The following is a 1153433-nucleotide window of genomic DNA, read 5'->3' as shown; positions in this document are numbered from 1 at the left end:
AAGCAGGGCAAAGGCTAATAGAGTTCTGCCAAGAGAGCACACTGGTCATAGCAAACACACTGTTACAGCAACACAACAAACGACTCTACACACGAACATCACCAGATGGTCAACACCGAAATCAGATTGATTATATTCTTAGCAGCCAAAGATGGATAAGCTCTATACAGTCAGCAAAAACAAGACCGGGAGCTGATTGTGGCTCAGATCATGAACTCCTTATTGCCAAATTCAGACTTAAAGTAGGGAAAACCACTAGACCATTGAGGTATGACCTAAATCAAATCCATTATGATTAAACAGTGGAAGTGACATATAGATTCAAGGGATTAGACCTGATAGACAAGAGTGCCTGAAGAACTATGGACAGAGGTTCATGACGTTATACAGGAGACAGGGCACAAGACCATCCCCAAGAAAAAGCAACACAAAAAGGCAAAATGGTTGTCTGTGGAGGCCTTAAAAATAGCTGAGAAAAGAAGAGAACCTAAAGGCAAAAGAGAAAAGGAAAGATATACCCGTTTGAATGCAGAGTTCCAAAGAATAGCAAGTAGAGATAAGAAAGCCTTCCTCAGTGATCAATGCAAAGAAATAGAGGGAAGCAATAGAATGGGAAAGACTAAAGATCTCTTCAAGAAAATTAGAGATACCAAGGGAACATTTCATGCAAAGATGGGCTCAATAAAGGACAGAAATGGTATGGACCCAATAGAAGCAGAGGATATTAAGAAGAGTTGCAAGAATACACAAAGAACTATATAAAAACGTTCTTCATGACCCAAATAACCATGATCACTCACGTAGAGCCAGATGTCCTGGAATGCGAAGTCAAGTGGACCATAGGAAACATCAGTATCAACAAAGCTAGTGGAGGTGATGGAATACCAGTTGAGCTATTTCAAATAACAAAAGATGATGCTGTGAAAGTGCTGCAGTCAGTATGCCAGCAAATCTGGAAAACTCAGCAGTGGCCACAGGACTGGAAAAGGCCAGTTTTCATTCCATTCATTCATTCCATTCATCCTAAAGAAAGGCATCGCCAAAGAATGTTCAAACTACCACACAATTGCACTCACCTCACACGCTAGCAAAGTAATACTCAAAATCCTCCAAGCCAGGCTTCCAACAGTACATGAACCATGAACTTCCAGATATTCAAACTGGTTTTAGAAAAGGCAGAGGAACCAGAGATCAAGTGGCCAACATCCGTTTGATCATCAAAAAGCAGGAAAGTTCCAAAAAAACATCTACTTCTGCTTTATTGACTACGCTGAAACCTTTGACTGTAGATCAGAACAAACTGCAGAAGATTCTGAAACAGATGGGAATGCCAGACCACCTGACCTACCTCCTGAGAAATCTGTATGCAAGTCAAGAAGCAACAGTTAGAACTGGACATGGAATAGCAGACTGGTTCCAAATAGGAAAAGGAGTATGTCAGGGCTGCATATTGTCACCCTGCTTATTTAACTTACATGCAGAGTACATCATGCGAAATGCTGGGCTGGATGAAGCACAAATTGCAATCAAGATTGCCAGGAAAAATATCAGTAACCTCAAATATGCAGATTACACCACCCTTATGGCAGAAAGCAAGGTAGTACTGAAGAGCCTCTTGATGAAGGTGAAAGAGGAGAGTGAAAAAGCTGACATAAAACTCAACATTCAGAAAACTAAGGTCATGGCATCCCGTCCCATCACTTCATAGCAAATAGATGGGGAAACAATGAAAACGTGAGAGACTTTATTTTGGGTGGCTTCAAAATCACTGCAGATGGTGACTGCAGCCATGAAATTAAAAGACACTTGGTCCTTGAAAGAGAAGCTATGACAAACCTAGACAGCATATTAAAAAGCAGAGACATTACTTTGCCAACAAAGGTCCATCTAGTCAAAGCTAAGGTGTTTCCAGTAGTCATGTATGGATGTGAGAGTTGGACTATAAAGGAAGCTAAGTGCCGAAGAATTGATGCTTTTGAACTGTGGTGTTGGAGAAGACTCTTGAGTGTCCCTTGGACTGCAAGGAGATCCAAGTAGTCCATCCTAAAGGAGGTCAGCCCTGAATATTCATTGGAAGGACTGATGCTGAAGGCAAAACTCCCAATACTTTGGCCACCTGATTCAAAGAGCTGACTCATTGGATAAGACCCTGATGCTGAGAAAGATTGAAGACAGGAGAAGGGAACAACAGAGGATGAGATGGTTGGATGGCATTATTGACTCTATGGACATGAGTTTGAGTTAAGCTCCAGGGGTTGGTGATGGACAGAGAAGCCTGGCATGCTGCAGTCTATGGGGTATCAAAGAGTCAGACATGACTCAGCGACTACACTGAACTTTAGGAAATCTCTGAAATTAATCTATCTTAGTCTTTAACATTTCAAATATATGAAATTTATGATGGTTATAATGGAAACAAATCATCCTCAATTCCACTAAGCATGAAATGTAAATGGTTATGTAGTATGCTTGCTGCTGCTTCTGCTAAGTCACTTCAGTCATGTCTGACTCTTGGCGACCCCATAGATGGCAGTCCACCAGGCTCCTCTGTCCCTGGGATTCTCCAGGCAAGAATACTAGAGTGGGTTGCCATTTCCTTCTCCAGTGTATGCATGCTAAGTCGCTTCAGTTGTGTCCAACTCTCTGCGACCTTATATACAGCAGCCCACCAAGCTCCTCTGTCCACGGGATTCTCTATGCAAGAATACTGGAGTGGGTTGCCATTTCCTTCTCCAATGTACTATGCTTAATTTACTTATAAATATTTGTGTTCCTTTTTAATATAATCATTTTTAGGGTGGCCTCCATTGCCCATTGAGTACATGAAAAGTTTTGTGATGTAGAAGGCAAAGTAACCAATAATCGTTTGTGCTGGCCCCATTGCTTCATGAACATTCAATCAATTTCCTCAAATCTCAGTAAGTTTGAGTTGCCAGAATTATGAAAAATGGAACACATCCATGCATTTACAAGCTAAATTTCACAAAGCAGAGCATTATCTATACTCCACAACCCTCACATCCCTTCCTAGTTACTGATAACTCTGCTCCATTCCTCAGGTTTATTCCTGTGTTTTGACATTTGATACCAAACATTAGTTCTAAACTTTATATCAGTAAAGTCATATGATATATATATTGTCATCCTTCTTTTATTTATATACACATATTTTAACCAAATCGCTCCAAGTGGCAGTAGTCTATGCATTTTCATCAGTGAATCATATTCTCTTTTATGAATATAGCACAGTTTTATTCATTCCAGTAGGAATAATGCTGTATTGTATACTCTGGTGTTGTATTTTTCTTTTCACCACACATGTACCTGTTTCTTTTGGATGTTTACCTGATAATCAAATTGTTGGACTATGAATTAAGTTATGTGTTCAGCTTTAAATTCTGTAAAACAGAATTGGTAGTTAATCATATTAGTTTACATTTCCAACAGCGTTTCCAAGTTTCAGTTGCTTGATGTGTTTACTAGTATTCTTCAATATTTAAAAATTTTAGCCATTATGGTAGATGTAAAGGAATATTTCATTCAGAGTTTAATTGTAATTCCTAACGACTCAGTTAAGTACTCTTTCATTTGATCATGTTCTTTTGTAAAGTGCCTGTTCACGTATTTTCCTGTTCTTCTGTTGGTTTGTCCATCTTTTTTTATATTAGCTGTAGGAATCTTTATATAGTTGGATAAAAGATTACTGTGGGTTTTATATTTTGCAGGTATTTTCTCCCATCACACTGCTTGACTTTTCATTCTTAAGGGTAGCTTTTTGATGAGCAGATTTCCCTAATTAATGTAGTTCAGCTTATCAGTCACTAATGTCTTTATTGTGCTTTGTGTGACCTATTTAAGAACGTTTTAGTTATTTAAAAATCAAGAAGTTATTTGTACGTGTGATTTTCTAGATGCATTATAGTTTTATCTTTCTTATTTAGATTTATAATCCCCTGCAATTATATTTATATAGTATAAGGAATGGGTAAGGTTTAATTTTTCTACTTAAATATCCACTTGACCAAGCTTTTTGTTTAAAAAAATTGCTTGCTTCATTTCTCTGCAATGCCAACTTTATCATAGATTGAAAGTATATAAATATGTTAATCACCAGAATCTATTCTGTTTCATTCATCAGTCTGACCATCATTCTAGAAATACCAAAAATTTTAAAAATAATTTGTCTCTATTTTAGGACTAGCTGTTCAGTAGCATACATCTTCAATTTTGTTCTCCTTCAAGAATGTCTTTGCTTAGCTTGCTAAATGGGAGAAGATGTTTCCAGATGATATATGTCGTAAGGAGTTAATATTTATACAAACAACTCACACAGTTCAGCATCAAAAAAACAATCTAACTTTAGTGAAATTTTGCCTTTTGTGACACATGAATGGACCTAGTGGTTATTATGCTACGTGAAATAAGTCAGACAGAGAAAGGCAAATATTATATGATATCACATGTGAAATCTTAAAAAAAAAACAGAAAGAGACTCACAGATACAGAGAACAAATGGATGGTGCCAGAAAGGAAGGGGTTCAAAGTAGGTAAAGGGGATTTAAGCGATACAAACCTCAAGACATAATAACTACAATAAATAAAGATAGTAAGGCATAGGACTATAATAAACAGCCTAAGGAATATGGCCTTAACATTGTAATAACTTTGTTTGGGGGCAGGTTGTTACTAGACTTATTGTGGTGATCATCACTTCATGATGTATGCAAATATCAAACCACTATATGGTACACATAAAACTGATATATGTCAACTGTATTTTACTAAAAGCAAATAAACTGTAAGTAAATACCTTTGTTATCCTTAGCTCTTGGTATTTCCATATAAATTTTAGAAAGTTCATGTTAGTTTCCACAAAGAGCCTTGCTCAGATTTTAAATGTGATCTTATTAAAACTGTAGATAGTTTTGAGGTATTTTTCAATCTTGAATCTTTTATTCCATGAACTAAGTAGTCTGTCAAGTAAAGCCTAAACATGTTACCTTTGCTAATTTTCTGGGCAATCACCCTGCTTTTCAGTAGGTATTAATTATTCTCTTGTCAGAGACATGTATCCTAGTGATCAAGATTAAAAATATGGCAGTGCTGAAATGAAGCATCATAAACCTCATGTATTCAATATAATTGTGTTCTTAAGCAAATTTAAAAGAACAAATATCAAGTTACAAAATCTTTCATTCAACGGGGTAAAGGCTAAAGAGTTTTAGACTTGGAATGACATCGTCATTTTCCCTGTATAAATTTCAAATGTTAAACGTATTTGAATAGTTCAAAGTGTTGAGCCATAGAAAAGCAAACATCACTATTAGGTAATCTGCTGTCTGATTACACAGAGCTTTTGCCCAAGAATTATGGACTCCATTTTTCTACCTCCATAAGCAGTATTATGAGTTCAGTGCCTCTTATCAACTTTGTCATCCATTGAAATGGATAAACACAGACAAAGCCACTCAGAAAAAGGGGTCTCTTTTTCAAATGCAACATTTCCCTTAACATAGTTAGTCCCTAATCTTGAAGTTTCATTATTTCATTCATTTATTCATCAAATATTTATTGAACATGTACACCAGTTTGAGCAATATATCGTGTAATGAAAACATAGTTACTGGCTTATAGTCTGCTGAGAAAATTAAGTTCACATACATGAACAAATAATAAAATATTTCTTTGATTAATTTACTTCACATTGTTCTCTCCATTATCATCCAGACTTCTTTACCCACAGCCATAGAGGCATGTGGAAATCTTTTCTAGCTCTTCACTTGTATACAGTGCCTTTTATTTTTATTTCCAAAGTATACCTTACCATCATCTGTGAAAGACTAAGTTCAGTGAGTCCACTTATAAGTGTCCTTTTTGTTGAGTTCCATTTCCACATATCCTCATGCTTATCTGTTATCTCTACTGAGAAGTTCCACAGTGACTTTGAGCTCAATAAATGCTATGCTGAACTTCCTGTATTTACTCTTAAGCCTTCTCACTTCTAATCTCAATGTTGGTAGATAAGAACATACTCCAAATAATTTTACAAACCAGACTTGAAATTGAATCTGGATTCTCTGTATCCTCTCATTCCTATATTACTACTCTTAATGGTTTAAATCTTCACCTTACTTCACTTTATTCCTGAGTATTTTAATATGTGTAGACAGAAACTGACAGAAGAACTAGAGAGAATATTGACACCATTTTTTAAAATAGCTTCTAGTTCCCATTCCTTCCAGAATCCAAACTGCTTTTTCATTTATGAACATTGGAGGTGTCAATCCTTCATTTTTAACCTAAGCTAGCTAAGGCTGATACCTAAAATTTAAAACCAAATGATCCTACCTCATCCACGTTTCAAATAGAATAAATTGCAGTCTTTCTCTATGACCATTATGTTTTTACGCAAATTCTTATAGCACCTATAAAAATGTTGCCTTTTCCTTTTCCGTGTTTTTTTTTTTTATCCATAGTAAAATTCTACTGGGATTCTTGAGGACAAAGATTTGCTCTAATTTTTGTGTCCCCAGTACCTGCCCCAGGTCTCAATAAAATATTTCTTTAATTGATAAATGTGTGGATGAAATACAGATAAGTCATTCAATTCAAATTATTTTTTTCTGGAAGTCTTCCTAACCTTGCCATTATGTTTTTATATCTAGTACTTTGAAGAGATGATATTTATTATCTGTGTTCTTCAACAAGTAATACTGTGAAACTTTTTATTATATTGCTTCTTAATAATTGTTATACTAATTCTGGGACAGATTTAAGCACAAAGTATTTCTATCTTTAAAGTAATTAATACAGTATTATACTCAGGGAAAATATACAGTATTTATAAAATGATTCTTAGGTTGTTAGATAAGAGTCACACAACTGACAAATACATAAGCATATAGTTATACTTGATAATTTTGTAAATATTGACAGTGGATTCCAGAAAGTTTTTCAGTGTTGTGTCCAAGGAAACAAGGCTGGTTTGTAGAGCTGAACCAACATTGACAATCGGCTAAATGAAGGCAAAACATAGGCTTTTTTTCCCTTAAAGTAGGTGAATTATTTTACATCCTCACCAACATTTTATGAGAATCCAGACTCAGAAATCCATTTTAACAATTTCTGTTGCCATAGGGATGGTCGTGTAGTGCTAGCTCATTGTCTTTGAAGCATGGGCTTTTAAAATAACAATACTTTTGATATTGCTCTGCCTGACATTTTAACTAGTGCTTCATGTAAGCTACATCTGATATAACTTATGGCTTGATAGGATACATGAAGTTAAGGTGCTACTCTTCTGGGGAAGATGGGAGATGATGAATAGTACAACAATGAATTGTCTCAACTAACATGAGGGATGGAGACAGAAAGGAGAGTGGTGTTGAAGGAGGAAACAGACAGAACAGGCTCCATCTTGAAAGCAGGACTCCATCGTGGGCCGGACTGTGGACTTTGAGCTCTGTGCCCAATATCTATGGAAACGACATACCAACTAGAAAACCAGACCCCCTGGATGGAAGAGCCCAAGGACTCACACCTAGACTCTCCGTTGCCTAAAAGAATACCCTAATTATCCGTGTAACCAAATAGAATCATAAATTCTATTATGCTTATTGTGGTATGACCACAGGCCTATTGATAATTGTCCACTGTTAACTACTGAGGCTTAAGGCATATGAATCACGGCTTGGCTTTATTGTTCAGATTAGTTTCAGGGAATTTGGGGAGGTGGGCTTGGGCACATTACTTAGAGTATATAAGGTTTTCACAAAAACTGGTCAGAGTCCTTGGCTAAGAGGAGACTGCCTTGGGCCTGCCAGTGTAGTAAACTGCACTCCACTATCTGCATTGTCCTGAGTGACTTTGTTTCCTGGAATGCGTGGCTATGACAGTGTTTTTGGAGGGCGAAAATAAGAAAACCGAGGTAGAATTAACTAAGATAACAGAAAAAATTCTCATTTTTAATGAATTAAAAATGAGTAGCCCATGGAGATTTGGCAATGGCCAGATATCACTGGTTAGCCATACTGGTTCTAGATAGGAGGAATTCAGAGGGTCCTGAGGTTGCAGCTTATAAAAATTGAAGTGAATTTCCTAGAAATTCATTACAGTTCATAAATTAATGTAGCCTGTGGGCTCAAAACAAGAAAACTTTAGGTCAATGAGAGAGTTCAAGCTGCAAACTTGAACAGTTTTCAATAATAATAGAAAATACAGTTCGTGAAATGTAACAATTCTCTGGACTACTGATGCTTGCTTGCTGCCAGATTATCTGTCATTTTTAAAGAACTGAATTTATTTCTTTTTAAATGAAAGAATTTTTATTTTTATTTTTTTACATGATGGAGGATAGATGTGTGAGCAACTTTAATTTTTCAATATATTAAAAAGAAATAACTTCTTTTTAAAATTTACTTTTATTTTCCGTGTGCTGGGTCTTTGTTACTGCACTCAGGCTTTCTCTTTTCATGGGGAGTAGGGGTGGCTCTTCATTAGTATACTCAGCCTTCTCATTGTGGTGGATTCTCTTGTTGTGGAGCACAGGCTTCAGTAATTTCAGCATTCAGGGCTCAGTAGTTGTGGCTCGCAGGTCCTAGAATGCCTGGGCTCCAGGAGTTGTGGTGCATGGGCTTTAGTGGAATCTTCCCAGACCAGGATCAAAACTATTTCCCCTGCATTGGCAGGCAGATTCTTATCCACTGTACCACCACGGACTGCATCCCTCCAGGCTCCTCTGTCTCTGTGGCTTCTCCAGGCAAGAATACTGGAGTGGGTTGCCATGCCCTCCTCCAGGGGATCTTCCCAACCCAGGGGTCGAACCCAGGTCTCCTGCATTGCAGACCAATTCTTTACCCACAGCCACCAGGTAAGCCCCTCACTATCTAGTCATTGAATATATATCCCATGACAGTTTGGGGAATATTCCACTTGATCTTATTCTTTCCTGCATTTAGTAACATTTTTATTTCTTTGCTCACATACAAGAATGCATGCTTTATCAGTTCAGTTCAGTTCAGTCGCTCAGTCATGTCCTACTCTCTGCGACCCCATGAACTGCAGCATGCCAGGCCTCCCTGTCCATCACCATAGTTTCATTTATGTGAAATTGAAAATAAGTAAAAAAATTAGCCTGCTTAGAAAATCTAGAAACAAATTCCCAAATTAGCTCATGCAATATATACCTCTTTGCAACTTAACTTTTTCACTTAGTAACTCTTAAATTCTTTACATATTATTCTTTATAGACCTGCATAATTATTTTAATGTTTATTGAGCAATTATATAAAAGAAATCAACTGATTTCTTTTAATTTATAATGCACAATGTGGTTCTCTTGATAGAATGTCACTGGCCAAATTAGAGTTAATATTCTAAGAATTATCCAGTAAAATATTTCTCACTTTCATATAATCACATTTATCTTTTCAGTTATCTTCTGTGATTTTTCTAAACCATACAACTTCTTGAAAAACATATCTTATAGTTTTACTTTCTTTTTTAAGTAATTTTTAATTTAAAATTTTATCAAAGTAAAATAAACATCAAAAGAGTATGTAAGTTGTAGGTATTCAAAGAAGAGAAATTTTTGTGTTAATTTTTTAAATGTGAACATAATAATGAAAACTATTATTCCTATAAGAACTAGAATATTACTGGTGCTCCCGGGGTTCCTACCCAATCATCAGAAAGTTTACTTGAAAGTAAAAATACTAAATCAGTTATATCTTCAGTCATTTTTAATTTGAAGAGCTGGGAATAGAAAGCAGAAGGAAGCTTCTGGCTGTATTTCTATTTTGATAAACATGCATTTATTAATGAACAACTTTAATGATTGTCTGAAAGAATTATTCTCAGGGTTCCCTATAAAGTAGGAGAATTCACAGTAGCCAAAGGGAGAGAGATGTCAGACCCTTGAAAAACAACCAGTGATACAGTATTTTGGAAGCAAGAATTAGGTATGTATCTAATGACTTTTAAACTATGTTAGTTGATGCATTGTCCTTCCAGTGAAATGTATGAGTAGATTATATGAAGTCAGCTAGCTCAAGATGGTATATAGAATACATCTGTCTCTAATTTCTTCTGAAATTATCTTAAAAACAATAATAAGAATCAAAAAGGATATTAAGAGTCAACTTTTTAGAAGTCTTTTCCTTATCTGTACAATGAGAGTTGTAATGGGTATTTTCTAATAGCCTACTTTGCTTTAGTACTGAATTTTGTTATTTTTTAAAACACTATATGATTTATATTTGCTTCACTATGGAAAATAAGTGAGAATTATCTGTATTATATGAATAGATTGAAGCATTAGTGACAAGAGGGTAAATATTGTGTTGAATCATTTTATGTGCATGGCCAGAAAAAAATCTTGATATAAATAAATCTTCCATACATTTTAAAATCAAAATTAAAGGCATCCACAGCTACCTGATGATAATGAAAAGATAATTTCTAATTTTAAAACTCTGAATGTCTAGCCATTTATCCATTAATAGCTGGAAAAGAAATTTTAGTGTTCACTGTGTAGAGTACTTATCAATTCAGAAAGGGAAGTGAAATGGAGGGTGAGAAGTAGATAAGAGGAAAGGAGGGAGGGAAGAAGAGCGAGGGAAAAAGAGAGAGGATCCTCCCTAGAATCTGTTTTTAAAAGTTGGAACCAAACAATCTTTGGTTCATCATAGTGGGTGTGTCACAGTCTAAAAATCGTAAGTCATTCTCTATGCAGTTTTTTCTCAATAAACATATACACTCTGTGCTTTAGATGCATTATATCAGTTATTTATGGTAGGAGCCAATGAAAGAGGCCTTTGCATTTTGAGACTGAAGAAACTTAGGTTTGGAGAGGTTAAATCATTTCCCAGCATCATCAGGATGAAGTGACAAAACTGAGGATGAAGTCCATGACTGACCTCTGAAGGTCACACTGCCATCTGCTCTGGTATATGTCTCTTGTCTTCCCAGTTAACAGACCACTCAAAGTGATTACTGAGGAGGGACAAAGTCAGACTATTTTACAGATACTTTAGGAAAAGATATGAAATATCAATGAAGTGATGTCAATCATTTCTAATTTAAAGATTATTTCTCCTTGCACTGTATTCTTTTTGTGTTCCATTTGACAAACTAAAAAGTTGGGAAATTTTTCAAAATTAAAGCTATTAGTAATCAGTGATGTTCAAATAACCATACCTCTCTATCAACTGCATTTGTTCTTTAGTATTTATTAAAAATATAGATTGGTCCAGAAAGATAAACTCGCATAAATTAATGTGGTTTGTGGTTTATAATACCTCTTTAGTGTGAAATCTTTGTTTATAAAGCTTGTTACCAAATATAACTTATTTTAGTGATATGTTAGTTGTGGTGAAAGTTAAAGGAGGACGTCTAAATGGGACTGTCGTATTCCATCCTGGGCGACCCCCTGCAGGAGCAGTGTCAGGCCAGCAGTGCACATCCCACAGCAGCCTGGGCCGGTCTGCCCCCTTCTGTTTTCCTTTGCAGTGGGCCATTTCTTATCTACTAACACCCACAATTTCCTCTTGTTTTAGATTATTTTATTGTTGTTATTGTTATTGGAGTGTATTTGCTGATTGGGTAGGATTCTTTGGAGTTACACGGTGTTTTTATTGGATAGATATTTGGTTTTTTTGTTTTTGGATTTTTTTTTTTACTATTTATGGTTTTTGTAATATATTTTAAATTCTCTGAAGGCATTAAATGGTCTCTAACATAAAGCCTATGGTTGTTTTATTTATTTATTAAATTAATTTTTATTAGCATTGATTTACAGTGTTGTTAGTTTCTGCTGTATAGCAAACTGAAATATATGTATTTATCTCCACTCTTCTTTTAGATTCTATTCCCATATAGCTCTTTAATAGTATTGAGTAGAGTTCCATGTGTTATACAGTAGGTTTTTATTAATTATATATTTTATCATTAGTAGTGTGTGTATGTTAATTCCAATTTATCCTCACCCTAGATTTCTCTCCTGGTAACCATAAATTGGTTTTCTACATCTATGATTCTGTTTCTGTTTGTAAATAAGTTCATCTGTACCATTGTTTTAGGTTCCACATATAAAAAATATCATATAATATTTGTCTATGGCTAACTTTGGGTGAAAGTAGCAAGATGCTAAATTAGTCCATAATTTCCCAAGGTGATATAGAATTAATGGTGGTGCTCATACTTAAATCCGTGGCTGTCCTACTCTAAATGGTCATACTTTATCATGAGATAATGAGAGCTCCCAGGAGACAAAATCACCGGATGGGCCCCTTGAGTACTAGAGCCTGTGATTGGAGACTGTGTTTAAATTCAAAATCTCCTGTTTTTCTGAATATACTCTGAATGTCTTTAATGGACTGTAGGTTTTTTGTTCTCAGTGCAGTAAGGTGATTGAAAATATGTTGCAAAGAAGATGATTTTATATCTTGTAGCTAAAACTGTCATACTGAGTCAGCTACATCTAGGATGTCCTGTGACAAAATGCATTGATAAATTCTGAAGAATCTGAAAGTGAGAATGACATCCACTCTCTTGCTTGATTACCTGGGTGACCTGAAGAAGGTCACAGACACTAAAGTAGGTCACAGTTTTCTAACACTTTCAAGAAAAAATTACAAATTTATAATTACCTTCTAAACACTTTTTTAAACTACTTTCATTGGGTCAGATGAACACACACATAACATACACACTCACACACATACATACACACACACATAATTTAATCCAAATTTAATGTATAATGACAGAAAGCAAATCAGTGGGTGCCTAGGGTAGAGGTGGGAATAAGAGAAGGATTACAAAGGAGTATGAGGAAAGTTTTAGGGATGATGAATATATATATATATCTTGATTATGATGGTGGTGGCGATGTCACAGATATATGCATATGTCACTACTTATCAAATTGTACACTTTAAATATGTGCAAAGTTTATCATTTATACCTCAGTAAGCCTATTTTAAAAATATCCTTCAAAGACCACATTATCTACACTCCCTTCTGGAACAAATACTCTAGTTTTTTCTCCTTTTAATGTTATTCTAGACTTTTCAATGCCTGTATCACAAGGAGTAAATATTGGTTTTTTCTGAGGGGGGGATGGACAGGGAGGCCTGGCGTGCTGCGATTCATGGGGTCACAAAGAGTCGGACACGACGGAGTGACTGAACTGAACTGAATGTATGAGAACATCTTAATATGCCCCAAATTATTTTTATTCTTTATTTTCTATCAGCTAATCCTAACACAGATTCTGCCCTATTTTAACATACTATTTATAGACCAGATGAATGAAAATTAAAGCATTTTCAATGGAAATTTAACCTAATGACTCCTCATAGAGAAGAGGGGAGATTTATAGAAGTTGTCCAATCATCTGACTTCTCACAACAGCTGCTTTTTTGATAAACCAAGTGTCTTTTCCACTGATCCTAATTAAATGAGCAGTAATGCCTTTCATTTTCCCTCTAGCTTCACTTTGAATCTACCTGAGTAGAAGGTAATGCATTTGAGAAAACAGAGCATCTAGAAAACAATTTCAGTTCTATAATAAATTGTTGATCTCAGTAAAACTTTCTATCCCTGTGAGACTTGTTTTCTGTATAGGTAAAGTAGCAATAGTCATACTCTGTAACTACTTCACTGGTTTGATTTAAATGAAGGTACAAAGAGATAAAGTTTTCCTTCAGAGTTTTCTTCTCAGAGCATTAGGAAGGTCTGGACTCTACTCTGCTATTTTTGGCAAATTTATCTTGAGCATGTTCATCTGCATTATAATTTCTTTTCTTCCTCCATTGGTAGGTATTTAACATGACTAAGGTTTGGTTATATCCTCTATAATTTTTTCTTTAAAGGCCACATAAACTTCTAGGACATCTAATATCACTGCTGTACAGTTGAATTAAAGTCTAAAAGTCAGACTGTCTAGAATTCTATTCATACTTTCAGTGCTCTAGATTTTCCTTTAGATATCTTGGTGTCATTCAGATGTGACAAATAATGCATATTTCAACCTAGTTATTATTCTCGACATACTATTTCCACTTACAAAACATAACTTAAAATTACCCATGCTCAGCACCTCAATGTTAAGCATTGTGTTAGGCCCGAGAAAGAGTCTCAGTAAATATCTGTGGATGTCCCACATATTTTATCTTCCTTGGGAGCCTCAGCATGGTTTGTTTAGAGCACCACATCACTTTGGATAGAGCTAAAATGCTAAGGGAAATTAAGAGTGAAAATCATGAGTGTTGATGATAAAAGATTAGGGGGAAGCCTGCATCAATTAATGGAGATGCTGGAATGTTGTGTCAGTGTAGACATTCTACAGAGTGGGCACAGTTGCAGAGAGACATAAATGTTATAGGTCTAGATAATGTCCACTAAATATAACTGAGAATTAAGAAGGGCACACTCATCACCGTATATTTCGCATATTAGTTGCAGAGAAAAAGAACAACAGACAGCTTAAGAGCAAAGCTGAGGGATTCAGAGAGAAAGTTGTCAGCTGCAGCAATAGGAAAAAGGAAGCTGAAGAAGTGTGGCTAGGTTTCTCAGAACATAGAAGAAGCTCGAACATCGTTGAAGACTGTTAATCTGTCAGGCTAGATAAATTTTGTTAGTTCAAATGATTTTTTAAGGATATTCATAAAGCTGACTCTTAATTAACCTTATACTTTAATAGGGATTCATTAAGGAAATGGCTTGTTACCATTCATGTGTCTAATGATTATGGTATATTTCCTTAACCAGATATGCAATTCATTGCTTTAAATACCCAGCATTACAAGATTGTTTCTGTACTTTGCTGCATGAGATAAGCTTTCCTTACAGAAATGTTTCTATTCACTGGGAAGTAATAATATTTTAACATCTCTAGTTTATAAAATAAAAAGAGAGAGCACACATTAAACACAAAGACAGTAACTTTTACTATTAAAGCTATGATTTTTCAATGGTCTTCTATTTCATTTCTTTACTAAGTGGTACATATGCATGTCCTGGTGGGAGATGACATAAAAATTAATACAGACAAAAGAAAGAGTCAGAGATTTACCAAGGCTTGTGTATTTTTTCTGTATTGTTATTTTTCCCTTCTTAGCTTTATTAATGGTTTTAGTCCTGGTGACTCCATCAGTGAACCTATGGTCAGTAGACATCAGGTATTTTCAAACCTCCTGTATGTTATCTGGAACCATCTCCACATTACATGTTGACTTATTTGAGAAATATAAATGCTAGAGAGAGGCATTGTCATGGAAAGAAAGAAACCTAGACTAGGAGTCCAAAGATACCAGCTTTAGCTCTGCTTCTGCCACCTGAGTAAGCTTGGAAAATCACTAAAAACTACCTAAACCTGTATTTTGCTACCTCTAATATAGAGATAACACTTTCACTATCTCACAGAGTTATTTTAAAAATCATATATATTCATTTTAGCCAGTATTTGTTCTCCTGTGCCTATCATAAGGTCTGGCACTCATGACAGAATATATGATATTTAGTATAAAATTTTAAATATTTTATGACATCATACTAGGTTTGCTGCTTTTGTTTAGGTTTTAATTATAACATCTATGGATCTGGCAGTCCCTTTAATTCTTTCTGGCCAACAAAGGACGTTGATTTTTGCAAATCTAAGTTTCTCATGTTGTTCCAGTAGGACATAGAAAGATTGAAAGTAAAAATATGGAAAAAACACCAGACAAATATAAACAAAAATAAAACTAATCTAACTATGTTAATATAAGGAAAGCTTATTTTAATGCAGAAAAATATTGCTGGAAATTAAATATCACCATAAATTGTTAAAAGGTTTAATTAAATAGAATATGTAATAATGCTAAATTCATTAACATAGAAAACAAAGCGTAACAGATACAAAGGGAAGTGGATAAATCAATTTATAATTAAGTTTGATATTTTCTTTGCAATTTTAAACCTATTTCTCTTGGTAAATGATAGATGAAGAAGACAAAATATTTGGTAAGCATATAAATTTGAAAATATCTTCCTAAATGAGTATATAGAATCATGTACTGAATACTTGGAAAATAAAGAGTATTTCTCAAGGCCATATGGAACATTTATAAAAATTGAATAAATACTAGGAGATAAAAAGAGTGAAAAATAATTTCAAAGAAGCAATATTGTTGATTACATTGTTTTACAACAGTAAAGATGTAAAATGATAGCAAAATAATAATGACCTTTTATATATTTTGAAAAATAATGTGCCACATAAGTCCCAAGGTAAAGAAAAATTATAAAAGAAATTTAAATTTATAAGGTAACTTAAAATATATGAGCATTTCACCATTGCATTGAATATCTATTCTGTGTCAGGCAGTGTTCTAGTAGAGGTGAACAGAAGGGATAATCTCCCTACTTTCTTGGAAGTTTACTTGTTGGTACAGAAGAACAGACAATAAAGAAGATGCCAGAGGGTGGTAAGCGTTAAGGAAAATAAGTATGGTAGGTAGTGACGGAGTGCTGGAAAATATGGGGGGAAGAAAACATTCAATTTTAAACTGAGTGGTTAGAGAAAATGTGGCTGAGAATGTGACACTGAAGTCAAGTCTTAAAGGAGATGAAAGAGTAAACCATGCAAAAGTATGTGAGGGAAAAGTGATATCCGATACACATGTGTATGTGCTTGTGCCTTTTTACTTCTGATTTAAATCAAGTTTTCCTAGTAGCAGGATAAAGCTGCAATGAAAGAGGTTAATTCCTACAATATGTCATATCCATTTAAACTGAAAATATCTTAAAGTCATAAATAGTTCACCTTCCTTCTCTTTTAGCATTCTGTGCATGATTCAGCTTATTAAAATGGAAATTTTTATGCATTTCCTATGATGCCTTTTTATCATTTCACATTTCTAAAATAGAACATGCCATTTACTTTACATTTGAGTTAATATTGACTGGGAATATAAAGCAGCAATTGTCTGGCTAGCCGCCAAGGTAAAAGCATAGTAATAATTCAGGAATGTACTCATTGTTAAAGGGCATAACAACTTTTTATTAGTCCAATTATCTTCTTCTTAATACACATTGTAAAGAACAAGTGAACTGCCTCTTTTGCATTTCATGAATGCAGAGTATACAATTTCTCAAGTCATACGTTTCTGTCCATGGGAAAAAAAAGCCAAATACAAAAATAGCATTTCACCAAGATCAGCTACTTTGACATGAATGTACTAGATTTTTAGCATTCAGGATAGAATTTTAACCTTCAATAGTGCCTGTTTAAATATTATGGTGAAATTTAAGGTTATACATAAAATCTAACTGAATGCAGGTGTTGTAAGAGAAAAGTATGTCGGGTTGTTTTCTCTGTATATTACAATGCAGCTTTCTAAAATAAGGAACCTGCCAATATAGGATTATTGCTACTTGAAAACAAATTAATGTAGATTTTCACCTCAGAGAACTGAATCCTTACCATTAATTAGTGTTGTTATTTTAGGCAGATTACTGACTTCTCTTAAAAGTTTGTTTCCCCCTCTGTAAAACTGTCATAATAGTGCCTACTATTCAAAGATAAATGTGAGGACTAAACATGAAAAATATACAGAATACTTAGCATATTATAACATACTCAATAAATGTTAGTGTAACATGTTTTTTAAATGAACTGGGCTTAATGAAGTGCAAATAGAAAAAACAACTTCTTTATTACTTGGGGTTTTTCAGAGAAACAGAACCACTGGGAGGTGTGTGTGTGTGTGTGTGTGTAAAATTTGTTATAAGGAATTGGCTTATGCAGTTCTGGAGGCTGAAAATTCCCAAGATTTATAGTTGGCAACCTGGAGATCCTAGAGAGGTGATGATGTACTGTTAGTTTGAGTCCAAAGGTCTGAGAAGCAAGAAAGGGAGTCATTTAAGTTTCAGTTCAAGCTGTTCCCCACAGGCTCAAGCATGAGCCAGGAAAGAGGGAAAATTTTTAATTAATGATAAGAATAACACTTTGATTTAGGCTTGACTTTTCTGATACCTCTAAGTGAACAAAATCCATGAGGTTTATATAAGATATTCAAATGCAGGAAGGAGACATCACAGGAGGCATGAGGGCAATATGGGTAAAGGGGGTTATGACATTTAATTTTACATGTTAATTTGACTGGACCATGGGATACCCAGATAGTTGATTAAACATTATCCTGGTGTTTCTGTGAATATGTTTGTGAATGAGATGATATTTGAATTGGGTAGAGTGAGTAAAGCAGATTTCCATTCCTAGTGTAGGGATGCCGAGTCAGTTGAAGGGCTGAATGGAACAAAAAATGGTTTAGTGAAAAGAGAACCTGGGCCTCTTTCACACTGTCATGCTCCTGGTGGCTGTAATATCCAACTCCTTTGGGTTAGACATGGGAATTAGAGAGAAAGGGTAGCATGATTTTATTTTGCTTGATACTGCCTATTGTTCTCTCTTGGCTCTTGAATGACCTCTACCTTGGTAGGCATCCAAGAAACCATAATGGTAAATATTATTGATACATTTAAATGCATTAAAAATAAGTGATATGGATAACTCCCCAAAGAGCATGGACTTTATTTAAATAGCAAATGCCAAAGTAAATAAAAATATTTTTTTCATAATGCTGGAGAGATTTAATCTTTAACATTTAAAGGTTTTTAATATATGGACATATATATATTCACACACATATATATGTATGTATGTGTATATATAGGTGTATGTGTGTTTGGTATTGTGTGTATGTATGATCAGTATATATATTTTTGCTGGCTTTTTCTGCTGGGAAAGCCTAGAAGCAATGACATCCCTGTAAGGATAGGCACAACTAGCACACAGGAATTGTGTATACTTATTGTAAATACTGGAGGAGGGCATGGCAACCCACTCCAGTGTTCTTGCCTGGAGAATCCCCACGTACAAGAGAGGAGCCTGGAGGGCTGTAGTCCATGGGGTTGCACAGAGTCAGGCACAACTGAAGCGGCTAAGCAGCAGGAGCATTGTAAATACTCTTTTCCAATAAAAGGAACCAAGACTTCTTAGATGAGTGGTTGAATCCAGGGCTGACAGAGAAAAAATACTTTATGAAACTGGAACATCTTGTGGGACCAGGAAGTAAGGAAACCCTCAGAACATGATAGGAGCATGTCAAAAGAGTATAGAAGCTGATTTGAACATGTGCCCAATGACCAAATTTGGGACAAGTTGAGATAAAATGCAAAACAAAAATGAGTTATATCCCATCAAATAAAATAAATACCCATGAGTCCATACTGATATAAATAATGTAATATATGAACAAATGAGAAGGGGCTGAACCTTCTTCACAGTGTAATTCCAGTAAATGTAGAAATGGTGAGGGAACCTGAAAAATCACCATTTATCAAACACTACATTTTTAGTGTTATAAGTTACATAAGGTTATTTATGGTTACATAAAATGTTAACACTGGGGAAAGCTGGGTAAAGAGTATAAGGAATTCTGAGTATAAAGAAATTTTTATTTTTGTAACATTTCTGAAAAGTTAATTCAAAATTATTTCCCTGGTGGCTCAGATGGTAAAGAATCTGCCTGTGATGTGGGAGACCGAGGTTCGGTCCCTGGGTCAGGAAGATCTCGTAGAGAAGGAAATGGCAAGTCACTCCTGTTTACTTGTCTGGAGAATTCCATGGGCAGAGGAGCCTAACACTCCATAGTCCATGGGGTTGCAAAGAATTGGACACGACTGAGTGACTAACACTTTCACTTTAATTCAAAATTGAAGGAAGGATATGCAGGGGAGGAAAAAAAAGATGTTCAGGGGGAGAAAGGGTGAAAGAAACCACTGCAGGTTAGAGCTGAATTTTGAAGGCTGACTAGGAGTTAATTTTGGACCTGCTGAGTTTTTATTCAGTAGATTCCTAAAGTGGAAAAGACTTGACGGCAGTTGCATATAAGCTATTAGGATTAGAGACACATTTAAGAGTCTTTGACTACCAGGAGATAATAGAAGTCAAAAAGTCAGACAAAATCAACCAGGAAGATTGTATGCAAGTAGAAGCAAGGAAAACAGAGTCTTAGGGAATACAGACTGAGAAGAAATAGCAAGAAAAACAGTTTAAAAACCAAGAGAAGTGGTATCAAAGCGCAGAGAATTTAAAGGAGGAGGAAGTTGTCTGCTTGCCAAGTGGTTCAGTGGAAGAAGAGGAGGAAAAGGAAGATGGAGGAAGAGGAGGAAGTATGCTCTTCAATATACTGTGTCTGAATATTTCAATTTCAAGAATAAGAACGAAAAACTAAACATGCACCCAGTATATGATCTGGCAGTCATGTTCCTGGGCTTCCATCCCAGAGAAATGAAAACTTATATTCACACAAATTTCATATGCAAATGTACAGAGCAGCTTTATTTGCAAGAGCCCCAAACTAGAAATAGCTCATATGTCCTTGAGTGGAATGAATGCATAAATAAATTATGGCATATCCCTACCATAGGATACTACTCAGCAAAAAAAAGAAAGAAACTGTTGATATGTGCAACAACCTGGATGGGCCTCCAGAGATGTATGCTGAGTGAAAAAAGCAAATCCCAATAAGTTACATGCTGTAATATTTCATTTACATATTCTTGAAATGACAAAATTATATAAATTGAGATTAGTGGTTTCCGGGAGGTATGAAAGTGGAGGGACAGGAAGAAATTGGGTGTGCCAACAAACAGGCAATTATAAGGAATCCGAGTGATGGTAGAAATATTTTTGTATTCTGCCTTTATCAATGTCAGTATACTATAATATTGCTGTGTAGTTCTGCAATATGTTACTGTTGGAAAAACTGGATGAAAGTTCAGATCTCTCTAATTTCTTATAGCTGCCTGACAATGTACAGTTATCTCAAAATAAAAAGTTTAATTAAAAGAGAAATAAAAGAATAAGAATAAAATGTTACAAGCATCCAGACGGAAACACTTTTTTAAAAAACCATTTAAAGTAAGGAATTTTTATCTTTGAAATATACAATGAAACCTAAGATACTGGGTAATTACAGATTATTGAGAGCAAAGGATTGTGTTTCAAGAAAACTGTATCCAGCTGAGATACAATTTATCTGTCAAATAAAAGAGAAACATTTTAAGCATGAAAGAATTTAGCGGGTCTACCAGCCAAATTATTTATGTGAGAAAATGTTGAAGAAAACCTTGTAAACATTAAAAATTAAATACAGATCTAATGGGAAGACAGATACAAAGTATGTGAAATAGTATTAGTTGTTTTTTTTGCATTAATTCTAAATGGATTGTAAAGTTAGTAGAATTCTATAATACATGTGTTAATTATATGTGAAATTGAAAAATAGATGAAAGAAACAGAATAATAATAGTATGCAGCCAAAACTTCCATACTATCTCTAGAAAGCACAAAATTTGAATAAGGATGAGGATAAAGTGAAATCACAACTTTCACTGTGAAGGAAGAGAGCAGATGTACAGGAAGAATAAAATATCAAGTGTCTCAAGAGCAGTGCTGTTCTCATATAATTACATGCTTTTTGTATAGTTACAAATTTTTAAAAAATTGAATGCCAGAAACGGGATAATAATTATCAGTGGGACAGAAAGTCTTTGTGTTAGTGAGAAAGATAGGGACTTCCCTGGTGGTCCAGTGGTAAAGAATCTGCCTTCCAATGTAGGGGATGCAGGTCTGATTCTTCATCAGGGAGCCAAGATCCCACATGCTACAGGGCAACTAAGCCTGCACACTGTAACTACGGAGCCTGCGCACTCTAGAGCAAGAGTGCTGCACCTAGAGAAGCGCACACACAGATCAGCTAGAGAGAAAATCCATGCACTGTAGTGAAGACCCAGCACAAACAAAGTAAAATAAATCCTTTAAAAAAAAAAAGGAAAATAAAATTAAGGTTTTCCCAACTTGGCAAAAATAAAAATGGAAGGAAATGCTTAGAATTTGATAGCTTTATTTAATCCATTTAAAAATAAAACTAAAAATATAGGTGTAGAAAATGAGTCTTCCCCTGAATAGCAAAAAAAAGCATTTTGAAGAACAGGGTACTTCTTTGAAATGATCAAAGTTAGATTTTTGTTTGCCCAAGATCTTTGATGCTCTCAGTGAAGGCATATTTCTTATATTCCTCTCTCCTGTCTACTTTCTCATTCACCACAACCATGTTATTTCCCATTCTAAGGAAATACATATTTCCCATGGCTCGTGTATCAAAAATAAGTTATTTTGCTCATTTTCTGCTGCAGGACTACTTAGGATTAGCCTTTTCCTGTTTTCAAATATAGACATCCTTTTTCTGTACATCGTTGCTTTGATCATTTCCCTAATACTGTCTCACATTAATCGCTGGGGGTTGATCCTGTCCTTGCTCACTCAACTCCTGCCATTCTGGTAGCCTGTTAATGGGTATAAGACTCTGTGGGGAGACTCTTCAGAAATGTGAACTTGAAAGAAGTTTAAGATCTTCATGATTCTGCTTATTCTTTGAGGACAGAAGTTTTTATTAAAAATTTTAAAATGTACATTTGGAAACATGATGTCTTTGTAAAATATAAACAAATAAATGTAAAACAAGACTTACACCTCAAACTAGTTATCAGCCTATTTCCCTCATAAATTCAATGCTAATTATCATGCTCATATCAATTTTGGCTAGAAGAAAAATTTTGCTTCTCTTCCTCAGATTTGAATATCCAGAAAATCTCCATAATTTCAGCATGTTGTTTTCACTTCACACTTCAAAGTAGATATTTTCCCCTACCGAGCTAAAGGGAACTTAACAGTCAGTTACTTCAATCACCCTGTCATTCTTCAGCTCGGACTGCTTTGCTTCACACTCACCTATAATAAGGCCACAGATTGGGCATTTCAACTCATTATTCCTGATATCAGGAAATCTTTCCATAAAATTAAGAGCTCCATGAGAGAAGGCATAATAGCATATTTCATTCAAGCTTCCATAAATTCACAGTGCTAGGCACAGTGCTTGGCAACAGAGAACAGTCTACAAATATTAATTGAGTGATTGAACAAGTTAATAAATGAATAAAGTAATCTTTATTTAATGTTTCCAATCAGAAAGCAGCAGGAGTGAGAAGAAAAAAGAGTAATCATTTATAGAACTTTTTTCTTACCATTCTGGAGTCAGTAGTATTCTTGATTTACCTTTTCAGTTTACTTTTTTGGGGGGTGGGTGGGCGGGGAGGATGAACTCATGATTTCAACTGCAGCCTTGAAAACTAATGTAAAACCTAAAATAATACTACTTTCACAGGAGAAATGGCAAAAAAAAAAAAAATTGAAAAGGCTATTTATCATACCATTTGATATTTTCTTATTTTACTTCCTAAAATAGCAACCTTATTTTTCTAGGAAGAGATCATATCTGTTTATTTTGATTTTTTAAATTGTCTTTAAATATGAATCCCTCTACATCTTTCCTTGAGGAATGATAAACTGATTCCTTGTTGAAGAGGGATTACTCTATGTACCAAATTAATTATTTCAGTAAAATTTCTTCACAAACAGCATCACTCATACTGACTGCTTATGAAGCCATTAAATCCTGGCTCTAGGTAACTTTTGGACATTATGCAGAAGTGTCATATCAATCTTCTCTTCTCATTGGGCTTGAAACAGTCCTTAGAAAACCATATAAACTTCAGTGTATTTTCCAAGAACTTGCTTGGATTTGATTAACGAAGAGCACAGAATTGAGATATAGTATTTGGCGTTGAAAGAACTTTTAAAGTGAAAAAATCAAAGCTGAGGTGCCGCAAAATGGGTACCAGAAAGTCACTTATTGAAAAGAAAACTTAAAGGATTTTTTCTCACTTATGCTAAGTTGAGAAATCCGTAGAGAACACATGCAGGAGAGTGGAGTTCTGAGTTGCTGAGCTTGTTAATTGTGTTCAGCAGTGATTGGTGATAAGGTCTTAGCTCCACAGAAATATTGCAGTGTTGCTATTTTCTCTCACAGTTCTTGGCATTTATTTTGTATTAACCAAACCAAGAAGATAATGTTGTTTTTGTTTTCTCTAATAAAAATCTCAAGTCTAATACTGTAGTTATTCCATAAGTAATATGGATATCCTTTCACAAGGATATGGACAAAGAGAGAAGCCTGACTGGTGAAGACAAATAACTTTGTTGTTTATGTGGACATTTAGTCAATACTTGGTAATAAACAGCACCCCCACAACCCAGAAGACACAATGGCTTGGTGTGGAATCAGTGCAGTTGCCCACCTTATTGGTAACCTCCATGATCTGCCAGAGGAGGAGAATAAACTCATCATTCCATTGTGAAGCAATGTTGTAAAAATAGCAGGTAATTAATGTGTATTTTTTTCCATTTATTTTTATTAGTTGGAGGTTAATTACTTTACAGTATTGTAGTGGTTTTTGCCATACATTGACATGAATCAGCCATGGACTTACATGTGTTCCCCATCCCGATCCCCTCTCCCACCTCCCCCCCCATCCGATCCCTCTGGGTCTTCCCAGTGCACCAGCCCTGAGCACTTGTCTCATGCATCCAACCTGGGCTGGTGATCTCTTTCACCCTTGATAGTGTACTTGTTTCAATGCTTTCCTCTCAGAACATCCCACCCCCGCCTTCTCCCACAGAGTCCCAAAGTCTGTTCTGTACATTTGTGCCTATTTTTCTGTTTTGCATATAGGGTTATCGTTACCATCTTTCTAAATTCCATGTATATGCGTTAGTATATTGTATTGGTGTTTATCTTTCTGGCTTACTTCACTCTGTATAATGGGCTCCAGTTTCATCCATCTCATTAGAACTGATTCAAATGAATTATTTTTAATGGTTGAGTAATATTCCATGGTGTATATGTACCACGGCTTCCTTATCCATTCGTCTACTGATGGGCATCTAGGTTGCTTCCATGCCCTGGCTATTATAAACAGGGCTGCGATGAACATTGGGGAGCACGTGTCTCCTTCAGATCTAGTTTCCTCAGTGTGTATGCCCAGGGGTGGGATTGCTGGGTCTAATTGTATATTTTTATAATATTTTAGTTGCTTACTCAGCAGTTTGAGTACAAAATTTGACTCTTAAAAAAGCTCAGCTATAAACTCAACAAATTATCCTGTTAAGTGTTCAGATACACGTCCAAAATGCCATCAATTGAAAAACCCTCCAACCCACATGCTTCCCTGATGTGCCCAGGCAATATAATCCCCAAAGGACTGTATTGTAACTTGTCCCAGAACATGAGCACAGCAGGCTTACCCCTAAAATGTGGAAATGCTACAAAAGCATGGTGAACTTAGTAACAGGGAATGAAATGGAAGTAGAAAATGGTGTAAGAATGGTGGGTTATGACTTAACTAATTGTAAAATTTGATAGCAATAAAGTATGGTATTTTAGCAACAAGGAGAATGAGCCATAGCAAATGCTGCCAGTTCTGGTACAGGCATGTGGAAGTAATGATAAATACATTTTAAAGGAAACAGAGGAACTTCCCTGGTGCTCCAGCCATTGACTTCAGAGTGGGGTATGGGTTTGATCCCTAGTCGGGGAGCTAAGATCCTGCATGCCAAATATGTGAATGAATGAATGAAGTAGAAATTGAGTCTTCAGACCTATAACACTCCAGTGAACGATTATACAGATTTAAGTATCATAAAGTGATACCTTTGAACTGTGGTGTTGGAGAAGGACTCTTGAGAGTCCCTTGGACTGCAAGGAGATCAAACCAGTCAATCCTAAAGGCAGTCAGTCCTGAAGATTCATTGGTAGGACTGATGCTGAAGCTGAAACTCCAATACTTTGGCCACCTGATGTGAAGAGTTGACTCATTGGAAAAGACCCTGATGCTGGGAAAGATTGAAGGCAGCAGGAGAAGGGGACGATAGAGGATGAGAAGGTTGGATGGCATCTCCAACTTAGTGGACGTGAGTTTGAGCAAGCTCTTGGAGTTGGTGATGGACAGGGAGGGCCTGGTGTACTGCAGCCCATGGGGTCGCAAAGAGTCGGACACGACTGAGCGACTGAACTGAACTGAAGTATCATAAAGAGATAAAGGTTTATAAACTTGTCCTGGATCATCAAAAGCAGAAGTTAGTTCAAAGTGTTTCATAGTGCCATTTTCAAAACATAATTCACAGGGGATTACCACTGAATCTACCATCTCTTATGGTAGATGAACTCACAATAATGCAAGACAATGAAAAATGCTGAGGAAGGATCAACAGATTCAAGAGGACAAAAATTAGCACCCCCAAAAGTGAAAATAATAAATTCTGGAAGAGGCTATGATACAAATATATTTCATGAGATTAAAGAAATAAACTGAAAGTATAAATTCTTAATAAAATAGAAGAAATAGTTTTATAAAAATAAGCAAATAGAACTTTTTGATTTTAAAAATGTACTGAGATGAAAAGCTTGATAGATTAAGACAGCAACAAACTAGACACACCTAAACAGATACTAGAGAAGTAGAAGATAGATACAAGGAAATGACACAGAGAAAACAGAACATAATTAAGAGCCATGAAAGACAAAATGAGTAGTTTAACATAAACAAACATACCTACCTTGTTTTGGGAGAAAATTTTGACTATGTGAGATTAAAATTAAAGATGTAACATTTAGTAATTACCATTCCATGAAATTTATATACTAAAATTTCTTTCATATGGCACAAAAATAAACATAAGACATACAAAAGGTTGCTCATTGAATCTCTTATAACAGAAAAAAAGAATTTACTGGGAAATACATAAAACTTAAGAGTACATAATGAGTACATTATGATAATCCAAATTTATTTGAATTATGTGTATATGTGCATTCAATTCAGTTCAGTCGCTCAGTTGTGTCCAACTCTTTGCGACCCCATGAGCCGCAGCATGCCAGGCCTCCCTGTCCATCACTAACTCCCAGAGTTTACCCAAACTCATGTCCATTGGGTTGGTGATGCCATCTAACCATCTCATCCTCTGTCATCCCCTTCTCCTCCTGCCTTCAACTTTTTCCAACATCAGGGTCTTTTCAAATGAGTCAACTCTTCACATCAGGTGGCCAAAGTATTGGAGTTTCAGCTTCAACATCAGTCCTTCCAATGAATATTCAGGACCGATTTCCTTTAGGATGGACTGGTTGGATCTCCTTGTAGTGCAAGGGACTCTCAAGAGTCTTCTCTAACACCACAGTTCAAAAGAATCAATTCTTCAGTGCTCAGCTTTCCTTATAGTCCAACTCTCACATCCATACATGGCTACTAGAAAAACCATAGCCTTGACTAGATGGACCTTTGTTGACAAAGTTATGTCTCTGTTTTTTAATATGCTGTCTAGGTTGGTCATAACTTTCCTTCCAAGGAGTAAGCATCTTTTAATTTCATGGCTGCAGTCACCATCTACAGTGATTTTGGAGCCCCAAAAAATAAAGTTAGCCACTGTTTCCACTGTTTCCCCATCTATTTGCCATGAAGTGATGGGACCAGGTGCCATGATCTTAGTTTTCTGAGTGTTGAGCTTTAAGCCAACTTCTTCACTCGTCTCTTTCACTTTCTTTTTTTTTTTTTTCACTTATTTTTATTAGTTGGAGGCTAATTACTTTACAGTATTGTAGTGGTTTTTGTCATACATTGACATGAATCAGCCATGGATTTACATGTGTTCCCCATCCCGATCCCCCCTCCCACCTCCCTCTCTACTCAATCCCTCTGGGTCTTCCCAGTGCACCAGGCCCGAGCACTTGTCTCATGCACCCAACCTGAGCTGGTGATCTGTTTCACCATAGATAATATACATGTTTCGATACTGTTCTCTCGAAACATCCCACCCTCGCCTTCTCCCACAGAGTCCAAAAGTCTGTTCTGTACATCTGTGTCTCTTTTTCTGTTTTGCATATAGGGTTATCATTACCATCTTTCTAAATTCCATATATATGTTAGTATACACTAATGGTCTTTATCTTTCTGGCTTACTTCACTCTGTATAATGGGCTCCAGTTTCATCCATCTTTAGAAATAAAAGAAAGAATAAACAATTGGGACCTAATGAAACTTAAAAGCTTTTGCACAACAAAGGAAACTATAAGCAAGGTGAAAAGACAGCCCTCAGATTGGGAGAAAATAATAGCAAACGAAGCAACAAAGGATTAATCTCAAAAATATACAAGCAACTCCTGAAGCTCAATTCCAGAAAAATAAATGACCCAATCAAAAAATGGGCCAAAGAACTCAACAGACATTTCTCCAAAGAAAACATACAGATGGCTAACAAACACATGAAAAGATGCTCAACATCACTCATTATCAGAGAAATGCAAATCAAAACCACAATGAGGTACCATTACATGCCAGTCAGGATGGCTGCTATCCAAAAGTCTACAAGCAATAAATGCTGGAGAGGGTGTGGAGAAAAGGGAACCCTCTTACACTGTTGGTGGGAATGCAAACTAGTACAGCCCCTATAGAGAACAGTGTGGAGATTTCTTAAAAAGCTGGAAATAGAACTGCCATACGACCTAGCAATCCCACTTCTGGGCATACACACCGAGGAAGCCAGATCTGAAAGAGACACGTGCACCCCAATGTTCATCGCAGCACTGTTTATAATAGCCAGGACATGGAAGCAACCTAGATGCCCATCAACAGACAAATGGATAAGGAAGCTGTGGTACATATACACCGTGGAATATTTCTCTTTCACTTTCATCAAGAGGCTCTTTAGTTCGTCTTCACTTTCTGCCATAAGGGTGGTGTCACCTGCATATCTGAGGTTACTGATATTTCTCCCCGCAATCTTGATTCCAGCTTGTGCTTCATCCAGCCCAGCGTTTCTCATGATGTACTCTGTATGTATCAAAATGGACAATCTGTACACTTCACAGATGAGTTTTAAAAAGTGAATCAGGAACGGGTCAGTAAAAATTTGTTAGTAACAATGTAATTATAAAAAGCACAAAAAATATTTTCTCTTTATAAACATAAGTTCATAGGAGGAAAATAAACAATCCAGGGAATAAACAATCTATTATACATCAGGGAAGAAGGCATAGAAAAAGGAACAGTCAGATTTCAAACTGTATTATTATTTTAGAAACAGACTTGAAGCAAATAAAAGCAGAATGTTAACTTCAGCAAAAAAGAAAATTGAGAGATAATTCTATGAGGCTTTATCCCCTATTGTTTTTTTAAAAATGCTTCAAAAAATTCTACAATAAATTCTAAATGGCAAATACAGTGGTTACTTGGCAGCCATCTTCTTGACCTCTCAGCAACAGTTGGCACATTTTACCATTTGCTACTTCTTGACGCTCTTGATTTTGAGTATATTATGTTGCAGTAAACTTTGAAGTGAGTTTGTTTCTGACCAATATATTGGGAAACTTCAGGGAATAGGGCTATCTGCTCTTCTTTATGTATAATAATTCTTGGGTGATCTATTTACTATTGTGCCTTTAAATGCTATATTCCCAGATGTACCTTCTAGTCTTGATCACTGCAGAACTCCTGATTCATGTGATGCAATTGTTTACTCTGCGTGGCAAATTTTGTATATCTATGCCCATACTCCAGATGGCATGCAGAATAATGTAGTGTCATTTCAATGTGGAAATCTCTATTGTTGTACTGTGATTATAAAACAAAATCTTAATCCCTTGCTATCGTTTCTTGGGCTTCAAATGACCTGGCCTCTAGCTACTTCTCCAAACAGCTACACAGCTGTCGCAAATGCTCTTAAGATATTTGTCATGAGTAGTTTGTTCTGCCTAGACTTCTCCAAAGGTATTTTTATTTTAAGCTTCTGCTTAAATGTCATCTCTTTGAAGATGCAGTCTCTAATTACCATGTATGATTCTTTGTAGTCTGTACTCTTATCTTGCTTTATATTTTCTTCATTATCACTTTTAACCCAATATTTTATAAGTAATATACTGGTACATTTTTGTATGTTTCCACGGTGAGAATATAAGTTCTTCAAGTTCAGAGATTTTTGTGCATCTTGCTCACAGCCATGTACAGTATCCTGAGCAATCTCACACAAAGTTCATGCTCAATAAATATTTACTGAGTGATGAATCAGTTATTCCTCTGTGACTATTTTTCACTATGTTTTAACTCTTCCATTAGAAAAGCAAATAGCTGTTTTAAATAGAAATAAGATTTGCTAGCACTTTTTTGATCAAAAATTGTTTCCATAGTCATTTATTGACTATGTTGGTCTATAGAAAGGTAACTTATCATTATACTCTCAGTTCACCAATTTCAGCAAACTGTTGCATGAAAATGGGGAGGACATTGTACAGAACAGATGGTATTAATCTTTTTGTGAAAGACTGAGCAAACAACATTCACTTTCTGAAGCAGTTGGATTATAATTTAATAAAGGCCTGACAAATGTATCAAATATTTTCTTCGTATATAAGACTTAGTTTAACTCTAAATGGGAAATACCATAGAAAGGGATGAAGAGTCTTTTTTTTTTTTTTTTTAGTTATCAATCACCCATGGTATATGAGTAGCAAGTATTAAAAACAAGCTGTATATGTAGTATTTACTTTAGTAACCCAGAAAAATAACCAAAAAAGCAGAGGTAGAGTCCAAACAGTCTGATCTGGTTAGTAGCGAATTTGTATCTGTGAATGTCTAAAGAATGGTGACATTCAGAGTCAGCCTTAGGCACAATTTAAATGGAACCATGAGAATTCCATACTTTGATCTTCCACCCTCACTCTTAAAAACTTCTTGTGACATCCTGGGTATGCAATTAGATAAACATGAGAAAATGCTTTTAATACACTAATTAGTTTAAAGCTAAAGGGACCTGTTGGAAATAATCTGTTAGAGGCAATGATTTAGCCAAAGGACAAATAAAAACAGATCCGTCAGAGTTTTAATTGGTGGAAATAAGCATAAGATTAGAAAAGAGCAGTAGTGAATACACATACGGGCTAACGTATGGCTGATTCTCAGATGCTAATCCTTGAGTCCCTTCTCTTGCAAAGTTGAAAAGGAGCCAGGAACCTAAAGGATAGAGTGGGCATTGTTGATTGGAGTGTGTGTAAAAGCAGTAACCAAAAAGATGCCATGTTCCTGGGTAAAACAAGTGTGAGTCATAATATAGATCCTGTGTGGCTGAGGATACTGAGCACCTAGTCTGAACTATTGCAACAAGGCTGTTATTTCCTAAAGTTCTCAGTCTCGGTCTAGAGCTCTGAAGGTGAAAAGCATGCTGCATTCAGAATTTTAGCAATCTCCTCCCTCTGGAGACCAAGCACTGTTCATTTTTTTGTTCCTCTATTCCCCTATTAAAGGAAGGATGCCATAATTACAGAGGGAAAGGACTGCATGCCTGCTTGGATACAGATCTGTGTTTATGGACTTTGAGGTCCAATCAGTCAATTTCTGGCAGAGAAGCTAAAAGAGACTGCAGCTGAGAATTCTTAGTTGAAAACTAGTGATAATTGTCACCAATTATAACATGCAATTGCTAGTTATATTCATAAACAATGGTCCCACTTTCGGAGTATAACCAAAAATGTCTTGTAGCTTTCCTTTAGAAAACTTCATTGTCAGCCTTTAATACTGTTTTGAAAGTTGCTAGGTTGCCACCTGACTGTATTTTGTTCATCTTATTAGTTACCTTAAAACAGATGATATATAGTAACATAAAGAAGGCTTTGTGTTATTATATTTCCTTTGTGTGTAGCTTAGTGCTTGATTTTCTTCATACTGTTATTGTAAAACAATGTTATTGTACTTGAACATATGCATTATTACTAGGAATCATTTCTTTCTAGTCAGTCCTTGGATGATGAATTTTTCTCTGTAAGTCATTTTAACTTAAAATATTCTAAATATTTTGTTCTGAATATGTTGTGAATATTTTTCAAAAAGTTTAACAGAAGTGAAAATTTAGGTAAAGCAATATATCTATTTTTTATTAATTCTGATTAACAAAATAAGAAGTATGTGTTCAATCAGTCAGGAGTCAACTAAAGTGAAGTTCTTGGAGGTAGGAGTGTTGCTATCATTTCATTGACTGCATAATTAACTGACCCACTTAATTATGAGAGGATTTGGTTAATCCCGTAGGACTGCAGTGGATGCTATTCCATTGTGGTTAACTCCAGTCTGGCTATTGAAGCTCAGACTTTAAGAGTGCTACTTGATTTCCTGGCATTTCATCAAAGGCTGAAAATTGAATAAAACAAATACTTTCTTAGAAAAACTATGTTACATCTTAACTTCCCCAAAATGAATGCCTTAAAATACAAACAAATGAAGAAACTCAATATTCTAAGAAAAAGTGACTTAGAAGAATCTGAGCACCAGCTCATTTAATTCTTAAAGCAAAATGCTGAGAAGGGTAATTATTATCACTGTTTTACTAATGAAGAAATAAATGCATAGAATTTAAGTGATTTTCCTGAGGTCACGTAGGTAATAAGTGGCAAGGGTATGATTAAAACCTGGATCTAATCTGATCTCAGTGCCAAACAATCAGTGACTGCTTCAGAGAAGCAGAGTAATACATGAAGCTCTAGAGTCTCATTGCCTGGAGGCAAACCCCAGCTTCACAACTGGCTACCTGTGCAACCTGAGGCAGTTCATTTCTTTTCCTACCTCTAGAGAGCCTTCAGATGCAAAATAGAGAGGATAATGATATAATTTATCTTGCTGTGTTGTTCTGAAGCTGTATGGAAAAAGGTACGTAAAGTGCTGAGCACCTTATCCAGCACATCCTAAGTGATCAATGAACGTTGTTTTTCCAATGTGCACAGAATTCGACATTCTCATAGGGAGGAGAGTTTCCTGGATCTTTCTGAAACAGTATTGGTGATAGGGTAAAGGAAGCTATAAATGGAAAGTTTTTCCTTGAGAATTTAGTTAACATATATTCTAATCAATAATGCAACACATATTTATGAAAAATCTGGTATTTTCCAGTTTACTTACAAATGACCTAGTGACACAAAAAAGAAAGAAATTGCATCCGTGTCCAAGTAAATCATGCCAGTTAGGTTGAAAGAGAGGCAAATAATAGAGAAAATTCAAAATAAAAGGTGAAGGAACTCCTGGATTCTGAAAACACCCAAGAAAGGGCTTCTCATGGAACATAGACGATTACACATGACTTCTCAGAAGTTTGCAGGTCATTTTATTTACTGGTGAGGGATCTAAGTTAGAGGGAAAATAGAAATGACTGAAGGCTTATGAAAGAGTCATCAAGAATAGTAAGTGGTAACCTAAAGAATTTCAATTTTATTTTCTAAGTAATAAGTACTCAATGAAGTATTTTAAGCAGGAGATGGACTCAGTTACATGCACATTTAGAAAGTACCTCTAAGGATGAAGAATTCTTTGAAGATGCACTGTATTATCTGAATTAAACTTGGCTGCACTTAAGTTTTCTGCAACAGAAATCATAAAAAAGCAGCAAAGTTCAAAGGTAGGCAGACATGTGATGGCATTGTAGCTCCACCATCATCAGGGATTGGGCATCTTGCTGGGGTTATTTTTTTAGTACACGGCTAAAATCCTCAAGCTCACTTGAAGGGACAACTCAAGATTTACTTATATGACATCTACATTCTAGGCATCAAAAATAAAGGGAAAGGGGAAGAAATAAAGGATGAGCCAATTGAGTCAGCCCCTTTTAAAGAACTTGCCAAGGATCCCACCTGACATCACCTTATTGGCTACTCCAACAGGGAGCAAATTTATTATACACGACTGTATTCAACAAGATAGGATCTCATTTACTGTAAAAAGGGGAAATTTATTGAGTAGTTAACCAAGAGTAACACTGTTAAATACTGTTAAAATAATTGAGTTCTAATAAAAACTAGTACAAAGATAGTATATGTAGACGTACAAAGAAAATATATTCTTACATCTACTAACAAAGCAATCTTTCTAAGAAAATAGCTATTTTCCCCATGTCTTCCTTATTCTTCCATATGAACTAAAATTATTTGTCTAATTCTTCTCCCCCTAAAATATCCTGTGGGAGTTCTATTTGAGATTTTGCATAAAATTTCTTTTCCAAGGAAAGAGTACTTTTATGATGGTAAGTCTTCTTATCTGAGAATATGATACAGCATCTCTAAAACTTATTTTATAAGTTTTTAATTTGTATTTTCTTTAGTTAGCTCTGGTGGCTTAATTTGATAACATAACATTTCATAATGTTTTCCTAATTTTCTTATACTCTAATTCAGTCTTGCAAATTAACTTTTTCATTATGTTATCTAGGAGAATAGAGCTTTATATAAAGAAACAGTGTTAACTTTTTTATATTTACCCTAAATCCATCCACATTATTAAAATATACTGTTAATTCCAGCAGGGTATTTCTAAAGTCTCTTGGTTTTTCTCAGCATAAAAGTATATCAGAATAAAAGGAAATCTTTTAGCTCTTTGTTTCTTACATTTTTAATGTTATTTCTCTTTTGTCTTACTGTATTCACTTGAACCTGCAATACAGTGGTGAAATATAGTGGGCATATCTGTCTGATTATTTCTGCTTTTTGTTCAAATATTTTAGCATTTCAGTATTCAAAGTTTATATTGTTTTCTAATTTTTTTAAGAAAAAAACACTGAATATTCCTTCATGAATTGTATACTTTGTTCTGCTTCTTAGAGATATTCTTATAAGTAGCTGCTAAATTATCTTAAATACCTTAAAGCATTTATTGGGTGGATTTTATTTTCTCGGTTGGCTTGTAATTAAATTCATTACTTGTCATTACATGACATATTTCTGATACTTAAGCTCTTCTTGCCTTTCTGTATTAAATGCTGATAGATTATAGATTATTGTTCTTTTCATATATTGATGGACTTTTAACTTAAATTTCTAATCTATTTTCATATGGGACTTTGGGCCTATAGTTATTTTAAAGCTATCTTTGTTGCATTTTGTTGTTATTTTACCTTATCAAGAAAAGTGGGGAATTTTCTGTAACTTTCTATGACCTAGATTAGTTTAAATAACTCTATAGAGTTGTCTGTGTCTTATGGATTAAATTTGAAAATGGTGAACTGATCTGGTCTCTGTGCCATTTTCAGTGATAAATTTTAGTGATCTTTTCCCTATCTGTGTTCATTGAGCAATTCCAAGGTAAACAAGGAATGAAGCCATTGGGCTTTGAGGAACAAGTGGGCTTGGGCAAGTGAAGACCAGAGCTAGGAATGACTCAAACATCTGTCACTACAAAAATATTCAGAATCTTTCAACCCAATTGGGCAAAGGCATGGGCAAGAGTCCTAAAAATGGCTAAGATAAAATTGTCAGCTTGGGCAGATACAAGGTCAAATTAAGTCAGACTTAAAGAAATGGTAAAAAAGAAAAATGACCTTGTCCATTCTTGAATACTTAAGCTCGTAAACTAATTTATATACCTGCACTCATTATTAACACTTTCCTAAGTTAGATAACAGACTCACAGAACTCCTAACCTTAGTTCTGTCTGCTGAGCCAGAGTTTTCTCCATTTTTTATAAAACAACCACACCACAGACAACAGCATGCATGCAGCCATACATACATGCTTTGTCACTAATTCCATGTCTTTTTGGAATAAAATTTCTGTTATTAGACCCTAAAGATTCCTAAATCAACAAACTAACATCTCATAATCCCTAAAATATATTGCCAGTGTCATACTTGAGAAATATTTTAAAACTTAGGAATAATATCCTATATCTATCCTTTTTTGGTTTCATCTCCTTATTTTCATTCCAATCTCATTTATTTCCTCAGATACTTCTAAAATATTTCCTGCTTGTTTACATTGATTATTACAAGATTTGTATGCATAGGCCATAAGAGACAAAGAATGAGGTGACATGGGTCTCCACTGTGAACATAACTAGTTTGCTCCAGTTTGTTCCAATTGACAAATTATTTGATTGAAACAGAAAATCAGTTCAGTCAACTTGATTATGCATTCAAAGTGTTGAGTCTTTCTGAAAAGAATAAACCCTTACTTTACAGAAAATGGAAGAATTGTCACTCTCTACCCCAGAGCCATATACTTCCTAGAAAAAGTGACAGTGTTTTAAAGCCCTGTCACTACTGTAGCCTTAATGAGATTTGTGGAAATTGGCACAATGGCTGTAGGATCTTTCACAGACAGCAGAAGCCAAATTTTCTAATTTTTTTCCAAATCTAAATCCTTTGATGTAGTCATTAATACCAAGTCTTATTTCTATGAAGCATAGTAATCATTTATATTTAGGGAAGTTTGTATAACAGTCTCAAAATTAACATTCTTAAATACTCATACTGTGCCAAGAATTGTTCACAGCTTTACATTTATTGACTCTGAGCCCTTGCAAGAATTCTATGCAACATATATATAATAAGTGTATTATTAGTATAATTATTATTCATTATTTATAAACAAATAACTTATAAGAAGATCATTTAGCAAGTGATTTGAACAAGAAGTCAAACCAACTAGTCTGTTTTGAGTGTTTATGCTAGATCACTATCTTATCATGCTCATGTAGACAGTAAGAACTGGTCGAATGACTAAAAGACCTACCAAAACTCAAAAGTTTCTGAAACCTTCCTTTGGATTAGCTGCTGATGTGTGCAGTGAGGGCTTCCCTGGTGCCTCAACTGGTAAAGAATCCACCTGCAAGAGGGAGACCTGGGTTTGATCCCTGGAAGTAAAAATCTCTACTAAAACAGTAATAACAGCAGCAACAACCAAACCCCATTATTATAAATACTTAGTGACTTTGTAGGAAAAGGAGAAAAAAAGATATGCATGCCTAAACTGCTAGACAGTTTGGCATAGTCTTGATTTTTCAAGGTCCCTGTTCGAGCTTACATTCTAATGGGAGAGAAAGATAACACAGAAGTAGATAGACAGTTTAGTATAATGTAGTGATAAGTGCCTAAAAGGAAAAGTATTCATAAAGGAGTAATGAATACTGAAGGGAAGACTGTGAGAAAGTGACTTGTAAGTAGAAACTCAAATTTTAAGAAGTAAAACAAATAAAGATTTTTTTTAAAAAAGCCATTCCAGAGGGACAGAACAAACATAAATCAGTTTTAAAATATGGGAATTTGTCTAATACATCTAGTGCAGCTGCTTTGAAGGGCACCTCACCTGCAAAGAAGTAAGGGAGAAGAACAGCAAGAGATGATGAAGTCAGAGAGATTGTCAGAGACCAGACAGGTGTGGACTTGTGAGACCTGGTGCAAATAAGGGTTTCATCCTTCAGTGTATCGCAGAAGAGTTTCAGTCAGTACCAGGATTTGATTAATTTTTAATATGACTGCTATGCAAAGAAGGAACCATAGGGGACAGTAGGATGTGGGGGAGCAGTCAAGCCAGTGCAGGCATCCAGGCTGGAGATGAAGTTTTTGTACAGAAGTGTTAGCGATAAAGGTGAGAAAAGTGGAAAATAAGAATATATTTTAAGGTGGAGAAAATAGGACTTGCTGATGGATTGAAAGTCTAGTGGGAAAGAAAGATCAAGGATGATTTGTCTCCTTCTTTCAGTCTGTGTGGAGGATACAGGAAGAATAACCTGAAAGAACACTCAAACAGCCTAAATTCAGATTACATTTATTAGAGAACTGAAAATACAAGTAACTTGTAACCATCATACTGTCCATTTCCCATGAAGTTTTTATTTCCAAACAGGTTTTCAACAAGATTTCCATTGATTTCTCCTCTTCCAATTCAATAATTTCAGTATATTCTACTTGCTTGAGAAGTAACCTCTAGGCATTTGAATCTAACAGTAATTTTTCACTAGTCCATCTGATTTCTTCCTGCTAAAGTAATTTTTAAAACATTTGCTAAAGTGAACAATCTTAGTAATCTTTAATGCATTTCACCTTTTGTTTTTCTTTAGCTGGATGCCTCACCTAATCAAATTTTCAGAAGGATATTGTTAAAAATTTTTAGGTTTTGACTATATAGGTATCATCTACGGCCATACCACCCTGAACGTGCCTGATCTTGTCTGATTATATAGATGTTGATCTTTGAAAATAAACTTCTCCAATGGAAGAAAAAATGCATTATTTCTAATCGTCTAGAATAGTGAAATTCCTAAAGGAAGAGGTAAAATAAGGGATGTGATTGCTTTTAATCCTGATCTCAGAACTGGACTTGTGATTCAGCTGTAGTGATAAGGTCATATCGTCTAGTACATGTGACAGTTGAATGGAAGCACATGTCACCAGGAACCTGAGGCTGCCCTCAGACCTTTAATGTACTGTTTATTCTATGCCAGAGACTTAGAGCTTGTCATGTTTAATCATGCAGTTCAATTGTACTGAGAAGCTAAAAAGCATTTGGTCTCTTGCATTGGCAGGCAGATTATTTACCACTGACGCATCTGGACACAGGGCGGGAAGGAGAAGGTGGGACAAATTGAGAGCACAGCACTGAAACATACCCATTACCATCGTAAAACTAGATGACCAGTCAAAATTTGCTGTATGAAGCAAGGAGCTCAAAGCCGGTACTCTGTGACGACATAGAGGAACGGCATAGAGTGGGAGGTGGGAGATGGAAGGGGGGTTCAAGAGGGAGGGGACATATGTATACCTGTGGCTGATTCATATTGATGAATGGCAGAAGCCACAATAACGTAAAGCAATTATCCTCCAATTATAATAAAAATAAATTAAAAGAGCATATTGGTTTAAGCATGAAAACCTGTAAAACAATTTCAGTGATAATCTCAAAGCAGAGACATGCTTCTAATATTAATGCAATCGCCTTTTGCATCTTTTCCCAACAGTCTCTGCATATTGAATGGGTTTTTACTGCTCATCTCAAGTCAACCAGGGAGTTAAGTATCAGATTCTTGTTACTCAAACAAGGAATTCACTTCAACTATTCCTGAAACCTTTCCTCTCTGCAGGGGAACGGGCTAGATTTCATTTTCTGGGAAGTAAAATCGATTTTTCTAAGTGGCAGGACACTATAGCAACAAACAAGGCTGCCGTAGCTTCGCATGGTGCCTCAATACCTCTTTTAGCTTGTGAGAACTGCATTTCACAACCAGATGAACGTTATTTACATTAGACACCCACCCCCACCTCTGCTGTTTAGTCTGGAGTCTGACCAATCCGGCCCTCGTCATCAGCTTCTCAAGCTTACTGACCTCATTGTAAGTCTCAAGTCTTCTAGATGTTTGTCTTACCTGACTTATTTCATAATTTTGGCCAAGATCTGCAAAGAAATTTTATATTTATTAGGTAAGAGTAAGGCTTGCAAACTGAGTGAATTTATCAGAAAAAAAGTGCCTCAATAAGGGCTTTCTTGACGAAGAGAAATAATTCTGTGGGTTTCCATTACTCAGAGACTGTGTAAGAGCAGGATAGGAATTGCAGGAACAAACAAAGGGAAAAATGAAATAAAAAGAGGAGAAATTGTGCCTAACACAAAGGAGAAATATCACCTGCCAAGTGTTTTGATATTCTATGTACCTGGAGTGTACTTGAATAGCATTAATTGATAATGATGTATTTTATTAAAATAACTCTACAGATATATACCATTATGCATACATTGTCAATTCAGTTATAAAGTTGCATTGGAATATCTGAATCCCTTTGTGCCTTATCTTCAAGAGAAGGAATGACATAAAATAAATGTATTTGTACTGTTGTCTTTGAATAATTTTAAATTGTGCTAAAATGTCATTTTGTTACTTATCTTACATGAGATAAAAATTCTAAATGAAAGTTTCACTTTATATATTAGAGGAAAAATTATTTTAAACCATCCAGTATATAGGTTTTTAATTGAGGTATAGTTGATTTACAACAGTGTATTAGTTTCAGATGTATAGCACAGTACTTTGGTACTTTTGCAGGTTATACTCCATTAAAAGTTACTACAAGAATATGGCTGTAATTTCCTGTGTCATACAATATTTCTTTGTTGCCTTTATATTTTATACATAATCCCATACTCCATTCTTACCCGTCCCCCTTTCCCTCTCCTTCCTGGTAACCACTAGTTTGCTCACTGTTTATGTGAATCTGTTTCATTTTTGTCATTTTCACAAATTGTTTTATGTTTTTAGATTCTACATATATGTCATAGTTTAGCATACTTGTCTTCGTAATTATTATTTCACTAAAGATGATACCCTCTAGTTCCATCCATGTGGTTGCAAATAGCAAAACTTTCATTCTTTTTTATGGCTGAGTGGTATTCTGTTGTGTGCATGTGTATTAGTTGCTCAGTCATATCCGACTCCTTGTGACCCCATGGGCTGTATCCCATCAGGCTCCTCTGTCCATGGGTAGCCATTCCCTTCTCCAGGGCATCTTCCCAATCCAGGGATCAAACCCAGGTCTCCCGAATTGCAGGCAGATTCTTTACCATCTGTGGAGAAGGGAATGTTTACCTATTCCAGTATTCTTACCTGGAGAATTCTATGGACAGAGGAGTCTGAAGGGCTATGGTCCATGGGGTTGCAAAGAGTCAGACACAACTGATAGACTAACACTTTCACTTTTCTTTACCATCTGAGCCAGCCAGGAAGCCCATGTATATGTATGTGTAAACACACACACACACATACATACACAGTACATCTCCTTTATCAATTCATCTGCTAATGGACACATTTCTTTAATATCTTGGCTATTGTAAATAATGATACTATGAACATGGGGTACATGTATCTTTTTGAATTAGTGTTTTCATTTTCCTTGGATATATACACAGGAGTGGAATTGCTGGAGCATATGGTAGGTCTATTTTTAGTTTTGGGGGAACCTCCATATTATTTTCTTTAGTGGCTATACCAATTTCAAGTTCTACCATCAGTGTGCTAGGGTTCCCTTTTTTTCCACTTCCTTGCCATCATTTGTTATTTACAGACATGTTGTTGATAGCCATTGTGACATGTATGAAATTATACTTCATTGTTTGATTTGCAATTTTCTAATAAGCAGCACTATTGAGCATCTCTTCCATGTGCCTGTTAACTTCTTTAGGAGAGAACTCTACTATTCATATATTCCCAAATTATTATAAAATGTTTGCTTGGATGTTATCTAGGTTTGGAAATTAGTTCATAAATTCAAGACAATTGCTTAGTGATATGATAGGTGAACATTCTTCACAGATGGTTTACCAGGTGTTATAAGAATGTGGTAATCTTGCTAATCATTTACATTCCCACCAACAGTGTACAAGGTTTCCCCTTTCTCCACATCCTTGCCAATGTCTATTATTTGGGTTTGTTTTTTTTAATGGTAGCCATTCTGACAAATGTGAGGTGATATCTCACTGTAGTTTTAACCTCTGATGATTAACAATTAGTACATCTTTTCATGTATTTATATTCTCTGATATATAATAATATGATTATTTATAAAATGTTTTAAGTTTAGTCTTCAGGGAGAATTGACTTCTAAGTATCAGTAACAAATCAATCCTATGTATTCCCATTCTCTTGGTACATGGTAATATAGCCCTGATAGTATGTTTGCTCTACTTTGAGATGCACGATGGAAGACTGTAATCATTCTGGATACCCAGTTTATATGAGTCCTTTCCCTTTACTGCTTTCTCTTTTTCCTACCCCTCTTACCTCTTTCCTGCCATAGTCTATCACTCTATCCTCATCTTATTTTCCTTAATCTGTTCTCTCTCTCACTTTTATCACTTTGAGATAAAATACAGCATAGCAGCAATGAGTTCAAATAGACACATGAATGTGTACCATCAGAGCATTATGGATAGGGAGGTTTGTTTTTTTTCTGGATATGGGATTTGAGGTGTTCTTTGAGCTATCTTTAAAAAAAAGGAGAAAGAAGTAAGAAATTTCTAGGCAAAAGCAACAATTTTTACATTAATAGAGATGAACACAAGAACATGTTATTTGCTGGAACTGGTAAAGATGAGTATGTGTGTGAAGTTTGAGTTTCAGTGAATAGGGGATAGATTTTTTTATCATAATAATGTATTTGAATTTTTTGATGGTAACAGTGAACTGGTGGAGTTTTTGGGTTTTGTTTTGTTTTTTGTCTTAGATTGGAACTTAATCAGATTTGCCATTGGGAAATATAACTCTGGTGGTTTAAAGGTATACAGGAGATACATGACACCTAGCATAATATATTACTTAGTGTACCAGTATATATCTGTTGCATAGATACTGAATATATGCATGAACTATACATAGTTCGTTAAGGAAGTTATTGACACAATGAAATACTTAGCTCCTATAGAAGAGAATGTTCATATATTCCCAAATTATTTTAAAATATTTGCTTCTATACTATTTAGATTATGAAATTAGCTCATAAATTTAAGATAATAAGTCATATGAAAGGTGGACATTTATCATGTACAATCTAGCAAGTATTATAAACATGTGGTAATCATGTAGAGTGAATCAAGTCAGAATATTTTCATCGCTCAGTGTCAGTAAGAGAGCATGTTAACCCACATGAGCCGATTCGTTTAGAGTCAAGTCAGCTGTGGCCTGAAAGAACTATTCACAGAAAAATTTGGAGAATTTCTTTATGTTGCCATTGAACTCTGAAGCTAAAGGTAGCAGTAGCGTTAGTAAGGAATTCTCAAAGAAGCCTCCTGAAGTCCTACCGCCCCAGCATAGTTTCCTGGACCACTCATGTAGTCAAAACTGTTATGCGTTTTATATTACCTGGAGCTCCAGATAAGGATGTGACCTCCAGTCTAGGTGCCACGGCCTCTCCATCAGATGTGGGTGCTACCTCATGGTGCCACTTTGATAACCAGTGGTGGCTGCCATTTTTTAACCAGTAAGTGTCCATCAGCCTCCTTGTTAAGTGTGTGCTTAGCAAATCTGTTTTTATTTGAACTTCACATTACTCTGTGAAATATCTATTACTACTTCCATTTTATTGAAGCTTGAAAGGTTAAATGACTTGATAATTGTTTCAGAGGAACAAAGAGGTGAAGTAGGCAATAAAAACCCAGGTCTAACCAATTCCAAGTGCCTTTCTTTTGGAGCACTCTTACAATATGATAGATGTGTAAATAAAATTTTAAATGTCAAATCTTGGGAGTGAAAGATATGCACATCTGGGCAGATAGGGTAAAACATGAAAGTATGAGCTGTATCTCACCATTCAAAATATGAAATAGTAATAAAATATATAACAGTACATTCCTACTTTGCCTGTCATTCCCCACTCACACTAAAAACACTCACATACATTGCAATAAAACATGTTTCATGTGCAGAAAGAAAGTCAGCCTTCAGGGTTTCACTGCTGATATGAAAATTTGTTTTGTGGGCATAACCATTAGTCTGACAAGTGAAACTGCCTATATGATTACAAAGAAGGAGCTGCAGCAAACATCAGAAGAGATAATCTACTTTTTTAGGCTGCAAAAATCCAGACAACACAAATTACTACTTGTAAAGAGACAGAAATTTTGTTTTTCTTTTAATATAGTGTAGGAAACATTAAAAAGCAGATGCATGGCAGCAAAACAACTCATAATTTTTAAAATGGTAGCCATATAAGAAAACCCTGTAACTTATTCCAATATGTAGGAAGACTTCAGAAATTTATAGAACTTCTTTAACATTTTCTGCCTTTTAAAAAGTAAAGAAAATATATTTTCAAAAAACGTGATGACAGGCTAATGTCATCATTATAGATGACAAGTAGGTAAATACTCAAGACTTGATGCCGAGAAGTGAGGCTACTATATAGAAACTCAAAAAGCTACTACAGAATGTATTTGTATATCTATAAAGTAAAATGGAAAACTTTATTTTCCAAGAATGTCATTTCAATTGACCTGAGCATTAAAGTGTTACAAGTAACCCCATAGTTCTGGATAAACTTAGCAATCAGAAATTAGGAGTGTAAAAATCAGCAGTAAAGAGATTAATTAATGATAAGTAAATGGTTTTATTGGTATTATTAGAACTAATATCCCATTAAAATGGCTTGTGATAGTCATACCCAGCTGTTTGCGTTTGTTTCCCAATAATAGTAAACACAATAAAGTTTCTTCAATGATTTATTCAGCTTATATTTATTAAGTGCTTATCATGTGACAGGCATTTTTCTGGGTCAGTAACGTGGGTAAATCAGTGAACGTGAAAGAAAACTCATTGACCCCTTGTGGCTTACATTCTAATGAGAAAATATAGAAAAACACTTTTTATCAATAAATACTATGATAGGTGGAGGTAAGTGCCATGGAGTAAAGAGGAGAAAGAGTATCAGGAATGGGTGCCATTTGATATAAGATAGGCAAGGTGAGCTTCTCTGAAAGCTGATATTTGAAGAGAGGCCTGAACTAGGTGAAGAAGCAAGCAAACTATGTAGATATCAGGGGGAAATATGCCAAGGAGAAAGAACAAAAAGCATAAAAGCCCTGATTCCTTAGTGAGTTCAAGAAAGAGCAAGGGAATCAGGTGTTGCTGGAACACTTGATTAAATGAATGAAGTTGAAAAGGCAGTGGGGCCAGATCTCATATATCCTTCTAGGTAACTGCAGAAGCTTTGGGTCTCACTCTGAGTTTAATAGGAAGCCAAAAGAAGTCTGGGCACAGGGTTGATGGGATCTGAATTATGCTTTAAAAAGGCTTTCTAGCTACTCCTGTGTGGAGAATAAATTATATTGGAGCAGAGAGGCCAGGGAAAATGGCAGTAACCCATATTACAGTTATAATGTCCTATGCTAAGGTAAGAGTCAAGGCAGTGAGAAGTGATTAGATTCTGGATATATCTTAAGGGCAGGGCCAGCGAGATTTGCAGATATATTCAGTACTGGGATGAGCAACAGAAAGTAAGCATGACACTAAGATTTTGGCCTGAGAAACTGGTTGAGTGAAGTATCTGTTTGCTGATACGGAGCAGACCATGTCGTGAAGGTAGGAATATCAGTGTTCAGTGTTGGGGATTTTAAGTTATGTCTTACACATTCAATTAGAGGTATTAACTAGGCAGTTAGATATGTGAATCTGGAGTTCAGGAAAAGTCCAGAATGGAAATATGAATATGGAAATAATCAGGAAAATGGTGTTTAAAAGCAAGATATTAGATAAGTTCATAAAGGGAGTAATTGTAGACTTTCATCTAAATTTATACATTCTTGTTATTATAAATTTAGATTATTACATATGAAGTGATATTCTGGATATTTATTCAAAGTTACTAATATTTAATATTGGTTTTGATAATATACTTAGTAAAAGTTACTTTTAATATTCAAACATTTTTATTACTTCTGCATGTCTTAGCTTAATGAATGGATTTAAAGATCCATTATGGTACTGTGATACCTGATTCTGCATCTTCCCATAATGCATAGTAAAATACTTGACATGAATTTCAATAAATGTATTAAATTCATAAACTTAAGGATATGAAAAAAATCAAAGAACCCAGGTAATTTATTATAACAGACTTACAGCTTGGTGCTCTTATTAAAATACACATTTTAAAATATGATATCACCTGCACTGCAGGAGTTTCTTATGTCTTATAATCCTTTGAAGATTCTATTTAAAAATAGAGTAATACAGTTTCATGATAGAATTCCAGCTACTGCTGTTGTTGGAACGCTGAACTGCTGTTGCTGCTTCATGTTAGTCTCCTAGTCGTGTCTGAGTCTTTGCGACCCCACGGACTGTAGCCTGCCAGGTTCCTCTGTCCATGGATTTCTCCAGGCAAGAATACTGGAGTGGGTAGCCATTCCCCTCTCCAGAGGATTTTCCTGACCCAGGAATCAAACCTGGGTCTCTGGCATTGCAGGCATATTCTTTACCATCTGAGCCACCAGGGAAGCCAACCTTATAATTGAAGTGAACATTTATTGTGTATTTGATTTGCATCTTTTCTAATTTTTATAACACTCTAACAAAAAAGGTTGTATTAGGTCCATTTTACCATTTTAAATTTGAAGACTAAGAATAAAAGAAGGTAAATTATATATGAAAACTAACAAAACTGCAGAGTCTGGATTCAAACCCAGATCTGTTGACCTAAGAGAACAGAATTTTATTTTCATTCTACCATCACTCTGATCTAAGCAGTCTGTATTTAAAATATATATTAATAGATGTGTGACACTGAGATAGAAAACACATTTATTTTGAGGAAATTCAAGGAAAGAAACCAGGAAGAAATTCAACCATATAGACCATGTGGAAAGTTGTCCTGATTCTTGGAAACATAAGAAAAGCAGGGTGAAAAAATTTCCCTTTGTTCCTTAAGATTTTGGAGATGCCTCAGATTTATAATGGATTCCTTGATAGCTCAGTTGGTAAAGAATCTACCTGTAATGCAGGAGACTCTGGTTCAATCCCTGGGTCAGGAAAATCCCCGGGAGAAGGGATAGGCTACCCACTCCAGTATTCTTGGGCTTCCCTTGTAGCTCAGCTGGTAGAGAATCCACCTGCAATGCGGGAGACATGGGTTCGATCCCTGGGTTGGGAAGATCCCCTGGAGAAAGGAAAGGCTACTGACTCCAGTATTCTGGCCTGAACAATTCCAAGGACTATATAGTCCATGGGGGTCACAAAGAGTCAGACATGACTGAATGACTTTCACTTTGAAATTTATAATAGCCAGGTTTACAGAGTGAAGTCAAGTCTTTGCTTTTATGACTCACAGCTCACATATTGATTTAACATTTGACAAATATCTAGTATGTAACCACCTCCAGTGCTGGATGCTGACAGCACAAATATATATAAGTCATGGTCCCTGTTCAAAAGGAGCTTCCATTTTATTGAGGGAGACAAATAAGTTAAAAAATTATAATAAACTGAGATAAATGCTTATATAGGAGGCATATGCAGTTATTATATTACATAGTAGAGGGAACTAACACTTCCTTGAAAAAGGTGAAAGTGAAAGTTGCTCAGTCCTGTCCAGTTCTTTGCTACCCCATGGACTGTACAGTCCCTGGAATTCTCCAGGCCAGAATACTGGAGTGGGTAGCCTTTCCCTTCTCCAGGAGATATTCCCAACCCAGGGACTGAACCCAGGTCTCCTGCATTGTGGGCAGATTCTTTACCAGCTGAGCCACAAGGGAAGCCCAAGAATGCTGGAGTGGGGAGCCTATCTCTTCTCCAGGGGATCTTCTCAATCCAGGAATCGAACTGGGGTCTCTTGCATTGCAGACAGATTCTTTACCAACTGAGCTATGAGGGAAGGCCCTAGAAAAATGTGATTCCTTAGTTAAATCTTGAAGAATGAAACGTGTTAGCCAGGCAGTCAAAGTACTCCTGGAACAAGGATGGCACAACCAAATATTTGCTCAGGGAACTATAAATGACTTACTCTGGCTGGATCAGACATCCATGGAATAGGGGTAGGGGAGAGAGAGTGAGGAATTGTTGAGTAATCAGGAAAGGTACTGGAAAAGGAAATAGGTGATAGATTATGAAGGTCTTTGTAATTTATGCTAAGGAGCTTAGACTTTGACCCTGAAGAATTTCTATCTTAGAAATGACATGATAAAATTCATAATTTAGAAAGTCATCCAGCTATAGTGTGCAAAACTTATTGAAGAAAGGATAAGGCCCTTCATCAATAGGAGGACTATAGTGTACTGCAGTAATCCAGGTGAGCAAAGATGATGGTCTGCAGCAAAGGAAATGGAACTGCTCTTAACACTTACAAAGTTTAGAATTGATCAGAATTGTTGACTTGATGGGTATGAGAGAAAGGATACGGACCATTTTCTAAACTTTGGGGAAAGGTGGTGCCATGCTGTTAAATGGCAAGTCAAGAAAAACAGCCATTTGGAAAAAGGATGTTCATATTGAATAATATATGAACTGATTGCATAAGGCCCTTAGCAATTGTATGTAGAAGAGAGATCTGAGCTAATACATATACTTGATAGTTGTAAGTATTTACATGGCATTTGAAACTATAAGAGTAGATGAGATCACCTCCTAAGGATGATCTGAAATCACCTTTTCTAAGAAGAGGAGAAAAAGAAGACAAAGAGGAGGGGAAGGGAAAGGACAATTAGTGAAAGGGAAGGAAAGAGAAGGAAAGGAAGGAAAAGGAGGAGGATGGAGACTTGGGAAGTCCCAAGTGGAAGCTGACTCTAGAGGCCAGAGAAGGGAGGTTGGAATGATATATTTGAAAATTCAAAGTGTGGTGTCAGCAAATCTAGAGGGGAGATGATTTCAAAAAGATAAAGGTGAGAGATATATCTTTAAAAGATTCATTAGTTCCTCAACTTCAGATTATATCAACTCATCCTTAAGAGCTGATAATGTATGAAATTATCTCTAATAAGTTATATATGCAATAAAATCTCTGGAGAGGAAGGCACATAGAAGAGTACTGAGTTAAAAAGATAGTTTGGACTGAATTCAGTAAGCCTCAAACATCTGAAAATTATGAATTTAAAGTTTCAAACCAATTTGTTTTTAATAGAGCACTGAGGCTACTAGTTATTTTTGATAGTTTCCACTTCCTGAAGAACATTTTCCATACTGACATTGATCATTGCTCTCAGTTTGGCCAAATTTTAAACCTCCACATTTTCACCTAGAAATATCCTAAAATTTACATGGCATTTTTATATCAGAAATAGACTGACAGCGGAACATGTTAAACTGGCATAGATTTTTAAGGGCAACTTAACTCCTCCTGTTTTATCTTATGTTCGCAAAGATTTTTACATTTGCTTTCTCTTTCTCAGTGTTAGGGTGACCAACTCTGCAAGACTGTTCAGAACTTAACACTGAACGTCCAGTGTGTCCTGGGGAACCACTGAGCGCCAAGCAAAGTAGGTGGTCACCCTAGTGGAGTGCTGATAAGCTACACCATAGCAGAAAATACCACATCTAAACAATAAAAATCTGTACTGAACACTCAACTGAGTGGCCATAAAATTGCCACCAAAATACAGTCCTCAACAAAGACAATCAAGATAAAAAATAAATGAATTAAAAAACAGGATTTCAAAAAACAGGATTTCATCATTTTATTTGGTGAGAGCCCATCATGCAGTGAAGCTACTGCTAATTATACCAAGTATTTGTAAAAATAAAAAGTTATAAAAGTAGAGATTTTTTCCCCCCAAGAGAATAAGAAAGTAGAATCAAGATTTATCATGGTGTTTAGACTAATCTTTCCTTTGTAACATATGTGTTTTTTTAATTCTTTTTCAGCTATTGGTATATCTTAAATGATTACTTTCATTCTCATGTCAAATGGTTATTTAATCTTTATAATTCCCTTCAAATCTCAGTCAAGTGCTTCACATACTTTTATTAGTTTTCTAGTTTTCAACTCATATTCTAGGTGGGATAGTAGAATATAGTGATAAGACTTCCCTAATATCATAATGGACTTGGGCCTAGGTGCTGATGATGAGATGGAAGGATAATTAGAGATACAGCTCTTTCCTTTGAGGCTCTAGACACTACAATAGAGACTAAGTATTTCCATTATAATAGTAAACAAATTGATCTTTCCCAAGTGTTCATAACCTCTCAAGACTTGACTTTAAATATCTAACATCATAAGCAACAAAACCGTTTTTATTAAAAGATACTCAAAATTTTCAATGAATAGAAAATATCTTCTCAATCATCATGTATCAATAGTTTAATCTGATTACTTTTAAGAATTATTATAAGATAACCCATAATTCCAAGTTTCCTTAGCCTACTTGAATGAGTGGCCTTAGCCTCACTGTAAAGTATTAGATTTCTTGATAAATGTTACAGAGTACAGACACATTTCATTCCTTAAATTTATAGCTAAGTAGAAATGGAGTTGTTTGGGTTTTTTTTAATGTTCTTTCTGAGTGTTCATCCCTGGATTCTGACCATGGATTCATGATTCATTGTCTTTTAAAGTTGAGGGCCTAAGTAATGTGCTTACAGATTGCTTTCCTTTAGCAGCTTGAATTACTGGTCAAACTTAAATTATCCCCTTTAAGTACATACAGATTTCCAGAATCAGCATCCAAAATTTAGTTTCCTGTTAATACAACTAATTAGACAAAGCACATACCAGAGTTTTAGGACAAAAACTATTAGAGGTGAAATTGTATTTCTACTTCAAGTTCTCCCAAATAAACCAAAATGTTGTTATTTTCATTTTCATCTTCCCTGTGTCTGAGCTAATTTAATTGCATGTTCAGTTCAGTCTAGTCACACAGTCATGTCCCACTCTTTGCAACCCCATGGACTGCAGCATGTCAGGCCTCCTGTCACACCAAATCCCGGAGTTTACTCAAACTCATGTTCATTGAGTCGGTGATGCCATCCAACCATCTCATCTTCTGTCGTCCCCTTCTCCTCCTTCCTTCAGTCTTTCCCAGCATCAGGGTCTTTTCAAATGAGTCAGCTCTTCACATCAGGTGGCCACAAGTGTTGGAGTTTCAGCTTCAACATCAGTCCTTCCTAGGAATATTCAGGACTGATCTCCTTTAAGATGGACTGGTTGGATCTCCTTGCAGTCCAAGAGACTCTCAAGAGTCTTTTCCAACACCACAGTTCAAAAGCATCAATTCTTCGGTGCTCAGCTTTCTTTATAGTCCAACTCTCACATCCATACATGACTACTGGAAAAACCATAGCCCTGACCAGACGGACCTTTGTTGGCAAAGTAATGTCTCTGTTTTTTAATATGCTGTCTAGGTTGGTCATAGCTTTTCTGCCAAGGAGTAAGCATCTTTTAATTTCATGGCTGCAGTCACCATCTACAGTGATTTTGGAGCCCAAGAAAATAAAGTCAGCCACTGTTTTCACCTTTTCTCCATCTATTTGCCATGAAGTGATGGGACTGGATGATCTTTGTTTCCTGAAAGTTGAGTTTTAAGCCACCTTTTTCAGTCTCCTCTTTCACTTTCATCAAGAGGCTCTTTAGTTCTTCACTTTTTGCCATAAGGGTGGTGTCATCTGCATATCTGAGGTTATTGATATTTCTCCCAGCAATCTTGATTCCAGCTTGTGTTTCATCCAGCCCAGCATTTCTTATGATGTACTCTGCATATAAGTTAAATAAGCAGGGTGACAATATGCAGCTTTGATGTACTCCTTTTCCTATTTGGAACCAGTCTGTTGACCTGCATACAGATTTCTCAAGAGGCACATCAGGTGGTCTGGTATTCCCCTCTCTTGAAGAATTTTCCATAGTTTATTGTGATCCACACAGTCAAAGGCTTTGGCATTGTCAATAAAGCAGAAATAGATGTTTTTCTGGAATGCTCTTGCTTTTTTGATGGTCCAGTGGATGTTGGCAATTTGATCTGTGGTTCCTCTGCCTTTTCTAAAACCAGCTTGAACATCTGGAAGTTCATGGTTTGTTTACATACTGTTGAAGCTTGGCTTGGAGAATTTTGAGCATTACTTTACTAGCGTGTGAGATGAGTGCAATTGTGCTGTAGTTTGAGCATTCTTTGGCATTGCCTTTCTTTGGGATTGGAATGAAAACTAACCTTTTCCAGTCCTGTGTCCACTGCTGAGTTTTCCAATTTTGCTGGCATATAGAGTGCAACACTTTCACAGCATAAGCTTTTAAGATTTGAAATAGCTCAACTGGAATTAATTGCATGTAGTCGGGTTTAAATTCATCTTTTTGCTATACAGTCTTTATTCTTAATTTATGTCTGCTAACACAAGGTTTTAGAGCAGTAGTTCCACAATGAAAATCTTATATTTGGAACAACGATTTCATACTCATTTATTGAACATATATTTTTGGCATTGGGGATACACTAATGAATAAAGATGACAAAATTTTATTCTCATTTTACTTGCATTCTTATGCATTTAATGGTAGAAAGGTAAACAATAAGAAGCAAACTATTAAATAAATAGTACAGATTGCAAAGAAGCGACCTGAAGAGAATAAACTTTCACTCTGCAGTACAGGATGAGAACCACTATATTGCTTGGTTGGAAAGACTGAGACCTAAAATGCCAAAAGGAAACAGCCATGCATCCATTGGTATGGTTAGAGAACTCCAGTTAGAGAGAAAAACAATTAAGCCACTCTAGTTTAGAACAACATTTATGTGTTTTTCAAAATAAAAGAGAATAAAGGATAGCTAGAGCATAACAAGTGAGGATGAGAAATGAGCAGGATCCTCTCATCCTCCTTTAGCATGCTCTAGTTACCCTCTTTTTTTTTTTTCTTCTATTTCTAAAACACATAAATGTTGTTCTAAACATAGAATTTGGACTTTATCCCAAGAGCAATGCAAAGTCATTGGTAAGAGACAGAAAAGAGGTCTAAAGAAAAGAATGACAAGAAGTAATTCAGATTTTAATGATTACTCCCAGTTGTGGTTTGGATATTGGACTGTAGAGGAGCAAAAGGGGCAGCAAGAAAATCATTGGGAAGATATTCTATAGCCAGGCAGAGACAGCTGTGGATAGAACTGTGATGCTTTTAATGAAATCCAATAGATTCAGTATGGTGTTTTTTTGGTTAGTGGGTAGTTTTGTTTTTGTGGTTTTCTTTCTTTTGGAGGGTTAAACCTGTAGACTTTGCTGATGATTTGGGCAGAGATAATTTTTCAAACAAGGAAAAAGGACTAGTCTCATTTTTCTGCCTGAGCAAGTGATGGGAAGTTGTCTTATCAACAGAGATAAGGAAGTTGGATAGAGAGGAGAGAATCAAGATTTCTGCTTTGGGCCATTTCATTGTGGGCTGCCTAGTAGATGTCTGAGTGGAGGTGTCAAGTAAGCAGTTGGCTACATGATTTCTCACTTGAGTGAAGAGGGTGGGTTGGTGTTACAAAAAGAAGAGCTAAAAGAAGAAAATATTTCAAGTTGGAAGGAATGAATAACTTCTTGAAATTCTGCTGAAAATTAGAAACACTGGGCACAGAGAAATATGTGCTTTGAAAATTGGTTATCTTAACAAAAGCATTTTCAGTGGGTGGTGGGGATGGAATCCTGATAGAGTAGATTGAAGGAAGAATAGAATTTGGGAAAACTGGTTTTAACTTGTGTTTCCTGACACTGAGTGTCTTTTCAAGTGCTTTTAATAATTTTTTTGTGAAGGATCTATTCAAATCTTTTGCTTGTTTTGAGGGGTTGTTTTTCTCTTTATTACTGAATAGTTGGAGTTCTTTACATATTCTAGATATAAATCCTTCTTGAGATAAGTTTTACAAATATTTTTCCAGTATTTGACCTTTTTCTTTCACTAATGATGTGCTTTGAAAAACAAAATATTTTATGTCAATTAAGTCCAATTATCAAATGTCTTCCTTTTATAGTTTTTGTTAGAACTGTCTAAGAAATCTCTCCAACTCTTAGTTCATGAAAATATTCTCCTGTTTTCTTCTAGGAAAATTCCTATATATTTCTCTCTCTTTATATATATACACACACATGCTAATTGTCTTATCCATTTATTTCCCTATTTCTTACATTGTATATGTTCTTTGGTCATATACTTCTTGAAACAATCAGATTTAACTTTCAAAAAGGAAGTTTGGGAGACTGTAACCTAAATTCTTTACTAGCACTATTTTTCTATTCATGATATGACTGGGATGGGTTATACATGATAGTAAATAGTTCACTCTATTTATAGACCATTCAGTTGATAAGGAAAAAATTTATTTGTCTCAATATTTGCATCATTCTCCAACTTGGGAACAATCATATATTAATCTTTCATACAGCACATGTTCCATTAATTATCTTCACTGATGTTCTTCTATTTTGTTTTGCCAGAGACCACTAGTTACTAACCAAACATTATTCTGCTTCTTTCTTCGTATTAGAACTCATTGATTTTTAATATGTGCATGCATGCATTTAAAAGCTATATTCTCCAGCTTCCTTAACAAGTGAGGTCGCCAGTGATACAGAAGCAGATACTAAATTGTAAGCAAGTTTTTACAGAAAAGTTCTTTACCTTTACTCTTTCGTTCATGCTTCAAAGGAGAGATTACTGTCACTAGCATTCCTTAAAGCTATTTTGAAAAAATAAAAAAGGCAAACTAAAGAGAAGTTGGATAATAGTACTGTAATAGTATACTCTGAAGTTGACAACAATAGCATCCAATTGATTCTCAAAACTAACTCTGTGCATTTGCATAAACAAGTAAGGTTTATGTTTTGAAATATAAAAATTAAAAATGCAAGTTATTGTTCTAAAAAGATAGTTGTATTAATAATTTTGTTATTTAATGAGAAGTGCTAAATTATAATAGTTCATTTGTAATAGAAAAATCACAATGAGTCTCATTGTTTTCTTCGTGGAACATATACATTGGTTTCAGGTTTTTAAAATTATTTTTGATTTGCCTATGCTCCAGAGGACACTTGGTTTACAAATGTAACATGTAACTAGTTGCAAACGGGAAAGCAGGTTGTTTCCTTCTCTACTCTGTTGTTTGCAGCGTTGTCAGCATTTTCACTCCTGCTTGGTTTTTAGCTACTTAGTATTAATCTTTGCCAAGGTTATATCTTATGATATATCAGACTTCAGGTAATGTAAAGAAAATAAAATTGTTAATATTTAAAATTGTGCAGTAATCAGTATTAGTGAGAATATTTTCCTTTTGCATTAAGAATTTGTGAACTTATTCTTTCAGTGAATTATAATATTTTTATAATTCTCCATAGTAGAGTTTGAACTCTGTAAACTTCTTCCAATTCTCAAGTATTAGAATAATGAAGCATCATTAATATTCATCCTTGGATTGAGAAAATTAATACTGTTTAAATGTCCATACTACCCAAACCAGCCTACAGGTCTAATACCCATGACAAGATACTATCAAAATACCCATGACATTTTTTAAAGAATTAGAATGAATAATCCTAACAGTCATAAGGAGCCACAAAAGACCCTGAATTGCCAAAGCAGACTTAAGAAAAAAGAATGAAGAAGGTATAATCTTCCCACATTAGACTTTACTAGAAAGCTTCAAGAATCAAAACAGCATGGTACTTGAATTTTTAAGAAAATGTTAAGTATATGATTGTAAGTCCTGGTACAGCATAAGTGTAAAATTGCATTTTTATGAGTTTGAAATCTTTATAAGTCAATTGTTAAAATATAAAAACCAAAACTCATTGAGTTCATGAGTTTATTAAAAAAAAAAGACTGTAATAAAATACCAGGGAAAAGAGATATATTAGAACAGAAGCAAAAGAATAACTTTTTTTTTTCATTGCTCAAACAGTAAAATCATTCAATAAAGCTAATATCATATTTTTTAAAAAATAAGTACAGTTTTTGAAAGCTTAAGGAAAAAAGGAGAAAAGACAAATTGATGATAGCTCTAAAAAGGAAGTATAATACTAAGATGATAGAGGAAGACTATTGTAATAAAAATACCTACTTACAAAAATAAAATGGCAGAGACTATGAATAGTTATCAAAAGAGAAAATAAGTATGCCATGATGTTAGCCCAATGATGGAGCAAGAATTATGTGAATAACCTCTAAAATGAATTCAATAAAAATGGAAAATCTATACCAAGCCATTAAATATTAAATAGTCATCAAAATGTTATAGTGTTTAAGGATAGTTTTTAATACAGGGAAAATACTTGCAATATTAAAACATAAAAATTAGCAAATACATGATCTAAGTATTTAAAAGTTATAGATAAAAATATAAAAAGCAAATATGCCTGAGTACTGACTAGATTCACCTTCAACTGATAGGATCATCAGTACTTGTCCCCTTCTTCTTTATAAAATTTTGTTCTTTCTTTTTATATATTCAAAAATGTGTTTAAAATTCTAAGCCCTGTCTATACAACATAAAGTCTTATTACTGTTAATTTTTTAACATTTTTATTATAAATTATATAAAATCATCAAGCTAATTAGAGCATGTTATTGGTGGGGGAAGAGTTGTATGATTCAGACTCATCAAGTGTGATCCAGATGTTCATCTGTGAAATGATGTCCCAGATTAGCAACAAAATATATGACATGTTCATTACAAAACGTAATTAGTATAAGTAATGGAAAGTTCATCTTCTAGAACAGAGAACCACTTGTATTGAGCAGAAACTAGGCACTGGTACTCTGTGGTAGGGTTTTAAAAACCTGTCATTGAAATGAAGACTCCTACTTGATGACTAACCAGCTGTAATGAACTGTGTAATCACAGCTGGGAGCCACTGGTATAATGAATGACCAGCAATGCTGAAGAAGCTATTTTAAGGCAATAGCAAACTGCTGTTTTATGAGCATTCAGACCATACGTATTTCATACTAAAGTTTCATAATCCTGAGAAATAGAGCTGGACAATAGACAAAAATAAAGCTACTTTGTGATAAATTCAGTGTGATTAACTAGGAGTTGTGACATATATTTATGTTTTCTTACTCTGGAAAATTGTCCAACATTATAAACTGAATATTAAAAGAGAACTTAGCCCATTTATCGGGAAGATCACAATTACTTGGTTTGTATGTGTGCATCTGTTCAAACTAGTCAACCATTTGCTCCTTCAGAAATTGTTCTTCCCTTGATTTTTTTGGCTTTGCTTGATCTTGATTCTTTTGTCTTATTGTCAAGCCTTATTAGTTTTCTTCATGGTATCCTCTTCTTCTGGCTATCCAATATGTCTGTCCCTCCCACAATAAAAAAAACATATCTTTAGTCCTTTTCTCTCTCCATTCCCTTTCCTGCCCTCGCCTCTTTTTTTTTGCCACCCCTCTTTTTCCACGTATTGTTTCAATTTTTATCTGGGTTTATAAATATTTATTAGAGATTCATAGTATTCTGTTAATAAACATTTTTCTAAGTGCTTTCTATGTACTATAAATTTCATTCTCTCACTTAACCGTCCCAGAAACCTTATGAAATAAGTGTAATTATTTCTTCCTGGTGAAGAAACAGACACAGAGGGATGAACTTACTTGTTCAGGGTTGCATAGTTGATAGAGCTGAGTTTAAGTGAGATACAAAACTGTGGACGAGTAACGTTCTTGTGGGTAAAATATGTGGTTTTTCTTTTCACCTGATTCTATGATTCTGGTGTCCAAGGTAGTAATTAGTAGATGTTCTTTTCACAAGAAAAAAAAAGTGCTGCAGATCTTTTCTTTTGATGTGTTTGACTCCCTTATTTCCCATCTGTTGTCATATATTTTGGCCACAGGTCTGAAGTCAAGATCCTTAAGTTGGTTCAATAGAGTCTGTTAAATTTATAACTTAATCTGATGTAGCATCACTAATGTCCTTTATCATAGGTACAGCAATGATCCTTGCCACCACTATAGGGATAAGGGGTTAGTATGCCTAAACTGTGGGCTTCCCAGGCAGTGCTGTTGGTAAAGAATCTGCCTGCCAATACAGATACATGAGATGTGGGTTCAATCCCTGGATCTGGAAAGTCTCCCCAAGGAGGACATGGCAACCCACTCCAATATTTTTGCCTAGAGAATCCCATGGAACCTGACAGGCTACAGTCCGTAGGGGCACAAAGAGTTGGACATGACTCAAGCAACTTAGCACGCATGCCTAACCCATACTCTGCTTAGTTAAAGAACAGCTACAGTATATGACAGCAACTGTTTATGATCTATAAATTATTGATTCTAGCTTACCCTTTCGAACTTATAACTCATTTTCTAAACTTCCGCTTCCAGAAGCCTAATTCAGTTTAGTTCAGTCGCTCAGTCACGTCCAACTCTTTGCGACCCCATGGACTGCAGCACCCCAGGCCTCCCGGTCCATCACCAATTCCCAGAGTTTACCCAAACGCATGTCCATTGAGTGGGTAATGCCATCCAACCATCTCACCCTCTGTCGTCCCCTTCTTCTCCTACCCTCAATCTTTCCCAGCATCAGGGTCCCTTCAAATGAGTCAGGTGGCCAAAGTATTGGAGTTTCAGCTTCAACATTAGTCCTTCCAATGAATATTCAGGACTGATTTCCTTTAATGGACTGGTTGGGTCTCCTTGCAGTCGAAGTGACTCTCAAGGGTCTCCTCCAACACCACAGTTCAAAAGCATCAATTCTTTGGCTGGCACTCAGCTTCCTTTATAGTCCAACTCTCACATCCATACATGACTACTGGAAAAACCATAGCCTTGACTAGATGGATCTTTGTTGGCCAAGTAATGTCTCTGCTTTTTAATATGCTATCTAGGTTGGTCATAACTTTCCTTCCAAGGGGTAAGCGTCTTTTAATTTCATGGCTGCAGTCACCATCTGCAGTGATTTTGGAGTCCCCAAAAGTAAAGTCAGCCACTGTTTCCACTGTTTCCCCATCTATTTGCCATGAAGTGATGGGACTGGATGCCATGATCTTAATTTTCTGAATGTTGAGCTTTAAGCCAACTTTTTCACTCTCCTCTTTCATTTTCATCAAGAGGCTCTTAGTTCTTCTTCACTTTCTGCCATAAGGGTGGTGTCATCTGCATATCTGAGGTTATTGAAAAAGCCTCATTAGTCTGAATGTTATCTGCAGGCTGACTTTGCTAATTACTAGTAGAAAGAAAACAAAAGTAGAAAACAATTCCTATCCATAGGCAATTTCTGTTTCTCAAAACTTGGTATTGTATGTCTTTTTCAGTTTAGCCATCCTGATGGTTATGTATTTGTATCACATTGTAGTTTAAATTTTTGTTTGGTTTGTAACTAATGACAGCAAACACTCGTTTGTTTATTGCCATTTGAATATGTTCTTTTGTAAAATGCTGTTTCAAACTTTTTCCTATTGAATATTTTAACTTACTGATTTCCATCATTTTGCATATTCTGGATATGATAAATAATTCAAGCATCTTTATTCACCCTGTGGTTTTTCTTTTCACTCTGTTAAAGAGTACCTTTTGCTAACAAGTTCATTAAAAATGTAGGTTCTTAAGTTTAATGTAGTCCAAATTGTGTTTCCTACCTGCTTAGTTGTCTTTATGTCCTATGTTTTAAAAATAACTCCCAAACACAGTCAGTGTTTCCTTTCAATAATGTTACTGTTTTACCTTTTACTTTTAGATCTATACTCCTGTAAAATGGATTCCTGTGTATGTTATAAAGAAAGGGCTAAAGTTCCCTCCATATTTTTATTGAGTTGAACCAACAAATTTATTAAAAAGATTCTCCTTGCCTCTACAACATTACACTGTTGGATTTGTAATAACTCAAGTGTCTGTATGAGTGTCTTTCTACACCATCATTTCTATAATACTCTTGTTAAGAACACATAACTTTAAGCAAATAATGAGGAAGCATCAAACCAAAATTAAAGAACATTCTACAAAATAACCAATATATTTCAAAAGTGTCACAAAAAAATAAGCAAAGACTCAGTAACTATCATAAATTAACTGCAGATAGTGATTGCAACCATGAAATTAAAAAACACTCCTTGGAAGGAAAGTTATGACCAACCCAGAGAGCATATTAAAAAGCAGAGACATTACTTTGCCAACAAAGGTCCGTCTAGTCGAGGCTATGGTTTTTCCAGTGGTCATGTATGGATGTGAGAGATGGACTGTGAAGAAAGCTGAGCACTGAAAAATTGATGCTTTTGAACTGTGGCATTGGAGAAGACTCTTGAGTCCCTTGGATTGCAAGGAGATCCAACCAGTCCATCCTGAAGGAGATCAGTCCTGGGTGTCCATTGGAAGGAATGATGCTGAAGCTGAAACTCCAATACTTTGGCCACTTCATGCAAAGAGTTGACTCATTGGAAAAGACCCTGATGCTGGGAGGGATTGGGGGCAGGATGAGAAAGGGACGACAGAGGGGAGATGGCTGGATGGCATCACTGCCTCGATGGACATGAGTTTGAGTAAACTCCGGGAGTTGGTGATGGACAGGGAGGCCTGGTGCGCTGCGGTTCATGGGGTCGCAAAGAGTCAGACATGACCGAGCAACTGAACTGACCTGGAGGAAGGAGACATAATTAAATGTAATGGGGGATCCCGAATTGGATCTGGAAACAGAAATGATGTTAGTAGACAAAACTGTGCTGTTCTGTGCTGTGCTCAGTCACTTCAGTCGTGTCCAACTCTTTGCGACCCCATGGACTGTAGCCCACCGGGCTCCTCTGTCCATGGGATTCTCCAGGCAAGAATACTGGAGAGGGTTGCCATGCCCTCTTCCAGGGGATCTTCCCATCATCTCCTGCATCTCCAGCATTGTAGGTGGATTCTTTACCCCACCAGAAGACTATTGCAATCTAAATTAAGTTTGTATTTAAGTGATAATTTTGTACTGGTTTTAATTTTTTATTGTCAGAAGTTTGGAAACCCATTTTTCCCTTTTTCAGGGAAAGGAACATGTGCAGAGTATAGCAGGAGTTCTAAGCCTGTAGCGTAACTTAAATGTTTTGTAGTTAATATGATTTTTTTTCTGGAGGATACACATTCTACACACCTCTGGTATTGTTGAATATCCGGAGAATTTATCTGAGTGTCTTTTCTCCTCTTCCAGTTTTTGTTGTTGTTATTCACTCACTCAATCATGTCTGACTCTTTGCGACCCCGTGGACTGCAGCATCCCTGTCATTCACCATCTCCCGGAGCTTGCTCAAACTCATTCATGTACATTGAGTCGGTGATGCCATCCAACTATTTTGCTCTCTGTCATCCCCATCTCTTCCTGCCTACAATCTTTTCCAGCACCAGGGTCTTTTCCAGTGAGTTGGCTTTTTGCATCAAATGGCCAAAGGATTGGAGTTTCAGCCTCAACATCAGTCCCTCCAATGAATGTTCAGGATTGATTTCCTTTAGAATTGACTTCCAATTTTATTGAGATGTAATTGACATATGACACTGTGTAGATTTAAGATGTACAACATAATGATTTGACATGTATACATTATGAAATGATTGCCATAATAGGTTTAGTGAGCATCCATAATCTATCATATAGGTATAGCATTAAATAAATATAAAAATAAATATTTTTCCTGTGAGAAGAACTCTTAGGATTTTCTGTCTTAGCAAATTTCATATATAATGTACATCAATGTTAATTTTATTTATCTTGTTTATTTTAATAAACTAATAAATTAATATCTTGTTATTTATTTTATTATCTTGTACATTATATCCCTAATACTTATTTATCTTGTAACTGACATTTAAATCTTTTGAGTACCTTCAACCAATTATCCTTCCCCAGAACCTAACCATTGGTAACAAAAAGTCTGATTTTTCATTCTATGAGTTTGCTTGTTTTTGAAGTACAATTGAACTACAATACTATATTGGTTACTGGTGCAGAACACAGTATTTCAGTATTTTTATACATTTCAAAATGATCAGCATGGTAAGTCTAGTTGACATCTATCACTAACAAAGATACTACATAAATATTGACTGTATTCCCCATAATGTAAATTCATACCTGTAAATCATTTACTTTGTGACCAGAAGTTTGTACTTCTTATCCTCCCTCACCCATATCTCTCCTCCTCCAATCCCTTTCCTCTCTAGCAACTACATGTTTATTCTCTGTTTCTATAAGTCTCTTTCTGTTTTCTATTCTCTTGTTTTGTTTTTAGATTCCACCTAAAAGTGAAATCATACAGTATTTCTCTTATTCTGCTTGACTTATTTCATTTGCCATAGCACCCTCTAGGTTCATCCATCTTGTCCCAGATGGCAAGCTTTCATTCCAGTTTATGGTTGAGTAGTATTACCTGGTGTATATACCACATCTTCTTTATCCATTCATCTGTTGATGGGCATTTAGGTTGTTCTCATATCTTGGCTTTGGTAAACAATGCTGCAGTGAACATAGGGATGCATATATCTTTTTTAATTAGTATTTTCATTTCATTAATATAAATACCCAGGATTTGAATCACTGGATTGTGTAGTAGTTCTGTTTTTATTTTATGGGGGAACCTCCATAGTGTTTTCCATAGCGCTTGCACCAATTTACATTCCCACCCAAAGTGTACAGTTCCCTTTTCTCCACATCTTTGTAAGCCCTTGTTATTTGTTGTCCTTTTGCTAACAGCCATTCTGACAGATGTGAGATGATAATTTATTGTGGTTTTGATTTACATATCCCTGATGGCTCGTGATAGCATCTTTTCATGTGCCTGTTAGCTATTTGCATGTCTTTTTGAAAAATTATATATTCAGATCCTTTATCCATTTTTAATTGGATTATTTGCTTTTTTATGTTGAGTTGTATCAGTTCTTTATGTATTTTGGATATTAACTCCTTATCAGATACATCATTTGCAAATACCTTTTCCCATTCAATAGACAGCCTTTTTGTTTTATTGATAGTTTCTTTCATTGTACAAAGGCATTTTCATTTTATGTAGTCTCATTTGTTTATTTCTATTTTTGTTTTCCTCCATTGAGGAGAGATATCCAAACAGTGTTACTAAGGCCAGTGTCAAAGAGCATATAAACTGTGTTCCCTTCTAGAAGTTACGTGGTTTCATGTCTGACATTTAAGTCATTAATCCACTCTGAGTTTACTCTTGTATGTGGTGTGAAAAAGCAGTCCACTTTCATTTTTTGTATGTAGCTGTCCCAATTTTCCAGAAAGCCTTGCCAGGTAGATTATTCTTGACTATAGGTTTTCTGTTTCATCACTTTAAATAGTCAGTCTCACTCTGTCTGGTCTTCAGTGTATCTGCTGAAAAGTCAGCTGATGGCCTAATGGGAATTTCTTTTTAGGTAGCTTGTGCTTTTCCCCTTTCTGTTTTTAATGTTCTCTGTTTATCTTTAATTTTTGACATTTTAATTACAGTGTTTCTTTGTCTGGACCTTTTCAGGTGTATCCTCTTTGGGAATCTGTGCTTCCTGGGCCTGGATGTCTGTTTCCTGTTCCAGGTTAGTGAAGTTTTCAGCTATTACTTCGCAGATTTTCCCTACCCCTTTCTCTTCTCCTGGGACTTATATAATGATAATGTTAGTGTGCTTGACATTGTTCTAGAGGTCTCTTAAACAGTCTTCTTTTTTATAAATTTTTTTTCTGTTCAGTAAATGATTTCCACTATTTGGTCTCCAAGTTTGCTGCTTCATCCGTATCATCTAATCTACTGTTGATTCATCCTAGTGTATTTTTAGCTTCAGTTATTATATTATTCAGCCATTTGGCTCTTAATATTTTCCAATTTTGTTAAAAGCTTCTAACTTCTTGCTCTGTTCATCCATTCTTGTCCCTAGTTCTTTGAGCATCTTTATGATCATTACCTTATGTGTTTAATCAGGTAGATTGCTTATCCCCATGTCACTTAATTCTCCTTTTGGGATTTTATCTCATTCTTTCATTTCAAACATAACTTCATTTTGTGTAATTCACTGTTTTTATTTCTATATACTAGAAATAAATAAGGAAGTCATGGTCTTGGGGGTAGCCTACTGTTCGATGGAGCTGAATCATGTGTGGTAGCTGTCTACAGAGCCCCAGGGGATCCTGGAACTACTGTGGGCCCACTGGTATGCAGAGCTGGGTCCTGAGTTGGCTTGCTCTGAGACCAGGGTCCTAGAGCTAGTGTTGGCCTGCTGGTGGGCAAGACCACGGACTGTGGGTGTCTTGAGGGTTGTAGTTGGCCCACTGGTGTGTGAATTGGATCTGAGGACACCTGGCTGAAGGAGCCAAAGTGTCCTGGAGCTGGTGTTGCCCTGTTATTAGCACGATGAAGGCTCAGGGTGATCCCAGCCTGCTGGTGGACAGTTCAGTTTTAGACACGGCTGATTGCAGGTTTGTGGTGATCCCCAGGGCTAGTGTTGGCCTGCTGTTGTATGGGGCTTGGGCCATGCTATTCCAGGTCTGGCATCTGCCCACTAGTGGATGAAGCCAGGGCCTGGAACTTGTGCCTGTCTGTTAGTGAGTAGGGCTGGCTCCATCACCTGGGTGTGGGACCCCAGGGCTAGTGCAGATTCACTGGTAGATGGGGCTGGATCCTAGTCTCCCCGGTAGGCAGGGCTAGATTGTGGGGTGGCTAGGGGCTCAGGTGTCTTACGGTAGCCAGCTCTCTGGAAAGTGGATTTTTGTCCCCACCAAGCTAGCTGCGTATCTCAGGACTGGTGCTGAGCAGCTGGTGGGCAGGGTGAGGTTCCAGAACTAATAAGCTAGAGGGGGGATTCTTGAGTAGTGTTTGCCAGCCCCAGGGTCCTCATGGTGGGATGAGCTCCCCATAATGGATGCCAGCAGCTATCATCCCAGCATGTGTTTCATTGTTTCCTGCATCTCCATGAGGCTTTTCAAGATCATCAAATGGATCTGATCCAGGATTCTTTCAAATTACTGCTTATGCTCTGGATCCTGGAGTATGTGAGACTTTGTGTGTGTTAAGTAGAGTCTCTGTTTCCCATAGCTTTCTGGCTCTCCCAAAAGTAAGCCCCACTGGCCTTGAAAGCCAAGCCTTGTTGGGGCCTGTCAGCCCAACATAGGACTACCAAGCTGGGGAGCCCAGTGTGGGCCTTGGATCCCTCGCTCCATGAGAACTTCTATAGTCATGCTTCTCTTCCACTGTGTGGGTTACCTACTGCAGGATTATGGGTCTTTACTATTAACATATTGCATCTCTACCCCTCCTGCCTATCTTCTTGTGATTCTTACCTTATATCTTTAGTTGTAGATAATCTTTATGCTAGTTTTTGGGTCATTCTTATTGATAGTTGCTCCATAAATAGTTAATTTTGGTGTTCTCATGGGAGGTGACGAGCTCAGGCTTTTCCTATTCTGCCATCTTTGCAACTCCCCCATGAGTCTTTTATCTTTTTTCGTTAATCTTATTCTTTTAATCTGCAGATTTGTGTTTTCATTCACTTTTTGGAAATTATATCTCTACACTTATTTAACATTTTATTCACCTCTGACTTTCTTTTCTGTCCTTTTTGAATGTGTGGTTGTTTGCATTCCAGGATTGAGTCTCAGTTTGTTTTCTTGCATAGTTGTGTCTTTGCATGATTTGTTCATTTACTCAACACAGATTTATTTATTTATTATTAAATGTAGTTGATACGTGCTTGTTATATGAATTACTGGTGTTCAGTGTAGTGATTCACAATTTTCAAGAGTTATACTCCATCTGTAGTTATTATAAAATGTTTGCTGTATTCCCTGTGTTGTGCAATATATCCTTGTAACTTATTTTACACCTAAAAGTGGTACTTGTTAATCCCCTATCTCTATATTGTCCTACCCTCCTTCCCTTTCCCCACTGGTAACCACTAGTTTTCAACTCATAGCTATTAAATGTCTTCAGTTTTAAGGCCTTGTTTTAGGAGCTGGGAACATGGTAATAAGCAAAACAGATAAAAATGCCTATGCTTGTGAAAATAATCTAACATTCTTGCACTGTAAGTGTTTTTCTATGAATTCATCTTCTTAATGAGTTTAATTTTTTGTCAGTAACTTGTTCTTATTTCTTGATCTTCCCTTTTCTTTACATTCTATTGTTCTTAATTACTGAAGTACGTCCTAGAATCCTCTGTCTCCGGAGTAATCTGTTTTCCCCTTATAGTTATTCCTCTTATTCCTGTTTTTTATTTCTCATAAATTATTCTCTTCCTTTCCATTGATCTTGATTATCTATTCACATTATTGATAAAGTATAGCATAATTATTCTTGAAAACAGATATGATTTCCTCTCTTGCTCTTGTGTGGCTAGAGTTAAGTCCATGGCAGACTTCTCCTTTGGAAAGTTACCTTAAGGGTACACATGCCTGGAGCACAATTCGAGACTCAGCACTTTCTGAATTGCAGAGTGAGGAAGAATTTTCTCTGGAAATGTACCAGTATCCATATTAGAAGCCATTAAAATAGAGTCCTCAGGCTTTCCATCTGAAGATAAAAGTGAATCTACAAGAGAGTCTGGTAGTAAAGGGTATGGAGATGGGGAGAAGAAAGATGTGGCAACTGATTTATATAACTGTCATGCAGAAAGACCTTCCACTAATGACTACCTTTTGTTCCTCTTCTCACTCTTGAAACCATGCTCATAACTAGGATTCTGCTTGAAATAGTTTCTGTCACCTCTGACATGGGCTCTGGCTTCATTGCTCAGATTTGCCTGTAAACCAACTTTAATTCACTCGTCTTCTTCCACAAATATAGTAAAATTACTTCAATGATTATTTTCTCTTAATCCTCTTGCTATTATAAGCTAATTTTCTTTGTTTTTCTATTTCCATAAAATGTTTTCAAGAGGGGCACAGAAGGGTGGAGAAGAGTATTTGTGCATTTTAAATCCATTCCCTAGCTTGCATGTGTATGTATTATGTGCAATATACTAGAAGTCAAAGCAATAAATAATGTAACTGTATCAGTTATAGTTCCATTGTGAAAACCAACATATATAGGACTCTGATGCAGAGACTAATATCAAAATATAGAACATTAAGGAAATGAATCCTATAAATCAAATATGAATTCTAAACAGTAAAACATGGAGGTGACAAGGTGAGGTTTTAACTGTCTTTTTTTAAGATAGGCTATGTATGTCTTTCCGACATATGTGTTCCAGCAGAGTATTGAGCTGGTTACAGAGTGCCACACACTTATCAGGCAACTCAAATCCCTTGTTAAGTCGTCCATAAACAGATGTCACTGGAAACATGGACCAGGAAGTTTTTATCATCTATTCTATTTCCATTCCTTTTCTCTTTTGCCTGTTAAGCTTGTTGAAGGGGATAAATGAGTGAAAGTTGGTGCCAGCTTAGGAATATTTGGTTTCATTTCTCTTGATGCTGCCCAGATCCCAAAGTCTTTGTGTTGACCTTGCGATGTTGTTACAAACAGTCATTAGAAGTTGTTACATGCATCAGTATGTTAAGTGCCTTGAGAATGATGAATATCTACCACTTAATAATTAGGTAATTCAGATGGCAGAAGGTTTTCATTTAAGAGTAATTAATTCAATAAGATAAATGAGGAGTCTTGTAAAAATCCTTCCAGGGATAGATCTCAGACCAACACACACACACACATATAATAAATAATAAATGAATGGATCTCATACTTAAAAGTATATGCATAATATATGGAATTCAGAATGACATCATTCATTAAGGGGAACTTTTTCTTCAACAATCTCACAGAAATTGTGCATTAAAAAATTCAGTTCCAGAATCAGCATTATTTATGTAAATGTTTTGACCAGAGCCTCTATTGAGATTTTTTTAGTGGTCTATTCAAAGTGCCTTATGAAAAACAGATATAGGATGGCTTTATGAGTCTTGTTAATTTTTTTGGCCTTTGATTGCTCTCTAGCAGTAGTAAACTAGGATCATAGTGACCACTGAATATCATAGCAAAAATAATTTCAGACATACTATTTCTTTGATCATCTAAATGTTTTAACACTGACTAAATCTTGAAGTTTTATTGTTTGATTTTAAATATTTATCATTTTAACTCAGGTAAGCTCTGGTGATATTGCATGGTAATAAAACAAACAAAAACAATGTAGAATAAAACTTCCAGTGCTAATATTAGGAATTAAAGTTGTATGTCATAAAACTGCTAAGCAAATTTCTCTAGAAGACAGTTGATTTTTGTTCAGCATTGTCAATTCTCTACAACTAAAATATGTAGAATTATTGGTAATAGGTTAAAAAATATATTATTAATATTTTATTTATAGCACTCTATAGTTTTAGGACTTAATATTATTATCTCTGTAAGATTTAAGTAAAACTGAGGTAAATTTAAATAGATCCATTGTAGACATGAGGAAGGAAAGTTTAAATAACAATAGAAATCATACCTGAGTTGCTAAAACAAGGAATTTTTTATTAATTGACAATCAAATACATTCCCTGTTAAAGCTATCTTTATATGGCATATTGTAACTTGGCATAAATACATCTCAAATTTATTTTAGTTTACATCTAAATGTTTGATACAGTTTTTAGATAACCCTTCTCATCTTGTTCTGCATTAATGAACACAGAACGCTTTGTATCATATGTTAGCATGGTTTGTGCCATACATATCTAATAGTCATTAGTAGTGCTCATATATCATTTATGCCCAACTTAAGCCACTACTTGTGGCTTTAATTCTTTAACCTCCAGATGGACAGTACTAAACAACTCCCTTCCATAGCTTTCCCCAAGTTATTTGAGAATGCATTTTCTGGCCCTGTTATCTTGCTTGGACTGTCAGGATAGAGTTCTGCTCAAAAACTGAACAGTTTATCAGAGACACAAACCATACCTCCTTTGTGGTGATAGAAATAGTAATATCTGTTCCTGAAATTTTTCTACTATGAACACTTTTTATAGTTTTTATTAATAGTATAGGATTCTGGACATTTAGTTTAACCCATGTTGGGGATATAGGAACTTTGAGAAAAGTCTTGACATTATTTATGTTTTTGCAGCCTGTCCATGTGAAGAAATACCCTTTCAACTCAGTAAGAAAAGTTAGTCTTTTCCATTTTAATTTTTTAGAAATTTGCCTTTGCTCTCTACACACCTTTTACTTAACATATATAAAGCAGTTAATAATATAGAATGTTTATAATTCACTGCTTGGTGAAGATCTCATCATTCAGTTGTCTTTACATAGTTCCTGTAAAAATCTCCTTAAGATGACTTGTCTTCAGCAGAGATAATGTAGAAGATATGATCACTGTTAGTTCATCCAGATTGTTTCTCTTTATAGGCAAGATAAGATTTATGATCATGATTTGTATATGTGTGTGCATGTCTGCATGCATGATTAGTCATGTCTGACTCTTTGTGACCCCCATGGACTGTATGTGGCCCTCCAGGCTCCTCTGTCCATGGAATTTTTCAGGCAAGAATACTGGAATGGGTTACCGTTTCCTACTCCAGGGGATCTTCCTGACCCAAAGATTGAACTGATGTCTTTTGTGTCTCCTGCTTTGGCAGTCGGAGTCTTTAACACTGTGCTGCCTGGGAAACCCTACACTCCTAATTATGGCATAGCAAAGTTTTCCTTTTAAGTTTTCTGGTTGGATCTCTGAAAACTATTCTCAGCTAAAGAAAATTCTCAGATTTTGTTTACTTGTGTTCTTTAGACATAATGTTCTATTTTTCTAGCATATTCTTTCTTCTCATCTTTGTAAGATTCACACCTAAGAATTTGGGTCCAGAAAATTTCTCGGTTTTACTCAAGCAGGCTCTCTCCAAATGGCAACAAAGATGGCAGTGGACAGCTCCAGGGAAACAATGTCTTTTTAGTACTCAGGCTCTCAGAAAGATAGCTAGCTTCCTTCACTCATTCATGCATCCAGAACACTTCCTGAAAACACTCTCATTGTCCTTAACTGGGACATGCCGACTTCTGGACTGAACCTATAGGAGTAGGATACTCTCATTGAATCTGTAGTTTCATAATGTCTTTTTTGATGGAGACATAGACTCAGTGATTGTCAGTCTAACAAGATGAAAGAGAAGCAGTTCTCATAAGGAAGAACAAGTTTCTCTTACTAGAAAATGGGGGGAATGGGAGGTGAACAGCCAAAAACATTTGTCTTCTCTATGCAAACATCTTTCAAGAGGCAAGGAGTAGCGTCCTCTGTATTTAAGTCTTCCCCCACTGAGGCATATAAAAGTCGGTCATTTGTCCTCCTGAGATGCCTATGGAATATGTTTAATTAAACATTCATCACAGCATAGTATACCATTTTTCTGCTGCTCTCCCTCCCTCTCTAGACTGTGATTCCTTGAGGACACAGGCCAGCTCTTAGCCATTTTTGTATGCTCAGAGTGTTGTAGTGTTTAGGACAAAGTATATCCTAAAATTGTTCCTTATATTAGAACAGGATAAACACAAATCCTTCTGTCATCTTCTCTTGCACAGAGTTCAAAAGCAGACATGCAAAAACAATCATTTCATCTGTGTAGGAAAAAAAATCTTTTCAGAGATTGATTTAAATGTAATGAGTTTGACTTTAAACTGATGATATGAGAAATATTTCTTTATCTTTTGTAGACTAGCTCCTGATAACACAGTACATTATATTCATCAGTGTCCTTTTTGAAAGCTTTTATGGAAGTATTTAAAATCTGACAGAAATTATGCTTCAAATTCATTGCTCTCATGAAATATGCCTCTATCATTTGTTATATTTTCTACTTCTAAATAGAAATTCAGTATTATTTGCTTCTATTTTGAGTATCAAGAAACAGAAGAATAAAATTTAAGCCTAATTGTTTACCCTGATTTAAGCTATTGGCTTCCCTGATAGCTCAGTTGGTAAAGAATTCACCTGCAATGCAGGAGACCCCAGTTCAATTCCTAGGTCAGAAAGATCCACTGGAGAAGGGATAGGCTACCCACTCCAATATTCTTGGGCTTCCCTTGTGGCTCAGCTGGAAAGAATCCACCTGCAAAGGGGAGAACTGGGTTTTGCCCCTGGGTTAGGAAGATCCCCTGGAGAAGGGAAAGGCTACCCACTCCAGTATTCTGGCCTGGAGAATTCCATCGACTATATAGTCCATGGGGTCGCAAAGAGTCGGACACGACTAAGCAACTTTCACTCACTCAAGCTGTTTTCTAGTATAATTGTTTCTTAATCTGATTCTCAAATTTATCACAGTCACCCAAGGAACTTTTCAAAATACATATCTTTACCCCACTCCCTGTGATTCTGATACAATCAATTATTACCTTGCTTCTTTTGATGTTAGGTCAATTCAAAAATTGGCAAGTAAATATATGCATGTTTCAACTTCTAATATATTTGTTAAAAATGTAAAGGAATGCAGCACATTTCTAACAGAGGAACAAAAAAGGAATGATTAAAAAAAAAAAGAAAACATGATTCAACCAATCTAAAAGATATCCAGGAAAAGAGACAAGGAAAATAGACAGCCCCCTTTGGGTGAATGGAAAGAGATAAGTAAAAGTGTATGTAAAAAGGTTTCCTCTAGAATATTGAGCTGAGTATTAATCAGTGAATGCATGTAGAGAAACTACCAGAAATTGGGGAAAGAATAACTAGAAAGAAATGAAGATAAAACTGCCTCCATATTGAAATATGGAAAGGGAGGATTTTAGCAAGTTTTATTAAAGAGAATGGATTCAAAAATTGAAAGCAAAATAGCAAGAACTCAAATATAACAGTTTGTGAGAATGAGAATAATACCGGAAAAATAATTCTAACAAATGTTAAGAAATAATTGATAAAATTCAACCCCCATTCATGATAGAAATGTTTGACAAATTAGGTATAGAAATTATATTCTTTACTCTGAAAAAGTGTACTTAGAAACTATTACAAAAAAAAATCTTAAATGGGACTGTGTTAGAAATATTCCTTTTGAAGGGAAAAATGAATGAAACAATTTTGTAAATTTCTGCCTTCACAGAGAGTGAAGGAAAACAGGATGTAGGGGAAAAGTATAAATATCTTTTTGAGTACATCTTTTAAAATACCTTCGGAGTTCTGTTAACATGCTTTATGGTTTTTAAACTATAATTGTATCAAAAGATATGAGAAAAAGATATATACACACACACACACACACACACAGGAACAAATTACTCTACATATATATCAGAAGCATCATATAACCATATCTTAAGCGAGATTTGGTAAATTTTGTTGGTTTGCTGCATATGTGTGTGTCTGACATATATGTGTGTACAAAAGAATTAACAGAAAAACTCCTGAATCTCCTAAGTGATTATAGCTATTTTGTAGAATATATAGTTAATATACAATAGTTATTTACTTTCTTATATACCAGCAACAAATATATGGAATATGAAATGAAAACACAGTACCATTTACATTAGCATTTCTCCAAAATAAGAGTATTCATTTTGGAGAAGTGTACACTTCTTTTAAGTATACCAAAGTATGCAGATATAAATCTAGCAAAATATATGGAAGAGGAAAACTGTAAAATTTATAACATTAAAGAAGAACTAAGTAAATGGAGAGATACTTCATATTCATGGATAAGAAGACTCAGTATTGTCAAGATGTCAGTTCTTCCCTATCTGGCAGATAGATTCAATGAAATCTCTGCAAAACCCCTGCAAGTTATTCTGTGGATATTGGCAAGCTGATTTCTAAAGTTTTTATAGAGAGGAAAAGACCAAAATTAACCAACACAATACTGAAGAAGAACAAAGTTGGAGGATTGACACTACCCAATTTTAAGACATACTGTAGAACTATAATAGTCAAGACAATGTGGTACTGGTTTTTAAAAAAGATGGATCAGTGGAGCAGAATAGTTACTCTTATAATAACTGATTCAGGCAAGGATCATCAGTAGCTGTTAAATAACTAAATGAAAATTTATGGGCAACAATATAATAAAAAGTCTCAAAATATCTCCCAACTTTTCACTTATAAACTATTAAGGGGAGAAATATATTTTGTAATGGAAAAATCTGACTGATAATACCTTAACCAAGAAATGCAAGTTAATATAATCAACATGACTGATATCAAATGCTTACTAACATGATGCACTGTGAAAGTCACAATATTACTTATGTAGAATTTCTTTCAATATAAATTAGAGGACATTGTAAAACAAAACAGGAACTTTATCCTGTAAACCTTTAAAATGTCAGAATTGTAAAAGACAAGAATAAAGGTAGTGTCCTAGATTTTAGAAGACTAAAGAGATGAAAGAAGACTTCCCTGGTGGCTCAGATGGTAAAAGCATCTGCCTACAATGAGGGAGACCTGGGCTCAATCCTTGGGTTGGGAAGATCCTCTGGAGAAGGAAATGGCAACCCACTCCAGTATTCTTGCCTGGAAAATCCCATGGACAGAGAAGGCTGGTAGGCTACAATCCATGGGATGCCAAAGAGTTGGACACGACTAAACGACTTCACTTTCACTTTCAAAGAGATGAAAATCACATTGTATGTGTTCCCTTGTACTGGATCTTAAAAATAATTTTTATAAAGAACTGTACAGTAACAATGGAGAAATTTTTAGTATGTATTATATATTAGATAATAGTATTATAACAATAATGTTGAATTTTCTCAATATGATTAATTATTTTGGTTATTTCTTAGAAGTATTTAAGAGTGAGAAGTCATGATGTCTGAAACTTATTCTCAAATGATTTGGCAAAAAAATATTTAAGATTAAAAACTATACTTACTCACACATTCTTCAGATTTTATGTATGAATTTTTTTCAAACATAAGGGCTTAATAATAGTTTAAAATATAACTAACAAAAGGAAGATCACACCATTGCCCTACCTGTGTATTGTTTTTCTCATGGTCTTATCAAGTATAGTAAGACAGTTTAAAATATCAAAGTGGCGGAGGGAGGTGGGAGGGGGGGTTCAGGATGGGGGACACATGTAAATCCATGGCTGATTCATGTCAATGTATGGCAAAAACCACTATAATATTGTAAAGTAATTAGCCTCCAACTAATAAAAATAAATTTTAAAAAATCAAAGTGTTAGAAATCAGAAGAATATAGAATTCTCATCATTTACAGATGACATAATTATCTACGTTAAATATTAGCAATGATATATAGTAAAGTACTGTATTTTAGTAGTCTTAAATACTACACTTCTATGTATCAGCAGCAGTTCAAAAATGTGATTTTTTTTTTTTCTTTTTTTATTAGTTGGAGGCTAATTACTTTACAATATTGTAGTGGGTTTTGTCATACATTGACATGAATCAGCCATGGATTTACATGTGTTCCCCATCCCGATCCCCCCTCCCACCTCCATTTCCACCCGATCCCTCTGGGTCTTCCCAGTGCACCAGGTCCGAGCACTTGTCTCATGCATCCAACCTGGGCTGGTGATCTGTTTCACCCTAGAAAATATACATGTTTCAATGCTGTTCTCTTGAAACATCCCACCCTCACCTTCTCCCACAGAGTCCACAAGTCTGTTCTATAAATCTGAGTCTCTTTTTCTGTTTTGCATATAGGGTTATCGTTACCATCTTTCTAAATTCCATCTATATGTGTTAGTATACTGTAATGGTCTTTATCTTTCTGGCTTACTTCGCTCTGTATAATGGGCTCCAGTTTCATCCATCTCATTAGAACTGATTCAAATGAATTCTTTTTAATGGCTGAGTAATATTCCATGGTATATATGTACCACAGCTTCCTCATCCATTCGTCTGCTGATGGCCATCTAGGTTGCTTCCATGTCCTGGCTATGATAAACAGTGCTGCGATGAACATTGGGGTGCATGTGTCTCTTTCAGATCTGGTTTCCTCAGTGTGTATGCCCAGAAGTGGGATTGCTGGGCCGTATGGCAGTTCTATTTCCAGGTTTTTAAGAAATCTCCACACTGTTTTCCATAGCGGCTATACTAGTTTGCATTCCCACCAACAGCGTAAGAGGGTTCCCTTTTGTCCACACCCTCTCCAGCACTTATTGCTTGTAGACTTTTGGATAGCAGCCATCCTGACTGGCGTGTAATGGTACTTCATTGTGGGTTTTTTTTTTTTTAATTTTTTTTTTCCATTTATTTTTATTAGTTGGAGGCTAATTACTTTACAACATTGCAGTGTTTTTGTCATACATTGAAATGAATTAGCCATGGATTTACATGTATTCCCCATCCCGGTCCCCCCTCCCACCTCCCTCTCCACCCCATCCCTCTGGGTCTTCCCAGTGCACCAGGCCCGAGCACTTGTCTCATGCATCCAACCTGGGCTGGTGATCTGTTTCACCCTAGATATACATGTTTCGATTCTGTTCTCTTGAAACATCCCACCCTCGCCTTCTCCCACAGAGTCCGCAAGTCTGTTCTATACATCTGAGTCTCTTTTTCTTTTTTTGCATATAGGATTATCGTTACCATCTTTCTAAATTCCATATATATGTGTTAGTATACTGTAATGGTCTTTATCTTTCTGGCTTACTTCACTCTGTATAATGGGCTCCAGTTTCACCCATCTCATTAGAACTGATTCAAATGAATTCTTTTTAATGGCTGAGTAATATTCCATGGTGTATATGTACCACAGCTTCCTCATCCATTCGTCTGCTGATGGGCATCTAGGTTGCTTCCATGTCCTGGCTATGATAAACAGTGCTGCGATGAACATTGGGGTGCACGTGTCTCTTTCAGATCTGGTTTCCTCAGTGTGTATGCCTAGAAGTGGTATTGCTGGGTCATATGGCAGATCTATTTCCAGCTTTTTAAGGAATCTCCACACTGTTTTCCATAGTGGCTGTACTAATTTGCATTCCCACCAACAGTGTAAGAGGGTTCCCTTTTCTCCACACCCTCTCCGGCATTTATTGCTTGTAGACTTTTGGATAGCAGCCATCCTGACTGGCGTGTAATGGTACCTCACTGTGGTTTTGATTTGCATTTCTCTGATAATGAGTGATGTTGAGCATCTTCTCATGTGTTTTTTTGCCATCCGTATGTCTTCCTTGGAGAAATGTCTGTTTAGTTCTTTGGCCCATTTTTTGATTGGGTCATTTATTTTTCTGGAGTTGAGCTGGAGGAGTTGCTTGTATATTTTTGAGATTAATCCTTTGTCTGTTGCTTCGTTTGCTATTATTTTCTCCCAATCTGAAGGCTGTCTTTTCACCTTGCTTATAGTTTCCTTTGTTGTGCAAAAGCTTTTAAGTTTCATTAGGTCCCATTTGTTTATTTTTGCTTTTGTTTCTAAAATTCTGGGATGTGGGTCATAGAGGATCCTGCTGTGATTTATGTCGGAAAGTGTTTTGCCTGTGTTCTCCTCTAGGAGTTTTATAGTTTTCTGGTCTTACATTTAGATCTTTAATCCATTTTGAGTTTATTTTTGTGTATGGTGTTAGAAAGTGTTCTAGTTTCATTCTTTTACAAGTGGTTGACCAGTTTTCCCAACACCACTTGTTAAAGAGGTTGTCTTTTTTCCATTGTATATCCTTGCCTCCTTTGTCGAAGATAAGGTGACCATAGGTTTGTGGATTTATCTCTGGGCTTTCTATTCTGTTCCATTGATCTATATTTCTGTCTTTGTGCCAATACCATACTGTCTTGATGACTGTGGCTTTGTAGTATAGTCTGACGTCAGGCAGGTTGATTCTTCCAGTTCCATTCTTCTTTCTCAAGATTGCTTTGACTATTCGAGGTTTTTTGTATTTCCATACAAATTGTGAAATTATTTGTTCTAGTTCTGTGAAAAATACCGTTGGTAGCTTGATAGGGATTGCATTGAATCTATAGATTGCTTTGGGTAGTATAGCCATTTTGACAATATTGATTCTTCCAATCCATGAACACGGTGTATTTCTCCATCTGTTTGTGTCCTCTTTGATTTCTTTCATCAGTGTTTTATAGTTTTCTATGTATAGGTCTTTTGTTTCTTTAGGTAGATATACCCCTAAGTATTTTATTCTTTTTGTTGCAATGGTGAATGGTATTGTTTCCTTAATTTCTCTGTTTTCTCATTGTTAGTGTATAAGAATGCAAGAGATTTCTGTGTGTTAATTTTATATCCTGCAACTTCACTATATTCATTGATTCACTCTAGTAATTTTCTGGTAGAGTCTTTAGAGTTTTCTATGTAGAGGATCATGTCATCTGCAAACAGTGAGAGTTTCACTTCTTCTTTTCCTATCTGGATTCCTTTTACTTCTTTTTCTGCTCTGATTGCTGTGGCCAACACTTCCAAAACTATGTTGAATAGGAGTAGTGCGAGTGGGCACCCTTGTCTTGTTCCTGATTTTAGGTGAAATGCTTTCAGTTTTTCACCATTGAGGGTAATGCTTGCTGTGGGTTTGTCATATATAGCTTTTATTATGTTGAGGTATGTTCCTTCTATTCCTGCTTTCTGGAGAGTTTTAATCATAAATGGATGTTGAATTTTGTCAAAGGCTTTTTCTCCATCTATTGAGATAATCATATGGTTTTTATCTTTCAATTTGTTAATGTGTGTATCACATTGATTGATTTGCAGATATTAAAGAAGCCTTGCATTCCTGGGATAAAGCCCACTTGGTCATGGTGTATGATTTTTTTAATAGGTTGTTGGATTCTGTTTGCTAGAGTTTTGTTAAGGATTTTTGCATCTATGTTCATCAGTGATATTGGCCTGTAGTTTTCTTTTTTTGTGGCATCTTTGTCTGGTTTTGGAATTAGGGTGATGGTGCCCTCATAGAATGAGTTTGGACATTTACCTTCTTCTGCAATTTCCTGGAAGAGTTTGAGTAAGATAGGTGTTAGCTCTTCTATAAATTTTTTGGTAGAATTCAGCCGTGAAGCCATCTGGTCCTGGGCTTTTGTTTGCTGGAAGATTTCTGATTACAGTTTCGATTTCCTTGCTTGTGATGGGTTTGTTAAGATCTTCTATTTCTTCCTGGTTCAGTTTTGGAAAGTTATACTTCTCTAAGAACTTTTCCATTTCTTCCAAGTTGTCCATTTTATTGGCATAGAGTTGCTGGTAGTAGTCTCTTATGATCCTTTGTATTTCAGTGTTGTCTGTTGCGATCTCTCCATTTTCGTTTCTAATTTTGTTAATTTGGTTCTTCTCCATTTGTTTCTTAATGAGTCTTGCTAATGGTTTGTCAATTTTGTTTATTTTTTCAAAAAACCAGCTTTTAGCTTTGTTGATTTTTGCTATGGTCTCTTTAGTTTCTTTTGCATTTATTTCTGCCCTAATTTTGAAGATTTCTTTCCTTCTACTAACCCTGGGGTTCTTCATTTCTTCCTCCTCTAGTTGCTTTAGGTGTAGAGTTAGGTTATTTATTTGACTTCTTTCTTGTTTCTTGAGGTAGGCCTCTAATGCTATGAATCTTCCCCTTAGCACTGCTTTTACAGTGTCCCACAGGTTTTGGGTTGTTGTGTTTTCGTTTTCATTCATTTCTACGCATATTTTTATTTCTTTTTTGATTTCTTCTATGATTTGTTGGTTATTCAGAAGCATGTTATTTAGCCTCCATATGTTTGAAGTTTTAATAATTTTTTTCCTGTAATTGAGATCTAATCTTACTGCACTGTGGTCAGAAAAGATGACTGGAATGATTTCAATTTGTTTGAATTTACCAAGACTAGATTTATGGCCCAGGATGTGATCTCTTCTGGAGAAGGTTCCGTGTGCACTTGAGAAAAAGGTGAAGTTGATTGTTTTGGGGTGAAACGTCCTGTAGATGTCAATAAGGTCTAGCTGGTCCATTGTGTCCTTTAAAGTTTGTGTTTCCCTGTTAATTTTCTGTTTAGTTGATCTATCCATAGTTGTGAGTGGGGTATTAAAGTCTCCCACTATTATTGTGTTACTATTAATTTTCTCTTTCATACTCATTAGTATTTGCCTTACATATTGCGGTGCTCCTATGTTGGGTGCATATATATTTATAATTGTTATATCTTCTTCTTGGATCGATCCTTTGATCATTATGTAGTGTCCTTCTTTGTCTCTTTTCACAGCCTTTATTTGAAAGTCTATTTTATCTGATATGAGTATTGCGATTCCTGCTTTCTTTTGGTCTCCGTTTGTGTGAAATATTTTTTGCCAGCCCTTCACTTTTAGTCTGTATGTGTCCCTTGCTTTGAGGTGGGTCTCTTGTAGACAGCATATATAGGGGTCTTGTTTTTGTATCCATTCAGCCAGTCTTTGTCTTTTGGTTGGGGCATTCAACCCATTTACATTTAAGGTAATTATTGATAGGTATGGTCCCGTTGCCATTTACTTTGTTGTTTGGGGTTCGCGTTTATACCACCTTTCTGTGTTTCCTGTCTAGAGAAGATCCTTTAGCATTTGTTGAAGAGCTGGTTTGGTGGTGCTGAATTCTCTCAGCTTTTGCTTGTCTGTAAAGCTTTTGAGTTTTCCTTCATATCTGAATGAGATCCTTGCTGGGTACAGTAATCTAGGTTGTAGGTTATTCTCTTTCATTACTCTAAGTATGTCCTGCCATTCCCTTCTGGCCTGAAGGGTTTCTATTGATAGATCAGCTGTTATCCTTATGGGAATCCCTTTGTGTGTTATTTGTTGTTTCTCCCTTGCTGCTTTTAATATTTGTTCTTTGTGTTTGATCTTTGTTAATTTGATTAATATGTGTCTTGGGGTATTTCGCCTTGGGTTTATCCTGTTTGGAACTCTCTGGGTTTCTTGGACTTGGGTGGCTATTTCCTTCCCCATTTTAGGGAAGTTTTCCGCTATTATCTCCTTGAGTAACTTCTCATGGCCTTTCTTTTTGTCTTCTTCTTCTGGGACTCCTGTGATTCGAATGTTGGGGCGTTTCACATTGTCCCAGAGGTCCCTGAGGTTGTCCTCATTTCTTTTGATTCTTTTTTCTTTTTTCCTCTCTGCTTCATTTATTTCCACCATTTTATCTTCTACCACACTTATCCTATCTTCTGTCTCTGTCATTCTACTCATGGTTCCCTCCAGAGTGTTTTTGATCTCATTTATTGCATTATTCATTTTTAATTGACTCTTTTTATTTCTTCTAGGTCCTTGTTAAACATTTCTTGCATCTTCTCAATCTTTGTCTCCAGGCTATTTATTTGTAACTCCATTTTGTTTTCAAGATTTTGGATCATTTTTATTATTATTATTCTAAATTCTTTTTCAGGTAGATTCCCTATCTCCTCCACTTTTGTTTGACTTGGTGGGCATTTTTCATGTTCCTTTACCTGTTGGGTATTTCTCTGCCTTTTCATCTTGTTTAGCTTGCTGTGTCTGGAGTGGTCTTTCTGTATTCTGGTGGTCTGTGGTTCCTTTTTATTGTTGAGGTTTCACCCAGTGGGTGGGGTTGGACAATTGGCTTGTCAAGGTTTCCTGGTTAGGGAAGCTTGTGTCAGTGTTCTGGTGCGTGGAAATGGATTTCTTCTCTCTGGAGTGCAATGGAGTGCCCAGTAATGAGTTTTGCAATGGGTCTATGTGTTAGGTGTGACTTTGGGCAGCCTGTATGTTGACACTTAGGTCTATGTTCCTGTGTTGCTATAGAATTTGCGTGGTATGTCTTGTTCTGGAGCTTCTTGGCTCTTGGGTGGTGGTTGGTTTTGGTGTAGGTATGGAGGCTTTTGGATGGTCTCTTATTCCTTAATGTTCTGTGTAGTCAGGAGTTTTCTGGTTTTCTCAGGTTTGGGGCTTAAGTCTCCTGCCTCTGGATTTCAGATTTATTCTTCCAATAGTCTCAAGACTTCTCCAACTATACAGCACTGATAATAAAACTTCTAGGTTAATGGTGAAAAGATTCTCTACCGTGAGGGACAACCAGAGAGGTTCACAGAGTTACATGAATAATAGGAGAGGGAGGAAGGAGATAGAGGTGAGCAGGAGGAGAGAAAGGGGGACTCAAGAGGAGACAGATCTACGCAGTTATCTGTTCCCAAAGCGTTCTCCGTAGCCCAGACACCCACAAAGATTCACAGAATTGGATTGGGAAGAGAAGGGGAAAGGAGGAAATAGAGGTGTTCTGAGGTAGAAAACAGAGAGTCGAAAGTGGGAGATAGTAATCAACACACTCCTGAATAGAAATGGGAACTGAATATTGGATTCTTACATGTCCAACATTTATATCACATACTGAAAAACAAAGATTAAAAATCTAGTGTAGAGGTTAGACTCTTTGAAATACAATATTTAAAAACAAAGACAAAAACACAAAATTTAGAAATATATATGAAGTTCAGTTTAACAATAGGGCTTCTCTTTTTTTTTTTGTAAGGTTATAGTGAAATGAAAATGAAAATTAAGGAATAATAGAGGAGTATTAGAGGACTTTAAAAGGAAATAGGAGAGAAAAACAAGAAAAAGGAAAAAAAAAAGAAAAAAAATTTTTTCCCTAATTAAAAAAAATCATAAAAATATATGAAAATGAAAGTTGAGGAGTAATGGGGGAGTGGTAGGGAATTTTAAAAGAAAATAAAAGAGAAAAAAATTTTTAAAAAAAAGGAAAGAAAAAAAATTTTTTTTTTAATTTAACAGAAAATATACATATATTCCTAGGAATTTCTCTGGAGCTGTTGCAGTCAGTGTAGGTTCAGTTCAATTTCAGATAGCTCCTCTTTCCAGCTTACACTTCTCGATATCTGTAGGCCCCTTCCGGTGTAGTTGGTATTACCTTCAGGGGTTTTAATCTGTTGCACCGGTCCTTTCTGAAGCGGTTCCCTTTGTTTATTTGGCTTCTGTTTGCCGTCTCTTCAGAGTCTAATTTCCGCCCTGACACAGGTGGGCGGAGGTGATCTCTTATTTAGGTTCTCTAGTTCAGTTCAGTCCTGCTACGGGGAGGGCGGGGCGCTGCAGACAGATACCGCTCTGTGTGGATAGCGCTCACCGTGTTCCGGCCACACTGGGTTTGCCCCGCTCACGGGTGTCTGTGCTTTCCCCGTCTACACTGCTCAGGCTCCCGGTTGCTCTATATGGAGCGGGCCCTGCGTTGAGTGCAGTTCCAGTTTTCGGGTACTCCACAAAAGCGCGGATTCGGTTGCGCCTGCGTTTTGTGCCTTCCCTGGCCTGAGCGGTTCAGGCAGCCAGAGTCTTGGGCGCACTCTCCCCAGGTACGGCGCGCTTTTTCCCTCCGCGGCGGCAAGCGGCTCAGGCAACCAGAGGCTTGGGCGCACTCTCCCCGGGTACGGCACACCTTTTCCCTCAGGCAGCCAGAGGCTTGGGCGCACTCTCCCCGGGTACGGCGCACCTTTTCCCTCCGCGGCCCCAGCGCGCGCCGCCGGTCGGGTCTCAGGAAGTCTTTAGATAGGAACCGGGGGCCTGTTTGCAGTATGGGAGGGGGTGGCTTCTCTGGGGCTGAGTTTGCCCCTTTCCCCATCCCCCCTGCCTCCTACCTCCGTCGGGGTTGGGCCGGCTCTTCTCTGGAGTTTAAGCACTCTTCATTCTTCAGATGCCTTACTGCCAAGATTACATGAAGACTGACTGGCCGACCTCATCATCTTTTTCGAACTGAGACTCTTTAAGAGGTAACATGAATGTTATCACACCCTTTTGAAAACATAAACACTTCTGAGGCCTTTTTCAGAATCAAAGTCAACTTGAAATCTTCAAACTGAAATCCGTCTCCCATTTGTTCTTTGTGACTGCCAATATGTCCAACAAAGGATAATCCAGGGCACATGGTGAGGCTTCTTGCATATATGCATGTTTATGTAAAAACATGCACAGATAGTGCCCAACTTGCTGTGCTGTATCACTTCAGGCATGTCCGACTCTTTGCGACCCATGGACAGTAGCCTGCCAAGCTCCTCTGACCATGGGATTCTCCAGGCAAGAATGCTGGAGTGGGTTGCCATGCCCTCTTCCAGAGGATCTTCCCAACTCAGGAATCAAACGCATGTCTACAGCATCTCCTGCATTGCAGGCAGTTTCTTTACCCACTGAGCCACCTGGGAAGCCCTTTAGCACACTAAGACCCCCTAAACCTTGTTCCCATTAGCTCATGGTATCAGGATGTGGAGAAGCATTCTTTTGTGGAGTTTCATTCTTTTACAAGTGGTTGACCAGTTTTCCCAGCATCACTTGTTAAAGAGGTTGTCTTTTTTCCATTGTACATCCTTGCCTCCTTTGTTGAAGATAAGGTGTGTGTAGGTACATGGATTTATCTCTGGGCTTTCTATTCTGTTCCATTGATCTATATTTCTGTCTTTGTGCCAGTACCATACTGTCTTAATGACTGTGGCTTTGTAGTGTAGTCTGAAGTCAGGCAGGTTGATTCCTCCAGTTCCATTCTTCTTTCTCAAGATTATTTTGGCTATTTGAGGTTTTTTGGTATTTCCATACAAATTGTGAAATTATTTGTTCTAGTTCTGTGAAGAATACTGTTGGTAGCTTGATAGGGATTGCATTGAATCTATAGATTGCTTTGGGTAGTATAGCCATTTTCACAATATTGATTCTTCCAATCCATGAACACGGTATATTTCTCCATCTATTTGTGTCCTCTTTGATTTCTTTCATCAGTGTTTTATAGTTTTCTATGTATAGGTCTTTTGTTTCTTTAGGTAGATATACCCCTAAGTATTTTATTCTTTTTGTTGCAATGGTGAATGGTATTGTTTCCTTAATTTCTCTTTCTGTTTTCTCATTGTTAGTGTATAAGAATGCAAGAGATTTCTGTGTGTTAATTTTATATCCTGCAACTTTACTATATTCATTGATTAGCTCCAGTAATTTTCTGGTAGAGTCTTTAGGGTTTTCTATGTAGAGGATCATGTCATCTGCAAACAGTGAGAGTTTCACTTCTTATTTTCCTATCTGGATTCCTTTTATTTCTTTTTCTGCTCTGATTGCTGTGGCCAAAACTTCCAAAACTGTGTTGAATAGTAGTGGTGAGAGTGGGCACCCTTGTCTTGTTCCTGATTTTAGGGGAAATGCTTTCAATTTGAGGATAATGTTTGCTATGGGTTTGTTTCCATTGAAGATAATGTTTGCTATGGGTTTGTCATATATAGCTTTTACTGGGTTGAGGTATGTTCCTTCTATTCCTGCTTTCTGGAGAGTTTTAATCATAAATGGATGTTGAATTTTGTCGAAGGCTTTTTCTGCATCTATTGAGATAATCATATGGTTTTTATCTTTCAGTTTGTTAATGTGGTGTATTACATTGATTGATTTGCGATGTTAAGGAATCCTTGCATTCCTGGGATAAAGCCCACTTGGTCATGATGTATGATCCTTTTAATATGTTGTTGGATTCTGTTTGATAGAATTTTGTTAAGGATTTTTGTATCTATGTTCATCAGGGATATTGGCCTGTAGTTTTCTTTTTTTGTGGCGTCTTTGTCTGGTTTTGGAATTAGGGTGATGGTGGCCTCATAGATTGAGTTGGGGGTTTACCTTCTTCTGCAATTTTCTGGAAGAGTTTGAGTAAGATAGGTGTTAGCTCTTCTCTAAATTTTTGGTAGAATTCAGCTGTGAAGCCTTCTGGTCCTGGGAAACTTAAAAGCTTTTGCACAACAAAGGGAACTATAATCAATGTGAAAAGACAGCCTTCAGAAGGGGAGAAAATAATAGCAAATGAAGAAACAGACAAAGGATTAATCTCAAAAATATACAAGCAACTCCTGTAGCTCAATTCCAGAAAAATAAATGACTCAATCAAAAAACAGGCCAAAGATCTAAACAGACATTTCTCCAAAGAAGACATACAGATGGCTAAGAAACATATGAAAAGATGCTCAACATCACTCATTATCAGAGAAATGCAAATCAAAACCTCAATGAGGTACCATTACATGCCAGTCAGAATGGCTATATCCAAAATTCTACAAGCAATAAATGCTAGAGAGGGTGTGGAGAAAAGGGAACCCTCTTACACTGTTGGTGGGAATGCAAACTAGTACAGCCACTATGGAGAAGAGTGGAGATTCCTTTAAAAACTGGAAATAGAACTGCCATACAACCCAGCAATCCCACTCCTGGGCACACACACCGAGGAAACTAGAATTGAAAGAGACATGTATACCCCAGTGTTTATCGCAGCACTGTTTATAATAGCCAGGACATGGAAGCAACCTAGATGCCCATCAGCATATGAATGGATAAGGAAGCTGTGGTACATATACACCATGGAATATTATTCAGCCATTAAAAAGAATTCATTTGAATCAGTTCTAATGAGATGGATGAAACTGGAGCCCATTATACAGAGCGAAGTAAGCCAGAAAGATAAAGACCATTACAGTATACTAACACATATATATGGAATTTAGAAAGATGGTAATGATAACCCTATATGCAAAACAGAAAAAGAGACACAGATGTATAGAACAGACTTTTAGACTTTGTGGGAGAAGGCGAGGATGGGATGTTCAGAGAGAACAGCATTGAAGCATGTATACTATCAAGGGTGAAACAGATCACCAGCCCAGGTGGGATGCATGAGACAAGTGCTCGGGCCTGGTGCACTGGGAAGACCCAGAGGGATCGGGTGGAGAGGGAGGTGGGAGGGAGGATCGGGATGGGGAACACATGTAAATCCATGGCTGATTCATGTCAATGTATGGCAAAAACCAATACAATATAATAAAATAAATAAATAAATAAATGAAAGTACTGAAATACAAAAAAAAGAGAACCAGCATCTATAAGTTTTTGAAGTCACATACCACTCGACTCCTTTCCTGGAGTCAGTGAGCTATAGAAGTCATATGTTGCACTGGAGGCCATACAGCCTGAGTCCTGTCCACTGGTGTGCTCAGGCTGTGAGGTCCACAGTATCAGCATCTAAACACAAAAAAAAGAAGTTGAGTCCAGGGGTCTCTAAAGAAATTTCAGCTCTAAAATTTTATAAGCCTATTCTCTTAAATAAGAAAGTCAGCAACTTTTCTTATTTCTTTATATTTATTGTTATGTCATAGCCAATATGAGTTTATAGAAACTTTTTAACAGGTAATAAGACTTGTGAAAATCAATGTCCAGGAGAAAATTCCACATTGCAAATTCTTTTGTTTTCCTATAAAGTCTTGGTCAAAATAAGTGGTAGATATCTGCAAAAATATACTTGGACATTTGTTAAAGGCCAACTTTAAATTTTTAGCAGTCATCATATCTCATTATGCTATGGGAAGGAGTACACCCTGTCTAAAAATATGTCAAGTAACTTTTAGTTTATTTCCAGCATAAATTTCTCCTGGATGTTGACATAAGTGATACCGAGCCCATGATTAAGAAATTTTCTGTCTCCGAGATGAGCAACTGACTTTCAAAGGCAAATGAGAGTCTACTTAGCTGTTCCACTGAACATCTACTATAGATAACCTGAAGACAGCAGTCTAATGCTAGCTTTTGTAACCTGGCTTCACCCCATTTTATGTCCATTAGTGTAAATGAACCTAAAGGAATGGGTATCTTCTAAGTGGGATAAAGTCACTGTGGAGGAAAAAAAGTGCAATTGAAATAATATATGTAGGATGTTTTTACAAACAGTTTATATTACCTCATAAACATGCTCCCTAAGAATCTCTTAACATCTTTATATTTATAGATACCATCAAGAGAAGATGAACTACTAGGTCCCCACATAGGTGTGATAAATGATAACTCGAGCAATGATGAGAATGCAAGCCAGACTTTAGTCATTTATTTCCAGCTTTACTGCTTAGAGGTTTCAGTCAACAATCTTACTAATGTCCCTTGGTGATTAAAAATGTCTGCAGGGGACTAAAGATGATTTGAGGCATGAGAGTTAAGAATACTGATTCTTGTTTAACCGTATTTCTTGCTCCTTTCTTATATTTCATAACAGATTTGACATGGAACATTGTATACAACTCTGATGCCACATGCAGGCACAATTTCAAAATTATTAGAGTAGAAATTATTTTTCCAGTGAGTAGTGATTCTCTCCAGATGAGTAGTGAATTTTTATTTTTTAAAATACTAATTTATAAGAAAAAACACTGCCTAGTAAAATTTTCACCCTTAAAAATGCGTCAAATTTTTTTGTATATCAGGCTTCCCAAGTTATAAAAGGAAGCATCATAATTTTGTGTCTTGTTTTTAGGGCTACTAATTGGCCCAGAATAAGCTGCAGGAAATCAAGAGTGTGTTCAGTATCTCTACATCATATTATCATATACTCCTGAATCATTTCTTCTCAGGTAGGCAATCTGCTGACTATAGCTTATTTTTCCTTCCAATTTCAGGCCTGACTTCACTAAGCATCCTAGAAGAAGGATAAACATACTTCTCACTCCTAGTGTTGTCCTTGAAACTAACAGGTTTGGAGTTCACTTCCCTATGTATTTTAACCCGTGATCAGTTTAAACCACAGACGGATGTGTGGGTATATGTGTTTGTGCATGTGGGTATATGTAGATGTATATGCCTGTGTCTATGTATTTGTGTTGTATCTATGTATATCTATATGTATTTACATGTGTCTGTGTGTCTGTCTTTACCAGAAGGGCTAACCTTTCTCTGTAGTAGACTAATGCAGTATCTGTAGATTTCTGTAGCCTACAGAGGATCTATGGATGGAAGTTCATGACATTGTACAGGAGACAGGGAGCAATACCATCACCAAGAAAAAGAAATGCAAAAAAGCAAAATGGCTGTCTGAGGAGGCCTTACAAATATCTGTGAAAAGAAGAGAAGCAAAAAGCAAAGGAGGAAAGTAAAGATATACCCATTTGAATGCAGAATTCCAAAGAATAGCAAGGAGAGATAAGAAAGCCTTCCTCAATGATCAGTGCAAAGAAATAGAGGAAGAGAACAGAATGGGAAAGGATAAGATTTCTTCAAAAAAATTAGAGATACCAAGGGAACATTTCATGCAAAGATGGGCTCAATAAAGGACAGAAATGGTATGGACATAACAGAAACAGAAGATATGAAGAAAAGGTGGCAAGAATACACAGAACTGTACAAGAAAGATCTTCACGACCCATTATTTGATCACTCAGGATGGTGAGTGATCACTCACCTAGAGCTAGACATCCTGGAATGTGAAGTCAAGTGGGCCTTAGGAAGCATCACTACGAACAAAACTAATGGAGGTGATGGAATTCCAGTTGAGCTATTTCAAATCACAAAAGATGATGCCGTGAAAGTGCTGCACTCAATAAGCCAGGAAATTTGGAAAACTCAGCAGTGGCCACAGGACTGGAAAAGGTCAGTTTTCATTCCAATCCTAAGAAAGGCAATGCCAAACAATGTTCAAACTACTGTGCAATTGCACTCATCTCACACACTAGTAAAGTAATGCTCAAAATTCTCCAAGCCAGGCTTCAGCAATACGTGAACCGTGAACTTCCAGATGTTCAAGCTTGTTTTAGAAAAGGCAGAGGAACCAGAGATCAAATTGCCAACATCCGCTGGATCATCAAAAAAGCAAGAGAGTTCCAGAAAAATATCTATTTCTGCTTTATTGACTATGCCAAAGCCTTTGACTGTGCAGATAACAACAAACTGTGGAAAATTCTTAAAGAGATGGGAATACCAGACACCTGACCTCCCTCTTGAGAAACCTGTATGCAGGTCAGGAAGCAACAGTTAGAACTGAACATAGAACAACAGACTGGCTCCAAATAGGAAAAGGAGAACATCAAGGCTTTGTCACCTTGCTTATTTAACTTATGTGCAGGGTGACGTATATTGTCACCCTGCTTATTTAACTTATATGCAGAGTACATCATGAGAAATGCTGGGCTGGAGGAAACACAAGCTGGAATCAAGATTACTGGGAGAAATATCAATTACCTCATATGTGCAGATGACACCACCCTTATGGCAGAAAGTGAAGAAGAACTAAAGAGCCTCTTGATGAAAGTGAAAGAGGAGAGTGAAAAAGGTGGCTTAAAGCTCAACATTCAGGAAACAAAGACCATGGAATCTGGTCTCATCACTTCATAGATGGGGAAACAGTGGCAACAGTGGCAGACTTTATTTTGGGGGGCTCCAAAATCACTGCAGATGGTGATTGCAGCCATGAAATTAAAAGATACTTACTCCTTGGAAGAAAAGTTATGACCAACCTAGACAGTGTATTAAAAAGCAGAGACATTACTTTGCCAACAAAGGTCCATCTAGTCAAGGCTATGATTTTTCCAGTAGTCATGTATGGATGTGAGAGTTGGACTATAAAGAAAGCTGAGCACCAAAAAACTGATGCTTTTGAACTGTGGTGTTGAAGAAGACACTTGAGAGTCCCCTGGACTGCAAGGAGATCCAACCAGTCTATACTAAAGGAAGTCAGTCCTGAATATTCATTGGAAAGACTGATGTTGAAGTTGAAACTCCAATACTTTGGCCACCTGATGTGAAGAACAGACTCACTGGAAAACACCCTGATGCTGGGAAAGATTGAAGGCAGGAGGAAAAGGGGATGACAGAGGATGAGATGGTTGGATGGCATCACCAACTCAATGAACATGAGTTTGAGTAAACTCCGGGAGGTGATGATGGACAGGGAGGCCTGGTGTGCTGCAGTCCATGGGGTCGCAAAGAGTCGGACACGACTGAGAGACTGAACTGAACTGAACCGAACAGAGGCTAACGAGCTATTGCTACTCAGTAATATATCCAATACCAAAGAAATGTAGCGCATATGGCGGGTGTAACACTAATAATCCTTAAACAAAATGTTTTGGTTTTTGTTAAACAGAAATGAAATGTTGGTTTCAGCCAACCAGGCTCCTCTGTCCATGGATTCTCTAGGCAAGAATACTGGAGTGAGTTGCCATGCCCTTCTCCATTATTAAACAGAGTGCCCCATCTTTTCCAAAAAGAAAAGAAAAAAAGTCTAGATGTTTGTTGGGACTACATAGAGGAAAAAATCTGTAAAACTGAAGGTTCAAATTATCACTTACTTCCAATAAGCCTTTTCTCTTTCGCCGTCTTCATTGGTTGTGCCATTGAATGAGGTATATATGAATTTTCTGAGCTGCTGTGCCCTACTGAGTGTGTGAACTTGTGTTTCACTGTTAGGAAAATGAATCACAGGCCCCTTGATTGCACACAGAGACAAATACGGAAATCTGTGTACAGGATTAAGGTGGACCATTCTCTGTAGGAAATAGTTAAGAGTTCTGAGCAAGGTTTTGAAAGTGGTAGCCATGCTGTTGAAAACATAGATTTACCACACATGCATGGATTTCTGTATTAGAAGCTAATGATGTTTACTGACTGCCTGTACCCAAAACTTAAAATATTAATTGCATAGATATGTATTTAGGAATTTTTTTACCATAATCTGAAGAGAGAAAGGAAAATCTATTTCTCATAGAATGATAGCAGAGGTCATCTCTGCTCACATTTTGTGAAGTAAGTTGTATAGACATCGTTTCCCTAATCTTATGATTGTATACGAATCTGAGTTAGCACTCTTTCAGTCATATTGTCATCATCATCATCAATTCCAGAGTAAACCAGCACTTTCTTCATCAGTGTCCTAGTCACTTCATTTGTGGTAAGCCCCCATGTAAGACCTTTTCTACCAACTTTCTTGGGTTGGCATTTCATTAGTACCACTAATTACTTAAAAATAAAATTTGTTCTCTTACTTCATAAAGTTTGGTTCACACAATTTCTCACTTATACACCTGGAAAGAGAATTCTTTCACTTTATGTATGACAGCTAGCTTTACCCTCAGAAATTTTACACTGAACTTATACTAGATTATGAGTAAATATCATGAAACATACTAAATGTAACTGAATTGCTTGGACTTTAATAAGGCTACCACGCTGTGTAAAACATTCAACGTTCCTTTTTATACATTCTTTAACAGATTTTGTCTTTCTCATTTTGTAAACCCCTTATTTTGTGTCCAACTCTTGGAATTCCAATTCTATTATCATATATATCTACCCCTAAATGTTGACACTGTGTAAATACTGTCTAAAACCCCAGGCCTTGAAATATTAGGAAATTTGGACTTTGGCCCTAAAATCTTCACGAACTAGATCTGATATACAGTTAACCACTCACTTCAAAGCAGTTTAAATAGTAAGTAAACTTAAAAAAAAAATTTTTTTCACATTCAGTGGTGGGTCAGTCTTAACTCACATAGTACTTGTTTTGAATACCGAGTGGTGATGTTTATTTTCACTACCATGGGATCATCAGTTTTATACAGAACCATTTACTGCTGAGGCGAAAAGAATTTGAAAATTATTAATCCAGTTTTGTACTTTAATATGAGTCATAAAGTCAGGTGATAATTTCATTTAAAATGGACCCCATTAAAATGGCATTCTGTCTTCCTTAGTCAAATGTTAACATTGTTAGTAGTTGAGAAAAAGAGGGGATTAAAAAGAGAGACGAATACCTCTTGCTTAAAAGATTTTGCTTTGGAAAAGTGGAACACTTCACTCAGCTCTTTTTATACTCAGAGACTAGTACTTACTGCTGAATCATTTCTCCACCATCTAGAGAAACACAGACAGCATTACAGGCATCCATCCATCAAAAGCTGATTTGATTCATCATAGCTCAACCAATGAGACCTGAGATTCTCTAAAGTGCAAGAGAGGTGTCACTTGTGAATAAAGGTAGAATCATTTGAGACATGTAAGTTTTCTTAAGAGCCTCATTTTACATGGTGGATGGGCAGCACTGATACCATTACTTTTTAATTGTTCCCTCTGGTAGACAGGTGTCACCTCTTTGCTTGAAATAACTCTGGAGATTATAGATCCCTCAGCCTCTCTCTTGACAGTCTCATATTTCAAAAGTATTCATGTAGCTGAGTGGATTTTTAATATTTCAGCTGTTTTCTCTGCTTCACTTTAATTACTTATTATTCCATTTTGAGTTGTAACTCCGTGGCTGATTCATGTCAATGTATGACAAAACCCACTGCAATGTTGTGAAGTAATTAGCCTCCAACTAATAAAAATAAATGAAAAAAAAATTACTTATTATTTTCTACTCATGACAACTTGTGCTTGTAAACTCAATTCCTATGTGCTTGCTTGTTGCTGTTCCCTTCTTTGTCAAAGACTTTCATTTCACTTTGCCATTTATGTGTGTGATTTCTATGATGACACATATGTCTCTGATGATTATATTTCAAATTTTAAAATTGTTTTAAGGATTTCCTCTTTGAGTTTTGTGAATTCTTTATGCTACATAGAATGTTTTATCAGATATATGAATTGAAAATCTTTCCTCCTTAGTCTTTGCCTTATATTTTTGTTCCCTTAACAGTTTGTTTCACAATGCAAACATTTTTAATTTTGATGATGTTCCATTTATCAATTTTTTTCTTTTCTGAATCATGTTTTTGGTGTCGTACTTAAGAAATCTTTGCCAGAACCATGTCACAAAGATTCTCTGCTGTTTTCTTCTAGGTTTTACATTTACATCTGTGATCTGATTTTGAGTAGATTTTTGTATAGTGTTCAAGGTATGGATTGAAGTTCATTGCATATAGATAGCCAACATATGCAACACCACATATTGAAAGACTGTTTTTTCTCTGTTGGATTTCATTTGTACCTTTTAAGAAAATCAGTTGTCCATCTTTGTGTGGTCTCTTTCTGAAGATTCTTTTTAGATCCATTGATACATTTTCGAGGTTGACACAAATACCATAATGTCTGGACTACCAGATGTCCTGAAATCAGGTAAAGGTCATCTTCCAACTTTGTTGTTTTGAAAATCGTTTTGACTAATTGTAGGGTCTTTGAATTTCTATATAAATGTTAGAATTAGCTTATCAGTTTTAAAAACATATTGCTGGCATTTTTGTTGGGATTAAATTGAACTTATTGAATAAATTTGGAAAGAATTTATGTTCAATAATATTGAGTCTTCTGACCCAGAATATGTCAGTGTTTGGTACTTTTAGTGTTTAAGTCTTAAACATCTATTGTCCATTTTATCCCACAGAGTGTCGTACTCTTGATATATTGTAAATAATACTATCTTTTTATTTCTATTTCTGATTGTCTGTTGTTAAAATATAAACACAATTGCCTTTTAAAATGTTGATCTTATATCCTGAACCTTTACCAAATCACTCATTACTTCTAGTAGCTGTTTTTGGTCAATTCCAACAGATTTTCTGCACTGTAGTCTTAGCAGTTATAGTTTGCTGGTTTCAGAAAAAATGCTATGGCAATTCAGAGGAGGAATGTGGCATTCTTGAAACATGGGTGGTCTTTAAACTGGCAGAACTGAAATTAACTCAGGTAGAGCAGGATAATTAAGAACATCATTTGCATTAACCTAGATGTATAAGGTAACATGATAGTAAGAAAGTTAGATTAGGACCAGTTCTCAAAAGTCCTTGAATTACCCATCTAAGAAAGATATATCACAAATATTCCTTTAAAAAGTGACTAAAAGTCAGGCATTGTAATATTTTTGGCAGTTAGAATCTATGATTTGTTGAGTATTGTTTTGGGCTGGTGAAGATAACCATGGTAGATTAAATGATTTCTAAAATGAGTAAACACAGCAAAAAATAGTTCTTACTTATGGTCCTACTACCACCAGGCATGGAAGATTCATTATTCAGTTGCAGACTTGTTTGACGCTGATGATCAGTCACATGGATAGGGTCCACTGTGAAGTAGAGTGACATATGTTCAAACATTGCTCATCCATCCTAGTCACTTTTACAAACCTGGGGTTCTAGTCAGATAATGACTGGTGGGTATTCCTTTTGACTTTTTCATATAATTCTATAGAGAAATACTGTGGACCTGTGGATTATCGTTTTCAAGTTGCAGTTTTATCTCTGTACTCTGCATACCCACCCCCCACCTACTGCTTGTTACTCTATGTGTATTGATGAAATATAAACTTATTATCACATAAAAGGCAATTTGAACTTACTAGATCATGAGACTGGAACATGAATTCTCTACAGATTTGGTGTATGTCATAAATCTTTGTCTTCAGATAATACATTACTGTTTTTATCACTGTCACAGAAGAAAGCAGCTTAGTTTTTCTCTTTGGTCTGAGAAATCCTGTTCTTTTTCCCTTAGAAGGGACTCTGTCTCTCTCTTGGTTTTCTGTGAGTGGGTGAAAAGTATTCCACTTGAGAGAAGGGATTCTTTGGGAGAGTCAGGTGAGAGCTTGTTAACTTTCTTTGCCTTTGGAATAGGGATTGATTGCATCTACATTATCTCTGTGCTTATAGAGGTTGAATTATTATCATGCTATGAAGATTATATTTGGCTCTTATGCAGTTAAATTATTCCGTTTTGAAATACAAAAAGGTCCTGTCTTTGTATTCATGAGCTCCCGGCCATGTAATCACACTACTTCCCTGTAGAAGCTTCTGCTGCTCCTGTTGGCCAGCATTTATTAGACTATATGCCAAGTATTATGCAAGTGACTTTATATAAGGTATCTGTGTTATTTAATCCTGTGTAGCAAGTTACACCAAATTTTAGCAGCTTAAAACAATGTTTACTTGGTTGTTCAGTCGCTCAGTTATGTCTGACTCTGCGACCCTGTGGACTGCAGCACACCAGGCTTCCCTGTCCTTCACCATCTCCCGGAGTTTGCTCAAACTCAAGTCCATTGAGTTGGTGATGCCATCCAACCATCTCATCCTCCATTGTCCCCTTTTTCTCCTGCCTTCTATCTTTCCCAGCATCAGGGTCTTTTCTAATGAGTCAGCTCTTTGCATCAGGTCTCCAAAGTGTTGGAGCTTCAGCTTCAGCACCAGTCCTCCCTATTCAGGTTTGATTTCCTTTGTCTCTTATAGTTTCTGATGATCAGAGATCTGGGAGTCATTTAGCTGTGTGGTTCTGGCTCAGGTTCTCTCACAATTGGAATAAAACTGTCAGTCAAAGACTGGAGGATATGGCTCCAGGCTTACTTACATGGCTGGGTATCTGATATAAGACTCCAATAACTTATTAGATATGAACTATTAATGTTCTCATATTACAGAGAAGGATGCAGAGGCCTGTGAAGGAACTCACCCCAGCTCTAATGCCATTGTCCTTGGTTTTAACCATTATGGTTAAAACTACTTGTAATTGGAAAACAAAATTCTTGGGTGTTTATAACAATTATTTATTTTGTTAGATAAAATAAAATGTAAATTTACTGTAAAGGGGGATCTGGCTTCCTTTATTCATCAGAAAAAATTATTTGAGTACTTTTGAATGTTTAATATTGACATGTATTCATTTTATCCTGAATACATACATGAATATGTATATGTATGAGGTATTCTGAATCAGAGAGAAACTTCCTATTAAATACATTGCACTAAATAATGAATGATTCATTCTCCCATTGCTCTAGTCCCTACCTCTGGAGTGACAAGATGAGAACCAAGTTGGTTGTCTTATACAAATGTATAGACTCATCCATGGGCAAGGAAGGAGAAAAGAAAATTAAATTTCTATGCTTATAAAGTGGTAGAAAGAAGATAGGTGTCTACACATTTCCTGAAAGGGTTTTCTTACTCCATCCCTTTCGTATGTAAATAATATCTTTCTAAAAGCCAGAGACTGACTCCAAGTTCCTCGGCCTCGTTCTTTCTTTAAATGAAAACACCTAGAAAGATGATAGTTTGAGTCTTCCTGGCATGTTGGTGATTTAACATAGGAACCTCTTGTCGTGGTTTTCCTTGTCAACATAAGAGTTTTATTATCCTTTTGAATCAAAGCAATTTACTACATGAATGGCTACAGTTCTAATTCTCACGTTCTCTAAAGAGTCTCAGAGGGCTAGTGTGTTTATGAGAACACTGAGAAAGCAAGAGCAATTTTATTTCCCTACAGGGACCTACTGAGAGGCTATGGGGCCTCTGTCTTCTGAACAACTATGTTTTTTCCCCTGTGTTTTTTTTTTTAAGATAGGTAATAAAAAGGCTTATAAATTTTTACTTATGTATCACTTTGCATATTATTTATGTTAATTATTATGTATGCCTGTGTGAGGTCCATCATTTACCATTGAAGCATTTCACAATATTTTTGCATGTTAGTTAATAAATATTGGTGTTATTAGTTAATTAGGATGATTGATACTGAGTGAGTGAAACTGAAAGTTGCTCAGTCATATCCGACTCTTTGCAACCTCATGGGCTTAGTCCATGAAAGGAATTCTATAGGCTAGAATACTGGAGTGGGTAGCCTTTCCCTTCTCCAAGGGATTTTCCCCACCCAGGGATCGAACCCAGGTCTCCTGCACTACAGATGGGTTCTTTACCAGCTGAGCCACAAGGGAAGCCCAAAGTGAAAGTGAAAGTTGCTCAGTCATGTCTGGCTTTTTGTGACCCCATGGACTATATAGTCCATGTAATTCTCCAGGCCAGAATACTGGAGTAGGTAGCCTTCCCCTTCTCCAGGGGATCTTTCCAACCCAGGGATCAAACCCAGGTCTCCCTCATTACAGGCAGATTCTTTACCAGCTGAGACACAAGGGAAGCCGAGGAATACAGGAGTGGATAGCCTATCCCTTCTCCTGTGAATCTTCCCAACCCAGGAATTGAGTCAGGTGTTCTGTATTGCAGGCGGATTCTTTATCAGCAGAGCAATGAGGGAAGCCAGCTATGAGGGAAACCAGCTATGATTGATACTGGTATCTCTCAAGTGATCTCCAGATCTATAACTTGGTGTCTTAATCTCATTTTGTAGTCAATATGAATAATAATAGTAAATATTTACAACTTACTACATGCCAGACACTGTTCTAAGTGTTTTACAGAAATTTATTAGTTTATGGTCATTATTGCATGCTAACATATGAGTAATGGTTTATTGTTATTTCTGTAATGATTAAGCTGAAGTGTGGAAAGTTATAAACTTGCTTAAGATGGCATACCTGAAAAGTTGCAGTCTAGATTCAAACACAGGTACTTTGGCTCCAGTTTGCAAGCTCTTGACTATTGTATGAGTTATATATGATTCATTATTTCATAAACAGATATTTATCTAACACCTTTTATAAAAGAAGCACTGTTTTAGGTACTATGGACACATCATTGAACAAAATACCTACAGCTTTTATATACATGGAGCTTGTTTCCTGGTCATTTCTAGGGTAGTCTGGTAAAGAACAAAAATTAAGCCAATAAGCATATTTATAATTTAATGTTTAACTGATAAGTGGAGGGAAAATTAAATAGAGTAGGAAAATAGAGACTAAAGAAGCTACTCTTTTAGAGTTGTCTGGGAAGTCTTAAGATACTTTTTTTGAAACATGAGGTTCTACCCAAACTGTGGATGGTGTGATAAATTTAGTAAATCAAGAGCAACATTTCTAAACAAAGCAGAGACTAGAATTAAATTGATTTAAAAAGAAGGTATCAGAGTTCATTGTTAAAGGAAATGTATTTTTTCGTAAGATATGCCCTTCAGTGCATGTAAATGTGTGTACTGGCTCATGATGTCACCTGTATTTCTGTACATGTCTCATAACCCCCCAAAAAGGAATATTTTGTTTGTTTGACATCCTGGGGAGCCAACAAGGAGGGCGTTGAGGCTGGTGCTAGGATTGAGAGTGAGTGAGTGGAAACAAAATCAGAGAGGTGAGCGTGCACAGGAACACCTGCAGAGCTCTGTGAGCTGTGCATGGTGAAATGTTTGGCTTTATCATAAGTGAGGCAGTAAGTTATTTGAGAGTTCTAAGCAGAATAGACATCTGATTTACATTTTAGAAGGGTCATTTTGGCGGCTGTGTGAGAAATAGGTTTTGTGGGAACAGAAATAAATTGAAAATGGAGCATAATTTCCCACAGCTGAGTTGATGGGACTACAAATGCAATAGAGAATTCCTGACTCTTGAAATCACCAAAACAATTTTAGACTCAGGGTAACCTAAAGAATATTTATCTAGCCTCCAATTCTCTAACCAAAACCTTTTCCTAAAAATGACTGATTGTGCCTATGTCATTTTACTGCTAAAGATGAAGGTATTCTATATCATCTACTGAAAAAGAAACCTATCAAAGCAATAAAGTAGTATGCCCTGAAGGTCAGGATCAGAGCTACAGAGGGAGTAGTATTTTGAAAATTATCGATGTGCTTTTTCTTTTGCCTTTAGGAGCATCCATATCTGGATAGAGATTACAATCTATTCAAGAAAGAATATAAAGAAAAAGCTAGAATGTAATTTTGGCTTCCAATTCTCAAAAATATCATTTTGAAGATAAGCAAGTTTATTGTGGAAGAATTGTGTTAAAATCCTTGATTTCTTGCTTTGATACTTCAAAAGAAGATAGGGTAGGCAAGCAAAGAAGAGAAAGGGAAAAAGACCATTTTTTCAGTTATAATGAAAAACAAAGGGAGAGAGAAGAACAAAGAACATAAACTCATGCCTGAAAGTCCCATAATTCAGATTTTGACACAGAGGGAAACATGTGTTAGGTAAGTCAGGGTGACTCAAGGGTAGGGGAGTTTTTAACTCTTCAGTTCAGTTGCTCAGTCGTGTCCAACTCTTTGTGACCCCATGGACAGCAGCATGCCAGGCTTCCCTGTCCATCACCAATTCCTGGAGCTTGTTCTAACTCATGTCCATCAAGTCGGTGATACCATCCAACCATCTCATCCTCTGTCATCCCTTTCTCCTACTGCCTTCAATCTTTCCCAACATCAGGGTCTTTTCCAGTGAGTCTGTTCTTCCCATTAGGTGGCCAAAGTATTGGAGTTTCAGCTTCAACATCAGTCCTTCCAATGAACACCCAGGACTGATTTCCTTTAGGATTGACTGGTTTGATCTCCTTTCAGTCCAAGGGACTCTCAAGAGTCTTCTCCAACACCACAGTTCAAAAGCATCAATTCTTTGGCACTCACCTTTCTTTATGGTCCAACTCTCACATCCATACATGACTACTGGAAAAACCGTAGCATTGACTAGACAGACTTTTGTCTGCAAAATAATGTCTCTGCTTTTTATTATGCTATCTAGGTTGGTCATAACTTTTCTTCCAAGGAGCAAGTGTCTTTTAATTTCATGGCTGTGGTCACCATCTGCAGTGATTTTGGAGCCCAAGAAAATATAGTCTGTTACTGTTTTCATTGTTTCCCCATCTATTTGCCATGAAATGATGGGACCAGATGCCATGATCTTAGTTTTCTTGAATGTTGAGTTTTTAGCCAGCTTTTTCACTCTCCTCTTTCACTTTCATCTAGAGGTTCTTTAGTTCCTCTTTGCTTTCTCCTGTAAGAGTGGTATCCTCTGAAGCTCTCGGTTCACGTACTGTTGAAGCCTAGCTTGGAGAAATTTGAACATTACTTTGTTTGTAAGAAGAGTGGAAACAAAAAGTCCTGTTACAGGCTACATCTGTCCCAGCCTGGGGCACAGCCACATGAACTTAACAGAACAGAGGTCAGGCAGAGGTAGGAGACTTCCCACTACACTTGTTCCCCATGTGGCAGAGAAGCAGCTGAGAATCTGCCTGAAGCACTTACCAGAGTGTATCCGTACTGGGGTGAGGAACGTGAGGAACAAGGAAGGTGGCAGGGAAAGCCACTTTGCGGCCATTGAAAATCTCAGCCATACTTCAGAATTGCCTGTGGCCCCAGTGGGCACTGAGACCGAGGCTGATGTATAATGACTACCAGGTCCTGAGACTAAAATGGGATAACCCAGATCAGGACTAAACAATGATTTTCCAGAAGGACAGGCACATCCACATGTCCAGAAAATCAGAGAATGCTAATGGCATCATTACGAAGACTCAGATTCTTCTGTACCCCTTTGAAACCATGCTATAGGGATGATGAAGGGGATTCTCAGAGAATCCAGGAATTTTTATCTGAAACAGTTGGAACACTGCTATCTAAAGCATATTTCAAAATGACCAGATAGAGCTTGGATTGGTTTTAGATAGGGATATCCTCACTAACAAGAAGGTAGTGGCTTAAGAGAAAGGATCAGATTGTTTTCTGATACAGTAAGCAAAGTACATTTTCTCTACGTATCCAAGGTGCAGTGTAAGTTAAATATCATAAAAGCATTACATAGTTTGCCACGTTTTATTGGTTGTTTACTATATAAGCCTGGCCTGGTGGACCCCAAAGTCAGTAGCCTTAAACACCACACTCCATTGCCTGTTTAACAACAGAAAACAACAGAGATGCATTACAACGCAAGAGCTGTAGGAGTACCTACGCTGGATTCATGGAAGTACCTTCAATTAGATAGACTTAGGCATGGGGACGGGGGAGTAAAATAAATATGTCTTTAAACACAGATGTCTGGAAAGGTATCAAAAACATGTCTGAGAGTGTCCAAAGCGGGAGGAAGTTGAGAAGAGTTATTACAAACCTTCCACATACTAGGCTCCAGGGATTCCTGGAGCCTGGAGGTCTGTCTGGAGGGATGGGGCATCCTGGGGAAGGCACCATGAAGTTGAGAGACCCGGGTCTTCATGGAAACCCACGGCAGAAGGTCCTCTTTTTCTGCCACTGAAAATTCCCCAAGACAGCCTTCTAGCACCATAGCCTACACTAGGCTTCTCACTCATGCAGAAAAGAGAGTCACTCTGAAAAAAACAGAGTATTTTTATCTTTAGGAGAATACATGTGAGCAGGCCATTCATGACTTTAGAATTGCTATCCCTCAACTCTCTCAAATATCTTCCTCTCTGCCAATTAAAAACTATTATTAGATCAAAAAAAGTTTCATTCTACAAGGAGAGTTAAAAGACTTACTATGTAAATTCCAGATTAATATATAAAGTGGGGGAAATCACACTGAAATATAATCAGTATATAAGCATAAGCAGGTTTCTCATATTCTGTCTCTAGTTCACTGTGGTAGAAAGAGTGAAGAGAATAAGATGCTAGTGGGAAGAGAAGAAGGGTGGTATCAAGAAAGCAAATATTTCAAGTTTATTTTCTTTTCCAGTGCTATTCCCAGTTTACTTTCAGTTGAGCCAAAGCAGAAAGAAACTGCGACAGTCACATATTTGGAAGACTCAACTATGCTTGATTTACTGGTTTTGTTTTTTAATGTTGAATCTCATCATTCAAAGGAAACTGTAATCCCAGAAAAGTATCACAGTATTTAAAAGTAATCTTTTAACTTCCTCCTCACTTTCTCTATAACTTAACTTAGTATCAAATTTCCTATCAAGTTTTGAGAGACACATAAGACATCATCTCAAATTTCAAGGGTTTCACCATGACACTATCCAAGAACCCAGTGTTCCTCCATAAATATGAATGACTGCATATGGACCAAGGGACTGTGGAAGACAAACCCATGGGATTCAATTCAAGTCTTCTTACTAGAGGAAGAATGAAGAAATACAAAACCATTTGGAGAAATTACATCTTTCCAGTTTAGCTGGGATGTATTCACAGACTGGGAAGGAAACATGGAATTTTCCTTTTGATGTTGTGACCTCCCGTCTGTAACTGGTTTCATGTTGGGTAACATGTTTTCCATGGGACTGGTCATCTCTCTGGCCCTGCCAGCTTCTCCTATTCACCTGGGATTATATCTAGAAAAATATGAAGAATAAGCTCATTATTAATAAGGAAAACACCATGACTGCAAAGCAGGGAGTTTAAACAAGGATCTTTAATGAACAAAATTTTCATATTATTTCTGTGTTAAAGGATGATGGTCTGTTATATTCATTATATTTAGTGTCTTTTAATTACATGTTTAATTAATATATAAATTATTTTTTTTGCAATTTAAAATTTTCTTTCTATAACATAGAATAATCAGAAAAATAATCCCTAGTGTGGTCAGGAAAACAATTAAAACATAAAATGGAGAAACAGAGAAAGGTATGGTTATATGTCTATGGGAACCCTGAAATAGAATGATCACTCTTAACTAATCATTAAGGAATGAATAAATAGCATCTTCTTGGACCTGAAAGGAGATTTTAAGAGAGAGATTCATCAGGTGGTTTTCTGACCTTTGGGGCTTCTCTGATGACTCAGACAGTCAAGCATCTGCCTGCAGTGTGGGAGACCTGGGTTCAATCCCTGGGTTGGTAAGATTCCCTGGAGAAGGAAATGGCAACCCACTCCAGTACTCTTGCCTAGAAAATTACATGGATGGAGGAGCCTAGTAGGCTACAGTCTGTGGGATCACAGAGAGTCGGACACACTGAGCAACTTCTTTTTTGTTGTTGTTGGTGGCTCAGATGGTAAAGAATCCGCCTGCAATGCAGGAGACCCAGATTTGATCCCTGGGTTGGGAAGATTCCCTGGAGAAGGGAATGGCAGCCCTCTTCACTATTCTTGCCTAGAGAATTCCACAGACTAAGGAGCCTGGTGGACTGCAGTGCACAGCATCCCGAGGAGTTGGACATGACTGAGAAACTACCACTTTTTTGGCTTCTAAGTAGCTAATCTTTATTTTCTGTCCAACAAACGCAAAATGGTATATACATGACCTGGTAGTAGACTGAGGAGAACATGACTAAACTGCACAGATGTGAACTTTCTATTTAAAAACATATCAGCAGATGTTACTATTTCCAAGGGTGTTGGCTTTCAGTCATTAACATTACTTAGGAACTATTAAACTGCTGATTTAGCATTCTGTTTAAAACTTCTCAGTGAATCTTTCAGGTGTGAGCATAGTGGAACACTCTGAACTATACCATGATATGTTTAAAAATAGCCAACAAATCATACATTGTACATGAAATCATGACTAACAATGGCTACATGTTTTTTAATATAATTTTTTGAAATCCTAGATTTTACCTTCTAAGTATAACTAAAATCATATTTTGGCATAATTTTGAAAAACAAATATTTTACTTTAGAATTATTTCACATGCATGCCTGTAGAATAGTTTCTTTACAATGATTTTCAGAACATGGTAGAGCTTTTCAAAAATCCTGTTAAGATTCTAGATGTGATGAAAGAATTCAAATCTACTCTTTTATCTAAAATATAGTTTACAATTTTAACACTTTAATGAACACTAGAAGCTTAACAAAATATTTAGTAATCTCCAGGAATCTTATTTTAAACATATTTAAAACATGGGGGACTAAAATCAGGAACAAGACAAGGGTGCCCACTCTTACCACTACTATTCAACATAGTTTTGGAAGTTTTGGCCACAGCAATCAGAGCAGAAAAAGAAGTAAAAGAAATTCAGATAGGAAAAGAAGAAGTGAAACTCTCGCTGTTTGCAGATGACATGATCCTCTACATAGAAAACCCTAAAGACTCTACCAGAAAATTACTAGAGCGAATCAACGAATACAGTAAAGTTGCAGGATATAAAATTAACACACAGAAATCCCTTGCATTCCTATACACTAACAGTGAGAAAACAGAAAGAGAAATTAAGGAAACAATACCATTCACCATTGAAACATAAAGAATAAAATATTTAGGGGTATATCTACCTAAAGAAATAAAAGACCTATACATAGAAAACTATAAAACACTGATGAAAGAAATCAAAGAGGACACAAACAGATGGAGAAATATACCGTGTTCATGGATTGGAAGAATCAATATTGTCAAAATGGCTATACTACCCAAAGCAATCTATAGATTCAATGCAATCCCTATCAAGCTACCAACGGTATTTTTCACAGAACTAGAGCAAATAATTTCTCAATTTGTATGGAAATACAAAAAACCTCGAATAGCCAAAGGAATCTTGAGAAAGAAGAATGGAACTGGAGGAATCAACCTGCCTGACTTCAGGCTTTACTACAAAGCCACAGTCATCAAGACAGTATGGTACTGGCACAAAGACAGAAATATAGATCAATGGAACAGAATAGAAAGCCCAGAGATAAATCCACGAACCTTTGGACACCTTATCTTCAACAAAGGCGGCAAGGATATACAATGGAAAAAAGACAACCTCTTTAACAAGTGGTGCTGGGAAAACTGGTCAACCACTTGTAAAAGAATGAAACTAGAACACTTTCTAACACCATACACAAAAATAAACTCAAAATGGATTAAAGATCTAAATGTAAGACCAGAAACTATAAAACTCCTAGAGGAGAACATAGACAAAACACTCTCCAACATAAATCACAGCAGGATCCTCTTATGACCCACATCCCAGAATATTGGAAATAAAAGCAAAAATAAACAAATGGGACCTAATGAAACTTAAAAGCTTTTGCACAACAAAGGAAACTATAAGCAAGGTGAAAAGACAGCCCTCAGATTGGGAGAAAATAATAGCAAATGAAGCAACAGACAAAGGACTAATCTCAAAAATATACAAGCAACTCCTCCAGCTCAACTCCAGAAAAATAAATGACCCAATCAAAAAATGGGCCAAAGAACTCAACAGACATTTCTCCAAAGAAGACATACAGATGCCTAACAAAAACATGAAAAGATGCTCAACATCACTCATCATCAGAGAAATGCAAATCAAAACCACAATGAGGTACCATTACACGCCAGTCACGACGGTTGCTACCCAAAAGTCTACAAGCAATAAATACTGGAGAGGGTGTGGAGAAAAGGGAACCCTCTTACACTGTTGGTGGGAATGCAAACTAGTACAGCCGCTATGGAGAACAGTGTGGAGATTTCTTAAAAAACTGGAAATAGAACTGCCATACAACCCAGCAATCCCACTTCTGGGCATAAACACAGAGGAAACCAGATCTGAAAGAGACACGGGCACCCCAATGTTCATCACAGCACTGTTTATAATAGCCAGGACATGGAAGCAACGTAGATGCCCATCAGCAGACGCATGGATGAGGAAGCTGTGGTACATATACACCATGGAATATTACTCAGCCATTAAAAAGAATTCATTTGAATCAGTTCTAATGAGATGGATGAAACTGGAGCCTATTATACAGAGTGAAGTAAGCCAGAAAGATAAAGAACATTATAGCATACTAACACATATATATGGAATTTAGAAAGATGTTAATGATAACTCTATATGCAAAACAGAAAAAGAGACACAGATGTACAGAACAGACTTTTGGACTCTGTGGGAGAAGGCGAGGGTGGGATGTTTCGAGAGAACAGCATTGAAACATGTATATTATCTATGGTGAAACAGATCACCAGCCCAGGTTGGATGCATGAGACAAGTGCTCGGGCCTGGTGCACTGGGAAGACCCAGAGGGTTCGGGTGGAGAGGGAGGTGGGAGGGGGGATCGGGATGGGGAATACATGTAAATCCATGGCTGATTCATGTCAGTGTATGACAAAACCCACTACAATATTGTAAAGTAATTAGCCTCCAACTAATAAAAATAAAAGAAAAAAATAAAACATGGGGAAAAAAACAACTGAAATTGGTACCTTTTTTTTTTTTACTATATAAATAATCAGCCAATCAGGATTTTTTGTTTGTTTTGTATTGTATGTATCTCTGAAACACCAGAGCTTTTTTGTGTATAAATATTAGGAAGGATTAATAACTATTAAAATTGTGTGCTTATTTTTATTTGTTGGTGGTTATCTACAAAGCTGGAGAGAAGTAGATTTCTCACTCCTGTCGAGAGTGGAAGTGTTCTTGAGAATGAGAAATAGTTTACTAAATGGTTAGCATGAAAGATCATTTATTTTAAGAATAACCTAAATCCAGAATGCTTCAGGATAGGGCAAAGGCAAATTTTGAAAGAAAATATTCACAATGTTAATTTAGATCCTGTATTTAAATATGAACACAGAATCAGAATTTCTGCCCATACCTTTTACGGATACTAATTAGTGATCATCACTCTTCCTTCAATAAAATTTGAGGGAAAAGCTGATGCATTCCTTAGTATTTGCAGTTATATTTATTATCCAACTGCTTTGTGTTAGGTGAGTGGGGAATTCCTTAGAGGCTTTATCTATCTGCCTGACTTTCATTAAACTAAACACTAGCTTGTATTCTAAAATTTTGATAGACTCCTTCAAAATATTTCAGTTTTATCTGTAAAACAGTAGGAAAGATGTAATAATATTTACCTCATAGAGTGAAGATTAAATGAAATGACTCAGTGCCTGGCATAAAGACTCAGTAACTGTTAAGCTGAGTTTTTTTCCCTTCTGTCCTATAAGAATTGGAACACGTTATGGTAGACACTACCTTATCTCAAAGCCTAACACAGTGCACAATTAACAGGCATTTGATTAATATTTTCATTACCTAATAATATGTAGAAATTATATGGAGAAAAGTATTTTCACTGTTTGCTGTTAGTAGGATCAATAAACATTGTTTGATTCAATTAACAGGAATCCTTACAGAAGTAAAATGACTTATAGATTCTATTCATTACCTAATAAATTTATAGTGTTGATAATTTATAAGATTAATGTAATATTTTTCCAAATTTCTAATATCCCAAGTTAATATACACTTTCCTAGTTTGTGTTTATAAATTCTGGATTTGTTTCTGAAGAATAAAAAATGCTCCTGTAAAACAGATGGCATACCTATTTAGAGTTATGGACCCTGAATTCTACAAGAAATTATTTTACAAGTACATATAACTGTAAATAGCAACCCATGATTTATTAGGGGCAGTTTCTTCTAGTGTGCCTTCCCATGCAGCTAAACATTTACTGCTCCCTAACCCAGACATTAGTTTTTACCCTTGGTTGTTAGGACTTTTCGTAAGCTTGTGCTTTTCAAGAAAGAGAGACAGAGAGGGAGAGAAAGGGAGGTGGCAGGAGTATAGGGGGTGAAGGAGGAAGGAAGGATAGAAAGACCAGCTTCTCCTTTATTAGTTCCTCTCAATATATATGCCTATGCCTTGGGATTTCTAGTGAATCTGTTCCAAGTCCTGGATATCTCTAATGAAATGTTTTGATCTCTGTGCATTTTCCAGGAGACTAATATACTACCAAGTGGAATTATGCATATAAAAATATAGAAAGAGAATTAAAGACAGGAACAAGTATTTTTAAAAAATAAAGAATTTATAAATACAATAGTTCTCTGGAGGACAAAATACCATTTGCAGTTCCAAATAAATATGTAACTCAGACCATGCCTACACTTGACATACTAGTTATATTTTTCTCCCTGTGATTAATTCTTCAGTCCTCCATTTTATCCAGATAACTTTCTACAATCTCTAGTTTAACCCTGCCTTAGAGAATTTTCTGCTGCTAAACTGTCACTTGGAGAACCATTGGCATACAGCCAAGCATCCCAGGTTATGCACTAATGCGCAGAAAACCTTCATCTCTGTACAGCACTACATATCTTGATCAAACCACACTCTTCAACGTCCATTCTTTCTAAGTCTTCCTCTGTCTTTTTGCAACTTGGAATGTATCTTCAGGTAATTCTATGTTATCTCTACCTTCTGAATAGCACACTGATTATAACCAGTGTTCTCTGATGACATGACTTGCCTTTCATCTGTCTCAAGTGTGGGCTGCTTTCCCAATACCGTACAGTTTTAGGTTGAACTTTGCATGTTCCAACCATTTCTCCCCCTACACACTTCAAAAACATCATTAATTTGAATCTTATTGCATGAGTTTTCACCGTAAATGAATGCTACTTAACTGCTGTTTTCTGCTGACCTCCTGCTCAGCCTTTTCAATCATTGATGACTTTAGTATTGACTTATTCTCTCTCATTACCTTGTCCTGTTTTTCTGCTTGGTAAATTGATCATTCACAAGGAGGAGCCATCTGACCTCTAGTGTCTCTTTTCTTAATTTCCTCTCAATTAATACTATTTTCCTATTTACTTCATATCTCAGCGCCTCACTCTCATGCTCATCTCTTTGTTTTATCAACAACTATATGTTGATTTCAAACACCCTCATTCTCTGTTATTTCTTATCCTTCTAGCTCCCTTAATTAATCAAAAATGCATCAACTTTTCTCATCAAGACTTCTGTTGGTCCTGTCACTTTTCCCACTATTCATAATGTCATGTCCTGACATTTATCCTTAACTAGGCTTTATTTCAAAGTCCATTATTTTAATGAAACTTTCTGAATACTGTAGACTTACCTCCTTGTCACTCTCTTTATCCACCCTCCTTAGCTTGTAACATCTCACCTTTAATTGAATGCAACAATCTGTTTTTTCTCCATCTGTATCTGTTTAATGATTAATATGGACAAAATTATAGAGACCTGCTAACAACTTTCACTGAAGATTTAGGAACACAAATAACTACCCAACACTATTAACTAATTTCATCATTTTCTCTGTCTGCAAACTTCTAAACCCCATCTTAATTCAACCTACCTAATAACTTCATTTCAGTAATCTAAGGTTAAATAGAAAGATTCAAATGCGAGCTCCCTCATTTTCTGAAACCCACAGATAAAGCATCCTTTTTGTATCTGTATCCACGTTCTCACCTTTCACTTGCTAATTTAGTTCGAAAACCTTCCATGTGTATTCCCTTCCAAAAAACTAATTTCCACAATTGTCCCTCCTAGCTGTATATCATAAATTGCTCTGTTCTATTTTTAAATTCTTAATATATAGTTCTAGTGTCTTTCTTCTGGCTATGCACCGTTATTTTCAGCCTCTCATGGCAAAATTTCTTGAGTGTTAGTAAAGTAATGCTCAAAATTCTCCCAGTCAGGCTTCAGCAATACATGAACCGTGAACTTCCAGATGTTCAAGCTGGTTTTAGAAAAGGCAGAGGAACCAGAGATCAAATTCCCAACATCTGCTGGATCATCGAAAAAGCAAGAGAGTTCCATAAAAACATCTGTTTTTGCTTTATTGACTATGCCAAAGCCTTTGACTGTGTGGGTCACAATAAACTGTGGAAAATTCGGAAAGAGATGGAAATACCGGACCACTTGACCTGCCTCTTGAGAAACCTGTATGCAGGTCAGGAAGCAGCACTTAGAACTGGACATGGAACAGCAGACTGGTTCCAAATAGGAAAAGGAGTACGTCAAGGCTATATATTGTCACCCTGCTTATTTAACTTATGTGCAGAGTACATCATGAGAAACGCTGGGCTGGAAGAAGCACAAGCTGGAATCAAGATTGCCGGGAGAAATATCAATAACCTCAGATATGCAGATGACACCACCCTTATGGCAGAAAGTGAAGAGGAACTAAAAGCCTCTTGATGAAAGTGAAAGAGGAGAGTGAAAAAGTTGGCTTAAAGCTCAACATTCAGAAAACGAAGATCATGGCATCTGGTCCCATCACCTCATGGGAAATAGTTGGGGAGACAGTGGAAACAGTGTCAGACTTTATTTTTCGGGGTTCCAAAATCACTGCAGATGGTGACTGCAGCCATGAAATTAAAAGACGCTTACTCCTTGGAAGGAAAGTTATGACCAACCTACACAGCATATTAAAAAGCAGAGACTTTACATACATACAAAGTGTTTGGAAGCATATTGTATGTAATAATATAGCATAGAGTTTCAAGTAGTAGTCATCTACTCTATTTTATGTAAATGTGAAAATCATTTTTTCATTTCTATGTTTTCTTTACAGACTAAGCCTATTATAAAAATACCCAATTCTAAGCTACTGCTTTATAATCTTGTGATATATTATAAAAACTTTGAATATAGGCATACCTTGGGAATACTGTGGTTCCAGGACACTGCAATAAACTGAATATCACAATAAAGAAATTCACATGAAAAAAAAAAAAGCAGAGACATTACTTTGCCAACAAACATCCATCTAGTCGAGGCTATGGTTTTTCCAGTGGTCATGTATGGATGTGAGAGATGGACTGTGAAGAAAGCTGAGTGCTGAAAAATTGATGCTTTTGAACTGTGGTGTTGGAGAAGACTCTTGAGAGTCCCTTGGACTGCAAGGAGATCCAACCAGTCATCCTAAAGGAAATCAGTCCTGGGTGTTCATTGGAAGGACTGATGTTGAAGCTGAGACTCCAATACTTTGGCCACCTGATATGAAGAGTTGACTCATTGGAAAAGACCCTGATGCTGGGAGGGATTGGGGGCAGGAGGAGAAGGGGACGACAGAGGATGAGATAGCTGGATGGCATCACCGACTTGATGGACATAAGTTTGGGTAGGCTCCAGGAGTTGGTGATGGACAGGGAGGCCTGGCGTGATGTGATTCATGGGGTCACAGAGAGTCAGACATGACTGAGTGAGTAAACTGAACTGAACTGATATTCACTTCCTCCAGGTCTTTCCTTCCTATTTTTTCTCAGCCACCCCAACTAGATTTTCACTCCCTTCATTCCATGATTATAGAAGGCATTGTTGGCACCACAGTCACATTGGTCATTTTTCTGCTCTCATCTTACTTGAATTTATAAGCAGCATCCAATGCAGATGACCACTCTCTTTTTTAAAATCAGTCTTCGGGTTGTCCAAGATTCTGAGAAGCATCTTTCTCCCAAATTTATTCCTATAGATTTCTCTTTCTTAGTATTCTGAGAAAGTTGGTTCTTCTGCCTAAGACTAGCTTGTAAATGCTGGAGTGCCTGAAGGATAGGTTCTGATTAACCTTGTTCATTTGTGCTGATCTCCCTAGAGGACATCATCAATGACAAAGAATTATACTTACATTCTTGGAAAATATGCACTCACTTTTGCAAGTAAGTTATTTTTTGCCCTTTTTTATTGAGGTAAAATTAGTATATAACATTATATAAGTTTTAAATGTATACCATTATAATTAGTCCTCTGTACATTACAAAGTGATTATTACTTTGTAATTACCATCCATCACCATACAGTTGACCCCTTCATCCATTGCAGCCATTCTGCACACCATTTAAAGTTATTACAAAAGGATGGCTATATTAACCCTGTACTGTACAATATATCCTTGTTGCTTATTTATTTTATATATAGGAGTTTGTACCTCTTAATCCCATGACCATATCTTTCCCCTTCCCTCTCTCCACCAGTATGTCCACTAGTTTGTTTTCTGTATTTGTATGTTTCTTTTTTATTATATACATTTGGATTTTTTTATTTTTTAATTTCCACATTTGAGTGATAACATATAGTATTTATCTGACTAGCTTATTTCCCTAAACATATTATCTGAGGTCCATTCATATTGTCGTAAGTAGCATTCCATTCTTTTTATGGCTAGGTAATATTCCATTGTATGTTTGCATATGCATATACCAAAATATATTCACACAAGAATTATATATGTGTATATATAGTGTATACATTTGCACATATTGTATATACATATGCAATAAACTGCATCTGCTTTATCTGTTCATCTGAAAATAAACACTTAGGTTGCTCCCATATCTTGTCGATTGTAAATAATGTTGATGTAAAACCTTGGGGTAGGTGTATCTTTTCAAATTAATGTTTTTGTTTTTTCAAGTATATACCCAAGCATGGAGATTCAGGGTCAAATGGTAGTTATTTTTAGCTTTTTGAGAAACCTCCATATGGTTTTCCACAGTGGTTGCACCAGTTTACATTCCCACCAACAACAGTGTACAAAGATTCCCTTTTCTCCACATTCTTGCAACATTTGTTGTTACTTGTGAGTTTTTTTGGGTGGGGGGATGATAGCCATTCTAACAGGTGTGAGGTGATATTGTAGTTTTGTTTTGCATTCCTTTGATAATTTGTGATGTTGAGCATCTTTTCATGTACCCATTGGCCACCCGTATGTTTTCTTTGGGAAGACATCTGTTTAGATCTTCTGCCCTTTTTGGGGTAGGGGGGCTTACCTGATAGCTCAGCTGGTAAAGAATCCACCTGCAATGCAGGAGGCCCCGGTTCAATTCCTGGGTCAGGAAGATCCGCTGGAGAAGGGATAGGCTACCCCCTCCAGTATTCTTGGACTTCCCTGGTGGCTCAGATGGTAAAGAATATACCAGTAATACAGGAGTCCTGGGTTCGATCCCTTGGTTGGGAAGATCCCCTGGAGAAGAAAATGGCTACCCACTCCATTATTCTGGCCTGGAGAGTTCCATGGATCCATTTTTTGAGTTTTTTACATAATTAGGAAATCAATCCCTTACTGGATATATGCTTTAAAAATATTTTCTCTCATTTTTTTTATAGTTTCCTTTGCTCTGCAGAGGCTTTTTAGTTTGATTTAATTCCAGATACTTATTTTCTGTTTCCTTTGTGTTTGATGTCAAATCTAAAATTGTTTCCTTTAAAATGTACAGATGTAGTTTCTTTTATCAAAAATTTAACTTTTCAGAATAGTTTTTAAAATAGCTGTGTTGAAATATAATTCACATACCATAAAACATTCATTTTAAGTGTACAATTCAATGTACCCTCATAGAGTTGTACAGTCATCATAATCTAATTATTGAATAGCTTCACGTTCCAGAAGAGAAACCGAGCATTGACTGTCACTCCTTAGTGTCCCCCACCTCTAGCTCTAAGCAGTTGCTAATCAAGTTTTTGTCTGTATTGATTGGCCTATTCTAGACACTTCATATCAGTGGAAACATATGAATTGTCATCTTTTGTGACTTTTTTTCATTTAGCATAATGTTTTCAAGGTTCATTCATGTTTAGCATGTATCAGTACATCATTCCTTTTTATTGCTAAATAGTATTCATTTGTCTATACATTAATAATGGCCATTTGGGTTTTTTCCACTTTTTACCCAGTATGAATAATAATGTTATGAAAATTCATGTGTAAATTTTTTGTATGGACATAGTTTTATTTTCTCTTTGGTATGTATGTAAGCGTAGAATTGCTGGATCATATAGTAACTGTATGTTTAACTTTGAGTGGAAGTCAAACTGTTTTCTACATTATCCAAACCATTTTTACATTCCCAGCAGCAACGCATGAAGTTTCCAATTTCTCCGTATCCTTGCTAATACTGGTTATTGTTTGTCATTTTGATTTTTGTCATCCTAGTAGAAATGAAGTGTTATCACATTGCAGTTTTTATTTGTGTTTATTAACGGCAAATGATGTTGAGCATCTTTTCGCTGTTTTTCTTTTTCAAAAAAATTATTTAAATTGTTGGACTATTTAAAACTTGGGGGTTTTTTATTATTGAGTTTTAAGTTTCTTTTATATGTTCTTTATACAAGTCCTTTATCAGATATATGATTTACAAATATTTTCTACCAGTCTGTAGTTTTGCTTTTCGCTTTCTTGACAAGAATTTTAGGTAGAGTTATTTTATAGTTTTACCAGTGTCACCATCAATTTATAGGCCAATAAACAAACATTCCAAAATATACTGTGCTAAAACAGAAAAGCAATGATTTTCTTTGTATACCTCATGTTACTTTTACAAGGTTACAGTGGAATAGCTAGGGATAGGGGTTTGCTTCATGTTCATACTCAACTAGAGAATATCTGGATGTTGAGATTTAATATGAGCGTTCTATTTGTTTTATGTTTCGCTGAATTTCCTAGTAAGAAAATGGAAGACTTCAGAACTGGTGGTAGTTTTTTGCTTATAGTGAAAACTCGAACAAATATAAAAGCAGGCAGAATCTACTCCTAACCGTGGAGGAATTCCTATGTAGGTACTCAGTTGAACATGAGGCCAGCGGACAAAAAGCACAAAATGCCTAGCTCATTTTAAGCGTTCAGTAAGTGACAGTTAAGTAGATGAATGAATCAATGATAGTATGTGATTTGGATTCCTTAGGGCCCTAGGAGTCTACTAGTTGAAACTGTGTGACCTTGAAAATACCTATCTAAAATTAGTGTGGACTTGGGGAGCAAAAGATATTTCCATGGCAACCTGGAGTGTCATAAATAAGTAAATTGTTCAACAGTTACACAGAATGAGACTTTATTTTCTGAAAAGTTTGGTCTGGGCACTTAAAAATTTTTACCTTTTGTAAAATCTAGCTGTAGTAATTAATATTCTGAGTAGTTAATGCAAACTAAAAGACTTCCTTGGTGGTGAGAATTTCCAGAAATACTGTAATTCAGGGTGATACAGGAGCAAGATGTCTAAAGTGGTATGAAGGGTCTTTGTGAGGTCTCAAGGCCAGTTTGGAGTCAGGGGCCAGTTTGGTACATGTGGGATGACACTGAGTGATACTGCATTAATTAAAGGGATCAAATAAATACTTTCTGTGTATATTCTTAAACATAATGCTTTTAATGATACAAAACCTCCATTGGTAATAAATGTAGTAAGAAAAATGGTCCGAGTACATTATATCCATTCCTTAAAGCCATTGATGTTCTATACCAAATGTCCCTCGAGAACAGTATTTGGAAAAAATCATCTTCTAAAGGCATTTTATAAAAATTATCTGTTATTTTTGGTATCTTTTAATAAATCTTAGATAACATGTAGTTATGTTGCTGAAACACTGATATTATAAGAAAAAAATGTTTTGAGGCTTGACATCCTTCTGAGACTGATGTGAGTAAAATGAGTAACAGAATATTTGTTTGCCTTTGTTCGAAACCATTTCTTATAACTTTTTTCGAAACACTGCGAATTTCATTCTATACTGGTCATGTTTCTATTGATTGCCTGGTCATAGACCAAGCAGTGGTAAGTGTACTACCTGATCATTAGCTATCTAACTAGCCGATGGCATTCCTGAGCATGTCTGATGCAGGGTGAAGCAATTCTAGCTCTTTAGTTGTCTTAAGAGCTTTGCCCTGGAAATACCTCGGGACAGAAAGACATGAGGCCAAGGCTAAGATAAAAATTGAGGAAGTAATGGGCGTTTTGGGCAAATTAATGCCACCATGCCAATAGACTGATTTTGTTTTTCCCTGACCTCAATAGGTCCTGAAGCTCTGTTCTAAGAGTGTATTTTTGTTGTGCTCCACTGGAACCATTGAAATGTCAGGCTAATAAATGTCACCTCACTAATTTGTCTGGATGTAGTATGAAATTCATTGAAACTGAATCAAATAAAGAATTGTTGAATTTAACTGAAGTGTGTACATTATAAGATTTAAATTGTTATTGCTCAAATACATTTTCCATTAGTATAGTTTGTTTTATAATAGGGTCTCAATTTATATTATGTTAGCCTCCCTTTTATATGGGGATCTGATTTTAGTATTACTGGAAAGAGACAATGTCAATTAAGAAGGGTATTTTTTTGTCTTCAGTTTTTGGAAATTTTGATGGCAAAAAAAAATGCTTTTAGTGATATGGTTCTTACTTATGGTTCTTATAGTTACTCAGTAGATTAACTGAGCTAATACTGAAAGCAGACAGTATTGATACTAATACTATTACAGTTATAGTATATTTAATATAGATATGCTATTATAGAATATTAGTAATATTATAAACTGTTCCCTTACTAAGGGAATAATATCTTTATCCTCTCCAGTAATATAGAGATAAAATATGTTGCTACCAAAAAAAATATAGAACGTTAGCAGAAAAAGTCTTAGAGCGCAGGGTTAATTTAGCTTTGCAAATATATATATGTGTATATACATATATTTGTATTTTCAAATTAGGTTAAAAATTACATAAAGTGAATTGCTCAGATCTTTACTGTAACCTTTCAGTCTGTTTTGACAAGGAGATATCAATAAACAGAGTATTGCCATCATTTTGAAAGTCCCCTCTGTCCTTTTCATAGTCATTCCGCTCAGGAACAACCACTGAATGGACTGCAAAACCCCTGATGTTGGTTTTGATTAATCTAGAATACATATAGTTGGAATCATACATATGTACTTTTTGGTGTCTGTTTATTTCATTTAGCATAATATTTTCACAGCTCAACTGTGTTTGTGTGTGTCAGTAACTTACTCCTTTTTATTGCTGAAAAGTGTTCCATTATAGGAATATCCTATAGTTGTTTTTTTTAAAAAATCCCTTCTCTTGTTGGTGGTCATCTGGGTTATTTCCAGTTTGGGACTGTTATTAATAAAGCTGCCATGAACATTCATGTATAAGCTGTTATTGTGTGTATATATATATATATATATATATGCTTTCATTTCCCTTGGGGAAAAAGTGAGGAGTGGAATAGTTAGAGGAGTCCTGGGTCAGGGGATAAGTGTATATTTGACTTGTTAAGCAAATACCAAATGGTGTATTGAAGTAGTTGTAGGATTTTACCCTCTGACCTGAAATGCAGAATTTCACTTGCTCCATGTCATTTCAGACTTAGTGTTGTCAACCATTTTTTGCCAGTTTTATGTGTTGTGAATATTTTCTTCCAGTTTGTGGCTTTTTATTGAGTCATGCTTTTTTTATGAGCAAAAAATGTTAGGTTTTAGAATAAAGGTTTATTGTTTTTGTATATAAATCTGTTATTCATCTTGATTCAACTTTCAGTATGGCATGAGGTAAGAAATATTGAAGTTTTTTAATCCCTAATGGATAATCAGTGTTTCCATGCCATTTATTGAAGAGATTTACCTTTCTCTCTTAATTTAGTTCTGTTTTCAAATATCAAGGCTCTATTTCTAGACTGTTCAGTTCCATTGATGTATCCTTTTGCCAATCCATACTCTTTTGGTAACTATGAAAAGTATGAAAGTGAAAGTCAGTCGTGTCCGATTCTTTGCAACCCCATGGACTATACAGCCCATGGAATTCTCCAGGCCAGAATACTGGAGTGGGTAGCCTTACCCTTCTCCAGGGGATCTTCCAAACCCAGGGATCAAACCCAGGTCTCCTGCATTGCAGGTGGATTCTTTACCAGCTGAGCCACAAGGGAAGGCCAAGAATACTGGAGTGGGTAGCCTATACCTTCTCCAGCGGATCTTCCCAACCCAGGTTCCCCTGATAGCTCAGTTGGTAAAGAATCTGCCTTTAATGCAGAAGACCTTGGTAACTATAGCTATATAAAAAGGCTTAAAATTAGGTGGCATATATTTCTCCTTTTATTTATAAGGCTATTTCAGGCTATTGTTCTTTTTTTTGCATTTTTTTCAGCTTTAGCAGATTGTAATTGTTATTTTGTCAATGGTTTCTTTTGCTTTGTAGAAGCTTTTTAGTATGATGTATTTTCATTTGTCTTTTTTTGCATTTGTTTTTGCTTTTGGTGTTTAATCCTATTTTAGTTATTTTTCATCCTTTACCTTTTAATATAAATTTTTAATTGCCTTGCCAATTTAAAAAAATCTTTAATGGATTTTAATTGTGATTGAGTTTAATCTATAAATATATTTGGAGGGACCAGGTATGTTAACACCACTGAGTCTTCTGATTCATAAACATAGTATTATTTATTTGTTTGTTTAGTTTTCTCTAATTTCTGTCAGAAATGTTTTATAGTTTTTAGTGGGCCAGTCTTGTCCATAATTTGTTAATATTTATAAATTTAGAAAAATATTTAGAAATATTTTTAAATATTTGGTGTTTTGATACTATTATAAAATATTTAAATTTTTATTTTCAAATAGTTTATTTTTAACTTATTTATTTTTGGATAGTGAGTTTATGTTTTGCCATATTGCTTTTTGTGGTACCCTTAAAGATTCCTTAGGATTTTCTTTGTACACAATGATGTCATCTGAAAATAAAGACCGTTTATGTCTTTGTAATCTCTATAGCTGTTTCTTCTTGTTTTACTGCAATGACCGGGACCTCTAGTTGAATATTTAGATCTTTCTTTTATTACGGGGAGAATATAATTTTTTCTCTTGGGTCAACAGTAGCAACAGTGGGGGGAGCTTGTGTCCCTTGTATAACAAGGGAAGCATTGCCATGTATATCGAGACTGGTAACATGAAAGTCCTGTGTAATCCAGGCAAGTACAGGGAATAATTAGTTTTCTTTCTTTTCTCTAGCTGGAGTTAACTCTTCTTTCTTTATTTTAGAGATATAATAAAAAAGCTAAAGTAATTGTCCATTTACTTGTACATGTATACTTTTTTCCCTCAAAAAATAAAAGTTTTCCATGTGAAGGTCTTTTTGTCAGATTTGACTTTTTTGTCAGATCTATCTAATTTCTAAGCTGTTCCTTCATTGGAAGCCTTGAAAAGTCAACTAAGCCACTTTGGTCAATGACTCTGGAAGTTGTCATCTCAAATACTTATATAGGGCAATATAACCTTTGAAAAATTTGCCATCTTTGAACCTGTTTACTCATCTCTCTAAAAAAAGAAAGAATAATAGAATACTTTCATTAAGTCATAGTATTACAGAAATATTTATATAGTTAATATATAAATTAACTTTGGAGAACAAAGTTATAGAGAGTTAACTTCTGGTTTTTATCTGGTTCAGTATCTATGTCAGAGAGACTTAAGTAATGGCTTGTATGACAGTTGTTTGTCTCAATAATCAACTTCTAAAATGTTGATTTGTAGTTTTAATTTGTATGAATTTACTTATCAATTGCTACATTTGCTTGGATAGAAAACAAAGCCTTTTACAAAGCTATGCAAAGGCATAACTAGAAAGGATTCTATAAATCTTTCTCAAACACATTGTTAGTTCAAATTAATAGTATATTTATTTGGATCTTTATAATACTGCTACTCTAGGTAGAAGCAGGTTTAATGGTTTACCTGTTTTTGTTTCAGTATTTTCAAATTTGGTTTAGACATTAAAGTATTTGAACTTGCTAAAGTGGAGTAAATTAATTTTTAAGTATATAATTGTTGTTCATCAGTCTTTCTAGTCAATAATTTTAGATGAGATACTTGATACTAATTGTAATCTATTTAGTACTGTGGGTTTTTTTCCTTTTTATTAGTGACATTGCTGTTTAATATGCTTCCATTAGCAGGGTCCTGAAGTGCTATCTAGTGTTCTTAAGCACATAAAGGCTGTGGTGTGATACACAGAAAATGCATGTGTTGAATAAACTTTATTTGCCATGAACCATATTGCTATTAGCTATGAGCTCAGTGTTAATGAATGAACAATACATATTAAATAAGGTATCTTCAAAGAGAAGCAAACATAAAACAAGAATATGTATTGATCAGATGATGAAAATATTGTGACCAGAAGCTTACAGAAACCGAATTCTTTATTTCCCCCAAGAGCAACGATTCATTGTTTGCTAATTCAGTGTTTGCAGCAACTTTATAGATTGTGACTACCATGGATTGTGAGAATTGACTGTATAGTTGACCTTTGAACAATGCAGGTGTTAATCTGCGTATAACTTATAATCAGCCCTCTGTATCCTTGGATTCAACCAACCATGGACCCCATAGTACTGTAGTGGATACTGTTGAAAAGTGTCTGCACATGAATGGACCCATGCAGTTCGGACCCATGCATTTCAAACCCATGTAGTTCAAGGGTCAACTGTATTTCAGTTGGGATGGTAACAAAGCTTCTGTCTGTAACAATTTACACTCTCATCAAAATATGTAACTGGTTATTTATTCACACTTTCATCAACAGTGTATATAACGGAACTTTCAAATCTTTGTCATATAGGTTCAAAAAGGTATCTTACAGTTGTTTGAACTTCCTGTCTTGAGTTATATACATTTGTATTGGTGCATGTAAATATGTGTGTATGAAGGGTTTGCCCACGTCCTTTCCCCATGTTAACAATTACATTATTGGTGTTTTTCTGGTAAGTTTCTAAGGGCACTTAATATACAGAGGAAAATTATCCTTTGTAGTGTTAGTAGAAGATATTTTTTTCTCAGTGTCATTTGTCTTTTATCTTTGAGTGAGGTTACTTTTCTTTGTTTAACCATAACAACTCAAGTTTTTGCATAGTGAAGTTTATCAGTCTTCTTTCTGATTTTTGTGCTTTCCTTAGAAAGACTGTCTCTAATAATGGAAATAAATTTTTTTAAAGTTTTAATAGTTTCTTCCAGTCCTTTTAAATTTTATTGTTTAGTATTAAAATATTTGATTCCAGCTTGTTTTTTTCTCTTTTTAAAAATGGCTAACTGGTTGAAACAGCCACTTTTAAAAAAATCTATTTTCTCCATCAGTTCAAAATGCCATTTTGGTGTCAAAATATCAACTTTCCCTGTATACTTATATGTATTATTTATGTACAACATATTTCCAGTTTTGTAAAGTATACTTGCATAGAAGAGACCAGAAGAAAAATATGTTAATACATTTATACAAAATAAATGAGATGGAGCCTAAATAGTGAGCCCAATTTGGCTGGCATATGTTGTTTTCCAAATGTTTTAACCTATCATTTCTGTGGGAGATTCTGAAACCAGTAGAAAATTAATATCAGATGATGCTTCAGTTCTTAGAGCTTTTGGCTGAAAGTAAAACAAAACTGTCTTAAAGTTACCAGTATAAATTTTGTGAATTCTCTGTATGCAATTATTCCTAACAGGTCAGTATGGAGAAAAATAATTCAGCACTACATTCCTAACATTCAGGTCCAGTGAACTGGATTCACTTTTCTTAGTTAAGTCTCACATTGTTTGGAAATGCTAGTTTATTACACGAAAATCCACGTTAACCTTCAAGGCCAGTAATAGCCTGCTAAATATAACAGACCCCACATATCCCTGTAATTCTACAAATTAATGGTTTCACACATAGAGGAACCCCTACCATGGTCAAGAAACCCAAATTAGTTATTCTGCCTGCCTTTTCTGAAACTGAGTCATTGAGAAGGTGACAAAGATTAGTGATGTTGAGCACTAATAATGATGATCCTGCTGACAGCCCTCCAATTTTAAAAATAATTAGTTATTTTTTTATCCAGTTTTCTGTGTGGCGTTAAATGTTCACAGCTTCTTAAATAGCTATGTGACACCATTCTTGGGAGACATTTAAGACATTACCCTCCCTACTCCTCAAACCCCAGAACCAAACCACAAAGGAAATAGTAACAGAAGATCTTATGGAAGGTTTTACATAGAGGCTTCCTTAGAACTGAAGTTAACAATATTCTGACTCATTTTCTGCTGAGTGGCTATATAGTTTTTTGAGGTAACTTAGATTTTCCATACACTCAGTGATTCGTGTTTTCACCAGGATACACAACAGGACTGAAAGCAGTTCATCAACCCAAGTGTTCTCTGTTAACACAACTAGGAGGTAGAATAATTAAGTGGATCTCTTTTTAGAAATCAGTTCCAATTTATAGAGGATGATTTGTTTATCAAATCCTGGTTGATTTTTCTACGAGGTTTTTTGGAACTCTTAGTTGGAGACCTGGTGGTTACTTGTGGTTTTGTCAACGGCAGCATCTTTACTTGCCCTGTTATCATACATATCAGAAAAAAATTTGATATTGACTGTTTGCCACATTGCATTAATTTAAGTCTTCTCTTGGGTCAGTTAACAATCTGTCAGAAGCTGCTGGAGCTATTTGCTATTGAAAGCATTTACTGAATTTATATAATGTCTGAGATGTTGTCTTTCAAATTCTCTGAACACTGGACAGAGAAATACCATGTTCTATGCAAATCTTTTCTAGTGTCTTTCCCTCTATGGGATTTGGTGAAGGATAATTAGATGGGGTTGAAGGCTATGCACATTTTTCTCCCAAAGATGGACTCTATGTGGTGTTTCAGTTATATACTGCTTTGCTATATAGAGCCCCCAAATCTGGTTTTAATAAATTAAAACAATTTTTTATTATCAGATGTTTCTGCCCACTGATGGTACTGGACATTTGAAAGTCTAAATAATTTTTACTTGCTGTCTTTCATGTGGCTATAGTCAGATGGTGAATGGGCCTGGGGTCATCTGAAGGTTTTACTAGCATTCACGGACTTCTTCCTTCACACACTGAGAGCCTCATCAGGGATGGTTGGAACCACTTGGCATTGGTTAAGCAGACCTCTGACTGGGCAGATTTATGAAATCAAGACAATGACTTAATCCATCTTTAGAAAATTTCTTTTTATCTAACTGTGATTTCAGTCCTGGTCCCCCTGCCCTTAAAAGCTAAAACCTATTCTATAAGATCTTTGATGCCTTTTAAAAGGGTTGGAAGAGTCACTGTAGAAATACAATGTGCAAAGTCTTTCTTTTTGTTTCAAATTGCACACGCACATTTTTACTAATGCTGCAAACTGAAGCCTTTGACACAATGTTTTTGAGTGTTTAGAGGTTTATATTTCTTTTTATGGAGAATTCAAATGTTCTCATGAGCTCCAGATGGACCTACCCTTTAAAAATTCTCCTAAAAATAAAAATTACTAACTTTTCTTTTGGAATACTGACAAATTAGATTGTAACTGTGTTGAACTTAATTTTTTTATATTCAGTTTTTCTTAATTGTCTCTATTTTTGCTTGCAAGGAACTGTTACAAAGTCCAAGCTCACTCTATTCACAGCAGGATAGGCCAATAAATCCAAGCCAAGGTGTTGGGCAAGGAAGGAACTTTATTCAGGAGCCAACTGACTGAGAAGATGGCAGGCTAGCACTTCAAAATAACCATCTTGTCCAGCCCTGGTTGCCAGGTTCTTTTATGGATCAGAGATGGAGGGAGGTGAGGAAACAAAGTAAAAAGATTCATTCAGTCTTTGCAAATGTCCTCTAGAATGGCAAAACTCAGGCAAGAGGATGTGATAGTTTTATTCCCTTACAGTCCTTCCCAAGTTATCTCCCTGGAGGCAGGCCATTATGTATGCCTACAGTTTTAAAAAAGCAGCAAGATGAGAGTTAAAGTCTTAGACACAGATCCAGCATGAATTCAAAATTAACCCATCTTGGTTACATAACCATATGTGTACAAATTATTTGTTTCTTTTGGATCTTGAAATCTTGGTTATTTCTATTCTTTGAGACTCATTTGTTTTTGAAGAATTACTGAAAGGCACGCTGTGGTTCTCACTATAATTTTTTCTTCATGACACCAAAACAACTACTACCTGGAGTAATTTTAAAATTAGACATAAATGTGCTGCATCTTTAGAATGCAGTATAGGTTTTGTGTCATTACTGGTTTTGAATCATCTGGAAGGAAGGATTCTTGTGTGAATTAAGCTGTATCTGTTTTCCCTTTGGGCTGATCGTGTCACCTTTGCTGCCATTTGGTTTGATATGATATCTAGTACGTCTAATCTCAACACCTGAAAGTTTAAGGCACTTAACTAGAAAGAGAAATGACATTTCATCTACCTCTCCAGGCTCTATCAGATAGGGAAATACATATGGTAAAAAATGTTTACCAAAGGAAGAATGAAAAATTTCAAGGATGTATTCCCATACTAGGTTCTAGTGATCACTTTCCTTTGCTAGTTCATTTGTAAGAGTTTTCCTAGATTTGAGCACTTTGGTTAAAAAATTTTATTAAAAAATGAAAGGCCTGTGTTGTGCCCAACTCACTAGCTATTCTATTTTGTGACTGACATTTCCTTGGCTACTATGTTAGTGCAAGCATGATTTAAGTTAGGCAAATTAGTAATATTTGCAGAAACTGTCTCAATGATGACACATTGGTAGTGAAATAATGGTTTTGAACATAGGCTGTGGACAGAGTTGGATGCTATATGACTCCTTCACTTAGTAGCCATCTGACCTTGAACTGGTTAATCTCTCTAGACCTCAATTTTCTCATCTGCAAAATGTAGATAAAAAGAGTTCTTAAACAAAGTAAGAACTTTGGGCTTCCCTGGCGGCTCAGACGGTAAAGCAGTCTGCAGTGTGGGAGACCCCAGTTTGAACCCTAGGTTGGGAAGATCCCTTGGAGAAGAAAATGGCAACCCACTCCAGTGCTCTTGCCTGGAAAATCCCATGGACGGAGGAGCTTAGTAGGCTACACAGCCCATGGGGTTGAAAAGAGTTGGACACGACTGAGCCACTGCACTTCCACTTTTTCACACAAAGTACATGAGACACACGTGTGCACTGATATCCTCATTTGCCCCTCCAGATCCACTCTCTGCCCTTCTCCTCCCTGCTCTCTTTCCCAGGAAGCTGACCTGCATGGACCACAGGAGGCTTCCTTGTTCTTGCCTCAGTTGGTTTGGACAATAGAGAGCCCAGACAGAAGAGCAGAGAGAGGGCTGAAGTGAGGTCAGGCATTTTTTCTGAACCGTTGCCCTGTAGGATTCCCTTAGGCTTACTGTTTCTCCCCAGAAACTCAATTGGTAGAGTGTGTGCTTATATAGTTTCTTATACATTGTAAATGCTCCACAAAGTGATATTTATCGTTTAAAAGATTTAAGAGCCTGTAAATTAGTGTAAATTAGTATATACAACCAGTATGTTGAAGAAGCACAGTGCTTAGATTGTGGTAAAAGCACAGCATTATTTTATTTACCACTGTGTGTTTAAACTTCACTTGGAGGAGACACCTTCCTCTTTCCCTGGAGGAGATACCTTCCTCTTTCCCTGGAGGAAAACTCCAGCATTCTGCTGATCTCTGATTTCTCTGCTCACTGTTAAGTGAGCCTATGATCACTTTAGGCCACAGTGTGTGCTTAATCACTCAGTCGTGTCTGACTCTTTGCAACTCCATGGACTGCAGCCCACCAGGCTCCTCTGTCCATGGAGATTCTCCAGACAAGAATACTGGAGTGGGTTGTCATACCCTCCACCAGGGGATCTTCCCAGCCCAGGGATCAAATCCAGGTCTCCCGCACATTCACAAATTAATAATTAGAATGCCCTGACAATGTAGCAATAAAGATCTGACCTTGGTCAATTCCTCTCCCATTTTGCAGGTTGTATCTGCTCTGGGCTGGTACCTGCTGTTGGTATGAGGCGAGGTCCTGGCTCTCTCCCTTCTCACTCCCCTGTATGTCACTAATGCTATTTTAGAAATGCCGGAGTGCTGAGGGTCAGAGAGAGCACAGCTTGGTTAGGAGGCTTCACTCTCCGTGGACTTAACAGAGCTGGTGCCCCAGGGTGGGCCTGGAGATGGATGGAGCCGATTCTCCTCTCATGGATTCTTTCTGAGTTCTTCACAACTTTCCTGCTGGGGCTTCTCTCTCACAGTTCCCTTGGCCAGGACGCAGGGTTACCTCTCACTCCAGTTTGCTCTGTCTTACCATATATCTGATATGAAACATGGAGGTATCCCTCCCCTGACTCCTTCCCTTGGCTTCTTCAACCAAGCTCTTAGTGTATAAAATACCAGGCAGGAGACAGACCCAGCCCCTAGCCCATTTGAGCTTTGAGGCACCAGGCATCTTCGTCTTCAATGGCTGGGTGCACATTTCAAAGCTTCAGCGCAGCTGCCCTGAAGCTCCCCCACCAGGCCTGGAGATAGAAGGCAGCACACCCCAATCCATCCTCAAAGAGTGTTGAAGGTGAAGATAGTTCACTCCAAAGAAAACATCACCATATTCTTAAACCTGCCAGCTTCTCTGGCCCCTTTTATATTCATGGCTAGACTGAGGGATTCGAGTCAGGAACAGATTCTGATAGAGTTCTTGCTTAGTAAATCTGCACTAAGTAATGATTTGGTGTATGTTGAATGTTTCCTTGGTGGCTCAGATGGTAAAGAATCTGCCTGCAATGCAGGAGAAAATGTGAAAGTGCTAGTCGCTCAGCCCTGTCCAACTCTTTTCGACCCCATGAAGCCTGCCAGGCTCCTCTGTTGATGGAATTCTCCAAGCAAGAATACTGGAGTGGTTAGCCATTCCCATCTCCAGGGGATCTTCCCGACCCAGGCATATTCGTTACAGTCTGAGCTACCAGGGAAGCCCGCAATGGAGAAGATCCACACTCAGTCTCTGGGTCGAGACAGTCCCCTGAACGGAGCCGCAAAGAGTCGGACACAACTTAGAGACTGAATACAACAACATCATCACTGATCATATCAGCCTTATTGTAGAAACACGCATTTTAATACATTTGGCAACTTTGCTTAGTGTTTTTTTTTTAATTTTTATTTCTTAGAACAAAACTTTAATAATCGGGGCCTGGCTGGAAGATAAGAGTTTTCTGATTGGTAGTTTGATGGTGCTGTTTATATTATTTTTGTTCTGCATGTGTTTGAGTCTTTTCATTATGAGTTCCAACTGAAGATAGAGAGATAAGTAGAGGCAGAAATAGGAATGATAATACTGCAAACATCTGGAGTGACTGGTACTGACATCTGGTGCTAGATCTGTGGGTGAGGCAAAGACACAGGGAGGCATCTTGCACCCTGGAATGTATAATACAAAGGGAGAAGTAAAGAGGAATCAATGTCATAGAAAGTAGGATACAGTGCCATGGGAATTCAGAGGGAAGAAAGCACTCATCCAGTCTGAGGGTCTATGACCAGAACATACTTTTGCAAGTTTTTAGGTCATAGAAGAGAAAAGGAAGCAGTTGAAAGGTCCCAAACCTGACTCTTTTTTGTGGCATCTGTGTTTAGCTTAGCTGATAAAAAATCCTCCAACTCAAACCTCTTCGAGCCAGCAAACATGGTCTGTGACTAAACAAGGATGGGTCTTTCCTAATCACCAGATATGGCAAGCATCCATTTCACATAGTGGACTGATAAAAACTTGAGCTTAGACCCCAGTCCTCATACTTCCTGAGTGTGTTTGCCACTCCTAGATTTCAATAGTAGCAACAGGGTATTTCAGTGGGGCAAGAGGATAAAACACAAGAATGGCAGCTCAGAACTCTTGACATTCTTTGAAGGTGATGCTCAGATGTTCCAGGAATGTGAATGCTTTTAGAAAGAGATTGAAGGCTGCATAAATTAATAAGAATTGATATAATTGACATTATATAATTACATAATGCTTATTATATAATTGATATAATTCTTAATATAATCAAATATAAGGTCTGATTTATCCTTGTTTACAAAAAGGGTGTTTTCTATAAAATAAAATTATGTATAAATTTTAAAATATACACAAAATAAAGACAATGAACTAATGAACTCCCATGTAGTCGTCATCCTGAGAGCTCCAAAACAGTTGATATAATTACAGTTTGTCCTAGGTTTTTTACTCTTCAAAAATACATACTGTAAAAAAATACATGATGTAAATGACACTGAAACAGAAATGTACTAATTAGTATTCTCGCAAAGATGACCATTTTAATTTCAAAGATTAATTTATGATTAATCACTTGTACAAAATTTCTTTTGATGAATTCAACATGATGGCATGATGTCTGATAAATCTGATTGTATGGCTAACTTTATTCTTCTCTTTATATATTAAAAATTTTTAAGTATATGGAATTAGTAAATATGTATCATTCTCATATTTACAACACCTTTGTTGAGTAGTCATTAGATCGTCAGCTTAATTCACCAAAGGACAAACAAATGATGTACTCAGACTTCACACTTTATCAGCCTTGGATGTCCTTTCTTAATTATTCAGCAGTCAGCTACTGAGATTCCTCATTCTCTGCTCTGCTTCCTTCTGGCCCTTTACATTCACAGTCACTCATTCATCTAGCCTCAATTTGTAACAGTGCTTCCTTACTTGGCTACCCTTTGGCTTTGTCTACCCTTATTTTTCCTTAGACATATCATTTTAGAATTTAAATATTCTAGTCACAGCCTTCCTAGAGTGTATAGCATGAGGGGAGGGCTCTACATGGCTTAAAGAAATAATGTTTCATTACTCAAGATGACTCCTCCCCACAAAGCAAAGATGAACAATGAATTTTTAAAACAAAACCCTGAGCTTCTAATACAGGAGACTAACATTAACTGTCATTGCCCCAATTTCCTGTGGGTCTTATTATAAAGAAAGCAACAGTGGAATAGTCCCATCTCAGACTGTGACCTGCCAATTAGGCATTTCTTCTCATCTTTAAAACTGTTCTCAGTACTCATTCTAAACAGATTGCACCTCTGTAATGTTTTATGATTTGTGTTAGTCAAAAGTGTGTAATTTACCACTAAATTCACATTTCTTCTTTTATCTTTGAGAGGCAGAAAGTGAATATAGTCTTGGTTTTGATAGTGAGATTGACATCTTTAATTAGCCACCTTAAAAAATTGTAAGAGTCTGCAATTTCCATCTCCCCAACCAAAGTGGAAGACAGTGTTTACAATGTAATGAAAGATCAAGAAAGAATGATCTCAAGTTCACTTTAACTGATAAAAAGAAGAAATTATTGGAATAATAATTTGAAGTACAAGTAATCTAGAGAATATGAACAGATTTCTGTGATGTTTTTGTTTTTGAAAAAGCAGAATCGCACTGTACTAATAGCAGATTGATTTACTTTGTTGACTTACATGTTGGAAAAACCTGATGTAGTTAAACTATTTTGATAATGTTAGTAATTCTTACATCAGATAAATAATACTAACAATTTGGTTCTTATTCACTGTTATGAGGGGGGAAATGCCAGACATCAGAGGAATGGCAAATTGTTAATGTTGCTTAGACAAGACCATGTGATTATATACATATACACAGTTGGAAGGGAATGCTTGTAGGTGACATTCTGCTGTGTGGATAAAGAAGTTTTTTAAAGTTTGGGGAGCTGTAAGTAAAGTGAAAGAGTTTTCAGAGATTAGTCATACAACAACAGATGAAAATATTTTAATTAGCATTTTTAATAACTTGCATTTATCTCCTTCATGTCTACATATTTTAAGTGGATGTAAAACTTTAAACATTGCTTAATAAAGCTATTATGCACATTTTCTCTGCTGGATTGAACTTTCCCTTTCTGGAATGCCTCTGTCTCCATCGTAACTAGTTGTAATTATTCCTCTGCTGCATTTTAGGCAGTGACACATTTATGCTTCCCATATATGCCATGTGTTCTTCTGTACCCAGCCCCGTGCATCTGTATGGGGTGCAATTATTTGTTCTCATCAAAGGGAATTATGTGTTACTTTTTGTATGAGAATACACCCTCACACCACACACAAAAATAAACCCAAAGTGGCTTTATGGCTTAAACATAAAACATGACACCATGAAACTCCTAGAGGAGAACATAGACAAAGCATTCTCAGACATAAATCATACCAATGTTTTCTTAGGTCAGTCTCTCAAGGCAGTGCTAATAAAAACAAAAATAAACAAATAGGACCTAATCAAACTTACAAGTTTTTGTACCTCAGAGGAAATAATAAAACAGATTATACAACTCAATAACAGCAACAGCAACAAAAATCCAATTGGAAAATAGGCAGAAGACCTAAAGATTTATCCAAAGAAGACATACAGATGGCCGACAGCCACACAAAAATATGCTCAATATTGCTAATTACTAGAGAAATGCAAATAAAAACTACAATGAGGTATATCGCCTGACACTGGTCAGAATGGTTATCATTAAAAAGTCTACAAATGATAAGTGCTGGAGAGGATGTGGAGAAAAGGGAACTTTCCTGCACTGTTGGTGGGAATGATAATTGATGCAGCCCCTTTGGAAAATAGTATGGAAGTTCCTCAAAAAAACTAAAAATTGAGTTGCCATATGATTCAGCATTCCTACTCCTAAGAAAATATCTGGAGAAAATTACAATTAAAAAATATACATGAACCCCTAAACCCCTATATTTATACTAGCATGATTCATAATAAGCAAGGCATGGAAACAATCTAAATACACAAACACATATACACAAATGCAGTATTATTCAGCCATAGAAAAGAACATCAGCAACATGATGGACCTAGAGATTATCATACTAAGTGAAGTAATTCAGAAAGAGAACTACCATATGATATCACTTATATGTAAAATCTAAAATATGACACAAATTTATCTTCGAAACAGAAACAGTCTCACAGACATAGAGAATAGACTTGTGGTTGACAAAGGGGATAGGGAATAGGGGAGGAATGGATTGGGAGTTTGGGGTTAGCCGATGCAAGCCATTATATACGGAACAGATAAACAGCATGGTCCTACTATTTAGTTCAGGAAACTATATTCAGTATCCTGTGATAAGCCCTAATGGGAAAGAATATGAAAAAGAATGTGTTTGTATAACTGAATCACTTCACTGTATGGCAGAAATGTAACACATAGTAAGTCAACTCTACTTCAATAAAATGCTTTTTAAAAAAAAAAAAAAAGTATTACAAACCTTCCCCTTGCTACTTCAGGTAGCTGGGGGGAAAAAGACTCAAGACAGCAAACTTGCAACAAGGTGGGAATATTAACTGGTCCCTGAGTCACTGGTAAAGGCAAGCCACTTCACTACTTATGTTTGTGATATGAGTGAGAAAGAAACCTTTCTTATGTTGAGTTGTCAAGATTTATTTGTTACTGTAGCATGATCTACTGTTACTTGAATAACATGCAGGCACATTATTGGATTACTGTGCTCAGTGCTAAGTCATGTCTGACTGTATTACTAAGGAGGGTGTAAAATGGAATTTCCTGTTTTGAAAGTAAGTTATCACTTGATACGCTGGTTCTTTTATGTTTATTCTTCTTTGATATGAAAATCTACTCCTAGAAGATATAAATGAGCTGCTTTCATTCATTTACTTGTATTTACTATATACTTCCAATTTTATTTTAAACAACCCATTTCATGTCTATGCCCATATGAATTTTTGCAAAAACATATTACAAAAATTAGAAATATACAGAGTTTGTCATTATGGTTTTGTTACTGGGCCAGAAAAATGTAATAGAAATTAAGGGATTTTTTTTTAATTAGAAAAATATTCTATGTTTTTAAAAATCCATTTAAAAACATTGGTTTTATAATACATAAAACAACAAATGTCATAAAAGAAAAATGTTTAAAGGTAAACTGAAATATTCTCCAAAGAGGATATATAGATTACAAATAAGCACAAGCAAAGATATTCAACATAATTTGCATTAGGGAAATGCAAATTAAAACCATTATATAATGGCACTAAATACCTAAAGTGTATAATATATACTCTATATAATGTATAGTGTATTATAGTGTATAATAGGTACTGACTTTGTGAAATAACTAGAATTTTCTTACACTGCTGGTAGGAGTATAAAATGGTACAGCCATTCTGGAAAATTAGCTGGCAGTTTCTTGTAAAGCTCCTGCTGGGTTACTTAGCCATATAGACCTAGCAGTCCTACTCCTAGGTATTTACTCTAGAGAAATGAAGTTATATTTATACAAAAACCTCTGCACAGATTTTTATAGTGACCATATTCACAGTATCCAAAACGTGAAAGTGATCCAATGGACTTCAGTGGGTAAATGGATCGATCTACTGATCCATAGAATGCAGGCCTTCTCAGCAATAAAAAGGACTGATATATTGATACATGCAATATCATGGATTTATCAAAGGCATGTTGATTGAAACAAGCTCCTCTCAAGAAGTTGCACACTCTATGGTTCCATTTATATAGCTCTTGAAAAGGCAAAGCTATGTGATAAATGTATTGACAGAGAACATGAGTGATTACTAGGGGTTAGAGGTTAGGAGGAGGGTGTGACTACAAGGGGTAGCACTCAGAGGTGTTCTAAGGTGATGAAACTGTTCAGTACTCTGGTTGTGGTGCTAGTTAAACAAATCTATTGTTATTGTTGTTTAGTTGCTAAGTTATGTCTGATTCTTTGCAACCGCGTGGACTGTAGCAGCTAGGCTACTCTGTCCATGGGATTTCCCCGGCCAGAATACTGGAATGGGTAGCCTTACCCTTCTCCAGGAGGTCTTCCCCACCCTGGGATCAAACTCATATCTCCTGCATTGGCAGGTGGATTCTTTACTACTGAGCCACCAGGGAAGCAGATACAAATCTATACATGAGTTAAAAAACATAGAACTGTGTACCAAACAAGTTAATTTTATTGCCTGTTCATTAAAGATAAAAATAAAGATCTGAAGCAAACCAATAAATAATGCTGATCCCTCAAGCTTCACTGTCTTCATCACACCTGCTTTTCAAGTTCAGTCTAGTCCACTTGAATTGCGCTTTTCTTCTTTTAAAGGGTATTAATGATTACATCATTTATCATTTGGTTCTTAACAATAGAATTCACTTCCTAGATCAATAATTATACTTAAAATAACAGTGTTTACTGTCTACATCATTTATCAGTGGACACATAAGTTAATTGGTTTTGCACTATTGCTTAGTCTTAAGGTGTTTGAATACTTTGGTTGGGGTGTACACTTGTCCCTTAGACTCAGTGTTGGACTCTGATGTGGCCAATTGCAGTGTGGTTAAGCTGAAATAGCTGGGGAAATGATGTATGGACTTTAGGGGCCAAAGCTCGGCTTGTTTCTTGATAATTGTATTGGAAGTTGGGAATCACATTGAAGAACAGAATAGAATAAAAGACCTGAGAACTATGAGATTAGGCTCTAATGCCCTATGGCATTCATTGTATGTAACAAATTAAGTTCTCTCCTATGATTTTGTTATGTGACTAGTTGATACCATCCTTGTTAGAACTGAGGAAATAATCACTCAAATTATTTTAAGTTCAAATGAGGATTCTCAATTGAGAAAGACTAGAAATGTGGAGTTAGTAGGAGTGAAGTTCATGCTCTTACGTAAGGGAAGGGAATCTGGGAGTTCTTGAGTGAAAGGAGAGGCCAGTACCACCCTGAAACCCACATGTTGGTGAGTGGTGGTGGGCAGTACTTTCATCTTGCTCTATCCACTGGCTGGTCTGTCATTACTAGGTGGGGAAAGCCCAAGTAGGATTAGGAATGTTCTCCTGGGGTTGGCATCCAAGGCTTGAATTTATTTTTCATGAACTGTAAGCAAAGTTCTTTGGTCTCAAAAATGTCTTCTTTCTTTTCTGTAATATGCAGTACGGTAAAGGATAAAGCTAAGTAAAACCACCTAGAAAGTTGTGCTTCTTTTCATAAGCCTTTACCAAGATGTAACGACAAGGTTTTCTCTGAAATCTTGCCACTTATTTTTGCTGCTGCTGCTCAAATGTTCCAGAGTCCAAAACAATAGTACTTGGTGATTTAGAGTATTACAGACATTGAAATGTCACTGTTAGAGGGCTTTTGTCCCCTCATCAGCTTTGGTGCTGTTTCATTCACATTGCAAATAGCTGCTTTATATCACTTTTCCCATTCCCCTCAGCATCTGTCTTTCTGTGCTTAGATTTCCCAGATTTCCTTTATATAACATCTTTATGCTTTATACTATGTGCTGTTTTGTCCACATGTTATAAAATATTGTCCCATAACAATCCTTCTGCTCCCAAAGCCCATTTTCTTTTTCTGCTCGTATTTTTCTACCTAGAACCTTTGCATTCTTTTTCCCTCTTCATGCCACTGGTACCACACCTTAATCTTATATCATTGACACATGTAATTAATTTGCTTCTTATATTTTGTTAGTTCATTAACAAAGACATTAAACAAATATATCATATGTTACATCTTATTCTGTAACTGTTCATTTTTATTCTTTTGAACTCTTCTAGGCATTTTCTCTAAGTATTCACTCTTAATGACTCCTGACCTTTATACCAGCTGTAAGTATGTAACTAGTCTTGTAATGGAAGTTACAGTCCTATCTATGCTATTTATGGACGTGGGGAGAAATCGTTCACCTTAAAATAGCATTCCCTTTAGTATTATCTTTGCTTTTAAAAGCTACCTGGGATTTTATCAACTGGGGGACTGAATATATGTAGACAATGATACCCTCTATATATAAAGAACTCTTGGAGGACCAGTGTAGGAAATAAATTTAATGATTAACCAAGTTGAATGTTAGCTTGAAGTTTCAGGAAGACCCGAGGAGAAGACGAGTTTTGATAAGAGAGGGAGAAATGAACATTACTTCTGGAATTTGGGCAGGGTACTGCTGTGCAGGGGAGGCAGGGGTCCATCTGCTTAAGAGAGTGGAGAGAGCAGACATCAGAGAGGAGAAAGGAAGGAAGATGCCAGGTGATGGAAAAAATGGAAAGAAGAGGCTACAAAAAATGAATGTTCCGGTTATTTTCTTAGCATTCAGAGTATAGTCATGGACAGGTATAGAGGAAGATAAAGTTGTACTTTCCATGGTATATATCAAAAGGGTTCCACCTCAGCCTACAGAATAAAAATCTAGTGAGTTAGAACTTTCATTTTCAGCAGTATTGTAGATTGAATAGTTTACAAACTCTGAAAATGTTTCATAGATACACATACCCTCATACACACACATACATCTCTTTACATGCATAGCTGGGTTGACAAGGATGTCAAGGTAATTAAATTCAAAATGATAGGTATGTATTCTCACAATTGGCCAGTACTGAAGCTGGCAGGTGCCCCACTGGCCTGGAGCTTTAGTTTTAATAAGTGAAGGATGGGACACAGAGATCTGTGGATTTATCAGAGACTCCAGGAGAAAATCAGAATCCCTGAAAAGTGATCCTTAGCAAAAGAGAGTACAAGAAAAAGATTTCTGAAGAGAGAGATAGTAAGGAATCTTGCCTGTTTTGACTGTGGCTCTGGTGGAGGGAAAACTCCCATGAATATTTTGTAACTACAAATTTGCCTGCATGATGATTTGAAAGCCAAAATTCACTTCACCTGTGTGGAGTAATACACCTTAAGCCATGTATTTTGTTTAACTTGGTTATGTAAATAAGATCCTCTCTAGAGGATTATACACTCCACTTACACTTCAAAAAATCTAATAGGAAAGGTCTCAAACATGAACTACCTAAACCTCTATCTCCTCTGGAGTTAGAAAAGGCAGAGGAAATAGAGATCAAATGGCCAACATCCATTGGATCATTGAAAAAGCAAGAGAGTTCAAGAAAATCATCTACTTTTGCTTTATTGACTATGCCACAGCCTTTGTGTGAATCACAACAAACTGTGGAAAATTCTTCAAGAGTTGGGAATAGCAGACCACCTGACCTGCTTCCTGAGGAGTCTATCAAGAAGCAACAGTTAGAACTGGACATGGAACAACAGACTGGTTCCAAATTGGGAAAGGAGTATGTCAAGGCTGTATATTGTCACCCTGCTTATTTAACTGATAGGCAGAGTACATCATAAGTAATGCTGGGCTGGATGAAGCATAAGCTGGAATCAAGGTTGCCAGGAGAACTATCAATAACCCCAGGTATGCAGATGACACCACCCTTGTGGCAGAAAGTGAAGAATAACTAAAGAGCCTCATGATGAAAGTGAAAGAGGAGAGTGAAAAAGTTGGCTTAAAATTCAATATTCAGAAAACGAAGATCATGGCATCCACTTCCATCACTTCATGGCAAACAGATGGGGAAACAATGGAAACAGTGACAGACTTTATTTTCTTGGTCTCCAAAATCACTGCAGATGGTGACTGCAGCCATGAAATTAAAAGATGCTTGCTCCTTAGAAGGAATGCTGTGATCAACCTAGACATCATATTAAAAAGCAGAGACATCACTTTGCCAGCAAAGGTCTGTCTAGTCAAAGCTGTGGTTTTTCCAGTAGTCATGTATGGATGTGAGAGTTGGACTATAAAGAAAGCCTGAGCGCCGAAGAATTGATGCTTTTGAACTGTGGTGTTGGAAAGGAGATCCAGCCCATCCTAAAGGAAGTCAGTCCTGAATATTCATTGGGAGGACTTACGCTGAAGCTGAAATTCCAGTACTTTGACCACCTGATGCGAAGAACTGACTTACCGGACAAGACCCTGATGCTGCGAAAGATTGAAGGCAGGAGGAGAAGGGGACAACAGAGGATGAGATGGTTGTATGGCATCCCCAACTCAATGGATGTGAGTTTGAATAAGCTCCAGGAGTTGGTGATGTACAGAGAGGCCTGGTGTGCTGCAGTCCATGGGGTCACAAAGAGTCGGTCACGACTGAGCGACTGAACTGAACTGAACTGTCTCCTCTCACTCTCCTTCCATCCCCTCCTTCCCTCCCTCCCTCTCTCTCTCTCTCTCACACACACAAATTGTAAAGCACATGGAGAAACAAACTATAAGTGAGAGTTAAGTGTAAAGAACCTGTTGTAGAATTAAAACATTCAAGACCTTAGATATTGGAATTAATGAAAATAAATTATAAAATTATGTTCTAAGGTCACTTTTGATTTTCTGCTTTCTTAGGTTGTAAAGTTAGGTTGTTGCTTTGCCATCTTTCCTGTTTTTTTTTAGTGTAAGCATATTTACATGTAGGCATTTATATAGCTGTTAATTTTTGCCCTTAGCACTGTTTTCACTGAGTGCCTTAAGTTTCAGTATTTTTATTCATCTCTAAATATTTTCTAATTTACCTTGTGACTTGTTTTTGAATAACTGGTTTTTTAAAAGTATATTGTTGTAAAGCAATCATCAATCAATTAAAAATATAAATTTTTAAAAAGTAGATTGTTACTTTCCACAAATCTGTGAATTCTCAACTTATACTGTTAATTGATTTTTTATATTGAGGTATGGTTGATTTGCAGTATATTATCAGTAGTTTCAGATATAGAATATAGTGATTCAAACTTTTTATAGATTATACTCCATTTATAGTTATTATAAAATTTTAGCTATATTCCTTGTGCTATACAGTATATCCTTGTATTTCTCTCTTATTTCCCTATCCCTATCATGCCCCTCCTCACTTCCATCTCACCATTGGTAACCACTAGTTTGGTTTCTATATCTGTAAGTCTGTTTCTTTTTTGCTATATTCACTTATTTGTTTTATTTTTATCAAAGTATAGTTCATTTAAAATGTGTTAATTTCTAATATATAGCACAGCAATTCAGTTTTATATATATACATATATATATTGTTTGCATATATATATATACTTTTCCAGATTATTTTCCTTATAGGTTATTACAAAATATTGAGTATAGTTCCCTGTGCTGTACAGTATATCCTTGTTGGTTATCTGTTTTATACATGTATGTATATGTTAATCCCAAACTCTTAATTTACCCTCCCACCCGCATTCTTTCCCCTTTGGTGATCATAAGTTTGTTTTCTTTGTCTATGGGTCTGCTTCTGTTATGTAAATAAGTTCACTTGTACCTTTTTTCTTGATTCCACATATAAGTGATATCATATATTTGTCTTTCTCTCCCTGGCTTACTTCACTTACTGTGATCATCTCGAGGTCCATCCCTGTTGCTGCGAATGGCGTTATTCTTTTTTATGGCTGAGTAGTATTCTGCTGTGTGTGTACGTTTGTGTGTGTGTATAATATACACATACACACTATATCTTCTTTATCCATTCACTCATCAATGGGTACTTAGGTTGCTTCTGTATCTTGGCTATTATAAATAGTGGTATAGTGAACACTGAGATGCATATATCTTTTCAATTACAGTTTTCTCCACATCTGTGCCCAGGAGTGAGATTGCAGGCTCATATGGTAACTTTGTTTTTAGAGTTTTAACATTGATACAGTCGAAATACAGAACATTTCCATCACTACAAAGATCCTTCAGGTTGTTGTTTTATTGCAGTACCTGCTTTGCCTCTACACCACTCCCTTCTTAATCCCTAATAACCACCAATATGTTCTCCATTTCTATATTTTTAATTTAAAAAATGTTGTATAAATGAAATCATAAAGTATGTAACCTTTGGGGGATTTTTTTTCACTCTGCATAATTTCTCTGGATATCCATCTAGGTTGCTGCATAGTTGGTAGTCTGTATATCATGTAGCAGTGTTCATGTTGCAGGTACCCACTGAAGAGTCCTTTTTACTGCTGAGTAGTTTTCCGTGATATGCATGTACTACAGGTTTTAATCATTAGCTTGCAGAAGGACATTGGGGTAGCTTCCAGGTTTTCACTATTAATACTAAAGGTGTTATAAACATCTCATACAGTTTTCAGAGTGAACGTGTTTTCCTTTTTCTGGGTAAATATCCAAGAGTGCAGTTTCTATGTAATATGGTAGCTACGTTATTTAGTCTTTTAGATACTGCCACTGTTTTCAGAGTGGTTGTGCCATTTTACATTCTCACAGCAATGTATGAGTCATTCATTTTTTCTGCATTCTTAGCATTTGATGTTGTCATTTTTTATTTTAGCAGTTCTTATAGGTGTGTGGTGATGTCTCTTTGTGGTCGTATTTTAAATTTTCCTAATGAATAATGATGTGGAACATCTTTTCATGTGTTTGTTTTCCATCTGTATATCCTCTTCGGTGAAATGTCTCTTCAGGTCTTTTGTTCATTTTCTTTATATACATTTATATATTTGTGTGTGTGTACTTAAATGTACACACATTCTTTATATACATTTATATATATGTATACATAGACATATAGTGGGCTTTTTTAAAATTATTTGTTTTGCTGCATCAGGTCTCAGTTGCACGCAGAATCTCTAGTTAGGGCACACGGCGGGCTCCAGAGTGCTTGGGCTCAGTAACTGTGCTGTGTGGGCTTAGTTGCTCTGCCTCATGTGGGGTCTGTTTCCTGACCAGGGATCAAACTTGCTTGCCCTTGCCCTGCATTGCAAGGTGGATTCTCAACCACTGGACCACCAGAGAAGCCCCATGTTCATTTTCTTTTTTTTTCCTATATTCATTTTTTAATTAGGTATTTTTATACTGTTGAGTTTTGTGAGTTCTATATAAATTTCAGACACTAGTCCTTTTTTGGATATATGACTTGGCAATTTTTTCCTAGTCTGTATCTTATCTTTTTATTCTTTAAATAGGGTCTTTCATAGATGAAAAATTTTTTAATTTTGATAAACTTCACTTTATCAGTTTTTCCTTTTATGAATCATGCTTTTGATTTAAAGGATCAAAGAAGTTTTTGCTTTGCTCCTAGATCCAGAATTTTCTCTTCAGTTTTTTCTAAACGTTTTATGGTTTTTACATATAAGTCCATTTTGAGTTCATTTTTTTAAGGTATGAGACTTGGGCCTGGAATGCTTTTTAAAATTTTTTTGCATATAGATATCCAATTGTTTGGGCTTCCCATATGGCGTAATGGTAAAGAATCCGCCTGCCAGTGCAGGAGACACAAGAGATGTGGGTTCAATCTCTGGGTCAGGAAGATCCCCTGGAGGAGGAAATGGGAGCCCACTCCAGCATTCTTGCCTGGAGAATTCCTTGGACAGAGGAGCCTGGTGGACTACAGTCCATGGGGTTGCAACTGAGTTGCAGACACAACTTAGCAACTGAGCACACACACACACATCCAGTTGTTCATGCATCAGTTATTTCCTCCACTGAATTGCTTCTGCCCCTTTGTCAAAAATCATTGGACTTTTTTGTGTATATCTGTTGTTTGGTTCTCTATTCTTTTTATTGTCTATGTGTCTATCCCTCCTCTGAAACAGTTTGATGACCAAGTCTTGAAATTTGATAGACTTATTCATCCTACTTTATTATCCTTTTCCAGAATTATTTTAGCTATTCTAGTTGCTTTATGTTTTTATCTACATTTCAGAATAACCTTGTCCATATCTATTAAGAAAAACCTTGTTAGCATTTTTATAAGAGTTGAACTAAATCTATTAATTTTCCTCAAATTGATATCTTTTCTGTATTGAGTTTTTCAATTCATAAAAATGGTATGTCTACATGAATTTAGATCCTCTATTTCTCTTGTCAGCATTGTCTTTTTCAGCATACATGTACATGCTTTTTTAGAATTATGCCTGTCTTTTCATTTTTTGAGATTGTTAATTGTATTTTTAATTTTGTAATCACATACTTTTTGCTAATATATAGCAAAAAATATAATTGAATTTTTTATCTTTATCTTGTATGCAGTTACCTTGCTGAGCTTACTTATTACAGTTGACCTTGAACAAGATAGATTTGAACTGCACAGGACCACTGACAAAGGAATTTTAAATATATATGTGTATATATACACACACACACTATAGTACTATAGGGCTTCCCTAGTGGCTCAGAGAGTAAAGAATCTGCCTGCATTGCAGGAGACCAGGGTTTGATCCCTAGGTTGGGAAGATTCCCCTGGAGGAGGGCATGACAATCCACTCCAGTATTCTTGCCTGGAGAATCCCCGCGGTTAGACAAGCCTGGTGGGCTGCAGTCCATGGGGTCACAACGAGTCAGACATGACTGAGCCACTAAACGTAGCGTCGTGCTATATGATCTGTGGTTTGCTAAATCCAGGGATGTGGAGTTGCATATAGGGAGGACCAGTTCTAAAGTTATACACACATTTTTCAACTGCGTGAGTGTCAGTGCTCTTAATCACCATGTTGTTAAAGGTTCTCCTATAGCTTGCCATGTTTGTGGATTTCTTAGGGCTTTTTATGCAATCATGTCATTCACAAACATGGAGAGTTCTATCTTTTCCTTTCTAATCTGTATGCCTTTTATTTCCATTTCTTGCCTTGTTGTACTGGCTATAACTTCTAGCTCTATTATGAATAAGTGGGGAAATCAGAAATCCTTGCCTTGTTCTCCATCACAGAGGGAAACATTCCACCTTTCGTTATTAAGTATAATGTTAGCTATATATTTTTTAGATGCTTGTTACTAGATTGAGGAAATTTTGCGCTATTCTGTTTTTCTGGATTGTTAAAGTCATGAATAAGTATTGAATTTCATCAGATTCTTTCTCCGCATCAATTGATATGATCAAGTGTTTTTCTTTTTTAGCATATTAATGTGGTGGAATCCATTGACTGATTTTTGCATAGTGAACCAGACTTGCATCCCTAAGATAAACCCCACTTTGTCATAGTATACAGTTCTTCTTATATATTGCTAAATTCTATTTCCTAATATTTTTAAGACATTTTGTGGTCTAAATAAATAATATGGAGGAAATTGGTCTATAGTTTTCTTTTTTTGTGTACTTTTCCTGGTTTTGATATCAAGATAATAGCCTTAATGCTTTAGAAAGTATTCTTCCTCTTGTGCTTTATGGAAGAGATCATGTATAACTAACATTAAGTTGACTTTAACTATACAGTAGAATTCTTTGGTGAGACCATCTGAATGTGGCACCTTCTTTTCTAGGAGTTCACAAATTATGAATTCAACTTTCCTAATAGCTATAGGGATTTTCTGATTATCTATTTTATATTGAATGAGTTGTAGTAATTATTGTTTTTCAAGTTATTAGTCCATTTCATTTAAGTTTTTGAATGTATTTGTTTAGAGTTTTTTGTAGTATACCCTTGTCTTTTTGAGATCTGTGGAGTGTGTACTGATATGGGCTGGTTTTATTCTGATACCGGTAATTTGTTTATTTTCTCCTTTTATCTTTGTCAGCAGTCTTAAAGACTGGATTTTTGTTTTATTGATTTTGTTCTATTTTTCTCTTTTCAATTTTATCATTCATTTCTGTTTTAAAATTTTTAGTCATTGCATTAGAGTAGATGTGCTTGCAAAAATTCTTTTTTTAGATTTTTTTAAAATTTATTTTTTATTGAAGTATAGCTTAATTCTAATGTTGTGTTAATTACTGCTCTATAGTAGAGTGACTTAGTTATAAAAATATACATTCTTTTTCATATTCTTTTCCATTATGGTTTATCACAGGATATTGAATATAGTTCCCTGTGCTATACAGTAGGGCCTAGTTTAACAAATTATTTTAGTTTAATTCATCTGAAGATGTCTTGATTTCTGCTTTATTCTTATAGTTTTGCTGAATATAGTATTCTGAGTTGATAGAATCTTTTCTTTCATCTCTTAAAAAATGTTGTAGCATGTTCTTCTGGCCTCCATGGTTTCTGAAGAAAAATCTACTGCCCTTTGAATTGTTTTTCTGTATATAGGTGTTGTCTCTCTCTTGTTATTATCAATATTTTTTCTTTGTCTTTAGTTTTCTGGAGTTTGACTATGATGTGTCTTAGTGGGGATTTCTTTAGGTTTATCTTGCTTGAGTTTACCCAGCTTCCTAAATCAGTAGGTTTGTCTTTTTTTTTTTTTTTTCTTTTTTTTTAGCAATTCTGAGGATTTTTCAGATGTTCTTTCTTTGAGCACTTTTTAAGCCCTATCCTTTCTCCTCTCCTTTTATGATTCTTAAAACAGGAATATAGACCTTGGTGGAGAAACTTGGACTAAGTCTTAACTTTACTTCCAGTACTCAAAATTGACCATGTAAATTCCAATTTGAAAGTTAAGTTTAGTAAATATATTTCTGTTAGTGTATGTTCTGTTAGAGGGAAAAAGATTAGTGTCTTTTCACTACAACAGCTCTGAGTATTTACAACTGTTTTATTCAAGAGCAGAAAGCTTGGAAAATAATTACATATATCATTCAAAATTTGGAGAATGAAGATATTTCCATTAGAAGAAGAAATTGGATTATTTTAAAACTTTTCGGTGTTAACCTGACTCATCTGAAGATGGTTAGAGGCTATTAAAATCTGTTCTCAAACTTTATTGAGAGTCTGAATCTCAGGAGTGGCATGCATGACTTTTCAGCCAGCTAGGATGAATGGGCGAAATTAAACAGCAGTTCCAACTTTGACATTTTGTTGAAAAATGAACACCAAATTCTGGCACCACCATTTTGCAGCCCCTCAGAATAGCATACCAGTTTTGATGTATTAAGCGCATACACTGTGACTGGTATAAGGGACAAAAACACAGCAAAGTTTCCTTTGAAGATAATATCCTTGAAAAAGTCACTTTGAGATTTAGTTACCTTATTTATAAACAAAGTTAATGATATCTGCCCATTCCTTCTTTGAGGAATGAAGAGTAGGGGTGGATGCTGAGTAATACATCCTGGGAACAGCTTAGCAATTTGTCTTAGATATATCCTTGAAAGAAATGCTTTGTATGTATTGCAAAGGTTTCCCTATTTTTTAGACAGCTACATCATTAATATTGCTCTCCTAACATTCATTTCTTTTCCTTGGATTTATGTTTGACTACAGTAACTACTCTTTACAAAGTTTTCTCAGGAATCACAGTTTTTGGAGAGATTGTTCACCATTTATACAGAGAATAACATTAAAGAGTTTTGTGTGACTTATCCTTTAATTTTGTGAACAAATTCTGGCTAACAGAATTAGCAGGAAAAAAGTGTAAACTTTATTCCTCAATAACCCTTTAAATACTAGTCAATCTTAAGCATTCTCTGAACAGTATGTGAATATGAGCTGGATTAGAGAGTGTGATGAAGACATTGGGAAGGGAAGAGGGTTGGCAAGTAATATGGTTCACTTTTATCAATATAAAAATTACTAAAATAAACCATTTGGAATAGAACAGAATAATAGTAGTATTAGAAATAGTAGTCGTAGTAACAATAATAGCAACAACAGTTTGGAAAAGGTAATTTATTGAGTATTACATTTGTGTTTTTCACCCAAGCCTGGCCAAGATTATATTTCCTGCTTATTCCAATGGGATGGGATTTAGAATGAAATTAAATTGGTACAAATAAGAATAAAACTGTGTTATTTTTTCCTGCACAGCTGAACTTGTAGACCAAGTTCATCCTTGCTGTAATTTACTGAATTTGCCCAATGTGGGGGAATGTGCTTGTTGGGAGGTGCAATCGCCATGGCCCCAAGTGCTCTTGCATGTTCTTACTAGAGATATCAGAGTGCAAAACCCTCTTTACCCAGGTCATTTCTCAGGGTTATGTTTGCAGCAAGTCACCTTGAGGGATGAAGTAATATCTTTCCCTAGACAAAGAGTAGGGTGGCTTCCTCTTACCATAAAAACAGTGAATATGTTAAGTTCAGTGTTCTTCTATAATGCAATCCAATGAGACACAGAGAGAGATAAGTGACATTATATGTTTATCTTTCTGTCTTACTTCACTTAGTATGATAAACACTAAGTCTGTCCCTGTTGCTGAAAATGGCATTTTATTCTTTTTTTTTATGGCTGAGTAACTATTCCATTATATGTATGTATGTATATATTCATTCATCTGTCAATGAATATTTTGGTTGCTTCCATGTCTTGGCTGTTATAAATAGCCTTAGCACATTTTTAAGTCACACTGTTAGGTTTTTGTTATTAAGTTGTAGGAATTCCTTACATATTTTGGAGATCGACCTCTTATCAGACATTTTTGCAGATATTTTCCCCATTCTGTCGGTTGACTTTTCACTCTGCTGATTGTTTCCTTTGCTGTGCAGAAGCTTTTTAGTCAGTGTGGTCATACTTGTTTGTTTTAGGTTTTGTTACCTGTGCTGTTAGTGTTAGATCTGTGTAAGTATTGCCAAGGTCAGTGCCATGAAGCTTTACTTCTATGCTTTCTTCTATGTTTGCCTCTAGGACTTTTTAACAGTTTCAGCTCTTACTAAGTCTTTAAGTCTTTGTGTTGATTTTTGTGTCTGATGTAAGATAAGGATCAGATTTTATTCTTTTTTTTTCATGTGAATATCTGATTCAGCTTTCCCATTACCACTTGAAGAAGTTATCTTTTCCTTTTCATGTATTGTTACCACTCTTGCCAAAGATCAATTGACCATGTATTTGTGTATTTATATCTAGGTTCTCTATTCTACTCCATTGGTCTGTCTGTTTTTATGCCAGTACCATATTATTTGATTTCTGTGGCTTCATAATATATTTTCAAATCAGAGAGAAGGATAAGTACAACTTTGTTCTTATTTTTCAAGATCGATTTGTCTATTCATGGTCTCTTGTGGTTCCATATGAATTACAGAATTGTTTTTTCTATTTCTGTGGGAAAAAAAAACTCTTTGGGATTTTTATAGGAATTGTACTGAATGTGTAGGTTACTTTGGGTAGTATGGACATTTTATTAACATTAATTTTTCTAAACCATAAACACAATGTCTTTCCATCTTCCTGTCTTGTTTAATCCCTCTCATCAGTGTTTTCTGTGTTTCTATATATAAAATTTTCACCTCCTTAGTTAAGAATATTCCTAAGATTTTATTCCTTTTGATACTGTTGTAAATAGGATTTCTGAAAATTTCCTTTTTGAGGAGTTTGTTGTTAATTAGCTGTAGTTAGTTTGTTGCAGTGTGTCGAAATGCAAGTCATTTTTGTATGTTGATGTATTCTTCAACCTTACTGCATTTGTTTACTAGCTTAAAAGGTCTTCATGGAGTCTTTTGGGTTTTCTACATATAACCATGTCATTTGCGAACTGAAATAATTTACTTCTTCCTTTCTAATTTGAATGAATTTATTTATTTTTCTCATCTAATTGTTTTAGTTGGAGCTTTCACTCCTATATTAAACAGAAGTGGCAAGAGTAGGGATCCTTGCCGTATTTCTGATTTTAGAGGAAAAACTTTGTTTTTTTAACCAATGAATATGGTTTTAGTTGTGGACTTTTCATCAGTTCAGTTCAGTCGCACAGTCGTGTCTGGCTCTTTGTGACCCCATGGACCACAGCACGCCAGGCCTCCCTGTCCATCACGAACTCCCGGAGCTTCCTCAAACTCATGTGCATTGAGTCGAGGATGCCGACTCAATCGGTTGGATGCCATCCAACCATCTCATCTTCTGTCATCCCCTTCTCCTCCTGCCTTCGATCTTTCTCAGCATCAGAGTCTTTTCCAATGAGTCAGTTCTTCCCATAACGTGGCCAAAGTATTGGAGTTTCAGCTTCAGCATAAGTCCTTCCAATGAATATTCAGGACTGATTTCCTTTAGGATGGACTGGTTGGATCTCCTTGCATTCCAAGGGACTCTCAAGAGTCTTCTCCAACACCACAGTTCAAAAGCATCACTTCTTCAGCACTCAGCTTTCTTTATGGTCCAACTCTCACATCCATACATTACTACCGGAAAAAAACATAGCTTTGACTAGACGGATCATTGTTGCCAAAGTAATATCTCTGCTTTTTAATATGCTGTCTAGGTTGGTCATAACTTTTAAGCAAGCATCTTTTACCTTCATGGCTGCAATCACCATCTGCAGTGATTTTGGAGTCCAAGAGAATAAAGTCAGCCATTGTTTCCTCATCTATTTGCCATGAAATGACAGGACCAGATGCCATGATCTTCATTTTCTGAATGTTGAATTTTAGGCCAACTTTTTCACTCTCCTGTTTTACTTTCAAGAAGCTCTTTAGTTCTTCTTCACTTTCTACCATAAGGGTGTGTCATCTGCATATCTGAGGTTATTGATATTTCTCCTGGCAATCTTGATTCCAGTTTGTGCATCATGCAGCACAACATTTCTCATGATGTACTCTGCATATACGTTAAATAAGCAGGATGACAATATGCAGCCTTGACGTACTCCTTTCCCAATTTGGAGCCAGTCTGTTGTTCCATGTCCAGTTCTAACTGGACAGATTTCTCTGTCCAGAATGTCCAGATTTCTCATGCATACAGATATCTCAGGAGGCAGGTCATGTGGTCTGGTATTCCCATCTCCTTCAGAATTTTACACAGTTTATAGTGATCCACACCATCACAGACTTTGGCATTGCCAATAATGCAGAAATAGATGTTTTTCTGGAACTCTCTTGCTTTTTCGATGATTCAGCAGATGTTGGCAATTTGATCTCTGGTTCCTCTGCCTTTTCTAAACCCAGTGTGAACATCTGGAAGTTCACAGTTCATGTACTGTTGAAGCCTGGCTTGGAGAATTTTGAGCATTACTTTGCTAACATGTGAGATAAGTGCAGTTGTGCAGTAGTTGGAGAAGGAAATGGCAACCCACTCCAGTGTTCTTGCCTGGAGAATCCCAGGGACAGGGGAGCCTGGTGGGCTGCCATCTATGGGGTCTCACAGAGTCAGATACGACTGAAGCAACTTAGCAGCAGCAGTAGCAGCTGAGTATTCTTTGGCATTGCCTTTCTTTCGGACTGGAATGAAAGCTGACCTTTTCCAGCCCGTGGCCACTGAGTTCTCCAAATTTGCTGATGTATTGAGTGCAGCGCTTTCACAGCATCATCGTTTATGATTTGAAATAGCTCAACTGTTTCCATAACCTCCACTAACTTTGTTTGTAGTGATGCTTCCTAAGCATCTTTCATGAAAGGACTTTTCATGTATAGCTTTTATTGTATTGAGTTTTTTTCTTTCTAGTCCTAGTTTGATAAGAGTTTGTGTCATGAAAGATGATTGAATTTTTCCAAGCATTCTATCTCCATCTATTTAGATAATCCTGATTTTTTTATCTGTATTCTGTTAGTATGATATATTAATTGATTTTTGTATGTTGAACTGTCTTTGCATTCCATAAATTTCAAGTGGTTGTAATGTATGATTCTTTTAATGTGCTTTTGTATTTGAGTTGCTAGTGTTTGCTCTGTCTTTTTGGAGAATTGACCAATTTGACCCCTTTATCATTATGTAATTCCCTTCTTTATCCATGATCATTTCCTTGCTCTGAAGTCTGCTCTGTTTGAAATTGATATAGCTACATCTGCTTTCTTTTAACTAGTGTTAATGTGGTGTTTTTCTCTATCAATTTACTGTTAATCTATGTAGGTCTTTATATTTAAAGTGGGTTTCTTGTGTACAGCAAGCATATAGTTGAGCCTTATTTTTTGATCCACTATGAAAATCTGTGTTTTTTAATTGGTGAATTTAGACCACTGATATTCAAATTGATTATTCATAGTGTTGGATTAATTGCTACCATATTTGTTATTGTTTTCTTTTTCTTGCACTGTTTTTTGTCTTTCATTCTTTTTCTGCCTTTTATTGTTTTAATTGAGCATTTTACTATTCCATTTTCTCTCCTTAGTATATCAGTCATACTAACTTTTTGCTTTTTTAAGTGGCTACTATAGAGTTTCCATATACATTTACATCTAATTTAAGTCCACTTTAAAATTACACTGTACCACTTTATGAGTCATATGAGTACCTCCAAATAACCGGATAATCCTACCTCCTATCATTTGTGTCATTGCTGTTATTAATTTAACTTATATATGTATACATAAGCATATATACATATATGTGCTAAGTTGCCTCAGTCGTGTCCAACTCTTTGCAACACTATAGACCATAGCGCACCAGCTGCTCTGTCCATGGGATTCTTCAGGCAAGAATACTGGAGTGGGTACATAATTGAGTACACTGTTGGTATTATTTTGAACAAACTGTTATCTGTTATATCAATTAATAATAAGAAAAGTTTTGTTTTGCTTTCACTTATTCCTTCTTTGATCCTCTTCCTTACTGTATGTAGATCCAGGTTTCTGACCTTCATTATTTTCTTTATCTCTAAAAATCTTTTCTTAGTCTTTCTTGTAAGACAAGTCTCCTGACAACAAATTCTCCCAGGTTTCTTTGTGTGTGTGTGTCTAAGAAAGTCTTTTATTTCTCCTTCATCTTAAAGGATAATTTTGCAAAGTACAAAACTCTAGGTTGGTGATTTTTTTTTTCTCTCAACTCTTTGAATATTTCTCTCCACTCTGTTTTTGCTTGAATAATTTCTGAGAAGCAATCAGATGTTTTTATCTTTGTTCCTCTAAAAGCAAGGTGTTTTTATTCTGGCTTCTTTCAGGATTGTTTTTTATCTTTGATTTTATATAATTAGAAAATGATATGCTGAGGTGTAATTGTTTTTGACATTTATCCTGCTTAGTATTCTTTAAGCTTTCTGAGATCTGTGGGTTGGTTTCTGACATTAATTTGGGGGAAATTCTGTCATTATTGTATCAGATATTTCTTCTTTTCCTTTCTCTCTTTCTTTTACTTCTGGTATTCCCACAGCCTGTATGTTATACCTTCTGTAGCTTTCCCACAGCCCTTGGATATTCTTGTTTTGTTTTTTTCAGTTTTTATTCTCTTTCTTGCAGTTTTTGAAGATTCTATTGATATGTCTTCTAGCTCAGCCATGTATAGTCTACTAATAAACCCATCAAAGGAATTCTTAATTTCTGTTTTTTGTGGGTTTTTTTTTTTTTTTTTTTTTTTTTTTTGCTTTCTTTTTGTTGCCTGTGCTTTGGGAATCATATACAAGAAATCACTGTCAGATCCAACATTTTGAGGCTTTTCCCCTATCTTCTCTTTGGGAAGTTTTACAGTTTCAGGTCTTATATTTAAAAGATCGTTCTTTACCCATTGACTAGCGTAGGCACCCTGTTTGAAGATTATTTGACCTTATTCATGAGGATTTACTTCTGGGAATTTCTTTTCTGTTCCATCAGTCCGTATGTGTCTTTTATGCCACTGCTACACTGTTTTGAATATTGTAGTTTTCTAATACATGTTGAAATCAGAAAGTGTGAGACTTTCAACTTTGTTCTTTTTTTCCTATTTGAGGTCTTTTTTTTTTCTTTTTTTTAAGTGTGGCTTTTCTGTTAGGCAGAAAATTGGAAGGTTTTCTAATGAAAATTCAGACTGGTTAAACAGAGAAAGGGATATACCCTCTGGGTGCCTGTGATTCAATGGAATATGGAAGTGTAGGAATCTGAGAGAAAATCATTCACCACCACTTCATAAAAATCTACTTCTACCACCAGTCTTGGCTTTTATGTGCAGGAATATTTCCTTAAGTTTGTAGCAATGTCTGTCAAGGGGTATATGGGTAGTTTGTTGATCCACTTTCCCTCCTCTCAATTTAGTCATATTAAGGACTCTATACTGCATGTATAGGCTGTACCAAAGCTGTTTAAATTCTGGGGGATTTAAGTGGGTAATTTGTTGATTCACTCATGACATGTCTTTTACACTGTGATATGCTCTGGCCATGCAGTCGTGGCCACAGTGGTGGGCGAAGCACCTGATCCCTGCCCTCAAAGGATTTGATTCAACAGCTTTTTGTGAATATGGACGTAACCTGACATGTGTGTCAGTGTAAGAGACAGTTCCAAGTTTGCCTCTTAAGCTGCATAATTTCCTATTTTTCCAAGGACATTGACTATGATAGGTTTTCACTAAGTTAAATGAACACTTGCCTTAGGTATGAACCAAGAACAAAACACATGCCATTCTGTATTACTTTAGCAAGAAGTCCATTTTAATTTAAATATATTTTAGGTTTAAATAAGTGATTTATTTCTTCCTCTAAGGTCATGAAAGAACTTCTCATGCTTTATGGAATAGTGAGAGACAAGATCTATTTACTGGTGGTACATGAAAGGAAAGGAGAATTGAAGTCGTGGTCTGCTGTGTAGAAGAGGCTAAACTGTACCAATGTAGCTTTAAAAGGATAATTGGCTTTAAAACTTGTACTTATTAGGGAATTCACTTGCTTGGAGTTGAAAATAAACACATAAAGAAATCTGGTTTTCACTACAATATTGTAAAGTAATTAGCCTCCATCTAATAAAAATATATGAAAAAAAAAATAAAGAAATATGGTTTTATCTAGAGGACATTCATCACGTAGACACATTTTTCTTCAGAAGAATTTAAAACATTAAGCAGCTGCTTAAGGCTGCAGTTGGTAGTAGAATGGGAGATTGGGAGTGAGAGTGATGTTCATATCTCTGTTCTGTAACTCTTCTGCCGAATTAAGTTTTTGACTTGGAATTAATTTTAATTAACCTCTTTGTGCCTCATCTTAATCTTTGTGTCTGTTTCTTGATCTCTAAATGGAAATGATAAAAACTATGTACCCCCATAGAATTGCTGGAAGTAAGATTATCTGAGTTAATATTTTAAGAACACTTAGAACATAGCTTAATACATAGAATATATAAATGGTAAATATTAAATTTGAATTATAGTTTTGCTAGGAATTTTTGTATTATCATACAGGCAATATTATAAAGGTTAGACATCCTCTTTTTCATTCAAATGTAATGTTTGGTTCTTGGTATTAATTTGTGTTTTCTGAAGGTTTTTCTGTTTTAGGGTGATTTAGGATAATGCCAAACTAAAGTGACAGATCTGTATATATTTTTGAGCTTCTGAGAAATTAGAGTGAGGTTAACAATTCTATCATGAGGCATTCAATGTCCTGTAAATAATCTTCTGTCTCTGGTTTGGTTCATACTCTGCAAAATCTTCAGGAATTGAATAGTGGCAAACTTATTTGAAGAAAGAGAGCATTTGGAACTTACTTTATAAAATATCCTTCCTTTGAGTTGATATGCAGATATCAAAGGTTGCAGATAGGACTCTGACCATGTGAGTCAATTTTTTTAATGGAATATACCACTTCATTACTATATTATTGTATTCTTCTTTCTACATGTATGAAATTTTAGATACAAATTTCTTTTGTTAAAACTTTCTAATGAGAGCTGTGAAAATACCCGTAAAATATTTGGAAACCAAAAAAAATGTGTTCAGTTTCTTAAAATGTTTCACTCAAGGTGTAGTAGCCTATGGAAACACTGACATGTTATATTATATTGGCATAACAAAAAAAGTCCAAGAAATGCCCTGATGAGAGATTAGCATGCCAAGGTTTTGTCAGCGTTAAGATGAAAAAGATGATATTGGCAAAAAGTAAAACCTCAGCCTTTGAAAATTGCTTCCAATACTGAAGTTGCTATGCCTTTGATTTTATTTTCTAGGTCATTGTTTCCCAAACTACATGTTGAACTCCTAGTGGGACTGTGAAGATATTATGAGTGTTCTTGGTGATCAGAGCAGAGGAGCTCCAACAGTGGTAGGTGGCAGTGAAGGAATGCAAGCTGTTACATAAATGAACCAGATGCCCTGTCTCCTCTTGCCTCTCTTGTTAACTTCAAATCAGACTTTTTTCTAGTCTTTTCAGATTTTCTACCTTCCTCAAACAGAGATGAATATTGGTAACTTTCCACTTATTTTTTTCCCTTTCCTTAATATTGCAGCTAATGACTACTGAGTAATTGCTTTGTGTCATGAGATGGTGTACTGGGTGCATTAGATAGCTTATTTCATTTAAACCTCAGCAGAATTCTTGAAGATAGGTACTATTTTTTTTTTATCCAGTTCATAAATGGAGAAGCTGAGGCTTGGGGAATTTCAGTATCTCAGTATAATTTGTGTAAGATCATTTGGCAAAAAAGAGATGCTGCCAATTTTGAACACAGGCAGCCTGAATATAAGACCCACAGTCATTTCTCTCTCTTCTCCTTTTGTTTATGTCACTGAATCTAATTGGATGAAACAGTCTGAGGACAGTTCCTCTCTCATTATTAACTATTTCTGAGGATGGAGAGCAAGCCACTTCAGTGGGGCAGCTCAGACAGCATATTATGAGAAGATTTTTCAAATGGCAAAAATGCTTCCTACAGAGATTAAGAAATATAATCTAAAGGACATAAAGAACCCTCAAGTTCTGCCTAAAAATTATATAGTCTAATGGGAGAAAAAAATTATTATTTTAAAACTTCAGCAGAAATGAAGGGCATCAGTTCAGTTCAGTCACTCAGCTGTATCCAACTCTGCAAGCCCATGGGCTGCAGCACACCAGGCTTCCCCGTCCATCACCAATTCCTGGAGCTTGCCCAAACTCAGGTCCATCGAGTCAGTGATGCCATCCAACCATCTCATCCTCCGTCGTCCTCTTCTCCTCCTGCCTTCAATCTTGCTGAGCATCAGGGTCTTTTCCAATGAGTCAGTTCTTTGCATCAGGTGGCCAAAGTATTGGAGCTTCAGCATCAGTCCTTCCAATGAGTATTCAGGACTGATTTCCTTTAGGATTGACTGGTTTGATCTCCTTGCAGTCCAGGGGCCTCTCAAGAGTCTTCTCCAACACCACAGTTCAAAAGCATCACTTCTTCAGCACTCAGCTATCTTTATGGTCCAACTCTCACATCCATACATGATTACTGGGAAAACCATAGCATTGACTAGATGGACTTTTGTCAGCAAAGTAATGCCTCTGCTTTTTAATATACTGGGTAGGTTGGTCATAGCTTTTCTTCCAAGGAGCAAGCATCTTTTAATTTCATGGCTGCAGTCACCATATGAAGGGCATAGAGATTGACAAAAGTTTGGAAAACTTATTAGTTAATTCTCTAGTTTCTCAGACTGCTTTGACATAGTTACATATTTTTGGTGAAGATGATATCATTGTATAAGAATTCTTCAGTCTCTCTTTGGAAGAGAGTGTTTCCCTCCCACCTCCTCATTGCTTCCTTCTGCTAATCCCTGCTTCTCAAGAAGATAACTGTGTGATACTGTGGCCATTGTTAAGAATTAAGGGACACATTTAACAGCTGAATTCTTCCAAATGACTTACAAAGTTAAATAGAAATGGGAATTCCAATAACAATGGCAAAAAAATACCTGGGTCAGTTCCTTTCATAAACAATAGTTTAAAACAAAACTGGAAAATATTATTAAAAGCAATTGGCTTAAGGTTGATAAATGTCTAAAAGCAAATAGAAAATTCTTTTGAAGGACTGTTATTGCATTGGTAAAGTTGCAAGTTTGTGGCTTTCTCACCTGATGTGCATGCGTGCTCAGTCGCTTAGTTGTGTCCTATATTTCGTGACCCCCATGAACTGTAGTCTGCCAGACTCTAGTTCTACCTAAACTGAATTCTAGCACAAGAAAAACTACACTTTGCTAGTATAAAGAGGCTACGTGTCAGAGTTCAGAGCAGGATTCTAGAAGTGAGAAAGCCATGTTTACCTAACAAGTATTTCATTTTTCCCCTCCAGTAAAATTTTGGGCTCTTTCTTCCTGCTAATGGCCATCCTCTCAGTGCTTGGAGATAGTCTGCAGTCTCTAATTTTTGTGCTGCGTGCGTGCTAAGTCACTTCAGTCGTATCCCTACTCTTTGTGACCCTATGGACTGTATGTAGCCTGCTGGACTTCTCAGTCCATGGGATTCTCCAGATAAGAATACTGGAGTGGTTTGCCATTTCCTCCTCCAGGGGATCTTCCTAACCCATGGATCAAACTTGTGTCTCCTGAGGTTCCTGCATTGCAGGCAGATTCTATCTCTTTCAAAATAGGAATTTTCTTGAAAGATCACATGTATGTGGGGATTTTTAGGGCAGAGCAGGCATGTCTGACCTTTATGTTTAACTTTGGTAGTGGGCTAAAGCCCTCCTTTGAGAGGTAAACGTTATAAGAGTGTACACAGATACATTCTCTAAAGGAAAAGCTTGTCTTTAGCCACTGTACTATGTATGAACCACCATGCTTTTGGTTGTTCATATACAAAAATATCCACCAGAATCCATTGGGTACCCAAGTGTTATGTCTTGTTAATTTGGATAGTCCTAGAATAAGCTGGGATGTCATTTATGCTTAAGAAGGTCAGTGGATTGGAAAATTAAGATGTTCATTGGAGTTGCATCAATTTGGGGGCATTCTCCTGATAGATGCACTTAGAGGATGAGCCTGACCTGGGCTCTTTACTCACCCTCTGCACATCATGGCCATCGAGTTGGCTAGATCTACACACACATCACTACACTAGAGACCAACTCAACCTCCCTGGATGAAGGTGTTAGTTAGGGTTCCTCAGAGAAACAGACCCAATCAGATAGATAGATATGAAGGAGGGAAGGAAGAAAGGAAGGAACAAGAAAATTTATTATAAGGAATTAACTTTTGCAATTATGATAGCTGAGAGGTCCCAAGAACTGCAGTTAGTAGAGACCCAGAAGAGCAGATGGTTTACTGCTAGTCTGAACCTCCTGAAAACCAGAAGAGCAAATAGTGTAAGTTCTAGTCCAAGTCTGAGACTAAAAGCAAGACAAGACTAGTGTTCCAAGCTGTAAGGCTGGCAGAGAGAAAGAGAGAGAGAATTCTTACTCAGCCCTTTAATTCTGTTCAGACTTTGAACAGATGTGGGTGAGCCACACCCACATTGAGGAGGGCAGTCTAGTCAGTCCACCAATTCAAACCTTAATCTCATCCAGAAACATTCACAGACACACCCGTAATATGTTTAACCAAATATTTGACCATCCCATGGCTCAGTCAAGCTTATATATAAAATTAAGTATCACAGTGACTCAGAGTGAACTATCTAATCACTTTGACCAAAGAACTGACGTTGGTTAGAAAAGCACATCTCATAACCTCCTGCTTATAGTGAAACAGAGGTTGGCCTGGGCTAAATTCTTGTTACCTGATGGTTCAGTAACTACAGGGAGGATATTACAAAGCCATCTAGGCATAAAATAAACTAGTTAATATTCCTGGTTAATACTCAGCCAGGAGAAATATGTTTTAGATTTAAGGTTCTTGAGCACATTATAATCTGCTTGGAGAAATACCAAGTTAACTATACCACAGGATGCTCTAGATAAGGACCATAATAAAGAAAAGAGTACCGTAGGAGTACAGGGTAAAGGATAGATAGAGAAGGCATTTTTTAGGTCTGAATATTTTTATTTGTCTTGACCTTTGCTTGTTCAGTTGGGGCAACTTTTTAAAAAATTGAGGTATAAATAACATACCATGAAATCCACCACTTCAAACTGTAAAATTCAGTGACTTTCAGTGTATTCACATGATTTTGCAACCATACCACTATCTAATTCGAGAATGTTGTTTTCATCCTCAGGGTAGCTTTTTGCAGCAGATAGCATTTTCTTAAATTTTTCACCATCATACACATATCTTACAAATGGTACAGCATGAATTTGTTGATGAAATATTGATATTTTGACTTATCAACCTGGGGAAAGAAGCGGTTGCTTTCTAATATATACACAACACCTCTCTAGTGTGGTATGTTTTCAGTGAGTCATTGGGACTTACCGAAGTACTTGGGAATGAAACCTTTTCAGCCTCTCATACTACTTCTTTACCCTAACATTTTTACTATAATTTTACATATTAATGTTATGTCCACATCAATTCTATGACTTCTGCTTTTTAAGGAAGTAAGTTCTGTCACTAAATAAGTTGCTTCCTGAGCTTTTTTACTTAAAGCTTTACCCTGTTTTAAGTTTCCAATTGTCGTTTAAAATAATAGCATCTTTACTTATTAAATGTCTGTAATCTGTGGTTAACTGTTTTTTTCGATTTTCCTAGATCTACCATGGTAGATGGAAGCTCTTTGCCCTGGACCACATGCAATGGAAAAGAGAAACTTGACCCATTTAAAACCTGTGGACAAGTAGCTTTCATTATAAAGATAGAATTCTTTTCAACTGTGTCTCCTAATATAGTAGAGCAGCAAAATGATTTAGAAGATTATAATTATTTATCACTAATTTTATCAGAATTTTCCATTAACATAGGCCTGGAAACCTTTTTCATCTCAAAACTTGTCTTCAAAATTCATCACATTGGACTATCATAAATGTCTGCACAGCACAAATACTATATAAAACAGAAGAAATTTTCCAAAAATCCCACCATGCAGTACCGTTTACTTCAGTTGACCTAGTTTATGCTTTGTGCTGTTTACAATAGCAAGGTGTCAAGGGAGAGAGTTGAGCATGTGAAAGATTCCTTCTTTAGACTGAAAATTCCTGTTTGATTCTCTATTACGCGAGCAGTAGTTGTTGGCATTGGGTAAAGGGAAGCTAGGGGAAGTTATGAGTGAGAGAGGCTGCTATCTGTTGTCCTCACTTCTGGGCAATATTCACCCTTCGTTACTGGCTGTCCCTTTCTTGTGTCCATGTTGGTAAAGGCCACACCCAAGAGTCCTTTCTTACCAATTTCTAATATTTTTATTATGTATTTGTTTAATATTCAATGCTGATACTTTTGAGCCAGTATCAAACATGTTTGAGTTATTTTTCTCTTTGTGCTAATAAGTATCATCTGAGTGGCTGAGCCGTCTCGCCTTGCATGCTGTGTGCTCGGTGGTGTGTGACCTAGATGGAATCATTGGGCCTCTGAGGCAGAGATCAGATGAATAAAAACCTCATTAGGACCTGGCACTGACTTTCCTTTAGCACTTACCAACTCTCATTGTCTGTTTACTTGTCTCTCTCTTTTCCCCATTGAATTGGATCTTCCATGAAGGAGAAGTATTTACTTATCTACTGTTAATTTCCCAGTGTGTTACATAACATCCCCTAAAAGGTAAATATTCCATAAGTGTTTACTTTTGAGTAAATACTGAACTCCTTCAAACATCTGCATCTTCCTCCTTCATACTCATTTGTGAACTATTCTAACAAAATGTTCATAATAATTTTATTTTAATAGCAATAAACCCAGGTAGGCACTGAATAAGAGCCTAACTCTGAAAAAAGTGTTAAAGTCTCTCTCAGTTACTCTGTGGATAGCAGAATGAATATAATTTTTCCTGGTGAAACAGAGGCAACTCACTTTTTTGTTTTGTTTTGTTTTTAAGTAGTTTGTCCTGTGGGCTAGAAACAAATGAAAAGTAATTTTTTCCCAAGTAAATAGTCACCTTTGGGGAATCCCAGAGCCTATGGTATCTTGAATTGCTGAAAATATCTTAACTCTGTTGTCTCCTTAAGACATACATCTGTAGATGCTACTCTGCCGGTGAGGATTATTTAGTTATTTGTGACACTGCATCATAGGAAGGGCACAGAATTTCGTCCTGTCTTGCCTTAGACTCTGGGGATATTTGCAGGAAATTAGATACTTTCCTTCTGAGAAAATTCACTGGCTCTAGTTGTTTGTTTCTTAGTTCAAAGCATTCCTTTGCGTCTGCCATGGGATGTTGTGGCCATCCCCAGGGCATTTTTTTTTTTTTAATCAGAGCTACCTGTGTTGTCTTTTACCCTCAAGAGCAAGTCATGCCCTGGAGGGGTAAGAATTAAGAACCAGGTGAGCCTTTCCTTGTCCTTATAACTTATACTCTTCACTGAACCACAATGTGCTGCAACCTGTCACAGTTTTATTTTAATACAGTTTGGCCCCTTTGTCTTCCTTAGTCTCTCTGATGTCTTCTTGATCAGATTATTGATAATCATCTTGTAAATGTCTATTACCATTCCTTTGCTGATATTTCTTTTTTTACCTGTTTTGTGTCGGTCATCTTCCAGGTTTACTATTTCTATTCTGATATCAAGTTCTTTTTTCCAGCCCTTTTTTCTTTCCTAATTTGTGGATTTTCCCTTTTCAGAATTATACTTTGCATAAATTCTCGGGTCAGGTTGACTGCTTCTCACCTGAGCTCCTGTGTAAGATGTACTTGATTAGAAACTTCCTCAACCACATTACATCTAGATCACATAGATCACTAGAAAATTTAAAAAATTTAAAAAAAATTTTTTTAAATATTTTTTAAATTTGAATTTAAAAAAATTAAAGGTTGACTGTGGCTTCTCTGTCCTTTGAAATTGCTCAGAATTTGCTAAACCATTTTCGTTAACTCTGTGTGAACTTGGCCTCCCTCAGAATGTTAAGGGTGAGAAAGAAAGAATAACCCATCTTTTCTCTTACACCAAAAATGAAGTGAATAATCTTCAAGAAATCCTGTGACATGGCTGCTATAAATAACACCATTTTATGGCTGTAGAGATACCCAAGTCTTAGAAAGAAGGTTAACTTCCAGTCTATGTGGCTAAAAATGGAAGGAACTGAAATGCTAGCCAGGCAATAGAATGAACAATCCCAAACCCTACCTATTAAATCTCCAGGGTAGGTTTTAAATGAATACATTTTCCAGTGAAATAATTTTAGAAATAATTGGGAGAGGAAATGGGGAAAGAACTAAGTCAAATATTAATATACAAATATCTTATTAAATATTAATTGAGCCCTACTGAGGGCCAGCAGTCCTAATGGATGCTGAGAATAGATCAGTGGACAAGGCAGACCAGCCTTGCCCTATTGGACTTCACATTCAGAGATAAGAGGCGGATGTTAGTAGACAAGTAAACCAAGCAGCAAACAAGAAAGGATCAGACAGCGGTCAGAGCTTTGAGGGAAATAAGGCAAGGTGATTTTACAGAACCTCTGGAGTAAGAATGTAGTAGTGGATGGCCTGGAAGTAGCTTACAGAGAAGGTGACCTTGGAGCTGAGAAGTGACGTTGGTGTTTTAGGCATTGTTATTAAGAATTAGAAATACATGTTTCCAAATGTGCCAAAATGTTTTTACACAAAATGAAATCCTTCCAGAGCCAAATCAAAACCAAACATGGCTGAAACATCTTATTTTTCCCCAGATAAATGGAGAAAAGCAAACTTCAAGTCTCTTTTCTCTCTCAAGTTTATCTTTATCTCTGTCTCTCTTTTTGAGAATGAAGATACAAAGTCACATATATATTATGTTCAATTTAATACAACAAAGGACATTTGTTTTTCTATTTCATTTTTATAGGTAACATATATACAAAGTTTAGGAAGTCAGAAAATTCTTTTTTTTTAATTATTTTTTTTCATTTATTTTTATTAGTTGGAGGCTAATTACTTTACAGTATTGTAGTGGTTTTTGTCATACACTGACATGAATCAGCCATGGATTTACATGTATTTCCCATCCCGATCCCCCCTCCTACCTCCCTCTCCACCCGATCCCTCTTGGTCTTCCCAGTGCACCAGGCCCGAGCACTTGTCTCATGCATCCCACCTGGGCTGGTGATCTGTTTCACCCTAGATAATATACGTGTTTCGATGCTGTTCTCTTGAAACATCCCACCCTCGCCTTAAAGACCTTAAAAAAGGAAAAAGAACTGTCTGCTGTTGCACCTGTCCCCACCTAAGATTCCCACATTGCAGTGATAATCACATTCAATCTTTGTTATTTTCTTTAATTTTTGCATCCATTACTGTAAAATAATGTATTTATACAGTTTCTTTCTTTTTCAGTTTTATATATTACATATTGATTTATTCTTTTGAAGACTACATTTTTATGTTATTCTTTCCTCCCACATCTCTTCTCTCCCACTTTCTTTTAAAATAGTTGTATCATTTGTTTTAATTAGATCAGTTGAGATCTGTTAATCTAGATATATTAAATCTGTTGTCAATTAGATCATGATTTAACAGCTCAGAGATTAAATATAATGATGAGTGATACAAATATTATTCACATGTCGGTCATATTATTTACATTGATATTTCCTTTCTTGCATATCCTTTTCTCTTCACAAGTGTTAATAATCTGACTCATTTTTAAATTTTTTGTTTTTTTTACCAACCTATCATTAATTCATACCCAAACTCTTCCTCAGAACTATAAATCTCCTTTCAGATGTTCAAAGATCAATATGTTAGTAGTTTATCAGTTTCAGCTTCTTGGAAACATTTCCCTTGGAAACATTTCTCTGTAAGCTCTCCATTGTCTTGCTCTAATCTGAACTGGTTGACTCTCCATCATTCTGAGCCCCTCACCCTTTTACAACTTTTTTAACTGGAGCTCTGCTTCTCTGATTTATTATCTTCCTTTATCTTGAAGCCAAATAACAAACCCCTCAAAGACGTGCACATCCTAACTGTTAGAACCTGTGTATACACTACTTGACATGGCAAACAAGACTTTATAGATGTAATTAAGAACTTTGATATAAGGAGTTTATTCTGAATTATCCACATGGGCCCAGTGTAATTACCTTAGTCTATAAGAGGGAAGTAGCTGAGTTCTGTCAGAGCCCAAGAAAGAAGATGTTATGGTTCTGCCTTTGAAGATAGAGGAGGAGATCATAAGCCAAGATATTCAGGTGGCTTCTAGAATCTGGAATCAAGGAGACAGATTTTCCCTTAGAGCCTCCAGAGGAACACAACTCTGCCTACACTTTGAATTTAAGACTTCCAACTTCTGGAACTGTAATAAGATAATAGTTTTCTATTGTTTTAAGCCACTCAGTTTGTGATAATTTGTTACATCACCGATAGGAAACTAATATGGTGGCTTATTCTCTAATTTTGGCAGTCCTCTGATGTCTTGAACAAGAATGTATGGAAGATACCTTTTTGATGCTCTATATATCAAAAAATGGGCTTCCCTGTGGTGCTAGTGGGAAAGAGCATACCTGCCAATAAAGGAGATGTAAGAGATGCAGGTTTGATCTCTGGCTGGGGAAGATTCCCTGGAATAGGAAATGGCAACCCAATCCAGTATTCTTGCCTAGAGAATTCGATGGACAGAGGAGTTTGGTGGGCTATAGTTCATAGGATTGCAAAGAGTCAGACACGACTGAAGTGACTTCACACACACACAACACACACACACATCAAAAAATAGCTTTACTTTTACCTAAGAGTTCATTCGGGATGGAAACAGTTTTCTGTCGGCGTTTGAAGGAATTTCTGTATTGTATTCTTGCTTCCAGTCACAAGTTTAATGCTATTCTGATGCCTGATCCATTGTTTTGGCCCATTTTATTTATTTTTCTTTGGAAGCTTGTAATATATTCTTTTTGCCTCCAGTGTTGAGAAATTGCCTGAGGGTATGATTTTGCTTTAGCGGGAGTCATCTTCTATCTATTGTAGTAAGCACTAGTAATATAGAAACGTAACCTTTTCATTCTGGAATATTTTCTAAATTATTTGTTTGATAACTTTCTTCCCTTTCTTTTCTCTCCTCCGTCTTTCTGGCCTCTCTGTCTTTCAAGCCTATTACTTGGCTTTTAGACATTCTGGACTGATCCTTGGAGTTTTCTTTTCCCCCTTAGGTTTTCTGTTTCTGACTTTGCTCTGCTTTCTGGAAATTGCCTTATCCATATCCTCTAACTCTTCTGAAGTTTGTCAGTTCTTCTGTCTGATTCTTCATTTTCAAGAGATTTTTCTTATTGTAAAGTAATTAGCCTCCAATTAAAATAAATTAATTAAAAAAATATTTTTTTGATCATTGAGTTTTCTTAAAATTTGCCATTCCTTTTTCATAAAAATAGGATTTTCTCTTCCCTTTGTAAAGAAAATAATTTAAATATTTGACTCTCTTTACAAAATCAGTTTTGCCTTCCCAGTAATTTTGGTTTTTGCATCATGTAGGAGGCCTTTCTAAAATGTCTGATGTTCCTTGTCTACCTAGTCAGATTTAAGACCAAGGTACTGGAAAACTGATTAGGAATTGTATGCATCGGTTTCTATGTGTTTGCAGCAGAGACATAGGCTGTTAATCAGTGGTCTTCGCTAAAGGCTTTTTTTGGCGTGACTCTTTCAGGAATGCAATTTTTACAGTTATTGTAAGTCACCCTATCCTCCCAAATTTTGCTGATCACTTATTTCAGAGTAATCTAAATAAAATCCCTTATGACTATACAGTGTAAGTGAGAAATAGGTTTAAGGGACTAGATCTGATAGAGTGCCTGATGAACTATGGACAGAGGTTCGTGACATTGTACAGGAGACAGGAATCAAGACCATCCCTAAGAAAAAGAAATGCAAAAGAGCAAAATGGCTGTCTGAGAAGGCCTTACAAATAGCTGTGAAAAGAAGAGAAGTGAAAAGCAAAGGAGAAAAGGAAAGATATACCCATCTGAATACAGTTCCAAAGAATAGCAAGGAGAGATAAGAAAGCCTTCCTCAGCGATCAATGCAAAGAAGTAGAGGAAAAGAATAGAATGGGAAAGACCAAGATCTCTTCAAGAAAATTAGAGATACCAAGGGAACATTTCATGCAAAGATGGGCACAATAAAGGACAGAAATGGTATGGACCTAACAGAAGCAGAAGATATTAAGAAGAGGTGGCAAGAATACACAGAAGATCTGTACAAGAAAGATCTTCACAACCCAGATAATCATGATGGTGTGATCATTCACACTCGCCTAGGGCCAGACATCCTAGAATGTGAAGTCAAGTGGGCCTTAGGAAGCATCACTACAAACAAAGCTAGTGGAGGTGATAGAGTTCCAGTTGAGCTATTTCAAATCCTAAAAGATGATGCTGTGAAAGTGCTGCACTCAATATGTCAGCAAATTTGGAAAACTCAACAGTGGCCACAGGACTGGAAAAGGTCAGTTTTCATTCCAATCCAAAAGAAAGGCAGTGCCAAAGAATGCTCAAACTACCACACAATTGCACTCATCTCACACGCTAGTAAAGTAATGCTCAAAATTCTCCAAGCCAGGCTTCAACAATAGGTGAACCGTGAACTTCCAGATGTTCAAACTGGTTTTAGAAAAGGCAGAGGAACCAGAGATCAAATTGCCAACATCTGCTGAATCATCGAAAAAGCAAGAGAGTTCCAGAAAAACATCTATTTCTGCATTATTGGCAATGCCAAAGTCTGTAACGGTGTGGATCACTATAAACTGTGTAAAATTCTGAAGGAGATGGGAATGCCAGACCACCTGACCTGCCTCTTGAGAAACTGGTATGCAGATCAGGAAGCAACAGTTAGAACTGGACATGGAACAGCAGACTGGTTCCAAATAGGAAAAGGAGTATGTCAAGCCTGTATGTCGTCACCCTGCTTATCTAACTTATGTGCAGAGTACATCATGCGAAATGCTGGGCTGGAGGAAGCACAAGCTGAAATCAAGATTGTGGGAGAAATATCGATAACCTCAGATATGTAGATGACACCACCCTTATGGCAGAAAGTGAAGAAGAACTAAAGAGCCTCTTGATGAAAGTGAAAGAGAAGAGTGAAAATTTGGCTTAATGCTCAACATTCAGAAAACTAAGATCATGGCTTCACTTCATGGCAAATAGATGGGGAGACAGTGGAAACAGTGGCTGACTTTATTTTTCTGGGCTCCAAAATCACTGTAGATGGTGATTGCAGCCATGAAATTAAAAGACGCTTACTCCTTGGAAGGAAATTAATGACCAACCTAGACAGCATATTATAAAGCAAAGACATTACTTTGCCAACAAAGGTCCATCTAGTCAAGGTTATGGTTTTTCCAGTAGTCATGTATGGATGTGAGAGTTGGACTATAAAGAAAGTTGAGCGCAGAAGAATTGATGTTTTTGAACTGTGGTGTTAGAGAAGACTCTTGAGGGTCCCTTGGACTGCAAGGAGATCCAACCAGTCCATCCTAAAGGAGATCAGTCCTAAATATTCATTGGAAGGACTGATGTTGAAGCTGAAACTCCAATATTTTGGCCACCTGATACAAAGAGCTGACTCATTTGAAAAGGCTCTGATGCTGGGAAGGATTGAGGGCAGGAGGAGAAGGGGATAACAGAGGATGAGATGGTTGGATGGCATCACTGATTCAATGGACATGGGTTTGGGTAGACTCTGGGAGTTGATTATAGACAGGGAGGCCTGGTGTGCTGCAGTTCATGGGGTCGCAAAGAGTCGGACACGACTGAGCAACTGAACTATTTCAGAGACGACTCCTTTAATCCCTCATCTGAGAGATATAAACTGTCTGCTGGCATTCTTAAAGATAAATGGGTGAAGGGACCCATACATTTCACTCTTCAGTATATAGATACTCACTAAATCCTTCTGGTTTTCAATTTGCTTGGGGTCCTATAGAGTCTCCCTGATTTAATTTCTCCCAAGTCATTTCTGAGGATGGACGATAGAATCTGTGTTTTCTATAGCTTCTTTAAAAAATTTCTTGGCAATCTTCTTATATCAAACCCAGTTTTACCCCTATGGTTCCTCTCAGTGTCTGAGAATTTCTTGGTTTATGCAGTCCAAAACAGCCAGATTCTCGTTTCCTCCATTCAGAGGTTTTCTTGCTCTCTAATTTTTCATCTCACTTCCAGAATTAGGTCACTGTCATTCCCTTTATTCTTATGGATTTCATTAAATCTTTCACTGTCATTTCATTAAGTTTCACAAGAGAGCAGTGGAAACAAAATGTGTTTATTTTTTCATGTGTAACTGAAGTTCAAGAATTTACCTTTCTTTCTTTCTTTTTTTTTTTTACAATCATATTGATTTCTAGCAAGCACATTTCTGTGGGCTCCAGTGCTTGACTTCTAAGTCAGAAAGTTACTCCCTTGTTTACTGAGGGACATGACAGAGTAACTGATGAGCCTGTAAAATTATATAGTCCTTCTACCAGTTTTCTGGCTATGTTGACCATTGGTAATTTAAGTGCCTGTGGCAGCACCAGGGGCATCTTGTTCCCTGTCATTGCCATATCCATGTGTCATATAACAATGGTTTAAAATTGATGATTCACAAATTAGAGAGTTTTTCTCAAAGGTATATTTTACTCAAAGACTACAAAAAATACAATTTATTTTAATAGTATTGAGAAACCATTTCATTGTTTTCTTCTTTCTTTAGTAGAATTTTGTTTTTTAAAAGGTGATTCCTAAGAGAATTTTCCTGACACTCCCATCCAATTTCTTTCCTTTTTAACTTTTTATTCCACAGTCTTCTGAATTTATATTTTCTGATTCAGAGGATACACTCTTCATATGGGGCCGCTGGATTTAGGATCTGTCCTATAACCACATTTTTAAGTTTCAGGTGAGGGCCTAGTTCTAATACTTTGGGATAAATTAAAGAAATTCTTACTTAACTTATGCTTTTTGGGGGGATATTTATCTCTATGGCTCCTTAATCTTAACCTTTTTACGAGGGAGGATGTTAATTCCTTTAGTCTGTGTTCAACTGATATCTTTTGTCATTTTAATTTTGTGTCTTTGGACCTTCTCCAGCTTCATTACATTTGTTTTAAGGTTCGTTAACCAGAAAGTCATATGGCACTTCTGGTGTGAATGCTTTATGAGTTTTTAATCAGTATAGAATTTTGTTTTCTGTTTGGCTCTGTGTATTTCCTGATGAGATTCAGAGCTTCTTTTTTTTTTTTGGTCATGAACTTCATTTAAAAGTCTTCAGAGCATCTGTAATGGTAACTGGATTGACTTCCAGAACAAAAGTAGGATCTTTAGGTCTGTCATTTTTATTTAGACTAAAAATGAGAAACTGGAAGGCTTTTTAGAAGTCCTATCACACAGTTCCATGTGAGGGAACAAAACATAAGGATGCTAAGGATAAGCATAAGGATGTTGTGTTAGTCACTCAGTTGTGTCTGACTCTTCATGACCCCAAGGACTGTAGCCTGCCAGGCTCCTCTGTCCATGGAATTCTTCAGGCAAGACTACTACAGTTGGTTGTCATTGCCTTCTCCAAGGGTCTTCCTAACTCAGGAATCGAAACTGGCTCTTCTGCATTGCCAGCAGATTCTTTACCATCTGAACCACCAGGTATAGGTCCCTCAAAAAACCTGGGCTCTTGGATCCTAACCAGAAATTTTCTCACTGCATACTTGGACCTAGTAAATCATTGGTGGCTCTGACCATAAAGAATCTGCCTGCATTGCAGAAAACCTGGCTTTGATCCCTGGGTCTGGAAGATCTCCTGGAAGAGGGAATGACAACCCACTCCAGTATTCTTGCCTGGAGAATTCCATGGGCAGAGGAGCCTGGTGAGCTACAGTCCTTGGGGTCACAAAGAGTCAGACATGACTGGGCAACTAACACTTTCACTTTCATGAATGAATTCAGAGTCACATATACCGTTCTTTCCTTCCCTAATATTATCTGCATTATTTCTATTCTCTCTAGTTTCCTTTCCCTCTTGTCAGGTTTATAGTCCTTACAAATTCTCGTACTTCCACCTTATATTTCCATACTTCTTTCCCGCCTCCTCTGAATCTCTTACCCTTTGTGAATTTTTGTCCTCTCTGAAAACAAGAGGATTAAAGATCAGAGCTCTGATCTGCCTGATTTCCATTTTTGCCCCATTATTGTCTGTGTTCCATGCAGCAGTTTGAGTGTTTATTTTAAAAAAAAGGAAAAGAGCAAAGAGTAAGGCAGATTCACTAAAATAAACAGGGACTAGAGTTGGAGAGAAAGCCAAGATGACTCTAATTCTTCCCAAGACTCAGGTATACTCTCATGTCTTACAGTTGCATAAAATATCCCTGTCTCCTTATAGTAAATTTTGCTTCTGTGCTTGTAAAAGTTCATTTCACTACTAGTAACTGAATTGTCCTGCTTAACACCCTGTGTTTGAAGAAAATGATGCACTATTTGAATGTTTGTATGTTGAAAATAATTTTACAAGCTAAAACACCAGCTATAACATTGTTTCTGTGGGGGAAATGTGTGTCCCCAATAATGTAAATGACTCTTTGGAATTGAAACCTAAATTCAAAATTTAGGTTTGCTGTTTTTATCAACTGGACCTCCATGGTAGCTCAGCTGGTAAAGAATCTGTTGGTAATGCAAGAGACCCTGGTTTGATTTCTAGGTCAGGAAGATCCCCTGGAGAAGGGATAGGCTACCTACTCCAGTATTCCTGGGCTTCCCTGGTGGCTTAGGCAGTAAAGAATCCACCTACACTGTGGCAGTCCTGGGTTTGATCCCTAGGTTGGGAAGACGCCCTGGAGAAGGGAATGGCAACCAACTCCAGTGTTCTTGCCTGGAGAATCCCCATTGACAGAGGAGTCTGATGGGCTATTCCACGGGGTCACAAAGAGTCGGACACTACAGAGCAAGTAAGCACATTTTTATCAATTACACTTTTAAAATCATGTGTTAATATCTTTTTCCCCTTTACTTTCTGTCTGTAATTGGGGCTAGGCCCCATGTTCTGATCCTCAGAGGCAATCTTTAGCTGATGTTGACTGTTAAAAATTCTGCCTTGGCCATCAGTCTATCCCAGTGAACTTATTAACATTTTCAGTCAGAGTTTTTGAAGGAATGAGTCAGTATCAGTTAAAAATTTGTCACGTGAAGAAACACAGCATCATACTGAAGGAGAAAAGGCTTTGCAGCATCTACTACCCTCTTACCCAAAGATCCTCTTTGCCATAAAGTTTTAAAAATGCACAGTGGAAAAAAAAAAGAAGATGGAAAATCTGGCCTTTAAATCAAATTGGCTCAGTTAATAAACAGTCTCTGAATGTTCAGCCTTGCTTTTAGGTAGCTGAGTTTTAGTGCATGATGTATGTGTATGTGTGTGGCAGAGGGGAGGGGAGTGGGGGTAAGCTTTGAGTTGCCAGTGAAGCATTTTAAGTCACATAAGGAAAAAAAAAGATAAGCACTGTCTGTTATTGCTGAGGCAATATCCAGTGAACATCAGTTAAAACAGAAGGTTTTGAATCAGGAAAAAATAATTTTAAAGAGAGCTGTTGTTTTTCTTAATTATAGGGTGAGAATGAAGCTAATTCACTGCTTCCCACACACCCCCAACCATAGATAAAGGAATCTCAACAGCATATCATTCAGTACAAGAACTTTACCATCAGTTTTATTCATCAGCAAAACCAAAGAAACAATTACAGGATGTTCTCTATTATTTAGTACGGAATGCCTTTATCGCTTTATGTCCTTGTCTGACATTCCTCGTTGTTTGTTTCCATTAAATGTTTGGCTTTTAGTTTCATAGTGCAGTGCCAAATACTTAAGTCAGCACATAGGAGTTTATATTACTTAGAGCTTTAAGGCAATGTCACCTCTTGCTTAAAACAGTTGGTCAGCACCGCCTGCTAAGTTGAGTATAGTGGAAACTGTACAAGGCCGTTATTACTTTGGAAAGCAAAATGAATAGTGAACTATATTAAAAGTATTATTGAGAAGGAATTGAGTGGCAGACTATTTGATACCAATGATGATTTCATTTTTAAAAGTTATAATAAAATCCTAAAATATTCTATATGATAACATGTTAAAAGTTAATCATTTTTTTCTCCTTTTGCTACCTGTACAAATGTGAAGGCAAATGCTTTTGCTGATAGCCAGGGGTGGAGGGGGGAGGACATTACAAAGAATTGCAAAGTTAATTATTCTGTTGTCATTTTTCTAAATTATTCTAATGTGACTTTCAGAACATGCCTCCATAGATCACTTATTCATTTAGTAGTAATGCTTATGGAAGTAGATAAGCCAGATTTCCTTATGTGATTATATAATTTATAAGGACAATTTGGCAGTGATAAGTTTGGATGCTTCCCTAAGACACTTTGGCTATTTTCCTCTAACCGTATGACAGGCCTCATTTCACATACCTTTCAAATCCCTCCTCTAAATCTTTTCCTTTGGGGATGGTTTCAGCCTACAAGTAAGAGCCGTTTGCTTCTGAAAGTGGTTGTTTGGGACTACATGCTGCTTGGCAGTTCATTTTCTTTCTTTCTCTGTGGACTCTTAAGTGGGATGTCCTTGGAATTATAATGATGCATAATTCTTTTTTCTACCAGGTCCAGGATATTCAATTTTTGATTTACATTATTTCTAGATTCATGTACCAGATACATTTGTATTAATTGCTCTGCATATCCTTCTTAAGTTTTTCTCACCTCTAAAATTCACAGATGTAGAGAACAAACTTCTGGTCTCTACATCCCCCATCTTTGTAATGTAGAGGGGGATGGGATGAATTAGGAGATTGGGGCTGACATATATACACTACTATGTATAAAATAGATAACTAATGAGAACCTAGTGTATGGCATAGGGAGCTCTACTCGATATTCTGTGGTGATCTCTAAATGGGAAGGAAATCTAAAAAAGAGTGGATATATGTATACATATGACTGATTCACTTTACTGTGTAGCAAGAAACTAACACAACATTATAAAGAAAATATATTTCAATAAAAATTTATGTTGAAATAAATAAATAAGATTAAAATAAAACCAAATTATAGACTCAGTGAAGTTTGAATCTAATATGGCTTATTTTAAATAAGTCCCTCCAAAAAACTACTTTGCTTTTAATGTATTTTTATTTGCAAGCCTCTATCATGCTTTCTGTTCTATGATTCACTGGTTTCCATTTCAGTTTTAAATAATCAATTGGGGTGCCTTTCAGTTGCTGATACTTCTGTTTATGTGACATCTGTGTTTTTAAAATTTATACAAGACTGTATCTAGATGTTTTATATCTTGGAACATTATTTCTTTGGTTTCCAGTACCAGAAACTTCTTTTTATTTAGAGCCAATTATCATGAATACAGGACTTCCCTCATAGTTCAGTTGGTAAAGAATCCACCTGCAATGTAGGAGACCCCGGTTTGATTCCTGGGTCAGGAAGATCCACTGGAGAAAGGACTCCAGTATTCTTGGGCTTCCCTTGTGGCTCAGCTGGTAAAGAATCCGCCTGCAGTGCAGGAGATCTGAGTTCGATCCCTGGGTTGGGAAGATCCCCTGGAGAAGGGAAAGGCTGCCCACTCCAGTATCCTGGTCTGGAGAATTCCATACAGTCCATGGGGTCACAAAGAGTCGGACACAATTGTGCGACTTTTGCTTTCACTTTCATCACGAATACAGATTTTTATCCCACTTCAGACTACTGTATTTTAGAAGTTCTCTTTTTAAGACTAAAACCACGTCTTTTTGGCTAGATAGCAGTTTTCAGAGCATTGCACCATTGTTGAGTCAGTATTTCTTTAATCTACATATAGTCTGTCCAACCTCGTCTACTCACTCATCCACCCTCTTAGGTGATAATTTCATATAGCACATCCTTCCTGAATATCATTCTTAGCCTCTTATTTCACTGAGAAAAATAGAAGCAATCAGAAGCGAGCTTGACCCAGCCACTGTTCACTCACTTGTGTCTTTCCCCATACATTCTGCCCTCTCTGTTTATCCTAATTAACTCTTTATGTTCCTAGGAAATGTCAACATCTCTGTCTTGTGAAGATCCTTTTTTTTTCCTTGCCTACTTGAAATAGTTGCTCTAGAATTCTTTGCTGTTTCTTACTCATTCATAACTTTTCCCCCTCAAGTGAATTGTTCTTATCAGTCTGCAAGCATATAGTTACATCTTCTATCTTTTAAAAAAACTCACTTGTCCTACATCCTCTTTTAGTTACCATCCTGTTTCTATCTTCTATTTTTTTTTAATTTACATGTAATAAAGTTCACTCTTTCAGGCTGTTTTCCAAAGTTACAGTATAATTTTGCATTCCCACCAGAGAGATTTACAGCTGCTCTGCTTTCTTGCTAGTACTTGGTATTGTCAGTTCCTTTTCCTTTTATCTTTCACCTCTTGTTTTCTCCCTCCTCTCCCTCCTCTTTCTTTTTAATTTCATATACTCTAATAGGTATATAGTGGTATCTCATTGCAGTTTTAATTGGCATTTTGCAAGTTTGCAGTGACATTGAGCATCTTTCTGTGTGCTTGTTTGCCATCATATATTTTCTTTGATTAGATATCAGTTTACATTTTTTCTCCATTTCATGTTGTGTTGCTTGTTTTCTTACTGTTGAGATTTGAGAGATTTTAATATAGAGACAAATCTCTGTCAAATCTATGATTTCAGAATATTTTCTCCCAGTCTTCAGCTGCTCGTTCTTTCATCCTCTTATTATTCTTTTGTTAATTTTTTTTAGAGAAAAAATTATTTTAATTTTAATAAAACCCAATTTGTCTCTTTAAAAAATAAATCACATTTTTGGTATCAAACCTAAGAATTGTTTAACATAAGATCAATAAATTTTCTTCTCTATTTTCTCTTTAATGTTTTATAGTTTTACATTTCACATTTGGGATCATGATACATTTGGGATTAATTATTGAGCAATAGGTGAGGTATAAGTTGAAGTTTGTAATTTCTTTTCATATGGATATTCAGTTGTTTCAGCTCCATTTGTTGAAAGCACTTTAGTTTTTCTATTTAATTCTGTTTGCATCTTTATTAAAAGCCCATTGTATCCTAATCTGTGCAGAACTGTTTCTGAATTGATTTGCATCTCCCTGATGATCAGTGTGATGTAGAGCATCTTTTCGTGTGGCTATTGGTCATCTGTATGTCTTCTCTAGAAGAAATGTCTGTTCAGAGCTTGGGTCCATTCTTCACAGATTATTTGTTTTTGTTGTTGAGCTGTAAAAGAATTCTTCGCATATTTTATTAACTTTCCCTGATACACCAGTTCAGTTCAGTTCAGTCGTGTCCGACTCTTTGCGACCCCATGGACTGCAGCAGGCCAGGCCTTCCTGTCCATCACCAACACCCGGAGCCTACTCAAACTCATGTCCATCACGTTGGTGATGCCATCCAACCATCTCATCCTCTGCCATCCTCTTCTCCTCCTGCCTTCAATCTTTCTCAGCATCAGGTTATTTTCAGATGAGTCAGTTTTTCGCATCAGGTGGCCAAAGTATTGAAGTTCCAGCTTCAGCATCAGTCCTTCCAATGAATATTCAAGATTCAGGACTGATTTCCTTTAGGATGGACTGGTTGGATCTCCTTGCAATCCAAGGGACTTCTCCAACCCCACAGTGCAAAAGCATCAATTCTTTGGTGCTCAGCTTCCTTTATAGTCCAACTCTCACATCCATATAGGACTACTGGAGAAACCATAGCTTTGACTAGATGGACTTCTGTTGGCAAAGTAATATCTCAGCTTTTTAATATGCTGTCTAGGTCTGTCACAGCTTTTCTTCCAAGGAGCAAATGTCTTTTAATTTCATGGCTACAGTCACCATCTGCAGTGATTTTGGAGACCAAGAAAATAAAGGCTGTCATGGTTTCCATTGTTTCCTCATCTATTTGCCATCAAGTGATGGGACCGGATGCCATGATCTTAGTTTTCTGAATACTGAGTTTTAAGCCAACTTTTTCACTTTCCTCTTTGACTTTCATCAAGAGGCTCTTTAGTTCTTTACTTTCTGCTGTAAGGGTGGTGTCATCTGCATATCTAAGGTTACTGATATTTCTGCCAGCAATTTTGATTCCAGCTTGTGCTTCCTCCAGCCTAGCATTTCGCGTGATGTACTCTGCATATAAGTTAAATAAGCAGGGTGACAATATACACCCTTGACGTACTCCTTTCCCAATTTGGAACCAGTCTGTTGTTCCATGTCCAGTTCTAACTGTTGCTTTTTGACCTGCATGCAGATTTCTCAGGAGGCAGGTCAGGTGGTCTGGTATTCCCAACTCTTGAAGAATTTTCCACAGTTTGTTGTGATCCACACAGTCAAAGGCTTTGGCATAGTCAGTAAAGCAAAAGTAGATGTTTTTCTGGAACTCTCTTGCTTTTTCGATGATCCAGCGGATGTTGGCACTTTGCTCTCTGGCTCCTCTGCCTTTCTTAAATCCCGCCTGTTCCATAGCTTGCAGATATTTTCTTCTGTTCTGTACATTGCTTCTTCAAGTAGTTAACTATTTCTTTTTCTTTGTAGAGTTCTCAATTTGATGTAGTCCCAGCTGTTTATTTTTGCTTTTGTTGCCTATGTTTTTGGTGTCGTATCCAAGACACAGAATAGGTGGAAGTGTTCCCTTCTGTTCAGTTTTATGGAAAAGTTTGAGAGGAGTGGCACAAACTCTTTAAATGTTTGGAAGAATCACCAGTGAAACCATCTGGTATGGGATTTTTCTTTGTTGGGAGGCTTTTGATTACTGCTTTAGTCTCCTTTCTCGTAAATCTCTTCAGATTTTCTGTTTCTACATGAATCCACCTTGTCAGGTTATATATTTCTAGGAATTTATCTGCTTCTTCCAAGCTACCTGATTTGTTGGTGTATAATTTTTGATAGTGGCCTCTTACAATCTTATGTATTTATGTGATGTCAGTTGTGATGTCTTCTCATTCATTTATAATTTTGTTTATTTGAAACTTCTTTCTTTCTTGGTAGTCTAGCTAAAAGCTTGTCAGTTTTATCTTTTTAAAAAAATTAGTTTCATTAGTATTTTTCTATTGTTTTTCTCTTCTCTATTTCATTTATATCTTCTCTGATCATTGTTTCTTCCTTCTCCTAACTAGGTTTAGTTTCTTCTTTTTCTAATTCCATGGGATGGAAAGTTAGGTTGTTTATTTGAGTTTTATTTTCTTAATGTAAGCATCTGTCACTACAAACCTTCCTCTTAGAATTGTTTTTGCTGCATCTCATAAGTTTTGGTATGTTGTACTTTTTTCATTTGTTTCAGGATACTCTGTGATTTCCTTTTTGATTTTTCCTTTGATCCATTAGTTGCTCAGGAGTACGTTGTTATATTCCACATACTGGTGAATTTTTCAGCTTTCTTCCTGTTATTGACTTCTCATTTCATACCTTTATGGTTGTGAAAAAGAAACACAATATGATTTCTATCTTCTTAAATTTGTTAAGGCTTATTTCATGGCCCAGCATGTGATCTGTCCTTGAGAATGTTCTATGAAGAGATGCTTTAGAAGTATTTTGATTGCTTTGTAAATATTTGTTGGATGAAAGAACGAATCTACTTTTATTCATTTATTCCTAGGTCAAATTCCCCAGTAATCCATTCCCTACCTAATAGCCACAGTGATATTTTAGAAATACAAACTCAAATATTTCCCTGATAACTTGAAATGAAAACAAAATTTTTAACCAGGCCTGAAAAGTCTTAAATGATCTGACCTCGCTGCTTACTTTGAAGACTGAGTCGCCTTGCTTCACTCACATCCTTTTTTGCAATTCCAGCCACCTGCCTTTCTTTTCTGTTTTTTTTAATGTTTGTTGGAGCATAGTTGCTTTACAATGTTTTATTTTCTGCTTTGCTGTGCTTAGTCGCTCAGTCGTGTCTGACTCTTTGCAACCCCATGGACTGTAACTTGCCAGGTTCCTCTGTCCATGGAGATTCTCCAGGCAAGAATAGTGGAGTGGGTTGCCATGCCCTCCTCCAGGGCAGTCTTCCTGACTCAGGGATTGAGCCCACATCTCTTAATGTCTCCTGCATTAGCAAGCGGGTTCTTCACCACTAGCGCCACCTGGGAAGCCCGAGGTTCCTTGAGGACCCCAAATTCTTCTCTGCCTCAGGGCCTACCCTTGCTTCCTGCCTGGAATACTCCCACTCCCTACTAGTCTTTAGGTAAGTTTATTTTCAGTCAGATCTTAGTTTCAAATGTAAGAACTTTATTGTTAATACTGTTTTTTTCTAATGTTAAAAGGTAGCAAAAATACTCAAAACATCAGAAAATCTAGTGACAGGGAGTATGATGCTTCCTAACTTCATTAATTTTATTCAATGTATTTGATGGTTTTTATATTTATTGAGGATTTCAGTGTATTATTTAAAAATACTATAGATTTTCACTTTAGGGTAATTATAGATACAGGGGAATATCTCTATTTGTGGACAAAAGATTGAGAATAGGAGGAGGAGAGGATGGGAGAGATGGTAGGATTGAAAGAAGCAGATGCTGTTTTAACCAGTCTCCTATTTAAGCTAACAATATAAAGTGGAAGATGGTGCAATTTTTTACAAACAAAAAGAAGTATCTTTTATGGTCTGATCTTAAAACTGCCATATAATATTACTTTATTGATCTTTGCAATGTCAGTAAAGTAAGTAGGTGTTAAGAATTGTGACTTGCAGCTAAAAAAGGCAACGAAGAAGAAAAAGAGACCTTTGGAATTGAGCTTGGTGTGAAGACTGAATAAAAGATACTTTAATTTCTAACTCCTCCTGTGGCACTTCTTGGGTCTTATTTCAATTCTATTTGATTAAAGTATTAAATTTTTTTTTTCTGCTAGTATTTGGGTGAATACAAAGCTAAATAAGTGAGTTCAGCCTTTAAGGACATCCTAATCTGGGCAGGGAGACAAGCGCCTACAGTAACCACACGTATAGTAAGCTCTTTAGTCAGTGAATGTTGGTAGCCAACATGATAGAATAAGGACTTAGAAGCAATTCCACTTGAACTGAGGAGAATTAGAAAGTATTTTATGACAGAAGTGGTGTTGGATCTTGGCCTAACTGAGGAGTTTGACAGATGGAGACAGAAAAAGAGCGTTTTTTTACCCTCTCCAAGTATGTGGAGTTATTCACAAGTATGATGTATTTTTATGGAAGAGAATAAAATCTGGTGCTACTGAAGCATGGAGTGTGTAGAAGGAGATGCATTTTTCTATTGCCTGCTTTCTTCCTCATGAAAAATTCTCTAGGCCAGAATATTCCTCCTCCTCTTGGTCCCTGGGACATTTTCTGTAAAATGTTTTGTTGACTGTGTGCTTTCATAGCACCTGTGTTTGCTCTTTCATTTATTTTTCCGTCATTCACTCATTCATTTTGTAACACATTTAATTGAAACCTGTCATGTACGTATTATTTTCCTAAGTTAGCCTGTAGACACAGAGTTAAAGATGACAGACGTAATCTCCGCTGGAGTTCATAGTCTAGTCGAAAAAGATAAGTAATAGATGCTGTTCATTTATTCAGCCAATATTAATTGTTGATCACCTACTATGCATGATAAAAGCTGGAGATACAGCAGTGAACAAAGTGGAAAAAAGTCTCTGCTGATGGAAGTAGGTGATAAAGAGATCTGACCTAAAGTGAGAATTGATGAAAAGTAGCCTCTGAAATGACTTTTACTTTGAAACTTGATTGTTGTGTTGTCTCCGCACTGTCTAGTACCTCACACTAGGGGAATTGTTATACAAATGAAAAGGAGAATTATGCTACTACATACACATTAGCTGTTAATAGAAGTCTTAAGAGTAATAGTAGTATAATCCTTATTGTGAGTTAGTTTACAAATGTACTTTAATGCAGGTTATCATTTATTCCTTACAATTACCTTACAATATAAGTATTATTATTATTCCAACTTTCCAATGAAGAAAATGAATCTTAGCATATGAAGACTTTTTTCCTAAGATTCCCCAGACTTGCAACTAGAAAAGCTAGAAACTTAACCCACATTTAGGTGACATTACATCAACATGAATCTTAACCTCTAGAGTACATTCCCATGTTTTGCATGTTGTATAGTCTGCATTTGTCACCGTAGCACTTGTCAAAGATCTCACAAGTGTCCTGAGGTCCCTTTGATGATATGAAGTAAGGGTTTAGAGAAGACTTGATGAGAAATGTGTGTGCTGTGTATCTTCCCCACCCTCTAGAAGTTTCTGGATGTCTCCTTGCCCAGTTAGGTTTTTAAAGGGTCACAGTGTAATGCTTTAGGTTTCGAAATGAACTGGGCTTAGTAATGAACTGGGCTTAGAATTCCTGGGATTATGAGTGAACTGTGTCTTCTGACATCACTTAATGGACAGATGCTAGTTTATAGCTCTGTGAGAGCAGGAACCTCCTCTGTTGCGTTCATGACTGTCCCCAATATCAAAGTCACTGCTCAGTAAGTGAAGCCCCACTACCATAATCTATAGCCTGAGAGGAAAGCATGCCTCATCCTGGGATTGAGTGTTCTTCCATGAGGCTTTCAAATATAGTTAAAGAATCAAAAGAATGCCAAGCAAATATTGCTTTACTTTAGGTTTGAGAAGCATGTTCCAACATATTCTGACCGTGGAAAGGTGAAAATTAGAAGTGGCTTCTATTCAGCTCATTGTTTTCTCCAATTGATCTGGAATCTCCTCATTTGATATCCATGTCTCCTACAAGTTTCCTTTCTCTGTCCAAAGAGAAGCCTCTTCCCTTTGTAGTTTCTCTCTTTTCCACATATCCCCTCTGTAATTTTACTCTTTGGATATCCACTCTTTCCCTTCATTCTGCTCCTTTGAGACTTCAGGCTCTTGAGGAGTTGTTAGATATTGAATTATATCTAGTTCTGATAAGGAGCAGGATTGTAGAAAGATCAACAAGATAAGCCCTTACTGGGACTTATCTTAAGAATTTTTTATAAAAGAAAGTCACGCTTATCAGTCTATTAAGGTTAACTTTCCTTTAACATTTCTCCTGTATTTTACTTAAAAAAACATTCTGACCCATTTGTATCTCTGTCCTCAGTTGTAATATGAAGGATCCCTTTCCTAAATTTGACATGGGCTAGAAAGATCTAAGAAAGAAGAGGAAGATGGATGAAACAGATTTATCCCATCACAAAAATAATCATAAAGTGAAGAAAGAATCCTCAAATATCTAAGAGAAATTAACATTCTTTACTCCATCAGAATTAAGAGAGAATAGGGAAAGTATTAAATACAGATGCTTCAAATTTGGAAGTCCTAAAACTGGGCAAAATTGTATGCAGAAGTTATATTAAGCTAAAGAGTCAATGTTTATTTTACGTTTCTTGTGTACCAGATACTTCATTGAGTACAGATGGCATAAAGATGAGGAGATCATTCATGGCCATGCTGATTACAGTCTAACTGGGAACAAAATGTGTAAACAGGTAACTTCCATACAACACGAGAAGGACTAAAATAAAATTATTCTCAGGAACTCCACACTAAAACTCCAAACCAAATCAAGAAATCATTCCTAGAGAAAGTGATGCTGAAGTGAGTTCTAGCCAAGTGAAGAAGATATGAAAGAAAGTGAGTTGTAAGCAAGGAAAATGAAGTAGACAAAGGCAACAAATTGTGAGCAGGAAAAGTATGCACAGGAAACTATTATTAGACATAAAGTTTAAAGGAAAAAGTGACAGAAGATGAGGATGGAGAGTGGACAGGGGCAAGTTCACAGAGGATCTTGTGTGTCATTCTAAGAAGCTTGGACTTGTAAATGATGAACCATAAATCAGGAATGGCAAAGTTTTGCTCTGGTTACAAATAACTCCCATTTTCACTGGCCTAAAACAGCATAGTTTATCTTTCTTTCACTGTGTGTCTATCACCGGTGAGCAGGACGATTCTGCTTGTGGTCACCAAGGAGCCCAGCTATTGAAGATCTTGAATGGTGGAAGTTACCTCGTCAGAAGGAAAGGGGAGTTAGCGTTGATTCACAGTAGCAACTAAATGTCCTTCGAGGTGACACAGATCACTTCTACTCACAGCCACCACATATGCAGAAGGATTAACCTCTGTATGTTTCTAGAAAATAGTACTAATGACTACCAAAGTTTGCCTTTCTAGTCACCAGATATTTGATTTGTCCTCCATCTAGTATGCAAAATGTATTCACCTCCTCCCTAAGGGAGGACACATTTAGTTGTGGCATCGGCTGAGTCTGGGGCCTTACAGTAGCTTCTGCATTGGGGTATAGTGCCTGGAAGTTTACCTGAGTTTGGTCCAAAGACTTTGAGGTAAGGGGACAAATTATCAGCTCTAGTCCCCAAACCCAGTATCCAGTATTGGAATAGAAGTAAAACAATCACAGTATATAAACGCACACAGTGGAAAGAGAGAGATGCACCACAATTACTGATTAGTAGATTTCATGAAGTCCTGCTGGAATAACAGAAGAAACCTGTGCCCTGAAGATGAGGTTGAAGTGGGGGATGGGGAAGAGTGCTCCTTGGTTAACTCCTAATTCTGACCCTTGAAAATGTCTTCCCACTACATTTCTCTGTGGCTCTATTCTCCACCCTCATAGTTTCTTCCTCTTCATTATTCTCTTTGATTATGGTTCTTTGATAGCTACCTCAAATATTTAGTCAGCTTCTTACCTGTTTTATTTTAGTTATCTCATTGTGCCATTAGCCATACCCACAATTCTTTTTGAAACACGATTCTGTCTCTCAACATAGTTGTGGGTACTTTACTACTTATCCGTCTTTGAAGAAAGGACACATAACTTCTGTCTCTCTTCCTTGAACCATTCTGTCTAGCTGGAAAAATGTATTTATTGGGCACACCTTGAACACATGGTTTTAGCAGTCATGTCTTTGTTTTGCTTGCAAGGCTGACTTCTAATCACCTTTTGCCACCCAAAGCCTACTCAGTTTTATATTTTACCAATGGAAAGGAAAACACAGTTGCTTCTTCCAACCTGAAAAGTCCCCTGGTATTTTCCATCCTCCCTATTTATTTTAGGCTTTCTTATTGCTGCTATTGTTCAGTCGCTCAGCCGTGTCTGACTCTTCGTGAGCCCATGGGCTGCAGCTCGCCAGGCTTCCCTGTCCTTCACTATCTCCCAGAGTTTACTCAAACTCATGCCCATTGAGTCGGTGAAGCCATCCAACCATCTCATCCTCTGTCACCCACTTCTCCTCTTGCCCTCAATCTTTCCCAGCATCAGGGTCTTTAGCAGCCAATTTTTAAAATTAATTTTTATTGGATTATAGTTGATTTACAATGCTGTTAGTTTCTGTTGTATAGCAGAGTGAATCAGATCTATACACACACTCTTTTTTAGATTCCTTCCCCATGTATATTATTGTGGAGAATACTATTGAGTGGAGTTCCCTATGCTGTATAGTAGGTCTCTATTAGGCATTCATTTTGTATATAATAGCGTGTATATGTCACACTCAGTTTCCCATTTTGTCCCTTCCTCCTTCCTCCTTGGTAACCATGATTTTGTTTTCTACATCTGTGACTCTGTTTCTGTTTTATAAATAAGTTCACTTGTACAGTTTTTTAGGTTCCACATATAAACAGCATCATAGAATATTTGTCCTTCTCTATCTGACTTAATTCACTCAGTATGACTCTCTGGGTCCATTCATGTTCTGCAGGTGAAGCAGCCAATTTTTAAAGATTGTTTTTTTCTTATAATACCTGATCAAATGTAACCAATAGCAGTTAATGTATGTTACTAATGTTCATATGTCTGATCCTTGCCTCTAAGCTACTAGTTCATTAGATCCATTTTCTGCACCTATCAGTTTTGCCACCTGTTTTATCACTGCATTAACAGACTATCCCACTTTCAATTTCTTCACATCCCGTCTCTTGGCCCCCAAACTAATTCTGTTTCTCAGTGTTGTTGTTCAGCAACATCCTACTTCTGGAAACCAAGTTTCATTTCAATCAGGATAAGATAGGTTGTACTGTGGTAACAGATCAGTTAACTCGGTGTCCTAAAAACAACAAAAGTGTAACTTTTTGCTTACACTTCACTTAGATCATGAGTCATCACTCAGGGATCTAGGGATCAAGGACCACCATCTCAAACTTGTATATTATAGTAATGGGAATAAGAGAGCCCCGGCTGGTCTTTCCTCAGCAGCTAGATGCTTTGGTTAAAAGTGAGGAAACTCATTGGTCAGAAGTAGTTACGTGGACTCTCATCCCAACCATAAAGAAAGCCAGGAATTCCAATCTTACTATGTGCCCAGAACGGGAAAGAAGTGGAAATATTTGCTGAAAATGTGAGCAGCTATCACAGATGGTGAATCCCTGAATAGTTTTATACAAAAGTAACACCTGGCAAGATTTCTATTTTATACGATTCTCTTTGGTTTTAATCAGAGGAAGTATCTGTAGAGAACAGGATGGGAAATAAACCATGCTAATTATGAAGCCACACTGCAGTTTGGTAGGACTTAGTGATTAGATAAACAAGGATAAAAATGATTTCTGTGTTTCTGGACTTCAGTGACTCTGTCATGATTGCTACCATTAATTAAAGGGGTACAAGCAAAGCAGTAGACATGAAACAAAAGAAAGACTCCGTGTCAAGCTGTAGATATACTTAGTTTTAGACATTTGGAGTAGATAAAACAAGCATTTGGTCATACATTTCTGATGTTCAGGTAGAGGTCATTACTGGAGATGTAAATTTGGAAGTTTTAGATTTTAATTACAAACCATGAAAAGGAAATAAAACCCCTAAGGGAGATTCTGGGGGAACCTAAATTTAGATGCTGGGAAGAGGATGAGAAGAAATAAAAGAAAGGTAAGAAGGTGATCCAGAGAGAGCTGTGCCACAGCTTAAAGGAGAGAACAGAGTTCCAAGGGGAGGATAACCCACAGGTCAAATGTTGAAAGGTAAATTCAAGATAAAAGATAAACTGAGGTATTGGGTTTGGCAATGAGAAAGTAGAAGTTTTGCGAGCATAGCCTCATTGATGTGTGTGTGTGTGTTGAAAGGGATACCTTACTTCAGTGAATTAAGGAACAAATGGGGCAGGTGAAGAACTAAAGATGATACAATAATCTTCCTTTTTTTTTTCATTTATTTTTATTAGTTGAAGGCTAATCACTTTATAATAGCCTGGACATAGAAGCAACCTAGATAATCTTTCAAGAATATGACCTAGAGCCAATTTTGTGACTTCTCAGTAATGCAGTATTGCCAGTAAAGGAAGGTGGTGACTCCTCTTTAACAATTTCTAACACAATATCCCTCACTGAGTGACTCAGGAGATCAGTGAATTCTGCCACTTGCCAAATATGTCTATTCTGGGTTTAAATTCAGGAACTAGGAAATGCTACTGGGTGAGTCCATGACCCTAGTTGGCCCACTATGAGACAGTCTCAAGGCAAAACTCCATTTATTACCTGAGTACTATGAGTTTTTTCTTTGGTTGCTGGACTGCACTGATATTTTTGGTTTACAAGAATTAGTGTCAATTCAGAGTTAGTGTCTAACTCTAAAAGAATTTGTATATTTCCTTCTCCTTAATGCACAGTCTCCCTGATTTGTTAATGGCCTCAGGTACATTTGGGAAAGGCTTGGAGGAAGATTCATAGTTACTACATATGTCAGTGCTTCAGGATTTTGTTTCAAGGAGAGCTCGAGTCCTTTTGGCCTTCCCTGGTGGCTCAGATGGTAAAGAATCCGCCTGAAATGCGGGAGACCTGGGTTTGATCCTTGGGTTGGGAAGATCCCCTGGAGAAAGGCGTGGCAACCCACTCCAGTACTCTTGCCTGGAGAATTCCTATGGACAGAGGAGCCTGGCAGGTTACAGTCCATGGGGTCTCAAAGAGTCAGACGCAACTGAGCAACTTTCACGTTCACTTTTTTCCACTTGAGTCCTTTCAGTCAGGAGGCACAGTTAAGAGGCTGATTCTCATCATGGAGGCTCAAGGCAAGTTTCTGGCCCCCAGATTTTGGAGGTTTTTCAGTTAGATACATCATATAATATTTTAGTAGGCTGCTTATCTATGTCATTCCTAGGATACCATAATCAATTAGCCACTGACCAATCCTTGTGGTCAAAACTTTGATTAACTCTTTGTGGTAATTAGTTTCTATTACTTAGTTTCTGTCACTGGGATTCCATCATCCCTACTGAAATCAAAGAGCCTCCTCAGTGGCAGTTTTGAGGTTTTAAAGTGTATTGGTGCTCCTTTTTAATTGTGTTTCTTAGTTCTTTGGTGAAAGGAGTGTTCTCTGAGCCTCCTGGGGCAGTGTGGTTCCTGGAAGACAGCCATAAGTCATACGTCATAAATTCATGCCAACATTCCTGTCTCTCTGAGGCTTTAGGATTCTTCCTTTATAATCTGGGGGATTTGTGGCACATCAATCTCACATTAAATACATAATCTCTGGTGAATGTACTCATACCAATAATTTAGACCCGATTCAAAGTTATGTCCCAGCCTCCTCAACCTAGCACTCTTAGCATCCATGTTTGCATATTGTCCAGTTTCTTTGTCAAAATAAATTAGCTAAGTTTTGTTTATTCTCTTGGAGTGTAAGTGATCTCCTCCCTTGTCAGGCATTACATTTTCCCCCCTGAACCATTCAGCTCCAGTTATAGGAGTAGACATCCCTGGGAGGAATGGATGTGAGCGTCCTCTTACAAGGCATCTGGTTCAGAAGAGTTATTACAGGGTCTTAATAATCTCACCCAATGAGAAGGTACATCTTCTCAGAAGAAGCTCAGAGACTTGGGAGTTCGGAAGTCTCATTTTTGTCTGCGTCTACTAAGATGTCCTCATGTCAGAGATCTAGGACCCACTCTTTTATCTGCATCTACCTAGATGTCCTCATGTCAGAGATCTGGGACCCACTCTTTTATCTGCATCTACCTAGATGTCCTCATGTCAGAGATCTAGGACCCACTCTTTTATCTGTGTCTACCTAGATGTCCTCCTGTCAGAGATCTGGGACCCACACTTTTGCAGTGGATGCTCTGACTTTCACAAAGGAAACTCCAGGACTCTGTGAAATAAATTTATATTGTAATTCTTCAACCCACAAAATTAAATTCTGCATCTGGTTTTAAGCAATGCTTATTCTACAGCTATAAGAAATAAGAGATTCTCTTAAGACTGCCTTAGAGGTTCTCTTTTTTCTTAATCTGAAAGTTTAAAAATTCTGAACTTATTTACCTCTTCTGGTAAATCCTCCAACAGGCGTAAGTGAAAAATGGTAAATTCTATCCCACTGTTTTGGAGTTACTGCTGTTACCATAAAGGTCAAGTAAGGAGCCCCCTGGCTCCCCAAGACACTTGCTTTAATAGGTACCTTATTTTATTTACTGTAGTAATAATTTAGTAATTGTGATACCAATACATGGCAAATATCCTATTTTTAATTTATATAAAGCTTGACACAACATTGAAGGCTTAGGGCATAACCAAATTGGTCATAGGATTTTTTTTTTTTTTTGGAGGCTTTATTTCATGACCTCATTCATGGTGCCATTTGCTGTAATCAGTTGAGTCCAGTTAGGAAAAGAAATCGCACTAGAAATTTCTGCACCATGGGTTTAACACTAGAGTAGGATAGAGAGGTATAGAAGGATTGACAAACAAAAGGATAACAAGGAGATCCCGGAAATAAAACAATTTGAGGAAGCAGGTGCCAACCCAGAGCCTGGGTGGGGTGGGGGGTTACCATAGCCTAGGATTTTAGACGAGCCGCCCTATAGAACTGAATTTCAGACCTTTGAGGAACAGGCCCGTCTGGCTGCTGCTACTATGTCTGAGGTTGATTCTGTGAGTTGGTGTCTGGAGCCAACTGCTGCTACCGAGATGAATTGCCACTGCTGTGACAACACAGACAGGAACGGCAAGTAAACAGAATGAAGATCCTTCTCTATTCCTGCTGCTTTCCAGTCTCTCTCTAATGCTTCCGACTGACAGAATCTAATATGAACTGGCTAGCAAAAGATTCTGAAAAATATAATTTGCAAAGTCCCAACCCAAGCATTATGTAAAAGAATATAGAAGAGTGGGTTTGGAGCTGAGCTGCAGTAGATATATAAACAGCATGCAGGATGTCAACAAAGATGTTATAGAAACTATGATTTTTTAAGCTGTCACTTAGAGGTTGAGAAGGAGTTAGGCCAAGAGGAGGGGAAAATATTTCAGTCAGGGGAGATGATATATGCTAAGGTCAGAAAAAAGAAATAATGGAAAATGAAGGCAGGTGATAACAACTCATGCCGTTTTCTCTATATAACCCCAGAAAACTGGTTGATGAACTTTCTTACTTAAAGATTAACATCAGAACAATGGTTCTTACATTATTAATGCTATATTCCTAATATGAATACAATACTAGAAACTTACACATTTACAGACCTTTTACATTTCCCAAATTTAGCTCCTAAAGAAGCTTTAAAACAATTTGGCTGATATATGTAATTTTGTTCTTACCTCTATTCTTTTTCTTTCTAACAAATATTTGTTTTGAGGAATTTTTATTGAGACATAATGGATATAAAATACTGTGTTAGTTTCTAGTGTACAAATAATTCAATATTTTTATATATTGTGAAGTGATCACAATAGATAGTTTAAAAAAATTTTTTTCTTGTATTGAAGACTTTTAAGGTCTGTTCTCTTAGCAACTTTCAAATATGCAGTACAGTATTATCAGTACTGTAATTGTGTACTGCATTCCCATAACATCATTATTTTATAACTGTTAATAGAAGTTTGTACCTTTTGACCCGTATATCCCACAGGAGAGTTCTCCAATCTCTGACCTTTACCTTGTCTCTGACCCCTCACCAGTCTGTTCTCTGTGCCCCTATGGGCTTTTTTTTTTTTGCTACTGTTGCTGTTTTTAAATTCCATGTATAAGTGAGATCATATGGTATCTGTCTTTCTCTGTCTCAGTTATTTCATCTAGCATAATGCCCTGCATACCTATCCATGTTATCACAAGTGGCAATGTTTCATTCTCTTTTATGGCTGAGTAATCCTCTGTTGTTGTGTTTGCATACCGCATATTCTCTATCCATTCATCCATCAGTGGACACAGGTTGTTTCCATATCTTGAGTATTGGGAATAATGCTCCAGTGAACATAGAAGGATACATATGTCTTTTTGAATTAGTGTTTTCATTTTCTTTGGATAAATACCCAAAATTGGAACTGCTGGATCATATGATAGTTCTGTTTTTAATTTTTTGAGAAACCTCCATACTGTTTTTTGTAGTGGCTGCACCCATTTACATCTCCGCTGATAGTGCAGGAGGCTTCCATTTTCCCCACATCTTCCCCAGAGCTTGTTATTTCTTATCTTTCTGATGATACTTATTTTAAATGGTATGAGATGGTATCTCATTGTCATTTTGATTTGCATTTTCATGATTATTAGTGACATGGAACAACTTTTCATGTACCTAAGGACCACTTGTATATCTTCTTTGGAAAAATGTCTGTTCAGATCCTCTGCCATTTTTTAACTGGGCTATTTGGGTTTTTGCTCTTCAGTTGTTTTCTTTATGTATTTTAGAAACTAACCCATGGTCAGATATATGATCTGCCAATGTTTTATTCCGTTCTGCAGGTTGCCTTTTCATACGTAATGGTTTCCCTGGCTGTATAGAAGGTTTTTAGTTCGTCATAGTTCCACTCATTTATTTTTGCTTTTGTTGCCTTTGCTTTTACATTCAAATGCAAAAAATTATTGCCAACATCAGTGTTGAGCTTACTGCCTGTTTTTTCCTAGAAGTTATTTGGTTTCAAGTCTTACATTTAAGTCTTTAATCCATTTTCAGTTGTTTTTTTGATGTGGTGTAAGATAATGGTCTAGTTTCATTCTTCAGCATGTGGCTATCCAGTTTTCTCAAAGAAGCTATCCTTTGCCTTCTGCTCTTAATCCTCTCTTTCCTTTGACTTGGGAATAGAAACTTTAAGCAAATCAATAAAAATAAGGTTCATATACATTTTCACTTTTTTTGTTTTGTTTTAGAGATTTATTTTTCATAGGGAATATTCTATGAATGGTTAATATGCCTTATATTTCAAAAGTTTTCATCTGTTTTTTCTCTGCTGATAAGAAGTGCCATCTTACCCACTTTCCGGATATAAAATGATTTTACCTTATGTGACTGCATCCCAGTGTTTTCAGAGGCTTTAATCACCACACACTTTTAATTAAACAAAGACTACACATGCAGGAGTGAGCCCCTGAGAACAGGGGATGTATTAACTCATGCAATTGATCTGCTGTACCTGCATACTTGAGGAAAGGCAGGCAGCGCCCTGATTGGTTGTCTAACTTAGGTCACGTGTTCTACCACTTAAATCTGTGCCTAAATAGACTTCTAGAATGGACACTTTGGTAGCAATATCCTATGGCTAATAGTGTCAGGCAAGCCATATTTAAATTTTACTCTCTTTAGAATCATTGCAACCTCAAATTTCTCAGAGCTGGTTTGTTTTGTGTACTGTATACATGACACATGGCACATTAGCCACAGAATGGTGTGCCAATTTATGACTTTATGACTTTGTTTAATCATGTATCATTGCTGACCATGAGAGTTAATGGTTTAATGTGGTTCTATGACTTCTTGGCATCTCTGTCTCTTTGTTTTTAGGATTCTCCCCCCCAAATCGGCATTAATCTTTTTTTCTTTCTTTTTCTTATTGTAACCTTGTATGCATTGGCTATGTTTAATTAATAAGAGCTTTTGGAATTTCACTATTTCCTTTCTTCAAACAATATGAAACTAAGGTACCCTGTTTATCTCATTTTCTCCTTCATTATAAAACAAAAATAAGTTCAATTAGAAAAAAGAAAGAACCCATCACGTTCCTCCCCAGGTGTCTGTACTTATTAGAAGAGATTGTTTGCAAGAGAATTGGGAAAGAAAGATGAAAACACACATTTTAGGATGACTAGATTAGAGGCTTAGTGAAAGTGTGACCATCTCTTCCTAGACAATATATTAAAAATCATAATTGTTAATTATTGGTTGGCCCTGAATAATTAAAACATCAATTAGTAGGAGTAGGAATGTGCTGAAATTCCAGTGAAGAAAAATTACACTAATGAATAAATAAATATATTCTGATGAATAAATGAACATATTCATGCTTTACTACATCTGAATTTCAATGATGAGTTTCATAGATAGTCATCAAGCATTTATTATTAGGTATATCATACACACTGTTCTCAAAGCAAAACACTTTGTGTTGTATTCAGTACAAAAGATTGTGTTGAAAGTGAAAGAACTGCTAAGTAGTTCTCCACTGTAAAGCGGGTCATTAGACATATTCCCATAGAACTTGATATGAAAAAGCAACATCAATTTCTTTACCATACCTGTCAGACCTCTTTGCATGTCCTTATCAGTCTCCCTAAGTCTAGACCACAGAATAACTGTGTTAGCAACCTGTGAGAGAATGCTGTAGATTTTCCTTTTCTTCTCTTGAAAGAAGGCAGGGATTATTTTGCTTCAGGTCAAGTGAGGAGGATGGATACTTTAAGAGATGCACTCACAGAAGTAAGGAATATATGAAGAAGATGTGAGTCACATCTGAATTACAGGCTGGATTTTGCTTAATGAAGTGGATTTATTAATCTCCCCATGTATCTATTTGAAAACAAATGTGGAAAAAGCAAGAGTAAAGGGAAGAGGGTTAAACACTGGGAAGTCACACTTTTACAGTTTAGTAGATAAAGGTTGATGATCCTTCCATGAACCAGGTAGATACCTGAAGAGGAACCAGGTTTCAACCATGTTGCTAGAAGCCAGAGGTTACAGAATGTATCACCGAGTGAAGGTGGATTGGATGAGGTCACATTGGGTAGGTCACATCAAGGAACTGGCTGTCCTCTGCGAGGCTTCCTAAATAATCCATGTATACTCCTCACATGAGAGAGGGAGCTCTTGAATGTCAGTAATCAGGATGCATTCACAGTTGAGAAGGTCCAGCAATGATACCAGTGAAGTCAGAGTGCCCCCTTGCCTCCTGTCCTTCCCAAGACTGCAGAACCCTTGTGGAAGAAAGACTAGAAGAGGGAGAGGGAGGAGGTGGACAAATGAAACGGCTATAGGTGTCCATCAGCCTCTGCTAGGGGAGAAACAAGCCACTGAACTACATTTGAGGGTTACGTTTAGATTGTACTTAATTCTACAGGACTGGTTTGGTTGATGCCTGAGATGGGTTGTAAAGCTATAAATTCTGCCCGAAATGTCATTAAAGAAAAGGAATAAGGGCTTTATATAATACGTACAGGAGCAAAGGTTAAAGACAGAAAAACTTTCCATCTCTGCACTCCATGGAATCAGATTCTTCAACACCTCCATGGGGAACTGCATCATCTTATTCCTGGCCATTTCTCTGGCTTCATCTTCTCCTTGCTCTCCTGAATTCAGATCACTGTAGTTTGACTGGCGCCAAGGTCTCTCTCACCTTAGGACTTGCTGTTCTCTCTGCCCGGAATGTTTTTCCTGGATCTTCACAAGGCTGGATCCAGGTCAAACATTCCTTCCTCAAAGAGGAATTTCCTGACTGTCCTATCTAGTGTTGCTCCCCTCCCTTACTGAGTTACTTTATTCCATGCCTGGTTTATTTTTTTCATGATATTTAACCCATTTCTAATTATTTTAATTACTTACTTGTTTACTTATATATTGACAGTCAGTCTGTTTTATGTCTGCATATCCCAGTGCTTGAGCTACAACCACTAATAAACATGTATTAATGAACCAGTGACACAAGCCTCAGTAGTTCAAGAGAAACTTAGGGTTCCTGGTAAACAGTCATAATCACCATGTTACCCTCTCACAAATGTAAACTGCTGTCTAACGACAGAGGCTAATTAGAGCTCTTTTCCAGGGCCTTTCAGTATAGGGAAATAGGTGCTTCAATCAGCTGTCATTTCCTTGTGGTAAAATCATTCCCTGAGAAAAGCAAAACACAGTAATAATTTATATTTACTATGTACCAGATGCTTTAAACATTTACTCATTCAATTTCTAAAGCTCTTTAAGGTCAGTAATGCCATTTTATAGATTCAGAATATAATATTTCTAATGGGTTATGGGACTAGAAATTCGTTGTGCCAGCGTTGTATTCAAGTCTGTTTGGCTCTGAAGTCCATGGTCTCCCTGGAACATCATATTACTTTCCATCTTAAAATTCTCAGGTCACTGGCGATAACATATATGACTTCATTGATGGCTTTATGGAGTTGAGATGCTTCTAACTGACTGTTTATGACTTTGACTATGGAATCAAGGACCCATTAAAACAAAGTCTTGGGTTTGTTTGATCTTTTCTACATGTATTGTTTGGACAGAACCATAAAAACCAAAAGAATATAAACCATAGATTTCTCCTTCACAGACTGAGACAAAAATTGTCTGTACAAGTAATTTACTGGCAAGTGTTCCCAGGAGAAACTGGTAAGGGCAGTGGTGGGGTAGGGGGAGAGAGGGCAGCAGGACATAGCAGAGCAGAAGTCAAACCAGGGACTAGACTCGGGTCAAGTCCCGAGGAGGGATTAACCAGTTCCTGCAGGTCAGGGTTGTCCTGACCTGTTAAGAGACTGGCTGCTATGCTGCCCTGCCAGTCATTGGCTGGGGGAGGGAGGAGGGGAGGTGCAGATGGGAACTTGCAGGTGCTCTGGCTCTTTGTGTCTTCTGCCCAGCTGTGCCCGACAGTCCTGTGTCCAGGCCTTTGGAAGCAAAAAAAGCACAGCAGAGCCTGAGGAAGGTTGTGCAGAAACGGCAGGAGGGATCCCAGGAGATCTGAGTGAAGCACTGACCAGTGTCCATTGTACTGATCATAACTGTCTAATGTTCAAGGACGATTACATAAATCCCTCCTGTACAAGGAAAAATTGACAGCTTATTTTTCACCAAGACCGGACTGTTTAATTTAAGCTCCAGTGATAATTTATCTCAGTTGAATATTTTGAAATGAAGATATAGGGTGATATGGTGGTTCCCAAGTTGGATTTCACCAGAAAAGGCGTATGGTTCTAGCTGAGACATGGGTCTTAAGGAGCAAAGGATCAGAAAATGCATCATCACCAGTTTATACACAATTGACTGCACTCTGACTCCGTCCTTATTGTTTCCTCAGCCCTAAACCTCAGCACACTATTGCTTCAGAGGCCAAATGCCCTTAAGGCAATCTATGGGATGCGTCTCTTTCAAGTGTCTTCTTTAAGCTTGAAGATCTTTACAGTCCTTTCATTACTCCCAGTTTGACTTCATTTCTGTTCTGCAGTTTTCTGATCTTCCCCAGCAGTTTTTCCTTCAACATGCTGGCAGAACCTTTGGCTCTCTTACTGCTTAGCTCTCCCTGTTTTGTGTCCATTTATGTGTTCAAATTGCCACTGTGCCCTTATTTTTAGTGAAAGGACAACATGGATAGTGCCACAATTAACCTTTATTTCTTTATATTCTTCCCCAGATAAAATACTTGCATTTTTCCTTTGAAGTGTGAATTACTCTCTAATAATTTCAGTTTCATTTGCTTTCTGTTTTTGTTGCAGGTAAAATTAATTAATGTTAGGAAAGCCTAAAATTAAGCACAGTGGAATTCAATGGTTATTTGTCAGAGCTGAGTTCAATTTATAGTTATTTATCAGTAGTAATTTTTTATCTCAAAAAGAGATAAGCATATCATTCAAAATATTTTCATGTCTATTTTGCAAATTTTTAATGAATGCTTAATGAGCATTCAGTATTATTAAGTATCCTACTGTAGTGGTTATTTTTACATGTCAACTTGTCTGAGCCATAGTGCCCAGCTATTTGGTCAAACATTATGATTTTGTGAAAGTATTTTTTGAATGTGATTAACATTTAAATGATGAACTTTAAATAAAGCAGATTACAAAAAAAAAAAAAAAAGCAGATTACCCTCCATAATGTGGATGGGCCTCATTCAGTCAGTTGAAGACCTTAATTTTAAAAAGAGTGAAAGGAATTCTCTCCCTGGTGGTTAGCAGACATTTGCTGTCCAAAATGTCTATAACATATTTGGCCTTTGCCAAAATGTCCTTGATATTTGCTCTTGTTCAAATCCATATGGCATAGACCAAATGTCTTATGGACGTTTTGGACAAGACCAAATGTTGGGCAAGGTCCCTGGGGCTCCAGCCAGCCTACACTGCGCATTTAGGACTTGTACATCCACAATCACATTAGCCGTTTCCTTAACATAAATCAATCTATCTGTCTGTCTATCTATCCACACCCTGCTGATGGTGTTTCTATGGAGAACCTGACTAATATACCTATCTATTTTAAATGGCCATGTTAAAACCCCATCCTTTTGTAAGGGAAAAAAAAAAATTTATGTGTAAGAGCTAAATCACCAGTAAAATTACTTTAGAAATGATAAATGTGAGTGTGGTCTACTTTTGATGACCTACAGGCACACACAAACTATAACAAAGTAGTGTCAAAAGCTATTCCCCACCCTTCTTAGCCCTGACTGGTTGAGTTTTATGCTGTGTCACCATTCAGCTCTCTCAACAGTAAACAGACTATGGACCATTTGTCCAACTTCTGAAAAAAGGCTTTAGTTGATTTTTTCTCATATTTATTTGAGTAATGTACAGGATTTTGCTAAAGAAAACTCCAGTGTTGAACTGTAATTTTTTAACTAGAATAGTACTTTATGGGAAGAGTGTCCTTCATCTTAAGTTGTAATGGAGAAGCAGGTGGCTACATCTGTGCTTATATTTCTACTTTTATCTGTATCTGTTTTTCCTCTTCTTGATCTAAGTAGGTTGGAATTTCTGCTTGAGGCCTGTACTTTCACACTAGTTAGAAACAACTGACAGCTGAAGAGGAATTCAAAGTGAGCACCACAGTGGGGTTGGGATGGATCATGTTAGAAGTTTTCCCTCAGAATTTTTTCTGTGGTGTGACATTGATAGCACACAGTTACTTTTAAATATTATTCCAAACCAGGCAGGATCCACCTATGGATATGGCTTCAATTTGGAACCTGTAACTTCTGAAACATTTTACATGGCTTAATTCCTGTGAGCTCCCATGGAGTATAGAGCTAGAGAAAGAGGTCAGGATTTCTCTCAAGTCAGAAATTGTTGCTGCTTCTTGAGATCACAGCTATATTGTTGCAGTTTTATGAGGCTGCAACTTCTGTACATGTTTTATGTTCATATTTTTAATTTTGGAAGGTAGATTCTCTAGCTACTGCTGTTCTACACTCTAATCCTGATTTTCTCTTTTTAATATTTTACACAGAGTGATGTTTCTCTACATTACACAAGTGACCTTAAAATGAAAGCACTGATCTCCAGAGATTTTAGATCTTCTGTATTTTCCCCCTGTTTCGAACAAGCAATCTGTTCATGGAATGCATTGGCTTATTAATGAAGTTTCCTGGGGCTTTGGACCATGCTACTTTGAATTTCCTGCATTCTTTCTTTTTTGACTGTGAGTGTGTGTGTGTTCTATGTACCTTGAATATAGCATCAAGCCAAGTATTTTGAAAAAAACAGTGCAAAGAATGTACCACTCTGGAGAAAGGAAGTATGGATAAAGTGGTCTCACTGGTTTTTCAGGTGCATTATTGTCTTGTACTCCCTTTTGTTGAAAATATTTACTTCCTGATAGATTGCTGTTTTGTGCTGTGCTTAGACGCTCAGTCGTGTCCAACTCGTTGCAACCCAATGGACTGTAGCCTGCCCGGCTCCTTTGTCCGTGGGAATTTTCCAGGCAAGAATACTGGAGTGGGTTGCCATGCCCTCCTCCAGGGGATCTTCCCAACCCTGGGATCAAACCCAGGTCTCCCTCATTGCAAGTGGATTCTTTACTGTCTGAGCCACCAGGGAAGCCCTAGATTACCTCTAATAAAATCTTTATATGGTATTAGCTACAGCATGGCATTTTAAAAACTCATCCATGTGAGATTATTTGAGGATCTCTAAGTGATTCCTAAATCCTGAGCTAATGTGACTCCGCTTTGCTCCATACCCCGCAGTTTGAATTGTTAGAGTGAGGTAGAGGCAACGTGAAAGAACGGTTAGCATGAACAGTTTCAGACATGCAGAGTTCACTTAGGCCCAGAGAAACAGAACAACGAAGTGGGAAAGAGCTCTGGCTCTGAGTTGGACATTCACAAGTTTGAATCCCTAGACCTGCACTTTCTAGGGCTACCTTGAGCATATTACTTAGATTCTCTGGGTCGCAGTTTCCTCATCTGTACAATTGGGATAGTGATACCTAGTCCACCAATGAAATACAAACTTTAGCATTTAATGCAGTAGCTGACACATTTTTGTTGCTGTTGTTAAAAAAAAAAAAAAAAAACAAGTTATTGATTTCATTTGACTTGTAGTATGAAATTAAAAGACACTTATTCCTTGGAAGGAAAGTTATGACCAACCTAGATAGCATATTAAAAAGCAGAGACATTACTTTGCCAACAAAGGTCCGTCTAGTCAAGGCTATGGTTTTTCCAGTGCTCATGTATGGATGTGAGAGTTGGACTGTGAGGAAAGCTGAGTGCCGAAAAATTGGTACTTTTGAACTGTGGTGTTGGAGAAGACTCTTGAGAGTCCCTTGGACTGCAAGGAGATCCAACCAGTCCATCCTAAAGGAGATCACTCCTGGGTGTTCATTGGAAGGACTGATGCTGAAGCTGAAACTCCAATACTTTGGCCACCTGATGGGAAGAATGTACTCATTTGAAAAGACCCTGATGCTGGGAGGGATTGGGGGCAGGAGGAGAAGGGGACGACAGAGGATGGGATGGCTGGATGGCATCACCAACTCCATGGACATGAGTTTGAGTAAACTCCGGGAGTTGGTGATGGACAGGGAGGCCTGGCATGCTGCAGTTCATGGGGTCACAAAGAGTGGGACACGACTGAGTGACAGAACTGAACTGAACTGAACTGATGAAGTTTTACTTTTCTTAATAGTAAGAAAGGAAAAGCAGAAGACAGCTGAGTTGAGAATGCAGAGAAGGACAGGACAGGGAAGCCTGAGTGCTGCAGTCCATGGAGTCAGAGAGAGTCTGACGGGACCGACTGACTGAACAGCAGCAGCAACAGGCTGACGCTTTAAAGCGCTCAGGAAGTAAAGAAAGGCGTATTTCCTCAGGAGTAACACCAGTGAGTGCAGGGGTGCAGTCTGACCATGCAGTACTTCTCAACGCAGTTTTCTTCTGCTCTTCCTTTCTCAGTATTAAGAAAAAGAAAACTTGGTACTACAATTCAAATGAAATATCTTAGAAAGTCTGATTCTTTACCAGCTGAGCCACAAGGGAAGCCCTAGAAGTCTGAGGATTATTTAAATCAATAACTTATGTTGTTCTTTTTTAAACATTTGCTCCTAATGCCTATACCCTTCAAATAGTTGGAATTGCCTTATTAAATAAAAGTACCCCCCCGAAGAAAAACTACTGCAGACATACAGAATTGCATAAATCTACATAATGACTATTTTTGTTACTAAGAAGCTTGCATACTATTCTCAATATCTTTAAAGCTCCAATTAAATAATTGATTTGTGATAAATAGTATTAATATAATTTTATTTATTTTAATAAAAATAGCTTGCATGCGGTGCAGTGTGCCAGGTATAAATGCATCATAAGAATTACAATCTCACAACATTATTCTTTATGCTATTGCCCCACTAAATTTGAGAAAATAATCTAAAAAAGATCAAGCTGTGCCGCTAGTAGATGGTGGAGCTGGCATCTGGCTGGCATTGGCTTTAGAGTGTTCCCAATGCTGAAGAGGCAAGTATACCAATCTGCCCAAACAGTGTAATTTATGGCAAACACTAGCTCTCCATCTGGCAGCCTAGGATTTTAGTAACTGTAGCTGGGCAGTGAGTACATGCAGGACCAGCCCCCAGTTAAAAATAGTGGGATCTGAGTCTCACACAGGCTTCTTGTACAGAAACACTGCAGGTGAATAGCTGCATGTCACTGCTTGGGGGGAGTGAGGTGTGTGCAGCCCCGTCAGGGAAAGCCTAAGAAACCTCCAGATTCTGCTTAGTTTATCTTTATTCCCTACTGATATCCCTGTGTATCCGTGCTGTGTTGCTGCGTGTCTTGCTATGAGTGCAGCCACATGCTGAGATCTGTGCATCCTTCTTGGGAGGGACCAGATGTGTGGGTGGTCATGGAACTGCTGAAAAAAGTGGCATCTGAAGTGCTGAGATAGGTGTTGATATAACTGCTGAGGAGAAGCATTATCTGTGAGTCAAGGAACTGGCTTTAAATTATCTTCCTGGAACCTGCAAAGGTGTTAGTTCGTAGGTCAGAAGTTGCAACTCTTCTAGAAGTTTCGTCCCAATGTCTTATCTTGGGCCAGTCTGTGGCATATAATATGTACCTTGTAAAAAATATGCATGTGGACACAGTGGTCAGAAGATATGCCAGTTTGTTTAACACCTGTATACTTTGTGTGTTCTGTGTTTTTATTGTTTTGCAGCAGAATGCCCAGTACTAAACATAATTGCTAACACTCAGCTGTACAAAAGGAGATGGGACCTAAGTACAAATGGGAGACATGATTTTGAAAAACAAACGAAGCTAGTGTCCTACAACACACGGTTAATAGGTCTTTGTAGCTGAGCTGACTCACCTGTGAGCCCGCAGTTCTAGTCAGGATATTTCCCTCCTCCCCACTATAATCAGTACATGGAATTCAGGGGGCCAGTGGTTGAATGTGTTTGTGTTCACACATTTCTAGAACTTTCCCTAGCACTTTACAGACAATTGTCTTTTTAAAGAAATTAGATGTTTTTGTTTTCTTCTTTGCATTTCCCTATTATTTTCTAAACCACATACAATGTGTGTACATTGTTCTTACAATAAGATAACCTGACATTTAATGATCAGTGTTATAGCATTTTGAATATGCCAGATGATCACAACTAAATTTATTTTTATATATACCAGATTGTGAGACGGTAAACAATAAAAAGTAACAAATAAAATCTCTAGGTCCTAAAATTATGAAAAACCTGTTCTCACTTCCTACTTTTCAATTTTTCACAATTTTCATAAAAGTTACTTTTGCAGTGAAAAATCTTATATTGTTATTGTTATGAAAGCTACAAATCTGCTTTGATCTTATGAAATTTATGCACATTTACCAAAATATTTCTTTTGTGGAAGAAATTTTCAAGATCCTGAGTCCAATAACATGTGGATATTAGAGTATGGAAGGAGATCAGAGTGAAGACTCATGCCCCATAGAGAAGATAGCAAAGGATGCCCACACCACAGCATGTGAACATCCAAGTGGACCTTTTGCTGTGTGCTTTTAAGATTGATTTGATTGAGAGAGTATCAGTCAAGCTATTTAATAAACTTGTGTTTTCCAGTCACTAGTAAAGTACTTTTATTTTGTAGGTTTTTATAACAGAACTTTAGGAAATATTTATGCTGGTAAATATTTATTTTCCAAGATGGAAAGCCTTACACCCAGAGATTAAATGCTTTTCCCAGTGAATAATGAAAAAGTGGCAGGATCAACCTACAATCCCATTTGCCTGAATCCTCTTTGAAAGTTCCAAGCACTGCATGTGATCATGCCTTGAGTAACACTCTTCACTAACAAAATGCCTAATTGACTTAGCTACCCTCTAGGCCTTGCAGACCCAGCACAGCAAAGCGTTTCTTATATTTGCTTCCAGTTGTCAAACCATCTGAACTAATTTACTCTTTTTGTAAGAGGCCACAACAAATAGTTAGCTCTCAGCCTCAAGCCTAAAAATGCTGAAGCTGGACACTTGGAGAAAATAGAAATGGAAAATTAATCAGAAATAGCTAATAAATTTTAGAGAAGTAGATCCAAAACCAGCAGGACAATTGCTGTGCGATGTGAATTGTTAAAATCAAGCATGTGTGAACCCCAGTCATTCCCAGTCACCGTGAGTTCAACTATACAGGTGTTCTGTTTGCAAAACTGTTTTTGCACAGTGCAAGCTGCCAACGCCCAAGGTATTAATGGTGTTAATAAAGAATAAATTCTCCCTGTGGTGGGATTAGTGATAAATTATTTTTAATGATTTTTCAAACTATGATTGAATCAGAAAACCATCATTTCACTTGTCCTGTTGACTAAAAATTAAATGAATTACAGTAAATCTGTGTCCACATTTTCTGAAACTTAAGAGTCAAACACATTTCCTATTTCTGTCCTTATTTTGGATGTAGGGAACTTACATAGCAGATTCCCTGGAACTGGACTCTCTTTTCCATTTCCCCTCCTCTCTTACCTCTCAATTTGTTAGCTATTTAATTATTTAATAGCCATTCTTATTATAGATTCTTTAGTTCTAAATTCCAAAGAGACTTGGACTGCTGAAAAATTTAAACCAAAACAGTTAAATGAATTTTGGGGTATTCATAAAGTTAGAATTTTAGTATAAAAGAAAAAGAAAAGACCCTTGAATGGGTTATTGACTATGGTTTCATCAGATGTGTAATATAAATCACATGTACATTTTTTCTGCCTGATGTTATGTGCTTGTAAATTCATAAGAAAGCAATTCATAAAATGTTTTAATTCGTAGTTCGGGATATCTCTTTTTCCATAGAAGTACTAGAAAGTAGCAAGCATATCAAATTCCTCAACACTTAAAGGAATTATTATTATTTGAATAATAATCCCAATTTCTCTCCCTCCACATGAAACTAACTTAAGTTACCTCTCGGAAATGGAATGGCCATGTTTTGAAGCACCATGTTCTCCATCCAACTGCTTTATGTTCTGTGGAAAGTAGTCAAAAAGAGAGTCAAGAAATCTCTTAGGCTGATGACAAAGGATTTTCTTTTTATACACCTTCCACAAGTATTGTCTTTCTTTATATATTGTTGGAATGGTGCTTATTCTAGTGTAGAGAGAGAAAAGTTGTGGAAGAGGGAAAAGGAGATGGACTGGGTGATTTTAAGTTTTAATCTGCTCTGTATTGATTAGCAAACTACTCAAATATGATTTGGAGTATCTCTTGACTTTATTTATGTATTTACTTTTGGCTGCACTGGGTCTTTGCTGCACAGGCTTTCTCTAGGTGCTGTGAGCGTGGGCTACTCTCTAGGTGTGGTACTCAAGCTTCTCATTGTGTTGGCTTCTCTTGTTCTGGAGCATGGGCTCTAGAGTGCACAGGCTTTGGTACCTGTTCTGTATGGGTTTGGTTGCCCCACTCTCTCCGCTTGTGGAATCTTCCTGGACCAGGGATGGAACCTGTGTCCCCTGCATTGGCAGGTGGCTTCTTAACCACTGAACCACCAGGGAAGTCCTGACTTTTCTTATATTTTGATTTTTGACTCAGTTTGATTCAGTAAATATAGTCAGGGGTGCAATCACCTCATTTTGTCCTTGATCTGAACCTTTAAGACACTTTCACAAAAAATACCACATAAAAATATAGCACAGGAGTTCAAATAGGCAGCAATAACCTTCCAATAAAAGATATTCCTGTGTGTAAAAGAGTAAGTCAGGAATGAATCCTGACATTCCCCTTTTTAAGGCTTAGTCTCAGGTGGCACAGTGATAAAGAATCCCCCTGTTAAAACAGGAAATGCAGGAAACATGAGTTCGATCCCTATGTCAGGAAGATCCCCTGGAGAAGGAAATGGCAACCCACTCTGGTATTCTTGCCTAGAGAATCCCATGGATCCTGGTGGACTACAGTCCATGGGGTCGCAAAGAGCCAGACAGGACCAAGTGACCAAGCGCACACACATACGTAGATTTCAAACAAAATGACCACTACCTGCTCTGGCAGACCGAAGAGAATAATGTGACTTCACTTTTCACATTCCAGGAGTCTCCTTAAAAATCAAGACTGAAATGGAAAAAAAAAAAAAATCAAGACTGTTACAATTTAAAATTTGCATATAAACTTATAAAGGCAAGATCAAGGATTCCAATTTTAGTTTATATTATTATTTTAGAAAATGACTCTGAAAACTGTCTATATTAATTTGTGACTAGTCAAATAATAGTGACTTCAACGTGATAAAAGCTTATTTCTCTCTCATAGTAATAGCAGGTGGTAGGTAGTCCAAAGCTGGTATGACCAGCTGTCTTCTTGAGATCATCCAGAGACCACCCTCTGCCCAGTGTTTCTTTCAGCTTTCCCTGCTTATAGTTCACTATCCTCTTGGTCAATGACAGAGTTTTTGGTTTTATACCAGCAGTCAAGCAGCAGGATGAGGGAAAGATATGTGGTATGGCCTCTGCTTTAAGGACAAGTCTAGCAGGGGTCAGTCACTATTACAGTCTATTGCATAGAACATGGCAGTACCCAACAGAAGAGGCTGGGAAGTTTGGTTCTTATTCTGGGTATCCAGAAGGCCGTAGAAATCAAGGATTCTATTCCTACCAGAGTAAAGCAGGGAATGAATCTGGAGGGAGCAACTAGCAGTCTGAATGATATTGAGTCTCAAGTCTCAATGATTGCTAGAGTCACTTTGGGAACTTTAAAAATATGTAATCCCGGGCCTCACCCCAGACTCTGATTCAGTGGTCTGGTTTAGGCTCAATGGCCAAATTATTTCCAAGCTGTATCTCAGTGATAATGTAAATCATCAAAAAGTTACATTTCAGTAGAATTTCCTTTGCAGAAACCTATTATGATCTCAGCTTTCAAAAGGAGAGATAATAAACAGCCATGTGTGAGCTGTCTGCACCTTTACATTAGAACTTTTGTCAAGGATATTCTGCATCATGTTATTCAGTCCTTCTGATACAAAGAGCCTTGTGACTAATTTCCTTCAGCACTCAAATCCAGGTAAACACCTGGTTTAACTTTCATCCTCCTAAATATTTATTCTGCTTTACTAGATGATTGGACCCATTTTGCACTGAATTTTTCTTTCACCATATCTGAAGAAAGAAAAGACCTTTGTTTTCATTCACCTGTTGTAGCACAGCTTAGTATCTGTGCGGTCAATTTCTTCAGACCTCCGTTTCTCTTAAATGTATTCAGTGTTATTGGGTTTGGCCTTCTGTTTCTGTGCATCTTTTTATAGGTTTCCTTAAATTAAAATCAGATTTAGATTAGTCATTTAAATAATAAAAATAAGAGTTTATAAACTGTACATCATGAATAATGACAATGACATTTGTTTTGAGTGCTTACCATGTGTGAGGCAGTAATAAGCATTTTATAACATCAACCTATGTGACACCAACTCATGAAATCCAAATAAATCCTGAGACCCAAGTGGTTCAGATTATACACAGTGTAAGCTTCAAGAAAGCATAATTCAGTCAACAAACATAATTAAACAGAAGACCTAACCTTTACTTAGATCTCTCAAAAATGAATATTAATAGATACTGCTAGTTAAACACAGCAGAGTTCCCTAAATTTTACTTTCTCCTCCAATCTCTTGCATCCTTTAGAGCTCAGCAATTGACAAATTTCCAAAATATACAAGCAAGTTTCTTTTTTCCTTTTTTTTCTTTTCTTCATTCCTCTGTATTGCTTTGCATTATCTCCTTGTGAGAGAGAACAGAAGGCGAGATCACTGTTGTTGGCTAAGAGATGACACTCTAGGATAACTGGAGGACCAGGCAGCTCTGTGCTCTGGGTATTCCTTACTTCCCCACAGAGAGAATTTTTGGAATCCACTGAATGCACTGATCTCCTCTCAGGGCATTCTCTCCCTCGTTACTCTTTTGAGGTAGCCCCTTTTTTATAAGAATACTCTGAGGCTTTATAAAATTAACCAACTTCCCCAACTTGCAAAGTCACCCAGCTAAGAATCAAGGTGTTAAAGTGTAACTTCAAGGTCTATGTGCTTGGACACTCTACTCTCTTGTTGTAGTTTGTATGACTGGGCTGATGGCACATTTATTCTTTCCATGGTTTAAAAGCACTTCCAATATTATCTGCTAGACAGTGTTATTTCTATCAGATTACTTATCACATTTTATTTTAATTGATTTTTTGTTCCTATCTGCCATTGCACTAATTGTAAAGTCAAATAATTTTTGTCTCTTCACTACTAATTATCACCTCTATATGCAGTATTTTGTACAGAGTTGGCAAAATAATAAATAATCATTGAATTAGTGACTGGGTGACTGGATGAAAATAAAGTGAGCTGAATTTCTCTGTGACCATGGAATTGTTCTGTCGTTGATAATTTACCCATCTCAAGACTCTTTGGAAATGAAAAAATAGTTCTACTCACAAAAGTCTCAGAGATGTTTGGTGTATTGTAGTGAGTTAGCTTTCCTTCATAGCTCATAAATTGTTTCTGAAGAAAATTTCAAGAGGATAGTTCTAAAAAATGTTTTGAGTAGTGGCAACGTTATATATTCTGTTATGACTTTATAGGGGGAAAAGCTAGAATTTAGAACCAGAAAACTAAAGTATGAATCCTAGCTATGAACACTATTTGGTAAGAATATTAAACAATTTAAACCTCAGATTTCTCCTTTTAAATTAAGAATACTACTTGCTGTAATTCATGGAGCTTTTTAAATTATCAAATGTTAGATGACGTATGAGAAACTTATTTGAAAATCTTAGTATGATTATTATGTGAACTATTCAATTTCCAATTTGTTTGTTTAATTGTCATAAGTAATAATTATCTTTGGGTGTAAAAGTGCACATTCATGCCCCATCTGTGTTTCAACTTTTTTTACATTGCAGTTTCAGAAGGAAAGAATAGATGGGGCTTTGTTTTTAACTTCTCCATTTATTTTTGAATAGTTACACCATCTGGACTTTTAGAAACATATTTTGGTTGTGTTCTATAGTATTATGTAGGGTATTTTAAATGAAATATTATTAATTGCACTAAACAATTAGAAAAGTAAAAATCATTTTCTAATTCCTCATTTTTGCAAAAAGTAAACTGTGAGCAATATATAAAATATATCTCCATTTTGGTAGAATTGAACAGTTACAAATATTTTGTTTCTTGTTTTATCAAAGACATTAAAAACCATTATACATTAAATCTTTATCACAATAAGACACAATTTTCACCAAATGAACAATAAGTACACTTCAGCCATGTCAGTAGTTCAGAATGTGTTAAATGAAATTAGGACTCAAGACAATTACTTTTAGTTAGGTTACAGAATATAAACCATAAAGAGCTAGGCAGGCCTCTTATATTTCACTAGCAGTTATATTGAAAAGGTTACTTGAAAACAAATACAGGAAAGATCTAATAAAAAGAATAAACCCAGAAATTTATTTAATATGAATCTTGTGGAGTTCCAGTTTTCTTGGTGCTGATACTATTCTTTCAGTGAATTCCAAGAATCTGAGTATATTTTTATCCCATGCAGTGCAATGAAACAGTCGGCTTTCCCCTAAAAGTTATGGGAAAGCACAATTGCACAGAATGTTTGATATCCTTGTAACTCACTTTTGAAATTTAGTCATCCTGTTTATTTTGCTAGTGTAATATACACTGAAGTAGTGCACATGTCCAAGAGAACTACCTTGCAAATATATATCAACTAAATCACTGCTGTCTTAGGTCCTCCATATCACTTTTTTTGAAGATAAGCATCATTCGTCCAGGTTGCTTCAAAATAAAGGCACAACTCATCTCAATTTGTCTCCCCTCAACCCCCACCATGATCTTTATTATTAGAGCTTACCTGATTTACTGTACATATATACTATCTTTATAACTCTAGAAATTCCTGACAGTAGTAAGTCTTCTTTAGGCATCATTTCATAAGGTCTGAACTTTCTAGACATTGAAGGATTCATTTGGTTAATCCTTCAAGGAGAACTAGACACACACTATGGAATAGTGTATGTAAAATAGGCTGTTAATTTAAATGCACATATAAAAAGACCATAAATAGTTATATCTTCTAGATTTCTGTCAGCCCATTACTAAATATCTCCTTATTAGGAGTGGATAAGACCAAGTCTGTTTTCTATTTATGTTTGGTACTTTGTTGTTAGATGGGGAACATTTTGCTTAGCATCATTTGTTCATTCCTTTTATGTGGCTCACCATTATTCACATCTCACATCATTCTGTGACATTTTACAGTGGATAGATGTATTAGGTAAAGTTTATTTTATTTCAGCTAACAGAGAGAAAATGATGCTCAATATCTCAAGGAGAAAATGGATTTATTGGAGGGAGCTATGCACAATTTTAAAAAGCCAAGCAATCATGCTTCTTGGGAGACAGGAATGTGAGTAGGGTCCCAGATCTCAGTAAATGGTCCTAATGGAGCTTCTTTTAGAATGCTACTGTTGTTTTGACTCAGCACATGTCCCCATGGGGCCCCGTATCTTTCTGTTTCAACTCTGGATTCTCAGGAGAGAAGCCCTGGCTCATCTGGTTTTGTTTTCTCTTATCTGTACCTCTCTGTTCATCAGATATAGTTAGAAGGGTAGTGGGTTTGCACAAACAGTAGTGCTGGCATTGCTCTGATCCAAGATGCACTCTAATTTTGTGTGTATCACAGTTGGTCACTCTCATCAGGGCTAACATGATCTTTGAAAGAATCTCTCTGCCCCATACCGGTCATTTCTCAGAGTTTGGTATTTGAGCACAGAATCTTTACTGAGTTTATGTCCGCACCTCAACTTGTTTCTGTTTCTGTCAGTTCTTGCTCAGGTTGTGCAGTGCTACGCTTGTGACTGCTGCTGCCGTCTAGGATAAAACGTTTGCTCCCGTCTGTGCTTCTGGGGTTCCAGGTGGCGCCAGTAGTAAAAAACCCACTTTCCAGTGCAGGAGACATGGGCTCAACACTTGGGTTGGAAAGATCCTCTGGAGAAGGAAATGGCAACCCACTCCAATATTCTTGCCTGGAGAATCCCATGGGCAGAGGAGCCTGGAGGTCTACGGTCCATGGGGTCGCAGAGTCAGACACGACTGAAGAGATTTAGCACATGCTTCTGAGGCAGGATGAACTCACCTGGCTATCTGAAAGAGTCTCCTGTAGTACTCAGAAATAACTTACCCTGTGGTTAATTCCTGTCTCCACTATCAAAAAATTTCCCCCAAATGTTCAAAGATTTCTTCACAATGGCCTGTTGGCTTCTTAGAGGGTTTTTTGCAATTTAATTGTTTTATATTGATTAAAGCATGAAATTCATCTGAATAGTGCTTAATTTCAATCCATCTATAAGACCCTGGGTAGACTGTTGAATATCACAAGCTTTGTTTTAATGTTCATTTGGTTCTTTCATGTCCATTTATTACAGAAAAAAATGACTGAGATGAATAGTGGCCCCCTGGCATGATTACTCACCCAGGTGGGAAATTGTTGCTGCAGCTTTCAGAAAAGCTTTCAAACCTACATTAAGGCTATATCCCTATAAGTTAAAATACCAGAAAATAAGTCTATATATGCTATAAAATTAATCTTTTCTCTTTTTTGAAATCATGTTCCTTGATCATTTCTTTCATTTCATTATAGCTTTCTAGTTTTAATTGACTCAAGATGGCATTTTTGTTTTTTCACTTAAGGAATAGCACTGAGAAGACAGTATCTATTTCTATTTCTTTTTTTTTTTCTATTTCTGACTTATTTCATGATCTTAAGTCAGTCATTTGAGCTTTCGAGCACTCTGTTAATAAAATGAAAGTATTAATATTTATTTTTTCATGAAAACTAACAGAATTTTTATATAAAACATCATTGGCATGGTTGAGAAGGTATTGGTTGCTCCTACAACCCACAGTGTTCCAATTTTCTTCATATTTTCAAATTATTTGACATTATTGCCTATTTTACAAAATTTTTCTCCTATGTTAGTGAGACAGTTCTGATGACTATTCATGTTCAGTTCATTGTTGTACTCAAGAGCCGCACATAAAGCATTTTGCCGTGTGACCCTTTAGTTTTCTCCGTTATTAAGTCATCACTGGGCTTCCCTGGTGGCTCAGTAGTAAAGAATCCACCTGCCAATGCAGGAGACGTGGGTGTGATCCCTGGATCAGAAAGATCCCCTGGAGAAGGAAATGGCAGCCCATTCCACTATTCTTGCCTGGGAAATCCCATGAACAGAGGAGCCTGGAGGTCTGCAGTCCATGGGGTGGCAAATCAGTTCTACGTGATCTAGCAACTAAACAACTGCAAAGTCATCACTGCCTACCCTCAGGCTATTGTAGGGTAATTCTGAATGGTTATAAATAACATGGTTTCCTGATGTTATGAAAATCCTTCATTTCTTCCAGAGCCATATTAAACTTGATCATACTGATTGTATTTTAAATGTTTCTATGCATGCATGCTAAGACACTTTAGTCATTTTTGACTCTACAGTTTTGGACTGTAACCCTCAAGGCTCCTCTGTCTATGGAGATTGTCCACACAAGAACATGGGAGTGGGTTGCCATTTCCTCCTCCAGGGGATCTTTCAAACCCAGGGATCAAACCCTCATCTCTTAAGTTTCCTGCATTGGCAGGTGAGTTCTTTACCACTAGTGCATAATTCTCTCTATAATAAAAAGGTTAAAAAACAAAGATTACAACAATCTGATACTAAAATTGTATTTCTTCTGAACTTTTTCAGCTACATTCTTTTGTCCTTTAGGAGTTTACAGTTGGATGACATATCTTTTTTTACTATCAGATTACATAGAATTTAATTGTATATACTACTGATGTTGTTCTTTGCTATAGATGTTCTAGAATCTTGAGAACGTTTAAGAGTGATTTAAGAAAGTCTAATACAGTAGAAGTATAGATCAATGAAACAGACTATAGAACCCAGAAATAAACCCACACATATGTGGTCAATTAATTTAAAAAATGAATCAGAAATATACAATGAGGAAAGGACAGTGTCATCAGTAGATGGTGTTGGAAAAACTGGACAGCCACATGCAAAAAATTAAACTAAACTATTATCTTAAACCCTATACAAATATCAACTGAAAATAGATTAAAGACTTGAATATAAGAACTGAAACCATAGAACTCCTAGAAGAAGACATAAGCAATAAACTTTGTGTCAAAAAGCAATAAGCTTTTTGATAGTGATCTTTTGGAATTAACACCAAATTCAAAGATAACAGAAGCAAAACTAAATGGGAGTACATCAGACTAAAAAGCTTCTGCATAGCAAAGGAAACCATCTACAGAACAAAAGGGCAACTTACTGACTGGGAGAAAACATTTACAAATTATCCAAAATATATAAAGAACTTCTGCAACTCAATAGCAGGAAGAAAGAACAGTGTGACTGAAACATGAGTAGAGGATCTGAAGAGACGTTTTCCCAAAGAAGGCATGTAGATGGCCAACAGGCCTGTCAAAAGATGCTCAATATCACTAATCATCAAGAAAATGCAAGTCAACACCAAAGTGAGATACAACCTCACGCCTGTTAGAATGACTATAATAATAATAATAAAAGAAATAACAAGTATTGGTGAGGATGTGGAGAAAAGGGAACAGTGGTATACTATTGGGAGGGATGTAAATTTGTGCAGCCACTATGGGAAATAGTTTAGCAGTTACTAAAAAAATTAAAAATAGATTGATTGTGATCTAGCATTTCTGCTTCTGGATATTTATTCAAAGAAAACAAAAACACGTAATTCAAAAAAAAATATGTATCTCCATGTTCATTGCAACATTATTTACGATAGTCAAGACATGGAAACAACCTAAGTGTGTATTGACAAATGGATAACGATGAGTATGTGTGTGTGTGTATTTATATGTATATAAACATATACGTAAGTGGAATATTATTCAGCCATTAAAAATGAAATATTGCTATTTGTGACAGTATGGATTGACCTAGAGCGTATTATGCTAGGTGAAATAAGAGAAATACAAATACTGTATGATCTCACTTATATGAGTGATGTGAAAATAACAAAACAAATTCATATATACAGAAAGCAGACTGATGATTTCCAGAAGCCAGGGGCAGGAGTGTGTTTGGAGCAGGATATGTACCTAGAACTTATACCCACACATTTATGATCAATTAATTTATGAAAATGGAGAAAGACATGGCACCCACTCTAGTTTTCTTGCCTGGAAAATTCCAGGGAAAGAGGACCTTTGCAGGCTACAGTCCATGGACTCACAAAGAGTCGGACATGACTGAGTGACTAACACTTTTACTTTCATTTTATGAAAAATGAACCAAGTGAGGAAGGAACAGTCCCTTCAGTAAATGGTATTGACCATAGTCAACTATAGCACGGTGACTATAGTTAATAATACCTTGTTTTTCATTTGCTCAGATAGTAGATCCCAAGTTCTCATCACAAGAAAGAAATCTGTAACTATATGCAGTAATGGGTATTAACTAGAGTTCTTGTGGTGATCATTTCATAATATATACAAATATCAAATCATTCTGTTGTATACCTTAAACTAAAATGATGTTATATGTCAATTTAAAATTGCTTGTACAAAAACAAAGGTTTTTGAATTCTAACTTTATAGTCTTCTATTCCAATTTTCATTTTTAAAAACAGCATTTGGTATGCTTTCACTGCTTATCTTTTTGAGTTGATTTATAACTTGATTTATTGCAATCACAGCTACTATATCATGATTGACAGGGATGTGATAGGTACTGTGCTAAATACTTTACACACATTATCTAATAGTGCCACTATCTCAGTTGTCAAAGGGCAAGGTTATTATTCCATAGGTGTTAGGTATATGCTGATAACTAACTAAATAAATAAAAACTAATTATTATTTAAATGAATAATAATAAAATTATTATTTGTGATTTTGCCATCACTCTAAGTGGAAAATCTACATGATGTTAGAAATATAATAATTATTATTGTTATACTTTTATCTTAGTCTTAAAATAATTTTTGGTGCCTCAGTTCAGTTCAGTCATTCAGTCATGTCCGACTCTTTGCGACCCCATGAATCGCAGCACACCAGGCCTCCCTGTCCATCACCAACTCCCGGAGTTTACTCAAACTCATGTCCATCGAGTCAGTGATGCCATCCAGCCATCTCATCCTCTGTCATCCCCTTCTCCTCCTGCCCCCAATCCCTCCCAGCATCAGGGTCTTTTCCAGTGAGTCAACTCTTCACATGAGGTAGCCGAAGTATAGGAGTTTCAGCTTCAACATCAGTCCTTGCAATGAACACCCAGGACTGATCTCCTTTAGGATGGACTGGTTGGATCTCCTTGCAGTCCAAGGGACTCTCAAGAGTCTTCTCCAACACCACAGTTCAAAAGCATCAGTTTTTCAGTGCTCAGCTTTCTTCACAGTCCAACTCTCACATCCATACATGACCACTGGAAAAACCATAGCCTTGACCAGATGGACCTTTGTTGGCAAAGTAATGTCTCTGCTTTTTAATGTGCTATCTAGGTTGGTCATCACTTTCCTTCCAAGGAGTAAGCATCTTTTAATTTCATGGCTGCAGTCACCATCTGCAGTGATTTTGGAGCCCAAAAATATAAAGTCTGACACTGTTTCTACTGTTTCCCCATCTATTTGCCATGAAGTGATGGTACCAGATGCCATGATCTTAGTTTTCTGAATGTTGAGCTTTAAGCCAACTTTTTCACTCTCCTCTTTCACTTTCATCAAGAGGCTTTTTTATTCCTCTTCACTTTCAATCATGCATTAATAAGAGAGGACTATTCTCTTATAGAAGATTTCCCTGGTGGCTCAGACGGTAAAGCATCTGCCTACAATACAGGAGACCCGGGTTTGATCCCTGGGTCAGGAAGATCTTCTGGAGAAGGAAATGGCAACCCACTCAGTACTTTTGCCTGTAAAGTCCCATGGGTGGAGGAGCCTGGTAGTCTACAGTCCATGGGGTCGCAAAGAGTCGGACATGACTGAGCAACTTCATTCATTTTCATTCTGTTATAGGGCCTTCCCAGGTGGTGGTAGTGGTAAAGAACCTGCCTGCTAAGGCAAAAGACAGAATAGACACAGGTTTGATGCTTGGGTTGGGAAGATCCCCCTGGAGAAGGGCATGGCAACCCACTCCAGTATTCTTGCCTGGAGAATCCCAGGGATAGAGTTTCCTGTTAAGAAGAAGAAACATGTCCTTAAGCAAGATACATTGTTATTATATAATCATTAGTACAGAGCTTAAGGGAAAACATACCCTCAAGCAAAATGAGTTGTTTTGTTGTGTAACCATTAGCTCTGGGCTTAAGGAAAATAACATCTTATGTGACTAAGATGAAGGAATATAGAAAAAAAAAAACATTTGTCCTTTGCTCCTCCTTGAGAACGCTGGACGCCTTTCTCCTCCTCAAGAGCCCTAGACCCCTTTCTCCCCCTTGGGGACCCTGGACTTCTTATCAACCTACTGAAGAATTAACTCTTTCAGGAGCCTGGCAGTCTGTAATCCATAGGATCGCAGAGAGTCAGACATGACTCAAGTGACTTAGCATGCACATTCTGTTATATTTTAAAACAGTTTTCCTAAGCTCTCTGGCTGTATTTAACTACCTGGCAACAGCATTCTGTGACCTTTAAAATTGTAGTTACTCAGAAATTGCTTGATCTTACAGGGCTAAATAAGGAAATGTAGGTAAACAAACATTTTTGGAATAAACATTGCAGAACACAGAGTACTGTTATGAACTCAAGGATGTTTAATCTTATTCCAGTTGGAAGTCACTTTAGGAAATAGTTAAGTACATATAATCTGAACTCATATACTTAGGTTGAGTACATGAGTTCTGGTCTAACAACTTATATTGAAATTTATGCTCTCACTTTCTTGCTCTATGACTGGGGAAACCCCATCGCCTTTGTATACCTCACTTTTCTCATCACTATAAGAGAAACAGACACCTCTCCTTAATTGGTCTACTTTATATTACTGCTCTCTTTAATATGTGCTACACAGTTTCATTATATCTCTCATGATAGAGTTCAACATACAATAGGCTAATCAGAAGAAGCATGACATAATTAAAACTATTGTATCACTTGCAGTTCAGTCAGCAAAGTCGAACTACTATGAATAATATGGAATAAGAGATTATTCTAGTAAAAATTTAAGATTGTTTTCTACATGAATGGATTTTGAACTCTAATGTTTTGCTGCTTATTTTGTGATCTTTTTTGGTTTCTATGAATTCAGTGGATTAGAGAGGTAAGATAAAACATTGGAAGCATCCAAAGCACATTTGAGGATATATTGTATTGTAAAATTGGCATCTCAAATCACTGTAGAAAGTATAAATTACTTAATAGTTTTAAGGAAGTCGGTTAACTGTCAGGAAAGAAATAAGGTTATGCTACAAGCTATTCACAAGAATAAATCCTACATATAATAAGGACTTTATATTAAAAAAACTGTAGAAGTAATAGTGGAAAACATATGATTGTGTCTATGATTTTTATAATATAACTCTAGAGACAAGGCCCAAAAGCCATGAAGAAAAAGGCTGATAAGTCTGATGTCAAATTTAGAAGCTTCTTTATGATGAAACGATATAATAAATAACAGACTAGATTTTGTAGTCTATCTGTAGCAGAAATCAGAGTATATCAAGTATGTGAAAGTGAAAGTCATTCAGTCATGTCCGACTCTTTGCGACACCATGGACTGCACAGTCCATGGAATTCTCTAGGCCAGAATACTGGAGTGGGTAGCCATCACCTTCTCCAGGATATAAAATATATAAAATGCTAAAATTCAACAAGAGAAGATAAATAAAAGTAGAAAGACAGGTAAAAGGCTATGAACATGGTACATAGGGAGTTGGTAATAGCGGTTGCCTCTCAAGAGGGACCCGGGATTTGGAGTGGTAATAAAAGGGAGATTTAATTTTGTGTATAGCACTATGATGTTTTTCACAAGGACAATATATTCATGAATTACTTGTTGTTTATTATAGGTGTTAATTCTCTGTCTTTATATGTAGAGCAAATGATTTCCTATGCTTTCCGAATAGGGACAATTAGTTAATTTCCAAATCTTTGCTATATAAAGATTATTGCAATAAACACCCTCTATATATTGCCTTAAAAACCCGAGGGAGGTTTTTCTCCTAAACTGGCTGTAGAATGGAATTGCCAGCTCACAATGTGCACTCACATTTTAACTTTAGAAGATATAGCCAAACTTCTTTCCAAACTGCCTGTGACAGTTTCACTCTTAACAGTCAGTGTGTTTGCTCTAGTTTTTCTACACTCTGGCCAACAATGAAATACACAATCAAAAGAGAAATAATATGACACCTAAACAGAGATATCAGCCAAGTCTCTGAATAATCATTTAGAGAAAAATAAACACCATGGGCAGTAAATGTATGAAGTAATGCTTGTTCTCACGCCTTATCATGAAAACATAAATTATAACAACTGTGAGGTCCGTTTACTCAACCATCTGTTTGGCAAAAGTGAAAAAGTCCTTAAGATTTTAGAGAATACATTCCAATATGTTCACTGTCCAGCAAAGTGAGATAAAAGACTTCCAGTGTTTGAAATTAGAAAAAAAAAGTTTTATTTAAGGTAGTAGAGAGAAGGGCCATGGAACTTGTACAGAGAAATTAATAAAGATGTATTAAATATTGGTGGAAGCCTAATACAGCCAAGCTCTGTCAGCAGACTGCAGGCAGCAGGGCCCTCCAGAGTCTTCCTGTTACTACAATTAGATTGAGTGGAAGCAGAAAAAGCAGAGGCTACTTACCAAGAATTGGCAAAAAAAAAAAAAAAAAAGAATTGGTTAGAAGAGCTCAAGTCTTAATGGTCAGTGTAGAAGATGTTGTGGAGTCAGGTTGAAATATTAGCATCCATGGAGTGGGAAATCCATTCATGGAGTTTTTCTTTCTTTCTTTCTTTCTTTCTTTTTTTCTTTTTTTTTTTTTTTTTGAGGGAGCAGGGGAAAGATACTCTGAAGCAAATTCAGAGGACTTCCTTTAGCCATAAGGACCTGTTTTTGTAACCAGTGTAAGAAAGACACATATACAGTGGAGTACTGCATGTGCTGGGGAGTCATTCTAATGTTGAAAAAATTGCAGAAGAGTTAGGGATATTAGGAAGCTGAGCTTGGCCCTGAAGGCAATGTTTTCAGGGCCCTACAGTGTTAGATTAAATCTTACAAAACTATCTGGGCTATTCACTTGGAATTATAACCCAGAAGTTTCAGGATATTTCTTAAAAGATCAGTGAAACCACCACAAGTCTTACATTAAATGAGTTATTCTAAGCAGTATTAGACAGTAGTTTCCAATCACATCACATTTTTTAAATTAGAGATCAATCTGTATCCTTGATATATTGTGGACTAAAATTTTCAAAGAAGGTTGTGGAGTCGAGATAATTAAACTCATATCTGAGATGATGTGTTCAGATTTCCACAAACCAGTGAGGAATAGCTGGGCTTATTGGTCACAACCTGAGCCTCTTCCAATCTGACTTTGCCATCAGCAGACTGAGGAGCACATGTGGCTACTTTCCTAAATATCCCATGTACTAGCATGAAACTGTAGATAAAAGAAAGAAGAAAAGGAGGCAGCTTCTCATGTGCCCAGTCTAGAAGTGGAGAATGGAGATGAGGTTATGAATTAAAATAAAAAAGAGAAGGCTGGCCATTCTTCATAAATGGAACATGGTGTTGTTGTTGTTGTTTAGCCATGCAGTTGTGTCCGACTATTTGCCACTCCATGGACTGCAGCACACCAGGCTTCCCTGTCCTTCACCATCTCCCAGACATTGCTCAAACTCATGTCCATTGAGTCAGTGATGCCATCCAACCACCTCATCCTCTGTCGTCCCCTTCTCCTCCTGTCTTCAATCTTTCCCAGCATCAGGGTCTTTTCCAATGAGTCAGATCTTTGCATCAGGTGACCAAAGTATTGCAGCTTCAACATCAGGCCTTCCAATGAATATTCAGGGTTGATTTCCTTTAGGGTTGACTAGTTTGATTTCCTTGCTGTCCAAGGGACTCTCAAGAGTCTTCTCCAGCATCACAGTTTGAAAGTATCAGTTCTTCAGTGCTCACCCTACTTTATGGTCCAAATATTGCATCCATATATGACTACTGGAAAAACCATAGCTTTTACTAGACAGACCTTTGTTGGCTAAGTAATGTCTCTGCTTTTTAATACGCTGTCTAGATTGGTCATAGCTTTTCTTCCAAGGAGTAATCATCTTTTAACTTCATGGCTGTAGTCACCATCTACAGTGATTTTGGAACTCAAGAAAATAAAGGCTGTCACTGTTTCCATTGTTTCCTCATCTATTTGCCATGAAGTGATGAGACTAAATGCTGTGATCTTAATTTTTTGAATGTTGAGTTTTAAACCAGCTTTTTCACTCCGTTCTTTCACCTTCATCAAGAGGCTCTTTAGTTCCTCTTCACTTTCTGCCATGAGGATGATGTCATCTGCATATCTGAAGTTATTGATTTTTCTCCTGGCAGTCTTGATTCCAGCTTGTGCTTCATCCAGCTCCGCCTTTTGCATGATGTACTCTGCATATAAGTTAAATAAGCAGGGCAACAATATACATGGTACACGGGCTGTGCAAATGGTGAGAGACACTGAATAGAACTATAACGCCATGACCTTTCCTAGACCAGTCTTCAGAGGGTCGCTTTCAGAGGATCACTTCAGAGGGCCACTCACATAAGTCTGTGAGATTAAGAAACCATTTTATACTGGTGTTTCAAAACCCTAATATATACCTGGTAAGTGTGTGTTCTTCTGAAACTCAGAGTAGGGTTTGTTACACCTGACTTCACACTTTGCCACGAAGGGAGGAGCGGCAGTTTTCAGTGTTGTTTTTCAGGAGGGCACATTAGCAGTTACATTTGGCTGGGGAAGGTAAGGCAGTTTTCCTTCAGATTTATCTCAGCAGAATAAACTTCATAGTCTTTTTTTCTAAAGCAAAGTTATATTTCATTAGTTGGGAAAGAGGGATTTAGGCTTTAAAGATTTTTGGAGGTGCTGGTGTGATTAGATAAAATGGGTGTACTTGAGACTCTGAAGGAGCCCTAGGAGAAACAAGTGAAGGCCCCAGGAGCTGTGAGAAGCATGTCATGGCTCCTCTGTGTCTGGGAGCTATGCATGGAACATGGAATTTGGGGGAAGGGAAGAAGGTTAATTAGTTTATTTTTTGTGGAAGTATAGGAACTTCCCTGGTGGCTCAGATGGTAAAGAATCTACCTGAAGTGCAGGAGACCCAAGTTCAACCCCTAGGTTGAAAAGATCCCCTGGTGAAGAACATAGCTACCCACTCCAGCATTCTTGCCTTAAGAATTCCATGGGCAGCGGGGCCTGGATCGCAAAGAGTTGAACACAGCTGAGTGACTAACACTGCTACTACAGTTGGTTTACATGGAGTTGTAATTGAGAAAAAGCACAGTTCCAGAACAGCATTACAGGTGTAAAAACTGTTTATGGGACTCTGTAGCTATCTTGAATCAAAGAAGGGTCTAGATAAACAAAAACCTCTTGCTGAGTTGTCTCAAGCATACCTTACCAGTACAGGGCCTTCCCTCCTATGAGTCTGTAGCCAGGACTTGAGAGTGAGGTCCATGTTGGCGGGTGTAGAATAATTCATATGGATAATGATATTGAAAAAAAATTATGTACAACTGATTAAGATTATATAAGCTATTTATGTGACTTTTCTTACTGTTTTCCCCATATAGGCATGCTACCCCATGCCTCCCCTCCCCACAAATAATCCATTTTGACAATTTCCCATCTTTTTCTCATGGAAAACTCTGTGAATTTGGTACAACTCTAATTTATTTGTTTTCATGCCTGCATCATACTTCATGACGTAGATGTAAAAATGTATTCAGTTGTTTTTCTGTTGATAGGTATTTTATGTGTTATCCATTTTGTCCAAAATGAATAATACTACATTGAATATCCTCTGCAAATGTCCCTTCAGAATGGAATATTTTATTTCTATCCCATAGGTTCTTAGGAGTTGAAATACTAAATTAAATTGTATAAGTACTTTTACTTTTAATAGATGTTTACAGTGTGATGGTTCATGCTTCATAATATATGAGAATACCCTTTTTTTCACAACCATACCAGAAATAGTTGTTCATGCTCTTTTCAAGTTTGCCAGTTTGATGGTTGTAATGTGGCATCTCAGTGAAGCCTGTATATGAATTTCCTGTCCATGTATCCAGTGCTACTAGGAATGCCACCACTGAGTCTCATTTTTCAAAGTTTAAGTAGAGCCCCTGGCTCCCCAACCTTTGGTTTGTGGTATATGACATGGAACAAAAGGGACTAGTTTCCTTAAGTATATACTTCTAACTTAAGCACTAAACTCCAAATGGTAGTTGTATTAGTTGTTGGATATGGTGGGTCAGCATAACAATATGCAACAGAAAGAAGAAAACCAAGCACTATGACACCAGGATCAATGACTTGGAGGCTCAAATTTTGCTATGGAATTTAGGCTTCTTGATGGGCCTGAAGTAGCTGTCTGTTGGAGGTTCTCTGTACCCTACAGTGAGTTGGTTAAGTTCCCTGTCACTCATGAATAAATCAGAGGGCTGACATGGAACATTTAGAGTGAAGAATAGAAGATCCATTCTTCATAGGACTTCTGTTAGTACTCATGCCCAGATTAATAGGCTGACTTCTCTGTCTCAAGAGAAAAAGAAACTGTTCTTTTGAAAAAGAAGATAGGATGATGATAGATGATGTAGGCAGAGATCTTGGGTAGGAGTGGGAAAGCTCTGTGTTCAATACAGCAAGGCAGAGGTAGACCCACCACAGCTTGAGCAGGTACAGTGACAGTAGAACCCAAGGGACCAGCCAGTATATCTTGGACAAGGTAATGGAGATTGGTTTTTGGAAACTTTAAAGAACTCAAAAGTAGAGAAATAAGTGGAAGATCATGCAGCACAGCCTCTAAGAGTTGAACATACCAGGAGCTTACCCTTTCCAGGCTCATATTGCTCACTGCCTGATAGGCCAGTAAATCAAGAGACAGGTTGTTGAGGCAAGAATTAGTAGCTTTTTCAAAAGCCAGAAGACTGAGAAGATGGTGGGCTAGGGTCCCAAAGAGTCCTTTTCTCCAGATTATACTAAAAGGGGGAGGGGTATGGTTGGTTGTTAGAAACTTCTTGGTGCCCACATCCTTTGTTCTTGCAGCTGTCCATGTGGGTCAGGTCATGCTGTTCCTGTAAATCTCCAAAAAGACAAATATTATTCTCTGTTCTGCAACTTTTTATCTCTGTATGAATGGAGAAGTGCTATACCTTTAAAAAATCAGAGCCTTGAGAATGGCCTGTCCTGCATATTTCTTGCTATAGGCAATATTTTTAACTTGCAGCAAAAGCAACAGAATACAAAGGTTAAATAAAAGAAACAGACCCAATATATGGAGTCAGATTTGTTCTTTCCTGTTACACTTATCCCTGGTGTTAGGGCACAGAACACCTCAGCCTATCTTTAACCATTAGGAAGAAGAGAGTTATATCTCCCTTTGTAAGAACTGTGTGAAGTCCATCAGAGGAGCCATGGCAGGATGGGACTTTTTCCTTTTCAGCATTCACCCTTTCCAACATACACAAACACAGCATGACAAGAAGAAGCCAGAGAGGCAAAGGCTCTCTTGTAGTTGAGGAATGGATTGAAATCTTTAAATATTGTAACTCATAGGAGAACTGCTGAGAATGGTCCATCTTGATTGTCTCAAAAGTCTACCTCCTGAAGTTCCAAGGAAGTTTGGACCCTCTTTCCCACACTCACTTGGTTACTGGTTCACTGGTTGATGGTCTGAACTTTTGTTGAAAGCCTGAGGGATCCTAACCCAGAACCTCTGTACCCATATGGTTTTTGATGCTGGAACCTGAATTGGAGAACTATTTGAAACTCTTATAGATTTAGTGTGAATACAGTCAGCTAACAGCAAAGTTGTTATATAATGGAATATACTCTTCCTTTCCCCATTAAATATATGGATCTGGAGCTTTAGTTTTAGTTGTATGATAAATGCTGTTGAATGTTTTCTAAGAACTGGAAATTTTTCTAGATGCCTTACATACTTTATATCATGTAATTATCACTAGGTGGCTCAGCTGGTAAAGAATCTGTGTGCAATGCAGGAGACCTGGGTTTGATCCCTGGGTTGGGAAAATCCCCTGGAAAAGGCAACGGCTACCCACTCCAGTATTCTGGCCTGGAGAATTCCATGGATGATATAGTCCATGGCGTCACGAAGAGTCAGACACAACTAAGCGACTTTCACTTCACATTCACTTCAGGTTATATATAGGAAACTAACCTCTGAGAGAGTAAGCACAGGTCCCTAAGGTCACACCGATCACGAGTGACAAAACAGAGTCCACTTGCTGTTCAGCCTGACCCCAGCTCCATGTTCTTGCCACATTCTTTCTTCCAAACCATGTGCAAATGCAGCAGCTCCTGGTGCTCACAGAGGGAAACCCCTGCAACTTCAAATAATGAATGCAAGGGCCTTGACATCCCTGCCCAGTGCCCAGGTGCACAGGATTCATAGCAGAACTCCGAAACAGTGCTGTCTTTGTTCAGCACATTGAATTTCCGAGCATAATATTAGCGTCTCAGGAAATCCTTCCCAACAAGTTATTTCCAGCCGGCAACCAGTGATTTATTCCAAATGTCTGAATGAGCTGAAGAGTTTCCTCTGGTCTGAAGTTGCTTGTCCTGGCAGACAGATGTCTTCACTGCTTCTTTTTAACAAAATTTGTCTCTGCCACAAAGCCTTACAAATCTTTCCCACCTTTGTGCTGTTTACCTGGAGACAACAAAATAATGAATTTAAACATGAAACAGAGCCTATCACTGCTCCCTTCTATAGCCGTTTTTCTTATTTTTCCTGACACAGTGATTTTATCTTCATTTGTGGCCCTCAATATGAATGTTTCTTATGCTTCACATGCAGTATTTAGCATTGGCAGCATCAACCCTACTGTTTGAAAAGCTCTTGGAATTTGAAGCAAAGCCACAGTCAGAGTTGACTTTGGCAGTTGTGTTTTTCAGACAGCAGCTCTCTCCAGTTTCCCTAAAGGTGTCTGGGGCACTGAGATGAGACCATGTCCTGGACAAGACAAAGACCTCTCAATAGATGTGAAGCGTGCTCAGAGACAGTCTAAACACCAGATGCTTTAAAACCAAAGCAAATGAAGTATCTAAAGTGGTTCCCTAAAAACCAATCATTGCCTCACAGCTTCTGGAATTTGCCAAGTAAAGCAACTAGTGCTTGTCTTGAATAGGATATGCCTAGGTACTTTTCTGGTGCTTCTGAGAGAGAGAGAGAACGATGCCATTATCTCATTAGGAAAGTTTCTGGGGTTTTTTATAGGGATGCTGTAGGATGGGAGTTATGGATAAGTATTGTCAAATGTACTAATTAGCTAATACTTTGGATTCCCTCCAATCAGATTTCTTTTTAATCTGTGTGTACATGTTTGTGATTTATCATATTTGCCTTTTCCATCCTGACAGCAGAGAAAAGTCTGAGTCTTTCCCAAAGGTCTTCTGAAGGGGTTACAGGTCACCCATAGGATCTGTACAGTCCTGCAGGGAGCTTCTGATGGATGCCCCTGCTCAGGGCTCCTGCGATCACTCCAGCCTCCTGTGCTTCTCTTCCTCCCAAACCTTTCCAGGTGCCCTCTGATGCTTTTGTCCACAGTCAACAAATTCTACTACCCTTCTCCCACTTTCTGGAACTCTGTTCCATTTTTACTTTAATTGAAACCTCTGGTAGTTCTCCCTGAGGACCCTTCCTCTTGTATCTTTTTCAAGTGAATGCTGCTCCTTCTCACAGTCACCCGTATCGGCACTGGCAGTAACGCTCACATCTTTTGGTTCCCACGTGTCAACTCTGAACTCCCATTCCTCTACTTCCCTGAGAAACATCCCTGTACCCTGATGCTCAAAACCTTCTTTCACATGATTGCTTCTGGCTGTCTGGTCAGTCTCTGTTGGCTGATGTACATTTTGCTATCTGGCTGACAGAACTTCTCTCTATCCCAGATCATGTCACTACGCTGACTTCAGAGTTTATAGAGATTGCCGTCCAAGACAACATTCTTGACCTCCTCTATGCCGCGGTCTGAAAACTGTGAGCATCAGCCCCTGTCCACAGTGGAGATGCTGTATCATTCTGAATTCCATAACAGGAATTACCAACTATAATAGCTGCCACTTATCACATGCCAGGACGCTGAGCTATCACCTTTAAATTTGTTGTTTCATTTAATTTTAAATCCAACCCTGTAAGGTAGAGACCATAGTAACTCCCATTTTACTGAGAGGGAAACCGAGGCTCTGAATGTTTAAGCAGATTGTTTAAAGTCTTACAGTAAGTAAATGATAGAACTGGGATTAAAAATAAAAATGTCTGCTTTTAAAAATTCAAGATTTTAATTCCCACAGTATTAACAGTCTGCTTCCTCATCCTATCTCTCTCTCTCCTTCATTCAGCACTGTCTCACCCAACTCTGAATCTCGTGGTGAACACTAAGAGCTCCCAGGCCTGCCTCTTCTCTCAGACATGTTACTTTCTCTCTTTCATTTTCTTTCCTGTTAGGTCTGGATTCTGCGAAGTGTCATCTGTTCTGTTTGCTGTGTTATCCCACCTTCTTTCTTGCTGTTCTTCCTTCACATCTCTAGCCCACGAAAGAATATCTAGTCACAGAGAGGATCTAATCCCCTCCACATATGGGTTGCCAAGCACTTGAGGAGGAAAAAAACCAAAACAAAACCCTCAAACTGTAGAAGATGAAGGTCTTGCTCCCCTAAGTTAGTGTACAGTAAAAGTGACTATTTAATCTGCCATAATAAATTTGTTTTTCATTTAAACTCCCAGTTCACTGGGTGAGAAAAATTGTGTCTCTTTAAATATCTCTTTAAAAGTTGTACCCAAGTCGACTTAGGTATCTTTCCTCTTCTCCTGATTGTATCTCATTTTCAAGGGGCTTACACGTGCTAAAGTCAGTGGGATGCGAAAGGGAGAAGAAAACCATTCCTTGGAATATTCAGAAACCCACACTGGGATCCACTGAGATATCTTCATTCAGGGTGGCTCTTGGCAGTTGTGGCAGCACCCCGTTCACCCTGCCTCATCTCCTGCTCCAAAGCATCTACAGCTCTGTCACCTCTGGGCCATTTATCCACGTTAGGCTGTGGCACCAGAGAACCCAGTGACACCCGGCATGGCATGAGTAGATCAACAGTGGATGGTTGTGTCTCGGCACACAAGTGCTAAGGCATCTTAGTGTCCCTCCCACTGTGCTGCCAACAGCGTCCCTCGTTCCACTCCTCCAGACCTTTGGACCTTAGTGCTCTTCAGATACCTCCAGGCACCATCTGTTTTATTTTACCTATGTCAGCCCCTCAGTGAACTGGTTGGTGGTGATGGGCTTTTTTTTTTTTAAGTGGTTGTGTTTGTCTTTAATTCCCTAATCTCCACATGTTCACCTGTATGGAATGTCCTCATCCTTTGACATAAGCTTAGAGCTCAATTTCCAGACCTCCTGAAACAGGATCAGTGCCATCTTACGTGTTTCCATCAGCTCTTATCATGCTGCCTTACTAACACCTGTCCATTTGTCCACAACCACCTTCTTAACTATCCTAGGATAGCCTGGATCCTAGAAGCAGGCATCAGGTGGGTCTTGATTATCATCAAGTTCTTTCAGAGAGTAGCAGATAGAAACCCAGTAATTTACATTCCTTTTTTTTCAATTACACAAAGTGTAAGAGAAAAATGGTCTTAATTTTTATATAAGCTTCCATATATTTAATGAAAAACTTGTTTCTGTTGAAACATGTTTTTCAGAAAATTGGTATGTAAGTTTCTGTCATAGAACTTACATACTTAATATTCTTAAAACAGCAATAAGATATACCTCAGAATAGTTAAAAATAGAAGATCGACACTAAATATTATCAAGGATTGATGAGGATGTGGAATCACTGTAACTTTCATATATTACTGGTATATAAATTGGTGTAATCATTTCAGAAAATTATATGACTCATCTACTAAAACTGAGTGTTTGCATAGCCATTAATTAGTAGTTCTCAATTGGCTTTCCTGATGGCTCAGTTGTAAAGAATCCACCTGAAATGCAGGAGACTCAGGTTCGATCCCTGGCTGGGGGAGATCCCCTGGAGAAGGAAATGGCAACCCACTCCAGTGTTCTTTCCTGGCAAATCCCGTGGACAGAGGAACCTGGCGGGCTACAGTTCATGGGGTCACAAAAACTCAGACATGACTTAGTGACTAAAACACCACCACCATCTGTGCCAAAAGATGTGGATGATAATGTTCATAGGAACATTATTTGTAATGTGGCCAAACTGGAAACAATGCAATTGTACATCCACAATGGAACAGATGAATAAAATGGGATATGTTCATACGGAATGCTATGCTGCAACAGGAATGAATGGACAATAGCTATACACATAAACTTGGCTGACTCTTACGGCCATTTTCATTTATGTAAAGTTCACTAGCAGACAAAACTAACCTATGGTATCAAAAGTGAAGAGGGTATTAACCTTGGAAAAGGAGTTGTGATTGTGAAGGGGCAGGAAAGGAAAATTCTGGGGTGCTAGAATGTTCTGTTTCCTGACCTGGATGATAGTTTATGGTACATTCACTTTGTGATAGCTTATATTTTGTGAACATTTCTCTGTGTTTGTTATACCTCAATAAAAACGTTTTTAAAAATCCAAGCTGATGATTACATGTCAGAGTGCCAGAGATATGACTATACAGAAATTAAAAGAGGTTGCCTTTACCATGTTCTTTACATAAGCATACAAGTTTTTACCAGTGTAAGGTCATTGCTCTCCTTTGGAAACTCCACAAGGACTCTGTAATTGAAGCTGTAGCATAATTGCAATGTAACCAGGAGAGCATTATACTAACACAGGGTTTCTTGACATTGTTTTTTATTCCTTGGCCAATTTGGCATGTCCTGTAAACTTCTCATAAAAATGTTCTTAAATGCACAAAATAAGATTAATTCCCCTAAGGTTATAAAGGAAAACCCATTGTAGAATAATTAGCAAAATATTAAAAATAGATTTTTACTAACACATTAAATAACATGATAGTACTTTTTAAATACAACCAAGTTAAAACTTACTTTTAAAAGACAAAGCAAAGGCTATTTACACATTCCGGTGCAACATTGACTCCCTGTCCTGGTGGCTCAGATGGTAAAGAATCTCCCCACAGTGTGGGAGACCCAGGTTCAAACCCTGGGTCAGGAAGATCCCCTGAGAAGTGAATGGTTACCCACTCCAAAGTTCTTCCTTGGAGAATCCCATGGACAGAGGAGCCTGGTGAGCTACAGCCTAAAGGATTGCAAAGAGTTGGACACAACTGAGCTACTAACACTTTCAAAGACACAAATATGTGTCTTTATAGGGAGTTAAGAAATCTCATTTGAACTATCCAGTCTAACATCCAATCCTGGGTCACTAGGATGAGAATTTGCTACCATTTGGTGATGAAAAGACTGACTCCTCAGTGCCATGTAGTTGTCCAGGCCTACAGTGTAAGCAGCTGTAGGTAGAAAGATCACAATCACATATGATCTCCTGGCAGATCTAATAAGCCACTGTAACTTTAAGTAGTAGTGAGGAAAAAGGCAAATTTGAAGATACGTTAACAGCTGTAAAATATTGTATACAATATCTTTTTATGTATGATATAAAACATCTTTGGTTTCTGTTGGTCTGTAAAGTCACAGATACTGCTGATACTTTCATGGTTTGTTGTCCGTATTCATAATGAAAGTAATGCTACATTTTCAAAAGTCCCAGGTGCTTGATGATGCTTTTAGAGATTTCCAGCACCCTGGGCTTTTATAGAGAGTGAGCCCTGGTGGGCAGGCTTGGGGCTCAGTCTTTGTTGAACGCTGCTTGTAACAGTTTTGGTGTGCAGAATCAACAGTAAATGGTATACAAGGGGATGGGAAGAGAAAGTGATGCTACATTTTAGTTAGAGGTTACAGAAGTAAAGTTAAGACTGAAGTAAGAATGTAATTTTTTCTCATCCAAGTTTTGAGTTCCCTGAATTGTATCTGGGGTGAGAACTGCTATTCTAAAGTAAAGATGTGAATTCCTTGAAGAGGAATTGACTTTGTGTTGACTTTCCTTGAAGAGAAGGGCTGTAGGAAAGAGGCAATACAAGAAGTTTTCAATAATCACAAGTGACACTTTAGGCTTTTTTGTAGACAAAATGAAGAACTTAGGTCAAGATTAAAGGGAAAACAAACATTTCAAATGCTCAGAGCCCTCAGGGGAGTCAAACCTCAGATTAAGAAGTCAGTGACCCTGTTCCTGCATTCTTTATGCTAGAGCACCTCTATGGGTCAGGACACTCAGAAGCATAAACTGATGAATAGAAACATTTAATTTTTTTTTCTTAGATGAGGTCTCTTCACATAAATGAAAACTACAGTATAAGATTTGAAAATTTACTTCAAGTCTCAGCTCAGCCTCCACATAAGCCTTCTCACGGAGCCCTTGTGTGCACAGAGTGCCTCAAACTTCCCTCTATGTAGCACTCACCACCTTGATAATACTTTTTAAATTTATTTCCTTTCAACTGAAGGATAATTTATTTACATATTATGTTGGTTTCTGCCATACACACCTTGATAATGTTTGGTTGAGGATTTGTTCTTTAATTTCATTAGGCTCTAAGCTACACGCAGACAAAGACAAGTATCTGTCTTATTCATTGCTTTATCCCTAGCAATTGGCATCGTGTCTGGTATGTGGCAGGCACTCACCAAATACTTTCAGAGCAAACAAGTTATCAAATGCTTTTTGGAACCCTCTCTCTCCTGTTTGTTAATCAGGGTAAAAGAATCATAGGGAAAGGAATGAACCACAGTCCCATGTTTAGAGCACAGTGGGAGTTCCAGTTCACAAACAACACTGACTTAATGCAGAATGACTACTCGTAATAAGGGCTTTCAAAAAATTAAAGGTTGGAACATCAACACATCAAGCAGATACAACAACTTCATTGATGGAAGTGCCACAGAATTGAAAGTAAAAATGCCTCTTCTTTTATCTCCACAAGACTCTTAAATCCTGTTGTGTTTTTCCTCAGTTTTACCTAAGAGATAAAAATTTTTATTATCCTGAATAAGTAGGTAACTAAGTTAATAAAATGTAGAACTGCATTTTGATGAAAGTAGCTATTTTCAAAGGGTTACTGAGAATTACATTGCTGAGTGAATTAAATTCACTGTAGAAGGAGATCAACTGTGACTAATCTGAGTCTATTTTACCCCACATTATTCCTTGATTTATTTATCCCAGCTCCACCAGACAAAACAGCTTTCCTCCTGAGTGATTGCGATTCATGTTTTAATGCAAAATGATTTCTTTGTATTCCAAATGAGTAGCTCGTGTAAAGGATGGGATCATTTTTTTTTCCACCCAGTTTGGCTCTGCTGGTATTAACCAGTAGACAAGATTTGTGGCCCTAATATATAAGGCCATGTTGTGTGTTGTAAAATATGTATTTTATAACACTACATGAATTAGGGCAAGGGAGAATGACCCTAGGCACTATTCTCACCTTTAATTTTATCTTGCAACTTCATTGTTTGATATTCCTTTTATAACTTCATTGTTTGATACTCGTCTTAGATTAACTGGACCTATGCCCTCAATCCTTAAAGAAGAGCAAACATTTGCTGCTGCGTACTTGCAGTGTTGTTTACTATCATGAGCCGAGAGTAAAGTCAAAATGTAACTGACCTTCTCATCCACCTGTTGCCACAAAGAACTCTACAGTATGAATTAAATATTTCCTGTGGCAGGTATTCTTCAAAATATGAAAAGCCAGTAATGAATAACTCTGCCTTGCAAGGAAGCTTATTTTCTGATCAGAGAAATACATTTATATATGGTGTGCAAGATCAGAATTCACGAAGATGAGAAATATGTACCAAAGGAGAACAAGTAACGTTTGCCACCATCTGGGGGAATTGTGACTGGTGGTATCCCACATGGAAAGCATTTCTTGATTCAGGCATCTCCCATGATCCGTGAGGTTGGTTTCTGAGAACTCCTTTGAATACTTGGTTGATCAAATGCTAGTATTAGTCACTCAGTCATGTCTGACTCTTTGTGACCCTGGACTGTAGCTCACCAGGCTCCTCTGACCATGGAATTCTCCAGGCAAGAATACTGGAGTGGTTAGCCATTCCCTTCTCCAGGGGATCTTTCTGGACTCAAGGATCAAACCCAGGTCTCCTGCATTGCACGCAGATTCTTTACCATCTAAGCCACACAGAGTGGCTAGACAGAGTCAAATGCTAAATCAGGTCCAAAACTTCCCCAAAGAGGATCTTGGTCATACATGCAATTACTCCAGGGCTATACCTCCATAGAGATATTCTTCTGTGGGAGAACACCAGCTAATTGTGGTTGGGTTTTATTTTTAACCTAGCAAAACCTTGCAAACTCTACTACCCACTCTGTTGGTCTCCAGAATATACAGGTTTCCTCTCAAGTAGCAATAAGCAACAACATTACACTCATCACATCACTGAAATATTACGCAGCATCAAGTTAGCTGCTTTTCATCGAGCTGAAACGACTTCCTTTTGTGGAAGGAATTTGGACGAGAGATCCCATTCATCTCCTGTTGGTGCTTTTGGTCCTAGTCTGTGGTTCAGCCGTCAGTCATGTCCAACTCTTTGTGGCACTGCAGACTGCAGCTTGCCAGGTGCAAGTCTAGGTTCCCTTTAGTCATGAGACAGCTATATATCAGGATCATATCCACTTAGCTGTTTATAGAATTGTTTTCACTAACTTGTGTCTTCATGTATTCCTCAAGGTTTTATTCAGGATTGTTTCAAGAAACAACTGAGTGGTATCTTGTTTTTACTTCTGTTGCTATTTTATAAAATGAATGCTAACAGTTAATTTTTGTAAAACAACACTCCCTATATAAAAATTCCACTAAGGAATTTATTTTAGAATTTATTAGCAGGAAAAAAAATTTTAAGCCAAAACTTTGTTTCCTCAGAAAAAAAGAAACTGTTTTGCTTCCACTTCTTTTAATGTACATTGTGATCCCATATTTGCTTTTTTCTCTTTTTTTTTTAGATAACTCCTAGAAGGCTCAGAATTAAATTTAAGGTACAATTATAATAATTATATTGAACTTTACATCTAATACATTTTTATATACTTTTCATTGGTTTCTGTTTTTCATCTTCTATCGTGTTACCCAGGTATATATCAAAAACAATTCTTGTCAAACTATGTTGGAAAGAAATTGTCTGTTGTACTCCCAACTGACAACCCCCTACCCCAGACTGAAGGGACATGTATTTATTTAATGCATGGAAGACAGCCTAGCTGTTTTGAGTACTAACTAAATAAATATTGTATGGACAAGGTCTATAATCAATGCATAAATATGTGTGTCCGTGGAGGCTTGCCTTCCAAGAACGTATAAATGAATTAGAAACCCAGGAAAAGGAAGTAGAAAATTAGAATGCTGAGAGAACTAAGAACATGTTCAAAGCCAGTAACACGTGTCACACTTATGTAACTTACTAGAATTACAAAATAGTGAAACTGAAGACAGCTTTCATTCAGAAGGAATTTTAGCCACTTTTCTTTTTAATCTTTTTTATTTTTATTTTTATTAGTTGGAGGCTAATTACTTTACAATATTGTAGTGGTTTTTGTCATACATTGACATGAATTAGCCATGGATTTACATGTATTCCCCATCCCTATCCCCTCTCCCACCTCCCTCTCCACCCAATCCCTCTGGGTCTTCCCAGTGCACCAGGCCCGAGCACTTGTCTCATGCATCCAACCTGGGCTGGTGATCTGTTTCACCCTAGATAATATACATGTTTAGATGCTGTTCTCTTGAAACATCCCACCCTTGCCTTCTCCCACAGAGTCCAACAGTCTCTTCTATACATCTGAGTCTCTTTTTCTGTTTTGCATATAGGGTTATCATTACCATCTTTCTAAAGTCCATATATATGTGTTAGTATACTGTAATGGTCTTTATCTTTCTGGCTTACTTCACTCTGTATAATGGGCTCCAGTTTCATCCATCTCATTAGAACTGATTCAAATGAATTCTTTTTAATGGCTGTGTAATATTCCATGGTGTATATGTACCACAGCTTCCTCATCCATTCGTCTGCTGATGGGCATCTAGGTTGCTTCCATGTCCTGGCTATTATAAACAGTGCTGCGATGAACATTGGGGTGCACGTGTCTCTTTCAGATCTTGTTTCCTCAGTGTGTATGCCCAGAAGTGGGATTGCTGGGTCATATGGCAGTTCTATTTCCAGTTTTTAAAGAAATCTCCACACTGTTTTCCATAGCGGCTGTACTAATTTGCATTCCCACCAACAGTGTAAGAGGGTTCCCTTTTCTCCACACCTTCTCCAGCATTTATTGCTTGTAGACTTTTGGATAGCAGCCATCCTGACTGGCATGTAATGGTACCTCATTGTGGTTTTGATTTGCATTTCTCTGATAATGAGTGATGTTGAGCATCTTTTCATGTATTTTTTTGCCATCTGTATGTCTTCCTTGGAGAGATGTCTGTTTAGTTCTTTGGCCTATTTTTTGATTGGGTCATTTATTTTTCTGGAGTTGAGCTGGAGGAGTTGCTTGTATATTTTTGAGAGTAATCCTTTGTCTGTTGCTTCGTTTGCTATTATTTTCTCCCAATCTGAGGGCTGTCTTTTCACCTTGCTTATAGTTTCCTTTGTTGTGCAAAAGCTTTTAAGTTTCATTAGGTCCCATTTGTTTATTTTTGCTTTTGTTTCTAAAATTCTGGGAGGTGGGTCATAGAGGATCCTGCTGTGATTTATGTAGGAGAGTGTTTTGCCTATGTTCTCCTCTAGGAGTTTTATAGTTTCTGGTCTTACATTTAGATCTTTAATCCATTTTGAGTTTATTTTTGTGTATGGTGTTAGAAAGTGTTCTAGTTTCATTCTTTTACAGGTGGTTGACCAGTTTTCCCAGCACCACTTGTTAAAGAGGTTGTCTTTTTTCCATTGTATATCCTTGCCTCCTTTGTCGAAGATAAGGTGATCATAGGTTCGTGGATTTATCTCTGGGCTTTCTATTCTGTTCCATTGATCTATATTTCTGTCTTTTTGCCAGTACCATACTGTCTTGATGACTGTGGCTTTGTCGTAGAGTCTGAAGTCAGGCAGGTTGATTCCTCCAGTTCCATTCTTCTTTCTCAAGATTCCTTTGGCTATTAGAGGTTTTTTGTATTTCCATACAAATTGTGAAATTATTTGTTCTAGTTCTGTGAAAAATACCGTTGGTAGCTTGATAGGGATTGCATTGAATCTATAGATTGCTTTGGGTAGTATAGCCCTTTTGACAATATTGATTCTTCCAATCCATGAACACGGTATATTTCTCCATCTATTTGTGTCCTCTGATTTCTTTCATCAGTGATTTATAGTTTTCTATGTATAAGTCTTTTGTTTCTTTAGGTAGATATACTCCTAAGTATTTTATTCTTTTTGTTGCAATGGTGAATGGTATTGTTTCCTTAATTTCTCTTTCTGTTTTCTCATTGTTAGTGTATAGGAATGCAAGAGATTTCTGTGTGTTAATTTTATATCCTGCAAGTTTACTATATTTGTTGATTAGCCCTAGTAATTTTCTGGTAGAGTCTTTAGGGTTTTCTATGTAGAGGATCATGTCATCTGCAAATAGAGAGTTTCACTTCTTTTCCTATCTGGATTCCTTTTACTTCTTTTTCTGCCCTGATTGCTGTGGCCAACACTTCCAAAACTATGTTGAATAGTAGTGGTGAGAGTGGACACCCTTGTCTTGTTCCTGATTTTAGGGGAAATGCTTTCAATTTTTCACCATTGAGGGTAATGCTTGCTGTGGTAGCAAAGGACAGAATGACAGGTTGCATGTGTAGATATGTATGTGTGTGTAGTTGTGTACATTGTCATACATGTGTATGTTTTTAGAAGATTAGAGAGAGGATGTTTAGAGAAAAAGCAAAAAGGTAAAATATAGCATTTTTATGATACTTACCTATTAAGAGTGAGTTCATGTGTATGCAAGCTCAGTTGTGTCCAACTTTTGCAACCCCGTGGAGTATAAGCCAGCTAGGCTCCTCTGTCCCTGAAATTTTTCAGTAATTTTTAAGATTACTGGTGTGGGTTGCCATTTCCTAGTCTGGGGGATCATCCCAACCCAGGGATTGATCCCATATCTCCTGCATTGGCAGACAGGTTATTTACCACTGCACCACCTAGGAAGCCCATTAAGAGTGAAGGGTACCAAAAATTTTTTCTGTTCCACATAAGAAATTGTTCAGTCACTCAGTCATGTCTGACTCCTTGCAACCCCGTGGAGTGCAGCACACCAGGTTTCCTAGTACTCCACCATCTCCCGGAGTTTGCTCAAATTCATGTCCATTGAGTCAGTGATGCCATCCAAACATCTCATCCTCTGTTGCCCCCTTCTCCTCCTGCCCTTCGATCTTTTCCAGCATCAAGGTCTTTTCCAATGAGTCAGCTCTTCACATCAGGTGGCCAAAGTATTGGAGCTTCAGCATCAGGTCTTCCAATGAATATACAGGATTGATGTCTTTTAGGATTGACTGGTTTGACCTCCGTGCAATCCAAGGGACTCTCAAGAGTCTTCTCCAACATCACAGTTTAAAAGCATCAATTCTTCGGTGCTCAGCCTACTTTATGGTCCAGCTCTCACATATATGACTACTGGAAAAACCATAGCTTTGCTTAGACAGACCTTTGTTGGCAAAGTAATGTCTCTGCTTTTTAATATGCTGTCTAGATTGGTCATAGCTTTTCTTCCAAGGAACACGTGTCTTTTACTTTCATGGCTGCAGTCACCATCTGCAGTGATTTTGGAGCCCAAGAAAATAAAGTCTATCACTCTTTCTACTTTTTCCTTATCTATTTGCCATGAAGTGATGGGACCAGGTGCCATGATATTCCTTTTTTGAATGTTGAGTTTTAAGCCAGCTTTTTCACTCTCCTTTTTCACCTTCATCAAGGGACTCTTTATTTCCTCTTGTCTTTCTGCCATTATAATGGTATCAACTATATATCTGAGGTTATTGATATTTCTCCCAGCAATCTTGATTCCAGCTTGTGATTCATCCAGCCTGACATTTAGCATGATGTACTCTGCATGTAAGTTACATAAGGAGGGTGACAACATACAGCCTTGACGTACTGCTTTCCCGATTTGAAACCAGTCCATTGTTCCATGTCCAGGTTCTAATTGTTCCTTCTTGACCTGCATACAGATTTCTTAGGAGGCAGGTAAGGTGATCTGATATTCCCATTTCTTTAAGAATTTTCCACAGTTTGTTGTGATCCACACAGTTAAAGGCTTTCGCATAGTCAACGAAGCAGAAGTAGATGTGTTTCTGGACTTCTCTTGCTTTTTCTATGATCCAACGGATATTGGCAATTTGATTTCTGGTTCCTCTGCCTTTTCTAAATCCAGCCTGTACATCTGGAAGTTCTCAGTTCATATACTGTTGAAGCATAGTTTGAAGGATTTTGAGCATTACCTTGCTGGCTTGTGAAATGACTGCAATTTGACTCTTAGTCAACTATCTGTGTTTTTCCCTTCTGGATACCTGATAAGAAAAAATGTCAGCTGTGTTATTAGGAAGCCATTGCTTCTAGTAAAAAAATGATCTTAGATTGGTAAATTGCACCTGGACTGAAAGAATTATAAAGATCTAATAGTATACTGAAACTCTGGGCCTCTCTGGACGTGATGATACTTATATTTGGACATGTCCCTTGTGAAGACCTGTGGAATTGTTTTAGAAATCCAGGGTCCCATGGGGCAGGAGGCTTTTAAGCCAGTGTGGTTCATCCCCTTGCACCTGAACTGTCACCTTAGGTGACCCAGATGGCCCTAACATACACTTCAGCTTCGCTAAAGGAATCTGACAGATTTCTTCCTGAAAATAGGCCCGTGACCTCCATTTTCTTAGAGCATTAACCTTAGAAAACTTGCAAATTCTTTGTCCCTTTGAGACATAAATCTTCCACAACCCAGGAATGTCTTTCTCAAGGACCTGGAAGCCCTTCTCTTCGAGATGTAATCATCAAGAATGATTGGTGCCCTCTCCCCTGTCTCTTTGGCAGATTAGGAGCCTAACTTCAGTAACCAAGACGGGGCAGTTAGCAAGCAAAGATGGTGATAATCACATCAAGTAAATTCCCAGTTAAGATGTTCTAGTACTTTCCCTTTAACTCACCACCCCAGTATTTGAAAATCTTTTCACCTTTTGCTTCAGAGGAGCTGCATTCAACATCTCTCTCCCCTACTGCAGTAGTCTTGAATAAAATCTTCCTTTATTCAGTAGTCCTCTATTCAGTTCCTTCACTGTTTTTCACAAGTGACCAGTACAGTGTTTCTTTTACAGAGGTGAGCTGAGTAAGCACAGTGGCCGTGTGGACTGCTGCAAGGACTTCTGCTGAAGAAGCCCAGGGCTGCTCTTACCTGCTAGTAAATGGGGCTCTTACCTCTAAGTGTCAGCTGAGAGGCCAGAAGGCCTGTGACAGTCTTATGAGTCTGAATGTTTAGTTGAACGTTAAGACGCCCCTGATGGTTGTTGCTTTTATGCTGACTCCCTTCTACTGTCTTGCTACTGGTTTTATTTTGTCTTCTAATGGACTTTACTTTCAACCAGTGAGGCAGCTTTTAACCAGAAAGTAAAATGTTACATCTTTACTACCTTCTTCATAGTTTGCCGCAACCGTCTTTTTTGTTGTTGTGTGATCATGAAAAACCATTTTATGGCTTTTGAGAAAACTCTCCTGGAACTCGTCCTCATAATGCTTGCTTGTATTGGGACTTTGAAGAACAATTCAGGCATTTTAGTTAGTTAGCTGTAAGCAAAATAGCAGCTTATCCAAATGTAATGGCAATAACTACTATACTGTCACCAAAGAACATGATTTATAAGTAACTGGCTAGAAGTTTAAAAAAAAAAAAGCTCTCAGGGATTCTGGGATCAGTGAGGCTTGTTTCTACATTTTGGGGGATGGTGATGCAAGTTAAACTGATGACCTGGCAGCAAGTAAGGAGGCTGCTCTGGACAGTCTGCTCTTGAGCAGGCTGGGTGGGTAATCTCATAAAAAATCAAAAAGCCAATTTCAGTTGTTTATGGATTCCTTGAAAAACCTTGAAGATCTAATGTGCACTGTCTCTTTGTATTGTCTGCTGAAGTGTTTTCATTGCTACCTTTTCCTTTCATTCCCAGGTCTATACCCTTTCCTCATCAGGATTTCTCAGCACATTTAGACAGCCTTGGCTTGGTCAGGATGATGGAAAACATTCCTTCCTGAGGGCTGAATATATTTTTCAAAACAATTATATAGATTGAATTGATCGAGCCTGAAACATGGTTCAAAGATCTATAGATAGAACAGGGGAAAACCAAAGAAGGAAAAAAGGAACTTTTTGACTCATTTTAATCCTTTTAATGATTCTCTAAATGTAGGTTATATAGTTGGAAGTGTGTTTTGGGCTTGGGGAAATTATTTCAAATATATTCTAACTCTAAAATTAAAGTACATTCAGGAAGATAATGCACTGCTGCAAAAACTTTTATACACACTCTTATCTAAAGAGCTGTCAAGAATTTATAAATGAATACCACATTGTCTGAAGTTCTTAGAGAATACAGACAGCTTCCTTGGACTAATGCTAGCTGTCGGCTGTTAATGCATAATTATGTCTTCACTGATAATTCTTCCAAGAACTTGTTTTCTGTATCTTCTTATAATTCTCTTTCTTCTCCACCACCTCCTACTTTTAACCTTTCCTTTTTTGATTTTTATTGAGTAGTCTATGCAAAGATGGATTCTCTCGAATATGAAAGGATTTAATAGATTTGTAGAGACATGGATGGCACATTTAAATCTAGAAGACTGGCATTAGCTTAAATGAGAAAAATAAGAAAAAAAAATCTTTGAAACTATTCCAGACATTTTTACATGTGATGAATGAAGGACTATGTAATATTGTAGGAGAAATTTAGAGTTAAGCTATGAGGATATGGGACCGCCTCAGAAATTCAGTGAAATTCAGCAACATTCCTAAGCTCAGTACAAGCATTATGCTAGGTGCCATTAGAAGTAAGGAAGACCCTGTGTGTTCTTATGGAATTTGTGATCAGACTGAGTTCTTTACCATAGGAGTCCTCTCTTTGAGAGAAGAGGTAAATTGTAGGCATTTTAACCTCATAGAACCTAGTTCAGGGTCAGTCAATGACCAGGAAATAGTTACTGAACTGAAGCATGCAAAGTTGCCTTATGGAAATAAAAATGTGCGTTACCTAATGCACTGAGTTACTCATAAGAAAACTGTCATCCTAATTAACCAAGAAATCTTCCTTTGTAGTGCCAATAGCCTTTTAAAAAATATATCTCAGTTCTTTTTCTGAGTTAACAGAGGCATCATCTTGATCTGACAGATGAGAAAAGAGAACTAAAATTAAAATAATCACTTGAGTCCTTACATTGCACTTAGTCTACAGGGTGCTTTGTGTGTTTTGCCTGACTTTATTCTCACATCATTCTATAAAGATACTATGAAGAAACTGAAGCCCCTACCAATGAATAATTTTTACAGAATTGTTGTTGTTCAGTCACTAAGTCGTGTCTGACTCTCTGTGACCCCATGGACCACAGCACACCAGGTTTCCTTGTTCTTCACTGTCTCCTGGAGCTTGCTCAGATTCATGTCCATTGAGTCAGTGATGCCATCCAACCATCTCATCCTTTGTTGCCCCCTTTTCCTCCTGCCCTCAATCTTTCCCAGCATCAGGGTCTTTTCCAATGAGTCAGCTCCTCACATCAGGTGGCCAAAGTATTGTAGCTTCAGCTTCAACATCAGTCCTTCCAGTGACTATTCAGGGTTCATCTCCTGTAGGATTTACTGGTTGATCTTCTTGCTGTCCAAGGGAGTCTCAAGAGTCTTCTCCAGCACCAGAATTTGAAAGCATCAATTCTTTGGCACTCAGTCTTTTTTAGGGTCTAGCTCTCACATCTGTACATGACTACTGGAAAAACCATAGCTTTGACTATACAGATATTTGTTGGCAAAGCAATATCTCTGCTTTTTAATACACTAAGTTTGTCATGGCTTTTCTTCCAAGTAGCAAGTGTCTTTTAATTTTGTGGCTATAGTCATTGTCTGCAGTGATTTTGAAGCCCAAGAAAATAAAATCTGTCACTGTTTCCACGTTTTCCCCACCTGTTTACCAAGAAGTGATGGAACTGGATGCCATGATCTACATTTTTTGAAGGTTGAGTTTTAAGCCAGATTTTTCACTCTCTTCTTTCCCCTTCATCAAGAGGCTCTTTAGACACATGCACCCCAATGTTCATCGCAGCACTGTTTATAATAGCCAGGACATGGAAGCAACCTAGATGCCCATCAGCAGACGAATGGATGAGGAAGCTGTGGTACATATACACTGTGGAATATTACTCAGCCATTAAAAAGAATTCATTTGAATCAGTTCTAATGAGATGGATGAAACTGGAGTCCATTATACAGAGTGAAGTAAGCCAGAAAGATAAAGACCATTACAGTATACTAACACATATATATGGAATTTAGAAAGATGGTAACCTTTCTAATGATAACCCTATATGCAAAACAGAAAAAGAGACTCAGATGTATAGAACAGACTTGTGGACGCTGTGGGAGAAGGCGAGGGTGGGGTGTTTCAAGAGAACAGCATCAAAACATGTATATTATCTAGGGTGAAACAGATCACCAGCCCAGGTTGATGCATGAGACAAGTGCTTGGGCCTGGTGCACTGGGAAGACCCAGAGGGATCGGGTGGAGAGGGAGGTGGGAGGGGGGACCGGGATGGGGAATACATGTAAATCCATGGCTAATTCATTTCAATGTATGACAAAAACCACTGCAATGTTGTAAAGTAATTAGCCTCCAACTAATAAAAATAAATGGAAAAAAAAAACAAAAAATAAAAAAAAATAAACTGATTCAAATGCAAAATAAAATAAAATAAAATTTTAACAAAAAGAGGCTCTTTAATTCCTCTTCGCTTTCTGCCATTAGAATGGTAGCATCTGCATATCTGAGGTTGTTGATATTTCACCCAGCAATCTTGATTCCAGCTTATGATTCATCCAGCCTGACACTTCACATGATGTACTCTGTATATAAGTTAAATAAGCATGGTGACAATATACAGCCTTGACGTACTCTTTCCAAATTTAGAACCAATCCATTGTTTCATGTCCAGTTCTAAATGTTGCTTCTTCTCCTGCATACAGGTTTCTTGGGAGACAGGTAAAGTGGTCTGCTATTCCCATCACTTGAAGAATTTTCCATGGTGTAATCCACACAGTCAAAAACTTTAGCATAATCAATGAAGCCGAAGTGGATGTTTTTCTGGAATTCCCTTGTTTTTTTCTATGATCCAACGGATGTTGGCAGTTTGATCTGTAATTTGCAGAATTATAGAGCTAGTAAGGGAAGAAACTAGGATTGTAGCTCTGTTTTCTTTAACTCCAAAGCCCATGTTCCTTCCACTGGTTTTCACTATTTCTGAAACGTGAAAAAATTACAGACAGACACTAAATACATGCCTCTAATAAGCTAGAAACTTTGACAGATGCTCTTATTGTAAAGTTAATGTATTCAAGACTGACTGGGAATTGCTCACTGATAAAAGGAAGGTATACTTTGATTTTCCTAAGTGAGCGATCTGAAGCTGGTATGTGAGACAGCTGTTCCTCTCATTTCCAGATTCCATTTGCAGTATATGTTATGGCAAAAATATGTGTGAGTCTTGACTGAGACTTCCAAATATAGGAAGTTTTGTACACCAAGAATGGAGGAATAGTAAAGAGAATGGAAGTTAAAGTTTTAGGTGTTTTACTCTGCACAAGATGCTAGTAACACAGGACTTAATCTCCAAAAGCCATCTTCTGACCTTGAAGCCAATTTTTTTCCCACTCTACTACACCAGTTCCAAGAAGTTGCTAACAGATCTGACAGTTGAGTTGTGCTAGCTCTACCAGAATCTAGCTGGAAATTTAGGGGGAAGTCTCTAAGCAACAGTCTACTCATCTGTAAAATGGGGACAGTGGTAATGATTATCTCATACAGTTTGAGGATTAAATCATTTACTTTGCCAATCATCATGTCTAACAAATAGAAAATCAGCCAGTCTTTCTATGACACTGCAGCCTAGTATATGTCTCATTTTACATAACTCTAAATGAAATTAAATAAATCTTCAATTAACATTTATATGCCAAGGTTTGCTCTATCTCTAATGTCAGTAAAATGTCAGAGTCCTATTATTCCTCCATTATATAGAAATAAGGTCCAAATTTTGCTCAGCTTAAAGAAAAAAGAAAGTGAGGGGCATGTTCTCCTGTTTGTGTGGCCGTAGTGTCTGCTCCTTGTGTTATGTGGTGCCCTGCAGAGCTCAGGTTGCAGGGAGGCCATGCTCTCAGCCTCAGACATCACGATGTCACTGGATGTCACGATGTCATGCCTTGTTTGTAAGTTCTCTTGCTTATTAGAACTGCTCCCTACCATTCTGGAGTGCTCTGCCTTCTTCTTTGATCTTCCTTTGCCCTCCAAGTATAGGGGCCAGTTTCAGATTTCAACCAACACCAAGTTGCAGCCTTCATCTCTCCAACCCGTTAAGAAGGTTGCCAGTCTTGCTCCTTTTCTGGAAGTCTCCACACCCTCCCCACTCAAACAGAACCAGGTCCTCCTAATAGCCCAGACTTTCTGAAAGGTGAGGGTGCGGTTCTGCAGAGTTGCTTAATGTGAGTTTTCCATTTCAAGTTTGAAACCCTGAGACGTTGTTAGTAAACTCCTCCCATTCCTATCTGCCACTCTGTTCTCTGCACTTACCTTACCATGAATGAGTAATGCTTGTCAACACACTGTATTTTGCATACAACACAGCTGTACATATTTTTTATCATAATATAAAGATTATTTTGGTTTTTGTCCATTTAACATTGGTATCATGGGGCTCTTTTAATGGAAGTTCAAGTTAGAGCAATCTATAGATGACATGAAACTCAGTAAAAAGAAAACATTTCTGTAAAGATAGGTCTGAGGTTGTTTGTAACACAATATTGCCTAGTAAAGGCTGACTGATACATATATTTCTATTTGTATTTCATAAATATCATCTAGAGTCAGTCAGTGCTAATTACATTTCCCTGAAAACAAATAAGAAAATTAGCATTCTTTACTGCTTTATTTGTTCAACATTGTTTTTCACATCTCAGTTTTTCCTTATGAATTCTCTTTTCTTTTTGCTAAAATACATGGTAAGATAATTCTTTCAGAGAAAGTTTATGAATAGTAAACTGAGTTCTTACTTGTCTTAAATTGTTGAGATTTTGCCTGCACAAAAGTTTATTTGTGCAGGAGTATCTAGGTTCAGAATTACTGCTTCTCAGAACCTTTGAGCTATGACTGTTTTATCTTCTTGAGTTTGACATTGTCAGTGAGAAATCAGATGTCAATCTTGTTTTCATGCATTCCTTATTCTTATATTTCGACTCAGCATTTATTTGGATAGATTTTAGTTTCAGGTAGTTTTTTATTCTCCTTAAGATTGTTTGTATGTGTGCTCAGTTCCTGTGTGTTTGGTAATATATGTCAGTTGCTGTTATATCTGAAGGATAATGTCACTGTTTTAAATGATTGGATGATACTTTATTTTCTTATGATGTTGTAGATATGCCTTCCTTGACTCCTGGCATGAGATGTAGCTACTGAGAAGTCTGAAGTAACCTAACTTTTCCTCTATAAATAGCTTCCTTTTCTGTTTGGATGACCATATAGTACAGGTAAATTTTTTCTAAGGTGATATCTTCATGCAGCTAAATTCACAAACAGGATATAATTTAGTGTCTATCATATTTTAAACAAATTTTCTTGAGACCTCTGGGAGATAGAGTGATCTTTGGATATGCAGATTAATACTTTGCTACAATTAAAATTTTTTAAAGATTTTGTTGTTGTTTTTGAATGGTTTTTCAGTTCTATTCATTATAAATTCTGCTTCCAAGCACTAATTATACATGTGATGGCTTTCTGTCTGGCCTTTCATCCTCCACCTCCTCCATATTCATTCCTGTATATTTATTCTTTTCCATTATTCTTTTTTTATAATTTAATCTAGGCTTTCAACTTCTACCTGAATGTGATTTAAGTCATCTTTATCTTATTTTTAGTTGTTTTTAATGTATCTTTTTTCTCTTTATATATTGCTTTTTTCATTTTATTCCTACACTCAACTAGCTCACCTTTTGTCTTCTACTGTCTTAGCCTTAGCATTTCTCTCTTCTATGAGCTTTTCTTTTATGGACAGGTAATTTGTTTGAAATTTATTGGAGGTCATGGAGGATTATATGTCTGAACTCCTAATTCAGACATATGGGGCAACTGTTCTTGCAATACAACTGTTCTTGTATTTTCTTTACCTGCCTGCTTTATATTTTCCCTCCCTACTTGTTGTGGAGTGTCTCTGCATATTTAAATTTTTTGTTCTTCTTTTAACAGATTGAATTGTTTGAAGAATATACTGGATAACTGCATAGAGGTGGAAGTGATATGAGTTGGAATGCTGTAGGTTTAGGTTTCTCATCTTAAAAACACTCTTGCAAAAGCTTTTAAGTTTCATTAGGTCCCATTTGTTTATTTTTGCTTTTATTTCTAAAATTCTGGGACGTGGGTCATAGAGGATCCTGCTATGATTTATGTCAGAGAGGGTTTTGCCTATGTTCTCCTCTAGGAGTTTGATAGTTTCTGGTCTTACATTTAGATCTTTAATCCATTTGGAGTTTATTTTTGTGTATGGTGTTAGGAAGTGTTCTAGTTTCATTCTTTTACAGGTGGTTGACCAGTTTTCCCAGCACCACTTGTTAAAGAGGTTATCTTTTTTCCATTGTATATCCTTGCCTCCTTTGTCGAAGATAAGGTGACCATAGGTTCGTGGATTTATCTCTGGGCTTTCTATTCTGTTCCATTGATCTATATTTCTGTCTTTGTGCCAGTACCATACTGTCTTGATGACTGTGGCTTTGTAGTAGAGTCTGAAGTCACGCAGGTTGATTCCTCCAGTTCCATTCTTCTTTCTCAGGATTACTTTGGCTATTTGAGGTTTTTTGTATTTCCATACAAATTGTGAAATTATTTGTTCTAGTTCTGTGAAAAATACCGTTGGCTGTTGGCTTTTGCACAACAAAGGAAACTATAAGCAAGGTGAAAAGACAGCCCTCAGATTGGGAGAAAATAATAGCAAACGAAGCAACAGACAAAGGATTAATCTCAAAAATATACAAGCAACTCCTCCAGCTCAACTCCAGAAAAATAAATGACCCAATCAAAAAATGGGCCAAAGAACTCAACAGACATTTCTCCAAGGAAGACATACAGATGGCTAACAAACACCTGAAAAGATGCTCAACATCACTCATTATCAGAGAAATGCAAATCAAAACCACAATGAGGTACCATTATACGCCAGTCAGGATGGCTGCTATTCAAAAGTCTACAAGCAATAAATGCTGGAGAGGGTGTGGAGAAAAGGGAACCCTCTTAACACTGTTGGTGGGAATGCAAATTAGTACAGCCACTATGGAAAACAGTGTGGAGATTTCTTAAAAAGCTGGAAATAGAACTGCCATATGACCCAGCAATCCCACTTCTGGGCATACACACCGAGGAAACCAGATCTGAAAGAGACACGTGCACCCCAATGTTCATCGCAGCACTGTTTATAATAGCCAGGACATGGAAGCAACCCAGATGCCCATCAGTAGACGAATGGATGAGGAAGCTGTGGTACATATACACCATGGAATATTACTCAGCCATTAAAAAGAATTCATTTGAATCAGTTCTAATGAGATGGATGAAACTGGAGCCCATTATACAGAGTGAAGTAAGCCAGAAAGATAAAGACCATTACAGTATACTAACACGTATATATGGACTTTAGAAAGATGGTAACGATAACCCTATATGCAAAACAGAAAAAGAGACTCAGATGTATAGAACAGACTTGTGGACTCTGGGAGAAGGCGAGGGTGGGATGTTTCAAGAGAACAGCATTGAAACATGTATATTATCTAGGGCGAAACAGATCACCAGCCCAGGTTGGGTGCATGAGACAAGTGCTCGGGCCTGGTGCACTGGGAAGACCCAGAGGGATTGGGTGGAGAGGGAGGTGGGAGGGGGGACTGGGATGGGGAGTACATGTAAATCCATGGCTAATTCATTTCAATGTATGACAAAAACTACTGTAATGATGTAAAGTAATTAGCCTCCAACTAATAAAAATAAATGGAAAAAAAAAACATTAAAAAAAAAAAAGAAAAAAAAAAAAAAAAGAAAACACCCTTGGAAGACCTGTGATTTCCTCTGCTCTGGGACACCTCTGATTTCAGCTCAGTGTCCCAGCAGTCTTTATGACATATCAAGTCTTTTATGTCACAACCCTGCCACTGAGGTCTGGTGGTATGTAAAACTGTCTCTCCTCTTGCCTTAATCCTATTTTATCTGTCCATGAACTGTTCGGGTTGTAGACCAGAAAAATGACTTGTCAACACAGTCATTCATTCTGTTCCACATTCCCTGTGTCCCTGCCAAGTTTACAGTCCCTGTTACTTTTGTTGGCCTCTCCATCCTTCCAGATCTTGTTACTCATTTAGGACAGAGTCATTTGCTTTCAGACAAGTGTTTCTTGTTCACAGTGTAAGCCAATGTGCACCTGTTCTTAAAATACTCCCTTGTCTTAGTCTAGATTTCCCAGTATTGCAAATATACCTCATATTTGTATAATTTAATTGAAGATGACAGTTTTTGGTGGGTCTCATGGAGTTGGGAACACATTTAAAAAAATAAAAAAAACCTTTTCTCCATTATCTTTAACTGAAAGACCAAAACAGTTTTTAAAAGGTTAAATTGACATGATACAAGCTCTCTCCTAATAATTGTCATTGATATAAATTACAGAGATGTTCAAAATATAGAATCAGCAGAATTTGCTGATACACAGAATATAGAATCCAAGGAAATGAGAGGAATCAAAGACTATCATTACATTTTCTTGACTTGAGATACTAGGATGACGATGGTGCCAGTCTTTAGATGTTGAGGACAGGAAGACCAGGCTGCCACAGAGAGTGTATTAGAGGTTCTCTCCTGATGTATTATCACTGAGATTTCAAATATCCTTTTAGATATGTGTCTGGAGCTTGCAGAAGAGGTGGATTAGCCTAAAGTAGATTAGCCTAAATATAGTAATTAGAGCCTGAAAGAAGGATAAATTGATCATTGCTACTGCTAAGTCACTTCAGTCATGTCCAACTCTGTGCAACCCCATCCCTGGGATTCTCCAGGCAAGAACACTGGAGTGGGTTGCCATTTCCTTCTCCAATGCAGAAAAGTGAAAGTGAAGTCGCTCAGTCATGTCTGACTCTTCGCGACCCCATGGACTGCAGCCTACCAGGCTCCTCCATCCATGGGATTTTCCAGGCAAGAGTACTGGAGTGGGGTGCCATTGCCTTCTCTGAAACTGATCATGGAGGTTATATAAATAGTGAAGAATAGAGGCCAAGCTCTGAAATATTCTTATGTTTATAAATCAGGTACTAGAGAAAGAGGATAGGAAGCTGAGGTTGGAGGGAAAACAAAGAGAGGACAGTGTCTCTAAAGGAAAGAGGTAGTATGATTTCAAGGAGAGGTTAGTTGACTGTATTAAATGAGTCTGAAAGGTGGAGTAGGATGAAGAGAGAGAGTTGGATTTGGCAACATGGAACTCACTAGTGACCCTGACAAAAGCCGTTTCAGTGTGTTGTTGGTAAGAAGCCAGATTGCAGTGGCTTGAATTAATGAGATAGGTGGAAGTGAGGAAGCAGAGAGAAAGTAGACAACACTTTTAAGAAGTTTATCTGTGATTGGCAGTTGACAAATAGGTGGTAAGATGTGACATCAAGCTTTTCTGTTTATTTGGTTTTAATGTGAAAGTTACTAGAGCATGTTTGTGTTCTACTAGAAATGACACATAGGGGGAAGAGATTAATCATACAAGAGAGGGATGGATGAATGACATTGTATAGTCTTTAAAAGACAAGAGGGAATCTGATCCAGACCAAATTCTGTCAGTGGACAGAAGCATGCTCAGACCATTTGCTGAAATAGTATAGAAGAAAGAATATGGAGGTTAATGTTAGAAGGTTCTTAAATTTGATGATGGTAAGATGAAATTTCTTTTTGATGGTGTCTGCTTCTCTGTGAAATTTGAGAGGAGGTCATCAGGTTGCTGAGGGAGAACCATTTTGTGAGCCTTGAAACAATAAAGATGTTAGAAACCTTCTCATTGTCACAACCTCAAACCAACTGCCCTGTTAAACTTGTTATATTTAAATGATTATTTTATATTCAGTGATTTTTCTGGAAAATAGTTTAAAAAAAAAACTATAAAGCAAGATTACATGCCTACTGACACATTGCTATGAGTTAATGCCTCTTAATGTACCACTTTTACAGGTTTAAAAACTTGAGCCATGTGAATTTTAAGTAACTTGCTCAGTGTGATATAACTGGGAGGTGAGGGAACTAGAATTCAGTCCAAACTGATCTTAGAGCCTGTGCTGCTAATCACCACACTAGAGTGCCTCTGGTCATCACTGCATTTAAATCACCACCCTTACACACACAATGGAAAATGTTTCTTTTTTTACTCTCATTATTGACTTGACCTGTTTCCAAAGTTCGTGTGACTCACTCAAAAAAAAGTTTACTTAGGTATCTGGATAGAACAAATACCTCATTTCTACACTACTGAGGTCAAGAGTTAGAAATAAAACTATACATTCTCACCTTAGCAGTTTCCACAGACATTAAAAGTTTTTATTTTTAATCTTTAATAGATAAGCCATGATGAAATAACTAGAAATTTGATAGAACTCTGTAACTTACAGTGTGCATCTTTCTTCTTGAATAATCTCTTCTCTCAATCTGGTGTTAATATTTGCCTTTATGAACATGTTAATTTTTCCATTCAGTGGTTTCCTTTCACTTTTTTAATAAGACAAAAACAAGAATTCAGACATTTGACAGAATATATAATGCAGAGAAGAACAAAAAGATGCTATCTTGGCACTGACTTAATGAAATTATTATTCAAAAGAACCATGAAAGGTGTTGGAATAATGTGGGTGTGTTATTCATGAATCCTGTTTATTTTTTGTTTTTCTTTGCTTAAGAGTGCTATCTACGATTGGAATGTGAAAATTTAGTTTGACACTTCAATTGCTAATGATAATTTAAGAGTGGAGAGCAGATCTTCAGCTAAGGAGGGGAAATGCAGTACAAAGGAAGAAATCATTAACATGGGAGGGATAAAATAAGGAAGCTGACAAAAGTTTCTGTGATTCCTGAATTTTATTACAAAATTTTGTGGAAGAGGCTTAAACTGTTACCCTATTTTATGAAAGAGGAAAATAAAACCTCATAAATATGTATAATTATACATACTTATAATTTGTATTTGGATACTCCAAATATTTATAATTTGGAGTAAATAGTATATTAATGACATGTAGTACCTAAAACATATGTCTCTCCCATTTTTTTTCTAACATTCATTTTGCTTTTTGATTCAGAAGGTGTTGGATGGATGGGTTACTATTGACTAAAATTAATACTTTAAATTCATACCTGCAGTGGGAAAAATTCAAAGATAATAATTAAAATGCAAATTTAACTAGAAGAATTTAACCATGGAATTAAAATCCTGGAATTTCAATGATACCTTGATGTATTACTCAGTTTTTAAGACTATCTTTTGCTGAGGAGAGAACAAACATTCAGTCACACATGTGGAGAACAGAGAACAAGATAAGAGTGTTTGATTAAAGGCTAAAGTGCCAAATTTGCTTATTTTATTTTCTTCTTGGTAGACTGGCTCTGCCTGAGACCTGTGTTATCCTTAGACACCAGGACCCACTACAGGTGGCTTAAGAATGAAGAGCCTTAGACATACAGAAGAGTATCACATAATTTGCATTTTCTGGGGATAAGGAGGAAATCCTGAGCAGAGTCATGCCCTACCTGAGGGTGAAGCTTCCTGATTCTGCAAAAGGGATTTTTTTTTCTTCTTTCATAGCAAGTAACTACATCTTGGTCACATAATTTCACTTTGATGATATAGACTTTTTAAAGAAAAGCTAATTAAAGCTTATATTACTCATATTTTCAAAAAACCCTCATGTAGTATACTGTGTTTCAAGGTCAATTAGTTAACTCACAGTTTGGTAAAATGAGAGTTGAATTTCACAATTCAAAAATAAATAAATAAAAGGAGTCTAATAACACACTGATAACCACATACAGATATTTATTTTAATGTCTCTGGCCTCATTGGAATGTCAACATGGCAGACGGGCGCGTGCTTTGCTTCAGGCTTATGGTCATGGAAACTCCTTATCCAGAAAAATGTTGAAAAAATACCCCACTTTTTCCCTTTGAAAAATAGATGTCAAAAAAATCAGAGGGCTACATTTTTAGTTATTCCACTCTTACCTCTCACTAGTATTCTTGATCTTGAATGTGCTACTTAAAGTTGACTCTTGAGAGTCAAAACTTTGGGCAAGATTCTAGCCAACAAAAGGAGGGAGCCTCTTTCTCACTGAGAATGGAAGTAATTTTCCTGAATCAATAATGTTTGTTCCTACCGGATGATCCTTGAGATTGATAAAAGTTGATAACCCAGAAAATAGGGAATGCTTAAAATGTGACATAACCTAAGGAATTTAAAAGTAGTATCTCAGATTCTTGTATATTCTAGAATCAGAATCAGTTCTTATATCTTGTAGATAAATACTAGAAAAGAAGAGAACTTTTTTTCTTTTAGACTCATGCTCTTTGTTATTCGAAAGTTCTTTCAATTTAAACTAGTTTACTTATGTTTTTTCATATAAGCCAATGAAATAAGTATGAGTTGGCATTATCATAGAAAAGGAAATCAAATTTCTCCAAAATTCACTGCTTTGAGGTAAATCACCTCAAGGAGATAGTGAGAATTAATGGCAGCTCCAGGGTGTCAGATGTTTGAAACGCTCCGCACAGCCTCGGTTCATATACTTTCTTGTCACTGATTGACTGAGGAGTAAGATATCAGTAAGGTAAAGATCAAATAAGCAGCACTGAAATTGAAGGGGCTTTAGAGAAAATGATACATCCTAGAAGCTGAGCCTTGGGAGAAAATGGATAGATTTTATTTTCTATCCAGAATCGGGCCTCTGCTTCTGTGATAATTAAACTGTAGGCTAAAAAGGGTGGGGCGGGTGGGGAGAAGACACTTACATGATAAAAGTTCAGACTAGCATCTATGATTTTAAATATTAAATTAAAACAGTTGTGAAAAGTATTAGCTTTAGATAGCATATTGACTTTCTGACTTTCAAGACAGAAAGGAATGCTGTCTTCCTGTGCCTGGGGGGATGGTAATCAAGCTGGCACAGTGGCAATCAATGTGAATTCATTAAAGAAAACAAATAAATAGGTATCTTTAAAATTCTATCTCTGTTTATAAATTCTTTCAATATGAAATAGTTTTGATGTTGAAAATCAACAAAAAAAATAAATGGAAAAAGGCAAGCAAACAAATGGAAAAATCCTAAAAGAAATCATCAGTCTCCAAAACCATTCTGGCTACCCAGCTCTTCAAGAGATACATAAAGTTTCTCTTAGCTAACTCCATCCTTTATACGTATCCATCTGCTGCTTTTTTCTTAATTACCAAAATCAACATACTTAGTGTAGAAAAAAAGTGGAAAAAAATAGAGAAAAGCAGAAAGAAACTATCCACACTATCTTCCCTCAGATATAACCAACTATGATGTTTTGTAAGATATTCTTTTGTGTTTTTCCCTCATTTCTTTTTTTCCCAAACTGCCATGAAATGCAACACATTAGTGTGTGCATTGTCACAAGCAAATATGCAGTTGATGTTCAGTCGCTCAGTCACGTCCTACTCTTTGCAACCCCATGGACAACAGCATGCTAGACTTCCCTATCCTTCACCCTCTCCCGGTGTTCGCTCAAACTCATGTCTGTTTAGTCAGTGATGCCATCCAACCATCTCGTCCTCTGTCGTCCCCTTTTCCTCCTGTCTTCAGTCTTTCCCAGCATCAGGGTCTTTTCCATTGAGTCAGCTCTTCACATCAGGGGGTCAAAGTATTAGAGTTTCAGCTTCAGCATCAGTCCCTCCAATGAATATTCAAGATTGATTTCATTTGGGATTGACTGGTTTGATCTTCTTGCCTTCCAAGGGACTCTCAAGAGTCTTCTCCAACACCACAGTTCAAAAGCATCACTTCTCCAAATCTCAGCCTTCCTTATGGTCCAACTGTCACATCCATACATACTACTGGAAAAACCATAGCTTTGACTGTTTGACATATACAAAGAAATCCACACAAAATATTTGATAAGAATGAGAGCACAATATTTTAATATATGCAATATATTATATTTAATAAATATTAGGTTATACTCTTTCATATATTTGGATGTATCATAAATTACTTAACTATTCACCAGATAAAGGACATTTAGAATATCTATAACTTTTCACTGTTACAACAGTGATGCAGTGGGCATATTTGTACATATCCGTGCCAGTTAAATTTTCTTTGTATTTTCCATTTTTTACTATTTTGCCATTTATTTTCTTAAATAAATCCTTTTGTTCAATCTGCCATCTCACCAAATCATATTTTATTTGTTTCTTCTTATTTTTAACTCATTATTGTATGTTTTCAAATTTCAGCACTCATCTGTGAACCTATAGGTATATGTATGTATATCTACATACATTAAATATTTCACATATATTACATATATTTATATTATATAATGTTTGTATATAAATATGTATTTATATTTAAGTGATATGAAATAAATAATGTACAAGTATGTATTAATAAAAATTATATATATATTTAATCTCTGCACAGCAGTATTTTAGAGCAGGTTTCTGTTATCATGGACAAGAAAGCCTCTCTGAGGGTATTAATTATATTTATTTAGAAAATTGAAACTGTCTAAAGAACATTTCACCCAAAGATGGACACAATAAAGGACAGAAATGGTAAAGACTTAATAGAAGTAGAAGAGATCTAGAAGAGATGGAAAGAGTAAACTGAAAAACTGTACAAATAAGATCTTAATGATCCGGATAACCACGATGGTATAGTCTCTCACTCACAGCCAGACATTCTGGAGTGTGAAGTCAAGTGGGCCTCAGGAAGCACTACTGCCAGTAAAGCTAGTAGAGCTGATGGAATTCTAGCTGAGCTATTTGAAATCCTAAAAAATGATGCTATTAAAGTGCTGCACTCAATATCTCAGCAAATTTGGAAACCCAGCAGTGGCCACAGGACTGAAGAAGAGCAATCCTCATCCGAATTCCCAAGAAGGACAGTAGTCCTTCAAACTACTGGACAGTTGCACTCATCTTTCATGCTAGTAAGGTTATGCTCAAAATCCTCCAAGCTAGGCTTCAGTATTATGTGAACTGAGACCTTCCAGATGTTCAAGCTGGGTTTACAAAAGGCAGAGGAACAAGAGAACACATTGCCAACATTCGCTGAATCATAGAAAAAACAAGGAAATGCCAGAAAAACATCTACCTCAGTTTCGCTGACTGTGCTAAAACCTTTGACTGTGTGGATCATAAACAAATTGTGGAAAACCCTTGAAGAGATGGGAATACCAGACCATCTTACCTTTGTCCTGAGAAACCTGTATGCAGGTCAAGAAGCAACAGTTAGAACTCTGTATGGAACAACTGACTGGTTCAGGATTGAAAAAGGAGTATGACAAGGCTGTTTATTGACTTATTCCAAGAGAACATCATGTGAAATGCTGGGCTGAATGAGTTACAAACTGGAATCAAGATTCCTGGGAGAAATATCAATAGCCTCAGATATGCAAATGATACCATTCTAATGGAAGAAAGCAAAGAACTAAAGAACCTCTTGGTGAGAGTGAAGGAGAAGAGTGAAAAAGCTGGCTTGAAACTCAGCATTAAAGAAACTAAGATCATGGTATCTAGTCCCATCACTTCATGGCAAATAGAAGGGGATAAGGTAGAAGCGGTGAGAGATTTCCTCTTCTTGGACTCTAAAATCACTGTGGATGGTGACTGCAGCCACAAAATTAGAAGATGCTTTCTTCTTGGCAGGAAAGTTATGACAAACCTAAACAGTGTGTTAAAAAAGCAAAGACATCACTTTGCTGACAAGGGCCCATATATTCAAGGCTGTGGTCTTTCCAGTAGTCATATACGGATGTGAGAGCTGGACAGTAAAGAAAGCTGAGCGCCAAAGAATTGATGCTTTCAAACTGTGGTTCTGGAGAGGACTCTTGAGAGTCCCTTGGAAGGCAAGGATATCAAGCCAGTCAATCTTCAAGGAAATCAACCCTGAATACTCTTTGGAAGGACTGATGCTGAAGCTGATGCTCCAGTACTTTGGCCACCTGATGTGAAGAGCGTACTCATTGGAAAAGACCCTCATGCTGGGAAAGATTGAAGGCAGAAGAGGGCAACAAAGGATGAGATGGTTGGGTGGCATCACTAATTCAATGCACATGAACTTGGGCAAACTCCAGGAGATGGTGAGGGACAGGGAAACCTGGTTTGCTATAGTCCATGGAGTCTGAAGGAGTAGAACACAGCTTAACAACTGAACGACAACAAAAACTTTTGTCCTGTTTTTCTCTATTGTTGTTTAGTCGCTAAGTTGTGTCCGACTCTTTGATCTCTGGTTCCTCTTCCTTTTCTAAATCCACCTTGTACATCTGGAAGTCCTTGGTTCAAATACTGTTGAAACATAGCTTGAAGGATTTTGAGCATAATCTTGCTGGCATGTGAAATGAGTACAATTGTATGGTGATTTGAACATTCTTTGGCATGGCTGTTCTTTGGGATTGAAATGAAAACTGACTTTTTCCAGTCTAGTGGCCACTGCTGAGTTTTCCAAATTTGCTGGCATAATTAGTACAACACTTTAACAGCATCATCTTTTAGAATTTGAAATAGCTCACCTGGAATTCCATCACCTCCACTAGTTTTGTTGGTAGTAATGCTTCCTAAGGCCCACTTGTCTTCACACTCCAGGATGTCTGGCTCTAGTTGAGGGACCACACCATCATGGTTATCTGGATCACTGAGAACTTTTTTGTTGTACAGTTCTTCTATGTATTCTTGTCAGCTTTTCTTAATTTCTTCTGCTCTTGTTAGGTCTTTGCCATTTTGGTCCTTTATTGTACCTATCTTGTATGAAATCTTCCCTTGGTATCTCCAGTTTTCTTAAAGGGATCTCTAGTCTTTCCCATTCTATTGTTTTCTCCTATTTCTTTGTGTTGTTCACCTAAGAAGCCTTTCTTATCTCTCCTTGCTCTCTGGAACTCTGCACTCAGTTGGGTATATCTTTCCCTTTCTTCTTTACCTTTCATGTCTTTTCTTTTCTTAGCTATTTGTAAGGCCATCTCAGACAACCACTTTGCCTTCTTGCTTTTCTTTTTCTAGTCTCTTTAAAGGCAAAATGTGAAGGATGGGCATGGTTAGTTTTTGCAGACTTCTCCTCACTGTCAGATCCTTTGTTCTTGAGGTCAGTTCATGGTCAGGTAGCAATGTTCCTATAAATCTCTACCAAATGAATTCTCTGTCCTGACAAGAAAGAGCAAAGTCCCAAAGCACAACTTTTACCCTCCAAGGTCCCAGTCCTGGCTAAGAGGAGGCAGATCTCAGTTGGCAGCTCCTTCAGGCCAGGTTCCCACATCCTGCCCAGCTGTCATCCCTGAGAGCCAGGCATCCTTCCTAACTGGTCTTCAGTCTCCTCAGGCAGCCCAGATGGGGAGACCAGGTCTCACAGACTGTGACCCAGACAGATGACCACTGCTAGTAGGTCTCAGAGACAGGGATAGGGGAAAGGTTCACCACTGCCTCAAGCCCTGGGCCTAGCCAGTGGGCGGTCTTGGTGAGGTCTCTGGAGCCCTGCAGGATGTAGTCCCCAGTCCGTTCCGGGGTCCTCAAGCTCACCTGCCTGACCCAAGGCTGGATAAGCTGGAGGGCCTCCAGGAGAAGACCTGAATCTGCCTCTAACCTCAGTCTCCACCTGATGAGTACCACACCACCAACCCTTGACTGTCTCTCTTCCCCAATTGTCCCTCACTGACAGTTGCCTGGGGGCAGGGCCCACAGCAGTGCTGACCAGTAGCTGTCAGTGCTGGAAACAGAGTCTGTTATGTCTGCTTAATTGTGATATTAATTTTCTTATAATTAAGATTTGGCAGTTCTAGTGCCCTTAATTCCCACCAAGCTTTGTTGATTTTTTCTGAATATCTGAAAATTCTTAGAGGTCTAGACTTCAGGTTGAAAGGCAAGGAGCATTTCTCTGAGGGCTCTGCAGTGAATGTTTCAGTGAAGGTTCTGACTGCTGTGACGCATCTTTGCTGTGTGCACATGGTTAGGGTACTGGGGCAGGTGTAGCTTGTGAGCCGCTTATCTTCAGGATACTTCCTCTTCGAGATATGTTTGTGGCTGTAAGGTGGTTGGGACACTGCTCAGATTCATTGGCCGAGTCTGAGAGTGTATAGTGTGAAAATGTTCAGTTCACAGAGTTGTGCCCTTTGGTTTATTGCAGGTTGCCTGGGCAGTCCTCAGAGTCAGTTATTCAGACAGTAGAGAAATTAGTTCAGCCAAAATGTGCATTTCCCCCAGTGTCACTGGAGTCAAATATCTTTGCATGTATTCACTGAACACTAGTATCTACATTTTTATGAGGCATATGTTTATATTCTTTACCATACTCCATTGTTTGTATTGTGTTTGTTCTTAAATGATCCTAGGGGATATTGTCTACTTTATATGTTTAAAATATTTCTTCCCACTTTATTACTCATATTTCACGAGTCATTTGCTTTTCACCCTTCAGAAGTTTTAAATTTTATTGAATTTAAATGTGTCAGTAGTTCCCTTTGTGAATTTTTGATTTTCTAGTTTTTGCTTTTGAACATGTTTGAGACTTTCTTGCTCAGAGAGTAAATCATACAAGTTTTCATCACAGGAAAAAAATCTATAACTATATATGGTAACAGATGTTATAGTAACTAGACCTATTGTGGTGATCATTCTGCAATATATACAAATATATATTTAATATATATTTGAATCATTATTTTGTATATATGAAAGTGATATTATATGTCAATTATACTCCAATAAAAAATAAATACAAGTTTAGGACTTTAATCTTCCTGGAATTTAAGTTGGTAAATGGAGTAACAAAGGAAAGAGTAAACATTTTATTTTTCAAAATGGTAGTTGCCCAGACTTAATTTATTGACCAGTTCATAACTTTCCCAGTATCTTCTAGCATTATCTCTATCATAAACCACATTTCTGTATAATCATAAGTCTTAATATTCTGGACTTGTCAGTTTCATTTTGTTTACCTATTATTTAAGCATCAAAAATTCTCCAATTTTATAATTTTCTGTGGGGATTTGTACTTAGTTTTATTCCTTGATATCCAAATGTTTGTAGCTGTTTTGAATAAATTCATTTAAATTGTTTATTTTCTAATGTTTATTGCTTATATAAAGAGATGCAGTTGACTTTGTAAATTGACATTTTTCCTAGAATCGCTTGATAATTCTAATAATTTGTCACCACTTATTAATTCTAATGATTTAACTTTAGCTTCTTTTTTAATTTTTGCATGTACAATTTTCTTCAAATATATTTTTTCTTTTTTTTCTTCTAGTTGCACTGAGTTGTAGTTGACATACAGCTCTGTATACGTTTACAAAGTACAGCATATGATTTGACTTACATATTATGATTAGCACAATACATTTAGTTAACATCCATCATCTTGTATAGATACAAGATTAACTAGAAAAAATATTTTATCCTTGTGATAAGAACTCAGGATTTACTCTCTTTCACAGCTTTATGTATAACGTACAGAGGTACTGCTTGTGTTTATCATGGTGCCCGTTACATAGCTAGTTCTCATTTATCTTTTAACTGGAAGTTTATACTTCATTCAGTTCTCACTCTTCCAAACCCCCACATCTGGTAACCACAAATCTGTTCTCTTTTTTTAATATGATTTTTTTTTGTTTTTGAGGTATGATATACCTATTATACTATATTAGTTCCTTTTATGTGACATGGTGATTCAGTATTTCTATACATTTCAAAATGATCACCACAATAAGTCTAGTTTCCATCTATCACCATACAAAGATACTACTTAGTTATTGACTATACTATAAATGTACTATGTCCACTGTACATTTCATATCCATGAGTCATTTATTTTGTACCTGAAAATTTGTACCTGTTAATCTCCCTCATCTATTTCTCTCCTTCCCCTTTCCGCTCAGGAAACCATCTGTTTACTCTCTGTATCTGTGATTCTTTCTCTTTTGTTATGTTTATTCATTTTGTTTTTTAGATTCCTTGTATAACTGAAAATATAAAATTTGTCCTTCTCTGTCTGACGTATTTCACTTATACCCTCTAGATCTATCCATGTTTTCACAAATCGCAAGATTTCATTGTCTTTATGGATAATATTCCACTTTATACATATACCATACCTATTTTATCCGTTTATCTCTTGATGGACAAGGCTGCTTCCATTTCTTCTGTAAATAATGCTGCAGTGAACAGAGGGGTGCATATATCTTTTCAAATTAGTGTTTTCATTTTCTTCAAATAAATTCCCAGACATGGAATTGTTGAATCATATGGTAGTTCTATTTTTAGTTTTCTGAGGAATCTGCATACTATTTTCCATAATGGCTGCACCAGTTTACATTCCCACCAGCAGTATACAAGGATTCCTTTTTTCTCCATATCCTTTTCAAAATTTGTTATTTGTAGACTTTTTAATAAGTGAGACTGGATCCCATTGTGCCTTGCTGAGGAGCTCAAGGTCTCCAAGCTGGTTTTGGCCTATTGGTGGACTGAACTGTAACCCTGGAGGATTCTGAGCCTGGTGTCAGCCTGCTGGGCCAGGGCCCAGGGAATCTTAGGCATGGTGTCCTCCCCCTGGTGGACTGGGCTGGGGCCCACGGGGTCCTAGGACTAATGCTGGCTCACTGCTGGGTGGAGCCATGTCCCAGGGTCTGTGATTACAGCACACTGAGGGTCCTAAAGCTGGAGCCGTCTCCTGATGGGCAAGCTGAACTCTGACATAACTGAGTCCTGAGATCATTAGCTTGCAGGGCTCCTGGGGCACCGAAGTTGTCAGCCTGTTGGTGGGCGGGGACAAGTCCCAACTGCTGACTTCAGAGCCCAGGGGTCCTGAGGCTAGGGCTGGTGCACTGGTGGGTGGGACCAGGTCCTGAGCCCTCTCGTGGACAGTTAGGTCCCAGGAAAACTGAGGGGTCCGAGGGTGCTAAAGCAGCCAGCCTGCTGGGGGGCTGAGTCCCTGCCTGACTAGCTGCTTGGTCTGTCATCCCAGTACTGATGCTGACAGGCTGGCAGGTGAGGCCAGGTTCTGGCACTAAGAAGCTAGCGTGAGGATTCCAAAAGGGCACTTGTCAGGACCATTGTCCTTGTGGTAGAAAATGCCCCCCAAAGAGCTGCTGCCTATGTCCAGATGGTAAATCACAGTTGCCTCCTGACTTTCCAGGTGACTCTCCAAGATCAACAAGTGGGTCTAACCCAGACTCCTTTCAAATTACTGCTTCTTCCCTGGTTCCTGGAGCATGTGAGTTTGTGTGCTCTATAGAGTCTCCACCACTCTCTGGCTCTGCCGAAAGTAAGCCCTGCTAAACTCATAGCCAAAAGTTCTAGGGAGCTTGTCTTCCCAAAGCAGGAACCCCAGGTTGGGGTGAACCCCATGTGGGACTTGAACCCTCCACTCCTATGGAAATAACTTCTGCAATTGTAATTATCCTCCCATTTGTGTGTCATCCACAATAAGAGGGCTGTGTCTCTGCACCTCCTATTCTGCCTGTTGTGATTCCTTCTTTCTATCTTTAATTGTAGATGATTCTTTTCTGCTAGTCTTCAGGTCATTTTAATAAATAGCTACTTTCTAAATAGTTGTAATTTTGGTGTGTCCATAGAAGGAGATGAGCTTAGGATCTTCCTACCCTACCATCTTTACTAGGTAGTTCTCTACATGCCCAATTGAATTGCTTGTAAATAATAATAACAGTCATATTTCTTTCTAACTCTTTTACATTTGATTTTTTCCTGTCTTATTAAATTAACTGGGACTGCCAGTACAATGATGATTTTGAGCATATTTGTGTCATTCCCAGTTTAGAGGGAAAGCTTTCCACATCACTGTTTTGAATGATATTCTCTGTAGATCTTTTAATAGATATCCTTTATCTAACAAAATAAGTTTTTTATTTTTTAGCTTATTGAATGTATATATTATATGACATATTAGAATTGATACTGAGAAAATGTTTTCCTGCATCTACTGATATTTTGATGTTCTTCCTTGATTATGGTGATGTGTATGAATGTACTGATAGACTTTAGGGAAGTAAGTCAACCTTGAGTGAGTGAAAGTTACTCGGTTGTGTCCAACTCTTTGTGACTCCTTGGACAGTAGCCCAACAGGCTCCTCCTGTCCATGGAATTCTTCAGGCAGGACTACTGGGGTGGGTTGCCATTTCCTCCTCCAAGGGATCCAATCCAGGTCTCCTGCATTGTAGGCAGATTCTTTTCCATCTGAGAATAATCCCTATTTCGTCATTGCATCCTGGCAGGAAAGCAATGGTTCAATGAAATTGAGTGTTTTGAAGATATATAAACAAAAGGGTGGTTTAAGAGAACGAGATGGAGGAGGAGTAAGGTGGACGTGGAATACATGTCTCTCCACAGATACATCAGGAATACAACCTCAGACTCAGAAGTGCATGCAGAACATCAGCTGAGAGCGGACAGGAGTACCTGACCAATGGAAAAGAGTATATACAATCACACAAAACTCGGTAGAAGAAGGAACTAGGGGGAGAAATAGGAGTGTTAGTAGGACTGGACTGCCCTCAGCAGGTGGGGGAACTGAAGCAGGGGTCCAATCTCCACATTGGGGCAACTGTCTGAGTCAGAGGAGAAACATTTAAGGCTGAGAGTGAAACAGCTGATCTGTGGCAGCCTAAATGGAATGAGAATCAGACGGTCCTTGCCATAGACATACATATCCCAGACATGGACACGGGTTCCCTGGAAGGTGCAGCTGCTGGGAGCTGGAGTTTAGGAGTTGCGGAGCAATCCCAGGGCGAGGGCTGCTGTTGACTGCGGAGAGAGGGATTGAGGGGATGTGAGGAGATTGTGGCGGGAACTGCCTGCGGCGGAAAGCAGGGCAGCCATGAACCAAGGCGATACTGCTGAGCCTCACAGAGCAGGTAGAGCCATCCCCATAGCCTTTCTCACCACACACGCCAGCATCAGCAGCTGAACAATAGAGAGACGCCCATCAAACACATGACACGCTGACCTACAGAGTAGGACCCCAGCCAGTGGGGCCCCTCTATGTGCCTGACTCTCCGAGCAACAGAGGAAGACCTCAGGCAAGGGAGCCCTCTAGTGCCTGAACAGGCGGAGCTGCAGAGAAAGACCGGCCAAGGAGGCCTTCTGACAGTCAGCTACAAGAGGCTCGAAAAAAAACAGATAGGGCCATAACTCCTGCGGCAGAGGCAGTCTGTGTCCCTGCACACTTGGCGCCGCCAGGGTCCCCGCAAGCCATAAAGCTGTACCACCTTTATGCTCAACTCTCACTGGGGCAGAGCTGCCAAAGGCAAAAGAAGTCTTGCGTCTATGCGCATAGGGTCACTTCAGTTGTGTCCAACTCTTTGTGGCCCTGTAGTCTGGGGCCTGCAAGGCTTGTCTGTCAGGGGGTTCCTCCAGGCAGGCATACTGGAGCATATTGGCCACTACCGTTTGCCATACCCTTCTAGAGCACTATACTTCCTGCTGTCCTAGCCACCAACCCCCGAGTACCTGGTGCTGCCAGAACCCCTGCGACCCAAGCAGCTGCACCACCTCCACTCCTGGCCCTCACAGGGGCAAACCCAAGTCCTCCAGAGCAGCCTCAGGAGCAAACCCCAGTGGACGACCCACATGCAGAGGTGGAAATAAAACCACAACGGAAACCCAGGGGCAGTGTGGCTAAAGAAGAAGACCCAAAACCTTCCCACTAGCTGTACAAGCAGCAGATTAAATCCACATGATCAACTAGGCAGACTCTGTGTCTGTGGAATATATAAAGGTCATCATTGAGAGCTCCCGCAAAAGAAGACGCACTAGTTCTGATAGCTGTGAACACTGGAGGCAAGAACATACAGGAATAGGACCAGATTAGAGTCTGAGCTGCCCCCACAGCAGGTCCAGAGATCAGCACAGTGTTGGAGGACGTGCTAGGGAGGTGGGGTGGACTGTGACTCCCAGTGAGGGAAAGGACTCTGAGAGCAGTGACTCAAGAAAAACCTTTATTCTAATGTTTTTACTTGTTCTGTAGACTCTTTTGGATTTTTTTCCCCTTTTTTGTCCCCCTCTATTGTAGTTGTCAAATTTTATTGGCACTGTGGAATTTAATTAAGCTTTTGAGCTATTTTTTTTTCCTCAGTCACATTTTTTGTTGTTATAAACCTCTGCCTCTACTTTGGGCTCTTGCAGTTCTGTGGAGATTTCCTTTTCTTTCCCTCCCTTTTTTGATTTTGATTTTTAATTTTTTAAATCTGTTATTATTTTTCTACATTTATTCCTTTGTTTGCTTCTGCTACTGTTCTTTTCCCCTTGAAGTTAATTTTTAATGTCCATAAAACTTCTTTATCTACCTCTGTTTAACTTTGCATATCGATTCTTTCTTTCTTTTCTTTCTTTACTTTCCCCTCAACATATTTGTTAGTTTTATTTTCATTGCTTTATTCCCCACTTGGCACCTTGCTTTAGTTTTGGTTTCCAGTTTGTGCTTTAGTTAGTTTTGTTCTTAACTGGTAAATATAATTTTTGATTTCCTTTGTTTACCAGTTACTTTATTTTTATTGGACTGTTTTGGTTTTGCTTATGGGTGTGTGTGTATGTATATATGTACACACAAAATATATACACAAAATAATGAAATGTGTGTATATATATGTGTGTGTGTATATATATACACACACACATATATTCCATTATTTTCATTATTATTTGCCTGATTTGTAACTGCCATTTGTCTGGGGTTCATCTTTGGTGTCTCGCTTTTGGGTATTTGTTTTCATCTCACTTAATGCCATAACAGACCACTTGTGGATTCTTTGTTCCTGACTTGAGATCACACCTGAGCCTTTGGAGTAGAAGCACTGACTCCAAGACCCTAGACTATCAAAGAATTAACTCTAAGGAGTACCAAATAGTGAGAGCTCACTCAAAGGAAACCACTTGAATACAAGACCCAGCATCATCCAACCACCAGAGGCACCCTGTGCAGGACACTTCATCTAAACAGCAAACAAAACAAAGATACAAACACAGTCATTAGCAGACAGGATTACCACCTCACTCGGCCTTGCCCATCAGAGGAAAAACAAACACACTAACAACAACAAAAAAAAAAACTCAGCACAAATCTCAACCTATATGAAGATTTCACAAACCACTGGACCAACCTTAGGAGTGCAGAAACAAAAAGGAAGAAAGGATTCAATCTTGAAGCTTGGGAAAAGGAGACCTCAAACACAGTTTTAAAAAAATAATGAAAAGGCAGAAAATTACTACACAAATGAAGGAACAAATCAGAAACACAGGAGTCCAAATAGACAAAGAGGAAGTAGGCAAACTCCCTGAAAAATAATTCAGAATAATGATAGTAAAGATTATCAAAAAACCTTGAAAACAGAATGGAAAAATGCAAGAATTAATTAACAAAGACATAGAAGAAGTAAGGAGTAAACATACAGAGACAAACAATGAAATTACTGAAATTAAAAATACTCTAGAAGGAATCAGTATCAGAATATCTGAAGCAAAAGAACGAATCAGTGAACTGGAAGATATAATGGTAGAAATAACTTCTGAAGAGCAGAATAAAGTAAAAAGGATGAAAAGAACTGAGGATAGTCTCAGAGACCTCTGAAACAATATTAAATGCACCAACATTCAAATTATAGGGGTCCCAGAAGGAGAAGAGAAAAAGAAAGAGTCTCAGAATTTTTGCAGAGATCATAGTTGAAAATTTCCCCAACATAGAAAAGGAAATAGTCAAGCCCAAGAGGTGCAAAGAGTCCCATACAGGATAAGCCCAAAGGAAAACACACCAGGACACATACTAATCAAACTAACATAGACTAAACAGAAAGAAAGAATGTTAAAAGCAGCAAGGGAAAAGCAAAAAGTAACATACAAGGAAACACCATATGTTTAACAGCTGATCTCTCAGCAGAAGCTCTGCAGACCAGAAGGGAATGGCAGGATATATTTAAAGTACTGAAAGGGAAAAATCTACAACCAAGATTATTGTACCCAGCAAGGATCTCATTCAAAATTGATGGAGAGATAAAAAGCTTTTCAGAAAAGCAAAAGTTAAGAGAATTAAGTACCACCAAACCAGCTTCACAACAAATGTTAAAGGGACTTACATAGTCAAGAAATAAAAGAGAAGAAAAAAGATCTACAAAACCAACCCCAAACAACTAAGAAAATGGCAATAGGAAGATATATATTAATTACTTTATCTCCAACCAAAAGACACAGACTGGCTGAATGAATACAAAAACAAGACCCACATATAAGCTGTCTGCAAGAAACCCACCTCAAATGTATGACAAAAACCACTGCAATGATGTAAAGTAATTAGCCTCCAACTAATAAAAATAAATGGAAAAAAAAAAAAAAGAAACCCACCTCAGACCTAAAGACACTTATAGACTGAAAGTGAGAGGATGAAAAAATATATTCCATGCAAATCGGAAGCAAAAGAAAGCTGGAGTAGCAATCCTCATATCAGACAAAATAGACCTTAAAATAAAGAAGATTACTAGAGATAAAGAAGGACACCACATAATGATCAAAGGATCAATCCAAGAGGAAGACATAACAATTGTAAATACTAAAGCAAGAGAGTTCCAGAAAAACATCTATTTCTGCTTTATTGACTATGTCAAAGCCTTTGACTGTGTGGATCACAATAAACTGTGGAAAATTCTGAAAGAGATTGGCATACCAGACCACCTGACCTGCCTCTTGAGAAACCTGTATGCAGGTCAGGAAGCAATAGTTAGAACTGGACATGAAACAACAGACTGGTTCCAAATAGGAAAATGAGTACTCCAAGGGTGTATATTGTCACCCTGCTTTTTTAACTTATATGCAGAGTACATCATGAGAAATGCTGGGCTGGAAGAAGCACAAGCTGGAATCAAGATTGCCAGGAGAAATATCAATAACCTCAGATATGCAGATGACGCCACCCTTATGGCAGAAAGTGAAGAGGAACTAAAAAGTCTCTTGATGAAAGTGAAAGAGGAGAGTGAAAAAGTTGGCTTAAAGCTCAACATTCAGAAAACTAAGATCATGGCATCTGGTCCCATCACTTCATGGCAAATAGATGGGGAAACAGTGGAAACAGTGTCAAACTTTATTTTGGGGGGCTCCAAAATCACTGCAGATGGTGATTGCAGCCATGAAATTAAAAGACGCTTACTCCTTGGAAGTAAAGTTATGACCAACCTAGACAGCATATTAAAAAGCAGAGACATTACTTTGCCAACAAAGGTCCATCTGGTCAAGGCTATGGTTTTTCCAGTGGTCATGTATGGATGTGAGAGTTGGACTGTGAAGAAAGCTAAGCGCTGAAAAATTGATGCTTTTGAACTGTGGTGTTGGAGAAGACTCTTGAGAGTCCCTTAGACTGCAAGGAGATCCAACCAGTCCATCCTAAAGGAGATCACTCCTGGGTGTTCATTGGAGGGACTGATGCTGAAGCTGAAACTCCAATACTTTGGCCACCTGATGGGAAGAATGTACTCATTTGAAAAGACCCTGATGCTGGGAGGGATTGGGGGCAGGAGGAGAAGGGGAAGGCAGAGGATGAGATGGCTGGATGGCATCACCGACTCGATGGACATGAGTTTGAGTAAACTCCGGGAGTTGGTGATGGACAGGGAGGCCTGGTGTGCTGCGATTCATGGGGTCCCAAAGAGTCGGACACGACTGAGTGACTGAACTGAACTGAACTGAACTGATGCTTCCTGAATCGGAATATCTGCTTTCTTCAAGTGAGGTGATATTTTAGCCATCATTTCATCAAATACATTTTCTGCCTCTTTCTTTCTCTCTTCTTCTTCTGAGACCCCTCTAATGTGAGTTTTAGTATGGTTGATGTTTTCTTAGAGGTCCCTTAAACTATCCTCATTTAGTTTTTCTTTTCTTTTTGCTATTCTGATTTGGTGATTTCCACTATCCTGTCTTTATATATCTCATATTCTTCTGTATTATATAATCTGTTGTTAATTCCTTCTAGTGTATTTTTCATTTCATTGTTGTATTCGTCAGCTCTGGTTCATTTTTAATGTATTTTAGTTCTTTGATGTTCTCACCATTTTCTTCCAAGTTCTGTGAGCATTTTTATGACCATTACTTTGAATTCTTTATCAGTCCAATTAGTTATTTCTGTTTCATTAGGGTTTGTTCCTACAGTCTTATTCTGTTCTTTCATTTGAAAAAATATTCATGTTTTCTCATTTTGTTTTACTTCTCTGTCTCTGTGAAATTAGGAAAAACTGTTACCTACCCCAGTCTTGAAGGTACATCCTTGTGTGGGAGTGTTTTTGTGCAGTCTGTATGTACCCAGTGGCTTTGATGGGAGAGCTCAATCTAAAGCAAGCACAGGCTGAGTCTTTCCTCAGAGTGCACTGGCCACCATTGCCTTGGCAGGGAGTAGGGCTGGAGCCTAAGGGCTGGAGCTAGTGCCCAGTTCTAGCTGGGACTTATCACCTGTGATGGTGGATGTCATGCCCTTGGCAGGGAGCAAGGTTAGAGCTGGAGGGGCTGGAGCCTAAGCTTGTTGTGAGCCACAGCTTCTCATGCAACCTGGCAATGTTTGTTGCTTTGGCTGGAGAGGGGCCAGGGCCAGAATGTCTGGAGCAGTGCCTTAGTGTAAGCTTTGTCATCTCCCCAGCAGGATGGTGTTTGCCACCTTGGTGGAGAGCAGGGCAGGAGCTGGAGAAGCTGAAGCCTGAACCTGGTGTAGGCTAGGGGCATGCTGGGGCATCCCGGCAGGCAGCCAGAGCACCATGCAGTCCTCAGTCTGCTGCTTCTGGGACCAGGAGCAAACAAGTCTTTGTGTGTGCTCTTCAAGAGCAAAGTCTTAGTTTCCCACAGCCCTGTCTGATGCCCCACTGGTTTCAATCCAGCGAAGGGGAGTGTTTAGCAGTCTGCTTCTTCATTTCCAAATGTATGGCCTTTGTTTTCTTTCTTTTACTGTACCTTGCTTTGTTTTTTTATTCCTAATTTAATTACACTTTGGTCAGAGAACACATATATGAAATATGTATGACTTCACTGCATTGAAATTTGCTGAAATATGCCTTCTGACTCGGCATTGGTATTTCTCTAAATGTTCTGTGTGTGCTTGAAAAAAAATGTTAATTTTATAGTATACATGTCCACTCAATCAATTTTGTTTATTATATGCAAATTTTCTATTTATTCTTAACTTTTTTAACTTAAATTTATTATTATTTAACTTAAATTTATTATTATTTAACTTAAATTTAACTTAACTTAAATTTATTCTATTTATTCTTAACTTTTTTCTTGATATGTCAGTTAACTGATGAAACTGTGTGCTTTACCATCAGTAATGAGAAATGTCTTATAACTGTGAATATATTTATTTCTCCTTATAATTTTATGAGTAAAATGTATGATTTTCTTAGTTTTTTTTTCAAGCTTATTGGGGTAAAGTTGTGTATATTATTTTACAGTTTCCATGAGTACTTTTATTTTGATACACAAGAATAGAATTGCATGTGATCATAATAAACCTATGTGGTGTTAAAATGGCAGTCTTGTTCCTTTAGGGGAAGAGACATTGAAGCAGTCATTATTAATGTGTCTTTTACTGGAACGCTGCCACAATTTCTTCCATCCCAGTACGTGTCCTTTTGCAATGATTAAACAATTAACGCTCCCTTAACCTCTCTGCTAAACTAAATGCCACAGTGATTGAGAGGCTTTGAATTGGTTTATACAATTTTATCCTTCAAATCATATGTGGTTCTTATAAAATGGTATTGTTCTTTTTGACATTATACTTACCTATTAGAAAGATCATAAAGGTAGAAAAGACACATGGGTTTTGAGGTTTTTGGTTCATTGTGTCTTTGTGGAATTTGACCCATTTTCTTATGAAGTTAGATCATAATTAATGTATCCTGTGATTAATGATTTCCAGGTCTAAGAAACTATAGTAGATTCCCCTTACCAGCTAGCATTCTCTTTTCTTTGTCTGTAGATACGTTGAATGAGAGATGTAACTTTTGTTCATCAATTCCATCTTTTCAAATTTTTTATAGTATTTCAGTTGCTATATAACAAGACATATGTTATACTTACAAAGCCATACCAGCTTGATAGTAAAGCTTATTGTATGTCTCAGGGGCATCAAAACAATACAATCAGCTTTTAACCTTTGGAACAGAAAGCAGTTCTAAAAACTAACTCTTATTGCATAACTGTATTTATGAAGGGACCTTCTTTGCTGTAATGCCACAGCATATTAATCTGGAAAGCCTTATGAACACTTGGGCTCATCACAGTGAAGCAAGCAACCAAGACTGCCAAGAATGGAGGACACTGGTACTCAACAACCCAAAAGAAATGGCTTTGGCCTTGAGAGAACATTGCTGAGCAGAGAAGTGACATATCAATGGGAAAACTGTTGATAAAGCAATAACCATTATCCTTGAACTATTTAATCCGTCAGAACAATTTTATGGTTCCTTAGTCCTTAATCATTTTAAATGACTCATAAACCTGTTGAATAGAAGTAAGATCATTTGGCTATTATTAACTTACCTAAAAATATTTAACTCAAAGGCAACCATATTGCATGCCAAACAGGACTATGTAATAAAAATGCATTTTTCTACTCGTTCATACAATGCCATTCAGGGACCTTTAGGTTGAGTGCAGTGTAATTCAGGTACCTTTAAGGGAATGAACAATGAACATATTGTCGTTAGAGAAATGTAGCCTCTCAGAATTACCTTTCTAGAATATATTAGGTTAACTATTTTACTACAATATTCAATCAGTTGCCTAAAAAATTAAGTTCAAACTCTTTTAATTTGGTTTTCAAGTCTCTTTGTAATATGACCACAATTTACCTCTCCAGCTAAATTTCCTGGTACTCCACTCTGTATTCTGATCTAGCATTCTGTTGTATTTTCTGTTTCCCATTCCTGTCAGATAATTCTGTATCTCCTTGTACTGCCTATACTGATTTCTCACTCTGCAGTGCTTTTTCCCATGTTCCCTTGTTCAAATGAAACGTTAGCTTTAAACTTTGCTGGTTTCTCATGATTCAAATGCATAGCACAGTGCTTGTATTTTCATTTGATGCTTATTTCACTGTTTTTTCCCAAAGATTTGAAGGTCTTTATGAGTAATTCATGTTGTGTTCCCAAAGCTTAGCAATAACTAGCATTTATTTATTGACCATTCAGTACAGGATGCTATTTGCTTAGGATACAAATGTGAAAAGACATTGTTCTTGTGTTTGGTGTTTAGTATATATGTGTGTAACTGATTGACAAGGGAGGGATCTTAGTTCATAGTCACTTATAATGAGTTGCCATCGTCTTAAATACTGTATAGTTCTAGAAAATCTAATGAGGGGTAGAAATTTTTAAATATTCCATTTGGGAGTTCTTGTAAAGAAAATACATGCAGTTGGGGCGTCTTGAGATGAAAGAGCCTTGGATCACTAGTTTGGAGGTTTCCTGTAACTGCTTTATAATAGAATTTAACAAGTGAAATTGTCATTCATTTGGCTTGAATCTTAAAGAACGCGAAGGCTTCTTCCCCATGGATGACTGAATCTTATCAGTCCCATACATAGTATTTTGGGGAATTTATAGCTCTTAGCACTTGTAGAATTTATTTTTTAATTGTGAAAAAAATGTTTTTTAATTTTTTATTTTATTTTAATTTTTATTTTTAAAAAAAAACCTAAAAATTTTTTAAGATTGTGATCACTATTCAGTTTTTCCTGAAAGTCAGATCCTTCATTGAAGAAGCTGCCTGAAATATATGAGATTGTAAAGTTGAGTGCCAGACAACACTGAGGAGTTAGTTTGGGGATATAGTATTGAAAGCTTTACTAAGGAATTTGAATTTCTAACTAGCAGTAGTGATATGGGAAAAGCTTTTTCAAAAGTCCAGGCTGTTGTTCAAAGTGTCCAGAAAGAATTTGAGTAAGGAACACAAAGGAAACAGACACACATACACACTGAGGTGCCAAAACAACAAAGAAGCAGTTTATTCAGGGCAAAAGTGAGAGGACGCAGAGAAGAGAGTGGGTATCCTGGTGAGTGACGGGCACCCTGTAGGGCTGTTGGTCCCCTTTTTTAATCTTATTTTTAGCCCTTTGAATGGGTAGGGTCTTTTTGACCAGGGGAGGAATATTCACCGAGGGGAGGGTTGATGTGTATCCCGGATTGCACTTGGTCGCATCAGCTCCCAGTCTTACACATTTGTCCCCTGAAACCATCTTGCATGTGCTCTAAGCTGTTTTCCCTTACCAGCTGAGCACCACACATGGACAGCCATCCAGCATCATCAGCGACCTGTGCATCTTTGTTGTGTATGTCCATGGTTTTCATGGTCAGAATTTCTTGCTCAGATGCTGCAGTTTCTGTGTTAGATGCCACTCCTTCCTGTGTCAGGGCCTCATTAAGTACAAGGCAAGGAGGTGACTTTGCCTTCTGCCTAATGCCTGTGTCTGAGGAGGCTTTCCCTGGGCCTGGCCCTGTCTTTCCTGCCTCAGCAGCAAAACAGTGAGAGTTTGAGTAGTTGGATGACCTCCTGTCCATATATGCAAAGCACGTCATTGTGCCAAAAGAAAAAATTAGCTACACAAAGGAGTGAATGGAGAGCCAGAGACCAGATATGAATATAATTTTATAGTTGGCAGTAGATGATGAGAATCACAGTGAGAGCTACTTTGGAAATTAAAAAAAAAAAATCATACAGCTGTTGGAACCCTTTCAGAGAATTAATCGATAGAATCTAGTGATTGGTGAGAGTCACGGGGAGAGGAATGTAATAAAAATGACAGGCCTGAGTGCCTGAGAGTGCCTTTTATCAAGAGAGACAGCACAGGAGGAGGAAGAAAATTAGGGAACAGGAGTTTATCAGTCAGGGTGACCTAAGTTAGGTTGTGTTAATGTTAATCCTTAAATCTCATTGAATTAAAATACCAAAGTTTCATGGCTTTACAGTGTCATGTGACCATTTTGGCCTGGCTGAGGGTTTTGCTGCACATTTTCCTCATTCAGACACATCAGCCACTGTCTAAAAAGCTGGCAGTTGCTGTGGCAGAAGAAAAGAGAGTGCTACTTACTCCAGCAAATATTCTGGCCTAGAGGTGACACATGTCATTTCCAATCACAACTCATTGACCAGACTAACCGCAACCACCAGGGGACTGGCTGCACATTGAGTCTTTCAGGTAGTCAGAAGGAAAGGGAAAGGGCAGAGGTGTGTGAGTGAGAAACTTGTTAGGTCTCCCGTAATTAAATAGGCAAATTCTGTTTGTGAGAGGAAATAGGAACGACTGTCATTCACAACTTTCCACTTTCTAAGGAAAGCTCCCAAGACTGTCAGGGAGTTCTGGAGTTAGTCTTCTGCAGAAGAATCCTGTGTTTCTGAGAACTCTCCTCCTAGCCTTGTCGTTTCAGTCATTGGTTTGGGGCAGCCTGTGAGAAGGGCTACAACTCCACACGTGCAGCCGTGGAGCTGAGAGCACAGAGCTCTGACTGTTGGTCAGTTGGGGGTCTGCAGATGGCACATCCTCAAGGTAACCACAATATCCCCCCTCATGGCTATCTCTGGAGTTGATAGTTTGATTTATACATATTTAATCTGAGATTCTGAGTCAGGGAATGTAGGTAAGGAGAGTATAAGATGTCAGCTTTATTGTAGTGATGTCTAGCAGAAAGGTGACGATAGCATATGCAGCTTAGACAGAAGCTCTGGGGTACTAATTTGAAAGGATAAGGGATAGGGATAAGGATAGGGATGTGGATTAAATTAATGAAAAATGTGTTCACAATAGCAAGGGGGAAATTCCATATACTCCTGAATACAAAATTGAGCCTGAAAGTACTAGAGTCTCTTGCACAAGATGTTGGTCACCTACCTGGGAAATGGAGGGACGTCTTAGGTAGCTGTTGACATGTCTGCTTAGATGGGGCAAGCATGTCTGAGCAGAGAAGATGAAACTGGACTTCCAGGTTCCTTGGGGCCAAGGAAGAAGGAAAGAGTATGTTCACCCAGGTCAATGGAACTGTAGACAGGAGATTGCCAGCAGTGGAGAGGTTCTCCAAGTGCCCAGAGCAAAGTCCTCAGAAAGAAAACACCAACTTTAACTCCTTTCAGGTAAAGCTTGTCTTTCCATAGTGCCAGTCAGGTGAGATAGACCCTGCTCATTCCCCTCGCCTCTCCTCTGTTTGATCTTGGTGTATGAGAAACTATAATTACCGTTGAAAGAGGAAGGGTTCACATCATAAGATGGGGTAGAAAGGAAAGACCTAGACCTTCCATCTCCTGCTTCCTCTCTTCCAAAGATTCCATCTGGATGAGGAGAGACTTTAGTCTTGAATGAAACTAGAAGACTTATTCCACTGGATTGGACATTTCAGATTTCAAATTGAAAACTTGCTGCTTAAAGTAACTGCAATGCTTTCTAGAACCAAAGAGTGCCTATGGGATCTGTCTGAGTTTTATTTAAGAACAGGGTAAGAACTAGTCCCACTGAGCAATTTTACACTAAACGTTTAGGACATAAAACTAAATTTGTCTTCGTTACATCTTACTGCTTTTGCTTTTTTAATAAATCTGTTAAATAAAAAAGGCATCATACGTAAGATCTGAAGATTGGGGCAGCCTTGACTGCTATTTTCTAAATCATACAGGAAGCCAAAGTCTCTCAAATGCCTTGTTCCAAATGAGAAGACAGTTATGTATCAATGAATTTTTTTTACAGGTTTATTTTTCTGGACGATTTTTCTCAATTGAATTTAAGTTCACAGGTTGTGAACTCAGGGTAATTGCCATACTTAGTTGTATCCTGATGAAGCTGAAACTAAGATCTCCATCTACCTTCTTTTTTTTCAGAAGCCATGAAGTTTCTGCTACAGCCCTTGGCTTAAAAGAGTAACCAGATATCTAGAATGTAATTGTGGCTGGGATGATTTGTTAAGTACTAGGGATTGGCTTTTTCTTTAAGTTAGTGGCTATTTTTCAGTTGCTGGGAATCTTTTGTGTTTTATTAACTCATTGGACTCCTCAAAAAGTCAGACATATTAGAAGATTGATGTAACCTAATTCAAGATCAAGGGCACTGAAAGAACATTCACACCAGGGGGACAACACCAAGTGTTCACTATTAGAAGAATTCCTGATTCTACCCAGTCACCAGGAACTTTCCTGACTGAGAAGAAGTTGAACAGAGTAAGAATTTGGGTAAAACTTTTATTTATTTGGGTATTAATTCATAATGGTTTGTTGGACACTAACATAAGAATTTGGAGTTTCTACCTCTTTTGAACTTTAATCATTGGATTCTAATTTCCTTCAAAAAGGCATTTATATCTTTATATCTCTGTGAGACCTTTTGATTTGATTGCCAAAGAGTTGATGTTGGGCAAGACGGGAAATAGTTTTGCTTAAAAAAATACAATCGAGAGTGAATTGTCTACATTAATTCCTAAGTAGCTCTGGGGTTGATTTAATTAATATGTAGTTCTAGCACATTTCACTGTCTTTAGGGAGCAAAAGTTTACTGTTCAAATATGGTCCAAAAAGGATGAGCAAAAGGAAAATTGTCTTAATAAGTGAGAGTAGATGGTTATTCGATAGACTGTTGGTCCCCTCCCTGGAGGGGTATGTTCCCACCCCTGCTCATGCATAAGCTTGTTTAAGCCTAAAAGGTAAAGATGACAGAAAAGCTGAGGAGTGATAGGAAGAAACTCTTGATGTCTGTTGCCGAGGGTAGAGACATCCTTCCCTTCTGTGCGCCTTGCTTCTCCTTAAAAGAAGAGAGTGGACTATCCTCATGGATGAGTTTGGATCAAAGGACAGGGCATGCTTGGCCTAACACTTTCTTCCTTGAAATTTGTTTCTCTGTAGAGATATAGTGCCCTTGGCTTTGTGGAAGAAGGACTGTCATTGTTCACTGCTGCCAGTGACTCGGGGGTATCTTGGGACAAGGTTGTTTTAGGAAGTTCTTTGTTTTCCAAATCCATGTCTCCCAACCCAGTTTCATTTACAATAATCTCTGCCTAATATTTTGGTTCTTGGTTGACTTGCATCTAGCAAAGAAAAAGAAATATTATCTACTAGCCTCATTCAAACCTTGTCAAAGTTATTCTTGGTAGTGATACAATTTATAAACCAACTGGTTGATCAGTGCTGGGAATGCTTAGGTGAAATTGGTGAATGTTTAATTTTTGGAACATTTTCAAATACAGTTCCTTATTTTCAGAGGTTTCTAAAGAAAGACATTCAAATTCTTTGGTTGAACAAATAAAAGCTTAAGCATAAGGACAGTAAAAGTCAAAATTACTCAGGACTTTCATAAATGCATTTCTCAGACTCAAGGATGGTTTTGAGAGACCAGTTTTCAGAAAAAGGAAATGTATGAAGACTTTGTTGTGTAATTGTGCGATGTCTGTGAGCAGGAGGAGGCATCAGTGATTGGAGGAAAAATACGAATGTGGCTTAGTGTAAGAATGCATCTTTGTGTAAGTGTATGTGAATATCTTTGTGGGCAAATGGGTAAGCGTGTGTGTGTGAGTGTGGCTAGGAGTATGGGTGAATGTGTATGGTTGTAGGTGTGTGTGGTGTATTTTTGCATGGAATTCTGTATGTGTGCACTAGTGTGTCGCCAGGTTAGTGTGTGGATATATATGTGTATACATGCGCATGCTTGTGTTTGGGCATATGGGTATCAGTGGCTGGGTGAGTGGGTATAGATGTGTCTAGGTGTGTACGGATGTATGTTTTTCTGTGTGTGTATTGGTGTGAAAGGTACAAAGTGTGCAGTAGGAGGCAGATGAAACCAAAAATTCTTAGAGAATAACAAAATAACTGGTTCCTCAGGAAATTTCAAGATAAATTGTAAAGAAACATCAAAAAGGTCTTAACTTCAAAACTGAACACTTAGAATTTCACCTGAAAGGTTAGAATTTTAGCTAGTCAGTTGTTATTGGACTCAGTCGTGTCCAACTCTTTGCAATCCTTTGTGACCTCTTTGTGACCCGTTGTGACTTCTTTGCGACCTCTTTGCAGCATGCCAGGCTTTTATATTCCTTACCATCTCCCAGAGTTTGCTCAAACTCATGTCCATTGATTCGGTGATGCCATCCAACCATCTCATCCTCTGTTGTCCACTGCTGCTCCTGCCTTCAATCTTTCCCAATATCAGAGTCTTTTCTACGAGTTAGCTCTTCGCATCAGGTGGCCAAAGTATTAGAGCTTCAGCTTCAGCATCAGTCCTTCCAATGAATATTCAGAATTAATTTCCTTTAGGATTGACTGGCTTGATCTTGCAGTCCAAGAGACTCTCAAGAGTCTTTTCCAACACCACAGTTCAAAAGCATTAATCCTTTGGTGTTCAGCCTTCTTTATGATCCAACTCTTTTTTTTTTTCATTTATTTTTATTAGTTGGAGGCTAATTACTTTACAATATTGTAGTGTTTTTTGTCATACATTGACATGAATCAGCCATGGATTTACACGTATTCCCCATCCCGATCCCCCCTCCCACCTCCCTCTCCGCCTAATTCCTCTGGGTCTTCCCAGTGCACCAGGCCCGAGCACTTGTCTCATGCATCCAGCCTGGGCTGGTGATCTGTTTCACCCTAGATAATATACATGTTTCAATGCTGTTCTCTCAAAACATCCCACCCTCGCCTTCTCCCACAGAGTCCAACTCTTTTTTTTTTTTTTTTTAATTTTTATTAGTTGGAGGCTAATTACTTTACATCATTACAGTAGTTTTTGTTATACATTGATATGAATTAGCCATGGATTTACATGTACTCCCCATCCCAGTCCCCCCTCCCACCTCCCTCTCCACCCGATCCCTCTGGGTCTTCCCAGTGCACCAGGTCCAAGCACTTGTCTCATGCACCCAACCAAGGCTGGTGATCTGTTTCACCCTAGATAATATACATGTTTCAATGCTGTTCTCTCAAAACATCCCACCCTCGCCTTCTCCCACAGAGTCCAACTCTTAAACATCCATAGCTTTGACTATATGGACCTTTGTTGGCAAAGTAATGTCTCTGCTTTTTAATATGCTCTCTAGGTTGGTCATAGCTTTTCTTCCAAGAAACAAGCGTCAATTAATGACTGAAGTCACCATCCACAGTGATTTTGGAGCACAGGAAATAAGTTCTGTCTCTGTTGCCATTGTTTCCCCATCTATTTGCCGTGAAGTAATGGGACTGGATGCCATGATCTTCATTTTTTGAATGTTGAGTTTTAAGCCAGCTTTTTCACTCTCCTCTTTCACTTTCATGAAGAGGCTTCTTAGTTCCTCTTTGCTTTCTGCCATAAGGGTGGTGTGATCTACATATCTGAGATTATTGCTATTTCTCCCAGTAATCTTGATTCCAGCTTGTGATTCATCCAGACTGGCATTTCGCTTGATGTACTCTACACAGAAGTCAAACAAGCAGAGTGACAGTATACAGCCTTACATACTCCTTTCCCAATCTGGAACCAGTCCAGTGTTCCATGTCCAGTTCTAACTGTTGCTTCTTGCTCTACATACAGGTTTCTCAGGAGGCAGGTAAAGTGGTCTGGTATTCCCAATTCTTTAAGAATTTTCTATAGTTTGTTGTGATCCACAGAGTCAGAGGCTTTAGCATAGTCAATGAAGCAGAAGTGGATGTTTTTCTGCAATTCTCTTGCTTTTTCTATGATCCAGTGGATGTTGGCAATTTGATCTCTGGTTCCTCTGCCTTTTCTAAATCCAGCTTGAACATCTGGAAGTTCTCAGTTCAAGTACTGTTGAAGCCTAACATGGAGAATTTTGAGCATTACTTTGCCAGAATGCGAGATGAGTGCAATTGTGCGGTAGTTTGAGCATTCTTTGACATTGCCTTTCTGTGGGATTGGAATGAAAACTGACCTTTTCCAGTCCTGTGACCACTGCTGAGTTTTCCAAATTTGCTGGCATATTGAGTGCAGCACTTTCATAGCATCATCTTTTAGGATGTGAAATAGCTCAAATGGAATTCCATCACTTCCACTAGCTTTGTTCATAGTGATGCTTCCTAAGGCCCACCTGAATTCACATTCCAGGATGTCTGACTCTAGGTGAGTGATCACACCATCGTGATTATCTGGGTCATGAAGATCTTTTTTGTGTAGTTCTTCAGTGTATTCTTGCCCCCTCTTCTTATCTTCTGCTTCTGTTATGTCCATACCATTTCTGTCCTTTATTGGGCCCATCTTTACATGAAATGTTCCCTTGGTATGTCTAATTTTCTTGAAGAGATCTCAAGTCTTTCCCATTCTATTGTTTTCCTCTATTTCTTTGCCCTGATCACTGAGGAAGGCTTCCTTATCTCTCCTTGCTATTCTTTGGAACTCTGCATTCAAATGGCTATATCTTTCCTTTTCTGCTTTGCCTTTCACTTCTCTTCTTTCCTCAGCTATTTGTAAGGCCTCCTCACACAACCGTTTTGCCTTTTTGCATTTCTTTTTCTTGGGGTTGGTTTTGATCACCACCACCTGTACAATGTTACAAACCTCCATCCATAGTTCTTCAGGCACTCTGTCATATCTAATCCCTTGAATCTATTTGTCATTTCCACTGTATATTTGTAAGGGATTTGATTTAGGTCATACCTGAATGGGCTGGTGGTTTTCCTTACTTGCTTCAATTTAAGTCTGCATTCAGCAATAAGGAATTCATGATCTGAGCCACAGTCAGCTCCCGGTTGTTTTCTTTGCTGGCTGTATAGAGCTTCTCCATATTCAGCTGCAAAGAGTACAGTCAATCTGATTTCAGTGTTGACTATCTGGTGATGTTCATGTGTAGAGTTGTCTGTTATGTTGTTGGAAGAGGGTGTTTGCTGTGACCAGTGTGCTCTCTTGGCAAAGCTCTGTTAGCCTTTGCCCTTCTTCATTCTGTACTCCAAGGCCAAACTTGCCTGTTATTCCAGGTATCTCTAGACTTCCTACTTTTGCATTCCAGTCTCCTATGATGAAAATGACATCTTTTTTGGTGTTAATTCTAGATGGTCTTGTAGGTCTTCATAGAACCACTCAACTTCAGCTTCTTCAGCATTAGTGGTTGGGGCATAGACTTAGATTACTGTGATACTGAATGATTTGCCTTGGAAATGAACCAAAGTCATTCTGTTGTTGTTGAGATTGCACCCAAGTACTGCATTTTGGACTCTTCTGTTGACTATAAGGGTTAGTCCTTTTTTTTTTTTTTAAATCGGTACAGCTAGACAAAGCCTAGTCAGAGAACCTTATGAATGGCTGTGTGGTTTCTGGATGGACTGCACAATTGCTTCTGGGAAGGGTGGAAGTAGGAAAACTGAAATCTAGCTGTTTGTTTATTTGCTGAACCATGGGTCCTGCCCCCAGAGAGGGCACCTTCATTGAATTTTCACCTAGATGCCCTGTGGTCCTGAACAACACAGCACATGGGATTTTCACACTTTATTTTCACATGTGTGACTTCAGTGCATACCAGCCTCTCTCAGGAACAGTCCCTTTCAGTGGGTACCATTTCTCCTGGTCTGGAGGAACAGGTCTGTTCTCAAAAAAATGAAAGGCTGACCTGGCATCTGAGAAAGTTGGAAAAGCTTACTGACAAAGAATTTGAAAGCCTAAGAGGACATTTATCCTTGGCCAAGGAATATGTATGGGCTATCTTTGAATTCCTTCTAGAGATTCTGTCACCTTTTTCCTAGCTTTACCCGGATACATTTTATTTAAAAACAGTCTTTGAGTTTTGCACTTAGAGAAGAAACGCTGGAAAAGTAAAACCCTTAAGAATATAGAAATGAGTTTCTGGTTGCAAAAATCTTCATGGGAGTGTGATGTTGGAGAATGGATGGGCTGCTGGATTTTCCAAGGGCCCATGACTCCCATTGTGACATTGATTTGTTCCTCCTAGGATATACAAATTCCATATATTTTCTCTGGAAGTCCTGAGGAAGACACCTGATAAGTCTACCATTCAGTAAAGCTGACTTCAGATAAGAGATGAGTAGAAGGTTTGTAGGCTAGAAAAATGAATATGATATCATAGCCAAGTATTGTTAGATATGTCAAAGTAGGACCAGGTATTTTGAAATTTTGAGCATGGAGAATTAATGCCTCTAGGAACTCTAAAGGGAAGATTACATTTGAAAAACTGAGCCGGAGTTGCAATAGATCATCCCAAGGAGGTGTTTACCTTTCCCAGCCTTCCCAATGTGCTAAGCCTAGTGCAAAGAAAGTTTCCAAGCTTCATTTATCCTTTTATAGCACATTAATAAAGTGATTCACTTGTTTGTCAGCACTTTTTACTCTATAAAGCCTCAAATTGACATCAATCATACATGCCAAGGTGTACAGAATAATAAATGCACTTTCCTCCAAATCTAACTGCACTTGATTCATTCCACTCCTTTTAATTTATTTTACCTATACCATATATTCTAACTCCTTAATGGGACCAGCTTTCTGCATGGGTAAGCAGTTACATGAAGGACACAGGATTGTTGCTTTCACCTCCCCCTTTCATCTTTCAGCTGTTCTTTCACTAGTATGTCACTGACATATTAATTTCTGTTGTGAATTATGTCTGGGTCTGTGTTGAGGAACTCTAGGCTGCTGCATGATGTAGTATAAGAAGGTGACTATATCAATATTGGACACAAGTTTAGGGCTGAGTCCTCAGTCTACCAATTTCTAGCTGTTTGACCTTGAGCAAAAGTTTAAATCCACTGAACCTCAGCTTTCTTATCTTTGACACTGCTGTAATAATTCCTAAATTTCAGGGTTATTTTGAAGATCAACCTATGTGTGAGAATTACGGTACATATGTAGCTCAATATCTGACACTATGGTAGAAATATATATGTAATTAAATTTGTAGAAACTTCCCCTTTTTTGTAAATGTAATAGTAGAAGTGCCCCATTTTTACAAACACATTTCCCCCCCTGGAATTTTACTTAAAGTTTATAATGCTGTTCTGTGTCCCATATAAATTTAATAATTCTATCATTTTAACTGAAATGCTAATATTTAATTGCTTTGCTCTACTTTTCATCCTAAACAGAGGAATGTTCCTCTCTGTGAATCCATGTCAGAGCACTCATCACATTGATTAATAATTTATCTATTTATATCATCATCTTTCATCATACTGTTAGCTCTTTGCAGATGTTTATGTTTTTTTCTGCATCCTTTTTTCCCCAGATTCCTAAATCAAATATTTACTTAATGGATCATTATTTTTTAAAAATTGTTTCTTGCTTGGGTCTATTTCACATAAGGCACAAGGTACAAAATAGGTAGGTGGACAGATTTATGTATAATATATTGATTCTCACAATAGCCAAATTTATTAATCTTTAATAGCTTCTGATTATGTGTTGTCACAGGAAGATTCAGGGAGGACATCCTTAGAAAAAACAAAACAAAAATAACAACAAAACCTCCGACTGGAGAGAAAGCAGGAGGTTCAAGGTTTTAGGAGGATGGGTCCACTGAACAAAAAATATGCAACCAGTATTTAATGATAAAGTCTGCAGTGTTCTGTTCATGGTGAGAAAGACAGCCCTTTTTTCACATGATTGTCTTACTCCCAAGGATCTTGACCTATCTTCATATATCAGCACTGCATAAGTTAGAGATAAAGATTGTTGTGAGAGAGGAAATAATAAGGGAGAAATGCTCCAAGTTGCACTGACTTGGGGGATAGAACTTGGCAGGGGACCCTGGGCTTATGGCGCTGAGGGTGATGGAAGCTCAAGGATGTGATCAGGGTAACAGGGCCATCAGTCCTTTCACCCTTCCTCCTCATCCAAATTTCATGCTCTGAGTGTAGGTATGACCACATAAGTCTGTTTAGTAGTTTTTTAACTCAGTGTTACTAATTTGCTGTTTTGGTTTTAGAGAATATAACATGCAATCTTGACTTACTGAAATATTGGTTAGAGTTTTAACTCTCTTTAAAATCAGAGAACCTGAGAATCCTTCAAGGGTACTTTTTCTCTTCCTAATACATGCCATAGTTATTTAAATTTCTCCCTTTATATTTTTATGCAGATTATTTATTGAAGTATTAAAGTAATAAAATATGCAAAAATCATGTGTACCACTTAATCATTTTTACAAAGGGAATATACTCATGGAAACAGATTTAAAATCAAAACACCACAGAATACCCGGAAGTGTTTGTCTTCCCTTTTGAATCACTACCTTACCTTTTCTCCCTTACATTAAGGGAAATCATCACTTCTAACATGACTTCTAACATTATAGGTTAGTTTTTTTCTTTTCAACTTTTATAAATAGATTTATACAATATGTACTCTTGTGCCTGACTTCTTTTATTCATACTATGTTTGTTAGTTTTATCTATATTATGTGTAAATGTAAGTCACTCATCCTCATTGTGTGGTATACTATTCAATACAATACTACATTTAATATATCTGTTTCCTTATTGATGGATATATTGGTTTTATGAACATCTCCAGGTTGAAGTAGTTATTATGACTAGTGCTGCTATGAATATTCTAGTACATATCTTTTGTTGGCCTTATATTCTTTGGAGGAAGATTTTCAATAATGCATTCAATATCTTTATTAATCTAGGATTTTTCAGATGCTCTGTTTATAATTAATCAACTTGGCTAAGTTTTTTTAGGCATTTTTTCACTTCATAAACACTTTTAGTGATCTTGAATAAAATTTCCCCTCTTTTTCTTGATCAGTCTTGTTATGGGCTTATTAGTTTTAAAGGACCAGTGTCTGGTTTTGTTGATTTTCCTTTTATTTTTCTCTGTGGTTGATTTCAGCTCTTCTTGGTTATTTCTTCACTTCTCCTTTTTTAGGTTTAATATACTGGGTTTTTTCTAATTTATTGAAATTGAATCTTAGATCATTTTTTTAACTTTTTTTTTCCTTTTTAATACATGTCTAAGGATTCTCATTTCCATCTAAAGCCTGCTTTAGTTGCACCCACAAGTTTTCATTTTTGGTATCTTCTTAGTAATTCAGTTCAAAGTATATTTAAATTTTGGATTTGATATTCTTTTCATACCAGTGAATTATTTAGAGTCTATCTTTCAATTTCCAGCAGTTGGTGATTTTCTAATTATCTTTTTAAATTTTTTTTTTGCTTAATTTCACTGTACAATCATGAAATCATTGAGACTGGCTTTATGTTAAATTCATGACCAATTTTAGCAAAAGAATTAAGCGGACAAGCTCTAGAATCAGATATCCTGGCTTCACAGTTAGCCTCTGCTGTTTTCAAGCTTTGTCAAATTATTTAACATTTCACCATTTGGTTTTATCATAATAAAACATATTTTAATATTACCATATTAGTTTGTTAGCACTATCATAACAAAATGTCACAATCTGAGTGACTTAAACAATAGAAATGTATCTTCTCATGCTTCTGAAGACTAGAAGGCCAAGATCAAGGTGCCAGCAGGGTTGGATTACTCTGAGCCCTCTCTCCTTGATTGGCGGATAGCCACCCTCTTGCTGCCTCTTCACATGGTCGTCCATCTGTGTGCATGTGCACCTGCTGCCTCTTCTTCTTATGAAGACACTAGTCATCATGCATGTGGTGGTGGTGGTGGTGGTTTAGTCACCAAATCTGACTCTTTGCAACCCCTTGGACTGTAGCCTGTCAAGCTCTTCTGTCCATGAGATTTCCCAGGCAAAAATAGTAGAATGAGTTGCCATTTCCTTCTCCAGGGGTCTTCCCAACCCAGGGATCAAACCTGGGTCTCCTGCATTGCAGGTGATCTCTGCATTTGAGGAAGGTTCTTTACTGCTGAGCCACCAAGGAACCCATAATGCATTAGGCTCCTACCGGAATGGCCTCTTTTACCTTCATCATCACTTTGAAGATCTTTTCTCAAAAAAGAAAAAAAAATCATGTTCTGAGGTATTTGGAGTTAGAGCTTCAATAAATCAGTTTTGTGGAAGGAACACAATACCTACCTCATAACTTGTTATAATTACATGAGATAATATATACTACATGGTTATATTAGTTGCCTGGCCCATGATAAGCATTCAAAAATATAATTGATTTTGTATGTTTATATGTATTTGTGTTTACACATGTGATCTTATGTGAGTTTATTTTTATAGTCAGATTTGTTAGTGTGACATATGTCTTTGTTCTTAGTTATGTTATTTATATTTTACATTTTAATTTCTGAGGGTTTTAAATTTTATTTCACCTTATTTTCTATTACTGTCTGGCTGTGGTTTAACTGCTTTGTGCATGTGCATTTTCTTTCTCTTAATATGAAAGAGTAATAATTTTTTCTTCATGTATTTTTCTTCATAACAACAAACATATTTTATAGAAGCACTATAAAAGAGAAATTTCCAAGACTATCGAAATGTTCTATGTCTGTGCTGTTCAGTGCAGTAGCCATTAACCACATGTTGAATATCAAGTACTCGAAATGTGGCTGGTGTGAGTGAGAAACTGAAATTATAATATGAAAGTGAAAGTGGCTCAGTCCTGTCCAACTCTTGGCAACCCCATGGAATTCTCCAGACCAGAATACTGGAGTGGGTAGCCTTTCCCTTCTCCAGGGGATCTTCCCAACCCAGGATAGAACCCAGGTCTCCTGCATTGTAGGCAGATTCTCTACCAGCTGAACCACCAGGGAAACCTAAGAATACTGGACTGGGTAGCCTAAACACTTCTCCAGGGGATCTTCCTGACCCAGGAATCAAACTGGAATCTCCTGCATTGCAGACTGATTCTTTACCAGCTGAGCTAATATAATTAATTGTAATTAATTTAAATTTAGATACTCACATGTGACTAGTGACGACTGTATTGAACAGCAGAAATCCATGGTATAGTCATTTCTCTATTTCATTAAACAGTATTTACCACCTCCCATCTATGAGTAAACTTCCACTTCCTCCCATCTTTCTTATTTCCTCCTCTCCTCCACTTCCTAATTTTTCTCATTGCTTTTTCTTAGCCATTTTGATGTTATTTTTAATTCACTTAAGTATACTTATGTCTTGATATGGTAGTGATCAGTGCTCTTTACATATTCCAATTCTCTTATTTTGGGCATGTTGATTGACTTCCTTTTCTGATAACTTTGTGTTTTAGTTTTAGTTAAGTTCCTGGTATGAATTCTGGCTGATGAGTTGTGAGTAGAAATTGAAATTACCAATCTGAGACCCGTTCCTTTACCATGAAGTCTGTTAATGTTTCAGGTTGTAATTCGCTGTCATTTTGTCAGAGTGAAGATAATATAGAATACTGTATCACTGTACCCATGGTTGGCATTTAGCATGAGTGTGAAGTAAACTTTCATTATGTTAAACCATGAGATGTGGGGACTAGTTGTTCATGTATCATAACCTAGTCCAGTTTATCTTGACTGATAAACTCTGTTCCTTGATTTGTCAGCATGAAATCTGTTTACATTTCTATAGAATAAATACTTCTATACTTGCCAAGTTGTCAATTTTCTCTTCTTTCTCTTTTCCACATGCTGTTAGTTACATTATTAATTAATAATATTGTTAAAATTTTTGTTCTCTTCTGAGCTATGTCTTCACAGTGATTTTATGCTTACAACTAAATGGATGCATTTTGCCATAGTCTCTATATTTATTTAGGAGAAACATGGAATGATTCTTAGAAAGCAGTAAGAATTACTTTACTCTTGGTTACTTAATGGTGATAAAATAACAGAAGATGGTAAGACTCAGTTCAGTTCAGTTCAGTCACTCAGTTGTGTCTGACTCTGTGACCCCACAAATCGCAGCACGCCAGGCCTCCCTGTCCATCACCAACTCCCGGAGTTTACCCAAACTCATGTCCATCAAGTCGGTGATGCCATCCAGCCATCTCATCTTCTGTCGTCCCCTTCTCCTCCTGCCCCAATCCCTCCCAGCATCAGGGTCTTTTCCAATGAGTCAACTGTTCTCATGAGGTGGCCAAAGTATTGGAGTTTCAGCTTCAGCATCAGTCCTTCCAATGAACAGCCAGGACTGATCTCCTTTAGGATGGACTGGTTGGATCTTGCAGTCTCAAGAGCAGTAAGACTAAAACATTAAAAATTGGGAAGCCACAGGAACACTGTGGCAGTATTCGCTTAGTGATCTCCGAGACAGAGAATAACCTACTTGTTTTTGGACGAAACCTTCATGGGATTATATTCCTTGATTATTTGAATGTGTGCTTAAAAGACAATTGTCTGGATATAAAATTTTTGAGTTGACCCCCACTTTTGTTCTATAGAGATATGTAGGCATTTCTCTAAGTTATCTAGCTTTGAATCAGTTTGAAACTCCCAGCTGATGTTTTTGCCTTGATTAGTAATTTAATTTTGTTTTCTGAACATCCAGACTGTCCTTCATTTTTGAAACCAAATAATTTTGTTCATTTATGTTTCAGTGTTGATCTGTGTTTGTTTTCCTGTGACAAACTAATTCCTTTTAATTCATATGTTCAACTGTCCTTTTATTTATGGAAAATTTTATTGATATATATTTTTATTTCTAAATTTTTTGTGTTCTATTAATTCAGTTACCCTCTTAGGAAACTCACTTATACTTATTAGATCTTGCATATCTAACAATTGTCTAATAATTTTAAGCTCCTAATTTGAATAAAGAAAGCTGAGCACCGAAGAATTGATGCTTTTGAACTGTGATGTTGCAGAAGACTCTTGAGAGTCCCTTGGACTGCAAGAAAATCAAAGCAGTCCATCCTAAAGGAAATCAGTCCTGAATATCATTGGAAGGACTGATGTTGAAGCTGAAACTCCAATACTTTGGCCACCTGATGCAACAAACTGACTCATTGGAAAAGACCCTGATGCTGGGAAAGAGTGAAGGCAGGAGGAGAAGGGGATGACAGAGGATGAGATGGTTGGATGGCATCACCAACTCGATGAACATGAGTTTGAGCAAGCTCCGGGAGTTGGTGATGGACAGGGAAGCCTGGCCTGCTGCAGTCCATGGGGTCTCAAAGAGTTGGACACAACTGAGCGACTGATCTGAACTGAATTTGAATTTTGTTGTGTTCATTTTTCTCAATCTGTGCATTATAAATCTCATGTATTTTCAGAATTATTTATTCCACTTCAATTTACTCCACACTTCTTATTTCAGCTCTGCAAGTTCCTATTTTATCTTTTATTTTTTCAATAATTTCTCAGAATTCTTGGTTATTTCATCAAGTTCTTCAAGTTAATAGTGATACAATTGGTAATGATTTTAATCTGAGCAGTTTCTTAGATTACTGTATATACCTAACTCAAGTGATACTGACCACATCATCCTTTATAACACTCACTATAACCCAAATTTTCTGTGTTCTTGTTTTGTTTACCTATTCATTACATGTCTTCCCAATATAATTAAAGATTATTGCAGACAGAAACTCTCCTTGTCTTCACATGTAACACAATATCCTATAAGCTTAATTAGGACTAACACATATTAGGCAATGAATGAATGGGTGCCTTCTCAGTAAATCCTAACTATGTGTGTGTGTGCTTGGTCATTCAGTTCTGAGACCCCATGGACTGTCACCTGTCAGGCTCCTCCATCCATGGAATTTTCCAGACAAGAATACTGGAGTGGGTTGCCATGTCCTACGCCAGGAGATCTTCCCAACCCAGGGAATGAACCTTCGTCTCTTGCTTCTGCTGATTTGACAGGTGGATTCCTTACCACTAAGGCCACCTGGGAAGCCCCAATCTTAATTATATTGAGGTTCATTTTGATGCATAAGAGTCAAAACAGTTCCCAAACTATTGTTAAAGATTTGAAGGATATCAAATAATCCACAACATGGAGAAAGATTGTTACTTATCTTATTGTTAAAACAGTACTTGCAAATATTAATATAAAAGTTTCAGTCAGTGTTGAAGCATTGCGTTAGGAAGGACTAATAACACACTTCTGTGGGACTCTAGCTAATGGAATCTTTGATATGGCAATTCCAGGCACAGCAGTTTTCCTCGAGAGGTCCAGAAGCCAAAACTTCGGCCTGGTGGACTCCCTTACCTACCCAAATTGAAAAAAATGTAACTACAGCTCTATTTTATGAAAAATGAAATCTAATATCAAATCCTTATATTTTTCCATATACCGTTTCTTCATATCATAAAAATGTGAATATACTTATTTAAGTAAAAGTAACATTTTTGGAAATCTACTCCCTGTCAAATACTGATATAAATACTTTCTTATCTAAATAATAATAATAATAGTTTAGTCTATAATCAGTGTAGGTTACTGGTAATATGAAAATTAGAATACCCTATTTTCTGTGGGCACAAAGCTAGCAAATAGAAGCATAGGATTCAGGCATACTGATGAATTAAAACTTGGTAAATGGCCTTTTACTAGGTTTAAATTCTTAGGTTTAAATTTTCTTCCAAATGAATATTGATTTTTATATATATTATTGACATCAATGGTTATTAATGGTTAATAAACAGGTTTATTTTTATGTAGGCTAAATAACCTTCTAGTTCAAATGTTAAATCTGTACTTTAAAAATAGCTTTTATTTGCTCCTATTGGTTCTAACCTGTGTTAGCTCAAACCCAGTGCTCTGTGACCATGTAGAAGGGTGGAATGGGGTGGGAGGTGGGAGGGAGGGTCAGGAAGGAGAAGACATATGTATATCTATGGCTGATTGTTGATATATAGCAGAAACCAATATAATGTTGTAAAGCAATTATCTTCCAATTAAAAATAAAAAAAATTTTAAGTATTTAGGAAAAAATAAATATAACTCCTATTAATCTTAAGTGGTTTTTTTTTAATGTAGAATATTTGATCTGCTCGTTGCTGTAATTTTTTTTTTAATATTTACTATTTGTGTCAGGTCTTAGCTGTAGCAGTTGGCATTTCTGTGGCATCATGTAGGGTCTTTCGTTACAGCACACAGACTCCCTAGTTGTGGCATATAGGATCTTAGTTCCCTGACCAGGGATTGTACCCACATCCCCTGCATTGCAAGGCATATGCTTAACCACTGGACCACCAGAGAAGTCCCCTTGTTGCTATAACTTAAGAGCAGTAGCAGGGGTCACAGTTATGCTTTATCCATGCCATAAACTATATCCATCCACACTTTATCCATACCAAAAAGTTCAACTATATTCTTCTCTCAATAAAAACATATTTCTGGCTTTCAGGTCTTTTTCTCCACCCATTCCATTGACCTGCATGCTAACTTCTGTAGGCTTCATTAATTGTTTAGTATACTGCTTATGCGGAGAAGGCAATGGCAACCCACTCCAGTACTCTTGCCTGGAAAATCCCATGGATGGAGGAGCCTGGTAGGCTGCAGTCTATGGGGTCGCTAAGAGTCAGACACGACTGAGTGACTTCACTTTCACTTTTCACTTTCATGCTTTGGAGAAGGAAATGGCAACCCACTCCAGTGTTCTTGCCTGGAGAATCCCAGGGACGGGGGAGCCTGGTGGGCTGCCGTCTATGGGGTCGCACAGAGTCAGACACGACTGAAGCAACTTGGCAGCAGCAGCAGCTTACTGCTTATGTGTTGGATAGGTATAACAATATTCAAGGCAGTATTAGAGATGTATTTACTGTTTTATTTTATAAAAGTATTTTTCCAAATAATGTTGGTTCATAAAAATGCTTAAACATTTTAAAGTATCTGCACTAAGCAGTATATAATGTTGATAAATGTTTACTAGCTAACATTTTTAAACCAATCAGTTTAAACCATATCAGTTGCAATGTATGTTATCAAGGCCCTTGATTAATCCAAACTTTTCAGTAAATCATCCCCTTGTAACAAGTACAGGCTACTTTTGCATACAGTGAACTATACATGTAATTTTAAGATTGTCTAAAACTTGTCTGGTTTCTGAGGGGTTCATTATGCTTAGCCTCTCTGCTTTGGTTGTTACTGTTTCCCAGATATCTGGTGCAGTGTCCTGGGAAGGGAATGTGGGCGTGATCCTTGAATATCTCTTCAGATTTTGTCCCTTTTCCTGCTTTCCACTGGCACCTTCTAAAATATGCCGTTTTGTAAATTCTCAGTTCAGTTCCGTCACTCAGTTGTTTCCGACTCTTTGAGACCCCATGGGCTGCAGTACGCCAGGCTTCCCTGTCCATCACCTACTCCCAGAGCTTGCTCAAACTCATGTGCATTGATTTGCTGATGCCATCCAACCATTTCATCCTCTGTCATCCCCTTCTCCTCCTGCCTTCAATCTTTCCCAGCATCAGGGTTTTTCCAATGAGTCAGTTCTTCACATCAGGTGGCGAAAGTATTGGAGTTTCAGCTTCAGCATCAGTCCTTCCAATAAATATTCAGGACTGATTTCTCTAGGATGGACTGGTTGGATCTCCTTGCAGTCCAAGGGACTCTCAAGAGTCTTCTCCAACACCATAGTTCAAAAGCATCAATTCCTTGGCACTCAGCTTTCTTTATAGTCCAACTCTCACACCCATACATGACCACTGGAAAAACCATAGCCTTGACTAGATGGACCTTTGTTGGCAAAGTAATGTCTCTGCTTTTTATTATGCTAAGTTGGTCATAACTTTTCTTCCAAGGAGTAAGCGTCTTTTTATTTCATGGCTGCAGTCACAATCTGCAGTGATTTTGAGGCACCCCAAATTAAAGTCTGTCACTGTTTCCACTGTTTCCCCATCTATTTGCCGTGAAATAATGGGACCAGATGCCATGATCTTCGTTTTCTGAATGTTGAGCCGTAAGCCAACTTTTTCACTCTCCTCCTTCACTTTCATCAAGAGGCTCTTTAGTTCTTCACATTCTGCCATAAGGGTGGTGTCATCTGCATATCTGATGTTATTGATATTTCTCCCAACAATCTTGCTTCCAGCTTGTGCTTCATCCAGCCCAGCATTTTTCATGATGTACTCTGCATATAAGTTAAATAAGGCCAGTGACAATATACAGCCTTGATGTACTCCTTTCCATATTTGGAACCAGTCTGTTGTTCCATGTCCAGTTCTAACTGTTGCTTCCTGACCTGGATACAGATTTCTCAAGAGGTAGGTCAGGTGGTCTGGTATTCCCATCTCTTGAAGAATGAGCTCTTATGCATACATATATTTCCTCCTTCTTGGACCTCCTTCCCACCCTCCCTTCATCCTACTATCTAGGTCACCACACAGCACTGAGCTGAGCTCCCTGTGCTGTACAGCAGGTTCTCGCTGGCCATCTATCTATTTTACACATGGTTGTGTGTATGTCACCAATTCCATGACTGAGACGCCCTGAAAAAACCAGAATTGAAAAAGACAGATGCACCCCAGTGTTCATTGCAGCACTATTTAAAATAGCCAGGACATGGAAGCAACCTAAATGTCCATCAACAGATGAATGGATAAGGAAGATATAGTGTATATACCCAATGGAATATTACTCAGCCATTAAAAGAAACAAAATGGGGTCATTTGTGGAGACATGCATGTATTTTTTACTTTCCTATAGAGAGCTTTCTTTGGCATGCCTAACCCCTTCTTGGGGCAGGTCAGAATGTTGGGGAGTTGATACCCCCAGGACAGACTCAGCTAATGAAGGAGGCAACTGAAGATACCAGTTTCCTCATCCTTCAGGTGACCTAACTGAGGAATGATCTCATCACTCAGAGATTCCCAGTGGGATTGAACCTCAGTCGCCCACAGTGTTTACCTGCATAGTATCTTACTTTGTATTAATTTCCTTACATTACCTGTCTTCCTTTACCACCCCCAGTGGTGCTGCGAGAATCAGCTCCCTAATCAACCGTTGTACTCAGGTCATTATCTCCAAGGTCTGTTTGGGGGGATACTCAATTTAAGTTACTGGTTTTATTGGGTTACCTTTAAGAATGCTCAGTACAAGTACAAGGTCTTGAATTTAAAACAAACCTTCATTCTAGATTAATAGTGTTGGGTATGAAACAGATAAATGTTTTGGTTTTGCCAGTTTGCCTTTTAAGGGCTCTCTTGCTGGAGCTGTCATACTGTAGAATATAAATTAACCCCCACCTAGCTTGCTAATTTTGGAATCTGGATGTTAGACTGATCATATTTAGGGCCTCTTCAAATTCATGCCTTTAGGCTCTTTTGAACCAAAAAAAAAAAAAGATAAATTTGCTTTGACCCCCCTGCTAAGTGAAGCCCCAAAACTCAAGAGTCACAACACTCATACATGTAGACACATTTACCATGAATGCATCATTTATTCTCATCAGCGTTGGCTGCTGTTACTTACAGAGCGCTTACAGGCGAAGATCAACACATCCCTCAGACAGTAGCTCTAAGGTCAGCCCCTGTTATAATCCTGCCAAGCCAGGAACCTCTTCCAGGTCCTCTTCTCTCAGAGGCGGGAGTGAAAAAACAGGATGCTGGGGACCAGAAATGAGGAGCTTCAGCCCTGCAAATTGTCTACGGTTTGTTTTCTCTCCTCAGGGGATGAGGAATGTTGCTACTGCTGCTGTGACCACTCCTCTCTTCTGTTGCGCCGAAGACAGATTAGATATGGCATACATGGCCGTACTGGTTGTTGGAACACTGACATTCTTCTTAAATGATTTGTAAAGAAGTGCTGCCCCGAACTCTGAGTAATACCCTGCTCTGGTGTCAACTCCAGACTTTCACAGTCCCCGCTTCAGTTCCAGCTGTGAACAGGTTAGCCTGGCACATCAGGAGGTCTCCAGACCCTTCTGGTGCCCTTAATGTTTGGAAGTAGAATGCCTCTCTAAGCTGTGTCCTCTTTGGCTTTCAGGATAGTGCAGAATATTTCAGGATATTGTAGAGGATCTATTGCTTTCCATCTGGAAATGTTTGATTTTCATTAAAGAATAAATACTGATCAAGGGAAACAATGAATGTGTAGAACAATATTCAATGGCAGTTTAGACAGTTAGTTTAAGACTTTTCTATTTTTTAAAATTCTGACATAGTATATAATCTTGTAAAATGGTTTCTGATTTCTTATTCATTTAGTGCAAACCCTGAACTTTGGGAAAACCAGAACTTCTTGATCGGTTCTCCAAAGAGTAGCAAAAGAGGCAACTCAGATAGGCAGACATGCTAATTAATTATATGACTATCTCACCTTGCTCAGTAGCCCCCATTCCCATTCAGCTGTTGTTGTTTAGTTTTAAGTCATGTCCAACTCTTTGCAACCCCGTGAACTGCAACATGCCAGGCTTCCTTATCCTTCACTATCTCCCAGAGTTTGCTCAGATTCTTGTTCATTAAGTTGGTGATGGTATACAATCATCTTGTCCTCTGTCATCCCCCTTCTCCTCCTGCCCTCAACCTTTCTCAGCATCAGGGTCTTTTCCAGTGAGTCAACTTTTCATATCAGAAAAGTATTAGACCCAATACAGAAAAGTATTAAACCCAATACAGAAAAGTATTAGTCCAAAGTATTAGAGCTTCAGCTTCAGCATCAGTCCTTCTAATGAATATTCAGGGTTGATTTCCTTTAGGATTGACTGGTTTGATCTCCCTGCAGTCCAAGGGACTCTCAAGAGTCTTCTCTAGCACCACAGTTTGAAAGCATCAATTCTTCAGCACTCAGCCTCCATTCAGCAGCAAACACGAAACCACCTTCACCACAGAATAGCCCATTCAAGATGACTCATTCTTTTTCATTTTAAAATACGTTTCACTGGGGAGTGGGTGCTTCGTCTTTCAGGACACCTTTCCTTTTCTCTCTGTGAGGTTTCTTGACACAAAGAGTTCAGGTAACACTGTGATGATGGGAGGATATATGTCTAAAACCTCAGGTAGGCCTCACTGACTTCAGACTAGGTGTGTCCTTGAATGGTTAAACCCCTGAGAATCAGTGCATTTTCCATCTGCTCTCCAGCCACTTTCCACGCCATTTATTTTCTCCCAAAACCTCTGGAAGGCAAATTGTTTCCTAATTATTAGCTACCTGCCAAATTCCCCATTCTCGCTCCAACCCCCACCCCTCCACAAGGCAGCAGAGGAGTGAGTGCCTGAACATGTCATATACAGTGTCTGCTCTACTGTGGCCAATCCAATGGCTACAGCACTACTCTGAGGCGTTTCTTTTGGCTATAGACTGAAATGGGAAAGCAGTATGTTCTCACGACTTTTCACTTTCAGCTATCTCATTCTCCCTCCCTCCATCTTTGGTCCAGGAGCATCTGGCTCCATCTCAGGACTCAGGGAGAGTTACCCTAATTTCATCTCCTCCAGAGCCCTCAAAGTCCTCTGTACACTAGAAAGGCTTCTCCATCCTTTATGTCCAAGACTTCCCTGATATCCTTTCTTCTCTGTATATTAAGACCGAGGGGGGAAAAAAAAGCCTCTGACACGCTTGTTTTGCTTTTGCAATGTAAAAATATTTTGGAATTTAGAAAACATATTCCTCCCAGAAAACCTTGGTTCTCAAGACTATCATCTGACTGTGAACTCAGGAATAATTTAATTTTGAAGCTCAAAGTTGAATAATGACTTACTTGTTCTAGGAAGTCCCCAACAACTCCCTGAAGTAATGACTATTACTCATATAATGGGTGGGGAGTCATAGAGAAGTGGATTTATAATAAATGAAAAATACACTGGATTCAAAACTATTATCCCTTTAAAAAATGTTATTTCAGACAGTGTGTCTTAAAATAGACTCTTATTCACATATCCTTTGATGAATAAGCCAAATGAAACAAAGTATGTGAGGCTGAGGATACTTAACTTTATAGAGTTACACAGCATATAAATGTTTCAAATAAAAGAGGCAAATTTATATTCTTTTCTTCTAATCTTGGCTGTTATTGCTAAAAAGTATAATATACAAATGCATTCAAGTTTGTCCTTGAAAAATTAAAAGAGCATCATTTTGTAATCCCTGAACCCTGTCTTTACACACAAAATGATGACTCTAGTTGTGGTCAGAACAAGAGTTTTAACAAAAAAAGGGGGGGGGGCATAAATTCTAAAATTTTATTCTCTCTAATGTGTATGTCTGCATTAATGCTTTGATGCTCATCTACCCCAGAGATGGGTGTTGTTTAAACCACATTTACAGACACTTATGCACTCCTGTTTATTTCAGTCTGACTCACTGCTTCTGGAGTTAGGAATGAAGACATGAGAACTGGTCTGCTTCACAGCTGCTGTGAGGATGAAGTCAGGTAATATGTGAAAGGGGTTATGCTTCAGTGGAGGCCTGCATCCTGGTGAGGCACGTAAAGATCTGACAGGGAGTTCACATTAATTCAGCACCTCCTATCTGCCAAATGCTTTTGAAGAAGAGAGAGAAAGATTTCACGTAACATTAAAGACCAAGAATCGTTTTTAACCTAGAAGTTGGAAATATAAACAGAATGAAAGGAGGGAGCTATTGTTAGTTGAGGGTCTACTGTATAGGTGTTATGCCTACGTTATCTTATTTAATCCTTAGGGCAATCCCATACAACAATTTTGTTTTTCAGATGAGACCCGTAAGAGTTAATGGACTTATTAGGACCACATTGGTGGTAACTGACAGGGCAGAGAAGCCCCAGCAAGATGATAGGTGCTGGAGCGGTGGCTGCATGGTGCTGGAGGGACTTTGAGGAGATACCCCACATCCAGGGCAGAGGACAAGACCCAGCAACATGGTAGGAGGGGCAAAATCACGTTTAGCGTCAAACCCCATACCTGCCAGAGATGTTCAGAGGGCTCAAACAAACCTTGCGCACACCAGGACCCAGAGACCCCACAGAGACTGAGACAGAGCTGTGTCTGAGCGTGTCTTGTAGAGGTACAGGTCAGCAGTGGACTGCCACAGGGCAGGAGCTCTGGGTGCAGCAGACTTGGGTATGGCATAAACCCTCTTGGAGGAGGTCACGATTGACCCCACCATAGCACTGCCAGAACTTACACAGGACTGGGGAAATAGACTATTGGAGGGCACAGTAGAACCTTATGTGCACAAGGACCCAGGAGAAAGGAGCAGTGACCCCACAGGAGACTGACCCAGACTTGCCCGTGAGTGTCCAGGAGTCTCTGGCAGAGGCGTGGGGCGGTGGTGGCCTGCTGCATGGGACCTTCTGAAAGCGGTTGCCATTATCTCCATTACCTCCATCCACCATAGTTTAATGAGTAATGAAGTCACTCAGTCGTGTCCAACTCTTTGTGACCCCATGGACTGGGGCCTACCAGGCTTCTCAGTCCATGGGATTTTCCAGGCAAGGGTACTGGAGTGGGTTGCCATTTCCTTCTCCAGGGGATCTTCCCGACCCAGGGATCGAACCCGGGTCTCCCACATTGTAAGCTGACGCTTTATCCTCTGAGCCACCAGCGAAGCCCCCACCATAGTTTGGCCCCAGGTAAATAACAGGGAAAGAACACAGCCCACCCATCGAAAAAAAATTGGATTTAAGATTCACTGAGCATGGCCCAGCCCATCAGAAGACCCAGTCAGTCTCTCCCATCAGGAAGCCTCCATAAGCTTCTTAGCCTTCTCCATCAGAGAGCAGACAGACTGAAAACCACAATCACAGAAAACTAACCAATCTGATCACATGAACCACAGCCTTGTCTGACTCAATCAAACTATGAGCCATGCCATGTAGGGCCACCCAAGACGGACAGGTCATGGTGGAGAGTTCTGACAAAATATGGTCCACTGGAGAAGGGAATGGCAAACTACTTCAGTACTCTTGCCTTGAGAACCCCATGAGCAGTATGAAAAGGCAAAAAGATCAGACTCTGAAAGATGAATTCCCCAGGTCGGTAGGTGCCAATATGCTACTGGAGATCAGTAGAGAAATAACTCCAGAAAGAATGAAGATGTAGTGCCAAAGCAAAAATAACACCCAGTTGTATGTGTGACTGGTGATGGTAGTAAAGTTCGATGCTATAATGCTCCAATGCTATTGCATTGGAACCTGGAATGTTAGGTCCATGAATCAAGGCAAATTGTAAATGGTCAAACAGGAGATGGCAAGAGTAAACATTGACATTTTAGGAATCAGCAAACTAAAATGGACTGGAATGGGTGAATTTAACTCAGATGACCATTATATCTACTACTGTGGGCAAGAATCCCTTAGAAGAAATGGAGCAGCCATCATAGTAAACAAAAGAGTCTGAATGCAGTACTTGGATGCAATCTCAAAAATGATAGAATGATCTCTGTTTGCTTCCAAGACAAACCATTCAATATCACAATAATCTAAGTCTATGCCCTGACCAGTAATGCTGGAGAACCTGAAGTTGAATGGTTCTATGAAGACCTACCTACAAGACCTTCTAGAACTAACACCCAAAAAAGATGTCCTTTTCATTACTGGGGACTGGAATGCAAAAGTAGGAAGTCAAGAAACACCTGGAGCAACAGACAAATTTGGCCTTGGAGTACAGAATGAAGCAGGGCAAAGGCTAACAGTGTTTTGCCAAGAGAACACACTGGTCATAGCAAACAGCCTCTTCCAACAACACAAGAGATGACTCTACACCTGGACATCGCCAGATGGTCAATACCAAAATCAAATTATATTCTTTACAGCCAAAGATGGAGAAGCTCTATACAGTCAACAAAAACAACACTGGGAGCTGACTATGGCTCAGATCATGAACTCCTTACTGCCAAATTCAGACTTAAATTGAAGAAAGGAGGGAAAACTACTAGAGGATTCAGGTATGACCTTAATCAAATCCCTAATGATTATACAGTGGAAGTGAGAAATATATTCAAGGAATTATATCTGATAGACAGAGTGCCTGAAGAACTATGGACGGAGTTTCATGACATTGTACAGGGCAGGGATCAAGACCATCCCCAAGGAAAAGAAATGCAAAAAGGCAAAATGGTGGCCTGAGGAAGACTTACAAATAGCTGAGAGAAGAAGAAAAGTGAAAGGCAAAGGAGAAAATAAAAGATATATCCATTTGAATGCAGAGTTCCAAGAATAGCAAGAAGAAATAAGAAAGCTTTCCTCCCATCCTATATTACCAAGTGTGAAACAGATCGCCAGTCCAGGTTGGATGCATGAGACAAGTGCTCAGGACTGGTGCACTGGGATGACCCAGAGGGATGGGATGGGGAGGGAGGTGGGAGGGGGGTTCAGGATGGGGAACACATGTAAATCCATGGCTGATTCATGTCAATGTATGGCAAAAACCACTACAATATTGTAAAGTAATTAGCCTCCAGCTAATAAAAATAAATGAAAAAAAAAAGCCTTCCTTAGTGATCAGTGCAAAGAAATAGAGGAAAACAATAGAATGGGAAAGACTTGAGATCTCGTCAAGAAAATTAGAGATATCAAGGGAACATTTAATGCAAAGATGGGCACAATAAAGGACAAAAAGCAGAAGATATTAAGAAGCAGATTAAGAGAAGCAGAAGATATTAAGAAGAGGTGGCAAGAATACACAGAAAAACCATACAAATAGATCTTCATGACCCAGATAATCACAATGGTATATCACTCACCTAGAGCAAGACATCCTGGAATGCGAAGTCAAGTGGGCCTTAGGAAGCATCACTATGAACAAAGCTAGTGGAGGTGATGGGATTCCAGTTGGGCTATTTCAAATCCTAAAAGATGATACTGTGATAAAGTGCTGCACTCAATATGCCAGCAAATTTGGAAAACTCAGCAGTGGCCACAGGACTGGAAAAGGTCAGTTTTCATTCCAGTCCCAAAAAAAGGCAATGCCAAAAAATGCTCAAACTGCCACACAATTGCACTCATCTCACACACTAGCCGAGTAACACTCAAAATTCTCCAAGCGAGGTTTCAACAGTACGTGAACCGTGAACTTCCAGATGTTTAAGCCGGATTTAGAAAAGGCAGAGGAACCAGAGATCAAATTGCCAACATTGAAAAAGCAAGAGATATCCAGAAAAAACATCTACTTCTGCTTCATTGACTATGCTAAAGCCTTTGACTATGTAAATCACAGCAAACTGTGGAAAATTCTTCAAGAGGTGGGAATACCAGACCACCTGACCTGCCTCTTGAGAAACCTGTATGCAGGTCAAGAAGCAACAGTTAGAACTGGACATGGAACAACAGACTGGTTCCAAATAGGGAAAGGAGTATATCAATGCTGTACATCATCACCCTGCTTATTTAACTTATATGCAGAGTACATCATGAGAAACACTGGGCTGGATGAAGCACAAGCTAGAATTAAGATTGCCGGGAGAAATATCAGTAACCTCAGATATGCAGATGACACCACCCTTAAGGCAGAAAGCAAAGAAGAACTAAAGAGCCTCTTGATGACAGTGAAAGAGTAGAGTGAAAAAGTTGGCTTAAAGCTCAACATTCAGAAAACTAAGATCATGGCATCTGGTCCCATCACTTCATGGAGAATAGATGGGGAAACAGTGGAAACAGTGACAGACTTTATTTTCTTGGGCTCCAAAATCACTGCAGATGGTGACTGCAGCCATGAAATTAAATGATGCTTGCTCCTTGGAAGAAAAGCTATGACCAACCTAGACAGCATATTAAAAAGCAGAGACATTACTTTGCCAACAAAGGTCCTTCTAGTCAAAGCTATGGTTTTTCCAGTAGTCATGTATGGATGTGAGAGTTGGACTATAAAGAAAGCTGAGTGCCAAAGAATTGATGCTTTTGAACTGTGGAATTGGAGAAGACTCTTGAGAGTCCCTTGGACCACAAGAAGATCCAACCAGTCTATCCTAGAGGAAATCAGTCCTGAATATTCATTGGAAGGACTAATGCTAAAGCTGAAACTGCAATACTTTGGCTACCTGATGCGAAGAACTGACTTATTTGAAAAGACCCTGATTCTGGGAAAGATTGAAGGCAGGAGGAGAAGGGAAAGACAGAGGATGAGATTGTTGGAAGGCATCACCGACTCCATGGACGTGAGTTTGAGTGAACTCTGGGAGTTGGTGTTGGAAGGGAGGCCGGTGTGCTGCAGTCCATGTGGTCACAAAGAGTTGGGCATGACTGAGGAACTGAACTGAACTGACCTGGTGGTAACTGACAGACTGAGTGGAACCCATATCCATTGGGTTTCAATTGTCAGGCTTTTTAACTACATCAAAATGAGTCTAAACATGCATCTGCTGGAGGGTTTGTTGCTGTTGTTTTCCATTTGTTATTTTTTATTGGAGTATAATTGCTTTACACTGTTGTGTTAGTTTCTGCTGCATTTGTTGTTTCTCTCCTTGGCTATGTTGGTATATTTTTTCCCTGAGGGGTCAGTTAATCAAGATTATTCCATAGTTCAAGGGGATGCATTGTTGTTGACTGATCTTGTGGAAACTACATGAGAACTGGAACTCAATATTCCTTAATAAAAGTCCTGGGAAATTGCTGTTAATACTAGTAACTAACTGGGAAATCTTAGAGGCTTTAACATAAGGAATTGATTTTTTTTTCTCCAGATTATCATGGCTTATCTAATAATTTTTTTATTTTACAGAGTACAATATCTAACTTGTGCTCACTGATAACTATACTCAGAATTTATTATGCCTGGACAATTACGCAGCACAAACCTGAGTTTTTATATGGCTTGGCCATGTAGAAACTATGGCTATGCCATAAATGTACTAATGGAGATAATTATTTCTTTATTTCAGTCCTGTTTTAAACTTCTAGTAGGTTATAAATTTTAATACATAATTCAATACACAATTAATAAACCATTCATACATGATATATTATCTAATTAGATCAGGAAGATGCCACATGCCTTGGGAAGTATGTAGGGTTTGAGTCTTGCCCATAACTCTTTTGGACTAATTTAGAGATGTAAACTTGTGAATTTTGTAAACTTTTAAATTTTAAAAAAAAAAAAATTTTCTTCCTCTTCATCATATGTTCATTTAGTTTGGAGATGGTGTACTTAGGCAGATAAGTTTCATGCCAGAAGATGACGGAAGCAAAAATAGTAGGTGGAGGAAGAAAATGAGAAGAGTAAGTAAGAAGGAAACACCTCACAGTGCTACCTCAGACTAAAGGAAGACATTTCATGTAGAAGCAGTGTTGTCATTCTTACTGCCACCTTACCTTGCCCCTTAAAAGAAAGAGAAAAATCCAGTCGAAAATTATAATGCACTCAACTTTACCATTCAGAAAGATTGTATTAGAATAGTTGGTTACATGTATAGCTTGATGATTTTCCCCTCAGCTGATCACTTTAGTAGACCCTAAAAGGTACTGTAGTAGGTTTCCTTTTGTAAACTTCTCTGTCTGGAGTGGCATCTGGAAGAGAAGAATTACACTTCAGGTTTATAACCTTACTGTGCAGCTTTTCTGAAAAGTCACTTAGCTTTATTTACACCTGCCTTGAAAAAATAAACATTCAAACAGCAATAAACCAGATGGAATCCATAATTTACATATATCCAGGGGAGTCCGACAAGAAGCAAAAGAAAAAGAAATGATTGACTATTTTACAGAGATTATCTGATTTTAGTATGTATGAGATACCCATATTTTGACTGAATTTAACCGATTCTGGTTTTGCTTTCAATTATTTGTGTATTACTGAGCACCAGTATACTGTAATAGAAGGGAAGAAGGGAAGAGAAGGTGAGAGGGAGGGAAGAAGGAAGAAATGAATCAGGAAAACTTAACTGAGTGTATTCCTTGCTCATGGTGAGTCCTTTCCTTGCCAGGAAATTTTCCAGTCCCTATGACTTAATTGCTTTGATCTGTTCACTATAACAACTAGATAAAATAGCATGATTTCCCACCCTGTATGAAAATAAATATGGCCACTTAACTTCTTCATGTTGATCTCTAAATAATGTATTTTATTCATAAATGTACTTTCAGTTGAGCTATATTTAGAAAGGTAGCTATAGATGTGTTATAGGTAGTGCTGAAGAACTAACTCCTGCTTTGTGGAGAGTAAAAATTCCCTGTTCTTCTTCTGCAGTCACTGTTTTTTGTTTTGGTTTGTTAGTGTTTTTTGTTTTGTTTTGTTTTTCATTTCTGTGTTTCACTCTCACCCTTAATTGGTGTTTCACTGATCATAAATTGATTCATCCTAGCAGAAGGAGAGGCTGCATCTCCAACTACCACTCTCTTATTCATATGGGAATTCTGTGTTTCTGCTGTTGTGCCTCCAGGTACAACTCATAGGGAATAGTTCTTCATTTTATGTTATGCTACAAATTTAATCCCTGGCTTTACACTGTATTTTACCAAAAATCAGGACACCATTCTTTGGATCTAGCTATTTTTTATCTTATTTAAAGATTATCTCCTTTTTGTTTACCCTTAATAAAATTTGTCACATCAACAGAGAATGTACTTGAAAACAATATTTGTTTTTCCTACCTAAATGATTTTCTTAAAGGGAATCTTCTTCAAGACTATGTAGTAGCACTAAAAACAAACAGTTGAATTTTCAGCAGCCCTGTTGTCACATTTGTGCTTTCTTCACCACCACTCTACTGAGCCTTATCCTTTCCTTAGTGCAAGCACCATCCTCTCTTCTTTATGTTGATCATGTGTGGTTAAAGTCTCAGATCCATTTTAAAACAATGGGTCATGAAATAAACTGAGTTCCCATTGACTGAATAAAGTCTCTAGAGTGACAAGTCATTGGCCTAGATCAGAAGTCATTTGAGGTTTATTGAGGTATATCACAAGCAATAATTAATAAATCAACAAATTCAAAAGAAGAAACAGAGGAGAAATGGAACAATGAAAAACAGGACAAATAAAAAGCAGATAGCAAGATGATAGACTTAAACTCATAGTGAGATGCCACTGCAAACCCACTTGAATGGTTAACATTAAAAAGACTAACAATATCAAGTTTTGGCAATAATAGTGGATAACTGAAACTCTCAGTGTTGCTAGTGGAAATGCAAAATGTTACAACCACTTGGGGAAGTTTGACAGTTTGTTAAAATGTTAAACATATACTTACCATATGATAAGTGCAACAGGGATGAATCTTGAAAGTATGCTAAGTGAAAGAAACCATACATAAACCAACCATAAGGACCACATGCTTTGATTCCATTCATGCGAACTTTTAGAAGAGGTGAAAGTATAGTGAAAGAAAGATAAGTACTTGTCACTGGTTTGGGTGAGGGATGTGGATTGACCACAAAAGTGCATGAAGGAACTTTTAGGGATGATGGAAATATTCCATATCTTGATTGTAATGGTATTTACCATTGTATACATTTGTCAAAACTCACTGCAGTGTACACTATAAATTGTACACTATTGCATGTAAATAATACCTCAGTAAAGCTGACACAAAATAATTGAATAAATTTTACTGATCAAAGAGAATTTTCAAAAGGAGAATCTATTATGACAAAGGAAGGAACAGTATTTGGAAGGAGGGGAGAGAGTGAGAGAGAAAGACATGACTATGCTTTGTTGGAGTCATGAAATTGTAGTCATATAAGAACAGAGTAGGAAGTTTGTCAAGTAGAATTCGGTCCTCTCAATAAAGACTGAATCTTCAAATATGCCTCTGTGGTGGGATATGTATTATGATAATGAGTTTAAAATGAGATACTATTTGCAAACAATATAAATGGTAATGAAAGGCAGAATTAAATGTGGTTCAGTCAGTTCCTTTTGAAAAGATTTGGGGAGGAGTTGTTTTTCTTTGGAGATTTTTTTTTTTAATTTGTGATTGACATGCAAAAAGCTGTATATATTGAATATTTACAACTTGAGTTTGGACATAAGTGCACATTCATAAAATCATCACCATAATGAGTGCCGTAAACATATCCATCACATCCAAAAGTTTCCTCCCACCCTATTTATTTATTTATGTATGTATTTTTTATAAAACACTTAGCATAAAATTTGATTTGACCTCTTAGTAAAAGTTTTAAGTATATGGTATGGAAGTTTGAGAGGCCTTTGTACAGAAGACAAAGTGGTGCTCCTATGAGGGAAATAATTTGAATTTTATTTAAAAAAAAAATGAGTGGATTTAACACTAAATTCAGTCAAGAGAAATCTCTGGGGGCTGTAGTATTGTTTGTCCATTGGCTTTGTTTGGCTGAAGTCTATATAAGTAACATATCACTTTGTTTTCTTTACGCATTGTGTCTTCTGATCCACTCAGTGCATTCTTCCTGGAAGAGCCTTGAGCTGGAGAATGGTTGAAGGTCACCATCCTGGAGCCCCAGGTAAGTTTGCCAGAACTAGAACTACTCTTGATATTTACAACTGAGTTTGCTGTCCTTTCCTTAACGCCCTCGAGGACTAGTATCGTCCAGAACAAGAACAGAAGAAGGTGCTTTCTTCCCTAGTCTTTGGCAGTTTCCTATTTCCAGAGACTTGAGAGGATAAGTCACTAATCCTCAGAATATTATAACTAACGTATTTGTAGGAGAGTTTGATTCAGTCCATTCTAATTTCAAGAACAGGTTTGTTTTGTTTTTTTTTTTTCACACTTGAAAGCTATTCAATTGTCATGGTGAATGAGAGTTCTTTTTTTTTTTTTAAGTAGACTTTATTTTTAGAGCAGTCTTAAAATCACAGCAAAATTGAGCAAAAGGTACAGGATATCTCACACACCCTGTCACCACAAAAGCACAGGCTTCCCAGTGATCAACATTCACAACCAGATGTTGTGGTTAGTTAACTATAGCCAAAATCAAACCCCCCCTAAAAAAAATTGTTTGGTGAATTACTGATTGTACTAAAAGACAAATTAACTTACTTTCTTGAATATTTCTAAAAGACCAAAGTTCTCTAAAATAGACAATACTGTCTATATTTTTTATCATAAATCATATAATTTATCATAAATTTTTTTATCATAAAATCTAATCTTTGTTAAATTTGCTAAACAGAGTTGTGATTTCTCTGTAAAACAGGGACACCATGTTTTTATCAGTGTTTGAGAGAGTACATTGCTTCATGAAATTTAAGCAGACAAGTGTCTGCAACTTCTAATGAAATACTTGTTACTGTGAGGTTTGTAATTATGATTTCACTCCCTACCACTTCACTCTTCCCAGTAGATAGCACAGCACAGTGATGATAACCTCTGGGATGCTAAACTGGAAAGTTCACTCTAGAAAGTCTCACTCATTCACTTCCAATATGCAGCTTCTTGAGTGTTCAGGGTAGATGGGAGCAAAAGAGTTGGCTAATACATAGGCGGCAAAGGATTGCTTCTCTTTGACTGTAGGCTAAATGTTCTAGAGTTCTTCCATATTAGCCCTCCAATATCAGTGTGACTATGGATTTCCTGGTTATTGTTTTAGGCCTTCGTGATAAAGGCTACAGATCTTCTCAGTCACCTGATCACTCAGCTTTCTAGTCCTATACATAGTATAACTGGTCCTTTTAATTCTTTTGCCTGAAAAGCTTAGCACTTTGGGCTTCCCTGGTGGCTCGGATGGTAAAGAATCCGCCTGCAATGCAGGAGACCCAGGTTCCGTCCCTGAGTTGGGAAGATCCTCTGGTGAAGGGGTTGGCAACCCACACCCGTATTCTTGCCTGGAGAATCCCATGGTCAGAGGAGCCTGTCAGGTTGCAGTCCCTGGGGTCACAAAACGTCAGACACGACTGAGTAACTAACACTTTCACTCTAGGAGTCAGAGGGGACACCTTCACAGTATTCTGAAATCTTCAGCCTAATTCTAGACTTCACACCAATGGCTGTTGATCTGTGAACTAAAAAGCTACAAAGAGTATGTCTCTGGAGAGCCTTCTGTGATCCTCTCAACCAGTCAGTGTCCTGGATCTGCCATATGTAATTTAGGTTCCCTCACACAAATTGTTTTACCTTTCATATTTAATTTTATGATTGTGTCAAGTAGATATTATGCTTCATGATCTCTTTCTGTGAGTACTGAGTATCTTCATTGTTCAGACTCTCTCTTCTATCTCATTAGTCAGAACTGGGTCTTAGGCTGACTCCAGACACTTACTGCCAAATGAAGTAAAATTTCCATGGCAAACATAGACCAGTTATGATTCATCCTCATGAACTGTGGGTGGAGACTCTCTTCCTCTGTGACCACTTGTTAGTTCAGTTCAGTCACTCAGTTGTGTCCAACTCTTTGTGACTCCATGGACTGCAGCGTGCCAGGCCTCCCTGTCCAACACCAACTCCCAGAGTTTGCTCAAACTCATGTCCATCAAGTAAGTGATGCCATCCAACCATCTCATCCTCTGTCATCCCCTTCTTCTCCTGCCTTCAATCTTTCCCAGCATCAGGGTCTTTTCAAATGAGTCAGCTCTTCGCATTAGGTGGCCAAGATATTGGAGTTTCAGCTTCAGCATCAGTCCTTCTAATGAAGGACTGACTTCCTCTAGGATGGACTGGATAGATCTCCTTGCTGTCCAAGGGACTCTCAGGAGTCTTCTCCAACATCACAGTGCTAAAGCATCAATTCTTTGATGCTCAGCTTTCTTTATAGTCCAACTCTCACATTTATACATGACTAATGAAAAAACCGTAGCTTAGATGGGCCTTTGTTGGCAAAGCAATGTCTCTGCTCTTTAGTAAGCTGTCTAGTTTGGTCATAGCTTTTCTTCCAAGGAGTAAGTGTTTTAATTTCATGGCTGCAGTCACAATCTGCAGTAATTTTGGAGCCCAAACATATAAAGCCTGTCGCTGTTTTCACTATTTTCCCATCTCTTTGCCATGAAATGATGGGACCAGATGCCATGATCTTAGTTTTGTGAATGTTGAGCTTTAAAGCCAACTTTTTCACTCTCCTCTTTCACTTTTATAAAGGGGCTCTTTAGTTCTTCTTTGCTTTTTGCCATAAGGGTGGTGTCATCTGCATATCTGAGGTTATTGATATTTCTCCCAACAATCTTGATTCCAGCTTGTGCTTCATCCAGCCCAGCATTTCTCATGATGTACTCTGCATATAAGTTAAATAAACAGGGTGACACTACACAGCCTTGATGTACTCCTTTCCCGATTTGGAACTAGTGTATTGTTCCATGTCCAATTCTAACTGTTGCTTCCTGACCTGCATACAGATTTCTCAGGAGGCAGGTAAGATGGTCTGGTATTCCCATTTCTTAAGGAATTTTCCTCAGTTTGTTGTGATCCACACAGTCAAATGTGTTAGCATAGTCAGTAAAGCAGAAGTAGATGTTTTTCTAGAACCCTCTTGCTTTTTCAGTGATCCAATTGATGTTGGCAGTTTGATCTCTGGTTCCTCTGCCTTTTCTAAATCCAGCTTGAACATCTGGAAGTTCACAGTCTACATACTGTTGAAGCCTGGCTTGGAGAATTTTGAGCATTACTTTGCTAATGTGTGAAATGAATTTGGTATTGCCTTTCTTTGGGATTGGAATGAAAACTGACATTTTTCTAGTCCTCTGAATACTGCTGAGTTTTCCGAATTTGCTGGCATATTGAGTACAGCACCTTATCACAGCATCATCTTTTAGGATTTGAAATAGTTCAACTGGAATTCCATCACCTCCAAGTTTTGTTCATAGTGATGCTTCCCAAGGCCCACTTGACTTCACATTCCAGGATGTCTGACTCTTGGTGAGTGATCATCATTATTATTGGGTCAAGAAGATCTTTTTTGTATGGTTTTTCTGTGTATTCTTGCCACCTCTTCTTAATATCTTCTGCTTCTGTTAGGTCCATATCATTTCTGTCCTTTATTGTCCCCATCTTTACATGAAAATTCCCATGGTATCTCTAATTTTCTTGAAGAGATCTCTAGTCTTTCCCATTCTATGTGACTTGTGATGGAAGTAAACTCCAGTGCTGTAAAGAGCAATATTGCATAGGAACCTGGAATGTAAGGCCCATGAATCAAGGCAAATTGGAAGTGGTCAAACAGGAGATGGCAAGAGTGAACATTGACATTTTAGGAATCATCAAACTAAAATGGACTGGAATAGGTGAATTTAATTCAGATGACCATTATATCTACTACTGTGGGCAAGAATCCCTTAGAAGAAATGGAGTAGCCATCATAGTAAACAAGAGAGTCCGAAATGCAGTACTTGGATGCAGTCTCAAAAATGAAGAATGGAACTGGAGGAATCAATCTGCCTGACTTCAGACTCTACGACAAAGCCACAGTCATCAAGACAGTATGGTACTGGCACAAAGACAGAAATATAGATCAATGGAACAGAATAGAAAGCCCAGAGATAAATCCACGAACCTATGGTCACCTTATCTTCGACAAAGGAGGCAAGGATATACAATGGAAAAAAGATAACCTCTTTAACAAGTGGTGCTGGGAAAACTGGTCAACCACCTGTAAAAGAATGAAACTAGAACACTTTCTAACACCATACACAAAAATAAACTCAAAATGGATTAAAGATCTAAATGTAAGACCAGAAACTATCAAACTCCTAGAGGAGAACATAGGCAAAACACTCTCCGACATAAATCACAGCAGGATCCTCTATGACCCACATCCCAGAATTTCAGAAATAAAAGCAAAAATAAACAAATGGGACCTAATAAAACTTAAAAGCTTTTGCACAACAAAGGAAACTATAAGCAAGGTGAAAAGACAGCCCTCAGATTGGGAGAAAATAATAGCAAACGAAGCAACAGACAAAGGATTAATCTCAAAAATATACAAGCAACTCCTCCAGCTCAACTCCAGAAAAATAAATGACCCAATCAAAAAATGGGCCAAAGAACTCAACAGACATTTCTCCAAGGAAGACATACAGATGGCTAACAAACACATGAAAAGATGCTCAACATCACTCATTATCAGAGAAATGCAAATCAAAACCACAATGAGGTACCATTATACGCCAGTCAGGATGGCTGCTATTCAAAAGTCTGCAAGCAATAAATGCTGGAGAGGGTGTGGAGAAAAGGGAACCCTCTTACACTGTTGGTGGGAATGCAAATTAGTACAGCCGCTATGGAAAACAGTGTGGAGATTTCTTAAAAAGCTGGAAATAGAACTGCCATATGACCCAGCAATCCCACTTCTGGGCATACACACCGAGGAAACCAGATCTGAAAGAGACACGTGCACCCCAATGTTCATCGCAGCACTGTTTATAATAGCCAGGACATGGAAGCAACCCAGATGCCCATCAGCAGACGAATGGATGAGGAAGCTGTGGTACATATACACCATGGAATATTACTCAGCCATTAAAAAGAATTCATTTGAATCAGTTCTAATGAGATGGATGAAACTGGAGCCCATTATACAGAGTGAAGTAAGCCAGAAAGATAAAGACCATTACAGTATACTAACACATATATATGGAATTTAGAAATATGGTAACGATAACCCTATATGCAAAACAGAAAAAGAGACTCAGATGTATAGAAGAGACTTGTGGACTCTGGGAGAAGGCAAGGGTGGGATGTTTCAAGAGAACAACATTGAAACATGTATATTATCTAGGGTGAAACAGATCACCAGCCCAGGTTGGGTGCATGAGACAAGTGCTCGGGCCTGGTGCACTGGGAAGACCCAGAGGGATCGGGTGGAGAGGGAGGTGGGAGGGGGGACCGGGATGGGGAATACATGTAAATCCATGGCTGATTCATTTCAATGTATGACAAAAACTACTGTAATGATGTAAAGTAATTAGCCTCCAACTAATAAAAATAAATGGAAAAAAAAATGACAGAATGATCTCTGTTTGCTTCCAAAGCAAACCATTAAGTATCACAATAATCCAAGTCTATGCCCTGACCAATAATGCTGAAGAAGCTAAAGTTGAATGATTCAGTGAAGACCTATAAGACCTTCTAGAACTAACACCCAAAAAAGATGTCCTTTTCTTTATAGGGGACTGGAATGCAAAAGTAGGAAGTCAAGAAATACCTGGAGTAACAGGCAAATTTGGCCTTGGAGTACAAGAATGAAGCAGGGCAAAGGCTAACAGTTTTGCCAAGAGAACGCATTGGTCATAGCAAACATCCTCTTCCAACAGCACAAGAGAAGACCCTACACATGGACATCACCAGATGGTCAATACAAAATCAGGTTGATTATATATTTTACAGCCAAAGATGGAGAAACTCTATACAGTCAGAAAAAACAAGACTGGGAGCTGACTGTGGCTAGAATGTGAACTCCTTATTGCCAAATTCAGACTTAAATTGAACAAAGTAGGGAAAACCATTGGACCATTCAGGTATGATCTAAATCAAATCCCTATGACTATATAGTGGAAATGACAAATAGATTCAAGGGATGAGATCTGATAGAGTGCCTGAAGAACTATCGACAGAGGTTTGTGACATTGTACAGGAGGCAGGAATCAAGAGCAACCCCAAGAAAAAGAAATGCAAAAAAGACAAAATGGCTGTCCTAGGAGGCCTTACAAATAGCTGAGAAAAGAAGAAAAGCAAAAGGCAAAGGAGAAGAGGAAAGATATACCCATTTGAATGCCGAGTTCCAAATAATAAAAAGGAGACATAAGAAAACCTTCCTCAGTGATCAGTGCAAAGAAATAGAGGAAAACAATAGAATGGGAAAGACTAGAGATTTCTTCAAGAAAATTAGAGATACCAAGGGAACTTGTTAATTAGGATTCTGTTTATAGGAAAGAAGGCTGTCCCATTGATCTTGCAACAAACTGACTCTGCCATAAGTATATCCTGCAAAATGATTATTTCTTGGACTGGATGTGGAGAGATCTTATAAAAAGATAAATGACCCAAAATGAGAAGGCAGGAAAGGCAGCAAAATAACCCAGAACACAAAGAATTCCTATGTAGAATATATTGTAATAAAATATGTGGTTAAAAAAAAAATATGTGGTTAAATTTTGCTTACTTAAATATATATTTAAGGAGTGAAATTCCTAGATAGACTGGTTATTATGTTCATGATTTTCTGGCCAAGAGTTCTATATGACTGATGAAGTGGTATCAAGCAAGAAAATTAGAAAGAAAAGGCAAAATCTCTCATCTCAAATTCTTCACTTCTATACTCAACTCTGAACTTCTGGATAGAATTGATGAGGTTCTATAGGGAGGGGGGAGGGTCTCCTGTTTAATGTATCTCTAACTTTTTTTTAACCTCTTCCTCAAAGGAAATCAAAGAGGACGGAAGTTACTTTAGTAGTTTCACTAACATGACTTGACTGAGAAATCAGCAGATGCACATAGGCATGATCGTGCCTTTTGCCTCTCTCTTCTAAGGCAAATATTTATGCTGAACAGGCATGTGGGATTGACATGTAATGACAATAGGTACACCCATTTCATGAAACACCCTAAAAGACTTCAACAAATAAAGTGAAGTCTGACTAGTTGTAATTTTCTTCTTTAAAGTGGTCTGAGTATTCAGAGATGCTGATATCCACTCCTGATTTTGAAATAGAAGGACATCATCAAATATTACTTACTTTGGAGGAGAAAATGTGAATGTGAAACTATTAGTCGCTTGGTGGTGTCCTACTCTTTGCAACTCCATGGACTGTAGCCCTCCAGGCTCCTCTGTCCATGGAATTCTCCAGGCAAGAATACTGGAGTGGGTTGCCATGCCCTTCTCCAGGAGATCTTCCCAACCTAGTGATCAAATTCAGGTCTCTCGCATTGCAGGCAGATTCTTCACCATTTGAGCTACCCAGGAAGCAGATCTAGTTGACTCTGTACTCTTTATGTCTACCTCCTCTTCATATTGACTTTTATTAGTCTACCGGAAGCCAGAGTTTATGCTATGGTCATAAATCTTTTAGACTGAAATTAATTTTATAGCAAACAATATGCCAGGGATCACTGAAGTTTTTTAAACTATTTTAAAATGGTTTTGTATTTATATATGTTCATGTTTTAAATGTTATAGTTTAACCCAGTGTCAAGCACTTTGACTAGTATTACAGAAGAGGGCAAGACACTAGACCAGGGCCATAAATTGATGGGGGGATATATTGGCATTTAAGTGAAAAAATGTTAACTCTGAGAGCTCCTGTTTAATGTTTATAACCATTATATCACTTTCTTATTTTCACAAACTAATGAGTAACTCAGAAGACATGATTTAGTCATGGTTGAAGTATTGGTGTTTATGGTGAAAAGACAAGGAGTTGGCCTAGATAAGTGGTTCTCAAACTTTAGTGTTCATTATTAGTACCATTTAGAGGACATGCGTTGTTTGGCCCCATCCCCAGATTATGATCCAATAAGTGTAAACTAGGATATGAAAATTGGCATTTTGAGAAGTTTCGAGTGATGCTAATGTTTCTGGGCCAGGGTCCATAGTTTGGGAACCAGTAGCTTAAAGTAAAGAGTGGCATGACTGCATGATAAAAAAGCAGTGTGGCCCAAATTTTAAAGTTGTTCTTTCCTTGCTCATTTATTAAGTGAAAGTGAAAGTGTTAGTCGTTCAGTCATGTCTGACTCTGTGACCCCATGGACTGAAGCCCCCCAGACTCCTCTGTCCATAGAATTCTCCAGGCAAGAATACTGGAGTGGATAGCCATTCCCTTCTCCAGGGGATCTTCCTGACCCCAAAATTGAACCCACGTCTCCCTCATTGCAGGCGAATTCCTTACCATCTCAACCACCTTTATTCTGACTTTCTTGAGGCCAGAATCACTGTATTACTCCCCATCTTTCACCAGTGTCTACTGGGATGCCTAGCACATAATAGTACATAGTTACTGGATAACTACCCTCACTGGCACCCTCTATTGGCTCCACTGATAACAGATTAGAATTCCCAGAATGTTTCTATTTAAAGCAGTTCAATCAACATGAAATTCTTCAAGTCTCAGTTCAAAAGAATGTCCCAAAGATCTTGTCTTTGATTTCACTTTGTGTTTTCTCCAGTTTGGGAACAAAGGGTCATTGCTGTGGTTAAAGTAAACCAAAATACAACTCTTAAGAAGTTGTTTGGGTATAGATAAAAATAAGAATCTTCACTCCAAAGAGCAATGTCACTTGAATATCCAGACTATTTCATAAGGTATAATAGAAATTGATCATCTCTACCATCAAAAAGAACACAAATAATAAATGTTGGCAAGGGTGTGGGAAAAAGAGAGCCTCCTATGATGTTTATGGGAATGTAAATTGGTGCAGCCACTGTGAAAAACAATATGGATGTTTCTCAAAAAACTAAAAGTATGACCTAGCAATTCCGCTCCTGAATATATACCCCCCAAAAAATCCCAAAACACTAATTTGAAAAGATATATACACCAAATGTTCATAGCAGCATTGTTTACAGTTGCCAAGATAAGGAAGCAACCCAAATGTCCAACAGGTGATTAGATAAAGGTGTAGTATATATACACACACAAACACACACACACACATAATGGAATACTACTCACACACAAAAAAAAGAATGAAATTTCTCCATTTGCAGCAACATGGCTGAACTTGTAGGGCCTTATGTCAAGTGAGATAAGTCAGAGAAAGACAATTATTGTATGGTATCACTTATATATGCAATTTTTTAAGTGCAGCAAGCAAGTGTGTATATATATGTATGCATGTGTGTGTGTATATATATATATATATATATATATATATATATATATAAACAGACTCACAGATACAGAGAACAAACTAGTGGTTACCAGTGGCAGGGAGGGGCAACATAGGGGTGGGGGAGATACAAACTATTGGGTAAAAGATAGGCTCAAGGATGTATTGTACAACATGGGGAATATAGCCAATATTCTGTAATAATTGTAAATGGAAACTAACCTTTAAAATTGGATAAAAAACAAAATAATTTAAGTTCTTAAATTTCAAGCTACTTCACTTTAGCATTTTTGTTCATTTATTCAACTGACATTTCTTAAACTTCTTCCAGATGAGTTATTCTTGCCTTATCCTTGTTTGGTATTTGATAACATCTCTATTTTAGCATTTATCACACTCTATTGGGGGAAAAAAGAATTTGTTTATGTCTGTATCCCACAGCAGTTGTGTAGGCTCCTTGGGAATATCTATCTAGACTAGACTTGACACTTGAAATATAAAAAAGTTATGTCACAGAGTTGTTCGCTTAAAAGACTTTCCAGTTGAGAAGATGAGACAAAAGTGTACGTTAATATACTCATTTAGAACCACAAAGGCTTGTAATATTCTGTGTATTTTATTACTTCACTAGAAATTTCAAACTTTTTGGAGAAAGATCCTAATCATTTTAAGAGCAAGGACAAACTATCTCATGCAGTTTTATCCTTTTCGTAGTTAATGCTCATTGAGTCTTTGTTGGATATAATGATATAATTTGACAGACATATAGAAGGCTTCTAAGGTCAGGCACTATATCATACATACATACATCCTTTCCATCTTATATAATGTCCTGCATATAGTTAGGCTCTATTAGTGACTCATTAATCCAAGAAAAAGAAAGTCCTGGCTAATAATCTTTAAATCAGATGCCTTGCACTAAGGTCCAGAAACTGGGCAGGGCTGCATTTAAAACAGCAACAAATAAGTGAAATAGGGAGGTTAGAGTCTAAACTGATATTAAAATAGAATGTGTTTTAGATTAAATTATAGCTGAATAAGGGCACCAAGAATTGTATCAGGTCAAATTGTTCCCATAAATTATAGATGTTTTGCTGGGTAAAATGATCCCATGAATCTCCTGAGCCACTGTGCTAAATCTGGTCCTTCACTTGAAAGCCAGACCTCATTGTGCAAGCAAGGAATAGAATGATTAAAAGGAAACAAGAGCAAAGACAGAGACTTATTTCTACTCTCTTCCCAAAACCGGAGGATGAGTGAATGCTTAAACTGCAGAAACGTTCATTGACTATTTCTCTGGCAGAATTATTCTCTATAGTCACAGTTCATTAGCTTTGTCAGCATTCTTTTTTCTGTTCAGGACAGGCTGGTATGCAAGAACTGATGATATTGAAGAATGTTTTAAAACAGTCTATCTCAAATTGCTAACTAACAAGGAAGAAAGATATTTCATAGATACCTCTAAGTGACTAAAAATGTACTGATGTGTTAAAACAAAAACTAAAATATATAAAGAAGTGTATTATATTTTTCATTGTACCATGGAGCTGAGATCATATCAGTTTTTATATTTATAAATCACAGCACTGAAGGAAGGATCAACTATGCATATTTAATGTGCTTAATTTGCTTAATTTTCTGGAACTTGCTAGTGGAGCTGCAGAGGAGAGCTTGGAAACAGCCTGATTCTAAACATTGGCGTTTGGAACCTCTTATGATCTATGCCACTGATTCTATGTGATTGTATGTAGTATGCACCATCAACTTCTGAAGGTCTGGTCTTAAAGTACCAGTACTTTCAGGATATAAATACCCTGGACTAAATGGGAATAAGTCATTTATCTGGTGCAAAGAAAAGTATAGAAACTTTAGATACTTAGACTTTACAATCAGTTACACACCCCTGGTGATATCCATTCTGTCCATTTCCTGTCATAGGAGACCAACTCCACTGTGAAACAAAGCTGCATTATAAATTACATGAATGTATCCTGTATCCTATATAATAACCACTAAACTTAGTAGTGCTCTCACTGCTATATACCTCCTCACTTTATTTTTTTATCTATTAAAAAATCTGCAGATTTTTTTAATTTTGAAAAATACTACTTTTTAATGACATAGAGGTTATAGAAACCTGTAGTTTATAGAAACCAAACTTCTCATCATCATTTGTTTTGCTATTTAATGTACCTTCAAAGTGCAACTTTTATATCCTGTGGATGCTTGAAAGTACTTTTCACTTTAGGAGGATTTCTCATATTCTGAAGTGTAATATACCTTGGAGGTAGTGTAGGCTGTCAGAAGCATGGCCTGTGTGCTGCCATGCCACCTCCCACGACCATAGCAGATGCTGATACTTTTTTTGGTAGCTTCAGACTCAGAATCCTTTTCTATACATGTTTCAGGCAGCCACCATCAGTTGATTAGTGGTTAATGTTAAAAATTGAAACTTTTTAAACACTGGTTCAAGGTTTCTCTCAAGGAACAAATTTTGCCTTTGAGATCCGAAGATGTACCTACAAACTCAGAACCCCAATAAAAATTGATAAAATTGTGAAGCCCACAGGATTTTCCTTTCCCTAAGAACTCAAAAAATACTTGGCACAATTTGCAATAAAAGGAAACAAATTTGGGTTTTTTTTACCTTTTCTATCCAACTTGGAATTGTGAGTTTAATTGCTACCCAACCTGGATAATAAATTGACATTTAGTTGATAATTTTCAACAAGTTCAGCAAGATCAGCATTGTTGTTCTGAAGAGGGAAGAGAAGAAATTAACACTGAATATCTTCTATTTGTCAAGATACTATATTTTTTCTATTTTTTACTCACAATGGTTTCTAGGAGAAATAATAAATCTTGTTTACTCTTCAGGAAATTGAGACCTAGAAGATTAAATTACTTACTCAAGTCATGTAACACTTAAGTGGCAAATCCAAAATCCAAACAAATTTGCAATTCTCAACAAGGACCTTGGCTGTTTTATGAAACCTTAAAGATTTTATTTGTTCATTTGTTTGTATTCACTGTGTTCCTATATTGAGCTAGCTGATTCTGAGTAAGTAAACCCGTAGATTAGGAATTCTGAATTTGTCTCACCAGTTCTTAGAGATCTTGGTCATGTTTTGTTCCTGTGTGCAAGTCAGAAGACAAGGAATTAAACCCTTCACTGATGTAAAAAAAAAAATAAAATAAATGCCATGTAAACATAATGCCATGTAAAATAATAATACTCAAATGATTTTCTTTTCAAATACTAGCTGTTTTTGTTTTATGAATATATATTAAATCTTAGAATTACCCTTCTCAATTAACATAAAAGTACTTCCTGGCATTTTGATTGAAATTGCATAGAATCTATTGATTAGTTTATGGAGAATTGATGTATTTATGATGTTAAGTTTCTATTACATATTCATACATTATCTATATTGACAGCCTTCAGTGATTTCTCTTGGTAATATTTTATAGTTTTCTATGCAGAAGTTTTATACCTCTTTTGTTAAATTTATTCCTAGAATTTAAGGACTTTCATGTATTTTAAAGTTTTATTTTCTATTTGTTTCTAATCATCTAAAAATTAATATTTTATATTAGCTTTTTATATATACTTTCTGAGTTCACCCATTAATTCCAGATTATAAATCTTTTGGATTGTGTACTTAGAAAATATGTAATTTGTGAATTATGACAGGCATTATCCTTCTTTTCACACCCTTATACTTTTTGCTTTTTCTAGCTCATGTCATTTTTTTGGACCTTCAGCACAATTTTTAATAAAAGTGGTGATATCAAGCATCTCTATCTCATTTCTAATTTCAAAGGGAAAGCTTTTAATATTTCACCATTGTTGTTTCATGCAAGTTTTATGTTGGCACTCTTTATTAGTTTAAGAAAATCCCCATTTTACTCTTACTTTGTTAAGAAATTTTAAGATTATTTTAGCCATGTGCATGCTAACTTGCTTCAGTCATGTTCCAACTCTTTATGACCCTATGGACTGTAGGGTCCTCTGTCCACCAGGCTCCTCTGTCCATGGAATTCTCCAGGCAAGGATACTGGAATGAATTGCCATGCCCTCCTCCTGGGGATCTTCCCAGCCTGGGGATCAAACCCACATCTCTTATGTCTCTTGCATCAGCAAGCATGTTCTTTACCACTAGCATCACCTGGGAAGCCCCAGTTTTAGCCATAGGTAGGTGTTAAATTTTATAAATTCTTTTTTCTTATCTGTTTAATTGATCATATAATATTTATTTGTTAAAGTGAGAAGTTACATTTGCTGTTTTTTCATGTTAAAATAGTGTTGCATTTCTAAAATAAACCCTACTTGGTTGTGACATACTACTTTTTTTTTTTAATTTGCTACTGAGTTTGATATCTTTTAAAATAAAATTGCATTTGTGTTCTTAAAACAGAAACCTTTAGTTTTCTTTTCCTGTAATAGATATGACAGGTTTCTGTAACAAGATTATCCTCATTTTATATAATGAGGTAGGAAGCATTTCTCTTTTCTGTTCTTTTTAGAATTTTTTTAAGATTAACCCTGTTCTTTATAGAGAGCAGCAGCAGATGAGATGGTTAGATAGCATTACTGACTCAACAGACATAAATCTGAGCAAATGCCGGGAGACAGCAAAGGATAGGGAAGCCTGGTGTGCTGTAGTACATGGGGTTGCAGAGTCAGACACAACTTAGCAACTAAACAACAATTGTTTATAAATATTGGGAAAATTTTACTGGCAAACCATTAATAACCTCAAGCAGTAGATGTTTTGTCATGAAAAGATTAATTTTACTGCAAATCTAATTGTTAAAGTAAATATAGAAAATTTTCAGTTTTCTGAATCTTCTTGTGTAAGGTTTGGTACATTATACTTTCAAGCAACTTGTTCTTTTTATGTGAATTTTTTAATTTAGTGAATAAAGCTAAATATCTTCTTTTGATCCTTTTAATTTAGTGGATAAAGAATCTGGAATGATGTGTTACAGATGAAATGATTCGTTTCTCATTTTGGTAATATGTTTGTTCTTTTTCCCTTTTAAATATTTTGCTAGTAGCTTATAACTTTTGTTAGTCTTTTCCAGAAAATCAACTCATATGATATACTTTTGTTATATCTTTCGATTTTATTTACTTCTGTTCTCAAAATTATTTCCTTTTAACTTCTTTCAGTAAAATTTCATTTATTTTCAAACTTCTTCAGGAAGGATACTTAAATGATTAATTTTCAGGTTTTTTTTTCCCCTCATATATTTGGTACTATAAATTTTTTTCTAACTGTATCCAAAAAAGTGATATATTTTCATCATTTTTCAGTTTAAAATTTTCTAATTTTCATAAGAATTTTAAAATATTTTGAAGTATGTTTGTAGAAGCAGTTGGAAAATTTCTCATTTTTTGATTCTGTGTGTGCTCAGTTGCTTAGTCATGTCCAACTCTTTGCAACTGCATGGACTGTAGCCCCCCAAACTCTTCTGTCCTTGGAATTTTCCAGACAAGAATACTGGAGCAGGTTGTCATTTCCTACTCCAGGGGATCTTCCCAATCCAGGGGTCAAACCCGCATCTCTTACATTGGCAGGTAGATTCTTAAATTTAGCTTAATTCCATAGTGATCAGAAAACATATCTGAGTTATTTCAATTATTTTAAATTGCTGTGACTTTTTCCCTATGGCCCACATTTTATCAATATTCGCAAGCTTTTCAATGCACTTGGAAGGAATGTATACTCTGTCATTATCAAGTATAACATTTTATATATGTCATATCAAGCTTGTTAATCTTGTATTCAGATAGATCTTGTCTTCACAGATGTTATCTCATCCTATCACTTTGTGAGAGAGGTGTGCTAAATAAATTTCCCGTTAAGTTTGCATCTTTGTCTATTTCTGTTTTTAGTTCTTTTAAGGTTTACTCTGGTATAATTTGCCTTACGTGTTTTAAAATTTAGAATTATTACATCTTCCTGAAGGCCTGAACCTTTTATCATTATAGAATGACTTTTTTTAATTTCTGGAAATGCCTTTTGCTTCCATATTTACAGTTTCTACAATGGTTTTCATTTGGCTTTTTAAGTTACTGTTTGTGTTATGTTCCCCTTTTGCCTTTACCTTTTGTTGTTCTTCTTAAGCAACACATAGTTATTTTTACTCTTGTCTGAAAAATTTTTGTCCTTTAATGAGAGCATCTAGACCACTTACAGTTGATGTAATTATTAGTATCTTTAGGCATGTCTACTGCCTAGTGGTTTAATTTCTCTTGTTCTACCTTTACATATTTCTTTTTTGCTTTGCTTTTATTAAATATTATCTTTATTATTTTAAGTTCTCTTGTTACACATTCTTTTACTCCTCCTTTGCTTTACCTGTATTCTCTATATTTCTCTTTATTTACGATAGAGGTTACAATATGAATCCTTAACTTTATTTAGGATCCAATCTAAATTAATATTTTTGTCACTTCCTAAATAATTTTACAGCCTCAGATCCCTCTATTACCATTTACTACAACTGCCTTTTAAAATTACTATTCTGTTGAATTTTAATTTCTGTATATATTTTAAATCCTGGCAAATTTTATTACTCTTTTGTGTGATCAGTATTTATTTTTATTTGTGAATATTTTTTGTTCACTCTTTTGGTCTTTCTTTCTTTCTACAGTCTTGTATTTCCATCTCGGATCAGGACCAATTTTCTTCTCCCTGAAAACTCCATTTATTATGTCTTTTAGTGCATTTCTAGTCTTGACAAATTCTCTACTTATTTCTGTCTGGAAATGTCTTCATTTCATTTTCACTTTTAAAAGGTATTTTTGCTTGTATAGGAATCTGGGTTGTTAGTTTTTTCTCTCTCAGTCTTTCAGGGACATTGTGCCACATCTTATGGCTTCAGTTATTTATGCTGAGGAAATGTGTCTTTTATTCTGTGGCTGTTTTTAAGATTAACTCTTTATTTTGATTTTCAGCATTTTGTTATGTTGTGCCTAGGTGTCAGGAAGCATTTAACAGGAGGCTTCCTGTGTGCTGTTTTGGATCTGTCAGGAATCCTCTGGTCCTTATTAATTCCTGAATATTCAGGAATTAAGAGGAGAGGCACACCTTTCCGCCTTTGCTGGGGCTGAGGAATCCAGACATTTCCTTCATTAGTTTTTCAATACGGTGATAAGTACCCTCTTCCTTCTTATGAACCTTACGGTAAAATGATTGTTTACAACTCTCTCTCTTTAATAGGGATCGCCTTATGTTTTGTAAGTCTGGAATTTTAATCTTTATCTTTGCTGAGACTAACTAGCTTGTAAGACAGTATATAAGCCCACACTATGTTGATTAAAACACCTTTGCTCCATCAGAGCTTGGGTCCCCATGTCTTTCTTTCTTTCTCTCTCTCTCTCTCTCTCTCTCTCTCTATCTCTCTATTTCTGGCTGATTCCCTGGAGCATGAAAGCCAGCTGCGTAACCCAGGGAACATTAGCCTCTTTTCTTCTTTCACTCTCATTGTCAACTCCATACCACCAGGTTCCAGTCCAATAACAGACCAACACCTAGGTAGATTTCTTTTGTTGTGAGATCATACTGCTTCTTAAATCTTTAACTTGACATCTTTTTATCATTTTGAAAAAAATCTCAGCCAAAATTTTTTCAGCTAATCGCTTTTGCTCCATTTTCTGTCTCCTGTCCGTCTAGACTCCAGTCATGTGTTATTAAAAGTTTGCATTATGTTTATATATATCTTTTATGCTCTATTTTTTCTTTTTTTCTAAATCTTGTGCTTGAGTTCTGATATTTTCTATTGATTGATCTCCCAGGTCACAAAATCTCTTGAGCTGAGTTCTGTCTACTATTAAACCCATTGAATAGACTTAGAAGTTTTAGTCATTGTGCTTTCTGTTCTGCAGCTTCCACTTGACACTCTTGTCATTTATTTTCTTGACTACATTAATAATCCCAGTGATTCAAAGTCAGTGACAATAGTGCCAATATCTGGGTCAACTATAGATCTGTTTCTATTACCTGTTTTTTTCTTGATCCTGCTTCTTGCTGCACTTGGAAAGTTTGAATAAATGTGGACATTGCATATTGGAATTTTGAGGCTGTGGATGTTTTCTTCCTACTGGGAGGATCTCCCATCCTCTTGCTAATATCAGAGGAGCAAGTTATCTCTACCCTGTAAGAACCTGAGCCATCTTGTAGCTCTTTTGCAATCTTTGTGTGTGTCTTACTGTTTCTTTCCTGACTCCCTATTAGGAGCTTCAAGTTTCCTAATAAGAGTTTAGGGTGCTCCGCAGGGACCTTTTCTTCAACAAGTCATAAACTCCAGTTTTTATGCCTCCAATACCTTGAGATTGTCAAAACCTTCTCTGTAGTTTCTAGCTGCTTTTTGTGGTCCTCTCAACCTTTTGCCCTATATAGTAAATGTCTTGAAAAGACAGCAGGTATTTGATATTGGCTACACTCTTTTGTGTGTATCTCATATCTAAAGAATATTGGCACCCTGGCTCACATCCGCCTCCCATAGCAGCCTAAACCTCAAATTCTCTCTCCGTATTCCTGAGTTTGCTTAAAACTCTGATGACTTCTCTGCCACCCTTTGTTCTGTAAGCCTGATACAGGTTTCTAAGAATTGGCAAATCCCCTGAGAGGAAAAGTGGCCTGAAGGAAATTGTTTCTCATCTTTCTGCAGTGTAGATCCTCTTGTCTTTGTTGATTCATTCTCTCTCTGATCCTTCAAATCATTTCTTTTTTGTAGCTTTTTTTTTAGTTTTTCTAATTGTTCTCAGTGGAACCATTGATCTTCTACAAGCTACTCTATCAAGCCAAAAGCAGATGTCTGTGTAGTTACATTTTTTCCTCTATGCATGCTTCAGTTAACTAATGAGTTCTGAAGATTTTATTGTTGCTTAAATACTCCAGACCTCAGGACTCCTAAATGTTCTCTTTGCATAACAGAGTAAGAGACAATAATTCTTTATAGAACTAAACCCACAATTGCAGATACTACTCAAGAGTGCCACTATGGATATGAGAAGGGTCAGAAAGAAGGCCAGTGTTGCCTCATGACATAGGCCAAGAAGGGACATTTGCCTTTCCAACCTCCTGTTTTTATCTTCTATGCTTCCTTTTACCAAACTAATTAGTGTAGTGTCATTCTTTCCAAATTTTATCTTCTAGGGCACAGCCCCAGTCTTGGTCTCAGGAGATATGTTAAAATTTTTATTTATATAGAGTATTTTCCAACAAATACCAATTACATAGATTATAATATGAATGGGAACTCCAATGGTCATGCAATTCAGTCCAGGGTTTTCCTTACCTAGATTATCCTAGCAAAGTGTTCTGTGCCCCACACCATGGTCCTTTATATCAGTTCTTCCTTGCCCCTTCCCCTGTTCCTGTCTGCACTTTGCCTGTTCTTTGCCAGTGACTAGAAGGTTAAATTCTGTAGCTAATAGATAATGTAATCTTTTTTTTTTTTCCATTTATTTGTATTAGTTGGAGGCTAATTACTTTACATCATTACAGTAGTTTTTGTTATACATTGAAATGAATTAGCCATGGATTTACATGTATTCCCCATCCCAGTCCCCCCTCCCATCTCCCTCTCCACCCGATCCCTCTGGGTCTTCCCAGTGCACCAGGCCCGAGCACTTGTCTCATGTACCCAACCTGGGCTGGTTATCTGTTTCACCCTAGATAATATACATGTTTCAATGCTGTTCTCTTGAAACATCTCACCCTCGCCTTCTCCCAGAGTCCCCAAGTCTGTTCTATAGGTTAATATGTTACACTTCTCAATTTAGTTTTTTAAAGAGTTCCATTAATAGTTGAAAATTTTACAGTAAAAAGAATGACTTATACATTATCTGATTTTTATCCTGCATAATGATGGAGACAGTAAAGGCTTTCAGTTGAATTTAAATGGTGACTATTTAATCCCAAATAATTCCAAGTGGTGCTAATGGTAAAGAGCCCACCTGCCAAAGCAGGAAATTTAAGAGATGTGTGTTCAATCCTTGGGTCAGGAAGATGCCCTGGAGAAGGAAATGACAACCCACTCAAGTGTTTTTGCCTGGAGTATCCCATGTACAGAGGAGCCTGGTGGGCTACAGTCCATGGGGTCACACAGAGTCGGACATGACTGAAGTGACTTATCACATTTAATCATACTGGCAACCAGTCATGCCATATGTGTCTCTAAGAACTAGCAAGAAGATGGATAGTTATCTGTTTTGTAGTTTATTTCTCTTCAGTTCCCATACAGTCCAAACAGTTGAATTTAACAGAATTTTACTTACAAATTTTTGAGTATGTATGGTAATGTTTAGTTTGTCATATTTTTTACTATACTAAGCATAATAGAAATTTATTTTTGAATATTTTGCAACACACTTTTCAATATTTGTGATACTTTTAATCATTCCAGTCAACTTTTCGATCACTTGTCCTTCTTTATCCTAGTACTTAATTATTCAGAGTGTCGGAAACTCAATTTAATTGCTGTACAAGGTAAAATTGAATCGCATACTTCATGAGAAGCGTATTATGAATGTCCTATTGCATTTAATAAAATGAATAACCTTGTAATCAATTTTGATGGCTTCTGTAAAGAATTATTTAGAACTATTTTTAAAAAAACAGCTACATACCAACCACTAAGTGAAGTAAGTCAAAGACAAATATCATATGATATCACTTATATGCAGCATCTAAAAAAAATTATATAAATGAACTTATTTACAAAACAGAAACAGACTCACGAACTTAGAGAACAAACCTACCAGGGTGGAAGAATGGGGAGTGGTGATAGATGGGGAGTTTGAGATTGACCTGTACACACTCTGTATTTAAAATAAATAACCAACAAGGACCTACTATATAGCACAAGGAACTCAGCTCAATACCCTGCAATAGCCTAAATGGGAAAAGAATTTGTAAAAGAATAGATGCATGTATATATATAACTGAATCATTTTGCTGTGTACCTATAACTAACACAACTTTGTTAATCAACTATGTTCCAATATAAAACAAACATTTTTAGAAAATAGTTGCCCACAACACAAATACTTTATCTAGTTCTATATGTAAAGAAGAAAGAAATAGTGTCATCAGAAGGTTATATGCAGATGTGTTTTAGTGAATCTGGAAATGGTATGTACCTTAATGTGGTGACATAGGAATGTACTGAATATCAGGAGAAAGATGTTAAGATCTACTCCATTCTTCTGAAGGTCAGTTTTCTGCAGAAATTAAATGTGGATATATAACCTTTGATGCATACTTATTTATAAAGCCATTTTTAAAACACAGATTAAGAAGATTAAACACAGATTAAGAAAACAGTTTATAGCATAATGATTATAATGTTATGGATTGTTATAATGCTATAACATGGATTGTTATACATAACATAATGAATTGTTAAAAGGTGAGCCATTGCAAAGATCAAAGAACAGAGCTTTGGCAGCCATTCCAGAAGCTCTCCACATTGCCGTTATCAATCACAAATCCTTCTTTCCTTCATAAAATTTTCCTCTATTCTGATTTTCATAGTTGTGATGTCTTGGCATTTCCTTCCCCAAATGTGTATCTTTAAACACTATAATTAATTTTGCCCATTTTTTAAATAGTATTTTTTAAATAGTATTTTTAAAGTATTTCTTAGTCTAAATGTTCTCCCCACATTTCTTTTTATGTTCTTTATTAATTGGATAAACCTATATTATTTGACCTGTAGAGATCCTCCACTCTAGATTTTGCTGATTACAATGACATATTATTGTTTTGGTATGTTAATTGGTTCCCAGAATGCTAGTAGGCAATTTGAAAGAGCTGTGAACTTTGTACTAATAAGAGAAGCCATTTGTCATTCACTAGCATCTATACATTGTACAAAAATCTTTTTGCCCAGTCACTAAAAAGCAGTGAGTGTGATTCAAATGGTCAGTTTGTGTGACACTTTCCAGCAATCCTTTTGAGAGGTAATCATAAATGAATACAGTCAATGAAGCTTTCAATTTAATAAAAGGCTAAGACATGTGTGCTTATGCACATGGACTTGGTTTTCTTTTTTTTTTTTTATTGGTCAGAACCAGGTATTGGTTTTCTGACTCCTGCTTCTTCCTGACTGATTGCTCATTGTGTCAGTTAGGAAGACAATAAGAAGTAGATTAACAGAGTGAATTAATATCCCCTGGGACAGTATTTCTCAAAATGTGTGTTGGAGAACACTAATGGCCCTTGGCATATTAATACATGGTCCCCCAAAAAGGCATCTGTAGTTAAATAAGTTTGGAAGATACCAAGTGACAGTGCTCTTGAGCATATTAATGTTGCTGAAAAGTCCTGCATTAAGTAAAATTGTTTAATTTTGGCTAACTTATTTTTCCAAATTTCTTTGGCTAGAAAGGGCTTTGTTTATCTTTTTACACTGATTATCTTATGATATCTTATGATACACATGTTTATCATGAATTCAGTTGGAAAATTATGATCAAGATTGCATTGAATCTATAGAGCAAGTTGAAGAACATAGCGATGTTAACAATATTAAATCTTCTGATCCATGAACACCAGCCTTTCCACTTATTTAGATCTTCTTTAATTTCTTTTAACAATGATTTGTGCTTTTCAGGGTACAGGTTTTACACTTTTTTGTTAAATTTATTCCTACATATTTTGTTATTTTTTATACTCTTGTAGGTGGAATTGTTTTCTTAATTTTCTTTTGGGATTATAAATTGTAAATGTATAGAATCACAATAAACTTTTTGTGTGTTGAGAGTCTTTTCTGCCTCTTTTCAACCTTTTGGACTTACTAGTTGTAATAATTATTAAACAGTTCCCTACGCTTTTCGTTACACAAGGTCATGTTGTCAACCAATGGCATTTTATTTCTTCCTTTCCAATCTGGATGTCATTCACTTCATTTTCTTGCCTAATTGGCTTCACTAGGACCTTCAGTATAATGTGGAATAGAAGTAATGAAAGAGGACATCCTTGTCTTATTCCTGATCTTGAAGAGAAAGCATTCAGTATTCACCATTAAGTATGAATATTTTAGCTGGACCATATTCAACTTGGTCATGATATATAATCCTCTTTATGTATTGCTGGATTTAGTTTGCTGGTTATTTTGTGAGTAGTTTTGTACCTATATTCTTAAGAGATGCTGGTCTGTTGTTTTTTTCTTCTGATTTTTTTTGTCAGGTTTGGATTACTAGAGCTTCATAGAATGAGTTGGGAAGTGTTCCTTCCTGTTCTATTTTTTATGAAAAATTGATATCAGTTCTTAATTTTTAATTTTTTATTTTTTATTTTTTTATTTTTTTATTTATTTTTTTTTATAGGCTAACTACTTTACATCATTACAGTAGTTTTTGTCATACATTGAAATGAATCAGCCATGGATTTACATGTATTCCCCATCCCAGTCCCCCCTCCCACCTCCCTCTCCACCTGATCCCTCTGGGTCTTCCCAGTGCACCAGGCCCGAGCACCTGTCTCATGCACCCAATCTGGGCTGGTGATCTGTTTCACCCTAGATAATATACATGTTTCAATGCTGTTCTCTTGAAACATCCCACCCTCGCCTCCTCCCAAAGTCCACAAGTCTGTTCTATACATCTGAGTCTCTTTTTCTGTTTTGCATATAAGGTTATCATTACCATCTTTCTAAAGTCCATATATATGTGTTAGTATACTGTAATGGTCTTTATCTTTCTGGCTTACTTCGCTCTGTATAATGGGCTCCAGTTTCATCCATCTCATTAGAACTGATTCAAATGAATTCTTTTTAATGGCTGAGTAATATTCCATGGTGTATATGTACCACAGCTTCCTCATCCATTCGTCTGCTGATGGGCATCTGGGTTGCTTCCATGTCCTGGCTATTATAAACAGTGCTGCGATGAACATTGGGGTGCACGTGTCTCTTTCAGATCTGGTTTCCTTGGTGTGTATGCCCAGAAGTGAAAAATTGATATCAATTCTTATTTAAACATTTGGCAGAACTCAGCAGTGAAGCCATCTGGGCTGGGGCTTTCCTTTGTGGATAATTTTTTGATTACTAATTCAGTCTCTTTACTTGTTATAGATCTATTCAATTTGTTTATTCCTTCTTGAATCAGTTTGAGTAGTTTTTATCTTTTCAGTAATTTGTTCATTTCATCTAAGTTATCTAACTTATTAGCATACACTGTTCATAGTATTCCATAATAATCACTTTTATTTCTGTAAGATGAGTAGTAATGTCCTCTCTTTCATTCCTGATTTTAATGATTTGAGTCTCTTCTCTTCATTTATTAATAAGTCTTGCTAAAGGTATGTTCATTTTTTCTATCTTTTTTGAGATATAATTGCCATACAATATTGTATAAGTTTAAGGTATGCAGTGTGTTGGTTTGATATACTTATGTATTATAAAATTATTACCACAGTAGCATTAGCTAAGACCTTCTTCATATCACATAATTATCATCTATTTTTTGTGGTGATAACACTTAAGATGTACAGTTTTAGCAACTTTCAAGTGTAAAATACAGTATTAATAACTATAATCAGTATGTTGTATGCTAGATATCCATAACTTACTCATTGTATAGCTGGAAGTTTGTACTCTTAAAGGTTTTCAATTTTGATCTTTTCAAATAACCTACTTTTGATTTCATTAATCTTATCCATTTTTTTCTATTCATTTTTCGTTTTACCTCTACTCTGGCCTTTATTCCTATATTCTGTTTGCTTTGGGTTTAGTTTGTCTTTTCTCTCGAGTGTCTTAACGTAGATGGTTATTGTACTGATTTGAGATCTTTCTCATTTTTTTATTATAGGCATTTATGGCTATAAATGTCTCTCTAAGCACTGCTTTTGCAGCTGCATTTTGTTAGTGTTGGCATTCTGCATCTTCATTTCCATTTATCTCAAAGTATTTTGTAATTTCTTTTTTGACATATTATTTAGAACTGTGTTGTTTAATATCCATGTATTTGTGAGCTTCCCAAATTTGTTTATATTATTGAATTCTGGTGTTATTTTATTATGGTTAGAGAATATTATGAGGTTTATTTTATAGCTTAGCATGTCACCTACCCTGAGAATGTTCCATGTGCATTGGAAAAGAATGTATATTCTGTTGTTGAGTGGGGTAGTCTGTAGATGCCTCTTAAGTCTAGTTGCTTTGTAAGTGTTTTGATGTTTTCATTTCCTTGTTCATCTTCTGCCAGTTGTTTTATTCATTATTTAAAATGAAATATTGAGGTCTCCAACTACTATTGTTTAATTGTTTACTTATTCCTTTTTTTCTATAAGTTTTTGCCTCATGTATTTTGGTGCTCAGTTCCTAGGTACATATCTGTTTATAACGTGTTGTATATGCCTGATGGATTAACCCTTTTATAAAAGAATTTACTCTTATAAAATGCCTGTACTTATCCCTAGGAATATTTTTGTTTTAAAGTATATTTTGGCTATTAATATAGCCACCTTAGTTTTGTTATGGTTGCTGTTGCATGGTATACTTCTTTCACACCTTTGCCTTTTAATCTATTTGTCTCTTTAAGTCTAAAGTATGTCTCTTATACACAGCACATAGTTTGATATTATTTTTTTTATCCAGTTGTCTTTTGCTTGAGATATTTAATCCATACACATTTAATGTTATGTTGGTAGAGTTAACATTTGCATTTGTAGTTTTGCTTTTTGTTCTTTATATGTCTCATGTCTTTTTTGTTCCTCTACTCCTTCTTCACTGCTTTCTTCTGCTTAAACATTTTCTAATGTAATGTTTTCATTTCTTTAATGATTTTTTACAATTCTTTTTGGTTTTTTTTTCTTATTTATTGCTGTAGGGTTTAATATATACATCTTAAGATGTCAGCATCTACATCTAATTTATGTTAACTTAATTCCAGTGAGATACAGAAACTTAATTCTAGGAAATCTAGTTTATAGGTTAAGCCAGTAATTAAGCTACTACCTTGCTCTTAACTGCTTTCCACCAAAACCTCCATCATTTGTGAGCACATCCTTAGGCTTAAATTTACTCACATTCTGTCTCAAAAAAATAAGTCCTCTTGGGTAGAGCTTCAGACCTCTCTGGTCTATGGCCTGCCTCTTGCCCAGGGCAAAATCTCTGAGCCGTGCAATAGAGCTGGGTTTAGGGACAAAGGGTATGCTTTTCTCTGAGTGACACTCCTGCTTTAACTGCTGGGCACTGGATGGAGGGTGGTAGCCTCTGGTCCTCTTTGTTGCCTTTCCTAGTCTGGAACCTCAGACCTATGTATGAACTGGGGACCTAAGTGTTCTTAGGGTGTCATGCATACATAAGTAGGGCCTCTTCCCATGAGTAGGAGCTGGACAGAAAAAGGGAGCCCCCAAACTCTTGATGGCACTTACCAGGAACTTAGCTATGCCACAAACAGCTGTGAGGTGGAATGAGAAATGTGGATGTTCTGCCCTCCTTGGAAAGACACTATAGCCCTTGACACGTAGCTGCAGCGACAGGGAGCCCTGTGCTCCTGGCTGCCTAGAGTGGAATTTCTGTTATGCTGGACAGAGAAACAGGGAGAAGGAAGTGGGTTGTGGTTCAGCTAGCACAGATAATTGCTGTTCTTGCTGAGTTTTAGTAGATTGCTTGAAGAAATGATTTTTCCTTTTCTACATGTCTTTAGGATCATTTTCAGCAACTTTAAATGTTTTTTTTAATGACTTCAATAGTATATTGAACACCTATGTCTTTACCAAGAAACCTAAGAAATAAAACATTACAGAGGCGATCATAGTCCTCTCTATTCTTCTTCCTAATCCCATTTCTCTCTCTTTCTCCAGAAATAATCAATACCTTGAATTTAGAGTTTCGTGTTCCTATCATATGTTTATGTTTTATTATATATGTATACATTCTGAAACAGAAAACACATGATTCTTTAAGGTTTATAATAACATATATGTTTAAAGATATTGAGCCTGTATCATTAAAAAAGAGAAAGAAATTCAGCTTTCACTTTATAAAACACAGATAAAAACAGGAATATTAGCTGAAAATATCCCTTCAAGTAAATTGAGCCTTCAAGTTCATCATTTGAGACCTAGAGGTAACCGTCTCATTGTTACATAAAAATGTCTGGAATAACATGGCAAGCTGCTGTCACTAATTGGTAACCACATCTGGACTGTGAAGTGATACAGGATTCCCGGAGCTACAAGGCCCCAATGTGGCACTACAGAGGGTTAATATGCATGTCTCTCAGTACCTTCCCAGCAAATTCCACTTCACGTGGACACGTGAGGCCTCAACATAGCAGCACTAATCTGGGAAAGTGGTGGGTGATGGTTTTCTAGAACAGAAAGCCATTCAAGGGAGACTGACTGTTATTTTAGGAGGTAAATCAAGCAAGAGAGAAATGTATGGAATTTCAGAGTCAGAACTTTGGAAAAGCTTGAGTTGAGAACCAGAGAAAACAGGGAGATAAGAAAATGACTTAAGGTCTCTCTGTGACATAATAACCTGGCTGAAAAGACAGATGGAAACTGGAGAAGAAAGAAGGTCTATAGTTTGTTGGGAGTTTTATGTTTAAGGAAAGGGGTGGGAGTCAGTAGCAAGTTCACTGGAAGGGGCCTATGATAGACCTGAGATAATGCCCAGTGACCAGGGTTCTATTCAATCCCCTAATGTGCACAGTGTGAATGGAACCTGTTCATACGATGAGATATTGTTCCTATGGTTATATTATGTGGAAAAGGTGAAGAAATTTTGCAAATGGGCCTGACTTTATTAGGTGATCCCCTTGAAAGCAAGCTCTCCTGCTGGCCTTGAAGAGGCAAACAACCATATTGTGAACTGCCTACAGAAATGGGTGGCCTCTCAGAGCTGAGGGTCTCAGTCCTGTAACCACAAGAAATTGAACTCCACCAGCAACTTGGATAAACTTGAAAGAGGACTTAGCTCCAGATGAGGATGCTTCCCAGCCAACATTGTGGTTGTAGGTTTGTGACACACCCTGAGCAGGAGACCCAGTTAGTCAGATTGTGCCGACTCCTGACCCACAGAAACTGTGAGATAATTAATTAGTGTTGTTTTAAACCACTAAATTTGTAGTAATTTGTTACATGGCAATCAAAAACTAGCACAGATCTCTTTCAAAATGTTTTCTTGAGACATCAAAGTACCTAGTCAGGCTTCTAGAGAAAAATATCACAATGACTTGGATCATTTTGGAATATATTTGACCTATGTGATTATCCCACTGGCCTGTCTATTCCTTTATTCCCAAGGCATGAGAAGTGCCATTCTTGAGCTAGTTTTTAAAACCATGTTTTAATGCTTAGTTTTGTAGTGTTTTACCTTTGGCTATCGACAAAAGGTTTCAGAATTTTATCGTAATACTGTATTTTCTGTTTACTAAATAATGGTATTTAAAAGTGGTAACTTTATGCCAAATTAGTTTTTCTTTTGTCAAAGACTGACATCTTCATTTATGTAATTATATTTTCAGTGGTCTCTCCTGGCTTTTCCACTCACCCAATGGGTTCTGTCCTACAGCCATTGTTAATGAAGGGAACAAAAGTAAATGTCTTAATGATTTTCCCCTTAGCACTTCAGGCAATTCTAAGATGGATGGTGGAGACCTGGGATAAAGACACAAATTCTTGGTGCTGATAAAATAAAAAGAGATGTATGCTTCAGAAAGTACTATTCAAAGTATGGTTTCATTCACTTTTATATTTAATTTGTAAAATTGGATTCTTTTACCCAGAATCCACTGGAAGATTAACAATCCCTGTATAACATTATATATTTAATATAAGGAAGTATTCTTTAACTTGGGTTTTTAATTCATTTTGTATGTGAAAGGAAAACAGTTTTTTTCGTTAAGGAATAAAAGAGTCAGAAAGAATCAGACTTGCTCTGCCCTTTATATCATCTCCTCTTAGACCAGTGAACTTCTAAAGAAACAAGGTTAAACAAATTTCTGTATTGATGAAAATGGTATATTTAGATTTTCCAGGATGAATCTTATGTTTTAAATTTAGAAATTTGCTGCATGCTAATGACATTGAATGACATTGAATTGAGAGGAGGCTTCTCCATCTGTTGTGAGGTTGCTCATGAGTAAAGCAAGTTAACAAGTGGAGTGGCCAGGCATATATAGTTTATATGTGGATGTCTGCTCTTCCTGCTTTCCTATACCGTTTCTTGCCAAGAAGTAAAGGTGGCAAAAACCTTTCAAAATTTAGTGCCCCAAAATGCAGTACAGAATGGCAACAGCAACTCAGAAAAGCTCTGAGAGGTAGAGGGAAAAGTGCTTAGAAATGATGCTAGATTATCAGCACAAGAATTTTGAGAGTCACTAAACTGTAAAGCTGTTTGTTTCTAATGCTGCAAGGATTTTTCAAGTTGTAGTTGGATGACTTAAAGTGACATTTGTGGACACTTAGGAGGCATGTGAAGCAATTGTCATTGTTAGTATCTTAAAGAAGTTGCTGACCTGAGTACATGTAACCCTCTCATTAGAAAAAATAAAATAAAATCACCCCAAGTGATACAGAGACACAGCCTTTCTCTCCAAGGGAAAAAGATACAGCAATACCCAAAGCATGGCTTCTGGTGAAACGATAAACTCAAGAGTCAGAAGTTAAGCTGCACCAGAGAGAACTAATGGAGCAGAACAGAATCTTTAGAAACAAGTCCCTTTTTGTTATTCTAGAGTTTCAACAACTCATTCTGCTTCCTTCCTAGTTTCTGGTGCGTTAGTAGAGACAAAGAACTGTGCCTTCGAAATAACCTATGAAATAAATAGGTCAGGACCACTGAACTAAATTCACTGCAGTTTGCAACAGGTAACATTCTTTGCCAACCTGTCCATGCGACAGGTTTCCCTGTACTCCTTCAGCCAGGAGGAATTAGCGCACTAGCACATACCATGTCAAACCACATAGAAAGCAATAGTTTAACAATGTCAGTGAAAATAATCAATAAAAAACCTATAGTAAGAGTAGAAAAGAGTTTGATCTGAGCCAAACTGGGTACTATAACTCAGAAGACAGTCTCTCAGAAAATTAGGAGAATCTACCTCAGAGAAGCATTTTCAGCACAGTTTTGTATCTTCTCAGAACTAAAGAATATCAAACAAGTCAAGAATACATTCCTTCCGGGCTTCAAAAAAAAAGGAAAAACAGATCAACATGTCCACAACATTGGCACTGGGGAAGATAGTCTTATAATACTGAAGGAGTACCAACATTGGAATCTCAGGAAGGGAGGCTTTTTATATTTATTTTCAACAGGGATATTCTTTACTTCTGGCCAGTGACAGCATATGTACAATGTGTTTGATAGACCACAAACAGACTGCTTTAGTTAACATAAAATTCAACTTAACTCATGTATTAGTCAGAATGCCTTTCTTGTACCTCAGTATGTGAACATTTCTTTTATCCATAATATAAGAGAAAATAAAATTATATTTAGGAATATAAGTAATAAGTGTTAATATTTGTTATACTCAAAGATCAAATTAGAGATAGCATGTCAGTCAACTTAGAAAGCTCACAAAAATACTTCATTTCAGAATTTGCATGGCAGATAAAGAAACTTCATTTTGTTGCCTCCCTTTTCTGTGTCCCAGGACAGTAGAGAGACATAGAATATCCCAAGCCCTAGCTTGGTTAGTCGTCTCAGAGTGCCTCCAACACACTGCATCTTGAACCCCAGAAAGACAACACTTTGTTTTTTTATTGTGTAATATTAAGGCTTTTCTTCTCTTGTCATTCTTGTCTATTTCTATGAGCTAACAGTGTTGGAAATGACTTTGTTTAGGTAATTTACTTGCAATCACCATAGAGACAACTTGAATCCAAACTTGAATTATGAAATAAACTTCAGTCTTTATTTTTTCACTTTATCTACAAAGTACAGATATTTACATTAGATCCAAATAATTGTTTTTTTCTTGATAACTTAGGTGAAATACTTCTCTCTTCATAAATATTAAATGAAGGAAGAAGCCCAGTGATGAAATAAATCAGCCATGTGTTTAAGTTTCCAACTTTGTCATTATGTTTTATCACATCAGGATCTTTTCCCAAGAATTCTTTCCCATTTTTATCCCCAAGTCAACTCTAATTAATTTATTCAATACAGTTTGTAAAATGTTAGTAAGAAAGGACTTTTTTGGAAGCGGTTTTAGGTTTACAGAAAAATGAATGGAAGTAGAATTCCCATATACTCTCTCACCACTCTCCTCAGTTTTTCCTATTATTACCAATTTGCATTAGTATGATAAGTTGGTACAAGCAGTGAGACAATGTTGAGACATTATTAACTGAAGTTTGTAGTTTACATTAGGGTTCACCTTTGTGTTATACATTATGTTGGTCTTAACAAATATATAATAACATGTATCAACCATTACAGTGTCCTAGAAAGAATCCAGGTATGACCTGAGAGTGTCACTTTTCTGGTTCTACAGATGCTGTGAAACTTGAAAACAAGAAAAAAGAAAAAAAACTATATTTGTTGAGATCAAGAAGAGCCATTGTCAAGTTACCTCCAAAAGTTACCTCTAGCACTGTATATTGCTTCTGTTCAATGGAGCAGACACTGATGTGAAAGGAATGATTTTTCTCTAGCTTTTTCTATGCTGGAGATGAAAGCTACCTAATGTAGGTTATCAGTTCAGTTAAGTTCAGCCGCTCAGTCACGTCCAACTCTTTGTGACTCCATGGATTGCAGTACGCCTGGCCTCCCTGTCGGTCACCAACTCCCGGAGTTGACTCAAACTCATGCCACCCAACCGTCTCATCCTCTGTCATCCCCTTCTCCTCTTGCCTTCAATCTTTCCAAGCATCAGGGTCTTTTCCAGTGAGTCAGTTCTTCGCATCAGGTGGCCAAAGTATTGGAGTTTCAGCTTCAACATCAGACCTTCCAATAAACATTCAGGACTTATTTCCTTTAGGATGGACTGGTTGGATCTTCTTGTAGTCCAAGGGACTCTCAAGAGTCTTCTCCAACAACACAGTTCAAAAGCATCAGTTCTTCAGTGCTCAGCTTTCTTTATGGTCCAACTCTCACATCCATACATGACTACTGGAAAAACCATAGCTTTGACTACATGGACCTTTGTTGGCAGAGTAATGTTCCTGCTTTTTAATATACTGTCTAGGTTGGTCATCACTTTCCTTCCAAGGAGTAATTTTAATTTCATGGCTGCAGTCACCATCTGCAGTCATTTTGGAGCCCGCAAAAATAAAGTCTGACACTGTTTCCACTGTTTCTCCACTTATTTGCCGTGAAGTGATGGGACCAGATGCCATGATCTTAGTTTTCTAAATGTTGAGCTTTAAGCCAACTTTTCCACTCTTCTCTTTCACTTTCATCAAGAGGCTCTTTAGTTGTTCTTCACTTTCTGCCATAAGGGTGGTGTCTGCATATCTGAAGTTATTGATATTTCTCCCAGCAATCTTGCTTCCAGCTTGTGCTTCATCCAGCCCAGCATTTCTCATGATGTACTCTGCATGTAAGTTAAATAAGCAGGATGACAATATACAGCCTTGACGTATTCCTTTTCCTATTTGAAACCAGTCTGCTGTTCCATGTCCAGTTCTAACTGTTGCTTCCTGACCTGCATACAGATGTCTCAAGAGGCAGGTCAGGTGGTCTGATATTCCCACCTCTTTCAGAATTTTCCACAATTTTTGTGATCCACACAGTCAAAGGCTTTGGCATAGTCAATAAAGCAGAAATAGATGTTTTTCTGGAACTCTCTTGCTTTTTCGACGATCCAGCAGATGTTAGCAATTTGATCTCTGGTTCCTCTGCCTTTTCTAAAACCAGCTTGAACATCTGGAAGTTCACGGTTCACGTATTGTTGAAGCTTGGCTTGGAGAATTTTGAGCATTACTTTACTAGCGTTATGTAGGTTCTAAACATGTATAAATGAGAATTAAGAGGAACAAAACCATACCCAAGAAAAAGAAATGCAAAAAGGCAAAACAGTTGTCTGAGGAGGCCTTACAAATAGCTGAGAAAAGAAGAGAAGTGAAAGGCAAAGGTGACAAGGAAGGATATAACCATCTGAATGCAGAGTTCCAAAGAACAGCAAGGAGAGATAAGAAAACCTTCCTAAGTGATCAGTATAAAGAAATAGAAGAAAACAATAGAATGAGAAAGACTAGAGATCTCTTCAGAAAAATTAGAGATACCAAGAGGACATTTCATGCAAAGATGGGCACAGTAAAGGACAGAAATGGTTTGGACCTAAAAGAAGATGTTAAGAAGAGGTGGCAGGAATACACAGAAAAACTATACAAAAAAGACCTTCATGACCCAGATAACCCCAGTGGTGTGATCACTCACCTAGAGCCAAACATCCTGGAGTGTGAAGTCAAGTGGGCCTTAGAAAGCAACACTACGAACAAAGCTAATGGAGGTGATGAAATGCCAGTTGAGCTATTTCAGATCCTAAAAGATGATGCTGTGCAAGTGTGCTGCACTCATGCCAGCAAATTTGGAAAACTCAGCAGTGGCCACAGGACTGGAAAAGGTCAGTTTTCATTCCAATCCCTAAGAAAGGCAGTGCCAAAGAATTTTCAAACTACCACACAATTGCTGTCATCTCACACACTAGCAAAGTCATGCTAAAAATTCTCCAAGCCACGATTCAACAGTACATGAACCGAGAACTTCCAGATGTTCAAGCTGGATTTAGAAAAGACAGAAGAACCAGTGGTCAAATTGCCAGCATCTGTTGGATCATAGGAAAAGCAAGAGAATTCCAGAAAGACATCTACTTCTGCTTCATTGACTACACTAAAGTCTTTGACTGTATGGGTTAAAACAAACTGTGGAAAATTCTTAAATTGATGGGAATACCAGACTACCTTACCTACCTCCTGTGAAACCTGTATGCAGATCAAGAAGCAACAGTTAGACTGGTTCCAAATTGCAAAAGGAGTATATCAAGGTTGTATATTGTAACCTTGCTTATTGAATTTATATGCATTTATATCATGTGAAATACCGGACTGGATGAAACACAAGCTGGAATCAAGATTGCCAGCAGAAATATTAATAACCTCACGTATGTAGATGACACCACCCTTATAGCAGAAAGTGAAGAACAACTAAACAGGCTCTTGATGAAAGTGAAAGAGGAGAGTGAAAAAACTGGCTTAAAACTCAACATTCAAAAAACTAAGATCATGGCATCTGGTCCCATCACTTCATGGCAAATAGAAAGGGCAAAAGTGGAAGTAGTGACAGATTTTATTTTGGGGGGCTCCAGAATCACTGCAGATGGTGACTGCAGCCATGAAATTAAAAGACACTTGCTCTTTGGAAGGAAAGCTATGACAAATATAGATGGCATATTAAGAACCAGACACATCACTTTGCCGACATAGGTCTGTATAGTCAAAGCTATGGTTTTTCCAGCAGTCATGTATGGATGTGAGAGATGGACCATAAAGAAAGCTGAGCACTGAAGGACTGATGCTTTTGAACTGTGGTTTTGGAGAAGACTCTTGAGAGTCCCTTGGACAACAAGGAGATCAAACCAGTCAATCCTAAAGGAAATTGATCCTAAATATTCATTGGAAAGACTGATGCTGAAGCTCCAATACTTTGACCACCTGATGCAAAGAACTGACTCGTTGGAAAAGATCCAGACGCTGGGAACGATTGAAGGCAGGAGGAGAAGGGGATGACAGAGGATGAGATGGTTGGAGGGCATCCCTGACTTGATGGGCGTGAGTTTGAACAAGCTCCGGGAATTGGTGATGGGCAGGGAACCCTGGCTTGCTACAGTCTGAAGGGTGACAAACAGTTGGACAGGACTGAGTGACTGAACTGAACTGAACCAATTAAATCTTGCTTTGCTTATGTGAGGCTTAGTACAAGTGAATCCACTTGGGCCCTGTTATTTCTTTTTAGCAATCCCCCCCCTAGAAATAATCCTCCCCTTTTGATCAGACCCTCAACTCAATTGAGGAATGCAATCAAATTATAAGGCAGTAGGGTCACTCTCAGGTACTGTTCTGTAGTTCTCAAAGCTTTTGTTGATCCTTTATGTGGTATCCACTGGTCATGACATTTCACTTAATCTCTGTTATAAATGACAGGCCACAACTTCAGGTTTTTTAATATGGTCATTCTCTTTGTTCTATTTTTGAAGTTCCAGTTATGAGATCATTTGCTTAGAGGCCAATGACTGTGAGCTTACATGTAAAACCTTTAAGAACCCACAAACTGCCCAGGAGGTTACTATGTTTCTTATAAGCTGGATAATTCCAATCTGGATGCCATTTGGAGCCATTGTCCCCAGGACCCAAACCAATCAAAATCAAATAAGTCAAAGGAAGTCCCTATCGAAGGAGTCACCATTTTAAGCCGTGTGACTTGCTCAGTGATGTTATGAAACAGCTTTACCTTGCCCAGAAATATTAAGCCAGGTATAGCAGGTAGTATTGGCCACAGCATCTGTACCTCCTTGTTCAGTTAAAAGATAATCGAGGGCTATTGTATTATCAAGAAAACTTAGGCCAGAGATTCTAAGGATTTGGGAGGTTATTTATTGCTTTACATTCAAGATTCTGCAAACTTTCAAGAGTTAAGAGAACGTTCCTGATTGTAGCCTCATTTGCATTTACTCCAAACTAAGGAAGTAGGGCCCTGCCAATGGAAGCAAATCCTAAATCGTGAATGCCTTGATAATTTCTGTTTAAATCTATGACTCAGGACTGGAGAGGTGACAGCCATGGAGGCCATAAAATTTTAAGGGTCTGTAAACCACATAAGCAGATTTCCCTGGTGGTCCAGTGGCTAAGACATCTCTGCTCCCAATGCAGGGGGCCTGGGTTCAATCCCTGATCAGGAAACTATATCCTTCTTGCTGTCGTTAAAGATCCTGATCACTATCAAAAACAACAGAATGATCTTGGTTCATTTCTCATAACTAATTTTTCAGTGTGCCACAGAACATACTTACTGATAGATCCAAATATCTTTCCACTTCTCTGTAAAAGGAAAACAAAAGTAGATAAACCTGTGTTTAGTAATTAATATCTCATTTGGAAATGATCTGTATATTTAATTACTTGTTCAGTCGTTCAGTCGTGTCTGTCTCTTTGAGACCTCATTGATGCCAGGCTTCCCTGTCCTTCCCTGTCTCCCAGAGTTTGCTCAAAAACTCATGTCCATTGAGTCGATGATGCCATCCACCCATCTCAATATTCTCTCGCCCCTATCATTTAATTTAACTTAGCAAAACTTTGTTTCAGGATCTCAAAAAGATTTGTGAAAAATTCACCTAAAACTCTTTATCCTACTTAGGTCTATTCAGTTTACTTGTTCTTCAACAGTTATGTTTATATTACCCACAAAAACTTCGTGAGCCATTAGACAAGGTCAGCAATCATCCCAAGTTTTTTGTTTTGTTCAGTTTGCTCACAAATTTTCTAAGCTCTGACATGACCTAATGGACAGTTAATAAAGCTAGGTTAGAATGAAAGTTGTATGTCAGAATTATTTTTAATGTTAATTCAAAAAAAAAATGTTGATAACTCTTAAGACATACCTATTTAATTTAACCAACAAACTGGCTTTTATTTACTAAAGCTTATTACCTCAGGTCATGTGAACCTGAAAAGTATTGGACTATGTTTTATTGTATTTTTAAGAATTTTGTGAATATGTAATTCATATAAGCATTTAATTTTCTTTAGAACAGTTAAATACCTTTACAGATTAGTTTTGGCATTACCAAGTGGAAGTAGAAAATACCACACATATACAACACATATGGAGACACATGTGAGCATATAGATAGATGCATGAAGAGACCTCATAGCTTTAGTACACTTAAGACATCTCATTTCCCCACGTTTCAAGTGACCTTTCCCCCACCCTCCTTTTCTTTCACTGATAGGAATTGCTTTCTTGAAGTTTGTACTTTATCATTTATATCTCAAAGGTAGAGGGTAAGAACGCAGGTTATAAGTCATTTAAGAGAAATACAGGAGGTTTTGAAATTGGTAAAAAGGAATAGGTAAACTTTGAATTGCCTCTGGAGCTGCATTTCTAGTTTTGCAAAGATTTTTAAGGACAGTTGCTCTCAATTCCTGAAGGAATTGGCTTGCAACTTAAATGATATCATAGGTTTACCCACCCATAAATTCTTTTACAGGGGCTTTAAAAGGTTTCTCTTTCCCGCTGGATATGTAGTTTTATTTTAGTGTAAGGGAGAAGGCTTTTAAAATGTTTCTAGCAGGCTTTGCAGTTTGGCCAATTTCTGACCACAGAGCTACTTTGTAAGTTTTTTAGCTAGGACAAACAGTAAATATTTCTGGCAGTACTAAACAACCCTTTGGACTCAAGAGACAATCCCAATGAAGTTGCAAAAGATATTTTATTTTCTTCTTTCTACTGAGTACTACAGACAGAGATCGAGGAGAGCTGATTCTGGTAAGGAATCTTACCCTTAGCTGGCTTCTGTCAGTTTTCTGAGGAACCTGTTGGCAGACTCCAGGCAAGTAAGGTTTAAACTAGGGAATGTAGCTTCAGTGTTCCAGAATTTGACAAAGTTCTTCACTAACTTTTAGTTTACCTTAGCTGTTTAAGGGAATACCATAGCAATTTCCCAGAAAATCTCTGAGAGTTGTATCAACTCTGAAAGGGTCCAATAGGAAGATTCTCCTTTGAGGGTAGATAGGGAGGCATGTGAGTCTGATGTTGAAAAATTTGCATACCTGTGAGGATAATCTCTTTTCATGTGTTCCAGATGATAATAATTGAGACATTGATCCCTGGACCAGCATTTTAATGATCAACCCCTTGGAGTGTGCAGTGTTGGGGGTTCCAGGTGTTAATTTTAGGTGTCTGATGGAGCTCTTGTAGCTATAGAACTAATGGTTTGCTGCACTTTTATGATCTTGTATTTTAAATTCTCATTAGCCTTTAGCAACAAACTTTTTAATAAAACTATTTGGGAGTCTTCCTTTTGAAAGTTTTTGTATACCAATTAAAATAAGTATTTCATCCTGTTTGATATGAAAGTCTATAAAGTACTGTCAGGTACACTGAAAACTGAAAAGTGAAGTCGCTCAGTTGTGTCCAACTCTTTGAGACCCCATGGACTGTAGCCCACCAGGCTCCTCAGTCCATGGAATTTTCCAGGCAAGAGAACTAGAGTGGGTTGCCATTTCCTTCTCCAGGGGATCTTCCCAACCCAAGGATCGAACCCGGGTCTCCCGCCCTGCGGGCAGATGCTTTACCGTCTAAACCACCAGGTATACTACTTAGGCCAGTTATCTTGTATATTTGAAATATCTACTACTGTGGGCAGGAATGCCTTATAGGAAATGCAGCAGCCATCATAGTAAACAAAAGAGTCCGAATGCAGTACTTGGAAGCAGTCTCAAAAATGACAGAATGATATCTATTCGTTTCCAAGGCAAACCTTTCAATATCACAGTAATCCAAGTCTATACCCTGACCAGTAATGCTGAAGAAGCTGAAGTTGAACGGTTCTGTGAAGACATACAAGACCTTCTAGAACTAACACCCAAAAAAGATGTCCTTTTCATTACAGGGGACTGGAATGCAAAAGTAGGAAGTCAAGAAATACCTGGAGTAATAGGCAAATTTGGCCTTGGAGTACAAAACGAAACAGGGCAAAGGCTAATAGAGTTTTGCTGAAAGAATGCACTGGTCATAGCAAACACCCTCTTCCAACAACACAAGAGAAGACTCTACACATGGACATCACCAGATGGTCAATACCAAAATCAGATTGATTATATTCTTTGCAGCCAAGACAAAGAAACTCTATACAGTCAGCAAAAACAAGACCGGGAGCTGACTGTGTGGCTCATATCATGAATTCCTTATTGCCAAACTCAGATTTAAATTGAAGAAATTAGGGAAAAGCACTATTCATGTATGACCTAAATCAAATCCCTTATGATTATACACTGGAAGTGACAAATAGATTCAAGGAATTAGATCTGATAGAGTGCCTGAAGAACTATGGACAGAGGTTCATGACATTGTACAAGAAGCAGTGATAAGGACCATCCCCAAGAAAAAGAAATGCAAAAAGGCAAAATGGTTGTCTGAGGAGGCCTTACAAATAGCTGAGAAAAGAAGAAAAGCAAAAGGCAAAGGAGAAAAGGAAAGATATACCCGTTTGAATGCAGAGTTCCAAAGAATAGCAAGGAGAGATAAGACAGCTTTCCTCAGTGATCAATGCAAAGAAATAGAGGAAAATAATAAAATGGGAAACTCTAGAGATTTCTTCAAGAAAATTAGAGATAAAAAAGGAACATGTCATGCAAAGATGGACTCAAAGGACAAAAATGATATGGACCTAACAGAAGCAGAACATATTAAGAAGAGGTGGCAAGAATACACAGAAGAACTATACAAAAAAGATCTTCATGACGCAGATTTACATAATGGTGTATTCACTCACCTAGAGCCAGACATGGGAATGCAAAGTCACATGGTCCTCAGGAAGCATCACCATGAACAAAGCTGGTGGAGGTGATGGGATTTGAATTGAGCTATTTCAAATCCTAAAAGATGATGCTGTTATAAAGCGCTGCTTTATCAATATGCCAGCAAATTTGGAAAACTCAGCAGTGGCCACAGGACTGGAAAAGGTCAATTTTCATCCCAATCCCAAAGAAAGGCAATGCCAAAGAATGTTCAAACTACCACACAATTGCACTCATCTCACACACTAGCAAAGTAATGCTCAAAATTTTCAAGCCAGGCTTCAACAGTACATGAGCTGTGAGCTGCCAGATGTTCAAGCTGGATTTAGAAAAGGCAGAGGAACCAGAGATCAAATTGCCAAAATCAGTTGAATCATTGAAAAAGCAAGAGAGTTCCAGAAAAACATCTGCTTTATTGACTATGCCAAAGCCTTTGACTGTGTGGATCACAACAAACTATGAAAAAACCTTCAAGAGATGGGAATACCAGACCACATGACCTGCTTCTTGAGACATCTGTATGCAGGTCAGGAAGCAACAGTTAGAACTGGACATGGAACAACACACTGGTTCCAGATAGGAAAAGGAGTACATCAAGGAGAACAAAAGGAGTACATTGAGGCTGTATGTCATCAGCCTGCTTGTTTTGCTTATATGCAGGGTGGGTCATGTGAAACGCCAGGCTGAATGAAGCACAAGCTGGAATCAAGATTGCTGGGAGAAATATCAATAACCTCAGATATGCAGATGACACCACCCTTATGGCAGAAAGTGAAGAACAACTAAAGAGGCTCTTGATGAAAGTGAAAGAGGAGAGTGAAAAAGTTGGCTTAAAGCTCAACATTCAGAAAACTAAGATCATGGCATCTGGTCCCATCACTTCATGGCAAATAGATGGGGAAACAGTGGAAACAGTGACAGACTTCATTTTGGGGTGCTCCAAAATCATTGCAGATGGCGACTGCAGCCATAAAATTAAAAGACGCTTGCTCCTTGGAAGAAAAGTTATGGCCAACCTAGACAGCATATTAAAAAGCAGAGACATTACTTTGAAAACAAAGGTCCATCTAGTCAAAGCTATGGTTTTTCCAATAGTCATGTATGGATGTGAGAGTTGGACCATAAAGAAAGCTGAGCCCTGAAGAAGTGATGCTTTTAAACTGTGGTGTTGGAGAAAACTCTTGAGAATCCCTTGGACTGCAAGTAGTTCCAGCCAATCTATCCTGGAGTAAATCAATCCTGAATATTCATTGGAAGGACTGATGCTGAAGCTGAAACTCCAATACTTTGGCCACCTGATGTGAAGAACTGACTCATTGGAAAAGACCCTGATGCTGGGAAAGATGGAAGGCGGGAGGAGAAGGGGATGACAGAGGATGAGATGGGTAGATGGTATCACCGACTCAATGGACATGAGTTTGAGCAAGCTACAGGAGTTGGTGATGGACAGGAAGGCCTGGCATGCTGCAGTCCATGGGATCACAAAGAGTTGGACATGACTTAGCAACTGAACTGAACTGAACTGAACTGATTTGAAACGTTTCACATAATGGGCATAGTTTCTAGGTTGTGTCTTTGGTAGGACTTTGCCATGTTTCTAGATATTTATAGCTTTGAGGACTGTAGTTCTTAGACATAAAATAAGCAGGTGTGCCAGCAGGTGGCATGCTTAACATTTTGGATTTTGAGGATCCCATTTTTTTTTTACTTTGTTATTGTTGTAATTATTTTTGCCTTTGTGTCTCTCAGAGCCAAACTAATACCTAAAAGTGATGTGCCACACGGTTAGGAATTGTGTGATGTTTCACAGTTTACCTGGCATGGAAATTTTCTTCAGGTTGGCACGTGACCTAGGATAAATCCAACTTGTTTCATGACCAACCTATTCTATGTAGTGAGTGCTCTAAGTAGTCTTAAATACTCAACCAGTGCCCAACTTTTGTGGTTTTTTTCCCCAAAGATTTCCATTAACAATAGACCATGTCTAGACAAACCAAGACAGAGAAACATGCACCTTCACACACCAACAATAATGAAGAGATGTTAGTGGACTAGACAAGAGAAAACCGTACACACTACCAACAATTTCCAGTGTGAACCAAACCAACATTCTCCAATAAATGTGGTCTATATACTAGAACCAGGGAAGTTCCAATCTGACTGAACCAAAGGTTTGGGACTCAGATTGCAGATGGAACTGTCTGCCAGCTCAAGCTGATCTGCTAAGCCCTGAACTGGAAAGACAATTAAATCAGGAGCTCAACACAATACAGTGGAGCTCAGAACCCTGCTAAACTTAGCCATGGTCCTTGAAAATGGCAGTAATAAAGACAGTGAACTCAAAAGGGGGTTCTAGGGTACCACACCTGTGTTTCTCATTGTCCTTGAATGCCGTATGAAGTTCCCCTTGGATGCCATTGCTGCTACCAACAGTGTTAACAAGAGAAATTCAACTGAATAAACTTAAAGATAAAATTTACTTCATTAAATGATTCGGGAATGGGGCAGCATCCCATATAGCAAATAGAGAGGGGCTCTCCACCAAGCTGAAGGAAAGGAAAGGGTTTTAAAGGCAGAAAGAGAGTGAGTGTAAAAGGAAATTATTAGCAAAACATGCATTGTTTCAGGCAAGGTCACCCTTCTCAAGGGAATGGGAGGAATCTTTTGGGTAGATTATCTTACTAGTGCTGACCGGGTAATTCCAAGTTGACTGGTTAAAGGTTACATTCTTGACATGGGCTGAAACAGCGTTTAGGTTAGGTATTGAGTCTTGGTTTCCTCATGTGGGGCTTAGCATAAGTGTCTCCATTTGGGGCCTATTATTTCTTTTTAGTACCATGTTTTATTTTTAGCTTTATTTTCTTATGGTCAGCTTCTGCCAAGTTTCAGTATTTCCTTCTATAAAGCTAGGGTGCAAATACCTCTCAAGTTTAGTGTGTATCCAGATCACCTCGATATCTTTTTTAATGCAGATTATGTTTCAATAAGTTTTAATACATGTCTAGCAAGTTCTCAGATAACACTGATACTTCTGGTTCATAGAATACATTTTGAGTAGCAAGGTCCCATTCCATTATTTCTATAGATTTTATAATAAATCCTGATGTTAGCTTCACCTGTTCCTTACTAAATGGTCCCAACTTATATTCAATAAAACAGTGTCTAACAGTTTGGTGTTTTTTTAAAAGGCTCAATCTTATTTAATCCTCACAGTATCATCTCCAGTTGATTGGAAGTTTGGTTGGTTTCCTCAGTGAGAAAAGTGAGCCCAAGAGTACAGTGACACTTTCCAGACACTTCTCAACCTTGGGTTTTCTGTCATACATCTCTGTACTTGCTGTTTCCAAGGGAATTGTGGACATATACAGAGCATGGACAGCTTCACTTTAGGTAATTTGCTTGAGAACACTTTTCCTCTCAGTCTGTTGTGTCCTTTCTCTCATGAGCTTGTTCTGCTTGCCTTTGGTGTTTTTTCTTTCAGACTGAGATGGAAATTGGCTTGACCTCCCATGAAGCCCTCTAGGGACAGTTTTTCTGGGTGTTGATTTAACATTCGCGTGTCTCTTTTCAGCTGACTGGTTGGCGTCCATTTTTTTTTTCTTTAATTACACCTTTCTCTAGTGGGTTCCTAATGTGTGTTAGTATAATACAAATGTAAGGAAATCTTCGGTAAAGAAATCTGTTTCACTATGTTTAAACCTATATATTTTTTTAAACTTACATGGCCATATAACTGTTGGTTTTGGTGGTAAAGACATTCTTTTTCCTTTTGCTAATATTCCTACATTTTACATACAGATACAAACATATACTTACCAACCACTTTTCTGGATTCTCATTAAGTAACAAACATCATGGTAAGTACTTTAAAAGACATTATCTCTTTTATACTCACAATCACCCTCTGAAGTATTATAAGCTCTTTTTGACAGGAGAGAATTAAATCAAGGCTTAATAACTTACACAAATATTTAGCTAATTCAGGACAGAGCTTGAATTCAATTTAGGATGCTTGGTTTGAGAGAGGGTTATATATCTATTGGGGATACCTTAGTGCTTTTTGAGTACCCAGCATTGGCCCTTTCCCTAGGACTAGCACATTCAGCTAATTCTGACATTGTTTAACATAAAAAGACGTCAGGGTGGAGGAACAGTTAGTGAGAGTTGTGGGAGAATATTGAGCTTTCGCGCATACTTGGCTGATAAAATGAATGCCCAGAAGGGTGTTTGTCACCTAGTAAAATATGGCTCAGTCCCAGAGAAAAAGCATTCTCAGAAGAGTTTTTAATGCATTTTTCAGGTGTTTCTCTGCTTGCCACGGCTCTTTCCCCAGGGCACCTTTGCAAAACAGATGAATAAGAAGTGACATGGCTGGGGATGTCTGACTGGCACACCTTATGTGAAAAGATGGAGAGCTCTGCTCTTAGCCAGTAAAGTCACATCTAATTTCTAAAACTAAATTAGAATAATAATGACAATAAAAGACCCAGAACACCACTTTATTATATCCCACTGTGTTTATAGTTCTTGGCAACAACAGGGGGAAAAAATCCTGCAATCAAATTAGGGTGATCTGCACGACAAAAGTATCAGCACAAGACAGTAGAAGCAGGAAATTGTTGATGATTTTCATTATCTGTAATACTGCTGAGAGCTTTATTTGTCTTCACCTTGAAGCTTTGGAGAAAATCTGACTCTCCTTGGCATCATTAGCTTTGTTGACTGAACCATCTTGCTATTTAATAAGCATCAAGCCCTTGAGGTTATTTTGGAATGTTTTCCTTTCCCGGTGCCTGGGGTTTTCTGTTCCTAAAAGAGATACATTTGAGAAAATCTAGAAGGTTCTACGTGCTATTTATTATTTAGATGAACATTTTTATCATTTTTAAAATTACAAGATTCCAGGGAGCATGAATGGAATGAAGAGTGTTGGCTTCAACTGCAGCGTCTCACGTTATAATGAGAAACATTGGGTAGTTAACCTGATCTCAGTTTCCTCCCTATGATGTGTGATCATAGTACCTATCTCATTGGGTTGTGGCAAGTATTTGAAAGCATCTCTGTGATGTCTCCAGCCACATTAGGCGTTTCATGATTAATCACTCATTTCTTGTGACAAGCCTAGTGAAAATGTACTGAGGGGAGGAATGTGCTCTGTCCTCCTGGACAGAGCTAATAGTCCAGATAATGGCCAGGCTTTAGAGATGAACTTGGATGGTTCTTACCAGCTGGTATTTCTGTTTTTTTCAGAGGTCAGAGATATGTATATGAGCCAGTTCTGGGAGAAAATTGAATGCAAGAAGAATAAGCAGCTATCAAGATTGACCAGAGAACTGGTTTCCCAACTGAACTGGAATTGGACAATTAGTTCTTGGACTCACACCTTCCTCCATTTTTGGTGAGAATATTATCTTTACAAAGGCATTTTTACACATGCTGGACAGATACTCAGATTGCTTTTTGTATCATCTTTTGTATTATAAGTCTTTACCATTCATGCATTAGTAAATTTGTATAGAAGCAGAGTTTTTTCATGATATCTTTCTAAATTTGAAGTTGTCACTATCATAGCTTTGGTTTAGATGTAATTAAATGTCTTAGCTCCTTTCTGTTTTTCTACTGTCTCTGATTGAGTATACCAAAGTTAATAAGGCAGGATTGAAAAAGATGGTTCTAGATAAGATACTCAGGTAGGCTAATTTCCAATCTTTTTCAACATCTTGCCTTTTTTTTCTATTCTTCTAACTTTTGAACATCACATCCCTTCTTGGATAGAGTTCTTTAAATTATTTATTCTTATTTATCTGTAATTTGGGAAACTGTCTATAAGGTCATTTTGGCTCAGAGTGGTTCTGTCTTGGGAGGAGGTGTGTCTATCATACCCTCCTCTGATGCTGCAGGCTGGCCCCACGGTCAGCCAATCAAGGCAGAAGAAACACACTTTTCATCATTGGAAAGCATGGGCTGAGTTGGACTATCACTCGAAACCAGAAGTTCCTACTTAGCAACTGAAATTTTTCACATGGATCACAAATCCAGAGCTGAGGGTGGGTGTTCCTAGGCCAGATGCTTAAAATTATAAAGGGAAATTTACAAGCTAAATTAAGATCCTGAGAGAATCTGAAGTAAGATTCTGCTTTTATTTATGGCCTTGAAAGTTTTTTCCCTTGTAAATCCAGATGTTAAGTACCTAAGTGCCTTTATGTGTGTGTACATGTACATGAGTGTATGTGAGTACATATGTATACCTGTGTGTAAAAGTGTATGAAGTTGGGTGTGTGTGCATATGTATCTCTCAGCATGTGCATGTACCCATATAACTGACCTGTTATTTGGAGGGTTTAATCTCAGAAGTATCATAAACAATCCATCTTTGATTCTGAGTATTTACTTTCTCTTTCTGATAATTTACAGTAATTACAAATATTTCTATGGTTGTTTAGTTTTAAAGATGATATCAGAAAATAAATAAATAAATGAACTTAAAAAAAAAAAATAAAGATGATACCAGGAAATCAGAGTCCTGTGCCCACCACAGGTCTATTTAGCAACGGCTTTTGCCCCAGTATGACCAAAATTTCTTATCTGGATTATCCCCTTGGGAGGCCACATAGCAGTATTGTGTGTGGTCTATGCCTCAGAGAGCTCTGTGTTAAAATCTCTGCTACTTAATGGATATATAATCTTGGACAGAGGTTCATTCATTCTTTACTTCATTAAAATTCACTTTCTTCATTTGCAGAACAGAGGACATGTAACTGAAAAGCTTGCTATGAATTCTACATAAAAGAAAACATATAAACTAGCAGTGTGTGGCATATATTAGATGCCTAATAAATGTTAATTGGATTCCCTAGGTGGCTCAGACAGTAAAGAATCTGCCTGCAGTGCCTGAGACCAGGGTTCGATCCCTGGATCGGGATGATCCCCTGGAGAAGGGAAGTCTCCAGCATTCTTGCCTGGAGAATTCCAGGGACAGAGGACCCAGGTGGGCTACAGTCCATGGGGTCACTAAGAGTTGGACACAACTGAGCGACTAACAGAAACAACAGCAAATGTTAATTAACTGTCTCCAATCTCTCTCTGGTATTAAATTTAAACTCACGGAACATTAATTTTTCCCATATCTTTTTTCCAAAAGGTTAGCTGAGGGTCAGAAAGTGTAAGCAAATTTTCCAAGGCCACACAGCTTGTAAGAGGAAGATGGATGGTTAAAACTGAAGCTCATCTGATATGAAAGGTTTTTGGTGGCTAAAATGCTGGTCTGAAACACAAACTTAAGGAATATATATTTTACATCTCCATTTTCAGCAGGCCTATACCTAAACGATCTTAGCATCTTACCTCCTGTTCCATAGTTTTTCTGAGAATGTTAGACATAGTTAACCACTTACAGATACAATGGAAGAGGGAGAAGAAAGCAATTTAACAAAAGGAATTAGGAAAGGGAGATTAGAATTTAGAAAGATACTTTTTTCTGTTTGTTTTCATTTTCAATTTCTACAGTCTCCTACTGTTCATTGCTAAGGATTTTACTCAAATATTGAGAGAGTCATTTTTCCCTCCACAGACCTTGTTCACTCTTCATCCCAGTAAAGAAGTATTCTTCTATTATATTATTTTGATGTATGCTTGAAATACGCTTGCAGCTAAATAACAGATGCTGTTCATGATATTACATAGACTTTATGTCTGTGTCTATTACATAGACTTTATGATATTACATAAACATTACAAGAATGTTTAGTTCTGACCCAAGGTGAAGAACTAGCACTAAAACCTAACTTTTATGGGGATGAATTTAATGAGGGTGGAATGGCAAATTTAAGTGTTTGTTATCAATTTCCATGAGAAGAAAGAATACCTTTTGTCAGTTTTTGCTCTGTGTCATCTTTAGGTGACAGTATGTTTGATATTGTTTCCCTGAATTTAATCCCTTCTATTGCCAAGGAGAATCACCAATATGTTAAATAGTAGAATTAAATAGAATTACTCAATTGCCAAGAGTTACCAATATGTTAAAATAGTCTTTATTTTTGCTTTTTACAATTCTACGTCAGTAAAAAAAAGAGAAAAAAAGACAAGGTTGCTGATAGTACCCAAATATAATACCCTGGTACATAATTATGTGTTTCAAAACAGTCTTTCGCAGTACTTTAGCAAACCTGATATGTATCAGGAGACTGCAGAATCCTGCTAGGTGCAGCTGGGCATTCCCAGTAGACTGTCTATCTCTAATGGTGATTTGTGTGTGTTCAGTCATGTCCAACTCTTTGTGACCCCATGTACTGTAGCCGGTCAGGCTCCTCTGTCCACAGAATTCTCCAGGCAAGCAAACTGGAGTAGGTTGCCATTTCCTACTCTAAATGGTCACTTGGGGGCAGGAATATTCCTGTGATATTAAGTGTTGTGGAGAGGCTTGCATCATCTGTGAATGTATTTTTTAAGGACTTGGGGTCATGTGGGATGTTACCCTTGAGAGTGACTGGAGAAGGAAAGCCTAGAGCCAGTAGCTGACCACTGCTAACTTATTTCCTGACCCTACCAGCAAAGTCACAGACTCCTCACTGGTCGCAGTACATGCCTCCAAGTGCCTTGGTGTAGGTGAATCCTGGATCCAAACCTCTGGTCAGCATTTGCCAAGAGAAAGTACTAGAGTTTGGAATAGGCTAGCCTCCAAGGAAGCTTTTGCAGCAGCTCTGCACATGGCCATGCTTCCTGCTTCCATGTCAGGAGGTGCTTAGGGAGGAAAGGGAAGGAACCTCCTGGTTTTCTGTCACTGTCCCTTCTCTTCCCACCTCCCTTGGCCTCCTGTTCTCTGGGAACTGAAATAACTAGAGATTTGCCTTAAAAAATTGACTTCTTTTATTTTGATCCATTAAAGAATAAGAGAGAAGTCATAGTAGTAGGTAGTGGGAGATGTGGGAGAAGGAAAAAAAAAAAATCAGTCTTTGCTGCATTCTTACTGGTTGTCACTCACTTTATGTACATGCTTATTCAGGTCTCATATAACCCAGGCAAGGTAAGCATTCGTTCAGTCATCCATTCATCCACATTGATGGTGTGCCTGTTGTGTACCATGCACCACTTTGGGGGCTGATTAGTAAAATCTCTAAATTCAAGGAGTAAGAATCTGAGAGGTCGAGTAACTTGCTCAAAATTATGCAGATAATAGTGGAGAAGCAAAATTCTAATCCAGGATATTTCTTTCAAATGACCCCTAAGGATCTCCCCTCTTTAGGTGAGAGGCAATAATTGTTAAGAAATTGAATGTTAAATTTTAACTTGTCTTTATACAAGTTATAAAGACCCCTGTTAGCCAGATCAGTTTTTCCTGAATGCTTAAAGCTGAAAGGATATTTCCACGTAGTTTATGCAATGTGTGAAGAACATGACTGCTTCATTTTCTTTCTTTCTTTTCAGTTTCCTTCTACCTCACCTCCACTCTCCTGATCTCCACTGCTAGGGGCATCTGTGTCTTTAAGACCCTTCGACACCCCACCCTCAACTTTCCATTTCTTCTTCTTTGATGTAGATAGGTCACAGATTCTTAATAGAGTACAGAGTGCTTTGCAAGCTAACTTCAAGATCCCCTTCCAACCATATTATTAACCCCTAAAACCCTTTTGGGTGGAAGTTTGGAGTTTCTATTATCAGTTCATTTGACTGATTCACCAAATAAAGTTCCATATCAAAGTTTTTATTTAGAACCAAATAATTTGTAATTTGTTGCTGTGCTGTGCTTAGTCGCTCAGTCATGTCTGACTTTTTGCAACTCCATGGACTGTAGCCCACCAGGCTCCTCTGTCCTTGGAGATTTTCTAGGGAAGCACACTGGAGTAGGTTGCCATGCCCTCCTCCAGGGGAGCTTCCCAACCCAGGGATTGAACTGGGGTCTCCTGTGTTGCAGGTGATTTGTTAAGCAAATAATTTCTGAGTCAAATTTGTTGTGTGTTTGAATGATTCTTCTGTTGACACTTTTCATCTGTACTAATAATACTCACTGTGATTTGTGACATGTGGAGAAATAATAGAGAAGTTTTCTTCTTCTTATGTTGTAGAAGAAATGAGATGTTTTGTTCACTGTTTTTAAATTTAAACTCTTGATGCATTTGCTTGGTTTTGATATTACTTAATAGCTACTCTCTCTAGATTAAAACCATTTGGCCATGTTTTTTAAATTGATTATTTATTCAGGATTTAGAAGAAGAGACCTATTGCTTAGGCATATTGAATAACACAATGATGAAGTCGGTCCTTTAAAATGGCAACTTTAAAAAATTTCTTTAGAGATCTAATGGGATTTCTCAACTACTCTGTTTTAATAGCATATCAAGAACAGCTTTGGTAGTACAATTCATAAACAGTTCTTTTATGAACCAAATGAATTTTTTATTGCTTTCAGAAATGAATCTTCACACATGAGACACTTATAGTAAGAGAACAAATGAAAATTCAGTGTTTTTGAAGTAAAAATGCAGTGCAGGAATAGAACTGTACAGTATTACAGTAAAGGTAAGAAGGTTCCTTAGCATCTAACATACAACAGTAGTTCAAGTTGTTTGACTGTTAGATAAAAAGAAACGATGCTTGTGAAAAAAATTCACTGATTCGTAAAGCAGTAAAAGGCAGGCAGGGCCTTCTACCTCAGCTGGAAACCTGAAAGGGACTCACTAGGTTATTTTTAATTTTTCAGATAAAAGTGATTTTTTTTCACAAAGAAACAGGCAGGTGGTGAAGAACATAGATTTGCCTTGAATTTGCATGTCACTTGCGTCTCTGTCATGCTTGTCTCCAGCTTCTGATCCTATCCTACAGGCAGTGCTTATGTCATTGCTACCTGTGTCTTTACCAATGCATTAGCACAGTCTGTATTTCCCCAAACCACCATCACTTGTAAAAGAAGGAGAGAGCTCCAGCTTCTCTGCTGGTCATAAACATGCCACAGTAGCTTCTGAAATATTGTCACTGAGACAGGCAATGAGCGTTTTCTGTTACTTTATTCTAAGAATGGTAAACCCTGACTGAATGGTATTGCATACATTGTTCATTAATTAAAAGTGAGATATTAGTAGTTTCTGAAATGAACATCTGCCTAAAGCCAATATAGCTTGTAGTCTATATCTATTCCAGTATCGTACAATTTAGATACAAATCCTTCTCTTGACATGGAAGAAATTTTGCCATGCAGTCTCTGAATAGAGTAAATGGAAATCTTTAAAAAGTAAATACAAGGAGTTCACAGAAGGCATTCTGTTTTCTAAAGAAATTAAGCTTATCTTTCTTAACCTAAATTTCTCAATTTGGAATATTCTCTGTGGGGTTTGAATTTAATCAGTAGAATTTTTAACTTTATAAAAAGATACTTTGGGGGTGATTCCATCAGGTGACCCAAAGAAAAACTACAGTTGCTTTTATACATTGGGTTAATCTTTTAGGATAAATATGTAGAGTTTGGGAAAGGGTGGAGGAGAGAAAGGTGAACCCTTACCTCACTTCTCACTAGGTCTTAACGTGACCTACTGTAGGTGAATTACTTAAATTCTTATTTTAAACAGAATGAATATTGAGAAATGCTTGCTGAATAAATTAATGAAACACATGACACAAGCCATTGAGATGTTTGCTTAACTCCATATGACTTATTAAGGGATTTTTTGAGGTTCTCTTGAGGTGAATAGCCCTTTATACAAGATATATCACTAAGCTAGAATAAATAAATTTAAAATGTTTCATATAGACCAACTCTAAATTACTATCCTATATCCCACCCTTCACTGTATGCATAGAATACTGCAGAAAGTGTACAGTGTTGGTGTGGTTGAATAGAGTCAATAATAATTGGTTCTGAATATAAAACACCAAAAAAGATACACGAGTGCACAAGCACAGGTGTACACATACCCAGGCGTGTGTAAAATATGTATTCTCTCCATGTAAATACATGCAAATTACCTGCCTGTCATATTTTGCACATATATCTGAATCACTTTATACCAGCATGAGCTTGGCTCAGTGGTTAGGGTGATTTAGACAGCCAGTCTCATAAAAGTGAGCACTCACTTGGTAAATTTCTGCAGATCCTAGGATAATGGTCTGCATTATCATTTCTTAAACCTAACTGCATACCAGGGGTCTCCAGGAGACTTCTTAAAATCACAGGATGTTTAGTGATTGGAACCTGGGGCCCTGGGTATTAAAAAAAATCTCCAGGTGACCTTGATGCACATTATGTTTAGAATGTTTTTTATACCATATCTGAGCACTCTATGAATTCCCTCTTTAACTTCATTTTTGGCCCCTAACTATTTCTTTTGGGGGGAAAAGGGATCAAACCATTTTAATAAGGGGCTTTGGGTAAGCTCAAATGGCTGGGAGGATGATGAGATCTTATGTTCTCAGCCTGACTGGGATCTCCCAGCTTCATTGTTGCTGTAAGCTCTTGACCATTTCTTAGTTTCTTGGCAGATCAGGGAAGAAATTATATGGATGAGTATTTATTTTCTATATTTTTTTCTTATTTTCAGTGGACTTGGTATCTAGAATGTCATACTGATAAACATAGAGCCTAAGCACATTTTCTTGGTATACTACCATCTATAGATGACTTGAATGGTGATCTAACCAACTTCCTGGGATGGAGAAGGGGAAATACTTAGGAACAGAACATATATTTATATTTCACTGAATTATTTAGTCTTAATAAAAATCATAAAAGGAATAAAAATGGCAGATGATAGCAATAACTTTTAGAAATTTGCAAATAAAAGTATTTCAATCAAAAAAAAAAGATTAGGGAAAAGAATCATCACTTTATGTGAGTGATGAAAATGTTCCATTAGATCCTTCTTTGTTGTTTCCTTTGGTGTTTCTTTTCAAATGTGGCTTGAATTTGTCACATACATGAATTGCTATAAGTTTTTATTATTATTCACTCTTCATCAGACTTTCTCCTTTTGGTGCCATGTGCTTATTTTTTTCAAATCTTTTACTTCCCTTTAGTTAATTCTGCTTAAAATTGGTTTTTCGATCAGTTTCCTTCTCTCTGCCTATAGTAATTCTCCTTCCATTTGTTTCCTTCTTGCTCACAGACACACTAGACAGACAGCTTGATCACAGACTTACTCTTTCCCTTACCATATCTCCAACATTTTTATACTTCTCCTTTTCTTGAAGAAAAAAATAATTTTTATAGAAATGTTTCTCCTGTTTCTTCTCAATAAAAAGTAGGCAGCATGTAAAAAAATCTTAGAAACCTGAAAAAAATTAAAATCTTGATGAATAAGAGTTATTTTTAGAATGAAAAATGCCTGATAAAAGCACAGATCTCTCAGATTTCAGAGAGTGAAATCAATAGTTTTCTCCATGCTGTTTCGATGTGAAGGTGGCAAAAACAAAGATCTAAAGTAATAGTAGCAAGAAGAGAGTTCACGGAACAGAATCGATTCTTACTGCTAACAGTCATGTAAACTGAAATGATTGCAGGCCTCTGAAAGGATCTTGAAGAATGTGGATCAATGCTGAGAGGCAGAAGTAAAAATGCTGGACTACCATCTTTGGTCTCCTTGAGAGTAAGTGCATTTCTAAGAGTAAAATGTGATTTTAAAAAAACTACAATTTTGTGGAATCTTCTGTATAAACATTCAGATGTTTATGGTACTTTGCAAGTCATCACTGAATTAACACATTTAATTCTCACAGCTGCTCCTATAAGACAGATTGTTTTCCTCTCCATTTTTTAGGTGGGGAAACTAAGGCATAGATTTGTTTGCCAACTTCCTCAGGATTATGAAGCTGATAGGTGGAAGTGCCAATATTCACACACAGGTAAGGAAATAGCAGCCCACTCCAGTATTCTTGCCTGGGAAATCCCATGGACAGAGGAGCCTCATAGGCTATAGTCCATAGGGTCACAAAAGAGTCAGACATGACTTAGCAGCTAAACATCAGTAACTGCCTGACTCAGGTCTGATCTCTTCACCAAAATGCTGCCTCAGTCTTAAACCAAGGATAGAAAAGAGAGTGGCATCATGGGTGATGAGTGATTTTATGCCTTTGCACAGGATATTCCTCAGGTGCCCTATTTAAACTTAAATGGATCTTAGAGAAAATTTTGTCAGTCCTAATTTCATAGACAAAGAAAATAATTCTCAGAGACTAGAAAGAATTAGCTCAAGGATGTCCTTTGTCTTTTGAGATTAAAACCCTAAATCCCTCTGATGACAAAGCCTTGACTTTTTAAGTCCTATTCCCTGTTCCTTCCCACACATTATCTTCCCCATTGATTTCTTCCAACACTAGAAAGTCCACCACTGAGAATACTTTTCAGCAAAGGTACTGGTATTCAGAAATCCTCAACTGACACATGGATTTGTTACCCTGAGGGAACCACACAGAGTTATTGTTTTTCTCTGGGTTTATAGTTCCATCAGAGGGCCTCTTTTCTGTTTTACTGGAGAAAGAGGCAGGGGAGGACACCCTGGGCCTTCACTGTCCCCCTCCACTCACAGATTTCCTGCCTTGGGAAAAAAATGTACCTATAGTTGCTCTCTCAGTGAACAGGTTACTTGAGGCAAAATTGTTCTTGAGCATTCAGAACATTGTGCTTTAGAGAATGGTAGCACCTTCACCCCACTCTAGTCCTCTTGCCTGGAAAATCCCATGGACAGAGGACCCTGGTGGGCTGCGGTGTCGCTAAGAGTTGGACACGACTGAGCGTCTTCACTTTCACTTTTCACTTTCATGCACTGGAGAAGGAAATGGCAACCCACTCCAGTGTTCTTGCCTGGAGAATCCCAGGGACGGGGGAGCCTGGTGGGCTGCCGTCTGTAGGGTCGCACAGAGTTGGACACGACTGAAATGACTTAGCAGCAGCAGCAGCAGCATCTTAAATGCAGGCATTGTACTCTTTGGGTTTTGTTTTGTTTTGTTTTTTATGTTGAAGAGGTTCTTTATTGTTGTTTTCAGCAACTACACGGGTGAAGGTACAACCAATTCATTCTCGCTGCATGATGCCATGGAGAGCTGGAGCGTTCATGTTCAAAGAAAACTCTTTGAATTGAGTCCACAAAGACTTCCCTCCAAGGATATAGAGCTTTGTAAGTTGAACTTTCTGTGTTCACAGAAAGTTGTGAATCAAGTGACATCTTCCAGTGATTTTCTCTGGCACCCTCATACTTTCCAAACTTTGTTGCACCTCCAAAGTAGTCATTTTTTCTATTATAGCTAAAGATGCCAGCCGTATATCCAATAGAAACCAGTACTGTCAGGAAAGCTGCTCTCTGTGGATCTGAGGCTCTATCATTAGGCTTTTTAGATGGGCAAAGGCATTTCCCAATCAATGGAATGTCTTGACAAACAGTTCTGACATGTACAAGGGAACCATTCATTACAGTCACAACTCCAGGGAGTAGATTTTTACTTTACTTAAGTCTGCATCAAGGAGTCTGCAAGTTAGCATCCCATATACTCATTTTTCTTGAACCACTTGGGTAGAATGATTTACATGGTGAGCGAAGGACTAGCTTAAACAGTGTTCTCCTTAGAACTATGAGCGCTAACAACACTGCAAGAACAATACATATTGATTCCTTTTTTTTTTTTTCCTTTTGGCAGATTTCAGCAGGGTAAGATTCCTTCATAATAAAAATGTGATTGAATCATTAACCTTGCTCCACTCCACAGATGAATATCAGTTATTGTCTGCTCCCAGAACATTGCTAAAACACCTAAATTACTGTAATTTGGCGCTCATCTTTCATAGCCATTCTTCAGGGAGCACAGGGCTGTGGACAAGGGGCCTCGGCTTCCCTTGAAGAGAAGCACGGGTTGTGGCAGCGAGGCTGAGGCACTGGGCTCTGTGTTTGTGGTTCCCTTGAGAGCTGCGAAATTATCCTCAACTCTTCCCAATTTAAAGAGAAAAAGCCTCCTTTTAACTCTGCACTGTTGTTGATTTCAGTTCTCTTAAATCCACTAGAGCAGGGTTTTTCAAAGTGTGCCCTGTTTCTCTATATGTTGGATTAGGGGAGTAGGAAGAGAGAGGGTCCCAGGAGAACAATTCTGAGAGAAACTACATTTACTGTATCAATGTGTGTATAACTTTTTCTAATAGTTCAAAGTCACTTCTTTATCTTTTTTTTTTTTTAATTTTAGGTACACGTCTACAGTTTAGCTTTTATCCTATAGCAGACATGGTTAGAGTAATCAAAGGAACTCCACCTGAAAGCACAGACTATAAGTAGAGTCACTTACAGACAAGAAATGCAGTATTTGTGTGTGTTTTTGTTTGTGGGTTGTGTGTGTGTGTGATTCAGATAAAAAAGGTTTGCCTTTAACAAGTTGCCAGTCTCACCATAGGGTTTACTTAATATGTAGTTTTTCTTTCTTCTATTATTCCTCTTTGTTTTCCTTCATTTAAAAAAAATTCAGTTCACCCCTTTACAATGAGTCATTGGCTATAAACTATTACTTTATTATGAGTTGTTATACATGTTACTTAAATGGCAATAGATTTTTTAAAAACCTATGTATATAATTAGAATACTGTGGCATAATCAAGTTTCTGAAGACATTTATTTCCAACATAAGGGAAACATTAAAGTTTGAAAATTCTTGGTCTAAAATTCATGTAACTATAACTTTGGGCTCACAGTCCCTTGTTTAGAAACTTTTGCACTGCTCTGCTTTCTTTTCACAATCTTTTACCACTTCCTTCTCCATCAAACTGACCTTTTATTTTAATGGGTTTTCCAGAGAGAACTTGCTGTAATAGAGGCAATCTGTTGTTGGGCATGATTTCAGATGACAACTTCGCAGTTTTGATGTACTTTATGTTACTTAATTGAACAGGAATAGACAGTTTAATGAGGCATCTCTACATTATTTTATTTTTAATTGGCAAAACCAGGATGACTCACACCCAGGTTTTAGGTAAATATTGAACTAAAGAGACAGGAGGAGGTTGAAGGAGGAGTGGTTTCTGGTTTTGCCAAGATGATGAAATAACAGGTTTCAAGTTCTGTCCTCCTAAATGAATGCTGGAGAAATCATAGAAGCACAAGAGAACTATGAATTTAAGGAACTAACAGAGGAGAAACACTCCCCCCAGCATCATAGATGGAAGACCTGAGAACGAGTCTGCACAGGATATTTGGGTGGTAGCAGCCTGGAGCAGAGGCAGAAAATGGGAGAATGGGATAGAACAGTGGTTCTCCAACATGCTACAAAGACCAGTAGCATCAGCATCACCTCAGACTTATTAGAAATACAAATTATTGACTAATTCCAGACGTACTGAATCAGAAACCTACTAATATCCAACTATTTATGTTTAAACAAGCCTTCCAGATAATGTGACACATGCTAAAACTTGAAAAAAGAAAGTTTTGTTGAGCTTCCTTGCCTTTTACTTGCTTTGAAGGCCTCATGTTGTGTTTTGCTACAAACGCCTGCCTTTCCCCGGAAGCTCAGAGGGTCAGTGCTGTTGCCAGTTCAGGGAGTGGTACAGCGGTTCGAAGGAGGCCTGCTCCAGCCGTGAGTTACTCACATAGGTGTGCACCGACCAGCTCTTCTCCTGCATTTATTTCCCTCTTAAATCTTCAGTTTTCAGCCTCGAGAGCAGAGTGAACCTGCCTCTGTTGACTCACGTCTGTCGTTCACTTTAAAGAAACCCTGACTGGAGTAGCTGCCGGCTGGAGGGCCAGCCCAAAGGTCACCAGGGATTCTGTGTAGCCTGAGATACTCAGCTGGGGGGACTCACCTCTGCCTCCTGAGCTCACCTGGACTGACCGGTTCCGTGTGTGATCTTGTGCCATTTTTCATGAACCAGACAGAATAGCTGATAGCCTCGGGAAGACATGGGTTCAGCAGATGCAAGAATGAGACTTCTGGAGAGTGACCTCAGCACGATGGTGACATAGGTGGTTTCTGACTTGGCTGTCCCTCTGGAGAACTGCTGACAGCTGTTTATGAACAAGACACCCCTGAGGAAATCTTGAAACATGGGAGCATGACACTGAAGCACCCTGCTGCACCACAGAGGCTAAGACAGGCTACATTCCAAGATAAGAGAAGCGGCTGCGGGCTCTCCGCTCTGCCCCTATTGTGGCCAGCACACACCACTTGGTGAGCTCTGCTCTGAGCCTCTGGGGCCTGCGGGGGACAGCCAGCCCCTAGCACTGCGGGCCGCACTGAGGGAGTCCCTACCTACCCTGGTCTCGCTCCATAGGGACTACAGAGGAATCTGTGATGGAGATTTCCAAGAAGGGGTGGATCCAGGATTATGACGCCTGTAAATTGTACCATTTTATATATTAAAAAAAGAAAAACAAAATTACAAATACACAAATGAGGTGTGAAAATGATTATTTGTTTAGGCTGACACGAGAAATAGCAATAAAGTACACATATTTAAAAACTGACAGATAACACAAATATCTCTAAATCTCAAAAAACTATTTATATTATTTAACCATGGACTCAGTCCCTGGGTTGAGAAGATCCCCTGGAGAAGGAAATGGCAGCCCACTTCAGTATTCTTGCCTGGGAAATCCCATGGACAGAGAAGCCTGGCAGGCTACAGTCCATGGGGTCACGTAAGAGTTGGACATGACTTAGCGACTAAAGAACAACAATAACAGCAACAACTAGGAGACATATTCCTATAAAACTGTTTTCCATTTTTTGTGTTTGTTTATTCTCTTCATTCACCTCTTTGTCAACAGTTGTATTATCAAAGATAATTGCACTTTAAAACAAATATATTTTGTCCTTTTCTATATGATATTTCAAATTTTGATTTTCTTATTGATACCTGGACATAAATCATACAGCTTCACAAACTTGACATGTTTTTGATACTGCAGTAGTTTTGTGCTTTACAGTCACAGTACATCTGATTAATCCTATTTTGCATGATTGTGTCAAGAAAGATAAATTGTATGCTGCACTTGAGATTTATGTATTTTGAATTTTCAAGTTTATTTGTAAGAACAGAGAGCTTCCATTTTTGACCAGGCAGTCATTGAAAAACAAATTCTCATAAAATTGTACATATCTGATGATTGGAATTACTTTCTAGATTTGTGTACTTCAGACCACTTCCTTCATATTCTCAGTACTGGACACTGAAGCATGTTCTCATATTACAGCACGACCTTTTTCACGTCATGATACAGACAGGATGAGTTGGCATAATGCACTAAACTAGTATTCCCAGAAGCTTTTTTTTTAATATGTATTTACTTATTTTTGGCTTTGCTGGGTCTCCATTACTGTGTGCAGGCTCCCTATAGTTGTAACAACTTGCAGTGTGAGGGCCGCTCACTGCAGTGGTTCTCTCACTGCAGAGCACAGGCTCTAGGGTGTGTGGTCTCCGTAGTCATGGTACGCAGGCTCAGTTGTCCTATGACATGTGGGATTTTCCTGGACCAGGGATTGAATGGTGTGCCTTGTATTGCGAGGCAGATTATTAACCACTGGACCACCAGGGAAGTCCCCCAGAACTATTTTTATACAGGTGTAGCTAGTAATAGGAGAAGGCAATGGCACCCCACTCCAGTACTCTTGCCTGGAAAATCCCATGGACAGATGAGCCTGGTAGGCTGCGGTACATGGGGTTGCTAAGAGTCGGACACGACTGAGCAACTTCACTTTCACTTTTCACTTTCATGCGTTGGAGAAGGAAATGGCAACCCACTCCAGTGTTCTTGCCTGGAGAATCCCAGGGACGGGGGAGCCTGGTGGGCTGCCATCTATGGGGTTGCACAAGGTTGGACACGATGAAGTGACTTAGCAGCAGCAGCTAGTAATAACTTAACTATACTCAGGAGTTATTGTGACTCACATGTTTTAGAATAGAAATGGATATAGAGGAAAGAGACAGAAGCCTTATCTGGTTCCATATAAAATATCTTACTTTTGAAGATGTACAAAAATATACAACCATTTGGTAGTGAGAGTCCACAATTCAAGCTTTATTAGTGTATTAGTCAGGGTTGAACAGAGAAGCAAAATCCATAGTAGATAAGTATATATGGAGAGCGGGAGAGAAGGGTTGAGAGAGAGAAGAGAGAGTTGGATTTGTTTTAAGGAATTGACTCACTTGATGGTGAAAGCAAGTGCATAATCTGCAGAGTAGCCTGAAGACCCAGGGAAGAGCTGATGTTGCACTTTGAGTTCAGAGGCTGTCTGCTGACAGAATTCCATCTTCCTATAGGGAGGTCAGTGTTTTTATAAAAAGACCATCAGCTGATTGGATGAGGTCCACCCACATTTTAATCTATTTTACTCAAAGTCTACTGATTTAAATGTTAACCTCATCTTAAAAATTTCCTTAGAGGAAAACAATAGAATGAGAAAGATTAGAGATCTCTTCAAGAAAATTAGAAATACCAAGAGAACATTTCATGCAGAGATGGGCACAATAAAGGATAGAAATGGTATGGACCTAGGCAGAAGATATTAAGAAGAGTGGCAAAAATACACAGAAGAACTATACAAAAAAGATCTTCATGACCCAGATAACCAAGATGGTGTGATCACTCACCTAGAGCCAGACATCAGAATGTGAAGTCACATGATCCATAGGAAGCATCACTACAAACAAAGCTAGTAGAGCTGATGGAATTCCAGTTAAACTATTTCAAATCCTGAAAGATGATGCTGTGAAAGTGCTGCATTCAATATCCCAGCAAATTTGGAAAACTCACCAGTGGTCACAGGACTGGAAAAGGTCAGTTTCATTCCAGTCCCTAAGAAAAGCAATGCCAAAGAATGCTCAAACTTCAGCACAATTGCACTCATCTCACACGCTAGTAAAGTAATGCTCAAAATTCTCCAAGCCAGGCTTCAACAATACGTGAACCCTGAACTTCCAGATCTTCAAACTGGTTTTAGAAAAGGCAGAGAAACCAGAGATCAAATTGCCAACATCTGTTGGGATCATCGAAAAAGCAAGAAAGTTTCAAAAACCATCTGCATTATGACTACTCCAAAGCCTTTGACAGCGTGGATCACAACAAACTGTGGAAAATTCTTAAAGAGATAGGAATACCAGACCACCTGACCTGCCTTCTGAGAAATCTGTATGCAGGTCAAGAAGCAATGGTTAGAACTGGACATGGAACAACAGACTGGTTCCAAATCTGGAAAGGAGTACATCAAGGGAAAAAAAAAAAAAAAAGTACATCAAGGCTGTTTATAGTCACCCTGCTGATTTAACTTACATGCAGAGTACATCATGTGAATGCCAGAATGGATGAAGCACAAGCTGGAATCAAGATTGCTGGGAGAAATATCAATAACCTCAGATATGTAGATAACACCACTCTTATGTCATCACTCTTGATGAAAGTGAAAGGAGATTGAAAACATTGGTTTAAAACTCAACATTCAGAAAACTAAGATCATGGCATCTGGTCCCATCACTTCATGGCAAATAGATGGGGAAGCAATGGAAACAGTTGACAGACTTTATTTTCTTTGGCTCCGAAATCACTGCAGATAGTGACTACAGCCACGAAGTTAAAAGACACTTGCTCCTTGGAAGAAAAGCTATGACCAACCTAGACAGCATATTAAAAAACAGACATTACTTTGCCAACAAAGGTCCATGTAGTCAAAGCTATGGTTTTTCCAGTAGTCATGTATGGATGTGAGAGTTGGACTATAAAGAAAGCTGAGCAGTGAAGAATTGATGCTTTTGAACTGTGGTGTTGGAGAAGACTCTTGAGAGTCCCTTGGACTGCAAGGAGATCAAAGCAGTCAGTCCTAAAGGAAATCAATCCTGAATATTCATTGGAGAACTGATGGTGAAGCTGAAACTGCGATACTTTGGCCACCTGGTGGAAAGAACTGATTCATTGGAAAACACCCTGATGCTGGGAAAGACTGAAGGCAGGAGGAGAAGGGGACGACAAAGGATGAGATGGTTGGATGGCATCACCAACTCAACAGACATGAGTTTGAGCAAGCTCCTGGAGTTGGTGATGGACAGGGAAGCCTAGTGTGCTGCAGTCCATGGGATCAGAAAGAGTTAGACGCGACTGAGTGACTGAACTGAACTGAACTGAACTAAGAAACCTCTAGAATAATGTTTGACCAAATATCTGGGTACTGTGGCCTAGTCTAATGGACACATTGTTAAGCATTACAGTGATGACCCTTCCTGTTTACCTGACAAGTTCAACTGCCTCAAAAGGAAAGCAATGAATAGAATAGTATATGTAATCTGAAACATATGCACTGGAACAGGACTCTAGTGGTGTGTAATGTTCATCCATATCAACTTCTCTCCAGGTAAATAGAATAATTGCCCATTTCCCCCTTTACAGTTAGGCAGGATCATGTGACGAGTCCTGGGCCATTTCTTTATAAGTCAGAGTTATGATTTATTACTTCTGTATGAAGGTTTTAATTGCCAGTTCAAAATTCTCCAGCGCTCTTTTCCCCTGCTGTGTTGGCCAAATATATTGCATGCTCTAGACAGTACAACTACATAGTGGTCGAGCCTCCATCCCTCTGGGTTTCTGAAACACCACATGCTGCTGTCTTGAAGCACTGTTGGGGCTTGTAATGGACTTTTCTTGAGTTAAACCACTGGAGTTGGGATTTTTTACTACTACATCATAATCTATTCTAATACATGAGCCAATAAATTAAAATATCCATACTAACTTTAAAGAGATAAAGGATGACAATAGCAATGTAAAACACAACTAGAATTATAAGGAGTAACCAAGTAGAAAATTTAGGTATGAAAAATTATTTGAAGTATGGAACCTAATGTATGGGATGAATGTATCTGGTGGATATAACTGAAGAACAATTTAGTTGAATTGGAAAATCAAATTCAGCAACCCTCCAGAAATCATTTGTTGTTGTTATCTAGTCTCTAAGTCTATCTCCAACTCTTTTCGACCCCGTGGACTAGAGCACATCAGGCTTCCCTGTCCTCCACTGTCTCCTAGAGTTTGCTCAAACTCATGTCCATTGGCTTGGTGACGCCATCCAACTATCTCATTCTCTGTGGACTCCTTCTCCTCCTGCCTTCAATCTTTCATAGCATCAGCGTCTTTTCCAGTAACTCAGCTCTTCGCATCAGGTGGCCAAAGTATTGGACTTCAGCTTCTCCATCAGTCCTTCTAATGAATATTCAGGGTTGATTTCCCTTAGGATTGATAGGTTTGATCTCCTTGCTGTCTAAGGGACTCTCAAGAGTTTTCTCTAGCAGCACAATGTGAAAGCACCAGAAGTCATTAGAAAATAATCAATAGTTGAAAAATGTAAAAGCAAAGGCTAAAGAGGTATGAAGAATTGGAATAGAAGATACAATGGAGGCTTCAGAAGGAAGGAAAAAAAAGTAAAACTGGAGAGAAGAAAATATTTGAAGAAATAATGGAAGTAAATTTTCCAGAATGGAAAAAAATAAGCTTCAGATATAAAGGGTTCTATAGAGCATCAAGAGAAGACACAGAGAAAATTGAATATACTAAAGAAAACAAGAGAGTTAGTATTAAGTTTGGATAGTAACAATTTTTACTTATCCCTCTACAGTTTGTTTTTACCTATTGCTCTGTTCATGTTTCTGAAGTCCATAGATTTTTTTATTTTTTCAACACAGAATGAATCATATGCCTAATTTCTCACTATTTCTTTTTTTTCCCATTTATTTTTATTAGTTGGAGGCTAATTACTTTACAACATTGCAGTGGTTTTTGTCATACATTGAAATGAATTAGCCATGGATTTACATGTATTCCCCATCCCGGTCCCCCCTCCCACCTCCCTCTCCACCCGATCCCTCTGGGTCTTCCCAGTGCACCAGGCCCGAGCACTTGTCTCATGCACCCAACCTGGGCTGGTGATCTGTTTCACCCTAGATAATATACATGTTTCGATGCTGTTCTCTTGAAACATTCCCACCCTCGCCTTCTCCCAGAGTCCACAAGTCTGTTCTATACATACTCAGCCATTAAAAAGAATTCATTTGAATCAGTTCTAATTTCTCACTATTTCTGCAATGGCATGCAGCCTGCCCCTCTCTCTCTCTCTCTCTCTCTCTCTCTCTCACACACACACACACACACACATATACACACATACAAATAATGAGCCCTGTTACATTTATTTTCCTATCTGGATGATTGGATTGAGTTGAATTCATTTCTGTGTGCCCACAGTTAAAGGTTTTCAGACTGACTTGATCCCTCCATCTCTCATTGAATACATTTATTTTCCATTTATTTTTTAAAATATTTATGTATCAGACTTGTGGACTCTGGGAGAAGGCGAGGGTGGGATGTTTCAAGAGAACAGCATTGAAACATGTATATTATCTAGGGTGAAACAGATCACCAGCCCAGGTTGGGTGCATGAGACAAGTGCTCGGGCCTGGTGGACTGGGAAGACCCAGAGGGATCGGGTGGAGAGGGAGGTGGGAGGGGGGACTGGGATGGGGAATACATGTAAATCCATGGCTAATTCATTTCAATGTGTGACAAAAACTACTGTAATGATGTAAAGTAATTAGCCTCCAACTGATAAAAATAAATGGAAAAAAAATTTTAAAAAAAATTTATGTATTTATTTTGTTTATTTAGCTTTGCTGAATCTTAATTGCACCACCTGGGATCTTTAGTTGCATCATGCAAACTCTTAGTTGTGGTATGTGGCATCTAGTTCCCTTGCCAGGGATTGATCCTATACCCCCTGCATTGGAGACATGGAGTCTTAGCCATTGGACCATCAGGGGAATCCCTCCGTTTAATTTTTAATGCTAATTCAACAAGACATCAGGGAAGCCAGTGAACATAGCTAGCTTTTGAGTGAAAATATTCTCATTAGAGTAGTGAATATAGACCAACCACAGGATCTGCTAGAGGTAGTACTGTCTGTCATCACTGCAGACGTCTGCAGCCATAGATACTACTCTGTAATCACTATGCGACTACTGTAGGGACTTCCTACTAATATTAAAGGTGGATAAAATTTTACAGTTCGTATCTCTAAATTCATATAAATATAAGGTAAGTAAACCCAAATGTATATAAATTCATACTTTTATATGGGCAGAGAAAGACTGTTATTGTCACTTTATAGATAAGCAAATTGAAGTTCAGAGTGGTTACTTTCCTGAGTCCAGTGTGAATATAAGACTTTCTGATATTGAGTTTGATGTTCTTTATCATGCTGTGATTTCATGCAAAGTAGACTTAATATGTTTTTACTACCTTTGACCTTTCAAACCGAATTCAGTCAATTGTTAACCTTCAGGTTTTAGTTTAAATCTACATCTCTGTGACCACATGTGTAAACACAGACACACACACACACCTACACATAAGTTCATATTCTGCCTGAATACATACTCAGAAGATGAAGAGAATGCATAATTTTCTTAATACTTGATTTTTTTCTTCTTTTATAATGAAGACAATAATTTACCAGGTGACTTTATATGCCAAATGCTTTATACATTAAACAATTCTTCTATAATCCTAATCCTATATTACTCATAGACATTAAGTCACTTATTTAAAGTTTTTAAGCTAATAAGAAGCAGAGTCAGAATTCAAATCAGTACTGACTCCATTTCCCTTGTGTTTAATAACTTGGTCCTGCAACCAGCTGAACATAAATATAAAGCTCTGGGGATCAATTTTGTGAATGAGTTGAGAAACAACATACTCAGGAGGTGAGATTTGGAAGAGTCCTTGAAGGACTTGGTCCTAACAGCGGCAGTTCTAGGATAAGCCTGTGGCCTGGTCCTGCGCAATCCCTGGCATAGACTTAGATCCATGCACAGAAGAAATTCCAGGGGCTGGGCATCTGGACAGAGATAGTGGGGCACACAGACTTAGGTAGCATGTCCTCTTGGGCCCATGGACACCTTGCCTTGTAGAGAGAGGTGCAGTCACAGAAGGGCCAGGGCCAGTTTCCAGGGTACTAATGGTACATGGTAAATATTTCATTGCCTGATTTTTACTAAATAGAAGGAAATGAGATTTCCTATTCCAGATGAAAAGACAACTTAATGGGAAGTAGAATATTTTAACTTTTTTTACTTAAAAAAATTTCATGTTGGAATATAGTTGATTAACAATGTTGTGTTAGTTTCAAGTGCACAGCACAGTGATTCAATTATACATGTACACGTATCTATTCTTATTCAAATTCTTTTCCGTTTTAGGTTATTACAGAATGTTGAGCAGGGTTCCCTGTGCTATACAATAGGTCTTTGTTGATTATCTGTTTTAAATATAGTACTGTGTACATGTCAATTGCAAACTCCCAGTCTAGCCCTACCCCCTAGCTTTCCCCCTTGGTAGCTAGAAGTTCTTTCTGGAGGTCAGTGAATCTGTTTCTATTTTGTAAATAAGTTCATTTGTATCATTTTTGGGTAGAATATTTTACTTTCAAGAAATCTTTTTTGGAGATTAGATAATCAGAGATAGAACATTTACCATGTATAAATAATCGTTAAGATAAATTAACCTCATTAGTGAAAGAAATATAGATTAAAGCAATAATAATGACATTTCTCATCTTTCAGATTAACACAGTCTCCTTTAGAGTGAAACTAAGGTTTCCCAGGTGGCTCAGACAGTAAAGAATCTGCCTGCAGTGCCGGAGACCCAGGTTCAATCCCCGGGTTGGGACGATCCCCTGGAAAAGGGAATGGCAGCCCACTCCAGTATTCTTGCCAGAGAATCCGATGGACAGAGGATCCTGGTGGGCTACAGTCAGTGGGGTCACAAATAGTCAGACACTACTGAGTGACTAACACTTTTACTTTGAAATGCTAATGAGATGGAAATGAGGCTGTCACTCAAATGTAAAACTAGTGGAAGAATGATCGGTCATAAATTCACATGGAAGGTAATTTGAGAATTTGAACATAATGTCTGAAAATTTCCCTTGTTTTTTGGTCCAATAATTTCACTTATGAAATACAGCCTAAGAAAACTATCTGAAATGCCTAAAACCCTAATATATGTAGATATGTGCATCATAGTACTATATATAATGACTTAAAATGGAAGTAACCTAGTAAATAACAATTAGGAAGTAGATATATAGGATTTAGTAAACAAACTAAAAGATGACTTGAAAAAGATGTTAATAATGAGAATATTTGTATTCTAAATTTAAATTTCAAAAGCAACGATAGCTCTTTTTGTGCACAATATTATATCTACTCCATAAAGATATTTATGGATAAAAAAACTAGAAGCAATTGTACTAAAATCATAAATAAAGAGGATAATAATTAAACCCTGTAGTTGGACAGTGAAGCAGTTGTGGCTCGTTGAGTCTGTGTTTTCCACTGTTAGGTATCCATGAAGTAAAGAACATGTTGAGATTTTAATTTTGTGAACAACAACAGCAACAACAAAATGGGTGTACTTCTAAACATTTAAGCCACTTTAATCATTAGGATAATTTTCCGTTGATTTGGATAGGATGATGTGTGAGAAATGATAGTTTTTATTGCCTATTTGCCTCTTAGAAAAAGGGTTTCATGGTTGATGTCATAGATAGCAAGCTACCCTTTATTTTCTATTCATATTATGCCAACATTAAAACCATTGTAAAAATCCATGTTCTTTGAATGTTGAAAGTTTATTTAAAATTTTGAGACTAGTTGTCTTTAGTACTGTTTTTATTTTATTCAACAAATCCTTATGCATATTTAACAAATCTTATAAAACTTTATATTCCAGTTACCTACAAAATACAAACAGAAATGATCTGCATATTTTGGAATTCTTTAGAATTAATGTACCAAATGTAAAAATATTCCCAATAAGCTCTATAATCATATTAATTATTCCTCAAAATTGTTTGAGACTGTCCCATTTTGTGAGGACAAAATATTACCAAATGAAAACTACCAGGTATCATGGAGAGCACAGAGAGGTGGTTTTGTTTGCCTTCCTCAAAGGCAGTAGTTTCGGTGTCTACAGACTAGGCTTCAGAGAGATTGCTTTTTTTTTTTCATTTATTTATTTAATTGGTGGATAATTATAATATTTGATTGTTTTTGCCATACATCAGCATGAATTGGCCACAGGCGTACATATGTCCCCCCTCATCCCAAACCCACCCCACCTCCCTCCCCACCCTGTCCCTCTGGGTTGTCCCAGAGTACTGTGATGGTGATGAACTGGCTACTGAAAAAGACAGAAAACCTTGATTTGTTGTTGTTCATAATTGACCTTCACTGTAATCTTTTTTTAGCCTGAGTTCCTCCATAAATCAAATCTGTAAGTATATATCAATAAAAAATTTTTAGAAAGCTGAAGGGAATTATCATAAATGAAATTATTAATTAAAGCATTAAAAAAATCTGGAAGCGTGGTAATTTTTTAATGATTCAGTTCTTAAAATTCAGTGTATTCTCTATGTGGAAAAGGCTGAATGACTTTCACTACATATATTCTTCACTATAGTCTGAAGCCCTAAAAATGTGACATAATTGGAGCATCAAAAACAATTTTTAACCATTTTTATACTGAAGCATAGTTGATTTGCAATGTTGTGTTAGTTTCAGATATACAGCAAAGTAATTCAGTTATACACACATGTTGTTGTTGTTGTTTAATCGCTAAGTCATGTCATCTGCCAGACTCCTCTATCCATGGGATTCTCCAGGCAAGAATACTGGAGTGTGTTGCCATTTCCTTCTCCAGGGGATCTTCCCCACCCAGGGGCTGAACGTACATCTCCTGCATTAGCAGGTGGCTTCTTTACCACCGAGCCACCAAGGAAGCCCTATACATACATACATGTATATATATTATTTTCAGATTATTTTTCATTATATATTATTAAATACATATTATACATTTTAAATATAATTCCTTGTGCAATATATTAGGTCCTTGTGGTTTTTCTGTTTTTTATATAGTAGTATGTATATGTTAATCCCAAACTCGTGATTTTTCTCTCTCCCCAATCCACACCCCCCCCTTTTCACTTTGGTAACCATAAATTTGTTTTCTATGTCTATGAGTACTCCTGTTTTGGAAGTAAATTCATTTATATCCTTTTTTTTTAGATTCCATATATAAGTGATATCATATGATATTTGTCTTTGTCTGACTCACTTCACTTAATATGATAATCTCTAGGTCCATCCATGTTGCTGCAAATGGTACTATTTCATTCTTTTTATGGCTGAGTAAAATTCCATCATGTATATGTACCGTATCTTTTTTATCCATTCATCTGTTGATGGACACTTAGGTTGCTTACATGTTTTGGCTAAAAAACAACATTCATTTCCTTAATATTTGTTACTTCATCTACCAATGATAAGAGAGTAGCCCTTTTATTTTTTAATTTTTAAGAGAAATATTTTGTCAAATGATGAAAATATACTTAATTATTTTTGGGGGGTTAACATATTCTAAACAAGTAGTTACAAATGAAGTACTAATTGACTTCAGAGGAGAAACTCAGATTTTTTCCTCCAGAAAGATGGAACAATAAATTAAATTCCAATTTTTGACAGTTCAATGATAAATATATTTACTTAGCAAAAGTATATCGTGCAGCTGTGATTGTAGCAGAAGTTATGCTGCTTGTCAATTTAAATCATATTACTTAGAAGAGCTCCTACATTATGAAATTTAGAGTCATAAGTTGGAATAGTTTATTTTGAAATAAAAGTAAGTCTCATCATTAAAATGTCCATGTAAGCTCACCAACAATATTGACAAAAACAAATACAAAAAGAAAAGAAAAACTTTTAAACTTTTTCCCTATTGAATTAACTTCTTAAAATATCATAAAAGAATAGTTTTTGTGAATGATATCTCATCACAATTACTTGGTAGAGAGTCATGACACTTTATTAATAAGCAGATGGCACAGCATTAAAAAAATATCCATTTTATATATACACAACAAACAGAACTTAGTGATGAACATATCTTGTTAGTTGAAGTTCTGTTGAATTGAAATTTTTAAGCTCTTTGGTATTCATCCAGCTTTACCCGTTACATCTTTTTTTTTATGAGTTATAAACATTTTATCTACTTCTCTAAATGAGATTCCTTTAAAAATACTGCTCGCAGTCAATTTTCATCAATCAAGTTCTTTGTCTTTCTTATCAGTTCTCTCCTTAAAAAAAAAAAAATTGTTTTGGATTACATTTGGTTCCCCTCAAAAATGTAATCACTTAAAGGAATTTTAAAGAATATGAAAGAATTTGTTGTGAGCTTCATCCATGGTAGACATGACTACAAATAACATGCTTTTATAAAAACTCTAAATTTCTTCCAGTATATTATGCTATCATAGACTGGATTATTCTTCCAGTTCTTCACTTAGCATCTCTCCCATCCCTGCTCTGACTGCTACCGGTTCCCAAGAGGACTTTACCTCTTCATCTTTGGCCTAAGTACTTTTCAGTGACACCTCCCTCTATGACTGGAGTATATTTTCTTATCCTAGTGATGTTGGGATTGAGCATGTAACTTGTTTTGGCCAATAGAAGTATTTAAAAGGCATCATGTGATTTACTTGCCCTCTTATGCCAAGGTCATCACCATGAGATGGACATTCTTTAGTTAATTCACTGGTCCTGGGAAAAGGATAAGAATGAAGCAGAGCCATCCCAATTGACCTGCAGAGCTGTGAGAATAAGTGACTTGTTTTAAGCCACTGAAAACAAATGGGTAGTTTGTGGGTGGTTTCTTTCACAGCATTCTTGTGGCAATATAGAACAGATTCCCTTGCTAGTAAGCAACATTGAAGAAATTTCTGCAATGTATTTTTTCTTTTGGTAGATATTTTAAGTAACCCCTTTCCATGGCGTTTAAAAAAAGAGTAACTTTTAGGAAACAGGAGACCTGGATTCTTGTCTTGTCTTAGAAAATAAGTGGAGTGATCTCAGCTAAGTCTCTTAATCTTCCTGTGCTTCACTTGTAAAATGAAGATAGTAGTACTTTGACACCTAAAGGCCAAGACCCTAAATTTGGTGATGTCCAGAAACAGATTTTGTGACTTGAATATTTTTATGAATTACATTTTTATGAAATGAGGCCATATCGTTAAGGACAGTCCAGCTCTGTTGCTTGATATGGTTGCATAGCAAATTATAGTCTTTTTGAACTGCAGAAGCCCTGAAGCAAGACTTCAGGGTGGGGGTGAAGTAGGAATACCCACCAGATAGGGCCAACTGCAGACATTGAACTGAGATTTAGGGAACCAAGGTGAACAAATGTCTGTTATAAGATCCAAGATCAGAATTGGTAGGAGGAGATATAGTTTTCTGAACCTTGCTTCTGACCCTTTTCTAAATCTATGATATATGCTTTCTTAACTCCTCTCTCATCTCAGAAGATCATGGATGTCTTGTGAGAAGTGTGTTGTAGCAGAAGATCATCATTAGAGTTACAAAGCTGATTCCAGACGTGTTTGCTCTTTTTTGTCTTTTTGGTAATGGTTCATTGCCGGGAGCCATTATGGGAGATCCCACCCATGACGAGGTCATGAAGAAAATACCGGACAGGCAAGGCCGTCCGGGACCCCATCCATGACGAGGTCATGAGGAAAAAACCTGACAGGCAAGGCCGTCCAGGATATAAGGGACCCTCCAGGTTGGCCTCGGCCTCTACCCCACCCTGTATCCTCCCCCCTTTTCTGCTGTTGTTCTTGTTCGCCCTGCTGCGGATTCTTGTGTTGCCTGCCGAGAGCTCTCCTGCTCCTCTTTCACTGAATAAAGACCAACTTAAAACCCTAACTAATAAATCTCCTGGACGCTGGTACCCTATGAAGGGGCCAGGGATGAAGGAAATGCTTCAATTCAAACCCTTTTGCTGGCATTCTCTCTTGTTTGATAAATGTGTGCTCTCGTTGCAAAAATGCTCATGATTGTTCTAAACATCCTAAGCACAGTACGCTAACAAAAGAAACTATTAAGCATAGGTCCCTCCACGGGGTGAGAAAGGCTCCACAAATAAAATAGCCACAAATGTGCCTAATAGAAAATACTTTAGATAGAGATTAGCTGGTGACTTCTTGCAGGTAGTTAGCTTTTAGATTCAGAGCCTATTTTGTGCCATATCTGCTGTTTTTGCAATCCTTTGCATTTCTATTCTGTAAAAATGTAATCCTATCTAGTTCCCATGGAGATGACACCTAATAGAAAGAAAATAGATTTACCATAAAAAAGACAGGGTCGGCTACTGAAGTGGCTTAAAGTTATACCAGGTGCAAGCCATATATTGTCAACAGGCCTGAAAGCCAAAAGATATTATACATAGAGATTAACCATTAAAAAAGGCCCTAATAGGCACAGAGCCCTTTGTGGGGTGAGGAAGCCCTATTAGAGAATACAAAAAATATTGTTTTAAAAGTGGTTATAGGATTAACGTTTGATTGATGTTAATGTGCTGAGGTTGTGCAGTGGAAACTATTGTTAATATAGTTGGAGATCTAGAAAAATAAGAGTTTAGCCCTAGTGTAAAAACAATAAGATCATTGTTAATTTTAACCAGGAGTGCTAAACAGGGGCTGCCTCACCAGAGCCACAGAGTCTTTGTGTGTTAAACTTTTTAGATAAATTAGCTGAGAACGTCTGCAAAAAGACTGACCTTTGTGTTAACAGGATTGTATTTCTACTATGTTACAACTTGCTGTACCATGAGACCGCCACTTTTCTGTTTTCTGCTAAGCTCAAGGCCAGAAGATAACGTACAAAAAATCTATGGGAAAAGACTCTCAGAAACAAAAATATACAGAGAACACCTGGTTTCATGAAGGACAAGCTGATGTAATGTTAAACTAAGTCTGTGTGCTTATCTACCCTTAGAAATGTACCAACTTAGGGCATAAAGGCTACGGTGAAAAATAAAACAACCTCCAGATTCTGCTGCACACTCCGGTCTGGTCTCTTTCATTCGCCGACACCATTCATCCTGAGGGTTCCCCTGGATCCTGCTGGGGCAGGACCCCAGCAGTTCATGGTAAGAAATGAGCATATATGAATATGTTAAGGTCAAACAAACTTTTTTGGCCAACCTCCATCACCCCTTGTTCCAGAGGTCAGGCTAATGCAGTTCTTAGCTGAAAAGTACGATATTACCATCTTTCCAGGCTGCTATATCAAAGAGGTAAGCTTACAAATAATTTTTTTCATATATATTTATTCATCCTCCATTAGATTTTTGTAGAAGATTTGAGGCAAGGAATTGCCACACGTTAGGGAGACTGGGAAATATAGGCTTTTAGCTAAGTGGCAAGCTGCCCAGATAAAAATGAGCAGGAAAGGAAAATGGGGATTGAGAAGCAATTAACCATTTCTGCCACAGTGATAAATCTCTTATGTTTTGCTCCTAAATTTATGGCACTATAAAAAAAAAAAAAGCTTACTTTTATCTGACCTAAATTTCCATTTATTCAACATGTTCATCCTTTCATATTGTAGCAGTTCAGAAGGGTGCACACCCTAACGTGCTATATTCTTTTCCTGCATAGGTACTTTTCATTACACTAAACACATATGAGAGATGCCTGATCAAAACAGTCATTCAGATTTAGGACTTCTTAAGTCTGTTTGTAACACACTATAGACATTTAACTAGGTGACTTTATTTAAGATCATCTGCATAGTGCTAGGATCAAAAGGAGGTTACCTATGGCCGTTTAATAAATAGACATTATGAATGCTAAAGGCTACTGTGTACATTGGTATAATGCAGACAGAGCATAAGCCAATGAACTGTTGATTTTCTAACTAAATTGAGTAATTTTACAGTTTGACCTACCATGGACAATTTTGAAGAGCCATTCTTTCCCCCTAATTTCACAGGGGAGATTTCTCTTCTCTCTGCAAGAGAATCCTAAGATGTTATACCTATCACACATTCTCTGGCTTAGTCTTATGAAGTTAATGGCATGGGACAGAAAACTCACATTACAAGTAGTGAAGTTATTGTAGGAATGTGCTCTAGGATACTTCCAATATAAGACAGAGTTAGGAAAGGCTTTAGGACACCATGAAGCACAGTCTTAGGAAAGAACATGCTGCAGTAAAATGCTGAAAATGTAGTAGATGTGATTTTGATTGCTTTGTGCACATGGAGAGGGGTGAGTCCTACAAACAGAAATGTGGGTCTTGTTCTAGATCAGTGTAGTTACCCTGAACAGCAGTAGTAAATAAATTAATACTACTTTACGTTTGTAAGAGTCCTTTCACATATATCATTTCAGGTTATGTGTTGTTATTTACAGATCATAGCTAAGGAAATTGAGGTTCCTTGCATTTTCCAAGATCGTGTAAATATTAACCAGTGCCTCGGCAACATCCTGCCAAAATAGAGCCTGCCTGCCAGTACCCAGGGTGCCTGTTGAAAACACCAGGTACCAGAGACTCAAATCTCTTGGAGAATTAAGTTTTATCATCCTGTATTGTTTCTGATTCTGAACCCCAACTTTTATCTACATGATTTCTGGTTCTCCACACTGAACTTCCATAACTCAGTCCATTGCCCCCATGGACTCTGGTGCTATGCCTTCTCTCCTTCTGCTTCCCAGACCAACCTCAGTAAGCACTAGATGCTTTCGGACCTTTGTGTCTGTCACAGCAGCAATCCCCAACCTTTTTGGCACCAAGGATTGGTTTCATGGAAGACAATTTTCCACCCACCAGGGGTGAGGGGATGTTTTCAGCATAATTCAAGCACATTGCATTATTGTACACTTCATTTCTATTATTACATCAACTCTACCTCAGATCATAGGCATTGGATCCTGGATGTTGGAGACCTCTGTGTTATAGCATTAGCTACAAAATGATTAAGTTAAAGAGCTAAGCACCAACCCAAATCATAGGTGTCTTTGCTGATTTATCATTATACGTTTCCAGGTCAGCAATATGATTGCCATTACTATTTTTAAACAGAAGTATGAGTTTAAGCAGATTTTGATTCACAGATGAAGGCAAACAATTATGCATTCATATGTCATTTAAGTTTAATATCCTGCCATTGTATTTTCAGTCTTCCAGTCTGTCTTTTTCTCCTTCAAAGAAATATTTTATATGTTTTTGAAATCAAGTCATGATCAGAGCCAAAGCCTGCATTCACTTAATCACTCATGTAGTTACCTATCACAATTTATATTTTTGTTTTAGTCAGTTTCTGGTTTTCATTCCTTTTTGAAGCTGTATTGTATTCCATTGTGTAGGTATGCATAGTTAATATCATCAGTCTCCTACTATTGAATATTTAGATTGTTTTCTTCTGTTTTAGCTGTGAATAATGCTGTACTGGTATAAGATAAATTCCTAAAAATGAAATTTCTGGTTAAGAGGGTATATGCATTTGTATTTTTTAAAGGAATGCATTTTACTTTATTTTTAGATGGGATATAAATTCGTCCTTTATTCTTGGATGAGATATAAATACATAATATATAAATTCAAAAGGTTAACAAAAAGGAAATAGTAAAAATATTTCTAGTTCTTCTTTTGACAAGCAACCACTGTTACCAGCTCCTTAAATATCCTGACAGAGATCATCTATGCAAATACAAACATGTATGTATATTAGGAATTAAGAAACTCCTCTTATTTTGAAATATTTATGTTTTCTTTTGAATCAGGCTTAAGAGAGCCCAAAGCGTCTTGTTAAGACATTGGCTGAGAGAGAAGTGCTCAGGCTTTTATGTTGCCATTCAGTTAGAAGCATATTTCTGTATTGTTTCATCATTCAGTGTCTGACATACATCATGATTATTAAAGATCATGTTTTAAAAAGTTGTGTTTCCATTGATTTGCACTACATCTGTCTGTTCACTCTGGAGGGAAGGATGGCCATGGATACAGGGAGCAACAATGCTTGTCCACAAGTTTTTAAAACATTATTCAGGCTAGACTGTTCTCTATAGCAGAGACTATATGCAATATCACAAAGCCTTCTTTTCCTTCTTTCCATAATAGAAGAATTTAAACTGGACACATTGTGTAACTAGGAAGTATATTTTGTAAGCTCACTTCTGGTAGATGTGATCATGTGGCTAACTTATTACTTATGATCTAAGAGTGGAAGTGAGGTGTATAAACTACTTACTCTAATTGTTTAATCTGAATTTATGCTCATTCTTTCTCCACAAGCTAATACATAGATATATCCTCAAGCTTTGAGTGTATTAGAATGGTCCAACAATCTGGATGAGCAACAAGGCAGAAGGAAAGAGGGCCCCTGTATGATTGTGTGAAGCACAAATGTTCCACCAACCTTCATTGCTCAACTTGGAGTGTTACATGGGAGAGAAATAAATTTCTGTCTTTTTAAGGCCACTATATTTGGGAGACCAGTTTATTACAGAACTCATCCTGTACCTTAAATAATTCAGAGCCATGCCTGGTTCTCAGTGGACAACCTAGGATTCGTTTATCTCTGCTGTGTCGCTCTTAATCTACTTCCTCACTTTGAAAGTGGAATGCAAAATAATGTCATTGTTTTTGTTTGTGCATGTTTGAAAATATCTTTGTTTAACACGTCTAGTAGGTGGATAGTTTGATTAAGCCTGGAATTCTAGCTGAAAAGTAATTTCCCTTCAGAGTTGTGAAGTTATTACTATTTTCTTTGTTATTCTAGAAAAGATCATTTTGATTTATTAATCTTCTTCTCACTTTATTGAAGGTTTCAAGATCTTCTTTAGTCCAGTAAGATTCTGAAATTTCTTAGTGTTATATTTTAGTGTGGTTCTATTTTTATCCATTGTGTTTGGTGTTCAGTGGGCCCTTTCATAATGCCCTTTAATCCCAGGAAATTGACTTTAATTACTTGATGGATGATTTTCTCCTGTTTTCTTAGTTCTTTCCTTCTGAACTGCTATTTTTTGGATGTTGAAACTCTTAAATTGCTCCTATTTTCTTAATTTCCCCTTATCCCTTTCATCTCTTTTTCTTTTTGCTCTATTTTCTATGAGACTTCCTCAAATTAACCTTCCATCCTATCCGTTAATGTTTTTCTTTTCTGCCATGAAGTTTTTAACTTCCAAGATCTACTTTTCTGTTCTTTGAGTACTATTCCTTTCTGATCATTCCCTGACGTGGTCATGCCATCCTTATATTTAAGAAGATGTGAGTAATAGTTGTTTTTCTTTTGTTTTCTTTTCCCATACAATTCTTGTCCTCTAAGAGGCTTTTTTCCCTTAGTGATTGTGATTATTTGACTGCTAACTTCTTGTTTGGAGAAGGAAATGACAACCCAGCCCAGTACTCTTGCCTGGAGAATCCCTTGGATAGGGAAGCCTGAGGCACTACAGTCCATGGGGTCACAGAGTCAGGCATGACTGAGCCACTGAACAACAACCTCTTGTTAGCTTTCCTTAAATATTTGTAGATCCTTTCTTGTCTTCTTACCGAATGAGGGTTTAAAAGCTGATTGAATGCTCTGAGTATGGGAATGGAGCTTGCAGATTTATAGTTTCACAGAAGGGTGGTCTTGACAGATCATTAGCTGCCAAGCTCCAGATGTCAATGTCTTTATAAATTTCCTTCTGGATTGATCAGATGTCCCAGAGAAAGATCTCCCAGTCTCCAACGTTAGGTGTTAGATTTAGCTGCCAGAGTTCTGGGAGGTGAGGAGAGGATGAGGGCAGGGCTGGTGGTTCCAGCACCCAACAGTCACTAATTATCTTCCACTTAGTCCCCCTCTTTTTTTAAACTTTTATTATTTATCTTAGCCATGCTGGGTCTTCTTTGCTGTGTGGACTTTTCTCTAGTTGCAGCGAGTGGGGGCCACTCTCTAGTTGCACGGGCTTCTCATTGCTGTGGTTTCTCTCACTGCAGAGCACAGGTCTAGGGTGTGCAGGCTTCAGTAGCTGCAGTGTGTGGCCTCAGTAGTTGCAGCTCTTGGGCTCTAGAGTACAGGCTCAGTAATCGTGGACCGCAGGCTTTGCTGTTTCACAGCATGCGAGATCTTACCAGATCGCAGATTGAACCTGTATCTCCTGTGTTGGCAGGTAGATTCTTTACCACTGAGCCACCAGGGAAGTCCAGTGCCCCTGTTTTTATTATTTTCCAGGCCCACAACTGTGCTAAGTATGACCAATCCGGAGATCCAGAGATTCTCCACTTAAAACTTCTCTTAAGAATGATCTTTCATATTTCTGTTGGAGTAGGGGAGGTGCATTCACTCTATAGTGGAGTCTGGAAGGACATCTAAGGTTTTAAAAGACTCAACTTTTACCATTTTTTATTTTATTCTTTAACCCACTCATTGTTCCCTTCACTCTCATTTCCAGAAACACTGGAGGTCCCTGACATTGCCAGCTCCTGAACCTTTTGAATGTAAGTTAGGTATGTTTCTAGCTGTTCACTGCAGCTTTTGTAGTTTGTCCGTATTACATCTACTTAATCAGTGGCCATTCATTATTTGACTTTGAATTCAAAAATTAGTAGCTCTTTTCCTGACATCTATTTTGTTTGTATTTGGGGATTTTGTTTGCTTTTTTGCTGTGTTGTTTTTAAGATCCCATTTTGTTCTACTTCAGAAAGGAGTGAATTTAGGTGCGTATTTTCCATCTACCATTTTAACCTAGAATGTTGGTTATTGCTTTTATTAGTCATTCATTTTTCTCTTTGACTAGCAGAGAAAGTTTAAAATGATTTCCATATATTTGTCTATGAAAAAAGAAAGTGAATTTTTATTATGAAAGCTGATGGAGAGTATTAAGAAATAGTCATGTTCTCTTATTCAGAGAATTAATTTTGGACAAGAAGAATGCTATGAATGGGGATGATAAAATCTTAATCAATCTTTAATAACTTTCAGAATCTACCATTTAGTTGTTCATTTATTTAAAAGGACAGAACTTGTGCTAAACATGTACTTGGAATAAAAAATGAAACTAAAAGGCTGACAGTAAACTGGCCAAATACAGAAATTCATTCAGATAAAAATGATATAAAAGAAATTAATCAAATGGATCAAAACTCAGAAAATGGATTTGTTTGCAGGCAGTAGTACCTCTACAGCTGACAAATTTTCAATAAAGTCTAAAGATATTGGGAATGCTTTCTCTGTTGATTAGTGATTGACCTTCTAGAAAGAGTCCACCTGTATGGACCCAAGTGAAAGAGAACCAGATCTATTTCTTCTACTTTTTTCTAAATTTTTGTCTTTGTTAGTATTAGCACCTAAGTGCTTCTCTGTTTTAGTTCCATGGTGAGTCCACTGAATCACACTGACCAATGGAAATAAACTTTCCACATCCACTTGCTGCTTTCAAATGAGAGGTTCCATGGTGTTCAGAATTATCTGGCTTTCTGAAACCCATTTTAAGGCCTGTGAGGTGGAGAGGCTGTACTTGTAATCACCCAGGTCCAGTATAATCAGCTGTCCAACTACTCATCAGCTCTAACAGCCGCTATACCCCCACTGCCTCCTTGCTTCTGAGATGCCTCTCTGAGGATCAGTCACATCTGCCAGGCCAGGAAGGAGAATGAATGAACTGGATTCTAGTTTTCAAGCCAGCTATCCCACACAGGATGAGATCATTTCTAACAGAGGAGCAGGTGGGGCTTCTGACATTTGTAGGCTATTAACCATTGGCATATTTGAAGTGGGCTCTGGGAACTTGAAACAGAGAAACCTAACATGGAATCCATTTACAGTCTCATTCCAGGCTTTTGAAGTATCCATGAAGTGTCGTTCATCATGATAACACTCTTTTTAAAACTATATGAATGATTCACATGATCATTCAGTAGGACCCACTCTAATCTGTATTGTGTCCTATTAATCCCCCTTTCCTGTGAGTGTTATTCCAGAAAATCTGGCTACTTGGCAACTGAAGGGAGATAAAGTATATTTCAAAAGGACCATTTGCCTTCAGGAACCCAGTATATTTTTGTGGAATATTTAGAAAATCTGGAACACAGAGACATAGATTATGCCACTTGGAAAGACATTTTTAACCCAGACCTCCCATAATATTTTGTGCTTTTAAGTGCTTCAAGGTTATTCATGACAGATAGAATCTATTTACTGGTGGTTCTGATGGTAAAGAACCTGCCTACAATGTGGGACACCTGGGTTCAATTCCTGGGTAAGGAAGGTCCCCCAGAAGGGAATGGCTACCCACTCCAGTATTCTTGCCTAGAGAATTCCATGAGCAGAGGAGCCTGGAAGGCTATAGTCCATGGAATTTCAAAGAATCGGACACGACTGAGCGACTAACACTCACTTTCAGAGTCTATTTCCAACAATCTTAGAACAGTTTTGACTAATCCCAGGCTGGCACCATCTGGAATGAAAAAGAAAAATAGCCTATATCTTTCACCATAGTAGTCAGCCGTTCTAGGTTGTCCAGGCTCGAAGAATCTCGCTTTGTATCTTGTGCAGACTGGCTTTTCCCTCTCTCTCTTCTTCTGTGACCCCTATAGCATGAATGTTAGTATAGTTGATGTCCCAGTGGTCTCTTAAACTGTCCTCATTTCTTTTCATTCCTCTGTGTCATCTAGGCTACCATTAATTTCCTCTAGTGTACTTTTCACTTCAGTTATTGTGTTCTTCATCCCCATTTGGTTCTCTATATTTTCTAACTCCTTGTTTAAAACTTCTAACTTCTCATTCTGTACATCCATTCTTCTCCTGAGTTCTTTGATTTTGTTTACAGTCATTACTCTGAAACCTTACTTGGATAGATACCCTATCTCCACTTCACTTAGTCCTTCCCCTGGGGTTCATCTTCTTCCTTCATCTGGAACCTATTCCTCTGCCGCATCATTTTGTCTGCATTGCTATTTATATTTTTATGTATGTGGTAGGTTAGTTACATTTCTCAACTTTGGAGAAGTGGCCTTCTGTACAAAGGTCCTACACATCCATGCAATGCACTTTTTTCCTCTTGTTGCCCCAGGTATATGCTCTATGGGTTCCCCTTATGAGAACTGTGTGGGTCTCTGTATTGTGGTGGGCTGACTGGGTGGGTGGTCTGGTAAGCTTGATTGGCCCTGAGCCTGTTTCATTGCCGGGCCCTGCTTTGTATGGATGCTGCTGGCTGCTGTTTAGCAGGGCCTAGTTATGAGGCAACTGGGTGCAAAACCCTAGGAGGCCAAGGGGCTAGTGCTAGCTCACTGGTGGGCAGAGTCAGGGTCCTAAAGACTCTGGGGCTGTTGTCTACACATTGGTGGGTGAAGCAGAACCTGGGGTTAATGCTGGATTACTGGGATAAAGATCCAATCCCTGAAAGTCTAATTGCAGTGCCCAAAGATCCCAGAGTTCATTTCAAGTCATGGGGGATTGCAGAGAGAGTTCCTGACACAGTTGGGCATGAGGTCTGGGATATCCCACTAGTGGACAAGCCCAGGGCTCAGCTGGTAGGATCTGGCCTGCTGTGGACAGACTGTGTCCACAGGCTACAGGATCACAGTTTTCTTGGGTCTAGTTTCTACCCCCTGGTTTGTGAGGCTGGTCTAGAGTCTTGTGCCGGCTTCCTAGTAGGAAAGGCCAGGGCCTGCCCACTGGTAGGTGGATCTGGGTCCTGGTTCTCTAGTGGGCAGGGCTGTGTCTAAGGTCATGTCTAGAGGTGTCTGTGGGCTCAGGAAGTCTTTTAGCAGCCTCTCTGCTGATGAGTGTGACTGTGTCCCCACCCAGTGAGGTGTTTGGCCTCAGGTGTCCCAGCATTGGTGCCTACAGGCTGTTGGGTGGGGCCAGCTCTTGGTGCTAATGAATCAGTACAGCAGGTACCAGCCACAGTGTTCACATGGTAGAATGTTCCTAAGTATGGCTGCCACCAGTGTCTGTGTCCCCAGAAAGGGCCACAACTGTGCCTTATCCCTCTGAGAGACTGTCCAAAGACTAGCAAGTGGGTCTAACCCAGACTTCTATCAAATTACTGCTTTAGACCTGGGTCCTAGTGCTCATGAGATTCTGTGTGTGCCCTGTAAGAGTGAAGCTCCAGTCCCGTGGGGCTTGCAAAATTAAGTCCCACTGACCTTCAAAGCCAAATGTTCTGGGGGCCTGTCTTCCCCATGCAGGATTCTTGGGCTGGGGAGCCTAATGTAGGGCTCAGAACTCTCACTTCTATGGAGAAACCTCTGTAATATAATTATTCTCCAATTTATGGGTCCTCCTCCAAGTGGGTATGGGATTTGATATATCTCAAGTCCACTCCTACCCGTCTCATTGTGGCTCCTTCTTTACATATTTAATTGTATAAAATCTTTTCTTGTAGATTCTGATCTTTCTCATCGATGGTCATTCTGCAGAGAGTTGAGATATTCATGTGCTTGTGAGAGGAGGTGAGCTCAGGGCTTTTCTACTCTGCCATCTTTGCCACTCTGTAATGTGATAATTTGAGGCTGTGTGAATTACCTGTTCCTCAACAAATTTCCATTCAGTGGGTTGAGCATTCATTAAGGAGGACTTTCCAGAATCAGTTATCATATTAGTAGCTGTAAAACTGTGATTTTTACTTTATCATTTATTGTATATTTATTAGTTTCTATTCTTCTGTAAAGAACTTTTTCATCTTACTAAGACTCATGAATTCTTTTTTTGTTCAATATGTCATAGTCTATTATTAATCTTTGGTGTTTTTTTTTTTTTTTTTACATATTCAAATTGTCAAGCAGGAGCTCTTACAACAGAATTCCTTTGTCCTTTTGACATCTCTTCATCTGTGTTTTGACACTTCCTTAGTTTCTTTACAATTTATTTCAGGCTTACTTTTAACATTTCCTAGCTCATATCTGGTATTAATTCCAAGGGGTCCCGGTTCCTTTTAGTGAGGAATTATATTTAGAATTATATATATATATATTTCACATCTTTCTTACAGAAGAGATAGTATAAGGTTTGATCTTTTTACCTTATATACTTTGTTTAAAAATATATCCCAGCAATTGCTTTGCTTCTCTTCTTAGAGATCATTCTTGTTTTTATATACAGCTGAACTGCATTCCATGAATCATAGTTTTTTCTCCTATGTTTGGGCGTTTAGGTTGTTTCCAATGTTTTCCTATTGCAAATAACACTAAAATCAGTAAACGTGTACATAAGTATTTTTAGATTATTGAAGTTGTGTATCATGGTAGGGTCATACTTGTGGGATTTCTGGGTGAACAAATACTTGTTTATCTAGTTTGCTAGACATTTACAAGTTCACCTTCATAGGGATTGCACAGTCTGTGCTCCAGCAAGTACATATAAGCAAGTGCTGTTTCTTTACAACCTAATCAGCAAAATGTCTAACCATGCTTTTAAATTGTTGCTAACTTGATAAGTGAAAAATGGTATTGGTGTGATTTAAATACGCATTTCTTTTAAAATGGGTCAAGTGCAGCAGTTTTTTGTATATCTGAGCTATCTGTATGAAATATAAATTATACCATAATAGAGATCTTTATGGGACTTTTGAAGTGGCGCAGTGGTAAAGAATCCACCTGCCCATGCAAGGGGCACAGGTTTGATCTCTGGGTTGGGAAAATCCCTTGGAGAAGGAAATGGCAACCCACTCCAATATTCTTGCCTGGAAAAGTAGGCAAGTTTGGCAGCAGTCCACGAGGTTGCAAAGAGTCAGAAATGACTAAGTATAGTGTACTTGCCTATCACCAGCATTTACTTCTAATTAAACTTAGAAGCTTTTAAACAGCAAAGAAAAGTATAAACATGGTGAAAAGACAACCCGCAGAATGGGAGAAAATAATAGCAAGTGAAACAACTGAAAAATGATTATTTCCAAAATATGCAAGCAGCTCATTTAACTCAATACCAGAAAAACAAACAACCCAATCAAAAAGTGGGTGGAAGACCTAAACAGACATTTCTCCAAAGAAGACATATAGATGACTAATAAACACAAGAAAAGATGCTCAACATTGCTCATTGTTAGAAAAATGCAAATCAAAACTACCCTATCCTACTCAAACTCTTCCAGAAAATAGCAGAGGAAGGTAAACTACCAAACTCATTCTGTGAGGCCACCATCACCCTAGTACCAAAAGACAAAGATGCCACAAAAAAAGAAAACTACAGGCCAATATCACTGATGAACATAGATGCAAAAATCCGCAACAAAATTCTAGCAAACAGAATCCAACAACATATTAAAAAAATCATATACCATGAGCAAGTGGGCTTTATTCCAGGAATGCAAGGATTCAGTATTTGCAAATCAATCTATGTGATACACCACATTAACAAATTAAAAGGTAAAAACCATGTGGCTGTCTCAATAGATGCAGAGAAAGCCTTTGACAAAATTCAACATCCGTTTATGATAAAAACCCTCCAGAAAGTAGGCAGAGAAGGAACATACCTCAACATAATAAAAGCCATATATGATAAACCCACAGCAAACATTATCCTCAATGGTGGAAACTTGAAAGCATTTCCCCTAAAGTCAGGAACAAAACAAGGGTGCCCACTCTCGCCACTACTATTCAACATAGTTTTGAAAGTTTTGGCCACAGCAATCAGAGCAGAAAAAGAAATAAAAGGAATCCAGATAGGAAAAGAAGAATTAAAACTCTCACTGTTTGCAGATGACATGATCCTCTACATAGAAAACCCTAAAGACTCCACCAGAAAATTACTAGAGCTAATCAATGGATATAGTAAAGTTGCAGGATATAAAATTAACACAGAAATCCCTTGCATTCCTATACACTAACAATGAGAAAACAGAGAAATTAAAGAAACAATTCCATTCACCATTGCAATGAAAAGAATAAAATACTTTAGGTAGGTAGGAATAAATCTACATAAAGAAACAAAAGACCTATATATAGAAAACTATGAAACACTGGTGAAAGAAATCAAAGAGGACACAAACAGATGGAGAAATAGACCATGTTCATGGGTTGGAAGAATCAATATAGTGAAAATGAGTACACTACCCCAAAGCAATCTATAGATTCAATGCAATCCCTATCAAGCTACCAACAGTATTTTTCAGAGAACTAGGACAAATAATTTCACAATTTGTATGGAAATACAAAAAACCTCGAATAGCAAAGCAATCTTGAGAAAGAAGAATGGAACTGGAGGAATCAACCTACCTGACTTCAGACTATACCACAAAACTACAGTCATCAAGACAGTATGATACTGGCACAAAGACAGAAATATAGATCACTGAACAAAATAGAAAGCCCAGAGATAAATCCACACACCTGTGGACACCTTATCTTTGACAAAGGAGGCAAGAATATACAATAAAGATGATCTCTTTAACAAGTGGTGCTGGGAAAACTGGTCAACCACTTGTTAAAGAATGAAACTAGAACACTCTCTAACACCATATACAAAAATAAACTCAAAATGGATTAAAGATCTAACTGTAAGACCAGAAACTATAAAACTCCTAGAGGAAAACATAGGCAAAACACTCTCTGACATAAATCACAGCAGGATCCTCTATGACCCACCTCCCAGAATAATGGAAATAAAAGCAAAAATAAACAAATGGGACCTCATTAAACTTAAAAGCTTTTGCACAACAAAGAAAACTATAAGCAAGGTGAGAAGACAGCCTTCAGAATGGGAGAAAATAATAGCAAACGAAGCAACTGACAAAGAATCTCAAAAATATACAAGCAGCTCCTGCAGCTCAATTCCAGAAAAATAAATGACCCAATCAAAAAATGGACCAAAGAACTAAACAGAGATTTCCAAAGAAGACATACAGATGGCTAACAGACACATGAAAAGATGCTCAACATCACTCATTATCAGAGAAATGCAAATCAAAGCCACAATTAGGTACCATCTCATGCTGATCAGAATGGCTGCTATCCAAAAGTCTACAAGCAATAAATGCTGGAGAGGGTGTGGAGAAAAGGGAACCCTCTTACACTGTTGGTGGGAATGCAAACTAGTACAGCCACTATGGAGAACAGTGTGAAGATTCCTTAAAAAACTACAAGTAGAACTGCCATATGACCCAGCAATCCCACTGCTGGGCATACACACCAAAGAAACCAGAATTAAAAGAGACACATGTACCCCAATGTTCATCACAGTACTGTTTACAATAGCTGGGACATGGAAGCAACCTAGATATCCATTGGCAGGTGAATGGATAAGAAAGCTACAGCGCATATACATGACTCAGCTATTAAAAAGAATGCATTTGAATCAGTTCTAATGAGGTGGATGAAACTGGAGCCTATTATACAGAGTGAAGTAAGTCAGAAAGAAAAACACCAATACAGTATATTAATGCATATATATGGAATTTAGAAAGATAGTAATGATGACCCTATATGTAAGACAGTAAAAAAGACACAGATGTAAAGAACAGACTTTTGGACTCTATGGGAGAAGGCGAGGGTGGAATGATGTGAGAGAATAGCATTGGAACATGTATATTACCATATGTGAAATAAATCACCCATCCAGGTTCGATGCATGAGACAGGGTGCTCAGGGCTGGTGCACTGAGACAACCCTGAGGGATGGGATGGGGAGGAAAGTGGGAGGGGGGTTCAGGATGGGGACACATGTACACCCATGGCTGATTCAAGTCAATGTATGGCAAAAATATTGTACAATATTGTACAATAATTAGCCTCTAATTAAAATAAATAAATTAACTTACAAAAAAAAAAAAAACCAACTACAATGAGTTATCACCCAACTCTGGTCACAATGGTCATCATCAAAAAATCTATAAGAAATAAATGCTGGAGAGGGTGTGGAGGAAAGAAAACCTTCTTGCACTATTAGTGGGAATGTAAATTGATATACTGTTTTAATTACAGAAAATTTCTAGCTTGTTTTACTATCTTACAAAGTTAGTCCTAGAGTTTACCTACCTTTTCTCGTATGTTTTTTACATATGAAATCACAATAAATCTGTTCAGATCTAGAAAAAATAGTATTTTTATTTAGATCTCAGTAAATTCATATATGAATTTAGGAATAATTGCTCTTTTTATGATGCTGAATCTTTCTGTCCAAGAAAAAGAAATGCATTTCTTGTATCTTTCAGAAGTGTTTCCTGGCTTCCTCATTAAGTGTTAAACATTTCTTAACTGTTATTTGTAAAGATTTCCTGTTGATATTGTAAATGGGATTTTTTTTCTTCTTTGTAACTTCTAATTGATCATTGTTACATAAGTGAAGGCTTTTTTTTTGTATATTAAATTTATACACTTCTAACTTAGTTAATTTACTGAGTAATGTTTACCTTTGATTTGTTGAGTTCTCCTGTTAGAATGTCATATCATCTTCAAAGAGATCTATTTACTTCTTCATTTCCAATTCTTTTTCCTCTGTTTTTTTCTTAATTGATTTCATTGATCAGTGCCCCAAGTACAATGTTTAATAGAGATGGAGATGGGGAGTATGCTTACTTTGCTCCTTACTTTAGTAAGAATGACTGTTGTTTCCCATTAAGTGTGGTACCGACATTAAATAAAAAGTCTCTAAATCTGGCTTCATATCAAATCTCCATTTCCACCTCCGCCTTTATTCCTAAACCTATCTCTACCCCTGTCAGTATTGTCCTCATTGTCTTTCTTCTAAATGGATAGATAATACCCAGAGTAGGATTGTAGAAGCATGTCCTATACAAAGTGTAGAACCTATGCAGGACTAAAATTATTAATAACTAAAACAGTGTAGACAGTAGCAAAATATAGGTTCTGTTTTTGGAATAATCTGAGACTGTCAACACAATCCTCCAAATGTCCTTTCTCTCCTTTATAAATGTGTCTTCTAGTTTGGATTTAGCATACAGACTTTTAAGTAGTGTATATGTAACATTACTTGAACAGAGAATCGTTTCAGCCAAACTAGACCCATTGTGTGCCCATTTAAATAGCTTGTGTGACTTTTTCCAATAAATCATGCCCTACAAATCCATATCTGAATCGACATAAAATAAACAATTATTCTACTGAAAGATCTATTCTTATAAAAGTATTTTATGGGTAAAGACTCTTTATGGTCTGTCTGCTAGAAAGTACCACAATTGTGTTTGTAGGAGGTCAGCTTGTTGGCAAGGAGATTGACTGGGTCATCTTTTTATCCTTTCTCAAAAATCTCCAGTAAAAAAGGAAGAATATGGTACAAGCTGGTTCCTTTTTTTTTTTAAACAGGACAAAGAAGTACCCTGTTGTTAAATGCTTCCATAAGGAATAGATGTTGAATTTTTTCAAAGACGTTTAAGCATCTTTTCAGATAATTATCTCATTTTTCTCCTTAAGTCTCTTAATTTAATATATTAGTAGACTTCTAATGTTGAACTGTAGTCATTATAATTAGTTCGTTGTGTGTTAATGGTGTTTGTGTGAGTGTGAGAGAGAGAGCTCTTACTCAAGTTTAGGTATTAGTGTTATATTAATACTAGCTTCATGGAAGGAATTTGGGAGTTATTTTTCACTTTTCTATCCTCTGGAACAATGTTTAAAATGTATTTTTTAGTTGTTGTTCAGTTGCACAGTCATGTCTGACTCTTTTGCGACTCCATGGACTGCCCCCTGTCCCTCACCATCTCCTGAAGTTTGCCCAAATTCATATCCATTGCATCGGTGATGCCATCCAGCCATCTCATCCTCTGCCACCCTCTTCTTCTGCCCTCAGTCTTTCACATCATCAGGGACTTTTCCAATGAGTTGGCTGTTTGCATCAGGTGACCAAAATACTGGAGCTTCAGCATCATTCCTTCCAGTGAGTACTCAGGTTCCTTAAGATTGACTGGTTTGATCTCCTTGCCTTCTCGGGAGTCTTCTCCAGCACCACGGTTCAAAGGCATCAATTCTTTGGCGCTTTGCCTTCTTTATGGTCCAGCTCTCACAACCATACATGACTGCGAAGACCATAGCCTTGACTATACCTTTGTTGGCAGAGTAATGTCTCTGCTTTTCAACACATTGTCTAGGTTTATCACACCTTTCCTGCCAAGAAGCAGTCATCTTCTGATTCTGTGGCTACAGTCACCATACACCATGATTTTAGAGCCCAAGAAGAGGAAATCTGTTGCTGCTTCCACCTTTTCCCCTTCTATTTGCCATGAAGTAATGGGGCCAGATACCATGGTCTTAGCTTTTTAAATATTTAGTTTTAAACCAGCTTTTCACTCTCCTCCTTCAACTTCATCAAGAGGTTCTTTAGTTCCTCTTCACTTTCTGCCATTAGAGTGGTATTATTTGCATATCTGAGGTTGTTGATGCTTCTCCCACCTATCTTGATTCCAGCTTGTAACTCATCCAGCCCAGCATTTCACATGATGTGCTCTGTGTATAAATTAAATAAAGGGTGCAGCAGACAGCCTTGTTGTACTCCTTTCTCAATCCTGAACCAATCAGTTGTTTCATACAGGGTTCTAACTATTGCTTCTTAACCTGCATACAGGTTTCTCAGGAGACAGGTAAGATGATCTGATATTCCCATCTCTTTAAGAGCTTTCCACAGTTGGTTATGATCCACACAGTTAAAGGCTTTATCATAGGCTATGAAACAGAGGTAGGTGTTTTTCTGGAATTCCCTTGCTTTCTCTATGATCCAATGAATGTTGGGAATTCACTCTGGTTCCTCTACTTTTTCTAAACCCACCTTGGACATCTGGAAATTTCTAGGTTCATGTAATGCTAAAGCCTAGCATGCCATATTTTAAGCCTGACCTTACTAGGATGGGAGATGAGTGCAACTGTCTGATGGTTAGAATATTTTTTAGTACTACCCTTCTTGGGAATCAGGATGAGGATTGACTCTTTCCAGTCCTGTGGCCACTGCTGGGTCTTCCAGATTTGCTGACATATTGAGTGAACACTTTGATAGCTTCTTATTTTTTGAACTAGGTTATATTTCCCTGTGAAATCATCTGGGCCTTGTGCTTGTTTTGTAGGGTAGAAATTTGATAACCTTATTTCTTCTGTGGAAAATGATTTGCTCAAGCTCTCTATCTATATTGGACTCAATTTTAGTAAATTGTACTTTCTTAGATAGTCATGGGTTCTTTTACATTGATATTAATTTTTTGCATAAGCTATATAGTCTATTTTGATTGTTTTATAGCATAGAAATTTCAGATTTTATTACCACTTTTACTTAAGAAGTATTTCACACAATGCTTCCTTTAGTAAACATTGAGGAATTTTCTGATTTTGTTATTAATTTTCTGTTTTCATTGTATTGTCATCAAAGAATCTTTTTTTCTATTTTTATTTTAAGGAACTTACTTAGATTTCTTTATGACTTGATATTTAGTAAATTGCTGTGCATATTTCATTTGTGTTGAAGAAGAAATATTCTCTATTTGGACTTACATAGTATCTATTATAATATGTTGTTGGCAGTGTTGCATAGGTCTTATATATCCTTGCATACTTACTATCTACTTAATTTTATTTTATTATTTTTTTTTATCTACTTGATTTTAGACTGAGAGTTTAGACAGGAGGGTTATGATACTCCTCTTTTTAGTGGTTTCTCTCTGTTTACCCTTTACTTCCTTTTAATTTTTACTTTATGAAAATGATTTCTGTGTACATAGATTTCATGATTATTGTATCTTCTTTGTGAATTGTGGCCTTTAGTTTGTCAAGAAAAAGTTCAGAGGGCTTTGCTTGATGTGAATATTTTATTGAGTAAGGAACAAACTGTTCACAAAGAGGAAGACTTTAGACAGGAAAGTGGTATGAATTTCAGAGCTTGTTATTACAGGATGGCTTACAAAATGAAAATGAACAACTTATTTAACCTCACAGTGATTGCTTTTCAGAATGGTGTTTCCAGACAGCAAAGAATTGGTTAAAAGTGATTTTCTTCTATCACTTTCAGATGATAACTTATGTTTCCTTTGTGATTGTCAGAGGTATTTATAAGAAGTAATCTAAGTTCCACTTTCATTCATTTACAGTAACCTATGTAAGTTTCACATGCATTAATTAGATTAGGTTTTGCATATGTGGCTAAACTAGTTTTGTCTGCCTGGGGGTCTTCAAGCCTAATTTCCACTTTATTTTAACAAGTATTACATATTGTATTTTTTTTTAATTTCCAATGCCTTTTAGTCTGAATTTTAGTCTATTTGATATCAGGAAATAACTCCTCTTTTCTTATTGTTTTCATTTATCTTTCATACCCTTGTTCATCCCTTTATTTTTAAGCATTCTGAATTACTTTATTAAGGGTAGTATCTCTTGCATACAATGTGAAGTTGGGTTTTGCTTTGCAAAAATTCCATGTTTTATTAAATAGATATCTAGGCAGTTGTCATTTTGTCTTAAGGCAATGGGGTGTAGGGAATTGCAGGAATCCTGATAATTGCAAGGTTATCAATTACTTGCAGTAAGAAGGATGCATTATCTTACCACATTGCACTGTTTCTTTCCCTTGATGTATGTTATGTAGCTGGTTTTAATTGAGTCACTTTAAGGGCAGAGTGAATTTTTTGAAGTTTTCATTTTGCAGGAAAATAAGCACCAGAAAAAGGAATGAAAAAAGGATTTGGAACATATTGCTCTTTTATATGAATATAAGGAGCTTAGAATAAGGGTGAATCTCAAAGAACATAAAGGGCTTGAAATTTGGGAGATCAATATCTACTTCTGTACTCTCTATTTACTATCAATAATCTTTGGATAATCACCTTAACTCTCTAAACTTCAGTTTCATTATAGAGAAACTGAGGATAAATTTTGTCCTGCTACCTTCCTTTCAAAAATTGTGTACCATGAAAATGTCCATGTCCCTTATCCATTTTTCTTAAGGTGTCATTTCATTACCAAAGTCAGGTCTGGTTGCGTGCAGCCCCAAAATCAATACCTGAGAGGCAGTTGTTGATAGAGAGAAAAGTTCATATTTAATCAGAATGCCAGCAATCTGGGGAGAAAGGCAGACTCATGCCCCCCAGAAAACAAATCCAAAGATTCTGCTCAGCCACGAAAGTTTTAAAGAGAAAGGGGAAAGTAATCTCAGTTAATCATCAAGACAGAGGATCAGACTGTGAGCCATCTCCCACTGCCTGCAGGTTTGTCGGCTCCTCACGGTCTTTCTCTAGATGCTATCTTGTTCACATAGTTTGTTCATGAGATTACTGAAGGGGAAGCCTGGGAAGAAAACTGATCATCTGTTAATTACTTATTCCTCATTTCTACTTCTTTGATCTAAGGGAAAAGTCAACAAGTTAGGGAAGGTATTCTGTGATCAAAGGATTTGAAAAGTATGTTTGGGCCAGACATGAGTGGAGTGTGAGAGTGTCTGGTTTAAGGTTAGTTATAATATAGCTTTGCTAAGGTGACAGGAGAAAACAGGTTTTCTGCTGAGGGTGATTTCCTTCAAAGAGCAGCCTAAAATTCCCCCCATCAGCTATCATTCCTGTGGAATGGGGGAATTTCTGTGGGATGAGAATGAAGGTATATCTTATGTAGCTGTTAACTGCTTCAAGCTGAGAAAGGACATTGAGGTCTTAGTGAAAGATACCAACATGAGTTTGAGGCATCTCTTTGCTGACAGTTTTAATTGCCCTCTTAAATATACAGGCAGAACAAACTATAATTATTTTGATGCCCACAAAGGTATGGATTATCATGAGTTGCAGTGTTAATCCAATTCTCTTAACACTAATTCTTAGAATTGTGCTAGGCACAGATTCAGTACTGTTCAAGATGGAGCAATTTATGTCATGGTTACCGTCTGGTCATCTTGCAGTTAGCTTTTTCCCTCTGGTGGCAGTTATGTGCGTGCTCAGTCACTTCAGTTGTGTCCAACTCTCTGCTACACACTGGACTGTAGCCCACCAGGCTCCTCTCTCCATGGGAATCTCCAAGCAAGAATACTGGAGTGGGTTGCTTTGCCCTCCTCTATAGGATCTTCCCGACCCAGGGATCAAACCCACAGCTCCTGCATTGCAGGCAGATGCTTTACTGCTGAGCCCCAGGGAAGCCAAGTGGCAGTTCTAGTATCTGTAAAATAACTCAGGAATATGCATCAAACACTGAATCTGTGGTTCTGTTGTCCTAACCATTAACTGCTTGAGCCTGCTCTTTTGTAACTCAGGGAGGCCTGGTAGATTTCAGCTTTTCTACAAACAAGAGGCCAGGGAACATAGAGGCATAGAGGGCCCTTGTCACTAGCTGGGGCAGGGTTGGGGGGAGTGGGTGTGTTGGGAGTTACAGGGTTCCGCTTGGTTCCAATTCCCCAGCAAAGATTTGGTCATGCTAATTATCGATCTCCTATAATGACTTTCCTTGGTCCTTATGTGTTTAAATAATTAAAATATTTTTATGAAATAGTAAATCTAAACACCTTATCCTTGGTAATATTCTGCTCTGCACTTTTTCTGAGCTCTAGTCCTCTGGAGGTAAATACTCAGAATTTTCTGTTTTTAGTTTGGGAAGGGTGGAAGGGGTGGTCATTTACCTTCATTCCTCTAAGTAATATAAACATACTACTATATCTTGGCTTAGCAGTTTGAGATAGTTACTTGCTATTGCTTCTCCACTATGGAAAATGAGGTTTAACTCAAATGGAATAACATCTTTCCTTCCTTTCCAATATTTAATAGTTATAATATTATTTTTATTTTTCCTACCTCTAACTTAAAATAATGTGCTTATATCTCTCCTTATTGCTCCATCACCTTATAAGCACAGGCAAACTTGTTCCTTGCTCCCTCCCATTCACTGTCAGCATTCCTGCTTAATTATATCTTCAACTCTTTCAGCTCTATCTGCCATAAATATTGTTATGGCTGATACAATCCACATTCTCCTCTGTTATCATAAATACTTATTTATGGAAAAGTCTTAAGAAGAGATTGTTTTTAAAGGATGAGCTCAGATGAACAGTATTTATATTATTGCCTTGTTTTTATATTAGTAATATGTTCCAGTTACATTCCCTTTGCTGGGTTCTAATACTTGTGCATCTCAGAGGAGCATGTTCCTAGCATCAAGGTTAAATATTCTTTTCTTTTAAATCTACTTTCTTAGCTTGCTTCATTTTTGGACTATGAGTTTCTTATATTTCTGTTTTTTTGTTGAGAGAAGTAATTTTATTATATCCTAAATATCTTCCAGCAGTTTTTCAGGAGTTACCAACTGTTTGACTCCATTTCATTCTTCTTGGAGATTTTCTTTTAGGAGCTTCACTTTCTCTTCAAAATTGGATCCATTCAAAGCTGCTGTTCAACTAGTCCATACCAGTACAACTGTACCCATTTTAAAATAATGAAATATTTGTGTATCAGAAGCAAAATATTTTAACAGTATCCATAAAAAATGGTAAAATTAATTAGTAACATAAGTTTACATACAAATGCATTAATTCAAGCATTGTCATGAATGTTGTGATAACCACTGTAAATGGGCCTGCCTTCTATCAGAGCAACATCTAAGAAGCTGCCTGTCACTCAGACCCAGGTCGGCAGTATAGCATTCTTTACAACACGCTGTGGTTTAACCTAATTGTTCAATTTTATATTCTAAATAATTTTATACTTTGTGTGTTAATATTGTAATCCTTGCACAAAATTGTTAGCAAATTGTTTTGATATTTGTAAAATCATTAGAAAGGCACTGTATTTTCCCTTTTTTTTTCTTTTTTGCATCCTGGGTCAGTGCCACCATTTCACTTAATCTTCAGATTTTCCTTTTATTTTCCAAGAGTACACCTGAGGTCTTCATTAAAAAAAAATGAATAGATGATAAAATCTGAATCTTTGCTTTTTTGAAAATGTTTATCAAATATTCAAAGAATTGATAGTTGGGCTGAACATAGAATCATAGATAAAATATCTTTTTTTTCACACTCTAAAGGTATCACTTCATCATTTTTTAGCATCCATTGTTGGTGATTCTCTTAGCGGATCCAGATTGTTTACCTACTATATTTTAGGTGCTGATGCTAATCTGATCCTGATGGTTTTGTTGATGACATTGCTCAATGGGCCCTTTCAGCATAAATATCATGACTGAGATATTTTCTTGTATTACTTGTTTGATAAATTCCTCCTCCTTTTTTTTTCTCCCTTCTTTCTTTTAGACTTCCTAACAGTTGAATGATGAAGTGAGGTCCTATCTCTCATGATGTTATATTTCTCAATATTTTCATTGTGTTTCAGTTTTTCCTTCACATGCTGAGAAATAGATGCCCTGTAATTATCCTGTTTTCTGTTAAATATTTCATTTTGGAAATCATTACTTGTAGTTAATCATCCAGTTTCTCATTGTTCCCTTTCCACAGCACTATAGAGATAAGCAGTAGTCCACTTACATGCTACCTGAATTTGAAACCAGACAAGTCAGTAAAATGAGAAGTATCCTAATAAGAGTGTTTTACAACTTCTTTTCTTATGCAGATTATCTACTTTTCCTTTTCATCTAACTCCTTCATTTAATTTGCTTTTTAATTTTTTTTCATTCTTCATCTAAGATCTTTAGTTTCCTTTCATTCACTATAGAATTCTCTTATCCATTTTTTTGTTTATTTCTTTAATGTTTGCACATAGTGGAATATCATGAAATCCAGAGTAGTGGCTATCTTAAAATGATTATGTATTCTGTATTTTATTTGTTTAGAATAACTTGACACAGCCTCTTCCTTTTTATTCTTCCTCCTTTCAGTTTGAGTGTGAGTGAATCTTTGTGTGGAGTTTTAGGCTTCCAGTGTCTCAGTATTGTTTTGCAAAACACTTAGTAAATTTTCTGTAAAAGATGACTTAAGGACAGTTATAATGTACATAATTTAGGTAACCTAAGGAAGCTTGGAAGCATTAAAAATGAGTACTGTTTCGGACTTCCCTGGAATCCAGTGGTTAAGACTCTGTGCTCCCAATGCAGGGGGCACAGGTTTGATTCCCTCTGGAGGAACCAAGATTCCACATGCCACACAATGCCGAAAAAGAAAAATGAGTACTACTGATTTTAGATTAATTGTGAATCAGGAAGGGCATTTTCTATTGAAATAACATTTAATTTTAGAAGTTTGAGACATTTTTAACTCATTATCATGGCTTTGGAAAATCTGAATAAAAATGTAGGAAGTGACTTTAATAAATTGAATTTAATTATACATATAACTTTTTTATTTTTCTGGAAAAGTCATAATTATCTATAGAATATTATCCTCAATTAAGAATAGTGTTTTTTTCCCATTTCTGTCTACATTAATTTACATCACTGTTTTGCAATAAAGTAAGATCAGAGAACCACTTGAGAATAATCTTTTCTAACATATGTTAGTTGAAAATTGCTTCAATTAAGTCCAAATTACATACCTAAACACAAAATGACAGGTATCATAGCAGGGCTAACTGAAGGCCAAATGCAGTCCACATATCATAATTACTAAATGTTAGCATTCAAATGTCTCCTTCCTTTCTTAACCTCTAAAAGTCGTTGCTCCTTTGTTGGTCCTTCTGCAAGAGATGAAATAAATGCTCCTAAAAAACTATTAGATAAGAAACCAACCTTTTGACTCCTCTGCTTCACAGAGTGTTAACAGGAAAATTCACAAGAAAGCAGTACTATTAATCGTTGCCTCAAATGCCTCAGGACCCCACCAGAGCCTGCCAAAGGTCATCGTAAAGAACATACATCACAGTGCCATCTGATATCTCTTTATAGCCTGTTAAATAGAAGTGGTTACCTATTTCAGTTGAGCCACAAATTCAATTCCCTGCAGTAATTTGGGATAAATTTCTTTAGTGCTCCTTTGTATTTTCCCCAGTTAGTTTGTCATTTAAGACAGAGCAAAGAGGAATAGTTTGTGTAGCTGAATGCCTGGACAAATTTAAAATGAGGCAATGTATATGATTATTCCTCCTCCAATTGTGTTATCATCTGTCCCACAAAAGATGGTAATTCTTTGCTACTTGGAACCATGAATTCTGCCACCAGATGAAAACTGCACTAACCGTCTAATGGACCCATCACCCAAACCTCAAAAGAGATGGAAACACCTTTCACCCCCAAGGTCCTTGAAATGTAATAGAAATACTGGCAGAAGGCATAGGTTTCTTTGTATTGTTTCAAGAAGAAAGATCTCTTTCTTCAGGACAAAGATGAGGGGAGTTTGTAGCACTGTGATCTCTTACATAGCAAGTGAAAAACTTATTTTCTAGGGTGCAGAGAAAAGGGAGTAAGAGAAAACCTGGCAAGAACCAGTGTCTGTATTTCGTAACTCAAAGAACAAGATGCAGTATCCTTCATTAGAAGATAAAGTAAATGATTAAACTGCTGCTGCTCCTTTCTCTTCTCTTCATCTGGGTTGAAGTTAATTATGGTTATAGTTCAGATCTGTGATGCAGTGAACTTAGAATTCTCTTATCTACAGAGTCAGGCATTCAGGTCTATGCTCTAGTGAGAAGTGCTTATCATGTTATGTATTTCTCTTTAAAATTATCTGTGCATGTGTGCCAAGTCATTTCAGTCATGTCCAACTCTTTGCAACCCCATGGACTGTAGCCCACCAAGGTCCTCTGTCAATGGGATTCTCCAGGCTGAATACTGGAGGGCATTGCCAGGCCCTCCTCTGGGGATCTTTCTGAACCAGGTATTGAACCCACATCTCTTAATGTCTCCTGGGTTCTTTAAATCATCTGTATTCATTTCAAATTTAGAGATTTTCCCCTGCAAGATTTTGCTGGTCATAATTCTCAGGTAAAACTCCAGTCAGTGGCTATTTGAGCATCAGATAATCATATGAAAACCTGGGCACAGGGATTTTCAAACCAATGATCTGGATGCATTATCACTACAGACACACTGACCACATTGAATGTTTCTACCTCATCCACATTGATGAGTTTAGATGCCATAGGCCTGACCTGGTAAGCATCCAGTTCATACCAAACATCCAGTATGAGTGTACCCTTCATTCCCCTTACTGTCTCAGCTGGATCCAACACACTGATGTTGGAGAAGTTGTTGAGTCTGAGATTGCTCAAAATCTTCAGGAGGCCAACTTCTCTCTCTTTGTATTTGTAAAGAAAAAAAAAAAATGTGGTTCTCAATTATTCTAGGCTCTGAATGCCAAAGCCTCCAGGAATCATATGAAAACAGTGCCTGGTTTTCTTCCTTTTTTCTTTTCCTTTTTATAAAGGTTGCTGCTTTCAGGACTCTTGACAAGTAGTGTTTGGCTTGAGACATGAGTACAATTCAGAATATTTATTTGTTCAGTCTTTCAGAAATCAATCTTGGAAGCTCTGCAAAGATGACTCCTATTTTAAACTTAATGATACTTAAATATAAGAATTGGGTATTTTGATAGAGACTCCTCTGTAAATTGTTTTTAATAATGGAAAAGTATTTGAGCCTATGTCAAAATTTTAATCATTAGACTCAAATGTGATGTCTTAGAGGACTTATATTGCCGATTGTGTTTTTAGTGAAATATATTCATTCACTTATTTGATTAATACTTATAAAGCAGTGAAATAAACACTTTTTGTTTGTGTGCTATGCTAAGTTGCTTCGGTCATGTCTGACTCTCTGTGGCCCAATGGACCTGCCAGCCTCCTCTGCCCGTGGAACTTTACAGGCAAGACGACTGGAATGGGTTGCCATTTCCTTCTCCAGGGGAAACTTCCTGACCCAGGGATTCAACCCGTGTCTGTTGTGTTTCCTGCATTGGCAACCTAGTGGTTTCTTTACCTCTAGCGCCACCTGGGAAACCCCCGTAAAGATCTCTAATATGGGTATAATTTATATTTCGTACAGGTAGCTCAGAGGAACCAATTCGAGTAACAATTCCTTTCTGTTTGCTGTAGCATCCTTTCATTTCTTTGTTATAGAAGGAATTATAGGATACCTGGCAGACCTTCATCAACCTCACCCATGGAATACTGACTGCTCTGCTAGTAGCATGATTGGTATTACGTTTAACATGTTTGATAAACTCTAGCTGTGACTATTGAGGTTTTATGTTCCTGTAAAATGGAATGTCTTTATAAACAGAAAGATGATTTGTTCTGTCTGAGAAGGAACAGACAAATGTTTTCACAGGCCTTCTTTTTCTTTCTTCTTTTTCTGAGTGGGAATGAGGAAAGAAACTGCCTAGGTGGGTGCTGTTCAGATTACACTGTCACCGATACTCTGCATACTGTCAGACTCAGGTGTGGGCACGCGTGTATTCTTGGAAAGTAAGAGCCGGTATCACCTACAGAGTACTGCTTTTCACAAAATACAGGGATAAAATGACTTATCGCCTTAACTCATTTCCTAAGCAAGAGCATAAACACATGGCATAAGTACTAATTCAGAATTGACCTTCACAAAAACTCTCTATGAACTAATGCTTCACGCAGATGTTCTAAATTTAAAGATTGGGTGGTTTATAATAACACAATAATACTAGACTCTGGTTAAACATTAGAAAAAGTCACTCATCAAGTCTATTATTCTTTCCCATCCTAAGAACAAATAATTTAGATCATGTTCTTGTTCCAGCTTCTCTACAATAGGATCTCTAGGGTATCTAGTTTTACTTCCACACATAGCAAGAGCTCTCTCACAAGGCACATCAGAAAGTATTTTCTATGAAATTTTGTGATAAACACTGTAATAGAAATTCTGTTACTGTAATAAGGATAATAGACATCTTCTAGTTGACAAGTCAGATGTATTAGTGGGAAAATGAATTGTGATTTGGAGTACACTGAGTTAAATCAGCTGTAGATTTGACTTCTGTTTGCTATGTCACTGCATATTATTTTCAAACAGTGTAAATTACTAAGAACAACTAAAAATTTTCAAGGATTTAATATCATACAGTGACAAGAAAAGTAAGGAACATGTTTAATGGCTCATTCATTTGTGCTGAATTCAAATTGAATTCTGTAAGAATCTACAGATTCATTGGACAATTGGTTTTAATCTTTGCAACCATAGTGAATAAAATAAATCAATGATGGGGCACTGAGGATGCTGTCACAAGTGTTATTCTGGCCTATAGGAAAGCAGCTGCTCATGAAAAACATTTCTCTGCAGGCAAAATGAAACTCATAACTGACAGCAAAAAGGTAGAAAGAAAGACAGTGTTTTGGAAGCCTTTTGCTCAGAACTCTAAATTAGAAAATCTTTCCTTCCACACTTTAACCCCATGGAACATATTGAACCTCTATTTTTGTATCTGAAGTTCACTAATGGAAAGGTGCTGAAAAAAAAGATGGAAATTTAGACTGCAAGTTTTAGGACAGAATATACACATACATGCAGAGGTAAACAAATGCAAAGCATTTGAGGGCAATTGTGAGAGATTCTGGCTATCAAGCGGGACCCACTTTAAGGTCAGGCCCTTCCAAGGAACAAACTCATCTCTTGACCCCAAAGTTCTGACTTCTTTCTTCTGATCCCATCAACTTTTAAAATTTGATTAAAACTGGCATGCCATCTCTCCTTTCTATGATCAGACTCCTGGATTTTAATTTGCCATCCTGTTCTCTTTGCTCCCCTTTCTTTGTTTTCTCTTGAAGGTCTTACCTGTCCTTGACCTGATGCAAACTCATCTGCTCAGATTCTTCCTTAACAAGAAACCTGAGCCTCTGACCAGGTTTCTCTACACAGCTACATGTGTGGTTATAGCCACGGGGGGCTTCCTGTTCTCTGGTGTCTCCACCTCTCTTGAATGAATTCTTCAGGCTTAGTTTGGTGTTAACTCTAACTACACAAGGGTATATCTTGAAATGAGAAGCAACTAATACAAAAATAAAGGCTTGTGGGAAAGATGTGTAAATTCACTTAGAAATGTTAAGCAAATATCAGTTTATTATTCTAAGCTGAAATGCAAATATATCCCATCTTGATTTCACCTTAACTACTTGCTGAAACTTAGTGAAATTATTGGCATGTTAATGGATTTTCTGGCAGGTATTTCCCTTCTTCCATGAAACAACCTAGGCTATTAAAGCTTTCAATAAATGATTGTGAGTCACTTACACAGATTTAAATATGAATAATTAAGGCTTTTCTTATACTACATGAATTGCATGGAGATATAAATATAGTTGGCAGTTTAAATATTCCCTGAGTGGTTCCTTTATGAATTAAGACAGTGATAACAGTTTCACTTTGAAATGGAGAGGAACAAACCTCACATTCAGCCATTGTCTTTCAGTCGTTTTGAGTTTATAGATTTGTATGTTTAGTATTTTGTAAGAATAAAAACAAAGTATGAGAAAAGAGCTTAACAGGGAGGAAAAGAAATATTTGCTACTAGTAAGTTAGTTCTTTTCTGTAACAAACGTATACATATATTTTTAAAAATATATGTATTTGTTGTTCTGCACTGGGTCTTAGTCCCAGCATGCAGGATCTTTGATCTTCATTACAGCATGCAGGATCTTTAGTTGTGGTATCTAGTTCCCTGACCACGGATTGAACCTGGGCCCCCTGCATTGGGAGCATGGAGTCTTAGCCATTGAACTTCACCAGGGAAGTCCCTATGTATATATTTTAACAAGCTTTCTCAATTTAAACTCACCATATAAAACTTGGAAGATATCATAGAAACTGATTATTTCTGGAATATATCCCAGGATATTACTTACTAAAATTTTCCTAGGAAAATCCATTTTGACTTAAGCCTAAACTCTGGATCAGATATGTCTAAAAGCTATGAATATATGGATTCTTTGCCAGAGTAGGACTGTCTAGAGGTTGTTCATACATAAAATGTCCCATCCTTCACACATAAACCTGAACTGAAACTAAACCTACAGGGTATTCATGACAACTCATGCAGTCACGATTATGCAAAAAAAAAAGCGCACCCTTGCATGCTAAAAATGGAAAACACTGTCTCTACCCAAGTCCCTGCTCACTTATAAGACAGGCAGCCTTTAGCAGTAAAAAGCTTTTCTTAAAGGAACTCAATATGTTTATTAAGCATCTGCACTTGGTGTCCCTTAGGGAAAGTTTACCTTCCTACTCCTCCCTCTTCCTTCAGATTCTTAACTCTTCTTGATTACTTTCCCTCATTTTTCTGGGAATGTGCTGATTTTTTTCTGCCTGTACATTTTTCTCAAACCATATGGAGTGTTTCATCATTAAAAGACCTGCTTATATTTTTCCTCTACCATGAAGCTCTGACAGGTCAACCTAGAGCTCGTTCGCCCAGCTGCATGGATGGGATCCTGTGGTCTACACAAATCATTTATTGGCCCTTTATCATTAATGCCTAAGTATCATTAGATGTTTTGGCATTAGATTTTTCCCTCCATTCAGATGGCAAACTCCCTAAAGTGGGCAAGGATCCTGATTTTTAAAATCACCACCACCTTCTGTTATAGTGCCTTATTTGTTGTGTATACAGAATAGACTCTAGTTTTTTGATTGATTGCAAGAAAGGATTAAAAATACCCTGACCATGTTGAGTCTAGCTTGAACTCTGCTTAGACTAAAGTGTTAGGTATTTATTCAAACCCTGTGTGTACAGTGTTACTCCCAGAGTGCCCTGTAGACCCCTGCCAGCATGAACTGTTTGCTAGCTGTCCCCACCCAGATAAGGAGCTGCATCAGAATGTACATAGACCATGTCACTAAGTACACACTAGTGTTCAGCTGACTTTTTTCTTTTAAGCAGGACTTTCTCAGTGAAGAAAGCAATGACACATTGAGATAGGAATTCTGTTTTTATAGTGAGGATAACAGGCGCCCTCTAGTTGACAATTCTGATATATTAATGGGACGGTGAATTGTGATTGATTTGATTTACATTCCAGAACAGACTTAGCTCATGTTGAACCCATAATAAATGGTTCACAACTGCCGCTTGAGCAGCACTGGTCTTACCTGATGAGTGCATTAGAGTGTGAACATATCACATATAATTTTCACAATGCTGTTTATAAATTGTACTTCCTTGAATGTATAATTTTTTAAACCTCATTTCTTCATCTATAAAATAAAGGTAATCATACTTTCTTTATGTAATTTTCTTTTTTTTTACATTTATTTTTATTAGTTGGAGGCTAATTACTTTACAACATTGCAGTGGTTTTTGTCATACATTGAAATGAATTAGCCATGGATTTACATGTATTCCCCATCCCGGTCCCCCCTCCCACCTCCCTCTCCACCCCATCCCTCTGGGTCTTCCCAGTGCACCAGGCCCGAGCACTTGTCTCATGCATCCAACCTGGGCTGGTGATCTGTTTCATAATGTTTGAATATACGAATAGCTTTTAGCCTGGAATCTGATATGTATTAACACTAAGTAAATAGACTCTATTTTTTTTGATTGATTGCAAGAAAGCATTAAAAATACCCTGAACATGTTCACTTTCACTTTTCACTTTCACACATTGGAGAAGGATATGGCAACCCACTCCAGTGTTCTTGCCTGGAGAATCTCAGGGACGGAGAAGCCAGGTGGGCTGCCATCTGTGGGGTCACACAGAGTCGGACACGACTGAAGTGACTTAGCTGCAGCAGCAGCAGAACATGTTAAGCCCAGCTTGAACTCTGCTTAGACTGAAGTGTTAGGTATTTATTCAAATCCTATGTGTACAATGTTACTCCAAGAGTAACACTAAAGTGTAACTATGATTATTATTATTTTTATTAATCATAACCTATGATTATTATTTAAGTTATATCCTGTGTGCTATGTGCCATCCTAGCAGAATATGTGTTGGTTATGAAATGTTAACATATTTATTATTATATTTAATTATTAACATAATTAAAAGGAAACATTTAAGTCTACTGAATATACTTTTGAGAAATCAGTGTACGGTTTCACTGATTTTAGTCTTTAGAATATGTGAACAGATTCCATCAAACTTTCAACTTGTTTTTATAAAAAGGAAATCCTGCCACATGCCACAATATGAATAAATCTGGAGTTCATTATACTAAGTGAAATAAGCCAGTCAGAGAAGGACAGATATCACATGATTCTACTTACATGACGTGTCTAAAGTAGCCATACTCATAGAAATATCAAGTAGAATTGTGGCTGCCATGAGCTAGGAGAAGGGGAAGTGGGATGTTGCTGTTCAGTAAGTATGAAATGTCAGCTGTGCAAGGTGATTTAGTTCTAGAGATCTGTGCAACGTTGTGCATATAGTGTAAAAGACTTTATTGTGCACTTCAGATTTTGTTGAGAAGGCATATTTCATGTCAAATGTTCTTACCACAATTGTTTTGAAAGTTGTGTACAGCATTGTAGGCACCTTTATGCAGTACTTCATGTTCTAAATAGGTGAAACTATATTATATATTGTAGAAATTCTAAAGTAAACTTTTAAATTTGACTTTGTTTTTAAAGAGGTATAATTCACATATAGCTTTGTATCACTTTCAAGTGTACAGCATGATAATTCCATATTTGTAGGTATCATGAAATGATCACCGCAGTAAGTCTAGTTAACAGCCATTGCCAAACATAGTTATAGAATTTTTTTTCTTCTGTTAACCTTTAAGATGACTCTCCTAGTAAATTTCAAATATGCATATTTGCCAAACATAGTTATAGAATTTTTTTTCTTCTGTTAACCTTTAAGATGACTCTCCTAGCAAATTTCAAATATGCAATACAGTGTTATTGGCTCTAGTCTCCATGCTGAATATTACATCCCCATGATTTATTCACTGCATAACTGAGACTTTTGCACCTTTTGACTCCCATTACCCTTCTGCCCCACCCCCCACCTCTAGCAACCATCAATATGTTCTGTGTATCTGAGCTTGGTGGTTCGTTAGTTTGTGTAGATATAAGTGAAACTGTACAGTATTTCTCTTTTCTCTGTCTGATTTATTTCATTTAGCACAGTACCCTCATAATTCCATCCATGTTATCACAAATGGCAAGATTTCATTCTTTTTATAGCTGAGTAATATTTCATTGTGTATGTGTTTCTGTGTATGTGTGTATACATATCACATCTTCTTTATTCATTCACCTATTAATGGAAATGTAGGTTGTTTCCTGGAGAAGGCAATGGCAACCCACTCCAGTACTCTTGCCCAAAAACTCCCATGGATGGAGGAGCCTGGTTGGCTGCAGTCTATGGGGTCGCTAAGTGTTGGACACGACTGAGCGACTTCACTTTCACTTTCCACTTTCATGCATTGGAGAAGGAAATGGCAACCCACTCTAGTGTTCTTGCCTGGAGAATCCCAGGGACGGGGGAGCCTGGTGGGCTGCCATCTATGGGGTCGCACAGAGTCAGACACGACTGAAGCGACTTAGCAGCAGCAGCAGCAGGTTGTTTCCAGATCTTGGCTATTGTAAATAATGCTGCAGTGAACATACAAGTGCATATATCTTTTTTAATTTAGTTTTTCCAGAAGTTGAATAGCTAGACTATATGATAGTTCTATTTCTGATTTTTTGAGGACCTCCATACTGTTCTTCATAATGGCTGCACCAATTTACATTCCCACTGACAGTGCACAAGGATTGCATTTTACTCCATATTCTCACCAGTAGCTGTTATATCTTGTCTTTTTGAAGATAGCAGTTGTAACAGGTGTGAGGTGATATCTCATTTTTATTTGCATTTCTCTTATGATCAATGATATTGAGCATCTTTTCATGTTCCTGTTTGCCATGTGTATGCTTTTGAAAAAATGTGTATTCAAGTCCTCTCCCCATTTTTTAATCAGATTGTTTGGGTTTTTTTTGGGGGGGGGGACCGTGTGTATTCTTTATATATTTTGAATATTAGTGCCTTATCAGATATGTGATTCTAAAATATTTTCTCTCATTGGATAGGTTGCCTGTTCATTTTGTTGATGGTTTCCTTGGCTGTGCAGAAGCTTTTTTAGTTTGATATAGTTCCAACTTCTTTTTTTGCTCTTTGATTTTGGTGTCAAATCCAAAACAATGTATTGCCAAGACTGATATCAAGGAGCTAACTGCCTATGTTTCACTTAGAGGTTTTATTGGTTTTAATCCATTTTTATTTAATTTTTGTATATGATGTAAGACAGCAATTGTTTCATTCTGTTGTATGTGCTGTGTGCTTAGTCGCTCAGTCATGTCGGACTCTTTGCGACCCCATGGACTACAGTCCACCACGTTCCTCTGTCCATGGGATTCTCCAGGCAAGAATACTAGAGTGGGTTGCCATGCCCTCCTCCAAGGGTCTTCTGAACCCAGGTACTGAACCCAGGTCTCCCACACTGCAGGTGGATTCTTTACCTTCTGAGCCACCAGGGAAGCCCAAGCACAGCACACCTTATTGAAGAGACTGTCCTCTTCCCATTGTATGAGGTTAATTAAAGAAACAAATCCCCGATATGTCTGTGTGTCTGAAATTGCTGGGTAACCGTCATGCCTCAGACATTTAATGTGTATAAAGCAGACCTTGTATAATGCCTATCAGTGTGGCCAGACTGGTTACAATGTAGAAGGTAGAGATTCAATCATCAGATATTCATTGAACACCTATTCTGTGCCAGGCACTCTTCTGGGACCTTCCTAGTGAATAAAAAGTCCTAAGTCCCTTCCCTCATGCAGCCACACTTATCATTTGTGTATCTGCTGTGGGTTACAGTGGCTGCCAACAGCCCTTGTGGTTGACTCATTAGTGTCTGGAAGATTTAGCCTGGGCTAGTGAGGGTTGGGCCACGCCTTTGTATTTCTGTCTGTTCTGCTGCTAGGCCTGGATGAAGTGTCCTTCTTGGCTGGTAGGGCTGTAGACCAAAGACAGCCATTGCTGGGGTATGGGGATGGGGGTGCAAGGCTTCAGGTTCCAGCAGGGACTCAATTCCATGCCTTCCCTGTGTCATCCACTCAGCTGAACCCAAAGCAGCCCCTTATTCCCAAGTCAAATTCCTTTAGTTCTTTTCTTTTTGCCCTAGGGAAGTTTAAAGAAATTTTTCCAGTGGCCATTTGTAGACCATGTCATTCCTTCTAATACACTATACTCAATGATATATGATTATGTGTACTGGCTCCTGGGTGTTTTAAGGATCATGCTTGGCCCCACAGAGCAGTGGTTTGATGGTATATTAAGCCCACCAATGAGATCAGACTAGTTATTATGTAAAGATAAAGATTGCTTTCTTTGCTAAAAAACAGTATTTATTTCCTAAGCCAATGGAATCTTTTGGATTTTTAAATCTATTCACATGAAATCACTAGGAAGTAATATCTAGGGATATATATTTGTATCTCCATTTTGAAATTTAGAAAATTGATAAACATGTATATACATACAGAATTTCTCCCTCCATGCATATTACATTTTGCCCAGAACTATTGAAAAATTTGTTTTACAAGTCAACTATGAATCAAATGCTAGGATACAAGAACCTAGGAGTAAGAATTTGTTTCTCTGGTTTCTATTTGGTTATAATATTTAAAAACATACATTTTAAGTTGTAAATAAATTACTGCAGTGATTTCATATATTTTCCCTTTGTAACTGAAAAATTTTGACTTGGGTAGATGTCATCTTTGCTAGTTTCCTTTTCTATCCTTATTGGAATATATGTCATACATTCAAAGTGAGAGACTCCTCAAAGAAGATATATGAGTATCTGTGGCTTACCTCAAAAAGTGTGACAAAATTTCTATTAATGGACATCTCTGGTGACAGTTCAGGGAAACAAAATAAGTAGAATATTGTCAGATAGTGTGTTACGGTAATAATGACTACTGTACTGATGATACTTTCAGAATTACATGATACCAAAGTAAATGTCAGTGTAAGACAGCAGGGGGATAACAAAGAATGAGTATCTACTTTTTCATTGGTAATTAAACAAAAATCAACATCATTGAGATCTCTGGGGGTGATTGTAGGCTAGAGGCACTTAAGACTAGGTTACAGGAACAGGCTGATTAGAATTTTAAAATATCTGATTACCAGTCCTGTTATTACACCGCACACTGCCAACAACACACATCCACCAAGTTTTAGTGTTTCTTTACAACAAAGCAAAAACATAAAGGAAATAGGAAGCTATTTACAATCTGTGTTAAGGACTCTGATACCTAGAGATAGACTCTAAGCTCAACTGCCAGGGCCTTGACTAAGCTGTAGGTAACATTTCACACATTTGAGAAGTTCCACCCAGGTGCAAGTGTGTGTTTCAGCATCCTTCTAGAAACATACGTCCCTCAAGGAAATCATGACATGTATGAAAAGGACTCCTATCTGATATGCTCAAGTATAAGCAAGGTAGAATGAGTCGCCCCTGGATGATGAGTGACTGAGGGGCCATTTGGAAGAAGGAATAAGAGCATGAGTGTTTGTAGGTGTCTTGGAAATGGAACAATACATCATATGAGGTCCTAATTTGGAGATCTGGAATCTGACCGCTGCACATGTTGCTGTCTTTTAGCATTCACAGTGCACCACTGCAGTCTACCATAAATCAGGATTGCTTTTAGTCATCAATTTTCAATCCTGAGACTCACACTCTAGCACACAGGATTTAAACCCAGTCTTCCACTGGGTGCTGGGTCCCTTTTGTTCCACTTACAGAAAATGCAGGAGAAAGCCTGGAAATTCTTGAAATACTACCATGAAAGTAGCAGCAAATTTGGGAGATCAGTAATCCTTAAATATAAGATCAAAAATATGAGCCTCACCAGATAAGTTGTAGAGTGTATCACAAAATAGATTATGATTAGCATCCTTAAGTGTCTCAGTCATGCCATGCTGCATGCTGTGCTCAGTCGCTTCAGTCGTGTCCAACTGTTTGTGACCCCAAGGGATTCTCCAGGCAAGAATACTGGAGTGGGTTGCCATGCCCTCCTCCAGGGGATCTTCCCAACCAGGGATTGAATCCACTTCTCCTGTGTCTTCTGCATTGGCAGACAAATTCTTTACTGCTGAGCCATCAGGAAAGCTCCAGTAATCCCATATATGGGTGCAAATGGAATATTATTATCCACATTCCACATTATTATTCAATTTCCCTATCCCAGCTCCAAGCCTAACTGGAGAATATTCATAACTCATCAGCCCAGCAACCACATTATCTCTTCTCCTGTCCCTGGGGTCCCTGGAATACCTTACACATGCTCCAAGTCAGCAGCCTCATGCCCTCCTTTCAGTGATCACCCCTCTACCTCCCATTCCCCAGGTGCTGAATAATGCACCACTTTGTCACCTTGCTGAATATGCTCCTGGAGCTGTTCCGCATTTGGTTTAGAAATGGGACAGTGGCTGTCCCCAAGTTGCTCTTAAGCTTGAACCCTCCAATTCCAAAGCAGCATGGGCCCTGAGTCTGTTGTGGAAAAACCTCCTTCATCTGCTTACTGCTCTCTCTGAGAATCAGACCTAGGACCTGAGACCACCTAATGGTCTTCATGGGCGTAGCTTCCTTATCTGTTACCTGTCATCAACATACTAATGACAGATTTTACCCAGAGACCTCCTCACACCCTGCTTACCAACTGAAGGCACGTTGGGCCCCAGTGATGCCCTACCGTCAGTTCAACATAGTAAACTGATGGCACTGAGCCTACACTAAGATGTACAATCCACAGATCCATGTGGACCAGTAAACTTTTGTTGTGCCTGGGGTTAGGCAAGCATGGAATGAATGAGGAAGGAGAAATGATAAAATATGGGGTGAGAAAATTAATTAATTTGGGTCAACACTATTAAGGCCCTTTAACACCATGCTGTGCTTGAATATTATCTGGTAGATAAATGGAAATCATTAAAAACTTTTTCATACAGGTAAGTATTATGGTTAATTCATTTTTCTTTAAAAAAAAAAGAAAGAAAAAGAAAGATATTCTTGGCAGCAGTGTGAGAATGATTAACCTGGGGACCTGGAAGGAGACTAACCCAAATATTTATGCGATAGTACAAGTAAGAAATGATGAAATTTGATAAAAGGCATGTATTTATATTAATAAGAATGCTGATATTTATTGTTTACTACATGGTAGATATCAAGCTGAAAGCCCAAAATAAAAAATGAAAGGTAGAACTCTTCAGTCAGACTAGATTTGAATTCTGGTTGAACATTTACTACTTATGTGAACTTTGTTGAGTTCTTCAACCACTGTCGATCAGTTTTCTAACCTATAAGATGAGATTATTAATAGGATCTATCTCATAAATTGTAATAATTGAATATGTGTGAAGTATTTAAAATAGTGCCTGACACAGAGCCTTATTCTTATTTGTATTCTTATTTTAACTATTATCATTATTCCCCAAGATCACATAGCTAATAAACAGTGTGACTGGGATTTACATTTTGGTTGTCTTGATTTCAAGTCTCCACTCTTAAATACTCTGCTTTACAGAAAGACAAATCAGAGAGAGAATTAAAGTAGTAACATACACCAAATATAAAACCTAAGCCAAAGGGAGGTGTCCTGAATGACTTAAGGTTTCTTTTGGGGGCAGCTTTCTGAAAGAAAAGTGAAAATAGAAAACCAAGGGGGAAAACAAATTCGTAAAAAATGGATTGATTAACCATGTCATATGCAGTGGCATATGGCACACTCAATTAGTGCTAACAAGCGACTAGATTTCCAAAAGGATAGGTGGAAAGAGAAGTAAGTGTCCTTAATCAAAGAATTCCATTATATGTATATATACCATGTTTTCTTTATCTCTTTATCTATTGATAGACATTTAGGTTGCTTCCATGTCTAGGCTATTATGAATAATGCCACAGTGAACACAAGAGTGTGGATAGCTCTCTGAGATCCTGATATTAATTCTTTTGGATATATCCCCAGAAGTGGGTAGGCTAGATCATATGGTAGTTCTATTTTTAATTTTTTGAGGAACCTCTGAAATATTTTCCATAGTGGCTGCACCAGTTTATATTCCCACCAAACAAATTATCTTGCCAGTTGCATCATTTTTGTAATGAACCCTTATTAGATCTTTAACCATAGCCATTTTAAGTTTTATGTCATCCACAGACTTTTTTTACTCTGATGTTTCCCTGAATTTGGACTGAGTCCAAATTTCCTTAACTGTAGTAGAGATGCTGATGGGCTCATGACCATGCTAACCTAGGACAAGAATGCTAACCTAGCAGGGGAAGAATTAGTTACACAGTACTGAATGAACTGATGAAGGAAGATTATGGGTTTTGTTTGGAATATTGCTAATATTTTCATGTTCTCTTTTCTCTTAATCTATCTGTAACATAACAATTTAGTAAAATATACTTGTATAAACAGAAACAAAACATTCATCTTTTTCTCCCTGGCTGATTCCTCCAGAATTCAGAAACTCTTATTGAGATTACTTATTTTCATTGCAAGATAATTATTTTCATTGGTTTAATAAGAATCTGTCATCCTTGTAGCAGGACATAATTGGAAACATTGGTTATGTAACCAAGGCTTTAACTGGAATGGCAAATCTGAGAATGATGTGCATAGAATTAGATATGAGCAAAGATGCTTAAGAAAACAGGGTTTACTTTATGGAGCCAATGCTTACAAAACTCTCTTAGGAACTCTGGCCTGGTGTCTAACTTAGAGGATGCCCAGCCTTAAAGTGAGTAAGAAACATCACTTCCTCTTAGGAACAAGAATCTTAGGGTATTTAGGAAACCCCAAGAAGAAAGAGAGAGCCACCCAAATCTATAGGTACATGTGTGCTAAGTCACTTCAGTCGTGTCCAACTCTTTGTGACCCTATAGACTGTGACCCACCAGGCTCCTCTGTCCCTGAGATTCTCCAGACAAGAATACTAGAGTGGGTTGTCATGCCCTCTTCCAGGGGATCTTCCCGACCCAGGATCAAACCCATGTCTCTTAAACCTTCTGCATTCGCAGGCTGTTTGTTACCACTAACTAGCGCCACTACTGCAGGTGAAACCTAGTGATGAGTTTTTCACTTCGTTTTCTAGTTTCACTGCTTTAAAAGCCCAATCTGAGAAATTTTTGTGAAAAACCCCAGGAAAGTGAATTTTAAAAGGTCTATGTAGTCAATTACCATTCTTGCTGCATCTACACAAATAATCGAATCAAATCTAATGAGACAAGACTTTACTTTGTGATTGAGGATAATCTTAACTTTGAATGAAAGCACCTAGACTGTCAAGAGAAATTTTATATTTCAATAGGAAAACTATAGCTTGCCCTTGTGAGTCATTAAATTCTAGTCCTGTTCATTGCCTTTGATCTATTATTTACCTCTCTGTATGTAAAATTATTGTGTTACCTACCTGTACATTTTACATGAATTGTCCATTCTTATCAAATTTAAAATTTTTACAGTTCCTTTCAATAGCAGACTCCAGGTCTACAGACTGATGTTTCCAAATTTTCTCCCACTCTCCTGACTTGGCATCATTGAGAACTAAAAGCTACCCAGATCTTTATTGGGATTCTGTAGTGTTTCACAGCTGGTCCCCCCAGGACCAGAAGTAGTCCTGCGAACTGAGGCTGGCTGACTTGAGGTTTATACCAGAGCAGATCACGTAAGGGCAGATTTTATGCCTGAAGTTGCTGCTCTGTGGGCCATAGGAACTGTTGCATCTTCCATTCTCTGCTGCAGAAAACCCAGACCTCTCTGACGTTTCTGTCATCACCAAAAACTTTCAGAGTGCAAATCAGAAAATGCACTGAATTACCACTGAACCTTTTCAACTATGTGAGCTTTGGTCTCCAAAACTAAGTTTGTTTTTTCCCAGCCATTAAACTTTTCATTTTGTACTGGGGTAGAGCCAATTAACAATGTTGTGAGAGTTTCAGGTGAACAGTGAAGGGACTCAGCCATACATATACATGTATTCATTCTCCCCCAAACTCCGCTCCCATCCAGGCTGCCACATAACATTGAGCAGAGTTCCATGTACTATACAGTAGGTCTTTGTTGGTTATCCATTCTAAATATAGCAGTTTGTACATGACCTTCCCAAAGTCCCTAACTGTCCTTTCCCCCAGGCAACCGTAAGTTCGTTTTCTAAGTCTGTGAGTCTCTTTCTGTATTAAAGTCTGCTCCAACCACTAATGTTTGTTTTTCTTTGTATTTCTATTGAAACCCCTTCATTAAATACTTCATTGCTTGTACCATCCAGCAAATATTCTCTACTATCCGGGCCACAAGCAAATGGTTCAGCTAGGTCCTCAACAAAAGAAATGTGCTGAAATCAACTCTATGAACTAGCTTTTCTCAGAAGTTCAATGCGAAACTTAAATTCCCTTGAGCAAAAAGAGTGGACTAACGAAGATGATATTGACCTTCTCCTCAGCTTGGCCAGTCTTTAGACAGGATTTTTTTCTGCCTCTAGATCTCTGACCTCTCTTTGTTTAGAGCATTTACTTCAGAAAGCTGATAATTGTTAAATTATTTTCTGTTCCTTTAAGTTGTAAATATTATTCAAAAGACTCTTGTCAGTTTTACAATCCAGAACTGTCTTTGTCAAGGACCTGGGAGTCATCCTTTTGAAATGTAATCATCAGTGAAGATAGCAAACTATTTTCTAGTGAAGACAGAAACTATTTTCCAGTTTCTTTGGAAGAGTAGGAGCCTGACTTCAGTGATTACTTTCATTTGAATTGTAAAACTACTTTCTGTCACAAAGATGCAAGAAAGTTTATTTTTCCTTTGAGTAATGTCAGTTAGAAAACACAGCTAGCCAATGTTCTCCTGCTCACCCCAGCATTTAAAAACCCTCCTGCCCTTTATTTCAGTAGGGTTGAGTTCAGACAGCTTGTCTCCCTTCCATATTGGTAATAAACTTGAATAAATTCTCTCTTGCCTGCTAACTTTGTCAACTTTTGCTTTGACAGCATGAAACCCACAAGACATTTTGGTTGTCCTCAGATGTCCTTAGGTGTCATATCAAACATATCAATTATTTTGGATCCTCAAGTCTAGAGTTTAAAATTTAGCAAACTGCAGGCAATGAACATTTCTAATTCAAATAAAGGAAATTACTCACAAGACAGGTAATTTTCTTCTTTCATTTACCTGTGGCTCCATATTACCATACAGAGCGCTGTTTTTCAATCCAAGCAGGATTCTTTGTGATTTGGTCAAAAATATTTGTACTTCCTTTTTTCCTTAAGTGATGGAGTTGTTTTTGAAACCCTGAGTGCTGCCTCTTCATAAGCATCAGCACCCACCTGTGTCCCTGAAAGTCCTATGGGATTTGATCACATACCTGGACTCCTACCTTGGCTAGTTGTAATGGCGTATATATATATATATATATATATACACATAAATATATGTTTGTATGTATATACATAAGCCCTGATTTTTCCTTTCACTTTTGGTTTTAAAGTTTAACATGAAGGCAGACTCATGAAATCAGCCTTAAGGTTTAACACCAGCAATATACAAAGGATAAGGGAGAAGGCAGGTGGAATGATGGGGGAGAGAACAGTAGGGGGGATGTATACTGTGCAGTGACATAACTCCTTCAGCTCAGTTCAATTTATAATTCATTTCCACTCCCCTCTTCATTCAACACCCAGGCATAATATCTTTTCTGTAAGAGTTGAAAGTTTGATTGTGCAGAATGCATCATGAGTAATATTTGAACAATCTTCCATGAGAAACTACTTCTAAGACTTTAGTAATAGTAATATTCAGTACCTGTTTTTAGTGTTTTGTGTTGTTCTTGAGTGCTTAATTTTCTGCCCTCTTAAATTTTTTACTTGCTCTACTCCATCCTCGGAATGCAAGGTTTTTTTTTCACTGTCATTTAGTTACATTAATTGAATCCTAAAATTAAAATGAATTTTTCTAAATGTTATTTGGCATAAATATAAATTTGGTTTTCCCATAGGTTTTCATAGGAAATACTACATGATCAATGCTTTATGAAAAAAAAAATCAGCATAATCAAACTACAAATGCCATTCAAATAAGCAGCAAGGCAGCTGCAATGATTCATTCCCTTGAGACTGGAAATCTTCAGAGAATTCAACACTTGCCAAGAGAGATTTTTAAAGATATAGTTTTGTTTTCTTTGCAGCTTTATTTCTTAAACTACACAAACTACTTAAGCAATTATTCATTGCTTCTTCGCAGCCATTTCCTTCTTCATGAACAGTTGACTTGCCTGATAATTTCATTAGTCAATGCATTTTAATGACTTCATGGCTTATATACTAAAAAAGTTAAACTACATGTTTTTGTCTTGAAATGATGGACGTGTTTTGAGAAATATTAAAGGAAAAAGCAAAACCAAATGATTTTTCATTGATTAGCACATTGCTTTTTACTAAATCTTTTCATCTCAGTCTCTCCTTACCTTCTCTCCAATTTTCTTGTAATACCTATTTATACCCTGCAGTTATAGTATTCTAAAAAACATGCTTCTGGAAACACTGAATTAGATACAGTCAGTCAAAAAATAGAATAACTTCAGGCACATTTTTTCATTAAAATTATTTTGTTGAAAATATGCAATTTCAGTTCAAAATTACCTGACAGCATTGTAGCAAAGATAGTAAGGAGAGAGAAAAACACAGTGCATTTGTTGCACAACTGTGACTGAATTTTCAAGGTGTTTGTACTTTACTGGGAAACTAAAGATTCAAAATTGTATCTTCAGCATTGCGCATTCAGTTGTTCAGTTTTATCAGCTTTGTTCATGCTCTGTGAACATGAGTCACATGACCAAGCTCTTGAGACTTCAATTTAGAAAATGATTTATTAATCATAATTAATGATATATTTTCTAGTTCATAAAGATGTTCTATATAATATGGATTTTTCAAAATGTTTCTTTTATCTGTAATAAAAATGTTTCTTTATTGAATGATCTACTAGATTTGATTTCATTAATCGCACTGTGATTTTCCAGGAAGAAGATCAAATATTGCAACTATAGTAGTTTTTGTGGGATAGACTAGAAAATGTCTCTGATAACATTTGGGAATTAAAGAAGTTACTGATGTTAACTGCAGACCTTTCCTCTCATTTTTGTCAGTGAAATTAACTCTGAAATCTAAGACCTAATTAGAAAACAAAAATTAGAATAGGAAATAGTCCTGTAACAACTGGCATGACATTTTGAAAGGCCTTGAGAACAAAACAAGGCAGGCCCCAAGTAAACTTACAGCCTTCCAGATCAAAAAGGTAGGTGACCCACTTCCTAACAGACCACCTATTAACTAGGACAGCTATAGATGATATAAATAAAAGGAGCACTAAATAAAAAACATTGATCCATTTTACGGAAGAAAACCAAGACGGAAAAATCCCTCAATTCAGATCAATGAGAATACTCCAGGAAAGGAAAAAGCACCCAACATACGGACCTCATCTTATACACTTAAGGTGAATTAACTATAAATGTAAATGGTCAGCTTCATCAATACTTGGTAGATACTAGCACTGATCTTTCTACATCAAATCCTGTCCCCTTTGCTCAGTCTTTTCCTTGAAGTAAACATACCACACAGGTCATGGATATTTTAAATAACCCACAGACCTTCCCTTTTTCTAAGTCCTTGGGTAATGACTAAAAAATATTTCTTTCTGCTTCATGACACAACTCCTCCAATAGAGATAGGCTTGCTTTGCAAATGGAATTGTCACACTAAGTACAGACCAAAGGGATTATTTCTAGAGGCTCCAAAGTACTCTTCTGTCCATAGTTAATTGTGTCTGTTCTGTTTTCTTTCTTTTTTTTAAGTTTATTTTTTGGCTGCACTGCAAGACATATGGGATCCTAGTTCCCCAAACGGGACTCGAACCCACACCCTCTGCATTGAAAGTGTGACATCTTAACCAGTGGACCACTAGGGAAGTCCCAAGTGTGTCTGCTCTGGATATACCTTTGTTCTTCTCAATTACATTAGACCCCTGTTGTTGTCCATCTGTAATTACCCTATTTCTCTTTTCTTTTCTCTTTCTGATAACTGTTAGGTCAGAATAGTTCTATCTAATGCCTCTAACAGTTCTAATGCCTTTCTTAGATCATCCCAAACAGTAGCCACTACTTTTAATCTTACCAACTGCTGGACACGCCATCAGACCCCCATGATAAGGGAAAAAAAAAAACCTCTGTACAATTCTGGTCTCATTAAATGAGACCACAGGAAATTATAGCCAGTATCATTTCCACTTGCACCTACGTAAACAAATGACCTTAAAAATCTACCTATGGACTTTGATGGTGACCCCCTCTCAGAAAAAGGACCAATTATTACAACTAATCAGTTAGAGGTACTTTTAAATCTGAATTCAACAACCTCCACTGAATGATGGGCCAAGAAATTGTCACTTAGAACAGACTAATAGAGATCCAAATATGTAGTCTGATCTCATGTATCAGACAACTGTGCTCCTTCTGGCTACTAATTCCTTTACAGCCAGAACCTCTGGTCCAGTTTGCCTCAGAGTAACACCTCATATGTTGTAGGAATACTCTGAAATATAATTCTATAAATCACCAAAGATGAAAATCCAACTTGGATGTGAGTTCCAAAATGTGACTCCCCCGATTATTCAGACACTCTACCTGAAAGAATTACTAACTCAGTGTTTGTACAGTAAGAGCAGTGTTCCCAGTGGTGAGCATCTTACAAATAGAAAAGACTGAAAGAAACTTGTCGCCAAGTCTGGCAGAAGTTATTAATGGCACCAGCTCTTCCTTAGATGGACTGTAAATCATTCTAAATGGATTGGCATGAGTGATTCTAGATTTCTTGTTGACTAGTCATGGTAATATTTGTGCCATTGCTAAAATTTCTGTGGCGGTTTGTCCTGTAGGAGCTTACCCTGATATGCCAAAGAAGACACTCCTGGAACAGATATACTATAGGTTGGAGATGCTTAGGTTTATTATTTTTTCATTTGTTTATTAATTGCTTATCTGAAGTTTGGGGAAAACACTGTTTTTTTCTAACTGTATTGGAGTGAAACAACATGTAGACTAACCCTATATGTGTTTGTTATTTTTTATTCAGCTTCTTATTCTGTTTTGTTGTTCAGTTTATCAATGCTCATTTAATATCACACTGTCATATTTACAGTGAATGTCATAGTCACTTTCTCTTTGCAATAAGTCTTGATATCTGGAAGTACAATATCTCAAGCTTTATTCTGCTTCTTCAAGGTTATCTTTATTACTTTTAGCCCTTTGCATTTCCATATACATTTAGAATGAGCTTGCTAATTTCTGCCCAAAAAATCCTACTTGGATTTTGGTTGAGATTATACTGAATCTATAGAGTTTTCATTTTTGAATCTCCCAATTCATGCACCTGGTATATTCATCTAAGTTTTTGGTAGGTTTTTTTAAACTATGTAGTGTCTGTCTCCAACAAACTACCTTTACTTTCCTTTTTGTTGACTTATTTTTATATGTCCATCTGCTGAAAGTTTAAAAAGCTGATTCAAAGTCCATAATGAGTAAGCTGACTTGTGGAGTTTAACCTTCTTAAGTAGAGTGATCAGGTAGATTGTTCATCGAGAAACTCTGATATACAGTATTTGTTGTTGAGAGACGCTTATTTGTTTGTTGAGATCCTCTGATGTACAGTATTCCTTATATTTAGGAAAGTGGATTACGCCTTGCCCAAATCAAACTCTGGGCCTAATCCATTTTCCTAAATATGAGACTTTTACCTTCTCTTTTGAGGGTACAGTACTGTCTATTAGAGTTCTAGGGGATGAGGGAAATTGAGATCTCAGTAAACAATCTGCATAAGATCACTTAACCTACCTATTTTTGTTACTGTACCAATGCCATTAACTTTGCCTTATGTTCCCTAGGCTAGAGGCCCTGTATTTTACTCTCTCCAGTCCTGAACTATCGTGGGTAGAGAGGAATCCGTTGCCCAGAAACATATAATGGTAAGTTCAGAAATATCTTTTTCATTCAGTTTTCATCAAATCAGTATTATTTAACATTCTCTTTGAGCTCCATTTCAGACGTATTTTGTACTTCCACTTTATGAGTCTTTGAATACCCTGCAATGAAAATCAGATTGTTTCTCAGTTTTTGCTCTTACTGGCTTAGTATTCAGCTCTGTACTCTGCTAAGTTGCTTACCATGTATCTGTCTCTTTTCTGGCTTCCAAAATTTTGTGTGTATTTTCTCTTTTTTTTTTGTTCTCACTGTCTTTCTTTATCTTTTAAATCCCTTTAAAGCCTTCCTTGCTGTTTAAGCATACTAAAAAGAATGTTAACCCCTTGCTGTATTTTTAGTTGCACTTGAAGAAGAGTAAAATTTGATACCTTTGTTCAGTTAGCCACCTTACTGTGGATGTAACATCTCCATTATCAGGGACGTTCCCAAGACTCCTTACTGAGATGTATTTAACATCCTAGTCATACCATCGTTGTGCTTACAAACTGAGGTTTAAATTAGCTATATTCTTTTAACAGGGAGTCAGATATCCATGTTATAACCATCTCTATGCTCTTTAAAAGGGGACAGTTTCTGACCTTTCTCTAAAATTTCAGATGTATGATGAGGTTAGCTCTTATATTTCCCTCAGCACTGCCTGCACACTCACACACCACACACACACACACACACACACACACACACACACACACGTCCCATATAGATTGTCATTTTTGACTACCACTTGCTTTTTAGTTTTTATTGCTATTATAATTATTTGGGATTAAATAATCATTTCAGAGGTCACTAGTATTAAAAACAGATACTATTTCTGAAGTAAATAAATAATTGATCAAATCATAGTTATTTATATTATTTACACATAGCAAGAGTATGTCATATTGAAGATGTTGAGTTATAATTGTCCATCAGTAATACTGTCTTATTTAACAAAGTAGTTATTATGGCGATCTGGATAAAAAAATGATATAAGATAGGTTACAAAAGGCTTCCTTCATAACTCAGTTGGTAAAGAATCTGCCTGCAATACAGGAAACCCTGGTTCGATTTCTGGGTCAGGAAGATCCCTAGGAGAAGGGAAAGGCTACCCACTCCAGTATTCTGGCCTGGAGAATTCCATGGACTATACAGTCCATGGGGTCACAAAGAGTCAGACACGACTGAGCAACTGTCACTAAGATAGGAAAAAAGGTAGTTTGGGCAAAGAGTGAGGTGGGCAAATTCAAGAGGTATTTTGGAGGTAGATCCCAAAGTACTTGCTGATGGATGTGGAAGGGGATAAATGGAGAGGATACAAGGATAACACCTAGCTTTTAGTCTTTGCCATTGAGGGGATGGTGCTACCATTTATTAGAACAGAATAGACTGTGAAAAGATAACCTGGGAAGGGAATAAATTAAGACTTTGTTGTACTGATAATTACATTTAAGGTGCTTTTTAGACACTAGGAGATGTGAATAAGGATCTTAGGGGAAAGGGACTGGAATTTATAGAGACAATCTCCTCCTCTCTTTTTCTCTCTCTCCACCTATGTACGTAATATATATGTATATAGTACATATAATTTGCTAACTTTATAAGTATATTAATAGAAACAAACTTCTCATGTTCTGGCACCCAAACGACAACTTCTGTCTTCCTGCACCCCCACGAGACAGCTTCCCAGGTGTGGTAAATCAGATGCGGTGCTACTGAGAATAGCAAAGCTATATGAGCACATAGGCAGGAGGAGGGTGACAATGATACATAATGAGGCAAATTTAAAAGAAGGAAGCTGGTCCAGCACACCCTCACTGTTTGCCTAAAACCAGTTTTCTATATCCTTTAGTACAGAATCAATACAAAGTTTATATGAAAACTTTAACAGCAAATATCAGGCAGAGTTTCAAGCAAATCCTGCATCGTGAGATCTGGGCTGATAATATAAAACTCATTATTTTTCCAGGAGAAAAAAAAAATGAGAAGTCCCCCAAATCTGCATGCATCAGATGAGTTTAGAATCGGTCTTTGCCTTGTCCCTTAGTCCTCCATTTATTTCTTTTAAGAGTATGTGAATTATAAAATTTATATTAATAACTTCAAGTTGAAAGCAACTAACTTGTGATTAAGACTTATATTACAACTACTGGCACTTAAGACATTAAAATAGATCCCAATTTACACAATAAAAGTGCATTTATTTATTCCTTTTACAGCTAAAGAATAGAAATGAGTACGGTGGCTGTGCCTACCTTTTTGGTTTTACTGTCTAGTATTTCACTCTTTCAGCACATCCAGAATTTTATGGTCACTCACTCCAGATAATTGCATAGACTAAGAGTTAAGCACAACTCCCTTAAAAATAGTAATAACCCAAGCCCTTCCTCAAGCCTGATTCCAACACCTTAGTGGGCTAGGATACTTCTGTGGAGGACTACTGATCTAGGTGAGAGAAACAAGCATGTAAATAATTCCAATAAAGTGTTAAAAGTTCAAGGACTTTGTGCAACCAAAATCAATAGAATCTCTCAACCCAGCCCACTTAGACATTTCTCGCATGTGCCTTCCCTCCCTGCCACTTCAACCCTGTTAGACAGAAGCAAGTAATAAGTCAGCGTCAGGGACTAAGAAATCTGGCCAGAAACTCATCCATGGATGCATCTGTGGAGCTATAAGGGAGCTGGGGAGTGAGAAGACTGCAAAAGTGGCTTGTCTGAAAAGCAGTCCTGTGGATTTTGAATTGAAAGTGAAAGTTGCTCAGGCGTGTCCAACTCTTTTTGACCCCATGGACCATACACTCCCTGGAATTCTCCAGGCCAAAATACCGAAGTGGGTAGCCTTTCCCTTCTCCAAGGGACCTTCCTAACCCAGAAATCATACACAGGTCTCCCCCATTTCAGGCAGATTCTTTACCAGCTAAGCTATCAGGGAAGCCTGAATTTTGAATTGGGTCTCCTTTAATGTTCTTTATGAGACATAAGTGAGGATTCAAATTATATTTCATTACTTCTGGTTGATCCAATTCTTTGAATGTGACAGTGCTGAGGCTGGCAATATGGAGCCTTTGGATTCACTCAGGTTATAAAATAAATACATATGAAGGTTTAGGACAAGATGAAGAGAAAGAGTGGAAAGGAAAAGTCAAGAAGAGCAAGTCAGGTTCTTCAATATGAGCAGTGGCAGAGGCGAAGAGGCGAAGAATGGTGAGCGTTGACTCAGCTTCATGGTTCATGACTCAGGCCAGACACAGAGATAGAGATGGGGGAGTAACAAGTCAACAAGCCTAGCAACAATTGATAATGTTCCTTTTCCCACCTCCTCTTTAGTAAACCACATATTTGAATGTTCTGGGAACACTCTAGACTTAGCAAGAAGCCAAGCCACCTAGAAGGACAGATAGTGGAGACAAGCATGGGTGAGACTAACCTATGTATATTTGATTGCCCTAATGTGTTTTAACTAGAGCATTTGTAAGCCCGACAGGACAAACTCAGATTTTGCTCTTCCTTTGAAGAAATAACTCTCTATAAAATATCAAAAACTCATTGGAGAATTAAGAAGAAACTAAAGTTCTGTCTCTAGAGGAAGCTGAAACTGTTGTAATAGGACCCTGGGCATCCATCCCAGTTGCTTTTAATGGCACCAGGAAACAAAAATAATCCTCTTCCTCCTTGCTTTGGCTAATTTTACCAGCCCTTCCCACTTTTGTCCAATAACATTTCTTTGTGCTTAGCTGACCAGTTTAGGTTATTTCCTACCTCCTTGGGATTTTTTGCTCCAACTCCCCTATAGTTTTAAAATTACATTCTTACAAACAACATTTATCTTTCATCTTCATAATAAACTTTTATTCACACTTTACACCTAATCACACAAACTAGAAACCAAAGAGTCATCCTTGCCTTGCCTTTCTCTGTTGCTGGACTTCTTCAGTCATGGGAAATTAACCTCCTGAGTATCTCAGATTTATCCCCCTGCCCCCACTGCCTTGGTTTATTTCATCATCACCGCTGGTCTGAATAGCTGCTTAGTGTTGTTGAGTGCTCCTTCCTGCAGCCACAATCATGTCACTGACCTTTAAATCCTTTAATACCCTCCAACCCTACAGAGCAAAATCTCAGGCCTGGTCCCTGTTTCTTCTCCTCCTCGACACACTCCCTCTGTGAGTCAGTGATACAAACCTCTGGGGATTCTCCACATGCACCGTGTTCTTCCCACAGCCTGAAGTGCCCAGCCTCAATTGTCTGCCTTCAGGTCACAACTTAAAACCAGCCTAGTTGCTCAAGTGGGTTTAGGAGTTTCCTCCTGAACTCCTCTCACCTCTGGTCTACTCTTCTGCAGCACTTGTCACCAGTGGTGTCGTTATCTGATTGTGAACTCGAGTTTTTCCTGCGCTGTGACCTCCTTAAGGGCAGAGTCAGCATGGTGCACAGCGTAGTTGTAGAATGAGTAAATAAAGCAGAAAAGGGAACACAGAGAACGCATAAAGGCAGTTTTATCACAGACCCAAAGCCTCCGTTCAGAGTCCCCAGAGATCAGTGACACATCAGAGAGATGGCTTAGGGTTGTCCTTATGTCTTTAAGGAATAAAATCTAGACAGACGGTCTCTGACATGAGGTTCTATATGACTCTTGTTTGAGTTTATTAGATCATTTTTATGATCTCTTGTTCCTTGCTTATATTTTCAGGTCACTTTTTTTTTTTCTTTTTTGAGGGAAAATTTATAATAAAAACATACCTTGTCTCTTCTACCTGCTGTAGCAATCAAAATAAAAGTTCACAGTCACTAAGGTTGGATAGATTCCTTCAGGCTAAACCACTCCCCAGGATTTCTTCTTTCACTTTATTTTGTGTCTTCTTGGATTTTTTAATTTCTTGCCATCTCAGCAACTCATTTGACATGGTGGTTGTTTTGTATTTTGTAGCTTTTGCAGTCATTTCATTGGAAAAAGTCCTTTGGATAGCTAATCCACAAGCTTGCCTTCCATTTACCCTTGTAAACAGACCCAGAATATCCTAACCATGGACACATAACACAGAAAGACTTAGTCTCCAATCTCTGGGCCCTTGATTGCTCCAGACTGACCCAGCCAAGAGGTAAGGGGTGTTTTTTTTCCTCCCTCTTGTTTTAAGCTGTGAGAATGTGATACCAGCACTTTTGGTACTCATGTTTCCCCTGCCATGAGACATCATTTAGCAATATATACATATATTAAATCCTTATGTTGTGTACTTTAAATGAATACAGTGTTATTTGTCAATTATATCTCAGTGAAACTGGGAGATAAAGAAAATAATAATTTTAAAGTTTTTTTTAAAGGCTCAGGAAACTTAAGACTAAAAACTTCCTTTTGCAATCTAATGTTATGTATATATGTGTGTGTGTGAGTCTGGGATGAAAAAGACACAGATGTTTCTTTATAAAAGTCCCCAGGCAACCAAAATAAAAAATAAACTGTAACATAGTATATGTCTAAGAGGCCTTTTACTGAAAAAGCATCTACCAAGAAAATGGACAGAGGAGTCTTGCAGGCTAATAGTCCATGGGGTTGCAGAGTCAGACAGGACTGAGCGGCCAACACATGAAAATGTGAATATTGCTAAATTGAGAGGGACTGGAAGCCCCACACAATAAGGCAGGCAAGACAGGATTGGCCCAGGAAATAATAGGAGGGGTGGTTTGCAAGGGGTGCTCAGGGCCCTTGATGGGCACCACAGGGAGAAAGGCTTGTTTGATCACCAACATGTAAAAAGTGGGGGATAAAGAAAGAAAAGAACTACTCAACAATTTTTGAGTGAAGCAATTTGACCATCAATCCAGAAGGTGTTTGTCCTGTGAAATTGCTGCTGGGGGAGGAATTAGGCTTTGCATAACTCTAGGAACTCATTTTGTGTAAATGTCCATATTTTACATAAATTACAAGAGACTATTAAGTCTATGAAGACTTCCACTCATAGAGAAAGGAAGAGAAACAGTAGAGTTGATGATCCTAGACAAGAAACCAAAATTTCAATTACTCTAGATTGGTACCCAACTACTTAAGCTTGGGAAAGAAATGAATTCTATATTTCATGCTGTCCAAATCTGTGGGAGAGCAAAATATCCCGTAATAGGATTTTTACTGCATTAAGTTTGTTGCAATACATAAGACTAAGCAATTGATGTAAGGTGTGTGTGTGTGTTTGGAGAAATAGCACAAACATACTACATGAGGAAGAATTTGAAATTTCACAATTTGTTGTGGATAAGTCATGGTTTGGATAACAAACCTACTGATAATTTTGGTTTGGTTGTCTTAACATTTCCAAGGGCCCGTGAGAGATTGGGATAAAATTACTATGGAAGGTTGAAATTAATAAAATATATTGTTTCAAATGCAGACTTTGGGTTTTGGTTTTCTCCTTGTTATTTCAAGTATAAAAATAGGATTTTTTCTGGTGCACATGCTTAACTCCACTTCTTTGATGGGTAATTTTCACTTCAGAAACATCAAAGGACTTTCCCACCCCATCTAAAACTAGAAAACTTGTAACCTTATGTTTTCAGAGATTTTGAAGTATCAACTACATCCAGCTGTAGGAGCAATGTGGAAATGGACTGATCACAGTTTGAAAAAATCAAGCTAGAAAAATCTCTAGCCAAAACCTGTATTTGATTCAACTGTCCCGTTGGTATTATGAGCTATTAAAAAGTGAAGAGTCTCCCTGACTGCAAAATAAGTATGCCAATTCCCCACTTCCTTCCATTTCTGGAAACTTCACAGAAATATAAATGCACAGAGGGAGAAAATGTAATAAATGTGCTCCCTTGTTGAGAATGAAGGAAAATTTAGGCAGTAAATAACTCAGTGAGTTCACTGTAAATTCTTAAAACCTCTCTTTCAGAATCATATTCTTTTAGATGCAAACTCAAAGCAAAAAGGGAAGTTTATCTCAGATTTGTCATTCATGACAGCAGTATAGGAGGATTAATAAGTGTTATGAGACTTCCTGAAAACTAAAGGCACTTTTCAGAGTGAATAAAAAGTTCTTTTAATAGATACCATTTTCATCTAAGTTTTGGATTTCCCCCAAGGTGAAAACAGAGATAAAGGAGACAGCCAGGATAAATAGTTGTAATATATACTCCTATATGAGTGGCAGTTCGGGGGTTCCGTTTTCAGTATTAATTGACACTGTACCTTCTCCGTCTCCACACTCCCTGTTTCTAACATCTCCTCCCTTCTAACCAAGTTGATGCTTGAGAAGTGAAGCCCAGAACGCTTGCTGCAAACCTCCACATATATTCTTTTTTGAGGAGGTGTGTTGCATAGAGAAGTTTTGCAAACCTCTGGACCACATAATGATGATCCCTGTGGCCTAGGACCCTTGCACTAACATTCTCACCTCTGCGTGAGGCTTGTTGTCAGGTCGAATGAGGCTTGCTAGTTGATTCTCTGCGATTTAAGCCCGTGGTCTCAGATGGAGGACCCTTAGAGCTTTTTTTTTTTTTTTTCTTTTGTATTCTTCATGATTTAGTGTCACCAAATGAATATACTCCGGCTGCATGGAACTTTGGGATGCGTCTGAAGCCGATTCATGATTGTCTGTATTTACTTCAGAATATTTACTAACATGTACCATTCAAATATCCACATAAACCCTCTTAGGAGGGTTTTTCATGTGCATATTTCAATTACTTGAGCATTATTCCACATTATACAGAGCCCAACAAGATCTGCTAGTGTATGACTAAGGTTGGTATGGGGCTGAAAGGCTCAGTTATCTAAAACACATTCTTGAAGTACCAATACACTCTATTTTATTGCATATCTGTCTCTTCAGTAATCTTTCTTGAAATTGGTATGTCTGGATTCATTCATTCCCACTCAGGGGAAAATGGAATTGGGTGAAGCTGGAAAAAAGTGACTGTGAGTGATATTTCTGCTTATGTGGAAGTAAAGCAACAGATAAAACAGCTTAGTGAATGCAACCCATATAGTCAACTTATGATTTTGTATACATATTTTTATCATGATGTAATCTATAGGCCATAAAATGCACAGTGTACAATTCACTAGTTTACTAGCACATTCACAAAGTTGTGCAGCCATTACCACTATTTAGTTACAGCACATTTTCATCATCCTAGACTTCTTTTTGACCTTTAGGTATACTTGCTTTGCAGTGGCTTAGGTTTAGGTAGAAGATAGTGTTTTTGACAGAATGATGCTCCCCACCCTAAATGTCTATGTTCCTAATCCCCAGAGCCTGTGAAGGTGTTAGGTTACATGGAAAAAGGAGGTTAAGATTGCAGACGGACTTACGGTTGCTAATCAGCTAACCTTGAGATGGGGAGAGTACCCCAGTTCATCTGGCATGGGCCCAGTGTAGTCGTGAAGGTCCTTACAAGTGAGAAGGGGAATCGGAAGAGTCTTTGTCAAAGTCGGAGAGATGTGATGACAAAAGTAGAGGTCGGAATGTTGCAGTTGCTGATTTGAAGATGGCTGGAGAGACCAAGAGCCAAGGAATGCGGGTGACCTGTGGAAACTGAAAAAGATGAAGAAAAATATCCACCTCTAGAGCTTCCAGAAGGAATGCAGCCTTGCCAACATCTTGGTTTCTTCCAGCAAGGCCCATTTTTTTGACCTCTCACCTGTAAGATGATACATCTGTGTCATTTTTAGCCACTGAGTTTGTGGCAGTTTGTATAAGAAACCAGTACCAATGGGGAAGAATAGTAGGTGGGAGAGCAAAGAAAGGAGAAAGAGAGAGAGACAGCATTAGGTACTGTTTGCATATCTAGCCCCTTTGATAATGTCCCAGACTAGGAGCTGGCTTTGTCTTTCACTTAACCCTGTGGATCTTTGAAAGAGTGGTCAAGAGCAGAGTCACTTTCCTCATAGGCTTGTAGATCGTTTGATGTGCTTTGCCAGGTTAGAGTGCAGGAACGCCACTAATGGTGGTGAAATAGGAACTAGAATTTTGACTGGCCTTGAGAGTTTACTGGATCTCTCAGAAGCTGTTAGGAAATTGAGCTCATTAGTCAAGGAGAAGAAAGCTGTACACACTTCCGTTTCCACCTACTGACTCCACTTCATGTGAAGCTAACTGCATGAGGGAAACCTCTGACAGCAAGAGGGAGTCAGGTAACTAACTTGATTATAACACTGTGACTCAGTTCATCAATTGTCTAAAACCTCAAATCTGAAAAACTTAAACTTGCATTAAAGTAGAAGGAATGTAAATACTGATGTAATGTTTTTCTCATTTCTTTTTGAGAAAATCTGAAAGGCTTTGTAAAAAAATCTAGTGTTCTTTTTTTTCTAAATGCAAAAAGAAAATGGAATAATCTTGAAATTAATTATTTATATACACTTTTGAAAGCATGTTAAATATTCATCATGAATCAAGATAATACTTAACAGTCACTGTGTTAAATGAGTGGTTGAGAAGAAAGAAAGTGAAGAATCTACAAAAGGCAGAAAAACACAGTGAAAGAAGGAAATATAAGGAATGATTTAGCCTGAAAAAATCTGTCTGACACTGGTGATCTGGTGATTCAAACAAGCATACAGGGTTAAGGAAACGAAGGACTGCAGGAACCCAGGCTGATAGCATCAGAGCTGTTATCAAGGGGTGAGGACAGTAAAAGGTTAGCAGAACCCAACAGAGAAAGAATCATAAAGAGTAAGCACTCAAGGGAAGCAAGGACCTTAGTTAAGGCACATAGCCCTTGCAGGAAAGAATCCAGCTGAATAATTACCCTCAGTCTCTCTCTCTCTGATCTCCAAGTGAGTGTTGGTCAAACCCTACTGAAGCCAGAGGGTATGGGAACACTGTTGAAGTAACTCATAATCAGTTTAGATGCAAAGAACAGGTCAGGTTACAAGGTAAATCTGTAGAGACAAACAGAAGATGTTCAGCACATATATGTCCTAACTGGCCTGCTTCTAATCTTCCCTGTTCCCACATCTTCACAGCAACCAGACTGATCTTTCAAAATAAAGTTCGCTTCCTACCATAACCCTGATTAAAAACATTAAAGCTTTCCATTTTACCTTGCATTCCATAAAGAGCAATTTTTATACCTTGTCCTTCAAGGTTCAATAAACGTAATTTGGATCCTCCCCACTCTCCAGCTTGTCCAGTTTCACTTTTCCCTTAAGATCTTGGGAATCTTTTCCTTGGCTCTTCACATGTCTAGTTTCTTTACAGCCATCAAGTCTCAGTATAAATGTCCTATCCTCATAGAAGTCTTCTGTGACCATCCAGTTGCAATGCTGAGTTATATCCTTCAGTTCAGTCGCTCAGTCATGTCTGACTCTTTGAGACCCAATGGAGTGCAGCACACCAGGCCTCCCTGTCCATCACCAACTCCCAGAGTTTACCCAAACTCATGTCCATTGAGTCAGTGATGCCATGCAACCATCTAATCCTCTGTCATCCCCTTCTTTTCCTGCCCTCAATCTTTCCCAGCATCAGGCTCTTTCAAATGAGTCAGCTCTTCCCATCAGGTGGCCAAAGTATTGGAGTTTCAGCTTTAACATCAATGAACACTTAGGACTGATCTCCTTTAAGATGTACTGGCAGGATCTCCTTGCAGTCCAATGGACTCTCAAGAGTCTTCTCCAACACCACAGTTCAAAAGTATCAATTCTTCGGCCCTCAGCTTTCCTTATAGTCCAACTCTCACATCCCATACATGACTACTAGAAAAACCATAGCCTTGACTAGATGGACCTTTGTTGGCAAAGTAGTGTCTCTCGTTTTTAACATGCTATCTAGGCTGGTCATAACTTTCCTCACAAGGAGTAAACGTCTTTTAATTTCACGGCTGCAGTCACCATTTGCTGTGATTTTGGAGCCCAAAAATGTAAAGTCATCCACTGTTTCCACTATTTCCCCACCTATTTGCCATGAAGTGATGGGACCAGATGCCATGATCTTAGTTTTCTGAATGTTTAGTTTGAAGACAACTTTTTCACTCTCCTCTTTCACTTTCATCAAGAGGCTCTTTAGTTCTTCACTTTCTGCCATAAGGGTGGTGTCATCTGCATATCTGAGGTTATTGATATTTCTCCCGGCAGTGTTGATTCCAGCTTGTGCTTCCTCCATCCCAGCATTTCGCATGATGTACTCTGCATAAAAGTTAAATAAGCACAGTGACAATATACAGCCCTGACGCACTCCTTTTCCTGTTTGGAACCAGTCTATTTTTCCATTTCCAGTTCTAACTTTGCTTCCTGGCCTGCATACAGATAACTCAGGAGGCAGGTCAAGTGGTCTGGTGTTCCCATTTCTAGAAGAATTTTCCACAGTTTATTGTGATCTGCACAGTCAAAGGCTTTGGCATAGTCAAGAAAGCAGAAATAGACATTTTCCTAGAACTCTCTTACTTTTTCGATGATCCAGCAGATGTTGGCAATTTGATCTCTGGCTCCTCTGCCTTTTCTAAAACCAGCTTGAACATCTGGAAGTTTGGGGTTCATGTATTGTTGAAGCCTGGCTTGGAGAATTTTGAGCATTACTTTACTAGCATGTGAGATGAATGCAATTGTACTGTAGTTTGAGCATTCTTTGGGATTGGAATGAAAACTGACCTTTTCCAGTCCTGCTGAGTTTTCCAAATTTGCTGGCATATTGAGTGCAGCACTTTCACAGCATCATCTTTTAGGACTTGAAACAGCTCAACTGGAATTCTATCACCTCCACTAGCTTTGTTCATAGTGATGCTTCCTTCTAAGGCCCACTTGGCTTCGCATTCCAAGACGTCTGACTTTAGGTGAGTGATCACAGTGTTGTGATTATCTGGGTCATGAAGATCTTTCTTGTACAGTTCTTCTGTGTATTCTTGCCACCTCTTCTTAATATCTTCTGTTTCTATTAGGTCCATACCTAATAGAATGTTTCTGGTAGGTCCATACCATTTCTGTCCTTTATTGAAGTGTTTGCATGAAGTGTTCCCTTGGTTCTCTAATTTTCTTGAAGAGATCTCTAGTCTTTCCCATTCTATTTTTTCCTCTGTTTCTTTGCACTGATGCTGGAGGAAGCCTTTCTTATCTCTCCTTGCTATTCTTTGGAACTCTGCATTCAGATGCATATATCTTTCCTTTTCTGCTTTGCCTTTCACTTTTCTTTTCTCAGCTATTTATAAGGCCTCCTCAGGCAGCCATTTTGCTTTTTTACATTTCTTTTTCTTGGGGATGGTCTTGATCCCTGTCTCCTGTAGAATGTCACGAACCTCCATCCATAGTTCATCAGGCACTCTGTCTATCAGAACTAGTCCCTTAAATCTGTTTCTCACTTCCACTGTATAATCATAAGGGATTTGATTTAGGTCATACCTGAATGGTCTAGTGGTTTTCTGTACTTTCTTCAATATAAGTCTGAATTTGTCAATAAGGAGTTCATGATCTGAGCCACAGTCAGCTCAATAACACATAAAACAGTGTGAAGTTATGTTACTTATTCCTTTCTGCCTGCCTGTAATCTAACTTGCATGGTACAGCATAGATCCATGAAGGCAAGGAATTTTCTTACTTTATTCACCATTGTATCCCCTGTTGCTCTAATGGTACTTGGCACAAAGTAAGTGCTAAGGAATTATTTGTGGAATGAATGAATGGATGGTTCCTTGTCAAAATGATCATCTTTAGCATCCCATACTTTGTGTCAATCATTCATTAATATTGCTAATTTTTTCATGTGCTTCTGTCACCATGATGGTGCTGATATTAAACGGTTATCTGTTTCAAACTGGCAAAGACTCATCAGAAATCATAGCACCCTGGAAATCCTTCAAGACTAGGAAACGTAGTACAGTTCTTCAGGAAGATTTTTTTGGAGGAAGAGACTGAGCAAACACAATGCTTTTGCTTGGGCTTTAAAGAAGCAGCAAAAGCACAGGTTCAGGTACAATGGTCTTCAGTGAATTTCCTAAGAAAAGGAAAATTTACAGGATCTGAATACCTGCTGTTGAGAACATAGAAATCATGTATTTATTCTTTGTTTATTGTGGAAGCCCAGCCTCACACTAATTCATTGTCAAAGTGTCAATAAGGGCTCCTTTCCTTCCCCAGCAAGAAATGTGTGAAGGGGGAAAGGAAGTCCCCTTTCTTCCACTGTATAGAAAACCAGTCATAGAAAGGCAGCATAATTAGAACTCCTACAAGTGAATTTATTCACTCAACAACCTCACATATCAAAGCAGTGATGCTTATGGAAAGTTGGCCGAGGGGAAATACTTGCTGTACCGTGCAAGTTAGATTATAGGCAGGCAGAAAGGGAATAAATAACATAACTTCACATTGTACATGTACACAGATAACTAATTAGTAATAGAATGAAGATCTTCAGTCAGATGCTTTATTTCAGTTTTGGAAACTCAGTACAATAAAACAATCTGAAAATAGAATAAAATAACTTTTTAATATTTCATCATGCTTACTCTATACAAATGTACAAGCCTAAATGATAATAATGTCAATAAAGAAGATATAAAGTAAGTTAATCAGTTTCCCTTCCAATCCCATTACCCTTATGAAGTTATTCAGTAAACATTCATGTACTCTGCGGACTGATATGGTGCGTTAATCCAGGCAGATAAACTTTTAGCCTTGTACCCTAAAGTAATTCTCATCACACCATGCCCTTGGACATGGCACGCCCTAATGACAAGGTGTTCCATACTGAAGCTGACAGCTCTAGTGATCAGTATCCAACACAGGTCAGTGGATTTTTGTCAAAATTTCTTGACCTAATGCAGAGGGAAGCTTGGTGCCTTCATGGTAGAGGCGTTTCCCAAAAGCCTGGGAAGAAGATCAAGGATATTAAATTTTGGTTTTCAATTTTCTGGGCAAGGCAAAGGCAAATCTTGAACTCTTTATTTCTCTGTGGATGTTTTGTACTCTTTGTTGATTCTTCAGAGACTTGAGGCTCAGAGAGATCTATGACTACAAGTGCTCTTTGGGCACTCCAGCAGAAATTTCCTGACTGACTCCCCAAACCTTTAATTTCCTTCAGAAGAACAGATGATGTCTTCTTCCTGACTTGATTGCAGTCCAGTCAAAGCATTTGGGGAAAACATAAAGCCATTCTTGAAGTTTTAAGTGGTCAAAATCATATGCAAGACTTTGAGTTCAGGTCAGTTTGGCCTAAGTCTTCATTCATTTTCCATTTATTAAATCATTCATTCAGTTGGCTGATCAACAAATACATGCTGAGAGCTGCTTTATGTTCAACAGAGGATATAAGAAGTGATGGAAAGTCTCCATTTAAATAGGAGAATTATAAACATCATACACACACAAAAAAGCCATATATAAGCACAGGCATTGCTGTTGATTCCGCCAATGGGGAAAGATTACTGCAAACAAATCAGTTAAGGAAGATTCAGTTGAAAAAAAACAAAAACGATACCAGGGATCTGCTTGGACAGATGATTGATATGTGAATACAGAGAAAAAAACAACAGATAAGCAAAGTGGGGAAAAATTCTAGTGCACAAATGTGCTGTCAGACACGCTGCAGAGAGTCCTGATGTGGGCATACTGGAGGACTGTATTAGAAATGTGTGTTGGAACCAGACTGGAAATCCTTGAATGCCGATTTGCACTTGATCTTCCAAATAACAGGGAAATTCTAAATGTTCTTGAATAATGGAATTATAGTATCTTTGAACTAGAAGTGCCTTTAGAAGTCTAAGTATTGCTTTCAGAAGATTGCTATGAAAATGATGGCTGACGAGATTAAAAGACAAAGAGCTAGAAGTGAGGGGATAAGACAGATTGATAAGAGCTTAAACTTAGACTGGAGTCTCCAGAAGTCAAAAGGAGTCCAATAAGAGAGAAGGTGTGAAGTAAGAATTGACAGTCTTTAATGACAGATCATGAGATATAAGGAAGAAGAAGAAGTCTAAGATAACTCCAAAGTTTCAACCTTAGGTGAGCACACATCATCAGAGACATCTGTTGGGGATTGCAGCTGGGGGCAGATGATAATGATACTTAAGTTCAGCTGAGGTGAGCAAGGATATCCAAATGTATTTCCAATGAGTGGTTGAATTTTTTGACTGAAATTCAGAAGTGTTCAAAGCTAGGGATGTGGATTTGGAAGTCATTTGTGTGGAGGATTGTGCCAATGTTGAAATTACAGTCCGAGAATAACCTCTGACTTCTAAGAAGCCACAGATACTGTGGCTCTCTTATGTGGACACACAAGAGAATCATTTCCTATGTTTTTGTTATCCCAAGAGAGAGAATAGTAGCCTGAGTATATTCCACGGTTAGTACTTTTCCTTAGAAATCACAATAAATATAATAAAGTAATACATATAATATAGAACAGTAAAACCTTTTTCATATTTGTCTTTGCATTCCCTGTGCCTTGTACACAATATGGCTCCCCCCAAAAACTTGTTGGTTAACTTAAAAGCTAGCTTTTAAGATAGCTAGTATACTTTAAAAAGGCATTGGGAAAAAAAATAAAAAATAAAAAATAAAAAGGCATTGGGAAGGGTTTACAATGCTCAGTTTTTATCCTAAATACTTTTTGTTGAGAATATAGTAAAAAGCCCACAGAAAATGGAAAAACTCTGGTTATTTTTTTCCAAATGGAATGAGAAATATGAGAATTCTTTCTTTTACATCTTTTTTAAAAATTTAATTTAATTTTATTTTATTTTTTATTTTATTCTTTCACATCTTAATTTATAGTTAGTAAGAGTTTGAGGGGCCAGAAAAATCAACCTTGAATCTTTATTGTTACTGTTAATCTTCCACGGTAATGCTAATGCTTTGCCATGAAAGGACCTGCTTATATATTGTTTTTATTTGTTCTGTAAATCATAGAATCAAAATTTTTGAACTGGAAAAATCTTAGTGCTTCTCCACTTTCAATGGTAAAAAATGTAGAATGCTAGTAACTGTTTAACATCTACAAGTCTTACCTCCTGTGCCTTAACCTCTCAACCCCAATCTGGACATTTTTAAAGGCTACATTCTCCCCTTGTTTGAAACCCCCTGTATTAACAGTGTATTCAATACATGGTGTTTAACAAACACTTGTTGACTTGTATGCAAGTCTGCCAGACAGGCCCTAAACATGCAATCTAATCACACACATACACACCAGGATACACACAGTAAAACCTGCTCAAAATAGGGATTAGAAAGCCATTAGGGGTGGCTTTTAATTAAATAGTAGTAAAATACTGTTGGTGTCAGTAAAGGTCCTAGACTTTATGGAGAACAAGGTAGCAAATAAAATGCTATCTTTCATAGGAACTTTTCTGAAAGCATTGCCAAGTAGGATTTAAAAAAATAAAAGTTTAATGATTTGGTATAGCTTGTCATTGAAAAATTTTGCCCATATATGTTCATTTATATATTTACTTTTTATTTTTTTAATTTATCAGAGTTTCCACAAAAACCTGCCTACAGATTGCTCTAGAAGTAGCAAGGTGATCGTTTCTCAAACAAATGCTCTGTCACAACAGCAAAGACAGTGGCTCTCCCAAGCATGAGGCTGGGTTTCTGTTACCTTCCATGGAGGACTGCATCAGACAAAATGAAAGGCAGCTCTACATACTAAACAGTAAATTGTCATCCTCTGATTGTATTGAACATATACACACACAAAATGCTCAGAGGGTATGAACACTTTTCAGAAGGACCTGTGATTTTAATAAACACAGCTTCAGACAAAGCATCTGCAGGGTCCCATATTAGCTGCAGCATCCAGGAAGGTGAGGGCCAGCCGACAGGCATTCTAGCGGCTTAGCCTGAGTGGTGTTCATTTTATGGTGCTGCTCTGCCCTGCTGTGGGAACACTGAGAAGTGCATGAAGGGATGGTGCTCAGAACTTGGAATCGGTGAGAATAAATGCCTTTAGTCAGAGAAATAGGCAGAGCGCAAATTAAAAAACAGAAGCTTCTCTTTTAATCAGAAATCCACACTAAATAGTCACATTTTCTGAGTATAGTATCACTATATGCAAAAAGATAAAATACAAATAACTTAGAGGAAAAGTGGTTTGCAAACATCAGATGGCTTTTAAGTCATCCACTTACAAAGTTGAATTCAGTATTCAACTTACCTTCTGATTTTCCCAAGGTGAAATGTTTTTTGATGGTGTACAAAATGCAGTATGGGTTTAAATGTAAGAAGTAGGGATAATAAAAATAATTAACATGAGCTGAACAATTACACATCAAGCACCAAATAAATATTAATTTCTTTAATCTTCACAGCAAACCCATGAGATGAGTACTAGCTCTCTGTACTTTTCCAAGTGTTTTCATGTAAGTGTTTTCTGTTGCTCCTTACACAGTCCTCTGAGGGAGATCAAGAACCTCATGGTGCACAAGACACCTCGAAGACCCTGAGGTAAATAAGTAGGACGCAAACTTATCGTGCGATTCAGAATCTGAATTCAGGTATCCTAGTTCCCAATGCAGTATTTACTTCACTTACACAAAGATGTACAGTTTACAGCCCTGAAGAAAAACTCTTTACCGGACTATCTTAATTAAGCAACACCTATCAAAATCAAATAAACAAAAAGTATTACGACTGCATCTTACAATTACATGTTTTCTGTGTACTACTGTTAATTTTTACCACTGTCAGGAAAATGATGCAGACTAAATTATGAAAACGGTAAACCATAATTATTTATTCTATTAGTTACTAAGCAGACTTGTTTTCAGGTAAGTTAATTAGCATTAAGTCCCATATAAAGGCCAACAGTAAACTTCTGAACTTTCTCAAAGCTCCTCCCCCGACCCCATTCAGTTCAGTACAGCCGCTCATTCTTGTCTGACTCTTTGCGACCCCATGAATCGCAGCACGCCAGGCCTCCCTATCCATCACCAACTCCTGGAGTTTACTCAAACGCATGTCCATCGAGTCGGTGATGCCATCCCGCCATCTCATCCTCTGTCGTCCCCTTCTCCTCCTGCCCCCAATCCCTCCCAGCATCAGGGTCTTTTCCAATGAGTCACCTCTTCACATGAGATGGCCAAAGTACTGGAGTTTCAGCTTCAACATCATTCCTTCCAACGAACACCCAGGACTGATCTCCTTTAGGACAGACTGGTTGGATCTCCTTGCAGTCCAATGGACTCTCAAGAGTCTTCTCCAACACCACAGTTCAAAAGCATCAATTTTTCGGCACTCAGCTTTCGTCACAGTCCAACTCTCACATCCATACATGACCACTGGAAAAACCATAGCCTTGGTTAGACGGACCTTTATTGGCAAAGTAATGTCTCTGCTTTTTAATAACCTATCTAGGTTGGTCATAACTTTCCCTGCAAGGAGTAAGCGTCTTTTAATTTCATGGCTGCAATCACCATCTGCAGTGATTTTGGAGCCCCAAAAAATAAAGTCTGACACTGTTTCCACAGTCTCCCCATCTATTTCCCATGAGGTGATGGGACCAGATGCCATGATCTTAGTTTTCTGAATGTTAAGCTCTAAGCCAACTTTTTTTGCTCTCCTCTTTCACTTTCATCAAGAGGCTTTTAAGTTCCTCTTCACTTTCTGCCATAAAGGGTGGTGTCATCTGCATATCTGAGGTTATTGATATTTCTCCTGGCAATCTTGACTCCAGCTTGTGCTTCTTCCAGACCAGCATTTCTCATGATGTACTCTGCATATAAGTTAAATAAGCAGGGTGACAATATACAGCCTTGACGTACTCCTTTTCCTGTTTGGAACCAGTCTGTTGTTCCATGTCCAGTTTAACTGTTGCTTCCTGACCTGCAGGTTTCTCAAGAGGTCAGGTGGTCTGGTATTCCCATCTTTTTCAGAGTTTTCCACAGTTTATTGTGATCCACACAGTCAAAGGCTTTGGCATAGTCAATAAAGCAGAAATAGATGTTTTTCTGGAACTCTCTTGCTTTTTCGATGATCCAGCGGATGTTGGCAATTTGATCTCTGGTTTATCTGCCTGTTCTAAAACCGTCTTGAACATCTGGAATTTCATGGTTCACATATTGCTGAAGCCTGGCTTGGAGAATTTTGAGCATTACTTTACTACCGTGTGAGATGAGTGCAATCATGTGGTAGTTTGAGCATTCTTTGGGATTTCCTTTCTTAGGGATTGGAATGAAAACTGACCTTTTCCAGTTCTGTGGCCATTGCTGAGTTTTCCAAATTTGCTGGCATATTGAGTGCAGCACTTTCACAGCATCATCTTTCAGGATTTGAAATAGCTCAACTGGAATTCCACTAATCTGACCTATTTACTTCAACCCTGTTCCTAAAATCTAGACATGAGACTTCCCAAGGGACTAATATGGCTTGGTGCTAACCGGCTATTCACTTCCAGCCTGGTTTTTGTTGATTTGGAGGTTTGTTTATGGTGTTTTTTTTTAATGTTTTTGTTTTGTTGGTTTGGTTTGGTTTGATTTTCTGTTGCATTGGAATGAACAATGACCACCATTTAGATTTGTAACCTTCAATCTTGTAGTAAATTGTATTTGAAAACTGCATTCTAAATTTAGTTGATTTCACCAGCAAGCTTCTCAAGATCAAGATAGTTTATATGTTTTCAGACTGACTGTGCTCATGTGAAAATTTACAGCCACAGCCACATATTAACAAATGTGAGGGCAATGATCAAATTAACATGGACTTGACAGAGCAGAGTTCCACACTTATAACTGGGTTATGAAAGGTTATCTGCAAGTTAACTGCATGGAAACTGTTATGTGTTTTCCCACCTAAAAGTTAGTATTAAAAAACATTTATTTTTAGCATAGCATTTCATGTTACAAAATTATTAACCACTAGATCCCTGCAAGACCTCTGCAACAAGGGGCCCTGTGTGAACTCTGAACCTTCATTTGATTCACCTTTCTGCACGGGGCATGGAGCAATGTGTCCACGGGGCCACAAGAATGAGCCCACCCAGAGTCTGTTACCATCTACTGGTACCTGGCTCCCAGTTCTCTGGGGATAAGGGTAGAGGGATCTTTGTAGGGAGATGGAAGGAGTGTGGTTATAAGAGCCGGGGTATAGACACCCTGTGCTCTGCCTCGGGAAAAGAGAAAGAAGTGGGAAGCCCGTAGACCTAAAGCCAGGCTGAGGACCAGCCCTCCCTGCAGTGCCACGCTCTAGGAAACTGAACTCAGCCTTCCAGGTCCTTAGGAAGGTGTATCAGCCAGGAAGAAGGCCAGAACAGAATATTTTGTTGAAATTTTATTAGATTTTTTTTTAAAGGAACAAACCAATAAAACTTGGCAAAATACAGAACCAGGCAACATACATTAGAAGCACTTATAATACCTAGTAAGTATATAAAAATGTGTTCAACCTGGACAAAGTGCAATACAAACCAGTCAGTGAGACACTTTTTCTGCCTATCGAATTGGCAGTAATGAAAAGATTGATAAAATGTAATATTGGAGTGAAAACACCTCACTCAGAATGGGAAAAAAATATTTGTAAACCATATATCTGATAAGGGACTTGTATCTAGAATATATAAAGAACTTAAAACTCACTAGTAAAAAGATCACCTAAATGGCCAGCTGTCATTGTGGGGTGTATGTGTGCTGTGTAATCAGCAAAAGAAACACAGGAAGACACACACTGATACATCTTACTAAATTCATTGGCTAAAGTACCTAATAATACAGAGTGGGGAAGAGAAGAGTCCCAGATCTGCCACTTACCCTCTGCAGAAGAGGAGTAAGAAAGTACAGGTGACCGTCTGGCCGGACGGGCGGCCTCGGGTGAGCCCCCCAGCCTGGGTGTGCTGCACATCTCCCTGATATTGTGGGTCACCCCGGTGAACAGCTCGTCCTGCCCCCCTTCCTTCCTGAGGTTTTCTCCTCTAGTTTCTCACTTGAACCTCACAAGATGCTACATTTCTAGCCTCTTCTCTGAAGAAAAATAGAGGCTAATTACAGCTTCCTCTCAGATCTAGTAATGAGGAACCTGGCAGGCTACACCCACGTGGTCACAAAAAGTCAAACACGACTGATCAACTAACACACACACGCACACACATGTGAAATTTAAGGGGACCCCAAAGTACATGACTATGGTTTATGACTAGTACTCACCAAAAGTGTACTTGTTCTATATAAGTGGCCTACTAGAGCTTCTAACTGTACACTGCACTTGGAAAAAAATTACACTCTGGAAAATTGACACTCTGCTACAAACTGTGAATAAAATAAAGCCTTCTTTGTTCTACTTGAGTTATATCTTCATTAATTATTAAGGCCTAGTCTTCCAGTTTGCAGCGGAAGCAGAAATTCTCTAACCTCATTAGGCATTCGGGGAAACTAAAGGAGTTCACCACGGATGATTCCCTCCATCTAAAGACTGGCGTTATCTACAAGGTGAAAATCACTGTTGACACGTGAAAAGATGTCTATAACCCACAATGCCATTGGTATAACAAGAAAGATATCCTCTCAAGGCACAGACACGCCTTCTCCAAGATAAGAGCTCCAGAAAGCATGGGGCTTCCCTAGTGCCTCAGTGGTTAAAAAAAAAAATCTGCCTGTAAATGCAGGAGACCTGGGTTTGATTCCTGGGTTGGAAAGAGCCCCTGGAGGGGGGCATGGCAACACACTCCAGTATTCTTGCCTAGAAACGCCATGGACAGAAGAGTCAGATGATGCTACAGTCCATGGGGTCACAAAGAGCCTGGCATGGCTTAGCGAATAAACAACAAGCATCAGTTCAGTCACTCAGTCATGACCGACTCTTTGCCACCCCATGGACTGCAGCGTGCCAGGCTTCCCAGTCTATCACCAGCTCCTGGAGTTTGCTCAAACTCATGTCCACAGGGTTGGTGATGCCATCAAACCATCTCATCCTCTGTCATCCCCTTCTCCTCCTGTCTTCAGTCTTTCCCAGCATTGGAGTCTTTTCCAATGAGTCAGTTCTTCGCATCGGGTGGCTGAAGTAATGGAGTTCCAGCTTCAGTTTCAGTCCTTCCAATGAATATTCAGGACTGATTTCCTTTAGGATTGACTGGTTGGATCTCCTTGCAGTCCAAGGGACTCTCAAGAGTCTTTTGAACAAGACAGTTCAAAAGCATCGATTCTTCGGCACTCAGCTTTCTTTATGGTCCAACTCTCACATCCATGCATGACTACTAGAAAAGCCATAGGTTTGACTAGACAGACCTTTGTCGGCAAAGTAATGTCTCTGCTTTTTAATATACTGTCTGGGTTTGTCATACCTTTTCTTCCAAGGAGCAGGGCTCCTTTTAAATTTCAGTCACCATATGCAGTGATTTTGGAGTCCAAGAAAATAAAGTCTGTCACTGTTTCCATTGTTTCCCCATCTATTTGCCATGAAGTGATGGAACCAGATGCCATGATCTTAGTTTTCTGAATGTTGAGTTTTAAGCCAGCTTTTTCACTCATAAAGAGGCTCTTTTGTTCCTCTTCACTTTCTGCCATTAGGGTAGTTATCATTTGCATATCAGAGGTTGTTGATATTTCTCCCAGCAATCTTGATTCTAGATTGAGCTTCATCCAGCCTAGCATTTCACATGATATACTCTGCATAGAAGTTAAATAAGCAGTGACATTATACAGCCTTTACTTACTCCTTTCCCAATTTGGAACCAGTCTGTTGTTCCATGTCCACTTCTAACTGTTGCTTCTTGACCTGCATACAGATTTCTTAGGAGGCAGGTAATGTGGTCGGGTATTCCCATCTCTTGAAGAATTTTCCACAGTTTGTTGTGATCCATACAGTCAAAGGCTTTGGTGTAGTGAATAAAGGAGAAGTAGATGTTTTTCTGGAACTTTCTTGCTTTGTCGATGATCCAACAGATGTTGGCAATTTGATCTCTGGTTCCTCTGCCTTTTCTAAATCCAGCTTGAACATCTGGAAGTTCTCGGTTCAAGTACTGTTGAAGCCTGGATTGGAGAATTTTGAGCATTACTTTGCTAGCGTGTGAGATGAGTGCAATTGTGTGGGAGTTTGAGAATTCTTTGGGATTTCCTTTCTTAGGGATTGGAATGAAAACTGACCTTTTCCAGTCCTGTGGCCACTGCTGAGTTTTCCAAATTTGCTGGCATATTGAGTGCAGCACTTTCACAGTATCATCTTTCAGGATTTGAAATAGCTCAACTGGAATTCCATCACCTCCACTAGTTTTGTTTGTAGTGATGCTTCCTAAGGCCCACTTGACTTCACATTCCAGGATGTCTGGCTCTAGGTGAGTGATCACACCATTGTGGTTATCTGGGTCATTAAGAACTTTTCTGTATAGTTCTTCTGTGTATTCTTGCCACTTCTTAATATTTTCTGCTTCTGTTAGGGCCATACTGTTTCTGTCCTTTACTGTACCCAACTTTGCATGAAATGTTCTCTTGGTATCTCTAATTTTCTTGAAGAGATCTCTAGCCTTTCCCATTCTGTTGTTTTCCTCTATTTCTTTGCATTGATCACTGAGGAAGGCTTTCTTATCTCTCCTTGCTAATAAGCATAGAGCCCAGTATTAACAAACCATCCTTCTATAAAAGGAGAAAGGAATTCTGTTGTCCACTATCTGAAACATCCTTGCAAAAGGTAGAGATAAAGGACAAGATGCTGAACTGTCAGGGACACTGGCCCCCTCTCCAAAGATCAACCCCAAGAATATAGAGAAGGAAAATTATAAGAAATCCTTTATAGGGGGAGTGCTTTAAACAGGCCAGTGCAGGGTATGGTGGCTTTAGCCTAAAACAGGAGGCAGCCCCAAATGGGACATATTAGAGCTCTGGTTCTATTTCTCCTCTGCTGTTGTCTTGGAACAAATACTGCCAATTGCCATGCCTGAAATGACTCAGATCCACTGGTATGCTGGAGCTGGTACAGTGGTTCTCAATAGCCAATTATTAAATTATCAATAAGTTTGCAAACTAGTTTTTAAACACAGCCATTGTTAAAAATTAAATTATACAAACTTACAATTAAATAAGGTCACATTAAAAACAGAGGCAACGCTCATGTTCATAACAGCATTATTTACAATAGCCAAAAGTAGAAACAACCCATGTGGCTATCAATAGTTTATGGATAAATAAAGCATGGTATATACATGCAGTGGGATAGTATTCAGCCTTAAAAGGAAAGAAGTTCTGACACATCCTACATGAATGAACCTTGAGGACATTATGCCAGTGAAATAAGAGAGACACAAAAAAGACAAATTCTATCTTTTCTACTTATGTGACATTTACAGAGCAGTCGAAAAACTATCAGACTAGAATGGTGGTTTGCCAGGGCTCAAGGGGTAAGAGGAATGGGGAGTTGTTTAATGGGTATAGTGTTTCAGTTTTGCAAGGGAAGAATTCTGGGGATTGGTTACATAATAATGTGAATAAACTTAAAACTTACTGAACTATCCACTGAAAAATGGTTAAAATAGTAAGTTTTCTGTTATGTGTATTTTACAGCAATTAAAAGTTTAACAATTTTTTAAAAGCAAAGATAATACAATCTCAATTTCCTGGTTTCATAATAGTTGATAGTTATGTAAGGTATTACCTTGGGGGAAATGGGTACTCATAACTCTCCTCTGCTATTTTACAACTTCTGTGAGTCTATAATTATATTTTAAAGATTTTTTTAAAACAATATATACTCAAAAGTCATTACTTCCTAATTATTATACTACAGTTTGCAATTATCTATATTCTTGAGATTATTTATAACTAGGTGGAAACCCTAAATTTTATGCTACTGCACATGTCAGTTGGCAGCTTAAAATTGGCCCCGATTTTACACCATGAAAATCAGCAAACCCTACTAATCAGGGCTTCCCCCTATCAACTCTTAACTGGTTGTTAAGCCTTTACCAGCAGTCCATGGTCCAGGGGCCCTCAGATGAAGTCCTGGGCTTGTGAGAGGATGAGACAAATAAGGGGACTAACAGACCTCAAGCAGTTGCTTATAAACTTCAGAGTTGGAGAATTACAACCAAGTTAATAGTTAATTAAGCTGTTACAGTTAATTCTGTGTGTCAACTTGATTGAGGTAAGGGATGCCCAGAGAGCTGAAAAAGCATTATTTCAGGGTGCATCTGTGAGGGTGTTTCTGGGAGAGACTAGCATTTGAGTCAGAAGACTTAGGAAGGAAGCCCCTTGCTCAGGAATGTGGGCTATCATCTTATCATATGGTTTTCAAGGAGAATTCCCACTCTTCCTCTGTCTTTCCCCTCTCCCACTACAGGAGCTGGGACTTCCGTCTTTTCCTGTCTTTGAGAGTTAGGACATCAGAGCTCCTGGTTCTTCAGCCTTCGACATTGGGATTTACACCAGTCTCCCCCTCGTTTCTCAGGCCTTTGCCTGCAGACTGAATCATACAGCCAACTTCAGTGGTTCTCCAGCTGGCAAATGACAGATCATGGGACTTCTCGGCCTCCATAACCATGGTGAGTCAATTCTTATATTAAATCTCCCCTTAATCTATTTATTGACATATATTCTATTGGCTCTGTTCCTCCAGATAATGAAATACAGAGGCAAAAGAGAAAGACCTGACAAGCAGGTTTGTTTTGAGAGGTGAGGGGTGACTGTGGGTTTTCTTGGCAGTGGGTTTTTTCCTGCTTGGAGCTTTGTACCCAGAGCTCATCCACTCCCTACCCCCTGAGTTTATTGGCACTAAAGCAGTGTATCTGGCTTTCCCCTACTTCCTGCTTTTGGATTGGAGATATCTTTTTAAAATTTTGGTTATGATGGGGACTATGGACATTCTGAATCTAAAGTGGGAGATTCAGGAGAAATTTGGCTCTGAATAGGGATTATTTCTGAAATTCCTAAGAAAATATACTCCTTCCCTGAGAGCTTGCTGAAACTATAGCTATAGAAGGAACCCCAGTCCCACTTAAGCATCTACTGCCTCGCTAAAACCAGTAGGAAAAGAAACTTGAATAATTTTAGACTTCGAACTTTTAAGTCACAAGACCAAGAGATTTGATTTTGGATTTTAATTCCTTTATTCAAATTGTCTCTGGGCTTAAATTTATTCGACTTTCATTTCTATCTGAGAATTTGATAACAAGAAAAGACCAATACTCACATTATATATAGTTCCATATTTTTAGAGTTTTTATTATTAGAATACCTTGCTATTTTTATTCAGTCTGATGCAGAACCTCTGATATGCTATGTTGGTGATATAACTGGACATAGTTTGGCATGGAAATAATGAAATTACTTTCAGCCTTTGAAATGAATTATCTTTAGTGTTGACTGATTAGTGTACTTTCTTACCCATTTCCTAGCCTTCTGGGATCAAAATCTACACTCCCACCAACAAACCCAGAATAGTGCCCCAAAGAGAAGTGGTTAGTTTGGGAAGAGCAGTTTATGAAAGGGCATCCAAACTGAGAACAGCCTACGGTTGATCATAGGCTTAATAATTAAGTCAGTGGATTCGAAAAACAAAAAGCTGAGTAATATAGGAATGGAATTCCTTTCTTCTACTCCTGGCCTCCATGAGAAGGGCTTTTTTCCTAAGTGTGCTCACTCCATCCCAAGGTAGGTTGGAGCGATTTCTCTGGTAAATCTGTAAAGAATAACCACTAATGCAAGTTCTCGGCTCTGTTCTTCCTCTTACTGCCCTCAAGAGGCTCACATCCCCTGCTAACCCACCAAATCCCTTTACCCTCCTTGGGTTAATCTCCTTAATTGTGGGTTAAGTGTTGGCAGGGACACACCTAGGTTACAGACCTAGAGCCACATCCTCCAACCTCCTCTCTAACAGTAATGAAGATGTAATAAAAATGTTGGCCTCTGTACTTACTTTTTTGTTTTCTCAGTTTGTCCAAAACTTGGGCAAGGAAAAGGGGTGTTATTTGGAATCCTCTAGGGAAGTTATTTGGAGAAGGAAATGGCAACCCACTCCAGTGTTCTTGCCTGGAGAAACCCAGGGACGGCAGAGCCTGGTGGGCTGCCATCTATGGGGTCGCACAGAGTCAGACAGGACTGAAGCAACTTAGCAGCAGCAGGGAACTTAATGCAAAGTATTGCATATTTTCCAAAGAGAAATGCTATTCATTAGGCTTTCAAGAGAGTAAATAACAAAAGCTATTATAGAATCATAAATACATGTTGTAGCTGAATCTCGACACACAGTGGCTTGATGTTGAGAAGGGTTATGTCCTCCATTTAGCAAACATGAGCTTTCTCTGATAGCTGTCTTCTTTCTCTGAAATATTTATAACATATTTGATGGAATAAAAGTAATAATATAGACTGCAAAATACATCCTATATGCAGAATATGCTTAATTATTTCCAACAGAACAAAAAAAAAAATCATCCTTTGTCTGCCTAACCATAGTTAGTAGCAAACAAGTATTTGAATGAGACATTTCATGAACTTTAGAAAAGAAAATGCAACTCCTATTTACTAATAATATAGCATATTTTTTTAAATTCACAGCATTAACAAAAGTTCTGAGAAAGATCTTTTGAAGTGGAACATAATTTAATAACAAAAATGTGCTCCATTAAAGTTTTGTTGAATGACAAAATGCAGTTCATGAAAACCTTAATGCTCTCCTGAATCAAACCTGTACTGATGTGATAAAATACGATTTTAAAAGGATAAACTCTTGCTCTTAAGAGTAACATTCTTATCAGTCTCATAGCTGGTGATGCCCTTTGGACTGTTCATTTTTAGATGCTGCTGATGCTGTTCACAGAAGAACAGATACATCATATAAAGAGGAAATAAGAGAAAGAATAGTGACAGAATGTCTTTTTAATTTTAATTTTATTGGAATGTAGTTAATTTACAGTGTTGTATTAGTTTTGGACATACAGTAGTTATTCAGTTATACATATACATATATTCATTCTTTTCAGAGTCCTCTCATATAGGTTATCACAGGATATTGAGTAAAGTTCCCTGTGCTACACAATAGGTCCTTGTTGGTTATCTCTCTTACATGTAGTAGTGTGTGTATGTTCATCCCAACATCCTGCTTTATTCCTCCCCACTATGTTTCCCATTTGGTAACCATACGTTTGCTTTTGATATCTGTAATTCTATTTGTTTTGTAAATACATTCATTTGTATGTTTTTTAAATTAGATTCCACATCATATGATATTTGTCTTTGTCTGACTTACTTCACTTAGTATGATAATCTCTAGTCCATCCATGAGCTTGCAAATGGCATCATTTCATTCTTTTTATGGCTCAGTAGTATTGCACTGTGTATATGCACCACATCTTCTTTATCCATTTGTCAGTGGATATTTAGGTTGCTTCCATGTCTTGGCTATTGTGAACAGTGCTGCAGTGAAATCACATGGTTTTTATTCTTCAGTTAATGTGGTATATCATACTAATTGATTTGCAGATATTTAAGAATCCTTACATCTCTAAAATTAAATCTCACTTGATCATGGCATATGACCTTTTAATGTATTGTTGGATTCAGTTTTCTAGTATTTTGTTGAGTATTTTTGTGTCTGTGTTCATCAGTGATATTGGCCTTTAATTTTTTTAGTGGTATCTTTGTCTGGTTTTGGTATCAGGATGATGGTGGCCCCATAGAAGGTCATTCTTTCTTTCTCAGATGTTCAGCATTATTAGAAGCAATCACAACACCTCCACAATCCTGAATTCTGCTTACCCTTCATATCTTCCTATGGCAGCAGCACATGAAGTCCAAAACCTTGCCTTCATTTGACATATTTAGTACAGGTGATTCATGGAATGTTTTAGCTATTTTAGTACTAGTTACCTTGGGCTGTGAAAACCCATTTTGTTAATGGTATCTGGATTCTCCTTGTCTTCACCTTAAAATTGGCCAAGTAACTAATCTCAAGTCTCCACCACCTCACCCCACCCTTCCTTGAGTATCTATTGCCTGCAACCATTCATGGTAAAAATTTCTCCAGCATTTAAATACTTGTATCAATTTTTAATGCCTAGCTCACAGATTACTGGTAAAATAGGGAAGAATCAAGAGAACCTGTGCAGATAATACCACAGCCAAACACAGAACCAGAAAGTTAGTCTTCTGGGGCACTGCTACTGCTGCCACTGAGCACAGGAACTGCGACTTGCACGGTTGTCATTCCTGGTGTCTAATACTGGATCCAACAGTTGGCAGCACAAACACTGTTCTGTCTGCCAACTGGATGCTGCTGCCACTGACACCAGAAAGCAATCTCCACTGTCTTTGTTTCTTTGTGTCATTAGTTTCAAATTCAAAATCTCAGGTGAATCCATCTGATTGGCAGAGCCTAAGTGAAGGGCTTACATCCTAGCTGGCAGAGGAGCTAGAATACTAGATGTCTTTTCATTTGGGAGATAAGGAATCCTTTCAATTCAAAGGGAGTTCAAATGGTGAACATCAGAGATTACAAGTATCCATTACATGTATGGGCTTCCCCGGGGGCTCAGAAGTTAAAGAATCCACCTACAATGCAGGAGATCCGGGTTCAATCCCCAGACCAGGAAGATCCCCTGAAGAAGGGAACGGCAACCCACTTCAGTATTCTTTCCTGAACAATACCATGGACAGAAGAGCCTGGTGGGCTGCAGTCCATGGGGTCACAAAGAGTCAGATACAGCTGAGCAACTAACACTGTCACATTACACATATAATTTGAGTAAATGCTGCAGGATGTAACAAGATATACACAGTTTGGTTTTTATCAATAGTATATTTAATACAGAGAGCATAGCGCATATCTCGTCAGTGTTGTTGTTCAGTTGCTAAGACCTGTCCGACTCTGTGACTCCATAGACCGTAGCATGCCAGGCCTCCCTGTCCCTCACCATCCCCCAGGATTCACCCAAGTTCATGTCCATTGAATCAGTGATGCCATCCAACCATCTCATGCTCTGTCATCTCCTCCTCCTGCCTTCAATCTTTCCCAGCATCAGGGCCTTTTCTGATGAGCTGTCTCTTCACATTGGTGGCCAGAGTATTGGAGTTTCAGCATCAGTCCTTACAATGAATATTCAGGGTTGACTTCCCTTAAGATTGACTGGTTTGATCTCCCTGCTGTCCAAGGGGCTCTCAAGAGTGTTCTCTAGCACCACAATTCGAAAGGATCAATTCTTCAGTGCTCAGCCTTCTTTATGGTCCACCTCTCGCATCCGTACATGGCAACTGGAAAGACCATAGCTTTGACTATACAGACCTTTGTCAACAAAGTGATGTCTCTGCTTTTTAATACACTGTCTAGATTTGTCATAGCTTTCCTTCCAAGAAGCAACCGTCTTTATATTTCACGGCTGAAGTCACCATATGCAGTGATTTTGGAGCCCAAGAAGAGAAAATCTGTCACTGCTTCCACTTTTTCCCATTTGCCATGAAGTGATGAGACCAGATGCCATGATCTCAGTTTTTTGAATGTTGAATGTTAAGCCAGCCTTTTCACTCTTCTTTCACTTTCATCAAGAGGCTCTTTAGTTCCTCTTCACTTTCTACCATTAGGGTAGTTATCATTTGCATATCTGAGGTTGTTGATATTTCTCCCAGCAATCTTGATTCCAGCTTGTGCTTCATCCAGCCTGGCATTTCACATGATGTACTCTGCATAGAAGTTAAATAAGCAGGGTGACAGTATACAGCCTTGATGTACTCCCTTTTCCAATTTGGGACCAGTCCATTGTCCCATGTCTGGTTCTAACTGTTGCTTCTTGACCTGCATACAGGTTTCTCAGGAGGCAGGTAATGTGGTCTATCTAGTATTCCCATCTCTTTAAGATTTCCAGTCTGTTGTGATTCACACTATCAAAAGCTTTTGTGTACTCAATGAAGCAGATGTTTTCTGAAATTCTCTTGCTTTTTCTATGATTCAGTAGGTGTTGGCAATTTGACCTCTGGTTCCTCTGCCTTTTCAAGTCTAGCTTGTACATTTGGAAGTTCTTGATTCATGTACTGTTGAAACCTAGCTTGAAAGATTTGGGGCATTATTACATTTAAAAATTTTGTATTTCTTTATTTGGGGGGCTGCACTGGGTATTTATTGCACGTGGGCTTTTCTCTAGTTGTCGGGGGGGGCTACTCTCTAGTTGCAGTACACAGCCTTCTCATTATGGTGGCCTCTCTTGTTTGAGAATGTGGGTTATAAGGTACCTGGGCTTTAATAGTTGTGGTACGTCAGTTTAGTTGTTCCACTGCACGTGGGATCTTCCCAGACCAGGGACTGAACCTGTGTCTCCTGCATTAGCAGGTAGATTTTTAACCACTGGGCCACCAGGGATGTCCCATCGTTATTACATTTTTTACAGTGGCACAAATCCCTCCAAAACTCCTCTCCTGCCCCAGACCTTCCCTCATAAAATAAGTCATAAAAGTACATAAAGCTATACAGTGTCAGGGGAAATTTTTTTTTTTTTTATAAATCCTCCTAGAGTGGGAAAGGCTTTTAAAAATGTGAACTAAATTAAAATTTGAAACATTAATTATATATTTTAAATACCATAAACAAAGTAAAAAAAAAGACAGAAAAAAAATTCACTTGTAAGACATATACAGCCAGTATCTCTAATCCACCCACCAAAATTTTTTTAAGTCACCAATAAATTAAAAAGTTTAGAAGAAAAACAATTTGCAATAAAATGTATCAAAATCTACTAAAATGGTCTTGGGGATTAAAAATGGAAGGAACTTATAAAGAAAATGAGCAAAGAGACAAAAGCAGATAACAAATATTAAATAAATTTTAGAAGCTAGAAAGTGCCTATGTGAAGGAAAGCAGAGAAGCAAAGCCATCTGTCCTGCAGAACCTCAGAAAGGCTAGGGTACGTGGCAAGACCAAAAATAAGTAAGTTTTGTTGTCAGTCTACATAAGATCTCAGACACTGAGATTTACCTACCTCAATTCTACATAGCCAGATTCATGCAAAACTTAAAATATTTTTGCTAGTGTGCACATACACATTCAAAACAATGAGTTTTCAATTTGGAGAATTAATTCTAAATAATATGTTTCCAAGTCTTTATAATAAATACTCAGTGTTTATTATAATATATATATAATATAATATACTTAGTGTTTCCTAATAAGGAAACACTACTGTATGCCTTCATATGACCATCAAAGTTTCTGTGAGAAACATACTTTCATCCCTTCCAAATTATCTCCAATAGTCCAGGGAAAACATGTGAGCTGGACATCAAACATTTCCAGTGCCACAACTGTCACTTTCTGGATCAATCACATTACTTCCTTTGTTCTTAGGGGGGGGGGTTAAAAAAATTGGATTAGAAAATCTTCTCCTGGACTGATACTTTACTCTAAAAAGCATATTTCAAAGATGAAGCTAAATGTATAAAATTTTTTAATTTGTCTTCAAAGATCAGTCATACCGTTATAACCACATACGTAATGATGAGTCCTCTTTGGGGAGAAAAAACAAAACCTTCCCAGGTATGAACTCTATCTTCAAACATTCCAACAAACATATTTTTAAAAATAAGTCAAATACAGAATTCAGACCATGCAACAATGTCTTTTATTATGTATGGGTTTTTTAAATTATTTTTTCAATATCTCCATACAGAGGCAAAAAAAAAAATTGTTAAGCAGATTAGAATTTGCAAACCTGATCACTGCATAGAGAAGGCAACATTATCTCTATAGCATGCTTAACCAGGAGGCCAGTTCATCTGCCGACCTCCAAGAACATGGAGATGAACATGATAGACAGACTGGCCCCCATCTGAACCTTCATTCACCACCATTCGATAGCCCTTCTTCAGGCCCAGATCAGCAGCACATTTCTTGCCAACAATCATCAAATGCCCAAGAAGCTGGAGAAAAAAAAAAAGTTTCTTAAGCACTAGTAATTTATAGCTTTATAGTTTCTTATCATCATATAACAAACTACCAAGGTGAAAAATTTAAAAGCTACTAATTGAAACAGACTTTGGGCAAGTATTTGGAAACATTTTTAATCCTAATATAATCCTATTAGGTATTTACTAATTACTAATTTCAATAAACAAAATTACAGGCATAAATCTGCTCAATTAAAACAACTTTAAGATCATACTCCAAGTGGTATTTGAGTTTTCTTAGTAAAGCAGACACCCTGCTTGCTTGTTCTGGGGGCATATTATCAGTTGGGACAAATTTGGTTATGCTGTGGTAACAAACCAAGTAAAAACCTGGTTTACATCAAAGATACATTTCTTGTGTTCACTCCATGTTGATCACAAGTCGACCAGGCTCTATATTCCACATCTTTTTCACTTTGAAACCCAGGTTGATGGAACAGTCTCTATATGATCACAGTGGCAGAGGTTAGAGAGAACATGGCAGACCAGGTATTAACTTCTTTCAAAAGACATGTATCACTTCTGCCTGTACTCATTGGTCAAATTAAGTCATATGACCAGGCCCAACATCAATGAGGCCAGAAGTATAATACAGCCCTACATAGAAGAGTGAGCAGTTATGAACAATTATATAATCTACCACAAAGAGCACTAAGAAAAATTTTAATTGAGGCCTGTACATCCTAGTAAAATCAAATTAATTTTCTTTCTTTTAATGGCATTAATAAAAGAGCCAGTGAACTCTCTCCTGTATGATACACTATTTCTTATTAAGGAAAAATGAGTCTCACCAACTAATCCTTGCTTAGAATCATTTCTGTTTAAGAATTTGTGGTGATGGGTGTTAACAAGACTTGCTGTGATAATTCAGTAGTATATACATATATCAAATCAATATGTTGTAAACCTAAATCTAATATAATGTCATATGTCAATTATATCTCATTTAAAAATTCACACTACTTATACATTGCATTGAAGCCCTAATGATTTTCTATTTTTCCTCAGTATGCCCTTAGGAAAACAAAAATGTGACATAACCTTAAGGGTGATATTTAGTCTCCCAGTTTAAAAAGCAAAAAAAACTAATGATATTAGTAAATGTACTTACACTTTCATCATCATCTTCTGCTGCAGAAATCTGGGATATATGTTTCTTGGGTATCACCAGAAAATGTGTTGGTGCTTGAGGGGAAATGTCATGGAAAGCAAGACACTGGAAAAAAGGGGGAAATAAATCAAAGTTTCCATATATAGTCTTACAGCCTAAAGTTTATCACTTTCACACTGGCCCCATGGGAGAAACACTGGGGTTTCCCCTGTGGTAGGAGATCAGAAGCTGACACAATACATATGATACTCTGGTCCTTTTCATGGAACTAACAGTCTAATGGGAAAACTGACTTTAAACACATAAAAGTATACTTAACCAAAGATTCAGTATGTTATAAAATACAACAACAAAGATCCTACAAGTTACAAGGGGAAAGTAACATGTGCAGTAAATGATTATCACAGAAAAACCTAATTTTGATTGGGTGGTCAAGGGCAATCATTGTGAGGTAGCTACATTTAAACCAAGATCCAAAGGTTGAGAAGCACGTAGGCATGCTAATCATTGTCTGTTGTTCCAATATATTCTCATGCAACTCTTCCTGCTCAAGTCACACTGTCCATCTCTCTCCACACTCAGGGCTTTCTCAACTGCTTTTCCCTCTACTGCAAAGATCCTTTTTCTCCAAAATCCCAACTTTTGTCTAACTTAAACTACTATTCATTCCTTAGCTACCAGTATATACACCATTTCTAAAGGAAATTTTTTTAAAATTTTGAATTCCGTATTTTTTATTGAAATATAGTTTGGGGGGCTTCCCTGATAGCTTAGTTGGTAAAGAATCTGCCTGCATTGCAGGAGACACCGGTTCAATTCCTGGGTCAGGAAGATCTGCTGGAGAAGGGATGGGCTACCCACTCTAGTATTCTTGGGCTTCCCTTGTGGCTCAGCTGATAAAAATCCACCTGCAATGCAGGAGACCTGGGTTCGATTCCTGGGTTGGGAAGATTCTCCGGAGAAGGGAATGGCTACCCAGTCCAGTATTCTGGCCTGGAGTAGTCCATGGACATGTAGTCTGTGGGGTCACAAAGAGTCGGACAGGACTGAGCGACTTTCACTTTCACAGTTGATTTATAGTGTTGTGCCAGTCTCTGCTGGATGGCAAAATGATTCAGCTATACACATACACATTCTTTTCTTAATATTCTTTTCCATTATAGTTTATCCCAGGATACTGGATACAGTTCTCTGTGCTATACAGAGTAGGACCTCGTTTATCCATTCTAAATGTAATAGTTTGCATCTGTGAATACCAAACTCCCATTCCACCCCCTCCCTCCCCTCTCTTCCTTGGCAACCGTAAGTCTGGATCTCTATGTCTGTGAGTCTTATTTCTGTTTTGTAGATAGGTTCATTTGTGCCATATTTTAGATTTGACACATAAGCAATATCATACAGTATTTGTCTTTCTCTTTATGACTTAATTCACTTAATATGATAATCTCTAGTTGTATTCATGTTGCTGCAAATAGCATTATTTCATTCTTTTTATGGTTGAGTAGTATTCCATTGTATACATGTACCACATCTTCTCTATCCATTCATCTACTGATGTACATTTAGGTTGTTTCCCTGTCTTGGATACTGTGAATAACTTTGCTATGAACATAGGGGTGTATTTATCTTTTTGAATTATGGTTTTGTCTAGGTATATGCCCAGGAGTGGGATTGCTAGATCATATGGTAATTCCATTTTTAGTTTTCTGAGAAACCTCCATACTGTTTTCCATATGGCCATACTAACTTACATTCCCACTAACAGTCTAAGACAGTTCCCTTTTCCCCACACCTTCTCCAGCATTTTTCATAGACTTTTTGATGATAGTCATTCTGATTCATTACAGTTTTGATTTGCATTTTTTTAAATAATTAATGATGTTGAGCATCTTTTCATGTATGTCTTTGGAGAAATGTCCATTAAGGTCTTCTGCCATTTTTTGATTGGGATATTTTTTGTTGTTGAGTTGTATGAGCTATTTGTATATTTTGGAAATTAAGCCCTTGTCAGTTGTACAGTTTGCAAATATCTTCTCCCAGTTCACAGGTTGTCTTTTTTATGGTTCCTTTGATATGCAAAAGCTTGTAAATCTGATTAGGTTCCATTTATTTATTTATTTAGATAGCTGTGCTGGGTCTTTGCTGCTGCATGCAGGATCTTTAGTTGTGGCATGCAAACTCTTAGTTGCAGCACGTGGGATCTGTTTTGTGTGTGCTTAGTCACTCAGTTGTATCTGACTCTTTGCGACCCCAGGGACCCCATGGACCATAGCCCGCCAGGCCCCTCTGTCCATGAGGATTATCCAGGCAAGAATCCTGGAGTGGGTTTCCATGCCCTTCTCCAGAGGATCTTCCCAACCCAGAGATCAAAAGCAGGTCTCCTGCAATGCAGGCAGATTCTTTACCATCTGAGCCACCAGGGAAGCCCATTCCCTGATTAGGGATCAAACCCAGGCTCCCTACATTGTGAGTGCAAAGTCTTAAGCCACTGTACCTGTTTATTGTTTATTTTTATTTCTATTGCCCTGGGAGACTGACCTAAGAAGACATTAGTATGATTTATGTCAGAGAATGTTTTGCCTATGTTTTCTTCTAGGAGTTTTATAGCATCGTGTTTTAGATGTAAGTCTTTAAGATATTTTGAGTTTATTTTTGTGTATGGTGTGAGGGGGTGTGGTCACCTTCATTGATTTACATGCAGCTGTCCAACTTTCCCAGCACCACTCAAAGCAAATCTTTTGTTTGCAGTCCCCGCGGTCCAGAGGTTAGGAGCCCGAGTTGTGCAATTTCCTGGTTTTTTCCTTCGTGGCAGTGATCACTTTTTTGTGTGTGTGATCACTTTTATAATTAGAAATTTGCTGATTATCTGACTGATTTCTTCCCACTTCAACTACTTAGGAAATATATTTATTTTGTAAAAATGAAGAGGATAGGTAACATTTAGACTAACTAACATTAGTTAGTTAGACTGACTAACATTTAGAATAGTTTTGAATCTTGTTCTCCAGTGAAGGCAGAAGCTTCTTAATAGAACCTTTTCCTGCTTAACTGTCTCCGGGTAATTATACTTGGTGCTCTGTACAAATATGCTGTATCATGATTGCTTCCTGCTGTTATACTATTGGAACTCAGATGGTTCAAAAGTCAGTATTTCAACTATCACTTACTAAAAGTAGCTAGAAGTATTTTTGGAGAAGGCAATGGCAACCCACTCCAGTACTCTTGCCTGGAAAATCCCGTGGAAGGAGGAGCCTGGTAGGCTGCAGTCCATGGGGTCGCTAGAGAGTCAGACAGGACTGAGCGACTTCACTTTCATTTCTCACTTCCATGCACTGGAGAAGGAAATGGCAACCCACTCCAGTGTTCTTGCCTGGAGAATCCCAGGGACGGGGGAGCCTGGTAGGTTGCCGTCTATGGGGTCGCAGAGTCGGACACGACTGAAGCGACTTAGCAGCAGCAAAAGTATTTTTAAAGAAATACACATTTTCTAAAACAAAATAATCTCCCTAACAGATAAAAAGGGTATTTAAATAAATTCACCTTGAGGAATTAAAACTTAGGTGTTTTGAATCTAAGAACGCTACTAGTAACATAAAATGTTTCCTTATATTCTATATTTCATAGTGAATTTATTAAAAAGTTTACAAAACTTTTATCTAAATCAGCCATCCTGTCCAGCTTTATCTGAGATCCAAAATATAACCTCCCACTAAATATTTTACACAAGATGTCTGAAAGTCAAATGAACTCGGCCTTTCTAAAACAATTTCAACCTACAGTGAGGTCAAGAAAAACGACACTCTTAATCTGTTGGCATAAAACTACTTCCCGTAAAATACTGAAGGAATCATTCTTCCTGGGAGGGGCTAAAGGAAAGCAAATCCCAGAAGCAGGTTCACTCTTGGGAGTTCGAGACCCGAGGCGGGGGGGTGGGGAGTGGGGGTCGAGGCGGGGGAAGGGAGTGGGGGTCAGGGGGTGGGCCTCGGTGAGCGTCCCTCGCGGAGGCCCAGGGCGTCTGCGCCGCCCCCAGGCCGTGCGCCCCCGGCCTCTAGCGCACTGCGGCGGCGAGAGGCGCCCGGAAACGGCTGTGAGCGGGAGATCGCGGAGATTGGGCCCGAGTCAGGGTGCGATCGGGTTTCTCCCTGTCAGGCAGAGCGCTGGCGAGATTGTCAGATTCCTTAAAGAGTCGAGGTACGAGGCAGCCCGGCAGCCGGCGGCCGCCCATGCCGAGGACCCGGAGCGCCACCCCCCCTCCACGCGCCCAGACCCCGCGGTGCGGGCCCGCGAGCGCCCGGCGGCCTGGCCCGCGCCCCGGGCTGATAACGCGTAACCGGAGCGCCGGCACGCGCCGGCCGGGCACCTCGGAGCGACCGCGGCCCTGCCCGCTGGCTGGGGGCCCGAGGCCGAGGCCGCAGGAGAGAGCCCGGTGCCTTCCCTTCTCCCCGGCGCCCGCCGACCCTTCCCCTCCCTCCCCTCCGCGGGAAACTCGCGTGTCCACAGGCGCCTGCCCCGTCTCAATCCACGAGCGAGGCGACGCTCGGAGCCTACCTGGTCATCCTCATAAATGATTTTGGCTGGGATTTCCTTGCGAATGATCTTTCCGAAGATCGTGTCGCCGCCAGGCCGGGCGACCTGAGCCTTGGCGATCTCATCTGCCATCTCTGCCTCCCTCCCGAGCTGCCGGCCGGGGAGAAGGTCGGGAGGAGGGAGGAGCCGGGGGCGCGGGCCGAGGGCGGGAGCACGCGGACAAGCTTGCGCAGGGACCGCCGCTCGCACAGGGACCGCCGCTTGCACGCCCCAGCAACTCGTGCGCGTGCGCACTGGCGACTGGCGCTCGGGTGTTGCCTTGCGGGAGCTCTAGGGGAAACGGGGAGCCAGACCGAGCCAGAGAGAGGTTCTAAATGATAGGACCCAGCAATCGGCACCAAGGTCGTTTTTCTTTCTTCCTTTCTTGCCTCTCGAGGAGCGTAGTTCCTGCAGTAAGCCCCTCGCTTGTCTTATGGACGCTAGTAGGAAAAATTGGATACTGTAACTGAAAAGATTTGAAACCTAAGCAGTGCTGGCCGTTTTTGCTGGCAGAGACACCATGATACTTCGTTTCTCAGCTACATAGGTCTTAGCTCCAGCAAGTAAGCCCTCCTGCATCAATTTTCTTTTTCTAGCAGTGGTTCACAACCTTGACTGCACGTTACAGTTACCTGGGTAGCATGTAACAAATCTCTGTGAACTTGGCCACACCCCAGATCAGTTGAATCAAACTCTGGAGGCATCAGTAGTTTGTAAACCTCCCTAGGTGGTTGTCGTTTAGTCACGAAGTCTTGTCCGACTCTTGTGACCCCATGGACTTAGCCCACCAGGCTCCATGGGATTCTCCAGATAAGAATAGTGGAGTAGGTTGTCATTACCTTATCCAAGGGATCTTCCCCACCCAGAGATGGAACCCGGGTCTCCTGCATTGCAGGCAGATTCTTTACAGATTGAGCCACCAGGGAAGCCAAATCTCCGTGAACTGTTCTGCAAAGAATTATTCCCAGCAGTAATCAACATAATGTAAGATGCCCCACCGTAAAGGAGCAACACCTTTCTTAACCCCTCATACCCCTCCATATCTTTGCTCCCTTTAAGAAGAGTTTTCTATATATTGTGTCCACTTTATAGTTCTTTTTGGAAATTATTTGCCTTTTATCAAGGTCACTAAGGACCTCCACTTACAACATCCTATTCAGTTCAGTTGCTGGGTCGTGTCTGACTCTTTGCAACCCCATGGACTGCAGCATGCCAGGCCTCCCTGTCCATCACCAGCTCCCAGAGCTTGCTCAAACTCATGTCAATAGAGTTGGTGATGCCATCCAACCATCTCATCCTCTGTCATTCCCTTCTCCTGCCTTCAATCTTTCCCAGCATCAGGGTCTTTTCCAATGAGTCAGCTCTTCACATCAGGTGGCCAAAGTATAGGAGTTTCAGCTTCAGCATCAGCCCCTCCAATGAATACTCAGGACTGGTTTCCTTTAGGATGGACTGGTTGGATCTCCTTGCAGTCCAGGGGATTCTCAAGAGTCTTCTCCAACACCACAGTGCAAAAGCATCAGCTTTTTTTATAGTCCAACTCTCACATCCATACATGACTGCTGGAAAAACCATAGCTTTGACTATATGGACTTTTGTCGGCATGGTAATGTCTCTGCTTTTTAATATGCTGTCTAGGTTGGTCATCACTTTTCTTCCAAGGAGAAAGCGTCTTTTAAATTCATGGCTGCAGTGATTTTGGAGCCCCCAAAAATAAAGTCAGTCACTGTTTCTATTATTTCCCCATCTATTTGCCATGAAGTGATGGGACCAGATGCCATGATCTTAGTTTTTTGAATGTTGAGTTTTAGGCCAACTTTTTTGCTCTCCTCTTTCACTTTCATCAAGAGGCTCTTTAGTTCTTCACTTTCTGCTATAAGGGTGGTGTCATCTGTGTATCTGAAGTTATTGATATTTCTTCCAACAGTCTTGACTCCGGTTTGTGCTTCATCCAGCCTAACATTTTGCATGATGTACTCTACATATAAGTTAAATAAGCAGGGTGACAATATACAGCCTTGATGTATTCCTTTTCCAATTTGGAACCAGGTCACACAACATCCTATAGCAATTCCAATTGCCATTATACTTGACCTCTTGGCAACATTTGCCTCTGTGACCATTCCTTCTTTTCAGCATCACTCTCCTTCACTCTCCTACCTCACTGGATGCTATTTTTCCTTCATAGGGAGCTTTCTGTTCCAGGCCTCTCAATGTGGATTGCATTCCTGGCCCTCTTCTCTAGCTAACACCTAATCTCCAAGTGTCCATATTATGAAAAATTACACCTTTACCACTTTGCTCTGGTGCAATTATTGATGGTGGCCCTCTTTAATCACAAAAGTGTCTCATTTGGTATTTTTGGTATCAAAGACATTCCTGGAACAATTTGTGAAATCTAAATAATGTGTACAAATTAGGAAACGGTTTTGAAAATCTTGTTAATTTTCCCACAAACATACAGCAAAATTATCGAAATCAGTTGATCTGGGTGGGGCCCTTGTAGGTTTCTAACAGTTTCCAGGTGATACAGTTGCTGCTAGCCTGGGAACTATGAGAACCACTGATGCCAGAGAATGTCTTTTTTTTTTTTTTTTTTCTGTCAGAAAGACACCTACTGAAGTGTTTAGGAGCATAGGAGTATGGTGTCTGCAACTCACTGTCAAAACAGTAAAGTGAAAGTGTTAGTCACTTAGTCGTGTCCAATTCTTTGTGACCCAGTGGGCTGTATTCCCCAAGGCTCCTCTGTCCATGGAATTCTCCAAGCAAGAATACTGGTGTGGGTTGCCGTTCCCTTCTCCAGGGGTCACAGTAAAGACAACCTCAAAAATGTCAAGATAAAGATAAGTAGAGAGAAGAGGATAAAGCAACTGTTGTAAAATGTTAACATTAGGGAAAACTGAGTGAAAGGTGTTTGTACATTCTATCATTCTTGCAACTTTATGACTGAAATTGTCAAAATTAAAAATTGAAGAGTTTGTATGGGTTTGCATAATAAATATTATGGTCATCTTTCACTCAACCAGAGGCATTATCATCTACAGAGTAATGACTGTCTAGTGTTTATCTCCTAACCTCTTAATTTCAGATTGGTGTATGAAGCATATTTCTGCCTACTCACTACCTTCAGTAGGATGTCTACTAAGCACTTCAAACTTATTTTTACTCCCTCCATAACAATCTAAAAACCTATTCCAGCAGCCTTCTGACTTTGCTATAGTACCATTCACCAAATTGCTCAAGCCAAAATCCTGAAGTCTCTGTGGATTTTCTTTGTGGATTTTCAACACAGGTGAATCTAATCACTTCTCATCTCCCCTTCTTACCCAAATCCAAGTCACTACCATATCTTGCATGGCGTATTTCAAGAGCCTCCTGGTTTGCCTATTTGCTTCTACTATAGTCCATTTGCTATATACTACCCAAAATGATTTCTATATAATATAAATCATGATGTTAGTCTCCTGCCGGTAAGGCATTTCACCATAGAATTAAATATAAAACCCTTAACTTGGCTAATAAGCTCTTAAGTGATCAGGCCCATCACTGCTTCTCCTACTTCATTTCCTTCCATTTCATCCTTATTGACAAGCTTTACCCAAACTGGTATGGTAGGCACATGATTTCCATGTTTTAATCCCTGGAGCCTGTGAATATGTTACTTTACATGGTAGAGGGGATGTGCAGATACGATTAAGTTAAAGGTCTTTAGGTGGGGATACCCCTCAGTTATCCAGATGGGCCAAATATAATCACAGGGACACCTTTAAATAAAACAGGGATACAGGAGAGTGAGAGTCAGACAAGGAGATTTGATGATGGAAGCAGGTGTGAGAGTCAAAGATTGAAGATGTTCTGCTGTTGGCTTTGAAGATGGAAGGGTCCACAAGCCAGTGACATTCTGGAACTCAGAAGTCCAAATTGGGTTTCACTGGGCCTAAAATCTTGGTGTCCACAGGGCTGCGTTCCTTCTGCAGGCTCTAGGGAAGAATGCTTCTCTTGCCTTTTCTGGCTTCTAGAGGCCACCTGCATCCATCTTCCACTTCCTCCATCTTCAAAGACCACAGGGGAGCATCTGCAAACCTCTCCCTTACTCTGCTTCCTGCTTCCACTTACAGGTATCCTTGTGATTATTACCTTGTGCCCATCAAACAATCCAGGATAAACTTCCCATCTTAGCACATTATTGACTGGGGCTTTTTGCAGAAACTAACTTAACACCTGTGTCCAGCAATTTATTATGTAAGTGTATTTTGAAACACTCCAGTCAGTAATGTTCGGGTAACAAAAGGCGTCATAATATATCTCTGGTCAATAAGTTGTTAAAATATTTAATCACATCTGCAAAGTTCATTTTGTCATGCATGGTAGTAATATATTCAGAAGTTCCTAGGATTTAAAGAGGGACATCTTTTGGAGGCCATTATCCTGCCTACCGTATAGTTCCATGACTTCATCTAATGCACATATTGGAATTTTTTATTCAGTTCTGGGTCCTATACTTTGAGATGCCAGCAAACCAGGATGGATTCCCAGAAGAGGCAGAATAGTCACTTCATTTATGGAACAGTTCAAGGAACCATACAGATTTAGTGAAGGGAAGAGAAGGTTGAACTGAATTGATTTGGGCACTATGAAAACTGTACTTTCAAATTTTGGCAGGTGAGTGGTTTTGATTAACTGAATACAGGACCCTAGTTAGCCAGAAATTATAACAATAAATTATGAATTTCAGGAAACTGGGCTGTGATTCTATACTGAAAATAAGCATCTTTGAATCATTCATTAGCAATCAAAAGGCACTACTATACAGTATCAGAAGATCATCTAATATTCCCTAAATAAATGACAGTATCCAGTGTATTTGGCTTAATTGCTTATGGTTAAACAGTCTTTTGCAACTCCAGTGCATTTTAATTTTTAAAAAGTAATGTTATCTTGCTATTCTCATGATAACTTGCAATATTCTGTAAAATGACAAATCATAGAGAAGGAAAGGGGCCTTAGAGATCCATTGGTCCAAATCTTCATTTCTAATAAAAAGCCAATCTTACCTAAAGGTTAAGCTGAAAAAAAGTTAATTTTACCTAAAAGTTTAACTGTGGGGAGTAGGGAAGACAATGACTATGCAATGGGAGCAAGGTTGAGATTTTTTTTCTTGATGCTTGCAAAGTCATAAGTTAAATGTAGCTAAATGCTTTATGATAATTTATGTTCATGATGCTGCTGATAAACTATTTCCAACCTTTGACCAGGCAAGGAGTAGGGCCTGTTGAGTAGGCCACGTGTGGTCTAAGGAAGTAACTCAGCCTCACCCTCTAGAGGAATGAAGTGGGATAAAGTGTAAATAGTGCTTTTGAAAGTCGGCGTTCCATTCAACACCTGCGATAGTTGCTAGGGCTTGGCTCTTATTTGTGCACTTTTGCAAAGACAAAAGTTGCAACTCAGAAACGTTAAAATAACGGTTCCTTAATAGACGTAAGGACATAAAGGTGCCGAAGCTATTTATCAACCCACACTCTACCACCAGAGGCTGCTTCAGAAACGGCCGGAAGTGCCTCTGCCCCTAACTAACATGGCGTCCAGGCTATTTCCGTTCTTGCCTCTGCGGTAAATGAGCTCGGCGGCTCCTCGCGGTTTTCCCAGAGGCCACCGTCTTGACCAACTCCCCTAGCCTGTTCCTTCGTGGGGGCGGGGCTACAAAGGAGATGCTTCGTGGTGATTGGTTGCGGTGCATTAGAAACAATGCTATGGGGCGGGGACGGGCGGATGTTGAGTAGTGATTGGTTGCCGGGAGGCGGGGCGACTCGACCGCTGGGGAAGTAGCCGCAAGCGGAGCCGAGAGCCATGGGTCAGGCGGCCAAGGTGACTGGGTCCGGGGAGGGGTTGAATGCGATGCCAGCGGGGAGGGTAAGAGAGCGGCCTTGCGAACATAGTCTGGAGTCTCTGTAACTGAGGTTCAGGACCCTCCGCGAAGGATGTGGCCTTTACACCTGAGAAGCCTGTAACCAACCCTGGAGGGCAGTCGATGGTTTGTGCAGGTGCGGAGGAGGGAGGGCGGTACAGGTGGTCCTAGTTCATTTACCAAATACGGACTGTTTATCCGTGATGCACGCCGGTGAATTGGGTGCTGCCCCCATTCCATTCCACACCGAGCGTTTCTGTGAGGGACCCATTTCGCATCCTTGGGAATTTTACAAGACCCCAGAGTCCTACGCGGAAACCACCCGATGAGGTAAAAGATCTCGTCAAGTAACCGAAAGGTGCATAGACGTCTAGTAACCAGGGAAACCGAATCCCGGCAAAACCACTTGACAAAAGTAGCACTTGAGACAGCAGAAACCTGAGATTCCTGTGTGCTCTGAACGAGCTCTGGGAGCTGATGCCCCCTTGAGGATCGAGGTCACATATTTCTTATCAAACTGATGCGCATTCCTGGCCAGTGTACAATTCTCTGGGACCAGCCATCCCTAACCAACCTTAAGTATTATCAGTATGGCCGGTTGAGACATAGACATGGAAAAGGGAAATTGATCTGCCATAGTATAGTGAGCAAAAAACAAACAGTGCTTACAAAGGTTGGTCAATAACAGGGAGCCACCAAGAGTTCCTCTTGTACTACTGAACTCTGTTCCGAGAACGTTTTAATATATGTCACAGGACTGATAGAAACAGAATTGTAAAGGGTTGTTCTTTCAGAAAACTTACTGCGTGTCCATAATAGCTTTTGGTAGCATTTAATAGGGAGAAGGCAATGGCAACCCACTCCAGTACCCTTGCCTGGAAAATCGCATGGACGGAGGAGCCTGGTGGGCTGCAGTCCGTGGGGTCGCTAAGAGTCGGAGACGACTGAGTTACTTCACTTTCACTTTTCACTTTCATGCGTTGGAGAAGGAAATGGCAACCCACTCCAGTGTTCTTGCCTGGAGAATCCCAGGGACGGGGGAGCCTGGTGGGCTGCCGTCTATGGGGTCGCACAGAGTCAGAAACGACTGAAACGACTTAGCAGCAGCAGCACTTAATAGCCAGCATTTGGCCTGTACTTTCTAGGCATGGTGGATGCAACAGTAACTTCATACAGAAGTCTGGCAGGTAGAGAGAGTTTAAACAGTTATTTAGTTACTAGTATTTATTCACTGTATTTTAAATTGAAAATGCAGTGCATTTTTGTGAGCATATAATCCTGTCTGGAGGGATGCAAAAGAAAAAAAAAATCACCTATGTAAACTGAGACCTGAAGTGTTATTAGAAATTAAGTAAGACTGGGAGAGAGGTTCAAGAGGGAGGGAACATATGTATACCTATGGCTGATTGATGTTGATGTATGGCACAAACCAACACAATATTGTAAAGCAATTATTCTCCAATTTAAAATAAATAGTTTGTTTTTTTTTTTTTAAGAAATTACCTAGGAGAAGAGAGGAAGGAGTATTCTGTAAAGAGGAAGTAGCATATGGACCATCCTTCAAGTGGAAAGTTGCTTGGAAAACTTGAATACAATGAAATTAAATAAAATTCATTCCAAAAGTGCTTTTGATAAGAACTATCATGTATAGAAGACACTTGTGCTAAGTGTGGAAGATACAAAGTGACTGAGAAGCCTCTCAGGAAGTAGGGGACACTTCAAGAAAGTGTAGTAAGTGCCAAGTGCTGTGGATGTACTCAAGAGGGGCATATAACCCAGATTTAGAAGACAGAAATGATAACCAGCTAGACTGAAACCGAGTATAGAAATTATGTCATCCGCCCTTAAAACTAGCCTACTATTCAAGAAAATTGAAGCAAAAAGGCTAATTTGCCTAAGCTTACAATAAGTGGTAACATCAGACTTAAACTGATCTTACTGTGAAGAATTGACTTTCCATATACACTACCTAAATGTGTCCAATCAATGTAAGTACATCAAAACAAGAAGACAGTCTGACCTAGGTTTCTTTATTTTAATAGAAGTTTACTAACTCCAAGGTGATATTAGCTCTGAGGCAGTAATGATGACATTTGCTTAATACTAGTTCTTAAAGTAGGGATACTGGTGGTTGTACTAAGTGAATTACTTTCTTTTTCCCCTAAATAGTATGTAAAATAATTAGGCATACTTACTTTTCACTTCCTTCTTAATCCCTTGCAGCCTCTTCAACTACTCTTGTAGTATTAAACTCCCTGGTTTTCTATGACGTTCCACCACCTTTAACATCCCTGTGTTTGCCTACAGTCTTTTTCAAGACAGTCTCGGCCTTCACTATCAACTGCCTCAAAATTTTTCCTGTCTTTACATATTGCTCAGTTACAAAGTCACTGCTACGTTTTTAGATATTTGTTAAAGCAGCATCCCACTTCCAGTAGTAAGATATGCGTTCGTTTCCTATGGCTTCTCTAACAAGTTACCACAGTTTTTATCTTGAAAATACAAAATAAGGTCACATGTACATGTACTGAGGATTAGAACTTCAACATGTCTTTTGTGGGGACACAATTCAAGCCATAACAAGATAGATACACCACATTTTATTTATCCATTCATGAGTTGGTGAACATTTGGGTTCTTTCGTGCTATGAATATTCATGTATGAACATATGTTTTCATCTTGGTTGTATACCTAGGTGTGGAATTGCTGGGTCATATGATAACTCTGTTTAACTCTCTCAGCAACTGCTAAACTGTTTTCTAAAGCAGCTGCAAGCTTTTCCATTCCTCTCAGCAATGTGTAATAGTTTCAGTTTTTCCACATCTTTGCCAACACATGTCACTGGCTGTCTTTTTGATTGTAGACATTCTACTGGGATGAAGTATTATCTCACTGAGATTTAGATTTGTATTTTCCAAATGGCAAATTATGTGGAGCATCTTTTCATGGCCTTAATAGCTGTTTGTCTGTCTTCTTTTGAGAAATGTCTTTTCAAATCCTTACCTGTTTTTAAATTAGGTTTTATTTTATTTTAAAAGTTCTTTTTACACTCTATGGATAGTAGGCCATTATCAGATATGTGATATAAATATTTTCTTTCACTCAATGGGTTGTCTTTTCTTTTTGTTGATAAGTGTCCTTTCTCTTTCTCTTTTTAAATTATATATATTTTTAGTTTTTATAAAGGAGATAAGTGTATAAAATTTAAGAAGTCAAATGGTGTTATGCAGAAACCGGTAGGTATCTACTTCCTTCTATATACTCCCCATTCCTGCTCCCCAGATATAAGCACTTTTTAATCATTTTAGTTATTTCTTATATTTACCTCCATGTTTATAAATAACATGTTTAAACTACTATTGATTTTTTTTTTCCCCTCTTTGGAGATATTTACTGACCTTTGTCTGCAAAAGGTGAGGATTTTGTTGTTCAACTCCTCAGCTGTATCTGACTCTTTGTGACCCCATGGACTACAGCACGCCAGGCTTCCCTGTCCTTCACTGTCTCCTAGAGTTTGCTCAGACTCATGTCCATCACTTCTCTTCCAAGTGATCCCATCCACTTATCTCATCCTCTGCTGTCCCCTTCTCCTTTTGCCTTCAATCTTTCCCAGCATCGGGATCTTTTCCAACAAGTTAGCTCTTCTCATCAGGTGGCCAAAGTATTGGAGCTTCAACTTCAGCATCAGTCCTTCCAATGAATATTCAGTGTTGATTTCCTTCAGAATTGACTGATTTGATCTCCTTGTAGTCCGTGGACTCACAGCAGTCTTTTCGAGCATTACAATTCGAAGGCATCAATACTTTGGTGCTCAGCCTTCTTTATGGTCCCACTCTCACGTCCATACATGCCTGCTGGAAAAACCATAACTTTGACTATGTGGACCTTTGTTGTCAAAGTGATGTCTCTGCTTTTAATGCTTTGTCTAGGTTTGCTATAGCTTCTCTTCCAAGGAGCAAGCATCTTTTAGTTTCATAGCTGTCATCATCGTCTGCAGTGAGTTTAAGGACTAAGTTCTCCCTAATACCCTATTTCTCTCAATATACAAATTTTGGTGAATCCATTTTCATCTTTGATATGATTATACAAAATTTGTCCAGAGCTGAGCCTGCTAATATAAATATATGATTATGTTGCCTTTTTTTCCTAAGTCTTAGTGTTTCTTGATGTTAATAACTGCTTTGTTTTTATTATCAGTTTTCCTACTTATCTATTCCCAAACTATAAGCAAAACTGATATTTACTAGTTTCAATTTTTTTCCTAGCATCATCTTTTCTGGGTCTTTTGCTCTAGTCCAGAATAGTTGCTTTCTCTGCTGGCTACACAAATGCTGACCTTTATTTGTCCTTTACCATCCTCTCTGTTTCTCTTGTGTTGGATCACCTGTCTCCCTCATTCCCATTGTGTGTGTGTGTGCATGTGTGAGAGAGAGATCGCCCCTTGTTTGGGTGCAGCACAGTCTTCTGTAGCTTTTCAAGAAAGGGCATATAGCAAATAAGAGACTTTGCATTTCTGAAAATACCGATTTGTCATTGCAGTTAGGTTATAGTTTAGATATGTAACTTGAAGATTTTATATCATTGTCTTCTCACAGTGATGCTGTTTAGAAATCAGGTAGCTTTGTAATTTTCTGTTTTTTATACGTGAGCTGTAAGGTTTTTTGTTAGCAGTGTGCTGAACTTACATCATGATGCGCCGCAGCACGGGTTAGGGTTGATCAGTTGGTGGAATCTGCATTCTCTGTTCTCTCTGGTTGGCGATAATGTGACTATAACTATTGGGCCATCTAGACTTCTCCTTTAATTGTATTATCCTTTCCTCAACTTCCTGTTCTACTTGCTGGGCAGTTTTTCCCGAACTTAATCCTTGCTGTCACTCATTTGCTATCCAAGAGCTCTGGGGCATTTTCTGAACATTCCTTTTACTGTAACTTCTTTTTGTTGTTATTCCATGTTTGCAATAACTTACATTTCTGAGAAAGTTCTTTGGTTAATCTTTGTTTTATTTTTATGTTTCCTGCTTCCTGTTTCTGCTTTGGTGTCCGCCTATGAGGCTATAGGTTTTCTCTATATCTGAATAGTGCGTAGCACATAGGATACCCTCAGTAAAGTTTCAGTGTTATTATCTGGTGAATGGACTGGGGGAGAGGAGGGAATGATGGCAGAGAGGCAAATCTTTGTCAGTAGTCTAAGCACGAGATAGGCAGAGATCTGAATTTAAATTGTTTTGGGTGATGGAGAATATACAAGAGATTAGAGAGAAATCCCTACAGTTTCTCCGTGAGGAGTAAGGTAGATTTAAAAAATGACCTAGAGATTTTCTGGCTTCAGAAATTCACTGTTTTCCATAACTAAAATTGAGAGGATAGAAGAAAGAACAGTGTTGGGGGGGACAATATTGAATATGCTTTTTTTGTTGTTAAGCACAGTCTTAAATATTCAGAAGTGTCAGCATTCTTTTTTGAGAAGTCACAATTAAACTTTCCTAAATTATCTAAAGCATCTTCCTTCTGGGCTCTTTCAAGATGTAGTATATTCATGAGTTTGTATGCATATGTATGTGACTTTAAGATCTGATGAAGGTCTATGTTAAGAAAATGAGAACAAATACATACCAGACTAGCAAAGCTGGTTACCTTAGCAAACTAATTTTGGCAGGGGGATCATTAACTTTTTAACCATTCTCATATTATTTTGTTTCAAAGAATTTTATATTATTTTTGTAAATACATAAGGTTAATTTTTTTTAATGTAAAGATAAATAATCAAGGGAGTTATTTTGACCAACTCTTGTTTTCACCAGCTACTTTGAAAAATAATCTAAGAAATAAATGCTGTTTAATCCCTGTAATTATGTAAAATGTGAAAATTTTTTCTTTTGAGGTCTGAATTCTGATTTCCTTTCCAGGTTTTACAGCTCTTTAAAACATTGCACAGGACCAGACAACAGGTTTTTAAAAATGATGCTAGAGCATTAGAAGGTAAGTTTATACTTTGCCACTTTGAAGCAAGTCCACTTTTCAGTTGGTTACTAGTAGTCCAAGAGACCCTGTATGGTTAAGACCTGCCTTAGGCAATGATCTTCACTATCTCTCTCTTAATGTATGTTTGTTTGTTTGTTTGTTTGTTTGTTTTAATGAGTTTCTATTACACTTCTTTGAGAAGTATTTACTTAGAAAAATTGTAAAAGATCAAATTTTCATAAAGAATAAGGAAAAAAAGGATCCGAATTTCATTGTGCTCCATTGCTTGCCTTACATTCAAGCCGTGAAACTCATTTCTCTGTTATATAATCAAATTTTCACTTTCTCTAGGACCAGACGCTACCATTTTGTTAATGCCGGTGTCGTTCTAGAAGTGGCAGCAGCTGTGAAACTATGAAAGGGAGACTATCACAAATGATTCCAGATTCAGTATTTCACTGTTTAAAGTGGTTTCTGTCTTTTCTGGAACTCAGAGCTCTAAAGTTTAAGTTCTGTGTTGGTCATACTCAGTTTCTAAAGCTCTTTAAGAGGAAAACTTAGGAGGGAGAGTATATAAGTTAGGAGATTGTTACTGACATATGCATACTACTGTATATAAAATAGATAAATAATAAGGTATGGGATAAGTAATATAACACAAAGAACTTTACTCAACACTCTGTAATGACCTGTATGGGAAAAGAATCTAAAATAGGGTGGATATATGTATAGGTATAACTGATTCACTTTGCTATACAGCAGAAATTACATTGTAAATCAGCTATACTCCAATAAAATTTTTTAAAAATTCAATCTCCATTAAAAAAAAAAAAAGGAAAAAAAGAGGGCATCTAGGTAAAGTGTCCCCACTGTCCCTATGAATTCAAGTTTTTGTAATTTACCAAAAACATTTCTTGAATATGAAAGTATATGCTTCATATTATATGTATGTTACACAAATTCCTTATTTAATTCTTAGCACAGACCTGTTAGGTAGTTACTATTAAAGTTTCTGGCTTTGCAGATGAGAAAACTGACAATAATGTGAAAGGATAGGTGGAGCTGGGACTTAGCCGCAGCATTCTGGCTCCAAAGCCTGAACTCTTAGCCATATTACATGGTGACATGTATTGAGCACAGAAGGAAGGTTCTATGGCTCATCTTATCACCATAGCATGTTTTTGTGCCTTTAAATGTTTTTAAGTGAAATAATTATAAGAATAACTAACAATGCATATTTACTATTGAATGCTCACAGCAGCACTATAAAGCAGTTTATCAGTTATATTAAATTATTCTGCTGTAGTGATGCCAAAGCATTGGATTATATGAACAAAAGTTTCATTTGTCCATCACTCTATCAGCCAAGGCACTCAAAATTATTTACGTATCCTCTTTGCTGCCCTATCTTCATTTTAAGTGTTTTGGAGGAGGGATAGTTAAACATGCTTATGTGTATTGAGTTTTGCCAACTTAAAAACAAAAAGCATTATAATTCAGATCCTTATATTTACAAAAGCAAAGTATTAATTTGAATTTATTAGGATCTCACAGCTAGAGGGTCAAATGAAATTAGAAATAAAAAGCAGGAAACAAAAATATTAGAATGCTGAAAATATATATTAGGTTTAATTAAAAATTTGCCAGCCTGTAAAAAGCTCTCCAAAAGACTTTTAAAATAAATTTCTTATTTTTTACTTTGTTTTATGCAGGGCAAAATTATTTTTTTCTGCTTGAGAAATTGAGAAATATATATATATAGAGAGAGAGCATATCATACTGTAATAAAATGAATAATATGCAAATTATTGGGACAGGAATTATAAATTAGAAAGGCAGATAACTATGTGCGTATTTTTTCCTTTTTCTAGCAGCCCGAATAAAGATAAATGAAGAATTCAAATGTAATAAAACTGAAACTTCTGCTAAGAAAATAGAAGAGGTACAGTATTAAATGTTTCAACTACAATAAAACTCAAATTTTAGCAACTAGAGGAAATGATAAAAATGGAGAGACTTTATGAAATAAAAACCATTAGTTGATAGTTAAAGCCATCACAACTATAGATGACCTTCACTTGTTTGGTATGGCTCACCTCCTCAAGGGTCATGTGCCTACATCTGTAAGTTGCCTAGTGAAAATAGCATGGGTATAATCATGATCAAAGCAAGAACAGCTGAACCAACCTAGAAACTCACAGAGATGCTCTCTTTGTCTAAGGCAAGTGACAAACTAAGGAGAGTGAGTGTGATAACTCTCTCTTAAGTTACACAGAGAAAACTTCTACTCACTTAGCTCAGCTGGACAGAATTATTTTTAATTCATATCTTGGTCGTGGAAGTTGACTAGCCAGAATTTATGAATTGTTCTTGCTTTACCTTCTGTATTTACATTTTAGTCACTTCCCTCGTGGAAGATAGTCTGCTAACACTACTCTGTGAGCTCCCTAGTATTCCCAGTGCTTGTTCATTGAAAAAGTGCTCACTGATTCTTTTCCTGTATAAAGTCATATGCATACGTACATTGTCTCTGTCTTAGGAAGGAACACTGCTTCCTAAGAGTTCCTGGACCTAACTTTGTATAGGTGTACTGGAAAGGACCCTTAGGAAGAAAATGAAAAATTATTTGCTGGGTTAATTAAGATTCCAAGAATTGGTTTAGTAAAGAGGAAGGTACAATGTAGAGAAATTCTTCCATGTTTAATAGAAAATTGAAACAAAAAATTTTATACTAATACTTTTATACTTAGTAGAGAAAATGCTATTTTTGAAGTAGTAAATATCTGTAATACACTGGTGAGACACAATGAGATAGCCTAAGGATTTCTTTCCCTTTAACATAAAACAGGAGAGATTTAACCTAATCTTATGATAGGACAAATGGGGACTATGTAATTTTTATCCATGAGCAGTTAAAATGACGTTATAATGAAGACACATCTTGAAAAGAAGTTTAAAGGTGTATGCCAAGGTTTGTACTATTTTGCTATTTGGAAAACTGACTATTAACAATATGGTACATGTATACCTCATTTTATTGTGCTTTGCTTTATTTGCACTTCACAGAGTCTGTGTGTTATACAAATTGAAGGTTTGGGGCAACCCTGCATTGTCAGATGCTGGTTAGCATTTTTTTTTTTAATTAAATAAAGTGTATTTTTTTAAGGAAGATATGAATATTGTTTTATTTATTTAGCTGCATCAGGTTTTACTTGTGGGATCTTTTGTTGCAGAGCACAGGCTTAGCTGCCCCAGGGCATGTGTGATCCTGGTTCCCTAGGGATTGAACCCACATCCCTGCACTGGAAGGTGGTTCCTTAACCTCTGGACCACCAGGGAAGTCCCCATTATTTTCTTTTACACATAATGCTGTTGCACACTTAATAGACTAGTGTATATTGTAAATATAACTTTGATAGACAGAAACTAAAAATTCATGTGACTCACTTTATTGTGATATTTGTTTTATTGTGGTGGTCTGGAACTGAACCCACAATATCTCTTGAGATATGCCTGTGTTTCTAAATTTTGAAGCCATGATTTTAAAAATATTTAATTGCAGTCTGTTTATACCAACTAAACTGGAAAAGTGGACTATAATCTCCAGATTAATTTCACATATAGAGCACTAACATTAAGCCCTCTTGAAATTAGATACTTGTTATATTATATATATATACACACATATATGTGTACATATATATTTTGTACTTTCATATATTAAATATTTACTAATTTGTAGGTATTTATTAAATATATTAAATATTTACTAATTTGTAGGTAATTAACTTATCATATATTGTGATGAAGTCTTGGCACTGAAAGGAATCCTAGGTGACCTCTCGACCAGCAGTTCTCAGATTTTTTGGTCTCAAGACCACTTTACCTTCTAAAAAACTGAAGACTCCAAAAGGTGTTGCATGTATGTTATACCTATCAATATTTACCATAATAGAATTTAAAACTGAGAAATTTTTAAAATATATGTTAATTAAATAATTCAAATTGATATGTTTATTACATGCTAACATATATAGTCTTCATGAAAAATAACTATTTTCAGAAAAATATAGTGAGAAGAATGGCATTATTTTATGTTTTTGCAAATCTCTGTAATGTCTGGCTTAATAGGACTTAACTAAATTCTTATATCTGCTTCCTTATTCAACCTCATGCCATATGTTTTTTAGACTGAGTTATATGAAGAAAATTCAGCCTTATATAGATACATAGTTGGAAGATGGTAGGTGTATATATTATCCTTTTCAAGTAATTGTGAATATTCTTTGATACCACACCTAAACAAGTGGTAAATTTCTGAAGGTTAGCTGCAGTGTGGAGCTCTGTTATCTGTTAGACCAACGGATGGGCATGTGTGTTTATCTCCTTGGGGGGACGGGGAGTTCGAGGTCTTATACGGAACCACATCCTGCTTATCCCCTCTCTTCTCCCCTAATCCCTTGTTTCTGATCTAGCTTTGTTTCCAGCCTTAAACCTAAACCTCAGCTCAGTTTATGCACCTCCAGTGAGTGAGAAGGCTCATTGTTTTTCTTTCTCTACCCTACTAGGCCCCTTCTCAGGTCTGTCAGGAGGTGAGGCTTTGCCCAGCATTCTCTGTGTCAATTAGTGGCAGCTCCCTCCTTTTTATGTTCAGACCAAAAACCTTGGTGTTCTCGTTTGTGACTACTTTGCTTCTCTCACATTTACATCCAATCTGACAGCAAATCCTGTTGACTTAACCTTCAAAATATATCCAGAATTTGACCATTTCTTATCTAACCATTATTATTTCCTAGTTCAAGCCACCATTATTTCTCACTGGATTTTTACAACAGCCTCCTAGCAGCTGTTGTTGCTTCTGCTCTAACTCCCTGCAGCCTAGTCTTGATACTTAAAGGACAGTGAGCCTTTTAAAAAGGCATATCCCATAGCTACTCTGTTCACAACTTCCGTGGCTCCTCATCCCATTCAAAGTAAAATCTAAAGTCTCTGCCTGCCATGACCTTTAATACTGCATCATCTGACTCCTGTTAACTTCCCACCTCAACTCACCACACACTTCTTACCTGTCCAGCTTAGTACCTTCTTTGAGGGTGCTTTAATTTGCCAAGAACTTTCTTGTCTGAGGCCATTTATGCTGTTTCTTCTTTCTAGGATATTCTTTCATATGCCCTCATGTCTTCATTTAGTAGACCAATAGATGTTAATGTTTGTCCCGTTGAGTGGGTCTTTTACCCATGCATGGTTTTGTAACATCATGTACTAGTGATTTGAAAAACATAAGTTTACCAAGTAATGCAGACCTTCCAAATATTGACATAGTTCAGTATGTAATATTTTTAAATTGCATCTGTTAATATCCATCTCACCAGAAAAATCTTGTATTGGGAATCTGTCAGGCTTAAAATGACAGATAAAAGTTCTCCAGAATTGTGATTTTTGCTTAAAAGCTTAAATTTTGTCATTGTCAGCAAATGGCTGTCAGTTGTTTTCTTGAAGTGAGGTACTCATATCACTCATCTTCAAGAAAACATCTGCCAGTTACCCAAATCTGAATAATCAGTTTGTCTGTCAGTGGTTCATTCAAGTAGAAATGGTTTTCCAAAAAGCTCTACTGCTCACAGCTCAAACAATACAGATGGCTCTAATATTATGAAAATAATTTTGACTTTATGGGTCCCCTGAAAGGGTCTCAAGATCCTCCCAAGGATCCACGGCTCTGAGAACCACTGTTCTTCATTTTGTGATGATGAGGTCTGAAACTCTAAAGAGAGTGGATATTAACCCAAGGCCACATACTCAATGACAGAGCCAGAGTTGGAGTCCAAGTATTCTGACTCCTAATGCAATGCTTTCACTAGTGTTCAGAACATCCAACTCTGTAGCGTAAGAAAGATTCAGACGCACTCAAAAGAATAACAAGGAAACTGCACATTTTAAATGTAAAATATATATTACAACAAAAAATATTCCAAATCTGTTCTGGATCAAAATATGGAATGGATAGATAAAAGGTAAAAGTACCTGCATGTCTAAGCTTTCTATAAGCTTGAAATGGTTACAGAAAGTTAAAGGCAAGGAAATTCCCTGTCAGTCCGGTGGTTAGGCTCCACACTTCCACTTTTGGGGACGTGGGTTGATCCCTGGTGGGGAACTAAGATCTCACAAGCTGCAAAGCACAGCCAAAAAAAAAAAAAGTTAAAAGCAAGTATCACCTAAAAAGAAATTGTAGTAGTAAACCTGTAGTTTTCAAAAACGGTACATTGATGTGAACCATTGGAAAAACATGCAGAAGATTTATTCTTTTTGTTTGTTTTCTTAACAGCTAATAAAAATAGGTTCTGATGTTGAATTGATACTCAGAACATCTGTTATACAAGGTATTCACACAGACCACAATACGCTGAGTAAGTAATATTAAAAAAGAATGTTGCTTGCAATATATTTTAAACTATTGAGCAATTACAGTGCTTTTAATGCTAATTAGTAAACAGTTTGATTTTGCCAGTGTGGTATATGTTGTACACATTTGTAAGGCTGTATTTAAAAGTGCTGGATTATGAAACTTTGCTTTAGTGGACGTTTTCCTTTTTCTTTTGCTGTTTTTTCTTTTTAATCTTAACCACTGGTTGTGTTGCACAACTTCAGTTACAAAGACAGTAGAGGCATACTTCAATTTATTGTACCTCCCAGAGAACGCATTTATTACAGACTGTCAAGCAGGCGAGTCAAGCCAGTCTACTGGTACCATTTTTCCAACAGCATTTGTTCACTTGTGTCTTGGTGTAGCATTTTGTCAATTCTTGGAGTATTTCAAACTTTTTCCTTATTAACTGTGTTTGTTATAGTGATCCATGATCAGTGCTTTTTGATGTTACTAATACAACTTGCCGAAGTCTCAGAGTATGGTTAATGTGTTATAATAAAATATTTTTATTAAGGTATTTAGACATAATGCTATTAGACATTCTGTAGACTATTAGTATAGTGTAAGCATAACTCTTACATGGTTCAGGAAACCAAAAAATTTGTGTGATTTGCTTTATTGAGATACTTTATTGTAGTGGTCTGGTACCAAACCTGCAATATATGAGAGGTTTGCCTGTAGGACTGTTTTTGTAATAATTTATTTGGCATTCTTAATTTTCATAATATAATTTGTCACCTACCTAGACTCAATCTGTTTATCTTTTCTTCTGTGATTCAAGTTATTTTCATTTAGAAGGCTTGGGATTACACAAAATGAGACTATAGTTGAGGATCCTCTGTTATACCTCCAGACTCCTGGTGGGGCTTTGGTAGAATCTCATTTTATATACTTGATTTTCATTCCTTAAAGTATTCGAGGGGACAATAACAAAGATACAGACTCCTGGTGGGGCTTTGGTAGAATCTCATTTTATATACTTGATTTTCATTCCTTAAAGTATTCCAGGGGACAATAACAAAGATACAAACAGAAAAACAGAAAAGCACACAGTTTATAATAACAGCTCAGTGAATTTTCACAAACTAAAATACCTATGTAACCGATCTCCACATCAGGTTATATTAATGTTACTGCTATCCCCAAAGACCCCTCCTGCCCCTCCAGTCAGCCCTTCCCCGCAAGGATAACCAGTCTTGACTTTCAACAGTATCAGTTTTTAACCCAATATAATGAACTGTAATCATATAGGATTTCTCTATCTCTAGCTTCTTTCTCTCTCTTCGTGCCATTCATCTTTATTATTGGATATAGCAGCATTTCTTTGAATATTATATGAGTGAGATGTCCGTGTCATATGCTATATGTTTATTCAGCTTTAATAGGTACAGCTGACCAGCTTTCCAAAATAATTAGGCTAAATTACATTTCCAGGAGCAGTGTCTGAGAACTCAAGTTGCTTTATATCCCCACTAGCTCTTGATACTAGGCATCTCTTAATTTTAGCATTTCTGGTGGTTGTATAATGGTACCACACTGTGACTTTAATTAGCATTTCTCTGGTAATTAATGAAGTACTAGCACTTTTTCGGTATTCAATTGTCATTTGGATATTCTCTTTTATGAAGTGACTGTTCAGGTCTTTTGTTCATTTTTCTAAGAGGTTATCTGCCTCTTTATAGATTTGAAGGAATTCTTTATATGTTATGAATATAAATCCTTTGTTGGATATATATATATTACAAGAATCTACTTTTAGCTTTTTCATTTTGCTATTTATTTTTTATTTTTGTTATCTGTTTTTTATCTTTTGGCCACACCATATGGCATGTGGGATCTTAACTCCCTGACCGGGGATAGAACCTGCACACCCTGCGTTGGCGGCACTGACCACCAGGGGAGTCCCTTGTTTTGCTGTTTTATCTTTTGATGCGAAGATCTTAATTTTAATGTAGTCCAGTTTAATCTCTTTCTTCTTTTATGGTTAATACTTTTCTGAGTCTTGTTTAACAAAATTTTGCCCATCTCAAGCAAGGTCTTGAAGTGATTTTCCTGTGCTTTCTTCCAAAAGCTTTATTATTTTATATTTTTCATTGGTTGTATCAACTGGAGTTGATTTTTTTTATATGGAATAAGATAGGAATCAAGATGTATTTTTTTTAACATCTGAATATTCAGTTGAACCAGCATTATTTATTGAAAAGACCACTCTTTCCCCCCTGCACTATAGGGTCACCTTTAGCATAAAATCAAATAATATATATTTGTGCATCTGTTCCTTGACTTCATAATATCTTCAGTTAGTTTGCTTTTCTGTCCTTGTATCGCTACCATAATGTCTTGATTACTACAGCTTTATAAATCTGAATGGGCTTCCCTTGTAGTTCAGTGGTAAAGAATCCGCCTGCGAGTGCAGATGTTTGATCCCTGGGTTGGGAAGATTCTTTGGAGAAGGAAATGGCAGCCCACTCCAGTATTATTGCCTGAGAAATCCCATGGACAGAGGAACCTGGGGGACTACAGTCCATGGGGTCACAGAAGATTTGGATACAACTTAACAACTAAACAGCATCAGTAAATCTGAATGTCTAGTACTATAATTCCTATACAGCTTTCAAAGTTATTTTTAGTTTATGAGCATCATCAGAAATTATTTGTCTAAGTAGTATTTCTAAGGGCAATAAACATGGTTAATCCTAAATTGAAAATTTATACTCATTAGCTTTAATCTTAATAATAATGTTTAGAGTTTCTGTGTACTATAGCAATTATTACAAAATGTTAACTTTATTATATGAATAATATTTTAGATAATTTCAGATAACTAAATTTGATAACTATATTTCAGAAGCCTTGTTTTAAGTATGATAATATTAGTTTAAATTTCTTTTTTTTTTCTTTTAGCTTTCTATATATTTAATTTTCCCAAAGGATTGAAAATTTTGACTCTTACATGGTTATAGAATATAATGCTATATTGCCTTAATAATGACCTCCTTCTTTCTGTTAAGTTATATATGGATCTCTTTTTTCTAGTTTATGCCTGTGGGTTCAAGATAGAACAAATTTGATTCTTAAATCTGTTTTAAAAAGTTACTCTAACTATGACAACATTCATTTCATGAACGCCTTTCAGAAAACAGTGGTGCTTTTTTATAAAGCTAAAGTTGAGTGAAGAACGCACTCTGAAGTGGTATAAAGATGAATGAGGGGAAGTGACTGGTTTCATGCTTCTGCATGTAACTGTCCAGTTTCCCCAGCCCTATGCATTGAAGAGACTCTTCTTTCCCCATTGAATATTCCTTACTCCTCTGGTGTAAATTAATTGACCATGTATGTGTGGATTTATTGCTAGACCCTCTGTTCTGCTCCATTGATCTATATGTCTGTTTTTATGCCAATACCATACTCTTTTGATTGTGATTAATTTGTAGTAAAGTCTGAAATAGGAAGTGTGATGTCACTAATCTTGTTCTTCTTTCTAAAGATTTGTTTTGGCTATTTAGAGTCTTTTTGTCTCACATTTTAGGATTGTTTGTTCTGTTTCTTTGGAAAATGCCATTGAAATTTTGGCATGGATGGAATGGCATACGATATGTAGATTGGTTTGAGTAGTGTGGACATTTTAATAACAATATTAATCCTTCCAATCCATGAAAACACAGTATCTTTCCATTTAGTTGTGTTTTCAGTTTGTTTCATCAGTTTCTTACAGTTTTCAGGTTGATAGTCTTTCACCTCCTTAGTTAAATTTATCCCTAGATGTTTTATCCATATGTATGTAAATAGAATGTTTTTCTTAATTTCCCTTTCTGATATTTATTCTGTTCATTATTAGTATATAGAAATGCAACAGGTTTTTTTGGTATTGTTTTTGTTATCTCATAACTTTACCAAATTTATTACTTCTAACAGTTTTTTGATGGAATATTTAAGATTTTCTATGTACTATGTCATGTCATCTTCAACTAGTGACAGTTTTACTTGTTTCCAATTTGGTTGCCTTTATTTCTTTTTCTTGCCTGTTTACTCTGGCTAGGACTTGCAAAATTGTATTGAATAACAGTGGTGAGTAGGCATCCTTGTCTCGTTCCGGATTTTGGAGGAAAAGCTTTTGGGTTTTCACCATTGAGTATGATGTTAGCTTGTCATATATGGCCTTTATTAGGTTGAGGTGTATTCCCTCCTTACTCACTTTGTTGAGAGATTTTTGTCATAAATGGATGTTGGATTTTATCAAATGCTTTTTTGATATCTATGGACATGATCATATGATTCTTATTCTTCATTTTATTAATGTGGTATATCACATTGATATATTTGTGGGTATTGAAAAATCTATGCATCTCTGTAGTAAATCCCTTTTGATCATGGTGTATGATCCTTTTAATATATTGTATTTTGGATTTACCAGTTTTTAAATAACCTTGTTGTATTTCAGGGATTTCCATCTCTATGAGTTCTAAATTCCCAAAACAGAATCTAGAATATTCATTTCCTTAGTTTCCTTTGCAGCTCAGGCATGGATATGTAGCACACTGCATTACTCATATTCCTAAATGAGCTTGAGAAGAGGCTTGGCCCAGAACCCATTTTTCTGGCAAGAGTTAGCGTCAGTGGTTGCAGAGTCAGGTTACTGTTTCAGAAGTGTCGTTGGTGTAGCAGGAGCACATGTAGTAAAGTTGAGTTTCCGCCAACATCCTAAATATAGTGCGTTGTGCTCCATGAGCATAGCAATGGCGTAGCTTTTTCTAGTGCCCCGTAGGCAGTGGCAGTTTTCATCATCAGGGCAGTTCGTGGTATTGCTTTGGACAGTGTTCCTGAAAGCTTAGCCTCAAGCCTGCCTGATTCTTAAGCCCTCAGAGTAATTCCTTGAGTTAGACCAATAAACTGTTAATAAATGTCTTTTCTGCCTAATTAGCCAGTCAGCTTTTGTTACTTTTAACTAAGAACAATAGAAGTTGTTGCCAAGAAGTGAGATAGCTGAGATTACACAACATAAAATATGAAATGAAAGCAGGGGTTGGGGAGAGTGTTGTTAGCATGGACCTGACCATCACAGGCTTTAAGCTGGTGGCCCTTGTTATGTAGTGATGAACATACCACTTCCTGTTTCTTGGGATTACAGCTACAGCAATAAGAGGTGTAATCAGAATGTCAGTATGTGCTCGTTATTTCCTTCTACTTTCAGCAAAATATTGAAAAAGAGGATTAATGCAGATTAAGCTAGTCAGTCTGTGAAGGAAAGATGGAAAGAAGTACAGCTTTGCTAAGGGACATTTCTTGCTACATCCTGAACTCTGATTGAGGGTCCTACAATTTAGAGCCTTGCAGGCCTAAAAAAATGCCAGCTGCTACTATCCACTAAAACTAAAGCCAGTACAAGCAAGGGACCTCTTGGCTCTAATATGAAATAAGTCAGTATCCCAAATCTTTCTCATTTGCCAGACAAAGATCAGAAATAGAGTGCTTTTATTCACCTGAGCCTATAGATTTTCATTGTGTTAAGACGTGTCAATTAAACTAAGGGTTAGGGAGGTGGGACAACATAGAGACCATTGCCAAAGGATGAAAATATTCATGCTTAGTAATTGTCAGGACGTTTGCCTGTGGCTACTTGTACATAGAAATGACTGGGAGAAAAAAGATGTGTAGCTTATAAAATTTTTGAATAAATTATATTGCCAAAACCCCAAGCCTAGCTTAGGTCTCTTCAGCTCTTAAAGGCCATCCTGATCCCTTAACTCATATCAACAGGACATAAACTGAAAACTTCCAAGCATCAAAGAGGAGCATTTTCCCTATTATCCCCACTTCTGGATCCCCTAGAGGACAGACCAGGAGCCTTGAAGGACAGTGGATAATAGAGGGTCTTTGGGTCTCCCAGAAAACAGGATGAGTTATTACCAGTTTGGCTGACTGGAGTTTATTGCTTTGCCATGAGCAAGGAGCTCTTGCTCTTCTTGTCCAAAAGGATTTAGGATTTGCTGTGGAGCAGTAACTGCCATGAATTTTCCATTCCAGATTTTTATTGCTGTATCCTGTTTGTTCTTTACTTTGGTCCAGTAGGTAGCTACCATGTGAACCACAGCTGGACCTAATGGAAAGGCTAGCACATCATCTGGAGATCCTGGTTTTGAACCTGGATGAGACCTTAGGGGTCAGGTGGCAAATGGATATAGCTTTCTGTGTATGGGAAGAAGGGTGTATATTCATGTTGTGCAGCCAAAAGGGTGGTAGGCTTGTTACCTCTCCAGTTCTGTTCTTTCTTACTAACTGAAAAACTGTATTCAAAGTACAGTGTGACAGGCAAGGGGGTGGGGGTGATTTTTCAGACCATGTGACACCTTTCTGGCCAGTGCAGGCAGCTGTCTGCTGAATGTTGCTTCCAATAAAGCTATTGTTTTTCAGTTAAAAAGGCATAGGCCAAGCTAGCACTCCGCTTTTTGCCCTTTTCCCCTCTTTCTGCCTGGAATGCAGAGGTGACGTGACAGCAGCATTGAAGACAGACACCACGCATGAAGAGTAGCAGGACAGGAAGAAAAAAAGCCTGGGTCCTTGGTGGTACTAAGGACCTGCCTTAGCCTCGGGTTGCCTTAATCTGTATTTCCTGATGTGAGAAAATTAAATCTCTTACTTAAACCATTTTTTGTTGGACTTTTGGTTAATCTGTCTTTTCCACTAGCTTGTGGAAACTATTTGAAGCTGAGGAGGCTTTTTTTTTAAATTGAGGTATAGTTAACATGTAACATTATATTAGTTTCAGGCATACAACATAATGATTCTATATTTGTATATATTTTGAAATGATCACCACAATAAATTGAGTTAATCTGTCCCAATACATACTAACAAAAATTTTTTTCTCATGGTGGGGACTTTTAAAACTCTTAAGCAACTTTCAAATATTCAGTACAGTGTTATTAACTGCAGTCACTGTGCTGTGCTGAAGTGACTTATGTCTTCATCTCTGTGTCTTTCTTTCTTGATGTAATGCCTAGGAAAAAATAAGCACCTATATGTTTGATAAGTCAATTTACTGTCATTGTTAGTAAGTTAAAACCTAAACTATAATATACTCTGATGAAACCTCCAAAGATTTGGAAGCAGCAAGTGAGATATAAAAAATGGTTAAATAATACTTGTTTAACGGGTTCTCATTTCAGTAAGCCAGATTTACCATGTGGCTCATAAGAGCATTTTCTTGAGTCAGATCACTTCTCTTTTTTGTAAGAATTTCAGTTTTCCTTTCATGTTGAATTGATTAGAAGAGTTTTTTAAAGATTCAAATTTATAGAAAAGATACAAGAAAAGTTGAAGAAAATGTTAATTTCCTTTATCCAGATTCTACAAATTCTAACAGTGTATCACATTTGCTTTATCATCTCTCCCTCATTTTTTTCCTGAAGTTTCTGAAGGTAAATTGCAGACATAATGTATTCCCCACCCCACCCCTCCACCAAATGAGCATTTTTCAGATCATAATAGCCTGCTTGAGTTTAGAGTTGGAGAGTATATTTCTTTAAAATACTTCTTTGTGTATTTCCTAAATTTGCAAAGACGTTCTTTTACATAACAATGATATAGTTATCAAAGTCAGTATATTAATGTTGATTCAGTTCATTTATTCAGATTTTTCTGTTTTTCCTGACAGTAGCCTTTATAGCGGGAAACAACAAAAAAAAATTGATTGGATAGTTCTCTGGTCTGAGAACCAGTTGAGGATCACACAAATGGCGTTTAATCATCATGTTTTTTAGTCTTCCTTTAATCTGGAGCGGTTCCTTGGTCTTTCTTTGTCTTTCATGACCTTGCTGTTTTTGAAGAATATAAGCAAGTTACTTCATAGAATTTGGTGTGAGCATCTTTGATTACAACAGTTCACTTAATTCCACTTAATTCAGCTCTTCTCCTAAAAGTTTTGTATCTTATGAGCTTTACCTCAGTTGACTTCAGCAGGATGTCTTACCTAGGGCTCAGCATTTGTTGTCATCATCATCATCGTTGTTGTTGAACAGTGTTTCCCAGTCGGGCACTACTGTCATTTTGAACAGATAGTTCTTCACTCCACGGGCTGTCCCACACTTATCTTGCTCCTCCCTGCTAAATTCCAGCAGCGCTCTTCAGTTACTGTGACCACCCAGAACACCTCCAGTTGAGAGCCACAGTTCTGTAAAATTTGCAATTGCAGGTGGGATCTTAGTTCGACCAGGCAGGGAAGTGGCACCCTGCAGCTGAAAGTGCAGAGTCCCAACCACTGGACTGACAGGGAATTCCCTGAAATCTTTAAATTAGAAAAGTCGTCTTGCTTTTTATATAGTTGGTACTATAATTTTCCAATTGATAGTTTTAATTATTATTAATCTGTAATCTGCTACTGACAAGGTGTTTTGTTGTTATTTAATTATATTTAATAATGATAAAGTGTTAAGTTGGTCGTGTATGTTTTTGTATAACCTGAAATGAGAATTGAACTATATCCATTTAAAATAAAGAACACCACCTTAGAAGGTAACTGAAATAAAATATCACTGGGAAGATTTATCTTAAAACTAGATATTTTACTGTTATAAATTTTAAGGGGAGAAGAGTTTACTTGAATTTAATTTTAATGATAATAAATACTCTCTTTGTTTTTCTTTCAGAATTGGTCCCTAGGAAAGACCTTCTTATAGAAAATGTGCCATATTGTGATGCACCAACTCAGAAGCAATGACTTTTACTAAAAAAATAAAATTATAAGTCTTTGTCATTTTTTAATTTTAAAATATACAACTCCAACCAAACTCCTAGAAATGCAGATACTTTTCTCTAAAATGGCATATTAAAAATTAGTGAATTATAGTTTCATAATTAGCTTTTATGTTGAAAGGACTTTGCTAAAAACTGTGGAACATAGTTAAGTATTTCTGAAGAACATTAGGTAAGAAGACATTTCATTCTCATTGAAAATCAAACTGCATAAAGTGAAATAAATGGCTAGGGAGTTATATTCACTTCTCTTTGACCTTGATGAGTATTTTGGTTTTATTATAGCTATTTGAGAATGAAGTGTTTTGACAGGTTTGTGGCTTTTTTCCCATGTGAACTGAAACTATTAGATTAAAATTACTAGATTGAATTAGTGTTTAGTCTCCCAAAAGATTAAATGAGTCTAAAAGTCACAGTTGTGCCAACACTCCATAGAAGGTGGCCTTTGTTTCCTAAAAGACTGAAATTATTTCTGTAGCTAACAAATAATAATACAGTTTCATTTTAGAGACAGAGTATATCTCTGTGTTCCTAAAAGAAAACTTTGAATCAGCCTTCTGAAGATAGATGAATAAAATGTCAAAATCATGTAAGGTAAATGAAATAAAGAAATCCTGATTACTTAAGGAAATAGTGGCCCTTGATCAAACTATATAATATAGGCTTAGTAGAATTAGCTGCACTTAGACTACAGCTAGATCTTATTGTGAAAATACAATACATGGCTGCATCCTCTTCATTGTAATCAATAAGATCTAAATGGCTTTTTTTCCTTCAACATGTTTCATTCCTGACAAGACTGACAGTATCACAAAACAACTTGGAATCCTACCATCTAATGGTAGGAACTACAGAATTGTATGTAATATTCTTGTTTCTCTCTTAGCTGTACATCTTTACCATTCTATTTGCTCATTGAACAGTGTTCTCTTCATTCACTGGTCAGTTCTCCCATTTGATGACACAGAGTTTTTAATGTTTACATGATTCTCAATGCAAAATGCTTTGTTTGCAAAAACATATTGGTATAGCCATACTGAATATAAATGTCATATTTAAAAATTATTTAATTTTAGTAGGTGAATTGTTGAAATTATTTTGACATTGTACACTTAACAGTAAACCAGAGACTACCCTTAATATTACCTAATAATTTGAAGATTAGTTAGTATTTGAAATGAATTATATAGGTCAGAAGATTTGTTACATAATTTTTTATCTCTCATACATATTTCTTGTGTGTATGGAAATTAAACCTACATAAAAGTAAAAGTTGCTTCACATTTTAGATTTGCCCTTTTAAAGAGATGCTGAACATCTTCATAATACAATCACTGGTAAATTCTCTGATTTACTATTATTCTTACCATTATTATTTCTCTAAATGTCTGTATTTTATATTGAGGAAAGTTGAAGTAGTTTAATATATGTTTTAATTGTTTAAGTATTATTTAACATTTTTAGAAGTTTCTATCTGGCTTTTTTCTTTAATCTGAATTCCCTTGTTCTGTTCTTCACTCATGTTAATTTAAATATCTCATCAAAATGTAGTTCTTTATTTTTGCAATGTAGTTATCATTAGGAACAATAGAGATTAATAATTAACATGTAAAATAATCATTCAAATGTTTATTAAAGCTAGTAGCTTATACATTTTAAGACATATACTATATGTGTATAATATATTCATATATATGTATATGTATTACATATGTGTGTGTATTTATATATTGTGTGTGTATATATATGTGTGTGTGTGTGTGTGTGTGTGTTGTGTATGCATTATGCCTTTGAGCCTTAAGACTATGCCATAAATTTCATTTGTAATATACCAGGATATCAACAATAGGTTTCACTGTCATAAAATTTTTAAAGATTTGGCACCCTATCCTTAAATAGCATGTATTTATTATTTCAAATGAATTTTAACATTATGTAATAGTTTTATTAGATCAGTTAAAACAATATATGAGATTTTGGCCTGTTGTGAAACAAAGATTGTCAGTACTCTAGGGAGTAAATTTTGAGAATAATGAGTATCTTAGTGCCTGACTTCTCTGTTTTACAATGTCAAATTGAATTAAATCTCTTTTAGTTAGTTTAAAAAAACTTCCTGTGTTCCCAAAGGGAATTACCCACATCTAACATTTCACTTTGACTGTTGAAACCTATTGAAAGAAGATGGTACAAACTCTAATTGCAGATATCTAGGCTCAGAGGCCCAGCAGGACTTTGTAAAACAATCTTTTGGCAGAAGTTAGAAAGGGTGTATGGCAGGAGAATCAGATTTGGCAGGCATGTGTGAGGAAGAATCCTTCACTAAAGATTTGAAGTTAAGGGAAATAGGAGAGAGCTTGCATAACATTTGATTCAGAACCTTGAAATAAAGACTTGAGTCTAATTGTGTTTAACTTGGTCCTCGTTTTGCCTGCAGTTGCATATTTTAACACTGGTACAATGTCCAAAAAAATGCAAAGTAATAAGAATAGGTAGAATAACAATCATTTCCCTGTAAGCACAAAGCCATAGGTCAACAAAGAAATGAAAATTCCAATTCTTAAGCAGAATTTTCTAAAATGAAAGTAGAGAAATACAAAATTAACTTTACTATATACAAGGAGTAATCTATGAGAAGTGAAATGGAAAAAAGATCCTGTTTATAATAGCAAACAAAATTATAAAATAAGAAGCAACTTAAAAAAATATATAGAATTTAAAAATGAAAGCTGTATTCCTAGATGAGACAGTTGAAAATTGTGGAGACGACTATTCTTTAAAATGTAATCTATCACAATTCCAACAGATTGACAGATATGTGTACATAAAAATATAGAACTTTTGTTTCTGTGAAAACTACTATAAAATTTAGAGAAAGTATTTACCATCTATGTAATATTTAAGATAGGTAAGATACAAGATGCTGTTATGACTCAGCAAAAGATATAAGACCATCACTAGCCCATTTAATGATCAGAGAAATATAGGTTAAAAAAAGGAAACAGTTTTTTCATCAAAGTTGCAAAAGTTAAATTGGTCATAGGCAGTATACGTAAAGGTGATAAGCATATGAGAAAATGGGCACTCTCATATATTTCAGGAAGGAATTAAGTTATAGAGCCTTTTTGAAAGGGAAATTGACATCAGAATTTAAAATAACCATATTCTTCAGTCTGTATCCCAGTGGCTCACAAGAATACTAATAAATATACAGTTAGGTATACATACAGAAATCTCGTTAGCATTGTATATAATTTTTTTAAATTGAAAATAGCCTATATTTTCAAAACTAGGGGAACAGTGAAAGAAAATGTGGCTCATTCATAGTCTGGGATATTATGCAGAGGTTGAAAAGTGTGATGTAAAAAATATATATGTATGTAAATAAATATATATGTCATGTGAAAGAAGTAAGTTACAGAGTTTATATTCTCTGTGAATCCACTTAAATACAAAAGAACTATTTTTGTGCGTATTTGTGCATATATATCTATAAATATATAGAAGTAATACATGCTAAATGTTAGTATTTAGTCTGGGAGGAAACTGAGATTTGGAGAAAGGGGGTAGTAAATTGAGGACTTTTATTCTGATAACTCCTGCATGTTTATATATTTTTTACAATGTTTATATTAATACATAATTTTAAAGAACAGTAATGCCTAAGCTACGAGTGATTTTTTATTTAAAATTTTAAATTATTAAATATTTAAAATATCAGCAAGTGGTACATCAGACTCGTAAACCTGATTCCCATGTTTAACAATGTTACGTTTTGTCATGTTTAACAAATACCTTCTTTTAAAAAAAAAAAAAAGTTTTTTATCTTAGTTGCACTGGGTCTTCCTTGCCGAGCGTGGGCTTTTCTCTGGTTGGGGTGAGCGGAGGCTCCTCTAGTTACAGTGAGTGGGCTTCTCCTTGGGGTGGCTTCTCTTTTTGTGGAGCAGGGTCTCTGGGGCACACTGGCTTCAGCAGTTGCAGCCCCCAGGCTCTAGAGCGCAGGCTCAACAGTTGTGGCTCACAGGCTTAGCTGCTCCGCAGCATGGCAGATCTTCCTGGATCAGGGATCAAACCTGTGTCTCCTGCATTGGCAGGTGGATTCTTTACCACTAAGCCACCAAGGAAGTCCCCTCCTTCCTTCCGAGTCTTTTATTTTCCTGTCTCATTTCAGAGGTAACTTATAGTTGGTGGATCTCATTCCCATACTTATTTTATACTTTTATTAAATGTGTGTGTGTTCAGAACAATATGTAGTTTTGTTCTGTGGCTTTATTATTTTTTTTCCATTTATTTTTATTAGTTGGAGGCTAATTACATCATTGCAGTAGTTTTTGTCATACATTGAAATGAATTAGCCATGGATTTACATGTATTCCCCATCCCGGTCCCCCCTCCCATCTCCCTCTCCACCCGATCCCTCTGGGTCTTCCCAGTGCACCAGGCCCGAGCACTTGTCTCATGCACCCAGCCTGGGCTGGTGATTTGTTTCACCCTAGATAATATACATGTTTCGATGCTGTTCTCTTGAAACATCCCACCCTCGCCTTCTCCCAGAGTCCACAAGTCTGTTCTATACATCTGAGTCTCTTTTTCTGTTTTGCATATAGGGTTATCGTTACCATCTTTCTAAATTCCATATATATGTGTTAGTATACTGTAATGGTCTTTATCTTTCTGGCTTACTTCGTTCTGTATAATAGGCTCCAGTTTCATCCATCTCATTAGAACTGATTCAAATGAATTCTTTTTATTGGCTGAGTAATATTCCATGGTGTATATGTACCACAGCTTCTTCATCCATTTGTCTGCTGATGGGCATCTAGGTTGCTTCCATGTCCTGGCTATTATAAACAGTGCTGCGATGAACATTGGGGTGCACGTGTCTCTTTCAGATCTGGTTTCCTTGGTGTGTATGCCCAGAAGTGGGATTGTTCTGTGGCTTTAAAATGCAAACGAATAGTGTTATGCCCCATATATTCTGCAGCTTACTTTTTACCACACATTAAGTTTTGAGATTTATCTATATTGTTGGATAAATATCTAGGTATTTCACTTCTATGTCTTATTCCGTTGTAACAATAAGCTAGTTTATTTATCCATGTCTCTTGATAAGCAATAGCATTGTTTTGTTTTGTTGGGGTTTTTTTTGCAAACAAATTTGCTGAAAATTCTGGCACATGGATTCTTGCACCAATGTAAAGTTTATCTGAATATATACCAAGAAGCATAACTGTTAGGCATAATGTATGTACATATTCTAGTCTTCTAGGAATTTAGTAACTTTACCAATTGATACTCCAGTAACATGTGCAAGACTCCTTTTCTCCATATCCTCACTGTTGTTATGTATGACTTTTCTCACTTTTGTCAAACTGATGAAGATGAAAAGGTATCACATTGTTTTAATCTGCATTTCTGGATTCCTGATGAGGTGGATCATCCTGTCATGTTTATGGTCATTACGATTTTCCATTATGAATGTGTACTCATATCCTTTGTTCACCTTGCTTTGTTGGGCTATCTGGCTTTTCTTACTGATTCTTTATATACTCTTGCCATTACTCCTGTGTTGGTTATCTGTGATGCAACTGCCTTTCTCCAGTACTTAATTTGTCTTTGAATTCTATGATAAGCCTGTAGTTTGGGGCTTTATTTTTAGTGTATTCATTAAAAGAAAATCTTTTCCTTTATTAAGGTTGCATTTATAGCTTTTTAAGAAATTCTTTTCTACTCCAAAGTCATAAAGATGTTCTTGTGTACAGTTTCTTCTGAATATTGATGTATTGCTTTGTATGTTTGGGCCTTTCTTCCATCTAGAATTTATCTTTGTTTATGATATGAGCAGGATATATATATATATTTTTTTTTTTTTTAATAAGGTGACAGTTTGCTTCCATCGTTTATTGAATAGCCTTTTTTTTTTTTCTGGTACCATGTAAATCTACTTTGATAATATCCCAAGTTACTGTTTGACTCAGTCTAACCCTCTCAGCTATTCAGGGACTTTGCTCCTACAATTCTCCTCTCCTTTGCCAAATATTTTTTCCCCTCTGTTCACTAGATTGTTCTCAACAGCATTCAACATTCTGAAATATTTCCCATCTTAAAAAATTTTTCTTGAACCCCAGTCTCAAGCTTCAGTACCACTATTCTGCTCTTCCTTGTCCTAAGAAGTTTCTATATTTTCTGTCTCTTCTCCATGCCCATTCTCTCTCATACAGACCTCAGTCAGAATTTAATCCCAACCACTCCACTAAAACCCTTCTTGTCCCAGTTACTGTTGACCTCTGCTTGGAAAGTCTAAAGGTCAGTTCTGAATTCTTGTTTTATTCATTCTATCATCAGCAACTGGCATTAATTGATCATTCCCTCTCTCTTGAACAAAGACCTAGACGCATGTTTATTGTAGACTTAGCACAAGTAGGATACAGCCACAAACCAAAGCAAAAAAAAATCCCTACCTTGTCATCGGTTTATAATTTTAGATACACTCTCAGCCCTTCTTGATACACTTAGATACACTTCCCAGCCTTCTCTGGGAAGAATAACATGTATGAACCACCTGAAATGGCTCCTGTACCCTCTGACTTATGGTTGGTTCAGACAATGGGGACCCTGGCCAGAGCTCAGAAGAAGGGAAGAGCGCAAAGGCAGGTGCTTATTTTCCTGACTCTCTCCCTGAGAGATTGCCTCACGCGGCGTCCCTCAGAGTTTCTCTCAGGGTGACCTCTGTACAGCTCTTTCCTTCCTGTTTGGATAAGAGCTTCCCTCCCGTCTTCATATCTGGGGTAGCAACATCTTATCTGCTACTATCCATGTGAGTTACTTTACACAGACCGTTTTGTAAACAGTCTGTTTATAAATAAATCTTCCTCAAACATATATAAAAGTACATCATTATTTCCTTTGGGGACTGTCACTGCCCTGGGGGAACTTAACTTTCTGTAGGTGAGAGACATATAATAAACACAATTTAAAAATAAATTAGAAGGTGATAAGTAATATGGAGAAAGATAAGGCAGAAAAAGAAGAGAGGAAAGCTAGAACAACAGTGTTGCAATTTTAAGTCCTGAGATCAGGGAAGGTCCACCTTAGGAAGTGATAGTTGAACCAACATGAAGGATCTGAGAATCCAGCCCTGCAGATATCTAAGGGATGAGCTTTCCAAGCAGAGGAAACTGCTAATGCAATGTTCCTGAGACAGGTTCTCATCTGCTGTGTTTTAGGAGTCAGGAGCAAAGTGATTGTAAGTGGGGAGTGGTAGGAGAAAAAGTCACGGAAATGATATGGCAGAGGAGCATAGATGCCAGATTATATAGGCCGTTTTTAAGGACCGGATTTTGCTCTGAATAAAATGCAGAGCCATTAGAAGGTTTTGGGAAGAGGAGTGATAGGATCTGATTTTAAGTTTTAAAGACATCATTCTGGCTGTCGTGCTGAGAATAGGTCATGGTGGCAAAGATGAATGCAGGGATTCCAACTAAAAGTTTCTTGCATATCATTCTGGGTATATTTTAATAAATCTCCTAGATTTCCTGATGGATTGAAATGAGGTGAAAGAAAAGAGTCAGGCATAAATCCCAAGGGTTTTGATGTGAGCAGGTGAAAGGATCTTGTTGCCATCAATTGTAGTGTTGAAAAAAACAAGATTTGTGAAAAAAGATTAGGTGTTTCGTTTTGGGCATGTAATAACTGGGTCAGGAAGATCTGGAGTAAGAAATGGCAACCCACTCCAGTATTCTTGCCTGGAAAATTCCATGGACAGAGGAACCTGGCGGGCCACAGTCCATGGGACTGCAGTGTCAGACACTACTGAGCATGTACATATCATTGTTCATTGAAATATCTGAAAGATATCCAAGTGTAGATGTTAATAAGACACTGGATTAAGATCTGTAGTTCAGAAAGTGGTCTGGGCTGGAGATACAAATTTGGGAGCCATTAATGTAGATAAAATACTTGCAATCATGATATTGGATAAAATCGCCAAGAAATTGATTATATATATAGAAGAAGAAATGGAGAAGGAAATGGCTACTCATTCGAGTATTCTTGCCTGGGGAATCTTATGGACAGAGGAGCCTGGCAGGCTATAGTCTATGGGGTTGCAAAGAGTCAGACATGACTGAGCAACTGAATGCACATGCATAGGAGAAGAATCAATGATTGAGTCTTTTGGGGCACTCCAATGCTAAAAGTTAAAGAGAGAAGAAACAACAAGCATAAGAGACAAGTTTCCAATAAGGTAGGATGAAAACAAAGCGAATGTAGAACAAAAGTTATCGAACTATGGCTCACAGGGGCCAGATCTGACCCACTGTCTTTTTTTGTAAATAAACTTTTATTGGAATACTACCAAACTTAACTCATTTACATCTTCTCTTTGGCTGTTTTCATACTACAGTGGCATAGTTGAGTCATTTCAACAGAAACAATATGACCCACAAAGCCCAAAATTGCTATCTGGCTCCCTTACAGAAAAAGTTTGTTGGCCTCTGGTGTATAGAATCTTGGAAGTCAAGTCAAAAGAGTGTTTCATTGAGAGGGAGTGACTGCATTTGTGATCATGATTAAAATTCCATTAGAAAAACCAACATGGAGATGACTTTGGTGACTTCAGCAAGATAGTATCAGTGAAATAATTGGAGAAGCATATTCTTGTTGATTATTCCCAGATCTCTAAATTTATTGTAGTCACAGTTAAAATTGCAGTAGAATTTTTGTAAGGAACTGGTAAAATTTACTCAACTTTATGAGGAATAATAACGGTTCTTAATCAGCTAAATCAGCTATGACAAAAGAGTAAAATTGGGTATCCATATGCAAAAAAATGGAGCTCTGGTCCATGCTTGGCACCACATACAAAATAATCTCAAAATCAATCATAGATCTAAATATAAAACCTCAAACTGTAAAACTTACTGAATTAACAGGAGAAATCATTGTGACTTTGTTTAGGCCAAGATTTCTGAGCTGTGACACCAAAAGCACAATACATAAAAGTGAATTGGATTTTGTTAGAATTTAAAAAAAAAACTTTGCTCTGTAAAAAGATAACTGTTAAGAGAATGAGAGGAAAAGCCACAGACTGGGAGAAAATATTTATAAATCATAAACTAGTAAAAAACTTGTATCCACAAAATATAAAGAACTTTTAGTCATAAGATAATAAAAAAATTTAAATAGATAAATTATTTAAGTAGATACTTCATCAGAAAATATATAAATGGAAAGCACATAAAAAGATCTCAACATCATTTGTCATTACAAATTAAAATCATAATGAAATACTACTACATACTTAGAAGAGCTAAAATTAGAATGACTGAACATATCAAGTCTTCGCAAAGATGTAAAAGAACTGAAATCTTCATACATTACTGGGAGAAGTATAAAGTGGCAGAACAACTTTGGAAAAATATTCAGCCATTTCTTACAAAGTTAAATGTTCACTTCATTTAAACCTCTCACTCCTAGATACTTACCTAAGAGAAGTGAAAGCATGAAGACTTACATGTTTATATTACACCACAAAAGAAACCATCAACTAAATAAAAAGGCAACTTCCAGAATGAGGAATATGTTTACAAATAATATATTGATAAGAGGTTATACTATAAAGAACTCATAACAACTGAATAGCAAAAAAAAAATAATTTTAAAATGGGCAGTGGATCTGAATGGATGTTTTTCCAAAGAAGACATTCAGATGGACAACAGGTACATGAAAAGATGGCTTTGGGTTTGTTTGGTTTTTTTTTTTAGTCTTTTTCTTTTTTTTGCCGAGCTATGTGGCTTGAGGGATCTTAATTCCCCAACCAGGATTGAACCTAGCCTCTCAACCGTGAAAGTATGGAGTCCTAACCGCTGGACCATGAGGGAATTTCTGAAAAGATATCCCATATCACTAATCATCAGGCAGGGTAATGCAAATCAAAACCACAGTGAACTATCATCTCACACCTGTTAGAATAGCTGTTACCAAAAAGATAAGAAATAGCAAGTGTTGGCAAGGGAGTGGAGAAGAGGGAGCTCTTGTGCAGGGTTAGTGGGAATGTAACTTGGTGCAGCCACTATGGAAAACAGTATGGAGGATTCTCAAAAGATTAGTACACCTGTATGACCCAGCTACTACATTTCTGGGTATTTATCTGAAGAACATGAAAACACTAATTTGAAAAGATACATGCACCCCTGTGTTCATTGTACCATTATTTATCGTAGTCAAGATACTGAAACAGCATATGTGTATGTCAGTGGGTGAATAGATAAAGATGTGTCTTACATATACAAAAGAATGAAATCCTGCTATTTGCAACAACATGGATGGACATTCCTTGAAGGTATTATGTTAGATGAAGTAAGTTGGAGAAAGACAAAGCGCTTATGATTTCACTAGTATGTGGACTCGTAAAAAGTAAAACAAAAACAAACTGCTAGATACAGAGATTAGATTAGTGGTTACCGGAGGGAAAAGGGGCCCACTGTATGGTGATGAATGGTAACTAAATTTGTGATGGTGCTCACTTCGTAGTTACACAGATGTTGAAGTATAATGCTGTACTCTTGAAATGTATATGCCTTTTTAAAAATAGGCCTACCATATGATCCAGCAATTCTATTTCTGGATGTTTATCTGAAGGAAGTGAAAATGCTAGCTGGAAAAAAATATACTCACTCTCGTGTTCGTTGCAGCATTATTATAGTCAAGACATTGAAGCAACTTAAGCGTCTTTTAATGAATGACTGGATAAAGAAAATCTATGTGTATATATGTACATGTGTGTATGCATATAGACAATGGAATATGATTCAGCCATTAAAAAGAAAGAAATCTTGCCATTTATGACAACTTGGGGACCCTGTCTGCTGAGTCAAATGGAGAAAGACAGATACCAGATGTGCTTACTTATATGTGAAATCTAAGAAGAAAACAACTCAAACTCATAGTAATGGGTTCTTGGTTTGAGGAGTGGGAGAAATTGTTGAAGAGAATCAAAAGATACAAACTTACAGTTATAAAATAAACCATGGGTTTGTAATGTACAGCATGGTGACTATAGTGAATGATATCGTATATTTGAAAGTTGTTAAGGGTATGTCTTAAAGTTTTCATCACAAGAAAAAAAGATCTGCAGCTATTCGTGGACTTAATGTGGTGATCATTTGACAATATGGACAAACATTGAATCATATTGTGTGCCTAATATTAGTATAATGTTGAGTGTCAATTATGTCTCAATTTTTAAACAAAGACTTACTTATAGCAGCTTTATTTGTAATGGCCCCAAACTGGAAACAATACAAATATCCATCAGCAGATGAAGAAATAAACAAATTAGTATATCTATACACTGGAATACTTCTCACAAATAAAAACAAATGAACTATTGCTACAAACAAGACAATAGATGAATCTCAAAATACTTACCCTGAGTGAAGGAAACCAGACAAAAACAAGTACATATTTTATGACTCCATTTATGTGAATTCTAGAAAATGAGAATTAATCCGTAATCACTGAAAGCAGATCAGTAGTTGCTGGAGAAAGAGAGCAGGGAGATGGTTGGAGGGAGGGATTGAAAAGGTGCATGAGGAAATTTCAAAGGGTGATGGATATTTTTATTATTTTGATTGTGGTGATGGTTTCATGGGTGTATGTACATTTTTAGTATGTACAGTTAACTATTTCAATCATAATAAAGCTGTTTAAAAAGTACTGCCAAGGTGTAATGATTTTTTTTTTTAAGTGTAGTATTGGTGAAAGAACTTGAGAATGGTTAAGCAGTTGACCAGAAGAGAGAGCTCAGGGGTAAGCTTATATACTCTCTTTCTGTCCTAATATATACATTTTATATTCTATACATTGTTAATAGTTCTTTCAGTGAATCTCTGTGTGAAAACATTTATTTTCACTGTTTCTCTTGAATAATAGTTTCACTAAGTACAGAATTCCATGGCACCATTGTTTCCCTTAGCACTTCACAGATACTATTGCATTGTCTTTTAACGTCTTATTTTACTGCTGAGAAGTCTATGGCAATCTAATTGCAGTTTGTTTTGGCTAATTTGCCCTTTTTCTAATGATTGCTTTAAAGATTTTTGCCTTGTCTGTGGTATTTTAGGCAGCGATTTTCTTTTCTTTTATCCTGCTCAACACTTGGTGTACTTCATCTTTTGAAGACTGATGTGTATCAGTTATGCAAATTTCTTTCCGTAATATATTCAAATACTGCCTAACAAGCATCCTGTCTCTCCTCTTGCTGGAGCTCCTATGAGGCCTCTTATGATGTGCTTCACTCTGGTCACTTTCCTGACTTTCACTGGTTTTCTTTTTCTTTTTTTTTTTTAAACAGATAATAAAATATTTATTTTATTTTTGTAAAATTAAAAATAGTAGACAAGCATATGTAGTTACAGTTCCAAAGCAGAGCAATAGACATATATAAATTATTGCAGTTTTAAAAGGAAAGTATAACAGCCAAGTAATGTCTAAATAAATTTTGAAACCAACTTGGTTTTCATCACGGCAGCTTCCTTTTCTTTTCTCAAATCTTAGACAATTTTGAATGTTCTGCTAAAATTTAAAGCAAGATTAACACACACACACACAAATTGTAAAAGTATGAATAGCATTTAGCAGAAGTCACTACTGAACACTTTCTAAAATGCCTCTTTTGGAGGCAGCAGGATGGCAGTAACCATTCTATGTTTGAAAGAAGAAACACATTTACTAAAATTCTTTTTTTTTTTTGGTACAGTTGAGGGAAGCTCCAAGTAACACTTTTTGAACAGAGGGTGAAGGGCAATACTCACTTGCATGATTTTTGTAATTTGTTAAGGTTAAAATTGTGGACTAATTCAACATCACTAAAATGCATTAGTAATCTGGATTCTTTTAAAATGAAAAAGAGTATGAAAAGTGTATGTTACAAACTAGGTGTTAAAGATATCTCAGTTTTAGAGACTTTTTTTTTCCTTCTATCTGATTCACTACTGCTTTCTTCAGCTGCAGCTGTCTTATCTGGTGTTTGTCCACCCCATGTATTTCTCTTTTAATTTCAGTAACTTTATTTTTCGTTTCTAGGCACCGTGTATGCTTTTTATGTCAAATGCATTGTTCCTTTTTCACAGTAATATGTTCCTTATACCTTTTACATCTTTCATCATTTAAAGATAATTTTATACTCTTTCAGAATATGCTGTTTTGTCAAGTATTTCAGTTGTCAGTACTCCTCTTTGTTCATGACACAGTCTTTCCTCATGTGTTTTATAGTTTTTGATCGTATGTCTATCTTGAAGAGCAGTTGCTAATTCACGGAGAATCCTATATGGAGCTGTGGACTGTAATATAGGTGCTAGAGATTCAAAGATAAGATAGTTTAGCAGGAAAGACTCTCAAAAGGTAGGCAGTTATGGTGTAATTAGTGCTAGACAGGAATTAAATAAAATTTTAAGAATATTAATGTATTAGTGGTTTGCAAAATATACAAGATAGTGTGCTTTTAATCTCTTAAAGAAGTAAACATAAAATAACTCATACCTAACATCATTTAAAATATATAAATTGGGATAAAAAAATAGATTTTGTGAGGCAGGCAGAAGTTAGGGGGAGCCTTAAGCTTTCTGCCACAAACGTCTTTTGTACCTTTTTTTTCCCCCTTGTATCTTTTACTCTGGCAACAGAGTGAAAAGCCTACTGTTTTAGGTAAGATTTCCAGAGAAACAGACGTCGAGACAGAGCTTTGCATGCAGGAGGTTTAAATTAGAGAGTACAGTCGGGAATAACCTCTGTGAGAGAGAGTAGCAAGATTGGGCAGAGGGAGTTGCATTCTGCAATGCAGCTACCCTGGAGGCCTGGAACTAAAGTGGCTGTCAGAATTGTTCTGAACTAAGGACTGGGCTATTGTTCCTTAGTATCAAGAGTCATTGAAGGTGGGGCAACCCCAGGGAGAAGAAAAAACCTTAGTAAGGCAGTTTCCTTCAATGGGACAACTAGAAAGAACAGTAGCTGTTAACAGCCCCAGAACTAGGGAAAAGAGTGCCTCCTTCTGAAGGGGACATCTGGGCCATGCACAGAATCCACTATACCAAATAAGGCTTTTCCATAATTAGCTCAAACTGCTTGAGCAAAAGAGGCAAAATTCTAAAGCTGGGTGTTTCTCTTCTGAGAAATAAGTATCTCAGGGATAGTTTAATACCTATTCAGACCAAAAGAAGATTGCAAGCCCATAAAAAAAAGAGCTAATTATGAGTTGAGATTCAAAGTGAGTTAATGTATGGGGTCATTATTCATTTAATAAATTATCTAACATCTGGAGATAAGCCTACTAAAGAGTGAACAGGAAAAAAAAAGTGAACAGGAAACTAAGTTCTGATAATTGCTCTTGTCAGTGAAAATTGGGTCTTTGAATAAATTATTTATCATCCCTACATTTCAGTTTTTTTGAGGAATCTCTATACTATTTTTCATGGCTGCTGTATCAGTTTACACTCTACTAAAAGTTTTTAAGGGTTCCCTTATCTCCACATCCCTGCCAACATTTATTTGTCATCTTCTTGATGCTAGCCATTCTGACAAGTGTGAAGTGGTATCTCAATGTGGTTTTGATTTAAAAAGTGATTAATCATCATTTTGATGATTAATTATGTCAAGCATTTTTTCACGTACCTTTGGCCATTTGTCTGTCTTGTTTGAAAAAAAATCTCTTCTGAACTTCTGCCCATTTTTTTATTCCATTTGGTTTTTTGATGTTGAGCTCTTTGAGCTGTTTCTACATTTTGGATATTTGGGTATTGGTCATATCATTTACAAATATTCTTTCCCATTCAGTAGACTGTCTTCGTTTTGTCGATGGTTTCCTTTGCTATGCAAAAACTTAAATTTTATTACGTCCTATTGGTTTATTTTTGCTTTTATTTCTTTTACCTTAGGAGACATGCAAAAAAAATATTGCTACAATTTACGTCAGTGTTCCACCTGTCTTTTTTCTAGGAGTTTTATGGGTTTTGATCTTATATATAGGTGTTTAATCCATTTTGAGTTTATTTTTGTATATGGTGTAAGAAAATGTCCTAATTTCATTATGCTACATATTTTCCCAGAACTTCTTATTAGAGACTGTCTTACTCATCTCCTTTGCTGTAGATTAATTGATCAAAAGTGTGTGGATTTATTTATTTCTATCCCATTCCACTGATCTGTATTTCTGTTTTTATGCCAGTACCATTCTGTTTTGATTACTGTAGTTTTGTAGTCAATCAATGGCTTATAATTTTCTTTTTGTGATATATCTGTCTGATTTTGGCATGAAGGTGATGCTGGCTTTGTAGAATGAGTTTGGAAGTGTTCTTTCCTCTGCAGTTTTTTGGAATAGTTTGAGAAAGATAGGTGTTAACACTGAATGTTTGGTAGTGAAGCCAGACCTATAAAGCCTTAACCTGTGAAGCCTTCTGGTCCTGGACTTTTGTTTGTTGGGAGTTTTTCAATTACTGATTGAATTTCACTATTGGTAATATGTTTGTTCAGCTTTTCTGTTTCTTCTTGGTTCAATCTTACAAGATTGTACATTTCTGGGAATTTGTCCATTTCTCCTAGGTCGTCTGTTTTATTGGTATATAAAATACTAATATATAAAATACCAAATTGGTATATATAATAAAGTCTTAGTAATGTCTCATGATCCTTTGTATTTGTGGCACCAGTTGTAACTTTTCTTTTTTCATTTCTGATTCTATTGATTTGGGCCCTTTTCTTTTCTTGATGAGCCAGGCTAAAGGTTTATCGATTTTGTTTTATCTTTTCAAAGAATAAGCTTTTAATTTCACTCATCTTTTCTGTGTGGTTTTTTTTTTTTTTTTTTTGTCTCTATTTCATTTGTTTATGCTCTGATCTTTGTTATTTCTTTCTTCTCTAACTTTGGATTTTGTTTGCTGCTCTTCTAGTTTGGTATAGTGTAGGTATAATGCTAGTTTGTTTATTTGAAATTTTCCTTGTTTCCTGAGATAGGCTTGTGTCACTATGAACTTCCCTCTTATAACTGCACACAACATAAACAAGCAGAAATGCATGAGACACTAAAAGGCCCATGGAGTTTTGAGGCTACTGCTGGCTCACTGTGGGCAGACCCAGGCCCCTAGATCTCTGGCTTCAGGGTCCCAGGGGTCTTGGAGCTGGTGTTGGTCCACTGGTGGGATGAGCAAGTTCCTGACACAGCTGACTGCAGAGTCCAGGGTGTCCTGAAGCTTGTGTCAGCCCACTAGTGAGTGAGGCCAGGTCCCGGGGCAGCTGGGTGAGGACTCCAAGGTGTCTCAGAGCTGGTGTTGGCCTCTTGAAGGGTGGGCTGGGTCCTGTCACAGAAGGCTGTGAGGCTGTAGTAGTCCTGGTACCAGTCTGCCTGCTGGGTGGGGCCTGAGCCCAGGAATTCCTGGGACTAGTGCCCGCCATTGGTGGAGCTGGGTCCCAGGCTGTCTGGCTTCAGGGCCCACTGGTGGATCAGGCTGAGGCATGAGGGTCCTAATCCCAGGGTTACTGCCTCCTTGCTGGTAGGCAGAGCAGGGTCAGATCCTATAGCTTAATCTAGAGGGAGGATTCTAAAGTGGTTCTTGCCAACACCAGTGTCCACGTGGTTGAACAAGCTCCCCAAAATGGCTGCTACCAGAATCTGTGTCCCCAGGATGACTCCAGTTGCCTCCATGTCTCTCTGGGAGACTCTCCAAGATCAGCAGGTGGGTCTGACCCAGGCTCCTTTCAAATTACTGCTTCTGCCCTAGCTCCCTGGGCATGTGAGATTTTGTGTGCATCCTTTAAGAAAAGATACTCCTGTTTCCTACAGCCCTCTGAGTGTCCTGAAAGTAAGCCCCACTGGTCTTCAAAGTCAAGCATCCTGGGAATTCATATTCCTGGTGCAGGACCTCTGGAATGGGGAGCCCAGTGTGGTGCTTGGACCACTCACCCCTTGAAGGAAATCTCTGCAATTGTCATCATTCTCCCATTTGTGGGTCAGCTGCTCAGGGAATGGGTATCGACTCTACTGCATCTCTGCCCCTCCCCTGCGCGTCTTGTTGTGGTTCCTTTATAACTTTAATTGTAAACCATCTTTTCTACTAGATTCCAGTCTTTCTCATATTACTGAGAATATGAGACTAATCTCATTCACAGCTGCTCTGTGAATAGTTGTCATTTTGGTGTGCCCATGAGAGGAGGTGAACTCAGGGTCTTCCTACTCCACCATCTTGGCCAATGAAAGTTTTTATTTAACAAAAAAAAAGCACAAGTATATTACATTATAAGTCCCTATGATCTTGGCATAGTGACTTGAACATGATATAGTTTAAAAACAAAAGAAATTGTTGTTATTAATAACGGTGACAAAATAATAATGTACATTATACCAGTAAGTGGTCAACTCATAATCCTGCTGTATTCAACTAAGTCTGGCACCAGGAAGCTCCCTGATTGATAGGAGCTTATTTATAAGCCCACATTTGTTTCTAATTCTGAATGTATCTCAGTATCCCCTTTCTGAAGCATGAAATTCTGACCTTTTACATTAAAATATAAAGTCTGGCCATTTTTCCAGAAACTGTAGAGATTTATTACTTCTCTCCATGATAGTGAACTAGTAAGGCTGAAAAATAAGAATTTGGTGAGATGGGTCAGTAACAGTTGTATTCAGGACTTGAACTGCTATAAATGCCAGTTGCAAACACATCATGTTATAGCTTTTATACATAGTCCAGGAAAAGGAAAGCTGTGGGTGGCCACAGCATCTATGATGTTGGTGTCTATTGGAGTAAGATCTTGGTTAATTCTGCTTATGATTACTCTAATTCATCTGTATTTTATATCAGTGTGGCTGAGTAATGGTTGGTACAGGAATTAGTTAAAAGTACTGAATTTCTGTAAAAGAAACCTATCAGCACATCATGCTCTGATCACATACTTGCACTTAATGATGTCATTTGTTTTAGGAATAACCCAACTTAAAAAATACTTTTTTCTTTTTTCTCAGAAAATATTTCCAAGCAAGCAGCACATAACACTTCATCTGCAGTGGCACATTTAGCTAATGTGCTTTAAAGCACCTTTATAGAACATCTAATTATAGATATAGAAAATGGGATAGAATGGCAGGAGATAATAAATCATTTAAGATCACAAAGTAAATCAGAGCAGAACTCTGTTGCTGGTAGTTTGTTCAGGACAAGCCATTCTCAAAGTGGTCATTTCTGAAATGTGTGCTCTCCCTGATCGCTCGAGCACAGGTCTACGTTATCAGTGCCCATGTGTATTTGACTTTAATCTTCAAGTTATACACACTTTGTGTGTCTCCAAGGCAGAATTATTTCCAGTAGTGCCTCGTTTGAGACTTAAGTGTTTTGCTCATCCAATCTGTTACCCAGTGTAAATTGGTCAGGGTTTTCTAGAGAAACAGAGTGATACATCTAAATCCTTATATTTATTATAGGAATTGGCTCATGCCAGTTATGGAGGCCAAGTCCCATGATCTGCCATCTCCAAGCTGGAGAACCAGGAAAGCCAGTGATACGGATTCAGTCCCAGTCAAAAGGGCTAAGCATAGGAGTGGGAGAACCATGTGGTGTCAGTTCAGATTTGAGTCTGACCAGGACCAGGATATCTGTGTCTGAGGGCAGGAGAAGATGGACATCTCAGCTCCAACAGCAGATTTATCCTTCTACCTTTTGTTCTGTTTTCGCCTACCTCATTGTTAAGGAAGGCCATCTTGACTCAGGCTGCTGACTCAAATGCTAGTCTCTTCTGGAGACACCCTCACAGAAATACCCAGAAATGCGGTCTTACCAACTATCTGGACATCCTTTAGCCAATCAGGTTGACCCATGAAACTAATCATCACACCCCTCCAACTCAGCATTTATTAACTACACCCTCTCCTATGCAAAGTACCAGATACTATGCAAAATAAGTGTGAAGTGAGAAATGTAAACCTGGCCCTCAGAATGTACGATGCAGCAACCCCTCGTGTGAGCACACTGTCTGTGGGAAAAACAGCAACAACAAGACCCAGAGTACCCACGCTTTCCCCGGAAGGTGACCCTGTCATGAGCTGCTTGTGTTGTAGGCCGGAGGAGCTCCATGCGCAGCAGAGTAGCCTCTAACTTCCTTGTTTCATTTTTCCACCTCTACAGTAAAAGATAGGAAAATGTTTTTACTTACTTGCAGAAAATGAGCTTTTCTTTCTCATTTTTTTCTCTATTTTTTTTTCTCTATCCTTTCTCTTTTTTTCCCCACTTGCCATCAGTTGTTTTCCATAGGTGAACTGTGTGAATTTTAATATTTTATTAATTGTTAAATATTGGTAATTGAAAAAACATGGCAAGTTAGCATTGATTCATATGTATACATAAAATCAGAAATAGTTTGAATAGTTAAACTGCACCTGAAGCATTGGTGCACAATAAACGTTGTACCATGTTATAAGTTTAGTGTGATAATTAGCAATATAAATAATGTGTCACCCCCAAACCTTTCAAGCAGTTCTGACTCATCATTACATAAGGCTCACAATGATTAACACTCCCAGAAAATTGTTTGGATTCATAAGAAACAGTAGCTAAGTTTTTCTACGTTAAAATCTCTGTGAAGACAAATTTCCACTCAGTCAAATTTCAGTATTAAAGTGGAATCTCATAATGCAAAGATAAAACAGATTTTTCACAAACGCACAAAGTAGTAAGATGTTCTTAGCAATCCAGAAGTCCCTGAGTCCTGAGACAGAAAATTCCAGAGTAGATGGGATCATTGGCTTTTGTCACTAGACTGCCTGGACTACTCCCAGCTTACCCACTAGCTCCGTGGGCAGTGTCTGGTTATCTAACCTCTCTGTTCCTCAGCTTCCTCATCTATAAAGGAGAATAATGGTCCTACTTGGAATTAATTAAATACATTTTAACTACTTAGAACAGTGCCTGGTGCTGTTCTTAATATGTTAGCTGTCATTTGCATTATTTGATAATGACAGTTAATCAAAGAGAACAGAGCTATTGCTAAATGAAATTTTAAACAAAATGAATGCAGGTGAACATTCACACATCACTGCACTTGTATTTGCATTTCTACTCTTTGTCTGTTGCAGATGAGTACCCTATGATCCTGTTTGGTATCAGATGACATACTGTCTGCTTCTTGTCCAGATCTTGTACTTCATCAGGCTTGTTTAACAGAGTGACAAGCAGGGGCGGACATGAGTGTGGGACACAGCACCCTTCACTTCTCAGTACCATTCCCAGCGTTTGCCTCAGAAAGACAAATACAGATTGCAGTGTCATTTTTTACCTTCATCCTACTGCTTATCCAGCCTTGGCCTCTTACTCTGCTTGCTAGCAAGCTTCTAGATTTGTCCAAGATTCAAGTCTTCAGGCCTCTCCACCTGAAAGGTACAATAAGCGCTGACTGGTTTCTTAGCTAATGTAATGAAGTCATTGTCGCCCCATCCATTTTCTTAAAATAGCAGATTATTTTCTTTCCTTCCTAGCAGTGTTTCTTAGCTAATTTATTGACTCATCATCACCCTGTCTATTTACTTAAAATAGAAAATTGTTTCTTTCTTCTTCCTTTCTAGTCCTAAATGGAACTCAGTTGACTGTAAAACTTAAGTGTTTCCTCATTTCCACCTGATGTTTTCATCAGCTCAGGAGCATCTTCAAACCAGAAGTGAATGTCAGTGTCCACCGTAAAGACCCCTTTCTTTGGCCTTCCCTAAGTGTGCCTGGGGCCTCGACCTCCCCTCCTGGGCTTGGGCATGCGTGTGCAGGGTGAGTGCTGGGGGAGGCTGGGTAGGGGCACAGCTGCCAACTTGAAAAGCTGACTTTCCATTGATCTGACAAACACTCTGCTTTCTTATGACCAGTACTATAAACCATATTTAAAAAATACAATTTTCCACATAAAGAAAAATGTCCTCCCCAGTAATTTATTACCATAGATGAATTATTCATGCTTTGTTTGAGTCCATTCCCTCAGCTTATGCACTAGGTCTTATTCCCTCTCACCCAATAAAAGACATCATGCTAATAGTTTCTGTTCCCAAGGCCCTGTTACCAACTTTTCACTCTCCACTAAGTCATTCCCATAAGCCTACAAGAGTGCTAATATTTTTACTGTCTTCAATAAAATGAACAAAAAACCTTTGACCTACTTTTCCTTCCACCTACTGTCCAATTTCTTTACAGTTAAACTCCTTAATAGTCATTTGTAGATTCCCTCTAATTTTTCCCTTTACACTTTGTATTGAACCAACTTTAGTGAAGTTTCTGCCTATACTACTCCACCAAAATTGTGCTTGTCAAGGCCATCAAGTGACCTCATATCGATCATTCCAGTGGTCAATTATCAGTCCTCATCTTTCCTGACGTGCAGCATTTTATGGCATTGATCACTCCCTTCTCTTTGATGTACTTTGGCCTCCAGAATACCACAGTCTCTTAGTTTTCCTCCTACCTTCCTGGCTATTTCTTCTCAGTCTCTGCCCAACTTGATGTCTTCTCTCTAATCTTGTAGTGTTGGAGTGCCCCAGGCTCAGTGTTGGGCTCTTTCTTCTTTATCCAAGCTCGCTACCTTCATGATCTCATCTGTTCTCTGGGCTGTAAATGCCACTTCTTATCTGACAACTCCCAGATGCCTCTCTTTAGCCCAGTTCTCCCTCCTGAGTTAAATATCCAATTGCCTGTTCAACATCTGCCTGAGTATCTACGAGGCATCTACTTTACAGGTCTCCAACAGAACTCCAGATTTTACTCTTTAAACTTGGCCTACCTGCAGTGTTCCCAATCTTGGCATCCTGAAAGTTCATGATGGCTCCTTCCTTCTATCTGCTCAGGTAAAAACCTTAGAGTTAGCTTTGACTCCTGTCTGTCTCCTATGTTGTTGGGAAATCCTATGTGACTATCCCTTCAAATATTATCAGAATCTGAGTACTCATCAGCCCTTTGATTACTCCCTTGGTTTGAACCATGATCTTCTGTCATTTGGACTAATCTCATAACTTCTTCACTATCTCTCTTCCTATAACCTGTAAACCTCATAGTTAGAAGCCAGAGCTTTAAAACATGTAAGACATATATAATTTGCCTGCTCAAAGCCCTCTTCCCATTTTAGTCAGTAAAAGTGAAAACTTTGATAAGAGATTCAAGGTCCAGCTAAAGCTGGCATCCCATTATCTCTCTGACCTTATTTCTTTCTACTTCCCCTTTCTCTCTGCCTCAGTCCTGTTCAACAGCTCCCTTGCTGCCCCTCCATTACTGCACATGAATAGTCTTGGGGAGTGTCATTGCTCCCCCTGAAATGGCCTTCTTAGCTAACGTTCTCTTCTTTCTTGTCTTCCCTCAGTGAGGGAATCTTCACAATGAGACTTGCCCTCACCAGGTGGCTTACTCCTACAGCTCTGCCTGTGCATGCAGGCGCACACTCACACACGTGTACACACACCACTGTCACTCCTCATTATCCTTGCCCTGTTCTAATGTTAACATTTTTTTCTGCATCCATCAGCTACTAACACAGACTCTACTTATTTATTGTTGTTGTGTGTAGTTGCTTAGTTGTGTCCCATTTTTATGACCCCATGGACTGTAGCACGCCAGGCTTCCCTGTTCCTCCCTACCTCCTGGAGTTTGCCCAAGTTCATGTCCACTGAGTTGGTGATGCTGTCTAACCAGTCTCATCCTCTGCCACCCTCTTCTCTTTTTGCCTTCAATCTTTCCCAGCATCAGGGTCTTTTCCAATAAGTCGGCTGTTTATATCAGGTGGCCAAAGTATTGGAGTTTCAGCTTTAGCATCAGTCCTTTCAATGAAGGACTTACTTATTGTGTTCGTTATTTATTGTCTGCCTTCCCACTAAATGTAAGCTCTTTGAAGACAAAGATCTTTGTTTTGCTGTAGATATACTTGGAGCATCTGTCACAATCCATGTATTTGACAAATGCTTGTTGATATACACACAGATAGACATATACACAACATACATATAAAATAAAGAGTCATTTCCCTCTGATAAAGCCAAATGAGAGTTTCAAATCCTGCTGTGGAGTGACTGTCCATATTTTAGAGTGGAGTGAGGCCCTCACACAGCACTGGGTCTGTTTGCATACACTGGCATCTTCTAGGACAAGCAATTCAACTGTGTTCATGACAGGCATTCAAACTGAGTAGAAAATGGGGTAAAAGAGAAGTAGGTTATGCAGCTCCTGTAGGAAATCTGGCACATTCTTAAAGGAAAGAAGCCCAGCACAATAAACTATGCTCGGTAATAAGTGAGTCAACCAAACTAAGCTAAACTCAGTAACAGGACCTGTGATTTCAGGAGGATTTCTGGCTGTAGCGCAGTGCCTCTGACGCAGACTCCCCACAAGCTCTATTGCTGTCCTAGTAACCAGCATGATTACCATACATGTCACCGTACAAAGACAGGGAAGTGTGCAGATAACACCGAAGACTCCTTACACTGTTCTACACCTCAGGCCCCAAGCAGCTGTGAGGCAGGATTCTATAAGAGGACAGAACACAGGCAGGAGGAAACTGTTTTCCTACCCATTTTATAAAAGGGGATCCTAGCAGCATAAGGCAGATGGGTGATGGCAGTGAAGGATGTTGACTGGCTGCAAAGCATAGGGTGATCACGGCAGAAGTGGGAGCCGCCACCGGAGGCCCGGCGATGGAGTAGGGCAGAGCAGCGGGGCCCACAGAAGTAGCCCAGCTGGGCCAGCAGCAGCCCGCATGGAAAGGCCACGAGAGTCACACAGGGCGGCTGCACCGGCATGGACAGCGGCCCGAGGGAGAGGGAGTGGGTATCCGGGTGAGGCCGCCACGACAGGCATGACCGTGTGAGGAGTACTGGCCCCCGTGTCAGCCCTGGCTTGGGGGGAGCTCAGAGAGCCCTTTGAGAGCAGGGCTGCAGTGCCAGCTCCAGCCACAGCCTGCTGGGAGCATAGCGTGGTGGCCCAGGGCCAACAGAAAGCAGTGCCACGCACAGTGGCCAGGCACGCCTTGTGACACTGTGCCCCCTGCAAAAACCCCAGATACGTCTGTGAGAGAGAACCTCAGAAGAGGCCCAAGGTTTTACAGTTATGTATGTGAGAGCTTTCAAACCAGGGGAATTTGCTTTTTAATATTAAGGTGACTTTGTTTCCACAAGCCAGGGAATTCTAGGGAAGTTCACAATTATAAACTTGTTTATGACTGTCCTAAAAGAAACTCTATCTCATGCAAAAGCAAAAGTTTCTGAATTTTTTCTGAAAAACAAAAGGCTAATCCTGTGGGTGATTAAATTAGAAGGCAAATCAAACTCACCACTCTCATAGGGTCTTTTTTTGTTCAAGTTGCAGCATTGATTGGGAAGAAGAGGGACTTTGAAAACTGCTAAAGAGGCTTTATTGGCAGATTTGAATGAAGCTTAGTCCACGACCTTTAAATTCTGCCATGACTTCTATTCCAGTAGAAATAGCCCTTCTTTCTGCACGAGAAGATCCATCTCCCCTTGCCTGAAGCATCTGAGAGAGTGGTTTTGCAGGAGGCAGAGCCTCCTTAGGACTTATCCACCCATCCCTCATTGTTTCTCAAACTAGATCTAGACTTTAATCCTGGCAGACCTCAGGAGGTCACTTATAAAATAAGCTATAAAATGAGGTCAGTTATAAAATGAGAAGGAACCAAAAGCACCAAAAGAATAGCAAGATTTTGCCAATTTCAACTGATAAAAAATGTAGAATATGTTTGGGATTCTAAGTGTTGGATCAGGGTTTAAAGAATATAAAGAAGGATCAGGTCAAATGTATTGACTTGGGTGTACAAAGGAGACATTCTGGATATGATTTGTTAGGCCGAGAAACTAAGAGTGGCTTTCCAATAGGTGACTCGCTGGTTCACTAAAACTTGGAACCAAAGGATGATGCGATAAAATGGCAATGCTTCATTGCCAAAGACAGGGTGGGCATGGTTAATATAAAAGGTGAGCGTGGTTAATATAATGGCAGCAAAGCCCAAAGCAATAATCAAAACGAAATGACCCCTAGAGATCTTTGTGTGCGTGTGTGCTAAATCACTTCAGTCATGTCCGACTCTTTGCGACCCTACGGACTGTAGCCCTCCAGATTCCTCTGGCCATAGGATTCTCCAGGCAAGAATACTGGAGTGGGTTGCCATGTCTCCTCCAGGGAATCTTCCTGACTCAGGGATTGAACCCGAGGATCCTGCATTGGCAGGTGGGTTCTTTACCTCTGGCACCACTTGGGATAGCACCCCATAGAGATCTTTGGTGTTAGCTAATTGCTCATGGTGTCCTTAGGTCAGAATTAGATAAGCAGTGTACTGAAATCTTCCTTCAGTGAGTTACTGTCATTTGTATTTAATACGATTTGGATGAGCAGGAATCTCTAGGTCTGATGAGTCGAAGTCACCTAATACAGAATCTTGGCTCCTGAAGCAATCCCCAGACCTGAGCCAATTCACCGACCCAGAGGCCCTTAAGTAAATGGAAGACCAGGTTCCCCTGGGAACAACCCTAATACACAGCCAAAATATACACTGTAAATCTTGCTCCTAAAGTTACTCAAAGGGACTTGCAGTCATTTACCAGGGTGATGTGCATTGAGGAAGGTGAAATAAACAAACTTTCATTGGCTCTGAACTGGCACTAATTCTTAGAGAACCAAAGCACCACTGTGGTCCACCAGTCAGAGTAGGGGCTTATGAAGGTCAGATGTTTATTGGAACTGGGTCCCTAGTCCACTTCACTGCAAGCTCAGTAGGCTCTTAAATTCACCCTATGGTTATTTCTTCAGTTCTGACATGCGCCGTTGGAACAGACATACTCAGGAGCTAGCAGTAGCCCCACTTTGGTTGCCGTACTCTTGGGATAAAGACTATTGTAGGAGGAAGTCCCCACAAACTCACCTCTACTTACCAAGTAGAGACTTACTGGTGTGCTTGTCTGAACAAACCCTAACTTACACAACTACTCAGACCACTTTAAAGCTGACTCGGAATGCTAGCATTATTCTGGCTACATATATTTAGAATATCAGTCAGCTCAGGAGCTGGCCGTTCAGAAGGGGCACCATTACCATCGGTAATATACACGGTATTTTTAGAAAAGATCATTTTACAAGATGTGGTCTTATAAAGAAGTAGGACTTTATAGTTATGGAATCTAACTTCTGTATTTGGTAATGACTCGCCATCAGGTTGAATACATTGCTTTGTAAGAACTAAAACTGAACATTAATTTGTAGAATTTTATTTTGTACTTTTGTATTTGTCTCCATTAGCAACCTCTCTTACCAAGTATAAAAGTGAAAAATTCTGTTTGTTTGAATTATTATAATCTTGTGTCTTTCTAACATGGTATAGTTCACCAGTTTCTAGAATCCTGGAATTAAAGGTGGTACAAAGAAGTTTGGAAAAGGAAACTTTAAAATTAATAATAGCAGCCACTGTTTTACTAATATTATAGTAACTGTGGGTAAGTGGAATATTTGTTAGAGGTTCATAACCGACTTCATGGTTAGTAACGGTGTTAGACGTCTCTAGTTCCCATGAAATCCATTGGAATTTTGGCTTTGGTCTTTGGTTTCTGTGAGACTTACACCCTTTATCTGAGTTATTCAGAGTCTCTACTCCCTTCAATAAGGGACACTCGCCTCTAAAGGTAATAAAAAAATTCCTTGGTTTTAGAGAGCAAACACAAACAGCCCAGCTCCTTGCCCCTTTTCAGGGCACATATTCTTGCTATGTTTGTGTCCCCCTCAAATTCACACTGACGCCCTAACCCCTGGTGTGGGGCTCTGAGAGAGGGCCTCTGGGGAAGTAATTGAGGTTGGATGAAGTTATCGGGGCAGGGCCTTGATCCTGTCAGCTCAGTTTCCCAGACAGCCCCCGTCCTCCCCCTCCTCCTCCCTCTTCCTCCCCGTCTTCCCTGATCACTAATGGTGCTTGTTGCAGAGGCTGGTGGATGCCTGTATCAGTTATTAGGCAGTTTGAAAAACAGAAACCAGTCAGAGGGAAGTTAACACAGGGGACTAGCTACAGAATTTTTGGAAAGGTTAAGGAGCAAAAAGGTGAAAGTGCTGTTAACGCAGAGTGCAGGAATGCTGTGCTTCTGGGCAGCTGGAACCCAGCTGTTCCAGCTGCTCCTGCTGCTAAAGCCAGAAGCAGGAGAAGGAACAATAGCTTCTCTCCCTTTGCCATCTTTAAAATCCTCAGCATTGTCTCCATTGGCAGAATCTAACCACATCACAGCAAGGGTGCACGGGAGATAACAGTTGTCAGTCTTCCAGCCCTCCTGTGATATAGAGAAGAGAAGTGGGAATGAAGCTAGCAGCTAAAAGTGAAAAAAGCTGCACAATGTCCTTATTCAGATTAGGAAAGTTTCTATTTATTTATAGTCTTCTAAGAGTTTTCTTTTCTTGCACCTAATGAGATAAAATGACTTTTCTTTTTTGAATCTTTTAATGGACAATAATGAATTATGTTAAAGATTTGTCATTGTTGAATCTGCTTTGCATTCTTGCTATAATATCAACTTTGTCATGATAGATGTAGAAACATATATACACATATATCAAGGGTTTGGTCCCTGGGTTGGGAAGGTCCCTCGGAGAAGGAAATGGCAAGCCACTCCAGTATTCTTGGCCTGGAGAATCCCATGGACAGAGGAGCCTGGTGGGCTACGGTCCATGGGGTCACAAGAGTTAGATACAATTGACTGACTAAACAATACACATATGTATGTTTTTTTTTCTGTATGTGTGTGTGCACTAGATTTTATTTGCTAATATTTTGTTTAGGACTTTTGCATCCATGTTTATCAGCAGGATTGACCTTTAAGTTTTCTTTCTCCACGCTCTTCTTGTGTAATTTTTATAATAAAGCTACACTACATTAGTTATATCAAGTTGTGCCTTATCCCTCCTTTTTAATTCTCCGGGAAATAACTGTTACTGAAGTTTGATTTTTAAAAATCTAATGTAAACTCTAAACCTAGTGTTTTAAATGAAGATATATTTTTAGATTAATAGCTTATATTTGTTTATAGTTTCACTTTCTTTTTGAACCTGTTTCTGGCTGGAATTAATCACTTTCCCCAAAATTGTCCTTTTTACAGATTTTTAAAATGTACAAGCACACAACTGTCACAAGTATTTTATTATAATTTTTAAAGTCCGAACTCTATCAGTTAACTTTTATTGCAAAACATAATGGCTTACCATATATTATTGTTCTGATTTGTGGGTTAGCTGGATGGTCTGTTCTGGTCTTGGCTAACTTGACTGGGATTGAATGACCTTAATGTGACCTTTCTTACATCTTTGGTGATTGGCAGCCTGCTCAATCAAAAAGAGCCTATTTGAAGTTACCTTGTCTTCTGCTTGTGAATTTCCATCGGTTCACACTCATTTTGATTTCTGATATATTTGACTTTATTACTACCAATCCTCTTCTGTCCCTTTTATTTGGTTCTTCCTTTTTGCCTTCTGCTGGAGTAATTAACTTTTTTTTTCACTCATTTTCTACTTTAAAATTGTACATTTTATATCTGTTCTTAGCAATTGCCTTAGAATTTTATCCTGCATACATGTCTCTAAATTATTTCAGGTTTAAAAAAGTATCTACTCTCTTCTTGGTTCTTTCTCATAACTGCATTTCTGCTTAACTCCCACCATCTTTCATATTATTATTGTCTGGTATTTCGGCATATTTTTAAGTAGTTTGTTTTGACTAGGCTGTGTACATAGTGAAAATTTTTAAATTTATTTTTGGCTGCTCTGGGTCTTCTGTTGCTGCATGCAGGCTTTCTCTGCCTGTTCTGTGCAGGGGGTTACTCTCTAGTTAAGGAGCGTGGGCTTCAGGAGCTGCAGCCCCCGGGAAGGCTCAGCAGCTGCGGCACTTAGGCCGTGATCCTGGCCCAGGATGGAACCCATGTCTCCTGCCCTGGCAGGCGGCTTCTTAGCCACTGGACCACCAGGGAAGTTCAAAAACATTTTTTTTAAAGCTACAATAAGCTGTACAGGGAAAAGTTTGTTCTCATCTCTGCCCCTTGCCTTCTAGGACCGCCCCCCCTCGCCTGCCCCCAGCCAGAGGCAATTTTAGTATTAGTTTCTTGCATATCTATCCAGAAGCTATATATGCATACACAAGCATCTAAGGTGTGTACACATTTTTCTTTCTGATGTAAATGATAGCATATTACCCACATTGTTTTTGCACGTTGTTTTTTATCTAAGAATATTTCTTTGAAATTATTTCACATCAGTATATATACAGATCCCTCATTCCTTGTAGTGATTTATATAATTATTATTTATAATATAAATATATATTTTATACTAATGATATAAATATAGTATAATGGCTTTGTAATTCTTATAATAATCATTAGATACATGTATTGTAATATATTGAACCAATCACCCTACTTTGGATATTTAGGTTGTTTAATGTTTTTTGCTACTGAAAACAATTTTGTAGTGAGTATATTTGTATAGACTTTGCTTTGCACATGTGTAAATATAGTATAAATTCTATGGTATTTCTGTAGTATAAATTCCTCAAAGGGCGTGCATCGACAGGCATGTGGTTTTTGAGTTCAATAAATTCTTCTCCAAAAGCGTTTCATTGTTCTCCTATCAGTGCCCCATTAAAATGTCCTATTGTGAACTGAATGTTTGCAAACACTCAAGATTTGTTAAATTGAAAGCCTAATCTCAGTGCAGTGGTATTTGAGATGGGGCTTGGGGAGGGAACTAGATCATGAGGATGGAGCCCTCATAAACGAGATTAATGCCCTTATAAGAGGCCTAAGAGGTAGCTCCCTCTTTTTATGCCATACCAGAAGTGAGCCATATGGAATCCAGGAGAGGGTCTTATCAGAACCCAGCCATGTGGGCATCTTCTTGATCTCAGACTTAGCAGCTTCTGGAACTATGAGAAGAAAAATTTTGATGCCAAAGTCACCCAACATATAGTATTTTGTTAGAGCAGCCCAAGCTGGCTAAGACATCTCCCACGCAGCTTTCTCCATGTTCTTTCTGGGTTTTCTGGCGGGGTGTCACTACTCCGGGCAATTTGGAAAGCCACTTTTTGAAGAAACAGAATTACTGTCACCTTAGGTCCTTGACTGACTTCATGGCTCAGACCTCCGTTCCCGAACCTCCCTTGCTCCCCTCACTGGGAAATCCTGCACCGGACTATTTCATGTGTAAGAAGTATACTTCTCTTGTAAGAAAATGAAATTATGGGTTCTGTCTGAAGCAGCAATTAACATTTCCCCCATCAAATCACTTTCAGGTTTATCAAGTACATTTTAACCAGAAATGAAGGAATGAATGAATAAGAATTTTAAAAAGATTTCTCTATTCCCTTGTTAACAATGTGTTAGAAACTCCTTTGTTCTTTACCAATTAAATAAGCAGACAATCTATCCTATTGAAGTTTCAAGTTGCATTTCTTTTATTTTAACTCAAGTCAGAAGTCTTTTTGGGAACTTCCCTGCTTCAGTGGCTGAGACTCCACACTGCCAGTGCAGGACGCCTTGGTTCCATCCCTGGTCAGGGAACTAGATCCTGCAAGCTGCACCTAAAGATCCCGTATGCTGCAACTGAGATCGGATGCAGCCAAATAAATAAATAAATAATTTAAAAGTTTTTTGTATGTTTACATATATTGAGAACCATCGGAATTCCCTTTTCTGTGAACTGTCAGTTCACGCCTTGTGGCCACTGCCCATTTTTCTGTGGGATTGTTGGGTTTTCTTTTGTTTATATGAATTGCAAGTATTTTTTTCTGTTTGTCACTTGTCTCCTTATGTATTTTTTTAATCAGTTTCTTTTAGTTCCTGAATTTTTTTTTTTTTGTCACTTAAAAATGTCTATTCCAGAGTTTTTCATGAGTATTCTCTCATATTTTCTTAAAGGTTTTTTTACATTTTGGTCACATGCAAGGCATGTGGGCTCTTAGTTCCCTGACCAGGGATTGAACCTGTACCGCCTGTGGTGGAAATGTGAAGTTTTAACCACTGGACTGCAGGTAAGTCCCTCTTACAATACTTTTATAGTGTATTTTTTTTTTTACATGGAAATTTTTTTTTTAACATGGAAATCTTTGATCAACACAAATTTTATTTTGCTGTGGAGTTTCAGGTAGATAGAGATTAAATTTATTTTTCCCTGATAGCTAACAGTTATTCTAGCACACTAATTGTTTAATCTAGCTTTTCCACAAGACTTAAAGTGCTACCTTTGTCATATACTGAAATCCAACATATGATACAACAGTTTGACGCTTTCTATTCTGCTCCACTGACTTGTCCGTATCATGTTATTCTGTTATCTCTGTAACAATATTTGAATGTCTTGTAGGGTGAGTCCCCACACAGCTCTTCTACTGCATAGTTTTACCAACTCTTTTGGCTTATTTTCCATATAATCTTTCAAATAGGTTTATCTAGTTCTGAAAAAAATAGCACCTGTGTTTTTATAAGGAAGGGGCAATCACCTTATTTTAAACATCCAAATTAGTCATTTTTGCTGTTTTCTTTGGTCAACTGTTTCCAGTCCTTTGATAACTGTTACTTCTCACATCTCACTCTTCCTTAATTCAGTTTTCTTTTTTGTTAACAAAGTTCTTTCTGTGAGCCTCTGTGAGAGGCAAACTCCCTTAACCCACCTGTCTAAAATGCCATTATTTCTCTTTCACTTGAGAAGAGTAGTCTTACTTGATATAGACTTACATTCTGACGGTTATTTATCTTCAAGGCTTTGAAAGTATTTATTATTCTCTGCTCTCTGGTTTCTGTAGTGGCCATTGATATATCATTTGTCAATGATATTGTTCTTCCATTGCCTTTCAGGTTTTCTTTTTATCTGAGAAATTTTGTAGTAATCATTTATGTATTTTGTAGTATCACTGTTATGTGTCTGGATATGGATTTACTTTTATTTATTCTTCATCAGTCTCCTCTGATTTGGAAATTTATATATTTCATCATTTCTGGAAAATCTCATCCACTATGTTTTTATATACAGTATCTCCTGTATTTATTCTAGTCTCTCTAAAACACTTTTCAGACTGTATTGGGGCTTTCAGTATAGTCTTCATGTCTCTTAATCTCACATTCTTACTTTCCATCCTTTATCACTCCGTAACATATTTTGAAAATTTCCCCTACTCCATCATCCATTTTGCTATTTTGTTTCAGCTGTGTGTAATCTGTAATTTAATAACAACAGTAATAGTAAATGTATTGCATTTTTCAATTCAAATGACTGTTTTTCATTTCTAGAAATCATATTTTTTAAATCAAAATTACCCATTCTCTTTCATATGTATTATCCTATAATTTTGGTTCCTGCTTTTTCTTTAAAGATTCTTTATTATTCTTTAAAAATTAATTTTATATAATTTTTTAAACTTTGAAAGGTAATAATTTTGCAAAATATTTTTCTATAACTAAGTTCATAAGGTTGCTTATGTTCCTGTTTGTTATGTTTTCTGTGAACTGTAATCTAATTGCATGTGTTTTGTCATTTTTTATTGTGAACATGAAGTGCAGATTCCATGTGACCATTGTTGCAAAGCATCCCTGCAGGGTGACTTTGGCTTTGTTCCTGCCAGGAACCCTCAGTGGTTTCCACTGGGGTCCAGCTCCAGTGTTAATACTAATGTCTCAGCAGGGAGTTGCCACACTACAGGTATAGAATAAATTCACATTCCATATCTGAGAGAGAAGCTTAGCTTCGTTTTGTTTTCTCAGTTGGGGAGTGGGATCTTTATCCCAGAGTCCTACTAGGAGTAAACTTCCTTCACTCTTCTCTGATTTGACAGTGTTTCTACTCAGAGGGGAAATCCTTCTGTAGGTCTTTGCTTTTTTTTTTTTCCCTAGGTCTTTGCTTTTTTATAGGAAGTAGCAGTTTCACATTTCTGCTTTGAAAGGGTGAAGACATCTGTTGTTACATTCTCCTATGATTTTTATTTTTTATTTTTTTAAAATATTTATTTATTTGGCTGTACCAGGTCTTAGCTGCAGCATGCGGGATCTTCAGTGTGAAGTCTTAGTTGTGGCACGTGGGATCTGGTTCCTTGAGCAGGGATTGAACCCAGAGCCCCTGCATTGGGAGCCAGGAGTCTTAGCCACTGGGCCACCAGGGAAGTCCCTCTCCTATGGTTTTTAAACCTCAGTCTCTGGTTACTAGAGTCAGCATTTTTATCCAGTAATCTGCCTTAGTGTCACTTAATACACTTCCCACTCTATAAATGAGTTATCTTTAATTTCTGGCACCTGGAAATTTCTCTCTCTGTGTTATAGGCTTAATTACAGATTTTAAACATTTCTCTGTTTTATACAACATTTTTTTCTGAATTTCAAAATTCATGTTATGAATTTTTATTGTGTCCTGTCTTAGCTCAGAATCTATTAATAAACAACTTTTTAATTTTATTCTTTCATTCTTAAACACAGCAGTATTATGTTTTCCTACTGTTAACATTCCTTTGTTTGTTTATTTTTGCCTAGTTACCTCTCAAACTGCCTGTATAATTTTTACTGACCATTTTTTCCAGGACTTTGTAAAAACCATCAGGAAAGTGCATTTATATATTGAGGGGTAACTCTGACTGGATCTTATTCAGAATTTAGGAAGATTCTGTAAGAGCAAGCACCCCTGTATTGTGTGGTCATCACAAAATATGTGACTTAGATCCTTGTTTACCTGTAATCTGATGTTGTGTCCTCTGGTTTATAAAATTTTAAATACCAATTCCCTAATTTTAATTAAATTATGGTAAACATATTATCTATTATGTTACCTAATTCCCCTTAAAGGTAAAAGGCTTATGGTAAATTTGTCCTACAGTTAATTCTAACAAAATATGTACTTACATCTATAATTTTGTATATCTTCTTATAGCATAAAATGAATAATATATGCCATAATGTATGTAATTTTTGCCTTCACTGCCAGGGACCATGAAGCTGAGCTAAACCAGAAAAACAAATATGGTAGAAATGACTAAGTTTTGAGGTCAGAATTGGCTACATAATTTGTGCAGCCCTGTGCAAAATGAAAATGCGTGACTTTTTGTTAAAAAATTAAGAATATCAAGACAGTGACAGCAGAACATTAAACCAAATTTAGAACAGTTGTTCTGAATTGTCTGCTGCTCAAGTTTACACCTGCCGTATTTAGCCTTTAAAGGAGCCGCAGTTGGATCCCAACAACAACAGAAGTCAGCAAACAATGAAATGATAGATTTGATGTACTGACCCAAATAGCTATTAAATTAGAATTCAATACACTCCCATTGTTTTGAACAGAGGTCTTAAAGTTGAAAGCAAAAGAATGGCAAAAGTTAGATCATACAAATACTAACCAAATGAAAGCTGATGTAGCTTTAATATCAGGCTTTAAAACAAAAAGTACTACTAGAGATAGAGATACACTGCTTAATGATAAAAAGTCCAGGCCCCGTTCACTAGGAAGTGCCCCATGACTTGATAAGGGATAAAGGGATAACTTGATAAAGGATAAGTTATTCCTGTAATACACACACACACACACACACACAAAAGAGAAAGAAAGAAAAAAAATTGACTATTGATGACTGCAACTTGAGCCTGCCAAATAGGTTGATACAAATAGCTGGAATGGATTTTGTTGCTTCTGTGGAGCACATCCACAGAGAAGCAAATAAGCTGATGGGAAGACCCAGAACAGAGTAAGAAAATTATAGGAATAAGAAAGAAAGGACCAGGATTTAGTCCTCGACTCCTCTTCTTCCAAGAGGAGACCTCAAAAACATTCTTAAATTTGAAATTTGATGGATACCAGAGCTTACAGATGATTACCTCTGTGTTTTTGTTTGTTTTCTAATTTATTTAATTTTTGGTCCTGTCTATGCTCACTGGTTTTTTTGTTTGTTTGTTTTTTGTTTTTTAAATCAGTCTCCATGATTGATATGGATGTTCCAGATACAGGTCATACTGATTGGATTTACTCATTGCAACTTTTGTTGGCGCTGTCTATAAAATTGTCCAGATTCATAGTCAAGGGCAGCTTGTTCTTGCCAAGACTGTATACTAAAATAATATCTCATACAAAGGAGGAAAAAAATACTTAGTTTTCTCATACAAGATTTTATATATGGATTGTTATACATTGGTATCTCCTTGTTCAACAGCCTGGAGACTGGTAGAAATCAACAGTGTTTGATGTACTTACCATGGACAATTGAGGCTTGAAAAGGAGAGTAAATGTCATTATTCCCATAGTTCATAGTGGTTCCTAAATCTGGCTGCCTATTAGAATCACGTGGACACACTTAAAAAATTCCCAATGCCAGAAGAATTTTCTTAAACATATTACTTGAGTCTTTACCTTTTTCCTTCCTGTCCCAACTGTTGTTAAAAGCAGTTGTACTTCTCTTGCTTTTATACCTGAAAAGCAATTTACTGGGCATAAAATTCTTGAGTCACACTTTCTTTCCATAAGGACTTTGAGTTCTTGAGGACATTATTTTACTGACTTTAATCAGGGCTATGGAGAAATCTGAGACTGTTATTGTACCTTAAACTTTTGTCTGGAAAACTAAAGTTGTCTTTATTTTTGATTCTCAATAACTTTATTGCTAGGAATATGTCTCATATTATTTGATCCATAACAGTCAAAATACCTTTTATTTGGAGAAAAAGTTTTCTTGATTTATGTCTTTAAAACTTAGGATGGTCATTTGTGGGGGGAGGGTTTTTAATCTTTGAGGCTGCCAATTATATATATGTTGGGTCTACTTTCTTATCTTCCTTAACTTGATTAAGAGTACTATAGATCATCTAAAGCAAGCATCATTCCAAGTGGAAAAATATTAGAAACATTCCCTTTAAAAACAGGTATAGAAAAAAATATTTTTTTTCTATTAAACCTTAGACTGGTACTCCTAAGCAGTGTGGAGGCATAAGGATTGGCAAGGAAGAAATTAAGTGGTCAGTTGATAGGCTATTGATATGATTGTTTACATAGACAACCTAACATAATCTAAAATTAACAAGACATTTTATGTAAAAATGAGTTGCATTCCTGTATACTACTAGTAGCAAACAACTAAAAACATAAAGAAAAAAAACTTGAATAGTATTATTAGAGAATATCAAGTGTTTGTGTGTGTGTGTGTGGATGCACGTACTCAGTTGTGTTCAACTCTCTGCTACCCCATGGAGTGTTGCTCACCAGGCCCCTCTGTCCTTGAAATTTTTCAGGCAAGAATACTGGAATGGATTGCCATTTCCTACTCCAGGGGATCTTTCCGACCCCAGGGTTCAAAGCCACATCTCCTGCATTGCAGGCAGATTCTTTACTGTTGAGCCACCAGGGAAGCCCTGAGGAGTAGATCTAACAGAAGATATCCAAGAACTCTTAGAGAAACGTTTAAAACTTTGTTGAGAAAAATATCATTCATAACAATTACACCACGCTAATGCAAGGTGTTGATAACAGGGGAAGCTGGGGTGGAGGATGAGAACTACAGGCAGCTCTGTACTTTTCAGTCAATTTTTCTGTAGACCTAAAAATACAAAAAAAAAAAAAAAAGCTCTGTTAATTTTAGAAATGCACTTTTAAAGACTATCAGTTCAGTTCAGTTCAGTCGCTCAGTTGTGTCCGACTCTTTGTGACCCCATGAATCGCAGCACGCCAGGCCTGCCTGTCCATCACTAAATCCTGGAGTTTACTCAAATTCATGTCCATCGAGTCGGTGATGCCATCCAGCCATCTTATCTTCTGTCATCCCCTTCTCCTCCTGCCCCCAATCCCTCCCAGCATCAGAGTCTTTTCCAATGAGTCACATCTTCGCATGAGGTGGCCAAAGTACTGGAGTTTCAGCTTTAGCATCAATCCTTCCAATGAACACCCAGGACTGATCTCCTTTAGGATGGACTGGTTGGATCTCCTTGCAGTCCAAGGGACTCTCAACAGTCTTCTCCAACACCACAGTTCAAAAGCATCAATTTTTCAGCACTCAGCTTTCGTCACAGTCCAACTCTCACATCCATACATGACCACTGGAAAAACCGTAGCCTTGACTAGATGGACCTTTGTTGGCAAAGTAATGTCTCTGCTTTTTAATATGCTATCTAGGTTGGTCATAACTTTCCTTCCAAGGAGTAAGTCTTTTAATTTCATGGCTGCAATCACCATCTGCAGTGATTTTGGAGCCCAAAAAAGTAAAGTCTGACACTGTTTCCACTGTTTCCCCATCTATTTCCCATGAAGTGATGGGACCAGATGCCATGATCTTAGTTTTCTGAATATTGACTTTTAAGCCAACTTTGTCACTCTCCTCTTTCACTTTCATCAAGAGGCTTTTTAGTTCCTCTTCACTTTCTGCCATAAAAGTGATTACATAGAGATGCATAAAACAAAGTGAAAAAATAATGAATAAACATTATAGCTGTTTGTCAGAATTCTTAACAGTGACTTTTAATATTTTGTATCTCTTTTTTATTGATTTTAAACGTATCAGTTAATGGAATATAAAAGTAGAACTGAGTAATTTTTGATAAGCAAAGGAATATGTTGGACAGATCTTGCCTGGAGCAGAAAGATGCAACTAACACTTTGAGTCTCTTTCACTTTTCTAAACCAAAAAATCACTATGGAAATCGTTCTTTTTTTTTGAGGGGGGGGAATCATTCTTTTTATTAAAGATAACTATTTAAAAAAAGAAAACATACCGAGGAAACCAGATCTGAAAGAGACACGTGCACCCCAATGTTCATCGCAGCACTATTTATAATAGCCAGGACACGGAAGCAACCTAGATGCCCATCAGCAGACATATGGATAAGGAAGCTGTGGTACATATACACCATGGAATATTACTCAGCCATTAAAAAGAATTCATTTGAATCAGTTCTAATGAGATGGATGAAACTGGAACCCATCATACAGAGGGAAGTAAGCCAGAAAGATAAAGACCAATACAGTATACTAATGTATATAAATGGAATTTAGAAAGATGGTAACGATAACCCTATATGCAAAACAGAAAAAGAGACACAGATGTACAGAACAGACTTTTGGACTGTGGGAGAAGGCGAGGGTGGGATGTGTTTCAAGAGAACAGCATCGAAACATGTATATTATCAAGGGTGAAACAGATCACCAGCCCAGGCTGGATGCATGAGACAAGTGCTCGGGGCTGGTTCACTGGGAAGAACCAGAGGAATCGGGTGGAGAGGGAGGTGGGAGGGGGGATCGGGATGGGGAATACATGTAAATCCATGGCTGATTCATGTCAATGTATGACAAAAACCACTACAATATTGTAAAGTAATTAGCATCCAACTAATAAAAATAAATGGAAAAAGAAAAAGAAAACAAACTTTCATGTTCCCCAATTGAGGAAATTCCCATGAATTTGTCAAATGGCTAAGATGTTAATGTCATCCCCCAGATAAGTTAATTTTCTTTCTCTTATAAGATACCATTCTCTTTTCAGAGATTCTCATATTTTTTCTATTTGTATTTAACCTATTTTTAGTAGAGTGTGCAGTTTATACCATGATAGAAGAGAAAAATGAAAAAAGAAAAAAATGTTAGGAGACAATACATGTATAGCAAAGTAACTCATGGAATTGACATTGACCTCTGAATTTCATGTATGTACAATTATTGTTCATAAGTAGACAAACTTTAGTTAATAATAAAAACTGTTCAGATTAATGGGAAATTAGGAAGAAATCAACCTCCACATGCTTTTTTAAAAGCAAAACAGATAAGCATGAAATATTCATGTCAATACTTTAATTCCATTTCAGGTTTTCATGTACTGCCCTTTATGAGTAAATGCTACATGCAGCTTATCAAGTAAGTTATCAAAACAAGGATATTTTGAAGTTCAAAAGTTATATATGATACACTGATGATATGTCCATATATGTAAACTTTATTCTTTTAAAGCAGCATCTTTGGTACATTTTGTCTTTCTGCTCTACTTTTTATCATCTTCTGAATCAAACTCCTTCACATGCTCTAGCCTCTTTTGGTCCAGAATCACTTCCTGTCTGTGCCCACAGTAACCCTTCTCTGAACTGCTGTCATCCTCTGGTTCCCTAAGGGCATCATACTCTCATCTCACCCTGATTTCAATCAGGTTTTTTTTCTATGTCCAAAAAAAAAAAACCCCCTCATCCTTCCTTTGATTCGTGGATAATTCTCCTCAAGCATCTGCTCTTTTTGGAATCTTTTTCATACCATCCCAGGCTGAGTCAGATGTCCTCCACTAGAACTCCGTCTGTGATAATACTTAGCAAACTGCCCGACTTCCTCTTCACACCAGGGCAATGCTGGAGCCGGAAGCTGTGGTGGCAGCTTATGATTCTGTAGCTTCCTGACTAGAGCTAGAGCCGGAGCCGGGGGTGAGCAGAGTCTGTGCGATTGCACAGTGAGGGGTCAGAGGATGAAACTCCTCTTGTTCTGGAATCCCACATCTTGTTCTGGATGAAAGGTCAGAAGCAGAGAAGAGATAAGAAGTTGTTTGTAGGTTCAAGAGGCAGAGCCTTGGAAGACTTCAGAGGCAAAGGGATGTCAGAGGTAAAGTGAGATGGAGAAAGTGATTGGATTCCAGAGCAGTGCTGTATTGCTGGTTTTACTTGTCCTGCACCATTCTTCACTCTCAGCCCACAACTTAAACTCAGACTTGCATCAATAGATCCCCCCTGCCTACAGTGGTGCCTGCCACACAGTAGGTTGGCAACAAGTATCTGTTGAATTGAGCCCTGTTAACCATCCTTTAAAGACCATTCTTTAAGACTGCTCACAAAGTATACTTTGCTAGGAAACCTTTCCTAATCCCCGCTGAGAAGGATTCTGTTTTTACCAGTACTTGTGGTGTGTTTTTTGGGTATCTCTCCTTTTCTTTCCATGTTATACCTTGTATTATATGTGTTTGGATGTGTCCTCTTTTTTTCTGTGTATCTACTCTAGGAGCAAGATCACTGTCTGGATCATCTTTGAAGATCCTTGTAGAAGTGTCACAGACTTTTTGCAAGTCCTTCCATGATTGCTGTGCAACGCCTACAGTTTTCTATAGTTCTGATTTGCTTTAGTCCTCATTCTCACATAATGGAGACAATGACTTAGAAAGAAAAAAAAAAGCTTCTGTAGAATACAGAAGTCTATACCATTGTCTTCAGAGAAAAAGCAAAGGAAATAAATATATAATCTTTTACTAGAGTTACTTTGAAAATCAACAAGTATTCTTTTATGTGAAATAGGTTTTTGTTTTAACCCAGCTCTCATGGTTGCCTGGTATTACTTTGACTATGTAGCTCTGATTTGTGGTATGTTTTGGAATTTAAAATTAGAAACCCATGTACCACTTATACCCTGCTCCCCTGTTTGAAATATGACTCACTGCAACTAAGAACTGATGGTAAAACAACAATGACAAATACCCAAATCATCTGGGTTTGGTATGTTCCAGAGTATAATGTGTGTGCATATATATTCTCATACCTCTGTAATTACCTATCAGTCACCTATTTATGTTTATTTTAGATTACCAAAGAGTAGAAGAGAACTGACTGAAATATTTATTTAGAGCCACCCAGTACTATAGCCACTGGCTACATGTGGGTATTGAACACCTGAAACATGGCTGTACTGAATTGAGATGTGCTATTAGTTTCATATTTTTACTTTTTTCTTCGTGTGACTACTAGAAAATTTCAAAGTACAAGTGTGGCATGTGTTATATTTCTGTAGGATAGCATTAATTGCATATATGCCCTAATAACTAGAAACATTGCAAAGACATTGTGAAAAGGGTGGCCAGTGGTGAGAAAAATCTGCCTGCCAATGCAGGAGACACAGGTTTGATCCTGGGTCAAGAAGATCCCCTGAAGAAGGAAATGGCAATCCACTCCAGTATTCTTGCCTGGAGGAGCCTGGCAGACTACAGTCCATGGAATTGCAAAAGAGTCAGATGTGACTTAGTGACTAAAAAACAATGGAGATAGACTATTGATAGTCTACTGTGCCACAGACACTGAGGCTTTACATGAGCTATTTAATGTAATTCTCCCCAAGTCTTATTAGATAGTTATTTTCCATACTTTAAGATAAACAGTCTTAGGTTTGAAGAGGTTAAGAAAATTTCCAATAAGTCCATGATCAGACAGCTACCAATCTCAAAACATACTCATATCCACTTGTCCCAGGAGATCGTCTTCTTTTTACTGGAGAACACCACCTTTCCTCGTCTTTTCTTTCTCTTATGCTACCTGAAGTTCTAATAGCACCCAAAATTGGTAAAGTCCCACCATCCAGTTATTTCAAAATAAGGTCATATTTCCTTTTTTACCCAAGTGAAAATAACATGTAAGTCCCTCCCAAGCCAAATTATCAGGAATTCCAATCGTTTCCCTTAATTCCCCTCCTCATGTGTTCATAAGTGACTCAGGCTTATTTACTAATTCCTGAGAATTGATCCATTCTATGCATTGACGAGTGGCAGCTCCTGCAGTCTTGAGGCTGGAGGCCTGTCTAGAGAAGGGTTAGTTCAGTGACAGGCATTATGCTAGTTTTCTATTGCTGTGTAACAAATTACCATTGGTGGCTTAAAACAACACCCATTTATTAGCTCATATTATCTGTAGGTCAGAAGTCCAGCATGGTGTTGCTGAATTTTCTGCTCTCAGTATCACACAGCTGAAGTCAAGGTGCCTGCCAGTCGGAGTTCTCATCTGGAGACTTTAGCGGGGAAATCTGTTTCAAAGCACATTTTTGTTGTTGACGGAATTCAGTTTCTTATGGGTACAGGACTTAGGTCCCTGTTTCCTTGCTGACTACTGGCCAGGGGCCACACTCTGCTTCTAGAAGCCTTCTGTATTCCTTTTCATGTGCCCCATTCCCTGTCTTCATGCCAGCAATGGCAGATTGAATCTGTTTCGTGCTTTGAATCTCTCTGACTTCTTTTTCTGCCACCAGTCATAGAAAACTCTTTGCTTCAAAGGGCTCAGGTAATGGGATCAGGCCCACCCGGATTGTCTTACTTTAAGGTCAACTATAACGTAACTCCCAGGTGGTGCAGTGGTAAGGAATCCACCTGCCAATGCAGGAGATGGAAGAGACACAGGTTTAATCCCTGGGTTGAGAAGATCCCCTGGAGAAGGAAACAGCAACCCACTCTAGTGTTCTTGCCTGGAAAATTCTATGGACACAAGAGCCTGGAAGGCTACACAGTCCACGGGGGTCACAGAGAGTCAGACATCACTGAGCATCCACGTATGAGGTGTGACATACGTAATTGTGGGAATGATATCTCATTCTGCTTACAGTTCCAGAATTTAGGGAATGGGATATTGGGGGTGGAGCGAGTGATGTGTTTTCAGCCAACTGCCTACTACAGTCCTGGGGATATACAGTGCATGGACCGCTCCACAGAGGTAATGACAGAAAGTGCGCAGTGAGAGGCCTCCCAGCTGCTTAGCTTAGCTCCTCACAGGGCCAGAAGCAAGAGCCGAAACACCATTAGGCAGTAACACGCACTGGAGGAGAAGTGGAGGGTGGGATGTGAAAGTTCCTGACTTGGCCACCTTCTATTTCTTTCAACTATACCCCCAAATAGTACTCATCACAACCTTTCTTTATGAAAACACACATAGCTCTCTGTGCTAGGAGGAGGTGTAACACGTCTGTCCTGCCTGTTTTAAGGGCAGCAGTGTGCAGGCACTTTGAGGTACGTGGAGCCTCCATGTCCCATCTTGCTGTAGCTCTGATAGAACAGAGATGGGAGTCCCCCTGGTGTCTGCTGAATGCCTTTCCAACAGGTTCCGGTGGCCAGTTCTGCTAGTTCTTCTGGGCCAAGGAGCTTCCTCCAGGTGCAGGAGCATTCCCCCACCCTGTAGCAGACTTCACCCCCTCTAGGTGACCCGGATTTTGAATTCTTGCTTTCCGCATGCTTGTATGCTAGGGCTTAGCTCAAGATTCTGCTCTTGAGCTCTCCCTGGGAACAGGGCTCCTGCTCTCCCTGGGAACACACCTTTAACGTGCCAATTACAGAACCTTGGCTCGCCAAGCCTTGTATTCCCTAAAGTGCCACATCCCCTTTCTCTTTACTGCCTCTGTTGTTTACTTGAGAGATTTCCTTTAGCTGATTCATATTTTTAACCTTAACAAATGTATAAAAGAAACTTTGATCACTATCACATGTGGAAAATCTGAATTACCTGCCATATATGGGAGTTAACTATAAAAGAAAAAAAAAGAAATTCTTCGTCATTTGTGGTCTCTAACCTGACATAGGAGAGTGATTCTCAAAAGGTTCCATCCTTCCTTTCTGATTGTCCCCAGAAGGCATTTCTATTACAATTCCTAGCTCTTTCTGTTTGTTTTTGTTGTTTTAAGCTAAGGGGCTACAACATAATTCTATTACAGGCTGCACATTGAAGCTCTGTGAGCTGCATGTATCCCAGGCTACTCTGCCTCTTCTTTTCACCTCCACCCCTTTTATCTAAGTGTGCTACCGAAAGTCATCTCCCACACCACCATAGATGTACAATCCACAGTTTAAAAAACACAGACCTGGACTTTCTTCTTCCCAGAGACCCACCTCAAATTCCTCTCCCTCTAACAAACCGATACAGACCTCAGCGATCCCCTCAGCTACTACGGTGTCTAATTATTCGAATGTTGCTGTGTGACATTTCATTAAGGACAAAGACCACGCTTTACACTAAGTTTTCCCACAGCATTTGGTATGCTACCTGGCAAACAGCAGGCATTCAAAGGATATTTGTGGTTTGATGAGCAGCACTGGTCACCTCTGGGTAAGAGTGTTAAGCGGGAGGCTGACTTAGGTCCCTCTCCTACCTGGTTGCTCCAGTCACAGAAGGGCCATGGCCTGTGGTCCTCCTTTGAGGCATATTCTCCTTTCTCAGTAAGTTCCGTGTGCTTCTTGATTTTTCTGTCTTCCCAAATCACACTGTGTGTGCTGTGTCCCATTATCTTGTTGACGAATTAGCTAAGGAATGTGGTGTTGACAACTAGATTTTACATTGCTTGATTGTCTTATAAATCTTTTTGGTATCCTCTATCACACCAAAGACGGATCACTTATACTTAGGAGATGCTCAGTAGATATTTGTTGTATAAACAAATGAATACCAGTTGTATAGTTCGTGTTTTGGAGTGTCCATGATATATCTTCAGGAAAAAAATACAAGATCCTCAAGCTCAGCCATGCAACATTGGTCAAAGGGATTTCCTGTTTGTTAACAAGTATGGAAAAGCTTTGTAGTTTTGACTCAGAACAGTACAAATGAAATCTTCCTTCTGCCTTTTCTCCCTCCTTTGATCCACTCCGCCAAGTTAGATGTTCATTTCAAGGAGCTAAAGCCTCTTTAGCTTTACATGAAACTTATGGTTCCTTCTGTTTACCCCAAGCAATTTATACATATTGTCATTCAAACCTGGATGTACTGAGAACGGGAGTGGGCACAAATGACTTCTAAGCCAGGTCCAGAAGTGCCCTGACCAACAGGGCGTGCAGTCATGCTGCTTTGAAAGTAGTTATTTGGGAGTGGTTTGTCTCCTTTCAGTCAACTGTAAAGCTATTCCAGGTCTGGGCCTTATTTCTTTTAGCTTCCTTTGTTGCCTAGAACTGCGCCTGGCATGTAGTGGTGGTAAAAGAAATGTTAGTGCAGTTTTTAAAAATATTCATGTAATTACATATAATACTATCTTGATGTAGAACTCAAACAGTCCCATTTGGGGCCGATTATGAACCATTTTCTCAGTATTACAAATATAGGGCAATGAGTTTAATTATATGCTTATGTGAGGATAATAGCTAGCATTTACCAGCACTGAGCATATGCCAGGAGGCCCAGGGCTAAGAATTTTGCTTGAGTTCTCTCATTGATTTCCTGCAACAACTCTTGGAGGTAAGTACTACCCCCCATTAAATGAGAAGAAAAGACAGGTTTAGAAAGATTAAGAACTTTGGTCAGGGTCACCCTGCTAATTATGCATCAGAGTTTGAACTCCAGACTCTATACACCATCTCTCCTATATGTGATAAATAGCTGGTACTGAATTTTGGGAAGCAGTTAAAAAAAAAAAAGTAATAGTATACTTCTAGGAAAAATCCACTTCCTGTAAAAATTTTAAAGGAAAATTTACTTAACTAAGAGATTGCATCTTTAGGCCACTGTGGTAGCTATGTGAGCTCATGAGTAGTGATAGCAGTTCGTTAGACCAACAGATTGTTGTCTGTTGTCCTTGGTATTAATGTTTCCATTGGTTAAGGCACAAATATACCATGTTAGTTTCATTGAGATCATTTTCTTGTTTGTGGACCAGTACATGTGCAAAACAGTTTATTTTGTACTGTAACAGTTGCATTGAACTTCAGCGGTGTGTGGCTGAATTATGAACACTGTCTATTTCCTATTGTGTCTTTTTAAAATGTATTTTTGGCTGTCTCATGTCTTCGTTGCTGTGCAGGCTTTTCTCTAGTTGCAGCAAGCAGAGGCAGCTCTCCCTTGCAGTGCGCAAGACTCTCGTCGCACTGGCTTCTCCTGTTGCAGAGCAAAGGTTCTAGAGCGAGCGGGCCTCAGTAGTTGCAGCCTGGCGGCTCATGAGCTCCCTGGCTCGAGAGCACAGGGTCGGTAGCTGTGGCGCAGGGCCTAGTGGCTCCCTGGCATGTGGGCTCCTCCCGGACCAGGGATCCAACTCGTGTCTTCTGCATCGGCAGGTGGATTCTTTACCACTGAGCCACCAGGAAAGCCCCCTACTCTGTCCTTTCCAGATAAGCTTTTACTTATCAACAATTTAAAGAACAGTACAGACACATCATAATAATGACTCCAGAAAAAATTGTTTGGTACTATTGTAATTACAAACCATATTTTTACATTAATGAAACATATAATCAATGTTTTTTTTCAAATAAAAGCAGTTTATTCAATTTTATATAAAAGTAATCTAAATTGTAAGGGATTATCTTTTAAATCAGAAAGGATAAATTATATATGTGACGAGATTATGCCATAAGTATAGTACTGAGCAAATAGTCATATGCACAGACTTTCATACAAAATGTATCCTTTGATTGAATGGAATTGTCTTCTTAACTGACTTTTTTTTCTACTGGCAAGCAGTATATAGGAATAGCTATAGCAACTGAAATTATGTATTAAGATATTTGATAACACATGATGTGTTATAAACTAAGTATGAAATATTTGGAAATAAATGTTTACATAATAAATACTATCATGAATAAATGATAGGAAATATTATCACTTAAGGCCTTCACACAAGATGACTACATTTGTAATTCAAAGGAAGGATTATAAATGTATATATCAAGTTCAGGAATTACCTGTTTTCTTTTTGTCATAGGACTCTTTTAAATTTTATTTTTTAATTGAAGTATACTTGATTTACAATGGAGTGGCAATCTCTGCTGTATAGCAGAGTGACTCAGTTATATACATATACATTCTTTTTTTAATATTCTTTTCTATTATGGCAAGATATGGACATTTTTACAATTAAGATGTCTTTTTAAGTTTTACACCAGAAAGTTTCCTCCAATTTGTTTGTCTTCTCCAGTGAAATAGGATACCATGATCTTAGTGGTTAGAAAAACTGCATTGAAGTTTTTCACTTCAAGTTTTACACATCACTGTACTCAGAGTAATCAGAAAATCAAAATGCTTGTGTTATGATGTAGATAGGAGTCTTCTGGTTAATATACAATTGGTCATTTTTTGCTGCTTTGTACTTTTTATTACCTAGAAGATTTCAATTTATTTATTTTTTTCCATTTACTCTAGGCACTTAGGATATACCAGTTGAACAGAACAGACGAAAATCTCATCTTCTGTTGGGGAAGACAGGCATTAAAAAATAAACATACATAGATAAAATTATAAAGAGTTTTGTAAGATTTTAAGTGTCATGGGAAGAGAAGGAGCAAGCTGGGAGGAATGAGAGTTGGGTTTGGGGTGGTTACAGCTTTTTTCTTTTTGGCTGCTCTGGGTCTTAGTTCTGGCTTGCTGGATCTTTACTTGTGGCATGTGGGATCTCTAGCTGCGGCATGCAAACTCTTAGTTATTGCATGTGGGATCTACTTTCCTGACCAGGGATCAAACCCAGCCTGCTGCATTGGGAGTGTGGTCTCTTAGCCACTGGATAACCAGGAAAACCCCTTGGTTACAGTTTTAAATTGTGTGGTCAGGCTAAGCATCATCATTTAAGATAAGACTTGAGCCATGGGAAGAATGTTACCTGCGGAGAAAAAGTTCTACCAAAGACCCTGTCCTGGAGTATACAGGCAATTGGAACTGGAGTCAGAAAGTAAAGCAAAAGGCCAAATCAATCTAAGGGCTTTGTAGGTCACTGTAAAGATCTTAGCTTTTACAGTTTAGGAAATAGGGAGGCAATGGAGGATTGTGACCAGATGAGACAGCAGCTGACTCTTCCTGTAGGAGGATATTCTGCTGGTGGTGGTGGTGGTGGTGGTGGTGGTGGTGGTGGTTTTTTAGATCCACCAGTTTATTACCACCAACCCATCTCCCTCCATCCTCCTCAGGCATGCTTGCTTAGTCGCCTAAGCCCATGGACTGCAACCCTGCCAGGCTCCTGTCCATGGACTTTTCCAGGCACGAATATTGGCTGGATTGCCATTTCCTTTACATTTTTCTCTCTCTTTTTTTTGGGTTGTTGTTGTTTTTAAATTAATTAATTTGACTGCATGGGCTCTTCACTGCAGTTTGTGGGCTTCTTGTGTACCAGTTCAGTAGTTCCCCGGGCAGATTTAGTTCCCCCTGTCCTATTTGAGTGTGGGACCTTCGTTCCCTTCCAGGGATCACACCCTGTGTCCCCTGCATTGGAAGGTGGATTTTTAACCCCTGGACCACCAGGGAATTCCTTCTGATTGTTGTTTGATAATACACTGCAATAACAGTGGGCGAGAAGATCATTTAGTAGGCCACCAAAATATAGGTCAGAGAAGATAAAAGTGATGCAAGTGAGAAGTGGTCTGATTCTGATTTGTTACAACCAAGAGACCTTCTCGACAGTTTGGAGCTGAAGAGGAGAGAATAAGGAGCCAAAGACCAAAGCTTTTGACTTTAGTCACTAACTAGAAGGACTGCGGCATGGTTTTGAGTTGCTTTTTGAACAAGGGAGAACTGACTATAATTTAGGAGGAAAAAAAAAACTAATGTACTAATATCAATGAAGATGGGGAAGACGTACTACATTATAGTCCAAGTATTGTAGGCATTTTGGTGGAGGGTTGGCTGCTAGAAAGGGGCATTCTTAAGTGTTTGATTTCTAGGACATAGAAAATATTACAGATAAGGGAGTCTCACAGTCCAGTGTGTGTGTGTGTTCGTCACTCAGTCGTGTCTGACTCCACGAACTATGTAGTAGCCCGCCAGGCTTCTCTGTCCGTGGAATTGTCCATGCAAGGGATACTTGAGTGGATTGCCATTCCCTTCCCCATTGGATCTTCCCCACCCAGGAGTGAACCCTGGTCTCCTGCATCACAGGCAGATACTTTTATCCCTTGAGCTACAGGGAAGTCCTAATTTTATGCATATCAAATGCCAGGTGGATATTCTCGGCCTTAAGACAGGTAATGATGGATGCAACAATTCTTACGTTCCCCCCCCCCCCCTTTTTAAGGGTGGTTTGGTGATTTCAGGGCCTGTACCTCTCAACTGCTAGTGAGAGGCAACCAGTCAGACGGCTCAGCGCCGACCCTCGCCCTCCTGGGAGCGTCTGCACTACCAGTGCAGGCGCCGCCTCTCCGCGCTGTCTGGGGAAGGGGCGCGAGCCGCCGCTGCGGGTCGCCGGCCTGAGCGTGGGGAGGGGCTCCCGAACGTTCCCACCCAGCCCCGGTCGCCATCTTCCGGCGCGTTCTTTCCCGCGCGGGCTCCAGCCCCGGCTCTCTGCCCTCCGCTTGTCCGGGAAGGGGCTTCTAGCCCGCGGAGCAGGCGGGCCGGGCGCGTCGCGGAGGTGCGGGCCGGAGCCCATCCCCGCAGGCGGGGCAGGGGGCGGGGCCAGCCCGGCGGCAGCTGCGCGGCGGCGCAGCCCTCCCGCGGCTCCCGGGGCGCGCGCCGCCCCTCGCCCCGCCCGCGCGCGAGCCTGGGCGTGGAGGGAGGGGCCAGGAAGCGGCGAGCGCGCCGGGGAGCGCAGCTGCGGGCGTGGGGGGACAGCAGCCGCGGAGCCGGCGCTGAGAGCGGCTGCTGCCGGAGCGAGCGGCGGAGACAAAAGGCTCCGGTGAGTGCATCTCCGGCCCGGGGCGCGCCCCGGTCCTCCCACCTCGCCCTCGCGGCCCCTGGGGCGGAGGCCCGACGCCCCAAGCCCCTACCGCCCAGGGCTCCGGGGCGAGTGCGGCCCGGCCCTGCCCGCCGCGCGCTGCGGGCTGAGCCTGCGGCTCCATTTTCAGGTCTGGGCGACGTCCTCCTGCGGACCCTGCCTTTGGTTTTTCTTCCATTCCTTCTGGGAGAGGGTTCCAGACTCTGTTCCGGATTCAAGACTGGCGGACGGGTGAGAGAGCCCACTGCCCCCCTGTTGTAAAATGGAAATGCAGGCTCCCCCTCCCCCCAACTTTGCCGGTCGGGAAGTCGGGAGGGTGGTGCAAGGGGCGGCTGGAGCGGGCCCGGGTCCTCCAGGTGAGAGTTTCGGCGGGGCGGGGCCGCGGCTCGGAGCCGGACTCTGGCCGGGGGCGTCCGGCGCGAGCCGCCCGCGGGTCTCGCCGCTGTTCGCTTTGGGCCGCGGAGAAAAAGCCCTGACCACCTCGAGGAGGAGCGCGTCCCACTCTTACAGGTTGCTTCACCCAGCGCTTGCCGCTTTACTAGTCATTTTTGGGTAGCGGGTGTGGTAGTTAGCGGCTCGCTGATGCCGCCTGAATAGGTGAAAAGAGCCTCGATACGCTGACTTAAGGTGTACAGGAAACATTGAGAGTCCTCTTTAGCTGCTGCTCTTATTTTAAGTGACATGCATTTGAAGGGGAATTTGGTGCTGATGTTCAGTTTACAAAATTAACGTTTTGTTAAAGGGCCAGACGAATAGTAGATGCTCAATAAAACACTTGGATGAAAGTGAATTTTGAAATGTCAGACAAAGCTGATCTCATAGCTACTAAAAATTTCGGCACAGACCCTCTTGATTCAGATTAAGGAAGAACTTGGCAAACACATTATTTTGGTTTATAAGCTTGTTTCTTGATTTCATCCAAAATAGTGTTGAAAAATCAGTTGTTTTCAATATTAGGAGCATAGAGAATACTTTTGAAATGTGATTTTTTTTTTTAAATTTTGAGGAAAGTTGGTAGACATTTTGATATTTCTTAAAAATCAACATTATTGATCTAATTTTCTTTTGAAAGAATGAAGAAAGTGAAGAAGAGCGGCTTGTTTTCTATTGATATTTGATTCTTTTGAGACCCAGCTTTACATTTCATTATGAATAGAGAAGTTTATGTGCTTTTGAGGGACTCTGGCATGGTTTTGAGTTGCTTTTTTGAGCAAGGGAGAACTCTTAAGGGAGGAAAGAAAGCTAATGTTGCAGTAATATAATTAAACCTCACCACTTACTCTACAGATATTCATTAAGCACCTATTTTATGCTGGCACCTGTGTTGGCTGCTGATTCTTCCGAGCAGACAAAACCCACAATTATCTTTTGCTTAAGTTTAAGCTGAGTGTTCTTTCCTCATTGTTGATGTTGCAAGGACGGCCTGTCTTATACCCTTAGTGCCTATTTAAAATTGGAAAAGATGGCAGGTGGACTGCAGGAAGTGTAGATTCGTAGCAGTCTATTTAGAGGTTAATAAGTAACTTTATAGGGCTAAGATTATTACTGGGCTACATTTTCCTATTGTCAGTTTAATAAAATACGTATTTTTTTAATGAAGGGAAGAAGACGTTTAACAAACTAGTATTGCTATTCTGTATCCCATATTAGATGTTTTTGATACAGTGTATTTATTGAATAGCAATGTACTTCTGGTTCTATTTTCTGTAAATAATCTTTGCAGTACAACATGTTCTGCTTTTAAAAATCTCCCAGGAGAACTAGTGGATTCCTTTTCTATAAGAAGTATTTTTAAATAAAGCACCTTTTCAGAAATTTTATTTTGACATTTTAGTCACAATTTGCAAATAAATGTAGTATTGCATTGATAGTGAAAACTGAAGGACTCTGAGTAATGATTTGTGGTTCCATATTTGAACTTTCCATGTAGTATTAAAACTGGTAAAACTGCTCACTAAAAAGAGATGATTTGTAGTATCGCATTTATTAATTCTAAAAAAGAGAATGATTTGTAGTATTGCATTTATTCTTAACATAAAGGTTGTGTTGTCTGCTTTTCTCTTATTTACATATAAGAAGGTACTTATTTTTATTTGGATTCTTCAGAAGTCCAAATCAATGTGCTGCAAAGTCAACCTTGATAATTACAGTATAAAGTATATTATTTTTTACAGATAACTTTTGAATTTAGGTGGACACTTGACATGTTAACACCTAATACGTTGTTGGATTTTGTGTGCATTTAAATAGAATTTTCAGATTTTTAGATTTACTAATAGTTTTTTATGGTTCCTGCAAATAATAAGGAAAGTAATCTCTTTAGTGGTAGAGAGTTGTGTTCGTTTTTGTTTAAATATGTAGTTCTTGTAGAAAGAATGAGTTGATAATGCTCATGTATACTCCTTGTAGTCTGTTGAGAAGCCTAGTGACAAATGATAATAGTGGTGGTAGGAATAATGTAAGCATTATGTGTTGAGCAATAAGTGCTTACTGTATCTTTTTTGGGGTAAGAATTTTATCAGGGTTCTTGACAGTCAGAAGCATTGAGACATGTTAAAATAATTTTACCAGTAAATTAGAACTCATAATGACTGGACTTTTTATTGTTGTACCTTAAAAAAATACTGTTTTCAAGGCATTTTTCCTACCTTGGAGTAGTTTATAATGTTGCAAGGCTAAATAAATCTGAGGATCATTCCGCTTCATAATTGTTGGAACACGTGAAGTGTGTTGATGCTTTTTTCGTCAAGATATGTTTGACTTGTTGTAGGCAGTTGTCTTTTTTGTTGTTGTAATATCCTTTAGAATAATTTAGAAAGTGTGTTCTTCATCAGATGTAATTAGTAAAGTTATTAAGAAAAGTTATTAAGTATTAAGTAAAGTTATTAAGAAAAGTTATTAAGTAAGTAAGATATAGTGCAACTGTGCCCATATTGCCTGAATAGACTGTGAGAGACTGTCAGTTAACATTCGTAAAGTGTTTTAACCTGATCTCCCACATTTATTCTGTAGGATAGGTTGCTGGTGTGTTTTTAGGTCCCAGTTGTCTCCCTTGTGAAAGATAGATATCATGAAAGAAGATAATCGTGAAAGATAACCGTGTTTAGATTTCTCATCTGCTTTAGGATGAGTCTCAAATATTTTGTTAAGGCTCCATAAGACTTTTCTCTCAGTTGCAATATTGATTTTCGTCTATTTCAGTGTTCTTAATCTCAGTTCTTATGAAAATAATATTTTAACATTTATTGAATGTTAATTGTTAATACAGTTTTAGATCTGTTTCAGAGGGGGACGTTATGGGTTCCGAGTGCATTGTTGAGAGGAACTGAGTGAAACATGGTGCTTATCTTCAATAGTTTGGTGAGGGCTTTTATTCTGATTTTTTTCATACTACCTGGAAAAACTTGGAATTTAGCTTGTTAATTATTAACTTTATACATTCTGTTACCTCAGTTCAAAGCTTAGGTGTAGTTGCACTTTCTGTAATACTAACAAGTAATGAACAGGGCAATATGTAGCTGAGACTGCTCTGGGACCTCATCCAAAGGGAATTTTTGAACTGAAAGCCCAACATTTGGTGATGAGTTACCTTTATCACGACACCATTAAAATACCTGCAAATCTGTTTTAGTCAAAATGGATTGTAATAGAACAAACTCCCTCTTTTTCCTAGAAAGTGTTAGATAATGCCGTGTTCAATTTAGGTGTATTTGAAGATAACTGAATTTTGAGCACTGTTTCCATTTGGAAGCTTACCCAGAAGTTCATGCTAAGATTTTTTTCTTTTTTTTTTCTTTTGAGTCTATTATAACTTCTCAAATAAGTGTTGATTATTTTATTTTTTAATGAACAGTTCTTTTTACAAAGTTATTTCCTTATTTATTTATGTGCATCAGGTCTTAGTTGTGGCATGCAGGATATTTAGTTGCCGCATTCAAACTCTTAGTTGCAGCATGTGGAATCTAATCCACATTAGGGATCAAATCCGGGCCCCCTGCATTGGGAGAGTGTGTTGTCTCAGTCACTGGATCACCGGAGAAGTTCCAACAAATAAGTTTTAATTTTAAATGTGTTTAAGCTTGTAATTCATAAAATAGAAAAATACCAAAACAATTTCAAGAAAAAGAGAAGACTAAGATTTCTTATTAAATCTTTAGAATTGAATATATGTAAGCATCTTGTACTAAACCAAAATCATTTTGTTTCATTTGACTTAATCTATATTTACTTTTTGCTCAGTAAAGCAAAAATGAATTTTTGGGGTATATTTACCACCTAATAGTGGGAGCCCGTGGATATTTGTAGAGATGCAATGGATGGGACTTGATAAGAGTTTAGGGAGAAAACAGCTTCCTTTCTCTCACTGTACCTTCAAAACCTCCCTAGAGACTGTCTTTCCCTGAATCTCCGGCTCTTAGGAAGACCAGGTAGCTTGTCTACATCTATGTGGTGAAAAAGCCTTCTGCTTATTTGTTCGTAATAGTCTTATTTTAGGGGCTTCCTTAGGGGCTCAGACAGTAACAAGCTGCCTGCAATGCAGGAGACCTGGGTTTGATCCTTGGGTCAGGAAGGCCCTCTGGAAAAGGAAATGTCTACTCCAGTATTCTTGCCTGGAGATACAGTCCATGGGGTCGCAAAAAGTTGGACATAACTGAGTGACGAACATGCACACAGTCTCATTTTTGTCTTTAGAAGGTGTGTGTTCAGAATAACAATGTGTTCAAACTCTTAGATGCCATGGAAGTTTTCTTCGTAGCTCCAAACTGCTTCAGAGCAAGAAGTCTACTTTGGAGGAAGAGTCCTGAGAAGCTTTTCTTTTTTTACTTTGCCAGCTCCTCTTTAGCATGCTGTCGAATCACCTGTCCAGGGTCTAGCTCACTGGGGAAAGGGGCTTGGGGTGACAGGTGTGGTTTTCACGTGGCCGCTGTGCCTTTTGAGTTGGACAGTTTGTTCAGAGCTGGCTCCAGAGGAGTGCTGGAAATGGTTTCCTTGGGGATTCCATGTGTGGGAACCTCCTGCTCCTGTGGTATAATTCTTCAGCCCCAGTCGCCTTCTAGTTAGCTCTTCTACAGGCTCACTTTGCCTGGGGAGAGGTTTTGCTTTAGTCTTTAAAGTAGTTCTGTTACATTTTAACCAGACCCGCCTGTACTTTATTATTTCACAGAACACACTTTCAAGCATTCTGTCAGGGCTTCAGCTTACTATCTTGCCAGCTCCTTCTGTCGAGGACCCCCCACTTGAACTGTGCTTCTGTGTCTGGGTCCTATGATTCATTGCTGCTGCTCCCTTTTTAAGTGCCCTGAGCCCCCTTCTTCCACATGCTCACTTGATTATTGACCCTACTTTGAATCCATAGTCCACTGTTAAAATTTTTCGGTTTTGTATATCCTGTTCTCTTTTGGACTTCCCAGGTGTCAAAGAATTCACCTACCAATGCAGGAAATGCAAGAGGCATGGGTTCAATCCCTGGGAAGATTCCCTGGAGGAGGGCTGGCCACCCACTCCAGAATTCTTGCCTGGAGAATCCCATGGACAAAGGAGCCTGGTGGGCTACAGTCCATGGGGTTGCAAAGAGCCTGGCACGACTGAGAACATAGATCCAGTTCTTGTTTAGCGCCTGTCACTTCATGTGCTTACCTGGTAACCACCAACCTCCCTCCCCCCCTCCATCCAATTCTCCTTCCAGTCCAGCTGATACCTGGCAGTGGGTTTGAATCGAGGAAGACGTTCCTATGCTGACTTGTTCTCCATTCATGTTGGCCAAGGAGGGTCCTTTGTGGTGTTCACAGTCCTTAATCATAGTATCAATAGATCCCTGGTGGAATTATTCCACCAGTTGTCCAAATGACTATTTTACACATCTCCTCAAACCTCTGGTGCCTCTTTTCTCTTCATTTTCAGCTGATGACCTTGTTTCCTGTACATTAAAAATGAAAGCAATCAGGAGAAAACTTTGCATGTCTCCTCGCATCTGTACCCAGACTGTATGCACTTCCTATTTGCTATGATCATCACCTCCTCTCTTGCTCTTGGTCCTGTCCACTTCCTGTCAGGGCCATTGCATTGCCTCAGGATTCATCCCATTCTCCTGCCAGCCAGTGAGCTGTCTCATTAGTGTTTCCCTTTTGTATTGCATTATTACAATCAGTATGTAGTTGCTAAAATATCTCCCATCTTTAAAAACAAACCTACTCCAGTAGCACATTTTTCTTCAGCTACTGTTCTTCAAAAGAGTTGTTGTTATTTGTGGCCACCAACACTCCCTCTCTGTCTTGGATCCAGCACAAAATTTATTTTTTTTTCCCCTCGTCTTCCCTGCTACCTAAATAGCTCTTGTTGAGATTGCTTACTGGTGACCTCCTTGGTAACAAATTCCCTAGTCAGTTCTCAATCTTAATCTCACTGGATGTAGCAGCTAAGTCATTTGAAAGCGGTCAATGAGTTTCTCTTCTTTGAAATCTTTCCTCCCTTTGTTTCTGGGACACTACTGCTTATTTTCAGTTTCTTTTGCTGGTTCCTTTTTGTTGCCCCAACTTCTGAAAAATAAGGCAATGTCCTAGACCTCTATGTTTGGATCTCTTCTATATTTATACATAGTCTTCTCTGATCTCATCTCAGCCTCTAGCTGGAATTATCATGTATTTCAAACTAAGAATGCTATCTCTCACCTAGATCTCTTTCCTAACCTTCAGCTGGCTAGTCAACATTTTCAGTTAGACATCCCAGATTTAACCTGTCAGAACTGAACTCCTCATTCTCTCTTTCTCCCTCTCCCACTCCAGTGATTGTTCCTATTCCAGTTAGCATTATTTTATTAAATGTCAACTGAACCCAAGCCAGGTTTCAATAGTACATGAACCGTGAACTTCCAGATGTTCAAGCTGAATTTAGAAAAGGCAGAGGAACCAGAGATCAAATTGCCAACATCCGCTGGATCATCAAAAAAGCAAGAGAGTTCCAGACAAACATCTACTTCTGCTTTATTGACTATGCCAAAGCCTTTGATTGTGTGGATCACAACAAACTGGAAAATTCTTCAAGAGATGGGAATACCAGACCACCTGACCTGCCTCCTGAGAAATCTGTGTGCAGGTCAAGAAGCAATAGTTAGAACTGGACATGGAACAACAGACTGGTTCCAAATAGGTAGGGAAAGGAGTACATCAAGGCTGTATATTGTTACCCTGTTTATTTAACTTATATGCAGAGTACATCATGAGAAATGCTGGACTGGATAAAGCACAAGCTGGAATCAAGATTGCCGGGAGAAATATCAATAACCTCACATATGCAAATGACACCACCCTTATGGCAGAAAATGAAGGAGAACTAAAGAGCCTCTTGATGAAAGTGAAAGAGAAGAGTGAAAAAGTTGGCTTCAAACTCAGCATTCAGAAAACTAAGATCATGGCATCTGTTTCCATCACTTCCTGGCAAATAGGTGGGGAAACAGTGGCAGACTTTATATTTTTGGGCTACAAAATCACTGCAAATGGTGACTGCAGCCATGAAATTAAAAGACACTTGCTCCTTGGAAGAAAAGTTATGACCAACCGAGACAGCATATTAAAAGGCAGAGACATTATCAGCATTCGTAATGTCATTACCAATGACATTGCCAGCAAAAGTCTATCTAGTCAAAGCTATGGTTTTTCCAGTGGTCATGTATGGATGTGAGAGTTGGACTATAAAAAAGCTGAGTGCCGAAGAATTGATGTTTTTGAACTGTGGTGTTGGAGAAGACTCTTGAGAGTCTCTTGGACAGCAGGGAGATCCAACCAGTCCATCCTAAGGGAAATCAGTCCTGAATATTCACTGGAAGGACTGATGCTGAAGCTGGAACTCCAATACCTGATGGCCACCTGGTGTGAAGAACTGATTCACTGGAAAAGACCCTGATGCTGGGAAAGATTGAAAATGAGAGGAGAAGGAGATGACAGAGGATCAGATGGTTGGATAGCATCACCGACTCAATGGACACAAGTTTGAGTAAACTCCAGGAGTTGGTGTTGGACAAGGAGGCCTGGTGTGCTGCAGTCCCTGGGGTTGCAAAGAGTTGGACACGACTGACTGAACTGAACTGAGTCTTTGTTTCTCTGACTGCAACCTTGTAGACATTCTTAGTTCCTCTTTCTTACACATTCACACTAATTCAAAATAGTGTATCATGAGAATGTGTCCTTTATTTACCTTAAAATCTCCCGTAAGAATAAATACCGGAACTTCCTGGTGGTCCAGTGGTTAAGAATCCTTCCAATCCAGGGGATGTGGGTTTGAGTCCTGCCCCGGGGGAGTAAGATTCCATATGCCATGGGGCCCATGTGCCACAATGAAATTTTGTGTGTTTTACCAGTACAGCAAAAATACAAAAAAAAACTTTTTAAAAATTGAAAAAGAAATAAACATGACCACAGCTCTGTCTTCATCTGCGCTCAATCCTCCCACCCCCCACCCCCATGTAGCCATCATCTCTCGCCTGTGTTATTAGTCATCTCCTCTCTGGTCTGTCTGTTGCTTTTGCTCTTTTCTGTTCTCATGAACATAGCAACCTGGGCAGTCCATTTGAAATGAAAGTCTAATTATTTTTACTCCTGTATTCAAAACACTTTGGTGATTTTCCGTGTAATTTAGTGTAAATGCCAGAATACAACAGTGCCTGCCAGGCCCTCCATCATCTGTGTCACTGACCTCTCTGACGACGTGTCCTACTAGTTTCTCCTTGGCTTGTCCCACACGGGAAACACAGGTTTCCCTGTACCTGCCACACACAGTCTTGTACCTGATGGGCAGTCACATTTCCTAAGTGAATGACTGCTTGTTATTCATGTCTTTGATAGCAGCTTACATGTGTGTTTCTTTAACTAAAAGTAGTTCAGTTAAAAGTATTTCACCTAAAACCATATAGTCCCATAAGAATTAAGTAAACACAAATGTAGATACAAGAGAAAATGGCAAGTTTGAAATGAATTTTTGTGTGTAGAAGGTGAGAATACCCAGGAAAATGGTAAACAACAGAGGAGGTGAGAGAGGAATGGAAAAGAGGGTAAGGTAATGAAGAAAAGGAAAGCCGGATTTCAAAGTAGGGAGCCACTTCAAGAAGAAAACTCTTTTTGGCTTGCCGCATATTTCTTTTAGGCTTCCCCGGTGGCCTGCAGTGCGGGAGTGCGGGAGGCACCGTGCAGTGTCCTGCAGTTAGAAGACACAGGTTCGATCCCTGCGTTGGGAAGATCCCCTGGAGGAGGAAATGGAAACCCACCCCAGTATTCTTGCCAGGAAAATCCCATGGACAGAGGAGCCTGGGGGTGTGCAGTCCATGGCGTCGAAAAGAGTTGGATGCGACTGAGCACCTATTTCTTTAGGCTTTGTTTCTTGAATTCTCAGTCTTGTTGATTTACGTGGATGTAGACACTGGGACTGCACTTAACCTCTGTTTTATCAGGAATATGGGCTCAAATGAGACTTGAAACCAAAACTAATTGTTTTTCTGTTGCCAAACTCCTGTTAAAGGAAAGCAGTTGCCGTTACCAAAAGAGTGATTTTCCTGGCAGTATTCTTAGCATATCTTGTTTTTTTTTTTTTTTTTTCTGTAGAATGCTCAAGCAGAAATCTCAAGATTTGCGGGAGGGATGTTCAGGGTACAAAACGTTGCTACTGGGCCTTCTCTTTTCGGCACTGCACTGCCCGTTGACTCCGCCTCAGAAGAGAGGGGGAGCAGCTCTCAGCTCAGTTACTGTATTCGCTGGTAAAGCAGCGGCTGCGGTACCTTAGTGTACACGCCTGTTGAGTCATGCTATATGTATATTTGTGTTCTTAATGAAAGATACTGAATATATTTAAACTTCAACTTACCTGCTATTTAGGTAGGAAATGAGAGTTCAAGAGTATATGCAAACTTTCATTCTGATGAGACAAGATTTAAAAAGAAATTTTTTTTCTGAGTTACAGGTCTCATTTCCTATTGATTTAAAGAAATTCTTTAAACAAATTATTGAGATAGGTGGCTTAGATATTCCTGAATGAGTGATTTTTTATGTGCAAGCTATTTAACTGTTTTTGTGTAATATGTAGTAATTTCTGTCTTGATTGTCTTGTCTGACAGATTGTTCTGTGGCTAATAAAACAGACTTAATTTTCATGATCGTAGAGGTGTGGACATGTATATATCTTTACAGATTTTGTAGTATGCAAGTATAATTTAACTTGTTTATGCTTGTTACATACTTTAACTCCTAAACAATAATATCTATAGATCAGGCTTGGTATTTTGTTTTTCTTTCACATTAAATATGAAATTAAAATATAATTTATATGAACACATATGACTATTAGAATTCTTTAAAAACTTACTTACCTACTGTGTAAAGTCATTTCAGATGACATGCTAGTGAATGTTTTCCTACAGTATTGAATTTGTCATTCTACACTTTCATCTATCTGAATTCATATGCTAGTATTTCACATATGAAATAACCATCTACCATCTTGTATTAATAAAATAATTATTTCTGAACTGATGGATAGTCTTAACCACTACATTTATTTCAGCTATATTCATAGGTTGAGGCCCATGATACTCACACTGCTTTAACTTCATAACATTCTACATAGATTGTGAAGTAACCAGAATGATTAATATTGAGAAGAGTTAGTAAGATGAATAGTTTTTGACGTAAGTCTCATAAGAGATTGTTAAAATGATTCACTAAAGTATGCAGTTACTCATTCTTTTAACATTTATCGAACTATTATGTGAAAGTACTTCCAGTCTACTCAGAGTAAAATACAAGCTATACTCATCCAGGAAATAAAACCTCACACTGTGTATATGCTGCAGCCCTGCCACCCTCTCAGGAGTATTTCATCTTTGCTCACTACGTGCTTGCCATGTTAACGCTTGTTTTCTTAAACATGTCCTGCTTGTTCTTTCCTTATTAAGGCTTTTACATGGGTTATTTCCTCTGCCTGAAATAGTCTTCCCCCCATGGTTGGCCTCTTATCTTTAAGATCTCACTTAAATATCAACTCATTTCCTCACTGCTCAGTTTAAAATAGCCCCTGCCCCCTCATCACTGTTTTACTTTCTTCATAGCATATGTGGGAAACTGGATAATTCAGGCAACAGCTTGTTTTAGAGAAGGAGAAAATTTTAGGAACCATGCTGATGATCCTCGGATGAGCATCAGGTGGACCAGTGGTGTGTGGAGCTGGTGAGCTGCTGGGTCATTGTGTGCGTCTCTCCAGCTTCATGTTCAGTGACGGTGTACTGACAGGCTGCAGTGGAAAATGGGCAAAAGCTATAAGCCAGGGCCTTTTTTCCCCAGAGAGATGGTGGTTAAATACCCATCACTAGACCACTGAGTGGGACCATATGAAATTGCTGTTTTACAGAATTTAAAAAAAATTTCTTATGGTTTATCTTAGTGGAGTTACTTATTATGGTTGAAAGATATTTTCTTCATGTGAGTCAATAAAATTACTTTTGTGCTTTACCTTGTGTGTTTTTTCAAAATTGCATTCCTTTCCCATCTGGCAATTACTTCTAGATTGATTTAATATGTAAAAATTGGCTATTTATATATTACTTGCTTAGCTGTTTACCTCTTTTTTAACTAGTTCTTTCCAAAGTAGGCACAGAAGGTCTTGAGACATCTCTAAGGGTGGTGTTGGCTCTGCTGTTGAGTCTTAATTCATTGAAAGGCATGCTTTTTCTGGTGAAGAAATCAGAGTTGGTTCAATTTGAGTTATAAATTGTTAGATAATTTTTTAAATTTGCTTTTCAGAATGATTTCCATAAATACACAGGCATTCAGTTTTTTCTGGCTTTTTCTTTTTCCCATTATCGTCCTCTAAGTATTTACTATCTCTAATTTATTTATTTTCTGCTCTTCTGTGATTTCTTTTAGGAATCAGTGTCTAAATCAATGAAATTATTTTGTCTTGTTTCTCAAGTGTTAGTAGTTTTTCCCTGTGGTCTTCCTTATCTATGGTCACCTGGGCATTCCAAGCCATTTTCCACCTTTACTACCCCCCACCGTTGTAAAAAAACAGACATGAAGTTACTTTTTTCTTGTAGGCACCATTTTCCTGTTTGAAGGAATTTATTATTTAAAAACTGAACCTTGTTGACTGAGGAGATTTCAGTAACATTTCTTGAGTAACAGTTGCATTATCTTAACTCTGAACATGTGGGTTTGAATTGGTGGTATTGAATAAAATGTGGCTCACAGGTTTCTTTAATTCAAATTGTTCTGTCTTATGCACAAGCTTTAAAAAAATAATGTGTTTAATGCATATAATCAGAATACACATAAAATCTAAAAAATAAAAGCATATCCGTAATCCTTAAGATAACTGCTAAGATAATTGTTACTTAGTTAACATAACTACCTAAGATATCTACCAGTTACTTTTTGATGAATGTCCTTCCAGACCAATCAACAAGTAAGTGTTATTCTACAAAAGCAAGTTCTTAGTGTATATATTCTATAATGTTATACTTTACCAAATAGTGTGATCTTTATAAAAAAGCATTACTTTTTATTATTTGTTTGAAAGGATCTTACAAAGTGGAAATTTTGTTGATACAGGGTAAAACTTAAGTTGTGATTGAAAACAGTGGTGCTTATGGAGATTAGAATGTAGTGCGTTACCTCAAGACAAGAATGATTTCAGCATTAATTTTTTTCTTAAGGGCCCTCTTACCATTGCCCAGTAGCCTGGTTGTCTCATACCAGCTAAGGAACCAGTACACGAGTCTACGTATGGTAGGGTTATTTTAATAATAGCCCTAGTATAAAGCAGGGGACTCTACTTAAGTTCCTATTTTTTGGTTTGCCCCAAATCATATTGATACTTTAATACTAAGATAATTTTAAAAGAAAAATGTGTTTTATTGAAGGATTTCATCTAATTTTATTAGATAATGCTACCCTTTTTAAATGAGTGAATGAGTTCTTGGAAAATGAAAATGTTGTTCAGATTATTTTTTTGTCTCATGAATGTGAAAATCTTTGTGGGATTGTTACTGGTGTGTTGTATCCTTTGGATATCAGTCCTAATCTTGTCAGGTAGATGTTTTGGTCTTAAAGTAACAGCTTTTAAAGCTAATGAAGGGTCCTATAAGAGCTGTATAATTCAAATGACTTTTCTGTTACCACAGTGGTATCTGTTACATAGGGTAGAGTAGATGATTTCTTGTTTTTATTCTTCTCAACCTTGTCCTGTTCTGTGTTACTGCTTGCTCACCAGGTCCTGAAGTCTGTCTCTTAGGTAGCTAATGTAGCCGTTTCTGCTCCACACGGTGCTACTTCCTGGATTGTACATGTATTGCTGAAAACATTTCTCATGTGGTAAAGGAGAATAAAAAGCAATGTAGTTGATGTAGCTTTTTCTACTGAAAAAATGATGCATTCATTGGCTAAAGTGAGGATTGGCAGTCAGTCCCTAAAAGACAGTTTTTCACTGAGTGATCACGTGTTTGTAAATGGATATACAAGAACCTTTGCTTTTCGGAAAGTATAGTGAGTGAATCTTGATAAATTCAAGAAAAGTGTTTAGAATTATTCCATCCCGCTGTTTTAAAAATTGGTATTTTTAAAAAGTTCCGTTTTACAGTGAATTTTTAAGCCTCCCATTTTTAATTTTGTGACTAATGACTTTGTCTTTTGTAAAAATGGTACATATACACTGAGGAAGCTTAGAAATAATTAGTCACATCGTAATTGGCAGAAATAGTACTCCAAGTCTTGTCTGATAGTGAGCTTGGGAAAAGCTATAAAGTGGCACAAAGAATGTGGACTTTAGAATCAGGCACACCTCAGTTTGATTCATAACTTTGCCATATATTTGCTGTATGGCATGATCTTACCCTTGGTGATTTTTACGTTCTTTTTAGATTAAGTGAGGGTAGTAGGTTTGTTAGGATTAAGTGAAGTACACAGTACTTCAACTTTGGCCTGTAGAAGGTGTTAATAGTTTTTTCTTTTTTACTGCAGGTATTATTTGAAAGGATCTCTGCAAGTCACTTTGGACGATTACCTTGAAAGTGATTTGCGTTCAGGAAAGTGGAAATATAAGTAATCCAAGTGGACTCACATTGTAGTGCCCCATCAGTCTGCCTATGTGAGGGGGAGAGTAGTTATTGCAACTTTTTAAAAAAGTATTTTGACCTCAAGGAAAACTTTAAAGTTAAAGGCTGAAGTAGAACTCAGGATGAGTTAATTATTGCTGACCAAAATGGTAAGAAAGTAACTGACTGTTTAGTGAGAAATAAAAATATTTATGTGTAATAGTTGCATACATAAAGATGTCTATATTAAAGGCCAGCTGACCTAACCCAGCTGACCCTTTGCAAAAGAAAAATATGACTGAAATGGGGAAGAACTGTTCAACTTTAAAAATAATCAATAGCCAGTCTCTTTTTTGTAGATTTAAGATTTAAGAAATGGTGCTTTTTCACCCCAGTACAGTGACATAGATACTAAATGCTTTGCAGGAGAAAACATTAATCTGTATAACTCTTTGTGAAAACAGTTTGGCAAACACCATATTTGCTCGTCGTATTTCTGCCTCTAAGGGTGAACCCTCAGGAAGTAACCTTTCTTTAACCACCCCCCCTTTCTTTTTTGAGGGAGGATGTTACTGTCTTTTTTGTAACAACTTTATTCAGATATTGTGATTTATAATAAATATTTATTTGGTCTTAGTCCCTGTTTCTGGCACTGAGCTCCTAAAACCATTGGGATTTCGCAGTGAGGAAAGCGGGTAAGGTATCTTTTGTTATGTTAATGACTGACTTTGAAAGGCTTGTAAGGTTGGGGACTGGTTGCCAGGGAAACCGAACGAGTGATTAGAGGAGGGTTGGAACTTTCAGTCCTACACCCCTTTGACCTGGAGAGGAAGGGGGCTGGAGGTTCAATCACCAGTGCCATGATTGAGTCAGTCAAGTTCCATGTAATGAAACTTCCGTAAAAAGCTGAAAAGGTGAGATTGGAAGAACTTCTGGGCTGGTAACATGTGGAGGTGCTGAGTGTGTGGACTGCTCAGGACATGGGAACCCTGTGCCCTTTGCCCTGTTAGCTGCCCAGTGTATCACAGGGCTGTTCTTGAATTATACGTTTTTTTTAAAAAATAAGCTGGTAGTCTAGTCAGTGAAATATTTCTCAGAATTTTGTGAGTGGATCTAGCAAATTAATCATATCTTTGAGGAGTTTCGTGGGAAGCTCAGAAACACAGTGACAACCAGGGTTTATAATTTGATTTCTGAAGGGCAGGGGAGTGGTCTTAAAGGACTGAGCCCTTAATTTACAGGGTGTGATGCTACCTGTAGGTAGATACTGTCGGAATTGGGGTGAACTGTATGACCCCCAGTTGGTGTTGGAGAATTGCTTGATATTGGTGTTTTCTTCACATCGCAATTGGTGTCCGAATTGTAATTTATAAATCATAATTCACCTTTTAAAAGTATATATGTAAATTCTGTGCATGCATCACCACTATCTTAGAATATTTTTATTACTTCTAAAAGAAGTTAGCAGTCATTCCCCATTCCTCCCTTCTTCCCAGCCCATGACAACCACTAATCTGTTTTCTCTCTGGGTTTACCTTGTGTGGACATTTTAAGTGAGTTCATATAGTTTGTGGCCTGTTGTGTGTGGCTTTTTTCACTTGGCATAATGTTTCAAGGTTCATCTCTGTTGTACCGTTTATCAGCACTTCATTCTCTGATACGGCTGTTACTCATTTGTATGACTCTATACCACATTTTGTTAATCCATCCATCAGTTAATGGATATTTGGGTTGTTTCCACATTTTGGCTATTATGAATAGTAGTGCTATGAATATTTACTTTGAACTTTGTGTGGATGTATGTTTTAATTTCTCTTAGATACATGTACTTAGTAGAATTGCTGGGTTATATTGTAACTTGATGTTTAATTTTTGAGGTACTGCTGAACTTTTTCAAAGTGATGGTGCTATTTGCATTTTTTATAACTGGCTTCTTTGATTTAGTGTTTGTTTTTCAAGGTTCAGCCATGTTTTAGCGTAAGTACTCATCCCTTTTTGTAGCTGAATATTATTCCTTTGCATGGATCAACCATGTTTCTTTTATCCTGAAAAAACCTTTCTATCCAAAAATGTTCAATGATGCATTATTTATATTGAAGAAAATTGAAGATCACTTAAATTTTTAGTAAAGAGAAGTGGTTAAATTAGGTACACCTCATGTACTATTTATTTTGGAGAGTTTCAAGGGGAAGCCGTCAGAGAGCTGTGGTAGGTACAAGGTTGTACACGCACAACTGTTATTCAGTGACCGTAGCTCTGGGGGATAGGGATGACCAAACTTTAAGACATTTCTGTATTTTCACAATATACAATAAAAAGTATATTTCTGTACTTTTCACAGCATCTATTTCTTTATCAGAGTAAAAGAAACATGAGAAAAATATAACCGTAGCTACAGCTGTGTATGTTACTGATACAGATTTGTTGAGCCAAGAAAAGCAAGGTCACTCACTGTTAGGGATGTTACTGTTTTGTGTTCATCCAGTAATTATCATATTATAGCATTTCAGACTGCTGTTAAAAGAACTTTTGATTCTTCCTAATTACCTCAGATTTTTAATTCATAACTGTAGTGTGGAATAACTCTAATTCTTGTGAATTTTATTTTTAAAATGGGGAGGAGAAGGATAAATATAGGCTATGCACTTATTTGTTTATTGGCCGCACTACTCAGCATGCAGGAATTTTAGTTCCCCAACCAGGGATTGAATCCACGCCCCCCGCATTGGAAGCCTGGAGTCTTAACCTCTGGACTGCCAGGGAAGTCCAGGGCAATGCATTTTTAAAAAAAAGTTTATTAGGGAAGTCCAGGCAATGCATTAAAAAAAAAAGTTTATTGGAGTACAGTTGATTTACAGTGTTGGGTTAGTTTCTGCTGTACCAAAGTGAATCAGTTTACACACACACACACACACACATCCACTCTCTTGTAAAAATTCTTTTCCCCACCTGTGTCATGAGGGAATATTGAGGAGAGTTCCTTGTGCTATGCAGTAGGTCCTTATTAGTTATCCATTTTATAGTAGTGTGCACACGTCAGCCGCAGTCTCCCAATTTATCCCCCCCACTGCCATTTCCCTCTTGGTAACCAAATAACAAATACAAAAAACAAACAAATATGTGTGTTTTTGACAACTGTGACTGTTTCGATTGATATTTTGTAAACAAGTTCATTTGTAGCATGTTTTCAGCTTCCGCACCCATGGTATTTGTCTCCCTCTGACTGACTGCTCTCAGTTTGACAGTCTCTTGGTCCATTCGTGTTGTTGCAGATGGCATTATTTTGTTCTTTTTTATGGCTGAGTGATATTCCACTGTATATCTGTGCTTCATCTTTATTTGTTCCTCTGTGAAAGAATTTAGCTTGCATCCATATCCTGGCTATTGTAAATAGTGCTGCAGTGGACATCGGGGTGCATATATCACTTGGAAGTTATATTTTCTCTGGCTATGTGCCCAAGAGTGGGGGTACACACAGTTCTGTCTTGTGTTCTTTCTTTGTTTTTTACTTTTGCTCTTCTCCATAGCAGCTGTACCAATTTACATTCTCATCACACCTTCTCCAGCATATTTTATTTGTAGATTTCTTGATGGCCATTCTGATTGGTATGAAATTATACTTTCATGTGCTTTTGATTTGCATTTCTCTCATAATTAGTGATGTTGAACATCTTTTCATATGCTTTTTGGCCATCTGTATGTCTTTGGAGAAATGTCTGTTTAGATCTTCCACCCAGTTTTTGATTGCACTGTTTTTGTTTTTGTTTTTAATATTGAGCCGTGTGAGCTGTTTGTATATTTTGGAGACTAATCCCTTGTCAGTTCCTCCATTTTCACACATCCTCTCGGTTGTCTTTTCATTTTATTTATGGTTTCTTTTGCTATGCAAAGGCTTTTAAGTTCAATTAGGTCCCATTTTTTTTGTTTGTTTTTATTTTCATTCCTCTTGGAGATGGATCAAAAGAGATCATGCAGTCTATGTCAGAGAGTGTTCTGCCTTTGCTTCCCCCTAAGAGTTTTGTAGTACCCAGTCTTACATTTCAGTCTTTAGTCCATTTGGAGTTTATTTTTGTGTGTGGTGTTAGAGAGTATTCTAATTTTATCCCTTTACACTAGCTGTCCAGTTTTCCTAGCACTGCCTATTGAAAAGACTGTCTTTTCTGCATTGTATATTCTTACTTCCTTTAACTGTAGGTGCATGCGTTTATCTCTGAACTTTCCATCCTTTCCCACTGATTTGTATTTCTGTTTCTGTGCCACACTGTTTTGAGTACTGTAGCTCAGTAGTGTGGTCTGAAGTCAGGGAACCTGACTCTGCAGCTTTGTTTTTCCCCCTCAAGATTGCTTTGGCTATTCATGGCCTTTTGTGTTACCATGCAAATTATAAAACTTTTTATTCTAATTCTGTGAAAAATTAGGCAGTGCATATTTTGATCTAGAAATACCACATGTATCAGAGTTTGTTGCAGAAGACAAACACTACTTGCCAAAAACCTTGACCTTGTGAGTTGTGCTTCCTCATTTTCATGGAAAATGTTGCCATAAAACTTGTTAGTCCTCCTTGTCAAACCAGCCAAAGGGGATATTTTTTCTTGTCAGAAATATCTACTTTTTCTTTTTTCTTTTTTTTTTTTTTATTGTAAGACATTTTTTTTTTTCTGTGATCTTTTTTTTTTTTCTTTTTTTAATTTTTATTAGTTGGAGGCTAATTACTTTACATCATTACAGTAGTTTTTGTTATACATACTTTTTCAGTTCTAATAAAAATGGCAGTTTCTGCATTGAACAACCACTGGATAACTACTTTCACTTGTGAATTCTAACACTGATTAATTTGGTAAGGAGTCTTGCCATTAATTGATTGATCAGGTAAAGAGTTTTTTGCCGTGAATTTCTTTCAGTATTTCTTGCTTTGCTTATATGAGACTCTTCCTTATCCTCCCATTTATCCCTTTGGTGCCCTGGCAATTTCTTGGAAGCAAAGTTCCTTACTAAGCTTTATGACAAATAAGAAGTATGACTGTCTTCTGTAACGTGGGAGAGCTACTGTGAAAGGGAAGATGGTGAGAGGATGAATGGTGCTCGTCAGTTTTAGAACAGGGTACAGGAGGGAGCTGGAGATCTAGATACTGCTTTCCTTAAAGCTGTCCAGAGGTATCGCACCCTGCAGTCGGCTGCAGACCCTTGAGTTAGCAGAGCAGCATTCCCTTCTGGTTTAATGGGTGTTGTGTGTTTGTCCTTCTAAGTAAACTATCTCATTTACTTCTAAATTTTGCCTTGAAAGCTTTGACAGATTTATAATTGACCTTTATGATGAGATAGAATAGTTTTTACAGTAGTTCACAGAGCAGTGAACATAGTAATCAGAGCCTCATGGAAGAGATTGCTAAAATAGAAAAATTAGGAGAAGAAAAAAGGAAACTGGATCTCTACCTCACACTGGACAGCAGGATGAATTTTTGATTTTCCAGAGAGGAGTATAAAAAAAGAAAACCATAAACATATTAGAAGAAATCAGGTATCAGCATAAAAACTTTTGGATATTGGGAAAGCCTTCATAAGCAGTCCAGTACACTCCTTTTTCTCATCAAAAAAGTCTCCAAGTTATTGTTATATGGCCATAATTGTTTTTAAAAATATGTGAATTATTTTTCAGAAATCAAATTTTCATAATACATGTAAGATCAAGATTGTTGTTTACATCTAAGTTATCTTGCAGTTTTTTATATCATGTTTTCCCTTCTGCTCTTAAGCATAAAGAACTTTTCAAAGTGCTGCTGTTGTAATAAACTTGACCGAATACCCATGAACCTTCCTAATGATTGCTTTGCTAGATTTAGGGGTTACTTGGCTCTTGGTTGAAGACATGGTTGGTTGTATTTGTGCAGAAGTGGGTGGAATTAAAGTTGTTAGGAAACCAGTCTGCTGCATTCTCTTGGAATAAACTATTGGTTGCCAGTCTTCTTTCAAATGGAGATCTTCATAGTAAATAGTAACAATAATATATATATTTATAAAGTTGCATGTTGAAACTTGAACCTTTAGAGATATTTTTATAGTACAAACAGCAGGCTTGTCATATTTTAATGTAAAAATGACTAAGAATCTATTTTCCATTTGTTGTTATTTTTCTTTAAAGTCTTCCCCCCTCCAACTTTGGATCCTCAATGAACAGTTTGTCAGTTTGTCTTACTTTTAGGCCCTCGTGTGCTTCTCTGCAAGACAGTGATGTGATTTATCACATCTTCATTCCTTATTAAGGCAATTGGGACAAATTAAATATGTACTGACTTTCTCAAGATAAGTTGAGATTTCAGCCCCCTCTACATTTACCAGAAATAATACCACACTGAGTCACTCTCTGAAAAAGCACAGCTGGTAGAAGAAATTGCATGTTAATGATGTTGTCACTGTAAGACTCAATTAAGTACCTGTTATTTGGGTTAATATTCTGAAGGAGCAGAAAACATTATCCTTGGTCAAATAGGCTCGATTAAGTTCACAGGATGTATCAAATCTAAATCAAACTAAAATGTAACAATTTCATTTGACACTATGGAAAATTAATACAAGATAAAGAGAACAAGTTACTGATCAGTTTGGGAACTGTGACTTATTCTGCCTTGAAGGGAAGATGTACTTTTTAGTTTTGTGGTGTTTTCTTTTTTTTTTTTTTTTGGTATATGTGCTCCCGAAGTGAGCACTGTGTTTTTCTTATGTGGGCTTAAATAAAAACATTCAGTTATTCAATAAACGCTTAACTGCTTTAGCTATGTCCCAGTTACTCAGGTATTAGGCCTTCGGCTGCAAACTAAAATAAAAATGTCTCTTCATAAGACCCTACATTCTGGTTGGTGATGAAAATAAGTGAGTTATATTTAATACATACATTATATATAAAGCATTTATAATGTCAAACAAAAATTAAAGCACTGTGAGGAAAAAGGAAAGCATGGGATCAAGTGGGGAGGGCCAGGCTAGGGAATAGGGAATGCCATTTCAAATAGGATTGCAAAGAAAGGACTCAGTGGAGAGATAATAAAGAGATAGCCATTACACATCATTTGTGATTGCTATTGGAAATACTGGCAGCAACCTAGATATCCATCTCTATGAGATTGGTTAAATGTGCAGTCGAATACTGCACAGCAAATAATTTAAGTCCTACATATACAGAATGATCTCCAGATTCATGAAGCAATAAAAACAAGGTGCAGAATGATACACAGAATATGTTACCATGACGTCTGTCAGGTTCATGATACATTTTTCTAAATGAATGGAATCTCGGCAGAAAGATACATAACTTATTAATGAAGGGTGTTTTGTGGATAGGAGAATAAGGGTGAAACACTTTATATCCCATTTTACTATATATTTGTACTGTCTAGTCAAAATAAGTGGTTAAAATGTAAAATAAGTATGTGGAAAACTGTACAAATAGAAGACGATGGAAAAACACACATTTGTAAAACCTAGTGGCCTAGATAGCCGTCTCTCCTAGATGGTGAGTAAATTGGATAGTGTAGAAACGTGCGTTCACTTCTGTGATGAGCTGGAGACCTTGGTGATGGTGACTGTTGGAAAGGAAGGCCAAGTCCTGTTTTAGTTGAGTAAAGAGTTACAGTGATTATGACTGTAACACTGAGCTTTCTCTTGACTTTTTTCACTCTTCTAATCAAATGGAAGCTATATTTATTTCCTGGAGTTTCCACAGGGAAGTACCACAGAAACTTGTTCTCTCACCACTGTGGAGGTTGGAGGTCAAAAATCAAGGTGTCAGCTGGGCCATGAGTCTCCTGAAACCTGTAGGAGAACCCTTCCTTGCCTTGCCCTCGCCTCTGGTGGGTTGCTGGCGATCTTTGGTATTCCCCAGGCTTGCAGTTGCATAATTCAGCGTCTGATGTCAGCGTGTGGTTTTTCGTTGGTGTGTCTTGTTTTCTTCACAAGGCCAGCTTCTCATAATGACACTGATCAGATTGGATTTAGGGGCCCACCCTACTCCAGTGTGACATCAGTAACAACCCTGTTTCCAAATAAGGTCACATTCAGAGGTACTGGGGTTAGGACTTCAACATATTTGAGGTTGGGGGGAGTGGGCTTAGAGAGAGAGAGAATGGGACAAAATTCCATCTGTAGCAGTCTTTCCCAGTGAAAGACTTCCGTATTACAGCCTTTCTTCTATGCAGAAGTGTTTTTGGAAAGTTGTATAGAAAGATAATGTTTTACAGTTTATTTTACTCTTACTGTAAAGTTGTTCTCATGGAGAGAAAAAAAAATCTCATCATGCAACATATTTATTGAAACTGATGTTTTAATTAAAACAAAATTTTTTTCTTCTCTGGTAAAAAGAGTATGGAGATTATAAGTAGTAATGAGTTAAACATGACAGTGAGTTACTCATTTAGACATTTTATGTGCTTTTAAAGTCATACCATGAAGATAAATACCATATATTCTTTCTTTGCATTTTTATTCTTACTCATGCAAAAATAGCTTCCTTTTCAGAAAGGACAAATTCCTCCCACCCACCCCCCCACCACTCCCCACTCTGTTCTTAGTAGTTTTTCTTGTGCCCATAGCCATTAGGCACAATGGCTATGAAACATTAGGAAACCTATAAAATTCTCCCTTGCCTTTCCCTCTTTCCCATGTATAAATCAGAAACCAAATATTTGTTAGCCTCCAAAATCTTTTTAAAAGTTAGTATGACCCAAATAAGCCTTTTTTTTTTTTTTTCCCAAATAAGCCTTTTTTGATGCCATTTTACCCTTGGAGAAATGTGTTGTATATAAACAAATTGACAAGTTGGCATTTAGGTGCCTCTTTTTTTCACAGTCGAAAGGGAAAGGAGACTCTCCTTTCTTTCATTGTAATTGAAAATATCTCCTTTTTTTCCTTTAAAAAGTGCGTTAATATAGAAAAACAGTGTAGTTATTTTTATGATTAATAATTCCTCTGATTTTTTTTTTTTTTTTAATGAAACAGACAGTTAAATCTCACATCTTAGAAAGTTATTCTTATTTGGGAGGGCTAAGTAATGTACTTTAATTCAGTTGCTACCTAGTCATGTTTTAAATATTTTATGAATTTAGGTGTCTTAAAATCTTGAGGATCCATTTGGTCTTTAGATATTGTCTAGTCTGATATTCTTTCAAATGTAGGAATATTTTTAGTGCCCCTGATCTATAAAACTTCTAGTGACTGTGAATTCACTACTTTTCTAGACAACCCAGTATCTTTTGGAGGCCTCTCTGAAACTTGTATGTTAATGGCTCTTGATCCATCTTTGACAATCAACCCACAGTAAGTCTTTTCTCCTCTCTTCACATGCTGTATACTAAGACCCACGATTATTTGAAGGCTGTCATATCTTTCCCTGTCCTTTTTGCTAGGCTGACTCTCTTATGTGACATAATTTTCAGACTCTTTGCCATCCTGCTTTCTCTTCTCTGGACGCATTCTAGTTTATTAATGTCTCTGAAGATGTAGCACCCCAAACAAGATGCCACAGTCCTGAACTTCTGTATCTGAAGTTCTGGGCCTAAGTAGCACCTCCCTCCCTGGTTTGTAGGTACAGGCAGAACTGATACACTCTGCAGCGTAAGTGCGCACATGATACACGGCAAGAGTGCCCATCAAGGTTTGGAGGGCTGGAGAAGGCTTCCTAAAGGAGGTGACGGCCACGTCAAGTTCTGAATTTTGAGTATGTCCTGCAGAGGGGGTCAGCAAGTAGGATGCTCCAGAAGCAAGAGAGAGAGTGAGGGAGCCTAGTGTTCTTGAGAAGCAAAAAGAAACTGAGAATGGTTGAATGCACAGCTATGAACTGAAGAGGCAGTAAATGAGGTTGAAGACAAAAATGGGGAACACATCATAAAGGCCCTTGGAAATCATATTAAGGAACTGAACTGTTCTTAAGGATAATGGTGAGTCATTAAAGGGCATATTAAGGTAGGAAAAAAACACAGTCAGACATTGATTTTAGAAGGATCGTTCTAGCTGAAATGGAAATGAATTGGAGGGACTGAGACAGGCAACCAGGAGATCGGTTAGCAATTATTATGGAACTTTTTAGACGTCGTGGTGGTACCCAGATCTTGACTGGTGGCTTTGGGGTTGAGAAGAAACAGGTTAGAAAAATAGTTGAGAGAATTTGGTTACTTGGCTATGGAGGGAGCGAATGAAGGACAGGAGACAAGGATAACGAATACCCTTGTTTTCGGTGTGGGAACTGGGTAGATGGAGCTGAGTGGGGATGGGGTAGAGGGCTGGCGGGGAGGAGAGGGGAACCGCTGTACGCGGCTGGCTGTGTGAGGCTGTGAGGCTTCGGGCTGGAGATGCGACTTGCATCAGTATCCAAATAATAGTTGAACTCAGGAGTGACTGGAATGACCAGGGGAGTGTTTGAACCGTGAAAGAAGGAGGGCACTGGACAGAGCCCTCAAGAACCGTTGTCTAGTATTTGACTTGCAGCCTTTGGTGTCTGGATTATTTGGGAACCCGCAAAGAAGGAAGAAATCCAGACTTACGACATACTTATTTAGTAGAAACCCACCTAAATTTTTTGATTTGTGGAAAGAAAATGGTCCTCAAATGATCTTCCCTACTCACCTGTCTCAGTAACTGAAATTCATGTTATTAAACATTCTCTACTTTGGATTACGGTATCATCTCTCTAGGAGTTAAAATGCAGATATCCCTAAAGAGCGTTAAAGTTTTAATACCTTGGTGATGTTTTTAGGTTCCTAGGTTTTATTTATTTATTTTTTTAATTAAAAAAATTTTTTTGGCCGTACAGCTTGGCATGTGGGTTCTCAACTTCCCTGACCAGGGATTGAACCGCCACCCCTGCAGTAGAAGCACAGAGTATTAACCACTGGATTGCCAGGGAAATCCCAGGTCCCTAAGTTTGAATCTGGAATTCAGATCGGAAGAACAGATAGGAATTTCAAAAAGATTGGTTTTGGGAAGTGTGACCTTGCTGAGGAGTATGAGACCAGAGAGGGAGCGAAGCACTGAGGTCACCAGTCACTTGGATGAGGAGATGAGAGCTGTGTGTGTGTGTGTTTGGAAAGTGGATGGTGCTTTGAATAGCAAAGAGCTAAAGGGAAAATCTTGAAAGTATTTTAGTTACTTTCATATAATTTATGAAACCATAAATTTATCATCTAAACCATATAATTTATCATCTAAACTGGGACATACTGAGATAGTTTATCCTCTTAAACTGGGACATACTGAGATAGAAAGGGGAGTGGCTTTTAATAATTACTTTGTGAAAACCTGTGTAAACTGGGACAATCTAAGCAAATAAGGACTGGATGAACAGTTAATAATGCTCTAGTTGTGATGTGCTTGTATATTATATAACATATTATATATATGGACCTGTATACAATAATAGCATAATGAAATAGTATCAGTTTGTAGCTACCATGTGCCAAGTGTGTAAACACTTGATATGTGTTATTTCATTCTTAAAATAATTCTCTGAAGTGGCGTTGTCCTCATTTATAGTTGATGAAACTTTCTCATGAAAATAAAATATTCTGCCTGCAGTTCTCTATGGCAGTCAGAATTGAAAATAATGAAATGGCTTAATACTAACCATAAACAAAATACAGGTAAACTCTTATTAAACACTGCATCATCCTGCGGTTGCTGCACATCTGTATATGTATTTAAAGATGTCCTGTGACTTGCTAGGAAAATTACTCTGGTAATGTTGTATCATGTGTTAAACCCCATTCCCCTCTGATGTCCACATTCCTGAGGGCTTACTTTGTGGCAGACCGTGTTTCAAGCATTTTACATGTATTAACCTAATTGAGACTGCAAAATTGCCTTGTGAATTATACCCTATTTTATAGTTTAGCAAAGTGAGGCATGGTGAATAACTTGCCTAAAGTCAACACATCTAATAAGTGGCAAAGCCAGAATTCAAACTTTGACAGTTTGACTCCAGGATCTATTTTCTTTCTTATTGAAGTGTAGTTGATATACAATGTTGTGTTAATTTCTGCTGTACATCAACGTGGTTCAGTGACACATATGTACTTTTTCATATTCTCTTCCAATATGACTTATCACAGGGCGTTGAGTATAGTTCCATGTGCTGCACAGCAGGACCTTATTGTTTCTTCATTCTGTGTATAATAGTTGGTGTCTGCTGATCCGAACCCCTAGTCCTTCGGGCTCCCGTCCCCCCTCCCCCGCCGGTAACCACTAGTCCTCTGTAACTGTGAGTCTGTTTGTTTCTTTGATATGTTCACTTGTGTTTTATTTTAGACTCCACATATAAGTGATATCGTATGGTATTTGTGTTTCTCTTTCTGACTTACTTTGCTTAGTATGATAATCTCTGGGTCTATCCATGTTGCTGCATATGACATTTTGCTCCTTTTTATGGCCTAGTAATACTCCATTGTATATTCACACCACACCTTCTTTATCTCCCCGCCTGTCAGAGGGCATGAGGTTATTTCAGTGTCTTGGCTGTTGTGAGTATTGCTGCTGTGAACAAAGAGGTCTGCATATATGCTCAAGAATGGGATTGCTGGATCATATGGTAGTTCCGTTTTTAGTTTTTCAAGGAACCTCTGTACTGTGTTTCATAGTGACTGCACTAATTTACATTTCTACCAAAAGTGTAGTAAGCTTCCCTTTTCTCCACACCCTTTCCAACATCTTTTAATGGTAGAACTTTTAACGATGGGCATTCTGAATGGTGCAAAGTGATATCTCATTGAAATTTTGGTTTGCATTTCTCTAATAATTAGCAATGTTAAGCATCTTTTCATGTGCCTATTGGGCATCTGTATATCTTTGGAGAAATGTCTGTTTAGATCTGTCCTTTTTTTATTGAGTTGTTTGGGTTTTTTTTTTTGTTGTTGTTGAGTTGTATGACCTCTTTATATATTTTGGAAATTAAGCCCTCAGTGATCACATCATTTGCAAATATTTTCTCCCAGTTTGTAGATTGTCTTTTTGTTTTGTTTATGCTATGCAAAAGCTTATAAGCAGGACACGACTGAAGTGACTTAGCACTTGATTAGGTCCTGCTTATTTAGTTTGCTTTTATTTCTATTGCCTTGGGAGACTGACCTAAGAGAATATTGGTATGATTTATATCAGAGAATGTCTTGCGTCTCTTCTCTTCCAGAAGTTTTTGGTGTCTTATATTTAAGTTTTTCGGTCATTTTGAGTTTTTTTTTTTTTTTATGTTCAGTGTGAGAATGTATTGTGACTTAATTGATTTACATGCATGAGATATTATACTTTTGAAAGAGTTATTTTCTGAAGAGAGAAAAGATTGTGGCCATAAGTTTCTTTCTTTTTTAGTTTTTATAAAAGAATTTTTTAAATTTTATATTGGAGTTTAGTTGATTAACAGTGTTGTGTTTGTTTCGGGTGTACATGTGGCCATGATTTTCAAACTTAATGTATTAAAAGGGTTCTATTTTTCATATTAGTCAGTCTTGCTACCAATTACTAACTTGCAATGAATTACTTTATCTTAAAATTAATTATATATATTGAAAGTATGCCATTTGGTTAATTTGTACACACACACACACACACACACACACACCCCTATGAAACTATCACCACACTCAATGTAATAAAAGTATCTCCAGCAAAAGTTTCTTTTCAGCTGTTTGTAGGCCTTTCCTCGTCTCTTGGCCACATACCCTGCCTGTTCCCAGGCAGTCAGCTGAACTGCTTTCTATCACTTGTGGTTCTGGAATTTTATATAAATGGATTCTATACTGTATACTCTTGATATGGCTTCTCAGCATAATAATTTTGAGATCCATTCATTTCAATGAATGTGGAATATTTTTTACTGCAAGTAGTATTACATTGAATGGCTTTATATTTTGTTTATTTACACATCTGTTGGTGGAAAGGTGAGTTGTTTCTAGTTTTTGGCTCTTAAAAATAAAGCTGCTTTGTGGACGTACACTTTAATTTTTCTTAGATAAATACCTAGGAATGTAATGGCTGGGGTATAGAGTAAGTGAACAAATGTTCTATAGAAAAGAATTGATTTTTGAGTATTGATTTTGTATCCTGTAACCTTCCTAAACTCACTCCATTAGTTCTGGTCATCTTTCTGATTTCTTAATTACTCAAATTAAGCATAATGACCCAGTTCATTGTCAGCTTAGCTTTGAAGAAATGTATAAACTTATAAAATGTAATGTGTCACTTTGATATGTCGCATCCCCAGTATTTTCTTTTTACGAAATACTAAATATTCCTTACAATATGGGACCTTGAAATTTCAAGCTATCATTATTTAAATAGTTGAATTTATAGGCAGTTTCAAGAAAGTAATTGATTCTGAGGGAGGAATTGCTGGGGTTTTTTTATGGTTTTTATGAGACTCTTAGAATCTGTTCAGATTATATATCTAGAGAATCAGCCAGTTTGATGATTTTGGGAGGATGAGGGAGAGTATACGATAAAGACTTTGAGGTTTGAGTCTAGAACCGAAACTGCAAGGATTCCAGTCCAGTTTACTGAAATGAGAAAGACTGTCAGAAAGCAGTGGATTTGGGATTACCAGTTCAGCCTGGACATGTTGGATTTTAGACCTGTTGTTTGTTGACTGTTTTAAGTGCTTATATGTTTATTTGGAGGACTATAAATGAAGAAATATATATTTTAGGTTAAGAATAGACCTGAGATCATGTAAATAGTTACTTGCAGAATTAGATCTCAAACCTAGCGACCTCCAGAACCAACGTGGTTGTTCTTATGCTGTATTGTATCCACAAGGCAGAAAAACAGACTTGGCTTTGATAGTAATAAACATTTCCCGTGAGCTATTATAAATATATAGCAGAGTTTGCAAGTTCAGATGCCAGCAGACTCCAGACAGATAATTGTGAGCTGGATTATGATCGAAGAGAGTGATGACATGTGTGGAGAACTGCAAAACCCATGTCCCATCTGAAAGATTAGCTGCTGGTCAGCTCCAGCAGATTATTACCAGGTGGGAAAGTGGGCCCAGTGTTGCCAGATCTTCTGGGTTTCTTTTTTTTCCTTCAAGAGAGGTCAGATCATTTGATTTTTATGTGAAGGCTTCTAATTTGTAAATGTCGGGTGCTCTCCTTTAGTGCCCCGTGTAAGCCAGCCCTGTGTGCTGCCACCAAACACAAATGTGTATTGGATTCCACCCAGCACACAGGAGTTGCACCTGGTATATTGTGGACACGACAATAAATTTACAGGATGGGAAAGGGTGGTAACTGTGTAATAAGCACATTACACCCTTCGAAGTATACGTTGCTTAGTTTGAACATTGGACTCAGTGAATCTGGTATTTAAATTCGGTTTTCAAGTGGATCAGTTAATCATAGGTGGGTGGGGGTGGGGGAAGGAATTACTCCCGGCAGCTTTTTGCCTCCTAATTGCATGCTTTCATTTGCAGATAGGACCAGCTGTGAGTGTGTGGATTTTTGAGTAAAACCTCGAACCCAAATGAAAAGAAACCATCAAGGAACAACTCCCACTGACAGTGAGTCTACAGTCATCTGTATGCATAATACAGAATGTTCTCAACCCAGAGATAGCTCTTTTGAAAGGAGTGAGTGGTGAGTCTGACTACCCCCACTGGTGATTAATCTAAATCCTTCCCATAAAGAGAGGGCTACTCCTCCTGCATGCTTAGTATTTACTGACTGTCGAATAGTAAGCTAATTTTTGTGTTACAGAAAATGACTCCAGCATGGTTTAAGAGAATTCTTTACCGCTAACAGTGTGTTTAATGTATGCTTGCAATTTGACTTTGTTCTTCAGTTAGACACATGCCTTCCTTTGCCTATGTATTTTCTGTCATTTTTTTTTTTTCACCAGTCCAAATCATACATCTTCCAAGGCTTGTCTTCCTTGATATATTCAGCCATCTTTAAAGAGATGGTCATCATAGTTAGAGCATCCAGTGTAATCTTCATTATGTAGGTCTCATTGCCTTTGGAAGTGATTGTTCCAAAGATCTGGGCATGAGATCCAGTTTTGGCCAGTGGGAAATAAAAGGAAAGTCAGAGAGACGCTATTGAGAAAGGTTTTCTTGCTTTTGAGAAAAACGAAAAGAAGTGGTCCCTCCTCCAGAGCTTGTTTTATTTGAATGTGACATCTGGAACTGTTGTAGATCTTGTGCTACCAGCCTGAAGGGTTATTCCCTTTCCTAAAGAAGGGCAGAGGTAAGAATTACAGAGAAGTAGAACTGGGCCACATTCACTACTTGAATCATCTTCACAGTAGATTCCTTTATTATGTGATAAAGTACAGTCTTATTGTTTAAGCAGTTTTGCTTTTAGATTTTCTGTTACTTGTTGTGGAAATCATCCCAGTTCATTTGATTCTCCTCTTTCTTTTTACCCACTGGCATTTATATGTCATTATGTTCTGAACTGTCTAGTAATGTTTGTGTGTATTGCCTCTGTAGCACATAAACTTTGTGATGTCAAGGACTTTGTTTATGTCCCTGTTGTGTCTGACACATTTATGTCTTAAAAAGTCATCATTGTACATTTACTGAACTAAAGTATTTGAACAGGAGAGAATTTGGAAAGTCAATTCATGGATTTAAATCATTATGCTCTTTCTATGCACATTTCTTCAACCACACTGCTTTCCTCTAGTGAAGGTTGGCTTTTGATTTAAGATGACTTGTGTGTAACACATTTTCAGGTGGTTAGTTCTACTCAGTTTGCTGTTTGTTTTTATTCACCTTTGCCATGAAAATCAGCTCCTCTCCTATATGTTTGAAAATTGGCTTTTAATCTCATAGATTTTGCTATGTTCTTTGTTAATAGAGATGGAATCATTTACCTTCTGTTTTCTGTGCTAATTATAGGAATGAGGGACATGGATAGTAAGAATGTCATAAATGAGGAATAATTTGCATTTGGCTTTGCAGTGCACGTTGACAAAAAGACTTCCTGACCTTTGCATCTCTGTTCTGTTCCTAGGACCTGGTTTTGTGTAAGGGATTGAGGAAGGAGGGTTGATGATGATACAGTGTCTTTGAGGAGCCTTGAGTCACAGGATGGAGTATTTAGCTGATTCTATTTTAAATTTATTTTTTTATTTATTTTTAAATTTTCTGGCTGCTTCTGGTGGCAGGCAGGATCTCAGTTCCCCAACTTGGGAACAAATCTGTGCCTCCTGCAGTGGAAGTGGAGTTTTAACCACTGAACCCAGGGAAGCCCCAAGATGATTCTATTTTAAAACACGTTAAAACCACCTTCCCTCCTCCTCTAACTCAAGATATCCATGTAGTTGTTTATCTTTTCTTTAGGTTCTGCTATTATAATCTTGAAAAAGTGAAATAAGAACCTTGTTTTCTTCCTGAAAATCTAGTTTTGATTTCAACTTTGTTAAGGAATATCATAAGCGTTTGTTGTAATCTGCTAATACATTCTGAATCCTTCAAAATGATTTATATTCAGGGAAGAATTTACTTTCTTATTGTTGTTGTTTTGTGAATAAATGGGGAGTAATAACTTTTTAAGAAGATAGGGAAAGTTGAATGTTGTGCTTGAACCAGTATTTTTAATTCAATAATGTCAACAGACTGGTTCCAGATAGGAAAAGGAGTACGTCAAGGCTGTATATTGTCACCCTGCTTATTTAACTTACATGCAGAGTACATAATGAGAGACGCTGGGCTGGAAGAAGCACAAGCTGGAATCAAGATTGCTGGGAGAAATATCAGTAACCTCAGATATGCAGATGACACCACCCTTATGGCAAAAAGTGAAGAAGAACTAAAAAGCCTCTTGATGAAAGTGAAAGAGAGTGAAAAAGTTGGCTTAAAGCTCAACATTCAGAAAACTAAGATCATGGCATCTGGTCCCATCACTTCATAGGAAATAGATGGGGAAACAGTGGAAACAGTCTCAGACTTTATTTTCTTGGGCTCCAAAATCACTGCAGATGGTGATTGCAGCCATGAAATTAAAAGACGCTTACTCCTTGGAAGGAAAGTTATGACCAACCTAGACAGAATATTAAAAAGCAGGGACATTACTTTGCCAACAAAGGTCCGTCTAGTCAAGGCTGTGGTTTTTCCAGTGGTCATGGATGTGAGAGTTGGACCATGAAGAAAGCGGAGTGCCGAAAAATTGATGCTCTTGAACTATGGTGTTGGAGAAGACTCTTGAGAGTCCCTTGGACTGCAAGGAGATCCAACCAGTCCATCCTAAAGGAGATCAGTCCTGGGTGTTCTTTGGAAGGACTGATGCTGAAGCTGAAACTCCAATACTTTGGCTACCTCATGTGAAGAGTTGACTCATTGGAAAAGACCCTGATGCTGGGAGGGATTGGGGGCAGGAGGAGAAGGGGACAACAGAGGATGAGATGGCTGGATGGCATCATTGACTCGATGGACATGGGTCTGGGTAGACTCTGGGAGTTGGTGATGGACAGGGAGGCCTGGCGTGCTACGATTCAGGGGGTCGCAAAGAGTCAGACATAACTGAGCAACTGAACTGAACTGATGTCATTATTTAGTAGAATAAGTTCAGATCACCAAGGTGAGCTATAATGTACTTTATTTCATGTAGGAACGAAACATGTGTCTTAACCTCTGGCAGTCATGGCAGACATGTGATCTAAATCTATCAGAATGATCTTTGTGGACATTTGCTAGAAATACTGGGATCAAGGTACTTTTTTTTCCTGCTGAATTTCAGCCCGGCAACTATCTTCCAACCATAAAACGAAAGTCAGTTGAGTAAGAAGCCAACTGGGAAGGAGGAGACAGAGCAGAAACACACCCTGATCACCTTTGTTGAGATGCTGAAGCAAGTCTTCCCTAAAGATGGTATAAGTGAAGTTGCTCAGTCATGTCTGACTCTTTATGACCCCATGGACTGTAGCCCACCAGGTTCCTCAGTCCATGAGATTTTCCAGGCAAGAGTACTGGAATGGGTTGCCATTTCCTTTTCCAGATGGTATACCTAGACTTTATTCGGTTCCATGAGCCAATAAGTTCCAGAGTGTCATAGCATCAGTTCAGTTCAGTTGCTTAGTTGTGTCCGATTATTTGTGTGACCCCATGGACTGCAACATGCCAGGCTTCCCTGACCGTCGCCAACTCTGGAGCTTGCTCAAACTCATGTCCATTGAGTCAGTGGTGCCATCCAACCATCTCATCCTCTGTTGTTCCCTTCTTCTCCTGCCTTCAATCTTTCCCAGCATCAGGGTCTTTTCCAGTGAGTCAGTTCTTCGCATCAGGTAGCCAAAGTATTGGAGCATATACATCATAGCATATACATCTTTATTATAATCCATTCTATTACCATAAAATGGTAACTCAAAGGACTTGCTAAGACTTGAATTGTGATTTGGGCAAGTCTCTGATACAGGTGTGCAAGGTGGCAGATAATGCAGTCCTTACTTTGATTTTTTTTTTTCAGGTATTAAGTACAAGAGTTAAGATGGTAAACAAACAGGTAATCTGTACCATTACTGGTGGAGCTTAATGTGACAGAAAGAGGCTGACAGTGTCAGAACAACCCTCCTAATGAATAGGTTCTTCACTGAGGTTTGGTCCTAGAGGAAAAGGGATAGCCATCATCCGTACTGATTCAGCTCTTTGTGGGAGACGCCTGCTGAACCGCTGATTCCTCTGAAACTGTAAAACGAATACTTGTGCAGAACCAGGGTTTCGGCTGACTTGTAAAACACTAGTATGTTGTTATTGTTCTTTTCACAAGAAGACATGAGAAGCATATAGGACAATCCTTTATTGCAAATCTTGGGGCCAGGTATAGTTTGAAATTTTGTACTTTTTAGATTTCAGAAAAGTTCATGTATGTTTAACCTAATACCTCTTTTATTTATGGAAGGGACATGTGGCTTTCTATTATTGATAATGTAAATAATAATGTCTTTCATTAAATGACAGGCTTGGTGTACTTTTCAGCGTTATCTCAACTGTTTGATAAATTACATTCATTTTTACACTTGAGAAAATTAAAGGCACTAGGTGACTTTTATCAAGGTTTATACAGCTAGGAAGTAGTAGAGTTGAGATTTCAACTCATACCTGTTTGACTCTGAGGTCTGTGTCCTTAACCTCAGCCCTGCTGCCTCTTTAGTGTGTTATTGCAGCTTAAATTTATCTATGTATTGCTAACATTAGGAAGATTATTACTTTTTGATAAATTTAACCCATTAATTAAGTTCATTTAGAATTTTTGATCCACTTAGCTTTTCTGGGAGTGCAGTCCTTATTTGTAGTGAAACATAATTTGCTTTATCCTTTCCAGATTTTATATCTTACGTTGTTTGCTTACCAGCTGCATTGGCTGGAACTCGTAGAACATTGTGATTACAATGAGCATCTTGTCTAGTTCATTAATTTAATGCCTCTGATGTTTCACAAAACATTACATTAATTGGAACATCTACAGGGTTCACGACTGAGTATGAAGCGAGCCTTTTGGTTTTCTTTATAAATCAAATGCTAAAGAGATCAATTTACCTGTATTTTATTAAGAATTTTTAAAAATGCTGTTTTAACATCTGTAAGGGCCATATTTCAAAGCGTTGATTGTTGCCATGTCATAATTGCTCAAAATTAAAAGTTCAGTTATTTCTGTCTACTTACACTGTGTTTCCATTTTAATCTCTGGTAGTCTTTAAATTTTCATCTTTGGTAAATTTATTAGGATGCATTTAAAAATATGTTTATTATACTTTATAATTTGCTGACTTACATTTACATATTATTTTTTAAATATGTGAGCCTAGCGTATATTAGGAGCTCAACAAATATATGTTGAATAAGTTGATTTTTTGATTATCTAATTAGTGAGGCATCTTGATAGCATGTTTTCGTTAGTGATAGGGAAATGTTATATTAATTTTACTGAGGAAAAAAAATCCAGAAAATACATGTTTAATATTAAATTGTGGTTTTCTGATTTTTTGTTCATGTGGCTGATTTCTCATCCTGTAATTTTCATTCTTATTTGATAGCACCTTGCTATAGGGTACTAGCATACCTGAAACTGTCAGGTGGTTTTAGGAATTACACACACACAGACACACGAGGAATAATTTGCTCACCAAATGTGAAAGAATGAAGAAATGTGTGCATTACAGAAAATTATTAAACTGCGAAGGTTGAATAGGATATTCATTTAAACAATGCCTCTGAATGGCTCCCAAGTTTCTCCTATAACTTGTAAATATCTATCAAGAAGGAGCTTGGGTGATTCTGAGGGCATAGATTAATCATATTAGCTCTTCAATTTTGACAATGGGAGCCAAAATATCTGTCCTTATTTATAGCTAGAAAATATTGTTGAACGTTTGATTAATTTTTTTAGTTTAAGGAAATAGAAAGTGATATTAAATCTCTAGTTTTTTGGTTAATGGTCCATGTATAAGTACCCAGAAATAACTGCCATCTGAGGGGCAATGCCATGCTTATATAAATAGAATTGGTAACCCTAATGTTGGACCACTTAGCAACTAACATAAATATATATAATAAGCCTTGCCACAGCAGCTGGGTTTTATTGTAGCTATTGCTCTATGTCCTTGCTGGAAAGGCTGTGATTTCCATGAGGAAATCAAAAAAGCAGCCCTCCTTTGATTTTTGATTAAGAAGTATTTTCTGGCAGCGTAAGAAAATACACTCTTCTGTGCTTTATGGATGGAAGACATCCATTTCTTCTTTGAAGAGCAGTCATGCAGGATCCCTATTTTCATTTATTACTACTATTTGTTGATATTAGTGAATGCTTTTAGTGCACATGTTTGCTCAAAAATGCTTGTAGGAAATGATACTGAATGAAGTGTGTTAATCTTAAGGTAGAGATAGACATTTCCTGTCCAAGATCATATTCCCATGGTTCTCTATTTCTGTAGTGCTCTTTAAAGATAGTTGCTCTAAAAAATGAAAAGTTGATCTGTAAAACTCACTGAAAAGTTCAGTGCTGTCTATATTGTCATTGGGTTTTAATGCCCAATAAGAAAGAGTAAATACTGCTTCTTAAATATTGCAGCACTTTCATACCTAATTATTTAACATCTTTAGACCTTCTGACTTAACTTTTCTTTGATTCTCTCAGATACTTCAAGCAGTTAACAAGGCAGATTTATCAGTAGAGCAAACAAATCTTTTTAAAATGTATAATTCTGAAAAGTTTAATAAATTAAACTTGGAAATTTAGCATATCAAATTTTCTTGTCTTTCAAATATCTTAATAGATAGAGCGTAAAGTATGATAATGTTACTACAGATATATTTAATAGCACATGACTATTAATACTGATTCATTTCTATACTTTGCCAGAGTTAGAGATTTATCCACCAAAATGAAAACAGTTACTGTCTTAGGCCAGTTAAATCAGTTTGATTAAAAGCCATAACTATAATGCTGATATAAATAAAGCTATTTGGGTCAAAAACTATAGATAAGAGTGGATTTCTGAGGAAAGAAATGTAAGACTGGCAGAGGCCTAGCCAAGACTTAGCTGACGATTATTAGGATGAGTGCTTTTCTTAGGCTGCAGATCAACCCTTGTAGTCTCACTCAAAATTGTTGATTTTAATTTTATGGAACTCATTATATTTACCTGATATACTGGTGTGTTTTTTTAGTTCTCCACTTCAGGGAAGAAAGATAGTTTTTTCTCCCTTTAAACTGCTGGAGTTAGGGGAGCCTTAATAACAGATGTTCTAATGTGTTGCCTTTTTTTTTTTTAATGTATTTGTTTATTTTTGGCTGCATTGAGTCTGTAGCATGTGGGCCTGTTAGTTCCAGGGATTGAACCCACGTCCCTTGCATTGGAAGACAGATTCTTAACCACTGGACCACCAGGGAAGTCCCTCTGATGTGTTGTTAGAGTGTACGTATGTACATTTTCTTAGAAGATTTGGAAAATATATGTCAAAACTTAAAATGCCTCCCCCAAATTAAAATATATAAACAGACCCTTTGATTCATCAGTTTCACTCCTTGAATTTATTCTAGAGATAAGTCCCACTGTCTCATATCCCACATTTGTGAATTTATAAGATAATTTCTTGAAGCATGATTGTAGTTGTAAAAAATTAGAAACAATACAACTTCCCACCTGTTGACAGTGGGTTACACCTGTAAGATAAAATACAGCCTTTCAAAACAGAGGGGCAGCTTTTTGGAAAGTTTCTGAAACTGCCTGATTTCCAAGATAAAGAGTTGAATGAAAAAGCAAGGTGACAATGTATTTGGTCCCATGAAAATGTTTTTTAAAGGAAAAAATATATATTTATATTCTTGTATATCAATAGAGTTTCTATGAACGGCTATACCAGAAGCTAATATTGGCAGCTGTGTCTTGGGAAGAGAATATTTGTGGCTAGGGATAATGATGAGAAGAAAATTTAGTTTTCATAATTTACTTTTGTTTCCTTTGAGTTTTACACCATGATGGTGTATTACCTACATACTTGACCAAAACAGGCAAAAACCCAGATTAATATGCGGTACTTAGTTTAAAAAAAAGTTCATTCCATTTTTCATCTTTACTAACTCATGAAAATCTGTGAGACCTCCAATTACATTAAAAATGTTTTTTATTGTGGTAAAAAACATGTAACATAGAATTTATCATCTTAGTTTTAAGTGTGTGGTTGAGTAGTGCCAAGTATAGTCACATTGTTGAGAAACAGATCTCTGTAACTGTTCCATCTTGCAAAGCTGAAACTCTATACCCATTAAACAACTCCCTTTTGCCTCCTGTTGCCAGCGCATGGTAACTACCATTCTGTTCTGTTTTCTGTGAATTTGACTATTTTAGCTTGGGCCTGGGTTCAGTCCCTGGTCAGAGAGCTAAGATCCTACAAGCCATGCATGCAGTGTGGCCAAAAAGAAAAGCAAACAAAACAACTTTGACTATTTTACACCTCATATAAGTGGAATCATACAGCATCTGTCTTTTTATGACTGGTTTATTTCACTTAGCATAATATCCTCAAGCTTCATCCATCCATGTGATAGGATTTCCTCCTTTTTAAGACTCCACTGTGTGTATATATCATGATAATACTTTGTATATATCGCATTTTGTTTATCTGTTCATTGGCTCAAGGACATTTGTCTTGATTCTGCCTCATGTGAATAGTGCTGGTAACAACATGGGTGTACAGATACTCTTCCAGATCATGCCCTCAGTTCTTCTGAGTATACGGCCGGATGTGGGAGTGCTGCATCGTACAATAGAATTATTTCTCAATTTTTGAGGAGCCTCCATATTGTTTACCATAGGAGTTGCACTACTTTACAATTTTACCAGTTTATACAGTGCACAAGGGTTCCTTCCAGTTTAGTAGCCATGAAAATGGACATGAATTGATCTCAGGAAGCCTTTTTAACAAGTTTAAAATCATTATAATGTACTTCTTATATATTTATAGTTATCTGGTACATTTATTTAATTTCAGTTCAGTCATCAAAAATGCAACAAGTTGTCACTTTTTAGAACTGTTTATCTGTTTTTTTTTGTCCCCCAGTGTGATTTGTTGCTGTAACTTCAGGTCTGTGTTATATAATGAGATTCTCAAGGGTCTCTGCCTCCCCTATTTTTTTCTTCTTATTTAACCATGAATGAAACACCCACTGAATAGGCTAGCTATATTAACCCCAATGAATTTTGCTAACTTTACTTCTTTTCTCTAACATAGTTAAAATTTGAAGGTTCTGCATGTTACAAGAATCTCAGTGGTGTATCAGCATTAAAAATGTTACGTTTTAATTTTAAAAGAAACCTCAATTTTACTTTGCAACAAGACTATCAGCAGTTTTACCTTCATGATCTTGACAGTCTTGTGTTAACTTTTCTCATAAGATGAATTTAGTCATAAATTGTCTTTTAAAGTACAGTTAAGCAGCGTTTAAGCAGGGGATTTTATCCAGAGCAGAAAAGTACATGAGACTCCAGTAAGAAAAGGAAAAATAGTTAAATTGTTCTTCAGTCTTTTTCTTCTTTTACAAGAAAATTTTAGAGGCATGAGTAGTTCTGCAACAAAATTAAGAGCTAATGAAGTATTTTACATTTTGAGTAAATTACTTGCAGTTTTTTTCTTAACTTGAAGTTGCTGAAATTATCATCACATTGTGTGTATTGTCTTGCAAATGTTTGTTCTTTAGAATTATTTAGTAGTAGTGTTTAGAAGTGTTATTACTCACATTGTGTGAGTATCCAGCTATATAATTACATCATACTCACTGGAAGTCACTTTGAAGTAATTATTATACATCATATGTATTTGAAGTCATTTAAAAGTATTTTTTGCTAGACATTAAGTTCGTTATTATGCAGTTCTACTCCTTTAAGAGTTATTTGAGTTATTTAAAACAGCTGCTGCATTTATTATATTTGGTGTGTGAGTTGATGGAGAAGGCTGCTAAGTGGTGGTATGGCTTGGAAAGGGTGGGGGTGTAATCCTTGCTGTGAGTTTTGAGAAAAGATAATGGAATCCTTTATGTCCCTTTCCATAGACCTGCATTTCAAAGACTTACATTTTAATAAGAATTGGTTGTGCAGCTGCAGCCCTGGCAACAAGGCCTGGGAGAGAAGAATGGGGGCAGCCTTCCAGAAATCGAGGCAGGCAGTAGTCTCGTGTGGAGCTGAGCTAATGAAAATGATAAAACTATAAAGCACTTGGTAGAAATAAGACCAAGTACTTTCTTTGGCAGAGTAGATGTTGAAATTTTCCGTACAGTATCTTATTAGTTATAAAGTCCAAAAGCTGCCATAAGCTACTCCAGCTCAATAAAAAGTAGGTATATTATACGTTCCTTTAGTATAAACTGTAAATACTTTCAGAAACTAATGTTTCTGTAGATTCTATGTGAAATATAATTTTTGTTGGCTGTTTCTTGATGAAGTCTAAACATTATCACACAAGCTACCAAGCTTGTCAGATTTTTAAAAGCAAACTTTTAAGTTTTAATAATTAGAAGATTAAATGCTCATAGTAGCTTTAATGTAAACTTCTCATGTTGTTTGGATTTTTTTGATCCTGCTCAAATAGTAAAATCTGTTAGACATACCCTCTTTTCAACACTATGATGATAGCTATAAATCTCTCATTAAACCATGAATTATTGCCTGGTTGTTAGGTATTTAGGTTGTATCTGGGAGTTTCCCTCTTACCATGGTAAGTATTGCAGTAAAACATTTTTTTTGGCATATAGGGTTTTTTTTTTTTTTTCCCCTGAATGACTTAGGTATTCTTTCTGGATTTCCAAAAGTGATATTTCTGCATTACATGTAAACTTTTAAAAGTACTATCAATCTTACACAGTCTTCTTAATATTCCTGATGGCTCAGATGGTAAAAAATTCTCCTGCAGTGCAGGAGATGTGGGTTCAATCCTTGGGTTGGGAAGAAGCCCTGGAGAAGGGCATGACGACCCACTCCAGTGTTCTCTTGGAAATCCCATGGACAGAGGAGCCTGGCGGGCTACAGTCCATGGGGTCTCAGAGTCAGCCATGACTGAGGAACTGCACATTCGCACTTTCACACCTAATATTTCTAGGAATGAGCTCTTTTCTTATGTGTTTGGCTCTTGACACACTTAAATCTTGACTTCTCTCTTTAATTCTGGGAAATTTATTCTCATTGTTTCTTAATATGTTTGTTGTTTTCTTGAAACTTTCTGTTTTTTCCTTCCTTCTGAAACTCCTGTTATCTTGATGTCTTCTTTTCAGACTCAGTATTTCCCCTTGATTCTGTTTTTTTCCTAAGATTATCTTTTAAAAAAATACTTAATTTGGCTACTCCGGTTCCTAGTTATGGCACTCAGGATCTTCTATCTTTGTTATGGCATGAGGAATCTTCAGTTGCGGCTCTTGGGATCTACTTTCTCAACCAGGGATCAAACTGGGCCCCGTGTATCGGACATGTGGAGTCTTAGCCACTGGACCATCATTTTGGCTAATGACACATGAGCCAAAATCTACTTTGTAGTTATATTTGTAGGTGTAAATATAACCTTTTTTCCACAGCATTTCAAATGGAGGTCGATTTGTTTCTGCTGGGGTCCCTCCACTTGATTCTTTTTCATAGATTCTTCTGAGTTCATACTACTCATATCCCCCCTCTGTCTCTTCATTCTTAGAGCATCTGATCCACTAATTCTGCATTAGTGGTTGGGTTGTTTGGTGTATTATATGTCTTTTATAACCATTTTATGGCTTGCTCCAAATACTTATTTTAGCTAGTAAGCTAATAATTCTTTGGGAAGGAATATTGTCCACTTAGTCTAATAATATGGATTAGGGAATGGCCAACAGCCAGACCTTGGCTTGTGTTGGTCTGAGTGAGTTTAAGAGAGGAAGAGCTTGATCTCAGGTCAGGCAGCCCTGGCCCGGAGTTGCTGTCACCTTCTTCTGTTGGCTACTGCTGCGTTAGGCCGCTTCTGATCAGGGTTTGTTTGTTAAACTCTTAGAAATTTTAAGGGCTGGCTTCCTTGTATCGTAGTTCACCGTCGGTTCTGCAGTGTTTTCTGAGAGGAGAAGGACTGAGCAGAGTAACTGACCTCAGGGTGGTCCATTTGTACGAGTTTTCATGAACTTTCCCCTCATAGGCCTTCTGTGCTGTCCTCAGTTCATCCTGCTGACACAGATACGAGCTTTTTGCTAATTTCTGGGGAACGGGCAATCAAGGGAAAGATAAAGGCAGACTGAAAAAAGCTTTTTAGTTTTTCAGAAATTAAAAAAACAAAAACAAAGAATCTTGCCTTTTGACTCCTGTTGCCCTTTGCTCCTGACTATAGGTCTCCAGTGTCTACTCAACAAAGTCAGTGGAAATTATCCCCATCAGTTTTTGTGCTTTTTTGTTATGTTGTTCCTGGAATCCAGACTGACTTCTTTTTTTCCCTCAAGACTTTATTTTGGAGGATGAGACCAGTAGCACATGGTCTTGATAGAAATTAGATGACCTCATCTGAGTTAATAATGATAACTTTTAAAGATTTTACATGTGAAAATCTCTAATGGAGAAGTAGAACTTCACTGGTACTCCAGTGATGGAGAGTCTGCCTGCCAGTGCAGAGGACACGGGTTCAATCCCTGGTCCAGGAAGATCCCACATGCTGTGGGGCAGCCAAGCCCGCACACCACAACTACTGAAGCCCATGCACCTAGAGCCCGGGCTCTGCAACAAGAGAAGACACCGCAATGAGAAGCTTGTACGCTGCAGCTAGAGAATACATGCCACAACTAGAAAAAACCCATGTACCATACTGAAGGCCAGCGCAGTCATAAATAAGTAAAGTTGGGGAGGCAAATGTCTCATAGGGAAAAAAAAAGAAGAAAAGTATGTGAATGAAAAATATAACAAATTAATGTGAAAACAAATTATCTGAAACAGTGGTTTAAAATGACAGTTATTTTATTAAATTTAGAAGATCAGGAATTTGAGCAGGTCTTGGCAAGTCTTCTCTTATGTGAGACATCAACAAAGGTCATGGGATAGTCTTAGCTAGCATATGGTCTGGACTGGAGAAGCATTTGCCTGTCTGTTGATCTGGCTAAGGAGGCTGGGAGTCTGGGCTCAGCTGGGACTCCTAACCTGTGTGCCAGCACGTGTGGCCTTCCCAGCATGGCAGTCTTAATGTAGTTGGACTTCTGAGCACGAGGTACCAGGCTTTTTGTGGCCGTATCAGTTTGAGATCATGACTTCAGCATCATTCTTTTGGTGAAAGAAGTCACCTAGGTTGTTTGAATTTAAGGTAGGGAATTTCTCTCTCATTTGGAGACATAATCAAGAATCTGCAGCCATCTTTACTAGACCACATAAGGTTATTAGAATTTTGTGTTGCTGATTGTTGTTTTTAGGAGTATTATCATTAGCAGCTTGGCTCAGGAAATTTTGCCCTTCTCCCATCTCAAGGGGATTCTCTAGAGTAGAGGAAATCTCATACTTTTCCAGTTCATTTTTATAATTCTTTTACCTGCAGCAGTGGTTCTTGAGTACCCCATTCTCCGTCATTTTGACTGGAGACAGTTTTGGTTGTCACCACTGGTAGAGAGAGGGATGCTGCTGGTTTTTTTTTTACCAGATAAGGGCAAGAGACGTTGCTAGTGCAACGTCTTCCCGAGCACAAGACAGTACCCAGCCCCACCAAAAAAAGAATGATCTGGACCCCAAAACAGCAGCGTGGAGGTAGAGAGACTAACCCTTTGATGCTCAGTTGTGTCCTAACTCTGTGCCCCATGACTGCAGCACGCCGGGCTTCCCTGTCCTTCACCAGCTCCCGGAGCTTGCTCAGACTCATGTCCATTGAGTCAACGATTTCATCCAACCATCTCATTCTCTGTCGTCCCCTTCTTCTCCTGCCTTCAGTCTTTCCCAGCATCAGAGTCTTTTTTAATGAGTCAGTTCTTCGTATAAGGTGGTCAAAGTATTGGAGTTTCAGCTTCAACATCAGTCCTTCCAGTGAATATTCAGGATTGATTTCCTGTAGGATTGACTGGTTTGATCTCCTTGCTGTCCAAGGGACTCTCAAGAGCCTTCTCCAACGCCACAGTTCAGAATCAATCAGTGATTTGGTGCTCAGTCTTCTTTATGGTCCAGCTCTCACATCCATACATAACTACTGGAAAAACCATAGCTTTGACTCTATGGACCTTTGTTAGCAAAGAAACCGACCCTGTCTCACAGTAATCTTGCAATGTTGGTATAATCCTTATAAGAGAAAACTTTAATTCTGAGAGCTTATAGACTAATGCCACTTAATAAGTGGTGGAACCTAGTTTTAATTCATGTTTTGTTTTTTTTTTTTTTTTTTTGCAACCATTGGGATGCATTACCATGTCAAGTGCTATAGGAGATAATAATTTGGAGTCTGTCTTGATGGAGTTTAAAAGAACCTATATGTCATAAATAATTGTTATTTAAGACAGCATTGAACTGTACGTTAAAAATGTAAGAGAAAGTGGTCTGCCATTAAGTTACTTAACATATCTGAGCTGTGGTTTCTTTATTTCCAAAGTAAGGATAATAGTTAACCTCTTTTAAGATTATAAAAATTAGATAGTGTTTATCAAAATACACAATGAAATATCTGACTAGTGCTCATTTTTTTTTATTAGCGGTTTACAATTTAGTTGAACCTTTCTTTATAATTTTCTATCACTGATTTTTCTTATATAAAACAAAAACAGACTGGAAAACCAAAGAATATTGAATTTCTCATGTATGACCTGCTATGATTTAAGTTTATGGACAAGAAATAGTCCATAATTTTTTCATTTCTTAAAAATATTGAAGTATAGTTGGTTAAATTTCTTTTTTTTTTTTGGCCATGCCACACTACTTGTGGGATTTCAGTTTCCCATTAGGGATTGAACCTGGGCATGGCACTGGGATCCCAGAATCGTAACCACTAGGCTACCAGGGAACTCCCTCTTGATTAACAATATTACATTAGTTTCCGGTGTACAAAATAGTGATTCCCAAAAAACCCCAGTATTTTTATAACTTAAACTCCATTTAAAGTTACTACAAAATAAAGCTATATTTCCCTGTGCTATACAGTATATCCTTGTTGCTTGTCTGGTCCATGTTGTTGAGTGATATTTTCTGTTTCTGAAATCATTTTCATCATCATACCATCATGATGAAAGTGTCCATTATTACCTGCTTTCCTTTGAATATAAAAATGAAGATTTTGTTTTAAACAGGAATTAGGAAGAATTAGAAAACTCCCCCCCATTATTGTTTAGAGTTGTTTTATAAGGTGATTCAAAAAGGTTTGAACATTTAAAACATTTGTTATCTAGTTACCTGTGTTATACTTCGGCAAGTCACCACGTCTGTACTGAGGAGCTGCCGTCGTTTCTGTAACGCTCGTTCGGTAGCTCGTGTGTAGCACAGCGCATGGCTGTCTTACGGTCTGATTCCTCTCAGGCTTTTTGTTGGTGGCACATGATCTTTGATGGTTGAAATGGCGGCCAGGTTGAATGCCTTCAGTTCCTCAAGTCTGTAAGGAATATGTGGTCCCAACTCTATAGTTTCTTTTTACATATCCCCACTAAAAGTGTGGTGTAATAGTTGTGAATTCCGATGGCTGCTATTTCAAAGGCAATCCAAATTTTGGATCAGAATGGCCATTCTAGCATGGTGATGGGTATTCATTAAAGAGCCTCAGGATTGTCTGAGGCAGGAGACGTTTTCCTGCTGGAAAATGAAGTTGTGGAGACTTACATAGTTGTAGGAAAAAAAGCAGTTTTTTCTCACTGTGTTTTTCTCTACAAAAAAGAATGATTGAAAACCCAACGTGCAGTATGATACTGCACACAAAAAAAGTTACTTTTTGGTGAGTTCCTTATATGCTCAGGTTGCGTTCTGTTCTCTTCCATTGCAACATACTCAGGCATTCTGGACATTTACTTTTCCCCTTAAATAGAGCTTGTCTTCTCTTTGAACCTTGAGCACCCCTGCAGTTATCCATGTAGTTTTTATCTTATCTGACTCATCAGGGGCTGAAACAGATGGGAATACTAAGAGTTCTGCGTCAGTACCTTAATGAATATGCCCCAACTCTGAACTACTTGAATGCTTAGCTCTCCTTGTCAGAGTCCTGGGACTTAACCGAATAAAACCTAAAAGTGAATTAGAAGTAGAAGGTGACCCTGCAGTTTGGTGCTTATTGCATATTTATGTTCAGCCTGGCTAGTGAGTAATAAATTTTTTAAAACTTTTAGTTCTGTTCTAACCACTCGCTCTTGATCATTACCATGTTCACGGGCCTAGTACATAGTAATCGCTCAATAGTATCTGTCAAATACACACATGTGGTCAGGTGACCCTTGAACATCATGGATTTGAACTGCTTGGGTCCACTTATATGGGGATTTTTTTCCCCAGTAAATATGTCCTACATGATCCATGGTTGATTGAATCTGTGGATGTGGAACTGTGTGTGAAGGGCTGAGTCTAAAGTTATACTCGGATTTTCTACTATGGGAAGGATCTCAACCCCCTAACTCCTTGCATTGTTTAAGGGTCAGCTGTATTATATCAGTAATAACATGTATCTGTGTATGGTGAAATCCTGCATTCAGAATGCATGCTGAAGTTTATTTCTGTTATCCAGTTAACAGGTGGTATCAGAAAGTTATTGATTACCTGCTTTAATTTGAAGAAAGAAATACCAAAAAAAGAAGCTAAATGTACATGTGCTTTTTAATTTCCTTATGGTTACACTGCACTTAAAGTTTAATATAGCAATGGAAAACTCTTTTTTCAATAGAAAACATGACACAAATATTATAAATTTTCTTTGTGGCAAGGTGATAGAGAAGTATTTTTACCTTACATTATTTTCTCTAAGCAACCAAAAAGACTTTTAAACCACCAGCTGTAATCCCACATAGATATATTTTTAAGTTTTTCTTTAACATTGTCACAGCACTAACTCATCCATAGTCAAGTCTATGAATGCTTTCATAGGCCTTTCAAGTCTCTTTTATATAGTCTGGATACTCAGTGTTGATTTATTTAAATTCCATTTTTTTTTTTTTTTTTAGTTAAAAGTACACCTTATTCTAAAAAAAAAAAAAGTACACCTTATTCTTAAAAAAGAAATTGTGTGTGGGCTTACCAAGGAGAATAGCAGATTTGTTTAATAATTTTTTCAAGGTATTTTGGAGATCATTTAAAATATGAAAATACCTTATTTTAACTTTTGGGAATGTTATTTTACCCTTTTTAAAAAAAAATAATTATATAAGTGGACTTATGGTTTTGATAAGAAAACTTTTAAAAGCTAAAATAACAGCAAGTTATCCCCTGAAGAGTTTAGTGATTCTTTTGGAGAAATACAAACTCATTCTGACTAAGGGCAGCATATTTCTCCTGTGTGCGCCTTAGAACAGAGGTCAGAATACCAGGTGCCTATTTGTAGTTCATAGCATTGATGTAATTTTTGTTCACATTTTCTCTGGAAAATTCCCAAGGGGTTTTAGTATGGTGTTTTCTAGATTTTTTTTAAACCTTTAAATTCAGTTCTGTACGTCTGTGTGGATATTTTCTTCTTCTAAAGTCATTTGGCTCTTTTAAACAGTAGATTTATCTTAGTACTGGAAGCAAAGTCCAGTTACCATTATTGGTTTTCTTTGAGGGTTCCAGTGGTTTGTATTTGTAATGAGTTTGACTTATTTTGATAGGTTTATTTGTAGTGAAGTTAATGGCAGTGTATTTGTTGAAATCTTTCAGAATTTTCCCCACTTGTCACTTCAGTCCCATGTGTCTTTACTAAGGGCTTATTTTTTCTGCATTGGTTTCCTTTCTTCCACACTAAGAATAGGAAAACCTATTTAGTCTTTTTTTTTTCCTATTTAGTCTTAAGGACAAGTTTGTGGAGACCTAAGCAACTGTGGGAAAAAAATGATAATTTATGGTAAGTTTGAGAGCTCCAAAGCTGTATGTAAATTGGTAGTCTGACTAGTCTTTAGCAAAGGACATATGTTTGTCATGGGTGTTGTCATTGTTCATCTTTAATTTGCCAGTGGTGTGAACTGTAAGTAAAATGTATTCTACGTGGCTTTTTTGTTTGTGCTAGACGTTTGGCTTGAGAAAAAAGTTGATATCCTAATAACCTTAGTCATCTCTTATAGGGTATTATAAGCACTTTGATAATATAGTTACTAATTTTTGTGGCAGTGTTGGAGTGAAGAAATTTGAAACAACTAAGTGTACTTTTTAGCTTGACATAGTTCTGTTATCATAGCAAATCTTGTAAATGTTTTTCTCAGCTAAAAAATATCACTGGTTGCTGAAAATGTATCATCCCACCTCCCCCAGGAAAAATACCAAGTTAACAAAAAGTCCTAAGGCAGTAGTCTCGGGCAGGTAGCAGTCACTGGAAATCACAGTGAGCTTTGGTGCTCTCTGGGGATGAATCTGAAACACTGTGTCAAAGCCTGGTCTGAGCCTTGCCTTTTTCTGGCAGGATAATGATTGCACTGTGCGCCTGGTCAGCGCTCACGTTCCCAAGGGATGGATGGGGTGGTGTTCCATGCTGGACCAGGAAGCTTGGATTACATACTTCTCATTCTTCAAGCCTTTAATTAACTGCCCTCCTCCTCTTGCAAAACAGACAAGGCAGCCAGTTCAGGTAGTAAGTAGGTATTGTATGCATTCCCCTCAACAAGTTTAATCTTCTGATATACATGGTGTTTTACACTAAGTGAAAAACCTTACTAAATATCATTTATTATGAGTGTATTTTTTTTGTAATTAATAAGTGATAGGTGGGGTAAGGTAGAATTCCTCATTCAACTATCAGCTGGAAACACTCTTGTTAATCTTACTGGGTGCTATGCTACCTTAGTACTGCTTTTGCTTTATTTATTTATCCTAATACTCTCCCTCCTGAATATAAATTATAATAAACATACTCCTGTAGTTTTGTATGCATGCTACTTTGTCTCAGAAAGATAGATGGACTAGAAAAATTTTTGTCTGCTTGCCTAGATAAGCGTCAAGGAAACTTGTCTCTGCTCAGTTCTCTCGGCTTCCCTGGTAGCTCAGCTGATAAAGAATCTACCTGCGATGCAGGAGACACTGGTTCTATTCCTGGGTCGGGAAGATCCGCTGGAGAAGGGACAGGCTACCCTCTCCAGTATTCTTGGGCTTCCCTTGTGGCTCAGCTGGTAAAGAATCTGCCTGCAATGCAGGAGACCTGGGTTTGATCCCTAGGTTGGGAAGATCCCCTGGAGAAGGGAACGGCTACCCACTCCAACATTCTGGTTTGGAGAATTCCATGGACTGTATAGTCCATGGGGTTGCAAAGAGTTGGACACAACTGAGCGACTTTCACTTGCCCTGGATGAAAGGGGAAAAAGAATGATGCAATAGTGATGACAATGATGATCATTTGTTTTTTGTTCAGTTGCTAAGTCATGGGATTCTTTGTGACCCCATGGGCAGTAGCACTCCAGGTTCCTCTGCTCTTCACTATCTCCTGGAGTTTGCTCACATTCATAGCTGTTGAGTCTGTGATACTATCTAACCATTTCATTCTCTCCCTCCCCCTTCTTTTGCCTTAAGTCTTTCTCAACATCAGGTCTTTTCCAGTGAGTCAGCTCTTGACATCAGGTGGCCATACTGTTGGAGCTTCCGCTTCAACAACAGTCCTTCCAGTGAATATTCAGGGTTGATTTCCTTTAGAATTGACTAGTTTGATCTGATCATCTGATCAGGCTAACAATAAAAACTTACCTGTTTTTTTAAACCTGCTGTATACCAAGCACTATTCTAAGCAGTTTAAATTTATTCATTTAATCCTCACAAACACTGTTAAGGTAGATAGTTAAAAACACCATTTTATAAAATTGTGAACTGAGATACACAGAGGTTAAGTAACCTGCCCAGGATCATTCATCCAAAGTGTGGAGGAATGCAGGATTCCAGTGGAGGCTCTCTAGTATCTGAGTCTAAATTCTAAGTCACTACATTATTACTCTTTCTGAGCTTGCATGTAGATAACAGTATGTAATATGAATGTGACTATCCATGTGATATTAGAGTCTTAAGCTGAGAAATTAAATTAAAAAATGTAAACTTGATTTTCATATTTCACTTTATGGGTTTGTAAGCACTAGAAAGTGAATACTGTGCTTCATGGGTTGTTCCTCAACCAGGGAACACTGGGCTTTAACAGAATAATCAGAAAAACACTGTAAGTCTAAACTGTCTGAGTGAAAGACAGACACTGAAGGAAATGAGAATTGTGATTATTGAAATGAAAGTCACGAGCTGGGGGGAAATATTAATAGCAAAAGTTAAATAGCAGTAGAAACAGGGAAAAGAATCATACATATATAGAAATGAATCTGAAACTAGAGAGTCAGTGAAATTGGGGTCAAATGCAGAGACAATCTTAAGAGCATTCACAGAGCAAAAGTAAATTTATGTTTAAAAGATGGTAAATTAGACTGACAGTTGACTTCTCACCAGCAACAGTCGTGGTCAGAATAACGTGTAAAGGACTGAAGGGAAAACACTGTCAGCCAAGAATTCTGTACTGAGCTGAACTGTCATACAAGGCTAGGGACAAGGTACAGAACTTGTGTTAACAATGTATGTGTTAACAGTGTTAACTGAGTGAAGGCTACATGGCATATTTCTGTTCCGTTTTAGTAGTTCTGTAAATTATTTCAAAATTCTATGAATTATTTCAGAATTAAAATGAAAATTCACAGTTTTAGAGAAACAGCTGAGAAGCTTACCACTTGTAGGCAAATATTTAAAAAGATGTCCTTCCCAGATGGCGTTAGTGGTAAAGAACCCACCTGCCAGTACAGGAGACAAGAGATGTGGGTTCGATCCCTGGGTCGGGAAGATCCTCTGGAGAAGGGCATGGTGACCCACTCCAGTATTCTTGTCTGGAGAACCTGATGGACAGAGGAGCCTGGCGGGCTACAGTAGAATCACAAGAGTTGGACACAACTTAAGTGACTTAGCATGCACGCACTACTGAAGAAAAAAAAAAATTCTGAAGCAGAAGAAGGAAGTTGAAAAATTGGGAGGCAAGAAAAAATGGTGATCTAAAAATTGGTAAATGTGGATAAATATTGGTAATCATTAATATTATTTCACTTACCTATGCTAAGCATAAGTACTTCATGTAATTCTCTCAACAACCATGTAGTATAGGTACTAATATTTTTCTTCAATTTGAAAGAACTCATCCAGTCCCCAGCACAATGCATGAAAAAGGACCAAACCAAGTTACATCGCTGAAAAACTTGAGAATTCCAAATGTAAAGAGAAAATCTTTCAACTTCCCAGAGAAGGGTGAAATATATCACCAGAAAAGAAACATAATTATGTCCCCAGACTTCTTAGCAGCAACTCTTGAAAGTAGTTAATAGTGAAACAGTGCCTTTAAAATCCTGAGGAAAAGATCCTTAACTTGGTATTCTGTATTTAACCAGTCAATTAGAAGTCAAATGCAAGCATTTAAGACATTTTTTCTTCCCCGTACCCTTTCTTAAGAAGCTACTAGAATGTGTTGTTGTTTACTTGCCAAGTCATGTCAGATTCTTTGCCACACCATGGACTGCAGCATGCCAGGCTGTCCTTCACTAAGGAGATAATGAACTGGACTGTGTGATTCTTTTACAAAATAAGCTGAGGAGGATGAAAAAAGGAAGAGTTGATTCTCAGAAAGAGGGCATCAGCCTAGGAAAGGAACCAAAGGAAATATGCCTTGAGAGCAGCTAGTAAAGATTGAAGCAAGAGGCTAGATAGCTAGATCTGTGATGAAATCAAAAGAAAATTTGACTCAGTACATCTACTCACATGTTCAGGTATTTGGAAATTACAGGTCTTGTACAGAGCTAATTAAAGTGTTTTGCAGTCCCTGGTGCCTCAGTGGTAAAGAATCCACTTGCGAGTGCCGGCGATGCGGGGTCAGTTGTTGGGTCAGGAGGCTCCCCTGGGAGAGAGTGAAAAGTGTTAGTTGCTCGTCGTGACTCTTTTGTGACCCCCTGAACTGTAGCCTACCAGGCCCCTGTGTCCATGGAATTTTCCAGGTAAGATACCGGAGTGGGTAGCCATTCCTTCTCCAGGGCATCTTCCCCACTCAAGGATCAAACCTGGATCTTCTGCATTGCAAGCAGATTCTTTACCATCTAAGGAAATGGCAACCATTCCAGTTTTCTTGCCTGGAAAATCCCACAGAGAGAGGAAGCTGGTGGACTGCAGTCCCTGGCGTCACAAAAGAGTTGGACATGACTTATTGACTAAACAGCAACAGTTCTGGTATATATACATAGAAAAACCAAGCAAACACAAATTCTCAGGAGTTATTAACCACAGAAAAACTAATGATTATTCAAGAAAAAGTAGCTAATTCTAATAGATGACTTGTTTCAGCGGTGGCAGTTGTGGTAACATTGATTATTGATTCAACCAAAAACTATAAATGATCAGTGTTGATAAGTGAAAGGGAGCTTGAAGGTAGGCAGTGACTTTAAAAAGACATGTTCTCATCCATTTTAACAGAAAATTGGGTTAAATTATCTAAAAGTCAATAACAGGAAATAGCAGTTGTCATCTTATTCATAAACACGAGAAGAAGCACCTTGATGACTTAAAGATGACTGCCAGCAGAGAGGTGTGTGCTGAGTGGCTTTAGTCGCATCCAGCTCTGTGTGGCCCCGTGGAGTGCAGCCCTTCCAGGCTGCCCTGTCCACGGGGTTCTCCAGGCGAGAATACTGGAGTGAGCCGCCATTTCCTCCTTAATCGAGCTCATGTCTCTCGTGTCTCCTGCATTAGCAGGCAGGTTCTTTACCATGAGCACCACCTGGGAAGCCCAAAGGATTATATTAGAACACTTCCTAATGCCATGACTGTGAAAGTGAAAGTACTAGTTGCTCAGACGTGTCCTACTTTTTGCGACCCCATAGCTGTAGTCCACTAGGCTTCTCTGTCCGTGGAATTCTCCAGGCAAGAATACTGGAGTGAGTAGCCATTCCCTTCTCCAGGGTGTCCTCCCAATGCAGGGATTGACCCAGGTCTCCCGCGTCGCAAGCAGATTCTTTACCGTCTGAGCCGCCTGGGAAGCCCATAAAGTGTTAGTCACCATATGTTATATTTGCCATTTTAAACAGCTTTTTATTGCTTACCAACGCTTTAAAAATCTTTGTGCTCGTATTAATTTTTTAGTAAGAGTAAGGTAATATGGATGTGCTCAGTCATGTCTGACTCTTTGCAACCCCGTGGACTATAGCCCGCCAGGCTCCTCTGTCCATGGGATTTTCCAGACAAGAATACTGGACTGGGTTGCCATTTCCTTCTCCAGGGGATCTTCGCAGCCCAGGGATTGAAACCATGTTTCCTGCATTGACAGGTGGATTCTTAACAGCTGCGCCAGTTGTGAAGCCCTGAATAAGAGTAAAAATTTGTTTAAATATAAGAAAGTATTTTACAGTATGATTTTTAATTCCCTGAACTGCTGGTAGTGGGATAGAATTTGAGTATGTATTGCTTGGTAAACCTTGTATGATCATGCCACCCACCAAGAAAGATAACACAGACACAGATGTGGGGGAAAAGACAGTGAATTCAGTGTTACAGATAATATTAACAAGGAAACCACATGAGATGTTCATTAGTAGATGGGTATAAATGTCTACCTAGACTCAGGACAAAAGATAGCTTTCAATCCATGAACTAATAACTGAAAACCTACTCTGTCACAGAATTGTTATTTCTAACTCTATATTGCTAAAGAAGGGTTTTAGGACAGTGGATGAAGAGATAGAAAAGGGGGAGAGAGAAACTAGAAGAAGGAAAGTAGCAGGAAAGGAAAAGGAGGATTTATTGTTAAAGCTAGAAAAGGTAGGCGTGGTATTCGTTCTCATGCAAGGGTGAGAAGTGTGGGCATTAGAGAAGGGAACAGTAGTTTTCTTATGTGTTACCTGTTCACATTGCAAACTCTCTCAGGTTTGAGCCAACAAAGAAACCCTCCCGTACATGTGTATGTGTTTGGGTTAAGTACTTGAGTTTCAATTAAGGGGAAAAGGAAGATGTCAGAAAGCAAAAGCCTGGGTAGACTGAAAATGCTACCTAACTATATCTAGAAAATATTAATGTTCAAGATAATTCGTAAAAGTGAACCTAAATGAAACTCTGTGGGATGACAGGTTTATTATCCAGAGAAAGGTAAAATAAACCAATTCATGATGAAAATTTGTCAGAAGTAAGATAAACCCCCTAATCTGTGATAAAAATAGACTTTTGACTTTGTGACTTTCAAGCTTTCATATGGAGAGTTCCCTGGCTGTCCAGTGGTTAGGACTCTGCACTTTCATCCAGATTCAGTCCCTGGTGAGGGACCTGAGATCCATAAATTACACAGTGCAGGCAAAAAAGAAAAAAGAGAAGCTTTCTTAAGAAAGCTGTAAACAGAGTTCAAAAAACAGAAGTGATGCAACAAAAAATACACAGGAAACCTGTACAGTGAGAACTACAGGCTGCTGGATGTGCCCTGTGAGTGGATTGTTGTTTAGTTGCTGACTTGTGTCTGACTCCTTTGCAACCCCATGAACTGCAGATGCCAGGTTCCTTTCTCTGTGGAATTTTCCAGGCAAGAATGCTGGAGTGGGTTTTGCTATTTCCTCCTCCAGAAGATCCTTCCAACTTAGGGATGGAACTCATGCCTCCTCCATTGGCAGCCGGATACTTTACTGCTGGGCCACCAGGGAAGCCCCATGTTAATGGATTAGATACTCAATATTGTTAAAATGTGAAATTCCAAATGTCAGAAAAAAATGCAGTCCCAGTCAGATTCAAAGGATTTTTTTTTTTTTTCAAACATTGACAAACTGGTCCTCAAACGTGTATGGAAATGTGAAGCATCTAGACCATCCAAAGTAATCTTGTAAAAGAATACTGTGGAAGATTGGTCACTACCTGATTTCAAGTCGTAGTATAAAACTATAACGGGCTTCCCAGGTGGCGCTAGGGGTAAAGAACCTGCCTGCCAATGCAGGAGGCATAAGACACAGGTTCCATCCTTGGGTCAACCCCTTGGGTCGGGAAGATTCCCTGGAGGAGGGCATGGCAGCCGACTCCAGTATTCTTGCCTGGAGAATCCTATGAATGTAGGAGCCTGACAGGCTACAGTCCATGGGGTCACAGAGAGTCAGACACTACTGAAGAGACTTAGCACTCACATACACGTATCAGAAAGGCAGTCTGATTCTGGTATAGGAATAGATCAGTGTAATTAATAATCAGCCCAGAAATGGACCCAAACTTAACAGTTACTTGATTTTCAGTAAAAAGTACCACATCAAGTCAGTAGGCAGAGGGATCCATCAGGAGATGATCTGAAGCAATTGGATATCCTTGTCAGAAAAAGGAACCATTCACCTTTACTTTGTACTACCACTAATAACCAATAGAGGATCATAGGCTAAAAAGTAAAAAATGAAAGCTGTGGGTGAAAAGATAACTGAAGAAAAGCTGTTTGGGGGAACATGCAAACATTTCTTAGAACACAGATCATAAAAGATAAAATAGATAAACTCGACTATTAAAAAAACATAAACTCTCTGAGACATGTTATTTTTTAAAACATGCAAAGACAAAGACCAGGATAAAAATACTCACAATATACTTATCAGACAAAGGACTAGATCTAGAACAAGGAAATATCACAACTTGAAAAAGACACATTTAAAAAATGGACAAAAGATCTGATTATACCTAGCCAAAGAAGAAAATATCTGAGTGGCTTGCTATCACAGCAAGATAGCACTTCATACACACAAGAATGACTGAAATTAACAAGATTAAGGACACAAAGTGTTGGTAGGAGGTAGAACAGTTGGAACTCTGACACGTTGCTGGTACAAATGCAAGATGGTACAATCGAATTGGAAAACTGGAAAACAGTTTAAAGTCCAAACTATTCTTAAAATATGACTCAGTAGTTCTCTTTCTAAATATTTACCCAGGAGAAATGAAAACTTCTGTTCACATGAATATTTGTATATACTAATTCACAGCAGCATTTCTAATAGCCGAAAACTGGAAATAACAAACAGAAACAGTTACATTGTGCTGTGTCTTATACAGTGGAAGTCTATATGAATTAGCTAATAGAGGCATAATGGAAAATCTCAGAAACATGCTGAATGAAAAAAGCCAGATTTTTTTTTCTTAAGTACTATGTGATTACATTTACACGAAACAGTGGAAAAGACTAACCTGTAATCCCAGTCATTCTAAGAAGAATAACTAACCTTTCTTCAGTAGTTGCATGTGCTCCCAAGTGTGCCTTTTATAACTGAATTCAGGGAACAGTGGCTTGATTTTGAACTTTAGTGACAGAAAAGAAGGTCTGTGATAAATACAGTTTGAAAACTCTTTTCAGAATGTTCCCCCCCTCCCTCCCGCCCCCGAAGAGCTTTGTACCACAAGTCACTATCAAAAGAATGATTTTAAGTAGATTGAGACAGATTTAGTGCTGGTGCAGCTATGATTTAGCTTTACTGAGAACTCAGACTTGGTCATTGATTAGTAGGTTCTGCCTATCTGTTGGAAACCTCTTTGGCATCTGGGGTAGAATTTCAGATCTTACTACCCCTCTCCGCACCCAAACACCCCAAATTTACCAGGTCCTTCAGAGTCTCTAGTAAGGATGTTCATTTTTACTTGATTTTGGGGTTTTTTCTTTGCATTTCCATGACTCCAACAACTTGAAATTGTTAGTACTTGCTTCTTTTACTTATATATTTAAATTGTTATTTAAAGATATAATATGTAGAAAATTGCATAGACCATAAATGTACATTTAATACAAAATTATAAAGCAAGTGCTTGAGTAACTACCACCTAGATCAAGAGGTAGAATATTATCAGCATTCCAAGAGCCCTTGTGCATCTCTTCGTAGTCTTAATTCCTGCCCTCAGCCATAGAGATAACTACTTTCCTGGTTTGTATTATAATTTTCTTGCTTTACTTTTACACTTCCTCATGCATCTCTACACAAAATAGTTTAGTTGAAGTGGTTTTTTTTTTTAACTTGTTTTTGAAATTCATATAAATGAAGTATTTCCATGTGCATTGTTTTGTCGTCAGTAACATGGCAGTGAGAATTGACCAGTGTGTGGGATGAAGCTGCCGTTTATTGTAGTATTCTTTTGTATGAATGGAGTTCAGTTCATTTTTTTTCAGTTTTTTATTGAGGTGTAGTTGATTTACAATATTTTGTTAATTTCTGCTGTATAGCTAAGTGACTCAGTTATACACACTTATATATTCTTTTTTATATTATTCTCCATTGTGATTTATTTAGGATGTTTAGTTCCCTATGCTATACAGTAAGACCTTGTTGTTTATCCTTTTTATATGTAACAGTTTGCATCTACTAACTCTAAAGCCCCAGTCCAGCCTTCCCCACCCTCCACCCCTTTGGCAGCCACAAGCCTGTTCTCTGTGTCTGAGTCTTTCATCATAGATGTGTTCATTTGTGCAGTATTTTCGGTTCCACATAGAAGTGATAGCATACGGTATTTGTCTTTCTCTTTTTGATTTACTTCACTTAGTATGATAGTTAATTGTGTCCGTGTTGCTGCAAATGGCGTTATTTTGTTCTTTTTTATGTCTGTAGTATTCCATTGTATATATGTACCACATCATCTTTACCCATTCACCTCTTGATGGAAATTTAGCTTGTTTTCATGTCTTGGCTATTGGAAATAGTGCTGCTATAAACGTGGGAGTGCATGTGTCTTTTTGAATTACAGTTTTTTCAGGTATATGTGCAGGAGTGGGATTGCTAGATTATATGGTAATTCTATTTTAAAATAGTTTTCTGAGGAGCTTCCATACTGTTTTCCATAGTGGCTGTACTAATTTACATCCTTCCTACAGTGTGGGAGGGTTGCCTTTTCTCCATACCCTCTCCATTATTTGTAGACTTCTTAATGATGGCCATTCTGACTGGTGTGAGGTGGTACTTCATTGTAGTTTTGCATTTCTCTAATAATAGCAGTGTTGAGCATCTTTTCATGGACTTATTTCATATACCTGTATTTCTTCTTTGGAGAATGTCTCTGTAGTCTTCTGCCCGTTTTTTGATTAAGTTGTTTTTGTTGTTGTTGAGTTGTATGAGCTGTTAGTGTATTTTGGAAATTAAGGCCTTGTGGGTGGCATTGTTTGCACATACTTTTTCCCTTAAAAATTTTTTTTTTAATTCTTTTTTTTTTTTTGGTGGGGAATGTAGAACTTCAGGTTGTTTCCTAAAAATTCACAGCTGTTACAAATTATTTTTGTTACTTCATTGTACTGTTCACTATTTTAATTTTGATAACAAAAGCATCTTATATCAGTATAACTCTTTGTAATATATGCAGTACCCTTATGTATATCCTGATTTAGCGCTCATTTCAGGCCTGTGACATTGGCAGTGTAGCATTCCATGTTTATAACTAACAGAGCTTGTCAGTTCCTCAGGCTAACATTGTGAAAAATTAAGATAGTATTAACAATTGCATACTTACCTGGCAGGGGAAATACCATGATCACGAAGGTGGTTTGCCCAGGGTGAGGCTTATCCATTGCACTCCGGATGTGCTGACCCCTGCGATTTCCCCAAATGTGGGAAACTCGACTGCATAATTTGTGTTAGTGGGGTCCTGCGTTCGCGCTTTCAAAAAAAAAAAACAACCAATTGCCACCATTCATTTATTTCAAAGTCTAAATTCTAAATTATATCCAATTCTGTTTCACACAAACTAAGCATGCTCTGTACCTCAGCTGAGTTAGAGTATTTCTCAAAACAAGGAAAAGAAATTATTTGGTTAGAGGTATGCCTCCTTGCCTTGTTTTTGTTTTGTTTTGTTTTGTTTTTGAGTCATGGCCTTACTGTTTCTTTGGAAGTTGACCTAAAAAGTTTTGTTTTATTGATTTGTGTGTAGGATGTTGGGACATAAATTCTTTAAATTGTCAGCAGTGAAACTGTTCACACAAGTATGAATCCTACATCTGTGGCATTTGATTTAGGTGTGGAAAGGGAGGAGGAGGGGAAAGGCTGAGGAGGTTATATTTTTCACCAGAGAATACTGCTACTACGTCTATACTTTTTACTCAACGCCAGTCTCTGAAAGCCAAGAGACTGAGCTTTTAATGCAGGGAAGCTCTGCAGATCACTTAGTAGCCTGACAGTTCATGCAAGCTTTTCTGAAATCTTCTGTCTAATGAAACGATGGTTTGTGAAATCCTCTGGTGCTGTAGTCCAGTGTGACCCCTGATTTATGTGTGGAATCTGCTGAGTTGTGTTGAAAGCCAAGTTTAGTTGTTGATGCTGCAAAGTGACACTTCTTTTGTTATCTTAAGATGTTAAAAGTAAGGTTTTCAATGTGGATGTGATTTAAGCAACACTGAGTTCCGGAAGTGAAAGTAACTATGAGTGTATTTATTATTAGTGTCTGTGGGAATTTTTGTGACAAATTCAGTACTTCTCTAAAGGTGTTATGTATGAATCTGTTTTAAGTATATACACATCTGTAAAAAATTCTAAAAAGAAATTTTGTTTAGAAAAGCAAGAAGATGGAAAATATATTGGTATGATATTCCAAGGCATGTTTGAAACATTTTTAGACTTAAATGTTTACTTAACAAATAAAAACCTGTGGAGCTGCAAACATCCCCTTGGTTTGAAAATGTATTTCATCCTATCTGTTTTCCAGGTGATATACTTAAGTATCTTTTCTGTCTTATCTCCAGAAATACAAATTGTTATACTTTAAACACTCATTCTTCAGCTAAACATTAAGAAAGGAAATATTGCGAATATCACTTTCAAAGTAGTACTTGTAGTGGGAAAATGTGTATTTTAAAATTTTTAAAATAGGAATAGCTTTACTCTGGGAAGGAAATTTGAATTTGTGGAAATATGGATTTCTAAATAGGGAAGCCATTGATTAATTTTAAGTGTTAAACAGAAGGAACATTTACTTAGTTAAAAAGTGAAGAAAATAAAACACCTTCCATTGTAAAATTAATATTTGACAGTGGTTGCTGGCAAAGATAAATTATAAGTAAAAAGGGTGTTGCCTGGCATTGTATGTAGATGAGAAAATATGATGATAGAATAAATCATATACTAGATTTTAAAACCTCAGATTTCAAATCCAATAGAGTTGAAACATCCGAGTAACTCAGTGTTTGTATGTGCAACAATAGCAATGGTGAGCATAAGGAATTTCAGTGTCAAACAAAGGCATGTTTGTTTTCATAGAATTGGTTAAAAGAGATTTCACAGTAATTTTTTAATGGCCAAGATCTTTGATTCAGGGTGGAAATAAGCTTGTCAAGTAAATAGTAGCTGAAATAATGTTCGTGATGTTGTAAATATAACCCTTTGCTCTAATACTCTTGCTGCGGAAATAAATGAAACATACTTTTCTTTTGAGCTTATGAACCTTCATAGTATTTACTCACTTCATTGGACAGAGCCAATTGCAAGGCTGCTACTTCTTTGTTTCAGAGTTTGGGTGAGGTGAGGAAAGTTCATCTCTCCTTGAAAATGCATTCCATTTTCTGAATTTTAACTGTGGTGATAGTGTACGTTTTCTTCCTTCTTATCTTCTCTGAACATATGCTTAAAGCTTAATGTGTCATTGTCCTGTAATATGTTAGAAGGCACGTCCTTTGGACTGTGTAGAATGAGGGTCCCAAATTCATGCCTTGTTATGGCCTATGTTTGTGCCATTGAACATGTATACATTAATCTCCATCGAAGATCTTCTATATAGATATAAAAATGACAGTCATTTATGTCTTCCTGATTTAGAGTCATGGCTTTGGGAAAAGATTTTACAGTCACAAAACACAATGCTCTATGAAGGCAAGGATTACTGTTTCCTTTCAGTTCTTATGTTACTAATACCTGACACTGAAAAAATACTTAAGTATTTTTTTGTTGAGTGACTTACCAGTTTATTAAAGTCTTGATTTTTTTCAGTGTTTACATTTTTTGAAATATTCTTTATTTTATCAGAGATTTAAGAAATAAAAGCTTCTAAGGATAAGTAAAGTAACTTGTTTTCTTTCCTTCTTTTTTCTTTTTCTAGACCACCTGTTGAGGCCCTGAGTCAAGACAACAATTTTTATACCTTTCCTGGTGGTTCAGAAACAAGTCTCTGTGGAACCAGAAACAAAGAAAGGAGATAATCTGACCTTTTCTTTACTAGATTGACTGTAAAAGATACTTGACTTCCAGGAACAAGCACAGAGAAGTAATAAAGTTATTATTTTGGCATCATTGGACGTTGATCACATTGAGAAGCGTGCTTTGTGAAGCTTCCTGAGTTGAGATTTGGAAACTTCATTGGTGCTCATTTATAACTTGGACTATCAGCATGAGTGAATTCTGGTTGTGTTTCAACTGCTGTATCGCAGAACAGCCTCAACCGGTAAGTATGAAGTGATACACATACAAATTGTGTGGGATACTTGTTATGCATACTGTTGATTCTCAGGTTAAGAATCAGGATCCAGTAGTGATTGCAGGGCAGTTCCAAGGCCTGTCAGTGAAATTCTAAACATCTGGCTAAAGAAAGAAAAAAGTAAGTTTGTTTTGAGTAAATGCTATAAGAACTGTGCTAGACTACTGCATGTGATTGAGAAGGTTGTAGACCAACTTCCAGTGGGCCGGTGAGAGGAGAGGGAGGCACCCTGAGGTAGGACAGCCAAGTCGGCTTTGGAATCAGTGGGTGGAGGATGGTGAGCCAGGATTTACCATCTCATTTTCCTCACAGCAGTTCTTTGGGGAAGATGCCATTATCCTTATTTCTCTGTAGACACAGCTTCAGTTTTTTTTTGCTCTGAGTGGATAGTAAGTAGTCTTGGCTGACCATTTCTTGGTACCTGCCTCACTTTTGTCCCTTCTAACCTGCACACCTTTTGTTACCTCTACCAAAAATCTACCCTCCCCCTCCGGTTTTCTCTTCATCTTTTAAGCTGCCTGTATCAAATGTCAACTCTGTGAAATCTTCCCCAGCTTTCTCCTGACTTAGGGGAAAATACCTCATCAGTATTTCCACCAGCTCTTTTAGTTCATTTTTCTGTGGTAGGATGGAACTCCTTGCCTGGTAACTACTGTAGTCTCTTCTTCAGGGGCCCTGACAGTGTTTACTTTGTATCTTCAGGATCACATCTAATGCCTTGGAGAATGTGGTTATACAGCCAGCTGGTTTGCTGGCTGAATAAATGAATTTCTATTGTATTCTGTTTGGCTTAACATTTGTAACAATATGAAAGGAAGAATGAGGTGTAATCTTAAGGTCTCCTCAGATCTTTTCTGAGCCTTTCCCTGGTCATACACACACAGTTACTTTTTAATTTTCCTTATATATAGTTGTTTTTGAATGTCCTAGTCTTTAATGTCTGGCTCTGAAAAAGGGAAAATATGAAAAAGTGAGGGCAGGGAGGAGAAGAAAGGGCACTGGCTTTTTAAATCCTCTGGAAGTCACTTCAGCCAGAGGATGCGGGGCTTGCAACAGTTGGGGAGTTGCGCACCAACAGTGGCGGCCCGTCTGCCGGTCTGCTCCGCTGCGATCAGAAGCGGAGATGTTTGGAGGACAGGCTCTTGTTTGCCCACCCTGGCTCCCCAGAGGTGTGTGCACAGTGTGCAAAGACCACAGCTGTGGGAGGAGTGGAGCCCTGCTCTGCTCTGCTGAGAGCTGGCGCTGACTAAAACTAGCTGCAATTAACTTTTCAAGTTTTACCCTGGAAGTTGCAAGCCTTAAAGAGACTCCAGAGTTCCAGAATAGATACAGCAGACAGATAACGCCTCTACAGTGGTGGTGGGGATACGATTCCTACTGCTAACTTCTCCACCATCTTCCCTTTTGCTACTTTTGTAATACTGTTTTTTTACATTTAGTTCTTTGATCCATGAAGTATGGAGAGTTGCTTTGTGTGGCATGAGGTAGGGGTCTGACTATTAAGTCGGCTATCTAAAAGCAGTTTATTAAATAGCCAGTCTTTTTATTAGTGATAGGAAATGTCACCTTTATTATAAACTACGTTTTCATATATTTAAAGAGACTACTCTTAAAATCTGTTCTGTTCTTTTGGTTACACCTGTGCCATTGCACCTGCTACCGTTACTTAGTATGTAACTTCTTTTTAAACTATTTTGATAAGTCCTATTTTTAAGCTGGATTGTTACTACATGGGTTTTTATTACTATGTTATCTTTTGTATTTTTTTCTTTGCATGAGATATATCATGCATCTTGTAAATCATTTAGGTGTTTACCTTAGAATCGCATTGTATCTAGATGTAATTGGATGAGAATTGACATTTTTCAAATTTTGAGCAATTCCATTGAGAAGCATAACATGCATCTTCATTTGTACAGATCTTTCCATGTCCTTTTATTAAGTTAAAATTTTCATCATGTGAGTTCTGCATATTTCTTGCTCAGTTTTTTCTATTTTTTTAAAATGAATTTTCATTGCTGTTCTGAAGGAAATTGTTTTGCTATTAACATTTCCTAGTGGATTTTTTTTTTTTTAACCATTTTGTAAGCACCAGTTTTGTATCCGGATACCATACTGAACACTTTATATTTCTTAAATTTCTCCATACAGTGACATTTTGTTTGTCTTAATTCTCATATGTAAACTTTTTTCCCTTTTGAAATCTTTCTGCATTGGTTCCTACTGGATTTTTTTTTTTTTTACCATTTTGTAAGCAATTAATAGTTTTTAATACACCAATTTTGTATCCGGGTACCATACTGAACACTTTATATTTCTTAAATTTCTCCATACAGTGACATTTTGTTTGTCTTAATTCTCATATGTAAACTTTTTTCCCTATTGAAATCTTTCTGCATTGGTTAAGACCTCCAATATAATGTTGAATAGTGTCAGTGATGGCTGAACATTCTTGCTTCTCCTGACTTTTAATGAGAAAGGTTGAAATTTACTTAAGAGTAAAATGAATATTTATTTAATAACCATTTACCTGTGCATTTGTTATTGTGTATAATTTATCATTTATGACTTATATTACCAATGATTGCATTTTCAACAATTTTGAAAGATTTTAGAATACTTGAATCCTATCACCATACTGTTTTCAGTATGCCTTGTAATTTTTGTTGAAAGTCATTTGTGATAATATGCTGAGTCAAAGAAACTGAGGGAAATAGGCCTGTAGTATTAGTTTTTGTGTTTACCTGTGTGGGGATTAGGCTTTGCTCACCCTTTGCTCTAGGTGTCCCAGGGTAACATTTTCTGCAGTGTCCTTTTTGTGCCCTCTTGTTTGGTTTCCTAAGTAAGGTCTGAGAGGTCCAGATCTTTCCATTGTGATTCCCTGTATTTTCACACAGGAGCACTGTTGATATGTTGGTGAGATGTTGGAGAGGGGGAAGCGTGATACCCTGCCGTGGTTAGCTTTCAGCCTTTTAGTGAGCCTGCGCCCCCTGGACTGTGACCTACACAAGTGCCTCTCGGTTTTGTTTCAGTTTTTTTTTTTTTACTCCTTAGTTGAGACAGAAAGGCTCGAGGAGGCTGCAGTTGAATGTTTCCCTTCCCCAAAGTTGGTTAGTTTCTGATAAAACCCCAGTCAATTAGGAGCTGGCAAAATAGGTTTCTTTTGAGGGGAGGCTTTGTTAAGAAGAACCGGCAATTGCCCATAGTGCCAGATTGCAGAGGGCCATTATAAATTGGGCTTCCCTGGTGGCTCAGTGGTCAAGAACCTGCCTGCCCATGCAAGAGACGTGGGTTTGATGCCTGGTCCAGGAAGATCCCTGAAGAAAGAATGGCGACCACTCTAGTATTCTTGCCTGGAAGAGTTCCCACGGACAGAAGAGCTTGGTGGACTACAGTCCGTGGGGTTGTAAAGAGTCGGACACGACTGAAGTGACTGAACAGCAACAGTTGTAAACTGCTGTGAGAACCCTACCTGGGGCCTGTGTGTGGCAGTGGTCTAGGTGTGGTTTTTTGGTGTGGTCTGAGTCAGAGAGAGTTCAGGCAAAGTATCAAACCTCTCCTGATCTTTAGTTCACTGAGAATATAGAGATTGGATTGGGTGAAGTACTAGTTACCTAAGATGATGCAAGTTAGCCTAAACCATAGTGGCTTAAAACAGACTTTTACTGTCTCACATTTTGACTTAGTTGGTGTTATCTGACTCTTTGCTACCCCATGAACTGCAGCCCGCCAGGCTCCTCTGTCCATGGGATTTCCCAGGCAAGAATGCTGGAGTGGGCTGCTAGTTCCTTGTCTATAACTAAGATGATGCAACTTAACCTAAACCATGGTGGTTTAAAACAGACTTTTATTATCTCACAGATTCTGTGGGTCAGGAATCCAGGCAGTGTGCAACCAAGTCCTCTGACTTAAGATATCTTTGAGGTGCCAGTTAAGGTGTCAGCTCAGGCCATGGTTATCTCAGGGTCCAGTGCAGAGCGGACCTGCTTTCTGGGTTAGTGAAGCAGTTATTGGCAGGGTTTCATTCGTCTCTGAACCCTAACAAGAGTCTTGGTCAGAATAGGGCCTCCGTTGCGTGTTGGCTGGAGGCCTCGCTGTTTGTCGCCACACTGGTCCCTCCACAGAACCGCTTACAGCGCGGTGACTGGCTTTCGTAATGTGAGGAAGGGGGCAGGCAAGATGGACGTCCGAACCTTTGTGACTTGCCACCACTTTTTGCCGTATTCTGGCCCATGAAATCTAGTTCACACCCAAGGGAGGGGAGTATACAAAGGCACGAATTCCAGGAGACGGGGCACTGGGACCAGCTTCACAGGCGCCCACCACAGATTCTGCCCGAGGCCCCGCCCAGCACTCACATTCTCTGCATGCTCTCTCTCCCTGCCAGGAGGAGGCCACGCATTCCGCTTCCAGCCCCAGCTTCAGAGACTCAGGCAAGTGCCTGGGTAGCTAGCTAGCTGTGACACGTTCTTTAACCGTAGCTAGCCAACATGAAAAATGTAGTCAAAGAGGAAAATCATCTTATCTAAAAGAGTTAGACTGTGAAAAGAAGATGTTGAATTTGTTCTGTTTCAGTGGCATATCTCCCATCACAGTACTCTCCGGGTAGACAAAATACCCTTTTAGAGGAGACAGGGAAAATAGGCCCGTCTCTGTTTAGATAACGTCAGAATAAAGGCACTGAACCAGCGTATAGTGTTGTCGCTTATTTTAAGATTCTACCTTTCCCTGCTCTTTGCTGAAGGAGAAGGAGGTTTTTCTCTGGTGTTCACCTTGAGAACACGGTAGAGTTCCTGTGGTCAAGCTCGCGGAGTACGGGGGCCCTCCTAAGACAGGCCCTCTGAACTCCCCAGCTGCCCACACTCGTCGTCCGGTAATTCCTCAGTTACCGTTGAGGTTTTCCTGCCCTGGCTCTGCGTGTCCTGGAGGTTTCTGCTCTAGCACGTGGTGATTTCTCTTCTGGCCTGTCTCTCCAGTTTCGGAGGCAGCGGTTTGCACTGTGATCTCAGTTTTCTAAAGGACCTGAGAATAGTTGATGTTTCAGTTCAACTTTTTGACTGTGTGGATTGGCACGACATCTTTTAAGCCCCTTACATGTCAGACAGGAAACCACAAGTTCTATTTCCATATTTTTTAAGGTTAATTTGTTTATTGCCAACATTCATAAAGCGTATAACATTCTGTTTTACAGGTATACTCAAACTAGAAAGGCGTAGATTGGGAATTTAAAGAGTGGGAGCATAAGACTTTAGAACTATAGGTACAGACATTAGAAATACATTTTCTGATACACAAAGCATTTGCAGTTTGAGTGTTTCTGTGCACATATAACATGTCTGTATTGTGTTATTGTTTAATAATACGTAATTGTATGAAATATTCCACAAGAATAATCTTTTTGACTTGCTGAGAAAATGACACCACACTTCACGGGGCCACATGGTTTCTGTAGTGAAAAACAGCTGGGTTGTTGGCATTAGGAAAAAAACCCTTAAAGGATGCATTAGTGATTTTGTGTGTGCTTATAGCCTACAAAAGCGTACCTTGCAGCTCCAGCAGACAGTATCAAGAGTGCCTTATTTGAAAGCTGCTTGGTCATCTCTAAAGCTTCCTGAAGTCTGTACCAAAATTGAGTGCCATGTGCCAACTCTCCCACTCCTTTACCACCCCCTGCTCTTGCGCATTCCATGTGTGGAAAAGGAACAACCCAGTATTGGGGAGAACTTAGAATGCATTTTTCTGAGTAGTAGCATAAGAGTCATACTTTTCCTTCCTACTCTTTAGTTTTAGCACAGTATAGTATAGAATAAAATAGAGTCCCTTTTTTGAGCCATGGTAATCTAAACCTTTAAAATTGGCTATAGTGTAAATGCTGTGGTTGTTGCTGCTACATATGTGCTAAGGTAGGAATCTTTAAATTAAATGGTTGCTGTTTTGCACCTTAATTTTTTAAAAAACAATATCTGTCAGCTGTTTACAGGAATTTAGTGAATTTTTTACCTACTTCTTATTGTGCATTGGAGTGCTAGTGGACTTTTTTCACCACCTTTTTTTTGAGTTATAATTGGTAAACCCAAAAAAACTGTGCATAATTAATGTATTCAATCTGGTGAGTTTGAATGTATGTATACACATGCTGCCATCACCACAGTTAAGGTACTAAACTTCTGAGTTATCCTCAAAAACAATAAATATTGATTTACAACCTCCCCCCTTTATATTCACATTACATACTTTCCCTATATAGTGTTCCTCCACATGGTACTGATGTTTTGTAGTGGTGTTTAATCTCCGAAATGTGTTATTTTAGACACCTATGCCAGTCATCATATGTTAACACTGATATTTCTCCAGACATTGTGACTTCATTCACTGTCATTCTAGTGGAGGAGATATTTAGTGAATCAATAGGTGTCTGTGATGTCAGGTAATGGTAAATGTTCTGTGGAAAAAGAAAGCAGAGAAAAAGATAGAGAAGGGAAATGGGGGAGGGATTAAGAGTGTATAGGAAAGACCTCTGATGAGATGACATTTAAGCTAAGATTTAAGGCACACAGGTAGGTAGGGAAGAGTGTTTCAGTCTGAGGGGCTTGAGAGTACAGGAGTTCTGGAAGTGCAAGGGTTGTATGTATGAGAGAAATATCAGAGAGGGCAGAGTGGCTGCCGGCCAAGGCCTCTGGTGGGAAATGAGGTCGGAGATAGTGAAGGGCCAGGTCATGTATGGCCTTCCAGGCCATGGAAAGACTGATTTGTACACTTCGGAAATGGGAAATCATTGAATGGTTTGGTTCTTTTAAGTGAAGCGCGTATCCTTTTCTCAGTGGTTTGACTGTTACTGTGTGCCCAGACTGAGAGGTAGCACTGCTTGACCACGCTGCATCCTGGAGGCAGAGAGTTACCTTTTCCTACCTGCACTTCCAGCCAGTGAGTCCTCCTCTGCCATCTGCAGTTGTGTGCGTAGCATGTTCTGAAATAAGATTGCTTATTTCCTGCAGTAACTTTTCTTACTTCCACTTTTATTGTTGTTTTGATGTGCAGTTCTAATCCATAATAGTAGGGGTTGTGTATGTAAGTGATGAAGTGGTTACTGCCATTTAAAGAAAAAAATGAAGGGCACTTTTCTCCATGTATTAGAGAGTCTAAGGTTTCTTCAAGGGAAATAGGTGAAGAGTTGGAGGGAGATGGGATGGGTCAGTAGACAAAGGTTGCTTGTAGACCTTAGACTGAGAGGAAGAGCCAATAATAGTTCAATGAAAGGTGGCTAGAGGAAGCTCTTAGTAAGGGCATTCTGGAATTTCAGATGATTTATGCCAGGCAAGAATGTTTGCTCAAGTGTGATGCATCTCCATCAATACTGTGTGATGAAGACCCCAGATGGCATGATTCATGTAGAACTTCCTTTTTCAGGAATCACATTACCACACACCCTAAATGAGGTGTGAATTTGATTGATATGGTATCATTTTTCCTTTTTCTGAAAATGCAGATATGCCTGCTGTTAATTTGTTTAACTAAAAGTCATATAACTATAGTCCTCTCAAACCATTTAACAGATGAAATTTTGTAAATGAAAATTAAAAATCACCCTGATCAGTAGAGAAATGAAAAATATATCTGCTTTGTAGAAAGGCAGTGCAGAGGACTGATTCAAATGTCTTAACCATATGCTAAACCTGGAAACGAGGCAAGATTATCTTACTCACTGGGACTGCCTGTCCTGTCTTAGGAGCAGCTTCTGGATTTCCTCTAGAGACAGTAAGCTGCTCTCAGATACGGTGGATGGTACGCCCTCTGTACTTTCATATACCTCTGGGGAAAGTGTGAACTTGTGTACATGAACTTTGAAGACAGACTAGAAAGGCTCTTGGCATGAGGTGCTCCATCCTGTTTGGTGCCTAGAGCAGAGTCAGGAAGTGCTTAGTCCGTGTCCCTAGCATTCCATGCGGGGTTCAGCTGGAGACGTGCGGGAGTGGTGGCGGGCGAGAGGTGGGAGTCAGTAACCTGGTAGTAGAAGGCCATTTTTCTTAGAAACTAGAAGGCTTTTGTGTTTGTTGATGTCAGAAAGGAAATCGTTTTCTTTAATGCTTTTATTAAGTTGATCTTGATTTAATTTCAGTTGGAGTTTTCCAATATATACCTAAAAGTAAAGCAGGCTGTTCCTTAGCAAACCATGAGGTTGCTGCCATTTATCATTTCTAAAAAGTGACATCAGCAAAAATAATAATTCAAAAGTAGACGGTGGTATACTCAACCTCATGCACTCAGCTTTAGCAACATCGATTCATATCTAATCAGTGCATCTACTTTGCCTTTTTATATTCTGAAGTCAAATTCCAAGCATTATTTCATTTTATCTATAAATATCTTTAGTTTTTATCTCTGAGATAATTACTGTTATTTAACATAACCACAGTACCATTATCATACCAAAAAAAACTTTAAAAGTTTCTTTTACTTATAAATGTACTATATAATAGATAGTTATAAAACAATTATATTATGAATCAAATATTACCCAAGTCGAAAAGTGGAGCGTTGCCAGCACCCTGGAAGCCCCTTAGCATCCTCATTTACCCTCTTCTCCAACACCTGGAGGATCTGCTGCCCGGCTGCTTATGGTGATCATTTCCTTACTGTGTTTCATAATTTTTCCATTTGTGTGTGCCCTGAACACTATAGTTGGTTTACCTGTTTTAACTTTAAATGAGTGGTGGTGCACTGGATATAATTGTTTTCTTCTTTAATTCAGTATTAAATTTAGAAGACTAATCTGTATTGAGGCCGTTATCTGAACTTAATTTCCTCTTCTCTAGAGTGTTCTGTTGTTATGACTACACCGTGTACAACCATATAGTCCTTTTGAAATTCTGAATTGTTACCAATACGGACCTACTACTAATGATGCTCTTTTGGGCCTTTGTGAATGTGTTGCCTGGTGAACACATGCTAAAAGTTTTTCTAGAGTTTAAGGGGTGAAATTACTGTTTGTAAAGTCTTACGGACACTAGCTTTTACCGTGTGAGACACAATTGTTTTATTTGTTATTGTTGTTAATTCAAGTCGCTAAGTCTTGTCCAGCTCTTTGTGACCCCATGGACTGCAGCACGCCAGGCATTTCTGTCCCTCACTATCTCCCAGAGTTTGCTCAAATTCACGTCCATTGAGTCAGTGATGCCATCCAACCATCTCATCCTCCGTCGCCCTCTTCTCCTGCCGTCAATCTTCCCATATCGGGATCTTTTCCAATGAGTTGGCTCTTTGCATCAGTTAGTCAAAGGATTGGAGCTTCAGCTTTAGCATCAGTCCTTCCAGTGAATATTCAGGGTTGATTTCCTTTAAGATTGACTGGTTTGATCTCCTTGGAGTCCAAGGAACTCTTAAGAATGTTCTCCAGCACAACTGAAAAGCATCAATTCGTTGACGCTCAGCCTTCTTTATGGTCCAGCTCACACATCTGTATGTGACTACTGGAAAAACCAAAGCTTGGACTATGCAGACCTTTGTCACAAAGGTGATTTTTAATATGCTATCTAGGTTTGTAATAGCTTTCCTTCCAAGGAACAAGGATCTTGTAATTTCATGGCTGCAGTCACCTTCCTCAGTGATTTTGGAGCCCAAGAAAATAAAATCTGCCACGGTTTCTACTTTTTCCCTATTTGTGTTAAAGTGATGGGACCAGATGTCATGGTCTTTGTTTTTTGAATGTTGAGTTTTAAGCCAGCTTTTTCACTCTCCTCTTTCACCCTCATCAAGAGGCTCTTTAGTTCCTCTTCACTTTCTGCCATCAGAGTGGTATCATCTGCATTTCTGAGGTTGTTGATACTTCTCCTGGTAATCTTAATTCCAGTTTGTGATTCATCCAGCCTGGCATTTTGCATGATGTACCCTGCATATAAATTAAATAAGCAGGGTGTAACATATGACCTCGACGTACTCCTTTCCCTGTTTTGAAACCAGTCTGTTGTTCTACGTCTCGTTCTAACTTGCTTCTTGTCCTGCATACAGGTTTCTCAGGAGACAGGTAAGGTGGTCTTATATTCCCATCTCTCTAAGGATTTTCCAGTTTGTTGTGATCCACTCAGTCAAAGGCTTTAGTGTAGTCAGTGAAGCAGATGTAGGTGTTTTTCGGGAATTCCTTTGCTTTCTCTATGATACCCAGTGGATGTTGGCAATATGATTTCTGGTTCCTCTGCATTTTCTAAACTCAGCTTGTGTATCTGGAAGTTCTTGGTTCATGTATTGTTGAAGCCTAGCTTGAAGGATTTTGAGCATTGCCTTGCTAACATGTGAAATGACTTCAGTTGTACAGTAGTTTGAATATTCTTTGGCATTCCCTTTCTTTGGGACTTGGATGAAAACAACCCTTTTCCAGTCCTGTGGAAAACGCCAGTGCTGAGTTTTCCAAATTTGCTGGCATATTGAGTACAGCACTTTAACAGCATCATCTTTTAGAATTTGAAATAGTTCAGCTGGAATTCCATCACCTCCACTAGCTTTGTGTATAGTAATGCTTCCTAAGGCCCACTAAACTTGACACTCGAGGATGTCTGGCTCTGGGTGAGTGACCACACTGTCATCGTTACTCAGGTCATTAAGGACTCTGTGTATTCTTGCCACCTCTTCTTAATCTCTTTGCTTCTGTTTTAAATGTGGTTTTACCAAATTTCGTTCCAGCCAGCAGTTTGAGTGTACCAACCATTGTTCCGTAATCTCATCAAATGCATGGTATTTTCAGACTTTCAGTTTTTATCAGTCTGAGAGGAAAAGTTTAATCTTGCATTTCAATTTAATGAGAATGAAAAGTAACCTGATTTTTTTTTTTAACTTCTGGTTGTGAGTTTCAGGATTATACACAAATCAGAGATTTCTTGAAATCAAATTCTTCGATCCAGCTCTTCCACACTTTTTGTCCTCTCTGCATATTGGTATTATAGCATGAGTTCTTTGAGAGTACAAAGAAAGACACATTTAGATGGTTTGAAGCAGAGTAAGTCAAGATACTATGCTGTGGGAGCTTTCATTCTTGTGTTTAGTTTCAAGTATGATTAAGCGTTAGTCTGAGTGCTTTCTAGTTACTGTGTAGTAACTAGAATAGAAATGCATTCAGCAACCACCAGGCATGTCTGTCACCCTGTACACTAAATATTAGTAAAATTTAATTTTTAAAAAAGATGAAAAGTAAGAATAGAAGGGTAAGGCTTTTCCTGTAACATTCCAACACTCCCAAGTGAGCATATTCACATTTGAAACTATCAATACAGAACAAGTCAGAACGTGGAGCTCTGGAGTTGAGAAACAGGATTATCTTACCTTTATTGTGATAAAAATAATTATCACTGGGGGAAAAAAAATAGGAAAGAAACTCAGGGAAAGATTTTTTTCGGGGAGTAGGAAGAGAAAAAAATATTGTCAGTTTATATATATATATATATGTATGTATGTATGTATGGTGGATAAGTCCTAACAATTTTTTTCTCTATGCTCATTACAAAATACTGTCTATATCTTCATAAAGAAAATGTTCCTCATCTATGAGGTCATGTTAAGTAGCTATTGTGAACTCCTATAAACTGGCAGCTTATGTGAATACTGAAACGTTTCTTAGAAGATCTTTTTTGCAAATCGTCTCACCACATCTGGGCCATGTTTTGGTAGGAAACACTTCTTTCAGTACATGTTCACCGTCATCTGTGTGAATGCTGTGAGTCTGCATCTTTTCATAAGGCTTTGAACTTTTAAAATGGCTAAAATTAAGGTTCTTCTGAAAACTCAATAGCATGAACCTTTGCATTGTTTTGTTTTTACTGATTTTTGGGTTTTATAAATCTAGAAACAGCAAGGATAAAGAGGATTAAACCTTTATTTGTCCAGAGTTGGTGGTTTGGGTCCTGATTCTCACATGGCCTTGGTATATACAAATGGGATAGAAAGTTAAGGACCTCAATTGTATTAGTTTTAAAAATCAGAAGAAAAAGGAAAAGAAGTCAGTATCAGAGAGGTAAAGTCTAGGTAATAAACTGTTCATAGTTGTAGAAGAATTGAATGTTTATGCAAACTTTATATAATTGGTAATTAAAGAACAGTTAGAATTTGAGTAATTTCTGGGACCTAATATTGTACTGTAGTAATATTTTAGTAATTATCTGGGACATATTTATAAGTGCCATATCAGACGTTTTTAAAAGCACTTAATCTGTTCATCTGTGACATAAACACATAAAAACCATTCTGTTTTTCATCTTTCTCTGCTTTAAACATGTTTATGATGGTAGAAAATATTACAGATCAATTTTGTTAGCTCTTATATGCAAGACAGATTCTAAGATCTCACCAAATAGCTCCTTTCAGTACTGAGTAAACTTTGGTCTCTTATTACCTTTATACATAGTAAAAATTCTTCTAATTTTTTAGATATTCCCAGTGCTCATGTTCCACTTAGTTTTGTAGATTCATCATTCTTTTAGTTGTTTGAAGAGCTATTTCAATGCTTATGTCCCTCTGTTTTAACTGGTGGGACAACATTTGTTTTCTTTTTGTGTGTTACTTGTTTTCATTTGTGAATTGAGAATAATTTTCATACAATCATAAAATTATAATCTTAAAGGCATATAAGCAAGTGTCTAGTCAAATGCATTACACACGGATTTGGAAACTACTAAGAAGTGAACTAGTAGACTGAATTAAGGCTAGTTAGTTAATGGGTAGGATCCTACCATTTTAAGACTAGTTTTCACTAGTATGTGTTTCAGTAAATTAAATAGAAGTTATACACACATTGGATCTTTACTGTTCGACATTGAGCAAATTAATTAAACCTCAGCAAATAGAAATATTGACACATACCAAGGCAATGGCACCCCACTCCAGTACTCTTGCCTGGAAAATCCCACGGACTTCCTGGTAGGCTGCAGTCCATGGGGTCGTTAAGAGTCGGACACGACTGAGCGACTTCACTTTCCCTTTTCACTTTCATGTATTGGAGAAGGAAATGGCAACCCACTCCAGTGTTCTTGCCCGGAGAATCCCAGGGACAGGGGAGCCTGGTGGGCTGCCTTCTCTTGGGTTGCACAGAGTCCAACACAACTGAAGCAACCTAGCAGCAGCAGCAATAGACTTCAATATATTAAAGTAGATATATTTGTGACCCCATGGACTGTAGCCCACAAGGCTCCTCTTGTCCACGGGATTCTATAGGCAGAAATACTGGAGTGGGTAGCCAAACGCTTCTCCAGAGAATCTTTCCTACCCAGGAATTGAATCCTTATCTCCTCCAGACCCCGCACTGGCAGGCAGATTAAATACTTAGCATAGTGCCTGGCTTGCAGTTAAGTGCTCTTTTGTTTTTCTTAATCTTTATTTATTTGGCTGCATTAGGTGTTAGTTGAGGCATGCAGGATCTTTGTTGCAGTGTGCAGGCTCTAAGAACTGGGGTTCAGTAGTTGGGCTGCATTGAGCGTAGTTGCCCAGTGGCATACAAGCTGTTAGTTCCCTGACCCCAGGGATCAAAACTGCATCCCCTGCATTGGAAGGCAGATTCTTAACCCCTGGACCATCAGGGACGTCCCATAAGTGCTCTTTTTATGGATGTTGAGTTGATGAATTGTAGTTTGCTCTCATTTTAAATAATAGTTGATTTTGTTTTGTTGTGCTTTAAATCTCCATTGGTTATTTTCAGTCACATTCTATCTGAAATGAGTGGGACCTTCAAAGCTTGAAAAGTAGGCCTCTTTCTAGAAGTATTTTGGTTCGGTTTGGTTTTCACTTTCCGGGAAGGGAGATCCCGGTGTGTAACAGAGAGGATATTGGGCCAAACACACCCACATACAATCTCCTCCCTCCTGAAACTGCACTTTGTCTGACATTAAGGGAGTCTGCGGGCTTCCCTGGTTGCCCAGTGGCAAAGAGCCTGCCTGCCAACACAGGAGATGCAGGTCTGACCCCCGGGTCGGGAAGATCCCCTGGAGAAGGAAATGGCAGCCCACTCCAGTGTTCTTACCTAGGAAATTCCGTGGACAGAGGAGCCAGGCGGTCTAAAGTCCACGAGGTCACAAAAAGTTGGACTTGACTTAGCGACTAAACAATAGAAACAATAGAGGACTGTCTAAAATACCAAATCGTTTTCTTTTCCATGAATGAAAGGTAATAAAACAGATGATAGACTGGGAATTTACGCAACATAGCCACACCCAGTTGCCTGCAGAGAGGGATACTGACCAGAAGCAAACCAATGTCTTTAACCGCCTTGTTGCTGCGAGGCCTGCAGCTCGGTTTGAGCTGCCCAGGGTGGCCTGAGCAGGTTGTTCTCTAAAGAACTGACTCTACAGAAAAGACCCAGTGATGTGGGTAGTTGTGGACTCCCCAAGGGAAAAATCAATTAACCATTATTTCATCTGTCGTTGAAGACAACAGTCAGTATGACTAGGGCCATGTGCACTAACCCTCATGTGGGCAGTCCAAATAATTCTCAGGCACGAGGAAAGCTAAAGGAAATTAACTGAAAGAACTGAGGAAATTGATGATACAGAAAATAAAAAAGAACTACAATGAAACTGTCAATATTCCTCAGATGACTAAGATGTTAGGCCCACAAAACAAGAACAGTGTGCCTCTAAAGAAGGGGTGGGGAGGAGAGAGAAAGAACAGATTAAGAACAAATGGTGTTTGAAAGTGATGGTAAATCAAAACCACAATGAGGTACCATTACACGCCAGTCAGGATGGCTGCTATCCAAAAGTCTACAAGCAATAAATGCTGGAGAGGGTGTGGAGAAAAGGGAACCCTCTTACACTGTTGGTTGGAATGCAAATTAGTACAGCCACTATGGAAAACAGTGTGGAGATTTCTTAAAAAGCTGGAAATAGAACTGCCATATGACCCAGCAATCCCACTTCTGGGCATACACACCGAGGAAACCAGATCTGAAAGAGACACATGCACCCCAATGTTCATCGCAGCACTGTTTATAATAGCCAGGACATGGAAGCAACCCAGATGCCCATCAGCAGACGAATGGATGAGGAAGCTGTGGTACATATACACCATGGAATATTACTCAGCCATTAAAAAGAATTCATTTGAATCAGTTCTAATGAGATGGATGAAACTGGAGCCCATTATACAGAGCGAAGTAAGCCAGAAAGATAAAGACATTACAGTATACTAACACATATATATGGACTTTAGAAAGATGGTAACGATAACCCTATATGCAAAACAGAAAAAGAGACTCAGATGTATGGAACAGACTCGTGGACTCTGGGAGAAGGCGAGGGTGGGATGTTTCAAGAGAACAGCATCGAAACATGTATATTATCTAGGGTGAAACAGATCACCAGCCCAGGTTGGGTGCATGAGACAAGTGCTCGGGCCTGGTGCACTGGGAAGACCCAGAGGGATTGGGTGGAGAGGGAGGTGGGGGGGGGGGACTGGGATGGGGAATACATGTAAATCCATGGCTAATTCATTTCAATGTATGACAAAAACTACTGTAATGATGTAATATAATTAGCCTCCAACTAATAAAAATAAATGGAAAAAAAAAAAAACTTAAATAAAACAAAAAAAAAGTGATTGATAAGCTGAAGTAAGCCAAGTAGAAGGACTAGAAGATACATCTTTTTTTAAAAAGTGAAAGTAAAAAGTAGAAACAAAATTTTAAAAAATGGATGGAAAGTACAAAGGAAAAGTTAAGAAAATTAGATGATCAATCCTGAAAGTTCAAATCTGCCACAGAATTTCACAAAGTAGAAAATAGTCATTGAGGAGAATAAATTATCAAAATAATAATACAGGAACATTATCCTGTAGTTAAGAAAAACAGACAGACATTTTGGGCCTTTTTAAAGGTCAGTTGAGTGAAAGATACTCATTTTGTTTAGTGAAATTTGAGACTGGGTTAGTCGTTTAGCTTTTTAACCAGTTATACTGCAAGAAATTTGTGGTTGGTGTTGAAACAATATGTTGCTTTCACAGGAAGTTAAGCAAATAAAAAGAAGAAAGTCAACACAAAACATAGTACAAGAAAAGAAGTTATATAGAACATTGCTTGATTTAATTGTGAACAATATTTACAGAAAGTTAATACAAGCATTTTATTTTCTTTTTCTATTTTACATATATGTTTGGGGCTGATTACATGACTGTTTTTGAAACACCAAGGTGTTTACTTTTGAGTAATTGTGTATGTGGTGGTGGAAAGAAAAGAACAGTGGACAAGGAAGACTCCCAGACTTGCTTTCGTTACCTGTGGGTCCTTGGCAAGTGATGTGCTCTCTCTTGGTACGGTAGTGTCCTGTGGCTTGCAGTAACAGATTATTACAAGCTTAGTGGCGTAAGCAACACGAATTTATCATCTTCTTCAGAGGTAAGAAGTCCAGTTTAGGTTTCACTGCTGTAATATCAGTGTATTACTCACATTTTCTTTGTTCAGTATACAGTCATTTCCTGAAGTTAGCTCTTGTTGTTTAGTTGCTGAGTCATTTCTGACTCTTGCAACCCCCCCCCGGACTGTACCCCCAGCCTCCTCTGAATACTGGGAGCAGGTTGCCATTTCCCTCTCCGGGGGGTCTTCCTGACCCAGGGGTCACGCTTGTGTCCCCTGCCTTGCAGGGGCGCTCTTTGCCGTGGAGCCACCGGGGGAGCCCTGCTCCTCGGGAAGCTGTGACAGGCTGGGACTTGGACCGCGGCTCCAGCCTGGCCAGAGCCCGCAGTCTTCCAGCTGCGCTCACACACTCGGTTTCAGGACTTCATGAAGCTGAGGTTCTTGGTTGTCTCATCGCAGAAATACTCCAGTGAAAAACAACGTGGTAGGTAAAAAACGGATTTATTTAGTGAGAAACATACTCCACCGACAGAGTGTGGGCCATCTCGGAAGGTGAGACAGCTCGGAAGTATGGCATGGTTAGTTACTATGGGTTGGTGTGGGAGGATTATTCCCACTGTTTCAGGGAGGGGGGTAGCGGGGATTTCCAGGAATTGGACCACTGCCCACTTTTTGATTAGCCTCGAAACTGTCATGGTGGAGTGTGTCAGTTAGCTTGCAAAGGCATATAGTGAGTGTACACCGAGGCGCAGGGTCCAGTGAAGGTCGACCCATCTGCCATTTTGTGCCTGTTTGGTTCTGATGAGTTTGTGTCACGTCCTCAGGCTTTGTCGTTCTTCTGATGTTTGTGCCCTGCCCCCTTCCCTCCTGTTGCGCGCATGCGCGGGCTTATATGCGTGCATGCCCAGGTGGACGTGTGGTAACAGAAACTGGTGTAAAGACTTTCGCACTCTTGAGATTGAAAAGTATATCACTAGTGCTTAGAAAAGCTATGTCAGCCTTCTTTTGAAGCCTGTTTTGTGTTTCAGTTTCCATACTTGCGATGTGTGGCTTAGCCCAGACACTACCTCTGAAGAGAAGAGGAAATCACTTCACTTGAGGTTTGTTCCTGCGAGAGGAGAACAGCTCATTCCTTCAGTCTGCATTTAGCAGTTCTGCCCTTGACAAGGTCACTGTAAACTCACTTTGAGATTCCCTATCAAAAACAAATTTGGGGGCCTCCCGTGAACTTCTCATCTGTTAACCAACTTTGAAATTTATGCTAGGTGGGAAAAGGCTATTTATCTGCTAAACTCTAAAGGGCCAAATGAAAATAGCACTGCACTCAGGACTGAATTTTAGCTGTGTTACCAGCAGCCCACCTGTGTATAAGTATTTCCAATGGGAAATCCCTTGCCTTTCTGTATGCTGACTTAGGTCTCAGTCCCTGTCTGTGACCCTGGCTGGGTGTTGGGATTTCTCTGTGGTGGCTGATGACACGGCTCTCGTCTTCTGTAGAATTGGCTCTTAAAGCAGCCTCCTCACCTGAGGACCACTGCCGTCGTTCCAGTGAGTGCACACACTCGAAACCAGAGCAGTTGAATTATCATTTATTATTCCCAGAGTGTATCTTCATACAGTACAAGTTGGCATACTGAAAAGGTCTATTATTTTCTGAAATTTTGACAGATTTTTCTTCCTTCAATCTTTGCAGTCTACTCCTTGCTTCTCTCTGTTTTTCTTACTTATCAAGGATTAATACTAATTCTGACATATTAATTAGAGATTTTTGGTTATGATCTTAGAAACCAAACTCCCAAACTGGTGGTATCAGTGCATAGACTACCCCCAGGAAAGCTGAATCTGGCTGCTTAAACATTTGTTTAAGAAAAAAGAAACATTTGTTTAAAAAGAGTCCCCAAGACCTGGGACTTCTCAACTCCCTTCCTTGATTCTTCGCACATTGGCTTCTTACTTTCTGACTAGAGGTGGGTGTTCTTTTTTCCATGGTTGCCCTCAGCTCCAGGTTCATCATCTCATTTTAACAACCATGAGGAGGAAAGGGCATCTCCCTGCATAGTCCTTCCCGGGGAAGGATTCTGGCCCGGATTGTGTCCTGTGCACACATCATGGTCGTGGTTGTGGACTCCTCTGGTTGACACCCTATCAAAATCGTACGGTTGGAGTTAGGAAGAGGTGATTTCTCTAAAGGAAAGGAAGTGGGTTGTTGCTTCCAGAACAAAGTATGCAGAAAGAAGTGGCATATGTCCACAATAAAGAGTTATGCCTATTTATGCAGGATAGAAATAAAGTATCACTTTGTTGGTCTGAATATCTATTAATTACTCTGGTAAAATGTTACAGTGAAAGTGAAAGTCACTCAGTTGTGTCTGACTCTTTGCAACCCCATGGACTGACTATACAGTCCATGGAATTCTCCAGGCCAGAACACTGGAGTGGGTAGCCTTTCCCTTCTCCAGGGGATCTTCCCAACCCAGGATTGATAGCAGGTCTCCCACATTGCAGGCAGATTCATTACCAACTGAGCCACAAGGGAAGCCAAAAATGTTATAAAGCTGCTTCAAATCCTTTAAGAACAATTTAAAAATTTTAATCATTGTAGGTCTAGAATACCCTAGGCCATTGTTTAGGTGTAAAAAATAAACTGAGACGTTAACCCAAATCAGTAAAATAAACTAAAAACTAAGGATATGAGAATTATACAAAACCTACCACTTTAAGAAACAACAGTTTTGAATGTCAAAAACTTGAATATCTTTAGCAAATGCTGAAGTAAACATTGATAGAATTGTTTGGTTCTAAGTTGTGTCTGACTCTTTGTGACCCCATGAACTGCAGCATGCCAAGCTTTCCTGTCCTTCACCATCTCCTGGAGCTTGCTCAAACTCACATCTATTGTGTCAGTGATGCCATCCAACCATCTCATCCTCTGTCGTCCCCTTCTCCTCCTGCCTTCAGTCTTTCCCAGCATCGGGGTCTTTTCCAGTGAGGTGGCTTTTCACATCAGGTGGCTGAAGTATTGGAGGTTCAGGTTCAATATGAATACTCAGGGTAGTTTTCCATTAGGATTGATTAGTTTGATCTCTTTGCTGTCCAAAAGACTCTCAGTGTTTCCAACACCGCAAGTTGAAAGCATCAGTTCTCTGATGCTCATCCTTCTTTATGGTCCAAATCTCACATCCATCCATGAACGCTGGGAAAACCATAACTTTGACTATATGCACCTTTGTTGGCAAAGTGATATCTCGGCTTTTTAATACGCCTTCTAGGTTTGTCATAATTTTTCTTCCAAGGGGCAGCTGTCTTCTGTTTTCACGGCTGCAGTCACCAAAGTGGAAAAGAAAAGAAGGCTATAGGCAGTGCTGCTTATGTACAGCTTCCTCAGGGTTCTAGTTAAGCTAAGGTCTCCAAGCAGTTACTTCAGTGATCTTTCGGCTTTTGTGCCACATTAAGTAAACTTGATACAAAGATGATGAGCGAAAGGTAGAGGCCTATATTAAACTGTTTATTCACATGGTTTTCATCCTCTCCCCCAAATCATAACCACTGTATGTCATTTTGGACACTATCAGAACTCATCAAATATTAATAGGTAGTAAAATCCTCTGTGAATCATTTATTTTTGTATATTTTAAAGTCACGGTAATAATATCTTTTCCCCACAGTTACTTTATTATATCTAATGGTTTTTTATGTTTTCTTTCTCTGTTATAATGTGTTTTGCTTACTATTTGTAGAATATAAGATAATGTATTTTATATATTGCCTCCAGTGTTCATCAAACTTGGCATGAACTTGGAGTTCGTGAACACAGATAGGAGATAGTGAGTTTAGTAACTCAAATCATCACTGATACCTGTAATTAGATGTATGAACTCTGTAATCATCTTGGTATGCTTAGGATTTATCCAGTCATTACTGGAATAAAACCATGACTCACACTTGTGGTGTGTTTGTAGAAATCTTGGTTGAGTCCAGAGGCAAGGAATGAAAATGGTGAGACATAGATCGGATGAGGGTGATGGAGCTAAAGTTTATTTCACTACTTCCGATCTGTAAGTAGGACTAGGTCCCCACATCCCAGTTTAATTGAAGTAATTCACATATAGCATTGTGTTTGTTTAAAGCGTACAACATAATGATTTGATATATAAATATATTGTGAGATGCTTACCACAGTTAATTCAGTTGACACTCAACACTTCATATAAATTATTTTTACTTTTTATGACAACTTTTAAGACTTATTCTTAGCAACAGTCAAATATATGACAGTATTGCTAACTACAGTCACTATGCTGTACTTTATATCCCCAGAACTTACAGTTGGGAGTTTGTACCTTTTGGCCCCTCTAACCCATTTCTGCCACCTCCACTCCCACCCCTGTCCCTAACCCCCTGCCTCTGGCCGCCACCAATCTGTTCTCTGTTCTGATTTCAGATAGCAGTGACTTTGCATAGTTCTCATTTTTCTTTCTGAGTTTCATTTAGCATCATGGCCTCCAGTTTCATCCGTGTAGTTGTGAGTGGCAGTGTTTCCATCCTTTGTTTTATGGCTGAGTAAAATTCCACTGGTACCAAGAATTTCCAAAAAATCCCATTTTTTGGTACCAAATTCAAAAAATCATTGCCAGGAGTGATGTCAAGGAACTTATTCCTGGTTTCTTCTACTAGAGTTTTATGGCTTCAGGTTTTGTATTCAAGTATTTAGTCCATCTTGAATAGATTTTTGGATGTAGTGTAAGGTATTGGTCCAGTTGGATTCTTTTGCATGTGGCTGTTCAGTTTTCCCAGCACCATTTATTGAAGAGACTATCTTTTCCATTGTGCCATTCCCCCGTTCATAATTTGTTATGAGTTCCAGCAGTTTTTTGGTGGAGTCTTTAGGGATCATGTCATCTGCAAATAGAGACAGTTTACTTTTTCCTTTCCAGTTTTGATGCCTCCCCCCTCCCCCCCTTGCCTAATTTGTCTGCCTAGGATTTTCAATACTATATTGAAAAAAAAGTGGTAAGGGCAGGCATCTTTGTCTTGTTTCTGATCTTAGAGGAAAAGCTTCTCGCTCATCACCACTGAGTACATGTTAGCTGTGGGTTTTTCACCTACAGGCATAATAATGAAAAAAAATATTGTGAAAATTTCCAAGATACAATACAGAAACACAAAGTGAACAGATGTTGTTGGGAAAATGGTGCTAATGCATTTGGTCAATGCCCAGTTGCCACAAACCTTCAATTTGTGAAAAATGCGATATCTGTAGGGTACAATAAAGCAAAGTACAATGAAATGAGACATATCTGTACAGTCTTTTTTACATCAAAGTATGTTCTCCCTACATACCTGCTTTGTTTAAGAGTATCCTATCATCAATGGATGCTGAGTTTTACCAAATGCTTTTTCTTCTTCTTTGAGATCATGTGACTTTTACCCTTTATTTTGTTAATGTGCTGTGTCTTATTTTGATTGCAGATGTTGAACAATTCTATCTCTGTAATCACACTTTGACTATTGAATTCAGTTTTTTAAGATTTTTACATCTGTTTTCATCAGGCTTATTGGCTTGTAATTTATTTCCCTTAGTGGCCATATGTGGTTCTGTCACCAGGATTATGCTGGCCCTGTAAAATGAGTTTGGGAGTATACTCATTTTTTTTTGGAAGACTTGGAGAGGATTGATATTACTTCCTTTTGTTTGTTTTTTAGTTTATTGTTTTCTTTGGGCTGTGCTGGAGCACACAGGATCTTCTGTTGCATCTTGCAGACTCTCAGTGTGGCGCGTGGGCTTGGTCACTCCAGGCCTGTGGGGTCACACCTGTGCCCTCGGATTGCACAGTGGCTTCTTAAGCACTGAGCCACGAGGAAGTCCCGGTATTCATTCTTTCTAACTGTTGGGTAGAGTTCACTGGTGAGTCATCTGGTCCTGTTGTTTGTTGGGCGGTTTACTGATTTAGTCTCCTTACTCGTTATCAGTCTGTTTAGATTTTCTGTTTCTTCATGGTTTAGTCTTGGTAGATTTGCATGTTTCTAGGAAGTTAACTAGTTTCTTCTGGCTTGTCCATTTTTTTGGCATGTAATTGTTCTTAGTAATCTTTGTGATTCTTTGTATTTCTGTGGTTTCAGTTGTAATGTCTCCTCTTTTCTAAATTCTCTATTTTTTTGGTAAGTTTAAAGAGTTTTATGTTTTGAAAAGTAGCTCTTTGTTTTGCTAATCTTTTCTATTGCCTTTTTATTTTATTTTCCATTTATTTCCACTCTTAGTTTCTTCCTTCTGCTAACTTCGGGCTTTATTCTTTTTCTAACTACTTGAGGTATGTGTGTGTGTGTTAGTCACACAGTTGTGTCTGACTCTTGCAACCTCATGGACTGTAGCCCACCGGGCTCCTCTGTTCATGGAATTCTCCAGGCAAGAACACTGGAGTGGGTTGCCATTCTCTTCTCCAGGGGATCTTCCCCATCCAGGGATTGAACCGTGGTCTCCTAAATTGCAGGCAGATTCTTTACCATCTGAACTACCAGGGAAGTGGCTCAGCTGGTAAAGAATCCACCTGCAGTGCGGGAGACCTGGCTTCCATCCCTGGGTGGGGAAGATCCCCTGGAGAAGGGAACGGCTACCCACTCCAGTGTTCTTGCCTGGGGAATTCCATGGATGTATATTCCATGGGGTCTCAAAAGAGTCGGACACGACTGAGCAGCTTGAGGTATAAAGTTAGATTATTTATTTGAGTTCTTTGTTGTTGTTAACGTAGTTGTTTCTGTGAACTTTTTTCTTGGTACTGCTTTTGCTGCATCCCGGAAGATTGGTATGTAGTACATCCATTTTTGTCTCAAAATGTTTTTTGACTTCCCTTGGAAAGGTTTTTTTAAAATTTATTTTGTTTTTGACCTTGCTGGATTTTCATTGCTGCGCGTGGGCCTTTTCTGGTGGTGGTGAGCAGGCTTCTCGTGGTGGCTTCTCTTGTGGAGCACAGGCTCTCGGCGCGTGGGCTTCAGTAGTTCCGCTGCAGGGGTTCAGTCACCTTGCACCGTGTGGGATCTTCTGGGACCGGGATCCAGCCTGTGTCACCTGCACTGGCAGGCACCACCTGCTAAGTCCCTTGATTTCTCTCAAGTTTTTCTGTGACCTATTGGTTAGTCAGTAGTATGTGAAGTGAGTTTTCCACTTTTTTTTTCTTGTAATTGATTTCTCATTTCATATTTTCATGGTCAGATAAAAATGCCTGATATGACCTCAGTCTTTTTAATTTATTAATACTTGAACTGTGACTTAACATATGATCTATCCTGTAGATTGATCCATGTGTACTTATTAAAGTCTCCTACTATTATTGTATTGCTCTTTCTCCCTTCAGGTCTGTTAATATTAGCTTTATATATGTTAGGTGCTTCCATATTTGGTGCATAAATATTTACAAGTATTGTATCCTCTTGTTGGATTGACTCCTTTTAATGACCTTCTTTGTCTCTTACTACAGTCTTACCTGTTTTGTTTGTTATAAGCATAGCTATCCCTCCTTCCTTTTGGTTTTTATTTGAACAGAATACCCTTTTCTCTTCTCACTTTCAGTCTGTGTCCTTAAAGCTGAAGTGCTCTTGTTAGTATATAGCTGAGTCTTGTGGTTTCTGTTGTATTCAGCTACTCTGTGTCTTTTGACAGGAATGTTTAGTTCATTTACATTTAAAGTAATTATAGGCATGAACTTAGCATTACCATTTTGTTGTTTTCTGGCCGTTTTATAACTCTTATTTCTTCTATTTCTCTTCCTTTGTGATTTGATGGTTTTTTTTTTTTATAGTGCTATGCTATAGATTCATTCTCTCTCTCTTGTATTGTATATCCATTGTAGGATTTTGTTTTTGGTTTGTGGTTATGATGAGGCTTATATAAGACATCTTACATTTATCACAGTCTGTTTTAAGCAGGTGACAACTTTAGATTGAATCCATCCTAAAGCTTAATACTTTTATTCTCCCCATTTTATGTTTTTGATGTCATAATTTATATTTTTTTTACCTTGCATAATGTTTTAAGAAATTATGATGGTTCAGTTTTTTTTATTAATTTTGTCTTCTAATGTTTATACTAGATTTATAAGTATTTGTAAGTATAAATTATTGGTTTATCCACCATCATTAATTGTGCATTTACCTTTATCAGTGATAATTACACATTAATATGCTTTTCTCTTTGTAGCTATCATCCTTTTGTTTCAGCTGTAACAGCTCCCTGTAACTTCTTTTTGTCTGTTCTAGTGATGATGAATTTCTGCAACTTTTGCTTGTCTGGAAAATTCATCTCTTCCAGTTCTGAAGGACAGGCTTGCTGGTAGAATAGTCTTGGTTAACAGTTTTTTGCTTTTTTTTCTTTTAGCACCTAGAACATACCTTCCTACTTTGTTCTCCAACATTTCTATAAGGGATGGAGGATTACTTTATATGTAACAAGTTGCTTTTTAAAAAAAAATTTGGGGGGGAAGGTTCTTGCTCCTTGTGTGTGTATATTTGTATGTCTCTAAGGTTTGGCAGTTTAATTGTAATGTTCAGTGTGGGTTCTTTTGTATTCATTTATTTGCAACTCTGTGGGTTTCCTGCATCTGGATATCTGTCTCTTTCACCAAGGTTGCAGGTTTTTCAGCCAGTATTTCTTCAAATAAGCTTTCTGCCTTTGACTTCTTCTGGCACCATATAACATATGTATTGGTCTGCTGGATGTTGTCTCTTGTTCATTAATCTGTCTTCACTTTTTTTTTTGTTTATTTTTTTCTCCTTCTGTCAAATTCCACTGTCCTGTCTTTGAGTTTGCTGATCCCTTCTTTCACATGAGCTTGTCTTTTGTTGAACCTTTCTGTTGAATTTTTCAACTTAGTAATTGTGTTCTTTCAGCTTTGTGATTTCTGTTTGGTACTTACATTTTCTGTTGCTGTTAAAATTCTCACTCTTTTCCGGTATTGCCCTCCTGACGTCAGTCAGCATCTCTGTGACTTTCATTTTGAACTCGTTATCAGGTAAATCACTTATCTCCATTTTATGAAGGTCTGTTTTTCGGTTTTATTTTGTTCTTTTGTTTGGGACCTGTTTCTTCATCTTCCTGGACACTCTGGTTTCTTCTGTGCGTTATATAAAGTAGCCGCCTCTTCCAGGTGTGATGTACTGGCCATGTGCAGGAATTGAACATTATCATCAGCCTGGTCCAAGTTCTTGGTTGGCTCTCAAAACCTAGTGATTGTCCAATGCCACATTCTTTGTTGTTGAGGGTGTGCCAAAACCCACCAGTGGTCAGAGGGGAGGATCTCAGTCAGCACCTTGCAGTCACCTGGATGCAGGCTGACTGGAAGTCAGACCCTCAGGCAGCATCTTCTGAACTACGCAGGTAGACCCCTTTCACGGAAAAGCTGGGAGCTAGGCATCTCTGTCTGCTTCCTAGGCACTGAGCCGTTGCGGTGATAGCTAGGAAAGAATTAGTTGATTGCTTTCATGTTCCGGGACCCACGACCTGGAGCCCAGCTGGCCACCAAAGCCAGGCAATCAAAAAGTGTGTCCCCTGGGAGACATTGGGGGACCTGGAACAGGCAAGAGGAAAACTGTGGAGATGGTGCCCACTGACCTCGTTTCTGAGCAGCATCAGGCTGTCTGTGTGTGTGCTAAATTAGAAGCTTGATCCTCAGGTAGTAGCTTTTAAAATATGCAAATAGACCTCTCCCTGGGAAAGACTCGGGAGATAGGCATGTCTGACTATGCCCGTGCACTGAGCCCTGTGGAGTTCCAGGTTAAGAAGTGTTTCTTTGTTTGCTACAGTGAATAGGCTCTTCTTTTTGATGAAAACTATGGAGTAAAACACATTCTTTGGTGGCTAAGTTGTTGTTTTTCATGAGAAAAACCATTCAACCTAATGGCTTTCCAAATAATTTAAAAACACACACACAAACTTTAAAATAGTGTTTAAGAGTTCAAGAGGTTAACAAATATAAGTGTAAGGTGGGAACATGAGCCCTGGCTGAGAGATTCCAAGTGAGAGTTTGCCAGAGTTTCTTGGATTTGAAGGGAGTGTTAAAACATAGCATAGTGCTTTTCAAGGTATTATCAGATGAGTTCCTGTATTTAAAGTGCTTAGAAATATGCCTGGCATATAGTAATACTCTTAAGAATTGCCCATTGTTTTGAAATATTCAGCTGTAAATCTTCAGAGTCAGTATTTCTAAACCATTGAGCCATCAGTATCACTGTTAGTCTTGAACATTCCTGCACCTGCCCCAAACTTGGTGAATCTGAAATTCTGCAAGGAGAGGTCAGCAGCCTGTGTTCTAACAAACCCCCACAGCGATTCTGATGCACAGGAAAGCTTGCTTCCTATTAACAGCCAGTGTAAAAGCTGAAACAGTAATGACAGTGCAACTACTCTTTGGGAGATAGCATTATTGTGACACAAAAGAGAAAAACCCAATAAAACAGATAAGTAATTTTCTTGTGCGGAAATATGAAATCCACTAGAATTTTCATCTTTTTTTTTTTTTTTTTAAATATCTTCCCTATGTGGTAGGTCCTTGAGAAATATTTGGTCATACTATTGGATAAGACAAACAGTTTTTAGAGAACTGAGCTGACATTGTTTCTTGAAAATCCTTTTATTCAGCAGCCATTGTCTAATGTGTCAGACACAGCTGTGGTCAAAGAAGAACTCTTAGCATGGTAGGAAGGTCCAGCTGTGGGCAGATAAATTATAAGGCAGTATTTTTAAGTGTTAAAATCGAAATAATGAGCCTTGTGTTCTAAATGCTTAGACCAAGGAACTCGCAGCAGCCTCATCTCAGAAGGTCATGTTTGAGCCGAGTCTTAGGCAGTGAATAGGCAGTGCTACGCTGAAGGGGTTTGGGAGAGGGCGTTTCACGTAGTCTGTTGATGTTACAGTCATAACTGTTGCTTTCATTTTTGTGTGAGACCCACTAGTAAAATCATTTTCCTTTACTGTAAAAAATAGCAAATCTCCTTCTGCATTACAGCTTTTGTGTAGCTTTCGTTAGTCATACTCTCCCCTGTCGTATAAACTGGATGGCTAACAGGATGCAGTTGGAAAGCAGCTCGTGTACTTAGGGGTCGCGTACTGTCAGTGGCATCATAGGAGGAGTTACTGCTTGTTTTAGAAATGCCCAGTGCCTGGCGACACTGCCGATATTTCACAAGATTAACTTAGCTTGTTTCAGAGGCTCCCAAACTTTTGTTTTTGTTTCCCTTAACACTTTAGTAATTTTCTCATGGTGTTCTCAGGCCAAGAGAAATACCTCACAGATTTATTTATTAGGTTTGGTCTAAGCAACGTAGTATTTATGTTCTAAAAACTGAGCTGCCATTTGAAAAAGTTACACACGTACATAGGAAGAAAATAAATTGTTTTATTTCCTTCCCAAATAACCATGATTACTTACGTGTGCCTGTGCGGCTTTATACAGCTCTTCAAACACTGGGATCAGACTGACCACCACCAGCGTCTTCTCCGGTTCCATACCTGCTTCTGTACAGTACTGGACTTTTTGCACAGCAGCTGCTGGACAGCTGTGCTTTGCAAATAGATGTCATTGTAAAGAGTGTGTGCTCTAAGGTTGGAATTTTGAGTTATCTTGGGTTAGTTCACACAGCGTTGTACATATATTAAGTATCATTGTGCTTCCCTCACATTGAAGATATCCCATGGGGTCCCTGGATGTTTGCTGACTGCTCGACACAGTCTGGGAATCATGGGTTACTTGATACATTCACAGAGGATTTGGTTATACTTCTCTCTCAGCTTTCTCTCTCCAGGCCATGAAGTTAAGTCAGTGGTATGTCTTTGTCTTTTAGCCTTCCAAATACTTCGTCCACATTGGCGTAAGTGGTTGCTATCTTAGAGCCTGAAAGTACGAGCCTTTTCCCCTGCTCCAGATGGCGGCTCTTGCGTTCTTCCTTCATATTTCACGTGCCTTTCTTGAAGGACCTGAGGCTGCTCCACCCTATGCTTTTCCCTCAGGCCTCCTGTCGCCTCGGGAGCCTGGCCTACACTGCGCCTCAGTGGCGTGTGTTTGTGCACGAAGCTGTCAGGAGAAAAGTCTTAGAGGGACTCTTAAGTGATTAAGTAATCACTTCCTAGAAGCTATATTTGATCAATATGGCTTCCCAGGTGGCGCTAATGGTAAAGGATCCACCTGCCAACAATGCAGGAGCTATAAGAGAAGCAGGTCCGATCCCTGAGTCTGGAAAATCCCCTGGAGGAGGGCATGGCAACCCACTCCAGTATCCTTGTCTGGAGAATCCATGGACAGAGGAGCCTGGCAGGCTACAGTTTGTGGGGTTGCAAAGAATTGGACACAACCAGAGCGACTTATCACACACGCATGCACATAGAAATGTGAAGGAGGTGGAACATTTATATTACTCCAAAAATGTTTAACAAGTTAGGCCCAAAAAACCATGTGACTGCGATGTTTATATATTCATAGAAGTGTTCATTGAGGAAACGTGTGTTGATGAGTGGCTCTGCGCTGTGTGTGGCCCTGGCCGTTGGTGGGCTGACATTTTATGTGCCCTCTCCTGAGGAGCATGTGTGCCGTCCAATGGACGTTTTAAATTTGGTGTGAGATGTAAATTTTACTTTGGTGAAGGTGAACACGAGGTTCAGTGGGTACGGGAAGGAGGAGGATGGGACCTCAGAGCGAGGGTACAGAGAAGAGGGGCCCAAGTCAACCAAGGAGCAGCAGGCGGGATCCTTCAGGTCGAGGGCAGAGAAGTAATCATCGCATATTTAAGGAACTTCGAGTAGCAGATCGAAGCTTAGAATGCAAGAAAACATTAAAAGATGAGGCTGGAGAGAGAAACAGGATTTCATAGGCTTTGAGATTTTGAATTTAGCCTGCAAGTTTTGGGAAGCCCTTGAGGGATTTTAAAGTGGTGAGTGACATCAGTTTTAGATCTAAATACAGGGCAAAGAGTATCAGGCAGGGAAGGAAGGCTGTGAAGCTCCTACCAAATTAGTTAGGAGGCAGCTACAGTGATGCAGGTGGAAGGCGGTGGGGGCTGAAGTAAGGCTGAGCAAATGCCGTGGGGATGGAGAGAGTAAGCGTACATAGGATGTACGAATCCACAGGATGTGCCGTGATGTGATACCGTGGAGGAGCGAGGGAGAGCCCTCAGCTCTGGCCTGAAGTACTGCTGGGAGCGTTGATCACCCAAGTGGGGCATGGAGAGGAGGACTAGGCTACAGAAGTAAGGTTACCCATTCACTGGTGGACATAGGAGAAGAAGATGGCGGCCCACTCCAGTGTTCTTGCCTGGGGAATCCCACAGACACAGGAGCCTCGCGGGCTACAGTCCATGGTGTCACGGAATTGGACACGACCTGGTGACTAACCCACCATCACAAAGTGGGATTGCTTGGTCACTCAGACTGCAAAGAATCTGCCTGCTAATGCAGGAGACCCAGGTTCGATTCTTGGACAGATCTCCTGGAGGAGGGCATGGCAACCCACTCCAGTATTCTTGCCTGGAGAATCCCATGGACAGAGAAGCCTGGTGGGCTACGGTCCATGGGTCACAAAGAGTCAGACATGACTGAGTGACTAACAGTTTATACTTTGTGAACATAGGAAATTTGAGTATCCTGTCAACATTCACACAGATGTGTCCAGTAAGCAGTTGAATGAGTGTCTAATGCTCAGAGAAGAGAAAGTAGACTCACGAGTCATCAGCATAGAGTTAATAAGGTGAAGACATGGGAGGGGAGGGAAAAGGGGACCCTAGGACATCCTGGAGAAGGCCACCACACACAAGGTACATAGGAGCAGAGGGATGGAGCGGGCAGTCAGAGGCGAGCGGGAAACCAGAGAGGAGAGACCTTTTGGAAACAATCTCAGCATGATCCTTTGTCTGAATTTCATATTCCAGATTTTTACTTTTGTATTGGCCTAGTAACTTTTATTTTCAAAGAAGGAACATGTGATGGGAGTGCATGAATGATGCATATAGATAGCAGGATTTTAAACTAAATGGGTGCTGCAGTTTGCCATATGTTGATGTGGTAACTCTGCAGTGTGTTTTTTAAAAACTTCAAATATATCTCCTAAATATATATATCTCTCTTAGAGTTAGGGGAAGAAGACAGGAAGTGCATAGTGAATTTTAGAATTATAAGACCTCAGAAAGAATGCAGATAAGATTATGTTCTAGTGAAAATCAGATATGAAAGTAAACGTTTATTATTCGTATTTGTGACATACCATTTTTGCTAGTACTCAGTGCATAAGTTTTTATGTAAAGTTGTAGACTAGGAGGAAACAAAATGAATTAGCATATCTTTTTAAAAACTAGCAAGGGAAAGAAGAACGCCTCCCCCCCACCCATGTGTGTGGTATCCAGCCTCAGTTGTTACTGATGGGGGAATCTTGTTTCACCTATGATCCCCCACCCCCCCTCTGGATAAATAAAAGCAAATTCTGGATATGACGTTTCATTGAACAAGTGTTTAGTGTGTAAGGTTTAGTCTCTAAGATTTAGATAATGGTGGTGGTGGTGGTGGTGTAGTCGCTAAGTCGTGTCTGACTCCTGTGACCCCACGGACTGTAGCCTGCCAGGCGCCTCTGTCTGTGGGACCCTCCAGGAGAGAGAGAATGCCGGAGTGGGTTGCCATTCCTTTCTCCAGGGGATCTCTCCAGCCTCGAGATCAAGCCCAGGTCTCCTGCACTGAAAGCGGATTCTTTTATCAGCTGAGCCACCACGAAGCCCTCAGCTTTAATGAAGCGTAGTTGACGCTCATTAAATCGGAAGAGACGTTTCCCCTGATCCTTCAGGGTCGTGTAACTACTCACTTTGTTAACCTTCGGTCCTTGGCCTTATGCAGAGTAACAGTTAATATTTCAAGGGTGGCAGGAATTATTCAGAAGGCTGACAGTTTTAGTAAAGTTCCCTATAAGGAATAAAGAAGAATAAAGTATGTTTCCAGGAAAAACGGTGACTCTGCCACTGACAGCAGTTAACAGGTACTGAGTGAAGTGCCCCGTTTCCTGTTTTGCTCCGCAGAGGCCTGACCCTGGAATTCCCCTGCTCGCCCACGATTTAATTCTCGTCTCTACCCCCTGCTCTCGGTGCGGCACACCAGAAAAGTGGGCTGCTCTTCACGTGTCTGACTTGTGCCTGAAAAATATTTCAGTTTCGTGTCTTAAAACACTTAGTTATGCTCAGAATCTAGGTTCTGACTCAGAAAGTAGTAACAGAAGTCTGAAGACCACCTCAGCCCGGGTCTGGATCCCGTCCTTCCTACCTTCTCTGGAGGACTTAGAATATTGGTAACCCTTCATTTTTCTTTACCTTCTATTTCTTTTCTGATCTGTCACGTCAGAAATGAAGCATAAGCAAGTCTTTCTCATCGTGAAGGGAGAAAAATCCAGTCTGTGCTGGCTTCCTCTTCTCCCTTGAGCCACAGCTGTGTCCTCCCCGTTCAGAGGCCAGACCCTGTCCCGTCCCCTGTGCTGAGTTCTCACTTCCCTGTCTCCTGGAAGCCCACCACTCTCCTGATGTCTGGCGCTCCTGTCACGGCAGGTGCAGGATCACCCATGTGCGGAGTAGGTGCTGAGTCCAGGGGACAAGCTTCTCCTCACCCGACCTCCCACCGGCTTTGCAGCGCGTCACCGAATCCCCCCCCAACACATGGAGAACCCACATCTGACTTTCCTCCTGACTCGTAGACTGTTCCTTTTTGGCTTCCTTTAATGGCTTATTTTCCTCATCCAGCCTTATAAAGAGTGTTTTTCTCTGCACTTTTCTTCCTAGGAAGTCTCATTAACTCAGACTGCTTCATTCTGGTGACTCCAGCTTCTCATCTCTAGTTTAGCCCTTTTCAGAATCCTCTGTGTATTCAGGTCACTTGAACATGAGGCATGCTGAGTATCATTTGAGAGGCCTCACTTGAATCTCTCATAGATATCTCAGATTCGGTGTGTCTTTTTTCCCCCATTTATTTGTTTGGCTGCCAGGTCTTGGTTGTGGCATGCGGGATTGTTCGTCTTCATTGCAGCGTGTGTGATTTTTAATTATGTCATGGGGACTTTTAGCTATGGCTTGTGGAATCTAGTTCCCTGACCAGGGATGGAGCCCAGGCCCCCTGCATTGGGAGTGCGGAGTCCTAGCCACTGGACCACGGGGGACGTCTCAAATTCAGTGTGCTTAAACAGAATCTTTGATCTTCGTCCAGTATGATTCTTCCAGCAAGACTCTTCCCCCAATATTATCTAATCCAGTAAATCATATACCCTGTATTCAGATCTGAAATCTGTACATCTTTCATAACTTTTACCTTTCACTAGTTCTCAAATCCAGTCAACAACCAAATGTTTTTGATTTTAGCTTCAATCTGCACTTTCCATTTCTGCTACTGTTAGTTGAAATTAAGTAAACTCCTTTAACCAACATCATTATAATAACTTTTCTTTTGGTGCCCTCCACCCTGCCTTCCATTGTAGCTATCATGGTAGCCTTTTAGAACCCTTTTGATCATGTCATTCCCCTGCTTAACAAGCTGTGCTCCTTCTAGCCTTAAAGAAGGGAGGATTGAAGTTTCTGCTTTTTTACCCTAAAATCAAGGTTAGACTAGATGTCATGAAGTAAAGTCTAAAGGAAAGTGTGATGCCCAGCTCCGTAAAGTTCAAGTTGAAAAGTAGTCAAGTTCAAGTTGAAAAGTAGTCATTATTTTCAGATTATAAATTAGTCATCCAACATAATTGCTATGATACAAGCATGATGTCTTCCTGTCCTTTGAGTCAGTTCAGCTGTCTCCTCTTGAGCATCCTCTCTCATTCAGCATGCTCGTTGTGTTATTGTTTCTGAGTGCATATTACTACACCTACTTTAGAAGCATATCGATCTACAAGCACATCCGTTCATTAATCTTTCAGGAAACATTTCTGGGTGAGATAGCTGGTGGTCTCGGCGCACCATGGTGACTCCTTTCTCCCTGCATCTTCCTGCAGTAACTCAACTGTTGGAATAACTCACATAATGTAGATTCATGGGCCTGGTGTGGCCACCTGCTAAGCCCCAGACACACCCTTCTGAAGGAGATGATGTGGGCTCAGAACTGTTAGAAGTCTCCTGTATTCATGGGGCAAGAATGATATGGAAGTGTTACTGGATCTTATTCTCTGAAATGAGCCAGTCCATTGCTTGCTTTAGGGGGCCCTCTGGCTGAGCCAGGTGGCACCCTCTGAACTTGGGAGCTGTGGCCCCTTCAGGCTGGTCTGCACAAAGTCCGAAGTCCTATAGATGCCACGAGTCCAGGGAATATAACTGCTGACCGTTGTCTTCGTCTGTAGACATCTCCCCTTTTCTGCTTATGTCTGGAGTGTGCCAGGAACCTGGCAGCCTCCTCCTTTACCTGTCAGTCAAGGGGCATCCTGGGGAAGAAATCCCAGCTGTTTGTCCCGATCAGGTGTCAAGAAAATTCGTGTCCTGTTCTGGTGCAGATGCATTTGGATGTGCTTGGAGAAGCATAGCTTTCTAATAAGACAAGTTTAATGGAAGTGTAGCAGTATATTATCGAGAAAAAAATAGGCACAAAACTAGTTATTTGCATTGTCTTTTCCCTTCCTTAATCCTAGAAAAGAGAAGGTAGCACTGCTTCTCAAGGATCATTTAGGTACTTGTGCTGTAACATCTCAGATGAGAATAGTACGAAGGGAACTTTGTTAAATTTGGTGGACAGAGATAGACAGACTCAGTCTAGGGGAAAATAGGAAACAGGGTGGAAGAGACTGCGTTGGTGGCACTTGGCCGCCCACATTGAGGGATGGCCGTAGGCGACACATCTGTGGTCAGGGGCAGGGAGTCTGTGAGGTTCCTTAAGTAGCACTGTGTAAAGATAGCAGAAAGTTGGTATGTTTTGCTAAGAAATAGAAGACTGAAGAACATAGACAAAGGATCTAGACCCTTACTTGGCGGGCTGACAAGCCTTTTAACCTGAAGTCTTTGTATAGCCCTAGGGGACAGGGCCCCAAGGATGGATTGAATCTTAAGCCTTTAAAAAGGGGCTTGAAGTAATTAAATTTGGGGAAGTAAAGGAATGAATATTTTACTTCTAGCTGTTACAGTTGTTCAGTTGTGTCTGACTCTTGCTGATCCTGTGGACTGCAGCATATCAGGCTTCCCTGTTACTATCTCCTTTGATCAAACTAATGTCCATTGAGTTGATGATGTCATCCAACCATCTCACCCTCTGTCACGCCCTTCTCCTCCTGCCCTCAATCTTTCTAGCATCAGGTTCTTTTCCAGTGAGTTGGCTCTGAGGTTGTTATAGAGTTTTAACACCTGTTGTTGCAGACAATAATTTATTCAATCAGGCATTTTTGAGAGAAAAAGAGAAATCATGTAATAGTCTCAGATTAGAAAATAACTGCAAACAAAGAGCTTCCCCACAAAATTATAATGGAAAAAATAATAATGTATCTAGCACTGAAAAAAATTTCCAATCTAGGGCTAAGGTCACTAAACCAGAACTTACAAGCCACCCTTTTTTTGCTTAACAGTTAAATGGAACACTGCTATTCTCACCTGCTCTCTGCTTGTCTGTAGCTCCTTACCTACTGTGATAATAGAGTGGGCTCAAAGCTTTGGCAGACTGTGTGGCCTGCAGGTTTAAAATATTTACTCTGGCCTACAAGAACACAATGTGGATTCCTGTAGAGGATGAAGTGAGTTATTTTTTAATACAATGAAACTATACAAAGGAAACAAATAATGGATGAAACTAGGAAAATTACACGCACACTCTCTCCCTCCTCGTCACCCCCACGCTCCTCAGACACACAAGCACGTTCAGATGTCCACATAACAGAAGCTCTAGAAATAGCAAACAACATAAGGAGAAATATCAAAGAAATAATACAAGAAACTTTTTGTACACTGTAGCAAAATTTGTGTTCAGCTAGAGAGGGATCCCCATATGCCATACAGAATACTGGAAGGGAAAACCAATGAACCTGGAGATGGTCCAGAGTCACTGTTGAACTCTTGAGACTTCTTTTGGGGTTCTGTGGCAATAAAAGGTAGAGGACAGTAAAATAATATCTATTTTAGCTCTAAAATTAATGTATGAACATGCCACTTTTGCGGTTTTATAGACAATCGCAGTCTAGCCCTGAAGAGCTGTCACTTGGGTAAGTTTTTAGGATTTATCATATGCAGAGCAACATTTCAGGGGCCGGAGACATAAAATACCATGTTCAAGGGCAACCTGACCTAGTTCCACAAGTTTGTAACTTGCGTTAGTTTTGATGTAGGTGGCGTTTTCAGGAGAAGTATTCTGTTGAAAGGGAAGAAGATGGGACTACACAGAGTTGGCATTAGGACACTGAGCCAGCTGTGCCTGTGGCCTCTTTCAGTCGATCACAGAATCTAAGGAGTGATGGAAAACTTGGGTCTGATTTAAAATGACCTTCCTCTCTTGAAAAATCTTGGATGGTTCAGTTGAACACAGCAGCAGGGTGAGGAAGTGTCCCTAGTGCTGTGGAGGGCGTATTGGTGGAGAAGGGGCTGCTGCCACCTGCAGCTGAAGTCCTGGGAAGCTGCTGGGATGGAGGTGTCGGAAATGAGCGGGAGGCGGTAAGCACAGCTCAGGTGGCTGTTTGTAACTTTCAGCCAGAAGAGACCAGAAATCAGTGACTGGACTAGAACCAAACCTCCCTTGTACCACTAGCCGACAGATCTGCTCCAGCAGGAAAGGGCAGTTGGCTGTCATCTAAGTAATAACCATCAAAAGAGCATCAGTGTTTAATGATGGACGTAGAGTGTTGTGTTTGAACTCAGAATTCAGTACTTCCGACATACTGTCTTCTTTGTTATGAACAGTGGTTACAGATGATACTTTTACATATTTTTTTTTAAGAATAAGACTTAAATGGTTATTATACAAATACATGGATGGCCAAAGTTCGATCAAATAATCTATTTTAAATTCTAAATATTATTTTACTTTACCAATTTTTTTTTGTTTTTCTTGCATATATTTCTCTGAGAGAGTTCATCGTAGGAGATGGTTGTGGTGATACCAAGATTTAGATATTTTCTTGTCCTGGGCAAAAACATTTTTCATAGAAGAGTCATTTGTGCATAATGTATAAATCTACCAGAATAAGTTTTTTGTTAACAAGACCATTTTCTGAACATTATTCCTTATGTTTTAGAAAAGGCGCCGGCGGATTGACCGAAGTATGATTGGAGAGCCCACAAACTTCGTGCACACAGCTCACGTGGGGTCAGGTGACCTGTTCAGTGGGATGAACTCTGTAAGTACAAGGGTGGAACAAGGGGGTGGGGCCTTGGGCGTGTCATATGTGCGTCCGGCCCACTGAGTTACAGACATTTAATACACATACTTAATGTGAGCATGAAGAGAAGAAAATGAAAGTGAAAAAATCTTTAGTTTGTCAAGCCATGTGTTTTTCTGTTTGTACTAAACTCTGTAGGCACATTTCTTCTGAAAAATCGCTTTGAAATTTTTAAAGGATTTGAGTTCAGAAAGGAAGTTACTATCGCATGGATTCTCATGCCATCATTCCCCCCATCCCTCTCACCCCCCACCCACCCAGCAACTTTGAGGGCAGCTTTTTAGTAATATTTAATCTCCTTTCTGTTCTCTTAAGTTCAGTTAGTTGCCTTTGCATATGTGTTTGTCCCATTGCCTTATAAAATATTAGCCTTTATCTGATGTTAGAATGCTTAGAATTTATTTATTACTGTAACATAAGTTCTCATGCACTTAGCAGAGGATTAAAAGTTGTACATATTTGCTCTTTTTTATAGAAGTTTCGGTGAACTTCAGAAGAGACTTTAGATATACTCAGTTGAACTCTTACTCCCTAATTTGCATCTAAGAGAAATACAGAGTAGTGTAATAGAAACCAGTAGAGGGGGTTTTTATCTGGGCTGTGTCTCATCCTTGCCCTGAAGCAAATGACCATGTATCCAGAGCCGCTTTCCCCCCAGATCTCAAGTACGCACGTGTGTCTGAATGTTCCCTCAAGTGTTTAGAATCAGAGAGTTAGTAAGGCTTTCATAAACACAGACATGCTGCATTGTGTGCTCATTACTGGACAGTGTTCACAAAAAACTTAACAGGAGGACAGACTTGTGAAATAGGTAGATGGGTATCCTGGATACAGCAAACAAGTTTATCACTGCAGTTACTGGGTAAGCTAAGGGATGACATTTGTAGCTTCCTGGAAAGGAAACAGCTTGTTTGTTTTAAGTCTGTAGGAAAAGTACACTGAGCTGCTTTTGTGGAAATGTAAGAGGCATTGGGTTGCTGTTAAAATACAATTCAGTAGCTTTGTTTCCTGGATCTGTGGAATGATGAGACCAAATGGACTGTTAACTGTTGTTAATATTAAGGTCATTGTGACAAACATAAATAGAATGAATGGTTTATAATTTATTATAGCTGATGAATTTTAATTTCTTTCTCATAACACGTCATCTTCCCTACTTGTGTTCATGAAAATTTAACTATGTAGGCAAAAAAGAGCTTCCCTTGTAGCTCAGTCGGTGAAGAATCCACCTGCAACACAGGAGATCCAAGTTCGATCCCTGAGTCAGGAATATTCCCCTGGAGAAGGAAATGGTAACCCACGGCAGGATTCTCGCCTGGGAAACGTAATGGACAGAGGAGCCTGGTGGGCTCCAGTCGCGGGAGTCAGAAGGGCCCAAGAAGAGGAAGTCTGTCCTGTCACCGCTTCCGCGTCTCCCTCCGTTGACCATGAAGTGATGGGACCGGATGCCGTGGTCTTACTTGTTTTATATGAGTCTTAAGCCAGCTTTTTCACTCTTCTCCTTCACGCTCACCAAGAGGCTCTAAAGAGCTTCTTGGCTCTTCACTTTCTGCCATTAGAGTGGTATCATCCAGTTACCTGAGGTTGTTGATATTTTTCCCGGTAATCTTGATTCCAGCTTGTAACTCATCCAGCTCGACGTTTCACGTGAGTGATGAGGGTTACTTACTGGAAATCCAGATTCTTTTGTTTCAAACTAAATAATTGACTTTTGGAAGAAAAGCAGATTTGTCTTTCTTAGAATCTGCATGGCATTATGAATGTACCATGTAAAAATATAAAGGTGTTGTTGTAAATAGGCCTAGGATACCTATAAAGTCTAGGATAACATGTTGTGTTAGGTAGGAAATTATTTGGCACCACGGTAAAATCCAAGTTTGTGCCACAAAACCTGGTGTTGCCAGAAAGGAGCAGGAAGTGAACTGATGGGCTGTGGGCCACAGCCTCCTCAGGCAGAGCAAGCTTGCTTAAACAGACCTGTAGATTTTAGTTTCTTTTTTAAGATACTCTTACCTAAACTAGTTGTTTAGTCATGTGAATATAGATATTGCAGTAACTCATGTGGTATCACTGGAATTAGTTCCACATAAGTGAATTTTTCAGTACATGAGTGAAAACTTACCCATTTAAGATCCAATCACATGTTCTCGCCTTAAACATACTGGACGCAAATAAGCTATGCATTTTATGTTTTATTATTTTCAATTAGAATGTATTTAAACCTGCCTCACTCCGAATCTGTTAGGCCGTGACCTTCTATTCCTCCCGCTCCTAGCAATCTAGTGTGATTCTCATTCTCTGTTTCCAAAATGCTTCTGATTGATACAAACTAAGATACGATATACTAAGAGCACTTTAGAGTCTGCAGGTAACCTTGTGCCTTTGTTTTAGTAAAGTAAGAAAATACCCCACTGGGACTTCCCTGGTGGTCCAGTGGTTAAGACTCCACTCTTCCACTGCCAGGGGTCATGGGATTCATCTCTGCTTGGGGAATTACGATTCCACATGCCATACAGCTCGGCCAGAATAAAAAAGATACCCCAGCATTTTTATCTCACTAGAAAGTAGCCCTGTAATATGGTTAGGAGAGAGTGTCATCTTTAATCATTTTACAAGTAGGAAACCTGATATTCACAGAAGATAAATAGTTCATCCAGAGTTACAGTATTAATGAATAAATTAGGAATACAGTTGAAGTCATTGGATTCTATTTTTGGAGTATAGTTGATTTACAATACTGTGTTAGTTTCAGGTGTAGAACAAGGTGATTCAGTTATCCACATATTCTTTTTACATTGTTTTCTCATATAGACTATCATGGAATATTGAGTAGATTTCCCTGTGCTATACAGTAGGGCCTTGCTGGTTATGTGTCTTGTATATACTAGTGTATGTGATTTATCCCTTCCTCCTGTGTTTCCCTTTTGGGAACCATTAGTTTGCTTTTGATACCTGTCAGTCTTTCTGTTTTATAAATAAGTTCATTTTTTAAAAAATTAGATTCCACCTGACTGATAATGTTTGTCTCTGATTGACTTCACTTGGTATGATAATCTCTAGGTCCATTCATTGTACTGTGAATGGCATTATTTCATTATTAAAATTATTTTATTGGAATATAATTGATTTACATTGTATTAGTTTCAGGTATACAGCAAAATGAATCAGTTGTGCACATATCCACTCCTTTTTAGACTCTTTCCCCATAGAGGTCATTGCAGAGCGCTAGAATCCCCTGTGCTGTACAGCAGGTCCTTCTGTTGAACAGTTCTCTGTTTTTACATAGTCCCAGTCTCCCAGTTTATCCTTCTCACCCACTTTCCCCTTGGTAGCCATAATACTGTTTTCTGCACCTGTGACTCTTTGTTTTGTACATAAGTTCATTTGCACCACTTTTTTAAAGATTCTGCATGTGAGATATCATACACTTGTCTTTCTTATTTTGCTCAGTATGGCAATCTCTTAAGTCCATCCATATTTCTGCAAATGGCATTTTTATTCTATTAAATAGCTGAGTAATAAAAATCCATTGTCTATATCTACCACATTCTCTTTATCCATTCCTCTGTCAGTGGACACTTAAGTTGTTTGGCTATTGTAAGTACTGCTGCTATGAACATAGGGGTGCATGTATCCTTCTGTATTACAGTTTTCTCGGGATATATGCCCACCCAGGAGTGGGACTGCTGGGTCACATAGTAGGAACCTCCATCCTGTTCTCTGTGGTGGCCTGTACCAGTTTACATTCCCATAAACAGGAGGAGGGTTCCCTTTTCCCCCACTCCCTTTCCAGCATTTATTGTTTGACGACTTTTTCTAATGATGGCCATTCTGACCCTTGTGAAGTGATACCCCACTGTAGTTTTGTTTTGCATTTCTCTGATAATTAGCAGTGTTGAGCACCTTTGAATGTGCTTTTTGGCCATCTGTGTGCCTTCTTTGGAAAAATGTCTGTTTATATCTTCTGTCCACTTTTTGATTGGGTTTTTTTTTTTGACATACAACTGCATGAGCTGTTTGTATATTTTGGAAATTATTCACTTGTTGGTTGCCACATTTGCAAATATTTTCTCCCGTTCTGTGGGTTGTCTTTTCATTTTGTTTATGGTTTCCTTTGCTGTATAGAAGTTTTTGAGTTTAATTAGCTAGGTACCATTCACTTATTTTCTTTAGAAGGTGGATTCAAACAGATCTTGCTGCAATTTATGTCCGTGTTCTATCTTTTCTTCTAAGACTTTCATAGGGTTTGGCCTTATTACATTTAAGTCTTTGACCCATTTCCAGTTTATTTTTGTGAATGGTGTTAGGGAGTGTTCTTACTTCATTCTTTTTTTCCAGCACCGCTTACTGAAGAGACTATCTCTTCTCCGGTGTATACTCTTGCCTCCTTTTGTGATGGATTAGGTGGCCATAGATGGGTGAATTTATTTCTGGCTTTCTATCCTGTTCCATTGATCTGTGTTTCTGTGCCGGTACCATACTACTTTGATAACTGTTGCTTTATAGTATAGTCTTGAAGTCAGGGAACCTGTTTCTTCCAGCTTTGATTTTCTTTCTCAGGATTGCTTTGGCTATTTGGGGTCTTTCCTGTATCCATATAAATTTAATAACTTTTTGTTGTAGTTCTGTGAAAAATGACATTGCTAATTTAATAGGAATCAAATCAAATATGTAGATTGCCTTGGGTAGTATTCTCATTTTGACAGTACTGATTCTTCCAATCCAAGGACATGGTGTATATATCCTGCTATCTCTGTCATCTCTGATTTCTTTCATCAACATCTTATAGTTTTCAGAGTAGAGGTCTTTTTTCTCCTTAGGTGGACTTATTCCTGGGTTTTTTATTGTTTTTGATGTGATGGTAAATGAGATTCTTTCCTTAATTTCTCTTTTTGGTCTTTGTTGTTAGTGTATGGGAATGAAAAAGATTTCTGTGTGCTGATTTTGTACACTGCAACTTTACTGAATTCAATGATTAGCTCTAGTAGTTTTCTGGTGGCATCTTTAGGATTTTCTATGTATCATATCCTCTGCAAACAGTGACAGTCTTACTTGTTTTCCAGTTTGGATTCCTTTTATTTCTTTTTCTTCTCTGATTGTCATGGCTAGGACTTCTGAAACTCTGTTGAATAAATGTGACAATGGATTGTGACATAGATTTACAGATACTTAAAAATTCTTCCAACCCTGGGATAAATGTCACTTGATCATAGTGTATGATCCTTTTAATATACAGTTGGGAGTATTTTTTGCATCTTTGTTCATCAGTGATATTGGCCTGGAATTTTCTTTCCTTTATTATTATTTTTTTTTGATGGTATCTTTGTCTGGTTTTGGTATTAGGGTGAAGTTGACCTCATAAAATGACCTTGGGAATATTTCCTCTTCAGTCTTTTGGAAGGAGTTTCAGAGGATAGGCGTTAACTCTTTTCTCAACATGTGATGTAGTTTGTCTGAAGCCATCAGGTCCTGGACTTACGTTTGTTGGACATTTTCTAATCATCATTTCATTTTCATACTCATGATTGGGCCTAAGGTCTCCTTAGACACATTTTGCCTTGTTGCATCTTTTTCTTGGGGATGGTTTTGATCATGGCTGCCTCCTGTGTATGGGTGTCACAAACCTCCATCCATAGTGTTTCAGGCACTCTGTCAGATCTATTTGTCACTTCTATTGTATAATCTAAGGGATTTGATTTAGGTCATACCTGAATGACCTAGGTTTTCCTACTTTCTTCAATTTAAGCATGAGTTTTTCAATCCGGAGTTCATGATCTGAGCCACAATCAGCTCCCGGTCTTGTTTTTGCTGACTGTATAGAGATTTTCCATCTCTGTCTTTCATTACTTTGAATATATAATGCTACTCCCTTCTGGTCTGCAGAGTTTATATTAAAGAATCATCTGATAAATTTATGGGGATTTCCTTGTATATTACGTGTTGCCCTTCCTTATTGCTGTTGATATTTTTTCCTTATCTTTTGTCAGTTTGATCAGTGTGTTCCTCCTTGAGCTCATCTTCTGTGAGCCGCTCTGCACATCCTAGATGGAGTGTTTCCTTCCTCACGTTAGGGAAGTTTTCAGCTATAACCTCTTTGGGTATTTTCTCAGGCCGTTTCTGTCTTCTCCTTCTAGCACCCCTATGATGTAATGTTGGGTGTGTTTAATGTCCCAGAGGTATCTGAGACTGTCCTGTTTCCTTCCATTGTTTTCTCTTTGGTCTGTTCCTTAACAGGGATTCCTACCATTCTGTTTCCCGCTATTTACTTTTTATGCCTCATTTATTCTGCTGTTGATTCCTTCTAGTGTATTTTTCATTCCAGGTATTGTATTCTTGGTATCTCTTTGTTCTTTACATCTTGTAAACTCTTTGTTAAACATCTCTTGTAAGTTCTCAATCTCTGCCTCATTCTTTTCCCAAGATTTTGGACCATTTTAACCATCATTACTCTAAATTCTTTTTTTTTTCTGTAGCTCTCTCTTCATTTAGTTGTTTCTTGTGAGTTTTTATCTTGTTCCTTCGTCCGAAACATTTCTCTGCCGTCTCATTTTGTCTGTTTATGGACTCCTTTATGCTGGCTGCAGGATCATAGTTCCTCTTCTTGTAGTGCCTTCCCCGAGTGGTCCTGAGGCTTGTGGAAGCCCCCTGGTGGGTGGAGCAGGGTCCTGTCCCTCTGCCGGGCAGGGCTGTGTCGAGGTGTGTGAAGTCCTGGAGGGTCTATGGCACACCTGGGGCCACACTTCACAGCCACAGGTAAAAGGAGTGTGCAGGCCTGGGGTTCTGCCTTTATCAGGGTTGAGGGTAAAACGCCTGGGCTTCCACAGGTGCTTAGCTCTTAGCTGCTTCCTCCTGGCACTGTTGTGAGGGTTACATGATGTCGTATTTGGAAGTGATTCTGTAAACCTGAGAGCAGCCTGTTCTGAGGGTGTTAACTCGTTACTGACTAGAGATGTTTCAGTCTTCTCTTACATAACCACTTGCTGGCCACAGGTTTCTGCACAAATCCCCCGGTGTGTTAAGGAGACATCATAGGCTCAGCAGAGGATGAGTCAAATAAAGTTCAGGGGCTCTAATCATGTGATAAAAGCTGGAGAGAATGATTCCCCTGGAGGAGGACATGGCAACCCACTCCAGTATTCTTGCCTGAAGAATCCTATGGACAGAGGAGCCTGGTGGGCTACAGTCCATAACACTGCAGAGAGTAGGACACAACCAAAGTCATTTTTAGCATGCACACAATACTATACTATGTAAATTTTACCACATGGACTTTATCTTTGGTTGTTTCCTACTTTATTTTTTGGATTCTAATCCAAGAAATTGAGGTGATTGCATATGTGAGATGGTTGTAAATTAAGGTGGTTGAGGAACAAAGTTCCTTTCCTGGTTTTGAAATGTACCTTGTGAACTACAAAACTTTTTTCTTGTAATAGTGAAGTGGAGTAGGGGGTGTTTTGGCAAAAGAAAAAAAGAAAAAGAATGGTTCAGCCACACAATTTCTAAGTCTATAAAAAGATATATATAGATATATATTTTCTTTTTTTCTATAAAAAGTACCCTTCTGGGAAAAACAGCCCAGCCAGACTGTTAAAAGAATTGACTGGTTGCAGTGGCCCTAGTTCCTGACCTGTTCTTTTCCTTTCTCGTCTCAGGTCAGCTCCATTCAGAACCAGATGCAGTCCAAGGGAGGCTACGGGGGTGGCATGGCCGCCAACGTGCAGATGCAGCTGGTGGACACAAAGGCAGGATAGCCCCGGACTTCTCCTCGGTGAGTGCCTCAGAGCCCCATGGCCACTGACAAGGAGAGGCTTAGTTCAGACTCCTGTTCAAAAAATAAAAGTCTTATTAAAAAAAAAAAGTGAACTTACTAGAAAAGGCAAAAATAGTTTGTTCATAGTCAGTTACAGCATTTGGGTATTAGTTTCAGATTGTTGTTTTCCTTCTGAGAAACTTTAAATGCTTTCAGACATCTTGTTCTGGGGGAGCCTCTGACTGAGGTTCTAGTATCTCTTATGTGTCCTTTAAACATGAATGAAGTTACTGAGTACTGATATTGTGTGAAATCCCATGTGTGGTGAAGTAATTTTATATTTAACACCACTATGGGTAAATCTTTCATAATAAACTTTTCAAATTTAAAAGACAACGTCTAAATGGAAGGATGAAACTCCTGAAGTATAAAAATAATTTGGTTTTTTCTTTTGGTTTTATAGGTCATTGTGAATTTCTCTGTTTTGTTCCCACTGTTAATTTTTTTTGGTCATGGTTGCTTTTCTTTCCTTTTCAATTACAAAAAAAAGAAGCGTGATGGCGTCTTGTTCACCCTGTTGTGATTGCTCCAGTGACACGTTCCTGTTCTGCTCTGAAGAAACTTGTCAGAAGAATCCTGCATTTCCTTCAACTGGCATGCATGCCTTTGGACTCATGGACAGAGTTCTTTGGATTGTGGCTTAATTCTTGATTTTTATGAATATGGATCTGATTTTAGCATGATCTTTTTTTGTGAATGCTAGCACTGTTTTGCATTCTTCCCCCACATTTTTCTTTCCACCTTCAACCCCTCTGCTTTATTGATTTTATTGGTAAGCAAAGACCTGCTTTTGTTAATTTGTTACCATTTATGTATATTTTGGAAGGTATGTGACCCGTAAGCACAATGATCATTTCTGTTCATATGAAACTGCAGCAGAGCAGTGTCTGCATGCTTTATGAAGTTGCTTGTGTGGGACCCCACAGGATGCCAGAGAGGGACAGTTCCTGGCTGCCATGGGTGGATGATACTGCTGCTATTAGAGAAAGGTGAGCTGTGGCACCAAGTCACATCAGTTTCACAGAAAAAGGCAACTTGTAGCTTATTTTAGAAGTATAACTTTTATTTAGTTAGAATTATAATAAAAGAAAAGCTTGCATTCATAAGGCATTCATTCTGTTGTAAATGTTCAATCTATTTATTTGCGAGCAAGGACCTGGGATTGTAAACAAGTGTGGTTATCTATCGAGTGTGTGGTAATCCCCTCATCCACTCTGACTCTGAGCATCATGTTCTTAGTAGCTGTTCATTTCTGTATGTGCTTGGTCTCCGTTTTTAGTTGTTTATGTTTAATACTGTGGTATCCAGTTGGCTTCCAGTAGCAGTCTGTTGAGCTGCTTAGCCTCTACTTCTAAGCATGGACTCTGGAGTCATTGGCCTCTCCATGTTCACATTTTGGGACAGTGGAAGTTTCCAGGAGCAGCGGCTGATCTGGCTGTGTTGTTTGCCTGTGAGAACAACCTGCATGGTGATTTAAGGTATTGCCAAGAATCCTTGGGCTTCAAAGCATTCTTCACAAATTGTGTTTCTATAAATGCTCCTCCTTCCACATAAGGGTGTAGTGCTAAGCCTGGTAGTGGTTTGGTTTCCATTAGAAATTTAAAATCCTATGTCTAGTTTAGACTGGAAGAAAACAGTAAGGAATTAGGTAACTGCATAGAGAAAGATCTAGAGCTGTTCTCTTCACCTTAATCACAAGTTCTTATTAAATAGGTAAGTGAATAAATACTGGGTTTATAGAGGCAAAACATGGCAGGATTTCTTCCCCCAGTTCTTTTAAGTTACCCTATACCGCAGGCACTAGATTATTCAGTCCTTTAGTTCTGCAGTTTTGATCTTCATAGGTGTCAATTTCAGAGAATCTGTCAACAAAAAACATTTATGCTTAGCAATCAGAGTAGGCATTTTGCAATTTAATAACTTCTAAACTTGAATTCATTTGATGTCATTAATTGTGTTGATACTCCATTCTGGATTTTGCTTGACCACTGTTCTGCTCGGCAGGGAGGGTCCTGACGGGGATGCTGCGGTTGCACGCTCTTTAAAGAACATGGCTTGTTTGGTGGTGTCAGTGATAATGCTAGTCTACTTCTATTGTGACTTTAGTGCAGAGTTTATAATTATGTAACTACTAGAACAGTACAGGGAGCCCTGGTCCCTTTTCCCTACATCATTATTTGACTTTATTCTTTTTCTCAATCGCTCGCTTTCCTGATTCTCCAAGGACCAAATTCTCCAGTGAGAACTGGAGCATGTCTCCATGGTAAGCCAAAGGCTGCTCTCTTCAGCCTCTAATTGTTCTGCAGCTGCCTCTGACAGGCACAAGTAGCCACACTGTGTGCAGGAACACATGCCAAGGAAGGTGCCAATAATGACTCAAGAAATAAGAAAATTACCAAGAATTTTAAGATACTAACCTTGGACACAGGTTTTTTAGGGAGTCCACTTTCCCCCATTGATAAGTTGGTTTTTAAACCTTGGGATGTCATTTGCTCCCGATAACAGTGTGTCTCATTTGAAAATTGAAGCTAACTAAATAGAATTGACTGTTAATATTTTGCTGAAACATGTGCTAACAACTGTTAACTAATGACATGCATTCTTAAAAGAGGTGCTTTCCTGTGATGTAGGCGTGAAGTGGTGCCAATGAGCATAGAGCGGAAATGTGAACTATGCTGATTGGGTTCAGCATTTCCGATGCAGCATTATCAGTGGGCCTTTAAAGATACTTTGTGAGTATATATTAGCTTTCACTTTTGTTATTAAATTATAGCAGTTCTATTATAGAAAGCAAGTTTGCCTTGATTTTGTTTAAAATGACTTCTGCTCAGCACCCAGGAGATAAAATTGACATATTTTTATAATATAAGCATACTTTTTTTGTACATTGTGTTCATTCTTGAATAAAGTAAGTTCAGTGTTGGCTTGTAGATAATAAAAAAGTATTTGATTTTGATTCAATAAATGTTTTTCAATCCTGACTTGGTTATTTTCTTTCTAGGAGATATTTAATAAACACAAGAAATGCTAAAACAGTGCTGTAAGTGAATTTTGAGTTATGACTACTAACCAGAGGTACCCAACTCAGTTTTTCATGCTGAAGCATTTTGTCCTCACAATATATATGTAGGATTTAATAGTAAAGGTAAGAATTCTATTTCCCAGTCACTCTATCAGAAGTTACAGAGTATTTCCATTGTCACAGAAAGTGCAGGCAGTTTCATTCCCCAGGGAACATCTTGAAAATGTCTGGAGGTACTTTTTTTGATGTCAGAAGTTGAGGAAGGGGTACCCGTTTGTTGTGAGGGTGGAAGTCAGGGGGACTGCTACATATCAATCACATTGGGAAAATGTGATTTAGAACAGACTATGTCTGTATATTTACCAGATCCTGTTAGAGAATCTTTAGTGTGTGGTTGGTCAGGTATTGAGAACAGATCACTTAGGTTTGCTATATCATGTTAATTCTAAAGTAGAAGTCAAGTATCAGAAAATGATTTCTCAAAAAGCTTCAATAATATCTCATGGCCAGGGACTCTAAAGGGAAACGTATATTAATGAGGCAGTCTATTTGGAGTACATGTTTTCAAAGCATATGCATAACATGTGCACAAAAAGTAGGACAAATCTATAAAAAGTGTCAGAATGGAATTCGCTAAAATTTTGAAAATGCAAAATTCTTACATGCCTTCTGCTTAAAAAGATGGTTTTAGCAGACTGGTGAAAAGGCAATTTAAATTTTACCTTTGACTATTAATATTTCAGCACCTAAGCTTTGAGGATGTTTCTGAGATGAGGGTTTTGTTGTTGATGCTTTTACCAGGTACAAGTAGCCTGTGGGTTGTTTTTGCCCCTACCCTTCTCTTCTCAGTCTCCTCATCTTAATAGGTTTTTAGCTGATCTTTGTACAAAATTTAAAAAGTCCCAAAGACTTGGATCTTCTGATCCTGAAGTAGTATCTTAACAATTGCTGTAAGACTGGTGATTCTGGTATTAAAGGATGGTTTTAGGCTCACTGAAAGGTAAGAGCAAGAGAATACAAACTGTTCAATTCTAACCCCAAATTTTCTCCAAAGTTCATTACAGCTTTCACAGCTCACTAGACCTGTGTTCACCACCTTTAGACCAATGATTCACTGAACACCTAGGCACGGGTTTTTACTCCTTTACAGGAGCAGAAAGTAAGATGCTTTTTTAGAAAGATCTTCAGAGCATGACCTGGTGACCTTTACCAAGGACCAGTCTGTTGGATGCAGGGAGGGCCCTCTGCCAGGCACAGACGTTTCATATATTCATGTGGTGGGAAGGGTCCAGAGCCAGGCACTAATCCCATTCTTGAGAGTTACACCCTTATGACTGAAGCAGTCCCAAAGGCCATACCTCAAGAACTGCAAGGTGAGTGCCAGGGCACACTAACATTCAGATCATAGCAAAAATAAGAGATTAAAAAACTCAAAGTAGGATACATCCAAAGAGGCCCACACCAAGATTTAATCAAACCATCAAAAGTCAAAAGACAGAATTGTAAAAGTAGCAAGAAAAGAAATAAGTGCAAAAATCCTCAACAAAATAATAGCAAACAGAATTCACCAGCACATTAAAAGAATGATACATGATGACCAAGAGATTTATTCCAGGAAAGCACAAATAGCTCAACAGAAGAAACGTCAGTCTCTGTAATACACCATGTTTGCAGAACGATGGGGGGAAACCCCGTTTGGTCATCTCTGTGACAAACCTTAAGACCCTTTCACAATAAAAACACAACAAACTAGGACTAGAAGGAAACTGAAGTTCATATATGAAAAGGCAACAAGCATGATGTCCTTCATTGTCAATGATGAAAGACTGATGAGATCAGGAACCAAGAATGTAGATGTCTGCTGTCACTACTTTGAACAAAACACTAGAAGTCCTAGCCAGAACAGACAAGAAAAAGAAAAGGCAAAGTTATCAGACCTCACTTCACACACAAAGATTAGTTATGTTTTTGTATACTAAGGAATAAATTTAACCAAGGAGGCAAAGCTAGTGGAGGGGATGGAATTCCAGTTGAGCTATTTCGAATCCTGAAAGATGATGCTGTGAAAGTGCTGCACTCAATATGCCAGCAGGGGCCATGGGACTGCAAAAGGTCAGTTTTCATTCCAGTCCCAAAGAAAGGCGATGTCAGAGAATGCTCAGCAACTGACACACACGTGCTCTCATCTCACACATGCTGCTAATGTAATGCTCAAAAGTCTCCAAGCCAGGCTTCAACAGTGCATGAACTGTGAACTTCCAGATGTTCAAATTGGATTTAGAAAAATCAGAGGAACCAGATATCAAATTGCCAACATCTGCTGGATCACAGAAAAAGCCAACAGTTCCAGAAAAATGTCTTATTTCTGCTTTATTGACTATGCCAAAGCCTTTGACTGTGTGGATCACAATGAACTGTGGAAAATTCTGAAAGAGGTGAGAATACCAGACCACCTGACCTGCCTCCTGAGAATTCTGTATGCAGGTCAGGAAGCAGCAGTTAGAACTGGACATGGAACAACAGACTGGTTCCAAATAGGAAAAGGAGTATGTCAAGGCTGTGTATTGTCACCCTGCTTATTTAACTTACATGCAGAGTACATCATGAGAAATGCTGGGCTGGATGAAGCACAAGCTGGGATCAAGATTGCCAGGAGAAATACCAATAACCTCAGATATGCAGATGACACCACCCTGATAGCAGAAAACGAAGAACTAAAGAGCCTCTTGATCAAAGTGAAAGAGGACTATGAAAACGTTGGCTTAAAAGTCAACATTTAGAAAACTAAGATCAGGGCATCCGGTTCCATCACTTCATGGCAAATAGATGGGGAAACAGTGGTAAAATTTATTTTTCCAGGCTCCAAAATCACTGCAGACGGTGACTGCACCCATGAAATTAAAAGACGCTTACTCCTTGAAAGGAAAGTTATGACCAACCTAGACAGCATATTAAAAAGCAGAGACATTACTTTGCCAACAAAGGTCCGTCTGGTCAAGGCTATGGTTTTTCCAGTAGTCATGTATGGATGTGAGAGTTGGACTGTAAAGAAGGCTGAGCACCGAATAATTGATGCTTTTGAACTGTGGTGTTGGAGAAGACTCTTGAGGGTCCCTGGGACTGTAAGGAGATCCAACCAGTCCATCCTAAAGGAGATCAATCCTGAGTGTTCATTGGAAGGACTGATGTTGACGCAGAAACTCCAATACTTTGGCCACCTGATGTGAAGAGCTGACTCATTGGAAAAGACCCTGATGCTGGAAAAGACTGAAGGTGGGAGGAGAAGGGGACTACAAAGGATGAGATGATTTGGATGGTATCACCGACTCAATGGACGTGAGTTTGGGTCAACTCCAGAAGTTGGTGATAGACAGGGAGGCCTGGTATGTGCAGTCCTTGGGGTCGCAAAGAGTTGGACACAGCTGAGCTACTGAATTGAAGGAGGCAAAAGACTTGCATGCTGAAAACTACAAACCATTAGTGAGAGAAACTAATAAAAGAAAAACGAATAAATTAAAAGACATCTTGTGTTCATAGATTGAAAGACAATACTATTAAGATGCCACTAACACCAGATGACCTACAGATTTAATGTACTCTATAAAAATCCATCCTAATGTTCACATGGAATCTCAAGGGACCCTTGAGAGAGCCAAAATAATCTTCAAAAAGAACAAAGTTGGAGGTATTATACTTCAAAACTTCCTATAAACCTACAGTTATTACCACAATGTAGTACTATCATAAACAGATACATAGACCACTAGAATAGGCAGCCCAGAAATAAACTTTTCCTGTGTCTGGTTCAGTGATTTTCAACAAGGATGCTTAGGCCAGTCTTCAACAAACGGCTCAGGGGAGACTGGATATGCACACACAGGATAAAGGTGAACCATGTCAATTTGTTCAGACTACTACAACAAAATACCGCAGACTAGATACTGTATATAAACAACAGAAATTTATTTCTTACCGTTCTGGACGCTGGGAAGTCAAAGATCAAGGTGCCAGTGTGGTTCCTTCTGGTGAGGCCGTGCTCCCTGGCTCATAGCAGATGCCCTCTTTCTGTGTCTTCACATGGTGGAAGAGGCAAGGGATCTCTCTGGAGCCTCTGAGAGCAACAATTCCATTCAGGGCAAAGTCCCCATGATGTAAACAATTCTCAAAGGCTGACCTACTAATACCATCACATAGGGCATTAGGGTTTCAACATACCAATTTTGAAGAGGACACAAGAGTAGACTATTACCATACACGATATACAAAAAGTGGATCAAACACATTAACGTAAGACTTAAAACAGTGAAACTCACTTAAAACAATGAAACTCTTAGAAGAAAACATGAAAGAAAAGGTTTATGCCAGTGAATTTGCAATGACATTTTTGGATAAGAAATCAAATCACAGGCAACAAAAGTAAACAGAAAAACAAGACTACTACAAAAGTATCTTCTGTACATCAAAAAAATACAATCAAGGGAATAAAAAGGTAACTTACAGAATGGGAGAATATTTGCCAATCTGACAAAGGGTTATATCCATTATATACAAAGAACTATAAGTCTTATCTAGGGTGAAACAGATCACCAGCCCAGGTTGGGTGCATGAGACAAGTGCTCGGGCCTGGTGCACTGGGAAGACCCAGAGGGATCGGGTGGAGAGGGAGCTGGGAGGGGGGACCGGGATGGGGAATACATGTAAATCCATGGCTAATTCATTTCAATGTATGACAAAAACCACTGCAATGATGTAAAGTAATTAGCCTCCAACTAATAAAAATAAATGGGAAAAAAAACTATATCACAAGCTCAAAAAAAAAAACAAAAACAAAAAAACTACAAGTCAATAACACCACACAACTCAACTAAAAAGTGGGTAAAGGACCTGAATAGACATTTCTTTAAAGATAAATGGCTAATAAGCACATAAAAAAATGCTTAACATCACTAACCATGAGGGAGATGCAAATCAAAACCATAATGAGATAGCACCTCATACTCAATAAAATACATGGCTTTGGTTAAAAACAAAATTTAAAAACCCAGAAAATAATATGTTAGTGAAGATATGGATAAATTGGAACCCTGTGCATGCTGGTGGGAATGTAAAATGGTGCAAATGCCATGGAAAACTACAGAGGGTCATCAGAAAAAAACTTGAAAATACCACCATATGATCTTTACATATTCAGAAGAACTGAGCAGAGTCTCAGACATATTTGCACACAAGAATATAGCAGCATTATATACAACAGCCAAGATACAGAGGTGACACAAGTGTTCACTGACAGCTGAATAGAAAAAGTGCAGTATGCACTAAACAAGGAAATATTATTCAGTGTTAAGAAAAATCCTGACACATCCAACAATGTGAATGAACTTTGAGGATATGATCCTGAGATGGACTGGGACCTGGGCTCCTCTACGGGGTGTGTACACCTGGACAGACATCTCCCTGAGCAACAGGAATCAAAGAAACTGTAAGTGACTAAAAGTAACTGTAGCAGGCGCAACTGGGGTAACTGTATGCAGCGGTGAGCAAGCCTGCCATCTGGGGAGCGCCAGGAGCAAAAGCGGGGTGTGCACATGGTCCCTGCAGGGCACCACCAAGTGGGGGAAGATCACCTAAGTTCTGCCTGCTCTCCAACCCATGAACCTGCCCTGTTGTTGCTCCATTTAAGGACCCAAGCAGCTCCTCCTGGGGAGGCAGGCAAGGATGTTTCTTGCTTTGACTTGTGCTACGTGAGCTCTGATAAAGTCTTGCCTGAAATTCTCTGGCCACTTACCAGTGTGAATTAATGATTAAGAGTCCAAGGGCCCAGGTTGGTAACAATTTTCACTTAAGCATATCGGTAGGTAAATGCTTAGCAAGTCAAAGAACAGATTAGGTGTTCAAAAGCAACAGCAGATACTTAACGCATATATATGCAATCTAGAAAAAAGGTACTGATGAACCTATTTGCAGGGCAGAATACAGACAGAAAAGACACAGCAGGGGAAGGAGCTGAATTGAGAGCAGCACTGACACATACACGTCATCATTTGTAGAGCAGATAGCTAGTGGGAAGCCGCTGTATAACACATGGAGCTCGACCTGGTGCTGTGACAACCCAGAGGCTAGGATGGCCGGAGAGGATCAGGAGGGAGGGGACATACGGATACCCACTGGTTGATTCACACATGGCTGAAACCAACACAACATTGTAAAGCAATTATCCTCCAATTAAAAATAAATTTAAAAAATGCTTAAAGTGACAGCAGAGTAGGAAAGGAGAGGGAAACATTAAGAAAAGTATGACATGTACAGAGATAATCAAGTGTCCGATGAGAACCGCCTCCCAACAAACTTGGACATACAGCTGAGAAATGCAAATCACTCAGTCACCTGACATCCTTTTCTCTATTCCTCTTAAGTGCAAACTTGGGATAAACTGAGTTTATCTTGTGTTCAACATGTTATGCCAGTAGAAATGGTGCTTTCACAATTGAGATCTTGCTAAAAGGGTTCATGGGGACATGACTGACACAGGAACCAAAGACCCCATGAGACCATGTCAGAAGCTCGTTATTCAGCAACTGCCCAGCACCCCGGGATATGCGTTCCTGTAGCAGCAGGAGTCCCTGGATGTAGAGGCCGTTACACACCTAGATGCCACTAGTAAGATGATGCCTGATGCTTTTCCAGAGCATCCTCACCATGCCTAGCACACAGCAGGGACCTAAGGGTGCATGTCTACAGAAAAACCATACATGTGTCTATGGAAAATCATTCAATGTTTTCCATTAAAGCCCATGCTACCACACAGGGCCAGACACAGATGTTGACACAGAGTCTCATGTGACCAATACCATGTATAAAAAACTCTTGTGATGTGGACAGAGGCCTTTCCTTGTATGCTGACACTAAGGAAGGGACACACCAGTGCAGACCAGCCAGTTGCCGCAGGAATTCAGTAAGCGGCAAACACAATGTCTTCTAGGATTTAACAGACCTTTTTGACTTGGATTTTACAATGCAGGCCATTCATTTTGTTCCCTGATGCTGGCACCCTCCTTTCTCTGCTTGGTAGTGGTGACCCCATCCTGCCTCACAGTCTCTGCTGTGGCTCTCACATACAACCACCAACCAGAGAACAGCAGGTGTGTCAGTCTAGCTCAACGCCACCCTTGGTGGTTCTCAGAATGAAGGACATACCAGGCCTTGTATGAGAGAAAGTCAGTAGCATATGCTTCTGGTGAAAAAGGTGGTAAAAACACAAAACAATGATTTCTATTTTCTTTCCAATTTTAATTAACATATAGGTTCAATTTTTGTTTTACCTATCAGACTTCAATTAGTTCCAGATTGCCAAAAGCACTTTACATTCCTGGCCTCACAGGGAAGGGAGGTGGTCTGGCTATGGGGCTCCAAGAGGATGGGACACTGGCAGGAGAAGCCGAGGAGACATTTAGTAACCACTGGTCACCTGTTAGGCGTGGGCTTGGCTCATTCTCAAATCCATCCTCATACAGAGTTTTACTCTTCCAACGTCATATATAGGTGATGGAACAGATGATTAGAGGATAGATGACTTGCTTGAGGTCAAATAACCAATAGCTGGCATAGCTGTCTTAACCATTTCTGATGAACATCACGGGGTCATGCAGAAAACTGGCCTTGACCTCCAGGCTAGGAATTCTAAGGAACACCTCACACAGGTCCGCATGCAGCCACATACCCACGTGTGTGTATAGCGGCAGGTGACTTTGATTCAGTCCCACCCAAACCCCATGGACTGGGAGAAGAATAGTTGCCTTTAAAAGGAGAATGGAGAGTTATAGTAAGACAAAGGCAGGAAAGCTTGTAGGACAAAATGCAGGAGGGAGTTAAGACCTTATCTGTCAGTCAGTGCTTGTTTCAAAGGAGACAAGATTTACAGGTAAGAAGAAAGACAGGATTCTAAGCTACTCTGCGGGACTCAGCTCTCCCTCCCTGTCACCTGGATGAAAAACACCCAGCTCAGAAGCCTCAAACCCTTTGTTTCTCAGGAGCCCAGACTGTATTCAGACCCTGGAGACCTGGGAAGATGTCATCCTCTTTAAACCAAAAGGTATCAGCAGCACAGGGTTCAGGATGACCCAATGCAGAATATTTTATAATTGGAAAATTAAAAATACTGAAAAGGAAATAAGCAGTAACCCAGAATGCCAGGAACAACCTAGCAGCTGAACCTACCCTGAATTCCTGGTCACAGTGGGCTTGCAGGTTGTGGGAAGGTCAGAAGCCAGAAAGGAGGCTCAGTCTTTGGGTGCCAGCAGTGAGTGAGTCCACCGGGGATCCCCAGCCTCCCACCATGCCGAGCACCTGGGTCCCCAGCCAATCTCCAGATGACGACGCAACACCTACCCCTTGTGTGACTTCCTGGGACAGAAAACCATTCTTTAGTTCATCTTGCTTATTACTCTGCCTCTCAAAGGAAGTTCTGAGCTCAAATAGGGTTTAAATATCTAATGTTGGTGATGATAGAAAAATAGCTGCTTTCAGGTTCATCGGCTCCTCAGCATGATGAAGGCCCAGGGTCTTGGTGAAATGAGTGCTTGACAAGCGGAAGTTAAAACCCAAGGTCAAGTTTCCCTGTGAGTTCTGGCCCTTGGCGCAAATCTCAGGGCTGACCAGCTACTTGATCTCTAGTGCCCTACAGATTTTATGGATGAGACCCAGGAGGAGCCAGCATTTAGAGTTTGGGTTTATTAGGTATATACAAACTGCCCTTAACATACTTCTGGTTTCACAGGAGCTGAAATCCTCTGCTACCGTGATTAGTTTTCCTCTCCTTCTCTAGCTGCAGCCACCACAAATATTTCATTTGTTAATCTTTCTTGGGTTAGATTTTTAGGGGGCATTTAAAAAAAACTGTAGTAAAATACACATAAATTTACCATTGTAACCATTTTTCAGTGCACATTTCAATACTGTTACACACATTATTATTGTGCAACCAACTTCCAGAACATTTTCAACTTGCAAAACACTGGGTAGCCCCCCATTTCACTCTCTCCAAGTCTTTGGCAATCACTATCCTAGTTTCTGTGTCTATGTATTTAAGTAATCTAGATAGCTCATACAGTATTTGTCTTTTTGTTCCTGGCTTATTGAACATTTTACTTTACTTACAACTCATCTGTGTTGCAGCATATTTCAGAATTTCCTTCCTTTTAAAAGTTGAATATTCCACTTACATATATATACTACATTTTATTCATCTATTTATCCATCAGTGGACATTTGGGCTGCTTCCACTTTTTGGCAATTGTGAATAACGCATGAGTATACAAAACCGCCTTTGAGGCTGCTCTCAAGTCTTTTGGATACACAGCCAGAAGTGGGATTTCTGGATGACGTGGCAGTATTGTTACTTACCTTTTCAGGAACCTCCATATTCTTTTCTATCAGAGATGTAACCATTTTACATTTTCATTGAGTACAAAGGGTTCCAGTTTCTCCACATCCCTTTCAACACTTGTAGTTTTCCAGTTTTTTCTTTTTGGGGGGTGGGCATAGCTATTTCAATGGATGTGAGGTATTTCATATGTAATTTTTTTCACTTATTTTTGATTAGTGATGTTGAACATCTTTTCCTGTGCTTATTGGCCATTTCTCTTCTTTGAAAAATCTCTAAGATTTTGCCCACCTTAACATTGTGAGTTGTTTTATTTTGTTGTTGAAGAAGAGATCTTTTATTTAAAAACTTAAAAAAAAAATTGAAGTATATTTCTAATATTATACATATTTCAAGACAATGTTTGTTTAGTAATAACCCTCAGAGATCCCTGGGGCGCATCCTGTCTATGCCCCCAGACTGCCTGGTGAGTCCTCTTTATAGAGTTTTCAGACAGCTTCTCTCTCAGGCTGCCCTACTGCTATTAATATGCTTCCTTCAAGTTTCCCACTCACATGTTTTAAGTTTTGACTTTACTCTAGGAAACAAGAAAGCTCTGGGTCTCATTGAAAAGTCAAGACTATAATGCATTTTCTACATGCAATCAACTTAATTTTGGAGCATTTTGGTTATATTTAGGATACTTGAGGTTGTCTGATAAATGACCCTTTGATTAAGGAGTCTCGGCCAGCCAAGACTATATTGGGCAAAGAAATTAAATGCTAGAAAAGAAGATGAGGTGGAAGAGTCGGGGTAAGATCTATTCAGCTATGAAAAAAGAGAGAGGGAGAGAGTTGCGACCCCATGGACTGTAGCCTACCAGGTTCCTCCATCCATGGGATTTTCCAGGCAAGAGTACTGGAGTGGGTTGCCATTTCCTTCTCCAGGGGATCTTCCCAACCCAGGGATTGAACCCTGGTCTCCCTCACTGCAGGCAGACGCTTTACCATCTGAGCCGCCAGGGAAGCCACAAGCCACAGGGAGTGATAATACAGCTTACAATTACCGAGAAACTTTTTAGGTGGCTAAGCGATATCAAAGGATTGCACTTGCATTAACTCATTTCATCCTCATAGCTTATCAGATAGGTTGTTGTTAACCTGATCTGAGGATGAGAGAACTAAGGCACAGGAGATATACACAGCGTTCCCAAGGTCACACAGGTGAAAAGCAATCTATTAGTTATTTTTTGCTATATAGTAAATTACCACAAATTCAACAGCTTAAACTGGCATAACTTCAGTACATCAGGAATCTGAAATTCAGTGGGTCAGCTTGGCTGGGTGTAAGGTGTAAGCTGGGCTGTGCTTAATCTGGAGGCTTAACTAGGGGAAAAGCCACTTCCAAATTCAGGCAGGTGGTGGATAGGATTCATTTTCTTGTAGAACTGAGGGTCCCAGCTCATCGCTGACTGCTGGCTAAAGAGACATCTGCACATCCATCTTCACTGCAGCATTACTGACAAAAACTGCCGAGATCTGGAAACAGCCTAAGTGTCCACTGACAGACGAAAGGATAAAAGTATGGGGCGTGTGTATGTACTTTGTTGTGCATATACACACAGTAACATTATTCTGCCTTAAAAAAGAAAAAATTCTGCAATGTGTGACAACAAGCTTGAACCTGGAGAACATTATGCTGAGCAAAATAAGACAAGCACAGAAAAATACTGCATGATCTCACTAATATGTGCAATCTCGTGTTTACGCAGGGGTGAGGGGTGGAGGGAAATGGAGATGTTGATCAAAATGTGCAGAAATTCAGTTATGTGGGATGAGTAAGTTCTGGAGTGGTACTGTATACCATGACCACGGTTACCACTACTGTATTATAAACCTGAAATGTGCTAAAGAGTAAGTTAATCTTGAGTGTTCTCACCACACACAAACTGTAACTATGTGAGGTGATGGCTTTATTAATTAGCTTAACTGTAACAGTCATTTTACAACGTATACGTGTATAAAACCATCACATTATATAGTGTATACTGCTATACAATAAATGTTTGTGATCCCTGCCCCCAATTTCATATGTTGACATCCTAATCTCTGAAGGTGATATTAGAAAGTAAGGCCTTTGGAGGTGATTAGGTCATTACAGTGGAGCCCTCATGAATGGGGCTAGTGCCCTTTATAAAAGAGGTCCCAGAGAGATCCCTCACTTCTGTTCCGTGAGGACACACTATTTATGAACCAGAAAGCAAGTTCTCATCAGACTTCAAATCTATCAGCATCTTGATCTTCGACATCTCAGGCTTCAGAACTGTGACAAAGAAATTTCTTTGTTCATAAGCCATCCAGTCTGTAGTATTTCGTTACAGCAGCCCAAATGAACTAAGACACATATCTAAATCATACACAATATTTATCTGCCAAGTATTTAACTCAATAAATCAGGAGAAGAAAAAAACATACTTTAAACACTTAAAAATGAATCTTATATGAGAATATGAAACCCTTAAACCAAAAGAGTAAAATAGTGACAGCAACAGCAAATCTAAGTAAATGGAGACATACACTGGGATATGAGACTAAATTTTATAAAGACAGTAATTTCCTTCAAGTTGGTGTACAGTTTCAAGAAAAACCCACTCAAAACTTCAGATGTTTGTGTGTGCATATGTATGTATATAAGCTGATAAGCTGGTTGTAAAATTCATTTGGAAATGCAGTGATACAAGAATAGCTAACATAAACTTGAAAAAGAACAGTGTCAGAAAACTTTCTCTACCAGATATTAGTATGTATTATAATACTAGAGTAATTAAGACAATGAGATATTGGGGATGGAAGAACAAACAGCTGATAAAAGAGAACACACTCCAGATAAATTCATATACATATGGATAGTTGATGTCATTCAAGTGCCAAGAACTTACCTTTTCAATAAAGTGTGGGAATGATCTGTAGGTGTGAGAATAAAACCTGACCTCTACCTCACACTACACATAAAAACCTATTCCAGATATATTTCAGAGCTAAATTTAAAAGGCAAAACACCCAAGTATCTAAAAAATATAAATATGTTGGAGTAGAGGAAAACTTCTTAAACAGATCACAATGCACTACCCATAAAGGAGAACAAATTTCTCTAGTTCAAAATTAAGAACTTCATCAAGAGACACTATTAAGGCTATGACAAACGAGCCAAGAGTGAGAGAGGATACCTGCCACAGATATAACAGATGAAGCAGCCATATCCAGAAATATATATACATACACAGCTTATACATATATATACATATAGAATATTTATAAATTGGTAAGAAAAATACTCATAAAGCATTTCGTAACAGTGCAAATTAAGTGGTTCACGTAAATATGAAAAGCTCAACTCCACTAACAACAAGGGAAATGAAAACAAAAACGACAATAAAACACCATTACATATCCACCAAGATGGTCAATGTTAAAAAATAAAAAATACCAAGTAGTCAGAACAGATGAGCAGCTGCCAGGAGTCTGTGGAGATGTTGGTCAGTGTAGATTTTTAGAAGTTTAATTGGGCTCTTTTGTCTGCTTTTCATTCCTGTTCAGAGTCGGGCCATTTGTATTTTCTGGAAAATTTCCCTTGGGGGGCCTGGAAAAAACCACCACTCATTAAATATTCCAAGGCCTATGTCTAAATGTACAAACACTGTATTAGGAAATAGCTATATCCACACTAACCATTATCATCTGAAGATTATCCAAACAGAATGTCTAAAATTCTGTATTTCCTGATTGGAAATGCTTTATTACCTCGGTGAAGGAGAAGTCTTCTGAAACATTTCACTATGGACCACAGACATATCTGGAAACATTAAGAAATTACCTTGTTCTACCTTTTTTGTTTTTGATGAATTACATCATTTAGCAAGAAATTTGAGGAAGGTGAGCTTGCTAAAGAAATGAAAAAATTATATGTATATGTACACACACATTCTCCTTATCCATGGATACTGAGCTAGTCTGCACATCTTCCTATTGTGAGTAATGCTGCAAAAAAAAAAAAAAAAACGTAACTACGTGAGATGATGAATGTATTGACTGTGGTTATCATTCCCCAATGTGTATGTAAATAAAATTACCACGTTATAAACTTTCACAATTCACACCGCACAACCTAAAATAAACAAACTAAATATGAGGACAATTAAGTCTGGCTCTCACCTTTTTACACATTTGAGACCCCAGGAAGTCACACTGTGATGTGGCGCCACCTGGTGGTCCCAGTGCCCTTTACAACTTCCCCTAATTTAGCCCTGTTCTTGTTTCTTCCACCAAACTTCAAACAGGAGGCAGCAAGGTTAACACTTCCCTCATCATTAATTCCAAAATTATGCAGAGCTTTTCATTATAAGACTAAGCACTTTTTCATGTTTACTGGAGAGTCTCGCCTCTTAATGAAGTGCTTCTTTATTTCTTTTGCCCATTTTTTTTTTTTTTTTTAAATTTGGGTGCTTTTTCTTTTGATAGAAAGAAGTACTTTATATATTCTGGATACCTGTGTGCTGAAGGGCATATGAATTACAATATATTTTCCAACTCTAGCTTTTTGTTCTTTTAAATGGTTATTTTTTGATGAACATGTTTCTAAGACAGTGAAATATACCATTTCCTTTATTGTTAGTATTTTCTTATGAGAATCTTATTTAAGAAATCCCTACTATCGCTGAGTTTTGTTAGCAGTTACAAGTGTTACTGCTTCTTTAAGTGTTGGGTTTAAGTTACAGACAGTGCCATCCAGGACAAGTTTTCTCAATGGAAAGGTTTTTAAATGAGACTCGACTTCTTTTGTAGTTCTGGGACTACTGAATTTTCCTAACTACAGTGTTGCTAAATTTTGTTTTTCTATGTTTATTTCATCCACGTTTTATTCAAAGTGTCTGTCTTTCTAATGACTATAATAATGTTTTGTTTCTAACATTGGTTAGTTTTGCCATTTTTCTTTTTCCTTGATCATCCTCACCAAGAGTTTAGAAATTTTATTAGACTTATTTATTTCTTAAATAAGTCTTACTGCTTTGCTAGTCCTTTTTTTTTGGTCATGTTACATATTTCACTAATTGCTGCTATTATTTTTCCCATCTATTTGAATTTAATTTGCTATTATTCTGGTTCCTTGAGAAGGTTTAGCTAATTCATTTTTAACCTTTCTGCTTTTCTAATATGTGCACTTTAAATGCTACACTGTTCCCTTTAATCACATCCAAAAGGTTGTGACTTGATATTCCTGTTTTCATTTGGTTCAAGATAATTTCTACTTTCTACTGGGTTACTGGGAGGTATATTCTCTTTTAACTTCCAACTTTTGTAATTTTTGTTACCAATTTCCCATAAATTCTGCTGCAGAGAGCCTTCTCTATGAGAATACAATTCTTTGAAATTTGTTAATAGTTTATGACCTAATGTATAGTCAGCTTTCACAAATGCTCCATAGTCACCTCAAAGCAATTATCCTTACACTTTGTTTTGGTGGGGCGGCAGGGAGACTGTGCTCTCATTTACTGAGAGAGCTGTATTAAAATTTTATTATTTTTATATTAAAATTTAAATATGATTTCTGCTTCTGATCAGTATGGAGAAATCAGCACTTTATCTTCCTCCCTAAAACAAAAAACTAGACAAAACATATAAAACAAAGCCACAGCCACCTGAGACCCTTGACGCAGGCATGAAGGCGCGTGATCCTTCAGCACGTAAGCCCTCCGCGGTCCCAGCTCACTGCCTGTGGAAAATTTCCAGCAGAATACAGAAAATCCAAAAGAATCTAAAAGCTGTTGGAATCAATAAATGAATCGAGCAAGTCATTATGAAACAACTGTATTTCACCACATTAGCAACAAATAAAAAACAAAAGACCTAGAGACACCTCACAAAAGACAGTATCCAAATGGCCAATAAGTATTTGAAAAGATGCTTATTAGCATTACTAGTAATTATGGAAATTAAAGTTAAAACCACATAAAGATACCAGTACATACTTACCAGAACTCCTGAAAGTAGAAAAATGAAAAATATCAAGCGTGGCAAGTATGATAGCAAAGGTCCCTTCTGTGAACACGTGGAAACGCAACAGGCTGATCAGCCAGTTGGAAAGGAAGCCTCTGGGCCTCTCTCATCTTTGTTTAACAAATGCTTCTTGAAGGCAGTGAGAAGCGGTGGTTCCCGTGGTGTACTTATGAACACTGTATCCTTTAATTCAGACAAAAACAGTAGCATGCATTAGTTTTCTAGGATGGCCATTAACACAATACCAAAAGCTGAGTGGTTAAAACAACAGGCCAGAAGACCAAGAGCAAGGTGTTGGCTGGGTGGCGCTTCCTCTGAGGCTCCAAGGAGGGGTCTCTTCCTAGTTTCTCCTCCTTTCTGGCGACTGTAGGCATTCTTCCACCAGTGGCCACAACTCTCTGCAGGCTTCACATTGCCTTCTCCTCTGTGTTACCTTCCTTTGCCTCTCTAAGGACACTCAGTATGACAGTTTTGACTGGTGAGAGGTAAACAGAAATTATGCAAGTGGAGTTCTTGAAAAGCTGTTCTGCTAATAAAAGGGACACATGTTTGCACCTTTCCAGCAAATCCTTTCTTCCTGAAACACTTGGTGGCATCCTCAGGTGTAAATGTCAGAATCCCTGAGACCTCAATAGCATGTGGAATCTCTGCACCAGCCCGAGAGAGTCTGCTGGCAGACTCTTCTGTTATAAAAGAAAAACAAGCTCCAATAGGGTTTAAGCCACTGATAAAGTTGGTTTGTAGTCGAATACACTTTTTAAGAAAATACTGGCTGCATCATCGGTCCCAGCTAGTTGCATCATGCAGGATTTCTGGTTGCAGTGCATGAGCTCTCTAGTTGTGGCTCTCAGGCTCCGGGCCGCAGGAGCTGAGCAGCTGTGGTGTGCAGGGTGAGCTGTTCCCCAACATGCAGGGTCTCAGCTCCCTGACCAGGGTCACACCTGGGTCCCCTGAACGGCAGGGTGGGTTCCCAACCACCGGGCCACATGGCAAGCTCCCAAACACACTTTTACAAAACTCAATAGCTAGGTGTTTGACAGACACTGTAATGTCAACTGTAACTGGACAATTCCAATTTCTCTGGAGACTAAAAATAAAAAATGCCTTCATACCAATGCAGGTCCCAGACTGGTCCTCTTTGAGTGACTGGGGTAATTACCTGACCGGCTCCCACACATTAGCAATAACATGCAGAGACGACTGATTAGATTCTTTATTGATTCCACCAATGTATTAGTAGACATGATAATAAATGGTACTTTTACATTCTCTTAACCAAAAATATAACAAATATTTACACTCAATAAAAATACAAAAAGCATACAGAGGCACTGTCTTTCTAAAAGACATAAGTTTAAGAGGTATCAAAAAATAGGAGACAAACATTGCTTGTTACAGGATACTTTACAGTCACTGAATTGTGCAGTATAATTGCTATTTGATTATTATGACTGTGCAGTTTTGTCTTTCGCTGATAAGCTCACGTTTTGATTTTAAAAGGTCAAGTACAACTGCATTTTGTGTATCAAAAGTAAAGAAGCCTTAAAAAGCACAACAAAAATTAAAGATGGACTGGGGTTCAAGTTTAAATCTGAAAATGTACTTTAACACTTTTGAAGATTTATCCCTTTGCTCTAGCCTTTACGGTAATACTAAAGGGATACATCTATTTTAATATCACATGTTTTAGAAACATATATCAGAATGACAATCAGTTTTAAATACACAAGGAAACTCTCACCTTCTTCTTGAAGGGGAGAGAACACTTTATAAAACTTAGGTTTGGATATCTCCATGATTACTGTCACATTTCAAGACTAGGAGATTTTCAAGGTGGTTATGCAGACTTATCACCCTCATAAAAAATCATTTGAAGGCTTTTTCTCCCCAAATATCATACTGAAAGTAATCATTTGGAGAAAGTAATAATCTATTAAGTTACAATAAACTTTTATGGAAGTACATATTGGGGTTATTAATTCTCTATATTTTTCATTATGAAGAGATTTTTTTGTTGTTGAAATTCATTATTTGGCAAGTTTGCAGTGAGGACTTACTGCTTCAATATTCCTGGCAGATTCAGAGCTGTGGTATGATGAGAGCACAAGTCTCTTTAGTATGCTTATAAACTCATAACATAAAAACAAAATCAAGGGGACTGAGAACTGGAGCAAGTATAGGTTAAGGCTTCTCTTGTTCTAGTCATGTGACAAACTAAGAGAAGGCAGGAATGTACCCGATATCAAAACATAAAGCTCAAAATGCCACGACCTTTTTAAGGGATACACACATATCAAACTACAAAGCATTTGGCTAGTTCCTGATCAATGTGATCAGCTGATCCAAACACTCACAGTTCAAGCTACAGGAAAACAAGGGCAGCTACAAGGTGCAAGTCCAAAACCACAAGCCTCTGACTCTGTGCAAGATGATTATCGACAACATTAAGGACAACATTTGAAAGACCTGTTAAAAAAACATACTGTGCAAACAGCCCATTTTTCTGGGAAGTGGATACAAAATGGTGAGAATAAATACCCAAACTTGATAAAAAGATGGTTATAGCAAAAATATCTTTCACTTTCTTTGTTTTGTTCTGGACATGAAAATAATATTGTGTAAATCAGTGAAAGAAAAATTTATGATCAAAGGACCACTGTTTATAGATCAAAACTTTGCAGTGTGACTTTCAAACTATTATTAGATTTTTGATCCAGGTTACTTTCCATTTCAATGGGCCAAGATAGCTATGGAGCCAACTGGCCTCATTCTAACATACCTGGGGGTTAAATTTCTAAGGCTTAAGTTTCCGATTTACAATTTTTTGCCCGTGGGAATTTTTCAGACATGTGATCTTTCCTAAGATGAAGAAACTGTCATTTTGATAGAAAAGATGGACTACTGCCATTTACCAGTTGGAACTGATTTATGATTTTAAAATAAAGGAAATAGGAGGATGATAGAAGGAAGAGAGAGCTAGGAAAAAAATGAGAACAAACTTTTCAAAAGGAAGTCATAAGCCAACTAAATCCTATAAATTCACATATGGACAACCACTCAGAAGTAAACCTATTTTTGGTTGCAAGTTGATCCGGGTAGTGCACATTAATGGCTTTGGCTTTTGTTTTTTTGGTAGTCACAGAAGTTTATTAAACTTTCATTTGCCTTTATACTAAAAAACAAATGAAAACACTTAAACTAAAGATATAGAAAACATTATACTTTTTTATAATGTTGGAAACTCTGTCTCATCCAGTAAACAATTACTGAAATTTTAATATTTAAGAGTGCCATGCCCAACAGGAGATACAATTTTATATATATATATATGTGTATATATATACATATAAATAAAATATATCTCCTTCCTCTCAAGGCCTGAAGTGAGAACCAAGAAATAATCATTTCCATAATTCTAGCTCCTCTTTCCCCCACAAAATTTTCAACCAATCATTGATTCTGGCATGCCAAACTTTACCTACAGTCAACTGGGAGATGCAGTGTAAGATTGAAAAAAGCCTTGTGCTTTGAGATGGGGGTGGGGGTGGGGAATGCTGCAGAACACTTAGCACAAAGCTAAATTATCTTCATGGTTACACTGCCAACGATAACACATCCATTAAGAAAGAACTCCATATCTGAGTTGTGAAAAATTTTAGTTACAGGTTCCTACAGAGTGGAACTGTCTAGAACTCAGTCTCCATTTATTGGATTTATACTTACAGTTAGATAGGGCATGATGTTCACTTCAGAAAGAATTTCTATATGTGTTACGTAAGATAAAAATTTCATTCTTTGGAAATTAGGATTGCTATACCATCATACCCCCTCCTTTTCCCAAAAGGCTGCTTACTCTGTGGTAGCTTCATTTGGCTTTCCAAATCCTGACCAGCAGATGGCAGTATTTTTCCTTCCTAACATCTCAACAGCAAAAGGATTCCTGTTCCATTCAAAAAGACCCACACTGCATTGGTGCTACAGATCTGTATACATCTCTGTATAGTCAAAGGTATTATCATCCTGTAAAGATGGCTTCTGTTTGGTCAGATCAGAGACAGTTTTATGGCCTCAAACATGAACATCAGTTAACTAGAGCTCCCAAATACAAGCAAAACCACAAACTTCAAATAATAAGTTACTTTTCAAATACATAAAAATATCCTTGGCATTGGCAGACATTCTGAATTTGTCTGTTAACCCAAGGTATGGCTTGAAAATACTACCACTCTACTATCTTAAAAATATTGTGTTAAAGGAAAATCTATAGTGATATATATATATGGGGAGGACTCAAGTTTGAATTTGTTCTAGTAACTGTGGTCCCAAGGCAGATATGGTGTGCAAAGCAGAGACTGGTATCCAGGCACAACATCCATAGCTGAGGAAACTATGCATCTGCAGGGATTAAATGAAAGGAAGCATGACTCAGGCTATCTCATTGCTCAGATTACAGGGAACAAAACCTCTGGGTTAGCAGCAGGAGCAGCGTGCTATGTGCTGGCAACGGCCTGCGGAATCATGAGATAGTTCTGCCCACTCCTTCTTCCAGGACTTTCAGTAGACTTCAACCAGGTCAATACAAAGGCTACACTGCTGAAACCTGTTCATTTTCTGAAAACAACAGAAACATAGTTAAGTGGTAGATCCGCATATTAATAAAGATCAACTAACAATCTAGTTATCTTTTAGAAAATTAGTCAATTTCAACAAAGAAATCTTCTCAAATATCCCATCAGAGGCCAGATTTTACCGTAATGACATTTTTGAGTTCTGACCACACTGAAGACTGACAATCAATTGGAATTCCAAAAGTGCTTTGTAACCACTTTATTACTACACTGTTTAAAAGGATAAAATTCATTTATTGCCAACTTTGTCAAGTCAGTCAAGTTTTGCTAATAAGAGGAACTCTATCAAACAGCATGACTTCAGATAATTTGACATTGTGATACTTGGAGTTTCAAGTGCCCAAGCATTAATACATAACACAACTCCACCAATGTCAAGTGTCTTCTCTTAAACTTATCCCTTTTGGCTGAGCTGCTATCTGAAATATAAGAGTACTCCATTTGAGCTGGAAGAAGGGTACTGGGCACAGAGAAACAAGGAGCTTGTCCTCTCCATTTACAAAAACACATCATCATATTTAGGCTTTTTTTTTTTTTTAACAGAGATTTCTAAAGCAGTGAAGAAAACATTTCTGATTACATGAAATACCAGAGTAAAGATCATTCAAAGTGCTAAGCAATTTATTTAAGAGCCATTAAGGTGTTTGTCAACATACCATCTGCTTCGCTATCTGCGTCAGTCACATCTAGTTTACGCCTCTGAGGCTGAATTACAATCTTCGATGGAACACAGGCCACAGGGCTGCTACTGAGAGAAGCTGGTGGCAGTCTAGAGAGGCTGTTATGCATCATCTTTGACCTCTGCACCGCCACACTATATTCTGGAGGTTTTAGGTGGAGGTGGGGTCCTTCCTTTAGGTCCGCTAAAGAAATCCCCATGTATCCTGGAGGAGTGGGAGGTGGCTCCCTATACCTATCCTCCTTCTTGGGTGAGGTGACACAGTACACTGGCATGAAAAATAAGTAATGGAAACGTTAATGAAAAACAGAAGAAATGGGAAAAAAAACCCACAAAACTTATTACAATGATAAAATAGAACTTAAAATACTGACAAAATGAATATATTTGAACACAATGGCAGTAGATTAAAAACTTTTTAATAAGTTTAATAAACTTGATATTTAAAGTTGTGTTTAAAATACATAAATTACACTAGGTTTTACAAACATTAAACAGAGTGAGACAGTTGAAGGAGATGACACTGGTGACAAACTTCTTCCTTTCACAGGTCAGCTTGTAAATCACAGAAGTGTGTGACAAATTCCTCAAGGAACACCAGCCCCAAAAGTTGAGTCAGAAACATTTGAGAATTCATCCTGGATATCTAGAGTGTATTAAATGGGGAGACTTTCATAGAAATGACATTTAAGCCCTCTACTTAAGTGCTACTTTTCTCTTTCTCTGACATGAACCACTGTTTCCTGGCACTCTAGGGTAGGTAAGTTGTCATTGCTGGCACATAAATAACTTTAGAGAGGAACTAATTCCTTCTATGACCTTATTCCTAACCTCTGCTCTGTGCTTAAGTGAATAAGAAAAATTTTAGGAAATCTACCTTAACTTTCTCTGATTTTCTCAGTGGACATTAGAAATAATAGTGACTTAAAAATCTTTTTCCCTACATTTGTACACCCTGGGTCTAAAGCAAAGCTTCAAAAAGCACCAGAAATAGGTTAGATAAAGAGGAAGGTTCCATGAAATTAAGACCAATCCACAAGACTCATAGGACCAGTAACTCTGAATGTCTTGATGATATCGGTAACTTTTAAAATACAAACAGTCTATATACACGGGGAAGGAAATGGCTACCCATTCCAGTATTCTTGCCTGGAGAATTCCAAGGATAGAGGAGCCTGGTGAAGAGTCGAAAATAACTGAGCGACTAACACAAATCTATATGCAATAAGAAGAGACTAAATTAAAAAGGACCATTAAAATCCTCCCTTTAGAGAATCAAGTTTTTCCATGCTGAAATTTCTACAACTCTACCAGTAAAATCTGCAGATAATATCAAGGTCAGAAAGGATTTCCATTCCCATCTGAGGAGAATGGAGTGAGGAGAAGGTAGGGAGGTTGTTAAGAGAAGACAAGCATGAAGAACATTAAGAGATTTGCCCAGAGTCAACTAGAAATGAACAAAAAAACCCCAAAAAACATTTTTAATCTATTTTCCCAAATGGATAAGAGGAAGATTTTACATCCACGCTTGCATATCAGTATAGTGGTTACTTAAAAGGCTTTAATTAAAAAAACTGTAAGAGTTGATTATAATATTGATTCAAAGTACTCACTCCACACAAAAGAAAACCAGGTGCTATTATGTCCCAGTACTCACGTAACTCAAGAAAGAAAGGGAAAAATGTATTTGACAGGCAAATACTAAAAGAATACACCGAGAAAGCTGTGGGCAGTTAGAACAGAATCCACAAAGAGAAGTTGGCACACGCATAACATGCACTAGACAGGTATAATGAAAAAAGTTTTGGACTTCTTTTTTTTTTGGCCACACCACGCAGCATGTGTGATCTAAACTCCCTAACCAGGGGTCGAAACTGTGGTCCTTGCAGTGGAAGCTCAGAGTCTTAACCAGCGGACCGCCAGAGAAGTCCCTATTTCAGACTTCTTTATCACACATTTTCCCCCACCTGTAACACCTAAAAGTTTTATCATATTCAAAGCTTCTAACCATGTATGCAAAGCAAGAGGGTTCAAACAATTTATGAGGTGGCAAAGAGAATCCCTTTATTACTATGGCATAGTAATGAAATAATATTTCTTAATGAAACCAAAAAGATCTCAAAAGCAAAGCCAGACATATAAACCCGTCTCCCTAATTAAATTACTTCAAGTCAGCCCTTTCATTTTAAATGACTTGACTATCTGCCCCAAAGCCCTTGGGAAATCATGAACTTTTTGAAAATAATTTGCATATGGAGGGAGGAAACAGAGATTAGAATAAGAGAAAGGAATTTTGCAAGAATAAAGTTCTGGGCCAAGGTCACGGTTTACCAGTTAAATTCTAAACACCACAGATATGACAAGAACACATAACTTACCAATCAAGCCTTTTTCTGTACTTGAAGTAACAGTTTTATAAACTGGGTCGATGCCCTCTTTGTGGTCCAGGCCTTCAGATGATTCAGCGGGGGTGTGCTCTAGCACTCTCCGTTTAACTGTCCCATAGTTTGGTTCGTATGTGTCAGACAGAGAACTAGAGGAAGCCCAACTCTGTCTCATCTGATTAGTCTCCAGGCTTCCTTTACACTGACCACAAGTTCGAGAGCAGCCTTTAGGACAGCTGTAGTGCTCACTGTCAGTGGGTTCAACTTCAGCTATGGGACCATCCAAATGGGTGGGTCGGTAAGAGTTCAAAAACTCCCAGCCTTTGGGGTTTGGAAGACTTTGGAAGTTGTCATGGGAACTGCTTGAGCAGGAAGTCCAACTTCCACGACCACTATCAGCTGTTTCTATAATGATGTGCTCATGAGAAATCTCTTCATTGCTCACAGATGATGAGACAGCTAAACTCTTGTTGATTAGAGATGGCTTTGAGAGTGTCCACCTAAAATCAGAGATACACAATTAAAAGTAATTTACTGGCTTAATGGAAAAACTGCCTTCTGTCCACTGCCTACAAGAGACTACAGAACACAGATCACAAGTGCTTAATGCCCACATAACCTTGTGAAAAAAAGTCACTGTAGTCAATCATCACTAAACGTCTACTGGCATTAATGTTTACACTTAGTCAGAAACTCAAATACTTAGCAACGTTTCCTTGGAATTCTTCTTGAATAAAAGTTTACATTTTCATTCTTGGTCACACAATGCTAGATTCTCTCCATGCACACAGAATTAAGAACTTCAATTACAGGAACCATGTTTTATTTTTCAGCATGTCTCTGAGGTACCAAGTGAACAGCAACTCCCCCAGTTACCTACTGCTGAATGGGTTCTATCATTTCCAGCAAGGGTTCTCAAACTTACTTCATGGGCCAAATCCAGTCAAGACTGTTGTATTATGTTCTCGGGAAAAGCATGGTTTTTACATTTTTAAACAGTTTAAACAAAACAGAACAAAATACTCCAAAGATTTTGAGACAGGGACCATATACAGTCTGCAAAGCCTAAAATTTTTACTCCTTTAAATGGGCCTTTACCTGCTCACCCTGGATAAGGTTTGTGAAGTCCTGATATTTGGTACAGAGGGTAGACCAGGATCAGAAAAGTGGAGTCCAAGGACAAATCGGGGCCTCTACCTGCTTTTGCATATCAAGTTTTACTGGGACACAGTAAAACTGGTTTGTTTACAAATTGTCAAAGGCTATTGTGGTCCGACAACAGCAAGGTTGAGCAACTGCAACAGAGACCTTGCCGCCTGCTACGTCTAATGTATTCACTAATTTTTACAGAAAAAGTTTGCTGATTCCTGGTCCAGAGAACCACAGTTTAGAAACCTTTACAAATATGATAATACTTTACTATTTAAAGTATATCAGATTTAACAATATCAATTTACAGTCCACTTTCTCAATGCTTTCTGAAGACTTCCATTTTGTTTGATTCAAAACAGAAACTTAGAGTTCACATGTTTTTTTTGGATTGACTTTTCTTAGCTGATAATTCTTATGCTCCAATCATACTTTGCAAGATAGGGCTCAAGGACTAGTCCTGCTCTCCCAATCTGTCCACAGTGTGTATAGCACTGAGGGTACTTCCCATTACACACTCTGTTTCTGAGCCGTCTCTAACCTCACAGCCAGAATGCAAGACGCTTCCCACATATCAACAGCATCTTCACGTTGAATTCTTATTGATCAAAAAGACATATAAGTTGTGTGATTTCAGTAATACTTAAAAAATGAGCACCCATACATCTTTCAAAACAGTACTTATTTTCATATAAGTACATATAAGATACCCCTTTGGTGGGGAGTCTATGGTCAAATTAGGGAGCACTACTTGCTGTGGCCACTTGGCTTGAGTCTTGTGATATGAACATAGGCAAGGATGTTTACCCAGGGCCAAGCTGACTATGGTCTTCTATCCCTGAGGAGTGCTCTGTCTTTTCCAATGCTCCAGTGGATTCAGGGGCTGTCACAGCCTGGGAGGAACACCGTTCATCCTGCAGAGCTGTAGACATGGAGTCAACAGAACAATTGCTCACAATGCTGGACCGTGAAGAAATCTCACTGTGGCTGGAGTCAGACAGGTTGTCAGATTTAGCTGATGGTATCAGTGTATAACCTGAATGAGAGAAGGCAACCGATGAGACTACAGGACAAGTGAACTGGAGTGGGGAGGGTCAGGGAGAGGATCAAAAAAATACAAAAAAGAACAAAAATATAACATGAGTATCAGTGTCAATTCCCATCTATGCAGAAGCAATGGTGCCAATCTTCTATCCATGTTCCCTTACATACCCATTCACCTACCTACCTTCATGGCACCCATCTAATCCCAAATTCAAGAAACAGAACATTAAAACACAGTATTACTGAGAAAACTAGTTCAAAGGTAAATCTGCCCCTGGCTCTCACAGAGCTACAAGCATTTAATAGAATAAGAGGCATTAAATATATTACAGAACATTAAAATGAAGACATCCTGAACTTCTCAGCTTCTTCTTAACCCTAGGTCCCCTCCCCTATGATTAACATCAATATTTCAAGGCCTGACTTAAGTGTTCAAAGCACCACCTTGGGCTGGGGGTACATAAGGGGAGTTAGGACCGAAGGGAAATAACTTGTTTTTTTCCAACTGCAAATACTTACCGTAGATACTTTGCTTTAGTCACCTAAGAAGTCTTGCCCAAGCTGAAAGCCACTTGTTTTAGTATTTTTAAAGAAACTGTTTTAGATTTGTATTTACTCTTATACCTAGTTTCCTTTTTCTTCACCAAATTTAGCAGAGTATTAAACAGCTGAACTGACAGATTTATTTATTTATTTGATGGATACTCCAAGGGCTTTATTAACTCCTTCCTTCTGGGGACGGCAGGACCTTACAGCCGGAGAGATGAAAAGGAAGCCAGGAAGCTGTGATCTCAATATGGGTCATTGAAGGGGTACAGAAAAAATATGGAACACTTCACGAATTTGCGTGTCATCCTTGCGCAGGGGCCATGCTAATCTTCTCTGTATCGTTCCAATTTTAGTATATGTGCTGCCGAAGCGAGCACTGAACTGACAGATTTAGAAGAATGTATCATGAAAAAAAAACAGCATCTACCTGTTTTAAATTGTTCTATGACTTACTGCACAGCAGATATAACTAGAGATTTTCTTTAGCATTTTCTGGAATGAAGGGGTAAAGATGGAGTAAAGTAGAAGGATCCAAAATCAAATCTGCAGTGTGATACTTAATGTACGCAACCATTTGTTTTGGTAATTGTTAGAAAAGTGCCAAACTTCTTTTGTTGTGAAGTAAAAGAAAATGCTGTAGTAATCCCAGCAAGGAGTAGGTCATAAAGAAGTAAGCAATTATCTTCTCGTTCATTAAAAGAATGAGGTTCTATTAGGTGCATGACCTTTGGGTCCACTCCTAGAAATCTCAAAAACTATAGCCTCTATACTCACACATAGTTCAACAACCAAAAAATGTGTTTATCAATAACCTTATTAACTAGTTTCATTACCTATTTCAACAAGAAAAATTAAGACTCAGAAAATGTGTGATCTATATATTTGACTTTGTGCCAGGCACAGGACATGCTAAGACAAGTCAATCATTTGACTCCTCCCCAGTTCTCAGATCATGGGATCACCGCTATTCCTCAGTGTCCCTCATGAAGTGATAGGTCAGTTTTCAAGAAGACCAAGAAAAAGGATGTGGTAAATTAAAAACAAAATTAAAAAATTCTTCCTCAAAAGAAAAAGTCACTGTTCTTTTATCCTGGCACACAGACTTGCTCTACTGTTTTAAAAATAACTTCATTCCTATGTCAGTTAGATTAGTATTTCTCAAATATAATTAATTCTAAGAATCATCTGGAAGGCTTATTAGAATACACATTCTTGGGCCAATTTCCAGCAATTCAAATTTATGAGGTCTGCAGTGGGACATAGTAACTGTATTTTTTAAAACAAATTTCCCATATATTTTTTAATTTGCCAGGTTAGACAATCTCCTCCTCCTCTGACCAGAGTGTATATGAAAAGTGGATGATTAAAAAAAAAAAAGTTTATGTGGACAAGATATTATATAGTTTCTTGCCTTTCAGACACTTCTCTTTAGCTTATAATGTAGTTGCAGTAATAAGAAAGCAACACACTTATGTAAGGCAAAGGTTTTGATCATATCATTACTGGGGTTTTAAAGTAAAAGTAAATACTGGCTCCTAAAAAGCCCCCTCTACTTGCTGCACTCACAGACCCAGCTGTTACCAGTAGATAATAAAGCCAACTACAGAAAACAAGAGTATTAAGTTTACTAACATTAGCAAAATAACATACATACAAATAAGGCACTTTAAATGAATACGATTTGGTTGCTGGAGGATACTAATCCATAAAATGCTCAGAGAAAGTATTTTAGTAGGTTGGCTGTCTGAGCCTTGTTTGACAAATGACTTAATTTAAGCTACATTTACATTAATAAATGAAAACAAATTTCACACTAAAATTAAATAAAGAACTTCATCAGAGTGTCTTTCTCCTTTTAGACGTGAATCGCGTATAGAAGCAGTTTAAAGTGTTGCCTCGGCTATTTGAATTGAAGATGTCACTCCCTTTCTCATCTTTGATATTGCTTCCAACTTCCTTCACTTTCTCACAGCTTTCTGTAGCTTGATTGTGATCTGCGTCCTCTTTTTTGCTGTTGGCTAGTCTCTCCCTTGAAAGGGTTCTTTCCCTAAATCTTCTAAACGGGGATGTCATTCGTTTTCTGGCTGTGCTCTGCCAGCTTGTCCTGTCTCTATTCTCCTCAGTGGCCTTCTCGGTCCTGTCTGTTCTTTTGGCTGTGCTCCTGGTAATCTGAAGGATTTTCTTTTGCAAGTAAACCCCACCTATTCCGGGGCAGCTCTGGCCACTGATGTTGGTGCTGGACTCACGGGGAGGGGATGAGGAAGACCCTGAGAGGTGCAGCAGGATGCTGTGATCAGATAGGATACTGCCAACTGGAGGGAGAGATGCAAAAACCCTGTCATGGTCAATTAATTCTTTCCAATTAATCACAATTTACCTGGTTTATATAACATTTTACTATCAAAAAATTTTAACATCTTGACAATATCTGAAAAATTAAAGTCTAGCAACATACTTTTACTACATGGAGACTCTACAGCATAAACAAGACAGAACACAGGAGAAAGGTTACCTTGATTAGAATAAGCTGGTAATAAAAAACTGCTGAAAGTAACCCAAGCTGCTAAAATCATAAGGTAAAATACATCAAGAGTACCCAATAGCCAGAATTATTTCTTGAATGTAACTGTGTCTAGAATTTCCAGGCAGATTCTGCTAACAAAAGCCAGATCTTCATCAGAGTCTCTTTCTTCTTTTAGACTTGAATCGTGTATAGAAGCAAAAATCAGACAAGACATATAAACAGGATATACAATATATGTATTTATAAAGCACAATGTCCGATCCAATTTTCTCTTGAAGGTGGAGAGGTTCCCTGCCTTAAGCATCACGGAAGATAAAGGTTAAGGCCTCTTGACATCTCGCTTTTTCAATTCTTTGTTTAAATTCTCCTGTTACAAATCATGAGTGTAGACTTCTTCTCTTTTTTTAGTTAAAAAAAACTTTGGCTTATTTTCTCAATTGTTAGAAAACAAAGAACTATCTCAAAGTATAGCAAGAACCAAGAACAGATTCTAATAACATACTCTTAGTTTAATGGCATTTTTGTTCAATAAGTGACCACTGGCAAAAATCTATCTATGGAAATAAACCACCAGAAATAGCTTTGAAGAAAAGACTTTCTTCAGATTTCTAAGACTTCGAAACATCACTATGTTTCTCACAAATCTATAAATATCATGGTCAATTGTTGGCCACCCACTGAAAGACACAACAGAGAGACTTCTCTATTCCAGTGGTTAAAATGGATTTCTGTTGGGAATAAAAGCAGTGGGGAAATTCCTGTTCTTGACCTCTTCCTACAAGTCACACTCTTGAATAAAATACCAAATCCAATTCAACTAGTTTCCTGATTAGAGAACTGTCTATAATGAGACCACTGGAGGGTGTAAAGGTGTTCCTGAAAGAGCATTAAAAGCATATGAACACTGTTCATCTGGGCCATGTGTGTGAATAAGGCACTGTTCCCAGCCCCAATCCTTGGGACCTGATTATCCACTCAAGTATTGCCTGGAGAATTCCTTGGGCAGAGGAGCCTGGCAGGCTGCAGTCCATGGGGTTGCAAATAGTCAGACATGACTGAGTGATGAATTCTTTCACACACACAAGGGATACTTTGGATAGGAAACACAAACAGTAAGGAGAGGAAAGAGATCTGTGTGCTTTCCTAAATCATATACAAGCTACATACAACAGGAACAGAAAACTGTGCTTTATAAACACATCTATAATGAATACTTTTATATGTCCTGTGTGATTTTTACTAAGTTTTTCTTAGTAAAATCTGAAAGAAAATTCTAGCCAATCTCAGCTATGTGAAGAAGGTCAGTAATGGAGTGATATTGCCCTGGAGTGGCAACAGTGATAAAGAAGAGAAATTCCAATTTACTAAACACCCACCATCTATCAGGCGTTATAGGTATTATTTCATTTAAACCTTAAATAAGGTCCCTAAAATAGGTGGTCCCTATCCCATCTTGCAGACAGAAGACCTGCCCTTATAAATCTGTTCTTTATGACCAGGGATAGAGTCAGGAATCAAACTGAGGTCTGAAATCACTGTACCACACTGCTGTCACAGAGGTAGCAAAAATAAAAAAGAACGCTTAAAAGTGAAAGGAAACTTAGAACACAGGAGCTAAGCAAAGCTCTGGAAGTTTTCCTTCCTACTAGAATTCATAAGCTTGTCCTCCCTCTGACTATGTACTATTCTGGACTGTGATTATTCAAAGATGTAAATCTTTTACATCTGTGAAATTCCCACAAGTCATGTTCACGCATATACACCAAATCCAATTCAACTAGTTTTCGGTTAATGAAACTAAGGAGTCTTTTCACCAGGGTACGCAGAGAATATGGAGGGGCCAATGGAAGAAACATACACACTATTGAGCATGCTACATTTGGAGCTGGTGTGAAATGGCATCTTACATTTATACTACCCAGGCTAGTCAAAAAAAAAAAAAAAAAGCAAAGCCTTGGTCTGAATTATGAAAATATAGGTGAATAAGAGAAATTTCACATTTTTTTTTAAACTCAAGAGGCACTGTATTAGTATAAATGTAAAAATCCACAAGGGTACTGTACAGATTATTGTAAATTTTGATTAATAAAAAGGGAGCAGTAACACTCCATTAGAAAGAAAGGAATGTATTACCCTAAATATTAGTTTCATTTCCTAAATCTTATAAATGGGTTATAAACAATTTCCTACAGAAATTCTTACTTTAAAATACTTCATAGAATTGTTTGAATTCATTGGTAATTTGAATAACAACATCAAGAATCTGCACAGACCAAAACAACTGACTTCTGCCTTCATTCTTATCTAAGCCTGTCCTCTACCAAAGAAGGACCACACTCTGAATGCAGGAGTCCTAGCTCCATGCTGCATAATACCTGGAAGCCATCTGAATAATTCAATCCAAAACATGAAAATTCAGGAGGTATTATGAGTTTCACTTTTCTTCACACTTTCTAAATATAATTACCACAGACCAAAAGCAAACTATGTGCCCCACAGTGCTGTCTGGTGTAACAAGAGCTCAGATTGTTTTCCCTTACCTTTGCGGGGGGAACCCTGAGGAGACACAGGTGGGCTGGAATGTACGGATGACGCCACAGAAATGGTGTCTTCTGTGTGTTTCTTACCACTTACTTCTTCAGCTGTTCCTAAAACTTTCTGAGGTAAACCTGTACCTAAAAATAAAATCAAAGAGGTAAATAAGCATCACTTCACAATTAAAATGTCTACAGTTGCCTAAATTACTACATAACTAAAGCCACGATGCACAATGGCTAGTGTAGTCAACTGAAATGCGTAAATGACAAACGGGGACTAAATGACTGGGTGATGGCACACAGAGATTCTCACCTCTAGGTCATTTGTTCAAACTCAGCCAGTCAGCACAGATCAGATTAGAACAGCTCTTTGCTTGTTTTGCGGCATAAGGGACATGGATTTAAGTCTGAGGACAGTGTGCCACCCCCACTGACACACGTGTTGGAAGTCTCAATAGAGAGTGCATGGATTCAAGCTCTTCCCTCCCCTCTAGAGGTGGCCTCTCCAAGTCAGGGCTTGGCATGTGGCAGGGGCAGTGGAGGGGTGGCGGCTCTGTCACTACCTGTGGAGCATCTGTGCTGTGGGGACACAGAAGAAGCTGCAGGCCTGCCAGGCCAGCCCTTTTCAAGAGCACTAAATTCACACTACAGGAGAGAAGTAGACAACAGAAAGAATCATGAATTTATAGAAAAAGAGTATGGAGCCTACTGGAAACATTCCTGCAAAGTTTTGTCATCACTCTTGTCCAAACGCTGGTCCTTTTTGGCATAGGTCAAACTTACCAAAGTTTTCACTGTTGAACCAGTAAAGAAAGCCCAACTCTGATGAGTACTCAGCATAGTAACAAGCACCCCCTTAATACTGAAAAAATTTAAAACATAGTATACTCACACTACTCTTAGTTAAGTGCCATTTTAATATATTTATCACATAACTAATAGGCATATTACAGGAAGAAGGAAGATGGCTACCTGGTACAAATTATTCTGCCTCTCAGGTGATGACGTCCAAGTAAGAAATCAGAATTAGACTATTCCCATTTCTCATTCCCATCACCAAATCAACTTCACCCATTTTGCATCCAATTTTCTCTTCATGTCCACACTCACCAAACTAGATCAGGTTCTGGTCAACTTCCCATTGCTACATCAGCTTTCCACTCAGACTCCCCACCTCCAATCTCACGCCCTTCCTACTACAGACCTCCTCACACGTAAACTGGCCCAGACCCTTGCCTTGCTCAAATTGCTTCCTATAGGTATCTACTGACAACTTTCCTTCAGCATCTCATGTTTAATTTTGGCATGTCTATGACTTGCCTTCTCTTCATCCTGGGACACTGTTTGTTTAGTGTTAAAAGTAAGGACTTTGAGCCAGTTAACCTGAGCTCAGCTTCCAGTTCCATCTCTTACTGGGGGTGCATTAAGTTATTTAGATCTTCTATGGAATGTGAGTATTCTTTATCTTTAGAGTTCTTAAGATTCAATGAACATATATACATAAAGTAGCAAAGCACTTAAGAACTGTGTCTGGCATTCAGTTAGTGTTCTCTAAGTGTTAGCATTAATTATTATTATCCCTCACCACTTTGCAGCTTTGTACGCAGAGTAAACCACCTGTAGCTCCATGTAGTTACCAAATTCTTCCTCTGCCTGAAGCAACTTCTCTGAAATTTTTCTCTAATTACCTCCTTCCTATTCAACCTTTAATATTCTGCTTAGGTGTTATCTCCAAAAAGTCTTCTCTGGAGCACTGTCTTACTTCTCTCGACTCTAAGAGCCCCCTCTCTTTTGTTTTTTCTATATTCTATACATGCTCTGGCCATAATAGTGGACATATCACATATACTGAAGTTATCTATCTATGTGAATGTCTTTATCACCAGACTGAAAATCTGGCAAAGGAAGGGGAATTCCTTATTTACCTTTGGATTTCAAAGCAAAATCAAGTTAAATTCTCAAGGTTCTACTGAGTATGTTCTATGTATAATGCAAGGGCTAAATAAAAATGCTGGGAACCAAACCTAATCTAGCTTTCCACCTGGAAGCTAAAATAGTGATACTGCTAAAACAAGTAATGAAAGTAATTTGGACAACGTCTACATGGTCCAACAGAGGAAAAAAGAGCATGGCCTATACTTTGTGTAGTTTACCCTTGCTTCTTTCTTGTTTCCTAGCTAGGTTTTCATAAGTGGTCATTAATGAAAAACCAACATACAGGCTTTAAAAAAATAAGCAATTTCATTCTCAAAAGTTGCATTTTCATTAGATAACTGAGTATATATACCACTAAATGCAGTAAGTCCTTGGTACCCAAGTAAAAATAAGTTTTTGGTTGGTATAATTATAGGAATTCCCACATCAACATTTAAAATATGCATGCTGTCATCAAAGACTTATAGGCAAAATGAAGCATTTCTTGACTCATGAGTGCTATTTACATTACACAAACCATGATAGCAGATCTCCAAAGCATTTATAATTACTTTCTAAACTAACTCGCCTGGAAATTTCAGTTAAATGAATGTAGCATTAATTGTGTATACTCACTCAATGTGGCAGGGTCTTTTCCTTGACCCTTCTTCCTGATAGGGTGCAAATTTACAGCTGGCACCTGAAGCACCTGGCTTACTCTGTGGGGTTGATGCAAATGAGCTTTAGTTGCTTGGCCAGCTGACCTCAATGGCACTGGAGACATTTCTGATGACTTCACTGATTTTTTCTCATTTAAATTCTTGGTCACTAATAAGAGAGTAACAAAAACATACTTCTGTACTTTATAAGGCAAAGTTATGTGGGATGTTTTCGTGGTGTGGCTCCTAAACTTGGGCATGTGTGCACCAAAGCCCTGAAACACTTGAGACCCAAGCAGTTAATATTTTCTCATTTATACTGTTGAAATACTCTCTTTACTCTATCAATTCTAGCATGCCATCAAGCCATTCTCCATACATCAGCATGATGACTCTTCCATCATGAAAATCTGATCTGATAATGCTACTTTTCTTCTACAAATGCCCTTCACAAACCTTCAGATGACTTGCCACTGCTCTTAGGATAAAGACACAAATCCTAAAAGCAAGGTCTACTAGACTCTGCATGATCCAGCTTCCCCAATAACCCACACTCTGTTCTCAAGACATCCTGTATCCTTCTTTCACAGCACTGATTATTATAATACAATTATCTGTGCAATTAATCAATGCTTCTTCCCTCCACAAGGCTGTAACAAACAAGGTTATAAGGATGGATTTATATCTTGTTAACAAGTGTATCCCTATGTGTTCAGTGATAGAAACAGATGTTCAGTAAGTAGGTATTGAATGAGTAAGTGAAATTATTTCAACAGCTATACACAGGAATACCAAATTTGCTAGAAGTGTTTAAGATATTGTTTTTATAATGACATTTACTGAATGGCTCATTACCCTACATTTGAAAGTTAATTGTGAATCTGAATTTTAAAAACAATACTTAGTTGTATTTCTGTTTTATCTTTTCTACTCTGTTGACATACTTGTCCCATTACTATGCAAATACTATACCATTTACCAATCTCAGGGTCAACTCATGTTGACTACCATTTCACTCTATTAACTAGGAGCATAGAAATAGAAAATCTGAACCTTCCCGCCCCCTATATTCTGTCAATATTTAAATCAATTTCTATGCATTATATTGGGATTTTTACTGGCATAACATTTAATCACATATCCAGATAAGTAATACTCATAGTAGAAGTACAATCTTTGATTTCTGCTTTCACAACTCATACTGTCTTTGACCCAGAGACACAGGCATTCTACTGTTCGTACTTAATTTAAAAAATTGAGTATTGAGAATAGGATCTACTTTGTTCATCCCATTTTCTATTCATAAATAGTATCAGAAAGATCAGATTTTTGTTTTTACCTATTGTACTGATACCTATAATTTATTGTATTTTTTCAGTTGGTAAATGTCTGTAAAATTCTTAGAAAAGGCAAAATTTTCACTTATTTTACTTTTCATTTAAGGATGAAAGTAAGAACATTCTCAGAGAAAGACTCCTCTATAATGTTACAGTCTTTTTTAAAGATTTTATGATGCTTTTCAAAGAACTATATTTAGACTCCATTTCCTGCACAGAGAAATCATCAGGAAAGGATAAGAGTTCAGTATCTGATTAACATGATGAGATGATGCTTGAGGTATGTCACTAAACTTTTGTGAGCGAAAGTTAACTTTCTTGGGACTTCAGCATAATACTAGAAAAATAAATTTCTATTTTGTTGTGCTGTTTAGTATCACATAAGTGAAAACCTGTACTTACAGGTACCATATGCAGGCTCCCATTGCAATGACATCATCTGGAATTTCTCTTCATCTGTCTCGACATCCAGACTGGAAAGATACTGCTTCACTTTTCTTGCCATTTGGGCATCTTCATATAGCTTCTTGGCATTAAGCAGAGAGCTACGGCGTGCCCTTTTTTTGTGAGCACCTCCCTGAACATCCAGCATGTTTGAATTTGTGCTGCCTTGACTCAGTGACCTGTAAGATGAAGATCACAATAATGGGCTACAAAGATGAGAATTAAGTACAGCAGACTGAAGATTAAAAGAATTCTGTTCTGTTAATGCGATTGCATGCTGATGCAAATGAGTTAAAAGATGAAAAGCATTAATGCAAAGTAATATGTCACACATGGCAATGTTCTGAGTTTTAAGATTCAGCAAAGTGCAGAACTCAAAAGGATAAGCTAACAATTCCCCTCAAAGCAACAAATTCCATCAGACCTATGTTTCGTGCCTTCCAACCCACAGGACAATTGTGACAAGTGAAAGCATTCCTTGGCCCTGTGGCCATCCACACTCTGAAGATATGTCAAGAGCCTAATTGGGCAAGTGCATCCTGAGCCAGATCTCTGCACCAGGGTTCTTCAGCACAGGAGTTTCTAGAGCAGCTCTGGTTCTATGTGCTACTTTGGACGTGCTACTGCCATCATCATTTCTGTGAACAGCAGACATACTCTGAGCACGCTCCAATGTTACCTGTAACCAGATTTTGGCCAAACTTTAAATAACACCATTTATATTCAAGTCAATATAGTCAGAGATCAGAAACAGCAGTAAAAAGCTACTCAATGCTTCCACTCACATATGAATTGGTGAGGCAACATGTGGCCTCTAGGGCTGGGGATATGGGATCTTTCTTCTGCAGTGCCTCTAAATGTGATGGAACTACAAGTTGAGTATGAATTACTACAATTCAAACAAGCTAATAAAGCTTCACAGCCAACTCTACTCTTTTCAGCAAGCTTTCTTCTACAATAACTACATCTAGAACCACTGGAAAACAGGAATTGCAATGCTATTTGTCCTTTGTAACAAAGGTGGCAAACACAAGGTTCTAGATGATTTTTATTTTACAGGCAGTTGCCATTCTAAAATAATGAAGGTATCTATGGGTTTTCAAAGTTAGCCTCCCAATTACCCAAAGATATTAAAAAATAGACTACAATCATATAATCTGTTTTTCCCGTGCTCACATAGCCCATTTTAAAAACACACTAAAATCCTAACATTTTCACTTTAGATCAAGTGAAATAAAGCTGTAAAAAATGTTATTTTTCTTCCACAATTTTAAGATCTTTAAAAGACTGTGTCTTACAGCGGATGGAAACTTGCAATTGTTACTGGTCAGGCAGAAACTGTGACATGTTTGTTCTACTTACACAGCAGAAATTCCAAAATATGCAGAATAGTTTGGAAAAAATCCAACGGCATTAGTGAATACTCCGTTAACCTTCAGGAACCAAAGGATTATAAGGCTGTAGTGACTCTAACTAAAGTTCAACAACATTCCTGTCGCAAGTGTCAAAAGGAAGCTAGCCCTGAATATTTGCAAAGCCAGCCTAAGAGCCCAGCGTCAGCAGCTTTTTGTTCTTTTATGGCTTGCTTAAAGAAATGTGGCATTATCTATGCATCTGATGGTACAAAAGGCAATACTGTGCGTGGGAAAAAACTCCAGAAACTAACAACTCTAAAAGTGATTCAGAAGATTCATATTCTAAATAGGAAAAAGTTTTAGAAAGACCTAAACCAATTTAATTCGCTTAATATTGCCTTTTTATTAATGCAAAAAAGGTGTTATGTGACAAAAATACACACCTAATTTATATAAGAACTCTTAACAAGCAAAAAATTCTCAGTATTAAGAAGGCACTGCAGTGATTTTTCTTAGTGGTACATAAAATAGTAGTGGTTCTGACAATTGATGTTGTCTTAGATGCAAAGCAATGTAATAAAATCAACTCTCAACATTTAAGTACAAATTTTAATACAAATATTTAATAATTTTACCTAAGTTGATATAAAAAGGTGCCTAGAAATCTAGGATACAGACAAAATTTCAATAAGTGAAACACTGTGATAAATGACAAAGAATGTCTTTTAATCTACTTTCAAAATGCTTTGATATAAAAAAGAAAATGTCCAGTGTCTGCAAACATCATACAGTGCAATCAAATGCCGAATGAATAGTGAGTGTGTTACACAAGTCATTCAAACACTCCAAATCCCCACTAAGATACACTGTCCAAGTAGTCTTCTTCATCATAGTAATGTTAGGAATCAATTTCTGTTTTCAATGAGAACCAGAAAAGACCAAGACATAAATGTACAGCATAGAAGAAAACACATGAGAAACACGCAGAGAAGGGAAGAAGAAAGTAGAAGAAAATTCAAGTTTACCAAGCTTCAACAAAAAACAAAAGACCACAAATAGGACAAGACTCAAAGTAAGTGGCTCACAAAAAATCCTTCATATATGTGTTATAAAAGCAACTAACTTCATGATTCACTGTAATCTTAAAATAGCACAATTATTTAATCCCTTTATCCACAAAATCCATCTTTTCAATTATAATTGAAAAGACTAGATATATGACTTATAAGATACCTAACTAACTATGACAGATCTGTAAGCAGAGATCTGAAACTACCTGAAAAATAAAAGGTGTCATTTTCTGAATCTATTTCAGTTTTACGAGAGATAAGGGAGCGTTTAATTAAAAGTGATAGGAATTTAAAATAATCTTCAATTATTTACTATCTCAAATCTATAGTATAGTTTGGATAAAGGCTGCAGCTGATGGAAAATGTACCCTTTATAAACAACTTTCTTATCCATTTTAATTTACTTAAATATTTATTTTTATAAATATGGCATGTGAATAAAATGGTGTGGACTCTGGAATCAGACTATCACCAATAATGAATTAGAATCCACTATAGTGAGCTCTAGGAATTTGGACAATTCTGTCTTCCCCATTTGTACCATGGGAATACCAGTATCTATTTCACAGAGCAGCTACAGAATTCAATAATTCATATAGAGTGCTTAGAGAAGTATATAGGAAGCACACAACAATAATATGCTATCATCATCATATAACTGACCCTGCTAAATTAAAATCTAAAAGGGACCTACGGGATGTCAACAATGGAAAAGTAAACAAGGAAGAAGCTAGCTCTATGACTATTGTCTCCTTGTTAGCAAAAGGCATTTGTCAGGAATGTAGGTTGACAGGGTTAATAGAACACATGCTATTTTACGTGCGTGCATTAATGAAAAGGATGCAGTATACGTTAAGAAATTGAACAACCTTCATTCCAGTTGCATTCATCTCTACACTTACCCCAGACTCCGCCACCTCTTCTTCCTGTAAGCAAGAGCCACAAACATTGAAGCGTGTGTTTGAATAGGAAAGCACAGAAAAAAGACAACAGTTGAAAGTCAGAGAAACTACGGAGACAGAACAGAACAGAAAAATTTTACTAGAAAAAAATGGTAGCTTAACAGTAAAATGACTTTAATGGAATACAAGGTGGTAAAATGAATTATGACATGTACTGAAGACCAAAAAACTCCACAATATTTAAAAGTGTGCTTTTAGACCAATTATGTTTTTAATACCTAATTCATATAGAGGCTTATGTTAATAACAAGCTTAACGGAAAATATTTATTACAAGTTTCCAGGGAAACTTTAAAAGAAAGAACTTTTGAATTTTTTTCAAAGGTATTTTTGAGCCATTCATTTAAGTGAGAGGATGAAATTACAAGGAACATAAAGATTTATAATTTCATTTTTAAGTGCAGAAATTTCTCTGACAATATATTTGTTTAAGAAATTTTGAACAAAGCCAACTTAAAATGTAAGTATAAATATATCATGAAAATCTTTAAGATCTTGTATCTTCTTATACTATAATTGGGCTGAATCAAGATTCTTTAACATTTTTATTCTCATTTTTTTGGCCCTTTCCTCTCTACCACCTGATTGGTCTGAGCACATCCCAGGCTTGTACCCAATAAGCTCCAGCTGTGGCCAGCCCCAAATCTGTCTTTTCAGTCAGCACACTGACTACTGTTGCATTCCTTTGTCCACACCACATAATATATATCACCAAAATGGCCAAATACTTGAAGAAAGCTACTACTTTACTAGCTGGCAAATTCAATTTAGGAAAAGTCCAGTCTAATCTAACTATAAATGTTTTATTTTTTCCTATACTGTATTCTACTCCAGGCTAGGCCATTCAAGGGAACAGTCAAGTTTACTGATTTCCTCCCTTGCTCATTTCTGAGGCATAGCTGGTACTTAGAAAATTATCTGGTCTGACAGGCTCACAAATTCATTCAGGAACCAGGGTGCTAAAATACACGAGTAGACAGATGTCTGTGTAAGATAACAGGGAATGGTGGAGCCACTGTACAGGGACATATAACAAAAACAAAACTAAAAAACAAAGAAACAAACAAGTCCTCCAGGTTCGCTTTGGTCCCTGGTTCCTAAGTCCTCTGCTCCTACACTGCTGGGCAACGGCACCTCTCACTCCATGCGGTGATCCTCAGGGGCAAAGTGGGCAACTGGGTAGAGGAGAGGAGATATGACACACTCCTTCCGCCATACTTTAGGAATTTCTAAACTAGAGCAACTATCAGGTCAACTATTTCTAAAAACAGACTCATGAACTGTGGTTTAAACAAAACAAAAATTAAGAAAATAATCCTGACACACGTTGATTCTATCTGGTTACAACAACTCCATCTCTAACCTTTAAAGAACCAAATATTTTTGTTTCCTTAGTAGACTGTATTTCTTTTGAAAGTGAAAGTGAGGTTGCTCAGTCGCGTCCGACTCTTTGCGACCCCATGGACTGTAGCCTATAGGATCCTCAATCCATGGAATTTTCCAGGCAAGAATACTGGAGTGGGTTGCCATTCCTTCTCCAGGGGATCTTCCCGACCCAGGGATCGAACCCGCGTCTCCCACATTGTAGACAGACGCTGTACTGTCTGAGCTAGCTAAGCCACTGAAATTGTGTCTGCCCTGACAAACATTTCGTTTTTAAAGCCCTTAGGTACTAAAGCTATACACACAGGCCCAGAAGAAAATCAGATCAAAAATTAAAACCCTAGTATCTTTTCATCCTAAAAATTACTAGGAAAGGTAATTTACTTTAAATTCTATGTAATTTGAGGAGGCATTTGTTACTACATGAAAAGTGAATTTTAAAAAGCATTCATAGAAGATCAGGTTAATAGTGAACACAATATTTTCATTTTTATTAAAGATACAGTATCCTTAAATCTGCACTTTCTGAACTGCTGAAGAATTTACATAAGCACCATGACTTGAGACAAAGGAATGTATTTTAGAGGAATAAAGTAGAACTTATATAGATATGGAACTTTAAAAATATTCAATAAAAATCAAAGACATGAAGACTAATACTTTACACATTTGGTTAGGACCAGATGAAAATATCTGTTTTCTCTGATAACTTCAGTGAAGATCAGCAACTTACTTACATTTAAGTTAGATGACTTATTAAGTAACAATAACAATACAGAACTATCTATGTACTCAAAAAAATTAATAGAGAATTAGGGTTCAAATCCCAGTAATTTATGTCATCCTGGACACATTACCTAACTGCTCTGAGCTTCAGTTTCTTCATATGTAAAAAGCAGGCCAATACTACCAACCTTTAAAGGTTATTATGATACACTATTACCTGACATTGACAGCTATAAAGCACGTAATACAGTGCACAATAAAAGGCAGATGGTCAATAAATGAAAAGGATCACTTTCAATGCCATTCTGTAACACTTACACACTTCAATGCCATACCTCTGTCGGAACATCAGAGCTGGATCCATGTTAGCAGAAGTCATTCGAACAACCTGACGAATTTCCTTGGCAATCATTCTGAGCTTCTCAAAATTTACCAAACCATCAACTTTGGAATCATTTCCTATAGAATAAAAGTAAATTTTTTTAACTTCCAAAATTAAAGTATCTGTATAAAGGTAGCAGAAGTCAAGTCATTATTCCTGGAGGCACAAATCAGAAACTTTATCAAACTGCCACTTTTGGTTTTAAGAATTGATAAACGCATATATGGTTTAATACTGCTCCCAAGGAATGACCTAATGGGAGGAATTCTATTCCTATGGAAATAATGATTACGAATATTAGAAAGTGATAAACTGTGCATAGCTTCTAAAAGCCATTTCTTCATTACATTGCAGGCACACCCAGTAAAAAGTTCAGCTCCTCTACACACACACACCAAAAAAAAAAAAAAAAGAAAAAAGTGCAGCTCCTCAATTTTTGCTCTCCAGACGCTTGGCTCACTCAGGCAGGTACCTGCATCTATTTTTTTGGCAGCAAAGTTAATAAGCACTTGAAAACTTAGGTTTCTACCAGCGGTCATAAAGAGTGACCTTTAGGCTTAACTAGTCCAGTATGGTTGCTACGGTTTACAATGATTTAAAAAATTATAAAATGAGTTGTCAACACTTAAGAAGTGGAAGACATCCCATGAAAATAAGAATTTATGACTTATCTGGAAGAAAAAGAGAGCGGATGGTATCTGGGGGATTAAATAATAGCACGTCTGTTTTCTAAGTGGAAATAATTAGTTAAAATTAAGAGAGGGATGGCTCATAGGGACAGACATCTTCAAGTCTGCCATGTACATGCCCTTCCCCAGAATTTGAATTTACAATCATGACTTTAATCATTAAACACAAATTTTGCTTGTTCATAAGTTACATAATCTTTATTTGTTTTATTAAATAGTTCTCTGAGAAAAAAATTCATACAACTTTCAAAATGGTCTACCTTTCTTTGATAAGAACAGGAATGACACCAGACTTAGCCCACATGTGGGCTTACGCAGTTCAAACCACAAGGCAAAAAATTATATGTTCAACGGGTAATCTAACTGTCTTTTTCCCACACCTGTCTAACACTTGGTCTGACCCTATTTATTTCCCATGATGGGCCCGAAGATGTCTCTGGAACACCAAGTCCCTGAAGCCAAGATGGAAAACCACACGGGTCTGAACACACAGGGGGCTCCCTTTTTGCACTAAATGGTACCTATCTAATGGACATATAAACTGTTCAGGGTCTCAAAGTGAGTTGGAGACAAAATGACAACGCAAAATACTTTCAAGTCATATAAACATGTTTTGAGGGAACATGTAAGAAAATATATTTGAAGCCTCTAATAATACTTTCTTAAGAAGTAATAATGAAATTAGGGGCAGTATAATTAGTTAATTGGTACAACACAACTGATGAGAACAGTTCGAAAAATTCAACAAAAATAGGAGAAATATGCTGAGTCATCAAAAAACTATCAAGGCAGTGAGGATCTCAAGAAATAATGAAGATGTGTGGCAAGTTTAGTATTTCCAGTGCTCCACCTACATGCCTCTGCTGATTTCAGAAAAGGTGATGAGGAGCTGAAAAACCAAGCAGTGCCTCCCTGACATCAGAGAACAACTTAAGTCTAGATAAACCTTCAGTTCTTTGGGTTGGGATCTTGGAGGGATACACACACACACACATATGTATATCCTGGAACTAAAGATAAACAAAATGTAGACTGGATAAAAGTTCAGTGTTACATTATCTCAAAATGTGAAAATGGTTTAAAGTGATTTTTGGATTGCTAGCATTCCTAGCTGCCTGACAGAATCAAGTTTTAATTCTCTTTGGAGAAATGGAATATTGTCTGAAATCCTAGATTATTTCTGTAATTTTTTTATATACAACATCCATTTGGCCAAAAATAACCAGGTACATTTGGTGAAAATTTAACATGACTGAAATGCAAAGGGGAAAATAAGACCCATTAAAAAAAAAAACCTAGATTATGGAGTTACTACAGACAGACATTAAAGTAACTAGTGAATGAATATGTGCAAGGTTATAAAAAACAACACAGAACTCTGGTAGAAAATATGAAGATAAAAAACAAATTTAAATTGTAAATCTGGGGGGGAAGCCCAATAACTGAAATAAGGAATATGCTGTTGAATTTTAACAGTAAGTCAGACATAGTTGAAGAAATAATTTAAAAATTGGATATTAGTCTAGGAGAAAATTCCAGAATAAAAAAAAATATCCAGGTGAGACAAAATCAAAGTGCTGTACACAGTCGTATAATAGCAAAACTAGAGAAAAACAGAATATTTTAGAGCAGCTATCAAAGGAGGGTAGATTATTGTCAAAGGAACAACAAATAAGACTGACAGTTGACTTCTAAAAATAACAGTGGAAGTCAGGAGATAACTCTGTTATCTCAAAATGCTGGAAGATAACTGCCAATCAAAATTGTGCCTTAAGAATGAATATTAATTAAAGACATTTTTTCAGATAAACAAAAACTAAGATTTTATCACCAGCAGACTTGCACATAAGAAAATAATAATCAGTGTTCTTACAGGGGGAAAAATCCTCAACCATAGAAAAATTCTGAAATTCAGGAAGGGGAAAAAACAGTAACAATATCACCACACTAATAAATATCGACTTTCTAAACAATATTAGTACCAAGTGGGATTTAAAGGCATGGCAGCAACTGTATACAAATTGAGAGGTGAGAGAATGGGTATTTGAATGGTCTAAGTTCTTGCACTGCCTGACACATAGAAAAGTACTAATGAATACTACTCAAATTAGTATCAGCAAGTATAAACATTGTAATGTGTAGTGTAACACTAGAAAATTAGCAAAATAGTGTGTAGTCAGCAAGTTAATGGAGGACAAATACCACTCACAAAAAAACCATTAAGAGGAGTATAAACTACACGGTTGACTCAATGGACATAAGTTTCAGCAAGCTCCGGGGTTTGGTGATGGACAGTGAAGCCTGGCATGCTACAGTCCATGGGGTCAAAGAGTCAGACACAACTGAGCGACTTAACTGAGACTACATGGCAAAAGACTAATAAATTCGGTTTTTAAAACTCAAACGTGTTGTTCATCAGAAGATAATCTTAAGAGAGTCAAAGGCAAGTCATACTATATATATACATATAGCACTTACACAAAATCCTTAAAAAGTATATTAGAGAAAGATTACCTTATGAAATATAGGCAAGAAATTGAACTGAATGGATAAAAGAGGACAAATAAATATACAGAAGGGTGTCCAGCCTCATTAGTAATCAGAGAAATGAACATTAAATCACATCAAGATATAATTACACACCTACTGAAATGGGTAGAAATAAAAAGAATGAATTTACCAGGTACTGGAGACAGCGAGGAACAATAAGAATGTTCATGTCACTGCCAGTGTTCCACTTTAGTGGATTAACACCAAACTGTCTCCCAAAGTTGACTGTATGAATATTCATAAATTTCACTGTGAATTATAGTGAACAAAAATGCATGTATACTCGAGATATGTGAAAGAATATTCACAGCAGCATTATTTGTATTGAGTAAACAGTGGAAACTATCAAATGCTCATCAACAGATTGAATGAATCCACGTATTGCATTTATGTAATGCAATGTCAAATAGTTTTGAATAATGAATTACAACTGCACTCAAAAACATGCAAGAATCTCATCACACAAGTCTAATATTCACCAAAATAATCCAGAAGTCAAACCAAAAACTAAAAAAACAAATATAAAGCTCAAGAACAGGTAAAACCACCGTATTAGATGTCAACACAAGTATCAGGGAAGATGAAGGTGGTAACTGGAAAGGGGCACAAGTGGGGCTGCTGGGAGGGAGGAAATTTTTTTTTTTGACTGGGTGTTGGTTATCTGTTTGCTTTGTCATAATCCATTAAGTTGTTTACTTGTTTGGGGTACTTTTCTGTATGTGTTTGTCCAGTAACTAAAAAAAGAAATTGGCAGTCTGATCTCGGTTATGTGTAAACTGCATTGGGTAAACACTGACATCTGTTCTTATCAATAATGTGGGTTTTTCCTATGATTTACTACACTTAATTTGGTAAAACTTTTAGTGACTTATACTCAATAGACTGAAAAATATATTAAATACATTATAATTCTGTAGAATTAGCTGAAACTAAGCATGCTAATTTTCAAGTAACTTTCAAATACCTTCATGTAGAAATGTCATATCTTTCTTGACAACAGGAAAGAGTGGAATAATTGGAGGCTGCATGCTTTGACTACTAAGAATATTTCTGTATTTTGCCATGTTTCTGGATGGATCAAAAAGGTCTTGCAGATCTTGGAAGTGTTTCTCATACTTGCTTGGTAACTTTTCCCAAGTACCTCTGAGTCGTGCTACAGATGCCAGGTTCAAACCACTGCCGAAGATGAGAATAAAAACATTAAAAAAGAGGCTTGCAAGAGAGGTAGGATGCAGGTCAGGTAAGTGTATAAACCAATTTTTTCTAATGAAGCTAAAATAAGCAGACACATTTTTCAACATGTTGAAATAAAACAGTAGAACCGTAACAAAAATAAAAGGGACTCCTTGATCTTAAAACAAGAAAAATTTTCTTCAAAGGAACTACATTATGTGCCAATGGTTGCATATAGCCCTTTTTTAAAGGGAGCATGTAAATGACAAATACAGTAAATCCATTAAACATACATTTAACTTAAAAAATAAACTTCAAGCATCACGATGTTTTTGTATGTTTTACTTAGAAATAATTTTATGGAAACATTTATTTGAAAGTGGTGTAAGTGATAATAAGCATTATATAAATATAAGTGAGGCAAGTTCTGAGACTGAAAGCCTTCTTTCTTTGAGATTTTGGCCATTCATGTCCCTGATTTCAATACTTCCATAGGTTCTAATCCTGTTGTCTGTTAGGTGCCTCTATATACTCAATGTCTCCTCTTTTGTTCTCGGCTACATGACTTTTACCTATACCACAGAATTTAAAATGTTCTCTTGACTTATGATTTTAAACTGTGGAATTAGGATATCTTTGTTCCCTCTGTATCTCAGAAATCATCTCAAAAACTACAAGGATGAATAAGAGAAATGCAGATTTCATTTCCACCAAAACTTAAGAGATATCTGTGACTCCTATCAAAAAACAGTCAAGTCCACTGAGGAAACCAGATCTGAAAGAGACACGTGCACCCCAATGTTCATCGAGGCACTATTTATAATAGCCAGGACATGGAAGCAACCTAGATGCCCATCAGCAGACGAATGGATAAGGAAGCTGTAGTACATATACACCATGGAATATTACTCAGCCATTAAAAAGAATTCATTTGAATCAGTTCTAATGAGATGGATGAAACTGGAGCCCATCATACAGAGTGAAATAAGCCAGAAAGATAAAGACGAGTACAGTATACTAACGCATAAATATGGAATTTAGAAAGATGGTAACGATAACCCTATATGCAAAACAGAAAAAGAGACACAGATGTACAGAACAGAATTTTGGACTCTGTGGGAGAAGGTGAGGGTGGAATGTTTAGAGAGAACAGCATCAAAACATGTATATTATCTAGGGTGAAACAGATCACCAGCCCAGGCTGGATGCATGAGACAAGTGCTAGGGCCTGGTGCACTGGGAAGACCCAGAGGAATCGGGTGGAGAGGGAGGTGGGAGGGGGGATCGGGATGGGGAATACATGTAAATCCATGGCTGATTCATGTCAATGTATGACAAAAATCACTACAATACTGTAAAGTAATTAGCCTCCAACTAATAAAAATAAATGAAGGAAAAAAAAACACAACAGTCAAGTCAAGTCAAAATATGCAAAATTCTGAAAAAGGAGGCCTGCAGCTGAAGATTTCAATGAAGGCTATAAACCACAGCGCTCCAAAGCAGGTAATTACTCCAAAGGCAAAGCCAGCAATCCCTTATTTAGAACAACAAAGCAGGGTCCATAGAGTGATAGAATTAGGAAGGGGCTGGACTCTTGTTCTTTACCAGGGAATGTCAGGGAAGTAAGATTTAAAACAGTGTATGCAGTGATATAACATCTTGGCTAGAAACAGTTAGTGACACAAGATAGCAGAGAGAAACTGAGTTGTAAGCAGCCATAAAACTGTGTATCTCCATTTGCTGGAGAGAAGTTAAGCTTAAAAAAAATTCACATACAAGCTCTATTTCTGCTAGCCTGGAACACTTCCCTGGCTCGTCTTCCATATGAATCTCCTGCAAATAAGATGATATAGGAAAACTCACGTCCTTCAAAAACAAGGAATGAATAAAGGAGCCATAACATGCTGCTACAAGGAAAAACACAGACTGAAAGATCATAAAGAAGGAAAATGTTCTGACAATAAAAACTGGGACTGACTAATGACCCTAGTATCCACGATTTAAATGTATCAATAAAGTAAAGAAAGAGCAATGAAGTGATATAAGAGTTTAGGAAAAATATATATTGATTTAAAAAATTAATAAGTTCAGGAAAATTTGGAAGAAAAAACACAACTATCAGAAAAATGAAGCCAATACTGGAAGCTACATAAAGAAAAAGATATGGCTAAAATCTTGAGCAAGTGTCTTAAAAGGACTGACAAAAGCAATCAATGGAAATGGTCAGAGTTGAGAAGAACGACAGAGGAAATGGGATTCCCTGGTGGCTCAGATGGTAAAGGCTCTGCCTGCAATGCAGCAGACCTGGGTACGATCCCTGGGTCAGGAAGTTCCCCTGGAGAGGGAAACAGCAACTCACTCCAGTATTCTTGCCTGGAGAATCCCATGGACAGAGGAGCCTGGCAGGCTACAGTCCATGGGGTTGAAGAGTCGGACACGACTGAGCGACTAACACTTTCACTTTCTTTTCAGAGAAAAAATAATGGATGTGGAAGACAAAGGCGATCTAAAATTTATATAATTGGTATCCCTGAAGAAGGAAACAAAAATAATGGAACTGAAAAAAATCTTCAAAAGTACAATTTGAGAAAACCATCCAGGAACAAAAGAACTTAATCTATAGAATAGGTACCACAGTTTCAGAGAACCTGGCACAGAACTAAATGAGACGTAGAAACACTCGTGTAAAGGTAAATGATTTAAGAGATGAGGAAATAAAATGGGAAGTAAACTCTGAAACCTGCAAAACTATATGAAATACTAGCTGTAGAGCAATTGTCTATGAGGTTCCCAAGAAATAACATGTTAGGAAAGAACTTTAAAGCCAGATAAAGTGACAGTGAAGTTCAAATGCAAGAGAAAAATATTTTTAATATGCTTAGGATATATCATTTCCAAAAGCACTTTTAAGAAATGATTAGAAAACAAAATTCAATCAGGAGATAACAGGAGAGAGTGATGTCAACATTATAGTGTCATAAGACATCCCTACCCCAACAACAAAAATTCAGCATCTATCCATGAACAGTGGGACCCAGAAACATGGACCAAGGGACCGGAGTGGAGACTTACCCACTAGTGTACTGAGTAACAGCCAGGCAGATTTGGGTATGGGAGTGGGGAATCTAGAGGAGACCATGAAATGGTTCTGGCCCCTTTCAGCTATGGACTGGGAACATATGCAGAACACTGACTTGGGTGGTCACCTTCAGACAAGAGGAGCTTTGTGAAGTTCAGGTTTCCAGAGGAGAAGTTCGAGCACTCCGCTGAGGTAGACCAGAACAGAAGAGTGTGAGTGCAATGGGATAGGAACAGCCTGCCTTTGTTGGCATCACTCCTCCCCCAAGGAAGCACTGTTGTTGTTCAGTAGCTTAGTCATGTCCGACTCTTTACTTTGACTATACAGGCCTTTGTCGGCAAAGTAATGTCTTTGCTTTTTAATATGTTGTCTAGGTGTGTCATAGCTATTCTTCCAAGGAGCAAGCATCTTTTAATTTCATGGCTCATCTTTAATTTCATGGCTTTAATTTCACCTTTAATTTCAAGGCTCATCTTTAATTTCATAGTCACCATCTGCAGTGATTTTGGAGCCCAAGAAAATCAAGTCTGTCCCTGATTCCACTTTTCCTCTTCTATTTGCCATGAATTTGATGGAACCGGATTCCATAATCTTAGTTTTCTGAATGTTGAGTTTTAAAGCCAGCTTTTTCACTCTCCTCTTTCACTTTCATCAACAGGCTCTTTAGTTCCTCTTCACCTTCTGACATACGGATGGTGTCATCTGCATATATGAGGCTGTTGATCTTTCTCCCAGCAATCTTGATTCCAGCTTGTGCTTCATCCAGCCAGGCATTTCACATGATATATGTTGCATATATGTTAAATAAGCAGGGTGACAATACACAGCCTTGATGTACTCCTTTCCCAATTTGGAACCAGTCCTTTGTTCCATGTCCAGTTCTAACTCTTGCTTCTTGACCTGCACACAGGTTGTGCAGGAGGCAGGTAAGGTGGTCTGGTATTTCCATCTCTTCAAGAATTTTCTGGTGTGTTGTGATCCACACAGTCAAAGGCTTTAGTGTAGTCAATGAAGCAGAAGTAGATGCTTTTCTGGAATTCTCTTCCTTTTTCTATGATCCAACGGAGGTTGGCAATTTGACCTCTGGTTCCTCTGTCTTTTCTAAACTCAGCTTGAACATCTGAAAGTTCTCAGTTCACGTACTGCTGAAGCCCAGCTTGGAGGATTTTGAGCATTACTTGCTAGAATGTGAAATGAGTGCAATTGTGTGGTAGTTTGAACATTCTTTGGCATTGCCCTTCTTTGGGACTGGAATGAAAACTTATCTTTTCCAGTCCTGTGGATACCACTGAGTTTTCCAAATTTGCTGGCACACTGAGTGCAGCACTTTAATACCAGCATCTTTTAGGCTATGAAATAGTTCAGCTGGAGTTCCATCACCTCCACTAGCTTTGTTAATAGTGATGCTTCCTAAGGCCCACTTAATGTTGCACTCCAAGATGTTTGGCTCTAGGTTAGTGATTCCCACCATCGTGGTTATCTGGGTCATTAGATCTTTTTAATATAGTTCTTCTGTGTATTCTTGCCACCTCTTCTTAACATCTTCTGCTTCTGTTAGATCCATACCACTTCTGTCCTTTATTGTGCCCATCTTAGCACGAAATGTTCCCTTGATATCTCTAATTTTCTTGAAGAGATCTCTAGTCTTTCCCACTCTATTGTTTTCCTCTATTCCTTTGCATTGATCACTGAGGAAGGCTTTCTTATCTCTCCTTGCTTCTCTTTGCAACTCTGCATTCAGATGGGTATATCATTCCTTTTCTCCTTTGCTTTTCGTGAAAGGCAAAGCAAAAGTGAAAGGCAAGGAAGCATAACTCAAGACTAAACTAGATGGCTCTTGATCTCTCCAACAGGGGAAAGGGAGAACAAGTTGGGAATGTTTGGCTGCTCAAGCCATGTGGGATGCTGCTAAAGACACTCATTCTCTCTTCCAGCATCCAGAGCACTAAAGTGGGAGCTCCATGAGTGGGAGGAGGGAACAGATCACAAGAGCAGCATGTAACATTCCAAAAGGATATTAAAGGAATGAAGTTCCTGCTAACTGCCTTGGGATTCCAACAGGAAGCCCATCCAGAAGACACAGAAAGTGAGTGTTAGCTGCTCACTTGTGTTTGACTCTTTGCAACCCCTCTTTGGCCACCAGGCTCCTCTGTTCCTGGGATTCTCCAGGCAATAATACTGGTGTGGGTAGACATTTCCTTCTCCAGGAAATCTTCCTGAACCAGGAATCAAACCCAGTTCTCCTGTATTTCAGGCAGATTCTTCACCATCTAAGCCACCAGGGAAGGTCCCTAGGAGACACAGGAAAACCTCAACTGTAAATCCTCCCGATGTACCCAAGAGTACTGGCAGCTCACCATGCCCAAACCCACACCTTCCAACCCTCTGCTACTGGCTTCCTGTGCAAGGTCCCAAAAGAAAGCTCTGGAAGAGAGAAAAAACACATAGAAAACAGGCTGAGAGTCTGTGGGTGAAGAAGAAACCACAAATCTGAGCTGTAGCACCTTTAGGAAAATAAGAGACATATCGGCATCTGACATGGTACATCCGAGGATACAGAGAAAACATACAAGCTTCAAAATTCTGCCCAAGAGGGAACAAGAAGCCGGGAGCAGGTGTATCCACACAATGCCAGACAGAAAGTCTCAGAATCTGTATTAGGAATGACAAAAGGATTTTTTTTCTCCTGAAGGCAACTCATAAAAATTAGAGAAGATGAAAGCAATTTCAAATGCAGAAAAAGCAATGCAAAACTCCTTGAAACATGAAAAAACAAGGAAACATGACATCACCAAAAGTTCACAAAAATCTTCCAGTAATCAAAGACACAGCAATCTGCATTTTACCTAATAAAGAATTCAAAATAGGAATTTTAAGAAAACTCAATCAGCTATAAGAAAACAGAAAGATGAGTCAATGAAATGAGAAAAGCAATATATAATCAAAATACAGACATCACAAGAAAGAACCAAATGAGTATTCTGGAATGGAAGAATTCAGTGAATGAAAAGAAAAAAACTGCAATACAGAGTAGCAACATCAAGTATACCAAAGAAAAGGAAAAATCACTGAGATAAATGATAGGAACTTTGAAATAACTCAGTGTGAGGAGAAAAAAGCATGGAAAAAAAAATGAAGAAAGCCAATATGAAGAGAAAAAAGAAAAAGAACGAAAAAGGTTGGGAAACCATTATGGAAGAAAACCCAAAAAAACCCAATATACAAATCACTGGAGTTCCAGAGTGAGAACTGAGGGGAAAGAAGACTATTTAAAGAAGTATGGTTGAGAAATTTCCAAACCTGGGAAGAGGTCTAGACATTCAAGTTCATGAATCTAACAGATTACCCCATTATTTCAATCCAAGACAACTTTCTCCAAGACACATTATAATAAAACTGTCAAAATGAAAGAAAGAATTCTACAGGCAGCAAGAGAAAAGAAGATTGTAACTTACAAGGGAACTCCCGTTAGGCTATCAGTAGACTTTTCAGCAGAAAACTTACAAGCAGGAGAGAGTGGACTAATACATTCAAACTGCAGAAAGGAAAAAAATTATCAGTCAAGAGTACTCTATCTGGCAAAGTCATCCTAGAGAAATAGAAGACTTTCCCCAGAAATCAAGAGCTGAGAAGTTCATTATACTAGATCTGCCTTATAAGAAATGCTAAAAGAAGTTCTTAAAATGAAATGAAATGACACCAATAACATGAAAATATACAACACTCTGATAAACATTAAGTATATAGTCAGGGTAACAAATACTCTCAACAATGAAATGATGGTATATTAACCACTAAACTAGAGAATAAAGGTTAAATGACAAGAATATAAAAAACAACTCTTGCTATTACAATTTGCAAATGAATACACAACATAAAAAGGCAAATTGTGACACTGAAAACATAAAAGAGTGGGTAGAGTTGTATGTGACTGAAATTTTATCAGTGTCAAATCGACTGCTACATCTCTAAGAGGTTTCATGTAAGTGTCATGGTAACTAACCACAAAGCAAAAACCCATAGTGGATTCACAAAAGATGAAGAAAAGAAAATCAGAGCATACTACCAGGAAAAGTACCAATTCACAAAGGAACACAGCAATAGAGTGAAAAATAAAGAGTAAAAAAGAAAGAAGGGAATTACAAAACATCCAGGAAACAATAAGATGGCAGTAATAAGTCCTTACATATCAATAGTTACTCTAAGACTTCCCCGATAGTGCAGTGGGTAAGAATCCACCTGCCAATGGCAGGACTTGGATTTGATGCCTGGTCTGAGAGGATTCCACATGCTGCACAGTGGCTGGGCCTCAGCGCCACAACTACTGAGCCCACGCTCCAGAGTCCACAAGCCTCAGCCCCTTAAATCTGCTTGCCCGAGGCCCATGGGCTCCAACTACCGAGCCTGTGTGCTGCCACTCTGAAGCCCACACACGCAGAGCCTATGCTCTGGAACAAGAGCAACCACCACAATGAGAGGCCCACACACTGCAACAAAGCATAGCCCCCACATGCTGCAACCAGGGAAAGCCCACATGTAGCAAAAAAAACTCAGTCCAAGCAAAAATAAATGAATAAGTAAGTTTTAAAAATTACTCTAAATGTAAGCGGACTGAATTTTCTAATCAAATGGCAAAATTACTGGTAAATAAAACAAGATCCAACTATATACTGCCTACTCAGCTCAGCCTAAAGGATACAATCAGGTTCAAAGCGAAAGGATGCAAAACTATATTCAATGCAAATAGAAATCAAAAGAGAATAGTGATTTACATCAGATAAAACAGACTTTAAGCCAAAAATGGTAATAAGAGACAAAGGTCATTATAGACTGATAAAGGGGCCATCTCAGCAAGACATAACAAATGTAAATATGTATGCACTCAACTGCACAGCACCTAAATATCTTACAGCAAATACCAACAGACCTGAAGGGAGAAAAAAACAATACAGCAATAGCAAGGGACTTTAATACCACACTTTCAGCAACGCATCAATCACCCAGACAAAAATACCAACAAGGAAATGTTGTGGATTTCAACCATACTCTAGATCAATGGACCTACTGGATGCTGGAAAGATTGAGGGCAAGAAGCCAAGGGGTCGACAGAGGAAGAGATGATTGGGTGGCATCACCGACTCAATGGCCATGAGTTTGAGTAAACTCCGGGAGATAGTGAAGGACAGGGAAGCCTGGTGTGCTGCAGTCCATGGGGTCACAAAGAGCCAGACACGACTGAGTGAACAACAGACACACACAGGATATTCCATCCAATACCAGCAGAACACACATTCTTCTCAAGCATACCCAGAACATCTTTCAGGTTAGGTCATGTAAGCCAAAAACAAGTCTTAGCAAATTTAAGAAGACTGAAATCATACCAGGTATTTTTTCTGACCACAATTTGTAAAACTAGTTATTAACAGCAAGAGGAAAAATAAAACATATACAAATATATGGAAATTAAACAATACTCCCTTGAACGAACAAACAGCCAGAGAAATCAAAGGGGAAATCAAAAAGTACTTCTAAATAAAGGAAAACGGATATACAACATACCAAAATTTGGGGGATACTTCAAGAGCAGCTCCAGGACCTAAGTTGATAATGACAAACTCCTCAAATAAATTACTTAACATATGTAACAAGAAAAAGGAGAAACTAAGCCCATTTGAGAAATAACAAAAATCCAAGTAGAAATAAACAGGAGACCAGAAAAAACAAGAGAAGAGACCAATGAAACTAAGAAAAGGTTATCTGAAATAATAAATAAAACTGACAATCCTTTGGCTAGACTTAGGAAAACAAGAACTCAAATAAATAAAATATGCTATAAATTCCAGTCATAGGTGACTGATTCACCTGTTTCATCTCAGCTGTAAAGTTAATATGTCCTTTATATTTTGTATTGCATTGTAATATAAGATGTAGGAATACTAAGCAATTAACTTTACATGAACTATCGAAAATGTAAATAAAATGTTCTTCATAACAAAACCAACCTCCTAACCAAAACAAAGCTTCCTGAACAAACGTCTGGCCTTTTAACACCCATCTTGGGGCTGCTCTCCACCGTCCTCTCATTCTGCTTCCTTGATTTCAATGACACCATCATAACTATGCTGTCTACTATCTCTTGTATTAGTACTCTAGTTATTAGGTTGGACTCGCTTCTTTACCCTCACCTTGAGGATGGCCTCTAAGATATGGTTTTTAGCCCTTTACCATATTCTTTGGACACTCTTTACACAGAGAGCTCTTCTGGAGTCAATCAGGTTTTCAGGGGTTGTTTCTGTTTTTTTTTTTTTTTTAATGGAGTACTCCAAAATTCTCAGATTCTTTACTCCATGTTTCCTATACAAACAGTTTCAATTTCTAGCCTTCTAATTGTTTATCGATGGCATCTGTGTTCCCTTGTTTTAGACTCAGCTGTTAAAAACTGTGAGGTAGTTGGTGTAAGTCCTGAATTCCACAAATGAGAAACTGGTCTTCAGTTTTCTCTTGACACACTGCTACCACATGGAAGAGGCAAGATTCAAAAACAGATGCACCTGATTCTAAAGGTCGGTCATTCTACTAATCTCTCTTCAATACTTCCACAATGTCTAGTTCTACTGCATCCACTGGTTAAATTTCATAAAGGAGTTTTCTATTACCATGACAGATTTATGATTTAAAAGTTGCTATAAAGATTTTAATTTTAGTGAGTACTAGAAAGAAATCATAATTTTTTGGAAAGCCTGCACAGATGGGATTAGTTACGGTAGTTATTATGTTACCATATACAAGTACATGACCTTTAAAAGGACCACACTACTACTACCCTCCACCTTTAAAATTAGACTTGTTTTAGGAGGAATCCTTCTGTGTTCATCATTGTGCTGGATGAAGGTCAGGAAATAAAGTGTCTACACCTAGATTCTCACAGTAAGTGAAGAGAAGGAGGAAGGTTCCCAGAAGTTAATGTAACCACCCACATTTCCTGGGTTTATAAACTCTGAAGAGTTTTCATAATTCTAATGGCCCAGCTTGTTTGAGTGGCAACACATTCAATGATACCTCGTATAGTCTGTCAGAAACAGGAAGAGGTCACCAAATGGTAGCCGTTATTATTTGTTGCTGCTGTGGTCACTTCAAAATAGCAGTTTTAAGTTAGTGCATTAATATCACCAATTTGTAGTGTGTTAATTTTTCAGTGCCAAATCACAGTGAAGCAGGTACTGTCTGATGCACAGTACAGAAGTCTGATGATAAAGACCAGGTATCGAGCATATATCCAAGTGGGTATAATCCCTCACGGGGGAGAAATGAAAAAAACTGGGCAGGGAACCACCTATACTTAACAAAAAATGTTTAAGTGACTGAAAGATAGAAGAAACAAAAGGAGAAAAACCAGTATCACCAAAACAGAAAATATGTTCAATCTAAAAAAACTTATATAAAAATATATTCATTGAATTTTTCTTTTCCTGCCCATTTAATACCTAAGAAGAAAACCAGCTTCAAGTTCAGAATCATGACAAAATCATACAGAAATATTTGTACAATCTTACCTTATTATTGCAAACATGGAATTGAAGTTCTTACATTCTCGACAATGAAGTGCAATTTTAATAAAATGTTTAATAATCTTCATTCGTTTGAGCTGATTTGATTCAGTTAAAACCTCTGAGGCAACCCAGAATGTCTCTTGGTTTACAATGTCTTCAAATTCTTTCAAGTGAGTATTTCCTGTTTTGGACTCTAACTTAAAAAGGTCATCAATATATTCAGTAGGCTCAATATTACGAAATAAATCAAAGTCCCTCATGGACAGCTGAGTGGCCACCTCAATAGTACTTAGCTGTAGCATGGATAGCTGGCTTTCCTTAACTAGTTCTTGAGCATCTTCATCTGAACATAGGGTTTCTGTTTCCATATTATTTTTCAAATAATACCTAGAAGGAAAAAATTGCTTTTATAAGTGATTTCACATTTATAAGAGCACTTTTCCTTTTTAATCACTGTTGTCAAAACATCATTATACTGTTAATAACTTTTTGTCAGAAATGTCAGCAGAATATTCATTTAAAGATAAAACGGAAACTTAACACTTTAAATGAGAACACTTTGAAGAAGTTGTTCTCTTATTCTACCATTTAACATCTATGAATTTAAAGTGTAAAAGTAATGTTGATTATACTGTAAAACTTAATGATTTTAAGAAATTATTCACATTATACTCTTGAGAACCAAAGTTTTAATGAGGGCTCTATAAGGATCCAGGACACATAATAGGTACTATACAAAATACTTGTTAATGGACAGCATGAGTAAACTCCTGAATCAAGACTGTCCACAGTTCTATTTGGAAGTTGTGGCTGCACTCACTTTCTTCTTAACTTTAAATTTTCAAGAAAAGCAAAGAAGAATAAAACCCATACAGAACGGAAAATCCACTACTGATTTCTCCCTTGATAAATCCAAAACTTCATTCCAGCAAATGGCATTGATTGGTAGCCATAAAAAAGATCTTCACTTGCCTTTTTAGATGAACAATTTTATGACACTTAAAAGCTAAGAGACAAGTAAAGAATTCATAACTAGGAAATATCTTCTACAGGACCGTTGCTGCAGAAGAGGTTACATACTGTATCACAAGTGGTTTTTACTTCATTCTTTCTATTAATAATATACAACTTGATCTAAGCCCGAGTTTGTGTCCATCTATTTTATACTGTCAAGGAAATAACTATATTTATTTTTCTTCTGCCTTTAAACTATTCACATGCCTAAGAGATTATCATAAATAATGAGTTGAAACTCATACTGTAGATAATAAAATTAGATCTAATTATGTTATGTTTATTAACTCAATTCTATTAACATTCCTCTGAGGTTGGTTCTATTACTATCATCCCATTTTATGATGAGAAAATTCAGGCACAGAGGAACCAAATAACTTACTCAAGATCATACAGCCAGACCAGGGATTTGAATCTCGGCAATCTTGCTCCAGGATCCATGCCCTTAACCACTACATGCAGTCAGCAAAAGCAGAGTTAACCTATTCTCTCGTAACAGCAACCACTATGGATAGTCATTTTAAGGTTTCTAAGGATTTCATCATACATATGAATCTAGGTTCACTAAAAAGATTGTATTATTGCCAGAAAAAAATCACTAAAAAACAAATGTTACTGAAATTATCTTTTAGTTGATCAAATAATTTTCAGAGTCCATTTAAAACATTTTTAGAGTTTTCATATATTCATGAAGAAAGACTACTTAAAAGAATTATGTAAACTATGATTTCTTTTCCCCAAAGTACATATTGATCATTTAAAAAGCAAATGTATAAATTAACATACACAAATATACTCAGATACATATAATAAAAATATGCATCATCTCCCTCTGTAAAAAACGGCTTGGACTATACCACTGGTTCAAAGACTTTATTTTGGCAGAAGGGCTAAAACATTTTTATCCTTTCTCCCACTTCTGGGTAGCACTTATGAGTGCTAACACTCTAAGGTTCATTTACATAATTATGGAGACAACAGAAGGCTATAAAAAGAATACTATGTTAATTTTAGAGAGAACTCAGTGGTCCTAAAACATGATGTTCCTATTTAACATTATGTCTTTTAACATGCAATCTTCAAAAACACATGCAGAAATAAGTACATTCATTAATAAGCACATTTACCTTCCATTGAGCTGAATTCTATCAGCTAATTTGGAGAATTGGTCTGGAAGTCTTCTCTGTTTTATAACACCCTCAGGAGTAACAGAAACTTCACAGAGAGAGTACGTGTCAGAGGCACCAGTCAAACCAAATTCATGAATAGCTTGACAAACAACTTCTTTAGCTGTAGTGTCTTTACTGATGATAATGTAGCAACTCTGCTGATCTGCTTTGAAAACTCTTATAACTTGATCAGGAATATCTGTATAAATACAAAACAGTATTCTGTTATTTTACAGAAAATGACTCAAACTCTTCAAAAAATAATTTAGAAGACAATGATCTCTCTAAACAGTTAAATATATCTTTCTCTTTCAAGGATGTTAAAAGAAATCATAGCTGCACTTATTAATAAATCAATGTATCTTTTCTGGTGACAAAATACTAGTATATGTTCACAGAAAAACACCAAGAAAAAAAAATAAAGCCATACTATGCATATGATTTGAAAGCCATGAAATTTTCATTTTTATAAACATTTTATATCATTAAATATTCTTCAAGAAAATTTTTTATGGAGGCATAGGACTCCACGATCTGTATTTTATAATTTGGAATGAATCAAATCCTTAATCACAGACATTTAGCTTGCATATTATGTTTCTTTATCATAAGTAACTTTATGATAAATAATTTCCCTCCATCTCAAACTCTTCCTGTAGATAAACCTTTGTAGTCAATATGATTTATTTCCTCAGGGAAAATCCAAAACAAAGAGAAATGTTGAGTTAGAGGGCATGCATACTGTTACTGTTTTGGAAATATACTTCTGATCTGTTCTAAGAACATTATAATGTTTTATCATCCTAGGGTACAAAGACAGCAATTTTAGTCACATTCTTATCAAAACTGTTTATGAACTTTTTTTTTTCCATTTTGAAAGCCCTATGCATTTCTTCCCTCCAAAAATGTGTCATTATTTTGTATTTCACTTCTTTGGTTCATGGTGAAACTCGCTGGTTTAGTCAACCATTATTCCTTTTTAAAAATATTTTTTGTTATTCTTTATGCTTTTTCTTACTGAATTATACTAAGTGCCAGCCAATACAATCTACTATAAAGTAGCCAATGTCTTTTCAGATTTTATATTTATGTATTTTAACACAGGAAAATTTAAAACATTCATGTTAAATCTCAGTGTTTGTGATGTTTGCTATAAGTAGATTAATCTTACTTTAAAATAAATGTTCGTGTAATATGTACATGTAAATAATGATATTCCCCCCTCCTACTCTACCTTATTTCTTTTTCTATTCATATGGCATTGGCTAAAGCTTCCTGAACAATTAGCCCATATGACGACAGTGGGCTAATTTTTTACATAATTAAATTTAATTGAAAAGTGATTTTACAACACAAACAACTGCTAAATGTTTCCTCATAATAATAAATTACAAAAATTTCTTTCATTTTTAATTAGGAAAAATATATTGTGGATATTTGTATCAAGTGAGTAATGGGGGTGAGCTAGGGATATTTGGGTGGCTCAAGTCACTGTATACCTTTGTGTAGCATTACCTTCTTAGCACTGTATACACTGTAAATCTAAGAGGAAAAGAAAAATTACAAATTCGCTTCAAAATCACCCAAGGCATAATTCCAGCTAAATGAAAGAGAAAAGTAATGAAACAGATGTGGAAGGAAATAATTTCACAGAATAAAGTTCGCCGTGAGGCTACAACACAAAAAGACAAAGACTGACTCCCAGTATTGGAAGAGTCAAGTGAATATATGTGAATACAATTCCAGGAAAAGGATTCTTAGCCGACAAATGTTGAATGTTCTGGGTTTACTGTCAAACTGGAAGCACAATGCTTCATCTATTCAGGCCCCTTTTGTAAGATATATGCGCCAAACTGCTTTTTTTTGAGGTATGCAAGGATCTGAGTCACCGAACACCTCCTGCCTCCTGTTCATATATCTCTGAAAATGAGTCAGTCCCTCAGATGTTGCTGACATTATCAGGTTTCTAAGTCTACAGGCATAAGGTAGGCTCTTCTGACATGCTAACAAGATGCCTCTCTATTCTGGGCTAGAAAATGCAGGAAGTTGGAAATTTCAGTTTTCCAAAAGAAAAATACTGGACAAGAGTTTCATTCATTATCCCCTTTAACCCAATAAAAGGTGTCAAACAATTACTATTATTATCTGTATTGTTCCTATCCTCTTCACAAAAATAGATCTCAGTTGTCCAGGGCTTAGAGGTAGATTTGTTTACTGGGTTTTTGGGGGTTGAGCATCTGCCAGCCGAGCTAGCTGACCATGAGGGAATGGGGAGATGCTCTGATTCCTTTTATTAATTTCTTCAGAGAAATTTATTCAAACAGACAGATTGGGAATTTGCACACATTTCTTCTCTTGCTGCTAACATACTACATCGGAGAAGGAACCTTGTGTATCCTTCCAAACACTGTATTCTGTTACATTCTCTTATATTCACACTGTTAAAATCATCTGTTTCACATGCAAAGGACAAATTGTCATAGTCATGTAAGAAGGATTCAGGCATCATAAATGGATAGCTCTAGAACAGATCTGCAAATGGAATTATCCAAAGGGTATTCAGTCAGTTCAGATCAGTCGATCAGTTGTGTCCGACTCTTTGCGACCCCATGAATCGCAGCACGCCAGGCCTCCCTGTCCACCACCAACTCCCGGAGTTTACTCAAACTCATGCCCATTGAGTCAGTGATGCCATCCAGCCATCTCATCCACTGTCGTCCCCTTCTCCTCCTGCCCCCAATCCTTCCCAGCATTAGGGTCTTTTCCAATGAGTTAACTCTTCGCATGAGGTAGCCAAAGTATTGGAGTTTCAGCTTCAGCATCAGTCCTTCCAATGAACACCCAGGACTGATCTCCTTCAGGATGGACTGGTTGGATCTACTGCAGTCCAAGGGACTCTCAAAAGACTTCTCCAACACCACAGTTCAAAAGCATCAATTTTTCGGTGCTCAGCTTTCCTCACAGTCCAACTCTCACATCCATACATGACCACTGGAAAAACCATAGCCTTGACTAGACAGACCTTTGTTGGCAAAGTAATGTTTCTGCTTTTTAATATGCTATCTAGGTTGGTCATAACTTTCCTTCCAAGGAGTAAGAGGCTTTTAATTTCATGGCTGCAGTCACCATCTGCAGTGATTTTGGAGCCCCCCAAAATAAAGTCTGACACTGTTTCCACTGTTTCCCCATCTATTTCCCATGAGGTGATGTGACCAGATGCCATGATCTTAGTTTTCTGAATGTTAAACTTTAAGCCAACTTTTTCACTCTCCTCTTTCACTTTCATCAAGAGGCTTTTTAGTTCCTCTTCACTTTCTGCCATAAGGGTGGTGTCATCTGCATATCTGAGGTTATTGACATTTCTCCCGGCAATCTTGATTCCAGCTTGTGTTTCTTCCAGCTCAGCGTTTTCTCAAAGGGTATTACATAACCCAAATCCCGGTGAATTTGCCAAGATAATAAAATGCCAATTTTGAAAAACAAATTTGAAAATTTGAGACACATTAGAGGAAAAATATCTCCACACTGATATCAGTGTTGGGGTAAATCTCTCTTTCCATTTTCAAACTGCTACCTGTATAATACATATATTTTCTTCAGAAAAGTACTAGTGAGAGAACACCATAATGCTAAACATAATATTTGAAACATGGCACACACTCAAACGTTAAATGATTAGTTAAATGATAAATATGAAGTTAGAATAAAGTTGAATCAAGAACAAAAACGATCTAACCATTTCAAATTTTAGGTACGAAGCTAAAATACACATAAAAATATAATCCTGTAAGGAAAACAGACATTTAAAAAGAACCGTGGAGAAGTTCAGCATTTATTAGTCTTATGATTAATATTCCATACTAAAATTCTTACATAATAGGTAAATGAATTGAAGAACTGAAATTCACATATACCCATACTTTCAACCCAAGGCAAAATTTCTAGTGTTAATTAAGTAAAATTTAAAAGTGAGATAAGGACACATGTTTTGACCCTGTTGTTGTTGTTTGTTGTTTAGATGCTAAGTCGTGTCTGACTCTTTTGCAACCCCATTCACTGTAGTCTGCTGATGACATAACAGGTACTACATAAATATTTGTATACTGATTAACAATTTAAAGCAGAATGAAGGGGCAGTCTTTTGCTGTGTTTTTTTAAAGATCACTTAAAATACCTAAAAAGTTCTTCCATTTTTAGTGTCTGACCCTGACATTATACTAAAAATGGAAGAACTTTTTAGGTATTTAAGATGACCATTAAAAGAAAAACAGAAAACAAAGGAATGCCTCTTCATTCTGCTTTAGGCTGTTAATCACTGTACAAGTATTTATGGAGTACCCATTACATCATTAGTGTCCCAGATGATGAAGCTGAAGTAATAAATGAGATGGATAAAGTCTCTGTTTGCAGAGATCTGCTTATATTCAAGAGAGTAGGTGGTGGTTCAAGGAAAGACACAATAATGAAGTAAATAAGACAATCCATACAGTGAAAAGTTCACAAAGCAAACACAAGGTAGGAGTATAATGATACAGATTAAGGATTGGTAAACTTCTTCTATGAAGGGTCAAAAAGCAAATATTTTAAGTTCTGGAGGCCAAGAGGTAAAATAGATAATATTTCATAGATATTTATATAACAAGAAAGAAACAAATTTATGACAAAATTTTTGACAAAATTCAAAGTATATTAATAATGTAAATCTACAACATGTAAAGATATGTAATCACAGAGATTTAGGCAAACATCCACTAAAACAGAACTGGTTAAACAGAACGTTCAAAATATTGTGGCAGAATAAACCCCATGGCACTGAAATTCTGATCTCTGAAGAGGATATACTATTCAAGATTGATTGCATAATTCCCTCTTTGAGAACATGTTGAAAGTGTTGGAGATGCCCTTTTTACTGTCTGTCCAGAGAAAGTCAGTCTGCAAAGCTCCTTCTGCAGCCTTTGTCCATATCAGCAATATGAATGAGCACATATAAGAACTTATATTTTTAAATCTCCAAATGAGCAACTTTATGAAAAACCTTCTGCAGTGCTGCAGAAAGGCGTTTAAGGTATATTACTAGGTGAAATGGGCTAAATGGGAAAAAAATTATATCATTTGGGGTGAAAGAAACAGTACATACATTTTATGTGCTCTGAAATTTCTGAAACAATATAGAAGCAAATGAACAATTAATTCTGGAAACCAGAGACTTTTATATTTTATCCTTTCTCTGCAAATAAAAACTGTAATATATGTTCCTTCACAATTAAAAATTAGTTAAAATAACTCAGACTTGTGATGCAAAATGAGTATGAAGTTTACTAAATGTTAAAGATGTCAAATTAAAAGTTTGTGCTATTAAATGATAAAGAGTAAGCAAAAAGTTCCATATGCAAACTCAGAAAAAAAAATCAGTTTCAAATCCTTTTAGCTACACTCTGAATTATTTTAGGCCTCATGTCACATTAAACCCCAAAATTCGGAAACACTTTTTACAAATTACAGAACAGCATATATACTCTGATTCAATGGGTATAAAAAAGATATATATTCAAAGAAAATGACTAAAAGAATATATATCAGTTTACACTGGCAACCTTTGAAGTGTATGGAGTTCTGCTTTCTACTTCATTCAATTCTGTATCGTTTGACTTTTACAATAAAACACTACATACAGACATAAGCAAGAAAATACCGTAGTCTTCAAGATACTTACAGTACAAACCAACAGCTGTAGGCAGCAAAAACAAAGCAAAATCATAAAAAAGTCAGCAAACAAAAGCAAAGTATTAACCAGTTCTGTGGCTTTGTCCTTACTTTCTAATGACAATTTAAAATATGCAGCAAAAACATAACTGAGATGTAGACTGATAAAAGTTAGTCATACTTGGCTGATGTCACACATGTACAACAATATACATATGTGATGTACACATAGTTAACCTAAAATTTAGTGCTGTCATTTATGATTCACCAAGCTGAATTTGGAATTAATTGGTAATAAATATTTTATTCACCATAAATATAAACAGCACTGCAGAAGGTTTTTCATAAAGTTGCTCATTTGGAGATTTAAAAATATAAGTTCTTATATGTGCTCATTCATATTGCTGATATGGACAAAGGCTGCAGAAGGAGCTTTGCAGACTGACTTTCTCTGGACAGACAGTAAAAAGGGCATCTCCAACACTTTCAACATGTTCTCAAAGAGGGAATTATGCAATCAATCTTGAATAGTATATCCTCTTCAGAGATCAGAATTTCAGTGCCATGGGGTTTACAGTTTCTAAATTTTAATAATTCCAATCTCTTTCATTTCCCTAGCTAAATCCTCAATTTCTCTCTCTCTTCCCCCTTCTACCCATCCTTTATCTCCCACCCCGCCTCATTTCTAAATATGTCAGTGGCAAAAATACAAATGTATATCAATAACTGTAAGTCAATCAAGTTATAAATCCTACATCCCTAAACATTTGTCTTATGAAAGTACAGATGAATATTTAGTTTGTGCTTTGGTAGTGTTTAAAATTTTGTGAATGCAGTGTAAGAAATACTGCTATGGAACATGCGCACACACAGAAATAAATTCCCCATACTACCACGTGACAACGTTAGACAGACAATGATAATGTGCTAGAAAAGGAGAGAGCGATTCTGCATCAGAGGGACCTGAGATCCCCAGATGAGGTAACACTTGGGCTCAGCACTGAGGAATAATAAAAATTTCCTGGGATATACAAGGAGAAAACACCAGAGGTAGCAAACAATATAGGCACAGAGAGACAGTTCTGAAGGTACGTCCCATACTCAGGAGAGACAGAGAGGTAAGAGTTTGGAGAATGGTGTAACAGGAGGCTAGAAAAGGGTTTATAATAATGCTGTAAAAACTGGACACCAACAGCTACTACCCTGCTACAATGGGGCTGGGACTCTGCAAACCATATTTCTTTCTTGCCAAGGTCTCTCTCTCAGGTTCTGGCAAAAGGGAGCACCAGAGCTAGACTGCAAGGCTACAAGAAGAGACCTGCTGCCTTATTTTCTTATGTGTGGGTATTTGGCTCCTATATTGCTCGAACGATACTCCTTCACCCTGGTGGTGGCATTTCTTTCATGCACCAGGAGCTGAATCCACTTTGTAGCTTCCTAACTGTGACACTTTAGTGCTTGCTTTCTTACCTTCTTATGTAAAACAGTTTACTTTATACTTGGTAACAGTATCTGATAATAACTTCTGATCAAATATATGGAGTGGTTTCCATCTCACTACTGAATTCAGAACAAATAGAAATCACTAGACATTTCTAAGTCAAGTAATGGCTCATCAAAACCTTCATTCCAGAACAGGGGTCCTCAGCCTCCAGGACCTAATGCCTGATGCTCTGAGGTGGAGCTGATGTAATAATAACAGAAATAAAGTGCACAAAAATGTAATGTGTTTCAATCATCCCATAACCATCCCTGCCCCGTGGTCCATGAGAAAACTGTTTCCCATGAAACCAGTCCCCGGTGTTGAAAAAGTTGGAGACCGCTGCCCTAGAAAGGACACTGTAGTCACGTAGAGAGTGGGATGTGTCAAAGACAGATCATTGGGCCTAGGAATCTCTCGGAACAGGTGAAGAATAACAGAATTCTTCCCTTTTCCCACTAGCTGTTAGAGCTTTAACATCAAAACTGAAGCTGATCACAACTATATGCATCTTTGAGGAGGTGCTTTTTCCCTCTTCTCCTTGGATCAAATAGATACTCCAGTTTTTAATTGTATTCATCTTTTATTGAAAGCCATCTCAAACCCATTCAAATAGTAGATATATAAATAATTCTTCAAAATGTTCCATCCTTGTCAAGAAATTTTAGGTTACACAGTTAAATGACAATTTCTGCCTCTGAGCATGAATAGATACAGAAAAATAAACTCAATGTCCCACACTCAAAGTCTGAACATCAATGAAAAAGATGCTATAGTATTTTAACAACATTGGATATAACAAAAACATTAATTTCAGGTAGTGGAGAGAAAAATCAGTGTTTCTAAAAAACTGTTAACACATTTCTGTACATCGTAGAGGAAGGTAAGTGAGACAAATTAGATTAAAATAATTTGCTTTATTCCTTTCCACACTCTGAGTAACATGTTTCTTGATTGAGAAGAAGTATCCCTGCTTTCATTCCACTGCTTGGATTAGGGTTACCAAAAGACACATATTTCTCTTTCATACTGAAAGTACCATCACTCCAGTTTAGAGAAAAAGACATAATCTTCTCTTTAGCGTTTCTGCACTGAGTCAAAATATGGAGGTGAGAAAAGAGGGCTGTCAGCAAATCTAGTATTTGTTACACATGGCTCAACCATCTATTTATCTATTTGGTACAAATATGGCTGTATAAAATAAGCAAAAATTACCTGAGGGATTAGAAAAATCCAACATGCTGGTGGTAGGCTGGAGGAGATCGGGGCTGCTGGACGAGAGTGTTCCAGGGATAGGCATTATGGCCAGACTGTGCCTACAGTGTCTCGTTCCCACAATGCTGTCATCCTGTGATTGGCTCAGGCCTCCATCACTTCAAAAGAAAGCCACATATCACTTTAAAGTATTTGAGGAGCCTTAATAGTAAACATTTCTGTTCTCTGTGTACAAGGCATAACAGGACCAATTCAAAGTGGTGATTTTAAAATACTATAGCAATTAAAAAAAAACAGGACAGGTCTAATACTGAAAATGACACTATAATGTTTTTTTAATAATTACACTCAAATAAAATTTAATTTATACATGTAGGCAATTCTATTATGGCTGACTCCTGAATAATGCAGGTATGAGCTAAGCAGGCCCACTTAGGCGTGGGTACTTCTCAGTGGTAGTAAACACTGCAGTACTACACAGCCCCTGAGAGGCTGAATCCACAGACGTGAGGAGCCACAGGTGGGTAGGGCCAATCATAGATTTTACATGAACTAACTCCTGTGTTTTTCAAAGGTGTGATCTACATGACACAGAAACGCTTGTATTTCGTATTTAGTTTCTGTCGGTTTTGGTAGAGAAAATGAACCTGAATAGGAAGTTCTTGAGATCTGCCAGCTTCATTAGACACTAAGACATATATCCAACAACGTACAGCCATACCGCAGCAAGGTTCTTCCTCTTGAAAGAAAAGCTTGGCAACCTTTAGGCAAAGGATGGAGCTGGTCTGAACCCAAGTAAAAAATATGGCAGGTTGTAGAAAACAATGGGGCTAGGCTCAAGTGACAAAGTAAGATAGATCTTCAAACACATGAGAAACCTGGGAACTGCTCCAGCCACCAAGTACAGAGAAGGGAAAACAGGAAAGTGACACAGAAAACAGCAGCAAACGACAATGGCTGCATGTGACAAACAGAAAGCTGAAGAAAAAAGGGGACCAAGAAAGAGAGGAAAAAAAAGAGAATTTTACAGGCTCTAGTTTATTCTAAGAGTGCATCATTTCTTGTGTGATCTCTCAAGTCTAATTATTTGGCTGTTCCTTAGATGAGACGATCAAAACCAAAGCAGAAAGCCAGTCATTGCAAGTTAATTCCCTTTAAAGGTTTCAAAAACGAGTAACATTTATTAAATGGCCATATTAAGCAAATACACTACCCTTCCTTTAAAATATTTCAGAGGTGTTAAACAGGCAATTCTAAAACCAAGAGAAAAAATAAAACCAAACACAACCCTATTGCTTAAGGTTTGGATACCCCTCAAATTCTATAAAACATAGGATAAGCAAAACAATTCTATACAAATATAGGACAGCAGTGAAAAGTAGACTTCCATTAGCATCAACAACCAAAATACTACTAATTTCTAAGCACTGGTTAAAATCAATGTTTTAGGTTAATATTAATTCCCATCTATATATATATTTTTCAGTATAGCATTCTACCCAGTATTTGCTACATATACAAATAATTATCACAGAATACTTACCTATGATCTTGGGATGGATTAAGATCTGAATAATATAGGGTACCTCCTAGATATGTTAGGAGTTAAAAATAGGACTTAGGCAGATTAGAAAACTATGCAAGATGGAATTTAGAGGATTGCTAAATAAACAGCTAAAGGACTGTTAGTAGCCAGACAAGGAAGACAGCCAGGATAAGACAAAGAGAAGTCAGGGAGAAGCATGAGAACATGGAAAAAAGCATAGTTAAGTGCTTCAAGAGCAAGCTATGTCAAACAGACCTAGGTTATTAGCTGTGTGACCTCAGGGAAATTTCTTCATTTCTTGGTTACCTCATCCAAAACTGTAAATAATACTACTGATCCCCTAGGACTATGGCAAAGATTAAACAAAGTAATGTAGGTGAACATTTTGGCACAGAGAAAAATAGGATTCCTACTTTTTAGAAGATAGTAGCACTTTTACTGAAATGAAAATAGAACAATACATATCTAGAAAGGATTTTACCTAATTCAAAATAAAAAACAGAGGGGGTACTATGGGTACAACAGGTAAAGGCACTACAGAAAGAGGAAATGCTTTCCTGGGAGGAAAGAATGCAGTCTAATCTTATGATAAGGCAAAGGGAATCATTTATTTGATAAGAAATTTTTATTTCTGCTAAGCTGTTCCTTACAATTAGGGGTGTATCCCTAAAGATCAGAGCTAAATAGCTTATGATAAGAGAAAAAACAGGGGTGGGGGGCTTTCACACACATTTTATTTATAGTTTTGTTTAAGTATTTCGGCAACAATTCATATTTGCTGCTGCTGTTGTTTAGTTGCCAGGTCGTGTCTAACTCTTTTGCAGTCCCATGGACTGTAGGCTGCCACCAGGCTCCTACATGGGCATGGGCTCCTACAGGTCCATGGGCTTTTCCAAGCAAGAATACTGGAGTGGGTGGCTATTTCCTTCTCCAGGGGATCTTTCCAATTCAGGGATTGAACCCATGTCTCCTGGATTGGCAAGTGGGTTCTTTACCATTGAGCCCAGGGAAGCCCTATAATTCAATATTACATAAAGAATTTTTAAAAATACAAGTCTTTCTTTGATTTCTGAAAACAACCTGCCAGTTCTTGGACATAGTCAGGTAACTAAATCCAAGGAAGCAAACTGTTAGCTGTTTCTACTAATAATCAAAGTCTAAACAATTTTAACAATATTAAAAAGTTACAATTTACTATTCAGGGAATTGGCTGTCACTTGCAATAAACTAGAATTTACTACAGAGACTAAGAAGTACATGAAATACTAAAAGTCTTTATCTATCTTACTGATGTTATTTAATATTACCTCTGCTTTTTAATAAGCAATAGATATGACACGGAAAAGCTATAATAAAGTGAAGTGAAATCGCTCAGTCGTGTCTGACTCTTCGCGACCCCATGGACTGCAGCCCACCAGGTTCCTCCGTCCATGGGATCTTCCAGGCAAGAATACTGGAGTGGGTTGCCATTTCCTTCTCCAATAATAAAGTAAAGCTGGTAATAAATTCATGGTAACTAAGGTGAAAGCATATATAAATGAAAACTATACTAATGTTATGTACAACCCATGCTATGACATGAAACAATATCTAATTGGCAAAATATCCATGCTTGTCTGGAAGCTGAGTAATAAAGCCTATTTGCGAACATGTCACATTTCTTACCAAAACAGTCTCCTGAGAAGATGATGCAGTAACAGAAACAAGATAGTTTTGAAAAATTCCTCAGTAATTCTTGATACTGAATTTACTTAAAATAAATGTATATTTTAGTTTCAGAGTATGAAACTAAAAAGGCTGCATAAACATCAACAGTTTGCAAACAAAAATAATACCAATGTTAAAAGCAAACACAGAATGAAAGCTAACAATAAATGGAGAAGAAAAAAAATAATTTCTAATAACCAAACAAGGCAATCTACTTCAAGGACTGTTACAATGAATTAGATACTTGACTGGGCAGTCCATGATTAAAGAAAACAAAATAAAAGCTACAATTAAAAAAATAAATAGGAGATCAGACTTCCTGATTTTCAGGTCAACAAAATTCACATTGCTAAGTTTTAATCTGAGGATATTATTCAAAATCAGTCAGACTTTCTTTTTCCACTTGTAATTTTCAGGAGCATTCTTTCATTTTAAAATTATGTCATGGTTAGGTATTTGGGGAATTACCGAGTCTTATCTCAATGACTTACTCCTTCCTTATACTCAGTATCTTTACTCCACTTACAGATGTGGACATTCTCTCTCACAGTATTTCTATGACAACTCTCATGCTGCAAAAGTCAGAGCCAAGTAAGTGCCCATTCCAAAAAGTCCAGACACAGAGAAGCCGCACTGAAAACTGTGGAATTAAACTCATGAAAAATTCTTCCTAATTAAAAAATATTCAAACCAAAAAAATTTTAAATACAAAAAACAAGGAAGCAAGCAAGAAATGGAAAATTGACCTATAAAGCTACTTAGAGAAAACCATAATCAACTTTTTTCTTCTAGTCATTTCACAGTAAGTAGCACAATTTATTTAACCAGTCTCTTGTAGCTGGACATCTCCTGAAAACTCTGCAGTTTTATTTTACCATGGATAAAGAACAACTAATTATGACAATGATATTTTAATTTTTGGCCTTGCTGTGCAGTTTGTGGGATCTTAGCTCCCTGATATGGGGTTGAACCAGGGCCCAGAGTCTCACGACTGTGAAAGTGCTGAGTCCTAACCACTGAACCACCAGCAAATTCCCTATTCTTGATTGTTACTGATGCAGAACATCTCATTCATGTTCTGTGCCTACTCAACTTCTACTGATCTCTGTGTGTGCATGTATGTGTAGCAAAAGAGGTTGTCTGAATTCACTTAATGATTAAATACCAAGAAATATGACATACATTCTCAAAAATGCAAAGTATCTAACCTAAAACAAATTCATTTTCCCTGCAAAATAGGGTCCAGTAGAAAACTGTTATGATTTCTACCAAAATAATCTGGTTTTTTGGGGGGTAATTTTACAGCTGAAATTATTAGCATTATGTTTAGAAGAGATGACCAGTTTAATATTAACTCCTGAAAGGCAGAATTCTATTCATATTTTATTCACAGCCAACAAACTCCTGCTGCCACAAGGGAGAGACTCAATAAATGCTTGCTGATAACAACAAAAATCCCTCTGAGTTTAAATAAAATAATTTTTACTAGATCTTTCATTTTGGAGGGGTCCTAATATAAACAAACAGTGTTTGAACACACTTAAAAGACTGCTCCCAGCCAACTCAATTTCCATGCCACCTGCTGTAAGCAAAGACAGACACCAACTGGAGTAACCAATTCCCACTTCCTGAAGGAAACACTATAGAGATGAGATGTTGATTGAGATGCCTGACAACTGAATATAGCCAGGTGAAATTTGACAAACTAATTGCAATCCTGGTGTTCTTCGGCTTTTGATGACACGTCACAACTGTGCCACCAAGTGTGCAAAATGAGACTCTGTTACAGGAAATGCATGTTTTCCAGATCAAACAAAACCCCCACAGGCTTCCGGAAATGGAGCTCTGGGCATCACTCCTGAGGATCTCCCTGCGTGAATTCTTTTCCCTTCTGATCCTCCATTCCTTTCCCTTTTCCTCAGCGTGTTCATGCAGACTTCTCGCCACCCCAAACCGTCCCCAATCTCTTCAGTGTGAGCTGGTCCCTCTAATATTTTCTTTATTGAAATCTCATTTGTGAGAAAAAGTATATATTCTTATATAAAAGTGTTTCCCATGCTGCTATCATACTATAGTATGCTCAATATTAAAAGAATTTTGCTAAAGTTATGATTTTTTTTAAAGCCTCAAGGAGAAGAGTCACTCAAAAAAGAAAGACTAATAAATTTTCTAAAAACAAGAGACATTATGAACACAGCTCAGGACGTTTCAATTTTCTGTGAGCTCCAAATTAAATTAAGAATAAATGTTTTTCCCAGAGTTAAAAATAAAAACTGATGAAGCATTTTCTGATCAGGAAATTCCTAAGGATCTTTAAGTAAAAGTTAAGAGCTGACATTCACCTTGTTCCTAATTAATCTTGCTGTTATTGCTACACTATGTTGCACTGTCAACCCCAAACCACTACCACAGCTAAAAGATCTTAAAAGAGTAAATCTTACCACATCACATGTCTTTGATGGCCCCCTATTATGACATGAAGTCCATATCTTTAGCATAATATTCAAAGTCATTCACTAACCTATCTATCATGATTCATCGTTAGTTATGCACTGAGAAACACAGTCTACCCAAATCTACCAAGCTTGTTTCTGCCTTTGTTCGTATCAAAATAATTATCACCCTATAATGGACCACTTGCTCATTTTCCGTTTTAGATGACCAGCTCTTATAGGGTAAAAACCTCGTTCTACTTTCACTATTTCTATCTCTGGATATTGTGCCTAATTTATGATAAATGTGTGAAGAATAAAGGGTTCCTGCTATGAATCCCCTCAAGGCAGGGACTACCTCTTTACAGCTCTGTAATTATCACCTGGCACAATACAAGGAACTCTTAAGAGCCAAAACTCAGTATTTTCTTTGAATATGCTCTCTTTCCTTTCACTGATTCATTGCCTTAATTCAGCAAATATTGAGTGACTACTATGTGCTAAGTACTGTATTTAATTATAACTTCTCTGATTACCTTAGAAAGTGGACACTATAAAATATACAGATATAATACGTATTAGAGCAATTCCCGGTCATGACACTGGATTCATTTTATCAGTATTTTAAGGATTTAATCTGCATTTAAAATCCTGAGGTTCTACTCAGATTTGGCGATATTCTGTTTTTAAAACAGAAACAGATTTGATTAAAAAGGTTAGCTTTAGAATTCAAGAGGGAATAAATAGTGCAATAAAAGAAAGATTTGAAAGACAAAAAAAAAAATAGTATCAGTGAATATGTCGCAAGTTTTAAGATGTCGAGATTTGTAGATCATGGGACTGACACTGGACCAAAAATATACAAAAAAAAAAAAAAAAGATTTCATAAAATAAAATGAACAGTCTGTTCTAAAATTCAGATCAAGGCTAATGCAAGACTATATAATCTAACAATGATAACTTCATGGAAGTGATGAGACATTTAGCATTTATTCTTACTTATTTATGGACTGCTTGTAGATTGCATGATGCAATAGCTGTATAAAAACTAAAAGTGACCCAACTTCCCTTTTTAGATAAAAAACTTCATAGTCAATAGGAAAATGCCTACATTACAGAGATTGTCATTACCTACCTAAATAGTTTTGGAGGCAAGATACTAAATCGTGTTTTATCCAAAATTTTCCTGATTTTGTTTCTTCCACCTGAAACAGTATTTGCTTTTATTTTCTTATTTCCTTTCTCCTGTGATGTCTGTTCAAGATCTCCTGGTACATCCTGGATTGAGTGTCGATTACTTTTTTTTTCAGCAATTTTGGGAATATGAGGAACACCAGATTTCTCTTGTTCAGTCCTACTAAGTAACTCTTTGAACACTGTGGAAATAAAAAAAAAAAAAAACTGTCATTTCTTCTCATTAGAAAGTTTTTATATCAACGACAGATTTTAGATAAACAGTTGTTTTCTATCATCTGGCCTTTCATAGCCTTATTCATTAAATCCCACTGCATTATTAAATTTACACTCAGTCTTCATTAATCAGCTATATTCACTTTTCATCTTTTATACCTGACTGTAATGCTGATGCTGATCAATAGTGATAAAAGAAATTCACTGGTGAAAACAAAAACGAAGTGGGCAGATTGCCAGCATGTTTCAAAAGTCCACAGGCTCTGATTTAGGTAATAAACAATATAATTGCTAATCAACCCAAATTTTATAAAAAAAGGTACTTAGATTCTATTATTTATATTTTATCCCTTATCATTTAAGATGAGATATAAGTACTACAAGTCAGGCCTCGTTTTGCAAACTTTAACCATCAAAATACAAAAAAGGGGGAGAGCCCTTCTGGACCTGCTTTTACCAGAAACCAATATTATTAAATTTTGTAATATATGACAATTTCCTCAATGTAACATCTGTGAGACTTAAGTCACTCAGCCAAGTGAAAGTCATTAACAAGCATTTACTACAGTGGTCTGAAGTAAAAAACCAAGCATTTGTAGATAACTTTCTATCAATCCAAAGTCTGATGAGTTATATTTCATCCTCAAGGAGGGTGCAAGCACAGTGGAGGACTTGCCCTTCCAGCAATCGCTTTGCTGAGATCCAGTTTTTCACCTTGTAAGAGGGCCTATACCTCTTGGGATGAGATAAAACAAAGATAAATCTTTACAAAGCTCTATATCTACAAGTTTTTGGTGTCTCATTTACCAGTTAGGAAAATCTATGTGAACTGCTTTTCATTAACTAATGTCACAATAGTTATTTTTTGGCTGTTCCTGTCCTAAATGTGTTCTCAAAGAAGACAGATCAACTGCTAGAGGGGAAGAAAAAAAAATTTTTTTAAATGAATGCTAAAGTAGAAGACAACATTCCTGAAGACTGATGACACCTGGGAGGGATGGTGGCTGCATACTTCTGAACATGCAGGTCTTTAGCCACCCAAGACTCAGACCTCAGCTTAACAGGAAGTATAGCTATGAGTACTATGACTCTGTACCTTTATAAAAGAGAAGCTATAAATTATATAAACGTACCCACTGAAATCTCAAACACAGAAAATTGTCATCTTTTCTGTTATTTCTGGAAAAAAATCCATAGTTTCCTAGAACATCAAAGGACTTACTAGTAAGACTCAAGTAAAGAAAGCCACTGACACATAACAACATGAACAGCTTGGTATTTAATTATTGACTTGACCATTTTAGAAAGTTTCAACCAGGATGTTATCACATTACCAAAGTACATTGCAAGCTTATGAAAAGCACATTTTCTGTCTTCAAGAAACTGGAAACCTTTAGGAGTCACCTTTCAAAGATAGGTCAACTTCTAGAGTGAACACCAAAAAAAGATATCCTTTTCATCATAGGGAAATTGGAACGCAAGAGGAGAAAGTAAGGAGATCCTGGAGTAACAGGAAAGTTTGGCCTTGGGAGTATAAAATGAAGGAGGGCAAAGGCTAAGAGGTGTTGCCAAGAGAATGCACTGGTCATAGCAAACATGCTCTTCCAACAACACAAGAGAAGACTCTACACATGGACTTTACCAGATGGTCAATAGCAAAATCAGACTGATTATATTCTTTGCAGCCAAAGATGGAGAAGCTCTATACAGTCAGCAAAAACAAGACTGGGAGCTGACTGTGGCTCAAATCATGAACTTCTTATTGCAAAATTGAGACTTAAATTGAATGAAGTAGAGAAAGTCACTAGATCATTCACGTATGACCTAGATCAAATTCCTTACAATTATACAGTGGAAATGACAAATAGATTCAAGGCATTAAATCTGATAAGACAAAGTGCCTTAAGAACTATGGATGGAGGCTCATAACACTGTGCAAGAGGTGGTGATCAAAACCATCCCCAGGAAAAAGAAATGCAAAAAAGGCAAAATGGTTATCTGAAGAACCTTACAATTAGCTGGGAAAAGAAGAGAAGTGAAAGGCAAAAGAGAAAAGGAAAGATACACCCACCTGAATGCAAAGTTTCAAAGAGGAGCAAGGAGAGATAAGAAAGCCTTCCTAAGTGAACAATGCAAAGAAATAGAGGGAAAAAATAGAATGGGAAGATTAGAGATCTATTCAAGAAAATTAGAGATAGCAAAGAAACATTTCATGCAAAGATGGGTACAATAAAGGACAGAAATGGTATGGATCTAACAGAAGCAGAAGATATTAAGAAGAGGTGGCAAGAATACACAGAAAAACTATACAAAAAAGATTTTTATAACCCAGATAACCAAGATAGTCTGATCACTCACCTCGAACCAGACAGCCTGAAGTGCAGAGTCAAGTGGGCATTAGGAAGCACCACTACAAACATAGCTACTGGAGGTGATGGAATTCCAGCTGAGCTATTTTCAAACCCTAAAAGATGATGCTATTAAAGTGCTGCACTCAATATGCCAGCAAACTTGGAAAACTCAGCAGTGGCCACAGGACTGGAAAACGTCAGCTTTCATCCGGATTCCAAATAAACGCAACACCGAACAGTGTTCAGACTAATGTAGAATTGCACTCATCTCACACACTAGTAAAGTAATGCTCAAAATCCTTCAAGTGAGGCTTCAACAGTAAGTGAACGGAGAACTTGATATTCAAGTTAGATTTAGAAAAGGCAGAAGAATCAGAGATCAAATTGCTAACATCAGCTGAATCACAGAAAAAGCAAGAAAATTCCAGAAAAAACATCTACTTTTGTTTCAACGACTATGCTAAAGCCTTTGACTGTGCAGATTACAACAAACTGGAAAATTCTTCAAGAGATGGGAATACCAGATCACCTTACCTGCCTTTTGAGAAACCCATATGCATGGTCAAGAAGCAAAAGCTTGAACTAGACATGGAACAACAGACTGGTTGAAAATTGGGAAAGGAGTATGTCAAGGCTGTATATTGCCACACTGCTTATTTAACATATATTCAGAGTACATCATGTGAAATGCCGGGCTGGATGAAGCACAAGCTGGAATCAAGATTATTGGGAGAAACAGCAATAACTTCAGGTATGCAGATGACACCACTCTTATGCAGAAAGTGAAGAGAAACTAAAGAGTCTGCTGCTGAAGGTGAAAGAGGAAAGTGCAAAAGCTGGCTTAAAACTCAACATTTAAAAAACTAAGATCACAGCATCTCGTCCCATCACTTCATGGCAAATAGATGGGGAAGCAATGGAAACAGAGACAGACTTTATTTCTTGGGCTCTAAAATCCCTTTGGATGGTGACTGCAGCCATAAAATTAAAAGACTTGTTCTTTGGAAGAAAAGTTATGACCAACCTAGACAGCATATTAAAAAGCAGAGACATTACTTTGCCAACAAAGGTCTGTATAGTCAAAGCTATGGTTTTCCAGTAGTCATATATGGATGTGAGAGTTGGACCATAAAGCAGGCTGAGTGCTGAAGAATTGATGCTTTTGAATTGTGGCGTCGGAGAAGATTCTTGAGAGTCCTTTGGACTGCAAGGAGACCAAACCAATCATTCCTAAAGGAAATCAACCCTGAATATTCACTGGAAGAACTGATGCTGAAGCTGAGGCTCCAATACTTTGGCCACCTGATGCAAAGAGCTGACTCAGAAAAGACCCTGATGCTGGGAAAGACCAAAGGCAGGAGGAGAAGGGGACAAAGGAGGACGAGATGGTTAGATGGCATCATCAACTCAATGACATGAGTTTGAGCAAGTTCCGGGAGAAGGTGATGGACAGGGACGCCCAGCATGCTGCAGTCCAGAGGGGTCACAGAGTCGGACACAACTCAGCAATTGAAAACAACAACAATGCAGTTTTTTTAAAAAATTAACTTTAAATCACGTGGTAAAAATAAAAATGTTTTTTTGAGCTAAAGTCAAGATACTGATCCATTCCAAAAATATTTACTGACCTTTGAAGACTATGCTTGATGCCTGCAGATTCTTTCAGTTATGAAACATATAATCAATGATAAATGGATCCAAGAGAACACAACTAGAGGAACTAGTTAAGACAGCAAGAAAAAGAAAATCTTCCCTCATTAAGTCATCATGTAAGAAGAAATCAGTAAAGTGAGCTGATTTTAACTAGGCAAAGGGAGTAGGAGGAGTAATTCTAGGTAGAGGAAATCTCAAGTTTAAAGCATGTGTGGCAGAAGAAAAGTTCAAGAAAAAAGGTGACTGAAGAACAAGGTAGAAAAAGGGCCTGATAAAGGTATTGTAAGGTGTTTGAACTTCCTGTTAAGAGCAACAGGAATTAATAGGCAGCAGATATCTCTGGCTGCAGAGTGTATGTAAGGTGATTCAATAGTGTACAAGGTAGTTTATATCTTTACTGGACTTACGTATATAAGTAAAAATCTGCAACACATGCTTTGTAGATAAAGAAATGATTATGTTAAACTAAAAAAATAGTGAGGAACAAAAACTAATGGATAGCAAACAAACATAATTAGAAAACCATTAAGCATCAATATTAGATGATATATATGAACACCAGATGAAAGTGCCCAAGAATAAAAGAAATGCTTAATAAATTTGACTATACAAAGACTAAAGATTTCTTAGTCTCAATATATATGTATATGTGTATGTGTATTTACATGTAGTAATCAAAACAAATGAACATGGAAAGTCAAAAGACAACCTGGGGAAAATATGTGCAACCTTTAGACAAAAGAAAACTTTTCTCTACTTATTAGACATTCAAACAAATCAATAAAAGATGAATAACTCAATATATAATGGGTAAGTGAAAAGACTGTTTATAAAAAAGAAATGTTAGCACATAATAAAGGTGCTCAACTTCCCTCATTATTAAAGGCAGTATATCAGAAACTAAAAAGTTTATTAAACCCACTGCAGAGGCATTCTTATACACTGATGAATGAAGCTTATAAATAGATTGGGGAACTTTAAGAAAGTAAAACCAAAGTAACTATAAAGGTAATTCCACTCAGAGAAATTTATCTTATAGCTATATCTACATAAACATAAAAGATAAATACAAAGGATAGTTATTACATCATTGTAAACAGCAAAAACTATGAACAATCCTAAAACATCCAGCAACATGAAACACCAGATCAAAAGATTATGGTAACAGTGTGATGGAATTTGATGCAGTAACAATTATAAAAGAAATAAATCAGTACGAACTACTGTGGAAACATATAACACACTGTACACACAATAGGGTCCCACTGGGTGTCTTTCTTTAGTATAATTTGTAAAACATGCATGTATTACTTTTATTAAATAATTAAAATGCTAATCATAAATTATCTGAGTGGTGGGATATTTACAGATGTTAGAAAGTTGCAGAAAGTAAGAGGAATAGATGAATGCAAACTCCAGAACAGGAAGAGGGTAAACAGAGATTGCCAGCTGTTTTCTTCTCTGGGGACATTTGCTTAGTCTAAACATAAACAGGAGGTGAGGACCAGGTAGAGGGACTCCTAGAGGAAAAAGAAGTTTTGATGGCTGCGAGTAATGGCAAGAAAACTGGAACACAGAGAGGCACCAAAGCAGTGTCACTTCTCTTCAAGAAATATCTCTATTTTAAGACAAGGCATGAGGCGGGAAAGTTCTTAGAATTTCATGGTACTCAGGAAACAAAGTCACACAACAGGGAGAGACAACCAACAAACACAAAACAGATTAATTGGCTTGGGGTGGGAAGCTGAAGAGCTAGGCTCAAAATCTCTGAAGGAAAGAATTATAAAAAAGGAGACAAAGCTACCAGATTCTGAATCAAGAGACTGGAGGTAGGGAAGTGGTTGGGAAGACAAGGGTGAAAAAGCAGAATGACATTTTTCAGTCTCTGCTTAGAGACCAAGTTCCACTAGAGAAGGGGCCTACATCAAGCACATGATGAGTCTGTTGTCAACCTGAAACCAATGGACACAGCCTAAGTAATTCTGCAACTCAGCCTGACCCGGTTCAATTCCCCTTACTCTATGTGATTAAACAAAGCAAATGGCAAATCCTATCTGTGAAAAAACACTAACTTTACTAAGGTTTCTTTATATATAAAGTACAGCATACAATAAAAAATTTTAAGATGCAAGGAAAGAAAATAGCCAGAGCGAAAAAGAGAGTAAAATATAATCCAAATGTTAGAGTTGATACACAAGGATTTTATAATTTTTACATTGACGAACACAGAGGAAAAGAGATAATATGGATGAAAAGATGAAGTGCAACAGAAAACTGGAGTTTATAAGGGAGTCAAGTGAATATTTCAGAACTGGAAAATATCTAAAATTAAATTCAAGGCATGCATTTATCATTAGACTGGGTACAGTGGAAAACGGTGTAACTTTCTTAAACACAGGTCATTGGAAAATATCCAAACTGATACACAAAGCTAAGGTTAGAAAGAACAGAACAGAATGTAATAAATAGTTGGGACACAAATATTCTATCATATAAGTGACTGATTTCCCACATGCAAAGTAAAGAAAGAGGGGCAGTAGTAATTAATAATGGCCATGAAATTTTGAAAACTGGTAAGTAACATCAATGCATTCAAATGCTGAGCAAACCCCATAAAAAATAAATACAAAGAAAACTGTAACAAGGACTCCTTGCTACTGTTAAAACTGCTGAGTCCTATTTGCAACCTGTGGAAACTGTGGGTATTTTTGCTTAGCCTCCTGTGAGTTGTGGTTTCAGTGTTTAATTTACAAAGCCACTGCAGTGCTATGCAGATGTGTCCACTTTGTACCACCTAGTGGTCAGGCTGGGACCTGAGTAGACAGAGGTCTGTTTGTGCCAGTTCTCAAAGTCTATGATATGCTAAATACAATCAGATTCATGTACCTATAGGACGTGGGTGAGCCTAGGATTTCATAAACAACTTTATGGGACTGCTTCCTTCATGTCAGCTATGAACCTGGTACACTTTCTAGCTCCTTAGGCCTCCAAACCATCCACTTCAGTGCCTCAGGGGCCATGTGGAAGAGGACGGTGTGTGGGGTGGGGGTTGGCGGGAGCAGTGACACTGGCCTTGCTTTCTTGAAGCCACGGCTCCACTAAGGGGTGAGGAACATTTTGTAAGTCAATGCCACTGGATTGCTTGGAGGCTGGGGCCTGAGAGAATGGGAAAACAAGAGTGCAGGGAAAAAAAAAAAAACAACTGTGGGAATTTTCTAACTCTGAGCTTTAGGAGTTTCCCTTCCTATCCCTTGTTAGGCTTCTTCTCGGTCCTTTTTGGTCTGCGCTATAATATTCACATCCGGGTTTCATGTTGCCTTGAGTATAGCCCTGGGGAAAAAACACCCTTTTCGGGGGGAGGGTACAGTCTTAGATGAGTGGTAAGGGATCAGACACATCCAGAGTCTCTGTTTTTAGCAACTGCAGGATTCCAAATCTTTGCCCTTTTCCTGGGAGTCTACTGCCAAAAAAAAAAAGGCTCAGTCTCTTAGTCACGTCCCCTGTACTGTCCTGGTAAACGCTCTGCAGCAAATAATGGCTCCAGTTCACCTCACTGAGGTTTACTCTCTCTGTTTAGTAACATGTAGCTCTTCACTAGCCAGCCATTTTAGTTGTTCTCAGTCAATACCAGAAACAGTAAATTGACAAGTTTTTTAAAATTAATTTTGCTCAGATTATAGGTGGGTCTTTGAATTGGGAGTCACATCCTGATTTTTCATTCTGACATGGCCTCTGCCATTGTTTTCTAAATACTTTCTTCTTCATATTTTCTTTTAGATCTCTTGGAATAGTACTCATTGCATTTTGTACTTTTTTGTTCCATAAAGGTGATTTCTTCAATGTATCTTTTCCTTCTACTCAGTGTTTGTCTTTTTTACTAAAATATGTCTCTGAATACATTGACTTATTTTTCTCAGTAACTCTCTTTCATGGTAATGCCAGAGTTACTGGGACTTTATTCCAGGCATCACAACCGACTAAAATAGTTCATTTCAGCAAATGTTTTACTTATATTCCTTTGAGATACTCTTCGGCATTTTGCATGGTGAGAATGCTGGCTGACTACACTGGCTGGCGGGCAAGTAGGGAGGTCTTGAGGGAATGGGCCACCTTCTGCAGCACCACATAACTCATGCTCTGTAACATTCAGTTTAGGGTTCTTTGGGCAATTGTTTCTCATTATGCAAAGAGTTCAGAGGCTGTGGTTTCTCTTCCTCTTGCATCCTGCAGATCAATTTTGTTTCCCAGGATCTATGGTGTTAACCACTACATTATACTATCTCTATGTTTTTATACACGACCACATTTGATACTAGTTAATTATTATTATATGCCAGGAACAAAAAAAGTTTAAAGGTATTGATTTTTTTAAACCTATGAAACAGAGCTGCAGAAACGGAATTGAGAAACTAATTTGCTTTAAGTGTCAGAATAACCTGCTTCCATATTTTTCAAAATCAGAATCCTTTCAGTTTAACCCAAAAGTTGGTATTTCTAGATACTAGCCCAAAGTCTAGGAAATTCAAAAACAATGAATTTTTAGCATAGGTTTACTATGCTAAAAATAAGTGTGCTTATACAATATTTGTAAATTGCTAATAGACTGCTATATGCCAGCTTTAGCATGACATCATTTAATAAAAGCGACTCAAGTGAAAAGAGGAAAAACACCAAATGTTTCATTTTTCATTATGACTAAGTGCAGTATTAGGAGAAGCCAAAGTGGGGGAAAACATACACACTTTTCCATAGGAAGAGCTTTTAAATTCAACTCTTATTTCTCAAAATCCAACCTAAATAATGTAAAGAGTTTTTTTCCTTCTCACTACATCAGTTCAGTTCAGTTCAGTCACTCAGTCATGTCCGACTCTTTGTGACCCCACGGACTGCAGCACGCTAGGCCTCCCTGTCGATCACCAGCTCCCGCAGTTTAAACAAACTCATGTCCACTGAGTCGGTGATGCCATCCAACGATCTCATCCTCTGTCGTCCCCTTCTCTTCCTGTGCCCAATCCCTCCCAGCATCAGGGTCTTTTCCAATGAGTCAACTCTTCGCATGAAGTGGCCAAAGTATTGGAGTTTCAGCTTCAGCATCAGTCCTTCCAATGAACACCCAGGACTGATCTCCTTTAGGATGGACTGGTTGGATCTCCTTGCAGTCTCAAGGGACTCTCAAGAGACTTCTCCAACACCACAGTTCAAAAGCATCAATTTTTCGGTGCTCAGCTTTCTTCACAGTCCAACTCTCACATCCATACATGACCATTGGAAAAACCATAGCCTTGACTAGACAGACCTTTGTTGGCAAAATAATGTCTCTGCTTTTTAATATGCTATCTAGGTTGGTCATAACTTTCCTTCCAAGGAGTATTTCATGGCAGCAATCACCAACTGCAGTGATTTTGGAGCCCCCAAAAATAAAGTCTGACACTGCTACCACTGTTTCCCTATCTACTTCCCATGAAGTGATGGGACCGGATGCTGTGATGGTAGTTTTCTGAATGTTGAGCTTTAAGCTAACTTTTTCACTCTCCTCTTTAACTTTCAACAAGACGCTTTTTATTTTTAGTTCCTCTTCACTTTCTGCCATAAGGGTGGAGTCATCTGCATATCTGAGGTTATTGATATTTCTCCCAGCAATCTTGATTGCAGCTTGTGCTTCTTCCAGCCCAGTGTTTCTCATGATGGACTCTGCATATAAGCTAAATAAGCAGGGTGACAATATACAGCCTTGACGTACTCCTTTTCCTGTTTGGAACCAGTCTGTTGTTCCATGTCCAGTTCTAACTGTTGCTTTCTGACCTGCACACAGGTTTCTCAAGAGGCAGGTCAGGTGGTCTGGTATTCCCATCTCCTTCAGAATTTTCCACAGTTTATTGTGATCCACACAGTCATGAGGCTTTGGCATAGTCAATAAAGCAGAAATAGATGTTTTTCTGGAACTCTCTTCATCAGAGGAACCAGAGATCAAACTGCCAACATCCGATGGGTCATTGAAAAAGCAAAAGAGTTCCAGAAAAACATCTTACTACATAAAGACTCTTAAATCGTCTTTGATAGTTCCAATTGTTATACTATTTTTACTGCTGCCCTTCTCAAAATTTGAGAGAAAATCCTATGAAGTCTAATCAAGTTGCAGTCTTTTTCAAAAGCTAAAAGAACAAAAACCCAAATAGTAGATTAAGTTAAAAGCAGAAACTTAAGACTTGCTGAATTCAAATAATTACAAAATCAAAACACACTTCAAGTCCCGTACCGAAATCAGATTGATTATATTCTTTGCAGCCAAAGATGGAGAAGCTCTATACAGTCAGCAAAAACAAGACCAGGAGCTGACTGTGGCTCAGATCATGAACCACATGATCTGCCAAAATTGCCAAATTAAATTGAAGAAAGTTCGGAAAACCACTAGACCATTCAGGTATGACCTATATCAAATCCCTTATGATTATACAGTGGAAGTGAGAAATAAACTTAAGGGACTAGATCTGATAAGACAGTGTGCCTGATGGACTATGGACAGAGTTGTACAGGAGACAGGGATCAAGACCATCCCCAAGAAAAAGAAGTGCAAAAAAGCAAAATGGCTGTCTGAGGAGGCCTTAACAAATAACTGTGAAATGAAGAGAAGCGAAATGAAGAGAAACAAAAAGCAAAGGAGAAAAGGAAGGACATACCCATTTGAATGCAGAGTTCCAAATAATAGCAAGGAGAGATAAGAAAGCCTTACTCTGATCAATGCAAAGAAATAGAGAAAAACAACAGAATGGGAAAGACTAGAGATCTCTTCAAGAAAATTAGAAATACCAAGGGAACATTCCATGTGAAGATGGGCACAATAAAGGACAGAAATGGTATGGACCTAACAGAAGCAGAAGATATTAAGAAGCAGTGGCAAGAATACACAGAAGAACTGTACAAAAAAGATCTTCACAACCCAGAAAATCACAATGGTGTGATCACTCACCTAGAGCCAGACATCAGGGAATGTGAAGTCAAGTGGGCCTTAGGAAGTATCACTATGAACAAAGCTAGTGGAGGTGATGGAATTCCAGTTGAGCTATTTCAAATCCTAAAAGATGATGCTGCCAAAGTGCTCTACTCAATATGTCAGCAAATTTGGAAAACTCAGCAGTGGCCACAGGACTGGAAAAGGTCCGTTTTCATTCCAATCCCCAAGAAAGGCAATGCCAAAGAACACTCAAACTACCACACAATTGCACTCATCTCACATGCTAGTAAGGTAATGCTCAAAATTCTCCAAGCCAGGCTTCAGTAATACAGGAACCATGAACTTCCAGATGTTCAAGCTAGTTTTAGAAAAGGCAGAGGAACCAGAGATCAAATTGCCAACATCTGCTGGATCGTTGAAAAAGCAAGAGAGCTCCAGAAAAACATCTATTTCTGCTTTATTGACTATGCCAAAGCCTCATGACTGTGTGGATCACAATAAACTGTAGAAAATTCTGAAGGAGATGGGAATACCAGACCACCTGACCTGCCTCTTGAGAAACCTGTGTGCAGGTCAGAAAGCAACAGTTAGAACTGGACATGGAACAACAGACTGGTTCCAAACAGGAAAAGGAGTACGTCAAGGCTGTATATTGTCACCCTGCTTATTTAGCTTATATGCAGAGTTCATCATGAGAAACACTGGGCTGGAAGAAGCACAAGCTGCAATCAAGATTGCTGGGAGAAATATCAATAACCTCAGATATGCAGATGACTCCACCCTTATGGCAGAAAGTGAAGAGGAACTAAAAATAAAAAGCGTCTTGTTGAAAGTTAAAGAGGAGAGTGAAAAAGTTAGCTTAAAGCTCAACATTCAGAAAACTACGATCACGGCATCCAGTCCCATCACTTCATGGGACATACACGGGGAAAAAGTGGTAGCAGTGTCAGACTTTATTTTTGGGGGCTCCAAAATCACTGCAGTTGGTGATTGCTGCCATGAAATACTCCTTGGAAGGAAAGTTATGACCAACCTAGATAGCATATTAAAAAGCAGAGACATTATTTTGCCAACAAAGGTCCATCTAGTCAAGGCTATGGTTTTTCCAGTGGTCACGTATGGATGTGAGAGTTGGACTATAAAGAAAGCTGAGCACAGAAGAATTGATGCTTTTGAACTGTGGTGTTGGAGAAGACTCTTGAGAGTCCCTTGGACTGCAAGGAGACCCAACCAGTCCATCCTAAAGGTGTTCATTGGAAGGACTGATGTTGAAGCTGAAACTCCTATACTCTGGCCACCTGATGCAAAGAGTTGACTCATTGGAAAAGACCCTGATGCTGGGAAAGATTGAGGGAGGAGGAGAAGGGGATGACAGAGGATGAGATAGTTGGATGGCATCACCGACTCAATGGACATGAGTTTGGGTCAACTCTGGGAGTTGCTGACGGACAGGGAGGCCTGGCGTGCTGTAGTTCATGGGGTCGCAAAGAGTCAAGACAGAACTGAGTGACTGAACTGAACTGAATCAACAGTTTGACACAGAAAGGCAGAGTATATTGCTATTAAAAATCAGTAATTCACTGATTAATTACTTCAATGTTTTACCCTGTTCATTTCCATGAAACAGTTAACTGGCACACTGATACTGCTATTTCACTAGAAGTAGACTGATTTGCACATTAGCAGGAAGAAATAAAGCCTATGACTTCTATTTTTCATTGAGTATTTCCAGGTGAAGTACAGTAAATAATACTGAGTAGACATTTCATAAATGACTAAGTTGTATACTTATTTTAACTATGATTTCAAAATAATTAAATACATAAAAAATGAAAATTCTAGAATACAGAATATTATATTCAAACATTAAAGATCCTAAAATGTTCAAAAAGCTTAGATAGGAACATGTTTTAAGTATTTTTACTATCCTCCTTGTCATTGTTGACTTTTTGCTTTTCTATTACCAAAAAAAGGGCTCAAATATTTTTTTACAACAAAACTCACCAAAAATGTTGGTCTTTACAGTAAGTGCAAGATGAGTATTATTCCTCAAAATTTCAAGGGCCTTCACAAATGTTATATTCTCAAAATTTTGTCCATTTACTTCCATTATCTTGAAGAAAGTATTCAAAAAATACAAAGAAAGAAACAGTATCAGTTATTTCTGCAGCCTTAAATTTAATGGTGAAAAAAATAAAACTTAAATAAAATGTACCTATATGCGAACAATAGTTATCTGTGAGAAGTGGAATTACTGTCTAACAGCTTTTCTCTATATTGTAGTATTTTCCTAAATCTCTAAACATTTTTTTCAGTTCATTTCCTCTGGGATAATACTGGAAAAAAATTTAAAACATAATGTTTAATATATGAAGGGAAAATTTCAATTGTGTCAGATCAGCTCATAAAAATTATCACCTGTGTGTGTGTACACAAATTTTAGTGAAGTATTCTACATGCAAATTTATTGCATTTAAAAAAGAGGTAAATTCATTTAAAAGTGGTATTCTAATTATAGCTAATATCATTTCCTGCCACTGACTGAATCAGGCAGTCAAAAAGCACCAAGCACAAGAGTTACAGGCTCCTGTTTCATCTGATATTGTTGATCATTCATATCAGGGCTTCACAAACCTTGCTGTACCTCAGAATCATCAGGAGTTTATTCAAAAAGTACTGATTCCAAGGAAAAAGGATAAAGAGACAAGACATGATGAGGGGGAAAAAGGCAGCACAGAGGATAGATCTTGAGGGCTGACAATGAGATTTCAAAAGGATAAAAAAGAGTGAGGAAAAAAATATTAGGAAAAGAAAAAGAAAAAAAAAATCACAGAAGTTAAATTCCCAAAGTTTAAAAAAGTCTTCAGTCTACATACTGTCATGGATCATCTAGAATCAGGCAATAAAATAAAAAGATCTGGTTTTTGTTTTTAACAGATCACTTGAATATTCTGAATTCTAGGGACTTAGAATAAAGACTCTATAAGCATCACTTTTGGGGATTTGTGGAGGTGGCCAAAGGCACCTAAAAAAGAAATAGAATGGTTTAGACTTCTTTGGGACCATATTAAGATGATGTGATACCTTTCTATGATATCAATGTTCTGAGAGAAAAATGACTGTGATCAAAGATTTTTACACTCTACTGAACAAAGATATCATTAGACATATAAGGGACACAAATTTGAAAGAAGTCCTAGAAAAGGTACTGGAAGTACTGGAAGACACCTGTGAAATAAATCAAAATAATGGTACCATATGGCATAGATGAAGTAGAGGTGATCAATGAAAGCAGTAAGCAGGTGCAAAATGATTCTTAGTAATAAGCTTATGAAACTTAATGCAAGTGCCAAAGTACTCTTAAAAAAGAATATTCACAATATTAAAAAATGACTTATAAAAGTCATAAAAATTGACTTCTTGAAAATCTCAGATAATTTCAACCATACTTGGAAGGCCTGAGGGAAAAAGTAAAATAACGATAAATTTCTCTTGTCTCTCAGGAATGAAACCTCTGGAGTATTCTTTTCTTTTTTTCTTCTATGAAGAATGAGATTCTTAAACATGTTTACCAAAAAATACTTGACCAATAAATATATGACTCCAAATTCCTAGCAACTAGGTATTCATAATGAGTAGTCTGAGTAAAGTCCAGAAATCTCTATTCTAAAAAGCTCCCCTAGAGGAAGAACAGTATCATTAAAACTTTGTGTCAGAGTTTCTTTTTCGAAATTATATCATTTATTCTTAAATTTTAAAGTATTTTATTATAATATGTGATTCACCTATATCAGTTTCTTAATTCCCTGCACTACTGATACTTAGACACTGATATTTGGGCTGGACAACTGCCATGTGGCTGCTTTGTCACGGGGTGTTCCTGGCTGCTCAGCAGTATCCCTGGCCTCTATCCACTACATGCCAGTAGTAATTCCCAAGTCATGACAATCAAAAATAACTCCAGACATTACCAAATGTCTCCTGGGTGACAAAATTACTGCTGGTTGAAACAAGCCACTGTTCTGAAGTGCAGAACTTTTAATAATGTGAATGCATGCCTGCTTGCTTGATTTATGTCAGGCCATGTGGCATGTGGGATCTTAGTTCCCTGACCAGGGATTGAACCTATGCCCCTTATAGTGGAAGCACAGACTCTTTTAAAACCAGTGAACCACCAGGGAAGTCCCTGTGAATGCCTTTTTAAAAAATAAAAAACACCATGGTTTGGTTACAAGTAAAATAAAGTCACATTCTAAATGAATGCATAAACAAACAAAAATTTTTAAGTGGAACAAAGTCAGCTTCCCAAATGATTTAGCTAGAAGAAAAACCACTCTGGTGTACATGAGATTTTGAGAGCTTTGTTCAAAATACAGATTCCCAGTTATTAACTCTGCAGAATGTGATTAGTATGATCACTAATGCTGAGGTAGGTCTAGGAACTGTATTTGTTTTTAGTAACAAAGTTGTCAGCAATTTCATTTTTGAAAATATATTGTTCTATAGTTTACTAATGCCTCCATGGAGAGAATAAATCCCTATTGACTTACTCCCAGTATCTCCCCTTCCTTTTCCTAATCCCTCAACCAGCTCACTCTACTTACGGATGTACCAAATAGTTTTGTTACCATGTGAACACTGTTTAAAACAAAACCATCATTTATGGTAAATCTTTGGCCACTTAATTTTAGAGTGGTATGGAGAGAAGTGCTTACTCCTTTAAAACATGCAAGGGTGCTAACTCTCTTACTGATCTTTCTAGAATACTGTGAAGTTGCCAAATGACAGAGTTTCCTAATACTTGGAGGATGGGCAGGACCATTCAGATTGATACTGGCCAGACTACCAGGCTGTTTCTGGACATGCTATATTAAATTTTCCATTAAGAGTAATGGATATATGACAAACACAGTTTAAAAATAAACCATTTAAAAATACCACCTCTAAAAAAAGGTTTCAAAAGTATTTCCTTAAATTGATCATGCTTACTAGAATATTATATGAGAAAAGTAGCACTCCTATTACTTATAAAAAGGCTTTAAATGGTTGTTATTTACTTACTTGATCACCACGTTTCAGTCCTGCATCAGCAGCTTTGCTACTAGGTTCTACGCTTTCAACAAAAATACCAAATCCCTTCTCACTTCCTCCACTTAGGCTGAAATGCAGAGGTGACTCCCGGGAAGCCTTCTGCAGCACAACCTGTCTCCACTTAGCCTTTGCAGCACATGCAATATTCAATAACCGGAGATGACCATTCATTTTCTACAAAGTAGAAAGGGGTAACATATATATAAATGTATATTATCTATTCCTATAAGCTTTAAAAAATATAACCTAAAGTTATTAGAACTAGAGTCAATAAAGAATATATAAGTATGGGTAAATAAAACTGAAAGAGGGAAACTTTCCACCCTAGAGCACTCTGAAGAATAAGATCCCTTAATACGGTTTTTTAAAATTTCTAGGTAATCACAAGTTAGAGAAGATTTCAAAGTGGTGTCTTACTGAGACAGTGATGACATAAAAAATTTTCTTCATTTTCTGAGTCTAAGTAACAATACATTCTGTATTACCATCGTGCTTATCTCCTAGCTGTTACATAAAACCAGAATATTTTTAAACTTTTATTTAAAACCTTAAAGGACTTCAACCACCTTCCCAAACATTGTCTAATACTCAGACACATGCAAGTCTCCATCTCTTTCAGAAATATTATTCTTATAATTTAAATCTTTCTGTATTATTTTAGATCTTCATTAAACTCAGTAATATTTTAACTTTCAAGTTCTAGTATCATTTAATGTATCAGCTGAGAATTCAACTATTCTCAAATAGTGTATTAAATAAATTTCATGTCCATAACAAAAAGCTAAAGTTTTTCTCAGGATAGAAACCAAGTTTTACACTTCTTCTGACCCTATATAACAGCTTGGAGTATACAGTAGAATTCAGTAAATATTTGATGACTGACTCGATTACTGGGGGAAAAAAAATCCCATGATCGCAAGATAGTTTCTGTTTTTCATAGGCAAGCCCCTTGAATATTTACATAGCCAGCAATGGAAGCACCAAATGATGTTGGTGAGCCTCAACAGGCCTCTTAATCAAGTTCCCTGTTCATTCTCCCCATTTTGCATAGAGAAGATGTGCTGCTGAACAGGCTACAGGAACCAAGAGGTAAGGAAAGAGACAAACCAATCTGAAATTTTCCCTTCTTTATTCAACTTAATCCACTTCTACTCTGTAATAAAAATGGTTCTTGAAACACTGCCGTGCCAGGTTTTGTTTGCAGATTCTTATATTCATAGCTCACTATAACCCTCCAGACAATCCCAACAGCCTAGAGGCTACTATCTATAATATAAGACAATAGAGGCATACAAGGTTGGACAATCTTTCTAAGTTCACATATCTACCAAGTGGTGAAGTCTGAATGTTGTTAATTCAGGCAATCTAACTCCTGAGCTGCGTTATTATTTCCTAAAAACTCAAGCTGCTTGGAACAGACAACTGAGTTGCAGTTCCAAGTTTTTGTATCTAATACGAAGAATAAAATAGATTTATAAATAGCTACCATGAAAGTTAAGACCTTGAGGGTATTATCTGAGGTGTTGTATATTAAAAATAAATGAAATCACATGCAGAAGGGAGACTCAGAAAGTCTAATGTAGGTCTGATAAATATGTGTATTTGAATGCCTAAGTCAGTGAAGACTCCGGAAGAAGCATGACCTTTGTTTGGGCTGAAGTAGCAGAGGATGAGCCGAAGTCTAGAATACAGATTTGAAAGTTCTCAGAAGCAGGAAAAGATGAAAGCTATTCTGAGTTTTTGCAATTCTTCAGCAGGGGGACAGAAGAGATTGGTAAGAATCCCCAAACCCTGAAGAAGATAAAATTCTGAGACTTACTGTATCTTCCAGATTTTTTTCAAATTCCTCTAGAAATCGTGTCATAGCAGGGTCACCTTCAAAATCATTGAAATGATTATTTACCCATAATAATACAATCCGTGTTACCTGTGGAAACATGGAAGAGGCAGCATGAGATTATATGAGAGGAATTCTTCCTACAAAAATAAAGTCCCAAAAGCAAGTCCTAAACTGAGGAACAATTGAACTTTATGGCTAAGCCCTTTGCCCACCCTCTCACACGTGAAAGGCTCATTCTAACAGAGAGGAACATTTTAGTTTGAGCTTTTGCTTCCTTATGTAACAGAGAGAACCAAGACTTTGCCTTCACTGAGAAGAAAAGCCTGTATACTAACATGTAAGTAGTACATGGAAGTGTATTTTGAACAGTATCTTAAAAGGCAAACTTCTAAGGGCAGGCAAATGTCAAGTATTTCTTTAGCTGAGACCATTTCACCAAAATTGTAACAAAAATCTGAAACCTCCTTTGTAAACAGTGTAATTTTCAAAGTTGTGAATTAATTTATTACTTTGTTAACCTGTACTACAGATTAACAAAAAAGTTAAAAACAAACAAATGGACGTTCAGTTAAATAATGTGCATACAGTGAACTCTACTCAATGCTCTGTGGTGACCTAATATTGGAAGGAAATCCAAAAAAGGGGGAGATATATGTACACTTATATCAGACTCACTTTGCTGAATCAGTACAGCAGAAACTAATACAGCACTATAAAGCAACTATAGAACAATAAACATTAAAAAAATTAAGAATATTAAGAAACATTTTGAACATTAAGAAAACACACATGAGCCAAGATAAATCTAAAGAAATACACCAGAGATTTTTCCAAAATCTAAAAAAAAAAAGTGCATAACAACACAAATAATTTAAGTCATATACTTTTAAAATTGTGGTAAAATAACACGTAAAATCCACTATTTTAACCATTTTAAAGTGTACAATCCAGTGGCATTTGGCCCATTCTCAATTGTGTACAATCATCCCCAAGCTACCTAGTTCCAGAGCACTATCACCACCACAAAAGAAAATCCCACTCCCAATAAGCAGTCACCTAACATTGTGCCCTCTTTCCAGCCCAGAACAGCTTCTATTTGCTTTCCTGCCTCTGTGATTTGTCATAGAATATGTGATCTTTTATGACTGGCTTGTTTGACTTAGTACATTTTCAAGGCTTATAACATGTTGCAGCATGTAACAATATTTCATTTTTTTTTTAATGGTGGTGGTTTAGTTGCTCTGTGTCCAACTCTTGCGACCCCATGGATCATAGCCCGCCAGGCTCCTCTGTCCATGGGATTTTGCAGGCAAGAATACTGGAGTGGGTTGCCTTGTCCTTCTCCAGGGAATCTTCCCGACCCAGGAACTGAACCCAGGTCTCCTGCACTGCAGACAGATTCTTTACCAACTTTTTTTTTTAATAGGTGAATAATATTTCATTATGTAGTATGCAATATTTTGCTTATCCATTCATCAGTTGATGGGCCATCATCAATAGTGCTACTATGAACACTTGTTTACAAACTTTTGTTTGCACACCTGTTACCTGTTTTGGCTATATACTTCAGGAGTAGAACTACTGGATTACACAGTAATTCTATGTTTAACTTTTTGAAGAACAGCTGAGCTGTTTTCCATAGCAGCTTTACCATTTTAAGTTACTACAAACAATGTATGGGAATTTCCTCCACATCAACATCCTCAAAATCCTTGATATTTCCTTTTTAAAGTCATCTTAGTAGATATGAGGCAGAATATCACTGTGGTTTTGATTTGCATTCCCTATGACTAATGACACTGAACACCTATGGAATGTGATTGCTGGCCATTTATATCTCTTCTTGGGAGAAATATCTATTTGAGTCCTTTGTCTATTTTTAAATTGTATTGTCTTCTTGTTGTTGAGTTGTAAGAGTTTTTTTATACATTCTGAATACTAGACCCTTGTCAGACATATGATTTGCAAATATATTCTCCTATCCCATGTGTTGTTCTGTTTTTCCTGATAGTTCCTTTAATGTAAAATGTTTTAATTTTGATGAAATTCTATATATCCACTGTTCAAGTCTGTGCTTTGCACTAAAAAAAACCTATTGCTTAATCCAAAGTCGTGTGTTGTTTTTTTTTTTTCTCCTTCTTTTCTTTGAAGAATATTATAGTCTTAGCTCTTACATTAAGTCTCTGATCCATTTTGAGTTAACACTGAATATGGCATAAGGTAAAGGTCAAACTTCATCGTTTTACACATTGAGCTGTCCCTAAGTCATATTTTTGTTCATTCCCTAGCATGCCTTTATTTCCTCAGCAATCTAAGTAACTATATATAATTTCAAAAGCAAGGGAAAGGCAAGCCTGTAGTTTTGGACACTTACTGTATCAAATTATTTCCTTTAAAGTATAACTCAGAGCTTCCCAGGTGGTGCTAGTGGTAAAGAACTCGCCTGCCAATGCAGGATACAAAAGAGATTAGGGTTTGATCCCTGGGTTGGGAAGATGCCCTGGAGGAGGGCATGGCAACCCATTCCAGTATTCTTGTTGGATAATCCTATGGACAGAGGAGCCTGGCAAGCTACTGTCCACAGGGTTGCACAGAGTTGGACAAGACTAAAGCAATTTAGTACAAACTAGAACTCAGAAAGATATGCCAGGCAATTATGGCTCTACTTTTATTTTTCTTAAAATAACTAACTTCCTATTACTGAGATGGTTTTTCAGTAGTTATGTACCAGCAAGCTGAATTACTAGTTTTTCCATGAAATACTAGTTTTACTAGTATTTTACTAGTTTTTCCATGAAAAGTATGAACACTCCATAAAAAAATTAAGATAATCTACTTAAACATTAAATGCAAAAAAAGAAAACAAAACCCTCAATGCCACATCTAAATGCGTTACAGCAGTGACAAACTAAACTCAAAAAGATAAATTTTAAAATGATTATGAAGTCTTTAACTCAGAAATATCAATGTTTTTCTATTTAGATTGTTTCTAAGCCCTCTTGAAAAAATGTACTTGGTGAATATTCTTTCTAAACTTTCACATGTTTTACTGATCTTCTCTGAAACAACCAAGTATTCTGATAAAGTGCAAGACTGCTGCTGCTGCTGCTAAGTCGCTTCAGTCGTGTCTGACTCTGTGCGACCCCACAGACGGCAGCCCACCAGGCTCCCCCGTCTCTGGGATTCTCCAAGCAAGAATCCTGGAGTGGGTTGCCATTTCCTTCTCCAATGTGTCAAAGTGAAAAGTGAAAGTGAAGTTGCTCAGTCATCTCCAACTCCTCTCGACTCCATGGACTGTAGCCTACCAGGCTCCTCCGTCCATGGGATTTTCCAGGCAAGAGTACTGGAGTGGGTTGCCACTGCCTTTTCCAAAAGTGCAAGGCTACTATCCTGCATTTTCTGAATTTATAACTACACCACAGCCTGATTTCAGTATCCGCCTTTTAGAAGACAAAATAATCCACTTTTTACAAGCTATTTTGTCATAAAAGTAACCAGATATGTCTACTGATTCACTAATTTTTTAGGTTAATTGAATCTTATCAAAATAAGCATTGAATTTGTCAACTGCAAAAGGTTTTGGGGGAATATAAAGATTAAAATCACTTTCATGCCCTTTATAAAACCAACCTTATCCCTTAAGCTGTCAATTTTAAACCATTCCAACAGTTTGGTCCCAACATCCAAAGGACTTGGAAGAAATGTTCTATAAGTTAATAGGAAATCTTCTATATAAGTTGGGTCCACAATGGAATGCTCTTCTATTAAATGCATGATGAGACGCTCAGGTGTTGCCTAAAAATCAAAACAAAGGAAGAATTAGAAAATACAAAAGTAGCTAAGGAACTGAATAACTCCTATTGATTACTTCCCTTTGTAGTTCCTCGATTATAAAGTCCTCAAAGTAAAGTTTCATCTTTAAAACTCTCAGCACTGGAAGTAGGTAGTGTCTCTAGGATGTAGTCCATCATCACTCAGAAGTTTAGAGAGACATAAGGCAGAGGAATAAGCACACACAACAGCATTACCTTGGCTTGTAGTTGTTTTATCCACATTTCATTATAGCAATGGGGGGATAATATAATGACTACCTTGAGTAAAGAGAAGGAAGAGGGCCTTCCCTGGTGGTCTAGTGATTAAGAATCCGCCTTGCAAAGCAAGGGAAACCGGTTCAATCCCTGGTCCAGGAAGATCCCACATGCCATGATGCAACTAAGCCTGTGCACCACAACTACACGCCGTGCTCTAGAGCCCGAGAGCCTTAACTAGTGAACCCACACACAGCAACTGCTGAACCTGTGCACCCACAGCCTGTGCTCCCTAACAAGGGAAGTCACCACAGTAAGGAGCCTGCACATAACCATGCAGAGTGGTCCCCTACTGCCACAGCTAGAGAAAGCCCCGTGCATCAACAAAGACCCACCACAGGCGAAAAATAAAATAAATAAATAAGAGAAGAAAGAGGGGAGAGTTAAAGAAAGTAAATAAACAAGTAAAGCTTTCTTCCGAATTTAATCATCCTTAAATTCCCTTCTGTTCCAGGTTATCGGAACAACATAGTTCGAGATAGCTTGTTTTATTATTGTCACTTCTTGGAACAGGGGTTTCCTCTTCTATGGTTTCTCCATTCCCGTCTGCCAGAGGAACCACAAGTTCTGTAGACATTTTTTGCATGCACTCAGTTTAACTGCTTGCCTCTTTCTCAATTTATAAAAAGGAAAGAAAGTAAAATTTATCTATTGCTCTTCCTTGAATTCCTGAATCACTGTTAAAATTTATTACCCTAGCAGCATCTTTTTTTTTTCTACCCTAGCAGAATCTTAAAAAATGGGTACACAGAACAAATACAGAAATAAACCAGGTATTAAGCCAAATATAAAAACCAATTATTGCCCATAATGTCAGATTTCAATTTGGTGCATCCATCCTAACGATTTCATTGGCCAGAATTACTGCATGACAAATATACATTAATACTAACAATGTTCTTGTTTAAAAAATTATTACAAGATTAAAAAAGGGTACCCACTGCTAATTAGGTATGTAAATCATTTCTCTAGAAGTAAGTCAGAGGAAAGGCTCTTCAAGTTACCTATTTAAGGGACAAGACAATCACAGGTCATTCCTATTCTCCCACCTTCAAAAACACTCTAAGAATTCCAAATTGGGTCTGTCATTCAGGCAAATCACAATTTGATGTCACTCAAATCTGGTTCTCAGATCATACATAGCTACTTCAGGGGTGAAAACGATCGACATGTTAAACAAACGCCGTTATTCTGATTAGGTAAATCACGAAGGGATATCTGTGGAGATTTGGTTGTATTTTAAAAAGCAGTATTTAATGACAAGTTCCATCATCATCCAGAGGCACTTACCAAACTGCTCACTAGCATCCAACAAGGTGGGATGCTGGGAGACAGGTATGCCGAGTGGGCAGGTGAAGGAGATGGCTAGCTGGTAGGGGTTGGTTACAAAGAGCAAACAAGTAAATATACAAAGCATAACAAGAGCCACTGTTAGATAAGCTTATTTACAATGAGGGAAAGGAAGAGGCTACAAAACTAACTCTGTGGTACAGTACTAGAACTGGGAGTCCTGGTATAAGCTCATGACTGAGACAGACAGATATAAAAAGGTACAGATGTGTATGAATTTACAGTAAATAAATACGTATTCCTACCTCTCTGAGGAAATGCTCTAGAAGCAATGACACCACAGTAGCAGTGAACAGAGTGAGCGCCCTGATTTTGGTTTTTAAGTGCTATTATCTACTAGGAGGATCCAGGGCTCTCTGGAGCAATGTCTGATTTCAAAGCAGGGGCAGGAAAAGTAAAAGATAAGCCTGGAATATCTTGTTTTGCCAGATAACAAGGAAGCTCTCAAAAATGATGGGAACATGTCAGAAGAATATAGGAATCAACACCCTTAAGAGGGTCCCAGTGGCTAAATCTGGGACAATCAGACAATCAGAACAATGCTAATGGTAAAGAAATACATGAGACCAATATAATCAAAGAGGAGAGAATGCCCACTCTTATAGCAGAATGACAATAAATGTAGAAGATATAATGGAAATAGAAAATCACCATTTCAGGCAGGAGTAGTCAATCTAAGTTAAGACTGGTGGATAGAGGTCTGCAAGACATACTGACACTATCCCAGAACATCAATGCCTCAAATGCTTATCAATACATACAATGGGTAAAACACTGATTTCACAGTAAGGAAACCTGACAGACACCAATAGGACCAGGCGATTAAGGTTAACTTCACTCGTGGTGGCACAGGAGGACATTGGGTGCTCGCTGATAAGATGTACTAGAAGAGCAGAACATTATTTCTGTGGGGTTCCAGCCAGGAAAGTGTAACTTTAGTCTGGGCATGAGGAAACACCAGACAGATCTAGTCTGGGGGTCATACTGCAGACTACAAGGTCTATATTCATCAAAATTGCTGAGAATGTGAAAAAGGAATAACTATCCCTGAAGTAGACTTAAGTGACATGACAACTAAACGCAACTGTGTGCCTGGATGAGATTGAGCCAAAAATGAAAAAAAGCCATTTTGGGGAGAGTTGGTGAAAATCTAAATGGGGTCTGTGGGCTGAATGGCTTTACTTTATCAATGTTCATTTCCTAACTTGAAGGGTTCCATGGTGTTTATGTAGGAGACTGTTCTTATTTTTAGGAAGTACACAATGAAATATTTTGAAGTAATGAGGCATCACATTTTCAGACTGCTCTCTAAAGGTTTAAAAAAACTGATGAAAATGGAGAAAATGCAGGGAAATGTTAACAGTGGGAGAATCTGAGTCAGGATACTCTCTATACTGTTCTTGCAACTTTTCTGTAAGTTTGAAATTATTTAAAAAAAAAAAAAGCCTCAACATGAGCCTTCATAAAAAGACAGCCTGTGACAATCCACACATATATTCAAATTTTTTCCTACACAGAAAGCTTACACTGATCAGCTTAGGAAAAGAAAAGGAGTGTTTAGAAATAGTCTGACTCTTAAGGAATATCTGATCTGACTAACCAGTCCCTCTTATTGTTAAATAAACTGCTGCTCTTATAATGAAAAATAACACATTTAGCTATTTTGCAACCAACACTAGCTTGAAAAGAAAAGTCAAGCACTTATTTTCTCTCTTCCAACTATAATTGCTCTATTTTACATCTGTGTCTGCTCAGTCATGTCCGACTCTTTGTGATCCACGGACTGTAGCCTGCCAGGCTCCTCTGTCCATGGGATTTTCAAGGCAAGAATACTGGGGTGGGTTGCCATTTCCTTCTTGAGATTCAGATGCCATTAAAACAGGCAGACAGGAAAGTGAAAGGCAAGGGGGCAAGGATCAGGGGGAAGAGGGAATCAGAGAAGGGAAAACAACATGGATACTAATACTTAGACTCTACAGCATGCTAAGGCTTTTGATTTGCTACATTTAGCCCTAATGAAGACCTGCCATAGTATCCCCATTTTCAGATAAAAAAAACTGAGGTTCAGAGAGGCTAATGTCTATTTCAATGACACAGAGATCCCATAAGCACTCTCCATCTTCATCTAGGATTCTTTGTACATTGATGGTTGGTCCTTTCAATTTCTGTTTTGTTTCTAAATATTGCTATCTTTGATGAAATTAACTCCCATTATTGATGAATCATAAATTTGAGAATGAAAATTTTGACTGGTAAATTCTAAGTAATATCCTTCCATACTGAAATTACACGGCAGTGTCATCTTTACCCAATAAAATGCTGTTAAAAACCAACTAAGAGAAAGTCAAAAGGACACATTTATATACACTGGATCCCAAAGTCAGTGAATTATCTTGCACTACTTAATAAGCAGTTCAAAGTCTTTTAAACAAGATGAAGGTTTTATTCTATCAATAAAAAGAATAATAAGTAAAACACACCCACCTTAATTACAATGTGTCCTTTCCTGGTTCCACTTCGATCCAGTTCACGATGCTCATGTACCATAACAATTTCTCCTTCTTCCTCAACTTTATGGGTATTTTTTTCAACATGATTTAAAATTCTCCAATAATCCTGCTGGGCTATGCAGACAAACTGTCCAAGAACAACATGGGGACAATTAATAAACCTATAATACATAAATATATCACTATGCACCAAGGCAGAGCACAAAGGTAAGAACTCAAGTGACATCAGTTCTTTTTTACTTAGCTCCTTTACTCAACAAAAATCAAGGTAAAATAAATAAATCATGCACAAAAAGACCAAAGAAGTTAAATCCGTGTGAATTCTGTTCTAAAAGGAGAAGTAAGCAAATACTTCTTTCAAAACTGACACTATGCAAAGAAAACATGAAGCAGGAGTAAGTTAGAAACAAACAACTCAGAAGTTCCTATTTCTTCCTCTACTGAAAAAAAAAAAAAAAAAGGAGACTGAGCTGGCTAATATCACATAGATATTTAACAAATAAACATTTATTGGGTATACTCTCTTTAAAATATGTATAGTTTAATTCCACAAATATTTGCATCAGATATAAAATCTACTTTCCTTTATTAACTGTGAGTTTTTCAAACTTCTAATTCTCAAATCAAGCTATTTTATTTTGAGGAAGGAAAAAGGCTCAGCCATTTAAAATCAAGAAACAGGAGAACAAAAAAAAAAAAAAAACAAAAAAAACCCTCAGAAACAAAAGAACATACACTGCTATATTTAGAATAGATAACCAACAAGGACCTACTCTGCAGCAAAGGGGACTTGGCTCAATGTTATGTGGCAGCCAGGGTGGGAGTGCAGCTTGAGGGAGAGTAGATACAACATTTATGTGCGACTGAAACTATCCTTCGCTGTCTACCTAAAACTATCCTAACATAAATAATCCACTCTACACCAATATAAAATAAAAAAATTTTTAGAAAAAGAAACAAGAGAACACAACCAGTGATAAGCTTACCTGACAGTCATCTACTTTAGTCCTAACAACTCCATGCATGTACTGTTTATCCAGAGTGGGTGTGATTCCAAAACTATTTCCCATAAAGAGATTGTCAACTTTTCCATCTGGATGACTGATTTCCACAGTGCCATTTAAAATAACATACCATGAATCAAGCTATAGAGAAGATGACAGGTTTTAAGAATCTTTGAGAAAAGATGATTATGTGTTAACTTTGAAAAATAATCAGTACACAGAACTCATATAATTTATAAAAGATCTCATTATATTACTGAATATTCTGTCAGATCAGAATATATTACTAAATAACACCCTGTTTCTGTTAAGCAAACGACTACAGTTTATTTTACTCTTTCTTCTTTTAGTCACCAAAGGAAATCAGGGACCCTCATAACTGACCAAAATACTCTTAAGACAAAATAACGTTATGGCTAAGACCACAGTTTAGTTGCTTAGTCATGTCCAACTCTTTGAGACCCCATGGACTGCAGCATGCAAGGCTTCCCTGTCCATCACCAAACTCCCGAACTTGCTCAAATTCATGTCCATTGAGTTGGTGAAGCCATCCAATCATCTCCTCCTCTGTCATCCCCTTCTCCTCCTGCCTTCAATCTTCCCCAGCATCAGGGTCTTTTCCAATGAGTCAGCTCTTCACATCAGGTGGCCGAAGTATTGGAGATTCATCTTCAGCATCAGTCCTTCCAATGAATATTCAGGACTGATTTCCATTAGGACTGACTAGTTTCATCTCCTTGCAGTCCAAGAGATTTCAAGAGTCTTCTCCAACACCACAGTTCAAAAGCATCAATTCTTGGTGCTCAGCTTTCTTTATAGTCCAACTCTCATATCCATACATGACTACTGAAAAAACCATAGCTTTAACTGATGGACCTTATTTGGCAAAGTAATGGCTCTGCCTTTTAATATGCTGTCTAGGTTGCTTTACTTCCAAGGAGCAAGTGTCTTTTAATTTTATGGCTGCAGTCACCATCTGCAGCGATTTTGAAAATCACCAAGAAAATAAAGTCTGTCCCTGTTGCCATTGTTTCTCCATCTATTTGTGATGGACTGGATGCCATGATCTTAGTTTTTTGAATGTTGAGCTTTAAGCCAGCTTCTTTACTCTCCTTCTTCACTTTCATCAAGAGGCATTTTAGTTCCTCTTCACTATCTGCTATTAGGGATGTGTCATCTGTGTATCTGAGCTTATTGATACTTCTCCCAGAAATCTTGATTCCAGGTTGTTCTTTATCCAGCCCAGCATTTCACAAGATGTACTCTGCATATAAGTTAAATAAGGAGGGTGACAATATGCAGCCTTGAGATACTCCTTCCCAATTTGGAACCAGTCTGTTGTTCCATGTCCAATTCTAACTGTTGCTTCTTGACCTGCATGCAGGTTTCTCTCGAGGCAGGTAAGATGGTCTGGTATTTCCATTTCTTGAAGAATTTTCCTCAGTTTGTTATGATCTACACAGTCAAAGGCTTTGGCATAATCAATAAAGCAGAAGTAGATGTTTTTGTGGAACTCTCTTGCTTTTTTGATGATCCAACAGATGTTGGTCATTTGATCTCTGGTTCCTCTGCCTTTTCTAAATCCAGCTTGAACATCTGGAAGTTCATGGTTCATGAGCTGTTGAAGCCTCGCTTGGAGAATTTTGAGCATTACTTTGCTAGCGTGTAAGATGAGTGGTATCGTGTGGTAGTCTGAACATTCTTTGGCATTGCCCTTTTTGGGGACTGGAATGAAAACAGACCTTTTCCAGTCCTGCAGCCACTGCTGAGTTTTCCAGATTTGCTGACATATTGAGTGCAGCACTTTCACAGCATCATCTTTGAGGATTTGAAATAGCTCAACTGGAATTCTATCACCTCCACTAGCTTTGTTTGTGGTGATGCTTCCTAAAGCCCACTTGACTTCACATTCCAGGATGTCTGGCTCTAGGTGAGTGATCACACCATCGTGGTTATCTGGAACATGAAAATCTTTTTTTATATAGTTCTTCTATGTATTCTTGCCACTACTTCTTAATATCTTCTGCTTCTGTTAGGTCCATACCATTTCTGTCCTTTACTGTGCCCATCTTTGCATGAAATGTTCCCTTGGTATCTCTAATTTTCTTGAAGAGATCTCTAGTCGTTCCCATTCTATTGTGTTCCTCTATTTCTTTGCACTGATCACAGAGCAAGGATTTCTTATTTCTCCCTGGTATTCTATGGAACTCTGCATTCAAATGGGTGTACCTTTCCTTTTCTCCTTTGCCTTTGGCTTCTCTTGACGTACTCATCTGGAAGTAAGACCACAAACTCTTGGAATTTGAATCCACATCTGCCACTGACCAGCTGAATGAGTTTGGGAAAGTTGCTTCAGTTTCTCTACTGCTATAATGGGTGGAATAATATCACCTATCACAATTGAACTTTTGTGTCAATTAAAAATGAGTTTATTATAAATCAAGTAATAAATAGCAATAAATTCCAGACTGGAATAATGTCTGGCACACAGCAAATATTCAAAAGAAAAAAAAAAAAGGTAGCTAATGATTATGAAAAACTATTAAAAACCTGAATTTTAAGGTATACCTAAAAATATATCAAAAATTTCTAATGGTAAGAAAATACTGCTCTCAATTTATACCAACGTATTTAATGCTGTAAAGAGACATATTGCAATGCCTACTGCATATCCATGAAAGACTACTTGTTCTCATTTAATATTCTTTTTATTAGTCTAAACTTTCAAAAATTTTAATGTGATTTAAGGAAAATCCAGATTATCAGTTCATAAGAAGAATCAGTGACAAGAAGAAATATTTTTGTCAAAACTGTGGGGCTTTGTTATTTCAAATATAAAATGTAATTATTGTGAAATTTTACAATTATACAAGTCACTTGAGGACAAGGCCCGTGTTGGGTTTTTCCACCACTATCCTCACAGTGTTTAGAATAGTACGTGGCAAAAAGCAGGCACGCAACAAAGTTTTGCTGACAGAACTGTAAAAAATTAAAAGACAAAATTTGTGGAAAGGTTATTTAAAATCCTACTGTTTGTATAGTTGTCATTAAAAGTTTAGTATTTTCCTCCTGTGTTTATCTTATCTCACACTGTTGAACTATTTATTCTATGCTTTTAAAAAAAATTTAATACTATATTCATTTGTTCAAACTTTTTTTTTTTTTAGTATAACCCATGTGTTAAATGTTTTCTAGGATATGGGGAGAAAGCATGTAAATGAAGCTAGAGGTAAGGCCCCACCTTCAAAGATTTCTATCAAATCAAAGATTTCTATTACAATCATTTGAAAACCTATATGATATTATAACTTGTGGCCATATACTCATTTAGTTAACCACTGCTTATTTGGGGGATATATTTTGGTTATTTCCAATTTTTAATATTATACATATGTCACAATGAATACCTTTTGCCATAACTCTGAGTTTTATATTGTGTCTGGAGGAGAGACATTCAGAAGGGTAATGATAGATTAGAGACTGTTAAAAGCCCATGTTAAAAATTGCTAAATGGTTTTCCAGAAAAACTGCTTATATTCCTATTAACAGTATATATGACAATGTTCACTGACTGATATCTCACTATCAATTTTTATCAGTTCAATAAGAAAACCAGTGAAGTGCTACCTAATAGCAGTAACACATTTCAATTCCTCTGAATCCTCCCCTCCACCCATCCACAAGTTACCATCCAAGCATTTTTAAAAACAAAACTGCCACATAAACACCTCAACTGACAGCAGTTCACTAGGAGGCACAGGTACGAATACATTTCCTTCGTTTAAAAAGAAAATGGGTAATATAAAAAAGGGATAAGGAGATTAAATACTTGATAAACATTTAATAATATTATAAATATACTAATAATAAGAATATTTTCAAGTCTTACAACTTAATTTGAGAAGTTAAACAAATTTGGCCCAATGAATTACTGAACATCTATTTTGTGTAAAGTCCATGGCCAGGAAGTAAAAATTAAGGCAAAATAAAAAATGAAACTTATCTCTTCAGATATTATAACTACCCCAAAATCAGCATTCATTTAAAAAACTGTATAACTTTTAAGTCAAGATTTATACAAGTTTATGAAAATTAAACATTCTAAAAATTAGCTGCCACAACCAAGTAATATGTACCAGTTATTGGCTAACCTACCTCTTGCCCATCTTCAAGAATAATAGCTCCAGCCTGCTCTACCACTTCAAAAATCATCACTGAACAGAGTTCTCTCCTTACAGACATAGTCATGTTTGCAAAAGCAGGAAGTTGGTGCATAAACTCCAGCAATTGTTCTGTTAGAAAACAGAAATTCTAGTTTAGTGCTCATCAAGGACTACAGTTTAAAGATACAATAAAATCTAGAATCCAATACCCAATTTCCTAATCAACTTAGGAATTCATGATGCCTAACTAGAGAAGCCAAGATGCAAGATGACTATTGCTTAAAAAAATCTGGTTAATGGATACATTCAGACTCACACAAAAATACAGGCATAATGGAGACACCAGAATTCAGAGAAAACCTGGAAACTACAGGCTCAGATGAGGCTGGAGAGTTTAGCTAATTCTCCTTGCAGGAGATGCTATTTCAGGGTGGTTAGGTTTAGTGATGCCCTTTGATCTCATAAATTACTGAAAAGAGCTTCTGTCTGTTTCTTACGGGCGAGAGTTTTAAGTAGTTATTAATAAATGTCAGTAAGTAATTAAATTAGAGATAACAAATGTGAATACTACTTTAAGACTTGTCAAAGCAAATACAAGGTAACTGTCTAATTTAACCAAGAGCTGTTTGAGTGCCTGAGTCCCTTCCCTTGTGTAGATATATGAGTGATAAAGACAAATATAAAGAAAAAAAAAATACATTTAAGCAGTCAGCTAAAGCTGAAGTAGGGGGAAATGATAAGGAGTTATCAACCCACAGATAACTGTAAGTTAATTATATTTCATTTTAAAAATAAACCTTGTAAAAAGTGCATAGTGTACAATTCTTTATCACTGAAAATGCACTTACAGTTTCTGTCCAGATAGCATTCACAGCATGAGTCTCAACTGTAGGTTGCGTAACTATACTATATGTTATTAGCATGATAAGGAATGTTTAAACATATTGATCTTCACTCCCATAGACTATAATAATTACTAGCAATATCTTCTGATTTGAATCACAGCAATGTAACTCTTAAAACAGAAATCTAGGATAAAATTTTAAATGAATCATAATATATAATGATACTAAGTAATCTTTGTCCTTAAAGATGACATTAGCATCTTTAGTATTATTCAATCTCTAATGTAAATTACAAGAAATTAAAGAAAAATTCATAAAATTTGAATCAAAAGCTGGAGAGGCAAAACTATGATTTTTTTTAATAACATCTGAAATCTTTTAAAATTCACAGACACTGGACACCGATGTCCTGTGTTGTAAACGTCTTATGGACATGAAAGGGAAAACCACTTTAATGCAATCAAAGCTTTTGTTTTATAAACTGGGGCAAACAGAATGTGAGGCCTCTCATCACCCAAAGATCGTCAAGGTTGATTCAGCTGATCTGGTTGTCCAGGCAAGTGTCCCCTTCCTCCCTTACTGCTTCAAGCATGTGTCCCTCCTGAAGTTGTACACTTAGTCAAAGATGACAATCTGTCCCGATACAGGAGTATCTTGAAGAGAACATTCCTTGACAAAGGGGAACCATCCTTTGGTTAAGGGTATATGAGGAGTTGTGTTCCACTGCTAGAACCTCCGAAGAAGCTCTCATATCAGGGCAGCTAGCCTCAAAGATGTCCCCAGACAAATCCGGCCTCTTGATGGTCATGTCTGGATGCAGTCCCCTCCCTTACTGCATGAGGGTTGCTCTGTGTGACAAACATAACTGGGAAGAAGCAATGATGTGTCATTCCTGAGGTCAGATCAAAAAAGACACTGTGGCATCTGCCTTATTATCCCCTGAATTATTGGCTTTGGGAGAAACCAACTGCCATGTTGTGCGAACTTTTAAGCCAGCTCTGGAGGGGCCTGCGTGGAGAAGAACTGAGGTTCTATGACCAAAGTCACATGAGCAGCAACCTTGGAAGCAGATCCTCTAGCTCAGTCCAGTGAAGCCTCATATGACTATAATCCCTGCCACATTCTGACTACAACCATGTGAGACAGAATGAGCCAGAATCACTCAGTGAGGCTGCTCCTGAATTCCTGACCCACAAAAAATTTTTGGCGATAATGTGTCATGCACCAACAGGTAACTATATATACATTAAACTATATATTACTATTGTGAACAGATGTATTTCTTACCAATGTCATCATCAGTTTTATCTGCAGGTTCTTTTTCCAGACATTCTCGGACAAGATCTCGCCCCTGCAGAGGATCTGTTCGATCAATCTCTTCATCTTCCTCTTCTTCATCTTCAGAATCAACAGGTCCTTCTGGAAGACGTGTTAAATCGACATCTCCTACCTCACTTTCAGTAGCCTACAGGAAGAAATCTCGATCACTTATCACTTTATGTTATAAAAAATTATGTATTACAATCTGAATGAAATAAAACTATCCCTTCCACTAAATATTATCAAGAATTAGGCAACACTGTATGTTGGATCAAAAACAAAATGATACTTATTAATAAAAGGTTCTCTGCCCAAAATACAGACCATCATAAGTCTCCGACAGTAAGTATAAAATGGTCAAGAGATTCAAACATCACTAAATGTATTAATACGTTTTTCCAAAAAACACTTATATTCCTTAAAAGTACATTTCTTAAAATATGAAGTGAAAGAAAGACAGTTTACAAACAATCATTTTAGGAGTACCTTCTTAGTTTATGTTGGCTATTTTAAATAAGGTTATTATTCTTTCACCAAAGGTTTAGAGTCTAGTAGAGTAGGGAGTCACATAAATTAAGAAATAAGTATAAAACAGGTAAATAACAGTACTGAAAACTGCTAAAATGCAACAACTATGAAGGACTGAACAAATACTTACCCCTTTCCAATAACTTATTACTCAATCTAACAAGCAAAGAAAAGCCAAGGTTACTCTAGGCAATCTTGAAGAAAATAAACTTATACTAACAAGCTGAACTTTGTAAATATACTAGTCTCAGATATTTGTAAAAGAATTACCAGATTTTTTTAAAAATGTAAATTTAAATGTCACTCAGAAAATGAGAATGTATTTTGGGAAATAAAACTCTGCTGAAGTGGACTATTCAGCAGTATTTCTAAACATTATACTCACTTGATTCATATTATAAATGAAAAAGCATGAATACTGAAGCAGATATGAAAAAAGTGAGTAGAACATACAGGAATTTTCATAACAAATAAGTACTCATATGAGAGTATTAACTGAAAACTACAGAATCTTCATTCAAATACTTAAGTCTCATCTCCTGTGTCAAACATTCACTAATTTGTTCCTCTCCAACTTAACCCACTATTTCAAAAGGAAACAGAGCCCCGTTTCCGGCCAGGTAAGCTACAGGAGAAAGTCCTTTCCTATGGATTTTTATAACTGGAGCTGGAGAGTAGAGCATCTTTTCTTCTCTGGTTGATGAATTGGAAGAATGTGATGCAGGGCAGCCCACAGCCACATGGGAATGCCTTTCTGTGGTGGGAGAAAATGGAATCAGCTGACAGAGAAAGGGGTAGAGGAATGCAGAAGAAGGACACGGAACAAGAAGACAGCAGACATAAAGAGATCAAGACTGACACAAAGCAACAAACATCAAAAGCCAAAAATGTGTCATGCTGGACAGAGATGCAAAGAGCAAAGCATGTACAGCAAAGATGACCTCTGACAGCAAGTGTCACAGAGGGCGAGGGAGGAAGAGCAATCAAGCTACCGGGAGTGAAACGACTAGACAGACAGCGGCAGACACAAGCATCCAGGTTCCTTGAGGTCAGAGCTGCCTCTGTTTTCTCTGGGGATCAATAAATTATCCTTTCTGGCTTTTGTTAATTCAAGTTAAGGCTCTAATACCTCCAACTGAAAGAGTTCTGATTTGTTTTATAAGACCACGTTCTATACTTCCTATGGACTTCGGCACAGCTTTCAGTAAAAGTTTTAATGAATAGTTAAACTATATTAAAACACCTAACTTGAAATCTTGAAGATTAGACAAGCTGGCTCTTAAGGATCATAGAGGGGCAATCCTCTCTTACATGACTAGCATGCTCTCTTAAGTCATTTTTGACTATGAAACGTTAGTATTTAAGTGAAACTCATTTCTAAACGATGTACCTTTGGAACTAAAAACTTTCTAGCAAGTTACAACCTCTTTTCAAAAATAAGTAGCTTTAATTTAAATCTGCAGATACTAAAACAACTTTTCCAAAATCCAATGTATTTACAAACACTGATTTTAACCTAAGAAATGAGTGTTAGAAAATCATTGAAGTAATATTTTTCACACAAGTTAATTAAATTTTTCAGAATTTAGACACTCACCTCTGGTATAATGGTCTTTTTCTCTATCAAGTTTTAAGGATAATCTACATTAAATTTGAGTTCTTAACTACCCTGTCTTCAACTCAATCTCAGGGTTTCATCCTCTGATCCAGACTATTTCAACCTCATCTCATTCTTACCTTTTAGATTTTTTCTGATAAAAAGAGGGATAACTCACAATATTAATAAAGGCAAGACGCAATTCAGTTATGTGGACAATAAGGAAGGCTTGCTATCACTTGCATGAAAAATGAAGGTATTAAAGAAAATAACTGTTTGGGGAGAATGAAAATCATGGGTAGGGATTGGGAGAAGGCTACTAAGATAACTCTTAGGAACTTTTTAAGGCCATCTGAAAATGAAAGAATATAATGATTTTTATCATGTCTTCTTTTACCTGAACATTTTTCAAAAGAAAAAGAATGAATAAAATTAGTTAAGAGAATAAACTCAACTGCTAAAGCATTCAGAGCCTACAAGAGGGATGATGTGGTAAAATAAGAATTAAGAATAAAAAATATCAAAGAGTGACCAGAAACATGCTAGAAAATTAAAAAGGTTTTCATAATTAAAAAATAAGTCAACAAAAAGTTCGATGTAGAGTCCAAGATCTTAGTCTCTGACTAAACAAACAGAAGCCAAATCTTTAAGGTAAAGGTAGGTATGATGACCACCAAGACTGGAAGTCACTATATGATGCTGCTGAAGATGCAGTTCCTAGGAATGAAGTTTCTTCAATAATTAAATAAGATTTTTTAAAAACTGTAGTATCCACAGTGTCTAGCATACAATATAGAATTATTAGACAGATGAAGAAGCTAGAAAATGTGACCATAACCTGGAGAAAAACCAATATAAGAATATCTAGGAATGATGAAATTAGGAGACATGAATTTTTGACATTTAAGTAAATTCAGGGATTTAAAAGAAAATACAAATGTAATTAAGGGTAAAATGGGAAATACCAATAAAGAAGTGTAAATTATAAAAAGAGTAATTTGAAGAAGAGCAAAAAAAAAAAAACCACAAACCACCCAAAACTACAAAAACTGAAGCAAGGGCTTCTAACGGGTAAAGAATCCACCTGCTAATGCAAGAGATGTAGGTTCAATCCCTGGGTCAGGAAGATCCCCTGGAGGAGGAAATAGCAACCAACTCCAGTATTTTTGCCTTGTAAATTCTAAGGACAGAGGAGCCTGGTAGGCTACAGCCCATAGGGTCGTGAAGAGCAAGACACAACTGAGTGACTAAACAAACTAAAGCAGAGACAGGAAAAAAGCAAAAAAGAAAATTTAACAGAGCCTCAGAGACTCAATATGATAATATCAAAGTTGTTACAAAAACAGTAGGTCAAAAGATATGCCACATTCATTAAGTTAGGGTATGAAAAAATTTGAAAGTCTGTCCTTTCAACTATTTTATCCCAGCAGCTGGGATACAGTAGACCCTCAGAAAGATTATGACAAATGAATTAAGCCCAGGGGGAAAAATGTATAATGGTCAAAGGGCTAAAAAGTATTAAACTTTTTGTGTTTTCCTTCCCATAGTATGAATGTGTCTCTTTGTATATGTATAAATATAATTCGATGAGGCAGATAGTCTGAGGTGATTTTCTGTTGACTTGGCCTTCTCCAAATAAATCACCAGAGGATATTCTTTTTCTGTCTGCACCTACATAAACATGAAGCTCTATGAGGAGAACTGCACATTAGATTGAGAAGTTACACAAATTACAGAAGCCACATTTTCAAATTTAGAGCAAAGATTAAGCAGAACCTGAGATTTTCAGTGCTTATCTTTACTGAATTTCCATTTTCAGTATTTCATTCAACCTTTTTCATGGATCATTTATTCCTTAAGTTTCCTCTTAGTCTTTCTAATCAGGGCAACATCCCTGTGAAATTACTCCTTCACAGTAATGCATTCTAGGCTGGCCCAGTCCAGTATCTCTACAACAGGGCAGGTAGGAAGGCAAGGTCTTCCTTTGTTCTGGATTATCAATCAGTTAGTACTAATCCTATGCATTTTCCCTGGAAACAATATTGATTTCTATTTTCAAATGTTATTCAACTAAAAACATTTCTAGATTGCTTCTTAACTGCCAACACTGCTTAACTCAGAATGAGATACAAAAGGAAGAAAATGCACACTAAAAATCAATTATGACGATGAAAAGATCAAGCTTACAGGTTAAAAAGCTACTCTAGAAAGTTTCATACAGTCAAAGCTATGGTTTTTCCAGTAGTCATGGACAGATGTGAAAGTTGGACCATAAAGGCTGAGTGCTGAAGAAAGGAGAGTCCCTTGGACTGCAAGGAGAGTAAACCAGTCAATCCTAAAGGAAATCAACCCTGAATATTCACTGGAAGGACTGATGCTGAAGTTCCAATACTCCAACCACCTGAGGTAAAGAACTAACTCGTTGGAAAAGACCCTGATGCTGGAAAAGAATTGAAGGCAGGAGGAGAAGGGGATGACAGAGGATGAAATGGTTGGATGGCATCACCAACTCAATGGACATGAGCTTGAGCAAACCCCAGGAGATGGTGATGGACGCCAGGAAAGCTTGGCGTGCTGTAGTCCCTGGGGTCACGAAGAATCAGACTCAACTTAGCGAATGAACAATATCAACAACAGCAGCACAACATAAAAAAGCAGAGTGAAAAAAGTGATAAGACCCATAGAAAAACTGCTGTGGGTTCCAACATGTGAGAGGCAATACAAAAATGTTATCTAGGTGGAGCTGTAGGAAGAACAGAATTATAAAAGCAGGACTAGGTAAAGATAAACTCATTCAGGGAATAGCATATGTATTTGTCATGGACTAGAATCTAGAATGTGTAAAACGAGAAACAGTGGAATATAAAATCAGACTTGCAGATTGTGGTCAGAAATTGTAGGAACTGGAATTGAGGCTTGTGACTTGAATATAAATTTGAAATGAAGGGTGTAAATTAGATAACAGTGAAGCACTGAAGATTTTCAAGTGGAGAAGGAAAGTCATATTCTTCTTACAACGAAAGTGGAAGTTTAAGAAATGGACCTATACATAGAAAACTATAAAACACTGATGAAAGAAATCAAAGAGGACACAAACAGATGGAGAAATATACCATGTTCATGGATTGGAAGAATCAATACTGTTAAAATGACTATACTACCCAAAGCAATCTATAGATTCAATGCAATCCCTATCAAGCTACCAATGGTATTCTTCATAGAACTAGAACAAATAATTTCACAATTTGTATGGAAATACAAAAAACCTCAAATAGCCAAAGCAATCTTGAGAAAGAAGAATGGAACTGGAGGAATCAACCTACCTGACTTCAGACTATACTACAAAGCCACAGTCATCAAGACAGTATGGTACTGGCACAAAGACAGAAATATAGATCAGTGGAACAGAATAGAAAGCCCAGAGATAAATCCACGAACCTATGGTCACCTTATCTTCGACAAAGGAGGCAAGAATATACAACGGAAAAAAGACAACCTCTTTAACAAGTGGTGCTGGGAAAACTGGCCAACCATCTGAAAGAATGAAACTAGAACACTTTCTAACACCACACACAAAAATAAACTCAAAATGGATTAAAGATCTAAATGTAAGACCAGAAACTATAAAACTCCTAGAGGAGAACATAGGCAAAACACTCTCTGACATAAATCACAGCAGGATCCTCTATGACCCACATCCCAGAATTTTAGAAATAAAAGCAAAAATAAACAAATGGGACCTAATGAAACTTAAAAGCTTTTGCACAACAAAGGAAACTATAAGCAAGGTGAAAAGACAGCCCTCAGATTGGGAGAAAATAATAGCAAACGAAGCAACAGACAAAGGATTAATCTCAAAAATATACAAGCAACTCCTCCAGCTCAACTCCAGAAAAATAAATGACCCAATCAAAAAATGGGCCAAAGAACTCAACAGACATTTCTCCAAGGAAGACATACAGATGGCTAACAAACACATGAAAAGATGCTCAACATCACTCATTATCAGAGAAATGCAAATCAAAACCACAATGAGGTACCATTATATGACAGTCAGGATGGCTGCTATCCAAAAGTCTATAAGCAATAAATGCTGGAGAGGGTGTGGAGAAAAGGGAACCCTCTTACACTGTTGGTGGGAATGCAAATTAGTACAGCCACTATGGAAAACAGTGTGGAGATTTCTTAAAAAGCTGGAAATAGAACTGCCATATGACCCAGCAATCCCACTTCTGGGCATACACACCAAGGAAACCAGATCTGAAAGAGACATGTGCACCCCAATGTTGATCGCAGCACTGTTTATAATAGCCAGGACATGGAAGCAACCTAGATGCCCATCAGCAGACGAATGGATGAGGAAGCTGTGGTACATATACACCATGGAATATTACTCAGCCATTAAAAAGAATTCATTTGAATCAGTTCTAATGAGATGGATGAAACTGGAGCCCATTATACAGAGCGAAGTAAGCCGAAAAGATAAAGATCATTACAGTATACTAACACATATATATGGAATTTAGAAAGATGGTAACGATAACCCTATATGCAAAACAGAAAAAGAGACTCAGATGTATAGAACAGACTCGTGGACTCTGGGAGAAGGCGAGGGTGGGATGTTTCAAGAGAACAGCATCGAAACATGTATATTATCTAGGGTGAAACAGATCACCAGCCCAGGTTGGGTGCATGAGACAAGTGCTCGGGCCTGGTGCACTGGGAAGACCCAGAGGGATCGGGTGGAGAGGGAGGTGGGAGGGGGAACCGGGATGGGGAATACATGTAAATCCATGGCTAATTCATTTCAATGTATGACAAAAACTACTGTAATGATGTAAAGTAATTAGCCTCCAGCAAATAAAAATAAATGGAAAAAAAAAAACCAAATATAGATCAATGGAACAGAATAGAAAGCCTAGAGATAAATCCACGAACCTGTGGTCACCTTATCTTCGACAAAGGAGGCAAGGACATACAATGGAAAAAAGACAACCCTTTTAACAAGTGGTGCTGGGAAAACTGGTCAACCACTTGTAAAAGAATGAAACTAGAACACTCTCTAACACCATACACAAAAATAAACTCAAAATGGATTAAAGATCTAAATGTAAGACCAGAAACTATAAAACTCCTAGAGGAGAACATAGGCAAAACACTCTCTGACATAAATCACAGCAGGATCCTCTATGACCCACCTCCCAGAATATTGGAAATAAAAGCAAAAATAAACAAATGGGACCTAATGAAACTTAAAAGCTTTTGCACAACAAAGGAAACTATAAGCAAGGTGGAAAGACAGCCCTCAGATTGGGAGAAAATAATAGCAAACGAAGCAACTGACAAAGCATTAATCTCAAAAATATACAAGCAACTCTTGCAGCTCAATTCCAGAAAAATAAATGACCCAATCAAAAAATGGGCCAAAGAACTAAACAGACATTTCTCCAAAGAAGACATACAGATGGCTAACAAACACATGAAAAGATGCTCAACATCACTCATTATCAGAGAAATGCAAATCAAAACCACAATGAGGTACCATTATACGCCAGTCAGGATGGCTGCTATCCAAAAGTCTACAAGCAATAAATGCTGGAGAGGGTGTGGAGAAAAGGGAACCCTCTTACACTGTTGGTGGGAATGCAAACTAGTACAGCCGCAATGGAGAACAGTGTGGAAATTCCTTAAAAAACTGGAAATAGAACTGCCATATGACCCAGCAATCCCACTTCTGGGCATATACACCAAGGAAACCAGATCTGAAAGAGACACGTGCACCCCACTGTTGATCGCAGCACTGTTTATAATAGCCAGGACATGGAAGCAACCTAGATGCCCATCAGCAGATGAATGGATAAGGAAGCTGTGGTACATATACACCATGGAATATTACTCAGCCATTAAAAAAGAATCCATTTGAATCAGTTCTAATAAGATGGATGAAACTGGAGCCCATTATACAGAGTGAAGTAAGCCAGAAAGATAAAGAAAGACCAATACAGTATACTAACACATATATATGGAATTTAGAAAAATGGTAACGATAACCCTATATGCAAAACAGAAAAAGAAACACAGATGTACAGAACAGACTTTTGGACTCTGTGGGAGAAGACGAGGGTGGGATGTTGTGAGAGAACAGCATCAAAACATGTATATTATCTAGGGTGAAACAGATCACCAGCCCAGGTTGGATGCATGAGACAAGTGCTTGGGTCTGGTGCACCAGGAAGACCCAGAGGGATGGGATGGGGAGGGAGGTGGGAGGGGGGATCGGGATGGGGAATACATGTAAATCCATGGCTGATTCATGTCAATGTGTGGCAAAAACCACTACAATATTATAAAGTAATTAGCCTCCAACTAACAAAAATAAATGGAAAAAGATAAAAGATAAAATTTAAAAAAAAAATGGAAATAGGCAAAGGTAACTGAGACTTTGACACAGATAATATTCTTAACAGAAATATTAAAGACAAGTGGAAGAAAACATGTAGCAGCTCAAAGCTAGTTGAAGTATCAAAGGAACTTCCTGGTGGAAATGTGGCACCAGAGTTTTGGAGAGAGTGGCAGTAGAACTCTTGAGTTAGGGAATCATGCTGCCATGAAGTGGAATTTTTAGCATCATGTTTCCTTTCTATATCAAAATCAAAAAGCTAAGTGGGGGATATATGTGTGCCTCAAGTTATTTAAACATAGATTGATGCAAAGTGCTTTAGTTCAATAATTAACTTTTATATTCATCCAGCTCTTGGAAAAGGAATCCAGAAAGCAACACTCCTTATTTCTCCTGAGTATTCTTTTAAGATATATAAAATACTCTAAGAACATTCTAACATCTTAATGCATCCTCTTAGTTAAATTTTAACTTAATCTGATTAAAAATATATTCATACTGAACCAATTACTTGCATTTTTTCAAAACTGTGATAAAGCTTTTTATTTTTAAGATCTATGAGCTTTTTATTTTTAAACAAGAATACATGGAAGCTCTCAAGGAGGAAATGCATAGGTGCATAGTCACACATTAGGTCATATAAAATGGTGTTTCTGTGAAGAACTGTTCTTAGGATATATCTCTTCTCTTTCCCCCATTCCTCCAAATTAAAAATACAGTTGACTCTTTTTTTTTTTCCATTTATTTTTATTAGTTGGAGGCTAATTACTTTACATCATTGCAGTAGTTTTTGTCATACATTGAAATGAATTAGCCATGGATTTACATGTATTCCCCATCCCGGTCCCCCCTCCCACCTCCCTCTCCACCCGATCCCTCTGGGTCTTCCCAGTGCACCAGGCCCGAGCACTTGTCTCATGCATGCTCTGTATAATGGCCTCCAGTTTCATCCATCTCATTAGAACTGATTCAAATGAATTCTTTTTAATGGCTGAGTAATATTCCATGGTGTATATGTACCACAGCTTCCTCATCCATTCGTCTGCTGATGGGCATCTAGGTTGCTTCCATGTCCTGGTTTATAATAGCCAGCACATACAGTTGACTCTTGAAACAAGATTGGTGTTAGCAGCACCAACTCCCTCCACCCCAATTTGAAAATCTACATATAACTTTACACTCCGTCCTCTGTATCTGCAGTTCAGTACATGCAGCATGTATTTACTGAAAGAAAAAAAAATCCACTTATAAGTGGACACTTGCAGTTCAAACCTAGTTTGTTAGAGGGGTAAATGTACCTGCACATTTTGTAAGGCTCTGCTTAGACTGTTACAATGACTGATAGAGGAACTCACTTTTAAAACCTCTCAAATGCTGAAATTTGGATAACCAGGAAAACTACTTCACATGATGCTGGCCAAGCACGTCATGCAAAATTCTGGGCTAGAGGAATCACAAGCTGGAATCAAGATTTCGAGGAGAAATAACAACCTCAGATATGCAGATGTCACCATTCTAATGGCAGAAAGTGAAAAGGAGCTAAAGAGTCTCTTGATTAGAGTGAAAGAGAAGAGTGAAAAAGCTGTCTTAAAACTCAACATTCAAAAACTAATATGGCATCCAATCCCATCACGTCAAGGCAAATAGACGGGGAAACAGTGGCAGACTTTCTTTACTTGGGCTCCAAAATCACTGCAGATGATGACTGTAGCCACGAAATTAAAAGATACCTGCTCTTTGGAAAGAAAGCTATGACAAACCTAAACAGCATATTAAAGCAAAAATACCACTTTGTTAACAAAGGTCCATCTAGTCAAAGCTATGGTTTTTCCACTAGCCATGTCCGGATAGGAGGATTAGACCAAAAAGAATGCTAAGTGCCAAAGAACTGATGTTTTCAAACTGTGGTGATGAAGAAGACTCTTGAGAGCCCCTTGGACTCCAAGGAGATCAAACCAGTCAATCCTAAAGGAAATCAACCCTGAATATTCACTGGAAGAACTGATGCTGAAGCTCCAATACTTTGGCTACCTGATGCAAAGAGCTGGCTCGTTGGAAAAGACCCTGATGCTGGGAAAGACTGAAGGCAAAAGAAGAGGGTGGCAGAGGATGAGATGGTTAGATAGCATCACCGACTCAATGAACATGAATCTGAAAAACTCCTAGAGAGAGTTAAGGACAGGGAAGCCTGGTGTGCTGCAGTCCATGGGGTTGCAAAGAGTTGGACATGACTTAGTGACTGAGAAGCAACTATAATCCCTCTAATCTTCTTCCACAGTTTTATTCAACTTTTATTTTTAACTATATATTCTATGCCTTCCTTAAAAATTTTTAAATGTAGAAATAATAAAGTCCATTGAGAAAAATACAAGAAAAGCTGAAGAAACATACTAAGAACTACCCACAAACCTACCATCAGCAGAAAAACAGGTACCATTTGGTAACACATCTGTTGAATTCATATTTACATTCCATGTATATAAGACAAATATGTATATACTTAAGATTCTGATTTCTTTTCCTTCTGTTTTTATTTTTGTACATTTGCTTAGTTTTAACCTTTATGCTGTTTCTATCTTTTGGCTACTATTCTGTGCTTACCTTCTCTGGCTACACTTCAAAGAGTTTATCTTACAATTTTGTATATCTTACTTTAGTAATATAATAGTTTTCTTCTCTAAAATTTCTGAATTTCTGGTTTAGTTCTTGACTTTCATTATTTTGGCTCATCTGTTACTCTCCCTAAGTTAATAAAACTTATTTTCTCTTATTGGTTACTTTCTATGTTTCACAGTACCATCTTTTACCTGTGTTTTCATTTATGTGACCTTCTAGAAAATGTTAAACTAAAAGGGCAGAATACAGATTAATGGCTGCCAGCGCTGAGGGATCAGGAGAAGGAACTGACTAAAAAGGAGAATACAAAATACTTTTTCAGGTGATAGAAATATTGTATGTCTTCATGTAGACTATACCACAGAGGGTAAATTTTGCTATTTGTAAATTACATCGCAGCATCAATCATATATACAAACACACTGATGCACGAAGTAGAAGTGATATGACTTAATGGTGAATTATGATGAGCAGGGGATGAGGCCAATGCTAACTTTCAGGTTTCTGGAGACATGAAACAGTATCTTCTTCACTGTGTAATGAAGGGACTTCTTGGCTGTGCAGGAAAGCTGGCAGAGGTATCTGTCCACATTTTATGCTATGTTAAAATGAATCATTTTAAAGGTAGAATGAACTGTGGAAAGTAGACTGAGGAAGGAAAACATACAAAAGGTTGAAGCAGGGCAGCCATACTCATGGTCAGGGTCCTACAGAAGACTCCAACCACACCAGCAGACAGGCTCTAGCCCCAGCCTCAGGTGCGCCATTCTGTAGGTGAACATCCTATAGGTGCTAATGTAAGCACAATTCTTCAGAGGCTCCTCCTCCAAAATTTGCCAAAGATATACAATCCCATTGTGTACAGCCCATCTTTTATTAATAGTTCAGGGTAAAGAACTGGCCTTTCCAAGTGACCTTGAACTTCAGTTTGGTGCACTATCCTTTTGTCCCTTTTCTTATAACCATCGAGGGCTCTGCTCCTTGCTCCAAAAAGGGGATCACATCTGGTCAGAGATGGATATACTAGTGAGAAGAGGTATCATCAACACTACATCTCTGCTTTATGGTCTCTCTTTGCAAGGTCCAGACATTCTCACTAATCTTGAGAAAAATCTACAACCACATCTCTTAACTTCATTAACCCAGGGTCAATCTTCCTTAGGGTTCCTTCTCTAGGAAAAACAGAGTCCAGAGAAGCACAACTCTACTTTGACTTTTAGGTATGCAACAATTTTAACTTAATCCACAAGATACGTCTTTTTGGGAGAAGGTGGGAAACGCACGCAGCCCAACAACCCCATGAACACAGTAAGTGGCCCCTGAACCATCACACTGTCTTTCACATAACTTTTAAAAAATTCCCTGTTCTATCTACAATAAAACATTGAAAAGGGAGAATTCCTTGTTCTACTAATAAAAGGCCAAACAATGGGATGTAGATGGCAAGCCCACAACAATAATCTTTGTAGAGAAGAGACTCACACGAATCAAACACAGAGGCCTTTTTCCATTTTGCACCTGCTGGAAAACTTCCCTCAACAGAGGAATGTAAATTTTCAAAAACCAGCTAAATCCATGTAACTAAACAGAACCACAGTCTAAAATAAAATGTTCTCCTTAGATAGCAATGGTTCTATTTCAAAAGATCAGTACTATATGGTAGCCACTAGTCACACATGGTGCTTGAAATGTGCCTTATATGAACTGAGACATGCTGTATGTTAATATTCTTTACCTTTTGAAGACTTAGTTTGAAAAAATAAAGTATCACATTCATAATTCTTAAAAACTGATTACATGTTGAAATAATAATATCCAAATATACTATGCTAAAAATATATATTCAATTTTACTTGTTTCCTTTTAATTTTAAACTGTGGCTAATACAAAATTTAACAGTCTTTACAATACAAAGGCAACTCTAATTTTCTTCATGACTTTACTTATGGAAGACTTAAATAATCAACTATCATAAAAATCAGTCTTTTTATAAGTTCAGTTGTCTCAAGAACCATTTTCTAATGAAAGCAAATATATATTATATAGATTCACCTGGGTAGAAGAAATTAAGAACACTATATTCACATACTGTTGGACCATATTTACTCAGTCTCAAAAGATAGATCACCTCTTTCATTAGGCTTGTAAATCTGAAATGTAAATAAAGCACATTTTCTCAAAGGCTTTATGTCCGAATTTCATAATCTAATTAAAAGATATATGAATACCTAAGGCATAAGCACATGGTATTTGGCAGAATAAAAAAACATAAGCATAGCATACAAACTCCTAAAGTATTACCTGATAGATATCAGATAAACTGCTGCTTCCAGAGTCACTGGCGATGCTACAACCAGACTGACTAGAAGACACATGAGTCACCTGTGGATGAGGGTTGTCTGCAATGTGCATCTTGGTAAGATCAGCTGGAAGCTGAAGAAGAGGAAAAATAGTTTAAGATAATCTAAGTATCAAATATCAGCATTAGAGAGTTCTTGACACACTGTGTAACTTCTGCAACAAAATTATATGTACATTTCTTTGCAACCTCATTTCTGATCTAAATTCTCCATTTTTACAAAAATCTCAAAAAATGCTAAGAACCAAATTAGTCTTCCATTAAGCAAGCCTACAATGGAAGCTCACTGATCAGTTTTCAAAAGACATTACCATAAATAAGGGTATCTCAGAGGGAAAAACTGGCCTTTCCTTTTCCTCAAAAATAATTGGCTGTTGCTACTTAAACTATAGGAATACTATCCCTTCCCCACCCATAAACACACACACCGCTCACTAATACAAAATGGTTGGAATACCGGAATAAAGTAGCAGTATCTTGGATTAAAGTACAGCATCTAGCATCAAGACTTCAGAAAAGCAAGCGTTCAATATTCCAAAATTTTAGTAAGCCTTTTTTTCATTTAATATTTTATTAGCTTATAGTTGGCCCCTAAAAAAATTTGCTAGTAATCATAATGATGTAATGAATGTCTGTGCTAGGTATATGGCTACAAAGACACAGAAGTCAATGCTTCCTCCATCTCATCTTTCATATGATTATGCTTTTATCAGGGATGAAAGTTGTACAATATAATTCACACCATAAAACTTCAAAAATTTTTACAAAATAAATGCTATAGGAGTTGAGACAAGATACAAAGCACTGTGCTCCAAAGCAGTGAGAGTTTTACATTACGATTTGATGACATATTTCCCAAGTAATGTCTCTGTAGCTTGCTATTCAGGGCCACTGACAGAAATTTACATTTTAGAGCAGGGTTTCTCACTGCATTATTATACAAAAATGTTAAAGAAACACGTGAATGATAGTGGAAGCTCAATATACTCTAAAGAAGAAAATGTCCAAACCTGGACATTATATTATCTTGAGATAATATAATATTATCTCAAGTTAATATAATATTATCTCAAGATTATATTATCTCAAGAGAAGCTATGGTCAAATACTAAAAATAACACACAAAAAAACTACATCACTAACGTCCCCTGCTGGGACAGGTAATACAGATGAACCCGGTAATGCTTTGGATTTGGACCAAAATCCAGCAGTATTTGTTGCTGTTGTTTAGTCGCTAAGTCGTGTTTAACTCTTTTGTGATCCCATGGACTGTAGCTGGCCAGGATTCACTGTCCATGGGACTTCCCAGAATATTGGGGTGGGTTGTCATTTCCTTCTCCAGGAGGGTCTTCCAGAACCAGGGATCAAATCTGAGTCTCCTGCACTGGCAGGCAGATTCTCTACCACTGCATCACTCGGAAAGTATATAATACCCTATTTGGAATCAAGACTGCTAGGAGAAATATCATCAATCTCAGATATGCAGATGACATGACCCTTATGGCAGAAAGTGAAGAGGAATTAAAGAGCCTCCTGATGAGGGTCAAAGAGGAGACTGAAAAAGTTGGCTTAAAATTAAACATTCAAAAAACTAAGATCACGGCATCTGGTTCCATCACTTCATGGCAAATGGATGGAAAAAAAAATGGGAACAGTAATATTTTTTTTATTGGGCTTTATTTTCTTGGGCTCCCTGCTATTCATGACTACAATCACAAAATTAAAAGACATTTGTTTGCTCCCTGGAAGAAAAGCTATGACAAACCTAGACAGCATATTAAAAAGTAGACATCTCTTTGCTGACAAAGGTCCATATACTCAAAAACTATGGTTTTCCCAGTAGTCATGTATGAATATGAGAGTTGGACCATAAAGAAGGCTACATGCCAAAGAAGTGATGCTTTCAAACTCTAGTGCTGGAGGAGATTCTTTAGAGTCTCTTGAACTGCAAGGAGATCAAACCAGTCAATCTCAAAGGAAATCAACCCTGAATATTCATTAGAAGGACTGATGCTGAAACTGAAGCTCTAATCCTTTGGCCACCGACTTACTGGAAAAGACCCCAATGCTGGGAAAGATTGAGGGCAAGAGCAAGTTACAGGCGCTAGTGAAGGATAGGGAAGGCTGGTGTGCTTTAGTCCACAGTGTTGCAAAGAGTTGGACATGACTTAGTGACTGTACAACAACAACAAAATAAGTGTGATCCTAAAGTAAACTGATGGTCATTTTAAAAACATCTCAATCCCTGATTTTGGATTAAAGTTACATAGGATTAATAGTGCTTCCAGTCAGCTACTGAAAGCAAACACGAAACTTCACCGTAGGAAAAAAATCATCCTGGGCATCAAGATAACAGGACAGCCTGGTGGCTCAGCTCCTCCAATGCAGGAGGTACTGGTTTCATCCCTGGGTTGGGAGATCCCCTAGAGAAGGAGAAGGCAACCCACTCCAGTACTGTCTAGAAAATGCTATGGACAGAGGAGCCTGGTGGGTTACAGACCATGGAGTTGCACAAGAGTAGGACACAACTTAACAACAGGCCTCAGATTACTTAAAAAAAATTTATGCAACAATATCCATTGCTCAAATAAAACCAGGCACATTAGGAAACAAGAAGGCATTCATGCAAACTAAGAGAAGTAATAAAACCTAGAAACCTGTAAAGAGAAAACTTTCAAATAATGGAGTTATCAGATACAAATTCTAAAACAACTGTATTTAATAACATATACCAGGGGTAGATGGTAAAAGCATCTGCTTGCAATGTGGGAGAACCGGGTTTGATCCCTGGGTCAGGAAGATGCCCTGGAGATGGAAATAGCAAACCCAGGCAGTTTTCCAGTACTCTTGCCTGGAAAATTCCATGGACGGAGGAGCCTCATAGGCTACTGTCCATGGGGGTTGCAAAGAGTGGGACATGACTGAGCGACTTCACTTTCACCTTCACCAGGGGTTGGCAAACATTGTCTTTAGAGGACTTAAGAGTATACATTTTAGGTTTCTGTAGGCCACATAACATCTCTGCGGCATTATTTCTTTTGACTTTTTTTTTTAAAAGAACTCAGCAAAATAAAATTCCAATTTACTGTTGGATGACATTGTTTCATACACACATCAAACAGGCCAAAAAAATAGAAAGCAACTTCAGAGACAAAAAAAAAAAAAGAACCTGTTTATCTTTGGCCTTTCTAGCCATCTCAGACAAACCAACTACTTGTACAGCTAAGTACATACACAAAATGCTCAGAATAAGACTGTTTTGTTGTTGCTGTTTTTGGTTTTTTCACAAGGTTTTTTTCTCCTCTGAGATCATAATGAACATGATCGCACCACAAGTGAAGTCAGAGGTAGGACAGAGACTGCTCCTAAGGCTGGTTTGGTCATCTGGGGTCATTAAAAGTGACTCACTCCTAACAACATGTACAAAAATATAAAATGTAAATAAAAATACAAATTTTCCTTTAAAAAGTACTTTAAGAAGAAAAGAGGGCCTTGGAAATTTTGGTTCTTTTTTTCCTTCCCTGCTACAAATTCATGTTACTGTTTTGGCTGGGTGGTAGAGAATGTGTGTCATCTTCAGGAGGCGCTGCCGTGGTGGGTGGGCAGGCCTGCAGGAGCTACTGGAAGATGACCATGTTTAGACTGAGACGGGAAGTGGAGGGTGAACAGGTAGGTCATGGTGGCCTTTTTGTTTCTTTAAACTTTTTTTTTTTTTAATGTGGACCATTTTAAACTTTTTTTAATTGAATTTGTTACAACGTTGCTTCTGTTGTTTATGTTTCAGGTTTCTGCCCTGTGGCATGTGGGATCTTAGCCCCAGCTAAGATCTTAGCCCCCCAGCTGAACCCATACCCCCTGCATTGGAATGAGGAGTCTTAACCACTGGACCAGGAGGGAAGTCCCATGGGTAAGTTTAACTTTTCCTTTTCCTTTTTTTTTTTTGTGTTGTACAGTCATCCTCATCGGTCTTCTTGGTGTCAATACCATCCTCCTCATCATCTTCAGTTGCCCCTTTGACCGTAGCTGCTTCAGCCTCCTCACCTTCATCTCCTTCATCTTCCTCACCGTCACCTTGCTCCTCCTGCTCTCCCCTCCACATCTTCTTCCTCTTTTTCAATTACCTCTTTGTCAGCCTCCTGCTCCCCACTTTTCTCATTAGCAGGTGTCTCTCTCCCATTCTCTGCCTCCTCCACAGCTCCCCTCTTCTGAGTCCCTGGTGTTAACGCTGAAGCTGCAGTCCACAGCCACAGCTGACATGATGGGGCAGGCTAGTGATCCTATGCAGTGGTTTAAGAGGAAAGAAAGCGAGAGTCCGAGGAGGCTTTCCAGAAAGCTGCTGGAGGCCAAGGCAGAGGTGGCTAAAGCACATGGGAAATCACACAAGGGAACACAATGCAAAGATGGCTTTTCAAAGAAGCCAGTGGGGCAACATATTTTTTTTAAGCAATCTTTTTTTTTTTTTAAAACTTGGCTGTGCCATGCAGCATGTGGGATCTTAGTTCCCTGACCAGGAATTGAATTTGTGACCCCTGAATTGGAAGAGAGGAGTCTTAATCACTGGACCACCAGGGAAGTTTCATAAACAACCTTTTAAAAATGTAAAAATTGGGCTTCCCTGATGGTCAGTGTTCGGGAGTCTGCCTGCTCGTGCAGCACACATAGGGTCAATCCCTGGTCCGGGAAGATCCCACATGCTGAGAGGCAGTTAAGCCCATGTGCCACAACTACTGAGCCCATGCACAGGAACTACTGGGCCTGTGTGCCTAGAACCCATGCTCTGCAATGTGAGAAGCCACTGCAATGAGAAGCCACTGCACTGCAACGAAGAGCAGACCCCATTCAGAGCAACTACAGAAATCCCATACACAGCAACAAAGAACTAGCAGAGCCACTGATTAATTAATTAATTAATTTAGATGGCCACTGTCCTTTAAAAACATAAAACTAAATAAAAATGTAAAAGTCATTCTTAGCTCAAAAGTAATTAACAGCTAACTGGCAATATCTGGCCCAGTTGAGCAATCAGAACATACATAAAGAAACATAGGTCTAAGAACTTTAGCGAAGAAAGAAAAACTAACAAAGAATGAAATGAAAGTTCTAGAATTGAGAAGTACATTATGTAAATTTTAAAAGTCAACAGATAGATTCAGTAATAAATCTGACAGAGCTAAGAAGAAGAAAAGAAAAGAAAGATTGGTCTCAAAAAATGTCCAGTAAGAGACACGAAAAGTAAAAAGAATGAAGTTAGGAAAGAAGGGGCAAGAGCCACAGGAGATACAGTGAGAAAGTAGCATCAGAATAAGAAGTCACAGCAACAGAAGAATACTTAATGCACAGAAATGATGGCTGATCAATTTGCAAAGTTAACAAAAGATACAAAGTCATGGATCAAGTAGCTTTAAAAACTACCAGTAACATACATAAAAGCCAAACCATAATTATATACACCAGGGTAAAATGTCAGAGAAGGAAGGGGGGGAGTCAGAGAAGAAGTCTTAACAGTAGTCTACAAAAAAAGAGATTACTTTGACAAGAACAAAATTAAACTGACAGCTGACTACTCAACAATTTGGAAGCCAGACAGTGGAGTGTTATCTTCAAGAGCCAGAATAATACAGCCAGTAAAAACAGTTCTCAAGATGAACAAGATAGTAATTTTCAGAGAAACAAAAATGAAGAGAAATACTCCCACAGTATACCTACAATGAAGAAAATCAACTAGGAGACAGAAAATGATTCTAAAGGAAAACTTCTAGATGAAGGAAAGAAGGAAAACCAATGAAAATTGGAAATGTGTGGGTAAATCAACATGAATATTGATTATATTAAATAGCAACACAAGCCAAAGGAAAGTTTATGTAGTTTTATTAATGTCAGATAAAGTAGACTTTGATGCAAAAGCATTAACAGAAACAAAAGAGGACATTTCATAATGATAGAAAGTTTGACACTAAATAGATATGCACCTATTGAGTAATATAGCCTCAAACTGTATTAGGTAAAATAATGATAACAATAAAAGGAGAACTACATGAATCTACAATTATGCCATAAGAACTTTATCACAGATCTCTCAGTAACAGAATAAGTGAATAAAAAACTAAGTGAAGATACAGAAGATATGAACATAATAAACAAACTTAAAGTGTATATACATAAAACGCTGCAAGCAAAAACTACATAATATATTTTCTTTTAGGATTCATACATAAACACTCATAAAAACTGACAATACAGCAGGCTCCAACATAATTCAAAAGGTTAAAATTACAGAGAGACTATCCCATGATTACAGAGCAAGTAAGGCAAAATAATAAAACGATAACTAGAAAATTGTTACGCACTGGGAAAGTATAAAACAAACCTCTAAATAGCCCACCTTTGACTATGTGAATCACAACAAACTGTGGAAAATTCTGCAAGAGATGGGAATACCAGACTACCTGACCTGCCTCTTGAGAAACCTGTATGCAGGTCAGGAAGCAACAGTTAGAACTGGACATGGAACAACAGACTGGTTCCAAATTGGGAAAGGAGTACGTCAAGGCTGTATATTGTCACCCTGCTTATTTAATTTATATGCAGAGTACATCATAAGAAACGCTGGGCTGGAGGAAGCACAAGCTGGAATCAAGATTGCCAGAAGAAATATCAATAACCTCAGGTATGCAGATGACACCACCCTTACAGCAGAAAGTGAAGAAGAACTAAAGAGCCTCTTGACGAAAGTGAAAGAGGAGAGTGAAAAAGTTGGCTTAAAGTTCAACATTCAGAAAACTGTGATCATGGCATCTGGTCCCATCACTTCATGGCAAATAGATGGGGAAACAGTGACAGACTTTATTTTTGGGGGCTCCAAACAAAATCACTGCAGATGGTAACTGCAGCCATGAAATTAAAAGATGCTTACTCCTTGGAAGAAAAGTTATGACCAACCGAGACAGCATATTAAAAAGCAGAGACATTACTTTGCCAACAAAGGTCCGTCTAGTCAAGGCTATGGTTCTTCCAGTAGTCTATAGTTTTTCCACATCTCATGGATGTGAGAGTTGGACTATGAAGAAAGCTGAGCGCCGAGGAACTGATGCTTTTGAACTGTGAAGACTCTTGAGTCCCTTGGACTGCAAGGAGATCCAACCAGTCCATCCTGAAGGCAATCAATGCTGAATATTCACTGGAAGGACTGATGCTGAAGCTGAAACTCCAATACTTTGGCCACCTCATGCGAAAAACTGACTCGTTTGAAAAGACCCTGATGCTGGGAAAGATTGAAGGCGGGAGGAGAAGGGGACAACAGAGGATGAGATGGTTGGAAGGGCATCACCGACTCAATGGACATGAGTTCGAGTAAACTCTGGGAGTTGGTGGTGGACAGGGAGGCCTGGAGTGCTGTAGTCCATGGGGTCACAAAGAGTCGGACACGACTGAGTGACTGAACTGAATACTGAAATAGCTCACAGGTAACAAAGTCACATTGGAAACCAGAAAATATTTAAACAGAATAAAAATTAAAATGCCATACATCAAAACTCCTTGGAATATTCAAAACTTGCAGAATAAGCTACAAGTTATTAATGATGAGAACTAAAAAAAAGCAGAAAAACAAAGAGCTGCCAATAACTGGTTTCAATTATACAGAAGATAGGAGTATATTTAAGCTCAAAGATCTTCCTCTACTTAGTTTCTACTGTTTAGATACAAAGAAAAAAATCTCATCTAGTCATGAAATAGATAGAAAGGCAAAGACTGAACATATTAATAGTTTTAAATGACAATTGACTAGTTGGGGTTTTGGGATAAGGAAGATAGAATTCTATATTCCAAGATTCCTACAGAGGTAAGACCAAGGAGGAGGTCATCCATAAAAGTAACACACTGAACCAAAGCCACAAGAGCATGTCTACAAACTAGCTTGGTAATGATGCTTGTAATGTACTGAGTAACTGTCATCCTTACTAGATCCTAAACTTCAAGCATTACTATTATCATCCCTACCTTTCTGATGAGGAGGAACTGAGGCAATTAGATTAAGCGACTTGCCCTAGATCACACACTCAGGAAAGCTGTGGAGCTGGAATTCAAATCCAAGTTATCTGATTTTAATACTCTCCACTATTCTCTACTTTATGCCACAGCTCTGCTGGTAACATAAAGATGAAAACAGACGGGTCTTACCTTCAAGGAGTTCAGTCTAATGGTGGAGAGAACAGAGTTATATGCTTTCTAATTCATGAAGAAAACGCAGATCTTCATATAGGAATCCCCTTAATCTCGCTACCCGATAGGAATAATGATGATGGTGAGTAAAGCTAACATTTTAGTGTTCATTATATTTACCAAATATGTAAACTATAGCAATTATATCCTTCTACATGCTTTTTACTGATCATCTAATCTGAGTAAAGAAGTGAAAGTGAAAGTTAGTCGTTCAGTTGTGTCTGACTCTTTGTGACCCCACGGACTAAAGCCCACCAGGCTCCTCTGTCCATGGGATTTTCCAGGCAAGAATACTGGAGTTGGGGAGTGGGTTGCCATTTCCTTCTCCAAGGGATCTTCCTGAACCAGGGATTGAACCTGGGTCTCCTGCTTTGCAGGAGACTGTTTATTAACTACGCCACCAGTAACGGTTACTGCAAATTCAAGCACAGTGAGTAAAACAAGAATGATAAATGTGATAAATGAATAAATGTGAAAAATGAAGGCTGTAGTAATGCTTATAAAGGCTAGGGTTGCCCAGGTAAATGTTATTATTTTACCCAATTTACAGATTAAGAAACCAACACCCAGAGAAGTTTATAAAGGTTGCCCATCATCACATAGCTAGGTAGCAGGAGTATTAAAATCTGAAACTGAGGCTGCCTGACTATAAATCTGTTGCTCTTTCTGATGAAGTTGTTTCCTGATATTAAGTTGGAAGTTCATGACACCCAGAACTTACTATTTTCTTTATAAAAAAGAAAACAGAAAGTTTTCTTCCCATAGGAATTCTTGATTTCTTAAATCTTCTCCACTGTCTTTCAGCTCATCTCCCTTTTTCCTTTCCTGACTGCAGCTAGGACTTAATAGCTGACTTTTCATCAGCAACCTCAATTCACTTACCCCATCATCTTCCAGCCTACCACGTCTGGCAAAATTTCTTATTTTTCCACACACATTTTCTAAACCTGAGCTTCTGAGCTCTGTTGGAGCTCACTAATCCATGAAGACTAGTGTCAAAGTTTTGTTTGAAGATTGAGAAGGCAGCTTAGCTAATGGCTTAAATACAGACACATATTATGAAGGTGCACAGTTTGTTGAAGGGAAATGCTTATTTACATGAAAAGGGAAAGAGATGCATTAAGAAGAGGCTAAGGGGCAGAACAAAATAAAAAATGTCAAGCTACGTATTTTGAAATTAATTTCTATAGCCAACAGAGAACTACTGCAATTTCTGTGAAAGGCAGTGATGTAAGATCTACATAGTATGCCTCTGCCAGGCTTAACTCAGCAACATGTACTATTATGCTAACTCAAAGTACCCTATAGATCCAAGTAATTCTTTGGGCAATTGTTTCACATGCAGAGATTCAGACATCCAGGCTGCTTTGGTTTCCTGGCTCTGCCATCTTAACATGAGGTCACTTAAGTAATCACAGAAGAAAAAAAAACCTGTAAAAGACAACACTGCCAGAAATCAGGGAAATAAAAATTAGTACAAATAACCTTTTCCCCCATCAGAATGGCAGAAAGAAAATTTGACATTACAAAATATGGGCAAGATAATGGAGGAAAACAATATTCTTATAAATTGCCAGTGGGAGTTATGAACTGATACAGCTACTCTGGAGAGTCATTTGGGGAGTAGCCACTTTGAGGGAGCAAATGTAAGGAAATGGGCTTATTACATTTAAAAACATATAAACCTTATTCCTCAACAACTCCTCTTTGGGTACCTACTCTAAAGAAGCATACATGTGTCTAAGAAGGACTGTACCAAGACATTCGTTACAACGTCTGTAATAGTTCAAAGAAAAAGATAAGTATCACAGGAAGAACAGCTAAATTACTATACAGCTCACTATGGAATACAAAGCAATAGTTCAAGGTATAAAACAGATCTATATGTTCAAACCTGGATAGTTCTAGATTGAAAAACCAAGATTCATGATAAATGCAAACAATATGGCTTGTTTTTAAAAAAATATAAACACAGTATCATGTATTTTCTGGATATATAACTTACCTAGGTTTGGGGGGAAAGATCTGGAGGAAAGTACGCTAGATAACCAACAGGAGCACTCTATAGTGAAGGTGGAAGATTGGGGCTGGTGGTCTAAAAGGAATTTTAGTTTTATTTGCAAAATCTAGCTGAGATGTTATACTTCCATATGGAGAAAAAACTGCCCTATTATTTCTAAAAATAAACCATTTGAAAAATTTCAGAACTGAAAACAAATATATAAACGTGAGTTCAATAACTTCCCGCCTTCCCATTTAGAAGTGTCCACAAAAACTGGAATTGTGCTGAAATTCTGTAACCCTTAGCAACTAGGAGTTGCTATACATACAGTATACACTCTGATTTTTTATAAATATTGAAATATTAAGATCCAAAGATGAGTTTTTATCAGAATGTCTTGTGAGAACATGACAAATACTGATATACTTTACTGAAAGTAGAGCCAGAATGAACATTTAAGCACTGGAAACAAAATAGAAAGTGATATAAAATTAGATTTACAACACAAACTCCCAACATAAGGACCTGAATGTGAAGCTGAGAAATGAAGTGAATTAACCCTACGTTTTCACTTCACTTCACTCCTTTGAATGCAGCACTCACTCTATATATTCCTATTATATATCACATGTATAAACATTAACATATTGTTATAAGTTTATATTTCACTTTTACTACCTAATGAAAGCCTACCATAGTGATGCCTACCCCACATATATCACATGCTCATTGAGTATCTGTAGAACAACTGAGTGAATATTTGACTTCTAAACACTGTCACTATTGCTCAGATGGTTTCCATGGATATCTGAATAGATAAAGTCTTAGCACATACACATTCAGTATTTCAGGGTGAGTAGCATTTTCTAAACTGTGTACTGAGTTTTCTGGATCTGTTGGGGAGGTGGGGGGAGGGGAGGGTTTGATGGCTGAATAAATCAGCAAATACTGGTATGCTATATACCCCCTTAGCTCATTACAGCAAGCATGAGTGTATTTATGGAGGATCAAAAAGTCCATTACTTTGCCAACAAAGGTCCAACTAGTAAAAGCTATGGTTTTTCCAGTAGTCATGAACGGATCTAAGAGCTGGACTAAAAAGAAAGCTGAGGGCCAAAGAACTGATGTTTTTGAACTGTGGTGTTGCAGAAGACTTTTGAGAGTCCCTTGGACTGCAAGGATTTCCAACTAGTCCATCCTAAAGGAAATCAGTCCTGAATATTCATTGAAAGGACTGATGCTGAAGCTGAAACTCTAATACTTTGGCCACCTGATGCAAAAAACTGACTCATCTGAAAAGACCCTGATGCTGGGAAAGATTGAAGGTGGGAGGAGAAGGGGACAAAAGAGGATGAGATGGTTAGATGGCATCACCGACTTGACGGACAGGAGTTTGAACAAGCTTTGGGAGTTGGTGATGGAGAGGGAGGCCTGGCATGCTGCAGTCCATGGGGTCGCAAAGAGATGGACGCAACTGAGTGACTGAACTGAAAGAAGTCTGACAAAGTAGAAATTTGTTTCACCCAGCATTTTCAAAACTTCTTTCCCCCCAATATTCATCTTATCATCATTCTGTCAATATATGAAATCATGCTATGGGCCAATACCATCCATCTATCCAAGAAACATTTATAGGGCAATTAGTTTGGAGAGCAGTGGCAGAGATCTACTCGATCCTAAACTGGCATGAATGCAGACATAAGTATAGCATAGTATTACACAAATGAACACAGTACATATATACACATATATCTATATCTATACTTGCAAAAACTCAGGGGTACCTGGCGAGTATTACACAAATGTCCAAGATTGTAGTAAATATATTAAAACTTGGTCTTCAGGAATAACCTGCCACAGCTAAGAATGATAGTAGGGAAAATGTACCCTTTAACAAACTGCTATCTGAAACGTTTTGCCCCTTATAATCCATACCCAAGTTATTTCATTTAGGAGAAGGGCATTCAAAGGGCTTTATTAAGTACAAAATATTTACTATTAACTCTAAAAATAATGTTTAAAAACTATACAATTCCCCAACAGAGTATCATTCCTCAAAAGTCACTATTAAATTCCAAACTGCATTGTTATTACTTTCTTTTTAAAGTGTAGCTGCATGTTACAGAGGAACTGTGCCTATCCAGAAATCACTTATCCATTAACTTTAAAACTATCAAAGAACAAAGATGATTTGTGGGCACATTGCGAAGACTTGTGCTACTCACAGTAAGACATTCAGAACCACACACTCGTTTACAGCATATATGAATTTCTAACAAGCTTGGTGGTCTAATGTCCTAATTACTCAATAAACAGCACTAGCCATGCTAGTCATGGGCTTCCCTCGTGGCTCAGACGGTAAAGCATCTGCCTGCAATGCGGTGACCAGGGTTCGAGCCCTGGGTTGGGAAGATCCCCTGGAGAAGGAAACAGCAACCCACTCCAGTATTCGTGCCTCGAGAATCTCATGGATAGAGGAGCCTGGTAGGTTAAAGTCCATGGGGTCACAAAGAGTCAGACACGACTGAGCAACTTCACTTCAATACTAGTCATAACATTAGTTGATATCATGGGTTTGGGGAGACTTTCAATTCAGTTCAGTTCAGTCACTCAGTCGTGTCCGACTCTTCGCGACCCCATGAGTCGCAGCATGCCAGGCCTCCCTGTCCATCACCAACTCCCGGAGTTCACTCAAACTCATGTCCACTGAGTCGGTGATGCCATCCAGCCATCTCATCCTCTGTCGGAAAAAGCAATTAAAATACTAAAATAACAAATGCAACTTAGACAGAAAGACCTCATTCTCACTGAAGGTAAAGAGTGGATTAAATGTACTAAAGAGTCCTGACAAAGACCCAGGATCACAATGTTCAACGTGGTAGCCCTAGTCAAACAGGGCTAAGTGAAGTGTGACTAATCAAACTGAGACATGCTCTAAGTATAAAATGCAAATTTGGATTTACTAAAAACAAACAAAAAGTAAAATCTCATTAATAATTTATTACATATTTTAAAAACTCGACTGGACATATTATTACATTAATTTCACCTTAAAATTATTTTAGAAAATAAGGCAACCAGAAGGTTTAAAATTACATATGCAATCCACCTTAGGCCAGGAAACAGTACGCAAACCAGTATAGCTCAGGTAGAGATGTATACTACAGGAGCATACAAGAGATGAAGGTCCAGACATAGCATTTTGGGATGCTTAGATTCCTTGTACTAGAAAAGAGCTATTGTAGAGTGTTAAGCTAAAAAATGACAAGAGGAAATATACCTTTAGAACACATTACTCTGGAAGCATAGAATATAAAACGGAAGAAAATCATACATATAGAAGACAAGAAAATTAGTCAAGGCACAAGAAGATGGAAGCTTTACAGAGTTAAAAAGCAAGACACCAGAATTATACAGTACTAGACGAGAGTATCAAGTGTCAGCTGACAGTGAGACAGAGAGTTAAAAACAGATCCTAAGGCCCCCAAAGCAGTCTGGAGCCTGTTTTACAGAAACAGTCTAAACTTCTCAAAAGCCCTGAAGGAAACAGCTATAACTAATCATAGCAGCCTGGGGTATATACAGCAGCACTGTGCCTGAGGCATGTAAAATTGCATTTCTAACTCATTAGAAATGAGTTATCCTCTAACTGAAAGATGAGGATAGGGGGTGTCACTGTTAAGTAACTCAATAAATATTAGTTTTTCAAATTTGAGACACATTTCTCCCCACTTTTTAACATTTTTAAAACCACAGAATTTAATCAGTATTTGCACTTAACAGTGGGTTTGTTTAAAGGGTAAATAGAATTTTTGTGAAAATAGGAAATAGTTTTAAGGGTACCTGGCAAGTTTAGGGAGACACAAGGAAACTGACGTTGGAGTGAACAAAGAGGAGTGTAGGGAAGATGAAGGGAAGGAGAGATCACACGTTGTCTGGCAAGTCATGGCTGATTTCTACTTACAAGAAAGAGTGTCAAGGAGGAGGAAGTCATCAATTGCTCAAATGCTGCAGATAGGTAAAATAAGAGAAGGGTCAAGAAACAACCTATAGGAAAAAAAAAGAAAGAAACCACCTACAGATTTAGACTTCAGGAACACCTAAAGAAAGGAGATGGAAGCCAAGGTAGTAATGCCTCTTTTGTCCAGTAGTCAGTCACCTAGGGCATGCTACTGTAACAGACCAGATGGTGAGCTCTCAACTAAGAATCAATCAAGAAAGGTAACCTCATGAAAGAAAAACAAAAAACTCAACTATGAGAAAAATTTAAACTTGAAGAAAGAGCTAGAAAGAGCTAGTAGACAATCAGGAAAAAAGAACAGCATCCATAAAATGAAAACAAGTTATTAAACAAAGGTGGTTTAACGAAGCATCACTAAGAGATTTCAGAAATGAATAACACAATTATTAAAGTTAGAAACTTAAAAAATACACAGCAGGACAGAAACTGGTCACAAGTGGAGGATAAGTTAATGGGCTAGAATATCAAACTAGGAACACACAGAATGAGAAAAAGTATGAAACAAACGTTGAGAGACATTATAAACAGTCCAGAGTTCCAACATATAGAGTGACAAGAGGAAAAAAAAGTTGCTGCTTTCAAAAAATAACTTATTTCCCACAACTGAAGACAAATGGGAATCTTCAGCATGAGAGAGACTTCCAAATGTCAAAAAGGAAAAAGAAAACAAAAACTTAGATAATCCATAATAAAACTTATGGCATCAAGGATAAAAAATAAAAATAAAGCAAAACACAGCTAGCAACCAACAAGAAGAAAAGCAGATTACTTAACAAAGGAACAAGAATTACAAAGACCCCAGACTTCTCATCTCTAGTACTGGATGCCAGAAGACAGTGCATTAACTTTTTCAAAGTGCTAAAGGGAAAAGACTTTAGATTTATTATTTCACACACAAATAAGCAACTATTTGAAGGGTAAAAATAAAGGATGGCATTTGAACATTACTGCTAAAACTATTTACTGATCAAGAAAATGAATCAATTCAGAAGTAATGAATCTGAGTAGTAGGATGGGCAAAATACATGAATTAATGAATAAAATGTATTAGAAAACCAAAAGCAACAAGCATGAAAAATTAATCACAAGTTTAACTAATCAACAATCCAGAGTTAACAGTGAAATGAGAATTGAGGGCAGGGGTAGGAGACATGTACTTTATCATAAATACTTAATTTACTCAGTAAAGCAACAATCACAAAATCCAGCTCAGATACTATCTGCTGTCATTTAATGAAACCTTAGAATCTAATGTTTAAAATCCTCTTTGGGTCTTCTATACTTGTTCAATCTTAAATCAAATGTGGATTATCGGTATCTCAAAAGGCTATTTTTTGTTAGTATTCTAAAGAATAACCCCTATATCTCATTCTTTTGTTTGAATCTTTTTCACCTGGTTTCCTCCATTTCCTTTCTATGTGTCATTTTAAACCTCAGTGCCAAGTAGCAGCAGTGCATGGGCCCCACAGGTGGCATCTACACTGAAAAGATCATCCATGCCTTACCAGATAATAGTACAAATGAAGTGTGAACCTAGGCATCTTTCTATTCTTTACATTTCAATCAGCTGTTTGCCAAATGAACAGTGAATTTAAACGTCCTTCCAGAAGCTGCCTTTAAGAGAGAGATCCAATGAGCTATCTTTCAGATGAAACAGTACACCATGAGGCTATCATAGTATTTCTTCCTTAGTCACCATCAAGAGGACAACCTTTAAACAAAGACATGATCTCAGATCATCCTGAGAGATGCTTCCATTGTGTCTGTCTCTATCCAACAGAATCATAAAGCAATCTTAACATAGTTACTATTAGAATTAAAGTGTTTTCTGAAACACTTGGTTTTATACAAAACTAAAAATTTAGATTTTACTGTTTTTGTTTTGAAATTTATATAACAGGAAAGATAACTTGAGTGGCATTAAACTCCAGATCTATATTAATAACCACTGTTAACAATACAATTTATTAAATTGCAGTGTATACTTTCCTAAAACCTAGCAAATCCTGCTGTGTAGCAATTTTACTTTTTTGTGAGTTAACATGCTTGCTTTAAAATGACAAGTATAATAGACAATCCTGAGCAATTCCAAACTACTAATGGCTCATTTACTACTATTTTTAAAATAATTAAGATCATTATTAAAAGATTTTCATATAATTACTCTTCATAATGAGTATTCTTCATACCATTTGGTTGCATATCAATTATTATCCAGTATTTGTAAAATAATACAATTCAACAATTTATTTGATAGTACCATATTACTGGAAAATGTTGCATAACACAGACTAAAGATTAGATTAACATAGCTAAATACATCAACCCTTGAAGGAAATGAGGAAATACAATATATTCAAGTTAGAGTATGATCACAGAGATGTATAGGAATAGGAATAAACAAATGATCATTCAGTCTGAAAACAGACTGTATTTTCAACAGAAAATATTTTCAACAATACTTTAAACAGAAAGTATTTTCAAATCCTCTTAGAGGTACATGAGAATATTTAAGAGATTCTTATAAACTGAGAAACAAAAATGGCCACGAGAGTGAGTTTTTTAAACTGCTCTGCAGTTCTTAAAGTTTAGAAAATTTAACAGTATAATACAGCTCATTTAAAATTCAAAATAGAATTTAAATATAACAGTGAGATTATATCACTCTCAAAGAAAATAATAATTACTTACTTTGGAGGCCCATGGCTGAAGACAATTGGCATAACAGCGAACAAGAAAAGCCATTTCCTGAGCTGCAAAGGATAGTTTCCTTTTCAAACCAGAGCCACACCGACGAGTATGTTGACAAAATTCTGTTAAGTTTCTTTTTTATAAATCATACACTATTTGCAGTGTAAATTGCAGTGTAAAGACAGCTTCTCCAAATCCCTTTCAAACTGAAATCAGGAGCTTTCAGTAGCTTAGAACTGAGCTTCTAAATTACTGGAGCAGTTTTCATCAAAATGTTCACTTTTAACAAGCAAGTCACAGTATATCAAGATGTTTGTATTTCTGGCTCAGAACATTGAGACATACACATGCTTCCTCAGGCACCTGGCACAGCCACGCACAGTGGTAACACAACAGTTAATACTGTATCAGTCAAAGCAAATAAGGCAACATGCACCAAGCTGTGTTGCTAGATTCTGAGAAATCTTTCCAAAGACAGCTCTGTCTTTTCTTCAACTTATTTCATTCTGTAGAGCAAGCACTGCAGTAATTCTTCTGCCTCAGAAGCAATCAGAACACTGTATCCTTAAGATGAAAGTTTCTTCTTTATATTGTTAATCATCAGAGGTTAAAAAAAAAAAATCAACCACTGAGCAAACGGTAGTTAGAAGATATACGTTCTAACAGGTTTGTCCCGAGGAATGCCTGAGAATCTTCAAAATTAAAAATTTCTCTTTGCACAAGCACTATTTACAGCTCTGCAGCATTGCTCCTTGTTCTAATGCATCAGTAAGACAGTACTGTGGAGCTACGTCTGACGTTCTGGTTGAAATTTTATATATGATAGGATACAAAAACACTACATCGTCTGCTAAAGCAAGACTATATGTTAGTGTCTTAATTCCTACTGTCCTTGCCTGTTTCACAGCAGCTCCCTAAGGAGAAGCTCCTATTGATTCTATGCTCTGCAGTAAGATGAAATATCTAATAAGAAGGAAAGAGAGTGGGAGGAGAATAGAGCTAAAAGGATGACATCACCTGTATAGAAAGCCTTCAGAAACTGCATTAGATCAATTGGCTACTGTATCTGCAGATGTAGCCCAAAGAGCAGTTTATTGAAAACACACACACACACCCTTCTATGAGACTTGTCAACAAGCTAAATTCTTTAAGAAAAAAACTGGCTCAAGCATCTCTGTTTCAGTTTTAAATTTCATTTTTATTTTTAATTCTGTTCACTGATGCACAGCTTTATTTGGGAAGCCATATTTCTTAATATTACTATTCAAATTTAACATAGGCTTATCTTCCCAAGAGAAAACAATCAGCTCTGGTAAGATACTCCTCCACGGCAAATACAGAAGGCAGCCTAGTTCTTAGATGTCACATATGTATTCTGCTTGTCAAACTTCCTATTTATCAAGTAACTGTTCTGAAAGGTGTAACCTTCAAGATTATTCTAAATTAACATGAAAAACATCAAAACTGGCATGAAGATTTATATGTAAATGATAAATTTAAATGGAAACAACAGAATTTCATTGTGCAAAGGGAAACTGGAAAAAAAAATCACAAGCAAAATAGCTGACATGTAGCATTTACCAACTCCCTCTGAGGAAAAATCATCTATGCAATATGGTACTTTCCTACAGCACAATGCTAGATTCCTAGAAAGAGACAAGAAGCAAGTAAAATTCAAAAACAATCAGAAAAGAAAATGATTCAACCTGCTTCCAAATTGAGCTTGGACTAAAAGGAAGCATCGTTTTTCTATAAAAATTACAGGAAAAAGTGATTTCTTGTCACACCCTCTCCAATGTGAAAACACAATTCCTCTAGTACCCACCCTATTCTTCAAGATTCTGTCACAAGGCATCTAAATGCAGGTACTACCACAAAGAGTTTTCACTAAGCTGTAATGGTGCTTCCCAATAGCCAAAGTAAAACATAAGTTTCCAGCGGTTAAAAAAAAAAAGGTACCACCCCTTCAGGCAGTAAAATTATAAGAAAAACATCAATAAATAACTCGAAGTAATAGAACTACCTTGCTTTATTGACCTAACACCATTTTAAGGGGAAGAGTATGTGCAATGTAAGAGAAATTATTACCTGAGAGACAGGTGTTGTTACTAAGGACTCGACTGTCAAAGGGATAAATACCTTGTTATTAGCCAAAAAGAAACAAGCAAAGTAACAAAAGATTTCCAATTACCCCGGGCAAAGTATAAGTCACTTTCTGAACAACACTTTGCTTCCAATCTGAATTATGCTGCTGTTTATAAGAATAGAACTGACTTTAGTAAAACTGTTATTCTGAACAAAATCATATTTTCACAACAAGTGATTATAAACGAATCTGGGTTTCCATAAAACTTAAGAATTACCTGTTTTCTGAAAAGATTTCAAAAGAACACACAAAATTTACATACAAACATACAACTAAATCTAGCCAATAAACATGACTCTAGCTTTCGAAACCTGAAACACAGAAAACATTTACAGGTTGATTTTCCAGCACCAATATATTTTTTCAACTCAATTAATTTAAATAAACTACAATGGGTTGGAATTTCAACAAAAAGTTAAGTATTCAAGAATAGATTAACTAAAATCTAATTTTAACAGTAATTTTTTAAAAAAAGAAAAATGATAGTAGGTACCCCGTATGTAAGTGAAACCAAACATTTTCTAAAGATAAATTTCTAAAAGACATTTTGTACATAAACATTAATACCGCTGAACAACATTTTAGTTTCAATGTGAGCTAATAATCATACTCATGTATAGAACCAACAGGATAAATTACAACCAAATCAAAAAGCAAAATCGTAAACGGCACCTTTTCCCCTTTTTATAAATCATGATGATAGTGCACAAAGAAGGACCTCAAGCTGAGCCAGAGAGAGGCAGCCATCTCTTAGCTGCTTTAAAAAACACCCTGCCCTGTGTATGAAATGCAATCCACTAATGCCATATGTTAGAATTACTGTAGTAAACACTGGCTCAATAAAGGAACAACTCTCTTTTCCTTTAGTTTGGCCTGGAAGTGAAGATGACATCATCCTTTTCCTTGTTCTACCAATCGTCTCATAGTATCTGCCATTCTAGGGAACTGTATGGTGAGCCTAGCATGAAAAAAATCTCCCTGTGAAAGAAAACCATGAAAGAAACAAACAGGTCAAATTATATATTTAGCGTGTGAACCCACCATCCCTCTGATGATACACTTTATCACAGTTTCTTCAGAAATAATGACTTAATCTCTTAACTACTGATCAAAAACATACGCATCTTTTAAAAAGTCAGTAATTTATCAAATAACTAAAATATATGATTAGGTGAATAAATGACTTTTCACTTTCATTACTTAAAAATTTTTATCATGGAGCTCATTCCATTACCTCATCAATTCAAATGAAATAACTGAAGCAAGGGAGAATGTCCTGATGTACACATTGTCTAGCAATCATCAACACAGGATAACTATTTAAGAACACATCTTCCCTGCATGTGAAATGCCATAGTGATGCTAAGCCACACTGATGAAATCTTTAGCTTTAAAAAGATCTTTTAAACTACTACCAAATAAAGCAATCAATGTATGCATCTGCAAAGCTTCAAACCATTTAAAATAGTTTTATAAAAATGTAAATGCTATATAGTTAATAATTATATTCATATTATAAATTATACTAACTGTATAAACTAATTAAAATATATTACCTAAACTATTTCCAAACAAAAATACAAAGCAGAACATTTGAAATCATATTGTATAGAAAGCCAAATATGAGGTTCTAATAGTTATTAAACTATAAATATACCTGTTATTTCAATAAGTAACAACAATGACAAGGAGTAGAAAAAAGGTAATAATGGAAAAAGCTATCAGAAAACTAAAAATGAGAATAAGTTATCATTTCTAGACATTATGAAAACAAAAACTCAACATTAACAAAACCCAGGTTTATAGTAATCTCAGGCACAGCCACACATATACTTTATTCCCTATCTGCACAGTGAAATATAACCACAGTTTAGAGAAGTCAAACTCAAAAGGAGATGAAGATTAAAAGAAAAATTATGTAGTTTTACAAAATAAAACACACAGGCCACTCATTTCTGTATTTTAGTTGTAAGCATTTGGCCTTTAAAATAGAAACTGTTAAATGTGCTTATATATATAATAAAAATACTTTAATCCTTTTGAAAAATGAATGAATAGATGACACTACCATAATGTCTGAGGCAACATGCAAGCCTCACATGGATCACAGTACACAGTAAGCTTTCCTACTCCCCACCCAGCTCCTGTCCCTTGCTTAACTTCAACATTTGAAATGAATTTTTGTAGTTATCAGACATGGTTAACTCTAATTACTGGTGCCCCTCAGTATTTCCTGCTTTGAAATTGCATCCCCTCTACCCCTCAGCCTGAAGAAAGGAAAGCCACAGTAGCAACCCTCTCCTTCTATTCTGTAAGAAACAGTGTGCTGCAGCATACTGTCATCTATGCCCACTGAATGATCAGCACCATGCTGTTGAAAACCCTGTCAGAGCCCCAGCAGGACACACATGCACTATGAAATATGATCCTTCCTTTGGGAGTGATGGAGGGAAAAAAACCAAAGAGGGAGAGGGAAGCCTTCATCATCAACTAAGGTGATGTAAGCTTCTATAATTAGAAGCAGTGAAACCAAAGGAACAATAAAAACGCACCACCAAGCTTCTACTTTCCACTACAGAGTGCAGTCGCAGCAAGCATTTTTTTTCACTCACACACACACAAAATACACTATGCATTTACAGTAATCAGTCAAGTATGCTATATACTGTATGCAAAGTTAATGCAAAGTTTTAATCTAATGTATTGTTTTCTACAAAAAGTAAGACCTGCCCAACAATTAAAATAGATACCTGTATCTATAGACATGAATGAAAAAAAGAAATTCACTTTAAACTATTGAGAATATTGTGTCCATCTATAAATTCCTGGATTATATTACAGACTATTTTTGTTATCACTTCTCTAATTTTAAATACTGCATTTTCTGATATTACAAAAGCTAAATGCTAAGCAGTACAGTTACTGAATAGATAACAAATCAAATTAAAAGGCAGTAACAGTCAGCATTATTAATCTATTTGCAATGTCTGAGTAGTTAGTTCCCTTGGAATGCTCTAAAAAATCATTATCTTAAGGCCATTGGTGTACACGTATTAGTATCAGAGTTGCTTCAAAAAATCTTACAAAGAGCTTTCTGTAAAGTGTTTCATGTATGATAAATATCTTTCTAATTCTGGTTCCCTGGGCAGATCCAAAGGAATCAGTGTCACCTTAACAAAAGAGAGAACTGTCTCAGAAAACCAGAGGGGCATGCCCCTGCCCTCCTTCCAATGCTCCTGAAGCTCATATAGGGTGAATGATAAAAAATTTTTTTTAAAAACTACTACTTAGAAGTTAGCAATATTTATGTAAAGCATTAAAAATAACTTTCATATCCATATGAAAAATAATTTTCATACACTGTGAATCAATCCTAAGGGGAAAAAAAATCAGTCACAGATATATTCATACAAGTTATAATAGGAGGAAAATGAAACTGCATGAGAATGTTCTGTTGCAATATTAATATTAAAAATAATGTTCAGAGAAAAATTTATTTCATTGAGAAGAAAGGCAGCATAACTAAATACTCAGTATTATCTAAATTAGTCAAAAAGATATTGATGATTTAATCAAGAAACATGCATTTAAAAATCATTAGCCACATTAGCTATCTCTGGTTTTGAGGATTACAGTAAACTTATTTCCTTCTTAATATTCTTCTATATTTTTTGACTACTACAAGAAACTTTCCCCCTGTGACACACAGATTTTTTAAATCTGATCTAGGTAGGCATTTGTCCTACTTAGATTGATTACAATAACATCCCTTTGCTTCTTTTCTGTCCATGTGTGAGTTCATGACCCTGTAACTAGGTACAAGAACCTTCTATTGAACTCTACATTGTTTCGCAGAAGACAACTGAGAAAAATTCTCCTAGGAGATGCTAGATGTCCATGAATAAAAAGAGAAAAATCCTGTTCTGTTTTTAAGGTATAAAGTACCATAAAGAACTTCCCTGTCCAGAGCACTTTGGCTTGCAAATAGGGTGAAAAGCAATACTGAAAAGCTGCAGATTCTCAGAGGTTGGACTCCAAATTTCTCAGTAGTAACCTGGTCAACACTCATTGTGTTATACACAAGTAAGACTGGCAAAGGCTCCAGATATACAATCTTCTTTACTTCAGAAGTGATAGAAGATTGTTTACTCACTTATCCTTTCATTCTACAAGTATCTACCAAATACAAAATATAATTAAGAACAATCAGGATCCATCAAATGTACAAATAAAGTTCACACTGTTGGACAGTTTATCAATCAGTGACTATGACTTTAGCAGATCAAACTTGAAATTATGATAATATATGCAACAAGAGTACATATATTTCCTCCATTTTGACTTGAATAAATGATTAAACTAGTTGTTCACTGGTGCTCTGCTATGGTCTAAAGGCCTGCATCTCACTCCCACCCTTCTCCTCGAACCCCCTACACCTCCTCCTGCAAATTACGATGTTAAAAATCTAATCTCCAAAATCATGGCATTAGGAGGTGGGCCTTTGGGAGGTGATTAGGCCATGAGAGATCTGGAACTAGGATTGCATATATGTCCTAAGTCACTTCAGTCATGTCCAACTCTTTGTGACTCCTTGGACTGTAGCCCACCAGGCTCCTCTGTCCATAGGATTCTGCAGGCAAGAATCCTGGAGTGGGTTGCCAGGCCCTCCTCCAGGGGATCTTCCCGACCCAGGGGTTGGACTTGAGTCTCCTGCAGCTCCTGTACTGCAGGCAGGTTCCTTATCACTGAGCCACTGGGGAAGCAGGAGCTGGGATTAGTGCCCGTATAAAAAAATGCCTCAGGGAGCTTCCGAGCTCTGTTCTACCATGTGGGCACAAAAAGGGGTTGGCAGTCCACAGTTAAAAGGGACTTGGTAGCTAGTTCAATTCCTATATATGATGCAGGGACTGAGGGTCTTAAAAACACTGAAAATTAGCACTTGAAATAGAAAAGGAACTCATATCATCTGATTCCTAGTTTAACGTCTATTATATCATATTAAACTGAGGAATCTGGCTCTTAGAAACCTGCCCATTTCAAGGATGTAATTTATTTGAAAGTCCAAATGGGTGGTCCTGAGACAAATATTGAGATGCCCCTATGAAAGTCTGTGTTCCTGCAAAATTCACATATTGAAATTCTAATTCTCAAGATGATGGTATAAGAAGGTGGGGTCTATATAGAAGGTGATCAGGTTATAAGAAAGGAGGTTATAACCTCATGACTAGGGTTAGTGCCCTTAAAAAGGAGGCTCCACAAAGCTCCCTAGCTCTTTCCACCATGTGAGCAGAAAGCAAGAGGTTAAGCAGTCTACTATCCAGAAGAGGGCCTTTACCAGAACCTGAACAAGATGACTGCCAGTACCCATGATCTTGGTCTTCTTAACCTTCATAACTGTGAGAAATAAAGTTTTGTCGTCTTTTTAAATCACTCAAGTCTGCTACCGTGTTATGGCAGCCTAAACGGACTAAGATTCATTCCATGAGGTGACCTCAGCAATCACACTCGAACTCTTATTCAGGAGCACTGACAAATGTCTTAAATCTCTCTCTGTACACTATAACTCCAAACAAAATATGGAGCACTGCAGGACAGCAAGGAATATAAGGCAAAATTACATAAGCAGCAAATGAGAAAGAAACGCTTGCTGCATTAGTAATCTGTGAGCCTAAAATGAAACAGTAGATTCTAGAGTATCACACCATGCTCACCACCTGCCATACGACGCAAAAACATGAACTGGGTGGAAGAGAACATGTAAAGAAGGGTGAGCAAAACAGCAGAGGGTGCGCTGGTTAGACAGCATCACTGCCTCAACGCACATGCATCTGAGCAAATTCCAAGACACAATGAAGGAAAGGGAAGCCTGGTGTGCTGCAGACCATGGGGTCTCAAAGAGTTGGACATGACTTAGTGACTGAACAACAATTAAAAATTCAACTCATTACCTATGAAAAAATGTTCACCGTTGTAGGTTATTAAAAACATACTAGTCAACTTTCTATACAAAACACATACATTTAAGAAACTCTTAAGTTGTGGTGGCTCAGATGGTAAAGAATCTGCCTGCAATGGAGGCGACCTGGGTTCGACCCCTGGGTTGGGAAGATCTGCTGGAGGACGGAACGACTAGCCACTCCAATATTTTTACCTGGAGAACTCCATGAATAGAGGAGGCTGGCAGGCTATAGCCCATGGGGTCGCAAAAATTAGGACATGACTGAGCGACTTTCACTACTCTGAAGAGAACATAATTATGAGCAAATGCATGTAAGTATGTATATCATCTTATGGGCTCTACTTCGATCAGAAGAAGCACAATCTAGGAGCATGGAGTGTTAGGCAAGGCTTCTCTAAAAAGTTCATGGATGACTATAGTTGTAGCAGCTGAGCAGGACTTTGTCAGGAGGACATGGTAGAAGACCATTCGGGATAAAAGCAGCAAATAGCAAGCTAAGGTTCAAACTGAATCATCAAAGGACAGAATTACATTAACTAAAGAAGACTGTAAGAAACTTCCAGGGTGAGAGAAGAACCAAAAGAAAGAACAATCTACAAAATAATGCGGCCAGAAGGCTGAAAAGGTAGGCTGGGGCCAGATGAGAAAGGGATTTATGTATCAATTAATCTCAGTACTTTAAAAATTAAATATTTTTGAGCTATATTTCTAAGATATATAACTTATTTATAAATTAATACACATATTACCAACATATAATTTCTTTATTAACACATATTAATACACATATTCTAAAATATATAATCTATTTATAAACTAACACATGTAAAAACATGGTTAATAAATGTATTTATAAATTAATACATGTACATTTATACATGTGTTAATTAATACATGTAGTACCAGCAAAAATGCTTTGTGTTCACTGTAAATAAACAGAAAAAAATCCACAAAAACGTAAGAGGATTACAGTACACATAAACTCTACTATTTTCTTCCCATGTCCCATTTTGCAAACTATATTTTAAGACACCTGAGCTAAACTACTGACCTTGTTAATTACTAAAAGAAAAAAGGTCTTCCAAGTCAATAATTTCAAAACCAGTCATCAGTTTCCCGCAGACATCCTTTGTCATCATTTAATTGGCTTCTAGTCATTTATTATTATATATAGTAAGGCAATTAATTCAGTGACTTTCATATACATTTATATAAGCACTCTATCTTGTAGAAAAAAGAAATTATTTAAAGTGAACCATAGAGAGTACAGGCTACAAGAAAACTGTGAAAGGCACAGGTGGCTGATTGCTGTCTGCCTGATTTTGTATTTCCTACCTTTTTCTCCCTTTGATACTTTATCTTACATTTTTCAGTTATCTTTACATTTATGCATATTTTGGTAAACATTTTTTATAGCCAGGAATCAATAAATAATAAAATTAGTAAAAGGAACAAAGATATTTTTTGAGTATTTTAAATAATAGAAACAGGAATTGTTGACATTACTGCATGTTTTTCAATGCACGAGACACTGAGCAGAGCCTCTTAAACATATAAAATCACTAAGAAGGATACACAACTTGCCCCAAGTTACACAAGAAACCTCAACAAGCTTATACAAACAGGCACTCTATTTTCTTAACAGGCAACATGCTCTGAGGGATATAAACATGATGATTCATATTTTCAAAGCATGTACACTCTGATGGGAGAAACAGACATTTGAATAAAAAAATACAATATAGTATAATAAACAGTAACAGGTATATACAGGGGATACTACAGCAATATAGACATGTATACCTAATCCTACCAAGAAAAAATCATGGATTCCTCCCATGAGATGATATAAATTATTTAAATTAAAAATTTTACTTTTAAATTAAAATCTTCAGTCATACCAGCCACATTTTAAATGCTCAAAAGCCACATGTGGCTGGTTACTATCAGTTTGGAAACCACAGATATAAAACATTTGCATCATTGCAGAAAGTTCTATTAGAACTGGTTTAGACTACATGCCAGATAAATATTCTAGATCATTAGACGTTCTAACAGGTGGTAGTAGGCCATAAAAAGACTTAAAGAGTTTAAAAGAAGTAACATTGTTAAACAATTCTTTTTACTGATAAAAGTAAAATGAATGACTTATTTGGTAGCACGGGATAGAGGAGTACATAAAGAATACAACTAGGAGTACACACCAGAGAGAAGAGAAAAACAGAACTCGAAATAAACAAAATGATTAAGGGATATTTTTAAATGTAGAAATTATATAATACTTTTCAATTAAAAAAATTCTCCTAAGTTCTTAAAATGAAAAATCATTGCTTTTAAGATAAAGGTTAGTGGGGGGTGGTGGTCGGAGATGCTACTACAACATTTCTAAAAAGAATGACAGTGAACACTAAGGCAATGACATGGGAAAACTGAGATAAGGGCACAAACATCTGAGAGAAAGAACCTAGAGATATCATTAACTGATTAAACCTTGAGTGTGCACATATGTTCTATCAGGCAAACTCAATACTGATATCCTCCTTTTTAGAGGTAAAGCAACCAAAGCATAAACAGTTCAGATAAAATGTCCCAATTGCATAGTAAGTGAAACAAGAATTCAGACAGATGGCTCATCTAAATAATAGACTATTTTTACTTGTCTTAATTACCCATCCTATTCACTGAATATTGCTCCCAATCACCTCTATGCTATTTCCAAATATCAAGTACATCCTCCCCAAAGATTAAAGTTTTGAAATCACTGGGAATATTTGAAGATATTTAAATGTGTTGTGAGCTCTGAGAGCAATACCCAAAGGAGTTTCAATAACATTATTACTGTTATAGAAGTGCTCTTTTAACATTAAAAAAAAAACTTTTCAAGTTAAGAGTGTGCTTCTCATCTTTATACAATGCAATGTACATGAAAAGAATGAAAATATCTCATAAGAAAAAATCATTTTTTTCAATCATTCTAGGCACTCAGTATCTTCCAAACACGTGCAAAATTTTTAATGCTCATAAAATCTGACGTACAGGTTTGGATTAATGATATTTAAGAAAACTACCATAACAAAACATTCCATACATCTTTAAGAATTTTTGACCTTCAGCACTCTAGCAAGAAAAAATTGATGGTTCGCAAATGAAAAAAGAAACTGTCAGAAGGAGGAGCTAAGATGGCGGAGGAATGGGACGGGGAGACCACTTTCTCCCCTATAAATTCATCAAAAGAACATTTGAACGCTGAGCAAACTTCACAAAACAACTTCTGACAGCTGGCAGAAGACATCAGGCACTCAGAAAAGCAGCCCATCGTCTTTGAAAGGAGGTAGGACAAAAGATAAAAGATAAAAAGAGAGACAAACGAGCTAGGGACGGAGACCCCTCCCGGGAAGGGAGTCTTAATACAGGAAGTCTCCAAACACCAGGAAACCCTCGCGCTGGCGGGTCTGGGGGAAGTTTTCGAATCTCGGAGGGCAACCTAACTGGGAGGGAAAATAAATAACACCCACAGATTACATGCCTAAAAGCAACTCCCAGCAGAAAAGTACCCCAGACGCCCGCATCCGCCACCAGCAAGTGGGGGCGGAACGGAGAGGAGCGGGCGGCACTGCTTAGGGTAAGGACTGGGCCCGAAGGCCCTGAGGGCAATAGGAGAGAGCTAACGCGAGATAGCTACTTAAACTGTGGGATAGCGAGAGAGAGAAAATTAACCTGCCCCAACACTGCGGGCCTGTTCGCAGAACAAAGGGAGAACTGAGCGACCCCAGAGAAGAGCTAGCCTGCGGCGGACCGGCCATCCCCGCCGGAGGCAGGAGGCAGGGGGGAGGGGAAAGGGGCAAACTCGGCCCCAGAGACAGCACCCCCTACCAAACTGCAAACAGGCCTCCAGTTTCTAACCAAAGACTTCCTGAGATTCTGAATGGTCAACATCCGCCGGGAGGGTCGCGGCTAGAGCCAGCTCCCCAGAACACACACAAGGCGCACCTGACCCGGGGCGCGCGGAAACTGAGGCTGGGACCGCGGAGGGGAGAAGGCGCACCGTGCCCAGGGAGAGTGTGCCCGTCAAGCTCCTGGCTGCCTGAGCTGCTCAGGCTGGGGGAGGCACAAAATGCAGGCCCAACCGAGTCCGCGCTTTTGTGGAGTACCCAAAAACTAGAACCGAACGCAACACAGGGCCTGCTCCATATAGAGCAGCCGGGAGCCTGAGCAGTGTAGACGGGGAGAGCACACATCCATGAGCGGGGGCAAACCCAGTGTGACTGCTCCCCACACAGGCCAGTGACATTTGTCTGCAGCGCCCCTCCCTCCCCGCAGCAACACTGAACAAGTGAACCTAAACAAGAGACCACCTCCGCCCGCTTGTGTCAGGGTGGAAATTAGACACTGAAGAGACCAGCAAACAGAAGCCAAATTAACAAAGGGAACTGCTTCACAAGTGACCGCTGCAACAGATTAAAATCCCTATAGTTAACACCAACTACACCAGAAGGGGCCTATAAATATTGACAAGTGTAAGCTGGAACGAGGAGCTATCTCAAACTGAACCGAACCCACACTGACCGCAACAGCTCCAGAGAAGTTCCGAGATATATTTTTCCTGTTTTTTTTTTAATTAAAAAAAAAAGATTTCTTTTTTTTTTGTTTCATTTCCTTTTAAAATTCCCTATTACTCCTCCATTACTCCTTAACTTTCATTTTCATATATTTTTACTATTTTTTTAATTAGAAAATTTTTTTAAAAATTTTTTTCTCTTATTTTCTTTGAAAGTCTGCTATTACTCCTCTATTACATATCCTTAATTTTCATTTTCATTTCACTATAACCTTGCAAAAAAAAAACCACAAGAGGCCCTATTTTTAAACCTAACATCATATATATTTCTAAGATTTTTGTTTTTGTTTTTAATATTGTATTTTTAAGAGTCTAACCTCTACTCTAGATTTTTAATCTTTGTTTTTCAGTATTTGATATCAATTTTGGACATTTAAGAATCCAATATTCAGTACCCATTTTTACTCAGGTGTGTGTTGATTACTCTCTCCCACTTTTGACTCTCCGTTTTCTCCCTCAGATCACCTCTATTTCCTCCCTCCCCCTTCTCTTCCCAATCCAATTCTGTGAATCTCTGTGGGTGTCTGGGCTACGGAGAAAACTTAGGGAACAGACAACTGCGTAGTTCTGTCTCTCTCCTCTTGAGTCCCCCTTTTTCTCCTCATCTCTATCTCCCTCCTCCCTCTCCTCTTCTTCATGTAACTCTGTGAACCTCTCTAGGTGTCCCTCATGGTGGAGAATCTTTTCACCATTAACCTAAAAGTTTTATTATCAGTGCTGTATAGTTGGAGAAGTCTTGAGCCTAGTGGAAGAATAAGACTGAAATTCAGAGGCAGGAGACTTAAGCCCAAAACCCGAGAACACCAGAAAACTCCTGACTACACGGAACATTAAGTAATAAGAGACCATCCAAAAGCCTCCATACCTACACTGAAACCAACCACCACCCAAGAGCCAATAAGTTCCAGAGCAAGACATACCACGCAAACTCTCCAGCAACGCTGGAACACAGCCCTGAGCGTCAACATACAGACTGCCCAAAGTCACACCTGACATATAGACCCATCTCAAAACTCACTACTGGGCACTCCACTGCACTCCAGAGAGAAGAAATCCAGTTCCATGCACCAGAACACCGACGCAAGCTTCCCTAACCAGGAAACCTTGACAAGCCAGTCGTCCAACCCCACCCACTGGGTGAAACCTCCACAATAAAAAGGAACCAGAGACCACCAGATTACAGAAAGCCCACTCCAGACACAGCAATCTAAACAAGATGAAAAGGCAGAGAAATACCCAACAGGTAAAGAAACATGAAAAAAGCCCACCAAGTCAAACAAAAGAGGAGGAGATAGGGAATCTACCTGAAAAATAAGTTAGAATAATCAAAATGATCCAAAATCTTGAAAGCAAAATGGAGTTACAGATAAATAGCCTGGAGAGGATTGAAAAGATGCAAGAAATGTTTAACATGGACCTAGAAGAAATAAAAAAGAGTCAATTAAAAATGAATAATGCAATAAATGAGATCAAAAACACTCTGGAGGGAATCAACAGTAGAATAATGGAGACAGAAAGATAGGATAAGTGAGGTAGAAGATAAAATGGTGGAAATAAATGAAGCAGAGAGGAAGAAAGAAAAAAGAATGAAAAGAAATGAGGACAACCTCAGGGACCTCTGGGACAATGTGAAACGCCCCAACATTCCAATCATAGGAGTCCCAGAAGAAGAAGACAAAAAGAAAGGCCATGAGAAGTTACTCGAGGAGATAATAGCTGAAAACTTCCCTAAAATGAGGAAGGAAATAGTTACATAGGTCCAAGAAACCCAGAGAGTCCCAAACAGGATAAACCCAAGGCGAAACACCCCAAGACACATATTAAGCAAATTAACAAAGATCAAACACAAAGAACAAATATTAAAAGCAGCAAGGGAGAAACAACAAATAACACACAAAGGGATTCCCATAAGGATAACAGCTGATCTATCAATAGAAACCCTTCAGGCCAGAAGGGAATGGCAGGACATACTTCAAGTAATGAAAGAGAATAACCTACAAACTATATTACTGTACCCAGCAAGGATCTCATTCAGATATAAAGGAGAATTCAAAAGCTTTACAGACAAGCAAAAGCGGAGAGAATTCAGCACCACCAAACCAGCTCTTCAACAAATGCTAAAGGATCTTCTTTAGACAGGAAACACAGAAAGGCTGTATAAACGCGAACCCAAAACAACAAAGTAAATGGCAACGGGACCATACCTATGAATAATTACCTTAAATGTAAATGGGTTGAATGCCCCAACCAAAAGACAAAGACTGGCTGAATGGATACAAAAACAAGACCCCTATATATGCTGTCTACAAGAGACCCACCTCAAAATAAGGGACACATACAGACTGAAAGTGAAGGGCTGGAAAAAAATATTTCACGCAAACAGAGACCAAAAGAAAGCAGGAGTCGCAATACTCATATCAGATAAAATAGACTTTCAAATAAAGACTGTAAAAAGAGACGAAGAAGGACACTACATAATGATCAAAGGATCAATCCAAGAAGAAGATATAACAATTATAAATATATATACACTCAACATAGGAGCACCGCAATAAGTAAGGCAAACGCTAATGAGTATGAAAGAGGAAATTAATAGTAACACAATAATAGTGGGAGACTTTAATATCCCACTTACAAATATGGATAGATCAACTAAACAGAAAATTAACAAGGAAACACAAACTTTAAATGACACAATGGACCAGCTAGACCTAATTGATATCTATAGGACATTTCACCCCAAAACAATCAATTTCACCTTTTTCTCAAGTGCACACGGAATCCTCTCCAGAATAGATCACATCCTGGGCCATAAATCTAGTCTTGGTAAATGCAAAAAATTGAAATCATTCCAGTCATCTTTTCTGACCACAGTGCAGTAAGATTAGATCTCAATTACAGGAAAAAAGTTATTAAAAATTCAAACATATGGAGGCTAAATAACATGCTTCTGAATAACCAACAAATCATAGAAGAAATCAAAAAAGAAATCAAAATATACATAGAAATGAATGAAAATGAAAACAGAACAACCCAAAACCTATGGGACACTGTAAAAGCAGTGCTAAGAGGAAGGTTCAGAGCATTACATGCTTACCTCAAGAAACAAGAAAAAAGTCAAAAAATAACCTAACTCTACACCTAGAGCAACTAGAGAAGGAAGAAATGAAGAACCCCAATGTTAGCAGAAGGAAAGAAATCTTAAAAATTAAGGCAGAAATTAAAAAAAAAATTAGGGCAGAAATAAATGCAAGAGAAACTAAAGAGACCATAGCAAAAATCAACAAAGCTGGTTTTTTGAAAAAATAAACAAAATCGACAAACCATTAGGAAGACTCGTTAAGAAACAAAGGAAGAAGAACCAAATTAACAAAATTAGAAATGAAAATGGAGAGATCATGACAGACAACAATGAAATAAAAAGGATCATAAGAGACTACTACCAGCAGCTCTATGTCAATAAAATGGATAACTTGGAAGAAATGGACAAATTCTTAGAAAAGTATAACTTTCCAAAATCCATCACAAGCAAGGAAATCAAAACTGTTATCAGAAATCTTCCAAGAAACAAAAGCCCAGGACCAGATGGCTTCGCAGCTGAATTCTACCAAAAATTTAGAGAAGAGCTAACACCTATCTTACTCAAACTCTTCCAGAAAATTGCAGAAGAAGGTAAATTTCCAAACTCATTCTATGAGGCCACCATCACCCTAATTCCAAAACCAGACAAAGATGCCACAAAAAAAGAAAACTACAGGCCAATATCACTGATGAACATAGATGCAAAAATCCTTAACAAAATTCTAGCAAACAGAATCCAACAACATATTAAAAAAAGTCATACATCATGACCATGTGGGCTTTATCCCAGGAATGCAAGGATTCTTTAATATCCGCAAATCAATCAATGTAAGACACCACATTAACAAATTGAAAGATAAAAACCATATGATTATCTCAATAGATGCAGAAAAAGCCTTTAACAAATTCAACACCCACTTATGATTAAAACTCTCCAGAAAGCAGGAATAGAAGGAACATACCTCAACATAATAAAAGCTATATATGACAAACCCACAGCAAGCATTACCTCAATGGTGAAAAATTGAAAGCATTTCCCCTAAAATAAGGAAGAAGACAAAGGTGCCCACTCTCACCACTACTATTCAACATACTTTTGTAAGTTTTGGCCACAGCAATTAGAGCAGAAAAAGAAGTAAAAGGAATCCAGATAGGAAAAGAAGACGTGAAACTCTCACTGTTTGCAGATGATGACATGATTCTCTACATAGAAAACCCTATAGACTCTACCAGAAAACTAACAGAGCTAATCAATGAATATAGTAAAGTTGCAGGATATAAAATTAACACACAGAAATCCCTTGCATTCCTATACACTAACAATGAGAAAACAAAGAGAAATTGAGGAAACATTACCATTCACCATTGCAACCAAAAAGAATAAAAACACTTAGGAGTATATCTACCTAAAGGAACAAAAGACCTATACATAGAAAACTATAAAACACTGATGAAAGAAATCAAAGAGGACACAAACAGATGGAGAAATATACCATGTTCATGGATTGGAAGAATCAATATTGTCAAAATGACTATACTACCCAAAGCAATCTATAGATTCAATGCAATCCCTATCAAGCTACCAATGGTATTTTTCACAGAACTAGAACAAATAATTTCACAATTTGTATGGAAATACAAAAAATCTCAAATAGCCAAAGCAATCTTGAGAAAGAAGAATGAACTGGAGGAATCAACCTGCCTGACTTCAGACTATACTACAAAGCCACAGTCATCAAGATAGTATGGTACTGGCACAAAGACAGAAATATAGATCAATGGGAACAAAACAGAAAGCCCAGAGATAAATCCATGCACCTATGGTCACCTTATCTTTGACAAAGGAGGCAAGGATATACAATGGAAAAAAGACAACTTCTTTAACAATTGGTGCTGGGAAAACTGGTCAACCACTTGTAAAAGAATGAAACTAGAACACTCTCTAACATCACACACAAAAATAAACTCAAAATGGATTAAAGATCTAAATGTAAGACCAGAAACTATAAAACTCCTAGAGGAGAACATAGGCAAAACACTCTCTGACATAAATCACAGCAGGATCCTCTATGACCCACCTCCCAGAATATTGGAAATAAAAGCAAAAATAAACAAATGGGACCTAATGAAACTTAAAAGCTTTTGCACAACAAAGGAAACTATAAGCAAGGTGAAAAGACAGCCCTCAGATTGGGAGAAAATAATAGCAAACGAAGCAACAGACAAAGGATTAATCTCAAAAATATACAAGCAACTCTTGCAGCTCAATTCCAGAAAAATAAATGACCCAATCAAAAAATGGGCCAAGGAACTAAACAGACATTTCTCCAAAGAAGACATACAGATGGCTAACAAACACATGAAAAGATGCTCAACATCACTCATTATCAGAGAAATGCAAATCAAAACCACAATGAGGTACCATTACACGCCAGTCAGGATGGCTGCTATCCAAAAGTCTACAAGCAATAAATGCTGGAGAGGGTGTGGAGAAAAGGGAACCCTCTTACACTGTTGGTGGGAATGCAAACTAGTACAGCCGCAATGGAGAACAGTGTGGAGATTCCTTAAAAAACTGGAACTAGAACTGCCATATGACCCAGCAATCCCACTTCTGCGCACACACACTGAGGAAACCAGATCTGAAAGAGACACGTGCACCCCAATGTTGATCGCAGCACTGTTTATAATAGCCAGGACATGGAAGCAACCTAGATGCCCATCAGCAGACGAATGGATAAGGAAGCTGTGGTACATATACACCATGGAATATTACTCAGCCATTAAAAAGAATTCATTTGAATCAGTTCTAATGAGATGGAGCCCATTATACAGTGAAGTAAGCCAGAAAGATAAGGACCAATACAGTATATTAACACATATATATGGAATTTAAAAAGATGGTAATGATAACCCTATATGCAAAACAGAAAAAGAGACACAGATGTACAGAACAGACTTTTGGACTCTGTGGGAGAAGGCGAGGGTGGGATGTTTCAAGAGAACAGCATCGAAACATGTATTATCTAGGGTGAAACAGATCACCAGCCCAGGTTGGATGCATGAGACAAGTGCTCGGGCCTGGTGCACTGGGAAGACCCAGAGGGATCGGGTGGAGAGGGAGGTGGGAGGGGCGATCGGGATGGGGAATACATGTAAATCTACGGCTGATTCATGTCAATGTATGGCAAAAACCACTACAATACTGTAAAGTAATTGGCCTCCAACTAATAAAAATAAATGGAAAAAAAATTAAAAACTAAAAAAAAAAAAAGGGAAAAAAGAAACTGTCAATTTCCACCACTATCTTAAATAATGATTCTGGGACTTACATGATGGTCCAGTGGCTAAAAACTCCATACTCCCAATGCAAGGGGCCCAAGTTCAATCCCTGGTTGGGTAACTAGATCCCACATGCCACAAGTAAGACTGAACATGCATGTGCCACAACTAAGACCTGGCGTAGTCAAATAAATAAATCAAATATTTTTTTTAAAAAAAAGATTCCTCCTGATCTCTCTGAACTGCTGATAATGCCCACAAAAGAAATAAAGCTCCTATGGTAGTCATTAAACCAATTATCTACTGTATCAATACTGATAAAGATATCTGCTACTAACACTTATACCCATCCTTATCTAACTATTCCAAAATAGAAGAAGGAACACTGCCAAATTCACTGTAGTAAGCTACAATCACACTGCTATCAAAATCAGCCAAATACACTACAAGAAAAGAAAATTACAGGCCAATATCTTTGATGAATAGAGATGTTAAAACCCTCAAAAATTATCTGCAAATGAAATCCAAAAATATATAAAAAGGATCATATAGAACGATGAAGGTGGATTCATTTCAGGGTTTCAAGGATAGTTCAACATACACGAATCAATCACTGTGATATACCACACTAAACAAAAGGAGAGGAAAAAAACCATATGATGGGAAAAAAAAGCATTTGACAAAATTCAACATCTCTTCATGAAAAAGCTCTCACCAAAGAGGGTAGAGAGAGAACACAGTTCAACATAACAAAGAGTCATTTATGACAAATCCATCACACTCAACAGTGAAAAGCTGAAAATCTTCCCACTAAATTCAGGAATAATATGAGGATGCCCACTCACCACTTCTGGACAAAACACTATTGGAAGTCCCTGTCATAGAAATAAGCAAGAAAAAAAATAAAAGGTATCCAAACTGGAAGGGAAGAGGTAAAACTGTTACTATTTTCAGATGACATGATACTTTCTATAAAGAGCCCTAAATTATTCAGGCACAAACCCTTTTAGAGCTAATAAATATATCTGGCAAGGTAGTAGTATACAAGATTAAAATACAGATACTGGTTTTATTTCTTTACACTAGCAATGAAATATCAAAGAAAAAGGAAAAAAATTCCTGTTTAAAATTATGCTAGAAAAGCAAAATACATAAGAATAAATTTAACCAAGGAAGTGTATGACCTATATATTGATAACTATAAAACACTGATAAAGGAAAATGAAGGTGATACAAAGCAGTGGAAAGATAGCTCACGCTGTTAGAGTGGAAGAACTAATATTGTTAAAATGGCAGTCTACAGATTTAATGTAATTTCTAACAAAATACATAGGAAATTCTTCATAGAATTAGGGAAAAAAAATCCTAAAATTCATATGGAACCACAAAGACCCAGAAAAGTTCTATCCAAGAATATACAAAATGTCAGTAGTAGTTCCATAACTGAGTGATGGGACTAATCAATTTTTAATTTTTCAAAATTAGGTAAGAATCATTTGTGTAATAAGTCCAAACTTAATTACAACTTGAATTAGCTAAAGTTAATTAGTGACAGGGAAAGTTACTAAATAACAAGTGGGAATTCCCTGGCAGTCCAGTGGTTAAGACTTGACACTTTCACTGCCAAGGCCCCAAGTTCAATATCTGATCTGCAAACTAAATGGTACAGCCAAAAAAAAACCCAAAAAAACCATGAAATAATAAAAACAGGAAACGAACTTCATGTAATAAAAAATTTGAGGACTACTTCATATGTTATTGTTTGTTGTCAGAATGTGCTCAATCAAAGAAATGAGGCAAATAATAACTAAATCCTTACAGCTGCTCAAATTTAACACTCTTAACACAAACAACTCCCTAAATAATCCTCCTTATTTCTAAGATGGAATGAATTTGTTTCTGACAACCAAAAGAATATATACCCTTGGGAATTTTGATACCCTAAATCTCTAGGCTGTTTTTATATTTTGAGGGATCGAGTTTCCTTTGAAAACTTATAAAACACACCTGGATTTATTCTTTCTTAAATTATCCTTATTCCTTAATTCAATTATTGCGTTAGTCAAAAAGTTTGTTCAAGTTTTTCCTGTAAGATCATATGGGAAATCCAGAAAAAACTTTTTGGCCAACTCAATACTTTTCAATCTGAAAAGCGGTATCTATCATTTCAATATTAAAGACTTGAAAAGATTTTCTGGTTTTATGGAAGTTGTTTATTTTATCATCTTTCAGTATTTGCCTGTGAAAACATACCTTTAACACTTGCATATATTTCTGCACTAGCATACAGTAGCATAACTGCCCCACACCTGAAGGGAAGAATTGACATTTTTTATTTCTTTTGTATGCCTTAGGGCATAAAAGAAAAAAAGGCTCTCAAATGAGTCTATTTTCTGAGTTTTCTGGGCACACATCCACTCTGGACATATTGTTCAAGCAAACAAAAAGGTAAGAAAATCCACAAGCACGTCTGAAAGATACATTTAAAAAATTCTTTTACACCATTTAAACAAAAACAAATACCCCACTGGTATTTCTATTAAAGTCAACACAGCAGAAACATTTTAAAAAATTATACAGATATCTTTATGTGCCCCAAACTTTTATATGTAGAGCCCCAAGTGTTTATTACCAAAAATATATGCTGATATTACCAAAAATATGTATGTTCATACTATATATGAACATTAAGGAATATCAATGAAATGTTCCTAAATATACTCACAGAAAGATAGCTGTTAATGTCCACATCATCAGTAATAGTCTGGCGTTCTCCTTTACAATTAATTTTCCGAAACCTTCTTCGAGACTGTCTGGCAGGAATTTCTCTTTGTAGAATATTATCTTCATTATCTTTGGAATTCTCTACCTGAAACACATGTTCACATTCCTGGTTAAACATCCAATTTTTCCATATTGCTGACAGTCTGTGTAGTTTCAACAGGCTCATAAGGAGGCTTCATTTACTTCAAGCAAGAAACTGCCTCAAGAAAATAGTCTATATAGGACAATGCTCATGAGTACAAAAAGATTAAAGGTGACATTATAAAGATCTGGAGACCACAATTTCCTCCCAGGAAATAGTCTTTCTTGCTTACATGAGCATACATCCTCCTAAGTAAGTCACTTACCAGAAATGAAGGCTGTTAACTACACCTACACATTCAATAATCACAACATCTGAGTTAGTCTAATTACAAACTGCCTTGTTATACACATATTTAGCAAACAATTATGGTTATGCCTTCAGTGAACTGCTAACCAATGAAACAAAAATGCTTTACGTGTTATTCTTTGACGTCCATCTTAATGTGTGAAAACAGTCAAGAGTAAATAAGGCTGGCATCTTCTAAGGAGGAAGGGAAAACTAACCTTTACTGAGGGCTTTAGGCCAGCATTCATATACATTATACTAAACAGTTTACACAACTGCCCTGTAATCAGGTATTACTATTTCCAATTTAAAGGTGAACAAGGGAAAATCCAAAAAGATCAGTGACTTCCCAGTCTCATAACAGTGATACTTATTAAAGGTGATCTAGAATACAAGCCTGTTTTGAAAACTTATGCCACTGATACAAGACTACATTGCCAAGGGAGGGGAGGAGGGGAAGGATAGATAGGTGAGGGATATTAACAACTACAAACATCCAGCTGTAAAGTAAATGACTCATGGATATGAAATGCACAGGGTGAAGAATACAGTCAATAAATATGTAATAACATTGTATGGTGACAGATGGTAATAGGACTTATTGTGGTGATTATTTTAAAATGTACAGAAATACCAAATCACTACTTTGGGTAAGAGAACTAACCTAACACTTAGATTAGTTCAACTTAAAGAGTTTTAGGTTGATTATACTTCAAAAACAAACAAACTCACAGTAAAATAGATCAGATTTGTGGTTCCTAGAGACGAGGGCTGAGGGGAGAAGAACAGAACTGGAGGAATCCACCTTCCTAAATTCAGACTATACTACAAAGCTACAGTCAACAAAACAGTATGGTACTGGCACAAAAATAGAAAAATAGAGCAAATGGAACAAAACAGAAAGCATGGAGATAAATCCTTGCACCTATGGACACTTTAACTTTGACAAAAGAGGCAAAAATACACAATGGAGAAAAGAGAGTTTCTTCAACTAGTGGTGTGGTTTTCCGAAAACTGATGAACTACATATAAAACAATGAAATTAGAACACTATCTAACACCATACACAAAAATAAACTCTAAATGGGTTAAAGACCTAAATGTAAGACTAGAAGCTATAAAACTCTTAGAAGAAAATATAGGCAGAACATTCTCTGACATAAATCACAGCAAGATCCTCTATGACCCACAACCCACAGTAATGGAAATAAAAACAAATAAATGGGACCTAATTAAGCTTAACAAATTTTGCACAACAAAGGAAACTATAAGTAAGGTGAAAAGATGGCACTCAGAATGGGAGAAAATAGTAACAATGGAAACATCTGCAAAGAATTAATCTCCAAAATATGCAAGCAGATTATGCAGCTTAGTAACAGAAAAACAAACAAGCCAATCAAAAAAGTGGGCAGAAGACCTAAACAGACACTTATCCAAAAAAGACATACAGATGACCAATAAACACATGAAAAGATGCTCAACATCACTTATTATTAGAGAAATGCAAATCAAAACCACAGTGAGGAATCATCTCACACTGGTCAGAATGGCCATTATCAAAAAGTCTACAAACAATAAATGCTGGAGAGGCTGTAGAGAAAAGGGAACCCTCTTACACTGCTGGTGGGAATGCAAACTGATAAAACCACTATGCAGAACAGTATGAAGTTTCCTTAAAAAAATAGGAATAAAACTACCACAAAACTCAGCAATCCCACTACTGGGCATATACCCTGAGGAAACCAGAATTGGAAAAGACACATCACATGTATCCCAATGTTCACTGCAGCACTATTTACAATAGCTAGGACATGGAAGCAACCTAGATGTCTACTAGCAGATGAATGGGTAAGGAAGTTGTCATACATATACAAAATGGAATATTACTCAAAAGGATGAGAATGCAAAAGGAATATTACTCAAAAGCTATAAAAAGGAACACATTTGAATCAGATTTAATGAGGCAGATGAATTAGAGACTATTAAACAAAGTGAAGCAAGTCAGAAAGAGAAAGACAAATATTGTAAATTAAGGCATATATATGGAATCGAGAAAGATGGTACCAATGATCCTACATGCAGAGTAGCAAAGCAAACACAGATATAGAGAACAGATCTTTGGACTCGGTGGGAGAAGGAGAAGGTGGGATGATTTGAGAGAATAGCACTGAAACATGTATGTTACCATATGTAAAACAGACAGCCACTGTGAGTCTGATGTATGACGCAAGGCACCCAAAGCCAGCCCTCTGTGACAACCTGGAGGGAAGGCTGGGGGGAGGTGGAAGGGACACATGTGTAACTATGGCTGATTCACACTGATGTATGACAAAACCCATCACAATATTTTAATTATTCTCCAATTAAAATAAATAGATTTAAAAAAAGAAAAAGAAAAGGAGGAACCTCCAGGTATAAGACAAATAAGTACTAGGGATGTAATGTCAATATGATAAATAAACACTATCATACACAACTGAGTGACACACATGTTATGTATGAAAGCTGTTAAGAGTAAATCCTAAGCATTCTCATCACAAGAAAAACATTTTTTTCTATTTCTTTAACTTTCTAGCTACATGAGATGATGGTTGGTCACTAAATTTATTGTGCTTTATCACTTCATGATGTAAGTCAAATAATTATGCCTTAAATTTATACAGTGCTGTATATAAATTGTATAAATTTATATATATACAATAAATAAAACTGGAAGGATAAAAAATATTTATTATTATCCCATAAAACTGGAAGGAAAGAAAAAGACTACCTTGCCTATCTACTAAAAATTACAAATTACACCGTAATTTAAAAAAATCACTTTTACAGAGGCATACTGACATGTTCTAAAGTAGACTTGTAATTAACCTCACATTCAATAACAAATAACAATTTCAGCTTTTTCCCACAATTACTTCTCCTGCTAATGTTTTATCACTTGCTGATATCAAAAATTTCCTAGTCATTCAAGAATGAAATTTCAACATTTCCAACTCCTCTGCTTGTCTTCCAAATCTTATCTTCAATCATTTCTTTTGGTTTTTTAGAAATTCCTTTCATGATGCCTTTTTTTTCATTCCCACTACCATCATTCCTTAGTCAAGCCTTAATCACTTCAGTCCTAAACTTACTGCTTCTGTCATGATCTTCTCCAATTCCATCTGGCACGGTCAGGTAAATCACCTAGATAAAACAGTATGTCATCCACTGTTCAAAATGCTACAATGGACCTCTAATGGATACCAAATAAATTTTACACTATTACATTTGATATCCCAAGCCATATTTGCTCCACTGCTGAAATATTTTTAGCACTTTATCTTACACAAGGGAAGTCTGGAGAAACTGCTCCCACATCCTCCTCCCCACAAAAAATCCTCTCACATAGAAGCTCCAATGAGATATGCAAAACTTCCTGACGATTTCTCAGAAAAAATCAATGTCTAAACTGTTATGTTTTCAGTGTGAGTGTTCAGGAGTAAGTAGCAGTCAAGCCACTGTGACTATTCATGGTTCCCTACTTTAGCCATCTGATGCAAAGAACTGACTCATTTGAAAAGACCCTGATGCTGGGAAAGATTGAAGGTGGGAGGAGAAGGGATGATAAAGAATGAGATGGTTGGACAGCATCACCGGCTTGATTGACATGAATTTGAATAAATCCCGGGAGTCGATGACAGAGAGGGAGGCCTGGCATGCTGCAGTCCATGGGGTCGCAAAGAAACAGACATGACTGAGCGACTGAACTGAACTGATACATAAGTAACTTACATCCTGCTAAGCAACTTTACCTATGTCAGTTTCTGTTATCCTATCCATTTTATCTTCATATGCTGAAATAACACCGATCATGTAAGAACATCTCAACTGCCATCTCTTTAATAACCACAGGAGACACTCCTCTGACTGGCTTACTACATGTACACAACCCAGAGTTCTCATAAATAGGACTGCTTTCAGGCCTTTGCATTCATTTGTATTATTTCTGCCTGAAAGTCATTCCTCCTCTGCTAAAATCTTGGCAAGTTATATATACCTTGTAACCCAGTTCAACTAACCCTACCTCTTTCCCAAGAAGGTACCACCCCTTATACAGCACTAAGTATATTAGCTGTAATTATTAGATAAGCCCACCTCACTACAAGTTCTCTAGTATAAAAACTGCATTATATTTATATTTATCTTTGCTCACTTATTAAAAATGTTTCCCAAGATGGGCATTAAATTCTTTCTTTCTCCCTAAAGATTTTAAGCCCTTTCAAGTATACGTAAGATACTCAACAAATACACAGGCAGGCAGAATAACTTGCTGAATATTACTTTTCTGAAAGATATAATCCAGAAGACACAGGGGTTGGCAGTCTAATTCAAAACTACAGAATTTTGTACAGGTAGCAAATACATGTCACCTCTTAGAGATTCAATTCCTCTTCTAAAAAATGATCTTATTTACTAAATCACTACACTAGGCCAAGTATCAGAAACTATAAGTTATATCCTTTAAGGCTGACAACATAGCTACTCTTTCTGTTAACAGATGGTATAGAGCCTCATAAAACTTTTCATTTCACACAAATGGATGAGTAACAATTCAAAAAACTGTGACTAAAAAGTTCATTGCCTTCATACCATTCTGTCCCACAGGATATGCTAGATTATTTAGGTGAAATTCCAGTGTAATGATTCTTAGATCTTTTAATATCTACCACTTATCCAGCAAAAACAGTGATTTAAATGATAAAGGATTTTCAAGACAGAAATAGTAGCAAATTAAAACTAGGAAAGGAGTTTCTAAGCCTCAAAAATATGGGGGAAAGTACCAAATGAAAAGAAAGCAGCAAACAATGTATAAAAGATTAAACTCTCACTGAATAAAACTGAAATGTGAGATTAGATTTAAAAAGTGAAATCTTGTAAACACATACTGAAATGGCACAAAAGTAGGAATCCAAATGCAAAGAATGAAGTGAAGGCAAAATGCCAGGAAGTAGGCTAGCAACAAAGACCCAACCTACCAGATGATTTCTCAACTTTAAAGGCAAGACTTTCCACTTTGATGGTTAGAGAATCCACTAAAGACAGGGAATACATAAGAGACTCACTCATCTCTAAGAGCTACATCCTCACTGCAAGGTTTAAGTCTATCCTGCAGAAGGGAGAGGAAGAAAAACTGCTTGGCACTGAGAAAAGACCTGCTGAGGGTGGGGGAAATTCAAGACAGAGGCCATCCTTAACGCAGGTCTATAGTTTTAACTCATTATACTTTAAGTGTATAAGAAAACTCAAAGAATTTTAGGACAAAAAACATACATACATGCAAGAGACAAAAATAAATCTAAAACCTCTTTGCAAGAATGCAACTTTAACCTAAACCTCAAAGAATCCCCACACGTAAAAGTTCAAGACACATGAAGTCACAAATAACTGCCCCCTACGAAAACCCCAAAACTAAAAACAGAAAGAAAGAAAAAAAAACCAACCTCAACTACAACAAAACCTAAGAGACATGATGAACAACTATGGACAGAAAAGGTAGCAGAATCACATCTGCAAATATTCCAATATATTGAAAGTATCAGAAAATATAAAGCTATGATAAAGAAAAAAACAACTTTAAACAAAAAAAAAAAAAACTTGAAAATGAGCCAGAGATTATAAATAGCATCCAAACAGATAAAGACCAGAAAAAAAAAAGAAAAAAATCCTCCCCAAGTGCCCTCCCTCCCCACCACCAGGCTAGCAAATAGTGAGTAACAAGAAATAGCCGTCTACATTAGAAAGAAGGATGAGAACATGGAGATATATCCTGTCTGAAACACAAGGGCACAGAGAAGGCCTAAAGGTGAGGGTGGAACAGGAACACTCAGAAAAGTTTTTCAAAAAACCAGTCTCAGCCCTGAACACAAAAGTAACAGTAGAGAAAATTGAAACTACTGACCTAACTCGCTTCTATCAGAAGAGATGTGTTCCTCTCCAGGCCTAAACACTATCTACCTTCTGTCTTTACTGCCCTAATACACAATATTTGTTATCAAATACAAAACAGTAACTCACATAAAAATAAAAAGAATTAAAAAAAAATACTTAATCCACTGACAAGAGACAATCAACAGAGCAATCGATGAAAATTAAGAAAGACCCAGATCAACATCAGACAGAATTTACTATAATTAATATGGTAATGGTTCAGCAGAAAATGTGGACAATATAACTAGACAGATGGAACAGACATAAGAAAGGTATTAGAGCAAAATGAAAGTATCAGAAACAAAAACGTGGTACTAAAGATGAAGAATGCCTTTGATCACTAGACCTGATGCAATCAAGTCAACAGAAATCACCCAAAGTGAAAGAGAGAAAGTAAAAAAGAAAAATGAAGCAGAATAGGTGGTTAGATAGTCAGATACTTACAGGAACCAATTTTATGAGCCCAATTCATAACATCCTTCATGAAGAGCTTCAGACTAGCTCCTCTAGGAGACTAGGAGCTAGTCTCCTCATGACTAGCAGAAAGCTTCTCCACAAAAACACATGCTTGATTGCATGTATTCTCCCTTCACCCAAATCACAAACATACTGACCTTCCTTCCTGCCTCTTTGGAGCAGTTTCTTAGAGCTATCTGAGGTGCTATCTCCTGGCTTATAGTCCTCGCTTTGCCCAAATAAAACTTAACTTGAAACTCTCACATTGTGTGTTTTTTAAGTTGACATTAAGATCTAACTAAACAGAGAATTAGTGAAACAGAGCTAAAAAATAGTGCGGAGTACAAAGTCAGAATGAGATGAAAAAGAAGAAAAAAATCTTAATATAGAGAATTAGCTGAAAATACTTAACATATTTAAACAAAGGTCAAGAAGGTGATAATAGAAAAATGATGTCCAACAAGTGATAACAGAAAAATGAAGATGATGTCCAAAGAGAAAATAACTGAGATTATTTTTACTAAGTTATTCTAAACTGTCCAAGAAAGGGACTTCCCGGTGGTTCAGTGGTTGAGAATCCACCTTCGAGCACAGGGATGTGGGTTTTAGTCACTGGTTAGGCAATTAAGACCACACGCTCTGGGGTAACTAAGACCACACGCTCTGGAGCCAGTGCTCCATAACTACAGAAGCCCCTGTGCCACGACAATGACCTAGCACAGCCAAAGTAAAAAACAAAACAGCCCAAAACTCTCCAGCAAATCTGAAGCAGTACATTAGGTTAGGTAGTTAGAATAGGAAACAGGAGTCCAAAATGGCGGTGGCTAAAAGACAGGGAAGGGAAAAGCCCGAGAAAATAGAACAAAGCAAGGTGCGAGGACACGAGTGAGGACCTCAGGTAGAACAAACAGCACTCCTGGCTAGCCCAATTTACATCAGGCAGGCCCAGGGGGAGGAAAACACACAAAACGAGGAGCCAAAGGGCTCTCGCTCTTTCTCTTGCGCGCTGGTTCGAGTCTTTGGCTCGGCATGCCTTCACGCCTGGAGGATGGATTCTCCTGTTATTTTCTAAATAAAATAGAGCTGTAACACTGATTTGTCTAAGAGCTATAACACGGTCTGTTCGAGACCTGAGAGCTATAACGTGGTCTATACAAGACCCAAGAGCTGTGACGCACCAAGGCCTTTAATGTCACTTCAAATCTTTGTTGTGACGAGACAGAACCGAGGAGAATACACTCGCTGACACTTAGAAACTACAACTGCAAATTCACACAGAAAAGATAAACAGATTTTCAGTGCAGCCAGAAGAGAAACAAAGATCAGCTATAAAGGAAAGGCAATTAAAATAATAACTGACCTCTCAAAAAACAATGGATACCAGAAAACAGTATACATTGACTGTTGATAAAAAAATGATTTTTCTCCTAAAAGTGCATTCATAGCAAAATAAACCTTAAGAATAATACAAAATAAAGCTATTTTCAGGCAAAAGAAAGAAAAAGAGAAAAACAATATACCCAGCTGAAATGTTTACCAACAAAACCCCTTTTTTAAAGAAAAATTTAAAGGATGTGCCTCAAGATGTAACACAAATGGTACCGTAAATAAGGTCTCAAATTCAAGAAATAACTAAAAGCAAAGAAACGTTAAATACATGGTTAAACTGAGCAAACAAAGACTGCATAAAATATTACTAAAAGACAAAACTTGTGAAATCAGTAAGTATTACTAAAACACTGGTCAAAAGCAATTATGTTTTGTTAATAGTCACCAGTAATAACCTTTGATCAACTTTGCTAACTTATTTAGTTATTTTTAAGTAGCCTAGAATTAGCTTGAAAATAGAGCAAATACACTGTATCTAACAGAGTACCGGGGGAGGGAGTTGAGAGTGGAAAAAAGAACATACTATCTTACATAGAGAGCAAAAATAAGAAGAGAAAAAAAATAGAATATATACAAATGACATAATGTGGTAAAAGTAAACCCAAACCTGTCAGCAATTACAATGGATGTAAATGGAAGAATCTTTTCGGGTTAAAAAAATAAATCTTCCATCAAATGCAAAAAAAGAGTTAACAGCCTTCAAGTAGTAAGGCCCACAGAACTGTTGCTGTTCAGTTGCTAATATATGTCCAACATTATGCAACCCATGGACTGTAGCTCTCCAGGCTCCTCTGGTCCATGGGGTTTTCCAGACAAGAATACTGCAGTGTGTTGCCATTTTTTTCTCCAGTAGATCTTCCCGACCAAGGGATCTAACCAAAGTCTCCTGTATTAGCAGGCAGATTCTTTACCACTAAGCCACCTCTGAAGCCCCAAGGCCCACAGAATCTGGATACATAAATGAAAAGAGAGTCCTAGAAATTAAATCACAAGGTAACATCTCATTACAAAATAATGAATGCAAGAATCCTAAATTCAGTTATCAAGTTAAGCCTAGAAGAGCAGAAAAAATATAACAAATAGCTCTGGTCAAACCTTTACTGGTTATGTAAGGGGCTTTCCTGGGCAGTGGTAAAGAATCCACTTGCCAGTGCAGAAGATGCAGATTTGACCTCCCAGTCGGCAAGACCCCCTGGAGACAGAAATGGCAACTCACTTCAGTATTCTTGCCTGGGAGATCCCGTGGGCAGAGGAGCCTGGCAGAGTGCAGTCCATGGGATCACAGAGTCGGACACGACTTTAACAACTAAGCACAACACATTCCCCATCACTAAAAACAGACTCCTAAATGTTGAAAATAGTGCTACCATTAACAGTCATGGCCTGTGTTATGGGATTTGTGTCTGTTAAATTACACCACAGCCTTTAAGTAGTACAATTACAAAGGGTAGTTTACTATTATAAAAATCTATTACTAATCATATTAAGAGATCAAAGGAGAAAAAAGCACAGATCACTGTAACAAATGTAGGAAAACGGCTTTAATCAATTTCAACATCCCCTGCTGCTAAAAGCTGCCCTGGTGGCTGAGACAGGAAAGAATCTGCCTGCAAAGTGCGAGACCCAGGTTCGACCCCTGGACTGGGAAGATCCCCTGGAGAAGGGCATGGCAACCCACTCCAGTATTCTTGCCTGGAGAATTCTATGGACAGAGGAGCCTGGCCGGCTACAGTCCAAGAGGTCAGAGTCAGACACCACTGAGCGACTAACACTCACTTTCTGCTAAAAAATTTTAACACTATTTTTTGATAGTCAAGCTATCCCTTTTAAGTTACAAACTTCTGACAATTCTCCATAGTTTTTTGGTACTTCTTTGCTTTCTGACACTAATTGCTAGCCTACTACAGTTTCTACTTCACATGGGATATAATCTATTATTTCCTTGGTGGCTTAGCTGGTAAAGAATCTGCCTGCAATGTGGGAAACCTGGGTTCGATCCCTGGTTTGGGAAGATCCCCTGGAGAAGGGAAAGGCTACCCACTCCAGTATTCTGGACTGGAGAATTCCATGGACTGTATAGTCCATGGGGGTCACAAAGTCGGACACGACTGAACAACTTTCACTTTCACAGTATCATTTTAGTGGGGAAATAACATTTACTGACCATAATCTGGAATCACTCTTATAGCCACAAAGAATTACTAAAACTACTTTTCAATGAACAGCCCTAAGAAACACACTTTTTCATAAAGTGAACCAACTTGGGAAATAATTTTAAGACAAATGATGATACATTATATTCAAATTTTGCCCTATAGCTTTACTTAGTCATTGGGGGAAAATGACTCTGAAAGATCATAATATATATGTTATTAACTGTATTATATTAATTATAATTTGTAAATTGAATTACATCCAATTAAATGTTATCTTAATGACAAATCATTTCTCTTCATACTATACACATGTATGTTGTATTTACATATGTAATAGCTTTAACCATATTAACATTACCATCAATTTCCTGATACTACATAATCCTGGTTCCCAATGATGTTATGTATGGATCATTTATAAATTTATGTATATATTAACTATAATTACATGTGACACACATAATTATGTGTCTCTACAGACACATATAAAAATATTCTATAATATTGCCCTTACTACTAAAAATTAAACTACTGACTCCTTCTCTCCTCATGGATACCCCATTAAAAAGACATGGACAAAATACTGTCTTTTAAAGTCAGCAGACTACATCATGCGAAATGACAGGCTGGATGAAGCAAAGCTAGAATCAAGATTTCCAGGAGAAATAACAATAACCTCAGATACGCAGATGACACCACCCTTATGGCACAAAGTGAAGAGGAACTAAAAAGTCTCTTGGTGAAGGCAAAAGAGGAGTAAAAAGCTGGCTTAAAACTCAACATGCAAAAAACAGAGATCACGGCATCTGGTCCCATCACTTCATGGCAAACAGATGGGGAATAAATGGAAACAATGACAGACTTTTATTTTCTTGGGCTCCAAAATCACTGCAGATGGTGACTGCAGCCGTGAAATTAGAAGATGTTTGCTCCTCAGAAGAAAAACTGTAACAAACCTAGACAGCATCCTAAAAAGCAGAGACATCACTTTGCCCACAAAGGTCCATATATTCGAAGCTATGGTTTTTCCAGTAGTCATGTACAGATGTGAGAACTGGACCATAAAGAAGGCTGAGCACTGAAGAATTGATGCTTTCGGTGTTGGAGAAGACTCTTGAGAGTCCCTTGAACTGCAAGGAGATCAAACTAGTCAATCTTAAAGGAAATTAAACCGAATATTCATTGGAAGGACTGAAGCTGAAGCGCCAATGCTTTGGCCACTGGACACAAAGACCCAACCCATTGGAACAGACTGATGCTGGGAAAGACTGAGGGCAGGATGAGAAGGAGATGACAAGATGAGAGGGCTGGAAGGCATCATCGACGCAATGGACGTGAGTCTGAGCAAATTCCAGGAGTGACTGAAACACAGGGAAGCCTGGCATGCTGCAGTCCATGGGGTCGCAAAGAGTCAGACATAACTGAGCAACTGAACAACAACAAAGTCACCAGAAATAAAAATTCCCGGTAGAATTAAGCCAACTATTTTACATATATTAAATTCACTTGGTTTTTTAAAGAGTACATTTTTTAAATTTTTTCTGAATTATTATAACTATTTTTAAAACTTACTAGGTTCCATGAAAGAGCTCATCTTTCTCAGGTTTGTTCAAGCCCTTGCTTTTTTATTGTTTCAGATGCATTAGGCACAAAACAACCACCATTCTGATGGTAGTTTTCATTAGAATCTAATTAAATTTATAAGATAATTTAAGGAAAAGAAATACCTTTATGAATGATAAAGGTCCTCTTTATTTGAGGAGGTGGCATCTCATTTTTTGTTCAAGTTGAATTTTTTTGGTTTTTGAGAGTATTTAAAAGCAAAGTCTCTGAAAATTTGTTTGGTTTATGCTAACATATTATATATGCATGCATGTGTGCGTGCAAAGTCGCTGCAGTTGTGTCTGACTCTACAACCCTACGGACTGTAGCCCACCAGGCTCCACCGTCCATGAGATTCTACAGGCAAGAATACTGGAGTGGGTTGCCATGCCCCACTCCAAGGTATCTTCCAGACCCAAAGATTGAACATGTGTTTCTTTTATCTCCTGCACCGGCAGGCAGGTTCTTTACCACTAGTGCCACCTGGGAAGCTCAGGATTAAATACAATCATTGTTGAAATGATTACCTGATAAATATTTGGTTGGCGAAAAAGTTCGAGTTTTTCTGTAAGACATTATGGGAACATTATGGGAAAACCCAGACAAACTTTTTGGTCAACCCAATTTTATGTCAGGTCAGTTTCTTAATCTCCATAAAACAATCTGCTGGGATTTTCATGGGGATTATACTGAATTTTATATCAATATGGAGACAATTTATATCACAAAAATTGATTCTTTCAATTAATTCAGAGCTAAGGAAGAGCCCAAATTTTTTTTATGGTTTTCTGTATAGAGATCTTCTATACTTTGGTTAGAATTATTCTGATGTATATGGATGTTTTGACATAAGTGCTTACTAAATTCTGTTTCTAATATTTTATTACTCATAAATAAAATAGAATTGATTTCTGTGTATGAACAAGTACTGAAAGACCTTGCTGAAATGATTAATTTCTAGAGTTCACATGCAGTTTTCGATTTTCTATATGCAAATCACATCATTTGTGACAGTTCTATATTTTCATTTCATATCTTTTTCCGCTTGCCGAAATGCACTCTTACAAGGTTTTTTTTAGACATTGGATTTGGAATTGGTGAGCTCTAACATATTCCCAAGTGCCAGGAGAAGGTTTTGAATGTTTACTGCAGGGTTTGTGCGGATACTTTTAATAAGGTTCTGAACGTTTCCCTCTTTCCCTAGCTTGCTACGTTTTAAAAGTCCTCATGAATGAACTTTTGAGTATTATCAAGTGATTTTTCTTTGTATTAATAGAGATGATCATCTCACTCTTTTCCCTAAAGATATTAATATAATGAATCACACTGATTTTCAAATACTAAATCAATCCCACAACTCTGGAAATAAATTTAACTTTGCCATGATATGTACATATATATGTATCACTAGGATTTCATTTTCTAACATTTGAAGATTTTAAAATATACTTTCATTTCCAAAAAATGACCTGCAATATTCCTTTTGAGTAATATTGCTAGGTTTTGCTTTCAAAATTAAACTGGGCTCTTACACAATGTTATATGTCACCAATATTTCAATTTAAAAAAATTAAACTGGGCTAAGGAAACATATTCAATTTTTCTCTGTTTTCTGTTAGACTTTATGTGTCATTTCTTCTTTAAATGTTTAGAAAATTTATCAGTGAAACCATGTGGGTCAGAATTTCTAAATGAGAAGGTCTTTAATTTCAGGTTTTCTTTCTAGACATTGGATTCTGCAGATTTTCTATTTGTGTAAGGGTGTGTGCCAGTTTTGTTAAGGTGTGTACCTTGAGGAATCTGACTCTAAAATTTCAAATTTATTTGCTTAAAATATTCATAATATCCTTTCTTTTACTACTTTTTTTTTTGAGTTCATTAGATCCATAGCACTATTTTTTTTTTATTCCTGACACTGGTTATGTAATGTCTGTTTTGTTCTTGATTATTTTTGACAGGGATTTATCAATTTTATTATTCTTTTTGGAGAACTAACTTCTGCCTTTGCTGATTCTTAAGTCTGCTTGACAGGTCACTAATATTAATATTTATCTTTATTATTTCTTTGCTTCTCATTTATGTTGGTATAGTTTGCTGCTCTAATTTCCTGATGTGAAAACTCATGTAATGTCAGCCTTTCATCCTCATAGTATTAAGGTTTAAATGCTACCTTTCTTGCTCAGCAAGGAAGATAAAAGCTGAATTCCACGTTTTGATATGTCATCTTCATTCCGCTAAAAATATTTTCTCATTTTCACAGCGATTCTTCTTTGACAAGTGATTTAATACACACTCCTAAATTTCAAAAGTTGTATTCTGTTGCAGTTCTGTTTTTGTAATTGTTTTTTAAATTAATTCCACAGTGGTCAAAAACTATCAATTGTAAAATTTAAAATCTTTTTTGAGCTTGATGTTCCACCTATGGTCAACTTTTAAAAATATTCCATGTATACTTGAAAAGCAGATGTATTCTATATAACTATTATGCAGAGTGTTGTTTCCCTAAACTTCATGAACCAACCTCTGCTGGCTTCAAACATATCTTCTGCAGCTTTCTCACTTCTTCTAGCCTTTTAGCTAAAAGAAGAATTCACAGAATTAAAGACAGCTCGGACCTTGCATTAGATTATGTTTTGGCTTAAAGGAATGTCATAGTTGGTTTGATATTCTCTACAGGCCACTAAAACTTTCACCTTATAAGCAATAAGGCAGTTTCATTTTCTTACCATTCCTATGTTCACTGTAAAGATTTTTCATTTCCCTTGAGAACTTGTCCTTTGCCATCACAACTTGGCTAGGTGTTTGGCACAAGAAGCCTAGCTTTCAGCCTATCTTAACTTTCAACATGCCCTCCTCACTAAGCTTAATCATTTCCAGCTTTTGATTTAATGTGAGAGATGTACAACAGTTCCTTTCACTTGAGCACTTAAGACACCATAGTACGGTTGCTAACTGACCTAATTTCAATATTGTTGTGTCTTAGGGAAAATAATGCCATTTGCAGTAACATGGATACAACTGAAGATTATCATACTAAGTGAAGTCAGTAAGAAAAAGACAAATACCATATGATATCACTTACTTACAGAACCTAAAATATGACACAAATAAACTTATCTATGAAACAGAAACAAAATCACAGATAAAGAATAGACTGGTGGTTGCCAAGGGGGAGAGCAATGGGAGAAGGATTACTTGGAGTTTGGGATTAGCAGATACAAACTGGTACATGTAGAATGGGTAAACAACAAGGTCCTACTGTATGGCACAGAGAACTGTATTTAATATTCTACAATAAACCACAGTGGAAAATAATATGAAAAAGAATGTATATATGTATAACTGTGTCACTGTGTTATATAGCACTAATTGTAAAATCAACTATATTTCACTGTTTTAAAAAATCAGTCCAGAAAATAAAATGAGGGGAAAAAAAAAACCAAAACAATGTTTTCACTCTATTGCCTATCTCCTATATTCCATTATATTTTCTTTTTCCTTGGACCTGTACACAGTGGACCCTTCAGCATTGTGGGGCATAGTAGCACTTGACCCTCCATGCAGTTTAAAATCTGTGTATAACTTTACAGCTGGTCCTCTGTGTCCTTAGCTCTGATATCCACAGATTCAACCAACTGTGGATCATGTAGTACTGTAGTATGCACAAAATAAAAATATACATGTAAGTGGACCTGTCCAGTTCAAAACACTATTTTGTTTAAAGAGGCGACTCTTATCTTCTTCCTGATTATCATTTAATTCCCTAAGTCTCTAGTCAGCTAAGTTTTACCTTCTCTTTAACCTAGATGAGATTTTATTTTCAGTTATGATTCAAGTGTAGAGTTTGGGATTTTTTCATTTTATATTTTCTAATCTTCTGCGAAAATGTCCATATGTTCTAATATCTGGATCTCCTGAGAGTTGGTTCATTGTCTTTTTATTCTCTTTAGTTTCTGACCACTTTTAGATATATTCCATAGGTTGATACTTATTGTATTCCATAGGTTGATATATTTTTATTAGGGTTATTTTGCAAATTCTATCATTTCAGTGTGTATTCACTTATCCTTTGACAGAAAGTTGTTTGATAGGTTTAAAATTTTCAAGATGTAGCCCTAAGGTGGATTAAGCACATTCACATTTATTGGTATGACTAATCTATTTTCAGTCTCAATTCTGTGATAACGTTTTTAGGTGTATTTTGTTACACTTATTTCTCTGAGAAACAGGTATTTCTTGCTTTTTAATAAAAAAATATTTTTTGGTACCTAGGAAGACCTGTGTTTTTATTTTAGGATTACTTCTGTACTTAACCCTTTTAAATGTCCTTTGATCCTTGTATTGTTTTCGTTTCTTACAATTATTTCTCACACTATTTTCTCTGACACTTTTTTCCAGTTTCAAGACTAACAGAACAATGTATAAGCTTAAAGTGTACAACACTGTTGATACATTTACATATTACAAGGTGATTACCACCACAGCTTTAGCTAACAGCTCCATGTCACATAGTTAATATTTTTGTAGTGAGATGGTTTATTTGCTCTCTCACGTAAGTAACAGTATTTCTGACACTTTTATTCTGTGTGTTCTTTTCATTTACTTGGCTCTTTCCTGACCTTCTTTGATACACCTTATTAAATTTTCATTTGACTTGATTTTCCCTGGGGGAACCTTATAATTCATTTTTTCCTAAAAGATTTGTTATCCATTCCTTACTAAATTCATACTCTTTCTACTCTTTTTTTGGAGGGGGAGGGGGAGCATTTTCTTTTCTTGGGTTTTTAAATTTTTGATTCTACATGCTTTTTGTTTTTCAATATCCTGTTAGTTGACTGAATATATTTAATTCTGTCTGGAGTGCGGCCACACTTTTCATCTGCATGACTAGGATGGGGAGAATCTTTTTCTTAGCTGACACGTAAAAATTATCATTTTTATAGTACATAGATTTATCAAGTTTCCTTTTTTACCTTTTTGTGATACTAGAATGTCTTATGAAATCCCTCATTTAATAGCACTTCTTTTGTCAAACGGGCTTCCCTGATAGCTCAATTGGTTAAGAATCTGCCTGAAATGCAGGAGATCCTGGTTTGATTCCTGGGTTGGGAATATCTGTTGCAGAAGGGATAGGCTACCCACTCCAGTATTCTTGGGCTTCTCTTGTGGCTCAGCTGGTAAGGAATCTACCTGCAACGCAGAAGACCTGGGTTCCATCCCTGGGTTGAGAAGATCCCCTGGAGAAGGGAAAGGCTACCCACCCCCAGTATTCTGGCCTGGAGAATTCCATGGACTGTATAGTCCATGGGGTCACAAAGAGTCAGACATGACTGAGTGACTAAGCACACTAACTTTTGTCAAATATTTTTAATGACAGATTATTTTAAGCTATTTTTTTCATTTTGCTAGTGGAAGAAGAGGTTGCAAAGCCTGATTTTGTGTTCACTTCGGCTTGCAGGAACCTAAAATTTACTCATGTGCTTCTTCAGCACTTAAATGCCAAAGGCAGCTTGTTCCCTTTTTAAAACCTTTTCTCTTAATCCTGAACTCTGCATGTAGATGACTATTCTGCAAATTACTCATAATTTTAAATAATGTAGTTTTTGTTCTGACATATGCATATGTACACACATATTTTGCACTTAGTGTAGAATTAGTCTTCTTGCAGTGTAGGCCAACCATTTCTCCATTTGCTAGTTTCCATTTTCTGGGTTTTCTATGGATCTGGATGGTTGGCCTTTACTCATCATAAAGTTTTGCTGGAAGGTTGGGAGTAGAGATTAAGTGTGAGAGATAACAAGCTGGGAACTGGTGATTTCTCTCTTTATATTTACAATTATTTTCAAGTTTGAGCATCCTCTGGTTTTAACTTGTGTTGTGACAATGGTTTGTGCGTAGATTTCTTACACCCTTCTTTTAGTACTACATTGTTTTTGGAGGAAATATTTGGAGACAGGTAGTTAAGTGTTTACCACTGTCTTCAGCTGCCCAGAAGAAGTAAGATTTAAAAGTTTAATTAAAACAGTGAACTGATAAAATTAAATAAAGCAATACAGATTTTAAAACTTCAAAAAAAAAAAAAAAAAAAAACTTCAATAATCCTGTCATCAGAAGGTCTTTCTAATATGACTCCAAACCAAAAAGTTGTAAGACGGAAAAAACTCAACAGATTTAAAAAAAAATTGTTAATAGACACAAAATTCAACTTAATTTTTTGTTATGTTTTACTTGGCAGGAATTTTTAGGACTTCAAGCCCAGGAGACAGCATCTCAAGTAACCCTGAGAGAACCTCTTTACGGAGCAAAATTCACTTTAGACTAGTTATAAAATGATAAACCACCTCTTATGACAAAAGTGTTCATTTTTATAGTAATAAAAAGTTCTTATGAACACAAAGAGTAATCCTAGTAGAAAAACTGGCAAGAGACATGGATAATAAAAATAAGCCTTCCATAAAACATATGATAATATGCACAAATTAAGATTTCATTATTATGTGTCAGATTGGGATTACTAACCTCTCAGTTAATAAGGAAGGTGTTCAGAAATAGGCATTCCCAATCACCAGCGGTTACTCACAACATTTGTAGAAATATATACATAATAAAACCATTTGATAGAACTTGTCAAAATAGTAACATGTTACTTATGTATACTCAGACCAAATACATATGTACATATGTACATTCGTCCAAGTACACACTGGGACCAAGCATTTTTATGAACTGTAAATAATTTCACCTAAAAGATACACTGAGGTATCAAAGATCTGTACTGTTACAAAACATTAAGTACAATTTTGTATTTCAAAGGATGTAACAGTAGTGAAAAACTAAAAAAAAAAAAAAGAAAAAAAAGACTCATCAAATGGTGCAATGAAAATAAAATCCTCAAAAACTTCAGAAAGAAAAATCCTAATATTATTTTAGATTATTTTCTCCTATTACTTATAATGCATTTTTACCTATGCTGCTCATCAATAAGGTAAGAGTTATGGAATTAAAAAATTACCAATCATAAATATATACAGTTGATGTGACTTTTTGGGTGATTTTTTAAATTGTATACTTGCACATAGTTTTTGTTTTTCTGAAACACTGAGTATAAATTGAAGAGAAAGTGATTCTTGACCCTAAAATGTGTCAACATGTATTTCCTTAGAATAAAGACTTTATCTTACACAATCCCCCCAAAATAATCAAAAACAGGAAATTCAACAGTATCTAATCCAGGTATCCCCAACCTCTGGCATCTAATGCCTGATGATCTGAGGTGCAGATGATGTATTAAGAGAAATAAAGTGTACAATAAATGTAAAGAGTTTGAATAATCTCAAAACCATCACCACCCACCCCAGTGGCTGAAAAATTGTCACCCACGAAACTGGTGCCAAAAAGATTGAGGACCACTGACCACAGGCCAGGTTCAAATCTCAACTGTGCCAACATCATCATTTACAGCTACAACCCTCTCCTGCCTCCAAGATTTAATGCAAGATAAAAAGCATTCCATCTAGTTATATCTTTTTTTTCTCCTTCAACATGAAACAGTTTCTCAGTCTTTCTATGATGTTTCTTGACATTGAAGAATATAAGCCAACAATTTGAATAATGTCTTTTTTTTGGGTCTATCTGATATTTCTTAATGATTAGTTTCAGGCATGCACTTCCAGCAGGCATACTTCTCAGAGATGATGTTCTGTCCTCTTCAGTGCACTGTATCAGGAGCAGTATGGTATCATGTTATGCCTATACTGACGGCAGTAGCAATAGTTTTTGTTACAGTGATGGTGTCATATCCTTCTGTTTACCCATCAAAAATTGGTAATTTTCCCTTCATAAATGATTTGTGGGGAGATAAAATGAGATTATGTAAGTATCCCGTTTCTCAACAAACATTAGTGACAAGTTTTAGCATTCATTCATTATTTTGTAACTTAATCATTCCTTTAAGACATATTAGTTGGCATTTGACTATCAGGAAGAAATTCTCCTTTTCATTCATTCAAAATATTAGAACTTATAAACTCTTTATTATACAGGAGGGTACAATCAGTTACTACGCATTTTATTTGGATTCTCACAGTCCCGTATGTGGCCAAAGGGAGATCCTTTAATCTAGTTCTCCCACTGGCCTTTCTCTGTCCTTCTGCAAGGCCCCTATAATTCTCTGAATATTTCCTTACTTTGTAAGGTAGGTGATGCAAATATTTTATATTTTGATAGAGAGATAGGTTATGAGTGGCATACATTTGTAATATCAATAAATTGTACACTTAAAATAAGTGTATGTATAAATGTTAATACTCTAGCTAGTGGTGTTTTCTACACTGTTATGAGCAAGCAATTTAAAAACTGTCTTAAGTAAATATTTTGGTGGTAATGGACCAAGTTTCTCACCATTTAGTGAAAGAAGGTACAAATAAACAAAAGAGAATATGAGAATTAACTCTAGGTTTTAATAGATAGATATAGAAGAAGTAAATACAGAGGTGTATATGTAAGTGTGTATACAAATACACTCAGATGTGTATTTTCTCGCTCTGTTCACTGAAAGGGTTTACAAGCACTGAGGCACCTGAAGCAATGAAGACAGTCAGCTGCCAGATCTTGGCTTCTCAATACTGCTTTCCACTAAGAGCAAACAGATCTCCTCACAGAAAAGGTTAACTCCAGGCTTGGGGCAAGAGAAGTACAATTCTTCCCTTTAATTCAAAATGAAAATTAAAAGATATAAATTTAATAATTAACTTAATAAATTGAACTCTACATTTAAAAATGGCTAAGACAGTAAATTTCATCTTAAGTGTATTTAACCACAGTAAAACAGAAGTATGTACAAGGTGTTGCTTAATCCACATATAACTTATAGCCTGCCCTCTGTATACATGGATTTAACCAACCAGACTGTAGTATTGCAGAATTTACTACTGAAAAATACCTGTGTAAGTGGACTGAGCAGTTCAAATCCATGTTTTCTAAGGGTCAACTGCATATGAAAACACTATGGCAAAAGCACCATTCTTTTTCCATAAAGCATGAGAAATACACATCACAAATAAATGAGAAAACCCTACTGCCTGAAGCAGTTTTCCTGCCATGTCTCTCAATGCACTTATTTAAAAGAAAGAGTTCTGAAGCCTTAATAGATATGCCATGTATACCAACACTTAAAGAAAATAAACATAATACAAATACATAGTCTAAGCCTTGAACAAACTTGACAACCAGTAAAATTTACTGATTATTTATTTACTATGTGAGAAGTACTCTGCAATACTATCGAAGACACAACCAGAATAAAAACTGATCTCAGCCTTTTAGGAGCTTAAAATCCAGTTGCTAAATTAGTGAAATTTAGGACACTAAGCTCATGATAACGTAGATGACCCAATTTGGCAAAGAGATCACAGAATCTACCTGAAGATGTCAATCTGACTATAACACCATGAAATAAAAAAGTAGTTTAGTTTTAAGGCTACATTAAGAATTCAACCTCATTTCTCAATAGTTTAAATCAAATCAGATGACATGATCATCTACATGAGATGCTAGCAGGACAAAGCATCCATTCAGTATCAGCTGTTTTCTAGTAAGGTCATCTCAGAACAAGGTAAAAAAGAGCTGTGTTCTGGATTCTTCAAATGGTGAAGGAAAAAAGTCTTATTTTCTAAAATTAAATTAACTACCTAGCTTTCTTGAGAAAAAGTAAAGAACTATTCCTTAAATATACTCTTAAAATATTAAAATGTAAACCATTTCTTACTTGGATATAATTGTGTTTCTTTTCTTCTATTTCTTTCTCTCAAGTCCAGGGTACAGAACACGGATGCTCAAAGATTATTACTTATATTGAATAGGAAAATCAGAGTTCCCTTTCAGAGCTCTTATTTAAATTTTCTGTTGAATGCAGTAAAGGAATTATCAAATTGGTAATACTTTATATATAACTGCATTGTGTTTCAAATTCTCTCAAGAATCAGAAAAAATATTCAAAGTGGATGAAAATGCATCAAACTAGGTATGTATAAATATATATGGCTTGATGCTACTTAGTAAAACATTTAAAAAGTCACATTAATGGAACCTTTTTGAGTATTTAACAGATTACTACATTTAAAGTTGAAAGTGAAGCATAACAAAAAGGAATTCAACATTTGTTAAAGTTCTTACCACAATCATTTCTGAAGGCTCTAACACAAGACAATCACATCCTCTTTTTCCTCCAAACTGCTTACCAAAACTATAAAAACAGAAAAATATTTCTTTAGCAAAGGTTATAAAATTTATCAATACAGAAAAAAAATGAACCAAAAAACTTAGATGTTAACCAAAAAATTGTGATTCTATCACTTCGAGATTTTTTTAAAAACAAACCAAAAAATCCCCTTCTTTTACTTGCCCAGATATGTGGCCTCAATACATAGTGTGATAATTATTTTAAAAATTCTGCCTTTAACTAGTCTCTAAAACTGATTATAAAAGATACCTACCTAATCTCAAATTTTGAACATCTATTAGTATGTGTTGAACTAAAGAAAAACCGCACTTGCTGCTGCTGCTTAGTTGCTCAGTCCTGTCCGACCCTGTGACCCAATGGGCTGTAGCCCACCAGGCTCCTCTGTCCATGGGGATTCTCCAGGCAAGAACACTGGAGTGGGTTGCCATGCCCTCCTCCAGGGCATCTTCCCAACCCGGGAATTGAACCTGGGTCTCCTGCATTACAGACCCATTCTTTACTGCTGAGCCAGCAGGGGAGCCCCAAAACTACACCTACTGAAGAGTAACGCTAAAATTACAGAATATTTAAAAAGAACAAATTTTTGAAACTGATATTAGATGACATAAAAACTTTAAGATATTATCACTTGAATGTATTACAAAATAAAGTAAGATACAGAAGTGATTCATTAAAAAAAAAAAGTGTTAGAATCCCTGGATAGCTCTTTGGAAAAAATAAAAACTGCAGTAGTACTCAAAGAAAATTTGAGTTTTTATGTATTTGTCTGGAAGAAAGATTTCTAAGCAAATCAAAAGAAGAAAGCACTCATAAATACTGAAATTTTAAAATTTTTAAATTTTCATTTTAAAAGATGAACTGAATTTTTTAAAAGGTGGGATATAAAAAAATACTAGACAACACAGAAGGTTAATATATTTAATATGCAATAAAATCAATCTAAAATACTACAAAATGGAAATTTAGTACTATGGTTAATTATAAAATATATAAATAAAACACTATAAAAAATAACTTTAAAACTCCACTAATAATGCAACTATAAATACCAAAATATAAATTTAATAAGGAAATACAGAAATCACTTATAAAAAAACTATACAATGTTATTGATGAATTGAAAATAGGGCATAATAAAAGAAGTGATATAGCACATACTTACAAGGAAGCTATTATAAAAATGTCAACTTTCCACAAAGTATGTGATTATATACAAATATTAGTTTACAACAAAATCCTAATCAAAATCCAAATGAACTTACTTTTAACATAACAAAAAAATCACTGCTGTTTTTCCTTAAGCACTAGCCTGTGTTGTTTTTTTTTGTTCTTCCTCCCACCAAAACTCCTACCTTATGTAATACATAAAACAATAAAAGCAAATTTGTAAAAGTTTACTTTCAAGATGGTATAACAGGGAATAGATTTGCTCTCCTACGTGGAAAAAAAAAAAGGAAAATCAGACAAAACACATTAAACAACAGTTTCAAGATTTTGGAAAGTAGGTAGGACATGTATGTGGATGCTTTAGAGAGGAAATAAAAAACCCAAGATGACCCTTAGAACATCCCAATTTTACTAAGTACAGGTAATCTCCAGGCTACAATGCAAAAAGGGAGAAACCTAGCAGAGTCTGCCAGTGTCACTGAATTCAAAAGACAGAGACAGATTTGGGGTGTGTAAAGACCAGGCTTCCCGGTGGCTCAGATGGTAAAGAATCTGTATTATGTATTCTACATAATTTGTATTAGGTTGAAAGACTACATAATATACTGAACATTAGGTAGGATCTTCAGAAATCTACTTCCTTTGCAATGTGATAAATTAGTCTACACTAAAGAAGTGCTAGACTCACTCAGATATTACTCATGTCAATGTATGGCAAAAACCACTACAATATTGTAAAGCAATTAGCCTCCAACTAATAAAAATAAATAGAAAAAAAAAGAAATAACACAAAAGGTGGAATACAGCAACATAGAAATCTGACATCCAGTAAAACAAAAAAATACCATGCAAAGAGGACTATATTATCCATAGCCAAAGAAAAACCAATCTATAAAAACAGATCTACAGCTGTCAGCAGTGAGAGAATCAACAGACAACACTGAAGCAGCTATTTCTAAGTATGCTCCAAATGTTTAAGAAAGTGAGATAAACATGAATTCAACAGAGAAACAGAAGCGCTTTTTTTCTTCTTAAAGACCTAGTGGAATATTCTACCACATCACATATGTAGACTCATAATGTCTGGTTGTGCCAGTTTTTAGTAGTGTTAAAAACAGTGAGTGGTTTTAGACACTGTCAATTTGATACACCCACAATATTAGAAATTTTCCTATCAGTTTTCCGTCTATTAGATTTAGTATCCATTTTTGATCAGTGACCAGACCTCAAGTGTTATTAGGGGCTACTGAAAAAGCCATTTTGTAATTATATCATTCCTTCTGAATTGATCAGCTAAAGTACTGACATAAAGAAACATACTCCAACTATTTGAATTCCTAGAACAATAACGTATACAAGAAAGGCATGAGAAAAGCTGCAATGGAGATGACATGACTGTACATTAAGTAAATTCTATACATTCTGTTTTTAGGGAATCCAGTCCAGTGGTTAGCGCTCAGGGTTTTCACTGCTGTGGCCTAGGTCTGATCCCTGGTCAAGGAAGTAAGAAGCCAACTGCAAGCAGTGTGGCACAAATTAAATTGGTGCAAACAATTTTTTTTTTTTTTTAAGAAAGAAGTGAATTTACCAAGATTGAAGGATACAAGCTCAATATTCAAAAATCAATGCTTTTATTGTATATTAGCAGTGAACAATCTGAAAAAAAATTAATTCCAGTAAAGGTAGAATGAAAACACAGAATACTTGAAATAAGTTTATAAAAACATGCAAAAAACCTCAATAAAATTGCCAACTAAAAAAAAAACTATATAACATTGACCAAAAAAAAAAAAAAAAACCTGACAAGAAAATTAAGATGTCCTAAATAAGATATACCTAATTTATGGATAGAAATGTTCTTCTACAAATTCAATGTAATCAACAAGTTGCCTTAGAGACATAGACATGACGATTATAAAATTTACATAGAAATGTAAAAGATCTAAAATAACTAAACCAATTTTGGAAAACAAGAAGATGGAATATTTTATATTTCAAGATAATTTTATAAAGCTAGAATATTCAAGACAGTATGGTATCAGATTAATTTATAGATCAATAAAACAGGACCGAGAGAACAAAATCAGACCCACACATATATGTTCAATTGATTTCTGACAAAAGTGCCAAGGGAATTCAATGGGGGGAAAGATATTATCTACAAGTAGTGATAAAACCACCACATATCAATACAGAAAAAAGGAAGATTTTAATACCATAATCAAACATTAGAAATGGATCAGAGATATAAATGAAAAAATGGAAACTAAAAACTTTTTAGAGCACAGAATTTTTATACATGTTCTAGACAAGGGTTACTGAGGAAGTTTCCTTCCATAGAGCTAAATTTTAAAAATTTTATCAGGAACGAGTTTTGAGTTTTGTCAAATTTTTTTTTTCTGCTTACCGAAAGGATCATGTAGCTTCTGTCCACTCTTTTACTAATGAAGAATACTACATTAATTGTTTTACAGATTTTAAACTTCATTGCATTCCTAGAATAAACCCAACCTGATCACAAATGTCTAATACTTCTAATATATTCATGGATTTGCTCTGTTATTATTTTGTTAATTTCCACAGGTATGTTCAGGAGAAATAACTGCAGTTTTCTTACAAGAGTACATCATTATACTATATTCATAAAGGAGATTGAAAAGTTCTTTCTTCCATTTCTCAGAAGAGTTTACATATGTATTAATGTTAAAAATAATGCTTCATTAAACATCTCTCTGCTGGGCCGAGCTGGCGTGAGCGTTTGAGGCCCATTTCCAGTGTGGTCCGGCTGGTAGAGCCTCTGGCTGTCTCCAGGAGGGTGAGTTGGTACTAATGGTATAGATTAGGGTCAGGATGGCCCACATGTTCCTCACCCTCCAGCTAAGAGGTCTCGCACCCACCCTTGGGTCCTCCCACCTCTGCTGCTGAGGGCCCCGAGCTCCCTCCTGACTATTCATTGGAAGGACTGACACTGAAGCTGAAGCTCCAATACTTTGGCCACCTGATGCAAAATGTCGACTCACTGGAAAAGACCCTGATGCTGGGAAGGACTGAAGGCAGGAGGAGAAGAGGGAAACAGAGGATGAGATGGTTGGATGGCATCACTGGCTCAATGGGCATGAGTTTGAGCAAACTCTGGGAGCTAGTGATGGAGAGGGAAGCCTGGGGTGCTGCAGTCCATGGAGCCGCAGAGTCGAACACAACTGAACGACTAAACTGAACTGAACTATCTGAAAAATGCTTAGCAGTAAAGCCATCTAGGCCTAGGCATTTCCTTATGGGAATATATATAATAACTATTTACTTTTTATAAGCACGTTGAAATGTTCTAACTGTTTTTGAGTGTATTTATGTTAATATATGTCTTTTTTTCCTTTCCCATGCAGCTTGTGGGATCTTAGTTCCCAGACAGACAGAGATTAGCTCTCCACCCCTTGCACTGGAGGCTCAGAGACCCAACCACTGGACTGCCAGGTACATTGCCAGTGTATGTCTTTTTAAGATTTGTCCAATTTGTTGGTATAAACTGACTGATAAACTTCCCTAACAATATTTTTAATTTCTGTATGATAGTAATATCCCCCTTTTCAGTACCTAATATTGATAATCTGTTTATTCTTTTTTAAAAGGGCAATCTATCTCAAGGTATAACAATATTATAGATCTTTTCAAAGAACTTTTTGTTTCATTGATTTTCCTCTACTATTTTTCTGTTTTTTTCACTGATCTCCACTCAAAACTTCTGTTCACTTTGAGTTTATTATTCTTAAGCTGGAAAACCTTAAGATGGTTGAATTGAGACCATGCTGCTGCTGCTAAGTCACTTCAGTCATGTCTGACTCCGTGCAACCCCACAGACGTCAGCCCACCAGGCTCCCCCGTCCCTGGGATTCTTGCCATTTCCTTCTCCAATGCAGGAAAGTAAAAAGTGAAAGTAAAGTCGCTCAGTCGTGTCCGAGTCTTAGTGACCCCATGGACCGCAGCCTACCAGGCTCCTCTGTCCATGGGATTTTCCAGGCAAGAGTACTGGAGTGGGGTGCCACTGCCTTCTCCAATTGAGACCATAAAAGTACTAAAAATTCCCCTCTAAGGTCCTTCAGCTGAATTCCATAAATTGTGATGCATGTTCATTTTCATTCATCAAAATTCTTTCTAATTTCTGTTGTCAACTCTTCCTTGAATTACAGGTCATTTACAAAGGCACTGTTTCAATTTCCACATTTTGCTCTAGTATCCATTTATAATTCCACTCCAACACACTTAAGAGGAAAAACTATGATTTCAATCCTTTTTAACTTACTGAGACTTGTTTTATGGTCTAGAATAAGCTCTATCTTGCAGAAAGATCTAAGTCTGAAAAAACTATCTATTAAATCAAAGTAGTTGATAGACTTAAGCTTTATGAATTTTTCATTATAGCAGTTATATCACTTATTGAGAGTAGAGTTTTGAAATCTCAGCCATTACTGCTGGATTTAGTCTGCTGATGTGATGGATTACATTAGTTGATTTTTGATTGTAGAACCAGCCTTGTATACCTAAGTTAAATCCCATTTGGTTATGCTGTGTAATTCTTTTTATACATCTCTAGCATATTTGAATCTGGTTCCTATGTTTGCTCTGTCTCTTCCAACTGATTTTTACCCTCTAGAAATCCTTGTAATTTTTTCTTGCTAGTGAGAAATGATGTACTGGATAAAAGGACCTACTTACAAATACACCTTTAGTAATATGATAGTAAGGTGTGATGGGAGGGGAAGTACTTTATAGTTCTAAGATTAGGTCTCATTCTTTCAGTGAGTCTTTGCCAGTGGGCTGTGAATTTCACGTTTCTCTGTTGTTCTCGTTTTAGGTGGGACAGGATTGCTAGAGTAGGCTAGAGCTGAGTTATTTACCTTTCTGCAGGTCTGTTAGGCTCTAATGGAACAGTTTCTCCTAAGCGCAGACATTCTTAAGAAGCCTATAGCATGTTTCAAAAATGTTTCCCTTTTCCTCCCCTCTGACAGGAGCACAAAGGGCTTTTTCTCTGTTATTCACTATGAGAACCTGTTTGAGATCTATGAGGTAAAACTCATAAAAGGGTGGAGGTTCTTTCAATGACTCAGTATTTCCCAATTTTTTTTAACTGAGAGTAGTCCACATTGAGTCTCCAGAAGTTCATCAACTACAGCTCAATTTTCCTACGCTGACACTAGCTGCCTCAGAGACTGTTGCTCTAACTTTTGATATTTTTGTATTCATCTGTCATTCTCTTTAATTTGGGAACAGCAGCTTCCCTTGTTACCTCACTTCCCTTATGGACCTAAGAAAAGTTACTTATTTTTCAGTCTATTCAGCTTTGTATTAGGTTGGTACAAAAGTAATTGTGGTTTCAGATCATGAATTTTAAATCATTATAACTAGGCTCAAACACATCTTTGTTAATCAAAATAGGAACCATTAAAAATCAACACATTTTTGCCCATGAGAAATAAGTTTGTTTATTCCTACATACAGTTAAAATAAACATTATAAATAGCAAGTAATAAGTCATTAGCTCCCTGGTGGCTCAAATGGCAAAACATCTGTCAGCAATGCAAGAGACCCAGGTTTGACACCTGGGTCAGGAAGATCTCCTGGAGAAGGAAATGGCCACCCATTCCAGTACATTTGCCTGGAGAATTCCATGGACAGAGGAGCCTGGTAGGCTATAGTTCATGGGGCCACAAAGAGTTGGACATGGCTGAGCAACTAACACTATCTACTAAGCCATTAGCAAAAAAGAAGAAAAAAGTGAGAAATGCACATTAAATTGATGTTTAACATAACCACATTTATTTAAGAATGTATTACAATTTCAAATGGCAATATTCAACAATGCAATTGCAATTACTCTTAAACCAACCTAATAGTTGTTATTAGAACAGAGCAGCAATTTCCAAGATTCTTACATGGCCTAGCAGCAACTGGAAATCCAAGAGTATTTTTTACCTACAGATTAATACTTAACAATACTGCATCTTCCTGGGTATGAACCTGGATTGTTTCTACATATATTTACATTATCTTTAATTCACTTACTAATATTTTATGTTTTTCAGTGTGTAAGTTTTATACTTTTAAAAATTATTTAATATTTTTGAGGTTATTCTGAATATACTGTTTTCTTAACTTAATTTTTAATCTTATTCACTGCTAGTATAAAGAAATACAACTAGTTTTTATATATTGATTTTATATCCTGTGACCATGATATACTTTAAATTTTACTAGTTAAGTTTATAGATCCCTCTACACACAGAAACTGGTACAGGTAGTTTTATTTCTTCCTTTCCATTCTGTATGCAACACCCATTCATGATAAAACTCTCAATAAGCAAGAAATAGAGGGGAACTTTCTCAACTTGGTAACAACTATCTGACAAAGCACCAACAGCCAGCACCACACTTAATGGTGAGAAACTCAATGCTTCACCAAGAACAGAGAAAAGCAACGATGCTCCCTCTGAAGCGTGGCTTTTAAGATGGTATCAGGGCCTTCCTGATGGTCCAGTGGTTAAGAATCCACCTTGCAAAGCTAGGGACACCGGTTCAACTCCTGGTCCAGGAAGATGCCACACGCCCAGGAGTAATGAAGCCTGCACCACAAATACTGAGCCAGCGCTCTAGAGCCCACGAGACACAGCTACTGCGCCCACGCACTGCAACGACTGAAGTCTGCAGGCGCAGAGCCTCTGCTCCACGAGACAAGCTACCACAATGAGAAGCCCGTATACCACAATGAAGAGTAGCCCCACTCACTGCAAGTAGAGAAAACCCTCACACAACAATGAAGATGCGCCACAGCCAACAAATAAATCTTAAAAAATATATATTAAAAAAAGATGGTACTGGAAGTCCTAGCTAGCTAATATAGTAAGGAAAGGAAATAAAAGGTATACAGATGTGAAGGAAGACATAAAACTGTCCTTGTTCTCAGATGATATGATCATTTATGTAGAAAACCTGAAAAAACTGACCAAGAAAACTCCTGAAACTAGTAAGTGATTACAGCAAGGCTGCAGGATACAAGGCTAGCATATCATTGGCCAGGGGATTTCTGCAGAAACTAACGTCCATAGCTGGCAATTTGTTATATATGTGAATACTGAAATGTCTCCAATCAATAGCATCTGGGTAACAAAAGACATATTAATACTTCTCTGGTCAATAAGTTGTTAATATACAAAAGTTAACTGCTTTCCTATATAAACAGCAAGAATATGTGGGATGTGATACAACAAATACCCAAAAATTATGAGCATACCCGAAAATAAAATACAGTTGACCCATGAACAACACAGGGGTTTAGGGATACCAAACCTTCCTGAGTCAAAAATCTGAGTATAATTTCACAGTCAATTCTCCACACTGGCAGTTCCACATCTGCTAATTCAACCAACTGTGAATCCTGTATTCCTACAGAATTTAGTGGAAAAAAGAAAACTACGTGTAAGTGGACTTAGTAATTCAAACCAGCATTTTCCAAGGGTCAATTGTACTATGGTAAAAATCTAACAAAATCTACATAAAATCTATATATAAGAAAAATTACAAAACTCTAATAAAAAATTATCAAAGAAGAAATAAATAAATGAAGTGACAGTCCTTGTTCATGGACAAAAAGACTCAATTTTGTCAAGATGTCAGTACTTCCCACTTGATTTTAGACCACTGCAATGCCAATCAAAATTCCATAAAGTTATTTTGTGGATAGTCAACACAACATTTAAAGAGAAGAAAAAAAAAATCAAAGGGCTGATGCTGTCAGACTTCAAGATTCACCACAAAGCTATAGTAATCAAGACAGTGTGGTATTGTTGAAAGAACAAATACATCAATGGAACAAAACAAAGAACCCAGGGATGGACCTCTGTAAATACAGTCATCCGATCTTTGACAAAAAAGCAAAGGAAGCACAATGGAGCAAAGTCAGTCTTTTTAACAAATGGTGCTGAAACAACTGGATGTCCACATCTTAAAAAAATAATTTAGACACACTTCACACACTTTTCAAAAATTAACTCAAAATTGACCACATACCTAAATGTAAAATGCAAAACTACAAAACTCTACAAGATAATACAGGAGAAAACCTAGATGATGCTGCGTATAGCAATGATTTATCTACAACACTAAAGGAAAGATATATAAAATAGAAACAGATAAGCTGAACTTCATTAAAGTTAAAAACTGCTCTACAAAAGACATAGTTGAGAGAATGAGACAAGCCACTGACTGGGAGAAAATATCTGAAAAAGTATTCTGATAAAGAATTGATGCTTTTGAACTGTGGTGTTGGAGAAGACTTGAGAGTCCCTCGGACTGCAAGAAGATCCAACCAGTCAATCCTAAAGGAAATCAGTCCTGAATATTCACTGGAAGGACTGATGCTGAAGCTGAAACTCCAAAACTTTGGCCACCTGATGCAAAGAACTGACTCATTGGAAAATGCTGGGGATTTTCCAGCTGGGAAATGATTTTCATGCTGGGAATGACTGAAGGCAGGAGGAGAAGGGGATGACAGAGGATGAGGCAGTTGGAGGGCATCACCAACTCAAGAGACATGAGTTTGAGTAAGCTTTGGGAGTTGGTAACGGACAGGGAAGCCTGGCGTGCTGCAGTACATGGGGTTGCAGAGAGTTGGACACGACTGAGTGATTGAACTGAACTGAGTTCTGATAAAAGATCATTATCTAAAACATATAAATAACTCTTAAAGATACAAAAACAAACAACATAATTAAAAAATGGGTGAGAGACCTTCACAGACAATCCAGCAAAGAATGCAAATTAAAGTAACAAGATACCACAACACTTTTATCAGAAAGACCGAAATCCAGAACCCTGACAACACCAAATGCTGCGAAGGATGTGGAGGAACAAGAACTCTCATTCATTGCTGCTAATAATGCAAAATGGTACAGCCACTTTGGAAGACAGTTTGGCAATTTCTTACACAACTAAAAATACTCTTACCATATGATTTTGTAATCACATTCCCTGGTATTTACCCAAAGGAGTTGAAAATTTATATCCACAGAAACACTTGCACCTAGATGTTTATAGCAACTATTCACAACTGGCAAAATACGGAGGCAACCAAGATACTCTTCAGGATGTGAATGAATAAACAAACTGTGGTACATTCAGAAGACAGACTATTATTCAGTGCTATAAGAAATGAGCTATTAAGCTATGAAAAGACAAGGAGGAAACTTATATTATGTATTTCTAAGTGAAATAATCCAATCTGAAAACACTATATATGGTATGATTTCAACTATATAACACTGTGGAAAATGCAAAACTATAAAAAAGCCAGGGGTTGGTGGAAAGGAAGGAATTAACAGGTGGAACTCAAGAGGAATCTGAGGTCTGGGAAACTACTCTGCATAATACTATAATGGTGAAAATATAGCTTTGTATGTTTGTCCAAACACAAAGAAGGTACACTACAAGAGTGAACCCTAATATAAACTGTACTTTGGATGAGATTCATCAACTCTTAACAAATGTACCACTTTTGTGAGAGTAGCTTATAATGGTGTAGAATATGCATGAGTAGGGGCAGAAAAGTATATGAAAAATCTGTATACCTGGAGAAGGAAATGGCAACCCACTCCAGTACTCTTGCCTGGAAAATCCCATGGACAGAGGAGCCTAGTAGGCTACAGTCCATGGGGTCTCGAAGAGGCAGACACGACTGAGCGACTTTAAAAACCCTCTAGTCTAAAGCACCTTTAGCTACTAAAATACAAATGGTACACTTAACAATGTATCTGCATAACTGGAAGCTGTACTAAAATTTAAATGTGTTTATTGTTCAAATACTGTCATAGAAGAAAAGAAAAAGATTATTGTGTAAACACAGGCTTTTTTTGTGCATAGCCAAAAGAAAATTTTGGTGTTTATGAGTTAGACTTAGCCTCTTTTTTTGCTTTTAGTTTTTAATATGTTTTAATATGATTTTTTTTGTATTTTAATGGATAGATATACCATAATTGATATAACCAGTTTTCCATTGTTGAACATTTCATTGTTTACAGTTTTGGGGTTTTTTGCAATTATAAACAACTCTTCAGTGAATATCCTTGAAACTAAAGCTTTGCATCTTATTTCTCTAGAATAAATTCTAAAAGAACTTCTGGTAAAGGGAACCAACATTTTATAAAGTCCTGTACTAGCTACCTGATTGCCCTCCATAAACGCTCTCAAAACTGTAAATAAAGTACCACAAGAAAATGTTAAAAAAAGAAAAATCTGTATACCTTCCACTCCATGCTATAAACCTAAAATTGCTGTAAAAAAATAGTCTATTATGAAATAAACAATAAATAATTTTTATGAGAATCCTATCAGGATTTATAAAACAAGCATATCCTTACATTCATATGGAAAAACAAAGAACCTAAAATAAGCAAAATCACTCTAAAAATGAACAAAGCTGTGAGACTCACGGTACTGATTTGACAACTTACAACAAGCCATAATAATTAAGACAGAAGATTAGTACCAAGATAGAATTACAGTTAAATGAAACAGAGTAAACATTAGTTCAGCAAAAGCAAACAAACAGACATATATATGGTCAACTGATTTTCAACAAAAGCAATTCAACGCCTTCTAAAATGGCACTGGGTCAACTGGCTATTCTTAAGCAAAAACACAAAGAAAAACAAAAAAAAAAACAAAAATGAAGTCATAATGGACTAGACCAAAATATAATAGCTGAAAGTGAAAACCATCTAGAAGAAATCATAAGAGAAAACTATGTTATTAGGCTAAACAAAGATTTCTTAGATACACCACCAAAATCTAGGTTCTCAAAAAAAAAAAAAAAAAAAACTCTTGAAAATGTAAAACACTTGTGCCTCAGAAGATACTATTAAAAAAGGAAAAAACAAGCCACAGAAAAAAGAAAATACATGCATATCATATATCTGACAAAGAACTTGTATCTAAAACATCTAAGTTCTTAAAACTTGGTAAGACAAACACAATTAAAAATCATACATCTCATGAAGAATTTGTATCTAAAACATAAATTCTTACAACTTAAGACAGATAAGATAAATGAAAAACGGAGAAACGCTTTGAACAGACATTTCAATAAAGGTACAGGAATGCTTTTAATAAGCATCTAAGAGCCTCAACAGTAATAGTCACTACTGAAACACAAGCTAAAATCACTGAGATAGTTAAACACATACTAGAATAGTAATAATCAAAAGACTGTCTATACCAAGTGAAGGAGAGGATGCAAAAAAATGAAATTCATGGTACGTTCTTGGTCAGTATGTAACATAATAGTCATCTTTTAAGCAATCTGGACCTTTCCTCAAAAATGAAATACATATTAATATGACACAGCAATCCCCTCCTACATATCTACAAAAGAAAAAATACACAGCCCATGTAAAGACTTGTATTTGAATCTTTATAGCAGCATTATTCATCAAAGTGCCTAAACTAAAATAATAAAATTTCAAATAATAAAAATAAATGAAAATAAAGAAAGAAATAAATAAAAGAAAAAAAAGAAAGGAAAAGAAATGAAAGAAGAATAAAAGGAGGGAAGGAAAGATGAAAGAATGGAAGACAAAAAAAAATTCAAACTTTTCATCTTCTCATGAATGGCTAGACAAAATGTGAAATCTTCTTAGAATGAAATACAATTTAACAATTTAAAAAAACAGACATGCTACAACTGTTATAGTCTAAAGCAGCGATGAACCTCAGAAACATTATGCTAAGTGAAAAATGCCGAAACAAAGACTATTTTTAAATATTTGCACAAGGTATATATATTGAGACAGAAAGTCTGTCCGATTTTAACTGCAAAAGAGCATGCAAAACTTTTTCAGGTAAAGGAAGTCTAAAACTATGGTGTACCAATGTATATATTAATCATAAATTATTAAAGTGAAAACTTTAATTTTATGATGAATTTTATGGTATGTAAATTATACACCAGTAAAGCTAGTTTAAGAAAATTGTCTAAAAATACACAGAAAAGAATATTTACAAACTTGGAATAGGCAAAGATTAGTAGAACACGTTTAAGTACTTCAAATAAATTAGTAGAACACTTAAATACTTCGGACTTCTCACACTTAAAGAAGTTATCATTGAAAAACAAAAAGGCAAGACACAATCTGGGAAAGATACTGAAGAATTGATGCTTTTGAACTGTGGTGGTGGAGAAGCCTCTTAAGAGCCCCTTAGACAGCAAAAAGATTAAACCAGTCAATCCTAAAGGAAATCAACCCTGAATATTTATTGCAAGGAAAGCTCCAATACTTTGACCACCTCTTGCAAAGAGCCAACTCATTGGAAAAGACCCTGATGCTGGGAAAGATTGAGGGCAGGAAGAGAAGCGGGTGATGGAGGATGGGATGGTTGGATGGCATCACCTACTCAATGAACTTGAGTTTGAGGAAACTCTGGGAAATACTGAAGGACAGGGAGGCCTGGCATGCTGCAGTCCATGGGACTGCAGTTAACTAACTAACAACAGGTAACTACTTCAAATTCAGAATGACAATGGGTCACAGTTTAAAGGTAAGTTAATACAGGAGTTTGCCCGGGAACATAATATACAATGGATCTTTCATATTTCTTATTATCCTCAAACTGCTGGTTTGAAAGAATGAATGGTCTGCTTAAATAGCAACTAATTAAACTTGGAGAGGGCTCTTACAAAAACTGGAGGACTAACTTAAATACTGACTTTAATATTTCAAGTAACAGACCTATAAGAGAATGATAAACTCCTTGGATGACGATGACTATACCAAACTTACAAATTGATAGAACAGACTTTTATCCTGAAATAACTGAGTACTGAGAAATTATCCCAGGGGCATTAGCTTCTTTCTGAGCTATTCCTGAGGCCACTGGACTGGATTTGACCCCATATCTAAACATAGTTTTATTAAAGTTTTGATATGGGCTACTTCAACTGGTATTGGAATTAAAATGCCTTGGAGGCACTTTGGATTAATAAAAGAACACTTCAGTTTAGTGTTAAAAGGGATCTGTGTCCATGGGGGCAGTTACAGACCCACACTACCAAGGAGAAATTCAAGTAATTCTACAAAATGAAGGAAAAGATGATTTACTATAAACATGATTTACCAATTGCTCATTCTTCCATGTGTAATTGACTAAGTACAAAAAGGAGAATGTTCCTGCTTACTAACAGAGGTGATGGAGGGTTTGGATCCACAAATGAAATACATGTAATTGAAGCTAAAGTCTGAGTGAAGCAGCCTAACATTCCTCCCTTACCTGCTGATTTTACTGAGCAGAGGAAGGATAATACCATATTAGTAATGATTCCTGGACAAGAAAAATGGAAATATGTGCCATTCAGTTCAGTTGCTCAGTCGTGTCCGACTCTTTGAGACCCCATGAATTGCAGCATGCCAGGCCTCCCTGTCCATCACCAACTCCCAGAGTCTACCCAAACCCATGTCCTTCGAGGCAGTGATGCCATCCAACCATCTCATCCTCTGTCAGCCCCTTCTCCTCCTGCCCCCAATCCTTCCCAGCATTAGGGTCTTTTCCAGTGAGTCAACTCTTCACATGAGGTGGCCAAATTATTGGAGTTTCAGCTTCAGCATCAGTCCTTCCAATGAACACCCAGGACTGATCTCCTTTAGGATGGACTGGTTTGATCTCCTTGCAGTCCAAGGGACTCTCAAGAGTCTTCTCCAACACTACAGTTCAAAAGCATCAATTTTTCGGCACTCAGCTTTCTTCACTGTCCAACTCTCACATCCATACATGACCACTGGAAAAACCATAGCCTTGACTAGAGGGACCTTTGTTGGCAAAGTAATGTCTCTGCTTTTAAATATGCTATCCACGTGCCATTAACCCACTACTATTCTCGTGAACAGATATTCTTGGAAGTCTGACTGTAATGTGGAGTATCATCCACATCTCAACTCCTGGCCACTGTGCTAAGAGAACATAAAGAAAGTCACTGAGGAACGTACAGTGGAGAAACAAGAATCAGACCTCAACTTTGCCGGCCCTGCAAGCAAGGCTGTCCTTTCTTAACTTTGACTTTTTATGGACGAAACTTATGTCCACTAGATCACACTAATTTCATGTGTTATCCATTGTATCTGGGGAAGAGTATCGGTTGACATATTTTACTGGAAATTATCTGGACTTTAATAGTCATACCCACTTACTGATAGAGTATGTCAAGGCTAGCAAGGGATTGCTATGTGGATCAACATCTTGCGTTTGGGAACACTAATTACAGGAGAACTCCATCAACTATTGTGAATGGATTATCTTCCGTAAATCCTATGGTTTTTGAAATAGCCCCTTAATTTGCATGTACTGTAACCAATGAGGTAGAAACTTCTACTACGCACCAGTTAGGAACTCCCGTTTCCAGATGCCTAACACAAGCTGATCATTTATATTGGAAGAGGACCACCTACTACTTTCCCCTCATGAGAATTCAAGTATTATGGATTCAAAGGTTATTCCCTACTCTTTCTGTTCCCAATATTAGCTTCCTCTTAGAACCACTATGTAAGATTTTGCAAGGAACCAAAGTTACAAAATTTCACAGATATATATAATCATACCTTGATAGAACATTCTGTTCTTACTACTATTGCTATCAATAAGTTAATTGATGTAGGAATTGATGCACAAAAACATACTTCTCATTCATGGTCAGACTTTTTCTTTACTAAATCCTCTACTGCTCAAAAATTGTTTTCTGCATTGTTTAACCCATTACTTGTTTCTCTGATCACTTTATTTCTACTGACTCTCTGGAATTGTTATTTGAATTATAGAATTAAGGAGACTGCTCATGTTACTTTGCTTATTTCTATGTTCTTCACCCTAAACAACCCTGAGGCCATTAGTTAAGGAAATTAAAATGGAGGAAGTCTTGTTCAGAAGCAAGAGAGCAGACCTCCAACCTGCTTCTGACCTTCCTGGACACTGTCCATATTCTGTGCCTGCCCACAAGCACAGCATGTCCGGTGGCACTTTAGATAAGAAAGGGAGTGGGTTTTGGAATTCTTAAGCCCCTAGAAGTCTGGCCAACATCCCTGGGGAATATCAAAATCCTGTGACTCATAAGATTAAACAAACAGCATTGTAACAAGGTTAAAGTAAAAGCAGAGCAGCAGTTTTGCTTTTAAACTGATAACGGTATCAGTTTGCGGCCTGAGATTATAAGTCAAAGCCCCCAAAACTGCAATTTGAAGTCTCACCCATGGGGTGGATGTACTACCCAGACTGCTGTTAACAAGGGACTTCCCAGCACTGTTCAAGGCTGAATGCAGATTATTTACACTGGACCTTTTCTATCATGGAGGAGGAATATATTTGTCCTCATTGGAACAGACACATATTCTGGACGTGATTGGCTTTTGCTATCCACAATGCTTCTGTCAGAAGCACTATCCACAGGCTCACAAAATGCCATCTATAGCCTCAGCACTACAGATAGCATCATTTTCAACCAAGGCACTCATTTTGCAGAAGCACAGCAATAATTTCTGTCTGCCCCAACAGGCAGAATACATGGATTAAATCTTCAAGGCATGGAAGTAAGAGTGGTTCTTCTGTTTTACTTAATAACTCATTCACAGAATTTGTACTTCCTCTTCCTAAAACTTTGAGCTCTGCTAGTTTTGAGTCTTAGACCTACTAGATTATTTCTAGCAGGAAACACAGCAATGGTTCCACTGAATTAATGACTTCCACCTGGCCATTGAACCAAAAGGCAGAAAGAGTTTAATCTACTGGCCTGAGTGATTGATTACAATCACCAAGGAGAAACTGAGTTTCTGCATAAAATGGAGGCCAGGAGAACTACATCTGAAGCCCAAGAGGTTCTTTTGAACTCAATGCAGTGCTTTCAAGTCCACCATTAAAGTTAATGGAAAACTAACAGCAACTCCAAGTGGCGGGGGTGGCCTGCGGGGAGTGGGTGGGTGGGCAGGGAAGAACCAAACATAGTATAATTAAGGACCCTTAAGAAATGAAGGTTTTGTGCCCATCATCAGGTAAAGAACCCAGAACAGCTGAAATTCTGGTTGAAGGCAGAAGTACTGAATGGGTGGTAAAAAGAGGAAGCAAGATCAAGTACAGATTTGTGACCAATGATAGAAACAGGACTATATGTTGTATACATGGTCTGGAGTTGAATAAATGTTAACCATTTTCTTCTTCCCTCTCTTCCCCATATCTATTTTATATATAAATTGTTGGAAGTGAACTTTACAAGGTAGTCTGGAGTTAATATTCAGAGGCACTGTGATGAAAAGTATAACTAATACAGCGAGTACTGATGAACAGGACTGTGCATCCCCTTGTTTCAGGGAGATGGTAAGAACTTCTTTACTTATATGAAGGATAGCTGCATCTTGTTAAATAAAGAGAATTGGATAGAAGCTCAAATGGGTTCAGAAGCATTCATATGAAAATTGAGTAACCAAGGGAGTGGACTGTACCAGGGGTCCCCAACCTCTGGCAGCTAATGCCTGATGATCTGAGGTGGAACTGATGTAAACATAGAAACAAAGTGCACAATAAATGTAATATGCTTGAATCATCCTGAAACCACATTCTCCACTTTGGTCTGTGGAAAAACTGCCTTGCACAAAATCTGTCCCTGGTGCCAAAAAGGTTGGAAAGCACTGCCCCGGACCATTTATTTATTGCCTCTCAAGTTCACATGTATTTGCTCTCAGTTTCAAATTTACTTTATAATAAAGGATCTGGATTTAATCAAGATTCTCCTTTGGCTGGCTGTTAACATCAAAGCTTTGTCAGTAAAGTGGGCTAGTACAAGTAAACTGCGAATACTTTCCTACCACGTGGCAGGGTACATGTGTGTAAGGCAAAGGGAGGTCCTATATCCAGTCTCAGGACCCATCTGCACCCTGAGTGGGCTGGGGAGGACTACACTGTTTACCAGTCCTAGTCAGACTTTCTCTCCCTGACAGCCTTGACCCAATAACCATGGACAGCTCTGGCCCAGAGCAACCAAGTGAACTTTGCCATTAGCTACTGGGCTACAAGTAACATATTCACCAACAAAACTTCTGACTTTCAGCTCTGGGGAGAGGGCTCCCCTTTTAAGTTTATTCCTCCCTTGGGTACTCTCCCTTAGCACCTTTATCCTTCATAGGACCTAATTTCTTGAAAATTAATAATTTGTTAAAGGGTCCCTGTTCAAATTACTATGTGGTTTCTGTCTATTCACTGATAAAGGAATAACAGATACCTTAATATCTCAAGAAATAGTCTATATTTTTATAAACAATACTATTATTCCTCTTATATTAGGTAGTGCTATGTTCTATTGATTATCATAATGATGACACCTCAACGCTATTAAAATATTAGAAGAAGCCAAAAATTATTTGATGTTTGATATATTCTAAATCATCTATATCATAAGATGGCAGAGTAGAAGGTCGTGTGCTCATCTTCTCCTGCAAGAACCTCAAAATTGCAACTGGATGCTGAACAACCATCAACAGGAGAAAAAGAAATGCAAAAACGTAAAATGGTTGTCTGAGGAGGCCTTACAAATAGCTGAGAAAAGAAGAGAAGACAAAGGCAAAGGAGAAAAGGAAAGTTATATCCATTTGAATGCAGAGTTCCGAAGAATAGCAAGGAGACATAAAAAAGCCTTCCTCAGCAATCAGGGCAAAGAAATAGAGGAAAACAATAGAACAGGAAAGACTAGAGATCTCTTCAAGAAAATCAGAGATACCAAGGGAACATTTCATGCAGGGACGGGCACAATAAAGGACAAACAGTATGGACCTAACAGTGGCAGAAGATATTAAGAAGAGGTGGCAAGAACACACAGAAGAACTATACAAAAAAGATCTTAATGACCAAGATAACCACGATGGTGTGATCACTCACCTAGAGCAAGACATTCTAGAATGCAAAGTCAAGTGGGCCTTAGGAAGCATCACTGTGAACAAAGCTAGTGGAGGTGATGGGATTCCAGTTGAGCTATTTCAAATCCTCGAAGACGATGCTGTGAAAGTACTGCACTCAATATGCCAGCAAATTTGGAAAACTCAGCAGGGGCCACAGGACTGGAAAAGGTCAGTTTTCATTCCAATCCAAAAAAAAGGCAATGCCAAAGAATGTTCAAACTACCACACAATTACACTCATCTCAAACACTAGTAATGCTCAAAATTCTCCAAGCCAGGCTTCAACAGTATGTGAACCGAGAACTTCCAGATATTCAAGCTAGATTTAGAAAAGGCAGAGGAACCAGAGGTCAAACTGCCAACATCTCTCAGATCATAGAGAAAACAAGAGAGTTCCAGAAAAACATCTACTTCTGCTTTACTGACTACATCAAAGCCTTTGACTGCGGATCAAAATAAACCGTGGAAAATTCTTAAAGAGGTGGGAATACCAGACCACCTTACCTGCCTCCTGAGATATTTGAGGTCAAGAAGCAACACTTAGAATTGGACATGGAACAAACTGGTTCCAACTTGGGAAAAGGAGAACACCAAGGCTGCATATTGTCACCCTGTTTGTTTAACTTATATGCAGAGTACATCCTGAGAAATGCTGGGCTGGATGAAGCACAAGCTGTAATCGAGATTGCCAGAAGAAACATCAATGACCTCAGATATGCAGATGACACCACCCTTATGGTAGAAAGTGAAGAGGAACTAGAGAGCCTCTTGATGAAAGTGAAAGAGGAGAGTGAAAAAGCTGGCTTAAAACTCAACATTCAAAAAACTAAGATCATGGCATCCAGTCCCATCACTTCATGGCAAACAGAAGGGGAAACAGTGGAAACAGTGTCAGACTTTATTTTCTTGGGCTCCAAAATCACTGCAGATGGTGACTGCAGCCATGAAATTAAAAGATGCTTGCTCTTTGGAAGAAAAGCTATGACAAACCTAGACAGCATATTAGAAAGCAGAGACATTACTTTGCCAACAAAGGTCCATCTAGTCAAAGTTATGGTTGTTCCAGTAGTCATGTATGGATGTGAGAGTTGGACCAGAAAGAAAGTGGAGTGCCAAAAAATTGATGCTTTTGAACTGTGGTGTTGGAGAAGACTCTTGAGAGTCCCTTGGATTGCAAGGAGATCAAACCAGTCAATCCTAAAGGAAATCACTTCTGAATATTCATTGGAAGGACTGAGGCTGAAGCCCCAGTACTTGGGCCACCTGATGGGAAGAACTGACTCATTTAGAAAAGACCCTGATGCCGGGAAAGATTGAAGGGAGGAGGAGAATGGGACAACAGAGAACAAGATGGTTGGATGGCATCACCGACTCAATGGACATGAGTTTGAGCAAGCTCCAGGATTTGGTGATAGACAGGGAAGCCTGGCATGCTGCAGTCCATGGGGTTGCAAAGAGTCAGACACAACTTAGCAACTGAACTGATATGCTAAATATTAATCTAGGTATTTTATTTGTATTGACTCATTTAATCCTAACAGTCACCCTCCAATAACCTCTCAAACACAAAATATAAATCTCCTACCCAGGAACTGTTCTCTAAATGACAAGTAAATACACTTCTATAATCATCTTTGCTGTGAAGTTCATAATGGTTACATTAAAGCATACCACAACTTTGTTTTAAAAATCTCATATTATTGGGAGTTCCCTGGTGGTCCCATGATTAGGATTCGGTGCTTTCGTTGCCATGGGCCCAAGCTCAATGCCTGGTAGGGGAACTAATATCCCATGGGCCAAGTGGTACAGCCAAAACAAACAAACAAACAAAAAAACAAAACACTAACAAAAAACAAAACCTCATACTATCCATTTAAAACAAACTTCATTGTCTTGATTACAAACTAACAGTGAATCATTGTGGTTGATTAATGGCTTCATCAAGTGATTACAACAAATTCTTAACCACTCATTAACAGCAGAAAAGAGTGATAAAATATTCAAAAGAACAATACTAATAATCCTAAAATAGAACTGTAATCCACATCAACCAAGCTTATTCTGTTTCAGGAACTAATTCACTCACTACAAAGCACTCAAGTGTCTTTCAGAAATATAGGGGAAAGGAACAACAGCCAAAAGGCTTAAATAAGCAAGAATTATTATGTATTTTATTTGTAAAAACAGTGAACTATATGTTTTATACTACTAGCCAAGAAGTACATATTTCATTTAACCAAATATTGATGATAAAGTTTCAAGACTAAAGACACAGCTTTAAAAATGGCCTGCCACCTCCCAACTGAGATGTTCCGTACTATCAGATAGAATGTACCTTGATACTTAAAATATTTTAAAAACTAAATTAATTGAGCTGCAGTTAGAAGTCCTACCTTAAAAGCCTAAAAATCTCTTTTCAACATTACTGGAAAAAACATTTAGGGGAAAAGTCACCAAAAAGTTGTTTTTTATGTCACCAAATTATAATTTCAGGCCCCCAAATCTTAACTAACAGACCACATCTCTAAAATATTACATCTAATCATCTTGCCAACGACTCTTCTTTTACATAATAATTCTGATGGTGATAATTAAGAATTACTTATAAAAGCCAGGCACCGTTCTAAGAGCTATATATATGTAAACTCACTTATTTCCCAAAACTGGCTTATGAAATACATCCTATTATTGTTCCTATTTTACAAGTGAGAAAACTGAGCCACAAGATGATTAAGTAAGTAACCCAAGAAACAGTAAAGCAAAGAGATGAACTCAAGCAGTCTAGCTCTAAAATATCCACTTGTACAAACTTCCACTCAGAAGTATGAGTAGTAGCTTGCTATAACCTCGCAACACACATAAGTGGGTACTATTATTATACTCATTTACACAGGAAAACTAAAATTTGTCCAGAGTCAAACATCTAATAAGTGACAGAATCAGGATACTAGCCAAATTCCCATTAGTCTAAAAGCTGATTTCTTAACTATAAAGGTATATTGCCTCCCTATAACTAACAGTAATGAATCCATGAACCATCAGATAAATGATAGGAAATCTCAAATAAGAGTACAACAGTATGTCATGGGATGAACTAAAGATTACACCCCAGATGCAGGTGAAAGAGGAGAGTGAAAGAGCTGGCTTAAAAGTCAACATTCACAAAACTAATTCATGGCAACTGGTCCCATCAATTCATGGAAAACAGATGGAGAAACAATGGAGACAATAACAGACTTTCTTTTCTTGGGCTCCAAAATCACTGCAGATGGTGACTGCAGCCATGAAATTAAAAGATGCTTGCTCTTTGGAAGAAAAGCTGACAAACCTAGACAGCATATTAGAAAGCAGAGACATTACTTTGCCAACAAAGGTCCATCTAGTCAAAGTTTTGGTTTTTCCAGTAGTCATGTATGGATGTCAGAGTTGGACCATAAAGAAGGCTAAGTGCTGAAGAATCGATGCTTTTGAACTGTGGTGTTGGAGAAGACTTGAGAGTCCCGTGGACAGCAAGGAAATCAAACCAGTCAATCTGATAGGGAATCAATCCAAAATATTCATTGGAAAGACTCAGGCTGAAGCCCCAGTACTTTGGCCACCTGACGTGAAGAGCTGACTTGTTAGAAAAGACCCTAATGCTGGGAAAGATTGAAGGCAGGAGGAGAAGGGGATGAGATGGTTGTATGGCATCACTGACTCAATGAACATGAATCTGAGCAAGCTCCGGGAGGGAGATGGTGAAGGACAGGGAAGCTGGCGGCTACAGTCCATGGGGTCACAAAGAGTCAGACACGACTGAGCCACTGAACAACAACATACCCCAGAAATATGAAATATCAGTTGATTCCTGCCAAGTACTTCATGTAGTATCAAAAAGCAAAGGCATTTATAAAATGTATCATCTACTAAGAGAAAATATATATTCTACATAAAATAGTTTAACATAAGAAATAAAAGTTATAAACCTTGCCTATCAAATACAGTAAGCAGCAAATGTAAACATACCTGCAAGGAGGCAAAACCATGGAGTCTTTCATAAGCACAGATCCAGAAAGCAGGATATACCAACATCTGGCAATAGTTTCTGAACTGTTTAAATGAATAAATAGATATGTAAATAAATGTACATATTCACATGTATCTATGAATTCAATACAAAATACAAAACATGAAAAAATGCAAGTATTGTTATAAGTAGTTAAAAATTAACAGTCCTTGGAACTTTCACTTGTCGCCAAAGGTTTCATATAGACTGTGTTCACATCTTACACAATAACTATCCTAAGATACAGGTTTCAGAAATACATTTTTTTTTGGTTCTTCATTATTAACATATCAGTAACTTCCCATTCCTCATTTTTGTGTACTGGGTCACTACATTTGATGAAGATCAAGTCAAATATTATACTAGATGTACATATTAAAAAGTTCCAGAAAAATAAATGACCCAATCAAAAAATGGACCAAAGAACTAAACAGACATTTCTCCAAAGAAGACATACAGATGGCTAACAAACACATGAAAAGATGCTCAACATCACTCATTATCGAAGAAATGCATATCAAAACCACAATGAGGTACCATTACACGCCAGTCTGGATGGCTGCTATCCAAAAGTCTACAAGCAATAAATGCTGGAGAGGGTGTGGAGAAAAGGGAACCCTCTTACACTGTTGGTGGGAATGCAAACTAGTACAGCCGCAATGGAGAACAGTGTGGAGATTCCTTAAAAAACTGGAAATAGAACTGCCATATGACCCAGCAATCCCACTTCTGAGCATACACACCAAGGAAACCAGATCTGAAAGAGACACGTGCACCCCAATGTTGATCGCAGCACTGTTTATAATAGCCAGGACATGGAAGCAACCTAGATGCCCATCAGCAGACGACTGGATAAGGAAGCTGTGGTACATATACACCATGGAATATTACTCAGCCATTAAAAAGAATTCATTTGAATCAGTTCTAATGAGATGGATGAAACTGGAGCCCATTATACAGAGTGAAGTAAGCCAGAAAGATAAGGACCAATACAGCATACTAACACACATATATATATATGGAATTTAGAAAGATGGTAATGATAACCCTATATACAAAACAGAAAAAGAGACTCAGATGTACAGAACAGACTTTTGGACTCTGTGGGAGAAGGCGAGGGTGCAATGTTTCGAGAGAACAGCATCGAAACATGTATATTATCAAGAGTGAAACAGAGCACCAGCTCAGGTTGGATGCATGAGACAAGTGCTCAGGCCTGGTGCACTGGGAAGACCCAGAGGGATGGGGTGGAGAGGGAGGTGGGAGGGGGGGATCGGGATGGGGAATACATGTAAATCCATGGCTGATTCATGTCAATGTATGATGAAACCCACTACAATATTGTAAAGTAATTGGCCTCCAACTAATAAAAATAAATGAAAAAAAATAAAAACAAACAAACAAAATTTCTATCTCTGGTAAGTTTAATGTATATTAAGGACAGTATTGTTTGGAATTCACATTTATCAATGTTCCATCTTCATGTTCAACTATAATATGGGTCATAATGATTTACTTCTTTCACTTAAATTCTATTCTGACATAAAAAAAAAAAAAAATGTCTACCCACCCTTTCATTTTATGTGTTTTTGAAGGATAAAAAATATCAGATGACTTGAGTCCATCATCAGTTTGAGCTCAATAAAATTACCAATGGAAACCCAGAATACTGTTAGATGTTAAGTTTATAATCTAATCATTTTGTCTCTCATATATTTTTAATTTACCATACCTATAACTTCAATAATTCCAATATGTAGACAATTCCAATTTTATATAAAAGAAACATTCCCTCTGAGCTGGAGAATTGTATATCTATCTGGCTATTGACAGGTCAACTTGCATATATGACACACAACTCAACGTCAACATATTCAAAATCTACCTATCATTTCCCTCAAGCTTGATTTTTTTCTAGGGTTCTCTGTTCTCAATGAATACTACCATCCATCGTTCAGAAATCTAAGTGTCCAAACCATTCCACACAACACCCAGGGTGAGCTTTCCAAATAAATCCTACTGCTTACCATGAGAAGGAAAAATTTTCATCAACTTTCCAGAAGATATTTTAAAGTTTTTAATATCCCTCCCCTCTGCCTTCACTGAGGGAAAATATAAAGGGCTGAAAATCTCCTACTTAAAGTTCTTTGTTTGGAAATTCCTTCTAGTTCTTTTGAAATATGACTTTCATACAATCAAAAAGGAATTAAAATCAATAAAAGAAAAACTTGCCCAAAATCAACACAGAAGAAAGTTACAATTAAATGCTACCACAAGTCTCCAATTGTTATCTCACTTTATTGAAACGGTCACAGAGTTGTCAGTAAATTCTACTATAAATACAAGAAAACTCCTGATGTTCACTCCTAACACCAAGAGGGCCATGCCAGCTCATGAATCAGAAAACATTCAGACCTTGCAGAGAACTCCACTCTCAAGAGGGGCTGCTGCTGCTGCTAAGTCGCTTCAGTTGTGTCCGACTCTGTGCGACCCCATGGACGGCAGCCCACCAGGTTCCCCCATCCCTGAGATTCTCCAGACAAGAACACTGGAGTGGGTTGCCATTTCCTTCTCCATTGCATGCATGCAGGCTAAGTCGCTTCAGTCGTGTCCGACTCTGTGCGACCCCATGGACAGCAGCCCACCAGGCGTCTCTGTCTACAAGATTCTCCAGGCAAGAGTACTGGAGTGGGTTGCCATTTCCGTATCCAACTCTTAGAGCACAGTTTGGCAATGTATCTGATGAGTAAACATAAGGAAAGTGGAAGTTTTTCTAACATGGGTCCGCCTATCTCCTTTCTTTTTGCAAGTGAATAAATCTAAGAATAACCTAGCCTAGCAAACAGTGCCATACATAATCTTGTCAGATATTACTCCTTCAAAGGCTTCACAATGATCCTAAAATAAAGAACAAAAACTACTAAGGTGGCCTTCACCTACCTCTCTCCAGACCTCTCTCTTCCCATTTCCTCCTCTCTGCTGGTGGCACTCAGCACAGGGGTTTATTTTCACTTTTTCTATCACGTTGCTTCCCAGTTAAGGTCAACTATATGCATTCTTTTCTCTGCTTCCAATAATCTCTGAATTTAAGCTCTTTAATTTACACATTCAGTTTTCTAAAAATTCTTTGGTTTATTATGTCAGATATAGATTTGGATAATTCTAAATATTAATTTTCAAACAGTTTAACTGAGGTATAATCTACAAACCATAAATTCATCCTTTTAAGTATACGATTCAACGATTTTTATGAAGTTGAAAAGGACTGTGCCAACATCACCACAAAGAGACCTTTCATGCCGTGTTTGCAGTCTATCCCTGCCCCAGGTAAACAATAATCTGCTCTGTCTCTACAGATTTGTTTTCCGACAGTTCATGTAAATAGAATCATGTAATATGTGATGCTTCTAACTTATACCTTCCACTTAGCATAATATGTCTGAGGTTTGTCCATGCTGTAGTAAGTAGCACCACTATATTCCCTTTTAATGACAAATAGTATTCCACTAACCAGATGCAGAGCATTTTATATACCCATTCATTGGACAATTTCCAGTTTTAGGCGACTATGGATAGTGCTACTAAGAAAGAACACCTGTGTACCGTCTCTGTATGCACGTTTTCATATTTCCTTGGTAAATATATAAAAGCAGAATTACTGGGTTACATCATAAAATTTTAAGAAACTGCCAAACCATTTCCTAAAGTGGCTCTATTTATATCCGTACCACAAATATTTGACAATCCCAGGTGTCAACAAATCCTAATCAACACTTGTTATTTTCTACCTTTTTTGACTATAGCTATTTTTCAAAATTTGTTTTTAATCAAAGTAACATTGGTTTATAGCACCATGTGTCATATGTGTTTCTACTTCTGTATATCCTATAGCATGCCCACCATCACAAGTTTACTTTCCACCATTACCACACAGGTGATCCCCCTTTACTCATTTTGAACCCCTGCAACTGTAGGTATTCTACTGGGTTTAAAGTGCTTTCTCAGATTAACTTTCTGTATGTAAATACTCTGCACCATTTATTGAAAAAACTATGTTTTCCCAACTGAAATGCTTTAGTACCTTCATCAAAAATAAACTATTCACTGGTGGTTCCTTTTTAATACTCAGTTGTGTTATACCCACATTGTGTGCATACAGCTTAGCTACGTAGCTAGAGGACCATTTTTAAAAAAGGCAGAGACTATTTATTTCTGGGCTCTCAATTCTGTTCCATTTATCTATAAATCTATACTTTTCCTTAATAGTTCTTATATATGTGTAGCTATTTTAATGAAACTTTTCTCCTCCATTACATGTTAAACTCATAAGGACAAATCTCGAGTCTTTCCACCATTCTATAACAGCCTAAGCATTAATACAAATGAGCATTTACTAATATGTTAATGAATCAACAACTGAACAAATAAAGCTATAAAAATCCATATGAATCCAGAAAATACTTAGAAATAATGATGAATGCAATGTGCAATGAAACACTGTAGTCAATACCAGAAAAGGCAGAGGAACCAGAAATGAAACTGTCAACATTTGCTAGACCACAGAGAAAGCAATGGAATTCCAGAAAAACATCTATTTCTACTTCACTGACTATGCTAAAGGCTTTGACTGTGTGGATCACAACAAATTGTGGAAAATTCTTAAAGAGATGGGAGTACCAGACCGTCTTGCCTGTCTCCTGAGAAACCTGTATGCAGGTCAAGAAGCAACAGTTAGAACTGGACATGGAACAAAGGACTGGTTCAAAACTGGGAAAGGAGTATGAGAAGGCCATATATTGTCACTCTGCTTATTTAACTCATATGCAGAGTACATCACGAGAAATGACAGGCTGGAGGAATCACAAACTAGAATCAAGACTGTCACAAGCTGGAATCAAGATAGCCAGGAGACATATCAACAACCTCAGATATGCAGATGATACCACTCTAATGTCAGAAAGTGAAGAGGAACTAAAGAGCCTATTGTTGAGGGTGAAAAGAGGGAGTGAAAAAGCTGCCTTAAAACTCAACATTCAAAAAACTAACATGATGGCATCCAGTCCCATCACTTTATGGCAAACAGAAGAGGAAAAGACAAAGCAGTGACAGACTTTATTTTCTTGGGCTCCAAGATCACTGTAGACCATGACTACAGCCATGAAATTAAAAGACCCTTGCTCCTTATCAGGAGAGCCATGACAAACCTAGACAGCATATTAAAAAGCAGAGACATCCCTTTGCTGACAAAGGTCCATATAGTCAAAGATGATTTTTCCAGTAGTCATATATGGACGTGAGAGCTGGACCATAAAGAAGACTGAGCGCTGAAGAATTGATGCTTTTGACTTGGTACTGCTGGAGAAGACTCCTGGGAGTCCCTTGGACTGCAAGGAGATCAAACCAGTCAATCCTAAAAGAGATCAACCCTCAATATTCACTGGATGGACTTGTGATAAAGTTCCAATACTTTGGCCACCTGATGCGAACAGCCAACTCATTGAGAAAGACCCAGATGCTGGGAAAGACCCAGATGCTAGGAAAGACCAAAGACAAAAGGAGAAGGGCGTGGCATTAGATGAGATGGTTAGATAGCATTAGATAGATCATGTCAATGGACATGAATTTGAACAAACTCCAGAAGATAGTGGGGGACAGAGGAGCCCAGCGTGCTGCAGTCCATGGGGATGCAAAGAGTCGGATACGACTTAGCGACTGAACAACAACATATCAGCTGCATACATAAAATAAAAAGAGGTCCCTGGTGCCAAAAACTATGGAAGAGAAACAGAGAAGAATTATCTTCATAATCTGAGGATGGTAAAGATTTTGTTTTTTTAAATAGGACATGAGATGCACTAATCACAAGGGAAAAAACAAAGTTAGAATCTCTTTTCTTCAGAAGATGCCATTAATAGAATATAAAGCAAGCCACACAGTGGGAGAAGATATTTACAACTTATGCATCCAACAAAGGACTTAGAGCATTCATAAAAATTTTATACAAATTAATAAAAATAAGATAGCCCAATTAAAAAATGGTCAAAAACATGAATCAAGATTTCAGAAAATAGCTATCCAAATAAGACTATAAAAACAGGAAAATCACTCATCATTAAGCAGGAAAACAAAAAATAAAATCACAATGAGATAACAAAATGAAATATATATTTTAGATTATATTCTAGAATCTCCTAAATTTGAGCACATGTATTTCCAATGCTTATTCCTAAGAATATTTCCCAAAGGAATGAGTAAATAAGGGTACAAAAAGACATGAATAAAATATTCATAGAAACTATTTATGATAGGAAAAATACTGTAAACAACCCGAATATTTATTAGTGGGAAAGATAAATTATTTTTTTCACATAATTGTATACTATAAAGCACTGGAAAAGAATGAATGCAAAAACATGGAAGAATCAACATCTGTGAAGCATATAAAGCCTGACCAAAAGGTTTTGTATCAAATTTTATATGAATTTTTATATGAAATTCAGAGACAAAACTAATATAGGGTGACAGCCATCAGAGCTAAAATATCTTTCCAAGACGGCTGACGGAACCCTCTTAAAAGCTTGTATGTTCTATATATTCACTGCATAGTCGTTACACAGATGTATCTTGTTTATTAAACTTTATTGCACTTACTTCTCCCCTGAATTCTATGTATGTTATATTTCACATTTCAGGAATGTATTTCAATCTCTTCCACAGAAACTTTCAGAATCAAATGAATTTCCCTGCTAATAGCCCAAACTTTAAACATTATTAACTTAATTCAGGAAATACTTACCAAAAAAGAACTTGATTGCCACTGTATCTCTCATAGCGTGCTCTTGCAGACATCAACCTAACATATTTTTTAAAAAGTAAAAAAATTTTAAATTATCTTAAATTGTTTTAATAATTGCTCTTGCAGACATCAACCTAACATATTTTTTAAAAAGTAAAAAAATTTTAAATTATCTTAAATTGTTTTAATAATTGCTCTTGCAGACATCAACCTAACATATTTTTTAAAAAGTAAAAAAATTTTAAATTATCTTAAATTGTTTTAATAATTGTTAACAGCTACCACAACAGAAAGTTATCAGATCTACCACAAAATTTTTCACCAGAGTTTAAAAATATAAACATCACACACATACAAATCTGTTTAATAAACACAAATTTGCTTACATTTAAAAATACTCTATTACTAACACTCTAGTTTTCAGTTTTCTTCTTTCTTCTTGATACACTTGTTTGACATATACTAACATCTGAATACTGTTACACAGAAAACAGAAAATAATAAATCCCAAACAATCATATTTTAGCAATTTGGTCCATAGCCAGAAACTTAAAGAACAGCCAGAAAAGTGATGGTTAAGCTGGCCACAGGAAAGAAAACAGGTTTAATCAAAATTTATACAAAGTTACAACAGCTAGTACTTAGAGCACTCAAAAGTGCTTTTACAAACATAATCACAATGATACAAGGTGGCAGGAGAGAGAACTCATTTTATAGAACAGAAAAATGAGGTTCACAAAGTTCATGGGTACTGTTCATAACCAATCGAGTCTTGCTCCTTCCACTTTAATATAATACCACATCATACCAAGTCCATCTTAAGCATTTTATATAATAAATATCAATACAAAGTACAAAAAGAAAACAGTTGTTTTCTCTAGATAGCACAGACTGAGCACTGTACTTTGCTTTAAATATTCTCACTTAATCCTCAAAATGTTGTAACAAAGTTAATCTTTTTATCCCTATTTTAAGGAAGACTAAACTATAGCTTAGATGTTATGACTTGCTCAAAGTCCCATGGCTAAGAAAAACTGGAATGAGAAGGGCGAGTTGCTATGCATAGCCTATAAACAGCACCTAAATGATTTGGCCCCTGCAACTATCTATCCGAACTGATGTGAATAAACCTCTTAGCATATGCTCTTAAACACAGCATCACACTTACCGAAGCTGATGTTCCCTGAGATTTGATAATATTTCCATTCCATGAAGATAAGAATAAATAGTATTTAAGTCCTGTAAAACAGAGAAGATTTTAGATTAGGAACTTATACTTCTAAAAATATTTTCCCTGGTGTGATTCTGGCCTGTGAGGCTGTTTTCCTCAACAGTAGCTGTTTACTTCCATCCGGCTTCTCTCCCATCTAAGTGCATGCCTCCAAACCACAGACACCAGCCCCTTGAGGCCCAGAACTATCTTTTTGGTTGTGAACTAAAGGCTGACAAAGATTATCACTTTAAGGTGGAAAATGATGAAAATGAGCATCAGTTATCTTTAAGAATGATCAGTTTAGGGGCTGGTGCAAAGGATGATTGCACATTGCTGAAGAAGAGGCAATGAATCATGAAGGCAGTCCAATTAAAGTAACACTGGCAACTTTGAAAATGTCTGTACAGTCAAATGTTTCCCTTGGGGGCTTTGAAGTAACACCACCTGTGGTCTTACAGTTGAAGTGTGGTTCAGGGCCTGTGCCTATTAGTGGACAGCACTTAGTAGCTGTGGAGGAAGATGCAGAGTCAGAAGATGAAGAAGAGGAGGATGTGAAACTCTAAGTATATCTGGAAGGCGCTCTGCCCCTGGAAGTGGTAGTAAGGTTCCCCACAAAAAAGTAAAGTTTGCTACTAATGAAGATGATGATGAAGATGGTGATGGTGACCACTTTGATGAGGAAGCTGAAGAAAAAGCTCCAATAAAGAAATCTGTATGAGATATTCCATCCAAAAATGCACAAAAATTAAACCAGAATGGAAAAGACTCAAAACCGTCAACACCAAAATTAAAAGGTCAAGAATCCTCCAAAAAAAGAGAGAAAAAACCTCCCAAGACATTGAAAGGACCTGGCTCTGTAGAAGACATTAAAGCAAAAATGCAAGCAAGTACAGAAAACACACACTGAACAACCCTGGGCAGTACTGGTAAATTAAACCCAAAGATGGGGATAGAGGAAAAAGAAAGACAAATATAGCCTAAACTGAGTATCAACAATAATCCAGACTGAAGTCTTCTATTTTAATCTCAATCCTGTTTCCTGATTGGCCACCCAACCACACCCCCTTCCAAGCTGGAGCAATTTCTTGATCTGCTAAACCTCTTCTGATGGCTGTGATTCGGTGAACCTTATATTTTGCTTTCCATTATTTGTGCAACTGCCTCACTTCTGACCATGTTTTAATCACCTTTGCATTTCCCTAGCTGCTCAACAGATATTTAATCAAAAAAAATAACAGAAAGAAAAGTGAAGTTGCTCAGTCGTGTCTGACTCTTTGCAACCCCATGGACTGTAGCCTACCAGGCTCCTCCATCCATGGAATTTTCCAGGCAAGAGTACTGAAGTGGGTTGCCATTTCCTTCCATTTCCTTCCCCAGGGGATCTTCCCAACCCAGGGATCAAACCCAGGTCTGCCACATTACAGGTAGACACTTTAACGTCTGAGCCACCAGGGAAGTCCCATATACATATGTAGTGATATTCCACAATTCTCTAAGAACCACCACTTACGACACAGTTGTTACCATGGAAGAGTCACAAAAATCTCTGAACAACAACAGATCTGAAAAGGTTGAGAAGAATTCCCTCAACTCATACAGGAACCCCTCCTCAGCATGGCTGACAAACAATGCCAGAAATAAAAAATTCATTATTTCATACCAAGGTCTACTTCACTTCTAAACATATGTAATCTTTCTTCTTTAGTGACCCTCAAACATTTGAAAAGTTATCCCATCATCTTAAATCTTTTTTTTTTTTTTACCTCCAGATAACAGTCTGAGTATTTGCAGGTTCCAGATCTTTAAGCATCCTAATTGATCTCCTCTGTGAAGATGACTCTGCTTGTCCTTACTCCTCTTAAAATATGACTTTCTTTAAAAAAAAAAAAAAAAAATCTCTTTCAAATAGACTGAAGGGGTTCACCAGGTGCAGCAATGGTCAAGAACCTGCCTGCCAATGCAGGAAATGCAGCAAAAGGAAGAGATGTGCGTCCAATCCCAGGTGAGGAGGATCCCCTAGAATAGGAAATGGCAACCCACTCCAATATTCTTGCCTGGAAAATCCCATGGACAGAGGAGCCTGGTGGGCTACAGTCCATGGGGGTCACAAAGAGTTGGACACAACTATGCATGCATGCACACACGATAAAGTGTTATTACTGAAGTGTTAGTCACTCAGTCATGTTCTTTCCCTCTCTAAGAGAACTGGGGAATGTGTCTCTAGCCCTCATTCAGATAATTAGATATTAATAAATCCAGGTTAATACAGAGGTATAGTATAACCTCTGCTAAAAGCAATGGCATAGCAAGAGAAAAGTATGGAAGCAGGGAATATTCCTGTCAGAACACAGTATTTTACCACAGAATGCTAGTGCACAGTGATTACAAAGAAGCTTAAATTCCTTACAAAAAATGTACCTCCTTATTTTCTTACAAGGAGTAATGTCTTTATACCACGGCAGACTGCTCCCAAACACCACCTTCCCTCTTACTGATATGTAACTATCCAAGAATTATCAGATGACGAAGAAAAAGACATGACAGCTTTTTTCCCAACTAAGACAACAAGAAGTCCTAAGGAAAAAAGCAATAACCTCTGATTCCGAAGATTACAACTGCCAATTAACCATGATGGATTCAATGACCACACATATCTCTGCTAAATCCTTACCAATATAAGAGTGAAAAAGATTTTTAAGTATATTTTTTTTAAAAAAGAGAGATGAACAGATTAAAAGAGGAAACTAACAAATTAGTCTGCAGACCTAAATAAGGTCTATAAAATTCTATAAGACAGCAGATGGAGCAGTGATATGATAAACTGTATTTTCAAAGAGGGCTACAATGACAAATCTTATCCCATATGCTATTTTGCAATGAGACTTTGTCACTCCCTCATCAAAACTGACAACTAGGCACCCTCCCTATGAATCTGGGTTTGGTCCTGTAATTTGTTCTGATCCAAAGAATGTGGCAGAAATGAAGTTGTGTAACTTCTAAGATTCAAATACCCTGAGACCACCAACGTTGTGAGTAAGCCCAAAATAGCCTCACTGAGAGAAAAAGGCCAATGGAACAGCACCAAAGTACCAAATATGTGATTCTTTCTGAGACCAGACCAGCTGAATGGAACTAAGAGAATGATTAAAGTCAAGGTTCTGTGGGGCAAAAGAAATAACCTCCCAGCCAAAACTTTCTGAGTTGGGATAATAAGCAGAGTACTGGCAAAAGTCTGGTTCACAGTGAGCTCTGAGCCTGCAGACCCACCCTAATAGTCTCTCTCCATTCCCAAAGTTTATAACTAAATTTATATAACTGGCAGTCAGAATAACCCTCACAAAGGATCCTATGTGGTAAAAGCTGTCATGGTGGAAAAGGTCAAGTAGAAACGTCTGAGTGCATGCATGCTAAGAAGTCGCTTCCGTCGTTTACAACTCTGTGCGAGACCCTATGGACTGTAGCCCACTGGATTCCTCTGGCTGTGGGATTCTCCAGGCAAGAACACTGGAGTGCACTGCTGTGCCCTCTTCCAGGGGATCGTCCCTACCAGGGATCAAAGCTATGTCTCTTAGGTCTACCTGCACTGGCAGGTGAGTTCTTTACCACTAGCACCACCTGGGAAGCCCTCTGAAATTGCCCCATTCCCCAGAACAAGACAGTAAGTAAAAGACAATATTGCTTTTCCAAAGGGGCAAAGAAGCAAAGACTAACGCTGCCAAGTAAAGACTTTTAAGTATGCAGGGTGATGGTACTTCCCATGCATAATCTGAAAAAAGCAGACTGCCAGAAAAATGACTACAGACTGCCAGACACTTAACCAAATTTTAGCTCTGTGCACAGCTGCAAGTCCCAAACATAATACTGTTGAAGGAACTGTTTAATTAAGCTTCGGGTGTTGATTTGGTCAATGTATTCTTTTCCATTCCAGTTACTAAAGTAAAAAGTACAAAAAACAGCAACTGTGTAGGACCACATTAATTTACAGTTTTGCCTAAGGGCTGTTTTAACTTTCTCAAGTTTCTGTCATAATATACCTGAAAACATCGAGACCACCTGACACATTACATACATATTTTGCTGACTGGACAGAACTAACAAGAAAATAAGCAAGAGGTACCTGGTATTGTGGAGTCTTGGAGAACACACTCAACTCCAGAAAGCGAGATATTAATTCTATGAGGGCTCAAAGACCTGCAACTTAAATGTTTTTAGAGGTGCAGTGGTCAAGAGCATTACAAGACATCCCCTCCAAAGTGAAATACAAACTGTTGAGACTTAAGCTTACATTCAAGGTGGAAAAAGAGGGGTTGGACTTACCTTCCACCTAAAACAACAAAAAGTCATAATAAATAAAACAACATTTTTCAAGAGATAAAGACATCAGTTTAAAAAAAAAAAGAAAAAAAGACAGTGACACTTGAGAAAGGGGAAACAAATGCCTGGTGGTGTCTTGAGAAGAGGGCTCCCAGTGGCTGAGCGTTAAAGAATCTGCCCGCAATGTGGGAGACCTGGGTTTGATCCCTGGGTTGGGAAGATGCCTTGGAGGAAGGCAGGGCAACCCACTCCAGTGTTCCTGCCTGTAGAAACCCATGGAGAGAGGGGCCTGGCAGGCTATAATCCATAGGGTCACAAAGAGTCAGACATGACTGAAGCGACTGAGCACGTCTTGAGAATCACCTGGCCACCAGGGAGGAGAACGGAGCTGAAGTCTGCAGAGCAGGATGGAGGAAGCGCACACTACACCCAAGAGAAGAATGCGCTGCAAACTTAAGAGGGTTTCACTTGAGTCTGAGGTTGAGTACCAACCATTTCAAGTACAGGAAGAAAATTCTGAATTCAGAGAAAGAATCACCTTAAGGAATTAAGAGTAGTGGTCCTCAATCAAGGCTGATTTTGCTCCTTGGGTGACAGAGTTATGTCTGGAGACATTTGGGACTGTCATCATTTTTGAAGGGGTATGGGGAAGTCCTCCTAGCATCCACTGACTATAAGCCACAGATGCTGCTAAATATCCTGTGATGCCCAAGACAAAGCCTTAAAATAAAGAATTCTCTGGGCCAAAACAATAATTCTGAGGTTGAAATTTCCTGGATTAGAGGGAACAATACCCAAAACTCACACTGAGACCAGAAAAGTTGCTACTCCCACCAGAGAGACTGAAAAAAATCTCATAATTCAGAAAACATTTAGCAGAATACTCAGGAGCCTTTGGATTCAGTATTAGGGCAAAATTAAAGCCTCACTAAATGCTACTCTGGTGCTACTCAGCATAGTTCAAAAAACGGCCCCAAAAGGATCAAAAGAATTTCCAAATTACTTAACTCTGCCCCAGAAAAATATTTATAAGAAATAAAAAATACCTAGCACAGAAGAAAGTAAACTTCACAATCTCTGGTAGTCCATCAAAGATCATCAGGCATGCAAAGAAACAGGGAAAACGATCCATAGTGAGAAAAAAAAAAAAACAACCAAAATCAACTCAGTAATTATTAGATAATAGAATTCATAATTTAAAAGACATTTAAAAACTTATTAAAACTATACTCATGTTCAGGAAAATATAGAAAAGATTAACCATATAAGAAGGGGTATTAAAAAAATTCCAGGACTTCCCTGGTGGTGTAGTGATTAAGAATCTGCCTGCCAAAACAAGGCAGAAGGGTTCAATCCCTGGCCCTGGAAGATTTCACATGCCATGGAGCAACTACTGAGCCACAATTACTGAGCTCACGCTTTAAAGCCTGTGAGCTGCAACTGCTGAAGCCTGTGCACCCTAGAGCTAGTGCTCTGCAACAAGAGAAGCTACCAAAATGAGAAGCCCATGCACCACAACTAGAGAGCAGGCCCCACACGCTGCAACTAGACAAAGCCCAAGTGCAGCAACAAAGACCCAGTACAGGCAAAATAAATAAATTAATTATTTAAAAAACCATGGGGAAAGGAGATCAAAATGGCAGATTAGGAGGAGTCTGAACTCACCTCCCCCAACGAACACATCAAAAATACATCTACATGGGGAACAATCTCACTGAAAACAAACTGGAGACTGGCAGAAAGGCTCATACAACCAAGGCTGTAAAGAAATATCCACATGAAGTCAGGTAAGAAGGGAAGAGAAGCAATCAGGTCAAGACCTGAACCACAAATTGAGAAACCTAGCCCTGGAGTACAACACCAGAAAGATAAGTCCACATGGCTGGCTAGAAGACCAGTGGGACGAGCAGGGGGTGCTGTGAGAAATCTAGACTCCGCTAGTGAGGAGCACGTACATGCTTGCTTGCTTGCTCTCAAGACAAGATGGAGAAAGCAACTGAAAATGTCAGGGACTCCAGCTGGCTTCCTACATCGGTCCCAGAGTGTACCCTGGTCCATGCTGGGGGCAATTTCAGCCCCTCTTGCTCCACAGCACAGCTTCCCACTAGGGCAAAGGCTGACACTTCCAAGTAGATTAAGTCATTGTGACACACAGAGTCAGTTCAGACCCAGCATGCATCTGAATGGGGTGAAGGCAACCATTACTGGTGTTTGTGGGGACAGAAGGTCTGAAGCCGCCTGGAACTCCAGTGTGCTGGGACTGTCCCAGCATGCACCTGGACCCACACTGACTGCCCACTCTGGCCCCTTGTGCCTCAGCACTGCTACGCTCCGGGGTGAAAATGCCAAAGTTGGGAGGGATGAGGACACATGCTTAGAGAAAATGGAACCAGCGCAGACCTAACCTTCAGCACTTCTACTTCAGTACCTTGGAAACTTGGGGAAAAAGATGCCTACCCTTGGCCCTTCTATTTAACATAGTATTGGAAGTCCTAGGCATAGCAACCAGACAAGAAAAAAATATATGACTAAATTGGAAGAGAAGAAAAACTGTCACTATCTGCAGATGGCATCATACTTTATATAGAAAACTTCAGATTCCACCAAAAAACTATTAGAATAAATGAATTCAGTAAAGTTGCAAGATACAAGATTAACATATAGAAACCTGTTGCTTTTCTATACACTAATAATGAACTACTACAAAGAGAAAACGGGATAAACAATCACATTTGAAACTGCATGAAAAGAATAAAATACCTAGGAATAAACTTAACCAAGGAGGTGAAAGGCCCATACATTCAAAACCATAACACACTGATAAAGGAAACTGAAGACAATAAAAAAAATGGAAAGATGTTTTGTGCTCATGGACTGAAGAACTAATATTGTTAAAATGTCCATACTACCCAAAATAATCTAAAGATTTAATGCAGTCCCCAACTAAAATAACCACAACATTCTTCACAGAACTAGAACAAATAATCCTAAAGTTTATATGAACTGCAAAAGAACCTAAACAGCCAAAGCAATCTTGAGAAAGAAGACAAAGCTTGAGGTATCATGCTCCCTGACTTAAAACTATACTACAAAGTAACAATAATCAAAACAGTATGGTGAAAGCAAAGTGAAAGTGAAGTTGCTCAGTCCTGTCTGACTCTTTGCGACCCTGTGTACTGTAGTCCGCCAGGCTCTTCCGTCCATGGGATTCTCCAGGCCAAAATACTGGAGTGTGTTGCCATTTCCTTCTCTAGGGGATCTTCCCGATCCAGGGACTGAATCCAGGTCTTCCACACTGCAGGCAGATGCTTTAACCTCTGAGCCACCAGGGAAGCCCAACAGTATGGTACTGGCTCCAAAAAAAGACACAATAGATCAAGGAAATAGAATTTTTGGGTTAAAGAACCCAAAAATAAACCCACACACCTATAGTCAATTAATCTAAGTCAAAGGGAGCAAGAACATACAATTGGGAAAAAGACACTCTCTGCAATAAGCTGTGCTGGGAAAACTGGACAGCTATATGTGAAAGAATGAAATTAAAACATTTCCTCAAACTGTATACAAAGAAAAGTCAAAATGGAAAAGACCTAAATGTAAAACCTGAAACCATAAACTCCTAGAAGAGAATATAGGCAGAACACTCTGTAAATCAAAGCAATAATTCTTTTGTACCTGTCTCCTAAGGCAACAAAAACCAAAGCAAAAACAAATGAGACCTAATTAAACATTAAGAGTTGAAAAAAAACTTTCTATTTTGTATTGCAGTATAGCTGATTAACAATGTTGTGATAGTTTCTGGTGAACAGGGAAGGGACTCAGCCATACATATACATGTATCCATTCTCTCCCAAACTCCCCTCCCATCCAGGCTGCCACATAACACTGAGCAGAGTTTATGTGCTACACAGAGGCCCCTGCTGGTTATTCATTGCAAACACAGTGTACATGTGCATCCCAAACTCCGAAAACTATCCCTTCCCTCATCCTTCCCCCACCCAAACCATAAATTCATTCTCTAAATCTGTGAGGCTCTTCCTGTTTTGTAAATTCATTTGTATCATTTCTTTTGAGATTTCACCTATAGGGGTTGTGCTACAATGCTTCTTCTCGGTCTGACTGACTTCACTCTGTATGACCACCTAAAGGCTAACAGCTTTTGCACAACAAAGGAAACCATCCACGAAACAAAAGGACAAATCAACTGCTCAGTGAGAGAAAATATTTACAAATGATATGACTGACAAGGACTTAATATCCTAAATACATAAATAGCTTGTAAAATTATCAAAGAATTAAAACTCAGAAAATGGACAGAAGACATGTAAGACACTTTTCCAAAGAAGATATACAGGCAGCCAATAGACATATGACAAGATGCATAACATCACTAATTCAGCAGAGAAATGCACATCAAACCACAATTAAACATTACTTCAGTTCTGTCAGAATGCCTACCACCAGAAAGATCACAAATAACAAATGCTGGCAAGGATGTGGGGATAAGAGAGTCCTAGAAGGAAAGGGAATATAAAGTAGTGCAGCCACTATGGAAAACTACCATAGGGCTTCCCAGATAGCTCAGCTGGTAAAGAATCCATCTGCAATGCAAGAGAACCTGGTTCAATTCCTGGGTCAGGAAGATTCGCTGGAGAAGGGATAGGCGACCCACTCCAGTATTCCTGGGCTTCCCTTGTGGCTCAGCTGGTAAAGAATCCACCTGCAATACAAGAGACCTGGGTTGGATCCCTGGCTTGGGAAGATTCCCTGGAGAAGGGAAAGGCTATCCACTCCAGTATTCTGGCCTGGAGAATTCCATGGACTCTATATATAGCCCATGGGGTCGCAAACAGTCCGACACAAATGAGTGACTTTCACTTTCACTATGAAAAACAATATGGAGGTTCCTCAAAAAAAGAAAAATAGAGCTACCATATGATCCAGCAATTCCACTCCCAGGTATACATCTGAAGAAAATGAAAACACTAATTCAAAGAGACATGCACCCAATGTTTATAGCACTATTATTTACATAAAATAGCCAAAATACTGAAGCAACTAAGTGTCAACCAATAGAAGAATAAAGAAGATGTGGTATGTGAACGTGTGTGCACACACATATAACACACAATGGAATACTGCTCAACCATGAAAAGGAGTGAAATTTTGCCATTTTAAAGAACATAGATGGACCTGGAAGGTACTATGCCTAGTGAAATAAGTCATACAGAAAAAGACAAATATTATATATTATCATTTACATGTGGAATCTAAAAAATAAAACCAATGAATACATATAACAAAACAGAAACAGACTCATGGATATAGAGAACAAACTAGTTGTTACTGTTGGGGAGAGAGGCCAAGATAGGGCTAGTAGAAGACTAAGAAGTACAAACTACTAAGTATAAAATAAAGAAGATACAAGGATGTAATGTACAGCATAGGAATAGAGCCAATATTAACTGTAAATGGAGGATAACCTGCAAAAATACTGAATGGCTATGTTGTATGTATAAACTAATACTGTACAATACTGTAAATCAAATTATACTTAAATTTAAAAGAATAAATATAAATAAATAAAACACAGGGAGAAAAGATGAAAAAAATCTGAACAGAGCACCAGTGAGACAGAGAACAACTTCAAACAGCCCAACAAAAGTGTATAATTGGAGCCACTGTGAAGAAAACAAAGAAAAAAAAAATAACTTGAAAAATGGTGGAAAGTTTTCCTTATTTGATTAAAAACTATAAGCTTGCACATCCATAAGGCTCAACAAAACTCAAGCACAAGAAATATGAAATAAACAATAGCAAAGCACATAAACTGCTTAAGAAATGATAAAGAGAAAGTTGTAAACGGAGGCAGAGGACATCCCTGGTGGTACAGTGGATAAGAATCCGCCTGCCAATGCAGGGACACAGGTTCGATCTCTGGTCTGGGAAGATCCCACATGTCACAGAGCAACTAAGCCTTTGTGCCACAACTACCGAGGCTGAACTCTAGGGTTCGTGAGCCACAACTACCAAAGTCCACGTGCTTAGAGCCTGTACTCTGCAACAAGAGAAGCCACCACGATAAGTCCATGCACCACAATCAAGAGTAGTTCTCACTCACAACTAGAGAGAGCCTGCATGTGGCAACAAAGACTCAGGACAAAAAAAAAAAAGTAGTAGTTAGAGAAAGAAGGTGAATTACAGTGAGAATAATAATTAGAATTACAGAACACTTCTAGTCAGAAACAATGCAATCCAGACAACACTGTAGTTAACACCTTTAAAGTCATAAGAGAAAAAAAATTATCTAGAATACTCTTCCAGTCGAAATACCTTTCAAATAGGAAAGCAAATATTTTCCATATATACAAAGATTGAATCAATCAATTACCAGCAGACCTGCTCTACAAAAATAAAAGTCATTTCCATAAAAGAGGAAAACAATACCAGATGGAAATCTGGAGTTATACAAAGGAATGAAGAAAACTGGAAACGGTAACTACATGGGTAAATAAAAATCTTTTTCCTATTTAAAAAAACATGACTATTTAAAGAAACAGCAACAACAATGATAACAACATATTATGAGGTTCATAAGATGTGTACAAGTAAAATGCATCACAACAGCAAAGGCCAGGAGGTAAAAATGTAGGTATAATATTGTAAGGTTCTTTTATTATATGAGAAACAGTATAATATAACTTGAAGGTCGTGGTAAGTTTAAGATATATACTATAAACCTTAACAAAACTGATAGTTTGCAGATTCTTTTGGATTTTCTACTATACAATAAAATCTCCTGTGAACAAGAACAGTATTGTTTCCTCCTCCATATATATATGCAGGTAATTTTTTTCCCTAGCTTTAATGCATGAGCTAGGGCTTCCAAAACAATGGCTGGTAGGTGTGGTCATATACTATAAACACAGCTGCTGGGGCCCCACCCTTTTAGTTAAGAGTCATCATAACCTGGCCAGACACTCACAAAATGCCTAGCCCATGGAAATATGCTTGTTATTTTCTGACATCAAGACAATTTTTAGTGGCAAACAAGTTTTCAAAACTGTAACACAAAAGATTATGTCATGACAAACAAAATTACAAGTCCCAAAACCTGATCTGCCAGATGAGGGCAGACTAGAGTCCAGGAGTTCCAGAGTTTTCTGAGATTCTCAAATGAACTATGTCACATAATTTCCTGTTTTCAAGTCAGAGGATATCTTTGGTACATCACTGGTGATGGGACATCAATAGCTGGCAATTAGGAATTCACTCTTCAATTTTAAAGTCTGTGAAAATGTAATTCACAAGTTTTTAAATACATATGGTTCTCCAGTTCTCTGCCTGAATAAAGGCTGACAAAGTTTCTCAACTTTAGATTCTGCAAGTCCTTCTTCAAATATCTAAAAGTTCGCCCTTTATTTGTCTCCAATCTTCTCTTCAACAATTTGGTCATTTTACAATCAGTTCTACAATGGCATCTATAAATGGTGACTACAAGGATTTGAAGAGAAGTATTAGGATTATTCCTAATTATTAGGAGTTAGCAAACTTTTTCTATAAAGGGTCAGACAGTAACATTCTAGGTTTTCTGGGCCATATGGTTTTTGTCACTACTACTAATCTACCTTGCTTTTGCGGCATGAAAACAACCAAAAATAAATAAATAAAAACAAACCACCAGAGGTAAATGAATGGGGGTGGGTACATTTCAACAAAACTTTAGTTACAAAATACCTGGTAGGCTAAATTTGGTCCCTAGGGAATACTCTGTAAAGTCCTAATGTGTGTTTGTGTGTTCAGTCACACAGTCATGTCCGACTCTTCGGAATCCCATGGACTGTAGCCCATCAGGTTCCTCTGTCCATGGGGTTTTTCAGGCAAGAATACTGGAGTGGGTTGCCATTTCCTATTCTAGGGGGTCTTCCCGATCTAGGGATCAAACCTACGTATTGGGTCTCCTGCATTGGCAGGAGGATTCTTTACCACTGTGTCACCTGGGAAGCCCAACTTCTAATGCATATGGTCAAAAATATCTACCAAGAAAGTCAAGCATGAATGAGGTGGAAACTGGAAACATCAGATTTCCACTTTTCCAAGCTTCCATAAAACTATGGCACAGGCAAATGATCCAAGTGCTACCAATCAGATATACTCATCACAAACTTTTAATCTAGTGATACCAAGAAGCGAGAACTGTGGTTGAAGACTCTGTCAACACATGCAGTGTACCTGGTCAGCATTGCAAGTGATGGTATCCACTGTGTTCAATGGAAGCAGCAGTAGTATCTTTACCAAATATGTGATAAGGAGTATGAATCATGACTGTCTCTAGCTTCACGTCTATTTCTCCAGCACTCCCAACAAGTCTATACCTACCCACTATCCTTTTAATAAATTCCTTTTCTTTAAACTGACCAGAACTGGGTTTTGCTGCATGTAAGTTACAACCTACAAGACTCTTACAGTAGCACCATCATTATCACTTGGGAACTTGGCAAAAATGTGAATTTCCATATTTAATGAATCAGAATCTCTGGGAGCAGGATCTAGCAGTCTGTGGTTTAATGAGACCTACAGGTAGTTCTGACACACATTAAAGTTTAGAGCAAGTGGTTTATTGGTAGGATTTATGCAACTCTGGGGCTTCCCAGGTGACTCAGTGGTAAAGAACCCGCCTGTCAATGCAGTAGCCACAAGAGACATGGGTTCGATCCCTGAGTTGGGAGGATCCCCTGGAATAGGAAATGGCAACCCCCTCCAGTAATCCTGCCTGGAAAATACCATGCACAGAGGAGCCTGGAGGCTACCGTCCATGGGGTCAAAAAAGTCAGACATGACTTAGCAGTTGAACACGCGCACACACGCCACTCCGGGATACCTGGCTGATAACCTATTAAAGAGGAGGGACAAGCACTGAGATGTCTAGTAAACCCTGGTCCCTCCAGAGCACCTGGTTTTAGGGTCACAAGATGCTAAGCATTTATGAAACAACAGAAAATAATCTTTCAGAACAAAGGATAGTTGTAATAGCAAACTGATAAATTCTCTCCTATGATATGGCTGGTTATGGTTTTTGGTCTACATGAGACAATAAGTATTTATAGTTGTTGACTGTGTAATGCTGGTCTTAGGGGTTTCTTGTGGTTTCTGTACCAATTATCACTGACACAGGCTTAAGGTACTGCATTGTCTGTTAGGCTCCTGGTGTGTCCAAGATCAATAAAAGCTATTATAGACACCCAAAACAACCCCGACAAAGGCAGACTGGAAGTCTTACAGACATTTTTTGGTAATAAAAAATGTAAACGTTATATTTAAAGCAATGTTATTTACACTGTGCACTTGAAAGTTGCTCTACTGAAACTCAAAGAGGGAAATCATGAAGAAGATGGGAAAACTAGTAATTTATGACATTCCAGAGCAATAACACCTACATCAGACCCTGGTTCTGTAACTACAAAATAGTGGAAAAATTATCCAGGGGCATGAGGTGGCAGAGTCAGGTATCACTGAGTGACTGAACACACACAAATTAGAAGAATGAATACCAACTGAGGATTAGAGGATAAAAATAATTAGTCCCATTTGGCCAAAAAGGTGGTGAGGAAATGGTGATGACTCAGCACATCATAAAACACATCAGCAATACCCTCTCAGCCAGTCAGTTATGCGAGTGAGTGAAGGTGGGCAAGCTGAGGTACGTAAGACCAATGTCATCCTACAAGCTGCCCTTCAACGACCCATACCTAATGCATTCACTGTAGGTTTATTCTATGGCTATTCAATTTCACTGTAACATGACATATTCAATTCATGTTTGTAGCTCTGTATGTATGAGAAATTAATAATTCTGTTAAGTATACACTTCAAATTAAGCATTTTGGGATTTCTATCCTCTCCCTCAATGCTGCACCAAGCAGTGTGCTGCTCTCAACAACTATATATCTCAATTCAGCTCTTCTACACATACTTATAAAACTAATTAAACTTGAAAAATTCAAATTGGAATGCTTAGAGCAATTCTGAATTTTTCTGTTTCTCCAAGTCTAAATCTAGTGAATTTCTTACCTATGAAATGCTTGTGATCACCTACAACATTCAATGCAACATCAATTATCTAAAACATTCATCAACAAAGGCATTTTACTCATTATCTCAGCAATTAAAAAGAAAGCCCTCAGGGGATTCTCTTGGTGGCTCAGTGGTTGAGAATCTGCCCTACAATGAGGGAAATATGGGTTCAATCCCTGGTTGGGGAACTAAGATCCCACACGCCATGAAGCAACTACTAAGCCCGTGCCCTAAAACTACTGATCCCTGTGACACAGTTAGAGAGCCCGCATGCCCCAACTAATGCCCAATGCAGCCAAGTAAACACACATTAAAAACAAGACAAAAAACCCTCTCAGGATGGATCTCTATGGTCAATACAAATTCAAACTCAAGATATACATAGTTTGCAGCTATAGTTCTATAATCAAAAGTTATGCTGAAGAATCTTCTCCAAATTATTGTTAGGCTGCCTTCAGCCTAACAGTGCGGTTAAAAACTTGGGACTCTGGAGACAGCTGTGGTTTCAAATCCTGCCTCTATCAGTTATTAACCATGTAATAGATAATCTGCTTAACATTTATTTTTTGTACAATCGGGAATGTAAACAGCTTCTTTTTAAACATAAAATTTTAAAATATATCCACTAAATGTGTAGCACAGACACTGACACATGTTAAAAGTTAACAAATATTAGTCTTAAGTTTTATATGTTTCATTATGAAATTACAAGTTAAATTATATCAGCAGACCATTAAAACTATCTGAAAGACTTTCAACAATATCTCCAAATTAACATGCCCAAAACATTAAATATAGAATTCCATTCCACTGGTTTTATCATCCATGAAGGTGTAAATATATTCTGCAAAATGGCAATGAAAAGCTGTAACACTTACCACACCTGAAGATCACACCAGATTCTAAATGCCATTTCCTACTAAAAGGAACCTGGCTCCCTAGATATATGGCTAATTTCAGTAGTAGGGCAAGGAAAGTAAAAGTCTGAAATGCCTTTTTGGGCCAGAAAGTAGGGTATTACTTAAACACTATTTCTTCTTGTTATTTAGTCGCTGAGCTGTGTCTGACTCTTTTGCGATCCTATGGACTGTAGCCCATCAGGCTCCTCTGTCCATGGGATTTCTCAGGCAAGAATACTGGAGAAGGTTGCCACTTCCTACACTGGGGATCATCCCGATCCAGGGACCGAATGTGCGTCTTCTGCTGGGCAGGCAGATTCGTTACCATTGAGCCACCTGGGAAGTCCTAAAGACTACTGGATCATGCCAAAGTTCTGAGGAGGAGGAGGAGAAGAGTGTAAAGTAGGAAAAGTTCTTCCAAACAGAACATCAGCTAATAAATGGACAGAAGGAATAAACAGCCTACACTTTCTACTGCTCACTGAACACTGTCACCTGGTGACCCCTCAGCATCTCAAATGCAATATATCCAAAGCTAAACTGATTATCTGTCCCCTAGCTGTGTCTTGCTCCTAGGTTCCCTGATTTAGGTGACAGCACTCACCTTTAACGGCTCTGGTGAGAAATCTGTCAATTCTACTTTCTGAACACCTCTGTTCACCATCTCAGCTAAGGCAATTTAGAGAGTCCTTCCCTGGGGACTCAGGAAATAGAGTCTGCTTGCAGTGTTGCAGACCCAGGTTTGATCCCCGGGTTGGGAAAATTCCCTGGAGAAGGGAATGGCTACTCACTCCAGTATTCTTAGAGAATTCCATGGACAGACGAGCCTGGAGGGCTAAGACCATGTTTATACATCATCAAACGTTTGTCTGCCTTCTTAGCACAGTAGGCAGCACTTTGATCTCATAATGTGAAGGTCCTGAGTTCCAACCTCAGCGAGCACAGTTTGGGCTTCCCTGGTAGCTCAGCTGGTAAAGAATCCACCAGAAATGCAGGAGACCCTGAGGTCAGGAAGATCCATGGGAGAAGGGATAGGCTACCCACTCCAGTAATCTTGGGCTTTCCTGGTGGTTCAGATGGTAAAGAATTCACCTACAATGCGGGAGACCTGGGTTCAATCCCTAGGTTGGGAAGATTCCCCTGGAGAAGAGAATGGCAACCCACTCCAGTATTCTGGCCTAGAGAATTCCATGGACCGGGGAGTCTGGCAGGCCACAGTCCATGGGGTCACAGACAGTCGGACACAACTGAGCAACTTTCATTCACAACGGAAAACAGCCTACTTGCCTTTAGCTTGGCCCCCTATAATCCATTCTTCAGAGTGCTACCAAAGTGATCTTTCGAAAAAGAAAATACAAACTTAACAAGGAGAACATAGTCCTTCATGTTCTGAATCCTGACCATGCCTCCAGCCTCATCTATTTTACTACTTAGTCTTGTCCCAATATTCCAGCTATCCAGGCAACATTCATGTTCATACCAAGCTCATCTGTGGCCTTGGAAAATGCTGCTCCCTTTTCAGGAAAAACATGCAGTTCCTTCTTCGTCTAACTTTCATAGATTCTAATTTATACTCAAGTTAGGGTTCCCTTTCTAAAACAATTTGAATGGCACGTGCCTACCCTTTACTCCTCTCTCCTAACAGCCCTCCTACAAACTCCTGAGCATCTGATATGTGCAACTGTCACAGTACTTAACCAGGATGTATTTTAATTGTCTGTGTACTTGTCTATCTCCCCCTCTAAGAACCTTTTATTCCTAGCACTTAAAAATAGGACTTGAAAAATACATATCACACAAACATTAGGAAGTCTTCTACAAAAATGTATGCATTCAACTCTGCCTCAGAGTCATCTGAGGAGCTCATAAGCAATCCAAACTTCAGTTGGCACTTGTGATACTTATGAACTCTTCTTTGTGATAAAGTCTTCTCATATTAGTTGAATGCTTTTAAGAAACCAAGCTAGAATAGACTATCAGCTTCTGAAAACAAGTTATAAAACAGAATGGTATAAAAAAAATCATGTAACAAATACACCTGTTTTCATTCTACATAAACCTTGAGAATTATAAACTTAAATAGACACAAGCACCTTAAAATATTATACTTCATACAGTACAGGCAAGATTAAATAAGAGGCATTTATTTAGGAAAATATTAGGCTCTGTATAGATGTCAATAAAAAACAAAGAAACAAGACCAAAGCTTAAAATGTAACCCGAGGTTCACTGATAGAGCACAGGGGCACTACAAGACAAGGAAGTAAACAATGAATCATGTGACCCTGAGTAAGACCTTCTACCTCTCAAGTTTACTTCCTTAATCTGTATGTAACCCACTTCGCTAGCTCTTGAACCATCAGCTAAAGTATTTTTGGAAATTATATATACATACATTCACAAATAGTTGCTAGGTGGTACTGCTACTTCTGCTATGTACTAAGTGCCCCGTCCACCAAGTCCCACGGTCTCTGCCACATGTCAAAGCTGCCAAAGTTTCAGTTTGGGGCAAATAATGGAGAACATCAAACAAGGGCTGCTGATGCCTTTACAACCTCAAGTTCTTAAAAATGAAGGGGCTCCTTCAGTTTTTATCTAAGCCAGATCTCAGTTTACACCAACTAGTAAAAGGTAAAGCCAAAAGGCAACTACAATGTTACAGAGCTCACAACTGTACATCCAAGAATGACTTTGTCACAGTGTCACGTTCACCATGCCTGGCTGCTACTGCTCTGCAGAATTCTCTCGCAGAGAAGCTCCTTATCACTCAAAAACAAGATTTTATGGTGTCAGAACTACTGAATGGCCAGAGTTTTGTTATTGTTTTGCTTTTTTCTCAAGTTGGGGATCTCCAATACATATATGAGGTGTCTTGGAAGACAAACTATCCAATAAAGGCCCCATCCAGGTCTAGTATTCCCCTTCTATACAGTTTAGTTTACAAATGAAGGTCAGAGGGCCTCGGGAGCATAAATAAGTTCTTACTTTCCAAGGAGCTCTCTAAATGTGCACCTGCTGTAGAAAAGCACAACAGAATCTTTGTTCTGCCACCCTTAAGGATAAACACAGTGACTCCCTCAAAAATTTTGAGTACAATGGTGCTCTTTTGCCAATTCAGAAGGAAAAAAAACCCCAAAATGTACATTTAAAGACCATTATTCTAAATTATGAAAAAGATTTAATAAGTAATTACAAGAACACTGAATTTTAAATTCTTTCAGTCCAAGCTCCCTCTTTAAATTTTGGTAACACAAACAAGCTAGATTTTTTAGACTGTCTTCTCTCCATTGTATATTCTTGCCTCGTTTGTCATAGATTAGGTGACCATAGGTGCATGGGCTTACTTCTGGGCTTTCTATTCTGTTCAATTAATCTAAACTACACAGAGGTATCCCCTCACACTGGTCAGAATGGTCATCATCAAAAAATCTACAAATGCTGGAAAGCGTGTGGAGAGAAGAGAATCCTCCCTACACTGTTGGTGGGAATGTAACCCAGTGCAGCTACTATAGAGAACAGTACAAAGTTTCCTTAAAATAAAAGCAGAGCTACCATGTGTCCCAGCAATCCGACTCCTGGGCATATACCTGGGGAAAACCGTAATTCAAAAAGACACATATACCCTAATGCTCACTGCAGCACTATTCAGACTGGCCAGGACATGGACGCAACCTAAACACCCATCAACAGAGGAATGGATAAACAGTATGTGGTATATACATACAACGAAATACTACTCAGTCATATAAAGGGACAAAATAGTGCTGTTTGCAGAGAAGTGGCTGGATCTAGAGACTGTTGTAAAGAGTGAAATGAGTCAGAAAGAGAAAAATATTGTATATCACTTATTTGTGGAATCTAGATAAATAGTACAGATGAACGCACTAGCAAATCAGAAATAGACACACAGAGGTAGAGAGCTTACCTACAGGAGGAAGGAGAGCAGGGCGGCTGTGGGACGGACTGGAACTGATGCACACGCCCCACGCCCCACGCGTGCCTACGGTCACAGCAGGGCACCAAGCAGCGTTCTGCGCGCCACACAGAGGGCTCTTGTCAGTTACCTACTTTACACACAGTTGTGCACACTAACACCCAAAACAGATGTCCTTTTCATTACAGGGCACTGGAATGCAAAAGGAGGAAGCCAAGAAACACCTGGAGTAACAGGCAAACTTGGCCTTGGAGCATGGGATGAAGCAGGGCAAAGACTAATAGAGTTCTGCCAAGAGAACGCTACTGATCATAGCAAACACCCTCTTCCAACAACACAAGAGATGACTCTACACGTGGACATCACCAGATGGTCGACACTGAAGTCAGATTGATTATATTCTTTGCAGCCAAAGATGGAGAAGCTCTATACAGTCAGCAAAAACAAGACCAGGAGCTGACTGTGGCTCAGATCATGAACTCCTCATTGCCACATTCAGACTTAAATTGAAGAAAGTAGGGAAAACCACTAGACCATTCAGATATGACCTAAATCAAATCCCTTATGACTATACAGTGGAAGTGAGAAATAGATTTAAGGGACTAGATCTGATAGACAGAGTGCCTGATGAACTATGGATGGAGGTTCGTGACATTGTACAAGAGATAGAGATCAAGACCATCCCCATGGAAAAGAAATGCAAAAAAGCAAAATGGTTGTCTGAGGAGGCCTTACAAATAGCTGTGAAAAGAAGAGAAGCAAAAAGCAAAGGAGAAAAGGAAAGATATACCCATTTGAATGCAGAGTTCCAAAGAATAGCAAGGAGAGATTAAAAAAAGCCTTCCTCAGCAATCAGGGCAAAGAAATAGAGAAAAACAACAGAATGGGAAAGACTAGAGATCTCTTCAAGAAAATTAGAAATACCAAGGGAACATTCCATGTGAAGATGGGTTAAATAAAGGACAGAAATGCTATGGATTTAACAGAAGCAGAAGATATTAAGAAGAGGTGGCAAGAAAACACAGAGGAACGATACAAAAAAGATCTCCATGAGCCAGATAATCACAATGGTGTGATCACTCATCTAGAGCCAGACATCCTGGAACATGAAGTCAACTGGGCCTTAGGAAGCATCACTATGAACAAAGCTAGTGGAGGTGATGGAATTCCAGTTGAACTATTTCAAATCCTGAAAGATGAAGCTGTGAAAGTGCTGCACTCAGTATGTCAACAAATTTGGAAAACTCAGCAGGGGCCACAGGACTGGAAAAGGTCAGTTTTCATTCCAATCCCTAAGAAAGGCAATGCCAAAGAATGCTCAAACTACCACACAATTGCACTCATCTCACATGCTAGTAAAGTAATGCTCAAAATTCTCCAAGCCAGGCTTCAGCAACATGTCAACTGTGAACTTCCAGATGTTCAAGGTGGTTTTAGAAAAGGCAGAGGAACCAGAGATCAAATTGCCAATATCTGCTGGATCATCGAAAAAGCAAGAGAGTTCCAGAAAAACATCTATTTCTGCTTTACTGACTATGCCAAAGCCTTTGACTGTGTGGATCACAATAAACTGTGGAAAATTCTTAAAGAGATGGGAATACCAGACCACCTGACCTGCCTCTTGAGAAACCTGTATGCAGGTCAGGAAGCAACAGTTAGAACTGGACATGGAACAACAGACTGGTTCCAAATAGGAAAAGGAGTACGTTAAGGCTGTATATTGTCACCCTGCTTATTTAACTTATATGAAGAGTACACCATGAGAAACGCTGGGCTGGAAGAAGCACAAGCTGGAATCAAGACTGCCGGGAGAAATATCAATAACCTCAGATATGCAGATGACACCACCCTTATGGCAGAAAGTGAAGAGGGACTAAAAAGCCTCTTGATGAAAGTGAAAGAGGAGAGTGAAAAAGTTAGCTTAAAGCTCAACATTCAGAAAACTAAGATCATGGCATCTGGTCCCATCACCTCATGGGAAATAGATGGGGAGACAGTGGAAACAGTGTCAGACTTCATTTTGGGGGGCTCCAAAATCACTGCAGATGGTGACTGCAGCCATGAAATTAAAAGACGTTTACTCCTTGGAAGGAAAGTTATGACCAACCTAGACAGCATATTAAAAAGCAGAGACATTACTTTGCCAACAAAGGTCTGTCTAGTCAAGGCTATGGTTTTTCCAATGGTCATGCATGGATGGGAGAGTTGGACTGTGAAGAAAGCTGAGTGCCAAAGAATTGATGCTTTTGAACTGTGGTGTTGGAGAAGACTCTTGAGAGTCTCTTGGACTGCAAGGAGATCCAACCAGTTCATCCTAAAGGAGATGAGTCCTGGGTGTTCATTGGAAGGACTGATGCTGAAGCTGAAACTCCAGTACTTTGGCCACCTGATGCAAAGAGGTGACTCACTGGAAAAGACCCTGATGCTGGGAGGGATTGGGGACAGGAGGAGAAGGGGACGACAGAGGATGTGATGGCTGGATGGCATCACCGACTCGATGGGCATGAGTTTGAGTAAGATCCAGGAGTTGGTGATGGACAGGGAGGCCTGGCATGCTGCAATTCATGGGGTCGCAAAGAGTCGGACACGATTGAGTGACTGAACTGAACTGAGTGTATGTATGCATGGTTTGAACCCCATCATAAGTGGGCAGAAGACCTGAACAGACACTTCTCCAAAGAAGGCATGCAGATGGCTAAGAAACACATGCAAAGATGCTCAACATCACTCATTATTAGAGAAATGCAAATCAAAACTACAATGAGGTTATCACCTCACACCAGTCAGAATGGCCATGATCAAAAAAATCTACAAACAATAAATGCCGGAAAGGGTGTGGAGCAAAGGGTACCCTCTTGCACTGTTGGTGGGAATGTAAATTGACACAGCCACTATGGAGAAGAGTATGGAAATTCCTTTTAAAAAACTAGGAATAAAACTACCATATGACCCAAGAATTCCACTAATGAGCATATACCCTGAAGGAACCATAACTGAAAAAGACACATGTACCCCAATGCTCACTGCAGCACTAATAAACAACAGCTAGGTCATGGAAGCAAGCCAGATGTCCACTTACAGAAGAATGGATAAAGAAGCCGTGGTACACATATACCAGTCATAAAAATGAACGCATTTCAATCAGTTCTAATGATGTGGACGAACCTAGAGACTATTATACAGAGTGAAGGAAGTCAGAAAGAGAAAAACAAATATTGTATTATGCATATAAATGAACTCTAGAAAGATGGTACTGATGAATGTATTTGCAGGGCAGCAATGGAGAAGCAGACACAGAAAACAGACTTGTGGACACAGTAGGAGAAGGAAAGGGTATGATGAATAAAGAAATTAGCACTGAAATATATACATCACCATATGTAAAACAGATAGCTGGAGCTGGTGGGAATTTGCTATACGACAAAAGGAGTTCACACTTGGTGCTCTGTGACTACTAGAGGGGTGGGATGGGGTGGGAGGCGAGAGAGGTGCAATAAGGAGCAGACATATGTACATGCCTATAGCTGATTCATGCGGATGGATGGCAGAAACTAACACAGTATTGTAAAGCGATTATCCTCCAATTAAAAATAAATAAAAATAAACTTAAGTAATGCCCCAAAAAAGCATGTGTTTGGGGCTGGGGGATGATAAGGCTAGAGTGCAAGGTAGAAGATAATGGAGGACTCTACATCTTTACCATTCCCATTAGAGCCAAATTCATGAATTTGCAGCCCTCACTTTCTTAGGCCTTATTCTCTAATCCACTGCAGTCAGACTCTATATTCAGTCCACTGAAAGCATTCTGATGGAAGCAACCTGAAGAATATAGAAGTCTTCACCTTTCTTGAACCCTCTACAGTACCTGATGTTAATAATTAGGGATTTCTTTCTGAAATGTCTTCCTGTAAGTTCTCCTCCTACCTCTATAAACACTTTCTCTTCATTGTCTTTCTTTTCCTTCCCTCATCCCTTTATTATCAGAGCACTCAGGAGTCTGTCCTCCTTTTCTCACTCAGTTTTTTCACTGAGGATTCCTACCAATCCCATCACTTCACCTATGACCCGTAAGCTGTAGACTCTCAGACCAACTCAGACCATAAGCTGGTTTGATCTGCAGCTCCAAATGCTTTCTGAACATCTCTGTGTCTCCTGCAGGGAGTCTCAAACCTTCTCCAAAACGGAATTCTCTTCCTACCCTAATTCTGCCTTTCAATAATGTGCAGTTACCCAAACGAGAAACTAAGAAATTATCTGAACTTCTGCTTTGCTCTGAACAGACCCAATCCAAACCTGTCCCAACAAGCAAAAGACAGAAGAGCTTGCCACATTTGCCCCAGAGCTACTGCAGACGCCTGAAGGAACATAAAGACAAAGTGTCTCTTGGCTTGAAGCGAAGCAAGTTTGAGGCAGTTGCCACAAGATTAGGGTTGGAAAGAATGAGGTGGCCAATCCAAAAAGGATCAGGTGAGTCAAGGTATAAAGGAGAAGCAGAGGAAGATCAAGAAAAGCCAAGATAGGAGGTTCAAAGTCCAGCCCAGAGATTAAAAATGCAAAGAACCAAGATAAGTTTCCTAGTTCTCTTGGTTATTGTAAAGAATACACACTGTATGATTCCACTCGAATGCAAAAACATCTTTCATGGCGAAAGATATCAGCAGTTTCCTTTGGGAAAAGGTACTGAATGGGAGAGGCAAAGGGGGAGTTTCTGGAGTGCTGGTAATATTCTGTAATAATGATTTGGATGGTACCTAAATATATTTGTGAAAATTAAGCTGGCTATACACTTGAAAGCATGTGGAATTTACTGTATGTGTATTACGTTGTTGTTAGTTGCTAAGCCATGTCTGATTTTTGTGAACCCAAGGACTGTAGCCTGCCAGGTTCCTTTCTCCCTGGGATTTCCCACTCAAGAACAATGGAGTGGGCTGCCATTTCTTTCTCCAGGGAATCTTTCCAATGCAAGGACTAACCCCGTGTCTCCTGCACTGGCAGGCAGATTCTTTACCACTGAGCCATCAGGGAAGCCCCCATGTGTATTATAGTCAATTTCAAAGACTAAAAAAAAAGATCTGGTGGGATGTACAAACTCCCATTTCAATCAATGACCATGTTGAGACAACTCTACTTCACTATTCCACTATCTCATATTCTGCAACCTTATTTCACTCCTAAACTATTGCATTTGTTTCCTATAACTAGATCCATATCTCCTGATTTCCCAGTTTTCCTGATATAATCACTAACAGTCTTGCCTTTCACATTGAAAAATACTCTGGTGTGGACAAAATGTTGTTTGTTCATCCTACTGAAAACCACCTGCCTCTAGTGTAGCCAGCCTGTACTGCTTCTTAATCCATCCCCTGGCTCCACCTGCATCTTCAACAATGCCCACAGAGTAATCTTTGTAAAAGTGACCCTATTTCTGGGCTAAATAGCTGTTAAACCCTCCAACAGTTCTCCTTTATTTACAACATCCAGTCGAAATCCCTGAAATGATCCAACCCTGCTATTATATCCAGCTTCAACATTTAAAGCACACACACTTCAACACCACGCACACACACAAAACACCACACACTAGTCCGGTGTTTCGCGACCTTTCTTCATTATCATGTCTCTCCAAAGAGTATTTTTCTTAACTGCCACCCCATCTCCAATTAAACATTAAGGAATAAGACACTGTCCAGTAACAACGAGATTCGTGTAGATATTACTACACAAACCATAGATATAGGTGTGTTTTTTTTTCCCCATTCCCCTAAAAGACCCAATTTTTGTCCCACGGGGAATGACATCACCCCCACTGGGAATGCATGCTCACAGACTGGCTACTTGTTCTACAAAAGTACCTGGCTTGTCACCATTAGTGCCTTTGCTCCTGCTGCTCTCTGCCTGGACTGACCTCCATTCCGGATATCATCTAGAAAGCTATTCACGATATTATGTGTTTAATTTAAAGGTCCTCCACGGAGCCTTTCCTTTTCTCACTTGCAGCTGTAAAGTGCCCTATTCACATCTTTGTCACCAGTAATCTTACATTTTACTAATGTCTTGTCTGTATCCTAAATCACTGAAGAATAGGGACCATGTCCAATTTCTCCCTACAACCTTGGCTTTTAGTATTCTAACTTATCTGCTTATTGAATGGATAAATTAATGTTATCATCTGCATGCGGTAACCAAACATCTCAGTTTGCTGAGACAAATGACTTCTTTAATCTGTTCTCCGGGTATAAATATTAATCCACCTTTTCTAATTCTCAAAAATAACTTGGATGACAATTTATACTGCTAACCTATCTAGGCAATGGGAAATAATTCTGAGCAAGAATAGATGATGATCAGATCTCAGTATTAGAAAGATCATTCTAACCAAATATGACAATAAATAAAATGACTCAAAAATTCAGGGGTGAAATGATAAAAGTGTGAATTAGTGTAATTGGGCTGGACAGGAAGTAGAAAATGACTCAAGATGTAAAACCAACAAGGTTTAGTGACCAGTCAGATAGAGAGAAGAGGACAGCAGGGGAAACTGAGTAAAGACATTAATTCTGAACTGAGAAACTGAGGCAGTCACCAGAAGAATATTAAAGAGTAGGAATGATGATGGTTTCAATTTCAGACAAGTGATTTAAGAACCTGGAGGACAATTTAGTAGTTACATAATGAATCTGAAGCACATGAAAGGGGTAAGATGTGACAGACTTGTCAACCTATTAAAAATTAACAGAAGTCACATTGCTGAGTGAGACCACCCAGGTATACAAAATCAGCAGTTCTAATGAATAGAAAGTATTATCTTTTAAAACAAGATCTTTACAAAATTAATTCCAAATTTTGTTCTGTTCAACATATTGATTGCTTAATATGTGCGAAGCATGGTATTAAGCAGTTAGAGATGGAAATATAAGAGAAATACTGTACTCACTCTGAGGTAGAAAAGAAAGATTACAGAGAAAGAATGGCATTGATTATGAACTGAGTTGAGAAAAACGCAAATTGAGAGTCTCAATTTTGACTGTGGTGTCTTTAATTTTGGTATAAGGACTCAAAATGAGTACCTTAACAGCTTTCATTGCTTCAGAGCACTGAGCTTCCCATGGAGTATTTAAGCCTAAAACTTTCCATTAAAAAAAAAAAAAACAAAAAACTTTGTAAAGTGAAAAAGGAAATCAGAGGACTAGCTCAGGAAAGTCAATGTGCTATGGAAGTTGAATCTACAAAGTAGGAGAACTGGCCAGAAAAGTAAAAACTGCTTTAGAACACAGTTCTAAATGGCATTTTACACAAAACTTCCCATTCTCAGTGTCTGGCTCACTAGGATTATGCCTGAGTTGATAGTTTCATTTAAGGACAGCAGATGGTTCAAAATAAAGGAACCATTAATTCTGTCCCAGAAACAAACAGAAGAGTTCTTTATTCATTAATTATATGATGCAAACATCTGATTACAAGATTGTAAGACACTGATTCTTAATCTATTTGTATATTTTTCATAATGCTTTGTACCCAGTAGTATTCAAGGAAAACTAAGCTGAATGAATGCGTTTTACCCCTTCTAGTATACACTTTCTTGACTCAGCTTCTAGGACGTCACCAGTCAATCCTGGTTTTTCCTCTGCTGCACTGCTGACTCCCATGCATTCTCCTTTGCTGCTTTCTGCTCTTCTCACTGACCTTGTAATGATCAAGTCTCCCAGGGCACTGTCTTTGGTCCTCTTCTATTCCCATGTATGCTCACCGCTTTGGTAATTTCATCTAGTCTCATGACTTTAAACATTATCTTTAAGCTAATAAATATAAAGCTTCTATTTGCAGCTCAGCCTTCTCTTTAGAAATAATTATAAATTGTATATGCGACTCCTTACTCAACATTTCTAACAGACAGTTCAAATGTGACATGTTCAAAACTGAATTTCTGATCCATTCCGGATCCCCAAACTACTCATCCTGCAGCTTTCCTGGTCTCTTTGACAGCAGCTCAAACTCTCTTTGATGTTTAACTCCAACACTCCAGTTATTCTGGCCAAAAACTTTGAAATCATGCTTGATGGCTTTCCCTTCCCTCAAAGCACAAATCTAAACCATTAGCAAATCATGTTTGCTAAACCTTCAAAAATATTTCCATAATCGACTACTGCTCACCACCAGCAATACTATCCTTTAGTCTGAGCTATGATCATCTCTTCCCTGCTTTAATGTGATAACCTCTAACTGATGTTCCTGTTTCTTTCTATCCTTGCTCCCACAGTCTATTCTCAACCCAGCAAACAGCCAGGGAATGCATTAAAAAGTAGGCTTACATTGCTCCTCTGCTTCAAAACATTTTGGAGGAAAACAAAACTCTTCTTCATTCAAAATAAAAGTCAAAAACATACAATTTAGAGTCCTGCATGATAAGCTCCATCTTACATCACCACTGCCTCTGACTTCATCCCTTACCACTTTGCCCTCGTCGCTCAGAGCTCCTTGCTATTCCCTGAATGCGCCAAACACACTCACCTAAGGACCTCTGCAATGACTATTCTACTTGGAAAGCTATTTCCCAATATATTCCGATGGCTAATTCTATCACATGAATTAAAGCTTTAATAAAAATTCATCTCAATCAAGACACCAACTACCTTAAGCTGCACCCAGTCCTTGTCCATTTCTTCCAATTCCTTTATCCTGATCTTTTTTAAATTTGCAATTATCAACTAATATATTATACAGAATACTTGTTTCCTGTATTTATCTGTCCATCTCCCTCCCTCTTCAGGTAGGCCTGTTTAGTTCACTGATACACCCTAGTGCACAAAATGATGCCTTGAACTGGTAAGCTTTCAATAACTGCTGAATATATTTATAATAGACGCTTAACAGTCCACTAAAAAGAATAAGGAACTTCTGAAAGCAGAAATGACCCTGTGAGAATTTCGTCAAATTATTTATCACAAATAAATCATCACTAGAATTCAATTTATCATTTCTTTATTGATACTTCTGTGCCCCCCAAACAAACTCTACACTCAATCAAAAGCACTGCCAACGATGGGACTTCCCTTAGGACTCTACACTTTCCCTGCCAAGAGCCAGGGTTCAATCCCTAGTCGGGGAACTAAGATCCCACAAGTCTCGTGGTGTGGCAATCAATCAATCAATCAATAAATGGCACTGCCAATGAATCAAGCAGTTAGCATGTTATATGCTGCTAAATGTCAGAGCTCCAGTCTGTGTACTGTGGGCAGCTATTTCAGCATTCATTCCCTTAAACAATGCTGCTGTTCCAGTAAAACAAGACAAAGTACTTAACACAGCAAACACTAGCCAACATAACTTTGTGAACAGTTCAGAAAATTTCCTAAGGCTCAAAAATAAGCAAACTAGGTAATTTTGTTAATAAAGAGAATTAGGAGTTTTCCATTAACATGCTCTCTTATCACCGTGGAATTATGTTAGAAATCAATATCAAAATGTATGTGAAAAATAACCCACTTATTTTCAAGCGCAATGTGACAGTTACCAAAAGAGATCTGACTGAGCCATTGAAAGCCTCAAAAAAGAAGACTGAAAAAACACAGATGACTGAGAAGACGGAAGAAAGTATTACTATCAAAGATACTTTAGAAACTTCATGCATTTGGAAATTAAATGTCCACTTTTAAATGATGGGTGTATCTAAGAAGCCATAACAAGGAAAATCAGAAAACATTTTTAACAGAATAAAAAGGAAAAGAAGATTTACCAGTATTTGTTGCAGGCAGCTGAAGCTGCTTGATATTTTCTAATGATATAGAAACTATGGTAGGTTCACCTGTTCAAAATGAACGCTTTCAATTAACTCACAACGACCTCAAGAATTATCAGGGAAATTAAGACACCTAGAATTACAAACTCAAGTCTTGAAAAGAGGGCTGTGGAAAGTGGTAGAATTTGCTTTGTTTCTATGCAAAGATCAGAATCTCCAACAACAAAGTCTGATCCATCAGCTAAAATTACAGCTTGACTGTCATGTCACAAAAGGTCAGTCTAAATTACTGAGATCTACTATGCAAAACATTATAAACCTGAAAAACACGAAAGTGAATTCGGAAGAACTAACCCAAAGCACTTTCTTTCATTTATTTCAATTACACACAAGACAATCCAACAATACATTCACAACATTGTTTTTGCTTTTTGGTTTAGGAAACATAGCACTTATTATGGAAACTTCTTCAAATTAAGGAAAACTTCAACCCGCCCCCTAAGCACTCTACACCGACCCGCAAGGTTAACAGGTTTTAGTTATTTGCCTAAAAACTAGCCTGCAGGTCAAATCATTTAAACTGATGTCATTACTGCTAACTCAATATAGCAGGTTTTGGATCCAAGCACAAAATACTGTAAAATTTGCCAAAGACAGTGTCTGAAAAATTACCTCCTGAACTGATCTTTAAATACGCAGAATTCTCCACTAGAATTCATCACCTGAACCGGACGCAAAGTTTTAAACTGATGTTGAAAACGTCATCGTTCAGGCAACTGAACAGTATTAAAAGTGCCTATACGGTTACTTTAAGAGAAGTTATTAAACTTTCAGTAACTTTAACAGAAGTTTTGGGTTTTCTTGTTGTTACTGTTAATGACACGGCAGTTATATTTCACTTACAACTTCCAGCTCCTTTTCCATAGCCTACCTAGTTACGGGACAATCTCACTCCGAGAACCGCATTTTACCCTGAAAAAATACGATTTAGTAATGGAGATTTCTTATCGAAAACACTGGGAAGTCACCGGCAAGTACCGGGTGTGCGGGGAAGGCAGTTTTTCGAGAAGGAAAGACGGCCGTCACCCGCCCGCGAGAAGGGCCCGGTTTAGGGCCGGGAACGCAGAGAACAGATAGTCTGGCAGCAGGTGCGAGGCTCTGGCAAGGGGACAGTCGCCGCAAGTTTCGGACCGACAGAGGGACGCTGTCCGTTGGACAGCGGGAGGCTCGACAGGTCAGCGGGCCTTACCTCGGGCGTCCGCTCGGGGGGCTTCTTCTTCAGCGCCTGCCTGGCGCCAGGGTCCACAGGTGAGTTCATGGTCGCGGCCCCGGCCCCCGTGCTCCCCAGACTGCCCTTAGCAGCCTATGCGACAGGCCATTTACCCTAGGTATGGGGGGCTACACCCTCCCCCGCGCAACTCCCCTGACGAAGGGAACTCCGAACTGCGGCGGGGACCGCGCTTTGGCAAACAAGCCTTCGCAACGCCCGCCCAGGGCCTCAGCCCACGCGCGACTGGCCAGAGGGAAGCCCGCGCGGGGGCGGAGGGAAGGTTAGTGCGCGTGCGCAGCACGCGCAAGCGCGCAAACGAACGCCTAAGGGCGTGACTCCGCGGTGACGTAAAAACTGGGGCGGTGCCCCGAAGCCTCTCCCAACCCTTCTTCGTAAGAGTTGAAGAAACGTCGCGAGACTTCACTTAAACCTATCTCTGCATCCGCCTCGGAGTTGAGGTTTCAGCCGCTCCAGCTTCCGGTGGCGGAGCCGGAAACTGGTTGTGACCGACTGAGAGAAAATAGCGTGTCGAGGACCGAACCATGGGGCACGCGTTCTGGGTGGAGAGTTGTTTGTACCAAAATCCGGAAGTTCAGGGCGTGGCCAGTCTCGAGGCCGAGCTCCAGTTCTGCAGCTCCGACACCGCTCCCTCGGAGAATGTGCGGAAGTCGAAGCTACCATTCAATAAACGAGGAAGTTTCTACCCTATCTTCCCTCCGTGTCTTCTAATAAAACGAGTCTCTTGTGGAAGGGACCAGCCGAGAAGAACCTACTCTAAGACGGACGCCCTGACATCAGCGCAGAGAAATAGAAGCTTCATGGCCTTGAGCAGGAGCGGGCAGTCGCCGAGCCTGCCGCCAGCTCAGAATTAAGCGCTGGTGCGCAGTCATTCTGGACTACGTTCACATAACCAATGCTGAGGCCAGCCCTCCCTCCGCTCAACCTCTTCTCAAGGTTGCCCGACTTAGGAGTGTGCGCTTTTTACATTTTATACAGTAGTCCGTTTCCCAACAGGCCGAATAATGCAAATGAACATTTATTAGCTAGTACTTTGGTAATAAAAAACATCTATTCTCCGGGTCAGCCAGACATCTGTAGAGGATGTTTCCACTGGAACGTCACTGGCAGAATTCCAGAATCCATCCTTCTGAACAGTCCTATTTCAGCGCACAGATGGGCCGCACTAAGACACAATTTTCCTTGGAGTGACATAATCATGTCCTTTCCACTAAATACAGCTTAGTATTTTTTTTTACAGTACTTATGGCTCACTAAGTAACTCTGATGGAAGATTATGACGTTGTTTCCATTAATTTTTTAATGACATGGTAAAAAAATTTTAGAGTAACAAAGGGAGAAAGTTCAGGCTGCAACATTCACCATTTCAGGGATCTGGTAGTGATGGCTGATGTTAGTAAGGGGCTTTGTTTTCCGTTGATCATTCAGCTTGCCCAAACTTGGAAGTTTACAACATAATATTAGCACATTTCTTTTTTGAGTAGAGGGCAAAAACTTTTACCACGGAAGCTATGGCTCAGCCACTCAAAATTTTCAGTTGGTTACAAATAATTGCAATAACCTACTTTCGTCATTTTTTTGTGTGTGTATATTCTCTCAAAAAATCTAAGATCACAAAGGTTACCCCATTTTTCAAGCATGTTTCCAAAGCCACACCAGTATTTTGAAAAGAGAGAAAAGTAATTAAAAGTATGACAACCATGAGCTTGGACTCTTAAGGGCAAACATCTATATTTGTGTCTTTAACAGGCCATTTCTAGCTAAATAACTTTTTTATTTCTGAACTTCAGTTTCCTTATCTGTAAAATGGGACTAGTAAAAGAACTACTGCTTTGAATTTTCTGAGAATTGCATACATGAGATTACATACATAGACTTCCCTGATGGCTCAGATGGTCAAGCCTCTAACTACAATGCGGGAGACCCAGGTTCACTCCCTGGGTTGGGAAGATCTCCTGGAGAAGGAAATGGCAACCCACTTCACTATTCTTGTCTAGAAAATCCCATGGATGGAGGAACCTGGTAGGCTACAGTCCATGGGGTTGCAAAGAGTCGGACATGACTGAGCGACTTCACTTTCTTTCTTTCTACATATGAGATAATTTCTGTGAACAATCTGCATAGTATAAGCACTCTTTTACTATTTCTATTACTTTACCTCTAGGAAGTAATTTCTCTAAAGCATAAAATCAAATTTGAAGAACTGGATAGGATTGTTTTCATCTGCTGTTTTTTTTCACCAGAACTATTCAGAAACACATTTAAGTATTCATGAAGATGTGGAGCAACAGGAACTCGCACAAACTGCCAGTTAAGTGTATATTGGGAAACCACTTAGAAAAAAGAAGTTATCTAAGTAAAGCTGAAATTTAACATACCCTTTGACAGCAAGCCCACTCCTGATGTTTGTTCTAAAGAACACCCAGAAAAGATGAACAAAAAATGGTCACTGTTCATATTAGCCAAAAATTGGAATAACCCACTTGTTCATCAATTATAGAATGTGTAAAATGTTGTATATTCTTTCAGTGTAATACCACCCCCATAGCACAAGAATGAATCTCCAACATAATGCTGACAGGAAAAAAAAAAAAACCAAAATATGGAGTATCACTACACAAAGTTCAAACACAAGCAAATCTAAAGAATACCACTTAGGGATGCATACTTCTTGATCTAAGTGATGGTTACAATAGTGTATATTCATCTTGTACTTGACAAGGAAAATGAATTAAGTCTATAAAAATACTTATTAATATACTTTATTGTGATAAGGCAGCAACAGTAAAAATAGTATATTAATATCCATAGTAACTATACACAGCTAAATTTGAGCATATTTTCAAAGTCTATGTTGTCCTTTACCATCCTGTATTATGCTTTGGTATGCTGAAAAAAAGGTGAAGAGACAAGAGTGAGAGCTCTAACAACTATCTTCAGAGAAAAGCCAACCTCCAGGACAGGATTCACCAGTATTAACATCCGTCTGAAAGGAAAACATAATGGTTCTTAAATTCTAGGTGGTTGAATCTTTTAAGATGGTTAAATATTGCTTCCCTGGTGTCTCAGTGGTAAGGAATGTGCCTGCCAATGCAGGAGATGGAAGGTTCAATCCCTGGATTCAGAAGATCCCCTGGAAAAGTAAATGGCCACCCACTCCAGTAGTCTTGCCTGGAAAAATCCCATGGACAGAGGAGCCTGGCAGGTTACAGTCCATGGGGTCACAAAAGAGACACAATTTGACATGGACAGAGGAGCCTGGCAGGCTACAATCGATGGGGTCAGACACAACTTTGCTATGAAACAAAAATCTTCAAAAAAAGAAAAAGCAGCTTAACTCTACCCAATCTTAACTTTTGTCATACTTATCACAACCTGACAGCTTAATATTTTTGTCTCCTCCACCAGCAGAAAATATGTAAACTGCACGAGAAACTTTGTTATTTACTGACTTATTCCTGGCACCCAGATCTCTGTCTAGCACACAACAAGTGTTCAATCAATATCTGCTAAATGAATGGAACTATCTAAGGACTAAGTGATTAAGAGAGGATTTTGCTGTTACAAAGATAGGAACTTGATTGCTCTCCTATGGAAAAGACTTATGTCTGGCTAGGCAACTACTCTATTATGCAAAACTGAATGCATACACAATCATATTACCATCTTTGCAGAACAACAGCAGACCAACAAAAAGAAGTTAACAGCACTGGTTTTAATAGGACCTGGAACGGTATAAGGAAGTAACATTTGGGGTATGCTGGGAGACTGAGTCACTACTATTGGGAAAATAAGAGCACTTGCTGGCCTAAATCCAGGTCACTTTCTATCATTGAGTAAGAATCTTTAAGGGTGGGGTCTAGAAATACTTTCCAAGCACCATCTAGGTGTTTCTCACATGAAACCAGGTTTGAAAACTATACTTTAAACTAACTCAGGTTCTGGCTAGTCAGACCCATCTTAATTCCAACAGTGAAAGACACTTCTGAGTGCTGAACCAAATGTGACACAATAATGGCATCACAAGTTTCTTGAGAATATAATAGTATCTTATCTTCCCTATATTTACACAACACTTCAACAATGTTATTCCCTTTCAGAAAATTTAGGTAACACTGCTTTTATCAATAATCTTGAGTGCTGGGGTGAATATAAACACATGTTTTGGGACTCTCCTTGATACAATGGTTACTTGGAAAGGAAGGAATTTCAAACTTCTTCAACTTAATATCCTCCTTAGAGTAAATACATGTCTATTTATGGGAGGTCTAGTCAGATAGCATTAACATGGGCAGAGAGCTGTCTGCAACCTGATAAAGGAATCAGTCTAGGCTCACACTTTTATGAAAAGAAGAGTTCCTTTTAAAGAAAAGGTTATAAGAGGACCAAGTCCTGGGGTGTGGGCAAGAAAGGAGCCTATGACCCGAGCATATGTTTTAAGACCAAAAGTTCTCCTGAAAAAATAATGGATGGAAATTTCATCCACTTAGAAATCTGTTAATTTCTTTTAAAACTTTAAAAACCTTCGGAAAAAATCTCTTTTGGATTGCCAGTATTTTCTTTCTTTAGGGAAGTCTAGAACAAACATAGTCAAGTCCACAGTCTGAACTATAAAGCAACAACAGGAAACACTACACTCTCCAACTTCCCTCTTTTCTATCTGCCTAAATCCTTCTTACTCAGAGTTACAATTCCCCAGCCCCCAGTGCACCTTCAGCTCATGTTTGGTTCCACTTGCCATCCCACCCCTACCTCCTTCAATGGCAAAGACAAATAAAAGAAATCTCAGATAGCTTTATAATACATTTATCACCACATCCTAATTGGAAGCATTCTGGTCTGAGATAGGAATTTTAAAGTAAGTAGTAATTTTAATTAGATACAATGTTCTTAACAGGTTTTACATGGCTTCTTCTAGGTGTTAAAATGATTCTCAGTTGTTTTCAAATTTCCAATTTGTGATCATGAAAATTAGGTTAAATATAAGAATATACCACATTTTTTGGTTACTATATTTTAACTCAAAAGAATGTATAGTAAATTCTGCCCACAATAAAATAGATATGGGCTGTACAGATTACCTAGTAACCATGCTGTATGTGCGCAAAGTCACTTCAGTCATGTCTGACTCTTGGCAACTCCATGAGGCTCCTCTGTCCAAGGGGATTCTCCAGGCAAGGGTACTGGAGTGGGTTGCCATGCCCTCCTCCACCTAGCAACATACCAACATTACTGAGCATTTGGAGTGTGCCAAGCATTGAGGTAAACTCTTGATATTCATTATTTCACTTGATTCTCACCACCTCATAAAGTAGATTCAGCTAAATTACCAATACAGAAATTTTGGATTAGAGAAGGACAAACTTAGAGGACATCATGAACAAGGTCCCTGCCTAGAGGTGTCACACTAGGGAAAAGAATCCAGATGGGCCGGCAATAGAGTCTACAATGTTACATATACCTTATTAAATGTGAAAAAAAACCCAACATCATCCATCAAATTGACATGTGTATTTATTGCACAAATATCCCCTAGAACTGGGAGGTTATTATAATACAGGTGTACATTTGAGAAATGTATACAGAACAAGGAACATGTATTTACATTTTACATCTCCCACCATCTAAATAACTTAGAGAAAGCAAAACAATCTCATAAGACATCTAGCAGAAGTAGGCATTGTATAAAATCTGTTTTTGTTAAAGTGATCATCCCCAGTGTATGCCAATTTCAACAAAATGAAATCTGTGCTAGTATGTTTATTGCACTTAACATTTTCAAACTCAAAATTAAGACACATTAATAAAAGCCAGGAATATTTAAAATCAAAACAATTAGTTTATATACAGGAAAAATTAGTTTTAAATCTATAATGTAAAAGATTCCTTTTTCATTTCCTGCTGCAACATACAGGTTTTTAAAATGTGTAATACATATCTGTCTGTACCATAAGAAGTTGAAAAATTGTTTTGAAAAGTCAAAATTCTTTTCACATTCATCATAATGACCATACTTCAAAGAAGTAGCAGTTCATTCCTTGGGTTTTCTGTAATAAAAGAATAACTATAACAAACAGCAAAAATTATAGGATGGTAAATTATAAAACTCAGGAATCCTGTAGGGATTAATGATTCTATAAGAAACCATAGTGCTTTTCCTTCCAAACAAAGCTTAAAGAATTACAGTAGCATGAGCCATCCATTTGTTGAAAACCAGATTTCCAAAATGCTAATTTATTACAGATTTCTGATAGGACTGTGAATAATTTGATGATTAATTTTAAAAATAAGACACAAAAACAGACATTGTCTACCTGCTATGTATCCTGAACTATAATGAGAAAAAATGTAAGTGGCCCACATACGATCTTTTCCATATTCTGAATTCAGATAAAGAGACTGATTCATAAAATTCCAAACAACAGATCAGAGAATTTCTTTAATGAATAGACTAAAAAAAAACTATGCCAATGAAAATATATTCACGAACACTCTTTGACAGCAAATCGCCCATGGGAGACTCAGGAACTAAACCAGCTGATAGGATCAGGGGCCAAACTGCCTGCAGGCACACCAACTTCAGGTTTACATTCCATTAAAATAACCATTTCATCTCAGTCTAGCTGGAGATTAGAACAAGGTAAAATGTGACCCAATGCTATAAATTTGAGGTCAAAAACTAAATAAACCACAGAAATTTCCTTAATTACTGAAAATTTAAATAGCAAGAATGGATGCATTATACAAAAGATACTTAGTAACAATAAGCAAGTGGTTTTCAGTTTTAAGCTAATCAGCTAATTATGATGAAAATAGTTCATGAAAGCAGAAACCAGTTTCACTTCTTACATTAAGAACATCTTAGAGACCAGATAAGTAAAGGATAAACTATTAATATAATGTAGTATTTCAAGTAAACTGAGGTAGTAGAGCATATTGAAAACTTTATCTACCCATCTTTCTATTTACATTACTTACAAGAGTTTGGTTCCATATTAGCCTTTCTCACAAACAACCCTCCCCAGTATATACAAAAACAGTTACAACTGAAAAGTTGAAATCTTTGAAAAAAATTAGCTATTGGAAGGGAGGAACTATTAGAGAAAATAAAATTTTAAGAATTAATGAGTTTGTTAGTGTAAATTGAATATTATGAAGCAGTGAAACAAATATTCAGTTCCTATGGGTTCAAAGAAGGGCTTGATACCGAAAACCAAGGGCCTCGGCTACCTGAGCACTTTTAAAGAAAATAGTATTATTTCTGCCAATGCTTTGGTGTGATTTTTAATCCCAATTTCAATTTATTAAATTAGATGCAAATATTAAATATTAACATTTATAAGAATTAGCTTATACTTAAAAAAAAACAAATCGTATAAAGTAGTATTCTTATTTTGGGAATCTACATTCCTCAACCTTAAAAAGAGATTGGCTTTATTTATATTTTAGGGTGTGTGAAACAGAAAAATCACCAGAAAGTAATATTTCAACACTATATACAATTACTACTAGTTGAAAATATATCTTTAAAAAGGCATGTTTACCAATCTTGGACTTCTACCTCTGGCTTTTTAAAAAATAGATACATATGTACACTTGGGTGGATAACATAACACAAATTTATACACTTTATTCTGAGTTTATTTTAATTAAAAGTTGTTTAAAATACTTTGAGAAATACTTAGAAATTAGCTATTTTGAATTGAAAAACAAACAAACAAAAAACAAACACAACTTTACAGATCTCTGTACCTTAGAAACAAAGAAAACGACTGAAATGACTACTTCCGGGCCATTTAGTGAGATATCTGTTGTTACTTATGAGCTCTGGCAAGACTGTAGTGATCATAATCAAATTCTTCAATGTTACTCATTTTATAGAAACTTCTAAGTTACAATGTGGCTTCTTCAAATGCTTTTCCCCCAAATGCTTTTTTAGTTTCACTTGGTTAAAAATCTACCACCATCCAAAAGTCCAATCAAAATGAAAAAGTCATCCAATGGTGACATGATATGCACTGCAATGCAGAATACCAAGGTGACTGATTCATTCAGATGAAAGTCTGACAGAGAAAAAAAATTGCCATAAATGCATGTTGTGACTGCTTCCTTGGTTTCTACTTAACTTTTCACTGAAGTTAATTTCCAACAGCCTTTATGTTAAAGTAGTATCTGAGCAACATACGGGGAGTGAGTGCTTGCTACAGCAGCCAAGAGAGGAAGATCACTGGATTCAATCCTGAAATTAAAAAAAAATCTCAGTTCAGGTTTTCTATACCCAGTACATAAGTCCTACAGGCAAAGACTGCTACCTGTAAGGTCACTATACATCTCCAATCAAGGTCATTGGCCACCATGGCCAAAATGAAAAGGGGAAGAGAGCTGAAGGTAATGAAAATAAATTTTTCCATAAGTAAAAACCATAACCAAAATTTTTTTTAAAAAGAAAACCTCTGAAATGCAACAGAAACGAAGTCTTAAATGTAGAAAACCATCTCAGTGAGCTGCTGATGGACCGTGCGTAAGGCAAGTGATGATGTCTAAGAAATACTATATAATAACAGAATGACAGTATGCAGCCCTATTGTTCTGGATACAAATGTTTCTATAGTAAGATTCACTGGAAAGAAGTAATGAAAGCCTCTTAAAAATACAATCTACCACAAATAATGTACAGGAAAAGAAAACTGGCCAATAAATATCAAAATAAATTTTGTAGACTCACTCATGGTTAGAGAATAAATCTGAATAAAATCAGATTTCATTTTTCAGCAAGTAGCTTAGCAAAGATTAAAAAGTTTGGTGATAAAAGTAGTAGGAAGAGTGTGTTTCCCATTGTTTGTGGGAATTTATTCTGACACTTTCTGAATAGAATTTACAATTGTCAAAATAAATACCAAGATCTATCAACAATTTAATACACATGTCCTTTAATTCAAAAATCCTACTTCAAATAATGTATCCTATAAACTTTAAAGAATTATACTGATTCCAGCACTTATCTGTAATATCAAACTAGTGAAAATAATCTAAATACCACATAATGGAATGCAGTATAGCCTTTAACCAGTATGTGTGGTATGTGCTTAAATGAACAAACATTCAAGATTCATTAAAAGGCAAGTTGCAAACAGGGTATAAACTAATTTGTAATTTTAACCCTACACATTTAAAAATTCTGTAAGAAACAATTCACTAACTGTTTGGATGGAAACAGAAGTTGTGGAAAAGATGATACAACTTACTTTTCACTTTATGTCAAAATTCATGTACACTGTATATACATTACCTTAAAAATTAGTTTAAACTTTTATAAAATGAAAAGCTTCACACACAGAGAATCATTTCCAATCTGGATACTAAGGAATAATATTAATGAAAGAATTTAATCTGGTTTCAGACATACAGTAGTAACTCAATATTGACTGTTTCTCCCTTCTTGAAAGCTAAAACTAGACAAAAGTTCTAGCTTGTTTTAATTTATTCAACCAGCACTTCAAGAAATAATTCATGCACCTGCACCTGCACATGCGCGCGCGCGCACACACACACACACAAAAAGTGGCCACAGAACGCAATGAAAGGGGCTATACTATGACTCCTACCAATTTCCTCTTTGTCCTTCAGTTAGGATTTTACATAACTGGCTTCTTCCCAGGAAAACTGCAGAGTATTAAGACATAATATATAAAAAATGGAGAAGGAGCAATAAATATGTAGATAATATACCACCAACCACAGAGTGCCATTACTTTTTCAATCAGTTCATCTGGATGACAGGGCAAATGCCTTTCACATCAGTCCAAGACAAGGTTCTGCTTTTATACTGTAAAGTGCAACCCAGATGATAATACTGTACAGCTTCTAACAAGACAACAATTTAAAAAGAAAAAGGCAATTCTGATGAATGTTCCTGTCCTAAATAAAGACAGTGCAATGAGAAAGCAAAGCCAGAGAAGAAATCAGGAACGTACCCTAGAACCACTCCCAGTTCCTTGACATGAACACGCATCTGCCCCCTCAGGTACTCAGACAGCATTTTGCTCTTGAAGTACAGCTCCTGTAACCGGTCTTCAAGATGCATTACACACTGCAGTTAGGAGGGAACCAAGAACGAGGTCAGAAAATGCACAACTCAGAGGAATGGCAAATTCCAAAGCATTATACTTTGACAATTCTACTTAGCTATTTCAACATAATCTAAAATTTGGAGCATATTTTGAAAACATGCAATATTAGCTAAAGGAGTGTAAACTCACTGGCTTGAATCAAAGATTTAGATTCTACAGAGTTATTTTTTAATGTGGTAAATTACATATAATATTAACTTAACCATTTTAAATATAAGAGTTACCATTTTAACTACTTTATATAACTGAGAGGCATTAAGTACATTCAAAAGGTTATACAACTTATCACCACCATCCATATCCAGCACTTTGAAAAATAAGTTTTTATTCCAAATTTGATAACTGTAACTCTTATAAATTAATATACTTCAAATGTATTTACATTAGAAGGCTGCATTCTCCTATGGAAAGCAAAAGAAAAAAATTTCCAGCAACTCATAGAGAATGCTCTGTAGGCCTCACTAGAAGAAATGTTTCTTGGCTGCAATATTAAAAAACTAAAACATATACATTTTGTTCCTTGTCAATTAATTTGCATAAGTCACTAAAATAAGTGTTTTTTCATGTGAATTGTTGGTATGTATGTATGAGAAAAAGCATGAGGTGTAGGTGCTAAGATACTAAATTCTTGCAGAGTATTTCTCTTGTATGAAAACTGGCTGCTGTTAAAGCTCCTAATAAAAACACATTTTCTTTTTCTTCAGGAAAAAAAAAACTGAATAGGTTTCTTGACACACATTCTTTTGTGGTATATTTTTGGTAGTATTAATATAATGCTCATGTAGACTGAAAATGCCGTAAGTGAAAAGGAAAGTATCTATAAAACATATGTTAATAATAGTATTCATACACACACACAATTTACCCTATTACCTACTGTTAGGCACACAATTCAATGTTATTAAGTATATTCACAATGTTGTATACTGTCATCACTATCCATTTCCGGAACTTTTTCATTATCCCAAACAGAAACTCTACATCCAGTACACAATAACCCTTTATGCCCTCCTTCCCCCGACTCCCAATAATCTATCTATTCTGTTTCTATGAACACGCCTATTGCAGACACCTTAATATAACTGGGACCACACAATATCTGTCTTTTTGTATTTTGCTTATTTCACTTAGCATAATGTTTCACCCTGCTGTATCATGTATCAGAATTTTCTCCCTCTTTATAGCTGAAATATTCCATTCTATGTATTACACATCATTTACTGATGGACAAGAGTTGTTTCCAATATTGTGAATTGCAAGTAATACTGCTGTGAAAAATAGGGAACAACTGCTCAGTCCCCGCTTTCAATTATTTTGATTATAAACATAGAAGCAGACCTGCTAGACCACATGACAATACAATGTTAAACTTTTTGAGGAATTGCCAAACTGTTTCCACAGCAGCTACACCATTTTACATTTCCACCAGCAATGCATAAGAGTTCTGATTTCTCTGTATTCAATATTAGTTCTTTTGGGGGTTTGTTTGATCAAAACCATCCTATGGGTATGAAATGGTATTTCAATGTAGTTTTGAGTTTCACTTTCCTAATAACTAATGGATGTTGAATATATTCTCATCTGTTTATTGGCTATTTGTGTAACTTCTTTAGAGAAGTGTCTACTCATGTCCTTTTGACTATTTTTTGAGTTGTTTCTTTGCTGAGTTGTAGGAGTTCTCTATATATTCTGGATATCAATCTCTTTTCAGATGCATGATTAGTAAACATTTTCTCCTGTCCTGTCAACTGTCTTTTCCCTCTGCTGATACACAAGTTTTTCAGCTTGATGAAACCACAATTTATCTATTTTTCCTTTACTGTCTGTCCTTTTGATGCCAGGTCCAAGGAATCACTGCTAAATCCAGTATCATGAAGATTATCCCCTATATTTTCTTTAGAGAGTTTTCTGGTTTAATATTTAAATTTAGGTGGGTTTTCTTTTAACTTTAGGTTTAAGTTTAGATTTAAGTTAAAGTTCATTTTTGTTAATGGCATAAAGTAACAGTTCAACTTCATTCTTTTGCATGTGGATATCCAGTTTTCTCTAGGCCGGAATACTGGAGTGGGTAGCCTTTCCCATCTCCAGGGACATGGACACATCCAGTTTTCTCAGTAGGATTTGCTGCGAAGACTCCTTTCTCTTTTGAATAGTCTTGGCTTCCTTGTCAAAAATCGATTGACCATATAGGGTTTATTTGGGGGATACTATAATCAATTGGTCTATATGTCTATCCTTCTGATACTACCACACTGTTTTGATTACTGTCCCTTTGTATAAAGTTTTAAAATTAGAAGAAGTGAGTCCCCCAGCTTCATTCTTGGTGCTATCATCTTAATAATACTAAGTCTTCCAAACAATGTGAAATGACTTTATTTGTCTTTAATTTCTATCAGAGATGTTTTGTAGTTTTCAAGGTAGAAGTCTTTTGCCTCCTTGGTGAAATATATTCCTAAGTAATTTATTCTTCTAATGCTACTGTAATTGCCTTCTTCATTTCTTCTTCAAGACTTCATTCCTAGCATACGTAAATGCAGCTATCTTTGCATGCTGATTTATCTTGCATCTTTGCTAAATTCATTTATTAACTCTGTCAGGGTTTTTTGGTGGAATCTTAGTTTCCTATGTATAAGATCATATCTGCAAACAGAGATAGTTTTATTTCTTTTTTTTTTTTTCAATTTGGATACCTTTTGCTTCTTTTCCTGCCTAACTGCTCTGATTAGGACTTTCCAATACTACGTTGAATAAAAGTGGTGCAGGTGAACAACCACATCTTCTCCCTGTTCTTAAGGATAAAACTTTTATTAGTCTTTAATCACTGAGTATAATGCCAGTGAGTCTTATATGGGCCTGTCATATATAGCTTTTGTTATGCTGATCTACAAAGGTTTTTCACTATGCTGTATTACAGCTCTCCTAACCAAAAAAGGAAAGAACCTTGAAATCTTTGAAATGGCATCTTCAGAAAAAGGTTACCAGTGTTATAAAAAAGGACCATCCAGGGACCTCCTTGGTGGTTCAGTGTCTAAAACTCCACACTCCCAGTGCAGGGGCCCTGGGTTCAATCCTTGGTGAGGGAACTAAATCCCAAATATTGCAACTAAGACTTGGCACAGCCAAATAAATAAATAAATACTTAATTTAAAAATTTTTTTTTAAAATGATCATCAGAAGTCCTAATATGAAAATGAGGATACACAACGCACTGGCATTCTGAACAGAGCTTAGGGCTTGTTACATGTCATTACTTCACATAATTCTACGCCAGGTACTGCAGAAATCATATACACTATACAGACAAGTACACATACATATTCCTTTCTGTCTTAGTTTGAATTGCAACAACAAAGTACCACAGACTCAATGGCCTAAATAACAGAAAATTATTTTCTCACAGTTCTGGAAACTGAGAGTCTGATATCTGCATGCCAGCATGGCTGAGTTTTAGTGAGACCTCTCTTCCTGGCTGGCAGATGGCTCCCTTCTCCCTGTGTCCTCACATGGAAGAGCAAGTGGAATCTCTCTCTTCTTCTTCTTATAAGGTCACTGATCCCATAATGAGAGTCCCACTCTTATAACCTAATCTAACCCCAATTACTTCTCAAAAGTATCACATTGCAGGCTTCACATATTGATTTTTTTTTTCTACATAATATGAACCATTTATTTTTTTTTTCCATTTATTTTTATTATTTGGAGGCTAATTACTTTACAACATTGCAGTGGTTTTTGTCATACATTGAAATGAATTAGCCATGGATTTACATGTATTCCCCATCCCGGGACCCCTCCCACTTCCCTCTCCACCGGATCCCTCTGGGTCTTCCCAGTGCACCAGGCCCGAGCACTTGTCTCATGCACCCAACCTGGGCTGGTGATCTGTTTCACCCTAGATAATATACATGTTTCGATGCTGCTCTCTTGAAACATCCCACCCTCACCTTCTCCCACAGAGTCTACAAGTCTGTTCTACACATGTGAGTCTCTTTTTCTTTTTTTGCATATAGGGTTATCGTTACCATCTTTCTAAATTCCATATATATGTGTTAGTATACTGTAATGGTCTTTATCTTTCTGGCTTACTTCGCTCTGTATAATGGGCTCCAGTTTCATCCATCTCATTAGAACTGATTCAAATGAATTCTTTTTAATGGCTGAGTAATATTCCATGGTGTATATGTACCACAGCTTCCTCATCCATTCGTCTGCTGATGGGCATCTAGGTTGCTTCCATGTCCTGGCTATTATAAACAGTGCTGCGATGAACATTGGGGTGCACGTGTCTCTTTCAGATCTGGTTTCCTCATTGTGTATGCCTAGAAGTGGTATTGCTGGGTCATATGGCAGTTCCATTTCCAGCTTTTTAAGGAATCTCCACACTGTTTTCCATAGTGGCTGTACTAATTTGCATTCCCACCAACAGTGTAAGAGGGTTCCCTTTTCTCCACACCCACTCCAGCATTTATTGCTTGTAGACTTTTGGATAGCAGCCATCCTGACTGGCATATAATGGTACCTCATTGTGGTTTTGATTTGCATTTCTCTGATAATGAGTGATGTTGAGCATCTTTTCATGTGTTTGTTAGCCATCTGTATGTCTTCTTTGGAGAAATGTCTGTTTAGTTCTTTGGCCCATTTTTTGATTGGGTCATTTATTTTTCTGGAGTTGAGCTGCAGGAGTTGCTTGTATATTTTTGAGATTAATCCTTTGTCTGTTGCTTCATTTGCTATTATATTCTCCCAATCTGAGGGCTGTCTTTTCACCTTGCTCATAGTTTCCTTTGTTGTGCAAAAGCTTTTAAGTTTCATTAGGTCCCATTTGTTTGTTTTTGCTTTTGTTTCTAAAATTCTGGGATGTGGGTCATAGAGGATCCTGCTGTGATTTATGTCGGAGAGTGTCTTGCCTATGTTCTCCTCTAGGAGTTTGATAGTTTCTGGTCTTACATTTAGATCTTTAATCCATTTTGAGTTTATTTTTGTGTATGGTGTTAGAAAGTGTTCTAGTTTCATTCTTTTACAGGTGGTTGACCAGTTTTCCCAGCACCACTTATTAAACAGCTTGTCTTTTTTCCATTGTATATCCTTGCCTCCTTTGTAAAAGTTAAGGTGACCATAGGTTCGTGGATTTATCTCTGGGCTTTCTATTCTGTTCCATTGATCTATATTTCTGTCTTTGTGCCAGTACCATACTGTCTTGATGACTGTGGCTTTGTAGTATAGTCTGAAGTCAGGCAGGTTGATTCCTCCAGTTCCATTCTTCTTTCTCAAGGTTACTTTGGCTATTCGAGGTTTTTTGTATTTCCATACAAATTGTGAAATTATTTGCTCTAGTTCTGTGAAAAATACCGTTGGTAGTTTGATAGGGATTGCATTGAATCTATAGATTGCTTTGGGTAGTATAGCCATTTTGACAATATTGATTCTTCCAATCCATGAACACGGTATATTTCTCCATCTGTTTGTGTCCTCTTTGATTTCTTTCATCAGTGTTTTAGTTCTCTATATATAGGTCTTTTGTTTCTTTAGGTAGATATACTCCTAAGTATTTTATTCTTTTTGTTGCAATGGTGAATGGTATCGTTTCCTTAATTTCTCTTTCTGTTTTCTCACTGTTAGTGTATAGGAATGCAAGAGATTTCTGTGTGTTAATTTTATATCCTGCAACTTTACTGTATTCGTTGATTAGCTCTAGTAATTTTATGGTAGAGTCTTTAGGGTTTTCTATGTAGAGGATCATGTCATCTGCAAACAGAGAGAGTTTCACTTCTTCTTTTCCTATCTGGATTCCTTTTACTTCTTTTTCTGCCCTGATTGCTGTGGCCAACACTTCCAAAACTATGTTGAATAGTAGTGGTGAGAGTGGGCACCCTTGTCCTGTTCCTGATTTCAGGGGAAATGCTTTCAATTTTTCACCATTGAGGGTGATGCTTGCTGTGGGTTTGTTATATATAGCTTTTATTATGTTGAGGTATGTTCCTTCTATTCCTGCTTTCTGGAGAGTTTTAATCATAAATGCATGTTGAAAAGGCTTTTTCTGCATCTATTGAGATAATCATATGGTTTTTATCTTTCAATTTGTTAATGTGGTGTATTACATTGATTGATTTGCGGATATTAAAGAATCCTTGCATTCCTGGGATAAAGCCCACTTGGTCATGGTGTATGATTTTTTTAATATGTTGTTGGATTCTGTTTGCTAGAATTTTGTTAAGGATTTTTGCATCTATGTTCATCAGTGTTATTGGCCTGTAGTTTTATTTTTTTGTGGCATCTTTGTCTGGTTTTGGAATTAGGGTGATGGTGGCCTCATAGAGTTTGGAAGTTTACCTTCTGCAATTTTCTGGAAGAGTTTGAGTAAGATAGGTGTTAGCTCTTCTCTAAATTTTTGGTAGAATTCAGCTGCAAAGCCATCTGGTCCTGGGCTTTTGTTTGCTGAAAGATTTCTGATTACAGTTTCGATTTCCTTGCTTGTGATGGGTTTGTTAAGATCTTCTATTTCTTCCTGATTCAGTCTGGAAAGTTATACTTCTCTAAGAACTTGTCCATTTCTTCCAAGTTGTCCATTTTATTGGCATAGAGCTGCTGGTAGTAGTCTCTTATGATCCTTTGTATTTCAGTGTTGTCTGTTGTGATCTCTCCATTTTCATTTCTAATTTTGTTAATTTGGTTCTTCTCCCTTTGTTTCTTAATGAGTCTTGCTAATGGTTTGTCAATTTTGCTTATTTTTTCAAAAAACCAGCTTTTAGCTTTGTTAATTTTTGCTATGATCTCTTTAGTTTCTTTTGCATTTATTTCTGCCCTAATTTTTAAGATTTCTTTCCTTCTACTAACCCTGGGGTTCTTCATTTCTTCCTTCTCTAGTTGCTTTAGGTGTAGAGTTAGGCTATTTATTTGACTTTTTTCTTGTTTCTTGAGGTAGGTCTGTAATGCTATGAATCTTCCCCTTAGCACTGCTTTTACAGTGTCCCATAGGTTTTGGGTTGTTCTGTTTTCAGTTTCATTCATTTCTATGCATATTTTGATTTCTTTTTTGATTTCTTCTATGATTTGTTGGTTATTCAGAAGCATGTTGTTTAGCCTCCATATGTTTGAATTTTTAATAATTTTTTTCCTGTAATTGAGATCTAATCTTACTGCACTGTGGTCAGAAAAGATGACTGGAATGATTTCAATTTTCTTGAATTTGTCAAGACTAGATTTATGGCCCAGGATGTGATCTATTCTGGAGAAGGTTCCGTGTGCACTTGAGAAAAAGGTGAAGTTGATTGTTTTGGGGTGAAACGTCCTATAGATGTCAATAAGGTCTAGGTGGTCCATTGTGTCCTTTAAAGTTTGTGCTTCCTTGTTCATTTTCTGTTTAGTTGATCTATCCATAGTTGTGAGTGGGGTATTAAAGTCTCCCACTATTATTGTGTTACTATTAATTTCCTCTTTCATACTCGTTAGTGTTTGCCTTACATATTGCGGTGCTCCTATGTTGGGTGCATATATATTTATAATTGTTATATCTTCTTCTTGGATTGATCCTTTGATCATTATGTAGTGTACATCTTTGTTTCTTTTCACAGCCTTTATTTGAAAGTCTATTTTATCTGATATGAGTATTGCGACTCCTGCTTTCTTTTGGTCTCCCTTTGCGTGGAATATATTTATTTCCAGCCCTTCACTTTTAGTCTGTATGTGTCCCTTGTTTTGAGGTGGGTCCCTTGTAGACAGCATATATAGGGGTCTTGCTTTTGTATCCATTCAGCAAGCCTTTGTCTTTTGGTTGGGGCATTCAACCCATTTACATTTAAGGTAATTATTCATAGGTATGGTCCCGTTGCCATTTATTTTATTGTTTGGGGTTCACGTTTATACCACCTTTCTGTGTTTCGTATCTAGAGAAGATCCTTTAGTATTTGTTGAAGAATTGGTTTGGTGGTGGTGAATTCTCTCAGCTTTTGCTTGTCTGTAAAGCTTTTGAGTTCTCCTTCATATCTGAATGAGATCCTTGCTGGGTACAGTAATCTAGGTTGTAGGTTATTCTCTTTCATTACTTGAAGTATGTCCTGCCATTCCCTTCTGGCCTGAAGGGTTTCTATTGATAGATCAGCTGTTATCCTTATGGGAATCCCTTTGTGTGTTATTTGTTGTTTCTCCCTTGCTGCTTTTAATATTTCATCTTTGTGTTTGATCTTTGTTAATTTGATTAATATGTGTCTTGGGGTGTTTCGCCTTGGGTTTATCCTGTTTGGGACTCTCTGGGTTTCTTGGACTTGGGTGGCTATTTCCTTCCCCATTTTAGGGGAAGTTTTCAGCTATTATCTCCTCGAGTAACTTCTCATGGCCTTTCTTTTTGTCTTCTTCTTCTGGGACTCCTATGATTCGAATGTTGGGGCGTTTCACATTGTCCCAGAGGTCCCTGAGGTTGTCCTCATTTCTTTTGATTCTTTTTTCTTTTTTCCTCTCTGCTTCATTTATTTCCACCATTTTATCTTCTAACTCACTTATCCTATCTTCTGTCTCTGTTATTCTACTCATGGTTCCCTCCAGAGTGTTTTTCATCTCATTTATTTCATTATTAATTTTTAATTGACCTTTTTTTAATTTCTTCTAGGTCCTTGTTAAACCTTTCTTGCATCTTCTCAATCTTTGTCTCCAGACTATTTATTTGTAACTCCATTTTGTTTTCAAGATTTTGGATCACTTTTATTATCATTATTCTAAATTCTTTTTCAGGTAGATTCCCTATTTCCTCCTCTTTTGTTTGACTTGGTGGGCTTTTTTCATGTTCCTTTACCTGTTGGGTATTTCTCTGCCTTTTCATCTTGTTTAGATTGCTGTGTCTGGAGTGGGCTTTCTGTATTCCTGTCGTCTGTGGTTCCTTTTTATTGTGGAGGTTTCACCCAGTGGGTGGGGCTGGACGATTGGTTTGTCAAGGTTTCCTGGTTAGGGAAGCTTGTGTCAGCGTTCTGGTGCGTGGAATTGGATTTCTTCTCTCTGGAGTGCAATGGCGTGTCCAGTAATGAGTTTTGCGATGGGTCTTTGTGTTAGGTGTGACTTTGGAGAGCCTGTATGTTGACACTCAGGTCTATGTGCCTGCATTGCTAAAGAATTTGCATGGTATGTTTTGTACTAGAGCTTACTGGCTCTTGGGTGGTGGTTGGTTTTAGTGTAGGTATGGAGGCTTTTGGATGGTCTCTTATTCCTTAATGTTCCGTGTAGTCAGGAGTTTTCTGGTTTTCTCAGGTTTTGGGCTTATGTCTCCTGCCTCTGGATTTCAGTTTTATTCTTCCAATAGTCTCAAGACTTCTCCAACTATACAGCACTGATAATAAAACTTCTAGATTAATGGTGAAAAGATTCTCCACCATGAGAGACAACCAGAGAGATTCACAGAGTTACATGAATAGGAGAGGGAGGAAGGAGATAGAGGTGAGCAGGAGGAGAAAAGGGGGACTCAAGAGGAGAGAGACAGATATACGCAGTTATCTGTTCCCAAAGTGTTCTCTGTAGCCCAGACACCCACAAAGATTCACAGAATTGGATTGGGAAGAGAAGGGGAAAGGAGGAAATAGAGGTGTTCTGAGGTAGAAAACAGAGAGTCAAAAGTGGGGGAGTAATCACCACACTCCTGAATAGAAACCGGAACTGAATATTGGATTCTTATATGTCCAAAATTTATATCACATACTGAAAAACAAAGATTAAAAATCTAGTGTAGAGGTTAGACTCTTTGAAATACAATATTTAAAAACAAAAACACAAAAAAATTAAGAAATGTATATGAAGTTTGGTTTAAAAATAGGGTCTCTCTCTTTTTTTTTGGCAAGGTTATAGTGAAATGAAAATGAAAATTAAGGAATAATAGAGGAGTATTAGAGGACTTAAAAGGAAATAGAAGAGAAAAAGAAGAAAATAAAAAAAAAAGAATTTTTTTTCCTTATTAAAAAAACCGTAAAAATATATGAAAATGAAAGTTGAGTAATGGGAGAGTAATAGGGAATTTTAAAAGAAAATAAAAGAGAAAAAATAAAAAATAAAAAAAAAGGAAAGAAAAAAAAAGTTTTTTTTTTTTTTTTTAAATTAAAAAAAAAACATATATATCTAGGAATTTCTCTGGAGTTGTTGCGGTCAGTGTAGATTCAGTTCAGTTTCAGATAGCTCCTCTTTCCAGCTTACACATCTAGATATCTATAGGCCCCTTCCGGTGTAGTCTGTGTTACCTTCAGGGATTTTAATCTGTTGCACAGGTCCTTTCTGAAGCAGTTCCCTTTGTTTATTTTGGCTTCTCTTCGGTGTCTAATTTCCGCCCTGACACAGGCGGGCGGAGGTGATCTCTTATTTAGGTTCCCTAGTTCAGTTCAGTCCTGCTACTGGGAGGGCGGGGCGCTGCAGACAGATACCGCTCCGTGTGGCTAGCACTCACCGGCCACACTGGGTTTGCCCCGCCCACGGGTGTCAGTGCTTTCCCGGTCTACACTGCTCAGGTTCCCGGCTGCTCTATATGGAGCGGGCCCTGCGTTGAGTTCAGTTCCAGTTTTCGGGTACTCCACCAAAGCGCGGATTTCATTGTGCCTGCGTTTTGTGCCTTTACTGGCCTGAGCGGTTCAGGCAGCCAGGGGCTTGGGCGTACTCTCCCTGGGTGCAGCGCGCCTTTTCCCTCCGCGTCAAGCGGCCCAGGCAGCCAGGGGCTTGGGCGTACTGTCCCTGGGTGCAGCGCGCCTTTTCCCTCCGCGTCGAGCGGCCCAGGCAGCCAGAGGCTTGGGCGCACTCTCCCCGGGTACAGCGCGCTTTTCCCCTCCATGGACCCAGCGCGCGGCCCCAGCGCGCCGCCAGTCGGGTCTCAGGAAGTCTTTATATAGGAACCGGGGCCTGTTTGCAGTGTGGGAGGGGGTGGCTTCTCAGGGGCTGAGTTTGCCCTTTTCCCCTTCCCCCTGCCTCCTACCTCCAGCGGGGATGGGCCGGCTCTTCTCAGGACTTTCTAAGTCCCTTTGTTTTGCGAACCACAGGCAGTGTGTTCCAGCCGGTTAATTTTGTCCCACCGTTTAAAAAAAAGCTCCCTCCGATTGCTCTCAGCGTCTTCGGGCCGGTCCTTACCCTAAGCAATGCCGCCCGCTCCTCTCCGTGCCGCCCCCGTTTGTTGCTGGCGGGTGCGAGCGTCTGGGGTACTTTTCTGCTGGGAGTTGCTTTTAGGCACATAATCTGTGGGCCTTAATTTTTCCTCCCAGTTAGATTGCCGAAAACTTTCCCCCAGTCCCGCCAGTGCGAGGGTTTCCTGGTGATTGGAAACTTCCTCTATTAAGACTCCCTTCCCGGGACGGGTCTCCGTCCATTGCTCTTTTGACTCCCTTTTTATCTTTTATATTTTGTCCTACCTCCCTTTGAAGACAATGGACTGCTTTTCTGGGCGCCTGATGTCCTCTGCTAGCGATCAGAAGTTGTTTTGTGAAATTTGCTCAGCGTTCAAATGTTCTTTCGATGAATTTGTAGGGGAGAAAGTGGTCTCCCCGGCCTATTTCTCCGCCATCTTGGCTCCTCCCCCCTCCACATACTGATTTTAGAGGAACACAAACATTGAGTCCATAACACCTTCTTTCAGGAAAACAATAATGAAGGTAACAATATTCAGTGTAGGTACATGAATGACAATAGGGTTAAGTTAGTTATCACAGTGCCCACAGTAATTCAAGCCTTACACATACTTACAAAATTCGGAGACAGGTTATGTTTATAAAGCTGAAGAGTGGAATGAAGCAGATTGGAAACAAGACTGGAAACCAACACTTCCTTTCCCAGTTTATTATCTGTCATTCGTCTCTGGCTACTGGCCACTTGAACAGTCCATTTATCCATATCTGCTATAATACAGACAGCTTCTGCTATTGGTTCATCCAATACTGGATGCTGGAAAAAAAGAAAAAGAACTCATCTTAAAAAAAGAAAAGTTTTCAAAGATAATGGGATGGGCAAGGAAGAGATACCAGACAAAAACAAAACAAAGGAATATGAAACTTCTCAGAGTTACTGCCAAAGAATCCTTGACGGTGAAGAAAGCAGCTAAATAACAAATACCCTGAGATATCTTACAGAAATCACAATAGATTCATTACCAGAATTTTGTATCCTTTAATCCAGAACTTGAATTTTAAAAAGTATTTTGGTAATTAATTCAACAAATTTACTGCCAACTATGTGCCAGGCAACTGAAAGAAAGCATTTTTACTTTGAAAGAGCTAAATGTTTTAAAAATAGGAAGGAAATAAATTCACATGAAAGATCAATGATAAGGTTCTGTGCTAACTATCCCATCCAGTCAGGCATTAATTTGTTTGAGCACCTCCAAGGCTATCCCTTGATCATCTCTTCCTGGTTATGTGTACTAGGTTCTTCTATTTTACAAAAATACATATCCAGCGTATAGATATAGCAGTTGAAAAGGAGACAAATCAACACATACTAATAAGTTTCTCAGGAAACGTGGTTAAATGGGGGGAGAAAAGTCACTACATGCAGCTTCCCAGGTAGTATAGTAGTAAAGAATCCACCTGCCAAGCAAGGCAGGAGACACAAGAGATGTGGGTTCAATCCCTGGGTTGGGAAGATACCCTGCAGGAGGGCATGGCCACCCACCCCAGTATTCTTGCCTGAAGAATCCCATGGACAGCGGAGCCTGCTGGGCTACAACAGAGTTGCAAAGCGTCAGGCATGACAGCAAGTGCATGCATACGCACTCTCTATCCCAGTTATGTTCTTAAAAATTCAGATCTTTATCTAAATGAAAATGTATAGAAAGAAGAAAATACTCAAACTCTCTGTTATAAAGTTTCCTGTGAAGAAGTTCGAAATATTATGAGTATAGAGAATTTTCACTTTTGGCTTTGTATATCTTTATACTGCTTAAATTTCTATCAGAAGCATTCATCTAAATTATATTTTAATAAGAAAATTTAAGAAACAGAGAGAAAAAATATTTTTAGCTCACATATACGGATAAAAGAACCACAGGCGTATGTCTGTGCCCTTGGGTTCCCATGGTTTACCCACAAAGAATTAAGTACACAGTACCACCATAAATAAGAGATACTCAATACATCTTTTTGTATTCAGAAAGATAAGGCTTTCTTCACCATTGGCCCTATGAATTAACATATTAGCAGTAAGACTGAAATATAAACTACAATCTGAAATACTTAAACCCAATGGCCTTTCTCCTTTATAATTTTCACTGTTACTAAAATTTCATAGCAAGAATGTAACAAGTTTACTCCTGGAAAAACCCAAGTTTGGCAACCCCCCAGGGATATCTCCTGGTCCAGAATAAAGTTTTTTGCTTGATGCTAAGGAAACAAAGACATGGGAGCTCACAGTCCTATGAGGGAGCTAAAAAGAAATACATACAGAGCTATGAGAATACTTGTGTAACGAATTAAACAGTCACCAAGTGCTGGGGTATCAGAGGAGGGCAACAGTGGGTTCTGTGTGACTGGAAGTTACACAGTAGAAGGAACACAAGGATATGACACTGAAGCATGAATAGCATTCCTAATGAAAGATGGAAGAGGATTATGGATAATTCTGTGAAGGGGAATACCATGAAAAGACTCAAAAAGAGAAGTAGATGCATGTAACCAAATTTGTGGAAAATGACACTGAAAAGTGGGGAACAAGAGAATGCAAGAAGGAGGCTGGAAAGCTAACACTGTGAAGACTTCCCATGAAACTGTAAATTCTGTATTTGTTTTTATAAATGATAAATATTTTTTATTCAACTCTTACCAAGGATATAATACTTTTCATCAACTTCAATACTGAAACATAATTTTGGAAATGGTATATACATCTAAAGAGGAAAAGTAAATCTTACATTTTTAAGAAACAAGAAAAGAGTGAATATATATTTAATGTAACTACTTTTGTTCTTATAAAAGAAAAATATGGTGGGAGATAGGATTAAATAATTAAAGTGGAAAACAAGCTGTGAAAGGAGGATGCTGCTGCTAAGTCGCTTCAGTCGTGTCTGACTCTGTACAACCCCATAGATGGCAGCCCACCAGGCTCCCCCGTCCCTGGGATTCTCCAGGCAAGAACACTGGAATGGGTTGCCATTTCCTTCTCCAATGCATGAAAGTGAAAAGTGAAAGTGAAGTTGCTCAGTCGTGTCCCACTCTTCGCAACCTCATGGACTACAGCCTACCAGGCTCCTCCGTCCATGGGATTTTCCAGGCAAGAGTACTGGAGTGGGTTGCCATCGCCTTCTCCAGTTAAAGGAGGATACGTCTTGCAAAAGCAGAGGGCATCTTCAGGAGATGAGAATCACAATGGAAGTCCATCTACTAGCCTCACAAAGAAATGCCTAAACAGGTCATGAGGAAACTGCTATGAAATAAAGATATCTCTTTTTTAAAGGCTTAAAAACTTCTTTAGAAATTCGCTTTATAGCTCCTCAATCAAAAGTCACATGGCTAAGATTTTTAAAGCTATTTTTTTTTGGTAAGATAAAGGAAAATGAGCCCACATCAGCAGTTTCCCAAGAAGTGTCAGTCTCTCAGTCGTGTCCAACTCTTTGCAATCCCATGGGCTCTACAGGCTCCTCTGTCCATGGGCTTCTCCAGGCCAGAACACTAGAATAGGTTGCCATGCCCTTCTCCAGGGGATCATCCTGACCCCAGGATCGAACCCGAGTCTCCCAAATTGCAGGCAGATTCTTTATCCTCTGAGCCATCAGGGAAGCCCAGTTTCCCAAGAAAGAAGGGCCTAAACCCCAAGTCTGAGACTAGAACTGATTCAAATCAAACTCACTTAAAATTCAGTTCAGTCACTCAGTCGTGTCTGACTCTGCCACCCCACAGACTGCAGCACTCCAGGCTTCCTTGTCCATCACCAACTCCTACAGCTTGCTCAAACTCATGGTGATGCCATCCAACCAACTCATCCTCTGTCATCTGCTTCTCCTGCTGCTTTCAAGCTTTCTCAGCATCACGGTCTTTTACAATGAGCCAGTTCTTCACATCAGGCGGCCAAAATACTGGAGTTTCAGCATCAGTTCCTCCGTTGAATATTCGGGATTTCCTTTAGGATAGACTGGTTGGATCTCCTTGCAGTCCAAGGGACTCTTGAGAAAGTCTTCTCCAACACCACAGTTCAAAAGCATCAATTCTTTAGTGCTCAGCTTTCTTTATGGTCCAACTCTCACATCCATACATGACTACTGGAAAAACCATAGCCTTGACCAGACGGACCTTTGTTCACAAAGTAATGTCTCTGCTTTTTAATATGCTGTCTAGGTTTGTCATCACTTTTCTTAAAAGGAGCAACTGTCTTTTAATTTCATGGCTGCAGTCACCATCTGCAGTGAGTTTGGAGTCCAAGAAAATAAAAATAAAGACTGTCACAGTTTCCCCATCTATTTGCCATGTAGTGATGGGACCAGATGCCATAATCTTAGTTTTCTGAATGTTGAGTTTTAATAAAGCCAGTTTTTTCACTCTCCTCTTTCACTTTTATCAAGAAGCTCTTTAGTTCCTCTTCACTTTCTGCCATTAAGGGTGGTGTCATCTGCGTATCTGAGGTTATTGGTATTTCTCTCAGCAATCCTGATTCTAGCTTGTGCTCCATCCAGTCTGGTGATATGATGTGCTCTACTTATAGTTAAACAAGCAGGGTGACAATATGCAGCCTTGACGTGCTCCTTTCTCAACTTGGAACCTGTCCACTGTTCCATGTCCAGTTCTAACTGCTGCGTTTTGACCTGTATACGGGTTTCACAGGAGGCAAGTCAGATGGTCTGGTATTCTCATCTCTTTAGTTTATTATGAGCCACACGGTCAAAGCCTTCAGCAAAGTCAATGAAGCAGATGAATTTCTGAATTTTCTTGCTTTTTCTATGATCCAATGGATGGTAGCAATTTGATCTTTGGTTCCTCTGCCTTTTCTAAATTCAGTTTGAACATCTGGAAGTTCTCAGTTCACATATTGTTGAAGCCTAGCTTGGAGAATTTTGAGCATTACTTTGCTAGCCTGTGAGATAAGTGCAATTGTGTGGTAGTTTAAACATTCTTTGTCACTGCCTTTCTTTGGGATGGGCTTCCCTAGTTGCTCAGCTGGTAAAGAATCTGCTGCAATGCAGGAGACCTGGGTTTGATCCCTGGATTGGGAAGAAGAGAAAGGCTACCCACTCCAGTATTCTGGCCGGGAGAATTCCATGGACTATACAGTCAATGGGGTCACAAAGAGTTGGACATGACTGAGTGACTTGCACTTTCTCTTCTTTGGGACTGGAATGAAAACTAACCTTTTCCAGTTCTGTGGCCACTGCAGAGTTTTCCAAATTTGCTGGTATACTGAGTGCAGCACTTTAACAGCATTATCTTACAGGATTTCATACAGCTCAGCTGAAATTCCATCACCTCCACTAGCTTTGTTCATGGTGATGCTTCCTAAGGACCACCTGACTTCACAGTTCAGGATGCCTGGCTCTAGGTGAGTGATCACACAATCGTGGTTAGCTGAGTGATTAAGATCTTTTTTGCATAGTTCTTGCTACCTCTTCTTAATATCTTCTGCATCTGTTAGGTCCATACCATTTCTGTCCTTTATTGTGCCCGTCTCTGCATGAAATGTTCCCTTGGTATCAATTTTTGAAGAGATCTCTCATCTTGCCCATTTTATTGTTTTCCTCTATTTGCACTGATCACTTACTTAGGAAGGCTCTCTTATCTCTCCTTGCTATTCTTTGGAAACTCTGCATTCAGATGGATACATCTTTCCTCCTCTCCTTTGCCTTTTGCTTCTCTTCTTTTCTCAGCTTTTGTAAGGCCTCCTCAGACAGCCACTTTACCTTTTTGCATTTCTTCTTCATGGGAATGGTTTTGATCACTGTCTCCTGTACAGTGTTACATAGTTCCTCAGGTGCTCTATCAGATCTAATCCCCTGAATCTATTTGTCATTTCCACTGTATAACGGTATAAATTCATTTTAGGAGTTGTTAAAGAAACAAGGGGGCAGTACCAGTGATTTATTCTGAAGCTGCTTTTCACTCAATGGATTATCATAAGCAATATCCTAATCTGATAAAATTTCAAGTTAGTCAATTTCAGTCCTTTCCTTAACCATCAACTTCTAGGAAAAAACAGCCTATACCCAATAGGAACACATTCTTAATTGAGAATACATTTCCTATTTTGTGACCTGGAAGTATTTGAGGATGGATACAAATACTTTCCTCAAAACTAGTCAGTTTTCTTCATTTATCTTTTTTTTTTTTTAGGAGAGAGAACCCCAATATTTTAAATGGAACAGGTTTTAGGGACATTACAAACTGCTGCTCAAACTAGCATTGTCTTTGCAGAAGAAACTACCAAACATGCAACAAGAACATGAAAATAGTTCTAAATTTAAAAATCGCTCAGTATCTTCATCTCTGGGAATCTAGCTGAAAGAAATAACCTTAAATTCATAAAATGCAGCAACAGTATCAATATTACTTATAACAAAAGAAAGAAAAGTTGTTTTTTAAATTTGAGCAGTAAGAGACTAAAGAACACAGAAATAAACCCATGTATATATGCTCAATTAATCTAAGGACCCAAGAATAGTTTCTTCAATAAATGGTGCTTAAGAAACTGAACAGCCATGCTGCAAAAGAATGAAACTGGACCACTATCTTATACCACACACAAAACTCATATGCTAAATGAGTTTTATATACCATGACCAAATGGGATTTTTTTCCCCCTAGGAATACAAAGATTGGATTAACATCTAAAAATCAATCAGTGTAATTTATCACATTAACAGAGAAACCCACATGATTTCAATAGATTCACAAAAAGTATTTGACAAAACCCCACACTAGGTCATGATTTAAGGGGGTAGGGCACAGAAAACTCAAAACAGTAGGAATAGAACTTCATCCAGCTGATAAAAAGAGCATGGTGTAAGAATCCAACAGCTAACATTATTATGCTTAATAATTAAACACTTGATGTCTTTTCCCTAAGAAAAATAACAAGATAGAGATGTCTACCATCAGCACTTCAATGCAACACTGTACTAAACGCTCTAGGCTATACTATCAGGCAAGGGAAAAAAAGAGGCACCCAGACTGGAAAGGAAGATGGTAACATGAAGCATATGTAGAAAATCTCAAAGAAGTCACACAAAGAACTATGAAAACTAATAAAAGAGCTCAGCAAAGCATCAGGATACAAGAGCAATATATAAAAAAATCAACTGTAATACTATATGCCAGAAATGAAAATTAATTTTATTCACATTTATGCATTTGCAATATTTTGATGTTATAAATAACTTGGTGATGAACACCTAAGAATACACATAGTATTTTCTGTATTTTCAGATTTCCAATTTGACAGATTCCTTACACTTATTTTCACGATGACAGGTACAAAACATACAGGTAACTACATATAAAGTGATGGATTTAGAGAAAAATTGTGTTACACACTGTGTGTGCATCTGTGTGTGTTCAGTCGTGTTCAGCTCTTTGCGACCACCAGGCTCCTCTGTCCATGGAATTTTCCATGCAAGAATACTGGAGTGGGTTGCCATTTCCTTCTCCAATTATACACTGAAGTGTGACCAAAACAAGGCAACTCTGGGTTCTACTGGTTAATAGTTTGTCTGAAATAAATTTAAGAGCAGTGAAGGTCACTCACCTGCACCGCATGAGACAAATCTGACACCAGACACTGACGGAGCCTCTCATCATTCCCAATTCCTTGAAGAACAAAGTCAGGGACGTAAGAAGAGCAATAGCCACCTAGCAAGGATCTCCCAAAGTTGGCGATGTTGGGCTGAACAGCACTCACTTCAATTAACTTCGACCTGGGAGAAAAGTTTCAAAAGGAGGCATATCTATTCAGTAATAAATATATATTACAAACATACAAAAAAAATTTGGATTCTACTAATCCACATTTCCAGTACCATCATTCTCTATAAAATATACTAAAACTAAAATCATCCTTAAATAAAAACTGGCCTAAAAACAAACCAAAAAAACACACTGGCTTAAGTGCTCAATGAGAACACAAAACACTCCTTCGTATCCAAAAAGAGTTTGATGGACAACTGTAATGAGATGAGCATGAATCTTTCAAAACAGACTTTAGGAAGGCTAGTCCTTGTGTATATGTAACACACCCTTAATAAAATCAAATTACAGAAACCATCACCTAAAACAAAGTATAAACAATTCACTAAACCCAAAGCTTGGTATGTAATATTTCTCAGGTATGACTCTCTTCCTTGTGTTCCATGCTTTCCTCTTATTTCCAAACTAATTTCTAACAGCTTACCTTCTCTCAGTGATCACCTCTCTGGAGTTGCCAGGCTCAGCACAAGTTCTGAGGAGCATAATTCTATCCTAAACGGCTTGAAAACTCCTGGACAGTAAGGAACCTCCCATACACCAACGTAACTTTTCTCTAATGTCTTCACAAAGCTTTTCCACAGTACCTATGAGTCTCAGCCTTTAATCCTTTTTGTAAGAGCACATCATAATCAAAGAAAATTTGTCCAGAACAATGATCTCTTCTTTTATATTAGCTACTACCAACTTTCAGAGATCAGTTAAACAAAAGAATGGTACACATGTAAATTCATGGCTGATTCATGTCAATGTATGGCAAAAACCACTACAATACTGTAAAGTAATTAGCCTCCAACTAATAAAAATAGATGGAAAAAAAATCTACATGCATTTGAAGACTGCAGTAAATTGTCACTTGTTAAATATGAGGACCAAGTAAAAATTATAAAATCTCCTAAGATTAGTTAACAGCAGCTTATATAAAAATGGTCATCATTCTAATGTTACAAATGTCTGTCCCTGCTGTATGAACCCTCCACTCTTATCTTTCATCCACAAAGGGAAAGAGGCAGAGGAGAGCCTGCCTGATACAGTCTGAACCACCTTTCAGAAGTGGGCCACTATCTTTACTGTCTCCCCTAGACTCAAGCAACGGTCACATCAGTATACAAGAATACGCCCTTGAGATTTACTGTGCAAGACTGGCCACAGTTAACAATACTGTATTGTGCATTTATAATTTTTGTTAAGAGAGTAGCTCTCATGTTTGTATTTTTTATTGCAATAAAAGAATTATGATACTCTGTGAGGGGAAAAAAAAACAGAATGGTACATATTTCTATAAGTTATATGAAAGGTTAAAACTGCGTACTCACCCAGGAAAAGGTATCTCATCTTCTTCTGCCCAATCCTCCTGCTCTCCGCCATAATAACTGTTTCCTTGTCTGGCCACATCTTGACCTGTATCTTCACTTTCACTGTCCCCAAGGGCACTATCTGAACTTTCATTTCTTGGAATGTCCCATTCAGCTCCCACAGCAATTTTTTTCTCTGAACTCTCTTTATCCCCATGGAGGACAAGAATGGAGAGTGTATCTCTTTGGTCTTGTTGAGGAAAACAGGTTTTACATGAATCTTGGTGAACTGTTCCTACACATTTGCAAAATTCATTGTTTGGTTTGCTATTATTTGTACACAATCTTTTTGAAAACTCTAACATACAGCAGTGTTGTTTACTGTCTGTACTTGTTTTAAGTGGAATATCATCAATAGTCCTGGTTTCAATTGAATCATCATTAAAATATTCATCAAATAAACTCATGCTTTCTAGGTCTGAATGATTCCAGCAAGGAAGTTCACAGGGTTCTCCAGATACTATGTTCGGTATATCAGACTCTTCAGATTTAGTTGTTTGTTTACTTTCTTGATGCTGATCAACAGCCCCTCTTTCCTCTTTCGGTGATTTGGTGTGATGCCTGGTAATCTGATCCACTACTGCCTGACTCCGGAGTTCAGTATCTGAGTCAGGTGACATAGAATCACCAATCAAGAAAGTAACCTTTGTCTGGGTTGCCTCACAAGAAAATGCAGCTGTCACAAGCTTATCTGGAGGTTTTTTTTCCACAACCATTCCTGCAGATCTCAACACTTTACCTGTGTGATTACCTGAATCTAGCAACTCCTCGTTCTGCCATGTTTCCTCTGCTGGGTCTAGGCCTGACTTCGACAATGCACATCTGTCTACTGGAGCAGATCCTGTGCAAACAACTGTTTCTAACTTAGTATCAAGGCAAGTTCTTGACTTATCTCTGTATTGTTTAACATCAGGAGCATTTTCTTCTTGGCAGTTAGGAGAGATCATTTGGCACTCATTTGAAATTCCAAGCAGCTCCTTAGAGCTGTTCTGAATATCTTCTCTCTCTTGTCGTGAAACATTCTCCGTATGCTGCCCAAGGAGTGGATGACTGCAATATTTACAGTTACAATTAGGAGTCCTTGTCTCTTCTGACTCCTTAAAGAGCAAACTGCTTTTGTTTCTATGCATTGTGATCAGCACATACTCAGATTCTTCGATTTCCCCTTTCTCCAAAGTGGTAGTAATTACTGTGCCTGGCATAACAATGGCTTCATCTTCTCCATTTTCTAAAAGATGGGTTTCTTGAAGTTCAGAGCATCTTATGAAATAAGTAAGAAAATAAAGCAGCCTCTGGACCATGTCTTGTCGTTTGCCAACTACCACAGTCCTTGCTAACCGTACAGGAGAGCCAATAGCGCCATATAAGTCTCCTGAAATAGAAAAATCAGTGAATGGGCATATCCTCTATTTATACAGCTAAGCAGCCTATTTTCAATTAACAGAAACCTACTCTTATTGTATGAGGGGTAGGTCAGGTTTTACTTTTGGCTCCTTCAGAGGTGAGTGATTATTCAGGAATAGGATGAGATTTATGCTCTTAACCAAAAGAGAAAGGTGAATGGAGGAGCTTTCTAGCTTCCTCCTGAAGCAGCTGCTGTGGTGCTGAAACCACAAGCAAACAGTCAGTTGTGAAAGTCACATTTACCAAGAACATGCTCCATGCTAGTCCCCTGGCAGAGTACAACATCTGGGTGGACAAGTACTGACTAAAGTACTCATGTGCCAAAGCACATCTGCTGGGGACCAAGGAGAGGAAGGCAGTAGAAGTGAAAACGAGCAGAGCTGAAATAGTCACATCACATGATTAACTTTCCTTGATTCAAATTATATTCCTGAACCTCAACTTTTGCTGTCCTACTCAGGACCTCACATTAACTTCCATGTTTTTAAAAGTCCATTTTCCTTTCCATTCCATTCCCCAGAGAGCTGGATACTCACAATAGACCCAAAAGGGCAACATGTTCAGCTTTATGATTCATTTTCACCTCTGTATCCATACGATACATGAACAGCTATTACATTTTAAAAGGGGGGAGTGGAATTTAATTCAACTTTTGAAAAACCTCTATTTTTACAAGAATCCCATAAACAGGTCTCAAATAATATGCTATAGACTGTATTAACATGATACATTTTCTCCTCTAGCTAAGACACTGGCTCTAGCACCACGATGCCACTGTTCAAACTACTCCCAAGGTTACCACTAACAAGCAAATAAATTGAAACTGCTTTGGCATGGTGAGTCTTTCATGACTGGTTCCACTTTACTTTTCCAGGTTTATCTTCTGATAATTACCTTTTCTCATCTTTATTCATCCAAAGTCCAAGTTAAAGTGGACTACGTAAACTGGACCCCTGAATACGCTCAGCACGTTTAACACCTAGACCCCTTTACTCATGCTATGTACTTTCACGTCCCTCTGAATCTGTCAGCCCAAAGTTTCCACCTAAGCATCTTCCCTTGGACAAAAGTAAGCTTCTGTAATTGAACTCCCACTAAACTTTTAATTTCTTATAGCTCCTATCTGAATTATCCTCATTGTCCATATATATTTTACCTACAGCATAACACTGTCATTTCTTGAAGACATTCATCTTTATATTCTCCAATGCTCTTTGTACAGAGCCTTAGATATATTGTGCATGCAATAAATGACTGTGAAACTGAAAACAGATTTGAAATGTTCAAATTAAAAAAAAACTACTGAATTAGTTGATTTGGAAAAAGGTATATTAAATATTCATACAATGAAATACTACTTAGCATTTAAAAAGAATGAACTAGTAATACATGTAATATAGGTGAATCTCAAAATAATTATGTTGAATAAAAGAATTCAGAGCAAAGAAAAACACTCAGTGTATGATTCCACTTATATAAAATTCTAGAAAATGCAAACTAATCTACAGTAATAGAAAGCAGACGAATGGTTGCCTGAGTATAAGGGACAGTGAACAGGCAGAGTAGGGAGGAAGCGATTACAAGGGGCATGAGGAAAACTTGTAATGATGAGTATGTTCACCATTATGATTTTGGTGATGGTTTCATATATATTTTGACATATATATCAAAACTTACAAAACCGTATACTTTATACATGTGTTCGCTGTATGCCAATTATTCCTTAATTTTGTAGAAAAAAGGAAAGGGAGGGAGGGAGGGAAGAAATAGAGTGGGAGTGAGGGAGGGAGCTTGATTGGTTATATGAATTAATAAGCCACATGACAATCTGCCTGGCAAGCTCACTCACCCTAACAACTAAGAGAATTTAAAGTTTCTACCAGGTCACCAAAATGTTCTCACTGTTCTTCCACCATCACCAAATAGCAACAGAGTAACAGCAGGAATAACACCAACTACAAATATTTACCGACCACTGTCCTAAATACTATACTCATATTATCTCATTTACTTTTCACATTATAAAGTATGTACTATTTATTTTATATATTTTTGGCCACTCCATGCATCTTGTGGGATCTCAGTTCCCCAACTAGGAACTGAACCCAGACCGAGGCAGTGAAAGCACAGAATGCTAACCACTAAACCATTCCCTGTACTACTTATTATCCCTACTTTATAAACAGGGAAACTGTGATTCAAACATGGTATGCCTGACTCCCCCAGCCTATGCTTAAATTTAAGCTCCAGGCTACACTGCCTTCCTAATGACTGTCAACTCATCAATTAAATCCTCTCTCCTGTTACCCATTTATTTAGTGGGGTCCGCAGCACTAAGGGAAACATTTTCAAACTTTACTCAACAAAAGAAACAAACATGGTACAATGGAAAACTCGATGACTGCTTCTCAGCTAACCAGATTTATTCTAGAAATCACAGGTAACTTAGTTCCTTCATTCTTTCTAGGCAAAGTACTGAATACAAAAAATCCAGAAGCCCCTAAAGTCAGTAGTAAATTCTGCTCCTTTCATTGCAGTTGCAGGTCTGTATCCATACTTAAGATGGGGATAAGACAATTTAGCAGTCACGAAACAAGGAAAAAGTGCCTTAGAAAGGAAAGGGAAAAGAGCACATAATTTTCCTCTATTTACTTTTGCTATGAAATAGTGACTCCAGACAGTTACACAGACGTCTAAGTCTAACACATCACGTAAAGGCTTTCAGAATACACACCCAGTTGTGCCCAGAGTGGATTGTATGGATGAGTCTTCGCCAACATGTCTACACTCTGAGAGGAATGTTTTTCTAAAAATATTTTTATAGGTGGTTGTCCATTTGGCATGACTGTTGGAACCCAGGCAAGATGATTGGTCAGAACTGCAGTAATGAGTGCTGGCAAGAATCTGAAAACAAAATGCATCCTATCAGATTCTAATCTGCTTTCATAAAACCTCAAGCAAAAAGCAGTGACAGAATAAAGCAGAGAGGGTATATGGCCAATCATCATAAAAAAGGAAGGAACAGAGGAAAGGATAGGTATATCACCAAGATGAAAACAAAAGTTAATAAAATTTTTTGTTGTACTAGTTAAGAAAGAAAAATCCTCAAAATAAAGATAGCATTCACAAGGAGATATTTTGACTCATAATTAAAAAACGAAATGCCATTTTATTTGAAAAACTATGGATTCTTTTCAGTGTTTACGAATCAACCAGTAGGTCTATACATTTCCCAATTACTGAAAAGGAAAAGGAAGGAACAAGTATTAAGAAAACTTTGTTTAGAGAATATAAACATTTAAATTACTCATCTAGAGTCTAAGAACTTGATGAATGATTAGAAGAAAGCAATATGATAAAGTACCATACTGAAAACATTATTATTGGAATTCTGGCACTTATCTATGTATTTGTTGTTATATTCTATAGAATTAAACTGCATAATGTAGATATAATTATTAAAAATGAGAAGCCTCACACAGTTCCATAAAATGTCAGGAATTTTAACTTAATACACAAAGACATTTTTACTGTTTCTCATTCATAAGTTTCTTTGGCCTTCTTCCATATCTTTTAATTATATTAATTACCTTATATAATTCTGTCTTGCTCATTAATAATATGAAAACGTCCAAAGGCAATGATTAACTCTTTCATTTTTGTAACTGAACTTGATCACAACCTAGATATCTAATTATTATAAATAACAGCTTAGACAGTTAAGATAGCTTGGATGGATGGATAGATGGAAGAAAGGGAGGATGTGAGGGAGTGAGGGCCATACTGATTTTTTGAAGCATTTTCCATTAGAAAAGTGAACTCCTTCATGAATCGATGGCAAAGCTGGTTCTTTTCTGGAGTCCCCGACATCATTGTGAGCCAGACAGGCTCTCCAATTCGTGGCATTGTATAAAGATTACAAATTGTTGTTCTAAAAAAGAGGAAAACACATTATAAAACTCAGTTCCCAGAATTACATACTCTTAATGTTGCTGGCTCCCACATAGGTTATTAAAAGCTTTGGAAAAGAGGTAATGAATGAATCAAGTCTTTCCTTCTTTGTCCTCAGCATAGTACCAAGGGAAAGGGGGAACATGAACTCAAAATGTTTTGGTCCTGGAACTGGCTCTGTCGGCAAAGACTATGTGCCTTTGGATAAATTATTGCCCTACCTTAAGCATCAGTTACCCTTACCTGTAAAATGAAAGGAAAGGACTAGATAATTTCTAGACCCTTTCCAGTTCTACATTTCTAAGGTATAAGCTATACTTACATATATATTACAAATAATCAACAAAATAGAAAATTATTTTAAATGGAGTAACAACTTACCGATAATACCCACTCAGAACAATAGTTATCAGCATCATTTTGTTGCCTGTGCTGAGACTCCTAAGTAAAATTCTGAGGGAGGATGAGGATACTATGTATGAAAGTATATATTATGACTGCCTCTCAATTTTCTGAAGTTTTCTCTTAAATCCACACAAAAGAGGATTACTACACAATTAAGACAGTGCTTTACTGGCTGTCTCTTGCATTTACTTAGATAATAGCTAGCCTTGTGACCTGCACTCTTTACTAAAGGCTTTAAAGAATACCTTTAAGATGGCAATTCTTTTTTTTTTTTTTACATTAATATCTGTTTGGTAAAGTACTATACAGTCACCAGGATAAGCAACTCCCACAAAGTTGGGGCTTAAGAAACTAATCAATCTCGTAGAAGCCACAGAATGGTATCTGACTTTCCACTTTCTCAAATGGTCCTAACAGAACTTTTAGCACTAATTGGTATGTTATATTATCTGTGCTATCCAACATGGTAGCCACTAGCCAGTCATATGTGATTACAGAATAACTAAAATGTGGTCAATGTTAACTGTGGAATTGGATTTTGTATTTTATTTTGTTGTGATTAAATTAATTTACATAGCCACAAGTTATATTAATTAATTTACATAGCCACAGCCAATGGTTATTAGTAAAGCTCTACAAGGTTCTCTGAGATTTCCACAAAGCTCCGATACCTACCTCAATATAATTTAAAGTAACTAGGATTCTGGTAGCTTCCTTGGTGGCTCAGAGGTTGAAGTGTCTGCATGCAATGTGGGAGACCTGGGTTTGATCCCTGGGTCGGGAAGATCCCCTGGAGAAGGAAATGGCAACCTACTCCAGTATTCCTGCCTAGAGAATCTCATGGACAGAGGAGCCTGGTAGGCTACAGTCCATAGGGTCGCAAAGAGTCGGACATGACTTCACTTTCACTTTCAAAATTCACAAAAGAAAAAGAATTCTGTTCCTTGTTCAAGTTTTACTGAATCTCAACCTAATATAAATAGGATATATTACCATAAAGTGATAAATAGAGGTCACATTAATGAATTCTTGGTAGGGCACAAAATAACTGCTGAGAACTTAAAAATATATGTATGGAAAAAACTACAGGCATCTTATAGAGAAAAATATGAGAATATAAATGAGGGATATGTGATAATGCTTATTTTTAAAAGACTATTAAGGATATCCAGATAGGATAAAAAAATGAAAACAAATGTTTATCCACTTTCAGTTCTTATGCCCCAAATGAACACTACTTAATGATTTAAAAATCAAATGAATCACTACAACAGATAGAACTTTAGTGAATTTTACTGAAACTTTAGTGAAAATTAAAATTATAGATCTAATAAGATTCTAGAAGACAAAACACAAGAGATGTTCACTGAAGTAGTAGGGGAGAGAAAGATGATGGGTTATGGTGCTCATAATGGGGGACATGTACAAAGAGAAGTTCATTTGCCCCAGTGACGCAAAGAGAGTCTAAGTTTTCAAAAGTACGTCAGGAGTCATATAGGACTATAAACTGACAGACTAATTCAAGGTCCATAAATAGTTGGTGACCCCTACCTTCTACCCCATCTTCCTGCAGAAGCAACTGACCTGCTCGGGGAAATGACATCCCCAAACCCTCCCTGATATTTGAATCTTTCATAGTACATAAATACATATATAGTAAATCTTCTAGTATTAAAATTTCATGGCAGAGGCAACAATTATGGGGGGAAAAATGTTTAAATATGCTCCTTCAGGCAGTGCAAATGAAAAAAGTTGAGCAACACTGCTCTGAAATAAGGTTCTACAATCTGTTCCCCCAACCTTTATTTTGGTTCCTCGCTCTCAATTCTTAATGGGCAACCAACATTTTGATACTAATACACAGGTAAAGCCTCCAAGAAGAGAGGGACACAAAGACAGAAACACGCACACAAAGGACTCCAGAGGAAATAGAAAATAATATATTCAGAAAAAGAGAAGAAAAATATGAAAGAAAAAATATAGACGGTCAATTCAGGACTGTCAATTTCTAACAAAATAAGCTCAAGAGAAAAAAGAGGAAAATAAATTATCAGTGAAACTAATTTACCAAAGCTGAAAGACAGTGCTAAAACCACACTGAAAGGCTAAAGGAACAAAGATCAAATATGAATTCATGGCAGGAGATAAATATGTCCTACAATTGATAAATCATGAAATAGCTGCATTAAGTATACTGTTTAATAATATGGAGGTAAATAACACAAGAAACACTTAAGAGTTAAAAGAGGATGTTCTTCAGAAAAAGAATGGCAATAGGATGATAAGTAGGACAGGGTTCATTTACTTTTCATTATTAGAGCTGTCAATACATAATTTTTGTTTCTTAACCATGTGAATGTCCTTTTTGATTAAATAAATGAACAAGCTGATCAACTCATTTTTCAGAAGTTTCTTCAGAATAACAGTGTCTACCATTAGGTTGGTGCAAACATAACTGTGATTTTGGACTGTGAATTTTAAATTATAACCAGGCTCAAACACATCTTTATTAATCAAAACAGGAACCATTGCAATCAACACATTTTTGCCAATGAGAACTAAGATTGTTTATTCCTATAGTGTAAAAATCCACATTTCAGGATTCAACCAACACTTGGAAAGCATTTTCTGCCTACTGTTGGTTGTGGAAGCATTTTCTCTGCAAAAAGTTGTCAAGATGTTTGAAGAAGTGGTTGTCAGTTGGTGAGAGGTCAGGTGAAAATGGCAGATGAGGCAAAACTTCATAGTCCAATTCATTCAACTTTTCAAGTTGAATGTGCAATGGCTGTGGCTGTGCAATGTGGGGGTGGGCATTGTCATGGAGAAGAACTGAGTCCATTTTGTTGACCAAAGCCGGCTATAGGCACTGCAGTTTTTAGTGCATCTCATATCTGCTGACCATGCTTCTCAGACATAACGGTTTCACTTGGATTCATGAAGCTATACTGTTTCAGAGCAGCAGCAGACCCCCGAATGCTGACCATGACCTGTTCTAGTGTAAGCTGAACTTTGGGAAGTGCTTTGGAGCTTCTTCTAGGTCCAACCACTGAGCTGGTCATTGCGTAAAATCCACTTTTCATCACACGTCACATCTGATCAAGCAATGGTTTGCTGCTGTTGTGTAGAATTAGAAAAGACAACACTTCAAACTGATAATTTTTTTGATTTGCAGTCAGTTCATGAGGCACCCATTTACTGAGCTTTTTTCACCTTTCCCATTTGCCTCAAATGCCAAATAACCATAGTATGGTCGACGCTGAGTTCTTTAGCAACTTCTCATGTGGTTGTAAGAGGATCAGCTTTGATGAACCTGTCAGTTGGTCACTGTCAACTTCTGACGGTTGGCCACTATGCTACCTATCTTCAAGGCTCTCATCTCCTTTGCAAAACTTCTTGAACCACCACTGCACTGTACATTCATTAGCAATTCCTGGGCCAAATGAGTTGTTGATGTTGTGAGTTCTCGCCACTGCTTTATGACTTATTTTGAACTCAAATAAGAAAATCCCTTAAAACTGCTTTTTGTCTAACATCATTTCCCTAGTCTAAAATAAATATAAAATAAACAGCAAGTAAAAAGTTATTAGCAAAAAATAAAAAGAAATACACATTAAAATGATATATTATAGAACCACATTTATTGAAGAATGTACTCCAATACCAAATAGTAAAGTTCAACAATGCAAAATAGCAATTGCTTTTGTACCAATCTAATACAAGTCTATGCCAGAGTCATACTGTTAACACTAGCATAGCGAGTCTCTGAGGACATTCTCTTTAGTGTTTTGATATTTAAAAATATGCACCATGATCTTGAAGTGAATCAAGTGCTGCTGCTGCTGCTGCTAAGTCACTTCAGTGATGTCCGACTCTGTGCAACCCCATAGACGGCAGCCCACCAGGCTCCCCCATCCCTGGGATTCTCCAGGCAAGAACACGGGAGTGGGTTGCCATTTCCTTCCCCAATGCATGAAAGTGAAAAGTGAAAGTGAAGTTGCTCAGTCATGTCCAACTCTTAGCGACTTCATGGACTGCAGCCTACCAGGTTCCTCCATCCATGGGATTTTCCAGGCAAGAGTACTGGAGTGGGGTGCCACTGCCTTCTCCGGTAGCAAGTGAAAAGAAGGCCAAAAAAATTACACAATAAGGCTCTCACTACACAAAAAATTCTGTGCTATCACCAACAACCTAAAAGTAATAGTACTTGCTCTCTAGCCCCTTTAATGATTATTCCCTACCGATGAATGGTAAGAAAGGCAAGTATTTTCAGTCATCTGATCTTTTATTTTTCTTCATCGGTCCCTAGAGAATGAAAAATTCTCTTTACTTAGAAGGGAACTATGACATGATTTAGTTTTCATTGATATATATAAACTCCTAAGTAAAAATCCAAGGACTTCAATGTATATATATGTCTGATTCACCTGCTGAACAGCAGAAAATAGCATAACACTATAAAGCAACTATACTCCAATTAAAAAAAAAAAAATCCAAGGACTTCAACTCTGCCAGGCAGCAATGCTAACTAAACATAGTTCTCAATTCTTAGCTTACAGGACTTCCATACACATGTGCATCATTTCCTTTCTCTTCCTTCTCGACTACCCAAAATTCATTAATCATCTCATTTCAAATAAACACATACTTTAAAATGCTTCCCATTATTTGCAGCAATGATCTATGAAGTCAACAGAAACACTGAATTAATGAAAAATGAATCACTGTTCATGAGGAAAACACAGGGTCAGGTTCCTGTGATCCACTGGTCACAACACTTTTGTCAGGCTATCAGTATATAATCTTGCTTGATGTGAGTTTTTGTTTAAAGACACTTTAATATTCTGTTAATTCATTAATAATGAATTCATAGCCAACAGCACTATGATGCATGCCTTGAAAAAGCTTATCTAATACATACTTTATCTGTGAGGCACATCAAAACGTTCTTGCATTTATGAACATTAGCTAGCATTTCAGCACTATGTTTGTGGACCAGTTTTTTAAAAATTACAAATTTATTTATTTTAATTGAAGGCTAATTACTTTACAATATTGTAGTAGTTTTGCCATACATTGACATGAATCTGCCATGGTTGTACATGTGTTCCCATCCTGAACCCCCTCATACCTCCCCCCTTCCCGCCCCATCCCTGTGGGTCATCCCAGTGCACCAGGCCTGAGCACCCTGTCTCATGCATCGAACCTGGACTCGTGATCCGTTTCACATGATAATATACATGTTTCAATGCCATTCTCCCAAATCAGCCCACCCTTGCCCGCTCCCACAGAGTCCAAAAGACTGTTCTATTCATCTGTGTCTCTTTTGCCGTCTTGAATAGAGTTATTGTTACCATCTTTCTAAATTCCATATATACACATTAGTATACTGTGTTGGTGTTTTTCTTTCTGGTTTACTTCACTCTGTATAATAGGCTCCAGTTTCATCCACCTCATTAGAACTGCATTAAAATGTATTCTTTTCAATGGCTGAGTAATATTCCATTCTGTGTATGGACCACAGCTTTCTAACCCATTCGTCTGCTGATGGACATCTAGGTTGCTTCCACGTCCTGGCTATTATAAACAGTGCTGTGATGAACATTGGGGTATACGTGTCTCTTTCAATTCTGGTTTCCTCAGTGTGTATGCCCAGCAGTGGGATTGCTGGGTTATATGGCAGTTCTATTTCCAGTTTTTTAAGGAATCTCCACACTGCTCTCCATAGCAGCTGTACTAGTTTGCATTCCCACCAACAGTGTAAGAGGGTTCCCTTTTCTCCACACCCACTCCAGCATTTATAGCCTGTAGACTTTTGGATAGCAGCCATTCTGACTGGCGTGAAATGTTACCTCACTGTGGTTTTGATTTGCATTTCTCTGATAATGAGTGATGTTGAGCATCTTTTCATGTGTTTGTTAGCCATCTGTATGTCTTCTTTGGAGAAATGTCTGTTTAGTTCTTTGGTCCATTTTTTGATTGGGTCATTTATTTTTCTGGAATTCAGCTGCAGGAGTTGCTTGTATATTTTTGAGATTAATTCTTTGTCAGTTGCTTCATTTGCAATTATTTTCTCCCATTCTGAAGGCTATCTTTTCACCTTGCTTGCAGTCTCCTTTGTTGTGCAAAAGCTTTTAAGTTTCATTAGGTCCCATTTGTTTATTTTTGCTTTTATTTCCAATACTCTGGGAGGTGGGTCATAGAGGATCCTGCTGTGATTTATGTCGGAGAGTGTTTTGCCTATGTTCTCCTCTAGGAGTTTTATAATTTCTGGTCCTACATTTAGATCTTTAATCCATTTTGAGTTTATTTTTGTGTATGGTGTTAGAAAGTGTTCTAGTTTCATTCTTTTACAAGTGGTTGACCAGTTTTCCCAGCACCACCTGTTAAAGAGATTGTCTTTTCTCCATTGTATATTCTTTCCTCATTTGTTGAAGAAAAGGTGTCCACAGGTGTGTGGATTTACCTCTGGGCTTTCTATTTTGTTCCAGTGATCTATATGCCTGTCTTTGTGCCAGTACCATACTGTCTTGATGACTGCAGCTTTGTAGTAGAGCCTGAAGTCAGGCAGGTTGATTCCACCAGGTCCATTCTTCTTTCTTAAGATTGTTCGGCTATTCGAGGTTTTTTTGTATTTCCAAATTTCACAATATGTAAATTGTGAAGTTATTTGCTCTAGTTCTCTGAAAAATACCATTAGCTTGATATGGATTGCATTGAATCTATAGATTGCTTTGGGTCGTATACTCATTTTCATTATATGGATTCTTCCAATCCATGAACCTGGTATATTTCTCCATCTATTTGTGTCCTCTTTGATTTCTTTCATCAGCGTTTTATAGTTTTCTATATATAGATCTTTTGTTTCTTTAGGTAGATATATTCCTAAGTATTTTATTCTTTTAATGGCAATGGTGAATGGGACTGTTTCCTTAATTTCTTTTTCTGCTTTCTCATTGTTAGTGTGTAGGAATGCAAGGGATTTCTGCATGTTAATTTTATATCCTGCAGCTTTACTATACTCATTGATTAGCTCTATTAATTTTCTGGTGGCATCTTTAGGGTTTTCTATGTACAGGATCATGTCATCTGAAAACAGGGAGAGTTTTAATTCTTCTTTTCCAATCTGGATTCCTTTTATTTCTTTTTCTGCTCTGACTGCTGTAGTCAAAACTTCCAAAACTACGTTGAATAGTAATGGTGAGAGTGGGTACCCTGGTCTTGTTCCTGAGGTTAGCGGAAATGCTTTCAACTTTCCACCACTGAGGATAATGTTTGCTGTGGGTTTGTCATATATAGCTTTTATTATGTTGAGGTATGTTCCTTCTATTCCTGCTTTCTGGAGGGTTCTTGTCATAAATGGATGTTGAATTTTGTGAAAGGCTGTTTCTGCATCTATTGAGATGATCATATGGTTTTTATCTTTCAATTTGTTAATGTGGTATATTAAGTTGATTTGCAGATACTGAAGAATCCTTGCATCCCTGGGATAAAGCCCACTTGGTCACAATGTATGATCTTTTTAATATGTTGTTGGATTCTGTTTGCTAGAATTTTGTTAAGGATTTTTGCATCTTTGTTCATCAGTGATATTGGCCTGTAGTTTTCTTTTTTTGTGGCATCTTTGTCTGGTTTTAGTATTAGGGTGATGGTGGCCTCACAGAATGAGTTTGGAAGTTTCCCTTCCTCTGCAATATTCTGGAAGAGTTTGAGCTTGGCTCTTCTCTAAACTTTTGGTAGAATTCAGCTGTGAAGCCATCTGGTCCTGGGCTTTTGTTTGCTGGAAGATTTCTGATTACAGTTTTGATTTCCGTGCTTGTGATGGGTCTGTTAAGATTTTCTATTTCTTCTTGGTTCAGTTTTGGAAAGTTGTACTTCTCTAAGAATTTGTCCATTTCTTCCAAGTTGTCCATTTCATTGGCATATAGTTGCTGATAGTAGTCTCTTATGATCCTTTGTATTTCTGTGTTATCTGTTGTGATTTCTCCACTTTCATTTCTAATTTCATTGATTTGATTCTTCTCCCTTTGTTTCTGGATGAGTCTGGCTAATGGTTTGTCAATTTTATTTATATTCTCAGAGAAACAGCTTTTGGCTTTGTTGATTTTTGCTATGGTCTCTTTTGTTTCTTTTGCATTTATTTCTGCCCTAATTTTTAAGATTTCTTTCCTTCTACTAACCCTAGGGTTATTCATTTCTTCCTTTTCTAGCTGCTTTAGGTGTAGAGTTAGGTTATTTGGACCATATTTTTTTAAAGTGAAGTATAGCTGATTTACAAAGTTGTATTAGTTTCTGGTACACAGTAAAGTGATTCCTAGATATATACATATAGATAGCCTATCTATATATGTATATATACAGGTTCTTTTCCACTGTGATTTATCACACAATACTGAATATACTTTCAAGCGCTATAACAGTAAGACTATGCTGTTTATCTATCAATTTTCATATAGTAGTGTGTATCCACTAATCCGAAACTCCCAATTTTATCCTTCCCCTCTATCTTTCCTCTTTGGTAACTGTAAGTTTGTCTTCTGTCCATGAATGTGTTTCTGTTTTGTAAACAAGTTCATTTGTGACATATTTTAGATTCTACATATAAGTGATATCACATGATATTTGCCTTTCTCTTTCTGACTAACTTCACTTAGTATGATAATCTCTAGGCTCATTCATGTTGCTGCAAATGGCATTACTTTGTTCTTTTTTCTTTACTGAGTAGTATTCCACTGTGTATATATACCACACCTTCTTTACCCATTCATCTATCTATGGACATTTAGATGTTTCTATTCTTTGGCTACTGTAAATAGTGATGCTCTAACAGTGGAGTGCATGTATCTTTTAAAACTAGAATTTTCTCTGGATATTATGCCCACAAGTAGGATTGCTGGATCATATGGCAACTCAATTTTCAGTTTTTTTAAGGAACCTCCATACTGTTCTCCATAGCAGCTGCACCAATATAAATTCCCACCAACAGTGTAGGAGGGTTCCCTTTTCTCCACACCTTCTCCAGTATTTATTAAAAGCCTCTTAAATGATGGCCATTCTGACCAGTGTGAGGTAGTAACTCACTGTCACTTCGATTTGCATTTCTCTAATAATTAACGATGTTAAGCATCTTTTCATGTGTTTCTTGGCCAGCTGTGCATCTTTTTTGGATAACTGTCTTTGGGGCCAATTGCAAAATCACTTTTAAAAACGGGGGTGCAAAATGCTTTTTAAAAAGCAGCACTAAATAGACCATGAAAAGTACACTTGTTTATAAAACTGAGAGCTGAAACAAGGAAGAGTACTCCAAAGAAGATATACAACCAACCAAAACACATGAAAAGGTGCTCAACATCACTCATTATTAGAGGAATGCAAATCAAAACTACAATGAGGTATTATCACCTCACATCAGTTAGAACGGCCATCATCAAAAAATCTACAAACAACAAATCATTCGAGATGACATGGAGAAAAGGGGACCTTACTGCACTGTTGGTGGAAATATAACTGACACCACCACTATGGAGAACAGGATGGAGGTTTCTTACAGAGCTAGGAATAAAACTACCATATGACCCAGCAAACCTACTACTGGGAATATACCACAGGAAAACCATAATTCAAAAAGATACACGGACCCCAATGTTCACTGCACCACTATTTACAACAGAAGCAATACAGAAGTCCACTGACAGAGGAACAGATGAAGAACTTGGGGTGTATATATATATATGTATATATATATATATATATATATATATATATATATTATATATATATAATGGAATATTACACAGCCACAAACAGGACAAAAATTGGGTCATTTTTGTGATGTGAATGAACCTAGAGTCTGTAAACAGAGTGAAGTCTGAAAGAGAAAATGAAATACCATATATTAATGCATATGGAATAAAAAAAAATGGTACTGATGAACCTATATGCAGGGCAGGAATAGACACAGACATAGGAAACAGACTTGGGGACAGAACAGGGAAGGAGAGGGTGGGATGAATTGAGAGAGTAGCACAGATATAAATACACTACCATGTGTAAACAGATAGCTAGTGAGAAGCTGCTGTAGAGAACTCAGCTCAGGGTTCTATGATGGCCTAAAGGAGAAGGATGGGAGGGTGGAGAGACTCAGGAGGGAGGAGACATATATATACTTGCATTTTATTCACTTTGCTGTACAGTACACACCAACACAACACTGTAAAGCAATTACACTCCAATTAAAATAAAAAATTTAAAATAAGGGAGAATACTGTCCTATTTGACTTCATCTGGAAATGTGTGTGTCATAGCACTCAAAATTTTCACTGCTCTGCACATGTCCACAAATGATCATATAATCACTATAAGTATATTTTAGGTTTATAAAAAATTTCAGCAAGCAGACTAAGTCACAAATACAGAATCTGTAAATGATGAGGATCAACTGTACATATTAAAAGTACATCTACAGATTGCTTAAAAAAACTGCTTTATAAACTATTTTAAAAATATTATAAGAATGTTTAACTGATATCATGTAGTCATTCAGATTTGCACAGACTGAAGTAAAATAATCAGACAAATACAAAAAGAGAAATATACAATCAGGACAGACATTTACAATGGTTTTCTGCTTTTTTTCTTTTTGTTTATTTTGTTGCCTGTACTGTGCAGCATGCGGAATCTGTGCTCCCTGAGCAGGGATAGAATCCAAGCCCTTGGCAGTGAGCGCATAGAGACCTAAGCCACTGGAATGGCTAGGGAATTTCCTACAATGATTTTATAACTCATACATGTTGTAAATTCCAGGCAATGTTAAAATTTTAAGGGGAGGTAATTCACACTATTTTACATCACAGCAATTATCTTGTAGGTATTTAACTCAAAAATTCATTAATCAAAATGCTGAGTTTAACCTAAGAGCAAAATCAGTATTCTACCAGGAATGATTCTCATGACAATATTTACTATTCTGGTAACCTCAGCTGGATCTATGATGACAGTGCTTCCTCAGAGCTCAAAAACAGACTCTTGGCCTTTTGCCACAAAGTTTGTGACTAAAGAAAAGAAACTAATCCAATAATGTAAGATACAGCTCAAAGTACAAGGGCAATGATTCAATGTTGGGTAATATCGCAAAATGTGAATGTAAAAAAAAAAATAAGCAAAAAACCCCGGCAGGATTCTTTTTGGCAATAAGCAAAAAGAATTGTTCAAAACATATAGCAATCCCACTCCAAACTCAATGAAACATTGAATTAAATCGTATTCATGCTCATTTGACAGCACATATAATAAAACTGAAACAATACAGAGAAGATTAGCAAGGCTACCTGCCCAAGATGACACACAAATTCATGAAACATTCCATATTTTTAAAAAAACAATACAATAAAAAATCAAGTTCATACTATCCAAAGCAATCTACATATTTAATGCAACTCCTGACAAAATTCCAATCACATTTTCACAAACATAGAAGAGACAATCCTAAAACTTGTATGGAACCACATAAAACCCTGAAAAGTCAAAGCAATCTTGAGAAAGAAGAACAGAGGTGAAAGCAACATGCTCCCTGGTTTAAAACTGTATGACAAAGCTATAATAATCAAACGGTATACTAATGGAATAAAAACAGACACAAATCAGTGGAACAGAAAAGAGAGCCCAGAGATAAACCCTTGCATATATATGGTCAATTAATTTATGACAGAGGAGCCAAAAAACATAACATGGAGATAGGACAACCTCTTCAATAAATGGTTCTCAGACAACTGGACAAACACATATAAAAGAAGGATCAGACCTTTATCTTATACCACAAACAAAAATCAATTCAAAATGGACTAAAATCTTAAATCAAGACCTGAAATCATAAAGCCCCTAAAAGAAAACAAAAGAGGTAAACTCCTTGACACCCATCTTGGCAATAATTGAAGATAACAAACCTTAACATGTATGTACTTAAGAGAGCACTGACATATGTAAGCTGTAAGGAAGGAGAGGGACTTGAATGAAGGCAGTCAAAAGGTACTACAAACTTCCAGTTATAAGATAAATAAGAACTAAGGATATAAATGTACAAGATTATTATAATTACCACTGCTGTATGTCATATATGAAAGCTGTTACAAGTAAATTCAGAGTTCTCATCACAAGAAAAATATTTTTTTAAAAGTTCTTTAATTTTGTATCTATTGGAAATGATGGATGTTCACTAAACTTGCTGTGATAATATCTCATGATGTGCACGCATGCATGTCACCAAGCCATGTCCGACTCTTGGCAACCCCATGCACTGCAGCCCACCAGGCTCCTCTGTCCATGGGATTTCCCAGGCAAGAATACTGGAGTTGGTTGCCATTTCCTTCTCCAGGGGATCTTCCCAACCCAAGGATCAAACCCATGACTCCTGCTTGGCAGGTGGATTCTTTACCACTGAGGCACAGGGGAAGCCATGAAACTCTTATTAGAGGAAAATAAAGGCATAACACTCTTTGACATATATCACAGCAATACCTTTTAGAATCTGTCTCCGAGAGTAAGAGAAATAAAAGCAAAAATAAACAAATGGGATCTAATCAAATTCAAAAGCTTTTGCACAGCAAAAGAAACCATAAACAAAATGAAAAGACAATCCATAGAAAGGGAGAAAGTATTTGCAACAGTGTGACCCACCTGGGATTAATCTTCAAAATTTACAAACAGCTCACGTAGCTCTACGTCAAAAAACAAAGTGAAAGTCAGAGTGCGAGTCGCTCAGTCGTGTCCAACTCTTTGCGACACCACAGACTACACAGTCCATGGAATTTTCCAGGCCAGAATACTGGAGTGGGTAACCTTTCCCTTCTCTGGGGGATCTTCCCAACTCAGGGATTGAACCCAGGTCTCCCACATTGCAGGCAGATTCTTTATCTGCTGAGCCATAAGGGAAGCCCAGGAATACTGGAGTGGGCAGCCTATCCCTTCTCCAGGGGATTCTTCCCAACCCAGGGACTGAACTGGGGTCTCCTGCACTGCAGGTGGATTCTTTACCAACTGAACTATCAGGGAAACCCTATGGAGAAAAAGCAAACAATCCAGTCAAAAAATAGGCAGAAGACCTAAATAGTCATTTTGCCAAAGAAGTCATACAGATGGCCAAATATTTTAAGAAAAGATGCTCAACTCTGCTAATTATTAGAGAAATGCAAATGAAAACTACAATGAGGTATCATCTCAAACCAACCAGGATGGTCTCCAAACAATAAACGCTGGAGATAGTGAGGAGGAAAGGGAACCCTCCTACACTTTTGGTACAAATGTAATTGGTGGAGCCACTATTGAGAACAGTACAGAGGTTCATTAAGAAACTAAATACAGAGCTACTATATGATCTAGCAATCTCATTCCTGGGCATGTATCTGGAGAAAAACATGGCTCAAAAGGATACATGGACCCCAATATTCACAGCAGCGCTATTTACAATAGCCAAGATATGGAAGCAACCTAATTGTCCATCAACAGAGGAACAGATAAAGACAATGCAGTAAATACAAACAATGTAGTATTACTCAGCCATTAAAATGAATGAAATAGTGCCATTTGCAACAATATGAATGGACATGGAGATTAACATAGTAAGTGAAGTAAGTCAGACTGACAAAGACAAATATCATATATCACATCACTTATTTGTGGAATCTAAAAGAAAATGATACAAATGAACTCATTTACAAAACAGAAACAGACTCACAGACTTAGAAAACGAACTTATGTGCTACTGCATAGCACAGGGAACTCTGCTCAATACCCTATAACAACCTAAATGGGCAAAGAACTTAAAAAGGAATAGATACATGTATATATATAACTGAATCATTTTTCTGTTCACCTGAAATTAACAACTTTACTCCATTATAAAATTAAAAAAAAAAAGTATGTGGAAAATCTCCAAATACTTAAAAACGATTTAAAAAATATATTTTTAAACATAACAGTCAAAGAAGAAATCTCAAGAGAAATTTTAAAATTTTTGAATTAAACTTTCACTCAATGTAACAAAACCTGTGGAATCCAGCAAAAGCAGTGTCTGGGGGTAAATTTATAGCATTGAATGCATATGTTAGAGAAAAAGATAGATTTGAAAGCAATAATCTAAGGTTTAACTTCAGGAAACTAGAGAAAGATGAAAAACATAAAACTAAAGCAAACAGGAAAAAGTAAATAAAAATCAGATTAAAAAGTATTGAAATTAAAGGCAAAAATCAATAGATTAAAAATCAACAAAACGAAACCTGGGTCTTTGAAATGATCAAAGGTTCTTTGAAAATTTATAAATTTCTATCCAAGATAACCTAGTAAAAAAGAGAAATGACACAAATCACTAGTATTAGAAACAAAAGAGGGTCCATCACTACTAACCTATGGACATCAAAAGTATAATTAAGAAATAATATGAACAACTCTATGCTTGCAAATCTGATGATTCAGATGAACTAGAAAAATTCCTTGTAAGATACAAGCTATCAAAACTCACATAAGAAGAAACAGATAACCTGAAGAGTCCTATATCTATTTTTACAATTGAATCAATAATTAATAATATCTCAGCAAGCCAGGAATCAAGAGTGATCTTCTTCAATTTGATAGACAGTGTAAGAAACTTAACTTCATATTTAATGGTGAAATAGTTGAAGCTTTTTCATTCAGATCTGGTATATGGTAAGGACGAACCTTCTCATCATTGCTTTTCTACATCATACTGGAAGCCTTTGCTAATCCAGTAGGCAAGAAAAAGAAATAAGAGGTAAACAGACTGGGATGGAAGACACAAATCTGTCTCTATTCACACATGAGCACTTATGCAGAAAATTTTAAAGTGACAAAAATCTCCTAGAATTAATAAGCAGTTATAACAATGCTGCATAATATAAGGTTAATATACAAAAGTCAATTGATTTCTTATATATCATCAATGAACAGTTGAAATTTGAAATTATAAACAAGATATCATTAATATTAACAACCAAAAAACCACCCTGAGATATTTATGTATAAATTTTTAAATGTATAAGATTTACAGGAGGAAAATCATAAAACTCTAATTAAAGAAATCAAAGAAGATACAAATAAACAGCAAGCTATCTCATGTTAATGGACAGGAAGTATTACTCCTGGTAAGATGTCAACTTTTCCCAATCTACAGTTTCAATGCAATCTCAATCAAAATCCCAGTAAGTTATTTTGTAAATATCAACAAACTGATGTGTTGGAAATTTGATAAAGTTTGGAGAGGCAAATGATCCAGAATAGTCAACACAACACTGAAGGAAAAGAACAAATGTGAGGACTCATATAAACTGATTTTAAGAGTTATTATAAAGTTACATAAATCAGGACACCAGTGGTACTGCTAAAAGAATAAATAGATCAATAAAACAAACAGAAAGCTCAAAAATAGAGCCCCTGAAATATACTCAATTGATACCTGATAAAGGAGTAAATAGATGGGGAAATAGTGGAACCATTGTCAGACTGTTTTTTTGCGTTTCAAAATCACTGCAGATGGTGATTGCAGCCACGAAATTAAAAGACACTTACTCCTTGGAAGGAGTTATGACCAACCTAGATAGCATATTAAAAAGCAGAGACATTACATTGCCAACAAAGGTCCGTCTAGTCAAGGCTATGATTTTTCCAGTGGTCATGTATGGATGTGAGAGTTGGACTGTGAAGAAAGCTGAGTGCCGAAAAATTGATGCTTTTGAACTGTGGTGTTGGAGAAGACTCTTGAGAGTCCCTTGGACTGCAAGGAGATCCAACCAGTCCGTCCTAAAGGAGATCAGTCCTGGGTGTTCACTGGAAGGACTGATGCTGAAGCTGAAACTCCAATACTTTGGCCACCTCATGCGAAGAGTTGACTCATTGGAAAAGACCCTGATGCTGGAAGGGATTGGGGGCAGGAGGAGAAGGGGACGACAGAGGATGAGATGGCTGGATGGCATCACCAACTCCATGGACATGAGTTTGAGTAAACTCCGGGAGTTGGTGATGGACAGGAAGGCCTGGTGTGCTGTGATTCATTGGGTCGCAAAGAGTCGGACACGACTGAGTGACTGAACTGAACTGAACTAAACTGAAAGGAGTAAAAGCAATAGAAAGCAAAGATAGTCTTTTCAACAAATGATGCTGGAACAAGTGGACATTCATATGCAAAAATATGCACCTAGACAAAGACCTTGTAGCTTTCACAAAAGATAAATAAAAATGGATCATAGACCTAAATTGTAAATGCAAAATCATAATACTTCTAGAGTGTAACATGGCTGAAAACTTAATGATCTTATTATGTTTTATTTTATCTTAAGTTAAAGATTCTAGAACATGGCTGAAGCAATGAAATCTCTCCTTTGAGAGAGGTTTAAAAGAGGACACCAGATTTACTTTCACTGTGGTTTAACACAAAAAGAGAAAAATGAAGAATATAAAAGAATCAAAGTTGAAAACAAATTGAGTTCTCTTATTGTCAAATTTACTAAATGAATACATGACTTCCTAGCCATTTCCATAAAAAAAAAAGCATATACATGACATGTCTATAGTTTCACAGTAGCAATCTGGCAGTATCACAGGCTAAAACAGCCTTTTACTTCAAAATGCAGTAACTCATATTTAAACAAACAATCCAGATGATCCTTGACCCAATAAGGTGCCATACAAGATGAGTCAATGAACAAAAGTGAGGTACACAGACTATTGGAGATAATAAACCTTAGGTGGTACACAGATACATATTTTAAATTTTAATTATTATGAACTCATTTTATAGCTTACTTATAACAAAGGATGTTGATTTCCCATTTAGGGTGACAATGCATAAAGTTTCATTTTGAAACACATTTATTTAGGTAGCAAAACAGGGTCAATTTAGATCTGGCAATACTATGAACATCAACTATGAATGACTTTTGAAAATCACTGATATAGGCTATATGTGGCATATATAATAGTGGTCACATCAATGTTGGGCATTCTGCTAAGTACTTCACATACATTATCTTATTCTATCTTTACAACAATCTATTCAACCATTACTAAATTGAATTCACAGATTTTATGTTAGAAAACTAAGGGTCAAAAAAAATGCTAAAAAATCCACCCAAGGTCATCAAGGATAATAAAAGGCAGAGCCACAGGTCTGTCTGTCAGATACTAAAGCCTTGAGTTCTTGCCCTACGTGTTATACTATTTCTCTAGTGTAAAGGAGGAAAGACTGAGAATATAAGAGAACAAAGTAAAACTGAAGTGAATCTCTTTGAGACAGAAACACATCAGTCACTTAGTGTGATTCCCAACATAAGGTCATATGCAACATGTTTCCTTGCCATAACCACAGTGCAGTTACAGCACTTGCTTGAGCTTCAGGGACCAAGCTTTGTTGTGCCAGAAAATACTGCTAGAGAAAGGATGAAGCAACAAAGTTACATGGAACATCAAAGTTCATACTCCTTATATCCATGTATATTTTTGTATTCCATGTATCTAAGAATGTGTGATTACTGTCACTTAACCAGTCCCTACATCTAGGAGCCCAACAAAGGACAAAGCACATTTCTGCTAAAACAAGGGTCTCTTCTGGTTCTATCTGCCTGTTCAGTGGTCCAGTGCTAGCAACCACACTACAGACTCCTCCCAAGTGTGCCTGAATTCCAAGCACTTTTAATATTTAATAAAAAAGGAATCAGTGGCCTACTGAATTACATCCTCATTTGACTATGGGACAGAGAAGTTTAAAGAATTATATTTTATCAGAGTAAGTAAAGAAAATAAGTAAATTTTCCAGTGTATACTACGAAACAATTCTATATTATGAAAGGCTGGAGAAAATGTACCTGAATTCATTTAGTGCATCAACTATTCGATTATATGCCAAACTCCTCTGACTGGCATCAGCTGATCTCCGGCTCATTTTCATAGCCTTGAAAGCAATCAAATAGTTAATTTTATAGTGACCATGGGCAAAATATGGGGGAAAAAGTAAAAGACAAAATCACATATTTCTATAACATTCTACCTACCATTCTTAACTAGATATGTATAAAGAAGGCACACATATTTCTAGTTGCTTGTTTTTGCACTTTTGGTCATTAATGAGTATAATAAAATTCAAATTTTCCTGATGTTAGGCCTCTTAATTGAAAGAGAATGTCAAAACACAAAGAAACTGATGTTGACAGTTTCTGAGTTACATAAAACTTTTCTCCCAAACAGATCATAAAATGCTAACTCAGTAACAACTCCTGAGTTTCGCTAATAATCCATAAATAGTGGTTCTGTTAAGTAAATCCTTTTTTTAAATCTAAAACATAAATATTCTACTGAAAGATATCTCAAGTTATTAGTAATATTTGCTTTCTTAAGAAGATATTTAGCCAAGATTGTCTACTCTGGTAGACAAAAAGAAGATCAGGATTAGAATACGGTTATCAGAAAGAACTTCGGAATTTTTAAAACTTTTTCAAAGAGAATGTAATTCTACATTACTTATGTAATTACACATTAATTTTTTAAATGTTCAAATATATATTTAAGAGGAGATTAGACTACTTCAGGCCAGAATCATTCATGTACATACCAAAGCTTCATAAGGTAAAAGTGACAATTTTTGCTTTCACAAACTGCTGAGAGACTCCTAATACATAAAGAAGCAAATATTCTTTGGCTAGAATTGAGCAAGATTCTTCCTTAACTTTATGAACAATAAAAAAATTTTAACTACATTATAGATCTCAAAAGGCAGTGCAGACTTTGAAATAACTCCCACAGTGCTCAGAAACAGAATCTATAGTTTTTCATTTAAAATATAAAAATAAGTGATAATTTGAAAACAGCCCTAGAACATAACTTATGTAGCTGTTCCAATGTTTACTATATTCTAGGATTAATTAACTATAGAATAAGTTCTATTCATTTATATCAAAGTATTCACTCAGCTCTTTCAGTTTTATAAAGAAATGAGTTGCTAAACATGAACAAGTATACAACTGCAATGTGCCCTTTAGGGTGCAGAATGAACAAAGCATTAAAACATTTAAAAAGTAACCTCTAACGTTCTGTATTGCTTGAATATTTCAAGTTTCATACAAAGTTTAAACACTTTTCCCTGTAACCGAAATGTCAGTTCAGCCACAGCTTAATATTCTGTGTACTGACTTTGTCAACAACTGACTACAAAAAACACATCAGCAAACTGAAGAAAATGTCATGAGTGTTGCACTTCTGAAAAACGAAAATGGACTTTACTCATTACTCACTGAAAAGGTACTGCTAATGATCTATTTGTCTTTTAATAGATTTAGTGTGAATAACTAACATTGTGCCTTCTTTAGAGGCACATGATCCTCAGGCACTGAGTTACTGAAATGCACCCTCTGCTTTCTAGACCATTCTAATTGCTCCTGCATCTCAAGTTTCTTTTACTAGTCTCTTTCAAACATGTTTCCATAATAACCTTCTTAGAGCACAATCTGAAGACAGTCAAAGTCAAAAATCCTTGCAAGCATTCTAGACTCTCTGTGATCGTGTCCACATTAACTCTGTTAGCCATACCACCTACTACTACTCTTTGTATCCTTTCCTTTCTGCATTCTGTCACAGGGATTAAGAAATTTAGTTTTATGTTCAATGATTCAACTTACAGGAATCTCGTAAAACATAATCTGGAAAATTCACAAAGATGTTAAATGAAGTGTAGCTATAGCTGAGAAAAAGCAGATATGGCCTAATTAAAAAGTTACTTAAATGGAGGAAAGCCACTAAAATATATTTAAGAACCATTTATAATGAGAAATATACATGTTAACAAGGATGAATTTTTCAAAACAGGCATGTAATAAAAACAATATGAACACAGCACAGTCCCAATCAAGTAAAATACAATATGCATAGAAAAGGTCTGATTAAGAGTTTCAGCAAAATGTTAATAAGTTATCTTTGGGTGGCAAAGATAGCAATTTTGCCTGTTACTCTGCTGTATCCATTTTTCAAAGCATCATGTTTAAAAAATTCTACAACTCCTTTAAGATGCAGTCTAAATGAAAAATCTTCCCAGTAGGAAGCATTTTTCTTCCCTATGAACTCCTAAAAAACTTTGCTTTTCCTCCTTTTTTATTGACTCTTATGTTCTATCTTATATTCACAATTTTCTTTACATCAATTTATTACATGCACTATCAGCATCATTTGACACAACCGATCACTCCTACCTTCTTAGACTACTTTCTTCATCAGGCTTACACCAAAAGTACTCTCTCTTGTTTTTCCTTGTACTTATATGGGAAATCCTCAGTCTCCCTGACTAGTTCTTAGCTCCTCCAACTTTAACTACTGAAATGCTCCACAAATCAGGATCTCCTCTCCCTCTCAATCAGCTTCTTAGATTAAAATACCATCTATATACTGATGGGGCTTCCCTGGTGGCTCAGAGGTTAAAGCGTCTGCCTCCAATGCGGGAGACCAGGGTTTGATCCCTGGGTTGGGAAGATCCTCTAGAGAAGGAAATGGTAACCCACTCCAGTATTCCTGCCTGGAGAATCCCATGGACAGAGGAGCCTGGGAGGGTACAGTCCATGGGGTTGCAAAGAGTCGGACACAACTGAGCGACTTCACTTTCACTTATATACTGATGACTGCTCAGCCTGGACCCTAAACTCTAGACTCACAATTACTTGGATGTCCAGGAGGCATCACAAACAAACTCCTGATCTTCCTCCACCAAACCTGTTCCATTTGTAGTTTTCCCATTTTAGATCTGGCAATTCTATGCATCTTACTGCTCAGAAGAAAACTCCCAGTCCATCTCCATGATTCTTTCTTTTGCAGCTCCAACTCAGTTCATCAGCTAATCTCATTAGCTCTATTTTCAAATATATCCAGAATCCAACCATTTCTCACCAATTCCATCATGAAACTGGTTTGACTACCCATCATCTCTCACTTGAATTATATTTCAATAGCCTTGTAACTGACCCCAAAGCATCCAACTTTACCCCTAGAAAATCTATTCTCCACCAGCAGTTAAGAGTGATTCTCACAAATCATGTCATTTTCCTGCTCAAAACACTCCCACGGCTTCCTCTCTCTCTAAGTGTACATGCCCGTGCTCGCACCATGGCATCCTGTGTGGCCCTACATGATTCAGTCTGACTCCTAACCTAGCCATTTTGGCCTCCTTACTCCTCCCTACTGATGCCCAAGCGTCAGGCTTACTCCTTTGCCTCTACCTGTGAAATTCTTGTCTCAGATGGTTATACCTAATTTCCCTGTATCTATGGGTCATATGTGACTTTATCAGGAGCATTCTTGACTATCCTATAAAAATTTGTAATCCTCCATCCAGCACTCCATAAATCCCTTTCTTTTTTCTTCATAGTACTTGTTACCCATCCAAAATCTTATACATTCGTTTATCTGCTGCCCCATGATCTAGAGTGCTGCTTTTTTTCACTCTTATCCTCAGTTGCTAGAAGAGGCCTGCCACATTATAGGCCCTCAAATATTTTTTTATTGAATGGATAAATGACCTTAGATATTTTTTAAGGCAATAAGCTCCTTAAAAAGAGCTAAAGTCAGTATGATATGGCAGCCTAGATGGGAGGGGAATTTTGGAGGAGAATGGATACATACACGTATGGCTGAATCCCTTTGCTGTTCACCTGAAATTATCACAGCACTGTTAGTCGGCTATACCCCAATACAAAATAAAAAGTTTAATTAAAAAAAAAAAAGAACTGAAGTCTACTTTGCATCTCCCATGTCACTTTGTAGGGTACCTGCACAGAGTCTGTTAATTTTTCTGCCAGCTGAGTAAAGACAAGGCTTAAGGAAGAGAGTAAGATTCAAAGGAAAATAAAAAATAAAAACAATCCATAAACATGGTTATGCTTACCTGTTCTATTGCACTCTTTAATTTGTTCATGTGGCTTTCAAACAGAGGAAAATGTGAAAAAAAGAATTCATTAAACTTGTTACTTTCATCTTCATCTTTGGATAATGCAAAGATTACCCCAATTGCAATCTTCTTTTTCCTCACAATTCCTGGGTTAGGGCCACAGCTTTCATCTGACAGATTAAAGCTTTCTTCTATAGACCTTAAAAATAAATGTATTTTTTTATTTTAAAAATATGAAAATGATTAAATTCACAACTCAATCTCCTTAGCAATTAAATGTAGGCAAGCTAAAGGTCTTGCAGTGTTTTATCACGTAAATCTAAAAATTCATATCAATTATGTATATCTTGGAGAAATATATTGGCTATTCCTTTATATTCATATTTTTGTAAGAAACTTTAAGAGAGTCAGATTGGGAATATTTTTGTTCAATTATGACAACAGTGACAGACTTCGTTTTTGGGGGGCTCCAAAATCACTGCAGATGGTGACTGTAGCCATGAAATTAAAAGACGCTTGCTCCTTGGAAGAACAGTTATGACCAACCTAGACAGCATATTAAAAAGCAGAGACATTATTTTGCCACCAAAGGTCCATCTAGTCAAAGCTATGGTTTTTCCAGTAGTTGTGTATGAATGTGAGAGTTGGACCATAAAGAAAGCTGAGCGCCAAAGATATGATGCTTTTGAACTGTGGTGTTAGGGAAGACTCTAGAGAGTCACTTGGACTGCAGGGAGATCAAACCAGTCCATCCTAAAGGAAATCAGTCCTGAATAGTCATTGGAAGGATGGATGATGATGCTGAAACTCCTGCACTTTGGCCAGCTGATGCAAAGAACTGACTCATTGGGGAAGACCCTGACGCTGGGAAAGATTGAAGGCGGAAGGAAAAGGGGGTGACAGAAGATGATATGGTTGGATGGCATCACCGACTCAATGGATGTGAATTTGAGTAAACTCTGGGAGTTAGTGATAGACAGGGAGGCCTGGCGTGCTGCAGTCCATGGGGTAGCAAAGAGTCGGACACAACTGAGCGACTGAACTGAAAAAAAGTAAGCCTGAATTTCAAGGTTTATAGATGAGTCTAACCTCTTCACTGTTCTAGAATCTACTTCTCCGCTTTGTATTCCAAATGTAAAGTCAAAGATGAAGGAATAAAGGGAGTGAATAAAAAAGGAATCAAGCTTCATCATCTTTACTTATACTTAACACAGATTTAAAAAAAGAATTTTCAAGAATGAATTTGCCAAAATGGAAACATGAAAAACTAGAATATCAAAGCATGCAATAAATGGACCAACGACCAAAACAGAAGAGTTAAAACTACTTAACCCTTAAAAGAAAATATAGAATAAAAGCTTCATGACGTTGGCTTTGGCAGTGATTTCTTGGATGACACCTAAAGTATAGCAACAAAGGAAAAAAATACATCGGGCAACATAGAAATAGTTAACTGTGTGTATCTAAAGTGGTTTCCTAGGTGGCTCGGTGATAAAAGAATCTGCCTGCCAGTGAAGGAGATGCAAGTTCAATCCCTGGGTCAGGAAGATCTCCTGGAAGAGGGAATGGCAACCTGCTCCAGTATTCTTGCCTGGGAAACCTCATGGACAGAGGAGCCTGGCGGGCTATAGTCCATAGCGTCACAGAGTCCAGGGTCAGTTACGACTGAGTGACTGAACACAAATGCACGTGTACGAAAAGACGTATCAACAGAATAAAGAGACAACCAATGGAATGGGATAAAATATTTCAAAACATGTATCTGATAAGGGACTGATATCCAGAAGTATATAAAGAACTACTACAATTCAACAACAACAACACACCTGATTAAAAAATGAGTAAAACACCTGAACAGACATATCTCCAAAGAAAACAAACACATGGCCAAAAGCATATGAAAACAACATCACTAGCCATTCGGTTCAGTTCAGTCATTTAGTCATGTCCAACTCTTTGCGACCCCATGAATCGCAGTATGCCAGGCCTCCCTGTCCATCACCAACTCCCGGAGTTTACTTAAACTCATGTCCATGGAGTCGGTGAGGCCATCCAACCATCTCATCCTCTGTCAGCCCCTTCTCCTCCTGCCCCCAATCCCTCCCAGCATCAGGGTCTTTTCCAGTGAGTCAACTCTTCACATGAGGTGGCCAAAGTATTGGAGTTTCAGCTTCAGAATCAGTCCTTCCAATGAACACCCAGGACTGATCTCCTTTAGGATGGACTGGTTGGATCTCCTTGCAGTCCAAGGGACTTCTCCAAGAGTCTTCTCCAACAACACACCACAGTTCAAAAGTATCAATTTTTCGGTGCTCAGCTTTCTTCACAGTCCAACTCTCACATCCATACATGATCACTGGAAAAACCATAGCCTTGACTAGACGGGCCTTTGTTGGCAAAGTAATGTCTCTCCTTTTTAATATACTATCTAGGTTGGTCAAAACTTTCCTTCCAATCACTAGCCATTAGAGAAATGCAAATCAAAATTACAATGAAATATCATTTAACATCCATATGGATGGTTATTAATTTTAAAAATGGAAATTAACTACTGGTGAGGATGTGAAGAAATTAGAACTCTTGTGCATTTCTAGTCGGGGGCTGAAGGGATGGGGCAGGGGAGTGAAATTCCCTGGCAGTCCACTGGTTAGGAATTCAAGCTTCCGATGAAGGGGGCACAGATTCAATCCCTAGTCAGAGAACTAAGATCCAGCATGCAGTTTGGCACAATTAAAAAAAAACACAAAACCTGGCCATTTTTAGTGCGAATATAAGTAAAATGGTGGGGCATTCTGGTGAAAAATATGGCAGTTCCTCAAAAACTTCAACACAGAATATGATACAATACAGGAATTCCACTTCTGAGGATATAAGGATAAATATTTTATGATTCCACTTATATGAGGTATGTAGAGTAGTCAATGGAGAAGGCACTGGCACCCCACTCCAGTGCTCTTGCCTGGAAAATCCCATGGACGGAGGAGCCTGGTAGGCTGCAGTCCATGGGGTCTCGCTAAGAGCTGGACTCGACTGAGCGACTTCACTTTCACTTTTCACTTTCATGCATTGGAGAAGGAAATGGCAACCCACTCCAGTGTCCTTGCCAGGAGAAACCCAGGGACGGGGGAGCCCGATGGGCTGCCGTCTATGGGGTCACACGGAGTCGGACACGACTGAAGTGACTTAGCAGCAGCAGCAGAGCAGTCAAATTTACAAAGAAAAATACAGCACAGTAGTTGCCAGCAGCTAAAGGGAGGAAGAATGGGGAAACTACTGCCTTATGTCTACAGTGGTTCAGTTCAGTTCAGTCGCTCAGTCATGTCCAACTCTTTGTGACCCCATGGACTCATGGGGGGTTCAGTTGGGGGAGATAAAAGCAGTTCTAAATGTGAATGGTCATGGATGCACAACAATGTGAAGGTACTTAACACCACTGAACTACACTGCTAATAATGGTTAAAATTGTATATTGCATGGTATGTGTAACAACACAATTTTTTTAAAAAGTAATACACTGTAAAATTTTCCAGTTGTAGACTTTAAAAAAACAAAATACAAATCCAGGCTCTTAACATACAAAATTGTGTTTAAGGAACTATTCAATCTTGTGGTAAAATAATAAAAGTTCCAACTTACCATCTAGGAAATACCCCATTCTCTAAACTTGTTGTTTGGCTACGTCGCCAGCGTCGCTGGTAGCTGCTGGCACAACTTCGGGTAAGTGAGGAGTTTGGAGAGGGAAATGGTGTAATAAGCAAGCTGCTGAGAGATGCTGTCAAGTCAGAATAAGAACAAGTATAATTTTAAATTTAATAATGACTAAAAACAGGAACAAATTTCTTTTTAACAAATTTAATAATGGTGACTCAAAATTTCCATTTTGCTGAATGAAGCTCTAAAATCTCCATTAAAAAATATATATCATTGTTGGAGCAAGGTCCCAGAAAAAAAAAATCACATAATAAAAGTAATTCAGTAAGAGATCCTCATACCCTTTTGCCATCCTCACTTTTTCCCACCCTACTCCAGAAGAAAATGCTATTTTGAAACAACTCTTTATTCCTTTGGTGATGACACTGTCTCCAAGCTTAGATGAACCTCTCTGCACAGGTTTATCACAGAACACTTCACACAATAAGATTATTTTTCTCACTAATCTCTCATTAAAACCTGTGCTCTTTAAGGATATAATCTGGGTGGCTGTTTTTTTGTTTTTTCTTAAATCCTCAGAATGTTTCAATAAAATTTTGTCAGACAAATTTTGGAAGAGTAGATATCTCAGAAGAATATGTATAACACTGGTTCAAAATACCTAAGTTTCTCTGGGCAAGAGACAATCTGACATTTTAAACCCAGTTAGGAGAAAACAGATATAAGCAAATACATTTTTTCTACTATGCTATTTAAGCAGTCTCTTGAGCAATACTATTTTTCTGACTGAGTGTATATTCATTCAGGCCATGCTCCATCAGGCAGATTTTTACTATTAAACATGAAAAAAATTTTAATTTAAAATACTTATCTCTGCTGTTTCTACAATTCTCTTGCTAGGCTAATATCAATACCAACAAACTGTACACATAAAATTAAATGATTAAAACAAAGATTAAAAAGGAAATCAATGTCAGGAAACAGTGATCTCACAAAAATACAGATTAATACATGAACCTGTCATTACCAGAGCGTGCTATGCCACTGTCTCTGTCCTCATTCAGTTCTCTTCCAGGCATGTCCATTGGGTTGCTGTGAACTGTGAATCAAGATAAAACTGTGACTTATAAAACACAGTGCTGTTCAGGTTGATGTTCCTTTTAAAATAGCAAACTAAATCATGCTCATCTCATTGCATTCCTTTATTTTTTTCAACAGCATGGCACAAACCCAACACCAAGAGCTATTATTCAGTTGAACAAGCTTCGAGATCTATGTGAAAACAATCTGTGACATAAAATATAAAGAAGCAAAGGGTGACTAAAATAAGCATTTTAGAAAGCACATTCAATGACATGAATATATTCACAATATACTACTAAATGATAAAAAGGCAAGCTACTGACCAGTAAGAACAATGGTTGCTGAGGCTAAGTGATTGGCATATGATGGTTAATCTACTGTTTTGCCTATATAAAAGTATGTTTTAAAATTCTACAATAAAAATAAAGATAACTGAACAGTATAATCCTAATTTCTTTTTAAAACAAACAAAAACTAAGGAGTTATTTCCAGTTGACAAGATGGCTAATACATATTTTTTGCCTATTTCTTGTATTTTCCAAATTTTCTATTATTTATATACATTACTTATATTTCTAAGGAAAATATATACTAATTAAAACAAGAAGTTGGATACAACTTCCTGGATACAGAAGCATGAACACAGTCTACAATCATCTATTTAGTGATATCAATATAAAGAAATATAGTCAGAGATGCCTTTTATAGAATATAACAGTGCTTGTTCATCTAAATCTTAGCTCCAAGAGAAATCATTCTTATGGAATAGTGTAGATCAGAAATTGCACAACAGTAAGAGTATTTTCTGTGATTGATGAACTATATGATACAAAAGCTACTCAGCCATGGAAACAAGATAGTATCACATTAGAAATTCAACTGGTATTTTAAGAAATAATGTTCCTACTGTATTTTGGTTTAGGATTCTAAAGTTAAAATCACTATTACATAACGAGGCAAGAAGTGACACACTCAAATCTCACCGAAACGTCACTTCTACTGATAACTCAGCCTCTGGAAGCCTTAGTAACACATTCAATAGAAAGATACTAAGTTCTGAAACTTCTAAGCAACATTTTCTTTACTGCACACCTTCCCCAAAAGCATTTCTCTGCTCTCTTGTTTCCACGGCGTAACTATGAATTCTAGCCGCTGGGGCACACCAACTAGTCTACCCACACAGCACATGGCAAACCTGCAAAGAAAGAGGCGCTCCTGATCAGGCGGAGCGGACCCTGTTCAGAGAATGCCCGCCTGGGGCTGCAGAACTGTGAAAGACCTACATGGCAAAAACGTAAAATACATATGAAAGAGGGCTGTTAGAGAAGCCACAATGCGTCAGGAATAAAAGGTGAGCTAAGGCAGCACAAAAGCAGACCAACAGATATGAATGGAAATCTTTAAACTAAGTAAGAATAATTCAAGCTGACTTCCTATTTTTGAAACAGGATGGTTTCCCCTCTGGCCATGGCTTATGACACCATAACAATTTCATACCTATTAAGTCCACATATAGTAATAAAATAAGCTTCCACTATACAAGGTAAAAATTATTTTAAATGTCCAATCCCTTCTCATCTAAAACAAAATTTTTAAAGATTAAAAAAGCACAGTGATGTTATATACATAATTTGATATTTGCCAAATGAATTTATCCTTTAAAAAGTCAATTTTAATATTACAGTATTGTCTAACTAAAATTAAGAAGAAAACCACCTAAGCGCTTGGCTGAAAAAACCAAACACAACATAAAACAAAGAGCAAATAAAGAAAAGGGGTCTACTAACAAATAAGTATGAATCTGATTTTTCTAAACTAGTGATAAATTAACGGGAGAAACCAGAGTTCTAGAGCAGAGGTCAGCCACTATGGAAGCAGGAAAGCCAATGCAGGCTGTCAGGGCCAGACTCCCAGCTGCTCAAGGTAGTAGCTGCCACACACTTGACCAAGAGAAGGTAAGAGTCTTAAGACCAAGAAAGCATAACATTACAGCCTGGAAGCAAGCACCTGAGTTACTTTTTAGTTAGGTTTAATCCAGATGGCCTAAAGAGCCACCTAGGAGGTTGATCTAGCACAGAACTGACAGCTTCACTGTTTTAAAAAGTGACAAATATATTTTTAAATTGTTAATATGTATTTTTCTATAACAAGAGTTTCTATAATTACAGTGAATGTGCAGCAATCCTTCCATGTTTCATTGTTCAGTTCTTTCTTCCACCTTTCCTATTTACCTCAAAACTTACCTGCTCTCTTTAATCTCATTCCTTACTCTTCCTTACTCTGAGTATATGACTTTGTCTCCTACAGTATGCATATGTGTATGCATGTACACAGGAAGAATCAAGATATGGGAACTTTCCTTTTCCTACACTACTATCTCCAGACTTAATTCTTACTCATCCCTGCCTCCTTCCTGCCTGAGCAGCGATAACAGGTAACACTATTCAAGCCTTTCTTTGTGTGAGGCCTTAGTGAAAAATCCTGAGATGTCCCTCTCTCCCTCCCTTTCAAAGCTTATTCTTCTACATCAGCTAGACCTTTCAAAAATCTCACTTTACCAGTATCACCTCTATTTCCAATCTCATTCTCCTTATAAACCTCCTTTTCCATCAACATTTAAATACCGTCAGAACTCTTCTCCCTTCTCCCCATATATCTAATCCTGTAGTTCAACAGTTCTGAAAATGTGGTCCAAGGACCCTCTACAGGGACCCTGCAACCCTTTCATGGGGTTACATGTTATCACTGGTGTACTTTTCCCAACAAACTTCTCAACAACTCTTTATCCTCACTGACACAATCTTATTCTAGGTCCCCATTGTGTCCCCTAGACTATTATAAGCAGTCTTCTAACACGGGTCCTTTCTCAAACCCACTGGCTCATCTGAGTCATTTTCCAAAGCAATTAGAATGTTCTTTTGGAGATACAAATCTGATCTGATCATGTTTCTATATTCTGAAAACTCCTCTGTGGTGGCCTTGAGAATGCACCACAAAGCTCTCCAGCTATAAGAATGGAAACTGGCCAAGCACCCCAGCTGCTGTGTTTTTAAATCCATTGCCAGATTTGGGCAAGGTCACATACCCCACAGCGTGCTCCTAGTCAATGACTGAACACAGCAGGTATGACAAGGTAAAGCCCATTTTAGCAAGACATGGGTCACTTCTGACAACCAAGTACAACTCAAAGACTTGTCCACAGCCTTATCAAACCTCCCCTGGACTAGTGTGGCATGCTGAAACATGTCCGCTCAAGCTTTTATTCCTCTCTTTCAATCAAGGTCAAACTTACACCATAATCTGAGGGTTCTCTGAACCCTTCCCAGATTCCTCTTCATTTCTCTCACTAAATAATAATAAATATTATTATTTATTAATACTAAAATCTGTGCATGTTTAATCTTGTCTCGGAACCTGTTAAAAATCAGGTGGAAGACCCAAACTAACACATTCTGTCTGGCACCCAACTGCTCAAAGAACAACTTGAAACTTCTCACTGTGGTGGCCCACAATCTCCATCATGATCTGACTCTTGCTCATTTCTTTACTTCTTTTCACTTCCTTTAACTCATATTCACACTGTGCTCCACCCACATTGATTTATTCACATTCTTTCTACACTCAGTGTATCTGTTGCACTTATATCTATGAACATGCTATTGCTTTTTCCTAGACATTTCTTCTCCCAACTGTCAGGCAAATTCTTCAAGTTTAAGCTCACTTCCTTAAGAAAGCTTTTTCTGACTCTCTAAAACTGAACATGGTGTTCCTGCTCATTTCCAACACATCATGCTCTTAGTCTTACCCAAGAATTAACTACAGTATACTATAATTGAATACTGTATCACAGTATACAATTTCACTAACTATAAATCCACTGAGGCAGAAACTGTGTTCACCACTGCTTTCTCATGGCCTAGCAGAGTACCTGGCATATAGTAAGTGCTTGATAAGAATTTGTTGATTCATTGAAAATTTAAAGAAAATAAGAAATGATATTCAAATATCCTTGATTCACAATTAAGAATGTACAAGAAAAAGCTGTTCATGAAAAAGTCTATGCTTTGTTAAATGTATTACTTTTGTATTCCATATTAAAACAGAAAAGCTAAGTATATCTAGTATCTATGCTGTACTTTACCTTTATACATGATAATGAATTTGTATTATTAAACAGCTTTTAATAAGCCCCTTTAACTTTGAAAAGTGTCAAATTATTTTAAAAAAACACATCTGTCATACTTTTACTTTATTAAAATGAATGAAACAATCGAGTTAAGAAACAGTAGAACTTCTATTTTTCTTTAAAATGCATGCTTTCTAAATCACATGTCAGACACTGTAACTAGCCCACTGTAGGTAGTTAATAAATGGTTGTTATTTGAATGAACATGAATTATTAAAAATACATGCTATGTTAGAGCTGGGAGAAAAAAACTTTTCAACTAATATGTATAACTTATATCTACTGATTGAAATTACAAATGAAAGTTTTTACTAAACAGGGAATGAGGAAAATATTCAGCCTATGCTAACTGCTGTCTACTCAGACATACTACAGTTTTTTATGTACTGGAAATATGGTCAGAAGTAATTTAGCTGATCTTCCTAAAATACAACAAAGTACCAGAAATTTTAGAAACAGTTTGTCACTTTAAAATGCTGAACTTAAATAACAAAGGGCTTCCCCAGTAGCTCAGTTGGTAAGGAATCCGCCTGCAATGTAGGAGACCCCGGTTCAATTCCTGGGTCGGGAAGATCCCCTGGAGAAGGGACAGGCTACCCACTCCAGTATTCCTGGGCTTTCCTGGTGGTTCAGTTGGTAAAGAATCTGCCTGTAATGTGGAAAACCTGGGTTGGATCCCTGGGTTGGGAAGATCCCCTGGAGGAAGACATGGCAACCCACTCCAGTATCCTTGCCTGATGAATCCCATGGAGAGAGGAGCCTGGCAGGCTACAGTCCACGGGGTGGTAAAGAGTCAGACACGACTCAGCAACTTTCACTTTCAAACAATAAAAACAAACTAACCAAATTACCAAATGAGCTACAATAATAATAAATCTCTTAAGAAACATCAATTTTGAATATCTGCTCATCTGAATTACAAGTCACAAAAACAAGCACCATTTTAAAATTATTTTATATGGTTGTGGAAACAGAAAGAGAGAAAGTATAATCCCTGTCTACCTCAGCTGAACTAGTCAAGAGAACTAGTAAGGGCTTTTTATACCAACAAAAGAGGCATCAAATTTTTTTTTTTTACACCAACTTTTCAAAGAGGCATCAAAATTAAAAACTAAAAACAAATCAGATATTTCTTCAGCATCCCCCTTTTTTCAGATACAAAATAAATTCTATGTTCAAATATAAGAAAATTATATTTTTCAAATAATACAAATATTATAAATACTTGCAATTTAAGTCCCTTTTGCACTTCTAGTATTTGAAATCCTTTGGTGTTCTAACAGATATACATTAGTAAGAACATTTTTAAAACATACAAAACCATTTTACCTATATTTCCAAGTAGTCCATTAATGACTGTGTTATTATCAGCCTTTAATGTACTGTTGTCCTGATTAATAAATTCAAGACTGTCTTGAAGCCTAGGGCGAAGGAGGAAAAAAATGAATACCAAATCTATTTTATGTTCTTAATGGTAATTCTTTGTATATCTCAATAAAATTTTAAGTGTAAAACATTATATTTAAGTTTCCCTATCAGTACTATAAACTAGTCATTTAAATCAGGGGTTGGGTACAACCTGAGGGTTAAATTAAGCCTGCTGCCTGTTTCTACAAATAAAATTTTATTGGAATAGTTACACCCAAGTGTTTGTCAACAGATGAATGGATAAAAAAGACTGTCGTGTTTGTGTGTGTGTGTATAGACACTGGAGTAGTATTCAGTCATGAGAAAAAGAGGAAAGCCTACCATTTGCAACAACATAGTTGGTCCTTCAGAATGTGGAGCTAACATACTGGGAGCTATGAGGCACAACCAAAAGATTAAAATAAATACAAATTTTAAAAACTTGTTTTAATTTAAAAATAAAAATCCAAACAGAGAGCAAAGTGATGGTTACCAAGGACTGGGAGGAGAGGAAAAGGTAACATAATGGTCAAAGGGTACAAACTTTCAGTTATAAAATTAACAAGTTCTGGGTGTCTAATGTACCACTAACTAATAATACTGCATTATCAATACTGGAAAGTTGCTAACAGAGTAAATCTTGAAAAATTCTCACCACAAAAAAAAGAAATGGCAATTATGTGATGATGGCAGTGTTACTTAAGGCTATGGGAGTAATCATTCTGCAACACAAAACTATATCAAATTTCAATAGAGCTAGGAGGGAAAATCTGGCTTCCATTAACTTTCAAACCTAAGGGATAGAAGAAAATCTGAATTTACACTGCAGTCCTAAAAGCAGCTTACTAGCTTTCATACTTCGCAGATCTTAAACAATTTCTTTCTCCTCTCACCCATAACTACTTACGTATTGAGACTTCCACAGATGCTGCTGCCAGTACGTGCAGTAAAAACTTTGCTGAGCATGAGCTGTGGAGGGGAACTATGAAGAAAAAGAGACGGAGAGACAGAAATCAAATCTGAAACACAAGGATCTTTTCAATTTATTATATATAAAAATGTTTAAGTCACAGAGATGTTATACCATAGTTACAACAGCCATGAAGTAGCATTAAACCCACAGAACATCATTAACTGACTATCTGGCATGCTCTGAGTGGAGGCTATAAGAAATTCTCCCATCTTTAACAAAAACTGAGTATTTTTAAATGGATTCATTAAGAAAAATCAAAAAACCCTCACCGGATCTGATGAATTTTTAAGGTGGATCCTTTGTAGCTCATTGCTACTGAGCCAAACATCATCTCTCCAAGCATATTGGCATCAGAAGAGCACCGAGAACCCTAAACAACAAGCATAAACATTAACAAAATTGCTGAATTTAAAACCTATTTTGAATACTAATTTTTATTAAAAATTTCTCCCCAATAGCTCAGTGGAAAAGGATCTGCCTGTACTGCAGGAAACGCAGGAGATCCAGGTTCAGTCCCTGGGTTAGAAGATCCCTGGAGGCGAAAATGGCAACCTACTCCAGTATTCTTGCCTGGAAAATACCATGGACAGAGAAGCCTGTCAGGCTACAGTCCACGACTGAGCACACACACACAGTTTCACAGCTCTCACTGCAGTTATTCTACACAATGTTTGTTTTAGTTATTTTACATTGTATATACTGTTCTGCAGCTTGATTTTCTTCACTTTACACTGTCTTACAGATCTAAGCATATTGTTACATAGTTTTTTTAAGAGTTGCGTAGTGTTCTGCTATATGAAAACACCAGTTTATCAAGCCAGTTCCCCTTACTGACAGGTATTTAAGTCACTTCCTGAGTTTTGCTACTACAAATAATGCTCAAATAAATATTTTAACCATATATTATGCATATGCAATGTTTCTCCAGGACAGATAACAAGAAGTAGAATGCACTGAACATGCATAACAGATTTTATCATTACTACTGTACAAAAACAGGCAATCACAAAAACAGTAATTTTGACATATTTTACATTCTTTAAAAAACACTTACTTTAAACATCAGAATGTCTTGTTTATAAAGAATTCTGTTTTAAAAGTTATTTCTTTCAATTATTCTTTAATTGCCCTTATAGGAGTCAAAAAAAATCTAAAACCCGACTCATCCATTTGGTTACTATTTAGATACTATAGCAAATACTACTAGTTACCCACCAACCCATCAAATATCTTATTCCTTATTTTCTGAAGTCCAATTTATTTCAGGGAAGCAATGTGCCCAACTGAAAAAAATTGCATTTCAGAGCCTCCCTTGCAGATAGGAAGTTTAGAGTTGGTCTCTATATTCAAAGAGTTAAACCAATGGTTATAGTGGTAGCTTTCAGAACTATCCATTTATATGCATCCAACACAGTCTTGATCAATGGAATATAAATAGAAATCACTATAGATGGAGATGCTATAAGAGGACAACAAGGCAACAAGTACGTACCTGTTAGCTCTGTATAAGTAGAAAGATAAGCAAGCCTCAGTCTCTGAGGCCATCTTGAAGCCCATACATTATCATGCCTAGATGGCCTCTCTCCAGACTTGCCATATGAAGAAAATCACTGTTTCACAGGATGACCCAATGCAATTACTAACCAATACAATTATATAATAAAACAACTGATAAGGAAGAGGACCTAATAACTAAGATACCAAATAAGGATCATGCACAAATTTCACTAAGTCATTCTACCATGGGAAATAAAAAATTAGAGGAGTTTTTAAAAATAATTGGAGAAGGAAATGGCAACCCACCCCAATACTCTTGCCGGGAGAATTCCATGGACAGAGGAGCCTGATGGACTACCATCCATGGGGTCACAAAGAGTCGGACACGACTGAATAGCTAACACTTCACTTCACACTTAAAAATAATTAAAAGATTCTTCTAAAGATAACAGTAAAGTGATGAGGACCCCCATTTTACAAGTGGAAGCCAGGAATAAATATAATGTGATTCCTTTTACTCTTCTGCTTGTTTACTACCTGCCTTGGGTTCAAAAATCTGTTTATTTACATTCTGTCATCTTTCTTAAGAGCAATTTCAAATAGCAATCCATTTCATTATACATATTATTTTTTATATTTGTTTTGATACATTCATTGACATTTTTTCTTCCTTGGTGCTATAGTCTTAATTTTGTTTTAATAAAGGCACAAAGTTATTTTTTAAGGAAAAAAAGTCACTTTTGAAATACCTAGGTTACTAAAAGAATCAATTCGTCTATTCTTGGATTTTGGTTAAAACAAAAATTTTCTTTCCAGGCCAGAAGTTTGGGAATTAAGAACAGTTTAGAAAGAGTAGAATAATTTTTTAAATTATGAAGTAGTCTGTTTTTCTTTTAAGATCAACTATACTAATCTTTCTTGGCAACCTAAATTGCTTCTGGATAAAGACAGAAAGGAGAATTTTCTCTTACAAGCTCATTTCTGTTACAATGCATCAAACCTATTTTATTTTGACTAAAAATAGTATTTCTTCTATTAAGCAAGCTACACAAATTTAAATATCAAAGCATCTATACATTTTAATATAAAAGTAGAAAAGAATCCGCCAGAGGAAAAATGCAGTAAAAATAAATTGGTACCTAAATTTTATAAAACCAGGTATCAATAGCTTGCTATCAAAGGTTCTCTCTACCTGTTCTCATACCAAATAGTTATCATGACTGTCACTGATGTGTTATATATTTTAATGTGATATAATCTATAATTAAGGTTATAATTTAAAAAGTTATTTTCTTTAATGTTTTTTAAAAAGTATTTTTTTATTTTAAAGATCAATTCTTTCTAAGTATTCACTGCTGAATGCAATAATCTGCAATACCCTGTAAATCAAAGATAATGTTCTACTTACCTGAAATACCATTTTATCAAGTGTAGTGAACTATATGTTATAATAATTCAATGCTTTCTTGCTAAAAAAAAAAAAAGATTTCCAAGACCATAATGAACCTACTGTCAGAACATCTGGACATATGACCTGGGAATCAGCACTTAAAAACCCTTTAGGAATTTTTTATGCAAAATGAGAATTACAATCACACACTGCCTCAGCGTTTCTACCATCTGGATCCATTTGCTAATACTCATATTTAACTGAATAACATTAGAAAGAAAGGTTTCTACAATTGATGAAATGAGAAAACTTGCAAACTGGCCTAAGTATGATGATCCTACATCGCACAGCACTATTAAGAACCTGTTAGGGTGTCATACCTAAGATGGAAGAGGAATAGAGAAGAGCAGAGAGAACTATGCAGTACCTCATAACATCTGGATTTTTATGACTCAAATCTCTTCCACATATACCATTATGTTCATGTCGTATAAGGGTTAGTTTCTATCCAGACACAATTAACTTCACTATAAACAATTTAAAAATCCAGGATTCTACTTTAGTACTGCTAAATATAATATACCTATGCTTCATTCATGCAAGCCTGAATGATGAAAATAAATTCACATTAGATGACATCTGCTTAGTTGGAAACCAAGTACTGATCTTATGCGAAATAAAAGAACTTGTTGCTGTTGTTTAGTAGCTAAATCTTAAGTTTATAGAGAAGTTCCTATGTAGTCAACTCACTGGTTAATTCTACAGTTTAAAAGAAGAGCCACATTAATTTTCAAAAATGAAAACATTTCCTACCAAAGCTGAATTCTATTATTTTATATTTAACTTAGTATTTCAACAATTTCAAAGCACATAAATAAGAAATGATTCTGGTGGTCTAAAAAAATATGAAATGGGAAATAAAGAGGAGAAAATACCCCTGGCTACCTGTGCCTGAAGTTCTCTATACTTCCCCTATCCTATCAAAGTTCATAAACTTACTTATTTAACTACTGTCTCTCCAGTTACACTACAAGCTCCAGAAGGGTAAGGGCTAGTTTTGGTTATATCTCAGTCCTGAGGATGATACACAACACATTGTAGGTACTCAAAAATACTTGCGAATAAATGAATAAATGACACCAGCGATCTTACCTGATACTTAGGACACTGGTCTTTTACATCCGAAGATGAAGTCATGGAACTGTCTAAAGAGGAAGAACTGTCTCCTCCAGGTTTCAGCTGGCAGCATTTCCCAAACACTTTAACTTGAGCATCACTACAGAGTTTCTGAAATGGAGACATTATTCCCATTCATATTTTAACATATTTTCCACCATATTTAAATTAAGGCATAAAAATTTTTGGAAAAACCAAGGATGAAATAATGTAAAATAATATAACTATAACATAATGGTTAATTGCTTTTTATTGTATTTTCTCCAGAACAGTTTTCTATTCTTTATCTCATAACTATGATAATATTTGTGGAGTTATTTTTTTTTTTACTGTATTTTTCTCATAAAAATTATTGAACCAGGAGAATTTTTCTATATTATAATGATCTACACAATGCTCATTGCTAGGGACTTAATTATATACTGCAACAGTTTTCAAACTATTTGATCTCAAAAATCTCTTCAAGCTTTTAAAAACATTTTATAATCCCAAAGGCATTTTTTATGTAACATATATTTACCAGTATTTTCCCATATTGGAAATAAAAAGAGAAAATTTAGATATTTATAAATTTATTTAAATGTAACAATATATCCATTATAAGCTAATATAAGTAACATATTTTTATGGAAACAAATTTGGAAGATGTAGGAATCTGAAGAGAAATGCAAAGGAGACATATTTTAACGTATGTACATATATATGTGGGCTTCTCTGGTGGTTCAGTGGTAAAGAACCTGCCTGCCAATGCAGGAAACATGGGTTTGATCCCTGGGTGGGAAGATCTCCTAGAAAAGGAAATGGTTAGCTCACTTGGAAACCCCATGGACAGAGATGCCTGACGGGCTATAGTCCATGGGCTTGCAAAGAGACAAACATGACCAAGTGACTGAGCACACACACATATATGTAGGTCTAAACTTTTGAAATAAGAATGTACCCATGTATTGGACAGTTATATTTTCAGTAAGAGCTGAGGTTAAGACCAGGACGTTGTACTGTCCAGTATGGAAGAAGAATGTATTTCAATTTTTTGCTTTATTCATTTTATTTTCCTACCCCTCCACAACAGGTTCTAGAGCTTTCACTACTCATAACTACCAAAGTTGAAACCCACGAGGATCCCTGATACTCCTAAAAGAACTGAAATGTTAATCATAGTTACCAATTGTTCATTCTTCAAACCCAGTTGGCCTAACTTACCTACTATTGCAAACCACCATTTATCAGTCAACAAAACCGGTGGCTCAGACAGTAAAGAATTTGCCTGCAACGCAGGAAACCCAAGTTTAATCCCTGGGTTAGGAAGATCCCTTAGAGAAGGGAATGGCAACCCACTCGAGTATTCTTGCCTAGAGAATCCCAGGGACAGTCTGAGTGACTAACACTTTCACTTTTGGGGGCTTCCCAGGTGACACTAGAGGTAAAGAACCCGCCTACCAAGTCAAGTGACATAAGATATTCGGGTTTGATCCCTGCATCAGGAAGATCCCCTGGAGGAGGAAGTGGCAACCCACTCCTGTATTCTTGCCTGGAGAATCCCATGGACAGAGGAGTCTAGTGGGCTACAGTCCATGGGGTCACAAGGAGTCAGACGCCACTGAAAGTGACTTAGCACACATACAAAAGTAGTAGAGTACTATGTGTACCAAGTACTAAACAAAAGAAGTGAATAAAACAGTTCTTTTCCTTGTAGAACTAAAAATCTAACAGGCAAAAGAAACATTTAACAAACAGCTAGACAAATTAGTATAGTTAAATATATATTTCAAATATGTCTAATAAAAGTAATAATGATGATAGCAATTGCTAACTCATATCGAAGAAAGCAATGGCACCCCACTCTAGTACTCTTGCCTGGAAAATCCCCTAAACGGAGGAGCCTGCTTGGCTGCAGTCCATGGGGTCTCGGAGAGTCAGACACGACTGAGTGACTTCACTTTCACTTTTCACTTTCATGCACTGGAGGAAATGGCAACCCACTCCAGTGTTCTTGCCTGGAGAATCCCAGGGATGGCGGAGCCTGGTGGGCTGCCGTCTATGGGGTCGCACAGAGTCGGACACGACTGAAGCGACTTAGCAGCAGCAGCAGCAGCTAACTCAAACAGCACCTAGTATTTGATCAGGTATTATTCTGGTTTACATGTATCTACTCTTCTATTCCTCACAATTCTATGAAGTAGGTACTAATACTAATCCCATTTTACAGATGAAGATGTTAAAGAGCAATGATGTTTATATAAACTTTCCAAGAAAGAAGTTAATCTGGGCAGATCAAGAAAGTGACATTTAAACTGGGACTATGAAAAAGCATTGGAGTTAAAGTGAAAGAAGAATGAGAGGGACAAGAAAGACATTCCAAACTAAGGTAACTATACATGTCCAGTCTCTTAATCAAGAAGCAATTTGCTAGAGGCAAGAAAGGGACAAACGTACATAATTTCAAGACTAAAGCATAACTTCTGATGCTGGAAGGTTAATGTCTACTGTGCCATGTCCCCTCACTAGACCATCTTACAATGAAGTTGCTGTTGTTTCAAAAAAGTTGTAACTTCAGAATGGGAAAGAGAAAAGATACTGTTTATCTGGGAAGTTGATATCTGGGAAAAAGGTGTGTGCGTGTGTGTGAGAGAGAGAGCTTTTACGTATACATCTATGCACAATATCTTATCTTCTCTACAACAGGATAATGAAACTAAGTCAGAATTGAAATACATATAATATGCCTTTCCCAGTGTTCAATGTGTATCTGCGTTATACATTAACCAGATTCCCTCAAGGCAGGAGGATGCAATCAGCCTTTGAGAAAACAGTCCCTTTCTTCTGATGCCAGCACTGTAATTTTTAAGATTAATATTTCATCTTGTACAGGGGATCACACTGACTAAAGGCTCATTCTATGCATTCATACCTGACTCTCAAAATATCTCTGATGAAGTTTATTTATAATTTTAACTTGCCAATATGATACATGATTGTCTCAAAAATGTGTAAGAGCCAACCAGTGGAACAATTCTCAAAATTTATGAAAATCTGTCTCCCAGGTTAAAACCCCCGATTTGGCTCAAATAAAATTCTCTTTATTTCTTCTTAGCTTGACTGTTAACTGAATTTTCATTGACACGAAGAAATCTAGGTCCCACTCTGTCTTTAACTACCCTTTCCCGCACCTCCATACACTGCCAGTAAGTAAAATCATTTTTATTGGTTTACTATTGTCCTTCTCATATTTTTTTTTCAAATATAAGCATATTCTTTCTCCTCTTCTCTTTCGAAAAAGTGATTCAGTTCTGCCCTTGATTTTCCATTAATATCATAGAGAATCTTTTCATCTATCTTTAGAAATCTTCCTCATTCTTTGTTTTAAATATAGCTGCACAGTATTCCAGTGTGGAAATATACCATAGCTTATTTAACCAGTCATCTGTTAATGACATTGCCAATGGAACTGCTGGGTCAAAACATATATACATAAAGTTTTGGTAGATACTGCCAGATTATCCTCCATGGATATCATTTCACTCACTTCAACAGCAAAGTACTGCCACTCAATATTTGGGTTTTTCCAATCTAAAAGAAAAGAACTAAAATCACAATACAGTTTTTATTTTCATTTCCTTTACTATGAATAAGAGGAAGAATCTTATTAAATGTGTAATGCCATTTGTATGTGAACTCCCTGCTCTTATCCTTCACCCAATTTTCTACTGAGTAGTTCTCCTGTCTTTATTTATAGGAATTCTTTATATAGAAACATTACCAGCTGGTCCTATATCCCATAAATCTGTTTTCCCAGGATATCATTTGTCTTCTAATTTTCCTTATGGTAGGTTTTCCCCTTTTTCACTTGCTTGCCTTTACTCTGTTTTGTTCATCATCCAAGTTACTTCCTTTTCTTTTTTTATCAGGTTGTCAAATTTATAAGCCTTTTACTTTATGGCTTCTGCATTTTGAATAATAGCTAAAAGATGTTTTCTACTTCACAGATAGGCTTTGGTAATGTTTCAGTTTTATTTTTTACATTTAAATGTTTGATACACTTGAGACATGAATCTAAGTTGATTTCTCTTATAATTGGCTAATTATCTCAATACCATTTATTAATCTTTACCCTACTGATTCAAGATGATGCCTTTATCATACACTAAATTCCTGCATGGATTTAATCGATCTGATCTTTTATTTCCATTAGTCTGCTGGTCTATTTATGTTCCAATAAAATATTGTTTTAATTATTGAGACTTTATATTTTTCAAATCTGATAGAATTAACTCAACCTTACAACTCTTCTTTTTCAGTTTTCCAACCTATTATTGCTATTTTTTTCCATTTGAACTTCAGAATCTGCTGTCTAGTTCCAGATACCACCACCCACCAATAATATTAACACTGTTTGACAGTTTTATTAAGATACGTATTTTAAAAGGCAACTTAGAGACAACAATGTTATAACCAAAAGTACATTACCCAGAAACATATTTTGCTTTTGATTTGTTCAAGCTTTTATGTACTTCAGCAGACTTAAAGTTTTAAACGTAAAGATTTTGTTAAGTTTATGAAAAGGCACTTTCAAAAACTGCTGTTTTAAAAGGAGCCTTAGGTTCCTTCATACTTCCAAGTGGAAGTTATTTGCAAATACATACTTCACTGATTTCTGTATATCAACACTGAAGAAGATTCAATAACCTAACCAAACCTTACGTTCTAAACCTGGAGTCACAATTACGATTCAACTATTGGCACTTGTACAGTTTCAGTGTGCAAAACTCTGACATATTAAAATTTATATTCACCTTTAAAAAGTTACGTGAGCCTGCGAATGTGAAGGCTGAAACATGAATTACAATGCAACTTCACTGGCAGTACATGAAAAAGCATTAGATTATTAACACAAAAACAATGTCCAGGATAAACATAGTAGCATATGATCAAATTACACTTGATCCATCTGCCTATATCAGTGTTCAAAGTAACCACATCTCAATAAATTTCACACTTCAACTAGACAATGAATAAGGTCTGAGGCTCAAATGTAGAAAAATAAAAATAAACTTTTATAAATAAGTAAACTCTCTTGATTAAATCCACTGAATGTTTGAGTCATTTTTCACAGAATATAACAAGAGCCAGAATGAATAAGTGTTCTGAGAAAGCTATATATTAATTAACAAAACTTTACTTCAGCATTTTAAGACAATATTCAGGAAGCTGCTGATGCCCAATCTCATCATTATGCACAGGCCCAAAATATCGTGTAAACAGTTCAAAATTATCATTTCCATCACACTCTTTACCAATACAGAACTCATAATTTAATGTGTTTTTATTCAGTAGATGAAAAAAAACACTTAATGATTCCAACAGCTTACAATCTGGCGGAAAAAAAAACATGTGCTCTCCGGTGTTCAAAAGGAATATATAAAATCTTCATGAAAGTATTTACAGGATCTTGATAATAAACTTCCTAACATAATTAAAGCTGATCAAAAATATGTACTGAATAATTAACACATGTGAGGCAGGATGCAGTTTAGGAAACAAAGGTGAAAAACAAGACAAATTTTTTACTTTTTTTTTGCAATTTAAAAACAAATACAGCTATGACACATAAGTCTAATGAAAGGCTATAAATATAAACAAAGGACCATGAGAATTCTGATGTAGGAGAAAAGATATATACCTGGAGAAATCAGAAAGGATTCAAAAAATTGTGATAAACCTGAAAAAGGATAGATCCTCATCCAGGTTGACAGCACATAGAGAGGATATATAAAACAAATGAGACTGCAAGTACTCAAGGCTGCTTGATTTCTAGTCATTGGTGAGCCTAGAGAAAAGTTAAAAAAAGAAGCAGGCTTATAAGAAAATTTCAGAAGACTGGATGGATGGTATGAGATAAGAGCCAGCAGACAGACTGAGAAACAGAGAGACTCAGAGACAAGACCAAGAAGAGATACTGAAGTGAGACAAAAAGATACAAAGGAGAGATGGAGACGAGACATGGAGCAGAGTCTGAGAGACAATGAGGCAGACAAACTAAGAGACACCAACACACACTGAGAAGGAAGAAAAGAGACAAAGGCAGAAAAAGACAGGACATATATACAAGAAAGTAAAAGGATAATCATATTTTTCGTGATTGGTAATGAGACTTTGTGAAGACTTGCAGGCAAAGAAAAAGAGCTAATGAAGAGAGAAGAAAGAGATAGAAGACTAATGAGACTAATGAAGCATCATCTCATAAAAGGTGGGCAGGAAAGGTTCAAAAAACAGCATGAAAATATTCATAAGTATGTTTAAAACAAAAGGGAAGAATGCTACAGGAACACAATGAATAGCATTCATCAAGACAGTAAAGAAGAGGTTATATCCTGCAATTCAATGGCACATCATCAAGAACACACAAAAAAATTCAATAAATATTTGCTAAAGAAATAATAAAGAATATTAATCAATCATTGTCAACCTGTCAAGTCTTAACCAAGTTCCGCTGAGCTATTAGCATTCTAAATACAAAGAAGACATGCTGATCACATTTGCAGCTAGACTTGGATTTCTGCTTGACCATCTAGAACTCTGACTCTTAGGCATCTCAGTTCAGTTCAGTTCAGTCGCTCAGTTGTGTCTGACTCGTTGCAACCCCATGAACCACAGCATGCCAGGCCTCCCTGTCCATCAACAACTCCTGGAGTCCACCAAAACCCATGTTCACTGAATCAGTGATGCCATCCAACCATCTCATCCTCTGTCATCCCCTTCTCCTCCTGCCCTCAATCTTTCCCAGCATCAGGGTCTTTTCAAATGAGTCAGCTCTTCGTATCAGAGGGCCAAAGTATTGAAGTTTCAGCTTCAACATCAGTCCTTCCAATGAATACCCAGAACTGATCTCCTTTAGGATAGATTGGTTGGATCTCCTTGCAGTCCAAGGGGCTCTCAAGAGTCTTCTCCAACACCACAGATCAAAAGCATCAATTCTTCGGCACTAAACTTTCTTTATAGTCCAACTCTCACATCCATACATGAACACTGGAAACACCATAGCCTTGACTAGACGGACCTTTGTTGACAAAGTAATGTCTCTGCTTTTTAATATGCTGTCTAGGTTGGTCAATTTTCCTTCCAAGGAGTAAGCGCCTTTTAATTTCACGGCTGCAATCACCATCTGCAGTGATTTTGGAGCCCAAAAAAATAAAGTCAGCCACTGTTTCCACTGTTTCCCCATCTATTTCCCATGAAGTGATGGGACTAGATGCCATGATCTTAGTTTTCTGAATGTTGAGCCTTAAGCCAACTTTTTCACTCTCCTCTTTCACCTTCATCAAGAAGACTCTTTAGTTCTTCTCCACTTTCTGCCTTAACGGTGGTGTCATCTGCATGTCTGAGGTTATTGATGTTTCTCCTGACAATCTTGATTCCAGCTTATGCTTCCTCCAGCCCAGCATTTCTCATGATGTACTCTGCATATAAGTTAAATAAGCAGGGTGACAATATACAGCCTTGACGAACCCCTTTCCCAATTTGGAACCAGCCTGTTGTTCCATGTTCAGTTCTAACTGTTGCTTCCTGACCTGCATACAGGTTTCTCAAAAGGCAGGTCAGGTGGTCTTGTATTCCCATCTCTTTAAGAATTTTCCACAGTTTATTGTGATCCACACAGTCAAAGGCTTTGGCTCGCACTACTCAGCTATTCAACCATTTCGGTTGAATTCACCGAACACTTCCTTCTCCCTCATTCCTCCCACAACCAACAAGGTGGTTTTTTCACCATCTTAAAAATTGACATATAAGTGACAACAGAATTATATTCAATTCAGACTTATGACATAATGATGATGCAGTGGTTTGTATACATTATGAAAAGATCTCTACAATAAGTCTAGTTAATTTCTCCAAAGAAGACATACAGATGGCTAACAAACACATGAAAAGATGCTCAACATCACTCATTATCAGAGAAATGCAAATCAAAACCACAATGAGGTACCATTTCACGCTGGTCCAAATGGCTGCTATCAAAAAGTCTACAAACAATAAATTCTGGAGAAGGTGTAGAGAAAAGGGAACCCTCTTACACTGTTGGTGAGAATGCAAACTAGCACAACCACTATAGAGAACAGTGTAGAGATTCCTTAAAAATCTGGGGAAGAAACTGCCACACGACCCAGCAATCCCACCGCTGGGCATACACACCAAGGAAACCAGAACTGAAAGAGACACGTGTACTCCAATGTTCATCACAGCACTGTTTACAATAGCTAGGACATGGGAGCAATCTAGATGTCCATCAGCAGATGAAGGGATAAGAAAGCTGTGGTATATACACACAGCAGAATATTACTCAGCTATTAAAAAGAATGCATCTGAGTCAGTTTCAGTGAGGTAGATAAAACTGGAGCCTATTATATAGAGTGAAGTAAATCAGAAAGAAAGACACCAGTATATTAATGCATACATATTTTTAAATTTTAAAAGATGGTAATGACGAACCTATATGCAAGACAGGAAAAGAGACACAGATGTAAAGAACAGACTTTTGGACTCTGTGGGAGAAGGTGAGGGTGGGATGATTTGAGATAATAGCATTGAAACATGTATATTACCATATGTGAAATAGATGACCAGTGCAAGTTCGATGCATGATACAGGGTGCTCAGGGCTGGTGCATTGGGACAACCCAGAGGGATGGGATGGGGAGGGAGGTGGAAAGAGGGGTTCGGGATGGGGGGACACATGTACATCCATGGCTGATTCATGTCAATGTATGGCAATAACCACCACAATATTGTAAAGTAATTAGCCTCCAATTAAAATTAATTAAAAAATACAAGTCTAGTTAACATCCATCATTATGCAGTTATAAAATTTTTTCCTGTTGTGTGATCTTTTACATTTGAGCAACTTTCATACATACAGTATAGTATCACTAACTACAGTGATCATGATGTACTACATTATAGCCCCATGATTTCTTTTTAACTGTAAATTTCTACATTTTGATGCCCCTTCACTCATTTTCCCCACTCCCCACACCTTGTCTCTAGCAACAACCTATTTGTTCTCTGTATTTATTAGTTTTTTTTTAGGTTCCACATATAAGTGAGATCATATACTATTTGCCTTTCTGTGTCTGATTCCTTTCACTTAGTGTAACGGCCTCAAGTCTATCCATGTTGACAAAAACAGCAAGGCTACCCTTTTTTCATGGCTGAATTATATTTTTATTCATTCATCCATTAGTGGGTGCTTAAGCTTCATCCACGTCTCAGCTTTTATAAATAATGCTGCAACAAACATGAGAGTGCACTACACGTATCTTTTTGGGTTAGTGTTCTTATTTTCTTCTGATAAATATATAGAAGCAGAACTGCTGGACCATGTGGCAGTTCTATTTTCAATTCTCTGAGGAATCTCCACATTGTTTTCGACTGTGACTACACCAATTTCCACTCCCACAAATAGTGTACAGGGGTTCTCTTTTCTCCACACCTTCATCAACATTTGTCATTTCTTGTCTTTTTGGTAACAGTCATCCTACAAGGTGATAGATACATCACTGTGGTTTTCATTCGCCATTTCCCTGATTATTAGATGCTGAGCACCTTTTCATGTATCTGCTGGTCACCTCTATGCCTTGTTCAGAAACTGTCCATTCAGATCTTCAGTTCACTTTTCAATTACATTGTTTGTTTTCTGCTATTGAGTTACATGAATTCTTCATGTATATTTGATATTAACCCCTTATCTGATATATGATTTACAAATATTTTCTCCCATTTGGTATGCTGCCTTTTCATTTTGTTGATGGTTTCCTCTGCTGTGTGGAAGCATTTTAGTTTGACATAGTCTCATTTGTTAATTTTCACTCTTGTCATCTTTGCTATCGGTCTCATATTAAAAAAAAATCACTGCAAAGACAATGTCAAGGAGTATACTGGTTTTATTCTAGGAGTTTTATGGTTTTAGGTCTTATATTTATAAGTTCTTTAATCCATTTTGAGTTAGTTTTCGTGTACAGTATTAGAAAGCAATCTAGTTTCATTCTTTTGCATGTGGCTGTCCAGTTTTCCAGCATCATTTATTGAAGACACTGTCCTATCCCACTGTATAGTTCTTGGCTCCTTTGCTGTAAGTTAATTGACCACACATGTGTGAATTTATTTCTGGACTCTCTACCAAAGTGACTTTTTGGAACATAAAGCAGATCCCTACAATGGTTTCCTTCTGCATAGCATATAATCTAAACTTCTAACTCAAAGACCTCTAAGGCCCTAAATACTCTGGGCTCCTATTCTACCTCTCTCCAATTTCATCTCTCAACTAATTTACATACTACTTTACTATCATTCCAGCCAGACTGGTCTTATTTTACATCCTTCAATTCACTGAGCTCCTAAGTCACTCTGTAAAACGCATTTGCTGATTCTACTGAAAGGAATACTCATCTCCTATACTATGCCTTTAATTTCTTCAGATCACAAGTTGAATGTTACTTCCTCACAGAGACCTTCCTTAATACTCCTACATCCAAACTGATAAGAAATAGGCTCCTTCCTGTGGAATCTCTAAAGGATTCTGTATGTTTCTTTCGCAGTTGTTACTGTTGTTGTTGTTCAGTCTCTCAGTTGTGTGTGATCCTTAGCAACCCCATGGCCAAGGACCCCATATAGCACGCCAGGCCTTCCTGTCCTTCACCATCTCCTACAGCTTGTCCAAGTTCATGTCCATTGCATCAGTGATGCCATATAACCATCTCATTCTCTGCTGCTCTTTTCTCCTTTTGCCTTCAATCATTCCCAGCATCAGGGACTTTTCCAATGAGTCGGCTGTTCTCATCAGATGACCCAAATACTGGAGCTTCAGCATCAGTCCTTCCAATGAGTATACAGGGTTGATTTCCCTTTGGGATTATTTATTTTTTCAATCTTTACCTCTGTAAGAATGTCTAACTGCAGGCAACAAGAAAGGTAGAGACAAATCTCCAAGCACCTAATGCTTTGTAGATACTTAGTTATCTGCACAACTAAATATTTTAAGAAAATGTTGCAAATTTTTTTGTCAGACTGAAAAAAAAAATCCAGATAACAGCTAAGAAATCTAAACAAAGCACAATCTAAGAACACAAAATCTCAAGTACAAACTCCCAAGTAGCTGTATGCCTATTAAAAAATAACTCTTTGTCTATTATAAATCAATTCTATTGGTAGAAAAATCTGCTGTTTGCCCATTAAAAAACAACTCTTAAAAAAAAAAAAAACACAACTCTTTGTCTATTATAAGTCAATTCTATTGGTAGAAGAATCTTTCCCAAAGTATTCTGCTTTGAGTTGTTTACTGAAATGTTAGTGAAAATTGTCAATTTAGGGGAGGAGAGAAAGACAGTTCCAGGCTTCCATTTCCAGATTACAGATCCAGGGGATGGAGAGTCCTTATGCCTGAAAGGGTCACAGAAGTAGCAGTAGCAAAATGACAACAATCACTTGCATTTACTTGGATAATTAAGTGAATGGCTATGTACTCCTGCTAAACTAGTTATAAAATATTTTAAAATATGATATGCAAAGTCAACTAATAGACATTCTTGCTACTGCTTCATAGAATGGGAAAATATGATGGACTAGGGCTTAAGATTTAACTTGCTTTGTACCTTCAGACAAATAATGTCACCTCTCTGGTCACACTTTTCACAACTATGTAAGATGGGAGATTTGTACCAGGTCCTGTTTAAGAATCCCTGTAGCTCTAGTCATATCTCACAATACAAGTATATAAGTAACTGTCAAACTAAAATTTTCTCTGGTGCTAGACCAATGCAAATAAGGCAAATATTTTTTCCTTTAAAAATTCTCAAAATCAGTGCTCTAAATTTTAATAACATGCTAAAGATGTTTTATATTGACAAATAAAAAGTACCATAATTGAAGTCTGACTCACTCTTTCTTGAATTAGAATATTTGACATTAAACTTGAACCAAACCAATAACAATGCTCACCGATACTGATATGTCCTCATTTTTTCTCTTAACACTGGAGTCAAACAAGACATTTCTCCCTCGTCTTTCACAGTCTTGATATACAATCAGTCGAATCTGGCTTGGATCAAACTCTGGCAAAGGCCAACTTTAAAGAAAAATAAAGATTCATTAGAATTGCTTTAATAAATATTCCACATAAACACCTGGAAATAAAAACCTATATGATGAAACCCAAAGTTGTACTGCTGCTCAAGATAATACAGAAGATCTTTATATAAAATACTACCATTTCAAAAAAAAAAAAAAAAAAAAAAAAACTACCATTTCGTCTACGGCTGAAAATTTACACCGTTATGGCACTTTAGGTTAAAAGGAAAGAATAGTTGTGGCAAGTATCATTCAGTGTATATAAAATATAGTCATCCCACATGAATCTAAATATAGCTAATAAAAATATGTAAAAACATTTACTATAACGAAAATATATACTTATTTCACAGCATGGACTCAGATGGCATAAGATTAACAATCCTTATTTTTAAATACTTTTGTTACTGTTTCTTTAATATGAAAGTGAAAAAAACAGATCCAGTTTTCAGTTTAAATAACAAAAGCTAATTACTTATAAAACAAAAACAATTTTTAAAAGGTGGTGAACATCCAAATGGGATAGAAATTCCTCATATATAGTTGATATGAGTGAAAATGGCATAATCTTTTTGGAGAATAGGTTTTAAAATATATACACTAATTAGAAAACATCTAGTAAAAATGAAGTTGACCCAGCAATCCTATTCCAGAAAAGTATGCCATTATACAAGAATGTTCAGAGCAGCACTGTTCATATTAGTTGAAAACTGCAAACTATTCATATACTTACCAAAAGAATGGGTAAATATTCATACTATGAAGCACTACATAATAAACATAATGAAAGAACCTCAGTTGCAGGCAAAAACATAGATAGACCATGAGCAAAAGAAAACAATACCACACATACACACAGTAGTGTATTTTGCCATTTACAGAACGATTCAAATCAGGTATTTTATCAAGTGATGCACATTTAGTTTTTATTAAAATTATCAGGAAGACAAAAGAAATGATGGCTTCAAAAGCTTGGAGAGTGGTTACAGCTCAGAGCTAGGTGAGGGTGGTGAGATTTCACCAGGAAGGGACATACCATGAGGACTGGGGCACTGATGATGTTCTATTTTTGACCGGATAATGTTTACACAGATACAGTACCAAAAAGAAAAAAGAAAAATGCTACTGCATTTGTCCTGTGTACTTTTATATAGGCATTGTATTTCACAACTTAAAAAACTAATGGAATGAGTGAGATGAGGAGGAGAGGAAAAGAGAGAAAACAATGAATTGTATGACAGAGATACTAATCTCGTAAACTGCATGCACTACAACTTACAGGACAGCTGCCAAGAAAGAAGAGAACTGTCATTCCAGGAACTGCCTATTGTTAGTCAGGCTAAGAGGTCAATTCCTCACAATCCATCAGTCACAGCTTTTGATTGCTTTCCTTCACTTTCTTAAGAGATCCTTAACCCTAATCCTAGTACTCCCTGGTGGCTCAGTGGTAAAGAATCTGCCCACCAATGCAGGTTCAATCCCTGAGTCAGGAAGATCCCCTAGAGAAGGAAAAGGCAACCCACTCCAGTATTCTTGCCTGAGAAATTCCCCATGGACAGGTGAGCCTGGTGGGCTTACAGTCCATGGGGTTGCACACAGTCGGACACAACTTAGCAACTGAACAACAGCAACAGCAACTCTAACCCTATCAATGAATGTTAAAAAAAAAAATCCATAACTGGCAACATAAAACATCTTCACCCCAATCTTGACAGAAAATATAATTTTAGTTTTCTTCTATTTAATCCTTAGCAAATGTCTATGAATTGATGAAAAACTTACTCTGGACAATCGAACTAAACCAGGGATTCATCCTTAGATCACAATGATTTGCATCCCACTAACAGCTTTTATTAAACTGTGCTTTGATGTTACACAAAGGAAACCACAGAAGGACAGATACAGAAAATCAGGAGGTCAGTCTCAGGAAAACTAAGAAAGAGAAGCACTTTAGAGAGGAAGAAGAAATATCATGGCTGTTACTAAAAAGTATCCACTAGTTTTAGAAACAAAGAAGTCACTGGTGACCATGATAAAGAGACTTCTAAGTACAGGGGTCAGATTGCAGAGATTTGAGGACCTAATAAGGATCGAGAAAATAGAGATTTTAAGACAAATGTCAAAGAAAGTGAGAAAGAAAAGGAATCATGAAATAGAAGACAGCTATTTTGTTATTAAAAAGGATACATGACCATGTTTACATACTGATGACAAAAGTGTGAAGTGGATGGGAGAGGAAGACTGACAAAGTAAGGCGTCTAAGGAAGTGGGTGAGGATAGAATATAGAGTACAAATCAAAGAATTAAGAAAGGATAACCGCTGCATTAGGACAAAAAGAAACGATGGACACAGATAAAGGGAGATTCATAGATATGGGGGAATTCTTATCTAGAAGCCCTATATACTTTCTAAAGCAGGTGAAGGAAAAAAGGACAGGTTGTAAAATGTGGGGACAGCAGACAGCAAAGAGAGCAGTCTTTGTAGCAAAAGAAAATATGCTGACTAGGAAACATAAGATTTCTTGGAAATTATGAAAGTCTACCTGAGACTGAAGGCTATGAAAATATACCAGTCACAAACTACACATTTGGGTCATTTTCTCCAGCAATCATTCGTATTCATGTGCTTGGATTTGGATCAGATTGAGACAACTTGCAATCCACCTTGCAATGCAGGGGACTAGGGTTCAGTCCCTGGTCAGGGAAATAAGACCCCACACACTGTGGAGCAACTAAGCCCTTATAGCACAGCTACTGAGCTGGCGCACTCCTGCCCTCCACAGCTAGAGAGCTGACATGCTGGAACTGTACATTTTAAATGGATGAATTTTATAGTATGTGAAATTTACTTCAATAATAATAAGTTAGAATGCTCTGCTCCTTTTCTTATTTAAGTATTTGTAAAGTATTCTTCCAATGAGTACATGGATTAAACTAGCATATTACACAACCTGAAAAAATAAAACATAGAAACTTCTTTTGAAAAGTTTAAAGGTGTGCCCATCAACTGATGAATGAATAAACAAAATGTTATACCTATCCAACGGAATATTACTTGGCTATAAAAAGCTGCAATATGGCTGACCCTTATAAACATTAAGCCAAGTGAAAGCCAGACACAAAAGGCCATATATCATAAAATTCCATTTATCCCCTCTGACTTGTCCAGAATAGTCAAATCCACTGTGACAGAAAGTAAATTAGTGGCTGCCCAGGAGGGCTGGCAGGGGAGAAGGGAGATAACTGCAATGTATAAGGAGTTCTTTTTTTTTTAACTGAGGTATAGTTGATTTACAATATTATACAAGTTCAAGTGTACAACATACTGATTCACACTTTGTAAAGGTTATTCTCCATTTAGTTTTTATAAAACATTCCTTGTGCTGTACAATATTCCCTTGTAGCTTACTTATTTTATATGTAGTAGTTTGTACCTCTTAATTCCCTACTCCTAATCTTGCCCCTCTCCTTTCCCCACTGGTAATCACTAGATTGTTCTCTATATCTGTGAGTTTATTTTTGTTATATTCAGTAGTATGTTTTATTTTTTACATTCCACATGTAAGTGATATCATATAATATTTGTCTTTCTCTGACTTCATAAGCATGTGGATTGATGAAATGTTCTGGAATATGATAGCAGTGATAGCTGGATAACTGTGTCACTATACTAAAAAACCCATTAGATTGTACACAGTAAAAAGGTAAATTTTACAGTGCATGAAATTTATCTCAACAATAATAAAAAGAGTAAGAATGCTTTCTCATGAACTTACCCAAGCATTTGTAACTCAAAGTGTTCTCTATTAACTCAAAATAAGACTACACAAAAGCTTAAATGCTAAAGCTTCTAGAAACATACAGTATCTATACAATCAAGGGGTGCCAAGAATTCTTATACAAGACACAAAAGTTACTATGCGTAAAAAATTTGATAAATTGGACTTCATTAAAATTTAAAACCTTAACAATAAAAGGCAAAGTTTTTTTAAAAAGGCCAGTCATAAACTGGAAGAAAATATTTACAATATATATAAATGACAAAGGACTTGTAAATAGCCTATACAAAGAACTCCTATAAAGCAGTTAAGATGAACCATTTGTCCAATTTTAAAATGGGTGAGAGGCCTGGGCATTTCAGATGAGGAATTTATGAATGATGAAGGAACAAAGCACGTGGAAAAGATGCTAACAATATTAATTATCAGATAAATGCACATTAAAGCACTTCCACAAAAGACTAGTAACATTTGTTGTTGGTAAAAATATGAGGCACGTGGAATCTTTCACATTGCTGGCAGGAGTGTAAAAAGGTACAACCATTTTAGAAAAATTTTTGGCAGCTATGACCAAGCAATTCTTTTCAAAGATATTTTTACCCAGTAGAAATGAGAACATATGTTCAAAGACAAGTTATGCAGCTATATTCCTAATGGCAAGAAAACTGGGAACACCCCAATGACCATCAAAGGGAAAATGGATAAACAAGCTGTGGTACATTCTTACACTGAAATACCACACAGAAATAACAAGGAATGAGCTACTTACTAGTCATGACACAGATGAACTCTGAAACAATGCTGAGTGAAAAACATCCAGACACAGAAGCATACATATTGGTAATTCCATTTATATGTAGTTACAGACCAGGTAAAACTAATCTGTGGTGATAGAAACCAAAGCAGTGCTTGACCAGGGGCAGGATGGAAGGGAATGGACCAGAAAGCTTTTTGGAGTGACTGAAATGTTCTATATATTTACTGGGGTTGTAGTTACACAGATGCATACATTTTTCAAAATTAATCAAATTATACACTTAAAATGTGTGCTTTTTACATAAATTGTACTTCAATCTTTAAAAAGGAGGATTGCGGGGAAAAACCACTATACATACAGTATATATGCTGAAGTTGAAGCTCCAATACTTTGGTCACCTGATGTTAACAGCTGACTCACTGGAAAAGACCCTGATGCTGGTAAAGACTGAAGGCAGAAGGAGAAGAGGGTGACAGAGGATAAGACGGTTGGATGACATCACCAATTCAATGGGCATGAAATTGGGCAAACTCTGGGAGATGGTGAAGGACAGGAAGGCCTGGTTTCAAAGAGTCAGGAATGACTTGGCAACTGCACACACACACATCACTCACTCATTCACTCACACACACACTCCGACTGCACAAATCGGTGTGCGCGCGCACACACACACACACACACACACACATGCATGCATGCCCGGTGGCTCCGACAGTAAAGGTCTCAAAGAGTCAGACATGACTAGATGACTGCACGGACATGTGCGCGCACACGCACACACACGCACGCTTCCCTGGTTGCTCAGACAGTAAAGAATCTGTCTACAATGCAGGAGACCCAGGTTTGATTCCCGGGTCGGGAAGATCCCCTGAAAAAGGGATTGGCTACCTACACTCCAGTATTCTTGCCTAGAGATTTCCATGGACAGAGGAGCCTGGCAGGTTATAGTCCATGGAGTTGCAAAGAGTCGGACATGACTGAGCAACTGACACTTTCACTTTTCATAGTGTATTTATATTATTTACATTTTAGACATCTCACTAAAAAAGAGAATAAATATTGACCATCCTCAGAATCACAATGCCAGGCCCTGGGAATATTTCTGTGCATTCATTCACTGACTTAAAAGCATTCACTAAGTATGAAAAGAAAAACATGACTGAAAAGATTCACAGTCTAATAGGAAGACATAATTTCATCACTGTGACACAGTCTGTAACTGAGGCAAGATTATAATGTAGACAAGAGGTCTGCATAGGAAGGTCAGGTACGGACTCACTAAGGAACAATAATAAATGATATACAATGGATAATAATAGGTAACAGTTATTATCTACTGTATACCAGTTACTGTCCTAAGGGCATTACATATGTTAATTCATTTACTCTTCAGAGCATCAATTCATCTTCACAACTTCATTCCTATTTTACAGGCAAGGAAAGTAAGGCATAGAGAAATTAAGTAGCCTGCCCAAAATAACATAGCTAAATATACACAGTAACTGGCCAAGTTCAGTTTAGATTCCAGGCACTATGCCTCTGGAATCCATGATCATAACCATTATTCTCTACTATTGATGAAGTATTTAAAGTCTGTATGAGCTTCAAGTTGAGAAGAAGGGTATTCTCTTCCCTGCAAGAAGAAAACATCATACGCTATAATTCTTAGTGACCCTAGCTCTGGAGTGTGCAGTGAAGTACCAAAAGCTGGAAAGGTAGACTGGCGATAGATCAAAACTCAGAACTATTTCACGCAAACACAGAAGGACTTCATTCAGACAATGAGTAAACAGGGTGTTAAAATAACAGTAAGATCATTTGTGTCTTTTAGGAAATCACATTTACAAAAACTTAGAGAACTGACTAGAGAGGAAGGTGTGGAGGTAAGAATAATGCTCTAACCTGAACCAAAAATAATACTGAAGATAGCAAGGGAGGGAATCAGATGTTATTTAGGAGACCAAGAAAGGACTTGGAGACTGGACATGGGGAGTGAGGGAAAAAAAGGATGCCTGACTCTCAGGTTTCAGATTTGATGAAAAGAGAGAAGTAGAGAACTACAGGAGGGAAAGCAAGTTTGGAATAAGGGTGTTTACAGATTTAGTTCAATGGGCCAACGAGATGCTGCAGAAGAAACACCTTTGATATTTTGATGAAGAAATGCTCTGGAGTTCAGGAGAAAGGCTTAGACTAGAGTTCTGGATACAGGAGTTATTGATACATAGTTGGTAGTGAAATTATTCAGGAAGAACATATTAATGGAAAAAAGATACACATAAACAACAAGTTCCTACATGGAACTACATTCAAAATCCTATAATAAATGATAATGGGAAAGAATATGAAAAAGTATGCCTGTATGCGTGTGTGTGTGTGTGTGTAAACTGAATCACTTTGCTATACACCAGAAACCAACACAACATTGTAAGTCAATTCAGTTCAGTTCAGTTCAGCCCGACTCTTTGCGACCCCATGAACTGCAGCACACCAGGGCCCCCTGTCCATCACCAACTTCCGGAGTCCACCCACACCCATGTCCATTGAGTCGGTGATGCCATCCAAGCATCTCATCCTCTGTCGTCCCCTTCTCCTCCTGCCCTCAATCTTTCCCAGCATCAGGGTCTTTTCAAGTGAGTCAGCTCTTCGCATCAGAGGGCCAAAGTATTGGAGTTTCAGCTTCAACATCAGTCGTTCCAATGAACACCCAGGACTGATCTCCTTTAGAATGGACTGGTTGGATCTCCTTGCAGTCCAAGGGACTCTCAAGAGTCTTCTCCAACACCACAGATCAAAAGCATCAATTCTTCGGCACTAAACTTTCTTTATAGTCCAACTCTCACATCCATATATGAACACTGGAAAAACCATAGCCTTGACTAGATGGACCTTTGTTGGCAAAGCGATGTCTCTGCTTTTTAATATGCTGTCTAGGTTGGTCATAACTTCCTTCCAAGGAGTAAGCGTCTTTGAATTTCATGGCTGTAGTCACCATCTGTAGTCATTCTGGAGCCCCAAAAAATAAAGCCAGCCACTGTTTCCACTGCTTCCCCATCTACTTCCCATGAAGTGATGGGACCAGATGCCATGATCTTAGTTTTCTGAATGTTGAGCCTTAAGCCAACTTTTTCACTCTCCTCTTTCACCTTCATCAAGAAGACTATTTAGTTCTTCTCCACTTTCTGCCTTAAGGGTGGTGTCATCTGCATGTCTGAGGTTATTGATGTTTCTCCCGACAATCCTGATTCCAGCTTATGCTTCCTCCCGCCCAGCATTTCTCATGATGTACTCTGCATATAAGTTAAATAAGCAGGGTGACAATATACAGCCTTGACGAACCCCTTTCCCAATTTGGAACCAGTATGTTGTTCCATGTTCAGTTCTAACTGTTGCTTCCTGACCTGCATACAGGTTTCTCAAAAGGCAGGTCAGGTGGTCTAGTATTCCCATCTCCTTAAGAATTTTCCACAGTTTATTCTGATACACAATAAAGTATAATAAATCAATTATACTTCAGTAAAATAAATTTTAAAAATGTTAAAGACAAAGCAAAGAATCAATAAGCTAGAATTTTACAACATAGCAATATCTTTATTTTTCTTTTTTTTTTTTCATTTATCTTTATTAGTTGGAGGCTAATTACTTTACAATATTGTAGTGGGTTTTGTCATATGTTGACATGAATCAGCCATAGAGTTACATGTATTCCCCATCCCGATCCCCCCTCCCACCTCCCTCTCTACCCGATCCCTCTGGGTCTTCCCAGTGCACCAGGCCTGAGCACTTGTCTCATGCATCCAACCTGGGCTGGCAATCTGTTTCACCCTTGATAATATGCATGTTTAGATGCTGTTCTCTTGAAACATCCCACCCTCGCCTTCTCCCACAGAGTCCAAAAGTCTGTTCTGTACATCTGTGTCTCTTTTTCTGTTTTGCATATAGGGTTATCATTACCATCTTTCTAAATTCCATATATATTTGTTAGTATACTGTAATGGTCTTTATCCTTCTGGCTTACCCCACTTTGTATAATGGGCTCCCATTTCATCCATCTCATTAGAACTGACTCAAATGAATTCTTTTTAATGGCTGAGTAATATTCCATGGTGTGTATGTACCACAGCTTCCTTATCCATTCGTCTGCTGGTGGGCATCTAGGTTGCTTCCATGTCCTGGCTATTATAAACAGTGCTGCGATGAACATTGGGGTGCACATGTCTCTTTCAGATCTGGTTTCCTTGGTGTGTATGCCCAGAAGTGGGATTGCTGGGTCATATGGCAGTTCTATTTCCAGTTTTTTAAGGAATCTCCACACTGCTCTCCATAGCAGCTGTACTAGTTTGCATTCCCACCAACAGTGTAAGAGGGTTCCCTTTTCTCCACACCCTCTCCAGCATTTATTGCTTGTAGACTTTTGGATAGCAGCCATCCAGACTGGCATGTAATGGCACCTCATTGTGGTTTTGATTTGCATTTCTCTGATAATGAGTGATGTTGAGCATCTTTTCATGGGTTTGTTAGCCATCTGTATGTCTTCTTTGGGGAAATGTCTGTTTAGTTCTTTGGCCCATTTTTTGATTGGGTCATTTATTTTTCTGGAATTGAGCTGCAAGAGTTGCTTGTATATTTTTGAGATTAATCCTTTGTCTGTTGCTTCATTTGCTATTATTTTCTCCCAATCTGAGGGCTGTCTTTTCACCTTGCTCATAGTTTCCTTTGTTGTGCAAAAGCTTTTAAGTTTCATTAGGTCCCATTTGTTTATTTTTGCTTTTATTTCCAATATTCTGGGAGGTGGGTCATAGAGGATCCTTCTGTGATTTATGTCAGAGAGTGTTTTGCCTATGTTCTCCTCTAGGAGTTTAATAGTTTCTGGTCTTACATTTAGATCTTTAATCCATTTTGAGTTTATTTTTGTGTGTGGTGTTAGAAAGTGTTCTAGTTTCATTCTTTTACAGGTGGTTGACCAGTTTTCCCAGCACCACTTGTTAAAGAGGTTGTCTTTTTTCCATTGTATATCCTTGCCTCCCTTGTCGAATATAAGGTGTCCATAGGTACGTGGATTTATCTCTGGGCTTTCTATTCTGTTCCATTGATCTCTATTTCTGTCTTTGTGCCAGTAGCATACTGTCTTGATGACTGTGTAGAGCCTGAAGTCAGGCAGGTTGATTCCTTCAGTTCCATTCTTCTTTCTCAAGATTACTTTGGCTATTCAAGGTTTTTTGTATTTCCATACAAATTGTGAAATTATTTGTTCTCGTTCTGTGAAAAATACCATTGGTAGCCTAACAGGGACTGTATTGAATCTATAGATTGCTTTGGGTAGTGTAGCCATTTTGACAATATTGATTCTTCCAATCCATGAACACAGTATATTTCTCCATCTGTTTGTGTCCTCTTTGATTTCTTTCATCAGTGTTTTATAGTTTTCTGACATAGCAATATTTTAAGGACAGAAAGTAGAAAATCAGGGAAGATCAGTAAACTCAGACCACAAAAGAGAAAAGAGAAAATCAATGGTAAAACATTATTTCAAAAGTCAAGGAAGATGAAGATGAAAAAAGGAACAGGGCATAGTGCCAAAGGCTGCAAAAAGCCAAAACATTTATAAAGACTACATGCATCCATGGGATTTTGTAATTTGGTGGCCTTTCGTACTCTTGCATGAACCATTTCAGTGCAGAGTTGGAGTCAGGGTAGTTACACAACAATAGCAACTAGAAAAAAGAACTCAAAGTGAGATGGTAAGTATATACTATTCAGAAAGGTTTCCCTTTAAAAGGGGTAGAGACGGGAGAAGGCGAGGGTGGGATGTTTCAAGAGAACAGCATCGAAACAGGTATATTATCTATGGTGAAACAGATCACCAGCCCAGGTTGGATGCATGAGACAAGTGCTCGGGCCTGGTGCACTGGGAAGACCCAGAGGGATCGGGTAGAGAGGGAGGTGGGAGGGGGGATCGGGATGGGGAATACATGTAAATCCATGGCTGATTCATGTCAACATATGACAAAAACCACAATACTGTAAAGTAATTAGCCTCCAACTAGTACAAATAAATGAAAAAAATAAAAAAGAAAAGGGGTAGAGACAAAAATAATGTGACCATACAAATGACCATCTAAACTGTAAAATTTTGAAAGCAAAAGAGGGCCCTAAATGCACAAAAGACACCTGAGATTATCTTGGGCAACCAAGATCTATGGTTACCCCAGATAAGTAGAAGTAGTAGTAAGGCCACAAAAGTCTATTTCTTAAAGGAAAAAGACATATACAAATATATATTATTGTTTGCATTTATGTATGTATGTATCTATTTACCTAAAGAAAAAAGGTACATACTTAAAAGCATGTATTTCCAAACTGAATGGAAGAAATCAGCAAAAGAGTCTAACTGGACAGCTATGTGTAAATCAATGAAATGAGAACATTCCCTCATACCATATAGGGCTTCCCTGGTAGTTCAGACAGTAAAGAATCCACCTGCAATGAAGGTTCAATTCCTGGTGATCAGGAAGATCCCCTGGAGAAGAGAATGACTACCCACTCCAGTGTTCTTGCCTGGAGAATCCAACAAACAAAGGACCCAGGAGGGCTACAGTCCACGGAGTCATTAAGAGTCAGACACGCCTGATGGACTAAGCACACATGTACTCCATACCACATACACTCATAAACTCAAAATGGTTTAATACCTAAATATAAGACATAAAACTAGAACAGAAGAAAAGCTAAACATTCTTTGACACAAACTGAAGCAAAATTTTCTTAGATTAGTCTTCCAAATCAAAAGAAACTAAAGTGAAAATAAACAAATGAAAGTCGCTCAGTTATTTCCGACTCTTTGCGACCCCATGGACCATACGAGTCCATAAAATTCTACAGGCCAGAATAATGGAGTAGGTAGCCATTCCTTTCTTCAGAGGATCTTCCCAACCCAGGGATCAAACCCAGATCTCCCACACTGCAGGAGGATTCTTTACCAGCTGAGCCACCAGGGAAGCCCCAAATGGAGCCTAATCAAACTTAAAAGCTTCTGTACAGTGAAGGAAACAATCAAGAAAACAAAAAGACAGCCTACATAGTGACAGAAAAATACTTGTGAATGATGCAACTGACAAGGAATTATTATCCAAATTACACAAACTCAATCATCTCAATATGGGGGGAAAAAGCCAAAAACCAAACAACTCAATCAACAGACATTTCTTCAAAGAAGACATACATTGCATCAACATGGATGAACCTAGAAATTATAACACTAAGGGAAGCAAGTCAGATACAGAAAGACAAATATCATATCACCCACATGCAGAATCTAATTTTTTTTAATGATACAACTGAAACTATTTACAAAACAGAAGCAAATTTACATATACTGAAAACTAACTTATGGTCACCAAAGGGGACACATTGTGGGGAGAGATGAAATCAGAAGCCTGGAATTAACATACATACACACACTACTAAACACAGAAGCAACAAGGACGCACTGTATATCACTGGGAATTCTACTCTATATTCTATGATAATCTGTATGAGAAAAGAATCTGAAAAAGAATTAATGTATGTGTATGTATGTGAATCACTTTGCTGTACACCTAAAAATATTAATTACACAACACTGAAAATCAACTATATTCCAATAAAATTAAAAATAAATAAATTTACAGGAAAAAATTATTTTAAAAAGACATACAGATGAAAAGATGCTCAACTTCATGAATTATTAGAAAAATGTAAATCAAACAACAAGGAGGTATCACCTCACACCGGTCAGAATGGCCGTCATCAAAAAGTCCTCAAAAAAGAAATGCTGAAAAAAAAAAAAAAAGAAATGCTGGAGAGGGTATAGAGAAAAGGACCCCTCCTACACTACTGATGGCAATATCTACTGGTGCAGCCACTCTGGAAAATGTATGGAGGTTCCTGAAAGAACTAAAAATAGAGCTACCATATAATCCAACAATCCACTCTCCTGGGCATATATCTGAAAAAAAAAAAAAAAAAAACCAAACTCTAATTCAAAAAGATTATTCACCCCAATATTCACAACACCACTATTTACAACAGCTAAGACATGGAAAGACAAAGACTTAAGAATGATCTTTTACTAACGAGAAACTAAATTCTGATATCTAATTCACCATATTCTCCACTTCATCATGTTGACTTCAAAATTTAACTGAAGTCAAAATTTAACTGATTAATCCTCATCATTAAGAGTGATAGCACACTATCACTATTCACAAAAATTGTCTATACACTATAGCAAAGCTATCCTCAGTAAACATATCTGATCTATGTGGTTTTTAACTTTCTGACATTAATTCTACATACCTGAGAACTTAAAACTGCAGTGAAACACTGCAGAAAGGTTAAAATGAGATAAAACAACTGAGAGCCTGTGTCCATGTTGTTCACCTGGGTAACACATATTGAAAAAAGTATTTTTAAGTATTTTTAATCCTACTTTCATAGTAGGATTTATTTAAAACATAAAAACATTGTACTAAATTCACTACTAATTCAAGTTAAGTCATAAATGACTAAGTGGGGACACACAGTTAAGATGTTTACAAAAGCATCAAAAATACTACCTGATAAATTCAGGCATATACCTGTAAAATTTAAGGACAACATCAACTATAAAATAATTGGATTATGATCAATATGCTAATACAATGTCGTTTTTAATTTAAATTTTACTTATATATATGAGATACACAAAAGCATACTGCTCTTCAAACAACTGTATTGAGTTTTCCCATGTAATAAGTATGAGAAATAAGGACACTAAATGACAAAGAGAATAAGACATACATACACCAGAGACTAATATGTAATGTCCATATATTAGACTTTAAAATAATGATTACCACCTGCTCAAAACATTCTCAAGTCCTTCTAATTAATCACCTTAATTCTAATCAACTATTCATAAAATAAGTCTACCTGAAAGCTCAGCATTAAAATTGTTACATCACTAAATTTATAACCAACTTGGGCTGATTTTGATGTTAATAACACTTGAAAATAAAATCTTAGGCTGTATGTTAGTAGCATCTCTATTTCTCTTAAGCAATTCTGCTTTCCAAAATCCCTAAAAACTCCAGTTATGTACAACTGCCAAACCCAGGTTAATAATAGCAATGAACCACATTCATCTGAAACCACAAGACTGTCCCGTGACATACCAAGAAGTCTGAATTAAGTCAAAAGCCCCTCCATGCTGCAATGCTAAAAGGCTTAATTCTAACAACAGGACCATGGGGGACTGGGAACTTTTAAGAAACATACTGCCAATGACAATCTCTATTTCTGAAAAGGTTCATCTACCCAGTTCTGTCATTTCACAAGTGACACCCTGTTCTTTAGTTCCATCAAAGACTGCGATTTTTACAAAAGCATATCATGACTACTTTTCAATTCCTCATCTCTTCTACTAAAAATATGCAATTAAAGAAAATCAACCTAAGTATTCAATAAACCAAGTGCTGTCCTGGCAGCTGGTACAGACTAGGAATGCCAACATGTTTTAAGGGTTCTTTAACTCAACAAAGGCAGGTCCCAGGCAGAGTACTCAGGTGACCCATAGCTAGAACCCAGCTCTTCAACCATCCCCATCTGTGAAGAACTCCAGCTCATTTACTAAACAAGAAAACACAATAGCTCCTCTCTCAACTTCCATGTCCCAACTCTATCATTTCAAACAAGTACACACACACACACACACACACACACACAGCTGAAAGCCACAAGGTTGTGCTCCACCCAGACGACAACCAACCTAAAAAGCAGGCCCTAATGATCACAGACACAGAAAGGTTAATATGAAAATTGGTTCATGAGTCTGAACTCTATGTTAAATTTAGACAGACAAGTCTGACACAAATTACTACCTTTGAATTTATAATCTTCAATACAACTACCAAGTTACATTATTTGGCTGGTTCATGAAATAAAGACATTTCAACTTGCTTTAAAAACACTGTCTTCCACTGAGTTTTTGTACTTTTATATCAGCATGTTCTTCCAGGAAAAAAAAAAAAAACAGAGGGTACATCTGGTGTATTATGCCGATGTGATAAATGCAGTAAGCAATAGAAATGCCTTAATGTAGTGGGCTATTAACCCAAATCCTAGCAGACAATATGCTAAAACCAAATATCATTCCCCACACCCAACATGAAAGAAGCAGAATGAGCTCTGAATCAACCGAACTTGAATTTAAATCCCAATTCAGCCACATACTGACTGTGATCTTAGAAAAGTGTCTTAATTTCTATAGTCCTCAGATTCCCCATCTATTAATATAACAGAGAACTAGCTCTGTGATTAGTATAGGGAGACTGTTTTATCTCAACACTTAAAACACTGTGTCACACATATCAAAATTTCAATAAACACTTGAATTACTGACATTGTTACAAGAAGTGTCTCTTCCATGTTACAAAGGCTTCTTGTCCTAGTTATAAAAATTGTAACTTCCTTTATTTTAATTGCAATAGTTTATAATTCTAATAATCCTGGCACTTGTTAGGATATATAAATATATGGCATAATGGTTCTAGAGTTTCACCACAATTCATCAAACAGAAACTTCTAAAATCCACCTTTCATATGTGGGCGGCAGAGAATGTATGGGAACTCTCTGTATCTTCCACTAAATTTTGCTAGGACATAAAATTGCTCTAAGAACTTAAGTTTATTTTTTTTCAGTTATATTCATATTTTTTCAATTATTTTCCATTATAGATTATAAGATACTGAATAAAGCTCCCTAGCTATACAGTAAACCCCTGTTGCTTGTCTATTTTATAGCAGTGTATGTCTGTTAATTCCATACTCCTAGTTTATCCCCTACCCTTTTCCCTTTGGTAACTGTAAGTTTATTTTCTATGTCTGTGAGTTTGTTTCTGTTTTGTAAATAGATTCACTTGCATTACTTTTTAGATTCCACATAGATATCATACAGTATTTGTCTTTTTCTATCTGACTTACTTCATTTAAAACTTAGGTCTAATTTTAAAAACCCATCCTTGACTGTTGAAGTTAGAAGCCTGCATAGAGACATAAAAGTACACTGAATAATTTTACAGATCTAACCAATCTAACATTTCAGGGTTCATTTACAACAGACTTGTGATACAAATTTGGATTTAACATAATCAGGATATAAGCATGTTTGCTGCAGCACTGAATGTATTAAAAGGAAAAAACAAAAAAGCAACTAAAATGCCATCAAAAAGAGACTTTGATAAACATGCTGCAGTATATTCATTCAGTGGAACACTGTGTAACTGTTTAAAAGCATAAGAGCTGTATAGAAAGATCTCCAAGATAATTTATTACATGAAAAAACAAGGTTCAAAAAGGCATGTATAGCATCAGACTTTCCTCCAAGGAATACAAAATAACTTGATAACTTTCATAATCTTTTTTAACTTTCATAATCTTATGGAAGAACATGATCTGCTTTTCCACTGAAAAGTTTTAGATCAGAAATGAACTACCCAGAAAAAAGTCTGACATCCACCAACTCAAAAACCAGCAAAGTACCGTAACACTAAGAAACAATGGAAGAAAAAGGGCATGTTCCAAAACAGGAAAGCCAATAGTTTCTCTAATGTCAACCTATAAAATCTCTGTTCACCTAGATGCTCAAACAAAAATCCAGAAGTCACCAAGTTCTGTTTATCCCATCTCCTAAATGTCTTGAATCAGATCACTACCACTGGAGACATCCCTGGTGGTCCAGTGGCTGAGAATCCATGCTCTCAATGCAGCGGAGCCAAGGTTCAGTCCCTGGTCAAGGAACTAGATCCCATATGCTGCAACTAAGAGTTCACATGCTGCAAACAAGAGTCAAGATCCTACGTGTCACAATGAAGACTCGGTGCAACCAAATAAATATTTTTTTTTAATGTTCAAAAGATCACCACCATTACCACACTGCCACCATCCTAGTCTGAGCTGCCATAATATCTCACTGCTTAAATTAGTCTCCCAGTCTTGCCTGCTTTCCTCCAGTTTATTCTCCAGTGTACCTAAAGTGGGAAAACCTCAACATGCCACTCACCTACTTAAAAATTCTTGGTTAATAACCTCATTGCTCTCAGGATAAGATCTAACTTTTTAATAGATTTGGCTCTTGCCTATTCTCTCCTCCCACCTCCTATCATATCCACTTAAATCAGTCATTTAAATGACGTTTTCACTTCAACCTTTTTCACTGGGCTTTTTCTTTGGTCTAGTACACTTTTTCTTGCCCTACCCCTATTAGCCTGATTCATTTTCCAGGTTTCAGTTATATGTTTCTTCTCATGAAGAGTATTCCTTGTCATTCCAAACCTCCACCCTTCATCTGGAATAGGTTCCCTTCCCATTTGCCTCCACAGCATCCCTTTCTCTACCTCAACAGAGCTCTAAACTGACATTCTGTACATCCCTCACTCTGGTGCTCAGCAGACTACTGTCATAATTCCCTATTTATTATCTCCATTTCTACTGGACCATAGGCTCTATGAGAATGGGACCATACTTCTCTTGGGCATAGCTGTATTCTAGTGTCTAATACCATGGCTGACATTTAGTAGCCTGTCAATAGGTGAGAGGTAAAGAATTTGCCTGCCATTACAGGAGACACAGGTTTGATCCCTGGGTTGGGAAGATTCCCGGAGGAGGAAATGGCAACCCACTCCAGTACTCTTGCCTGGAAAATCTCACGCAGAAAGGAACTTGGGGGGCTATAGTACATGGGATCGCAAAGATGTGGATGGGACTGTGACTGAGCATGCACACACGTAAAAGGTCAAAACATAAAACTAAACTCAGACAAATTTTTTTTAATCTTGAGATCAGTTTAATGTTAACAAAACATGAAATAGGATTTTATTTATTTATTTTTTAATGAGAATGAAATATCTCAGTACCTATTTGCTTATACTTACTCTGAAGTACACAGTCATTTCAGGGAGTAATGCATTCAGTGTTCTCTCCCAACTCAACCCTCAAAAAGGAGGATAATCATTCTAAACATAATATAAACTGACTATACAAACCTATGAGAGCCTAACAGAATGTTTAACTTTATTTTTTATGTGGATCATTTTTAAAGTCTTTAAAAGTTGTGGGGAGAATCAAATAATATACATGAATGCAATCTATAAATTATTACTTCTGGCTTTGTCTACGTGGGGACACAGCATTCATTCTATAAGAAACCTAGAAAACCAGCGTAATAAAGCCAGAGAAGAACATCCAGAAAGGACTTAACGTGGCAAGTTTAAGACTGAGATCCTGAGAAAGGCCTGCTTGTAAAACTGGCCTTTATCTGGCATCTGAGAACTTGACTAGTAAATAGTTTCCTACATGATGTGAAACTTTTCTCTAAGTGACATGTAGCTTACTTTAACTAAACAACTGTACAAAATGGTTTATGATCAAGACCTGCTTTTCTTTGGTACATGCTTTCAAAGAGGATTTGGTACATGCTGTCAGAGGTTCCTACATGACCAGTATCTAATAAAAACCTTGGATACTATCTGATCAGTCCCCAATAATAGTACATCACTGCTGAAGAATTTAAATGCTTCCTGGGTGACTCCACTGGGAGAGGGTACTTAGAAGTCTGCACCTGGTTTTCTCTGGCCCTTGCTCCAGGTGCCTTCTCCTTTGCTGATTTGTATGAGCTTCATATTCTTTCACTGTAATAAACTTTAGCTCTGAGTTTGACTATATGCTGAGTACTGTGAGTTCTTCTAATTAATCAATGAACCTGGGGTGGTCTTCAGGGCCCCTAGAACAATAAAGAAAATGTATTCACAGAGTAAATACAATGTCTCTCTGTCTGGAATGAGGATACAGCTTGCAACACAAAAACAGAAGAAGTCTTCTTTTGCCCAGTGTCATTAAAAAGCAAAAGCAAAAAGTGGGGAATGTAAATTGATGCAGCCCCTATGGAAAATAGTATTGCAGTTCTTCAAAAAACTAAAATACTAAAAATAAAAAATCACTACCATATGATTCAGCACTCTCACTCCTGGGCATATATCCAAAGAAAATGAAAACACTAGCTCGGCATCTTCCCAGGTTGAACCCACGCCTCCTGCGCTGTAGGCAGTCTTCACCACTGAGCGACCCGGGTAGGCCACCACTGAGCTAGAGACAAAACCCGCCAGTGTCCTTTCCATCTAAGCGTGGCCATGTTACCAAATTCAAGCTAACAGACTCAAGAGGAACTGGCATGTGCGACTTCAAGGCCATCTCCCTGAATACAAACTGTTTCTTCTTCTCTTTGCCCCCTTGATAGCTGGCAAACAGCAACGATTAGTGCAGCCCCTCAGACTCAGAAAGGGAAACCGCAGGACAGAGGCAGGGCTGCCCTAACAGACCCACCAGTCTGGATCACTGGATAACTTCCTGCAACTGCACTGTCTACTGGCCAAAAACTACCTACCTCTTTTTAAAAAATTAATATACATGAAAGAGATTATTTTATTTTACTGTATCTTGCTATCTCTATTATAAACCTTAGCTTACACCCCAATACACAATTAAATAGTCTGGGTCCGAGTCTCACTTTTTAGGCAAATTTTCCCTTTCAGGGGTCAGAATCCCTAGAAGACCACTTTTAATTCTGAAGTTATGACTAGTATACATTGCCCTCTGATATTGATCAAATCAGACTTTTTACTAACAGTGCAATGAGCAGGCAGATCACTATGCTATATTTCAGGAGTATAAATTTACAGAGTAAGCTTCATACTGATGATCATGTACTTAAATATGAGTGTCTTAGGGTAATATAAATTTAGGAATTTTAAAAACATAAGTTCACATAAACACATTTTTTATGAGGAGTATAGCAATTAACTGGTTTCAAAACAGAGAGGCTAAGGTACAAGTCCAAGTTCAGTCATTTATTAGCTGAGTAGGTAAAAATTATAACTATTAATGTAAATAATAATGTATACTTCATGCTATTAAGTATTTAGATAAATAAATTAAATTGTTAAATTTCATAAACATATAAAGCATTTAGTACAATGCCTAGTATACTGTAAATACACAATAAAAAGTGGCTATTCACAGCAACCAGAGAAGAAAAAGAAGTAAAAGGAATCCAGACTGTAAAAGAAGTAAAAGTCTGTTAGCAGATGACATGATTCTTTTTTTTTTTTTCCAATTATTTTTATTAGTTGGAGGCTAATTACTTTACATCATTACAGCAGTTTTTGTCATACATTGAAATGAATTAGCCATGGATTTACATGTATTCCCCATCCCGGTCCCCCCTCCCACCTCCCTCTCCACCCGATCCCTCTGGGTCTTCCCAGTGCACCAGGCCAATAATCATGTCCTGACTGTTTATATTAGCCAGGACATGATTCTTTACATAGAAAATACTAGAGATGCCATCAGAACACTACCAGCATTAATCAATGAATATAGTAAAGGTGCAGGATATAAAGTTAATACACAGAAATCCCTTGGATTCCTATACACTAACAATGAAAAATCAGAAAGACAAATTAAGGAAACAATCCCATTCACTACAAAAATAAAGATACTTAGGGATAAACTTACCTGAAGAGACAAAACACCTGTATGCAGAAAACTATAAGACACTGATGAAAGAAATTAAAGATGACACAAACAGATGGAGAGATATACCATGTTCTTGGGTAGGAAGAATCAATACTGTGAAAATGACTATACTACCCAAAGCAATCTAGAGATTCAATGCATTCCCTATCAAACTACCAATGGTATTTTTCACAGAACTAGAACAAATAATTTCACAATTTTTATGGAAACACAAAAGACCCCAAATAGCCAAAACAATCTTGACAAAGAAGAATGGAACTGGAGGAATCAACCTTCCTGACTTCAGACTTTACTACAAAGCTACAGTCATTAAGACAGTATGGTACTGGCAAAAAAAACAGAAATACAGATAAACTGAACAAGATAGAAACCCTAGAGATTAATCCACACACCTATGGGCACCTTATTTTTGACAAAAGAGGCAAAAATACACAATGGAGAAAAGACAGTCTCTTCAATAAGTGGTGCTGGGAAAACTAGGCAGCCACATGTAACAGAATGAAATTAGAAAACTTCCTAACACCACACACAAAAATAAAACGAATTAAAGACCTAACTGTAAGACCAGAAACTATACAATCTTAGAGGAAAACACAGGCAGAACACTCTGACATAAATCAGAGCAAGATCCTCTATGACCCAGCTCCTCCTAAAGTAATAGGAATAACAAAAATAAACAAATGGGATCTAATTAAACTTAAAAGCTTTTGCATATTGAAGGAAACTATTAGTAAGGTGAAGAGACAATCTTCAGAATGGGAGAAAATAACAGCAAATGAAACAACTGAAAAAGAACTAATATCCAAAATATATAAGCATCTCATGAACTTCAGTGCCAGAAAAACAAACAACCCAATCAAAAAGTGGGCAGAAGTCTTAGAAGTTTCTCCAAAGAAGACATATAGATGAAACACCTGAAAAGATGCTCAACACTGCTCATTATTACAGAAATGCAAGTCAAAACTACAATGAAGTATCATCTCACATGGGTAAGAATGGCCATCATCAAAAAATCCACAAACAATAAATGCTAGAGAGAATGGGGAGAAAAGGGAACCCTCTTTCACTGTTAGTGGGAAGGCAAACTGATACAGCCACTATGGAGAACAGTATGGGGATTCCTTTAAAACCTAGGAATAAAACTACCATATAACCCAGCAATCCCACTACTGGGCATATACCCTGAAGAAACTGTAACTGAAAAAGGCACCTGTACCCCAATGTTCACTGCAGCACTTTAACAATAGCTAGGACATGGAAGCAAGCTAGATGTCCATCAACAGATGAATGGATAAAGTTGTGGTACATATACACAGTGGAATATTACTCAACTATAAAAAGGAAGGCATTTGGGTTGGTTCTAATGAGGTGGATGAACCTCTAGCCTATTACACAAAGTGAAATAAGTCAGAAAGACAAATTATCATATATTTACGCATACATATGGAATCTATAAAGATGGTACTGATGAACCTATCTAAAGGGCAGCAATGGACAAGCAGACAAAAAGAACAGACTTCTGGACACAGTGGAGGAAAGAGAAGGTGGGATTATTTGAAAGAGTAGTGCTGAAACGTATAGATTACCATATGTAAAGTAGACAGCCAGCGGGAACCGGCTGTCTCACACAGAGAACCCAAAGCCAGTGCTCTTTGACAACCTAGAGGGTGGGATGGGGAGGGAATTGGAAAGGCAGTTTAGGAAGGAGGGGACATGTGTATACCTATGGCTGATTCATGCTGACATATGGCAGTGTGTGTGAGGATGCAAGTTGCTCAGTCGTATCCGACTCTTTGTGACCCCATGGACATACAGTCCATGGAATTCTCCAGGCCAGACTACTGGAGTGGGTAGCATTTCCCTTCTCCAGGGGATCTTCACAACCCAGGGATTGAAGCCAGGTCTCCCGTATGGCCATTACTTCTACAAAAGTCCGTTTTGACTTTTATGTATAATAATAATAAACACAGATAACTACAATGCTAATACTTCTGGAAGCATAGAATAGATATATGTATTTTTGTATCTTTAAGGTTATTGTTGTCTGGTAAAGAACAGGTCCTTAGTTTAGCTTTGTTCAGTGAGTAAAAATGAATTAATTAGTTAATAGCCACTTCTTTTTAACTTAGTCTTTTATTTTTAATTGGAGGATAATTATTTTACAATATTGTGATGGGACGTATGGCAGAAATCATCACTATTCCTCAAAATAACCCAATGGTAGAAATAAGCCTAAACAAATTGATTCTGTTATTATCCTAAGGCACTGGAGGGATGTCAAAATGAAGATGTCATTCTAAAGGAAGCTAAAATGTGTGTCCAGATGTATCTCTACTGTGAAGTCAGGGTCAGAAATGTAATTCTGAAAATCAGCAGCAGGGAACTGACAGCCTCTACAGTAAAATCTTTTTTTGTTTCTCTTCCTATTATTACCTCCACTTCTAAAATGATCTCCACATTAACAGATTTTTATCTATTTTCAGGTTGAGAAAATCTTAGCATTTTTGAAGCTATGTAAAACTGAACAAGACACACAGATAAACCAAGTAGCATTCTTTTCTTAAGCTAGGGTATGCCAGTAAGTTTAACTTATAGGTTAGAGAAGATACAGAACTGTTAAAAACAGCCTGCTGGAATTTCTTTAGGATGTGTCAGTTGCTCAATCACGTCCAACTCTGCAACCCCATGGACTGTAGCCTGCCAGACTCCTCTGTCCATGGGATTTCCCAGGCAAGAATGCTGGAGCGGGTTGCCATTTCCTTCTCCAGGGAATCAAACCCCAGTCTCCCTGATTGCAGGCAGACTCTTTACCAGCTGAGCCACCAGGGAAGCTCCATATAATTATTAATTTCATGTATTTTTTAATAATACTCAACCTGAAGGCCACTGTTTGTTTGTCTGGATTCAAACACATTTACTATGTTTCCATCCGACACCTTTATTGTTCTGTTTTTTTAAGATTTTTTGAGGACTTCTCTGGTGGTACAATGGCTAAGAATCTGTCTGCCAATGCTGGGGACACAGATTTGATCCCTGGTGCAGGCAGATTCCACATGTGGTGAAGCAACTAAGGCCATGTGCCACAACTACCGAGCCCGAGCTCTAGAGCCTGCAAGCCGCAGCTGAGCCCAAGTGCTGCAACTTCTGAAGTCCGAGCTCCCTAGAGCCAGTGCTACGAGAAGCCACTGCAGTAAGAGGCCTGCACGCCGCAACTAGAGCAAGCCTGTGCACAGGAACAGAGACCCAGCACAACCAAAAAAATTAAGATTTTTTTTTTGTGCGAACCATTTACTGAATTTGTTACAACATTGCTTCTGCTTTAAATTTTGGTTCTTTGGCCTTGAGGCATGTAAGATCTTAGCTGCCTGACCAGAGACTGACCCCATGCCTTCTGCATTGGAAGGCAGTCTTCCATGGAACTGCCAAGGAAGTCCCCTGTCATTATTGTTGAGGTTCAAATTATCCCATTTGTCTAGGGGGAGGCTTTTGAAGTTAGCTCTTGAATTCCCTTGACCTGTTACAAGTAGTCTTTGGTAGCCTTCCTTATTTGGGGAGGGCAAGATTTTCTATGTTCATTTTGTACATTTTATGCCCCAGACCTGGAATCATCTGTTTCTCCAAGAGTCCTGATTCTGAAGGCCATTGTTTTCAATGGTCTTTTAATTCACAAAATGCATCTGGGACTTATGAGAATCAAGAGGTTAGGTTATCTAAAAGAAAGCAAACATCACTCAATCATCATATTAAAGTATTCTGAATGCTCAAAAAGGAATAATTAAAAGGATTCTTTTTTCATTATCAGTCTAAAGTTAATTTTTGAAAATTGAGATATCTAAAATATAAGAACAGATTTTAGAGGAGTCTGTGTACTACAGATCACTCACAAATAGGAACTAAAACAAGTTAATTTAGAATCACACTGATATCTCTACAGGCACATATTATAAAAGCAAATGCTTTGAAAATAAAGCATCATCTCAAGGATACCAATTCTGTTAAGTCATTCAATCTTCCTTCACCATAAGTTTTTAGCTAATAGCTTAAACTGCTAACAATTCTCAAAATAAACCTCTAAATGACACACAAAAAAATTTAAATAACTCTAATATCTGTCACTTTCATTACTCATGACAATCCTAAAAGTCCAAGCCCTCAAGATGGCATATGTAGATATAGTCATTTTTTTAACTTTAGGCTCTCCTATTCCAACTCATTTCAGACTCACCTTCCAGGAATATAATGATTCATCAAGTCATTCCATTACTTCGAAACTATTAATGACTCTTTATTTCCTTTCATATCAATGGTCACAAGTTTCCTAAAATAATCATGCCTCCATCATGGTAACAGAGCCCAATCCTATCACCTTTCCTTTACCTTAAAGGCTACAGAGTTGATTCTGCCCTTTCTGGTCTCTTGTTCAATCTTGCCTGTTGCTTGTTAACTCTAGTTTGTCTCTTCCACCCATTTATCTCTAAAAATCTCCATGCTATGTTACTGCCACTTTCCCCTCCCTTCTAAATCAATGTTGAAAAAGTTGCGTTACTAGAGGAAGAAGAAATGAAGAACCCCAGGGTTAGTAGAAGGAAAGAAATCTTAAAAATTAGGGCAGAAATAAATGCAAAAGAAACTAAAGAGATCATAGCAAAAATTAACAAAGCTAAAAGCTGGTTTTTTGAAAAAATAAACAAAATTGACAAACCATTAGCAAGACTCATTAAGAAACAAAGGGAGAAGAACCAAATTAACAAAATTAGAAACGAAAATGGAGAGATCACAACAGACAACACTGAAATACAAAGGATCATAAGAGACTACTACCAGCAGCTCTATGCCAATAAAATGGACAACTTGGAAGAAATGGACAAGTTCTTAGAGAAGTATAACTTTCCAAAACTGAACCAGGAAGAAATAGAAGATCTTAACAAAACGATCACAAGCAAGGAAATCGAAACTGTAATCAGAAATCTTTCAGCAAACAAAAGCCCAGGACCAGATGGCTTTGCAGCTGAATTCTACCAAAAATTTAGAGAAGAGCTAACACCTATCTTACTCAAACTCTTCCAGAAAATTGCAGAAGAAGGTAAACTTCCAAACTCATTCTATGAGGCCACCATCACCCTAATTCCAAAACCAGACAAAGATGCCACAAAAAAAGAAAACTACAGGCCAATATCACTGATGAACATAGATGCAAAAATCCTTAACAAAATTCTAGCAAACAGAATCCAACAACATATTAAAAAAATCATACATCATGACCAAGTGGGCTTTATCCCAGGAATGCAAGGATTCTTTAATATCCGCAAGTCAATCAATGTAATACACCACATTAACAAATTGAAAGATAAAAACCATACGATTATCTCAATAGATGCAGAAAAAGCCTTTGACAAAATTCAACATCCATTTATGATTAAAACTCTCCAGAAAGCAGGAATAGAAGGAACATACCTCAACATAATAAAAGCTATATATGACAAACCCACAGCAAGCATCACCCTCAATGGTGAAAAATTGAAAGCATTTCCCCTGAAATCAGGAACAAGACAAGGGTGCCCACTCTCACCACTACTATTCAACATAGTTTTGGAAGTTTTGGCCACAGCAATCAGGGCAGAAAAAGAAGTAAAAGGAATCCAGATAGGAAAAGAAGAAGTGAAACTCTCTGTTTGCAGATGGCATGATCCTCTACATAGAAAACCCTAAAGACTCTACCAGAAAATTACTAGAGCTAATCAATGAATACAGTAAAGTTGCAGGATATAAAATTAACACACAGAAATCTCTTGCATTCCTATACACTAACAATGAGAAAACAGAAAGAGAAATTAAGGAAACAATACCATTCACCACTGCAACAAAAAGAATAAAATACTTAGGAGTGTATCTACCTAAAGAAACAAAAGACCTATACATAGAAAACTATAAAACACTGATGAAAGAAATCAAAGAGGACACAAACAGATGGAGAAATATACCGTGTTCATGGATTGGAAGAATCAATATTGTCAAAATGGCTATACTACCCAAAGTAATCTATAGATTCAATGCAATCCCTATCAAACTACCAACGGTATTTTTCACAGAACTAGAGCAAATAATTTCACAATTTGTATGGAAATACAAAAAACCTCGAATAGCCAAAGTAATCCTGAGAAAGAAGAATGGAACTGGAGGAATCAATCTGCCTGACTTCAGACTCTACTACAAAGCCACAGTCATCAAGACAGTATGGTACTGGCACAAAGACAGAAATATAGATCAATGGAACAGAATAGAAAGCCCAGAGATAAATCCACGCACCTATGGTCACCTTATCTTCGACAAAGGAGGCAAGGATATACAATGGAAAAAAGACAACCTCTTTAACAAGTGGTGCTGGGAAAACTGGTCAACCACTTGTAAAAGAATGAAACTAGAACATTTTCTAACACCATACACAAAAATAAACTCAAAATGGATTAAAGATCTAAATGTAAGACCAGAAACTATCAAACTCCTAGAGGAGAACATAGGCAAAACACTCTCCAACATAAATCACAGCAGGATCCTCTATGATCCACATCCCAGAATTTTAGAAATAAAAGCAAAAATAAACAAATGGGACCTAATGAAACTTAAAAGCTTTTGCACAACAAAGGAAACTATAAGCAAGGTGAAAAGACAGCCCTCAGATTGGGAGAAAATAATAGCAAACGAAGCAACAGACAAAGGATTAATCTCAAAAATATACAAGCAACTCCTCCAGCTCAACTCCAGAAAAATAAATGACCCAATCCAAAAATAGGCCAAAGAACTCAACAGACATTTCTCCAAGGAAGAGATACAGATGGCTAACAAACACATGAAAAGATGCTCAACATCACTCATTATCAGAGAAATGCAAATCAAAACCACAATGAGGTACCATTATACGCCAGTCAGGATGGCTGCTATCCAAAAGTCTACAAGCAATAAATGCTGGAGTGGGTGTGGAGAAAAGGGAACCCTCTTACACTGTTGGTGGGAATGCAAATTAGTACAGCCACTATGGAAAACAGTGTGGAGATTTCTTAAAAAACTGGAAATAGAACTGCCATATGACCCAGCAATACCACTTCTGGGCATACACATGAAGGAAACCAGATCTGAAAGAGACACGTGCACCCCAATGTTCATCGCAGCACTGTTTATAATAGCCAGGACATGGAAGCAACCCAGATGCCCATCAGCAGACGAATGGATGAGGAAGCTGTGGTACATATACACCATGGAATATTACTCAGCCATTAAAAAGAATTCATTTGAATCAGTTCTAATGAGATGGATGAAACTGGAGCCCATTATACAGAGCGAAGTAAGCCAGAAAGATAAAGACCATTACAGTATACTAACACATATATATGGACTTTAGAAAGATGGTAACAATAACCCTATATGCAAAACAGAAAAAGAGACTCAGATGTATAGAACAGACTTGTGGACTCTGGGAGAAGGTGAGGGTGGGATGTTTCAAGAGAACAGCATTGAAACATGTATATTATCTAGGGTGAAACAGATAACCAGCCCAGGTTGGGTACATGAGACAAGTGCTCGGGCCTGGTGCACTGGGAAGACCCAGAGGGATGGGGTGGAGAGGGAGGTGGGAGGGGGGACCGGGATGGGGAATACATGTAAATCCATGGCTAATTCATTTCAATGTATAACAAAAACTACTGTAATGATGTAAAGTAATTAGCCTCCAACTAATAAAAATAAATGGAAAAAAAAAAAAGGTTGTGTTACCTAAAAGCAGCCTCTTTAATGCCCTATTCAACTTTTGAATGTGCACATTTGACAGTCACCGCTATTCCCTGATACCCTCTCATCTCATCCAATTTCCAACATATTACCATTTTCAAGCTATCATTTTTAATTCATATAAAGTATTTGGAGCCTTGGTATACATGTTTTTTAAAAACCTTCACACACATATTACGATGCTATTCAGCAACAAAAACAATTTACTTAATATACACAGTAACATGAATGAATCACAAGAACGTTTATATTAAGTGAAACAAACTGAAACAAAAGGCTACAAATACGTGACTTTATTTATATGACATAAATGATCAAAACTATAGGTACAAAAATCAGATGAATGGTTGGTTGTCAGGAACTGGAGTGGAGGAGAGGAGAACCACAACAAGAGAGTTACAAGGGAACTTTCTGACGTGACAAGAATGGTCTATATCTCTATTGTGGTGGTAACTGTAAGACTATACATCTGATGCAAAGAACTGACTCATTGGAAAAGACCTTGATGCAGGGGAAGACTGAAGGCAGGAGAAGGGGATGACAGAGGATGAGATGGCTGGATGGCATCACCGACTCAATGGACATGAGTCTGAGTAAACTCTGGGAGTTGGTGATGAACAGGGAAGCCTGGTGTGCTGCAGTCCGTGGGGTTGCAAAGAGTCGGACACGACTGAGCGACTGAACTGAACTGAATGGAATATTTGTCAAACCTAAAAAAAAAAAAGAAAACCTAAAAAAGATAATTTTATACATGCTAATTATACCTCAATAAGAGTGTTAGTTGTTCAGTCATGTCCGACTCTGTGAGACCCATGAACTGTAGCCTGCCAGGATCCTCTCTGTCCATGGAATTCTCTCTAGGCAAGAATACTGAAGTTGGTTGCCATGTCCTTCTCCACGGGATTTTTCCAACCCAGGGATTGAACCCAGGTTTTCTGCATTGCAGGTATCTGAGAAAAAAATGTAGGTTTTCTGCATTTCTTTACCATCTGAACCACCCGGGAAGCCCATATCGCAATAAAACATGCCTTTAAAAAAAATATTTCACAGATGATTGCAATGCACTAATTTAAAGATTTCAAAACCTCTTATCTCCAGCCCCAATTATCTGCCTGAGAAACTTCCACCTGATCCTCAAGGTAGCTCAAACTTATTAAGCACAGCTAAACTTCCCTATTTATTCCACCATGTCTACTCTTCCCTCTTGTATTCCTCACCTTGGTTAATGGCACTACCATCACCCATATCCCAGTCTTCCAACAGAGTAGATTCAGCCACAACTCATCCTCCTTTCACATTTCATATTCAAACACTGAATCCTTTTCTCCCAGATATATAGCACCTCCTTCCCCATCCTTCTGCTACTGTTATGACCTACCTTCTCTAACCTGTAATAAATGTGCCTTCACTGGTATCTGCTTCCAGACTCTCCCCATTCTGTCCCCTCTGTCACAATGCCATCTGAGACAGCATCCTAAAACACAAAGCTGATTACATTATATGCAACACCAGTTTCTAGCTGCACAGTATACACAGAACTCTGCTTATAATGTGAGCTCCAGCAGGATCCCCCAACTTCCCATTTCCTGTCATTCCCTTCCATGCATATCCTGAAACTCAATAACCACTAAATTTGCTATAGTCTTTCCTGAGGCTATGCCTATGAGCATATATATAGCTTTTCCATAGGCTATGCCTATGCCTATGAGCTATAGGACTTCCCTATAGCTCAGATGGTAAAGAATTTGCCTGCAATGCAGGAGATCTGGGTTCGATCCCTGGGTCAGGAAGATCCCCTAGAGAAGGAAACGGCAATACACTCCAATATTCTTGCCTGAAAAATCCCATGGACAGAGGAGTCTGGCAGGCCACAGTCCATGGGGTCACAAAGAGTCGGACAGAACCAAGTGACTAACACACATGAGCATACCTACACCTCCCTTACTTCATTTAACCTGAAAATCTAGAGTATCTTAAATTTAGGATGAAGCTCAATGCCATCTCCTCTAACAAAATCAGATGTAACCACTAAACAAAGGTAACGTTCCTTTATGCAGCCTCAGAATTATTTACGTAGCTATATCAGAGCACATTATATCTGATTAACATTTACTGGGCATTGTGGGATTATGAAAATACAAAGATGGATGAAACAAAATCCCTGCTCAGATCTCAGCTTTAACTACCTATTCAAGTATTCCTTCGGCAGCTTGAAAAGGCTTACAGATCTGTTTTGTTTTGTTTTCAGGATTGTAAAGGAAACTCATATGGAAATAGCTGTCAAAACATTAAGTCTGTGGTATAATAACATGTTCTGAATATTAACTCAAATATTGAGAACAATTAGTGGATCTAGTAATCCACTAAATAATGAGCATAAAGAATTTTTCTCAAATATCTGCATCAACTGTAGTGTGTTGAAACTATCTATGATTCCTCTTGGTGATCGAAAGTTATAGGAACTACTAATACTATTGAAGTTTGTTGCCTACATTTTAATTGAAGAAATTGCTAAATTGTGGTTAGTCAGTAAAAGTAAATATGCCATTTTTCCCCTTCTATCCAAGTTCCTTTTGCACAGTGAACCACAGATCCTTTGTGGGTTTGTAAACTTGACATTAAGGACTCCTCCTTTAGGAGCTCTTAGTTTAGGCTCTGAGTCTGATCTATAAGCCTTTCCAAGCTGCCAAAGGAATATTTGGTAGGAAAAATGATTAAGAATCCTTGCCTTAGAGAATCTTATTGTTTTTCTCAGGCTCTTCACTGAATCTGGCATTTAAAAACCAAAAAAAAAAAAAAAAAAAGTGCACAAAAGGTGCTTACCAAATGAATGAACCAATGTATGTTTGAAGTCATATTTTTAGCTCCTTTGCATTTTTAAAACAAAGTCAAGATGGTCTTTATTTTATGAATAATATAAAGGCAGGTTATCAGATACAACATCTTTGGTTACCTCTAAAAAAGTTACACTGAACAAGTTTTGAGTGATACATTTTTAAGAGCTCTAACTTAATCAACTTTGAAAATGACACATGTGATGTCTTTTCATACTTTTCCACTACGTAAGATTTTGGAAAATTCATTCACAAACACTCTTACTGTGAAGGAGTAATGAGGCCAACTACTAAAGGTGACTCCCAGCACAGGTTTGCATGTTGAAGGAGGTAAGCAAGGTCAGATGACAAATTCCAAGAAAAGAATAAATGCAAAATTAAAATTATACAGTGATATGATTTTTAAACAGCCACAAATTCTTACAACTCTAGAATATTTAGATATACCTGAAATATTTCAAGAAATACAGTCATCAGATTTGTGATACCTCCCAGCAAAAACTCTTTTCTGGAGAGAAAGTAGGGTCTGAGAACCACCTACAGCCAGACAATTACTAATGTTTTCTCATGATCTCTCTCCCAATTAACTACTAAGGATCATTAAGTATCTACCATTAATTTATAACTTGTTATAAAATTACAAAGCTTTTACAAATATCATCTAAACAAGTAAGTACATTTAAATATGCTATATATTGTTTCTGTATTAAGGTATATAGGAATGGACTGGTCTCAAGCAAGTTGCCAGTTTCTCAGAAGTTCCTAGTTTCATAGAAGTATGTGTACAAGTAAAAATAATTATGACCAAAGAAACACTCTAACGCATAGTTAAGCTACAGTGGAACATTAGTGTTTGTTTAGTATCTAGTTTCCAGCTCTGAACTACTATAAATAAGATATGAGACACCAAACAAACCTACGTAATACCAACTGGTACTAGAAGACAACAGGGCTTTTTTTTTCCTGGCAAACAGTTATTTTATTGTGCATGCTATGTTTTCAGAAAGCTGAACAATCTTTCCTCTCAGTTTTAAGAAAAACATGTAAAACATATCAATATATATTTAACTGAAGAATTTGGCAGTTAGAAAATATAAAATCCCAAGACATTTTTGTGTACAAGCAAAACAAAACAGTAAGGATAAAGAACAGTTCACTTAAAAAAAAAACCAATCTAATAATTTCATGTTGAATCTATGAAATATTTTAAGATAGCATTCTTGATAGTTAACTCTGCTCTAAGTACAGAGTTTCATACTAGTAATTTTAATTTACTCCTTATAAGTTGGAAAAACTGAATTTAGTAAATATATAATAAGTATTTCTAACCTCTGGCTTCTAAAACATTATTTCCAATTCTAAAAATCTGTCTCCTCAGAAATCCATCACATGCTTAAGGAAAGCCAGACTACATAGCTGAGACGTTACTTAAATTTCCTACTCCTATAAAATCATCTGTGGTTGTCAGCAGTTACAAGGAAGAGGGTCAGACTACAGTGGAGCAGCACAAGGGAATTCTTTGAGGCACAGGAATTGCTCTGTGTTGGTGGTGGTAGTTGTAATAATCTAGTCATGTATTCAGAATGAAAATAAATACATGCGTAGGTTCTTACCAGCACTATTCACAATTGCCAAGAGATGGAAAAAGCCTAAATGTCCACCAACAAGTGAATGGATAACAATCTGTGGTATTATACATACAATGGAATGTTATTCAGCCATAAAAAGGAATGATACATGCTATAACATGGATGGACCTTGGATACATTACACTAAGTCAAAGAAGTCAGACATTAAAAGTCATTATTATATGATTCTATTAATATGAAATATTCAACACAGATAAATCCACAGAGACAGACAACAGATTGGTGGTTGCCAGTGGCTAAGAGGGAAGGAAAAAAGAAACCACTTAACAGATGTAGTGTTTGCTTCGGAGTTGTGGAAATGTCTGGAACTTAAAAATATAGGTGATGGTTGTACAATACGATGAATGTACTAAATAAATGCTATTGAACTGACTTTAAAAATGGTTAGTTTTATGTTATATGAACTTCATGTTAGTAAATTATATACATATACATGAAGCTTCATATAGAAGCAAAATGGTGATAATAATGGTGTCAATGAAAATGATGACGGTACAGCACCAGCAATACGGTACAGCCTGTGGTGCTTCAAGAAAACTTAGGAGGACATAGCATCTGCCTTCAACATGCTTACCATTTAAGGTATATGCAGAATACCTGAAACAGTTAAGCAATCACTTTTTAAAATTTCCATCCCTCTGAAAACACAGCCAGATTCTCATCTGACCAGCAAGTCCTATTTAAATGACAAAGCTTAAAAACAGTTTCAGTAAATCTCTTGATATCACAGTTACTGACATTTGGCTTTGACAGTTTTGTCAGTTCATGAAATTCATCAAGAACATGAACACACGGCCTTGTCTAGAGACCATTAAGCTGCTGGTGATGATGGGGAGGGGGACCTTGTCATCAGCATAGGAAAGACCAAGTCTGATGGGTAACTAACTGCTTCCCAAATGCCAGAGCTGAGGCATATGTCATCAGGATCACAGGACTTTGTAAAGCAGAAGGCCATGCCTTCATTCACTCAGCAACCGGCATCTTCTGCATGTCATTTACTGTGCCATCCAGTGGGTACACTATAAAGAATAAAACTCAGGCCCTAACCAGCAAAACAACATAGTTCAAATTCAAGCCTCATGAGAATGTGGGAAAATGGAATTCTTACATACGACTGGTAAAATGAAAATTGGTACAATCACTTTGGAAAACAGTGTGGTAAAATCCAATAAAGTTGAACATACACATATGACCTGTAAATTCAGTTCAAAGTACATATTCAACAGAAATGTGGACATATCTTCCTCCAAGAAACTTGTACAAAAACATTCATAGCAACATCGTTCTTTACAACCTTAAACTGTAAACAATCCAAATAATCCATCAACAAAGTAGCCTGGGTAAATAAATTGTGGCATACTCACACAAAGGGAAGACTGTACTTGAGCAGTTCTCAACTAGATTCTGCCCCCTCTCCAGGGACATTCAGCAACATCTAGAGACATTTTAGGTTGTCATTATGGGTGGTGGGGAGTGGGGGTGGGGGAGACTGCTACTCACATCTTGTGGTTGGAGTCGGGGATGCCGGTAAAATCCTTCAATGCACAGAAGAGCCCCCCCCAACAAAAAAATTACCCCATCCAAATGTCAATAGGGAAATTCTAGCTTACAGGAATGACAAGGAACTAGACTACATACACTAGAAAGAAAAATGCAAACATAACACTGAGGGAAAAAAGAAGCCAGACAGGAAGAGAGTTTGTGAGTGGTTCCATTAATATAAAGCTCAACATCATGCATCCCTGATGTTTGAAGTCAGGATAGTAGGAGCTGAAAGGGTCAGGAAGAAGATTACAGAAACACAAGCAACATTCTATTTCTTGAACTGGGTACCAGACCGGGCAACATGTCTAAATTCATTGAGCTGAATAGTCAAAATGTGAACACTTTTCTGAATTATATTATTCTTCAATAAAAAGTTTAAGAAATTCATAGGACTTTATACCACAAAAAGGGAATTACTGTATGTAAATTTTTAAATAAAAAAATTATAAATGCTTTTCTACTACAAATCAGTTAAAATTCATTGTCACACTGGTTAATATTTCTCTGAAAAATTTCTCCTTTGGACGCTGATAATTCCAAGTCCTAGCTATGCCACTTACCATTTGTGTTGATCTTGATCAAATTACATTTTTCATTTTTCTATCTTTTTAAAATTACAGAAGCAACAGATCTTACTGCCAGGTGAATACAAAACAACAAACAAGTATAAAATATGAAAAACCCATCCTACCAATCCTTCTCAGACCTAGCCACTCTCAGCATTCAACACTTTTCTGTTTCCACCTAGACTTTTTCCTATGTATGTACAAATGAACATAATAATAAGTGCTGAACGTTTAAGTCTCATGCATTTATAAAAGCAACATCACACTGCACACTATCTTGTAACTTTAAAAAATTTAATATATGTGTAAATCTCCACCAGGGAATACAGATTACCGTGTTCTATTTAATAGCTACAGTGTTCCAATATATAACCATAACTTATTTAATAAATCTCCTAATTATGGCCACAGTAACAAATTGGAAATAACTTCAAATAAAATTTTAATAAACATCAGAATATGCTTACATGATCACTTTTGCACAACTGCTGCACTCCAAAACTCCAAAATAGTTGTACCCATATACACTCTCACAATCACAGACCAGGGCTTGCTTTACCACTCCTGCTGTAATAATATATCACTGCTTTTAACCTTTATTAGACTGACAGCTTGCAATTTTTAATTAATGAGGTTAACCACCATTCAAAATGTTTAAAGGTCATTTTTTTAATGTCTTCTTTAATTTTCTTGTTTATATCCCTTGTGGAGAAAGGTATAAAATCACATTAAGTTTTACCTTCTTCATGTGCAAACTGAGCTTAAACTACTTATCTCTTAGGATGATTGAGAGATTAAACGAGAAAACTGGAGTATTATCAGTGAGTGATAACCTGGGCTGTACAGCAAAATCACGCTGAAGAGCTTCAAAACAAAGCAAAATAACCACCTGTCCAAACTCCTACCCTAGAAGATTAAGAATTAATTCCAAGTAGGGCAATCTGAAGAGTTTAAAGAAGATCACAGGTGATTCTAATGTATACATCAGCTTGAGAACCTAATTTGCTGATGAGCAAATTAGAAAATGAAGGTCATTCCTTTTCTGACCTGCTACCTATGTGTTCTCTTTTTAGATATACACAGAATCCCTGACACTGGATTCAACCTTTCTTGGGAGCTGGAAATTCTACTAAAAGCAGTCTCACTCCCTAGACAGCTAAAACAAAATAAAAATATTTTCAGTTTTCATGTGCAGCTAAGACTAAATCCCAAAGTAAACATTCTTATTTACTAAACACATTATGTAAAAGGACATTGTGCTTTGGTTCATTATCAGAATAAAATTTCATAATTTACCATACCACACGAACGTTTCAAAAACATGCATAATCTTATACTATACGACTTCAAGTGTACAAAGGATGGCATTTATTATTGTTTACTAGGAAATCCCTCCTGAATCAGAATATATCAATACAAAGAAAGACATGTTAATATATGGTAATTAAGCAAAAATCAAAAGATAGCTTCTCCACAGATGGTAGTGGATAAGCTAGATATTTGTGTGGAAAATATTAAGCTCAGCCTATATGTAAAAATTAACTCAAAATGTGTCATAGACCTAAACATAAAACCTCAAAAACTATAAAGTTTATAAAAGAAAACAAGAGAAAAATCTTTCTGACCTTAAGGCAGGACAAAATTGCTTAAAACACATACACACACAAATATAAAATCTTTAAAATACAATGAACTAGAAACTTCACCAAATAAGACTTTTGACCTTTGAAAATAGATACCACTAAAAGAAGAAATGCAAACCACACAGGAGAAAATTAGCTAACAAAGAATTTTTATCCAAATAAAGAAGTCTATCCAAATACATAAGAAGCAGCACTTCAATTTTTAAATGGAGAAAGTAGTTGGGAGATTTTACAAAAGAATGCATACGAATAGGCAATAATACCATAAACTTTGCTCAACATCACCAGGCATGAAGGAAAGGCAAATCAAACTACGAGATGCCACTATACACACCCACAAGTATTGATGATAACTGGAATTATCATACACATTTTTAGTGAAAAAGTAAACTGGGACAACCGCTTTGGAGAACAGCTTGGTGGTTTCTTAGTAAGTTAAATACACATTTGCTTAAAAACCAGCAATTCCACTCCTAGCTATCTATCCAACAGAAGTAAAAACATTCTCATATAAAGAGTTATACATGAATGTTCATAGCAGCTTTCTACATAATACCTCCTCAAGCCAGAAGTAATCCAAATATTCATCAACTGGTGTATCAATAAACAAGTTTTAGCTATTGATAAAATGATACTGGAATGTGATAATAGAATAAAAAGCAATGAGCTATTGAAATAAGCAGAAACATGGATGAATCTCAGAAACATTCTGCTGAGTGAAAGAAACCAGATATGAAAGAGTATATATGGTAGGATTTCATTTACATGAAATTTTAAGATATGCAAAATTAATCTGCAGTGACAGAAGGCAGATTAGAAACTGTCTGGTGGCAGGGTACGCAGGGGTTGGTTACTGACTACAGAAGATACAAGGGAACCTTTGATAGTTACACAAAGTTCTACATCTTGATTGTAGTGGCTGTTAACACAGCTGTGTACATCTGTTCAAACTCATAAAACTATACCAGCTTTAAAATGAACAAAGGATTTGTTTTAATGAAGTACGGTAAGACAGACATGGAAATAACTGCCATGAAGGAAGAAATTTATACTCACAATTCCCCAGAATTAGGAAGAATGCCACATCACACCAGGCCAACATGGGTGGGTAAGGAGTCAGAAGGAAAGACAGAAAAAAGTGGCAAGAACTTTTATTGTGTTTTCACAGGAAAAGAATGACAAAGTAAACAAGCTAAGCAGGTTTAGGATTGGCTAGTTTGAGTAATTTCAGCAGTCTCCACAGTACAGAAACTGTCCCCAATTGGCTGGTACCTGGCCCTGGGTGATAAGAGCAGGCAGACAGTGGCCCAGGAGTGTTAAGAACTCAATAAAGGAGGTGCTTGGGGGGTACAACCAAAGGAGGATTGGCTGGTTTGCACGTGAAAGGCACACCCCTAGAGTTGTCCTTTGCTATCTATAGGAATTAGTTAGCCCTGGAAGGGGCAGTTGAACATTCAACTAACTGAAATAATTTAATAATCAGCATAAACAGACAATAAATCCATTAGGTAAACAGTTGATGGACAACTTTAAAATGGAAGAATGAATCAGTAACATGCCACCTCAATCTGTTGATCAAACTTAGCACCACTTAAAGTGAGACAACCAGAGGTTATGTGCTTTCAGATAAAATGCAGTAACAAATACACATCACATCTATGAAGTAGTCTCAGGGAACAACATAATACAAAAAAAAAACAAAAACACAAAACTCTGCCTAAATTCAATCAAGTCTCTAGATCTAACTCTCAATTTAAAGAAAATAAGGTGGAGAAAGAACAAGGAAAAGGATACGGTGAAGATGAAATCAGATCCAAATCAAAGTATACAATATTCTACAGACAAACTGGGCTTCCCTGGTGGCTCAGTTGGTAAAGAATCCACCTGCAACATGGGAGACCTGGGTTCGATCCCTGGGTTAGGAAGATCCCCTGGAGGGGAGCATGGCAACCCACTCTAGTATTCTTGCCTAGAGAATCCCCTTGGACAGAGGAGCATGGCAGATTACAGTCCATGGGGTCGCAAAGAGTTGGACACAACTGAGCGACTAAGCACAAAAACAAATTAGAATCCTACTTCAAACTCTAAAAGACATTTCCAAGACAATCAGGGGAAACTGAACATAGACTGAGTATTAAATACTAAGGAATCACTGCTCATTTCCAGGGTAACAGTAATCTTTTAGAGAGTCATACTTAAGTATTCATGAATGAAATGACAGAACATTTGGAGTTTAAAATATTCCAGCAATAACAAATAATAGTATTAAGTCCCTTGTGCTTCAGACAGTCAAGGATCCACCTGCAATGAAGGAGGCCCAGGTTGATATTGTTATTAATAGTCTCTTTCTTTTCTGTTTGGAATTTTTCATTAAGAAAAAGTTTAAAAAACTTTTTTAAGAAATCCAAGTTAAACACAGGTGCAACACTGGTGTGCTGATATATTAAAATCCCATTCAAATGATGGTAAGTGAAGTGTGTGTGCAAACGTGTGTAAATACACACACACACCACATACACATATACATAAATATATATTTAAGACAAAAAGAATATGAAAGGAAAAATTTCAAGGATAAAGAGACTTCAATAAACATTTGACAGATAAAAAAGCAGCAAATGACTTTTCAAAAACATAAGCAGTTACAACCTAAATGTCAACGAATGTCCTGGAGCCACCACAGAATTCTTCTGCTCAGAGCACCTGAGAAGCAAAGACCTTGGACACGTCAGGTCCTTTGGAAGGTGAGGGAGAGGCAAAGGAGCAAAGAGCACATCCTCCACAGGACGTGACAGTGACCTCCACCCTCTCCTCACTCACTCCTGATACATAACAGATCTTTATTTTCTTGAGAAACCTGTCCAAGTTGCACCACCCTCACAGTGTTTCTAGATTGAAAGGCCCATCACGTATAAACAAATGAATCCAAAAAAAAAAAAAAAAGATATATCACTGTGAAATTTCAGAACAAAATAAAGAGAAAACTGAGACAACTCCAAAAGCTTCCCAAGGGTTGAGAGTTATGGCTCTGACCGTCTCAGCAGCAATACTGGAAGCCACGGAGCAATACCTTCCAATTTCAAAGTTAAGATGATTCTCCACACAGAACTCTGAATCTACTAGATGGGCCAAACATAAAAACAAACACTTTTTCAGATGGGCAAAGTCTCAAAAAATTTATCTCAAACAATCATTCTCAGGAAGTTCCTAAAGGGACAGGTACTACCAAAACAAGGGAACAATCCAAAAAGGAAGAAGTCATGGAAGCCAGCCTACAAGAGATCCTAACTTTAAAAGGTCAAAGGAATTTCCAGGAGGAAGGCAAAGGAAGGCTTCTAACAATGCTATGGAGCAGAACTCAAGGGCAGCAATCCAAGCTAGAGCCAGAGAAGGACAGAGGGCTCCAAGATGGATATATCCATGAGGAAAAAAAATTAACTAACCAATTATCAAGAAGGTTGCACTAAAAGAAATAAGTTGTTTATGGAGTTCTTAAGCTAAAGATTCCAAAGAAAATAAGGGGAACCAAAAAAGTAAAAAGAAAAAAAAAAGGCAATTAACTCCAAGAGATTTTTTTTTAAGTACAATAAAACATAAAATATATTTAGTTCAGCAGTGAATGTTCTATAATACAACAAAATAGTTAACTTTGATTATTTAAACTAACCAAAATTTGTAATATTGGAAGAATGAAGAAGGGAAAGGCATACATGAGTATGGGTATATGTATGCAAGCTTAAGATCTAAATCTTTACCAATACAGGAAACTGATAATGTCTAAAATGAATAAATTTTTAATAAAACAGTATATTCATATTATTTATAAATATAAGAACAAATACTCAAACAAACACCAAACAAAAAAGCAGTTGCATCCAGGATCAGGACTGGGTTGGAGAAATTTACTCTAAGTAAATTCCTGTCATAATATTGGGGGCAAAACATTTCACCTCTTAATTTAGAATGAGATTCACAAGTGAAGAGCATGCCAAGCTAGCCAGTCAGAAGTTCCAAGGGTCCAGGAGTCACTCAAGGAATACTATATACTGGGTAATCTAAGTACAAGCGGTGCATTAACATGGGGTTTTACTGTCTGATGGTTAAACTATGTTCAGACATTTCTTTGAGAAAATTTAAAACATGACTTTATTTTCCTGGGCTCCAGGATCACTGCAGATGGTGATTGCAGCCATGAAATTAAAAGACGCTTGCTCCTTGGAAGAAAAGCTATGACAAACCTAGACAGCATAGTCAAAGCTATAGTTTTTTCAGGAGTCATGTATGGATGTGAGAGTTGGACCATAAAGAAAGCTGACTGTCAAAGAATCAATGCCTTTGAACTGTGGTGTTGGAGAAGACTCTTGAGAGTCCCTTGGACTGCAAGGAGATCAAACCAGTCCATCCTAAAGGAAATCAGTCCTGAATATTCATTAGAAGGACTGATGCTGAAGCTGAAGCTCTAATACTTTGGCCACCTGATGTGAAGAGCCAACTCACTGGAAAAGACCCTGATGCTGGGAAAGATTGAAGGCAGGAGGAGAAGGGGACGACAGAGAATGAGATGGTCGGATGGCATCACCAACTCGATGGACCTGAGTTTGAGCAAGCTCCAGGAGTTGGTGACGGACAAAGAAGGCTAGCGTACTGCAGTCCATGAGGTCGCAAAGAGTCAGGCACGACTGAGCAACTGAAATGAGCTGAAGTTATTCACAAATAATTTTATTATATTTCTGCATTCTATAAATGTATAGTATAAATGTTTTATATTCTAATGTAATCAGGAATTAATAGAAACCAATATAAAACTAAATATCGCTGTGGGAATCCTATCACAATTCAACTTTACTCACCTTGCATTAATGTCACAATCTATAGTTTCTTGCTATAAATAGAAAACTTTAAAAATCATGTAACAGACCACAATAGGGTGGAAAAGCAGGCCAGAAAGTTGCTAAGAGCCTGCCAGCTGCATCCTACAAATGCAATCATAAACATAAAACAGAATAAACTGAAATGGCTCACAATCCCACACATTCTTAACACCAACTCTGATACTATCAGGATTACACTAAGGTATAATCTCTCTGGAGTGACTTGGGATAAAATGCTGTTGCATCAAGGGATACTATATACTGGGTGATGGGAGTACAAGGAAGTAGATCCCTAGAGCTCTGGTTGTGTCCCCAAAGATCTACGTTAAATTGTTGCCCCATTTCCCCATAAGGTCTGCTTAACAATCAAAAGGCCTAAGGACAAAGAATGCTCAAATGGAAAAGAAATTCCATGGTACCTCAAAACCTCTTGCGTTCTTGAAATAAACTCCCATTACCAAAAAAAGTACTTGAGTTCATTTACTCAGTTTTGTATCCACTCAGCATATACTAAGTATGTCAGAAAAGACTGTGTACACACACACACAAATTTTGAATGTAAAAAATAGTAGGAAGGGAAAGTATGAGGTGTTATAAGGAATATAAATAGAGAATCTAACATATTTCTGCAAAATCAGACCATTCTTGGCATCTTAAAATAATAATAAAATTTTTTATTGATATAATAATGAATTTTTCAACTTGAAATGAAATAATAATGAATAATAATGAAATTTTCCTTTAAATTGGTAAACATTGATGTCAAAAAATATGTGCTTAAATTACAGAGAAATGACTAGGCAAATAACCCAAAACAGAAATATCTTTGTTAAAGGAAATAAAATTTCTTCAATTCAGTAACTATTTTATTCAACACTCATTCATCAAATATTTTTGAATGCCTTCTGTGAATCAAACACCAGAAATAAAGCACTAAACAAATTATAACATGGAACTTGGTTCTAAGTACCCTATCAAACTTAAAATCTACTGAAGTATTCAGATACATAAGAAGCAATTACAACCCAAGAAAGTAACTGTCATAATGGGAAAATGTGCTTTCTATTGGAGCTTCAAAGACAGATGTGTCACAGCCATATAATTCCAAGGAATGTGCAAACATATGAACCAGAATATTCTAAAGAAACATCAAACTCCTAGTCTAATTCAGATTTCACAGCTGGAGGAAAAATCAGAAAGAAGACTGGAAAGAATAAACTGAAGGGTGAGGAAGTGTGAGAAGGAATTCTACCATTTAAGAGACTACCACACCATTAAATCCTCAAAACAACTCTAAGATGGTAGGTACAATGGGTATTGGGACTATCTCTTCAGTAACCACTCCTCTACTCTGACATGTGTACACACACAGCATCTTTAATGAGGACACGATACTATTTCCCAAGGTTACACATATAGGAAACATTGGGAACAACTCTACAGGAGGTTGACATGACAAGTTGAAAAGTTTGGACATTATTAAAAACAAAGGCGTTGGTGTCTGTGCCAAGTCACTTCAGTTGTGTCCAACTTTTTGCAACTCCATGAACCACAGCCCACCAGGCTCCTCTGTCCAGGGGATTCTCCAGGCAACAACACTGGAGTGGGTTGCCATGCCCTCCTCCAGGGGATCTTCCCCACCCAGGCACTCAACCTGCATCTCTTACATTTCATGCATTGGGGAGGGAGGTTCTTTACCACCAGCACCACTCACCACTTGGGAAGCAAAGGTACTGGAACTCAAATGTCTGAATTTGTATCTTAATTATATCACTTACTATGTGATCTTGGACAAGGTCCTTAACTTTTCTCTCTGCCTCCATTCCCTCATCTATGAAAGAGGAATAATCAGACCTACTTTATAAAGCTATTGTGATAAATGAATTAATTAGTATGTATACAACACTTAAAACAGTACCTGGCACAGGTAAATCCTCTATTAAGAGACAGGCAGTCAAAGGAGATTTCTGAGTGCATGGATCAGAATATGGTTTAAGAAAGTCAATTTAGCAGAATGGTATAGAGGGGAATATACACAAGGTGGGAAAGTTATGGCAAGTTTTTATGAAAACCATTGAAGGTCTGAGATGATGGCAGTGGGAAATGGAAAAGAACTAAGATATTGCAGAATCTGAATCTACACGATTTAACAAATGACCAAATGAAGCAACCAGAAAGAAAGAATAAAAGATGATTCTCTGACTTTCAACTTGGTAGACTAAGAGAATGGTAGTGTCAGGAACAGAAATAAGATTGTATAAGAAGAGTTTAGGAATCCTGTTTTTAACTGGTGGATAATTACTATGCAATGTTGTGCTGGCTTCTGCCCCATATCAACATGAATCAGCCACAGATACACACACGTGGCTGTTATGTTTTACATGGGGAGTTTTTTTAAACAAGTCTTTCCGAAAAGATAACTTAAAATTCAGCAAGATTTAAGACAATAATTATTATATTAGTAAGAAATAAAGTCCAAATTTCCTAAGTTGAATATTAAAGCTATATTTTTTATTAAACTACTTTCTTTCAATAAATATGGTTCTAAAAAACAAATCTAATACAACTACTTAGGAGATGGAATCGTAAATCAACAAAATATCTGCATTTCCTATAACAAAATTAGATTCTTAGAACCAAATATTGATAGCACAGAGCATTAACATGAAGTTTAACTTAAAATTCTCAGTTTTTACTTTAATAAGAAAGATACAATCTCACAGAATTCTCTGTAAATACTATAACTTTCTACTATTTCTAACACAAGAATAAAAGGTATAATTTGAGGGGTGTTATTTTTTAAATAAAAAATCTTGTGAAAACACAAATGTTTAAAGTCATTTAAAAAACTTCTGAAATATGATTTTTATGAACACTGATAATATTAAGAAACCAGTCTTTAAGAACTTCAGAAGTTCAAAATGCAACCTAAAATCAGAATACTCAAAGTGAAAAGATAACAGAACACTACAGATTGTTTTCCCTACAGAAATAGAAAGCTTTAGCAGTGAGGCCGTTTCCTCCCTTTTCATTTAATACACATCTCACATTTCCCCCAAAATATTGCCCCCTCAAAAAAAAAGAAAAAAAAAATCACTAAGGTCACTAGTTATCTCCAACTTAACAAACCCAACAGATACTTTTCTGTTTCTCATCCCACAAGACCTGTCAGCAACCAACTAACACAACAGTTCATCACTCCATCATTTTTTAAACACTTCCCTTTCTGAGCTTTCCCAACACCACACACCACTGGCCTTTTCCCTCTCTCTCTGGCCATTCTTTCTTTGCAGACTTTCCTCTCCCACATTTGTACATTTTAGATTTCCTCAGGACGAAACCTGTTCTTTGCAATTCTCTATCTACATACACCCCTTTTCCTATATTATCTCATCTGTTCCCTTAGTTTTAATATTGACCATAAGCCCAAGTTCATTATCTCCAGGTCCAACCTCTATTGGAACTCTGGATTTACTTTATTAAACTCTCAAATAAATCTCTCAATAGTAATTAAAACCAGACCAAATCTCCAAAACAGAACTTCTGATTCTCTCTGTTCTTAAAATTAGTGTTCATTCTAAAATATTTACTGACCACAGATGTAGACATTATGCTATATACATTGACTCAACAATGTGAACTTGAGGGAGAGAGACGATAAACTGTAAAAAGAACTGTGGAGGATACAAACAGTGTGCTCTGATAAAGACTAGGGGAAAGGGCTGCTCCTTCTGACAAGGAGTTCAAGATAGGCCTCCACAGTACTACAGTCTCTCCCTGGAAAACAGCGTCTTACCTACATGCTCCAGACAGAACCTAGGCATTTGCTCCCCACAAACAACCCATCATGTGGCTTACAAGGTTCTAACTCTACTCTAAAATACACCTTGAAGTTGAAGAGTGCTCTCAAGCAAGCAAAGGAGAGAGATGTGGACAAGTAATGGCAGCTGTCATACATGTCACAGAAGGAAATAAAGAAAGCTATGGAAGAAAACCAAAGTGAAATCTAACATAGGGAGAAATCAGAATAGGCTTCCTGGAGAAAGAATAATTAGGATAAGTCCAGGTGACCACAACAAGAAGCTAAACAAAAAGCTATGTGAAATTATACCCAAAACAAAGAACAACACAGCATGGCACATCCCAGAACCTAAAACAAATCCAAAGTGATAAAATCATAGGAAAGGGAGAGACCTAGATTAAGACAAGGCCAGAAAAAAGCAACAAGTTATCAAAGATTAATGAGATCAGATCATGTTAAAGGGCACAGAAGTCAACTTAGGAAGTCTTCCTCTGGCCAAATATGGGGCCAATTTGACTGTAATGGATTAAAACACACCCAAGAGGTAATACTAAAAAATGATAATTAAAACGGAAACATTCATTTAACTCAGTATAAATTATTCTAAAAAGTGATACACAAACTTTGGTGCTGACTTTCCTATAGCAAATAATCAAGTAAGTGGTAAGAGAAAGTTCACGAAGAAATAAACGCAGAAGAACCAGGATAAAGAATCAGGGTGTTACCATTTTGCATCCCCTAACAAGATAGTGGGTTCAGGCAATAATCAACAAAAAATGCTAAAACCAATAGTGAAAGAGGAATTTTATAATGGAAGAATAGGCTGAAACCAACTAATCAATCTTAGCACCACTAAAAATGGGACAACCAGACACTACGTGTGCAATACAAAGTACACTGCAAAATCTGTTGAATATTTTAAATTAAAAAAAAAAAAAAAACCTGAACCCAAATCTAGTCAAGTATCTAACCAACAGTTTTCAGGAAAGAGAGACTAAGTTGTAGCAGTGGTTCTCAAACTTGAGCATTCCAAATCACCTGGAGGGTCCAGTTAAAATATAGACTGAGAACCAGTGAATTAAAGGAAACCATTAGAGATCAAACAGTCAAAAAGAGAATGGGCGTAAATTCATAGAAAAAATGACCCATTTTAAAAACAAAAACGTTTTTAAAAGGGAGGGAGGCTCTTATAGAATAAAAATTAGTTAAGGCACATAATTACGAATTCAATATGAAACTGATTCAAACAAACCTACTGTAAAAAGACATCCTGAGAAAATCTGAATATAGACTTAGATGATATTAACAGGTATATTTACTGTATATAAATAAATATACAATGTTAATAGGTAAAAAAAATCAGATAACAGTATAACAGCTAAGTTAAAAATAACCTTATTTTAAAAAATTAAAAACTTGAAGCTACAGATTTCACAAAAGCCACACGACCACAAGCCATGTTAAAGAGTTTGGTCCTAAACTGAATGGTTTTATACATAAGAATGAAATCATCATAGTAACAACTTCTGGTTGTGAAAGTCATGTGCTAAGCACTGCAGTAAGTGCTCAACAGGACTTACCTCTTTGAATCCTTAAAATAGCTGTGTTGTGGAGATTTTTAATTCCACATCATTTTGCCCTGCTGATCATCATCTGAATTAGCAATTTTTTTTAAAGGATGAATGTTGAAAACAGTTTGCAGAAAGGCAACAGTGATGACAGAAAAACCAATTAAGAGGTTGTTACTCCTGCTACAGTTTAAGAACAAATGTTCATGCACTAGGAATAAAATGAAAATACAGAAACTGCTTTTTGAACAAAACATGAATCATATCCTACAGACATTTACCTCTTAAACAATCTTCTTCATGAAATTAGACTTATTTCAAGAATATTTTAAGACTTAGCTTATTAACACAAGGCAGTTTACTGCTACCTTCACTAATATACCTCATGACAATGCCGCACAGCTGCTATTTTTAACACCATTTTTAGATGAAGAGAATCCTTTTTAATATTTATTTGTGCTTCCCTGGTGACTCAGAAGGTAAAATAATCTGTCTACAATTCAAGAGACCCAGGTTCGATTCCTGAGTGAAGATTCCCTGAAGAAGGAAATGGCAACCCACTCCAGTATTATTGCCTGGAGAATCCCATGGACAGAGGAGCCTGGCGGGCTACAGTCCATGGGGTCGCAAAGAGTCAGACATGACTGAGGGACTAACACACACATACACACATTTATTTATGTGGCTGTGCCAGGTCTTAGTTGAGGCATATAGGATCATCGATTTCTGTTGTAGCATGTAGGATTTTTAGCTGAGGCATGTGGAATCTAATTTCCCGACCAGGGATCAAACCCAGGCCCTGTGCATTGAGAGTGTGGAGTCTTACCCACTGGACCACCAGGGAAGTCCTGAGAATTTTATTTACTCATTTGTTAATTTTTATAGTTTTATTTATTTTCAGCTGTGCTGAGTCTTCGCTGCTGAGTGGGCTTTTCTCTGGTGGCGGTGAGCAGGAGTTACTCTCTGGAAGTGCGCAGGTTTCCCATCGCGGAGGTCTCCCCTGTTGCACAGCACAGCGTTCAGGGCCACAGGCTTCAGCACTTCAGCTCCCGGGCTCCAGAGCACAGCCTCCACAGTTGTGTCACACAGGCTTGGTTGCTCCACAGCATGTGGCATCTTCCCAGATCAGGGACTGAACTGTGCCTCCTGCATTGGCAGCTGGATTCTTTACACTGAGCCACCAGGGAAACCGCAGAGAATTTTATTTTTAAAGCAATTATTTTATGTGTACTGAAGTTACTGAACTTACACTGAACTCTTACTTCCACTGAAAAGTATCCTGATGGAGAAAATATAAAGAGTATCCTCCCCTGGAAAGCAGTCTTTCCCAAATTCTTTAAAAGATGAAAACAAATTACTGTTTCACTTTTATAAATGATTACAATAATATTCTTCTTGTGACATGCTACATTCATCTCAAGTTCTGGAAACTTAGACAGGACAAGCACCAGAAACCTCTCAGGTAAGGAACTTAAGACTGAAAGGAAGTGGGTAATCCCTGCTATTTTTCAATGGACTAACTATGAAAGGAATATTGAAAAGCTCCTAAGGTTTCTCTGTCTCAAGTCTTTCCTATCCTTTGCTGGCTTATCACCACTGGACCTTGTATACTGCTTACTCTAGGAACTGACTTACAGGCTGAGCTATAGTTAGCTGCCAATAGCTAACTGTGCCCAAGCCTGATTTAACAACTCAGGCTGACTAAAACAAAACCAAAAAAGGATTCTAGAAAGGAAAGCATTGTATACTCATATAAAAACTAAATTTTAGTCTATTCAAAAAACTGAGTTACATAACAAGATGCTAAACATCGTTTATTATTTGGGAAAGGCAAATTAAAACCACAGGATACCACTATACCCATTAGTATGGGAAACAAATCTAAAAAGAGTGGATGTATGTATATGTATAACATTCACTTTGCTGTACACTGGAAATTAACACTAACACTGTAAATCTACTATACTCCAAGAGAAAAAAAAATTTTAAGATTCTAAAATGGTTAACAAGGCAAATTTTATGTTAGGTATTTTTTATAATACAAAAAAATCTTTTTAATTAAAAAAACCAGACTAATGGGACTTCACTGGTGGTCCATTGTCCAAGACTCTAAACTCCCAATGCAGGGGGCCCTCGTTCCATCCTTGATCAGGTAGCTAGCTAGATCCCACATGCCGCAACTAAGATCCAGTAAAACCAAGTAAATAAATTAATTTAAAAAAACAAAAAACAGACTAATGACATCTGGTTTTGAAGACAATCTGGAGCAACTGTAACCTTCATACATTACTAGTGGGACTATGAATAGTACAACTACTTTGGAAAAGTTTGGCAATTTTTTTTTTTTAAGTTAAGCATATGACCCAGCAATCCCACTCCAAGAAAAATGAAAATGCATGTCCACATAAAGATTTGCTCACAAACGTTCACCAGCAGCACTGTTCAATACAGCCTAAATCTGAAAAGAACCCAAAATGTCTGCCAACCAGTGAATGGATAAACAAATTGTGGTACACTATTCAGCACCAGCCTCCCTCCCCTCAAAAAAAAAACTGAAGGAACTACAGGAAAAAGGCAACAACTTGGATGAATCTCAAAATCACTCCGAGTTAAAGTAGCCAGACACAGAAGCCTAAAAACAGTATGATTACATTTACATGAAATTCTACAAAAAATAGAAACTTCTATCATTAAACAGAAAGCAGGTCAGTGATTGCCCTGGGTGAGGAGGGGTTAAGGAATGACAGCAAAGGGGCATGAGGAAATTTTTGGGGTGATGAAGTGTTCTAAAAATTCATTGGGGTTGTGGGTACACAACTGTGTGTACACATATGAAACAAAATTCATATGTACTTAAAATGGCTCAATTTCATTGTATGTAAATTGTAGCTCAATGAAATTGTTTAAAAAAACACACAAAGCTTAGGTTGATCAAATTTGCAAGTTGCTCGGTATATGTATTGGAGAAGGAAATGGCAAGCCACTCCAGTGTTCTTGCCTGGAGAATTCCAGGGACAGGGGAGCCTGAGTCGGACACGACTGAAGTGACTTAGCAGCAGCAGCAGGTATATGTATGACATTACTCACTTTTCATTTTCTCACACGTACACTTCTATATTTTTTAAATACCTTCCATATTGCACTGCAGTTATTGTGCTTACACATCATTCTTACACACAAAAAAGGATCATGCAGTTATCTATACTGCTACTTGCCCTATCTCACATGGTTGTTGTGAAACATCACATGAGATAACTGATGAGAAAGTGCTTTGGCAACTCTAAAGTAGTGTTACACAACCATATTGTAGACTTATATTTTTTTAAAAATAAAACTTTCTTACAATTACTTGAGATGCTTGGAAATCTAGATACCTCAAAGTAAATCTCTGCCTAGAAATAGAAAGCCTATTCAAACGTCACCTTTTTAATATAGCCCCTAAACTTGCTTTCTACTGACCCTTGATTTACTGGATGGCTCAATGTAGTACTATCTAGACTGCAGTTTCATTTTTCAAAAGAAAAACACTAAAGAAATCTTTAAAGAAAGTCATTAGATAAGCATGGCAAGACACTTACTTTCCAGTAGAAAAAACCAAAAGCTAGATAACTGTCTTCACTAACCACTATTCCAAGATGTTCACCTCTGAGATATTTTTTCCTCTAAAAGTCAGTGAAATTTCTTTCCATTTACTACTTCAATTTCACATAGTACAGAATGTTTACTAACGGGGCTTGCATTAGTGAGAGAGGGTGAATAATTCTAAAGTTAGCAAAACTTTTTAAACCGGTGCGGTACAGTCATTTCAGAATGTGACTGTCGCAAAATTTAACAGATTCTCACTTTTTCCTAGTACTACTGGGCTCTTTGCTATCCTACCAGGTTTGAGTGACATTTGACATTCAGCCTACTTACATTAACAAGTTTCCACACTGCAACAAGTATGAAGCCTGTCTGAAAGACATAATCTCTTCATCAAATGAAGTTTCGAAACTAAACTTTCTCTAGAATTCAGGTTTATATTCCAGGGTCTTACAATCTTAAGAAACTGTTTTTTTGTTTTGTTTTTTTACCAGCAACAGGTACTGTAACAAAAAAATAACCAAGCCTGTAATACCACAAAATATCTTGGTATCGTTGTCAATTTTTATAGACTCGTTTTTAGTAACAGTTCCAACGGGATGGTCAATTCTAGGCCCATGCTTCATTTAACTCAGCGCAGCTTCATTCTAGTCAGTAATAAGCACAACCTCTTAGGTTTCACATTTCTCCTTCGACAACATTCAGACCACTCGGTCCACTGGAGAAGGGAATGGCAAACCACTTCAGTATTCTATTTGGATTTACAAGAAATCTGAAAGAACGGCAGCTTGCCGACACTCTCCTCCAGCCTTTTCTACACTCCGAAGGCTGGCCAAAACGTGCTGCTCTCTCCGCAACAGCAACCCAGCTGGAACCCAGCACCCAGAGGACGACCGGCCGCGGGGAGGAGGGGAGAACTTTTCGGCCCAGAGGACGGCGGTTGAGGTCCAATCCAGCCCGCGCCCAACTCTACGCGTCGCCAGGAAGGCGTGTGGATCCTAAGCTCAGGCCGCGATGCTCCGCCTGAAGTGGCGGAGCCGCGCGTGGCCGCCGAGCAAGACGTAAACAAACCGCCCGGACGAGGGGGTAAGGGGCGAGCGTGGGGGAGGGGGGAGGACCGCGCTCGAACCCTCCGGCGCGGGTCTGCAGCTGCCCTGCCCCTCCCCACCGAGGCCCCGATCCCGGTCCCGGGGCGACGCTACTGCGCGAGCGTGAAGTTCGAGAAAGCCTCGGCGCCTCTGGAAGCCGCAGCCCACTAGGCCATCGCCTCCGCGCCCCTCGCCCCTCGCCCTGCGGCGACCTACCTGAACGCGCAATCCGGGTCCCTCGCGTCCCGACCGGGCGCGCCCAGGCCGTTCCTCTTGCTGAAGAGCTTCTGGAACAGAGTAGGGGCCATGGTGGCTACAGCCAGGCCGGGGTCGCTCCTCAGGGCACTCACCAGGCCCCCGCTCCTAGAGCTGCCCCGCCACCCCCATAGGCGCCTCAGTCATATGACAGAAATTAGTCACTTCAAACGGCCACGGCGCGCGGGGCGGGGCGCGAGGCAAAGCCGGCGTCCATTGGCTGGCGATGAGCCGCATCACGTGGCGGCGCGCAGAGCAGAGTGCAAGGCGGGGATCCTGGGCGGAGTTGGCGCCCATAGGCTGGCTGGTGGAGGGCCTCACGTGGCAGCTCACGGGGCGGGGCATGCGCGGAGGGGAGGGGCGGGGGGCTGGTTGTGGCTGATGTAAAGGAGGGACGAACTCAGCTCCTGGTCTTTCTCCGTGACGCCTTCAGTTGCTAGCTGAGCTTAAGGCGGGGTGCTGCGGTGACCACGCCAGGGCCTGTGGAGTACAGAAGCTTTCACCTCCCGCGCCCATGACACAAGAGAAGTTCAGGGCACCACTAGCAACCGACCCTTTCCCGCCGTCCCCTCTTCAATCTATGTGGCTTCGCACCTCCATACATAGGCCCCTGGTGGAGTCCGATCGCCCCCGGAGCAGAAAAGGCGCGCGAGCCTACCCCGGGGACTGCGGCACGGGCTGGACTTTAAGCCCGAGGCCACAGGCCCGCCCAAGCGGGCCACGGAGTGGTTTATGCTCAGAGCTTGACTCGTGAGACTGGCTCTTGGGTCTGTTGGAGGACCCTGCCGAGACACCCCGCGGGCAGCGGGCCGCCCCCCCCCCCCCATGTTTCCCACTAGTGCCTCGAACCCTGACATACCAGGAATTAGCCCCTTGGAAGAGTTAACCATAGGAGGCTCGAGATTTACACTCAGTGACTAGGTATGGAGAGAGGAACTGTGAAACTGTTGTGAGCAAATGAGTTTTAATTGGCAGAATACCCTTTCCAAAGAAAAACATTGCTCATAAATGACCTTACAGCCTACTTAAATTTGGCTTCCCTGGTGGCTCAAACGGTGAAGAATCCATCCACCTGCAATGCAGGAGACCCGAGTTTGATCCCTGGGCCGGGAAGATCCCCTGGAGAAGGAAATGGCAACCCACTCCAGTATTGCCTGGAGAATCCCATGGCCGGCTGCTGTCCATGGAGTCGCAAAGAGTCAGACACCACTGAGCGACAAACACTTGCACGTTCACACTACTTAAACCTAGGGAACCAAAGTTTATCAGGGTTTGGATCAGATTGGTCTTATAGATCTTAAGTACCCCTACTCTTTCACCCACTGCCACTCCAGGATGAGGAATTTTGTACCATGAGATGCAATTCTCGGACAGAGATGGATGTCAGGAAATTACTGGTATGTGGTTTGGAAGGTCAGATTAAAACACTTGAGAATTTCATTTACCCAAGCATACAAATCAAATTGTTTTTTCTTTAAGTGGCTACCAACTCACATGATTTGCAGCTCGAGTTTATGCTATAAAATAAGTGGTCTCATATAGAAATAAAAGTAATAGGCAGAATATATATCACAGAGAATATCAGTGGTCATAACAGCTAAGTTTCAATGTTAATAATTTTTAAAATGCTATTTGTAGGCGGTTAAGAAACTAATTTCGAGACTTCCCTGGTGGTCCAGTGAAGAATCCACCTGCCAATGCAGGGAACAAGGGTCAGACTCCACAGAGTCCACATGCTCTGTGGGGAACTAAACCCATGCCCGCAACTAGTGAGCCAGTGTTCCGCAGTAAGAGAAGCCACTTCAATGAGAAGCCTGTGTCTCAGAACTAGAGAGTAGCCCCTGCATGCTGCAACTAGAGAAAAGCCCACATGCAGCAATGAAGAGCCAGCACAGCCATAAAAAATAATTTAAAAAATTAATATATTCATTCCACAATGCTTAAGTGCCCCTGGTCTAGGCACTGGGGATCCAAAGTAAACAAAAAAGACAGGGCTAAATTTCTATATGTTTTGGGGTTTTGGAAATTTGATTTAGTTGCCAACTTGTGTCTGACTCTTTGTGATGCCCGCCCCCCCCCCCCCCCCCCGCCCCCCACCGCCACAATGGACTGAAGCCCACCAGGCTCCTCCAATGGTGGAATTCTCCAGGCAAGAGTACCGGAGTTGGGCTGCCATTTCCTTCTCCAGGGGAGCTTCTAAATGAAGAAACAATAAGTTAAAGGTAGTTTGAAACTACTAGTGTTGTGAGTGAAAATTGCACAATGAAATGAGTGGGTAGGGGAGGTCTCTTTGAGGAGGTGACATCTGAGGTGCTTGGGTTAAGAATCATTCAAAGTTCCTCCATACACTGCTCAAGCTCCAGAATTACTGAGCAATATAAGCTCAAAATAGTAAGACTGCGTTCCCCTATAAACTTAAGATATCTTAATTCTATGGTGCCAAACACTGAAAGATTTCTAATGAGGCAAAATACTCTATGAATATTTTTCTCACAAAATGTGAATGCAGAATAAAACTTTTATAAACAAAAAATGAAGTCAGTACAATTTTTTAAGTGAGAAAATGCACATCCTGTAAGTCAATTAATGAAGCAATCATTTTGGGAAGTTTTGCTTTTACACTACAAAGTACCACTAAATGAGTGCTAGTAGAAATGGGCTCAAGTCTGTGTATATAGGGCGAACAACATGATGAGGAATCATGGCTGATTCATAGCTGGCACAGAGCAGTCTGGAAGTTCCATGTCCCCTCAGAAATTTCTAAATACAATAACTTCGTGTGCTTTCATCTTGGAAAAAAGTTACTTCATGGATAATTATAGGTAATAGTAAGGAAAAGAACATATAACTTGCATAAGAGATACTTTCTTTTAGTATTCTCTAATCATGTAACAGCTTCATTTCTGTGGTCTCATTTTATCTTATACTTGAAAGGTACAGAAAAAAGACAAAATTTATTGGGTTGGCCAAAAGGTTCATTAGTTTTTTCCCATACAATGGCTCTAGCAATGCTTAGTTGTCTTAACTTAATTTAAAACAGTTTTGTTAGATTGTACTGTGACAGCTGTCATATCAGCATGTGTTTTTTAAAAAAACATAAAAATTGGTGAATTTTTGTGTAGTGATTTCAGTATTGAAGATGGAAGGAAAAAGCAACATATTTGACATATTATGCTTTATTATTTCAAGAAAGGTAAAAACAAAACTGAAATGGAAAAAAAGATGTATGCATAATTTTTTTTGTATGGAGAAGCTGCTATGACTGATCAAATGTGTCAAAAGTGGTTTGCTATGTTTTGTGCTGGAGCTTTCTCACTGGATAATGCTCCCCAGTTGGTTAGACAAGTTGTAGTTGATACAAATCAAATTGAGACATTAATTGAGAATAATCAATGTTATACTACATAGAAGATAGCTGACATGCTCAAAATATCCAAATAAAGTGTTGAAATCATTTGTACCAGCTCAGTTATGTTAATTACTTTGATGTTTGGTTCCACATGAGTTAAGCGAAAAAAAAATCTTCCTGACTGTATTTCCTCATGCAATTCTCTACTTAAACATAAGGAAAATGTTCTGTTTTTAAAATAAACTGTGATGGGCAATGAAAAGTGTGTACTGTACAATAATGTGGAATGGAAGAGATCATAGGGCAAGTGAAATGAACATCACCAACCATGCCAAAGGCTGGTTTTCATCCAAAGAAGGTGATGTTGTAAAAATGGTGGGATTGGAAAGGAGTCCACTATTACGAGCTCCTCCAGAAAACCAAATGATTAATTGCAATAAGTACTGCTCCCAATTAGACCAGTTGAAAAGCGTCTGCAATTAGTTAACAGAAAACACATAATCCTCCATCAGGGTAACAAAAGACCACACATTTCTTTGATGACAAGGCAAAAACTTTTACACTTGGCTGGCAAGTTCTGTCATTCACTGTATTCACCAAACATTGCACCTTCAGATTTCCATTTATTTCAGTCTTTACAAAATTCTCTGAATATCACGGTAATCCAAGTCTATGCCCCGACCAGTTAACACTGAAGAAGCTGAAGTTGAACGGTTCTATGAAGATGTACAAGACCTTCTAGAATTAACACCCCAAAATGATGTCCTTTTCATTATAGGGGCTTGGAATGTAAAAGTAGGAAGTCAAGAAACACCTAGAGTAACAGGCAAATTTGGCCTTGGAGTACAGAATGAAGCAGGGCAAAGGCTAATAGAGTTCTGCCAAAAGAACGCACTGGTCATAGCAAACACCCTCTTCCAACAACACAAGAGAAGACTCTACACATGGACATCACCAGATGGTCAACACCGAAATCAGATTGATTATATCCTTTGCAGCCAAAGATGGAGAAGCTCTATACAGTCAGCAAAAACAAGACCGGGAGCTGACTGCGGCTCAGATCATGAACTCCTTATTGCCAAATTCAGACTTAAATTGAAGAAAGTGGGGAAAACCACTAGACCACTCAGGTATGACCTAAATCAAATCCCTTATGACTATACAGTGGAAGTGAGAAATAGATTTAAGGGACTATATCTAAAAGACAGAGAGCCTGATGAACTATGGATGGAGGTTCGTGACATTGTACAGGAGACAGGAATCAAGACCATCCCCAAGAAGAAAGAAATATAAAAAAGCAAAATGGCTGTCTGAGGAGACCTTACAAATAGCTGTGAAAAGAAGAGAAGTGAAAAGCAAAGGAGAAAAGGAAAGCTATACCCATTTGAATGCAGAGTTCCAAAGAATAGCACAAGAGATAAGAAAGCCTTCCTCAGTGATCAGTGCAAAGAAATAGAGGAAAACAACAGAATGGGAAAGACTATAGATCTCTTCAAGAAAATTAGAGATACCAAGGGAACATTTCATGCAAAGATGGGCTCAATAAAAGACAGAAATGGTATGGACCTAACAGAAGCAGAAGATATTAAGAAGCGGTGGCAAGAATACACAGAAGAACTGTACAAAAAAGATCTTCACACCCAGATAATCATAATGGTGTGATCACTCACACTCACCTAGAGCCAGACACAGACATCCTGGAATGTGAAGTCAAGTGGGCCTTAGGACGCATCACTACGAATAAAGCTAGTGGAGGTAATGGAATTCCGGTTGAGCTATTTCAAGTCCTAACAGACGATGGTGTGAAAGTGCTGCAAAAACTCAGCAGTGGCCACGGGACTGGAAAAGGCCAGTTCTCATTCCCATCCCTAAGAAAGGAATACCAAAGCTTGCTCAAACTACTGCACAATTGCACTCATCTCACACACTAGCAAAGTAATGCTCAAAATTCTCCAAGCCAGGCTTCAATAATACATAAACCAAGAACTTCCAAATGTTCAAGCTGGTTTTAGAAAGGGCAGAGAAACCAGAGATCAAATTGCCAACATCCACTGGATCATCAAGAAAGCAAGAGAGTTCCAGAAAAACATTGATTTCTGCTTTATTGACTATGCCAAAGTCTTTGTGTGGATCACAATAAACTGGAAAATTTTGAAGGAGATGGGAATACCAGACCACCTGACCTGCCTCTTGAGAAACCTGTATGCAACAGGAAGCAACAGTTAGAACTGGACATGGAACAACAGACTGGTTCCAAATAGGAAAAGGAGTACGTCAAGGCTGTATATTGTCACCCTGCTTATTTAACTTATACGCAGAGTACATCATGAGAAATGCTGGGCTGGATGAAGCACAAGCTGGAATCAAGATTGCTGGGAAAAATATCAATAACCTCAGATATGCAGATGACACCACCCTTATGGCAGAAAGCGAAGAAGAACAAAAGAGCCTCTTGATGAAAGTGAAAGAAGAGAGTGAAAAAGTTGGCCTAAAGCTCAACATTCAGAAAACTAAGATCATGGCATCTGGTCCCATCACGTCATGGGAAATAGATGGGGAAACAGTGGAAACAGTGGTTGACTTTATTTTGGGGGGCTCCAAAGTCACTGCAGATGGTGATTGCAGCCATGAAATTAAAAGACGCTTACTCCTTGGAAGGAAAGTTATGATCAACCTAGATAGCATATTAAAAAGCAGAGACATTACTTTGCCAACAAAGGTCCGTCTAGTCAAGGCTATGGTTTTTCCAGTGGTCATGTATGGATGTGAGAGTTGGACTATAAAAAAGCTGAGCGCCAAGGAATTGATGCTTTTGAACTGTGGTGTTGGAGAAGACTCTTGAGAGTCCCTTGGACTGCAAGGAGATCCAGCCAGTCCATCCTAAAGATAAGTCCTGAGTGTTCATTGGAAGGACTGATGTTGAAGCTGAAACTGCCAATACTTTGGCCACCTGATGTGAAGAGCTGACTCACTTGAAAAGACCCTGATGCTGGGAAAGATTGAAGGCAGGAGGAGAAGGGGATGAAAGAGGAGGAGATGATTGGCTGGCATCACCGACTCAATGGACATGGGTTTGAGTAGACTCCAGCAGTTGGTGATGGACAGGGAGGCCAGGCGTGCTGCGGTTCATGGGGTCGCAAAGAGTCGGACATGACTGAGCGACTGAAGTAACTGACTAACTTAAGGGAAAAAATTTCAATTCCTGAAGACTGTAAAAGGCACCAGTAACAGTTCTTTGCTCAAAAAGATAAAAAGTTCAAGGAAGATGAAATTATGAAGCTGCCTGAAAAATGGCAGAAGGTAGTGGAATAAAACAATGAATTCGCATTTGAATCAGTTCTAATGAGATGGATGAAACTGGAGGCCATTATACAGAGCGAAGTAAGCCAGAAAGATAAAGACCATTACAGTATACTAACACATATATATGGAATTTAGAAAGATGGTAACGATAACCCTATATGCAAAACAGAAAAAGAGACACAGATGTATAGAACAGACTTGTGGACTCTGTGGGAGAAGGCAAGGGAGAAGGCGAGAGTGGGATGTTTCAAGAGAACAGCATAGAAACATGTATATTATCTAGGGTGAAACAGATCACCAGCCCAGGTTGGATGCATGAGACAAGTGCTCGGGCCTGGTGCACTGGGAAGACCCAGAGGGATCGGGTGGAGAGGGAGGTGGGAGGGGGGATCGGGATGGGGAATACATGTAAATCCATGGCTAATTCGTTTCAATGTATGACAAAAACCACTGCAATGTTGTAAAGTAATTAGCCTCCAACTAATAAAAATAAATGGAAAAAAAAACAAACAATGAATTCGTTGTACAAAAGAGTTCCTAGTAAAAATGATAAAGTATCTTTTATTTTTATTTTAAAACTGAAGGAACTTTTTGGCCAACCCAGTACTTGCTATCATTCATCATATTTCCTTTATGTTGTAGTGTAATATTCAAATTATAGACTTAGAGGGCACTGAAATGATACAAGTTTGCCATAAAAGAGGACATGTAACTAAACCTAATTATGCAGACTGAAAATATTTTCAAGTTCAGTGACAGTGTATATTATCTTTTTTTTTCATTTTACTCAACATGACCTCTTTTCACAGAGAAACTGAGGTGTCTTAAAGTGTCCTCTCTATATTTAGGGGCAAGAAGGAAGCCCCTAAATAAATAATATAAAGAAATAAATATATGAGAAATAAAATAATTATTCATTAATGACATATAAATGTGGCGCTGTTGGGTTATAAAATTAGACATAAGGCCTACACTTCACTCAGGAGTAGAAAATTTAGCCTCTGTGCAAACCCCAGTGGCCTCTGAGTCTCTCTCCACCTGATTCCAATAACATAGAAAAGAGGCACACTCCGCCCTACAGCCATTTTCCAGTTATCAGATACAGCAAAAGGTGGCAATAAAACTGGAATCTTGCTCCTTTAACCACCATGCTAATAAGCACAACCTCAATTGTGCTTAATTCTTCTGAAACAAATTAGATTTTCATTGATAACATCTCAGAACAAGATAGTTGAATCAAGATGATCAAGTAAAACTTCCTGAATGACACTTAGATGGACTCAGAGTACTTCAGTTTTAAAAACTCTTAAGCTAACCAATGATTTGCTGCTATATAAAATGGGAATGGCAGTGGTTTCAGGCAACAGAAAACAAACAATCATTATTTAACAAATATTTCCTCAGTCCCTCAAAGGTCTCAGTTCGATGTTCTGGCTGTCTATTCCTACTATCAGGAGCTTAGTTCTTAGTGGGAAGAGGCAAAGTAAACAAAATGTTTGCAATTAGTGCTAAAAGTTAGGAAAGAAAGAGTTAATAGTATACAACTGGGAGGGAGCCAAATGTGGGATTTGAAGTAATTATACTCCAACTAATAAAAATAAATGAAAAAAAAAGAATGAAAACGGACAACCCATGGGAAGATGATGGTAAATAACATTATAGAAGAGAGATGAAAAATACAAACACTCTGAGACAGGAAGGGGTTTCTCCTGTCTGAAGGAAAAAAAAGAGGCCAAAACAGCTGAATATACTCTGGCAGGGGGAAGATGTTTGAGATATGGTTTAAATGGAGACATGGAGCCAGATTATGTAGAACCTTGTAAATCATGCAAAAGAGATTGGATCAAGTGTGATGGAAACTACTGTAGGAATTTAAAAACAGGAAAGGGACATGATAGAATTTATGATTTTAGAAGATTACTCTGGTTGCTCTGTGGAGAAAGGAGTATAAAAGAATAAGAATGGTATGAGAGAAACTATATAGGAGTAGACCATGTATTTTAGGCAAGAGTTGATGTTAGCTAACTATTTTGAAGACAGAACTAATAGGATTTATAGTAGAAGTGAAAGAAAGAAAAACTAAAGATTGACTCCTAGGTTTTTGCCTTGAGCAACCAACTGGAAGTAATTTCCTGATGGAAAGATGAGGGAAATTATAGGTTTAAAGAAGAAAATCTAGCATATTAAATTTGGATATATTAAGTTTGAATGACCACTAGCTATCCACCTGAAGTAGAATATATGAAGAGAATGCAGGACTGAAGAAAAATTTGATAGACATCAGCTCATACACAGAATTTAAAATAACAGAATGAATGAGTTTTCCTAGAAAGAATATGTATGTATAGTAGAGAGTCCAGCACTAATATTCAGAGAGGACACCACTTAAAAGTCTTCACGAGAAGGACTCAACAAAGAAGGATGAGCAGTAGTAAGACAAAAGAAGAAAATAACCCATAAAAGAAGAAGACATCAACTGTGTTGAATGTTACTTAAAGCTTAAGTGTCCATTAGATTTGTCAACATAGACATCTTGACAAGAACAGTTTCAATAGAAACCAGAGCAAAAGCCTGAATGGAGGGGACTCAAAAAAGAAAGAGTAGAAAAAAAAAAAAAGAAACAGTAGGGAGGTAGTAATAAAGCAAGTACAGACAACTCCTCTGCTTCACTGAGATAAGGAGCAGAAAAAATGGGGATTGAGAGGAGACGGAGGAAGGGACATTTGTCTTTCTTTTTTCTTTTTGAGATGGAAGATATTAGAGAATTTCATATGCTAAGAGAAAGAATCTAATAAAGATGATGAAATCAAACACCTGCTTAGTTCCAGGTGCTAAGAATGCAATAATGTACAAGACAGGTACAGCCCTCACCCTTAAGAAACCCAACAGGTACACAAGTTATTACAGATTGTGATAAGTGCTTTTAAGGAATCAAACTTTTATATTAAATATAAGATTGGCTTGAAATCTTCACATTGAATGCTACTGGAAGTATACAAAAGTAACTAACAGCACACTTCTATGACTGACGTTCTTTCAACACACATTTTTCAAACACTTAATATATTTACTACGTGTCTGTGAACTGCTAGAACCTAGAAATACAATGATAGACACAATGTAGTTCCTGAACTCAAGGAGCTTACAGTCTAGGGAGAGGAAAACAGAATTTGACAGGCAATTACATGATGTTATATTATAATAAATGCTATTATACCGGTAAGTACAGGATAAAAATAAGGAAAAACACGTAACCTTTTGGAGGAATTAAGGGGAGTTTTCTGAAAGGTGAAATAAATCGGGATTAAAAATTAAAATGGGATATGCTTAAAAAAAAATAAGATGTGGGCATAGAAAGTGTGTTCCAGGCAGATGTAGCAGCACAGTCAGGGCTTGGAGGCAAGAGAGAATTTAAAAATCCAGTGACCTACAATATAATCTAATGGTAAATTGAACTGGATTAATAAAACTATGTAAAAATCATTTAAAAGACTTTATCTAGAGGACATGGGAGCTATCAAGGGATTTTAAACAGAAAACAACATGATCAGATGAGCATTTTAGAAAGCTCTCTCTAGATGCATTGTGGAAAATTGACTATAGGGTACAAGAATAATGACTGAGAAACTAGTGAAGAGGCTTTTATTCTAAGTCAGGCAAGAAAGTACTGGCATGAACTCAGAGAACAGCCATAGGAATGGAGGAATATGGAAAATACTGAGGACTTTTAGGATTCAAAATCAACAGGACTTCATGACTGCCTGCCTGTGAGAAAGTAAGAGAAAAAGGGTGATAGCAACTTTCTGGCTCAGGTAACTTGGATAGATGAAGCTATCTAACACTGAAACAGATGATAGAAGACATAACTGCTTCAAGGAGATATAAATTCATTTGGGATATGTTGAGTATGAGATACCATGAAAATCCCTGTGGTGATGACAAGTAAGCAGTTGGCTACAGAGACTTAGAATTCTAGAAATGTCTCATGTGAGTCATGTGAGTCAGGATGTTCTGTGTTGCACATGATAGAAAACCCAAACTAAACTAGCCTAAGCAAAAAAAAAAAAAAAAAAAAAAAAAAACTGATTAGCTAGCATAACTGGAGCTAAAGTACAGAACAGTTCAGGCACAGCTGTATCCAAAGACTCAACAATAATATCAAGAATCTAGTTTCTCTATTCCAGCTCTAATTCCTCTGTGTGAACTCCATTCCCAGACAGTGCCTCCATTTGTGGACACAAGATGGCTGCCAGCAGCTCTCCTTAGAGGAATAGTATAGTAAAAAGGCTGTATCCAGTATTCCCAGAAAAAGCTCTGAGATTTAATCCAATACATTATTTTAGGCGTTGCCCCTAATCCTGAACCAATCACTGTGCCTGAGTTAGGAGGACCATGTAATTGATTTACGCCATTAAAGGCCCACCTCTAGAACTAAAGGTGGGATCAATCCCACCTAAATTGTGACCAAAATCCAATTATAATGGGAGGTAGAGGGGAACAGAAATACAGTGGCAAACAAGATGTAGTTTCTACACTCAAGAATCTTATAGTTGAAGGGAGAAAGAGTAGAATTTGAAAGGCAATTACAGTACATCGTGATAAACAGTACAATGTAGGCAAGCACAAGATGCTGTGAGAACACAAGGAAAGACTTGGGGGACACAGGCAGGGCCAGTCACCACACATATTCACTACCAATACCCACGGCAGTTACTGACAAAGATTTGGGGTCAACTGAACAGAGATGATAACCAGTGGCAGTGGTAGATGAGATCACCAAGAGAGACAGTGTAACATAAGAAGCCCTAGAATATGGGACTTCCCTGGTGGTTCGGTGGCTAAGACTCTGCACTCCCAATACAGGGGGCCCAGGTTCAGTCCCTGGTCAGGGAACTAGATCCCACATGCTGCAATTAATAGTTCACAGGTCACAACCAGAGACCCCAGTGCAGACCAACAAAGATAAATTAAGAAAAAAAAAAGAAGTCCTAGATTATAACTCAAAGAAACAACAAAATTTAAAGGCTGGACAAAGGAAAGTAAGAAGAAATGGAAGAGAAAGAGATCAAAGATGGGATGAGATAAGAGATGAGATGAAAGCCTAGAGAGTAATGTTTCAGAGAAGTCATTCCTTACTGTAGGCTTTCAAGAGGAGAGTAATAGTCTACAACATCATTAGCTAGGAGAGGCTGGGTAAGATGAGAACTGAGAAATACTCCTTAGATTAACATCAAAGGAGTTCTGGTAGCCTTGAGGGGACCAGTGTCAGTGAAGGGTCCAAGGTGAAAGCACACTTTATGTGTGTTGAGGGTAGGGGAAGGAAGAGGAGAAAGGACTGAGTAGTGAAGGGAATTAGTGAAAAAGCAGAAAGGACTCTTTTCAGGAAACATGGATATAAACAGGTAAGGAATTATTAAGAGAGGTAGAAGAATATGTAGAATCAGGGGAGCATTTAAGATATAAGATGATCCAGTATTTTAAAATGAAGGTTAGAAAGCTACAGTAGAGCAGGAGACTGAAGATAACTTCTATCTGGAAAGTCTAGGCATCACACCCTTCATATAAACATACATGCTATATGCACAATATGAGATAAAGAAGCTAGTCATAACTGAACAAACCTTGGAAAGGTGAAAAAAACTTCAGTTCAAATTTTTAAAATGGAAATGGCATCATGATTGCTTGGCCTTTCATGAGTTTTTAACTGAATTTTCTGGGTACTTGTGACATGAGGGTTTGTTTTTTCTTTTCATGAACTTGAAAATATAATTTTAAGTGCTTAAAAATGAAATTAATTAGTTGTATGCTAAAATAAAGTGGTCCAGTCCCATTGTTAACTTTTTAAAAAACAGAGACCACTTTGAAAATATGATGAAAACTATGGAGACACTCTCCCCAGAAAGATATGAACTTTTCTGATGGTCTTCCAGGGAGGTTCACTGAAAGATGTCTGGAGCCTACCCACCAATGTAAAGTCAAGAGTATAACCTTCTAGGATTTGCCAACAGGAATCTTCCTGAAACTTCTCATGTCTGGCAGACAGCAAGTCGGGTTATTCTACTTTCCTTCCTCTTAATCAAAACTAAAGTTATGTCCTTTACCAGTATGCCTTGAACTTCAGCTGCAACTCTTTCCTCCCTCCCACCTTTTCCTCTCCAACTGGTAAAAATAGTGGATTCACATAGTCCTACCTTCACTTCCTGGCTATCTCACTTTCTAAATCACATCAGCCTGGCCAAGTCCTTCTCTCTCTAAGATAGCTATATTTTCTTATCATCAATATGAAACTATCAAATGTTTATTTCCTCCAGCCCCACTAGGCCCAGTCTAAAAATCAGGTATCATTTTTTCTCACAAGAACCTACCACCTGTTTAGAAACTATCAAATAATTTGTTCTCATTCTCACCCCTCTCCCTTGGATTATAAACTCCTTGAATGCAGGGAATAAGCCTTCTATTTAATTTCATATTCCCCCACTACTTATCACATTTCTGCTTTTTAAAACAACCACAAGAGTTGCTGACTTAGTTGAGTACTGATTTAGAAATCAGGTCTAAATTTGGTTCTAACCTCCATCATTAATGATCTCTTCTATATTTCCTAAAAGCTTTCCTGTATTTTTACCTCCAAATTAGAATAGGAAGCCAAAATCGCAAGTAAGTTTTGTTAGTGGCTTAAGGCCTTGTGAAATTATTTACAAGAATATCTTCATGACACTCCTATTTTAAAATGAGTACTATATGGGTTCTGTAACCTCAGTTAATTCTTCAATTTTAGAATTTTCTTTCATACTGAAGTAGTTCTGAAATTTTGCCTCACTTACTTTTATGTCTAATAACATTAGTAAAACCATCAGAATTAAAACCTCACCAACAGTTATACACTATACTGTGTTCACTGACAACAGGATTGCTGCTTTTTAGGAAGGTCATTTCCAAGATAACATAATAAGCTATATTACCCCCCCCCCAAAAAAATCCTACAGACAGATAGCATTAGCTAAAGAAGGTTGTTTGGGGTGAGGTAATATATTAAATACTTAGTGTCTGATTGATTGAAAGTATTATACAATCCCTGCTTCAGTAAACCTTGAGTATAGAGTTTCTTTCAGTCAGACCTGGAATTAGGTCTCTCACTCATGTGGTTTCAATTAAGTTCTGTTAAAAATAGCTTGTAATATAAGCATCAACAATTTTACTACTGTTAATCCATACAAAGGATAAACTTGGGAAAAAACTATCAAAGGAAGTTACCTGGTATCCTGCTATTGCATCTTTATAAATAGCTGAAGTCATCTATTTAGTGTACAGTCTTCTAATATAAGCTGTTTGTTATTTTATAATACAAATATGTATGTATATATATTTGAGAAGCACATAGAAGAATGATTCTTTCTCAGCTCATTAAAAGTAATTTATAAGACTCTCAGTAAAATTTCAACATCAGGATATAGCACAAATATAGAATTTTGATTTTTTAATTTAATGTAATTTCAAGCAGATATTCTGCTTCACGGACTTTGACTTCACATCCAAGTCTTCAAAGTAGTGAAAATTCAGCCTGTTACATCTTTCCACTTGTTTTTATTATGATATCTGGAGAAAAAAATAACAATAGATTATTTCATATACATCACCAGCACATGTCCAATAGTTATTAGTAACCAGTCGCTAGGAGAGAGAACACTTGATGTCTAAGCAACTCTAGTTTCCATCCATCAATCCTTAGGAAAGAAATCTAGAGGTCATTAAAAAGAAGAAAGAAAGAAAAAGGAATAGCTGGCTCACTCCCTCCTGGACATACTGAGGATACTTCTCTTCTCTTTGGAGACACAAAGAGGCCTGTCTGACATTCCAACAGAAAGCCCAGCAAAGACAGCTGTCGGTGGCCATCATAGGCTGCTAACTCCAGCCTGGTAACCTGGTGGAATCCATCCAGTTGTGGTTCCCATCCCAGTCCTCCGCAGCCACCAGCTAGTCAGAATCTCCCTTTCCAGACTATCTCTCCTTTCATTCTCCTACCGACCTGTTGTAGCTGAACCTAGGTTCTTTCTAATACAGGATTCTGAGGACTTTCTTCCTCCCAATATCTTGTACCTTTTGGAAAATCAAACAAAACCTATAGCTATCCTTAGATTTTGAGATTTAATTTTCTTTTTCAGAAAAGATGATAAGTGGTATGTTATAAATTCATATTTAAGCTAATAGAATAACAACTTTTACCTGGATATATATCTTTAGTGAGAATTTGAATTTTTAGATGATAATAGCAAGTGGAGTCAACTTTATGTATTTCCACTGTCACATTCATACTACAATACACCTTATGCCTGGCCTAATCAGCCTATATCAATGGTTCTCAAACTCTGCTGCACCTTAGAGTTATTTGAGCTTTTAAAAATCCCAATATCCAGGCTATATTCCATATCAAATAGGACAGAACCTCTGAACAAGGGACTCAAATATCCAGGAAAGTCTGATGTACAGCTGTTTGAGACCTGTATCTTTAGTGGTCCATGGACCAGTAACTTCAATGTCATCTAGGAGTTGATTAGCAATGTAGAATCTTGGGCTCCATTCCAGACCAAGAGAAACATAAATCTCTATTTTTAATAAGATCCTCAAGCAAGTCACAAGTAAACTAAAGTTTGGGAAGTACTGGCTATTCTAACCTCTACTCTTCTTATTGTTATCTTCACTGACCTCAGATACTATTTGCTCACTTGTTGATCACAGTCATCCTCTTCATACAACTTAAACTACCAAGTGGCAACCAGCCCATCCAACTATGGCCTCCACCCCTCCTTGGCCTTCATATATACATCCAGGGCCATACTCTGTATTTTCCCCTGACATCACCTACAGCACATCATCTCTAAAACTTTATAATACTAGAGACCTAGGAGTCATCCTCTAACTGCCCTTCTCTCTGACTACCCTGAACCAGCCCCTAAACAGTCACTAAATCCTGGTAATTATACCAATATACATTTTAGGTTACACTGGTTCTCAGTTTCCAGAAATCTTGAATCAGACTTTTGAAGCAATGACACAAGAATCTGCATAATTTATAAATTTCCAATGTGGTATGAGCACCATACTTAATTGTGTTTCTGTGTGATACTTCTGCCTGCTACTATTTTCTAAAGACTCAAACTCACACTTAAGATATATATCCAGGTAAAAGCTGTTGTTATACCAGCTTAAGATATAAATTTTTAACATATCATTTATCATCTCTTCTGAAGAAAATAAAGATCTCAAAATCTAAGGATAGCTACAGGTTTTGTTTGATTTTCCAAAAGGTACTGTTACCTTGGAAGTCTTCTCCGACACTTCACAGTTAAAACCATCCTCTCCTGGGCTCCTAGGATGCTTTGCTCCACTTCTAACTTATCAACTTAGAAGACTGTGAAGTCTACCTCGTGACAAATCTGTAAGCCCTGGAGGACAACAGCTGTATTCATATCCCTAGCTAATAATATAATGCCTAATGCATGCTTGTTGGCTGAATGAAAGTACCAATAACTTAGACCTCCATTGCTGTAACTGTAAGAAGTATAAAGCAATGATTGGCTGGTTCTTCTTATTGGTTAAAAAAGAAATTTTAAGTCTCTGTTTAAATAGAATATAGAAATCCAATGTGTAATGCAAAGAGAAGCAAGACTGCTGTTTGGATGAGCTGAAAAACTCAGAGCCCTATCTACTCTTACATTCCCTATATGACAGCTACCCAGTCAAATATCAATAATCTCAGATATGCAGATGATACCATGCTAAAGGCAGACAGTGAAGAGGAACTAAAGAGTCTCTTGATGAGGGTGAAAGAGGAGAGTGAAAAATCTGGCTTAAAACTCCATATTCACGGCAAATAGATGGGGAGAAAGTGAAAACAGTGACAGATTTTATTTTCTTGGGCCCCGAAATCACTGCAAATGGTGACTGCAGCCATGAAATTAAAAGATGCTTGCTTCTTGGAAGAAAAGCTTGGAAAAAAAGCTATACAGCAAATTAAAAAGCACAGACATCACTTTGCCAACAAAGGTCCACGTAGTCAAAGCTATGGTTTTCCCAGTAGTCATGAATGGATGTGAGAGTTGGACCATAATGAAGACTGAGCACTGAAGAACTCAGTAAATCCTAAAGGAAATCAACCCTGAATACTCATTGGAAGGACTGATGCAGAAGCTGAAATTCCAATACTCTGGCCCATGATTCAAAGAGCAATCTCATTGGAAAAGACTCTGGTGCTGGGAAAGACTGAGGGCAGGAGGAGAAGGTGGTGACAGAGGGTGAGATGATTGGATGGAATCACTGACTCAATGGACATGAGTTTGAGCAAACTCTGGGAGATAATGAAAGACAGGGGTACAGCCTGGCGTACTACAGTCCATGGGGTCACAAAGAATCGGACATAACTTAGCTACTAAACAACAGTCAAACTTAGCAAGAACCAGGAAAGCTAAGTTCTAGTTCGGATTCTGCCAGTATCTACCTGTGTGACCTTGGACAAGTTACTTTTCAATATAGCCAGGTCGTTTTTGTTGTATGCAGAATGAGTAAAACAAATTAGATTATTGTATGGTTCTCAAATTTTAGTGCTTATTGGGATCACACAGAAAACTCATTAAATTGTAGATACTTGTACCATATCTCTAGAGATTATAATTTATCAGGTCTACAGTGATTCTGGTACAGGTAGTCAGAGGACCACACAATGAGAAACCTTGGACTGGATGTTTTATAAGGCTTCTTCTATCTGTCTGTCTGTAACCATTCTCAGATCTCTACTTACCCACACCATCTCTTCAACAATATCACTTTTGGATTCGTGGTTTACTTTCACCAAATTTTTCTTTAATCAGCATAATACCAGTTATAAATGAACAAGCAGCATACTGAACAAGGGTCCTAGACCATCAAAAGTGAGCTTCCCTCTGTCTCTGATTAGATTACTGCCAAACTAGCTAAACTGTTAAATGCCAGGACTAAAAATAGGCTGCAGCATGTTTAAAATAACATGCTCACAGTTAGCTTGGGGCTTTGCTATTTTTACAAAAGGAAAGACAGAGACAAGTGCCCAGAGGTTGAAAGGGAATTACTTAAATATGGAGGCTGCTATATGAGATGAGAGCCTAGAAAGAAGCCAGGAGGTGGCACAACTGGTTCAGTATGCATCAGGGGGACTCTCTGAATTAAAACTAAAAAATTTGGTCTTAACACTAGACAGAACCTCCTAGACACAATTTAGTTTTGGTTTGTTGCATAATTAAACCCAGAACTATGACATTACCTGATGAATTATTATGACAGGCCAAAAAGATCAAGTTAAGGGTTTATTTTTATTTTTATCAATTTAATGATATCAATTTATCAATTTTTATCAATTTACATACACACAGAAAAGTACTATACAGCTTCTTGGGCCTTCAGAAACAACACATCCATGTAACTACCATCCGGATAATGGAACAGAACACTACCAGGACCCTAGAATTCTCTCTTATAACTCTTTCCAGTTAATACCAGCTCCCTAACAAGGACATCCACCGTAGTGATTTCCATCATAGTTTAGTTTTGCCTAGTTTTGTACTAAATATAAGTAATATTAAATGTACTCTATTGTGTTTGGCTTCTTATGTGGGACTCATCAGAACTCTTGCAAGTAACTGTATACTGTTGATTCTCAGTACTATATAGCTCTCTAATCAATGATTATACCACAGTTTATTTATCCATTCTACTGTTGATGGGCATATTCAAATAGTTTCTGATTTGAAGCTGTTACCAATAGTGCTGCTATGAACATTCTAGTATATTTCTTATGAGGAATATATGTACACATTACAGTAGATATATTCCTCGGAATAGAACTGCTGGGTCTCTAGGGCCCAGGGAAATAGAATTGCTGGGTTTCTTTCCATTTCAGTGAAACTTCTACTGGTCCAGTGGTATGAGAGATCTGCCTGATAAATTGTTGCATCTGGACCCTCCAACAACTAAAAACCAGACACAATACGTAGAGGGTCCTTTTAGATTTTGGAGTCAACATATCCCTCATTTGTGTGTACAACTCCAGCCCACTTACTAAGTGACCTAAAAAGTTGCTGGTTTTGAGGAGGTCTCAGAAAAAAGAGAAGAGTCTGAAAAAGGTCCAGGATACTATACTGCTTGTGCCATAATGGTCCAGCAGATTGAATGGTGCTTGAAGTGGCAGTGGCAAAAAGAGAAGCTGTTTGGGGCTTGCAGATGAATACTCACAGTACAGGCCCTGAGGATTTTTCAACAGAGTGCTGCCATCCTTCGTGGGTAATCACTCTATTTTGGAGAAATAATTTATGCTCTGCTACTGAGTCTCAGTAAAGATCAAACACTTAACCATGGACCATCAAGTTACAATGAGAGCTGAGCTGCCCACCATGAATTGTGTGTTGTCTTATGCACCAAGCCATAAAGTTGGCTGTGAAGAGCAGCACGCTGTTAGCAAATAGAAACAGGTTTATGAGATTGGGCTCAAGCAGGCCCTGAAGGCAAAAGTAAGTTATATGAGGAAGTGAGCCACATGCCCATGTCCACTATTCCTGATACTTTCTTTTCTTTCCCTGCTTGCTTTAATGGTATCTTGGGGAGTTCTGGTCAGGTAACTGAGGAAAAGAAAGCTCAGGCTTCATCTGCAGATAGTTCTCCATGATATGCAGACACCACCTGAAAGTGGACAGCTTTAGCACCTATAGCTTCTTTCTAGGACATCCCTGGAGGAAATTGGTGAAGGAATATCCTTCAAGTGGGCAGAACTTCAAGGACTAAATTTGGTTGTTCACTTTATTGGAAGAAATGGCCAGATGTGTGATTATATACAAGGTGGCTCAGATGGTAAAGAAGGTGCTTGCAATGCAGGAGACCTGGGTTTTATCCCTAGGTCAGGAAGATCCCCTGGAGAACGTAATGCCTAACCATTCCAGTATTCTTGCCTGGAGAATTCCATGAACAGAGGAGCTTGGTGGGGCTACATTCCATGGGGTCGCAAAGAATTGGACATGACTGAGCGACTAACACTTTCACTTTCATTGACTGTGACCAATAATTTGGCTTGATAGTCAGGTACTTGGAAAATACATGATTTGAAAATTGATAACAAGAAAATATGAGAAGAGGTATGAGGCTAGAACTCTCTGAATGGGCAAAAAAAACATGATGATATCAGTATCCCACGTGAACACTCACCAAAGATTACCTAAGCAGAGGACAATTTTCATAATCAAGTGGATAAGATTAACTGTTATGTGGATACCAGTTAGCTTCTTTCCCCAGCCACCCCTGTCATCACCCAATAAGCCAATGGACAAAGTGGCCATGGTGACAGGGATAGAGATTATGCATGGTCTCAGCAAAACAGATTTCCACTCACCAAAGTCGGCCTGGCTACAGCCACTGCTGAGTACCCAATCTGTCAGCAACAAAGACCAACACCTAGTGAAGATCCCCTAGAGAAGGGAAAGGCTACCCACTCCAGTATTCTGGCCCTGGAGAATTCCATAAAGAACAGACACAACTGAGCAACTTTTACTTTCCCTGGAGTGGTCAGCGAGCTACCTTGTGGGTTGAGTACACTGGTCCACTTCCATCATGAATGGGGAAACATTTTATTTTTACTGGAATAGACAATTATTCTGGATATGGACTTGCCTTCCCTGTACATAATGCTTCTGCCAAAATTCGCCAACCAAGGATTTACAGAAGGCCTTATAAACCATCATGTTATCCCAAAACATTGTTTCTGATCACGCAACTGACTTCACAGAAAAAATAATTTGGCAATAGGCCCAAGCTTTTGGAATTCACTGGTCTTATCATGTTCCCCACCACTCTGAAGCAGCTGGCTTGACAAAATGGTAGAAATGCCTTTGGAAGATTCATTATAGCATCAACCTGCAGAACTGGGGGAAGGTTCTGCCTAAGGTTGTGTATGTTCTGACTCAGCATCCAATATATGGTGGTACTGTTTCTCCATAACCATGATTCACAGGCCCAGGAATCAAGTGGTAGAAATGGAAGTGAGACCACTCAATACTACCCCTGGTGACCCACTAGGAGAAGTTTTGCCTCCTGTGGCCATGACTTTATGCTCTACAGGTCTAGATGTCTTAGTTCAAAAGGAAGAAATGCTGTTACCAGGAGTCACAACAATGATTCTATTGAACTGGAAATTAAGACAGCCACCTAGCCACGTTGGGCTTCTCACACCTCTGAGTCAACAGGCAAAGAAGAAACCTCTTTGTGCTGGCTGGGTTGATTGATCCTGATGATCAAGGGGAAATCAGACTACTGTGCCATGATGGAGGTAAGGAAGAAGATGTCTGGAATACAGGAGATCATTTAGAGCATCTCTGGGCTTCCTGGTGTAGCTCAGTCAGTAAAGCATCTGCCTGCAATGCGGGAGAGACCTGGGTTCAATTCCTGGGTTGGGAAGTTCCCCTGGAGAAGGAAATGGCAACCCACTCCAGTATTCTTGCCTGGAGAATCCCATAGAGAGAGAAGCCCCATCATTAAGGTCAATGGATAACTATAATAACCCAATCTAAGCGGGACTACTGATGGCACAGGCCCTTCAGAAATGATGGCTGTGTCACTTGACCAGTAAAAGAACCACAACCAGCTGAGGTGGTTGCTGATGGTAGAGGTAGTGGAAGAAGGTAGTTATAAGTGCCTGTTATGACCACATGACTAGTTAAGCAAGTATCTTTATTTTCTTCCCTCTTTCATGCCTGTATCATGTAACATAAGTTGTATTAATAACACTTAACTTTATATCATAGTACCCAAGTTACAGGATATCAAGGAGAAAAACAAACATCACCCAAGGACTTTATCCTCTTATGGGGAAGGAGTGATCACATTTTCAGTTTTATGTAGGGTAGCTGTAGTATGTTAGGCAGAAGTATTACTTTGTTATTGTCTTTATTTAGACATTAAATATGGTTTAAGGAGATATGTATGAATGCATAGTTGACATGGAGTGGACTGTGATGGTAAGTTGTATGCATCAACTTGGTGAGGTAACATTACCTAATTAAATTAAATACTAATCTTGGTGCTTCTACGAAGGTATTATGGTTAACATATGTAATAAATAACTTTAAGTAAAGGAGATTATCCTTGATAATGTGGGTAGGCCTCATACAATCAACTGAAAGACCTTAAGAACAAAACTGAAGTTTCTCTGAAGAAAAATTCCTCCTGAGGACTTACTGTATCATTGGCTCCTGCCCAAGAGTTTTTAGCCTGCCCGACAGGTTGCAATCAGATCTTCCAATTGCATAAGTCAATTCTCTAAAATAAATCTCTTTATATACCTATACATATATGTGTCTCTCTATATATACCACTTGTTCTGTTTCTTTGGTAAAACCCTGATTGATACAGCATCTACTATTCCCTACCACTATGCTAAAGTTATCAGAGACTGAGATAGAAAGAAGTCTATTATGTGATTTCTTCATTTAACACTTCATAACCCAAAGAATATAAAAAGTTAGCATTATGAATTATGTCAGGTAGACTGCCAGGCTCCTCAGTCTATGGAATTCTCCAGGGAAGAATACTGGAATGGGTAGCCATTCCCTTCACTGGGAGATCTTCCCAACCCAGGAATTGAACCCAGGTCTCCTGCACTGCAGGAGATTCTTCACCATCTGAGTCACCAGAGAAGCCCAGTAGTATATTATTAAGTGTCAAATGAGTATCATTAAATTAAGTAGTCAAGGAACTTAAGGAAAAAGATCTCTGTGGACTTCAAGAGTGCTCTGGGCATGTTCGGTGGAGGAAATGGGGGCAAGGATCAAGTTATACATAACCTATTAAATTTCAGTTTCTTCACTGCTTGCTTATCTTTCAAAGGTTCCCAAGCTTCATTGAGTAATTAGACATTCAGTCTGATATGCAGTGAGGGAAGTACAGAAAAATCTAAATTTGGAACGTAGAAACCTTGAGAGATTGAACTGCTCACCATTACTTGGTAGCAGTGTGACCTTGGACAAATTTCATACTACTTTAAGTCTCAGATTCTTAATTTTTTTTTTAAAGTATACATCCTGTTATCATAAAGTAATAGTGAGAAATAAAGAAGATATAATGAGGTGCCTTTCCCAGAGCAAGTGCTCAGCTAATGCTAAGTGAATGAAAAAATATCTCCATATATTTAAAAATGAAATATCTATGAAACCCAACATCACTAAATTTTAATTATAAGAGGCATAACTTCTTATGCCATTATCAATGGCATAACCTAACTTTTTAAGAGATGACAGTAATAGACTTTCAAAAACCTATTTTACTCAGATTCTGAAAACTGACCAAGCTTTTTTATAATTTTACCATTTCCACTTCATAAAAGAACTCCCAGAATACAACTTATAACTAATTCCCGAGTACATAAGGAATTTACAATGAAAAAATCTTTAGTATCTTTCAGAAAGTAGGTTCTGCATTCATACTATAGTACCTTGAGGTATATCTTTAGGAAGAGAATATTTCTTCTTTACAATAATTCCTTTACTTTCCACTTGTCTAGTTCCTGGTGATGCTTTAATAATATAACATATTTCTGATGCATTTGAAGGAACCTGAAAAAACAGATATTACATAATTTTTTCAGGTAATAAACCTATAGATTGTTTTATTTCAAAGGCATATAGTCTCAATATTGATATATTTCATAGATATTAGCAATATAAAGCATTTAGGAAGTGCTTACTTCACTCCAGACACTATATAATTGGTTTTAAAACATTTGCTTATTTAATATTCACAAGAACCAGCAAAGCAGATTATATTATTCCCATTTGTAAAACAACAAAACTTAAATTCAGAGAGGCTGGATAACTTATTTTAAAAACATAGAGAAAAGTAATGGTAGAGTTGAGATTCAAGCACTCCAAAGTTGAAGAGAAAGTTTATAGGATTTACTGAATTAAAACATGAATTTAAATTTAAGTCTGAGTCAAACAGTAGATTCCTTGATTTTCTAACTCAGTTAATTTTTTGGAAATTTTATGAAGATATTTATTTAGTCTGTAATTGATGGATTAAATTAAATAAGCCTTATATACCACTTTACATTCCTTCCCCCACAGCACTAATGTTTAGTCTTTCTAGTGGTTACTTTTATAACTTTTTAAAAAGTTGAAGTATAGTTATTTACAATGACATGTTAGTTTTAAGTATACAGCACAGAAAAGTACACAGTATATACAAAGTATATAAAAGTACACAATATATACACAGAATATATATATATTCCTTTTCAGATTCTTTTCCCTTATAGGTTATTACAAAATATTGAATATACTTCCCTGTGCTCTACAGTAGGTCCTTGTTGGTTTTCTATTTTATATATGTAGTACTGTGCATATGTTAATCCCAATTTCCTAATTTGTCCCTCCCCTCGCCCCCTTTAACCACTGGTAACCATAAATTTGTCTTTTCCACATCTGTGAGTCTCTTTCTGTTTTGTAAATAAGTTCATTTGTATACTTTTTTAGATTCCACATGTAAGTGATATTATATGATATTTGTCTTTCTCTGTATGGCTTACTTCACTTCGTATAATCTCTAGGTCCACTAATGTTACTGCAAATGGAATTATTTCATTCTTTAAAAAATTTTTTTTCTTTTCTATTAGCATATAGCCGATTAACAATATTTTGATAGTTTCAGGTGAACAGTAAAGGGACTCAGCCTTACACATATACGTATCCATTCTCCCCCAAACTCCCCTCCCATCCAGGCTGCCACATAACATTGAGCAGAGTTCCATGTGCTATACAGTAGGTCCTTGTTGGTTATCCATTTTAAATATAGCAGTGTATACATGTCCATCCCAAACTCCCTAACTATCCCTTCCCCCTATCCTTCCCCTGGGCAACCATAAATTCCTTCTCTAAATATGTGAGTCTCTGTTTTTTAAATAAGTTTATGTGTATCATTTCTTTTTAGATTCCACATATAAGGGATGTCCAGAGAAGGCAATGGCAACCCAGTCCAGTACTCTTGCCTGGAAGATCCCATAGACAGAGGAGCCTGGTAGGCTATAGTCCATGGGGTTGCGAAGAGTTGGACACAACTGAGCGACTTCACTTTCACTTTTCACTTTCATGCACTGGAGAAGGAAATGGCAACAGAAATGGTCATAACTTCTCTTCCAAGGAGCAAGTATCTTTTAATTTCAAGGCTGCAGTCACCATCTGCAGTGATTTTGGAGCCCCCCAAAATAAAGTGTTACTGTTTCCATTGTTTCCCCATCTATTTGCCATGAAGTGATGGTACCAGATGCCATGATCTTAGTTTTCTGAATGTTGAGCTTTAAGCCAACTTTTTCACTCTCCTCTTTCACTTTCATCAAGAGGTTCTTCTTTATCTTTATTCTTCTTTATTCTTTGCTTTCTGTAGGATCATATGGGAGCTCTATTTTTAGTTTTTAAAGGAAGCTCCATACTGTTCCCCATAGTGGCTATACCAATTTAGATTCTCATCAACAATGTAGGGGGAGAAGGCAATGGCACCCCACTCCAGTACTGTTGCCTGGAAAATCCCATGGATGGAGGAGCCTAGTAGGCTGCAGTCTATGAGGTCACGAAGAGTCGGATACGACTGAGCGACTTCACTTTCACTTTTCACTTTCATGCATTGGAGATGGAAATGGAAACCCACTCCAGTTGTTCTTGCCTGGAGAATCCCAGGGATGGGGGAGCCTGGTGGGCTACTGTCTATGGGCTTGCACAGAGTTGGACATGACTTAAGCGACTTAGCAGCAGCAGCAACAATGTAGGAGGGTTTCATTGTAGTTTTAATTTGCATTTCTCTAATTAGTGATGTGGAACATCTTTTCATGTGCTTTTTAGTCACCTGTATATCTTCTTTGGAGAAAAGTCTGTTTAGATTTTCTGCCCATTTTTTGATTGGGTTGTTTGGTTTTTTGATATTGAGCTGTGTGAGCTGTTTTTGTATTTTGGAGATTAATCCCTTGTTGCTTGCATTATTTGCAAATACCTTCTCTGATTTTTTTGGGTTATCTCTTCATTTTGTTTAGTTTCCTTTGCTGTGCAAAGCTTTTAAGTTTAATTATATCCCATTTGTTATTTTTGTTCTTATCTCCATTACTCTAGGAGAGGATCCAAAAAGACATAACTACGACTTGTGTCAAAAGAGTATTCTGCCTATGTTTTTACTCTAAGAATTCTATAGTATCTGATCTTACATTTTGGCCTTTAAATCATTTTTAGTTTATTTTGTGCATTGTGTTAGAGAATATTCAAATTTAATTCTTTTACATGCAGTTGTCCAGTTTTCCCCGCACTACTGATAACACATCTAAGCATCAACATGGTCACAAGACCCAGTCTAAACAATCAATGTATTCTATGCCCCTGGACATAGTGACTGGCTCGGAATGGGCTAACAAGAAGAAGGGAATGCTGAACATGAGATTCTGACACAAAACCAGAATCACTAAAGGGGGGCAGAGAGGTCCTAAATTGATACACAGCCTGGGCTACACCTGTTGTAGTAGAAACAGATACAGATCTTAGGAGGATGAGATCATCAATTAGATCCACAGGATTATCATTAAATAAGAGCAACAAAATAGTGGGTTAAATGATTAGGGTCAAGATCAGTGTCAGAGTCATTATTTAAGATTCAGCTCAGAATAGTTTTAAGCAGAAATGATGACAAAATACACTTCATGTCTTCCTATAATTTCATTATAACAACAAAAAAGTAAGTACCAAAAGTGCTGTAGAAAATGCCACTGGTAATTTAATAGTAATTGTCAGTTAATTTTGACAATATCCATCAAGCAGATCATCTCTAGATTAAAGAAATTCCATTTCTTTCAAACATAACATATCTTATCTCTTAGAACTCAGAAGCAGAGATACATATGTATGAAGGGCACCTCATATTTTAAGTAAAGTTTATACAGAAGCCTATTCTAATGTAAAATTTATACTCTGAGGTGGACACCTACAATTTTCCTGCCCAGTATTCATTTTCCATCCTTCTGATATGGAACAGTACCAGAGTTTTCTTGGGAGAACCTAGTCATTTGCCCCTCTGGCTGGTTGGAGAACCACTGGAAGAGATAGTAAGGTTGAAGAAACCTGGACTTCACTCATGAGGAGTGTGCGGGTACTGGCTTGATCCCAGGCAGGGAAGACAAAAACCAGCGACTGCTGGTTTTCCAACAACTGCCTCATAGTACTCTCCAGTTGAGTCAAGTGAACACCCTGGTCCAGCTCGCTCCATGTCACAAAGTGGCACTGGATCTGTGGCAGCCAGCACGGGGGAAAAGACTCCACCTCGGGATGCAAAGGTGACCCAGTTCTAGGGTAGAGCCCAGGTGGGGCAGTGGTGGCGACTGCTGGTGCTTACTCAGGCAGTACCCAGAAGCAGTCAAGACTTCTGATGACAGCACAGCCACTGGGTTTCCCCAGATAAACTCAAACAGACCCTTACCAGGACGTGTCATACCTAAAATGGCAAAAGTTAAAGAGAGAATTTCAAATGCAGCAAGAGAAAAACAAAGAGTCATACACAAGTGAATTTCCATTCAGCTGTCCCCTGATTTCTTTGCAGAAACTTTGCAGGTCAGAGGAGAGCAGCATTGTATTTTCAAAGTCTTAAAAGGGAAAAACCTGCAACCGAGGATACTCTACTCAGCAAGATTATCATTTACAATAGAAAGAGAGAAAAAGATCTTCTCAGACAAGGAAAAGCAGTAAGAATGTATCAATATTAAACCTACCCTAAAAGAAATGTTGAAAGGTCTCTAAATGAAAAAGTAGTAAGAATCAACAGAAAAGAGAAAATTCCAGTAGGAAAGACAGATATATAGTAAGCATTGAAGATTATTTAATTAAGCCAGTGTGCAGAGTAAAAGACAAAAAATAATGGTAAAAGCAACTACAACTACAATTATCAGCAAAATGGTAAACATGAAGATGCAAAATATGACATCAAGAACACAGTATTGGGGAGAAGAGTAAAAAAAATTAGATCGTTTAGAATGTGTTTGAACTTAAATGAATACAAATTTAAAACAAGTAGATATAATTATAGGTCAATATTATTTCTATGGTAAACTGCTAGTTGCTCAGTCATGTGTGACTCTCTGTGACCCCAGGTCCAGGTTCTTCTGTCCAAGGGATTTTCCAGGCAAGAATACTGGAGTGGGTTCCATTTCCTTCTCCGGGGGTAACTACATATCAAAAACCTACAACAGATACAGAAACCAAAAAGAAATGTACCAAATACACCACTAAAGAAAATCATCAAAATATAATGGTAGAAACAAAAAGAAGAAAAAAATGAACAGAAAGCAACTACAGAAACAACTGGAAAAAAGTAATAAAATGGTAATAAGTACATACCTACAATAATTACTTCATGTGTCAATGAAATAAATGTGCCAACCAAAAGACACAGGGTGGATGATTGGAATAATAAAGTCTGTTCAATATGCTGCCTACCTGAGGCTCACTTCAGTGTTAAAGACACACACAGACTGAAAGTAAGGGGATAGAAAAAATATTTCATGCAAAGAGCAAGAATGTAGGGGTAGTAATACTCATATCAGATGAAAGATTTTAAAACAAAAGCTATACCAAAAAAAAAAAAGATTATCATGTATAAAGGAAACAATACAAGAAGATGATATTATACTCATTAACACATACAAACCCATATAGGAGCACCTAAATATATAAAGCAGATACTAACAGGCATAAAGGGAAAAACTGGCAATAACACAGTAATATTAATACAAGAGGACTTTTAACATCCCATTGACATCAATGGACAGATCATCCTTACAGAAAATCAATAAAGAAACAGTGGTCTTAAATGGCCTAATGGACCAGGTGTACTTAATAGACATTTATAGGATATTAAATCCCAAAACAGCAGAATACACATTCTTTTTAAGTGCACATAGCAAGTGCTCCAAGATAAATCATGTACCAGGCCACTAAAGAAGCCTCAAAAAATTTAAAGGGACAGAAATTATATCATGCATTTTTTTTCCAATCACAGTGGTAAATAAATAGAAATCAACTATAGAAAGAAAAATGGGGAAAGAACAAATGTGTGGACACTAAACAGCATGTTACTAAACCAGTGAGTCAATGATGAAATCAAAGAGAAGACCAAAAAAATATCTCAAGACAAATGAAATGGAAACAAAATTTCCCAAAACCAATTAGATGCAACAAAAACTTCTGTATGTGGGAAATTTATAGCAATAAAGGCCTTCCTCAAGAAATAAGAAAAATCTCAAACAAACAATCTAATCTCCCACTTGAAAGAACTGAAGGACTTCCTTGGTGGTCCACTGGTAAAGAACCCTCCTGCCAATGAAGGGGATACAGTTTAATCCCTGGTCAGGGAAGATTCCACATACTGCAGGGCAGCTAAGCATGTGTGCCACAACTACTGAGCCCACACTCTAGAGCCCATGAGCCACAACTACTGAAGCCCACTTATCCTAGAGCTAGCGCTCCACAACAAGAGAAGCCTTTGCAATGAGAAGTCTACACAACCACAACTAGAGGCTAGCCCCCACTCACTGAAAGTAAAGAAAACTCACGTACAGCAACGAAGACCCAACACAACCATAAATAAATAAATAATTTAAATTTTTTTTCACTCTTTATTTGAAGATTTTTAAATGTAAAAGAAAAAAAAAGATTTAAAAAAGAAGAAAAGGCAAAGCCCAAAGACTGCTGAAGAAAGTAAATAATAAAGATGAGATGAAATAAATAAAAATGGAGATAAAAAAGATCAATAAAACCAAGAGTTGTTTTTTAAAAAAAAAGATAAAATTGATAAACATTTTAGCTGAGTTCATCAAGAAGAAAAGAGGCCTCTGCCTTAAAACAAGTAATGAAAGAGTAGAAATAATAACATACCACAGAGACATAAAAAGAAAAAAACAATACTATGAACAGGAGAAGCAATGGAAACAGCGACAGACTTTATTTTGGGGGGCTCCAAAATCACTGCAGATGGTGACTGCAGCCTTGAAATTAAAAGACGTTTGCTCCTTGGAAGGAAAGTTATGACCAACCTAGACAGCATTTTAAAAAGCTGAGACATTAGTTTGCCAACAAAGGTCTGTCTAGTCAAGGCTATGTTTTTTCCAGTAGTCATGTATGGATGTGAGAATTGGAATATAAGAAAGCTGAGTGCCAAAGAATTGATGCTTTTGAACTGTGGTGTTGGAGAAGACTCTTGAGGGTCCCTTGGACTGCAAGGAGATCAAACCAGTCCATCCTAAAAGAAATCAGTCCTGAACATTCATTGGAAGGACTGATGCTGAAACTGAAACTCCAATACTTTGGCCACCTGATGCAAAGAACTGACTCATCTGAAAAGATCCTGATGCTGGGAAAGATTGAAGGTGGGAGGAGAAGGGGACAACAGAGGATGAGGTGGTTTGATGGCCTCACCGACTCAATGGACATGAGTTTGAATAAGCTCCGGGGAGTTGGTGATGGACAGGGAGGCCTGGCATGCTGTACCCATGGGGTTGCAAAGAGTCAGACACAACTGAGCGACTGAACTGAACTGAATGAACAGTCAGTATGCCCACAAACTGGACAACCTGGAAGAAACTGACAAATTTACAGAAGCAAACAACCTGCCAAGACTAAGAAACAAATAATTTAAACAAACCAAATCATTAGAAGTGAAATAGAACCTTTTATTTAAAAAACTCCCATCAAACAAAAATTAGGACCAGACAGCTCCACAAGGGAACTTTACCAAACATACAAAGAGCTAATAGTTATCTTTCTCAAAGTATTCAAAACAATTGAAGAGGAAAAAATACTCCCAAGTTCATTCTATTATAAGGCCCCCAATTGCCCTGACACCAAAACTAGACAGACACTTCAAAAAAAGAAAATTACAGATCAGTATCCTTGATGAATACAGAAGCAAAAATCCTCAACAAAATTTTAGCAAACCAAATCCAACAATATATAAAAAGACTCATATACCATGATCAATTTAGTCTAGGATTTGGATTTTAGTCTAGGGTCACAAAGACAGTTCATCATTCATGAATCAATCAGTGTGATACAGCACAGTGACCAAAGGAAGGATAAAAATCATGTTATCATCTAAACAGATGCAGAAAAAACATTTGGCAAAAATCAACATCCATTCATGATAAAAACTCTCATAAAAAACTCTCAACTTAATAAAAGTCATTTACAACAAGCCCATTCAATATCATATTCAATGGTAAAAAGCTGAAAGTCTTTCCTCTAAAGTGAGAAACCAGACAAAGATGCCCACTCACACCAATTCTATTTAACAGTAATGGAAGGCCTAGCTACAGTAATAATGTAAAAAAAACAAATAAATGATATCCAAATTAGAAGAGAAAAGGTAATATGATATCTCTGAAACCCTATGGACTGTAGCCCGCCCAGCTCTTCTATTCATGGGATTCTCCAGGCAAGGATACTGGAGCAGGTTGCCATGTCCACCTTGATACTTCATAGAGAAAATACTAAAGCCCCCCACTCAAACATTATTAGCAATAATAAATGAATTTAGTAAAGTTGCATTATGTGAGATTAAAACACAGAAATCTGTTTTTTATAGAACAGATTTTTTATTTCTATACAAAAATAATGGAAATAACAGGAAAAAAATCCTGTTTAAAATTGCATCAAAGAGAATAAAATACAAGGAACAAAATTAACCAAGGAGCTAAAAGATCTATACTCTAAAAACTATAAAACACTGTTGAAAGAAACTGAAGATTACACAAAGAAATGGGAAGATGCCCCATGTTCTTGGTATGAAAGAATTAATATTTTTTAAATGGCCATATTACCCAAAGCAATCTATAGATTTAATGCAATTCCTATCAAAATTGACAATATTTTTCACATAGCTAGAACAAGTAATTGTAAAAATCATATGGAACCACAAAAGATCCCAAGTTGACAAAATAATCTTGAGATAAAAGAACAAACATGCTGGTATAACCCTTCCAGACTTCAGACTATACTACACAGCTATAGCAATCAAACGGCAGAGTACTGGTACAAAAACACACACACAGATCAATGCAACAGAATAAAAAGCCCAGAAATAAACCTACACACCAATGAACAATTAATCTATGACAAAGGCACAAGAATATACAGTGGAGAAAAGACAATCTCTTCAACTAGTGGTTCTGAGGGAAAATGGAAAGCTACATGTAAATGAATGAGATTAGAACATTTTCTAACATCATTTACAAAATAAACTCAAAATGGATTAAAGATCTAAATCAAAGACCAGAAACTATAAAACTCCTAGAAGAAAACAAAGGTAAAACATTTTTTCACATAAATAGTAGCAATATTTCTTTAATCTGTCTCCTAAGGCAGAAGAAGTAGAAGCAAAAAGAAATTAACAGGACCTAATTTAAAAGCTTTTGCATAGTAAAGGAAACCATAAACAAAATGAAAAGACAACCTGTAGAATGGGAGAGTTTTCTCAAATGATATGGCCAACAAGGAGTTAATATCCAAAATATATAAACAGCTCATATAACTCAGTATCAATAAAAACAAAAAAACCCAATAAAAAAAATGGCTTAGAAGACCTAACTAGACATTTTTCCAAAGAAGATAAACAGATGGCTAACAAGCACATGAAAAGATGCTCATCCTGGCTATCTATCAGAGAAATGCAGATTGAAACAACAATGAGACATTACCTCACATTTTTCAGATTGGCTATCATCAAAAAGTCTACAAAAAGCAAATGTTGGAGAGGATGTAGAGAAAAAGGAAATCTTGTATACTGTTGGTGGGAATGTAAATTAGTGCAGCCACTATGGAAACCAGTATGGAGATTCCTCAAAAAACTAAAAATTGAACAACCATTTGATCCAGTAATTCCATTCCTGGGAATACCTACAGATACATGCACCCCTGTGTTCACAGCAGCACTATTCGCAATATCCAAGACATGTAAACAACTCAAGGGCCCATCAACAGACAACTGGAAAAAGAAGATGCAATACATATATACAAAGGAGCATTAGCCATAAAAAAAGCATGAAATTCAGTCATTTGCAGCAACGTGGATAGACCTAGAGAATATTATGCTTCGTGAAGTTAAGTTAGACAAAGACAAGTACTCTATGATATCAGTGATAAATGGAATCTAAAAAATAATAATACAAACTGATATATAAATGTAAAACAGAAACAGGTTCACAGATACAGAAAGCAAACTTGTGGTCATCAAAGTGAAAATGGTAGAGAAGAAGGACAAATTAGGGGGACTGGATTAACAGATGAAAACTACCATGTAGTAAGTAGATTAGCAGCGAGAATACATTATGTAGCACAGGATTGAGAGCCATTATTTTATAATAACTTATAGTAGAATATTGTTTCTGAGGTGCAGTGGTCAGCACATTCACTTTACTTAAAGTAGAATATAACCTACAAAAATACTGAGTCACTATCTATGTAACTGAAAACAGTATGTTTTAAGTCAACTCTAATTCAATTAAAACAATTACTTTTAAAAAGTTAAAACAAGATATAATCAGCAAAAGGAAAAGGCACATAAGGTGGAGTCCAGAAGAAAAGGCATACAGATTTGAATTCAGGAGGATAAGCTTCCAGTCGTCCACTCCTTGCTGAAGTCAAATGGAGAACATTTATTTCTCCCGAGTGCAAAGTACTGCCAACCAGGGAAGTTCAGTGAGCCTTGGCATCAGGGTTTCTATTTAGAGTCAGTCACATAAGCAAGCAGTGCCTGCAGGACTGACCTCAGCTACTCAGACCCCAGTCCCCCAGAGGTCAAACTGATACAAGGTGGCCCAAAGCCTCAGGCAACAAAAGCAGGTGTTTACCATAAATCACTTGTTAGCATAAACTATCTGGCCTGGCTCAGGACATACAAAAATACTGTTATACAAGTATCCACTGATACTCCAAGGCCTCAGAGGTCATCTCCCAGGAGCATCATCCCAGGATAAGCCTGAGGACCTTAGAAATGTGCAGGCCTGATATTTTTAACCCTTTCCTGCATACATATAGTTTACAAGGAAATGACATTAGGCTAACAGAAGTCATGGAAAACTTGAAATAGAGGTAAGTTCTCAACCTAGTAAAGGATAGTGATGGTCCTGAGTATTGTTTCTCAAAGAGTTTTTGTTTTTCTGGAGATGTACCTCGGCCCTCTTCTGATTCAGTAAGGTCATGTGAGTATTTCTGGCCATTGAGTTTTGAGCAGAGGTAATGAATGTCACTTCCAAGCCAGAACATTTAATTGCCAGCGTAAGATGTTTCAGAGCTTTCTTTCTCACTGGCATAATTTCTAGAAATATTCAAGATGGGGCTGCTCTATGAGCAGGGCCCTAAGTCAACTCAATGGAGGTATGTATAGCATGAGCAAGAAATGAAACTTTGTTGTTTTAGCTGTTTTAAAATTTTTCTTAGTTATTTCTTACTACAGGTTATCCTGCTTAATACAAGTTGTTTATAAAATAAGTTTGCACAAGCTTTAAGCTTAACAATGAAACTTTTTAAACAATTTCCTTTTAGATCTTAAATAAGAAATATGTTGTACTAGAAGTCTAATCCAAGACAATAAGGGTCTTATCCAAGACAATAAGACAATTCTCATGGAAGAAAGAAAACTGTTATTATTCAAAGATGAAATGATTGTCTACATAGAAAATCTAAAAGAATTCACACATATGTTAGCATTAACAAGATTCAGCAGGGTTCTGCATATACACAAATATATACAAATCATTTGTATTTATATATATATATTTATATTTAAAATATAATGATAAAAAGACATAATTTGCCATAGCATCAAATAATATACCTAGGAATATATTTAACAACAACAACAAAAATACAAGGTTATTCTGGTTAAAATAATAAAACCTTATTGAAAAATATTGAGTAACACTTAAATTAGGAAATATATGATGCTCATGGAATGAAATATTTAATAAAGATGTCAGTTATAAAAAGAAAAAGAATTTAGAGGTATGAATGGCACAAATCTCAGGACAGTCACTACTTATGCAACAGGATTAATGGAATCATAGTGAGATTCCTTGGGTTTTGGGGAGACAGTATTTGTAATGTTCTATTTCATTGTCTGCATAGTGGGTAAGCACAAGGGTATCCATCTAATTTTTTCTTTAAACTACACATACTCTCTCCAGTTGTGGTGCACAGGCTTCTCATTGTGGTGACTTCTCTTGTTGTGGAGCACAGACTTTAGGGCACGCAGGGTTCAATAGTTCCAACTCTCAAGCACTAGAGAGTAGGCTCAGTAGTTGTGGCTCAAGGGCTTAGTTACTCCCTGGCATGTGGGATCTTCCCATACCAGGAATTGAAGCTGTGTCCCTTGCATTGGCAGGTGGATTCTTAGCCACAACATTAATACAAAATTGTCAAAAGATGTGGAAGATAAAACTGAGGGCATCTCCCAGAGAGTAGAACAAAAGGATAAAGACATTATTTTAAAGATAAGAAATTGAGAGGGCTGGTATAGGAAGTCCCCTGTGCAAATAATAGATGTTCCAGAAAAAGGAGAAAAATGCAGAGAGGAGGAGATTATTGAAGAAATAATATGAAAAAATTCCCCAAACCTAAGTGTTAATGTTTCCAGGTTAAAAGAAATCCACTATGTTCTACCACAATGCATGAATGAAAACGTATACCAAAATATTAATACATGATAATGAAATTTCAAGACACCAAGGATAAGGAAAAGATCCTTTTAACCCTCACAGAGAAAAAATTATTTTAAAACATTTATTTATTTATTTATTTATTTTAGGCTGGCATTTCACATGATATACTCTGCATATAAGTTAAATAAGCAGGTTGACAATATACAGCCTTGCAGTACTCCCTTCTCAATTTTGAACCAGTCAGTTGTTCCATGTAAGGTTTTAACTGTTGCTTCTTGACCCCCATAGAGGTTTCTCAGGAGACAGGTAAGGTGGTCTGGTACTCCTCTCTTTAAGAATTTTCCACAGTTTGTTGTGATAAACATGTAGTCAATGAAGCAGAAGTAGATGTTTTTCTGGAATTCCCTTGCTTTCTCTATGATCCAATGAATGTGGGCAATTTGATTTCTGGTTCCTCTGACACTTTTCTAAACCCAGACTGTACATCTGGAAGTTCTTGGTTCACATACTGTTAAAGCCTAGCTTGAAGGATTTTGAGCATAACCTTACTAGTATTTGAAAAGAGTGCAATTCTCTGGTAGTTTGAACATTCTTTGGCATTGCCTTCCTTTGAGACTGAAATGAAAACTGACATTTTCCAGTCCTGTGGCCACTGCTGAGTTTTCCAAATTTGCTGACATATTGAGTGCAGCACTTCAACAGCATCGTCTTTTAGGATTTGAAATAGTTCAGCTGGAATTCCATCACTTCCACTAGCTTTGTTTGCAATGTTTCCTAAGGCCCACCTGACTTCATACTCCAGGATGTCTGGCTCTAGGTGAGTAACCACACCACTGTGGTTATTCTGGTCATTAAAACTTTTTTGTATAGTTCTGTGAATTCTTGCCACCTCTTCATAATATCTTCTGCATTTGATAGGTCCTTAACATTTCTGACCTTTACCATGCCAATCCTTGCATGAAATGTTCCCTTGATACCTCCAATGTTTTTGAAGAGATCTCTAGTCTTTCCCATTCTATTGATTTCTTCTACTTCTTTGTATTGTTCATTTAAGAAGACCTTATCTCTCCTTGCAATTCTCTGGAACTCTACATTCAGTTGGATGTATCTTTCCCTTTCTCCTCTGCTTCACTTCTCTCCTTTCCTCAGCTATTTGTGAAGCCTCCTCAGACAACCACTGTGCCTTCTTGCATTTCTTTTACTCTGGGATGGTTTTGGTCACCGCCTCCTGCACAATGTTACAAACCTCTGTCCAGAGTTCTTCAGGAACTCTGTCTACCAGATCTAATCCCTATAATCTATTCATCACCTCTACTGTATAATGATAATGGATTTGACTTAGGTCATATCTAAATGGCCTAGTGGTTTTTCCTGCTTTCTTCAATTTAAGCCTGAATTTTGCAATAGGAGCTGATGAGCTGAGCTACAGTCAGCTCCCAGTCTTGCTTTTGCTGACTGTTTAGAGCTTCTCCATCTTCGGCTGCAAAGAATATAATCTATCTGATTTTGGTATTGATCATTTGGTGATGTCCATCTATAGAGGCATCTCTCATGTTGTTTGAAAAGGGTGTTTGCTATGACCAGTGTGTTCTCTTGACTAAACTCTGTTAGCCTTTGCGTTGCTTCACTTTGTACTCCAGGGCCAAACTTGCCTGTTACTCCAGGTATCTCTTGACTTCCTACTTTTGCATTCCAATTTCCTATGATGAAAATGACATCTTGTTTTGGTGTTAGTTCTAGGAGGTCTTGCAGGCATAGACTTGTGATGTTGAATGGTTTTCCTTGGAAACGAACTGAGATCATCCTGTCATTTTTGAGACTGCACCCAAGTACTGCATTTCGGACTCTTTTGTTGACTATCAGGGCTACTCCATTTCTTCTCAGCTATTCTTGCCACAGTAGTAGGGTTGTATGAATTATATATAATGGTCGTATGAATTAAATTCACCCATTCCCATCCATTTTAGTTCACTGATTCCTAAGATGTTGATGTTCACTCTTGCCATCTCCTCCTTGACCACGTCCAGTTTACCTTGATTCATGGACTTAACATTCCAGATTCCTATGTAATATTCTTTTTTATAGCATCAGACTTTACTTTCACCCAGACACATCCATAACTGAGGGTCATTTCTGCTTTGGCCCAGCCTCTTTCATGAGCTATTTTTAATTGCTCTCTGCCCTTTCCCAGTAGCATATTAGATACCTTCCAGCCTGGGGGGCCTCATCTTCCAATTTCATATATTTTTGCCTTTCCATACTGTTAATGGGATTCTCACAGTAAGTATACTGAAGTGGTTTGCCATTACTTCCTCCAGTGGACCACGTTCTATCAGAACTCTTCACTATGACCCACCCATCTTGGGTGGCCTTGCACAGATGGCTCATAGCTTCATTGAGTTATGCAAGCCCCTTTGCCACAACAAGGCTGTGATCCATGAAGGAAATAAATCAAACTAACAAAATTAGGTACGAAAAATATTAAAAGCAGCAAGAAGAAAAGCAACAAATAATATACAAGGGAATCCCTATAAGGTTACCAGCTGATTTTTTCAGGAAAAACCCTGAAGGTCAAAAGGGACTGGTATAAATTTAAAGTAATTAATGGGGAAAAACCTACAACCAAGAATACTCTACCCAGAAAGGCTCTCATTCAGATTTAATGGAGAAATCAAAATTTTTACAGACAAGCAAAAGCTAAGACAATTCAGCACCACCAAACCAGCTTTCTAACAAATGCTAAAGGAACTTCTCTAGGCAGGAAACAGAGAAGATAGCAAAAGATAAAGGGAAGAAAAAAGGCCTACACAAACAAACCCAAAACAATTAAAAAAATGACAATAGGAACCTATATCTGGATAATAATCTTAAATGTAAATGGATTACATGCTGCAACAAAAAGACAGAGGCTAGCTGAATGAATACCAAACAAGACCAGAATATATGCTGTCTATAAGAGAATCACTTCAGACCTAGGGACACATACAGACTGAACGTGAGCGGATAGAAAAATATATTCCATGTAAATGGAAATCAAAGGAAAGCTGGAGTAGCAATACTCATATCAGACAAAATACACTTTAAGATAAAGACTGTTATAAGAGACAGACAAGGCCACTACATAACGATCAAGGGACCAATACAGGAAGAAGACATAACAATCATAAATATATATGCACCCAACATAGGAGCATCTCAGTATATAAGGCAAATGATGACAGCCATAAAAGGGATATTCAACAGTAAAACAATAATAGTGGAGGATGTAAACAACCCATTTATGCCAATGGATAGATCATCCAGATAGAAAATTAATAAGGAAACATAACCCTTAAGTGACACATTAGACCAAACAGAATTAACTGATATTTATAGGACATTCCAATCAAAAGTGGCAAAACACACTTTCTTCTCAAGTGCACACAGAACATTCTCCAGGATAGATCCCATCTTGGGCCATAAATCAAGCCTCGGTAAATTTAAGAAAACTGAAATCATATCAAGCATATTTTCCAATGCTGTAAGATTAGAAATCAATTTCAGGAAAAAAACCCACAAGCAAATGGAGGCTAAGCAATATGTCACTAAATAATCAGTGGATCACAGAGGAAATCAAAGAGGAAATTTAAAAAATACCTAGAGACATCAGATACAGGAACAAGACAAGGATGTCCACTCTTGTTACTATTATTCAACATAGTTTTGAAAGTCCTAGCCACGGAAAGTCCTAGCCCAAAGACAAATGACAATGAAAACATGATGATCCAAAATCTACAGGACACAGCAAAAACAGTTCTAAGAGGGAAGAACATAGCAGAACAATCTTAAGAGATAACAAAAATTTCATATAAGCAACCTACCCTTATACCTACAGCAACCAGAAAAAAGAAGAACAAACAAAACCCAAAGTTAGTAGAGGGAAAGAAATCATAAAACTTAGAGCAAAAATAAATGAAATACAAAGAACACAATAGCAAAGATCAATGAAATGAAAAACTGGTTCTTTGAGAAGATCAACAAAACTGGTAAACCTTTAGCTAGACACATCAAAAAAAAAGGAAAAGACCCAAATCAATAAAATTAGAAATGAAAAAGGAGGAGTTGCAACAGACACCAAAGAAATACAAAGGATCATAAGAGACTCTGTAAGAAACTATATGTCATAAGAGACTACTATAAGCAACCATATGTCATAAGAGACTACTATGAGAAACTGTACACCAATAAAATGGATAACCTAGAAGAAATGACAAATTCTTAGAAATGTACAACCTCTCAAGACTGAACCAGGAAGAAGTAGAAAACATGAACAGACCAGTAACAAATACTGAAATTGAAACTCTGAGTAAAAATCTTCCAACCAACAGAAGTTCAGGACCAGATGGCTTTACAGGCAAACTCTATAAAACATTTAGAGAAGCATTAATACTTACCCTTCTGAAACTCTTCCAAAAAACTGCAGAGGAAGGAAGACTCCCAAGACCATTCTATAAGCCCATTATCACTCTGATACCAGAATCAAACAAAGATATCACAAAAAAAGGAAATTACAGGCCACTGATGAACATATCATGTAGACACACAAGTCCTCAACAAAATACTAGAAAACCAAATTCAACAAAATGTTAAAAACATTGCATACAATGATCAGGTGTAATTTATCCCAAGGATACAAAGATTTTTCAATGTCTGCAAATCAATCAATATGTACATCACATTAACAAACTGAAGAATAAAGACCATATGATCATTTCAATAGAAGCAGAAAAAGCTTATGACAAAATTCAATACCTATTTATGATTAAAACCCTCCATCAGGTAGACATAGAGGAAATCCAAAAAAAGGAGGGGGCTACCTTATAATAATAAAAGCCATATGTGACAAACCTACTGCAAACATCATTCTCAGTGATGAAAAGCTGAAAGTATTTCCTCTGACATCAGGAACAACACAAGGATGACTACTCTTGCCACTGTTATTCAACACAGTTTTGAAAGTCCTAGCCACAACAATTAGAGAAGAAAAAGAAATAAAAGCAATCCAAATTGGAAAGGAAGAAGTAAAATTGTTACTGTTTGCAGATGACATGATACTATACACAAAAAAATCCTAAAAATGCTACCAGAAAACTATTAGAACTTATCAATGCATTTAGTAAAGTTGCAAAATACAAAATTAATATGCAGAAATCTCTTGCATTCCTATATACTAGAAACAAAAGATAAGAAAGAGAAATCAAGGAAATAATCCTATGTACCATCACATCAAAAATATAAAATACCTAGGAATAAACCTACCTAAGGAGGAAAATGACCTGTACTCAGAAAACTATAAGGTATTTTTTTCCTGTAAAATTATTTATTGGAGAAAAATATTAATTTTTCAAGATATTTCCAGTAGTTTAAAGTGTATTTAACAAAAAAAAATTTAGTATTATTGCTTTATAATATTGTGTTAGTGTCTGCTGCATAGTAAAGTAAATCAGCTGTATGTATACATATACCCCCTCCTTTTTTGGATTTCCTTCCCAGGTAGGTGACCACAGAGCATTGAGTAGAGTTTACTGTCCTATACAGTCTGTTCTCATTAGTTATGTATTTTATACATAGTAGAATATATATTTAGGTTTCTCAGGTGGCTCAGTGATAATCTGCCTGCCAATGCAGGAGGCGCAGGTTCAATCCCTGGGTGGGGAAGATTCCCTGGAGATGGAAATGGCAACCCACACCAGTATTCTTTCCTGGAAAATGCCATGGACAGAGGAGTCTGGTGGGCTACAGTCCATGGGGTTGCAAAAGAGTTGGCCATGACTAAGCAACTAAACAACATGTCAATCCCAATCTCCCAATCCAGTTCTACCCCTCTTCCTCCTTTGGTATCCATATGAATGTTCTCTACATCTGGTCTATTAATTTTTTAAAAGAATGATAATTCTAACATGATAGCTGCAATATCATTCTTGCAACCAAATACATAGACATGGCATCACAAGTGGTTAAGAGGTTGATGGAGTCAGCCAGCATGATTATCAGAGCATTACTTCTCTGACACGTTCTTTTCATGGCTGAAGTCAAGAAAAGTCCTCAGCCCTTGGATTCTGCCAACTTCCCAGTTGCTTTGCTTCTGGGAAAACTTACATAGTTGAGAATAAGTCAGAGTGTAAAGCACTTGAAAGTCATAAAGCCTGACAACTCATATATTCAATAGCAATACCTAATTGATGATACTAATAATATTTATTAAGACTAAGTGGCAACATCAAAATGCTTATGTTGTACTGAATTCACAAAGAAGAACACAAGGATGCAAAATATTGGGGCAAGAAACAGTAATAAGAGTGTTCTTAATTGAGTGTTATGATTAATGTCTAATTCTCAACATCCATGGTCCTAAAACATCCTTATGTGTATAATTTGATTGCAATTACAGTTAAAACTGCACTTGAAAATTTAACAGGAAAAAAAGAAGATCGGCAGAAAAATTTAAAAAGAGAGCTGTGATGTCAAGATGCTGGGATGTGTGTGATTATAACATGTGCAAACAAGTTTCACCATTTAAGTGCATTTTTTTTTTGGAAGGTGATCATCAATCATTTGAGTGTTGAATAATGATTCTATGTAAGTAGGAACTGAATCCTTGGGTACAGCAAACATCTTTTATGTTGTAGGCTGAAATATAAAATGAGGAAATTAAGCCCAGAAATTTGCTTAAGTCCTATCATCAGTAGAACCAGTACTAATATGCAAAGCTCAGATCTTAATTCTTTTCTTGGGGAAACATTTCTAACATTGACTGTCCCAGATCTTATTGAAATTCTTACCTATAGACCTCACTAGATTGTAAGCAATGTTCTTCTGAATCATTTCTGTGTAATCAGTACTCGACCTGGTCCCTGATACATAACAGGTACCCAATAAACGAACAAATGATTTCTATTCAATAGCAAAAAAAGAAAAATAGAAAACTATAAAATACTGATGAAAGTAATTAAAGATGACACAAACAGAAGGAGAGATATACCATATTCTTGGATTAGAAGAATCAATATTGTGAAAATGACTATACTACCCAAAGCAATCTATAGATTCAATGTAACCTCTTTCAAATTACCAATGGCATTTTTCACAGAATTACAATTTTTTTTTTACTATTTATATGGAAACACAAAAGACCATAAATAGCCAAAGCAATCTTGAGAAAGAGAAACAGAGCTAGAGGAATCAGGCTCCCTGACTTAAGACTATACTGCAACAAAAAGCTATAGTAATAAAAACAATATGGAACTGGCACAAAATCAGAAATACAAATCAATGGAACAAGAGAGAAAGTTCAGAGATAAACCCATGGACCTGATCTATGATAAAGGAGGCAAGAATATACAATGGAGAAAAGACAGTCTCTTCAATAAGTGGTGCTCGGAAAACTGGACAGTTACATGTAAAAGAATGAAATTAGAACACTCTCTAGGGGCTTCCCTGGTAGATCAGTGATAAAAACCTTGACTGCCAATGAAGGAGACATGGGTTCAAACCCTGGTTCGAGAAGATCCTACATGCTGTGGAGCAACTAAGCCCATGGGTCACAACTGTTGAGCCTATGCTCTAGAGCCCAGGAACCAACTACTGAAGCCCATGCACCCTAGGGCCCATGCTCAGCAGCAAAAGAAGCCTCCATAAGGAGAAATCCACACACCACAACTACAGAGTAGCCCCCACTTACTGCAACTAGAGGAAACCCTGTGCAGGAATGAAGACCCAGTACAGTCATAAATATATATATATATATATATGAAATTAAAAAAGAAAACTCCCTAACACCATACACAAAAATAAACTCAAAATGGATTAAAGACCTAAATGTAAGGTCAAAAACTATAAAACTCTTAAAAGAAAACATAGGCAGAACATTCTCTAATATAAATTACAGCAAGATCTTTTCTAATCCACCTCCTAGAGTAACAAAAATAAAACAAAAATAAACAAAATAGATATAATTAAACTTAAAAGTTTCTGCATAGCAAAGGGAAGCATAAACAAAACAAAAAGACAACTCTCAGAGTAGTAGAGAATATCTGCAAATGAAGCAACCAACAAGGGATTAATCTTCAAAATGCACAAATGGCTAATGCCGCTCAATATTAAAAACAAACAACTCAATCAAAGTTAGAAGATCTAAAGAGACATTTCTCCAAAGAAGACATATGGATGGTTAAAAACCACATGAAAAGATGCTCAATATAACTAAGTATTAGAGAAATGCAAATCAAAATTACAATGCAGTTATCACTTCCACTAGTCAGAATGGTCAACATCATAAAATCCACAAATAAATGCTGGAGAGGGTGTGGAGAAAAGGAACTACACCGTCCTACACTGTTACTGGGTACAGCCACTAGGGAGAACAGTATGGAGTTTCCTTAAAAAAAAACAAAACAATAGAAGTACCATATGATCCAGCAACCCCACTCCTGGGCATATATCCAGAGAAAAACATAATTTGAAAAGATACACTCACCCCAATGTTCACTGCAGCACTATTTACAATAGCCAGAACATGGAAGCAACCTAAATGTCCATCAACAGAGGAATGGATAAAGAAGACATGATACATATATACAATGGAATGTTGCTGCTGCTGCTGCTAAGTCGCTTCAGTCATGTCCAACTCTGTGCAACCCCATAGACAGCAGCCCACCCGCCGTCCCTGGGATTCTCCAGGCAAGAACACTGGAGTGGGTTGCCATTTCCTTCTCCAATGAATGAAAGTAAAAAGTGAAAGTGAAGTCACTCAGTCGTGTCTGACTGTTCACAACTCCATGGACTGCAGCCTACCAGGCTCCTCCGTCCATGGGATTTTCCAGACAATAGTACTGGAGTGGGTTGCCATCGCCTTCTCCAATGGAATGTTACTCAGCCATAAAAAGAACGAAATACTGTAATGCCATTTGCAAGAACATGGATAGACCTAGAGATTGTCATACTGAATGAAGTAAGTCAAAGACAAATATAATAAGGTTTCACTTATAGGTGGAATCTAAAAAAGAGTAAAAATGAATTTATCTATAAAACAGAAATATAGATATAGGAAATAAACATGGTTACAATGGCTTCCCTTATAGCTCAGTTGGTAAATAATCTGCCTGCAGTGCAGGAGACCCAGGTTCGATCCCTGGGTTGGGAAGATACCCTGGAGAATGAAATGGCAACCCACTCCAGCATCCTTGCCTGGAAAATCTCATGGACAGAGGAGCCTGGTGGACTACAGTCCATGGGGTCACAAAGAGTCAGGCACTAGTGAGCAACTAACACACTAGGGGAGAAGACTGGGATTGACATATATACACTACTATATATAAAGCAGAAAACTTAATAAGGACTACTGTATAGAACAGGGAACTCTATTCAATACTCTGTAATGGCCTATATAGGAAAAGAATCTAAAAATGAGTGGATATACACATAACATATTCACTTTGCTGTACACCTGGAACTATTCACTAACACAACATTGTAAATCAACTATACTCCAACAAAATTTTTTTTAATTAAATGGAGGAAGATATAACATGCTAACACTAATCAAAAAAAAGTGGGAGTACTTATATTAATATCAGATAGAGAAGACTCCAAAGTAAGGAAAGTTATAAGGGTTAGAGTAATGCATTCAGTTCAGTTCAGTTCAGTCGCTCAGTCGTGTCTGACTTTTTGCGACCCCATGAATCGCAGCATACCAGGCCTCCCTGTCCATCACAAACTCCCAGAATTTACTCAAAAACTCAAGTTCAGTGAGTCAGTGATGCCATCCAGCCATCTCATCCTCTGTCGTCCCCTTCTCCTCCTGCCCCCAATCCCTCCCAGCATCAGGGTCTTTTCCAATGAGTCAACTCTTCACATGTGGTGGCCAAAGTATTGGAGTTTCAGTTTCAACATCAGTCCTTCCAATGAACACCCAGGACTGATCTCCTTTAGGATGGACTGGTTGGATCTCCTTGCAGTCCAAGGGACTCTCAAAAGTCTCCTCCAACACCACAGTTCAAAAGCACCAACTTTTCGGCACTCAGCTTTCGTCATAGTCCAACTCTCACATCCATACATGACCACTGGAAAAACCACAGCCTTGACTAGACGGACCTTTGTTGACAAAGTAATGTCTCTGCTTTTTAATACGCTATCTAGGTTGGTCATAACTTTCCTTCCAAGGAGTAAGCGTCTTGTAATTTCATGGCTGCAATCACCATCTGCAGTAATTCTGGAGCCCAAAAAAATAAAGTCTGACACTGTTTCCACTGTTTCCCCATCTATTTCCCATGACGTGATGGGACCAGATGCCATGATCTTAGTTTTCTGAATGTTGAGCTTTAAGCCAACTTTTTCACTCTCCTCTTTCACTTTCATCAAGAGGCTTTTTATTTTTACCTAATGATAAATAAGTCAATTCCTCATGAAGACATAAAAGAATCTTAATATGTATGTACCTAACAAAAGAGGATCAAACAACATGAGGCAAAAATGGATAGAACAGAAAGGAGAAATGGATAAATCCACTATAGTACTTGGTGATTAAAATCCTCTCTCAGAAATAGATCCAGCAGGCAGAAAATAAGTAAAGACATAGTTGAACTCAATAGCACCATTAATCAACTGGATACAATAAACATCTACAGACTATTTCATCCAACATCAGCAGGTTAAACATTTTTATCAAGTTCACATGGAACATTTGCCAAGATAAATCACATTCAAGGCAATTTTAAACTTGTTAAAATGATAGAAATCATACAGTATGTACTAACAGACCACAATGGAATGAATTCAGAAATCAGTAACAGAAAGACAGATGAAAAATTCTCAAATACTTAAGAGATTAAATAACACATTTATAAATGATACACAGGTCAAAGAAGAAATCTCAAGAAATATTTTAAACCATTTTAAACTAAAGGAAAATGAAAACACAATGTACCAAAACTTGTGGGATACAGCAAAAGCGGTACTTAGAGGGAAATTGATAGCATTAAATATTCATGTCAGAAAAGAAGAAAGACATAAAATAAAGAATCTATGTCTCCACCTAGGAAAATAGAAAAAAAGACCAAATTAAATCCAAAGTAAGTAGAAGAAAAGAGATAAAAATTAAAGCAAAAAACTCCCAATGAAATTGAAAAGAGAAAAGCAATAGAGAAAATGAAGAATAAAACAAAACAAAAGCTAGTTCTTTGGAAAGGTCAATAAAATTGATAAGCTATATAGGTTAATGAGGAAAAAAACAGAATTGACACAAATTATTACTATCAAAAATGAAAGAGAAGACAGCACTACAATAGAGCCCACAAAATTTAAAATGATGAGAAAGGAATACTGTGAACAACTTTATGCCTACACATTTGATAACTCAGATGAAATGGACCAGTTTCTTGAAAGGTACAATCTTCCAATGATAGCACATGAGAAAAAACAGATGACCTGGATAGAGCATATCTATTAAAGATATTGAATCTATAAGTAACAACCTTACAAAACAGAAAGCATCAGGCCCAGATGAGTTCGATGGTGAATTACACAAAACATTTAAGGAATAAAATATACCAATTCTCTACAATCTTTATCAGAGGACAGAAGCAGAAGGGACACTTCCCAACTTATTCTCCAAGACCAGTATAATCCTAAAGCATGCAAGCTCAGTTTCTCAGTTGTGTCCAACAGCTCTGTTAATGTGATGCTGCTGTTGTTTAGTCACTATTTCATGTCTGACTCTTTGAGACTCCATGGACTGTGGCCCGCCAGGTTCCTCTGTCCATGGGATTTCCCAGGCAAGAATACTGGAGTGGGATGCCATTTCCTTCTCCAGGGAATCTTCCCAACCCAGGGGTTGAACACGTGTCTCTTGCATTGGCAGGCGGATTCTTTACCACTAAGCCACCAGGGATACCCATAATCCTAATACCAACACTAAAAAAAGACATTACAAGTAAGAAAACTATAGACCAATGTCTCTCACATAGATGCAAAAATCTTCAGCAAAATATTAACAAATCAAGTGAAACAATATATAAGAAGAGTTACACATCAAGACCAAGAGGGATTTAACCCAGGTATGCAAGGCCAGCTCATCATTTAAAAATCACTTAATGGATTGATTTTTAACAGGCTTCCCTGCTGACTCAGTGGTAAGAATCCACCTGCCAATGCAGGAAATGTGGGTTCAATCTCTGGGTCAGGAAGATCCCCTGGAGAATGAAATGGCAACCTACTCTAGTATTCTTGCCTGGGAAATCCCATGGACAGAGGACCTGGCAGGCTATAGTCCATGGTGTTGCAAAAAAGTTGGACATGCCTCAGTGACTAAATAACAGCATCACATGAATAGACTAAGGAAGAAAAACCACATAACCATATCAATAGATGCAGAAAAGCACTTGACAAAATACAATACTCATTTATGATTAAAACTAGGAATAGACAGGAACTTCAACTTGCTATTAATAAATAACATCTATTAATATTAAAAAAAACACACCTATAACTAACATCATGCTTAATGATGAAAAACTTGAACCTTTCCCACTAAGATCAGGTACAAGGCAAGAATGTTCCCTCTTAACACTGTTTTTCAACATCATACTGGAAGTCTTTGCTAATGCAATAAGACAAGAAAGAAAATAAAAGAAATACAGAGTGTAAAGAAGGAATGAAACTGTCATTATTTACAGATGACAGAATTATCTATGTAGAAAATCCAAAAGAGTCAACAACAATAAAAACTCCTGGAGGTAATAAGCAACTATAGCAAGGTTGCAGGATACAAAGTTAATATACAAAAATCAATTGCTTTCTTATGTAACAACAATGGAGAACGAATTTGAAATTAAAAACACATTACCAATTATATTAGCATGCCCAAAATGAATTATTTAGGTATAAATCTAACAAGATATGTATAAGATCTACATGAGAAAAACTATAAAACTGTGATAAAAGATATTAAAAAAGAATGAAATAAATGGAGATATATCTCATAGTCACACATGACTCAATGTTGTCAAAATGGCAGTTATTCCCAACTGAATAGATTCAGTACAATCCCCCAAAAAATCTCAGCAAGTTATTTTGTGAATATTGAAAAACTGATTGAAAGCTTCTGAATGCTGGTGGAGGACACCAGGCACCCAGAAAGGCAGCCCATTGTCTTCGAAAGGAGGTAGGACAAAATATAAAAGATAAAAAGAGAGACAAAAGAGTAGGGATGGAGACCTGTCCCAGGGAGGGAGTTGTGAAAGAGGAGAAGTTTCCAAACACCAGGAAACCCTCTCACCGGCGGGTCTGTAGTGATTTTTGGAATCTCAGAGGGCAACATAACCAGGAGGAAAAAATAAATAAATAAAACCCACAGATTATGCACCTAACCGCAACTCCCACTGGAGAAGTAGCCCAGACGCTCGCGTCCACCAACAGTAAGCGGGGGTTGAACAGGGAGGTGAGGGCTGCATTGCTTAGGGTAAGGATAGGGCCTGAATGCCCTGAGGACAATCTGAGGGAGCTAATGTGAGATAGCAACCCAAACTGTGGGATAGCCAGAGAGAGAGGAAAAAAAAGAGAGAGAGAGAGAGAGAGAACTTTCCCATGAAAAGCTCTAACCTAAGGCACTGCCGGGCCGCTCACAGAACAAAGAACTGAGCAAATACCAGAGCAGAGCTAGCTGGCTGCGGACTGGCCCATCCCCACCGGCAGAAAGGCAGGCAGGTGACAGCCAGAGCCAAAATGCGAGGGGCAATCTTGGCCCCAGAGACCACATCCTCTTCCAAACTGCAAGCAGTCTCCCAGTTGCTAACCAAATCTTCCTGGGATCCTGGACGGTTGACATCCAACAGGAGGCTTGCAGCCAGAGATCAGCTGCCCAGAGGAGACACTTGGCACACCAGAGACAGCGCTCCTGTTGCGTACCCAGGAAACCGAGCAGCTGGGACCACGGAGGTGAGGAGACACACTGCCCACCTGAGGAGAGTGCACTCACCAAGCACCTGGTCACCTGAGCTGCTCAGACCTGCGAAGGGCACAAAACGCAGGCCCAACTGAGTCTGTGCCTTTGTGTAGTACCCGAGAACCTGAACCTGAGTGGCTTAGACCTGGGAAGTGCAGGCAACCCAGGGCCCACTTTAGACAGTTCCCCTGCAGAGCAACCAGGAGCCTGAGCAGTGTAGACCAGGAAAGCACACACGCTGGGAGCGGGGGGTGGGGGTGGGGGGAGCAAGGCCAGTGTGGCCCCAGACACTGTGAGCACTCCCCACACACGTCAGTGATATTTGTCTGTAGTGTTCCTCCCTCCCCACAGCACAACTGAACAAGTGAGCCGAAATAAGTAACCACCTTCACCCCCTTGTGTCAGGGACACTGAAGAGACTTGCAAATAGAAGAAGCCAAAATAAACAGAGGGAACCGCTTTGGAAGTGACAGGTGCAATAGATTAAAACCATGTAGTTAGTACCGACTACACTGGAAGGAGCCTATAGACCTCAAGAAGAAGCATAAGCTGGAACTATCTGAAACTGAACTGACCCCACACTGCCCACAACAATTCCAGAGAAATTCCCAGATATATTTTACTATTACAATGTTGTAAATTAAAAAAATTTTTTAAATTTTAAGTCATTTATTACTCCTTTAATTTTCATTCTATAACCTACTATTACCTTGCCAAAAAAAAGACCCTATCTTTAAAGTAAATTTCACATATACTTTTTCATAATTTTTGTGATTTTTTTTTTTAATATTGTATTTTTGAGAGTCTAACCTCTACTCTAGATTTTTAACCTTTGCTTTTTGGTATTTGTTATCAATTTGGTACCTTTAAGAATCCCATCTTCAGCACGCATTTTTACCTAGGAGTGTGATCACTGGCTTGACTGCCCTCTCCCCCTATTGACTCTCCTTTTCCTCCCTAGGCCACCTCTATCTCCTCCCACCCCCGTCTCTTCTCTACCCAACTCTGTGAATCTCTTTGGGTATTCTTGGCTATGGAGAACACTTAGGGAACTGATTACTGCCTAGATCTGTCTCTCTCCTTTTGACCCCCCCTCTTCTCCTCCTGGTCACCTTTACCTCCTTCCTCCGTCTTCTCTTCTGTATATAACTCTGTGAACCTCTCTGGGTGTTCCAGGCTGTGGAGAGCACATAGGGAATTGATTACTGGCTAGATTGCTCTCTCCCCTTTTGATTCCCCCTCTTCTCCTCGGGGTCACCTCTATCTCCCTCCCCTCTTCTCTTCTCCATGTAACTTTGCAAACCTCTCTGGGTGTCCCTCACTGTGGAGAATATTTTCTCCATTAACCTAGATGTTTTATCATTGGTGCAGTATGCATGGAGAAGTCTTGAGGCTACTGTAAGAATAAGACTGAAAACCAGAGGCAGGAGGCTTAAATCCAAAACTTGAGAACACCAGAAAACTCCTGACTCCAGGGAACATTAATCGACAAGAGCTCATCCAAAAGCCTCCATACCTACACTGAAACCAAGCTCCACCCAAGAGCCAACAAGTTCCAGAGCAAGACATACCATGCTAATTCTCCAGCAACGCAGGAACATAACTCTGAGCATTAATATACCGGCTGCCCAAAGTCACAACAAACCCACAGACACCTCAAAACTCACTATTAGATACTTCAATGCACTCCAGAGAGAAGAGATCAAGCTCTACCCACCAGAACACCGAGGCAAGCTTTCCTAACCAGGAAACCTTCACAAGCCACTCACCCAACCCCACCCACAGAGAGGAACCTCCACAATAAAGAGGAACCACCCACTTCCAGCATACAGAAAGGCCACCCCAAACACAGCAATCTAAAGAAGATGAAAAGGCAGAGAAATACTCAGCAGGTAAAGGAACATGATAAACTGCCACCAAACCAACTAAAGAGGAGGGAGTCTACCTGAAAAAGAATTCAGAATAATGATAGTAAAAATGATCCAAAATCTCGAAAACAAAATGGAGTTACAGATAAATAGTCTGGAGACAAGGATTGAGGAGATGCAAGAAATGTTTAACAAGGACCTAGAAAAATTAAAAAGAGTCAATCAATAATGAATAATGCAATAACTGAGATGAAAAACACTCTGGAGGGAACCAACAGTAGAAGATACGATAAGTGACATGGAAGATAGAATGGCGGAAATAAATGAAGCAGAGAGGAAAAAAGAAAAAAGAATTAAAAGAAATGAGGACAACCTCAGAGACCTCATGGGCAATGTCAAATGCACCAACATTCGAATCATAGGAGTCCCAGAAGAAGACAAAAAGAAAGGCCGTGAGAAAATACTAGAGGAGAAACTTCTTTTAGGGAAGAAAATTTCCCTAAAATGGGGAAGTCCAAGAAACCAGAGAGTGCTAAACATGATAAACCCAAGGTGAAACACCCCAAGACACATATTAATCAAATTAATTAAGATCAAACACAAAGAACAAATATTAAAATCAGCAAGGGAAAAATAACAAATAACACACAAGGGGATTCCCATAAGGGTAACAGCTGATCTTTCAACAGAAACTCTTCATGCCAGAAGGGAATGGCAGGACATGCTTAAAGTGATGAAGAGAAAAACTTACAACTCAGATTACTGTACCCAGCAAGGATCTCATTCAAATATGAAGGAGAAATCAAAAGCTTTACAGACTTACAAAAGCTCAGAGAATCTGGCACCACCAAACCAGCTCTTCAACAAATGCTAAAGGATCTTCTCTAGACAGGAAACACAGAAAAAGGTGTATAAACTCAAACCCAAAACCACAAAGTAAATGGCAACAGGATCATACTTATGAATGATTACCTTAAATGTAAATGGATTGAATGCCCCAACCAAAAGACAAAGATTGGCTGAATGGATACAAAAACAAGACCCCTATATATGCTGTCTACAAGAGACCCACCTCAAAATAAGGGACACATACAGACTGAAAGTGAAGGGCTGGAAAAAGATATTTACACAAATGGAGACTAAAAGAAAGCAGGAGTAGCAATACTCACGGCAGATAAAATAGACTTTCAAATAAAGGCTGTGAAAAGAGACAAAGAAGGACTCTACATAATGATCAAAGGATCAATCCAAGAAGAAGATATGACAATTATAAATATATATGCACCCAACATAGGAGCACTGCAATAAGTAAGGCAAATGCTAACAAGTATGAAAGGGGAAATTAACAGTAACACAATAATAGCTGGAGACTTTAATACCCCACTCACACCTATGGATAGATCAACTAAACAGAAAATTAGCAAGGAAACACAAACTTTAAATGACACAATGGACCAGTTAGACCTAATTGATATCTATACGACATTTCATCCCAAAACAATGAATTTCACCTATTTCTCAAGTGCACAAAGAAACTTCTCCAGGATAGATCACATCCTGGGCCATAAATCTAGCCTTGGTAAATTAAAAAAAATTGAAATCATTCCAGTCATCTTTTCTGATCACAATGCGGTAAGATTAAATGTCAACTACAGGAAAAAAAAACTATTAAAAATACAAACATATGAAGGCTAAACAACACACTTCTGAATAACCAACAAATCACAGAAGAAATTAAAAAAAGAAATCAAAATATGCATAGAAATGAATGAAAATGAAAACACAACAACCCAAAAACTATCAGTCAGTTCAGTTTTGTCACTCAGTCGTGTCTGACTCTTTGTGACCCCATGAACCGCACCACGCCAGGCCTCCCTGTACATCACCAACTCCCAGAGTTTATCTAAACTCATGTCCACTGAGTAGGTGATGTCATCCAACCATCTCATCCTCTGTCATCCCCTTCTCCTCCTGCCCTCAATCTTTCCCAGAATCAGGGTCTTTTCAAATGAATCAGCTCTTTGCATCAGGTGACTAAAGTATTGGAGTTTCAGCTTCAACATTAGTCCTTCCAATGAACACCCAGGACTGATCTCTTTTAGGATGGACTGGTTGGATCTCCTTGCAGTTCAAGGGACTCTCAAGAGTCTTCTGCAATGCCATAGTTCAAAAGCATCAGTTCTTTGGTGCTCAGTTTTCTTTATAGTCCATCTCTCATATCCACACATGGCTACAGGAAAAACCATAGCCTTGACTAGACAGACCTTTGTTGGCAAAGTAACGTCTCTGCTTTTTAATATGCTGTCTAGGTTGGTCATAACTTTCCTTCCAAGGAGTAAGCGTCTTTTAATTTCATGGCTTCAATCACCATCTGCAGTGATTTTTGGAGCCCAAAAAAATAAAGTCTGTTACTGTTTCCACTGCTTCCCCATCTATTTGCCATGAAGTGACGGGACCGGATGCCAAGATCTCAGTTTTCTGAATGTTGAGCTTTAAGCCAACTTTTTCACTCTTCTCTTTCACTTTCATCAAGAGGCTATTAGGTTCTGCTTCACTTTCTGCCATAAGGGTGGTGTCATCTGAATATCTGAGGTTATTGATATTTCTCCTGGCAATCTTGATTCCAGCTTGTGCTTCCTCCAGCCCAGCGTTTCTCATGATGTACTCTGCATATAAGTTAAATAAGCAGGGTGACAATATACAGCCTTGATGTACTCCTTTTTGTATTTGGAACCAGTCTGTTGTTCCATGTCCAGTTCTAACTGTTGCTTCCTGACCTGCATACAGTTTTCTCAATAAGCAGGTCAGGTGGTCTGGTATTCCCATCTCTTTAAGAATTTTCCACAGTTTACTGTGATCCACACAGTCCAAGGCTTTGGCATAGTCAATCAAGGAGAAGTAGATGTTTTTCTGGAACTTTCTTGCCTTTTTGATGATCCAAAACCTATGGGACTCAGTAAAAGCAGTGCTAAGGGGAAGGTTCATAGCAACACAAGCTTACCTCAAGAAACAAGGGAAAAGTCAAATAAATAACCTAACTCTACAGGTAAGGCAACTTAAAAAGGAAGAAATGAAGAACCCCAGGGTTAGCAGAAGGAAAGAAAGCATAAAAATTAGGCAGAAATAAATGAAAAAGAAACAAAGAGACCATAGAAAAAATCAACAAAGCTAAAAGCTGGTTCTTTGAGAAGATAAATAAAAGAGACAAACAATTAGTCAGACTCATCAAGAAAAAAAAAAAAGAATCAAATCAACAAAATTAGAAATGAAAATGGAGAAGTCACAACAGACAACACAGAAATACAAAGGATCATAAGAGACTACTATCAGCAACTATATGCTAATAAAATAGACAACTTGGAAGAAATGGACAACTTCTTAGAAAAGTATAACTTTCCAAACTGAACCAGGAAGAAATAGAAAATCTTAACAGACCCATCTCAGGCACAAAAATCGAAACTGTCATCAGAAATCTTCCAGCAGACAAAAGCTCAGGACCAAATGGTTTCACAGCTGAATTCTACCAAAAATTTAGAGAAGAGATAACATCTATCCTACTCAAACTCTTCCAGAAAATTGCAGGGGAAGGTAAACTTCCAAACTCAATCTATGAGGCCACCATCACCCTAATACCAAAATCAGACAAAGATGCCACAAAAAACAAAACTACAGGCCAATATCACTGATGAACATAGATGCAATAATCCTCAACAAAATTCTAGCAAACAGAATCCAACAACATATTAAAATGATCATACATCATGATGAAATGTGCTTTATCCCAGGGATGCAAGGATACTTTACTATCTGCAAATCAATCAATGTGATACACCACATTAATAAACTGAAAGACAAAAATCACATGATTATCTCAATAGATGCAGAGAAAGCCTTTGATGAAATTCAACATCAATTTATGATTAAAAAAAACCCTCCAGAAAGCAGGACTAGATGGAACATAACTTAACATAATAAAAACCATATATGATAAATCCACAACAAACATTATCCTCAATGGTGAAAAATTGAAAGCATTTCCCCTAAAGTCAGGAACAAGACAAGGGTGCCCACTCTCACCACTACTATTCAACATAGTTTTGGAAGTTTTAGCCACAGCAATCAGAGAAGAAAAAGAAATAAAAGAGTCCAGATTGGAAAAGAAGAAGTAAAACTCTCACTTTTTGCAGATGACATGATCCTCTATATAGAAAACTCTACAAGAATCCACCAGAGAATTACTAGAGCTAATCAATGAATATAGTAAAGCTGCAGGATATAAAAATAACACACAGAAATCCCTTGCATTCCTTTACACTAACAATGAGAAAACAGAAAGAGAAATTAAGGAAACAATTCCATTCACCATTGCAATGAAAAAAATAAAACACTTAGGAATAAATCTACCTAAAGAAATGAAAGACCTATATACAGAAAACTATAAAGCACTGATGAAAGAAATCAAAGAGGACACAAATAGATGGAGAAATATCCCACGTTCATGGATCAGAAGAATCAATATAGTGAACATAAGTATACTACCCAAAGCAATCTATAGATTCAATGCACTCCCTATCAAGCTACCAATGGTATTTTTCAGAGAACTAGAACAAATAATTTCACAATTTGTATGGAAATACAAAAAACCTCGAATAGCCAAAGCAATATTGAGAGTGAAGAATGGAACTGGAGGAATAAACTTGCCTGACTTCAGACTATACTACAAAGTTACAGTCATCAACACAGTATGTTATTGGCACAAAGACAGAAATATAGATCACTGGAACACAATAGAAAGCCCATAGATAAATCCACGCACCCATGGACACCTTATCTGTGGCAAAGGAGGCAAGAATATACAATGGAGAAAAGACAATCTCTTTAACAAGTGGTGCTGGGAAAACTGGTCAACCACTTGTAAAAGAATGAAACTAGAATACTCTCTAACACCATACACAAAAATAAACTCAAAATGGATTAAAGATCTAAAGGTAAGACCAGAAACTATAAAACTCCTAGAGGAGAACATAGGCAGAACACTCTCCGACATAAATCACAGCAGGATCCTCTATGACCCACCTCCCAGAATATTGGAAATAAAAGCAAAAATAAACCAATGGGACCTAATGAAACTTAAAAGCTTTTGCACAACAAAGGAAACTATGAGCAAGGTGAAAAGACAGCCCTCAGATTGGGAGAAAATAATCGCAAATGAAGCAACTGACAAAGCATTAATCTCAAAAATATACAAGCAACTCCTGCAGCTCAATTCCAGAAAAATAAATGACCCAATCAAAAGATGGGCCAAAGAACTAAATAGACATTTCTCCAAAGAAGACATACAGATGGCTAACAAACACATGAAAAGATGCTCAATATCACTCATTATCAGAGAAATGCAAATCAAAACCACAATGAGGAACCATCTCACGCCAGTTAGAGTAGCTGCTATCCAAAAGTCTACAAGCAATAAATGCTAGAGAGGGTGTGGAGAAAAGGAAACCCTCTTACACTGTTGGTGGGATTGCAAACTAGTATAGTCACTATGGAGAACAGTGTGGAGATTCCTTAAAAAACTGGAAATAGAACTGGCATATGATCCAGCAATCCCACTGCTGGGCATACACACTGCGGAAACCAGAATTGAAAGAGACAAGTATACTCCAATGTTCATCGCAGCACTGTTTACAATAGCTAGGACATAGAAGCAACCTAGATGTCCACTGGCAGATGAATGGGTAAGAAAGCCATTGTGGTACATATACACAATGGAATATTACTCAGCCATTAAAAAGAATGCATTTGAATCAGTTCTAATGAGGTGAATGAAACTGGAGCCTAGTATACAAAGTGAAGTCAGTCAGAAAGAAAAACACCAATACAGTATACTAATGCATATATATGGAATTTAGAAAGATGATATTGATGACCCTATATGCGAGACAGCAAAAGAGACACAGATGTAAAGAACAGTCTTTAGGACTCTGGGAAAAGGCGAGGGTGAGATGATTTGAGAGAATAGCACTGAAACATGTATATTATCATATGTGAAACAGATTGCCAGTCCACGTTCAATGCATGAGATAGGGTGCTCAGGGCTGGTGCACTGGGATGACCATGAGGGATGGGATGGGGAGGGAGGTGGGAAGGGGGTTCAGGATGGGCAACACATGTATACCCATGGCTGATTCATGTCAATGTATGGCAAAACCCACTACAATATTGTAAAGTAATTAGCCTCCAATTAAAATAAATAAATTAATTTTAAAATAAATAAATAAATCCCACATGCCACAACTACAGATCCCACATGCTGCAACTAAAGATCCTTCATTCCACAATGAAGACTGAAGATCCCACATGCTGCAACTAAGACCTAGCACAGTCAAACAAATAAATTAATTTTAACAACCTGCACATTGATATTAAAAGGAGCTTCATTCTTAATTGCCAAAACCTGGAAGTAATCAAGATGTCTTTCCATAGGTGAGTGGATAATCATCCAGACAGTGGGATATTATTCAGCCCTAAAAAGAAATGGACTATTAAGCCTAGAAAAGACATGAAGGAACCTGAAATACACACTAATAAGTAAAACGAGCCAAACAGAAAAGGCTACATACTGTATGACTGCAACTATATGACATTTTGGAAAAGGCAAAACTATGGAGATAATTAAAAGATCAGTGGCTGTCAGCAGGTGAGGGGAAATGAATAGGTAGGACAAGAGGATATTTGAGGCAGTGAGAATGCCCTATGTGATATTAGAATTACAGACATACCTCTTTTATTGCTCTCTGCTTTACTGCATTTTGCTAATACTATATATAATTTTTTTTTTTTTTTTACAAATTGAAGTTTTGTGGCGACCCTCTGTTTAGCAGGTCTGTTGGCACCATTTTCCAAAAGCATTTGCTCACTTGATGTCTGTGTGTCACATTTTGGTAATTCACACATATTTCAAATGTTTTCATTATTATTATATTTGTTATGGTGATCAGTGACCTTTGATGTTACTATTATAATTGTTTTGTCATTTTTTTAGCAATAAAATTCTTTTTTGCAGCCATGAAATTAAATATATGAGCAAGCAAGCCATGCTTGCTCCTTGGGAGGAAAGCTATGACAAACCTAGACAACATATTAAAAAGCAGAGATATCACTTTGCAGACAAACGTCTGTATAGTCAAAGCTATAATTTTTTCCAGTAGTCTTATACGAATGTGAGAGTTGGATGACCATAAAGAAAGCTGAATGCCAAAGAATTGATGATTTCAAATTGTGGTACTGGAGAAGACTCTTGAGAGTCCCTTAGACTGCAAGGAGATCAAATCAGTCAATACTAAAGGAAATGAACCCTGAATATTCATTGGAAGGACTGTTGCGGAAGCTGAAGCTCTAATACTTTGGCCACCTGATGTGAAAGGCCGACTCATTAGAGAAGAGTCTGATGTTGGGAAAGATTGAAGGCAAAAGGAAGAGGTGGCAGAGGTTGAGATGGCTATATATCATCACTGACTCAATGGAAATGAATTTGAGCAAACTCCGGAAGATAGTGTGCACGTGAGTATGCATGAGAGTATGCAGAAGAAATTGGTGTGCATGCTCATGGGGTTGCAAAGAGCTGGATGTGACTTAGTGACTGAACAACTTTTAGATTAAGATACATAAAACAATTGCAGGATTTCCCTGGTGGCTTAGATAGTAAAGAATCTGCTCACAATGCAGGAGACCCAGGTTCGATCCTTGGGTCAGGAAGATCCCCTGGAGGAGGAAATGGCAACCCACTCCAATATGCTCGCCAGGAGAATTTTGTGAACAGAGGTACCTGGTGGGCTATAGTCCATGGGTTTGCAAAGAGTTGGACACAACTGAGCAACTAACACACACAGAAAGCTATTGCACACTTAAATGACTACTATACATTATAAACATAATTTTATATATAACATGAAACCAAAAAATTTGTGTAACTCACTTTATTGTGATACTCACTTTACTGCTGTGGTCTGGGACTGAACCTGCAATATCTCCAAGACATGCCTATTATATTCTTATACTTTTGTCCAAACCCACAGAATATACAACACCATGAATGAAGTCTAATTTAAACTATGGACTTTAGATAATTATGATATATCAATGTGGGCTCATTCTTGATTAAAAAACGTACATTCTGGTGAATGATATTGATAATAATTATGGCTATGCAGGTGTGGGAGTAGTGAATATATGAGAGTTCACTGAATTTTCCTCTCAATTTTGCTACAAAACTAAAACTTGTTCTAAAACAAATTTTAAAGTAAAAGGATACAAAAATATACATCATGCTAACAACAGTCAAAAGAAAGCTAGAGTAGCTATATTAACATCAGACAAAGGAGATTTCTATGCAAAGAATATTACCAGGGATAAATAAGGCCCTTCATGATAAATGGGATGAATTAATCAAGAGGACATAACAATCCTAACTACTCTTAAATATTTATACACCTAGTAACAGAGGTTTTTTTTTCACATATAAGATATGTGAAATATATGTTCAAATATGAAATATGTTTCACATATTTTATATGTGAAACAAAAAAGGACAGGACTAAAAGGAGAAAGAGACAAATCTACCATTACAGTAAGAGATTTCAATATCTCTTAATAATCTATAGACCAAGTAGGCAAAAAAATAGCAAGGATATAGTCTACTTGAACATCACTACCAATCAACCCAACTGATTGACATTTATAGACCACTTGACCCAACAAAAGCAGAATACACATGATTCTCACATACACAGAACATTCACCAAAATAAACCATATGGGTTATAAAACATATCTCAACACTTTATGGCAAATAGATGGGGAAAAAAATGGAAACAGTGACAGATTTTATTCTCTGTGCTCCAAAATCACTGTGGATGGAGACTGCAGCCATGGAATTAAAAGATGCTTGCTCCTTGGAAGAAACGCTATGACAAACCTATACAGTATATTAAAAAGCAGAGATATCACTTTGCTGACAAAGGTCCTCCTAGTCAAAGTTATGATTTTTCCAATAGTCATGTACAGACGTGAGATTTGGACCATAAAGGAGGCTAAGCACTGAAAAATTGATGCTTTTGAACTGTGGTGCTGGAAAAGACTCTTGAGAGTCCCTTGAACAGCAAGGAGATCAAACCAGCCTAAAGGAAATCAACCCTGAATATTCACTGGAAGGACTGATGCTAAAACAGAAGCTCCAATACTTTGGCCACCTGATACAAAGAGCTGACTCACTGGAAAAGACCCTGATGCTGGGAAGGATTGAGGGCAGGAGGAGAAGCGGGTGACAGAGGATGAGATGGTTGGATGGCATCACCAACTCAATGGACATGGGTTTGAGCAAATTCTAGGAGATGGTGAAGGACAGGGAAGCCTGATGTGCTGCAGTCCATGGGGTCGCAGAGTTGGACATGACTTAGCAACTGAACAAAAACAACAAATTTAAAAGGAATCTAGGTATATAAAGTATAGTCTCAGATCACAATGGAATGAAATTAGAAATCTGTAACAGAAATATCTCTGGAAATTTTTCAGATACTTGTATAATAGCATACTTTTAAATGGCCCAAGGATGAAAAAATAAATACATAGGGAAAATGGGAAGTATTTGAACTGCATGAAAATGAAAACACACTGTGTCAAAACTTGTGGGATGCATCTGAGCAGAAGCTGAAGTAAATCTATAGTTGAAGTAAACTGTGCTGTGCTTAGTCGCTCAGTCGTGTCTGACTCTTTGCAACCCCATGGACTGTAGTCTGCCAGGCTCCTCTGTCCATGGAGATTCTCCAGGCAGGAACACTGGAGTGGGTTGACATGCCCTCCTCCACGGAATCTTCCCAACCCAGGGATCGAACCGGGTCTCCCGCATTGAAAGGTGGATCCTTTCCCGCTTGAGCCACCAGAGAATCGCATGAATATTGGAGTGGGTAGCCTGTCCCTTCTCCAGGGGATCTCCCCAATCCTGGAATTGAACCAGGGTCTCCTGCATTGCAGGCGGATTCTTTACCAGCTGAGCCCAGCTTACCAGGCAAGCCCAGCATTAAAACTACTATATTAGAAAAGAAGAAAGGTCTCATATCAATGACCTCAGCTTCCATCTTAAAAAAGTAAAAAAAGAACTAATTAAACCTAAACTAAGCAGACTAAAAAAAGTAACATCAGAGCAGAAACCAGACTGTTCAGAAAAAAGAGAGAGAGAAAACAAATGATCAATACCAGGAATGAGAAAGATTATATCATTACAGATGCCCATATATTAAAGAATAATAGGAGAATATTATAAATATTTGACAATAAATTTACAGGAAATGGACAAATTCCTTGAAACACACAAACTACCAAAGTTTTCTCAAGAAGAAAGAGATAAGTTGAATAGCCCTAAAGAGGTTATACATGCTAAGTCGCTTTAGTCGTGTCTGACCCTTTGTGACCGTATGGACTGTAGCCCGCCAGGCTCTGCTATCCGTGGGATTCTCCAGGCAAGAATACTAGAGTGGGTAACCATGCCCTCCTCCAGAAAAAGGTATTAATTGTAACATTTCTTTTCAACAAAGAAAATTCCAGGCCTATATGGCTTCAATAGTGAATTCCACCCAACAGAAATAATTTAAGGCAGAAATAATACTGTCTCTTTTCCAGAAAACTGAAGAGGAAGAAATACTTCCCAACTTGTTTTATGAGCTTAATCATTACTCTGATACCAACCCCAAACATACACTTTATTTTTTTTAATTAAAATTAATTTATTTTAATTGGAGGCTAATTACTTTACAATATTGTAGTGGTTTTTGCCAAACATCCACATGAATCAGCCATGGGCACACATGTGTTCTCCATCCAGAACCCCCCTCCCACCTCCTTCCCCATCCCAACCCCCAGGGTCATCCCAGTGTACCAGCCCTGAGCACCCTGTCTCATGCATTGAACCTGGACCAGCAATTCACTTCACATATGATAATATACACATTTCAATGCTACATACACTTTAAAAGAAAACTACAGACCCTCATGAACACTGATGCAAAAATTGAAGCAAATCAAATCCAGCAATATATACAAAGAAAGATACATTTCAACCAAATAGGGTTTACTCCAGGATGCAGAGTTGGTTTAACACTAGAACATCAATCAATACATTATATTCAATTTGTAATCATCACTTCACCATATTAACAAACTGAAAAAGAAAAACCCTACAATCACTTTAACAGACACAAAAGCTATATTTGGCAAAATCTAGCATCTATTTCTGATAAACTCTCTCAAGCGTATTAGGAATAGAAGGTAACTTCCTCAAACTAAGAGAAAATATACAGAAAACCTACAGATAATATCATACTTAAGAGTGAGCTACTAAATGTTTTTCATCAAAATATAGAAACAAGGCAAGCATGTCTGCTCTCCTTACGGCTCTCCTTAAACACTGTACAGGAGGATGGAATCAGTGCAATTATGCAAGAAAAAACAAAAGGCATCCATATTGGAAAGGAAGAACTACAACTGTTTTTATTAACAGATGACGTAATTGCCTATGGTCAAACAAAAACTTTAGGGGGAAATACTACTAGAGCTAATAACTAAGATTAGCAAGTTTACAGTATCTTTATTATGAACTGAGTGTGTCCCTACAAAGTTTATATGAAGTCATAACCCTCAATGAGACTGTATTTGGAGATAGAGTCTATGAGAGGGTGATATGAGTTCACAAAGGTGAGGCCCAATCTGAGAGATCTGGTGCCCGCATAAGAAAAGAAAGAAACAACAGAGCCCTCTCTTTCTTTGCATGAAGAGAAAAGGTCATGTGAAGTCATAGCAAGATGGTTACCTACAAGAAAAGAAAAGAGCCCTACCAGGAAATAAATAGGCCAGCACTTTGGTCATGGACTTCCTGGCCTCTAAAACTTTGAAAAAATAAAATTCTGTTGTTTAATCCCCCTAGTCTATTGTATTTTGTTATGGTAGTCCAAGAAGACTAATATAAGGATCAACAAACAAAAAGGTATATTTATTGGACTTCTTCTTGGTGTTGCAGTGGACAAGAATGTACCTGCCCATGCAAGGGACAGGGGTTCGATCCCTGGTCCAGAAAGATTCCACATGTCTCAGAGCAACAAAGCCCATGTGCCACAATTTTTGAGACCATGCTCTAAAGCCTGCAAGCCACAACTACTGAGCCCACATGTTGTAGCTACTGAAGCCCGCATCCCTAGGACCTGTGTCTGTAAGAAGAGACGTCTCTGTGATGAGAAGCATGTGCCCTTCAACAAAGAGTAGACACCACTCACTGCAACTAGAAAAAACCTGGGCAGCAACAAAGACCCAGTGCAATCAAAGATAAATACATAATTTTTTTTCATAATTTTTTTTAAAAAAGAATCAGTTGGATGGGAGGGGAGTTTGGGGAGAGAATGGATACATGTATATGTATGGCTGAGTCCCTTCACTGTTCACTTGAAGCTATCACAGTATTATTAATCTGCTACACCCCAATACGAAATAAAAAGTTAAAAAAATAAAAAAGGAATCATTTTTTTAAAAGGTATATTTCTATATGCTAGCAATGAATAGTGAGAAATAAAAATTAATAGCATCAAAAATATGAAATATTAAAATTAGGTGAGAAGTAATGACATCAGGTGTGAATAATGACCTGTACAGTAAAAATTTTAAGGTATTAAAGAAGACCTAAATAAAATGGACAGATGCACTTTTTTCTTAAGATGGGAAACTCAATCTTGTTATGATGTCAATTATCCTCAAATTAACCTATAGATTCAATGCAATCCAAATCAAAATCCCATTAGAGTTTCTTGGGGTTTTTTTTTGTAAAAATTGATAAGATAATCCTAAAATTCATATACAAGTGCAAAGGACCTAAAAGCCAAACCAACTGAAAAAGAATAACAAAGTCAGAGAGCTAATACTATCTGATATCAAGAATTACTTTAGTGCCACATTATTCAATACCACATGGTACTGGTATAAAGATAGACAAGTAGATGAATGAAACGATATAGAGAATCCAGACAAAAACCATACATATATATGGATAACTTTTTTTTCAGCAAAGATGCAAAGGCAATATAGTGAAGAAAGGATAGCATTTTCACAAATGGTGCTGGAATAATTGAATGTCAATATGCAAAAAGAGGAACTTGAATCCATATCTTACATCATTTAATAAAATTAACTCATAGGCAAAAATTTAAAACTTTAAACTATGAAACTTCTAGAAGAAACCACAGAAGACCTTTGTGACCCTGGGTTAGGCAAAGATTTCTCAGATATGACAGCAAAGGCATATCCCAATAATAAACTGACAAGTTGGACTTCATCAAAGTTAAAAATTTATGTTCTTCAAACTGTTTCACAAGCAATTACCTATTATATGATTCCACTTATATGAAATGCCCAGAAAAGGAAACTCGAGAGACATAAAGTAGATCAGTAATTGCCTGGGGCTGAGAACAGGGCTTAAGTATAAATGGGCATAAGGGATCTTATTGTGGGTAAAAAATGTTCTAACACTGACATATGGTGATGCTTAAACTCTCTAAATTTACAAAAAATCATTTAATTGTAAAACTTTAAATGGGTAAATTTTATTATATGTAAAATATACTACATTAAGGTTTGTTTTTCATTTTATTTTTAAGAAGACAGTAGAAATAGTGTGGAAAGACAAAGCATCCACTGGATGATTATTCTTCAAAGCATATATCTGATAAAGGATTTGCATCCAGAATATGCAAAGAACTCTCAAAATTCTACAATAAGAAAATCAACTGATTTTTTAAATAGACAAAATATTGGAACAGATATATATCACCAAAAAGGATATGCAGATGTCAAATAAGTACATGCTGCTGCTGCTGCTAAGTCACTTCAGTCGTGTCCGACTCTGTGTGACCCCATAGACAGCAGCCCACCAGGTTCCTCTGTCCCTGGGATTCTCCAGGCAAGGATACTGGAGTGGGTTGCCATTTCCTTCCCCAAAACAGGTACATGAAAAAGTGATTAACATCATTAGTCCTTAGGGAAATACAAATTAAAATCACATTACGATATCACTTCATATCTATTAGAACGGTTCAAATTAAAAGACTGGCCATACTAAGTGTCACGTGTAAAGAAACAAATTTCAAACACTGCTAGTAGAAATGTAAGATGGTATAACTACTTGGAAAACAGCTTGGCAATTTCCATTTTTAGGTATTTACCCGAGAGGAAAGAAAATATATACCCATATTGTAAAAGAATGTGTATTATAACACTTGCTAAAACAATAAGGAAGATTTTATTCAAAACCTGCAATAGTGATGTTGCAATAGCAGAGAGAGGTTGTGTCCAACTCCAAATACAGCAAAGATAGCTGGGGATTTAAAGCCAATGGACAGTGAAAGCATCAGAGGATGGGAAAGCTGCTAAGAGGAGAGACAAGGGTAAGGAGATTCTTGCTAAACTGATCTAAGATTCTATGATTTATGATAGGAAATATATATTTGGTCTTTGCCCCCATTTCTGGCATAGAGCTGAAATTCCCTAGGTAATAAGAGAAATGAGATGTCTATCTGGCTGTTCCTGAATCATATCCTTTTATAATAAGCCAGTAATTTAGTGAGTAAAATGTTTTTCTGAGTTTTATGAGCCACTAAAGAAAATTAATCAAACCCAAGGAGAGAGTTGTGAGAACTTATGACTTACAGCCAGTAAGTTAGAAGTAAAGGACTTGTGACTGGAGTCTGAAGTCTCAGGAAATAGGTCATGGGAACCTCCAATTTGTAGCCAGCCTGTCAGGAACACAGGTGATAACCTGGGCTTGCAATTGGTGTCTGAAGTATATGGTGTTCCTGTAGGACAGAGCCCTTTACCTGTGGAATCTATTGCTGTCTCTGGGTAGACAGTGTCAGAATTGGGTTGAATTTCATCCACCTGCAATGCAGGAGACTTGGGTTCAATCCCTGGGTTGGGAAGATACCCTGGAGAAGGGAAAGGCTACCCACCCCAGTATTCTGGCCTGGAGAACTCCATGGACTGTATAGCCCAAGGGGCCACAAAGAGTAGGACTGCTAAAGGCAGCCAGAATGATCAGATATAAGGGGTAAAGGCCTTTCTGTAAACTGGTGAGCAGAATTCTTGCTAAAATCATATTCAAGGATGGACATGGAAGCCCAAGGTCAAGGCCTAGTTGAGAAGAGAGCTCAGGATAGCCTCTCTAAAGTTTGATTATGGAGAGATTCTTTGTTAACACAAATACTTCACTGAAATGTTCCCAGCAGCTAAATAATCTAAATGTCTATAAAGAGATGAATGGGTAAATAAATTATGGTATACCATGCAATGAAATATTACTTAGCAATAAAAAGGAACAAGCTATTGATACACTCAAACACAACAAACTGTGGAAAATTCTTCAAGCGATGGGAATACCAGACCACCTACCCTGCTTCCTGAGAAATCTGTATGCAGGTCAAGAAGCAACTGTTAGAACTGGACATGGAACAACAGACTGGTTCAAAAATGGGAAAGGAGTACATCAAGGCTGTATATTGTCATCTTACTTATTTAACTCATATGCAGAGTACATCATGAGAAATGCTGGACTGGACGAAGCACAAGCTGGAATCAAGATTGCCGGGAGAAACATCAATGACCTCAGATATGCAGATGACACCACCCTTATGGCAGAAGGTGAAGAAGAACTAAAGAGCCTCTTGATGAAAGTGAAAGAGAAGAGTGAAAAAAGTTGGCTTAAAACTCAACATTCAGAAAACTAAGATCATGGCATCTGGTCCCATCACTTCATGGCAAATAGATGGGGGAACAGTGGAAACAGTGACAAACTTTATTATTTGGGGCCACAATCACTGCAGATGGTGACTGCAGCCATGAAATTAAAAGACACTTGCTCCTTGGAAAAAAAGTTATGACCAACCTAGACAGTATATTAAAAAGCAGAGACATTACTTTGCCAACAAAGTTCCATCTAGTCAAGGCTATGGTTTTTCCCATAGTCATGTGTGGATGTGAGAGTTGGACTATAAAGAAAGCTGAGCGCCAAAGAATTGATGCTTTTGAACTGTGGTGTTGGAGAAGACTCTTGAGAGTCCCTTGGACTGCAAGGAGATCCAACCAGTCCATCCAAAAAGAAATTAATGCTGAATATCCATTGGAAGGACTGATGCTGAAGCTGAAACTCCAATCCTTTGGCCACCTGATTCATTGGAAAAGATCCCGATGCTGGGAAAGATCGAAGGTGGGAGGAGAAGGGGACGACAGGGGATGAGATGGTTGAACGGCATCACTGACTCAACGAACATGAGTTTGAGTAAACACCAGGAGTTGGTGATAGACAGGGAGGCCTGGCATGCTGCAGTCCATGGGGTCACAAAGAGTCAGACACAACTGAGTGACTGAACTGAAACTGATTGATACACTCAACAATATGGCTGAATCTTAAAACAGCTATGCTGCGTGAAAGAAGTCAGACTAAAAAAACAAAGTCTCTCTCTTTCTTGAAGGACTCCAAAATCCAATCTGTTATGACAGTAACTAGATAAGTAGTTGCTTGGGGGGCATGAAGAAAGAGATTGTAATATTATAGGAGGAAACTTCTGGTGATGAATATTTTCACTATCTTGATTGTGGTGGTGGTCTCAATGATGCTTATATACAGGAAAACTTCTATTTTTACTTTTATTATAGTTGTCTTATAATATTGTGTTAGTGTCTACTGTACAGCAAAGTGAATCAGCTATATATATAGATAGATAGATTCCCTTTTTTGGATTTTCTTCCCATTTAGATCACCATACAGCATTGAGTAGAGTTCCCTGGGCTATACAGAAGGTTCTCATTAGTTATGTATTTTATACATAGTATCACTAGTATTATCTATGTCAATCCTAAATTCCCAATTCACCCCATTCCCCTCTTCCCCTTGGTATCCACAGGCTTGTTCTCTATGTCTGTGTCTCTATTTCTGCTTTGTAAATACAATTGTGTATATCAATACCAGGTTTTCCTGGTGGCTCAGTTGGTAAAGAAACCACCTGCAATACAGGAGACCACCTACAATACAGGGGACCCAGATTCGATCCCTGGGTTGGGAAGATCACCTGCAGAAGGAAATTGCAACCCACTCCAGTATTCTTGCCTGGGAAATCCCATGAACAGAGGAATCTGGTGAGCTACAGTCCATGGGTCACAAGAGTCAGACATGACTTAGTGACTGAACCACCACCATATCAATGTCAACTTTTGGTGATGAATATTTTCACTGTCTTGATTGTGCTGATGGTTTTAAGGGTGCTCATATACGTAATAAGTTTAAATTGCACACTTTAAATATGTGTAGCTCATTGTATGTCAATTATATCATGGCTCAACAAAGAATTTTTTTTTTAAGTAACAGTTCCCAGTCTCAACAAGGCTCTCAGCAATGGGCTATAATTTTGGGTTTCCCTAGTTCTTCCATGGCACCCCACTCCAGTACTCTTGCCTGGAAAATCCCATGGATGGAGGAGCCTGGTAGGCTGCAGTCAATGGGGTCTCTAAGAGTCGGACACGACTGAGCGACTTCACTTTCACTTTTCACTTTCACACATTGGAGAAGGAAATGGCAACCCACTCCAGTGTTCTTGCCTGGAGAATCCCAGGGACGGGGGAGCCTGGTGGGCTGCCATCCAAGGGGTCGCACAGGGTCGGACACGACTGAAGTGACTTAGCAGCAGTTCTTCCATTCCCCTAAACTCCTATTTTAAACCCTTTTTAATATCCTTAAGCCTCTTATCCTATATTCTTTCTTCCTCTTCCTTTCTTTCTGAAGATTATCTTCTCTCTGAAGGTTATCCCTCAAGTTTCCTCTAGTCTCGGCCTTTCTCCACCCTGGGAGTCAAAATAAACTTTATACTAGAACATTCATATCTCCTGTTTACAAGCCCTTACCAGCACCCCCTCCAGAAAAAAATCCAAATTCCTTAACAAGGATTATAAGACCTTCTTTGATGTTGGCCTCTACTTATCTCTACAATCTCATCTCTAGCTTTTTCCTGACCATCTGCATCCCCATCTTCACCTTAGGGTCACACCAAGGTCTAGATACAATAAACTACTACCCATTCCTAAGTTCTGCATTTTTATTTCTTTATCTCTCTGCCCTTTTCTTGTCTTATTCTTTCTGTCTCTCTTGTCTGCCCTCTCTCCCTTTTCTCTGTCTCTTTCTCTCTCTCTCTCTTCTGTTCTCCTCTCTTTTTCCAGTCACCCTCTTTCTTTACTCCCATCCTCCCACCCCCCTATCCCCCCAGCCATGGCTCTTAAGAGTTATGAGTTTTATTAGTACTTCCATATATTCTTGCTAACACAACTAAGTTGATGTCGACAATTTCTATGTACAGACATACTGAGTTTTGGATCCAAGTAGGATAATACTATTTCCTCTGGGTTTTTTTATATTCCTAGGTCTTGATGATGCAAAATTACAGCCTAATATTCTTTATTTGGAATTATATCTGATAGCTGACTCCACATGTAGATGATGTTAGTCTCAACTGAGTTACGGATCTCTTGAAGTGTCTCATATACAAAGTATCCAATATAAAAGTAATTATTTCTTTTAGTAAGTGAAGGAAAATTTGAAACTATACCTCATTTGAAGAACTGTCTTGCAAAGTTGACACAGGAACAATTTCATTTGAGTTAACATAATTGCTGACATTTGGAAATAGTTCTTCAAAAGATGTTTTTTGCACTGAGGACAAATCAATCTATAAAAGAATACATTACTCTTGTAGAAGTACAATACTGCAAAACAATCATTTTTAAGTAACCAAAGAAAAGTTGAACTACTCTCTCAATTGAATGATTTTCTTGTGAGCTTGACATATGAATAATTTCATCTGAATTAATATAATTGCTGATATTTAGAAATGCCTCTTCAAAAGATGCATGTTTAACTGGGAACAAATGAATCTATAAAGAATAATACAAGGCTCTTTAGCTTTAAAATTATTTTTAAATAAGAATTTTCATTTGCTAAAGTATCATCTAATTTATACACTTCATAGCAAATAGATGGGGAAACAGTGGAAACAGTAACAGACTTTATTTTGGGGGGCTCCAAAATCACTGCAGATGGTGATTGCAGCCATGAAATTAAAAGATGCTTACTCCTTGGAAGGAAAGTTAAGACCAACTTGGACAGCATATTAAAAGGCAGAGACATTACTTTGTGAACAAAGGTCTGTCTAGTCAAGGCTATGGTTTTTCCAGTAGTCACGTACTGATGTGAGAGTTGGACTCTAAAGAAGGCTGAGTGCAGAAGAATTGATGCTTTTGAACTGTGGTGTTGGAGAAGACTCTTGAGAGTCCCTTGGACTACAAGGAGATCCAACCAGGCCATCCTAAGGGAAACCGGTCCTGGGTGTTCATTCGAAGGACTGACTGATGTTAAAGCTGAAACTCCAGTATTTTGGCTACCTCTTGCGAAGAGCTGACTCACTTGAAAAGACCCTAATGTTGGGAAATATTGAAGGCAGGAGGAGAAGGGGATGACGGCGGATGAGATGGTTGGATGGCATCACCGACTCAACGGACATGAGTTTGGGTAAACTCTGGGAATTGGTGATGGCAGAGAGGCCTGGCGTGCTGCAGTTCACGGGGTCACAAAGAGTCCAAACACGACTGAGCAACTGAACTGAACTGAACTGAATTGCCCACTAAATGAAATTCACCTACCTAGCAACTACACCTCATGAACTGATTTCCCTGATCTTCCCTTAACTGTTAGACTTCCCCAGTGTTCTGCCTTTGCTTCTTTTTGCCTACCAACTGTACACTAGAGATTTTTAAGTCTCTACCTTGTTCCAGAGCACCATACCCCTATCATTATCAGGTTGCTCAAGTTACCACATATTTCTACATCAAAATCAAAATATTTAAAGCCAAAGTCATGATCCATTCTCCTTAGTTTTGGATTTCAAGCAGCTCTGTCATGTTGACGCTCCAGATCTGACTAGAGTAACCCGGCCTAAACCTAGGCTATACCACATGTATGTGTGCCCAGAACGAATTATCAACTGCACTGGGGATTGGAGGCATCTGCCCTTGCCCAGCTCCTCTTCCTCGTAGGGAGACAGAAAAGCTTCAGACCTATCAATGTGTATCTTGAAACAGTGTTAAGAAGGTCACCTGAAAGTGAGACCCTAGAAAACGAAAATCCCTAGAGGCCCTTGAGTCAACTGGCCTCCTTTCAGGGAAGCCAGCCAAGGAATGACAGCTTGGAATTGAGGGGAAGTTAAATGACTCATTTGGTGGCAGCAAGCTATGGAATGAACCAAAGGGCAAATAGACTCATTTAATAAAAAAAAGAAAAAAAATGTAGACCTTAAAATGTCAAGCCATTAAGTGCTCTCAAAAGTATTTTTATTTATTAAAGACACTAAATATTTACCTACAAAATGGGAGAAAACATTTGAAAATTTTTTATCTGGTAAGGGTCTAGTATCTGGAACATATAAATAACACAACTCAACAATAAAAAGACGAAGAGCCTAACTTTTATTTATTTTTTTTCCATTTATTTTTATTAGTTGGAGGCTAATTACTTTACAACATTGCAGTGGTTTTTGTCATACATTGAAATGAATCAGCCATGGATTTACATGTATTCCCCATCCCGGTCCCCCCTCCCACCTCCCTCTCCACCCCATCCCTCTGGGTCTTCCCAGTGCACCAGGCCTGAGCACTTGTCTCATGCATCCAACCTGGGCTGGTTCTGTTGAACCTCAGAAGAACTCTGGTTGGGTAAGAGGCAAATTATAGACTCTTAGAAGAAAATACAGGGAAAAAACTTCATGACATTGCATTTACTAATGACTTCTTCGATATGTCACAAAAGCAGAAGACAACAAAAACAAGAACAAAAGATAAACTGGACTACATGTCAATGTATGGCAAAAACCACCACAATATTGTAAAGTAATTAGCCTCCAATTAAATTAAATACATTAATTTAAAAATTAAATTTTAAAAAAAGTAAAAGTTTTGTGCATCAAAGGGTCCTATCAACAGAATGAAAAGCTAACCCACAGAATGGGAGAAAAGATTTGTCAACCATATACCTGATAAGGGGTTCATATCTAGAATATATAAAGAACTCTCACAACTCAACAACAAAAAAATTAACAACCTGATTTTAAAAATGAACAAAGGACTTGAACTGAGATTTCTCAAAAGAAGATATAAAATGACCAGTAAGCACATGAAAAGATGCTCAGCATCATTAGCCATTCAGTCAGTCAGTTGTCGCTCAGTCATGTCCGACTCTTTGCGACCCCATGAATCGCAGCACGCCAGGCCTCCCTGTCCATCACCAACTCCCAGAGTTTACTCAGACTCATGCCCATCAAGTTGGTGATGCCATCCAGCCATCTCATCCTCTGTCATCCCCTTCTCCTCCTGCCCCCAATCCCTCCCAGCATCAGGGTCTTTTACAATGAGTCAGCTCTTCGCATGAGGTGGCCAAAGTATTAGAGTTTCAGCTTCAGCATCAGTCCTTCCAATGATCACCCAGGACAGATCTCCTTTAGGATGGACTGGTTGGATCTCCTTGCAGTCCAAGGGACTCTCAAGAGTCTTCTTCAACACCACAGTTCAAGAGAAATACAAATCGAAACTACAAGGAGATACCATCTCACACCTGCTATTAAAAAAAAAAACACACACACAGAAAGTAATAAGTGTTGACAAGGATGTAGAGAAATTGGAACCCTTGTAAATTGTTGGTGGGAATGCAAAATAGTGCAGCTGACATGGAAAATAGTATGGTGGTTCCTCAAAAAACTACAATGAGAGTTACCAAAGGACCAGCAATTCCACTTCAAGTAATATACCGAATGAATTCAAAACAGGGTCACAAAGAGATATTTGTATACCCATGTCCATAGCAACATTATTTACAATAGCCAAAAGCAGGAAGCAACCAAATGTCCAACAACAGAAGAATGGATAAACAAAATGTGGTACATTCATACGATGAAATATTATTCAGTCTTAAATAAGGATGTAAATTCTGACATATTCTTCAGCATGGATGAACTGTGAAGGCATTATGCTGAGTGAAATAAGTCAGTCAAAAAAAGACAAATACCATATGGTTCATTTATATGAAATGCCTAGAACAGTCAAATTCAAAGAGACAAAAAGTAGAATGGTGGTTACAAGGGACTGGAGGAGGAAGGAATGGGGAATTTACTATTCAATGGGTATGAAATTTCAGCTTTGCAAGATGAAAAATTTTTGAGTTATGGATGATGGTTACAACAATGTGAATGTACTTGAACTGTATATTTAAAAATGATTACAAGGGTAAATTTTATGTTATGTATTTTTGCCACGGTAAAAAATTTTTAAAAGAAGAAAAATATTTCTTTCATGTATAATAGTATATAGAGTACTTCCAGTGAAAATACATTTATGCAACAGAAAATACAGACATTACTGACTATGAGAAATATTCTTCTAGTCTAGTATAAATAGAAAAATAGGGAGAACAGAGAGCCAGAAAATAGATACTACAAGAGCTAAATGCTAATAATAACACTTACCACTAAACCAGGTGTTTGCGAAGATGGAGTACTTGTTAACAGGCCTCTGCTTTTCTTATCAGAAGTACTGGAATGTGTGTTCTATCAATATTTTGTGAAACAGAGAATTGAACAGCAGAAAGAAATAAATACAGTAAACACAAAATTTTATACTAGATCATAATGTGTCACAGTAATAACATTTTAATTTACTAATTCAATTTTAAATCACTAGACAGGTAACTAAAGAACTGTTTGACTTGAGCTAGGTTAAACAACTTCCAAAAAAACTCCAAGTAGTACAAATAATAAACCTCTTTGAATAGGTGTAAGTATATGCTGAGAAGCCTGGAACCCAAACTCATAAAATTTGAACATCATAGGGAAGTTGAGTTAGGGTTCTTTTTTTCTTTCATCTTTTCTTCCTTTCACTCTTCTGGCTTAGAAATCTCTTAAACTAGTTGTTCAAGACATAATTTGGAATATTTATTAGGAAACTTTTATCAAAAAATTTATAGGTACTTTTACTTAGTACACTAAGTCTGTTAGCTCTCTAATTTATTAGCTATGTAATCTTTCAATATGTGCATTTGAACAGGAATTATCATGCAAATATTATATATGAAACATGCTGCTCCAACGAAGGAGCACAGTTATCTGATAGCTCCCAGCTGCAACATCTTTAGAATCTGCTTCAGCTTTTAGGTTGAGGCCATTACTTTCTTTGGCAAGCCTCAGTCAACATCTGAACACAGCAGCCCAATGTAAGATTCCTGTAATGGACAATCTATGCTGAGACCTCCCCACTGGGAGAGCTTTTGTCAGCTCTGCATTGAAGACTGAGGCTATTTCACCCCAATCTTCCTTCCTCCCTGCTTTCCTTTCTCCAGTATTACCCCCTCCAATATGCCACTTGAACTCTTAATTCTGCTGAATAATCTTCCCCAGTGGTCTCAAGCAAACCAATTGTCAACTGTCAGTCCATTTAAAACATACCTGCCTGTATACAGCTGTAAGTATATAGATTCTCAGCAATTTTTCCTAGCTTTGCTAAGAAATTATGTACATCTAAATCTTTCTAAGAAGTATATTTTCATTTTACAGTCTGTTCAAGAATCAGCTAATAAAAGGCCAGTGCTTACCAATGCAGGTTTGAGAGACTGAGGCAGCAGAACTTTAGCAACTGATTCACCTGCACTGCTTTCTACAACAGACCTCTGGTGAGATGATGAAACCTTGATTTTTAGATGACGACAGCTTAAGGTTGTTTGAAAATTTGTATCTCTAGGTTCAGGATCTTTTTCAGGCTGAAACAAATTCAGAATCCTAAGACACATTTCACAGTGCTATAAAAATATTTGTATCACTTCTCAGATGTCCTACTTTTATTGTTTTATGGATGTGTGTTATAATTAAAATGGGATATGTATTTCTATCTATAATTCTCTCAACTTCAAAGTTTAAACTTAAAGATAAAACTTCTCAAAAATAAGTAAAGCATTCTTCGTTCCTGCTATAGTATTTTTGATCTCAAGCATTCCTTTTCTGATTATTTCTTAGAATTTCGATCTCTCTGCTTATGTTGCATATTGTCTACTTTTTCCTGTAACTGCCTTGGCATATTAATTATAGTTATTTTATATTTCTGGTCTTATAATTCTAACACTACTGTAATATCTGACTCTGGTTCCAATGCTTATTCAGTCTCTTTAAACAATAATTTCTGACCTTTAGTATGGCTTGTAATTTTTGCTGAAAGGTGGACATGTTGTACTGGATAATAACAACTGTGGTGAATAGTCTTTAATAATTCACTGATAAATTGTGAGGGGAGAGGGGAAGCCTTCTACAATTCTATAATTAAGTCAGTATTTTATTGAGCCTATGCCCCTGGACTGCGAACATCACCAGTTCTTCTTAGTTCGCCTCCCCCAAAATTGAGACAGGATGGCTAGAAAGGACCATCCTGTAGCAGTTGGGTACTTCCATTCCCCAATATGGAAGGCTAGAGGGAGCTAGAATTGGGTAATTTCCTTTCTCCACTTGGAAGGGCAGAGCTGGCTGGAATCAGGTATTTCCCTTCCCCAGGTAGGTTAGGCTCTGCTAAAATCCCAGCAAGTTAGGATCTTAAAGCCTGCTGAGAGCAGGCTTTGTTAAGAAGAACAGAATATTCTGAGATATTTCAAAATGGTTTCTTTTCCCTTCCCACTACCTGAACCATGAGGGTATTCTTCACTGATATTCATTATGAGGATGTGGTAGAGTTTCTGCAGGTAAAACTCACAGAAGTGTGGAGGTTCCTCTGATGAATGGGTTCCTCTTGAGTGTCTACAATGAGCCTTCAGAAATTCATCAATGACATTTTTGGTTTTCCCACCCCAGCACTGGCTCTCAGGGAGGTTTCTGTTCATGTGTTTCTGCTCTGGTAGGTCAATATTCTTTGTATCCACCTGTCTGTCTTTCCACGATCTGGTGTAGCAGTTTACCATGCGACCTTACTTCTTTGACAGATCTATAAAGCGCTGCTCATTTTTCAGTTTGTACAGGTTTCTACTTGCTAGGACAGAGCAATGATTTATAAATTCCTTTCATGTTAGATCAGAAACTGGAAGTCCTCCAATTTTCCAAAATTCTTTATAACATGACCTGCAAGCAGCACTCGGCAAAACTGGCCCCTCTCCCTTTTAGGAGCAAAAGCCCTACTCCCTTATCTTCTATGATACAGTATGCTGTTTATTTTCCCCTCCTCTCTGTCCACTGTTTCTTTTCCATCTGACTGTAGAATTTTCCAAGAATTGATCCTGGATCCATTTCTCTTCCTTACTGTCTAGATACTCTTTCCCAAGTGATTTCGTCAAATACTATACCATCTAAAATATCTCTAATATTGTACACTCCTCTTTTATTTTTCTGACCTGCAAACTTGCAGCCAGTGGTGCTTCCAACATTTTCATCTTCATGTGCCTTCAGACCTTCTACTTTTCCTGTCACATTATATACCACCTTTATCCATCAAAGCTGCTTAAAACACAAACCTAGAAGTCTTTCTTGACACCACTCACTCTTTCTGCCTCTATATCCAATCCATGAACTCTACAGGCAAAATATCTTGAATCCATGCATATTTTTCCATATCTCCTACAAAACATCCTAGTTAAAGCTACCACAATCTCCCACCAAAAATCTTTGTAACTTTGTATTTATGAATCTTCTTGCTGACATTCGTGCCCTCTCTCAATCTGCTCCCCAGTTGTATGACAGTATGGTAGAGTGAAAAAAGTATAGGCTTCAGATCAAGCAAGACTTGCCATAAATTTCTCAAGCATATTGGTTAACACTTAAACCTCATTTTTCTCAGCTATCAAATAGCTAAAAAAATAAATGAAAAACTTACTGAACAGGAATGCTATAAAAACATATAGTTAACAAAAACTGCTTGGAATAATGCTTACATTGAGTAGCCACTCAAATAGTAGCTACTTTTATATACAAAGTCAAGTCCGAATTTCTCCCCAAAGACCACTAAATTTCAGGCCTAATGTACTGATTTATAATTCCTTAGCATAGAACACTGTTTTGACTACAGAGCAAATGCATTATTGTCACTTTAAATTACTAACAGATAACCAATTATCCAAAAAGAAAATGGAAAAATTGTACATTTAAATCCTCTTTCATTAAATTTATATAGAGTGTATAGACATGTAACAATAATGTAATCTGATAAACTCCAAAAGTGTTTTCAATCATTGGCTTAAACAGCTGAAAAATAATTCGTATATTGTCTAAAAGAAAAAAGTATTTTCTATATTAATGAAAGTTATGGTTTATAAGCTTATTCTGCTTCAATACTTACTTTTTCTTTCTTTTCCCCAGGGGTCGAAGGGTAATTTTTCTCAGCAAGTAAAGCTCCACAAGATGCATTATCTATAACAAAAATATACTATAGTGTTAATTATTTAACCTGTTGTTACATCTAAAGTACAGAAAAGAGAACTCAAATTTGAAAAAAAATGGATTTTAATGATTGATTTTGTAATAGTTTTAGAAGAAAAACAGTATATGTTGAATAACCTAACTTGAACAACCTGACAGGAGAAAGAATTCATAAAAATATCTTTATCTCAAAATCTCCAGGTTTCACAGGAATAACTAAACTGTATATAAAAGATTTATTTTTCAATTAGTAGAAAGAGTTGAATGGAACCTGAATTCTTAATTATCCTTCCATTTCCACTCTCTTTCTACTATAACTTTTTTACTAGCATTTAAAACATACTCAAGCTTCTTTATTTTTAAAAAATTTATTTTTTAATTGAAGGATAATTGCTTTACAGAATTTTGTTTTCTGTCAAACCTCAGCATGAATCAGCCAAGGGTATATATATATATCCCCTCCTTCTTTAATCTCTCTCCCATCTCCCTACCCATCCCACCTCTCCAGGTTGATACAGAGCCCCCCTGTTTAAGTTTCCTGAGACGTACAGTAAATTCCCGTTGGATATCTATTTTACATATGGGAATGTAAGTTTCCATGTTACTCTCCATACACCTCACCCTCTCCTCCCCTCTACCCATGTCCATAGGTCTATTCTCTATGTCTGTCTGTCCACTGCTGCCCTGTAAATAAATTCTTCAGTACCATTTTTTTAGATTCTGTATATATGAGTTAGAATACGATATTTATCTTTCTCTTTCTGACTTACTTCACTCTGTATAATTGGCTCTAGGTTCATCCACTTCATTAGAACTGACTCAAATGCGTTCCTTTTTATGGCTGAGTAAAATTCTATTGTGTATATATGTACCACAACTTGTTTATCCGTTCATCTGTCGATGGACATTGAGGTTGCTTCCATGTTCTAGCTGTTGTAAATAGTGCTGCAATGAACAATGGGATTACATGCGTCTTTTTCAATGTTGGTTTCCTCAGGGTATATGCCTAGGAGTGGGATCGCTGGGTCATATGGTGGTTTTGTTCCTAGTTTTTTAAGGAATCTCCCTGCCATCATCCATAGTGGCTCTATCGATTTACATTCCCACCAACAGTGCAAGAGCTTTCCCTTTTCTCCACACCCTCTCCAGCATTTATTGTGTGTAGACTTTTTGATGATGGCCATTCTGACCAGTGTGAGGTGATATCTCCTTGTAGTTTTGATTTGCATTTCTCTAATAATGAGTGATATTGAGCATCTTTTCATGTTTATTAGTCATCTGTATGTCTTCTTTGGAGAAATGTCTGTTTAGGTCTTTTCCCCACTTTTTGACTGGGTTGTTCATTTTTCTGGCATTGACTTGTATGAGCTGCTTGTATAGTCTGGAAATTAATCCTTTGTCAGTTGTTTCATTTGCTATTATTTTCTCCCATTCTGAGGCTCGTCTTTTCACCTTGCTTGTAGTTTCCTTTGCTGTGCAAGAGCTTTTAAGTTTAATCAGGTTCCACTTGTTTACTTTTGTTTTTGTTTCCATTATTTGTTGTGAAACAGCTTTTAAGTTTAATTAGGTTCCACTTGTTTACTTTTGTTTCCATTACTCTAGGAGGTGGGTCATAGAGGATCTTGCTTTATGTCATTGAGTGTTCTGCCTATGTTTTCCTCTAAGAGTTGTATAGTTTCTGGTCTTACATTTAGGTCTTTAGTCCATTTCCAGTTTATCTTTGTGTATGGTGTTAGGCAGTATTCTAATTTCATTCTTTTACATGTAGCTGTCCAGTTTTCCCAGCACCATTTATTGAAGAGGTCTTTACCACATTGTCTTTGCCCCACTGTATATTCTTGCCTCCTTTGTAAAAAAATAAATAAATAAAGGTACCCAAAGGTGCATGGGTTTATTTCCGGGCTTTCTATCCTATTCCATTGGTCTGTATTTCTGTTTTGTGCCAGTGCCATGCTGTCTTGATGACGGTAGCGTTGTAGGATAATCTGAAGTCAGGAAGGCTGACTCCTCCAGCTCCATTCTTTCTCAAGACTCCTTTGGCTATTCAGGGTCTTTTGTGCTTCCATATGAATTGTGAAATTTTTTGTTCTAGTTCTGTGGGAAATGCCATTGGTAATTTGATAGGGATCTCACTGAATCTTTATTTTGGGTTTGGTAGTACAGTCATTTTCACAATATTGATTCTTCCTACTCAGGAACATGGAATATCTCTACATCTGTTTACGTCATCTTTGATTTCTTTCATCAGTGGCTTATAATTTTCTGTGTACAGTTCTTTTGTCTCCTTAGGCAAGTTTATTCCTAGATATTTTATTCTTTTTGTTGCAGTGGTGAATAGGATTGATGCCTTAATTTTGCTTTCTGATTTTTCATTGTTAGTATATAGAAATGCAGGTGATTTCTGTGTATTGATTTTGTATCCTGTGACTTTGCTGAGTTCACTGATTAGCTCTAGTAATTTTCTGATAGTATCTTTAGGGTTTTCTATGTACACTATCCTGTCATCTGCCAACAGTGAGAGGTTTACTTCTTCTTTTCTGATCTGGATTCCTTTTATTTCTTTTTCTTCTCTGATTGCTGTAGCTCGGACTTCCAGAACTATGTTGATTAACAGTGGTGAAAGTGGACACGCTTGTCTTGTTCCTGATGTTAGGGGGAACACTTTCAGTTTTTCACCATTGAGAATAATGTTAACTTTATCTGTACCCCACACTTAACAGTTACATAGCTTCCAAAAATCACCTCCCTCTAAAGTCCACTGTCCACACTGCATACCCAAAATATTAATACAAATCTAACATCCGCTTAGAACCCTTCAAAGGTTTTTTATTACCCTCAAGTTAAAACTTAAGCTCTTTAAACTGGCATGCAAACTCTTGTTTTTCTAATCCTTATATTACATATTATAGCCTCACTGCAGAGGCTAATATGTTGCTAGATTAAATATAGGATACCCATTTAAATTTCAGATGAGTGACCAATTTTTTTTTACTGTAAATATTTTCCATGTAATAGTGCAGTCTATGCAATGTTTATGATACAATTCTATTAAAAATTATTTGCTGCTTATCTGAATTGAAGTTTCGGGCATTGTGTATTTTTACTTGCTAAATTTGGCAACCTTTGAGGCTAATTATTCCTCTCTTCTTCATCTTCCAATGTAGATAGAAGCTGCAGGTTTGACAGTTCTGTAAAAGTTAAAATTAGTACCAGGACTTGGTAACAAATTACAGACAGGAATGACAAAGCAGAAGGTTTTGAGGATGGTCCCATGTTTCAGTTCGTTAAGCTACATTTGCTGAGTTGGAGGACACTGGACAAGGAAGACTGGGCTAAGCCTTGGTTGTGACAATTCATCGACAATTTGTTTAACCTCTTGGAAACTTCTGTTATAGCTGCTTCTAACTGTTGAAGTGTTCCATTCACATTCTTTTTACGTCTATTTTTAAATTTTCTCTTCATAAATGACACATCTACTCTTACGGCTTCAAAACCTCTATATCTGACTCTAAATGTTTATCTACAGCCACAGTCTCTGCCCTGAACTCTGGGCTCTTGCGTCGCAAATTGCTTTCATGACATCCCCAACTGAAGGTTAATAAGCCTCTTGATGTTTTTTTTTTTTCCCTTGATGTTTTAATATTTTGCTAAGGTAATCCATATATACAGTAGTGGGAACAACTCTTGTATTTACATGGATTCGTCCACATAGTTATCCCCTAGATCAAGACATAAAATATTTTCAACACTGCAGAAGTTTCTTTCCATTCTTCACATTTTCTTTCCCAGTTAGTATCTCCCCAAGAAAAGAAATGCAAAAAAGCAAAATGGCTGTCTGAGGAGGCCTTATAAATAGCTGTGTAAAGAAGAGAACTGAAAAGCAAAGGAGAAAAGGAAAGATATACCAATTTGAATGCAGAGTTCCAAAGAATAGCATGGAGAGATAAGAAAGCCTTCCTCGGTGATCAATGCAAAGAAACAGAGGAAAACAATAGAATGGGAAAGACTAGAGATCTCTTCAAGAAAATTAGAGATACCAAGGGAACATTCCATGCAAAGATGGGCTCAATAAAGGACACAAATGGTAGGGACCTAACAGAAGCAGAAGATATTAAGAGGTGGCAAGAATACACAGAAGAACTGTATAAAAAAGATTTTCACAACCCAGATAATCACTATGGTGTGATCATTCACCTAGAGCCAGACATCCTAGAATGTGAAGTCAAGTGGGCCTTAGGAAGCATCACTACGAAGAAAGCTACTGGGTGACGGAATTCCAGTTGAGCTATTCCGAATCCTAAAAGATGATACTGTGATAGTGCTGCACTCAATATGCCAGCAAATTGGGAAAACTCAGCAGTGGCCACAAGACTGGAAAAGGTCAGTTTTCATTTCAGTCCCTAAGAAAGGCAATGCCAGAGAATGCTCAAACTACTGCACAATTGCACTCATCTCACACACTAGTAAAGTAATGCTCAAAATTCTCCAAGCCAGGCTTCAACAATACATGAACCATGAACTTCCAGATGTTCAAGCTGGTTTTAGAAAAGGCAGGGGAACCAGAGATCAAATTGCCAACATCTGCTGGATCATCAAAAAAGCAGGAGAGTTCCAGAAAAACATCGATTTCTGCTCTATTGACTATGCCAAAGCCTTTGACTCTGTGGATCACTATAAACTGTGGAAAATTTTGAAAGAGATAGGAATACCAGACCACCTGACCTGCCTCTTGAGAAATCTGTATGCGGGTCTGGAAGCAACAGTTAGAACTGGACATGGAACAACAGATTGGTTCCAAACAGGAAAGGGAGTATGTCAAGGCTGTATATTGTCACCATGCTTATTTAACTTATATGCAGAGTACATCATGAGAAATGCTGGGCTGGATGAAGCACAAGCTGGAATCAAGATTGCCAGAAGAAATATCAATAACCTCAGATATGCAGATGGATACCACCCTTATGGCAGAGAGCGAAGAAGAACAAAAGAGCCTCTTGATGAAAGTGAAAGAAGAGAGTGAAAAAGTTGGCTTAAAGCTCAACATTCAGAAAACTAAGATCATAGCATCCGGTCCCATCACTTCACAGCAGATAGATGGGGAAACAGTGGAAACAGTGGCTGACTTTATTTTTGGGGGCTCCAAAATCACTGCAGATGGTGATTGCAGCCATGAAATTAAAAGATGCTTACTCCTTGGAAGGAAAGTTATGACCAACCTAGATAACATATTAAAAAACAGAGACATTACTTTGTCAACCAACAAAGGTCCGTCTAGTCAAGGCTATGGTTTTTCCAGTAATCATGTATGGATGTGAGAGCTGGACTATAAAGAAAGCTGAGCGACAAAGAATTGATGCTTTTGAACTGTGCTGTTGGAGAAGACTCTTGAGAGTCCCTTGGACTGAAAGGAGATCCAACCAGTCCATCCTAAAAGAGATCAGTCCTGGGTGTTCATTGGAAGGACTGATGTTGAAGCCGAAGCTCCAAAATTTTGTCCACCTGATGTGAAGAGCTGACTCATTTGAAAAGACCATGATGCTGGGAAAGATTGAAGGCAGGAGGAGAAGGGGATGACAGAGGAGGAGATGATTGGATGGCATCACCAACTCAATGGATATGAGTTTGAGTAAATTCTGGGTGTTGGTGGTGGACAGGGAGGCCTGGTATGCTGCAGTCCATGGGGTCGCAAAGAGTCAGATACGACTGAGTGACTGAACTGAATTGATCTCCCTTTCTAAAGATTATCATTATTCTGACTTCTGTTGTCTAGAATAGTCTTGCCTGATCTTGAGCTTCATATATATTGAATATATTGAGTATATGCATATTTGTGTATTTATTCTTTCATGGAACATTACGTAGATGAGCTGATAGAACAAAGTTAATATGTGCAAATCAAAGTCTCTTAGTCACTCTCCTAACTTGCTCTGCCCTACAATGTCCCTATTGCAAGAAATGATATCAATATTCATCTAGTTGCTCAAACCAAAAATTTAAGAGTCATTCTTGACTTTTCTCTCTTACCCATTAAGGAGCCTAATCAGAAAATCCTGGCCTATCTGCCTTTAAAATATATTTTAAATCAGACCACTGCTACCACTTGAGTCTCAAATACTATTATTTGACCATTCCAATAGTTTATCTGACAATGTTTCCTTGCTTCCACTCTTGCCCCCTTAGTCTATGCTCTGCATAGTAGCAACAGTAATAATTCTAAAATATGTACCTTATTATGTCCTTCCTCTACTCTAAATGTACTTATCAGAACATTTAGAAAAATATTCCTCTTCCTTGTGATGGCATATAAGACTACATTATACTACTTGCTCTGTGACCACAATCCAACCATTCATCTTTTTTTTTAAGATTAACACTCCATCAGGAATTTTTTTTTAATATTTTTAAATTAATTATTTTTATTTTTGGCTGCTCTGTGTCTTTGTTGCTGCGCATGGGCTTTCCTTACTTGCAGCAAGCAGGGACCACTCTTCTTGTCATGAGTGGGCTTTTCACTCCAGTGGCTTCTCTTGTTGAGGAGCACAGGCTCTAGGTTTCAGTACACACTGGCCCACTAGTTGCAGCTTGCAGGTTCCAGAGCCTGGGCTCAGTAGTTGTAGCACATGGGCTTAGTTGCTCTGTGGCATGTGGAATCTTCTCAGGCCAGGGACTGAGCCCATGTCCCCTGTATTGGCAGGTAGATGCTTATCCACTGAGCCACCAGGGATGTCCTCAACTATTCATTTTTACTTCCTTATTTTGCTCCAGGCACACTAACCTCTTTTCTTCAAACATGCTAAACACATTCCCATCTCATGGCCTTTTCTCTTATTATTCCCTTTCCCTGGCATGCTCTGCCCTCAGATTTCTCACATAGCCCACTCTCTCACTTCATTCAAGCTCTGTGCAAATGTCATGTCCTCAGAAAGGCCTACCCTCATTAACTTGTCCAAAACAGCATCCCTAGCCATACTCTGTGTTTTTACCTTCCTTTTTGTCCCACATTACTCTTATTTCTGACATTGTTATATGTACTTGTTTATCTGTTTATTATCTTATCTTTCTTTCTCTACTATAACATATACTATGTTAGGGCAAGGAATTTGTCATGCTCCCCAGCAACTAAAACAGTTTGTGCTACACCATGAGTGCTTAATAAATATTTGCTGACTGAGGGAACTTAATGAATGATGAGATAAGGTATCTCTACATCATCCAAGGGGAGATGTTCAGAGGCAGCTGCATCCAGAGAAGAGAGTCTTGAATGGAAAATTTGGAAGTCCTGCCTTTTATAGGACACTTATACATATCAGTGGATAGACTGAAAGGACATTAAAATCTAGGAATCAGCCTTTAAGAACCCCCACATTTAACAACTAATAGCAGTATATAAGATTGCAAAGAAGGTTGAACAGAAGTCTGAGAAGTAATTTATTGTTTGTTTCTAGTACTAGACTATTGGGGTCAGAAATAAAGTCATTTCTTGGTTTCCAAATATTTAGTTTAGAGCCTGACAAACAACTGGAACAAATGGATTTGTCGAATCAAGGAATATATGGAGAATACTGCTAGAGCAAAATGTGACTTATTTGATTTTAAAATTTAAGTCAATCAACCACATAATAATAATACAAAAGTGTACGTAACTACAGAATGACTATTCTGCCTTACTACCAGGCTTTATAGATATTTTCCACTGCAAATAGAAACTTTATTTGCCAAGGTCTAGATAAAATCATGATTGTTTTTGGTACCCTTACCAACTTTCCTTTTCATACCTTTCTTCTCTTGTTCACAAGCTCCTTAATCTTTGATCTATAAAAGAAATCTTTCTTCTAATGCTCATCTTCCAGGGTAGTACATGCTACTCTTTTCAAGGATGTGTGCTTTTACAAGTTTAGTTTTTATCACCAGATTCATTTCCCTTAGGATGGAAACCACCTTAATCGTTTTTATACCCATACTTCCCATACTTCCTAACATCTAGCATTTTCTAAATGCTCATTAAGATAACTGCTTAAAGGAAAGATAACACCAAAAATTCCTTTTTTTTTCCAGCTCATACAGACTTTTATATGCATCAGGAACAAAGCAAGCAATTCTTTAAATTTATCCATAAACAAATGCTATAAAACTTGCTGCAGGAAATAAAGAAAATACAAATCTGAAATGAAGCAGATGTTAATAAGATTGTAAATGTCTTGCTAAGTTTATTCTAATAATAAACTGCATAATAGAGGACCAAAAAATACAAGGCATTTTGTTGTTTCTTTTATTTTTCAATCATCACACATAACTTCAATGTATCTGTTAACTGATTACCTTCTTCTCCTATGATTGAAATTTACAAGGACAGGGGAAATATATCACTCCCTGTTGGTATATAGTAATGCCTAGTATAGAATATATACTCAGTAGATGTTTATTAAATGAATTAATGATAGGTACTGTGGGGATAGTTAAGACCTAACCTCACACATCTTCATTTCTTAAATACAACCACACATTAAAAAGCACTCAGTTTCCTGGGCTACCAGTTTTCTTAACATATACCATACTGTGATAAAAATAAAGAAATAGAGGATTATAAAAATGATTAGTTACATTATTAATTACCTGATTCTGAATATGAACCTGATTCAAATTTCATTATTAATTACCTGCTTCTGCCTTTGGTTTTGGAGAAATACTTTGGTGTGCTAACATCGTCATGCTAGAATAAGAACAAATTAATGGAATTCTTTTACTCTTTCAGTAACTTCTGAGAATCTTTAAATAATACTTAAAATAAGGACATTTCTATGCAATCAATTATCCTGTAGAAAAAATACAACTAGTTACAAAAATGTTAATATATCTATATGAACTAATAGTTTTTTGAAAAGGCAATTATGTGCATCCATCAGTGTGAGACAACATGTACAGAGCAAAGCATAGTATTTATTTTATTTTTTAATTAATTAATTTATTTTAATTGGAGGCTAATTACTTTACAATATTGTAATTACTTTACAGTTGTTGTAATTACAATAATTACAATGATGTGATTCACCACACATCAACACAAATCAGCCACGGGGGTACAAGTGTGCCCCATCCTAAAACTCCCTCCCACTTCCCTCCCCATCCCATCCCTCAGGGTCATCCTAGTGCACTGGCCCTGAGTGCCCTGTCTCATGCATCGAACCTGGACTGGCAATCTATTTCACATATGGTAATATACGTGTTTCAAAGCTATTCTTTGAAATCATCCCACCCTCACCTTCTCCCACAGAGTCCAAAAGTCTACTCTTTATCTCTGTGTCTCTTTTGCTGTCTCGCATATAGGGTCATCATTATCATCTTTCTAAATTCCATATATATGCGTTAATGCACTGTACTGGTATTTTTCTTTCTGACTTACTTCACTCTGTATAACAGGCTCCAGTTTCATCCACCTCATTAGAACTGATTCAAATGCATTCTTTCTAATGACTGAGTAATATTCCATTCTGTATATGTACCACAGCTTTCTTATCCATTCATCTGCCAATGGACATCTAGGGTGCTTCTATGGCCTAGCTATTGTAAACAGTGCTGTGAGGAACACTGGGGTACACATATCTCTTTCAATTCAGGTTTCCTCGGTGTGTATGCCCAGCAGTGGGATTCCTTGGGTTGTATGTCAGTTCTATTTCCAGTTTTTTAAGGAATCTCCACACTGTTCTCTATAGTGGCTGTACTAGTTTGCATTCCCACCAACAGTGGTAAGAGGGTTCCCTTTTCTCCACTCCCTCTCCAGCATTTAGAATCAGATAGATCTCAATTTAAAGCTCAGGTCTGCTACTTACACTTGAGTGGCCTTGGGAAAGTTACTTAACCTGTTTTGAGTCATGATTATCTCATTTATGCAAAAAGAATAGCACTCTTGTCTTCTAGGATTCTTCTGATAAGGATCCCAAGTAACATGAGAGATAATGCTTTAAAAAATTAATATTCTTTTTCTGTTTTATACTTTCATAAATGAGACTGCCCCCAATCAAATGTGTGAAAGAGGAATAGTTACTATTGAAGTAAGCCAGAAAGAAAAACACCAACACAGTGTACTAAGGCATATATATGGAATTTAGAAATATGGTAACGATAACCCTGTATGTGAGACAGCAAAAGAAACACAGATGTATAGAACAGTCTTTTGGACTCTGTGGGAGAGGGCAAGGGTGGGATGATATGGGAGAATGGCACTGAAACATGTAAATTATCATATGTGAAATGAATCGCCAGTCCAGGTTCGATGCATGATACAGGGTGCTCGGGGCTGGTGCACTGGGATGACCCAGAGGGATAGGGTGGGGAGGGAGGTGGGAGGTGGGTTCAGGATGGGGAACATATGTACACCCATGGTGGATTCATGTCACTATATGGCAAAACCAATACAATATTGTAAAGTAAAAAAATAAATTAAAAAAAACTGAAAAAAAGAGAAATAAACTTCTTCTGTTTATGAGTCAAAAAAAAAAAAAAAAAACAAAAAGATCAAAGCTCAGCCTTTGATCACCAAAGTGGGATTTCTGAGTCCCCAGTGGACCTGAAAACTAAATGTGAAAAGATTATTTTTAAATTCCTATTACTGCTTTAGTGAAAAGTTGAACTCAGGAAGCAAAAAGAATTTTACTCCTTCATATTTCCCCTTTAAATTCATCCTGTCAAAAAGACAAATTTAAAATTATAATTCAAAGACGCATATACCCCTATGGTCATAGCAGCAGTATTCACAATAGCCAAGACATGGAAACAACCTACATGTCCATCATCAGCTGAATGGATAGAGAAGACGTGGTGCATGTATACAATGGAATATACATATACATATGTATATAAAATACTACTCAACCACGAAAAAGGGTAAAGTAATACCATTTGCAGTAACACAAACACAACTAGAGATTACCGTATAACTTATATATGGAATCTAAAATATGACACAAACGAACCTATCTATGAAAGAGCAGAATCAGAGACATAGAGAACAGACTGGTGATTGCCAAGCAGGAAGGAGTTACAGGAGGGACAGAGTGGGAGGTTGAGGTTAGCAGATGTAAGCTTTTACAGATTGAATGAATAAACAACTGCATAGGGAACATACTGTATAGAATAGAGAACTATTAATATATTCAATATCCTATGATAAACCATAAAGGAAAATAATACTTAAAAAAGAATATGTATGTATAACCCAAAAACTTTGCTGCACAGCAGAAATTAACACAACATTGTAAGTCAACTATACTTCAATTGTAAAAATTGAAAAAAAAGAAACAAATACAACAAATACAATACAATACAAATACAATAAATTCATCCTGTCAAAAATAGTACTTTTTTGCCCCCAAATTAAATTTCATGTGTATTCTACTGTTTTCGTGGTACTCTCTGGTAATAAACACACACTTTTAGGTAATAAAAACCCCACTATTAGTCTTCTTAAAAACTAGAGGCACTGAAAGTCTGAAAATAAAAACCCAGCCTTTTAGCACAAGTAGCTTGAGAAGCACTGCACCATTATGCTGATGCCTGCTGAAGAGAGGGTGTCTTACCCATGTCCACATGGAGAACTTGCTCTCACTGCCTAGCTACCATTCAGCCTGTCTACTCGTGTTAACAGCATAAAACATTCCTCATTACTTTTGCCTCTTTAACCTGCTGGATGTCTTCAGAATATGTCACAAGAAAACCTGGATTCTGCACTATCACCATCTAGTGGCTAAAAGCGGACAATGTCAACTTCTACAGGTTTCTCAGGAAAATTGCTTGGGGAAACTATTTTGGATTTCCAGAACTGCACTGGGGTAAGGAACAGAAACTCCTGTACCAGGTTTGTGATAACTGTAAATCACAGAAACTTTGCTGTAAAGCAAAGACAAATGAGCACACACATACCAGGGACTTAAGTATTAAAGCAAGATTAACAGTTACAATGTTTCCCTGGTGGCTCAGATGGTAAAGGATCTGACAGCAATGCAGGAGACCCAGGTTTAGTCCCTGGGTTGGGAAGATCCCCTGGAGAAGGAAACAGCAATCCACTCCAGTATTTTTGCCTTGAGAATTCCATGGACAGGGGCCTGGCAGGCTATGGTTCATGGGGTTGCAAAGAGTCGAACATGACTGAGAAACTAAAATACGTAATATCACAACACCCAACTCTTATTATTTAATTTAAACCTCTTCCTTTTCCCAATCTAGCTCTGAGTTAGACTCCTGAAGTGAGGAAAGCAACTATAGTTTTTTTTCCCCCCTCTATTTCTTATTCTTTTTCCTCCCCCATTTGATAACTACTCTTTAAGATTCTTTGGCATTGGAGCAGCAGGAAGGAATTGTAGCAAAAAATAGGAAAGGTCTATCCTGATCTTAATTGATACTATTATAACATGTCCTTGGTGCCCTTTGGGCATGACAGATAACCAAATGCTGACTCTTTCAAATCTGAAGTATTATTTTTTGAAGAGTTCAAGATAAGATTTCCCTATCCCTAGGATGCTCTCACTTGCTGCTCTTTATGATGTTCTCAGATTTTGCATTTGATGATACAATTTCCAGCCTTGTTTTTTTAAAATATATTTTTCATTGTGTTTTTAAATTTTTTTATATATTTGGCTGCACCAGGTCTTAACTGTGGCACACAGGATCTTTAGTTGCAGCATGTGAACTCTTAGTTGCAGCATGTGGATCTAGGTCTCTGACCAGGGACTGAACCCAGAACCTGTGCATTAGGAGCTTGAAGTCTTACCACTGGACCACCATGGAAGTCCCTCCAACCTCTTTCAGCCAAGTTTATTTTGTCTTATCCAAGAAGTCATACTGAACATGGTCCCTTTCAAGATGATTCCTTCTGCGGGATCTATGTCTGACATCTGGGAAATATGCACAAATCTTTGCTGTGCAAAACTCTGAAAGTATATCTAGCGTCCTCTTTATCAGCCACTCCACAGCATCTAACTGACCTTCTTGCTTTGAACCTTTCCAGATGTGAGTCAGAAACCAAATTCCAGGGAATACATGTTGAATTTTCCAAATGGTTCTCTGGGGGCTTCTTCTCTTGTGCTGTAGTGAGGGAGAAGTTTCTCTCTCTCCTTGCATATGACACGAACAACTCTTATCAAAGAAATAAACATTTTAAAAATATTTATTCATTTTTTAATTGAAGGATAACTGTTTTACACAATTGTGTTGGTTTCTGCCAAACATCAACAAAAATATTCTCAATCATTTCATCCTCTCAGTGCATTCTTACTCTTTTTTTTCAAATAACTTGGAGATTGGTGATGGGCTAATGATGAAAGAATTAGGTTTTGATCTCATCTATTACAAGCTTGACATACATGGTACTACACAGAATGGGGGATAGAGTAATTGTCATTTTATTTTGTTCTCATCTATTGAGGTCACTTTCCAAACTCTAAGACTACATGAAAGTACATTTAACATCTTGCTAGTTCTCAAGGTTTCACAAACCAAAGGCAGTGCAGAGAAGGTGGTCAAATTTAGAACCAAAATACCTGGCATAGGGCTATTGTGTCTAGGAGAGTTTACCATGAATGTTGCAGAAAGAAAATGAAGTCAAAGTCTGGGTGGAGAACTTCAATAAGACTTAAGGGGCTTAGGGTAGTAACAAAAGCTAAGGTGAGGAAGAATCAGCAATGGAGAACTTCAGGCCCAAAATAAGGCTGCAAGTTCATCAATGACTTTATCAGTAGAGTCCAGCTCAGGTACAGAACTAGCCTTGAAACCTGCAGCACAAATCAGTAAAAATTCAGAGACAACTCATGGGACCCAGACACTCTCAAGACCCAACTTTACTTCTCTCCCACCTCTGGCCTATACATCTATATTTGCAGTGATTATTTGTCCAAACTGGGACCCTTCTGAGAGTAAAAGTCAGCTCTATTAAAGATTATGTCACAATAGCAGGTACATACTGGGACTGTCTCAGGTAAATCATGAGGCACGACCATCCTCAGGAATAGTTTCATACTTCACCATTCAGTCCTTCAGTGGATCCTGTTAGTCCTGCTTTGAAAATATATCCAAACTCTGACCTCTCACTATCTCCTCTCTTGCCACTCTGGTCCATAGTCCAATATTTTTTACTCAGTTAGGCCAGTATTCTCCTAACTATAATTTCCCTAATTCTTTGCCTTATCATAGTCTGTTCTCAATACAGCAGCTAGGATGATTCTTTCAAAACATAAGCCATATCACATCATCCTTCTAAACCCTTCCACAGCCTTAAAATTCACTTATACTTGCCTAAAATGCTTTATATGATCTGGCATCTTGGTTCTCTCACTTATCTCCCACCTCACTACTCCTCCTCACTTCACACCCGGAGCCCAAGCCTTCCCGCCGTGGGGATGGCTCCAACTAGTCCCTCTACCTGGAAGGTTCTTTTCTCCAATGAATTACACAGCTTGGTCTATCTACTTCTTATGTCTCTGCTCAAAGACTACCTTTTCAATGGTGAGTCTCTGACCACACTACTTAAAAGAGCAAGTCTCTACCCTAATTCTCTGTAGTCCCCTATCTTGCTTTATTTCTCTCCATAGCATTTATTACCATATAGCATGGTATAAATTTACTTGCTTGTTAATTTATTGTTAATATCCTCCAACTAGAATGTGGACTCAATTAAGGCAGAAATTTTGTTTTTAATCAATTTTGTTCACTACAACAATTATATAGTTAGACAGATAGACAGACAGACAGACAGACAGACAAATAGATGGAAAATATACTCCAGTAATCAGAACAGTCCTGGCATGTAGTGAGTCTTCAACAAATACTGAATAAACAAACACCTGAATTTGTGGGCTAACAATCATACTTGCTATATAACTATGAGAACAAAAAGCATTAAAAACACAACAACTTTTAAAAATGTTAGTTCTTACACTTTTCTGTGGCACTTCTGATAGTCTTCTGAAGCGGTATCTAAGGGGGAAAAAAGATCTATTAGGAATATAATTCAGGGGAGGGAAATCAAGATGGCAGAATAGGAGAACATGGAGTTCACGTCCCATAGCAAACATATAAAAAATATATCCACATGTGGAATAATTATCATGGAAAATTAACTGGAAAATGCCTATACAATCAAAGCTGTAAGAAAGATCTCCACATAACCAGCTGGGATGGGGAAAAAAAGGCATCAGGTCAGGACCTGTGCCCCTGGGAGGAATCTGTAATGAAATAAAACATCTGTGTGGGTAGACCCTTCCCCTGGGGAGCATTAAGTTAAGCCGAACCTGGGCATCACAGTCCTGGGGTCCTGTGTGCATGAGACAAACTTCCTTTCCTGCTCAGAAATCCACTGAGATGACAGGAATGAGGAATGAGGAGTCCACACATGCTGGCTTGCCAAAAATCAGGGCAAAGAGAACCTCATGTCACCTCCCAACCCAAAAGGGGAAGTACGCCAGCCCCACTCACTCTGCACCACAGCCTGAAGCAGGTTCTGGGCAGAGACTTGGTTTAGCTACACAGAGACACACTGGAGCGCCTGAGGCATGATCTGGATGGAGCTGTGGTGGCCACTATCTTGCATGCATGTAGGGTGGCATCAAAAGTGTGTGAAGAAAGGCTTTGGGACCCAGGAGGAGAGAAAGGCTTTGGGTCCCAGGAGGACCACACAGGTCCCACTGGATTTCAAAATCTTCAAATCACCAGAGGATCATCTAAGAGAGAGGGCTCTTCATCAAGGAGGCTGACTTTAAGGGATGACTTCAGCTGGAGGACACAGATCCTGGTGCCAGTATGAGGGTCTGCAGAAGTGGCACAGCATGCCTTCAGAGTAGATGTTGTCACCACTCCTTCTTGACTACTGAGGAAACTCAAGCACAGGGAACTTCAGAGATCAAGCCCTGAGCCTTTGGAGTGGGAGCACTGACTCCAAGACCTTAGACTACTGGAGAACAAACCCCAGGGAGTATCAAAGAGTGAGAACTCACAAAAGGAAACCACTTGAATATAAGACCCAGCATCACCCAAACACCAGTAGCACCCTGTGCAGGACACCTCATCTAAACAACAAGCAAAACAAAAATACAAACCCAATCATCAGCAGACAGGGTTACCACCTCACTCAGCCTTGCCCATCAGAGGAAAAACAAACAAACAAAAGCTCAGCACAAATCTCACCCTATACAAAGCTTACACAAACCACTGGACCAACCTAAGGAAGGCAGAAACCAAAAGGAAGAAAGAATTCAACCTTGAAGCCTGGGAAAAGGAGATCTCAAACACAATAAGTTTTTTAAGAAATGAGAAGGCAGAGAAATGAAGGAACAAATGAAGGAACAAACCGAAACACAGAAGTCCAAATAAATGAAGAGGAAATAGGCAAAACTACCTGGAAAAGAATTCAGAATAATGACAGTAAAGATGATCAAAAACCTTGAAAGCAAAATGCAAGAATCAATTAACAAAGACTTAGAGGGAGGAGCCAAGATGGCGAAGGAATGGGACGGGGAGACCACTTTCTCCCCTATAAATTCATCGAAAGAACATTTGAACGCTGAGCAAACTTCACAAAACAACTTCCAACCGCTAGCAGAAGACATCAGGCGCCCAGGAAAGCAGCCCATTGTCTTTGAAAGGAGGTAGGACAAAATATAAAAGATAAAAAGAGAGACAAATGAGCTAGGGACGGAGACCCCTCCCGGGAAGGGAGTCTTAATAGAGGAAGTTTCCAAACACCAGGAAACCCTCTCACGGGCGGGTCTGGGGGAACTTTTTGAATCTCAGAGGGCAACCTAACTGGGAGGGAAAATCAATAACACCCACAGATTACATGCCTAAAAGCAACTCCCAGCAGAAAAGTACCCCAGACGCCCGCATCCACCACCAGCAAGTGGGGGCGGAACAGAGAGGAGCCAGTGGCATTGCTTAGGGTAAGGACTGGCCCGAATGCCCTGAGGGCAATCGGAGGGAGCTAAAGAGAGATAGCAACTTAAACTGTGGGATAGCAAGAGAGAGAGAAAATTAACCTGCCCGAACACACTGCCGGCCATTCGCAGAACAAAAGGACTGAGCAGTTCCAGAGAAGAGCTAGTCAGTGGCGGACTGGCCCATCCCCGCCGGAGGCAGGCGGCAGGGGGGAAGAGAAAGGGGCAAACTCGGCCCCAGAGACGGCATCCCCTACCAAACTGCAAACAGGCCTCCAGTTTCTAACCAAAGATTTCCTGAGATTCTGGATGGTCAACATCCACCGGGAGGGTCGCGGCTAGAGGCCAGCTCCCAAGAACACACACAAGGCGCACCTGACCCAGGGCGCGCGGAAACTGAGGCTGGGGCCGTGGAGGGGAGAAGGCGCACCGCACCCGGGGAGAGTGTGCCTGTCAAGCTCCTGGCTGCCTGAGCTGCTCAGGCTGGGGAAGGCACAAAACGCAGGCGCAACCGAGTCCGCACTTTTGTGGAATACCCGAAAACTGGAACTGCACGCAACACAGGGCCTGCTCCATATAGAGCAGCCGGGAGCCTGAGCCTGAGACGGGGAAAGCACACATCCATGAGAGGGGGCAAACCCAGTGTGGCCGGAACACTGCGACTGCTCCCCACACAGGCCAGTGACATTTGTCTGCAGCACCCCTCCCTTCCCGCAGCACCACTGAACAAGTGAACCTCAACAAGAGACCACCTCCACCCGCTTGTGTCAGGGCGGAAATTAGACACTGAAGAGACCAGCAAACAGAAGCCAAATGAACAAAGGGAACCGCCTCAGAAGGGACCAGTGCAACAGATTAAAATCCCTGTAGATAATACTGACTACGACGGAAGGGGCCTGTCAATATCCAGAAGTGTAAGCTGGAACGAGGAGCTATCTGAAATTGAACCAAACCCACACTGACTGCAACAGCTCCAGAGAAATTCCTAGATATATTTTTACTTTTTTTTAATTAAAAATTTTTTCTCTTTTCTTTTTTTAATTTTTCTCTTTTACTTTCTTTTAAAATTCCCTATTACTCCCCCATTACTCCTTAACTTTCATTTTCATATATTTTTACTTTTTTTTTAATTAGGAAAAAAAATTTTTTTCCTTGTTTTATTTTTTTCTCTTATTTTCTTTTAAAGCCCTCTATTACTCCTCTATCACTCCTTTTCATTTCACTATAACCTTGCAAAAAAAAAAAAAAAAAAAAAGAGAAGCCATATTTTTAAACCGAACTTCATATATATTTCTAAAATTTTTTGTGTTTTTGTTTTTAATATTGTATTTTTAAGAGTCTAACCTCTACTCTAGATTTTTAACCTTTGTTTTTCAGTATTTGATATCAATTTTGGACATTTAAGAATCAAATATTCAGTACCCATTTTTACTCAGGAGTGTGTTGATTACTGTCTCCCCCTTTTGACTCTTCGTTTTCTCCCTCAGAACACCTCTACCTCCTCCCCCTGCCTTCTCTTCCCAATCAAATTCTGTGAATCTCTGTGGGTGTATGGGCTACGGAGAACACTTTGGGAACAGACAACTGCGTAGATCTGTCTCTCTCCTCTTGAGTCCCCTTTTTCTCCTCCTGCTCATCTCTATCTCCCTCCTCCCTCTCCTCTTCTTCATGTAACTCTGTGAACATCTCTGGGTTTCCCTCACAGTGGAGAATCTTTTCACCATTAACCTAGAAGTTTTATTATCAGTGCTGTATAGTTGGAGAAGTCTTGAGACTATTGGAAGAATAAAACTGAAATCCAGAGGCAGGAGACTTAAGCCCAAAACCTGAGAACACCAGAAAACTCCTGACTACATGGAACATTAAGGAATAAGAGACCATCCAAAAGCCTCCATACTTAACACTGAAACCAACCACCACCCAAGAGCCAATAAGTTCCAGAGCAAGACATACCACGCAAATTCTCCAGCATTGCAGGAACATAGCCCTGAGCGTCAACATACAGACTGCCCAAAGTCACACCTAAACATAGACCCATCTCAAAACTCACTACTGGACACTCCATTGCACTCCAGAGAGAAGAAATCCAGTTCCATGCACCAGAACACCGACGCAAGCTTCCCTAACCAGGAAACCTTGACAAGCCAATTGTCCAACCCCACCCACTGGGTGAAACCTCCACAATAAAAAGGAACCACAGACCACCAGATTACAGAAAGCCCACTCCAGACACAGCAATCTAAACAAGATGAAAAGTCAGAGAAATACCCAACAGGTAAAGGAACATGAAAAATGCCCACCAAGTCAAACAAAAGAGGAGGAGATAGGGAATCTACCTGAAAAATAAGTTAGAATAATAATAAAAATGATCCAAAATCTTGAAAACAAAATGGAGTTACAGATAAATAGCCTGGAGAGGATTGAAAAGATGCAAGAAATGTTTAACAAGGACCTAGAAGAAATAAAAAAGAGTCAATTAAAAATGAATAATGCAATAAATGAGATCAAAAACACTCTGGAGGGAACCAACAGTAGAATAACGGAGGCAGAAGATAGAATAAGTGAGGTAGAAGATAAAATGGTGGAAATAAATGAAGCAGAGAGGAAAAAAGAAAAAAGAATGAGAAGAAATGAGGACAACCTTAGGGACCTCTGGGACAATGTGAAACACCCCAACATTAGAATCATAGGAGTCCCAGAAGAAGAAGACAAAAAGAAAGGCCATGAGAAAATACTCGAGGAGATAATAGCTGAAAACTTCCCTAAAATGGGGAAGGAAATAGTTACACAGGTCCAAGAAACCCAGAGAGTCCCAAACAGGATAAACCCAAGGCAAAACACCCCAAGACACATATTAATCAAATTAATGAAGATCAAACACAAAGAACAAATATTAAAAGCAGCAAGAGAAAAACAACAAATAACACACAAAGGGATTCCCATAAGGATAACAGCTGATCTATCAGTAGAAACCCTTCAGGCCAGAAGGGAATGGCAGGACATACTTCAAGTAATGAAAGAGAATAACCTACAACCTAGATTACTGTACCCAGCAAGGATCTCATTCAGATATGAAGGAGAACTCAAAAGCTTTACAGACAAGCAAAAGCTGAGAGAATTCAGCACCACCAAACCAGCTCTTCAACAAATGCTAAAGGATCTTCTCTAGACAGGAAACACAGAAAGGTTGTATAAACGTGAACCCAAAACAACAAAGTAAATGGCAACGGGACCATACCTATCAATAGTTACCTTAAATGTAAATGGGTTGAATGCCCCAACGAAAAGACAAAGACTGGCTGAATGGATACAAAAACAAGACCCCTATATATGCTGTCTACAAGAGACCCACCTCAAAACAAGAGACACATACAGACTAAAAGTGAAGGGCTGGAAAAAAATATTTCACGCAAACAGAGACCAAAAGAAAGCAGGAGTCGCAATACTCATATCAGATAAAATAGACTTTCAAATAAAGGCCGTGAAAAGAGACAAAGAAGGACACTACATAATGATCAAAGGGTCAATCCAAGAAGAAGATATAACAATTATAAATATATATGCACCCAACATAGGAGCACTGCAATATGTAAGGCAAACGTTAATGAGTATGAAAGAGGAAATTAACAGTAACACAATGATAGTGGGAGACTTTAATACCCCACTCACAACTATGGATAGATCAGCTAAAGAGAAAATTAACAAGGAAACACAAACTTTAAATGACACAATGGACCAGCTAGACCTAACTGATATCTATAGGACATTTCACCCCAAAACAATCAATTTCACCTTTTTCTCAAGTGCACACAGAACCTTCTCCAGAATAGATCACATCCTGGGCCATAAATCTAGCCTTGGTAAATTCAAAAAAATTGAAACTATTCCAGTCATCTTTTCTGACCACAGTGCAGTAAGATTAGATCTCAATTACAGGAAAAAAATTATTAAAAATTCAAACATATGGAGGCTAAATAACATGCTTCTGAATAACCAACAAATCATAGAAGAAATCAAAAAAGAAATCAAAATATGCATAGAAACAAATGAAAATGAAAACACAACAACCCAAAACCTATGGGACACTGTAAAAGCAGTGCTAAGGGGAAGGTTCATAGTATTACAGGCTTACCTCAAGAAACAAGAAAAAAGTCAAATAAATAACCTAACTCTACACCTAGAGCAACTAGAGAAGGAAGAAATGAAGAACCCCAGGGTTAGCAGAAGGAAAGAAATCTTAAAAATTAGGGCCGATGGAGAAGGAAATGGCAACCCACTCCAGTATTCTTACTTGGAAAATCCCATGGACAGAGGAAGCTGGCGGGCTACAGTCCATGGGATTGCAAAGAGTTGGACACGACAGAGCGAATGAGCAGACACATGCTGCTCCTGGTTTAAAATCCTGCCATGGCTCACCACTGCCCTCAGTACAACTTCTTGGCCTACCCATTGGGTCCTCCAGCATCATGTTGGGACATTCCTATCTAGAACCCTCCCAACAGTCCTACTCAAAGACCCTGATGCTGGGAAAGATTGAAGGCAGGAGGAGAAGGAGGCGACAGAGGATGAGATGGTTGGATGGCAGCACTGACTCGATGGACATGAGTTTGAGAAAACTCCTGGAGATAGTGAAGGACAGGGAAACCTGGCATACTGCAGTCCATGGGGTCTCAAGGATTCAGATATGACCAACCGACTGAACAACAGTCCTACAAAGCCACTGGGAACTCCCTCATTTCCCCACGCCTTTGTTCTTGTGATTTCCTGTTCCTGGGGGCCCCTCTCCTCCCTCATCTTTTGATGACAAACTCCCATTATCCTTCAGGTGGCAGTTCTGCTTCCCTTGCAGGGAAACACTGCCTCCTTTCATGTGCCCAAACTCGAGAATCAGTGCTGGAGGGACAGGTTCTCAGGGTCACAGGGTGGCGGGACAAAGTGTCTCTGTCACATCCCCTTTGGGATCTCTGGTGACCTCGGAATGGTTGCCTACAGCTGTGGCCCAAGTCTGTGCACAAATGCCCAGCAAAGTGGACCCTGGCTGGATCTTTCCACAATGGCAAGCCGCTGGAAAGTAAACCCCTCCAAGTGGTGGGTCCTGATGCTGTCGCAGGAGCCCTCCCTCGTGCCCCTCCTGCTCCACCCTCCACTGGAGGGGTCTTTTCTGCAGCTCAAAGGCTGACACACTGCCTCCTGATGGCAGTTCCATTCCCTGCCCTTGACAGAGTGCACTTTACATCCTATCAGAGTCCCTGCGTGAATTAATGAACTCTCTGGCATCACCATGCCTGGTCTCCCTGTGCCCTTGCTGCCTTCATTCAGGGGGGATACCATCGACCTCTCAGGGGCACCCCTGGCACTTTGACGTCTCTGAGGTCAAGCCTTAGAGAGGCAGGCAGTCCATGTCCACTAGGTTCCGGCATGCCTGCCCCAGCAAAAGGCTCATCCCCTCACATGGCAGTCCTGCCCCGCCACACACGGCGAGCCCCTTCCTTCTCGGTGCTCCCACCACCCGTCCACTTCTCGTCCTTCTATGCCTGGCAATGATCACACTTGTGACGACAATAATTCTCCCAGAGGCGAGAACCACAAGGGGTCCCCGCTAATCAGCCGAGGTGTGAAAGCGCACAGTGCCTGCTTTTATAGACCCTGCTTTCAACGGATTGAGCACCTGACACAAGCCCACCCATTGCTTCGTCAGCAGCCTATGAGGTGACTGAGAACAGAAGCTCTGGCCAATCAGAGAGGCCGGACCTGAACTGGCCAATCAGGTTTCTCTCAGTCGGCTTTTGAATACAGAGCAGGAGGGGAGCCTCTGGGAGCAGGTGCCACGTGAACAGGGACAGGAGGGACCGAAAGGCTAGAGGGGAGCTAGCAGAGGGTGTCTGGGCTCCTAGTACGGATGCGCCTGCTCCACAGGGGACTGCTGCCTTCACTCAGGGTTCCTGTTGCTTTTATGTCCAAAATAAACTCCCCCTTTCCTGAGGACGTCTGAATCTCGGATACTTACCACCGAATAGCTCACCCGCCTGTAGAGAAACAGGCCTCCTGTCTTAATGCTGTGTGTTCTGGACCGTGAGTCATCTCAGTCCTGAGGAGAGCACCAGTCCCAAACTCAGTGCCTGCAGCTGTGCTGTGTGTCCTGGGGCAAACTGGGAAATCTCTCTGCGAGTGATTTTCCACTTTGCAAAATTCTACTAGAGGGTACATTTCTCAGGTCTTGATCATCGTGTGAGGTGTATATATATATATATATATCTCTCACACATGTGTATATGTTTGTATATTTTAATGATCTGTGTGTATCACTATTGTTTACTTAGTATTTTTTTTCTTTAAGTCAGTTCAATTTTTGTTTCAATACTTTTATTTAAGGAAAAATCTTTATGTTGATTCTGTAAATGGAAAAACCAATATTCACTATAAATAAAAGGCAATAGCACAAAGTAAATACAGTAAAAAAAAAAAAATTAGGGCCGAAATAAATGCAAAAGAAACTAAAGAGACCATAGCAAAAATCAACAAAGCTAAAAGCTGGTTTTTTAAAAAATAAACAAAATTGACAAACCGTTAGCAAGACTCATCCAGAAGCAAAGGGAAAGAACCAAATTAACAAAATTAGAAATGAAAATGGAGAGATCATGACAGACAACACTGAAACACAAAGGATCATAAGAGACTACTACCAGGAGCTCTATGCCAATAAAGTGGACAACTTGGAAGAAATGGACAAATTCTTAGAAAAGTATAACTTTCCAAAACTGAACCAGAAAGAAATAGAAGATCTTAACAGACCCATCACAAGCAAGGAAATTGAAACTGTAATCAGAAATCTTCCAGGAAACAAAAGCCCAGGACCAGATGGCTTCGCAGCTGAATTCTACCAAAAATTTAGAGAAGAGCTAACACCTATCTTACTCAAACTCTTCCAGAAAATTGCAGAAGGAGGTAAACTCCCAAACTCATTCTATGAGGCCACCATCACCCTAATTCCAAAACCAGACAAAGATGCCACAAAAAAAGAAAACTACAGGCCAATATCACTGATGAACATAGATGCAAAAATCCTTAACAAAATTCTAGCAAACAGAATCCAACAACATATTTAAAAAAATCATACATCATGACCAAGTGGGCTTTATCCCAGGAATGCAAGGATTCTTTAATATCTGCAAATCAATCAATGTAATACACCACATTAACAAATTGAAAGATAAAAACCATATGATTATCTCAATAGATGCAGAAAAAGCCTTTAACAAAATTCAACATCCATTTATGATTAAAACTCTCCAGAAAGCAGGAATAGAAGGAACATACCTCAACATAATAAAAGCTATATATGACAAACCCACAGCAAGCATCACCCTCAATGGTGAAAAATTGAAAGCACTTCCCCTGAAATCAGGAACAAGACAAGGGTGCCCACTCTCATCATTACTATTCAACATAGTTTTGGAAGTTTTGGCCACAGCAATCAGAGCAGAAAAAGAAGTAAAAGGAATCCAGATAGGAAAATAAGAAGTGAAACTCTCGCTGTTTGCAGATGACATGATCCTCTACATAGAAAACCCTAAAGACTCTACCAGAAAATTTCTAGAGCTAATCAACGAATATAGTGAAGTTGCAGGATATAAAATTAACACACAGAAATCCCTTGCATTCCTAAAACTAACAATGAGAAAACAGAAAGAGAAATTAAGGGAAACAATACCATTCACCATTGCAACAAAAAGAATAAAATATTTAGGAGTATATCTACCTAAAGAAACAAAAGACCTATACATAGAAAACTATAAATCACTGATGAAAGAAATCAAAGAGGACACAAACAGATGGAGAAATATACCGTGTTCAATTACTGGAAGAATCAATATTGTCAAAATGGCTATAGTATCCCAAAGCAATCTATAGATTCAATGCAATCCCTATCAAGCTACCAACAGTATTTTTCACAGAACTAGAACAAATAATTTCACAATTTGTATGGAAATACAAAAAACCTCAAATAGCCAAAGTAATCTTGAGAAAGAAGAATGGAACTGGAGGAATCAACATGCCTGACTTCAGGCTCTACTACAAAGCCACAGTCATCAAGACAGTATGGTACTGGCACAAAGACAGAAATATAGATCAATGGAACAGAATAGAAAGCCCAGAGATAAATCCACGGACCTATGGACACCTTATCTTCGACAAAGGAGGCAAGGATATACAATGGAAAAAAGACAATCTCTTTAACAAGTGGTGCTGGGAAAACTGGTCAACCACCTGTAAAAGAATGAAACTAGAACACTTTCTAACACCATACACAAAAATAAACTCAAAATGGATTAAAGATCTAAATGTAAGACCAGAAACTATAAAACTCCTAGAGGAGAACATAGGCAGAGCACTCTCCGACATAAATCACAGCAGGATCCTCTATGACCCACCTCCCAGAATATTGGAAATAAAAGCAAAAATAAACAAATGGGACCTAATGAAACTTAAAAGCTTTTGCACAACAAAAGGTGGAAAGACAGCCCTCAGATTGGGAGAAAATAATAGCAAACGAAGCAACAGACAAAGGATTAATCTCAAAAATATACAAGCAACTCCTACAGCTCAATTCCAGAAAAATAAATGACCCAATCAAAAAATGGGCCAAAGAACTAAACAGACATTTCTCCAAAGAAGACATACAGATGGCTAACAAACACATGAAAAGATGCTCAACATCACTCATTATCAAAGAAATGCAAATCAAAACCACAATGAGGTACCATTACACGCCAGTCAGGATGGCTGCTATCCAAAAGTCTACAAGCAATAAATGCTGGAGAGGGTGTGGAGAAAAGGGAACCCTCTTACACTGTTGGTGGGAATGCAAACTAGTACAGCCGCTATGGAGAACAGTGTGGAGATTTCTTAAAAAACTGGAAATACAACTGCCATATGACCCAGCAATCCTACTTCTGGGCATACACACCGAGGAAACCAGATCTGAAAGAGACACATGCACCCCAATGTTCATCGCAGCACTGTTTATAATAGCCAGGACATGGAAGCAACCTAGATGCCCATCAGCAGACGAATGGATAAGGAAGCTGTGGTACATACACACCATGGAATATTACTCAGCCATTTAAAAGAATTCATTTGAATGAGTTCTAATGAGATGGATTAAACTGGAGCCCATTATACAGAGTGAAGTAAGCCAGAAAGACAAAAGACCAATATAGTATACTAACACATATATATGGAATTTAGAAAGATGGTAACGATAACCCTATATGCAAAACAGATAAAGAGACAGATGTACAGAACAGACTTTTGGACTCTGTGGGAGAAGGTGAGGGTGGGATGTTGTGAGAGACTAGCATTGAAACAAGTATACTATCAAGGGTGAAACAGATCACCAGCCCAGGTTGGATGCATGAGACAAGTGCTCAGGCCTGGTGCACTGGGAAGACCCAGAGGAATCGGGTGGAGAGGGAGGTGGGAGGTGGGAGGTGGGAGGGGGGATCGGGATGGGGAATACTTGTAAATCCATGGCTGATTCATGTCAATGTATGACAAAAACCACTACAATATTGTAAAGTAATTAGCCTCCAACTAATAAAAATAAATGGAAAAAAAAAAACAACAACAAAGACTTAGAAGAATTAAATAATAAACATACAGAGACAAACAACACAATTACTGAAATTAAAAATACTCTAGAAGGAATCAATAGCAGAATATCTGAAGCAGAAGAATGAATCAGTGAGCTGGAAGATAAAATGGTGGAAATAACTTCTGAAGAGCAGAATAAAGTAAAAAGAATGAAAAGAACTGCAGATAGTCTCAGAGACCTCTGGGACAGAATCAAACACACCAACATTTGAATTATAAAGGTCCCAGAAGAAGAGAAGAACAAAGGGTATGAGAAAATCTTTGAAGAGATTATAGTTGAAAATTTCCCCAACATGGAAAATGAAATAGTCAATCAAGTCCAAGAAGCACAAAGAGTCCCATATAGGATAAACCCAAGGAGAAACACCCCAAGACACATACTAATCAAACTAAAAAAGATTAAGCACAAAGAAAGAATATTAAAAGTAGCAAGGGAAAAGCAACAAGTAACATACAAGGGAAACCCCATACATTTTACAGCTAATCTTTCAGCAGAAACTCTGCAGGTCAGAAGGAAACAGCAGGATATATTTAAAGTACTGAAAGGGAAAAATCTGTAGCCAAGATTACTGTACCCGGCAAGGATCTCATTCAAAACTGATGGAGAAATCAAAAGCTTTTCAGACAAGCAAAAGTTTAGAGAATTCAGTACCACCAAGCCAACTTTACAATAAATGTTAAAGGGACTTACATAGTCAAGAAATATAAGAAGAAAAAGATCTACAAAATCAAACTCCAAACAATTAAGAAAATGGCAATAGGAACACATATATCAATAATTACTTTAAACATAAATGGATTAAATGATCCAACTAAAAAGCACAGACTGGCTGAATGGATACAAAAATAAGACCTATGTATATGCTGTCTACAAGAAACCCACTTCAGACCTAAAGACACATATAGACTGAAAGTGAGAGGATGGAAAAATATATTCCATGAAAATAGGAAGCAAAAGAAAGCTGGAGTAGCAATCCTCATATCAGACAAAACAGACCTTAAAGATGACAAGAGATAAGGAAGGACACTACATAATGATCAAGGGATCAATTCAAGAGGAAGACATAGTAATTGTAAATATCTACGCACCCAACATAGGAGCACCTCAATACATAAGACAATCACTCAGACATAAAAGGAGCAATTGACAGTAACACAATAATAGTAGGAGACTTTAACACCCCACTCACACCAATGAAGAGATCATCAAAACAGATAATTAATAAGGAAACACAAGTCTTAAATAATACCTTAAATGAGATGGATTTCATTGATATCTTCAGGACATTTCATCCAAATGCAGAAGAATAAACCTTCTTCTAAAATGCACATGAAATATTCTCCAGGATAGACAACATCTTGGGTCACAAATCAAACCACAGTAAATTTAAGAAAATGTAAATTGTATCAAGCATCTTCTCCAACCACAATGCAATGAGACTAGATATCAATTATAAGAAAAAAAAACCTTAAGAAACACAAACACATGGAGATTAAACAATATCTTTCTAAATAACCAGCAGGTTACTGAAGAAATCAAAAGGGAAATAAAAAAATTTCTAGAAACAAATGACAATTAAAACATGACAACTCAAAACCTATGGGATACAGCAAAAGCAGTTCTAAGAGGGAAGTTTACAGCAATACAATCCTACCTCAAGAAACAAGAAAAACATCAAATAGACAACCTAACTTTACTAAAACAACTGGAAAAAGAAGAACAAAAAAATCTCAAAATTAGTAGAAGGAAAAGAAATCATAAAGATCTGAGCAGAAACAAATGAAAAAGAAATGAAAGAAACAATAATAAAGATTAATAAAACTAAAAGCTGGTTCCTTGAGAAGATAAGCAAAATTGACAAATCTTTAGCCAGACTCATCAAGGAAAAAATAGAGAAGAATCAAATCAACAAAATTAGAAATGAAAAAGGAGAGGTTACAACAAACAGTGCAGAAATACAAAGGATTATAAGAGACTATTATGAACAACTATTTGGCAATAAAATGGATAACCTGAAAGAAATGGACAGATTCTTAGAAAAGTTTAATCTTCTAAGACTGAACCAGGAAGAAACAGAAATTATGAACAACTCAATTACAAGCACTGAAATTGAAGCTGTGATCAAAAATCTCCCCCCAAACAAAAGCCCAGGACTAGACGGCTTCACAGAAGATTTCTGTAAAACATTTAGAGAAAAGCAAATGCCTAGAAACCTATATGCAGGTCAGGGAGCAACAGTTAGAACTGGACATGGAAAAACAGACTGGTTCCAAATAGGAAAAGGAGTACGTCAAGGCTGTATATTGTCACCCTGCTTATTTAACATATATGCAGAGTACATCATGAAATACGCTGGGCTGGAAGAAGCACAAGCTGGAATCAGATTGCCAGGAGAAATATCAATAACCTCAGATATGCAGATGACACCACCCTTATGGCAGAAAGTGAAGAAGAACTAAAGAGCCTCTTGAGGAAAGTGAAAGAGGAGAGTGAAAAGGTTGGCTTTAAAGCTCAACATTCAGAAAACTAAGATCATGGCATCTGGTCCCATCACTTCACAGCAAATAGATGGGGAAACAGTGGAAACAGTGGCTGACTTTATTTTGGGGGGCTCCAAAATCACTGCAGATGGTGAGTGCAGCCATGAAATGAAAAGACGCTTACTCCTTGGAAGGAAAGTTATGACCAATCTAGATAGCATAGTCGAAAGCAGAGACATTACTTTGCCAACAAAGGTCTGTCTAGTCAAGGTTATGCTTCTTCCAGTGGTCATGTATGGATGTGAGAGTTGGACTGTGAAGAAAGCTGAGTGCTGAAGAATTGATGCTTTTGAACTGTGGTGTTGGAGAAGACTCTTGAGAGTCCCTTGAACTGCAAGGAGATCCAACCAGTCCATCCTAAAGGAGATCAGTCTTGGGTATTCACTGGAAGGACTGATGCTGAAGCTGAAACTCCAATACTTTGGCCACCTCATGCAAAGAGTTGACTCATTGGAAAAGACCCTGATGTTGGGAGGGATTGGGGGCAGGAGGAGAAAGGGACAACACAGGATGAGATGGTAGGATGGCATCAATGACTCAATGGACATGAGTTTGAGTAAACTCCGAGAGTTTGTGATGGACAGGGAGGCCTGGCATGCTGCGATTCTTGGCGTTGCAAAGAGTTGGACATGACTGAGTGACTGAACTGAACTAAACTGATTCTTCTAAAACTCCTTCAAAAATTTCAGAAGAAGGAACATTTCCAAACTCATTCTACAAGGCCACCATTACCCTAATACCCAAACCAGACAAAGACAACAAAAAAAAATGAAAACTACAGGCCAATATCACTGATGAACATAGATGCAAAAATCCTCAACAAAATTTTAGCTAAACAGAATTCAGCAATACATCAAAAAGTTCATACACCATGATCAAGCTGGGTTTATTCCAGGGATGCAAGGATTCTCCAATATACACAAATCAATCAATGTGATACACTGTATTAACAAATTGAAAGATAAAAACCATACGATATTCTCAATAGATGCAGAAAAAGGCTTTGACAAAATTCAGAACCTATTTATGATTAAAACGCTTTGAAAAATGGGCACAGAAGGAACCTACCTCAACATAGTAAAGGCCATATATGAGAAGGTTACAGCAAACATTATTCTCAGTGGTGAAAAAGTGAAAGTGTTCCCCCTAACATCAGGAACAAGACAAGCGTGTCCACTTTCACCACTGTTAATCAACATAGTTCTGGAAGTCCGAGCTACAGCAATCAGAGAAGAAAAAGAAATAAAAGGAATCCAGATCAGAAAAGAAGAAGTAAACCTCTCACTGTTTGCAGATGACAGGATAGTGTACATAGAAAACCCTAAAGATACTATCAGAAAATTACTAGAGCTAATCAGTGAACTCAGCAAAGTCACAGGATACAAAATCAATACACAGAAATCACCTGCATTTCTATATACTAACAATGAAAAATCAGAAAGCAAAATTAAGGCATCAATCCTATTCACCACTGCAACAAAAAGAATAAAATATCTAGGAATAAACTTGCCTAAGGAGACAAAAGAACTGTACACAGAAAATTATAAGCCACTGACGAAAGAAATCAAAGATGACATAAACAGATGTAGAGATATTCCATGTTCCTGAGGAGGAAGAATCAATATTGTGAAAATGACTATACTACCAAATGCAAAATACAGATTCAATGAGATCCCTATCAAATTACCAATGGCATTTCCCACAGAACTAGAACAAAAAATTTCACAATTCATATGGAAGCACAAAAGACCCTGAATAGCCAAAGGAGTCTTGAGAAAGAATGGAGCTGGAGGAGTCAGCCTTCCTGACTTCAGATTATCCTACAACGCTACCATCATCAAGACAGCATGGCACTGGCACAAAGACAGAAATACAGACCAATGGAATAGGATAGAAAGCCCGGAAATAAACCCATGCACCTTTGGGTACCTTTATTTATTTTTTTACAAAGGAGGCAAGAATATACAGTGGGGCAAAGACAATGTGGTAAAGACCTCTTCAACAAATGGTGCTGGGAAAACTGGACAGCTACATGTAAAAGAATGAAATTAGAATACTGCCTAACACCATACACAAAGATAAACTGGAAATGGATTAAAGACCTAAATGTAAGACCAGAAACTGTACAACTCTTAGAGGAAAACATAGGTAGAACACTCAATGACATAAATCAAAGCAAGATCCTCTATGATCCACCTCCTAGAGTAATGGAAACAAAAACAAAAGTAAACAAGTGGAACCTAATTAAACTTAAAAGCTGTTTCACAACAAATAATGGAAACAAAAACAAAAGTAAACAGGTGGAACCTGATTAAACTTAAAAGCTGTTGCACAGCAAAGGAAACTACAAGCAAGGTGAAAAGACAAGCCTCAGAATGGGAGAAAATAATAGCAAATGAAACAACTGACAAAGGATTAATTTCCAGACTATACAAGCAGCTCATACAAGTCAATGCCAGAAAAACAAACAACCCAGTCAAAAAGTGGGAAAAAGACCTAAACAGACATTTCTCCAAAGAAGACATACAGATGACTAATAAACACATGAAAAGATGCTCAATATTGCTCATTACTAGAGAAATGCAAATCAAAACTACAACGAGACATCATCTCACACTGGTCAGAATGGCCATCATCAAAAAGTCTACACACAATAAATGCTGGAGAGGGTGTGGAGAAAAGGGAACGCTCTTGCACTGTTGGTGGGAATGTAAATCGATAGAGCCACTATGGATGATGGCAGGGAGATTCCTTAAAAAACTAGGAACAAAACCACCATATGACCCAGCGATCCCACTCCTAGGCATATACCCTGAGGAAACCAAAAGTGAAAAAAATGTAAGCAATCCCATTGTTCATTGCAGCACTATTTACAACAGCTAGAACACAGAAGCAACCTCAATGTCCATCGACAGATGAACGGATAAACAAGTTGTGGTACATATATACACAATAGAATTTTACTCAGCCATAAAAAGGAACGTATTTGAGTCAGTTCTAATGAAGTGGATGAACCTAGAGCCAATTATACAGAGTGAAGTAAGTCAGAAAGAGAAAGATAAATATCGTATTCTAACTCATATATACAGAATCTAGAAAAATGGTACTGAAGAATTTATTTACAGGGCAGCAGTGGACAGACAGACATAGAGAATAGACCTATGGACATGGGTAGAGGGGAGGAGAGGGTGAGGTGTATGGACAGAGTAACATGGAAACTTACATTCCCATATGTAAAATAGATATCCAACGGGAATTTACTGTACGTCTCAGGAAACTTAAAGAGGGAATTCTGTATCAACCTAGAGGGGTAGGATGGTAGGGAGATGGGAGGGAGGTTCAAAAGGGAGGGGATATATGTATACCTATGGCTGATTCATGCTGAGGTTTGACCGAAAACAACAAAATTCTGTAAAGCAATTATCCTTCAATTAAAAAATAAATATTTTTTTAAAATTAAAAAAAAAAAGAGTGTGTAGTGGTTAAGTGCTGAACCTTGAACACAAAGGCCCTGGGAAAGGACTTCATCTAGCTATGCAGAGACAGCTGAGAGTGGCTGGAATGTGATCTGAGTGGAGCTGTGGAGGCCACTGTCGGCACACTCAGGAATAGGTGGTGGTTCGTCTCCCAGTGAGAGTGCCCTGGCTCCACCAACTCCTTACCACACCTTAGTGTAGATCTGGAGCAGACAGGTTCTGGGAGAGATCTGCCAGAGAGGCAGCTCAGATCTCAATGGGCAGCACAGCCACCTCACTTCCTTAATTCACAATGCCCTGATCCCCAGCCTCAGTCTGTGTCTCATCACAGCCTTGTGCTATATCTAGGATGAACACAACAGAGAAATGAATTCAACCTTGAGCTGTTTCTGAGCAGAACCACAGAGGCCTACACAGGCAGCACACGGGTGCTCTGTGACCAAACGGGCCTCACCTGCTGTGGGGCAGAGGACACACTCAAAGGCAACAGAGCCTGATCGAACCTGACCCTCAGAGCTTCTAATCCAACAACTGGGAAGCAGACCTCGCCTCTGCCAACATGGTGACAGCCACTGAGCAGAGAGGAAGCCCTGCCTCATTCTGCATAGGCTCTAGAGAGTCTAGCATGAACCGCACCCCCTATCTAGGGAATAATGGCCAGTACAACCTGAGGAAAGACATGGCTGGTGTCGATACCAAAACCAGTCCTTACACCCAAAATACTGGACACACACATCCTGAACCAAGATGCTCCCATGTAAAAACATCCCTTCAAGATCATGGTAGACAACTGTTTCTCTTAAATTAATAAAGACAGACAGTTAAGTAAAATGAAGTCAGAGGGACTACTCCCATTAAAAGAACAAAGAAATCCTCTGTAAGCAAAAACAATGAAACAGAGATCACCAGTCCTCTAAACCCTGAAATCAAAAAGGTAGTGATAAAAAAGTTAACATAATTAAGCAACATTATTGATAGAAATGCAGACCACTGTAACAGGAACTAGAAATTATAAAAATGAACCAATCAAAACTAGACAATTCAATTATCAAGATAAAAACCAATCTAGAAACAATGAATAGTAAAGTAAATGACACGAAGAACAAACAAGTGATCTAGAAGATAGAATAATAGAAATCATTCAATCAGAATAGCAGACAGAAAGACAAATGAAAAAACTGAAAGCAACATATGAAATATATGGGATAATATAAAACATTCCAACCTACACAACAGGGGTTCTAGAAGGAGAAAATGAGAAATGGATGGAAAGGTATTTGAAGAAATTATGACTGAAAACTTCCCACACCTAAAGAAGGAAACAAGTATCACCCGGGTCTCCCGCGTTGCAGGCAGACACTTTAACCTCCGAGCCACCAGGGAAGCCCAGAGCAAGCACAAAGCATACTAAATAAGATTAACCCAAAAGAGCACACCAAGGTATATCATAATTAAAATGGCAAAAGTTAGAGAGAGGATTGTAAGGCAGTGAGAAAAACCAGAGCCAATTACAAGGGGACCCCTCCCCACAAAAAGCTACCAGCTGATTTATCTGCAGAAATTTTACAGGCCATAATGGAATATCATAATATATTCCAAGTCCTAAAAGGAAAAAACCTAGGATACTGCAACCTAGGATACTCTATTGCAAGATTATCATCTAGAATAGAAAGAAAGATAAAGAATTTCTCAGACAAGCAACAACTAAACAAATTCAACAATACTACACCTACCATAAAAGAAATATTGAAAAGTCTTTTCTAAATAGAAAAGAAGCAAGAATCTATAGTAATGGGAAAAAAACACAACAGGAAAGGCAAATATATAAAATGATTGATGACAGTATGGAGTAAAAAAAAAAACAATAAAAAATTTTGTAAAAACAATTATAACTACAATTAACAGCCAAAGGATAGGAATGAAGTTGTAAAATAGGACATCAAAATCACAAAATGTGGGGGAGGGCAGTATAAAATATAGATAATTTAGAATGTGTTTGAACTTGCATGACTATCGGTTTAAAGCAAGTAAATATAATTATGGGTCAATATACTTGTAACCCAGGTTAATCACAAATCAAAAACATACAAAAGATACATAAAAACCAAAAAGAAAAGAACTCAATATACTGCAAAAGAAAATCATCAAACCACAAAAGAAAAAACAAAAGGAAGAAGAAATGAACAAAGAGAAAGTACAATAACAACTGGAATACAAAAATGAAAATGGCAGTAAGTACATACCTATCAGTACTTACTTTAAATGTCAATGGACTGAATGTTCCTATCAAAAAACATAGAGTGGCAGACTGGATAAAAAAACAAGAAACTACAATATGCTGCTTAAAAGAGTCTCACTTCAGGACAAAAGACACACACAGATTGAAAGTGAGGGGATGGAAAAAGATATTTCATGCAAACACAAATGACAAACAAATAAGGGTGGCAATACTCAGACAAAATAGACTTTAAAACACAAGTCACAAAGAAAGACAAAGAAGGGCATTACATAATGATAAAGGAATCAATACAAGAGGATGATATTATACTCATTTACATAAATGTACCCAATAAAAGGGATGCCATGATCTTAGTTTTAACACTGAGTTTCAAGTTGAACCATCAAGAAAGCTGAGCATTGAAGAATTGATGTTTTTGAATTGTGGTTTTGGAGAAGACTCTTGAGAGTCCCTTGGACTGCAAGGAGATCAAACCAGTCCATCCTAAAGGAAACCAGTCCTGAATATTCATTGGAGGGGCTGATGCTGAAGCTGAAACTCCAATACTTTGGCCACCTCATGCAAAGAGCTGACTCATTTGAAAAGACCCTGATGCTGGGAAAGATTGAGGGGAGGAGGAGAAGGGAATAACAGAGGATGAGATGGTTGGATGGCATCACAGACCCAATGGACATGGGTTTGGGTAGACTCCGGCAGTTGGTGATGGACAGGGAGGCCTGGTGTGCTGTGGTTCATAGGGTCGCAAAGAGTCAGACATGATTGAGCGACTGAACTGAACTTTAACCAGCTAATGCAATGTAGGATCCGAGATAGGATCCTGAATCAGAAGAAAAGACATTAGTGGAAAAACTGATGAAATGTGAATCAGGTCTATAGCTAACAATTTAATGCCAATGTAACTTCCTAATTATGACCATTGTATTATGCCGAAGATGTTTTTGTGGTGTCCCTTGGACTGCATTACATAATGATAAAGGAATCAATACAAGAGGATGATATTATACTCATTTACATAAATGTACCCAATAAAAGGGATGCCATGATCTTAGTTTTAACACTGAGTTTCAAGTTGAACCATCAAGAAAGCTGAGCATTGAAGAATTGATGTTTTTGAATTGTGGTTTTGGAGAAGACTCTTGAGAGTCCCTTGGACTGCAAGGAGGTCAAACCAGTAAATCCTAAAGGAAATCAGTCCTGAATATTCATTGGAAGGACTGATGCTGAAGCTGAAACCCCAATACTTTGGCCACCTGATGCAAAGAACTGACTCATTGGAAAAGGCCCTGATTCTGGGAAAGATTGACAGCAGGAGAGAAGGGGGACGACAAAGGATGAGATGGTTGGATGGCATCACCAGCTCAATGGACTTGAGTTTGAGCAAGCTCTGGGAGTTGATGATGGACAGGGAAGCCTGGCATGCTGTAGTCCATGGGGTCACAAAGAGTCGGACAGGACTGAGTGACTAAACTGAACTGATTATGGTTATAGAAAATAACATTTCAGAAAGCTGGATGGGAGGTATATGGGAACCCTTTTTAATATTTTTGCAACTTTTCTGCAAGTATATTAATAAAATTCAAAGTAAATGTTTTAAAAAAGTAAACCCATATGTGCTTGAGTTACTTACTATTAGTCAGATATTATGTGTAGCCAAAAGTAATCCTAATTGGTTAATTTAGCTAAAAAATCACTCAAGAGAAAAAATACTTTGCTTTTTCAATAATGACAAGGATTTTCCCCCTTGTGACATGAGGAAAAAGAATGTGAAACTTACCTAAAATTGCAGAGAGATTTGAAAACTCAGGTACCTTCTCTATTGCTACTGCTTTACTTATGTCCAAAAGAGTAGAATTCCTACATGGCATGTTTTCTTCCAGCATGGGACACTCCCATTCTAAAAAAAGCAGGGAGAAATGGCACAAAATTTTGAACAGCACACAAGTGGCAGGTTACCTTTTTCTCCCCAACTTAGGTTCCTAGCCCATACAAAGCTATGGTAATTGAAGAAAGTTTAGGTGAAGCATAAAGAAAAGCCTTGAGGAATCAGGATATTAAATAATCTTCAGGCTTTTGCAATGCCCAAATACTCTTTTTTCCCCACTTTCCCCATTATCTTCATATTATTATATGGCATATTTAGTTAGGGCAGTATTCAATGCAAACGTTATGATGATAAATTGTCATAAAAATGCTGTCTTTAACTCTTTTGGTATATATACAATGACTACCTCTTGTTTTTCCTGGAGCCAATAAAGTTTTATTTGTTTAGATTTTTCTGTATTCTTCATCTATTTAATCCGAAACCCTACCAAACTGTATAAATCCATTCTATTTATTCCATTCTCTGATGTTCTGAAATTTCATATTGTTTTGTTTGGTGTTTTTTCATCTATTGTGCTAGACAGTGTATGGCCCTTTCAACCCAGAAATCATACTTCTTAGATCTAGAAACTGTTCTTGAGTTATATCTTTGGTAATTTTCTTCCTCCTGTTTATTTCATTATCTTTTTCTGAGACTCCTATTATTTGGTATTAGATTTCACTTCTCTAACTAAACTTTTTTCTCCTTTTTTTCCCTCCTGACTTTTTTCCCCCTGGGAAATCTCAATTTATCTTCTAATCCTTCTACCAAGTTTTCCATTTTGCTATTGCCTTTAATTTATTCTTTTTTAAAATTTATTCTTGAATATTCTCACTCCCCCAGTTTTTAAACAGCATCCTGTTCCTATTCAATGGATGTAATATACATATCTCAAGGAAGACTTTCTCCCCCAGTATCTTCCTCGTATTCCTATTTCTGTTTGGTTTCTTCTCTTATTTTTAATTTTATTGTGGTGGGAACACCTAACATGAGACCTACCCTCAAATTTGAGAGTACAATAGAGTATTGTTAACTATAGGCACAATGTTGTGCAACACATCTCTAGAACCTATTATTCATCTTGCATAACTAAAACTCTACCTGTTGATTAGCAACTCCCCACATCTCCTTCTCCTTGGACCGTGGCAACCAACATTCTACTCTCAACTGCTATAAATCTAACTACTTTAGATATCTCATACAAGTGGAATCATACAGTATCTTTCTGCCTGTGACTAGCTTATTTCACTTGCCATAATGTCCTCAAAGTTCTTCTATAGTGTTGCATATAGCAGGATATCCTTTTTAAAGGCTGAATAATATTCCATTGTATGCATATACCATATTTTCTTTATCTATTCATCCATCAGTGGTCATTGGGCTATTGTGAAAAGTCTGCAATGCACATGGGAGTTCAAATATCTCTTCTAGATCCTGACAGTAATTATTTTGAATAAATACCCAGAAGTGGGATTGCTGAATCACATATGTTACTTCTATTTTAAATTTTTTGAGTAACTGCCATACTGTTCCATTGCAGCTTCACTATTTTACATTCCTATCAACAGTGTACAAAAGGAAATCCAATTTCTCCATATCATTGCCAACATTTACCTTTAAAAAAAAAAAAAATAACCATCCTAATAGTTGGGAGGTGATATCTCACTGTGATCTTGATTTGCATTTCCCTGGTGGTTACTGATCTTCTCATATACCTGCTGGCCATGTGACTGTCTTCTTTGGGGGGAATATGTTCATTCAAGTTCTTTGTCATTTTTAAAAATCAAGTTATTTGGATTTTTTCCTATTGAACTGTGGAGTTTCTGATATATTTTGGATATTAATCCCTTATCAGATATGTGGATTCTAAATATTCTCCCTTTTTATAGGTTGTTTACTTTGTTGATTGCTTCTTGTGCTGCGCGGAAGCCTTTCAGTTTTATCTAGGCCTACTTGTCTAATTTTGCTTCTGTTGCCTGTGTTTTGGTGTCACATCCAAGAAATAACTGTCAAGACCAATTGTCATGAAGCTTTTCCCCTATGTTTCTTCTAGGAGTTTTATAGTTTTTGGTCTTACATGTAAGTCCTTACTATATTTTGAGCTGACTTTTTTGTATAAGGTAAGGGTCCAATTTCATTTTTTGTATATGGCTATCCAGTTTTGTCAACATCATCTGTTGAAGAGACTATTTCTCCCACATTGTGTATTCTTGGCACTCTTGTTAAAGGTCAAATGTCTTTATGGATTTAGTTCTGGGCCCTCTATTCTGTCCTAGTGGTCTATATCTCTGTCTTTATTCCAGTACTATAATGTTATGTTTACTATAGCTTTGCAATATACTTTGAAATCAGTTAAGTGTTAATTTTCTGTCCAGATGTTCTATCCATTATTAACAGTGGGAGTACTGAAGTCTCCTACTATGACTGTATGCCTATTCCTACCCTCAATTACGCCAGTGTCTACCTTATATGTTAGGTGCTTTGATGTTGGGTGGATATTTATTCATAACTGTTGAGTGTTTTTGATGAATTGATGCTTTTATAATTATGCAACATTCTTGTCTCTTATAAAAGTTTCTGACTCAGTCTATTTTTTATCTGATATAAAGTATAGCCCCTTGTGCTCTCTTTTGGTCACAATTTACATAGAGTGCCTTTCCCCAGCCATTTGCTTTCAGTCTATGTGTGCCCTTAAATCTTAAGTGAGTCTTTTGTAGACAGCATACAGTTGGATTATTTCTTCAACCCATTCAGCCACTCTTCGTCTTCTGATTGGGTTTAATCCATTTATATTCTTGATAGAGGATGATTATTGATAGAGAAGGATTTACTATTATAATTTTGTTAACTGTTTTCTGTTTTATAGTTATTTTGCCCCTCTTCCCTCTCTTGCTCCTCTGTCTTTCATTGATTCTTTTATATTGATATGCTTTGACTCCTTTCTATTTTTCTTTTATGTATCTTCCATAGGTATTTTTTGTGTGTGGTTACCATGGGGTTACCATAAAACATAATTTTAACAGTCTATTTTACACTGATAACAATTTAACAAAAACTCTATGCTTTTACTTCACCCCTCAAACACATTTTGCAATACTGATGTTATAATTTACCACCTTTCATATGGTATACCCATTAACATATTTTTATAATTATATTTGTTTGTCTTTTAACTTTTATACTAGAATTAAGAGTGATTTATATGTCACTGTTATCGTATCAGTGCATTTGTCTATATACTTACCAATGAGTTTTATACTCTCATATGCTTTTATATGGCTGTTTAGAGTCCTTTGTTCTAACTTGAAGAACTCCCTTTAGCACTTCTTGTAAGACAGGGCTAGTGACGATTAACTCCTTCAGCCTTTGTTTGTTTGGACTTCTCATCATTTTTTTTTTTTTCTCTTCATTTCTTAAGGACAATTTTGCAGGCTTCAGTATTACTGGCTGAAAGTTTCTTTCTTTCAGCACTTTGTCTCTTTACTTCCACTCTCTTCTAGCCTGCAAGGTTTCTGCTGAGAAATCCATAAATAGTCTAATGAGGTCTCACTGTATATGTCAAGTTGCTTTTTATATTGCTGCTTTCAAAGTGCTTTTTCTTTGACTTTTGACAGTTTGACTATGTTCCCCAATGTGAATTTCTTTGGTTCATCTTATTTGAGGTTTGTTGGGGTTCCTAGGTCTGGATGTACACTTCCTTTTCCAGATTTAGGAAATTTTCAGCAACCATTTCTATGAAGAAACCTTCTGGCCCTTTCCCTCTCCCTCCCTCCCTCCCCACTTCCCTTTTCCCTTGATCTGTTTTCTTGTGTTCTGTAAGTCTCAAACTTTCTTCATTCTTTTATATTCTTTTTCCTTTTAGCTCCTGTGACTGGATAATTTCAAATGACTTATTTTTGAATTTGCTGATTCTTTCTTCTGATTGATCTTTTACTGTTTTTTTTTTCTTAGTGCATTTATTGTTTTTCTCAGCTCTTTTTTTTTTTTTTTTTTTTGGTTCTTTTTGAAAAATCTCTTTCTTAAAATTCTCACTTTTTCCATACATTCTCCTGAGTTCTTTATGAACATTTGTTGAATATCTTTATGACAATCATTCAAAATTCTCTGTCAGGTAGTTCATACATTTCCATTTAATTAGAGTCACTTTCTGGAGCTTTATCTTATTCTCATTTTTTGGATCATGTTTCCCTGTTTCTTCTTTCTCGTTAATCATTTGTGTTGGTGTCTGCACATTAGATAAAACAGCCAGCTTTCCCAGTCTGTAAACAGATAGGCCTCATACAGGAGAAAATCTTCATCAGTCTTTCCAACCACGATCTTCTCAAACCTTCTTGCTAGTTCAAACCAGAGTCTTTGTTTCAGTGGCCATGAGGCATCTAGAATAAAACAAGTCCTATCACTGCTCTAAGACAGATGAGACAAAAGCTAGTCCCTTGGGCAGCCCCAGAAATGTTGGAATGTTGAACACAGTCCAAATCTTTCCCTTCCCAAAGAGAAGCTGGGATCTAGTGAATGTTCTCATGCTAGGATAAACTGGTATCTTTGTTTCAGCACTCATCAGACTTCTAGAGTATGTCAGGTCCCACCGGTACTCTGAGGCAGACAAGTCAGTAGTCCATTCTTTGGTTATCCCCAAATAATTGAGAGCTTTTGGTACATAGTTCAGGCCTTTCCCTTCCTCCCTAGGGAAAATCTAGGAGCTGAAGGTTTCCTGCCAATTGTATGGTGCTGCATGGCGGATGTGAATTATGATGGAAGGGTGTCTTGAGTTTTTCTACTTGCTTTGATGTGACTGGTTTCAAGCTTGCCTGGGGTGCAGGAGTCACTCAACTAGTTTTGAGATTTCTCACAAAGTCTCACAAAGGGAAATACATGGACACAAATTAGTCCATGTATTGTTGTTGAATTGGTGTGTCCATTGGGAAAGGCAAGTCTAGGGTTTACTATTCCAACACCTTACTGACTTACTACCATATTTTGCTGTTTTGACCTCTATGCTTTATGTTAGAGAATTCATCAGAAGTCTGGTAGTCCTTGTCTTTTGCTCATATTTGAGAGGGGGCCCTAAATGGCTAAGTGGGATCTCTATGGCCTAGCTGGGGCTGGCCACATAGGCAACTTCACTGTAGGGTTCCTGTCAGTTTCACTGAAGCACTACTGAGGTCAGTATCTTTTGATACTTTCTTTACGGTTGCTCAGATTTCTCAGGAAAAAACTTCCATTTTCCTGCCTGGAAGTTTCAATTCTGGGTGCTAGCATTCTAGAAGCTGAATAGAGAAATGGGCTGGCTATTGGGTTAGGACGAGACTAAGCATTGGGTGAGCAGTCCCACAATTTGGAATGTACATTTGCATTTAACTATCCCTTTCTGCATTCACTACAGTATCTGAAGCAGTAGGCTTTTTCTATATAATAAATAGTACTGAAATCTTAGTGGCATAAAATGAAAGCATTTCTTTCTTAAACCTGTCTACTATTTGGCTCAAGCAGCTCCGCTTCAGGCTATAGGTCAGGTGATCAACTGGAGCAGCTCTCTGAAGTCTGCAGTCTGCCCAGGGCTATCCTGCTCTGTATCTCTTATTCTGGGGTTCAATAATAGAGGTAGAAGCTAATTAGGATATGCATATGGTCCCTGACTCACAATGATTCAGCTTAAGAGTTTTTTCCATCATAAGTGGAAGAAGATTTGTATTTTCCTCAGGATAGCAAAAGGATAGGGGGACAAAACCAATTATGTATGCACATATCAAAAGTTTGCTTATGTATCACTCACTGATATCCATGTTGCCCAAAGTCATATGGCCAACTCCAAAGCCAAAGATTGAGAAAGGAAACTTCACCCACCATGAGGCTATGACAAGGTAAATGACAACATTACAAAATACCATGGTATCCCTGCTATTAACAGTGCTTAGTTCAGGGTCACTCTGTTTCAAAACACCCCGAAGAATAAATTTCTAGGAAAGGAGAAAGAGAAGTCACTACAATTTTTGTATTTTGGACACAGCTTTTTACAAGAACCACATTGAAAGCTTATCCGGGATACTTTAGTATTGTACAAACTAGCTTGTTTCAGGGCTATTCTCATTGTTGATTCAGGATTCAGCTTTTTCAAATCCACTTTATCAGACCATTTGCTCTCTAGCTTTCCAAAATTTATGCTTTATTCTTTCTCATTCTCTTTACTCTTATGTGTTTATGTCTTTTTAAAAAAAGTCATTTTCTGCCATTGCACAAAGTTGTGGAAGAAGGCATATGTTCAATCTGCATCATTAACCAAAGGCTGTTAATTATACATATGGCAAACATAAATAACTGATAATTTGTAGAAAAAATTCAAGCAGGGAGATAGTCCAGTCAACCTTTGAATTACTGAAAAGTAAGAGAAGTATAGGAAATAAAAGATAACCCATAGTTCAAGAGAACAAATATACATATGTTATGTATAAAGCTGCTTAATATTAATAACTGGATATGTATTACATGTAAATGCTAATCTCTTCATCTTTTCCTGATCTGGGTGGTTTTGATCTATAGTACTATGTGACTGCATGTGGAACACAATGGATAGTGGGCAGAGAGGTTTTGCTGAGGAAGATAAGTATAATTTCTCTAAAGGAACATTATTCATTGCAGAATTTGTAGACAAAGGAGCAGTTTCTATGGAGGAGCAACTTAAGGTCGAAATTTTCTCACCTAAATAATCTGATCCTCTGAAGAGCTCAGGTGATGGGAAGCTACTTAAATTCTCTTCGGAACTCTTGTATTCTGTAGAAGGGTCTGTAAATGAATAACTTAGAAGAGAGCCAGAAATATCATGCTGCAAACTTAGTCCTATAGAATAAACAAGCAAAAAGAGTAAAATGTTTCAACAGTAAACAGATTCAAAACCCTAAGAACTTAAACTTGTAGAAATATACATGCAGTTGTATACTAGTAATGTAAAATTACACATAAAACTGAAAAGGCATGTGATTGTATACAATCTTAAATTGTACTTGAATTTCAATCTTAGAAATTAAGTCTATTTTTGATATGAAGAAAATGCAATATAAACCCCTTCCATTGTTTTTCAAAGTTTTATAAATTTATTCTTTCCCTACTTTGGTTCAATTATAATTCTTGACTCAAAAATACAAATTTTATCAAGTATACCTTAATAATAAATATAAATAAATAAAATGTATACCTAATTTTTCAAGTGCAAGTTTTATATATAAGTAACCCATTAACTGTAAGTTGACTAGCTGAGAAGAAGAAAGGGTGATTCTAGTTATTCCGTTTAAAAAACACCAAGCATAAACATAGATTCAAGGGAACACAGATCAAAGGAACTGAACAGAGTCCAGAAATAGACTTACATGCAGAAGAGTAACTTATTTTTGACCAAGACACAAAGGCAATTCAATGGAGAAGGGATATTCTTTCAAACAAATTATGTTGGAACAACTGTATATCCACATGCAAAAGCAAAACAAAATAAAATAACTTGCACTCATATCTTCCATCATATAAAAAAATTAACTATAAATGCATCATGATTCTAAATGCAAATCCTAAAACTACAAAATTCTACAAAAAACAGGATAAAATCTTCATGACACTGAGTTGGTAACAATTTCTTTAATGTAACAATTAAAGAATGATTCATAAAACAAAAGCAGTGATAAACTGGGCTTCATCAAAGTTTAAACCTTCTATTTCAAAGAGAAAAGCCACAGAGTAACAGAAAAGATCTGTAAATGGACTGGAATCCAAAATATAAAGAACTCCAAAAATTCAATAATAAGAAAACAAACATCTCAATAGGAAATTGGGGGAAATATATGAACATAAAATCTCTTTAATTCAGAAGTCTTAAAATCATCCCTGTGAGAGTAGACTAGAATGAAAATCTTTCCAATAAATGACAGGGATAGAACTTAGTATTTACTTGAGGAACCAGAAGGTTTAGTAAGAAAAGAGAAAATATACTTTCCTATAGACAGTCAGCATTTATGAAACATTCCTAACATGATTAAAACAGAGGTCAACACTAACAGAAACTGGTGGAGTGTGGGATAAGGGATCAAAGAAGAGCATCACTCTTAAAACCCATTATCTTCTGCCCTGGAGTTGACTTATATCTATCTCTGCTCATTCATTACCCACCCAAGACTACTAACTCTTTATCCTTCCACTTTGACCTCACCACATCTTTTTCTTTCACTCCAACCCCCTCCTTAATGTTGACAACTGTTTTCAATGTGGTCACCTCCTCCAGCCATCAGTGCACCACTTAAATTGACTGACTCAAGCTACCATCCTTCTTCACCTCTTCAGATATCAGAGTCAGGCTCTTCCTCTGAGTATGTTTCTCTTCCCATACTTCAGCTGTCCCAGAGTGTCCTTCCCTGTCCTTGATACTTTTTCTCACTGTCTTCATCCTTCTCATTCTCAGTTGCTGCATCTCTCATGCCATCTACCTCTCAAAATTCTATGAATACCACTCTCAGGAGAGAAAATCCTTCCACCAAACTCCAGAACTCAAACTGGGTTCAGAAACTAGGAAAGCCCTGTACTCACCCTCTGGGTAACTTGGTAGAGAAAAGAATAAACAAATGTTCCTGACTATAATAATAGAAGGCTGCCCCTGGTGTCACAAGTAAGAAATGTAAATGCATTTTAAAATTACATTTATATCAAATTATACATTTTAAAAACTCAGTTCTACAAGCTTTTAGCAAAAACTACCACCTCTTAAAGGAATTAAAAAAAAAATTGCAACCTCTTGTCTCATAACTCCCTATCATAATGAGACAAATGTTTTCAACCCTATTAACTCTATTGTTTTTTATACATTTACATTTATAAATTAAATATATTCAATGATTCTGTTATTATAATTGCTTAAATATATTTACAGCTGAACCATCTACTATGAGCTCTATTATTTATGTCACATTTTTGCTACAAGTTCTTATTTTTCCTTTGAGTTATTGATTACCTAATTTTCAATTAGTTTTCTAAGTACCTATTTCATCTCAACTTGTTGCAAAAGTATAAATTTCCTCTCAATTAAAAAAAAATGCCAGGTTATCTATCAGTTCTTTTTTTCCCCTTCTTTCTTTTTCCCTTCCTCTCTCTCCTCCTTTTTCTTTCCTTCCTTTTTTTCTTTTATTAAAATACTGCTACTGGAGATCTCTTACACTTGCTCAAATTGGGATTGACTGCTAGATGTGCTGCACAGGTGTCCTCCTGGGACTTCCCTTTACCATGATCCTAAGAAATTCTTTTATATATTTCATGTATTAGAGCCTTTGATTTCTGGATTTCATGATTTCTTCCTTATTGATTTCCTTTCTGGTTTTGTTGCTTCATTTCCTGAGAAAAGGTGCATAGAAGACCTGTTTGAAAATTTCTTTATACTATCTTCCTATCTGAGTGATTGTTTAGCTGAGTACAGAATTCTAGGCCAGTATATTAAAAAGACTGATGCAGTCTTTAGTGTTTGACAGATTTAAACCTCACTGTTCCAAGTTCCCCTTCTGTCCCATATCTGTACAAGTTGATGAGCCCTGGTGCTCCATCTTCTGGCAAAAACGGCATGTTAAAGCCTCATCCCAGCCCCACTAACCACCTAAACACCCCAACCCAGTCTCCTTTCCCTGCTCTCTCAAGCCACTTTCAGTCCTATTCAGGAAGACACTCTCCTCTCTAGGAGGCCTCATTATATCAGTAATAAACCCTTCCACACCCTCTTGGTATGTGAGTGGCATCATTAATCTTGAAATTTAAAACAAATTTTGGGTGAGGCTTTATCTTGTCTCTGCAAAGCCAGTTCTCTTCAGAAAAAGTGCACTTTTCCACCATGTTTTAGCCTCTAGAGTTGCTTCTGAGATGTTCAATGTTATTCACATTCTTGATTGCTTATTTGCAATAGGTAATTTTTTTTCCCTCTGAAAAACTGAAGGATTTCTCTCTTTATCCTGAAGATTTTTAAATTACATGACATTGTGTCTTGGTATGGGTCTTTTTCATTCATTGTGATGGGCAGTTGGTGGGCTCTTTCAATATGTACACTCATGATCATTTTTACTTCTAAAAAAATTTCCAGTTTCATGTGCTTAGTAATTTCATTCCTGTTTACTTTATAATATCTGGAACTACTGTTTTTCAGATATTAGAATGCCTGGACTCAGGTTATAATTTTTCTTTTTCAAATAGCAGCTTTATTGAAATACAATTCATATTCCACAAATCCCAATCTTTTAAAGGATACAATTTGGTTGGTTTTAGTTTACTCACAGAGTTGTGTCACCACTATTTCTTTTATCTTCTCTTTAATATCGGTTCAACTTTTGGAGTATTTCCTTAAATTGATCACCGAATCCTTCATAGAATGTTTTATTCCTGATTTCATATTTTCAAGAATTCTTTTTGTTCCCTGAATGCTCCTTTTTTTTTTGTAGCCTACACTCATTTCATGGACATGTTTCTTCATCACACTTAGGATAATAATGAAAATATGACTTAAAAATAAGGGAACCCTCTTACACTGTTGGTGGGAATGCAAACTAGTACAGCCGCTATGGAGAACAGTGTGGAGATTCCTTAAAAAACTGGAAATAGAACTGCCATATGACCCAGCAATCCCACTCCTGGGCATACACACTGAGGAAACCAGATTCGAAAGAGACACGTGCACCCCAATGTTCATCGCAGCACTGTTTATAATTGCCAGGATATGGAAGCAACCTAGATGCCCATCAGCAGACGAATGGATAAGGAAGCTATGGTACATATACACAATGGAATATTACTCGGCCATTAAAAAGAATACATTTGAATCAGTTCTAATGAGATGGATGAAACTGGAGTCCATTATACAGAGTGAAGTAAGCCAGAAAGATAAACACCAACACGTATACTAACGCATATATATGGAATTTTAAAAGATGGTAACGATAACCCTATATGCAAAACAGAAAAAGAGACACAGATGTATAGAACAGACTTTTAGACTCTGTGGGAGAAGGCGAGGGTGGGATGTTCTGAGAGAATAGCATTGAAACAAGTATACTATCAAGTTTGAAACAGATTGCCAGCCCAGGTTGGATGCATGAGACAAGTGCTCAGGGTTGGTGCACTGGGAAGACCCAGAGGGATGGGATGGGGAGGGAGGTGGGAGTGGGGATCGGGATGGGGAAAACATGTAAATCCATGGCTGATTCATGTCAATGTATGGCAAAAACCACTACAATATTGTAAAGTAATTAACCTCCAACTAATAAAAATAAATGAAAAGAAAAAGCTTTTTTTTCTTGCATTGTCTGTGTTCTTCAAGTTTCTTTTTATTTGGTATCTAACTTTTATTTTATGCATATAAAATCAGTATAATTACTTAAATATCTGGTAATTCTTGCATGTCTAAGAAGGAGGGACTAAATAGTGGCTGGAAACTGGATTCATAAGTGAGGTTTAGGAAGCAATATGGGCTTTACTGAAGGGTACTTGGACAGGAACCAGGTAATTACTGCCAGAATATAGGTCTTCTCCTGGTCAGAGAAGTTTCCAAGAGAGGAACCCTCCAGGCTCTTAACTGGGGTGTATTTTCCTGAGTGTGATGAGTCTGAGATAAGTAAACAGACTTTACTTAATTCCTTTCCCTCTTCCTCCCACCCCTCACTGCTAGTTTTCAGTATAGCACCCCTGCCCTCAGCAGTACTGAGCATCCCTTTGCTTCAGTGTCTCTGGACAGCCATGGTGGGAATAAGAGTCGCTGCCCGGCTACATTGTCCTGGCAGAGGGATCAAAGTATCTAACTGCTACTTTTAAAGATTTCCAAAAATTCTATTTTCAACATTATCTCTACCTATTCCTTCACAAATATGTGGAATATGTCTCTAATTTCTGAACCTTCAATCTGCATTGTTTCACTTCGTGGTTTGCCCTAGGTTTCAGCCTTTTTTTTTTTCTATTAAGACTATTAAACTTAATTCATTTACATTGCAGATTCCAAACTTTTGTTGATTATCTCTCATCAGCTAAGGTTTCTTCTCTTTTTCTCTACATTATGGCCTCATGTCTTTTTTATGCCTTTATTGATATTTCAGTGTTTTCAGAAGGAATAAATAAATATGTTCAACCCTCCATATTAAACATGAAATCCTGAGTTAATTTTAATCATGTTTCAAAATTTCTAGATTCCAAGACAGAATTAAAACAATTATATGTTAAATAGAATTCTGTGGGTTGCTCAAAACCTAACCATTTATATTTTATTGTAGTATAAAGTATTCTAGGTCTCAAATATCAATCAAATATCAAACAAACTCAGATACAGCTAGTTTGTTAATTAGAGACAGTCTGTCTTCTATTTTCTCATACCTTTCACACATCAACTTGATAAAGCTAGTAAGGACATTTGTCATATACTTAAACTACAATTTCTTAAAATATTGATTATGATAAAATTGTTTATTTCCTCTAAAGAGAGTAGAAAACTCATTCAACAAGCATTTAAGATTATATTATGTCTCAAGCATGGAATAGGAAGATAAAAGGCAGTGCTTATTCTCAACAGCTTTAGAGCTTAGAGGAACAAATATTATACTGTTGTTTTGAGTCCTGTGACAGTGCCATGGAACTACCAGGAAAGAACAACTCATCTAGAAAGAGAGAAGAGCAGTCAGGAGAGGCTTCCAAAAGAGATGGCACCTGAATCTGTATTTGAAGAACTAGCAGAAGTTAACTAGACGAAGAAGGAAGAAGGAGGGAAAAGCGTTTGTTAAGCACTTCCCATGTTCTTTTACACTATATTTTAAGAAAATTCCTGTATTTTCTACCTAGCTAATTTGATTTCAGCTGAGTACATCCCAATATTAGGTTGATTTATTGTTTTAAAATTTTACATTTTTAGTTTTCAGGGACTATAATTTTTTATAGCAGCCTATTACATTATGGATTCAATTGCCTCTTGTCTCTAAAGAGATATTTAAAGTTTACTATCATTCCTTCAGGTTTTGATTCTTTTGTTTGGTTCATTGGTGTCCTCTCTTTCATGGCATTGGTATTCTTCAAAGATTTGACTGTTTTTGATTGTCTGTTCATATGTCTATTTGAGAATCTCTGTTTATAAGGCAGAGAATATAAATTCTGAAAAAAACAAGCTACCTCTGGAGATTTTAGAAGAGTGATGCGACATTCTGGGGATTTATGTTCTGAGTGGGGGTGATCTCCTTTATTTTCTGGGCATTGTGGCTACACGGGAGTGTGTGCAAGCTCAGTCACTAAGTTGTGTCTGACTCTTTGTGATCCTATAGACTATAGCCCACCAGGCTCCTCTGTTCATAGGATTTTCTAGACAAGAATATTGGAGTAGGTTGCCATTTCCTCCTCCAGGGGATCTTCCCGACTCAGGGAATGAGCCCATATTTCCTGAATTGGCTGGCGGGTTCTTTATCACTGGGCCACCTGGAAAGCCCTAGGTTACATGGGGGCACTGCCCTATTTGGCTAGTATCCACACTGGAAGTCTCCTATATCAGAATTCCCATTTCAGAGAGCCATTATGTATCTTTTCCCTTGGACTAACAAGTAGAGCATAATCTATATTTTTTAACTTTTCTGCCCCTTTGCTACCTGTATGGCAATCTGGAGTTACTTCAGACTCTTCTGCTCCTCTCTCCAGCTCCAACATTGATCCTAAGGAGCCAAAATGAAGTCTTAGTTCACTTTGCTAGGCAGTAATTCCTAGGGTTCTGACCTGGCAGCAAGCACTAAGTTGCCAGTGTTCCCAATATGAGAAGGGGGCCAGGTCATACACTGCTTAAATGTAGTGCTTAATCCATTATCTTGATAACTCCTTCAGGGTCCCATCTGTTACAGTGTTTCACCTTTACTGACCAAGTGTTTTGAGTTAAGTGCATCTCCAGAGCTACTCTTACCTCTGCAGTGGTTTTTCTCTGCTCTTCATATATTCATCAGTCTGATCTCATCTGTCTTTAAGAATTCCTCAGGCTTTCTGGTGTAGTAATGACATCCTTTTTTGTTTTCAAAAATAAGTTCAATTACACCAAATTTCTATCAGCAGCCCTCCATGTTCAACTCCCTATTTGAATTACTAGTCATCTTAAAGGCACCCATTACTTAATACATTAAAGAGAAAATTTATGATTTTCCTCTCAAACAAGATTTTTTCAGTGAATGGCAGCACCACCTTACACTCAGTTATGTAAATCAGAAACACATTGCACCTCTGACACCTCCATCTTCAATCTTCATCTGTAAATTCTGTCAATTTCATTTCCTACAATAACCATACATATATCCACTTCTTTCCATTTCCAGTGTCATCTGTTAGTATAAAAGGCCATCATTCCTTCCCTTTACTATTACAGCAGCCTCCCAAAGGACGTCTACTAACATCCACTTCTGCTTCTTCCCATACAGTGACTAAAAAAATATGATCATATTATCCTCTATTTAAAAGACTTCAGCAGCTTCCTGCTGCTCCAAAGATAAATATCTTTGGCATGGCCTACAAGGCTATGGAAGGTTTCGGCCTGTCCAACCTTATCTTATTATCACATTTCCTCCTCTGTTCCCTCTGCCTGGATTTCTCTTTATTCATCTTTCTGTATAGTTAAGCTCTACATTTCTTCAGATCTCACGTAAATTACCACTCCCTCTTGGAAGCCTTCTTTAATCTCTTCAACTAAATTCAGTTACAGTCAAGTCTACCTCACTTTTATAACACCTATCACAATTGTGTTTTAAGGCTTTGAGGATGAAGTCCAGAGCACAGGCAGAAGGATTCAACTTGGACCAGGAGAAAGACATTTTTTCTACTGAGATGCGAAGAGAAGACAGATAGATACAAATGGATGTTTATGTTTGTAAGAAAGTAAGTTGAAGGAGTTCACATTGCCAGTCTTACCTGTTACTTGTTTACTACTTGATGAACTACTATCAGTCTGGAGGTCACCTGTCGCTGACTCCTATATGAAATAAGAATTAAACATATACACAAATTATGAGATGGAATATTTTTATATTATAATACTATAAAAACATTGATTTAGTTATTTTAAAAACACAAAACTAATGTCAACTTTGTGTATCACTTTCATATTTAAAACATTTTTCAGCTTATTGATATAGATGTAATCTGATATTTAATATTAAACCTTAAAATATAATATAGGGTGTCAAAAATATACTAGTCAATAACTATTGTGGGATAAACCAGCAAAGTGAAAATGAAAGATGCTCAGTTATGAAAATCAAAGTCACTCAGTCATGTCCGACTCTTTATGACCCCATGGACTTATACACAGTGCATGGAATTCTCCAGACCAGAATACTGGAGTGGGTAGACTTTCCCTTCTTCAGAGGGTCTTCCCAACCCAGGCCTCCCACATTGCAGGAGGATTCTTTACTGTCTGAACCACCAGGGAAGCTCAAGAATACTGAAGTGGGCCACCTAGCCCTTCTCCAGCGGATCTTCCCGACCCAGAAATCCAACTGCGGTCCCCTGCACTGCAGGCAGATTCTTTACCAGCTGAGCTACCAGAGAAGGGAAGTCCCTGAAAAACCAGCAACGAGAAGATAAAAATGAATATTTCTCTATCCCCTAGGCAAGAAGGATTTTCCCCCTCTAAATACAAAAGCAAAATAAAAAAAAAAGAAAATGATAAATAGGTCTAAAATACCAAAAGTAAAATAAAAGAATGTGGAAAATGTGGAAAAATTTGTTACATGTGTGTGTAAAGTACAACTATCTTCAATATATAACGAATAAGTATTTCACAAAGTTACACAAATGGCCAACAAAATGAGAAAAAGTATCAATTTTACTAGCATTCAAAGAAATGGAAAGTAAACAACATGCTACTTTTCATCTATCAAATCTATCTATCTACATATCTATCTATATATTTTTAAGTTTCAGATAAGATGGTGCCAACTGGACAGAATGAAATAAAATAAAAATTTTAAACATAATCCAACCCTTGACCCACTGCAACACATTTATCTTAGGATAACAATTTAAGGTATATAAAAACAATTTCTGTGGTAGGATATCTACTGATATATAAAACAGCAAAACCTTGGAAACAGTCTCAGCCTCTCAACAACAAAAAATAGTTATAGAAATTACAGTTTGCCTATATATAAGACAAAGCACTATGCAGACACTAAAAGCCATATTTTTGAAGATTATTTAATGTTAGAGGAATTTATACAATAATTTGCAAAAAAAAGTTTTTAAAGGCACAGGAAAAAAATAAATGGAAGGAAAATACAAAAATTAAAAGGAACTGCTTAAATATTCTTTTTGCACATCTTGAATCATCTGTTAGGGACACTTAACACCGTTAAAATCTGGGGAAAAGACTTTTTTAAAAAATGTGTTTTGTCAAAGTTGCCCTCCCCCAAAAAACATGTCATAGAGAAATATGCAAGCTAAAATGCTGGACTGTGACTATCAAATTTAATGCTAATGTCAAATGAGTCACCAGCAATTTTTAAAATCTGAGTTTCTCCAAACTACTGCTCCAAGCAAGAACACTGGAGTGAGTAGTCATTTCCTTCTCCAGGGGATCTTCCCCACCCAGGGATCAAACCCAGGTCTCCTGCATTGCAGGCAAATTCTTTACCATATGAACCACCAGAGAAGCCCAAACTACTGCTATACATCTTTAAAATATTTTACAGAATCCATATTAAGTACATTAGATCAGGAAGTTACATAATATTCTAATGATAATGAATCCTCTGTTTCTAATTGTTAATACAAAGTCAAATGAGAAAACATGAAAATGACTTTGAAATGTGTGCTACCAAACATAATAGAATTACTAAGAAGCATTTTATATTTGTCACACAGAAAATTAGCCAGTAACGAATATTTCTTAAATCTTTGACAAAGCAAAGAAAAATAAAAATGCATGGCGATGAGTCTACCAGAATCAGAAATTCAAGACCCTATCTAAAGCCACAGCATCGGTATTTATAAAAACACTGGAAAGTTACGTAGTCTCTATTGAACAAAGATCATATTATACTTCCTTTCAGAGGTACAATAGGTACCACTAGCCTCTGCACTAGGTTTATTACCCAAGGACCAGAGGAGAAACATACGTACACTCAATAGAGCGATCTTCTCATCCTGGGTCTCTTCACTAGTGCTATTTTCATGCAGGCTTTTCTCTCCTGTAACTCTTAACTCAGTGCTAACAAACAAACAACACAATTAGTTGGTACTGTCTGTCTGGACTTGTCTCTCCACACTCCAGATCACTGTTCACGCTGTTTACAATCTGAAAGGCTCTATGGGGTCATCACTAGCCAAGAACATAGTGTGTGAATTGTATCAACACCCAATACGCCGGGTATGCTTCCCTGGAGATTATATCTCAATTGCCTTTGGGCAACTTGGCCAAATTTCCTTCTTTAAAAAAATAATATCTCTTTCCTAAGTCAAATTCCCGGTTCTGTGTTCTAAGAGCCAAATCAGAACACGTTATTTCCTTCACTGACTCTTTTTCTTCAATGACTCTTAGAATGAGAGGTTATTAGGATCAAATCAGGACTGAAATTTTGAAGTGGCCAGAGGTATGGGGCTGTTACTTGTGTATACACACCTCGGTGGCCCAGAGTTGCCACCTCCCTGACCACTCCGCTCAGATTTTTCCGCGATTATCCGCAAACCACGCGTTTTGCCATTTCTTTTCAGGCCTACAGACAGGGTGACACGTTTCAGGATAAAAGCCTCACAGGCCTGCCTGCAGGCCTTGGGGAGGGCCCTGGGGCTGAGGCCCAACCGCCCCCGCCCTTGGCTCTTGACCACCCCGCATCCTGCGCCATGAGCCAGCCCCGCGGAGCTTACGGTGGACAAAGAGCTTTCGGCCGGGCCGTGACGGGGCCTCCGCCTTGGCCGGGGCACCTAGACCTGGCTTTGGGGTTAGGTTGAGCCTACCGCCGGCCTGCTTTTTGCGGGTATAGACCCCTAGTGACCACATTGTCACCCCACCGCCAGGCCCCAGAGGCCTCTTAGCCCTGGACGGCCTGTCTCGTCGTCTTTCTGGGGAACCAAGCTACAGTCCTATGGAACCAGGGTCCAGGCCTGTGGGGCAGCCAGAGAGGAACAGAAAAGGCGAGAAAAATCAAAAGGCCTACAGCGCCGAACCCCCGACGCTGGCCTGGAGCGGCCGGCCTCACTCCCGCCTTTTTATCTCCGCGGAATCGCGCGGCGGCTTCTGGGAAGACGCAGTGATGTGGTGGCTTCTGGGAAGACGTAGTCAGCTGGGCCCAACACCTGGTACTGATACTTGAGCCAGTCTCCTTAGCAACATTACCAGGAAAGCCGTGGTAATGGAGTTTGAGGTCTCAGCACATAGGGTCTACCTAGGGGGAAGCCTGATTCAGTGCAGGAAGGTGAGAGAGGAATGAAAGCACATTACAGTGACAGGGAATGTTTTCTGAGCACCTCAGTCCCTAGAGCCGCCAATTTGCTGTGGAGCCATGGTTACTTGAGTCTGACCAAGCATTAGAAGTGCTTAGGTTCCAGGAGGTTTCTTCTCAGGGACAAGCAGAATCTCTGAGCCCCAGCCTCGAAGCTACCTCCTGGACATCTCTGAGTAGCCTTGTGGTTAAGGTAGAGAGTTCCACAAGGGCTCCCCTCCTAGTGCCCTGAGGCTCAGGTCTTTTTCTCTGCCCAAAGGGAGTAACATGGGAATGACCACTCACTCCATACACTGAAGATAGACCATCTGGCTGCATCTGATAAACATATTGTGTATGTAATAACCATCTTCTTATTTTTAAAAAATGACATTTCACAACATTAAAACATGCTATTTGTACAGATGAAATTAGAAAAACTCAGACTTCCGTGATGCTCCAATATTGTGTATGTAAGCACACATATAGCCACAATATTTTCATAATAAAATCACTCTATTTTTAAATTCAAAATCTGCTCATAGAACGTCACTTATTAATAATTAATCATTAAAACTTAACTTTGTAAAGAATAGAGGGCAGTTATTCTTACTTTATTACATATCGTGCTTTGAATCACTAAATTAGTACTTACTCAGCACCTTACTCTGTGTCAGGCATTATGGTAGGTCCTGGGGTACAGAAGCGAAATTAGAAATGGTTCTAAATAGTCAAGGATCTCACAGTTTTGTTGTTGTATAAAGCAATTATCATATTTCAACATCTTTTCTCTAGTCACATCCATACATGCTGACAGGCAGTCTGTAGTTTACAAGCCAGGTTTCCAGGCTCCCCTCTCTCCCATTGGAGAATGTTGTTTTAAAAAAAAAATTGTGGAGTTCTTAAATGAATTTTAGGAGGTATGGATCCTGGAATACCCAAGACATAGAAATGGAAGAAATGGTGAAAAAGGAAAACAGCTCAAAGCAAAAGCTGATCTGCCCTTTGGTGGCCCTATTCTCTAGAACCCTCTCTATACTGAATTACCTTCACTGAGGTGCTATCAAGTCAGGATTTATGGGAGTTAATGCCCTGGGCTTCAAAACTTGAAATAACCTCCCGTGTCATTCCTTGAGCCAAAAGTGTCCTTAGAGATGTTCTGGTTGTCCCCTCAATTCAAAGGTGAGCAATTAGGACACCTGTCTTAGGAGGCTCATTAGGACAGGAGGTTGGCATAGGTGGCGTGAATCCCCTTATATTTGGCTAGTGTCATGCTCCCATTCCTCCCAACACATGGCTGGGAAAGGGGTGGGGGAGGAGAGCAAGGAAAAGAGCTCGAAGCCTTAAATAGCAAGGGGAGGAGAAGAGACTGTACAGTCAAACTTGGTTAATTTAAAGCTCCGCCTGCCCAGCCTACACAAGGAGAAAGAAATGTTTCCCCTACAAAAGGGTGAAGTAGGGCGGAGGTATCTCAATGCAGTATCTCCCTCCACTCTATCCTCAAACACACAAATGATATTTCAAACATTCAGTCATTAAGTGTTAAATTGAGCATCTTCCATTTCCCTGTTATATTGTTTCCATATCTATACTTAGAATTCTGCTTTCAGTGTTTCAGTTCAGTCATTTGATTGTTTTGACTGGATTTGGAAGTCATGGAAATGCTAACTTCTATGGGCAAACAGATTCCAAATTTTTAAGAGATTTCTGAAGAAAGCTTTTGGGAAAACAGCCAGTTCATGGATATAGGATTCCCTGGAGCCCAGAGGAAATCTTTCAGAATACCATTTTCTTATCAAGTGACTGCCCCCCAAACCCCTGCAACCTGAACTCTGAGCAGTTTCATTTGTGGTACCATCCACAGGATTTAGGGCTCAACTGAAAAGCAGCTTATTTTTGCTTAGTCCACAGGATTTGGAAAAAATAAGTGATAAATGAAAAGTATCTGCCAGTATTGCAGTCTTAATACTACGCAACCTATGTAAAAGGGCCAAGGGGATTTTTATTCAACAGACATTTCTTGAGCCTCCATGATGGAACAGACTTTCTGTGCTGGGGTTACAACCACAAGCAACTTAGTCTTAGTGGGCATGTGGCAGAGGGTCAGTTAACCATGCAACCATATGGGAAGCTTCTTAGAGAAAAGGGTAGTTGAACTGAGATATAAGAAATGAATGATGGGAATTAGGGAGATTAAAGGAAAGGGTATTCTATGAAAAGGAGACTAAAATCATGATGCTTTTAGGCCACTGCAAAAAAAGTGGTTGGCATAACTGGAACCAAGATTCTTTGGAGGAAGGACTGGAGAAGAGGCCCTGGGCCTTATGTGCTGAACCAGGGAGCCTGAACTTTATCCCAGAAAGTATGGGAAGTCATTGAAGGAATACTAAGCAGGAGAGTGGCATGACCAGATTTTCAATTTAGAAACATTGCCCTGACTCAAATGTGGGTGGTGAAATTTGAGGAAGCTGAGGTGGAAACAGGAAGACTAACTTTAAAAGCACTGCAATATTCCAGACAAGAGATGAGAGGGGCCCCAGCTACACTAAAAGCTTTGAAAATAGGAGTAGATGGTAGCAAATATATGGAGAAGGCAAAATCTGCATAATTTAGACACGGCAGAATATACCATTTTAAGAGTGTACCCACTGTGTATGGGTAAAAGACAAGGAAATACTGCCTAAGGGCCATCGTAATGGAAAACTTGAATACAATCATGTGTTCTTTTAAAATATAAAAATGAATTAAATCCTGGATACACTTAAATCCAGGACACATTTATAATAGCAAATGTGCAAAGAAAAGGAGAGCTTCTCTGGGGGGACCATAAGTCTTCGGAGTTCGGGGATCCTTACAAAGGATGTAGAGTATGTTGCCTAGTGATATAGCTTGATTCCATGTTTACCATAAGCATTATGACCAGTGATCACCAAATATACTAACATCAGAGGATTATGCTAAATAAATATATAAAATAGTAATTATAAGCAACTTTGAGAAAAAAAAAATCTTTATTTTTTACAAAAGTTTTCATAAATGCATTGTATATTTGATATGCATGCTATTATAACAAAGCAACTAAAAATATAATTACAGTTAATATACTTTTATGCATATTTAAAAGGTAACTTTTGAATTTCCTCAATTTTTAAAAATTGAAAGTAGAATAAGCAGTTCTTCAAAAAATATCCATTTCCCCTTCATGCAACTGCTGCAATGACTTAACAAGAAAAATAAAAATAATCAGTCAAATGAATGTTTAAAAGCCACTGTCACCCCATGAAAACCTTTTGTTTGGACCAAGTTTGGAAATGCTTGTCTCCAGGTAATATGTATCTATTGCCTCTGGGTTATAACCATTTATGTGTTCTCATTAGAGCTTTGTCCTCACTTGAACGCTAATTCCATTCTTACTGTGGTTAACTGTAGATTCACAGAAAGGACTGTGTAGCATACTTGAGAGAAAATTCTGACTACTGGAATCATTTTTTTTCTTTTCACCTATATGCTTTCTTAAAATAGAAACAGGCAAGAAAATATACCAGCTTAATTCAACATATAGTTTATCAATTT

At 37.6% G+C, this 1153433-nt stretch overlaps 6 protein-coding genes, 2 long non-coding RNA genes, 3 other non-coding genes and 1 pseudogene across 29 annotated transcripts; 6 read left to right on the top strand and 6 right to left on the bottom strand.

Annotated features, from left to right (window-relative positions):
* The first annotated feature begins 439034 nt into the window (after positions 1 to 439034).
* Positions 439035 to 589490, top strand: LYRM7 (LYR motif containing 7). Of its 4 annotated transcripts, XR_011486767.1 has the most exons (6): positions 457958 to 458064; positions 464014 to 464086; positions 465940 to 466010; positions 470394 to 470475; positions 558113 to 558199; positions 589300 to 589490. XR_011486767.1 is itself a non-coding variant. In XM_070465069.1 (5 exons), exons 1-5 carry the CDS (start codon positions 439136 to 439138, stop codon positions 479209 to 479211), a joined length of 300 nt encoding a protein of 99 aa, XP_070321170.1. In that variant the 5' UTR covers positions 439035 to 439135; the 3' UTR covers positions 479212 to 490962. The 4 variants fall into 4 exon arrangements, 3 of the variants coding, with proteins under 3 accessions (XP_070321170.1, XP_070321168.1, XP_070321169.1); XM_070465069.1 differs by lacking the exons at positions 457958 to 458064; positions 558113 to 558199; positions 589300 to 589490 and adding exons at positions 439035 to 439138; positions 479141 to 490962; XM_070465067.1 differs by lacking the exons at positions 558113 to 558199; positions 589300 to 589490 and adding an exon at positions 479141 to 490962.
* HINT1 (histidine triad nucleotide binding protein 1) lies at positions 446175 to 452438 on the bottom strand. Its single transcript, XM_020878094.2, has 3 exons — positions 452182 to 452438; positions 447634 to 447738; positions 446175 to 446495 (listed from the first exon to the last, which is right to left on the bottom strand). The coding sequence occupies exons 1-3, from the start codon at positions 452290 to 452292 to the stop codon at positions 446331 to 446333; spliced, it is 381 nt and encodes a 126-aa protein (XP_020733753.1). The 5' UTR covers positions 452293 to 452438; the 3' UTR covers positions 446175 to 446330.
* Positions 586718 to 586879, top strand: LOC139034576 (U1 spliceosomal RNA). The gene has a single exon (XR_011487112.1). It is a non-coding gene; the product is annotated as a U1 spliceosomal RNA (small nuclear RNA).
* Positions 589491 to 589555: 65 nt separating the features above from the next.
* On the top strand, positions 589556 to 637119 carry CDC42SE2 (CDC42 small effector 2). 2 transcript variants are annotated; one of them, XM_020900773.2, is made up of 4 exons: positions 589556 to 589641; positions 626185 to 626286; positions 633981 to 634096; positions 634629 to 637119. In XM_020900773.2, the coding sequence occupies exons 1-3, from the start codon at positions 589588 to 589590 to the stop codon at positions 634077 to 634079; spliced, it is 255 nt and encodes an 84-aa protein (XP_020756432.1). In that variant the 5' UTR covers positions 589556 to 589587; the 3' UTR covers positions 634080 to 634096; positions 634629 to 637119. The 2 variants fall into 2 exon arrangements, with proteins under 2 accessions (XP_020756432.1, XP_020756390.1); XM_020900731.2 differs by having other exon boundaries at positions 634542 to 637119.
* LOC139034342 (uncharacterized) lies at positions 635253 to 649998 on the bottom strand. 3 transcript variants are annotated; one of them, XR_011486769.1, is made up of 4 exons: positions 645375 to 649995; positions 643192 to 643343; positions 641134 to 641337; positions 635253 to 636000 (listed from the first exon to the last, which is right to left on the bottom strand). It is a non-coding gene; the product is annotated as an uncharacterized lncRNA (long non-coding RNA). The 3 variants fall into 3 exon arrangements; XR_011486770.1 differs by having other exon boundaries at positions 641134 to 641334; XR_011486768.1 differs by having other exon boundaries at positions 641134 to 643343; positions 645375 to 649998.
* A 3771-nt stretch (positions 649999 to 653769) lies between these two features.
* On the bottom strand, positions 653770 to 880335 carry RAPGEF6 (Rap guanine nucleotide exchange factor 6). 9 transcript variants are annotated; one of them, XM_020900641.2, is made up of 29 exons: positions 880057 to 880333; positions 849806 to 849876; positions 848638 to 848694; positions 841802 to 841885; positions 818598 to 818667; positions 796426 to 796569; positions 757623 to 757754; positions 744148 to 744325; positions 742008 to 742144; positions 737835 to 737993; positions 736823 to 736975; positions 732531 to 732695; positions 728880 to 728987; positions 727031 to 727234; positions 723974 to 724082; positions 710739 to 710979; positions 703919 to 704076; positions 695479 to 695719; positions 693341 to 693724; positions 682500 to 682711; positions 678250 to 678373; positions 675747 to 675770; positions 672378 to 672598; positions 670616 to 670807; positions 668069 to 668203; positions 662219 to 662447; positions 660257 to 660762; positions 657856 to 658146; positions 653770 to 657182 (listed from the first exon to the last, which is right to left on the bottom strand). In XM_020900641.2, exons 1-29 carry the CDS (start codon positions 880123 to 880125, stop codon positions 657157 to 657159), a joined length of 4824 nt encoding a protein of 1607 aa, XP_020756300.1. In that variant the 5' UTR covers positions 880126 to 880333; the 3' UTR covers positions 653770 to 657156. The 9 variants fall into 9 exon arrangements, with proteins under 9 accessions (XP_020756300.1, XP_020756323.1, XP_070321165.1 ...); XM_020900664.2 differs by lacking the exon at positions 657856 to 658146 and having other exon boundaries at positions 880057 to 880334; XM_070465064.1 differs by lacking the exon at positions 757623 to 757754 and having other exon boundaries at positions 880057 to 880334.
* Positions 663275 to 663381, bottom strand: LOC139034594 (U6 spliceosomal RNA). Its single transcript, XR_011487117.1, has one exon. It is a non-coding gene; the product is annotated as a U6 spliceosomal RNA (small nuclear RNA).
* LOC110141787 (uncharacterized) lies at positions 761042 to 824234 on the top strand. 2 transcript variants are annotated; one of them, XR_002315137.2, is made up of 4 exons: positions 761042 to 761349; positions 761465 to 761587; positions 765819 to 765982; positions 823215 to 824234. It is a non-coding gene; the product is annotated as an uncharacterized lncRNA (long non-coding RNA). The 2 variants fall into 2 exon arrangements; XR_011486771.1 differs by lacking the exon at positions 761042 to 761349 and having other exon boundaries at positions 761414 to 761587.
* On the top strand, positions 850013 to 850825 carry LOC110141739 (nucleophosmin pseudogene; annotated as a pseudogene).
* Positions 880336 to 885591: 5256 nt separating the features above from the next.
* Positions 885592 to 1017112, bottom strand: FNIP1 (folliculin interacting protein 1). 2 transcript variants are annotated; one of them, XM_020900698.2, is made up of 18 exons: positions 1016914 to 1017112; positions 965497 to 965623; positions 953483 to 953617; positions 949713 to 949813; positions 949378 to 949452; positions 948393 to 948484; positions 944073 to 944156; positions 942822 to 942893; positions 941780 to 941915; positions 938141 to 938342; positions 934086 to 934171; positions 915650 to 915796; positions 914600 to 914769; positions 910423 to 911833; positions 908892 to 909060; positions 901920 to 902117; positions 890070 to 890185; positions 885592 to 888334 (listed from the first exon to the last, which is right to left on the bottom strand). In XM_020900698.2, exons 1-18 carry the CDS (start codon positions 1017003 to 1017005, stop codon positions 888256 to 888258), a joined length of 3492 nt encoding a protein of 1163 aa, XP_020756357.1. In that variant the 5' UTR covers positions 1017006 to 1017112; the 3' UTR covers positions 885592 to 888255. The 2 variants fall into 2 exon arrangements, with proteins under 2 accessions (XP_020756357.1, XP_020756365.1); XM_020900706.2 differs by lacking the exon at positions 944073 to 944156 and having other exon boundaries at positions 1016914 to 1017111.
* LOC139034522 (U6 spliceosomal RNA) lies at positions 927484 to 927589 on the top strand. The gene has a single exon (XR_011487068.1). It is a non-coding gene; the product is annotated as a U6 spliceosomal RNA (small nuclear RNA).
* Positions 1017113 to 1031066: 13954 nt separating the features above from the next.
* On the bottom strand, positions 1031067 to 1149677 carry MEIKIN (meiotic kinetochore factor). 3 transcript variants are annotated; one of them, XM_070465061.1, is made up of 14 exons: positions 1149307 to 1149677; positions 1149062 to 1149155; positions 1148563 to 1148650; positions 1146352 to 1146412; positions 1138129 to 1138266; positions 1131346 to 1131465; positions 1109670 to 1109709; positions 1103403 to 1103455; positions 1094666 to 1094736; positions 1091952 to 1092116; positions 1090831 to 1090911; positions 1086871 to 1086990; positions 1040106 to 1040226; positions 1031067 to 1031200 (listed from the first exon to the last, which is right to left on the bottom strand). In XM_070465061.1, exons 1-14 carry the CDS (start codon positions 1149437 to 1149439, stop codon positions 1031169 to 1031171), a joined length of 1317 nt encoding a protein of 438 aa, XP_070321162.1. In that variant the 5' UTR covers positions 1149440 to 1149677; the 3' UTR covers positions 1031067 to 1031168. The 3 variants fall into 3 exon arrangements, with proteins under 3 accessions (XP_070321162.1, XP_070321163.1, XP_070321164.1); XM_070465062.1 differs by lacking the exon at positions 1086871 to 1086990; XM_070465063.1 differs by lacking the exons at positions 1031067 to 1031200; positions 1040106 to 1040226 and adding an exon at positions 1044455 to 1044875.
* Positions 1149678 to 1153433: the final 3756 nt, after the last annotated feature.

Source organism: Odocoileus virginianus, chromosome 3 (genome assembly GCF_023699985.2).
Source record: "Odocoileus virginianus isolate 20LAN1187 ecotype Illinois chromosome 3, Ovbor_1.2, whole genome shotgun sequence".
Classification (NCBI taxonomy): Eukaryota; Metazoa; Chordata; class Mammalia; order Artiodactyla; family Cervidae; genus Odocoileus; species Odocoileus virginianus.
Note: the sequence above shows the minus strand (reverse complement) of the source record. Positions and strands in the feature narration are given on the sequence as shown.

What these genes read in the sequence shown, in the direction of transcription:
- HINT1 (XM_020878094.2), bottom strand. Translation starts at nt 452,292, where the DNA reads ATGGCAGATGAGATCGCCAAGGCTCAGGTCGCCCGGCCTGGCGGCGAC. An exon ending in TCATTTATGAGGATGACCAG is followed by an intron (nt 447,739 to 452,181) that starts GTAGGCTCCGAG and finishes CCTTTTTTCCAG; the next exon opens with TGTCTTGCTTTCCATGACAT. An exon ending in CAGAAGATGATGATGAAAGT is followed by an intron (nt 446,496 to 447,633) that starts GTAAGTACATTT and finishes TTTTTTCTCCAG; the next exon opens with CTTCTTGGGCATTTGATGAT.
- LYRM7 (XM_070465067.1), top strand. An exon ending in TGATGCTAGAGCATTAGAAG is followed by an intron (nt 464,087 to 465,939) that starts GTAAGTTTATAC and finishes TCCTTTTTCTAG; the next exon opens with CAGCCCGAATAAAGATAAAT. An exon ending in CTGCTAAGAAAATAGAAGAG is followed by an intron (nt 466,011 to 470,393) that starts GTACAGTATTAA and finishes TTTTCTTAACAG; the next exon opens with CTAATAAAAATAGGTTCTGA.
- CDC42SE2 (XM_020900773.2), top strand. Translation starts at nt 589,588, where the DNA reads ATGAGTGAATTCTGGTTGTGTTTCAACTGCTGTATCGCAGAACAGCCT. An exon ending in TCGCAGAACAGCCTCAACCG is followed by an intron (nt 589,642 to 626,184) that starts GTAAGTATGAAG and finishes CTTATGTTTTAG; the next exon opens with AAAAGGCGCCGGCGGATTGA. An exon ending in TGTTCAGTGGGATGAACTCT is followed by an intron (nt 626,287 to 633,980) that starts GTAAGTACAAGG and finishes TTCTCGTCTCAG; the next exon opens with GTCAGCTCCATTCAGAACCA.
- RAPGEF6 (XM_020900641.2), bottom strand. Translation starts at nt 880,125, where the DNA reads ATGAACTCACCTGTGGACCCTGGCGCCAGGCAGGCGCTGAAGAAGAAG. An exon ending in GGAGCCTGCATATGGTACCT is followed by an intron (nt 670,808 to 672,377) that starts GTAAGTACAGGT and finishes CTCTCTTATTAG; the next exon opens with TGACCAAGAATTTAAATGAG. An exon ending in TACAGAAAAAGGCTTGATTG is followed by an intron (nt 658,147 to 660,256) that starts GTAAGTTATGTG and finishes TTTTCATGCCAG; the next exon opens with TGTACTGTGTCACCTCACCC.
- FNIP1 (XM_020900698.2), bottom strand. Translation starts at nt 1,017,005, where the DNA reads ATGGCCCCTACTCTGTTCCAGAAGCTCTTCAGCAAGAGGAACGGCCTG. An exon ending in ATAACCTGTCTCCGAATTTT is followed by an intron (nt 890,186 to 901,919) that starts GTAAGTATGTGT and finishes TCCTAACTGCAG; the next exon opens with TGTGTAATGCATCTTGAAGA. An exon ending in GAACTGGGAGTGGTTCTAGG is followed by an intron (nt 888,335 to 890,069) that starts GTACGTTCCTGA and finishes TTTTAATTTCAG; the next exon opens with GATTGAATCCAGTGATCTTC.
- MEIKIN (XM_070465061.1), bottom strand. Translation starts at nt 1,149,439, where the DNA reads ATGTGGTCACTAGGGGTCTATACCCGCAAAAAGCAGGCCGGCGGTAGG. An exon ending in GGCAACTCTGGGCCACCGAG is followed by an intron (nt 1,148,651 to 1,149,061) that starts GTGTGTATACAC and finishes TTTGTTTGTTAG; the next exon opens with CACTGAGTTAAGAGTTACAG. An exon ending in TCCTAAAGATATACCTCAAG is followed by an intron (nt 1,031,201 to 1,040,105) that starts GTACTATAGTAT and finishes TTTTTTCTCCAG; the next exon opens with ATATCATAATAAAAACAAGT.